The following is a 1100457-nucleotide window of genomic DNA, read 5'->3' on the forward strand; positions in this document are numbered from 1 at the left end:
ATATTTGGGGTTAACATTAACAGAAGAAGGTGCAGATCAAACAGGAGATGTGAAGAGAAAACAGGAGGTAAAGAGGGAAGGACGGAGGAGCAGAGGAAGAGTTGAAAGGAGAAAAGGAGGTCATGGAGGTGGACAAGACAAAAGAGAAGGTGAGGAGAAAATCAAATGAAAGGAGAGATTGTAGCTCGCTCAGATTCAGCAGGGAGGGGGGGAGACAGGGGGGAGGAGGCGCCCAGCCAGGCGCCCTCGGGGGTTATTGGGTCGTGGACAGCCAATCTCTCTCAGCTTAATCAACAGCAGCAGAGGTGATTGCAACACCGCAGGGGACTGCTGGGAAAAAAGATGGAGGGAAGGGGGAGGTGGAAGGGTGGAGGGAGCGGAGAGAGAACGAGATAGGAATGAATGGGAAGGAGCGGGGCGGAGGGGTGGAGGGAACTGGAAGATGAGGAGAAGATTGCAAAAGGAGGAAAAATGGGGGAGAGGGGGAGGTGGGAGGACAGCAGATTGGAAAAGATAAGAGGGAGAGAAAGGTGAGCAAGGGAGGGAGATAGAGAGAGAGGATAAAGGAAGGAGGAAATAGAGGGAAAAATGGTGAGAGAATTAAGGAGAAAGATAGGAGGGGAGACAAAAAGGAGTACCTTTTCATTTCCTTATGGCATGAATCTATGGAACCAATTTTACCATAGTCAAATTTTGAGACATGGGGTTACAATGTTACAGCTGATAGTTTCCATCCCAAAAGCTGTAAAAAACAAACAAACAAACAAACAAACAAACAAAAAAATGTCAGAATACATCAGAAACTGCCCAAAATATATAATCAATATGGAAGCCACCAGCAGGTTAGGACACCCCATCATCGAGTCAAGACACTGGTGGTGACGATGGAAGAAAAGTATAAGATGAAAAGTGAACCTCTGAGAAGCTTGATCCAGGCCCTGATGAGATGCTTGGAAGCAGCGATGAAAGGTTACAAGATGGCACAAAAAAGCTGGACCTGAATACCGTTGAGATGTGGTGGAGGTAGCTGGGGTGGAGGATGGTTACAGCAGTTGCACTGAAACAACAGACTGACTGTGAAGAGGAGAACAGATATTAAAATGACAGCAGCACAGACATGTTTCGGACTTTTTCAAAGGAAAATACACTGATTTTTGTCACAGCTCAACCCAAATTCGCTTGTACAGTGTGAGCTCTCAGGTTCTGCACAACCATTGGTCTTTGTAGTGTGAGCCCGTAAATCATACGCAGTGGTCGTGCAACGTAAGTGATTCAGTTGCACAAAGCTGACAATACATTGCACGACTGTCAGAGTCTGCTTGAAATCTCACAGTGTATGCCCAGCTTTAGTCCACAGGACACGGTGTCCATGGTTTCCAAAACAAATCTCAAATGTTGATTCATCTGACCACAGAACCGTTTTTCATCTTGCCTCAGTCCATTTTCAGAGCTTTGGCCCAGGGATTCCCCATAATTTTTGTTTAATGAAAACATCAGATAGCCTGAAAACATTGCAGTGTAAAACAAAGAAAACACACAAAGACATCAGTGTTTAGCAGTTGCACATTGTCAGTTTTTATTTGATTTTGAAGGAAGACTCTCTGAAATCACACTGTAAATGCTGTGACTATCAAATATTAAGTAATAAGTCAGGACAGTGGAGATGGATGGTTTGTGAGGCCTGGAACACATCAAAAACATAAATAAATAAACCCAAAAATAAACAGTAAAATTTGAGTATGCTCAGGCTGAAACAAAGCTTTAACATCTTGGTAATCTGTACAATACAAATTGTGTGCAGTTCAGAGCAAACTACACACCCACACAGCAGAATCTTACAAATAAAAACAGACAGACCGAGGATAACTGAAATAAATTAATGAACATGTTAATGAAGGGAAAACCCACCCATCACAGATATTAGCATGTCAACCTGCTGTGAGCTAAACATTTGGCCTTTTCTGCATAAAACCAGTGGAAAAGTAACACTGTGCTGGATGACGGTAGAATCAAGTATATTACACAGCGGAAGCAAAAAGAAGTACCGCTTTAAAAGAACTGTACAACTCATGTAAACACTTGAAAAATCAAATGCATTTAGAAGGACATGGCCAACTAGCTAGAGCTCACAAGTTGGCTGACTCGACTTAGTCCCTGAAAGAGGCGGGAAATGGGCCCACTGAAGACGTCATCTATCAATGCCAAGGCATGCATAGTGCACCAATTAGCATTCCTGACTAAAATGATCCTCCTGAGAAAAAGTTTGTTGGATGGCTAAACTCATTCTGATAATAATGGCCTTAAAGTCAGGTTCAATGGGTCCTACCACTCTGTTAACATTAAGAGAAAAATAGCTAATTCATACAAATTCAAGAAGAAATTGTTTAACATTTTAAACAAGCAACAACACGTGCACATGTGCTTGCTTTCTTGGGTTTTGCTTTTTAAGGAAAATTTGGGTATGTTTGTAGCTGGGTTGTATGAGGTACTTGGTAATAGCAGTACCACTAGCTTCCAATTCAGACGCAAATGGCTGTCCACATACACTGAGGCGAAAGAAGACGTAGCTGGTAGCTGAAGCTCGCATTGCAAAATACTGCCAAACGCAGAGGCTTTCTGGGTAAAACTGGAAATGCTTCATATATTTCCAATATAGCGTGCAATTCAGTCTCAGTTTTTGGCCCAAACATGCCTGAGAGTTCTCCATATAAAATCCAACTTCAAAAATACCAAACATCCCTTTAATAGGTAATGGTGAAATTAACATACCTGTATGTAAACCCCAAGTATCACCATGAGTAAAGTTCTGTCTGGGATTTTTCTGATTTTGGTGATTCAAATTGTATCAAAATAATGTGTAAGGAGATATAGGGTAAAATGCCTGGTGCTGCAGCTCAAGGTAGCGGTCAATGGCCACCATCCAGCTTGGTCACTGGTGCACATTCAGAACTTTTTTAATGCCTATCTGGAATTTTTCTGGGGGTGGCTTTTTGACAAACAGTATAATGTCTCAGTTTGTAACATCATCTGGAGGTCCACAAGGCTCACTTAACTTGACCCATGTCAGGATGTGTATCTGGATTAGCTTTGCTACTTATTCATGCTCCTTGAGGCTGAACAGAGCCATAATTACAATCTGATAGCTAGCTCAGCCTAGACTCTATTTCTCAGCTGTATGCCACAAACTAGGATCCTGATTTCCTTTACATACTGTAGTTATATTGCTGTAAGAATAAGCCTCTTATTTATGGTATTAAAGGATAATGACACCTCATTCACAGCCTCTTTCCTGGGTTAAATCACAGCAGGTGAGTGAAAATTCTGATCTTGGGTGGATTTTCCTGTCAGCATTTGGCTAAGCAACAAAAAAACATGAAGACAGAGAAAACAAAGTCCAGTTTTTCTAGTTAGCCAGTGTAAAAGGCACGTTATTGTGGCGAAACAGAAGAAGAGTAGAAGCGGAGCAGGATCAGGCGTCAGAGCTCAAGTTATTACCCATAAAAAGGGTAACGTTTTAATTCATATTTACACATCGTTAGGGAGTCTCATCCACATCTGTGACTTGAAGCATTTTTCCTGTAGTTGTAGCACCGGACTGTGAAACTAAATTGGCATCCTTTAACAATGTACTGACTTCTCAAAGAAACATGTTCACATTTTGTTACTGCAATGTGATCAGAGAGGTTTAGGTGTACAATTTTGATTATAACTGAGCAGTGTGACTTCTGTGTTAAGGGGGACTGTTCAAACATCATCTCACCTTTTTGCTGTTTAGAAAATACCTCACAAGTGGTTTCATTTTTACCATACAATGACACAATATCATATGAATTGAGTTTTATCATCAAAACAGACAATCCGCATGATATTATGTCTCAAATCACAGTAAAACAAGAGGCCAAGGCTAACAGCGTGTCCTAACAGCATGCAAGTGTCGGAGGATGCTTCACATCAGATGCTCTGTTTCAGCTCTGCGTCCATTAAATTTTTGATTATCTACACTGTAAATTTGATTTGTTTTCTTAGAAACAGTCTGACATTAACCTGACATGCCAGATGGATTTGTTTGCTTTCACTTTAAAAGCAGGGAAAGGGATTATTTTGCTGTGACTTGGTGCTCCTTTGGCAGTGGTGAGCCTCATAGCTTTGCCTCTATGCTAACGCAAGTCAGAGTACAATACTTTGATTTGGGATATTATTTATGCACTGTTTCAACTTTCTGAAACAAGATAACAATCTTGATTAGCGAAAAAAGTGAGAGAAAAATCAAGGAAACATTTCTGTAGGACTCTCCCAGCGCCTTTGAGTCTTCCATTTTCCTACCATACAAAGTGTTTCGGAAGGGCTGGAATTTAAAACAATTCTATGAAGGTGCTTGGACAAAGTGTTCTGTCTGTTGCATTCATTATGGGCCAATCAGAGTGACAGGACAAAATGAGGTAGACATAAGCAGCTCCAGTAAGTAATGTGAGCTCAGCAGGCAAGCGGTGTGGTAGTTTATGGACGATGGGAGTTTGTTGGTGGATAAAACTCAAGCTGGGCCGATAGATAGAAGTGCAAAGTTTGCCATTCTTTTCAGAAAAAAATATAGTCAAATTCTGATAAAACTTCTGCTACACTATCACTTTAGTGGGGCTGATAACTACACTGGCAGCAGCTATTACTGCCGCCTTCCAGTACAACAAAGCCCCATCTGTAGATATCGTCTCATTCTCCTCAAATGACGCTGATTGGTCAGGTCAGTTCTTAGCCCTTACACAATCGTCTCAGATGAGAGCCTTTCAGAAATGGATCTGCCTGATGACAGATGTGGAATCTGGCCAATCTATCGGCTTTGCAAGGTTTAATATTTTCTTTTATTCAAGGAAATGACCAAGAAAAAAATGAAAAAGAATCCTTGCTTGGCATTAGAAGCACTCCAGACCTGGAAACTGTTCTCTAAAAAGAGTCCGGCAGATCAGTTTCTTCTCTGCGACTGTTGTCAACAAAGCTGGAAGCAGAAGTCCTGCCCTTCTTGATTTCGATTAGTCAGTGGGAGAGAAGTGACGCTGCAAGCGCAGTCTAAAAGTCGCTTCCATTACACACTGTCAGGACACGCTGTTACAAACCCAAACATCCATTTTAAGATTGATACATGGCTGAGGAATCAGCAGGAAAAAAGCAAAATAAAAGGAGTATAAAAATAAACATATTAATGGCTTTCTATTGACATAATACCCGTCCTAGCTTGTAAACCATTCAACAGTACCCTTCCCCTCTTTGTTGAGTCCTAGCTGGACTACAAGCTGTAGCCTTTCTATTAAAGTCATGGACTTTCTATTCAATATTGACAGCACCAACAAAGAAAAGACGCATTTTAACCAAAATCTTTCTGTCAAGAATCAGAAAACGTAAATCTCCAAATTCCTTAAAGTTGCTGTACAGTTGTGTTTACACCCTCTCACGCTCACTGTGATCAAGCAGCAGCATTTTAAGGAGCACTAACCTCCTCCAATCACATTGCAGGGATTGCAGCAGGATGGGCGGAGTCACTGACTGATGGGCCAATGGCCTAAAATGGTGGGTGAGAAAATCAGAGGCTGGATACATTGCCAACCAGTCTGAGATCCTGTGTAATGTCGTCATCAACGCCATCATGGTTGTTCTAGTAGCACCAGCATGAGGTTAACGGGGTTTCAGAAAGGGTTTTGCAGGGGCTCAGTGAATGGAATGTAAGCAAGGGAGCCATATTCAGAAACAAAATAGTGCTAGCTTTGTTTTTTCTTTTAACTTTGATTTGATGTGGGCTGTTTATGCCGAGTGTTGGAGTTTGGACAAAGAATTTCTGCAAATCCATCGAATGTTGTTTTTTAATCAGAGATCCAAATCCCTTTATTTTTGGCTAATGCCTTGCACAGGTGAATACATCCATTAACTGTGTCTGGCTTAATTTTAATGCTATTTCCAGCTACTTAAGGCTGTTCATTACCAACAGCAGCTGAATCAGACTTCCGAGTCAATGTCCATTTATCAGCTGTGTAACACCTGATAATATATGTCTAGTATATCACAGTCTGAGTGTAGCAAGCAAGCTAAGGTGAGGCCAAATCTGGTTTACTACAGCACTTCATGCTCAAAATATCTTACAAACAAATGGATTGAAAATAACTGGAACTATAATAATAATGTAGATCTTAAACAAAAAAAAATCTGATTTTACAATTTCGATCAATATAACAATAAAAAACTTTTAAATGTTTCCTTGAATGGAGGTTGATGATTGTTTTTGGGCATTTTTTTAGCTTTCAAGTAATGGCACACAATGTTCCCTTTCCTTATGGTCCAACATGACCTAATAAACAGAGCATTTTAATTTTTGTTTGGTTTACAATTATAAATATGTAAGTGTAAAGTCACACACTCTTGCATTTTTCTTTTTACTTATGTAGATGATGTGATTAAACTGCCAAAGTCAGATAAAACAAACATCAAACGTATTTGCAGAAACTTTTGCCAAACTTGTGTTCATTGTGAACGACACTCGTTCTGGAGAGACTGTGTGAGCTTAAATGTGTTTGTTTGAGTCTTCTGTTCACTGAAGAAGGCCTTGAGTCTGCGTTTGTGTGTCTTTGTGTGTTTCTATGAGAGCATCTGGTTGGCAAAGAAGGCCTTGGTCTCTCCACAGGTGGGGTTGGTGCACAGCGGGCAGCGGAGGGTCAGCTGACGGGAGCACGGCTGGTTGGACTTCAAGTGGGATTGGACCAAGTCTGCAAGAGCCTAGATGGAAAAAACATAAATAAAATCAGTAATAAACACAGAGGAAACAGTTGTGAACATCTGCTTATGTTTCTGTCTGCTTCATTAACACTAAATTACTTATTTTAGTTGGAGGTGAAATTGTGAACATTTATATTTGTTAATATTACCTGGCATGCCAGATGGACTGCTTCATATATTTACTGCATGGATGTATTTCAAATTCATCTGGGAAAACTCCCATAGAAAGTGTTTGGGAAGGGAAGGACTTTTCTAAATAAGCATCAGTCACCAGCCAAATGCAGGTACTTTTGAAAATTACCCAGTGACCCAAAATATGCATCGCTCCTGGTGAACTACCTCTAGAAGACCAAGGTGAAGGTTGCTGACTGGCCTTCACAAAGCCCTGACTTGAATCCCATTGAAAATCTGTGATTTGATAGCAAATGGTGGGTTAAATTAATCATCCAAGATTATCATTTGATGGAGGATTTATCAGAAAATGAAGCATCTACAAGCAGCTCAGCAGTTAAAATTATGATGAATGATATTTTTTCCTCTTGGCTTGCAGACGGCAGCAGACTGATTCAGCTCAGTGAGAAACTAAAACTACACGGAGGAAACCATCCTTCAGTAACTACCAACTAATCATCCTCTGGATATTGATTTGTGCACACACACACACACACACACCCACACACACACACACACAGGCTCTCAGAGACCTGGCAAGGGGTCTCTGAGCGCGGTGGGTTTGACCAGCCAGCCAGCCGGGCGGTTCAGTTCTACTGTAGTCAGCTCTAAAGGTTCCCATTGATCTGCCCCCTTCCTTTAATAAACCCTGCACACACAGAGCTGTTACAGCTGGAGGAGAAGGCTGTTGTATGAAAGGTTGCAGGGTTGAGGATGAAGGGAAGGAGAGTGGTGGAATGGGAAAGGAAGGAGGGAAGTATGAAGGGACACAAGGGAGCAAAAAGGTGAGGAAACAAGAGAGAGTCCATTTTTCTGACCATGTCTAGGTTTGAGTTCACCACCAACTCTCTTCTACTACCAGACTTTTGAAGATACCCCTCCATCCTTATTTATTTCTACATTCTTTTAATTCTTTCATTCATTCATTTTCTGCAGATTTGATTTGGTCTCCTTAGCTATCCCATTCATCCTCTTTTTTATGATATAAGCCTCTTTGTGTTCCTTCTGAGTCATAAGTCTTTCCTTGTTGACAGAAACAGACATATGGACGATATGGTCTGTTTCCAATAGAATTTAATTTGACGACTGTTTAGATAAATCTTTCTGATGTAAGTAGACATGATTCAGTTTAGTCTGTGTGAAGTGTACCTTCATAAAAAGAGGATTCCCATTCAGTGACTCTGCTCTCCTCAGGTTCTCTGCACCACACTGAAGACAGAGAGGGAGAAAAACAGCAAAAAATCAAACATGTACATCCCTGAACCAAACATGTAAACCCACATGGTCAGACAGGCGTAAAATAACCCAGAGAGAGTTTTATGTTTACAAAAATGCTTTCATCAAACATTTGTTAAACAAAGTGAAGTATTCTGGTCAACGATGCAAAAGAGGTTTTGTTCATGTGAATATCAACTGAGGAGAAAAGAAGAAATAAAAGATTTCTTTCTTCTGAAATAACTTTACATAATAACAGCATGGCTTGAAGTTTTGAACTCATTCTGACTGTGGAAACACTGCAGTGAGCAGAAGTATGTTAACACCCTTAGTTAGTTGAGCTACAGTTACAGCTCAGTTTGGATATTTAACTGGACTATTGGCCTATGGGAGAATTGAGCTGGGGGTGACATGCCCACTTTTAGCTCCTTTATAGGACACTCATTTGTAACTTCCCCACCCTCAGCTCCCAAAAAAACTCTCTATCTTTCTGCTATTGGAAAAATTGAGATAGACCTTTTTAATGAAACCTTAAGGAATTAGTTTGGAAATACTGGGGAATTTGGTTGGATTTTTTTCAGGTACTTTTGTGTACATTTTGGGAAAATGTTTATATATATTGGAGAGGTTTTTTTGAAGATTTGGAGGAAATTTGCTTAGATTTTGGAAATTTAAAGAAGTTTGTGCAGTTGTTCAGAAACTTGGGGAATTTATTTTTTGGAGATTTGGTAAATTTATTTTGTGGAATTGTTTCGGAAATGTAAACAAATAAACTGAAATTTGAGCAGAAATTTAAGACATTTTATTGGAAATTCAGAAAATGTATTTATAAACTTTTTTTTTTTAACATTTTGTGGAATTTGTTCTCTGTCAATTTATTGGAATTCTGGGGAATGTATTTACAAAAATTGTGAAATAGCTAAAAAAAATTCAACGGGAATATAAGGATTTGGGAAATTTACTGGAATATATTTTTAGGATTTACTAGGACTTTTTTATTGGAAATTTTAGGCTTTATAATAAAGCTTTAATAAACCGTTTGGAGAATATTTGGAAAAATGTTGGGGTACTTTTAATTGAATACTGTAGAACTATTGTAATAATTTTCACAGAAATTCTAAGTAACTTCGTTGACACTTGAGGGAATGTGTTATGAAATTTTAAGGCATTTTTATTTTAAATTTGGAGCTTTTATTGTTCATATTTTGGGGATTTGAATAGAAATTTGAGGGGTGGGGATGTCCTTGGAGATTTTTAAACATTTTCATGGAAATGTTGCAGAATTTGTTTGGTTTTAGGGGAATTTTCATGGATATTTATCCATTCTCTATTGCATGGATAATTTTTTGGGAACTTTTTATTGGAATGTTCAGGCTTTATGCTTAAGTTCTAGCGAAACATTTGGGGAATACTTGAATAATTGTTTTGGTTACTCCTATGGTGTACTTAAAAAACAGGTAATTTCTTTGAACGAGGGAATTTGTGTGGATTTTGGAGAGCAAATTCCCAAGAAATTCAGATTTTTTTGGAGAAATTTTGTTTGTGTTTTTTTTTTTTTTTTTTTTTACAATCATTGCCAAGACTCTTTGGAAATGAAACCATATGAGATGAATTAAAATGTCTTCAAAAAGTAAAAAGGTGTTGGAAAGAAAGGCAATAATGAATCACACATAATTGGGGCAGTTAATGTTTTGTATCTGATTGTAAGCCTGAAAAAAAGGAAGGAAATAAACTTTTTGAATGGGGGAACGTTTAAAAACCCCCTGATATCCTCATATGTTATAAGATTTCATGTGTTAAAAAAAGGTTTAGGACTGAAACATTAACTATAATTGAGCCCTCACAATTATAGAAGTAGACATGTGTGTCTTTGTGGCACCAGTCACATTGATTGGTGGTCACCTCTCTGGTGCCTTCACTCAGACAGAGGACAAAAGGCTGCAAGTGACACATGCAACACACATTTACTAAGCTAAACTCAACATTTAATCACACATTAAACCAGTTTTTTAAATATCAAAACAAATTATATCAACCCTGTTGTGGAGGAACTTTGGTAATTAGAACATTAAAGCAAAGACAGAGAATAATCGTGGTCCATCACAAATAAGCAGCACAAAACATGAATAAGTAACAAACCAGCAGCTTCTAGCAGTTACCTTGTTTGGCAGTTTTTTACATAAAACTGATGGAAATATTTGAGGTAATGTGAGCTCTAAACGAAAAAAAAAAATTCACCATAGGAGTTAGTGATGCACAATATTGTTTTTTTTTCTATATCTAATATGGCAATATTTCCAAATGCAGTTTTAACTGATACTGATATTAATGAGGACATGTAAATAAAGTTCAGACCTAAAACTCTAGTCCTTAAAAACTGCTACATACCACCAATATTTACAGCAATGTAGACAAATCTTTACAGTAGAAATTTCAGTTGTAAATAATGGCAGAAATTTTCACTTCTCATTGATTATGTGCTTCAAAGTCCAGTTTTAGACTTTTTGATGTTCCCACAACATTTGAGAAAAATCATTTGCGCGAATTAATTACAAGCAAAGTCAATGTAAAGAAGCAAGTAGGCATGAATGCCATTAATGTGTGGCATGAAAGGCACGAACTGAGCGAGTAAATGCGCAGTAAAACATGCAGTTCGCTTCTTTCGCGAGAGTTGAAAAATCTGAACTGAAGCGAATCACTTGCAATGTGATGGCCAATCAGCATGGAGATCCCCTGATGACGTATTTCACATACATCATTGCAGGATCCTGGAGGACCAGCCTAGGGGAGAAGGAAGTTCATTCAATCGTAAAATGGAGGAGAAACCTGTGGTGTCTGTCTGTGGCTACCCTGAGCTATAAGACACATCACACCTGTTCCACCAGCACAGGAATAACAACGAGCTTTCTTAAACGAAGGAAGTGGGAAGGTCGTACTGTCTGGTACATTGTGAAAACTTTTGTCTATCCCTTTGTCACAGGTACACAACAACAATCCTCTCAATGTAGTCAAGCTAAGCCATGTTTGTTGACAACTGACTGAAATGCTAGTTGTGGGAGAAGGCAGCCCTTCCCCTCTCACGGCTTGAGGGTACCTGCATATATGGGATTTGATTTGCGAGTGGAGTGAGTTATTACAAATTTTAAAAAAGCGAGTGAACTCTCTTTATTCGCGCATTCAGATTTGCATGAACAGGCGATTTTTCGCATTTGGTGGGAACACATGGAAGGACTTTTCAAGGATCTGCAGAAACCCTGTTCAAGGTGGGTTTCCTACACTGTCCACTGTCTTGTCGTCTGTGATTAAAGGCAGAAAAAGAGATTTAAAAAATATCAACATAGAAGGAGATAAATAGATCAAACATCTAACTGGCAAACTTTAAAATGACCAATATAAACCTAAATTAGAGACCTCCATAGTCTTAAAGCCAAAGGCCCTTTGTACACAGAGACAGTCACATGAGACTTTGAACACTAACTAGAGCAGACAAATGTTAACAGAAGAGCACAGAGGCTTTTTCTCATCTTACCTCCTCCCCCAGCACCTGTCCATATTCGATGTCCAGCTCGTGTAAAGTCTCTATGTGGTCTGAGGTAAAGGCGATGGGCACCAGCAGGATGTTCTTCTTCCCTCGTTCACACAGACCTTTGATCACCTCGTCTGTCTGAGGGCCGAGCCACGGCATGGGGCCCACCTGAAGAACCAAAACACAACACAGGCAACCAGTCAGCAGTTTATTCTTCTGGTTGAACCCTTTAAAACTGGCCAAAGTCTGAAAAAAAGATGGAGGCCTGATCATAGATAGGATGTAAGATGATACATGTATAAAAGTAATAAAAAGGCAACACTTGTCTCGCTAAATCTTGTACAGAAGCCAAAGTTTGAGGCTTTTGGTTTTCATTCATTGTGTTTAGCCATTTCCCTGCAGCATCATTTTATGTGATTTTTGAATTCCCTAAACTGAGTTTCTGAGGGTTGATGTAGTACCAATATTACATAGACAAATGGCTCCACCTGGTGGAAACAACAACAACTACAGGTGGTTCCTCCTGACAAATGAGAAACTGTCCAATAAACTATTTAGAATGGTAGTTCACATATTAAACAAACTATAAAAAGGGTGGTTTCAATGTATAAAACAAATCCTGCAGAGGTCTGTGATACACAACACAGCTTTGTGAATATCTGATTTCAAACTAACATGAAGACTTGGCCACTACTGCATTGTGTGATGCGCTTTTTAAGGAAAATGTCATTCAGTAATGTTGATTCTTTTTATGGTTTGATGTTCATGAAAAAATGATCTACAGATTTCTACAAACACATATCAGTAAAGCAAAAAATATGTAAGGTAAAATAAGTGACAGCATAAATACTCACCCTGTTAAAAGTGACCTGAATCAACAGGGATCCAGCCAATTGATGTTAGTTGTCTCACAATGAGTGAAATAGGGATCACTTGGGTGCAGTGAATGAGTCTCAAGTAACTGTAGTAATGAGACACCTGTGACTGGAAGGTCCAGTCGCTGGTTAATCAGTGTTCCTGGCTACCATTACTCCATGAAGACAAAAGAACACTCCAAGCAACTCAGAGAAATGTTATTGAAAAGTATAAGTCAGGGGATGGATACAAAAAAATACAAGGTGCTGACCATCCCTCGGAGTTCAGTTAAATCCATCAAAAATAAATGACAGGAATATGACACGTGTAAATCTGCCTAGATCAGGACGTCCTCACAAACTGAGTGATCGTGCAAGAAGGATACTAGTGAGAGAGGCCACCAAGCCACCTATAACTACTAAGAGAAAGCCACTGTTGAAGAAACATCATATTGAGCCTCAACTAGTGTTCACCAAAAGGCATTTGTAAGACTCCATGGTCAAGTGAAAGAAAGTTCTTTGGTCTGATGAGACCAAAATATTGCTTTTTGGCCATCAGACAAGACGCCATGTTTAGTGGACAACATGACCACGAACACAGCATCCCCACTGAGAAGCACTATTGGCAGCATCATGCTATGGGGATGCTTCTCTGCAGACAGCCCTGGAAGGCTTGTAAAGGTAGAGGTAAAAATGAATGTGGCAAAATACAGGAAAATCCTGGAGGGAAATCTTATTCAGTCTGCAAGAGAACTACAGCTTGGGAGAATATCAATTTACCAGTCAGACAATGACCCAAAGCATACAGCACAAGCTACACAGAAATAGTTTAGAGACAACAAGGTGAATGTTCTGGAGTGACCCAGTCAAAGGCCAGACCTCAATCCGACAGAGAACTTGTTGCTGGACTTGAAAAGGGCTGTTCATGCCCTATCCCTGTGCAACCTGACAAAGAATAATGAAGTAAAACTGCAGTTATATGCAATCCTGATTGAGACCTAACCACACAGACTCGGTGCTTTGATTACAGCCAAAGGTGCATCTACTAAATACTAACTTGAAGGGGGTGAATATTTATGCAGTCACTTACGTTACTTTACATATTTTTATTCAACTGACATTAATTTATAGAAATCTGTTTTCACTTTGATATTGAAAAGGGTTTTTTGTTTTGTCAAAAAAGCCAAATTATATTCATTTATAAAATCAATAAAAGGGTAAAATATCCAGTCTGTCTAATGAAGCCATGAGTGCTGGGAACTTTTGTTTGTATGGCAATCCACCAGTTGCTTCATTTCTACTTTAAAAGGTTGATTATGCATCATTGTTGTGCTCAGAAAATGTTAAAGATGCTCTCAGGCAGCCAAAAACATCAATTTGCTTAAATTTCAGTCTGACATTTTATTGGTAAGGAATTCACACAATGGATTTACACTGTTTTCCCAGGATGCCCTATGATGTGTTATATAATCAACAACTGCATGAAAAATGCAGCTTTAACATGAATACAGCAGGAACATCCAGGACACAAGACATACTTTTGACACCCTTTCTTTCATTAAAAAAAAAAGATTACAACCGTAAGTGCAGCTGTCACCATCATCCAACTTGCACTTAACCTGATCATATGGAAAATTGAGAACCATCATCATAAAGGAAGTCAGTCCTTTATCCCTTTGGAGTGAACCACTAAAACAGACTGCATTTTATATACTAGTAAAACCTTTATTCTAGATTTTACAGTAGTTCTCAGATCAGCCACTAGATAGCATCACTGCTTTATTTACAGCACTGACATGACAGTTCAGCGTCTGTCCTTGGTGTGTTTGATGTTGAAGCGAATGTCAGTGACTGTGTGTGCACTCACCCTGGACTGCCACACCAGTCTGTAGGGATTACAGTGTCCGAGTCTCTCCATGACTCTCTGAACTGTTGCTCCAACCTCCTGAGGATACGGGTCTCCTCTGTTTACAACCTGCACACAACACAACACTGTCAGATCTACTGATAAACCCTAGAACAGCACATTTATCACTGTACTGTAAAAACACGAGAACAAACTCCAAACTGAAATATAAGTACTTGAGTCTACCCAGGTAGATTTTTTTGAATAACTAAAATCTGCAGGTCGAGACAAGTATGTATCATGATACTGGCTTGATTCGTCCTGTTTCCACTTGTTTTTTGATTTCCCATTAGAGATAATAGCTGGTACTTTTTGGTATAAACACTGGCAAGATTCCTTTGTGGGCCTCTGTTACCAACGTTTCTTTAAAAGAAATTTGTTCTCCTAATCCACTCACGCAGTTCTAGGAGATTCTGACAATCACCACAGTTTTCTTCTGTGATTTGTTAGAGAAGAACAAAATCTAAGAACACTAAAGAGTACTTTTCAACACATTTGATTGTGGATATAACAGTAAAATGATCAAATATGCACTTTCAGCTTAAAAACCCATTTAAATTGTGTTTAACTGCAAAGCTTTTGTTCCTCTTTGTAGATTAATCATGCTTTGATATGTTGCCTCTTCTCACTTTGGATTAAGTAGTTACACATAAGTACAACCCTCGTTAGCCAGCAAACCACTTTATTTCCATTTTCTACATAAAAAAAACTGTCATTCCGAACTGTTCCTACTACGCCCTAACTGCTAAGCTTCTCATATTTATGTCTAGCTGGGGGAAAGTGCTGTGGAAAAGCTCTGACAGGGAGGCAGTGGCTTCTAGTGGTGGGAGACTTCATTACAATTAAAAAGAGCATTGGACGTGGATTTCAAGCCTGTGTTTGACAAAAAAATTATAGGTAATTAGTTTAACTGGCTCATTAATCTTGCACCTGCTAATTTGATAGGCAAATTTCAGGGTTAACGACGCTCATCCCCTCTAGAGTGCTGTCTCAAGGAGCGTCATGAGTGGTATGACTTACACAGGAATCAAACCCCTCCCTTGGGGCATTTCATTAGTCTTTTTCCCATTTCTTGAAAATGTTTCTGAAACAAAACTTGTCTCTTTTCTGTGACAAAACAGCTGCAGACTTGAAACCAGGTACACTATCCACCCAATGACTTCTTTTGTTATGTTGGATGTCAGTTATATTTGAATAACCTCGTCTTCACTGAGGATGTTTCAAAATGTAGGTATAGTATGTGTGTATATAAAGGAAAACAAATGTCTGGTACCATCAATGTGTGGAGTCGACCCAGTGCCACATACAGAAATGCACCTCGATTATTATTATCACTGGTACTGAGAGTATCTTTTTAACTTTGTAATACTTACAGCCATGGGCAGCGAGTGTGCGGAAAACAAAATGACAACGTCGTCTCTCTTGTCTTCTGGAAACTTCAGCAGCTCATTACTGACGTGTTCTGCAAAACACTGCACATGCAGACACACAACATCTGTTTGGTTTCTCACATTATCTCATTTTAATGTAAATTTAACTTCCACAATTATCAGAGCAATCTACACAGAGGCACCATGCTGGGATCTAAAAATGCATCTTGGTTGCTATGTTAACCAGCCAGGGCCACAGATCTCATTAGTTGCCATGACAACGTCTTGCTTTCGTCAATTTATTTAAGGGCGTTTATAAGAGGAGGGAGAGCTTGGAGAGTGTTTATGTTTGGTTGTATGAGTGCGTATGTCTGACCTCAACCAGCAGAGGGTGTGTGGGCCATCGGTCGATGACACTCCAGTTCATTTTAGGCCTGTCGCCTCGGTTTCTGTAGTAACGGTAGATGGCGTTGAGGCTGCTCCCTGAGTGGAGACAACAATAGGACACAGTGGTACTTCAGATGATCTTTGTTGACCCACACACAGAGAAAAGGAGCTGCACCAATGATCGAGCCAAACAATCCAAGTTTTTAATGAAAAAGATGACACAAACAGCCCATCAGAGTTTCATACATTGACTCTGATGATGAAAACCTTTGCAAAGTGCATGACATTACACATTTTGTCTCGTTTCCAAATAATTATCAATACTGGAGTTGACAAAGCATCAGATTTTCCTGTTAAAAATGTAAACTAATAGCATACCACAGAATTCCTAGTCACAAATCTGCAGATTCACAATCTCTTTGCTTTATTTCTTCTTTAAACTCTATGAATAATGAAGTCTTTTTGCTTATTAACTAGCGGCAATCTGAGAACAGGCTGAAACTGGTGTCTGCATTTGGAGAGAGCATTAATCAGGAGGCAACAGACGAGTCAGCGATCTGGGTGTGGCGGCACCAACGGCCTCAACTAGATTTTTTACTTAGAAAATGTTAAATCACCCCTGAGCAGCTTTAGAGGAAAAAGAACTGCTGTAAAGGAGCTCTAACAGACAGATTTTACCTGTGGTGGAGCAGCTGTACTGAGGATACTGTGTGAAGGCCACCGCTCTCTCCACTCCATCTTTCTCCATCTCCTCGATTGCTTCCTCCGTCAGCGGGTGAACGTACCGGAAACCGATGTAGAACTTGTGAGGAGCTGCAGACACAAAAGAATCAAGTTTGCAGGTGTGGATATTAAGGCTGGATAATACATTAAGTCTTTAATATACATTTTCAGATAAGGTATAGGGACCACAAGATAATCTATTTAACATGTTAGTCTAAATATGGAATTATCATTGGATTTATTCTATCTGATTAGGGAGCATCTTATAATAAATAAGAACCAAATTTTGTTGCTAGCTGTTTGATATCAGTGCTACAGAATAAAGTTTGCCAAACACCAAAATAAATCAAATTTTGTTGAAAGGGACATGCACTCACAGGCTTTAGCTGCTCATCTGCTGAGATCACCATGAAAAGTACTCCCAATTTCTATAGCACATCTGTTTAGTTAAAAATATTAATTCAGTGTCGAAATTGGCACAATGTACATTAATTGGCTCACTTAACAAGCTGAATGACAGCTATATAGTCATATTATGATGTGTTCAATAAAAAAAAATACAGATGTGAGGATGAGAAATTTTTCTACTATCACATCAATACATTGATGGAAATGGATTGTCATTTTCTCTCCACCAACAATAGAAAAGAATCAACAGTACTATTGATAAGGACTCAGATCAATAATGAAAATATTACATTTACATCTGTTTTTTCTTCTGTAACTGTGGTACTTCTATGTCCTTTAAAGCATAAGAAAAGTTTTGATTACATGGTATCAAAATAGTATCAGAGTATTTGATAACCTTATTAACAAAGTGCCTTTGTTAATGAACATCTGATTTATATAAAATTTGATTTCGGAGGAAGTATCAGTGCAACTTGAACATTTTTAGCAAATAACAATACCATGATAATACTGATAATTGTGATATTGTAGGTCAGTAAAATAGTGACATGACATTTAGTATCATAACATATCTGTAAGAGAATAGAACATTTTTACAACCTCAATACATGTAAATGTTTCCTGGGTTTGTAAAATTTAAACGGTGTGCAGGAGCAGGTCTACAATTTTTGATAATTAAAAACAAAAAAAATGCCCAATATTTGGTATCAAGGATTTCTGTTTTTGTTATTTCTTTACAAAAACAGAAAGATATACTTCATAAGTTGCAAAGAAGAAATACTGAGATATGATTTTTGGTCCATATAGCCCAGCCCTGGTAGATATGATCAGTCTTCAAACAGCTGTTTGCTGTTTGTGCTGTTATCGGTGAGGTGTGTGCAGAGACACTCCTTCCCTGAGCCACTATCTGAACTTCACACACATTTCTCTGCCAACAAGGGAGCTGAGCAGCAGGAAACATCAACAGCATTTAGAAAGCAGTGTTAAGCAGCTCTGACAGCTCCTCGTTGGTCTTACCCGTCTCTGGACTCATTTCGTCCAGCAGCTTCACCATCCCCTCCCCCTGCATCGACGTCCAGTGTTTGATGGGAGAGCCTCCTCCGATCTTACTGTACTGCTCCTGGATCTTTGGAGTGCGGCGTTTGGCGATGAATGGGCCGAGCTTACTGCAGAGGAGAGGAAAAGATGATTGACTGCCATTAGAGCAGCGTAGATATTAAAACAGCAAACGACTGTGAACTAATGTCAACTAATGGGGTCAAATAATAATATGAACATTTAATTCAATTAAATCTGTACACTATGCTGTCTGTCACAGAGATGAATAAACTAAGAAACAGCATCCCACAAGACTTATCTGAACAACTTTTTCAGCACCAAACAAATATTGATGGAAGCCACATCTACTGGTAAAAACTCAAAAAACCCACCATACTAAGGAATGTTTGCATACCGCATGCATAAAGCAGCATAAATTTTACCCTTTACCTTTACAAGCCTTTCAGGGCCAGCTGCAGAGAAGCATCCCACCAGCAGGATGCTGTCACCACTGTGCTTCACAGTGGGGATTATGTGTTTGTGATGATGTCTAGTGTTTGGTGTCTCTCATCAGACCAAGGAACTTTTTTCCATATGACCATGGAGTCTCCCTAGTGCCATTTGGCAAACTCTAGTCCAGATTTAATGAGTTTTCTCATTGCCACTCTCCCACAAAGCTTTGACTGGGGAAGAACCTGGTCAACTGGTGTTCTATGCGGAGTCTCTCCCATCTCAGCTTGGAGTGTTCCTTTGTCTTCATGGTCTAATGGTAGCCAGGAATACTGATTAATCAGTGACTGGGCCTTCCAGGCACAGTGTTTTTACTCTACAATTACTTGATACACATTCACTGCACTCAGATGATGCCCATTTCCCTAACTGTGAGATAACTATGTAGTAATCTGTGCTCACTTTTGCATTGAAGCCCTTACTGTCAAGACTGCTCATCCTTAAAAACAACTTTGAGCTGCTGCTTTCAACCTCAGACTGAAATATTTCCTGTTACATCATGCCAAATATGAAAGCCTTAATCGAATCATAATCTCCCCATTCTTCAGTGCAGCTGAGGTCATGGTATTAGGTGAGGAAAGAAACCTGAAGGGTTATAGGATGAATGAATGTGTAAAAAACACAATCAAAAGCAACAGATGGCTTTTCCCTTTGGATTTTCCATTTCTGAGGCTTAAAAAATTAACCAAATATAAACCTAGCAGATAAAAAAAATGGTGGATTTAAATGGTTAGTTTGAGTCTAACCGCTCATAACTCAAAGCTATGCTCAAGCTTTAACCTTTCATGTACAGAGGAAAGCAAATATTTCTTCCTTTTAAGGCCTCATGAACAAAAAAAACAGTAAAAAGATGAGTGTTGTTGTGAAAGGGGGAACTGAAGACCTTTTTCTTCTCAGTAGCAACAAGAAAGCCTCTGTTGGTTCACTGTCAGCTATTATGAAACAAACTGAAGCAGCAGAGCACTGTGACCCAACAACTTAACCATGAATACAGCCGATAGCACTATTTAGAGGGGATTACCTGTGTGGCACATTTGCACAGGGTAAGTGAAATCCGTTATGTACTCGAATATACAGACATTTCTGAAGGCTGATTAGCCCTGGAATTTTTCCACCAAAACTTACAGATATGGGCGATTCGCATGGGATTGAAAACAAAGACTATTATAACAAATTACCAGAGGTCCCTAGGTAATACTAATCCCATGTGAATAAGGCTTATAATTGTAGAAGACAGTCCATCTGCTTTTGAAGAATACATATGCAGCAAGAACAAACCCAAACATGCCAACAAACTAAGTGGATGTACCACTTGTTTAATGAGCTGATGTCTGTTGAACATCCTGCCATGAAGCAGGTCAAGACTTGCATTTGTTGGTGACTCTGTTTGCTTGATCAGGGAGAAATATCTACAGTGTTGGACTTAGTTCTGGTTTTGATCTCTTTAAAAAGTTACTTTTATTCTATTTTCAATCTGTTCTACAGTTATGGTGGATTGGCATCTCCTGTGCGATATAATTCATGGGTGCTCTGCTTCCTGTGATCTGTACTCACACTGTGATTATGTTCCTTGTGACATATTCTCCTGATATGGGAACAGACAGCTTCAGCAACACTTTAACTTTAGAGGACAACTTTGTTACACTACGACCCATCTTCATCAGGTTCATCACGAAACACAAAGAAAACATGTTCTACTGATGTGGACAGATATATCTGCTGAAACAAGGTAAATATGGCTCACAGTTTTTAGACGATTCAAAGCCCTGACTTCTTTAAGGGATAGTACAGTATTTTTGAAGTTGGGCTGTATGAGGTAGCTAGCAGTAGAAGTGGCATTAGCCTCCAGTGATTTCAGAGAGCACTGTTCTTTTAAGAAGGACTTGCTGGTTGTAACAGCCAGGAAGCTAGGCTATTCAGCATAACAGATGGGTACAGTTTCTCCCTGGAATTTAGCGAGTTTTGGTAAAAATTAGTCGCATAACTATGTTGGCTCAACATAGGCACAAGTGAAAACTTTTGAGGTATTATATTTTTTACCCAGAAAACCTCTGTGTTTTTGTCACTATCTTGGAATGCAGGCTTGCATACTGGTTATGTGCTCTTGCATTGCAAAATAGACAAAAACACAGAGTCTTTCTGGGTATAAAATAAAACACATAACAGTTTTTTAATAGTGCATATATTTGAGCCAACGTTGTTTAGTGGCATTTTCACCAAAAACTCACTAAATCCCAGGGGAGAAACGGCTCCCATCTGTTAGCCTGAGTCCTTCTTAAAGGAGAAATGGTCACTGAAATCACTGGAGGCTAACATCACTTCTGCTGCTATGTACCTTAAACAACTCAACTTCAAAATACTGAAATATCCCTTTAACATGCATGCTGAAATGTAAATCAAGTTGTGGCGCAGCTAAGATGTGTCTAAGAAGACCTTATTTGGACGATCCTTTGAAATGGGACAGCCTCTGATGCTCCACTGTGATGTAACTGACCTTCAAATGCACGCTGCGTCTGCTGCAGCCCCTTAAATGGGTCATATCTAATGTGTATATGTGCGTGTGTGTCTATGTACGGTGCATACTTCTGTACTGGGAGCTTCATCAGGTCTGTGTCCATGAAAAGTCGCAGCAGGAAGTCGTGAACGTCTTCTAGTTTCTCTGGTCCTCCCATGTTCAACATCAAGATACCAGTTTTTGGTTTCCTGCACAGACAAATAGATTGATCAATATATAACAAAAAAAATTCACTGGACTACCTGTAAAACTATGCTCAGCTCACTGTTAGTTCTCTTTTTATAGGTATTCTCAGTTCAGATCAGGTTTCATATCTGCTGTTGTTAAAGATGCTTCCTGTCTGCCTCTCTACCTGCTGGTAGGACATTTAATGATTATTTCAGTTCGACTTTGGACCACAAAATGTTGTCCTATATGTTCTTGTTAAGCCTACAGTGGTTTTTCACTACATTCAGCTGTGCGCTGCAACCAGAACTTTTAATCACTGTATGATGACAGCTCTGTTTTCTTCTCCTTTATAACCAATCTGCTGTCTCATTCATAATGGCTGTTAGGCTGTCATTCTTGACAGAATGATAGGAACCACACACCTATGAGAACACAGCTAAGGGACATTTCAAGAGAAAGAAATCAACAGAGAGCAGAGGCTGCTGACAGACTGCTGGCAAAGATTCAGTTACACTTCTAATGAAACGCAAAGGGGGGGGGGGGGGGGGTTAAATCAGGATATCCGTCTGCTGAATCCTGCACCGTGAGAGCTCCACCCACTGTGCCAACTAAACATTTCAAAAACACATTGTATTAAGTATCTTTACTGTTGTAAGACATTTATTCCACAATAAACTCTATTATTCTATGATTATATCAATGATTTATTTCCTTGCCTATAGAACATCAGGGTTTTTAAAAATAAAAGGTCACCATTCCTATCCCCTAAAACCTGTAGTCGTTAACTCGCCTTTTAATTTTAAAAAGAAAACAGTCAAAACTTTTCAGTCCCAACTTAGCTAGAGGCAGCAAATCTTCACATGTGAGAAACTGGAAGAAAATACTGTGAGTGACTCAGTCACACTAATGGGATTATATATTTATATATAAATATATATTATATTTTGTTTCAAAAAATCCCCAAACTATCAATGACTCAACACGTATTAAATAAAAGGCTGCTAGTCTTCGGCTGAGAATTTATCATGTAGTTCTACTGTACAGGATTTAAACTGTTAGGATATATCTGCTTTGTCTTAGGTCTTTGACATGTTCAAATGATGTAACAGAAAACTTCATGTTTGAAAGAAATATCATGGAGACCCTTTAAAAAGTATACAAATTTCTTCCCATTACAGTTGCTGACTTCTTTTTTGAATTGAGGGCTCTGTTCAATAAAAACTGCACTCCATAAGGTATATTTACAAAACAGTAAGCCTCTATTTTCATTCCATAAATTAGTTTCATAAAACGTAAGGGAAACGCTGTTAAAAGTGGCCTTCTTGGGTAAATCTGCAGGCTACTTGTAAATCTTTAGTTCTCAACTAGTGGGTCAGGACCCAAAACACATTTTAGCAGGTTGTGGATGTGTGCCTGAGAAAAAATATGTGGCACAATGTATATGACGTGCTTTTATGTTGAAGGATGTTTCTCCATCTTTTTTTTACCTTACATCTTTTGTTCAATCTCAAGACCAAAATCCCCATTAAGGGAGCAGTGTGTAAAATTGGGGAATATCAGCAACATCTACACATGAGGATGAAATTATTGCCCCCCTTATGAAAATGTCAGTTTTCCTAAGTATTTCCCAAATGCTGTTAAACAGAGCACAGAATTTAAGGAGGTGGTGATGGGTGCTGATGCTAGACCGGTGAACCTGGAAGAGCACTTAAAACAGTGTTTCTCCCTCTAGAAGTGAATTTAGTTCATGAAACAAAAACAGTGGTTTTCTACCAAGAATAATCCTTATGATGGGAAGCTTTGGTGGAAAAGACTCCTCAAATTAATAAAACGTGAACAATGGAGCTTGGTGGAGAGGACCTGGGCGGAGCAGGGTGTCTCTTAAAGGAGCTTAAAAAATGTCAAGTGTAGCCACACTGTCAGGCTTTAGGGGTTGAATGAGCTGAATAAATCATGAATGAGATACAGCAGTAGCAGTTTACACTTCTGTGTAGCAGTCTTTGGCGTCACACTCATTCCACATTAACAATAAACATGTGTCTGTAACAGTGGCACTGTCATGTAACAGATAAATCCCATTACAATTATACAACTGAAGAATTTCTCTGGCTTTGAAAATGTAAACATAAGATGATTGTGAGATGATTTTACATATTGAACCTTTAAGTGCCAGAGAGAGTGAACAACAGCAGAGAAAGAAAAGAAGATCTGTCAGTCACAGATGTCGAATATTTGCCTTTCAGGACAGCCCTGCTGAGTAAGGGATGCAACAATAATCTTACAGAGTAGGTTTCTGTTTATCTACATCAGCATCACATAAATCCTCTTCTGTGTCAGTGCCTTCACCTGTTTTCTTGTGTGTCTGGAGTTTGGGCCAAGGCAGCAGCAGTGGAGCGTCTCCTCAAACTCAGACTGACGCTGCTCCTGGCAACTAAAAGTGAAAAATAAAACAGGTTACATATCTGTCACTGTTACATATTGTTATGAAATGACCACTGGTGGGCATGCCATTTGTTTTCTAACAAATACTGGTACACCGAATTCTCTGGTTATAAAATAAAAACATAAAAGTAAATATTAGAGTCTACTGTTATGGTTCGGTCAAGACCACTTTATCGAGAATCACACCTGATTTTCGGCTGTAAATATTTCTTTATCAGCTGTTATTAATTAGCGCTTATGCTGTTATTAATGTTTGGTGGTGTAGCTGTTCTTGGATCCCCCTGCCCTTCCACGAGCCTACATGGAAAACATTAAGCAGGAACAGCGCACATTCCTGCTCTTCCTATGCCAATAAGGAAAGCATAAGGCCGGGAAAGACGCAGCAAAAACCCAAAGAAGAGCAGACATTAATGACAACAGAATGACATTGAGGACTGTGGAAACTGAGGTTTGGGAAAGGCTGGCATGCTTGAATTTTGAAATTACATTTTTTTCTCTTTTTATCCTTTTTAGTTTGGTTTAGTGGGGCCGTAGATTACAGATGTCCAAGTGCATATGTGTTTATGGATGTCTGCAGCCAAGTGCCTCCCCATAATATATAGACTAAGACTACATTTTAAATTGCTGCTAAAATTAACACTGGATTGCTACACGCTTTATAAAATCAAATTTAGAGTTTTTTTGAGACCCAGTCATAATAAAGTAACTGTCATATTTACTTTGTGCAGTTTCACTGATTATTGTTTTTTTGTGTTTTTTCGATATATGCAGACTGTACAACATTTGAAAACCAATAAAGACAAAATGCTAAAAAAAACTCTCGAAACTTTTGCTCATCAACAGTACTGTCCAAAGTTTTTATCCAATGCCCACTCACTTTTTTGAGTATACTTTTCTGCTTTTTTGAAGGTTTTGGTGAAAAAAACGGACCCTGGACAAGATTTGTATTCCAATAAACGCAAACATTTTGTGGGCAATAAATCTGATTTTTTTTTTTTTTTACTATGGTAAGTAAATAGAATCTGTCTGGCTCTGCAATGACCTCCTCCATAAGGTCACACAGTTACCTTAAACACACTCCAATCATCAGCAACCGCTAGAATCATACATGAGGGTGTCAGATGGCAAAAACATTTCCCGGAAGCACAAGATACCTCCGAGAAGCTAATCTCTGCTGAACTATGTAAATGTATTCACATTAAATGTTTGTACATAGTTGGTACTATCAGTAGTACTTTCATAACCTTAGGTGCTGTACCACAAACGTCCACCAGGACGTCTTTCTCCTATTACACAAGTTGACAACATTGGAATTGTGTAACTCCAGACAATGTTTCATTCTTTCTAACTCCACAGGGACGCTGCCCATGAACGGATAACGTTACGTATTAAAACGAGCGAGCCTTTGGCTGTTACTATATGTAGCACAAGTCCCGTTTAAGTCTATTATGTAACATTAACATCAAACTGTAACGAACTGTAATGTTCCGCTGCGTCAAGACAACGGAAGTAACTGCTGACTAGCTAAGGAAACTCCGTCGTTTGTTTACAAAATAAGAGCACACCAAGGGTGTCGCTTGTCATAAATTCGGGGATTATGAGTTGGTAAAATTGAAAACGAGAACAATGCACTTATCACCGTAGTAATTCGATAGAGCTTAAATTAAGTTGCAGTTCTTAAGAGATCATTTAAATGCGTATAAATCGCTACATGCATTTTATTGTGAAAATCCGATGAGGACGCTAAACATCCATATTACAACCATCTTAACGGTCGTTTACGAAATGATACCAATGTCAGCATGTTGTTGAGTTTACTGTAACGTTAGAGTGCACCAAGCAAAACTTACAGTTTCTTAGTTCTTCCTTTAAATTTTAGCACACAAACAGAAAAGGGCTATTTAGTCCGACTATTTATTCCTATGCAAAATTGAGAGTTGAAACATTTCAGTGCAGAGCCTTGAGCAGGCTAACTTAGCTGCACATCCACACTCACATTGGATCAAGCGACCGGCGCTGCCAAGGACAGCCATCATGGTATTTTCCTGCTTTTACTGCCGATAAAAGTCTTTGTTCCTGCTGAAATTGAGGACGACCAGTTGGGCTCAAAGCAGCTGGATCCACGCGGCTTTCCCCCCGGTGAGTGACTCTCTCGCAAGTGAGATGTGACAGCCAGATTCCTTCAGCTACTGCCGGCTGGCCGCCAATATTCTGTCAAGTACACCAACCACAATTTATAATTTCCGGTCTGGGGTTTCAAAATAAAATACTCTATAGCCACTGTTAAATGACTTACAATATTTTATTAATGGGGGTAAGCCCACTATTTCTGGTTTTATGTTATTACTGCGCATTACTAGATATTCTGATTTTTGTTGCAGTTTAACATTTATTGTTCCATTTGCCGTTTTTTCTACATTTATATCAAGAAATAAAAATATCAAATAAAGTTAAATAAAGATGTAAGACTTAAATAGAGAAAAAAGAGAAAAGATGAAGAAAACCTAGGAAAAAGGAAAAAAGGTATAGAAACTGAGACTTATCCTAAATAAAATTCAAAGCCTTTTATACAAAAATCTTGAATCTTTAAAATTTCAATATATGGACACATACATTTTAAACAGAAAAGGTTAAGATTTCAAACATAAACACTAGAGTTTAAATTCTTTTGATGATTTTATATTCCTGGTTAAATGCAGCTCTAAACGTAAAAAAAAAAAATAATAAATTAAATACATGTTCAAACTTCATTCCCCTTTATGTTACTGCCCCATGTTAGAACAACATGTTCCAATAAAACTCGCAAATAAATCAAAATAAAATAAAGTATGAAAATTAAAAGACAAACAAATAAAAAGAATATAAAGATAAACAAAAATAAATGAATTAAAATTGAAGAAACATCACAATCTAAACCTACTCATAATCAGGCTATGATCTAAAATCTGCATTTTAAATTATTTAGAACAAATTTTAAAAAGTAAGGAGATTTTTTTTTTTTAACAAAGAGGGCTATGATTTAAAAAATAAGCAGTGTTCAATCTAATTTTATGTCTGTATCTGCAATCTTGACATTACTTCACTAAATTTGTGTCTATACCTTTATTTTTTTTTATACATACGTAAAATAACATAGTAGTGTAGGTTGTATTTGAAGAAAAATCTGTTTTTATTATTTCCTCACTTTTATTCTAAATCCGGTTTAGATCTTGCTTACAAAGACTAACTTGACATACAGCCCGTATGACGTCATATCTACGTTGTTGTTAATAATCCCGCCCCTACTCGTGCCGATCACGCTCACGTCACAGCTCCTCCCACTATGAGCGTCTGTTTGTTTCTGGACAGATAAAAAACTAGGAGAGAAATAAGAAACTAACATGATACTTTTATAATTTACATCCAGGTAATCGGAGCAACACAAAGTTAATTGTTTTAATGCCTGTCTTTGCTATTCTGGCCATGTGCTATTTAAATTATCTCCCCGGATCCAAAGGGAAATGGTCCTCTTGTATTTTTGCAGAAATTTTGATGCAGAATGGTCAGTCTGCAAATATCGCTCAAATAACAATAGATAATAAAATCAGCATCTGTTTGGACATGCAGGGGCCTTTCTTACAACATTTAAGCAGCAGCTTTTCTTCATCAGTCATTTGGTGTTTTCTGTTTTTAATCAATCTTAACAACTGGATGTGCAGACGGATTTTCTGCTGCTTTTATTCCTTTCCAGTTGAACCAGTTTTTCCACTACTAAGATGAGATGCATTGTTTCCTCCTTCCTTCAAGAAATGTAGTAAGAGTGAGCCAAAGAGGCACCAGGAAGTGAATTTAAATAAACATAGTCACAAAACACCAATGGTGGGAATCCCTTAAATAGAAAACAATGTCCATCAACAAAATGTCATAAAAATGCCAACTTTCATATCAAAATGTATTCATGCTGATGACATTTTGGGTTGATTTAAACCAAACTGAATTCTTCCATTCCTATCAGACATTAATATGGATTTTTTAAAGAATAATATCCAGTCCTAGTAAAGAGAGATCCTGTTACTTAATATTCAAGGAGATGGTGAGTTTGCTGCTCTTCATCACTTCAGACAGTTCACTTGGAGAGCCATCCCACAGTTATATAGCAGCTGCAGACAAACAAAAGTCCACACTTGACTGCTGTTTTGGTCCCATCTTGAAAAGTCAGCTTAAATTGATAATCTACAGTAAATCACAAGTTTAAAGCTAGCTGTGCAATCTTATTTTGTTTGTTATTCAAAATGCTAAAAAGACTGCCATTATATTTTATTTGGTATTTTTATACCCCATTTGTCCCTCAAATTATACTTGAAGTTTTTATGACAGCATATTACATTAACAATTGAGTTTATCTGTAGTGTCTTTTGATGTCATTATAATTAAATAAATCCTTAAAAATGAAATATCCCTTTTCTCATTTGCAAGAAATGCCATTTACTAACACTCACTTTTATTTATTATTTAAAAAAAAAAAACCTTTAGTTTTTATAAAATTGAATTAATATTCAAGGACTTTGATGGAAGCATCTTTTTTCTTTTTCTTTGCAATTCCGTACAAGAGTTAAATATATAGTGAGAAAAAAGCACGTTTTTCAAAGCACCAGTATTTAATGCATCAATGTTTGAGTATCAGAGCATCAATATAATAGTTAAGTTTAACTATTTAAGTATCAATGCAGCAAAGCAAGCAAACCAGTTTTTGGTAGTTTCCAGCCAACGTTCCATAAATGTTTTTTGATGCAGCCTCTAAAACAGCCTGCCTTTTCAGCAGTAACCTTCCGTGGCTTACCCTCTTCATGGAGGGAGTAAATTATTGTCTTTTGGACATTTGTCAAGTCAGCAGTCTTCCCCACGGTTGTGGTTGTGCAAACTGAACCACAATGAGAGAATGAAGGCTGAGCAAACCTGACATTTGGACGTTTCTACAATATACTAATAAATTGAGATAGTGGATTTTTTTATTTTTGTAAGCTGTAATCAAGATTAAGACAAAAAAAAAGGTCAGCAAAAAATGAATTTCATGATACTGTCATTTTTTAGATGCACCTGTATATTTATCAGATATTGTACATAATGTATGTTTTATCATTATAATTTTACAGTATGCTTTTTGCAATTTTGAGAAAGAATTTGAATTGTTTTCATCTTGCTAAATTCAAATGTCTCTTAAAAACTGTGCATTAGGTGTAGCACATAAGTAAATGAATACGGTAAGCCTTAAGAGGAAGTCAACAAAAACACAGAAAACATGAAAATTGAATAAAATCTAAAAACAGATGTTATGCTTTTACCATTTAAAGACAAAGGTACTGCGGTCTAAAATAACTCAAACAAGTACAAAACCCCCACTCAATCACAGACAAACCCTCATACAACTCTCCATTTGATTCAGATTTTATTTAAGTGCAGTTGTACTGACTGGAGGCGGACTTTTACATGAAGAGGCAGAGCACATAAACATGATAACTACAGCACCAAAGACTGGATGAATCATTCGATGGACAGTCAGCTCTCAAAGTTTGTTCTCCAGTGTCAGCTCTGTCTCTTTTGGGTAAGACGTCAAATGTTCCCAGATACACAGACAGAGCAAGAAAGCAGAGTGAAGGTCTCTGTGATTTGAAAGAAATGAAGGCTGTATTTAACTTAACTGAATCACTAATACAGTCAGAATGGCTGATATACAATAAAAAGAGAGTTTGTGTTTGTGTGTGGCAGCACTGCAGTTATGATCCTGATGTTCTTGACCTTTACTAGAGTTGGAGGTTTTTCCCATTAGACTTTTACACAGGAGCTGTAGGGCTTTGTTACAAAGATGAAAATTTGTATATACGTCACAAAATGTTGGTATGATTTCTAAAAAGTCACAGGACATTCATCCAAGAAGCAAGCCGTTGACTGAATTATCAAATAAGTTCTGCATGTTAAAGTTACAAGATCATTTTCTTTCAAAGCAAACAAATTGTAGAATTTATTATTCAAATTTTGAATTGCATTTATTTTGAAATGCAACTTGATTCTTTGACCTAATGTCAGTTTTCTGACAGTAGCAAGCAGTTAACACTGTGCAGCATTGCACGCTCACTGTTTACATTGCATTTGTTAAATATTCCTCACTATTCCCCAAAGTTTTTGTTTCCCTTTCCACAAACTACTAAGCTACTACTTTTATTTTGAAGACAGAGAGTGAAACTTTTATTGAGGAGCATTTGACAGTGGTGAGCGGGATCACCCTGCCTTCGTGTTCACCTAAGTTGGAGAATAACAACTGAAATACAAATATGGATTTTATTAATGCAACACTATCTCAATTTTGGAAAAAAAAACAAGCAGCATTTCTTGCAGCTTTCAAGTCCACATTTGCAAGATTTTTTTAATCAGACTTGTAGACATCGTGTACAATCACAGGAAGCTACTTATAACTGCTGTTTCTTACTAATAAAGTGATAAGCCAAGAGCACGAGCAGAGGCAGAAAATGATCCTATTTAGGCTTTAAAGTTACAGGATAAACAAGGAAGGAGCTGTGACATTTGCAGGCGAGTTTTCTGGCGTCTGACATGATGAAGTTGAGCGTAACGATCGGAACGCTTCAGAAAATAAAACACCTAAAGTCAGAACACAGATTTCTTTGATTTAATAATGCAGAGACATATTTTACAGCCCACAGAGTGCTGCCACATGCCAGGTCCAGATTTACTAAGAGTATGTGTATAAGAGGATGAGACAGTGTGTGTTATCATGTGTTTGTGTGTGTTCATGGCCGGCAGCGCTGGATGAATCGTGGGTACAGGCAGACGTCTCGGATGTGATGTCTGTTCAGCAGCCAGGTGAGGAAACGCTCCAAACCCAGACCATAACCGCCGTGAGGACATGTGCCGTATTTCCTCTGAAACACAAACAAACAAAGGAGCCTGTTAATACAAACATGACATTAAATTCAGCAGCAAGATGTTAGATGCTTATCTTTAGCAAACGAGGTTTGTTTTTATAAGTGGACTATGATGAGGATATATTTGGCCAACACTTAATATCTGAATTTTTCTGCCATTAATGTGTTTTTGAGTGTTAAGGGACAGTATTTGGAAGGGTTGGTGGATATGCACTGCTTGTCTGCATTTGCTGGCTGTTAGAAAGTATGCAGGTTATGTGTGCTTCAACACTGGTTTCCCTCTGGCTAAGCCCACTGCTTCTTACCAGTCAAATCAATAACATGAAACAAACACGCCATCAGTTTTCTGTTACCTGGTCAGTGTACCAGTAGTACGGGGTCGGGTCGATTCCCTCCCTCTTGTATCCTTCCAGCAGCTCTTCTGAATCCCAGATACGCATCGAGCCTCCGACAATCTCCCCAACGTTTGGCATCAACACATCGACCTGCAGCACAAACACATCAGAGGAGGTGTTAGGACTGCTCTTTATGCATGCTTTTTTTGATTCAAAAAGGAACTATAAAATTATTCGTAGGGCTGACAGCATTCATGCATTAGCTGCGGTAAAAAAAAAAAAACATAATTACTGCATTAATGTTCTTTAATCGCAAGACACTTTGGTTTAGCTACTGTATCTCAGCATCTCCCTCCAGTTGCAGTGATGCCAACCACTGCACTTTACTCAGTTCACTTTAAAAACTCACAATAAGCTCTGGATAAGTCAAAAGTCATCTGAAACGTTGCCTTTTTCTGTCCTCTCGTTTCCTTTTCAATCCATGGCAAGTTCCTTTTTCTGTGCTTACAGTCACCTCATGATTTTTGATCTATCTCAAGTTCCTTATTGTCTTTCAAAATAAAAGCAAATCTGTTTCAAACCAAAAGAATTTCTCTCACTCTTTAAGCTCTCCAACAGCTTTATGACTATACTTATACTTAACAGTATACCACCATTTTCTTAAATGTAGGGTTATGACCTAATGAAGGATATGCTCTTAAGACGTAATGCTCATTAGTGTTAGCAAACTGCTTTTAAACAACAGTAAAGAAGAGGAAGAAGCAGGCAAAACAAAGCACATGAAGAAGTCAGCTACAGATGCACTAGCAGGTGAGAGATGAGATCCACCAGTTTTTCCTCTTGCTAAACTTCTCCATGCTTTGTTTCTAAAACAGGATTAAAAGGACTTGAGCGATGCTAATATGTTTTAAAGGCCATGAATGGATATACAGAAGTAGAGAACAGGTGCTACAGGTATGCATTTAGGCACTCTGCTTTGACTCCATTACTACAGCCCATTCTGTGTTTACATGGGTCGTCCTGCGATCCTTCACTGATGAACATGAGTCATGATCTACCCTATTATATGCTGACTGCTTCACAGCACACTTCAGAAATCATAAATATGATCCCTTAAAAAGGCTTCAAAATATGTGCATTTTATTTTTATCATTACTTTTTATTAATCTTATCATTCTACGGAGAAATTAGACTATTCACGTCTTTGTTGCTTTTATTTAACCTGGAATTCGGGACTTTGTTTATATTTTACCAATAAATCAAACCATGACGAAGAAACCGAGGTACAAACCAAACTATGACCTCTGTGAACTGTTACACTCCTAATAAACAGGAGCCAATGTTCAGCAGTATCAAGGTTATGAGCACTTTATACTGGTTGCATCAGTATATACAACTACTTTTTGGGTAAAAAAGTAGGCATTAAAAATATGTCATACACCAGTTTTATGGCATACATTTAAAATTAACTGCACTGTATAAATGTGGATTTTGTCTGAGACTGAACACATTTAGACTTTTTATAATATACATGACTGACAAACCCAATCATTAGTTAATGGATATTTAAAACCCATGGCCCTTACATTAATTGAAAGAAATAAAGTGCTGCTGAATTATAATCTATGTTGCCCATGCATAGTTTGATGTATTTTTTTTCATTCCTTGGGATGTTATAAGCAGTTAATGTGTACCTTGATGCAGCATACACCCCAGTTTGTGTCTAAAGTTCACTTCGACTATGTTTACTAGGTTTCCTACCGACTCAGTGAGGCGTCTGTCGTCATCACAGCGCTGCATGTAGAACGATTTGATCTCAGCTGGGAAGCGACAGAGCAGGATGGTCTCGTTGATGGTGTCGGTCATCAGCCTCTCTGGAGCCTCAGGAATGTCCTGAGATTAAGACGGAAAACAAAACAGGAACGTTAATTACCAGCTCGCTTTTTAATGTCTGGGAAAAAAACAAATTTAAATGATGTAAACCCTGAAAACAAAAATCACAAGAAAAAAACAGGAGCAGTGGTGAATGCAGCAAATGTAGGATGACTCTTAGGATCTGAAAATGAGTATGACATGACTCTTTCTGCTTCAATGTTGACCACTTTTTCCCCTTTATTAGTTTCATGGGCATCCTTTAATGTCAGAAGTGCAGGACCTTAAGTTTTGCGAGTCAAGACAGTCTGTAGGATTGGATTTTTTTGGTCTGTAGCACAAATTTCTTTGTTGTATCTGGACAAACCATTTCAGATGTTGAAGTCAAACAGAGAAACCTGCAAGTTGAGAGACCAACCATCATAAAATTCCTGTGCACTGCAAGCCAAAATGACTGGTCTTGTCAATGGAATCTGATGAATTTGAAGAGTGAAGTAGCTGCTGAAACCACCCAGAAGAAAAGATGTGTAAAAAATGTTCTGTGTTGGGTTGTCACCTCTCCAAACTCATAGTAGGTCCCATCTTCTTTCTTGTAGTCATGCTCTTTAAGCCATTCTATAGCTTCAGTGTAGTTCATCCTCTTGAATGGCCTCTTGGGAGGTTTGAAGTTCTGGAGAAATATTAAAAAACAACTTATCAGGGCCGCTGAATAATATTTAAAATTAAATTAGACTTTTCAAACCCTTTTAAGACACAATTGAAGTAAAATTGAGATCATTTTTTTGCATAGCAATGATGTTCTTGGGTTTCATTTGAAACTCAATGTCTTTGATTCTTAATGTTTAAAGTTTAAATTTATTTTTGTATCACAGGCAAGTATTAATTTTTTTTGTCCCTGTGATGCATTCCTTGTATTTTCAATGCCAAACCATATTTAGTGAGCTTGTAGTTCCTGGGCTCCTCTTTCAACTACCATGCCATAAATGCTATGAATTCACATAAACTGTAAAATCCAAAAAAAAAGAGAGAACTTTTGTGAAAAAAATGAAGACCTTTTATGTCCATATATTTTACAGATCTAATTCAATCTTTTTCAGGATCTGCAGGAGGTTTATGGAAGAATAATTTCACATTCAACTGCTTAAGACAATCATCCATTGAAAGAAATCAAGTGTTTAAAGCAACAGAAAAGCTACAAAATGTTTTCAAAAGCAAACTGATTTAAGAACCAACTTATTATTAATGGGGGTACAATATTGGACACATAACACTTTTTTTCACTTTAATCTGTTATATTGACAAATTAAAAACGTACAGGGTTGATGTCATAGAGCAGCTGAGCAGCAGGGGATTTGAGGACTCGATCCACGACGTCACAAACCAGATCCTCCAGTCGATTCAGCAGATCCTCGAAAGAAATGAAGGGACACTCGGCCTCAATGTGAGTGTATCTGAACAGACAAAATATAATTACATAAATAAGAGAAACCAGAATCAAGAGCTATTACAATGGCAGGTTTGTAATACAGAATGATTAATCACTAGCTGCATACACTTAAACATTTACATATGTAGCTCAACGTGTGCGCAAAAAGACTAAGTTCATCTTTTAAAATCAGTGCATTAGTCGTACATCCAGGACCTTTATAAAGACAATAGCTTTGATATGCAAGACAGATGGATTGTTCAGATGTTAAATGTGCACCATAAGGTGAAGATGACCTCCTAAAAGACAAAAATCAAGGCTTCTCACTCAGAAAGATGTCTGCGGGTGCGGGACTGCTCAGCGCGGTACGACTGGGCGATGCAGAAAGTGTCACCCAGTGCCGGTATGCAGGTTTCCAGGTAGAGTTGAGAGGACTGTGTCAGGTACGCCTGCTCGCCAAAGTAGTTGAGGTTAAACAATGTAGAGCCGCCTTCCACCTGAGTCTGCACCAGGGTGGGGGGAGTGATCTACAAACAAAATAGCAACAGTTAATATTTATATATTACCTCAAAATGCCACAGAAGCTTTCTGTCTGAATGTTTTCTTATTTTCCTCTTTGTCATAAATACATAGCTTTGAGGTTATCTGACATTATAAAGTGATGACTTTGGTTGTTTCAGTCAGTGTGTTTCACCTCGTAGTATCCTCGGCTGAAGAAGTGGTCCCTGAAGCACTGTGTGACGGTGGATCGGACTCGGAGGATCTTGGACACGTTCTCTCCTCTGATCAGCATGTGTCGGTTGTTCAGCTGGACATCTACGTCAGACTCCTCGTTCAGTAGGTTGTCAGCGCCACCTGCAGGGGCTAAGCCAACCAGCTCCCAGAAGTCACAGTGAAGCTCGTGGCCACCTGGTGCCTGGAAGAGGAAGACAGGAAGTTGCTGGAGACCTATGATCATATTTTGAAACCACATCCATCCTTCAGTGCCACGGTTATCATCTTCGGTACAATGTTATAATTTCACATTATTTTGCTGTTGTAGAATTTATGGATATCCAGGAAACATGCCTGTCAAGGTACCAATTCAACATTCACAATTCAAGCATTGCCAACATTTCTTTGCCTATATAAATAAAACAAGAAAAAATATAAATGTAAATCAACTACAACTAAATCACCTTGTGCAACAAGAAACTGACACTATGGTGTACAGAGCAACTGGTATCTACGGGGACTTGTAGCCAACAGTATTTTTGCTCATGCAGGTGAAAGTCTCTATAAAAATTAAGCTGAATTATCTGTTCTCTTATCTCTTCAAACAAACTTAACTGGTGGTTAAAATAAGAACAAATACAATAAATAATTTAAAATGATCATAGTGCAGAAATTAATTTAGATTTAAACATTCAGATATCAGGAAATATGATCCGGTGTGCATGTTTTAAAAGTGCTATTATTGAGTTGTTAGATTTCCTGCGTAACTTGATTTATCAGAGTAGCCTGTTCCCTTGTGCACGTTAAAGTGCAGGAGTGTAATGTTGTGCAGCAGGTGTGTCTACCTGTTTCCCCTCAGGAACTGGAGTGACGGTGCCATACAGGGCGACGGTGCTCTCTGTGGACAACACCAAGCCGTTGTAGCACTGACACTAAAAACAGGAACAACAAAACAAGTCAGTGTTTGTATCAGAGATACAGTGAAGCTCTAGATTTACATCAGCACATTTGAGCTTTAAAATGACTTATAAATTTTGCTACCCCAAATCAGGATTTCCCTTCTCACAAGATCAGTTTGACCAAACACTTTTGTTTAGATAAGAAGATCCTTTACATTTCCAAACAAGTGTGAAGAGACTCAGACTAAAATTCGGTTTCTATTCACAACACAGAGTGAGAAACATCCTTTAATCAAATAAAATTGTATGTTTGACTTAATTTTTGTTTCCATATTAACTTCTGCCCAAACAAAATATATCTGTAGTCTGAAATAATGTCATCTCTTTACTTTAATCAGCTATTTGGCTGAAATTCTCTCTTTTTTTAACCTTCTGAGACCTATGCTGTTCTTTAACCATTGTGTCTCGCCTGGACTATTTGTCTTTAACAGCTTTGTAAAGCATCAACCCTGTGGTGCAAAGTCAAGCTTTAATATCCTTTTTCAGGACAACCTGGGCTGTAAAAATATGCATGCTGTAGTCATGTCACTTTAATTTTTAAGAAGTTATGGAATGATAAAGATACAAAAAGACAACGGAAATTAAAACTCAAAGGTTTTTATGTATTACACAGTAAACAATAACTGAGGTTTTTTGCATAAACATATTCTCCCATCTCTTCAAAAAATAAACACAAAATCATTCAGTGACAAATAGTCTTCAACGAATTCACATATTTACAAAAAAACCTTGTGCTTTTTGGAATTTGCTTCTTTTGAGTCAAACTCCCCAGGTTCTCCTCCAGTTTCAAAGTGTTAAAGCATGCACAGTTTTGGCAAAGCACGATGTGACAACATAGCAGCCTGCCCTTGGTTGTCACAGCCCGTCACAATAAATTGCAGGAAACATTATGGTAGCTTATACTAAAGCCAGCTACTGGAACAATCGAAAAATTGACTCAAAATATGGATTAAAAAAGTCATTCAATATGGGAGATACTGATGTGGGTTTAATCTTTAAATACAACATCTGTCTCAAAGTGTGAAACTTAATTTCATCTCATATTTAAAATAGCCTTTATTTTTTAGAAGTATGAAATTCAAACACTTCTATTTACTGCCCCAAACTTAACAAAATGACAACTCTGTCAGAAAGCATGACACAGAACATGTTGTTCATCACTAATGAAAATCAAAAATAAAGGTGCTGTGTACAAGTGACTAAAAAAGAGCTTAATAGTAGTATTTTACCAGTTTATCGGACAAGACACACTGAAGGAATCCTGTTCCATCTCTCAGTACAATGAACATCAAATTCTTCCCTGTAAGAGACAAAATAAGCATGAGTGAAAATCGGAGTCCACCTTTGATAAATCAAGTTGAATCTAGGATACATTCATGTTGTTGTTTTTTATGGGCTTCTATGTCTGCTAATAAAGATGATGATGATACATTTTTACCATATCTGTGTTTTTAGTATCATTGTCATATTTATATCATGCTGCTCACCTTGCCTCCTAAGACGATGGACCCATCCGAACACTTTGACTCTCTGACCTCTCTTCTCCTCCAGATGATGAATTTTAACCTGAGAAAACACATCAGAAAAGCGTATTTAGGATTTGTACTACTTGATACAAAAAAATCCTGTTCCTGCCAAATAAGACATTATAAAGTGATGCTGTGGGATATAAAACAGCTATGATTCTTATTATACAGCTGATAGTGTTAAATTCTTTAATATCAAATAATCATGGATACCAGTTTTAACACATAATGCCATTCTTTTTTTTCTAACACTGGCATTCAAAATCTGTCACTTCTGCCAAAATCAAAACTACTGACAGAGACAGTAATAATAGAATTCTAACAGACTTACAGCATCAGGCTCAGGTAGGCTGGTGTCTTTCTCAATGATGATCTTCTTGGCTTCTTCAAGGTTCTTCTCTCTCCTCTCGTTGTCCTCTGTCTGCACAACAAAACATGCATTAAACAGTTGCACCTGCTTCAGAGTTATGCTGGAATAAGACACTGTACGACTAAACACAGAAAAGACAAGAAGCATATTGAGTTTGATACTTATCAGTCATTGAGGTTGCAGAAATGTAACTTTTTGTTAGACTGGAGCACAAACACACCTCTTTCTTTTCTTTGGCATCGTTCTTTGACATCTCCCTGTTGAAGGCTTTTTTTGCATTCTTCATCTGTGTCTTAGAGATCACAGCCCAACGCTGAGGATGAAGAAGAGGAGAAAAACACAAACATGAAGAGACAGGGAGAGTGAAGAGATGATATGAAACAAAGCCATATAAAATCACTTTTTTCTTGGATATAGAGAGATTTTTAATTGCATGATAATGTTTTTAGGACCAATTATCAGCTGATTAGGTAGGATGCATCATTTTAACCATGGTATCGACTGTATCAAAATGTATCATGGCCTGATGATTTACTGCGGTCAAACATTACAGCATGATCATAGAGGAAAAATCTGCAAGTTATGAACTATTATAAACACACCGTGTGGTTCTAGTTGAAATTAAGGCTGCCAACTTCATGCTTGTTTATGTAACAGGAAGACCAACCTCTCCCTCCTTCTGTGATTCCACATAGATGGTTGGGAACGGCTCTTTCCCAGCAGACATCAGAGCCTGTGGTTCATTAAAAACAAAAATGAGACATTGACAGACATGTTGGTACAACTAGATCGACCAGCAGAAATTAAATAAACAATAATCACATGCATGGATATAAAAACAGAACAGATCAGAGGTTTGTATAAATAAATGGGTGTTTACCTTGAGAGGAGTTTTGAAGGGTTTCTGCTCCGTACCGTCTCCATCCTGGTCGCTGCCACATTTGTCCGACACATACACCTCACCTGAGGAAAAGAGGCATAATTGATATCAGCATTTCCTCTGAACTATGAGGATTTCTGATCTTTTTTGAATATCTACACCTAGGAATTTCCATCTAATTTTTGTTTCCAGGAGTGCTGGGGGCATCTAATTAAATTATCACATCTGCAAGAAGAACTGCTGAGCTGACAAAGACAGGGTAGATTATTCAGATAAGACTCTCAGCTTGGTCTGCCAGTGTTTTCTCTAACGTGTTTCTGTTGATTGACCAGATTTAGCAGGTTAAGGAAAAGCTCCACGATCTTCCCTTTTTCAGGAGAATAGAGCAGAACAATGTGTCTTTTCCACCATAAATCTAACATAGGATGTAGTAATAGCTGAGTAAACGTCTATATAAAGGGGAAGCTGGCTTGATGGGCCATCACTTTGTGTGTTTGAATATGGCCCACCCATGAGGTTTGTTGTTCTTTGCTCTAAGGACTCATGCTATAAAGCTGTTGGAACATCTGTAACAACTGAGCAACTTCACAGCATTATTGCAGGAACTTTTTACAAAAACAGCAAGTCACTGCACAGTCAGAATCACCATCATGAACCCTTGAGCCTAGGACTGGGCAATAGATCAAGTTTTAAAGATAAATTCACCTTTTTTTAAACAATATACAGGGTCAGACAATTTATAGCAATATCATTTATGCTGTGTTAAAACTAAGATGCATGATAATAGATTTTGCCAATATTTGATCAGTCAATAATACCAAGAATTTTAGCCTATTCCAATAAATACAGACAATGACCTTAACCAACCCAGCACTAAAGAAAGCACAGGATATATAATTTAGCCGAAAAGGTACTTCCTTATTTTGATGAAGTTCTGTTAAGCCCCATTGAAGCCAAAACAAGCAGCCTCCTGAAGAGATTAAGCCGCTTAACTTTTATTTTTCAGCATGATAGTGTTGTGTCTGTAACATCATGATGATATACTTATTACATGGGCATTCAATGTGGGTCAATCCTACGTTGACTTACATTCAGTAATATACAGTACACAGGATAACTTAAATATAACGAAGAACGAAAACGAAAGCAAATGTAACATGGTGCAACTGTCTGAAATACGTTACAGAGCTCGATCTACTGATCCATCTAATTTACGTCATGTGTATATACAGACATTAAAATGTCAAGCTCAGGTCGGATTCATACATTTGTCCGCCCCTTCGGTATTGCAGTATAAACTGACAGCTGTCATTGGTGAATTAAAGGTTAGCTTTATCTTAACTGAACCTGCCTAGTCCATGTTTACTTTAATCCATTCTGTTAATTGAATCCATAGTTTCACTGACTGTGAAACCGTACTCATTATAAATGAATGCAAAGCCCTACATAATCAGTCATAATAAGGCGTTAGCTTGCATGCTAACTGCTAGCATCACCTCAACTGATGCAATCTGCACCTCACACATGTCTACGGGAGCTAGCTCACCGGGCTAGCTGGCTCCGGCTAAGCCTATTTCTTCCTTACCAACTGAGACTTGTTCCACACCTTTCGCTATGTCCGTCGCCATGTCAGTCCAGATGCTGCGACAGTCCGCTCAGGAGGGGGAACTAAATATCCTCTATTCAAAAAATAGAAATTAAACCCCAGGAGTTACTGCTGGTGGCGTCTTTAGCCGAGGACATGCAGCTTTGCGTCAGCCAAGCCGCAGCTCGCCGTCATCGACACAGGAAGAAGATAGGGCGGGACGTCAAGCGCTGATTGGCTAGTATTATGACGTCACCAGCATTGCAACATATCCCATTCGTGGGCTTCCTTGTCAGTTAATCATTTGGATCAGAATGAAACGGTCTATGCAGAGCGTCTACGACTCAAATTCAATGTTACTGTTTTAATGAATGCACTCTCAGTTAATTTTAAATTAGAAATATAAACATATAATTGAACTTTTGATTTAAAAAAAATCTTGTTTATTTATCATTAATTAGTCATTTATTAATCATTTTTTTATGTTTCTGCAATATGTAAAAGCTCTTTAACCCAAATGATATTTTTAATGCTAAAATATAATCATTATTGTTATCCATGAATTTTCAAATTTACTGATTTACAAAAAAAATCCTGAAAAAATAGTTAAGCACATCATTATTTCTTGATTAATATGTCAAATTATAGTTATTTACTTGCATCCCTGAGCAGAAAAATTAGTTTTAGTGCTTGAACGTTATGCTTGATTAATTTCTGACTTCTCAGAGAAGCCCAGTAAGCCGGCTCAAATTTGGGTATAAAAAGGTGAATTAGTTTGAAATTCCTCATTCCTGTTCAAAATGGTAAAACATCGAGAGCTCACTGAAAATAGAGTCCGCTATACTGTACAGTACATTTTAGTATTTTTTTAGCACTGGTTTGGACTATAGGAAATAATTTGATTAAAATAATTTATTCAGTTTTGTAGTGGAAGACAAAACTATGGAAAAAACTGACCAGAATTCAAATTAAAAAAGCAGATTCCAAAACTTAATATGTTCACCATAAATCTTAAATCTTCAGAATATGGGCACATTATTTTACTCAAAAATAAACTTACTTTTCAATCATCCTTGCGGGTCATTTTCATCTGCAAATATGCAGACTATATGGCATAACTGTAGCTGTAACGACAGTGCTATAAACACTGACATCTACCACTACTCTTGATGTCGGTTCTCACAGAAACAGACGTGACGCACATGCCTTTGAAAAAGGATTGTGTTTTATTTACAGTGATTTTCATCAGAATTACAATACAAACAATTTTTATAGTCTGACTCTCCATAAATGAAGAATTCATTCAGATCTAGAGGAGGTCAGCGGTAGGCTGTGTGTGTTTATGTGTGTGTTTGTGTGTGTGAAAGCAGAGTGTGTGGCAGCTTTGGCAAAGGGAAAGTCCATGGATGTATCTACAGCCTCCTCTTCCTCTCATTCTGGCATTAGGTCTCTGGCTCAGTGACTTTCTCCTTTTCTTCCCACAACCTGCAGAGAAACATAATAAAAATATAAATATAGGTACAACAGTCTAACAAACAGCCTTATCATAATTAAACCATGGAGTGCCATGACTGGATCGTACCCTCTTGAAGTCATTCATGTTGGTGGCCTGTACAGGGGTGCCTATGAATGTCAGGTAGTTGATTTTTGTCGTCTCTTCATCTCCTTGGTTTGACTTGACAAACAACTGGTGAGGAAAAAGGAAAATCAGAAAGGAATTTCTACTGATTTCATGGAGATTCAAAACACTGTTCAACAGTTTAAAATAAAAATTGCCCCACAACTTGGACTCTGCCGGTGTTCGACTCTCGCTGTGCCAGTGTGTGAAGCTTTGCAAGCAAAATGTGAGAATGCCTGTACACTGCACGACAAATTATGCCTGATCACAATTAAAGTCAGCACCAGCCTTGTACTAGGCCATGAATCAAAATTTAGATTCCCTAATAGGTCCCACTGCAATTTCTGATTTACAAAAAGTGTAATACTTCTTTGATCTGAAATGTGTTTCAATTGAAACACATTAAATCATCATTAAACTGGTATGTTAAAATTACAGTTTAATACACTTTTTGAAACAGAGAACATGTCTGCATAATGCGAACATTCAAGTTACATTTATTTTCTAGAGTAATTTGCAGAAATCCTACTGTCCTTGTTGTTCAGCCTTAGTTTAATCTTTGAAATACTGTATTTATTATAATAAAGAATGATTTATTGCTCGTTTGTTGAGAACAACATCAGATGAGGAACTTAAGAAATAACTGCATTTAAAAAAATCACATTCACATTATTTTTATAACTTATAATTGTATTTCTGTCTGAAAATCACACAGTGCACTTCTGGCTCAGGGGCCTGTGTCTACAACCATCTTATCTGCACAAGCAGTGCGCATTCACAACACAAAGCCGATCTATCCAGCGTCCACCAAGTAGTGCATGGTCACATCTCCCTCTTTGGCCAATCAAAATTAAGAAGGGGCAGGACTTATGATGCCAGCTTTGATGACTTGTCTTTTTGAAGACCAAGTTTCCAGGTCCGCAACTGCTGCTACAGCCAGGAAGGGATTCTTCTCCTAGTATTAGGAGCATTTTCTTGTTTTCTTGATATTTTTTTGAATATAAGAAAATACTAAACGCATAAAGTTATGTAAAATGATACTACCTTTATACCTGTCAACATCATAGACTCAAAAAGACGAGGGGGAAAAATGTACACATAAAGACTGATTTTTTTTAACCTTTCTCTGATTGCCTCCATGTATTATACATGCCGTGCTTTTACGGTGATTAAACAAGTAGTTATCAACTGATGGTTGCGACCCAAAAGTGGGTCATAGAGCTGTTTTTAGAGGGTCACTAGTTTGTTCAAGGGTCAGAAAGGAGTTTAAATAGCTTTACATTTTTTTTTCTTGGAATCACCAAACATTTTTATTGTGAATTTACCCAAACTCATTGGGGATTTTCTTTTTGCTTTTTAAGTAGGAACAGGAGCCTTTCGGGACACTTCCATCAGTCTTCTCCAGTAATTTAAGGAAATTTTGGAGAGTTTTCACATAAGGCTTTATGGATTTTATCTCTGATTTATTCCCAGAAACTTTGAGGGCTCTTCTGTAACATTTTCCAGTTTTTTCAATAGTAAATGTTTTATTTTCTACAGCCTCCGTGTTTCATCACATTTCCATCTGGGGTCCAAAAAGAATGAAGTCAAAGGTTAATGTGCAATTTATTCAAATGCTTACTGAAATGATTTAGGAAAATGTCATCGAAAATGCCTTTTGCCCTGCACCACAAGTTATACATTTCAAGGCAAAAAGAGAAGGTCAGTGTGTTATTTGTCAATTATGGCAGAGTTTCAGCATTTTTAGGTAATCTGATCCTTACCGTAACACTCTGAACGTTCTGAAACTTGACGTAACGCAGAGGAATCAAACAGTCATCTTTGTAGTCTTCCTCTGAAAGCTCCAGACTTTGAGTGGCTTCACTCCGCTCAGCGTCGTCAAACCCCATCGACCGGGGGAGATTTATGAACACTTTCACCTCCTTTGGGGCTTGAGCTGATAAACAAAAACAAGGAAGCAGGGGTAGAAGTCAAAGGATGAGGAGGATGGATGATAAATAAGATGCTTATTATCAAAGCAATGATTTTCACTGAAAAATACCCAGAATAGTAATTAAGATAAATTATTTAATGAGGAGCTTTATGAAAAAACTCACCGAAGTCTGAGGACAGTAGCTTCATAGAAAAGAGCTTCACCGGCTGGTTGAAGGCGATAGTTATCAGCAACTAGACAATTTAGAGAATAATGTTAGAAAAAAATCTTTATGTGATTTGGGATGATTAACTTGTTATTAGGACAATTAGACATAAACGGTTTCTGTTGCAGACATATTTGTAGAGTTTTAGTCTTGGCTTTTCTTTCCTTTAATATGATTTGTACATATTCTGTGGCTATGAGAAAATAGCAATACGTGTTAATATTGATGAATTCTTCTTAAAGGTTTTGTTTATCGTATTCTAATCTTGATGCAGGTGGAGGACATGAGTGTGAACTTTCATACCTGTTCATCACAGTCGGACTCCAGGTAGGTGGAGTCTTTGATTAAGCAATTATCGAAGCCGCAGTCGTCGCTCTCGTTGAGGCACTCACAGCCGGCTTTGTTGACAAAAGGCATGAGATCCATCTGAGAGTAGACAAAACAAAATTAACTTCTGGGTCTTTTTTAAACACTTTATTACTCACATATGAACACCTCTTTTAGAAGCAACTACTTCTTCATATTTTCTATAGTCAACACAAATGTATTGAAAAGTAATTACTTCCTGCTTCACCATCTTTAAACAAACAATCCGTCATTAGATTAACTTCAACATTAACATATTTAGACCTGGGTTTAGGCAAAATTTTCAGGGGGCATAAGGCCCTGTCTGCTCACATGTTGTCAAAATTAGGTGTACATATATATTGTTTGATAAAGTGTATTAGGGCCAACCTAAAAGAACAAAGAATTAAGTATATCTATTAATTTTCGAGCAAGAAAAAAAGAGAACATTTGGGGAAAAAAAAGTTCAGAGTTAAAATAGTTGAAATTTATGTGGAAAACTTAAAATATCTGTTATAAAAGTCTTTGATTTTTGGCATTAAAATCTCTAAATTGTCAAGGTTTTCAAATCATAAGTTTACAACATTTTAGAGTAAAAAATGTACAGTAAAAGAATTCAAACTGAAAACAGTGGCTTGATTTTTTCCCTTTTTGATCTCAAAAATGGAAAGTTTTGGCACATGCACATTTAGGAATGTTAAAATGGAAAAAGGCAAATTTTTCTTAGAAATCAACGGCTTTTTAAACTTGAGAATTTTGAATTTCTATTGAAAATGAACAGATCTTCTATTTTAATACACTGTCATGATAATGGATAATTTATAAATAGATCTTTTTTCAAGAATAAGTATCAGTAGGCTTGTTGCTTTTGGATTTTGTCAATGAAAACAAATTAAATTGACATGGTCTTTTTCCAAGTAGATCCTGAGGGTACTTAGCTTGGACACATTAGGGCAGCCCTCGAGAAAAAGGTTAGGAAACACTGACTTAGAGAGAGAGAGTGTGTGTGTGTGCATATACTTTAATGTCTTACATATAAATGTACACTTGTGTCATGGTATACATATATGCTTCCTGATGTCTTGTCATTTTCTTGTACACACACACACACCCACATATATATATATATATATATACGAGCTTCTGTCATGTGTGGATATCTTTATTTATTTCATACAACTATTTAACGGAGAAAACAAACAAAAAGGAACATTATTACTCACATATCCCTTTGGAATGTCGGAGTCCTCGCTGTTTCCGGGGTCGTTCTCTGTGTGTTGTTTGATTTTCTCCTCGAGACCTGCAGCGTCTATCCCCTGATACTGATCCACCCGGACCCGGTTCCTGAAGAACAAGAACGTTGGTGTGGCTGAAATGCCGTTTGTCGCTGCCGTTGCCTGAAAAAAGGCAAAATGGTTTGGAGGGGAAAAAAAAACTACTTTAAACAATCAAAACCTTGACTTAAACTAATTTAAAACTGTGTTTGAGTCTGTTTCTTGTTTTTTTCCATTGATTTTTGTTCATAGTTTGGATAATCTTTCCAAGTAGAATGAGTTTTGAATTCTTTCTATCGCACAACCTGAATATCCATTAAAAAAATCATCGCATCAGATGCCAGATGATGGATGCTTTAACATTGCTCACTGCAGACTTTCTGACGTGTTGTGGGACTAATTGGACAAAACACCAGTGAACCCTAGAAATACGCTGGTGTCGGTCCGTGTGCTTACCCTTTCACTGGGTCACAAGTATCTTGTCTTTATCTAAAAAACTGCTGATATTGTCATTTTCTGTGAAAATTCCATTCAAGAACATACTTTTTACAGTTTTATTCCTGTAAAGTATAAACACTGTGAATGTAAAAAACACCAACAATGAATTTCCCCCTACAACAAGTGGTGTTTGTGTGTCTAATGCCTGATATCTCTGCCCACTGAGTATAAGAGAGTCATCTTTTCCAAACAAGCAATCATCAAAAAGCACCAGTGTTTTGTCAGGTGACATAGTCCTTTGTTACCACAGTTTGTCTGGTTTAGCATCATCTGTTATTACAAATGTGAGTCATATGCAACTGAATTCAGTCTAAAATAATCTACATGCTCCTCTTGTTTTAATGTGTTAGACACAACAGACACCTGCTTTTTGTTACTTTTGTCACTGTGCATTTTTGAAGGATTATAATTTGTATTTGTGAACTGTTAATTATGTTAAATCTTTTATTCCTTCTGTAGGAAGGCATACAGCAGACCATTTATGTGCTACATAAATTAACTTTGCCAAATGTTGCTGAACAACGAGGTCTTAGAGGATTAATATTAGGATGCACGACATTTGGTTTACAGGAAAATGTCTGACCTGAATTCAGCCCCTACCTGAAACTGCTAAAATAATTCTAAAATAACAAAAAGGCTGACAGTTCTCCTGTTTTTTTCTGATAAGACATCTATCATTGTTCTGCAACCCTCTCTCAGCTACATTGTTGCTCCGTTGAATAAAATCTTGTTGAAAGCACAGCAGATGAGACTCACCTGACAGACATGAACATCTACTTCAAGGAAGATGGCCTGTGGGTACTTGTTGCTCAACATGTTGAAAACTGGAGCTATTCTGACACAGGGTTGACACCTGGGGAGGCAGAGGAGGGTTTTATTGAACCGCAACAGTCTCTTCTACTGAAACATGTTGTCAGCTTCCCAACAACTGACTTAACATAGTAGAAACTGACTAAAATAACCTGACATTTAAAATTACTAATCAAGTAAGAGAAAGACTTTCGATAACTCAAGCTTTTAGATATAAGGATTTATGTTGTGAAAACTCTAATAGAATAGAAGAATACATGCTGTGCGAAGAGACCTGGTTGTAGTTTAAATGATACTTGAATTTCTTGATGACAGTGTCTTGATTTGGGAAATAAATGAATGCAGAGAGGGCTGCATGGTAGTCCAGCGGTTAGCACAGTCACCTCACAGTAAAAAGGCAACTAGTTCAAAGCACAATCGGACAGAGCTTTTCCGTGTATTCTTTGGGTACTCCAGCTTCTTCCTGCAGTGCTTATTAGGTTAAGTGGGGACTCTAAATTGTCCATTGGTATGAGCGTGACTGCTTGTTTGTCTTAACATGCAAGCTTTGTGATTGGCAGGTGACCAGTCCAGGTCACCTGCCAGTCCAGGTCCTGGATCTCACCAAATGACAGCTGAGATCAGCTCAAGCCCTTAAACATGAGCTACTACTCCCCCAGCTCTTTGTCACTTAATTTTAAAAAATGATAAAATAAATGACATATCATATAAAGGTGGTGATAAAGAATTTCATTGGTCAATAATGATATATAATATAATTGGTGGTAGATGCTGTTAACTTACACAATAACATGTAGGTTTATGTAAATAAGAAAGCTCGATCTTTATCAGTGAATGACTCATCAAGAAGTGGTAAGATAAAATAAGAGTATTCAATCATAATCTTTCTTAACTGTTAATGGACTCATCAAATCTAGAGTGATCATTTTTTGCACCATATTTTTCAGTGCGTGTAAATATATCCCCCTGTCATTCTACGTCTTTGTACAATTAGTTTCTTCATCATATTTTCAAGTCGGATCAAATCACAAACAGATAAAACTATACGAGGTGCAATCAGGTGAACATGACAGGCATTGGCGAAATGATGCTGGAAACTGTAACTTTTTTAAAGCTCTAAATGTAAAAGTAAGACAGCAGTTTTTAGGGCAACAATCAGAGAGTAAATCTGATTTCCACCTTTTACATAAACTGATCCCCACGTCTTTAAACCGTATGAAATCTCAGCATTTAATAACAGTAATAACTGCTATGTCATCCCAACAACACGGCTAGTAGGCTAACGACAGCTAGCATGCTAACCCTGCCCCGCTTGGAGCTATTCCTGTCAGATAACGTAGATATCCCGATATTGGCAAATTCTAAACAGCAGGCTTTGCACCAAATGTTTTACAATTATTTGCTATGGATATAAACTAAAGTGAAGCTCCGGCTAGCAGCACAGCCTCGGAGCCAGGTGGCCGAGCTTACCCAGCCATTGTGAACTTCACCACGGCGAGCTTGGAGCCGGCGGCCGCTAGCTCCGGCTGGAAATCCGGGTCACTCCCGATCACTTTAACGCCGACCATGGTCCAGTCTAGGGCTGCGGTGTGTGTTGGTTATCCGGCTGTTATCAAGGCAGATAAACAACTCAATATAATAAATAAAAAGTGTTATGTTTTTAGCTTTCTGTCAGAGTATTAGCACACTAGCTGTCCTGTTTTCGAGCCACACTGTTACAGTGAGGTGATTCTGGATGTTTCCTCCTGATTGGCTGATTCACAGATGGGTGGGGTCTTTTCTTCTTCTGTTGTGAGTTTTGCAGTTTAGGCACCCTTATGAGTTTTACCGCCCTCTAGTGGGTGAACCACAGTGCAACGCTCTATCCATTGTATATTTCCCACACATAAGCACAGTTGAGTGGCCAAAGACGTTTACTATAAACTCAGATCTTTATCTTCCAATAATCTATAAAAATGTAAACAAGCGACTCATCCGAACTAGTCTCTCAAATTTTCAAACACATGAGAGACTGGTTCTGATTAGTCTAGAAAAAGTTATGTTTACTCCACCATGGTGGAGTACAGGCACTATGGTACCAAGGCTGCATATAAGGGCAGATAAAGGGTGTCCAGCCAAATAGCTGGCCAATGGAGGTCAGCAAAATCATGGTCTACTGTAAAGTTAATCTGTGATCACCATATTTCTTTGTTTATTTTTAACCTGGATAATAACAATTTTTACCAAAGAAACAAAAATGTTATTTATTCATGCTGTAGTACAATATAGCCTTTTTCAAAATGTAAACCCCTTTTTTAAAAATGGACTTGCCTTTTTGATCACATTAACAGTGTGGATGGGCACACTGACCTAAACCTTTTGGAAAGTAATGTCAGATTTTATAGCTAAGCTGTGATGTGCAAAGACATCAGGATGCTACAGCAGGCCGGCCTAAAGAATTGGCTGGGCCACCAGTGAATGGGCCCTTCCCATTTGTAATTTATTGATGATGTCATTGCATGTGTGTTGGATCACTAGCATTAGTGCAAGCATCCTAGCGAACATTTACGCCATTTTGGAGTTTAAAGTGTGGTAAGCTATTATTGGGTTTTGATGTTCAAATTACTTATTCGTGGCACTTTTAAACCTCTTTTCAACCCTGTTTCTGCCCGTTTTCTCAAATTTGACCCATTTTGCCTCTTTTAACCAATTTTTGCCACTTGTTGCCCAGTTTTGTCACTTTTAACAAATTTTACAATGTTTAAACAACTGTTAGACACTTAAAGCAACAATTTGTTCCACTTTCACCATTTTCCACCCTTTTTAACCCTGTCTTAACCAATTTTTGCCACTCCGTGACTATTTTTCCACATTTTTTGCCACTATTAATCCTTTTCTGTCAATTTTTACCTTTTTGCCTCTTTTTGCAATCATTTAATTATTTCTACCTTAAAGTTACACCATATTGCCAAAAGTATTCACTCACCTATCCAAAGAATTGAAATTAGATGTTCCAATCACCTCCATGGCCACAGGTGTATAAAATCAAGCACCTAGGCATGCAGACTGTTTCTACAAACATTTGTGAAAGAATGGGTCACTCTCAGGAGCTCAGTGAATTTTGGTGTGGTAACATGATAGGATGCCACCTGTGCAACAAGCCCAGTCGTGAAATTTCCTCACTCCTAAATATTACACAGTCAACTGTCAGTGGTATTATAACAAAGTGGAAGCGATTGGGAACGACAGTAACCCAGCCACGAAGTGGTAGGCCATGTAAAATGACGGAGCGGGGTCAGCGGATGCTGAGGCGCATAGTGCGCAGAGGTTGCCAATTTTCTGCAGAGTCAATCGCTACAGACCTCCAAACTTCATGTGGCCTTCAGATTAGCTCAAGAACAGTGCGTAGAGAGTTTCATGGAATGGGTTTCCATGGCTGAGCAGCTGCATCCAAGCCAGACATCACCAAGTGCAATGCAAAGCCTCAGATGCAGAAGTGTAAAGCATGCCGCCACTGGACTCTAGAGTAGTGGAGACACGTTCTCTGGAGTGATGAATCACGCTTCTCCATCTGGCAATCTGATGGACGAGTCTGGGTTTGGCGGTTGCCAGGAGAACGGTACTTGTCTGACTGCATTGTGCCAAGTGTAAAGTTTGGTGAAGGGGGGATTATGGTGTGGGGTTGTTTTTCAGGAGCTGGGCTTGGCCCCTTAGTTCCAGTGAAAGGAACTCTGAATGCTTCAGCACTAAGAGATTTTGGACAATTCCATGCTCCCAACTGTGTGGGAACAGTTTGGGGATGGCCCCTTCCTGTTCCAACATGACTGTACACCAGTGCACAAAGCAAGGTCCACAAAGACATGGATGAGAGAGTTTGGTGTGAATGAACTTGACTGGCCTGCACAGAGTCCTGACCTCAACCCGACAGAACACCTTTGGGATGAATTAGAGCGGAGACTGAGAGCCAGGCCTTCTGGTCCAACATCAGTGTGTGACCTCAAAATCAGAGCATGATAAGTTGAACACAGTGAGATTAACACAGAAATGACCCACTTCCTGTCCAATAGCGAAGGATCAAAATTGCCAACATGGCCACTGTGGTGTCTCCTGCAGAGCACAAGCTGAAATCTCTATCATGTCTAATATCAGGAAATACCAGTCTGGAGTCCAGGAGATAATCCTTGGATGAGTTCATTCAAATGCGAGGACTTTAAATTGACCAAAAAACAGCCAAATTTGGACACTTTTCCTTTAAGATGTCTCTTTCTGTGCATTTTAGAGCATGGTCCCAAGAGGATTTTTTGTTCGTCTAGTCATGATACATATGTGTACCAAGTTTCATGCATGTCACTCAAACCTGTGGGCGGGGCTACTGAATACCAATGAAAACCAGGTTTTGGGGCCCCTGAGGGGTCACTTTTTGAGCAACATAAATGGAACCACCAGAATACAACATTTTTTTTTTTACCAGGATCTAACAAGCCACCAAATTTTGTGAGTTTTGGAGCATGTTAGGGCCCCCAAAAATGCAAAAGTTGTGACAGAAAAAAAATAGTTCCTACAGATACAATAGGGCTCTCGCACTGGTGCTCTGGCCCTAATAAGCATGTTGTGATGGTTTTATTAAATAGACGTTTCTCATCTTTCAAAATTCTTTTGTTCAGGTTATATGACTGGATCTCTCTAACCTCTTAGCTGCTGTAGATCAGTGTCAACAGCAGGATTTAACTCTTTCCTCCAACATAGCCTAAACTGAGGTACCGAGATCTTCATTTATCCTTAGATTTCTCAAAAGGGTCAGCAGCTGTAACATTTTAAGTCTGTTTTTTGATAAAGTCTCACTCACAATACAGGTAGATGATGGTTGAGAAAAGGACCTGTTGAGCTTCTAGGTGGTGCTGTTAGTCAAAGAATGGAGCTCCCTTCTTTGGACGTATTCATCTTGTTGGCAAGTATGAAAATCAACTGAAAGTGAAGGAAGGCTGCAACAGAAATAAGGAAAATAAAGATTAGATATAGATAGATAGATAGATAGATAGATAGATAGATAGATAGATAGATAGATAGATAGATAGATAGATAGATACCAGATAAAAAAGGGAACCTGTACACAAGAAGAAATAAAATGAACTACAGCATCAGTCCTGCAAAAAAGAAAAATTATTTTAGCTGTGTATAGCAGGCCAGTATACTGTTCAGTCAGCATACTCACAAAGCTAGATGAAATATGTGATCTGTAATTCAATTTGTATTGAATTGGTCATTTCACAGATAAATAGAAATACTTAAACAAGCTTTACATGGAGTATGTGCATGATAGTTGGTCATATATAAGAAAGCACATAAAGCTGGGCTGTTAGTTTTGGGTAAATTACATAATTTCCATCTTAAAGAGTCATAATTACAGCAGGGATAGGCTGCAAGCAGGGAAACCAGTGTAGAAAATGCTGTAGAAATTCATGTTTTCTTTCACTTTGAAGTTAAAAGTTGAATATCTAAATCACCCTTAAATCACAATCTAAAATATAGAAATACAGAAAATGACGCATAACTGCCAGTCTGAATAACAGCACTTTTCACATCATCCAAGTCTCTGTCTTCATGTCTTTGACTCAATGAAAATTAAATGAAATATTCTTAGACACTCAAAGACCATCACATTAAGTTGATTCTTTGTTGACTGCATTTTCAGCAGTGTGCTTCCCAGATTTATGCCTGAAGGAAGTGCAGCAACTTGGCAACATATAAAGTAGCCATTTCAAGGTCAGGTATTTTTCAAGGGTACTCAGGAGAGTTAACCTTACATGTTTATTTCTGATTGGTGGAGAGCAAAAGCACAGAGGGAGCATGCTTTACAGGGAGAGCAGCAACTATAACTCTTTATGGGACAAGAAAAGGAATATAAGAACATTTTACAATCTTATTATATCTTATGACTACATGAAACCCTTTATTTCCTAAAATGAAGCCTAAAATGAATTAGACAACAAAAATTAGACAACAAATAGGATCTTTTTGATTTGAAAAGAAATGAAATAATCGTTAAAGTCCTAGTCTTTTTTAAAACGTTATCGTTCAAACTTTAGATTACATTAAGTCAGGCTGCAAAATGTTGTAATATTAAGAAAAAATAAATTAATTACAGGCTATGTTGGGTAAAAATTATCAGTTTCTAGCCAACCTTTTTTTCTTGTCATTTCGTCTTTTTGTTCAGCATTTCTCTTTTCCCCTTGAATTGCATGTTTTTTCATTCTCGACCCAAATATCTTGCCATGAAGAAAACAAACTGCCTAAATTAATGGTCAAAAGCTGCCAACAATGTGGCCAAAATATTATAAAACTGGCTGACAGCATTAGCATAATACAGGCAGCCTCTCCTTGTAAACCCACCTGGTTTAATTAAGAATTCAATTACGTCCTTTACCTGTACGTCACATCACGAGAGCGGCTAGGCGTCCACTTCCAGCGCCTCGTCAGCCTCCCTGAATGCCACGCGTTGTTTTTAACTTCTTTTTTTTGTGCTTTCAAGCCCTAGACACGTCCGACCGGTCCGGCAGGTTTAAGCGGGCCACAGCAGGTAAGGCAGCGGGGGCAGGAAGGGCGGGGAGCCGCCGAGGAGTCGCAGACGAGCCGCAGAGTGGAGTAGGTAAAGCAGGAAGAGGAGGAAAACATGGAGCGGTGACAAAACGAGAAAACACCGAGCAAAGACAGGATTCACCTTTTTAAAATCACACTGCGAAGGAAAAAGAGTAAGTACACTTTAATATTTATATTTTAAATCAGGTGTTTGTTAGTTTTGATTCCATTTTGTGAGTTTTAGAAGTGTCAAAATAGTCAGGACACGGCAGGTAAACGTCTCACCTGGGCGGCTGCTGCTGCTCCCTCGTCTCTCTGTGATGAAACCTCAGAGTTTTGTGTTAGAAATACCTATTTTAGTTCGAGGCCTACTTTTTGTCGTTTTTCAGGTGTCCTTGTCCTGGCTCTCATTTAATCTTCTGACTTCGTGATCGAACTCCATTAACAGTGGTTTAAAACTCATACACACAATGCCCTTCACTGAGATCTTTATTCAAGCTAATATGAAAGAAGTCAAATGAACCAAAAAAAGTCCAGTTTGCCTTAAAAGAGGACTTAAGTCTTTTGAACTCATACTTTTAGTTTTTAAGTCTTTTTACTATCATTAGCTAGAGGGAGGCTATAGATAAGAAAAACAAAGCATTAAACAATAAATTAACTGTACTGATACCAAAGTGTGCCCCTAACATGTAGGGGTTCAGAGGAAAATTTAGCTGTTATTTAGCTGTTATTGTTTGTTAAATTAGGCTTTCAATATGACAGCTCGGGAGCTAATAGGTGCTGAAAAGCAAATTTTACTCTATATTTCACAGGCTTTTAGAGCTCAAGGGAATATTTTCTGTCAAATTGAACTCTTTGGGGCTAAAAGGGGCCACAAAGTTTTACATTTTCTCTTTCTATTTAGTGCTGAAAAGCAAGATTTACTGCTAGGGCTTACTGAATCTCAAAGGCAGATTTTCCCCTCGATTTGAAATCTTGGGCCAGTAGGAACTCAAAAGTAACAAATGTCTCCTCTTGGGCGCCACTTGAGGTGCTAATAAGAGCTTTAAAGCAAAGTTAGCCCCCTAGTTCAACAGCTAGGTGCTATTTTGGACTAAAAAGCAAATCTAGGTTCTGAGTTTGACAGCTCCGTATCTAACAGGAGCTAAAGAGCTAATACTAACTCAGGTTTCATATAGGCTTAAAGTAGCTCAAAGACAGGTTTTGGCTGCAGTTTGACACCTCAGGGGGCTTTAAGGCCCAAGGCACTGAAATGCAGAAATGTGCCCCTGATTACAGTGGCTGATTTGAGCTTAAATGTAAAGTTAGCCCTTAGTTCAAAAGCTTGGGGGTCTAATTGGGACCCTGAATTTGCAGTTGAGGTGCTAAGAAAGGCTCAAACACAAATTTAACCCACCAGATTTCCAATGTTAAAGGCCTAATTGGGGATTATAATCAAATTTAGGATCCAAGTGTGACAGCTCAGGATCTTATAGGTGCTAAATGCCAATATTGCCTCAGATTTAAGATAAGATATTCCTCTATTAGTCCCACAAGGGGAAATTTCATGTGCTAATAGTAGCTCAAAGGCAGATTTTGCCCTCAGTTTGGGCCTAAAACGCAATTTAGGCTGCAGTATGACAGCTCAGGGGGCTTATAGGCCCAAGGCGTTGAAATGCAAACATGGGCCCCTGATTTCAGTGGCTGATTCGAGCTCGAATGCAAAGTTAGCCTTCAATTTGAAAGCTTGGAGGCTAATTGGGACTCTAAAGTTATTGATGTCCCACCAAATTTGCCAGTTGAGGTGCTAAGAAAAGCTCAAAGGCAAATATTGCCCCCTAATTCAATGGCTAAGGGCCAAATTAGGGATAATAAGCAAATTTAGGTTCTCAAATTGATTATCCAGGGTCTAAAAGCCTGGCTAAAAAAGCAAAATTTAACCCAGCTTTCAGATGTGAATAGAAAGGCACATTTGCCCTCAATTTGAAATTTTGGAGGTGAATATGGACTGTCTGGTGTTTGTAAATTTTCCATTTTATGGTTTTCAAGTGTTAAAAATAATCAGTAGTCAGTACATGGCAGGTAAATATCTCACCTGGGTAACTGGCCAATAAAGGCTCAAAAGTAACTATTTTCCCACCTAATTTGCCAGATGAGCTGCTAAAAATAGCCATAAGGCACATTTAGACCTCTTATTTAACAGACAGGTGCAAATTTTGGCCAAAAATCACATTTAGAATCACACTTTTAATGATTGTGATCCAACAGGTGCTGAAACTAAATTTATTTTAAATTTCGGTAGTTAATGCAATCCCTAAGGTATATTTTGCCCTCAATTTGAAATCTTGGAGGCCAGTAGGGACTCAAAAGTAAAACATTTCTCCTATGATTTGCCATTTTAGGTACCAATAAGGACTGAAAAGCAAATTTAACCCCAGATTCAACAGCTAGGAGCTAACTTGGGATGTAAAGCAATTTAAAACTCCAAGTTTGATAATGTTCAAATGTGGCTCAAGCATCCATATTGTAGCTTCTCTTAAGTCCAACCTCTCATTAAATTTATTTGAGTAAAAATGCTTTGAAGTTATTAACTGGGCCTTTTCCATTTAAAACAGTTTCTCCACATAGTGTGATTTTTGTACAGCAGCAGGAATGAAAACTGATGTTCACTCTTTCTGATAAACTGACATTCCAACAAAAGTTTGTCCTGATGGTTTGAGCGCTCATCTAAAATCCAACAGTTTACAATCCTCCAGTTTTTAGTAGAAGGTGAACTGTAAGGATGCTTTGAGGAACAGTAAATCAACACCTAATGAGTCAATGTCATACCTTGGAGGTGATCAGATAATGTGCAAAACATCATAGTAACATTTAAACCAGAGTAACCAGTTAAAGCACTCGTGTCCCTCATTGTAGAGCAAATATAGATAATTTGACTGATTTTATTAGAAAAAACATCTTTAAACTGATTGAGAACAAATTAAACCCTGAAAAAGAAATGACCATACTTACAATAACCACTCCCATGTTTTTCACTCCTTACCAATTATAATTAACATGCATGACTGTGAAAAGAGTAATGAAGTATATATATATATATATATATATATATATATATATATATATATATATATATATATATATGCTGACAGACCTTTGAGTTTAACCTCCCTAACATTACCCAGTCTAGGGCTGAATCCTGTTGATATCTCTCTGGTATTTGGTTATGCTGGAATGCCCTCATGCAAATGGAATTAAGTCTCTGACCTTTACATAACAACATTAACATGCCCTATTAAAATGACCCTCCTTTAAATATTTAGGCAAATGTGTGAATAAGTGAAGCAGTGGATTGGTGTAGGAGTTGTTTGAATGAGAGTATTTTTCAGCAGTATGCTGTACAATCACTCTCAAATAACGTCACTCCCCTTTTGAAATATTTCACTGAATATTCAATGGACAAGATTTAGAAAGGCACACACCTCTATAGAAGGTCTCACAACTGACAATGCATATCAGAGCAAAAAGTAAGCCATGACGTCCATATGTCTGAAATTGAAGATATTTTGAACAACCAGGAGTCTTCCAAGAGCAGGCTGCCCGGCCAAACTGAGTGATCGAGGGAGAAGGGCTTTAGTAAAAGAGGTGGCCAAAAAGCCGATGGTCATTCTGAATGAGCTTCATAGATCCTGTATGGTGATGGAATAAAGTAGCAGAAGGACAACCATCACTCCACTGATCTGGGGTTTATGGCAGAGTGGCTAGATGGAAGCCTCTTCTCAGTGCAAAATGCGTCTCTTTTGTCTAGGCCTTTTAAATGTTTGTTTTAGGTCCAGAGACGAGCAGTTTTCAGAACGCTGAGACATCCGCAGCACGACAAGGGGCTTGTTACAACGTAATCTCTCACCCAGATGGTGCCCTAAGCCATGCTAACTCGCTCCATCCACCTCTTACTCCGCTGTATAGGTGTGGACATTGTTACTTTTTCAACAGATTATTTTCCCATGCTCCTGGTAATGCAAGGACAGCCATAGCATGGCCCGGGTTGTGTCAGTCCTCCTTCCCGCCCAATGGTCTCCCTCAGGTGGGGTTGCTTGCTAAAATTATGCCTGACAATACTGTACCTGCGTGGCCCACCCAACTATCAAGCATGTGTGGGAAACACTAATGAGAACTGAGCTGAAGCCCACATCTTTTTACTGTACTGGGTAAATTTTTCTAGAGCCATGGTAGCAAAGACATGGTCCATCCTAAATTCAAGCAGGGGTTACCTTTGGTTTCTAAACCTAAATACTCATTACTTGTAAAAGTACCAAAAAAATACAATTTCTTTATTGTTGCTCATTTCAGAATGCTACCCTCCTCTTGGAATGATACAAGCCTTTATTTTTTTGTAATACTACTTTAGCAGTCAGCTCCAAAGCTGGAGCCTGGCCTGTGTAATAATGGTCTAGAGGGCTAATGGGATGCTATTAAATGACATCTGGGGAAGGCCCTTTTCAGCCAGTCTTTCAGGTGCCCTTCTATTACTGTGGGCAGGACTGGTGCCAAGGAAGGAAGCGCTCACCCTAGTCAAACAAACTGGTCTTTGGTGGTCAAACATGCATGGGTAAAGTAAATCATAGCGTGAGTGCTCCCTAACAAAGTGTGAAGGAGTTCATCTGTAACTTTTGTTAATTCAAGATGAGAGGTTTTCCAGTTTATACATCTCTGCTTGAAAAATCATGGTACCATTTGTAGAACTTGTAGGTAGTTTGTTAAGCTGCCCTGCACACTGTGAGCTCTCTGATGTTGATTCTGAACACAGTTTCAGCACCTTGCACGCGTGTGTCCCAGCAGCTCTGGTGTTTTTCCACAAACACAAAATGAAGCTCTCATTCTGCAGACCAAGCAGCTTCCTTTGATTATGGAAATGTTTGTCTTCTTATGGAAATAGTTGACATTGAAATCCGCGTCTGAGGATTTGAATTGTGACTTAAGAGGCAAATGTATCGAGGGTGAAGCTGAGGTGAATGTGATGTTTGAAATGACAGGTTCTGGTACCAGATCTGTTTGGAGCAGAGGTTTCTGATTGTGTTTTGGTGAAGGATTATTTGTCTTTCCTTCTTTGTTTTGGCTGTAATTTCTTTAACTTAGATATTAATTTGTCCACATAGAGGTCTTGGCATTTAACAGTGAAGAGGAATGGATTGGTTTAAACCGACAAAGAGTATCATGTTGTTTGAGCTAGTAAGCCAATTACTAGAGCTGGCTGCTAAATGAATTTTGTCAAAATACTAAAATCTGTGCTTTGTTTTTTAAAATATCATGCCTTCCTTGGACACCTTTGTTTACACCTAGTGTGATAGAAGGTATCGAAGAGCAAGTTCGGCCCACAAATTGACAACGTGGGTGCAAATAGGGAGAGTAAAAGGAAATGTTCCCACTTTGTTTAACAGCTAGACGGATAATAGTGGCTCAAAGGAAAATTACAGCCTCCTGTTTCAACATCTTAAAGGCTTAAAGTGGTTCACAATAAAACTTTAACTGGAGCTATGGGTGACTTAAAAGGCCTTTAAAACACATTTAGGCCCCTAATTCAAAAGTTTGGGAGCTAATAGTGGCTCAAAAATAAATTTAGCAACTTTTTATTTGACAGCTTGATGTTTGAAGGGCGTCAAGGGGGAATTGATCCCCCTGATCTGACAGTGCAGGCTAACGGTGGCTTAAAAGTTAATCCCCCTATTTAGACAGTTAAGGGTCTAAATGACCTCAAATAAAAAGTAAAAAAATAATAACAATAAATTTAAAAAAAAGAATTTCCCCTTGTGGGACTAATAAAGGAATATCTTATCTTAAATGCAAAATTAACCCCCCTTATTGACAGTCCAGGCGAGATAATGTTTCCAAGGAGAATTAAGCCCCCTATATTAACAGCTCTGAGTTAATTTTGGCTTTAAAGCTTATTTAGGGTTCAGGTTTAATAGCTTCGGGGCCAACAGGTGCTTTTATGCAAATTATGTTCATAGTTTTGTGAGCTTGTAGGAGCTCAAAGGCACATTTGTCCCTCAGTGTGAAAGCTTAAAAATTGAGCACCCTGATTGGCTGGAAAGGAGTTAAAAGGTAAAATCAGAAATAAAAAGAAAAAAATGTATCCCGTAGTTTGACTTGTTGGCAGTTAATAAGAGCTTAATAGAATTTGTATCCTAAATTTGGCTGTTTGGAGGTAAATTGGAGCCAAAGAGCAAATTCTGGCTCAGACTCCCACAGGCCAGTTTGGGCTCACAAGCAAATTTAGCTTTGGTGGCTCTTAACCAATAAGGGCTCAACAGCAGGGGCAGAGACAGACATCATTAATATCCAGGGCTAAGGCCAGACAGAGGATGATCCAGGGGTGGGCACTTACCAGGAAATTGTTTGCTTTTCGGACAGTTTTATGCACTTTTAAACAAAAATGCCAACATATCAATGAATCATATAGGCAAAAATTATGCTGCTCAACCTAAAAAAAAATACTCCATTGCTATTATCATTTTTTTTCTTAATGTAAGTGCATGAAATGTCATTATCACTCAAAAATCACGCATCTTGATACAGCTGGTTGAAGTCTGATAATTTTCACTTCTGCCTCCTAAAAATGTCTGAAATTTATTTTTCAAGGAACATTGCAAAGTTAGGGTCGGAATTTGGTGAAAATGTTTACAGTTAAAACTGCATTTTCAAACAAAGAATATAAAAAGCAAAAATTGTGGTTACCACCAATTTCCACATACAGTGGCTGCACCGTGATCCACCAGCGAATTGTACTGCGGAGCAAATCGCTGGTGGATCACCAGTCCAGTGATCCAGTCTGGCACTGGTGCATACCTGAAGCACCACTTCAAAGCTGCACTTCATTGGGGATTCACTTGCTGGTCTATTTCAGCTCCCTTTGACCGCTGCCAAACCACGTCAATTCCCATAGATCAGAAAGCTCAAAACAGGAAGTCAAAAGCGCAGAATGTCCGGTACTTTCAAAATACAACACAATGCACGGACTCCCAATCGTAAATTATATCAACATTACGTCTCATCCTGCAGCCAGAGATGACTGATTTGGACTTTTTAAAGAGAAAATTTACGCTGCCTGTTCAACAAAAGGGGCCTAAATTGGTCCAATACCAAACTTAAGTCCCATATATTTACTGTGAAAAGTTTAAAATGGATCCAGGAATGAACTAGCCCCCGAATTTGTAGTTTCAGTGTGGTTGACAGGCAGGAAAATGGCAGATAAATGATGGAGTTACGGGGCACAGGTGGCAGAATGGATAAGGTGCGTGCCCCATGTACGCAGGCGGCCAAGGTTTGAATCCAGCCTGAGGCCCCTTTACCACATGTCTCTCCCCGCTCTCTTCCCTGTTTCTGACTCTATGCACTGTCCTCTCCTCTATCAAATAAAGGCACAAAATGCCCAAAAATAAACCTTTAAAAAAAAATGATGGAGTAACATGCAAAATAGTCCCCAGCTTACAGTGGGTACTGCCAGATTCTCTGATATATATCGTAATATATTTTACGATACATATTACAATTCTTAATACCTAACATTTCACATTTAAAGACAATAAAATGTGAGGAAACGCTTATAAAAATCTGAAAAAGTAACCAAGACCAAAGGGTTAAAGTTACTCTCATTTAGGTAAGGATCTTGATAAAATGAAGAATTTCCTTCATGATTATGGGCCTTTGTGTTGTTTGAGGTGAAGAAAAGGATTTTCTATTAATGGATTCTCAATCTTAAAAAGAAGGCAATTACATTGATCCATAGTAAAACAAACCAACAAAAAGCCCCAGGCATCTTTAACCAGCCACAAACATTCCCCGACAGAAACATTTTCCACCTAACACTTGCGCCCGCCGAGGTTTCACTCTAACATAAGCAAAATAGGATGTAAATATGATTTGAGTACACGTGGAGCGGAGAGTGAGAGCTTGTTTTTAGAGGAGGATGGCATGATTTCCCTCTGTAAATAAAGGTGGAGGCTTGTTGAGATTTTTGCTGAAATAAAATTCACATATAGTTTTGGTATAACATCAGAGACATTTCTAATAACTGAAAAGTAAATAAAGAACATCCAAAGAGACTGTGAATATCGGTGTTCATGCAGCGTGTGAGGATATGTTGTAGTCTCTGTGGAGCGTCTGTCTGTGTCTGGATTCATTGTCTGGACTCCTGCTGTGAGGAAAGCACTGAAGACTTCACTTATTAACCTTCATTAAACTCCACTTACAGCCAACACTCACACTCTCATCTCATTAAGACAACACATTAACTATGATAATTTCAATTTTGTGCATTTGGATACCAAGTGGTGATCCTTATATTTGTGAGGACACACCTCTTTGCCTTCTGATTATGGTTATTAGCACAGACTCGTTCATGTTGTTCACATTATCAAACTGCTTCACTATGTTTTCAGTTCCCCTGCATATTCCTATTTGCTTTCTTGTTGATGTGAGTGTGTCAAACTAAAGGAAGCTTAAAGTAGAGAAAGTTGTCACTATAGTGTTGTGTGGCGGACATCGTACACATTGTGGTCATGTCCTGCCTCCTGAGACCCCTATCTAATCTGACAAGGATGGTCAGTGCATGAACAACCAAGTCAGGAGGATTTAATGGGCAGCCGGCTTGGAATTTTCTAGAAATGTTCAGGGGTGTTCATAAGAAAACGACAACTGTGGGTGATAGTTGGTGTGCTGCTCTTCTTGCAGAAATATATAAAGTGGCAAAGAAGCAGAGAACAGGCAGCCATTGTTCCTCTAGTTTTCTCGCCTCTTGATTACAGACGGCGGCTCTGAGGGATTTCCCTCAGGTGCTGCAGAAACCCGACTCTGCATTAATCTGGCTGATAGCATCTCTTCTCAGTCGGCCAGGTCGCTCAGTAACTGACACCAATACATTCCCCTCAGCTGTGGCCCAGATCTCATTCACACCATGCATTCACCCCTAAAAATGAAGACAATTTTAATTACTTTCACTTTTTTTAGCTCTTGCTGACTGAACTAAACCAGGAATGCCAGGATATTTATGATTTTTATAAGGGAAGTTTAGATTTTTGGACCTTACTTTTGTCTTTTAGTAGAAGATCTCAAAAATAACCAGTCAGTTTTCAGTAAATGTTGTTGAAAAATCCCCCTAAAACACAGAGTAGTGGTTAGATGTAGCTTGTGAATGTTGAAGGCTCTTCTGTGGGACTTTTGTGGCTGAAACCATGGATGTTGGTTTAAAAAAAAAAAGAATGTGGCAGTTGACCGACTTCATGTTGATGCTGTTCATGCTCTGTGAAGTGTGCTGGAGACAGCGCTGAGTTTCTGTGCAGCTTTTGGATTCATTTCTCAGTAAGGTAGCTAGGGATGCACGATATTAGACTTTTTCCGATATCTGATATGCCGATATTTACAGATTCATTTCAGCCGATATCGATACCGATATTTAGATATGTTTTATATAACTAAAAATTCAGTTCTTTGAACACAATTTAAGGTTTGAGGATGGGAAAAAACACATTTTTTTTTCCTGAAAACACACATTAAAGTTTAAAGAATGAGGATGAATAAAGAAAAAGATCTCAGCTTACATAGGTCTGTTAGTCCAGCCTAAAACACCACTAATTTATATAAGGCCAGATTTTACAGTCAATGCATGCTGATATCCATGGCCATAATATCTGCAAAAATGTTGATAGTTGATATCTGCCACATTTAAATTTGCACATATGCTACAAGGACAAAGTATTTGGCCAAACCTGTTAATTATTGTTTTCAGGTGTTTCAATCAGACCAGACAGGTTTATAAAATCAAGCAACTAGCCATGCACTCTCTATTTGCAAACATTTGTGATGCAAAATGGGATGTTCTGAAGAGCTCAGTGACTTCAAGCGTGATACTGTGATGGATGCCACCTTATCCCTGCTGGATATTCCAGTCAGCTATAAGTGTAATTATTCAAAAGTGGAAGTGTTTAAGAACAACAGCAACTCACCTGCAAAGTTACAGAGTGTGGTCAATGACTGCTACGGCACATGGTGTGTAAAAGTAGCCAACATTCTCTTGATTCCATAGCTGAAGAGTTCCAAACTTCAACTGGTCAGCATAAAAACCATGTGGTCAGAGCAAGTCCAACGCCAAGCGTCAGACAGAGTGGAGTATGCTTGACTGAGCCCTGATCTCAACCTCATCGAGCACCTTTGAGATGAACTGGAACGGAGATTGCGAGCCAGGCCTTCTTGTCCAACATCCATGCCTGATATCAGAATGAATGGACACAAATTCCCATAATAAACACTCCAAAATTTTGTGGAAAATCTTCTAAGAAGAGTGGAGGCTGTTACAGCTGCAAAGTGGACCAACTCCATATTACAACACAATTTGTACATTTAACAGTCTGTGTTGGCGTAACGGTCAGGCAGCTGGATAATTTTGTTCATACAAAGATGCCTGTCCTCCTTTATCAGGACTTTACAGATGTTTTTTTTAAAGAAGACTAATCAGAAAATAGTATTACATTTCTCTACTTTTCATATAGAATTCAGAATATTAGTCCTGACAGAGAAAATCACAACCTGACAGTTATATAGGCAGTGTTTTTAGTGTTATGATCCCTGGTTTAGCAGCAGGATGTCTTTATGTTTAGTTTAATTTGTGTGAATCCTCTCCCATAGCAAGCATTGAACCTCCTCCCTCTCCAGTTTCACTGTCGTTGCTCAGGTATGCTCTCCTCTGTCCCACTACGTTAGCCCCTCCCCCCTCACGCTCTGCTCTTTTGTCGCCATAACAACACCCCAGGCCAGACACCAAAACTGGTTTTCTGAAGGAAGTGATCCACACAGCCCTGCTGCTGAAATCTGATTGGTTAATTTCTGTGAGCTTTACATATTGCTGAGTTTTCTCTCTGGGGGATAATGGATGAATTTGTCTTTTTTTATGAGCCATGGCTCCAAGTCTTTGGTAGTTTAGTGGACATTTATGCTCATACTAACGTTGTTCAAATGGTTTTCTTAACAGTATACTAAATGGGCTTTACTTCATAAACAGTTTTGTGCTTTAAATTTCATCTCAACGTTAATTTAGTGTTTTTCTGACCATTTCAAGCTGTTCTGTTGAACCTGGAAGAAATGATTTGTGAATTAAGTTGCTCTCTAAGTGTGAGGAGACATTTAGGTTGACTTTGTACGGATCCAAGCTTGATGATTGATCAGCAAACATTGGGATCTAAACGTCTGAGATTGTCCAGGATGGTGCTGTATCGGCTCTGAACCAGAGGGATCTGACTTATTGTGACCTGAATCACACACGAACACGACACATGATACGCCATTTACAGACTTCCAGATTGATTGCTTTTCTAGTTTCCCGTTATTTGTTCCTTTTCAGCCCAAGGCCCATTCATCTTATCGATCAAATTTGTTTGCTATGTGAAGGGTTTCTGCCAGTATTAGAGCATTTCTGTAAGTTTACAGTCAGGCATGCCAATAAAATTGACTGAGCTCCTGAAAAACCCCAGTGAATTTTAACTACTTTGCTCTACTGGTTCCTTCATGTTCCCTCTTATGCCACCTGTTCCTCCTTTGATATATTTTGTCACTCTTTAACCCATTTCACTACTTAATCTGGCAAATTTTTTTGTGATATTTGTTTCATTGATAACCAGTTTTTGATGCTTTTTGACAGTTTTTTCTAATTTAAACCTATTTTTTTTGCCACTTTACAACTCCTTTTCACCACTTTTCCTGCCATTGTTTTTGCCAATCCATTTAGGCCACATTTAATTTAGCCACTGTTTACCCATTTTGACCACTCTTTAACCTATTTTCTTATTTTATCAGCCCATTAATGCCACTTTTAACCCTTATTTACAGTTGGTTTCATCCATTTTGCCATCTTTTTTGCAATGTTGTAACCCGTTTTTGCCACTTTTATCCTTTGTGTCTCTTTTAACCAATTTCCTCTACAAGAGTGTTTGTCGTTCCTTGTAGATCTACTTTAGAGTAGGGATGTCTCTCCATGCTCATGTAGATATTTTGCTCTTTTAAACTCCATTTCACAATCAAGGAAACTTTTTATTTCATGTAGCATGTGCTCCTTTAGTGATAACAGGTTTCTAAAACAGTGTATGCCTGAATGCAGGCGTGACACAGCACTTGACCTTTGTTCAGGTTGTGTGTTCCTTTGGTGTGGTTGGTTGTTTGACCGGGCGGTGAGGGAGCGTTCATCTTCAGATCAGGGCGTCAGATGTTAAAGGGCTCTTTTTAGTCCAACTTTTTTCAAACTGATACGGAAACACATTACTGGAAATTTGATTCTAGACTCCTGACAGCTCGATCTTTAACAAGTCCCTCATCCTAGAAGGAAATAGATAGTTGTCATATTTTAAGTGTTTACCACAGTTTCTGTCATGTACCTTTGTTCAGTCTGAGCTACATACCATCCTGTCACCATGAGATCAAAATGACTACTAGGTACAAACAGTCTGCAATGCTCAAATAGATTGCCTAAGCTAATTACAAAGGGAGGATCATGATGTTTGCAATGCAATCTTCAGTACAGAGATGCCTAAGTAAGTCCTTTAACTATTTGTATTCTGTTACTGATGAGCTTAGATTGTTGTTAAAACATCTGCTTTTGTTACTGAAAGTATACAGAGAAACACCCTTTTGGTTTTTTTAGGGCAGAATCATATCAAACCAGTAACTTTTGTTATCATTATTGGCACCAGACTGCATGGACAAATGTATTGATTTTGCCTCACATGAATCCTTCCTTGTCTATGCAATAGCCAACTTAAACATTATAAATACACACTATACAAAAAAAAAAAAGTCCCAAAAGCCCCAAAAATAATCTTCCTAGCTTGCTTAAATAGTGACTCTGCAGCACTTTAATTTGACGTGTCCATGCAGTCTGAAATATATTTTGGGTGTGAGTTTCACAGGAAGGAGCTGGCTATTGAGATAACTCTGTTCCCTCAGGATCCCTGCATGGTTCTAGATTAGAGCCTCGAATAGACCAACAATTCCAGCCCAATCCTCCCCAGTCCTCAGCCCATCCCAACGCTGGTGTCAACCACTCATTTTTAATGATTTGCCTTGTATAATTAAGGTTTAAAAATGTTGAGTTGTTTTAATGACAGAAATCTGTTCAGATAAATCATAATGAGCAGAGCATGGAAGCATGTTTTACTGTAGTGGCCTATTTATTGTTTATGACTAGACTGGTCCTGAGCCTTTCACTACCACTACAACTAAAATCTTGGTGACGCCTTCATATTCCACTGTATCTTTAGATGCTCCCAATACTGGCACTTTACAGCCACTGTATGTTCTGAGCTTAATCCTGCACTGAGCAAGTGTGGGGGTTTTTGGCTATCATGGAAAAACTTGTAAAATGTCGTCCTTGACATCGTAGTGTATCCACAGCCTGTGTCTACTCCAAATTTTACATTTTTCCCTTGTATGTTTAGCTCTTGTCTGATTGGTTCTTCTCTTTTCATGTGTTCCTCTTGTCTACAGTTATGACAGTTTTAGTTGGCGAACCTGCAGTCTCTGGCACGGTTGTTTTCTCCACCACATCTGTAGCATTTTCTAATGTCCAGCTGGGGCTTTGGTCATATGTCATGTGTTCACTAACCCCACCGCACCTCCACAGCAAACTTTAGAGCTTTCAAGTCAGTCCGTCCTCTGACAGCAGCCTTAGCCGTATCCTTTCTTCTTTTATGCTGCTGATCAAACAATCTCTCAACATCATTGTCAGCAAATCGCCAAAGTTACAGTCCTGCACCAGCTTTCTCAGTTCTGCCACATAATCGCCCACACTTTGCATATTACTCTGGTTCCCTCTGTTGGCAATAATGTTCCGCAGTCCCTTCATAACACAGGGGAAGTTCGTTAATTATGCCATTTTAGGATTTTATTCAAAATCTGTACACATTTATGATTTTATACCCAATAAATCTTTTCAACAGCTTTTCTTCTCACTAGTTTTTAAAAGAATGCTTGATTCTAGAAACCTGACAAGTGGATCTAAACAGCACTTCTCACAATTTTGGCAGTGAACCTGCAACAAGATAGGTCCTTCTGAAGTTATTATAAGAAAAATGGACCTAAAAAAATTTGAAATCTAGGGTAAAATATATATTTGTTGCCCTGTCAGACAGGACGTCTTTGACTCCCCTCAAGCCTAACCCAGCCTTGGCCTGAGAGGAGGGGTTGGGATCCTGGCCTGGCCTGGTTCCAGGCCAGTCAGGTCGGTGTCAGACTACAAATCTGACCTCCATTTTTAATGATGGAGGAAGACACTGAAAGAGTGGGCACTATGGCTGAACAATATGGGAAAATAATCAAATTGTGATTTTTTTTTTTTAACCCAGTATTGCAATTGCGATTTGAAATGCGATTATTCCTCAAGTTCCTCATCTTATTTATTTTCCAGCAAACACAAGCAATAAATCATTCTACATTACAACCAACACAATATTAGACTAAACAAGGGCTGAACAATTTTGAAAATATACCTAATTGTGATGACTTTGACTTGTATTGCTTACTGGATATGAATTGTTGTATTGTTATTTTCATATTAGGAAAAAAGTATAAAAATTAAGAAAGTAGGATTGTTGCCAACTTTTCAAAAAAAAAGGCACTTGAGTGATTAAATAGTCATGTAATGCATGACATCTCAGCTGCAAAAAAATGTTTTAAACTGATAATTTGAAATTTCAGGTTAAATAAATACTGCACCTTCTGCGATCTGGAAAGATATGATGAGATGAGAGATATGATGGCAGAGGAGGTCAGTGAGATAGGAGACAGGGAGTGTGGTGGGGGTGGTGATTGAACACTTTGCAAGTAGGGCTAGTATTCTGAAGGAATTCTCAGCAGAGAAGCAAAGAATGGGTGGCGGCAGGCATTGTTTTGTACATGGAAGAGGGTGTCCTTGTAAGCTGACGTAGAAAAAGGAGAGGTTGTGATATGTGAGGGGTGAGTTCAGGTTAAGGATTGGCTTGTTCTATTTTTTTTTTTAACCTAATCTAACTCTTACAACAAAGAAACAAAGATACAGAGAAAGACACTGGTCTTTGCAGAAACACGCTCTTCAACGTTGAATTACAGTTATTCTAGGGACTAATAAAAGAGTGATGCACATGGCATCTCAGGTTCCAAACAATAATTATGCAAAAAGTTCTGTCCCTGCCTGGATCCTATATGTAATATTTAAGATAAAAAATATCTCAGCCTGATCGAGTCAAAAACAAGGACTTTTAGATGACATGCTCTGATTGAGCACATCTTCCCTTAGATTGCATTGCAGACATTTCAGCCTGTATTTAGACTGTCTAAAGCTACTGGATCGATTTCAAAATTCCTCTACCTACGAGTCACAAGACCAGGAGGATTAACAGTGCCAGTGCTTTCTTTCAAAGTACTAAACTTATCAAATTATCCGCTGAATGTTTTGCTGTCGTCTTATTTACTCACTACTCAAAGTTCCCTCCTCCACTCATTCTTAACCCTCCCCTTGCCTTTACATTCCCCCCTCTTCACTTAGATTCATGTTCAGACATGTGTGATCAGATAGCTCATTCAGTTTTCTTTGAAAACAACAGTTGAACAACTCAGTGTCCCCTGCTTTAGTCTAAGTGGATATTTTGCTCAAATTTTTCTTAAGCTCTTATTCTTGCACTTATTTAGATGAGACATGGCTGGTTTGTAGTGCATTGTCTTTGCCACCCATTGGGATTTTGACATTTTCAAAGTCTGGAGCCACCCACAACAAAACCACAAACCTATGGAGTCATCTTAAGGTGGAAAACATTCAGTCTCAACAGTGAATGCTCCCATTCCCCTGCAGTTGTCCCTGTTTGAACCTGCCCAGCACTTTCAGGTGTTTGTTCTTGGAAACAGGACTAATGAACCTTATCAGTAGTGGAAATGGACTCTTCTGCATCATTAAACTTTAAGAGATTGGAAGTACGTAGGTGCCAACCTAAACTTGGCTCCTGCTAATCAGGAAATGTCGGCAGATGTGGAAGGATTTCCAGTTAGACTGCAGGTTTATTGGATTTTATAAATGGAAAATTAGTTTAAACTGATCTCGTCACAATCTTTTTGTAAATATGTGAACAGGAAGTTGGCATAATATTAAGGCATGGAGATATGGCGTCAAATTTATATCACTGTTTTTTCCCCCTTTTTAGTAATAGTATGGTTTTGGGAAATTAAAAAAACCCATTTGAATGCGTATTCAGATATCGCTACTACCCCCTCCCTCCTCTGTGAAGCTGCTACTGAAACCTCCAGATGCCTTCATTCACAGTAGAAGAAATGAAGCAAAATGAAATCGACAGACTTTTATTGTGAGGAACTTGTTTGAAATATTGTGTTTGTTGTTGATTTAACTTCAGCAGATTTCCAGTGAGTGTACCGAGCAACCATGTTTACGGCTGCTTCTCCAACCTCATTAAACCATCTGAGACCGATGTGTACGACAAGAGGGGACAGGTTAAGAGCATACCATGCATCTTACCCACTTAGGTTTTTTTTTTCCCTCTTGCAGCCTGCTGTTGTGCCGTTGTAATGACGCTATCCATGTCTTTGCAGCCATTACAGTAGCTTTTTTAGTGAGCCTGGAACATGGTTGACTTTCCAGTGTATTTAAAGATTAAATTAGCATGCTATCCAATATATAGTCTCCCCACAATGCTTTTTACAGGTTGTGGCAACCAATGGGAGACTGTTCTGTCATCGTGTCATACAAAGAAAACAGAGAGCCTGTGATGTGGCCTGTGTCACTGTGGACACAAATAGAGCCAATACAAAAATAACGAAAAGACTGTTTTTGTAAATATGTGAATATTTTAAAGACTTTTTATCATAGAATGATTTTTTTTCACTCTTTGGTCCCCAAGAGATAGGAGAACATATTTGTGTAAAATTTTAGTCTTAGTCATTATTGTTTACTGTGTTGCTCATAAAATTCTTTAGTTTTAGTTTAATTTTTGTGTGTTTGTGCAGTCCCATAACTGTTTGAAAATTCATGTGACATTACTAAAGCACAGATGTTCTTAAAGCTGGTACTGTCCTGAAAAAAATGAATAATACTTGACTGTATGCCACAGGGATGATGTATTATAAGCTTTTTAAGATGATAAGTCCATGTGAGACAAAATGGTTAAAAAAATGCTTAGAGCTTGAAGGGTTAAGGTACTTGGAGAAAAAAGATTTAGGCTACCGTTAAGAAAATTGTTTAAGCCACTTATTTGATGATCTGTTGGTAGAAGAAGGATGTACAGAGGTCTGATAGTCTACGGTAGGTTTTATGGTTGCCAAGAACATGTCATTCATTTAAAGTGTAACTCATTTAATCATTTCCAACCCTTTGGCACTGTGATATGAAGTGAGACACCTTCATTCATAAAAAAGATCCTTTAAAAATAAGTTGTCAGTTCAGTAGTTCATCCTGCCTTTCTTGTCAGTCTAACCTTGAGTATTGCATTTTGGAAAATCTGATGAAACTTCATCTTATAGGTCAGTTTCCTGCATCAAGTAGTTAGTTATAGTCCTTTAGGCAAATGCAGGAAAGCCGATCAAGTGTCCACTTTGACAGGTGTGGTTTCAGGTTTTCTCTAAAAATAGATGACAATTAAACTAAATAAAGCCCCTGTAAAGCCACTGGTTGTACTGAATCCTGAGGAGAGGGTGTGTTCACATTCCTGCATACTCTTTCTTAACATGACACCTCAACACAAAGACTTGGTGCAGCGTCATCACACATACTTTGTGTCAGTCCTGGAGGTTTTGTCAGAAACCGGCCTGTCAAATCAGTCGGTAAACCCTGACTACAGCTCTATTTCTGACTATCTGTGGCCGTATAAAAAGAGCATTTTGTGACATAAATCTCCTTCTTAAAACACTCGAAATATTTCACCTTTAAGACAAACCTGGGTGTAAATAACCCATCATAGTATGCACATTGACTTTAATGATTAAAGGGCTACACATGAGCTTCCTTCATTCCTGACTTGTCTGCATCATTGCTCTGTCCCTCTTTACTGATGGTTCTAGCAGGATGTTCTGTATTTGTCAGTGCCAAACCAGTTCAACTTGCTGCCAGTTTGTTTACAGCTATTAACCCTCTGTATGTATCTTTCCATTGGCTTTTATCTTTACCTTTCTCTTCCTCCTGTGTGCAGCCCTGGCCTCACTTAGATTCTTTTGATTTTATAACCTGTGTGCTGCTGCCAATTCTCCAGACTGTCATTGCATTTATTTATCCTCCCCATTGGAGATTACTGTGCTATCCTGCTAACATGAAAACACTGGCAAGTATCTCAAATGAGACAGGCCATAATCAAAGGGTTGTGATTAAGTATGGACATATGAATTGCAATATGGCATTTTTAAATGTAATGAGATTCAATTAAACACGTTAATTTAAAAACTGTTGGTATTGTTTACACTGAAAGTAAAAAAACATTATCAAGAGATTTTACAGGGGTTTGACAGGAATGCCAATAGGAGAGGGCGCTGTGTTTTTTGTGTTTAGGTGGACCTTCTGCTGTGCATCGACTCACCTTGCTCTCGTGCACTTCTGCAGAGGTGTAAAACACAGTGAATTGGCACCAGTCTTATACTGTTACAGAATCAATCAATATAATATGAAAGTGTACTGAAGGTGGAGCTTTGTCATGATATTGTTCCTCTGAAAAGATCTCTAGATTTAATCAAAAAGTAGTTTTAAATTGTCAGTCATTAAGCCGGATTAATATATGAACTCTATCTATGCTACTAAAAATAAAATGCTCAATTGGTCATTGTCTGATTAAGAAGGTAATAAAACCTGTTAAATGTACTACTGACCTTAATCTCTCCTCTTTTTTTTTAAGATACTTGAGGCGCCAAGATGAGTCGGCGCCGCGCAGACTCCCAGGGGTCCCTGGGGCCTGACGATGAGGTCATGCCGTACAGTGACGATGAGACGGATGACGAATTGGATGCAAGCTCGGAGGAGGAACCGGAGCCCCCAGCAGGCCCACCAGGAGCGCCACATCCTCCAGTGGAGGCTAGACCCAGTGGTGAGTTACTCAAGACATACCGTACAACTTCTGAAGTTCTCTTACCTTAAGATTGAATGACATTTTATTTGAGATAACACACTTTAGTTAAAAATGTCCAAATCCAGATAAAAAGATCTATAGCTGTTAGATCTAGCTGTTAAAAACATCCAGCAAAGAGCGCATTACAGTGTTTTGCCTAGCTTAGCATAATGACTGGAAATAAATGGAAACAAACAGCTTTAATTTGAATTTGCAGCAAATTTTACAAAAATATTGCATGTGACCAGATAAACATTTTGCCTTCATGTTCAGTGTTTAAAATAGTGTTTCTTTTCCAGAGATGGGCTGGAAGGTAAAAGCCAACGACCGGCCGTACCACCACCTGCCGGAGTTTCAGAAAAAAGTCTTCCTGTGCTTCAAGAAGAGCAGATACTCTGTAAGTTCATCTGTTGGCCTAAAGCTGACATATAATGGTTGTGTGTAAAAGAAACTGTATCCTCCACTCCTCGTGATCCAGGAATAAACTAATCCTGAGTATAAGGCTTGGTAAAGCTGGCACACCCTGGACAAACAGCAGAAAAGTGTATGAGTTTGAAAGGATGTAGATCATTTGCTTTAGATGACCTTGTTTTCAAACCAAAATCATTGGATTCATTTATTTCAATCCAAGTCTGCAATTTACTTCTGTTAACATTTTTAACCATCAGTGTGAGAAGATTTAAAAACGTGATGTAGGTAGATAGTTGAAATGCAGTCAATATTTATTGCTTGAACAAGAACTCAAAGACCGGGCATGATAGGAGTGCTGCACATTCAGAAGTTAAACTGAAAAAATAAATAAATCATCAACCGTTGATGTCAGATTATTTTCTCAGCACTTAATTTGATATGTTATTTTCGTTCAAACATTGGAAGGAGGAGAAAAGATCATTACTTTTCCCTGATCTTCTGTAAGGTCATATTCATACTTTTACCAGTTATTTTTACTTTGACAGCCACATTTTAAATAATGTATTCAATGTGATGTAGATACAGGTTAAGATAAAGCTAAAGTACTAGTATGCAAATGAATATCAATACATTTGCTTTACTGCAAACTGTCATTGCTGCTATGTTGTGGCCATGTCTTTATTAAGTGTATGTACACTTTTTGACTTTTTTCAGCGTATTACCTTTTACCCTTAAAGAAGAAAAGGACAGCTTCTTGTATTTGTATCAAACGCTGAAAGGTTAGGTGCTTAGACTGGTCGTATGACTGTGAGCAGCTGGTGAACAGAGGAGTGTTTTTCTGTCGTCAGTCTTTGCGGAGGTTGAAACCTGATCAACCAGCTGAGCCGACCTTTATCTCACTAGACACATTATACACATCAGCCAGACTCCATGGGCCTAAAAACAAGGACATTTTAGGAACAACTTCAGTACAAAAGTCCTAGAACTATCAGGACTCTTGGAAAAAGTAGAAAGGTGACTGTCTTTACATGCTATTTGATTTTCCTACAGCTAGTTCAGTCTTTATCAGATTAGATGGTATCTCCAATGAAAGGTGGCTCTGTCTCATCACCAGCTTGCCCCAAAACTGGGCCAATGTCCGCGCGGTTAACCAAGGACATCAACTATTATATCTGAAAACCCTTGTTTTCACTGGTTCACTGCTTTAAAATTAATTTCAAAGATGTTTCACTATTCAGTGTTTTTCAACATCACAATGGTTCATACAGATATGGACAGAGATCAGAGGGTTAACCTCTCCTGAAACACAGCACCACTTCAGCAGAGACACCAGTGATAACAGACTGACCTGAATGATTCAGGGCAAACTGCCCCCTCTGAGGCTAGTGTATCTTGTTTTGTTTTGACAGCTCATCCTATTTTAATGAAAATGTCAGACAAACAATACGACACCAGGTGGCTGAAAAACTAACCCGAACATTTATTTCTCATCTACAGTAGAAATTAGAAAGTAATTAGGCTATGTGAAAAAACTGTAGACAAATACTATGGCCAATTTGTAGGTGCTGCCATTCTGCAGTGGGCACCTTAACTTTAGCAGCATCTCAGCTTCTGCTGCTGTCTGCTGACTGTGACAGCAGCAGATAGTTGGAATGAAAATCACAGATAGCTGCGGCTAAAGATAACTCAACCAGACAGTATTACTGTAGTTATATACATGTTAAACATTGTTTAGATTTGATTTAATCTGACTGAGAATAAAACCCTCAAAACCTTGTATACCATAATTGAGATGATAACCAAACTGAAAGGGTTGAAGGGCAGAATATGAAATGTCACACAAAGGGACATCACTGTGATATTTAATGCTAGAAATAATATTTTCTTAAGATTTTAGTCTAAATTGTTCCATCATTACAACTCAGCAATCATTATAATACTCTATAATTCTCTCACATTATTAAGCTGTTAGGTCTAGTAGTAATCCATTTGACCTCTATCCCATATTTTCATTGTGAAATGAAAAATAATTTCTCTAATGATTTTTCAATATAACAGCTTAAGGTAAAATACTTTTTGATATTATGCTATACTTTATGTTTCGCTCTACTCTTTAGGGAAATGCCATCAAGACGTACAAGTACAACGTCATCACCTTCCTCCCTCTGAATCTGTACGAGCAGTTAAAGAGAGCTGCCAACCTGTACTTCCTGGCGCTGTTAATCTTACAGGTACATCATCAAATTAATTTTCAGTGCATGGGTTTTTTTTGTACTTTGTATTAAAAAGTAACTGACATGGCTTTTTTGCATGATAGGTTATCCCAGACATTAGCACTCTGCCGTGGTACACCACTCTGATTCCTCTGGTCGTGGTGCTTGGAGTCACTGCCATCAAAGATCTGGTGGACGACCTGGTAAGAAAGACATGAACATGTTGCTTTATGCTGAGGTTTTACTGGTTTGTAAGCTCGTTCATTTATAGAACTCCTCTAAGTCATTAACATACCAGTCTGTTTTGTTTTTAATATTTGGGCAAATTCAGAAAGTGTGAGTTTTTTATGCACCACTGTAAAGCATTTTAGATACTGACAAAGAGAAGGAAAGGAAAACATTTATAGATACTTTGGCTACTTTCCAAAACATTGTCTTGTTTATGATTATGAATTAAATACTTTTTTCAGGCCCGGCACAGGATGGATAAAGAGATCAACAACAGGAAGTGTGAGGTCCTGCTGGATGGCAGGTTAGAAGAAATAATACATCTTTGAGAAATGCCAGTTAGTAACACTAAGATGTAGTAAATTCAACAGCAAAGCATTTTAAACACCTGGTGTACAGTCTGAGCCAGTGAGCAAATTTTATTTTCTTGTAAATTACTATAAATGGATAAAACACCAAAAATAAAACCTGTACCTTGTTTCTGCTTCAGGTTTCAAGAGTCAAAGTGGAGACACATTGAGGTCGGAGATGTGGTCCGCCTAAAGAAGAACGACTTTATCCCGGTATGATGATATATTATTCATAATACTTCAACATTTGCTTTGTTGATTGAACAGATGGCACATGTAGACAGTTTATCTTATAAATGTCAAATTTAATGTGTTGTGTCTAGTTACATGTCTTAATATAGCCTAGTGATTATTTGACTCGCTCCACTACATCAGAATTTAGTCTAAAATATTCTCACATACTACAACAACAATTGTATTTGATAATAAACCAAGAAAAAAGATTAGATTTTTTCAGGATGTTGTTTAAAAGTTTGCAGCAGTTTTTTTGTTGTAAAATGTCCACATCAGCAGCGCTTCTATTTTGAAATACCATGAAAAAAACAAAGAAACATGAAAATTTAAACTTTTCCTAACTTGATAAAGCCTTACTGAAGCATTTTTTATCTAGTGAATCAAAATATTGCTCACAAAGACACATAACTATGATACTAAATTTAATACATTTTTTGTTAGGGTGTAAGATTGAAGAATTGCTGATATCATTACAAATTTGGAGAATATTATGTGGAGAACTTTAGAGGACTGAGAATAAATCCCTGAGGTACACCATCCTTCAGATCCCCATATCGAATTATTATTATTATTATTATTACATGAAGTTAATTCCAAAAGGCACTATATGAAATAGCCACACAGACACATTGTTATGATATTTATTGTGATTTTTTTTGTTAGGATCAAAGATTAAAAAAATGCTGAAAATGTTACAAATTTTGAGCATATTGACTGAGAACTGAGAATAGACCCTGAGCTACTCCATAATTGAGATAAAAACCAAATGGAATTTTTTTTTTAAAAAAGGAAGTTAATTCCAAAAGGCTAAATATGAAATTGTCACACAAAGACACATTACTGTAATATTAAATGTTATAAATTAATTATTTTGTTAGTTTCTAAGTTGTAATAGCTGAGAATGTTACAAATTTTTAGCATATTAAATAGAGAACTTTAGAGGACCAAGCATAAAACCCTGTTTTTTATTTACTGTTTACCTGTTTAATGTCTCACAGACTGATTAGCAAAAATATCTGTTTATACCACTAGAATTATGGTGTAATTGTGATCCCCAGCTGATTTAAAACGTGTTCTTTCTGGATTCAGACATTGATTGATGGGTCTAAAATTTAAAGAGACATAAGGCAGGACAGAATCACAACCAATGTTCAGTCTGATGTTTCTGTCTAGTAGCACCTTTTTCTAAGAGATGTTTTTTTTTATATTTTAAGGCTGACATCCTGCTGTTATCCAGCTCAGAACCGAACAGTCTGTGTTACGTAGAAACAGCTGAGCTTGATGGGTAAGACCTTTTCACTTCATGTTACCACTCCAATACATTTTTAGTACCAAAATTCAGTATCATGTTCTACCTTAATGTCTATATGCATGTCTCTGTTGGCATTATGTAATGGACAGTATCTGGTAGAGGCTGATACAGGATTTGTGCTATTTGCTCTGATAAGTTTGTGTTTGTTCTTTGGTTTCTGCAAAGTTCAGTCAACATCTTTTTCATCAATCAGCAGCAAGTAAATGTATAAAGAGCTAAGCAGCCTCTGCAGAACTCAACCATGAGATCAGCGTGACTGTGTGATCTGGGATTAATGAGGAACACCTCAAAATCAAACAAACCACAGTGCATGTTTATCTCTAAACAGAAGCTGAAGTTGTATTTAAGGTTTTTTCACAGACGATGAAGTTATCCTGAAAACTGGCACATAAATCTTATTTTTAGGACTTTCTATACACAGTTCCTATCAGCTTGAATCAGTCAAACAGCAGTTTGGTTCCCTTTCAACTTTGTTTTCAGTCTTGTTTGTATGTTTTGTTTTTTTTTTACCCTGCAGAGAGACCAACCTAAAGTTTAAGATGGGGCTTCGGGTGACCGATGAGAGGCTGCAGCATGAGCGTCAGCTCGCTGATTTTGATGGTGAGACTGTTTCACAACAAGACAAGCTCAATTTCAGACGTATTTGTCACATTTATTAGGGTTGTCAGCATTACATTGTAATGCATTAATTGCGATAAATTAAAGTTCGTGATTAGTGCATTAAATTTTCAATCCCATTAATCTCATGCTTTATTGTCCTTTGCAGTGCACTTTGGTTAACCCACCACTACTTCTTATTGTCTCATTTCACTCTAAAAACCTCAGACAGCTCAGTGGACAAGTCAAAAGTCATCTGCAGCTTTTCATAACAAATATTCACCTTTTACTGTTCACTTATTTCCGGAACAAGTTCCTTTTTCTGTTTCTGTGTGAGTTCATGTGTTAATCTTCAATCTAGCCAAAGTTATTTATTTTCTTTCAAAATAAAGCAGGTCTGTATCCAAACAGGAATTCAATTAGCCTTAGTATAAGACAGTTAATAGATTATTACAAATCTCTGCAAAAGTTTGGAATTGTTTTTAATTTAGTCACCAAATTTCTTAAACAAAGGTACAGTAGTCCTCTACCATGAACACAGAAAAATATTAATGATTAAACCCTTCATAAACAACTCAAGAAAGCCTGAAGTGAAAGAAAATAGCTAATGAAAGAAACAAAAATATAAGCACACAACACCTAACAGAATGTCTACAAGTTAAATTTTGTGTCTGTGTGCAGTGAATAAATGTAACTCTTCTTTCCTCTGTTTTAGCGCTGATCGAGTGCGAGGAGCCCAACAATCGCCTGGATAAATTCACAGGGACAATGCTGTGGCAGAGAGAGCGTTACCCTCTGGACCTGGACAACATGCTGCTCCGAGGCTGCAAGATCAGAAATACAGAGTATTGTCATGGACTCGTCATCTTTGCAGGTCTGAACCCTCGAACATGAGATCCATGACAAAGCCCTATGCTGGGGAAAACGCTGTTTCAGAGCTGAGGGTGCATCCTAAAGATCTGGATAAAAAATGTCACTGTCCACCTTTAATACAGCGCTCACTGAGTTTATTTTGTTTTACTCTTTATATACGGTTGAATCAAATCACTTCTAAATCACTTATTTCTTTTATTTTTACATCTATTTTAAGCCTCTCTGCACTTTTGATAAATGTATACCAGAAAATGTCACTTACGGATAACAGAACAAAGATACATTCGTCACAAATGTTCTGCTTTTAGTTTCTGTTTGGGTAAATGTATAACAACATTCAGATTTTCATAAATTATTTACTTTAAAATAAGTATCTTTAGTATTTAAGATGTTGCAATGTCAGAAGAAAACATCAGAAGACCTAATTGAGATTTGTGACCTTTTCTGCTTAATTTAATTTTTAGAAATTTAAAAAACAATTGTAGAAAGCTCAACTAATAAGACTTTTTTTTAAGAAATATAAATTTTAATGTGACAACAAATTATATAATTGTTGTTGCTGTTACAGGAGCTGACACCAAAATCATGAGGAACGGTGGAAAGACGAGGTTCAAGAGGACAAAGATTGACGAGCTGATGAACTACATGGTTTACACGGTGAGTGATAAATGAAAGATTTAGTGTTATAAATATTGCTATGTATTTTTTCTTCACTCCTTCTGTATAACTAGGATCCTTTCCCCTCTCTTTAGATCTTCGTGCTGCTCATCTTGGTCGCTGCTGGCCTTGCCATCGGTCACACCTTCTGGTATGAAGAGATTGGCTCAAAGGCCTGGTATCTGTACGACGGGAAAAACCATGATGCCTCCTGGAGAGGTTTCCTAAGTTTCTGGGGATACATAATTGTCCTCAACACCATGGTGCCCATTTCACTCTACGTCAGGTCAGTGAAAACAAGCCCATGTGTAAGGGGCTTTATTTTAACGTTTTATATCTTGGTAGGATGGTCTTCTGTAAAAAGCAGAAATGTAGTCAAAGAGCTGTTTTACCTCCAGGAATAGTAAATTAATACTGTGTTTTTGTTGTTCAGCGTGGAAGTGATCCGTCTAGGCCAGAGCAAATTCATCAACTGGGACCTTCAGATGTATCATGCAGAGAAAGACACACCAGCTAAGGTACAGCAAGACTATTCATCTCAACTTTACTTTTTTTAACTTTCTTTTTACTAAAAAAAATCCATTGCACAAAGAGAAAGACACAAAGATGCTCTTATAACAAAGATTCAATCTTTGGACCTTGATGTGGTTAACTCGGAGGATCCCAACCTTTTTTCTTTAGAGCCCCTCACCCTTGTGTTTGAGAAAAGCTAAGGGTAATAAAGCAATCCTTTTGCATTGCATCTCAGAAATGTTTTAGAGTGGATTTAAAACCTTTTTTCAAACTAAAAACATCTGTGATGTGTACTTATGTTTGAAATATGGTGTGTAAAATTGACCAGGTCTGAACGAATCTTGAAATTGAAGTTTTGGAAAGAATGAAAATGTGTACGGAAATGTTAATAACACTTGAGACTATTTTAGTCATATATATAGCCGCCCATGTCTTCCAAACAATATGGAGCTGCAGTTTGTGGTTAGAACAAAAGGCTTCCTTACAGATGTTTTTCAGTGATTATCCTGCCTTTGAATCATTCTTCACCTGCTCATTAAATCTCTGGTTTCACCCCTGAAGGCTCGAACCACAACGCTTAATGAGCAGCTGGGTCAGATCGAGTACATCTTCTCTGATAAGACGGGAACGCTCACACAGAACATCATGCAGTTCAAGAAGTGCACCATTGCTGGACGCACCTATGGTAACTAAATGCTTTATTTCAAACATTCATCACAAATACACAGTTAACACCTTGAATGTTGAACTGTAAACGTTGGTCCTGCTTAAGACTTCCCCTCCTGAGTTTAGTGTAAAAATCAAGAAGTAAACCAAAGAAAAATAGCTGTGTTGAGATTGCCGCCTGCTGTCCATTGTTTGCAATGACAGCTGCTTTCAAGTGAAAATACTGAAAGTTCACTTGAATCTGCAGCATTCAAATGCATTAATATTCCACATATTTTTCATTTCCTGCCCAAACTTTAGTTGTTTTTTTTTCTTAACCAGTCATCAGATCAATTGCACGGTCTAGAACTGCCCTCTTTGTTAAAGTGTCTTGAGATAACTTAGGTTATAAATTGGTGCTTAACAAATAAAGACTGAGTGATTGATTGGATTTTCTTCATCAAGCATCTTTCAGAAAAATTTAATCATGGCCTGAAGTTCACAAGGGAGTGAAACAAATTTGAAAAATTAAAGGATTTACTTTCATTTATAATTATCATTCATTATCATTGACCTTTTTATTTATTTCTGTTCATATTTTATTTCAAATGGCATTGTTTCTATTTCCAGCATATTATTAGTCTTTTTATATTGTTTTTTTTAAATATACATTTATTGCAATGTATTTTTTAATCAAATACTTTCATTTTTTTGCTTCTCTTGCCTTTGGTAGCATAAAGTATTTTCAACATTTATTTTTCAGTTCTGTACAGATTTAACTTTTATTTTTACTGCCCTTAATTGACGGCATAGATTTAATCAGATATAAATTTAGGTTTATTATCAGGAGACAAAGTTGAGGTGCTACAATATGGCAACAAAATATAAATTCTGTTTCCAAATATATATATCTTTTAATTCATAATAAAATGTCTCCTCTTCTTGCGACTATTTATGGTTTTAGGTATGGTTGTTTGCAAAAGTCTGCATTTTTTAAACAAGATTTTTTCCCTTTTTTCCTGAAGGTGAACCAACCACTGCTGAGGGAGTGACTCTGGACAGAGGAAGGGTAAGACAAACTACGACTGACTGTAAGAGGTGGATGTAGCTTCTTGTTCTGTTTTTCTGCAATGATCAGCAGGGGGCAACTCCACTGACTTCAATAAGAAGTCTTACTGTATGAAAGGACCGGGAAATATGCCCACTTCTCTGATGCTTGATTCTCTCAGTAAATATTTTATTACAACATGCAACTAAGTGTCACTATCCATACAAACACTCATGTTCAGATATCCAAATACAGTTGCACCAGGTTTACAGCACCACAAATGCTATGCTACATCCATTCAACATATCATCCATGCTGAGCAGCGAAAGATGAGCTTTGACAGAAAACAAAGGAAGTTATTTGTTATTACTACTTTACTGTACAACAATTACTTAATATTTGTTCTGTAGTTTTTTTATTTGGTTTTCTATTTTTACCCTTAGCCGGTGGACTGGAGCTGGAACCGCTATGCTGACAAAAGGTTCCAGTTTGTGGATCACTCCCTGGTTTCCTGTGTTCGATCTAAGAAAGATAAAGATGCTTCAGAGTTCTTCAAGCTGCTTTCTCTGTGCCACACCGTCATGGTGGAGAACAAAGATGGTAAGCCTTTAAGTTTGGAAAAAGTAGAGAAATTCTGACTCCACCAAGGCTGGTTCTAATGATGAGGACAACTTAAAGCTGCAAGCAAGGATTTGATTTCAAAGTCTAATTTAAAAAAACTGTAAAAAAAAAAAGAAATGGGAATAATGATGCAATAGTGCAGTTTTTCGGATGGGATCTAATGAATTTGCTCATATCTGTCTCCCAGGTGAGCTGGTGTACCAGGCGGCGTCTCCTGATGAGGGCGCTCTGGTGACAGCAGCGAGGAACTTCGGCTACGTGTTTCTGTCTCGAACTCAGGATACAATCACCATCAAAGAGATGGACCAGGAGATGACCTACGAGATGTTGGCGCTGCTTGACTTCAACTCGGACCGCAAACGCATGTCCATCATCTGTACGAATACACACAGACACACACTTCTCTTCACACACTCTTAACTAGAGATTGTCTTTGAAAAGTTGATGAAACATTTTAGTTTTAGAAGGAAGAAGAATACCTAAGAGAGTTAGAGCTGTATTCATTCTAGTGGTTAGTTTTGGGTGTTTGTGTGATCTGTTGATTGTTTTTTTTTTCTGGCTGGTATGAATTAAGGCACCAGTTGGGAAAATTAGCTTAGAAGCTGAGGTGGGCATTGTTAATCCAAAATGTAACCACATCAACTGTTTATCAGTGAATGAAAAAGTAGACCTTAATTGCAATTAATCCATTAATTCTGTTCAGAAGTCACCAAAGTGAATAACATTAATATGAATTAAAACCTGAATCTAGTCGACCCCTGACTGTCAGTATGCTGCCTCCTCATTATCAAGATAGTTTATAAAACTGCTTTGTTAAAGTATCATGGCAGGCTTTGGTTTCTAAAGTCAGTCAGTATACTTTTGCCAAAGACTGAAACTAAGGTGATTTTGTCTCTTATTAGCAGTTATTAATTTGCACTTGTTTTAATTATTTATATTTGGTGGTGTGGCTGTTTTGGGTTCCCCTACATGGAAAGCATCAAGCAGCAAAAGCAGACATTCCTGAATTTCTTCTACCCACAAGGGATGCCTGAAGCAAGGAGAGAAGCTGCAAAAACCCAGAGCAGAGCAGGCATCAATCACTACTGCATGACACTGATTTAGTCAGAAGCAGAATAAAGGAGAAGCTGGGGTGGAGGAGGATTGCAAAAATCGGCTTTCAGAGGAAGAAGCCACAGTATAGCCAGGCTAGTGCAGTTTAAATATTGAAACATGAGTGCAATGAATCAGTATTGTGCTTACAGGAAACCAACTGATGAGGGCTTGCATGACATCAGCTGATCTCAATTATGTTGCAGTGCTTGACTCCTTGGCCCACCTAAACGAACACTATATGCTAGATTTTAAATTTTTATCCAACTAAAATGATTTTTACCTTTTAGTTTTAGTTATTTTGTGAGTTTAAGTTAACTAAATTACACAGTGTTAGAGCTTGCTTTGCTTGACTTTAAGCAGGACTGCAATACAAACTTAATTAACAGTAAGTAGTTGTGAACTTCAAGAGTTTGTACTTGAGTTATCGTCTCTAAGCTGATGAAAACCAATCCCATTCAAGGTTGTCTGTTTAGGTTGTTTAAGCATGGAGGGAAAGGTGTTTGGAATCAGCAGGAAACAATAAATGTTAAGAAACCTGGGGCTCAAAGTTTTTGACTTGTTCTTGACTAGGGATTTGAATTAAGAGATTTTGGCCAGAGCTCTGCCGTTGTCCAACCTGGGTTTTCTTTTTCAGTGAGGGCTCCTGATGGTCGTGTCCGTCTGTTCTGCAAAGGAGCCGACACCGTCATCTATGAGCGACTCTCCCCTGACTGCAGACACAAAGAAACTACACAGGCAGCTCTAGATGTGAGTTCATGAGGCCTGTTTAGTTATACAGAAATAGGAAATTGTCCTTATATTAAACATGCGATACCAGTAAAGATCAAACAATGTTGATACATGTGTCAACACACACAAAAACAACAGCAAAGATTATTAGCATCTGATGTTAAAGCATGTCATATAACAAGGTACTGAGGTGTTAACAACCCTACTGGAAACCAGTAGTTATATGTACAATACCTGCATGTTTTCCTCAGATTTTTCACTGACTGATCATGATCTGTGTTCTATGTTCCAGATCTTTGCCAACGAGACACTGAGGACGCTGTGCTTGTGCTACAGAGACATCAGCGCGGCAGAGTATGAAGATTGGTCGAGGAAACACAAAGACGCACAGGTCAGCTTGTCTAACCGAGAGGACGCACTCGACCGTGTGTACGAGCAGATTGAGAACAACCTGATGGTGAGCCCAACTGCAGAGCTGAGAAATACCCTTAAGTTCCCACTATACTGACATGTAATAGTATGAAATTATTAAACTGAAAAAAGTAGAATGCAAACAATTAAAAGGATATTGAAAGGAGATATTGCAGGAGGTCTTGCAGTCTTTGTGCTACATAGTTTGAAAAACAGAGTTGTAACCGATATGAATATGTATTTATTTAATTTTACATACTTATTTCTCTGTTGTAGTTTTTTTAACCTTTTTTTTGTATTTGTGAACTTTGGATGGGAGGGTTAAGAGAATAAAGGTTTTTGATAATAACTGAAAAACGGACTTAAATCACTAAATTACCCAAATTACCTCTACCCAGCTGATTGGAGCGACTGCCATTGAGGACAAACTGCAAGACGGGGTACCAGAGACCATTGCCAAACTGGCCAAAGCGGACATCAAGATCTGGGTCCTGACTGGAGATAAGAAAGGTAACAAGTCATACTGCACAGAGAAATGCACTGTTGGTCAAATTGTAATCATATAGTCGTAGACTGCGTATGAGGATGAAGACAAGCTGCCCTGGAGTGAAGCCAAAAGATCTCGAGCTCCCCCTGTTGACCGGCTGCAGGTCATAAATTCCATCCTTCTGTGTTAACAAACAGAACCCTAAAAAAATGAACCAGTCTCCCTTGAATAAAAATAGCTTGATTTGTCAAAGCTTACTGAAATGACCTTATTGATCATGGAGTTAAAGCTAGTAAACTTCCTCCTCCTGAAACTGATACATTCAGTAAACATTACTGGTCACCAGTCATATATGCGTGATGAGGTTTCTTTTAGCTATAGCATTGTTCTGCAGCTTTTCTCTCATGTAATGTGTTTTTAATGTGTTTTCTTTTCCAGAAACAGCAGAAAACATCGGGTTTTCTTGTTCCCTTTTGACAGACGACATGCAGATTCATTATGGAGAGGATGTCAAGTGAGTTGATCTTTAAATGTATTAAACAGTGACTGTGATTAAAAAGCCCCCCCCCCCCCCGACATTGTTTATCTCTGTTGTTTCTGTGTCTCCAGTGAGAAGCTGAGGATTCGTCAGGCCAACAGGAGAAACAACCCTCAAACTGTCCGTCGAGGGAAAAAGAGACCTTCTGAGCCGTTCTTCCCTATGCCCGGCAAAAATGCTCTCATTATCACCGGAGGATGGCTGGTGAGTTCTAGTCATAAAACAAACCCTAGAAAAAAACAATACAGGACAACACATTTATTAACTACAAGACAGAAAAACAGCTTTTTCCTTCAAGCTGTTGAGCACCTAAACATGACCTGATTAACCATTGACCTCATCTGCTTGCATGCAAATATAAATGCTCTTTATTTCTGCTCTTTGTCACCCATTACATTTGAGGTGTCACAGATCTTTTGTTATATAGCCTAGCTGCCTTAAACTCGTTTGCACATCCACTGAAATGTGTTTTTATTGATGTTTTTTTAAGTTTCTTACATTGTAAATTGCATGTAAGCCACTAAGTTATTAAGTCACATTGAATCTTAGACTTTAAAATCAGATTAAGGCCACTTTCATATATGGTCCTAAATCCAATATATATATGATCTTTCTGACTTTCACCACAGTGTGAAAAGCCAAACAAATAAATCAGATTTGAGCAACAGATCAGAATTAAGCATTAAGGCGTGTGTGTGCTACCTAGCCAATAGTTTCTATCAAGAAGTGATAAGAAATAAAGGCCTACAGCTATCTGGATTGTCAAAATCTCAAAGTTTTTCATATGTTTTATAAGCTGTTAAATATGTTTTAAAGAAATAAACCCAAGGTTTATGAAAATGCCCCTTGATGCCTTTTTTTCAGAATGAGATTCTGTATGAAAAGAAGAAGAAACGCCGTCGCCTACGTCTTCGTCGTCTTGGAAAGCGTCCACCACCCGCCACTCCTCAGGATGGACAGCCGATGGATGACTGGGAAAAGGAGATGAGACAGGTACGACTAAACTAAAGCCTTTTAAGACAAATGTGGCTTGTAATTGAATAAAAAAAGGTCATGATGGGTTGCATGTTAACAAATATGGTGAATTGTCTCTACAGATTGACTTTGTGGACATGGCCTGTGAGTGCGAGGCGGTCATCTGCTGTCGTGTTACACCCAAACAGAAGGCTAATGTGGTGAGCCTGGTAAAGAAGTACAAGAAGGCTGTGACGCTGTCCATCGGAGACGGAGCCAACGACGTCAACATGATCAAGAGTAAGAGCATGAAGGCACTCTGCTCATGTTATAGAACATTTTTTCTCATTATGTCCGAGTGAGTTTTAATTTCTCCTCCTTCTCCGTTCTTCCAGCTGCAGACATTGGTGTTGGGATCAGCGGTCAGGAGGGGATGCAGGCCGTTATGTCCAGTGACTATGCCTTCGCTCAGTTCCGTTACCTGCAGCGCCTCCTGCTGGTGCATGGACGCTGGTCCTATATCCGGATGTGCAAGTTTCTACGTTTTTTCTTCTTCAAGAACTTTGCCTTCACATTGGTCCACTTCTGGTACTCCTTTTTCAGCGGATACTCCTCACAGGTCAGCAGCACGACAGTGTTTCAACAACGATTCAGTCATACTGATGTTTCATTTAGATGTGATGCACGTGAAAGTAAATATAATTATATGAAGGAATAACCCATAGTTGACCCTGAGAAGTTGAAGAATCTGAATTGCCTAAATTGAAATCCACAGCCTATTTAATGAACCAACTTCTAAACTGTGTAATCATTTCCCTGTCTGCAGGTTGCCTATGAAGACTGGTTCATCACCCTCTACAATCTCTGTTACAGCAGTTTACCTGTTCTACTAGTCGGACTTCTAGATCAGGTAAGAATCAAGCTTAGTCTAGGTCAAACTATATAGGTTGGTGTAAAAAAAACTGTGTGTGTGTGGGGTGGGGGGTTTAAAAAAATTATACTTTAAAAGTTCTGGAATTGCTGTAGTAGATCGGTTAAGCCGTGAGATAGAGAGAAAGAGAGAGAGAGGCTGTTGTGAGGTATGGAAACAAGGATGGAAGTTAATGTATTAGGGCCAATGGACCAAATCAAAATGCACCAAGTAAGAATACTTGCTTTTTTGTCAAATGAATGTGTTATGTGTTTATCTGTTTCCACTTCTGTGTGTTTACTATTTACTGTAACTAAAATGGAATAACCTCTTATATAATGGTCTTATTGAGCATTAATTTAGAATAAAAAGTGTAAAGCTTGTATGAATGAGTTGAAATTAATTTGGCAAATATTGGTGGCATTTTATGCCATCATTCTTCAAAACTCTGAATTAATTCTTCTTCCTCCTGCTGTGCAGGATGTGAACGACAAACTGAGCCTGAAATTCCCAAAGCTCTACCTGCCCGGCCAGCAGGGGGCGTTGTTCAACTACAAGAACTTTTTCATCAGTTTGTTCCATGGCATCTTCGTCTCGCTCATCATCTTCTTCATCCCCTATGGAGCCTTCCTGCAGACCATGGGGCAGGACGGAGAAGCCCCCTCTGACTACCAGTCCTTCGCTGTCGTCACAGCCTCATCGCTCATTTTCACCGTCAACCTGCAGGTTAGTCACACATTAACTGCAACCAAAACTACAACAGCTGTAGATAAGGTTTAATATTTCTGCTTGATGCAGCCTTGGATCTAAAAAACAAACACTATCATAGCATAAGCTGACATTTCCAAGCTGTAAGATCCTCATGGATCAAACTTATATAAGAGTAAAACAATAATTGCATGTAATGATTTTATGGTTCTGTGAATAACCCGCCTATTTTTTATTTCAGATTTCTCTGGACACTTCCTACTGGACATTTGTGAACTGTTTTGCCGTTCTGGGCAGTATAGCGATCTACTTTGGCATCATGTTTGACATCCACAGTGCTGGGATCCACGTCATCTTCCCTGCATTTTTCACATTCACTGGTTAGTCATCACATTGGCTTGGCAGGCTTCAAGTCTCGTCTTTATATTACCAGAACAGTAAACTAAACTACAAACTAAAATATTCTACATCCTATGGATGCCAAGGGATTCTTACAGTAATAGAATTAACAAGACAAATCTCAAAAGCACTCTCTTAAAACAATTAAAATTCCTGTATTTTCATGAAATGGTCATTTTCAAACAAATTTGATCACAGTAATTTTGCAACAGTAGCTAGTGATCTTCATAGTTATAACTCTTGGTTAAATTTTACAGCATTTTAAAGGCTCCTTATGATGCCAGAAGGCACCCGTTGAAAAAAGCTGTTTTACACCATTGCTCCTCAGTCCTTCTCACTGCCTTCAAAGACTCTTATCCACGTCCTCCCTGGGGAGGAGGGGCCCATTCACACAGGGGCCCATGGAGGTCAGCAAAACATGGCCCAATGTAAAATCATGACAGCCGTACTTTATTTTCAACACAATTGTTCTCATCAAATTGACAAAAATACACACTGAATGGTTGCTTTGGTAAATGTAGTTTGTTTTCAAACATAAACACCTTTCTTCAAATAGTCTTTATTTGGTAATGAAAGGTGTTAATGGGCCTAATGAACTCAGCAAATTCATAGATAATTTGTCAACCTGTGCAAGTCAGAGTGCTGTAAAAGAAAGGAAAAGAAACTGAGACAACTTTCTAGGGAGCATATAAACCCCAGAATAACTTGTTAGTAACAGTGTTAATTTTGGCAGCTATTTCAGATTTAATCTTAAGGACTATTCACGTGGGATTAGAGTTACCTATGGACCTCTGATAAGTTGTGAATTACCTCCTGATTCCAGTGTTTAGCTCGTGCATTTGCACAGGCGAAGTCTATAATTATCCCTGAATTTACAGACATTTCTGAAGGAAAACATGACATTGCAGCTGCAGCATGACTTCACCAGCAAAAATCCACAGTGACTTTTTGTTGCTGAAGTTCATACAAGCAAGCTGTCCATGAGCAATAAATTAGTAAACAATCTCCTCTTACTTTTCCATTATACATCACGGATGGGAAGGTCACCTGTGGGAGAGGAAGAAAGTCAAGCATCCATCCTGTTGATGTTAATTTTGATGCTGTTGCTATTTCTCTGCACTGTTAATTTTGGATCATTATGCAACATAATAAGCAACACATTTTGAATAGTAAATTGTGTTATGCATGAAATGTATGGCTAAATGATACTGGTATAAGATAGGACACTTGTAAAGGGAAGTATAGGAGGAAAAGCAGAAGCTGTGTGTTTAAGAGAACAGTGTTGCACACGTACATTTGGACAGTAAATAAACAAGTTAAATGAAATAGTCATTTTCTTAACATAAGCTGGAATTAACTGAAATCAAAGCACTGTTGATAACCTAAATTAGTCAAAACCTTGTTGATAGTTTCCTACGCACCCTCAATAAATCTTTTTTTATATATATCAGAAAAAGCCACATGAACTTTTAAAAAAACACAATTACCATCCTAAATTACATAGATGCCGTTTTATACTGGATAAGTATTACCTGTGGACCTCTGTGTGAGTTTAATGGTTGGTAATTTACCCTTGAATTTTTACTCTGCAAATTACAGACATGGTTGAAACACAGACGTCCTGTGCTGTAATTACAAATCACCAGAGGTCCCTAGATAATACTAATCCCATGTGAATAGGGCTTTAGTCGGTACTTTGAGATGTCTTTTGGTTTTAGTAAGGTTTTAGGCATTTTTAAATTTTATCTTAATGTTTGTTTTAGTCTAAATTTGTTAACAAAAACAAAAAAAATGTAGTCCAGTTTCAGTTGTTAAAAAATCCTTACATTTTTGTTAAAACTTTTAGTCAAAAATTTGTTCTCTTTGCCTGAATCTGGTGGAAATCATACTTGACATGCATCCTGCAAAACCTGGTGTCCTTACTTTCTACAACTGATAGACATATCATGGATTTTCAGACGAAAAACAAAACTAGCTTTTAATCCCAATAAGTCTCCCTGAAAAAACTAACCTTACTTTTCATTGGAGCTTTTATTACCAAACAACTTTTTTAGCTAGTCTTAGTCTTGTCTTCCTCATGGAAAAAGGTAGTCAACTACATGTTGTAGTCATAGTTTTAGGTGGCAAATTAAGACTGATTATCACACTTTTAGCTCTAAAATGAGGAAAATGTTAGCTAGGAGGCTGTTACCAATGCTACTGATCCAACATGCAAGTTAATTTAAGCAAATATTCAAATGTACACAACTTTATCTACCTTGCTCTGACTCTCCCAATATTAATATTCTGTGTTCTGTAGGTGCGGCGTCAAACGCTCTACGTCAGCCCTACCTGTGGTTAACCATCATCCTGACTGTGGGAATCAGCCTGCTGCCCGTCATCTGCATTCAGTTCCTCCATAAAACCATCTGGCCCTCTGTAGGAGACAAGGTGAGACCTCAGAGAGGCAGGTGACCACCTAGAAGAAGACTGTTGGAGCAGAGAACAAACAGACTTGTGTTGTGGTTATAAGCAACAAAAGTCCAGGAGAACTCTGAAGAAAGCTTGAATTGAAAAAATAACTTAATCGTCCCCTTTACCCATGAGATAGATGACTCAGCAGTTAATACCTTGTGTCTTTTTCCCTTCATCCTCCAGGTTCAAAGAAACAGAAAGAGGTACGAGATGGAGATGGAAGAGGAGGAGAGGAAGAAAAAGCCGCCAGCCTTCGAGCGTGGCCGTCGTTCACGTCGCTCTGCCTACGCCTTCTCTCACTCCCGAGGCTATGCCGACCTCATTGCTTCAGGGCGGAGCATACGACGGCGCCCGCAGGCTCGTGGAGGACCACAGGACAGCATCAGAGAGGCCCCCCAGAGAGAGGCTGAGAACATCTAAAGGTGGCTGAGCGGGTGAGACAGAGCAACACACGGAGGTGTAAATATTCAGGAACGATGAAGGAACTTGTGGTTTCTCCTCGTCTTGGACAGCAAAGGGAGCACTGCTGAATGTGTTTTTGCTCCAGTCTGTGATCCCAACTCCTCCTTACACAGACTTGTGTAAATGAAAAAGCTCACCGAAGAGATTACCTCCGTTAGCGGGGTTAGAGGTCATGCAGTGAATGTGTGACTGACTATGTTGTTTAACTCAGGATCTTTTAAAATAAAAGCCTTACTTTTAGTCCCTGCCCAACACTTCTGCGTCTGGAATTGGAGCCGCAAGGTTTAAATTTTTTGACAGTTTTAGCCTTAAGTCTGCAGAGCACTTTAAGTGTTAAAAATATACCAGTTGATTTTTTCCGTTTCATACATTAACAGCTATTTGTTTAGTTCCCATCTCTTGAAATCCACACATATTCCTAAAGGTACAGTCAACTTAAGATGTACAAATTCTCTTTTAAACATTTTATTTTTCATGTTGCTGTACGAAGCTATGAAAGGTGGCTGGATGTGATGAAATGTCTTAATTTAAAAGTTGTGAATAGTCTTTTTTTTCCTCTGTCCTTACAGATGGGTGTTGTAGTCTCATACTTTAGACTACAAATTTGTGTCCCACTTCAGATCCTTAAACACCTCTTGAGAAGCTAGTTGCTAACAATAATTGTTCTATACCTCAGTTTCTTCATGTCCCTGAACTGATGTAAAGAAACATAAATGGGACAAAACTTTGTCTTCCTTCAGCTGTGATTTATTTTTGATAACAAATGCAAATTCTTCTCCTGGAAAAGAATCAACAAGGACAACTCAGTTTGTCCTTATTTAAGTGTCTTAGTTGGTTATTTTCCTCTTTCTTAATTGATACTTCTTAGAAGTTGACTCACATGTCTTTAATAGTTAATAAAACAATATCATTGAGATTTTCTGCATGCACATGTCAATGATAGTTTACAGCAAATCCAAAGATGTGTATTTTTCCAGTCCTATAATCAGAGAAAAGCCAAACCTGACTGTTACTCTATCCGTTGGATGCTAGTGTTACTGTATGCAGATGATGCCTTTTTATTTCTGAGTGAGTGGAGCCTGTTAATAGATTCAGTGACATATGGTTTCCTGTCTTATGATGGTGTTTTATCTTGTGATTGTTAATAAAAGCCAATGGCACATTTAGCAATCTGAAACAAGTGGTTATTTCATTCAGTTAAAAAAAATGTATCTATGAATGAATGCAGTCATTTTAGTGAAAATAAACACTGGGTATCTTAAGTATATTTTCTGGCAGTTCCATTTCCTGTTTTGAAACCAGCCTCAGAAATCTGTGGAAACTCTTGTTATTGACATTATTTTTAATATACTGTGTAGAGCAAATAGACCTAATATACTGTAAAACAGTGGATGGCCATTTATAGGCTTTAATTTTGAAACGCTCACCACCTCCACTGGGTCACATGATTTCCTTATTGTCCAATGTTTCACATACAAGAAAACCAAATTGAAACAGAATTGAAAATAACAAAAATTCGACCCATTTTTGTGACAAAATAAAAGCAGAAAACTGAGCCATTTTCTCATTTTTCATTTGTTTTCATTTGTGAGTTTAGAAAATGGGAAAGCTGCTCATTTTTGTCCATTTTCTGTCAAAAGCAGAGTAACAAGAGTTTCTCTACACACTGACCATATTAGAAGCCTTTTGAAATTAACCAATATTTTTTCCTACATTTGTTTTCATATCTAAGTGTTGGGCATTTTTTTTTAAGTGAAAAAGTATATTCTTTAAAATATACTCAATCAGAGGAGCATTAACCTTTTTCTAACTCTAAATCCAATTAGTGACTTGGTTTTAGACTTGTTTTAGATTCTAGCATTGTAGGCTAGTTATTACTGATCCTTGGACTTCCTTCTAGTTGCTCTTTTTGGGTGGTCTACTCTTCGGTCCTCTCCCAGAGGCCTGAGAGCCTGACGGTTCTGTGTAGTATCTTAGCTTTTCCTAGGAATGGCTCTTCTGGACAGCGATCTCAGATATTGTTCATGAATCTGCTGGAGCCACTCCCACAGTTTGTTTGTTAAAGCCCTGAGTGCCCCCAAGAACATCAACCAAGTCAAGTTGACCCCTTTTGAATAAGTTTTGGGCATGAGAAAGAAATCCACTTTATTAACTTCAGCAGTTAGTCTCTTCAGTCCAAAGACTCTTGCAGAATGTTTTTTGGAAGAAACATGCTCCTGTCCCAACTTCTTTGGAGTATGCTGCAGGCATCAAATGCACAATAGTAATGTATTTCCAATATAAAAATAAATATATTCCTTTGAAGAATTCTACTTCTTCCTGATTTCTTATTTTTTGCACTTTTGTTATGCTGGAAACACTTTTGGGGAAGCTTAATTCACTTTTTCACTAGACACACCCAGGCCTGATTACTGCCAGACCTGCTGAATTAAGAAATCCCTTAAACAGAACCTGACAAAATGAAGTTGACTAAAAGAGCTCAAAACGCAAGAATTCATGCAGTAATCTGAAGAAATTCAAGAACAGATGAGGAACAAAGTCATTGACATTTATCAGTCTGGCAATGGTTACAAAGCCATTTCTAAGGGTTTGGGACTCCAATGAATCACAATGAGAGCCATTATCCACAAATACAGAAAACTCTGAACAGTTTTTAACCTTCTCATGAGTGGTTGGCCAGCCAAAATTACTCCAGGAGTGCATCAATGATTTATCCATGAGGCCACAAAGGACCGATGACTGCCAGACTTTTTGGATCAAGAAATTCCTTAAATAATTTAGAATCTATCTGAGAAAGTGAAGAAGGCTAAAAGATTTTAAAAAATCATCATCATCATGCTGCCATCTAAAGAAATTCAAGAAAAGATGAATAACATGGTCAATGACATCCGTCAGTATGGAAATGGTTACAAAGCCATTTCTGAGGATTTGGGACCCCAGTGAGCATCATTATCCACAAATGGAGAAACTTTGAACAATGTTGTACCTTCACAGGAGTGGTCAGGTCACCAAAATTACTTCAAAAGCAAAAGACAAGGAGGTCAGAAAAGGACCTAGAACAACATCTAAAGACCCACAGGCCTCACTTGACTCAGTTAAGATCAGAGTTCATGATTCTACTATAAGAAAGAGACATCCATGTGAGAGTTCCAAGACAAAATTCCACTTCTGACCAGAAAGGACACATAGGCTCATCTTAAGTTGGACAACATCATCTTTATGATCCCCAAGACTTTTGGGAAAATATTTTGTGGAATGTCCGATCATCAGTTCATGACCTCAAGCAGCGATCCAAAACACACCAGGAAGTCCACCTCTGAGTGGCTTAAAAAACAAAAAAAAGATAAAGGTTTTGGAGTGGGCTAGTCAAAGTCCAGACTTGAATCTAATTCAGATGCTGTGGCACAACCTTAAGCAAGCCGTTCATGCCTCCGGTGTGGCTGAATGAAAACAATTCTGCAAAGAAGAGTGGGCCAAAATTCCTCCACAGTGATGTGAAAGATTGCTAGTTATCACAAACCCCAGTTATTAGGTTTAGGGGGCAAATTATCACATACGACCTTTTCCCTTAATACTGTGAATAGCAATTCAATAAACTTTTTTTATAAGTTGTCCATGCCCATAAAGACGACCTTAGTTCTGATGAGTCATTCTCAAGACATGAATCAAGGTCTTATCTGATAATCCGGCTTTTTATGCTCTTAAAGCTTTTCAGTCAGAGGTTCACTGTCTCTGAGAGGTGAAATGGCACAGCAGGGATTTCACATGGATTGGGAAAAATTCTGCTGTTTGATCTGTTTGGATCTGCTGAAGGATCCGGTGACTATTCCTTGTGGACACAACTACTGCATGAAGTGTGTGCAGAGACACTGGGATAAAGAGGATCAGAAGAGAGTTTACAGCTGCCCTCAGTGTCGAAAGGCGGTCACTCCGAGGCCTGTCCTGGCTTTTTTACTACATTTTACCATTTTTACCTACTTTTTATGCAACTTTTTCCCACCTTTCACTAGTTTTACCCCTCATTTTTTCACTTTTTTTTCTCTCTTAACCCATATCTTCTGCTTTATCCCTTTTTTAACCTCTTTTGACGTTTTTTGCCACTCTTTGACCGTAATTCACCACTTATTTCCACCATTTTTGTCACTTTAAATCAGATTTTGCTACAAAACACCCATTTTGCCACTTTAAACTACTTTCTTTTTACATCTATTTGTCGATTTCTTGCCACTGTAAGCCCATTTATGCAGATTTTTAACCACATTTCACAGTTTTACCACCCTTTTTTTTTTTACTGCTTTTCACGTTTTTTTCACGTCCATTTTCCCCACTTTGTGCCAATTTATGCCACTTTTGAACCCATTGGTGCCACTTTTTCCACTTAAACCCAATTTTTTTCTACTTTTTAACCGCTTTTCGCATATGTGTTTACACCAATTTTTGCTATTATTGGCCAATTTCTTGCCACTTTATACCTCTTAACCCATTTTGCCACGCTTCCCTCTTTATTTTTGACCACATTTCACTACTTTATCACCCACTTTTGGCCACATTTTTCCTATTGCTTTTCACTATTTTTTTTACCACCTGTTTATGCCATTTTTTCCTTTCTTAACCTAATTCTTTGACCACATTTCACCCATTATTCCTGCCAATTTTTGCCACTTAAGACCAATTTTTTGCCACTTTTTAACTGCTTTTCACATTTTTTTCACATCTATTTTCACACTTTAAGCCAATTTATGCTACTTTGAACCCATATTTGCCACTTTTCCTTTCTTTACTAATTTTGCAACTTACTCTTTTTCTTGCCTTTTTAAACCCATTTTTGCCACTCTTTAAGCGCATTTCACCACTTATTTCTGGAAATTATGCCACTTTTAACCCATTGTTTACTACTAATAACTGCTTTTCACTTTTTCATGCCCATCTTTGCCACTATTACCCAAATTCTTGTCAATTTATTTCCCTTTTAACCCTTTTTTGCCACTTTTTCATTTTTATTTTACAATAATGTAATTATGTTTCCCTCAAAGTAATTTTAATTTTTTCGACATTATTGTCTGATATCCTGCCATTTGTGCATGTCATGGCTTAGCTATGAAGTCTGACATATGTTTCCTAATGGTTTAGTTTAATGTGCCCATCCATGCTGTTAACAGTGCCAATAAAAATATAATTCTGTTTCAAGAAAATTTACATTTTGAAAATGCTATATTGTTCTACAGCATAAATATGTCTGCAGAGTGGTTATTATTCAGGTGAAAATAAAATATGGTGGTCACAGATGGGCACTAGCATAATAATTGATTACAATTTCAAATAAGAAAGAAGAATGCATAAAAATCAAACTTTTTGCTCATTATTAACATTATTCAAGGCTGTGATAATCCACTTCAAGGAAAAATATAAAAACAATTTCATGTTGTTTTTACATTAAAGCATCAGGGGATTTTTGCACTTAAACTGACACTGAAAAGGTTAAATTCCTAAAACAAATAATCAACATTTGATATTTATGATCAGGTCTGATCTTGATTGAAAAACTAATGCAAAAAATTGAATGGAAAAAAGGACAAGTACTTTTACTGCGTTTTCTGTATGGTGCCCATTGTTGGTCCTGAACACTCTGAGTGTAACGATGTCTTTTACCATCTGTGGGTTAATGGACAGTTTATACAAAAGTCTTTCAGTGTGTCAGGAGCTTGAGCGGTTTAACCATTAGCAGGCACCAGCAGGCCCAGTAACCGTGCGTTTCCCAGGAGTCAAAATATCACATTATTCAAGATTAATTTAAAGTAAATAAAAAAACAGAGAAATTTATTAATAAAAAACACATTAATATGACCTTTGACAGCAACATATTAATTTTTCCAGACTGATCCTGGACCCACTGATCATTTTTGATCCATTGATAACTGACTGTTAATTTATCACTTTTGCATCACAGTAAGAAATGATTCTTGTGATCATTTAAGCGTTGGGTCTGAAGGGTAAATGTATTTCAGGGAATCTTTTAAATAAATTAGTACTGTCTGCGGCCTCTGGGTGTCACTGTAGGACTGTTTGTGTCTTAGTTCTGCTCTGACTCCTCTCAGACTTGAGTGCAGCTGCTGGATGAATGCTTACTTTATAAAACAAATGCCTGAACACCTTTTTTTACTTTGATTTTCTCAGATATTCATACATTTTCAACTGTGTGTTCATTTAATTGTATATATATATTTATCCCTCAGCATTACATGTGCATTTACCTGTGAATTTAACCAACCTTTAAAAAGGTGTTACTTATAGATCTATATTTAAACCACCTTGGTTTGTTGTGCTGATTTATCTTAACACATATATATACATATAAAGCCTGAGTAGAATTTCTACTCTGAAAGTTTTCAACAAACTTTTCAACAGAGTACAATTTCAATACATTAATTCTTTTAAAAATCACAGCTTTAGTGTAAAAACACAGTATCTGCAACACTGCATCACTTGCATTTTATTAAAAAAAAAACCACTCATTCATCAAAAAATGCAGTTATCAGTATATATAATTTGATCACGTTGATAATTTGTAATCACGTTTTACATCACCAGAAAGTTCTGGTTCTCAGGATTCTGACCATGTTAACTATTCCAGGGTAAAACCACCACAGTAGCCACAATAACATTAGTCAGAATGCAAACAAACAAAAATAAAAGTGACACACCATTAGAAGCTCTTCTGTTCCCTCCTGATCCTAATAATCCATCACAAACAGTCCTGCTGCTTCAGAAAAAGTCTCCACAGTCTAAATACAAAGTTTAGTCAAAAACATATTTACATCTATAAAGATCGATGGACTGGTTTTGTATAATTTCAAACTGGCTGTTGTTGTTCTCAAAAGTCCACTGTATTTGCTATCATAATATCTTTTTTTCCAGGAAATTATTAGCAATGCTATATAATCTTTGCCAACCCTGGACTTCTTAGGAGTCTCCTGTCAGGCCTGCCCACAGAACTAGCTGGGAAACTAAAAAGAAAAAAACCTGTAAATGGGCCCCCCCCCAGTTGTAATTTATTTACAATGCCAATAGACGTGGATCAATAGCCTTGATGCTAGCATCCTGGCCAACAGTTACCTCATTTAGAGCTGAAAAACCTATCAAGATATTCGGTCTGATGATGAAATTGTTTAATCATGCCAAGTTTTAACAGCTTTTCACAACCTTTCTCACCCTTTTTCACCACTCATAATTCCTTTCCAACACTTTCTGCCAATTTTTTTCAATTTATGTCATTTTTTTGCTACTTTAAGCCCATTTTTACCATGTTGTTTGACACTTTTAACACCTTTCCATCACTTTTAACCTATTTTTCCCAATTGTTGTCACTTTTAACCCATTTTCACCACGTAGTTATACCACTTTTAACAACTTTCTGACACTTTCAATCCATTCACACAACTTTCTTTGCCACTGTTAGTCCATTCTAGCCAATTCAAACTCCATTTTTGCCTCCTTTGTGCCAATATTAGGTCATTTTCACCACCTTTCTTGCCACTTTTAACACCTTTTAAGAGGTATCAACATTCCCCTAAGAAACAAGACTCCACTTGATTGCCGTTACGTCATCACAAATTGCCAATAAACAGCTGCATCATCAGAGGTCACAAGAATTCACATAAGATGCCTTCTTCAAATGTGTTATGGTCAATATAGTTTATGAGAGAAGGGGGATACCAAATTTTTTGAATTTCAATAAAATACCAATACTTTTGAAGAAAGTAGTCTCAGTTCAGATAGTAGAGATAAATTAACCAACTACCATCATTAGTTTCAAGCAAGAATTTAAGAATACAAGTCATCAAAATTTTCATAGAAATACGTATATTTTCACGTTTCTACGATTTGGTCTTCGTACATTTTGTGGTGCTGACACGTGGCCTCATATGTCATGTTTTCTTACAATTTGAAAATTGACAGGGTTCATATGCGCCCAAGTGGAGCTACTACCTGTTACTCCTAAATGATTGGTCCCAAAAGTCACATGGTACGGCAGGATGTCCAGTTGGTCTCCAAAGTCCCATAACAGGGACAAGCAGTAAAGGCAACACAGTCTGGAGCAGAGAGAGGCAGGGAAGCACTCAGAGGAGACATGGTGGCAAGGCGTATTTTTAAGTACTCATTTGGTACTTTGTTAGAGATACCAAAAGAGTACTTTGTAAATATTGATATATCGATACTGTAGTATCGATACTCCCACCTCTAGTGTAGACCATCTCATTCATACTACAGATCTGTGTTGATCATCTCCATATATTTATACAGTTAATAGCCTTCATTTACACGTGAACATACGATAAAACCCCATCTTTAGTAGCAAAGGATTGAATACATAAGAAAACACAACAGTTTTATTTTATGTAATCATGTATAAATGGCAAAAATACTTACATTTATGTGCCTCCTTCATAGTCGATTGTGCCAGTTTGCAAGTGAAAGTGGTGCATAGATGCTATGTTGCCCTTTCACCTGATGAGAACATGTTAAACCAAGGGGTAGGGCTAAGATAAGGGCTAAGGGATAGAAATGGAATTGGCCCTTGGTCATGCTGACCTCCTACTACATGTCTTGTCAGATAAAGAAAGACAGGAGTCTTGTAGTTAACTAAGAGGCTAGCTGAGCTTAATGTTTACTGTGTCAAACTGTACTGAACCAAACTGTGCTGGAAACGGACCATACTCAAGTATTGCCTGACACTACTCCTTCATACTTTAGATGGAGGCTTTTAATCCATGTCTGCGGCCATTTTTCCCAAGCTTTTTAAACTTTATTTCCTTGAAAGTGTCAGCACTTTCAGTACTCAACATGACTTCATACTCTACACTTAGCAGACAATGAGCCATAGACACTAGAGGTCACACTGGTGCAAAATCTAGTAACATAACTGAACCTTGTAAGTCAATACTATTATTTGGCTTTTCACGTCTTTGTCATCTTCACCTTAACAAATACATGCTGTCTATAAGAGGAAGCTAGATTTCGTGGATTCATCATTTGTCATCCACAGTTGATCCTAGCAAACTTTTTGTCTGCTTTAAGAACATCTTAGCATCTAAATTTGCAGCGCAAAGGTGCAAAAACAGGGCTTTCTATGCTGAAGTAGGTTGTAAATGAATGACAGTGCACTTCTTTTGTAAACTGAACAACAAACAGGGATTAGGAGTGGTTGAACTAAAAAAAGAAGAGCATCATAAAAATTTCAGGTCTCAACGTAGGGTTCAAAAGATAAAAGTATATGGTGTTATAAACATTTCGCCTAATATTATAACATCCTAAAACCGTTGATGTTGAAATCCTGCCTGAATGACTCCATCAGGGTTTCCTAAAAGTTGAAACTGTATTCGATTCATCCCTACAACCAATAAAATTACTGCTGTAACACTGCTAACAGCATGTTAAATCACCTTTTTTTTTGGCCGCTATCTCTCAGTCTCTCTGTCAAATCTGCATCAGTTCCACATCGAAGGCCTGCGGGCGGACTCAGATAATGCTCTCCATATTTACAGAGGCAGGAGGATTGGGAGCTTTTTGACTAGATCCCATTTGTGTGAACCTATTAGTGCTGAGCGCTCTGAGCTCCCTCTGATACGCCTCTGAGATTAGGCAATGGTATTACTGTAAGAGGATCGACTCGCCTCGAGGTGAGGGCCGAATGTACGGAGAGAGAGAGGGAGAGAGGAACACACACAAAGACGAGAACATGCTCGCACAGATAGGACCACACACTCCTCAGAAAAAATCAAGTCCTGGCAACGAGAGCAGGAAGGAGAGAGGAAGGAACACATAGGCACTGGAAAATGAAAAACTGAATTAAAAAAAACCCTGCAGTGATATTGAGAGAGGAACCGGTGTGTGAGAACGGCAGAATAAAAGAAACTGAAGTTATCGTTGCACCTTGTCTGACATTTTTGTCTGATTTTTAATGTTTTCATACGCGTATAAAATCCCCCAAATTCCAGAAAATTCCTAAAATTTCAACGGTGATCTGTGGGGGAAACATTGATTTAATTTTATCCTCTCTTTACCTGGATTCTTACCCCTCCAGCCTCCCAGTTGAGTCTCTTAGTGAAGTCAATCGAGCTGATGTGTGCATGCAGCAGGAAATATTCTGTAAATTCCATGTTAGTGAGCAGTAGAGGATGATGACAATGACATTATGAACTTTTGTTTCATATTGTGCCCGAGCATGATTGCTCACCCTCCCCTCTCCCTAGCTGGTCTGCTTCCTGCCCAAGCATGGCAGTATGCAAGCAACTATCTTGCAAATCTGCTACAAAGAAGAAAAATCAACAATGGCAACCACCTACATTATCAACTGGGTGACATTTGTTTATGTTCTGAGCATTCTGGTTGCAAAACGTACAATAAAGCTCTTCATTCATGAAAACATTCTAACATAAGCAGCGTTACTTATGTAGCTCTGTTAGCTGCTTTAGCTATGTAGATACCACAGATACTTAAATAATGTAGCTGATGCCGCTAACAGAGCTAATGTAGCTAGAGCTACACTCAGCAGCTACCTAGGCTACAAATCTACATTTTCTGCATATCTACATTGCTAAAGCTCACATAACAGAAACTCATTTAGCTACTGTAGTTAAAGCTAAGCTTTCAAAAAAGCTACATGTTTCCTGAAGTTACTACTCTTTTTTTCTCTATTTACTTTTATTTTTCCCCTCTTTGTATTTTATTTGTCAGAAAGTGTATGAATATGGCTGGATGAAAGAAATGACGGATTAAACTTGATTACATATATGTTAGAGCCTGCAATAAAGTATAACAAAAAGCAGCTACATAAGCTATGTCGCTATGTTACCTGAGTAGTAAAGTTAGCTTTAGCTACATTTTCTAAAGCTCATATTGCAAAGCTAACTTAGCTATAGCTTATGTAGTTGATGTAGGTACATAGCTAACATAGCTAAAGCTACGCTCACAAAGCAGCTACATAAGATATGTATCTATGTTATCTGCATGGCTAAAGCTACTTTCACACTGCCTCTCTTTTCTGTGTCTGTTACGCCTTTGTTCCGCAACGTCATTCTGTATGAAAGCGACCGTTCTGCAATGGGGGGTCGATCTTGCCCCACCTCTGATCCAGATCCAGAGGTAGCATCAGAGCCGTAACAGAATTTTCCACAAGTGTGACAGGACGTCATGGCATTCCGCAATGGCGAGTGTGCGCTGCTGTCTCCATAAACGGGAGATTTAAAAACCAGCGCGGTTTAATCGAGTGGCATTTCATCGGAGAAAACAACAGGGGGATAAAACAAAGAATAATGTGGATTAACTGGAGAGACTGCAAGGTTAGAGAGCTGATCACACTCTGTACAGGAGAGGAGAGAGCAGACACATCTCTGCTCCCAGCAGCGTCTGAAAAGTTCCATGATGTGTTCAAGTGAGCTCGGTACTCTGAAGTTTCCAAACCTCCGACGTAAATACGTGCGCTGTGACTAGGGCTGGACAATGAATTGAATTTTGATCGTGATTTCAATTTTGGCTTCTCATGATCATAAAAACATTATAATCGAAGAAAAAGGATTAACATGTGCTTCAAAGAGTATTTTTGGGTTGTGTTTTTGGCTGTGTTATTGGTGTTTTTTGCATGTTGCAAATTTTGCAAGTTTTAAAGGAGTGCATGTAGATTGGATATTTATTTTTATTTATTGTTTTTTATTGCTATTATTTAATATATTGTTATTATTTTACTTGTTACTGATTTATTTTTGATTTTTCTTTTAAGTTGTGGTTTAATAAATACTCAAATTTTGAAATCAATGAATAATCATATTTATTAATCGTGATTTCAATATCAATCAAAATAACAGTGATTATTATTTTTGCCATAATCTTCCAGCCCTAGCTGTGACTCTGCTTAAAGTTGGACCTTCAACTCAGAAACATGGAGGAAAAAAAGTCCATTGGATCTTATCGATCAAAATGAATGTTCATGTTATTTTCCCTGTATTTCATTTAGAAAATACAAAGTTTTGAACCGAGAAATCCAGAGTTTCGAGTTTCATTGACAGCAGCAGCCTGGGCAGCGGCTGCCATCTGATTACAAGACGACAGGGTGTGTGTGTGTAAGCTCTGGCGTGCATGGCTCTGTTGCACCTTTGTGTGAATTGCTCATTGAGGAACAGAGACAGGCATTCCTTTTCGCTTTTATTGCGAAAACTCTGTAAAAACAGCTGAAGTTAACTTTAGTTACATTTGTTTAATCCTTATGTTGCAAAAGCTATCTAAGCTACAGATAACATAACTACTGAGCTAACATAGTTAAAGCTAAGTTCACAAAGCAGCTAATCTACATAGCTACGTTATCTACATAGCTACATTAGCTTAAGCTACGTTTGCTAAAGCTCACATTGCTCAAGCAGACTTAGCTACATTTGCTTATGTTTTCATGTAGACATAGTTGGTGTAGCTTTGCTAGCCTGAGCTAAAGCTAATGAGGCTAAAGCAGGCCACCATTGGTGTAACTATTATCAAAACAGGTCTATACATAATTTAATCCCGGATAAGACCCCTGATCCTTTTGTTTTATTTATTAAACATTTCTTCATCTCTTATGCTTTCGATGTGGTTATTTCATGAATGTGACTGCCAGACATTGTACCTGCAAATTAGGACATCCTTTCTGACATATACGGTGTACAATCTTTGAGACTGGCCATCAGAGACGTGCGGTCTACAGCCAGACCTCTCTCCAGTCAAGAGCCTCTTCCTACTTTCACATGGAGTGCAGCTAAAGAGAAATCAGTTCATGCTGTGGGAGGCCAGAAACCCATAGAATTACCTTTACAAAGCAAGTATTTGGAGGTTTAGTGAGGCCAACAGGAAGAGAGGACAACAGATTTAAAATATGGCAGCATCATGATGATGCCCAACAAGACTGTGACAGAATCTGAGTTTAGTTTGGTACTTAAAAGAGTAAATGCCTGTAATCAGCTGATCATCAGAGCGAGAAGAGAAAGGTAATGGAGGACATGAACGAATGATGAACTTGAATGAATTAAAACAAGACAGTAATCCTGCTTTACTTATGCCAAGCTAAACTCAGGCTATGTTCCATGTACATGTCCTGCAGAACATGCCTGAGTGAACATCAGTTTTGCCTAAGACCACCTCTTCAAGGACAGGCATGGTCTGATACACTTGGGGTCAAGTGTTCTTGGAACCAGGCCCAGGTCTTCACACAGCTGAACATTAGTGGACTTTCTCTTTAAGCTCTTTGAAGATGTTTGTCTCACTCTATTCTCACTAAACAGAATGAATCTGTGAATTTTGCCCTTCTTGAATTTTCAGTAAATGAATCTAGGTGTGAGTGGATCAGGAGAAACTGTGTTGACAGGGAGGAAGTCACCGCCCCCCCTCTTCTCCCTCAGCAGAGGGAGAGAGAGCACCGTGTCATAATTTATGCCTTAAAAAGCATGAATTTTTCAGCGCACAGTGGCAGGGATGGCACTTCATGTTTACGACAATCATTTCCTTAGTGAATGATTCATGTGGATGTGGCTCTTATGAATCTTTCAGGGAACAAACAGAAACAGTGATGCTCAGAGCTGCAGACTTCATCGCTGGCTGAAGCTTCGACAGCCAGACTGAGAGTCTGAGAGTGAGTGTGGGAATAATAGACCCACCTGACTCCTTCTTACTTTAAGATTGTTTTGAGACCAAACCCTCTAGGCTTAACTTGAACAAATTTCCACACAGCAGCGGTGTAGCTAAGTAAATGATCCGTATAAAAATAATTCTGCCTGTTATTCTCTGCTGTATTAATCCTGACACGCCTGTGTCTCCCCTGAAACTCATGTCACCATATTCCACTTCAACATAGTGCCACCAAGAGGCCTGGAGGACTTCTATTGAAGACTGGAGCTGCACTGGAAAGTTAAAAGGTTCATGTAAAATCCTATTGTTTTCCACCTCTAAAGTTAACTTTGCTTCATCCATGATGTGGTGTTACATCTGTAATCTAACTGATGGACTGATGATGCTGAGGTGTATAGGGATGAGATTTATGATCAGGAGTCCATGCTTTGTATTGTATTTTGGAGTTGAGTGGATGCTTTGCACCTGGGCTAAATGATAGATTGTTTTAAAGCCACAAAATGTGTGCAAGTGCAATAATCCCATTGCAAGGACATGTGATGTTTGTTACGTGACGAACACGTCAGGCTGCAGTTTCTATGTTGTTGGATGTACGGGACTAATTTGCATTTAATTTTGCCTAAAATCACCATCAGCAACTGAGCACTGTGCGGGCAGAGTCTCCTGCTGTCGTCACCTGTAGTGGCGTGACGCTCCGGGGGATGCTCAATCACACAAAGACCATGAAGGTACCAGATCTGTCCAGGCTGATGAATCTGCCCCATACATTGTTGACTACAGCAACTCCACATGGACAAACCACAATGCAGCCAAGTTGAATGATTGATAGATATTTTGACCATTCTGTTAACGATAGATAATTTTCTGTTTTATATTGAAAGTGACATAAACTTTTACAATTATTTTGTTTTACATTAAAACTGCTGATTTTTAACTTTTTTTCCAGAAAGACTCTTCTTTTCTTGGCAAGAATAAATGTTAATCATACAAAAGAAAGATATTTATGATAAAAAATATTTTTAGTTAATAAATGCAAAAGAATTACACATTTATGCACAAGATTAAAGGTTAAAATATTTCAATAAAAATCATGTTTCTCATACAGTCAACATCACCTCAAAATATAAGGAAGGTTCAAAGACGGTAATTCTAACATGAATACAAAGTTACAGTATGAATGACGTTATGTTGCTTACGTTAGCTTTCAAAGTTAGCTTCACAGAAAACTAACGGGTTCACTTCCTAAACTTCCAGTTAGTAATAACATGATCCGTCATCACAGCCAATCATACCAGATGGCGCTGGACACCTTTTTCAGCCCGGACACATCTAGTACCAACACTGATCCTAGGTGAGCGGAGACCGGCTAAAAGCAGCATCTTGTCCCAATGCTCATAAATGTACAGTCATTCATGCACAGTGGCGAGTTTATTTGTAAAGTTAATGCAAAACAAGTCGCTCTCTCTACCCGCATTCTCTCTTTTTTAAAATTTTCCTCCTCTGGGTATGTGCGTGTCAGAGGGTGGCACAGTGTGATAGCTGAAAAATGACTTGAGGACATAGGATATACAACAAAAAAATCTTGCTCGTTTCTTGAGCAAAGCAGAGAAGAACTGCGCCTCTGGGACGTGCCAAAGAGACAAGACAGCATTGTGAACTGTCCTTGTGCGAATATTCTCCCTATTCTCTGCAATGATGATTATTTTTGAAAGTTGGTGCCAGCACTGATGGTGGGATTTGTGTGTTTGGAGTGTTCTCTGAAGCAGCACTTACCTCTGTAGTCATTCAGTAGAGATGTAAAGGTATCATTAGTTTTGTTAACTGAAGCAATACGTCGTGGACATGTGACAGCTTTAAACAACAGGTCTTCAGGGCAAAAGTGCAGTTTTTTCAGTGGAGCAGAGAACTGCAGTGGTCATTGGCCCTTGTGTACCCATCAACGTTTGCACTCCACTCCCTTGCTTGATCAGCCAGCACGAAAAATGGTGGGTGTTACAAGTGGCAAAGGAGAACTAAGTGAGTTTTGTACTGTAGAGGCTCCGACCAAGGTTATTATAGTTTTGGATTTTTTATTAGTTTATATTTTTATTTAATTTTCACTTTCTGAGTTTTATTTCAGTTTAGTTTTTATTAGTTTTGACTGCTGGTTTGTTAGTTTAGTTTAGTTTAGATTTTATTTAGCAAAAAAGCTTCGTTTTAGTTTAGCTTTTATTTGTTTCAGTTTTAGTTTTTTATGGATAAATGTCGGGGCTAGGTGAGTGTCATACATTTTAAAAAACATATTAAAAAAGGCTACTCTTCACTTAATTTTTATTTACTTAATGATGATGTTTGAATACAACTCAAGACATAAAACTACCACTGTGTGAAATTATAACCAATCAGATCAGGCAATTTTACACTCCCCATTCTTGGGTGTAAGTGCCAGTCAGTATGGTTGTGTCAAAGACTAAAACTAACAATATTTTGTCTCCATTTTTATTTTATTTTAGTTAGTTTTGTGAGCGCACTGTACAGTTTTAGTTTTCTTTTTTTTTTGTAAAGCTTAGTTTTTATTTAGTTTCAGTTAACTAAAATGATTATTGAATTTTAGTTTTAGTTATTTAGTTAGTTTAAGTTAACTATAACAATCTTGGCTCTGACCGAAGCATTTTGGTTTTCCCAGTGTCAAGAAATGAGAAAGGAGAAAAGGTGAAGAACAGACAGAATCAATCTGCAGACGGCAGTGACATACTTGAGTGGGAATATGAGTGACATGAGGAGCCACCTTGCAAATCCATAGTTAGGTTAAAAATGATTTTGTTTCCTTCTCTTCTGAACAAAATCATCGTATCTGAGGTAAAGCTTTGCAGCGAGATGTTGACTGCAGCGCTCACGGCGCTCAGCCGACCGCTTTACGGGACTTCCGCTCGTTTTTCCCAGAGATTTCATTGATAAGCGTGTCAGTAAATGTGAAACTAGGTTATTATTAGTTAAAATAAAAATGTTGGACGGGCCGCTGTCACCCTGATACTCACTGTTGCTCCTGTGCTCAGTGGAAGCATGTCCTCCTTTAAAAATCACATTTATCTGTTGCCTGGAAGCTGCAGTCGCCTGGTGGAAATCTTTCATCTCGTCTGTGTAGTGCCCTTCAGAGGGCCCTGCCGGCTGTTTGGATTTTAGCCAAGGTTACTATAGAAACACACAGAGGGAGAAGTGCAGGGAGATGGGAAGGCTCGCTCATGCTAATGGAGAACACGCTAACTGATGCCCACCAAAAAAACATGCACATTCACAAACATTAAAAACAAATACACATAAACGGTTCTTTTAGTAGCATTTAAACTGTTTGCATCGCAAACAATGGCCGATGTATGCCTTCCAATGTAAAGGAGAACGTTTGTAACTTGCTTCTTCCTTTTTGGGGTTTTAGTTACTTGAAATAAGAGCGATCGAGTGACTCCATCCATTTACATGCTGACACCGTTGGGATGTTTGAGACCTCAGAGGAGCTTTATTCTCTTTGAGCTGAGTCTGATCGTCGTGGCAGACACCTGCACAGATCACAGCTGAAAAATTTAAATCCTGTTGACGGAGAGAGTATGGAAGCAAAGAACGTACCTACGAACAGATGAATTAATTAAAGTGCTGATCAAACGTATTAATTAAAATGTATGTCTGATTGAAGTCAACCACAGCGAGAGCACTCAGCGTGCATATTAAATATAAAAACCATTACCATGAATAAATGCATTTACAAGTTTGAGAGAGCCGGAGATGAACACGTGAGTGAGTCAGGCTGTTCCCTTTTAATGTTCTTCCTATTCTTATGCACTTTTGTAAAAAAAGAAAAAAACAAAAAACTTAATATTTACAAGCACATTTTAAGGTCATATGGACAGAGGTGACAGCAGGCCCATCCACAAAAGTTGAGCGAATGACTCTTTGCAAATAACATATAACTACATACATGTTGGATCAAAACTTATCAAGCTTTTTTGGGGTCAAATGTCATAAATGCTACACCAACAGGGACTCCAATGATGCCTTATTCAAATACATGTACTTTAATAAGGAGTTGGCCCACTTTTGCAGCTATAAAAGCCTCCACTCTTCTTGGGAGGCTATCCACAAGATTTTGGAGTGTTTCTAAGGGAATTTGTTCCCATTCACTCTGTAGAGCACCTATGAGGTCAGGCCCTGATGTTGGATGATAACATTGTCAAAATGTCATGGTCAGCATTAAGACCATTATCTCTCCAGCACCAAACTTCACAGCTGGCACAATGCAGTCAAGCAGGCGCCTTTCTCCCAGCATCCGCCAAATCCAGACCCACCCATCTGACTGCCACACGAAGTGGCTTGATTCGCCACTCCACAGAACATGTTTCCACTTCCAGAGCATTGGTGACATTTATGCACCATGTGCCTTTGCAGTCGTCGACCCCGCTCTGTGATCTTCTGAGGTCCTCAGCTTCTGTTGTTGCTGTTGTTCCTAAATGCTTCCACTGTTTAATAGTATCACTTTCAGTTGACTGTGGAATATCCAACAGGGACAAAATTTCATGAACCGTCTTACCCGCAATTTCCACATAGGATGACTGTGCCGCAGGTTTGGCACCGCAGCGCACAGCCCTGATCAGCAGGAAGAGATCATGGGAGAAATACAAGTTCACGCATGAATAGTATGTCAACCGTGGACTATTTTACCATTAGGACTCAATTTTCCATCCTTTCCGGTAAAAGCCCATGGTATTATTGCTTCTGCCATTGGGTGAGTACATTAGGAAGTTAAAAGGATAATGTTAGCTTAAAGGATCTGTGGTTTTATGTAAAATTTCAGGCTAAATATCCTAAAAAGTTAACTTTTCCTCATCAATGGCGCTGTTGTAGCTCTTGACTCACTGACCTCTCGGTGACCCTTTGCTCTCGCTGCAGGATGAGATGTAATGGTGATAAATTGATGAATTGCGACTGGGAGTCTGTGCATTGTGTTTTATTTTGAAAGTACCGGATATTCTATGCTTGTGACTTCCATGGTTGGTGCTTTCTGAAGGACAGTGAATTTACGAGGTTTGGCAGCGGCTGGCGCTGAAAATAGACCAGCAGCGTATCTGAAATAAAGCAAAATGGAGTGGTGCTCCTGGCACGCGCCGCTGCCGGTCTGGAGCGTTGACTGTGGAAATGCTCTGATAGACTAGAGAGGGAGTGATGTGCTCCGCAGTACGATTCGCCGGCGTTACGCTGCATGCACGCTGTATATGGAAATTGGAGGTTATTGCAAAGGCGGCATCCATCGCACTAAGCTCTTCAGAACAACCCATTTTGAATCACAAATGTTAAGCTTGGTGCATGATTTTACACACCTGTGGCTCACCTGTCTGAGCCTCCTTTTCTTGAATCCTGTTTTAGACTGGGTATATTGCAGCTTTATTTCATTTCAACGTGTACTGAAAGGACTTTCAGACTGCCTGCATGAGGGCATGGGTGTGTCATGATGTTTAAAGTGACGTTGCAGTTCCTGCGAAAGAGAAAGAGAGAGCACTGCCCTGGAAATCTAAACAATCATTGAAATGACTTGGATCGTTTGCAAAATGTTGATCCTGTTTCAAAAAACATGATGATGGACAACAGTTTACGAGTCAGTATGCAAAAACAGCACAACTGTTTGTGTTATTCCCAAGAAGAAATCATACATTATTTTAGGAGAATTTTATTTAAGAGTGTAACTTTTCAGTAGTTGTATAAAGGGGGTGAGTACTGTAAACACCAAGTATAGTATCTTCTGCTTATTTGTCCTTAAATGTTTTCCTCTGTGTTTAACCTAATTCTTCACCACATTTCAACTCCCATGGTGCATCTCATCCCCTGAGATTTCTCATTTGACTCCTCGTCTCTTCCTCTCCTTTTCTAACGCAGAACTAAGTTATAATAATTAAACATTTATAATATTTTGTCCCATTTAACTTGCCAAAGTCAGCTCTCATTTTTAGCATGTGTGGCCCCACAGGGAATCGAACTCTCGCCCGGTCTCCGTTAGTGCCTTGCTCTGCTGATTAGGAACAGCGGAGCTGCAAACTGCTCCACCCTGGGGACCAAAAAGCACAAAAACATAAATAAAAAGAAAAAAGGCTGTGGATTTGAGCCGATAAATCACAGTGACACAGGATCATTATGTAAATCCTGACCTCACAGGGCAGTTTCACTTAGTACTGATGTAACACTGTGAGTACGCACACTTCTGCGTCTCACAAATACTCTCACTCACACAGACGACATCTTACATTGTGCCAGCTGAGACCCAAACAATGAAAAAACAACAAATTATAAAACTCTCTCTCCTTCTCATCCCTTGAGGACACACTTCTTCTTTCCCTTTTTTCTTTTATTTTCTCTATTTTGCCCCTGTTTTGGTCCTTTTATTTTTATGCCTTTTTTGCAGAGACAGAACAGTGAACAGAGTCAGAAATCGGGAAAGATGTGCAAGAAAGGAGTCACAAGTTGGATCATAGTTGGCATTGGAAAAAAACATCTACAAGGGCAGAACCGACCTAGTTGTCCTCATGGATCATACACAAATGCCACCCAGTTGATGATGTGTGTTAGATGATAATTAATATGTACAAATGGAGGAGTATTTAAGTCTTCCAAAAGCTGAGTTATGCAGGGATATTTTTTTCCAAGGATATGGCTTTTGCAAAATATTTGCTTTACATCACATTTTTTTCTCAAACAGGAGTGTTTGTCTTTTTGCAAAGTGTAAGAAAAGCAGAATAATCTACATTTGACCACAGAACAGTTGTCCTCTAAATCTATCATTTTGACACTGTTCATGCGCAATGGTGCAGTGGTTAGCACTGTCACCTCACGGCAAGAAGGGTTCTGGGCTCTGGAGTTGGCAGGACTCTTCAAAAATTTCTCAGAAGGGGATTGGATGAACGTCCTGGAAAATGAGAGTGACAAGACAGAGTAAAGTCGTACGCATGCGCAGCTCAGTGGAGCATGATGTGGATAAAACTTGTGCTGAGGCCAATCAGGAGAAGAGTGAAAACACCCTCTTTTGGAGGAGCTTACAGTATGGTTCTTTGCTCTTGTTTTAATAAAGAAATGTGATTGAAGTCTGATTCAACTTTTCTACAGCTACATCCAAGCTAATCACAACGAGCTCACAGGACAACCCGCCATCTCCCATAATGATCGCAAACTCATGCCGAAGCAGCTTAGCAGAGGAGCGAAAACATCTTTTGCACCATGAAAAGATTTCAGTGCTGTTCTTTGCTTTTTTAGTATATAAAGAAATGTGATCCAGATCTGCTAAAACTGCTGCTATACTAAAACTACATCCAAGCTAACCGCTACACTGGGCAGAATCCATTGTTATTGGCTCATCATGCAACAAAACCCAGCCTGTAGCCACTGCCTAATGTTCTTTAATGACACTGATTGGTCTGAACCAAACCGAACATTGTTGATCGGAGCTTTCAAGATGGATTTGCCTGATGACAGACGATGGAGTCAGGCCAATCCATCAACTTTGCAAGGTTATAAATTGGTGACTCTAAATATCACATTTGAGTGAGTGCAGCTGGTTGTGTCAGCCCTGTTATTGGCCGAAGAACAGTCTAAAGGAAACCTGCCTCTGGCCCAATGACAGCTGAGATCAGCTTTAGCCTCCTGCCACCCTAAAAGATAAGGGGCATGGATACTGACTGGATGGATGGACTGTTGAGGCTTGAGAATGCTGCTCATTGGTGTTTGCTGATGCTAGGTCCTTTATTTTCAGTAGAGACCAACAGATTTGTTTTAAATTTGCTTTAATTTAAGAAGGAACTGAGTTGTGGCATAAGCTCTTACTCTGGAAACAGAACCCACAAAAGACGAGTCCGATGAGTTGCTCCTTCACAAAGTTTAGATTAGAAGCCCCTCCCAGCTCGATTTAATTGGTCGGTGAGGAAGAAGAGACACTGATGATCAATAAGGCAATCTAAAAGTTGAACTTTTTGTCTAAGAGCACTGTAAGCCCAGGTGATGCCTTGAGCATTTCTGTGCTAAAAATGCATAATTATATTTTTTAAGGGAAATAGTTGACTCTTCTGATTAAGAAAATGCATGATAACAATCACCCATACTCCTTATTTTTAGTAGCAGACAGCTGATCTTAGCAAACAATCTTGGCCAAATATGTTGTATAGTACCTAGTGGACACCAAGCATGGACATTTAGTGGCAAGCTGATGAGAAATTTACTAAAATAGTTAGGACCAAGCTAAGATTGTCAGTTTTGGATTTAAAATTCATAATAAGGACAAAAATAAGCCCCAAAAAGGCGAGACTGTTGCTCTTTGTATGTCTGATATGGATGTTTATTTTCTACATACCTTGAAATATCTCAAAATTCTGCAAAAGACAAATAATCCATCAGGTATTTTCCTGTGAACTGTTCATATTTTAGACTTTGACTTGTATCAGCTGAGGCTCATTTATTCTGCTGTACCAAAAAGCTTTTTTGTTTGATTTTCTGCATCATTTGATGGATTTAAGGGGTGACAGAAGAGACAGAGAGAGAGATGCGGGATATTGCTGTAAAACTAACCTAATAAAGAACAAATAATATGCCAAGATTTATGGTTCTCATCAATAATAATGCTTCTGTCAAAAACGTGAAGAAATTATGGACAGATTGAGCAAGCAGCATCTGTTTTGTCTGCATTCATCTTTTGTTTTCTTTCTTGTCTGCTTGAGTGCAAATCTTGATACATGCATCTTTTTTGGCTGTTTCTTATTGATGGTGCAAAATTAACCCATTGATTCAAAGAGACAACCAACGGATGGACTGACAGATACCGTTTAACTTGGCCTGTCAGTTGATAATAATTGTTTTAACATTTCATTTATGTTTTTTACTTTATATTAAGGAAATTTCTCTAAAGCTCCAAATGCTACCTGATTTATTGCTCAAACAATAATGGTGTGTTTATGCTCGGTGACAAAGCAGTATGTAGTGCAACTTCCAGAAAATGTTTAAGAGGAAAATTTTTTGTAGTTTCAAGTTTTGCACCCAGACTTTCTTCCTATGTCTACCACTAAAATTCCAGTAAAGTTTGGGTGCTTTGTGAAATGTAAATAAAAGCAAGAATGCAATGATTTGCAAATCTCGTAAGCCCATATTTCTTGCAATAGAACTTTAACAACATATCAAACATTGAAATTAAGATATTTTTCCATGTCATGGAAAGTATTAGCTCATTTTGAATTTGATGGCAGCAACACATATAAAAAATAGGGGTAGGGAAACAAAAGGCTGGAAAAGTAAGCGGTACCAATGAAAAAACAGCTTGGGGAGCATTTTGCAAATAATAAGGTTAAATGGCAACAGCTCAGTAAAATCACCGAGTATAAAAGGAGCATTTTAGAGAGGCAGAGTCCCTCAGAAGTAAATTTGGGCAGAGGTTCAACAATCTGTGAAAATCTGTGTGTAAAAATTCAGGTACAATGTCAGAAATATTGAAAGACTTTGAATATCCCACCATCTACAGTACATCATATCATCAAAATACTTAGAGAGTCTGGTGAAATTGCTCTGTGAAAGGGAAAATGCTGAATGTCAATTTTGGATGCTCATGATCTTTAGGCCTTCAGATGACACTGCATCCAAAATCAGGCAGGATTCTGTACTAGAAATCACTGCATGGGCTCAGAAACACTTCCAGAAATCATTGCCTGTCAACACAGTTGACTGTACCATCCAAAAATGCGTGCTTTGCATCATGCAAAGAAAAAGCCACATGTGAACATGATCCAGAGATGCTGCCATCCTCTCTGGGCCAAAGCTCCTAGGTAAAAATGGAAAACTGTTCTGTAGTCGGATGAAACAAGATGTGTTATTCTTTCAGAAACCATGGACACCGTGTCCTGCAGGCTAAGGAGGAGAGGGACCATCCAGCTTGTTATCAGCACAGTTCAAAAGCCTGAATCTCTTATTGTGTGGGGTTGCATTCGTGCCTATGGCTTGGGCAGCTTACAGATCTGGAGAGACGCTACCAATGCTGAAAGAGGTTTTAGATCAACGTATGAACCCATCCAGAAAGCTTTTCTTTCAGGGAAGGCCTTGCATAGCACATAAAAACAATGCTAAACCACATGCCACATCCATCACAACAGCATGGCTTCACAGTAGAAGAGCCTAGATGCTGAACAGGCCTGCAGAAAGCATTTGGTAAAGAAGATCCAGGACTTGAATAGTTTATCAGACAAAAATGGGACAACATTCCTCTCCCAAAACTCCAGCAACTGGTCTCCTCACTTCCCAGACAGACTGCTGTTAAAAGAAGAGGGGATGGTCTACAATGGTAAACATGGTCCTGTCCCTACTTTTTTGAGATGTGTTGCTGCTATCAAATTCAAATGAGCTAATATTTTTCAAGAAATGGTAAAATGGCTCAGTTTCTACATCTGATATGTTGTTTATGTTCTATTGTGAATTAAATGTGGGTTTATGAGATTTGGCAATCATGACTTCTGCTTTCATTCATATTTCATACAGCGCCCCAACTTTTTTGGAATTTTGGTTGTAGAATTAATAATTAGTTTACAAACAAGTCAGAGCTGCTGGCATGTTTGAAGGAAGAACAAACGTTAAAAAAGTAGTCCCAAATGGTAGGAATAGGAATTTCCTCTTAAGTGTCACACAGTGTCAGCAGATCAGAGGTTTGAATAGAAGCTCTTCTCTCAACCAAGATAAGAAACAAATAAATAAATATATCCTGTATCCCTACCGCATGGTTTCTCTGAGCACACTCATTGTTAATACTTCCTTCCCAAACACTCAGAGCTTTGTGTTTGTGTGACTGTGTAATCCACATCTCTCCCTCTCCCTCACACACACACACACACACACACACACTCTCATGATCAGTGAAGGATGCAGAAACATGAAGCTCCTCTCTTTCCCTCTTCGGCACGTCAGAAGCATTTTGCCGGGTGATTAATCGCCACGGCGAGCGTTCGAGCCCTGCGGTCGGCCCGGGGGCGTCGCCACGATCCCTGCACCTGCCACTGTGATCCACACTGACCCCCCCCTCACACACACACACTCTCATTCAGACACACAGAGAAGCAGATACATGTAAAAACGAACAGAACATCCTAACATTGTGCACGGAGGTTACATAATTCAAACTTATTTCACTATTAACTACAAATTAGCACAAGCACACTATTTTCTTAATAGCTGTCTTAAAACATTACTTCTTTTGTGATACAACAAGAAAAGGGGATAAAGTTTAGTAAAATTTGCTCAGATTCCAGTTAAATTTACAGATAAAAGAATTTTCTAACATTTTTTCCATCCTGGCTGAAAGGTTGGGTGTGGGGAAAATAGGCAACAGTTAGAAGGCCATTTTAAATACAACTAATGACATTTATTACTCTTAATTACAGCTATGGTATGGTATTTATTGTGGTACACAAAAACAAAAACAAAACAACAAATGAAAAGCAAAGTGATGACATAATTTAAACAATATGTGCAAAAAGTGCCGTAAGTTTGCTTTAGCTTTAAAAAATATACTTAAACTTATGTTTCAGCATTTTAACCAACCTTCTAAAACTTTCGCTGTCCACCAATGAAAATACCTGTAGGTCTTTGGCTATATTTCCACGATACACCTTATGATTTGTTGAGCCCTTGTGTTAATATGGGGAGGTGGGATTGTGAACACTTCCTTTCGAGTCTCTTGGCCCAGCTGGACTTTGCGTCTTTGCAAATCTCTTCTCATGGTGATGATTTGGATAGTGGCTCCTTGTGTTACTCAAATTCTCTATCAAGTGTGCCACCACCATCTGGTGGTTTCTCCGTTTCTCCTTTCTTGACATGGGGGGGCCAAAATGCTTCCACATGTCAGATTTAAAAGTTGTTGGAGCCTCCATAATCTCAAAAACTTCGCCACTTGGTTCCCTCTCGCCACTTGTAGCATCCATCATTTTTAGATCTGTTAGATCTAGCCAGCGAGTGGAGCGCAAAAGGATGGTATGTAAGGGCCGGTGGTGTTCTGCTGCACTAAAAACAGCACTCTTTGCCCCGAGGACCTTTCGTTTGAAATGATCACATGTCCATGATGATATTGAGACTTACTTTTAGTCTTCCTTTACATCTGTCAGTGGGTTTTCACAAATTTTAAACCAATCAAAAGTGTCAAAAAGATGCTGACTCTGACCATCCGGTTAAATAATTTAAAAAATACAGTATTTTTGCATTCCTTAAAAAGTGGTGATTTTGGTGATATTTGGTTCTAGCCTAACGTGATCCATCCATCCATCCATCCTACCATTAAGTTGTATTTTGGTTTGAGATAAAATAAGTACTACATAAAGTAGTGTGACCTTTGAATATAGAAGTATAAAACAGACTATGGTTTTTAGGCCTCGTCCATACAGAGACGAATTCAGGAGTATGTGCAAAAGTTTTTTGTCGTATCCGCGTTTCAGCCATGCAGAAACGACATTTTGGGTGAGCGAACTTTAAACAATACTTTTTGAAAACAGGTCCCAGAGTGCACAAATCCGTAAACGACTACCGTTTTGTCTCTGTGTGGAAAGCCAACTGCATCTTTCTTGACACAATTACATCACACATAGCGTAGCTCTCTTAAGATGCCTGCGCGGGTCTGACCAAAACTACAATGGCGGATTACAGGGTTGTTTTCGTGCTGCAGAAGCTACTGAGCTTGTTAAGGCTTTTACAGCAAAATCTGATGCTCCTTTACCACCACCGCAAAACGCATACACCAGATGTTCTTAAATACAACGCGGAGAACAACCAGAAGGGCAACTAGAAGAAAGTTTGCATCAGTTTTCTGTGATCTTCTTCTCTCTTTTGGCGCATTTCCGTACAGCACCATGTACAGGCTTGGCATATGCACTACAGTGTTTTCAGTTGGTTTCAGTGGTTCGAGGATATTTCCTGAAATGATTCTGTCTTTACGGAAAACTTTTTCAAAATGAAACGGCAATATAACGTTTTTGTCTCTGTATGGATGGGGCCTTAAACTGTATTTAACATGTCATGTCATTAATTGTAATGACTTGTAAATGACTTATGGTTGCTGACTGATGTCCAGTACTCCGTCAGAGCAATAGATGTTCTGACTGTTCCACTTTCCTTGCCTTTTTGCTGCCTTACAGCTCGTGATTCTTGTGACAATAGTTCTCCTCATAGGTCTTTTGCAGGATGGGCCACTTGAGGCGATCTGGATGACGTCTTGAAGCCCCCTGTCTTCAACAATGTTGATGGACTGCATTAGCTAGCTTAGTTGGTTGTTGTTGATTTATTTTTGTTATGGGGGGGGGGGGGGCTTTTAGTGCCTTTAATAATAGAGGAGGACAGTGGATCAGCAAGTGGGAGGAGAAGGCTGGATTCGAGACCGGGCCACCAGGTGGGCCAACACATGATTGTGTTGTGACAATGTATTATCAAGTGAAACATGTCTAATCTTATTTAATCTGTAATATAATGCTCATAAAAAATGTCAAAAGAAAAACCCGCTGACCATCTTCGTCCGTCTACACTGTTTACTTCCTGCTTTGAAGTGCATTTCTCCCTCATCATAAGAAATTTATGAGTGAATATGTTTTCTGTTTAGTAAATATGCCTTATGAGGTGCTGTTTTATTGAAAAGAGTCCTCAATTCACTTGAGAAGGAGGTTTCTTCAGGTCACTGAACTCCCAACCTACGCTCCATAAAAAGGTATAATTATAAAAATTCAGATTTTCTCTCTTTGAAAACTTCTAAAAACATTTGAGGTACTGTAAGACCTTAATCAAAAAAAGAACGTAGGAATGGTCACTTTTCAAAGTATTAGAGGTAAAAGTATTGTTATTTACAAAGGACTGAAAAGCAAAAAGAGAGTGAGAGGGTTTTTGTGGAAAGATGATTTTCTTTTAGTTTTCCAAGTCAAAAAGATGAGTCAAAGTGTAAGAGTTTGTGCAGCCTATGAAGCGGGATTAATCAGAACTGGGTGACTTTTTAAATCAGAGTTGGAATGATTTTTTCATTTCAAAAGTCTGACTTAGCTCTCAGCATTTTAAGTTACTCTTGAAATGCAAACTCATAATAAAATCATTTCTATCTTTTCTTACCTTAGATCATTTTTACACCTGGCACACAGAAAACTCCTCCTTGGTTTTATGAAGTTTGAGTTCCTGTTAAGAAAGAAAATCACTGATAAAACTTTTTTTTTGCATATGAACTCAGAAAAGTTTGTCAAAGGTTTGTTAAGAAATAAAAATCTGTCTGTGTTAAATATATGCAGGTTAGTGCTCCATATGTGAACGGTCAACAGTTCACTTCTACTGATATTAACGAAAACAAACAGACTAGACCACAGCTTCACCTCCACAAACATCCTGACACTCAACCTGTTGGCCGTGCCTGTGTGTGTGTGAGCTGTAGACATTAAAGGTCCCGCTGGGAACTTTGGATCCAGCTGCTGATTTCAGAACAAACGACATCTGCTGCCACACAGACACTCGTACCACCTCACCACCACCATGAGTCTATATAACACGGAGTCAACATGCTAACCGGTGGTGTGACACGCACACGTTGGAGTGTAACAGATGTAGTGTGGGCCTGAGACACATGCTCGCCCTCCTCCGACTCAGGTGGTGAGAGAGCGCTGAGAGTGTAGCAGAGAGAGAGAGAGAGAGGGGGAAGACCAAGGAAAGTGGCCAGAAGTTTTCCTTTTGGTGCATTCATGGCTGGATTTCTGAATTAATTACTGATTTAAAAAAAAAAAAACATGAAAAGACAGGAGGAAAATGGCTTGGATAGCTATAAAACTACACTTAAAGGAACAATCCATAGACTTTTCACTCTAAAATATCTGATAAATGTATTTTCAAACCCATGTTATCCACCTTATTCCTTGGGCCTCTGCTGTAGTTATGATTAGGGGAACTTTCATTAATATAACAGACAAAGAAAAAAAATGTTTCTCCAAAGATCCACCAACTGTGGTTCTTTTGAAAATAATAAATAATTAATTTACTAAGTATTACTTTGTTTAAAAAACCCAGAATAATCAGCTAAATGTTATAACTAGGGATGTAATTTAATTGCGTTAATCACAATTAATTAAGAGCTCAAGAGGAAGCTGGAGGCTGTAATGGTCACAAGCTCATCCAGGGCTCTGAAATATACAGTAAGAAGGATAATAAGTGATACGCTGGGAAGAAGCTATTCAGATTTAATATAGAAATGATAAGAGATTTTTTAAAACTGTTTTTTTCTATAGGCTCAGGGAAATTTCAGGCTTTCTTAAATCGTGTTTGAAGTCCCATAAACAGTCATAGAAAAGCAGTTTCTCCGATATACCACTGTCTGCTGCCCCCGTCCCCGCATAATTAGCCAACGTTATCAATAATACCTGGGATACCACAGCTACTCTGAAGGGGGAGAGGATGGCTGAGCCATGAATATCTAAGGGTGTGTCATTTAAAAGCAGATTGTTTTTCAATTCCGCATTTATCAACATTTGCTCATTCATACGCCATTATTGGCCAGATATACATGTTTCATAAACTTAATTCCTTTTACTTCTCTGACCTAGAAAGTGAAACCATAACAAGTGGACTAAGTTTCTGAGCCATATTACGTACCTCCTTGTCATAAACTCTAGGGGGGAGGCCGGCTGAACCATGAATATCTAGGTGTGTTATTTAAATTACAGTCTTTTCATAGCTACCATATTTATCTACACCTGCTCATTCATGAATCTTTAAGGGTGTGTCATTTCAATGCAGATTGTTTTTCAGTGCCACATTTATCAACATCTGCTTGCAGTGTTGTAGTTCTCGAGAATGGTCTTGGCCTTGAGACCTGTCTCAAGACCACATTTTGAATGTCTTGGTCTTGTCTCGAACTCTAGAGCATTTTTACTCTGTCTTGTCTCAGTCTGGCCAGACTCAGGATTTTCCATCAAGACCGGTCAAGACCTAACCTTGCAAAGCAGATGGATACGCCCGTTTCCTTGTTTTTCACTGGCGAATCCATCTTGCAAAGCTCCCATCTTAACCGTTTGGGCCCGGTTAGAGAGTGACAGGACCAATCAGCTACGAGGGGCAGCACTTTCAGGCGCAGCAGAGTCGTGACGTAAACAAGCAGCAGCAAGAGCTGGTGCAGTTGTGGAGGAAGAGATTAGCGTGGATGCTGCTAAAGTGCCAGTTTTATCAGAACTTGACAACATTTCTTTGTTAAAGGAAGAACAAAGAACAGCAGTGAGTTGTTTTCTTTTCAAAAACGACAAAAGTCGAGTACTTGCATGTCTATAGTTGCCATGTTTTGCGTTATTCCTCAGTAGCTGTGCACGTGCAGGTTGCTAGCGGCTACGTCACGTGTTTTGTTGCTCTGATTGGCAAAGCCTCTGCCTTTTCTCAAACGTTTCCTATTGAAGCTTTCACTGGCGTAGGTACCTGTTGTGTGCAGGTGTCAGATCTACTCTGGGTCTGACTTTATGCAATATGATTGGAGATATGTTGGTATGATGACTTGGCACACCGGCCCTTATTTATCAAACTGCCATGTCTTTGTCCAAGTTGGTAGTGAATCCATGCATGCCCACTGACTATCTTAATTTCTTCTGGTTGTTGTTAATGCTCTATGTTGTAACTTTAACACACTTTGAGTTGCTTCATGTCTGACTAGAGCTATATAAATAAACTTGCCTTGACTATTAATGACACGATCTGATCTGCTCTTTAGTAAAGAGAGAAAAAGTTTGGCTAAAGAACATGTTTCAATGTTAAAGCTGGTCTGATGGAGTCTCAGCTAAGCCTGACATAGTAGAGGCGAATCTTATGTATCTGAGATGTCCCTTACAGGCCACCATACTGAGGACTATTGGGAATAAAGTGGCAGTCCTTTCCAGATCCGTGGTAAAGCTCTAAAAATAGACAAGCTGTCTCTTTCTTCTCTTTCCGTTCACCAAACTCTCTTCCTCTTCCATTCATTTATTTTTAATTTTCTTTCACAGTGTGTCCGTTTCACAAACATTCACCTTTTCTAAAACGCCGGGGGAGTTCAGCCCTGAAGCCAGGCACCATATGGCCGTCTCATACAGGATCCACCCTCGTCCTGACAATTAGGACCACGGGCTAAAACCCTGCCGGATCTGGAGCACCGCCAGATGAGAGGAGGACGGAGAGAAAGTGAGAGAGACGGAGAAAGAGAGCAACATGAAGACACATGAGTGGAGAGATCCAAGTGACAGAGAAATGTGGCGAGACAAGATGGAGGGAGCAAAGTGGGTGTAATTAGAACAACAACAGTATTAATACTTATAATAATACTAATAAAAAGAGTCAAAGTATAAGAGGAAAAAGTGACTAAGTGGGCTAAACAATGTTTAGCCAATTAAGCGTTGCAGAGGAATCCATGTGCACAATGAGCCATCCATGACTGAACGCAGAGACAGAGGCAGAGCTGCTTAATTACAGCCCGGAGAGGAGTGAGTCTTCATCAGAGCGGAAACACAGCGAGGGAGAGAGCAAGGGGGGGAGAGATTTTAGACCGAGGAAGGAAATAAGGGGGCAAAGAAGCATGTAAAGAAATATTAGATACCTGATTTTACATCAGAAGAGAGTTTGGTGCAAAAAAAAAACAACCCACACGTGTCACCTTTTCAATCGATGTTTTCTCCGATGTACCTGTGAAAAAGAGAAAATGAATCACACAAACAGTCACATACTCTCGTGAATAAACAGAGAGAAAGAGAAAACAATGAATTGTATTTGTGACACAAAACAACCCTGGAGATTATAAAAACATCTCACCTCAGAACAAAAATAACAGACACGGAAAAGTTAAAAAAAAAAAAAAAACACGTGTTCAGGTATGATTCAACAGGATCTACAAGTGATCAAATTTAATAAATGAAAACAAGAAGTCAAAGTGCATTTGGAAGCTCTGAATAAAAAGAAATTCACTCTTCAGAGACGTAAAAATGGTGCATTACCACCAAACTGGTAACTACACCTCCACAGCTTGATGACTTTTGCTTCTGCTAATAAAGAATTGTTTTGGCGTGAAAGGGTCCGTCTGCCCTAAGTTCAGCCTCACAGGCTCATTTTAACATACCCCTCTAGATTTGCGTATGCAGTAGAGGTGTTTTCTGATCTGTTTTCACTCATTTATTAAATGTACAGTGTAAAATACCACCAGGTGGCCAAAAATAAAACAATTACAGAAGATAACATTAAGGGCAACCTCTGTGGTTGAAAGTGAAACCATTGAGAAAGTGCAAAAATTGGCATTCCTTGAGTGTCTACTCCAGTGGTAAGAAGTTTGTAGTTAGACTGTAGTACAAAGACTCCTGTGTCTGGGAAGTCAAAAAGTATTCCTGGCTACCATTACACCATGAAGACAAAAGAACACTCCAAGCTGCTCAGAGAAAAAAACAAAACAAAACAAAAAAGTTTCCAAGGCACCGAACATCCCCCAGAGATCAGATAAATCCATCATCAAGAAATAGACTGGATATGCCCATGATCAGGCCATCCTCACAAACTGATGGACTAGTGAGAGAGGCCACCAAGACACCTATGACTACTCTGAAGGAGTTACAAGCTTCAGCAGCTTAGATGGGAGAGATCCTGCATACAACAGTTGTTGCCCTTTAGGGGTGAATGGCAAGGAGAAAGCCACTGTTGAAGACAACTCAGATCAAATCTTCAGTAGAGATCTCCAAAAGGCATGTGGGAGACTCCAGGGTCAAGTGGAAGAAAGTTCTTTGGTCTGCTGAGACAAAAATGGTGCTTTTTGGCCATCAGACAAGGCGCTATGTTTTGAAAACACACCATCCCCACGGTAGTGGCAGTATCATGCTGTGGGAATGCTTCTTAGCAGCTGGCCCTGGAAAACTTGCACGGATAGAGGGTAAAATAAATGTAGCAAAATATAGGAGTTTTGCGAAGAAGAATGGAGTAAAATTTCAGTGTCCACATCTGCAAGCCTGATTGAGACCTGTCCACAGACTCGGTGCTGTGAGTGCAGCCAAAGGTGCATCTACTAAATACTGTCTTGAGGAGGGTGAAGATTTATGCAGTCATTTGTTAGAGACTACATGTTTTTATTTAATTGACATTGCTTTGCAGAAATTTGTTTTCACTTCGACATTAGGAATGAATGTGGGCACCTGCTCTACCAACAGAGCTGAACTGGTGGCCAACCAGAACAATTTTAATAATTCACTGACAGCACTAATTCAAATGTCATTCATTTTAATTTTTCCTTTAGTAGTTCATATTTTTATTTACAAAAATATTTTTTTTAAAGAGCAAAAAGAATATTGCTCCACCACCGTTAAGAAACAGCTAATGCAAACAGTCAACACACACCACAGCTGGAACAAGACTCTCAGGATAAGTAATGAATAAAATCTGTATAAATAGCATGTCTACAACCACTTAAAGGCAATTTGAGCCCAGTCTAATGTTAGACATTAAATGCAGTATGTGCATGCATGCTACTTAAAGCGGTAAAATGAACAATAATGCACATTTACTCTGATGGTATGTGCCTCTCTGTCCACCTGATGTATATCACTGATATCACAGTCCAGTGACGAGGATGAGGAGAAACTTCTTCATTTATCTTCTGCTGTGTTGACTGGCACACATGTTTAGCCCGGGGTGACGGCGAGCAGGAAATATTTCTAAAAACAGGGCAATTCTGGAAAAATCACTGGCAGTGAAAACTCCCCCCCTCCCCTCCTTCTCTCTCCCCCCTCGATGTCTTTGGCTGGGTCATTGCATAATTTAGTAATCAACTAAATTAAGGTATGGAGGGATGAACTTGCAGCTCGTGAGCATTTGTGTCAAGTTCATCGACTTTTGCAGGAAAACTGCATCCAGGCAGCAGCCGCCGCACTTTAATGAATCTCAAACTGCCTCCGATTTTCATCTGCAGCAGCGACGAGGGAGGGAATTAGCCGAGGCCCCTGCACACAGACTCACTCACACAGGAAACAGGCACCATTTGGTGTTTATGTAAATGTGCAAAAACAAAATGGCTGACTGCCAAATCCTGTCAGTAAACAAAGCGGGTTTGAGTGCCAGGCAGAGAGCTGTTAAGGTGGACTGTCAGGATGGAGTCTGAGCCGGAGGTGGCCCCGGCGAGACTGAAACACCTTAAAGGAGTGTGCCGGTGACCATGTAAAACAGCCATTAACTTGTGATCGGATGCGGGAGTGCTGGTCTGCATCTCTAAAACAGGAACATTGTTTCTGGGCCTCCTGTATTTGGGGGATGGTTGGTTGTCATGACAGCTGAGCAGCCAATAACCATTCAGAGCAGAACAGCTGATCTGACCTAAATCAACCAGGAGGATCTGACTGAAGGTTTGATTAAATCATGAATCCAAAGGCAGAAAAGTCACTGTAATCTGCACTGTGATCACTCTCCCATAATCCCCTGCTCCTAGGGCCAACCAGTCCTTACATGGACATCCTACATTCCCGACCGTAGCTCTATCATTCTTGTGCTAAAAACTTCCCTATATAGCTTTTTCACAGTTATGTGACCATGTCCGAAAGTCAGATAGGAAGCTTGAAGAGAAGAATGCTAACTGGGAAAAACTGGGAAACAATTCTAGATTCACTGGGTCGATCCTTAAATGAAAAACTTCTCTACTTCTCCAACTTTAGATCGAGGTTTTCAAACCATGTCTGCTATCATTTCAAGGTAAGCGTTTTAACCCTACAAGCCCTTAGCTACTTTTTTCATCTCACCAGGATGAAATGATTGATGACCTTGGCCTTTAAGAATATTTGAGCTGCATCATTTCACTTTTCAAAAAAGAAAAGTTGTGGACCTACAAAAGAAAAAAGAAAAAAAAACAAAACACAATTGAGACTCAAATATAATTTTATTTGTGTCACATAATAAATAATAAAGAATACAGCTTTATGTTTTTTTGTGAAAACTTGGGGTCAAAAAGTGAAAAAATAATCATTATCTGACCAAAACTTTTCAAAATATTGGCATATTTACAAAAAAGCTTTGCCTTTTTGTGTTGGCTGTATTTTCTGTCTGTAGTGACAAAAAAGGCCATATCAAAGACTCTCTGTATCTCCTTTTTGCCATTATGGGGAGAGAAAGACACTCAGTTCTCAATTATTTTTTAAAGTGCTTTCATGAGGGAATGTTTTGCTTCTTTCTCAAAGATAGCCTCCCATAAGTCCTTGCCTCCTCCTTCAGAAACCTCAGTTAGAGATTTCTCTTCTTTGACATGCATAGAGAAATGTTTCAAAACATTTCAAATATCGACATATATACTAAAAAGCCTTGCCATTTTGTGTTGGCTGTATTTGTGCCATTCCTCAAAACAGTTCCTGTCTGTAGTGACAAAGAAGGCCACATCATGGGCTCTCTGTCTCTCCCTTACCATTATTAGCAGTTTTTGCCTCTGTTTTTGTTGCTTACATGGGGGAATGTTTTACCTCTGTTTCAAAGAACAACGCCTGTGCCGTTATGCAGCCCTAGAGCTTTCTCTTCTTTGACTATTTCATAGACAGATGTTTCCTCCTTCAACACAAAGATCAGAGTTATGATGAAAGGGGATGTAGCTCAGAGGTAGAGCGCATGCTTTGCATGTATGAGGGCCTGGGTTCAATCCCCAGCATCTCCAAATATATTAGTAGAAGAATTCAGAAGCCACTTCATTGGTCAGGGAATAACATAACACTTCAATATATCTGTGTATGTTCTCATTCATTCATATCATGATTATCCAACTCTTTATTAGAAGGGCTACTGGACTTACTTGAGGTTCCTGAAGACTGCTGCTTTCAGAGAGTTGTCAAGCTGGAGATACCATCTTAGAACGGAGGCAGCAGAGTAGGACACTACTTACCCCCCTACATACAATGCAGCCTCAAATGCCTTTTGACCTCAATCTCATGGGGGAATGTTTCGCCTATGCCTTAAAGATAGACACTTGCTATTGGACAAGGGGATGTAGCTCAGTGGTAGAGCGCATGCTTTGCATGTATGAGGTCCTGGGTTCAATCCCCAGCATCTCCAAATAGACATCCTTTAAGTATCAAGAAACTGCCTCAGGGTTGTGATGACCCCAACCCAAGGGGTAGGAATGGGATTGGTCCTTTGATAGTCCCTGCCTACTTCTTCAGAAACCGCAATTAGAGCGTTCTCTTTTTTTGACTTCCACAGAGAGATGTCTCGTTATGTAAGACAAAGGTTACAGTATTAGGCAAATGGGGATGTAGCTCAGTGGTAGAGCGCATGCTTCGCATGTATGAGGGCCTGGGTTCAATCCCCAGCATCTCCAAATTATATATAACAAAGTTCTGATGAATATTTGAACAATACATGTTAGTAATGGGACGGACTTCTTTACCCTTCATTAATGTGGACGCTCAAACTCTAATAATCCAGATAATATTCAGGCTCAGACCATAGACCGTAATAAATACTGGGCTAACCCTGAGTGATTCAGCCTTATGGTTACTGAAGGGGCTTTTGAAGTTGACAGCCGCCATGTTGAAAACACTGTCACAAATTAACTTTGGATCAACCTATCAACAAGACAAAGAGATGGAGCTGAGGCAGGCCTAAAGCCTCCAGACAAAAAGCTAACTTTTGCTTGGTTGCAGTCACATCATGCAGGGCCCTAATCATGCACAACTGGTACCCTTCTCAAAGCCATAAACAGGTGAGTTAAAAAAAGAATAAGATAAAACATCCCATGAACAGCCAAGAAATAATTGAACTACTCTGACTATTCTTTTCTGAAGGCTGTAAACATTTTAATTTCTACTGTAGTCATGGACATTTTAACATAAGGTGGGTATGTGACTTCAGGTGCTTTGTCAGACATCCTTTAGTTCAGTGGTTCTGAACTGGTATAGTGTCCCACCACCACCTCCTTAATGACCATTCATGACCCAAATGCCTACATTTTTCAATCATAACCAAAAGTTTTAAGTGAAAAATGGGTCAGTTTGGACATGAGATGGAACCAAAGATGAGACAGACGAAAGCGATTGAGTCATAACCTTCAAAATAAAATTATTAAATTAAATCATATATTTTTTTTGCTACATTTGTTTTCAGGCACGTATATGCAACCCACTAAAAGATCTTTGTGACTCATTTTTTGGATCCTGGCTCACCAGTTGAGAATCAAGGCTCTGGTGGACCCTCAAGAACCTGCATTATTTTCATGTCAGCACTGGCTTCACTTTGCAACACCAGAGGCTGCTGCTCGGCTCAAACTTAAATTTGAAAGTTTAAGGGTAGATGTGTAACCCTAACCCTGAATAAGATCGTCCTCAAGGATTTTCTTATATTTTGCCACATTGATTTTACCCTCTACCTTTACGAGCCTTGCAGAGCCAGCTGCAGAGAAGCATCCCCATGGCATGATGCTGCCACCATCGTGCTTCACAGTGGGGGTGGTGTGTTTGTGGTGATGACCAGTGTTTGGTGTCTACCAAACACTGAGTCTTGTCTCATGGGCTAAAAGCACCATTCTGGTCTCATCAGACCAAATAACTTTAGCTTGTAACTCCTTCAGAGTAGTCTTAGGTATCTTGGTGGCCTCCCTCACTAGTCTCCATTCTGTGTGATCTCTCAGTTTGTGAGGATGGCCTGATCTAGGCAGATTTACTCATGTGCCATATTTCTTTCATTTCTTGATTGTAGGTTTAACTGGGGATGTTCAGTGCCTTGGATTTTTCAAATCCATCCCATCTTATACTTTTCAATAACTTTTTCTCTGAGTTGCTTGGAGTGTTATTTTGTCTTTAAGGCGTAATAGTAGCCAGGAATACTGGTTAACCAGTGACTGGACCTTCCAGCCACAGGTGTCTTTTACTGCAATAACTTGAGACACATTCACTGCCCTCAGGTGATCCCAATTTCACCAATTGTGAGATTACTAGCACCAATTGGCTGGTTCTCTGTTGAATAACTTCCTCTCCTTTCTCCTTTCCCGTTTTCTCTCAGTCTAGCCATCTTTGTATCACTTTTACTTTGTTTCTCTCTGACGTAGGACAGGAGGAAAGGCTGGATCCCTCCCTCGTCTCTGCCCCTGGCTCTCAGTTTGAGTAACCGCATAGCAGAACTGATAATAATTAGCAAACGGGGACTGGATTAATTTGGGCGAAGTGATGGCGGCAGTGGGAGCTCCGCCCCCTGCAGAGCAGCGCTGTTTGCTCAGCTCGCCGACGGACGAGAGGGAGAGAAAAATACACGGGCTAATTATTTCAGATAATGCAATTAAGATATGCATATTTAGCATAAACTCCACAATGGAAAGGTAGACGTCAGCAGATCCAGAGTGTTTCTGTTCATGTTGGGCTGTGCAGCAGTCTCTGGTGGCAGCTACGAACATTAATCTCAACCTGTTTTTGGGGCTCCAAGCCAAGCAGAGGTTAGAGTGCCTGGAATATGTGTGCGTGTTTGCTATAGCTAAAAATAAACACAACTAAAATCTTAAAAAAAAAAAACACTTGATTTATCTCTGTCATCCTCGGCTCTGCATACTCATTCATGAATATACACTCTCTCCATGCAGACCAGCTGCAGCAGTGTGTCCATCCACAGTGTGTATTTGTGTGCTCATAGTGTGAGTTTTTCTACCTGCTATACTAATGATCTGCACCTGTCAGCAACACAACCACTCAGTAACACACACATGAAAACACACATACACTCAGAGAACGTGGGGATAAGAAAGGGTGGAGGAAATGGTTGGACATTAAAAAAAAAAACAAGAAGATGAAGGAGGAGAAAAGAAATGGAAAAATAAGGAAGTTTTATTTGATTTGATTGGTATTAGGACTATCAATGTTGACTTTTATATCCAAATTAGATAAATTAGTTACTAAACAGTTAAGTTTTTGAGCTGAGATGAATCTTTAGCTGTATAGGGCAGTGGTTCCCAACCTTTTTTTAAACTTAGGGCCTCCCTACTGGTATCTAAGAGAAGCCAAGCCCCAACCCCCGCCCCCCCAAGGACCCATTTAGAAAAATTAAACATCAGTTTTGATTTAATCCTGACATAATCTCAACATAGGCCTAAATACACAAACTGTATTTTAATAAAGAAATGTGGCCTGGTTCTGATAAAACTGTCGTCTGTTATTTTCAGACACATTTCGAAAATAAGCAGCAGGGATGAGCCTGTGGCTCTGTCACTCCCCTTATATCACTCTGGACCCATCCAGAGATCTTCTCACAGCACCAGCATCACAGCTGTGCCAAGTTGGAGAGATAGAGAACAACTTTTATTTCAGTGTCTGTTACATGGCTGTGAGAACAAACTTCACCCTTTCGCTGTTATATTTCCATGGTCGATGTCGACACAATACACGGTCAAACTATGGTGTTCAAAGTGAGGTTTTAGTGCGAGAAAGGGAGAGACAGGAGGGGTCGGTGGGGCTAAGCAAGTGAGAAGGAAGTAGCAGACACTTGATAAACATCATAATCTAACTATGGTAGCGTTTACTAGTAGGTTTGTTGCAGAGCTGCACATGCATGCTACTACGTCACATGTTTTGTAGCTCTGATTGGCCCATGATGAATGTGACATACAGATATCTAGTCCAATTTCCTTCTGAGAAATTTTTTTGTTGACATTTCATTTTTGAGACTCGGAAACAGGGGAGAGATATGTGGTAAAGGGCCACAGGCCCGGGCCAGCCACATACATGGTGCATGCCTTAAACCACTCGACCATCTGTGCACCTTAGAGAACTTTATTTTATGTCCTGCTGTCCCAAAAGGCTTAGTCGCAAGCTTTCCATGATGAATTCGGAATATTCATCAAATAAATATATGGAACAGTCTGGCGTATCAGGTTATAAATGACTTGTACTGGTGTAAAAATTCGCATAAAATCGAACATGTTCCAAAAAAATTATGACGTACAAAAATTTTGGTGTCAGTGTACAAACATAATGACAACAACATTAGGTCATTGTTTATTTTTTAATGTGCAAAACTTTGCTCAAATAATGCTGGCCTTGCCCTTTTTTGGGAGAAAACACTCCATAAAAGTGAACTGCAGTCAATGGTGAAAGATCGGGTCATTAGAGATTTACCAGAGATTAGAGATAGACCAGTCCAACATTTACCTGATTTACTCCTCTCTAGTTTAATCCAAAAGACACAGAACTATTCTTTGTCACTCTTTCATAATTTGAGATGAAAAAAATATGTCTTGCATTATGTTGTTTTAATTGTTTAAGGAACAGAAAACAACAAAATGGCTTTTAATTTCCACTATTTTGGAACCTACCTCCACTCAATTTGAGGGTTTGATTTCCCCCAATTGGGGTAGTGGTCATGTTGGAAAGTGGGAAGTGACATTGAAATGCTTTTATCCATCAGCTCACAGTACAACTAAACTCAACCTGTAGCTACTAACTTGTTCTCCTCACATGACAGTAAGGGGTCTGACCGCCTTCGGTTTGGCACAAACATTGTGGATTGGTGCTTTTTGAAATGGATTTTCGTGAAGACGGACATGGAGTCTGGCCAATCCATTGGTTTTGAAAGGTTACCACAGTGAACCTTCACTGAATAATCATAATTTAACACATTAATTGGAACTGGATGAAATTAAAAATTACAAATAAAGGGGGAGAGATGGAAACATCGGAGACAGAGACAGGGGCAAAACAATACTTGGAAAAGAAAGGAGATCAAGAATATAAGATGAAATCAGACAACAGCACAATAAGAATGGCACAATTTTCAGGCCCTGACACCAGGGACTAATGATAGAGAGAATACGGACAATAAATAAAAAAAGGCCAAAGATAATTCAGAAAAGGAGGAAAAGAGAAGATGAAAGAAGGAGAGATGAGTGATGCGGAAGTGGCAGAGATGAAACAGGAGACACAAAGGAGAGGAGAGGAAAACGAGGGGAGAGGACTGTTGGCATCGGTCCAAATGACAGCATCCTCCTCTCCTACGTTCTGGTTTGAATACCGCTGCATGTCATTAGAGCCGTCAATCACCAGCTGCTGCCGCTCTGCTGCAGCGTGCAGCACCGCGCAGGCCGACAGCTGCAGCCGACACACGAACGCTGAACAAAAATACTGAACGCTGTGGCTTCAGGGTTGTAAACAGGCTTAAGACAACGAGACTTATCAGAAACAACAATTGTGCCACATATTTTTAATGAAAATAGACCGATAATGATTGACTGATAATCTATCGGGACTGAATTTTAAAGCTCTGGAGCTCTTTTAAGCCTGCATGTGGTTTTAAACACACTTTTGTGTAGCTACAGTAGCTGGTTTAAGCCGGGGTTTGACGGCAATAACTTTCCACCCAGACTTTAGTCTTTTCAACCGAAACCAAACAGATTTGGTGTGAATGTGATCTAAAACAGGGGCAAAATGTTCAAATGAAACCAAGATATATGCAGACCTGTTATTCTGTGTTTCAGAGCTGATGTTTATGGAATTTGACAGTTTAATCTATTTCACAACAGGGTTACATTAAGCTTTGGTTTTTCTTGAATATCATATTAAACAGTGTATAAACAGTTTATAAAACCAGGAGAAAACGTGGACTTCATTCAAGCACCTCAAAGAAACATAAGACCATGTTTTCTTGACTAGTTTGAGACTTTTATTCCTTCAGAAGGCACAAAGCAGCCTGTTAATCATCAGTATAAAGTGTTTGAGACAAATTATATGAATTCCAAAACACAGTCGATGTTTATTCAGAGAGGAAATTTTATATGATCTTACTTATTTTCTGTAAAATGAGCTCTCATTGGATTTGTCCCAGAGGAGCTGGCTGAAGGCTCCACAGAGTCCAAAAATAGTCACGGTGAAAGAAGAAAGTCCTGCTTGATGCCAAACCAGAGAGGTTATTATAAACAACAAAACCATTTTAAGAAGTAAGAACAAAGACGTAAGGATTTAATTTGGTTTCAAGGCATTAGAAAGTTATTAAAACATCAAATATATCTAGGTTAAAAAAAACCCTATCATTAAGTTTAGTATAACAATATAAACAGCAAGCACCTGCTTCAGTAAAGAGGACAGAATCATGAAAAGAAGAAGACAGAAACGTAACGTCATCCTGGTCAGATGTGAACTTGATACCCACATTCATCACAGCAAAAATTTCCAGACAGGAAACCCAAACATGAAAATACTGGAACAGGAAGAACGTCTGTCGTTGAGGCGACCGTGTAAATATTTAAGGATGTGGAGAGTTTGTTCAACCGGTGGACGGATGGCCAAAGGCTCTGTCTCACCCTCCTGACCTGTCTGCCTCTGTTCCTCTGTTCTGTAACAGCTTGATGTTCACTTCTGTCAGCTCTTTACAGTGACGACGACAGAGAAGGTAAAAGTTACAAAATCAAACTGGACTGTTAGCCAGTTGCATCTTTAGATATTTCAACAGAATTCATATTTTTTACTGATAGATGCTGCAGCTGGTCGGCCTCTTCTAGAGAGGGCGTATAGAAAAGCTAGAGTTGAAGGATATCTGTAGCTTTCATGTGACATGACCTACTTGTGGTACAAAACGGCTGCTACACACTACAGCCAGGGGCGTAGCTAGGAATTTTGGGCCCCTAGACAGAATATTACACAGTGCCCCCCTTGACCGGCTAACCAAGCAACAAATGTTGCACCATTTTTACAAATATCCATGCATCTTAATGTATTTTTAATCCATGATTTCTCTATTTATGAGCAGCCATTTTACTATGGTTAAATCAAATTTACTTAAATTTCGCAATGCTTTTTCATGACAGACATTTTTTTAAATGGATGCATGAACGAATGAGGAGAAAATCCCAGGTTGAGCCTGTTTTTTGCTTCTTATGTCCGTGTCGCTGTAACGTACTCCACTCAAATGTTACTCGGCAGTGCATGTTTTTTAACAGTTCTCAGCCCTGTCGCCACATTGGTAGCTCAATTGGTAGAACAGGTGCCCATATACAGAGGCTATAGTCCTCACTTTATTCCCCTACCTTGGCAGTGTAATTCACTGATGCGCTGACTGTGAGGCTGACATCAACGGCAGACTTGGACTCGCATGGGGCGATGGGTTCACTGAGCAAGACAGTGTGTTGTCCCAGTATCTGTGCATGTGGACAAAAGCCAGAGTCTTTTGGTTCTTGGTCCTCCTGAACTTACCATAGTCATTTGAGGCCTGGACATTGACTTATGGCCAGAGGCACCACCTGGACTCCTTTGTGACGACTTACCTTCTGTGTCTAAAACTGGTGTGCTCCAGAGAATGGGGATGGGAAGGGTCAGCTGCGTTTTGATGGGCACCTGGGGTTCTTCCCTAAGCCTGATCCAGACGCCTGGAGAACGGGGTTGATTGTCACACTTTTTGCTCTAGTGTGACATAGCCTACTCAACCAGGCTACACGCATTCACTATCACGTGACAACCAACCCCAAAGAGAACGTGACGACCAACCCCAACTCGAATTTCTTGCTAGCATTAAGGCTGACAACCGTCTAACAACTAGTTAACTAGCTAACAACAATACTAAAGCTTCCCCTTCACACTTTTTAAGGCTAACAATTGTTTTTTTATAAACCCAATGCGTAAAAGCCTTGAAGAAAAATATTGAAAAATACTGTTCTTCCCTACCTAAACATCCATAAAAACACATATAAATGTACTTGTACATTCAAATACATATGCAGACTTCAACACCCCCATAAATGCATCCCATAGGACCCTGGGCACAACCCTCCCGAAAAAAGTACCAAAAGGGCTTTAAAAAAGAATAGAAAATGATAATAAATAATTATAACAAAAAAAAAAGAAAAGACTAACAGAGTAACAAAAACAAAATTGTAAAAAAAAAAAAAAAGACAAACATTTTTTTTTATGATGGCTTGCTTCTCTGAAGAAAAAGTTCACTAACAGTTTGCGGTTTGCCAATAAAGTTATTATTCCAGTCATGGGACTGTCCCACATTTGAGGTCAGCAGCTTATTTTCCTTTACTTGAGCTGAATAAGACAGGGTAGAAATAAAGTTCAAAATTGGAAGAATTGTTTCATGGAAAGACGGAAGATGACCATCACTCTCTCTGTACACTGCAGCTGCTTCAAATCAGACTGTGTGTATAGGCGTGTGCATGTGTGAGTGTGGTATCAGATAGCGGAGCATATTTTCTCACCAGCTGACTGTATGGGAAATGGATTATCCTAAAACCTGCAGGTTTACATTTCATTACATTTCCGCCTTACAGCCAAAATTCACCATATATTACAATAACAGACACTCAGAGCTGAGGACCAATAGTCAGTCACGATGTGTAGCCAATGAGAGAAGAGAAAGAGGCAGCCATTAAAACTGGAAAGATCGGAGGATTTACAATATAGTGAATTTGCAAGGCTTACTGGAAGATCAATAAGGAAAAAGACAACTTTTTGGCATAAGATGTCTTTATTCATTCATTTATTTATTCTTGTGTTTTATTTGTTTGTTTGTTTGTATATGAACTTTAACCATTACTAGGGATTAGATGACTTTATGTACCCATTAAGGCTGCGAATAAATCTGGCCAAAAATCAAGCTGAAAACTGCCAGTTCTTTAGCCAGCCTAACTGGCTTGTTTTTAGCTGAAGGCTGGTGTTTGAACCAGTGCCGTAAAGCTGTTCTCACTTTTTGCAAGAGAACCAACGCCTGCTGCCAAAGTGTCATTGTGCTGTAAGTGGAGGGGAGCTGTGCTCACATAAGGTCAAAGCTATTTTCACTGTGGGAAGCTTTTGAACTATTCACACGGGACAAGTATCACCTAGGGACCTCCTGTAATTTGTAATAATCTATAATCCCATGCAAATCAACCATGTCTGTAATTTGCAAAGCAAAATTCCAGGGACACAGAGGTCTGCAGGTAAAACTAATCTTATGTGAATCGACATCTCTGTAATTTAGGGTGGTATTTATGTGTGTGTTTTTTAATTTATCTGCTCTTTTTGTCTGATCAAAAATAATAGAGGCTGCATAGGAGACTGTCAACAAAGCTTTGACACATATGGGCTATTATAGTGCTTTTCTTTCAGTTCATTTCATCCTATGTTGACTAATGACTTTATTTGCTTGATTTATTAACTTAAAGTGGATTTTCCAAGCACACACATGTTTGCACTGCTGCTCTCTTGCTACACACAGTGCTTCCGCTCTGCCCCCTACAGTTTCTCTTTACCTGTGTCTGGTCTTATATCAGTATCATTAGCTAGGTTTCCATTTCATTTTTTCGCAAAATTAAAAGCAATATTTCTTAAATTTCGACTACGTACAGTTGCACTTTGAATGTGTTTCCATTGAAGAGAGTTTTGAGGCATGAGCCTCGCAGTTCTCGTAAAATCTCATCTAGCAAGACTCCACTGCAAGAAAGCTGGATGTTCGAAACCTGTTGTGTGTTGGTACGATTATGATTACAGCTACAGTGATTGCCGTGATAATTCTGAACAAAAGACAAAGGCAACGGATGATAGTTCAGAGGCTAAGTCAGTATGTATGCCAAAAGCCACGTATAAGGGTGTTTGCACGATGCTAAGAAAAGTCTTGTCTCCTCTTCTGTCCACACGTACCGCGTCATGTTGTCTCAGAGTAAACTGGTAATTTGACACCGTGCGCTACGTCCTGTGACTTGTAAATGCGGAAAATTTTTCCATTCCACTTTTGTGATATATTTCTATATTGAAATGTCTGAAAAAAATCTCCTCATAAGAGCATTAAAATCTGATCTGCACGAGGAGGGTTGCTGTGAGTAATGATCTGAAATGAATAAAGTGCAGAATAACATCAACAGCAACTACAGAAAACTTTTAACAGTTGGCAAGAGCAGTTCATATTTAACAGGTTCTCTCATACATTAATAGATAGTCATTTATTGTCATTACATTCTAAAAACGCAAGGAAATTATGTCTGTAGCAGCAAACCCAGTCGTCCAAGCGGTGGTTAGAAATTCGCAGCCTCACATCATCCATCCTGCTGGTGAGGGAGCAGGCACGCAGGGCCACTCTTAGCCTAGCCTGCAGCCCAGCTTGTTTGCCCTGCTTTTGCCGTCTCTGCCTTCTCCCCACTGGCTGTAGGTGTTGTGCTGCTCCACGTCCTACTGTCAGTCTCTGAGCACCCCATTCTCTGGATAATGTCCATCAGGAAAGATGTAAACTCCGGGGGCACGCTGTCAGTTCTGGTGTGGGGCTTTGTTTTGCTGCTAGTGATGGAGCGCTGTGCTGCTGCCTTCATACGTGCTACCTCAGTAGGTAGCATTCAGTCGTCTCCTGCAATGTTCCGTTGCTGTTACTGGCAGTTGTTAGCTTTTAAGGTAGCCAGGAGTTGTAGTTGAGACTGAGGTCTTCTTTTCACCTTTTTCTGTGTTTTTCTTGATGGAAATTTCCCGTTCTTTCTCTCAAAGGTGTCCCGGACCCTCCATCTTCTTTGTTTTCACAGGTTTCAACATATGTTTTTAACTTAATTGTGAAAAACACTACAAGTCCAAGATATAAAACTGGGAATGGAATTAAAGTGAATTTAAGTTCTTGCCTTTTTTCCCCTTCCTCTTCCTCTGATCAGCTGCAGATATGCACAGGTTACAGACGTGACCTTGTTGCATACAGGGAGAGCCACTGTTTTATTGATCATGGACAACCTGAAACAGATCATAAATTTGTAAAAACATTTTGGCCAATGTTATCTTGGCTACAGGTCCACAGCCATGACTTTTTGGACCAATTTCAGACCTTTCTGCCCTGGTTGAGTTTTTGTGCAGATTTGGTGACAGGTCTGCAGTCAAGACTTTTTCAGTCAAATTTTAAGTTGTATCATCACAGTGTGTTTGAGATACTTTTTTTTTCAAAATGTCAAGTGCAAAATGCGTTTATGGAATTTAGAAATTAAAAATCCATTGTGTTTTCATAGCTGCTTTCATGCAGCATCTCCCTGTTTTCATTCAGAAATGTCAGTACATTTTGAGTAAATTACAGACTCGGATTATCCTGTAAGAATGCGCCACAGCAAACACTGATGTCAGGAGGTAATTTCATGAATATTCAGAGATCTACAAGTAATGATAATCCAATGGGAATAGTGCTAAAGATTGACTTTTAGACAACTGATTTAATGCGGAAAAATTACATATCATTGTGTCAAAGTTAAATTATTTCAGTACTTAGACTTTAAAAGTAATATTTCAACTTTTTCTACTCTTGCCATCCAGACAGAAGACAAAAAGTTAGATAAATGTTAAAATCATATTTTCTGTTTGAATCTCTTACCCCTCATGTCTTTCAAAGTTAAAGGTTAAAAAACATACAATAAGTGCGCTTTAAGGTGTTTATCATTCACTTTGCCAGAACTGTTGGAGAAAACACTGTTAGATAATTTGAATAAAAAGTGAAGTTTTGTGCATTCTGTCTGCTCTGTGGCGTGCATGTGGCGGTTTGTGGCATTAAACTCAGAATAAGGTCACATCCCGAGTGTTGTCGGCAATCTGCTGCTGTGCAAATCTAAAAGTCAAAGGTCACATCAGTCACAGCTTCGTTCGACAGCTCCACTTTGACTAATGAAATTAATTAGAATTAAATCTATAGAGTTAATATGAATCAAATGTAATGAAGGGAGGCCGTCTGGAATCATCTCAGTGTGAGGATTAAAGGCTCGCCTTGTTTTTATGCTGATTGTATCACTTCATTATGAATGACTGTGGGATTACTATTAGGACAGGAGTGTCATATCCCCAATAAGAATATGTCCCATGCTTTGAAAGATTTTAGAGCATGCTTAAAAAGTAACTTGCAATTCACCACTTTTTAAGATCTTTCATAACCACTGTTTCTCAGGTGTAAATACTCAGATTCATCACAAATGTTGCAGTCCATGATTTTAAACTCATCAGTTAATTACTCTTGAAATTTGTGAAAATGTTTTTAACCAAAAAGAAGCTCATTGTGTTTCCAATAATATGAGAATATTTCCTTATGTTGAAAAGGAGATCCTGAGGTTTCTAAAGACATCAGAATTTTAAGTCAAGTGTGGGTTTTCTATTCAGTCTTTTCAGTGGTCAGGCGTGTTCTTGTCACTTTTGAGACGGTCCCTGAAACTTCCTCCTCCTTTCTTTCTCTCTGATGGACTCATTATTGCGGTTGTTCTGCCACTCGCGCTGCTGGCTGCCAAATGGAATTAAAAACCAATTATTGATAAATGAAGAGTGGCTTTAGCTCTGTGTGTGTGAGTCTGGATCCGAGCCTGGACCAGAGTACTACATCTGTCATCCAAACGCCGTGACAGCCACTCATGTGTGGCGTTGCATCCTGTGCATTCAGCGCACACATCTGCGCGCCAGCGCCTTCGCTGCAGGAGTGTTTGTGTGTAATATCTCTTACTGTGCATCTGTGCCTTCATATGTGTGTATGAAGTCTATCAGTGACATGTTAGCATGTGCATATGAACATGTCTGCAGGTGTATGTGCAGATGTGAGTGAGAGCTGCTATCTTTGACTGCCTGTTTGTTGTCCCTCTGTGTTTGGGTGACAGATTGACGTGTGCACAGATGGTGGATGATGAACATATGAATTTCACTTCACACTTTACATGTTGACATGACAACAGTGTTAAAGCACGTGATAAAAATTTCAGTAAATAATCTAATCAAAACTGTATTGATCCACAAGGAGTGACTTGATCATAGCAGAGGAAAATGAACAGGGTTGATTTCATAACTGATCGGAATCCATAACTTTTGATTAGTCTGAGAGTTTGCTGAATCAACATAAAATGGGTCTTTCTACGTGACATGCATTTTTAAGGTTGCAAATGTCAAAAAGTATTTTTTTCCCTTACACTCTAACTCTAACTTATTCCACAATGTTACATAACTAATTGGCTTCATGAATTTCCAATAATGAAAGCTCAAAGTCAAGGAGCATTGGAGGACTAACACATAGCCTTCCTTGTCAGTGCCAGTGAAGTCTTGTAGATCTGGTTTATAGATTGCATAAAAAGTGATTCTGAACAAATGTCAGAAAAATGTACCTCACTGAAAAATTGTGAAGAAATTGAAAACCCTACTGTCTTCAGTACATAGTACCATCAAGAGATTCCGAGAATCTGGAGAAATGTCTGTGTGCAAGGGACAAGGTCAAAGGTTGATATTGGATGCTTGTGATCTTCGAGCCCTCAGGAGGCACTGCATTAAAAACAGTAATGATTCTGTACTGGAAATCACTGCATGGGCTCAGGAACACATCTAGAAGTTGACCGTGGAATCAACAAATGAAACTTTGTATCATGTCTTATATCATGTCTGTATCATGCAAAGAAGAAGCCACATTTGAACATGATCCAGAAACACCGCCGTCATCTTCTCTGTGTCAAAGCTCATCTAAAATCGACTAAGGCTAAATGGAAAACTGTCCTGTGGTCAGATTGATCGAAATGTGACATTCTTTTTGGAAACCATGGATGAGTGTCCTATGGACTAAAGAGGAGAGGGACCATCCACTTTGTTATCAGTGCACAGTTCAAAAGCCTGCTGCTCTGATGGTATGAGGCTACATTAGTTCCTATGGCGTGGGCAGCTTACACATCTGGAAAGGCACTATCAAGGCTGAAAGTATATAGAGGTTTTAGAGCAACATAAGCTCCCATCTAGACGTTTCTTTCAGGGAAGGCCTTGCAGAGCACATAAAGACAATGCTAAACCAGATGCCACATCCATCACAACAGCATGGCTTCACAGTAGAAGAGACTGGGTGCTGAACTGGCCAACCTACGGTCCGCACTAATAGAAAACAACTGCCATACCATACAACAAAAAATCCAGCAGAGGAGACTCAGGACGCTTGAGCAGCTAGAATCCTACATCAGACAAGAATGGGACAACATTCCTCTCCCAAAACACCAGCGACTGGTCTCCTCACTTTTGAGACATTTACAGACCGTTGTTAAAAGAAGGGGGGATGCTGCACAATAGTCCTGCCCCTACTTTTTTGAGATGTGTTGCAGCCATCAAATTTAAATCAGGTGATATTTTTCATGAAATAGTCAAAGTGTTTGAGTTTGACATCTGATATGTTATGTTCTATTGTGAATAAATTTTTGGTTTATGAGATTTGTAAACAATTGCATTGTTTTTTTGTTTTTTTACATTTTGACAGCGCTCTGATTTTTTTGGAATTGGGGATGTAATATTATAAGAATAGAAAACCATGGAAAGTGCTTTGTGGTTGATAAAGCTATTAAGAATGAATGCATCCTGTATGCCAGTTCGCTGCTGTAGTCAGACTATAGAAGTTTTTGTTTAATCATTACGAATGTGTAATTTTGCTGATTTTTAAAGTAATTTATATCATTGTGGTGTTTTGTTTTTCTCACCTCTCTGATTAAGGTCGAACACTTCATTCCAATGCTTTTTTAAACAAAATTTACATGAGAAGACAAACATTCTGCATGAATATTATCATGTTTTAAAAGAAATCTTTGAAATGAGACTGAAAATGACAAACTTTAATAAAATGATGAATGTTGATCATGAAAAACACACATTAATGTCTACATGCATCATTTAAAACACATACACACAGAGTAAATGACTATTAATCCCAGTAATAACAGCCTCCCCATGAATCCATCAGCTGATCTCTATCTGTAAGGACTGGGCTATTTTTAGCACTGCTGCAGGGATATTTCTCTGTGTGCAAATCTCCATACATATGTATTAATGTGTTAAAGTGGGGGTCGTGGGACTGGAGTTGTTTTCAAGTAAATAGTTTTGTAATTACATCTGCGAGGGGGGGAACTCGTTATCTGCGTTAGCGAGCGGCCGACGGCGAACGCTTTGAAATATGGCTCCTCTTCAGTGCGGCGACGCCAAAATACTGGTAATAACTGCTGATAAACAAGCCCAGTGTAATTGCATCTATTAGCATTTTTAAATAATGCTGCTGAAAAAATAAATGTGTTTACTGTAGACAGTGGCTGCTAGGTGTAAAAACACGAGGGGGAAACAGCTTTTTTTTTTTTTTTTTAACATTTCTGCCTGTTTTCATTTCAGATTATCGTTTCAGTGTTTTAATAAGCTGATACATTATCTCATTATTTTTAGGATTAATATTAATATTATTGCAGATAGGAACCAAGGGGACATGGTCGCCCTTCAGAAGTTTTAAATGCTTTTCAATGACAAAAAAACAATATTTACCATAATTCCTGCGGCTTTGCGGAGCCAGCATCTTTTGAAAGTTAATGGTCAGCCACTAGATACTCTTCAGACTTCATCAGAAATATTTTTTCCCCAATTTTTATGATAATTAACAACTGTTAACAACACACTCTTCTGAAACTCTTTCTATTGATTGTGTGATTCTATTCTTTATAGGAACCTCTTTATTTAGAGTCTGTGACCACATTCCTGAAAGTAATCCATCTGGGTACTTTTCCCAGACAATGCTGTATTTCTTTCTGGGTGAAAACATCATCATCAAAATGAATGGCAGTAAATGGAAAAGATGGGGGCTTTGGGGATTTAAAAGCTTAAAATACAAAAATTGAACTGTGACATGTTTTAGTTATCAGGAGCCCCCCTACAAATAGCCAGTGACTTTCTGATCAAAGATTGTAAATAGAACAGTATGTTAGGGCTGGAGTGGGAAGAAAATCTGGCCCTGGCATTTTCAGCAAACTATCACATATCTCAGAGGTAAGTGGCATAGACCTCATATCTTATGGTGTGATTGAACTCTGTTCTGATGATTACCTTGTGGTGAGAGGTGAGTATTGTAGATACATCATCCCTACTGAAGTACAAGTACATAAACAGTATGCACTTGATTGAAAAATAGTTGCCTTAGTATTTTTAAACTAGATTGGCCATCGAGGCGACAGACCCACGCCTAAGCAGCGCCACCGAGGAACTTACGCTCCCATTGGTTACCATGATGTTCAAAATGTTGAACTCCAAGAAAAAACGAACGGGTGCGCGAATCATCACCAGCTCTAATCGATTCTTCTCCGTCACCATCCCAATATTCCCTGAAAGTTTGGTGAAGATCCACCTTTCCGTTCTCGAGTTATCTTGTACACATACAAACAAAGATACGGAACCCTTTCCATAACTCCCTGCTGATGTCATCGGTGTGGATAATGAAAAGGGCCTCAATTTAAAATGAATGCTTGTCATACTTGAATTACTGATCAAGTAAAATCAATGTAACAGTTTGGATGAACACAAACTGGTGTTAAATACTTGAGGAAAGGGAACCCTGATTTAACTCACAATTATAGTGCCATAACCTTGCAAAGCAGATGATACGCCCGTTTCCTTGTTTCTCACTGGCGAATCCATTTTCAAAGCTCCCATCTGAACTGTTTAGGCCCGGTTAGAAAGTGACATGACCAATCAGCGACGAGGGGCAGTACTTTCAGGCGCAGCGGAGTCGTGATGTGAACAGGCAGCAGAAAGAGGCCGGTGCAATTGACGGAAGAGCTTAGTGTGGATGCTGCTAAAGCGCCAGTTTTATCAGGACTTGATGACATTTCTTTGTTAAAGGAAGGACAGAGAATAGTAGTGAGTTGTTTTCTTTACGAAAACGACAAAAGTCAAGTACTTACATGTCTTTAGTCACCATGTGTCGCGTTATTCCTTGGTAGCTGCACACGCGCAGCTCGATAGCAGTTACGTCATGTGTTTTGTTGCTCTTATTGGCCAATAGAGATGTGACTGACAGCATTTTCATCCAAGCACACTACGAGTTTTTTTCAAAGCCTCTGCCTTTACCCAAACATTTCCTATTGAAGCTTTCCCAGATGGATGTGTGAAACACATCCATCTGGCGTGTCAGGTTAATAATACTGTATATTTCTACTCCAGTACATCTCAGTAGTTAGTGCTATACTTTTCAATAACCAAAGTAGCTGTTTTTAAATTTAAAAACTCACACAAAATATATTAACAGTCATAAAGTTACCATGAGGACCACGCCACTGTCACAGAGTCACTTTGATAACCACTAAGCAGTCGTGGGTTGAGGGGGTGGGGGCTAGCTCCTCAGTGTGACTTAGGTGCATTACAGTAAACCAAAGTTGGGTGCTCTTGGAGTCATAGAGTTACTTTGAAGACCATTCAACAGTCATAGAGTTACTCTGATGACGCAAAAGTGACGGATTTGTTCTGATGACCACTCAAGAGTCGTAGTTACTTTGATGATTCAACTCTCACACAGTTGCTCTGATGTCTGTTTTCCTCATTCAGTCTTTTTTGTTCTTTATTCTCTGTTGGATTTACTTCTCTGTTTTTGTCTGTCTCTCTAATGTCACAAGTTTTTTTTTCCTTTCAGGCTTTGCATTTTAATTTTTTCTTCTTTTTTCTTTCACATTGTCCTCTTCTTTTCGATATGGCATTTTTTTTTTCAACTCTTTGTTTTTTAAGTCCTCTCTACACTTGTACATCAGGGGTGTTAGGGTTGGTTTAATTAATACCTCAGCATCTCCCTTCTCTGCTCCCCTCTCCGCCTGCAGACATTAATCACAGATATTTTCGGGGGAAGTGAGGCGGCGCAGGTGCAGATCGTCAGGGCAGAGAGAAAGAGTCAGATGATGTATGGAAATACACGGCAGACCTTGATCTGGCCGGCCAATCATCATCCATCACCCTCCGGTCACCGGGCGGAACAAGATATTCCCACCAATGGAAAAAAAGGAGAGAATGATTTTACATCAGCCTCATCTGGACAAACAATTGGACCATTTGTAGGTGAAAAAACTTGAGGTAAAAGTTCATTTAGGTCCATCTGGATTACAGAGGTGCATCTTCAGTCTATGACCAGAAAAAGTCTGGATGTTTACATGCATAGCAAAGTCCAGTTATAGGTTTAGACACCTGTTCAATTGCTTGTCAACACAAATAGTTAATCAGCCAATCATAAAGCAGCAACTCGGTGCATTCAGGCATGGCTAAGACAACTTCCTGAAGTTCAAACTGAGCATCAGAATGGGGAAGAAAGTGGATTTAAGTGACTTTAAATTTGGCATGGTTGTTGGTGCCAGACAGGCTGGTCTGAGTATTTCAGAAACTGCTGATCTATGGGGATTTTTATGCACAGCCATATCTAGAGTTACAGAGATACGGTCTATCTGTTGTGTCAGATTTTTAAAAAAAAGAAACAGTCAAAAAGTATCGTGAGGGTTTAAAAAAAAAAAAGTCTCGCCATCAAGCCTTTAAGCATAACTAAAGACAGTTACACAGTTGAATAAATGATTCGACTGAGCAGCTATTAGAGTCACAATAGATGAATTAAATAGTTGATGGAGTAAATTAATTGTCAATATTACTAATCAGCATTAAAGAGCAGATGATGATGGTCATGATTAGAGAAACAATGAAGGACAATCACAAGCAGCAGGCGTCAGATAACTGAGACTGTAATTACTACACCAATGAAGTCACTGTTATCTGATTAATTATGATAATGTTGTTAGACCAGGCGAGTATGCTCGCTCGCGCCTTTAAGCCTCTCTGTATTTCTCCCTCTATATAGGTGTGAAAACATGTGAATGCCACTGAATTCATGGATCTAAATGTTTAATATGAATTTGAGTTGTATTTTCAATTATCAAGGCATTTAAGACTTGTGTTCTCATACCATACATATATTCTCTCTCACATGCACACACTCTCTCTCTAATGTAAACATGCCGTCTTGTGTGTGAGGTCAGGCCTGATGAATGCAGATCAAATAGTTCCCGTTAATTGGGACCTGTAATTCAACATCAGGCTGACTTATCCCTACGCACTCTTAATGCTATTACTTGTCATTCAGAGTCTATTAAGTCATTAATGGAGCCTAATACCAGTCATGATTAACAGAAAAATCCCACCTCTTACAAATACACACATGCATTCTTGTAGTGCACATAACAGCCATTGGATCAGCTCTGACATCATCAAAATAGCATCAACACATGAATCCCTCTCCCTTCGATCGTTTAATCAAATCATTCCTCCGGTTCAAAGACCTGTATTTCAGGCAGCATTCATTAGGAAAACATCCATCCAAACCTACCTGGCCCTAAGAATGTCTGGGGCCACCTTAACCTAGTCGTGCCATCTTTGGCAGCAACAACTACAAGGATGCGTTTTTTGCATTGCAATAAGGCAATGAGTCTTTTACATCTGTGGAGGAATTTTGGCCCACTCTTCCTTGCAGAATTTTTTAAATTTCACCTACACTGAAGGGCTTTCCAGCATTGACGGCCCATGCCACAGCATCTCAATCAGACTAAGGTATGGTCTTTGGTTAAGGCACTTAGAGATGGACTTGCCAATGTGTTTCAGAATATTGCCCTTCTGTGTAACCCAAGTTCACTTGATCTTGAGGTCCTGAACTGATGGTCAGGCAGTAAGATTGACAGGCAGATTGACGCAGCATCAGCAGTTTTGCAGGTGCTATACCATACCGATGTGGTGAAGAGGGAGCTGAAGCAGAAATCTATGTCCCAACCCTCACCAATAGTCAGGAACTCTGGGTCATGACCAAAAGAGTAAGATTGCGGTTATAATGAGATTCCTCAGGAGCCTTAGAGACAGGGTGAGAAGTTTAAACATTCGGAGCAATCTTGAAGTGGAGCTGCTGCTCCTTCACATCAAAAGAAGCAGGTTGAGGTGGTTCAGGTATCTGATCCGAATGCCTACTGGTCACCTTCCTGTGGGGGTCTTCCAGGCACGTCCAACTGGGAGGAGACTCTGGGGCAAACCCAGAACTCGCAGGCCTGGGAGCACCTTGGATTCCCTCAAAAGGAACTGGAAAATGTTGCTGGGGAGAGGGATGTCTGGGTTTACTTCACCTGCTGCCACTGCGACCTGAGCTCGGATGAGTGGAAGAAGATGGAGATCGTATAAGTTCTGCTTTTCTCAGTAATTTCCAAAATTTTGTCTCTAAAACTCTGTATGCTTTCCTTCATTCAGGAAAACATCTCCAAGAAGACTTGAAAACAATAGGAACTTTATCCTAATAAAGATAATTTAGATTGGTTGACAAAGCTGGTGTCATAAGTCCTGCCCCTTCTTGATTTTCATTGGACAGAATAAAAGGAGAGACATTGACAAGTGTTGCACTCTTCCAAAAGGTTGGACTTGCATGTTGTGTTCAGGAAGTGCTGAAAATGCTTGACTACTTTGCGTTATCAACACAAAAACATAAATAACAACAAATAAAAATTAAGCTAAAATTAGAGTAGGTTTAATTTTCTATTTGATCAACACAACAAGGGAATTATTTTTTATCATCAAGACTCTACATATTTTAATTTTATGCTTGCAACCAGGATCATTGTTTAGTAAATAAACATATTTAACTTAAGTTCATTAATTTCAAGTTCCCGTAGGTTTATGCAGACACAATTGCTGGGTAGCGTTTGGATTTTGTGAGCTGCTGTGGTTAAACTGTGTGCACACACACTCATTATGAGCCTCAGTGTGTGTTTGTGTGTAACAGCGGAGCGGCTAAGCTAATGCTCTGTATTAATTGGGGGGAGGTTATCCTCCTAAGGTTGTTCTGACATGGCCACTAATCTCACTGCCGGCTCTCCTTTTAATTTAATTACAGTTTACTGTGTTAATATTTCATTAAAGTATTAGATAGAAGAACGTGTTTTCATCAGAGCCATGCTGCAGCAGAGGCGTACGTACAGTCGAGTGTCGCCCTCCGTCCCTCCCTCGCCATCATCCGCTGTCTGCTGGTGCATTTATTCTCCCGAGACTTTCTTATCCTTTCATCCCTGTCTCTGACAAAGCTGGCATGTTCACACACACACACACGTAGTAAGAGAAACACACACTTACGCAATGGCACACATGCTAATGTCGGCTAAATGTTCATGAAAAAAACATGTAAATGAGAAGTTTTCAGTGTAATACCCCTCCACATCATAAATACACACACACTGAGCTGGTTCTCTCCAAAGGCCAGGGCAGATGTCTCTTGTCATTCTGCACCAGCGTCAAACAACCAGCTTGTCATATTTTCATATTTAACTATTCATCTCATTCTAATTTATGGAGTTCAAAACCACACACACATTAACACACAAACGCTAGCCTGCTGTAAAGTGTCATCAATTATTTAACGTTAAGTACGGAAGATTTTTCACACAGGAAGTTGAAGTATTTGCATTTTATCATGACCTTAAGTGTAGCATCTATCACCTGCTGCACAGTGACTCTTCTTAAACTGAATGGTTGAATCCATTGTCAAAGATTACAGAACAACTTTATAAGTCAGCGCCATTCAACATTGTTTAGTATCTTTTTATGCTTTGGTTATTTTGTCATTGATTTTTATATTCAGTTTACAAACAGTCGATAGATGGCATTTTGTCCCAGCTTCATATTTCCATCGAATTCCTTTGAAAATATGACAACCCTGACTAAGCGCACAGTATGTAAATTCCAACACCAGCGAGCTCTCAATAAAAGCAATAACAAAAGATGACAGAGACACGCTGCTCAGATCTGCCCACCTCTACTAAACAGTAGGGATGCAACGATATCAAAATCTCACGGTACGATATTGTCACGGTATTAAGGCCACAGTATGGTATTATTGCGGTATTGTCAAAAAAAAAGATGACTTGGAAAAAATGTCATAGTGTGGAAAATTAAGTGCCAGGAATGTTCAGGATAAAACACGCTAACTGTAACTGAACACAAACAATGGTCTGGCAGTGTCTGCAAACAGTTTTTTTTGCATGTTCATCCTGTTTACTCCTCGATCGTTTTTGTTGACCGCACAACCAAAATGCGTCGATACTTCTGATTTAAACTTCGCAGAAGGTTCCACGAGTATAAATTTTTGGCTCTGCTCCCCTTCCATGCTTTCTGCCATGTCTTCCTGTACTGCACAGGGGATCATGGGAGATGTGGTTTGCTTCTCAGACCGGCCCACTCAGTAGCACTAGAAAAAACTACACAAGCGGGAGTACTCCAAGTTCTTCTTCTCCTTTTTATTTCCTGCAGTGTAGACGCTGCAAGGCGTATTACTGCCCTGCGAGTTCTTGTTTTATACCTTCACATGCCACGGTATTAATGCGAGAATTCTAAAACCGCGATATTTTCAATACTGTTACATCCCTACTAAACAGTGAACTTAAGTTTTGGTTTTATGGGTGGCTTTCACATAATGAGGGAGAAAAGCTGCTAAAAATGCCCTTTTTGGTTCATGCTGCAATCTTCTCACAAGGTTTTTGGGATTGCTCGCAACATGAACCAGGAAAGCCACAGATTTTCTACCCTACAGGTTGTTTGCGAACATGTGATCCTGGATCCTGTCCGTTTGGGGTCAGGAAGTGGGGAACAGCGATTTGGAATGAATGGAAATGGAGGAAAGTCAGCCCTGTAAAGCTCTAAATGGATATCTATGCTGCTATTTTAAAAAAAATCCAGATTCACTGAGTATTATTCCTTCACATTACAGAAAAAGGTTTTTTTTCCCACAGCATAATTGATTGACCTCGCGTGGAGGTGTTCAATATCATAATTTACTGAGTCCTGCAGACCTCCTTTCGTCTAGCCAGGTAAAGAGACAGGAGTCGTGCAGAATCTCGTACTGAGCTGAGAGGCTAGCTGAGCCCCTTAATATAAAAAATCCTTGTTTAATCACAAACATAATTGAAACGGTAATATGCTTTCAGCTGAGCAAACCGCTACGAATGCGCCTGCTCTACGAAATTGCTCTTCTATGTGAGCCACTGTAACTAGCACCCATTTGAGAGCCAGTTTTCTTTCCTCCATCGTTTGTCTTTGTGTTAATTCACATTTAAAAACTTTGAGGTAGAGAAGGGGTCTGTCTGCATCTCTGACAGCTGCTCTCACACTGTTCATCTGAAATGCTGTTTATCTGAGAAAGTAAGAGCCAAATTTGTGTGCACAACATATTTTTAGTTTATCGATGTTTCAATTTGTTCTTAAAAATTCAAATTCATTCATAAACAAAGTCTGACAGTTACATTCATGAAATTACAAAATTGCAAACATTATAAACTGAGCAACATTTCATTTAAATTATTTATAGACCCGTTTTAGAAGTAGTTACACAAATGGTTGCTCGCTTTAGCTTTGTTAACTTTAGCTAAAGCTAGCTATGTAATTAACATTACTACTTAAGCCAAGTTAAGTAGCCAAGTTAGCTTTAGCAATGTTAGCTTTAGCTAATGTAGCTAAAGCTAACATAGCTATTGTGTATTTGCATCGCTAACATAGCTGCTTTATGAGCTTGGCTTAAGCTAGTGTAGCTACATTAGCTATGTTGCTCTGTATAACATAGCTACATTAGCTTAAGCGACAAAAATTTTAACAGATGTACCAAATGGTAACTAAGCTACGTGGCTTACATAGCTTCTTTGTGAGCTTAGCTCTAGCTATATGAAGCACATTACCTGAGAAGCTTGCACAGTTAATGGACCTATGTAAGCTTTGCTTGCTGCATGGATTCATGAAGGACAAGCTTTTTTCCTGTAGGCAGACTTACTCAGCTTCATTAAAGGTTTTATAATCAGGTTTTGCAGGTCAGGTTTTTAACTTTTAGCTTTTGCCATTCTGTTACCTTAACCATTATCCTTACCCTACAAAAAGTTTAATCCGATTTTATGTCAAAGGTTAAGCATATTTCTAAGCTATACGGCATCTCAGATGAACTGTCTGCAGCCAGACTGTTTTACAAATGTGACCAAATGAAGAGCCGATTGTGAGCCAAACAACCAGCTCTTCTGAGCCGAGTCAAATACTTGCCAATCAGTTTAATAGGTTTTCTTCTTTATCCTCACCTCCTTCTTGTAAGATTGTGAGCCCTTCAATGCCACAGTGTCACTGTCACATTACATTTTTGGTACCTTAAATAGTTCGGCTAACAAAGACAAAATAAGTTCAGGCTAATGATAGAAATTCCTGGTGTTGTGTTCAATAACCATTAAAATGCAGGAATTCTGACTTTAAATTTTCTCTTAGTTCCCCTTCACCCTATGTTGATATCTACATAATTTAGTTTACACTTATCACTCTCACACACAGACACACATCTATATTAAAAGTGTGTGTCAGGAGTAATATTTGAAGCTTTGATACACAGATGGTGGTGCTGTCTACACCTGCCCTCCACTGGGACCGGAGTGTGTGTATAGGTGCGTGTTTGTGTTGTGTGTGAGCAGTCTTCAATACTTGAAAGAGACTTGTCAGCATTCCTCTCTGAACTACCTCTCTCCTCTATTAATCTCTCTTTCATTCTGTCTTCCTCACACTCTCCTCCTCTCACTTCCTTACATTTTTACTCACTCTTTCTAGGCCTCTCTCTCCTCAGCCTTGTTCTCTTTGGCTTTACATCCAGTAACTTATATCATCACTCTTGCCTCCATAATTAGTGTTGTGTCAAGGTTGAAGTGAGGAAATAAATACAGGTTTTTGATTGATCTCTGATTGATTATAGTATTTTAAAAATGTCACTATTTTGACTTTGAAAACCGTTTTGGTTTTATTTTGGACTTTTGTACTGTCTCACGCTAAGGGTACCTAACTTCCTGTTTTGCTGCAAACCTGCTTTTATTCTAAAAGAAAATAAGGCATTTGGGTAGATCAAAGATTACAACGTGTACTTAACCACAGAAAAAGGAACTTGTTATAGATTGAAAAGGAATTAAAGTACCTCTCACAATTAGTGAAATGGGGATCACCTGAGTGCAGTGAATGTGTCTTATTAGGTGTTGTAGTATAAAGACACGTGTCTGGAAGGTCCAGTCACCGGTTAATCAGTATTCCTGGCTACCATTGCACCTTGAAGACAAAAGAACACTTCAAGCAGCACTGAACATTACTAATGCAGATTTTGTATCGTATCTTGCATATTAAGCGGGGTACATGGTGGGTGCAGTGAAATTTGACTTTAGCATACACAACTGATAATTCCTTGCGCCTCTCTGATGATGATTATGTAATTTATCTATAAGATATGATCAGCATAAACATACTAGAAGTAAAAACAAAAGGAGAGAAGTAATTTTCACCTTTGTGAGGAAGTCTGAATGATTCCACAATAGACAATGGAAGCCCCACTGTGTCTGAGACTGTGTGGTTTTAACTGGGGTAACCATGCTGAGAGCTGCTGTATACATGCAATACCCTCACATTCACTTCTTCCTATGTGTTAAAACCTAATTTTTTTATACAACAAACACACATTGATGCGTACACAAACACTGTTATTGCCAAGAGGAAATCAATTGGTGTTAGGGTGTGGATTCCTTCATGTGACTGAAATATGTTTCCCTGGCCGTGAGAAACAAAGCTGAGAGATTCACATATGTTATACAAGAGGGAAATGTGTGGAGAGAGAAGGGGGGAGAAAAATATGTAGTTCAAGCAAATGTTCGTTGTACTAACTGAAGAAAAAGCAATGTACAAAAAGAGGAGAGGTAGGGAGAATGTTTCTGCAGTTTTAACTAATGCTATTGTTAGCAGAGATTTCTTCATTTTTGAAAAGAGTGTTTTCTTTTCTTCCCTTTGTAACCTAAAAAAATCAGCCCCAAAACAAGAAGCAACTTATAGGAAACCGAAGCATTCCCAGGCCAGGTGAGATACAGTATATAATCTCTCCAACAAGTTCTGGGTCTACCCCAGGGTCTCCTTCCAGTTGGACATGCCTGGAAACCTCAACAGGGAGGCGACCAGGAGGCATCCTAATCAGGAGCCCGAACCCCCTCAACTGACTCCTTTTGCCACAAAGGAGCAGCGGCTCTACTTCGACATCCTTCCAGATGTCCGAGCTCCTCAACCTATATCTAAGGCTGAGCCAAAACACCCTCCTAAGAATCTCATTTGGATCGCTTGAACCCCTGATCTTATTATTTTGGTCATTACCCAGAGTTCATGACCATAGTTGAGGGTTGGATGAAGATCAACCAGTAAATTGAGAGTTTCGCCTTCTGGCTGAACTCCCTCTTTACCACAACAGTGCGGTACAACGTCTGCCGCAGATACTGCACCAATCTGCCTGTCAATCTCGCCCTTCTACCCTCACTCGTAAACAAGACCCCCAAGTACCAAGAACTCCTTCACTTAGGGCAAAGACACTCTTCCCACCCGGAGGGAGCAACCCACTGTTTTCCGGCAGAGAACCATGGCCTTGGACTTAAAGGTGCTGACCCTCATCTTAACCGCTTTGCACTCAGCCACAAACTGTCCCAGTGCCTGCTGGAGGTCCCTGGCTGGAGAGGCTAACAGAGCCACATCATCTGCAAAAAGCAGAGATAGGATTCTGAGATCGCCCAGCCGAAAAACCCTCCTGTCCCTGGCTGCACCTTGAGATCCTAACAATGAAAAAACACAAACAGAATCTGAGACAAGGGGCCCTGTAGCCCATCATGCACTGGGAATGTGTCCGACTCTCTTTGGAAACTCACTAAAGACACAACATTTACCTACTATAAAATTTCAACTATAGGTTCTTTGCAGTTGATGCTACTCCAGATGAGGGGCAGGAAGTGATTTCTGCATAAAGGAGCTCTATCAAAACGTTAAAGTTTTGAGCTGTTTACGGCTGCGCCAAATGTTTAAATTGAGAGAAGAAAACCAGCCACCTTAGGACCCAGAATGTCATGACACTGTCAATAAAGTTTACATAGCACATGGAAAAGAAATAGCAATCAATTCTCATCTACCAAACCTGACAGTAATGATCAGTTCAATTGGGGCATCTCAACAAATATACTAATGAGTGTGAGATGATGCTACAAAGCCAGACACAACTGTCTTTTTCTTGTACATATCTAGGTGGACACATAGACGGAGTTTGTGTTAAATCGATGCAATAAGAACTGGTCTTGCTACTGCTCATGTCTTTCTATTTCTCATGGTGCAAAGTACGACTTCAGTTCTGTGCTGCTCGTCTTCATTTTTCCTAAATGAATGTAAAAAGACGTTGGTGTTGCAGTTGGAGGTAATTACAGACTGCTTACTGCTGCATCAGTCATTAACCTCTCAACTATTAGTCCTGTTTAAACACTCTGCCCAACGCTAATGCAGCTCACCCCGCTTAAAAGCATTCTGGGTAATTGGCTTTTTGGCACGAGAGTGGTCAGACAATTTCTGTGAGAGTGTGTCTGTTTGAGAGAGAGCCCAGGTAATTTATGTTTATGTTCGAATGATAGAGAAAATCCGGATCTGGGTGTGTGAGGAAAAACGTGTAGAGCTAAAGTGTGTTTTGTGAGGTTGTGTTTCAGAGAAAGAGAGAGTCTAACATCAGCTGGCTCACTCGCAGCAGCCAATTTTGGGGAAAAAAACACAGGAAATCAATATTTCTACACAGATGCCTTCCCTTATTTACATCACAAACCTGCACCCAGTTAGGAGTGGTAGAGCGTTTGTGTGTCTAGTACTTGTTAGGGGTGTAGAGGTGTGTATTCATATGAAAAAATGTTTTAATGGAGAAAGAGGGCAGTCATACATGGCAGCTCCCCTCCTAATCCAGGTAGCAGTAATGCATGGAAGTATTTGCAACCAAATATTAAACAGCAAATGAAGAAGAAGAAGCAGCAGATTAGTCATATCATCCCAGAATATATTGAAGCCCTTCATCCACTTTAGAAATACTGGAGTATTTCGTACACTTGGGGCCCATTTGCAGTTGTTTCAATGGTTTAATTTGGACATTAGTGACATCTCATTTCTACTCCTCTCACTCCTGTGTGGCTTTAGTTCTTGCATACAGCCCTATCTACCTTACATGGGCATAAAAGGGGCATTTCTTCATGCTAGTTAGGAAAAATGTGCACATGCTTTCAGCGTTCGAGGCCATGGCATTTGTCACTTTAAGAAAACAGGAGTTTTCAAGAACACACTATAAATCTGACGTGGCTTTCTCTTAAAGCGAGATCACATTGGACTAATTTAGCCAGATTTCAGCCTGCAAGTGTTATTGCAACCGGTTGTCAAACATTCATGAATGCTGAGAATGAAAATTGTATGACTACATTAAAAAAAGAACAAAGTATATTCAACCTGAATTCACATAAATTGCCACACAAAAATTTAGTTTGCCAAGTCCTTTTATAAACCTGCAGCTCAAAAAATTAAGAAAGGCTAACCCCTTATAAACACAACACACACAGAAATCAGTTGGCCTACACACTTAAATTTGCAACACAGAAAACATAGCAGGCCTATCCTGCTGTGGATAAGCAACATAAAAACTAAGTAGGCCTAACCCCTTATTAGTAAGCAACACAAGAACATAGCCTTAACCATGCTTAAGCAGCACAAAAAACTAACTAGGCCTATTCCCCTCTAAGTAAGGAACACATTCAAACTTAGGAGGCCTAACCCCTCATGACTAGGCAACACAAGAAAACACTGTAAGTAGGCCTAAACCTTATATTAAAGCAACACAAAAACTAAATTGGCCGAACTCCTTATAAATATGCAACACCAAAAAAATGAAGAAGGCCTGTTCTCTTATACATTAGCAACACAAAAAAGGAAGTATGCCTAACCTAATTGCTCCACTTTTGTTTAGAATAATTTTTCCATCTAAAGAATGCATTTAAATTAAATGGAAATACTTTCTGCGATTAAATTACTTTCAGTCAACATTCAGTCACATTTATAACTCAAGTTCTAGCTGAAGGATAGCCAGTCCACTGACCTCTTCCTGATACACAGGGACATATCACATATGGTTTCTTCTTTGTTGGATATAATGGTTGGGCTAGTATTACAAGACAATTCAGGACAAGTTATTTGTCGTATAATTTGACATTGTGGCATTGCAAAAAAACAAAGTTGTACAGTATGATCTGGCCATTTGAAACCTTCATGATAACAAATTTAAGAAAATCTAAAGGAGATATTGGTGAATAAGGCCTATTTTTGTTTATTATTCCACTTTTTTTATGGATCGTACCAAACTGTGACCCCAGAACCAAAGCATGGACCAAAACTGTGACCTCTGTTTTCACCAAGCGGCAACTTTTGGTCCTGAAAAATGAAGCCAATGTGGGAGTCCAAAAATTGTAATATGTCGAGTGTCCACTTTAGGCTGAATGCAGGAATACTGGAAGTCTCGAGCAAAACACATGTTAAGTTTTTTTTTTTTTTTTTTTTACATTAGAAATAAACCGTTTTACAGTCTGGTTCAAAAAAGCAAACATGTCTCATTAGCTAATGTCTTCATGTGCTCTCACTGTACAGGGGGTGAATTTTTTTTCAATCGTTTTGATTACATTCAGAAAAAACCTAAGTACTGATTGGCACACCTCATTTGATTGACATTTGATTGAGGTTGGCTTTAGTGCTAGCTTAGCTGACAGGAAGTCGAGCTCAGTTGGTTTGCTCTTGCCTGCCATTAGTTTGCGATTTCAGTATGGAGGCTGCCACGGATTGGCTTCAAAAGCTGTTTGAGTCCACCTGGTAATCAAACGGCTGACGTCACAGGCTTTGTCCAATTCTTTCTACTGTACAGCCTATGGTTTTTACAAACCTAAAGATTTTTCACTAACACTCTCTTGTAATCAATGATCAGTTTCCACATTGTCAGATATTAATAAATGAATATACACAAGTCATTGATGATAGTGTCTATTGTTACTTAAGTCAAGGTAAAGGCTGTATATGTAATGTTTAACTTGTTTGACATTTATGTTAGTAATGCTGGAAAAAGAGAATTAGGAAAAAAAAGGGGGTATTGCGGACACTGGTGCACTCAGAGAACCACTCCTGAATACTCAGCCTTACCTTACAAAATAACCAACCCATTTCTTGTCTTCTGGCTTTGCTATAGCAATAAATGTGCATTGATTTCACAGCATATTTATCACATTCTTCTCAGTCTCATACCTGTAAGTGCTGAAGCTTATTAGTGTTAATTGGCGTTGATCTATTAATAAATGTCTGAAGGTAGAAGGTGATAAAGAAAGCCGCTCCCTGAGGTTGACGAATAAGATGTTGACATTCTCTGCTATTACTGCTCAATAGTGCCAAGAAGCTCTTTCTTTGCCTGTTGTTTTCTTTTTTGATCCCTTTTGACATGCTGGACCTAACTTTTGCCTTCGTTAGTCAAATCCAGTTATTTTCAGTGAAATATTTCTAAGAGTATCCTTCATTATCAGCTTGTATGCTTCTTTATCTTATCTTGTTTTAGTGTCATTAAAGGGTGGAAGAGTCTGTGGTGCAGAATGTCAATGAAGTCCACATTTGTGTGTTTGTGGTTGTATGCATGTTCTAGTTTTTCATGTGAATGTAGTACGAGTGTGTGTGTGTGTGTTGTTCCCTGCGACGTACGTGTCTGTGTTTAATGTGTGACAGCAGGTCTGAGGCCGTAAAGCTCCAATAAAGCCGAACCTGAAATCATCAGGAGGGCGTCACGCTGGGACCGAGAGATGAGGAGAAACTAAAGCAGAGGAGTTTCAGTACAGAGAAATCAGCCCAGTTACACAGCTATACTGTCCTACAGTCTTAAAAAACCCAACATCTACAGTGTATTTCCACTAACAGTGGGCATGGGTTTGCAAAGACAGCAGTTGTGCATGGGTGTTGTTTTGTTCACATTTCTGCATATTTTCAGGAAACTTACAGATATGAACCAAACATTACAATACCACAGGAAATGATGGAAGTGTGGCCATTAGTTTAAGCAGGCGGAGAACAAGGAAAGCTTTAACGTTAGCTTGCCCAGGCATACAGACTGACAACTTCAACAGAACAGCTGGGCGGAGATTGGATGGGACTAGTCAGATGGGCAGCAGCACCCTCTATGTAGATTTTTTTCAAAATGCCCAACCCAACGAACAATGCATTCAGCAAGCATTCAGACCCCATACACTTTTTTCCGTTTTTTATGTTGCAGCCTGATGCTACAGTCGAAAAAAATAGTTTAATTTTCTTTAATCTACATTCAGTACCCCATGATGAAAAACAGAATTTAAGATTTTTTTTTTTTTTTGCAATTTTTTGAAAATTGAGAAACTGAAAAATCACATTGACAAATATTCATACCCTTTGCAACAACACTTGAAATTTGGCTCAGTAACCTTTTCTCTGAGTTTCTTGGAGTGTTCTTTTGTCTTCACAGTGTAATGGTAGCCAGGAATACTGATTAACCTATGACCATATCTTCCAGATACAGGTGTCTCTATTCTAGTGTCGTAGTACTCGAGACCGGTCTCAAGACCACATTTTGAATGTCTTGGTCTTGTCATGCTCTAGAGCATTTTTACTCGGTCTTTTCTCAGTCTCGGACTGGCTGACTTGGGATTTTCCATCAAGACCGGTCAAGACCAGCACTGATCTGCCATTCTTCGACTTCATTAATGTGATAATAAGGATCAGCACTAGCTAAAACAACAAATAGCTACACCTGCAAAAACTCTGACATCAGCCAATCTTATTTCTAGTCAGAAATACCTCTGAACACTAACTTTATGCCTCACTTACTGGACAAATATCTATAACATCTCATTTTCAGATATCTGAAATAATTCCTGACTTGTAAGACCCTTTTAAATTCAAACAAGGATTTATTTTTTTACAAGAAGTTAATTGAAAAAATTTGTTAAGACTTGAGATTTTTGCATGTTGTGCTTTGAAAGAGTTGCAGACAACATGTTTTTATCTGTCAAATTTATTCAAAAGAAAACTAAAATTATGAGATAATGCTCTTTAACTGTTGTCATTTTTTAAAATTGATTTTTATGGTCTTGGTCTTGTCTTTGTCTTGGCTTGTCTTGGTCTCGGTCTTGACTCGGTCTCGACCCCCAAAAGTCTTGGTCTGGGATAGTGTGGTCTTGAGTGCACACAAAGATGGTCTGAAAGCTCTGACTTGTTTACATGCATGTCAGAATAAACATCAAGTCATGACGTAGCCGTTATGCAGACACCTTGCACCCAGTCTGTGAAAATGGAAACAGACAGAAAGATAGAGTAATCTCACCTTGCTGTTAAAATACATATGGACTGTGTTACTAATCATGCTGTGGTGTTTAATGATTTGGGAGTTAGAACTAGCTTTAAGTATGTTAAACATGATCCAGTACTACATCTCAGCTGATTGTCACCTTTATGAAGACAGACAGAAATGAAGAAATCTGTGGTTGTGTGTTCATGTATATGTACACACTCACACAGTCACACCTGTTATATTGAAACCCTGGCAGATTTTCGTCAGGCCCCGTTCGTCTGCTTGCCAATTCGAAGCGTCCCTCGTCCGTCTCCACTAATAGACTTTGTTACCATGCCAGAGGTTCAGCACGTCTTAAATCACTCCACCGCTCCAAATCTGACAGTGTGTTCTGTGATGTTTAATTAGGAATAATAGTTTCTAATATTCCACCAATTAGAGCCTGTCTGACGTTCAGTCAGGGGAGTTGTATTAAGTGAAAACCAGGCAGGAAAAAAGGGAGAAAGCTAGAATTAAATGACTGAACAGGTAATGCCAGGTTGGTTCACCCCTGGGGTTTTTATATAAAAAACTGGCACCGCTGAAGGATTTCTGACTAATGATTCATTTAAGCGTTTCTCGAAGGAAATCACTAATTAAAACGAGGCTGAAAGTCCAAATGTTCAAACCTGCAAAATATGTTTAAAAGAGGAATTTAAAAAGGGGCTGCTGGTGGGTACCTGTGTGGCTGTGTATGTTTGCTTAAGGCAGTGATTTACAAAGGCAGCGTGGTGAACTACATTATGTTAAATCATCCTGCAGCCAGAGAACCTGCTGTGTGGTGGTGCCAAAGCTGAGCGAGTCTCTAATGTAACGTCTGCAAATCAAACATGGACGCTCTTCAGTCGGGTCAAACCGTAACTACAGAGGAGGATCAAGAAATGGATCATCCAAAGTGTCAAAAATCCTCAGACTCTCAGTGAACTGTACCACCATGGGCTCACTTTCTCACTTTTATATCCTGATTGAAATTAACTTCATTTAGAATTGGCTCTGTGCAGGTAACCATGGTGGGGATTTGGGGAATATCATCAAATTAGATGAAGACAATTTTTATTTTCTTTCAACATTTTTCATCAATGAAGACATTTAGAAATATACTTTTAATAGGTAGTGGTAAACAAGTAAGTACTGTGAACACAGGTAGACTTAGTCCCAATTCACCTTTTGCCATACCACTTAGCCTTATCCCTACTTTTGCACATTCATGTCTAGGAGTAGGAGGAGGTTTAGGGTGAAATGCCAGGGCCAATTCAAACTAAGATTTCCCAGAACAACACTCCAGACTCAGTGTTCTGGGAAATCTCCCAGAATGCCTTACAAATCATGGTTAAGATTGATGTACAAGCCTCAAAAGAGAGCAAATGCAAGTAGTTTCAAATGATTTAGTGTTTTTTTTCAATTATGGTCCTTTTTATTTTCAACAAGCTGTCTGGTAATGTCACCATGCCGTTGACAGCTAATGTATCAGGAACTCGAAGCAACGTCCCATTTGATAGGGGATGATTTTCTGTTGAGATGCACCAATCGAGAAAATTAGGATTAGGGTGATTCCACATCACAACCCAAAACAGCTGCTGTGCAGCTTTATTATAAAGGAGGGACTTTACCTGGTTGGAGATCAAAATTGTTATGTTGTATTGCACATTAAGAGAAGGTTATATTTCATTGTACAACTCCTCAGTAGTGACTCAGTACTTCTATTAAACTTTGAATGAATGACTTATTCTTTTACCTTAGTTGATTTATAGACCAGAATTTTTATTTGACTTAAGCCAGTCTAACTAAATTAAATGTAGTTATACTTGAGTACAACAGTCTTGTACTTTTACCAACTCTGTCCCTAATTAGTGAAAGATGCCTTAAAACAGCTCTGATTTAATAATAGGCTCACAAGAGAATGCCTCACCTCTTGCAAAACCCATGGCTTCATTCCACCTTTGTAAATCTGTAATTCTGAGCCCTAACTAAATTATAACAATACACCTGTACTTTAACTTCTTCTGAAGTGTTTCTATCACTGCATACATGTTGACGACTGATGATTGTGCACCTTCTGGCCTACTGGTCTGAGGCATACTGATGGTAGTCATAACAGCTGTTTACAGGACGTCTCATAACCAAAGCAAGCGACTCTTACAGAAATGTTTTTGTTAACATCTTACTGCCATACATGTTTCAGTTAGCGCAGCATATATTAAAGCCATTTATTAAAAAAAATGATAACAAGGCACTTTTTCGAAACAGCATTTTTTGATAAAAGCAGCAAAGCTCTTTCACAATAAAGCGCTCTGATTTCTGTGTTCCTTATTGGGTCACTGAAGGCTTTTGTCCCATAAATAGGACCAAGTACAACACAAAACACACACTGAAACACACATGTCCACTGCTGTCTGAAGCAGCAACAGAGGGAAAAAAACAAACAAGCAAACAAATAAAAGGAAGAATCACCCCAAATGGATTTATCAACCCACTGAGAGGATGTTGTGTTTTAGGATGTCCGCTCAGAAAAAGTAGGTCACCAGCACACAAACACCAACACAAGCACACTAAACAATATCTGACCTGGACCAAACGTTACATCAACACACACTTTAGTATGTGTATTTGCAAACAGGGCAGTTATCCACGTTTAGTCTGCCCTATTCTTTGAGTTATTTTGGCAAACTCAAGGCTTGAATTCCCTATCATACTGTGTATTTGTATGTTTAGCATTTTTGTGTTTTTGTTTATATCAATACATAAGTTGCATCTTGTGAGTGGGCGCCAAAGTGACAGTATTTTAGGACAACATTTGGAGAGTGACAACATTCCCTTCATGTAACAGCATCTCTTGAGAAGTGGAGACATTTATGGAAATGTGAATCAGATTTATCCATGAGTTCGGGTTGACATCCACTAGACTTCAGACATCCGTTTTACCTGATTCCTAGCTGTCTTTGTAAAATGAAGTACTGTTCATATTTTTAGAAATGTCTGCAAACAACCATAATATTGAAGGCTGTTTATATTTCTAATATTTGTATTGTATTTTGGAGGAACCATATGACAGTGTGTGAAATAGACACTATATGGACAGAAGTGTTCAGCCACTGATCATTACACCAACAGAGATTGTAATAGCATTATATTCTAATACATGCACTTTGTTGGACCTGTTTTGCAGCTGTGGGAATTTATGCCCATTCATCCTGTAGAGCATCTTTGAGATCAGGCACCAATGTTGGGCCAGAGGGCCTGGCTGGCAACTCCATTTAAGTTCATCTTAAAGGTGCTCAATGGGGTTAAGGTCAGGGCAAGTTCTTCCACACAGAACTCATCAAACCATGTCTTTATAGTCCTTGCGGTGTTAATTTTGACAGCTATTTTTATTTTTTGTTCCAATCTTAGTTTTTAGATTAAATGACTTTTAGTTTTAGTTTTAGTCACATTTTGGTCATTTCTACGCTTTATAGTTTTAGTCTAGTTTCAGTCGACAAAAACGCAACAAAATTTTAGTCTAGTTTTAGTCCATTAAAAGTCCTCACATTTAGTCCTAACTTTAAGTCCAAGCATTTATTCTCGTGCTTAAATCTGTCAAAACATGGTAGTGTGTTCTATGCACCCTACAAAACCTGGGGTTCCTGCTTTCTACAGCTGAGAGGTAGAAGAGCTACTGATGTAGTTTATTTTGACAAATTCACCCACAGTGGAGAAAGATCATGGATTGTCTAGTAGTCTAGATAAAAACTAAACCTACTTCAGTTTCAGTCATCAAAGATCTATTTCTGGATCGTCTTAAGGCGACCTTCTCTAATTTCAATGTCTCTGACAAAGTCGGAGTAAAATCATAGGAGTCTTGTTAAAGTCGCAGCTCCCTCCTGTTGTCTCAGTCTTCAGGTTTAAGGTAATCATAACACTAGAATTTAGCTGTTTTAAGGTGGTTTGTCTTCAGTCTTGGCGTTATGATAATATCAAACACGTTTGATATTGTCATAAGTCCTAAGGCCCGAACATACGCGAGTGTACTGTGAGCGGAGCGGACTCCGCGTGGAATGTCCGCAGCTATCAGAGCTTCCATAGTTGAGCGCACTGCTGTGTAGTGGTTTCCTGTGAAATTTCTGTGAAATCCTACATTTCCCACAGTCTTTGTGCGTTGTTTACATTTTTCTGTTTTCAAAATTAACACTGGTCCTTTCTTTGTGCACTGGGGCACAGTCATATTGGAATAAAAAGGTCCTTCCCCAAACTGTTGTCACAAAGTTGGAAGCATAGCATTGCTAACAATGTCTTGGTAAGCTGAGGCATTAAGGTTGTAAGAAGGCATAATTAGATGACAATCAGTTGCCATACCAACACATAGCTTATTCCGGTGCTGATAAGTCATGTTAATGAAATACTTCATTAACATGCTACAATCCTGGCACGCCAACTTCTTTACCTACCACTTCTTGACATTCAATATTTCAGCAGTATTTTCATCCCTTCTCCAAAACACACATTTCAAGCTGAATGGTGAAAGACAAAATATCTCATCTCCAATTACTGTGAATGAACAAGTTTTTATCGTTGAGTAAAGATCCATCTTTGTGTCTGACACTAGGAGACCCCATCCACACGATCATGGATGTACAGTCAGACATCAGTCAGATTCATACTATAAGTGGAAATGAGGGCTTACTGTGAACCAAGTAGATTCATGTCTGTCTGTTTTGTCTGATCTGAAAAATATCAGAAACAATAGGCCCTTTATAAAAACAAAAAAAAAATGAGAACAATCTGAATATGATGGGGAAAATCTCTGCCTAATAATAAAAACACACCCTAGGAAAACTGCATAGCGACAGAAATGAGCTGCTGTTTCTGCCGCTCGTTTGATTAATGTGTTTTTTTTCTTTACTAACGCCTAATAAAAGGTTCACAAACCATCTGTTTTTCTATCCCCCTGATGCCTTGCCCAAAGGTCCCCCCATCCTGAGACTGGCACCACGCCCAAACACATCCATCCATCCTTCCCTCTCTCTGCCATCTCCTGTGCTACCCACTTCCTCCCTTTTACTTCTCCCCTCCTCTCCCTCTCTCTCTGTATCCTTATCCCTCATTTCTCTCCTCTTTTTTCCTTCTATTTTCCTTTCTCAGCTTTTTCCTTTCTGTCTTATCTTTATTGCATGTCATGTCCTTTATTTTCTCTTATATTCATTGTTCCTCTTCCTCTACCACCTTCATAGTGTCTCTCATCCATCCAAATTCATTCTCCCCCTTTTCAGAAACGTCCTGAATATCTTTCCTATGTTGGTGTAGCATGTAGTTGCTTTCTCCCATCTTAATTTCCAATCATATGTATTTATCTTATTTCCTCCTACAGTGATGCATCTTTGGTGAATGCTAGAAGTATTACTCTTCTCTTTGGTGGAGCTGATTCTAACATGTATTAAGCAGAACAGAACAGATCAACCAAAACAGGAAGTCCAACATTAAAATGGACACTAATACATTTCAAAATAAAACACCAGATAAAAACAGCTGATTGGTTATTCCATCACTATTCTATGATGTGATTTCGTCAACGACTGTGATGGATGCCACCTTTGCAATCAGACGGTTTGTGATATTTCATCCCAGCTGGATATTTCAGTCAACTGCAAGTGATTTTATTAAAAAGTGGAAGCATTTAGGAACAACAGCAACTCAGCCATGAGGCGGAAGACCACATAAAAATCACAGAGATGGGTCAACGACTATAGCTAAGAGTTCTGAAGTATTGATAAGGCATCAATAATGAGTGTTTCACATTTATTTTAACTTTACTAATTGAATGATTAAATTATTTCAAAGAGACTAATAGATGTCTCATTGGCTCAAGCCAGACTATAATGATAAACTATAACTATAGTTGTCTACCAACTAAAATTAGACTACAACTATAAAGATTGAAAATAAAAATGTGACTAAAACTTAAAAAAGAACATTTTAATTTAAAGATGGAGGCTACATTCAAAATATCTACAGTGTTAAACCAACTCCAGAGGGAAATGAACAACATCAACCTAGGACATATGCTGTTACCATGCTGTGTCCATTATTTCACATGTACTTGTAACTGTCCTCGCAATTTTTTCGACAACAGACCCTTCAGAGTAAAACTGTGGGGAGGAATTGCAATCAAAACTCATTTGTTGTCATTGCAGGAGTTATTTTCCTTCCACTCCTCACCCATTCAGTGTGGCCCCACTAGACATTTCCAAGTTGGCGAGCAGTCACGAAGCATTCTGAGATCCCTTACAGCACTTACAGGATAGTAAACATGCCACTTTTAACCGCTTTTCCTCCTCAGCATGTGAAATTCCTCCATGAAACAAAAACAGCAGTATGTTTTTTTTAATACACCTTAAGGAGTGCAGTTTTTTATTAAAAAGATTCCCCATTGTAAGGAGCAGATGTAGGCAGAGCAGAACTGAGAGTCTGTACTTGATTTGGAAATATCTAGTGGGGCCACACCTGCAACGAGGTTGGTAGAGTCATGGTGACAGAGCATGGCAGAGAATAATCATGGTCAATCACAAGTCACAGCACAATAAATGAATGGGATACAGCAACACAAAAGCAGCCTTTCTTATGTTGCATTATTTAATATAGCACTGCTTGTTTTCATTGGAACAAAAAAATCTTGCGGCAAGTAACTTGAGCAGATATACTCAGACAAAATATATGTTTCAGTCAGGCCCACTTTGTAAAGAAACACTCGTGATTTGATCCTTTGAATTTGTCACTTTTTTTAGCAGTAATTATTTTTTTTTCTTATTGTTGTTATTTATATCTGGCGGTATGGCTGTTCTGGGCTCCCCCCTGTCCTTCCACAAACCTTTGTGGTTTCAAGCAGGAACAGCACACACTCCTGCTCTTCCTCCGCCTACAGGGAAAGCCTGAGGCAGGGAGAGGAGCAGTGATAAACCTAGAGCAGAGCAGGCATCAGTGATGCCAGGATGACATTGATTAAGTCAGATAAAGCAAAGAGGAGGAGCTGGGGTGGAGGAGGGTTGCAAAAAGCAGCTTGCTGAGGGAGCAGCAAAGCATAGCCAGGCTATAGCAGCTTAAATATGGCAGCGTGAGTGTGATCAGCCACTAGCGTGCTTGTGAGCAAATCAGCTGATGAAGACTTATGTGAGATCAGATGATCTCAATTTACTCCATGGCCTGCCGGAACTAACAATATATGCCTGCTATTTATATTAAATAGAGTTAGGCTTTTTTTTTAAATTATTATTTAGACATTTAGATGCAAGAATTGAACACAGTGCACCTGTTAAAATCCATATCAACCTGACATAACTAAATGCATATAAAGGCACTTTATCTTTTTTTTCTATAGCCTTCTTCCTTCATCTTTTCTCTCTCCTCCATCGCCCTTTCCAGCTCCCTGGATTTTTCCTCTCAATTTTCCTCCTTCCCTTTCCCTCCCTTACCTTCCCAGCATCACTTCCTCCTCCTCCCTCTCCCCCTTTTCCTTCCCATTTAAACCTCTCTCGCCCGTTATGCATATTCATAAACCTGCAAACATTCCCATCCAATCGTGTTTAATCCTTCCCTGTATTAGTGTGTCTGTGCGAGTGTGTGTATTCTCCCCTTAACCCTTTACACACACAGAAATACACACACACCTCCTCCTCCTCCCAAACATCTAGCAGCTGGCCGACAGATGGGGCCCGCAGCCAAAAAAGCAGCAGCGGCATCGCCACAAAAATAAAAATTTACAAGACGCCAGTGGAATTTATTTAAGGACAGGAGGAGGAGGAGGAGATGGGCTGCACCTCCTCTTTCTCCTCTTTTTCGCCTCACCTCTCTCCATTAACGCCTTTCTCCCTCATTGCCCAAAATGTGATAATGTTCATAACCCTCTATGCTCCGTTCTTCTGTTCTCAAGCCTTTTAGTTGATCTAGATGTAATAAACAGGAGGATTTCAGGCATGTGCAATCTTCTGTTGTTCCATTCTGGGTCATTTTAGTTTGCTGTGGTGATTGATGATCTCAAGGAGTATTTGGAAATACAAACTAAAGATAGGTGATCAAATATATGGCTGGACACAGCCGCGAATGAACCACCAACTCCTATCGACAACCACTGAACTTACATCCTACATGTAAAATCATTATTAATAATAAATGTTAAAGTGGGCACTGATGGCCAAATGGTAAGGTTGCACCCCATGTGTCGATGTAATAGTCCATGCAGACGGGTTCAAATCCAATTTGTAGCTCAGTTCCTCCATGTCATTGCTCACTCTCTCTCACAGGTTTCCTATGTTATTCACTATCCTATCAGAAAAAAAAGGAAAAATGATCAAAATTACATCTTTAAAATTGTAATAATAAATGTCAAACTTCTAAATATTACAAGAATTAATCAGAAATGAGTAAAAGAAGACTGGGAATTAATTTGAAGATGTGTAGACATATTTCTTAAACACCAATCAGCAGAGTAAAGAGTCATACAGAGGTAAAAAAAATGAGTGTCTAAACAGAAAAAGGACTAGTGGATTTATTTCAGCATGAATTCATTTTCATTATGGTGTGCTTGTTAATAAGTCAGAGAGCTGCACTCATATGCAGACATAAAAGACTAGAAAGCTTGCCTGTTTTTTTCTGCAGGCTGCATGCATCTCTCAGCCAAAGTAGATCTAAAAAATGAAAGATTAAGTGGCATTTGTATCTTGTTTTATCAGATAATGTGTGTCTACACTGGCAGAGTATGTCACAGGCATGATAAACATAGTACAGTTACACTGTGAGCTTTGATAAGAGTGGATACTTTTATTTTTAACCTGAGTAATATCCACTCTTATCAAAGTAAATGAAATGAATTGTATTCATTCATGCTGAATTACCTTTTATGATAATGTTAAATGTTAACAATGTGCTCAAATGTAAAGATGCTGGAAATAAAGCAAAAACAACTGAGACAACTTTAAGGGCGAAATGATTAAATAAAATTTGTAAAAACTAGCAAAATGGGTGTCAGTGGCAAATTAAATGGAAAGACAGTGACAAAAATGGGTTAAAAAGAAAACAAATAGGTGAAAAAGTACTAAAAATGGGTTTAAAAGCAAAAATAGGTTGTAAGTGGCTTAAATAAGTTAACAAAAAATTTGATTTAAGTGGCAAAAATGTGTGAAATGTGGCAAAAATTTGTTTAAAAACTAAGATGTGCAATTAGATTAAAGAGTTGCAAAAACAGACTGAAAAGAGTACAAATGGGATAAAGTAGCAGAAAAGAAAATTGATAAATTGGACAGAAAAATGATGAAATATTGACCTGAAGATGCAAAAAAGGGACAAAAGCAAAAGTGGCCAACAAAAGGCGAGAACTTACAAAAAGTGACAAAATGTGTAAAAAAGCAAAAGGAGGCAAAAAGTGACAAACATGGGTTGAAAGCAAGCGGCAACCTCTGGTCCTAAGAAAAAATGAAGCCAATGCAGAATTGCAAAAAAACTGCAATACAACAAGTGTCCACTTGAGGCTGGCTGCAAGAACACCAGAAGTCACGTACAAAACACTTCAAATAGCTGGTTTTTACACAAGAAATAAACTGATTTACAGCCTGGTTCAAAAAAACAAAACCTGTCTCAGTAGCTAATGTCTTCATGTCCTCTCACGGTACAGGGGTGAATTGTTTTGTTCTACAATCATTTCGCTTATATTTAGAAAAAACCTCAATGTGCACTGATTGTCGTGTCTCATTTGATTGACAGATAGTGGGCTTAGTGGGCGGTGCTCTTGCCTGCCGATAGATTGATCCAAAGTTCGGTTGAGACAGCGATTTCAATGTGGAGGCCGCCACGGATTGGCTTAAAAAGCTGTTTGAATCCGCCTATTGTAATCAAAAAGCTGATGTCACACAGGCTTTGTCCAATTCTTTCTTCAGACTGTGGTTAAAAATGTAAAAAATGAAGTTAAAAAATGAGTGGAAACAGTGGTGAAAATGATTTTAAAGTGGCACAAATTAATGCAAAATTTGCTAAAATGGTTTCAAAGTTGCAAAAATTAGTTATGAGTGGAAAAATTGGGCAGAAAAAAAATTGAACTGGGTAAAGGAAAGGGGTAAAAGAGTGGTAAAATAGATCAGAAGAGGAAAAACTCAGATGAAAATAGCAAAAATGGCGTGAAAAGCAAAAACTGGCAAAAACAAACATTGGTTAGAAGTGGCAGAAAATGGTTAAAAATGGCAAACACTGATCAAAGTGGAAAAGGTGCCAAAAAGGAGATAAAACAGTCATGAACAGGATTAAAGAGTGGATAAAAATGGCACAAAGAAATATTTTCAACATGAGAACCCATCAATAGTTTGACACACTTTTCAGAATGAGATAATGACAGCCCGGTTTCCAGCACCAATGCCACCGCTCCAACACACATACATTGATATAATCAATACTGGGGAGGGCCCAGGTTATTTAGGGGCCCAGCTAATTCTGTGGGCAGCCCTGGGTCCTTGTTAACCTGATGCACAACTCTGATATTTTTAAAAACATTGTTTTAAATCCATTAACCCTTTCCCTCTTTCCACTTTTGTATGAAAGCACATGTTGTAATTATAATCATTTTTGCTGCTTATATTTCTTCACTCATCATTGACTAAGCCCCTTTTCTCATTGTTCTTTTTTTGTTGTGTTGGTTTTGTAACTTAATTGTTTTCACATCAGATTTAATGAGCTGTTCTTTTTCGATCTTTTATTTCCAGACAGCAAATATCTCAAACTAATTCTTACAGTCTTTTCTCTAGTCCCTACTGTATTTTTTAAATATTGTGTTTATAAAGAATTTAACGGAAATTTTTTCAAGATATTTTTGGTGAAAATGTCCTTAATATGCCACAGTAATCACATTTTTTTAACTTCTGAGCTTTTTTCTTCATCATGACCTTATTTACAGAAATAATGTGTCTGTGCTGTTTGTGCATGCATCTATACGTATTTAATACCAGAACCAATGTAAAGTTTAGATTTTGTTTTACCCCATCTGAATATGCCATGTATTACACACTCTCAGATACATACTTATGCATGCATACACACATATTGATGGTAATGGAAGAGGAGGGGGAAAAGAGGGAGAAGTGGGAGAAAAAAACAAGTGAAAGGAGGAGTGAGATAATCATTTGAGTCTGCTGAGGCTGCAGGTGGATTTTCTTTGGCCAGATGACCCCTCCTCTCTCTCTCTCTCTCTCTTTCTGTGTTCTTCATTTTTCCTCTCAACCCTTGCCGAATATCCTATTCTTAAGAAAGGAAGGGGACAAAAAGGAAATGAAGAAGGAAAAAAGGAGAAAACAAAGGATAAAAGGTGTAAAGAAGAAGAAAAGGAAGGAAGAGGAAAAAGATAAAGGAAGGACGAGGAGAAAGAGAGAATCTTAGAAGGAGGAGGAGTGATTAAAAAAAAACAGGAGAGGAGACTAGAAGGAGACTCATCCCCAGGGGGCACTGTTTGTCCTTGTAGTGAGCTCAAATACACACACACACACACACACACACACACACACACATTCATGAAAGTAAACAAAAGAAGAAACTTAAGAGGAAAATAACTTTGCTCAGAAATGAACTGATTCACTTTCTCTCACTTCACTCTCACGCTGCTTATTTGTCACATGTTTTTAATAAATCTGGTTTAATTCTCATCTTTTAGACTTTTATAAGTGTTTTTATTCTTTTAGAAGGGCTCTTCATGTTGTGAGGTTGTAAAAAAATAAAACAGAATATATGCAGTGATTTAAATGTAAGGAACCCAACTAGATACAAGGGACTATACAGAAAGATGCTCAGGGACTTGTGCACTCCATGTGAGTCATATGATTGACTAGATTGAACATGTAAATATGAATTTCCTACAAACAGTAAAAAAGCTTGTGATTGGTTTTGGGATAATTAATGGGATGAGGTGTCAGTGTGGCCGGTTTAGTTTGTAATATTGCAGGACTTTTCCCCTCAGAAATAGTATCACTAATTTTACAGAAATTAAAAAAAAAAGACTAAGGCAGTTTCCTTTATGCCCAGGCAGCATGTGAACTAACTGGTTCTTTTATACAGTGCCTATTAAAATTATTCATCCCCTTGGATGTTTTACCCTGTTATTGATCTTGCAACCCAATTGTGGTCAATATCATTTGGCTTTTTTGACAAAAAAAAACAACAACAACAACAACAACAACAAAAAACAACTCTCTAACATCAAAGTGAAAACACTAAGTGAATAGAAATAATCAGGCTTGCACATATGGAAACTGCAACTTACCTCCATTCTTCTTTGCAAAACTGCTCAAGCTCTGTCAGGTTGCACAGGGATCAGACATGGGCAGACACTTTCAAGTCCAGCCATGAATTATTTATTGGATTTGACTCAGCTGCTCCAGAACATTCACCTTGTTGTCTTTTAAACATTTCTGTGTAGCTTCACTGGATGCTCCAAGTCATCGTCTTGCTGGAAAAGAAATCCTCCACCATTCTGTAGTTCTCTTGCACGCTGAAAAAGATTGTCCTCCAGGATGTTTCTGTGTTTTGCCACATTCATTTTACCCATCTACCTTTACAAGCCTTCCAGGGCAGATTGCCTATAAGCATCCCCACAGCATGATGCTGCCACCACCGTGCTTCACAGTGGGGATGGTGTCTCGTCTTGTCTGATGAACAAAAGCTACATTTTGATCTCATTCGACCAAACAACTTTCTACCACTTGACAATGGAGTCTCCAACATATCTTCTGGCAAACTCCAGTTAAGTTTTCTTTGACAGTGGCTTTCTCTTCCACTCTCTCATAAATCTTTGACCGGTGAAGAACCTGGGCGACAGTTTTAGGCAGAGCCTCTCCTGTCTCAGCTGCTGAAGCTTGTAACTCCTTCAGAGTAGTCGTAGGTGTCTTAGTGGCCTCACTCACGAGTCTCCTTCTAGAACAGTCACTCAGTTTGTGAAGACAGCTTTATTGGATGGATTTATTGATGATGGATTTAACTGAACTTCGAGGGATGTTCAGTGCCTTGGATTATTTTGAGTTATTCTTTTCCTCCCCCTTTTCTCTGAGTTGCTTGGAGTGTTCTTTTGTCGTCATGGTGTAATGGTAGCCAGGAATACCAATTATATAGTGACTGGACTGTCCAGACACAGGTGTCTTTATATGACAGTCACTTGAGATACATTCAGGTGATGCCCAATTCAATTGTGAGACTACTACTATGGGAAGGAGCCAGGTGAGTAAAGATTTTTTTCTGGTCCAGTAACAACGACCAGTGAAGGAGAGTGGAACTTGACAAATGGTCAACTGCGCACTTCTCTGACTGCAGTGAGATTGAAAAATAGAAATTTTCTGCCCCTGAATGATATGCTTGTGAAATTCAAAGTAGCCATAAAGACGGAGCATTTTTTCAGCTCCATCCTAATAAATCTCAAAGAACAACATAATCATCAGCATATTGTTTATCCAGTCCAACATTTGTTTACTGTGACTTTAAGCCCCTTGAGGACATGTGCAGCACTTTAGCATGTGAAGCAAAAGAATTTCACTCTTTTTTCAGTGGAAAATAAACACCGAAGCACAACTCCAGCCGTACGTTCTGTTACGAGCCCAGCGAGATCAGGTGTGTTTATTTTGTAGACCTTTTCATCCCTTCCCCCTGCTGCCCACCTGCGCTGCACCTGACGTCAACCCCACTGAGACACACACTCATGGTCACCATAACAGACACGCAACACACACTCTAACGGAGCAATAAAACACCCCAGAGCTGCACCGTTCATCACAGCCCCACCTTCATCATCTCTGCCTCCCATTTGAATTCTATTCAAAGCGTTCCTTCCTTCAAAGAGACATTCGTTTGTGGTGACTAGAAGCCTACTTGTGGCCCACACACTCACACACGCTAACATTTTTGTCCCCATCTGGTCACCATTCAGCACGATGCATGCTCCCTCTGTAGCTGTGAGCTGAAGCGAACACTCTCACAACCCCTCTCTTCTGAAAATGTTTGCTTTTTTGATCTTTGACCTTTAAGGACCTCTGTTGGTTGCCTCTGGGCACTGCCTCAATACTTAACAAATCTAACTTCCTGAAACCTGCCTCTGACCACAGATGTCTTTTAAAAAGTCTATTAGGGATGTAATAAATGTAACCACAGTGATGGTGTCAAAACCTCTGATTAATCAAGATGAAATAATGCATGTAAACAACTGTATGTAGATTATTGCCAAATCACAACCATTCACAGTAGCATACCAAAACACGGACCTTGTTTGTTGTTGATGATGCTCATTCAAAAGATCAGTACCAGCAGAGATTAATTAATAAGTGGACTGTCTGCCCTTGGTTCCTCCTCCTGTAATTCCTGAAAGAGGGATCTCTGATGGTCACTCTCACAGACCCTTCATCTTAAATCTTGGTTCCCAAGGGCGGGGGGGCTGTGTCTGCTCTGGGGCTTTATTCATAAACAAAGTGGGGCAGTTACATTCATGAAATAACCCCTTTGTAAACAATACTGACTAATGCTACGTAGCTAGCTACGTAATTAATACATAAGCCAAGATAGCTAACTTAGTTTAAGCAACATAAGCTTTAGCAAAAAAGCTAAAGCTAATGTAGCTTCGTAGATGTATTACATAGCTCACTTTAGTTGCTTTGTGACCTTAGCTTTAGCTAGGTTAGCTATGTTGGGTATGTAGCTTTGTTTTCCGAAGCAGTAGCTAAGTTAGCTTTAGCAATGTGAGCTTTAGCAAACATAGCCAAAGCTCATATAGATAATAAGATGTTTTTACATAGCTTATTTTATCTGCTGTGTGAGCTTAACTTTAGCTAGGTTAGCTACCATGCTATTTTGGCTGCATAGCTGCGCTATCTATAGCTAAGTTAGCTTTAGCAGTGTGAGCTTTAGCTAACAAGTGAGCTTAATTTAAGCATATGTGGTTATGTATGTACAGGGTAAACATAGCTTCTTTGTGATCTTATCTTAGCTAGGTTGGCTATGTTGTTCCATTATCTATTGCTTAGTTAGCTTTAGCAATGTAAGTTTAACCAAACATAGCTAATGCTAATGTAACTACATATATTTATGTACATAGCTCATTTTATCTGCTGTATGAGCTTAGCTTTAGCTAGGTTAACTACGTTGGTATGTTGGCTACATAGCTCCATTATCTGTAGATAAGTTAGCTTTAGCATTATCAGCTTTAACGTAGCTAAGTTAACTACAAAGATAACGTAGATACATAGCTTACATAGCTGCTTTGTGAGCTCAGCTCTATTAAGCGGCCTTATCTTGAATCATAAGTCAGACAATATCAACGGCAAGTAAAAATGATCAAAATGAATGCAAATAAGGCCCAAAGTTGAAACCAAATTTGCTTGACGGTAACCAGCCTTATTGGATTATTACAAGACCTTTAAATAAAAAAAAAAAATTGGTTCAGAACATTATAATTGGGGATTTTGAGCAAGATATTTAAATAATCTTCAGTCTATGATGATGTTTTTCCATTTGTAAAGATCTGTGCTCCCTGGTTTTCAGATTTCTTCTGCTTCTTAGAGGTTGTTGGAAGTTTTCTGTGCCACTGGTTTTGGTTTTGGAGGCCTCATGTGGAACAGTTCAATGTGGAAGAACATCTGGACGGCTGGATTAGCAGGAACAACACCCATCCTAAAAAGAAACCAAAGAAAGGAGGGGGGGCAAAAAAATATAGGAAACATGCACCAAAACACACAACTGTGGCAGGCAGAATGTGAAAACAATCAGAAGCATGCATGAAACTGATCTGAAACACACAAACCGCAGTGAAATACCCAGTAAAAACACACAGAGATGCACCAAAATGCCCTTTCTGCACTGGTAAACACACACTCAGTGCTGTCCACAGGTGGCTGCTTGGAAACAGAAAAAAAAGCTGCTTATTTTAGATCCTGTCAGCCCGGGCCCCTGGGCATTCTCACACTCACAGGCACACATATGTAGCTATGAATGAACTCCTGTCGAGGGGAAATGACTTGTGTATGATTTGCTGGTTCAGTTTAAAATATGAAATGCCATTTTTTGAGATCAAATCAAACACCAGGGTGTCTATTTTATTGGAATGACTGTTTCTTTCGCTTGCAATAATTAGTATTTAAAATACGTTTTCTTTCAGTGAAGTTGCATTAATAACAAACTTTTAGTCATTCTGATGAGATAGAACAGAACTCATTAAATGTAGCTAAGCACAGATTGATCAGTCTTTCCCGCTCCTTTAATTGTAAGGCTAGAGCTACAGTGAACTGCTGGGTCAGAGGCAGGGAATTACAAGACAGTCTGACCTCAGACCCTTCATCTCTGACGACCACTCTCACAGACCATCTGAGACAGCGCACATCCGAGAATAGAAAAACACACTAAAACTTTCAAAATAAAATTGGATTTAACTTCCATTTAAGTTTAAGGTTATGGTTAAGATACCAAAAGTTAAAAACCTGATTACAAAGCATTTAAGATGGAATAAATAGCCAGTTCCTGTTTGAGAGCTGTTTTCCTTGTGATTTTTGATTTAACCCCTCCGCCACAGGCACATCAAACACTTAGGACTTGTGCTTAATAGAATAGCATAAAAAGTTAATGCTAGGGGTGTCATACGGCCCAGCCAGTGAGCACATTTTATCCTGCTTGCAAGCCTCCTTGACGAGGAAAAGAATTGAGGTTATCGATGTAAAAAAGGGAACGATGACTTGCCTGTTAACTTATCAAAAACATTGGATAGATGACAGTCAGAACTGAGAAGCCAAGGCACTCTGATGTAATGAAAATCCTTTATTAAACAGGGATATCTACAAGTTTCGACTCCAGCAAGTCTCCATCAGGACATCCTGATGGATGGATGGACAAGCTTATATCTTTGCCCTCTTATCCTGAAGAACACCTGATCCTGGCTACAAAGTTTTGAATACTTTTGACCCCATGTAGTACTCACCCACAGTTTTACTGTGATCATCAATGATTTTAAAAAATGACCAAAGACAGCTCCCCCTGTCAATATTTGGTGAAAATGTTGCGAAATCTGACTGATTTATTGAATCCATAATGGCACCAAAAGTGGAGCCATATAGGAGCTGAAAGAGCCAGATCTTCATGCTGAAATGAAGGAATATAGCACATGTGTAAATCTGGATCAGGCCACTCTCAGAAACTGAGTGACTGTGCAAGTAGACTAGCGAGAGAGGCCACTAAGACACCTATGACTACTCTGAAGGAGTTACAAGCTTCAGCAGAGTGACAAAGAGAAAGTCACTGCTGAAGAAAACTCATATTAAATCCCAGTTAGAGTCACCAAAAGGTGAAAATGTAAGTGAAGTGGCCATCCCCACTGTGAAGCACTGTGGTGGCAGTATCATGCCGAGGGGATGCTTCTCAGCAGCCAGCCCTGGAAGGCTTGTAAAGGTAGAAGGGTAAAGTGAATGCGGCCAAACATCCTGGAGGACAATCTTATTCAGTCTGCTAGAGAACTAGGCTTTGGGGAAGATTTTTTTTCCCAGCAACACAATGACCCCAAGCATATAGTAAAAGCTATACAGAAATGGTACAAAGACATACCAATAATAAACTGTATGCACAATGTGTACAGTGTTGCTGTCTGATATAACTGGAGGGAAATGCCACTAATATCACCATGTACCTTATACAACCAAACTACAATACAACCAAAATATTCCTTTCAGCAAGATGGACACTTTTTATTGAAGTTTATATATCTAATGGACTGTAATTCAAAATAAAACAAACAAATAAATGAAAAATTAAATATTTCAATACCCTTCAACTTCAATTAAAAAAATACAAAGAAAATAAAGTTCTTGGGATCATTCAGTATCTTGTTTTTTCACAATGTGAGTTACTATAGAATCTCACACATTAAGGGTCAATATTTAAATTCTTATTTGCCTAAATCATGTTTTAAATATATTAATAAAACAAAAAAGTGACACATATTTTACATTCCCCATCCAATGGTCATAAAAGAAGCCATCAGGAATATTTTCTTAAAAGGGCACAATTGTTAACATTTATAAGATACAAAACGTATCATAATCACTTGGTTATCCAAATTTTTACAATTCAATCCATTTTCTTGCTCATGTTTTCAAACAGCTGATGCAATATTCATCTTTTTCACCCAGATTTAAACTTCAATTACTGTAAAAAAGTGTCGTATTGACTAAAACTGTGGCTGTGTGACTGTTTACAAAGTGCCTGGGTAAACCTCACCCTCTGTATCCTCTCCCTCACCCCGCTCTCTCCTCTCCCCCCCTGTGTTGACGTCAGTATCGGTGGTGAGGCAGACCACAGTGGCTGCCTGCAGAGCCCTTTGATCCCACTCTCCTCTCTAGTAGAGCTCTCATATGGACTTCACATCACTCACAGATAGTCTGTAATTTCTCTGTGGTTTAATAAAGCTCTGTGTGACAGACACAGTGAGGATCTGAGCCATCAAAAAATCTTTCATACATTATAGATAATCCCATTATAGTCTTACACTAATATGATCAGTGGTGGAGCAACCTGTTAATGCGTTACTGTACCTCCTCTACTCTTTGTAGTAACTAGTGTTGGTAGCACACACTAAATGTAACCCCTCTAGTTTCTTTTTATATTAACAATGTTATATCTACAGAAATTCAAAAGCACTTATTTCTTAGTAAAAAGGCCCACAACTACATGAGAATAAGGTAAACTATATGGCCAAATCTGTTAATTTTTGAGTTCAGGTGTTACAATCAAACATGCCACAGGTGTATAAAATCAAGCACCTAGCCCACAGTCAGCTGTAAGTGATATTCTAAGAAAGTGGAAGCATTTAGAAACAACAGCAACTCAGCTACAAAGTGGGAGACCATGTAAAATCACAGAGCCAAGACCTTTTGAATGATGCTATGCTTCCAACTTTGTGGCAGCAGTTTGAGGAAAACCCCTTTTCTCTTCCAACATGACTGCACAAAGCGAGGACAATAAAGACAAGAATTGATGAGCTCAGTGTGGAAGACCTCAACCCCATGGAGTACCTTTGGGAAGAACTGAAACAGAGATTGTGAGCCAGGCCTTGTCCAAAATCAGTGCCTGACCTCATAAATGCTGCACAGAGTAAGCAAGTAGTCCAGGTCATGAAGCAGCTAAACAGCCCCAGACCATCACACTGGCACAACCATGATTGACTGTTGGTATAATGTTCTTTTTATTAAAATGCTGTTAGTCTTACCCAGATGAGATGGGGCACCGCCTTCGAAATAGTTCAACTTTTGTCTCGTCAGTCCACAGAATATTTTTCCAGAAGTCTTGGGAGATTAAGATATATTTGGCAAATGTGAGATGAGCCTTTGCATCTTTTTGGTCGGCAGTGGTTTTGGCTTTGGAACTCCCCCATGGATGCCATTTTTGTCTAACCGTAACCCTAACCCTTGACTGAGTCAAGTGAGGCCTGAAGGTCTTCAGATGTTGCTCTGGGTTTTTATTTAACCTCCTGGATGAGTCGTTGATTCACTCTTGGGGTAGCTGTGGTAGGCCAGCCACTCTTGGGAAGGTTCACCCTTGTTCCAAGTTTTCTCCATTTGTGGATAATGGCTCTCACTGTGGTTCACTGGAGTCCCAAAATCTTCGAAATGGCTTTGTAACCATTTCCAGACTGATAGATGTAATTTATTTCTCATCTTTTCTCGATTTTTTTAGATGGCATGATTTGTTACTTTTTGAGGTCTTTAAACCTGTACTGTATCTATTAGTCCTGCTGATCAATTAGAGGCTTGACATTTGAGTAAAAAGTATTAAAATCCTGCATTTTGTGTTAGAAATATGCATAATGAACAGCTACTATAAACACTAAAACTTAGTGCTCCCCTCACTTACCACTGTTAAATACCTATGTAATAATACCTTCCATTTTCCAGTTTATCACAGCAGGCTCGCTCGTTTATGGCAGGAACATGGAGAACATTTCACAGCCAGAGCTTGTGGGATAAATATGTTTATTTGTGTAAAAAGTGTCACCTTCCTATTAGAGCTAATAAACAGTTTTCCACTCAGGTGAACACTGTGGACCATTATTCTCTGACAACTTCACAACAACACGATAAAGGAGGGGAAATAAAAAATTCCCTGGTAGAGATCAAATTATCGGCTCACATCGCAGCTTTTTATTCTGCTCAGTCCTCACTCTCTGAAGTTTCTCCTTTTCTCACCCTCCTCTCTCATCAGAGGTGAAAATTTACCCAAAGGGAGTCTCTCTTTCTTTGCCTCCTCTCTCCTCGTGTCTTCACACCTTCCTCATCAGTTCTGCCAAGTTTCCCCCAAAGGTGTGCCGCAGCTCGCTGACTCGCTGCAGGAGCTGATAGCGAGCTGGAGGAAATTTTATCGCCTCCTCAAACTGTTTATTTTCAGACGTAGAGGCTGAATGACTTTGTTTTAAGGAAATTATGACTCATAATGCATCAGCATTGAGTTATACATTGTATTTCCTATATCTCTGAGTCATTTTTTCAAAAGAGTAGAATCACTGGAATAAAAAGTTAAACATTCTAGTTATCTACTTTTACATTTTTGTTTGACTACCACTAAAATAATATTCAATCAAAACATTCTGGATGATTGTTCAGAACAGGGATGTGCCACAGATTTTACATTTTTAATGCTATTCTCACTGCCTTGGGGCCAAAATGTGATGTGTGATCAGTTAGTTTCAATTATAAATATCTTTAATTCAAAAAAGGATGGATAGATTGGTCCCATGGTTGTGTTATGGCATTGCAGTGTTGACTTTAATTCATTCATGGCAGATTGTGTCATGTTTCATTTTTGTTGACGTTATAATGAAATTTCCTATTAGCCACATCGGCAGAGGAAAAAGATCACATGCAGGCCTCAGGCTGTCCGTTTCCCACCTCTGGTTTAAAGTATGAATATATGAATCTCCTTTTAAGTGGGAAAAAAAGGTGAGACAGTGTCACTTTCACAGCCTTTGTCTTTGTTTGCTGCTCATCATCTCATGCTGCTCTTGTTACATTGTTCTATTTAATACAATTATTGTCTCAACAGGAATTTTTTCAGGGGTGCTTTCACACGTGGATCTGAACGAGAGGTTGATCTGATTTAAAGAGGCGCTCCCTCTAAGGCTTGATTCGTTTGGACAAGTGTGAACAAAACTTTCTCCCAGAAAAACACAGTCAAGCTAAGATCACTTGAAAGACATGGTCTTGGCCCTAAAGATGTAATGATATTAAAATTTCATATTATGATTATTATGACTTACAATATCAGGGTTATCAGTATTATCGCCATATTGTGCTGGGATTTAATAAAATTTAAAAAAACGTATCGTTATATCATTTCAAATCATTTTATCAAATTTGGTTTTAAAAACACTGTAAGTCAGCAGCACAGAACAAGGCCACACACTTTCAAGTCCCTGTAAAGTAAATTCAAAAATTTGTGTCTTGACACACTAGATACGTTTGAATAAGGTTGCTGTAGACATGTGAAATTGCAGAGATCATAACAGAGAGATTTGTGCCAGAAAACGGTAAATTTAATCCCCAACTTCTGTCTCTCTGCTCTGGCACAGAGCCAGGCTGCTGTACTCTGATCTGAACCTTTTTTATTTAATTCAAAAGAATCATATTTCTCATGAGTGGGTGTGGCTTCAGCTTCAGCAACTGACACGCCCACACCATACTAGAACAGAAGTTAAGCCTCACTTTTCATGATTTTATAGCTTGGATAATTTGGAGATGTCTTTCATACCTGAAATTTGGCCTGGTAGTTCAGAACACAGTGGCCCATCATACAACAAACCTTTTTAATCACTTTGCAGGGACTTAAAGTTTGTATAAACATTAACAGTAAACATGAAAACCTTATCAAATGTGCATTGATAAACACTCTTAATAAGGTTGTCAAAATTTGACACTTTTTTGATACCATGTGCTTTGAACAGCATATCATTCATTATTTTAAAGTTTGATGGGACAGAAAACTACCAAAGTAAGCAAAAACATATATTCAGTACATATACATATAATGTCAACATGGGGGTGCAACAAGCTTTATGCTATAAAGGGGGAGGCTGGGGTGGAGGAGGTTAAGCTTTGCCAGAAGCAGCGGCATGGTGCATCAGCATTAATGTCAGCAGGGATTAGTGAGAAGTACGTCATATTTATATGCACTGCTGTGTTGACAGAAAGAGCTGTGATTGGCTGTGGGAGCTTGGTGGCGATAATTGGGATCAGCTGGCTATCAGCTAATCACAGCTGAGTGTATGACGACTGTGTCCTGCATGAAATAAGACTGAACATCATTTGTATAGATTTTTTTCAAAGTTCAAAAGCTCATGATTCCATCTGTTGTGTGTGTGTTCTATACTGCAAAAAAAAAGCAAAAACATTTCTCGTCCTTCTCGTCCTTTGAACGCAACATATTATAAACATCCTTTCAGCTTGTTAAGCCAACTAATTAATGTCTATACAGATTCCAATGGGGATTCAGAAAAATGTTCAACTAATGGGAGCTTCTCCTAAGTTTGGAAGTGTGTTTCATTGCCTCATTTTTTAAATTTAATTTTATTTATTTTTTTTATCTTTTATTTTTTTTTTAGCAGAAAAGGAACAGGTAAAGCCAGTGAATAGATTAGGATGTTCCTATGTGTCTGTCAACCAACTAGTCTAAAGAAAAGAAAAAACTTAGAAAACAGTCAAATTCATCACAGGGTCACTGTGTTAGCTACGCTATGAAGAGTATATCAAGCTAACATTACACTAGCTAACATTAGCAGCTAGCTCCACCAGCTTTCATTACTCTTCAAAGATTAATATTGTGCTTTGAATCATTGGCCTCTTTTCACTTGAGTAGTTAAGCAGTTTTACATGAGTTCAGCCCTCAACTGCCTACATTCTACTTTGTTTCCATTTATTACTTAACAGCATTGCAGCTCAGCTTCTCATATTTACATCCAGTGAAATGCCGGGGGAAAGCTCAGACAGGAAGGCAGCAGCCATTAACTAAAGCTACAGCGGCCTCTAGTGGCAGATGGTTCATCACAGTTTAAAAGAGCATTATAGACTGGGATTTCAAGCCAGTGTTTATAAAAAATATATAGATAATTAGTCTAACTGAGGCGTAAATCGTGTGCCAGCCGATTTGGTAAACAAATCTAACCATTTAACCCCTAGAGTGGATACTGCTCCCACAGTCTGAGTTTGTTTTTTGTTTTGTTTTCCATCAAGCCTTCAGTCAAAGGTAGGCTGCTGCATTTAAACATAAAATTAAAGTTTCAGTTGGACAGAAGTGAGCACAGAGAGACTTAAGTAGAAATTTTGGGTATCTATACTTTACTGGAGTAATTATTTTTCAGCTGACTTTTTACTTCTACTCTTTATATTTTCACGCAATTATCTGTACTTTTTACTCCCTACATTTTAAAATTAGCCTTGTTACTCCTATTTCATTTCAGCTTGTTTTCATTCTGGCTTGACATCGTTCAAAAAAACACAAATTAAAAACCCCAAAAACTATCCAGATAAACTGCACCATCTGGATAGAGTGAATTTGATTGTGGTTGGATGAAAAGTATAAACATAATACCATTCTGACACCCTGTTGGTTTGTACGCGATCCGTCGCACCTGCACACGACACAAATCACGTCACACCCCAGCAAGGAAATGGCATACGTATGTAGCCTAGTATGAAGATGTCCGTGGCAGAGACTCAAGCGAAATGTCCCAACCAAGCACCAGCGAGGAGGTTGGTAGCCAGGAAGACCAATACTTATACGCAACTAGTCATCATATCTTCCGCTCCATGAAACACATGTTAATGTAATTTCCAGGCTGTTCACATTTGTCACAGCCATGGTAGCCATTGTGGCTTTTTATGTTCTTGACAAAAGACCTGGCTGGTGTGTCACAAATGACTGTGTCCAGTCTCAGCTTCAAATTCTTGCCTTCAAACTCAAAGCCTCTCTCAAGACATTTTAACTCAGCAACAAAATCTTCAAGAAAGTAATTTGCTGAGCAAGGTTTCTTTGAGCCACAGAACAAACTTATAACCACTGGCTCTTTCATGGGTACACTCAGGAGTAGACCAAGGATCGGCCAGAGTTGCAGGCTTGAGCTCTTGAATAGCGGAAGCCCATCTATGTTAATTTGCAACTTTGAAGTCAAATTGTCCGACAGACTGTGCATGTGATTGGACAGTGTTTTTCTAAGAGATGACAGTATACCAAAGTAGTGGTACTGCCCTCCCACCTTTTCCAGAACTGAGTATTTTGTTCTTGTCTAAATGTTCAGTAGTACACATATATATGGTTCTTCAATGTATTTGCATTGTACTAAAATGCGTTCATTTTCAATGGGCATAAATACGGCTGAAACAGAAGCATCACAAATTTTTTAACATTAACATTTTAATATAACATTATAGCCATTATGGCCTTTAGAAAAATGTTTTTTTGGGGAGGTGGGGTAGTGCACTATGGTAGAATAGAATTCAATGGAATGGAATGCTAGAATGGAATGGAAAGTATAATGGAATGGAATGGTAGAATGGAATGGAATGGTGGAATGGAATAGTAGAATTGAATGGAAATAATAATGGAATGGAATGGTATAATGGAATGGAAAGTATAATGGAATGGAATGGTGGAATGGAATGGTAGAATGGAATGGAAAGTATAATGGAATGGAATGTAATGGTAGAATGGAATGTAATGGTAGAATGGAATGGAAAGTATAATAGAATGGAAAGTATAATGGAATGGTAGAATGGAATGGAAAGTATAATGGAATGGAATGTAATGGTAGAATGGAATGTAATGGTAGAATGGAATGGAAAGTATAATAGAATGGAAAGTATAATGGAATGGTAGAATGGAATGGAAAGTATAATGGAATGGAATGTAATGGTAGAATGGAATGGAAAGTATAATAGAATGGAAAGTATAATGGAATGGAATGGTAGAATGGAATGGAATAGTAGAAGTGCAATGGAATGGAATGGAAAGTATAATGGAATGGAAAGTATAATGGAATGGAATGGTAGAATGGAATGGAATAGTAGAAGTGCAATGGAATGGAATGGAAAGTAGAATGGAATGGAATGGAATGGTAGAAGGGAATTGTAGAATGGAACTGGCCCCTGTGGCATGGCCTAAGCTTTTGTCCTTAATGGCATTTTTTCCCCCTTACATTACTTTTACTTTTATACTTTAAGTAGTTTTGAAACCAGTACACATTTCATACATTTATACATTTTATACTTTTACTTGAGTAAAAAGCTTGAGTTGATACTTTAACTTCTACATAAGTCTTTTCAAACCCTAGTATCTAGCCTATACTTCTACCTGAGTAATGAATGTGGATACATTTGACACCTCTGGTGATATTATATCATTAACATAAAATTCAAGAAAAATACAGTGATATGTTATTTAGGCTTAATTGCCTTGGCCTACCCACTGCCACTTCTTCTGATGTCAAATTACTAATAGAAATGTAAGACATAAATGCAAAAGTCTGTCCCAGGTTCTGATAAACACACCTTTAAAGATTGTTGCTCTGCCTGTATGACCAGTGATGTGTGTGAGTGTGTCTATGTACAGTATATCCTCAGGCTGAAGCAGGTTGAGGAAATCTGTATTCCATTAACTGGTTTAGCTCCAGACCCGGCCCTCCTCTCACCCTGTTTTTGGTGCACTGATGCTCACAACCTGCTGCAGCCACATCTGGCTGTTCAAAGGCCCCTGTGAGTGTGTGAGTGTGTGTGTATACGCACATGTGTGTTAAGGTATTTTCCCAGCAGCTGCCTGCAATCTCCACAGAGTGCTTTGGTGTCTCTCTCTCACACAAACTCGTACCAGCACACATCATTAAAACCATTAGTGCTGCGAAACACTGCTTTTCTTCTGCCTTGGAGCACTGTTGTATGCTTTTGTGTATTTTTGAGTGAAGTGTTTGTGTATTTGTGTTTTAAAGGAATGCATATGCTCACCTATAAAAGTAGAAGGTTAATTAGGAGCAGACATTTTGCTTGTTATGTTGCCACATGTTTTAAAGTGAAGTTTAAGAGTAACTTGTCTGTGTAGATATTCACTGCTTCTTAGTAGAAATGCCACTATTGATTGGGGACTGTTCATTATCAGCTGTCACTGTGTGGTAGTTTGAGTATATAACTGAACTGTCAGCTAGTGAGTATAAAACACATTAGCTCAGTGAATCAAACTGTGCTAGAATGCAGCTTGAAAACAGGTCGTCAACTCATCTGCTGCTGCTGTTGGTCAGTCATCCTCCACCCTAAGCAGCTGTGGTAAGATTGGTCCACAGTGAGAATAGAGGGAAACCAAAAGATTGCTTTATATTTCTTTTTTGATTTTTTTAGGGCCCGAGCACTGAGGGTGCGAGAGCCCTATTGTACCTGTTGGTGTTATTTTTTCGGCAATTTGCGGCCTGTTTTGGGGGCCTTACATGCCCCAGTGCTCACCAAACTTTCACAATATTAGCCATCTGGTGGTTGAATTTTGCAAGTACATCACACAGGGGCTCCACGGGGGCCCCAAAAGTGAGATAGTGGACTGTGTAAGACCTATAGCATGAAAATTGGTACACATATCTATCAGGTCTAGACTGAAAAAAAAAAGTCTCTTGGGCCATCCTCTAAAATGTACAGGAACCGCAGTAGGAACAATTTTTGGTCAAATTTTGGTGTTTTTGGGCATTCACATATTTCATATTTATAGAACTAGTCTGAGGGGATTCATCCAACTGACTTCAGAATGTTTTTCCCTCAAACTAGACAAGTTGGAGATCTCAACTTGTGTTATTTGTGAGTTTTCGCTATAATTCAAGGGCCCAAACCAGAGATCAAATTCCAAAAACATTTTCCTACTTTTTTGCTAGTTTTTTTAGACGAATGCCTCCATCTAACTTTTCAGCGCTTTCATCAATCAGCACCATACTTCACAGGAAAGATGACACATTCATCCCGATAACATGCATGCCTCTAACCTTGGCAGATAGATTTGCCTGTTTCCGTGTTTCTCACTGGCAATTCCATCTTGCAAAGCTCCCAACTGAACACAGTGGTCCCTGTACGAAAGCGACAGGACCATTCGAAGTAAGAGGCAGTACTTTCGGGCGTGGCGGAGTCACTTGTAAGCAAGCAGTGACAAGAGGCCAATGAAATTATGGCAGAAGAAATTAAAGTGCCAGTTTTATCAGAACTTGATGACATTTCTTTGTTAGAAGAAGAACAAAAAACAACAGTGAGTTGTTTTCTTTTCAAACAACAAAAGTCGTGTACTGACATGTCTACAGTCGCCATGATTTGCGTTATGCAGTTCTGTATAGAGTTTACTCCTCGGTAGCAGTACCTATGACATCCCGTGTTTTGTTGCTCTGATTGGCCCATAAAGATGTGACAGACAGAACATTCATCCAATCACCCTCTGAGTAATCTTTCAAAGGCTCTGCCCTTTCCTGAACACAGTCTGTGAGAGGTTTACCAGATGGATGTGTGAAAAATCTATCTTGCCTGTCAGGTTAGCATGCCTCTGAATCCTTTCTTTTTTTTCAAAGCGCCCCCTGGTGGCAGCAGGATTTTAATTCATACAGTGCTTAACAAATTTATTAGACCACCACCCAAAGTAAGGTTTATGCCACAGCTGCCCTAAATTAACAGCATTGGTAATAACCAAAATCATTTTTTATGTTTCTGCAATGGTTAATACACCAATATGTAGAAGCTCTTTAACCCAAATGATATTTTTAATACTACAATATCATTATTATTGTTATCCATGAATTTTCAAATTTACTGATTTACAAAAAAACTGAAAAAACAGTAAAGCACATTATTATTTCTTGATTAATATGTCAAATTATAGTTATTTACTTGCATTCCTGAACAGAAAAATGAGTTTTAGTGGTTGAATGTTATGCTTGATTAATTTATGACTTCTCAGAGAAGCCCAGTGAGCCGGCTCAAATTTGGGTATGAAAAGGTGAATTCAATTTGAAATTCCTCATTCCTGTTCAAAATGGTAAAACGTGGAGAGCTCACTGAAAATGAAAAAGCACTTCATGATGCTGGATGGTCTCTGAGACAAATATGACAGGTGGTCTAATAAATTTGTTAAGCGCTGTATATTTTTTGCCTAAAAAAATGTACAACATCAGCCCCTGCTCTGCTTCCAACCTAGACACTTGATTTTTGGCGTGCATATGCAACATGACCACAGCCACAAAAAATAAAAACTCTTCTTGGACCAATGCCAAAATTTTAACAGGACGTCCAGAAATGTATTTGCTAAATACTGTTATAACTATGGGTGAGATTATTTTATGGTCTTCAAAGTTTTATAGCAACACGACAGTATCACACTGAACAGGCCAACATGCACACTGCTCATCATAGTGCTCTCCACTGCCAGCAGGGAGTGACGCAAATGGGTCACCTCTGTATTCTTCATGTACAGATTTTTGACCTGAAGTCCACGGTATCTGTCCTAAAGTTGATATGTTTCGTAAAAGGATGACTATGGTATTCCACCTTAATAATAAACCTTTCTTAGTCCATGGTGACATAGTCAGTGATCCTCTGATTAAGTGATGATGACCTATATCTGACCTGCAACTGATCATTTTTATGCTTCTAAGCATTGTTGAGGGATTTCTTCTGTGTCTGTCCATTAAAAAAACATTCACAAAGGTATCAGACCTACTTTACTATCCACAGAATAAATTTTTGTTTTCAGATTTTTTTTAACAGAGAGGGAAACTTTTTGCTTTTTAATGACAGTTTTCAGCTGTGGCCTTCAGATAGTTTGCACCTGTTGAATGAACTTTCTCTGACTTTCTGCTGCAACAACACAGGCTTCAACAGTAACTGTGTTGCATAATAAATGACTGTTGTGTCTCTCTGTGTTTGAATATTTGCAATAGTGTCTCTGTCCGGTGCGATGTTGGGTTCAAGCTGTGAGACAGAACGTTCAAACAACGGGCTGACTGAGTCTGACTCCACAGGTGTCAGAGAGAAACAGAAAGTGTTTGTGTTGGTGTGATGGCGACACACTCAGATGAAGCAATAACAGAAATGTTGTGTGTTTCTGTCAGAAGGTCAGTGGTGTGTTTCTTTATCAGGAAAGATAATTGGTGAAGGTCGGTCTCACCTTGACCCACGAAAAAAGGACTCTCTCTCACTCTCTTGTTGTGAGGACCAATTAAAGCTTCACACTGAGAAACAAGGCCATGGTATTCTCTGTATAAAGTACTTTTTAAGGCTTAATGAAGGGTCAATTCACTCAATTTAAGAAGATAAATAATCGGACTGTTTCTGTCTCTAGGATCTCAGCCTTACAGATTTTAGTCCTTGTTGTTTCCCAACTTCCGCTCCCCCGCCCTGATTAAAGTCACCTGAATCTCATTACTCCCTGGTTATCTGTGTGTTTAAACCCTGTGTTCTTTACTCTGATGACCACCGAACAGTCAGAGTTACTCTAATGACTCGCATACAGCTGCAGAGACAGTAGTGGGACGTCGGCATACGAAGAGCAGTCAGGATCACTCTCGTAGTGTGGCCAGTTTATTGGCCAAGACAGGACAAGATTATTGTTACATAGTCTGACATGGTGCAGTTGTAAACAACCAAAAAAAATCACATAGTCTGAGCCGGCATTTATTCTAATGACCCCTCAACAGTCTACTCATTATTTGGTTCAGTTTAAGTAACAGCCCTAATTTCAAATATTAAATCATATTTTTATGCTATTCCTTGAGATATTTGGCTAACAGTGTGCCTAAATATCACTGTTGACCGGAAACTGCTCAGAAAATATAAAAACATAATACAAATTGCAAATTTAATGTAATGGGGGTTGTTTTTAGAGCTGTTAAAACATGCATCAGTGTTGTTTAAGAAGTTGCTGAGTGCATAACCTCTGAATTATTGTTTACAAAGACAGGTTAGAAAAAAAAAAATCTAACATAACCCTGTTTTATCGATTTTATTGAATGCCTAAGAGCAGCTCTGCAGGTCCACAGTTATTTCACAGAAGTAGACAGAGAGTAAACATTCATCAGGATCAAACTGAGCTGCGCTGATAATTCTGACAGTCTAAATGTAATTAATGAGAATTATTTCAGTGTGGGAGCTAATGGTCAGCAAAAAGGATCAACAGGAGATTAAACTGCAATCTGCTCGATGAGAACACACACATATTCTCACACACATATTCAGATTAGATTTTGGGAGATAAGCTTTCCAACAGTAAGTGACCTTTTGTTTAAATACCAACTCACAGAAGGTGCTCAGACTCACAGCTGCCAAAATCAGAGCGTCTCAATGAAGATGAGCGTTCAGTTCAAGAGAAACGTAGTGAAGTTACGGGTAAATATTCCCCTATAATGATCTAATGTTGGAAGGTGGTCATTCAGTTCAATCCATTATCTTACTGATGGATGGAACAACTCCACTACCAATATAAATAAAGTCATTGTTTTAAACACTTTAATTTTTACAAAATTCTAGTGTTTTTGCAACAAATCAAACCATTAAAATGACTATTTCTCACAGTAAGTTCATGTTTGGGTTTTTAAGATTTAGATTGACCTGACATGTACACCGCTTTCCACATTATTAAGCAAATGACGTTTTTCTCTTATTTTCCAAAATATTTATGCAAATGACAGTCAGAATATTTTCAAGTCATCAGTTGTTAAAGTATAATTCAAATGTTTTTGAATAAACTTCATGATGATAACCGCTATTTTTTTTAAGTAAAAACCTCAAAATGCACTGTTCCACATTATTAAGCAGGCCACAGGTTTCAAGCAATATGGGAAAGAAAAAGGATCTCTCTGCTGCCGACAAGTGTCAAATAGTGAAATGCCTTGGACAAGGAATGAAAACACTCGATATTTCACAAAAAATTAATCATGACCATCGTACTGTGAAGAAATTGTGGCTGATTCAGAGCACAGATGGGTTCGTGCAGATAAAGGCATAATGAGGAAGGTTTCTGACGGACAAATTCATCAGATTAAGAGAGCAGATGCTAAAATGCCATTACAAAGCAGCAAACAGGTATTTGAAGCTGCTGTTGTCTGGAGTCCCACCAACCTCAAGGTGTAGGATCCTCCAGAGGCTTGCAGTCATGTATAAACCTACTATTTAGCCGCCCTATTCAATGCTCACAAGCAGAAACAGTTGCAGTGGGCCCAGAAATACATGAAGACTCATTTTCAAACAGTCTTGTTGACTGATGAGTGCTGTGCAACCCTGGATGGTCCAGATGGAGGAGTAGTGGATGGTTGGTGGATGGCCACCATATCCCAATAAGGCTGTGACGTCAGCAAGGAGGTGGCGGATTCATGTTTTGGGTCGGATTCATGAGGAGAGCTGGTAGCCCCCTTTAGGGTCCCTGAAGGTTTGAAAATGACCTCGGCAAAGCATATAGAGTTTCTGACTGACCACTTTCTTCCATGGTACAAAAAGAAGAGCAGTGCCTTCTGTAAAAATTTTCAAAATGAAAAATTTTCTTCATGCATGACAATGCACCATCTCATGCTACAAAGAATAGCTCTGTGTCATTGGCTGCTATGGGCATAAAAGGAGAGAAACTCATGGTGTGGCCCCCATCCTCCCCTGACCTCAACCCTATTGAGAACCTTTGGAGCATCCTTAAGCTAAAGATCTATGAGGGTGGGAGGAAGTTCACATCCAAACAGCAGGTCTGGGAGGATATTCTGGCATCCTGCAAAGAAATTCAAGCAGAAACTCTCCAAAAACTCACAAATTCAATGGATGCAAGAATAGTGAAGGTGATATCAAAGAAGTGGTCTTTTTGTTAACATGTAACTTTGCCTGTTAAGATGTTTTTGATTTCAGTAAATATGACCTCCTAATGCTGCAAATTCAACAAATGATAATTTCGTGCCTAATATTGTGGAAAAGTGAATTTTGAGGTTTTTATTTATTTACTTTTTTTAAATAATGGTTGTCATTATGAAGTTTGTTCAAAACATTTGAATTATGCTCTAATGGCTGATGACTTGAAAATACTCTGACTGTCATTCGTATAAATGTTTTGGAAAATAAGAGAAAAATGTCATTTGCTTAATGATGTGGAAAGCGGTGTAGGTAAAGACACTTCAGCTCCTCCTGGTGGTGGAGATGCCTGTCAGATGAATGCTCTTTGTCTCTACTGGTGATTTGCGATCACATGGACATATTAACATGTAGAGCGTCCATTTTGGCTTTTAAATTGAGTCAGGAAGGTGAAGAGGAGGATTTATTGTTTTAAGTATCCAGTAAGATGTATGACAAACTCCTAAAACCCAACCTGACACGCCAGATCACACATCCGTCTGGAAAACCTCTCATACACAGCGTTTGGGAAAGGGCAGAGGCTTTCAAAAAATCCTCGGAGGGTGATTGGATGAATGTTCTGTCTGTCACATCTTTACGGGCCAATCAGAGCAACAAAACATGGGACGTTACCGCTACCAAGGAGTAAATCCACAGAGAACTGCATAACGCAAACCACAACATTTGTTGTTTTATAAAAGAAGACAACTCAATGCTGTTCTTCTTTTAATGAAGAAATGTCAAGTTCTGATAAAACTGGCGTTTTAGCAGCATCCATTCTAATGTCTTCCCGCCATATCCGCACTGACATCTTGTTGCTGCTTGCCTACGCCATGACTCTGCCGCGCCCGAAAGCACTGCCCCTCGTCACTGATTGGTCCTGTCACTTTCTAACCGGGTCCAAATGTTTCAGATGGAAGCTTTGCTAGATGGATTCGCACACCAAAGCAATTCAAAGTGCTTTACACAAGACATCAGAACATGGTGACAAAGGGGAAATAAAATAGGCTACACCAGTGAACAGGTTTGTCTTCAACCTCGGTTTAAAAGAGCTTAGACTGTCATCAGACTGATGTTTTCTGGGAATTTGTTCCAGATATACAGAGTATAGAAGCTGAACTCTGCTTCTCCATGTTTGGTTCTGACCACACATGGTTTAAAATTTTTGTAAATTTGTTTTGCATGCTTGTTAGGTTATTGGTAACTCTAAATTGCCCTTAAATAAAATGTATTATTATTATTATTATTATTAATATTGTAGTCGTGAGTGCCAGAGTGCTTGGTAGTTTGTCCCTATATGTCAGCCTTGTGATTGACTGCTTACCAGTCTGAGATGTACCATTGCTCTCAACCAGAGACACCTGGGATAGGCTTCAGCTCCCTGTCCCCTATTTGAATGAAAAATCAACCCAAAAGGACTCAAAATTTGACCAACAAGCATAAATGCAGACCTGACGCCACCTGTCAAAAGTGATGTAGAAAATGAATGGATGGAGATTGTTTTTCATCAAAATTCAGATACCTTTCAGCAGTTCAATTGCCAAAACTGTTTCTTGTAACTGTGTGAAATAAGTGTATGAAATTGTCTGACATCAACTGTAGATTCTTATATTTAATAAAGACGAAATCGTAGGGCAGATTTTTTTTTATCAGATCAACCAAATAATAGGTGTGAAAATTACCTCATTCTCATCCTTATGATTGGATGCCCTCATATTAAAAATCCCCTTTATATTTCTCACAATGATCATACATTTCTATTTTCTTCATTACTAATGGCATCACTTTCTCTCTGTTAATGACAGTTATGGTAATGATTAATTTTACTGTAAATTTTACTGATGATTTGAAGCAAAAAGTATATTTTGATATCCACTTTGCCTCTGCCAGCGGTTTTATCTGCTGAACTCTCAGAAAGAGACCAGTGAGAGTAAAAGTCTGAGCTAAAATCATCCTAAAATGATCTTTAATAAAAAATAACGTTTATTATTTTTGCCTTTTTTTGATTTATTAACCTCAAATGTAGGTTGCTGTGTTCGAGTCCAACTTCTGCTGACTGGACTCACAGAAGCCATGTGGGAGCACATTTGAATATAACTATTGTGCTTAAGTGCAATGTTGAGAGAAGTGTGTGTTCGTGTGTGCGTGTGTGGTGAGAGGCTTTAAAGGAAAGAAGAAGTGTCGAGTCAGCAGACAGAAAGGAGAGAGAGAGGAAAGTTAGGGGATATTCTGGGAGAGGGGAGAGAGCGAGGGAGAATGACCCAGAGAGAGAGAGAGAGAGAGAGGGCAGGAAAAGTAAAAATAGAGAAAGGAAGAGAGAGAGGAGTGGTGGAGAGAGATGGGGAGAGGCCGAAACTCAGGGATTTGTTGGTTTCCACCAAACCAGAATCAACATAAACACTCTTAAACAGATGAAGAGGAGCTGCTTCATTTTGCCACCACATGTAGCTCGGCTGCATGCGCTGAGGTCTGCGCTTTGTGGTGAGCATGTGTGTGTGTGGTGCTTGGATGCTGTATAAAAAGAACAGAACCACTTCAGTCAAACAGCTTAGGGTTGACTTCTTCAGTCGATGCTAGAAAAGTATCAGTAAACTCTAAACTCACGTACGCTGCACTCTGCTGAAATCTGGTAATAAACGACAATGTTTAGTGTAACTTTGAGTACATTCTGTTAAAAACACTGATCAGTGTACACACAAGCATACAAATGTAACACTTTCACACACTAGATTACAGTCATGGCACTGGAATAAAAACACAGTCTTTCTCTGGCTCTCTATATCTTGATGTCAGCAGGTTATATGAAAGCAATGAATCACAAAAACCAGTTTCAGTACTCGACAAACTCAAAACTAGGCAAAATACTACCTTAAAAAAATGACAGAGGCAACCAGCCACACCTACAGGGGCTATAGTCAATCAAAATCTCATCAGTACAGGTAATGAGGCAAAAATGAGGCAAAGACTATCTTTAGGCTCATTTGAGCTCTACGTTTGAAACGCATGATATGGATGAAAATTTCTGTCCATACTCTGTGTTCATTTCGTCCATTTTTCGTTCGTTCTCTCAAAGCTTACAGATACAGACCAAATGTAACACCACCACCACCAATCGTGGCGGAAGTGTTGAGCAATGTAGCCAACAGTTCAACCAACAGTAGCAAAACACAACGAAGAAGAATCGTTTCTGGTTTTCTCAGGAAATATTCCTGAATATTAAGCAAGCTGTTAGACAGTTATCAATGATGTTAGCTCACCTCGGCACAAAGACAACTACAAGAGCTTCTCCATCTGTCTATGGGACAGATGGAGATGCATCAAAGTAGCTCCATGAGAGACGGAGACCTCTAGTGCAGTGGTTCTTAACTCCCAAAAGTGGGTCGTGGATGTGTGCCTTATAAAAAAACTTAGTAAAGACACTTTATAAAACATGCATGTTTTGCCTTATTTCATTGTTTTGTTACACCTTCTGTACTGTCTTAGGCCCAGGCTCTACTATTTTTTATTAAATAGATCTGATTGACCAAAAAAATCCCCCAAATTTGGGTCACAATTCTCCTTTAGGAGTTGAAGGTGGGTCCCGTGACTCAACCAGTTGAGAACCACTGCTCTAGTGAATAAGTTTTTCATCACATTTGTAATGAACATGCATTTGTGGGATGAGCAGCAGAGCTGAGTATGTGGGTTGCGCCCATGAAAAATTTGCCAAATCTTCTCTGTCAATGCCAAACAGCTTATTCTGCTGCCAGTGCACACAGGCATTGTCCAACGTGCTTCCAGTCACCCCCATTATTTTCTATGTACAAACCCATACCGGTGGCGTCCAACTGGACATGCTTTGTTGGTATGCCATATGGCACGGCACGGAGGAGCTGTGTTTTGGGCTTAGGAATAGAATTCAAATAGCTGCCAGAACAAACACTACTTTGGAATCACTGCCCCAGTGGTTAGTCCAGCCTTGTTGTGGACTCGGTGGTTAGCCTAGAAAAGCTCTTGGATTGGTCAGATTCCATGTCTGTCATCAAGCGGATCCATCTTCCTTATATGCTTGTTCCTGGTCAGAGAATAAATGGACCAGCGGGTGTCATTTGTGGAGAAAGAGGCGGGTGCTATGGGTGTGGTTTAGTTAAAATGACTGCAAGTCTGTAAACAATGGCGGCTGGTGAAGAGATTTATTTGGATGCTGCAGTAGTGGCATTTTTAGCAGAACTGGACATTTCTCTGGTGGAAAAAGAGCAAAGAACAACTCTGAAATATTTTCTACGTGGACATTTTTTTTTGTCTTTAATCCGGCCCCACAGATAGTTAAGAATTATGTTTTGACCACTGCCTGTTTGGCCTGCACTGATTGGCCTGTAAGACAGGGTTTTTTTCTTTTTTTTAAACAGGTTTTGCCCTTCCCGAAACTGTCTATGAAGTCTATGCTCCAATAGACATGAAATAGCTTTTTTATTTCCTTTATATGTACACACTTTTAATGCACTCTGTTTCCTCCAAACAAGTGTTGACTTGTTTAAAGTCAGTCCGATCTATCCAGATGCTCATGTTTATATTTCCAGATGTCATAACTTTGGTGGTTTAATCTTAAAATGTTTGATATAATCAGAGGCACTCCAGGCCACACGCCTACTTATCAAATTTCAGAGCTTTTTTGGGTTATTTCAAATCTTTGTACAGCTTTCTAGTAAAGGAAGTTTAATGGACAAATCTAACGTGTACGTAAACACCAGTGTGTAGAAGTGGGCTTACTGAGCGAACAACTTTTACTTTGTAAACAGAAGGAAGTGGCCTGAACCTGACCCCAGCTGCCTCTCCTCAGCCCTCTCTCTCCTTTTTCCTCTTCAACCCAACAAGCCACACACACTCACTGGTACTGTACATACATACTGGAGACACCTGTGTAAACCATCTGCTTGGCACCCGCCTTCTTCTCCCAAAAAAAACAAAAAAAAAAAAAAAAACACCCAGACCATGGAAAACACACCACATCCACACACACTGAGGCTCACACCAGTGAAGGATTGTGCAGTGAGATTTGACACCTGCCGAGCGTCTCCCTCTGAAAGGAGCCTCAGTTCCTCTGCACGTCTTTAGCTGTTAATAATCGTCACTTTTACCTGAGTGAGCAGGTGAGACTCGCACACGTTCCTTCAAAAATATGGAAGTGTTTGAAGCTCATTAATAAAACTTCTGCTGGCCTAACTCCTACAAACCATTAGAGCAATATAAGGTTAGCCAATACTACAAAGGCAATTGACTTTTTAGGATCATAATGGCAGCATTTATAAAAGCAGAGGAAAAAACAGCATTTAAGATCATTAAATAGACCAACATTTCTTTTCATGAGGTGACCAATCTATGTAAGAACTAATAGGACATCAGTTTTACTCTAATTATAAGTCACCTCTGGTTGTTCTCTTGAGGTCTGGACTTTTTAATTGAACAGCAGAGAACACTCATAGAAATACAGTGCCTATAAAAAGTATTTACCCCCTAGGGTGTTTTTATTAATTTCATAAATCAATCATAGTCAATATAATTTGGCATTTTCTTTTACAAAAGAGAAAAAAGTGAGTCTGTGTCTCTGTAGTATGGCTCTATCAGGCTTGCACATCTGGACACTGCACTCCATTCTTTTTACCTTCTATTTTTATGCCTTCTAGGGCTGGCTGCCGAGAAGCATCCCCACAGCATGATGCTGCCACCACTGTGCTTCACAGTGGGGATTGTGTATTTGTGATGTGCAGTGTTTGGTGCTTGGTGTCCGCCAAACATCTTGTCTTATGGCCAAAAAGCACCATTTTGGTCTCATTAAACTAAAGAACATTCTTCAGGTATGAAAATCACTCACCTTTAGGCGAAATTCGCTGTTTTGAAACCAAAATAGGTGACCTACGTGAATCATGTAGATTTGATGAGATTTTTTTTTGGGGGGGGGGCATGTGCGTGTGCCTGAAGGGAGCCTTGAATTTGATAAAAACATTCACTCTACAAGTGCGAGAGCATGGAAATATTAGCGTGAAGGGCCTCGCATCACCAGTTGTTTCTCTGGGAAGGTAGGGGAATACTGCTACCTGATTGGTTTGTGTACAAGCAGTTCGCTCATGCAGACCAAAGCATTCGGAAGCTGAAAAGAAGACGCCTCACCAATTTGGAAAGTGAAATATAGCTAACGTTACTTGCCTGACTGAATTTGGTGAGTGATGGTTTCAATAATTTCAATATTTTCTGGTATATCTAAGTTACCCAGGAACTCTGTTGACATAGGCTTAACGTTAGCTACAGATAATATATCACTAGAAGAATTAAAGCTTGCTGAAAGAGGCGTCATGTCATTGATGCATAACGTTAGCTAACACAGCAGGAGAGATAACCAGGGCTTGACATTTACACCCGCCAACTAGCCAAATGCGGTCGGATTTCGGCCATGGTGGGTAGCAGCGTGACTCTAACTAGCCACGATGGTAGGTGGAATTTATCAATGTCACAACTAATGCTTCACTTTGACCGTGCTTGTCTGTTAGCCATTATGATGTAGGCTTGTTACAGAGAGGCCTTTGGCACATAAAGGCTCAAATTTCCCTCCAAAATAACTGGAAAGTGGCTGGTCTCTTCATCTATTTGTGCGTTTTTTCACAGCGCCAAGGGCTTTGATGCTGTATGGCACACACAAACGGGACACTTACACATATTTACTGACACACACGCAACGTGCTGGTAATGTACATTAAAGGTTTCTTTCTGTTTAGAGAAAATGTTTCATAATGTTGAGGATAAACTCAGACGTGAACTTTCTCCTTCTGCTTTAAAGTGCCTTTCTGTCCATGGAGGATCAGTGCGTCAGCGCCGTTTGTGTGCGTGCTCCAGCTGTGTGTCTCCGTTGCTCGTGCAAGCCAGGGCGGGCAGTGTGTCTGAATATTGTTCGATTAATACTCCATTTATATTCTTTCTTTGTTGAGGATGATCTAAACAATAAAACCTCCGCAAATGCATGCATGTGAGCTTCATGCACTAAATATATGTCATCTATTATTTAAACAGATATTTTGATTAATTTCAGACACACATATGAAGACATTTCCACCATACAGTTTAAAGAAGAATAGAGCAAAGGACAGGAGGTTTGACACTTAACATTCTCTGGTGGAGATTTGTCAGAGTGAAAATTAGAAATGTTCTTGTAATCTGCTGTAAAATTGTATCCATCCTCCGACTTGTTGCTTGAGTTGCTTGGAGTGTTCTTTTTTCTCTATGGTGTAATGGTAGCCAGGAATACTGATTGACCAGTGACTAGACCTTCCAGACTAGACACATTAACTGCACTCAGGTGATCCCCATTTCACTAATATTTAACTAATGTTGAGGCTACTAGTACCAATTGGCTGGACCTTTGTTGAACTAAGTCAGCCACTTTAAAGGGTGAATATTTATGCAATCACATATTTTACCTCACATATTTTTATTTAATTAACATAATTTTATACTTTAACATTAAAAAGTTTTTTCTGTGAAAAGAAAAAAATTACATTGCATGTTTTAACAGTAAGTGTGGGAAAAAGCAGTTTGGTATGTCAACTGTGAATTTGTACTCATTAGTTTCAATGTACATTTTCAATCTGCACTTAAAACAAACCTGGCTGAAAAATACAAATATTACAAAAACATCCCTTGTAGGATGCAGAAAAATTAGTTTTTTTTTTTTTTTTTTTTTTTTTTTGAAGTGGAAACTTATCAAGTGAATGGTGTCTGTATTAATACACCACAAAATGGTGAAAATTCTTAATTTCTCAAATAAAATCTTAAAATCCTTCCCTTTGTATATCTCTTAACTAGCTTCTTAAATATAGGCTATCAACCATAAGGCAATATGGTGCTGTTTCCTTTTTTTATTCTTGTCTTTTGCAGTTTGAAACTTCTGGATCAAAAAATGCAGTTTGAAAAGTTTTCCTCGGGTCTCTGTAACAGAGAAGGCCAGAGAAGCAAATGAGACAGAAAAGAACCTGGTAAGGCTGTTTTTCTGAGTCTTATCAAACTGTTTGTTTCTCTTGTGTCTCTGAAGAACAGGTGTAAGAAAAGTTTTTTCCAAACAGTTTTGGGTAAAAGTGATTTTAATTACAATATTTCTCCCTGAAAACTGTTTTTGTGGATCAGACAACATGGTTTGCTGGTATAATTTGTAGTTTCTTGTTTGTCTCTCTTTCTTTTGTCTGTAACGACTAAAGTTTTGAAATTTCTTGATCATCTTCAATGTTACTTCTGTTTACAGTTCAACAGGTTTTTGCTGGTAGAAAAATTGCCAGGACTTTTTTAGTGAACAGCAAATACTGGACCATATTTTTCAACAGTAATTGCCAATAAACTCCTTCAATCGAAATCATCTTCACTGGAATTTCAGCCAAGCTGATTATTAACCGATAAATAAGCCACTGAACCCAATCTGGCTTTTGTGTGTCATTGGGTATGTCTTTCTGTATCGGGTAGCTGACCCTTCCCACCCTCACTCTCCTGAGCCCATCCGCTTTAGACACAGTCTTGCAGAGGACACCAAAAAATATACAGAGGAGAAGTTGTCACAAAGGAGTCCAGGTCTCACAACCCATTGAAACCATGCGTAAGGCCAAGTCTGCATTTGATCCCAGCCTCTCAGTCAGCAGATCAATGGATTATGCTGGGGAAATGCTCTACGCTCTCACCATCCAGCATACAAGGTGCCCTTAAATGCCTGGATCATCGGTTTGGCCTACTTGTCTTTATTCTGCAAGTTAAGAGGCCCCCGCAAGAACATCCACAGTCTATACAAGGATTACAGCATCATCAGCAAAGTCCAGATCTGGACATCGCCAAATGACACTCCAAAGTCCGCTGCCCCTGTTACCCACCTCATTATGCAGTCCATACAGGTATGACGAGTTTAGGGACCAAGATGCACCCCTGCCTCACCCAAGACTCAACCGGGAAGAAGTCAGAAGTAGAGCCACTTCACAGAACTCTCTGTACCATAATATAGGGCAGACATCAGCTGGATCAGCAAATGTGGGATCCCAGCAGGCTGGTTCGCCATTAAGCACCAAGGTTCTGAGACTCCAGAACGGAGCCAAAACCAGAACTGTGTCTGTCTGAAAGCATTAAAAAAGTGCCAGGATGTGGTCTACCATAGGCCTCTTAGTGTAAAGCCTGACTGTTCAGGCCACTGGTGTTGGAGCAGCAGGTCACTGATCGTGTTCAGCAGTGTCAGTGTAAGAGTACCCAAGTATTCAGGTTACTAGTTGTCTTGGTTTTAATATTATAAAGAATTTTCTGAGCTGTCACTAGAGGATTTGAATAGAGATATTTGCTGCTGAAAAAGTGGGCAGTTACTGTTGAGCACTATGGCAGAAACTTTCATCTCTACTTAACAATAAGGAAAAGTTTTATGATAAAAAAGTGACAGCAACTTCTTCTTCTGGTGGATGGTGTGACTACAGCTGGACGAGGAGGAGGACGGAGGAATGTTCCTGAGTGATGATACGAGGGACAGATTACACACAAACGCAAAACAAACTTGAGCCAACACTCATCCACTCCTCTAGCTTTTCCTCCCTCTCTCTTTCTCTCCTAAAGCACTCACACTTTACACACTGGTATACTCACACACACACTCAGTGATCCGGGTGGAATCAAAGGGTATTAGCTGTGCGGTGTTCAGTTCCCCCGGTCCTTTCCCAGCATTCTCCACAGCTGTACGATTACACAGGTGTTTGGCAAAAACACACAGTTAGAGACCGCAGAGGGGCGGAGTGAGTCTGTGAGTGTGTGAAAGAAAAAATGAATATGTATGTGTGGTTGACTGCCTTTAATATGCGTCTGCTTGCACAGCTTCACTGCAGGAGTGTGTGTTTATTCCATTAATTCCTCCCAGTGACTCAGCCCGGCTATTTCCTTGACCACCACCACATCACATTTTTAATTCAGTTTTTCCCTCTCATCTGTCTCTCAGACTTCATTCATGTCTTCAGCTTTCTTAAAAACTAAATCAGTGCCCCAGGCTGAGCCTCCAAATGTGGCCCAGACGGGTAAAATGATCGTCTGGTAGTCACATTTCTTGTTAACTGATTTAATATTTCCCTAACATTAGTTAGTGGCTTCTGAAAAAAGTCACTAGAAACCAAAGAATAGATAAGAATTCCATTAGGATCCCCTTTAGAGTATAGAATTAAATTTTATGGTCTAAATGAAGGCCCAGTAGTTAATAGATTGAATGAAACTTTCACTTTTTCCCCTCAGTGCCGTCTGACTTGATATACTATGATTTGCTGAAAAAGTCCAACTCAGGACTTTCACACAGCCAATCATCCTTTGTCTTCTATGTTAAACAAACAGTTTTAACTAACCCCAAAATTACATATACTCCATCTTTGCAGGGATCTGCACCAGAAAAGCACTGGGAAGCAAATCACTCTGTTTTAATCTGTGCAGTTCCACAATGCCTTCAGACCGAGACTGGTTCTGGCTCCATTCTGAAGTCTCAAAACCTTGGTGCTTTCTGGCGAACAAGCCCGTGTTCCCACCAAAGTGGGAGGACGATACTCTGCGTTTCCTTCGTTTATGAATTGTTTGGTCTGGCATTCAGGTGAACCCAGCCTTCACCATCTCTTCCCAAAGTTTGGCATAAAACTTGCTCTTCTTTGTACTACTCTCCAGCTTCTGTCTATGCGCAGATGAAAACCAAACATTCTGTCTCTTCAACAGACCCCTTTTTCTCCACTTTCCTCTTGTCTTTACCACCTAGAATATGACACGCCCACTGATGATGTCACATTTGCAAGGAAGAACAAACTATTTTTTGGTTCCAGCTGAGAACCAACTTTTCAGGTTCTGAAACAATACACTTTTGGTTTGAGCGTGTTGACCGGTTCAAAATTAGGTTCAAGAAACGGAACTGGCATGAATCCCTGCCGGTCTGAATGTAAGCTCTTTTTTTGGCACCCACCAGAACCCTCCACAAAATGCAATTACCCCAAAATGAGGAAAACATGCAAATCATCCCATCAACTTTAAATAACACACGATGCATGGACTCCTGATAGTAAATCTCATCACTTTATCGATATAATGTCCAAGCCTGTGGCACCAACAGCAGGCCACTGGTCAGTCAATGGCTCATACAGCTACTTTTTAAGGTTTCAACAGTAGAAGGGAAACCAAAAAAGTGCTTGACAGATTTTTGTCCTCAATAATTCAGGTATTCCATTAGCAATTTCTCTTAAATCTTTGAGGAATTTTCATTGTAAACTTTTTTTTAGGAAACTTCAAGTAATTTCCCCAAAAAGGTTTAAGAATTTTCCCTCAACTTTTTCTGGGGATTTTACCAGAAACTTTTTAATATATTCTCTCCTCTTCTCTTCCAGTAAATCTTAAGAAAATGTTGGAATTTCTACAGTTATTATTAGTACTTTTTGCAGAACCTTTCAGCAGTTTTTTTCAGACCATCTTTTTTGGAAACATAAGGAATTTTTGGAAACCTTCCTGGAAACTTTTTGTGATTTTATCTACAAGATAACCTAAAAACTTTTTGGAATCTTCTATGATACTATTGGGAAAAGTTGGGGAATTTTCCTCAGTATCTTTGTTTTGACACATCCTGTACTGTCTGAGGTATAACAATTACATGTTTTACTTGTTAAGGAGATTGTGGTGGGTCCTGAGGCAGGACCAGCTAAGAAGTCATACAAAGTGAAACACTTCAAGACTTTTTTTTTAATGTTCATGATGATGGCTTACAGCTCACAAAAATTAAAAACCTGCTATTGCAAAATATTAAAATACCACAAAACATTCGTCCAAAAAATTATGCTCATTGATGCACTCAGTCCTTGGTAAAAGCTCTTTTTGCACAAGTTACTGGATCCATGTGACATTGCATGAAGCTAAACAGTCCGCGGTACTGCTGGGATGTTATGAAGCCCAGGTTGCTCTGAAAGCAGCCTTCAGCTCGTCTGTATTGTTGAGTCTGGTGTCTCTCATCTTCCTCTTGACATTTCCCCAGAGATTCTTGACAGGGTTTAGGTCAGACTAACTGTCTGGCCAATCAAACACAGTAATACCATGGTCAGCAAACCAGTTCCTGGTAGTTTTGGCTTTCCTTTGGGCAGGTGCCAAGTACAGCTGGAAAAGGAAATCAGTATCTTCACAGAGCCTCTCAGTAGATGGAAGCATGAAGGCAGTCTAAAATCTCTTGGTAGACAGCTTACAATGTTGACTCTTGACTTGATAAACCACAGTGGACCAACAGCCCAATAGCCTCTGAGAACAGCCTGCCCTTTCACCAGTGACCTCCTGTGGCTTACCCTCTTTGTGAGGGATGGCAGGGATTGGCTGCTGGACAGTAGTGAAGTCAGCAGTCTTCCCCATGAATGTGGATGTGTGTACTAAACCAGAGTGAGAAAATGAAAGTCAACCTAAAAATGTCATTTTAAACATGTCTTGGACAGTGGGACCTTTTTAAAAAAGATGCTGAAAGGTACCTTGAAACAAACACTAAACAGATGCTGCCCTTACCTTGCATAAGTCTATAAAGTCTTGTCTTAAGCACTGTTGACATGTTCCAAAAAGTTATACTTTGCTTGATAATCCGTGATAAGCTTTTAATGTGTGTTGTTTTATTCGCTGTCGGATACATCTATAGTTTGATTTTCTCTTGTTTTATGTTTACTTTTATTTCTTTGTGGGTTTACATTTCAGTAGTTCTATTTACTGAGTCACAACAGGAAGTATTTCCCTCCTGACCCCTCATTCCCATCTCATTATGTAATGACTTCCAGGCATCGAGGAGGATTTCTACAGCTCAGTTTGACCCAAATGTGACAGACGTTCTGCGCTCCATATCAGAGCATCACAGTGCGTGCCTGCTCCATTTCAAGGTTGAAACACTCAGACTAAACCAGAGGAAGATGTTTAAATGTTACATAACTCTGTCCGGCATTCTCATGTTTGTTATGGAGGAGATTTGAATTAAAGTTGACGATGCTACTTGGATTTTAAATGAACATATATGAATGACTGCAATTCACTTCTGTAAACTCATGGATGAATGATAGATTAAGACAGAAATCTGAAATTAACATTATCATTTAAGTGCTTTTTTTGGTTTTTGTAGTTATGATTAGGGACATTTGGCTCTGTGGAATCTGTCGTTTTTGAACTAGAAGGTCTGGAATCCGTTCCACATCACATGTCAAATGTTGATGTAAAACACTAAACCCCAGATGACATCTATTAAGAGTAATATGGGTGCAGTCCACCAAGGGATCGAAGAGCGGGGAGCAGTCATGCTTTGGCATGATATGGCATGATATTAGAAGTAGTTTAGGTTCACTCTTATATACAGTGTAAAAAAAGTATGCATCCCCTTAGATGCTTTACCATTTTATTGCCTTTATAAATCAGTCATGGTTGACACCTGTGTCTGGAAGGACCAGTTTCTGGTTGATCAGTATTCCTGGCTACCATTACACCATGAAGACAAAAGAACACTCCAAGCAACTCAGAGAAAAGTGTACTGAAGTATAAGTCAATGGATGGATACAAAAAATTCCAAGGCATTGAACATCCCTGAGTTCAATTAAATCCATCATCAAGAAATGGAAGGGATATGACATGTGTAAATCTGCCTAGATCAGGCCATCCTCACAAACTGAGTGACTGTGCAAGAAGGAGACTAGTGAGAGTCCACCTAGACACCTATGACTACTCTGAAGGAGCTTCAAGCTTCAGCAGCTGAGATGGGAAGGACTCTGCATACAATTTTTTTCTTCACCAATCAAAGCTTTATGAAAGAGTAGCAAAGAGAATCTAACTGTTGGGAGAATATTTAGATTAAATCTCAACTAGAGTTCACCAAATGCATGTGGGAGACTCCATGCTGAAGTAGGAGAAAGTTATTTGGTCTGATGAGACCAGAGTGGTGCTTTTAGCCCGTCAGACAAGACTCAATGTTTGGCAGACACCAAACACTACACATCACCACAAACAAACCATCCCCTCTGTGAAGCACGGTGGTTGCAGCATCATGCTGTGGGAATGCTTCTCAGCAGCCAGCCTTATAAGACTTCTAAAATGAATGCAGCAAAATATAGGAAAATCCTTGAGGTCAATCTTTTTTAGTCTGCAAGAGAACCATGGCTTTATTTCCCAGCAAGACGATGACCCGAAGCATACAGCATGCATTTTGAGGTGGTGGATTTTTTTCATTTTCAAGATGAAATGTCTTGAAATGTTACACTTTGTTTGAGATGAATCTAGAATATATGGTTATTTAACTCCCCAAAGTAAATTGCAGGAAAAAAAGAATTTTTACATATCTTCTAAGTTTTTGGCAAGCACTCATATTTTGACGGGCAATAGGACAAGGTGCTCCTGAAATAAGAGTGCACAGCCTTGGGATTAATCTTATGTATCTAAACATATGCCTGGAGAGTCATGTTAGTGTATCTGTGAGGCAACATCACCAACAAGGGCAAAGCTATGATTTATATTTGGTTTGTTCTTCAATTCATAATACATTTTCCCTGATGAATTTTCAAGTCGTTGGAGCCTGTAAACAAAAGATGTACACACAACTCTGTGAATTTAACAACTTAGTCCGTCTGTAGGTCTTCAGCTTTGTTGCATTAGTCTGTCTGCTTGGTTGGGAACCAGGGTTCATGTCTGTCTCCTGCCTGTCCATTGTATTTTGACCTGAAAAGTGGAAAAAATGAGTGCAAGTGTGCCCGCTGTCCTATCGACACCTTAGCATAGAAGCTGCTGAATAATAAACCCTGTGTCTTCACCATAACACAGACTAAAACACACTCAGACTCCTGTAAGAAGTGGATCTGTGCTCTCTGCTGCTCTCTCTATAAGCTGTTACATGGCTTTTACTTTGTCTGAGAGTGAAAGGCTGTGAAGAGGCAGCAGGCAGGAACACTTTACACAGCAACAAATAAGCCTTTATGTCATACCTGCACCTGTGTGTTTTTGCTGGCTCTTTCTCTGCCAGAGGAACCCGCACATGCAGGCTGTAATTTGCAGAAATAGGCCAGTCATTTTATACCAGCAGGCTGTGGGCTGCACACACACTCAAACACACAGAGAAAAAGTACTGTAAAGTATTTCCAGAGAGGCCTGCACGGTGCTGTGGTGGTTGGAGTGGTGACCCATAGGGGGGTTAGCATGCAGGTCAAGAGCTGGACTTGTTTAATGCAGTTTGAGATAAAGGAAGAAACAAAGACTGAATATAGACATGCAGGGATGTAGGAGATCGTTGTCTTGAAAATGTCATGTATAGAAAAATAAACGAAGTAGTCATTTATGCCTTATGTACGGGACATAGCTATAGCTATGTATGCTAGGTATCTATAGCTAATACCTTTGAAGCTATCCAGCTAAAAGCTATTAGATCCACAGCCTTCTTATTGAAAAACCATGGCCCAAATAATAAAAATATTGAACTGCTTATGTTGAGTTTTGAGATTTCGCTAGAAGGAGCTAAAAAATCGGTTGTGGTTGCCCCATTGTAGGAGTCTGCGATGGATGAGCCGAAAATGCCCGGCCGTAGAGGTCTGCAGCCCAGATTCTCTTGCAGTGTTCTGCATGTGAGACTGGGCTACAAAACAAGTGGTCTCATACCACCTGCAGGTTTTTGAAATATTGTGGCCTGATGCTACAATTGTTTAATTTTTTTTCTTCCCTCATTACTGCAGCCTTCCACTGATCTGGGCTTTCTGGCAGCATGGATACAGACAGAAGCCTTTCCTCCGTGCGAAACACAGAAAAGCCTGCTTGGAGTTTTCAAAAAACTCCACATGAAAGCCCAATTGGCTTTCAAGTTTTGCACTGAGGAGAGGCTTCTGTCTAGACACTCTGTCATAAAGCCCAGATCAGTGGAGGGCTGCATTAATGTCTGCCCTTCTGTAGCTTTGTCCCATCTCCTAACAGGATCTCTGGAGCTCAGTCAGAGGAACCATTAGGTTCTTGGTCACCTCTCTTAAGACTCTGATAATCATTGTCAGCTGTGAGGCCTTCTATTGATGAAGCCAGAGAAACATCGGAAGTTGACGAGCCGCCATTACTGTGGTGGAAAAAGCCTCTTAACTAGCATACGTTTGCATGAAAGCAGTCCGAAGAATCAGCATAAACCGAAGTATTTTTGTTCTATCAGTATAAAAAACAAAGTCAGGGTGATTTGGGAGAACATTTAGGCTGTCATAACAGCAGTGGAAAACTACAACTTTTGAAAAAAAGTGTTTTGAGCACAAGCCTTTACGTCAGGAGGAGTGTCCCTGTATGACACCTTATGGACTATACAGATTCCCGGACTGGCAGAGGAGAGAGTTATTACGTACGTAAGCAGCTCATGGCTAAGTGAATATTCATGAGATAAACACGAAGAAGGAGCTGGTTAGCATGCTAAAGGCTACCCAGGCTCACAGCAGTGAAGACATAACTTCAGTTGATGGAGGGATTAACAACAAAAGGACAGCACTAAACTATCAACAAGCAGAGGACAACACCTAACTATTACTGAACCAGAGGAGCCATTTTTCTTTCTAACGGTGAGGCAACTCAAAGCATGATGGCTGGATGTGAAAGTTTAAGGTGAACAGCTTAATTGATCAGCTTATGAGGACCAAAACTGTCAGTCGGTGAGCTACATAGTTCATTTAAATGCAGAGTTTTTGTTGGTGTTTTATGTGGAGGATATGTGGCTGTTAGCTGCTAATGCTAGCTAATAAGCTGTGGGCTACTGGGAGTTTACTGAAGCTACTGGTTGTTTAATGTGCGAAACGCAACAAAAAGCAAATAAGAAGCAGCTCGCCATACTTTATGATCTTTTCTATTCAACTTGCAAGCAAATAGATGGAATTATGTCTTTTATCAGTCATTTTTAAGTTCCGGTCATGTGTAATCTGTGGTAAAAGATGGGCTGTAATAACAGGATCGTCACCTCGGGCTAAGGTTGGGTTCGGTTTTTATTGTCTTGAACTCAGGTGGAATTTTGTACAGAAATATGTGGCTCCAGCCTTGCTCTTGTGAGACGTGATACTGGATCAGAGTTTGTTTTTTTTGTCTGTTTTGTTGCTGTTAATAATGGTTATGCCTGATAGTGGTATAGGAGTGAAATCTGGAGGTCGGTCAGTTACGAAAGTCTAGTGTGAACTCTGGACCTAATTTCACATTTTTACGTTATTTTTTAAATAGACATTAGACATCAGTAAAATCCTTAATCTGAGAAATATAATTGAAGTCATAGCCCTCTGATTACAGTACTCTTGTGGTTCTGTAAGGTTTTTATTACACACGTCTCTGCCGCTGTCACAGCTCGCAGATGGTAGCGGACACTGCAGTTCCACCGCAGTAATGGTGGCTGCTCAAGATGGCGGCGCCCACAAATCAGCCGTAGGATTGGTCTAAAGAGAGGGATGTGCCTTTCCAAATCATACCCAATCAGTTAAACTCACACAGGTGGATTCCAGTCAAGGTGCTGAAACATCTCAGTAACAATCAAGAGAAAAGGGAGGCACCTGAGTAACATTTAAAATGTTATTTAAAAGGGTTGAAAAGGGTCTGAATACCCCCCCCCCCCCTTTTTTTTTTACAACAGAATTACATTTCATCAGTTCAGTACGTACCTCGGTTTTGAAGTCATGCTTCGGTATGTTTTCGGTACGGTGATTGAAGCGGATAAATAAAATTCAATTTTAATTTTTAAATTAAATTGTATTGAAATAAATAGGCTGAATAAATCACATTTAAATTATAAATAATGCTGCGACCTCCCTCCAAAAGTTCTTCAATGATTAAAAATATTTATAAATAAATACATTTCTGAATAACTAGGTTATTTTCATTGATATATTGACACATTTATACCCATTCTTTAAACACTAAAATTTCACAGTTAACTTGAACGCATCATCACACAACCGCAAGTTAGCTTAAGTATGCAAGTTAGCGTCTTTTTTCCGATTTCTACTCCACTTGCTCCATCACTCTTCTTCGCTTGTTTTTGTGACTGCTCCTTCTTCTGTAATGACGGTTGCTGGCAGCTTTTAGGCTCATTGCTGCCACCTGGACTGAAGTGAGAACTCCACTGTTTTTTTAATACTACTCTGGTATTACTGCGTGCACTGAACCGTGACGGCCGTACCCTGACTCTACTGGACAAATACAAATACAGTTACACCCCTACTTGACACTGCTCAAAAATACACACATTTAGCTTGTGGCAGGTGCCTAGTCTCCACTCACTAGGAAGGCCATGGCCACCCCGGCCACCCATGCCATACACCCTTGTCCTGAGGACATGAGATTATAAAAGAACTAGTAATGTGACAGGTTGTCATGTTTTGCCTGTAAACTGAATGTGATATCAAGTAAATTTAAAAATGGCCTTAAGTGTTTTTCTTTTATTACAGTGTGTAATGTATAAGCTCCTCTTAAAAGTAGCCCACTAAATACCCACAGAGAGATAAGCAGGAAACCTTTACCTACTCTACTGGACACTGCTTCACTACGTTTTACCAAATTTGCAATGAATTCTGGGGAAGATCCGTAGGAAAATCAGCACATAGAGTGTGCCAGAGACCCCATGCACTTGGTTTCTTAATGGGACAGCACTAAACGCTCACGCGCTTACCATGAGCGCGAGTCAAAGTCCGTGATTGTGGAGTTTGGGATTCAGCCAAGCTTATCAAGTGTGGCTGAAAATCACAGAGAAACTACATTTGTCCAAGAATAGAGTTTCCCCCCACGTGTAGCTTCATACTGCTTAAAAAACTGTCCTTAAATGTTGAAAAAACGTCTGCTAAGATCACAATAAGTGGAAAAATATCATAATACTGACAAGTGAACTCATTATAAGTCTCCATGGTTATTCTTGCTGGATGCAAAAATCTAAAATAATGGCTTTAAATGTCCTGATGCTCACTATAAAGGACAAACACAGAACATAAGAGTGTTAATAGATATTTAATTGTTGTTGCCACTGATCTCAGATAACCTAAAATCATCAGATCGTATTTTATTCGGGTCCCAGGAGGAAATTATAAATAAAAAAAGTCAAAGATGTATAGACAAACTTTAAATGTATCCTGTTTTTGAAGCTGACTTGCACTTCCTTGAACTCCCGAGGGGCAAAAAAGCACCTTTTTCAACCCCTAATAGCCCAATTAACCCGCTCCAAATCAAAGCAGCCAATCACGGCACCAATCAGCCAATCAATCACGCAAACAAACCAATTTTTCTTAGCTTTTTATTTATTTTCTTCCCTATTTCCCGCTCTCTCCCGCAGCAGCAGCAGCGGCTCGGTGCTGTGCGCGGCGGTGTTAGACGAGAATGTAAGCTAGGTGGCCGCACGAACACATTTATCACACCGAGGCTGTGCCAGACGCACATGGGATCCTGCGTCCCTGCGTACCCGGGGATCTACAGCAGCTAGAGCCGCGCGGAGGGGCACCGTCAACCCAGCCAGGAGGACCGGACTCTTCCCGTGACACATTGACACAGAAACAAACCCCAAACACATCATCTGAGGCGATCTGCCGGAGAGGCTCGCAGCGTGTTATTTATTTATATCGCGAGAGGCTCGGCTCAGCCGCGGCGGACGAGCTGCGTCTTCACGCGGAGAGCTCGGACTTCTGTGGGGGGGAAACACAGGCGAAAACACTCCTGATCAAGTCTTTTATTTCCTCCGTGTGTGTTTTTTTTTGTCCTTCCTGCTGGAAGCGTGGACTGAGTTTCGAGGATGAGAGATTTGTGATCGAGGCTTTGAGCTTGTTTTACTGGATTTATTTCGCTGTGGAGGAAAAAGAGATCGGTGCGCAAAAACAGCCGAGGTCTTCCTCCTGTCCTCTCTCCTCTCCCTCCCTCTATCTCTCCATCTATCAATCTGTCCATCCTCTATCTTTCTATCTCTCCATTTGTTTCCATGTTTTTAGGTCCGTGCGATTTTGCTAAAATGCATCATCAACAGCGGATGGCAGCTTTGGGAACAGACAAGGAACTGAGTGACTTACTGGATTTCAGCGCGGTAAGCGCGTGCACCTCTTTATCTCATATTATAAATATAATACCATGACAGTAGAAGTCATAAAGAGCACTTAAAGGCGTTCTGGCTTCAGACAGCCACCAATGTTTACATTTTTAGTTGCACGGCACATAACCTGAACATTTCCACTCCAACTATTTGCACAAACTTGTGTGTTTTTATGTAGACTAACTTGCAGAAAAGTCTTGTTGGTTTTGTAATTTTCATTTTTGTTTTATGTGTGTGTGTGCAGAGAATTGTGATGCTGCATTAGTAATTTTGTTGTCTTATAGATGCGAAACAGCGATTTGAAAATGTTCCCAACATCCATGGTAGTATATCTCATTTTAAGTCCTTTTTTCATTCATGTCTAGCCTGACTTTTTTTTAAAATTTGCCCTTGTTAGGATTAATGCAATGTTTCTTTTTGTGTGTATGCACCGTGTTGTTCAGATGCAATAAAAAAGGGCTCGATGTTGATTCATGAACCTGCATGACAGACAGACAGTTAGACAGACAGACAGACAGACAGGCAGGCAGCCGATCACAGAGAAATGTGTCACACTTTCTCAGCGCAGATGAAATGTTCCTGCAGCAGCCTGTTAAATGCCCAAACTCATCACTCCCTTTAAAAGTAAGTGTTTAGAAAAAAAAAACACACAGAGGAGGAAGCAGTGTCCAAGCTCTCGGCCATGTTTGCTCTGTCTCTCTCCTCCTCTGGGAGCAACTTTAGTCTGAAGAGGAGGAGTGAAAAAAAGAGAAACACCCAGAAATGAAAAGAAACGGACTTAAATGAATGCTTTTGAAAGAGAGCCTGGGTTTAATGATGTAAGTGAAAAGCAGTGCTGCAGAAATCAGATGCAAACATTGAAAATATTACTACATCTTCCTGCAGTACTACTTCTAAGAACATGATTCCAACATGAGAACACACTGATGTAAGTGAATAGAGCTGCAGGACTGATGCCGAACACATGCAGACAGGAAAAATCACTACATTTTCTTCTTAAGCATGCTGTAATAATACACTATATTGATAAAATAGTAAAAATAGACCTCAGTGATGCCTACTACACCATGCTGCTGAATGGAACAGGGATGCTTTAGTTAGCTGCATTAGGTAATAAGGTAATTGAAGGAAATATTTAAGACTAAACGGATGTATGCTGCAGTAGGAATGATCTATTATTCCCCCCATAATCTCTCACTTTTAAAAGAAATGTCAATAAATTAACTTGATGATCAGGAAACACTGTCCAAGCTGTCAGCCATGTTTTCTCAGCGTCTCTCCCCCTCTGGGGACAACTTTGGTCCAAAGAGGAGGAGTGAAGAAAAGAGAAACACCCCAGAATAAAATGAAAGATGGACCTAGATTGATTAAAATGAGGAGAAGCAGCATGAACACTTTAATGTAAGAAATATCAATGCAGCAGAAATTGATTCTGTTTGAAAAATTGGAAAATGTGCCGAATTTTTGCAGCAAAGCTGCAATTTTATTATTGTTATTAACAGATAGCACAGCAAGGCCAGAGATAATGGTGGTGCTGCAGGAATGATGCACAATGAAATACAAAAACTGACAACAAAGAGTACATTGTGCTAAAGTAATGCACTTCTTTTAAGAATATTAATGCAACACTAAAATTAGACCACAGGGATGCCTGCAAGGTACTGAATGGCATGGGGATGATTTAGTAGTTGCATGAGGTAATAAGGCATTTGAAGGAAATATTAAAGTCTAAGCTGGTTGATGCTGCAGTAGATGAAAAAAGGGTCCATAATATCCCTCCAAAAATAGTATTACTTTTCAAAGAAATGTCAATAAATGAACTTGATGTGCAGGAAGCATTTTCCAAGCTGTCAGACATGTTTTCTCAGCGTCTCTCTCCCTCTGGGTGAAACTTCGGTCCAAAGAGGAGGAGTAAAAAAAAAAAAAAAAAAAAAAAGAGTAACACCACAAAATCAAAGAAAAGATGTACCTAGATTAGACACGTTGATGTAAGAAAAATCAATGCTGCAAAAAGTGATGGTCAATGATTGCAAAATTTAAAAGTATACAAAATATGGCAGCAAAGCTGCAATTTTATTATTGTTATTCACAAAATAGTACAGCAAGGCCAAAGAAAATTGTTGTGCTGCAGGAATGATGCTCAATGAAATGCAAAAACCGACAAAAAGAGAACCATTTGAAAAATAATGCAACTTTTTAAACAAAATGAATACAACATTAAATTTAGACCACAGGAATGCCTGCTGCTCAATAATACTAAATGGAATAGGGATGCTCTAGCAGTTGCATGATATTTTAAGGTAATTTAAGGAAATATTTAAGACTAAGCTGATTAATGATCTATAATAAACCCCCCCCCCCACCAAATTAACTTGACGTGCAGGAAACATCGTCCAAGCTCTCAGCCATGTTTTCTCAGCGTCTCTCTCCCTCTAGGGGAAACTTTGGTCCAAAGAGGAGGAGTAAAAAAAGAGAAACACACCAGAATGAATGAAAAAATGGACCTAGAAAGACCAAAATGAGGAGAAGCAACATGTGCACATTGATGTAAGAAATATGAATGCTGCAAAAAGTGATGCTTAATGATTGCAAAATTGGAAAATATACTGAATTTTTGCAGCAAACCTGCAATTCTTGTATTGTTATTGAGAAAATATCACAGAGAGGCCAGAGAAAATTGCAGTACTGTAGGAATGATGGTCAGTATACTGCAAAGACTGACAAAAAAAGAGTACATTGTGCTAAAAAAATTCACTTATTTTAAGAATATTAATGCAACACTAAGATTAAACGATAGGGATGCCTGCTAAGCATTTTGAGTGAATCAAATTGAAATACTTCAGGATAAATGAAGTACTAAAATAATCAAGAAGCTTTGATTTTTAAAGAATAAGACTAAGAGTGATTCATGAGATGCATAAATGGAGGATGATATCCCTCTAAATGTACCTGTAAACCACTGAAGAAATGTTTATGAGATAAATGAATACAGTCAGGTCTCAGCAGAGGCCTGCACACACTCCCACTGTTGATTTAAGTGCATTATAGAAAAATTCGTGATATTAAATATGTCAACGCTATTATTAGAGGACCATAATAATCCCCTATACAATATATATAAACACACCAATATCTGATTAGTAAGGCACTATAATAGCACTGCCAGGGCTAGATGTTATGCAAAAGATGCACAATAACATTACTATGATTTTATAAATGTTATTGTGATAAGACAGAATGTGTTGTCATGATTAAAGAGGCCTGCATGCATTATAATGCCAATTAAGAGATGTTGTAGGTGATAGGTTTGCAGGAGTTTAATTGATTTTCTCTTATTTAGTGCTACAGACACCTGAAGTCATTAATATAATGAAGATATGACAGATTTCAAAGCTATTATTAGAGCATTACAATAATCCCCTATACAGTACAGCAGTGACTGAAGAGGCCTTCATATATAATAATGTCAGTTCAAAGAAGTCATTGACACAGTTCAATAAAATCACTGCAAACCTAGTCTGTAGAGCTACATTTATCAAAACAAATATTTGAGATATTGACCATTTTAGATTCCACAGCTGATATCGTATCATCATAATAATCTCCTAATGCCATAACACAATACCTTAATAATGCCTGGATATTGCAGCACTGAGATGCCAGGCAAAAATACACAAAAAGAGCATTTTTATGTTGTACATATTATTGTGCTAATGATACGAAATGTGCTGCCATGAATAAAGAGGTCTGCATGTGTAGTAATGCCAATTTAGACATGTTAAAGGCGAAATCTCAGTAAAATCGATGCAAGTCATTAGAGAATGATGATATTACACATTTCAAAGCAGAACATCACAAAAACCCATGTAGTTATATTATTATATAGTATGTGTGAAGACACAATACCACAATAATCTCTTAGGATTTCTATTTAGATGACATGTGATACACAAGAAGGTCATCAATGTTATTATGTAGTAGAGGAATGCATGTATAAAAATGTCAATTCAGACATGTTATAGATGGCACAGGTCAATTTAATCATTGCAGTGCCTTTGTTTAATTGTACATATATCTTCTCTAGTCATTAAGACAATGAAGATTTTATAGCTTTTAAAGTAAAGCAACACAACAATTCTTTGTTTTATTATATAGTATGTATCATCATAATACCTTAATTATCTTTGATTACTGTAGCACTATCTTAGATTTCTATTGTGAGATGCAATGTGAAAAATGTAGAAGAAGATCACTGTTATGATATTGGTGTAATGGTGATTATAGAGCAGTATACTGCCATTGATGCTGAATGATATTAATGGAAAATTGTAATTTTCTTTCTGTAATATGTTTTGTGATTTGAATAAATACAGGAAGTTCTCCTAAATTGATGCAGAGAGGTCATATAGGCTTAAATAAATGTAATTATTTTGGCCTTTTTTTATACTAGGCCTAAACTATATGAGCAAAACTGTGATTTGGTACTGGTTATCAATGTTTTGGTAATAGTAAGTCATTGTATTGTACTTAAGCTAGCTAGTGATGTGTATGTAGACATGCTGAGTGAGAAAGCATTGCTTTTTCCTTAATATATATATATTTTTTTTGCAATTTCTTTGTGCAAAATGTAATATTGCTGTTTAGATACTACTGCTTTTTATTGTGCAGTCTCAGCTATAAATACAGAGCTTGACATTTACAAATAGTCAATTTATGATTATTATTAGTGACAAAAGTTCAATAAAATTACTCCAAACCTATTTCTTGCATCTTCTCACACCACTATAGCATCCTTAAAGCGAAGTTAGAGCTACATTTGTGTGCTAAAATCAAAATTAAATACCGAAGATATGGTTGAATCAACTTAAAACTTGAAAATTAAAGGATTTAGTAAGAACATTTTGAAAAAGAATCACAGTTCACAGTTTAAGAACTGTATTCAATCTTAAAGACGTCAAAAATATCAAACTGAGTCTGAACAAATCTGCATAAACTCCTTATTATTGCTCTTGAGTCACTAAAGGAAAATTATGATTTTTAAAAAATAGCAAAAATGAAATGATATAGAAATACATTATAGTGAACACAGACAACTGAGTGATTAACATACATCGGAGAAATATTTTCAACCCTTTCATACATTTTGGTTTTGAACAGGTTTCCAAAAATGTCAATCAGCGTGTCTTAAATAATCTTTCTTGAAAAAAACATTCAAACAAAGGAGAGCAGCAGCAGCTCGCGTGCGTCTCTTCTCATTATCAACGCAGGCCGCTCGCATTAATTTATGCGATCATCTGTCTTTGCACGCCCACAAGCTGACACCAGCAGCTCAAGAGGCTTCGACTGGGATATCGATAGACCTGCTAATAATCAGAATCAGATCTTTTATCATTCAAACAGTTGTTTACTTGTCACTGGATGCAGCCTTGAGAGAGATAAATCTGACTCGTACGCACCTAAAGGCCCCACAGGCCACGTTAGGCACAAAGAGAGAAATAATTCCCTCAATTTAGAGTTTTGTATTTCGGTCAAAAGAGGAAAAAAAAATCCTTAAATCCTTAAAAGCTTCTGAAAGTGTGACACTCCAGAGTGTGTTACGATCACTGAACTGTCACCATCAAACACAGCGGCGCAAACAGGCCTGATCTTTATCCAGAGAGGTTATCTATCGGGGTCAGATGTCTCACTTTGATAGCGTCTCTTTGTGAAGTAGCTCCTCCAGTTAGCGTTCAGTCTCTGTCATAATGTGGGCTTGATTTTCCTGTAGACATGTAGAGCAGATGGTCACTAGTTCTGCTGATTATGTCGTGTGTTAAAGTCAGATATGAAGTAGATATGAAGCGTTTTATTCCAAAATGAGCCGTGCAACATTTGGCCCAAACTTCCACTTTGTAAAGCTTTTTTAATAAAGGTGAGCAGGTGATTGAATTGATCCTGTTTAGTTACACGGATGCTGAATGGTGAATCTGATCTCCTTCTAACTGTTCTCACCGAGTTTTGGAAATTAAACTCTTCATATCTGTGTTCAGCTCTGAGCTGAGGGTCTGTGTGATCATTAAGGCTGGGTATCTAATACTAACATATTGATTATAGACTATCAGTCTGACTCTGTTATTTGACTGGGAACATTTGTGGCACCTTCAAAATGATTGTTCTGTAAATGTCATACAATTTGAGTGGTCAGATGAATGCAGTTAATGTATTTTGACAAGAACTTTCACTATGAAAATATATAAATTGCTATGAGTTATAATTAAGGCGCCAGTTGACTTATTAAAGAGTTGGTGGGAAAAGTCAAAGACTTGAACTTTGATTCGGACACGTTGGCTTTAGATTGATTTAATGTAATTGTCTACCTGTTTGGTTATATTTGTGCTGACTTGAGACTTCATCAGACTTACCTATTCTTGACTTGATCTGGACTTGATTTTGCAGACCTGACAGGTTCACTGACTTGGGCTTGACTTGACCAGACTTGACCTACAAAAGATTTACTCTAGACTTATTCTTGGCTGTTTGCAATGGACCAAGTGACCCTTTACTTACTTGAGATTATTCTATCAGGGAGACAGGGTTTTTAAACGACCTTTTCTATGGGACTAGCCTGCTTAGAACTCTCCTATTTTGGAATAAAATATTTGTGGGCCCTTTGCCTTTATTTTGATAAGACAGCTAAAGAGAGACAGTTAAAAAAAGGGAGGGAGAACAGGGGAAGACCTGCACCTGCACCAAGAGCTATATCAGCCCCGATCTTATATTGGATTTACTAGAAATTTGTTAACTAGGCATGAAGTCATCTGTGACAATCTTGGCGAGTACTGGTTAAAGACTTATTTACACAAGCCTAAATCACCTATGATTCTCACAAGTCTTCTCACCCAGGACCAACTAATTCCAGACATAGTCTTTACTTAGAAACTGAAGACTAAGCTGCCCATGGCGACTTACCTGGGCCTCACTTATTGTGGACTTACTTATTCAGAACTATGATTCACAGCATCAGGCCAGGTATGAGAGCATGTGCCAGTTCAGCACTTTGCCTTATCAACCTTGGTCCCTTACTCCTCTGGCCTCCCGATGGCCATCGTCCAGGCCCCAGCTAACCAGGTATCCTTCATCCTCCATGATGTACACAGTCGCCCCAAGTGTCTGGACCAGCCTGCCGAGTCCTGGGCACCCAATATGTGGTGAGCTGGATCAGGCCCTGGGTAGTGCGCCAGGTGCCCGTAGAAGCGCAGCTGCCATTTCTTTATCTGGCAGCTTACCCTTCCCATCCTTGCTCTCCTGAGCATGTCAGCATTAGACACATAGTCTTGCCAACAATACCCAAAAAAGTGCAGACAAAAAGTGGTCACAAGGGAGTCCAGTTGGCTCCTCTGGCCATCAGTCAACTTCCAGGACTAGAAGGACCAAGATCTGAAAGACTGACTTTGCTCAGATACCTGGGACACCACACTGTCTTGCTCAGGGAACCAATTGCCCTGTGCATGAGTCCAAGTCTGCAGTTGATCTCAGCCTCACAGTATGGTGTCACTGTACCCATCCAAACTTTGTAGTGATGGACTTTTGTGCTCCACTCACCTCTGTTGCATAACGGTAAACCACTATTATTGTTTCATGGATGAATTTCATACAATAAGGAGAAAAGCTGTTGAAAAGTAGCCCTGCATTCCAGCTTGGGGATGCTAGCTATTCAAAAGCATTCTTGGAACATTTGCAGCACAAAGCCAAATAGTTTGGGCACTTTCAAACAGATTTCTTTTCAGTGTGGGCACTTTATCTATGTAATTAAAACACTAGTTTCCTAAAAATGCATTGTGGAGTATAGACTCAGATCAACATCCCATTATTCTGGGACTTTCGTGGGACTTGGTTCCCACTGACCTACTCAGGACTTACTAACTAGGACCTAACTAACCTGGAACTTACTGCCTGAGAGATTTCCTTTGCACTCTCTCAGAGCTAAGCAACCTGAGACAGGGCCATGTAGCAATCTCCTTGGTTGAAAATTGAAGGCAATACTGGGGAATACTGCAGTTTCTTGAGTTTCTGTTTGAGGCTGACTGTGGATGCACCACAAGTCAAATCCACACCTCATGTTAAAATGTCTACTTTTACAGCAGAAGTAAACATGTTTACAGCCTGGTCCAAATTATGGTTTTGGTTGGAACAGTTCATGCCTTTACGGGCACAGACTGTATGGGGGTGCATGTTTCAAGACTTAAGATTTGGCTTCAAGAAGAATATGAGTAATGTATAACTAGGGGTGAGGCTAATGTGACTACCAGCATGGTGTGGCTGGTTGATGGGAGGTTAAAGACCCACTTTTGTTAGTTTTAGACAGTTTTCAATAAATCCACCACCTCAGATTTGCTTAAAAAGGCCGCTTCAGAAACCAAATGGGTTACGTCAGTCAGACTTAGTCCAATAATTTCTACAATCCCAGGACTTAACCAGGGACTCACTCAGGACATGTTACTCATGTTACAAAATTTAGACCTCATTGCTTTAGATTTATGTAAGATTCAATTGCTTGACACATACTTATGACTAATCTATTCTTGTCTTTCTTTCTCACTCATTTGAGCCTGTCTTTGTTTACTCTTAGCCCTTTATGGGGCAAGGAAGCATATGTGGTCACTTCTGTCGCCTTCCCCCAGCTCTCTATGATACAGGAGAACCAGAATGGTTTTTCTCAGAGATCAGTCAGCATCATGGAAAGTGTCACCACACTATCCAACCAATGAGCAATGGCCCAGAGCATCTCAAACATCCTGTTTCCTGTAGAACTTGAAAAATGCAGTTTCACATCTCATTTGGTCCCAAATGAATGACCCTAAAATCAGAATTAACCATGACAAGTTGATGAAACGTACACATTTTGAAGGTGAATAGTTGTGCTAAATATCTTGAAAGGTTTTTTTAGTAATTACTGAAATTTGAGTGTGAAAAATGGAGGAACCATATTTGGACATACACCTATTTAGGGGTGTAAAATGATGGCTAACAGGCAAGGAACCATATATGGTCACGTTGTTGACATTGTTTTTCACCGTGATAATGAAAACTACATATAAATGACAAAAGTGAGAACGTCTTGGGATGTTTATTGGTTAACTTAGATTTTCAATTATATGCAAGTATTCCAATGAGTTCCCTATAAAGAGGATACTAACCTCATTGAACTTACCTGTGATTTATGTACTTCCTGTTTATTCCCTGACATTTGACTTGACTCTGGACTACAGAGGTGTGACTTGGGACTTGTTAGTCATGACTTTAGATCCATTGCAAAACATTTCAAGACTCATTCTGGTTGTACAAGTATAACTAAAGTATCTGATTGGTGTATGTACAAGTCAAACCCAGCCTCAGTGATAACGGACCTTTATGTTTTCCATTTGCAAGAAGAGTTTCTTTCCAAAGCAAATTAAATACAACTATTAAAGCTGAAAAAATGCTCTAAAAAGATAAAAATAACTAACATTGAGTTGCTATCAAATTCAAGCCTGTTCCTTTAATGTGCTAAGAATCTGGCAGCAGCATTTTTCAGCTGAATTTGGGCCCAGCATTTTTGGAATGAAGCTTTTCATGCGTAGCTGCCGTGATGTTTCTGTAGAGATGTGTCTTGCTGTCTGCGGTGTCAGTGCTCTCCGAGGTAATGTGTGCTCTATTTGTCTTGTAGATGTTTTCCCCTCCTGTTAGCAGTGGAAAGAACGGGCCGACCTCCCTGGGGAGCGGACATTTCTCCGGCTCAAGTACGTCATCCGTCTCCCTTTTTTCCCCCCTCTCCTGCCTTCTTCTTCTTCTCCCGTCTTCTTACACCTGCTCGCTGCTGCTTCGCTTGCTGTTTAAATTCTCCAGTGTTGGTTTTCATGTTCTGTACGTGCAGATGCAGTTTCAGGGTTTTGCTCTGTGGATCACTTTGTGTTTTTAGGAGAATTTTTAAAAATGTACAGCTTGTAGCATTTTTGGACACTGGTTTGCCTGGATGTTGAGCTGTTGGTGTATTTTGCTCTAAAATTGAACTTCAAATGGTCATTACTCATCAGTTAAGTGCTGCACACTGAGTTTTTGCTTTGGTATGATACATCGGTCCATCCTTTAAAATCTCATTTGTCCTGAAAGAGCTGGCCACTTTACTTTTCAGAAGATGCTACTTAAACAAGAGTGCAATGTAAATATGTTTGAGTCTATTTTTAGTGGCGGATGAATACAAATTGAGTATTTTTCCCTGTAACACAAACACTAGTTTGTTGGATTTGATAGAACATTTCATCATAGTAAGTGTTAAATGAATATTGTGGTGCAAAATAGAGTCAATAGGTGCTGTTGTGATTTTTCATGCTTCTTTATTTTGGTGCAACAAGTTTGTTTTTCATCTGCTCTGGTTCATTCCTGAAGGAGACTTCCTGTTTTTCTGACTTGCTGCTCTCTTTCTTCCTGCCTCTTTGTGTGAGTGAGTGTATTGTGGAGATCAGCTCGCTGTTTTTTTCTACACGGTGCTGTTGTGAATGCACGCTTTGATTTGGGACAGGGGACTTTGACTTTTAAATGCAATAGATGTGTGTGTCTGATTGTAATGGTAAATGGTGCTGTGAGTGGTGCAGTTGTCAAATATTTAGCTATTTGTCACTTGAATCATTTGACCAATCAATGCTTTATTTACTCACACACATGCCCAATAACTCCAGTGAGGGAATTAGCCTGCAAAGGAGTCTGAATTAGGATGCAGATTGAAAATCTGCTCCTTAAAGAAGCTGTCATGCATTTTCCAAAGCATGAAAATCAATAAAATTTGAGCTTATTGATAGTCCTGCAAAGTATCACGGGTAATGTGACATTATATCTAAAGTCAAGTCATTAAAATCAAATCACCAGATCATAAAGGATTGTCTGAGTCTGTGAAGATGACTGAATTGCCCGCCAGTTAGCATAGAAATATGTACAACAAATTAACCACAATGCAAACCCTTTTGATATTACCTTATCTGCTACTCCTCCCATGGGTCAGTCATTCTTCTCCTTCAATCAAAGCAGTCATGATAAAGCAACCTGGCACACATAGTGGCTGCAAACTTATTGCAAACTCATACTGAGGCCGGTTGGGAATAGAGCAAAAACATCTTTTCTGCAGAGAAAAGCTTTCAGGGCTTTTTAATAAAGAGGTGTCCAGTTCTGATGGTATTGCTGCTGTAGCTACATCCAAATGACTCATTTAATTGGCAGCCAGGGCCATCCATAAGGGGGGGATAAAGGGAAGAGCTTTCTGGGGTCCTGCCAAACGAAGGGCCCATGAAGGTCAGAAAAATTGTAAAGTTAAGCTGTGATGACTATCTTTCATTCTTGTTTTCTTTTATTCTTTAAACTAAATAAAAATGGGTTAAAAGTGGCTTTAACAGGTGTAAAATGGCACAAATGGGTCATAAAAATGGGTGGAAACTCAGAAAAATGTCTTCATAATTTTAAAAACAGTATAAAACATGACTGGAAAAGGGGTGGAAAGGGGTTTCAAGTGGTAGTAGTTGTAGCTGTTAGCCTTACATGCTTGAAATACACTCCTCAGCCAATTTATTAGGTACACCTGTTCAATTGCTGGTTGCAGAAATGGCTAATTAGCCAGTCACATGGCAGCAACTCACTGCATTTAGGCATGTTGAGTAGTTAAGACGACTTGCTAAAGTCCAAGTTGAGGATCAGAATGTTGGAAAAAAAGTAGATTTAAGTGATTTTGAACGTGGCATGATTTTCTGTTCCTGACAGGCTGGTCTGTGTATTTCAGAAACTGCTGATCTGGGATTTTCATGCACAACCATCTCTAGGGTTTAAGGTCAGACACAGGAAAATTACCAGTGAGCGGCAGTTGTTAGGAAGAAATTGCCTTTTTGATGTCAGAGGAGAAGGGGCAGACCAGTTTGAGATGATAGAAAGGCAACAGTAACTCAATTAACCACTCGTTATAACCACAGTATGCAAAATTAACTTTTCAAAGCAGAGGGATACGCCCATTTCCTTGTTTATCACTGGTGAATCCATCTTGCAAAGGTCCCATCTGAACTGTTTGGGCCCCGGTTAGAAAGTGACAGGACCAATCAGTGACGAGGGGCAGTGCTTTCAGGCGCAGCAGAGTAGTGACGTAAACAAGCAGCAGCAAGAGCTGGTGCAGTTATGGAGGAAGAGATTAGCGTGGATGCTGCTAAAGCACCAGTTTTATCAGAACTTGAAAACGTTTCTTTCTTAAAAGAAGAACAAAGAACAGCAGTGAGTTGTTGTCTTTTCAAAAACGACAAAAGTCTAGTACTTACATGTCTATAGTTGCCATGTTTCGCGTTATTCCTCAGTAGCTGTGCACGCACAGCCTGATAGTGGCTATGCCACGTGTTTTGTTGCTCTGATTGGCCTGTAGAGATGTGCCTCTGCCTTTTCTCAAATGTTTCCTATTGAAGCTTTCCCAGAGGGATGTGTGAAACAAATCCATCTGGCATGTCAGGTTAATGCAAAATACCATCTCTGAACGAACAACACATTGAACCTTGAAGCAGATAGGCTACAGCAGCAGAAGACCACACTGGGTGCCACACTTGTCAGCTAAGAACTGAGGCTGCAATTTGCACAGGCTCACCAATATTGTACAATAGAAGAGTGGACAAACGCTGCCTGGTCTGATGAGTATCGATTTCATCTGCGACATTCAGATGGTAGGGTCAGAATTTGCCGTAAACAACATGAGAGCGTGAATCCATCTTGCCCTGTATCAACAGGTCAGGCTGGTGATGGTGGTATAATGGTGTGGGTATACTTTCTCGGCACACTTCGGCATCTTAGTATCAATCAAGCATTGTTTAAATGCCACAGCCTACCAGGTTATTGTTGCTGACCATGTCAATCCCTTTATGGCCACAGTGTACCCATCTTCTGATACTCCCAGCAGGATAATGCACCATGTCACAAACCTCAGATCATCTCAGACTGGTTTCTTGAACATGACAATGATTTCACTGTACTCCAGTGGCCTCCACAGTCACCAGATCTCATTTAAATAGAGCACCTTTAGGATGTGGTGGAACAGGAAGGATGTTTCCAACACCTTATTGAAACTATGCCTTGAAGACTAAAGGCAACTCTGAAGGCAAAAGGAGTCCAACCTGGTACTAGCAAGGTGTACCTAATAAAGTGGACGGTGAGGAGTGAGCTTTTGTTGTTAGCTTCCTTTATGTTATGCACAGGCTTTCAGTGACATAGTTGCTGGCTGTATGCACAGAATTGCACAAAGATGAGCTGTATACAGCAGCCTTAAGTGCCAGATCTATCGACTGGAAATGTTGGTATGATGCCTGACGTAACAGGGCACAGGTGGCCTCATGGTGTGAGCCTGGGTTCAAGTCCAGTCTGCAACCTCCCTGCATGCCTCTTTCCCACTCTCATCCCTGTTTTAACTCTATCCGCTCTATCCAATAGTGGCATTGGTATGATAAGGCAGTTGATTGCTAAGGAGTATTGATAAGGGTATCGACATCAGTAAAGGACAGTATTGACTCATCCATGTTGTCAATGAACTGATAAGTATGAGATCCATTCATTCATAGTTAAGTAATTCAGTGACTCTGTCTCCAAGTTAGTTGGCCCACACAGTCCTTCATTAATTCATTTATTCATCAATGGAAGCCAATGAGTGAGTCAGACTCTTATTGATTGATTGAGTCAGTCAGAATCTCCGGTCATGATCAGACTAGCAATTTGTTAGTGCCGCTGGGTTCATTAGACCTCATAAAACCTGCAGGGTGGTTCCCACTGAACCTCAGTTAACTCGTGCTTAACCCCAAAATAACACCATGGAGCAAAATGTGAATCAAACATGTTAGAGCTTTGATTTGTGGTGAATCATTGAGTATCTACTAATCATTCTGACAAGCACAAACCGTTTTGACTTTACAGATTTGTAAAACCTGTCACAAAGCTAAAAAAATAAGAGTTTGACTTCAAACTCGATCCGTTTGTGTCTCAATCTAGGCTTCCTTTTATTACTCTTCATAGTATGACAAATCAACACAGACAAAGCCCCTTGGGATGCTGCAACAAAGCGCTGTTTTTGGAGAGGGAGCTGGCTAGATGTCTGCTCTGCATTGATGCAGTGAGATCTCTTACTGAAGTTAGATATAGATTTCCACTTTAATGTTTTTATTGTATTTGGAAACAGTTTATGCAGCTTTTTGGTTGCTTACTGAGTGTTTTCATCAGTTAGGTTGTCAACGTTTTTGATGCTTTTTGATACCACAATACAGTGTCCTTTATTTAAATCATCAATAGAGTGGAACAGAGGGCAAACTTTGAAAAAAAATACAGATCTTAAGTTGGATTTGCTGACCAAAAGCTACTAAGAGCAAACTGTAGAGTGCACTGTCTGAAGTGAAAAACAAGTGTGCCATGCTTTGGTATGGGAATATTGCCCGTGTACCGTATTTGTGTAATTCAGACTGTGTGCAGGAGCATGCTGACGTGGAGGTGTTAGGCTTTAAGGTCGTCTGTTGGTCCACCCGGGCCGACCTTGTGAACATGAAGCTCAAACAAAGCTTTGACGGATTTTCAAAAGACTGCACAAATGTTCACTCTGCACAAAGACAAAATTACTCAATTTTGAAGGTCAAAAGGTCATTAGCTCTCGTCTTAATTCCTTGCTTTCCAGGCCACTCTTGTGAACCTGATATTGCCAGAAATCTTTGCGCAAATTTTGCACAAATATTCATCCTGACTTAGTGAATACATTTTAGCCCTCAAACATCAAAGCACTTAGCAATGAATTTAATCTGAACCCCATTCCATTCTAGCTCCTCACATTGTTACCTTTAAGGAAAATTATGATCTTACATTTAGTAGACCAGTGGTGAACCCGGGATGTTTAAAGAGCAGAGGTGAAAATAATTAAAAGGGCACCTGCTGTATATGGTGGGATATCAGTGCACACAAGTTGTACATTTGTAATGAAGTTAACTTGAAATTAACTTGAAACTGAGAAATTTATGGCACTTGTTTATCTTCTCCACTAGTTGGCATGGGACACAAAATTCAATGTGTCTTTTTTTCATTTAGAGGGCACCAAAGAGGGAATAACTTCAAATTTTGTCCATTTAGAGGGAATCAAAAAGGGGAATTTTTAAAATTTGATCCACTTAGAGGGCACCAAAGAGGAAAAACTGTCAATTTTAGTCAATTGAGAGGGAAACAAAGAAGCCAGACCTTCAAATGTATACACTAAGGCGGCACCAAAGAGGGAAAATCATGAAGTTTTGTTATTTTGGATGGCACCAAAGGGAATTTTTGTCAAATTTTTTCCATTTACAGGTCACCAAAGAGGGCAATTCTTCAAATTTGTCCACTAAAGGGGACCAAAGAAGGAAACTCATCTAAATTTGTCCTTTTAGAGGGTGTTAAAGAGGGCAATTTGTCAATTTTTAGTTTTAGAGGACACCAAGGAAAGCATTTTGTCTAATTTTTTTGTCCACCAAAGGACCTCCTCTTTGGCCTCCAAACAGCACTTTGGTTGTGTTTCATTTCAAACATTTCTTCATCAGGGCATTCACCCCCCTTGCCACCCCTCTGAGTCCACCAGTGTTGTAGATCGATCACTGGCAGTATTAAAACAGGGAACATGGACTGTCCTGTAACAATTTTAAACAAAGTTGTACGGTAAAATAAAGTGATAACAATCAAACATGGCTGCACTGGTCTCTATACACACCTGTGAATGTCTGACAATCAGTCCAGTCCAGGGTGTGCCCTGCCTTTTGCCCAATGACAGCTGGGACAGCCCCCTATGACCTTAAATGGGATAAGCTATGTAAAAAATAGATAGATGAAATGATAAAGCAACATAAAGCCTGAATGACTGATTGAAATATAATACATTTTGGGGAACTTTGCAACCAAAAGTGATGTATTTTGTACTTGAAATGAGGGTTATTATATTAATCTGATTATGGTTGGAATCACAGACATATTGATGTATAAATACACAGTTTTAATCATAAATAAGCTAATGATTTTATGATTTCTTTCTTCTGTCTTCCTTCTGCTGTCCCTGGACTTACAGTCTTATCTGTCGTCTGTGATCATATATCAGGTTGTAGACGGTGCCGCGTTTCCCTCATGTACTTTCCAAAGATTTTATTGTAATTGTACGAGAGTTGTATAAAACCCTCAGTCTGTACAAGATGAGCTCAGCCTTTGTTCTTCAGAACAGGAGGACACTTTCTTTTAAAAATCTTTCTGGAAGCCTTTCACAGAAACCTGCCGATCCATCTCTGTTTCTGCCGCTCGTCTTCTTTGCCTCTAAACGGCGCTCGGAAGCCATTTTGTTTGTTGGCTGGAAAACAGAGAAATGTCGAGACGTCTTCTTTGTTTACTGCTTCGTTGTGTGGTTGTTGTTGTTTGTGCTCTGTGGTTCGCTGGTGTTGTTTGCTCCCGTGCCGTGCATACAAATGGAAAAGGACGATGGATGTTAAGAGTTTGAGGGAAAAAAAAAAAAGGCGAGTTTCTGTCAAATTTGTAGCGGTTGTTGGGCCTGGGTTTGCTGCTTCGAAGTGAATCTTCATTTAGTTTCCTTTTGATTCAGGAACACACACTGGTGTCACACACATGCACTCAGCCCTAAACACTTTTCTAAACACCCACATGTACAGCACACACATCAGCTAACACACTGCGCTCACCCCTGCTGTGGCTTTCTGCAGGCCTCGGCATTTTGATGAGCCTGCCGCTGTTTGTGAATGCAGCTAATTAGAACTCTATAGACCTACACAACCACAAGAGCAGCCGTTTCCAAAGGCTGGGGCGAGGGCAGGAGAGGGGACACGCTGAAACTGAACCAGGCCCTGACTGGTTCAGGTGTCAAACTCAGGATTGGATGTTAGAAAAGTAAAAAAAAAAAAAAAAAAAAAAAAAAAAAGAGACATTCTGGAAATATTTACATGAACTTTTACTCTAGTAACGTATTTTATTTTTCATAAGTTCTGGCTAGGAATTCATTTTTACTGCTCCAGATTAATTATCATGTCACAGATTTTATAATAAAACAACAATTTCTAGCTGTCGCCATCTTTTGGCCAGATTAGTTTGTTCCCTTTACCCTCATTTATGCCATAAGTGCCACTAGAAAAAGCCCTTGGTAACTATAAACCAGTTTGGAAAGAAAATCTCTCACTGTTGTATTTTTATTTTATAGGACAGGATAGAGATAGAAACTGGGGATGTGATTTAGATGTCGAAGGGCATGGGACAGATACCCGGTTCACATATTTATGGCATGGGATGTATAGGTGCATCTCAAATAATCATAATATCATGGCATTTAATTCAAGAAGTGAAAGTAGAATATCATGACACATCAGTCCAAAAAAGGATTTATAAAACAGAAATGTTGACCTTCTGGAAAATGATGCTCATTAATGCACTCAGTAATTGGTCGGAGTGCCTTTTGCATAAATTACTGCATCTATGGGATGTGTCATGGAGGCGATCAGTCTGTGGCACTGCTGGGGGTGTCAAGATGTCCAGGTTGCTCTAGAAGCAGCCTTAAGCTTGTCTGTATTGTTGAATCTGGTGTTTCCCATCTTCCTCCAGAGATTCTCTAAGGCAGTGCTTCTCAACTGATGGGTCGGGACCCAAAAGTGGGTCGCGGAGCAGTTTTCAGTGGGTCATGACTAGGTGTGTGAAAAAAAATGGTGGCAAAAGTCTTAAAGTCCTTATTGGACATGCATTGAAACCTTTTATTTTACCCTGTTTTACTGTGAAATTGGGTAAATTTAAATATTAAAATTTTTTTGCAAACTTGGGTTGCGATCTGTTGTAAGACAGACTGGTGGGTCTTGAGGCTGGACCAGTTGAAAACCACTGCTCTACAGGGTTCAGGTCAGACCAGTTTGCTGGCCAATCAAGCACAGTAATACCATAGACAGTAAACCAGTTTCTGGTAGTATTGGCTTCTTTGTGGGCAGGCAACAAGTCCTGCTGGAAAAGGAAATCAGTATCTTCATAAGGCTTCTCAGCAAATGGAAGCATGAAGTGCTCTCAGATCTACTGGTAGATGGCTGACAGCATTGACTCTTAACTACATAAAGCACAGTGGACTAAGAACAGCAGATCACATGACACCCCAAACCATCACTGACTGTAGAGACTGAAAACATTGGACTTTAATCACCTTGGATTCTGGGCCTCCTGATCTTCCTCCACACTCTGGGACCTTGATTTCCAAATGAAATTCAAAATTTGAATCATTTGAAAACAGGACGTTGGACCGCTGAGCAACAGTCCAGATCTTTTCTCCTCAGCCCAGGTGAGAAGCTCATAACGTTGTCTGTAGTTCAGGATTGGCTTGACACTTAGAACACAACACTTGTCCATCTCCTGGACTCATCTTTGTGTGGTGGCTCTTGATCCACTGAGATTTGGCTTTAGTCCACTTCTTGTGAAGCTTTCCTAAGTTCTTGAGTCTGGTTTGTTTGACAGTCCTCTTAAGGCTGAGCTCATCCCTGGTACTGGTGCATATTTTCTTACCATACTTTCCCCTTTCAGTCAATTTTCCATAAATATTCTTTGATTCAGCCTCTGAGAACAACCTGCCCTTTTAGCAGTGACCTTTTCCATAATATTCCAATATTCTGAGAGAGTGGATATTTGTTATTTTCATTAGCTGTAGGCCGTAATCATCATGACTGAACAAAACAAAGTCTTAAAATGTTTCACTTTGCTTGAGATGAAGCTACAATATATGGAAATTTAACTTTCTGAAGTAAATCACCAGAAAAAAAACAACTTTTACATAATATTCTGTTTTTTTTTAGATGCACCTGTATTTCATATCCATATGAGTCAAACCCCATGTAGAAGGTGTTTTAGATGGGCAGAACCTTTACAAAAACATGGAGGGTGATTTGATGAACATTCTCTGCCATATTCATTATGGGCCATTCAGATCAATGAAACACATAACATAGCATGCAGCATCCCAGGGAGTAATACAGTAATGCAACCTCAACAGGTGGCTGTTACCTTTGTTCACTATCAGTGGAGTCAGTTGCTAAATGCCAAAGCTGGTCACAAGAAGAGCAAAAATATCTTTTCCACCAAGAAAAGCTTCTAGTGTGACTGATGAAAACATGTTGTACAGTTTGAATAAAATTGCCACTATAGCTACATCCACTAGGCATGGGTGCTGAAATGGTAATACTGTATAATCCTGGGATACTTAGAAATAGCCACTGTTTTAATTTAATTACCATTTAACTACCAATATGTTATAAAAGTGATGGCAAATCCCTGTCAATGATTTCCGGCTATTTGTTTAACAATGAGCGTTTAAAAAAACACACTTACACGTGTGTGTCATGGCATTGCACCATGGTTTTCTCCAAAATCAAACTGTTAAACTTGCACCACTGGCTGCAATTGGGACCATGGCAATGTGAGTTTACAAAAACCCTTTAATTCTGTTTCTGAGGGTGAATCAGTGATGAAGAATGATCTTAAGTTTAAGAAAACATATTTGCTGCAACAGCAACATTAGGCACAATGAAAACCTTAAAAAACCTTAGAAAAATTTGTATCTTATGTTGACCTGTGTTATATGATATGCCGATGAAGTTTTTGCATATTTTGGGAGCTAAAGTAGTCCGTAACTTTATAAGATTCCTACAAAGTGACATCTGAACAGAGCTCCCCATTGTTGTGCAACACAAAAATTGAATAATATTTACAACCTATCTCTACCTGTTAAGAATTATTGCTTCACATTACTATTTTTCATATTAGACAAACTTATACTTACTCTAAATCACTTCTAATGCCCCTTTGATGAATATTTTGTTAAAGGATTGAATGAAATGCCTTTGGAATTAAACACTGAGCTTGCTGTGTTTGGGCTACATGCTGACATGTAATTAGCTCGAACTGTTTGTTGTATAACAAGGTTTTAAAACACCTGGCGGGAAAATTTTGGGAAGGTTTGACCGCTCAGTCCTAGCATCCATACTAATGTCTTCACCAGCCACCAGTGTTTACAGACTTGCAATCATTTTCACAAAACCGCACTCATAGCTACCGCCTCTTTCTCCTAAAATGATGCTGATTGGTCCAGTCATTCTCTGACCAGAACCAAACGTTTCAGCTAGAAGCTTTGCAACATGGAGCCGTCTGATGACAAACATGGAATCTGGCCAGTCTGTTGGTCAGACTTCAACCTGGGCCTTCCACCTAGAGGAGTACGGCCTCTACATAGGGTGCAACCTAACCGCTGGATAACTGGCACCCATAGAGCACTGTAATAAAAAAACATCTAAATATTGATACTTGATATCAGTGATTTGACATATGTATTGCATGCGTCAAGACCACTATATATGGTCTATCCCATCCAAAAAAAAAACAGGGCTTTGGAAGACATCATCCACAACAAGCCAGAGTTGTCAAATGACACCTCTTGTCCGAAAGTAAGCCAGAGTTTGCTCAGCATCAGAGGCCCAAAGCTAAAAATGGGAAAGTTAAAATGTAAATCAGAGCAAAGGTAAACAACTTTAGCCATAAAGCATACATAACCTGAAAGAAAGAGTGCAGTTTGTCCCTGAATCCTCTATAAAATAGGTGGAGGTTGATGAACGGGGCTTAACAAGACTACATCAACAACAAATTTAGGGCATAAAGGAGACAACAGCCTGGATGAAAGAGAGACACAGAAGTGTAAAAATAACCCGTCAGTCTGACAGAGAGAGGCCCGGGATAAAAACAGGTTTAGGATTTGCTTCATCTGATGCTTTTGAGGATAAGAAATGACATTTTTCTCCAAACATGGAAATCATGTAAAGGTTGAATTTTGAAGTGACAACCTTCACACAATACTGTGAATACATTTCACTTTTGAAGCCCTCTCCTCGTTTCGATGTAATTCCTCATATTTTTGGCGATAAATTCACCTTCAGATACAAAAAAGCATCTAAACATAAACGCCGCACAATCCCCACGAGTCCCGGCTGACACGCTCAGCCCACGGTCATCACCAACCAGGAAGTGGATTAGGCGTTTTAATTATTGGGAGATTTTGCTGTTGTTGTTTATTTCGGGATCATCCCTGGAAAGATAATGCACACTTCAAACTCTGTGTGTGTTTCTAATCTCCTCCTGGATGAAGCCGTTCAGCACGCCGCTTCACTCTGCCTGTCAAAACGCTGCCACTCGTCTATTTCAGGTCTTGGCTGGTTTTGGTGTTTTTCCTCTTTTTTTAACGCTGTTATAACCTCTCAGATCCGCTGTTTGTCTCCCTGTCAATGGTGTTGGAAGGGGACTGAGTGAGTGTAAATCTGTTTAGGAGAGAATCAGTGTTCAGCATAGAAACGTCGGCCTGATTTGAAGAGATTTTGAACGTGTGTGAAGGTGAATGTGTGTTCCTGTGTTTGTGTGTATTTGAACGGGATGTTAGGACCAAAAAGGGGGATGGGAAGGCAGCGTTCGGGGGCGGGAGGGCAACCATCATCCCAGATGCCATGGAACATGAAGTTGGCAATGAGAGATGGAGGAAATGTTTCCTGAAGTGTCAGCAGACAGAAAAAGAGGATGAGAAAAGGAATAAAGGTAGGAGGGAAGGAAAGGTAAATGGAAAGAAGCAAAAGTAGGAAAAAAGACGAGGAAAAGGAGGAGGAAAGAATACATGGAGGATGTAAGGCGTGAAGACTAAGCAGGGTAGTAAGGAGAAAAAATATGACAAAAGACAGAAAGAGAAAGAAAGAAAATAGGAAATAACAGAGAAAGGAAAAAAAAAATTCCCAAATGGAAAGTAAAGGGGTAGTGACAATATTACATCTGATTAAACCCAAAATAAATGTGTGTTTAGTCCCTTGAATCTCAAGTGATTGTGAAGCCTTTATCAGTGGGTCATGGATGTGTGGCTGGAAATATGTGCTTTTATTTTAAAGGAAGTGTCTCTATTTATCTTTCCAATACTTTGTTTTACAGCTCAAGTCCAAATTGTCCCATTTCTTAAAGAAAAATTTGGTTATGATTGAAAAATGAACTAAATTTGGTCAGGATTTGCCATTTAGGACGGTGGGGTCTAGGCAATCTTAGGGGGGCCATGTTATGAGTAGAAACATAATGCATGAAAGTGTTTTAGGGCCATCCTAAAGACAAGAAATTAAGTGCAAAAGAGTGGATTTTGGGGATGGGGGGTAGGGTGAGATTATAAAGGCTATGTTTGCAAGAAAACAAAGGAGTGTCAAAAGTTATTCTAACACCAGTGAAACCACGACACCAAGTCTGTACAGGCAAAATAAAAGACAAAAGGTGACATGAAAGTTGAATATTCTCTATTTTTTTGCTATTACTGGGTTCAAAAATCTTTTTTAATATAAGGTAATTGACCTCTTGCAGCCCAGCAAAAGTGCCTTTGGGGCCTGCTGGGGTCCTGGCCCACACTTTAGGAAGCACTGTTGTACAGAATAACAGAAAAAGGTAAAGTGTAAAGGTTCTTAAAACACTTAAATTCAGACCCCCTGAGTTCTTAGTTCATTCAAATGGAATATTTATTATCACATGCCTGTTAACAAGTGCAAATATAATATAATATTTAGCTTTTAAACTCAAAGTATCCCTCTCTTTTGTCCCTCTTGCTGTTTTTCATACTTTTCATTTAATATTTAGGTTTCACTGTATTATAAACCCACTTGTCTTTATAAGGATAATGTTTTGCTTTACCTCAATATAAAATGGCAGAGCGGATTCTATTGAGAACTTGAGGAAAATTTTGACATGCCAGTGTCATTCAATGCTGGTTGGGATGACACATTTTAGCCTGGTGAGCCTAGCTGTTGTTTGTGTTGCTGGTGTTGCTGTAGTGTTTTACCTTGTTTGCTGCACAGCTTGCATTACCCATGTCCAGCTCCTGGCTTGCTGGTGTTTGAAGAAACACGAAATAATTAAGTATCTTTGCTTTTTACCTTCTGGCAGTCATTAAACTGCACCATGAGAGATGTGTATTTAGCAGCCATCGTTTCTGTAAAATCTGTCTTGATAAGGTTGTCAAAATTAGTCAAACTTTTTAAAACAACTGGTAAGGCAAGACCCAAAAGTGGGTTCTGGAGCTGTTTTCGGTTGTTCACAAAGTTGTAGCTTAAAGTCTGTGTATGGAAGACCAAGGCTAAAATGTGCACATTTGATTCGACTCTGTTTTCAATGACAATGAGTACATTACAGCTATTTGCTTGAGTATAAACATATAGTATAAACAATGTCAAATGTTAGTATGTTTTAATAGTGAACCAAAGACAGCATTACAGAGGCAGTTGGTGAGCTACCATAGCTAGCTATTGATCCTTTAATGCCTACTTTTCCTACTGACTACTGTTACTGTTAATGCTGTTACTGGTTTAGTTACATGTGGTTATACCTGATACAGCACATACACAACTTTATCCTCATTTTAATACATGAAAACAAAGCCAGACTGCACTGTTTCTACAAGATGCTATCATTGCTATCAGTTCACTGTTGTTTACATTGTTGTTAAAGAGCATGGCAGTCATTACCTGGACCTAAGGCGGCTAATAGTCAAAACAGAATGCTTTACAGTCCAGACAGAGCCTTTGACCAGGATTATAGGCATAAAATGATAAAAAGAAATCTAACAGAAGGGCTGTCAGTAATAATTGATTTATTTGGATGTGATTAATAAGCGCCTGATGAGAGCAGCTCATCAATTTTCAGACTTTTTTGTGATTTGTTTCAAAGGGAGCAACAAACTTAAACTCTTTTTCCCCGGTTTGGTTCTGACCTTTGGATCAGACAGTAGAAGAAGATGCTGAGTCTGAAGATTTTAAGTTCCTGTGCTTTTCTGTCTGATATAGGTCAGTTGGTATGGAGAAAATAGAGCTCAGGTAGCTGTATTTAAGTCTGTGTGTAGACATATCCAATAATTTGCATACAACAAATAGTGATGAGAGAGGGCTTTAGACTTGGATATGAATCTCAGATGTCCTTGATACACACCATCCAGAGTGTGGGGCTCAGACAGGGGACCCCCACTGTACTTCAGGTGTTTAAGGTGTACAATGTTGCACAAAGCATTGTGTGCATATTTATGTTGGTTGTGTTGCAGTGACTTGCAGCTGATTTACACTTGTTTGCATTGGTGTTGCAGCTACTTGGATTTCAGTCATAGCTGCATTCATGTTTTCTGTTAATGCAAAGCGTTTGAGAATGGTCTAGCTGCATTTCTACATTTCTGATGGCCACTTTCACAGGCCGTTCATCTGAGACACATTTAGGAAACGGAAATACACATAAAAAGATTCAAAATAAAACTGGATTAAACTTCTGTTTAGATTTAGGGTAAGGGATAAAGTAACAGTTTGGATACCAAAAGTTAAAAGTCAAAAACCTGACTTTAAAACCTGATTACAAGATGTTTAACAAAGCAGAGTGAACAGTCTGCTTACAGGAAAATAGCTTGTCCTCCCTGAAAAAATTTGAATGCAGCTAGCATAGCTTTTATCGTTACGTCATCTATGTAAGCTGTGTTGCTAACGCAGCTAAAGCTAACCTCGCAAAACAGCAATGTAAGCTACTTAGGTAGGTTCTTTATGCAGCTTTTAATGTTACCTTTAGCTATGTTTGCTAAAGCTCATGTTGCTAAAGCTAACTAAGCTACATTGACTTCTGGAATAATGTAAGTAGCTAGTGTAGCTATATTAAGTTTAGCTATAGCTAATGCAGCTAAAGCAAGCCAATGTTCATGTTTCTACTTCTAAAACAGGTCTATAGATAATTTAATCCCAGGTTAGGCCTCTGAAGGCCACGAAAAAGTTTCTTAGACTGTACTGCTTTAATGTAGCTAGTTCATGAATGTAACTGCTAGACTTTGTTTATGAATTTAAAAAGAATCTAAAACTTTGTAAATCACAGCACTTCTGTTCTGAACTTTACAGTCTTAGATGAACAGTTTGTGATAGTGGTCTGCTGCCAGACTGTCTTGAAGCATTTTGGATATGCATTGTTTATTTAGACCTCCTGGCCACCGTACAAGACCAGAGACCAGAGTAGCCTTAAAAGTGGGAGCAACCAGTCTCTTTTTAGATTCAATGCAAAAATGGGGAGCAAAAATGAACAAATGTTGGTAAAAGATAGAAGAAAGAAGGCAAAAAGGAAGAGGAAGAAGAAGTTGAATTGAAGGAAGGTAGCAGGAACTGAAAGCAAGGATGGAAAGATGAAAGAAAGGTAAGACTGGAAGGAAACAAGCAAGGACAAAATGGAAACAAAAACTGCAGGAAAGAGGTAAAGGCTAAAGAGAGAAAAGTTTTCTTGTGAGGAATACAACAGCTTGTCCACATGTCTAAAACGATAGGAATGATGAAGGTAGGAAGGAGAGAGGGAAAGGAAAAAATGTCATCAGACTAAAGCAAAAAGAAAAGGATAGGGAGCAGAAAAAAAGAAGTATGAAAGAGTGGAAAGTCTGTAAAGAACTTATAAAAGAGGAAACGATGCAAGAAGGGGCGTGTAAAGCTGACTTAAAAACAGCACAGTGGAGGACACAAGGATGAACAAAGAAAATATTAGAAAAAAGTGAACAAAGGTAAAATGATAGATGGATACAACTGGGGAAAGAAGAAAGGATGAGAAAACAGTGACTTTTTATTGTGAGGTAGTCAAAAGTTTGATGTCCTCAGATAAAAAAAGACGTATTTGAGAGTCGGGAAGGAAAGAGGAAAAGAGAAAAAAGCCAAAGGACAAAGGTGAAAGAAGTAAAGTTATGAAGGAAAAAGATGAGGAACAAAAAGTAGAGGATGCAAGCGTGAAAGGAGACAAATAAAAAGATGGAAAGATTTAAAGAAGGAAAAGATGAGAGGAAATGCAAAGTGGCAGTAGATAGTTAAAGTCCTCAGGTCCTAAAAGATGAGATGGATAAATGGACAAAAGGGAAAAAGTGATTAAGAAGAAAGAAGGCGGAAAAGAGAGGAAAGGGAAGAAGGAAGTGACAAAGGAGGGTAGGATGCATGGATGCAAAGTGGAACTTATGAGAAGTGGAGGACAACATGAAAAATGAATAAAGACAGAAGGAAAGAAGGAAAAGATATTAGGAAAGGGAACTTTTTACTTATAAGAAACTTCTTAATTTGATGTCCTTGTGTTCAGCAACATCATAAATAATCTTAGTTGGGACATTTCAGTCTCCTAAAAGTCTGCAGAGTCTCCAGTGGAAATGAAGTACGCTAGACCAAAGTTATGTAGACAACCCTTGTCAGAAAGATCAGATAAATGTTTGAAAGGATTTGTTGGCTATAGAATATAAGCAGATTGAAACATCGTCTCTCCTGCAGATGATCACTGAATCAATAAGCTCTGCCCTTTTCTTACATTATTTCTGTCTCTCTTTCCACTCCTTCCTCAGCCTCTCTGTCGTCTTGTCAAAGCCAAACAGAATCACACACATCCGCGCCGTCACCGCTGCCAGCGAGCTTCACGCATAAGCAGAGAAATTTGGGCAAGGATAGATAGAGCCCCGATGGCATGCCTGATTTTTGTTCCCCTAATTGGCATAGCTTATTAAGTCACAGTTCACAGCCGAGAGAAAAGGGGGCTGCTTTAATAATATCCCCTCTGCCGTTTGATTTGATGCACTTGTACCGAGACAGATAACGCGCTTCAACGCGGCGAGCGACGCCCCCACCGACACCCTCTTGTCTCTATCCAGTCAAATCTGCCTCTGTTACGCCTGTCACTCAAAAAGACGCCGGCTGATCGCTTTCAAAATAGAGACGGAGAGCAGGAGCCAGTAGCTTAATACCTCACCCTCCCACTTCTCTCTGCCTCTGAGGCGGTTAAATTGTCTCGTTTCCCGATGAGGAGGCGCACGACGACTCACAAAAACAGCCAGCCATGCTCTTAATTGTGGTGCGGATTAGGGATTAATAAGCGTTTTTAGCCATAATGGCAAATATTATTAGCCCCATTTGCTTTTCTAATGCTAATAATGACTCTGCTAATAATGGCAGTGATTTCAAGGTTAGCGTCTGTGAGAACTCGGAGTGGGTTTGTGTTTTTTTCTCAAAGCTCAGGAGATTGACGTGCCGCTTGCTTCGACGGGCCGGCTCGCTACCGAGTCGGAGCTCCATATGTTTTCCCCAAAGACGAACCAGAGACGTGCTGAGCTGCTAGGTTAAAGTCAGTTTTTATTTCCTGTTAAGTTTATTCTCTGAACTTAGCCTAATTGAGATGTCTATTTGAGCTTTTTTTTTTTTTTTTAACTACTTTTTGTTTTGTCTGTTCCTTCAAGAATCTGTTTTTGGTCTTGTGTGTCTATAAGATGGACAAACTCTGATGGCAGTATGGCACATCCATCGAAGGACTTTAGGTGCACAGCAAATCCTTCCCAGTGTCATTCTTTAGACAGCGGCTGATAGTTGATGTCAGTCTAAAAATACTTTGCAGGGGTGGTCTCACATTCTAGAAAATTTGACAATTCTTTCAAAAGGGCCTGATTCAGCTGCCAGTGTTACAGTTGAACATCTGTTTATGAAACAAGGATCATTCCCTTACATCTAAATGGGGGTTCTGAACAGCTAATTTAACATGGTTTGCCTCTTTTTCTACAAATAAACTATCATGGTCAATAGAATTTTGACAAGAAATTACAAAAAAACTCTTCAATGTCAAAGTGAAAACAGATTTCTACAAATTAATATCAATCAAATGAAAATATGTGGGATAAAGTAAGTGCTTGCTTAAATATCCACCCCCTCTACAGTGACTGACCTTATTCAACAGAGGTCAAGGCAATTGGTGTTAGTCACACAATTCATGAAATAGGGATCACCTGAGTGCAGTGAATGTGTCTCAAGTGATTCTAGTAGAAAGACACCTGTGTCTGGAAGGTTCAGTCACTGGTTGATCAGTATTCCTGGCTACAATTACGCCATGAAGACAAAAGAACACTCCAAGCCACTCAGAGAAAAGGTAACTGACCAACAGAGTGACTGTGCAAGAAAGAGGCAAGAGGGAGAGGCCACCAAGGCACCCATGACTACTCTGAAAGGGTTATGAGCTTCAGCAGCTGAGATGGGAGATACTCTGCATACAACAACTGTTGCCCAGGTTTCTAAAGTAAAAAAGCATAATGGGAGAGAGGCATGAGGAAAACTCATTACATCTCAACCAGAGGTCACCAGAAGGCACATGAGAAACTCCATAGTCAATTGGATAAAAGGTCTTTTGTCGAATGACCAAAATGGTGTTTTTGGCCATTAGACAAGATGCAATGTTTAGTGGACAACCTCACAACAAACACACCATCCCCACTGTGAAGCACAGTGGTGGCAGCATCATGCTGTGGGGATGCTTCTTGGCAGTCAGCCCTGGAAGGCTTGTAAAGGAAGATGGTAAAATGAATGCAGCAAAATCTAAGACAATCCTTGAGGACAATCTTCTTCAGTCTGCAAGAAAACTACGACTTAGGAAAAGATTTTTTTTTTTTTCAGCAAGACAATGACCCAAAGCATACAGCAAAAGCTACACTGAAATGATTTGAAGACAACAAGGTGAATGTTCTGGAGTGACCGAGTCAAAGCCCAGACCTCAGTCTAATAGAGAATTCATGGCTGGACTTGAAAAGGGCTGCTCACACCCCATCCTTGTGCATCCAGACAGAGCTTGAGCAGTTTTGCAACGAGGAATGATGTAAATGTTCAGCGTCCAGATGTACAAGCCTGATTGAGACCTATCCACACTGACCCAGTGCTGTGATTACAGCCAAAGATGCATCTACTAAATACTGGCTTGAAGGGTAAAATAAGGGTAACAAATCTTAGAGGGTGAATACATTTTACAGGCACTGTAGGTTCTTTTCAACATGAATATTGCTGACATCTCACTGCTTCTTTTTTCGCATGTATGCACCTTCTGTGTTTGCACACAGCCCCTGCAATCTCATAGGGAATAAAAGGGACATTTTTCTATGCTAATTAGCAAAAAACATGGACAAGCCTCCAGCTTGAGAACATGGCATTCACCAGAACACAGGAGAGGATGTTGTTGATTGAAAAAAGAGGATTTTTGTCTTCTTTTATCAGGTTACACTGCACCTGTAGGGGGTCCCAGTACACTACAAAGCTAAGCTGACTGATCAATCACTAAACTAGCTGATGTTTCAGAACACTAAAAATGATTGCATTGGTATCGGCAGCAAAGATAGTGAGTATACAGGCAGGTAGATGTAAGCAAATCAAAGCATTTCTTAGTTGTAGTCTTGTTGAGTTATCAGCCATATTCACAAGCCCTTTTATTTCCCTTCAGTTGGCTCGTTTTCTTCCAATCAGCTGTCTGATTACCTGCCCCTCCCCCCTGGTGAGCATAGTTTCAGTCCTGCATCCCCAGGATCTTTAGGTGGTTAACATCATGATAAAATGATAAACAGCTCCTCTTCTCGCCTCCCTGCAGTCAGCCTGTGACGTCGTTGGTTGTCGTGTGTTTTCGCCGCTCGTTCCCACACCTGTTCGCTCGTACCGGCGGCGGTGGAGGCACAATGGCAGTCACCGTGCCTAATTACCCGGTCCTTAAAAAATAAAGAGACAGCGAACGTCAACCAGCCTGCCTGGCAATTACAGCAACGCTCAACACCTCTCCGCAACAAACACCACTCCAATTAGAGGAAGCAACTTATTCTGGGAGGCGGCGGCATGTGTGTGTGTGTTTGAGTGTGTGTTTATGCTTGTAAATGTGTGTGACAGGCTTAATTGTTTGGGAGTTTAATGTCAGCTTCAGAACTTGTGTGTTGTGTGAAAGGTAAGATATGAATGTGTGTGTGTGAGTGGTTAAAGTGTGTTATGGAAAATTGAGGCTGTTAATTGAGAAGATGAACGTTTGGGAATCAAATGTGTTGGAGCAGCTGATTTCCTCAGCTTACTATCCTCTTTCTCCTACCTACTTTTCCCTTCCAGATTCCCTCACGTCCATCTCCTCTAATTTATTTTAGCCTGCCAACTTATCAGGTTTCCATTACTTCCCCTCTTTTCCCAACCACTTCCTACTGGTCTTCCTCTTAACTCTCCTTTTCTTTCTTCACCACCTCTTTTTTTCATTAAATATTTTGTCTTCTAGGCCCTGGGATCTTGCCTCTTCTGTGTGCACAATATCTCAAAAACTCTTTTAGTGATTGTCTTCAAACTTTGAACAAATATCTGCTCTTGCTCAAGGATTAACCTATCAGATTTTGGAGGTGATAGGTCAAAGTTCATCTGTGTCCATATCACCTTTTGGTGTTTTCTAGAAAGTCTGTTTTAAAAGTCGATGTTTAAACTTCAAGAAGAATTTAAGTAACATTGGTGTTTTGTCTTAATTGGTGACTGTGCAAATAGGTGCCTTTTAAGCATCATATCTGATGGGAACATGTTGGCTTTAGACTGAAAAACTTGTAAAAGAGACATTTGCAAGGACTTGATGGAAGTCTCTAGTTGACATGATGACAATTAAGATAAAAAAACTGGGGTGTTACATTAATAAAACAGAGGACAATGTTTTAGAAACTAAATGCAAACTGTGTTTGGACAGATAGTTATCAATCAGAGCTGATCGGACATTACTATTTACTATTAGTGTCAGAATTAACAATTACAGTAACTAGCATAGGCCCTTAAAGATAAATCCATGTACTGACTGTGTAAATTTGGTTGCATGAGTAGAGACCACTGGTAGCTTCAACATATTGACTTGTTCCAGAGTCAGTCGAGAGGCATCCATGTTTTACATTAGCCATTAGCTTTGCTATTGCTATGATATCTAGCCTCGAGCTTGCAGATTTTTTATGTTGTCTGAGTATTTCACACTAGCATGACATATCTTGACAATGGCAAGACTCTTGTCTAAGTCTGTACTGTCTTTAATGTTTTAAAAGTCAAAATAAGTCTACACACCTGCTCTGAATGCAGCAGAAGCCGGCATGACTGGTTGCAGCCTGCCACTCTGCTAGATAGGCACAAGTGAACAGCTCGCTAGTGCAGGACGGCTCACGTGATCTCGTGGTCTAAACAGAGAAGAAGAGTCAAATGGCTGAATGTCTGCTGCCAACTAGCAGTCGGGTACTGTCGGGCACTACCAGCACTGTAAATGATTAGTTAAAAAAATATTAATACATTTTAAAATGTCAATATTTCAGTGTATTGATATTTTCCAACACCTCTAAAAGTAACCTGTTTGAGTGTTTCCATGTTTGTAGTTTACATCCCACAAATCAGGTAGTTGTATATGGTCTCAGCTCTCTGGTGTTCCCCTCTAGTGGTGTCCTTAAGTACATGCTATGTCTGCAAGAATTTTATATCTACAGCCAAAAGATGTTTTGGAGATTTTCCTCAAACTTTGTACTAAAGTCTACTTTGGATTTTGGATATCAAACATCGAGGCCATCTTACTGTATAGGTTCTCATTTGTCCAAGTCATGGCTATCAAATCTTGGGCCAATGGGGTCAACTGAACTTGATTGAGGTTCTCCTAGATGTTTCACCTTCCCTCAGGGCAGAGGCTTTATTTCTAGTCCTGGCCCCGGTCACTTTTAGAAACAAAGAAGCCTTTTGGTAGAGAAGCAAAATGTTTTCAACGAATTCAATCAAGTCCGGTTGCCCCCTGGGCTAAGATTTGGACAGCCCAGCCTTTCTTTTTGACTCAAGACTGTACTTTCATTTCCCTTCAATTTTTGATGTTTTAGAGACTCATAACTGCCAGGCAGTGGCTCTAGTTTCCTTTGTTGCTGTCCAAATGTTTAAAGTAAAGGTTTGAGAGTGAGTCAGTGCAAAAATGTGTCATAATATGGTACTTATCCCAGCATGTAACCCACTGCACTCTCCCTCATTCCTTTTCTGAAATCCTCAATATGTTACACACATGTGGACATAAGGAATATAACTCAAAATATATTCATAATGGAGGTATATGTTGTAGTTTGTATTCTGCAAACACCATCTCTGATACCCACGTATTAGCTTTACATGCTTTACAGCTCAAAAAACACCTCATGTTTCTCACACTGGCGTCCTGAAAAACCCTTATTTTAACCTCCGTCTGAAACGCTTTCTTTTCGCTGCTGTCTCTTTAACCCCCCCACCCAACGGACCTGCTTCCAATCCTCCGATTGGCCGATTTTCTGGAGGCTGGCTGGCGGCAGGACTCAATGTTTTGTGCCCGCCCCCTCCAATGTGGCTCTGGTGTTATACTAGTACTTGTAAACTTTGAACGAACCGGTCCGACTGAGTAAAACATGGTGAATTTTGGTATACATCCATACATGTTAGACCCGGAGTCTGACCCTGATAGTTTGGAGAGAGAGGGGGAAGAAAACCAGCAGCAGCGAAGGATAGAGCAGGACGTATCTGTTTGGTAAGTGTTTAATTACTGTTACTAAATGGCTAAAAGGCATTGTGGGGGCAGTCTGTTCCGCTTTGCCGGCGGCATGGACGAACCACTAACCAGTCAGGAGATCCTATTTCGATGACCTCATCAGTTCGCTCCATTGAAATCTCGTCTCGGGTAACTGTTAACCTAACTTCTATCTTTAGGGTTTTGGTGCCTAAACCAAACTACTTTGGGGCTTTCCTTAGTTTGTGGTGCATTAAATTAAAATGTATTCCCCTCATTATTTTTTTTAATCTTTATTCATAAATTATAGACCTTAATTACTCATGATTAATGTGATTAAACTTGGCAGCCCTACTTTTTAGTGTTCCATGAGGTACAAATAGAGTGGGGTCTACATTTTTCACACAGAAAGAGGCGTTATCATATCTTATTCACTGCTTGCTGATTTGTTTCGCTCAAAACCATGCTTTTTACAAAATAACAAGACTATTAAGGTATTCTTAAGAAATCTATCATGCTACAGTTAGATGTTCATAGTTAAAGCATCCTATTTCCTCCTGTATTCTTCTTTAGTGGTCCCTCATCATGCTCAGATTTTTGGTTAAACCAATATGTTCCTTTTGTGCTGTTGATTTATTTAGTTCAAGGTGTTTATTGTACAAATGTGATGTGGATTGACTCGCCAGAGAGACACTGAACCTTCTCACTGCAGAGCTCGGTGGGTTAAACCATCTGTTTTCTGTTGCAGAGTGGGGGGGGGGGGTGGGGGGGGGCAGCGCGATGGTTCGTCCCAGCTTTTGTTTTATTCTCGGTCTTTGGCAGCACTGGCACCAGAGTGGCACTGCCAAGTCCCTGTGTGTGTATGTGTGAGTGGGGAGGAGATATATTTTCCAACCAACCCCCATTTTCCTCACGCATTCACGTACACAACCACGGAGGAGCTGACATACGTGCACACACTATCACACACAGACTGTAAATTGTCTGGAACACCCCTAGTGCCATCTGGTCCTGTGACGGGCCAGACAGAGTGTGTATTATGTGTGAGAGTGTGTTCATGAGAGGAAAAAAGTGTGCATGCATGGTTTGTGTTTGTGTGTGGTATTTGTGTGTTTCTGCTCATCCATGTAAGGTAAAAAAAAAAAAAAATGTAGTAGTACACACTCCAAAACACACACAACAATATCAGGGGTAAATTTATGCCGCCATCTCTGGCTGTGTTTGTGCTAATTTGGATCTCCTTCCCTGACGTTTAATTGGTGTTTTGGTCCAGCGTGAAACTAGTTCATTTTGCAAAGTGCCAGTGTGTTTCTCCTTGTTTCAGACATTTTTCTAATGGACTTCTGCAGGACAGGAGGGAGATTTTTTTATGTAAGGATGCTGAGCTCTGCTCAGATGCCCTTGGGCCAGACTGTTAGGTCAGAGATGTACTTGCTCTTTGACCTTGTGTTTTAGCTTTGTGAGTGTTAATTTAGATACACTTGCCTATAGAACATAAATGTTACTGAAGGAGACCTCTAGAGGACACAACAGAGAACTCAGGCTAGTGATGAATAATGCCATCAAATCAGCTGGGACTAATGATAAGTGGACTGAATGTATCTCCAGCTCTTTTTCCCCTGGATTTCATTTTCAGAGTATGAACACAAAGGTCACAGATTCTGATTTATTTTTAGTGTTAAGCTGTATAACATATAAAACCTTATCAAATTGTATCATATCACGTCCTATTGTATCATAGTATTTAGTTTCGTACTGTATCATACTGTATCGTTTTGTATCGTATCGTATTGTATCGTACTGTATCATATCCTATACTGTTCTATACTAATGTGTCATTTGTATCATATCGTATTTTATCTTGTGCTTTCCTAACTTGTTGTGTCCTATCCCATCAAGGCATCTGTTTGGTTTGGTTTTGTCGAATAGAATCGTATCGTACATTGTATTATATCATATCAAATCGTATTGTATCGTACTGTATCATGTCCTGTCCTGTCCTATCCTGTTGTGTCATTCATAATGTATCCTGTCATGTTGTACCATACGTAATCTATCGTATCGTATCATATCGCATTGTATTGTATGATATCAAACTGTATCGTATTTTATCATATCCTATACTGTTCTATACTAATGTGTCATTTGTATCATATCGTATTTTATCTTGTGCTGTCCTAACTTGTTCTGTTCTATCCCATCAAGGTATCTATTTGGTTTGGTTTTGTATCATATCATATCATATCATATCCTATCATATCATATCATATCATATCATATCATATGGTATTGTATCGTATCGTATCGTACTGTATTGTATAGTATTTTATCGTACCGTATCGTGTCCTATCGAGTCCTGACCTGTCCTATCCTGTTGAGTCATTCGTGATGTATCCTGTCATATTGTACCGTACCTAACATAACTTATCATGTCGGTGTGTATCTTATCGTATCCTATCGTATCCCATAGCATCACATTGTATCCTGTCCTGTCCTATCCTATATTGTAATTATTAAAGTATCATATATCTTGTCATGTCATGTCCTTCCCTGTCCTGCCCTGTCATTTGTTTGGTTTGGTTTGGTATTGTTTCATTTTTTGTTGTATCACATCTCTTGTATCACATTGTATCCTGTCCAGCCATTTGTATTATATATTGTATTGCATTGCAACACACCGCAATACATCGTATGGTAATCTGTGTCATACTTTTGCATACCATGTATGGTATCTGACATTATATTATATGGTATAATGTAATATCATGTTGTATTATGATACACCATGACAATATGATATGATATGTTGAAACCGAACAATAAAAGAAAAATGAAACGATGCAACACAGTGCAATGCAATACAATATGTTACAATACGCAGGATATGATACTATATGCTATGATATGATGAAATCAGCATAGGAAGGATTTAGTCCAAAGTTTTCTGCCGATTTACCCTAAACATAGGTTCATGCTAGAGGCAGCTCAAATATGATTGGTCAATATGTTTAGGACAATGAATATAAACCATCATGCTCATACACATCTTGTCCCTCACATACACTGCATTATTACTGTGACATCTGTTCTTACCATGTATGTAATGTATGCCATGCTCAGGGGAGCTGAACCTTACCTTAGGCAGTATGAGAACCTCGCTGTGAGGATGTGACCCTCTAACCTGAGCTTTGTCAGTTCCTTTATGGGATATGCCTTTAGGGATATGAATCACCAACTCAGGGGAACTGAGCTGCAAACTGTGAGCCGTTTATTGATGAAATCATGAAATTTTGGCAAACAGACACAGAGGGAGTGTAGCAATGAAGGAAAACTGATGAGAGGAAGACAGACAGGTCAGATCTTGACTGTGTGTGTGGAGTGTTTCTGATACACATGTGGGTTGACCTGAGGAGACCAGACCACTTCCTCCTCATTGGCTAAAGAACATCTGGCAGTCTGAGTGTGTTCAGTGTGTGTATATGAGTGAGTGGGTGTCTAAGATACCACATTGATCTCCCCTCTCACATTCCACAGTGTCAGGACTCTGAATAGCAAGAACTCCTCACTCCAAACATTTGTCGCACTCTCTCTCTCCTCCTTTCTCTTGCCCTCCATCACTTCACCTCTTTTCATTCTTTCTTTTTCCATTCTTTAATTCTGTCCTCATTCTCTATGAATGGCTCTTATCACTGACTCTCTCTTGCCTTCTTTAGCATCAGTTTTAACCTGATCATGCTTCTGCCACAGTTGTCCTTTAAAATGGATTGTTTGAAGCTAAAATCCTTCCACAAAGTTTTTATAAACTAGAAAAATCTAAATTAAACTGATTTGATTCTTGGCTGGAACTTTATTGGCGACTTGAGCTGCTTCTTTGCCACATACATTGAATAGGGATCATTTTACATATGCACATTTCTCCTGAATATTTCCTGGCATCCCATGGAGAGGGCTTCATGCATGAATGACTGAAAGTCTGTTCAATCAACCAATCTTCAAGCTGGACATGTGACTCAATATGTGAACACAACAGGTAACAACTAGAAAAAATCATGGCAAGTGAATGGACAGGTAGATTGGATTGTTCATGTTGAATAGTGTTTCTTTCTGCAAGTGGCTAGTTTTCCTATGCTTGCATCCACTCTGCCTTGCTGGTCATATGTTGGCAATAACCAGAGGTTTGGTGCAAGCAGAACAATTATTCAAAGCATTTTGAATAATCAGATGACTAGAAAAGAACTCTAAGTCCATGTACTTGAACTTAACTGAACATCTTGAGAAAAACGAACACTTTACTTGACAGCTGCTTAAACAAACTTGAAAGTCAACGGTGACTTCTTTGGAATAACTTTAGCTTGAAGTCTGGACTTGAACCTGTTTGACAAGCAGCTTTTCTCAAATGTGTTTTTGACAAGGCTGAGACTTGTATTAGACATCTCCAATGCTTTCCTATTTATTTTTGTAATTCCCTTCCGCTGTCAAACAAGTGGCATGGCTGAGTTGCATCAGTTCACTTGAGACTTGACTTTCAACTTTCAGACCAACTTAAAAACTTATTTGGAGTTGTCTTAAATGACCTCTGACCTAACATGACCTACCATTAAGGGCAACAGAATTTACTGGCTGACTTGGAATACCTCCACTCATGAACATCTTGAGGCATGTTGAACTGGACTTTGACTTCCCCTTATAAAACTTCCTTTGGATTCACCTTAAGTGTCCTTATACTTGAGCTGCATCTTGCTCTGAGAAAGACTAGGCAAGACAGCTACACGCTGACAAATTTTACATCCAATTTTGGGCCAGATTTGCACCTTCCCCCTCAACTGGGGCTCAGTGCATGCGATAATTGATTAAATGGCCAAAATATCAGCAAGTATGTGGTGTTGAGACATTTATTTTACTGCTCCTTGTCAAGTCTGAGTCTCCCTGATCTTAAATACATTTCATATTTTTGAGTTTAGATTTGGCAACCTCTGACTACTTGAAATGCCTGAGAGTGAGAGCAGTGAGTAGTATTTCCAACTGGACGTTGTGTAGCTACTCACAAACTTGACAAGCAACTGTCCATCCACAACTAAAGCCGGATCGGACAGTGGTTTACAACGCTGACTTATACTAATCAGTATCCAGTATGGGCTATAGGGGAAGGTCCTTATTGCCATTAACACCTGTCCCAGATGTAAGTCACTTTGGACAAAAGCGTCTTCTCAATGACATAGTTACATTGTATCATGGTCCCCTAAGCTGGTTGGAATACGCAAAAACAAGCCCAGCTTGTGGAGTTAAAGCAGGTCAGCCTACAGTGTTGGTCGTTTTTCATATTTGTTTTGCCCCTGAAGTCACGTTAGATCACGTGAGATTCTGTGAGATCTTGTTTATGAAGAATCTACAGTACTCTCTGACAAGGTGTCCACAGGGTCTTAAAAAGTATTTAAGGTTTATAAATCAATTTAGCCAAAATTAAGACTTTTGAAAAGTATTATAAAGTCTTAAATGCAAGACTATGAGGTCTTAAATACATTTGGTTTTTTATTGTATTGATCTAGAGAGGTTATAGACTAGTTTTTTCTACTTTAGTGTTTTATATTGGATTCAATCACACATGGGATTTGAGCAATTACCGTCGTCAAAGATTTAGGATTATAAATTATAGAAATTAATACCACTCAATTACAGTGCGCTGATCAGCTGTAACAGTGAAGTGATAATTGACACATTAATGCTTTAAAATCTTAATTGATAAGTATTAAAACTATCCTGAAATATGAAATTATTTCTCGTTTTTTTTTCTTAAAACCTAAATAATATATGCCTTTCTACTTTCCGGTTTAACTGCAGTGCAAAACTTGAAAATAAGAAACTTTTAGATTGTGTATGACTACTTTAAGACTGCTTTAGTTAAAAAAAAGAAAAAAAATCTGACCTGCGTTGCATCATTTTCTTTTCTTTGTTGGCACTTTTTTGTCTTACTGTCAGCACATATGAATAGTAACTGTGCTGTTACTGTAACAGGTTAGAAATTGAAGATGCAATAGTTTCAAAATAAATGGAGAGGGTCTTGAAAATATAAGTGTTTAAGTTTTCGATGTTTTTTATGAAACAACTTTCATAATTTATAGGACTGGAATTTGTCTTCAAAACACTTTGGACTTTGACTTTAAACTCACCTTATACTCTTGCTCTAACTTTCAAAAACAGAGATCGAATTTGATTTGCTTTAAAATGACTTCACCATTGGTTTACCTTTTGCTTTTCTTGGTTTGATAATTTGCTTTTGGAAATTTCTCAGATTACTCACAATTTGAAATGGACTTGCATGAAAGACTGTAATAATTTCCTTGGACTTGTCTTAAACCACTTTGAAGTTGTCCTGAACTAGTCTAAAATCAATCAACAACGAAGCTGAACTTGTTAAGATGTGTTAATCAATTGACAGTTTTCTGATTAACTCCAGACTAGTTTACTTGTCTCAGGTCTCCTGGGACTTGACTTGGATGAACCATAGAGGACTTGAAACCTGTTGGACTCACCTCTAAAGGATTTGTAACCAGCTCTGCTTGGACTTGGATTAATTATTTTCTTGTAAACAGGCTCCGCTCTGCTGAATTAGCCATGCATGCTGCACAATGAAAATTTAATTGAAAAAGTTGAGAGTTACTGTTTTGTATTTTGAGGCTGTTTGTCTTCTTTGACAGCTGGCTGTGTGCAATAACTTGAGGGTGAATCGTCCACTTCCACAGAGTGGTTTTAGCCTTTGGTTAAGAGGACGTTAAAGAGGACATTACTTCATTTTTAGTTTTTTGTTTTTTCTCCCCCAGTCTTCCCTCTTTCTCCCATTTTCCGGCCTGCTGCCTGTTGGATGGCCATCCTTCGACAGCTTGAAGCCATTTGAAGGACCAATTATCCAATAAATGCAGCTTTATGAAGTTGTTTCCCTGCTGCTGTGTTCTTGGAAGGCAGAGGTGTATATCAACAAGATTTACAACTGCAAGCTTTAAAAGAAATAACCACCAGTTGGGCGCATGTTGCACCTTGCTCTACTAAACAAAAAATGAACACACATGCATTGTTGGGCTTTATGATCTTGGTTTCTGTCCAAAACCAAACCACAGTGGTTGGTAATTGATCTAGAAGATGTTAGACATACACTCAATTGACAAATTCAGGCAAGTGATTACTCCCTTGTGTCATAGCTTAGCATGTCAGCCCAAAACCACAGGTGTTAATTTGAGGAGAAAGTGGCCTCCTCTATTGAAACAGAGGCCTATTTGCCATAATTTGGAGATTGGCTGCAGGGATTTCTTATTCAGCTACAATAGCAGTAGAGAGCTTGAAAGTTGATGTGGGATGATGAGGCACTGTCTAAAGTCTGTGTTTCATGCAAATATCATCAGACCACACAGGCCGGAAAGGTTTCTACTGATGTATATGCCATTTATGTAAAGGTACAAAATGAGGAATTGTGGCTCTAAATTGTCAAACATAAATCAAAATGACCAAACTATGTGCCATATTTTTAGTTGTGTACTGGGATTACCTCAAAGATTGCAAAAACTTGGTTTTCATTGTGTCATAGTCTGGTCCTGCAGGACTATGCAAAGCCAATGGTTTGGCCAGATTCCATGTCTATCATCACGTGGATCCATCTGCACAGCTTCAAGCTGGAATTCTTGTTCCAAATCAGGGAATGACTGGACCAGTCTGCATCATTTCAAAAGAAGTAGGCGGTAGCTACAGGTGTGGTTTAGTTGTACTGCAACCCTTTAAACAATGGCAGCAGGTGAAGAGATTAGCATGGATGTAGCTATAAAAGCAGTTGTACAGATCTGAACAAAACTTTGACCGTTCAAACGGTTCTTCCTCCGTCCTGTTTTAGCGGACATTTAAAATGCAGCGAGGCAATCATCATAGATTACATGAACGCCTAACAGTCCAACGCTATTGTTTTTATCCAGTCTCGTATCATAACAAAAACAAACTAAAGTTCTGCCAGAGTTTGTACAACAGCGAGCTATTTTTAGATCGCTAGCGTCTCATCTCTATCATGAGACATGGTTGATGATGAATATTTCTACTTATTTTTTCCGCTAATCATCAAAATATAATCAGAGAAGTGCTAAACAAAGGGAATGGAAAGTTTATCAGCCGTATGTGTGTGACATCAACAGTTTCGCGCCACGCCAAGGGACGCCATAATTGCGCGACACAATGAATTGATACACAAATTATTTGCCAACACTTTTAATTATCGATTTTTATCGATTCATTGTTGCAGCCCCAACATGGTCTATGCTATAAAGGAGGAGGCTGGGGTGGAGGAAGTTAAGCTTTGCCATTAGCAACGATGTGGAGCATTGATGCAGGCAGGGATTAGTGAGAAGTTTGTCATATTTGATTGTGTAAAGAGAAAGACTTGTGATTGGGTGTGGGAGCTGGGAGGCAAAAATTTGGATCACCTGGCCATCAGTTGATCATGGCCTTAGTGTATGACTTCTGTATCCTGTGACGACTAATGCTGAGCTTGATTCTGTGTTGAAAAATCATCTAAATATTGATTTTTTTTTTTTTAAAGTCCTTGTACTCTTTGAGTTAGCTGTTATTGTTTAACTAAGCTCATATCATCTCAAAATTGTGACTTTTTGATTTTATTTGTTGTAAGGCTTGGGCACCAGACAAAGATGTTTGGAGGCTTTCCATTTTCCAACGAAAATGGGCCTTTATCATCAGTGCAATTTAAAAAATGCTGTCCCTAATTAGTTTAAACTTTGTGCCATGTATTTTCTCTCATGCATTTTGGCCCATCAGGTCAGGCTTGTTAACTGAGCTCAGGTCAACTTCTATCAGTGTAGTGACTTTCAGATTATGATGACTTGGGACTGAAGGACAAGAAAAATGTGATGAATGAGGACTTTATGGTGAAGAAGATGCAACATTTTAGCTATTGGGAATTGTTACTGAGAGTCATGGCTCAGCAGAAAATCAGCAGAAAGATGTAGCAACTCTTTAACTAAAATGCACAGTTCAAAACTGCAATAATGATATGTGCAATAAACTTTAAACAGTGTTATCGCACAATGCAGATTTCTCTATATAGCAGTCCTATTTGTCATCACTCATTGCACATTGCATTGCTTTTCCTGCATTTTGTTGTGTTCAAATTATAACCCAATTTGACCAGCTGTTTTCATACAAAAACTTATCCTCTGAGCACAGCACTTTTTCAGAACAGAGCAGCGTCTTTGTATGAAACCACTTCATGTAGTACTTGGCTCTTGAAACACCTGATTAAACATACAGGGTGCATGTACGTATAAGGAGGTATTACATTTTCCCCTCTGGTTTGACTCTTTCAGACACAGAGCTGTGGGTGTGGTCTGAAGTTTTAAATTCTTCTGTCCAAAGTGAGGAAGCAGAACTAATTGCTTCAGTGGTTTTGTAAGAGAGTAGGCAACAAAGGGTCAAAGGTCTGACATTTTAACATGTGTGCTGGCTAATAAGTCCATGATTTCATTTTTGCCTACCTGAACAGAGAAGTTTAATTTAGACTGCCTTGCTACCATAAATGAATCATTTCTGTTACCTGTCTGGAAATATATATGATCTGTTTTTGAAGCAGGAATCTGGAACAAGCAGCAGTAAATCTTCAGCCATATTTTCAGGAAAGCAGGCGCTCCACTCCCTGTTTCCGCAATAAAATGTTTCCTACACTGAACCAGTGTTTAGGCTGTGAGAGCGGTGGAATCTTCACCTTTATGTGTAAAGGATGTAGCTTTACATTCAGACATAATTTCAAAATCACCCTCAGTGTGAACCTGGAAATAATGAACTGAGGGGAGGGGAGGCTGAGGTGTTGTCTCCGTCTGTAAAGACTTGGGTCGGAAACCTTAAGGTTGAATAAAGTCTGGTAATTGGTCAAGTCAATGGAGAAGTACTGGCTTAGTACCTGATTACTGCCAGGTTGCCCTTGAGCAAAAAACTAAACCCCATATGATTGATATGCCAACTGTGTGGATCCCTCGTTCTCTGAATGGAGTATTTGTCCATCCATCTATCCATGCAACTGTCTGTCCGTCTGTCCATCCATTCATCCATCCATCCGTCTACGCATGCATGCAATCATCCATCCATGCATCCATCTCCAAGCACTCACACATCCATCCATAATCCTTGCATCCATCCTTTCATCCATCCATTCCTCAGTTCCTTTATCCTTCCATCCATCCATTCATGCATCCATCCATCCGTCTTCCTTGCTTTCATCTATGCATCTTTTTATGCATGCATGCAACTGTCTGTCTGCTCATCCATCCAACCATCCATCCGTCTGTCCATTTGTCATCTATCCATCAATGTTGTTACAACAGCAAGAGTAAAAATAACATGAATGTGATAAAGAATGCCTATATACCTATTCTCACCACTCTCCACATCTATAATTTGTTTGGTTTGAATTCTTCCTTGTGTGACTGTAACACAAGATATGAGAATTTTTGCTAACGATACCTCTACTTCATTATATGAATGTAAACAATAGTATTTTAGGCAACAATAAGATCTACAATAACTTAATTGTGCAGCTGAAAATGCAGAAAACTCAAAGATGTTTTGGTTCTTGGCTTGACAATCTTGATCCCATTTAGCCCTTAAGCTCAGCTGTGGTTTAAATCTTTAGTACCTTTTAGAGACCTCCCAAAACAGACTGTATCTTATTTACTTATGTGAATTAATTTCAGTTTTTTTTTTTGGACAATTCTGTGCCTCAACAATGAGATCTAACTGTCCCTCTGAAGTATAGCAACACATGGAGTGACATATCCACAGACTTTTGGCCATGAAGCGCATTTAGGTTGACTGGAGCATCAAAGTTAAAGCAGACATTTCTCTCAGGTTGCTTTCCAGTGTTTAAATGTGTTGTAGCGTGTGAGCTGCATGTGCACAGACGGTCTCATTTGGCAGCATGTCTGTAAGAATGTAACCTGAGACCCACACGGGCGTTCCCACACTACCTCTCTCCCTCCCTCAGATGTAAGCCTTTTGTCTGCCCTCGACCTCTCTTTCCCCTCCTCCTCCTCCTCACTCGGTGCAGGTGTTCATCATGAGGCAATAAAACAAGTAGTGACTGTTCTCCATCCCGAACATGGCTCAGCTCGCGCCGCTGCAGACCCTCAACCCCCCCACAACCCCCGTAGACCTGCTGCACATTTACTCAGCTCTTTCTAATTTGTAGCTCTGCATGCTGGAAATGTGTGCAGTAGGGTTTGTGTGTCTATTGCGTAGATGAATCGACAGGCAGTAGCAGCCTTCCAGCATTAATCCTGTCTGCAGGAGTCGTCATTTTTGTTGTCAAACTTTCTGCTCTGGACTCTTTCTAGAAGTCACAAACTGAGCACTGATTCATGACTGTGTGTCATTTCTAGCCTCTCTTTTGCAAGGAATAAAAAAACAAAACATTAGGGACAGACTACATTTTTTATGAGCTTCACAGTTTTTTTTTTTTTTTTTTTTTTTTTTTTAGGATGACATATTTTTTAAAGTGTCTCGAGCCACGCAAGCAGCTCTGGGAGTCTATAACAGACAACAACAACATTATCATGCTGATGTTCAGCCTGTGCACTGTTTTACATGTTAAATCCTTTAATTTGATACATAAGCAAGCTAATATGTGCTAATTAGTGCCTTTACCTAAATCACAGATGTGGTTTAAATGCGCAGGTATCTGCTTATTAACCTAACTTGGATCATTTTAAAATCAATATGTCTGTGTTTATCATATGATGGAAGTCCATTCATTTTTTTGAATCTTACAAATCTGGAGAACAGAATGTGACGATCAGACATCATCATGATATCTTCATGTACTCAAATGGGTAGTAAAGCTGACAGCAGGATAGAATACTCCTGATGGATGGTGGATATTGGTTATGGAAGGATGTAGTACGAGATGGAGGAGGAGCTAGACCAGAATTAGAGAGACAGATTGGAGGTGGCTGGGGTGGAGGACGATCACAGTGAACAGATTTTAAAGTACAATAGCAGTAGGGTGATTTGTTAAGAGGAGTTGTGGCAAAATAGGATTGGTTTGGAACTGAATCATCTGATTGCCAGATCAGGAAGAAAGAGGAAATACATAAATAAGTGAATAGCTTTATGATGAGCAGGTTAACGTCCAGCCTCTGCCTCCTTTGCTGTGAGTCTCCCACCAACCGTCCTCTCCTATGAAGAAGGCATAGAAAGCCCAGAAATATAGAAATGTTTCTAATGGCCGCAAAGGCATGGATAGATTAATAGAATGGCACAAGAACTGGCTTCAAAAAGTAATAGGCTGTAATTTATGGCTCAAAAGTTTTAAAAGTGTCATTTCTTGTCATATACAACAATAGGGCCCTATGATTTCTGCATTAAAGGAATTGCAGAATTGGCCAATAGAAATGGAGTCTACTATTAAACACAGAGTATTGCAGAAATTAATTTAATTTGACCGAAATGCTGTTTTTGTTAAAAAGAGGAGTGTATGACCATGGGTTAGTAGCACCACCTGTGCCTTACTGTGGGAGTTCTGTCCACTGTAGGACACCGTAGAGGGAACTGAGATTCAGACGACTTTATTTATCCCAATGCGCAATTCAGTTTTTGCAGTCTACCCAGCACATACAAACACTGACAAACAGGAAATGTCAGAGACAACAATAAATAAATAATAAGTACATGTACCAACCCCCTCATATGGCTCCTTTAGTAATTTTATCAATTAAAAGGCCAACATAGAAGACATTTGATTTACCATATGGCCATCCAAGAGGGCACTTAGGTTGCAATTTTTTAAATGTAGGGCATTTGTGCCCCCCTTTGTGCCACCACTGCAAAGTGCTAATATCATAGGAGCAATATTATGTTGATACTAGAATAAAAGTTGAGTACATAAAAAGGCTAAGAAATGTGTCAACTGAATTCTAGGGCTGCATAATCATGGGAAAAATCTTCATCAAAATTATTTAGATTGTTAAGATTATTTGCCACTGATTTTACAACATCACTATCACATGTATTTATTGAACTTAAAGACACTTAATCTCTCTCATACATATTCAGATTCATCAGCTCACATTCACCAACATATCCTGGTAAAGTTGGTTGATATGAACTTAAAAGTTGCAGACACAGCACCTTAAAAACAGTGCAATATCTTTGAGTTGATTCTTTATGTGAGCTTCAGTTTTAGGCACATAAAAAACATACATGCACTGTATGTTATATCTACCTAGCCATCTATCACTACTGTCTGTAATTCCGGAGGAAACATATAAAAACGAAAGACAAAATGCTGCATTTGAATATTGCCTGGGATGTTGACTGCCATGGCAACAGGAGAAGCTTCAGCACATTCCTTCAAAGGTTACTCACAAAGTCACATGACTGAAACCAAAACAGCGTCCACATGTTGGACGGTGAGTTTATGAGCTCAGAAACCTTCATGAGGAGCAGAGATCTGTTTGGATTCAGTTTTGTCTTCACATGATTTCTGTTGTTGTCGTTTTGATTAGTGTAATAAACACACACAGTGTAATAAACACTCACATTGATATGTACACACGCAGTAACACACACGGACGTGCTTTAATGTGTTTAGACAGCGCAGCAGAGCTCTCCTTTGTGCGTGCTCAGACATGTATTATGTGGTTTTCAAAGGGGAAGCCTTCACTTTAGTGTGTGTGCGAGTGGGTGTGGGTGTTTTCTTGAGATCAATGAAGTTATAGAGAGCACACACACACTCCAACACACACTCCTCTGAGGCCTGTTTTTAGTCAAGTGTCACGCTCTGCCCTCCTGACATCTGGTCCCTCAAACCTCTGGAGCCCCCCCCCCCATCCCTCTCTATGGTGTGTGTTGAAGTCCATGTGCATGTCTGTTCTTGATTAACTAACCATTCCCCGTCTGTATGACAGGCTCTGCCAATACACTTGTACTTATTGTAAACTGACGTCCTCCCCCTCCTGAGCAGAGCGAGCACGACGTTCTGCTGCTAAACCTCCAGAAGAGCTGGGAGAGAACTTCACCACTGCAGCTTCACTGTCTCAATCAGGCATGTTTCCATAATTCAGGGCTCTTTAGAGCACTGGTTCTTAACTGGAGGGATGGGAACAAAAGTGGGCCACAGAGCACTGGTGGAGTCAGAGGATGGGCAGGGGAGGCAGATGCCCCTGTGGTGCCCTGATGTTTGAATAAAAAAATGCTGCGATAATGCATTTTAGGATGCTGTTATGGCTGGTAAATATAAAGTGCCCTCTAAGTTGACAAATTTGTCAAATTCTTTTGGCTTTAAGTGGACAAAATTTAACCGAGTGCCCTTTTTGGTGGCCTAAATGGATGGAATCTGTCTAGGAGCTTTCTCTGATTCCCTCTAATGGACAAATTTTGACAAAAGCCCTCTTCGGTGTTCTTTAAGGGGACAAACTCAACAAAGTGTCCTCTTTGGTGCCTTTAAAATGGACTAACTTGACACTGTGCCCTCTTTGGTGCTTTAAATGGAAAAAATTCACACATATCAAACATTTTGCAAGTACTGCTGCCAACTAGAATCACTGGGACATCTTGGACCTGTTTTATTATTTGCATTTTTACCTGGAATCATAGCGCACCATGCCATCCTCTGGATATTTCTGCACAGTTTTTCTCACTGAGGACACTTTTGAAAAGTGAAAAAACCAGCAGGCTGTTAAAGGATGAAAACCTCACACACATGTAAGCATGCTAAGTGTGAATAATTGGATTGCTGCTGTTTTCAGCGACACTTTATGAATGAAGATGAGGAGTTTCAGTTTGCAACATTACAAATTAACCTGGTGACAAACAAACTGGAGCAAATTAGCACTGAAAATGTTTACCTGATTCTTAACAAGCTGAAATCTCACTCTGCTCAGGCTGATCTGCTCTCTCTGCAGACACAAACACACTGCGTCATTCTCTGAATGGTAAAATGTTCGACATTTATCACCAGAACAAGCTCTCGTGGAATACCTCAAGGAAACCATTCTTTACAGAAAAACCTTGAGCTTTATATATAGGACAATGTTAGCAATGTTAACAAAGGTTAATGTTCACAGAGACACGGTATATCCTGATCTCAGGAAACAGACTGCTCCAGCAACATCTCTGATTGGTTGAACACAAGTTTCAGCTGTGGGCTGCTACTAGTGACGTCAACATCATAAAAAAGTGCTAAAGTTCTGACTGTTTCCTGGATGCCTTCTTAACTATTTACCTGGGAACATCAATGTATATTTAATTAATTAATTTATTTGAAAACATAAACTCTGATTATTCACAGATGGACCAGGATGTACATTTGAGTGTGTTAGCTTAATGCCAACATATAATAGAAAGCCAGTAACAGGGTAACAGATTTAGCATGATGTCCTGGTAATTACACATTTTACTTGATTATAGTGCCTGCAGATTTACTCTGATCTTTGCAAAACTGCTCCGGCTCTGTCAGGTTGAACTGGTATCGGTTGAGAAAAGCCCTTTTTAAGTCCAGCCACAAATTCTCTATCGGATTGAGGTCTGGGTTTTGACTCAGCCACTCCAGAACATTCACCTTGCTGTTTTAAAACATTAAAGACAATAGCTTTTGCTTTATGCTTCGGGTCATTGGCTTGCTGGAAAAAAAAAAATCTTCTCCCAAGCTGTAGTTGTCTTGAAGACTGAATAAGATTGCCCTTTAGGATCTCTCTGTATTTTTCCACATTTATTTTAGCCTCTACTTTTACTAGCCTTTCAGGGCATGATGTGGTGAGGAGCACCCCCACAGCATGATGCTGCCACCACTCTTTCAGAGAAGTCATAGGTGTCTTGGTGGCCTCTCTTACTGGCCTCCTTCTTGGATGCTCAATCAGTTTGTGAGGACAGCTTTTGTTCTTCTGTGTTCATGATGTAATGGTAGCCAGGAAAACTGATGACTGTGACAGGACCTTCCAGACAGGTGTCTTTATACTACAATCCCTTGAGACACATTCACTTCACTTAAGTGAATCCCATTTCACTAACTGGGAGTCTGCCTTTTTTCACTTTCATCTGACTTTGTTAAAACTATTTTTGTGGTTCTTCTCTGGCAGCTGTTTTCTATTTGTATTTCTCTCTAGATTTTCCAAGATCCACTTATAGAAAGTCATGCTGAAGTTGCCGCTGTTTAGTTTCAGTTTTGTGGTTGTTTTGAGAGATGAGGGGGTTTTTGGCACGTCCCAAGGGGTCCTATAGGGGATTCAGAAAAATAAAGAGGAACAATGTGATTGTGAGACAAAGTTGTCAAACTTTAACCACCCTATATCAGTCTCATGACCAGACATGTGATTGAATTTACCTGCTGCTTTGTAGTTTTTCTAGCTTCTTGCTGAAACCGTCTTCCCCTTTTTAATCTGCCTTAGGCTGAATACACGTACTTTTCAAATCTTAACCAATATTAAAAACACGGGAGACCACAGACATAAAGACAGATTTTTACAATGTCATTTAGTAAATGCTTTTATCCAAAGCCACATACATCTGACAGGTGTCCCAGGAGTTAAGGACCTTGCCCAAGGGCCCAAACTGGATACTGATCCTGCACTGACTCAGATTTAAACCATTGATCTCCCATGCCAAGGTCAGTGATGTATCCCACTGAGCTGTCCAGCTACTCCTCAGAACAATGAGATCTCACAGAAACTCACCTGCTCACTTGAGCAAATGTGACTTCAGATAAACTAATAAGGACATCTGGTTGTCCGCTCACTTTCATTGGCTTTTGGTTTTCCATCATAGGATGCTCGATCTGGATAATCAAACTTGGTTACCTTGGGAGGTTGCAAATTGGCTGCAAAAAGCCTCAAATCACCCTGATTGTCTACCAATCCTATGACTTTTTTTTTTTTTTTTTTTTTTTTTTAGAAAAAAGCAATAGCAGTCCTAAAACAGGAGGAAAGAAATTTTGTTGTTGAACACAAAGGAAGTGATAAGGGTAAGAGAGAGGTAGGACTGAGGGTAGTAGAGGGGAGGGAGAGGGGGTTTGAGGGAGGGATGATGGGAAAATAAAGAAGAGAGGAAGAGGTGTGAGATAGTGATTAAGGAAAAGAGATAGTCAGCTGTCACTTGGGTAAAAGAAGAGAAGACTGTCTCCCTCTCTGTGTCTCGCCATTAAATTTCACAAATTAAAGTGGTATTATCTTGAAATATTTAAAGGTTAGATGAATGTCGATAATGGATCTAGACAGCCATTAAGCTGTAATTGCTCTCTAATGTAGTTAGTGAAAGACACGGGATACAATTTTGCAGCAAACACAGAGGGGGGTGGAGAGAGAGAGGTTTTCTCTATTTATTGATTTTAGTCACAGCTTCTGATTGAAACCAGAGCTGCTGTTATGTGCATTAAGTCTTAATAAGGCAAAAAGAGAGAATGATTAACTATTCAGACAGAGACAGAGCGCTGGGAGACCCGGCCTGGTGTGTGCGTTTTGGGGGTTCTGCTGCCTAATCCTAATGAAAGCTGCAACAAGTTTCCTCCAACAGAACACATCCTTTTAAAGGTATGGAGGCTTGTCTGTGTGGAGTTTCCACATTCTCGCCATACGTGTGTAGATTGACCTCGAGTGCTTCTTCCACTTCCTCTTACGCATCAAAGTTATGATCAGAAGGCTCACTGATGGTGCTAAATTTCCTGTAGATTGCGTGTGAAAATACATATGTGAGTTCCATCATCTCATTTCCATAAGTCTATAAAGTCCCCAAAAATCTAAATATACTTAATATAATCTAAATATATAATCTAAATATTCTCTATCCTCCAAGCTCCTCCCACTTGCCTTGAATCCCACTTTTTCAGCAGATCTGGTTCTGAATATACAGTGCCTTTTCTGTGTAGCTTTTGCTGTATTTTTTGGACCACAGTCTTGCTGGAAGATAAATCTTGAAGAGCCTCTATAAATTTGGAGTTATCTAGCTATTAAGACCACTGGCACTGCTTCAGAAATCCTATAACAGTTTACGTTCACAATGTAGAAACAATACAACCTCTGAGATGTCCCTGCATACATCATATTTTGCATTCAGATTTAAGTGACTTGCGCACTTGCACAATTTATCTGCAGGAATTCATCAACAAATGCAGAGACTGAAAGAATGTCTGCAGTGCTCAGTATCTTTGAGTGTTTAAATCCTACTGCTGGTGTCTCACTCTGTGTGTGCGCCTGCTGCCTTGCACCCATGCAGACATGCTAACTCGTTAGCGGCTTCTCACTCCTCGTTTCCAGAAAAGGAGGTGCCATGCAGGTGGCAATCCCACGATGCACCTCTCCCCAGTCGGTGTTAACGGTCGCTGTTGGTAACCACCTCGTCGGGGGAGAAGGGAAAGAATCTGCTTTTTCCCAAAAGAGGGTTGTAACTGATTTGCAGGGTCACCGTTCAACAACCGTGATGAACCACTGACACAGTGTCCTGCAAACTTTCAAAATGTCACATACAGAGCATAAACTTCATATGAAACAAGAAAACAGAAGCAGCAGACAGAAAAAAAGATGTAATCAGACTAGAAACTGAGGAAAATTATTTCCATTCACTCTGTTGCTGTTGTTTCTCAATTTGAATTTGTGACTCAGCAGAGTCAGTGAAGCGACTTAACAGGAAATAAACAGGAAGTACAGACGTCAAACAGTCACAAGTTTTAGACTTTTAAGGGGAAATTTGCATTTTACCAGTAACTGTAGGTTCTTGGTAAATTGAACTGAATTCTGATGTGGCTTAAATCTGAAACCAAAAGTATTTGCTTGCTTTCTTTTTTTGTCCATTTATTTGTGAAAATATGTGATCAGAAGAGTTTGTAAATTTAAAGATTTGCCTGTATGTCTAACAAAAATCACAATGAAGAAACACCAGCTTGAAAAACAACTTTATGATAAAATTGAATACAAATGAGTATTGAAGATAATGTTATCTTATGATACGATGGCACAGGTTTTGTCATGTGCTGCAGGAGGAGAGGTTAGGAGAAGGGGAGGAGGATGAGCAGATTTCTCATCACGTCTCTGTTGACAGACTTCTAAATAATTACTGGAAGAGAGAAAGAGACAAACACATTAGTTTCAGTCTCACTTATAATCACTGACTGGCTATGTTTAAGTGTGTGTGCAGACTAAATTAGCAGTGTTAGTTCTTTGTTAACCACTTGTTTTTTTTTTTCTTTCCTCTTGATCTTTTTGTGTTGTCTAGTTTTGACCTGTGAGCACTGATAACAGTGTATCTACATTAGAACTGACCTACTGAGTGCATTTTGTAGCTGCAAGACATGATTGGCTTGTGGCATTAAAGGGTAGGTTAGCATGAGGTAGGATCGAAAAGGAACATATCTTCCAGTGTCGGTCCATTTGACAAACATCAGCCACTGGCCAGTGATGGCATGACCTGACGTGAGTTGCAGATGTTTCTCTGCTCATTTGCATCAAGTGAAAGCTGACATTTAGCGTACTTAACAGGTGACTTAGAGGTATATCAGTGAGCAGAGGATGCAACTGTTGGACAAACTCTGACCTGTTCTCATGAGAGAAAATGTTTGCATTGTGGAAGTGTTACACCAAAAGCATTGTAATCGACATTGACCGTGCTTTTTACAATCTTTTAAAGGCTCTAAATATAGTGTTGCAGAGGTTTGTGCAGAGTTGCTTGACATTTAATCATGTAAAACTTTAGGTTTTATAGAATGGTGTTAGCCTGCTAGCATGCTTCAGATTTAAAAAAGTTTTAAAGATACTGTGTGTAATATTTCACCTAGTAGCATTTAGTTGAACAAACTTGGTATGAATCAAACATCATATAAACTAAATTAGCTTTTAATCACCTGGATATATTGAGTGATCCTATTCTTATTAAAGTCTCTGTAAAGTGATAAAGAATATCTGTATTTTAGGTATGTTCTATAACAGGCCACTGTGTTAAAAACCACCAGGCCAAATTCAGTCATGAAAAAGATTTCTTAAGCTTCAAAATCATGAAAAATGAGGCAGTAAAATCTGCTTTAGGATGGTGTGGGTGTGTCATTTCAATGAGCTGAAGCCACGCCCCCACTCAAGGAGGTACAATTGGTCAGCTCTACTGGACCTGTCAGCTCTTTATCAGCCGCTAGAGAAACAATCACATTTATGTCATGACAGGCCAACAGGTTAGAGCTAAAAAGTCTCAGTTTCATTTTCTCTTCCTGTATTTAACTCTTCAGGTACTCCCTACATCTCATTTTCTGAGTTATGCTAAGCTAAGTTTCTCTCTCTCATGTCTTTGTTGGTAAGTTGCTGCTGAAAACACTCCATGTCCTGATGTTGCTCTTCAAAATAAAAGTCGGGAAGGAATAGAACATATCTATATTAGATGCTCTACTACAATTAATCATTGCAGCGCTAACAGACATGAGAGATTGAGCTGTTTCTGCTTGTAGAGAGACAGTCACAGTCTGCTTCTTTTAATCATCCAGGACTAAAGAAAAGTGAAATATGAATTAAAACACACCTTTAGCAGCGAAGATGTTTGTTCCTGCTGCATCTGGTTCAAGTAAAAAGTAGACAAGCACTGCAGCAATTAGCCTTCCTCCTGACCTGAGGGTGAACTCTGATCATATCAGCTGCATGCCTCTGTGCCAAAGCAGAGACAGAAGTTGTGGATTAAATTTGACTGTTTTCTGGCATAAATCTCTCTGTTATGATACTTTTAATGACCCGTAGGCTACAAGGGCTGATGAATTTGAGAAGCTTACCTCACAATGAACAAAAACACAGCATGTAGCTGGCTGTTAACTTTCAATGAAGGCATTGACATCAGCTTACAACAGACTGAACTGAGATGAACTGCTCTGTGATTTTACATTATAGCGTTTGGGGCATGGGGAATCCTCTTTTGGGATTGGTGAAGTTGTGGGTGGCTATATTTGCGCTGCTCAAATAAAACAAAACCAGGAAAGAGGTGAAAAACTTTCTAAAAGTTTAAATCACACAAAGATCTCAGTGCTTTCACATTTACAGCAGCCTTATCCCAACATATCCAGTGCGTTAAGACACAAATTTTGGATTTCACTTTACATGGACTTCAAAAATTGTGCTCTGTTTTGCATCACTGATTTTTGCTGATGATAATTCTCGGTAAGAAATGTCAAAAAAGCCCTGAAACCTGGTCTACTAGAGATATTATGAAGAGGTTTCCACCACTGGACTTATGGAGTGGAATCATTTCAAGCAGTGTCCATCATTGCCTAAGCAAAAGCTGGTTGTGAAGTATGCTGTGTGCTGCCTTGTCTGAAACCAGCCCTACAACATTTACCAGCATAAAAACTATCTATAGAAATAATCAATCTTGTTGCTGATGGTCTTATTTGTGTTGCATTTCCCAATAAGGAATAATCATGAATGTCAGTCCATTAAGGGAACAGTTCAGACATTGAACTCTTTGACCTTCTTGGGTTTATCTAGAGTTTTTCCCAAGACATTTTCTAATTCTAGCAGTGAAAGGCTGCCAGAATTCACATTTGCATCAACTCTCTAAACAGAGCTACAAAATCAACATTTTTATTAATCTGTACCGCGTATCTCCAGATAAATCTGATTTTATTTTAAAAAGTTATGAAAAAGAATTATCCCCAGTTTTTTTTTGACTTCCTGAAGCAAGACTGATTTATTTTTCATAATGTTGCTGATTTAATTTGTCATATATTAGCTTTTAGTAGCAGTGTCACCTCACATCTGTCTGAATCCCTGAGGTTAAGTGCTTACAGCAAGAAAACCTCAGAGCATCAGCCTAACATAACAGTGGTTGATATCTCACTGTCTACATGACTGAAGTAGGGTGAATGAGCGACTGTAAAGGTTATTTTTATGGGTTTTTTTTTAAAACATGAGTCCATGTGACTGTTTCTCAGTAACTGTTTGCCATGTCGGTTTCAGTGGTCATCTGTTTAAACTCAGTGATGGAATGTACCTGAGTGTGGCTCTCACTTCCCCATCGGGGCCGACAAACCGGCGGCTACATAGCTAAAAAACCGGGCCCTTCCTGTACAGGTGCATGTGGGGTGTATGTGTGCAGCTAATTTTAATCACATCCAAACCACAAAGTTTCATAAAACTCGAAAGTATAATGTCAGACTGTGGTTGCCACTTCACCAGAAACATGGTTTTTAGCACCTTTTTTACCAAGCTCCTTTTTTTCTGTTCTTGAATTTAAAAGAAAATCTCATATTTTTCATCTTCTCTGAGACCAGGAGATGGGACAGGAAAGTAAAAAGAACACTTAGCTAAAAGTTGTATCCCAAAAAGTGCCAAACACAAACACTTTTTGAGGGAAAAATAAACTCTTAGAAGTTATTTAAATCTAACATTATTTTTGGCCCATTTTGACCTAAAACTGGTTAAATTACATGAAGAGACTGCCCCCATCTTTCTTGAGTGTGCACCCATTCTCCTCAGAGGGGCAGCAGCACGCTGAAATCTCCTGAGGCTAATGTTGTGATGGGCGCTAAACTGGTAACAATACCAGTATCTGTAAAATTTCTGCTTTGGAATGGATTTTTGCAACACTGTCATTTGCGGTTTAATTGCATGTGTTTTGCTTTAGAGCATGAGGTAAAGCTGCGGCCACTGCTGGCATAGTAAAATGCTATTTTACAGGCAGCAGCTCAGACTGAGTCCATGCATTAGCATGTTTTGCTCTAGCATTACAAGTAGCCGGGTAACTAAAATGCATATAAAACAAGTGTTTTTACCTCTCCAAGTTTGACAGCTGTAATAACAGCAACATACAGCAAGTATGCTTCCTTTGCTATGTACATCTCTTCGGCCCATCAAAGGCTTCAATTAATGCTGTAAATAGTAACAAAATAGAGTTCCCTCATCATCGAGTATGGGATTTTTCAATGGGTTTTTGGATTATTGCTGAAAATAAGATCTGTGTCCAATAAAAGTTTATAAAACTTACATGTTTTGTTCATTAAGATAATCTTCATAAACTGATAATATAAGAATCGTATCTGGTTCGTTAATCTGACTGTCGAAAGTAAAAAGCTAATGTCATGCTATATTCAACTAAAACACGGTCGACTGAATTTACGTCATCACACACGGATACAACTGAACGGCTCAGTTGCCGCGCTTCGTATGATGACGTATGTAGTCCTTGTTAGCTATCTTTTAGCAACCGTGAAAAGATAAATAATTCTAAGGTGGGGCATGATTCAGATGTATTTTATGTCGTAGGATAAAACGTTAAACTCTCCTGAACTTGTGTTCACTACGGACCTTATTTCAGGCATTTAACCAAAAACAAATTCAAAATTCCCATAGACTTTCAGACGAGGGAACCGGACGTGCTAAAATGCTAACTTCTGCTTTTTAGGACTCATTCCTGCACCACTCTATTAACATCACAAAGAGTACAACTGCAAAAAAGAGGAAGTGTACAGATGTGCGGGTTTTTTTGCAATTAGGTTATAGTGCATTTTTTTCTAAATGTGCAGTTATGAACAGTAGAGATGTCTGCTTGTTCTTGGGTGAGAGTCTGTAGGGAGAGGGCCAGAGTGCTGTTCATGATGCTGACAGCACAGGGGAAGAAACTGTTTTTGTGGTGAGGGGTTTTGGTCCTGATGGACTTCAGCCTCCTGTGAGAAAAGTCCATGCCCAGGTAAGACAGGTTTGGCTGTAATTTGACCTGCGCGCCTCATGGAGATTTCATGGAGGGATGGTAGATTGCAGCCAGTCACTCTCTCTGCAGAGTGGATGGTATGCTGCTGCATGTTCCTGTCCTTCACCATGTCTACAGCATACCAGACGGTTATCGATGAAGTCAGGATGGACTCGATGATGGCGGTCAGCAGTGCAACATCATTTTCTTTGGCAGGTTGAATTTTTTCAGTTGCAGTAGGAAGTTCATCCCCTGTTGGGCTTTTTTTTTGATGAGGGAGTTGATGTTAAGCTCCTGCTCGAGATCCTGAGTGATGAGGGTCCCCAGGAAGCAGAAAGAGTCCACAGTGGAAACTGAGGGTAATTGGGGCATGGGTGGGGGCGGCTGCATCCTTCCTAAAGTCTACAACCACCTCCACTGTCTTCAGAGCATTAAGCTCCAGGTTTGTCTGACTGCACCAGCTCACCAGACGGTCCAACTCCCACAGTTAGCGGAGCATTGGTCTTTCTGACAAGCACTGACAGCTGGCACTGAGGGCAGTTTTGAGCTTTTGACACTCAGTGCAGAAAAGGCTTACTGAAAATGGGTACTGCCGGAACAAAATATAATTAATTACAGGACATAGACCCTAAGTATTCTTCTAAACCAAAAGTTTTATTTGAAAGTATGAGGTTATTTTTGAAGTAACAACTTTTGGACTATTAAATTACAGCTCAAAGCCTGAAGAAATGATGTAGGATCTCTGTCTTATTAACAGAGCCAGCACCTTTCTGAATTCCTCTCTGTTTGTTTCATAAAAGCAGTTGTCGCCTTCACAGCCGTCTGATTTCTCATTTCATGAAGTGAAGTGAGTGAACCTCGTTTTTTTCCCCTCCGAGGTATCAGCAGGAGGGGCGTGACTGGAGGACGAGAGCCGAGGAAGAGCTGATAGGAGTCGAACCCCTCTGGCTCGGCGCTCAGTCATGTTTACACTTGACGACAGGACGCCATGAAAGAGCGAGGAGAGGCGGAAGATAAAAGGGAAGAAGAAAGAAAGTAGGGGGAGGAGGAGCAGAGAGAGGAGGCTGTGAGGTGAGGGAGAGGAGAAGAAAAGAGAAGAGGAGGAATACAAAAAGGAAAGGTTGTTTTTAGTGTTGATAAGATCAGATAAAGGCCTCAGGTAAATGTAACCTGCTGCTTTTAGGAGCGTGTTAGCATTCATTATAAAGAACAGATACATGACAAGCACAGAGACACTCTTTACAAGTCACTTTTATAACATCAACACTGGATAAAAGGATACTTAGGGGAACTGTTCTCAAAACTGTTTTCTTTCTGGTGCTATGAGCTGCTTTTTGTTGTTGGATTGTAAGTTGACAAGAGGACAAGCTGACTGGAAGTCATGTGAGCAGGTCTACAAGTAAACATCATTCTTTCTTAGTTAATGCTCAAGTATCTATCATACCTACTGTACCTCTGTACAGTAGGAAATGACTATTTAGTTCCCAAGTGAAGATGAAGATTAACTCTTACACTTTACTGTGTTTTCTTCACCAGTGGTAATCGTCCTCTAGGGGGCAACTACCCACCCCCTTGAATTGACTAGTGCTTGAATAGATTATCAACTAGACCTACCCTGAGTTTTCACATACTATGCTTGTGCCACGAAGGAGCAATGCATGCTCCTTCACTCACTCGATCCGTTCCTGGAGTGCAGCAACCTGACACGCCAGATAGACCGTTTCATATGTCCACAGTGTTAAGATATTTCACTCATTAGGGAAATCTCCCATGCAGAGTGTTTGGGACCGACATTTACTTCAGACACTGTTGTAGTTTATGAATGGTGGAGCTAGTAGTTGGATAAAACTCATGCTGAAGCCAGGAGTGAAGGGGGTGTTCTGCAAAGAAAAGCTCTCAGTGTGGTTTCTTTGCACTTGTTTCACTGACGTTGTTGTGTATAGGACGAGAAGGGACAGAGGTTACAAAAAGTTAAACCACTTCTTCCCTCCTGGAAGCCCTCCGTTTTTGCCATTCTAATTATGCTATCCATGCCTCCGTAGTCCTTAAGAGACTTTTCAAGGGAGCCTGGACCTTGGGTGACTTTGAGGGGCATTTAAAGATTATTCCAATAAACCCAATATTAAACATCATTTTATCCATTTTTTAAGTCATTGTTTCACCACTAACGAGTCAGAGTTGCTCTGATGACCACTCAAAAGTCACAGAGTGCCAGAAAATAGAACTTTTATTTAACAAGCACTGCCCTGCTTAGTGTAAAATGTCCAGCTCCTAGCTAGGCAGCTAAAGTCATGTGCTAACCCTTTGTCAAAATGTCAATTTTTTTACAGTATCAATAAACAAGTTTTATAATTGTTTCTTTAAATCACAGGAACACATACAGAAGTAAAATGCACAGAAGAGAACCAGTTTCCCGTGTTATTCCCTCGTTAGATGGCAGTTTGTCACCTTAAATTTTCTGTTGTGTGCTGATTAAAAAACAAATAATGGAAGAAGTTTTAATTGGTGAACTTCTGTTGTGGATGTGAGTCCTTTTTTGCATCTCTTTGGGGGACAAATTGGGGAAGCTTTAAATTTCCCTTGAATACTGCAGCATTATGGGAATTCAAGTGATGTCCCATCAGGAGAGAGAGGATTTGGAATTTAAAAACATAACAAGTTTGACTTTGAGATGAGATAGTTAGCGACAACCTGCTTTTTGTGTCGATAAAAGGATTGATGGCAGGAGAAATTGGCCACTTTCGCCTTTGTTAATAGAAAAAAGATGATGGAAAAATAGGAAAAAAAAAGATGGAGCAGTGTTTTCTTGTTTTACCGGCTAATTAAAAGCAGATGTCAGGGTACAATTCTCCGAGCTTGTTTAACGCAGCACAACTGTTTCCTGATTTCCTCTCTCTGCACTTGTTGAGAGACCGCCGTGCTTCTCCTCATCCAGCCCACTGGACTTTCTCCAGTTTCTCAAATCTCCCTCCGTCTCTCCATCTCTCTCTCTCTCTCTCTCTGTATGATTAAGCTCACTCGTCCCTGTGCTTGTGTTAGCTCTAAGCTGGCAGGTGTGTATGAGATAGAGTTTTATAAAGCCAACAAACACAAAAACCTCCGCGGAGAGAAAGAAGCCTTAATTGAATTGTCAAACACAAATCTATCCAGAGACGCAGTTTGACTAAAACTCACCTGAATCACTGCCAGTCTGTGTGAGGATGGTCTCACTGCCTCATAGTCCTTATTTTTGTCTCTTTCTCTTTTTGTGCTTTCTTTAATGAGTCACTTTAGGGTGTTTCAGGGAAAACCAATGAGTTATAGGAAAGAACAAGTTTAAACTTTTTTGTTTGAGTGACTGCAAGCCTGTAAACAATGGTGACCAGGGAACATGGATGCTGCTATTGTAGCAGTTTGATCAGAGCTCGAAAACATTTCTTTATTAAAAGAACCACACTGACAGCTCTTTTTTTTACCAGCTCTGGTAAGAGTTTGATTTACCAATTGGCTCCAGTTAGATGAACAACTTTTGTTACAGTTTAGTCATAGGGGTGGCGAAAGCCTACTGTGTCATACGTTTTGCTGCTCTGATTGGCCCATAATGAGTCAGACAGACAAAACACTCATCCTGTCACCCTCCAACTGTTGTTTTTAAAGATTCTGCTGTTCTTAACCATCATCTATGGCAGTGTTTCCCAACCATTTTTCCCTGTTGCCCCCCCAACATGCACCTAAGACTCTCTCTCTGACTCTCTCCGTCAGGACCCAAGAGAGAAGAAAAATTGACACACTGCCGTCAAAAATCAACGTGGATTTGAATTATTTCACTGATAAAACCCTAAAAAAGGCCCATGCATGCTTTTCTTATAAAAATACATTTGTATAAACAACGTAATACTTACTTTATCATGGTTGTAATCAATATTTGCCAATTTTGGCAGCCTCAAAACATACAAAGCCTTGCACACCTCCTAAGATCTTTGCCTCTCTCTCTGAACAACAAAAGTCTCTAACCTGAGGTCCTGGATCCCAGGTTGGAGACCAGTGATCTATGAGGTGTTTTCTTTTTTGGAGACACAAAATGTTCATCCCACTGCTGTTTATTGTTCTTATTTTAATGAAGAAATGTCATCAAGTTCTGATAAAACTGGCGCTTTGGCAGCATCCGCGCTAATCTCTTACGCCATAATTGCACCGGCCTCTTGTTGCCGCTTGCTTACGTCACGACTCCGCTGCGGACTCCGACTCTCGATGCTGATTGGTCCTGCCACTTTCTAACCGGGCCCAAACTGTTGTGTTTTCAAGATGGATTCGCCCGTGAGAAACACGGAAACGGGCGTATCCATCTGCTTTGCAAGGTTAGCAACAGTGCAGTCATGCTAAAATCTGGCTGAATTTGAGTCGTCTGAGCCGGCCTTTAGTCTGACCTGACTGACTCTAATCATGTGGAAACGGTTGACCTTGAGAATTTTGCCTCAAAGCTCATAATTCATTTAGCTCTTTTTTTTTGTTTGTTTTGTTTTTTTAAGGAAAAACAGCAAAATACCTTCCAATATAGGAAACAAAGCCACTGAAGCTTTTTTTTCTGTGGAGGATCAGTCAATTATCTGTTTCAACATTTCATTTTATAAACCGCCAATTAAATTGTTTATTAATTATTTAAAAGGGGGCTCTTTTGGCTTGTTTTCAAACCCATTAGAATATCTGATTGGCTAGACATACCTGTGGCTCATTTTCACTTTGAATGCACATTGGTTTAAAATATTTGTCATTAGTCTCACAAGCTACTAATAGTCTGTATCAGAATCAGCCCTGAAGAATTAACATCAGTGGAGCCTTAATCTTTAAATTAGCTTTGATTATTTGGCATATCTGTTGTGTGAAAGATTTACCAAGCCTGATATGTCTTGATGTGTGTTGAACACCGTCATTTATTTTGAAAATGTATCATACTTCCTGGTCTGAGTTCTGTGCAGAATGTTAAGTATGACTGTATGTTGGTTTGTGGTGCAACTTTGCTTCATTTGCATTAGAATTTGAGGTAAGAGTTTTTAACATGATTAATGTAATTCTGACTTTAGCTACTTGGAGCATGAAAGGTTCCAGTCATGACTCCACAAATATGTCATTATTAAATCAGTTACTACTTCAGTGGGCTGTGTTTCCCTTTTTGAAATTCTGCTCATAACTGGTTTCCAGCCTGCCTTTGGCTCTGTTCCTTTATCTCAATTGTTCTCACTTACGCTTTATGAAAACTTTTGCTAACTCTGTCACTTTATAGCTTCCGACCAGTTTGCACACACATTTTTCTTTCTTTTCTTTTTTTTTTTTTTTTTAAACTTTCTTTTGTTCCTCTGGTTGTGATGGTGTGCAAAGATCTAAAGCCACAGTTGGCTCGGCTTCACATGGGCCTGTGTGGAGAGACGAGGGGGTTTGTCAAAGGAATCGCCTGCACCACAGAGATGGAAAAAAAATAAATAAAGAAAACAAAACAAAAAGGAACAGCCTTCTTATTATCAATAATAATCTCTCTTTTTGGAAAGGCCTCTGTAGGCTCTGAGGCTCGGCTGTCTTTAGAAAAAACACACATAACGTGGCTGATTCAAGAAAACCGTGTTTGAACTTGCTAATGTTTTTTTCCCCTCTTACGTTCTCTCTCTCTCTCTCTCTCTCTCTCTCTCTCTCTCTCCCTCTCTCTCTCTTACTCCGTCTAAACGAGCTATTCTCTCTCTTCATTTAGTGTGCCATTAGCTCTCCAAGCTGTTGTTTGTTTTCTTGCTTTAATGTCATTTTTCTGAACAAAACGGCAGAAAAAAACAAGCATAAAAAAAAGAAAGTGACTGATATATAAAGCATGTTTCAATATGAGTGTAGATGGAAATGACTGTACTGTGTGGTTGCATGGTTTCCAAATGTTGGTGCATGCATGTTCATATGGAAAATAGCATGCATGTGTATGCACATGTGAGGGCACTGGCACTAAACTTACTTGGGTCCAGATGTTCTAATTATAGAACTGCTCTGCTGCCTAATGACAGGAAACGCTGGCCTCAGTGTGTGCAGAAATAAGTTGCCTGAATGTGCGTGAGACAGAAACATGAATGAAATTCTTGTCATTAACCTCCTGAACCCTGATTTCCTTCTTAAATTCCCCATAAGTAGCTGTAGAGTTTGACAAAAAGCATACACACATTTCTAAGGTGATGGATTTGTTTTTGTGGATTTGTTTTGGAAAAGAAAGTGGATTATATGCACCGCTAACATCTGTGCTAATCCAGGGGAACTATGATGTATGCTTTATTTACAAGCAGCAGTTTTTCTTAAGGTTTCTTAAAGTCATATTTCAAGCAGTGAATTAATTTATATTTTACGCCAGGTTTACTCGACAACAATTTCAGTTGAAAATGTTTGTTAACCTCCAGTTGAGATTTATTGAGTTTTCTTCATCAGTGGCTTTCTCTTTGCCACTCGCCCATAAAGCTGTGACTGGTGAAGAACCTGGGCAACAGTTGTTGGTCTCACCCATTTCAGCTGCTGAGGCTTGTAACTCCTTCAGAGTAGTCTTAGTTGTCTCTCACTAGTCTCCTTCTTTCACAGTCACTCAGTTTGTGAGGGCGGCCTGATCTAGGCAGATTTGCACATGGGCCATATTCCTCCATTTCTTGAGGAGGAATTTATCTCAACTCTGAGAGATGTTCTGTGCCTTGTAACATTTTATTATCCATCCCCTAACTTTTCAATAACTTTGTCTCTTAATTGCTTGAAGTGTTCTTTTGTCTTTGTAGTGTAATGGTAGCCAGGAATACTGATTAACAAGTAACTACACCTTCCAGACACAGGTGTCTTTATACTGCAATCACTTGAGACACATTCACTGAACAGCAGTTTGGGCCCGGTTAGAAAGTGACAGGACCAATCAGCATCGAAGGGCAGTACTGTTGGGCATGGCTGAGTCGTGATGTACGCAAGTGGCAACAAGAGGCCGGTGCAACTGTGGCGGATTCTGCCAAAGTGCCAGTTATATCAAAACTTAAGTTAACCGTTTTCACATAATTAGAGTCAGTAAGGTCAGACTAAAGGCCGGCTCAGACTACAGAAATTTCACACAGATTTTTGGCATGACTGCACTGTTGCTAACCTTGCAAAGCAGATGGGTACGCCCGTTTCCGTGTTTCTCACTGGCGAATCCATCTTGCAAAGCTCCTGTCTGAGCAGTTTGGGCCTGGTTAGAAAGCAGCAAAAAGAGGCCAGTGCAAGTATGCTGTTTCCGTGTTTCTCACTTGAATTCATCTTGAAAACACAACAGTTTGGGCTCGGTTAGAAAGTGACAGGACCAGTCAGCATCGAAAGTCGGAGTCCGCGGCGGAGTTGTAAGCAAGCGGTAACAAGAGGCCGGTGCAATTATGGTGTAAGAGATTAGCGTGGATGCCACTAAAGCGCCAGTTTTATCAGAACTTGACGACATTTCTTCGTCAAAAGAAGAACAAAGAACAGCAGTGAGTTGTTTTCTTTTCAAAAATGACAAAAGTTGTGTACTGACATGTCTACAGTCGCCATGATTTGCAGCTTTATGTAGTTCTATATCGAGCTTACTCCTTCGGTAGGGGTGCAGATGCGTCACGTGTTTTGTTGCTCTGATTGGCCCGTAAGTTTTTTTTTTTTCCAAAGGCTCTGCCCTTTCCCAAACGCTATGAGTGGTTTCCGTGCCAGGCTACCAGCTGACTGGACCTCTGTTGAATTAGGCCAGTCTCTCTAAAGGGGAATGAATTTTTTCAGTCACTTATTTTACATCACATAATTTTGTGTAATTTACTTTCCTTGGTATAAGTGTGTTTTCCTTTTTCATACACATGTTTGGTGCTGCTTATTCCTGATGGACCATGGTTATTCTCTGACATCAGCTGTGAGTCCAGTTGCCAAAGTCCACTCTTGTAACTGCAGCTCCCTCTACCCTCATAAAAATTGTGGCCACACTAGACATTTCTAGCAATCTTGTAGTACACATCAGGCCTGCTGCTCAGCTCCACCCATTAATGCATCTTATCTCTTGTTTTGTATTAGGAATATCATAGAGGAATTTTACAGAAAGAGGAAGAAAAGTTGCTTAAAGTGGCCTCTTGACCAGGTCCCCCTTATGAAAGAGATCTTAATCTCAGTGGGTCTTCATCTGGTTAAAAAAGGTTAAATAGAAAATAAAGTTCTAAAAGCTTTGCACTTTGAGTAAAATAAAGCTTCTTAAATCTGTGTCTTGCCTTTAGCAGTATCAGTTGCTGAACTCATTGGTTGGGTTTGGTGGAATATCTAATCTTGCCAATTCATTAGTTGTGCATGATTTCATTAAATCCTTTATTAGGATACAGCAGGGCATGTTTAGTATACTTAAGGGAAACTGCAGGATTTCCACTAATGAAAAATAAAAGGGCTGAGAGTGTGAGGCTGATGTGTCGGAGGATAGAAGAACAAGGCAAGTGTAAATGTTGAACACTGAAAGAAAGTTAAAAATTTACAGCATTTTTACAGTAATATTTCATGTGTTTTTAAAGAGAGGATTTACAACAGAAAAATTGTTTCTCCTTATGTTGATTACAGAACCGTGCCTGAGGAGTGTCTAAAATCAGCAAATCAACATTCCTGATGAGTGCACTCTACAGTCCATTACAGATAGCATCTCTATAGCAAACCCAGCATCATGAAGTGCTTTAATGCGGACTCTTTCATTTTCAGTGAGCTCTCCACGTTCTACCATTTTGAACAGGAATGAGGAATTTCAAACTGAATTCACCCAAGTTTGAGCCAGCTCACTGGGCTTCTCTGAGAAGTCAGAAATTAATCAAGCGTAACATTCAACCACTAAAACTCATTTTTCTGTTTAGGAATGCAAGTAAATAACTATAATTTGACATATTAATCAAGAAATGTTATGTGCTTTACTATTTTTTTCAGTTTTTTTGTAAATCAGTAAATTAGAAAATTCATGGATAACAATAATAATTATATTTCAGCATTAAAAATATCATTTGGGTTAAAGAGCTTCTACATATTGGTGTATTACCAATCGCGGAAACATAAAAAATGATTTTGGTAATTACCAATGCTGTTAATTTAGGGCAGCTGTGGCATAAACCTTACTTTGGTTAAAGTTAGGGTGGTCTTATAAATTTGTTAAGCACAGTATATATATATATATATATATATATATATCTATATATCTATATATATATATATATCTATATATATATATATATATATATTCAGCTTTATTCATAAACAAAACTTGGCAGTTACATTCATTAAATAATCACTAACATAGCTATGCTAGCTACGTTAATAATGTCACAACCTAACCCAGCAAAGATTTTTTAGCTTTAGTAACATGAGCCAAAGCAAACATCACTAAAGCTAATGTAGCTAGATAACGTACTTAAATAAGTTACATAGCTAGTTTGTGAGCTTAGCTTTAGCTTTGTCAGCTATGTAGCTCCATTATGTATAGCTAAATGAGCTTTAGCAAACATAGATAATGTTAACTTAGCTATGCAGATAACATAGATACATAGCTTACAAAGCTGCTTTGTGAGCTTAGCTTTAGCTACGTTAGCTATGCAATTAACGTTACTACATTTGCCAATGAAGTGACATTAGTAGCATGAGCTTTAGCAACATAGCTAAAGCTGTCTTAGCGACACAGATAACATAGATACATAGCTACATAGCTGATTTGTGAGCTTAGCTGTAGCTAGGTTGTCTACATAGCTCAGTTAGCTCCTTAGCTTACACAGCTAACAGAGCAACATAAGCTACACTGGCTGCATTAGAATGTTTTCATGAAGGATGTGCCTACTCAGCTTTATAAAACGGTTAACCACGTTTTTATCTTTCGGTGTCCTAACTGTTAACCTGAACCCTAAAAAGAAGTTTAATACTTTTTTATTTCAACAGTTTGATCAAATGGGATCTCAGATGAATGGTTTGTGAGAGTGGCCTTCACAGATGAATGGTCTGCAGCCAGTCTATCTTGCACTATAGAAGGAATAGGGAGTGAGTGGTTGGACAGATCCTGTGTCAGAATGAACAACTGTGCAAAGTTTGAAGAAAATTCACCGATGTGTTCTTAGATATTGTGCTCCAAATTCTTGCCTGGAAAGAAAGGGATGGACGCAAGGCCTGATGACTTTGACCTTTGGCTTATGACCTCCAAAACTTAAACCTCTCACCCTTGGGCTGGGGTAAAAATTTGTACAACATTCTTGAGGCATCAGGCTTATAAGAAGACATCCTAGAGGGACAGATATACAGAAGGATGGACAACCAGAAAAGTGGAAACTTCCTGCCTCCAGTCTCATATATCACCATTGTGGAGACATAAAAATCATGTTTGCACCCTCCCTAAATTTAAACTTGTAAATGTTCTTCAAAACTTGATGATTTCTACCAAAAAGTATTAAATGTTGTAATTTTCTGGTCTCTAAACAGCTGCACTCCTTTTACAAACCCAGGAGATGATCAATAAAATGTTTTTTTTCTATCTGTTCTTTAATTAAATACATTATTTTCTCTGAGAGCCTCCATGATGGTCATTCCCAGACTGCATATCTTGTTACTATGGTAACAAGATGTCAATCGATGGTACATCTCCATCCTCATCTCCAACTGTCCTCTCCATCCGAGCTGTGTAACCACGGCGACGGGAGGGGGGGGGTTCAGATGAGGATCCATCTGCTGCTGTGCCTTGCTCAAAGGCTCCAAGGGCAGATTTAGAACAGGAGGAGGAAGGAGAAGTACAAGGAAGAATGAAGTGGGGGAATTAAGGGGATGAAGGCAAGAAAAACTGAAGAGCAGAAGGAAAAAGAGGAAGGTGGAGGAACTGATTGAAGAGATGAGAGAGGGATTATGGGATAAAAAGGCAGAGGGAGGAAAAGTGGAAAAAAGCTGGGATGGAGGATGGAATGCAACAGGAAAAAGTTAGGACAAGTGGAGGACATCATGGTTAGAGATGTAGAGAAGAGAAAATAAAGAGAGAAAAATGAGAGAAAGTTCAAGTGTAACAGCAAGAAAGGGAAACAAATATAGAACAAGGGAAGAGAGAATGAATGGAGGGAAGTAGGAAGGGTTTAAGACAAAAAAAGACTTGGAAATAAGTGGAAGGAAGGAACAGGAGGAGGAGGGAATAAAGGGGATTATAAGGAAATAAAGAAAGAGTAAAAATTAAGAGGAGTAAGAAGGACAGATGAAAAGAGAAGGAGAAGAAAAAAGAAAGGAGGAAGATTGGAAGAAATATTCAGAATTATAACAAGAGAGAAGGAGTAATAGAGAAAGAGAAGAGGAAGAAAGAAAAAGAGAGAAAGATGGTTAGATCAAGAATGGCAAGATGAAGAGAGAAGGTAAGAAAAAGGTCAAAGGGCGCTGGATTAGCTCAATAACATCCATTCAAGATACTCCTGGCGCTCCAACACACAGTTTGCAGGTCAAATCTTGATCCTTTTTTCTGTTTGGTGCATGCCTTCCCTCTCTGTCTTTCCCTATATTTCTTTTCTCACCTTGATCAGGATCACCCTTTGGCAGGGCCCCTGAAAAACCCAGAGAAAACCCCAGATTATATTTATTGCAGATATCGATAGATCAGTCGCATCAGTGCTAACAGTCACGTCATTTTAGATCTGAAAGTGAGTCAAGCTATTAGGTTCTATTGTTATTTATTTGAGGTGTTTTGTAAACCTTTATCACTTCCAGCGCAATAATGATGCTTCTTTTGATCACTTTCAGCCCATTTTTCCACTTATTTTTTTACTGCTTTTTGCCCTTTTATGCCACTTTTTGCCCATATTTGCAATTTTGGCCCACTTCTTCAACATCATTTGCAACTGCTTTTCCCTATTTTAGCCACTTGTTGCCTTCTTTTTCAGTTTTTGCCCCTTCCGCAATTTTTTTTATTTACTTATTTATTTTTTGCTGCTTTTTGCCTAGTTTTCCACCTTATGCCCATTTCTGCCTCTTTTATTCCCCATTTTTGCCACTTTGTCCAGTTTTTGCTGCTTTATACCAACTCTTGCTTTGTTTTTTTGGACATTATTTTTACTACTCCTTTTTGCCACAATACCCCACCTTTGCCAGTTTTCACTAATTTTTGTCACTTTGTGCCCATTTATGCAATTTTTTTTGCCACGTTTGACCAGTTTTTGCCAATCTTTGCCCATTCTTGCTATGTCTTTTGCAACCGCTTTTTTCTTTTCATCTTACACCTTTTTCGTCATTTTTCACCCAATCTAACCAATTAAGGCCAATTTTTGCCGCTTTTCACCCATTTTTGCATTGTTTTTGCCACTATATGCCCATTTTAGCACTGCTTAATGCCACCATACCCCATTTTGGCCACTTTTCCCCCATTTTAACCACTTTTTGCCCATTCTGCAACTTCCTTTTGCCACTTTTTGCCTATTTCTGCAACTTGTTTTTCCCCTTTAGGCCAAGTTTTGCTGCTTTTTAACCAATTTTGGGTTGTTTTTTGCCACTATTTTCCCAGTTTTATTACTGCTTATTGCCACTATATCCCATTTTGACCACTTTTCACCCACTCAAACCACTTTTTGCCCATTTCTGCAACTTTTAATCCACTTATGCCATTTTTTGCCACTTTACACCCATTTCTGCAACTTCCTTTTGCCAAGTTCCACCCTTTTTTGTCTTTTATTGCCACATTTTATCAATTTATGCAATTTCTTGTTTGTTTCGACCATTTTTAGCCTCTTTCTACCCATTTTTTGTCCCCTTTCACAGTTATTCTATTATTTTCCAAAAGATTAGTCTCATTTTCTTCTAATTTATTTTCTGGCATCCTGATGTTTTTGTACATTATGGTTCAGCTATGAAGTCAGACATTTTTTCCTTAATTATGTAGTTCAATCTGCCAATCCACATTGTTAACATTACCAATAAAAAGGTAATTCTGTTTTAAGAAAATGGCTTTACATTAAAAAAGGCTATATTTATACTTCAGCAATAATATTGGTTAGATAAGAGTGGCTGTTACTCAGGTTGAAAATAAATTATCATTATCACATCATAGACCATGATTTTGCTGACCTTCGTGGGACCCTCAGTTTGGCTGGGCCCCAGAAAGCTCTCCTGTTTATGCACCTTCATGGACGGCCTTGCCTTATTAAACCAGGTTGTAGAGATCTTCCATTGGCTAGATATGACTTGTTTTAATTTCTTGTCCTTGATTTTTTCTTCTTCTGTCTGATGGGGGTGCAACTGTTGGCCTCATATTAACCTCAAAGTCCCTTCAAAAACTCTGCAAAGCTTTGGTAACATTGTTTTTAAATCTCCCCCTCCCGTCATACTTCAGGCTGCTTTGGGAATCGCTGATCTATTTGATGACTTGAGAAACAGAGAAGGCACTGCAGAATAGATGCATACAGTATTTTGTAGTCTATCAATGGTAAATCGCAGTTGTCATATCTGTTTCATCTGTCTAGTGTTCAGCTGCATCCTCTTGTTCACACTTCTCCCTGACCCTGTGACTTTTTTTTATCCAGGTCAAAGAAAAGAGGATAGGAAAGGACTGAGGGAGTCTTTTTTTTTTTTTTTGACTTTTTTAATGGACCCTGGGAATCATGTGCAAAACAGGACATGGGAAACTTCCTGAAAATGATTATTACATCACTTCCTCTGCTTGCCTGGCCTCCCTCTCCCTCATACACACACAGTAACAGACACAAACTCAGCGGGATTGTGGGTGTTAGACAGTTTAAGCAGCTTTAAAAGAAGAGATACAGACACGTAATCTGACTCTTAATTCTTACTCTCATTTTAATGTGTTACTCCGGTTAATAACATGAATGTAGTTCAGTGAAAGTACAAGAAGTTCCTCTTTATGTTATATAAAATGATTCTTTCAGGCTTCGTTGTCCCTCTCTGTTACTCTAGCTTTGTCTGCAGTGTTATATTATTATTCATCTTTAAGGGATTAATGGATTTGCAACCTCCTCTTGTGTTGTTTTCAGCTTCTTTTACTTGTTTTGAATTCTCTCATCATCTTGTCCCTACTCATCTTCCTCTTCAAGTTCTCTGCTTGTTGTCTGGATGTCCTCTGCTGTGTTTTTACTCCGTTTTAGTCTTGTTTCCCTTCCAAACTCTGTATCTGCTTTTATTATTAGCTGCTCTTATTCTCTCTTTTTTGTGTCCTTTGTTTCTTTACTCTTCCTTGTTTTCCTTGTTCCTTGTTTTCTCTCCTGTCTCCACCCCTTGCGTCTTGTTTTTTTCCTTTATTTCCTCTATGCCTCTTGTTTCCTCTCTTTAATCCTTCTTCTTATCATGTCTCTTGCTCCTTCTTTCCTCTCTCCTTGCCACTTCTCACCTCTTTCATTCTCTGTTCTCCCCTTTTCACCAAGCTGGTTCCAGGGCTTGATCAGAACTAGTGCTTAGCCCAGCATCAGTTCTTTGGTTTATCATAGCCAAAGAACTAACTCTGGGCTTGAAGAACCAGTTCAGCCGTTGAACCCAACTCCATGCTGGTCCAGAGGAAAGAATCAGTGTTCCTCGGGGCTTGGAGATGGATTAGAATAAAAAAGAAGAGTGCAATTTTTAAAGGTGCAAGTTTAAGAGGAAACAACAAAATAACAGAAAAAATGGATGTAAAACCCAATTCCAAAAATGTTGGTACGCTATATGAAATGTAAATAAAAGAATGCAATGAACTGTAAATCTCGTAAACCCATATTTTATTCACAGTAGATTATAAACAACGTATCAGATGTTCTTACTGAGACATTTTACCATTTCATGGAAAGTATTTGTTCTGTTTGAATTTGATGGCAGTAAGACATTTCAAAAAAAATTAGGCACGGGGCAACAAAAGGCAGGAAAAGTAAGTGGCACTTAAAAAAACAACTGGAAGAGAATTTTTTAAAACAAATTAGGGTTAATTCGCAAAAGATCAGGCAACATGACGGTTATAAAAGGAGCATTTTAGAGATGCAGAGCCTCTCAGAGTGAAAGATGGGCAGAAACTGTCTCTAAAAGTTGTGAAAAATTTCATGCAAGGATCCAGGAATGCTGCCGTCTTCTCTGGGCCAAAGCTCCAAGGCAAAAAGGGAAAACTGTTCTGTGGCCAGGTTAATAACATTTGAAATTCTTCTTGAAAACCGTGGATGCCATGTCCTGTTGACTAAAGATGAGAGGGACCATCCAGCTAGTTATCAGCACACAGTTTAAAAGTCTACATTTCCAGTGGTATTGAGTTGAATTAGTGCATTGGCAAAGGCAGCTTACACATTTGGAAAGGCACTATCATTTCTGAAAAGTATATAGAGGTTTAAGAGCAAGGTATACTCCCATCTAGATGACATCTCTTTCAGAGAAGGCCTTGAATAGTTCAGCAACAATGCTAAAACCACATACCACATCCATCACAACAGCATGGCTTCACAGTAAAAGAGTCCAGGTGCTGGACTGTGCATCATCAAAGGAAAAATCCGGCAGAAAAGACCCAGGACGGTTGAACAGAATCCTACATCAGACAAGATCTAATATGTCTGTTTCAACGTCTGATATGTTGCTTATGATCTAATGTGAATAAGATATGAATTTATGAGATTGCATTGTTCATCTCCTTAATCCCTTCTTCTATTGCTGCTGGTTTCCTGTCTTTAAAGCTTCTCTCACTCCTTATTTCCTGTCCTTATTCCTTCTTTCATTTCGTTTCCTTTCTTTTATTTTGCTGCTGCTCGTTTCCTGTCTTTATTCCTTGTCTAACTGTGTGTGAGACTGTGTGTTTCTTGCTCACATTTTACACAGTCCTAACTTTTGTGGATTTAGTATGATATTTAATGATAAAACAGAGCAGCTTTAGAGTTAGTTTTTCCATCTACTGTACGCCGCACTAAAATTGTCAATCCCAGGATACAAAAACCACAAATTCCAAAAACGTTTTAACAAACAGGATACTGTTTGATTCCATTTGGAGGTATAACACAGTTAAAGTAAATTCCAATTAATGTTGTCTTCAAGGCTTTTAAAGCTCATTATGGCTGCAGTGGTGTCCATGGGAGATGTAGTGTCTGAAATGCTCCCAGCAGAGATGGTGTAACAGTGTTTGATTACACAGCATCGTTTGGCTGAAAGACTCCTCAGTGTCTCTTTAGAGAATATGAAGGTTACAAAACCACCACAGTCTCTTTTTCATCTCCGGTAATAACCAAATTCTCTCTTTTTTTGCTCACTCTGACAGACTTGTTCTCCTAAAATAAATGTTGTGTGTTATCCAGTCTTTTAGCTGGGCCGCATATGTTGAGTTCTGATCATTTCCTTCCAAAAAACATTTGTTCTGTCTTTACTTTTATAAGTTTTCAGTCAACATGATTTTGTTCAGTGGTTTTATTTGATTTGAAGAAATGAAAAAACAACCTAAAGAGATCTAATGTCAGTCTCTCTGATCACTGCACTGTCTGACGTTGGTGAGCTCTGTGGTGTTGTTGTTGTTGGGGGATGGTGCAGGCCTACAGTTAATTATAGAGTTTGGTTGGAGACCAGATGAGAACAGTGAAGCTACAGAGCTCACACAGGTGCACGCACACAGACACGCTTGATGTCCTCACAGCACGACCACTGTCCTCATTTCTGTCAATCAGAGACCACTTATTACCATCATCATCGTCTCTGAGTGTCAGTGTGTTACAACCTGCAGTCACCAGCATGCTTTCACCCATTTCATTGAAGAATGACAAATTTTTGTAGTTATAATTGACTTTAGACTGTTGTATTCTCAGCTATCAGACTACAGCCCTAATTCCAAAAAAGTTGTGGCGCTGCTTATAATATAAATTATAACAGTATGCAATGGTTGTCAAACCTCATAAACCCATATTTTATTCACAGTAGAACATACATGACCCGTCAGATGTTGAAACTGAGACATTTTACAATTTCATGAAAATCATTAGCTCATTTTAAATTTGATGCCAGCAACACATCTCAAGACGGAGCAACAAAAAGCTGGAAAAGTAAGTGTTACTAATGAAAAACAGCTGGAGGAGCAATTTTCAAGTAATAAGGTTAACTGGTATCAGGTCAGTACTGAGTATGAAAGGAGCATTTTAGAGAGGCAGAGTCTCGGGCAGATGTTCACCAATCTTTGAAATACTGTCTGAAAATCGTGGAACAATTTCAGAGGAATGTTCCTCAATACAAAATTGTGAAGACTTTGAATATCCCACCATCTACGGTACATTACATCATCAAAAGATGCAGAGAATTGGGAGAACTCTCTGTGTGCAAGGGACCATGCTGAAGGTCACCATAGACTGCTTGAGCTCTTTGGGCCCTCAGGTGGCTCTGCATTAAAACAGGCATGATTCTGTGCTGGAAATCACTGCACGGACTCAGGAACACTTCCAGAATTCATTGTCCGTCAACACAGTTGAACTTGCCATCCACGAATGTAAGTTAAAGATGTATCATGCAAAGCTGAAGCCAAATGTGAGCAGGATCCAGAAAGAACGCTGTCTTCTCTGGGACTGAGGCAAAACGGAAAACTGTTCTGTGGTCGATTGAATCAAGATTTGGTAATGGTCTTAGCAACCATGGAGGCTGTGTCCTGCAGACTAAAGAAGGTAGGGACCATCAGCTTGTAGTTTTAAAGCCTGGATCTCTGATGGTTTGGGGTTGCATTTGTGCCTATGACGTGGGCAGCTTACACATCTGGAAAGACACTACCAGTGCTGAAAAGTATAAAGAGGTTTTAGAGCAACCAGACAATTTCTCCTTCAAAGTAGGCCTTGCTCATTTCAGCAAGACAACCCTAAACCACATACCACATCCATCACAACAACATGGCAGCAGAGGTAGAAGAGTCCGGGTGCTTGTCTGGCCTACGACCTTTAACCAGTTGAAGATATTTGGAGCAACGAAAAATCTGTCAGAGAAGACCCAAGACTGTTGAGCAGCTACAATCCTTCATCAGAAAAGAATGGGACAACATTCCTCTCCTAAAACTCCAGCAACTGGTCTCCACACTTTCCATATGAGATGCTACACAAACACAAACATAAACATGGTCCTGTACCTACTTTTTTGAGATGTGTTGCTGCCATCAAATTCAGAATGAGCTAATACTTTAATAAGGGTAAAATGTCTCAGTTTCAACAGCTTATATCTTGCTTATGTTCTACTGTGAATAAAATATGGGTTCATTGCATTCTGTTTTTGAATGCCCCAACTTTTTTGGAAATGGGGCTGTAAATCCTGAGTTTATAGATGAAAGAAGTCATGATTTCTTTTACATTCCTTTTGATTGACTAATTGATTAATATCTCTATTTCAAACATGTAAAATGACAACATAAATACCCAAATTATTAAAACATTTCAACCATTATTTCATGAATAATGTTGCAGTTTGAGCCTCAGGGCTTCCAAGCATCCTAGACCACAATTTCTTTCCAGCCATACATTTGTGACCCTTTTTCAGATCGTGACCCTTTTTCAGATCTTGACCCACCAGTTGAGAACCACTGGTCTAAGCATAGCCAGCTCTACTCTCATCATTAATCATTTTCTTTTGCTCCATTCCCCCCAAAATCTCCTCTTTAGAAATGATGTGAGGAGCAGCTCAGTCGGGTACAGTCCTGTTTTTGTCCTCAGCGATTATACGCACACTCTTTAATGCACACGCACAGAGGCTATAACTGTATTAATAGGAGTCTGTTTTGTGTCAAGCAGGTCTTAATAGGATCAGTGTGAGAGACATGGAGCTGTCTGTCAGTCTAAGTTCATTAACTGATGATAGATGACCCGTAGTGTGAGTGGGAGGGAGAGAGAGAGAGAGAGAGAGAGAGAGAGAGAGGTATGAATGTGTGCTTTAAAGAGAGTATTTTCCCGTTTGTGTGTAAATTCTCCCCCTCTCTCTGCTGTAATTTATAGCCCTCAATCGGAGGCCTTATCAGGTGCAGGACACATGGATGCCTCCTTCTCACTCCTTCTCTCCTCCTCCAGGATGTCTTTCAACTCCCGCACACCAACCCTGGATTTTCCCTGCGACTCTTCCTCACCTCCCTCTCTTCCAATCTTCCTCTTCTCTTATTTTTCAATACTAGAGGATGCTTTCTTTAATTCCTCTTCTCCTCACCCTCTTCTTCTTCCATCCTCACCTCCACTTTTTCTTCTTCTGGATCAAACTTTTCTACTCTGAGTGAATTTTCCCACCACCACATCTCACAAGCAAGTTGCCGAACTTTCTCTGTAGTAGCTGGACGAAGCAGTCTAAAAACACAGGGTAACACTTTGATTTTCAGGCAGTCAAACCCTCTTTTCCTACAGTACTTTATTTGATGTTGATTATAAAGTCATTCATTACTTTAAAGTTATATTCTTCTTTTTACACCTGTTCCAGTCATATTTCACCATCATTCAAATTATGCAGTGTGTTTCCCCTAAATAAGACTGAACGTCAACATAAGCACAAAACATTTCTGTGTAGCTTTCTCTGTATGCTCGGGGTCACTGGGTCTTGCTGTTTCAGTCAGCTCCAGTTCAACATACTGAATGTTATTTCTGTAGATCTACCTCCTTAAAAATTGCATAAAGCTCATTAGCCCATTGCTCCATAGGAATACTTTGTTGTTGATTCTGTCCTCCAACTTTTACACATTGGAGCTCTCCAGGGATCATCAGTGTGTTAACAGAGACTACGGTCTGCGGTGTCGTTCACACACTTTATAAGATAGCAAGATAAGTTGCACTGCAGAATATGATCATTTGAAGCCTTTCTTCTCTTTCCACCTAGTGCATTGGCCTATTGCCAAGCCCCGCCCCCTCAGCTTACTTGGACAAAGTTAACTCTTTAAGCGCCAAAGTCACAAAATTGCGACAAGCAACATTGCTGAATTAAACAAGCTCTAGCTGCCAATATGGTGCCTAATGTTGTTACTACTTTACACCAGGAGATGGCGAACATGAGTAACTTCAATCCGAGCAGCATTTGTGGGTGTGTTTCTATTCAAAGTTTTGGAGTACATAGAGTTTGAAAGACGAACCCTCGGTCGAAGAGACGAGGAAGTGGTAGTAGTGGTTGCAGTCAGAGCGAGAAGAGAGAAAGAGAGCTAATTGTAGCGAGAATACTCACAATGCTGGGAGGTCTGTTTACTGTTGAGGTATATTCACCGAAGAGGAATATTCACCCTCGACGTTCAGTCGTCCGGTGAGACCGAAACTGATGGTGCGTCTGTGAGCAGCGATAGCGAGTCCGTGCGCCAAGACAGTCCACAAGCAGCACATACCGAAGCCGATGCTTTGCTGGTCAAAACAATGCGAATAGTGACGGAGGTAGTGGCAGACGTGGTAGAAGCTGGGGGAGAAAAGGCACAGCCAATGGCAGTGGAGGCAGCGGGGGTGTTCATGGTTGATGTCAGAATATGCAATTAGATTAGTGAATTTACTCCCATCACAAACTTTGGGTCATACTGAAGATTTTTCTCATTTACAGTATGCCTTTATCTCATACCACTTTCAAGCTACAGCCTTTGGAAATCTTGATATCAAAATTGAATATTTTCTTGAAAAAAATGTGGCACCTAAAGGGTTAATGTTAATGGTTTGTTAGACTTTGACTTCCTGCTAACACTACTGCTGACAATCATGTCTGATTTTAAATGAACAAAATTACTAAGATGAAAAGGTGACATGAAGGGATAGTGTCATGAAGCTGGAGTTGGCCATCATGCTAGCACCAAATAGCTCATTTTTGGTTGCAGTGTGTAGCAAAGTTTGCTGCAGGTTGATATTCTGAATGACATTTGTTCATATGAGGTTTATAGAACAGGGTAAAATGCTATTCGGTCTTAGTGTTGCCTTTAAGCCATGCCAATCATTTGACATTTTTCTCAGCTGTACTTGTATATATTTCCACAAAACTCTAACCCTTAATTCACATCAACTGAGCACGAACAGGAAGAACATTTCTAGTCAAAGTGAAGTTGTGCAGAAGGTCTACATGTTGCCATGCTGCTCTGCAACCCAGCTCCAGGCTATTAATGGTTGTGTTACATCTTAGTAACTGTTTGAATTGAATGGTGTTCAACTTTAGTTAAACTAATCATGTTATTGAATCAGAAAGATCAAAAGTCAAAGCTAAATTCAAAACATATCAAGAGTTTAAACCACCAAATCTTGACTATTTTTATGTAATCTTACATCTATTCTGTTCTAATCTGCTCTACAGACAGGTCACCTAAAGGTACTTTTGTTGAGGTGCTGACGTTTGGTTTGACTCCAAAGGGTTTTTGTAACAACCATTTTTTTTCTATTGTACTAACACATCCATATGCACACAGACTGATACTCAAACAGGGATAAGCTGACAGTCCAAATGACTCAACAATGAATGTAAGCTGCTCACTATACACATACTGACACAATAGAGAGCCTATTGAGGAGAGATTTGTGCTCTACAATGAACCAGACAACTGTGGGTTCATGTGCCGTTTGTCAGAGTGTGTTAGTGTGTTATGTTAGTGAGAGCAGCACATTTCAGTTGACCTGGGTGAACTGTTGGCCTACCTGTCACGTATAAAATTACCCCTCTGTCCATCACCACCCCCACTGTGTAATTTTTCAATGTCTGTTGACTTCTTGGCATCATTATTCTACAAGTCCTTATAAAAAACATGGTAGCTGTTGTCTGTGGGACACAGGAGGATGAATGTCGGAGTCACACTTTATGAGTTTGAATGTCTACAGGAAATTTTGACAAGTCTTGATTAATTAATCAAAGAAAAATCAATGCAGTTAAAGAAATATATGCAGTTTATTTGCACTCTTCTCACAATTGCTGCTTTGTAAATTTGATTAAGAAAAAGAAGACGTGCCAAAAATTGTCTTGCTCCAAATTTTTATGATTTTATCCAAGCCAGAGATGAACACTACCATAAATCATTCAACAAGTGGTCCATTTAACTACGGTCTCTCCTCCACCTGTACCTCTCTGCCTCTACTGAGATACACACTAGCACATCCACAAACACACTCACACATGGAGAAGTTGTCACACGTGTGAACAGCCCTTTGCAAGTCCAATCACAAATGTACCATTAAATCGAGGTAAGGGCTTCGAATTGGCCACTCCAGAACGTTCACCTTGTTGTGTTTAAATCATTTCTTTGTAGCTTTCGCTGTATGCTTCGGGTCATTGTCTTTTTGAAAAATAAATCTTCTCCCAAGCTGTAGTTCTTTAGACTGAATATCCTATATTTTGCCACGTTCATTTTACCCTCTATCTTTACAAGCCTTCCAGGGCCGACTGCTGAGAAGCATCCCCACAGCATAATGCTGCCGCCATCATGCTTCACAGTGGGGATGGTGGGTTTGTTTACAACTTAATGACCTGGTCCTTTGGATGCTATTAAGAGAAAGTTAGGTGACTTGGAGGGAAACACATTTATAATACCCGCTCTTTAACTTGTAAATTCTTGTCTTTCAATGTATTTTTGGGTTTGACATTGTATTTGGCTTCTTATGGTTTGTGAGTTTTTTCTTCTGGTTAAAAAATGTTTAATTAAGAAAAATAATCAGAAACATCTAAAAGAAATCAAGATTTTGTCATTTTGTGATGTAAAATAATGATGCCAAGGTATACAGCTACAGAACTTTCTCCACCTGCCATATAACCCATTACATTTACAATTCTCTTGAACAATCTTTAAGGAGGAAAAAATGATAATTAATGGAAACCTGGTGGCATTTAAGTGCGTTTCCCCAGGTTTATACTTCATTAAAACGGTTGTTTTGGTAAGGACTCTATCTCGACACAGCAATATTTCCCTGCAAAAGTGCTCAAAATCTGTCAAAATTACAATGACAGCGCCCTCCTCATGTCACCCTACAGATTTTGTTTAATTTTTTAGCAGCTTTCTGGTCTAGGCTCTAGCTGGGCCAGCCCAAAACTTTTATCCTCTTCTGGTGGGGCCATTCTTTTGTAGATTTAGAGGTATGCTTTGAGTGATTGTCATGCTGAGAGATGAAATTCATCTTCAGCTTTCTATCAGATATCTGAAGGTTTTGTGTCAACATTTACTGGTATTTGTTCCAGCTGAAAAAAAAAAAAAAAAAAAAAAACCCCGAAGGCTGGGATGTTTTTACTTACACCTGACACGTCTCAACATTTACATTGTTTAGCTGTTGCTGGTTTCACCACTGTTTAAACACCCCCCCCCCCAAGTGGAGACTGTCATGATTCCGTGACTGCTCATGTAGCACCATTATAAGGTCACCTGTGACCTCTCAGCCCACAGACTGACCTTTGACGGATAAAACATGAATCTAGTGTGATGACAGAGCGGATTAGTGCTCTGCAGGAGGCTTAAAGGACCATTACATTTCACAGAGACATAAAGACTCTACAATCATGATCAATAACGTTTAATGACAGTGATGCAGCTGTAGTTGTTTACATTAGTATTAATCAGTATGGAGTATTAGATGATTATGTGAGGAGATGGATCAGAGGACTTTAGATGTTCACTGCAGAAGCTCCTGGGTCATTTCTATGCATGCAGGATTTATTCAAAGGCAAAGGCATGGCAATATGTTGCTCTTATCTTTGTTTTCAGTTGACACCATACTACTCAATGTATGTTGTTTTTGCTAAGACTGCTCTGCATGAAGGGATGATTTTTCTCTCATTAATTCTTTGAACTGTATTTTTCATTGGATGATCATCTCCTGGTTCAACTTTACTAATCTGAACCCGTGTGTTGTGTTCTATGTCGTCTAATTCTCCGTCCCCCTCTCTCTTTCTCATTCAGATATGGAGGAGAGAACGAGTGCAGGGTCATGGGCAAGTGGAAGCCGTTCTTCCAAGGTAAATACAAACAACATCATTTCTACTGAAATGACTGAATGAGAAGCTTTGATATAGGCTGATGTAGGCATATTTAATTGCATATTAGATTTTATATTATTAACTTTTTGTATATTTTAACCAACACTGCATCTGCCCCAAATTGCAAGAGTACCTTGATGCAGACAAAATGGCCAACACACATCCAATCCATGCCAGCAGTCTCAACTGGAAGTCCGTACGTCTAAGGTTAGGCTTAGGCATTAAAACCCGAGTGTTTAGGTTCAGGGTAAGGCAGTGTGGAAGGTGATATATTTAAGATCCAGCACCAAGGGTTAGGCTTAGGCGCGAAAAAGACTGACAAACACTGGCAGCTGAGTCCAACACAAAGAAGAAACTTCCGCTTGGGACTGTCCGGCATGGATTGGATGTATAGCGACGCCTGTGTCGGCCAACTTGACTGCAGTTGGGTCCCTCTCCTAAATTGGGCCTAAAGTCTTTAAATGTACAGTGCTGTGGAAAGTTTTTCCCCCTCCCTGATTTCCTCTTCTATTGCATTTGTCACACCTAAGATTTTCTGAAAATGAAACTAATTTTAAAATGTTAAGATTACACAAATCTCAAAAAGCAGCACATCTAAAGACATTCAAGAACAGATGAGAAACTAAGTCATTGACATCAATCAGTCTTGAAAGGGTTACAAAGCCATTTCTAAGGCTTTAGGACTCCAGTGAACCACAGTAAGAGCCACTGTCCACAAATGGAGAAAACTTGCAACTGTGTCGAACCTTCCCAGTAATGGCCGGCCTACCAAAATTACTCCAAGAGTGCATCAACGACTCATCCAGGAGGTCTCAAAAGAACCCAGAACAAGATCTAAAGACCTGCAGGCCTCACTTGACTTAGTTAAGATCAGTCTTCATGATTCAGCATAAAAAAGAGATTGGCAAAAATGGCATCCATGGGAGAGTTCCAAAGCCAAAACCATTGCTAACCAAAAAGAGCACAAAGAGAAAATATTCTGTGGTCTGATGGGACAAAAGATGAGCTTTCTTGAAGGTGGTGCCCTGTTACATCTGGGGTAAAACTAACAGCATTTCTAACAGTCTAACAGTGGCGGTAGTGCAATAGTTTGGGGCTGCTTTGCTGCTTCAGGTCCTGGATGACTTGCTCTAACTGATGGAACCATGAATTCTGCTTTCTACCAGAAAACCTAGAAGGACAATGTGCGGCTATAAGAAGCAAGACAATGGTCAGAAATACACCAAACAAACAAATCCACCTATGGATGTGTTAAAAAAACGAAGGCTTTGGAGTGGCCTAGTCAAAGTCTGGATTGAGATGCTGTGCATGACCTTAAACAGGCTGTTAATGTTCAAAAACCCTCCAATGTGGGCTGAATTAAACAATTCTATAAAGAAAAGGGGGCCAAAATCCCTCCACAGCGACGTGAAAGACTTATTGCCAATTACTGCAAATGCTTGCTTGCAGTCGTTAGGTGGCACAACCAGTTATTAATGTTAGGGCGTAATTACTTTTTCACATAGGGCCAGGTAGGTTTGGATGTATTTTTTCCCTTAACAAATAAAATCATCATTTAGAAACTGCATTCAAATTTATCCAATGAGCTGAAACTTGTAAGTGTGACAAATATCCCTCCAAAACCTTTTTCACAGCACTGTAGTTAGTCCTTTTTCATATTTTGTGTATGATATAAGCAAACATAGTTGTTGATCCCAGTGTCTCTTTCTACAGAGTTATGCAGAAGGGTCTCAGTACATGGCGTCACATGACAGCCTCTCACCGCCCTACGCCAACTCCAGGCTTGCAGGTACACCACTGACTGCATGGTTGTGTGTGTTTGTGTGTTTTATTGCGATGCTTTTGTTTCTCTCCATCAACTTTGGATTGGCCGCTCTGCTGGGTTTGGATCTGACCGCGTGTGTGCAGAGAATTAGTGAAACACTGGCGTACACCGGAGGAGACAGGTCATCTGGCATGCAGTTTCTCTCTTTCTCTCTGCCTGCTGTGTGGAAAACGCTAGGCGGTGTGTGCTCATTTACCCATGATGCTCTCTGCCTCTGGCTCTCCGATGTGGCGCCAGTTGTGAGCAAATGGCCACTGACACAGATAATCTGCCCCTCTCTCTCTCTCTCTCTCGCTCTCTCTCTCTCAGTCACACAGACATATATAATCACTGACACACATGCAGATGTACTCACACACCCACACACACTCAGAGCTTAATTACCTTTGACTGGATGCATCAAATATGGAGGATGTCAGCTCTCAGCCATCTGAATCTACCTGCTCTTTTACCGCCTCTCTGTCTCTCCCTCTCTTGCTCTCTCTTTGTTGAGTTTAATTCTGCGTGCTCTTTCTCTGGCGAGGGCTTTTGACGAGATAGAGAGTTGGAAATCAGGGAGAGAGAGTAGGGGATGACGTGCAGGAAAGGAGCCACAGGCTGGATTTGGATGGATAACTGAAAGTTGTAGTCAAGTGTAGTGCTGCATAGGCAACAACAGTCTCTTCAACGTCTATGAAGCATGTATAAAGATGATTGTTGCTTGCCACTTAAAATGGTTAAAGTGCCTCTATTCAACCAAACACAGTATACTAATATTCATCATAACACATTTTGACTGATACCGAGGTTATCAAATCACAGTGAACAGAGAACATCCAACACTGAATACCCTGAATTATGGAGAATATTCATGCAAGTGCCTGCTAAAATTCAAGACCTCTCCCTGGTAAAAAATCTGACTTTTTAAGACTCTTTTCAGCCCTAAATTTCAAATATGCAGTTTAAGATTATTCATGACTTTTCAAAGATCTGCTGGAACCCTGTCAACACAAGTATAAACATTATAAAAATGTTTCTTCATTAAACCGTGAATACACCCTAGTGAAAAGAAACTCAGTAAAAGAAATGTAAAACTTGAGCTCGTTGGGCTCGTGCTGCTGTTGGGATGATCCATGGTGTGCTCCATGTGTTGTGACAGTGTTGTGATTATGGTATGGAGCTGCAGAGGCTCACAGGGACGAGCTGATGCACAGTCAGAAATGGAAATATTGCATTCTTCATCTGGCACACGGGAGCTGCAATTTACTTTGATAATGATAACACTAAGAGACAGAGACAGCCAGGGATATGGAATATACACAGACGATAACACATGCAGTTTCAACATCTCGACGCTGTGGTAGAAAACATCCTTTTCACTTTTATCTGTGACTTTTCTAATCTGGATAAATCAGATTGCTTCTGTGTTCCTCTGCCTTTTTTCATCTTTTTTGCATTTCATGGCTGGAAATATGTTATTTCAATGTCAATACTAAAAAAAGTCACAGAGCTTTCATCAATACCACTGATGGTTTATCAGTGCAAATGTTTGGAGTTTTTCTTTGCTTCATAAACACAAATACCAGTCACTGAAATGTTAGTTTCTGTCTCCAACTGGCTTAAATCCATTTCTTGAGGCAGATGACAAATTTGCAAAGTTTGAAGAAAATCTCATCACCTAATATTTCAGAGATATCCCCTCAACAAAAATGACAGCTGAGTCCAAAACCCTGGCTATTACTATTGTCAAACGCAGCTCATAAAGGGGGATAAAGGGGAGCTCTCTGGGGCCCAGCCAAATGTGTCAGTGAAATCATGGTGTATAATAAAATTAAACTGCGATAACCATATTTTATCTTCAACCTGAGTAATAACCCCTCTTATCAAAGTAGCAAAAATGATATTTTCTCAGTAAAATTTTAACCTTGCAAAGCAGATGGATTCGCCCATTTCTGTGTTTCTCACTGGCGAATCCATCTTGCAAAGCGCCCATATATACAGATAGGGCCCTGTAAGAAAGTGACAAGACCAATCAGGAATAAGAGGCAGTACTTCTGAGGGCGGTGGAGTCATGACATAAGAAAGCAGCGACAAGGTGCAATTATGGTGGAAGACATTAGCGTGGATGCTGCCAAAGTATCAGTTTTATCAGAACTTGATGACATTTCTTTGTTAAAAGAAGAACAGAGAACAGCACTGAGTTGTTGTCTCTCCAAAAATGACAAAAGTCGCCATGGTTCACGTTATGCAGTTCTTTATGGAGCTTACTCCTCAGCGCACACCTATGACCTCATGTGTTTTGTCGCTGTGATTGGTCCGTAAAGATGTGACAGAGTTTTTGAGTTTTCTTTCAAAGGTTCTGCCCTTTCCCAAACACAGTCTATTGGAGGTTTTCCAGATGGATGTGTGAAACAAGTCTATCTGGTGTGTCAGGTTAGTACAATATAGGATTGAAAAAAATGTTTACCCCTTTTGCAGATGGGCACACTAAACTAAATGATTAAGAAAATAATTGTCAGTCTTCACAACTAAGGTGTGATGTGCACAAACACCAGGATGCCAGAAAATAAAGAAAAAAAGAAACTGAGAAAATTTCAATGGAAAATAATTACAAAATTGAGAAAAGAGAACAAAAAATGGCAAAACAGCAAAAAATGTGATATAGTAGTGTAAAGAAGTTGCAAACTTGAACAAAAAGTGGCGGTGAAGTTGAAAAAAAAAGGTGAATAGCAGCAAAAAATGGTTGATGGTGGCAAAAATGGGCAAAAAGCAGCAGAAATTGGTTCAAAGTGAACAAAGCGTGTAAAAAGGGAGGGGAAATGACAAACATTGCTTAAAATTGGCACAAGTAGTTGTGAAGTGGCAGAAATGCTTGGAAAAATGACAAAAATGGGAAAAAAGTAGCAAAAAGACTTGGAAAATATTGGTAAAACATGGCAAAACAGTGCCATTTATGGTCTTAGAGTGGTCAAAAATAGGATAAAGTGCCAAAATCAGTTACAAAAATAGGTTAAAACTGGCAGTAAGGGTGATAAACAGCAAAACCGGGTAAAAGTAGGAAATGAATGGAAAATGGCAAAACATTGGTTGAAGTTGGCAGTATCAGTAGCCAGAGGGGTTGAAAATGGCAAAAATGCATGGAACATTTGCAAAGAAAGAAGTGGCAAAAAATGGTGAAAAGTGACAAAAAGATGGCAAAACAGTGGTGCTTATGTCCTTCGAGTGGTAAAAATGGGTCCAAAGTGGCGAGAAAAGGCGATAAACAGCAAAACTGGGTTAAAAGTGGAAAATAGGAAGGGGGGGGGGGGGGGAGTGGAAAAATTGATGAAAATTGTAAAAATGGCTCAAATTTGGCACATATGGTCATAAAGTGGAAAAAATGTATGGAAAAATTACAAAAATTGGAAAAAAGTGCCATAAAGAAGTGGCAAAATGTGGCAAGGAAGGGTTATAAATAGCAAAACTGGGTTAAAAGTGGAACAAAGGACAGAGGATGGTAAAAATTGGTGTAAAGTGGCAAAAATTGGATAACAGTGCAAAAAAAAAGGGCCAAAAAACAGGCTTATTGTGGCAAAATAAAGTGGCAAGGAAGGGTGTCAAACAGCAACAATGGGTTAAAAGTGGCAAATGAGAGTAAATGGGTGGAAATAAAAATAGCACAAATAAATAATTTCAACATCAAAACCCAATAATAGCTTTACACACTGTTCAACTTCAAAATGAGGGAACTGTTTGCCAGGATGTCAGCACCAATGCTACTGATCCAACACTAGGTCAATCAACCAATCAATCATTGTTCTTATAGCACTAATTCATAACCAAAGTTATTTCAAGACACTTTACAAGGACTGATATAATGAATAATCCCTTACTGGTTAGAGCCTATTCTCTAGGGTTTTTCAGCATTTCAGTCAGTTCTGTGGGCAGGCCTGTTGTGTCAAGGCATTATACTTTAGTTTCTGTCTCACCGATAAACTTAAGGGTGTACATGATGATTGTCTCAAGCCATTCAAATGATACTGAGGCAAATCTGTTGAGTCTGAATATGTCCAAAGGTATGACAATAAATGTGCCTGCCTTCCATCGTTACTAAGCCAGTATGATCCACTCATATTGTTCAAGACTCAAGATTCTCACCTGAAATGAACTCAAACAAAAAGAAGAAAGACTACAGAGTTTAATGAACCCAGCATGAGCATGTGTGTAAACGCAGCCTCTCTCTCTCTCTGTCTCACTTTCTCTCTCTCCCCCTCTCTAACCTTGTCTGTCTTTCTTAACCCCCCACCATCAGATTAGAGTGATGTTATGCTCTAGATAATCAGCGAAGGGATTAGTGTCATCTCAGCGACCCCACTAGATTAATCTGCCGACACACTCTCAGATGCACACAGGAACGCACACACAGGAAAACACGGCGATCCAACAATCAGAAGATGTGTCTTTGAATGCATTTACAGTTATATATAACATAACAGAGCCAGGGGATATGATGTAAATTTTTTATACAATATTTTTTTTACTCTTATTTTACAGTTTTACAAAATTAAAAAGGATCACACATTTAAATGCATGTTCTTGTGATATGACCCCTTCTCTCCTCTAGAACAAACCTGTGATGCAATAGTCAACACATCTGTGTGTGAAGTCACAAAAAAAGATGCTTTTTAAATATTTAGTGTGGTCAGTACTTAGTATGTTTTAGGTTTTGACCAAATTTGTGTGTTTTGAAGTTTGGTTTCTTCCCTGCTGAGTTGTGTTAAGCTCCTTCTGAAAACACTCATTTCCTGATATGACTCTTTCATAATGAAAGCATCTGAATAACATGACACCTAGGGACCTCTACTGTGAAGTGCTTATCAGCAATACTACATGTTTATTGTTGGATTTATTCCAGCTTGTGTGGAGCCACCATTATAGTGAATGTGCAGTTACAGTATTTACAGCTGCTTTTTTGACCATGATCAGAGTCACAGCTTATGTATTTGAATATAGGGCCTAAAGCAACTCAGTCATAAACCATGGTATATTGTTATAGAAGGCCTGTTGTCAAAGGCTATGTAATATTTATGGAAATTGCTGCAGCGTGGGGCTAAACTGGGGTTTGTGGGATTGCTTGGCTGCAGCTCATCTAAACTGTAAACACTGATACCCACTCTGACACATGGAGACTTTGGGTCAATATGAAGATAAAAAATCAATTTAATACAACATTAGATGGTGTTTTTTACTGTAGTATTTGTATGTGAGATATTAGAAAATATAAATTTGATTTAGTTGACTCATGGTTCATTGATTTAGTTGATCATTTTGGCTACAAGAATGATTTTTTATGATGTGATCAGCAGGGTCTGTTTGTTTTTTTATCACTGATTTCTCTGGTAATTTATTGATTGTAATACTTCACAGAAACACACTTATTACCAAGCCAAGCGAGTTGGTGTTAAAGAGAAAACATTCAGGCTGAAACCCTGTAAGCCACTCCAAGGCAGTGTTGCCAACTCCTTAGTAAGAAAAGTAGCTACTGGCTGCCCTAAAAGTTGCTAAATGACATCATCACCTAATTTGTGTAACTGGCTGTATGCATTTCACCGTAATTGACGCTGTAGGAGAGAGGAATAATGTCATGGGAGAGACAAAAAGTGAGTAAAAACACCCTAAATATGTTTGGAACTGCAAATGAACTTTCTTCTGTCGATTCTAGTTTTTATAATATCACAGTTCTAACCCTCCTCCTTTATCTGGGCGTGGGACTGGCAAAAACGACTCAAACTCTGGTGGTTACTTCAAATTTTATTTTTAGTTTTTAGTTTATTTATTATTCAACTTTTTATACGTTTAGTGTTCTTAAGTTTGGTTTAGTTTTAAACATTACGGTCCACTTAAAAGCCTACATCAATCCAATTTGAAAAAGAGTTGCTAGACAGTTCTAAAAACTCGCTAAACTTAGCGACAAAGTTCAGTTGCAACACTGCTCCATGGTCACATTATGTCAAAGGTGAGATCAACACAGTTTGAGCCACTTTGGTATTTAGGTGGAGAAACTCGCCTCGTTTGTACAGAATGCTTTTATTCCAAATTTCCCTGCTCAGAAGTCACTTGTAAGGTGAATTACTGAGGTGAGGACGAGCTGGAGCTGACAGCCGTAATTTCATACTGGTTAACCACCCACTTCTGTAACATACCAGTATGCAAGCAGTTTGGTTGATGCTTGTGTTTATTGCATTAAGTTTTTGTGTGTCTCACTATGCATGCTTGGATGTTTGTTCCTCTGCTACTTGTCTGTGAATTATAGAATACAGCATCTATGTGTGTCTTTGTGGGTTATAGTGGTTTGTGTTTCCTGTGAATTGGCGGGTTGGTGCATAATAGTGTGTTGTAAGCTTCTGTATGAATGAGGCTTTGTGTGGTTTACGAGTGTCTATGTGGTTTCAGTGTGCACCATTTGATATCTAAAACATTGTTGGATTCTTGCTGTCATGCATGTAGTTGTATTGATTAAAAGAGCATTTTATTGTTTACATATTTTTGACCTGTTGGTCTTTCTATGATGCATTTGATGTTGCTTTCATGTGCTCAATGTGAGTGTGAGCTCGTGTGAATGAGAGCATTCATCCTATATGATCGATTTTTTCACGTGTTTAGGTTTTTGTGTACGTTTGAGGCTTTGTGTCCCTCTAGCTTTCATGTGAGTATGCAGTGGTTATTTGGTGTGTGCGTACCTGTGTGAAGTGGTTTTGCAGAGCAGGTGCACCACCATGAACCCCTCCTTCCCTGTAACTGTCACCTACATAGTAAATGAGCGTCTCGCTGCTTTCAGCCTGTAAGCACATTCTGTTCTGTTATAAATAAACGATCTGATGAGGCTTCGGTCGGATTCTGATTCACAGCAGATACAATCTGTAGTTCAGTAGGAAAACACAGAAGTTGGCTCAATAAGACATGCTTAACAAAGACTTTTGGTTCACAGTTGAGGCTTTTTTGGATTAAGAAAGGAAAGGGCCAGTCTGATAGTGTTATTAAGCATTTTAAGATCAAATGGATGCTAAAGTTGATTTCTGTGCAACCAGGATGTGTTCATTGTAGCATTAAAGCTAAGGCAAACTGCTAATTTAGTTCCATTAAAGGTGAACTAAGACTTCATGTATGCCTCTTTGATGGACACATGTAGTCAAGCCTATCAGCAGGTTAACAAATCTGAGGTATTTGTGCTTTGACCTCATGCTCAGGTCAAAAATAAATAAATAATATAAATCTTTACATGCTGATTTTTTCAGGTAAATTTGCTAAATTTATGGTGTTACTTTACCAGACACATCAAATTTAAGTAAGAGTAAGGATGCCAGAAGTTAAAAGTCGAAAACCTGACCTGCAAAACCTGATTACAAAACCTTTAATAAAGCCAAGTATAGAGTCTGCTTCAGGAGAAAAGCTTGTCCTACATGATCAAAATTTGATTGCAGCAGGTGTATGTCATGTAGCTCCATTAGCTGCTTAAGCTATGTAGATAATGTAGTTACATAGCTAATGCGGCTACGTAGTGAAAGCTAAGCTCACCAAGCAGCTATATAAGCTACATAGGTCATCCTTTATGTTGCTATGTTAGCTTTAGCTTTGTTTGCTGAAGCCTACATTGCTAAAGCTAACTTTAAAGGTAGCTATATTGGCTTTTGTAGTAACGTTAATTACATAACTAGCATAGCTATGTTAGCTTTGGCCAAGACAGTCTGGCTGCAGACCGTTCATCTGAGATGCCGTCTATCTCAGAATGGAAATACACACTAAAACTTCAGTTTAGGGTTAGGGTAAGGGTTAAGGTAACAGTTAGATACCAAAAGATTTACGACAAAAACCTGACCTAAAGTTAGCAGTCTGCTTATGGGGAAAAAACTTGTCCTTTATGAAAACATCGTAAGCATAGCTCTTATAGCTCTGTAAGCTGTGTAAGCTATAGACAACATAGCTACATAGCTAATGTGGCTACATAGCTAAAATAGCTAAAGGCCACAAAGCAGCTATGTAAGCTACATAGACATTCTCAACATAGCTATGTAAGATTTAGCTTTGTTTGCTAAAGCTCATGTTGCTAAAGCTGACTTAGCTACATTGACTTATGTAGTAGCATTCATTACGTAGCTAGTGTATCTATGTTATCTTTACTTAAAGCTAATGAAGCTGAAACGAGCCGTCGTTTGTGTTCGTGTTCGTGTACTACTTCTGAAACAGGTTTGTACATAATTTTATCCAGGATTAGACGTCTGAATTGTATCTCTGTTTTCTTCATGAAAATTTGCTCAATCTGTAGTGTTTGCTATGTGGTTATTTCATTGAGCCAGCAAATTACAGCACTTCTGTTCTGAAATAAACAGCATCTCAGATAAATGCTCAGTGAGAGTGGCCGTCAGGGATGAACAGTCTGCAGCCAGACTGTCTTGAAATCTTCTGGGCCAAAGGGTAAGACTGGCTGACACTGTTTGATATGATGTGTAAATGTGGCATTAAATATACCACTCCTAAATGTGGTAACCCCGCTTTTAGGGGAAGGACTGTTGTGATGTTATGTGCACTTAATTTATGAAGAAGAATGACTGATCTGAAGCCCTGATGGACTCTGCTGTTCAAACCAGTGACAACGTTTTTTCCCTGCTTTTTTCATACCAATATACAACTTATGAGCAAATCAGGTTATGAGTTATCCCTAGAAAAGAAATAATGAAAATATGTGCCATCTTATCCTCTTTGCACAAAGACACAATGGTGATAAAAAGGGGACATTAAAAGCTATTCATGCAGAAATATCAGCCCTTCTATCCTACTACTCTAGTGTCCTGAAAAGTCTAGATGTTAAGGTCATTATTATTTGTGGACTAAACAGCGATCTGTTATTAAAGGCGTCACAAAGCTGAAGCATACAGTGTGAAGAGGTGTGTTAAACCTGATGATCTTGGCTCCCTCCTCCTCTTGTTGTTTTGGTTGAAATGTAGTGAGTCAGCCGTCTGTCTCACCTCTGTGTGACCTTATTAATGAGTGTTGAGCCACGAGGCCGGACCCCCTCTGAGGAGGTCACATCTGGACACTTTATATAGAAATACAGATCCGTCTCTCTTCTGCCCGTCTAACACTCCTCATTTCTCATGTTCTTACTCACCCTGTTTTCACTCCTTTTCTCTCCTGGTGTATCATATGGTTTCATCTCTCATCTTCTTAAATCTTTATTGTCCCTTTCTCATTCTACCTCTCTTGTCCTCTATCTCTTCTTTTTTCATCTTTTTACTTCTGTCTCTTCTCACCCCATCTCCCCTCAGTGGAGTCTGGCCCCTCTTGTCTTCCTCTCTTCCCCAGGAGCAGCTCACCTCAGCTGGGTGTGGTGCCAAGGTCGTCCCCCTGTCTCTCCCTGCTGGGTGCTGCTTTCTGTGCTCTGAATGTTTAAACATAACGAAGAGAGGAGATGTGAGGAGGAAGGCAAGACGGCATCACAAAAACATGGCCATATCTTTTCTTTCTGCTGTCTATTTCAACATATAGAGAAAGAAAAAGTCATTCCATATAATGCTGTGACTTCTTTTTGGCGTGATTATCGATATTAGCATTTGAATCTTTTAATAATAATTTTATTATTAGTTTTGTTTGTTTTTTTATCTTACAGCGTCCCCTAACAAGGCAATGTCAGTGACAAAGTCAGCTTGATTGTATTGATTCCCACTGTAGTGTCATGAAAGTTGCAAGTTATGCAGTGCAACATGATCCATTCTTTATCCATTGCTCTGTTCCTATTTTGCTCACATTGGACAAGGGACAATATTTTGACAGTTGTTAGTCTCACTCAGGCTTGCAAATCTGGACACTGAACGGCTCTTTTCAAGTCCAGCCACAAATGTTTCAGGTAATGTCTTGCTGGAAAATAAATCTTCTCCAAGCCTGATGTTCTCTTGCTGACTGAATAATATTGTCTTCCAGAATTTTCCTGTATTTTGCTGCTCATTTTACCCTCCTCCTTTACAAGATTTCTTGGGCTGCCAGCCGAGAAGCATCCCCACAGCATGATGCTGCCACAACCACCGTGCTTCACAGTGGGGACTCTTTTTTGTGATGTCTTATGGCCTAAAAGCACTATTTTGGTCTCATCGGAACATATAATTGTCTTCCACTTGACCATGGAGTCTCCCACATGACTTTTGGCAAACTCTAGCCCAGATTTAATGAGTTTTCTTCAGCAGTGGCTTTTTCTTTGCCACTCTCCCATAAAACTTTGGTGAAGAACTCAGGCAGCAGTTATTGTATGCAGAGTCTCTCCCATCTCAGCTGCTGAAGCTTGTACATCCTTCAGAGTAGTCATAGGCGCAATAGTGACCTCTCTCACTCGTCTCCTTCTTGCACTGTCACTCAGTTTGTGGGGTCGTCCTGATCCAGGCAGATTTACACATGTGCCATATTTCTTTCATTTCTTGACGATGGATTTAACAGAACTCCGGTGGATGTTCAGTGCCTTGTAAATGTTTTTGTATCCATCCTCACATTTAAATTTTCAGTAATCTTTTCCATGAGTTAATTGGAGTGTTCTTTTGTCTTCATGGTGTAATGGTAGCCAGGAAAGCTGAAAAGGAAGGAAGCCAAAAACACACACAACGTAAAAAGATGTGGACAGGAAAAAATCAAATCAATAAAGCAGGGACAGTTTAGTAGTAATGAAGATAAATATGAATGAAATGCATTTAAAAAGGTTGGATTCCTTCAGTGCTCCTCTTCCCTCTGTGATTTTTATTCCCATTGTCTCCTTTGATTATAACGAAGCAGCCGCTGTCTCATTCATTCTCTGAGTATCTTGAATGGATGTCATGCATTTATTAGCTCTGCATTGACTTCATTGCATTAACACGGACACACATTGTAAGCCACTGTGGAGTATTTAGTATATTATTGTTTTGAAGGGGCTGTGTATCACATGTAAATTGTCTGTGTAATTAGATCTGACATAGTAATAATGGGTCTCGTCAAGGCGAGAGGGCGGAGGGTGGAAATGTGAAAAACCAACTCTCTGAAAGCAGCAGCTCATCGGGGAACACTTCAGGGTTTCTCATCAGGGAGGGAAACATATCCTGGAGTATCTAGTTACAAACCTTTTTCAGTCTTTTAAAGAACTGATTATCACAGTTTGAGGAGGAAAATAATTGATAAAGTGAAACTGAGGAACAGATACACTAAAAGGCTTCATTTTTTACCCTCCATCATAGAGGGCACAAGAGAAGGACACTTTTAGACTTAGCAATGAAAATTTAAAAAAAGACTGAATGATCAACTCTTTGGATCAGTCCATCCGTAGCCACTACCTCTGCAATGTCAAGGGTTGAGCCATCAGGGTTTATGTACTCTCACATTCCACACAAACAAAGTTTTTGCCATTCGGCCTGGCTGTCATTGGCTGTCATTTGGTGGGGGGCGTGGCTTGGATGAGGCTGTAGGTGTGGATGATTGACCAACTAGGATATCTGACAAAAAAATGTTGTGGTGGTCCATTTAGCCATCCTGAAAAGTTTTATTTTATGGTATGAATCAAGACAAACCAGAAATAGAGAAAAAGAATTTCTAGGCACTCAGTACTGATTTAATTTCTTGTTTTAATGTTCAAAAACTACAGGGGAACTACTGTAGAATGCTGTTGTAGAATTTAGACAGTGTTCTGGTATTTTCCTGCATTTTTTGATGGATTCATTCCTCTCCAGTGCATCTTTCATATGAAATAGTGTTTTTTAATTGTCTCAGTACTCTATAATGCATCTGGTATGAAGATAAAGGAAATTATATTGTTTTAAACATTGGTTTCTTACCTGGGTCTAGGCCCCCCGTAGAGACGGTGCCAAAGATCTAAATGGAGGTCTCAAGGCTTCATTTGAGTGTAGGTTGTCAAAATTATATTTGTACATATGAAAATTAGCACTCAGCCCCAAACTGCCCTCAAGCAGGCATCGAGGCAGTTTGTGGCTGAGTGCGAAGCGGTTGAGGGGTCCCTCCAGGTGTGGAGGGTGTGTCTGGCCCAAGTGAAGGAGTTCAAGTATGTGGGGTTCTTGTTCACGAGTGAGGGTAGAACGGACTGCAAGGTCAACAGGCTAAACTTACAATTTAGCACTTGATCATCATTCACACCCTCACCTGTGGTCATGAACTCTGGGTAATGACTGAAAGAATGAGATCGCGGGGGTCCATGTAATTCCTCAGGAGGGCGTTTGGGCTCAGCCTTAGAGATAAAGAAAGGAGCTCGGATATCCGTAGGATCCAGTTGAGGTGGTTCGGGCATCTGATCAGGATGCCTCCTGGTCACTGCCATGTGGAGGTCTTCTGGGCGTTTCCAACTGGAAGGAGACCCCAGGGTAGATCCAGGATCCAGGATCCATGTAAGGATGGATAGACAGAAGCCTCTCCTTAGAGCAAAACACATGAATCAATCAATCAATCTATCTATCTATCTATCTATCTATCTATCGTATTTGTGTCTTTTTCTCCTCCATCTATCTGTCCATCTGTCTGTCTGCTCGTCTTCTGTCATCCATCCAGATGAGGCCTCTGGAGACAGAGCTCGGGTCATTCATGTTCCACTCTGTGTGTGTTTTCTATCCTTTGTGTGTATTTATTTGTGTATTTTCCTGAATCTCTGTGTTTGTGTGTTCTTTATCTTTCCCTCTGCTGCTATGTGTGTGTACAGCTCCTGTTTGTGAGTGTGTGTATGTGTGACAGACTGTGAAATGGTGCGTAGTAGCACCTGGGCCCTTCAGTGTTGATTGATCGGCTTGGTCATGTGGAAGAGTCCCATCTGGCCAGCCACGCTACAGTGTATGTGTGTGTTTGTGTGTGTGAGAGGTGAGAGAGGGAGATAGAGATGTGCAGCATCAAACAGTATGTTTATTGTGAGGGTGAGAGAGGGAGAGAGAGAGAGAGCTCTTCAGCTATAACTGTGGCTCCCAGAGGCCACAGATGAACTGTATTTTATCATCTGAGAGAGAGAGACAAGAGCTGCTTTCACAGTGCAGGCCTTAAAGGAACATTTCCCTGTTTTTAACAAGCCCGAGCCTTGTTTACATACTGTTGATAGTGGGTTGGTGAGAGCCGTTACAGCCCTTTAAAAACACACAGTATGTTTTTAGTGGTATCCAAAATGATCTCAAAACCATACTGGCTGCATCCCTCTTTGATTTTGCAGTGTAAGGCTAAAACTTCTGTCATTGCTTCATCTCATGATACATTTGTGTGTAGTGCTGGGTTATTGATACAGTTTTGATTTCTAATCTGATTTCAGACAATCATGAAAACAAAAAAATCCACTCCTAAACGACAGCTGTTTTTGAATCTTTTTGGATTACCATGTCCTTTTCATTTATTGCAAAATGTGATAAAAAAGATGGTGTTTTATCACAAATCTTCAGTATTCAAAAGATGTGATCTTTTCATGCCTTCACAGCACTGATGGACTAAAAGAGGGGGCAGGTCAGGAGGAGGGGTGATTGCCCTCCTCACACCATAGTTAAAATACCACTGCAAAAGTGTCCTCATGTATGGCAGATAAACACAGTGACTACCCTATTTGGTGCCCTCTTAATCAACAAAATTTGACAAATTTTCAGTAAGTGCGATCTGAATTGACAAATTTGACAAAGTGCCCTCTGAAGTGTCATCTGCATCGATATCTATGACAAAATCCCCACTTAAGTGCCCTTTACAGACAATTTTGAAAAATTGCCGTCTGAAGTGCCCTCACAGTGGACAAAATTTGGACCAAAAGTTCCCTCTTAAGTTTAATCTGAATTAACAAATTTGACAAAGTGCCCTCTGAAGTGTCATCTGCATCGATATCTATGACAAAATCCCCACTTAAGTGCCCTTTACAGACAATTTTGAAAAATTGCCGTCTGAAGTGCCCTCACAGTGGACAAAATTTGGACCAAAAGTTCCCTCTTAAGTTTAATCTGAATTAACAAATTTGACAAAGTGCCCCCCTACACACACTGTTGAATGATCATCAGAGTAACTGTGTGACTGTTGAGTGGTCATCGGGTAACTGTGATTGTTGAGTGGTCATCAGGGTAACTGTGATTGTTGAGTGGTCATCAGGGTAACTGCGTGACTGTTGTGTGGGCATCCGAGCGACTCTGTGAATGATGAGTTGTCATCATAGTAACTTTGTGACTGTTAAGTATAGGGATGCGCACGGTTTAATGGTTAAACTCGTTTATCAAATTAGCCGGCTTGGGATTTACAAGTCTGTAAAAACAAGATAGAAAAAAGACCAATGATAAATCTATTTCTCTAAATTACTTTAAAAAACAAATGTGTTATTGACAGAAATATTTCTGTTGAGTTTTTTGAATATGGATGCACTTAAATAGGATGAGACATAGTTTGATTTTACTGATACAGCTCTTTTTATTTCAGTCTATCGTAAATAGTCTTTAAATTACTTTCAAAATAATCTAAATGCTTTTATTAATATGTAAATGAGCGTTCAGCATAATGGGAAATAGATGCTTAGGAACATCCTTAGTTAGGTGGTCATCAGAGACTTTCTGTTTGACAACAGGAGTGTGAAATACGCAGATGGAAGTTAATTAGTTGATTTCTTTGTTTTCCAAACGTGTTACAACACAAATGAAAGGCATCCCAAATCCTAAAATAGACAGAGGTGGAATATTTGTGTTTTGAACTATCAGGGTTTAACCCTATAGATCCAAGTGTAGCGCCGGCGCTACGATTTGCATATTCATTTTTGATTGGCGCTAGATTTGAAACTGGATAGATAGAAGATAGATCAATCAATCTTTTCACATTTAAAATCTGGGGAGTTACACCAACATTTCACACATTCACCATGTTTCAGTGCGCTTAAAAATACACAATAAAGCGCACATAACGCACATAAAAAAAAAAACACCACGTGTTCCTCTGTTCTGAAGTTTCACCTCACTAAAAACGATTTTCTTTCATTTTCACATGTATTTTATGGATGACCATGTTTTTTTTTTTTACATAAAAAATGTTCATAAGTATGTGGCACACTTAGAAATTTGATTGCACTATTTTAAATAGTTTGTTCTTGCAAATTTTGCTCTGTTATTTATTCATTTTTTGTTTTTACAGGTTACAAAATTGACTATAACTCAAACAGCAAGTTATGTACAGACTCCAAATAAATTTCTTGTGGTTCCAAAGGATATTGTGCAACTTTTTTACATTTACAAATTTGAGGGATACAGCTATGCAATTTCTGTATTTTGAAATATATGTGAAAAAAACAGAAACGATTTTCAGTCTCTTTAGGTTTATTGCACTTTTAAGCAATTTATTGTAGTAGTTAAGACACAAGTTAATACTTATTATTAAAAATTATTATTAAAACTATTAAAACTTGGGATATAAGGGTATTAATACTCCCAAAAATGGCACTACAGTATGTAAAAATGTAAAAAAAGAACATGTCCTGTTGGACTTGCACAATGGTAGGTTTTAAAGGGTTAATGTCTTTGGGCTCTTAACTTTTAGTGCTGCAGAATGCAGTGTTATTTTAGACAATAGTGTGCCTGCACCTGTAGCAACATAAGGGGAAGACCTTTTCCTGAATCAACATGAAAAAACCCTCCACTAAAAAGTCAGATCTGCTTGCAGGGCATGCACACTCCTCACTCACAAGAGCTTGGTCTGATATAATGTGATTTCTATGAAATTTATTGTAATAAAATGTACAGTGGGAATGTTTTGGGAAGGTTTAACCATTTTAAAGATTTAATAACAGCCAATATTGGAAGAAGTTAAATTATTTTCCTGCAAATGTCAAAAGGACACAAATATGACTCCAACTGAATTAGAGTAAAAAAGTTCAGATGATGTATTCAGCCCCCTGGTGGTTGAAAATGCTCTCATGCAGCTTGTCATTGTCCCTGTACAGGAGGCAAACCTCCAAAGATTTTCACTTATAACCGTCCATCTTTCATTGGCAGTAAAACCATTATCATCACTTTTAGGCTTTAGACCTTTAGTCTCAGTTACAGTAATACCTCATGATTCAGATGAACTAGATAGAGACTGGGACCAAAATGTCCTAAATTGGGAAAACTTGTCTTTTTAAGGAGGCTCTCTGTTGAACACAAGGGGCAAACATGTCAGTTTGAGCATGAGAAAGAGAGAGAGACAGAGAGAGAGAGAGATTTTAAAGCACTCAGAGAAATAAAGAAAAGCAGATGCAGAGAGAAACTATGACAGAGATACAGGCAGAGAGGGAGACAGAAAGAGAGACAGTGTGTGTTTTCTGAAACGAAGCCAACTGATAATTAATGCCTCTGACATCATGGTGCTCTAATTAAGCCTGGCATTCATTAAGCCAAGTGAAGGGGGGGGGGGGGGGTCGTTTGCTAGTGGCTTTTTTGGAGGGGGGGAATTTGTTAAGTCTTCATTGTTACTCTTTTTAAACAATAGAGCAAGAGAAATGGATGAAACAAAACGAAGAGGTGAGGAGAGGCATAGATAGTTTTACAGGTGATGTAACTCAGCTTACGGCAGCCATATTTGAGGTTCACGGTTTGTTGTAAACTCAGAGTTTCTTCTACAACAAAGCTCTACTGTTATCCTTTTGGACCCAGCCAAACAGTGAAACTACCCCTGCTCAATTTATCTGTACACTGTTAGGACATTGCTGACCTAAACAGGCTGTTTTAAAGGTGATTGCTGAATTTTTTTTCAGTGTTTTTGTGTTGTTTTTGTGTTGCAGTAATGTAAAATAAAGTAGGGATGCACAATATTACAGTTTTGCTTATATCCAATATGCAATCCAACATTTCCAAACTTACTCTAGCAAGTACTGACACCTATATGTCCACAAGTGTTAATTGTAAAAAACACTAAATGTCCTCTGTACAAAAAGGAGCATAACTGAGAGAGGAGCAGGGAAGTAGACAGTCTTGTAGTTGTTTTACAGTAAGGTCTGCCATTGTTTCAAGTACAAAAATGACAAGGACTGTATGGCTGAGCTCGACAAAGAATGAGGAAAAATGGAGATGATAAGGGATCAGGAGTGTCTTACAGGAATATTTTCTTAATTTTCTTTTTATTTCTTTACCCTTAAATTCCACATACTCCACCCATAGAAGCAAAACTGCAGTACGCATCCATTGCCACAGACAGGGAGTATGGGAAATTTGAGGGTTACTCTCAGAGCTTGTGGTCTTATTTTACAAATTGGAGGTAGTTTTATCCATGGCTGTGATCCACACTTGTATCAACACAAAGGTAAAACCAGACATTTCACCACCATCAGATGCTTGTAAATTCGAAGTGGCACACTTCTCTTTCTTCTTTTGAATGAAAGTGTCTTGTTTTAACAAGGGCAAAATTGACAGTGCTGTGCAGGACTTTTAGCTGGGGAAAAAAAAATTTGGTCGTGCTGTGGGTGTTCTTGCATACCAGAAACATGGGAAAATAATCTGTCTACACAGTCTACACTTTTAGGGCAGAGTATAAGGTGGATGTGGCAAGTTAGCATGGACTAAAGCAGTGGTTCCCAACCTACATGCCATATGGCCCCCTCCTCATATCTAAGAAAAGCTAGGGCCACAAGGACCCACTTGGAAAAAATTAAATTAAAATTTTAATAGTTATCATTGATATAGTAGGCCTACAAACTTGTTTTTGACAAAAGAGCTATGTACAAACTCTCCGTTATTACAACAGCATATTAAAGCCACTCTTAAAATAAAAAAAAGGGAGCATCTTAATTTTTGAGAAAAATCTCAAAATCCTTCAGTTTAAAAAATGTTATATCCATGAGAATTTTTTTTCTACTTTAAAAGACATAAACTAAATTAACCAAAACGTAAAACTTTTCAGATTATTAAGTTGAAAATAGAAGAAAATCATACCAGGTAAGGCTTTGTACGTTTTTACTGTAAATATGCAACTTTTTTTTTAGCTCATATATTTCAAGTTTTTGTAAATGAGCAACATTTTAGACTCAGAATGTTTTTGTTTAATTTCTTAAATATATATATATATATATATATATATATAAAAAAGACTATAATCTTCAAAATTTTTGACTTATTTTCTCAAAAAACTAGTAGATATTCCTTATTTCTTTATTTCCCTGGGGGGCTGTGATGCTCCATCGTACATTATGTTTCTAATCGTGATTTTTTTTTTTAGATATGCACATCTATTTTTGACAACTAAAGAGCATACAGAGCCTCACTCTCCCTTTGACATCTTCCGCCCCCTCTAGCAGTACCTAGACCCCAGGTTTGGAACATCTGGCCTAGAGTACCATCAGGGTCGGTAGTGGGAGTGCCATGACCCCCTGATTGTGCCGTGGACATCCAAAACCGAAGCGGTCTGTGGGAATATTGCCAGGGCTGAAATGGCCCAGACAAAAGAGATGCTGTTGAGCTTGACCTTGGCTGCACATGTGTCACTCTGACACCAAGGTCAAGCTTGACTCTCCCTCCTCACATGACCTTATGGCTTAGAGAATTAACAGATGCAGAAATGCATGTATATTATTGTGTCTCTGATGCTTACATGCTGTTAGGACATGGTGTTAGGCTCTGCATAGACTCAGGTAGAAATCAGGCTTAAAAGAGAATAATCTGGGTGAGACATAATGAGAAGACAATACCGAAGCACAAGGGGCCATAGGTCAAGGGATGAAAAGAATTAACACTTTAGCAGCTAAAGAAGGGTGATTGCAAAGTATATATGAAAAAGAGCATTAGCTTTGGGAGTTAAAGTTGATGTAGAAGAATGAGACGTGCAAAGGAAGGATGAATAATGAACTAACCGTCCCAGACAAAAGTTAACTAGAAGAGAAGCTTTAGGAAGTTTTTGATGATCAATCTTTTACCCTTGAATTGGTTACTTGATACAGGCTTTAACAGCTAATTCACACTGTCAATTTTTGCCTGCATTAAAAGCAGGAAAATAACTATGAAAAAGAAAGTGTAGTGATACAGAAGGGTCCTTTCATTAAGAGAAAAGAGAGACATTAGAAAGTGAGAATAAAGGATGAAAAAAGTGGAGACAAGAGGATTATTTTGAGATGTAATGAAAGGAAGTGTAAAATGATCCCAGTGAGAAATGACAGACAGTGACAGAGTGTCAAAGAGAGAAAGTGAAGGAGGTGTTAAATTGAAAGTAAAGTTTGGGATCCCTATCCATTTTTTTGATCGGAGGATTTTCTGATAGCTAATTAGGCATGGAGGGCCAGCCATCGACAGCTGCATTCATCATCATAAAACGTAATAATTAATGACATTCCAACAAAGAAAAATATGCAAATGAGCTCCCCTCATTAGCATTTTCATATTCAGCTCCCATAATGCTTTTGCTGACAAGGTTGTAATTAATGAAAATTCATGTCTCTTAGCCGAGGTCTAGATTGGATCGCATTCATTCGCAATCCCCCAAACGAGAAGTGAAGAAAAAAAAACACCACGGGATCTCTGCCAAGTTTTTAGGGAGACGAGAGGGAGGGGGAGAGACGAGAAGAGTTAGAGAGAGAGAAGAGAGAGAGAGAGAGAGGAAAATGGAGATGGAGGCAGGCAGATGGCGAGAGATGAAAGGAAGACAGGCAGAGAGAGAGCGAGAGAGAGGGAGAGGGAGAGAGAGAGGGATAAATAGAAGAGTGGAGAAAGAGTAAGGGAGTTAAGCAGGAAGAAAAGGAGGCTAATAGTCATGCAGAAAGTTATAGATTTTGATAGAAAATGAATGAAGCTGAAAGAGAAAGTTAAAGTAAAAAGGATATAAAAAAGGAACAGAGATGGAAAATGGTTGAGAAAAACTTTGGGATGGGGAGGCTGATCCAGAAAGTTACATTAAATATGATTGATCAGTCTGGAAGTTAATTTTTATTGGAAAAATCATGGATCAAAATACGGAATAATGTGCATCCTTAGTTAAAAGAAAACAATGTGTGAACTTTTTCTGCCCCTGATTTGGTTCCCAGGATAACTGAGTTTATTCTAACCTATTAAGAGGTTGTAAAACTTTGGATTAGTCTTAGTCATTGGAGGCAATCAGGTATACAAACATGACAACAATGCCACAATGTGTAACTCTCAAACACACAAACATGTCTGTCAAACCAGTTAAGACCGACACGGTCTGTTTTAGAAGTCATTATATCTGTAAAAAACTTTACAGTAAGATCAGTGTATCAGTTCAATGAGTGACCATGTTATCTGCTGTCTTTTAGTGAAGTTCATCCATGTTTTTTTTTTTGTCTTTAACGTCAGTGTAGTAAGTGTATTTTGACATTATTATTAGAACTAAACAAATACTCACAAACAAGGACACAATGTTTTTGACTGCTGTTGTAACAACTAAATCCATGAACACACCCAGCTTAAAGTCAGCGGTTAACACAGTAACCATTTAAACCAAAACACCAAGGCTCTGGACATCCCTCAGGTTAAATAAAATGTCCAATCTTTCAATCAATCAATCAATCAATCAATCAATCAATCAATCAATCAATCAATCAATCTACCAACCTACGGTTCAATCAATAAATAAATCAATCCAACAATTAATCAATCAATCCATCCATCCAGTCATCCATCCATCCATCCATCCATCTCTCAGTCCATCCATCCATGCATCATCCAGCCATGCTTTTACTCCTGTGCATGGTTGAAAATGTTAGTGAAATAGGACGCAGACTTCTAGACTCACACAGGTCATGGGTCACCCGTGTTGATCTCTTCTTACTTTTCATTATTAGCACCAAATTGGCACAAAGCCTTGTTTGAAATGTGGGTGTATTTTCCCATTTGTGATGCTAAAGACATGAACCATTTTGCATGAATGTTGTTACAAACCTGAAACTCCAAAAAAGTTTGAGCTTCATGTTAGTTTCAGAAATGGACATGATAAACTTGCTCTGTAGTGCCCCTGTTTATACTAAGATGAAACACTACTTAAGGACAGATTTATCAAGATTTGTGAAATATGGATTACACGTGCGGCTTGTGAAGATCCATGAAAAACCCATTGAGGTTGTTTTTCTAATTCCAATGGGAAATCCACCATTCAATAATTATCTAAAAATGGTGCATTGTGAGCCTTTTCCAGGGGTCATGGACAAACTTGTTGATGTTTTATTCTAGTTTTGAGCCAAGATTTATCACCATCACAACTGCCATATTTGTAGTTTACATCCCACACATCAGGTAGTTGTGCACAGTCTGAGCTCCCTGGGGTGCCCTCTAGAGGTACACACCAGTAACACATGTTTCATACAGGCCAGTATATTTACAAGAATGCTTGTGGCACAGCTGGATGTGTACATGAACACATATGCAACCACAGGGAGAAAATAATAAGTGTATCTCCAGCCTTAGCAGAATATTGAAGTTACACCTAGTCTGAGGGCTTTTCTGTGAGTGTATTAGTGAGTTGTCAGGTGGTTCTGACAGATAGTCTCTGTGGTTTGGCTCCTGATCACAGTGATGTGATGTGATGTGTTGTTCATCACTCAGCAGCAGGTTGTAATCGTCTTCAACCTCTGTGATAAAACAAATCTCACCTCCATGATGTCAGCTCAATCTCACTGCTGCTGCCCTTAAAGTCCTGTGGGTTGGTGTTGTTTGTTTTGTTACATGCTACTATCAACTAGTGTCTATTGTAATGGGAGTTCCTTCACCAAAACACATTTGGTTATTATTTCCTTTACACTGTCCATTACTTTGACTACTTTCCTTTAAATAACTAAATATCCTCTTCAATCATCTTGTAAAATGGGCTGTAAGTTATATTACATAGGTATTAAAACACTGAGGGAAGAATAATAAGGTCTGAACTGTGGAGACCTTTAGCTCAGGAGATAAAAAAAGAGAGCCAGGATAGTGAACATTAATCCATAGGAAGAATAAAAGTCTCCAGATTAGATGCTGTGGCTCAGGATAGAGCAGGATAATCTCTGTAAAGTGCTGTTTGTGTGTCTGCTTCAACCTCCTGATACGGTGTGAGTAAAGTTCAGTCAAAAATACACTTTCAGTACCACTGATCTGCTCTGTATAACCCACTGTTCTTTTGTATTAGTGCTGATTATCATCTAATCTACTCACACTCGGGTTGGGAAAAGAAATCCGTTTTTTAGGTAAGTCCAAAAAGGCAAAAAAATATTTTGGCAAGCAAGATAATTTGGATATTTTGATAAGGTCTGATTTAAAGTGGTTTAAAATTTCATTTCTTATATTTTTTTAGTAGCATTTATACAAATTATAAAAATCTGTTGATACTGAAACTGTTTTGATACTACAGCAACTAAAACAAAGGTACTAGAGACCCAATATGGGGGAATTTATTCAGTCATCTTGTGAAGGAGTAATTGAATTAACAAAACAAACAAACAAAAAGGAACTCAAGTAAAAAAATAAAAGAAATGAAGAAACTGAAATGCAACTGTCCTCAAGAACATAATCTAAGGCCTGTGTAAGAATTTGTACATAACTCAGCTGCCTTGCAGTTTGGAGACTTTTTTGAGTATTTTTGGACTGAACCCCTTTCTTTGTAATGCAGTAACCTCTTCACATGATGAGCTAAACGATAGTTCTCTTGCACACTGAATAAGGCTGTACTCAAGGATTGTTCTACATTCATTTTACCCTCTACCTTTACAAGCCATCCAGGTCCGGCTGCCAAGATGCATCCCCACAGCATGATACTGCCAGTGCAGTGTTTAGTGTCCACCAAACATAGCATCTTTTCTGATTCCCAAAAAAGCTCAATTTTGGTCTCATCAGACCACAGAAATTTGCTCTGCTTCTCCATGGAGTTTAAGATTTAATCTGAGTTTTCTTCAACAGTGGCTTCTCAGCTGCTGAAGCTTCTGTTTCCTTCAGAGTAGTCATAGGTGTCTTGGTGGCCTCTCTCACTAATCTCCTTCTTGCATGCTCACCCAGTTTGTGAAGACAACCTGATCTGGGCAGATTTACTTACATATGTGCCATATCCCTTACATTTCTTGATGATGGATTTAACTGAACTCTCAGGGATGTTCAGTGCCTTGGAATTCTTTTGTGTCCATTCCCTGACTTATACTTTTCAATAACATTTTCTCTGAGTTGCTTGGAGTGTTCTTTTGTCATCATGGTGTAATAGTAGCCAGGAATACTGATCAATCAGTGACTAGACCTTCCATACATAAATGTCTTTGTGCCACAATTACTTGAGACACATTGACTGCTCTCAAGTGATTTTTGCAATTTTCCTATTGAACCTTTTATTTATTTATTTATTTTACCATTGAACATTTTTATGAATATTTCAGCATTTATTTAAGCCCTTTTTTGTGATATGTTAAGTTCAGAGGTTCTTATAATGTGCACTTAGGAAGTCCATGTACTTTTCATAAGCTTTCCTTAAAGCTGACTGATGCACAATAGAAAATAAATAACATAAACGGTTGATCTCTTCTGTTTTTAAGTGTAGGAAACGTTTCTTAACAATACTAGATGCTGTCTAATAATATTTTTGTATTGGTTCATTGGATTTTCTGTCCTGATGTAACTCGGTGTATCTGTGAAGTGTGTAAACAGTGCTGCAACTATAGATGACTTCCATCGCCTGTGGGATAAACAGTTTTTTTTAGACTCCTAGCATTTTGTTAAAGGATTGAATGAAAACGACTGCATGAATGATGCATGCACTCTGCTTGCTGTGCTTGTGGGTGCATGCCGGTGACAGCTTGGTCCACCTGCTTTTTATATTATGTGGCTTACAGTATTACTGGAGGTTCACAAATGAGAATATGGATACCCCCCCCCCACTCCAATATTATTATGAAGAAGCATGACCAGACTACTTTTGTGATGGTTGCAAACAGCTTTCCTTAAGTCAGGTATCACTTTTGTCAAGAGTCTGATTTTGGTTTCTGGACTCTCTGTACGAATAAGGGTGTCTTGTAAGCCTCTTTAAGCTGGGCATATTGTGAATGCATGACACAATGATCAAATTTAATCAATCACATTATGTTTATTTGTTATTTCTTTCTGCTATCGTAATTGCATGTTGTGACAATCACTTAAAACAACCCTGATTAATCTGAAAATATCACAACAGTAATGTCTTTAAAATGACTTTATTCCCTTAGAGACAGAGAAACTTCTCCTTCCTGTAGATTTTATTCTCAACAAACACACACACGTATAAAAGAGCGCATGTAAAATAAAGTGTTTTTGAGCTCATGAATGAAATGATTTGAACATAGTTTCTGATGCAAAGATGCAGCGTCGAACATGAAGCTGCACAAAGCAGGCGAGGAGTCGACTCTGCAACGATGCTGGAATACTGATATGCTCTGTGTGTGTCCGTGTGTGTGTGTCTCAGTGTTTAAAAGCGTGTGTGTGAGCGGGTGTATCCATGAGTGTGTGTGTGTGAAGTGTTGGCACGAGATAGCAGTTGCCCCCTGGGCTTTGCCAACGTGGCACTGCCCCCTCTGCAGCAGCATGGCACAGTCTCTGTCTTTGTTGTGGAACTGGCTCCATGTGTGAGTGTGTGTTACTGCGTGAGTGTGTGTTGCTGTGTGAGTGTGTACCCTGGAAAGAGAGGTATCCAAAAGGATCAACAGAGGGATATAAAAAAGTGAAAATGTTGAAACAAACCAGTCGTTTGTTCGGACGAACTCAACATTTGGATGCTGAAAAGTGAAAACACAACGCGTCCTGTTGTGTGACTGCGTGGTACTGGCTTTGCAGATTTTGGCAGCTTTGGGGGGAAGTTTTTATTTAGTGCATGCTCTGTCTGACACTTTGGGTCACTTCTTAGAGATATTGCATTTTTGATACCTTGAATACCAAAAATCACATTTTTGTAGAGGGTTTACATGTGGCATCATGGTCACTGCATTTCAGCAACTGAGTGGCAGAAAAAAACACTGATGAAAGGAATCAGAGGAAGAAGAGAAAACAGCTTTAAATCAAATTTAAAGTACTGTCTTGTAAGTAATTATGATGTTTCGACTATAAAATGACTATAAGCAGTATTCATCCCCTTAGATTTTTTACCCTTTTATAGTATTTTATAAATCAATCATGGTTGCTGTAAGTTGGCTTTTTTGACAAAAAAAAAATAATAATAATACAAAAAGCATCTTTGATATGAAAGTGAAAACAGATTTCTACAAAATAATGTCAATTAAACAAAAATCTGTTAGGTAAAGTAAGGGATTGTAGTATAAAGACACTTGTGTCCAGGAGGTCCATTTGCTGGGTTAATCAGTGTTCATGGCAACCATTACGCCATGAAAGCAAAAGAAAAGGTTTTGTAAAATATAGGTCAATATCCTCACAGAGTTCACTTAATCCATCATCCAAAAATCAGGACTTCCTCACAAACTGAGTGAGCGTGCAAGAGGGAGACTAGTGAGAGAGGACACCAAGGCACCTATAACTACTCTGAAGGAGTTACAAGCTTCAGCAGCTGAGATGGGAGAGACTCTGCATACAACAACTATTTCCTGGGTTCCTCACCAGCCAAAGCTCTATAGGAGAGTCGCATCTCTCGACTAGAGTTTGCCAAAAGGCATGTGTGACTCCATGGTCAAGCGGGGTAAAGGGCTTTGGTCTGATGACAACAAAAAGGTGCTTTTTGGCCAACAGACAGGACGCTATGTTGGGTGGGCACCAAACAATGCACATCACCACTGTCACGCCATCACCACTGTGAATCATGGTAGTGGCAGCATCATGCTGTGGGGATGCTTCTTACTAGCCAGCCCTGGAAGGCTTGTAAAGGTAGAGGGTTAAATGAATGCAATTCCAAATCATTTTTACCGTGATTTATTTATAAGATCAATTAAAGGGTATGGCTTCCAAGGGGGTTAATACTTTTGTATTTTTGAATACAGTATGTACCTTCTTTATTACTTTTTTACCTCCTATACATGCTAAATATTTTCCTTTCATGTTTCTTCCTCTTCTCCTCTTCTTATTTGTCCTTAGACCACTCTGCTGCTTTCCAGTTTTCTTTAATTCCTTTTTTGCATTTATCTGGTATTTTTATTTCTCTTTTGTAATGACTTTCCTCCCCTTTCCATAGATTCCTCCTTAACTTTGCCAATCTTACCCTCTACCCATTTTTCACTTTGTTATAACATCATTCACCTCAGATTCCCTTTAGTCCCTCCCTTTTTCTTTTTTCAGCCATTCTTCCCTTAACTTTCTTTCTAAATTCTATTTGTGAAGGCATTTTGCCCTTCCTTTCACACTGACTGTTGAGTTAAGTTTTCAGCTTTATAACTGATGTTTGTTTTAATCTTGCTGAGATTTTTCTTCAGAACAACTGAATGACTGCTTCAACACGTAGTGAAATATTATAATAAACCATAAGCTCATATAAAGTAGAGGGAATGAAAGAATAACCTTTGGTATAGTGTGCTTTGATTTGTAATTGGCTGACATGTTTGTTTTTGATTGCCGTGAAACATCTGTAAATGACTTAAAGTTGATGTTAAATCTGAATTAATTTTATACTTTAACTGTACTGGTGTACTTTTTACACACAGGTTATTTAGTGTGTGTTACGTTCTTCATTATCTGTATTACTGTATGAGTTTGTGTGGAGGTGCCCTCTTTGTGGTTTCGTCTAAACGGAACATGTCTGTTTTGTCTGAACAGATGTTTCCTGTGGCAGGCTTTTAGGTAACAGCCTCGCCAACTGTGAGTGTGTGTGTCTAGGTATGTGTGTTTGCAGAGAAGAGCCAGTTTTAGAAAAAAAAAATGTAAATTTTATTAAATATATATTTATATTACATTTTTCAAAGTTTGATTTTCTGCAGATTTTTTTTTTTTCTGTTTAGATTTTTTGTCAGTTTTTTTGTTCAAGCAGCTGTTCTGTCTTCATCCTGCTCTGTGATTGGCTGAAATGTTATTGCATTGACTCTACTTTAGTCCAACTAAACCATAGATCTTTTCTCCCATGCTGTGATATTTTATTTCCACTGTGCTGTGACTAAGTTATTCCTGAACTAACTAAGTCTTAACCAAACTTTGAGCCTCAACAACACTGGCCACAGATATGTTTCCTTTTAGACCTTAAAACTGAATGTTTGTCAAGGAAAAGATCATGGTGTAGTTTTCAATATTAGTTTTAACTTTACTTTTGGGTCATGACAAAACACTAAAATTACTGTCCTGGTTAAAAGTTTATTATTTTACAGAGGGACAGAGCCAGAGGAGTTAACAATTCAAGGCCTAGGGCTTAGCCCATCTTAGGGGAACTGTCCTTTAACTATTATGCTTATCAGGCAGTTACATGCACCATTTTAAAGCAATTTTTAGTGATTACAGTTGGGTAGGGTTAGATAAGGTTGATGCAGGAGAAGAAAGCAGGGACAGAGAGCAAGATGAGTAAATGAAGGAGAAGAAAGCAGGGACAGAGAGCAAGATGAGGATGATGAAGGGAACGAACGCAGGGACAGAGAGCAAGATGAGGATGATGGAGGAGAAGAAGGCAGGGACAGAGAAAAGATGAGGAACTTGAGGTGAAGAAAGCAGGGACAGAGAGCAAGATGAGGATGATGGAGGAGAGGAAGCAGGGACAGAGAGCAGGATGAGGATGATGGTGGAAATGGGCAGTGCAGGTGGTAAAATGACAAAAATTGGTTTAAAGTGCCAGAAATGGGCATAAAAATGTGTTGAAAATGGAATTGAAAGATAGCAAAATTAGGTTAATAATGGCAAAAGTGGGGGAAGAGAATGGCACAATAGGTGGGGAAAAGGTGATGAAAAGGCTTAAAAAAAAAGGTTAAAAGCAGCACAAATTTGGGAAAATTGCACAAAGTCGATGTATACTAGCAAACAATGGTGGCAAAAGGGGGCGCAAAAAGTGGTTTTAAGGGATTAAAAAGTGGGCACACATAAATATTTTCAACATCAGAACCTAACTGTAGTTTGTCACACTTTCAAGCCCCAAAATGATGCAACTGCACTCAGACGCTAGCACCAATGCTACTGATCCAACACAAATGCATTGATGCAATCACTAAATCTCCGGTGGGCAGAGCCCATTCACTGGGTTTGATTACTCTGTGGCAGTCACAGTCGGTCAGTGGGTCACAAAAGCAATCCACGCCTCGGCAAAGAAAAGATAACTTTCGTGGGGGGAAACACAGGAATTAATTTGAGTCCACATAGCCTTTGTCAAAAACATAATCCTTTAAAATATGTAATGTGCACACCCATGGTAGGTGCAAAAACAAAACAGAATGATATTGACTTGAACAGCAGATTAACCTCAGAAAGGCAAAGTAGATTGTTGTTTACATGCTACTTTCATGTTAGACATGGTTGTGATCTTGCAATTCGCATGTGTGCCACAGGAACAGATAGTAAACTCATTTTTAACATAATTTTAACTCATGAAGGTTTAATAAAATACAGTTCACCTAAGTTTAAGTATATTTTTATTTAACAGTTGTTAATTACACTTAACATGTCAGCAGCTTAAGTAAAGGGCTGCTGACAAGTAAGCCAGCAGCAAAGTTGTTTTTCTTTTTGAACACAAATAGGTTTTCTGGATAATTTCTTAGCTGTATAATCTAAATAGATTCCCTTATAATGCAAATTCAATTAAATAAAGGGAGGGGGGATAAAATATTGAAGGAATTCATGCACACTTGTTAATCTTAAAGTCTGTCCATCCACTTTTCTCCTGCATATGACTTAAAAAAAAACACATGGATAAATGCAGCTGATAAAAAACACAGTTATTGTAATGTCCTCACCCTCCCTCTTTTCTTTCCTTCATCTCTCCCTCGTTCACTCTGGCTCAGCCTCTCTCTGGTTTGCTCTCTCTCTCTCCCTCTCTCTCTCTCTGTACCATATGGTGTACCATGGTACATTTAGCTTGTCAGTGATAATGGATGGCCATGGAAGCCCAGTTTTGCTTTAAGCGCTAGCTTGCTGCTCGCTGTCTCAGTGTGTGTGTGTGATGATGGCTGCTGATGCTCTCGGCTGTGGGATGAGGGATCATGAAGCAAAATCAGCCCTAACATGCACCCAACACATTCTTTTCTCTCTCACACATGTATCCACACACACACACACACACACAAACACAGCGTTCATCGTGGGTGGTGCTGCGTCCACTTCCGGGCAGTTTCATTCCTGCAGTCTGATTGGACGATTACGGAGGCTGATCATGAATTTTCTCAACAGTGTATTTTATACAGACTGATTTCTGTCTCTAGCAGCAGATCATGTATCCCCTCTTCTGCTTTGCAGACTCTGGAATTCTTTTTTATGTCATTCTTTCAGGATGTAGTTTAGGTGAGAAACAAATAAATTGCATGCTCCAAATATCTTGCAAAACTCTTAAGAATCAAAGAAATTTACTGACAAGACAACTTCAAGGTTTTGCAAAATTGCATCAGAATTTTGCTGCTTTAAACAATGTAGGTTTCAAAAACCAAAAAAGGAGGTGAAAACAGACAAAATAGGAATAATTAAACTATTAAGGCTCAAAATTGCTATGTACAGTAAGCATTTTGTTTAAGTTGCTTTATAAATGCCTTATATCTCGATATTTGCTTATAAGCTAGTGATCACATCTTAGGCTGGCTACAAACAAGACCGGTGATTTTCTGAGTGGGTGCCATGAGCCCTGAGGTCGAGAGGGCAGATGTTATGACAGTAGAATTCTTCTTTGGCTCCATGTGTTTAAAGATACATATGATCTTGTTTGGGTGAACTGGGATGTAACTCTCAGTGGTTAGAATCATAAAATCAGAGAGCCTGTGTCCCTCCATCTGTCCCTGAGCTGGGCCTTGATCATCTTCAGTTCAGAGAATGACTGCTGAAGCAGTTGTCATTGGCAAGGTGGTGTATAGGATTTTGAGGAGCTTGATCAGTGTGAAAAGGGGCACTTTGTCATGTTTTCTTCAGCAGAGAGGTACCTTTTAGGTTGCTTTACCACATTTTGCCTCCTAGAAAGAATGCTCTATCATGGCTTGCACACTAAAAGGGCAACCTAAAGGGCACTTTTCCATGGTGTGTCCACTGAAAAGGCAGGCTAAAGGGCACTTTATCATGGTTCGACACTGGAAGGGGAGCCTGAAGTGCACTATTTTCATGGTTCAACACTGGAAGACCAACCTAAAGGGCACTTTATCATGGTTTGAAACTGGAAGGGCAACCTGAAGGGCACTTTATCATGGTTTTCACACTGCTGCCTTAAAAGGGAGCTTGATCATGTTTTGTCCACTAGTAGGCCACTTTAAAGGGCACTTTATGTGTCCACTGAAAGGCCACTTTAAATGATACTTTATGATGTTTCATCCACTAAAAGACTACTTTAAAGGGAACTTTACCATGTTCTGTTCACTGAAAGGCCACTCTAAAGATTACTTTGTTTTTATCCACTAAAAGACTACTTTAAGGGGAACTTTACCATGTTGTGTCCACTGAAAGGCCACTCTAAAGGGCACTTTATTATGTTTCTTCCACTAAAAGACTATTTTAAAGGAAACTTTACAATGTTCTGTCCACTGAAAGCCACTCTAAAGGGCACTTTGTCATGGTTTGAACACTGGAAGGGCAACCTCAAGGGCACTTTATTAGTGTTTTCCCACTGCTTCCTTAAAAGGGAGCTTGATCATGTTTTGTCCACTAGTAGGCCACTTTAAAGGGCACTTTATGTGTCCACTGAAAGGCCACTCTAAAGATTACTTTGTTTTTATCCACTAAAAGACTACTTTAAAGGGAACTTTACCATGTTCTGTCCACTGAAAGGCCACTCTAAAGGGCACTTTATTATGTTTCTTCCACTAAAAGACTATTTTAAAGGGAACTTTACTATGTTCTGTCCACTGAAAGGCCACTCTAAAGGGCACTTTGTCATGGTTTGAACACTGAAAGGGCAACCTCAAGGGCACTTCATTATGGTTTTCCCACTGCTGCCTTAAAAAGGAACTTGATCATGTTTTGTCCACTAGTAGGCCACGTTAAAGGGCACTTTATCATGTTTCATACACTAAAAGACTACTTTAAAGGGAACTTTATTTTGTTCTGTCCACCCGAAAGGCCACTCTAAAGGGCACTTTATTATGTTTTATCCACTAAAAGACTACTCTAAAGGGAACTTTACCATGTTGTGTCCACAGAAAGGCCACTCTAAAGGGTACTTTATCATGTTTCATCCACTAAAAGGCTACTTTAAAGGGCACTTCATCAAGTTTTGTGTATGCCAACTAGAAGGCCCCCCAAAAGGGCACTTTATTCTGTCCACTGGAAGGATACCCTAAAAAGTACATTATCATAGATAGATAGGACACCTTTTAGGGGCTTTATTACACTTGCCCACCATAAGAGCATCCTAAAAGGTACTGATAGGTTAATTTACCATGTTTTGTCTACCCTGAGAGCGCTCTAGAAGGCACTTCATCATGTTTCATCTATCATAGAGACATCCCAAAGGGCAATTTTGCATTATTTTTTTAACATAAGGGAACCATAGGAATGATGGCCTCATTTAATTAAACAAAGACAAGAAAATATGACATTTCATATCTTGGAAACAATCAGCAGAAAAACTTTGGGAACCAGTGAATTCATTGGTTTAAGGCCTGATTTTGGGTCTTGCGCATGCCAGAATGTTATTTATAGTAACTGATTAAGTTCAAGTGTTTTTTTCATATCAGATGGATTATCTGAGAGTAAAACATGAAAAAAGAAGAGGAAACACTAGCAGAGAGTCACGTTGTGCTCTGCAGGAATTAAAGCTCTTTGTCACATTAACACACAATCACTGTCTCTTGTTCGGTGTATTTGTTCACTCACTCCTCTTCACAAAGGGACGCAGGAAGGATGAAGACGAGTGAGGCATCCTCTTCCTGTATTCGGCTCTTGTCTGCGCCGAACTCGTCTTTGCTCCTCGTTTTGTTTCTGATAATGACTCTGACGAGGATGAAGATGATGCCAGGAATATCTGAGGGGGTTGTTATTGAATGAAGAGGGACAAAAATAAATCTGTCCAAGCCTGTTTTTCTACCCCATGTTCAGAGAAGGATCAGATCTGATCACTGATTGGCTGGCATGGGGGGGAGGTTTTTCTAACCTATGGCATAATGACCTGATCATCAGACTTTGAGATCCCTTAATGATCACACATTACCGCGGGCCATAACAGATGGAAGGATCAATAACAAATGGCAGGTGGTGTGAAATGATCAACGGGTTAAAAATACTCAATGAAAACATTAAATTAAACTGAACTGCATTACCCTTCTCTATACATGGTAACATTTAAAGATTTGCAGTCTATAAAATTGCAGATAGACTGTCAAACTTTTGTAAAAGAACCCACATTTTTATGACTCTGGGGCCAGAGACTTATGTTTCATACTGTTTGTCCATACAGGCCATCCTTGTGAGCTATCTCAATAACTCATTGAGGGATTGTCTTTAAACTTTGATAGATTGTCTGCTTTGGCTCAAGGATGAACTGGTGAGATTGTTGAGGTCAAAGTTTAAGATCTTTGGGCTCATGTTCATTCTTCACGCCCTTATTGCATTTGAACATTTTAAAAGTTATTTTTGCAGATTTGAAGGGAAATGTGTGGACTAATCGTGGACCTTAATTATTCAAAAAATGCTATTGATATTGACAGCCCTAGATCTCTAGGGCCCTAGAGCCCTAGGAATTTCATATCTCCATTTTTCATGATTTGTATTTTTTTTCATAAATGAGTATGACTTGTCACCCTTTTTACATCTGTCAGTGGGGTTTCACAGATTTTAAAGCAATAAAAAAGTGTCTAAAAGATGCCGACCATGACCATTCAGTGTGAAATTAACTTAAAAATACAGCCTTTTTTCTTTCCCTGAAAAGTGGGGATTTTGAAGATACGAGGCTTTACCCTGACGTAAGTGAAATATTAAATACAAATATTTTATTTAAGTATCCTTTAATTGATAAATGTCACATGGTTGGAAGCTCATGTACATTTTTCCTAATGGCAGAGAAACACACCCCCTTCTATGATCATACGAGGGCATTAGACTACAAGGCAACAAGCGGCAAAAATGTTGGCTGGAAACAGTGATGAAAAGCGGTTAAAAAGTGGCACAAATAAGTAATTTGAACATCCAAACCAAATAATAGCTTGGCACACTTTTCAACTCCAAAATAATGTGCTAAATGTTACCCAGGATGCTAGCCTCAATGCTACTCATCCTGCACACGTTGATATCATCAATAAATCACAAAATGGGAGGACCCGTTCTCTCGGTTGTTCAGTGGCCCAGCTGATTCTTTGGGCCCGCCTGGTTATGATCAAATGACTACCTGCAAGTTGTGTAGGAAGACTGTGTAGGATTTGTGTGTGTCCATTATTTTGCCATCGTGGTGCACAGGAAAGTTGCAGTAATTGGTTTAAATAACAACAACAGTGCATAAAACTGATACCACACTAGAGCATTAAAGTCAAACACTCTTAATTGTTGTCATGACATTTGCTGGTATAACAATAGTGGCTGTGCAGAAGAGATGACTGGGATTGTCTCCTTTCCTTTTTCCTCTCCCCCTGTGTTTCCTTCTTTCCTATCCTCTGTCCCTGCAGCTGTGTTCTCCTTTTTCTCTCCAGCTGTTGCCAACCAATCACCTGCTCTCCCTGCAACACACACACACACTCAAACACACGTTATAATTATAGGAGACGGGCGCTGGCTGGGCATCCATTTAAACACACCGATAAAAAGGAGAGGCTGGAACATGGAAACAGAAGATGTGATCGATCAGAAGTAACTGCGTGATTGATCTTTTTTTTCCTGTATTTTGAAAATTTAAGACTATAACTTGATCTGTTAAAGTCTGATTGAGATGCAAAGGATGTTTTATGATGTTTTCTCCAAATTAGTAGAATATGTTTATGCACCACTTCAGGACAGTTTGCTCAAAATCCAATTGATAGAAAAATGAATAGTAACACTTTTTAAAGGCTGTTTCAAAAAAGAACATGAAAGAAAATATACAACCAATGAAAGTTACACATTAACACTGGCTGATGAGGTTAAGACGAACAGATTTTTATGCTGGAATTTCTATTTAAAAAACACTGGTCAAAAATACACTCACAAGTATCTCGCAAGTCGTGTCAAATGAGAGTCTGACCGCCGAGTTGATCAAGCACCAAAATCCATAAAATAAAGACCAAACTTAAGCAATCATGGAGTGCAGAGAGCAGGGAACCCAAGAGGAGAAATAAACTAAATAAGAGCAGCCGGGCAGCCAGAGTGTCCCCCCAAAGTTTCCCTGCGTATCACTGCCTTAACGTCCCGACCGTTGGTTTGTTTCCATGGCAGCAGACGAGGGTAAAGTGGTAGCTTTTCCCTTTTTTTCCCACGCTTCCAGGGCAGTGCCATGTGAAAGCAGCGGGCAGAGGCTCTGCTGGCACACACTGAATGAGAGCGAAGCTGACAAAGAGCTAAAAAAAAACACGCTGTTAGTGTTAAGCCGCCACCAATCTGTCAGGCTGACAGGTTCAAATCTCTCTCTGACTCAAAACACGGAGCAAGGCAGTGACAACACTGCAAGTGTCAATTATTTTGTGCTATAGTATTTGAGATAGTTTTCTAGTTTTGAATATATTATTTAGATCTTTGGCTTGGCTTTGGCTTTTTTAAAAGAAGAAATAAAGATAAAAATACCTCTTTAATGTCAAAGTGAAAACAAATTTCTACAAAGTAATGTCAATAACATGAAAATATGTAATTTAAAATAATCGTCTGCATATTCACCCCCTTCAAGTCAGTGTGTAGTGGAAGCACCTTTGGCTGCAATCACAGCACTGAGTCTCAATCAGGCTTGCACATTTCAATTTTACTCCATTCATCTTTGCAAAACTGCTCAAGCTCTGTCAGGTTGAACAGGGATCAGGCATGAACAGCCCTTTTCAAATCAAACAAATCCCACTGGATTAAACTCAGGGTCTTCTGTCTATTCCAGAATATTCACCTTGTTGTCTTTAAACTATTTCGCTGTATGCTTCGGGTCATTGCCTTACTGGAGAATAAATCTTTCTTAAAAGCCGTAGTTGAATTCTCCTCTGGGATTTTCATATATTTGCCGCATTCTTTTTACACTCGGCCTTTAGGAGCCTTCCAGGGCTGCCTGCCAAGAAACATCCCCACAGCATGATGCTGCCACCACCATGCTTCACAGTGGGGATGGTGTGTTTTTGATGTGCAGTGTTTGGTGTCAATAATGTTAAATGTCATAATCATAGTAATAATGGTAGTTGAAGTAGTTTATTTTTGATTTCACAACATCTATATCATTTATGTTTATTGAACTTAAACACATTTACATTATAAGTACACAGAATCAAATCCAGAAAAAGGTGAGAAATAAATACTATGACAAAGCTAGACAAAACAAGTGCAACAAAGCATTAATCACTTAGGTTAGATTATTCTGCTGTCATGATCATGGGAACCCAAATTTGTTGGAAATTAAGTATGCACCAGTATTAACTTTGAACTTGTTTGTAATAGGAAACAGATGACAGCCATCTTTGAGTACCTTCCTCGTCACTGTGATGGCTCGTCCCCCCCCCCCTTCGTCTCCATCCTTCCTCCCTCCGTCCATGTATTTCCAGCCTCCCCTCCTCTCCTTCTCTGGCGTGATGTCAGGTGGGGTCTGCCCTGCTGTGATGAAGCCGCTCTGATCACCAGCTCCTGAACAGCGTGTGGGTGCAGATATGTCATTATTCTGCAGCCAGGTGGTCGCGCTGAAATCACACGGAGCACATCAGCGATGTGACGCAGCTCCCAGATCTACAGCCGTAGCCCTCATATTACAGCCGTCCAGGTGTTCAAACGCTGTCACATTTGTCTAAATACAGGTATTAAGCTGGGAGGACGGGCGGAGGAAGATAGGTCTGTCACTGATGGCAGGAGAGGGAATATGTGGAGGAGAGTTAGGAGGAAATGCTGCATTTCTTCTCCTCCTTCTTTGGCTTTTTACTGAACAGAACCACAAAATCATTGTCACATAAATACAACCCCTATTCTAAAAAAGCTGGGTTGCTGTGTAAAATGTAAATAAAGCCAGAATGCAATGATTTGCAAATCTCAAACATATATTTCATTCACAAAAGAACATAAACAACTCATCAAATGTTGAAACTGAGACATTTGACCATTTCATGAAAAATATTTGCTCATTGTGAATTTAATGGCAGCAAAATTTCTCAAAAAAGTAAGGACAGGGCTGTGTATATCATTGTGTAGCATCCCCTCTGTTTTTAATAGTCTGTTAACTTCTGGGAAGTGAGAAGACCAGTTGCTGGAGTTTTGGGAGAGGAATGTTGTCCCATTCTTGTCTGATGTATGATTGCTCAACAGTCCTGGGTCTTCTTTGCTGGCTTTTTCATTTCATGATGCCCAAAATGTTTTCTATTGTACTGCAGGCAGGCTAGTTCAGCGCCTGGTCTCTCCTATTATGAAGCCATGCTGTTGTGATGGATGTGGTGTTGCACTGTTGGGCTGGAATATGCAAGGCCTTCCCTGAAGGAGACGTCTGAATGTTGCTCTTATAAACCTTTATATACTTTTCAGCATTGAGATCAGAGATGCAGGCTGATAAAAAGCTGGATGGTCCCTCTTCCTTTAGTCCGCAGGACACAGTGTCCATGGTTTCCAAAAAGAAATTCAAATTTTGATTAATCTGACCACAGTTTTCCATTTTGCCTCAGTCCATTTTACATGAGCTTTGATACAGATTTAATTTGCATTTGTGGATATGACGGATGTTTTCTGGAAGTGTTCCTGAGCCAGTGCAGTGATTTCCAGAAAAGAATCGTGCCGGTTTTAAATGCATGCCACATAAAGGCCCAAAGAGGGGATTATCCAATATTGACCTTTGGCTTTGTCCCTTTTCTAGACATTTCTCCAGCTTCTCTGAATCTTTTGATGATATTATGTACCGTAGATGGTGGAATATCCAAAGTGTTCCTCAAATATTGAATGCAGTTTAATGGATTTATTGGTCAAGTAGCAGTTTGTTTCCATTGATTTGCCTGCAGTCAGCTAGTTAACTAGAAGCTTGTTTCTTAATAAATCCCTGGTTACTTAGCACTTAAAATCTTTGTTTTTCCCTGTTTAACAAGCAGGAAGTTATCCATTCCTTCTCTGGTAACTAAGCTGATTTAAATCTTATGTGGGTCGACAGGAAAAAAAATGGGCCCAACACAAAAGATAATTCAAATACATAAAAATAAAATAAAATCAGATGAAACCCATGAAAGAAAAAACAAAAAAAATCAATCAATTTATTAAACAGAATTAAATCAATTACTTAAGAGTAAATTTGTCAAAGAAGAAAACAGGACAAAAAAACAAAGGAAGGGAAGAGAAAAAAGAAAGAAATGATGAGAGAGAGACGGCCATGACGGTGACAGGAGAAATCAGTGTGTGATGCTGAACCACAGGATCCTTTGACTTCTGACCCCTCCAGTCTGACAGCACTGACCCGTCATCCATCTCTCCGGGGTCACTTCTCCTCCTCCTCTTCCTACAAAGAGACAGAAAGGTTGTACCAGACAAGAAAACACCTACACTTCCTACTTTGTACCATCAAACTTGTTTTAGATTTTTTACAATGTAAAATAAATAACTCCCCGTCATACATGAATTCTGTTAAGTTAAAAATTGTTTGAGGGGTCACACATCAGTTGTTTCCTCTTTTAGTCACTGGAGTTAGTTGGCTTAAGTTGCTCTGTCTGCCTCTCCTTTTGCCTCCGGTAAAACTTCTGTCCTTGGAGAACACTTTTATTTTTAAATTTCTGTGCAGCTTTCGCTGCATGCTTCGGGTCGTTGTCTTGCAGGAAAATAAATCTTCTCCTAAGCCACACTTCTCTTGCAGAATGAATAACATTGTTCTCTGGGATTATTCTATATTGTGCTTCATTTATTTTACCCTCTACCTTTACAAGCCTTCCAGGGCCGGCTGAAGAGAAGCATCTCCACAGCATGATGCTGCCACCCCGTGCTTCACAGTGGGGATGATGTGTGTGTGGTGTTGTGTCTGCCAAACATAGTGTCTTGTCTGATGGCCAAAAAGCCCCATTTTGGTTTCTACAGACCAAAGAACTTTCTTCCACTTGACCATGGAGTCTCCCACGTGTATTTTGGTGAGCTCTAGTTGGATTTAAGGAGTTTTCTCCCACAGTGGCTTTCTCTTTGTCACGCTCCTATTAAGCTTTGACCTGTGAAGAAAACTGTCAACAGTTGTATGCGGAGTCTCTCCTATCTCTGCTGCTGAAGCTTGTAACTCCTTCAGAGTAGTGATAGGTGTCAAGGTGGCCTCTCTCACTAGTCTCCCTCTTGCATCACCCAGTTTGTCAGGATGGTCTGATGGATTTATCTGAACTCAGCTGGGATGTTCAGGGCTTTGGAATTTTTTTGTATCCATGCCCTTACTTAAACTTTTCAATAACTTCTCTCTGAGTTGCTGGGAGTGTTCTTTTGTCTTCATGGTGCAATAGTAGCCAGGAATACTGATTAACAAGTGACTGGACCTTCCAGACACAGGTGTCTTTGTACTAAAATCACCTATGCACTCAGGTGATACTCATTTCACCAATTATGAGACTACTAGCACCAGTTGGCTGGACCACTGTTGAATTAGGTCAGTCACTTTATTGGGGATGAAAATTAATGCAGTCACTGATTTTACATTAAATATTTTGATTTAATTGACATTGGTGTGTATAAATCTTGACTTTTTTTTCAAAGATTTTTGGTCAAAAAAGCCAAATTATAGTAACCAAGGGAGTGAATCCTTTTTATAGGCACTGTAAATGTCCATTGTCAACCGTCTTTTCTAAAACAGTGTGGATTTCTGTCGAGTCCTGCCTTAATAACTGTTTTATCCCTTTGTCTAACCATCTCTTTTTGTCCTCTCCATAAACTTGTTTACCCATAGGTGCAAGCTCCTTTTATTTTTCCTCATCTGGTGAGGCTTTTCATGGAATGTATCCTGCAAAAATGCATTCCTCAAAGCTTTACATTACACTCTTTATGCTGTATAAGTCCATAACCAGGAGTTGCTCCTATGCAACTGCCTGACTTGTCAAGTTTTATCATTAAAATAACAGTAATTGGCATCGCAAGCTTCTTCTCTAAACTAAAGGAAACAAGTAAGAAAAGAGTTCCCTGTTATTATAAAGGTCAGATGATGCACATATCTCTCATAAAACCATAAAAATAAGCCGTGTTGGTGTGAAACATTCACTTTGCTGCTTGGCCTGTTCCTGTGTGCCACATGAAAACCTGTGAGTCTGAGCGTTGCGTCTTTATTTAGTCAGACAGTGTCAGTGAACAGTGTGCAGCTCTCACACTGCTCATTGTGCTGCACTTTAATACTTCCATATTGTGCTGCTAATTCAGAATTTCACACCTTTTCTCTCGTTGCTACCTCTCTCTTTGTCTCCCGCGTCGTTCGCCTTGCGTCTCAACCCCGAAGACAAGAGGAAACGTGTTAAATCCACCTCTAAGAACCTTTTTAATTCAACATTAGCAGTCGTCATCTGTCTGCCGAACAATACCCAAACACAATTTACAGCTACGACTGGAGCATCCCGCCTTTGTTTACTCTGCTGCTAAATATTGTTCCATCAATAATGGACTCCAAACACAGCTTTTAGTTTGAGGTAATCCTGAATGTTTACAGCTGATTTTTTCTGCTGTGTTTTATTGTCTCGGGAGCATAATTTGAGTATGCCGGTTCCTTCATTTGTTTTAGGTTTTAGTAGGAACATGGGCTCAGTGCCTCATGGATGTAACTCCAGATGCTATTGTGTCCCAGGTTTTTGTGGAAGTGTTGCCCAAAATCCTCAAGACAAAGGCAGCAGATACGGAGGGAAAAATAAACCCTGGAAGAAACAAATCCCAGCAAATTCTCATTCGGCGACACTTATGAAAGGAGCACGGGGGGTTAAACTGCACGAGACAAGGTGATGTCCAAAAAAGAGAAGAAAAAACACGTGAGCGCCGCAGCCCAACTGAACCTCCCGCAGTGATTCAGGTGCCATGTTTTCTCCCCCCCCCCCTCCCCTCCCATCAGATCACAGAGAAATAAAAACAGATTGATAAATTCACGAATGGGTGCGAATGTTGCCAAATCGAGTCAGACCCCGACCAAAGTAAACGTCGTGCCACGGAGCGAGAAAAGAGAAGGAGAAAAAAGAAGGAGGGATGGAGGGGGAGAGAAGATTTGGGGCTCTAATGCCAGCCTTATGCGTCTTTTAGTCGTTTCCGCCGTCGGGGCTTGGCACTGGCACGCCGTTGTCAGCCAGCCAACAAAAATCTGCAGTGCCTGCCGCATTTCAGCAGCCCTGTTTTGTCTGAGACCAACACACACTCCAACAAAAAACACACTCGCGCTGCACACACACTGATCTGAAAATCGGCAACATTTTTTTTTAAAACCGAAGCGTCGGGAAGGAGAACGTGGAAATAAAATTCTTAGACAATAAATTGTAATTTTTTCTTTAAAGGCTTTCTGAACAAGATTTTTTTTCCTCTAATTTTATAGTGCATAAAACACCGTAAAAATGCTACAATGAAAAAAAAAACTGAAATGTTGAAATGATGCGCTCCTATTCAAGCCCTGCTGCTTGGAGTGGTTTGGTTGTGTCACCCTGTTTGTCGCCTCGTTGTTGTTTGTGTTGTTTGTCCATTGATTTCAGGGTGGAGGATGGGTGAAGGAGGGTGTGCATGATGGGGTTGGATGGTGATAATGGAGGCTGTTTGGCAACGAGGGAGGGGGGCACTGCTCTTTGGGTCTCACTCACATGAGCAGTGAAAAGTGTCATGGCTGCTGCTGCACTCGAATCCATCTGCTTCGCAACTGCACCAATGTCTCGTCTTCAATAAGTCATTGAATTTAATGCCACAACAATGTCATACATTCGAAGATATTTCACTTATAACCTCTTTTAGGAGCTAAGTGCAAGACTGCAAAAAGTATTAACATATTTGTCACACAGATCATCAAACAAATTTTAATGTTAGACAAAGATAACCTGAGTAAACACAAAATTTAGTTTTTAAATGATGATTTAATTCATCAAGGAAGAAGGCCATCCAAACTCCCTGGTCCTATGTGGAAATGTCATTGACATCTATCAGTCTGGATAGGGTTACAAAGCCATTTCTAAGACTTTAGGAGTCCAGCCAACCACTTAAGAGCCATTACCCACAAATGGGGAAAACTTGGAACAGTGATAAACCCTTCTAGGATTGGCAGGCCTACCCAAATAATAATAATAATGATACATTTTACTTATAAAACCCTTTAAAAACTCAAAGACAGTGTACAAAAGTTTAAAGACATTACATACCAAAGAAATCAGAAGGCCCTATAACAGCTAAACAGACAACAAGCAATCAAACAAGAAGAGATAATCAAGCAGCAAAAGACAACAGAATCAAACATTAAAAGCCAGATTAAAAATTACTCCAAGAGTGCGTTGACGGCTCATCCAGGAGGTCAATAAAGAATCCAGAACATCTGGAGTGAAACTAGCACAGCAGGGCACAAATGGCCTGGTGGTTTAATGTGCGCCACATGTATGCGTGTGGCCTAGGTTCGAATCTGGCCTTTGCCCCTATCCTGCATGTCTCTCCCCCACTCTCTCATCCTTGTTTCCGATTCTATCCACTTTCCTCCTCTCATTTTATTCCTTACTTTTGTTACTTCTGTTATATATGCCTAATTTCATGCTGAAAAATGCTCCATTGTGGCTGAATTAGAACAATTCTGAGAAGAAGTGAAAGACTCACTAACGCTTGATGCAGTTTTCGCCACCCAGGGTATTGAAACCAGTTGTTAGGTTAAGGCGGCAATGACCTTTTCAGACAGGGCCAGGTAGGTTTAGATGGCTTTTTTGTGGTTAAATTAATGTCAAATTCTTCAACCTAAAGTTCTTCACATGAACAGTGGTCAAACTTTATCACGTGGACAGCTGTGGATGAATAAAGTCATTTTGGAGCCACACTTCTCTACTTACATGCTGTATTCTCAATATATTACACACAAAATCGACTCATATCTCTAGCATCATTGTTATCTCTGTATTTTTGGCATATGTGCAATAGCATTAGCACCATTAGCTTTGGACTTTAGGAGTGAAAGTTTGTTGGTCAAAACAAACTTCAAACATGTTTTGTTCATCTGATTATTATTAAATTTTCTAGAACTGTTTCAGGTTTGTAGTTCCCCTCAGACAGGATTAGTTTAAAGTATTTTTGGGGAGAGGAGTCTGTTTTTAGTAACAGATGTTGTTTTTGGATTCAGGGAGAAGAGACAAACTATTTGTTGTCTTCTAAGCCTGTGTGGGCTTGTTTATTCTGAATATTGTACATAAAAATCAACAACAACTGTTCTCTATATTTATATCTTTACTATATTTAACTGTAGTCCACAATAATACAGTTGGTCTTGTTGGTTACCAGGAGAAATCTGTTTTTAAAGACTTTCTTTTTAATTCTTTGACTTTAAAGTCATCGACACTTGCAGAAGGAGACTAAAAAACGGGTTTTCTTTTCATTCTTAACTACACAAGTAAGTCAAATATTTTCATTAATCTGTTACCAAAACTACCAGAAAGATTCAGCATCTTTTTTTAGTTATACTCTAATTTTTGTTGGAGTCCATTTTCTGTTTCAGAATTTTATTTGACCAGCATGAAAAGCCACCCCCCTGAATACAAGTTATAAATACAGTACATAAAGGAAATAAGGTAATGGGAAAGGTGTAGCTTAACACTTAAACTTATTATATCTATCTTTTATGCATAGCTTTTACTTTAAGATAACCCTTTAACAATGAGTTTTAAGTTACACCATTATAAGCCATGGTGTTACTTTGTAGGGACACCTGTTCAATTAACAATCAGCCAATCACATGGCAGCAGCTCATTGCAGTCAGGCATGTGGACATGGTCAAGACAACTTGCTGAAGTTCAAACAGAGCTTCAGAATGGGGAAGAAAGGAGATTTAAGTGACTTTGAAGATGGCATGGTTGATTCCAGATGTGCTGGTCTGAGTATTTCAGAAACTGATGATCTACTGGGATGTTAACGCACAACAATCTTTAGGGTTTACAGAGAATGGCCTGGAAAAGGAAGACTATCCAGTGGTGGCAGTTGTGTGGAAAATAATGCCTTGATGATGTCAGAGGTCAGAGGGGAATGGGCAGACTGGTTTGAGATTATAGAAAGGCAACAGTAACTCAAATAACCACTCGTTACAACCATAGTATGCAGAACACCATCTCTGAATACACAACACATTGAACCTTGAAGCAGATGGGCTAAAGCAGTGGAAGACCCTAGTGGGCGCCACTCCTGTCAGCGAAGAACAGGAAACCGAGGCTACAATTCGCTCAGGCTCACCAAAATCGGACAATTGAAGAGTGGAAAAACCTTGCCTTGTCTGATGAGTCTCGATTTCAGCTGTCACGTTCAGATGGTAGGGTCAGGATCGGCGTAGATGACATAAAAGCATTGGTCCAACCTGCCCTTAACTGGTGGTGGTGGTGTAATGGTGTGGGGAATATTTTCTTGGCACACTTTCAGCCCCTTAGTACCAATTGAGCATCGTTTAAAAGCCACAGCCTACCTGAGTATTGTGTCTGACCATGTCCATCCCTTTATGACCACAGTGTACCCATCTTCTGATGGCAGGATAGTGCATCATGTCACAAAGCTCAAATCATCTCAAACTGGTTTCTTGAACATGACAGTGAGATCACTGTAATCCAATGGCCTCCACAATCACAGATCTCAATCCAAAAAAGCACTTTTGAGATGTGGCTGAACAAGAGATTTGCATTATAGATGCGGAGCAACTGTTTGATGCCATCATGTCAATATGGACCAAATCGATGAGAAATGCTTCCAACAGTTTGTTGAAACTATGCCACGAAGAATTAAGGCAGTTCTGAAGACAAAAGGGGGGCCAACCTGGTACTAGCAAGGTATACCTAATAAAGTGGCAAGCGACTGTATATGCCTTTGAAATTTAGAGCATTGATGAGCCTCATCAGTGTTTGAATTGAAGTGGTGACTGTTGGGTCAGGCTTGGACTATTGTCAGTGGACGGTGATGGACAAAAATGCAAGCAGCTGATTTTTTTTGTCTGTTAGATCATGATCATGAAAACAATAGTGATTATTATGTTGGCCAAAATCAAGAAAGAAGAAAAATGATCCAGATGCTGTCTCTGTATAGTCAAATAACTACAGGTAGACTACTGCCACTATTTGGTTTATTATGTTGTGTTTTAACTCCAAACAAATTGGGTGTATTTTTATTTATTTTGAAACAGTTGTATGTGTCTGAATAAAATCAGTGAGTGACAGCTGCCAACGTAAGAAGTAAAAACTAAAGAATCAGAGATTTTCGTCCACTGATGGGTCTGATGTGCTCCGATATGGCTGAAGGTAGAAGCCGACAGATGTGAGCTGGATGCCGCGTCTCTCGAGTCGCTCTCGACGCTCGTATACGTTCATCTGTTGTTTGATGTATTCGCTGGCACCGGTGCCAAGAAATCAATGCCTGCTGGGACTGAAGGACGGCTCCGTGTGAGTGTAGGGGGGCTTGTCTGTGAGATGATGGTTACTCATCGACCATCGTCTGTTAAATTAATGTTGATCCCCCAAAAATGTTACGCTTTACACAGGAAGACAACGCCATGAATAAATATATAGATGATTCCAGATTCAGCGCTGGCGGGATTGTCTGATTGTGTGTGTGTGTGCGGTGTGTACCTTTCAGACTTTTTAGAAACTTCTGGATCGGTGCCCGGCGGTGTCATGGAAACGCTTGAATCGCTCAGAATGATTCATGTCTGCACAGTCCAAACCCCCCCCCCCCCCCAACAGGAAGAGGGAGTTTAACCCTTCTCCTATCCATCTTTCTCCCCTCCTCCCCTCCATTCACTCTTCCCTTTCTTTTCTCTCGTCATCTCGCCATCCTCGGCAAATCGCACTATTAGTCACATAGTTTATTAAAATGGACTCATTATATGGATGTCAGAGGAGATCACGTCTTCTGAGTGTTTCCTTTCTCACACAGAAACACTCAACATGACGCTCTGAAAGAGAGAGAGAGTCGGCATGTCAACATCGACTCAGAGAACAGCTCCATCGTGGCTCTTCTTCTTTTTCTCAATGGGAACAACTGACAGATGTCAAATGTGATCTTCAAGAGGAAGGCTTTGGCATCGATGCTTATGGCGATTGCATCTTCTTCCTTCATTTGTTAATGAGTCTGAAGGTAAAAATAAAAGATTGCTAAATAAAAAGCACTGTGAGAGGGAGCTGATGTAGTCGTGCATAGATCGAGAAAGGCCGACCGATTGTTTGAAGGTGTAGTTTCATTGCACTTCAAATTTTGGCAGGAATTCTGCAGAAAAGTCAGTGCTCGAAATGATGCAAATGATGTACATTTTTTATATCTTTAAAGAAATGGTCTTCTCTTTTGCAAAACATAATGAAAGAGTTAAAAAAAGAATAAATTAGCACATAAACTCTTTATTAAAACCGCTAACATGATGAGATTTAAAGCAAATTTGCAATCTAAACTTTAACTTTAACAGGATGAATAATTCTTGGTTTAAAATATAGACAATAACTCTGGCCCACTCCATGCCTTTATGTGCAGTAAAAGAAGCAGAATAATGTTTTCATGTCCAAGCTGCAAGAAAATAATGTTACATTGTGTCTTTTTCACAGTCATTTTTTATTTAATGTGTTTAAAATAAGCCACATGAAATGTTCCTGCTGCAAAGTTAGAAAGTATTTTTCCTGATTTGATGAATATGGAAACTTAAATTTTTGCTTCAAAAGGAACTTTTTTCATCAGCACATTTATACTGGAAAAAAAAGCTAAGATGATGTTAAAGACTGAGCTGTAAAAGAAAATGCAACATCATAAATGACTTGAAATGTTGGACCACTGCAGCCATGTTTCTGCTGTCTTGTAAAATGGTGAGGATTTGGTACTTTGTGTGCATGACACATCAACAAAATACAATCACTGAGTCAAAGAATCATTCAATATTTATTCTTAATATGTACTTCTTCATTGTTCAGTCTATTTTTTTCTATAGTTCTTTTTCTTTTTTTTCATCTTCTTTGTATCAGGGATTGGACGCAATTTCGAACATTTTAACATTTGATTTTTATTTTCCTTTTTTTAATGATTGACTGTTCTAAGACATTTTTAAATTACTAGTTTTCCTTTTTTTTTTTGCTATTTTGTCTTCATTCTACTGGCAGGGCTGCCCACCAGGTTGGCTGGGCCCCTGAAAACCCCAGAGAAAGGGCCCACCCAGTTCTGATTTACTGACAGCATAAATGCCATTTTTTCCTCCATCTTTTAACCACTTTTTTCATTTTTGCTGTTTGTTGCCCCTTTTCTTGCCTCTTTCTATCCATTCTTGCCACTTTTCACCCATTTTCCCACTTCTTTTTGGCTTTCCATGCCATTTCTGTTTTCCATCCATTTCTTTTTATGGTTTAGCCCATTTTTGCCCACCTATTGCCTATTTTGGCAACTTCTTTCAGCACTTAAATTCTATTTTTGCAGTTTTGCCACTATTTTGCTGCTTTTAACCAATTTTTGCCTGTTTTTTCACATTTCTGCCACTTATTTTTGGCATTTCTTTTCCATCCGTAGTCGCAGCTTCTTTTGTCACTTGTAGCCAATTTTTGCCATTTTTCACAAATTTTTGTCCATTGTCCCTCTATTTTGCCCCTTTTGCTCCTATTTGCAACTGTTTTGGCACTTACATTCCATTTTTACAATATTTTGCCCATTTTTGCCACTTTTGCTGTGTTTTGGCCTCTTTTCCCCAGTTTTCCCCTTTTTGCAACAATTTGTCCATTTTTTCCTTGTTTTCCTTAATTTTAACTTATTTTTGTCACTTTAATCCCATTTCCCTCCATTTCTCATACATTTTTTGCCAATTTTTTTCCACGATGTGATGCTCTTTGCCCATTTTTGCCTTTTTTTGGTCATTTTTCAACCATTTTGGCCACTTTTAACCTTTTTTGCCCATGTTTACCACTTTTTTCTTTACCATGACACTTCCTTTAACCACTTTTAAACTATTTTTACACTTTTTTCACAATTGTGTAATTGTTTTCTGTTTAAGTGTTTAAAGTTTTTCTCTGCTTTTTTGCATCCTGACATTTGTGTTTTTTGTAAATTATGGCTTTGCTGTTTGTAATTTTTCTTTTGCACTACTCTTTTAGCAATGTTAGAAATGTCATTTCACTTAGTTTTATGCAGCTAAATAACAAGAAAGTCTTACCTTGGTACATAAAGTCATTAGTGTTTGTATTTTTCTTCTCATTGAGTTAAACTGAAAAACACAAACATGCTACATACTTGAAATAACATCCTCGCTTCTTCCTTGCATCCTCATTTTCCTTTCTTCTTTTTTCTACTACCTAACACTTTTTTCTGTTTATTTCTGTTTCCCCTTTCTCATTTGCTTTCCATGTTTTCTTCTTTTGCCTGGCAGAAAATGTTGTGAACACCTGTGGACCTCTCTACAGCCATTATCATGCCCGTCTCTTCTGAGCTGCTGTGTTTCGAGGATTTAAATGAGAAAATGTTGACACATGTTAAAACATAGTGCTGCAGCATGATGTCCACACTGAGGCTCTGGGCCATGATGTAGGCGTGGTTCTGGACCAGGACAGCATCAGTACCAAATTTCCCCTCTGGGAGCTGATTCTTTTACTTTCCCCATGAACTAGTTTCAGATCAGGCTTTGTCGTTAAATCGGCCTAAAACTGGCTCGGTGCGCAAAGTTTATTAATAATTTCTTGGCCGTGACACTCACAAATTCAGATAATTAACCAACTCGAACCTTATCCAAAATGGAACCAGCGATCCAAGCCTATCTCTACATGTGCCATCAAGATTTTAAAAATATATGCACAAAAGAAAACCAGCACTGGAGAAAAAAAGAGACCAAAAATCCTCTCATTGCAAGAGTTAAGAAAAAAAAATACAACAGTAACACTCGAGGTCTGAGAGCCGTTTTGGGCTTGGAGGAGGCAGACATGACCAGAATACAAAGTGATGTTGGTTTGTGGGCTTCTGCTGTGTAGGCGAGTCCAACAAAATCAGCTATTTATACTCACACAAACACAGAAAGTGTGTCTCTAGTTTTAGATCATGAGTTAGGAGTGTTTGTTCTCCATGGTTTGAGTTGTGTTGTGTTTTGTTCTGGGACACAGTTGACGTCAGTGAACGTGCTGCCTTAAGACAACAGAGAAAAGGTCAGCTATAACAGCGACCTTTAAAAACTGCTGCTGTGACGTCTCGCAAAGAGAAGAGAGCTGCTTTTATGAAGACTTTGGATGTTGATTTGACAGAAAATCTTCACGTTTCTGGGACTGGCCTTCATCCAAATATAGAAATAGAAGTTTGTGAAGCATTTTGCCAAATCTGGATGTGTTTTTGTGTCAGTTCTTTATCTGTTTGACAACAATCATGTGCCAAAATAGAAGTAAATGCAGAAAACTTAGTTGAACTTTGACATTACATGGCATCGTCTGATGTACACATTTTTGGTGGGAATTCTTGACCATGTAAAGTGTCTCCAAAGTTATACCCATATATCAGCTTAAAAAAATTCCATGTTAAATATGGACAGTTAAGAAATTTGAGCTACTTTCCAAACATGGAGAACCCTTTGCTATTATGTGCAGAAATTATGTATTCTCTCTTGCACTGTAGGATGAATCTGCCAGATTCTGCACAAGAACGCCATTTATTCTGATAGTAACAGAAATGTATAAGGCTACACCTCAGAGATCAACAGTGATGCTACAATTTTAGAAAGCTAAGCATATTATGGTGAGTCTTAATTAATCAAAAACAAGTCAGTATTGTCAACTGAATCTAATTGATTTTGGTGATTCTCACAAACATATCACAGGTAAATATTACTTTTACTCAATCTTGAACACTTTGGCAATCCTCATCTATTACTGTGTGATGAATTTTGTGAACCTCCAGGAAAGCAGGTGTTCTTTACTTCTTGTGAAACCTGTGTTAGAGTTAAACGACTTCCAGGCAAGACTTCCTTTTCCATGTGGCATTTATGTTTAAAATGTGAAGGCTGTCATACCTCTAGAGTAGCGTCATTAATCTGAGGACTCTTGGTTCCACATTTGTCTATACATACAGTAAGTTACCGCAACTTTACTCACGCTCACTGCAGCTGTGTAACCCAAAAAAGAAAAAGACCTAAATGTGATTTTCTCTTAGCTATCTGAAACCGACAATGTTATGTACAACAAGAAAAGACCCAGGTTATGAAAAGTAAAATAACCTTTGAACCATGGCTTTTTCCTTTTTTCCCTCTTGGAGCAAGCCGTTGTGCTGTTCTAATGACGCTATCAATGACCCTGGACCCTGAAACCTGGTCAACTTTCCAGGGTCTTAAAGACTTATTCCACACTAGTTAATGTGATCTTGAAGGCCATCCATTTTTAATCCATTTTTGATCGTTTATGCTGCAAACAGCTAACGCTAAATGCCGTTTCGTGTCCCCCACAATGCTTTGTGATGGGCTTTGACAACTAACTGCTGGCTGTTCCGCTGTCACCGCCATGCTTTGTCAAACTCTATACTTGGGCAGTTCCTTGTGGAGATGGCCTGAATAGTGCTTAATGGAGAGAAAGAGAGAAAGAGAGCCTGTGATGTGGCCCTCTGCCACTGCACACAGGACCTGCTTTGAATAATGGCACAAATAGATCCAGTACAAAAAAAGTGCAAGGACATTTTTTTTGTAAGTATGTGAATATTCTGAAGACAAAGCACCCTCTGCTTAAGAGAAGAAAAAGCCTTTATATGTCATGTTTTCTTGAATGTTTCAGGTATTGAGAGAATCTCACTGCTGATTGGTTATACACAGTACTAATTAGATTTGTGACTTAAGTGTTAGTGTTTGATCTGTGAAGCATTTTTAGCCAAACTTTTATGCAGATCTTGGAGACACCACATGATAAGAATACCAATGATGGATGCCAGTTTGTTCCAACTGTTAATTCTTGTCAGCACTGTGTGAAGTACCCTCAAATGCTGTTGATATGTGATTGGTCAGAATGCAGCTCCTATAAAAAGCCTTCACCTATTCTTCAAAGCTGTAGTTCTTTTGCAGACTAGATAAGATAGCCCTTCAGGATTTTACCAAATTTTCCATGTTTATTTTACCCTCTACCTTTACAAGCCTTCCAGGGCCTGCTGCCAAGAAGCATCCCCACAGCATGATGTTGCCACCACCGTGCTTTACAGTGGGGATGGTGTGTTTGTGGTGATGTGCAGTGTTTGGTGTCCGCCAAACACAAAAACTTCTCTGATGCATAGAGCAGACTGGCCACTAGACATGGGCTGGACTGCTCAAATCTGCAGGGACTCCATCAGAGGGCGCTTATGTTACACAAAGCACCAGTTGCAGTGAAAACTCTTAATCACATCATGAGCAGTATTTACACAATAAATGGAGTAAAATAAAGGTAAATAATGGCAAATTGAACCATTAACAGTAGGACAGTTAAGGTATTATTTTCCATTTGGTTGTATGCTTAAATTTTTAAACTCACTACAGAAGTGGTAACCTGTACTTTGTAAAAAAACATCTTATTTTTAATAAAAGATAAACTTGATGAAGAAAGTTAATATTTGTTTTGAAACTTGAGTTTTGGGATCATTTAAATTTAAATTAAAATTTTCACCTGTTTAAATGCTGTAAATATTGGGTGCATGTGGCCTAGTGGTTGAGTCAGACCTGACTCTGTCCAGTGTCCTATTTCTGCAACTGTGACTTTAAATGTGATTTAATTGAATGTCTTGCTGAACATGAAGGTGCCAAGTAGTTTCATGTTTCCTTGACTATGAAATTGTTAGTTCAAATCAGTCTTGATGATCAGATTAGATTATTAAACTACCATGATTTGTTATTGTGTGAATGAGGTTAAGTTCCACCACTACCTCCTTTAAGTAATGATGTGATGAAAGCTCAAAGTCGAACAGAACATGGTACTTCCTGTTAGCTGTCAGTCTGTAATGGAGCTTATTTGTGTTTCCTCGCTCCCTCTGCTCGGTGGATTAGCAGGGATTTGGTCCTCCTGGCTCACCGACTTCTCTATGGGCTTTGTAGAGCGGAGTGGGCTGACCTCCCCTCCTCCACCTTTTGTACCTCTGCAGCCAGCACACTCTAACGAGCGCCGCATCGTCCGGGGGTCCTCCTCGCAGCCAATCAGCCGGTTTATGTTTGTCAGCCAGGAAAAATGTCACTGCGGGGATCCTCCGAGTAATCCATTGGTTGGCAGCGGTAGAGATGAGTTTAGAAATCCGTCTTTGAGTGGGTTTATTTTAGGATTGAGAAAGTTCACTGTTTGTTGATGGGTTATTTTGCTTTTTTAAGTCCTGGTGTTACGACCTATACTTGAGATAAAGGAAAAAGTTCATACATGAGAAGCCTGGACAATAAACAACAATGACCTTGTGATATATTTTAGCCTGTAATGTAGGATTAAGCCATTTAATTTAAATGAAAACTGAATAACAACAAATGCCATTAACTTTTGATTCACCAGCAGTCCAAATTCCCAACATCTCATCTAATTATATTTCTTGAAACAAAATACTGGAAACCCTTATATTTGAGAAGCTGCAATGAGCAAATGTTGGTATTTGCTCTTGGAAAAATAACTTCAGGTGTAAGTAAATGTTCAACATTTCATATCCCAATGTGGCACTTATATCCAAGCTGTTAGCATTGCATGTCACTTAGAGAAATTCACATTTTTGGATCTCTTTAATTAATTTTAGTGCTATTAGCTGATGTAAGCTTTCATTTGACACGAAATTGGTACATTCCAACCATGCAACCTTTTAAAGAAACCTGAAGACTTCAGGTTCATTTGTTTGTGTGGGGTTCATAAAAGCTACACCAATGTATGCAATTATTCCCTTTGTAATTTTATTTCTATCTTATGAGATTTTGCATCTATCTTCAGGTGTTTTCATTTTGCAAAGCTTCAAGCTAATATGCTTGTTTCTGGTTGGAGATTGAATGGACCAGTCAATGTCATGTGGGGGGAAAGTGGCAGATCAAACCTGAAAACATCCCACCCCAGGTTGGCGTAGGCAAGTTAAAGGCTTGTTTCATTTTTTGGGTATTTTTTATTTCTGTCGACAATTTCAAAGTCCAGTGGACCAGAGGGTGAGCTTAAATGATCAGGTCTACATGCATTTGACGACTTGGAGAAGGCTTACAGATTATGTGGGGGGGGGGGGGGTACTGTGGGACTATGGGGTTCTGGGGCCACTGCAGTGAGCCATCAGGTCCCTGTAAAATCAAATTTGAGTTGTGTCCGCATTTTCAGAACAAAGTCATGTCTCAATATGACATGTTTTTGGTGTATGCTGGCCTCAGCCAGGGCTGCCCCTTGTCGCCGATCCTGTTTGTGATATTTACGGACAGGATCTCATGACGCAGTCTGGGGGAGAAGAGTTTCCGGTTCAGGGACTTCAGAATTTCATGTCTGCTGTTTGCAGATGATGTGATTCTGTTGGCTTTCTCTGCTTGGGACCACCAGCTGGGGTAGGAGTTCTGGATAAGGTGAGGAGTTCTTTCACGTCGAAAGGAGCCAGGATGCCTCCTGGTCGCCTCCCTTTGGTGACTAATGCAGGGTTTTAGAAATACTGATGTACAAAAACTGAGCTTGTTAGGGATAATTGGAGGCATTCTTTGATTTTATTGATCTAATTAGGTTCATTTTTAGACACTTGGAGAGCAGAAATTGGACAATAACAGCTCGGTGACCAGATCAGTGGGTTATAGCACTAATGTTGATGTTGACGAGTGAATGCCATTCGTATTAAAGAACCTTTGGCCAAGAATCTGTGATGAATATTGTGTAACCCTGTCTGGAAATTAAGTTTGCATTAAACAAAGGAACCGTAAAGATTCATGGTTTATGTTTTGAAAAGATTGGTAGTGGCGGTGATTGTAACAATGTTTTGTTTCTGCTTTCTATCTCAATATAATAATATATGCACTCGGTGTATAGTTACTATCGCCATAGTTAGTTTTTGTTTCTATCAAACTTATTACCTCAGCCAAGGAGGTTATGTGATCGGGTGGGTTTTTTCGTTTGTTCGTTTGTTAGCAACATAACTCAAGAAGTCATGGACGGATTTTCATGACATTTTCAGGAAATGTCAGAAATGGCATAAGGAAGAACTGATTAGATTTTGGGGCTGATCCGGATCACCGTCTGGATCCAGGGATTTTTTAAAGGATTCTGTACACCAGGAAATGGTGGACATAAGTAACTTATTCCAAATTTTGGAATTTTTTAGAGTTTGAAAGACGCATTCCTGGTCGAGGAGACGAGTCGGAGCGTAACAGAGAGAAAGACAGAGAATTGTAGCGAGAATACTTACAATGCTGGGAGGAACAGAGGAATATTCACCCACTGCCATGACTTTCAGTTGTGCAGTGAGACCATGGGTGCTTCCCGCGTCCACATGTAGCGAAGCCAACGCTTTGCCTCACCGTGTCTCCACCCCACCAGGGAGGGAGTAATTGGCGAATTAGATTTTGGGAGTGATCCAGATCACCGTCTGGATTCAGGAATGTTTTTAAAGGATTCTTCACTATTAGGAGATAGGGCTGATGGCGAAGGTCTGCGCTCTCTGAGTGCTTTTCTAGTTTGACTGTGTGTTGCTGCTGCTTTTTAGTATTCCTCACTTTCATTAATGGTCGTGTTACATAATCTCTGTCCCTGTACAACACTTTAATATGATAATTTAAAAGAAGAAGGAGATAGTGTGGCTGCCAGTGATAGAAAGTAGAGTTTCTGTTTGATTTGTCTCAAGGTTGTCTGAAGCAGGAACATCATATGAGAAAACCTTGGAACAGCATTGATGTGTTTTTTTCAGTTGGGTTGCCTTAATACACAATATTGTAGTGAAACATATTTGACAACTTTTTCTGTGAACTTTGCCCTAAACTGAGGTTTTTCAATGTCAGAGTGAAATTAATGTACTGGGAAACGGAAACTCAGGTGTTAACTCACAAATATGAAGGGTCGTAAATAAAAATCACAAAGATCTTCAAAGAAAAGTTGATAGTCCAAACAAAAATGCATCTAATGATCATTCAGATCAATCTTGAGTTCAAATACTTATTTGAATCATAAACTATCCTCCTTTAAGACTAGGCTCCATTATTATGATACCAGAAAAAAGACTTCTGCAGCTTTTTTAAGTTTGTTTTCCAGTTTTTGGCAAGGAAATTACACATCTATATTGGTTTAGTGTGTGCTTAAGAGCTTGTGTGTGTCCGTTTAGTGGTCTTGTATCTGACCCTTCCCATCCTTGACTTTTGTTTTCTTATTAAACTCCAGTTTTTGCTTGTCTGCGCGATACAAAAACTGACACGAAGTGTAAATTTTTTGCTGAAATGTTAAACTTATATTTTGTGTTTATACATTTACTCGCTTAAAAGTAACATTCACTAGCGCATAATGTTTGTGTTCACCTGCTGTTCTGAGAAAGAGGAGCGGACCTTTTAAGAAGTACTGATTATTATCATGTTTTATCCTGGGATGCACGATAATTATCAGTACTGATAAATTATTGGCCGATATTGCAGATATTTTATAGAATATAAATATTAACTGATAAAGTCTACAGATCATAAAGACGTTTGTTTATTCCCTTATGAGACTACACAGTAGTTGGCGTCATGGTACTTTGCCTGTCATTTAGCCCTGGAGAAGAAGCCTCTGCTGCGCAAAGACCAGTTTACTAGTCTTTACTAGGCTTTACTTGAGTAGAGTAGGACTTTCTCAGTGTTTTAGAAGAGGAAAACATGACTGTTTTTGTAAAACATGCTCCACAACAAACCCAAAGGTAGGAAAAACTCCTAGCCACTAGCATTAGCTGCTAGCATTAGCCTTTGGCTAATGCTGGGCCAAGTTCAGATTTATCAGGCATTTAACTAAACTTAGGCCTTTAAGCCTCATTTGTAGACTCTTTGCCATCTTGTGATCCATAGCACATGACATTTATCAGCCTCCACTCATGATGGCCACCATTCTAACCACATTTCTCGTCAGCTAGTCCCAACACAAAACTGGTCAAGGAACAAAAGCTCTTTAAGTTTTATGATTGAATCTTGTTTATTTATACTTGGTTATGTTTGCAGTTTGATATGGCAGCAAATTTGATAAGTTTTTATCAACAACAACGAGCTACAACACTGGTAAACAGGAAGTAATCGTATGAGGACACTGAGACTTTTTACCAGTGGAAAAATAAGGACTGTTCAAAATTATGTTCGTGTAGACAAAAAGGGCATTGAGGCGATATGATGCACTACTTACTATTTATTTTGTGGCAAAACCATCTTTTGGTATTTCAGTAAAGTTGAATGTGGGCCATTCTTTCAAAATGGTGCAATTTGTGGTCCAAACACACAAGAAAAGGTGTAATTTTTTCAGTCATCCATATTTAGCAATATTTTGCTATTTTCTCATGAAAGAAAAAAAAACGGAAATTTTAAGCTACATTTATAATCAGGAATCATTCATAGGGAACTTTGAATTTTGTGGTGGGTGTTCAGAAATTAAAAGTCTAAAATTGAGTCTCATGAGAATAATACTGTCACAATTTTTTGCAATTTTTCTGTTGCATTGATCAAAAAAAAAAACACTTATAGGATATATTACAAAAAAACATTAGGAAAAAACCCATATTAATTTACTTCATATGTTTTTTTTTTTTTTAATTGTAGCACTGCTGTCATCACTAAATGAGTTCTGCCACTAACATAAAATGGCCTTATTTATCAAAAATAAAAACCTAACCATTCATAGTGATGTTTTGATGTTTTAGAATCAAATGTGGACTCTAACAAATAAAGCATTACTTTTGAAACCACTTCAAATAAATGTATGCCTTTTAAAACAAAATCTTATTCTGAGAAAATGTTTAATAAAATGTGGGTTTAACTGAACACTTTTTTTCCATTAATATATTCTGTATGTGGACTTTAACACATTCTAGAGAGCTTTTCAAGCTCAATTATTTTCTAATAAAACTTTTATTTCAGTAGTGACGCAATTGGAAGTCAGAATTAGAAAATAAAAATACAAAGGAAGAAGTAATTAGGAAAAATTGTACGGATGTGAACCCTGAGAGTTTGCCAATATGAAGAGATAAATATTGGAGAATATATATATATGTATTTTTTTTATTTCAGGATACTCCAACTCTGTTTTTGCACCAGTTTGATAGAATTGCCCATTTTGTATTGCACGATGGTGTCTTTACTGTGTTATATGGCAAAATAGACCCACGGTCCTCATATGAGGACATTATTTTTTTTTGACAACTACTTGTTAATGAGATCCAATGTTTAGTTATTATACTTCTCAGGCTTTTCTAATCCCAAATAAACATTAGATATAAAGATGAATAACAATTGAAAGCTAGGGTCTCAGGGGGTTAAGGTTTGATGAAGGTTAAGTTTAGGCACACTTTAGTCACTTTTAACCTTTATAGTTTTAGTCTAGATTTAGTTAGAAAATCTCAATAACTTTTGACCTTTTTGTCTTTATTTATAGTCAGAAGGTGTGTTCTCTTTGAACTCATTTAATCAGCCATATTGTAAAATAAATATGACTTATTTTAATGCATAATCTGTAGTTTTATTTATCTAAAATACACTGTAATGCAAAGTGGAGAAATATCATGTTTTTTTGAACGTCATTTGATGATTTCTTATCACCAAAAATCTATTGTTATCCAGTTTAACATTTAAATCTAAATTTGAATTTGCTGCAAAATTAACACTTCTTTGTTATAAAAGCTGATTTTTGTTTCTGATGGAAAGAATGTCAGATCATTTGCAGGTTTTGTTTTTATGCAGAGCTGCATGCATTGTTAAATCTAAAGGCGTATTTATACGTGTTTGTGTGCAGTCTTGAATTAATTCCCTAAAATGCAGCAGTGTCTCTGTGTGGTTATATTTCGGTACCGTGCAAAAGTACATTTGCATGTGTGTGAGTCTTTTTGTGTGTGTATACAGGGCTATATATATGCCATGTATACGTATTGTAAACAGAAAACCTCTCTGCATGTGTGTTGCAGTGCATGTGTGGGAGTCTTTGTGAGTTTGCCAAACTGGTCCAGCTGGCATCAGTCGCCGTCGAGGCCGCTGTATCGGTCACACACCACACACACACATGGTCGACCACATTCCCATTCTGTACGCCTGTAATTATCAACCTCTTCTGCATCGACTACCATGTTGGCGTGTATTCAGCACTGGTCTATACACGCCTGATTCAAACCCTTCACCACGTACACGCTTCATTTTCCTCCACACACGCTCGCTATAAAACCCTTCCATTTCATCTGGTACGGCTGCACCCACCGCAGAATGTAATTACACACTAACCGCGGTTTGATATTTAGACTGGCTGAAGATTTAAGGTTTTATCCGAAAAGGAGGTCTGCGTGGAAAAAAAATAGGCTCGAAGTGGTCCCGCAGCTCGTAGCAGCCTGTTCAGAAGCTGGAGAGGAAATTAGCTTTGTTGTCTTCAACGCTGCGGCGGTCGGTGCATTTTCCGAATTCATCAGACACCTTTTTCACAGCCAGACGCTCCGGGTTTGTGTATTAAAACGCAATGGGTTACCTGCCAAAGAGGCTTCACCTTCCTGTCGTGTACTGATCAATCCTTGGCCCACGTTTCAAGAGCTGTGATGTCTGATTTCAATCAAACACATGTTTAAACATGTTTGACCAAAGATGTTCTATAAAGACAGCCGGGTAGGTGAGGATGGCTGCGCTGTGTTTTCTCACATTCATGAAATGAGTGTCAGGAGGAGGTTAGGCTGAAGACACCTGCACATTATAATGGAGAGGAAAAAAAAAAGGACAATCTGATACCAAAACAGAGTTTACAAATTTAAAATCAAAGCAGAAATGGAAGGAAGAGGAAATGCTGTCATTAGAGGACGGAAGCGTGTCCAGAATTTCGTCAAATTATACCAGAGAGCAGGGATTCAAAAACTTTTTCTTGCCGGGCCCCCACTTTGTAAATGTTTCTTTTTATGACTCCAAATGTAAAGCAGTCAATGATTTTAGATGTAGCTCATGTAAAAAATAGGAAGTATTCAGGAAACTAATAAAAGTGTATAAAGGGTCTGATTTGGATGTAATAATAAAGACATAAATATACAGTGGGATCTATGAGGATAACTCCAAATCTGTAAAAACTGTTAAAATCCTTTACATTATTCCCAAAGTCTAATGCTAGTGATGTCAGCTAACATGACATCCCAATACAGACTGTAATTTGGAAAAAACAGAACAAAAGATGTGTTACGTGGTCTGATCTGCTTAACTAGACCAGCATTAAGCTGTTAGTTGTGGTAATGACAGTTACTTAATGTTGCAGCAACATCAAGGACGTCGATCGTCGATGGGTTAAATGTTGAATCATCAGAGTTGAATCAAAACATTTTTCATGTTTCAGGCCCGTGTGCACCGCTGGTGCTTTTATTGGTGCTGGCAGCACTCTCAGCTAGGGTTTGGTATCATTTGGGTTTTTCCGATACGATGCTTAATCAATACTTTAACATCAGTGTCGGTGCCTGAATGGATACTTTTAAAAAATAACTACAGACTTCAAGCTGAGCTTTGTCTCAGAAGCTCAACACCGGGATTGCTAGGAGTCAAAGTGTAGCTAAGAATTGTCATTTGCCTTAACCTCCTAAGACCCTACATGTTCATATGAGGACATCATATTTTGGCTTTTCTGAAACAAGTAATTATTATTATTATTATTTCTGCAATTAGAATTTTTAACATAATTGTCCAGACTGTCCATTAAAGATAAAGTAATTTGCTTGAAATGTTGGGAGAATGTGCTTTGAAATTTTCATGAACTTTCATGGATAATAGGAAGAATTTGCTTGTGAAGTGTTTTCATGACATTTTTTGGGAAAGTTTAGTGAGAGTTTCATTGAAAGTGAAGGGGAAATATGCTTTGAAATTCTACGGTATTTTCATGGGAATTTGTGTTGATGTTTGTAGAAAATTGTCTGGAAATTTTTTAGGTATTGTCATATAAATTTGTGAACTGTATTGTTAATTTTTGGGAATGTGAACGGAAATTCTACAGTATTTTCATTAAAACGTCATTGTCAATTTTGGGTGGGGTGACCTTTGAAATCTGTTGGGGGAATGTCTTTCATGGGATTTTGTGTTTGTGAGATTTCAGAATTTTCAGAAATGTAATAAGAAATTTCTGTGGGAATTTGCTTTAAAATTTTGGAGAATTTGCTTGAAAATGTACAGGAATTTACATGGAAGTTTCAGGAAAATATCTGGGAACGTTTGGGTTTTATGATGAAGTTCTTTTGAAACATTTGGGGAATATTTGTGGGGAAAAGGGAAACTTTTTGTTGGATACTTTGTAAATACTTTAAGAATTTTCATATAAATTTGATGTAGTTTCTTTGAAATTTAGAGGATTTTTTGAAAGGAAATTTCAGAACTTTTAGTGAAAATGTTTTTCATGCATGCAGATGATTCCCCCATCCCTCTCTTAGTGGCTGACACCATCTCTGACTGACCAAAGACCTCCAACAACTGAGCAACTGGTCGACACTCAGCCAAAACATCTCCTCTAAAACTGATCCAGTGCTGTATTATAGGAATAGCACTGATTTATAAACAAAAATCAAAATGATAACAAATGGAGATTAGGTTTGGTATTCTTTGTGAATGGTTAGTGTGATCCATGGAGGGCATTTTTCACACACACACAGGATGAAAATACACCTCATGTGGATATCTCTTGCAGACACCTGAAGCACACTGACGCGACCAGCTAATGTCACAATTTCATAACAATGCACTTGGCACTGGCCCAGGTGAAAGTTTGTCGAACAGAACGAACCCCCCCACCTATGAGAAGGGGCTCTTTGATTGGTGGCTAAGTGGGGCAATTAGAGCCAGCAAATGGTCAGCTATCTAACATTAACCACCCTTTATTAGCTGCGGCTTCTTTTTTGAATAGTTCAGATTCTTCAAGTGACACACTATTAAAGTGAAATATGACATTCCAGCAATGCACCAGCAGTGTTTGTAGTATTGTTCTTTCTATCTCTCTTCTGATGGGTAGAAAATTGAAGTTAGTTTGTGAAATCTAGGTGGATCTTGTGCAGTGTTTCTAATGAGTCTCCATGGACCAACAATGGTCCAATGGGAGAACGGCACAGAGCAGAACAATCCCGTAAAGGGAAAACCTGCAGCAAACCAGTGTAGTACTGACAACGAGGAGGCTTTTGTTGTGTACTTGGTCTTCTACATTTTATCCAGAACCAGTCATTATTCAGGTCAATTTCGACTAAAGCAGTAGGATGCTCTTTCTTCATTTTAACAAGCTGGAAGGGTGAAATTCAGTGGTGATCTGAGACGGATTACATTTTGCTCATAAATTCCACCTTGGAGCCGTACACCCTGTTCTGTATTAAGTCTGTACATGCAAAGACACTAAATCTACATCTGAAAGAAGGCGGAGACTCAAAGTGTCTGCTTTGAATCGTGTAGCATAGAGATCCTCTCTCCTCCTCTCTCTCAGTATATGATCTATACGTCGCAGGCCGAGCAGATGTCTGTTTTGTTGTTGTGCTGTGAGATCAGCGAGTACTAAACACACAGAACATGCACACGCTGAAGCCTGTGATATGGAGGGCTGGCTTTTGCTGGTTTCTACTGAAAATCTTTGGCTGTTTTTACTGAACAAAGTGTGACTGAGTGATCTTTTAAATCAAGGGAAGATTGAAATATAGTTGTCTGTCCTTTTGAGGTTTACATGACCATCAGTGTAAATACAAATACTTTTCAGCAACTCATCAGAAGTGCAGTGTTCATCCTGATGAATCAAGACTAAATATAAACAATCAAATCATTTATTAAAACAAGTTGCTAGACCATAAATTTTCTTATACAACTGGATGTTATAATTTGGATTGTTAGTTAAAGATTAGTTGAAAGAGAATAAACATTTTGACTACAAGTACAGACTTAAATGTAAGGACTTTCCTCAAACATGTGTCCCTCATCAGGGGTGGAAAGTAACTGAAATCAGTGCTTTTACTACAACTAAAATAAGTTCTAACCAGTTTTAGCTGTACTTTTACTTGAGTACAGTTCTCTTGTACTTTTTCCACCTTTGTTGACAAAGCAGAACAAAGAGAGAGAATGATTCCACGTCACATCCCAAAACAGCTGTTGAACTTTCCTAAAAAAGGGAATCTTTGATAGCTCAGAGTAAAACAGTTCAGAGTTGATTTAAAAAAATAATCCTGCCCAGAATCTTTGTAGTCTTTCCTTTTTGTTGCATTTTAAAATTCAAATATATATTTTCATTCGGTTTTTTTTTGTATTCGATTAAGGGGGACTGACTCCCTGTTTGGATACAGGCTTGCTTTTATTTTGAAGGAAAATAAAGAACTTGGGATTGATCAATGATTGTAGCATGAACATAACCATGTAAAAAAGAGCATGTTATGGATTTAAATGGGAAAAGGGAACAGTACAAACTGAAATGTACTGATTTTCGCTATGGTTGTTTTATTCAGGAAGTTGTCATATAAACTTCTCAAAATCTCACTGCATGGATGACAAACACCCTAAAACAGTAAAGCATCTGCACAGCCCACCTTGAGCATGATGTCACAGGAACATAGCTTCTTGTCAAAATGGTTAAATGAGCAATACATAGTAGTAGTAGTAGTAGTAATACATAGAAGGTAATCATCAGTTTTTCCTTATCCAGATGATCATTTTGTTAACTGCTCTGTCTTGTCTTTTCTTTCTCCCTCCTCCAGGAAAAACAGAGAGGAATTCGTACTCATACGGCAGAGAGTCCAACCCACACTGTCACCAGGTCAGTCCAACTCCACTCTTCTTCTGTCTCAAACACAGAGTGGGTGTATCGCTGAGCTTTAGGGATTTTGTGTCAAAGAAGGGCGCATGTTCGACTTTCTCCACAGTCAGTGGCTGAAGTCTTTTATTCACTTGATGGATTTAAATGCCTGTCTGCTTGTCATTTTTGTTTGCCTTGAATATTTTGAGTGAGAGCAGCTATTTGCCATTGAGGAATGTTTTCTATGTGTATTTCAGGCATGTGAAAGGACACAGCTGTACATTTAATAGAAGTTTGACGGTTAGCACGCTGAAAAGAAAACTAAAGCTAGGCCTCAATACACCATTCATACACATTTCATTAATTCAGATTAAGAGTCATCTTTGTATTGTTTGCTGATATCATTATTATTACCCGTTGAACAAGGACGTGGTCTCAGTTACATCTCTCTTTGGTTTCTGAAGAGGTATTATGAGGACCAATGATGGTGGTCACTTTGACTTCTGCTAACATATGGCTCATCATGTCACAAAATAAGGCCTGAAGAATACCTTAGTTGCTTAAATGAGCCAGTCTCATTTAACATAACACCTGCTATTGTTGGAGGAAGTGTCGGCTGCAGCAGTTCTGGTGTGGGAAGTGTAGTTTGTTTGACTTGCGTTGCAGTGTTAGCTCACTCACAGAAAACTACAAGCAAAATGGCTGCCATGTGTGGTCAATACACGGTGCTTATGTCCATTTTCTGCTTAAAAAAACCCCAATAAACAATAAAAACTTAATGTGAATATTTATACATAAAATTGGTCTATTGTCATCTTAGTTCTTACTCCCACCTACTTTTTTCCACTATCCAGTCCCCATCAAGTGATTGAATAGTGGAATGAATAGTTGGAATCCTGCAGGAATCCTGTATCCCTGGGAACCGCCCAAAAAATGTCAGCCTCTACCCCAGACCATCTAACTGCCACCACCATGTTTGACTGTTGGTATGAGGTCTTTTTTATGAAATGCTGTGTTTGAGTAACGCCTGATGTAATTGTACAAACAGTACAAGTATCTTCCTCCAAATTCCCCCAAAGAGATCATCAAGATCTTTTTTGTCAAATGTGACACAAGCCTTTGTGATCTTTTTGATCAGCAGTGGTTTTGGGCTTGGAACCTTCTCATGGTTGCCATTTTAACCCTAACCCTAACCCTAACACTTAACTGAGTCCAGTGAGGCCTGCAGGTCCTTAGATGTTCTGGGTTCTTTTCTGACCTCCTGGATGAGTCGTCAGCGTGCTGTTAGTGTAGTTTTTGGTAGGCCGGCCACTCCTGGGAAGGCTAACCACTGTTTCAAATTTTCTCCATTTGTGGATAATGGCTCTCACCATAGTTCACTAGAGTCCTAGAGCCTTTCCAGACCGATAGATGTCAGTGACATTGTTCCTCATCTGTTCTTGAATTTTTTTAATGGTGATATGGTTTGTTGCTTTTTGAGATTTTTTAGCCTAATTGTTCAATTTAAAGGATTTCTTTATTCAACAGGTCTGGCAGTAATCAAAAGTAGAAGTTAAAGAAATCCCAATATAAATCAAACCGGAAAAACCCAGAATTTGTTTGTCTAGTCCAGTGGTTTTAGAAATTTTTGCCCAAGGCACACCTAAAGTTAAGCCAAGGCACACCATATTCATATGGATGCAAAATAGACACTTTCAATAATGACAGTCAAGGCTGCTCATAAGGGTGGATAATGGTGAAACTGTGATTACCAATATATTTAACCCAAATAATAAACATTCTAATCAAAGCAACAAAAATGAGTTTTATTTATTTAACCTTTGGTAAGATATAGCCTTCTTAAAAATGTTATCCCATTAAAACAGAATTACCTTTATATTGGTAATGTTAACAATGTTGATTGAAACACTGAATTAAATAGTTAGGAAAGTAATGTCGGCATCATAGCGAGGTCATAATGAGCAGAAACATCAGGATGTCTGAAAATAAAGTGGAATACTGAGACAACTTTAGTTGAGAAGAAGTGAATAATTGTGAAAAGAGATAACAATTATGTTGATGAAGAAAATTGGGCAAAAAGTGGCCAAACGTGGGGAAAAAGAGCAAAAATGGGTTGAAAAAGATTTTTTTTTTTTTTTTTAAATTTGGCAAATTTTTGGAAAGAAATGCACAGAAAATAGCAGAAGTAGGCATAAATTGGCAAAAAAGTGGTTAAAAAATAGGTAAAAGTGGAAAAAAGGGGTTAAAAGTTATGAAAATTGGGAAAAAAATGACAAAACAATAACAAAAGTCGGTGAAAAGGTTTTAAAAAAAGGCAAAAAAAAAAATGGGTTAAAAGTGGAAAAAAGGGATCAAAATGATGATTAAAAAAAACTGGTAAAACAGTGGCCAAACAATACAAAAAGTGGTGGCAAGGTGGCAAAAAATGCATAAAAGTGGCAAAAAGGAGTTAGAAGTGATGTTAAAAATTATCAAAAAACTGAAAAAACAATATCAGTGAGCAAAAATGTTTTAAAAGGTGGTTAAATGAGTCTAAAATGGCAAAAACATGTTGAAAGTGTCAAGAAGGGTGCAAAAATAGGTTATGAGTGGCAAAAAGTAAAAATTCTCAAGGCACACCTAGACTTCCCTCAAGGCATACTAGTGTGCCTTGCCACACCATTTGAGAACCACTGGTCTTGTCCATTATGTCCAGCCACCACCCCAGGCAGACTTTCACTCTTTTCAATTTGTAATTCCTTCAGGAATGACACTACAGTGGCATCTATGACCAAATGCTTTAACAGGACACTTGTCAGGAGTTAGAATGAACTCAAAGTTTACTTAACGAAGCGTAAAGAGAATCAGTTTATATATGTAAATCATTCAAACTACTTCGAACAACAACAGCTGCTAGCATTTATATTTTTCCAGAGACATACCTCAACTTCACCACATATCCTCAACTTCACAAAACAAAGAATTTAAACTTTTCATTGTTTTATAAAGTTATTTTTACATGCAGTGATGGCACCAGGTGTTCAGATTTTTTGAACTAGCACTGCCCATATCTCTTGCCATGCATCTATGAAAAGATGATAATTAAGCAAATATACAGATGTTACTGTTTGATTCAGCTGCTGGAATATTAAACAGAGAAGCTTGATGTACACCGTTTAGGTGTATGATCCCCAGCAGGTATTTGAAATGAAAATGTCTGATCAATACGTTCCATTCATGTACAGGCTGTTGGACACAAGTCTGATATTATGGATTTATTTTCTTTTTAATCTTGAGCGTCTATTAATTAAAGCTTATCAAAGAACTATATTTTCTGCTTATGCAAATCAGAGCTGTGTAAAAAGATGTTAGGGATTATGATGAATACATGAAGACTGTAATATTTCATACAGCAGGGAAAGATGTTAAGGTTCAATACCAGGGGAATAAGAACATGCAAAGTAAATCCAGATACAGTTTATGTACAGTAAAAATGCAGCAGAACTCTTTAAGCATGCGCATACTTTAGTCATGCATTTTTAAATCCAGCCTACATCTATTAACTCAAAATGCACGTTTTTATCACCTGAAAACCACAGAAAAACAGAAAGGCAAGTTTTAACAGGTCACGTTGAAGCCCCATACGGAACTTGGAACTATTTCAGTCACTGAAAACAGAAAAGTTGCAGCCAAACTTTCACTTCAGTGATGTTTACATGCTGATTTATCTACAGTAGAGGAGAATCTGTCTTATACACCTCTGCCACCATAAAGTATGGACAGTTATATGTATTTATGATGTGTTTGGGTCAATAGGCCCTCATTAGCTAAGTCATGTTACTCGATTGTATTATCAGGATCACTAGCAGCTGTCAGTGATTTCAGATTACTCAAATAACATATGTCTGAGATGCTTTCATCCAAATTGGCTGAATGGAAGCACATTAACCTGACATGCCAGTTAGACTGTTTAATATGCATTGCATGGGATATGTCTCACACCCATCTGGGCACCTGACCGTTGAAATTGTTTGGGAAGGACAACCTTTGTAAAAATCTCAGAGGTTGATTGGATGCTTTTACCTAACTCTTAACTATTTGAACAAGCTGCATTATTTTATGAAGTATAATATTAAAATTGAACCGTATTGTATTCAAGTTAAAGGCTATTCGATAAGGAGTTGTTGCACAGATATTCTGAACTGTCGCTCCTTTTTAACCGTGTTTTTTGACCATTTTGTCCTGTACTCGATAATGCAAACACTTGCTGTGCTTCCTACAGGGGCATTTTCCTGCGTTATAAGTTTTTGACTCACAAGAAATTAATATTTTTGGGGCTTTTGCTGCAGCCTCAAGCCAAAATTAAGGCTTGAACTTTTTCGGACTTGCAGCAAGCAAGTTATTGTTTCATACACACGTTTAGCAGGTATACTAGTTGTAGTGGAGAACTACTCTCATGTGATACTGAGTCAGATCATCCCAGCTTTCACATACTGTCAGCAGGAACAAGATGAAAAAGCGGGTTGATTCATGCTGTTTCACCTGACAGTGCTCAAAAATACCTGCATCTGGCTGGTGGCAGGTGCTAGTACCACAACTCGCCACAGTAGCCCCTATGGTAACTACTAATGCTGGAGGTCAGATGGTGAAACAAACTCATGCCGAAGTCGGTCAGGAGAAGAGTAAAAACCATATTTGTATGAAGAAGTGCTCTTCTTTGAATAAAGAAAGTTGTCCAGTTCTGATAAACAGCTGCTATGCTATACTATAGCTACCTCCAACAGCTTCCTTTGTTTACCAGCTTGTAGTACTACTAAACCCCACCCACAGCTACCGCCTCATTCTCCCCAAGTGATGCTGATTCATCCAATCTGTTCTCAAGCCAGATATAGTTGTTTCAGACTGAAGCTTTGCAAGATGGATCCACCTGAAGAAATACGAAACCTGGTCAATCAGTTAGCTTTGCAAGGTTAGCGATGCATAGCTGCATGTACTTAAGGCTACCCTGTGAACTGATGAATTTCAGTATTCTGCTATTAATCAAGAGCTTTACTCATGTCTATCCAGCCTTGCTCAGACTGATGGGAGTTATGGCTCTTGTTGGAGATCCAGATTACTGCTAGCCTCTTAGCATCATCACTAGCAGCTTTATCCACACAGCATATAGAGTAGGGCTGGGAAATTAATCGCAAATTAGATTAAAGCGCAATATGGCCTGCTGCAATTTTCCAATCAGAGAAGTTGCAATATTTCTTTACCTTGAAATGTGTCAAAATATCAGTTTAATAAATCCATTTTTTGCAGCAGCAGAGTTTTTATGCACATTATGCAAACATTCAAGTGTCAATTTTTTAATAATGGTTTACAAAAATGCTCTTTTTTGTATTTTATGTATGTTTTTTTCTTAATCAAAATGAGTGACATAAAAATGATAATGCCCTTACACAAAGCAAATGACATCACATTTGCAATAGGAGCAAAAATAGTTAGCTCATTCTATCTAAAACTGACGAAGCCTAGCGTTACTTCACGGAAATCCTACCCCAGCTGCGATCAGCTGGTAGCCAGACTCACCTCCCCCACCCCAGCCGCCTCCTTTATAGCTTAAAGCTTGTTGCACCCCCATATTCAGATTCATGCTACTATGGATGGTCTTATTTATGGAATTATTTATTGCTTGAATTTGTTGAAAAATACATAAGATCAACCCAAGAATAATCGCGTATTAAATCGCAATATTTTGGAAAAAAATCACACTTAGATTATTTCTGCGAATTGTTCAGCCCTAATATAGGGCCAGTAGGAGAGCAACAGTGCATGTGTGCAAACAGCCATAGAGTCTTTATTTCTTGTGTTATGTGTATAAAATGGTTGAGAAGAGAACATGAGGTCCATGTCTGTATCTAAAAACTGACATTAAAATATAAAATACCTTAAAATCTTGACATAATTACATTTTTGATTCCACGTTTAAACACCATGCTTTGTGTTTGGATATGAACACCAGTGAGGAGGGACACAGAGGTTCTGTCTAATAACAGCAGAAGAGGCTGCCAACAGGGCCGATCAAACCAAACAAAATGATTGACGGTGGGCCAAATCTCGTTGCCCGGGGCAACTGGGCAACCGTTACTGTCGAGCGTTGTGAATGAAGAGAGGACATAAAGTAGTTTGAAGGAAACTGAAGAGAAGCAAAGAATCCCAGTGTGGCATTCGAAGGACTCGTAGTAGTTTTTCAGACTGTGGGGAGAAAAGACCTTCTCGTCTTTTGGGTCTTTTGGGTTTTTTGATCTTTTTCTTTCTGCAGCGAGGACACGATTTGGCCCTGACAGCCCTCCTCAACAAAGACGCGCACAAAGAGGGAACATGCCGGTCATATCTGCCTCATGCCAAGTGTGTCAGTTCTTCTGGATTGTTTTTCATATAGACGCCTTTCTACTGCTGAGGAGAAAGTAGCTGCAGCTTCACTTTAAATTTTTAAACATCAATAAGCTGACTTTTATGCCAATTTGTTGATGAATTTTAGTGTGTTTTTATTCTTTTATATATCTTTCTGTCAATGTGATTAGACAGACTCATTGTTTTCTCAAGGACATATTTATTGATGCTTTAACTCTTATACAACCATTAATTCATTCAAATACCCTTTGGTTTTATATTTATTGTATTTTAGTGTAATTAACCAACAATCTCCTACTGATCCTACATAAATCCGCTTGTACTTTCAGTAGAGAAGGCTTTGAATTATTTATCCATGCAGTTTTCTGTTTTAAGCAATCACAAAAAAGAGGAGGGTTATATGAGTCCACTCCAAATACCATTTGACAGCTTAATTCTGAATTTTAATTGCCATTTGTTGCCTTCAGCCATTTGTTGTTCTGGTTTCTTGCCTAAATAATGCATCCATAATCGATTAAGGCAAAAGTCCATGTAATAGATTTTACCATGTGAACATTAGCCATTAATGGCATTCAAAAATTGAGCATATAGCATTGGCCACAAAGTCAAGCTCAGCTGATCTCACGCGAGTCCTCATCAACTGGCCAGCCCGTTTGTTCTAAGCATGCTGTTGTCTTATTGCACTCATGCTGCTGTATTTAAACAGCTGTAGCCTGGCTATGCTTTGCTGCTCCCTCTGCAAGCTGCTTTTTGCAACCCTCCTCCACCCCAGCTCCTCCTCTGTGCCATATCTGACTAAATCAGTGCCATTCTGTTTTCACTGGTGTCTGCTGTGTTCAGGGTTTATTGCTGCTTCTCTCTCTGCCTCAGGCTTTCCTTGTAGGCACAGGAAGAGCAGGAATATGTGCTGCTCCTGGTTGATGCTTTCCACATAGGCTTGTGAAAAGGCATGGGGATCCCAGAACAGCTATACTGCCAAATATAAATAACAGCAATAGGAGCAAATTAATAACTGCAAGTAAAGAATAAAGATTAGAACTGCAATCTTTTCTCCATCCATAGTTTGTCCATGTATATGTGTTCCTGTAAAGCGTCCTTGGGTTTCTTGAAAGGCGCTATATAAATTCAAGATATTATTATTATTATTATTATTATTATTATTATTATTATTATCCACACATCCATACATATATCATCCATCCATCCATCCATCCTCTATAAACCATCCATCCATCATGTACTATATCATGTCCATCCATCCACCCACCCATCCATCCCTCCCTCCCTCCATCCACCCACCCGTCCGTCCGTCCATCCATCCATCCATACATCCATCCTCTATACACCATCCATCCGTCCATGCATCCATCCATCTATGCATCTATCCATCTATGCATCTATCCATCTATGCATCCATCCATCTATGCATCCATGCATCCATCATCCACCCATCCATCCACCCATCCATCCACCCATCCATCCATCCATCCATCCATCCATCCATCCATCCATCCATCCCTCCCTCCCCCTCTCCACCCACGCGTCCGTCCATCCATTCATCCACCCATTCACCCATCCATCCACCCATCCATCCATCCATCCATCCTCTATACACCATCCATCCATCATCCATCCATCCACCCATCCCTCCCTCCCTCTCTCCACCCACCCGTCTGTCCATCCATCCATCCATCCATCCATCCATCCATCCATCCATCCATCCATCCAGCTTGCTGATCTTTCCTGTATAACCAGCACTCACATCCAGCTGTGGCCTTTGTACGGTGCCACAGAAAACCATAGAGGACGAAAATATGAAATAAATCAAACATTACTGCCTCACTGGCCATTTTCCTACTGGGCTGCTGTCAAATTATCCTGTTACACAGTCTGAATGGCTCCTGATGGAAATTGTTTGGAAATGGCAGATAAATTTACATGCTGGGCTGAAGTCCAAACTCCTCTGGCTTCATCCTCGGCTGTTAGTAAAAAGAGGAAAAAAATACTTAAAGAGGAGGATGAGCTCACACGTACACTAACAACAGGAAGATTTCCACCGACCCCAGTTTTTTTTCCAAAAGTCTATATCAAAACCAAATTATTTTGTATCCGTGGAGTTTTGTGCTAATTTAGTTTTGGCTTCCAAAATTTTGGTTCCAGTTTTTGTTTTTAATTTTAAAATAGCCACATCATAATGTTGTGATTTTGCTCAACCACGACTATAAATCTGTAGATTTCCTCGAGCTGGTTTCCAAAATGTTTCCCGGATAATCAGACTGATCTGTCATTTCATTTTCACTTCATTATTCACTCTGACATGGTGTTTATTTTATCCAATATCTGTTTGGAAGTTGGAGGACAGTTTTCCTCTTACCAGTCAACTATGACGAATCATCAAATGACAAATACTCTAAATGGAAACAGAAGCTGCAGCAGTGATTGCTGACGGAAGTTAAAGGTTAAGTGGAGGGGTTTTAAACATGGATATGAAGGTTCTTTTATGCAACCCTTTGGGGCAACTGCACTTAATCAAAGTGTGTTCAGAGATCCAGTCAGAGAGCCTTGCTTAAGGTTTAACATTTGGGTTGTGCAGACTGTCATGCAAAGATCATCGATTGTAAAAAGGAATGGATTGTCCAAACATGTCTACTGTGTTTTGGGTGTTTTCACTGATCAGAACAGTCTACCTCAAGTGTGTTTTTTACACCACAGAGCCTTTGTATCTCAGTGGTAGCTCAGATTAGTATATGGTATGAACTGCCTGCTTGTATCCAGTGTAAACTGTGAAGCTGACTGCTGATTCTCTCCTGGCTGTAAATGGGTGTTGGGGGCTGGGAAACGTGGCCTCCTGCCAAGGTACAACCCAACCCCCCCCAACAGCTAACTGTGCACCCCAAAAGGCATCCAAAAACACCCTCTGAAAACCAGCATCTGCTCCATGAAGGTAGCATGAATACACTCAAACACCAGGGAGGGGAAAGACAACAACTCTGTCCTTATATTTGTCTTATAGATTGAATTTATAACTACATTCAAAAGCAGAATTTCAGAATGAGAGTGTATGTATTCTTTGTAAGAAAGATGCCACTGTCTGACGGTGCATACAGAAATCAAAGTAACATATGGAGGAAAGAAAACATAAAAAATCAAATTTTAAACCAACAGAATATTAACAAGAGTGCTTAATAATGACCATAAATTGTAATGGTTACCAATATTAAGAAGAAAGAATATTTAAAGGTACAATATGTATATATTTTTTCACTTAACTGTCTTAACTAATTACAAAAAACAAACCTATGTTAAATAAATGCATTAAGTTGAGGATCTACATTGCCTGCAATATTTCCAACAGTTTTCAAAGCCAGAGAAATTTGTGTTTTTATTGCTGTGAAGGGACATGTCTAGTCATGGCACATTAAATGATAAACTCAAATAAAAATTCCATTATCCACACCCTTATCCCGCTCAGGGTTGAGCTAGAGCCAACTCCAACTGCCATTAAGACAAGAGGCAAGGTACAACCTGGACTGGTCAGCAGTCCATCCCAGCGCTGACATAGAGGTTGTTTGCAATCTTGTGATACCAGTTGTCCACTGGGGGGTCAGGAAGTGAGGAACAGCTATTAGGAAAGAATGAAGTCTCTAAATGGATCTCTGCGCTGCAATTATCATCAGAAAATGTCTACGTAAATTGAGAATGATCCCTAAAATTAAAAAAATAGAAAATTTTTTCCACAATTTAACTGTTTTATCTGGCGTACAGGCAGTCAGTAGTATTAAGTACTCAGTCCTGCAGGCCTCCTTCCATCTAGCATAATCTAGCCACACTGCCAAAAGTAAAGAAAATTAGTAGAACTAAACTAAAGCAAAATTTTAAGTTTGGCAATTAAACTTAACATTTTAAATTTTGCTCTTGAGTTGACTTTTAATTCTGTTTATTTCTTCTATCCAACTTAGTCATTAAAGTCACACTCATGTTAGGTATACCATCGTGGTTGCTCTCAACACATGGGACTTTTCTGAGTCATTAACTTCACTCATGGTGCAAAAATGGCTAATGCCAAAAGGCATTCTGGGAAAACTGCAGATTGAGCAAACACCCAGGGAACCTTGGTGTGCTTTACCTGGGCACATAGTTCTAGGTGATGGAACAACTTGCAATTTCATGTTAAAATAGCCCAAAAAAGTACAGTACAGCCACTAAAACACAAAACTGGATTAGATACATGCAAAATGATACATTCCTTTAATGAAAACTCAAATACACTTTTTATTGTGTAGGTCGCTGACTCCATTAACTTGTGACATGGCTTATCTGAATAAAATTCCATTATAACTTTCACTTTGTAAAAATAATAAATAGGTCCAAACTTACTCGTATGGGTTTAAACTCTGGGTTTTCTTTCCTACATTTCACAACAAAGAAACACAAATTAACAGAACTGATGCTCTATATATTTAATTGTAAGTGCAAGATAAAGGTCTTAATAAATCAGTCTTGTGAAGCAAACAGGTGGCTTGGGTTGCTGGGCTAATTTACATTATTATCTTTAATGTCAATAACTTCAAATCATAATTACTGGAAATGCTGTTTAAGGCCAAAAAATGTAAGTTGGCTTTTTACAGTGCAGATGAAGGGAGACAAGACGTGACGTCATCTGCAACGAACCTATAGAGACAAGCAACCATACACACTCACATTTATGGGCAATTTAGAGTCAGTAATAAACTTAACAAGCATGTCCTTGGATTTTGGGAAAAAAGCCAATTTAACCAGAGAGAACCCACTCATGCACGGGGACAACATGCAAACTCCACACAGAAAGACCCTGTCCACCAGAGATTCAAACCAGGAACCTTCTTGCTGTGAGGTTACAGTGCTAACTCCTGTGCTGCTGAGCAGCCCTAAGACTCAATATGATTATTTGTTTAGTTTTTCTTTATTGCTCTATTGGTATAAATATATCAAAGTTATTTTGTTTGAGGGCAGGTTTTAAGGATATTTTGGCCATATTTGCTCGACATTAAATTTCATTCACTACAGCGGAGGGTTCAGTGATATCACCCTAAGATTTATTTAGCTGCAGGTCTGGATTTTTGTAACATAAAACATCATTTTTGTCAGCAAATAGCTGTCATGATTCCCCCCTTTTTCTCTCTGTTCCCTCATTAAGATTTGCGTTAGTCAGAGGATGTTCTGCAGTGACTGACACCACACCGACTTTCCCATTTTAATTGACCTGACAGTTACTTTAAAGCTCAGTTATCACATGTCAGGAGCATTTTTACACCTGTCAGCAGATACACGAGTTGACTCATTTGCAAGAGTGAGACTGTTTTCATCAGAATGAAAACAGCTGGTATTCAGAGATTGATGAAACATCTAAAATAAACTCTTTTTAGGTTTCACTGACAAGGAAACATTGGGGTTGTGTGAATAATAGCTGCTGCTTCTCAGAACAAAGTCTTGACCTGGATCTATTTATTTTTAACTTGTATTTTATATAGACAGGCATGAAGAAATTAAACCTTTGGCAAAACAGCAATTACACCCTGATTTCTTTTTGTAACCTGTCAAGTCGCCCCCCTGTTGGTCATTGTGTAACATCCCCTCTTCTTTTAACTACAGCCTGGATACGTCTGAGAAGTGAGGAGACCAGTTGCTGGAGTTCTGGGAGAGGAATGTTGTTCCATGCTTGTCTTATGTAGAAATCTAGCTGCTTAACAGTCCTGGGGCTTCTTTGCTGATTTTTTGTTATGTGATGGTCCAAATGTTTTCTGTTGGTGAAAGATCTGGATTACAAGCCAGTTCATCACCTGGACTCTTCTACTGTGAAGCCATGCTGACTACAGTATGTGGTTTAGCATTGTTATGCTGAAATATGCAAGGCCTTACCTTTAAAATACATCTGGATGGGACCATATGTTGCTCTAAAATATACTTTTCAGCATTGATAATGCCTTTCCGGTTGTGTAAGATGCCCACACCATAGGCACTAAAGTAACCCCATGCCATCAGAGATGCAGGCTTTTGAACTGTGTGACGATAACAAGCTGGATGGTCCCTCTCCTCTTTCGTCTGCAGGACACGGGTTTCCGAAAGAATTACAAATTTTGATTCATGTGACCACAGAACAGTTCTCCATTTTGCCTCAGTCAATTTAAAATTAGATTTAGCCCAGAGAAGATGGCTGCGTTTCTGGATCCTGATCACAAATAGCTTCTTCTTCTCATGACACAGCTTTAACTTGCATTTGTGGATGGCAAGGCCAACTGTGTTGACAGACGAAGATTTCTGGAAGTGTTCCTAAGTCCATGCAGTGATTTCCAGTGCAGAAACGTGCTAGTTTTTGATGCATTGCTGCCAGAGGGCCCAAAGACCACAAGCATCCAATGCTGACCTTTGGCCTTGACCCTTGTGTGCAGAGATTTCTCCAGTTTTCTGTATATTTTGATCTAATTACGTACTATAGAAAGTGGAATTTCTTTCTTTAGAAACACTTTACAAGCCTTTTGTTGCTTGTCCCTAATTTTTTGAGTTATGCTGCTGCAGTCAAATTCACAAAAAATATTTCATTTTAATCAAATGGTAAAATGTCTCCATTACAACACCTGATATTTTTTTATTTTTATTTTTTTTATTTTTTTTACTTTTTTGGAATTTGGGTTGAATATTATCAAACTTATTTAAAAAAGATACAGGTATTTTACAATCACGGTCATCGACACCACATTTCCGACAATCCAAGAGAGTCACAGCAATGTTTCTGATTGGTGGAATTTGGGCTGTGGGCTGCTACTAGTGAAGTGAACACAGTGGTAAAAGTGGGCCGTTACTGTTGAGCTCTGTGGGGATGACAGATGGTGCCAGATAGAAATTTTCCAGAACAGTTCAGTTGCAGTAGACTTTTTCACTCTGTAAAGGGCAGTCACTATGCACGGTTTGAATACAGAATGTAGAATTTACATACTTTGTGCTCAAATGTCAAGATTTGGACCCTTACTGATTAATAATACTAATAAATCCACATGTATTTAAGCTTTCATGTGGAAAACATGGTATAAGGGTTTAGTTACTCTTTACAAGCCTTTGTTTGCTGGTGTCTCTTGGAGACAAGAGGTCAAGTCTGATTTTCTTTCTATAGTGTTATAGATAGTGAGGTGTAATCAGTCAAAAGATTTCTTTGAACACCAGCAGTTAAGAACTCAATTTGTTTTTGTAGTGGGGCAAAGCAGGATATTAACTCTGGACGATTAGTCACTTAATCCAATTTGTAATGCACTGATCAGATTCCTGCTCCCTGGAGGATGAACCCTGGAGACCTTAATGACTCCATGACCTCCCCTTTAGCGCCATCCAGGGGGCAAACAAGCTGTCTTTGCTCTAATCATCAGTATGTTGTTTGCTTTAACACTCACTTTATGGGAATTTGTTTGGCTGCGCTGCTGCTGAGAGCATCACCTGAACTCTCATAACCGCGGCACAAACAGCCTCATAGGTAGAATAATATACACTACACACATACACACGGTGCTGCTTCTATAGCTGCTATCTAAAGCCATCTAAAGGGACATTCTGTCTACATAAGCAGAAAAACCCACATCATCTGGATGAAGGGATGGGAGAGGATGATCTCCCCCTATCTCTCCCCCTCTCTCGCTCTATCACATTACCACTCTCTTTTAATGTCTCCCGCCCCCTTTCCCGCTCTTTATATCGCCTTATCTTGCTTTTTTTATATCATTTTTTCCCTGCCTCATCTCTCAATTTTTCAGTCCTCCCTCACTCCGCTGTACGTTCACGCTAAAGCCACAGTGTCGGCTCTACAAACACACACACTTTCACACACAAACACACACTCTGAGCCACACCAAAGCATGCCTGTCATCCAGTTATCGCCTCACAGATCAGTAGGTTGGTCGTGGGCCGGCAGCTACAGCTGAGGCAGCAGCAGAGTGTGGATGTATGTGAGCTTCTGGTGGAATGCTACATGAAAAAAAAAGTCTTTAACCCTTCGCACATGCTCACACTGTCACACAGTTTCACACATCAGTCAGTAAAAAATGCTGAAGGCTTCGTTTTGAAGCTGTGTGAGGTTTCTGGGGAGCTTAGAAGCTGCATTTACCTATGAAAGAAGGCACAGACACATGTAAACATTCACTTAATTTAAAGTGCATGTATTTGGGCTGGGCTTTATGGACCAAAACTTTCATATCTACATTTTTTATTTGAATGGTGATACACAATATTTATCTCATCTGTTAAGACATAGCAAATGTTTTTTCTCAGTACCAGAATGAGAAACTTTTTGATTCTTGTGAAAATAAAAATAAACTCATACCTTTTTGATTCCAAAGCAATAAAACAGAAGCCCATGATGCCCAACTTTTTTCTTTTTTCGGTATAGAAAAATTGCTGACAAACTATTTTTCACACTGGCTCAATTGGACACAAAAAAAAAAAAAAAAAGGTAATTTTTCTGCATACCGAGGCTGTCCAAATCTTCTTCTTTTAAAAATTTATATTAGGACTTTTTGCTTTTGTGAGAGTAAATGTAGAAACAGGGATGAGCGTTTTGGAATTATTTTGGGTAAAAGAGCCACAGGCCGGGCTATAACCTGGGTCATCCCGTGGGATAAAAACCAAACCACTAAGCCAGCTGCACACTGAGGCTGTCCAAATTTTCGATACTTGTTAAGACTGTGTGTTTCAAAATGATTAAATCTCTATTATTTTAATGATCAATGTTATCAAAAAGTACAGAAATTTTGATGATCCTTAGTCACATTTTAACTGAAAGAGAGAAAGTTCTGCCTAAATTATATTTACTCTCAGAATTAAAAAAGGATAACAGGGATAAATCTGCCTTTTTGTTTCCTTTTAAATTCTGTAATTTTTCTTGTAAAATACTTTTTGTTTTATTTGCAAGCTTTGTAGTGTCTTAAATGATAGTTGAATTGAAATAAACATGTTTTTATTTTAAAAGAAAGTAGGGAATTATGTTGTTTAGAGATTATAACATGAACTTAACCATTGAAAAGGAACATTTTATGGGAAAAATAAGGAAATAAGTAAAGAGAAAATTGGGAAATGTAGGTGCAACGCTCCCTACATGCAGACCACGCATAGCGCGTAGGGACTTGTCATATGTGGGGGGCCTTGCTTGAAGCATATATTTTTCTCTCCCTCTGCGGTGTTTGTATGATAAATATGATACATAAAGCGTTTGCTAAACATGAACTTTATATTAGTAAATCAACCCTCAGGATATCTACTGTTGGAGATCGTTGCCGTGTGTATGAGGAAAGGAGGGAGGTGAATGGGTGTGTGAGGGAGGTGGGTGAGTGGAAGCAAGTTGAGCTGATTGAGGCTAGTTTTATTTTGAAGAAAGACACCAATAAAGCAGATAGCTAATAAATTGTGATTAATGCTATAATGAAAATAGTGAACCCACAACTACGAACTGTTTTAATAAAAGAAATAGATGGAAAGTAGAAATATTACCTATTATTGCAACAAGGAATATGATCATTGAAAGCAATATAAGGTCGTTTGATTTGATTTCAGAAGGTGCAGATTATTTTGATTTGTCCACTTAGCTGTGTGTGAGGTTTTTTTTTAAAGTGAAATGATACATTCAGGAGAACATCATTGTGGCTATAGGGAGATGCTGACATGGCTAAACCAAAGTGGTTTGATAGGAACCATTAAGCATGCAATTAATTGCGATAAAAATGCAGCGTGCTTTGAGAAATTGGATTTTTCTCAGGTGTTCTTGACCATTTTAGACCAGCTTTTCTATTGAGCATTAGTAATCTTGTAAAGCTAGTGGATTGGCCAGATTCATGCCTGTCATCAGGTGGATCAGTCTTGAAAAGTTTCAGTTGGATACATGTCCCAGCATCATTTGTGGGGAAAGGTTTTGCTGCAGGCCTGTCAACAATGGTGGCCTGTGAATATATTAGTATGGATGCAGCCATATTGGACAACATTTATTTATCAAACGAAGAGAAAAAGATCCACACTGAAAACATTTCTTGTTGGAAAAGATGTTTTTGTAGAGGGTTCATCCAGTATTTTTTTTAATCATTTTTATACACTCACTAATCAGCCACTGATGGTGTTGACCTATAGGATAGATGAGACTATAAGATTTAAAGAGCAGAATATTTTTGCCATTTGTTTTCATGCTATTTTGACATAACTACTGTTTATCTGGAGACTGCACCACACATAAACACATCAATGCATGTAGTTCAACACTATAAAATGCAAATATGTGACTTTTTGTTGAGTCTTGTTCTTCCTGAGTAAAGTGTTCATAATGATGCTCTTTAAATGGAAACACTGAGCTGTTTGGAGTCTCTCACCTGCTGAAACAGTAGCAGGTGTCTCATCCTCAGCTCCTTGTTCACTCCTCAATAATCTGAGCTTTAAACACTGTGAGAGCTCTCCAAACACACTGGCTGCTGACCTGCAAACCTCTCTGCAGAAAGAATGAGTCCTCCGGTTATTACTAAACACATATCAGCCTGGAAGAGTGTTAACTTCAGACCCGATCGTACTTTAAATAGCTAACGAACTTGTGCTCTAGGGGTGTGGTTGTCTTAAAGTCTAGCGTGTCAGGTGCAACATTGGGGATGCAGAAAATGCCTACACTCTAGGTCACCTGAAACCTGATAATGGTGCATTTCTAAAATCTAAACAATGAGGGGTTGACAAAAAAAGGACCGGCAAAAATTGTCACTCCAAGTGTCTGAAAACATAGGCCCATTTTTAGATATCTGTTTGTTGCAGAGTTGCTGTGTAGAGAGTGTTATTGCACTTAGACCAGAGCAATTCAATAAGAAATTCAACTGGTCCAAATTTCAAAATCAAGAAATGTAGCCGGGCCAGATGTGTTGGGCACCCAGTAAGCAGCTGGTAATGTAAAATTTACAACAAATACACATCAATTTGATAAAAAAATATGCACTTTATTTATTCATAGTCTCCCTTTTAAATTAGGAAAAAACACATCAAAAAGTACATAAAACACAGCAATAGAGCTGTATTTGAACATAACCTGAGGTTGTAGAAATGTTTTTTTCACTTGAATTAAAATAAATTAATAGAATTAAAAAACAAAATGAAATTCTGTAAATAATAATTTTGGTCACATCTTAACCAGGCATATCTTAAACTGACATGTTTTATACTCAGCATTTTGGGGCTACTTCTGTCAGCATCGCTAGCCACGCTTCAAAGCAATGCAGTGCATTGCAGGGCTGTTGCCAGTGTTGCATTTATGGTCTGAAATACTGTGGGAATTTATGAAAACTTGCGAAACAGGTTCCCCTCTGCATCTCTGGCATAACCACATGCTGGGCCGCAATAGACCATCCAGCCTGAAGCAAAAAAAAAAAAAAAAAAAGGTTGGGGTTCACGCTGGAAAAAAGCGTATCCATTTCACCAGAGCTACCAGACATTTCACATTGCCAGTCACATTGATGGTCTACAACTGCCTTATTCACTTGCTTTGTTTGAGTTTACATCAATGTAAAGAAGTTACTTCAGTGTTCAACATAGTAGATTTTTTTCCTGATGAATGGAGTCTGGCCACTTTGACTAGACTGATGTAAAGGCGGTTTCTGATTCCAACTAAAGTCATATAACTCTATCAATAAGTCTTATCTCTGCAGGGCTCCTCTATGTGTCTCTTCTCATCCCCGTAGCTTTGCTCTCCTTCTGTTTTGTCTCCGTCTTCTCATAATGACTGTTTCTACAGATCAGTGGAATGTGTCAGTTTGAAGGCCAGGCATTACTGTTTGTGTGAACAACAATCTTCATCCCCCCGTGTAGGCCGACAGTTCCTATGCGTGGGCTTAACACTGGAATCCGGTTTCCAAGGATGCATGTGTGTTTGTGTGGATGTGTGTGTGTCCATCATCACTTCATTGTGTCTTTCCTCTGAGCCCGTCCCTATTGGCTGTTAACTGGCCAATTACAAAGCCACAGGAAGTACAAGCCCCCAACAGCTGCCCTGAAAGTCCAAATAGAAGATCAACGGTGGGTTAAAGACTGGGAAGTATCAATAAAGCTGCCTTGGACCACAGTTTGTCAGTCATATTTTATAATAAATATTAAATGTGACCGTCATAAGTGTGATTGAAAGTCATTTTTAATACAAATAATAGAGATGCCGAAGTACTATCTTAAATAAGTGGATGAGTGATGCTTGTCTTCTCATAAGAATTTCTACTCTCCTCCTAATTCCATCCATACTTTACATCTTTATGTGTGATGAGATGTTCCTCTCACAGCTGCTCTCCAGCTCTTAACACCAACGTACTCACACAGAGAACCGAACAACCACGGACGCTCACTGATCCAGCTGCCAGAGCTCTCAGGAGACTCTCAGCTGTCATTTACTCTCATTACTGTTCTCAAAGATTGAAACTTTATTTCGTTTTTCCTATCGATCACAAACACACCGCTGGGTTCGTGTTTCTCAGTGTGCTGAAGCATCATGTATGACAGCTGACAGTGTGAATGTGAGAGTGTGGGATTCATTATGCTTGAATATGCTGAGTGTCAGGACCACCCTGCATCACGGTGATGCAATGAAGATTCTGGCTTCCTGAAGTTACATCTGGAGAGAAAAATCGAATGGTTTCAATCTCACTGTTTTAGCTTTTGAGCAGATGACATCATTTTCTGTGAATGCTTCTGTGAAAAAACTGTCATTGTGTATTTATTTGAAAGAACCTGGACAAGGGAGAGACTCACAGCACAATCTCCTCCTGCTTTTAGCTTTAAAATTTTCTACACAATGGTCTGTTTGCTTTTTTTGTTCCTATAGAGACATTGTTGTCAGTCTGTTTCACAATTTTTACTGGATCTGTGGTTGCAGACATCTAAAAATAAATCTTCTCCCATGCCATAGTTGTCTTGCAGCCTGAATAAGATCGCCCTCCATGATTTTGCGATATTTATTTTAACCTCTACCTTTACAAACCTTCCGGGGCTGTCTGCAGAGAAGCATCCCCACAGCATGATGCTGCCACCACCATGCTTTACAGTAGGGATGTTGTGTTTGTGGTTATGTGGAGTGTAACAGAGCATTTTTTAATATATTTCTCTTATATTTCTTATTGTCTTTTTTTATCTTATAATTGTCTTTCTTCTACCTTTTAACGTATACTTTGCACTTTAATTTTGCACGAGATCAGAGAGTTGCTACCTAAATTTCGTGGTACTCGTGCAATGACGATAAAGATTGATTGATTGATTGATTGTCTGATGGCCTAAAAGCATCCTTTTGGAACTTTATTCAACTTGACCATGGGGTCTCCCATATGCCTTTTGGTGAACTCTAGTCGAGTTTTCTTCAACAGCGGCATTCTCTTTACCACTCTCCCACAAGGCTTTGACTGGTAAAGAACCTGGGCAACTGTTGTTGTATGCAGAGTCTCTCCTATCTCAGCTGCTGAAGCTTGTAACTCCTTCAGAGTAGTCATAGGTGTCTTGGAGGCATCTCTCCTTCTTGTACGGTCACCCAGTTTGTTAGGACAGCCTGATAGACAGATTTACACATGGGCCATGTTTCTTCTATTTCTTGATGATGGATTTACTGGGGGATGTTCAGTGCTCTGGACTTTTTTTTGGATCCATCCCCTGAACTATACTTTTCTATAACCTTTTCTCTGAGGTGCTTGGAGTGTTCTTTTGTCTTCATGGTGAAATGGTAGCCAGGAATACTGATTAACCAGTGACAGGACCTTCCAGACACAGGTGTCTTTATACTACAACTGCTTAAGATCCAATCACTGCACTCAGGTGATCCCCATTTCAGAAACTGCGTGACTATTAGCACCAGTTGTTTGTCCTCTTTTGAATTAAGTCAGTGTATCTGAGATTCATTCTGTTCACTAAACGGTCAGTTTTTGTGTCAAGAATTATTTCAGTATAAGTCAAACACTAAAAAAATGCCAAGCAATGTTATGTTTTCTTCAGGATTGCCACACAGAGATTTATGCCAGTTTTTGAAGGCAGGACTCACTCGTAAAAGTGTATTTTGATTTCAGAGTCTCATAATTTTAAAACCAAGCTGCTGGAGAAAACCCTGTCTGCTTTTATATTCAGTTTTATTCTGCTGGAGTTGGATCGATGCAGCAGACGACTCAGTGTTTGCTTAACAAGTTCTCATCAGGCATCATGGAGGCAGGGCAGGGAGCTCCTCTGTATCTCTGTCAGTGAAGTTAACCCTCTCCCCTCTGATGAATCGAACATCAAACAGTCTGCTGCCACACACACACACACACACACACACACAACTGAAGTCCAACAGCTGGTAACAGACACAGAACAGAGCTGAGCTGTCACGCCTACACTGCAGAGCTGACACACGTAGAAATACACACACGCATGCACACAAAAATGTAGAAAACTTTAATACACACTCTGATGCATCTGTTTTTTCTCACATTCTCACACACATGCACACATGTAGACATAAAACCAGCCCGGATCCACGAGATGTAGCAAAGCGAGTTGATACTTTTCATGTGGGCTTCCTTCATCAGTTCTGCAGGATTTCTCTTGAATTCTTATCTGTGAGGGATGATGCAACAACTTCCTGCATCCCAAAGGCCTTGAACCTCCCTGTAGTAAGAAGAAATGCAACTAAAGCTTTAGACATGTATGATAATCAACCTTAAAGCAAGAAGAAAGGATGTTGTTATTCAAGCAAAGCACACAAAAATACATAAGTCATATTTCTTATTCTTTATTCATATATAAAAATCATTGTGTATATGTTTATTTAGCTGCAGAAGTTAATTGTAGTTGTCGTTTTTCATGCACAAGCTAAAGCCTAGAGTCTTCTTCATCAAAGCTAAGCCATAGCCCATGCCATAGCCTTGAACCCTATTCAGAGGCCTACCCATATACATAGCTGACGTTCACCTCCTCAGAAATAGAACTTTGGATCAAAACAACCCAGACTGAGTGTCATGTGACTGATCAGCTTGGTAGCCGCGAGGTGGATGCAGGTCTCTGTAATGTCTTGGCCTATTGTGTCTAATTGTGACAAAGCACATGAATTGCCAGCCTCCATGTCTGTCATCAGGCAAATACTTCTTGCAAAGCTCCAATCTACAATGTTTGCACTGAACTGAAGACAGTTCTGACCAGTGTGACAGACAGAATGCTCATCCAATCACTTTATGAGAGTATTTTGATGATAATAATTGTGTGTTGCATTGGTGTAAACATCCTGGCTAACAGTTACCTCATTTTATTTTAGCTCATTTTTGCTGCCTGTTCACCTTTTTGCCACTTTTTGCCCATTTTTGCCACTTTTTCTCATTTTGGCACTTTACTCCATTTGTTGCTGTTTTTCTTCCATTTTTGGCATGATTTTGAAATTTTTGCTATTTCTTTTTGGCACTTCTATGTCATTTCTGCTGTTTTTCAACAATTTCTAAGACTATTTGTCCCATTTCTCATTTTGCCACTTCCTTTACACACTTCTATCTCATTTTTGCTGTTTTCAACCATTTATAAGACTGTCCCATTTCCCATTTTGCCACTTCTTTTCAGCACTTCTATCTCATTATTGTTTGTTTTTTTTTGCTTTTTTTCTGTTTAAGTTGATAAAGTTTTCTCTGTGTTTTGTGGTAGCATCCCTAACGTTTGTGTACATTTTTGCTTAGTTATTAAGTCTTGCATTACACTCCTAACTGTTAAGATCAGTTTGCCATTGTTGCTTTAGTAAAAGTGTTTATTATTTAGGTTGAAAATAAAATCGGTTTATCACAGATTAACTTTACAATGGACCATGATGATTTTGCTGACTTCCATGTTCCGCCATTTTGGCTGGGCCCTAGAAAGTTCTCCCTTTTTGCCCCTTGGGTTGTCCGGTAAGAGATGTATGGCGGCAGATGGCAATATATCTAGTCAAATCTGCTTGCTGGCATCTGAAATGATCAGATGTACATATTCAGTTGTTTTTACTTTCCATCTCTTCTCATGTCTCCTCTCTTACTTTCTTTGCAATAACTGCAGTATAATCAACCAGCTTTATTTTACATTAGAAAGTCCATCTCTAACATTTGCCATGGCTCCCTGTACTCAAATAAGTAGGAAATGGGAGAGTGGGGCATAAAAATCGTACTCCTGAGTGGTGTTTTGTTGGACACACCAATGCACAAGTATGTAGAGTTCACAACAGCCGCGGTGTAGACTTGAAACAGAAACAAGGCCTAAGGGGAAAGCTGAAAAAAGTGTCAAAGCTGCAGTTCTTCAAATGGCCACTTGAGGCTGGCTCCAAAACTGAGTCAGCTGCCATTAGGCTCTATGTTATTCTGCCTAACATGAAAGCAGAATTAACAAGTTCACAAGCAAACATCATGAAAACTGAGGCTTTTGAAAAATTGTTGTCTTTGGCTCGAGCCACTGTTAAAGTTTTAACTACGCCATGGTTTTACTACTTAAAGAAGTTAAAAAGAATAGAGATACAAAACAATTGGACTTGTTTAATTTAGAAAACCTTACAAATTCTCCTTGCTTTTAAATAAATTCTTACCAAAGGTAACTTGACAATGGCTGATTTTTAGAGCTATTTTCCCCAAAACATCTGCAGCCTTAACGACACAAAGAGAGCAGTGAAGGAGAGTGAAGCTGTGGGCCGGACAGATGTGTTTAGGAGTGAAACACTGCTCAGAAATAAGGATGTCCATTGTATGCGTTGTGTTTCCATACTCCTGCGAGTGTTTGTTCCTGGTTTAATGACTACAACACAGCTACAAAGTGAAGGCAGCTGGGACTGAGGCATGATGGGAGTGATCAGTTCAAGATGGCACCGCAGGGAAGCCTACTTTTCAGCTCTCTTTTCATCTCCACATATAAATCTGTCTCTCCATCGATCACTCACTTACTTCCTGTCTCCACCCTCTTACCTTCTTTTAGTCTTATTTAGCCTTCCCTCCATCCATAATGGCTTCCTCTTTGTTCTATCCAACATCTTGACTTTGACATCACACCCTCTATCCTTTCTTTATTCCTTTACTGTTAAACATATCCTCTCCTCTTAAACACTTTGCACCGTCCTTCCCTTTTAAGTCACAGCTTCCTCTATCTACCATTTCCAAGTTTCTCCTTTTACTCCAGCTTCTGCCTCCCTCCAGCTTGTTTTAGATATATTTTGGGTGTTTTTATGCCTTATTTGGAGACAGACAGGGATGAGAGAGTGCAGTGACAGCCAAATTTAGAAGAGTTGTAGAACACAAAAAATGGGGGGACAAATTAACCCCTTCAAACACAATCTGGCTGATCACTATTAATATCAGCTCATTTACAAGCTACACATCACCAATCACACTGAAAAAAAAGATAGTATTTCAGTATTAAGTAGCACCCAGCAGACTCTACTGGGCCTAAAAGAGAATGTCAACTCAGACAAAGTAAGAAATAATTTTAATAAACACTGCCGTCTTGAACTTTTACAGGACGTTGCTGCTTACCTTGATCATGATACTATTACAGTAAATGAAAGCCTGCTTGGAGTTTGCCAAAAACTCATGGCCTCAGGCCTTCATGTGCCTAGTCATGCATCTAGTCACTCTGCCATAAAGCCCAGATCAGTGGAAGGTTTCAGAGATGGTTGTCCTTCTGCAACTATGTCCCATCTCCATACAGGATCTCTGGAGCTCAGTCAGAGTGACCCTTGGGTTCTTGGTCACCTCTCAAACTAAGGCCCTTCTACCCTGATTGCTCAGTTTGGCCCGGTGACCAGCTCTTGGAGGAGTCCAACTTCTTGTGCTCAACTTCTTCCACTTGAGGCCCCTGTGCTCTTGGGAACTTCTGGTGATGCACATTTTTCTGTAGCCTTCCCCAGATCCGTGCCTGTCAACAATCCTGTCTCTGAGCTCTGCAGGCAGTTCCTTTGACTTCATGGCTTAGTTTTTGCTTGGATATGCATTGTCAGCTGTTAGGCCTTCTATAGAGAGGTGTGTGCCTTTCAGATGGACTCCAATCAAGGTGTAGAAACATCTCAGCAAAGAGAAAGACAAATGGAAAGCACCTGAGCTTAAGTTCAAGTGCTGTTGCAAAGGGTCTGAATACTGCTGCCAATGTGATATCTCTTTTTTTTTTTATTTGATTTTTCCCATAAATTTGAAAAATGCTCAGGTCATGACCTGGGTGGTTGCCATTGTTGTTTCTTCTTTCTCCTTCTTGGCAGTTTTGGAAGCCAACTATAACCATTCCAACACCTGCTGTGTCAGACTGAGTACGTATGTAAACAGTTTGAAACCAGCATTAATTTCATCGACTAAAACTATAACTAAAAATGTTCGTCGCCATCCTTTTTTTCCACGACAAAAACTAGACTAAGACTAATAAAAATAGATCTGTGATGACTAAAACTGACAAAAGTTTTCATCAAGATGACTAAAGCTAGCCTAAAATCTAATGTTGTTTTCAAAATCCATGATATTTCTCCACTTTGGGTAAATTTGTCAAAACACACCTATTCTGCCTCTCAGCTGTAAAAAGCAGGGACCCCAGGTCTGGCCGAATACATAGAACAAACTACTATGACTTGGCACTAGATTTAGGCAAGAAAATAAAAGCTTGGACTAAAAGCAAAGACTAAAATGTGTGGACTTTTAATGGACTAAAACTTGACTAAAACTATAAAGGGTAGAAATGACTAAAATAGGACTAAAACTAAAATGCATTTTATTTAAAGACTAAAACTAAGACTAAAATTAAAAATAGCTGCCAAAATTAACACTGTTTGAAACAATCATGCCTAATGTGAAAGCACCGAGTGTCCCTGAGAACAACAATCTTGATACTGTTGTTTAAGTAGCACTTAGCTGTTCATTGATGATGAAGAATCCCTGTAGTGGTGTAAGAGGAAGGATTTCTCACTGAATATACAAATATAAACATCAGCAAGTTTTAATTCTGGTAGAGATGTTCCTGTTTTTTTGCCTCTTAGCCGGCAATCTGAGACCTGAGGCATCATGTTTTCATCTGTATGTACAGGTTGTGAATTTGATATCTCAAGAAGACACCTATGAATTTTCTTCAAACATTGCACAGCTGTTTATACTAACTCAGAGAGGAACTGATTAGATTTTGGTGGTCAAGGTCAATGGGCCTCGTTTTTTTTTTTTTTTTTTTACCTTGCTTTCCAGGCCATTCTTGTGCACCCAATAGTTTTAGAACAGTTCGATGGATTTTCACCAAACTATGCAAAAATGTCAGCTATGACTCAAGCAGGTACTGCTTAGAATTTGCATGTCAAAAATCACAGTTAAAAATGCTGAAAGAGATTTCCCTCAATCTTTGCAAAAAATGTCTAATCTGACTCAAGAATGAACTAACTAGATTTTGGATCTCAAAGGAGTAGATCATTTGGAGTGATGGTTAATCCATTCTTAGAGCAAAATCACACTACCACAAAAATTGGAAGACTTTAATTGTGGTAGTTGTAGCTACTGATTGAAATAATGGCTTTCATTAAATAGTGTCCCAGGTGTTCCATTGTATGTCTAAAAAACCCTCTGTCTTAGCCCTGCTCAGAATGAGCTTTTCTGTGTCTGGGGCTTTAAATGCTAATGAGCTGTCTGACTCTGCCCCTGACTCCACCCCTCTCAGGAAATGGATGTGGCTCTCCTGAGAGGAGGAGCTTTCTTTATTTTAAAATTTGGCCCAGTTGAAAATGTAATTGAATAGCCCTGCAAAGAAAAGTCCATGCGTTTTTTTTTTTTTGCAGTTAGATTCATTTGTGCCACTCCTCAAAGCAGTAGAGACGCAACTGGTCGACTGCAACTCCCACAATGCGCTGCGGTAAAAAACATGGCAACGCGCCGAGCAAAAAGCCAAAGCAAGTGATCGAAAATGAATTAAAAGTGGATAAAAAGACGCATATTATCGGATCTAAAAATGCGGATTCAATTTATGAAGACCCCAAAAAGTCTGCCAAATTCCGGGCTCGCTAGAACGGGGTCGTTTAGGGCTGCAGAGACATTAGCAAACGAGGATAGCAAACGAACAACAAGAAAGTCAGCTTTCAGAGGAAAAAAAGAGCATCTGTGACTTAAGGTTCAAAGGTTATCATTTTTATAAATTTGTCAATTCTTGTTATTTATGACAACACTGCCAAGTTTAGGGCTCACTAGAAAATGTTCTGTAAGGGCTACCAATGCATAGAGAACATAATCAGAAAGGCACAATGGAGAGCTTTCAGATAAAAAACAATGAAGTGTCTACGACCTACAGTTCAGATGTTACCAAGTGATTTATAAAGGGATGTGCCAGCGACACAGATCTATGCCACGTGAGCTCTAAGGGTTATGAGAGGGAGAATGAATGCAGATTTCCAAACGGAGGAATTTTGTTCATGACAGATTATCCGGGCCAGCTGGTTTCCTTGTGTCTAAAAGTCTGAGGGCCTTGTGCACCTCAGCAACAGTGAATGATCTAAATCTTAAAAGCTAGGGAACAGCTAAAACTTTCTTGTATGCCCTAGTATTCCCCTCCTTACATCCCTTTGAGCTTGTTTCACCTGTCTAGCTTTCTCTCTCTTTTTTCTAATTTCACTCAGGAACACTCCCGCCATGCATTTTACCATTTTATTGCTAAATGGATATACAGTTGTACATGGTGGAGAAGGCTTTGCTATAAATGTGCTCCCCAGATAAGTCAAAGAGCATGCTTTTACTTTCCAGGGAGCGCATGGCTAAAAACCCCTTATAGAAACAATACAATACAATACAGTAAATCAGTTCAAAAGCAATTACTCCATAGTAGCATGAATCTGAAGATGAGGGTGCAGCAAGCTTTATGCTATAAACGTGGAGGCTGGGGTGGAGAAGGTTAAGCTTTGCAAGCGTCAGCAGCATGGTGCATCAACATTAATGCAAGCAGCGACTAGTGAGAAGTACGTCATACTTAAATACACCACTGTGTTGAGAGAACGAGCTGTGATTGGCTGTAGGAGCTGGGAGGTGATAATTTGCATCAGCTGGCTGTCAGCTGATCCAGCTGGGCCTATGACTACCATGTCCTGCATGAAATAAAGCTGAGCTTCATTAGCTAGGTTGAGAAATCTTTCCTCCTTTCTTCATTTGTTTACCTTTCTATCCTTGTCATCTTTTATTCTTTTGATTCTTCTTCTTTTCTCCACAAACTTCCCTATATTTCTCTTTTACCTTTGTCACCACCCCTCCTTGTTTCCTTACTCGTATCCTGTACTTCCCTCCTTTTCTCCACATTAACTTGTTTTTTCCTCACTTTTATGCTCTTGAAGGTCTACCTCCATCTTTCCCACCTTTCTATACTCCCCCTTCATCCCCTGACTCCCTCCCCCATTCTCCCCTCTTCACTTCTTAATTGCGAGCAGGAAGCTGCCAGATATTGTGAGGTGTAATGTGCTGTCTGATTCCTCTCTTAGTGTTCTTAAATGATCGCTATTTATTTGTCAAGCCAAGCGTTGAACGCTAATTAAGGAGAAATGCTTTGAACTGCTTCTAGTGTGTGTTTTTGTGTGGGTGTGAGTGCATTTGATTGGTGTGTTTGTGTGAGTGTGAGGAGCAGTTAGAAGATGGAGGAAGTTGTCGTTGGCGAGTCGATCCCTCGCTGCTTTGAGTGCTTCTGCAGATTTATGTTTGTATGCTTGTGTTTGCTGGGATCTGTCTCCAGGGTTTTTATGTACTGACATCACTTTAAAAACATGCATGCACACAGGGCAGCTGCTGTTTTAAGAGGGCACAATGTGCACATGTGATTGCTCTTTCTCTTAGTTTGTGTTTTCAAGTTGGGTCTGCAGCTCGGTTGGCTGTTTGCACCCTGAACTTTCATCTTGAGAATAACTGACATTCATAAATGTATGTCTTTATGACTGTGAGTGATGCATTGAGTCAGTGTGCTGAAAACAATACTTGTGTTGTTTCCATGAATCAGGAAGTTGGCTATCCATTTCTGACGTCCATCTAACTTTATGCTTTGAGTTTGCTATCATTTCCATGGCTGTGTTTGTTGTGCTTCCTCCTTTGGTCCAGTCAGGTTGCTTCCTGATTGGCTGTTGTTCCAATATTGTACATGATTAATATTGATAATCTTAAGTTGTAGCAACTCAAACTGTCTTGCTAGCAGAGAGTTACTCTTAACACACCACAGGAAAATCAGGCAAGATAAGCTTTATAACAATCAGATAATCACGCCGTCCGACTTTGGTCCTAAGAAGGTCTTGGTCAATATCGAGCCTTTTGGCAATCTTAAACTTTGATTTGGTTTTGTGGTCAAACAAGAGAAACTACTGTCATTGTTGGGGTCTTACACTAAAAGGCGTAACCAACAAAAATATTGGCATCAGTATCACCCAAAGGCTAAATTTTTCTTTTACACATCAGTATCCTCATCAGCCCTGATTTTTATAGTCAGTGCATCTCCAATCATATTTATGTTTTTAAAATTGTCTGATAATGATCGGGTTACGACCAATCATTTCTAGGCATTTCTAGTACTGATAAATCCATAGGAAATGAATGATGAATGTGTAGACTTTCAGGAATATCAAAAAAGTAACAATAGTTTCTGTTGTGGTGATTCCAAAGACAGCATATGTAAACTACCCCCCTCTAAAATCCACGATTTTCTCTGCTTTTGGATTGACCAACCTGTGATGGTCCTTTTTTTTCTGAATTTCTTCCATTGTTGGAGTCGTTAAAGGCCGTTGAGCATAAACTGAAATGTTGAATGGATCCCTGCTTCTGTGTTGCGGTATGTGGTTTTTCTATTCTGGCTCTGTGAGTCCAGTTTTATCCTCTGTCTCTGCTGCTTTTACGGTTTCTGGTAGCAGCCGCAGGGCCTCACTCCCTCAGGAGTCTCTGTGTGTCTGTGTGAGTGTGTCAGCTGGAGCGAAGCTGGCGTACAGGTGCGCCGCTGCCTCGCCAGCACTTCCTGGTAATTAATGACTTCTTCCTGCCTCTCTCTCTTTCTCTCTCTCTCTCTCTCTCTTTCTCTCTCTATCACTTGCACGCGTTTGGGATGGTGGAAATTGATGACATCTGAGTATTTGCGTTTTCAGTCACATGAGGACAGGAGGTTGAGTAGGAGAGGAAGAAATTGAGAAGAGGAAACAAGGAGGGTGGGGTCTGTCAGAGAAGACAGAAACCATGTAGAGTTTAAAAATGCCCCTTTCTTTGTGTTTCAACACAAATCCTAAAGAGAAATCGTTCAACAATTAAGGCTGTTCTCATTAAGCTGTCATGTATGTATTTATTTATCAAAAGTTAAACACTATAATCTATGTCATTTCATAACTATAACATATATAACCCATGTAATCATAAGCCATTTAAAGGTCTTACTTCAGACATATTATGACAGAACTGTAGCTTACAGATATATGAATCATACAGGACTTTTCTCCATATTTGAGTCCAATGGTAAACAGGCAGCCAGCATAAAGTAATTATCTGAACCCATTGTACGGCCGCCCATGAGGGGGACTTTCAGGGGCCCAGCCAAATCGGGAATAAGTGAAAAGTTGAAAAATTGGTTAAACATGGGTTGAAAGTGGGTGTTATGGATGGAAAAAGCAGTGAAAAGGGTTAAAAGGAGCAAAAAATTGGTTATAAAGTGGTTGAAGTTGATTAAAATAGGCAAGAATTACTGACAAGTGGCAAACTGGTTGAATGTAAATTGAAACTGGCAAAAATGGATGGAAATAGTGGAGAAATGAATTAAAAAAGTAGCAAATATGGATGTAGATAGTGAGGAAAAGAGGTTTAAAAAGGTAAAAATGGACAGACATAGTGCTGAAAATGGGTTAAAAAGTTTAAAGATTGGGTTAACAGTGGCAAAAGTGGGTTAAAAATGGCAAAAAATGGGTTCAAAGAGGCAGGAATGATTGAAATGTGGCAAAATTGGTTAAATATGGGTTGAAAGTGGCTAAAATGGATGGAAATAGTGTTGAAAAGGGGTTAAAATTGGCAAGAATGGGTAACAGGTGGCAAAAATGGATTAAAAACTTGAAAAATTTGGTTAACAGTGGCAAAAATGGGTTAAAAGTGGCAGTTTTGTGAAAATTTCAACATTATATGTGTAGTAGTGTTCAGCAGTAAATTAATTTGCTGTCGAGTACATCTGTCATGTGTTATGTTAAGTCAATCTGTGTTAATAAAGTCAACAAAAAATAGTCACTGCCTCCTGATAATCCTACATAACACTACAAAAAGGCCACAAACATTTCCTTCACCATGCTGTGTCAAGCTTTTATATCTCAGCTATTGGGGTTACATGTTGCTGTTGATGAAAGGTTTTGGCATCATGCAGTTATTTTGTACTCGGCTCCAGGGGTCTTTAGCTTCTAGCTTTGTGTTAGTAGGCTCCCTTTGCAGTTCTTTTGTAAAGATTTGATGCGGTGACGGCAGTTGAGCGTTGTTTTAGGCTAAGGCACAGTTTACACTTCACCTTCATACTCGTTTCCTTTTTTGCAACAAATTCAAAGCAGAGTTCATATCTCCATGCATCTAAAGATTTCCTTATTTGAATCATTGCACTGATTCCCTCCATGGACTTGAACTCATTTCTTTATTGAAAGGAACCCTGCATGATCAGACAGGTTCATCTTGTTGGATGGATATTTTTATCTCTCATATATTGAACTAAAGTTGAAGGATTTACAGTAACGGCAGTAACGAGATTACTGTTTTACAGTCATTAAGGTGAAATTTTAAAGGCACCCTGCCTAGATAGAGAACAGGTCTTGGTTCACTAACTGTGTAAAATAAATATGACAATATCTTTACTGACAACAGTGTTGAGATTTTAGGCAAAGATGTTTGACATGTCTTTCAAAGTATAAGAATTGAAACTATCCTAACCTCCTAAATGACCCAAAACATGATGTATTTTTAATATTGAATCATGTAAAATGATTTGCAATTACTTTATTCGTTTCAGTTAGCTGTCATAGTCTGTTCTCCGTGCTCTTCGGTGTTCTCATTTCTGATTCATTTTCTGTCCTATTTACTTTTTTCCCTTTTTTTCTCTTTTGTTGGCCTCTTAATCTCTTTCTCCTTCTCTTCTTTTTAGAATGTAAGTTCTCTCTCCATCTCCTGTTCTGCCTTTTTACCACCCTCTCTCTTTTTTTGTCTCTCTCTCCCTCTCTCTCTCTGGTAATCTATCTTAGTTAATATCGTCTCTGTGAGCAGCTGGGTACCAAAGCTCAGTCAGCGCTGTGAGAAACAGACCTCTGCCTGTGGTGTGAGAGAGAGAGAGAGAGATGAAGACACACAGATGCATACACACACACACACACACACAGATAGATGCAGAGAGAAACAACATAATGAAAAAAGTAAAACAGGAGCAAAAGATGGAGAGGGGAGGAATGAGCCAGATGATTATTAGCATTAGACTGAGATTATGGGCAGCATTTATGAAGGTAGGATTTACAGATACCTCTGTGGATAACTACAGCAGCAGGGAGTTGTGGGTAATAGGTGGCAGAGGAGCTGACACACCTGCATGCATTGTAACCTGATTGGTGGACAGGTTTGTTAGGCTGTGGCTGAAACCGCATACATACATGTACCAATATTTATATTCAGATATATTCAAAATTATATTGCATAACAAGCTAAGTATGTGGTGCATCCCCTCTTAAGAGAAAGTCATCTCTGCAACTTTGAAATTTTATTAACTTACCTCAAGTAAAATTTATGATTCAGAACAAACTTAAATTTAAACACACCTTATATTTTCTTTAATCACAAGCCAAAATGTCACTTCATGTAGTTTAATATACGATACATTTTTTGCTTTTTTACAACTTAAATTTTGACCACAAGTAAAAGCTAAATTTGCTATAAAAAATAATTTTCACTTAAGCTAAAACCAAAAACATTTTTACAGTAAATGTTTAGTTAACCAGGAAACTTGTATTCAAAAGACCTTGTTTATTGTGCTGTCTTAAAATATACGCACCACCTTCATGTTTTCAGAGGAAAGAAAACATAACATAAAATGAATTTTGCAGCAGGTAAAGCAGCTATGAATGTGTTTTACACATCAACAGTTGAGGAAAAAATAACAAAATATGAGTGTAAACTCAAATGAATTATGGTCTTTTTAATATGTATTTTCTTTAAAACCTGATGCAACCTTTTTGTAAAATTTACCACATAAATCTTAACTTGTAAACCTCTGTTATCCTTTTTGTACAGTCAGAACTTTTGTACAACTTGTCATGAAACTCATTTAAAACTTGATAAATGTACTTTAATAGCTAATACTTGTAAAAGCAGAGCTTCTAACCATTTTAAAATGCAGCTATCATATAAAATAAACAGAATGTATGAATGTCACTGACATTTTGAACCATTACAAATGTGACATCAAGAGACCATAAAGCTAAACCAAGAAAATATACAGTTCAATTGCTGGGTGTGCAATCCATGAACAAAGTTCATGAGTCAGATAAAGAAACATGTCAGCATTCTCCTGGTCATTGCAAATGTAACAATGTTCACATTTTCAGTGCTGTGCCACAGGATTTTTACCACAGAAAATTTGAGTACAACCTATAAAAACAGAACAAAAACATGCTGTATCCAAATGTCTCTTTCACTATCCAATATTAGAGCTTGACTCTCAGACTGCACACGCTGTTTCATTTTCTTTGGTTCTGTCTCCATAAATATTTTCTGCAGTGCATCAGAAGTTTGTTTTAACTCATTTGGATAGCTCAACTTTAGAGCATAGATGAGGCCAAATAGCATGGCGCATCCATGTGCAAGTGATGGCAACTCACTGAGGGCTTTCACACCTTCGATAATGATCCCAGTGTCACGTGGTGGCTGGAGAGGATCCTTCTCCTCCCTGATGACAAACACTGCTATAGTACACCTCACAAGCTCTTCTTCTGCTTTATCTATCTGGCCAACCTGATCAAAGACAAGACATTCATTAGAAAGTTATTCAGATGAAAGCAGTGTATGAGTTACCAATATATACAAATATCTACACAGACATTTCTCCCAATTAAATATAAAAACTTAATCTGGGGCTCCAATAATATGAAAATGTAATAACATGTAAAGTCCGGCTGATGGTTAACAGTGGCTTCTTAAAATATTATTGTCATAGCAAACAGTTGGCGGCCACAAGAAAAGCACTGGTACAAGTATTCCAAAAAACTATGAATAGTACAATACAGTAGTATACAGTGTCTTTCGACTTTCGACTGTCAAGGTCATCCCAATAACTGATGATGGCAGCCAAGAAATTACCGAGGCACCGTCCACCAATCGTGTGGTGAGCTGGAGGGTAGGGATCTGTCAGTTCATGTGCCCCAACAAGCTTTAGTTTTCTAGTAGTAGATATGACCAAGTCATAAGCTCAATCATGTTCCAGGTACCAGGCATCCATTTTTTTGACGATGAAAACTAGTGTCTCTTGTAGCACAATCTTATGAACTATTTCACAAAACTCTGGAAGTCCAGCCAGTGACCCATCGGCTACCTCCATTCCAGTCCTGTCGTTGAAGCCGTTGTAGGAGGTCCACAGTGTCCATATGTTGGTGTTTCAGTTTCACTGCCGGTGCAAAATCCTCATTCACAACATCAAGGGGAAGTGCAGAAATGTCAGTAACCTCCAAAGATGGCTTAGAAAAGCCACACATGTGCAAATTAAATGCAGTCTGAAATTGGTGCCTTTGAGCTAATGAATACAGTACATTTTTGTAACAGTTTGTATGACGGATTACTCTTTTGAAGAAGCTGTGTTTTGCTTCAAACGTCATAGTGCTACAAGGGGACCAAACTGGTGAATCAACTGTGGATAATGCTCCAAGTAATGATGCTTTGGCCTAATACTTTTATGGGGAAAATTTCTTGGAATAATGCCCGGTGTTCAGATATCTTGAAGTCAAGGTAAGAAATAGAGTCCTCAGTGTGAAAAGGTGAAACAAGTTCTACAGTGTCCTTTAAATCACAGATGACTTGCCGCACTGGTTCATTTGGGGGAACTCTGGTGCTGATCAAGAGAGGAAGAAATCTCAACAACCTCCAATTCTCATGTGCATTCCCTCCAATTGTTCTCTTTATAGTATAGGTGAGGGGGACAAGATGGGGACTGTTTGTCTTATCAGTCCACTTAAATGGAAATGCTGTGATTACCTCATTCAAATCAGCTAATGTAAAATATTTTTCAGGAATTAACACCTTAAGACAAAGAGCAATCTCAACAGGGATGATTCCTTCAAAGAGATCATGAGGAAAACTCAGGAAAACTCTCTGTCACACTGAAATATGACAGATTTTCTGACAGCATACACTTTATTCACACCAAAATGACTATACAATGAATTTTCTTCAATAGCTTTAAGATGAGAAGTATGAGTATCCACCATTCTTACATGAAATGCTCCAGACTTGACTACTTTTGTTTGAATGTCTACATTGTCAGCTGTACAAAATCTGCAAACATATTGACCTGAAAAATTTACACAAAAACCTGCAATACTGTGAGCCCCGAGGTTGTCTGCTACTACACAATGAACAAAGCCCTTCACAGTTTTCCCCAACTTGGCAATAAACAGTCCTTGTTGTTGTAATGTAATAAGACCATCTACTAAGGGCTATAATACAGTGTCAAAACCATAGACTTATATATTTATAGATATTACACAGCAATGAGTGACAGTTAGCAGGTAAGTTCCGCAATGCCCAATATACTCCACAGACATGTTTCTTTCTAGAAGTGCCGACGGGGATTACAGATTTCAAAATCATCTACATACAGAATAAGTGAAATAGCACACTCCTTTGACAACTGCAAATTCTCTTTGTAATATATACCATCATAAAATGAGTTATACCGAATTTTATCAGATTTAATTTGATGGGGAGATTTCAAATTGATTGCTTTATCCAAAAATGTTTGACAACTTAATTTCTGCTATAAAGATTGTAGTATAAATGTACTGAAAGGATTTTCTGTTCCAGGAGTCAAGCACAAATTCTATAGGTTCTACTTTTTAAAATGTTTTTGTAGTATGTTTTTCACTTTAAGGCAGTGGAAAGTGGCCCACGACCACCAAAAGGAGCTGTAACTGGATTGGATTTACAAAGAGCAGTAGTGAGGTCCTGCACAAAAGTTTCATCTATTTGAAGTGGCCATTCTGTAAGTGCTGAGCTATGATCTGATGGACAAGAGGGACAGAAGCAGTGCTTATCAAATAGTGAAAGTCTAGCAAAAGTTCATTAACAGCCACACTAGAAACGAGATAAATATGTTCTAGCTTCAGTAAGAGAGAGGCAACTTTTAGCTCAACGCTATGTGGCAAGTCATTTAAATCTTGAACATCAGAACTAGAATCACCCAAGTCCTCTGCACCTAAATCATCTGAGGGCTCAGCAACAGTCTGGATACTGCCAGAATAATGACTTTCAACAGAAAGACCTGAGCTTGACCCCTGTCTCCCAAGTATTTCATGCTTTAAGTCTTTTACGGAACAATCACTATGGTTTCTGCTTCTCTGAGTTCGAAATGAACCATAAATATTTGTACTGTATGGACACCCCTGAAACACACAAACAACTGTCACACTGTTTTTCAGGTGCTGTGCTATATGTTAAAAATAGTCCTTTAAATTTGAACGCTCAGTTTGAAAATAAATTAAATTGAGAAATTTCCTGCAGATGCTGCTGGATGGAATATAAAATATCTTACAAATACCTTCAATCACTGACTGTTTAGTTCAGCTGCTGCTTCACTTTGTTTATCTGACCTCCTCTCTCCTTCTCTGCCTCCCTATACAGGGATTCTGGGTGCAACGAGTTTTGATCATGTTTTAAGTCAACTAATTATAAATATGGAACTATATCCCTCATAAGTGATACGTCTGATTGACTCTCAGTCTTTGTAATCCCAAGCACAAGCAGAAGTTTCATCATATAAGAAAAGGATATTACAGAATACGCCAACCCTACAGTATTAAATGAGGGGAGAAATGCAAAAAAAAAAGACTTGTGTTTATCATTAAACCTTAAATTCTGCTCTGATTTCTGTGCATCTTACGCTCACACGCACTCTGTGTGTGTGTGACTTTAGCTTACGCACACACCGCGGAGAGTTCATCTGCACTGTGTTCCTCAGATACATCTGCTGCAGATATTTTCTTCCTCTTTGGCAGTTTAGGCAGCGATTCAAGGTGTACTGCTGAAGATACAGCGCTGCCACATTGGTGTAATACTACAATTTCTGTTTAAAAGACATCCTCTTAGTTCAGTGCTTGTCGCAGAATACGTTTTCATGATGTCAGAGCTGGAGTCGGTACATTTTTTTGTCCAACCTATCACTAACCATAAATATGAATAAAGCTTAAAACACACCTTGCTTTTCAAGCAGCAAAATTCCAAATTCTTACCTTGTTTAAAAGAGTTTTGTTGAAGTCCAGGCGGTCGTCACGTACAAAGATGGCCAACAGAAATACCTCAGCAGCCTGAGCAGGTGAAGGTAACGGACCAATAAGGAGTGCCCAGGTGTGACGACATGTGGTCACTTGATATGAAAACCCTTGGTTTGAAGTAGAATTACCATTTAAGTTTAAGTATTTCTTTTAATTTATTCCAGGGGAGTGTGATTTGCTTTTAGTCAAACTGAAAACAACAAGTTTATACTAGAAACCACGAGTTTTGTTTAGACCAGTATAAAAATGTACGTAATATGACACAGTCGTTTCACTTTTTTTCAGTGTAAACAGTTTTAAGCCCAGCTTTAGGCCAGATTTGCCTCTGCTGATCAACATGGGGCATGTCCCAAATCAAGGGTTCATCACAAACTATTTTTTGTTCAAATATTCCTGAATTGTGTGTTGTCCACGCAGTGACTTTACTGCTCCCTCCCTACCGCATTGCAGACTCCCAGGATATCCACAGTCCTAGGTCAGACTGCCTGAGATGCCCTCAAAAGCCAATAAGAAAAAGCAGACCAAACAGCATGACCAGGGTGTTTACACTGAATTTCCACATACTCCACCTGCGCTGCCATCTGGCGCATTTCATTTTTGCCTTGACTGACGGCACGCCACCTCATCCACTATATCTAAACCTGAGTAGTGGTGCTTCTGGCACAAGTTAGAGCATGTGCAGTGTAACTGCAAAGATTGACGAGACGGTGCGGTGTGCTTCGCTGTGGGCTTTTCATGTGGATCGCAGTGCAGATGAAGTTTCTTTACGGCTAACGAACATAAACACAACTATACCTCCTCCTCCAACGACATCCTTATTCTGTACTTGTTTTAGGATTTTTGTTTCAACTTCAACACATCGGGACACTGAGAATTCTGATCGTCCCTTATGTTTTGAAGCAAATTTCTGTGAGATCACTTGTATGGGGAATCTTCACTTTGTCAAGTCACCATGTGTGTGCATTCAGGGGATTATAAGTCATTTTTAAACTGTCCCTAGGTCTGTGGTCCCCAACATTTTAATGGTAGGTTAATATTTGAAAACTACTGTGTGTGGCTACTATAAGAAATCAAATTGTAATGATATTTCTGACAGTACAGACTTAGATAATTTAAACATGCAAACTTTATAAAACTAATACTCATTATTTGGGATGCACATTCAGCCCTCAGGTCTAACATTTAATCTTAAGTCACAAAATTGTATCAGATCATTTGCATGGAAGTGAAATCGTCAATGTTTACAGTGAGGCAGACAGGTAAAGAGAGACAGGCAGAGAGAGGGAAAGACAGGGACTTTGTCTCTCCTCCAGCCTGTCTTGTTGCCACGGTGACCAGCCTGGCCTGTCCTGGCTCGATGCTGGAGTCCGAGAAGAAAAAACAAAGAAAAGAACAGAAAAGAAGAAAAAGCGCCACAATCAATGAGACCCTTTTTGTTTTAGTGGGAACCCCCTTTTACCCCCGACGACACGGACAGATCGACAGGACGGCTGAATCGGTGTGTGATTGTGTGAGCATGTCTTTGTGTCTGACTCCCTCTCCCTCCACATGTGTGTGAGTGACTTTATTTAAGACAAGGGCCCTTTTGTTTTAAGGCCCAGAATGGCTCTGAGACCGAGGCTGGCCCTGTAATTGGCCTACTTAGGGCCTGTTTAGCATGAGAAAAGCCCGCCTTGGCCCGGCAGCGCCAAGCTAACTCTTGTTTTCAGGCCACAGAGAGGACGGACGCGCTGATCAGAATTCAGATTAGCCCCGAACCCCCACCCCCCCAACACACTCCTCCATCCTCTGCTTTAAACACACAGCACACTAATTACTTAACGAGAAAGCTGGGAAAAAAAAAAACAGAGTAGTGGTAGAGTCTACTTAAAAAAAAAAGAAGAGTTGGGGGGTGATGGCAGGTTCTTTTTCACCTCTTCTCTGCTCTCTAACTTTTTAAAAGAAATGACCCTCTCCTCCATCTCTCCCTCTCTCTCCCCTTTATTCACGACTTCTCCTCTCGGCCCAGACGCCACTTGTTGCTGCCGAATCATTGAACTTAATTAGCGGGACAATGTGTGAGCGGTTTGCTAAGTTTGAGCCGTAAACAGAGTCACAGTTAGAGGAAGGAGAGGGGAAAAGCTGCAGAGAGGAGAAGTTAGAGAAGGATGTGGAGCAGGGCGATGATGGAGTCAACGCTGAGCAGCATGAGGTCGACGTCAGGGAGGTAAATACCATCACAGACACGGCTTCATTTAGCCATATCAGATAGATTTGGGGTGTCTGAGACAGGCTTCACCCCCAATCTAATCTATTGATTAGCTTCTCTTTTTGAGCTGGAGTTGTACTGTTATTTTGCTTTTCACTGGGAAAAAGAAACGAAATTCTGAAATTAAAAATCAGCAAAGAGCCTTTTTTAAATGTGTTTTTCTTATCTATCTTATCTATTTGTATATTACTCTATTAATCAATCTTCCTCTATATTTCACACCTTATTCCATACATTAAAGCAGCAGTACTGTCATTTAAACCATGTACAAATATATAGTTAATTTCTGTCCACATTTTGGCAACATGTTTTAACGTGTTCCCTAAATCTTAGGGTTAGAGTTCAGTTTAGGCGTTAGGGGTATGGTTAAAAAGAAATCCACTGGGAAAATTTCTTATTTTCCCATTTTGTTCTAGCATACATCAAGCTCACTAAGAAAACTTACTGACTTAAATGTATCGTATCAGTTTTAACAGATACCTGGGATGATCACATGGACATACATTTTGTTAATGCATCACTATGGCACATTAATCTAAAACACAAGTTAGCCATTGACATCATTACTATATTGTTTTATCACTAAAACATTGCAGTGTTGCAAATTAGTTTCTTATAACAGTATTTCCGGTGAGGTCAGATTTGATAAATAAAATCTGGTTTTATTATGTTAAATGTAGTATTTTCTGTCTGTTTCTGGCTGTCTTTGTTTTTTTTACCTTCCTCTATGATTACAAATCAAACTCAACATGATTTTTACAGGGTGTTTGCAGATGTAGCATGAACTGGACACTACGCTTTATAGGATATTTTCTGTATTTTTGCTTCTTTTTGCACTTATATCAGCCTTTTTCAACCTGTACACACATTTGAATATCCTCAACGTAGTAGTTATACTCAATATTTAACCCTCTGGTAACTGTACGGATGTTTTTGTCCAAGGATATCTTTTTTTTTTTGCTGTTTTTTTTTATTTTGCTGCAAAAGGCAGGATTTTTGTTGTTTACATAATACCCTTTATCCTTTTAAGTTACTTTTAAATTAATAATTTTCAGTACTGAGTAGAAAAAACGAATATTTAAACTGTTTTTGTGTATACCTTTCAAGTGCCACTATGATGACAGGATGTGAGAGCTGTTTCTTATGACATTTAAAGGTTAAAATCCTTTAATAAAAAAAGTTAAATTCAGTTAATTTCTGTTTCTGTTGCATTTTAAAGTGCAACTTTTTTGCATCTAAAACTTTTTATTTTGAATTGTTGTTTTTTCTCTAACTGACTTTAACTTTACGCTAACCTGCTTTTATTTTGAAAAATAAAATGGAGCTCTAAGTAGACTGTGACATGACCTTGGCCATGGAAAAAGGAGCTTGTTATTGATTGAAAAGGAAATAAATGAATAATCAAAACATTGATTTTTCATAACACAAGGTGAAATGAGATATTAGTTTACATCACTGTGGTTTCGGATGGATAGACTGATATATTATTAATTCTGAGGGAAATTCAGGGTATCCAGTACACAATTTTCTTCACAGAAGTGAAAACCTAAAAAAATTAAAATTCTAATTAAATCAAAAATTATACTATAACCAAAAGTTAGATATAAATTTAGAAACAGAAAAATTAAAAGCCTTTGTATGTTAACTTAAATTAGCCTCTATACATTTTACAGCAAAAATACGTTTCACTGTGAACAACGACAAAAAGCTGTCCCAAAAGTAACAGTCATGTGTTTTAAAGAGAACAGAAGTAAATAGATTAACAAATACATTTCAAAAATAATTTTAAAAGAAACAAAATACATTTCTAGAGAGATGCTGCATATAATTATGATTAAAACAATAGAAATAACAACAATAACAATAATAATAATAATTACAATGATAACGGCAAATGATGCATTTATTTTCAAAGGCAGTTTAAATATTTGGTAGTCTGCACAGACTTACTCGCATCATATTTCTTGTGTGTTTTCTGTTTATTCTTTGTATTAATTTACGTATTTACTTAACCCTTTTTTAACCAGATGAAGACCCATTGAGATGGTATCACTTTGCATATGTAAAGATTTTTTGAAATTTATTTTGGCATATTTTCTGTCTTTCTTTGTTGCCGCTTTCTTTTCAGCTTGTTTTACCTGCATTGTCTTGTTCTGGTTTTTACCACTGCCTGTCATTGGTTGTAAATGATGCTCGATTTGTAAGTCGTGTTTGAAGACTCTCACCTGGATTGTCTTTCTCTGAGTAACTTGACTGCCAGCCGTTGGCTAAAGTTGTAGTTTATACGTTCTGGGCACACCATAAATGTTTAACCTACATGATCAAAGTGTGTTTTTTTATGATTCTACTGTTATGTGACACACTTTTTAAGTATTTCCCATCTTTTTTTTTGTTTTTTTTAAGTTTTTGTGTTTTGAGTGCGAGGTTTCACCCACCTTTGTTTTATATTTCTTCTTCTTAGACCACAGTGAGCAGCTGGTCATCCCCTTTTGTCTTTACAGTTGACATCAACATGTGCCTGAATCCAAAAAGATCTCTTCTTTTAAACACGTTTATAGGCATGGGGTTTTAAAGTTGCAGTTCGGCCAGTATTGTCTTTGTCTTTTTTGTCTACATGAACGATTTTTCTGCATAAAACCAAGGCTTTCTCCAACATGACTGGTCGAAACCACTAGGACTACAAACTCAAGTCAGAGTCGCTCCCAACAAAATACATGATTGTAACTTTATTTGACATACTACAATTAAGCACAAAAACAGCGATTCAAACTAGTGCTAGTACACGACTACTATTACTGAAACTGTCACATCAGATCGGTCTCTCGTTGTCCTCAACGTTGCAGACACGTTCAGGATTATTACGTCAACGTCTTTTTACTCCTAAAATGACTTAAGGTTTTCAAGCTTTCTTTTGAAATGTTCTTCCTTCTGTGCCAATCATTCAGCATTCTTACTGTCTACATGTTTATCTAGTGTCCCAAGTCCTTCAAAGTGTTTCAAATTCCCCGTCCACAATTTTTGATAAAGATCTTTATTCAACATTTGAACACTCTCAAAAAACTTCATGTTTTTTAATCAAGTTTAAATTTAAGACTGTTTTCCCTTTTTGAGTTGTTTTTTTATTCTTTTCACCGTTCAGCTTTTAAAAGAAACTAACAAGTCTTTTCCAAGGGTGTAACAGTGAACTATTTGACTGATCTCTTCTTTTATGAAGAGGAAATAAATGTATGGATCACTGCGTTCGCTCTTGTTTTGGGTTCATATATGGGAGTTTCTTGAGTTTTAGCAGTCTTGACACTGTAGAAACCTGAATCCGTTTTTTGGTTATTGTCTTCACTGATGGCGGATGGCGTGTCTGCCTGGCCCTCGCTTAAAATCACATGATTAACAGTCTCTCTCTCTCTCTCTCTCTCTTTCTTTCTCTCTGGTTTTGTCTCTGTGTCTCTCGACCAGTCCATACTGGGAGGTGAGTTGGGAATGGGGAGTCCCGGCGCGGCGTCTCCCACCAAACCAGCAGGTCAGTACTACCAGCACTACGGCTCCAACCCGAGGAGGAGAGCGCTGCCTATGGACAACATGGGTGAGACGCCGCCAACACTTACACACAAACACACTATGGCAATCGCACACAGCCGTTAAATTAATTCTTCTCTGACCAGTTGTCCAACAACGAGTGTCTGGCTTTCTCAACATTTTATAATCTTGGATTTTTAGGTGAGAGTTTGAATTTTCACAAACATAAAATGAGAGAGTAAGAGACAAAAAAGACTTCAATAAGAACACGGAAGCTGCAGCTGTCCTTTAAAGAAGCAACCCAAGCCATGCTGTAGGGTTAGTGTAGATTTAAAAACATTCTCATTTCACATGGTTTAATAGCTTTCACTTTGTGGCCTACTCAGGTCTTCATCAGGGATGTGCACAAAGTTCCCACCCGTATGTGACATTACAATGACCCAGCAGCTTTCTACTCTTTTGTCTTCATAAAATAATAAAAAAAATCACATTAGATTTTCAAGAAATTGCCATTTAAAAATAAAACAATTTCAAATTCTGAAGGCAAACAACTGAAACTACTGCTGCCTGATTTAACAATAAATCCTTTCTCAATAAAAGTGGTGCCAGAAGTGTTAAAGATCCAGGCTTAGCCCACAGTTAGGAAGGTCCAGAGGCATACTGCAGTGGATGTTTTTTTACCTATCAGGCCGTTATATGCAAGCAAGTACAAAATTAAAATTCCAACAGATATAGACACCAGAAATAGACTCAGTTCTACATAAAAAAAACATCCTTCAGAGCCAAGGTTTCCAAATGCACTGAGGCACACTGGTATGCCTTGAGGTAAGCCAAGGTGTATCATGGGAGTTTGTGCAGCCATACATTCTTACTAGAACTGTATAACAACTGAAGATACCCCTGATAAATGTGTTAAAATGGCTTTTCTATATGGATATGAATATGGTGTTCTGGCTTGTTGCCTTGGTCAAAAATATTTCACAAACTAGTGCTTTAGGGCCAATGTCTTTTTTTCTCTATTCTCAAAGTGTCTCCATCATTCTCAAATCAAATAATACGTTAAAGTTCAAACAGTTATCTACTACCGACGTAGGATGAAGCTGTTGTATTTTCATTTTTTGAAGTTACATTACAGGTAGGGTCCTGCACTGTTTCATTCATTCATGTGTTTATTTGATTAGGACGGCACTTACTGTCAACATAGCTGCAATACACGCCAATGTAAACACGCCAGAATTAGTACAATCACTAAATTTCAGCTAAATTCAATTCATCTTACTTCTTTGTAATTCGAATAATGTAAGAAAACTCACTGTGGTAAAATGTCACCCCTTTAGATCGCTGGTGTCAGGCCAAAACCTTGCATCTCCATTTGTATTATTTTAATTTTTTTCAATAAATCAGTGCTTTCAGTCACACTTTACATTCCCAGTAGGTTTGGACAAATTTTAAAGCAATAAAAAGTGTCCAAAAGATGCTGACTATGAATAGTCAGTGTTAAATTAATTATAAAATATAGTTTTTGTAATTCCCTGAAAAATGGTGACTCGGGTGATATGCATGTCTGCATTAATTAATGTAAACTATCTTAAATTATGTTACCCACTTGTGTAGATCTGCCAACACCCTTGCAGGTTTTGTATCTCTGATCATGTCAAGTCAGCATTCTTTCACCTGTTTGCACATTTTGCAACCATGCTGTCAATGCACACAGACGTATATGTACAAAAAAGATAACAAGAGCTTTTAACATATTTAGATTTTAATTTTTATGCTTTTTCCAATTTTTGCATTTAATGTTTAAATGCACATGCATACTTGTCTCATAAAACTGATTATGATTTTTTTTTTTTTTTGATAACATAGAAAGCAAAATGTGTGGTTTCAGGTAGAAACTTGCTGGCGTTGGACCAAAACCTCATTCATGAATGTAATCATTTTTTCACAAACCAGTGCTATTGGTTACCCTGTATATCTGTCAGTGGGTTTTAACCAGTCTTAAAGCGATATAAAGTATCAAACAGATGCTGACTATATCCATTCAGGGTTAGCTTTATTGAAAAAGGACAGTATTATTTTTCTTTCCCTGAAAAGTGGAGATTTTGGAGATACAAGGTTTTTGCCCAATTCCAATGTTATACATTGATTTGAAGTAATGTTAAAAGTTTTTATAGTGTTTTTTTTAAGTCTACCCAGACCACACATATATTCACAAACAGAAATAATGACAATAATGATAAATAAACAGTACGTAGACCAAGGTGGCACCTTGACCCCCTCATCTCTAAACCTCCCCTTGCTCCACCTGTGGGCCAAGGTGGACAGGTGCTGAGCGGAAAGAAAGAACAGCGTGAACAGGAATATGTCTCGTTTACTGCAGGGCTCCTAAAGTCTAAATTATTTATTGCACCAAAGTAGTGAAACATTTTATATGGAAATCTGTTTTTATTAATGGGGTTTTGATCGACACTGATCATGTGTTCTAGACCTTCATTGAGGTTCATAGATTGTTATAATTTCACATCTCAACAATGATGCTAACAATTATGTACAGTTTCTTCAACATTTGAAATTGTATATATATCACATATGGTCACTGGGTACTGGATGTGATATATATGATGACTTATGGGTCAAATCACGCCACTGTTCATGTGATTTCCTTAAGCTGTATATAAGAGGCGCTATGTAAGTGTCACTTCAATCTGATGAAGGGCAGCTGTGCCCGAAACGTCACTACTTTGGTGCAATCAATAATTTGGACTATCCTAGCCCTGCAGTCTGCAAGAGGTTCTGTTAATGAATTCAAACCCGGGACACCTGTACAAGGATAATGGCCTCTGTATATGGGTTGTGCTCAGCTCGATGCAGTTTAGAATGAGGATTTGCTTTTAATAAAGGTATGAATAGCGGTAGACTTGATTTACACCACTCCTGGAAACAACAGCTGTTCAACTTTCTGGAATTTTTTTTGCTTAATTTATTTCCTGAATACATTTTTAAAGCAAAAATACTCTGTTTCCAAATCAAAATTTTCCTTTTTCCTTATTTGCGTTTTGATTTGCTTATTCCTTTTTTTCTAAAATCCCTTTTGCTATTCAGTCAAACATTATAAAACACAATACAGGCTGTAGAGAAATTTTAGTTCTGGATGTGATCTATACCACACACAGTGTGACAGTAACCAGAATCTGCATTCAAAGTCAGGAGAAATGTTTGAAAAATGGCTAAAACTACAGCATTGTATTTGCTTTAAAAGAGAAATTATCTCTTTCTGTGTGTGTATTTTAAAGGGACAATGCACAAAAAAGTAGTTGCAACAAAAGCTAATTTTAACATTTAACTTCTGCAGAAATCAGGTAAAAGAACTCATTTCTTGTTGGAACAATCATAATAATATTGATATTTAAATTCCTTTATTCAAAGCGTAACTTTAATCTTGCTGACCTTGGTGAAGCATTTTAACCTGACTTGAACTTGAATCACAGCGGCTGCGTGCTCTCGGGAGCACAGTTGTTATTATGTGTAGAGAAGGCCGAGCTTTGTGCGAGTGTGACTGTCCTGTTTTTAACGGGGCTTTAAGAAAATAAAAATATAGACAAGCCTTTTAAAGTGAAGCACAAAGGTGGCCGCGCTGTAGCCTTGGTAGCGTTAGCCTTGAGAGGACACATCCACACACAGACACGGACAAACACTCACCAACAAATAGACACACGCACCAACGAGACGACTCTGGGCCAATTTCCAAAAAATGGCTCTTTCATTTTTCCATCAAAGTCTCACCTTCCCGGCTGATAAAGCGCTCCCTCGCTCTCCTTGAGAGAAACCCTGAAAAATAATATAAACGTGTCAAAAGCTGCCCTCCTTCTTTTTATCAAACAGAAAGAGGAAAAAAAAATCAGCCCGGCTCTTTTTGTGTACTGTCTTTTTTATTTTCTGCATCTTTTTGTGTGCCGCTTGTTTGCACTGAAAGCTTCCTTTGTGAGCGAATCGACGGCGGTGGGAAAAGTGGCCTCGCGGGCTGATCGATTAAATTCAAACAAATCAAACCAGCGACTCTTTATAAGAGAAATAAAAGCCTCTTGGCCTGTTAAACCCTCATGTATTGTTTTGTTTCTTTTTTTTCTCTCTTTCAGACGTTCACACAAAAAAAGTGCGGAAGGTCCCTCCCGGCTTGCCGTCCTCAGTAAGTGATAACATTCCCTTTTTTTTTTTTATTACAGAGGTATTATTGCCACTTCAAGTGTGTGTCGCAGGAGCATAAAAAAAGAGAGCTGCTGATGCTCCGGCATGTTTGGAATCGCCGAGCTGGTTTGAAGTCGTAAAAAGCTGCACACACAGCCAGGTTTGCTGCAGTTTGTTGATGTGGAGATGTGGCCGGGCCGGACACAAACAGCTGCTGGCTTTTTGTCGTCAGTTTGTGCTTTTTGGGGAATCAAGTGGAGGAATTTCATGCCAGAATAATTAAACCGACATTTAAATGGACAACTATTGCTCTTAATTTGTGGAAATGTGGAATTTTGTGTCATTTAAAATAATTGAAAGAACACAACGACAGATCTGCCCACAGACAGATGTCATATAGCTTGTTTGAAATGGTCCATGCTTATTGATTCAGGGAATATTGTCTGCTGTATTGTGACTGAACGTGCTCAGTGGTTGTCCAGTCAGAGGTCATCTTTTTTAAGCCAAATGGACAGACAAACATACTGGCAGAAATGAAGTTGCACATGCTGTAGGATTTTGTGAAGGTGACGACTTTGTTGCAGACTGGCTGGATAAAGACGCCTGTCGGCCTTTCTTTTTGTTGTGCTTGTTTAGAGATCAACTGGAGGAATCTGACATCAGAATAAAAAAAGTTGTTGTTCTAAATGTGTGGAAATACCAAAGAATAAATGCCATTTTCCTTTTTACCATTGTACAGATTGATACTTTAATTAATCTATAAGCAGTGTAGTTTTTAACTGGTTGTATTTGTGTCTGACAATGCTCTCCGATCGACTGGTTCGAGGTTGTTTCTTAAGGCCAGCTCCGAAGGACATAAGTCCTGAAAGAAATGAAGTTGCAGGAGAAGAGGAAAGTCGCACATGCTGCCAGCTTTTTTGAATTTGGACGAGCTAAAGGTGAAGCTGCTGTTAAAGATGAGTCGCACACACACAGGCTTTTCTTTTAGTTGTGGCATCCTTACTTAAGGAATCAGCTAAAAGGAAATACACAGTGGTGCTAAAAAGGAAAGGTGCTCTTCTCGAGATCAAATGAGTTATTGTGAGTGGACACTTGTCCTCATATTGAGTGTTTCTTTGTAGGGATGAAATGCTCTAAACGACTTTAAGAGAGTTGTAAGTCAGCTGGACTTTTTCTTGTGTTTTTTAAATGAAAATGTTCAGAATATAGGTTCCTTCTTTCGCTGATGTCATAAAATCTTATTTTACATTGATATATTTCATAATTTCTTTTGTCATTAGATTGCACTTTTAGGTGTACAAAGAAGCCCTCATATCTGCTTATCGCTATGGATTTAAAGCTTTTTATTTCATTAAGAGATGCACAGCATCATCTGCATAATATCTGCATTGGCAGTTGATTTGTATTGGCACAGACTTTTCTTCCTGATATTTGCAGCTAATAAATCAGCCCCACATATCTGCATAATGTCCAAATGTGCCTCAGTGCTTCACCTGTTTAGGTGAAACCTTAAATTTTGGAGCGTTGAGCAGCAAATGTACCTGGTTAGATTTGATTTATTTTTCAGCCTTATTCCATAAACTTTAACCTTCTGAGAACTGAGCTTCTGTGTGGAATGCATTTTTAGTTTTTCCCACCTATAATGGATCAGAAGAACCTGATTACTTTAAAGACTCGACTTGAATGATCAAAACCCAAATTATTTACAAATACATTCCAAAATAAATATTTAAAAGTTCATATCACATTTCCTTAATACCAATACATTTCCCAAATTTCCATGAAAATACCTAAAAATTCGAAGCAAATTTCCCACAAATCTTCTAAAACTATGAATATGTAAATGAAAATATATACCCAAAATTTCAATGAAATCCCTTAAAATTTGTCCAAGCAAATTACCCCAAACATCCAAACAAATTCAGTAAAATTTTCAAGAAAATTCCTGAAAATTTCAAAGGACACGCCCCCAACCCCCTCAAGAAAGCAAATTCCCCCCAAAATCTTAAATTCTTCGTATGGAAATATATATCCCCAAATTGTCAATGAAATTCTCAAAATTTTGAAAAGACACCCCCCATTTGCTAATCAAATTCCCCAAAATTTGTAAATAAATTCCTTAAATACATCAAAAATGAGAGCAAATTTCCCCTCCAAACTTGAACAAAATCTCAGAAATAACTGAAACATTTCCCAGATGTCTTTGAAAATACCTGAAAAATTCCAAATTCCCCTAAAAACCAAATAAATTCCTTAAAATTTAATGAAATTAAATGGGAATTTTACCAACATTTCAAGCAAATTACTTGAACTTTAATGTACATTCTGGATCTCAACAATTCTAAGAGCAGAAATTATTACTATTTTGTTAGAAAGCCAAAATGCAATGTCCGCATATGTACATGCTTGACGCCGGAGGTAAAAGAGGGTTGAAGTTTCACGCCTGAACTACATCTTGTTTAAAAGTTTTTTGCATGTTAGAAAAATGTGTTGGTTTTTTTTTTTTTTTGTGTCACTTCAATTCTTTCTCTGGTATTTGTAAAGAAACATTTCTGCACAAGATTTGCAGGTTATTTGTGTAGAATCTATTTTATTTTGAAAGTATAAGTGCCGTAAAACAAGAGTGAGTCACTTATTGTGTGGCAGCAGGTTGTTACAGTATTGTTTGAAGCTCTAGACAGGGCACATAGAGCTTAAACTTGTTTTTTATGTGTATATGTTATAATGTATATGTTCTTTAAAAAAAGTAGCTTTGTTCCTCATTACTGAGTGCTGATATTTTGAAGAGAATTCCTCTTTCATTAATCGCTCTTATTTCAAGGGGACTAAGGCTAAATGACGGGGTGTACGTGTAGGGGTCTTGGCCAAAATTAGTCTGAAAATATTGTCACGTTGGCAACAGTCTATATCATGAATGAATGAATGTTTTATTTTTGGAACATAAATCTCAACAAATCAAACATCAAACAAGACTGATTTACATCAGATTTGTTGATCAGGAACTAAAAAGGCTGAAGCTATGGCTTATTTTGCCTTTCTTGAATACAAAAGTATCGCCTAGATAATCAAATATACATAAGAAAATGACTATGAGACTGTACATTATAATCCACTGTCATACCTTTACTTTGCAAGCTTTGATAATTTTACATTTAAAGCGTTTTGAACAGAGTTGCATAATTTTCATTCTTCATAAAGTCCCTTTCGTAGCTGGCAAAATTATAAATTTAACTTTTGTTCTTGTGCATCCTGATTCAAGATCATTGAAGATTGATAATTTTCAGTATCTGTTTTTTTTTTATCACACCACACTTTCAAGTGAACACAGGTGTGGTTATATCTGGCTGTAATGACATTATGGGTTATTTTAAACTTTGGTTTAGTTATAACAATCACAATCTAACCATGACAAATCCAGGAAATGCAATAGGAGGCACTGAGTTTGATTAAAACTTTTTATCTGGCCCACAAGGGGAGCATAATCTATCTCAGCCAAAGTCTATTCATTTATGATTATATATTGTTTTCATCCATTAAACTGCTTGGACTTTTGGGTCATTTGAAATTTTCCAATGAAATCGGTTCACTTAATCACAAATAGTTGAAATCACTTACAATAAAACTCCAGACATTTGCTTTTGGCTGTGCAGATGTTTTTGGTTTTTTTTTTTTGGTTGTTTTTCTCCATTTTATTCCAGAGTCAGATAATATTTTCGTGATGTTGACTTAATGATTAATTAATATAATCACTGGTTCCCACAACGAGAGCTTTTAGCTAGAGCTGAGCTTAAAGGATGTTGTTGCCTCAGTAAAAACTCCAGTAAATCTTAAAAAAAATCTTTAAAATTTACAATGATGTAAGTCTTTGTATTAAGTAGTGTATTTTTTTGTTGTGTATTGTCATGTTTATTCACATTACAATACAGAATTTGGATTTTTATAAAAAGGCATGAAACAGAATATGACGTTTTGTCTCATTGGGGATCCAAAATCATGAGAAAATGAGAAGCTGACTGTTCTTTAAAATGGATATTCTAGCAGTAAAACACGCTGGGATGTCCTTGAAATGATTCTTATTTTTTAAAAAAATGATTGAATAAGAAGCTCTTGAACTCATCAGATTTATTTCAGATTTAGACTTTAACATTTGGAGGGGTTTTTTCCGTGTCTGACCTCATTAATCGGCTGTTAACGACGGCTGAATGTTCGCCGTGTCAGACGCCTCTTTGGCTCGGCGGGAGTCCGCCTTTCTGTGGCCTCGGCCCGCTTTGTCCCCCGCTTCCTCCTCTCCTTCCTCCTCCTCTCTGTGTCTGAATCAGCCCAGGGAGGGAGGGGGGGGGGGAGGCAAGGGGGTAAGAGAGGAAGGAGGAAAAAGGGAAATAAGGAGAGGAAACTAGGGAAGAAAAAAGATTTGTTTTTGTCATGTTGGTGTTTTTATCTTTTGTGTGAGAAGTGGAAGAATGAGACATATTCTAAGAGGAGCTGTTTAATTATGGTTTTAACATTTTAACATGTACTATTTCACACATTTGTTTGTCTGTGTCTCACAGCTGTAGTAAGACCCAGTATATACTTCAATTAATACAAAGCTATGCTTTTATTCACACGCCTCTTTGAAGTGACCCTGTCGCTATTTGGGACAAGCTTCAATACAAGACGTCTGTGGACTTGATTTCAAACAAAACTCAATCACAGCAATTATGGGAAAGGTTTTTAAATTGTAAATGTACACCAGGGCATATATTCAACTGGGAACAAAGTGAAGCTATAAAAAAAAAAAAAAATCCTCGTTTGATTGTGCTCATAGGGTTGTCATGATACCAGATCAACTTCATTAAATATTATGATACCAAATATAGAGGTTCAAGACACCCAAAATCAAATTATTTTTTGTTTTTATTTGTCAAACTTTTCAGGCAATCTCCTGCACATTTCCATAAATTTAAAACATAGTCACTACCTTCAAACACAACTAACAGAAACATTTTCTAGTGAAAGATCACATGCATTATTATCTTTTTAAACAAAATAAGCAAAATGAGAAGGATGCCCATTTGCGGGTGCTGTCATCTTGCTGTGGCAGTCATGACTGTAGCATTTACTGCTGCCTGCTGACTGTGACAGCAGCAGAGATAGCTGGAACAAAATGGTTGCACCACATCCTGACAGCACAGAGAGCATTAGCAACAGAATCACTTCGTTTATGTTGCTTCCTTTTGTAGTATCCTGCTAGCATGCAAGTGATGCAACGCAATACAGCGCAACAAAGCGTGATGGAGCGCAAAGTTTTTTCCTGTCGCCCTGTTTCTATTTCTCTGTGTTGCTTGTGTTGAGATGGGCAAGGAACAAGGAAAGAGGGAGATGACAAAGCTTCAGGAGTGTTGGATAGGATTAATTCTTTTATTTTCTTTCACTTTAATCACTCAACAGAACTTGACATCTACATTTGAAATGTTGTGCTCTGACTTGTGTCAACATGGAGGGAAATTATTCAGCACAATGCTGCCAAAGGCTTGTCAGTAAAAAAAAATACAACGCTTCCATTTGTTAAAATTTTAAGAAGTGGATATACATTTTTGAGAAGACTCAGGTTAAAACATGTATTTGCATTGTAATCCCTGATGAGTTTAAAGAACTCAAAATAGCAGCAACTGATTACATGAAAATTTAAATAACTGAAAAAACAGGATTCGTTTTGTAGCAGGTACTTTGCCATTTTCAAGCAAAATCAATTAAAATTTTATCCGTACATTTATGTTAGGTTTGCTTAACTTTTTAAGTTCAACTACACAGTGTAAACTTTCCTGCACTTTAAATTTAAAATCAAACTCAAAAAAAATGTTTGAGTATTTTTGTAATGCTTCATGTTCCTCACCCACTGCATTCTTCCCTTATCCTTATCAAATACTTTAATTTTGAACATTTATGCCAACCAAGGTAGGCAATCTTGAATGACTAAAAGTGACAACAACTGAACCAGAAAGTGCACTTTCATCATGTTCAGTAAACAGTACCATCCATCGTATGTTGTTAGTGGTCCCTACAGGCAGCAGTCCTCCAACTAAGTGAGCAGCTTCACACATGGTGCAAAAGTGTCTATTGCCCAAAGGCATTCTGGAAAAACTGTTCAGATTATCTAAAAGATGCATTCGGCTGACTCAGGAAAATAGAGTTGAAATAGACATTTACAATTTTAAGTTAATGTACTCATTTTTTAACAACCTTGAACTGTTCAGTCTTACGGTGAAAGACTGCATTTGTTCTAGAAAGTGCACTTCCACAGGGTTCAGTACATTGTCATTGTCATAATGGATGTGTTGCTAACAGATGGCACTTCTCTAACTGAGTGAGCAACTTCACTCATGGTGCAACAGTATCTAATGCCAAAATGGATTCTGCAAAACTCTTTAGATATTAAGAGATGATTTTCAAATAATTTGAGTAGAATGACAAAAAGAAAATTAGAGTGACGGAGTACTGCTCACTAAAAAGTAAAAATGTGTTCTATCATCTCAGAAAAACAGAGTTGAAATAGATGATCAAGATTTTTAAGTTAACACACCTCAATTGCTCTACGACCTTCCATTTTTTTTGTCTTACAGTGTACATTTAATATTTAATAATATTCTTTACTTACATATTTATTTTTTTACATTCTTTTCTGCTACAGTCAAAAGTTTGTCACAGTTGTTAAAGCAGCTGAGAAGTGTTCAGGTTCTTTCTGATTTTCAGCCATTTTAGTTGGTTGTGCATATGTGAGTGGCCAAAAAATGTTGCATCAAATGTTTTTAAGACCCTTAAAGACATTTATTTAAAGACAAACCCGCTTCGTTCGCTTTGTTTTGCTATGTTTTGTACCATTTAAGGTCCAAACTGAATGACTCTGATTGGTTGAAAAATAATTTAAATTTGGGCCTTGATGTCTCATTAAGACATTCATGGTGGGTCCTAAGGATAGATTAATTCAGACCACAGCTTTTCTTTTTGTCGGCTTTCATTCAAATGTGCAAATGTAAGAGTGAGATGCCACTACAGGAGTGGCACTTATCAACCTCTGGTTGAAATCCTGTTGGTGAAACTTAACTGTTTTGTCTTTTGTCCATTGAACGTTCGAAAGGGACACAGTACATTTAAATGAAAGCGAAGCTTTCTGGAGAGTAGGTTTCATGGTCATCTCTCGTGATGTGATGAAAGTATAACTATTAAACTGTACTTAGAATCAGTGTGTGAATCAACGTTTCACAAGTTCATATGTCAGTTAATTGTATGCTACACAGTCTCTGCATTCTTAACTGAGGTGTGTTGTGCAGGATTGTTTGGGTTAGTCTCATATTTACAGTCCTGTGATCCAAGTTTTGGCCTCTATTCCTTTGCACTTTCATGTCTCAGCCTCTGTGTATCCTCCTCTGTGATGTGAGTAATCCCGCTTTTTTTCCTCCCGCTCACATCAAGAGGAAGAGGAGCGACGAGACGACCCCGCTGCCTGTGAGAGGAGAGCTGCTTCGACTCAGATGCAGTTGTGGCACAGGCTTTATTTTAACTGGAGAGCTGAAATTGCTGTAAATATGTCACTTTCATCATTTAGATGCCTTTAAAGAGCTATGGCCAATCCTCTTTAAAGTCATTACTCCATTTGAGCATCATGACTTGATTTGGGACTGTTAAATTGAATAAAATACCTGAGTTCGCTGATATAGATTGTCCTCATAGTTCATTTTAAATCTTTAAACTCTGCATAAAACAAAAGCAATATATATTTTGCAACAAACTTCAAGGAATAAAGCATAAAGACAGAACAGCATTTTACTGTGTTTTTACTATATCTAATACATGTTTGAAAGCTTGGACAGGAGAGCAGCTGATGGATTAGAAGTTATAATAGTGAGTACAGTGCATGGCATAATTCCAACATTTTATTTTGGTGCAAATTGTGGGCTCATAACTAAAGAAAAAAACATATGAGACTTATAGTGAGAGCCTGGTTGTAAGGACTGAAACAGTTGCTTGTTTCAGACTCATGAACATCTTTCTTTAAGTTTTCTGTTTGATTTTTAAGCCTCAGCATTCTGCTGTCTGGTCAGAGTTTCCTGCTTGTCTCTGAAATGTTTTTTCTTTTTTTTTTCTTCTCGATGGTCCGGCCTCCAAACCGGCTGCCAACAGCACTGACGATGTGGCTGTTTTCACTCGAGCTCTCAGCAGCCGACGAGGCAGTTTGTCTGTCCGTGGTTATCTTTTATTCAGCTCTTTGATGCAGATATTTGAATTCTTTTATCGCCTGATGCAAGCTTTTGTCTGTTGTTTATTATCATTATTTATTGAGCTTCAGGCCTCATATATTGACCTATATTTGGGATTTTTTTTTCTCTAGTATTTATATGATCTGCTTGGGATATTCTAACACAGTAAAGATCCTTTATCGCTCATTTAACGGACTGTTTTTGCAAGTTAAAATTCAGAACCACTGAGTTTTTAGATCCAATGTTTAATTTAAATGAATTTTCTATTTTATTTATCTTTAAAACAATATATGTAACATTTTAATATGTGTCACTTTACATATTATTCATCTGTGTCCCAGAGATGTACTTAGGCTCAATAGATATTGCTTTTTATAGCTTTTTTACACGTTGTTTGAAATGACCCCACCTTTATTTGTTGATAGGCTTTGATAAAAGATATCCCATTAGGTCACACCACCACAGCCCAAACCAACCCTTCATGACTGCATATTGGAAGACATTAAAGGTACAGTGTGTAATATTTAGCCTTGTACATTGAGTGGAACAAACTTCATAAAATTGATTAGATTATGCTTTTGTTAGATGATGCTGATGTTCCCAATTTTACATACTGCACCTTTAAGAATTTAAACATTCTTTTTCTGTTTTCGCTGCTGTGGTATCAAACAGGTTAAAGGATGGTTTGATGTCTACTAGAATTGTAGCAAAGCAAAGTTTATAACTTTGGTATTGGGACATCCATTTGTTATTTCTTTACGGAAAAATATAAAACCATGTATCATGTTTACTAAGATGTAATTTTTGCTCAGTATTGCTCAGTCAACCTTTAAAGCACAGCCAAAAATGGGGAAGACTTTGAATGGATAATATGTCCCCTTTAATAGCAAGAACAAGGCTAATGCATTGTTATTGTACCAATCATAAACTAAAAAATAAATCGTTAATATTCAGTATGAACAACAATGGTCTAAGTCCTAAACCCTGCAGCACCCCACATGTAACTTTCCAAAGGTTTAAATTTCTCTTGTTAATGTGTACAAATTGATACCTGTCCTCCTAGTAGCAGGTTAGCCCATCATGAGCCAGTCCTCAGATAGCATACCTCTGTAACTGATAAAATTAGTGTATGGTCAGTGGTGTCAAATGCTTTTTGTAAAACAAGAAGTATCCCAAAACTATATTGGTTTCTCTCTGTAGGATTTGTAATTTGTTCAGTGAAATCTATCAGTGCTATTTGTTTTGCTAAAAAAAAACATTAAATTAAAACAGAGGGAAAATATACAGTGACTTTGTTCCAAGTGATATCAATAAAACAGAGCTATATAGAGACAAACCACCAAGCACACTCACAATCACACCTATTTATATGTATTTCGCTTCAATTTTGAAAAACAGCTAGCCGAATGACTAATAGTGTTAAACCTGGTCATTATTAAGGCAATTTTAGACTTTGTACAATACAGAAAATATAAAACATGAGCTCAAAGCTCTCTATTGTAAGAAGTGTTTATTTTCACATCCATATCAATGTTTCTATCACATTGATTCTCACTTCACTCTCCTTCATTTGTCACCCTCTTACTAGAAGACCTGATAATTTAAAAAATCATAATCATGATCACTGATATATACTGAGATCACCATTACTACTACTACAAGAAAAGACTTCAAAGTTAGCAATAGCTACACACACTGTTTACAGTACATCAGCTATCTGCATCATTCCTGTTCAATAAAAATTTGAATTCAACATAAATTGACCTCAAATTGATTTTACACCTTCTACACCACATGCATTTACTGAATTTGCTTAAGCACACTGAATGCCTTGAAAACAAATAATTATGGGAGATAAATGAGTGATAAACATACCGATATCTTGAAATAATTTCACATTTTATTTATAAATTAAAAAACAAAACAGGTGCAAACAGACACAAGGCACTGTAATAGTTTAATCTTGATCATCTTGTTTTCATGACCATGGGAAGCCAAAATTGTAAATTTAAGTCAATAAATCACCCAGCACTACTTTAAATGAAAACACAGCTGCAGTGTTGTTGACTTGCATAAAAGAAGAAGAAACAGAAGTTCAAAACATAACTTATCCAGCCTACTGCAAAACAGATTTAAAATTTAGTTATGCCTTATTTTTTTCTTGTATTTGTGTCAGAACTATCAATACAGCTCAAAAGCAGCTTGAGTTGCATTTAGCTGTTAGAGATTAAAAAAAAAACTCATGTAGGTTTCAGTAGAGATTTAAAAAACTCCTGTAGGTTTCAGAGGTCACAGGGCATTTTTGAGCTCATAAAATTCTAAACAAACCGAACGTTGCTTCTGCAGGACTATCTCTGATTTAGGATGTTTATTCTAAAGCCAAACAAATGAGCTACAAAGAAAGATGCCGATTTTTAAGAGGAATAATTACAGATATGTTTTCTGCTGTGAAATGCTGCATGAATTATAGATGATCTAACATTACTGCAGAGATTTTATACCCACTGTTACTGCAGACATGATATAACACACTCGCTGTCTGCCCAGCCTGCACCTGCTCGTCCGAGTACAAACACAGCTTCAGAGAGGAATGTCTGTAATGTAAGAGCGTGTGTGTGTGTGTTCAGTCTGTGTGTGTGTGTTAGGGGTTCTATTGCAACACAACGGGGCCAAAATCCCTTATGGATGAACAGCATGCATACTCACACATGTTAATATATTTCAACATTCGAGGACCCCCAAATGTAAACTGAAGACTTAAGGCCTATACTGTCTTCATGCAAGGCTCACATGCAAACAGCCAGTTAATGATGATGGCGGCCATGGAGGGATACTCTTTACTGTAAACTAAATCTATAAGTGTCAAAAGCAGAGGTGAGGCGTGAATGAGGCTTCAGCTATCAAAATTAGCAGATACTGAATTTCTCTTTGCAACCTTATGGTGCTCCAAGTGATGCTGTTATAGATTTGCAGGGACCGAACACCAAAAATAGACTTTAATTTGAGCTGCAGCACAGAACTAGACACTTTGTCAGACTAAATGTGACATTACAATTGTCACACTCATATACTTTAATGATTTCAAGAGTATCATAAAGAATGCAGTAAAGGAAGAATGTCACTGTTTTTCTTGAGAGGCCACTTTCTCTAAATACCTGTTACTTTGTTTTATTGTTTAAATGTTTTTACTGTTTTTTACTGTTTTATTGATCATTTATGTATCATGTATCTATCTGTTTTATATCACTTTTGACTTTGTATGGCTGCTACCTTGGCCAGGTCTCTCTTGTAAAAGAGATTTCTAATCTCAGTGGGACTTCCTGGTTAAAAAGGTTAAATAATAATAATAAAAAAACTAGTCAAAACTTTAAATACTTGAATATTTTCTAATACCACATGCTTTTTACACATAAAATCGCTGTTGTTTGTATGATCAAAAGCAGTGAAAATGACCAAAAGCTTTACAAAAATGACTTCTTTGTCTTTAGGTATTTAGATTTGAACATCATCAGCGAAACAGTGGAAGGAGACATTATATTTTTTATAATGAACTCCAGAGGCAACATATTTGACAGAAATAGGATAGGGCCCAATGCTGAGCCTTGTGGGACCCCACTTGATAGCTTTGTTAGCTTTGACAACACGTAAGAGGGCAAGCATTCCCAGCTCTGTATTTTTAATCTAAGACACTATTAGAATAGCTTTGCAAAACACACAAACATGCCCTTGTTGTGTCATGTTGGACCTCTTTTTAACCATACACAGTTCTGTTTTTGTAGCTCTTGTGTCTTCAGTGTTCCCTTTAAAATCCTGAACTTCTATTTCTTGGGTTTCTTTTGCACATACGTAGGTTAACCTCTTTATTTAAAACTTTTAGCATGGCAGCATGGTAGCCATTAGGGAACACAAGATGGTAATGTAATCTTACTGGACAGGAATAATAATGAATATGACTATATTCCAAATTTCCACCTGTAGCTCTGTCGTTGCACTTTCTTTTTTTAGGTTGGCTTTAAGGAAAAAGAAGAGTAAAACAAACACATTTTTTCATGTTAATTCAACCCTTTCACCAACCCTTTAATCTAGTGATTGCCTTTAAACTGACCTTTATGGTTTTTATAGAAATGGTAGTAAAACTCTATCTATCAGTCAATCTCAAACCCCTTTATGGATGCAAGTAGTAGACAGAATGACCTCAGGGTCGAAGTTATCAGATATCACTTTAACCAATCTTTAACAAGGGATGACCAATGCCAGACCTCATTAAACACTAATGTAAATTGCATTTGACGTACTTGTTTGGTATAGAAGACCAGGGGTTCAAACCACGGTCAGGGCAAGATCATTATCCAGTGAGGGCCCTTAGGCAAAGGTCCTTAATGACATGAACCTCTGCCCATCTCCACATACAGTTAACATGAGCAGCACTAGCAATGCTGGTCTTTTTGAAGGTTAACATCTATATGATTGTGCTGAATGTAAAACCCATGAGATAAATTTGAAACAGCCCAAATAATCTCAATTTGATCAGTTTTCTGCAAGATGCTACCAATGCTATTCATTCCCTGTAGATAAGATCCAGATTATACACCGCTTTATTAAGCAAGTGACATTTTTCTGTTATTCTCCTAAATATTAATGCAAATGACAGACAGAATATTTTTCAAGTCATCAGCCGTTAGAGCATAATTCAGATGTTTTTGAACAAACTTCATAATGAAAAAAATTATAAAAAATAAAAAATAAAAACCTCAAAATGCACTGTTCCACATTATTATGCAAAATAGAGTTTTAAAAGATTTGATAGGTTGTAATGAACTGAAAATGGTCATTTGTTGAATTTGCAGCATTAGGAGGTCATATTCACTGAAATCAAAAGCTATTTCAATCAAAAACATCTTAACAGAACAAGTTACATGTTAACATAGGAGCCCTTCTTTGATATCACCTTCACTATTCTTGCATCCATTGAACTTGTGAGTTTTTGGAGAGTTTCTGCTTGAATTTCTTTGCAGGATGTCAGAATATCCTCCCAGAGCTGCTGTTTTGATGTGAACTGCCTCCCACCCTCATAGATCTGTAGCTTGAGGATGCTCCAAAGGTTCTCAATAGGGTTGAGGTCAGGGGAGGACGGGGGCCACACCATCTCCTTTTACGCCCATAGCAGCCAATGACACAGAGGGATTCTTTGCAGCATGAGATGGTGCATTGTCATGCATGAAGATAATTTTGCTACAGAAGGCACTGCTCTTCTTTTTGTACCATGGAAGAAAGTGGTGAGTCAGAAACTCTATGCCGAAGTCATTTCACACCTTCAGGGACCCTACAGGGGCCTACCAGCTCTCTCCTCATTAATCCAGCCCAAAACATGACTCCGCCCCCTCCTTGCTAACGTCACAGCCTTACTGGGACATGGTGGCCATCCACCAACCATCCACTACTCCTCCATCTGGACCATCCAGGGTTGCACAGCACTCATCAGTAAACAAGACTGTTTGAAAATGAGTCTTCATGTGTTTCTCAGCCCACTGCAACAGTTTCTGCTTGTGAGCATTGGTTAGGGGTGACTGAATAGTAGGTTTATGCAGGACTGCAAGCCTCTGGAGGATCCTATACCTTGAGGTCCGTAGGACTCCAGAGGCACCAGCAGCTTTAAATACCTGTTTGCTGCTTTGTAATGGCATTTTAGCATCTGCTCTCTTAATCCGATGTATTTGTCCGTCAGAAACCTTTCTCATTATGCCTTTATCTGCACAAATCTGTCTATGCTCTGAATGACAGGAGCAATGGACTGGAGCTAAAATGGCCATAGCTAAGTTACAGATTAGACCATATTTGACCAGGACTCCAGGCCTGAATCGTTACAAAAATGATAAGAAGTTGAACTAACTAGTAGTCGTAGTAGTATATTTGGCGCCAACTTGATGTGTGCAGCCAACAGTGTTGGGTCTCTGATTCATTGACACTTTATTGGTGTTAAAATTGCACTATCCATTTGCATCTACTACGACCAATCAGAATCTGTATTAAACTAAACATAGGGGGATTTAAATTAAAATATACAATGAATACTGTATGTCGTCAGGGTCGACCAATTATTGGTCTGGCTGATTACTGAGGCCAGTATTTGGCATTTAGCTTATTATCACTACCAGCATTTTATTTTACCAATAATGTATAAAGTTAATCAAAAAGTGTGCTACTTTGACTCCACCGCAAGGTGCATGTTCCCCTTTGGCATTATTTTCACTCTCTACAGTCAGACCAAATGTCCTGGATCCAACACAGTCTGATTGGCTGGGTGTCACACAAGTACCAGCCAATCAGTACTCCCACAGCTTACCTTTCAGTTACTAATCTGATACACCCAATTGTGTCACATATACATGGCATGGGTTATATTTCACATTCATCTGGGCAACACCCCATAGAAGTAGTAGAAACGCTGAAACTTACACACACATTATAGTCTGGTCAGATGAACAAAACATATGCAATTGATAGAACCAGTGCAATGTCACTTCCTGCTCTCCAGCGTAACCGTGCCCCCATTTAGTTGAAAGCAAGCTATGTGGCAGTAGATTGGGTTACAGCAGTAGCAAAGCTTTTAAATGCTTTTGTGTTGCGTTTTGAGCATCAAATAATCAATCAGCCATAACAAACTGCCACTGCAACTGTATCCTTGCCAATCTCTTTGCCAGCCATGGCTGTTTACAGGTTTGCAGTTGCTTCAACGAAACTGTACCTGTAGCTACCTCCTGGTTGTCCTCAAATGATGCTGATTGGTCTGGTCATTCTCTGACCAGGGGCAACCTTTTAGCTTGAGGCTTTGCACGATGGATCTGCCAGATGACAGACGTGGAATTTGGACAATCCATTAGCTCTGCAAGGCTGTTAAGTTAGTGCCAGCAATTCAGTATGATCACATTTAACCTATTCATGATGCATTCATCTGATGAAACAGGAAACATGGCTCTACCAATAATTAAAATGCAAACACGCTCTCAAACCATCAAAATAGCATTTTTAATATAAGAATATAGTAGAAAAATATAAAGTTTATACACATTTTTGGTGCTGTGAGCATCACTTGAGTTGAGGCTCTATGACTTTGTAGTGATTTTTGTATGGCACACCTCATCTAGTGGCATGGATAGCAAAACCAGAAGTAAGATAAAGTTCTAAGTAAGAGTTTTTGTGGCTTGAAGTTACATGACCCCATCATTTTGATAAGAAATGAAGCCACTATTTTTCTTGAAAATTTCAACACAGTCTGGCTGAACATTTGAATGTTCATTTCAGAGGAACACTTTCATCCAAGACGGTGAATATCTAAATACAGAAATACAAACTAAAACTTTCAAAATATACTAAACTTCTGTTTAGGGTAAGCGTCAGGGTTGTGGTAACAGTTAGAATACCAAGTTAAAAATCTGACTTACAGGAAAAGTCTGCTTACAGGAAAAGAGCTTGTCCTCTTAAAAAATATTCAAAGGCAGCAGACATAGCTTATATAGCTCCGTTAGCTGCATAAGCTATGTAGATAACAGAGATACGTAGCTAAAGCTAAGCTCACATAGCAGCTATATTAGCTACGTATCTATGTTGCTTACTTAGCTTTAGCTATGTTAGCTAAAGTTCACATTGCTAAAGCTAACTTGATAATGGATAATGTCACTAAGTAGCTAATGTTGCTAAAGCTAAGCTCACACAGCAGCTATGTAAGCTACGTATCTATGTCACTTATTTAGCTTAAGCTATCGTATCTAAAGCTCATATTGTTAATGCTAACTTAGTTATGGATAACAGATTTAAGTAGCTAATGTGGTTAGAGCTAACATCACAAAGCAGCTGTGTAGGCTAGGTAGCTACATAATCTAAGTAGTTACGTTAACTTTAGCTATGTTTGCTGAAGCTCACGTTGATAAAGCTAACTTAGCTACACTGGCTTATGTAGAAATGTTAATTACATAGCTAGCACAGCTATGTTAGCTTTAGCTCAAGCTAACGATACCAAAGTTAGCCTCCATTCATGTAAATTCTTCTCAAACGAGACTTTACATCATTAATTCTGAATTTTAAAAATATGTATATATATATAACACTGCACATAGATTGTTCTAGCAAATTATGGCACTTTCTTTCTGAGATATACAGTGTTTCAGATGAACAGTCTGCAGCCCAACCCTTTGGAAAATTAAGAAATTTAAAGTATTGTCTGTTTTCTTACACACAGAACTGCTTTTCATTCTCTTCTTTCTACTTTTTTTTTATGTCTTAATCACATTATTGTTTAAGAAGAGACACTTTGTTGTTTTCCCGTTGCTTTAACACGTCTTTAGATGAATTCAGAAAGAGTTTAAATGTCTTTCTGGTGCGTTTAAATGTGTTTTCCTCGTCGCTGTGTTGTTGCCCCCCCATATGCTCCAGTTTGTGAACACACTTTATTTAAGGCAAAAAGTCTTGTCTGTTTTCTTTCATCTCTGTTTCACATCCACTGCAGGCGATGGCTCTTTTTCCTTTAATTAATTCATTTCTCCCCCCTCCTTACCCTCCTTCCTCCTCCTCGTCTTCTTTGTCGTCTCCCCGCGCTGCAAGTTTTGTTATTGTTGTTTGTCAAATTTAGTTTGCTGAGTTGATGATTTACTTTGAGAAACAATTAAACGTCACTTGAGAGGAGAGCGTGGGATGTCTTTGTAATCAAAAGGAAATTAGGCATCAGTTGCTAACATTAGCAGGTTGCAGAGTGCCGTCTCGCTGCTGTTTTTCTTTGTTGGTGTTCGGAGTAAAACGTCTTTTTTTTCCTTTAGATATCATTGTTTTAGTTAATTTGTTGTTGGGGCTGATAAAGTCTCCCGCTCGTCCTCAGAGCTTTGCTAATGCTGACTGAATATCAACAAAACACTCACACGTCGATACTGCAGATCAACATTATCCTCAAAAATGGCTGTAATGGAACCACAAAATGAAGCCATTAAAGGGAAGTAAAATGATACATGTTTCAGCATCTGTGGACTTAATGCTCATACTTTTTTTGGTTGCATTTTCCCCTTTTTTGCCTCTCTCTCTCTCTCTCTCTCTCTCTCTCTCTTTCTCTCCACTCACACACAGACTTGCGCATACACACTCAGTCCTATGAAGACACTCAGTCTAGCCATTAAGCTAGTTCTGATTGATTTTACCCTCTGATTAGCATGTTAAAATGGTTATAAATAAAGCAAATATGGAAGAAATTTGACCTAATTTGTTCATATTTGCAACTCCAAAAAGTGGAACTTTCTAATTGAAATTTTCTATAACTAATAATTCTAATTTGGGTGAAAAGCAGATGTTTTTTGAAGACTTACAGACATTTGAATGTTTTTGTAGATGTTATTTTGAGTTCAAGAATTTTGATTTTGTTCTCTATAAGACACACCAAAGGTGGAACTTAAAATAGAGCTGCAATCGCTACTCAATTTATTTTCATTTTTATTGATAAACTATAAAGTTAGAATTATTTACCTGTTATATTAATGTCAAGTTTTACGCTCAATGGTTTAACAATTTAAAAACTGCTTACTCTAAGCATGTTCCAACTACTTTTTCATGTTTTTGTTTTTTTTGTTTTTTTTTTTGTCAGTTGTGATATCAGTAGTAAAAATTTTGATTTGAAATGTTGGTTGGATGAAAGACAGATTTGAAGACATCATTTTGAGCATATGTCAAGAAATTGCAAAAATTTCAACATTTAGGGACTTCTTAATACAATGGACTGAAATTCAATAAAACAAATACATGCAAAAGTCAACTTATTTATTTTTGAATTTCAACCTTATTTTCATTCAAAAACATAAGAATACATACTCATTGACTTTACAAAATAAGCCTGATATGTACATTTTGTTCAATTGTAACAATAATATGTTATACAAAATTTTAAAACTTTTTGTTACCCCAAGTTCAAACTTTACCATTCACATTCAAGCCTTTATTTTGAAATTCAAATGAGCAAAACAGAGTTCATCTCTTTTATTTATCATCATGCATTCTTATCTTAACAATAAACTCAGTCATTCAGTAAGCAAAAATGCTAATCATTAGCATGTTTCAACTTCTCAAATCTACTTATTTTGTCATTTTCTTTGTCATTTGTTATATTGATGGAATGAAATGTTGAATTGAAATGATGACTGGATTAAAGACACAATTTTAAGATGTTACTTTGGGTGCTGTTATGTCTTCTTATCTTAGAAAATACTGTGCAACAACGACAAAAACATCAAATTATCCTAGGGGCTTAGTAAGGTTTGAAGACTGCTGTTCAACAAAATCAAATGCATGCAGCGATGTATTTAAAATACAAGCTTTAACCTAATTTTCATTGAAAACAGAATAACATGTACACAGAATTTTTAAAATCAACAATAAAATTTCTGTTTTTTATCTGTAACTTCAACTGCAAGCTTTTTCATTTACTACAAGTCTTTATTTTGCAAATTTGTGCCAAGGGAAGCTCTTCTCATTAAAATGTTAATATTAATATATTATCATTCAACAAGCAAAATCATTAGCTTGTGGATACTTCTTAAATCTGCTTATTTTACTTTTTTTTTTTGCCATTAGTTATGTTAATAGTAAATATTTTGATTTGAAATGTTAGTTGGATAAAAGAGAGAATTTGAAAATGGCCTTTGGGCAGTAGTTCTTAAGTGGTTCTGCCTTAAAACTCACCACAGTCTCTTTAATGACATTTATAACTCAGATTTCCAAAAATCTTGTCTGTATTTTAAGATAAATTTATCAGTTTGGATCTAAAATGGAACATGATATATGACCGATAAAGGCGGTACAAAACAAACACATTTCACACCCCATTGTTATAAAAAAATAATTGATCAACCTTTATTTAACCAGGAAAAACCTCTTTGAGATTAAAAATATCTTTTTCAAGAGTTTCTTGGCCAAGACAGCAGCAGCAAACAGAGTTTCAGTCATACACAGCAAATGTAATACAAGATATGTAGTCTAAATGCGTCAAGAGACACACAATAACAATTTAAGCAGCAAATATTTACCACAATTGTGAATTATCCAAAGCATCTGCAGCCAGATGTGTCTGCCTCCTGGTCTTTCAACTTCCTCTTAAAGTGTCCAATGAGATCATTGCGTTGAGTTTCAACTCCTTAGCGAATCATTCCAGGTAAAGGGAGCAAAAAATATAAATGCCTTTTCCCAGTCCAGTTCTGACCTCTGGAACAGAAAGCAATAATAAGTCCCCATGATAACATACATTTTTTGCCAGTTTTCCAGAGATGTTGATTTACCTTCGTACGGCTTTTATCCTAAGGAAAGAAAATCAGGGGTTGAAATACTGGGAAAAAATAAATTTACTTATAAACTGATAAAACATTCAAAAAATACTGTATATAGGCATGAACTTCACGACCCAGTGAAAACAGCTCTGTGACCCACTTTTGGGTCCCGACCCACCAGCTGAGAACCACTGCCTTAGGGCTCTGTTGTGACTTCTACACTTAAAATATGTTAAGCGATATCATTTATGGACTTCCTGACACAACGTTTAACACTAGGTAGACTTGATCATCAATTCAAGGCTGGTGAAATGCATGCAGCAATATACTTATTCAGTTTTCACCTTAATCCTAATTTTCATTCAACAACAAAAAAATAAACACACATTCTGATGTAAACACATTTTAATCAATATCACACATTTTTAAGTGTTCTTATTTATTTGTAACTTTAAGGTCAAAGTTGAATATATACTAAAAAGCCTTTATTTTGAAATTGTGACGTGCATAAGATGCTCTTTTCTTTTAAATCCTATCATCATTAATTCTTATTATATGAAATAAGGCCTGTACATAGAAAAAAATTCAACAAGGAAAAGTGCTTATCATTTGCTTCTTACAGCCTCTTGAATCCCCTTTTGTGTTATCTTACATTTATGATACTGAGTATTTAATGATGACGGAATGTCTGAAAATGAGGCTGTTTGAAGATGTCACTTTTTTTGCACAATTTTAAGTTCTTTTTTTTTACATTTATGATAACGCCTTTATTTGAAAATGTTATGTGCCATAAGAACCTCTTCTCTTTTTAATGTTCCTATTATATTTATTGTCATTCCCAAAGGAAACAGACAAAAATCCTAATCATGAGCTTGCAAAAATGTCTTAAATTACCATGTTTGTGTCAGTATGTGACGTATGTATGTGATTTTAATGGCGAGTCTTTTTGTAATGTTTTTAGCAATTACAAAAGTGTTCAACATTTTATGAACCAAACAATAAAGATTGGCAACTGTAATTTAACAAAAATAAATAAATGCAGCTGTGAACTTGGGTAGTTTTGACTTTTAACTTAATTTTATTTGAAACCAAAGGAATCAATACAGATTTAATCTTTTTAATCAACTTAGATATTCTTAATCAAGTTTTTCATTCAGTTACAACCAATAATATGTATTCCAAAACTTTAAAAAGGGACTCTTGTTTATTTGTACCTTCAATTTCAAACTTGAACATGTAAGATAAAGCCTTTACTTTGAAAATTTAGTTGGTCAAAAGTAGTGTTCTCTGTTGACTTTTATTGTCAGTGTTTATCTCATTCAAACTAATGTAATAGAGGATAGGACATTTATTTAAAAAAAACAATTTTTGAACAGAACCTGTTATGTGAAAATTTGCTGTTCATCAGAGATAATATAAGACATATAATGTCCAAATTAAAAAATGCCTAGAATATCAACTCTTCATTTAGCCTTTGAAATATGTAAAGAAAAGAAAAGTGTAGAATTTAGTGAGAGAAGTGTCCATGTTTGTTTTTAAAAAATCCATTTTTTGTTATGTTTAGAACTGAAATAATTCAGGGTATATATTTAGGGTAGAATGTGATTTTTAAAATCACTTTAAAAACACAAGAATCAGGAGAAATAATTCAACATTCCCTCTTATTATTATCCTTCCAACTTGAAGTCATATCCTTGTAGCTGTAAACTTTTTATCATCACTCAAACACAGACAAAGCATTGTGACAGAGTATCTTAACTAATCATTGAACCATATTTTATTTACCTGAAGATCACCATTAGGTATTTTAATTCTAAGAGGATCCAGAGTGTGAAAAGTCCCATTCTCCCTTTGAAAACAAACCTTCATCTCCTTTGATATCAGTCATTAAAAGAAGGAATCCTGGGATGTCACTATTTTAATCTCTCAATCTAAGAAAAAAAAATCACAGACCACATGAAGGAAGAATCTTTTCAAAACCATGAAACGATTAAATCCTCTCTGCGGTCTGACCGGGGCGATCTGCTCTCTCGTCTCTGGCTATTTCCTGCCCCCTCTCTCTCTCTCTCTCTCTCGCTCTCTCTCTCTCACTCCTGCTCTCCAGCTCAGATGTGGTTTTGTTTAAAGTCGACAGCGTTAATTAAATTAAGCCAGGTCTTGCAGAAGGCACAGTAGGAGAGCCGGCGGTCCCCGGTGGGGCCGCGGGTGGAGGGAGGAAGGACGGGGGGTGAGAGAGAGAGAGGGTGAGTGGTGTGATGGGGGAAGCAGTTTGGTGAGCCATACTGCCCCCTTCAGGCGGCCCCAGGTACCACAGAGAGGATCCAGAGACCCCAGGAGTCACTTTTACTGTCCAGCGCTGTTATCTGTTGACATACTTTTGAGCACTTTCCAAAAACCAGAATAATGTTCCTTTATTGACCATGATTTTAAATGCAGTATTGCACAATATGAAGTACATAATTCCTACAGTAATGTACAAATACTAAAATACATTGAAATTCAGAGCCTGTATACATAGAAATTACTAGAATTTTCACAGCAATGCATTGAATTTATTGTCCGTACTATTAACTCTAAAAAACATTTTTTCTGCTTTTTCTGTTATTTTATATTTTCCCTTTTATCTTAAGGAATTGTTCTTTGGATTGAACAAGAGATCTTTGACTAATTTGTATGATCTTTGCACATTTATACCAGAATTTCATTCAGAGACTTTTCAATAATACACCAAAATAATGGTACCATGTAAGGCATGGTGGTTTTGTATTTCTTATTGACTAAAAACACAATATATTCAAACACAACCATGCAGGAAGTGTCCTGTTTATATGTAGTTTGAAAACCTACAAAGCCTTGGTATTGATGCCAACATTTGAAATTAAATACTAAAAAGAAAATATATGAAATATTGCTTGAACAAAATAGAAATTGCAATTAAAAAATCATTCAAGTTAAGATCTAAAGCATGTGATCCTGTTGAGTATTTTTTTTAAAAAAAGGATAAAATGAAATGAATAGGCATCATGTCCACTGTGTCAGTTTTGTCTCACTGTCAAACTGCCTGCAGGTTTGATGTAACAACAAATCTGAAAAACATAAAAACACACGTCGACCTCACCTCCTCCCGTGTGAAGTGTTGCTGAAAATGAAGTGTGTGTTTGCGTGTGTTAGCATGCTGCTCAAATTAGCCGTGTTGTACCGGGCCTTGGCAGAGGATGAGATGAGAACGAGGCTACAGGGAGGGAGGGAGGGCCGAGAGAGAGAGAGAGGAAGAGAGCGAGAGAGACAGGGAGAATTCACAGACAGAAAATGTCCATGGCTTGTTTTGGTCTTTAATGTGTTTATTAAAAAGGTATTGAATCAATCATGAGCAGTAAAATATATCTATTCTGGCCTTATTTTTTGACACTGCTTGAAAGATAATACCTTAGTATTTTTGATTTTTCTCCTGACGGCAGTCTTTTTTTTGTCTGAATTGTCCTCTGAGCCCTACAAACCTCAGGCCACCATGGTGACAAGGCTTCATGCTACAGGTGTCAAGTCAAACTAGCATTCTGGGTTACCATGTTAAATCGAGTGTGAACACATGAAGTGGGGATTTAAGTTTCATTTTTTTGTGCTCATAGACAGCAATAATGCCCTTGAAGATATTCTTAAATTAAAATGTAAATATTGCACTCCTTGATGGTCTGATTAAACAATAATGCACTTGAAGGTGACAATAACTCATTCTGAGGTGTTCTGATATATTTCATAATACACTCTACAGTGTTTTGTGAAAAAAACAATATTGCATTCCAATAATATGTTTGTTATGATACAAAACAATAATCTATGATCATCCATGTTTTATGATCTATGATAATAAAGCACTCAACGGCAATATGGCACTCTAACATTCTGATATAAAACCATAGATCACTCTAAGGTGTTCTGATATATGACAGTAATGCACTCTACAGGGTTCCTGAAATAAAAACCATGTATGCTAATAATTCAATTTAAGGTGTTCTGGTACAAAACCACTATAAACTCCAAGGTGTTCTAATATATGATAATAATGCACGCTATGGTGTTCTGAATTGTGCCACAAAACAATAACAACTAAAGCACAGGTGTCAAATACAAGGTCCGGGGGCCGAATCTGGCCCATGGAACGATTATATCCGGCCCGCGAGATCATATCGTATTTGTATTATTACTGGCCCACCAGTATGAGGTCTGCAGATTTCCTCCAGTATAAAAATGTAAACTTCAACTTGATTATTTAAAATATCCTTGTTAAGCTATAAATATCTGAACAACTAAAGTGAAAGAAAAGTGTGATAAAAAGTCAAGAATGTGGGGGGAAAAAATTTTATTTGAGTTTTATTTCATATTTTCAATTTTGCATATCAAGATCATGATTCCAACTTCATTTTGACTTTTCATATCATGCTTTGACCTTTTCAACTCAGAATTTGGACTTAATAAGTCACACTTTTATCTTTTAGATTCCCTATTTTTAATTTTAATTCATATTTTGACCTTTTCAACTCCTTAATTTGGCTTTTAATCCCATATGTTGACACATTATTTCATTTTTTTCTCATATTTTGATATTTTGAATTCATAATTTTTACTTTCTATATCATATTGACCCTTTACACTCCTGATTTTGAATTTAAATCATATTTTTACCTTTTTAAGTCATCATTTTGTATTCTAGCTCATATTTTGACATTTTTGACTCCTAGTTTTGGCTTTTTCATCCCATATTTTGAACTATAAGACTCGCAGTTTAAAATTTTAAGACATAATTGACTTTTAAACCCATGATTTCAAATTTGATTTCATATTTTGAGCTTTCAAATTTATGATTTCAACTTTCTCCTTGTAAATTTGCTCTTAAAAAACATTATTTTTCTATTTTTAATATTGTGTTCTGATCTTTTGAACTAACAAATTAGAATTTTAATCTCAGATTATAGCCTTTAAACGTATCATTTTTGCTTTTTTTGAGTTTCCAAATGATTTATCATCAGTGCTGTTTTTTTTTTTTTTTTCATATTTTATCAGTGGTGAAAATGAAGTTGACGGTTTAAGGTTGTGTTGACCCTGTTCGGCCCTCAGGTTAGACCTACATCCAGAATCTGGCCCCTGCTGTGGTTGAGTTTGACACCCCTGGACTAAAGTGTTGTGAAGTTATAATGCATTCAGCTGCTCTGCTATGACACAGTAATGAACTTACATGTTCTAACATCAAACAGAACTGCACTCCAAGGGTTTCTAATATGAAATGATAATGCACTTGTAGGTGCTGATATTGAGAAATAATGCCCTGAAGACAGTGCTGATCATTAAACTCTTCTACATGTATATTACTGTTCTAAGTGCACTCTAAGATGATCTGATGTGTTTTATAAGAAACAATAGCACACTGTGAGGTGTTCTGATACAGCTCCATAGGTGATGCACAAAGGAAAATTAGAGACTGAGGTTGAGAATGAGAATGTTTTTCCTGCTGCAGCTTCAGTGTTGATCCTAAAGAAACTCAGAGCTTTATCCAGGGATGACCTCATGGTTTAAGTGTGCAGCACACATGCACATTCACACAGATACAGACAGCTGTGTGCTCAGTTATGTTGAATATGTGCTTCCATGACTCACTCCACTTGAAAATGCTGCAGATATTCCTTAAATTATGTGCCACTCTGCCCGCTTATTAGCCAGTGCAGGCTGATTTTGCCAGTAATGCACTTATGGTGTTTGTGTTAATGTTTATTTTAAAAAAAAAACGGTGGTTAGAGTGTCGATGTGGATGTGAATGTGTGTTTTCTGTTCATGAATGTGTGTAAGCTATTTGCTTGGCTCTCAGCCCCGAAATGTCCCACGCTGGTGCACTAGGCCGCCATTTTGTGTCAGATGGGAAACTGACTAATTGAATTACAAGGTATCCGTTTATGTGCATGAGTGTGTACATTAACGTCCATGTTGTTTGGGCCTCTTTTATTTCCAGACTGAGCTTTTGTTTGACACAGAGCTGAACTTTTCACACAAAATATGGAGCACACATTAGGCATTCGAAAATAGAGCTTATATTTCAACAGGGGAATAAGTCGTCACAGCCCAGGTTACATTAGAATGTGTTATTTGCTACCAAGGATACACAGTTGAAAACAGTTTATTCCAAAAGTACCTATTGTTTTTTTTCAATGTAAGCATACCTCATCTGTAAATTTAAAATGTACAGTATTGACTCACCAGTTCCATTTACACCCTCCACGGATCAACTTCATTCTGTTAACCACAATATTAGCATCCATTATTGTAGTGGTGAAAGTTGAGCGTTGTCAAGCGCTGTCATAATTGGGATCAGCTGATCTCATGCAAGCCCTCATCAGCTGGCAGTCAGCTTTTTTGCCTTATTTAAACTGCTCTATGCTCTGTTCCTTTCTCTGCAAACTACTATTGCAACCTGCCTCCACCCCAGCTCCTCCTTTATTTTGCTTCTGACTTAATGCTTTCCACGCAGGCTCATGGAAGGGCAGGGATCCCAGAACAGCCACACCGCCACATATAAAAACAGAAATAAGTGCAAATTAATAAGTGCTAATAAAGAAAAATTTATAGATGCATGGGATGATTATTTGCTTGCTAGCTGGGCTACATGATGTTTAGCTATGGCCTGCTATTAGCCTAACTTTCTCTAGTGTTGGTGTCATGATTCTGCTAATGCTATGCTAGCTTTATGGGTGGATTCTTTACAAATGCTAAGCTAGCTTTCATGCCCTGTCAACTAACTCTGGATTGTGTACTTTGATTGAACCTGCATGATTCTGTACTTGTTTTTTTTGCAGTAGCATAACTGCTAATGTTTGTCTATTCTTTTTGTGCCAAAAATGTCGAGCTAGTGTAGCAGTCCTGCCCTCTCTTGCATGGTGTTAGGAAACGGGCTTAACCTTTCACCTTTGGTACCAGCACATTGTATATTCTGATAACGAGAGAAGGATTTTAGATCTGTCACAACCAGACTCCTAGAAAATGCTAAAAGATGGGGTCAAATTATCTACGTCAGTTAACAAGCTACAATACAGCGACAATAGTGAAGCTAAAGCTCAGCACACACTAAAAGATTTTTTAAACTTCACCGATTTAGAAAATGTGAGCGACCCCACACCTGGTGACAGATAATGACAGATTTATCAGTTTTGTTTTTATAGTGTGTGATGTGAAATGAGATGACCAACACAGCACACCACAAACTAACAGATTCGTCCACCAACAACCAGAGACTCCACTCTCAAAACTCAAAATCTCACGCCATCAAACATGACTCAAGAGGAAACAACCTACATGTGGTTGTTAGTGACCTTCTACATCCATTGTGGTAGCTTGTTAATTGGAATGTGTTAGTTCTTACAGGACACGTTGTATCAACACTTGTGTTTTTCGCCACAGATCAGGAGGTTGGTCTTCCATTTCTAATGTTCATCCAACTTACTGCTTCACATTCACTATGTTCACCATGGCTGTGTTTGTTGTGCTTCCTCCTTCAGTCAGCTTGTCTCTTGATTGGCTGCTGTTCCATTTCAAGTAACAATCCTGCTCACGCCTGCTTGGCTTTCCTCAGTGTTTTCGCCGCGCAACAGGATTTCTGATTCTAAATATTAAACATGTTTAATATTTTCAATCTGAAGTTAAAGTTGGAGGGAAAACTCGATGTTAAAACGTCACACAGCACAGGAAAATGTGTCAAGTAAATCCCTCTGATAATTAGACCTTGGCTGACATGGGTTGGAAGGGGGCAATCAGGTTGAAAATCGGCCTGATTATCCTATAGCAATGTGGCTCACTGATATGCTTTATTGCTTGTATTTTAGTCATGCAACTAATATTAAACATAGGGGTGTAAATCTCTCCTCCTCAAGACAATTTGATTCAAATCTTGATTCACAGACTAGGATTCAATCCACTGATGATTCATTAAAATACAGAACGATTCGGTCTGATCTGATTCGATTCAGTCCAATTCAGTCCGGTACAGTCTGATTATTGAATCAAAATATCTTTTTGCTTTAACAAAAATTTGCAACAAAAGGGGAGAACAAATTAATTTCATAATAATCTAAGTTTGTTTGATCTTATTTATTAAACAGACGTCCTGTGCTAACATTCTGAAATTATGTTTAAGAAAGTTTTCATCACACCTAGGTGCCCAGGTGTCTTACTTTGACAATAAATTGGGAGATAAATATGAAAATGAGTTTTTACAGTCTGGTACATGTTCGTCCTTCTGTACTTGTAACTCCATAGCATTATTAATTCCATTATCAGTACAAACTAAATATCAAGTTTTCCCAAGATGCACAAATTAAAATGAATTTAAAGTCACAAGGAGATTTGGGTAGACAGAGCTCTGTGTGTCTGCTAGTACAGGAGAACAAGGGGTTAAAATAATATTGAAAACAGTCAAATTAAAACAGCTTTCTATACATTTTTTCCTTTCATAATTCATCTTAATGTGAGTATTCAGTCTACACATCACAAAAACATCGTTGTTTCCTTTCTCTGTGTATCTGACCGTTCTTGAATGTTTTTATTCTTGAATTAATTCACTGGAGAACAGCTGATCTCCAGCACAGTGAAGTCCTCTCTGTTTGATATCATATCAGCGGGCTCAGATGTGTTGATTATGTCACCAAATCAATCACTCCCAACAACACGTTACAGTTGTAAACCCCGTGAAGAGAGGGGCTGTTGTTACGGTGATAACTGAAGACTTCTCCAAGTTTTACTTTAGCTCCGCCGCTCAACAGGTGAAATTTATGAGCTGCCGTAGTTAATCCCTTTTCGCCAAAGCATACAGAAGGGCAGACATTTTGAAAGTTATCCTTCCTTCATATAAAGTCCACATGACTTTTTCCTGAGGTGCAGAACTTTAACTGATACCTAGTGTTATGACCTTTTTTGTGATCTAGGGGTAACCAAAAGGAGTAACATAATAAGTTTATAAAACCAAACAAGAGTAACTAACAAAAAACTCCCGACTAGGAACAAAAGTTTCAATTATTTATTTACAAGGACAATAAGTAATAACAAAATTAACCCTTAATTGACCTAGAGGTGAACAAAGGAAAAAACCTTCTAACAAAGAGTTGACTAATGAAAAACGAAAATGGAAGTATTGACTTCGGGGAACTCAAAGGCCAAAATAACAAACAAAAACCCCAAATCTAACTACAAAAGAACCAACCTAGACTATCTGTAACAAAATTAAAATACAATTCTAAACTACCTAACTGACCACAAAACAGGAGAAAACCAAAACCCAACAAAAATGGCAGAGATTCCCCTACCCTTCCTCTGTCTTTAACTAAAATTGTTTGGTTTAGTCAGTGGCAAACAGGAGCAAGCTTACAACCTTTAGGTCAACACACATCATGGCCCAGGAGTGGAGGGAGAGAGACTGAAGCTCTATCTAAGGTGTCTTTTGTAAGCTCTCAGATGAGCCAGATCAGTCTCAGCTGCTGCAGACTCCTGAGGTGCGGCAGAATGGGGCGGGGGAGGTGTGGCAGACCTGCAACACAATCAGGGTGAGAGAGGGTCCACTTTGCCTTATCAGAGGCCGTAACACCTAGCGAGCACCTACAGTGAACGGAACTCTCGTTCAAAGGTTAAAGGTCACCGCGGGTCGTGCGAGATTACAGACGCTGAGCCAGTGCATGGCAGAACAGGCTATGAAAAGCATTTAACCGAGTCTCAATTAACCGATCTATAACGTTAAAACCGGTCCAAAGACCAGTTTGTGCCACATTTTTACCGATCCAGGGCTCCGCGGACCGATGCACTCGGACCTTGTCAAGATCGGTTAACCGATCCATATTGGATTATCTTTACACCACTAATTAAACACATCTGTAAAAGTTTCATCCTTTTCTGGATTGATGTCACGTTGACTCCCTATGGCTGATAGATCATCAAATAGCATCAGAAACATACAAAACCCAGATTCCAAGCATATTGCTTGAGCCGTACTTTTGTAACCCAGAGCTTTGTGCCTTTTTAGCTAAAGGAGCAGATTATTTGCTCTGCAAGTGTGTAATAATGTTGCTCAATGTTGATTTCAATATTGTCTAATATTGTTCAACTTTTTTCTTTGTTGTATTTCTAACATTTTAGATTACAATGTTACTCTAGATCTCAAATCTGATGGACCTTACCACTTCCTGTGTGCTGTCAGAGCTCAGGGGCCAAAAAGTTGACTAACCTTGACTTATTATGAACTAGCGTTAACGGTTCTCAGGCTCTATTGCCAGGTTATTAAGTTAGTTGTTCTGCTTCCATCAGTGCTTCAGCATTCAAAGATTTTTTTCTTGTTAATGAAATGACCTCAGAGTGAAGATGTTAGCCGCCCTTCTGTCCTTGTCCTCTCTCTCTCTCCCCCTCTGTCTCTCTCTCTCTCTCTCCTTCACATGGGAACACTCACACTGACAAACACATACACATGAATGCCTGCTGCAGATGTGAATGTTCCCTTGTGCATTCCTGAGCCCAAATATTTGGCTGCAGAAACAGGCAGCAGAGAGCAGCGCTCTGATTTGCTCGGAGGCTATGATGAATATCACGTTATCACTCACACATTCTGACACACATCACACACATATACGCTCACAAATCAGCCTGTATTTGTAGTGATAAAATTCTCTTAAGTTGTTGATAATGTGTTAAATTTGACTTTGAATGCACCAAAATTTGATTCAATCCTGCTTCTGTCCCTTTTTCCTTCTTTAGTATCCCTTCAAGGGTCGAAATACTTTTTTTTAATTTCAGCATTTTGTCATTACAATAAGCTTTAAATGTTCATAAAACAGCTCATAATAAATGAATGCAACATCAAGTAGAGTTTGGAGAGTGCTGCCTGCTGACAGCTAATTGCTGTTGGATTCCAACTTGACAAGCTGTCAAAACTGTTTTCTCATGGAAAATTAATTTGCGATTTAAAAAAAGTACATGTGAGATATTTATCAGTAAATATTTCAGTGAAGGAGTTTTTAAGCTTTTAACAGTGTGAAAGTCTGCCAAAGGTTAAGACGGTCTTTGATACTGTGGCTGGTTTCCCTCAGTCCACAGGCCCTGTTAGGGTGTCAGGGTTGGGGTTAAAGCCTGATATATACCTCTGTGTCAATGCTACACCATAGGCCATGCCAAATGTCCATGTAGCCATGAATGCTATGCAGAGGTGTGCTCACATAGCAGATGTGCACCTGCTACGCAATGCAGCTACACATCGAAACAGCACGGATTGCAGGCATTGTGATGGGTCCTCATGGTGACCACCAATCACAAAGCCAATCTCTACAGACATACTGGTTGTACTCTAGAGGGAGATGCATGACTGCAACTTGTCAAATCTACTTGCTGACATCCAAAATGCCCTCCTCATACCGCACTCATTCACAAGTTTAACTTCTGCATTCATATGAGTGTTATCAAACACTTGATGAAAATGCTCATCAACCCTAACCTTGCAAAGAAAACGGATTGGCCAGATTCCCTGTCTGTCGTCAGCTAGACCCAGTTTGCAAATCTTCAAACTGATACCTTTTTACTTGGTGAATAAATGGCAGATCAAGGCATGGTTTTAGTTTAACTGCACCAACTGGCTCCACTGATGGTGAACCAGGGTAGCGACTGTCAAGCTCACATTATAGTTACTCCCCGGAGCTTTGATGCCCACTACATCATGTTTTCTTTTTATCTGAATGTGACAAAAGTTGCACCAAATCAAACGACTCATTTTGATTGGTTAGTAAACTAGCTGACAAGAGCCTTTGTGAAATGAGCGCATGGCGAGGTTTAAACCTATGCAGTGGGAAAGGCAGGCTGTGACGCAATGATTGTTTTTTAAGGCTGAAAAAACAAATATTTAATTTTCCTTTACTTCTCTAACATGAACACTGAAACCATAATAAAGGGAGCAGGTATTTTGCCGTATTATGTTCCATGACATAAACTCTGAGAGTGAGGCCAAGAGTGAGGCTGAACTGTGAATGTTATTTCATGATGATTATTTTCTGCTGCTGTATTTATCAACACCCACTCAGTTGTATGCTGTTATTGGTCAGATCCACAAGTTTAATAAATCACACGTGGACCTTGCCATAAGATGATTTTTACTCCCAAATCAGAGCTAGTTTCTATGCAAGTCTGAGAAATGAGGGCCCATGAGAGCAAAAACAAAGATAAAAATCTACAAGGAAATTGGGGTAGAGAGTGCAAAAAGAAAGAGAGTGAACAAAAGACTCAATAATAACCGATCTGGGTTTTTAAAAAATTAAAAAGAGAGATGAAAAGAGCAAAAGAAAGGCTATAAGTTCAATAAAACAACAGGTTGTTTCTTCTAATGAGAGCAGTGCCTTCAACAAAGCCTGTGTCTGAGTGATCTGAATATCAGCCTCGTAACACACACACACATGAAACACACACACCCTGTTGTGTCGCTGTAATGCATGCTGCTGCTGCTGCGGATTAGCTTCATCTTTAATCATTGTTTTCATTCTGAGCACGCTCTGTGTAAAGTATACCTGAACACAAAGCGCTGAGCGGGCCTTTCTCTCAGCGGCAGGTTGAACCGAGCGCTAAGTGAGACGCTCAGCAGGACGACAGCAGGACTCAAACCGAGGCTGGTCCGAGGAACTGAGCTCAAGTTTTTTCAACTGAAGTTATTGTTGGTTAATTCTTATCTCAGAAACACCTTTGGCTGTTGGTGGCACTGGAGTTATTGAAGCTTTAAACCAAGCCACAAGTTTACTGCCATGTTAGCACCAGCTGAAATAAAATAAGCCTGAATGTCTGAATGTCAGTGTCAGTTTTGGCTGTTATTTGAGAATGTTGGCCTTTATGTTAGTCTTAAGATGAAAATACTGCATAGCCGTAGTCACATTTTAGTCTTTTTACCATTTATAGTTTGGTCTAGTTTCATAGAACTCAAAGATGTTAGCCTCATTTTAGTCAATAATAATTCACTGTATTTCACTGATTACTCTCAGTCTCAGTCTCATAAAGGCCTTTAGCCAGTCTAGTGGAAGTGAGGATTATTTTTCTCAAAAAGCTGACCTTTTTGCAGTTCTTCTCTTCCTTTTTTTAAAGTGATTTAAAGCTTTATGTGAGCTGCAGCTGCACTTTACTTAGTGCTATCCTGGCACACCAGATATAGCCTACTATTTGTATCCATTTACCATAGTATGGGATACATTTTACATCCATCTATGCAGTTGTTCATACAGAGTGTCCAAGAACGGCAGAACCTTTCAAACGAATCTTTGAGGGTGATTGGACGAACAGTTTGTCTGTCAAATTCTTTGCAGGCCAATCAGAGTTACAAGAAATAGTGACCAGCCAGCTGCTGAGAAGCATCCCCTCAGCTTGATGCTGCCACCACTGTTCTTCACTGTCGGGATGGTGTGTTTGTGATGATGGGCAGTGTTTGGTGTCGGCTAAACATAGTGTCACAGCGACCAAAGAGCTTTCTTCCACTAGACCACGGAGTCTCCCACATTCCTTTTGGTGAAGCCAGTTAGTGAATAAATGACGACCAAACCTAGTCAGGTGAAAAATAAAAACATCTTTGCTGCCAAAAAAGAGTTTCGCAAGGTCAACAACTTTGTGATTGATTTGAACATAAGCTACTGCTAGCTAACTTTATGTAGAATTTATATCAGAGATAAAAATGGCAATTACTCTTGGTTACTCTTAACTTTACGAGCTTTTTCCTGAAACTCAGAAACATCTTTAAGGTGGTATTCCTGAATTTTTCAACATTCAACAGGTTACCCTCTTCCTTTATTTTGAAAAACACAGGAAGCTGTAGACGGTTTTTCAGGTTAAAACCCGTTGTAGCGCTTCCCTCCAATTTGTTGAATTTCTCAAAATGTTCCGTTTGTACGCCTGAAAGGAAAATCACAGAAAAATCACCATAAGGGCTGCTTTGCATTTTTAATTAAGAAACTAACATATGAATATATTTGCATATTATTGAGTTGCAGATTAAATCATGCATACATAATTAGCGTGCAGCAGCGCTCGTTCGTTCCTCTCTCTCTCTCTGCGCTGTGCTTACTGTTTTTTCGGCAAGCTGTGGTTCTGATGGATGCCAGGCTCACACACATCAACACAGTCACATCAGACACACTCACACACCCTCTCCAAGCACTTTGGGTTCCCTGTGTGTGTGTCAGTTTGTTTTTGGGAGGAAAATTAGCTTCTGATTTTCTCCGTCAGAATTGAGGCCACGTCAGGTTTTTACCCTGATTACAGCGGAGAGAGAGACTGAAGAACTCTCTCTCTCTCTTTACTCTCACTTTCATTTATTCAGTCTGTCAGCAATATTGTTTCTTTATTTATTTATTCATCTTTGATTACTCTCTATATGTTTTTGCCAGGCTGCTGTTTTTACTAGAGAATTTAGAAGAAAGTGAGAGACATGAACTCAGTGTTCAGGAAGTTTCTTAAAATTACTGTTGGAAGTTCTTGTTTTGGTTTGTCGAACAGTACATGTCAGTTCTGTCCCAAATCATTATGTTTTTAATTATTCCATGCAATTTATCACACAGTTATCCACTTATTGTTTAATATTTTCAAACAGAAATGTCTCTTTTTAGTTTGCTCTGGAGCTTTTTGAGGGGCATGAATCAAAGTAGCACCCTAAGTACCTCATTTACATTCCCAGTACTCAGCTGATAAAGTAATTTTTAATGCATACCTCACATTTGATGCACACCTTTAGGCCTCTTGGTGCACCAGGCCCCAGGCAATTCCCTTCATTTGCCTGATGGTAGAACCACCCATGTGAGCACTATCCCTTTAGCCTATCCCGATAAATGATGGTGGACAACAAGGCAACTTCTGATGCAGTTCAGTTAAGAAACTATGGAGCGTGCGCAGAACGCTTGCCTCTGGGATTTGCCGGTGGATTGTATTGCGGAGTGGATCGCTTCCTCTGTAGTCAAATAGAGCAGTTCCACTGCCCACACTGGTCCAGCTCAGGCGTGTCCCTGAAGCTTGCCCCTCCATTCCCCTTCACTGGCAATACGCCTCTGGTCTTTTTCCCCACACGCCAAAACCGTGCCAACCGACATAGAGCAGATCGATCCAAACAGCTGGAAAAACAGGAAAAGTACTCAACCAACTTTAAAAGACAACACAACCCATGGACTTCTGATCATAAATCATCTCTATATAAACATTACATCTTACTCACTGACAAGGAAAAGTTCATTTTTGAGATAACAAGCCACAGAGCTTTTCATGAAATCAAATTCCTTGTAGTAATCATTAACCTTGTAACTTCATGATGTGCTCACCCATGGTGGAAGCAATAAAATCATGGAATCATGTCAAAATGAAAGGCAAATCTCCCCAAAAATGCAAAATAATCAAGACTATATTGATCTCAAACTGTGTTATCAATGTGTTCTTGTCCAACTCTAGTCCAAATTTAACTTTGTGGAGTTTCACTCAGACTATAGTGTTTACAGGTATTTTAAAGCCCAGACACTTATTCAACTTTTTACTAACTCAATGTAAACATACTTACTGGTGAACAACAAGGAAATTACTCTTATTGTAAGTAAAATAATTTAATACATGAAGGCCAGATGAGCAAGGGAAATGTTCAGTGTTTTCCCTATTGTCATGAATATATTTGGAAATGTTGCCATCAGGGTTCCCATCCTGTTGTCAGTTAGCCAGATGTGGACAACACCTGAGCCCTGTTTATTTATTCCTGTGAATAAGCACCAATCAGAAGTCATCCTACATCAGCAACAGTTTGTATTCCTACTGTTAAAGAGGAGACTACCTTGTTGATTAATGAGACAAAACTGAATTTATAAGAAACATAGTTTCTTAACAGCTGTATTACTATAATAGTATGAAACATTTATGAAGTTAGGACACCCTTTAAGTGTCTGAAGAGCCAGGGAGTAATATTGTGTGTCAAGTTAACTAAATTTGGTGCATTTTTAACATCACAAAAGATTTGAAGTATATAAAATGGACAAAAACAACTGTTTCTTTTACTAATTTGAAGTGTATGCCCCCATTTTGGATGATTTTTTTTTTTTAAGCCAGTTGTGACAAGGGGTCGATGTCATTTTTTGAGAGAGCTCTGGCTCTGGCCCCTCTTGCAGCCCCTTACTTTGAGGCAGCACTTCTATCAGAACAGATACACTCTAAAACTTTCAAAAATAAATTGGATTGCATTTTCGGTCAGGCAAGGGTTAAGGTAAGGGTTAGGATACCAAAAATTAAATGTTAAAAACCTGACTTACAAACCTGATTACAAATGTTAAATAAAGCTGAGTAAACAGTCTGCTTACAGAAAAAAGCTTGATGAAAACACTGTAATGTAGCAATGTCGCTTATGTAGCTCCGCTAGCATGTAAGCTACATAGATAATAGAGCTACGTAGCTAACAGAAAAGGTTCTTTTGTCTGTTTGCTTAAGCTCATGTTGCTAAAGCTAACTTAGCAAATACGTAGCTTGTGTAGCTTTCGCTAACAAAGCAAAAGCAAACCACTGTTTACATACCTACTTTTAAAACCTTTTTATCAGTTTTATTAATGAATGTTGGGTAGTCTGTAATGTTTACAGTGTGGTTATTTCATGACTGTAACTGTCAGACTTTTTCTGGGACTAAAGTTGAATTAAAAGAAAGAAAAGGAAACTGGAAATACATTGTACCAGCAAATTAAAGTACAATAAAATAAAAGTTAAAAACCTGACCTTATTATTAAAGTTTAATAAAACTAAGTCAACAGTTGGCTCACAGGAAAAAAGCTTGTCCTTTATGAAAAACATTCAAACAACTTGGCAAACATAGCTTATGTAGCTCTGGAAAATGGATCTATATGTCTAACATAGCTGAAGCTCACAAAGCTACAAAGGTAACACTAGCTTCACTAGCTACACAAGCTACATAGCTAGGTCATGTAAAGAGCTTACATAGCTTTATTAGCCGTAGCTACATTTGCTGAAGCAACCTAAGCTACATTGGCATGTGTAGAAATGTTAACTACTAGCTAGCATTGCTATGTTAGCTTTAGCTACAACTAACATAGCTAAAAATAAAATCAATTCATGTTTCTACTTCTAAAACTAGTCTCTAACGTCTGGATTAGACTCTAACTTTTTCTGCGTTTCTTAATGAAGTGTTGCTTGGTCTGTGATTGCAGTGTGGTTATTTCATGTTTGTAACTACCAGACATTTTTCTGAATAAAGTTGAATTTGAAAGTAAAAACTGGAAATACCTTGTACCAGCAAACTACGGTACTTCTGTTCTGACAGAGATGAAGTCTCACAGCAGCCTAGAGGTTTGTGAGAGGGGTCGTCTGAGATCTATGTCTGCAGCCAGACTGTCTTGCATTTTTCAGAGAACATAAATTACTTAGTGGATGCTTAAAAACCAAACAGTGTCATGACTGACGGCTGTGTTGACTAATGAGGCTCCTGCAACACCGTGTACCTGACAATCAGAGAATAGGAAGACGGGTTAGAGGGGACATGATGAGTACAGGAGTCACTGAACTTCGCGTAACCATGAATGTCTGCACCAAACAGGCACAAGAACCTGTTCTGCTGTGGATCATACCCACCTGAAAGGTTTGAGTTTTATTGGTAAGTTCAATGTTCGTTTTTGTGCTCCACCAGCCAATCTGTACTTCTTCTTCTTTGCTAACTTTATTATTTCTAAATTCAGACCTGCAGCATGAAAAGACCCAAATCAAAGGCTCACAATAGGAGGAGACTGTATGAAGAGAACAAAGTGCTGTCATGCTGAGTGAGTGTGTGTTGGGGGGGGGGGTAGGCCTTTAGGCCAGCCATATCCATGTGTAAGAAAGAGAAAAATAAAGGGAACTATTACAAACATAGATGAAAAAAATAAAAAGGAATGAAAAACAGAGAATAGAAGGGAAAAGATTTGAAAAATGTAAAATAAAAAACTGAAAGAAAGCAGCAAAGACTGGACAGACAGTAAGCCACAAATGGAAAGAAAAGGAATTAAAGAAAGGAGGAGAGACACTGAGATGGACTGAGAAGCAGGAAGAGAGAGAGAGATTGACAACTGGGCGTTGTAATGTGAAGGAAAATCCTGTCAGCGTGAAATCAGGATGAAATGTGAGATTATAATTCAACCAGGGATTAACTGGAGAGGAGGAGAGAGGGAGGAGGAGGAGGAGAGAACAAGAGGAGGAAGAATGAGGGGAAGAGGAAGAGGGGGAAAGCTTGCTTAAAGCATGGGATTTAAAGGAAGAAGATGAAGGAGTCTGAAGGGGGGGGATGTGTGAAGAGGGGAAAGGAAGACAGAGGGAGGAATGAAGAGGAGAGATGAAGTCAGGGGAGGAAGAACAGGAGGGTAAAGTTAGGGAGATGGAGAGAAGGGTGGCTGATGAAAAAGGGAAATAATAGGAGAACGAGAGATGAAGAAGAACAAGCAGGAAATAAAGGAGCTCTTTAAGAGGAGCATAACATAGACCTCTTAGAGGAACTTCAAGGCTCAGGGTGGGAAGAAGGAGGCCCGAAAGGAGAGTGGGAGAGAGATCAAGGATGAAAAAGATGACAAATGATCAAATATGACCTTAGGTTGCTTCTTGAATGTAAAGACGGCATTTTGAAGCTTCTTTCCGTCTTTATTTTCTATTCTCATGTGTTGCCATCTTCACCTGCTCCTGCCTTTATAGGCCATCTCTTCAGGCCCTTTCAGACATGCACCGTGCTGTAATTTCACCCTTAAAATCCACATACTCCACCTGCATTGTGTTCAAGATGCGCAGCACTTTGTACTGACCAATGGCGCACACCATCCAGCTGAAGCTGAAGACCAATCAGATGTGGATGGGATGGTAATGTCGTCAAGGAGGCTCAGGTGCTGATCTGAGGGAGTCAGGTAAACATGGAGGCCTAATAATGATGACAACACGATGATTATGTTAAATAAAAATGCAGCTAGAACTTTAGGCTACTGTGTTGGATCTAGTCAGTTGACTTTAGTAAGTGATCAGAAGGATTGATTTCATTAATGAGAGCTAGAAAAAGAAGAATGAAGCAAAAAGGATTTTGTATTACTTTGCTCGGGTTTTCTTGAAACTTGAACCATCCTTAGACTATCTGTTGAAACAGAAATATCAGAGTGACATACAATTTCATTGAGAAATAATACCCCTCATGCTGCACCTTGACTCTCCAGACCTTCTGTTTCTCTGTTTATATCTGACTTCAAACAAGTTTAAGTACTTTTCCTAAAGCTACGTGCTCTTCATCCACTGCAATTTTCCCTTATTTCTATCACATACTTTAATCTTGAACATTAATACCACTCAAGTTAGACCAAGTGACTACAGGTGACAAGTGAAAGGTGCGCACTGAACCAGGAAGTCCTCTTCCATCATTTTCAATACATTATATATTAGAGTTGCTTCCCACAGGTGGGACTTTACTAACTGAATTGATGACTTCACTCATGGTGCAAAAGTGTCTAATGACCCAAGGCATTCTGGGAAAACTGCAGATGAAGGAATGATTGTCAAACAATTTGAGTACAATGACAAAACATACTTAAAATGACAAAGTAATGTTAAATGAAGACTTAAAGATGAGTTCAATCAACTCTTAAAAATAGAGCTGAAGTAGCTATTTTGGGTTTTTGAGTTAACACAACTTAGTCTTTAACTACCTTCATCTGTTCGGTCTTACAGTTTGAGGACATTACAAAGTCAAAAGATGTAATTTTGCTACAAAGGATGTGTGGTTTCATGTAAAATTCTTTGGTTTTCCACTTTAAAATTAAACCTTTATTATGTCACCACAGTTGCTCTGTGACTCTCTGGCTGACAGGTGACCTGATGCTTGTGCCACATGTTATGTTGATTTTAAGGGTTATGCCCAAAGAGGTGTCCAAACTGTCAGGGATTAATGGATGATGTGGAAGCCTGAACTGATATTTGCAGTGGAGATTTTCCTTATAAGTGGGCTGAGGCCTTGACTAATAACTGGAATAGTCATTCCAGTATCATAACATTCTTTGGGAATTTAAACGTTCTGTACTCCAGTAAATAGGACGGGCCATAGATACGAAATCACAATGGAACAAAAAACAAGTCCGCTCATTGCACTTTCTGAATTTATTAATAAAAAAGGCGTGAAGACAAGGGAGACAGAAAGTTGTCTGTGATCAGACTACAAACCTGTAAGTTAGGATGGACAGTCATCTGATAGAAAACTTCATTTTAGCAGACCAGCTCTGTTTGAATAATAGAATAATACCTCCTTCTGCACTACGAGGTCACAGAGGTGAACCGGAGCTGTCCACGCCCTGCAGGTGCTGATTCTCTGTTAGAAGTGAGTTTTGTTGCGACACTCTCCTCTCAGTGTTAAGGTGAGCCTGGAAATAAGTGGTATGTCCGTATGTTCTTATTTTTTCCTCATTTATTCACCAAATGAAATAATGAAATCGCTCGTCATTTTCTAACAACGTTGCTTAAAAATATTTTTGCTATTTTGAGTCGTCAAAGAACTTCATTTTCACTACTTAGAAAATATGACTGCCTCAGGTTGCTATGGTTACTCCTCTCATCTAACAGCTGCTGTGCATTAATTTTAAACAGTGTAAACATATTTTGACCAGAACTACTTGAGAAGTCCCATTGGAGTCCATATAGAGCCAACCAGAATCAAGTATTCACAAAGACTGTGGTATAGAGAGTGATGACTTACTCTCAGGAGTTCAGGCATTGTGTTGTATTTTGAAACTGACCAGATGCGTTGCCAGTTTTTTCTCCTAAGTGGATCAGTATGCTCTACCTGGATTGACGTGTTTTGGCAGAAGCCAGCACTGAAAATAGACCTGGTGGAAATCAGAAGTTAGGCATGACCAACAGACCTAAGCCAGCTGAAGTCTTTCTCTTTGCTCACTTTCATTCCTTAAATTACAAGTGTGATCTTAAGACTGCTTTTTAGTTCATTCTTAGTATTTTAAGGACTTAAGTTTTACATCTGACATACATATTGATATATTGGCATTGATTTTGGGATTGGTCAAATGAATCTGTAAATTTCGGTATATCGGATATCTGCAAAAATCCGATATCCCTAATATCTGCTCAAGGAAGCAAAGGTGTGAGTTCACCTACAAGGAGCTGGGTGTAGATAGTTTATATGTTGGACCTATTCCAGCTCATGCAACACCTTAAACGTTAAATCACTGACTCTGTTGTAAATTAGAATTTAAATTCAATCTAGGCTACTCACTCATGGCCTTTTTTAAGCCATCTTTTGCAGTATTTTTTGGGATGCATGTGTGAAAACAGCTTTCTCCTCCACTTCCCCACCCTCTACACTCACCTTTTCTCCTCTCCTTTTCTTCCCCACCTCCCTCGGTTGTCCCCCCATCTTTTATCCTAACTTAATTCCCACTCCACTCCCCACTCATCTCTCCTGATCAACACTATACCTCCTCCACCTGTTCATTTCTCTAACTCCCTGCCTTTGCCACTTACCTATTCTTCTCTCCTGCCTCCTTTACACTCCTCTCTTCTAGTACTTTCTATCCTCCACTTGTCTTTTCCTCACTCCTCCTTTTCTCTTTCTCCTTCTCATCTTTTCCCTCTTCACCTTTATCCTTCCTTCCTCTCCTCTCTCCTACTGCCCTCCTTTGAGCGCTCTCTCTCTCTCTCTCTTTCTTCCTCTCCTCCTCCTTTCTTCTTCTCTCCATTCTTCATCGTCTCCTCCGCAGGTTTGTCGACCAAGCAAGCGTCAGACAAAATTAAAAATGCTGTCTCTGCTTCTTTTCCTCAACCGGGTCACTCTTTTTGGGCTCTGTATTTTTTTCCCCCTGCTCTCCTCCTCTCTCCTCCCTCTCTCTCTCCTCATCCCTCCATCTCTCCCTCTATTTCACCGTGCAGTCTGGTAGGGTACAATGCTGGGAGCCAGCCAGCGCTGCAGACAGATGGTCCACTTATTAGATGTGCATCAGCCCTCCCTCCCCTTCCTGCAGCTCGCTTTTTAATCAAATTAAAGCCGAAAGAAGAGGAGAGAGAGAGAGAGAGAGGGATAGACAGAGAGAGGGAGGTTTGGGAGGTCTGCTCGCTTGTTTTGGAGTCTATTATTTGTTTGAATAGGATGAATGATGACGATGTTAATATGAAATTTGGAAGACTGAACTCTCTGTTGGTGTCTGCCTGGATCCCTCTCTTGCTCTCTCTCGCTGTTTTTCCCTTTCGCCCTCTCTCTCTATTTCTGTCAGTGTGATTTTATAGTTTTTAAAGGACTACTACACCAATTTTAAACATTACAATCAGCAGTCTAGACGGTTTGTTCTGCTTTGCTTGTAAAAATAGATGTAACAGTTGGCCTGGACATAAATGTAACTATGCAATACAAACATAGACTGTATAAAAAGAGAGGATAGTTTTTATAAAGTCACCGCTGGTTGTTGTGACTGCTGTTTAAAGATGCCAGTTTAGCATTTAAGCATCCACATCTCTGCTGGAGCAAGAAGAGACAGTAAAAGGGGGAAAGGAGTGCACTGGAGAGGGCAAAGTAATTCCAATTAAGGTGACTGTATAAATATTCACCCCCTTTAAAGAGACTGACCTAAGTCAACAGGAGTCTGGCCTTTTGGTGCTTGTAGTCTCACAATTAGTGAAATGGGGATCACCTGAGTGCAGTGAATGTGTCTCAAGTGGTTGAAGCATAAAGACCCCTGTATCTGAAAGGTACAGTCTCTGGTTAATCAGTATCCCTGGTTACTAGTACACCCTGAAGACAAAAGAACACTCCAAGCAACTTAGAGAAAAGGTAACTAATAAGTATAAGTCAGGGATGGATACAAAAAATAGAGACTAGTGAGAGAAGCTGCCAAGAAACCTGTAACTTCTAGTTACAAGCCCCAGCGGAAAGTGTGAAGTTCACTAAAAGGCATGTGGGAGACTCCATGGTCAAGTTGGAGGAAGTTCTTTGGTCTGATGAGAACAAAATCGAGCATTTTGGCCACCAAACACTGCACATTTATTTTATTTATTTATTTATTTATTTCGGACAACAAACAATAAAAAAGGTAAAGCCATGATAAAACAGTTCATAGTCCATCATCACCACAAACACAGTATCCCAACTGTGAAGCACGGTGGTGGCAGCATCATGCTGTGGGGATGCTTCTCAGCAGTTGGCCCTGGAAGGCTCGTAAAGGTAGAGGGTAAAATGAATGCAGCAAAATACAGTTATATATTTATAAAGACAATGGCCTAAAGCACACTGTGAAAGCGAATGGCTGGACTTGAAAAGAGCTGTTCACACCCCGTCCTTGTGCAACCTGACAGAGCTTGAGCAGTTTTTCCAAAAGTATAGAGTCAAATTGCAGTGTCCAGATATGCACGTTGACATTACTTTGTAGAAATCCGTTTTCACTTTAACGTTAAGATATTTTTTTGTGAAAAAAGCCAAATTATTTCAGCCATGATTGATTTATAAAATCAATAAAAGGAGAATTCTTTTCATAGGCACTGTGAGAACTTCTTTTCTATACTCTCCTGTATCATTAGCCAAAATAGAAACAAATTCTTTCTTTGGATGAAGATGGATGTTTAGGATGAGCAGCTTGGGTAATAAATAAACTGTTAATGTTATATATCAGGCTGGAGGTAGATTATAAACAAACCCTTGGAGAATTATCCTTTTTAAATCTCCATAATTCTTTAGTTATGGACAGATCCAAAATTGTTAAAGCTTAATGAAACAAACGGGCTTTAAAGAAGTGGAGATATCTCCCTCTTTCTCTGCAGACCTGCCTGTATTTGTGATAAATGTTGGGAACAGTCAGTATTTCTGGGTCTGTACACAAACCTGCATGTCAATCAGACTTACAATGGAGGCTCTGTGGTATTAAAAAGTTTACCTTTAATTTTCCAGGCACCATCTGAGCGGGAACTTTATTATTTTGGAGATAAACAGTTGAACAGCTCCTCACACAAAACCATTGTTTTAAGACTATTATATTTAGAGGAAAGGACACATTAAACAAACTGCCAGTTGTCTGTGAGTTAAATGATGCCAAAATAAAAGGAAAAATTGAATGTTCCTTCAGATCATTAAAATGGAGGTAGTGATGGCGCCTCCTGTTGGCCGACATGAGCATGAATAGTGCTTCCTCATGGGTCAGGGTTAGGATGAATCAAGCATGGTGCAAGTTTTACTCTGAAAAACTGCAAACACCGAAACAAAGTTAACAAGGAAACAGTAAATGAGGAAGCATGGTGATCAGAGGAAATGAGAGGGGAGGGAAAAGAGGAGCTACAAGTACACAGGATGCCAAAACAAGGGGGTGCAAACCAGCACATGAAGAAATAAAGGAAACAAGACAGGAGGACAAGAAAAAATGGAGGGGAAAACCAGAGGAAGAAGTTGATGGGATACAAAAACAAGGGAGAGCAAAGGAGTGTACATAAGGAGGAGAGTAAATAGGAAAACAAGAGGCGAGGACACAGGGGAGGGGAGAAAACTAATTATGAGGAAGGAGGAGATGGGACGAAACAAGAGAGGAGAAGGGAATAGGACACAAGGGTGGAAGGTTATGAAAAGTAAGTGAGGTAATGAGAAAGAGGAGGAGGACGGAGACAAAAGGGAGGAAAAGAAGATGAGGAGGAAAGATGAAAAGATCAAACAAGGAAGGAAGTTAGGAAATAAGGGCTGAAGAAGTAGGGAGAGGGCAGGACCAAAGAGCTGATATGGTAGGAAACATGTGAAAATAGGAGGTTTAAAAGTGAGGAGAAAAAGGAAAAAAGATAGGAAGGATGAGACAAGGGTGGAGTGGAAGGGAAGAGGAAACAGAAAAGGAAAGTAGGATACAAGAAAGGAAGAAAGAGAGATAGGAGATATGAGGTGACAACAGGGAAAGAAAGAAGGAAGCAGGTGGGGTAACACAGGGAGAAAGGAGGAAAGAAAACACAGGAGAGGAAAAGGACACTGGAAGCATGTATAGGTATGGTGGCCCTGAAGGTCAACTGCAAAAACATTTCATATATTAAATATCTGATTTCTTTTCTTTTTAAGAAATGCAAAAAAAAAAAAAAAAAAAATCATGAATTTGTGAAACATAAATGCATCTACTGAAACAAACAAACAACATAATTAGAAAAACCTAAAACATTTTCTGAAGCGCTTTAAAAATTGTGGAAGGCCAAAATATTTCATGAAAAGTATAAACACTAATAAAATGCAAAAACAAAAAACAAAAAAAATGAATGAAAACAATTCAGAAAACATAATATAATAAAATAAGGAAGGTAATATTTTAAAAAGGAAGTACTTAGTTGCTTCTCTTTAGGAACAGCAGAAATACTTTGGGGGCAAAAACATGAAATAGAACAGCATTAAATTCAAGAAAAAGAATGAATGACCAAAAAACCTTCATGAAATGACAAAATATTTCACAAAATGCAAAAACAAAATTTAAAAAAATCGGAAAATACTCCTTTTTCTATTTTTTCACATTTCAGAAAACATTTTTGCAGTTGGCCAAAACTGACCATAAGGGCCAGAAACTTTTTCGCATTTCATTAAATATTTTTCTGTTTCCTAAAACGTTTTTGATATTCCATTATTTTTTTTCTTTTCTTTTCCTTTTTTTCTTTTTTCTTTCTTTTTTTTTTTTTGCAGTTGACCACCAGGGCCACCATACATTTAATCAGGCTGCATTTCAGAAAACATTTTTGCATTTGATTTCATGTTTATTATGTTACTTAAAATGCTTTTATTTTTCATGAAATGTTTTTGCAATTGAAAGTCAAGGCCACCGTACATCAAACCACCCTGAGGATTAAAGTAATCATTTTACAAAATATTTGCGTTCACTTTTATTTTCTGTTACATAAAATGTTTTTTCATTCCATTAAATGTATTTTCCATTTACCATCAAGGCCACCGTACATTAAACCACTCTGATAAAAACATGAAATAAAATATTTTGCAAGTTGCTGTATGTTTTTTCTTTTTGACACATGAAGTGTTTTTGTATTCCATGGAGTGTTTTGCAGTTGCCCTCTAGGGCCACTGTATAGTACAAGGGCACAGAAAAACATTTCAGAAATCATTTATTATTTAGATACACTATTTTTTTTTCAATAAAATGTTTTTGCAGTTGACCATCAGGGCCACCATACATTTAATCAGGCTGCAGGCAAAGGAAAACATTTATTTATTTATTCCATTATTTCTTTTGCAAATCACCTCCAGGGCCACTGTTCATTCACCAAGAATTAGGGCACAAAAATACATTACAGAAATTAATAATTTAGATACACAGATGTTTACATATTCCATTAAATATTTTTGCAGTCGGCTTTCAGGGCCACCGTACATTCAACAGCCTAAGGACAGGAGAAAACAAGAAAGGGGGGACTGCAAAGAAGTGAGGAAGATGTGAGGAAAACCAAGGGATGGTGGCGAAGAAGGGATAGGAAAGAGGAAACAAGAAAGTATAGGGAAAGGGAAGGGAAGAAAGAGAGGAAAAACAAGGGGTGATTATGGAGAAGGAAGGATGAGAGGAGGAGAAACAAAGGAGGAGAGAGTGATGAAAGAAGCGGTGGAAAAAGTGAATATTCGGCTCAGTTCAAAGGCAGCATCGCGCGGGGGGGGGGGGGGGGATGACTTCCAGATTTACTGTGGAAAGTTGAAAGAGTGTCGGCAGCCACGCGCGTGTGTTCGCGAGCGCCCGTGCGTGTGTTTAAGTGCCCTCGTGCTACGTCTATGTCGCGCTTTCCGTACATTTTCCGTGCGCGCGGTTGACGAGTGTGTGAGAGCGAGAGAGAGAGAGAGAGAAGGGGAGGGGCGCCTCTCTCTCTCCCTCTCTCTCTCTCTCTCTGCCTACTTTGCATATTCGGCGTGCCTCGGCTCGGCCATATGGGAAAATGCAACTGAAGGAATTGTCGGCGGGGAAAAAAACGCGCAGGCAGGAACACGCGAGCGGAGCGGCGAGAGTTTGAGATCATAACAAATCCCGAGAAAAAGTTCAAACCGGAGAGGAAAGAAGAAGAAAAGGAGAAGGGGCGGGGGGAGTGAAATAAACCCTAAACTGAGAGAGACAAGGAGAGACGTGGAGAGGAAAAAGGGAGAAATAAGAGTTTTTCTTCTTTCTGCGGAGGAGCGGAACGATGTATTGTGCGTACACCATCCCCGGGATGACAGGCAGCTCGCTCATGTACTACTACAACGGCAAAGCGGTAAGACGCACACAACACGCACTCCTCCATCCATGGAGTCTTTTTCTCCTTGCCCCCGAGAGGGTTTGGGAGTCAGACAGAGAGAGAGAGCGAGAGAGGGAATGGTGGAGAGAAAGAGGAGAGAGAGAGGAGGTGTGAAGGTGAAGAGTGTCGCTTCTTTACGCACCAACTTTCGCGGCGCGTCGGTTCGCCGCCGCGCGTCAAAGTGCGAACGGACTGTGAGCTCTTTCTCTTCTGTCCGTCTGTCGGGGGGTTATTTTAGGAAAAAACAGCAGTGCTGTTGTTTATCGGGGGAAATTAGAGTGTGTGAGCATGTGTGTGTGTATCTGCTGTTTAGGTGCGCGCGCGCGCGCGTGTGTTTGTGGAGCGGGGAAAGTGACAGAAGCTGCGTTAGAGCGTGGAGAGGAAGTGGAGACTCTTCTGATGCCTTATCAATGTGTGGCAAAGTGTGTGCGCGAGCACGAGAGTGTATGTGCGCATCTTGGCAATTATGAAAATATCTATCAATATAAATCGTGTATGAATGAAACATTTTTAGATTTGATCCCCAGAATTTTACGCGTGAGATTCCTCCAGCTCAAAATAATCCGCTCTTTGCTTTATTTCTTTTGTATTTCCACGTCATTTATTTTTAATTTTTTTAAATGGACGTAAAGTCAGCAAAATAAGAGCTTTAATATTTTTATTGAATTATATTATAGGGTATTGTATCTCTCCTTTTGGACCGGAGTGACGCACGTGATTTTTGGATATTTGCGCATCATTTAGGAGCTTCTTATATTTTTAATCTCTCCCCATAGTGGCTAAAATTGTTGAATTATCTGCCTCAAAATTTTTTCTTAAATTGTATTTGTTAATTTCCTGTTACTGCATTTTTTTTTAATGGCAAAGATTTTAATATTTTTGCATGCTTTAAAATACTGTCTCAATTTAAAGCAATGGCATTCAATTTTTCTGGAGGATCAGGCACAAAAATTATCTAAGAAGGGACCAAGACTTTAATCTTTACTCTTCTTCTCTGTTTTCTGTCATGATTTTGTTTCTTTATTTTGTATTTGAGTCTGTAATCAAACAGAAAAGTATTCCAATATTTCTGTGAGAAGTTTGAGTATCCATCAGTGGCACTCTTGTCCATTAGCTCACTTAAATTGCATGAATCTTCCCTTTTTTTTCTGACCAAACTGTAATTCAATCAAAATAATGTTAATAAAAATAAAGGGGACATACCATTTACCCTCTTATCTAATGTCTGTTTATACAGATGGATGAAATAGCCAAAGTGTTTTTATTCATGAAAAAGATTTTATCCAAAAAGACAAATCCATCAGACAAAGTCATCCAGTCCTTATGAAGCTGTCCTGCTGTGAACCTGTCTGTCCGTCTGTCTGTCTCCCAGTCACCCCCACCTGTAAAACACCACAACACGGTGCAGAGATTTATGGAAAGGGGGCGTGGGGTTGATGGAGAAGTAAAGTGACGGCCAAAAAACAGACACAGAGTGTAAAAAAAAAAAAAAAAAAAAAAAGCAAAGGTGAATGAATTTCACAGGTTTTCTCTCGTAGACGCAGGAATGTGAGCGAGCTGCAGGTGTAAATGAAGACGGAAGGCTGGGATTTCCTACACATCCAGCTGTCAGTGAAGTGTCTGTCCGCGGTCTGTCTGCCTTTGTCTCACCCTTTGACTCTACATGGGGTTAAGAGAAAATAAAGGGGGCTGAAGAGGAGATGACAGGAGAAAAAGGGGAAAGAATTAGCCATCAGATACTCTTTCTTTTCTAGCAATAAAGGGAAAATACAATTCTGTCATTTAAAAGCATGGTCAAATTAAAAGAACAAGCAGATTTTTGAGCATCTTGGCTAAATCATGTTACTATTCACATGAAAAGGAAGCAGAATATATCGGATTTGAACGTCTTTTGCAGGGTGCATTTTTCTTATTTTTGAAAATTTCAACCCTTTATTTATTGCAACTTCATCCAATATTTGAGGCTAAATTTGTATTTTTTAACAAGTTATTCATCTTGTCAATTTTTGTTGACAAATCAGTCAAAATTCTGGCATCTTCCCAACGTTATTGGATGTGTTTGTGACCTGTGTGACCGTAAACAGAGCTACTGTTGTTTAAACGCTCTCACACAAACGGTCGTCCTCTATTTCCCGGCCTCCATCCGGCCGGCGAGCCCGACACTCGACCATCAGCCCCGGAGCCTTGTACCGTACAGTCCCCGCTCTACTTCCAGGCCCTTCTTTTGTATCTCTGCAGCTTCTCTAGGAGCCGGAGTTCTTTTAGCCGGGCGATGCCACGGGGCTTGACGTGGCACCGCTTTGTTTGGCTGGCTGGCTGGCTGCTGGATGGCACATTGTGCCGACGGTCTTGATTTGGTGCCAAGCTCCTTTCCATCTTCACCGTACCCCCCTGCCCTGCTCGGTGTGCCTGTGTCACAGCTTGTTTACAGCCGCCATCCGCTGGCAGAGAGAGAAAACACACAAAAAAGGGAAAAATAAAGTAATTCTCTTGCCTGCTTGTGGCCTGTTTTAGTTTCTGTTTGTGTGGCTAGTTTTTTGGGTGTTGATGTGATTCTTCAAAAAGCAGATTGAATGTGGTTGGTGTTTTATGTAGGCAGAGATGGAGCGAGTGGAAACTGGGGCACAGTAGCTGGGTTTGAGAGAAGAGGCTCGGGCAGCTCTGCTGCAGCTAGCAGCGGCCCGGCGAGACCGACACAGAGGCTGAATTGGGGCTTTAGTTTTGGGAGTGAGTGGGGGGAGGGTGTAGGATAGGAGGAGGAGGGGGTGAGGGCCGAGGCCTGAGCTTCGGTTAGCGGCTGTCGGCTCGCTAACTTAAGCTCCAGCAGCTTAATGAGGCAGCAGAGAGCTGGGCTAAAACAAAAGGCCTCATTTAAAGCCGGCCCGGCCAGCCGGCTATTGTTATGCTAACACAGCGTTTGAATATTCAGTAAGTTTTAATTAGGAGAGTCCTGAAGCTGCCTGCCAAAATCCTGCAGACCCTCTCAGTGTGCAGCTTCAGGAAACACACACTTTAAACACTTTTAACTGACGAGGCTGTCGGGATGCAATTTATTTAGCGCTCGCTGCTTTTTCTGAGACAAACAACAATCTCAGATTTTAATTGATTTTTTTTAAATCACAGTTTTTGGATAATTTACTCCCATTATAGTTGGATTCAAAATAATGTTTCTCATTAAAAAGAATGTAAAATGAAAATATTTGGGTTTATCTAAATGTGTTCTACAATTTTTTGCGTGTAAATACATTTATAATTCCTTTAAAATCAGTATTTTCTTTTCATTTTCTTATTTAATCCACGGAGGCGCTACAGTCGATGCTAATGGAGAGAGGGTCAAAAGGTCAAGGCCAAAATGCTATGTGTTTTAAAGAATATCGATATAATTTTAAGAGTTAAAGTGCTATTTAATTTCTTACATTTTTAAAAATTAAAGTCCTGTGTTTGATTAATTTAGACCATGGATGGGCAACTTTGGTTACAAACAGGGTCACAAATTCTCACTATCTGAGGGCCACACTGTTATAAACTATCAATTCAACAATTATTACTGCTTATGATTTAAAGAGCATAACTAAGATGTTGATTTTATTTGCATTTGATTGAACAAAATGTACATTTTTGAACCTAAATGCCACAGAAATGCTCAATTTAATGAGCTAAACACAGAATTAAAGCTTTTTTAAGCTCCAATGAATGGATTATTTATTGGCTGTCAAAGGATGTACTATTTACTTGTATTTCATTATGTAATGTATTTAGCAACTCTTCATTTAAGAGTCTTAGAGGAACAATAACAGCCACTAACTTCTTGCAAGGAATAACAAGATTATTAAAAAAATAATTCTATTCCAGCCTCTTATTTGTACCTTGTGTACAGCAGCTGGCATGTTTTCCTCTTGTTTAATTTGTTGATATTTCAAATTGACTCCCAGCTGCAAAAGGGGAGTGGCATGTGGCCCCTGGGTTGCCATTTGCCCACCTCTGATTCAGACCCAAGAATGAAGAGGTTAGACTGATTAACCTCCTACGCTATTTTTACTGTCTCTGGACATCAAATAGGGATTTAAAAGGAACCAGACATTAAGGGTGTTATGTAATGTCTTTAAATGAATCTGCCTGGAAACGTTTTCTAATGGTAAAGATATTAAAATGAGTCAAACTACAGAGAGAAGCTTCTCACGCCTGCAGCAGCAAATATGCAGATGAAGGTGTTGTTTCATAGAGAGAGAGCTCATGTGTTTAATTTTTGCCTTCCTGTACATGCATGCATTGAGCGCGAGTGTTTTTCTTCCACATGTTAATGCACACGTTGTTCTGTGGGACATGACGAGGAAACTCAAGGCGAAGGCCGGCCCTACTGTTAGTGTGTGTGGACATCCTGTGTGCTCAGTAGGCTGGAATTAGAGCACAGCATGTTATGCAATTATAACTTTATAAATAGACGCATTGTGTGTGGTGTGTGCGTGTGCGTGCAGGCCTCAATCTTCCATCTGCTTGGGTTTTTCTGTTCGAACAACTTGATAAAATCTGATTTGATTTCATGTTTGTGTTTGAAGGTTGTAGGGCAGCACAATTATGGCTGAAATGGTGAGCAGGATTATTTAGACCAGTATCAAAAACAAGCTGAATATTCAATCATTTTTGGGACAACATTTTGAATCGCTTTCACATTTAGATTTACACAGCAACGCTGGAGGAGGAAAAGGGAAGGGTAGACATGTTTTTCTATGGGCAGAACACAAATTTAATTTGTGATATTGCTGCAGATCATTTTAATTAAATAGCAGGATGGCACACATTATATTTTATTCACACATCTTAAATTATAGTATTAATGATATTTGTTATAATATAAATTTTCAATTAATTGCATTTTATAGCTGTTAAAGTCACTTTACATCAGATAGGATCAGAAAACTGATACTCAGGACATTTTGGTTTCTTCTTTTAAAATGGCACAGGTCACCTTTTCAGCTGTTGCATGATGTTTTTGTTGACTTTGATTCCTTAGTATGAAAGGCAAAGCCTTTTATCAGTGTGAAAAACAAAATTGGCTCCCTTCCTTTATTTTTCACCAAGTAAATTGGTCTTTTCTGCTGCTTTTGTTCTCATATTTTCTCTCTTACAAGGAAAAAAACATCATAATTTTGTTAAATGCTTGAGTAGGAGAGTGATTGGTAAAATATATATATACTTTAATATTAATCTTATATTCTATTGTTTGTGTAAATTTATATTTTTGATTTTCTTTATTTTCATTTGGTGCTTGTTTTTCACTCTTTGAGTGTTAACAGTGTAATTGCATGTGGTGCCAGTATTTTGTGTTTGATAATAGAATCACATTATCAGTCAAAATCATTGTGATTATGATTTTAACTGTAATCTATTAGGCCTAATATTCCATTTTTATGTTGTTCAAATTATGCTAAAAACACACATCTCTTATTTGATTTGTATTCGTGTGATTTTGTTTGTTACACCGTGTTTCAGATATGACGTTGAACCCTTTTCTTGATACAGCGGCTTAAATCAAATGGGGTGTTATAATGTGTTAGTAAAATAGGACTTAAATATATAAGATCAGTGTATGTATCATCCTAAATTGCGGTCTTTAACCGCCCTGAACACTGTCTCAGAATAAAACGATGAACACACTCATGCTCTATACAGTGTCCATGTTTCTGAGTGTTTCAGTATAAAGTGCTGCCCTCTCAGCGAGGTCACTCAGCATCCCTCTGCCGACTTTAAAGTCTGCTCTTTGTGTGTGTATTTGTGTGTTTTTGTGTGTTGTGTGATGTCCGGCCGGTCAAAGCCCGACACACTGTTCAGGCTTAGACTTAATCCTTCTGCATCAGATTATCTGACACTGATGCCGCTGATACGCACACTGATACACAAAGAACGGCCGATAAACACACCGACGTAGTGCAATATGTTTTCTTTACTGGTGATTTATTCAGTGATGTGTTTACTGACCACCTCCAGTTCTGAGAATTCATCTCACAAAGGCGTGTGATGCTTTTAACATATCTCAGATCATGTAGTCTTTCATTTTCTCATCTCTGAATGATTTTTTTCAGATATTTATATAGCAGAAATCTTCAGTCTTTCCTATTTCTAATTGTATTTTGCATTAACTTTAATTAAAGAACACATTTTGAAATTAAAACTTGTTATTTAAAGCATTTTTATGAAGAGGGGGTAGCTCAGAGTGCTTAAAGAAACTGCAGATTTCAACTGAAGTAAGGTTTAAAAAAATGCAAAATTTCACAAAACAATCAAGACTAAGCAATTAAAAAACAAAGCAGCCACCTAGGAGCAGATCTAAATGCTAAAAGTTAAATATTAATATGTTAAATCTGTGAGTCATATCTGAGAAGTTTGGTAATTATTGAAATAAAAGCTTCAGATATATATTGACTTATTTTTTTTTTTTTTTTGGCATATTGCCAAACATCTCATCAATCTTTGACACCCCATCATGTCCCAATTACTTGACTAAACTTCACACTTTTTATAAATTTTAACCTACAACTTGTCTTAAACAAACTGAAAATGTCTGAGGTCAAACAGATGAAGAACCTTGAACAAGTTCTGTCAAATGTGGAACCTGCAAATTGGCACAAATCTGACAAAAAATCTGACAGTCAATTGCATTTGGCTGACTTCCATTACATTTTTCACCATAATGATAATAGACTTTTTTGTAGGTTAAGACATGATACATAAGCCTGCAAATTTTCATACATGACAGAGATACCCAGTTGATGAGCTGTATTTCAGGGGGTGCTCTGGAGCCATTTTGTGTTATGAGACGTAAATTCAACCACTTTTGGATCTTGAAAAATTTTGTTGAGTTCCAGGACAAATTCGCACCCCTAAATAAGCAATACTTTTTTGCGGAATAATAACATCTTGCAACCCAGTAAGGTCACTGCACTCTTAGTGCTTGGGCCCTTAAAATGTGGGTGAATACAATAATAGAAGATCCAAAAAGACTGGGATTGGACACTTGGAAGGATATTTTTAACTTCCAATTGTTTAAGTCAAATTACTGTTTATGTTTTTGAAAATTTGTGCCACTGTCATCAGAATATTCAGAGAATTGATGAAATACCATAAAACATTAGTTAGTTTGCATTTTTTTTACTCAGTTTGAACTTAAACTGACTTTATTTTGGACTTGGATACCAGGCCAGTAGAAAGGACTGGGTTCTATATTGAGATGGGCTTTTGTTTAATGCTCTCAGGTAATAAAGTATTTTTAAGATCTTAAGACAGTATTATCCAGTTTCTGAAGTAAAGTTGTGACATTTTTTTGTCCAAAGTGTTCTTTTAATCTGAAATTTGTTGCATCTTGTATGTTTTTGTGATTGTTGAGTGTAATGTTTGGTGCTCATTCTTTCAACATCTCCCACAGAGCGATTAGATCTCTCTCGTTCCTGTTATTTCTCCGCTCTTCATTACTAATGTAGGGGAAAGGCTAATTAGCAGGTCATTAGTGATGTCATAGTTGTCTCATGTTTGAAATATAAATGTCAGGCTGATGATGTGTTGGTGATAATGAGACGTTTTCTTGTTTAATCTTGCATAAAGGTGGAAGATCACTTTTATTCATACGTACGTGCTCTGCATATTAATGCATTTTCTTTGCGTGGTTCAGGTTCATTTCCTGTAGGTTTCTGTGGGTTATCAAGCTCAAGTGTTAAAATGAGCTTTACCTTTAACTTCTCATCTGTGTGTTTCATGTGAGCGTGTGGTTGTAGTTCTGGGGTAAATGAAGCGTGCTGTAAACGGTCATCAGAGGTTGAAAAATAGGAATCATTTTGCATCTTTGGCTTTTTCTAGTGGTTTTAATGGGATCGTTAGTTTAATTCCAAAATAACAAACATACTATATATTGCCTTATTTTATTTTCAATTTGAGCTTTACTGTACTCTGAATTCCAGATGTATTTTCATACTTAGCGTACCTGCATTCATGAAGAGGCTTTTGAGCTTTTGTGCAAGTGGCTTACATGTCAACTGAAAACAAACACTGGGGATACTTTAAGGATTACAAAAGCTTTATCAAAATATCTTCTACTTATGCTGTTAATAATTGCATACTCCTTTATGTCACTCTTTACTAGGGAAGGAAAATTATCTTCGGAGTCACTGGCAGTCATTCAAAACAAAGCTGAATTTCTAACTTGCAGTTCCCACAGGGTCTGTATCGGCAGTGTTATGGCCATGCCAAAGTTTTGCTTTAAACAACAGAGCATAGCCTGGCCTACTGGGTCCATTTGACCCCAGACTAGCTAGATCACATGTGAGAATAAACAGAACATGCAAGCAATTGTAAGTCTGTACCTGGTGTTTTATTTTGAAATTAACCATATGCTTGGTGCGTTCCCGTGCTGGACTTCCTGTTTGGGCTGATCTGCTCTGTTTAGACTGATTTACGCTGATAGTAGCTCTATCTAAACTGAGTGCACATCCTGAGCAGAGCAGTGGGGAGTGGTACTTCTGGCACACTTCAGAAACAGACTGGGCGCATGCTCTGAAAATACCAATACTGACTTGAAAGAGTGTGATTGTTTCTTAAGTGCATGGTGCAAATGGACTATGTGGAAACTGTGGATAACAGATTTAACAGGACCTACATCTGCTTTTGTTACTTGATGCTAACACATATTGCATCAGGCTGACTGATTTAGCATTGCTTTGTGCTAAATTTAGCTTAACCCACTGTATGACAAGAAGTGGCATATTTTTTAAAAACTTTAATAACTTGAACCATAAATCATATCCTCTTTCTTTTTCCTCGTGAAGCCAGTAGCCATTATGCTGTTCCAATGATGCTATCCAAACTGGGGCTTGGGTGACTTTTCAGGGTTTTTGAAGATTAAATCTACACAAATAAATCCAATATTGAACATCTTTTATCAATTTTTTATACCAGTTTCAATATTTTTTCACCTTAACCACTAAGGCTAACCACCATGTTGTTTTCCTAGAATGCTCTGTAAGAGCTGATTAAACAATGGGAGGCTGTTTGTTGTCCTTTCATGCTGTGTCAAACTGCACATGCCTTTTTGCTTAGATCATGCAGGAGATTGCCTGTGAGGGCCGGTGGCATGGTCCTGTATGTCTCTGCAGCAAGGAATGGCTCAAAAACAGCCAATGCAAAAAGTGCAAGGACTTTTTTTTGTAAATATGGGAATATTTTAAAGACTTTTTGTCATTTGCATCTAATCTTGTTATATAGTTAAACATCTAAAACTCAAAACATGAGAAACACAAAGATGGAGTATTGGATAAATGTAATGATGCATACACACATTCCACTGACCGAAACATACACATCAGCAAAGTTAGATCCTTAAAAAGGGCGAACTGTTACAGTAAGAAGTGTCTTTGTAAGTCTGGTTTAACTTTCAAAAAGGCCACCAAGACACCTGACTACTCTAAAGGAGTTAAAAAAGAAAATTTACAATTTAATACAATAAAAACCAAGACTAAGCAATTAGAAACAGAGCAGACACCAAGGAGCAGAACTTAAGCTAAAATTTTAATATAAATATGTTAAATCTGTGAGTCTTATCTGAGAAGTTTGGTGATAATTGAAATGAGGGCTTCAGATAATGACAACCAAATACTTAGACTTAAACACAAGATTTTTATAAATCTTAATCTGCAACTTGTCTAAAATAAGCTGTAAAATTCTGGTTTTCATCAAGATGAATTATCTTGGACAAGTTTGGTAAAATGTGGAACCTGTAAATTGGCACATATGGCTACAACTGTACAGGAAGTCAGCTATCTGAAAGTGGCAAAATATAGGTTGGGTTAAAAATGTTCATACGTAGTTTATGTATACAGAAGAACAAAAAAGGGTTGTAATGAGATGAGAATCACAAGATGGCAATTTTTTTTGGTTTTAGTACTTTTCTTTGGTCTGTTTTTTATCAACACCAGACTGTATTTGGCCATTAATTTAACTGTCGCATTTCTGTTTATATTTACAGCTCTGATAAAGCTGTCCAAAACTGTATGATTTATATTTGGCAACAGAAACTTTTTCTGTTGAACCGTGTCAGACTTCAGTAGACAACATGAGTCTGAATACAGCTGATATTTGTCAAAAACAGACAAGAATGAGCATATGATCTGCTGCATTTCATTGCTAATGTGCAGGTTGTGCAACAATCTCAGTTTTCCTCTCTCTGTCTTTATACACCCTTGACTTTAATGTGCGAGGTCGCAGCTGCCAAAGTGATGTGCATGCATATCAACACCCACACATAGTCAAACAGTGAGTCATCTGTGTGCGTGTGCATGCCCCATAAGGGAAGGTGGACTGTAGCGGAGCAGAAAGGGTCGGCATTCTTTGGATAGCAGGGAATTTCCACCCTGACCTGTCAGTGTGCAGCGAGGCTCCGAGCCTCTGATTCACAGGTTTGATTCCCAGTGTCTGACTGAGCCTGTGCCAGGCCCATCAAACCTCTGAACATGAAGGTCAGCTGGCAGACGACGACAGGCAGCAGCAGCAGTAGATGATGCTTCATGAAGTTGGTTGGCTGAACCTCACAGACGATCATCATGGAAAAAGCCTTTGAGCTGCACATGCCGTAACAGGCCTCATGGTGGTCGTCTCTTCAGGCTTTGTGTTGGTGGTTTGCTGTTTTGGATTACCAGCTTTATTGTATGAATTTCTAATTAGAAACTTGTCATTTGAGCATTTATCTAAGTTTGTGATTGGTGTTTGGCTTTGGCAAGATGCAAATTGATTTGCTATTACAGGAGGTAGCATAAAGTTATGAAAAGGTTGTGGTTTATAGACTATTGCTGCACAAAAGTAGCTACAGATAATGCAAGCATCAATCAAGCATCATTTGCATTAGAATAAGTTGCTTTGCTTATTGTTGCAGAGTTCTGATCTCTGATGCCATTGGGCAAGAGATAGGGTATACCCTGGACTGGTTGCCAGTCAAACACAAGGCTAACAGATAGACACAAACAAGCAGTCACACTCACAATCACACCTGTGGGCAATTTAGCATTGCCAGTCAGCCTAACATGCATGTGTTGGAATTTGGAAGGAAGCTGAAGTAACCAGGGAAAGCATGTCAGACATCACACAGAAAGGCCCTGTCCAGCAGGGTTCAAGCCTTTTTCTTGCAAGAAGCATTGTCAACCATCAAACTGCCATGCAGCCCCTGCAGCATCTCATGCTACCTTTGATACCAAGATGTCGTTGCAGCTGGGAGAATAGTTTTTACCCTATATCCACATAGTGCACTGGGTCTTGCGTTGTAACTTTAGAAGCCAGACATGGTTTACACCATGCCCATCAGTTTACACACAGGCCCTAAGCTCAGAAGAAGCCAGTTAGTCTGTAAAATCATGTCAGAAACAGACAAGAATGAGTTTATAACACCTAACATGGCTTTAAAATTAGCAACTTGATTACAGTGGACATTTTACCCTTTCATTGATTTTATAAATCAATCATGGTCCATATAATTGGCCTTTTCTGGCAAAAAAAGTCTTTAATATCAATTTCAATTTTAACTGATTTCTACAAAGAAATGTCAGTTAGGCAAAAAACACACAAATATTCAACCCCTTTAAAGTGACTGACCTAATTCAACAGAGGCCCAGCCAATTGGTCCAAGTAGTCTCAATTAGTGAAATGATGATCACCTGAGTGCAGTGAATGTGTTTCAAGTGAGAGTAGCATAAAGACACCTGTGTGTGGAAGGTCCAGTCACTGGTTAATCAGTATCCTTGGCTACCATTACACCGCCAAGACAAAATAACACTTAAGTAATTCAGAGAAAAGGTTATTGAAAAGTGTAAGTCAGGGGATGGATACAAGAAACATTCCAAGGCACTGGGCATCCCCTGGAGTTCAGTTAAAACACGTCTAAATCTGCCTAGATCAGGCCGTCCTCACACACTGAGTGACCGTGCAAGAAGGAGACTAGTGAGAGAGGCCACCAAGACACTGTTGAAGAAAACTCATTAAACCTCGACGAGCCAAAAGGCATGTAGGAGACTCCATGGTCAAGTGGAAGAAAGTTCTTTGGTCTGATGAAACCAAATTGAGCTTTCTGGCTATTAGACAAGGCGCTATGTTTGGCTGACACCATCCCCACTGTGAAGCATGGTGGTGGCAGCATCATGCTGTGGGGATGCTTCTCGGCAGCATATACAGTATATACTAGAAAAATCACATCAAATAATTTGATTGATGCTATAATTGTTGTTTGATGCTATCCTGTAGAATAATATAGATTATCATGATCGGTCACATGACTGTTTAACACACCTGTGTAGGTTCATCTGATTACAATGGGCTTTATCTCAGGAAGCTACAGACTGAATGCATGAGTAATTTTCTTTTTGCAGCATATTATTCTAAGCTGTCTGTTTCTGCAACCAGCCAGCATCTGAGTACATAGGTGGGCCATATACAGGGAGTCCTGTTTATTTTTAAAGCCTTTCTAGGTTTTCTTGAAAGAATACTACTGGAATGAAACCTATAAAAGGAGCTTTATATCTGTTGACATCAGAGACTGCCATTATGGGTGCTGCTTTTGCTCAGTTTGGCTCTACTGTAAACAATTTTGGCTGTGATCGTGTTAGAAAAAAGTGATTTATACAGCACAAATCTGGACTTTTTTTTTGGGAAGTTATGCTGTTGTTGCACAGGATTTATTCAGTGTTTTGGTTCGAGTTTTACTCACTCGGCTTCAATTTCATAAAGCATAACAAATCACCAGCTGGGGTTTTATGTTGTGTACTGCTGTAAAACACTGTCTGTATGACATTATAACTCACACTCTTTATTCTCTCTGTGTGATTGTCTACCTTATGGTGTCTGCGTTCATTGCTTAGAGTCAGACCTTCTTTCCTTTACCGTTAGCTCGGGATTTTCAATGGTCGACTTGCTTTTTCCGCGTGTGTTTCTGTGTGAGTGCAAAAGCCTATTCTCATATGTTCTAAGCACAAGCTTCACAGCGAAAGGCAAGCTTAAGTAAGTTAACATTTTTGGCATGAGAATAAAGAAAGGCTGTGTGTTTTGTGTGCATGTGTGTGCAGAAGGAACCACTCTAAAGCGGGGCGGACACACTTGCTCACACATGCACGCAGAAAACCTCCCGTCTTCATTATCAAAGTGGAAAATGGGGCTGTTGTCATTTTGTTAGGCGTCTGTGTGTGTTTGTGTGCGAGTGTGAGCGGGTGTTTGTGTTTTAGTGGGTCAGTCATGCTGTGTGAGCTGTTAGGGAGGCTGCATGCACTCGCTGATAAACACTGGACAGCTGTCACACTTTAAACAACAAGACAACAAAACTGTACAACACAATGCAGCTCAGTGCAGCTGAATGGCAGTTAGCAGTGTGTGTTAGCTAACACACTTTCTGTTGGCGTTTTGGCTCAGGCAGCAGTGATAGTTTATGTGAGGATCATACAATTTAGTGTTCAGTCAGAAAATGGACAAGTGTTTTAAGTATTTAATTCTAGTGGCTCTCATTCTGTGCCTTTTTGGGTGGTTGATTTTTAAAATTACCCACTTTTAAGGGTCATTTTGGTTATTTTTTGTTGCCATTCCCCAATTTTTACTAATACTGGGGTATAATGATTGATTTATGCAAAAAAAAATAGGGAATTGATCAAGCAGATTACTGTCCCTAAAAGCTGTGGAATGGGCTTAAATGATTGTAGCATTTTCAGTGAACGTATTACATCTATTAACTTCAGAGTACTTCTATACCCCTCTGACAGGCTATGTGCTTTTGAGGGACCATTTGGTTTGTTTTGTCTTTCATGCAACACGTATATCTTAAAAACCCAAACCCTAAAAAACCAAGAAGTGTAGCACAAAGCTGTATTTGTGAGCTCATAGGACCATGACGAGTAAGGAGAGCAACATGCAAATGATGTGTTACTTTGTCTTTCTGAGGGTGATTTGTGGCTAGGACTTCATCACCTCCCTTCATTTGACAAGATAGTTGGGGTCAGAATAGAGCAGGAAATTGGGGAGAGATTGTTGGAAATGACAAGGAGCCACAAGTTGGAACTGAACCCAAGCCGTCTGCTTGGAGGACCATAGCATTTGTACGAGGGTCACAACCCAACCAGTAGGCCAAATGGGAGGGGTCTGGCTGGTACATCTCTGACAGCCACTCGCACAGACCGATAATCTGAGATGTTGTGTCATTCAGACTGAAAGGACACGTTAAAAGTTTAGAAACTAGAAAAGCACTCGGAGAGCGCAGACCTCTGCCATTAGCCCTATCTCCCAATAGTACAGAATCCTTTAAAAAATTCCTGAAACCAGACGGTGATCCAGATCACTCCCAAAATCGAATCAGTTCTTCCTTATGCTATTTCTGACATTTCCTAAAAATATCATCAAAATCCGTCCATAACTTTTTGAGTTATGTTGCGATCACATAACCTCCTTGGCGGAGGTAATAAAATCAGGTTAAACTTCCGTTAACCCCGAATTTCCATATACAGAGTGCGCGCCGCGCACCGAAGCATCACAGGTTTGGTCCGATCAAAGGCAAGCGACCTTGCCCACTGGAAGTGAGACTAGAGTGCTGCGCTGTGACGCGCAAGATGATCAGCAGGAAGAGATCACGGAAGAACTGCGAGTTCACGCAGGAATAGCATGTCAACAGCGCACTATTTTACCTTTAGGGGTTAATTTATCATCCTTTCCAGTGTAAGTCCATGATACTATTGCTTCCTCCATTGAGTGAGTACATTAGGAAGTTAAAAGGTTAATGTTTGCTTAAAGGGTCTGTGGTTTTATTGAAAAATTCTTTGGCTAAATATCCCCAAGGTTAACTTTTCTTCGTCAATGGCGCGATTGTATCTCTGTGACCCACTGACCTCTCTGTGACCCTTTGCTCTCGCTGCAGGATGAGACATAATGTTGATAAAGTGATGAGTTACGATTGGGAGTCCGTGCATTGTGTTTTATTTTGAAAGAACCGGATGTTCTACGCTTGTGACTTTTATTATACCAGCAAATTACTGCACTGAAATAGATAGAGTCCTGGACCCCAGGTTTGAAACTACTGCTTTGGAAGTATGTCTGAGACAAAATAAGAGTGAAAAGCTGATAAAAGTGCAACGCTTATGCTTTGCTTTTGGTTAATTCATCCCCATTCATTCTTATCACTAGTGGCTTCACTGCAAACAGCATGTAAAGACACCAGGGCGTGATTTATGAATGAAACAAAGAGCGTCATGTTTATTATTTATTCAAGGTTTATTTGTTAGGGACATATACGGTATACATAGACAACTGAGAACAGGCATCCCATGCAAGTATCATAGTGTTTGTAGCGAATGCTAATTTTCAACACAAAGGGCTTTTGTGAGAATAAAAAGCTAAAACATATTATATTTTCATGTTAAAGTGGGGTAGTACAGTAGCCGTTTGAGGAGTGTATTTATCAAGCTTTTGTGCACATGCAGAAACACACAGGCTCTAACACACATGCTGGGGTATTGTAATGGTCGCCATGCTGAGAGGTCTGCTGGTTTGATGCCCATTTTGTACTGTGCTGGCACTGCCAGGCTGCACCCAAATAGGTCACTGGCACACATACACATTATAACAGAAAAAATCTATTTATCAATGTATTGATCTATCTATCTGAAACAAGAGGTCATGCATGCTAGATCAGACATCTGGCAGACATGTTGCTGTCTGCTTTCACTCTCCATCAGTTTAGATTTGTCCTACACTGCTGTTAGTACTCAAATGCACCTCCAGCCAACACACATCCATCAATACCAAGAATGAGTGATACTGTCCAGATCCGTACGATGCTGTTTTGAAAAATACCTGCTTGTAGAACAAAAAAAGGAAGAAGCCGAGCCAAAGAAAGGAAAGAAAGAGGAAGAATGAGTCAAAAACAACAAAGAGAAAAGCAGGGCGACATAAAGAAAGAACAAACAGAGCGTAGTTGTGCAGCTCCGCAGTGCTGAAGTAATCAGCTCTTTGATCTGACTCCTTTATTATTTCAGTGTGTGCCAAATAATGCAGTCCTGATTGTGTTCCTGGCATCCAGCAAGCTTCCATATGTTGGCTATTAGAGGCTCTTACCGGCTGAGTCTCCACGCTGCGGCTCAAAGCTGCTTCTTCTTCTTCTGTGGTGGTTTTTCAGGGGTCACTGGTTCAGGTTCAGACAGAAGAATTATTGGATTTATGGTTAATTTATTAGAGCACTGACAGAATTTCTGCTCTGACGAGTGGCTCGTTGGTGAGGGAAATCAGAGAAAATATTGATTTTAAATGTTGTCAACAGAACGGAGGAAGCCACTTCTTTCAATTGCTTCCTTTTTATGTGTTTGTCTTCCCAGTGAAGTCTTCATGCTGAAACATGGAATGAGTTTTGAGGTTTTTTGTAACTGGTTGTACCCCAATCCAGAGATCATTTTGGGGGGCCAAGAGAGTACTCCATCCTACATTTTTATTAATTTCTACAATGGTGAATTGATGATTATCAGTATTTCCTATGGTAGCCCCTGACAGAACAATGATTTCAACCTTGTTTCCTCTAAGGAGACTAATCTGCTGCTTTTCATAAGGCTTTATGTAATGAGTAACAGAAGTATGCTAATTCAGTCAGAGATGTTTCTTAAATCAGGTGTCTGATTTTGACCACACCAAAAAGCTGCCATTGATTTGTTTTTCAGTTGGGCGATAAAAGCAGTATTGTCTTTTAATGTCTGCCAAATTGTCGAAGATATTCTAGTTGCAGCTCCATTGACATGAGGATTGGTTGTTGTTGTTTTTTGTCATTAATGATGGATACAACTTTTCTTTGGATTGTAGACTGGACAGAAAGAGAAAAGTTAAGAAGTCAGTTTGGGCTCTGAGAGATTGTAAAGTACATATTTCATAGAGAGGTGCACTGATTGTGAAAACTGTTCACCCTTATAAAAATAAGACTCTTCTCTGAATCAGTAGTGAGGTGTGCCAAATATCACCATTTTACTGAGCAGACACAACTGATAAATACCAGCTACTAAATGGGATTAATAACTGTTATCATTGGACAGTCCTGCTGTTTTATAAACTAGTCTAAAGATAAGAGACCATCCAGAAAATGGTTATAATTGAGAAGAATATATCCCAAATTGTCAGGGAGTCAGCACTGTAATTTGGTTTGCCAAATGTGGCTAACATGCAGCGCCAGCTTTTGGTTCTTCTTGCAGAGGCATGCCCATGATAAACATGGTTGCATTGCTCCTGTTCAGTCAGGCACAGCCCTCACTGGTGGGCTCTGGTGTCACCCCCCTTGGTGCCCTAATGTTTGAGTGACCTCTGGAGGGCCCTCTAATAGACACAGTAAGACAAACGCCTCTGAAATGCCCTCTAAATAGACAACATTTGACAAGGTGCCCCCTGAAGAGCCCTCTATGTGGAGAAAACTTGACAAAGTGCCCTCCTGAGGGCCCTGTACATAGACAAAATTATAAGAAGTACCCTGTTAAGTGCCCTATCAGAGGACAAAAGATTACAAATTACATCTGAAATGCCCTTTTGGTAGATACAATTTGATAAAGTGTACTCTTCAGTGTCTTTTGTGTAGAGAAAATTTGACTAAGTGCCCTATAAAGTTCCCTATAAATAGACAAAAGAAGACATATGAGTCTGAAGGGCCCTCTAAATAGACCAAATTTGACAAAGTGCCCTCCTACGGGCCCTAGAAATAGACCAAATAAGATGTATGCCTCTGAATGGGCCCTCTAAATAGACTACATTTGACAAATGCACTCCTAAGGGCCCTGTAAATAGACAAAATTAGACATATGCCTCTGAAGGGCCCTCTAAATAGACACATTACAAATTACTTCTGAAGTGCCCTTTAAACAGATACAGTTTGACAAAGTGCCCTCTTAAGTGCCATTTATGTGGAGAAAATTTGACATAGTGCCCTATAAAGTTCCCCATAAATAGACAAAATTACACCAAGTGCCCCTCTCAGGGCCCTATAAATACAAAATAAGACATGTGCCTCTGAAGGGCCCTTTAAATAGAAAATTTTGACAAAGTGCACTCCTAAATGCTTTCTCTGTAAACAATTTATGACAGAGTATCTTTAGGTTGCCTTTTAAATGGACAATAATTGATAAAGTGCCCTCCAGGGTTGTCTTCTGGTGGGCAGGGTCTCCTCAGTGGATGAGACTGAACGAGTAAGAGCACAGATCCTTTTTACACAGGTCATTTTCACTGACATCCTCCCTTGTCTATCTGTGTTAAATCAATGGTTAAATGGTGCGTAATTCCTCATCTGTTTCTACAGAAGTGTTGTAGGTATAATCATTTTAAAAGAAGTAGGTGCATTTTTTTATCATATTGCCCCTACCGCTCAAACATCCTGAATCCGCCACTCATTCTGCTTAAGAACTAATGATCTAACCATGCTGCTCATCTGAGGACAATCCTTTTGATTATAGACTTGTATGACTTCTCATATAGCACCGTCAACCCGAAACTTTTTTGGCGTTTCTTCTGGTTTCCCGGAGACTGTCTGAGTCCTTGGTGTGTTATTTATTCTGTCCAGCACTTCATTTTTGTAGCTGTAATGTTTTACTCATTCATTATTGGAGCCACAGACAGACAGAGAGACGGATAAAACGATGACTGTAGAGGTTTCTCAGGCCCAGAGGAGACAGGACCGGAGCGCGGTGAGTCAGTCCACACAGGAGGCGGTTACTCTAATCTTTATTAACGTTTTTATGGATCACCAGGCTGAACAGGATCAGAATCAGATGTTCAAAGAAACGTTTGAACCGGTTAAGGTGGGCCTGATTTAAGCTGTCGGGCTCTTGGAACAACCTCTGAAGCTCCAGCCATCTCTGGAGGAATAAAAGCATCGAGCACCCCGCATCCTCTGGCTTCTATTTACTGGTTTAATGTTGGTCGGTTTTATTCCCAAAAATGTTTAGTGCATCGGCTTGAATTTTATTCTCTGAGCGTTTGAATTAGGATCAAACAGAAGAGCAGTGTTTGAATAAAGCTTTGCAGAAAGATGCACAAATTTAGATCTGATGATCTACAGACATCGGACTGCCTCTTATGGGACACTGAGGTCTCTTTTTGCATGATTCTGTTGGATGGAATCCTGCTGTTTTTATCTTTTAAGCTACTTTTATTTTACCCTTCATTTTAAATTCTCCAGCTTAAGTGTAGCAGTTTTCATTTTTCCACTTCCCATCATTTGCACTTATTTGAAGCTTTGATTGTGTAAACACAGCCTATAACATTTTCTTATGTATTTCCACTGATACTGCTACTTTGTGAGCCATGAGCGCCCTCTGCTGGGGCCCCTGCCTACGTGAGTGGCTAGGAGAGTAAACTGTTGCCAGTCTGCATTCTGCTGTCCCTGTGGCAGGCTGTATGCCTGTTTTTCTTTGTAACGGTGCTAAAAAGCCAGCTGAGAGATTTGTAAAAGTCTCTGAAATCAATGTCAGACATTTCTGTGAAGACACTGACTTTTTTTTTTTTCCATATTTGGTGTTTGCCACATTTTTATGCTTTGCTAGTTGAAATTAACTTTTGATCCCCATGGTGTAGCCTGTCAGCTGAATTATTTCGTTAAATGATTTTGCTTTCTTTTTAGATTTTTTATAACAAGGTTGGCCACAAGACACCTAAAATGCTTTGGTTGTTATCAGAATAAATGTCTGGTTTGCCAGAGAACATAAAAAAAACAACAGCTACACAGGCTTCAAAATCAAATTCTATCTTGCTGTTATTCTTAGTTATTGTTCATTTTGTTATAATTGGTGAAAATTATATGTTATTAATTTGCCCCCTAAGAGATTGAAGTCATGCCAAAAAATATGTAATTATAATTTTAAAATTTCAATTTAAACTTTATGCCATAATTATGACTCTGGTTCTCATGATTTAAAGTTTTCTTGTCAAAGTAATCACAGTAAATAGTAATTTTTTATTTCATTTTTCTGACCTTTTATGACTATGGCTTTGTCTATCATAATTGTGACCTTTAATCTCATAAGTATGACCTCTGTTCTCATAATTATGACTTTTTCAACCAGTATAGCTTTTCTGTTATAATCATGACCTTTTCTCTCATACCTCTGACTTTCTAGCTCATAATTAGGAGCCTTTTATCCTGAATTTCTGACTACTATGACCTTCATGTCATAGTTATGACCCTCTATCTTATAATTGTGTTTTTTTTTATCTGAAATTGTGCTTTTAATCTCATAATTATTCTGTCTGTTTTCATAATTTACACTTTGTTTCTTATAGGTGCGGCTTTTTGTAAGGACCTTTTAAAAAACCTATGACTTTCTCTCTCACAATTGTAATGTTTTATCATATTATTAAGTCCCTTTTATCTCACAATCGATACACATTTTTTCAGCACTGTAAGCTTTTCCTGACTAAAAAGATGTTTTAACTCTTCCCCCAGCCTGCTTTTGGCATGAGTTTGTAAAAGTTACAGGTGGGGTTTAGTTGAACTGGTTAATGATGGCTGCCACCAGGTTAGCCATAAGCTTGGATGTAGCTGCAGTCTAGTACAAGTGTCATCAGGAATGTGCCATATTTCTTTATTAAAACAAAACAAAAGAGCCACACTGAAAGCTTTTCTGGGCAGAGATGCACTTATCCAGCCACAAGCTCCACTTTTCATAAACTACGGCAGTGCCTGTCTGTCGAGCTCAGGTTACTAATGGAGCTTTGTCTTCCCTATTGCTTTGTATCATCACTCTAATTGGTCCAATCACCTTCAGTATTTTTTTTGAAAAGTCCCACCCTTCCCAAAGTCTTATATGGTAGATTTTCCCCATGGATGAAATTTTCCCTATGCAGTAAAATTACAACATTTGTCATAATTATGACCTTTTATCCTACAATTCTGACTTTTATTTCATAATACTGACTTTTTATCTCGTTCTTATGACTTACTTTCTTGTGCTTTACACTTCTGGCTTTTTATACATACAGTATTTGTAATGATTTATCATATATATTAGGGATGCATTATATTATCAGCATGACATCAGTATTGGCACGTCGTGGCTTAAAAGTGAAAATGAACATTTCTGCCAATATTTACAACCGATATTTTGGCTATTAATATCTACCTTAATCCGCTATAAATATTGGCCATACATACAAATAACTTACAGACCTACATCATCTCAGGCTTTTTCTTAATTCATCATCACTCCTAACAATTTAAAGTGTGCTATAAGAACAGAAATGTGTTCAGCAAAAATTCAATATTATGCATCCCTATTTTTACATAGAAATAGATCAGGGTTGACTTAAAAAACTGTTTTGGCAGTCAAACTTACATATGGACCAATCATGAATACAGCATAAAGATGTTCTATTTTAAGTGAGCTCTTATCTGACTTTATTGTATCTTAAATCAGATCTTACAGCTGTACTCTGCCGCTCTGCTTCGTCTGCACGGTCAAATCAAGCAGAAGTATCTTTAAATTCATTCTCTGGTACGTGCACTTGGTACTTAGTTATGGAGAGGGTCTAAAGAGATGGAGCACAGCAGTCAGATGATCTAATGGCTGCACTCTCTCTCTCTCCCTCATCATGAAGAGGGTCAGGGGTTAAAATCCCTGTGAGCCAAAACGACCAAGATGAAGGATTAAGTGTGTTAATGTATGTTGGAGTGTTTAGTGCTTTAGTGCTGTCTGTCTCTGTCTCTATTTTCTGCTGTCACTTTTAATCAGAAAACAACAGGGAAGCAGGATTGTTTTAGAGAATTTAGAGCATAATCTTAATCTGATCTGGGATTGTTTTGACTTTAAGTTTAAAATCCCCCTGAACCTTTAATTTGCTGGTTGTTGTTTCAAACAGCCCAAGACCCCATTTAAAACAGAGATTGAGTATTCAGAGAAACTGGTCGTTTAAGTCACAGCACATTACCATAGGAACATATCTAAGGGGTTAGTTAAGACAAAAAAGCTACAAAAATCCTTTTTTTCTACCAATTTCCAAAGCTAATGTTGTTGCTTTCAAGACCTGAAGAAACTACTTCCTGTTCCATGGCGTACAAAAATATCACCACGGCTGCAGTATCAGAGGTAGAGTTCTGGCTTTCATAGCTCAGCATGGTGAAGATCTTAGGGTCCAATTTAAAAAAACAGGACAGGACTGTAGGTAATTATACAAAGCAGCAACTTCCTGTGTGAAGGTGGAAATGTCAATTTTAGGACTTCTTAGGAGGTTTAGCACTTGCTGCCTCCAGCTACTTGAAAGGTAAATTGTGTTTAAATAACTTGATTGTTTGAATTTCGTAACAGTGAAAAACAGAGATGTGACTTTCACATTTGCAGTGGCACAGTGCCCTTCGTGTGTGAAATGTAAATTTTGCAGAATGTTTTCAAGCAATACTGGCTGTGTCGTCAATGGCTGTATGGCAGGACCTGTCTGTCGAGCTCAGGTTACTAATGGAGCTTTGTCTTCCCTACTGCTTTGTATCGTCACTCTGATTGGCCCCTAATGAATGGGAAAGCCCATTTGTACAATCACCTTCAGATACTTTTGAAAGTCCCGCCCTTCCCAGAGGCTTGTATTGGAGATTTCCCTGATTTGCAGTGTACAGCAAACAACACAGCAGACTTTAACATCATGACTTTTTGAACAAATGTGCAAAATTTATTTGTAAAATCATGTTACTCTTTATGTTAATATGTTGGCATTAGACAACCAAATTTCACACAATATTGTGCCATTTATTCATGTCTCCACTGGTGTGCAGAAGCCCTTACCATTTATAAATATTTTGAAAAACAATTGACATGCCTTTTCACTCTATTTAACATAAAAATTTCTTCATTAAATAGTAATGCATTGTCAGGAAAAAAAAAGTTCTATTTTTTTCTGAGTACCAGCTTTTGTAATATAAGAAGAGAAACTTTAGTATCTTTTAGGAACTATTTTTCCCCCTTTACTCTCTGAACCTCCATCAGCAGGTGATCAGGGTTTCTGGTTGACTTCCACTTCCTGCGGCAGCCATCTTACACTGTTTTGTTTGTTTTTGGGAGTTGGCGCGTGCGGGCTGGATGCTGCGGTTGCCAGGTTACGTTGCCGTGGCAAAGGAGACCTGGGCACCCTGTCGCCAGCTTGCATCACCGTGGCAACGGGATAACTGTGACCCAGCAGCACCCCGCCGGCAGCCGTGCTCTCTGCTCCCCACTCTTCGTCTGCACACTCTTCAATAATTAACACGCCACGGCAGCCATCTTAGTTTTTTTGGCTCAGTTTTAAGGTGCCTGCCGGCGTGTTGCCTCGGCAACGGGGTCCATGTAACCCGGCGCTCTGGGTGACGTTTGTCGTGTTGTGACACTCCAACTTTGTGAGTTGGATCTGAGTCGAATGGCAGCCATCTTAGAGGAGGTGAGGGAGACGGTGAAGATGAAGGATGAGGAGTAGAGTCTTATATCTTTTTTATAGCATCTGTTTGTATTTTAAATCAGATCAGCAGCCCTGACATCCATGTGGCTCTAAGGTTGTGCACATGTGTTCATCTCCTGACCTTTATGACAGTTTGGCTTTAATTTATTTACAGCCAGGTTATTTATTTATGAGCCAACAGAACAGCAGAGCAAAAAACTGCATGACAATTCCAAACAGGGTCATTTAAAATACCTCAGTTCCTCATGGGTAAATTAAATCTCTGCCTCTATAAATGCAGGAGCCATCATTTTAAATCAACAGACACTGAAAAAACAACTCACTCGATGAGTGACTTTTACTAACCCACAGAGAAAATCAAAAATAAAACCATGACCGTTCTTCAAACTTGGTAAAACTGCTGTAAAATGTGTTATTTTGTGTGGCTCCACACTCCAACACACAGTTGCTCCCTCCTACACTCTTGTTCTCACCCTGACAGCTTGGCTGCCGCAGAGAGCAGAGGTCTCATTGGCCGCGTGCCCCGCAACGGGCGTTTTGATTGGCTGTCGGGCCGGCTGCCATCATGCCAGCTGAGTGAACACATTTATGTGTGTGTGCGCCTAACTGGTGTGTATGTCGTAATGGCAGAAAACAGCCAATCAAAACACTCGCCTGTCTCTGTGATTTGGGTTTCGTCCCTTATTCTTTCTATGTCCTTCTATTAACTCTTCTTGTTCTGGGATGAAGGTCTTCAAAATCAAGCTTGTTATTGTTCAAGAACATCAGTGGCTTCTAAAGGGGAGTTATGGAGCTCTATGGAGGCATCCAATAAAACCAGTGGGAATGTAAAATGATAAAAGAAAAAGGAAACCTTTCCAGTTTTATTTGCTTTTCTTTTAATTCTGCTTTTTCAGTATGAATTTGACGTAACTTTAGACAACTGAGTGCCCTCTGCTTGACAACATTTCATAGAGTGCACTCTTTATCACCCTCTAAGTGGACAAAACTTCACAAATAGCTCTTACATTGCCCTCTGATTAGACAAAAAATTCTTGTAAAGACTCTTTAATGCCCTCTAATTGTCTTAATTTTACAAAGTACCCCTATAGTGCCCTCTAATTGGTGATTTCACAGTAGGTAAAAAAAAAATCACAAAATTCTCTTTTTAGTGAAATTTGGTGGATAGAATTTCAGTATATGCCCTCTTTAGTGTCCTCTTAAGAGGACAAAAATTCACAAAAATCTTTTTCTAGTGCTCTCTAAGTGGACAAATTTTCACACTGTACCTAAATTAGTCCCCTCAAATTGGAGGAAGTTTCACAGTATGCCATCTGAGGGGTCAAATTTGACAAAATGCCCTCTTTAGTGGACATAAATGAGCAAAAAAAAACCCTCTGAAATGTCGTCTAAGTGGAAAAAATATCACCTAATATTATAACTAGTGCAATTTAAGTGGATAAAATTAGACAAAGTAGCGTATAAGTGCTCTCTTTAGTGGTCTCTAAATGGACACAATTTCACAAAATAAGCCACTGAGTGCTATCTAATTGAACAAAATTACCCAAAAGCTCTTTATAGTACCCTCTAAGTGGACAACATTCACAAAGTTCCCTAGTGCCCTTTAAAGGGCACATATTATGCTAAATACACAGGGCCGCCCCTGGCCAAAGTGAGGCCCTAAGCAGACTCTGATATGAGGCCCCCAAACACCTGAAGTTTGCTGCTGAAGTTTTGGGAGAGGAATGTTGTCCCATTCTTGTCTGATGTAGGATTCACACTGCTCACAGTCCTGGGTCGTCTTTGCTGATACTTCATTTTATGATGCACAGGCCAGTTTAACCGTCAGACTCTTCTACTGAGATGCCATGTTGTTGAGATGACTGTAATATGTGTTTTAGCATTATCTTGCTGAGATATGCAAGGCCTTCCCTGAAAGAGACACTGTTTGGATGGGAACATATGTTGCTCTAAAATCTCTTAATACTTTTCAGCATTGATAGTGCCTTTCCAGATGTGCAAGCTGCCCATGCCATAGGCACTAATGTGACCATATAGCATTAGAGATGCAGGCTTTGAAAACAAGATGGATGATCCCTCTCCTCTTTAGTCCGCAGGACACGGCAGTCTTGTTTTTCAAAGAGAATTTCAAATTTTGATTCATCTCACCACAGAACAGTTTTCCATTTTGCCACAGTTCACTTTAAATGAGCTTTGGCCAAGAGAAGACAGCGGTGTTTCTGGGTTGTGTTAACATATGGCTTCTTTTTGATTGATACAGCTATAACTTGCATTTGTGGATGACACACTGAACTCTGTTAATGGACAACAGTATATAATTGTACTTGTCTATAATACAGTGCATTTTACAAAGTGTCCTTACTTTTTTGGATTGAGGTTATATTTATTAAAGATCTATTTTATCCTGAACACTGATTAGTCCATTACATCACGGTGCCACTCACTGACGTTTTGTGCGTGTGGGTTTTTATATGTGATGAAAAGTCTTATGTATAAAGTCTCACAGAAATGTTCTCTGCATGTGTGTCTCTGAAACTTTGAGATTGTTGTTAATTACTTCATCAATTGATTAATTATAAAAGCTCTTAATGAGCTGTCAGACAGCCAACTGGCTCAACACCAACTCTTTACCTCTGCAGGCTGTTTTTGTTGTTGTCTCTCTTCCTGTTGTCTCCTGCAACAAAGAACACCTCTCTCCTTCATTACCTCTCCTAACTTTATTTTTCCTTTCTTTTTCTTCAGAAAGTCATCATGTATGAATACACTGATAAAGCAGCAGGCTTTAGGAACAAGTTTGACCATTAACCATTGATCTACCTCACCAAGGTGCTCTTAAATAAGACACTGCATACTTACAAGCTGTTTGGGAACCTTCTGAGTGCCACAAAAGTCAACTGATTCTTTAAATGCATACTCGTACACTGTTTCCTTTGGTTTCATAGGCTAAGCAGATGATTGAAACATTATGGGGTGTTAAATCGTCTTAGTGGGGATTCAGGCTTGTCTCTGTGTGTGTATCCATGCATGTTCTGATGTTGGTCAGGTGATTATCACCTTTTTCTTTCACATCTTTGATGTCTGAAAATGCAAGCGGAAAAAAAATCCTTCAAGGAAACCAGCACTCAAACTGGAGCTAGCTACCATAGTTAACATTTAAGAGCTGTTTCATAGAACAGGCTCATTCATGGACAGCATGTCATTTTGTTTGTGACAAAATGAGGATTTTTTTTTTATAGGTTAAAGGGGCTCAGCTAGCCTCTTAGCTCCATACAAGATTCCTTAAGGCAATTGTTCCCCTTTCACCTCAATAGACAACAGTAGAAAGTCTGCAGGACAGTAATTTGCTATATTGATCTCCTCTACGGCAGGTAAATTAGTTAAACTGTGGTAAAAATCACTTTTTTGATGTATCTAGATGGTAATGACAGTGTATTGTGTGAAGGCTGCTGCTGCTAGCAAAGCTTAACCTCCTCCACCCCAGCCTCCTCCTTTATAGCATAAAGCTTATTGCACCCTCATATTCAGATTCGTGCTACTTCGGATTTATTGCTTTTGAACTAATGTTATTGCATTCAATTTGCATTGTCATAAACGTATCCAGCCATATAGGGGGTTTCTAGCCATGCACTTCCTGGAAAATCAAAGCATGCTGCTCGACTAACCCAGGGAGCATCTTGAGAGACACCATCTCAGCCAAGTAAAACTGTATGTCCATTTTGCAATAAAATAGTTAAGTGTATGACGAGTGTTTCTTACTAAAGTGATATTTATGATAGCTAGGGTAAACCTTAGATATTTTTCACTTACTTTTTCAGTTCTTTCTTGGAGCCCATCCACAATAATCCTCATTCTGAAACTTTTTCATTGGATTTTTATAGCGTGTCCGTCTGGGAGAAATGTCCGTGGGACTACTTCTGTTGTGAAGCTAATTGTGTTTTCTGTTGACGCAAAGCATTTTGAATATGCATTAGCATGAGACTTCCAGGGCACCGTATCGAGCAGTTCTCGTAGTATGAATAATGCTGCAATTTTTGGTCCAAACTTGTGCACAATTACATGAGTTAGATACAAAGTAATCTATTGTTTTTAAGAGTAAAAAATAGAAAATGTTTTGCAGCCCAGAGTCAGTCTCTATTCAGTAAGAGCTCCTTTTAAGACAGAGCAGGCCCTCAGAAGAATAGTAAAACTGAAGCTGTCTTCTTTTTCTATCTCTGTTTGTTCAGAACCAGGCCTCCATGTGTGTGTATTTTTATTTCCATGTATTTTCTGCGACTTCTCATTCTGCCTGTCAGGACTCTGCTCCGATCGAGGCGTTCCTCCCGCTAACGATCGCTGGCAGTCGGCAGCATGTGGCAGTAATTAAATCAAGGAGAAATCGGTAAGACAGAGAGAGAGAGAGAGAGAGAGAGAGGGAGAGAGAGAGGAGGGAAAAAAATTCTGTGTGGTGAGAGTGCCAACAAAAAAAAAAGTCCTGGTGGTTGAAAGGAAAATGGGAGGCTAATAAAATGAGTGTGGAAGAGACTCGTAAAGAGCCGTCACCTGTGGAGAAATGTTTTTGTTCTCTGGCTTGAAAACACACACACAAACACACCAGCAGATATTTCACACAGCTACGTATACACACACGTGATGGTTCACACGTGTGCCACTCGCAAACCGCCTCGTTATTCACTCACACAGATGGGGAAGGCATGCAACCTCTCTCACACACACACCCCTATAGGTAAAGGACTTTGCATTGACATTAACACACATTTGCACACAATATGGCAGAATCATCTATCATTATTATTGTTGTTATTTTTATTATCATTTGCTTTCCCTTGAAACTGGAAATATCAAATATGTGCTATTTGTCTGAAAGACTTTAAATGAATAAGACATGCTCTTTTGATCCCTTTGATTTATTTTACTGCACAGAATAACACACAGAATACAATACAGGCCGTGTATTATAATTTGGAAGTAAATAGCAATAAAGAAATGTGGAGAAGAAACCAAAGTAGCCCATGTGGCCTTGTTGTGTGGCCTGTATATGGGAAATAAATATAGCACTGAGACAAACAATTGGAATTGTACAAACTAAATGAGGTGATAGATGAGTACTGTTGGCTATTCTGGTATTTATATAAGGGATTGTCAATATCTGATTACAGATTTTACACATTTTAGTTTATAACAGTATCAATACCAATATCCAGATATATGTTTAGACCTAGCACTTCAGTCTTTTGAAATATATTTTAATGTACAGGGATGAAGAAAGAAAACCTTAAGGACCAGAACCAGACTTTGACGTTGAAATACTGAGAATGAACAAAGAAAAAGACTTCAACTGGCGTAGGTCTGTTGGTCTAGCCTAAAACTTTACAAACTTAATAGTACAAAGAGTCAAAATTTACAGTTGATTTATGGTAATATTTACAGCCATAATATGTGTTTTAATTTTTGGCAGAAATTTTGTTATCTGCTGATACCAATAATTGGCTTTTTTTCAAGTTATTTATCTGACCATATTAACCCATATCTTTGCCTAGGGCCCTCAAAGTTACTCGAACTTTCTGTGCATCTAGTGCGCTCAGAAATTATGAAGTGATGATTGGCAAAAATGGGTTAAAAGTGGCAAAAATTGGCAGAAAATGTGGTAAGAAGTGGTTACAGAGTAGCAAAAATTGAATAAGGAAGACATACAGGGTTCAAAATGGGCAAAAAGATTGTGAAAAGTGGTTTAAAAAGTGGCAACAATGGATCAAACGGTGTCAATAAAGGGGCAAGAGGGACAGAAATTAGGGTCAAGTGGCAACAATGGGTTACAGAGGCAAAAGGAACAAAAAGTGGTAAAATAGTGGCAAAAACATGAGACTAAAGTTGTGAAAAGTGTTTAAAAGTAGTTGAAATAGGTTTAAAGTGGTAATAGTGGCTAAAAGTTGCAAAAACTGGATAAAAGTGGCAACAATTGATTAAGAAGGCTAAAAAGGTTCAGAAAGATTGTGAAAAGCAGTGAAAAAGGTTTCAAAAAAGGGCAAAAGGTGGTAAAAAGTGGCGATAATGTAATGTAGTTGTAAAAAGGGGTCAAAATGAGTGAAAATTTGTTAAAAGTGGCCTGAGTTTGGCCATATTAGCAAAAATTGGTGGAGGTTGGGTGGAGAGGGACCGAAAATACTACAAATAAGTGCTTTGAACCTCAGAACCAAATAGAGCCACACTTTCAGCTCTAAAATAAGGACATTAGCACTAATGCTACAGATTCTGATAACTAATAATAAATCACAACTACAGGGCCCATTCATGGCCTAGCCAAGTCTGTGGACAGGCCTGCATGTAAGACACAATATCCACCTAAAGTTCTGCATTTTTCCTTGAAAAATTAGCCAATCAATAATCAAATTTAAGGTTAAAAATTCTCTATTGATTAATATATCAAACACTGAAGCTCTAGTGGTAGATTTGGAGTTAAAAAAGTTAATGTCGTGTACAGGTAGAAAGGTAGGCACTGTTGCTGTTTTTACTGGTTGCAGAAATTAGGTGGATTTATTTCTCCTCCTCCAGCACTGGAGAACTGGTCCCTCATCCTTTCTTAAATTGGATTTCATTGAGGCTAAGATCCTTTTTAGAAACATACTAAAGCTGAAGAGTTTTCTTACAAGAATCGTTTTAATTTTTGAAGATAAACAGGAAAAGTAATTTAAGAAACGATCGTTGTTTGATGAGAGCCTCGGACCATCAGGCTGAGGGCATCTTAATGAGCTGCAGAAACTAAAAAGTCTAAATGAGTTTGGATTATTTGGTTCCAATTTTTTGCTATTTGGTGTAAACTAACGGTGTGTTTGGATACGTCTCATTTCAGAGTTGTGTAAACTTCATTATAAAAATGCTGCAGTATAATTTAATCAAGCCTTTGAAAAAGCCAGCAGATGCCACCTTAGGGGAAAAAAACGTAAGACAACATTTAATGTTGAAAGTTTAAGCAAACCATTACACTGTGACTAGAAAATGGTTTAAATGGTCATGAAAACACACCAGTGTGTATGTGCACCATGCATGTTTGAGTAGTTCAGGAGCCCTCAGTACTCTGAGAGCTACTCTGAGATTTGTTATTTCCTTCCTCTGATGGATATTTATCTTCATACACACACAAACACAAATATATCCACACACAGTAAGTCCCAGACCTCTGGCTATTTCCTGTGTCATGGGGGACATTATAAAGCCACATTATGTTCACTGTGAGCCTCCATATTCCCCCGTCACTGAAATCATCCTGTGTGTGCGTCTGTGATGAGCCGAGCCGACTCAATATCCCGGGAAAAGAGATGTGAAGGCAATGACATTATAAATACATGGACACTCAGTGGATTAGTTTGGTGTGTATCTGAGATCATCCATCTGAAATAAACCATGCAGAAACAAACTGAATGTGCAGATTAGTGTTTAACTGATGATTTTTCAGGGCTGATATCAACAAATCATTAGCAGTTCATGACACTGTTAATCAATATTCTAATGCATTATTCATTTAAAGGAAAAATGAAACATTAGTAAGTGAGTCAATGAATTCAGAGTTTGATTTAGTAAATATAGTAGGATGGAAATAACCTTGCAGAGCAGATGGATAGGCCAGTTTCCATGTCCGCCATCAGGCAAATCAGTCTTGCAAAGCTCCAATCTGAAATGATTGTGTCAGATCTGAGATCAGACCAAACCAATCAGTGTTATTTGAGGAGAATGAGGCTGTAGCTACAGGTGGGGTTTAGTTGGACCGAAGGCCGATAACAATAGCTACTGGCTATTAACAGTGAAATGGCCTGAATAGTTCAAAACAGAGAAAAAGAGAGACAGAGAGCCTATGATGTGGCCCTCTGTGTCACTGCAGACAGAAACTGGCTCAAAGTCAGCCAATTCAAAGAAGGACGAGGACCTGCTCTGTAAATATGTGAGTATTTTGAAGACTTAAAAAAATTTTGCTCATTCAGGAACACTTGTCATACATGTAAACATTTCATTTCAAAATGGATTTGCAGTTTTACTTGTTGGAGAAGGTTCTGCACAAAAGACTCTCCATGGGTTAGTCAAGTAAAATGCTTTGACTTTACAGGGAGTGAATGGCTAGAAACCTCCATATGGTTGGATACATTTATGGCAATGCATATTAAATACAATAAAATTAGTTCAACAGTAATAAATCCATAGTTGAATGAATATAAATATGAGGGTGCAACAAGTTTTATGCCATAAAGGAGGAGGCTGGGGTGGAGGAGGTTAAGCTTTGCTAGCAGCAGCATAGTGCATCAACATTAATGCAAGCAGGGATTAGTGAGAAGTACTTCATATATAAATACACCGTGTTGAGCGAAAGAGCTGTGATTGGCTGTGGGAGCTGGGGGATATTTATTAGGATCAGCTGGCTGTCAGCTGATCATGTCTGGGCGTATGTTTACTGCATGAATTAATGCTAGGCTTCTTTTGTGACAGACTGATAAGAGTCTCTGGCCATTGAAACACCTAGTTTATTTTAACTTTTTAGACATATCTTGGACTTTTATACCTTTATTTAGACTGGTCAGTGGCTAGAGTCTAAAACTTTGGCGAGACAGTGAGGAATTACAAGTAGGAAAGGAGCCACTCACCATGTTTGTGTTCCTGTCATACCAGCTAAACAGTCAAAAGAAATATCCTAGAAAGATGGGAAAGGAGGAAAATGATCTCTAGAAAAGAGTGTGAACCGTCTACACATCAGACTCAGTGTGACTGCAGGGAGGCTTAGAGGAGATGCCAGAATAAAGAAATATGTTGCATTGCATCCCTAGACGTTATATTTTCTCTCCTTACATGCTGGTTAATTGAATTAGAAGTCTACACACACACACAGATGCTCTCACATACTTTAAAGTTGGCGTAGCTACACACTCCAAAATCAAGATGGACACACACTCACAGGCTGAGAGTTAATTCAGTGTAATTAGTGGTCAATTAAAGCGCTGTGACTTCACTGGCTGTCTGACTCTTTGATGTTGTGGCTCCTGGCGAGACCAGACGCCATCTTGAATTCATTAACAGGCCGCAGTGTAAACAAAGCGCACCACTCTGCTTCTTCTCCTCTTTTTTCTGCTGCTTTTCTTTACTTTATTTTTACCCCTCTGTTTGTTTTTCTTTCATATGCAATTTCATTTCTCTTTCTGCTGAGCTCACACAGCCTCGAGAGTGCCTTGGTTTATGTTTTTTCCTCTTGCAATTATGATTTAAATTGTTTTCGTCCCATTTGCTGTGTTTTTTCCTGTTTAATAGTTACATTCCTCCTGTTTTTTATTTAATTTTTTTAATATATATATTTTTTTTACCAAAACCCTAGTAATGCTCAGCAATTAACATCATGAAATCTCCAGCCAACATTTTCATGGAATGCAATTATCAAAACTGTAGGAAATCAGTGAGAATAAATTTAATTAGATATTCCGCAGATCTTTATTCATATTTTGTAACTTTTAATTTAATTTTCTCTTAATTTTTTCCTCTTTCCACTGCCCCCCCCCCCCCCCGTTTTTGATAAATTGCCCTCATTTGTACTTAGTAGACTAAATTTGTTGCTCTTGATTCACACATCGAACTTTTTGAGCCCGTTAATGACAAATCTTGGGATTGGGATCTGCAGGACCTGTACCGATCCAGTCTGAAACCAGTGTGATGATGAGACTGGGAATCATTTATGTGTAAGGATGAATCAGGTCTTTCTAACTTTATAAAACAATAAATGCATATCTGAAATTGTTATCACTGTTTTGCACCACTTAAATCATCATTACTCGCCCTCTGCTGTCACAGTGAACCCTTGTTTTGCTGTTCTTTATGTGCAAAGCAGTGTAAACTTTGTCATCTGTGGCTTTTTTCTTGTACTTAGCATTGTCTCCTAAAATATTCTGTATTTTAGAAAATGAAAAAAGCTGGTCTTTGAGGGTTCTTGATTGTGAATCACTGTTGCGTGATCTGTGGTACTTTTTAGCCTGTAGCATTCTACTGTACTTTAACATCAGAGGTCTAGGTAACTTCATACTTTTTCATTCATTAAAATCGGATGATAAAGTTCTTAAAATACTGGGGCTTTTCTATTATATTGAGTCTGACTTGAGATGGCAGCCCGGTACGGCAGGGAATTTGAGCTGCCCATTTGAGGGCGTGTCTAGAGCTGATGATGTGGGGTTTGAGTCAGCAATAGCTGTGCTTCAGTAAGCATTGTTTGGTTCCAGAGTTAGCCATAGTTTCTACTTCAAACTTTCTTTTCCTCTTTTGGTAATCCAGCAGGTATTTCAAAGTTTGGTGCCGAGGTTGCTACTTAAAAAAGTCTGCTAGGCTACCTGAATGATGAGGAACTGCTATCATGCTACAGCGGTGTGCTCGGGGGGCGGGGCAGCCGCGCTCCAAAGCAGGACCATTCTGGGCACAGCTCAGCGTAGCCCTGTGTGGCCAAACTGGTGATGGGAAAGTAATCAGTACAGCTTGGTTTGGATTGGTAAGGACAGAAGTCAGAGCGGAAAAGCCCCATTAGGATTCCTCACAGGGCCTGAAGGTCAAGCTCAACGGCATCCCCTTTGTCCAGGCCTTTTCACCCCTCATAATACGACCATTGACTGCTGGCAGTTTTCGGGCCCTTTGGACATCCACAGCACAGCCAGGAGCTCATGGAAACCCTACTACCCGCCAGTAAGGCCATGTTTACTTGCTACATCCGCCCCTTGCTCTACTCTAAACGTTTGGACTTTATGTTTTCAACAGACTATTTTCCCATGCCCCTGGTAAAATGCAAGGGCATCCAGAGCATGACCTGGGTTTGTCAATCCTCTTCCCACCAAATGGTGCCCTTAGGTGGGCTTAATCAACTTATACGTCTTACTTCAGCCTCAATTTTTGGCCCATATCGAACTTAAAAAAAAAAAAAAAAAAAAAACTTAGCAAAGTGCTGTACCCACCCAAAAATTTCCAAGTTCCAATGGACTGTCACATCTAAAAATGTCAAAGGAAACCAGAAAATGCAAAATGATTTTAAGAACATAAATTAAAAAGTTTCTGAAGTTAACTGGAATTCATCATTTGATAGGAACTCTATGGATTTGATTGTTAGAGTTTAAAAAGAGGGCACTGGGGTGGATTGTTTAAAACCCAAATTGAAGTGAATTCCAAAATTTTGGAGCCCTTACAGTAAGTGGTCCGCTAATTTAGCTATATAGATTTTCAAATCTTATCTTCATCAGCAAGTAACTAGCTTTATCTTCGTCTTTATCATCTTCCTCATCTCCAGGCCTTGTCCCTCCGTGTCCTGTAGGGTTTAGGTAGACCACCTTTACAGTTCATTTACCTGATGGCAAACTGTCCCAGGTTCCAAGAGCTCTGTCGCTTTAAAACATCAATGAAACTTGACCCTATTGCAATTGGCAGGATGGGACCAGATATCTTCCTAATATCTCTTTGTGTTTGTAGCTGTGTACTGGTTTATGCACTCCTGTACTCTTCTTTTTGTATAAAAGAAAAATCCCTTGCATTTCTTTTCATTGTTATTGAATATCATCTATCTTAATCATTTGCTGATAGGACATTTTCCAACATGGACTCAATGATAAATTATGCTCTTTCTTTCTGTGTTTTGTGATTCAGACCTGCTCAAATGAGTCACTGTGGTTTTAAAGCTTGAATCAAACCATCCTGCTGTTCCCTGCTGTTCTTAAAGATGTTTACTGAGTTTAAAGCTTACACAGCATTTTGACTCAGTGAGGGTCAGAGACTGGGGTCGGGTATAAACGGATGTCTGAAATCAAAGACTTAAACACCAGAGCAGACATGTTACAGCAGTGAAGTGTTTGTGACCATGAGGGGCCGCTAACTGGGTTAGAGCTGACTGAGAAAAGCAGTAAATAATAGATAAACAGTCTGCTGCTGCAGGAGAAGAGGAAGGGGGAAGAGAGGAGGACAGGGGTGAGGAAATAAGGAAAGAAGAAAAGATAGAGGGACATGAAGAGGAAATGAGATAAGGAAACATGGATGGGGAAGGGACAAGTGGGAAGGAATGGGGCTGAAGGAGGGAGAGAAAAGGATATAGCAGGACATGAGGGGATGAGAGTGGAAAGTGGAAAAGAGAAGATAAAAAATAGGAGAGAAAAAGAGAGGACAGCTTAAGAAAGGGTTAACGAGAAGAAGAGACAACATAGAAGATAATGGAAAAAGAAGAGGAAGATGATAGGAAAAGAAAAGGAATAATAAATTATTGAAAAGGATATGGACAAGAGGTCTATAATGAAAGAAAGTCAACATCTTTTGCGGAAAGGAAAGGAAAGGAAATGAAAGAAAGGGAAAGAGAAGGAAAGATAAAGGAAAGAAAGGCACGAGACGGAAAGCAAAGGAAAGGAAAATAATGGATAGGAGGGAAGGAAAGGGAAGGAAAGGAAAGAATTGGCAGGCAATAGACGAAAAGTGAAGGACAGAAAAGGAAAGGAAAGGAAAATAGGGTTTGGGAAGGCACGAGAAGTAAAGGAAAGGAAAGAAAAGGAAAGGAATAACAAATTATTGAAAAGTATATAGAAAAAAGGTTTATTATGAAAGAAAGTCAGCATCTTTTGAGGAGAACAAGGCCGTGTCTTTGTGTGGGGTTAAGTTGCAAGCAGTTGTAGCAGTGTTAGCAGCCGTTGCAGCAGTTAGCTCATGTGTAGCTTTCACAGCAGTTTTATCAAATCTGGTTGGGATTTCTTTAAAAAAAACGAGCAGAGAACCACACTGAAATCTTCATTTGATGGAAAGATGTGTTTCTTTTCTCCTGACTTTGGCATAAGTTTGATCTACCAACTAGCTCCACCATTCACTTCTGAGCTCTGGTAACCTACGATAGCTGTGCATTGTCCCTTTGATTGATATGTGAAGTATGGAAAAGTTTCCAATCTCTGAGAAGTTTTGTCTTGGAGGTTTCCCAGATGAATATAAAATGTACACTATCTCATGCAGTGGAACAGTCAGTGTGGTCTGTCAGGTGAGAGTAAATGAGGAAACAGGAAAACTGTACAAGGAGAAGATCCAACAGAAAAAAATGTGTGTGTCAAAGTCAGAAATGTCTGTTTTCCTCTTTGAATCCCTCTACACACTCTCTAAACGATTTCCTCTTTCTCCTGTTCCCGCTCACACACTCTGCCTTCTCCATACACACACCGAAACACACACTTTCTAGCGCTCAAAAATTCACAGACACTCACATTAGCTCATGTGTCACACACCCCTCTCTCTCTTTTCGTCCAGCCCCCCGGTGTTCTCTGTCTGAGTAACTCGACCCCCCCTCAGTCACAGGTGCACCATGCTACAACCCCCCCCCCTTCCACGCTGAGTCCACTTGTCTTCACATAGGGGGCTCTAATCAATCCACAGGAAGCCCAGCTCCACAGGGAGTGTGTGCTCATGTGTGTATTTCCTGCATGTTTGTGTATGCGTGTCTTTAGTGAGTTGAAGAATGTGTTTCAGTCCATGAAGCTCGCTGTGAGTGTGTGAAGGCTCGGCATGTTTTCAATTACACACCAAGATTTCTACAGATGTGTGTTTCTCTCCTCAGTCAGACCTTTCTGGTCTGTGTGTTTTTATTCCTTTTTAGTGTCTAGTCACAGACTTTATCTCTAATGGTGATTTATTTTAGTTATTAAATCGTTCGCACAGTTTCTTTGTTTTATTCGTTGTTTTATGTATCATCAGGAGAATTTCCTTTGGCCCATCAGGTATTTTATTTTATATCAGTAATTCCCGCTGTCCAGCTTCTGCTGTTTCTCTCATTTTTTTAAACTCCTGTCCCATTGAACTTTGAGTTTTACCTCCCCACTTCTCTCCTCTTATTCTTAAGCCTGCGTGGCTTGCACATGGAGTTTTTTGCAAACTTCAAGTGGGCTTTCATGTCCCATTGCCATTTAAAATCTGGGGTGAAGTTTTCCCATTATGCCCTTGGGCAAGTGTTTAGATGTGTTTTAGATGTTGCCTGTTGTACAGTGATCATTGCTGGTATTCCTCTGCTCTTGTTTCTGGTGTATTATTGTTGTTTTTGATGTTCTGCACCATGAGCGAAGTTATCCACTGAGCTACTCACTTCAAGTCAGTGGCAAGGGTTGAGCTACAGGAGAAGGTGGTGAGCTGATTCTCATGAACTCTGCATTTGTCTTCTTGCTTCAGCCTTACCAGACAACACCTGACTTTGGCATTGGTGTCCAATAAAAAATGGCTATTTTGATTAATTATGAAAAGTGCATTAAAATGTGTCAGCGATTAAAATGGAAAAACCTTCAAACTTATGCCTGATGTAAAAGGAATTTACTCATTAGACTTACTAACTCAGTAACTTACTGAGTTATTCAATATTTGTGATTATTATAGGCGTCTTGTTGCAATTAAACGATACAACTGGTGGTACCAACATACTTGTTCATTATTCTGAAGCCAATTATGTCCTGCCTCTAGAACAGGCCAAAGTCTAAATGCAACTTTACTATGTCCTGTGAACGAATGTTTTAGATAACTTTTTAACATGCAAGTAAATATTGATTGGACTATGTATGGGTTTATTTACTATTATTAACTTCTTAATATGCATTCACTTTATGGATTTTATTTATTTACCATAAAGGGGCAAAGAACCATATATAATCACTTTCTTGACTTTAATTTTTCCCACAGTAATGAAAAAATATGTGCTAGTGACAAAAGTTAAAATAAAAGTTCAGTATGTCTAGTATTCAAGGGCTTAAATTTTGAATTTCCAAATATTTCAACAAGTGCATTAGAAAGGGTTAATTAATAGTTAAAATGATCCACTGAATGAGTCAGTTTTAACAAAGTAACACTCGTGTCACAAATAGTCTCCAAAAAGCATTTATATACTATGTACCAGTGATCATCAACTGGGGGCCTGAGGGCCACATCAGGCCCCCCACATCTCTCCATCCAGCCCCCCGAAGAGTGTTTAATTCAGAAATATGCAGAGGAAAAAAATGGGTTGATGCATATAAGGCATCTTTTGAAAAATACCCACAGCTATTAAAAAAAGCCAAACAGTTGAGATTGAAAAATTGTCCAGGTTGGTTAAATGTTTGATCCATTTTATAGAAATCCACCTGTCACCCATTGTTAGCAAATATGATGCATTATAAACACATATTTTGAGGTCGTTCTTGATTAAAACAATGGTTTTGACCTCAAGTGTTTTCCTGCCTGAGAACAAAAAACGAAGACCTTTTTCTCGCACATGTTTTTCTCCAATCAGGGTGCACAATATTAGCACTGAACTCAGTAATGGAGGACACAACAGCCCCAATACGTTCAGCTAAAATAACTCAATCCCCCGTGTGGCTGGCCACGGTAAAGGGGCTGATCTTACTTTTAGAGGCTTAAAATGGCATACATTTGAAATAAAATTAAATATCTTAAAATATGTTAATTAGACCAAAATGTCTCTTAATTTAAGTTTATCTGAAAGTCCGGCCCCCAAAGCATCCATCAAGGAAAAACCTGGCCCTTGTACAATTGTTGTTGACCCCTGCTTTATACTAAAGTGCACTATAATAACTGACACTGTTAATTTAAGACCACAGATTATGCTGTGTACAAATAAGTTTGTGGACTTTTAGTAAGGACCCAGCCAGTCTTTTTCTTTTTTTATATAATACTTTAAACCATTGACATTTTAGGCCTGAACCACATGTATGTGTCATATCACCTACAAGGAACTTGAAAATCACCACAATTCCAAAATCATGCATCCTTAGAAGCAAGTCATTACTACAGTGAGTAGTATCCAGCTCCTGCCCCACTACACTAGCTTAACTATGACAAATAACAAAGTGGCACATAGCTTATGCAATTTGAGCTTTTCATTGGGTTAATTTCTAGCCTCAATTAATGCCAACAGTCCATGCATATCTATCACATTGTATGTCACCTTTATCCATTGTAACATTTTCTAACTTTGCTTTCCATGCCTTTCTTTCTCTCTCTCTCTGCTTCATCGTATGGAGTCAATTAAGCAGCCATGCACAAAACTCTGCATGTGTCTGTGAGTGTGTGTGTACATCTGTTTCACATTAGTGCAATTGCAGGTTGGTAGAATAAAGGGCTCGGCTCGGCTTGGAGGTGGTGGGTGGGATTTCCTTCCGCTTTCTCACACACACATACACACAGTTTTTTTCCCCTCCATGTGTTTTGAATCAGGGACGTAATTAACCTTCAGAGGATTGTGAGGCCGCGGCTCAGATCTCCGCTATAAAAATACATCTAAAAAACAGAAACCCCCCCCAAAAATATGTTTGATCCGTCTGCAGCACGTTTGATTCGCGTTCCCACATCTGCCTCCAGACTAGCTGGGAGCGCGGCGGCGTGAGCGCTAAATGGAGATGAAACGGGCGCGTCTACAGGTGGGAAAGGGAGGGGAGAAGTTAGATGGAGTAGATGGGCGTGGATTTAGACTAAAAAAAGCAGCGTGTAATCCTTTTTCAGAAGCTGAAACTTTAAATTGATAAATGACTTCAGTGACTCAGTCATTCTTTAAATAGTTGAAGTTGTGCACTTTTCTGTTTTGTCCTTGTTTTTTTTTTCATGCTGCAGCGTTAACAGTTTGTGTGAAGGTGAATAAAGACGAGATGAAAGTGAAGGCAGCCTGTTGGAAATGAGAGAGGAGAGGACAGAGAGGAGGAGGAGGAGGAGGAGGAGGAGGAGGGAGCGAAACAAAGAGAGGAAAAATTGGACAGGCACAGGTGCAGCCGACTCTGTGTGTCTGTGGAGAGGTTTCGTGACTGCTCCTTTGAGTGTTCACATTCCAGCACATCTGCTTTGGATGAAGCGCGCTAAACTGAGAGAGAGAGAGAGAGAGAGAGAGAGAGAGTCAGAGAAAGAGAGAGAGTCAGAGAAAGAGAGAAGAAAAAAACCAGACCAGAACATTTTTAAGGCTTAAACCAAGAAGCAAAACGCTGATTTGTTTCCTCTTCTGTTTCCACCTGACTGTAAAAGTTTTCATTGATTAATTTTAATGACGCTGAAAGAGTGTATCTGAGGAAGAATTTTCTTTTTCCTTCCTTTTTACAAATTAGTTTGCTCCCAGGTTGTCACTCTGATTCCTTCTGTGTGTATTTAATTTCATTGATTCCTTTGCTTTTGAGTAACCATGCCAGGTTGATTTCTTCAGCCCTCTCAGTTTTCTTAACAGTGAAAAAGACAGCATGTTGAGAGCCAGTGTGTTTAAAATATGTGAAAGGTTGTTGGTTAAAAAATCCTGGCTGCTTTTGCTTATGCATATCAATCAGTCAATCTTTATTTGTTGATTGCAAATTCATAACCCCAGTCATCTCACATTACTTGTTGGAGCTGCACATGCTTACTACCTCATTTTGTCTTGTCACTGATTAACCCCAAATGGATGTGACAGACAAATAATTGTCTAATCATCCTCTGAGTATCTTTTAAAAATCGGAATCAGTGTATTGGCCAAGCATGTAATAAAAAGCAGGAATATTGTGCTTGTTAAATAAAAGTTCTATTTTCTGGCACTCTTTGACTGCTGAGTGGTCATCACAGTAACTCTGTGACTGTTGAATGTTATCAGTAACTGTGTGACTGTTGAATGTCATCAGAGTGACAGTGTGACTGTTGAATGTCATCAGAGTTACTCTGTGACTGTTGAATGTTATCAGTAACTGTGTGACTGTTGAATGTCATCAGAGTAACTCTGTGACTGTTGAATGTCATCAGTAACTGTGTGACAGTTGAATGTCATCAGAGTAATTCTGTGACTGTTGAATGTCATCAGAGTAACTCTGTGACTGTTGAATGTCATCAGTAACTGTGTGACTGTTGAATGTCATCAGTAACTGTGTGACTGTTGAATGTCATCAGTAACTCTGTGACTGTTGAATGTCATCAATAACTGTGTGACTGTTGAATGTCATCAGTAACTGTGTGACTGTTGAATGTCATTAATAACTGTGTGACTGTTGAATGTCATCAGAGTGACTGTGACTGTTGAATGTCATCAGTAACTGTGTGACTGTTGAATGTCATCAGTAACTGTGTGACTGTTGAATGTCATCAGTAACTGTGTGACTGTTGAATGTCATCAGTAACTGTGTGACTGTTGAATGTCATCAGTAACTCTGTGACTGTTGAATGTCATCAATAACTGTGTGACTGTTGAATGTCATCAATAACTGTGTGACTGTTGAATGTCATCAGAGTGACTATGACTGTTGAATGTCATCAGTAACTGTGTGACTGTTGAATGTCATCAGTAACTGTGTGACTGTTGAATGTCATCAGTTACTGTGACTGTTGAATGTCATCAGTAATTGTGTGACTGTTGAATGTCATCAGTAACTCTGTGACTGTTGAATGTCATCAGTAACTGTGTGACTGTTGAATGTCATCAGTAACTGTGTGACTGTTGAATGTCATCAGTAACTGTGTGACTGTTGAATGTCATCAGAGTGACTATGACTGTTGAATGTCATCAGTAACTGTGTTACTGTTGAATGTCATCAGTAACTGTGTGACTGTTGAATGTCATCAGAGTAACTCTGTGACTGTTGAATGTCATCAGGGTAACTGTGTGACTGTTGAATGTCATCAGTAACTGTGTAACTGTTGAATGTCACCAGAGTAACTCTGTGACTGTTGAATGTCACCAGAGTAACTCTGTGACTGTTGAATGTCATCCATAACTGTGTGACTGTTGAATGTCATCAGAGTAACTCTGTGACTGTTGAATGTCATCAGAGTAACTCTGTGACTGTTGAATGTCATCAGTAACTATGTGACTGTTGGATGGTCTCCAGAGTGACAACCTGGGGGAGGAAACTGTTTCTGTACATCTTCTTTGTTAGGATTTTACAGCAGAATTCCATTATATTGCCCTTCACATTGATCTTTGGAGTGTTGTTAGATTCATTTCTTAAGGGAATAGTTGAAGAAAAATCCCAGAATCCCACTTTCTGTTTTCCAAGGAAGCCTAACAAATAGCTGCTGTTAAAGTTAAAGAAACTTTTGTGTCTATGTTGAAGTTTTGAGACAGTTCGGAATATCTTCAATTAATGTACATGCAAAGGTTAGCATTGTATACTGTTACTGCTTTGGAAAATAAACTTTTCAAACATTTATACAACCTCATGTAAAAATGAATTTTGAGTGACAGTACACCCCTTTCGATTTCACTCCATCTCAGTTGATTGCACTGCAAAACTTAACTATGCAACTTTTCTCGGCAGAAACATCTCAATTTTATTCCCCATTGCCTTCAATTATGTCTTTCTCATTACATTAACATCCCACTGAGTTGAGTTGTTCAGTCTGTGCAAGTTTTGAAGAAATTTTTCAACATTAAAAACACCTTTGTTTACAGTCATGAATGCTAGCTGGAGCAGTTTCAGCCCTTTTCTTATTTCTAGTGTCAAACGCTGTGAGTTCAGTAAGGTCAAAAGTTCTAAGGACAAACATAGAGCTGGAGGAGATTTCTCCTACTCCTCCTCCTCTTTTTTTCATTCTTTCTCCGGAGCTGAAGGAGACGCAGGGAGGTTGAACAGATGCTCCCCACATTTGGAGACAATAAGGAAGAGATGAAGCATCAAACAAGAAACAAAGACAAAAAGCCTCCATTTTTTTTTCCTTTCTTTTTTCCTCTCCATTTTCTCTCTTTTGTTTCCGTTTACTGTCTTTTCATCCATGTCCAACTTTCAGCGTTTCACCTTGTTCCATTTATTATTTTTCCACTGAACAGAACCCTTCAGGGCTAGGCAGCTTTTCCATCTCTGGTAGTTATAACTGAAATGCTGAAGAAAATATGACGTTTCTTTTCTTTTTATACAGTTACATTCACTTTTCTGAATAATCCCTTCATGTTCGTTTTTGCATTTTTCTTTTTGGCTTCGAATTCACTTACTCTTGATGCAGTTCATTGTTGTTTTTGTGTTAACACCTCATGTTAGGGTCGATAACATGGACGGTTGGTTGCCCCTGACATACTTTAAGCTTTGTTAGCTCAATGAAGACTCAGTTTTTTTTTTGTGTGGACTATTTATTTTGTCATTGTGTTACTGTTTACTGGTTGGTGTTGCACAAAGTATGTGGTACTTCATGATCTTGGTGCTTCTCTAACTTTGTCGAACATTGTGACAGCAGTTTTGTCATTCAGCTGCTTCCACTTGATTCTACCGTGGTTTCTTCAGTAATGCAGATGGTTCTGTTTTTATTAAAATTGTTTGTTGTTGAACTGAAAAAAAAAAAAAAAAAATTTAACTGGTTTGTCATTGGAATAAGAATAAGACTCTTCTCCAGGATTTTCCTTTATTTTGCCACATTCCTTTTAACCTTTATCTTTATAAGCCTTCCGGGGCTGCCTGCTGAGAAGCATCCCCACAGCATGATGCTGCCACCACCTTGCTTTACAGTGGGGATGGTGTGTTTGTGGTGATGTGCAGTGTTTGGTATCAGCCAAACACAGCATCTTGTCTGATGGCCAAAAAGCACCATTTTGGTCTCATCAGACCAAAGAATGTTTTTCCGCTTGACCATGGAGTCTCTCACATGCCTTTTTGTGAACTCATGGTGTTATAGTAGCCAGGAATATTGATCAACCTGTGACACAGGTGTCTTTATACTGCAATTACCTGAGGCACATTCACTTCTTGATCCCTATTTTACTAACTGTTATATTGGCCTCTGCCTGGGGCCTCCAAATAACCAAAGCCGCCCCTGTCTATTTTTAGAAGTGAATATTATTTTATTTAACCAAAAAAAAAAGGTGGAAAAAAATCTATGACTGATGATAATAAAAGATTTGTTGGTTTCTGCTTCAATTCCTGTTGTTTTGTGGTTTGTGGTTTTCCAGTTGTCAGTGAAAGGAAAACAGTGTTGAGGTTTTCTCTGATTGGCTCAAGGTCAGCTTGCTAACTGTGGGAATATCAATACTACTGAGTGTGTGCGTGATGGCGTGTGCGTTACAGGAAGTGAGCTTGTTATTGTGTCTCTCTACATTCCTCAGACTTGAACACGCGCTGCACCTGTTCCTGTCTGTCTCTAACACACACCCGCTCTTACATAAACACGCACAAGCGGCCACATACACACCAACGGCAGCCTTTCGTCACTAGTCTTAACAACGCAGTCAATGGGAAAATATGGCTGTCACGGCATGAGGCATAAATCTTCATAATTTCAACAAGGACAACACAAGCATGCATGCATCGGTGTGTTTTTGTGTATGTGTTGTCGTGAAGGCTTTGGGTCAATAAATGTGGTTTTATCATCAGCTCCTAAAGCTGGTTCTCAGAGGGGAAGAGGAGGAGGAGGAAGTTTAGGGGATTGTAGTTAGCCTTAATGACATTTACAGACTCTGTGTTCACTCTGTGTGTTTGTGCATGTGTGAGAAAGCGCAGCTAGTGGAGGATTCAGATGCATCTTGAACTCCTGCAAGGTGCATTGTGGGAAGGAACAAACCTTTCCCCACTAATTAGCTTCTCTTAGCACCTTACATCTGTTCATTTCAGTTTGTATGTCTACATTGTTTGTGTGTGCTGTGTGTGTGTGTGTTGATGTGTGGGCGGCTTGTTTCCTTATCTCAGTCTCCGTTCCCACAGTTCCCAGAGTTCCCTGCTCCTCGGAAGTCTTGATTGTTGAAGCGTTTCCCGCTTTCTGTCCACTTTGAGTTGTTTCAGAAAATAAGCACAATCAATGCAAGGCTATTCTCTGGAACATAACTTCATTTTAGAGTTAGCCAGTTTCTGGTGGTTTTGGTTTCCCTGTGAGCAGGTGCCAAGTCTCGATGGAAAAGAAAATCACCATCTCCATAAAGTTTGTCAGTAGACAGGAGTATGAAGTGCTCTTGAAGAATATCAAGACTCTGGACTTGATTTGGACCAACACCAGCACATGGCATTGCGCTCCATTTCATTAATAACTCTAAAACAAAAGCACTGGACTTTAAGAAGCTCAGACTCAGATTCTGTGAAATGCAAAATTTACCAACAATGTTAAAAGAGTGCTTTGGGTCAGGGTCCTTTCAAGCTTGAGGTTGTCATTATTATCTCAGTACAGGCCAATTTCTTTTTCAGTCAGCAGTAAAACAAACATCCATCAGGCCTCATTCATGAGCTGAAGCCTGCTATCAAAGCAACTTGGGCTTTGTACCACCTCAGCAGTGCCACAGGCTGATTGCCTCCATGCCACACCACATTTATGACTTTAATCCTAATCCTTGAGTGCATAAATGTACATTGGAAAAGATTTACATATCTGCATATGTTTTTATCTAATTGGTCTTATGTAATATCCTCCTGAGATGTGACTACATTGTTACATTTTGGCTTTCCTACAACATAGTAATACATTCTGCTATTATAGTTTTAATGATGATTGTCCAGAATTTCCTTGAAAATTGAGAAATTTGCTTGGAATATCTTGTAAATTTTTTAGAGTTTTCTTGTAAATTTTGGGGATTATGTTTTAATATTTTGAACAGCTTTATTTGGGTACTTTCTTGGGAATTTGAGGAATTAATTTTTAAATTCTGGGGAATTTGGTGGAAATTTTCATGGGGCATTTCCTTTCCACACCTTTTCTTAATTTTTATGAAGTTTTAACAGAATTTGTTTGGATTTTGAAGGGAATATAATTGTAGGTTTTCCGTAATTTCCAAGGATTTTTTTTTTTTATTTGATATGAATTTGGGGGAATTTTTTTAGGAATTTTTTTAGGAATTTTCATTAAATTTTGGGTGAAAAAATGTATGTACATCTTAAGAATTTTTCAGAATAGCTTTCTGAAACATTTCAGGAGTAGCTGAGGACATTTTAGGATATTTTTAGAGGTTTTTGAATTGTCACATAACTTTTTGTTAATATCTTATTTCTTTAAAGAAATTTTACCGGGATCTCCAGGATTTTTAGAGGAAATTTACTTATACCTGGCCTTCACAACTTGTGGTACATCATCAGAAAAAGAGCTAAAAGGTCAAAATTCACTAAAAATGTATAAAAGTGTTAAAAATCTATCATTTCCATGTGCTGTAAAGTAAGATAAGCCAGTTGTCCAAATATGCAGCCATCATTTTTAGTGACAACTACTTCCTCTTCAAAGACAAGATTAAGGTTTTATACAAATAAATGAGAGAAACCAATAAAAGCTCAGGTCTCAGGAGGATATTCGTACATAGCAACAATTTCATGGTGATTATTGCACGGACACAAGATCTCAGAGAAACCTGCATGGTCAAACAGGACTTTGGCAAAAACAATCAGAACAAAATGAATGTCTTCAGCTGGCGGCGGGCCTTATTATGACACAGTAGGTCTTGCATGAGAAGCTGCTTACCTCAGAAGTCAGAATTAAGAATGGCATCACAGCTAAGTTGACCATGTTGCAGTTACACAGATTAGCATTAGTGTTGTTGTCATAAATCTACAAGACGGTCCTCTATTTTTACTCTTCAGCTTGGCTCAGTTGTGTTTAACTTCACTGCCATGTTTGTGAGCTGTAAAAGAACACAACACACTGTTGGTGATGATTCCCAGTCTGCTTGCTCTTATCGGCTGCTGTAGTTTTTTTGTTGAAGGCAGTCAAAAAGGCAGGGTGAAAATTTGGCCTAAAACATTGCCTGGAGTGTAGCTAGAGACAGGGAGTCAGCATGGTAAGGTATGAGGTTGATGATCTTGAATAACAGGTGAAATTTAAATGGCTCTTTCAGGTGACATATCCTTACTTTTTAAAATAAAACTTTCAGCAGCTTTTTTGTATTTTCTCCTTGAGTATTGGCTGCAAAAAGGCAAAACTATATTGTTTTTTGTTTTCAAGCTGCTGCAGTGTTTAAGATTCTGTCATAGATTCTCTTTGATATCGTGGATATTGTGTCCTGAAGAGATCAACCTTTAAAAATGCAGCACATACATTCAGAGGGAATCAGTGCCAGTGTCTCCCTGAAGAAGCTCTCAGCCAATGAGACGGCCCTTAGCATCAGAAGGTTTGTGTTCGACTGAAATGGTTTGAGGCTGTTTTTCTGTTTTTAATAATTTCTCTGAAGGAGTGTGGGAAGTGAGATGATGTTTTTTATAATGCCCCCAAGTGTTTCTTTTTTCATCTTTTTTCCTTTTGTTCCTTCTGTCTGTGTTTTATCATCACATTTTGTTTTACCACATCTGGGCTCCGTGTGTATGCAAATACTCTCAAAGTTAACAAAGCGGCGCATGTCTCTCTCTCTTTCTGAGGGGATGGAGGTAGATTAGGTATAGCCGCGGAGCCGCTTCTTCATTTTTGATGTGAGTCAGTGGGAGACAGGGGGAGAGAGGAGCGCTCTGAACAGCTGTTACAGGGTTTGCGTCATGCAGTGCGAGCTAGCGTCATGGCTGAGTGTTCGCACGCTATGCACACGCTCACACACAAGCAGAGGCATGCTGCGGGGACCCCCAGTTGAAGGCATGACCAAACACAGGCATTGTGTTCTAGTGCAGCCGCTGTGCTGCTGAGGAGCGTCACCTGCTAGCAGGGATGACGGGCTGCTCTCATGTTTTAATGCAGCAGAAACGATGCACCGCTGCTGAGGGGGGGACGCTAAGACAATCACAGCTTTGTTGATGCTGTTGTTGATTTTTGTGTCATGAAACTAGTCAGAGTGAGCCAGCAGGATATGTGTTTTCACTGTTTTTGGAAGGAGCTGTGTGATTACTCATCAGGAGTCTTTGCAGGGTTCATGATTTTTAAAGTACAAGTTGATGAGTAAATAAAGAAGTAAAAACATTTCAGAAGTTTGAATTCCACTGTTTATTTTCCTCGCAAACATTTCCAACCTTTTGTTCTTTTTAAAAGTTGAAGAAAAGTTGAATCTTCTTTGCAATCACATAATTTTCAGCCTTTAAAGTGCGTTCTGTAAATGCACGGTTTATACATTTGCAAGTTTGCACATCCCTACTTCCTGTTGTAGCAGTCTTGACCTAACATCCTGGGTTTCATGTTATGATAAACATGTTGCGATGTGTCAAGGAGGTCAGGAGCCATGACAAAAAAAGTACTGTTACAGCTTTCTCCATCTCAGGAATTTCTTTGTCTTTGATAACAGGGATATTTGAGGTAATATTGATACTCAACTTAAAAAAACATACAATATTTTTGTTATTTATTTATTAATTTAGACCAAGAGTCTAAAAAGTCCAAAAAGTGCTATAAAATCTCCATTTAAATGCCTTAAATTGACAAGACAGTCTGGTTTCAGACTGTTCATCTGAGACACTGTATATCTCAGAACAGAAATAAACGCTAGAACTTTCAAAATAAAATCAGAATAAACTTTCGTTTAGGGGTCAGGTTACTCAAAGGACACCAAATGATACCAAAAGTAAAATTCAGTGAGCTATGTAACCTGATTATAAAACGTCTAATAGAGCTGAGTAAACAGTCTGTCTCCTTTAAACATTTGAATGCAGCTGACATAGCTTACTAGCTCCGTTAGTTGTGCAAACGATTTATATATGAGAGCTACATCGCTAACATGGTAAAATTTAAACTTACAAAGGAGCTATGTAAACTACCTATCTACATAGCTAAATTTGCTTTAGCTGTTTGCTAAAGCTCACATTGCTAAAGCTCACTAAGCTAATATGTGTAGCTAATGTAGCTAAAGCTAAGCTCACAAAGCAGCAATGTTAACTACATATCTATGTAGCTAAGTCAGCTTTAGCTATGTTTGCTAAAGCTTATGTGCTAAAGCTAAATTAGCTAAAGATAACTGAGCTGCATAGCTAATGTAGCTAAGGCTAAGCTAGCAAAGCAGCTTAAGCTTTAGCTTTGTTTGTTAAAGCTCAAGTTGAGAAAGCTAACTTAGCTGCATTGGTCTATTAAGTAGCATTAATTATGTAGCTCGCATAGCTATGTTATCCTCAGCTAAAGCTAACAAAGCTAAAGCATGCTACTGTTTGTGAAGCTACTTCTAAAACAAATCTATACATAATTTCATCCCTGATTAGACCCCTGACCTTTTTCTTTATTTTATTTATGAAATATGGTACTGTTGTGATTTCATGGATGTTACTGCCAGACTAAATTTATAAATAAAGTTGATGTTTAAAAAAAATCTAAAATTGGAAAAATGATGTACAGGCACTTCCTTTCTGAGATATACAGTGTCTTGGATGAACGGTCTGTGAGAGCGACCATCAGAGATGTATGGTCGGCAGCGCTTCTTCTTAAAATTGAGCATCTTTATAAAAAAAATGCACTATAAACTTATTTTAAATTGTGTCTTTTTTGAGTGTGCAAAATACGTTAAAGAGACAATCTGTAGAATTTTTGCAACAAAATATTTATGTATTTCTTCAATTTTTCAAAGACAGAGAAATTGACGACTCTGTTCAATAAAAATGGCACCTCATAAGGCAATTCACTGCCCTATCTGAATAAAAGCATAAAAAGCCAAAAAAATCATCTTAAAGTAAGAAAGTCTCAGCAAGCTGAAAAAATAACAGCATAAACAAAAAGGAACTCATTTGAAGATACTTTTTAGCACAGTAAATGTGAGAGGAAATGATGTCTGTCTGGAGCAGCTTCCTGCTGAGACTCAGAGGAAAACAACAGAATAGACTTTATTTTTATTCCTGTGTTTTTGCCTCATGTGACTTTGACTGAGATCAAGTCGTGTTTTTGTGAGTGCAGATTCCTGAATGACGTTTCTGTGTCTGTGTTTGTGTTGCAGGTGTACGCTCCGTCTGCCAGTACAGCCGACTACAACAGGGATTCACCGGGCTACCCCTCCTCCAAACCTCCCAGCTCTGGCTTCCCGAGCTCCTTCTTCATGCCAGGTACACACAAACTCCTACACACACTAGAAACCTAACTGTGGATCACAGACTTAACACAGCTTGGTTCTTTGGCAGAAATATGTTCAAATCACATTCCTTAAAAGTTTGGATTGTAAATTGTCATTTTAACAGCGTTAACACATGCTTTTGCTTGCCTGCAATATAAAATGAACACATTTTTAAGTTTGTGTGCATCAAAAATCATGCTTTTTCATGCTGTTTTTGCAAATAAGAATTCTTAGTCTCTTCTTTTCCTCAATCTCTGTGTATTTTGTGTGAAAATCTACTTCCAGAACACATGTATAGATACAAAAATGCTGTAAACAAGAAAAGAACTGATAGAAATTTAACAATACATTATTATGCACTAAGATACAATACAATACCATATGGTATCTATATGGCAGCACAATATAGTGTGGTGTAGAAGTGCAATGTGATACAATGTGATACAATACAATGTGATGATTATTATAACAATTACAGCAATATGATTTCAATATGATCAGATCAATACAATACTATACAATGTGATTCAATTTGATAAGGTTAGATGTGATCAGAGAGGATACTTTCATTAAGACCCAAAGGTGGGTCGTGGAGCAGTTTTCAGTGGGTCTTGATTGTGTGTCTGGAAAAAATGGTGGCAAAAGTCTATGAAGAACATGCATCCATGCCTTTTCTGTTACTATGCTTTCTTGTGATAATGGGTACATTTAAATGTTTTTTAAGATTTATTCTGGGCATTTTTGTGCCTTTATTTGATAGAGGAGGTGGATAGAGTTGGAAACAGGGATGAGAGCAGGGGAGAGACATGCAGTGAAGGGCCTCAGGCCGGATTCGAACCCAGGCCGTCCGCGTACATGGGGCGCACCTTAACCACTCGGCCACCTGCGCCCCCATTTAAATGTTTTATCAATATCGAAACTCATTTATCTCATTTCATTGCGATAAAAAAGCTACTTTTACAATGTTAATGAAGTAATTTCTCAAAATTTCTGGAAAATTGGCTAAAATTTACATGATCTATCATGGGGAAAGGAGGTGTAAAACATGTCATTTATTTTTTCCTGTCATAAATTCTGTTCCATCCAAGATCTTCATTGCAACATTTTTATTTACTAAACGTGCACTGTCAGAAATTTTTGGAAATCTGGGGCATGATTTGTCATCAACAATACTGGTGGGTCCTAAGGCTGGTCTGGCTCATAACCACTGCACTACAATACTATAATATATGGTACGATACCATATGCCATATGGTTTATTCCTGTTTAGTATGATACAATACAGCAGGATAAGATAAATTAGCTATGATTAGTTACCAAACAGGATGATATGATGTGATATGATAAAATATGATGATACACTGTCGAATCATACAAATGAATATAAATCAATACATTGCGTTCCTTAAGTCAATTCCAAATGGCCGTGCTGTCTCGGGAAAAATGTTGTAAAATAAAATGTATACATTCTTGTTCTTTTGCAATGATATTTCTTTAGTCCCTTCATTCATTTTCTATTTATGGTCCAAACTGTAACATTTTTCATTAAATACACTGAAGTGTTTGAACATTTTGAAGAATTTGGGTTGCAATTTCACTTAAGGAGGTGGAGGTGGGTCCTCATGCACAGCCAGTTGAGAACCCCTGCGATAAAGCCTGATACAATGCAGTGGGATCTGAGTCAGTACGTTACAACACCATACCAGACAATACAAAATAAAACAGTATTATAGAATGTGATGCAATGCAAGTCAACACCATTAGATATGATACGAAATGATATGAAACGGTACAAGACAATAAAAAACAATTCAGAATGATACGATGGGATGCAAGGCAGAGTGATATGATACAATACAAAACAATACAGATACGATGTGAGTCGATACGATAAGAGTCGATATGATCTGATACAATACAGCAAAATATGATGCCATACAATATGGAATTAAATAATAATAAAAAGTGATACATTGTGAGTCAATGGGAATTGATGCGAGTCAGTACGATCTGATACAAAATTAAACAGTATGATACAATGCGATGTAATGCAATAGAATGCAATACAGTATACCACACAATAATAAGATAGCTTAGATAAGGAAAGCTGGCTCGGATATGGCATCATTTGTGCAGTACCATACCATGCCATATATTGCAATACAGCATAATCCAATATAATTTAACAAGGTAAGAAATCCTAGTTATGGCAAGAGTTGATACTGCACAATACAAATCAATCAGTCAATCTTTGTCTGTAAAGTGCTGATTCATAACCAAACTGAATGTGATAGGATGATGCGATACAATGCGATATGATGTGGTACATGTAATGTAATGCAATGCGATCTTTTTGCCCTTAAAGTCTGCCTCTGGCTCAGTGGCATTCATTTAGCTGATATATTAGCATCAATAAATATCATTTAAAAAACTGAAAATAAGAGAAGCATTTACCAATAAAAACCATGAACAATGCAAAATATGTTTTTGGCACTACCACCTTTGCACAGGATTTGTGTAAAAAAATAAGAGCTGCATGACTCTGTTGCACAACCAACAGCCTTAAGAAACATTTGAGATTTGAGCATAGTTTGAGTTTTTTTTAATAGTTCCCAATGCATTTGGGGAATTCAAACTCAGAAAGGATCATGTACTGCTTTGTTGGATGACATGAGAACAAATACAACTCAGAATGTTCATAATGCATGGACAATCAGCAGCATCTCTCATGTACCTGTCCCTCTCTGTGTCTTTCTCCATCAGATGGTCACCACAGCGGCGATCCCTGGAGCAGCAGTAGTAGCAGTATGAGCCAGCAGGGTTACCATGGCAGCATGCTGGGGGGCGGGAACTCGGCCCATGGACCCTCACAGAGTTCGTCCTACTGCGGGATCCACCCTCACGACAGATTGGTGAGGGTGAACACTGAGCATGAATTCAGTTGTCAAATCATATGATCCTAGTGCATCATAAAGGCAACTTTTTTTAAAATATTTTATAGATAAATTTGGTCTTTTGAGGGTTTATATTGTAGTGTTATTTTTCACACTGCTAATGTCTCATTTTGCTTTGCCCATTTCTCTGCAGAGTTACCCGTCACATTCATCTGCAGACATCAGCTCCAGCCTTCCTCCTATGTCCAGCTTCCACAGAGGAGGAGGGAGTGGCAGCGGGGGTAATCACTATAGCACCGCCTCTTGCACAGCCCCCACCAATGGCACAGACAGCATTATGGGTAAGTCACTTGTGTACACTTTAATTAAATAATACGGGATGTTATACATTGGGTAAAGACATAAACGTACAGCTCTTAAGGAATTCTGGAAAGCAACATGTCCAGTTTTTGTACCTCTTAAGCTCAAAGCCAAATGCTAATAACAAATGACCACCACCCTAATGCTGGCCACATACTACGTGATTTTAAGCCTGACTGCAGGCCAGATTTGCCCACTTCGACCATTGTGGGGGCACGTCCGGAGTCAAGATTTGTCTCAGACAGTTATTTGCTCAAATAATCTTTAAATATATCATGTCAAATGTAAATATCAAACATGCTTGATACCATTCCTGCTATTTTACCATTCTGACATTAGCATTTGGCTTAGTACTGCCTCACTGCAGTGCTGTAGAAGTTTTGTTTTCATCTGTTAATGATAGATGATCACTCATACGAGCCAGTGTTTATGCTGAGATATTTTTAAATGGTGTTGTGCTTTAGACCAAGTTTTGAATGAAGACATTTTCCTTTGCCAGAGCTGTAGACTTCAGACTTGAAGACTTTTGACTCCACTCCACTTGGACTTGACTTTGAGACTTAACCTACATGACTCCTTTTTAAGACCAGCCATGACATTTAGTTTAAACTCAAGACATCTTTAAGACTACTCTTTACCTGTTAAAAAACAAGCACCTCAGAGACATTCAGCTTATAAGACCTCAATGACCGACACAAGACCTTTGTTTAAGACCTAAACAAGCTCTGCTGGTTGTTACTCTTACCCTAAACCATCTGCAGCAACTTTTACACATTGTTTATGAGCTTGCATGATTATTTCAGAGTCGAAGTAATTGATGTTTTCATTCCTGCATGATGTCTTGGGTAAATTTGCTGTGTTTGTGTTCTGACTTGATGGCCTACATAGAGTTATTACTTAAAAACAACCATCACTGGTTATTTCTGGTCAGAAAACCAACCATTAGTTTGACCACACTTTAATGAACCACTGCTAAACCAGCTCTCAGATTAGACTGGGGTAATTTAAACCACTAAAAACTTTGTTTCACTGTTAGAGGAGAAGGCCGACAGTGGAATATAACGGCTTGACCTTGACATCTCTGACATGCACAGCATGCCATGAGGACCCCTTGCTTTGAGTCTCGTAGAACAAATAGGATGGCAATAAGAAACAGACTGAAGGTTTGTTTTCATGGGAAGACATCTCCAACATTCCTCAAGATATCACACACGAATACACACAAGCTGGACCATATGAGCGTAAACACACGATGAACCCTTAATAAAAAACATGACTCTGTTGTTTAAATACAAACATGTGATACACATTCTTGCACACAGCCATTAAAATGATAGTCCAGTATTTCTGAAGAAGGGTTCTATGTTGGCTACTTGTCTGCAGGAGGCGTATTAGCCACATGAGATGACAGTCAGTGCAGCCCCGTTTAAGAGAGTGCGGTCTGAGTGCCACACTAATCATTGTTATATCATAACCGTCCATGGCAGACTTATCATAAACCACATGAGTGTAAAACAATGATACATGGTCTTGTAGAAAGCACAAATTCATAAGACATCAGCCTTGCTTTTAAGATAACATGGTTTATTTGCAACCTTTAGTAAAAGAACGAATCTACCCACAATCCTAGAGTGTCAAAACAATGTCTCTGATTGGTGGAGCCAGCTATCACGGCCCCCAGGGATCTCCAAAACTATCTCTGATAGCCAGATCATTAATCTGAGACACTGTCTGTTTAAGAATGGTGCTGTAGTTTTCCATAATTTGCCTGTAAATTTTTTTTTCCAGTTTTAGATTAAAAAAAAAAGCAACTTTATTCATACACTAAGTCTGGCTGTTACATTTATGAAATAACCACATTGCAAACATAAGAGAGCAACAGTTCATAAATAACACAGAAAAAAAAAGATCAGTGGTCTAATATGGGATTATGTTATGTATAGACCCATTTTCAAAAAGAGTTACATACTGGGTAGCTGGCTTAAGCTACAGTAGATTTAGCTCAAGCTAACATAGCTACACTGCGTAATTAGCATTACTACATAAGTAAATGTTGCTAAGTTAGCATCAGCACTGTGAGCTTTAGCAAACATAGCTAAAGCTAATGTGGCTACTTAGAGAATGTAGCTTATGCTGCTTTGTGAGCTTAGCTTTAGTTTTATCAGGCAAGTTTGCGATGTAGCTCTGTTAGCTCTATTGGCTAATCGGTGTCATGCTGCTTTATTTGAACTGCACTTGCCTGGCTATGCTCTGCTGCTCTCTCTGCAAGCTGCTCTCCTCCACCCCAGCTCTTCCTAATTCTGCTACAGACTTAACCTACGCCATCCTGCTGTCATTGATGCCTGCTCTGCTCTGGGGTTTTTACTGCTTCTCTCCCTGCCTTATGCTATCCTTATCAGTATAGGAAGAGCACGGACATTGCTGTTTCTGCTTGATGCTTTCCTTGGAAGCATGTGGAAGTGCAGGGGGATCCAAGAGCAGCCACATCGCCAAATGTCAATAACGGAAATATATGCTGATTAATAACTGCTAATAAAGAAATATGTATAGCCACAAATTATGTGTTTCTTGATAAAGTGGCCCTGACTAAAGTGCACATTTGCCATGAGGGAAGGTCATAACAATAGTGTTAATGAAAGAGCCGTTTCATTCTGAAACCACACTAGATTTCTACATATTGATGCTATATGACAACTTGTGGTGTTTAACCCTACATGAATGATAATAACTCTTTACACTCTAAATAAGAATAAAAAACATCAATCTGAGAGTTTAAGAATCAAAATCTCTTATTAGTGTTTTATGCATTTTAACTTTGTTTACTCTGTTACTAGGGGTGGGAGAAAAAAATCGATACAGCATAGTATCACAATATTTTGTCTGGTGATATATCGTATCGTTTTGTCCACCAAGTATTGATTTTTTTCAAAGTTAATTGCTAATATGAACTCAAGTCTTTGATAACGGAAAAATAAAATCAATTGTTTGGACAATTGTTTGTCCAGTGAGGTCGGCAGAGGTGACGGTCATAGAGCAGGAAAAAAGTTAGTACAACAAACCTGGCAGCACCAGAGGAAGGACATTATGAATGTAAGCAGGGCATGAATGAGATGGACATGACACATTAGGTTTGCAAGAAGTGCTACATGAAAATAAAATACTGCATTAATAAGACAAAAATAAGGGCAAGACTAATGCTAAATCAGCTAAACAGTTGAAAAATGGTATAAATCGCAATATATTGCAATACTCACTCGCAATACTCACTGTGTTGCAAAGTGTTAAAAATCACAGCAATATTGAATCGTGACTCAGGTATCGCAATAATATCATATCATGGGGCCGCTAGTGATTCCCACCCCTATCTAATACCAAAACAACAAACTGGCACAGTCAGCCTCTAATAACATGCAGCTTTGTGGCAATAAAACCAGCACTTATCCCAGATATCAAGCTTATGGTGTTTGGAAAGTCTTTATGAAAGAATAATCAACCATTAATAGAAAACTCAAAAATGCATCAGTCGTGCATAAAAGGAAGTAGCTGTTATGAAAATGGCTATTAGATTAAAACATAAAATGGTATTAGTAAACATCAAAAAGGTTTTCATCATCCTGCAGTGCAGCTATAAGCTCTCATTTATGAAAAAGATTTTCTCCTGCACATGTTCTAAATTATGCATCAAGTCAGGATACAACTCTGTGAGTCTGTGCGAGTCTGTATGTAATCCCTTGGATGGTTTACTAGGCCAGTGGTATGGCGTGAGTGAGACATGAGGCTTTAACCCCAAAACATATGCTGCTTCCTGTCTCTTTTCTTTCTCCCTCTCTCTCTCTCTCTCTGTCTCTCTCTTTAACACCTTAAAGAAGTCCGGTCTTGCCAGTTTCTGTAATGGATTCATTTACCATGAAAGGATGTTGTGTTTTTTTTTTCTCTGTGTGTTTGTGTGTGGCGAGTCTGTGTCTAACTTGTGTGTGCGAGCGTAAACTTTCCATCTGGGAGCCTCTATCAGGAGAGATGAGCTGTGAGCATGTCAGAGTTTGAGCATAAATGTGTGTGTGGGCGCTCATCTGGTCCTGTGAGGTCACTTCCTTCCTCTCTGGCCTCTGTCCCCTTCAAGTGTGTGAAACAGATTTAGATGTATTCAGAGAGTCTTAATTACCTCAGAGTTTTATAGAAATAAGTGCAATTATCTAATCATTTCTCTATTATAAGGTGGTAATTCTAATAATATGTTAATTAGTCTTAAAAAATCAAGTAATTCATTGTAATATTGTGGCACTTCTGTGGTAATTATGCAATATTTTACCCTAAGCCTAACCCGCTAATCCTAACCTTCATAATATTATGGTAATTTTCTGTTAAGTAGGTGATGTTGCACCCTAAGCCTAACCCTCTAACCCTAACCCAAACCCTTATGATACTGTGGCAGTTATCTTGTAGTTGGGTGGTAATTTAACTCTAACCCTAAACTTCTAACCCCACCATTATGATATTGTGGCAATTCTATGGTAATTAGGTGGTATTTTACCCTAACCCTAACCCTATAAACCCTAACCCTTACCCTTATAATACTTTGGCAGTTATCTTGTAGTTGGGTGGTATTTTGCCCTAACCCTAACCCTCATAATATTGTGGCAATTCTAAGGGAATTAAGTGGTATTTTACCCGACCTCTGACCTTCATAATATTGTAGCAGTTCTCTGGTTATTAGGCAGTATTTTAGCCTTACCCTAACTCTCATATCATTGTGACAATTCTCTAGTAATGAGGTTGTATGTTACCCTGAGTCTAACCCTCACAAAAATGTTGCAGTTCTCTGGTAATAAGGTGGAGTTTTTTAAAGTGTACATGAAAACAGCAGTGACACATTGATGAAGAAAACACCAAAAAAATAGCTTAAATAAGCAGATTAATCTCAAGGAGAGATCTATGCAGTGTAAATTCTTACAATGGAGAAACATAATTCAGATTTTAGACAGTAAAGTTTGCCAAATTCAAACAGCAAACATATCTGTCCTCATAGTGACGGGTTTGGTTTTCTAAATTTGAGGTTTCTTAATCCATATAGCTAAAAACTTGCTGCAAACCTTCCTGTAATCTCAGTGCTTTATGACAGTAGCTCGGGTTCAGTCCTGCCATCCCTTTTCATATTTTTTATGTTAACATTTTACAAACTTGACTTGGTATTTACTTTTGTTAAAAAGAACTTGTTGGAAAAATAAAAGATTAGAATGTGTAAAAATTAAAAAAGAAATAGGATAATTTTCTATATGAATTGCTTTATAATTCCTAGGTAATTTCTTTATTTCAGACCACTAAATTAAAGTGAGCCCTTTTTGAATAGTTTAAGTCATTTTTTGAGGGTCAGGGGATTAGGGTTAAAGTACTGAAAAATGAATCCTCTTCATTTTTGTATCTTTTGGAGTGGTTCTAGTACTAGTAATCCATCGTACATTGTCACTAATCAGGAATTAAAGAGAATATATGCACATCTAATTTTGACAACATCAGAGCGTACATCCCCCTTGCAATCTTTGGCTCCTCCCTTTGGGGGTGCCTGAACCCCAGGTTGTGAAGCACAGCTTGAGACCATTCATGCCTAATAACCTTAGATATCATAAAACATGCTTTAAAAATGAAATATAGTCAAATGTAGCTCCTTGTGTTAAGTACAACTTCAAGTAAGTTAAAGATTTTAAGCATTTTAGAGTAGAGCTGAACAATTTGGGAAAATAATCTAAGTGTGACTTTTTTTCCCCAATATTGGGATTTCATATGCAGTTTTGTCTTTAGTTCCTCATCTTATATATTTTCCAGCAAACACAAGCAATAAGTCATTCTATCCTACATAGATATTCAATTAATCAAGGGCTGAACAATTTTGAAAAAATACTGAATTGGGATGATTTTAACTTGTATTGCAAATTGCATATTGGTATTGTATTAAAGGGAATGATCATTTTTAAGGTCATACTCATATTTTATAAGAAAAACATACAAAAAGGAACACAGTATAACTTTTCATAGATTATTCAAAAAATATGGTACTTGAATGATTGACTGATATGTAATGTATGATATCTCTGCTGCAAAAAAGTGTTTTAAACTGCTATTTTGACACACATTTCATGTTAAAGAAGTATTACTCATTCTGCAATTTGAAAATTGCAGCAGGCCATATTGTAATTGAATCTAATTTGCTATTAATTGCCCAGCCCTATTTTAGACCAACACCTCACAATACATTGTGACCGTTTTAGGTCATTGCAGGGAACAATTGCAGTGGTATTGCAGCTCGAGGTGGGAGGACTGACAGTCTTGCAGTGTGCCTAACTGCTAATAGTGAGTTTTACAGTGCTGCAAGCTGAAAAATGTGAAATGGGACATGGAAATCTTGCTTGAAAGGCTGTAAACACCAACTAATATTCTTGGACTTTCTTCCTGTATTTAGAGAGGACAGGACAATGGGTAGAGTAGGAAATCAGAGAGAGAAAGTATAAAATGAAGTCTCCTTCAATTGCAGTTTCTCATGGCAATTTGGTCTTAATTGAGCTTTATACAGAGTCATGTTTGCATTCTTCTTGGGTTTAACAAAATAATTATTAAAAGTTTACATACCAAAAAGTGTGACTAGGATGGGCCTGGAGGCACCAATTTTTGCTTTGGCATGTCCACGATCACAAACAGCTGACTGCTTTTTCCGTCTTTCTTCACAACCTTTTGAACAGCCACAGTGCAATAAAAAATGTCTCTAATATGGCTTATGACAGAAGTCAATAATACAAGTACCTTTCCAACTGTACTTTGCAACAGTCAACTTCTTAAAAATTTATGTCAGGAGCTTCTTATTGTTATTTGTTTCCTGCATTTTAAGAAAATGTAAGAAAAAATTGAAATCAAGCTATCCAAAACTACCTCCCGGTGTTTTTATGTGAGGACAAAGAAGACAGATCCATTGGTAAAAGTAATTGGATCTTTGTAATGTTTGTATAATGATGTGTTGCCAGTTTGAGAATGGAACGGATGGACCGAGGGTGAAGGAAAAGACAGACCAATTAAAATATTTAGTCAACAACATCCTTATTTACAAAAATCCGTCCATCTTTTTCCATGTTTGTGCGTGTTTGTGTGTTTGTATGTGTGTGTCACAGCAAACAGAGCACAGAGCGCGGCAGCCAGCAGCTCTCAGACAGGAGACGCCTTAGGAAAAGCACTCGCATCCGTAAGTACAGCGCACACAAACAAACGCATACAGATGTGAGAGACCTGTTCAAAATTTTTAAATGCCTCATGATTTCAGAATTAATTTGGCCTCAATCATCTTTCCTCTGTTTGGTTTTTTTAGATTTCTGAGTGCCTCTTTGACTTCATACTTGTGTTTTTGTTTTTTTGTTTTTTTTCTTTTTTCAGATCTACTCTCCAGACCACACAAACAACAGCTTCTCGTCCAATCCCTCCACCCCTGTCGGCTCGCCTCCCTCCCTCACAGGTAACACCAAACACTTCCCATCCAACCACAGCAAACACTCAGCAAACGCAGATGGAAAAAGCAGAGCGGACTTGGACTTGTTTGAACTTGTTCCAAAGAAATTTAGACTTGACTTGACCAAAGATGACTTTTTACTTCCCTTGACCTCGTCTCTAGGGACTTGAGACTCCATTTTTGAGTGACCTGAGACATGACATGAGCTTTCTCCAGATGACAATTTAAACTTGTTTCCAGGCTGAAAATTCCAGAATGACTTTAGACATTATTTCATCTCCTTTTTTGGAAAACCTTAAGATGTGACTTTGACTTTCCTCGTAAGAAAAAAGACCTGAACTTGTTTCATTAGACAAAAGACTTGACTTAAGCTTCTCACTAATTACCTGAGACATAAGTTGTACTTGTTTCGAAAGACTTTGTGTTGTTTTTAGGATTTAAATTGAGGTTGCCTGTCCTGTGCATACGAAGAAAGCCTGAGACAATGAGAGAAGCAGTAAAAACCCCAGAGCAGAGTGGGCATCAATAACAACAGAAGGACACTGATCAAGTCAGAAGCAGAGTAAAGGAGGAGCTGGGGTGGAGGCGGGTTACAATAAGAGCCTTGCAGAGGGAGCGGCAAAGCGCAGCCAGGCAAGAGCAGTTTAAATATTGCAGCATGAGTTAAAATTAGCCAATAGCATGGTCAGAACCAATCAGCTGGCGGTCAGCTTATGAGGACTTGCGCAGCTAGTAAGCTGGTCTCATTTATATGGCAAGGCTATACACTTGATTTTTTTATTTTATATTTTTTGGGCTTTTAATACCTTGACAGAGGAAGAAAGTGGAATCAGAAATTGGGGATGAGAGACATGCAGATGTGATGCCGCAGGCCAGACTCAAACCCGAGGCGCCCACATACGTGGGGTGTGACTTAAACCACTAGGCCATCTGCACCCCTAACACTTGATTTTTTTCCTAAAAAGAAATAAGACCTTGTGCTTGTTTCTAAGACCTGAAACAAAACTTAACTTGGACTTGCTTTACATGACATGGGCCAAGGCTAAGACTCTGCCAGGAAACATTAGTCAAGGACACAAGAAAAAAATCTGGACTTTATTCCACAGGACTTTTGGACTAATTTTAAACTGCTTTTAATTTACTTTTGTGACTTGGCACTCGCGTTGCACGATCTTTAGACATCACATAATCAGGTTTTTGAAGGATTAAGACTTCAATTCTTTTAAACTGACAAAAGAATCAACTTCAACCTGTTTAGATCAACTTGATATTTGATACTGATACTTGATATTATAGACTCATGGTAAATAAAGGACTGGATATTAGCTTGTTTTTCAACTGACTTGATATGATTGGAATTTATTTTGTACTGGTTTTCAATAGCTTGACACTTGTGACCTTTGTTAGATTGACTGAAGACTTGGACTGAGCTGTTTTCAAATATGCAGGGAGAATACTTGTTTTAAACTATGCAAATCATGATTAGGGCTTGCTTCTTGTTATGTTAGACTCAACTTGAGATGATTTTAAGTCAGTCAAGACTTGATTTGGACTTACCTCACATCGCCATACTTGAGTAGAACTGGTTTTAAATAAATGGTACCATTCTTTGACTTGTTTTAGATGATGTTAGGCTTGGAATGTACTTGTTTTGACTGATCAGAGACAATATTTGCATTTTCCAATAGATGTAAGACTTTAATTGGTTATTTTTTTAAATCATTACTGACCAGGATGGAATTGTTTTTAAGGAAACATGGCTTGAACTGGTTTTAAGTGGCATGAATGTTTATTTAAACTGGTGAAACTGACAATCGGAGACAGTTAAAATAACTTGGGATAAAAGATTGACAATTTTGAAAAGCAAGTATTTAATTTAAAATGTATTCAGAAAGTTGAACTTAACTTGACTAGTTTGAAAAATCTTAAGACACATTTTAATCAGGATTTAACTTTTGACTTGACTTAAACTGGTTTCAAATACTTACCAGTGATTGTATAACTTTAGATAAGACATGCACTTAATTTAATTTTTCAGAAGTTATTTTTCTTTAATTGCTTCTAGTTACTTGAGACATGACATGTCAATGTTTCAGATGTCCTGAGATTTAGATTTGAATTGTTTTATCGCACCACGACTGATTTGAATTATATAAAACCATTTCTGGACATGTTTCAAAGGACTTAAGACTTAGTTTGAATTTGTTTTAAATGACATGGGACATGACTTAATCTTTTTTAAAAGGACATAGGACACATGAGACAGGCTGCAAAACCATTTAAAGAAGTTAAAAGTTTACCTGAACTGTTTTTAGCTTTAGTAAATAATCCTTAAAGTTGGGTACAAGTGACTAAGGAATCAGACTTGTTAAAGAAGACTAGAGATTTCTATTTTTGCAGCCCAGTGAGAAATGGAAATCAAACAAAAAACTTCATTTTTATACTTTTATTGATCAATTTAAGGAACTTTTGCATTTAAAACACAATAATAAGACATAATATAAAACAATAAGAAAACATAATAGCTGGGTCTTCCCTCTACCCCCCTTCATCCTCCCATTATTTCCTCCAATTACTCCTCCTCCAGGCTAACATTGTAAACTCTCCCTGCTCCTTAAAGTGAAAAATGACTTTTCCTAATAATAGTTGTGTCGAATTTGTCTCTAATTGTCGCCGCTACACACACCGTTTGATATTTCTGTGCCGCGCCTTGTGACTGATAGCTTTAATTACGAGCACCACTTCGACAAATCGCTCACAAACCTACCGGCTTTGCAAACACGAGGCCCCCACTCCCCCTCTTTCTTCTCCTCCTCCTCGTCATTATGGCTGCCTGGGATATTGCCTGCTAAACCATAATTGGTGTTTATCATTGTGTCAGAGTTACTCCACTTTTTACAAATTAGAAATGAAGCCTATTAGAGAAAACTACATGCAAATTGATATCCAAGGCTAATTCTGCAAGGGTGTTTTACAGTGTTGGACTTGGAATAATTTACCGTGCCGTTTAATACATATATTTGTATTTGCACATGAATGTACCCAGGTGATTATTCATTAATTAGCATATGGAAATGAGCATGTAATATGAATAAAGGAGAGGGGAGAGAAAAAAGACTCAGAGACAAAATGGGTAGACAATGAGAAAGAGAAACACGAGCTAATGAGATGAAATACAAGTTAAAAGGAAGAGATCAGGGGTGAGGGCAGAGAGGAGGTGAGAGGAGAACAGAGGAGAACAAGAATGTGAAAATTACCTGCGTTCGATCAAAGCCTCCCAGCGGGAGTTGGGCACCAGTGATAAAACAAACTATCACAAAATGCAGTGGTTATGTTTTTTTAAACAAACATACTTAATTATGTTCTCTTCATGGGTCATAGTGATTGGGAAACACTATTCTTTCAGACATTGGTGCATAACAGTTGTTTATGCACTGCAGACAGTCACTACATAAAAACTCCGGCAGGTCTTTCATGTATTCGTGTTCCCTGAAAACTGACTGGACCAGTGGTTCTCAACTAGTCCAGCCAAGGCCCCTCTTCCACTTCGTTAATGAGGAATTGCATGGGTTAGGGTTAGGTTCTAACCCTGACAGGTTTCAACCAATAGGGATTAAATCTTGCGGGTTGTTTCACGTTGGGGGCCTGGTCTCGGAACTGAGGACACTTTAGTAAGAGTCTGATCATTGTAAACGCACCATACGTGGGCACGGTTCCTGAAGACGTAGTCTGGGCATGGTAAATGTAACCTGGCCTGCCAGATAGACTTTTCACATATCCATGACATCGGATATGTTTGGCATCCATCGGGGCAACAGCCCATAGACATTTGAGCAGACATAGCCCTTAAAAATAGAAACTGAGAGGTTAATGGGACTAGCATTCTGTCCGTAACAATCATTGCAGGCCAATCAGATTGACAAAACATATGACATACAACATAACTAGGGTTGAGTTTTTTCCAGTACTGGTGCCAAATTGATACTCTTGAAATGGTGCCAGTGACTCAAGGGTGTACGAACCGATACTTTCAAGGGGAAAAAAGTAAAAAGTTGGCTAGTGTATTAAAGCTGTCTCAGTAATGGTGCAGTAATTGATAGAGATAAATATCTGGAAAAAAAAAAACATTCCAATAGAACATGGGGTAAGAAAGTGTGGCAGGGGGTTGGGTCGGGGTGGCAGGGTACCAAAATGAGGCATCGAAATCTGTGTTATAATTTGGTTTAGGTACCGAATGTGTTGGTATCAGCACCATGTTGGTATTGGATTTTGATACTCATTCCTATACATGTTGCAAGCTTAGCAGGCAGCTGTTATTGTTGTTCACCATCAGTGGAGCCAGTGGGCCACTATAGCTGTAGCTATAGTGGCCACGTGCTACCCCCTTACTGTCTTTAAATACTGCTGATTGGTCTGGTCAATCTTTGACTGGGAACAAGCATTTCAGCTTGAAGCTGTGCAAGATGGCCCTGCCTGGTGACAGACGTGGAATCTGGACAATCCATCGGTTCTTCAAGGTTATAGTTCATGGGGTCTCGGGCACAGATGTGGACAACTTGGTGCCCGAGTACAGGGTACTTTATATCAAACAGAGTTGTAAAGGTAATTCTAAGCATCTTCTGTCTCTCAAAAAAATGTTTCTCCATCATTTCGGGAAAGTATCTCCAGCCTGTTACATAACATGTACGGGATATGATCCCCCAGCTTGGCAGGGTCAGTGGATACAACTTTAAGACACAACGGCCTGAAGGTCACATAGCAGAGCTTATCTGTAAGGTACCTATGCTGGGGTGCTAGCATTGCTAGTTTGAACAGAATATGATCCAGTCTGCATTGAGGATGATTTTGATATCAACTTAAGCCAAAAAGAAACAGTCCATGAGCCTGTCTCACCTCTGTTGTCTTAATGCTGTTTAAACCCCTCTACATGCTGATCCGTTACCAATCAGAGCCTCATATAAATAGTAATATTCATGCTCCTTCCCCCCAAGCCCCTGTCCCTCCTCTCTCTACCAGCTAATGAGACCTGTCGATTCAGATCCGACTCTTCAGAGCAGCGACAGAACACAAAAGCAGAGAAGAACAGAGAAACAAAGCGTGTTTATTCTGCAGAGGGCCCATGCTAATCAACCACTTGTACCTTTTCAAAAACAAAAGCCTGACATTAGCATTTCTGCTATGAGATATGAGTTGGTTTGTTTTTTGGTCTTTTCTTCCTCGCCTTGGTGTGAATATTGTCTGAGCACCACAAGTGGATAGGAGGGAGTGTGGATGGAGACAAGTGGATAGAGACTCCTTGTGTGTAGCACTGCTTTGTCTGCTGTTTGGCACTGTACATCAAGTGGTTTCTTTCTCAACATATAAAGGGGGAAGAGGGTTTAGATCTAATCTCTGCACAGGCGTCCATCTATTCTCTGCTCACACATATCCAATGTAGGGTCGCAGGTGCTTTGAGATTTCACTATCATGCATTGAAAAGGCTAATTACTGAAAGTTGTACTGATTAAGGGGTATCAGTCTTAACTCTCCTCTTATCTTCCAGTTCTCTGATTGCTGTTTAAGATCACTTTTCCTCTCTCTTGCATTATTTTGTATGTATTTTCCTTCCTTATGAAGTTTTCTTGTCTCGTCTCTCATAGCTGCAAGTTCAGCTGTCTGGTCGAGGAACGGTGGACAGGGAGCGTCATCGCCGAACTATGAGGCTCCACTACACTCTCTGGTATGCACACAGATACAAACAACCACATTGTCACCACATGTAGCACATATATCAACTTTAAGGGTCACATTTTTCCAAACTTAACTTTTATACAAACTAAATTATAGTGCTCATGTCACTGGGTTCCTTTGTTCTGCAGCAAAGTCGTATCGAAGACCGACTGGAGCGTTTGGACGATGCCATCCACGTACTGCGGAGTCATGCAGTAGGACCGTCGACGGGTATGAGCAGCGGGCACGGAGACATGCACAGCCTTATAGGGGCGGCACACACGCACAATGGAGCTATGGGCGCTCTGAGCGGCGGTTACGGGACGGGCCTGCTGTCGGCTAACAGACACTCCCTCATGGTAAGACCTGAAAGCATGTCTTATACAAAAGTTTTGATGCCATGGTTGATGAGCAGTGGGCCTTGAGGCTCGGGAGCTTTTTGATTAAAACCTTGTACTATATTAAGATAATGGAGCATAAAACATCTGAGACATGGAAGAAGATCTCCACTTGGCCTTTAAGAAGGAAAAAGTGCATTATAGGCATTGCGGTGCTGGATAGCTTGTTTTTCCTCATAGAGAGCAGCTTCCTAATGGCGCAAATGTAGTTATGTAGACATTGAAATGTCTTTAGAAATTTGGAATGGAAACAATATACGGAAAGACACCTGGACCTTTGCAGCTAACATTGTCACTTTCATTCCAGTAATAGAGAATGCATCACCAAGAACAGGTACGAGGCGCTGCTGGTAGTGTGAAAACACTCTCTAGGGATTGTCCCCCATGTGATTCAGCATCTGCCTAGAGCATGAAGTCAGTCCCTTGTAGCCTACTAAACAACTCTACATGCAGAACCTGCTCAATGCTCACTTTTCCATCTACTGAAAGTGATTTTAGACAAACTTCTTATTTAGATTTACAAAAGAAATGAGAACACATGGAACTTTTATTTTCGTCCAACAACATAGACTGGCAGACTGATGGACTTCAGTTCACAAGACTAAGTCTTGCATCCTGCAATGGGACTATTGTAAATGCACACATGGACATTTTAGTTTTAAAGCAATATGTGGATGCTTCTCTGAAACAGGCACCTTTTGTTTGCAAAATTTAACTCAAGTGATTGAGTTTTTAAAATTTTTTATGCTTATATTGATAATAGAGGACAGTGGTCAGATTTAGAAACTTATAAGAAAGTGGGGGGAGGAATGCTGGAAAGATTGGTTGGTTTGTTGCTTTGTTTGTTGGTTGGATGATTGGTTCATTGGTAGGTTCATTGGTTCTCTGGTTGGTTGTTTGGTTGGTGGGTTGGTTTGTTGGTTGGTTCATTGGTCTGTTTGTTGATTGTTTGGTTTGTTGGTTGGTCTGTTGGTTCATCGGTTGGTTGATTCACTGGGTGGTTCGCCTGTTCAGCGGGTAGTTTGTTGGTTCATTGAGTGGTTCGTTGGTTGTTTGGTTTGTTGGTTACCTGATTGGTTCATTGGTTGGTTTGTTGGTTGGTCTTTTTGTTAATTGGTTGTTTTTTTGGGTTGGCTGGGCCATTGGGTGGTTTGTTGGTTTGTTCATTTGTTCTTGGGTTGGTTGGTTGGTTGTGTGGTTTGTTGGTTAGTCTGTTGGTTCATTGGTTGGTTGGTTGGCTCACTGGGTGGTTCGTCTGTTCATTGGGTGGTTTATTGGTTCAAAATAAGAAAAAGGGATAAGAAAGTGTGAGAGAAATGTCTTTTTGCTGGTTGTTTGGTTCATTGGTTGGTTCACTGGTTCACTGGGTAGTTGGTTGGTTGGTTCATTCATATGTTGGTTAGTTGGTTTGTTGGATGGATGGATTGATGGATGTTCATCCACTTACACAAAAAACGTACCATGGCTCATAATAGTAGGAAAAATGCACATGCAATTTTATAAAGTATCACTTAAAGAAGATGAGTTGTGCTGATCTTGACACCTAAAATCCCATCCTGTGTACTGTACTCATCAGGAGGAATTTCCTTACAGCCTGTCATACAAAAGGTATTGCTTCCAAAAAGAGCTATAGAGGAAATCAATTTAAAATATAAGGTTATTTTTGTGTGAATTTGATTTGATTTACAGCATAAATGTGGAAAATGGAACACACCACAAACATATAAAAATATTCAGTTGCACAACACAAAAATATGTAGAAAACTGAACAGTTAGGCAGCACTGAGGAAGGCAAAGTACTGAGGTGTGTTCAGTGTGGTCTGTATACAGCCACTGCTCAGAATTAAAGACCCTATGAGGGCATTTTTGTGTTCTGACTGTTCAGGTTTCAAGCGTATATGAATCACCTCTTCAAAGTACTGCTTGTTTCATCTATGCATGGTTTTAATGTTTTAAAGGAATCACAAACATAAAAGAATCAGGTTCTTTTCATAGATAGAGGTTAAATCAAATAACATTGTAAAAAAGAGAAAGTAAGGAGGGATGAAAGAAGTGAGAGATGCTTAGATCTGAGTGAAAAGACAGGGGCAGGAATTGAGAATATAAAATAAGTAAGCAGTAATGTTTTCCATCTTTAAGTTTGTCTTTTTTGTAGACTTGAATCAATAAACATAAAGAACCAAACAGCTGTGTGACATGAGGAGAGGTAGGAGGGCGAGAGAGAAAGAGAGAGAGAGAGCATTATAAAACACAGCCAGTATAAACACATTCAGATGCCTGGACATGTTCATTCAGACCCACACTGTTTATTTGTGCATATTCACATGTGGACATGCACACAGTCACCAGATGTTCATGCTAACTAGCACGCTCTGCACACTGTCACTACCTCTTCAACACCTCTCTCTCTGCTCAAAGGCTTGGCCTCGGTCTTGCTGATGTCATCTGTCAGGCTCCTGAAGTCACATTTGAAATTTTTCTGCTCTGGCTTCAGCGAACCCTGCAGCCTCCAGGGGGCGCTGCAGCAGCTTTTTCTGCTCCCGCTACAGTAGTTCAGAAGCTTTGTCTGTCTGTCTCTGCTCTTTGTTAAAGTATTTACTTTGAAGTGTTGTTTTCTAAATGGAGAACACCTGTGCTAGACGGGAGTGTGTGTCTGTGTGGTGTGTGAGCGCTGGCCGGCTCCCACAGAGATTATCTTCTTCTCACGCATATCTGCCCAGCTGTCTCTCTCTCTCTCCCCCCTCGCTCTTTCTCTTTTCCTCTCCACACACACACACACATAACCCTCCCAGCTTTGTCTGTCTCACTCCTTCCTGGTATGTTTCGTTGTGTTTCCTGCTCTCTTCATCTGAAGGATTTGCACATGCAATAACAAAAATGAGTGAAACTTTAAAAAAACACTCTTATTTGAGTCCATTCATTAAAAAGTTCAGGGCCTGATTCACTAACAATTCGGCGGGTAGTAATTAGCATTGTGCTTGATTTGCTCCTCCTGTCTGCTCAAGGCCTAACACTTCATATCGACTTCTGTCTGTGATTGGTGTCCATAACTCTGGAAAACTGCGGGTGATGCCTCCCCGTATCCACCACAAACAAGTGCAATTTTTTGCAAAGAACTATCTACATATCCAGATAGCCTAACCCCCATTTCAGACTGGCTGTGTGTCGACTGCATGCAGCTGTGTCCACTCTGGCACGCACTGTCACAGTTTTCATAGCAGGCATGCATGCTGCATATTTGCTGCATTTCCCTGCTGTTACAGCCCTGTCTTTCACCATCACCTTTAACTCTGTAAGTCTTTCTACAATTGACGTGATTCATCTTATAGCCAAACTAATCTGGTAAAAAAAAAAAAAAAAAATAAAAACAGACTAAAAGCATTCTTTAGAAACGAAGGTAGTTAGTTTAAGGAAATTCTCAACCGGACTTTCACTTTGAAGATCAGAAACGTATGTTTGTCACAGCCGAGATGCAGGTCTCATGTGCCCAGTCTGAAATAGGCTTAACTTAAGGCCTGCATTTGCACTGGTGGCTCAATAGGGGCTTAATTCGACCAATATGTCATGTGGCTGACCTCTTCTGTAACATTGTTCACTGCAGAGGAGAGAAGGAGTACTGCGTTTGACTTTAGGCTACTATAAATGTTAATCGCAATGAACTGTCTTGCTTTGGTGAACAAGGTCAGACAATGAATACGTCTTAATGGACGAAAAAAGCAACCACACATGGGAGTATTTATGCTAATGCTTCCATTTTGATGTTTGGAACTGTTTCGCCAACAACTATTAACCAACTAACGAAGAACAGGAAGGCTCATGCACAACAAAACACATGACAAAAAGGTTAGATTCAGTAGCAAGAGCAGCAGAGCCACAAGAACTCAAAATTCTCTTAATGCAATGTTTTGGCAGCTATTTTGGATATAGTCTGGGTCTTCATCTTTAGATCAAAACAACCACTAGGTTTAGCCATGTTTTAGTCATTTTTCATAATTTTAGTTTTAGTCCAGTTTTAGTCACCAAAAAGTAATATCACCAAAAAATCACCTTTACTTTCTGTCAAGGCATTTTTTTTCTTTGAACTAATTCAATCAGCCAGACTGTAAGAGTAATATAACACTCATTATTGAAAATATACTAATGGAAATACTGTCATATTCACAGTGGAGAAAGATCATGGATTTTTATTATCCAACAGTCAAACACTAACATTCTGTTCCATTGTAGTCTCCTTGATGAAAAGTTAACTTACTTTTGGTCAGATGTACATTAAGCTAGTCTTAGTCTAGTCTTCATTATTGAAAAAGGGTAGCTGATGAACATTTATAGTCATAGTTTTAGTCTAACACTGGATGTGAAGGCAGAAGGGGTCAAAGACATTAGAGATGCCAACAGATTTGAGGGCTATGCACAGATATGTAGAAGTAGGGAACAGAGGTCACAATGGAGTATTTTAGTGCTCTGCTCAGGCTTTCTTACAACAACCATCCTGTTTTTACACTAGCTAGTCTGAGGCATGATTCTACACAAGTATAGAAACGTTCAACTAAATACAAATGTCAGACTCTTTCAAATAAGTTGAGTCACGAGGCATTTGCAAGTATTTTCTCCTTTGCAAGATACTGTCCAGTTGAACATCATTGGTAAAGGTCAGGTCTTAAACTGTAACACCAGTGTTTTAGCATTAGTGTTAGCCCGTTCAGGGCTTCTGTCACAAATGAGATGTTGCCTTGGAAAATTCCAGCTCTTTAAGCTTTCTGTTTACGAAATGTGAAATATGAGAATTTAACTGGTATCAAGTATGAGCAGTGACTGACATGCACCATGCAAAATATAACCTCACTTTAAAAGTACCTACATATCCCCTTTAAAGCTTTAAAACTTAATCAGAATGTTACTTTGCCATGAAATATGACAAAAGTTTTATATAACTACATTAACAAAATAACAAAATTTGTATTACTGTTTTTAAATTAATACATTTTTGAAGTGAGAAAAAATCTTGAAGTTGTAAGGAAATGTGTTACAGAAATTGAATGTTTTCAGCCAAGCCTTGAAAAAGTGGAGAGAACAGTATTTGGCTTCATGAATTAATTTTAACTTTGTGGTAAAGAAAAAGCTTCAAATTTAAGGGAAAAACTTGCAAACTACTTTCACAGTAGTGTTTGGATGTACTTTCAAACACTTCTCTGCTCCCCAGACTCATTTTGGCGTTTAACTTTATTAAGTGACACGTGGTTTAAGGCCAGGAAAACACTGGAAGTTAACTTCTCTTCAGGGGTGATATCGTTACAAACCATTTTTCTGTTTGATCTCAGAGCTTTCTCAAATGCATCCCTCAGTTTTTACATGCAACCAGTGGAAAAATAAACTCTGGTGAAGAGGATATGTGATGAAAACACTGTTTACTTATGGATTCTTTGAAAAACACACACATACAGAAGCTCATAAATCGCTTCTTGTGTTGTCATTATAGAAATCCTGTGAGTGTTTATTCAGGCTCTGGATTATTAGCTGATAGAAAAACAGACTCATTAGGACTGAAAACACAGCAGCTCTGTAGCAGCATTTTCATCTGGGCCTGGGCCGGTCTGCTGGCTGTGCCAAGCCAAACCTTAATAGCATGCACTTACACTAAAACCTCACAGCAGGGGCTAAAGTGTGTTTGCACTGTCAGACTTCAGCTTCATTAAACTTCTTCCTTCTTTTGGCTTGGAAATGTTTTATATATACAAAAGTTACCTTAGCTTTCTTTAAAATCACAGCAGTTCTGTGAAAAAGCCCCTTTTCTGATTTCTTATTATTTTGCATGTTTGTCACGCTTAAATTTTTCTGATCATCACTCAAATTTTAATATAAAAAGAGAAAGATAACCTGAGTAAATACAAAATTGTTTTTGAATGATGATTTCATTTATTAAGGGGAAAATGTCATCCAAACCTGCCTGGTCCTAAATGAAAAAGTAATTGCTCCCTAAACCTATACACAGTCGTCCCCCTGTTGGCGGCAACAACTGTAAGCAAATGTTTGCGATAACTGGTGATGAGTCTTTCTTATCACTGTGGAGAAATTTTGGGACACTCCTGTTTAAAAAATAATTTTAATTCTGCCACATTGGAGGGTTTTCAAGCATAAACAGCCTATATAAGGTGATTCCACAAAGTCTCAATTGGATTTAAGTCCAAACTTTGACAAGGCCACTCCAACACCTTCATTTTGTTTTCTTTTTCAGAGTGGGACTTGCTTGTGTGTTTTGGATCATCGTGCTGCTGCATAACCCATGTCTGCTTGAGCTAGAGGTCAGGAACTGATGACTGAATTTATTGGTAGAGAGAGCAGAATTCCTGGTTGCATTGATTACGGAAAGAGGTCCAGGCCCTCCGGGTCTTATTGTGAACAGAGTCAACATAAAATGAAAAATGGCCAAAAATTAACTAAAACTAGAAAAAAAATTGATAAAGACGCAAAAATGGGTTAAGAAATGCCAAAAAGGGTCAAAATGGGTGGTAAAACAGCGAAAAGCGGCTAAAAAGTAGCAAAAGTAGGTTTAAGTGTTAACAAAGGTTGCCAAGTGGCAAAAAATGGATAAAGAGGCAAAAAAAGGGTCAAATGTGAAAAAATGTGGAAAAAATGGACAGTGATGTGATCATTAGGGGTTAAAAAGTGTCACAAATTTGCAATGAAATCATCAGAACCCAAAAATAGCTTGACATGCGTTTCAGCTCCAAAATGAGGTAACTGTTAGCCAGGATGCATGCTAGCTCCAGTGCTAGTGATCCAACCCACATGCACTGATAAATCACAGCTGGAGAGGCCTTTCAGGGGCCCAGCCAAGTCTGCGGGCAGGCCGGATGAACACTGACCTTACTGGAGTCAAGCGAGGCCTGCAGGATTTTAGATGTTGTTCTTGATGCTTTTGTGCCCTCCTGGATGAGTCGTCGATGTGCTCTTGGAGGGATTTTGGTAGGCCAGTCACTCATGGGAATGTTCACCACTGGTCCAAGTTTTCTCCATTTGTGGATAATGGCTCTCACTTTGGTTAGCTGAGAAATCCTTACTTTTTATAGCTGTTGCAGGATGGTATCAGAGTTTCCATGACAGGCTCATCATATTTATCATTCCTGTGTAGTGTTAATTTTGTCAGCTGTTTTAATTTTATTCTTATTCTGTAGATTAAAATGTTAGTTTTTGTCACATTTTTATTCATTTTTAACCTTTATAATTTTAGCCCATAAAAGTCCCTTACATTGTAGTTTTTACTTTTAATCAAGATATTTTTGAACTCTTTTAATCAGCCAAATTGTGAGATTAAGATAAATGTTAAACACTTGAACAATGCACTGTCAACACTTAAACTGATTTAAGATACACTGATGACAATCCTGACATACTTTATGTACACAGTAGTGAAATATCACGGATTTGATAGACTGATAAACTTACTGTTTGCCAGAATTTTTATCACCAAAGATTAGCTGGTCTTGTCTTCCTCACAAAAAAGGTAGCCAATGAACATTTTTAGTCATAGTTTTAGTCAATGAAATGAACACTAAAAGTATTCAAGCTCTTAAAACAGGATGGATTTGATTCGATTTTTTTCCATCATGGAGCAGCCATACTTTTTAGTACATATTTGGTAATCTCAGATTTTCTGCCTTGCTTGTTTTCATCCTTCAGACTTGATTCATTCCTCCTCTTCCTCTACCCCTCTCTTTCTCTGTCTTTCCTCTTTTACACATTAATACATGCACGTACACACACATTAGACACAGCTGTATGTAGTTTGGCTGTGTTAGGCTGAGACGCCTTTAGGCTGAGGTCATAACTCTGGGAAAACAGGTGGTAGACCGATGCAGAAGAGAAAGAGGGAAACAGACTTATGCAAAGACAACTTAGACACTCAAATACTGAAATGAATCAAGTGGAAAAACACACATTTACATCTTTCTTTCTTTCTGCTTAATTATTTGTGGGTCATTTTATGTTTGCAGCGTCAAACCACAACCTCCGTCTGCCTCTTAGTCATTATTTTAATGCATCTGGGCTCGGTTCAGTTTTAGGTTGTCTCTAAGTGAGGGGAAAGGTTAAGAGACAAGTCTCTCTTTCCATTAAGCAGAGCTACAGTAAGTGAAATGGATCATAATCTGCATCACTCTGCTGAAAAACACACTAATTCCTGATAATACTCTGGATCTCTTCTCTTTTCTCAGTCGCTAAATGTACTCCCACACGATGATGGAAATGTACTGTCACCCCCTACCTCTGCCATGAAAACACAATAAATAAAACAGATATCAACGTGGTCATGAAGAGCGCCTGGCAGAGAGAATAAAATCAATACGGCTGTCTCAGGAGCTAAAGTTGCCCATACCTGTTATAGAGGTAAAGACTGGCAGGAAAGAAGGTTATAAAATGCAAGAAAGGCCAATGAGACCTCCGCTGGCTCACTCATGGCTCCATAAGGCAATGTGGTGTTCTTCTGGTCATGTAATACTGACTGTAAACAGATGGGAAACAAACTGACCTGTCGTTCTGGGTCTCTGAAATTTATTTTCTTTATTTGTTAAACACCACACAGAGTGGTAGGTTAAGCCATTATCTGCATGTATTTTTTAGAATAAAACTAGGACCTCAATTTGACCTTTTAGTGGTGATAATTGTAAACAACAACAAATATCAAAATCAGTGCTTAAAGAAAACATTTCCTACTGTTTTTTTATCGTTCCAACTCTTCAGACATCATTTACATTTATTTGATATATGTGGAGTGCTTTTTTTTCAAAACAACATATTCTGTATGTTTCTGGCAGAATACATTATAGCATTTCCTATTAACATGCAGCCCTGCAGTATGGTAATGCTTTTTATGTGTCTTTATGGTTCAGAAGCTGTATAATATGATTATTTATGAGGGAAACAATGGTTATTATCTGTCCAAGAATACAATAATGAAATTTTTTTGATTATTAAAAAAAAAAACTGTATTTTCAGTCACTGCTTGAACAACAAAAAATGATTTTTTTGTTTTAAAAATAAATTGGGCCTGCCAGTGTTAATGCTGTAATCACAGTTAATTAAGATCTATAATTAGTGCATTAATTGTGTTTAATCAGGACAGATCACACACATTAAACCCGTGCAGCATCTCTCTGCAGGTATGTAAACTCAGTCCACCACTGCTCCTGAATGTCTCATTTCACTTAAAAAAGACTCAGTCAAAAGTCATCTGCATCCTGTGTTATCAAATATTTACCTCTTTACTGTTCCTCTATCTCCTTCTCAATCCATGACAAGTTCCTTCCCAATTTTGACCTTCCCATGATCAAAGAAACACAATTGCTGTCAAGAGCTCTCTGCCTGCATTAAACTCAATTTGTTCATCTTTTGAAAATATACATACAGGCCACTTTATTAGGTACACCTGTTCAACTGCTTGTTAACACAAATAAATAATCAGCCAGTCACACGGCAGCAACTCAATGTATTTTGGGATGTAGACCTGGTTAAGGCGACTTGCTGAAGTTAAAACCGGGTATCAGAATGGGGAAGAAAGGGGATTTAAGTGATTTTAACGTGGCATGGTTGTTTTCAGACGGGCTGGTGTGAGTATTTCAGAAACTGCTGATCTACTGGGATTTTCACTCACAACCATCTCTAGGGTTTACAGATAATGGTCCAGAAAATGGAAAATACCCAGTGAGCATCAGTCGTGTGGGCAAAAAAATGCCTTGTTGATGTCAGAGGTCAGAGGAGAATGGGCAGACTGGTTTCTGATGATAGAAAGGCAACAGTAACTTAAATAACCACTCAATACAACCAAGTAACATTTTGATCCATGTGACTACCTGTCATTGGTTGTAGTTCATATAGAGGTCCACAAATGTTTGTTAGCCCTGATGAAGAGTGACTCGATCAAAACATGTTTGCTTTTTTTTAATGATCTGACCATTATAATAAAGGCTTTTTAAGTTTTTCCTTCCTCTTTTTTTCACAGTTTTCATGTTTGGAGTGCCTGGTTTCTTCTTTGTTATTGTGCATTATTTCCCCCTAAGTCACACTAAGTAGCTTGCCCTCTTATTGTTCTCTCCTCCCGGTGCATATTTGAAGACAAAACTATTAACAAGATGTACCTTAATGTAAGATTTTAAACAATTACTGATTTTAAATCTTAATACTTAAATTTGAAAAGAAGATAAATAACCCTGATGCTTTTTTTATATTCCCATATCTGGTCTCCTCTTTCTTCCCTACATTTTTTTTCTTTGTAAAAAAAAAAAAAAAAAAAACTCGAGTTAAGCTTATAAGAACAGTCTGTCATCCTTCACTCTGTTCTTACATGAAAAAAAAAACATCACGCCACTGGAAAATATTGCACTAATTTTCCTCCTGTAGAAGTCCAACGTGGACACAGGGCCCAGTGTGTGTATTTTTCGGTGAGTGTGTGTATGTTGACATTATAGCAGGTGCTTTCTGTCAAGGGTTCAGTTTGTACAGAGGAGAAACTGTGCAGCTTTAGGAATGTTCCACCATGTGTGTGTTAATGTTAGATTAATACAGGCCCAATCCAATGTGTCGAAAATATAGAAATCTGATCTATAGAGTATAAATACCATTCAGGTTTAATATGAAGAATCTACCCACTGAATGTCTAAATTAACTAAAAATTACTATACTCATAGCCACGGCCACCCATAAGAGGGGCTAAAAGGGAGAGCTTTCTGGGTCCCAGCCAAATGGGGGGCCCATGGACATCAGCAAAATTATGATTCATTGTAAAGTTAAGATGTGATAACCATATTTCATATTTAACCTGAATAATAACCACTTTTATCTAAGCAAAAAAAAGTGAACATTATTCATTTCTTTATGCTGTAGTATAATTAGGCATTTTCAAAATGTAAAACCCTTTTTCTTTAAACAGATTTACCTTTTTATTTGTAATGGTAACAATGTGGATGGGCACATCAACTACATTGTCTTCCTTCATGTCCTACTCCTCTGCAGAGATGCATTTTTTGACTGAGACGGTAATCAGAAAGGACAAAGAGAAATTGCTAAGATTCATCTAATACCAGCTGAAATATTACAAATTATGGAGTTAGTGGAGTTTCTTCTTCTCTCAGATGTGCTACTGCAGCAGTTGAGACAGACTTGTCTTTGCTGTTTATAACTACATGACAGATCGGTGCGTGTGCAAATATAAATGCTGATTGTGTGTGTGAATGTGTGTCATCTCTTGACCCAGAATCTACCATCTTTCTCTTCTTCTTCCTGTGTAATCAGTCGCTCTCTAACACACATTATAAATGAAGACACTTCCCACTGATCAACAGCATTGCAGATGACAGCTACTCAGCATCTCCTCCTCTTGTTTGCTCTCTCACTGCCTCCTTTATTTTCAATCTGCTCTGCTGAAATAAGATCTAGATCTTGAAAGCAAATCAAAGTTTAATTTCTTGGTTTTTGTTATTTACCTTTTTATTTTGGTGAAATAACGTGAAAAAAATGCAAACTAGTGACACTGGTTCCCTGACACTCCAGATAGACTGTTTCATATTTCCATTGCATGAGATAGTTCACATTTATCTGGGAAAGCTCTCATACAAGTGACTTTTCGAAATAGTCTCATAAAGTGATTGGATGAATGTATATCACATTCATTATGGGGCCAATCAGAGCAACAAGACAAAATGATGGGTAGCAGTCTTAATAACTCAACAACAAGGAAATTGCACCCAACTAGTTTTTGATAAAGTCCAAGATCAACCACAATCCCAGAAGACTCAGATATTTTCCCCACACAGTAGAAAAAAATCTGTTCTGCTCAAGCTGATGGATCGTCCAGACCCCATGTCTGTCATCAGGCAGATCCATCTTGCAAAGCTCCTGTCTGAAACGATTGTGCCCAGTCTGAAAAATTTGACCTGTCAGAAACATTTGTGGAGAATGAGGGTGTGGTTTAGTTCTACAGCAAGCCAGTAAACAATGGCTGTCACTGGTGTGCCAGTAGGCTTTGTGAAGCTATGGCGGCTGGACAGCATTTCTTTAAGCTTTCATGATGGAAAAGATGTTTTTGCTCTTCTCTCGACCTGAGATTTATTCACCAACTGGCTTTGCTGTTACTAAACAACACTGCCTGCTTGTCAAACTCATGTCGTACACAGTAGAACCTGCACTTGTTGTGGCTTCAACTGGCCCATGATGAATGTGACAGATAGAACGTCATCCTTTGAGGAAGATTTTGACATTCCTTGGCACCAAATCGGATACGCTTCCTCAGCAGGGGGCCTTCAGCAGGCACTGGGACTGTTTGCAGCTGAGTGCGAAGCGGTTGGTATGAGAATAAGCACCTCCAAATCTGAGGCCATGGTTCTCTGCTGGAAAATGGTGGATTGCTCCCTCTGGGTTGGGAGTGAGTCTTCGCCCCAAGTGAAGGAGTTCAAGTAGTCTTGAGTGAGGGTTGAAAGAATCGTGAGATTGACAGGCAGATTGGTGCAACATCAGCAGTTTTACAGCTTTCAATTTACCATTCGATCTATGTTCCAACCTCACCTATGACCATGAATTCTGGGTAATGACCAAAAGATTGAGAAAGTGGGTTCAAGCAGTCGAAATGAGATTCCTCAAGAAGGTGTCTTGGCTCAGCCTTACAGATAGGGTGAGGAGCTGGGACATCCAGAGGGATCTTGTAGTAGAGTCACTGCCCCTTCGCATCAAAAGGAGTCAGTTGAGGTGATTCAAGTATCTGATCAGAATGTCTCCGGGTCACCTCCATGTGGAGGTCTTCCAGGCATGTCCAACTTGGAGAACTCCCCGGGGAGACCCAGAACTTGCTGGAGGGATTATATATCCCATCTGGTCTGGGAACACCTCAGAATCCTCAAATTGCCCGTAGAAGTGAGTGTTAGCGTGAGTGTTCTTCTGGTTTGTCTGTATATGTCCTGTGATTGGCTGTTGAATGGTCCAGGGTGTACACAACCTCTTGTCTAATGACAGCTGGGATCAGCTCCAGCCCTCCAGGACCGATAAAGTGATAAACAGTACAGAAAACATAATATTACTTACCAAGCTTCAGGTAGCTGTGAAACCCTCCTGGTTCATTCAGAAGATTTATACAGTAGAGATGTTCCTATTGGTTGCGATGAAGTCTTCATTAGCTGCAGCTTTGGCACATTTTTCACAAAGAGGTATGAATTTTTTATTTGGGAATCAGCTGTCTTTCCCAAAGACTCTCTTTTATGTTTTTTGAAAGCAAGACTATTTAGGTATCCTTTGGTTGCTGTGGCATGAAAATGTGAGTAGTAACACACATAAACACTTCTTGCTGGTGCATTCAAGGACACTCTGACATCTGGTTGTTGATAGTAGAGAAAGATTCTTCATAAAGACCATGTGGCGTCACATTTATTACCTGGGCTTCAATTTTCAGATGCAACATCAAATGAAAGTTAGGCTTTCCAGATGTCAGAAATCAAGTCACAGATGTACTTAAATGCAACGCTGACAAAAATTAGACAAACACAGAAAAATGGAAACACTTTGACAAGATCCTCTAAACTCAGGGTCTACTTTTTGGCTTCTTTCCGCAGCTTTCAGTCACAGTTGGACTGACAAAATCAAAACAATTCACTCATACTTCCTTATTGTTATTGGCTGTGCAGTTACAGTTATACAATCAGATGTCTTTAACCTGAGGATGCTTGGTAAGTGGGCGTGGCTGCTCTTAGAGCAGAACCAGCAGCAGCAGATCAGTTTATTTGTAATTTATTTATATTTTTCTCCCCCCGTCTGTCTCCTCATTGAACTAAATTAAGCAAGAGAGAAGGAAGGCTCGTTAAAATATAAAAGGCCTCCATTAAAAATGTACAACACCCTCTCTGTCTCCCTCTCCGCTGCCATTTTACATTTGGGAATCCAGGCGGTGATGAAAGGCAGGGAACGGAAAGAAAAGAGAGACAGAAAGAAAGACGGGAGGAAAATAATAAATAAGGGAGCAGTCAGACGTATGGACGGATACGAGCACAACGCTCAGTTTGACTCGCATACAAAGGAGCGCACATATACACTCACAGTCACAGAGAGAAGCCGGTCGACATTTTGTGATATTTGCACGCAGTGAGAGGGGAGTTTGGCATGTGGTGGGCAAGACCTCTGTGTCAGCCAGCTGGATTAACAGACAGACACTGGGATTGGGTTTTCAAAACAACTTTATTTACACTATGGTTGGCAGACAAGACAGAAAAAAGTCAAAGCAGGCAATCCCTGTTATGTATTATTATGATGATTTAAAATGTTATGTTTACATCCAGACAGTGAATTATATCAGTGGTGTTTGATATACATCTCATTTTCATTTAAATTCTATTACAACACAGTCTCCAGCATGCTGTTTTTCTTTTATGTCTCCTTATCAAACAACAAGCTTGTCCCATTTTCTGTTTTAAATTTGGATTTTATGTTATACTTAACTATCAATATAATCTGGTGTTATATATGTTTTTAGGGGTATAATGTTTGCTTGCATCAGATGCAAGAAGTCCTAGGTTCAGATCCTGGAATAGCCTCCATTTTTATATTACAACTGGCTTGAATGCCAAACATTAATAATAGACACACGTTAATTAAGTTCAAGTATTTCAAGTGAAAGTCTTTTACTTTATTAGAGAATCACAGATGATGCACTGCTGCTACAGTGAATTAAATCTAATTTTAACTTGGTTTAAAAGTCAACTTAGTCTCCAGCCTGCTGTTTTTCTTTTATTCTTTCCTTCTTATTCAAACCACAAGATTTTATAAGTTTTCCTTCTTAATCAGGACTTTATTTTTTTCTTCACTAGTATTATTCTGGTGTTAAATGGCTGTATTTGTTGCTTCCTTTGCAAGAGATCCCGGGTTCAGATTCCAGATGAGCCCCCATTTTTATGTTACAACTGGCAATGATGCTGAGCATAATAATGAGCAAAACACAGGTGACTTAAATTAAACTATTCCAAGTTACAAGTTTTTTTTTCTTTACTTCGAAGTAACTGAAAAACTGAAAACACAGATAATGTTCTGCTGATGTTTGATATAAACTCATTTCAGTCAGCTGTTTTTCTTTTATTCATTCCCACCCATTCAAACCACAAGCTTTTGCCAGTTTTTCTTTTAATTAGGGTTTTGTTTTTTACTTTACTAGTGTTATAGTCTGATGTTTTATGTTTTGAGGGTACAATTCTTGTTTCAGGTGCAAGATGTCACAGGTTCAGATCCCAGATGAACCCACATTATTATGTTACAGATGGCTCTGATGCTGAGCGTAATAATAGACACAAGTGAATTAAGTTGAGGTATTCCAAGTAACAGTTTTTTAATATATTGGAGAATTAAAACGGAAAGTAACTCAAAATCCAAAAACAAACAGATGAAGCACTGCTACTAGAGTGAATTATATCAGTGATATTCAACTCATTTTAATTTGATTATAAAGGTGAGCACTGTCTCCAGCCAGAAAGTTTTCTTTATTTTTCCTTCCCATTCAAACCACAAGTTTTGCCAGTTTTTTCCCACTAAGTTAGGACTTGTTATATGTTTTTAGGGGGTATAATTGTCACTTCACCTGCCAGAGGTCCTGGATTCAGATCCCGGACGAGCCCCCATTTTTATGTTACAGCTTTCTCATATGTCAAACATAATAATGGACACAGCACAAAAGAGTTAAGTTATAGTGTTTTACTTTATCATTAAATTTAAAAGGAAGTATTCAAATTTGAAAACACACAGGTGAACGTGAGCTACTCCTGCCTAAATAGACTCTGGGTAACTGACCACAGGTGCGAACAACTTGGTAAAATTAGCAGAAGCACCAAAATGAAACTGGAAGCAGCACTAATGTAAACATATGCAAACACAAATAGAAATACACCGTTAGATTGCAACAGTTTTTGGTTGTTTGCTTTCATTTTCATGATGACATTTTCTATACCAGCCAAACTTGTTGCTTTTTGTTTCAATTTAAGGCTCTTTTATATAATTTGTTACTAACTCTGAAGGTACATATGAATATCTCATGAAAAAATTAGTCCTCAGATATTAAAGCAGAGAAAACTTTGGACCTTGTACTAGCATTTTATGTGCAGATGAGCTCATTGGCCTCTGTTTATGCAGCATCGTCAGCCTAGTGGTCATGTCCCAGCACATCATGTACAAAGGTTGTTGTCCTTGAAGTGTGTTGCCAGGGTTCTAATCCAGCCTATAGCTCCTTTCCTCGATGTCACTCTCCCCCTCCCCAGTTTCCAATGCTTTTCTATGTTCTACTGGGTCAGCCAGGGTTGGAGCTGATCCCAGCTGTCACTGGGCAGGAGGTGGTGTACACCCTGAACTGGTTAACCAGTCAATCACAGGGCCTCATAGTCTCATGTGCTTTTTGCTCATAATAGTCTAAATTTTTTTTCTTTGCAAACTATTCTGCCTTGGCCATGAGTCTTTTAAAGGTTATTTCCCAGCGAGGTCACTGGTCATCATTCACTTGTATCCTCGTAAGATTTTTCTTAAATTTGTTGATAAGAAAGTTTCTAGGAGAAACCTTCATGGAATACATGACACTTTCTCACACTATGCAAATGTTCTCTCCTGTGTTCTGGAAGTACAGTACATGCACATTTCTCTGACTTAGCACAAGAAATGTCCCTTTTATTCCAATAAAACGACATGAGATTGCAGGGCAGTGTGCAAACACAGAAGGCACATACGAGTGAGAGGAAAAGAAGCAAGATATCAGTAATGTCCAAATGAAAATAAACCGTTAAAACAATCACAAAAAAGTGGTTGTAGTGCTGCTCTAAATTAGAGAGGCATCTGGCTGTAGACCTATATGTTGGGGTGTTGTGGACTCATCTGTTGCAGACCTGTACAATGGGGCGACCTATTAACCTTTGTTGGGGTTTTCCTCAGTTTGTGTTTATTCCCCTCCCCCTTACCCTTATCCTAACCTTTAGGGTTCAGGTGCCTAACCCTAACCCTCACTGGGTTTTTCTTTGTTGGTGGGGTGCTAAATTTATTTATTCCCCTCAGTAAATGTTCAATTTTTGTTCATAAGATTCTTCAATGGGGAAAATATTGCCACTTACCAAAACCTCTGACAGCAGAAAATAAATGTCATTCAGTGCTTGATTCTGGTTCCAACTGGGGTGTACATCACTTCCTACCCAACAGTTCAGGTCGTCTGGTCTTTGTAGAGGTCCAAATAAGACCAAAAACAAAGATTCAGTAATATTTTAGTGCTAGTAGTGGATATAAAATGAATGCTACAGACATATAAATTGGATGAAATCCTTGGTTCAGACATATTCATCATGAAATAATAAGAAAATGATGCATTTCAGATGAATAAAAAAAAATACCATTAAATTCAGTGTGTTAACATCTGCTGATGCACACATGCCTATAAATGGATCTAGGCTATTATTGTTGAAAATATGCATCTACCATTAAAACACTTTTTTTTCCATAGATACTATATATACAATTTTTAAGATAAATAAATAAATAAATAAAAATACAAAAAGTGTTGCATTGATAAAAATGTACTGTATTGGAATCAAAATTTTATATTAATGTGTCTTTTTTTAAAATATAGCACATTTACTTGTGCTGATGAGTGCAAAATTGAACGTGCTCTGGTGTGCTATTAGATTTTTTTTATTTATTTATTTATTATTTTTTGCTCAAATCAGTAATAAGAAAACTTTGGTAAATGTCAGAATCTTATTAAAAAAACCACAAGAGTGGTATTAGGAACAATTTTTTTCTAAATAATGGTTGGCAAATGAGGCAAATTCTTGGTTGAATTTAAAGAAAAGTGCTAGTATGACAAAATGACCTCTTCCTTCAAAAACACATATACGATGAGCGTTATTTTGATAAAAAGCAGATTTAAACATATGTATTTAGACCCACTACACAGCCATTTTGCTATTGTCCCTGATTTTCTCTTCATATTTATATCCCAACTTCCTGTTTACAGTATTCAGATCTAACTATCCATCAGGATTCAAATCGAGCCGCTGTCCTGCTGACACGTTCAAAGTGAAAAGATAGGGGAAAAAGAGGATGAGAGAGAGAGAGAACCACAGGATGCCATGGGAAAGCTGGCATCGCACATACGCACACATAAAGAGAGCCCATCTCGTGCCAAAACAGTGAGTCCCTGCTGGAAGCTGCTCGGAGCTCTGGGAATTAGAAATCCCACAATTAAACATATGGGCATTAAGATAATTGTCAGTTGTTATGCTGTTGTGTGTGGGTGTGGTTGTGTGTTAGGGTGTGTGAGTGTGTGTGGCAGACAGATGGAAAGGATTCAACCAAGCACACATACACAAAAACATGCACCCTTACAGGATTTCACTGAAAACAAACCTTTGAAAAAGAAGGAGAAATGGAGAGTTTGAGAAACTGTAAATATACATGTCAGACATGCAGACGTGAACCTGGACAGAGATGCACACTCGCAGAGGCAGACGCGCACCTGCACCTGCAACGTGTGGAAGCACCTGAGTTTTACTGCAAAAATGGAGGAAAACATCAGGCGGGACAGTGTGTGTTAGTGAGTGTGTGTTTTAATGTGTGTGAGACACAGATAGAGATCTTCAACATCTTAAAAAGGCAGATGATGCCCTCAGCAGGCCGCTCACAGTACTGCAACATCTGGAAGCAACAGACTGAGAACACAGGGCCTCATTCACAAACTGTTCTTAGGAAGAAATTAAACCCTCTCACGGTGTTTAGGAAGATTCTGACATTCAGCAAAGATTTCTAATCTGTAATGTGAACAAACAAAATCAAAGAACACTCCAGAGCATTCTTACCAACATATGAATTCTGATATGAAAGGATAAAAGGTTTCATTTCTCACTCAAATGTGCTAGATTTAAAAATAACATTAAAATTGACTATTTAATTCTATTTTACTTACTTAATATGATCAAATATTCAGTTAAACATGCAGTTTTTGATCTTAGCTGCATAATGTTAAATTCTAAATATAAAGTAAGCTAGGTTGTAGTTTTAACATTAGAAACTTACTTAGAACACTAAAAACATATTGTCACACAAGGATGTGTGTGCATCAGCAGGTATAAATGTGTTCAAATGATGTTCCATCATCGTAAAGCATCAGCTTCCTGAATAAATGTGTGCTTTAACGAAACTGTTCTCGCTTAACTATTTTTAACTCACCTGCTATGCATCTTTTTTCTATTAAGGCATGATCCACGTCATTTATTTTTCCAAGATTATTTCTTAGGTTTCTTTGCATTTATTTAGACAGGGTAAATGAAGAGAGATAAGAAATATGGGGAGACAGAGTGGGGGGAGACATGCTCTAAACATGCATGCTGAAATATTGTTTACCTTAAAAAAAACAAAAAAACCAAACATGTCATTTGATGTAATTGTGTATTTTTTTAACAAATATTTTCTACTAAATATTATATGCATTTCTTATCAGATATATAAATCTGTCTACATTTTGAGCAGTTTTGGTTGGTAAAACATGACCAAAAAAAAAACATTTAAAATGGAATAAAGATTTTTTTGTTTAATTGTTAATACCTTGTCCAATCAACATGATGAATCATTCCCTTAAAATCCTCTTGTATACAATCTGATCAATGCAAAAAATGTCTACCAGTGGATTATCAATTGTTAGAAATGCCTAATGGATCAAAATGTGATACAAAAAATACAAATTTTCCCCAATTCTTTTTTTGGGATTTCATTAGAAGGTAAATACATATCTCAGTTCAAAAAATTGACAATTTTCTGGGAGGGCCTGTGTTTGCCCAGGGCACCAAAATTGTTAAATCTTCCTCTGCCCTTACATGGGCAATAAAAGGAGCCTATGGATGCACTTCGACTGACAAGCCGTTTGTTTTTAACTCTGGTTTTCTATTATGTGTTTAATCATTTATGTATTTCTTTAATTGTATTTTATCTTTTTACGTTGTGTGTTATCTATGTGATGATGGACCTGATTAAAAAAACTCATTCTTTTATGTTTTTAACTTGTTGAATGACCCTAAAGTGAATCTCAGATCTTGAATTTTGATCAGGCAAACCAAGGTTTGCTACCGTAGCATTGCAAATAAAAGATTTGTGGGCTGGAGTTTAATTTTTCATGGACTCATTGCTCTCCTATGCACCTGTCTTAAGAGAAAGATGTGTGGAACATTTTTCCATCAACAGTTGAAAAAGAAAAATTAAAAATAGCAAGAAAACAACTTAAAGTTAAACATCCAATATAGAACTGTCAAATATTTGTTTTTTTAAAAGTCTTGTGGCACATGGACTTCACCTACTTATTTTTCAGTCTCCAAAGCACATACCCCCTCTAAGTATCCTCTCCTAGGAGTTTGAAGGCAACAAAAAGCAATTTAGTGTTTCTTTGTAATGCATTACTACTAGAAGAGTTATATTTAACTCAAAATGAATAATCATGTTTCAAATCAGGCCCATTTTTAGGTCATCTAAATATGAAGGTTGGTCACACATGTCTGTGTTTACAACAAAGAGTCGTTTTCCTTTCCCATATCTTAGTAGTTATAGATTTAATGATTTTTGTATACTAACTTAGTCTTTTCATATTTTTTGCTTGACTATTTATGTGGAAATTGATCATGCAACCACAAGCAGGAAAAGCAATATACAGCATATAATGTATGGTTGGATTTTCATACTGATAATTCTTTTTAATTTTTATTTGTAAAAACTGAAACAAGCCTGTCAGTAAATTCAGACCACGATAATTTCAAAACTTCTCCTGTTGTGTCCATTTCGACCCCATGATTAAAATCTCTTTCCACTGTCTGTTTTTTTCCAGGTCGGCTCTCACAGAGAAGACGGCAGTGGTGTTGGCGGTCTACGTGGCGGACACTCAATGGGCGGTCAGGTGTCGGTGCCTCAGCTTCCTGTTCAGTCGGCCACCTCACCGGACCTCAACCAGTCTGACCCGTACAGAGGTGAGACCGCACCGCTCTAACTGCATTGATTAACTGGTTGATTGATTGGAGCATTGATTGCATTAATGGAAGAGATGCTCGGCATTTCCAGCATTAGAACCACATCTGCAGATATAAGTCAAAGAAGTTAATTATTGCATTTTGCTGGCATCAGGCCAAAACATTCTATCTCCAAAAGCAGCACTTTTCAGAGAATGAAAAAAAAATGCTATATTTTTAAAATAATTAAATATTGGTCATAGTCAGCATCTTTTACACACACTTCTTTAAAATTGGCTAAAACCCACCAGCAGATGTAAAGGGTAACCAATGGCACTAATTTATGAAGAAAATTACAATCATGAAAAATGGAGATCCGAGGTTTTTGGCCTTACACCGGCAATTTGCGTACAGCTGATTTGGACATCCAAACACCAAACAATGGACCTACCTCAGCTGAGACTTCTTCTTTCTTTTTCTCATTCCTTGAATTTTAAAGCCTCAACTAAAGACTAGAGTTTTAGTTCTAATCCAGGGGCCAAGCCAGAAGTGTTCGATACCTGGAGGCTTAGCCCAAACTTATTGGGTCCAGGGGAAGTTTTTGCTCATCCTTTACAGCCAACATCATTTATTTTAAATGATTTGTTTCCCAAAGTGTGCCAATCATTCTAAAACCAAAATACATTTAATTGACAGTAAAAATATATATTAAGAAACTATCTGTTATTACTACAGTCTGTTAGGGACACTCCAGGAAAAAGAAAAATAAGACAGAGGAGTTGTTTAATTACAAGAAAAAAAAACTTTTAAACTAATTGTCAGGTTTAAAAGGTGTTAATTTATGAGGAAAAAAGTAGAAATGTTTTACCTTAAAAGTCGTAAACATGAAGGTGAACCAAAACTTCGAATTTTTGAGATTTTAAAGTCAAAATGTTGAAAATCCAACCATTGTTGGAAAAACTAGATTCATCAAAATTTAAACTTTCTAAACCAGCAATTTTTAAAGTTTTTGTTGCAATTTTGACAATGTCAGAGCAGACAGGCCTGGACCCCAGGTTGGGAGCTACTGGTCTACACTACATTCTTGTAAAGAATGAGAGTTTCTGTATTATTTCAAGCACTTTCTCAGGAAACCAGCCAGAAAAAACTGCAGTTTAGTACAGAGAAGTAATGTCATTTTAAATGTATTCACCTTTTAAAAAGTATCGCGTATTATTATGCGTATTTTGGAGCTCTCAGCATATACCGAGCTGTTTGTAGCTCTTAAAAAGGCAGATGATGCCTGTTTCTACTGTTGACGTTTTACTAAATGATGTAAATGTAACCAACAGACATTTTTGGTTCTCATTGCTGATTGTCTATATTTGAAAAGTAATTTATTTATCATTCATGACAGAATATATTTGTTCACCTTGTTTTTTGCCTGTTTCTAAATATAGACAAACTGTCACAATAAGAGTTAGAGCTTTTTCTTGTGCAGGAGAGACTTGATGTTCATTATAATGAAAAGTATGACTGTTTAAGTGTTTCAGCTAAAATGTGTTTGGACATATTGGCAAATTGGATATCGGCAAAAATACAGTACTGTGCATCCTTAATTGATGCATTGCATCTATTAGAAAGCAAGCAAGAAAGGATGTGTGCTCATGTTCATGTGATTTTTATTCAGAAAACAAACAGAAAATATCTCAACATCTGTTGTTTTTGTTCATGCATGTGAGTGTTTCTATAGAGACACAGACATCCCAGCATGCACCTTTGCAAGCACACACGAACATACCAAGATAACCTTTAGAAAAACACAGTTAGTATAAATGCATAAGTAACAAACAAGTTGAACAGAAGATGAAACGGTAAGACATTACATTTTAGAAAGCTGGATCAAGATCAAGAGAGAAGTCTTAAATGAAAAAAACAAAGAAAGCAAAGAAGTATATATTTTTTTAAGAGAATAAAAAGTAGAAAAATTAAAGGGGCATCCTGTTGTGATGAAAAACATGAAACAGAAGGATAATATTAAAATTACAACAAAAGAAAAACATATGAAAATCAATAAAAAGAAAATTATGAAAAGAAAGAGCAAGAAATCAAAGATGACAGACAACTGTAGCCAGTTAAAGAAATTAGAAAGATAAAGAGGAGGAGAAGAGGGATGAAAAAGATCTAATGCAAAAAAAGGGAAGATTTAGGAATGGGAATAATGAAGAGCATGAGGAAAAAAGACATGGACAAGAAGGACACAGATCAAAGATGTCGGCGAAAATCAAGAGGAGGAGGAAAAAAACAAAGAAGAATAAATGAAACATAGAGAAAAGAAGAGAAACAAAAGAGTTTAAAAGAGAGTAAATATGTATATTAAATAAAGGTGAAGTTAAGGAAAAAGACACATGGAGTCCCATCTCATCTGGTGAGCATCGACGTCAACGCCCAAGTGGTAAAATAAACACAGTGTGTGTGTGTGTGTGTTGTGATATGAATATGGAGGAGGAGGAAAAGTGTATATGAGCGCGCTGTGCAGCAAATTAGCCCTGAGCTCGTTTTTAAAGGCTGAAAATGAGTCTGCTGGCAGCAAAGTTCAGCCGCCGACAGCCAGAGCCAAGTGTGTAATGAGGTGAGAGAGCAGGAGAAATGAGGGTGGGTAGAGGCTGTAAATAAAGTGAATTAAATGTTTTTGGCAGCAGAAACTTCAGTAGCAGAGCTGTGGTTTCTCTCTCCATTTCAGAATAATTATCAACTGTAAATATACATTAAGTTTATTATTTTAGTATTTAAAATGTATATATGGTAACAAGTTTAATCTTAGTAAAGCAGGTTGGGGGGTTTTAAATTTTTTATTTCATGACATAAACTCATTGATAAATGGAAGTAAAACTGGCTTCTTTTAAAGGACTGATCCAGGGGTTAAAAACATCTTGTCATCAGCAGAAAAGCTCAGGAATCACTGGTAGAGACAAATCCAATGGCTGGTTCATGGACACAGACTTTTTGCTGCAGTAGCACCTCAGTGTCTGCTGTTGCCTGCTGACTGTGACAGCAGTGGAGATAGTTGGATTAAAAATTTTAGATAGTTGCAGATAAAATTACCTCCATAAGATTGTCTTGAATTCAATGAGATATACATATTAGACATTGCTTTAACAATCAATCAATTAAGAGCTAGATAGGTGGTGCTCCTAATGAATTAACAGCTATATTTAATTTTGAGGGACTTGTAGGGTTGGCAAATGCAGTACTGTGCAAAACTTTTAGGCATGTTGGGGCTAAAAATTGAGGCTGAAGTAAGACAACAATATAAACTAAGCTGGCTTTAGGGCACTATTGCACTATTAGGGTGGAGTAAGAGATGGATGTGGTGAGCAAGCACAGCCTAGGGTACCGTCCAGGTGGGTAGCAAGGTTGCCACAAGTTTAAGGTACAGTGCTGTTGATGTCCCAAGGGCCCAAAAACCATCTCAACAGGGGTGAAAAAGCCAAGACAAAAGAGATGCCGTCCTGCTTGATGAGGTGAGAGACATCTGGCTGCAGACCTGTATAGTGAGGCAGCCTCGGGGCAGGACTGTGGGATGGGAAGTGACGTATTGAACCTTGTTGGGTTTTTTCTTCAGTTTGTGGTGTGTTAAATTTGATAAATTTGATAAATCGCCTGGCCATGTCTGTCAAAATGTCATCATCAAGAAAGGCCGTAATAATAGTGTTACTCTTGATTTACTTCTAAAGAATATCTCAGTCGTCTGTGTGTTGAGTGGATCTATGCTGTGTCCACTGTCCTGCAGAAAGACTCTTCATGAAGTGAATGCATGTCTACTTTTGTTTCAAGATTCAGAGCAGCTGGGAACTCCTCAGGTTCTTCCTGATGTCCTTTACATTGTGGTTAAAACATTTTTACAAAGAAAGTCATGTCTAAAGAAGGAAAAATGGTCACTTCTTTTTTGAGCCTTCTTTTAAACACATGTGAGACACCTCTGCAGTTAGAGGTGGTTTTAGGAATTTAAGGCCCCTGGGCAAAAAACAAAATAAGGCTCCTCCCTAGCAATCAAAGCAAGTGAACCAAATATTTAGAAAATACTTCATCAGTTCATAGAAGAGTATCATGACTCAAATTCACCAGATCACAATATTTTAAATGACAGTCTAGATGGTACTTGTTGAAATAGAAGTAAATGCTCACTGTTGATTCAATATCTATAATTTTGCAAAAAGCCCTGAATTTTAACTGTTAGATGCCAATTTAACACACTTCAACCTATTGTTTCAATATGTCTACATGGAAACATCTAGATATGTAGGGATTTGGAGGCTTTTTGAGGGATTTGGTCTTTGCTGTTGGGGTCTTGGGGTCTCCTTTTATTGTGTTGTGGGCCAATCACCACAGATACGCACCAGCACATAGAGACCCTGGGCCATTATGCAGTTATTTAGAGAAAAACACCTCTTTTCATACAAATTGGCCTTATTGCGTTAAGCATCTAATGATGAGGATGGTAACAGCATGTTGTAAATAGAGTCAAGTTTACCCTACAGTCTGTGAGAGCTGATGGAAGTGGGCTGCAGTTTTTATTACGCCCAAACTTTCCAGAGATCAGGAACCAGTTCTGCCTCAGTATCACGTGAAAAGAATTATGATAAATGATATGTAAATAAGTTTGGTGAATATGACTTTGACATTGCTATTACTAAGCCATAACCAGGAGTTAAATCAGTCTGAGCAGATGGGATAGGACACACCTGTTAAAGGTTTGGGCTGTATAGGTCAGCAATGGAGCGGGAGTGGGTTTAAGAAAAGTCCTGCACAGGGCTCTAGTTCTCCAAGAATTGGAGCCTTGAACTCTGGTTTCTTTCAAATAACTAAAATTCCCAGCACTACTTAAAAATAAAGAAAATATCTGATTATTGAGTCACAACATGAAGAAAATCATTCACAGAGACAAGATTGATAATGAGTAGAGTTACATAAATGATTGCTTATTGAAAATAAGTGGTGACTGTCACAATTACAGCCATAATGACAGCAACAACAGTAATATTTGCAATATAACTGATAATATTATTAAGGATATTTTGGTGGGGGCGCTTTTTATAATCTGGCATGCAAGGGAACTATAATATATAAAAGTGGTGCATATGTTGAGCAAACCTTTGGCAGAACATTGCATATGTAGCGTTGCACCGCTTGCAGAAATAAGGTGATACAAAGTTTGTTCTCAGTATTCAGTTATAAGAAGCTCCTCCATTTCCTCACATTGCTTTATGTGTTTTTTTACACATGCAACATGTGCAAAAATGTCTTTGGGTTTATTCAATTTTGTCACTTACTCAAAGTTAACACACTTCAGAAACTCTGCTAGGAGTTAGTGTGAAGTCTGGCACAGGGACACAGACAGAGACAGAAAGCCAGGAAGGAACACAGAGGAGGTTTGATTTCTAAAAGAAGGAGAAAAGCAGACTTTATTTGGATATAAAAATGACTTTTATGAAAAATAAAACAGATAGGGTCTGAAAGTGTGGATAGAGAGCAGTAATGATTAAAATACACCCTTGCTTCCTTGAATAGGCATCACTTTGTCTTCCTTTTTACATTTTAATAAAACTGTGTTGTCTTCTGTGTCCGTTTTTGTCCGTCCATGTCCATTCAGAGGCACAAAGTGACTTTTCACGGTTTAAGGCCTTTTTCTAAATGTGCACAACCACACAGTGATCGTACAGAGAGACGCACACAAACCAAACACAGGCCGTCACTCAAAGCTGCACACAAAATGCCTCCAGTCAGGCAGACGGAGATTCAAAATGGCCGACAGTTGGTGGTGTGTGTGTATGTGTGTGTGTGTGGGAACAGAGCGCAGCGTTTTGTGTTGACTGAGAAGTTGGCAGCGTCCCAGTGACGGATCCATACAGACGTCAAATAAAGACTGCACTGTTCAGATGAGGAGAGAGGCAGACAGAGAGAGAGCAGAGGCCTTAATGTCTGCATCACTACCGCACAGCCGCCATCTTGGAGGTCGACTGTGTTTATACAGCACAGATGATGCATTTACGTTACCTTTGCAGAATAGGACGAACCGAAAAATCGTTATATTTTCTTCAATTGCAGCAGATGCACAAACAGTTCCACAGACATGCTTGATCAGAAATAGCTATCATTTGATTGTTTTTGGGATACATCAAGACTTGACTTTTAGAGCTTTGTGGCTAACAAGTTGTCAAATTATTCTTTCAAAATTAAGTGTGGTTAAGAAAAAGGAACAACGAAACATGACACAGTTCTTCAATTGTCAACCAGAGGCTGGCTGCAAAAGCTCAGGGAGCTCATTAACATTAAAATGCCAAGTTTTACCACAAAAATAAACTTGTTGACAGCGTGGTTAGTATAACTTTTTCATGCACACTTTGATTTTTTTCTGCAATTCAAGCATGAGGAGCTAACTGACCAATGGGGTGCAGCCTTTATGCAGGTACATCAGAAAGTACTCAGACCCCCTTCACATTTTTGCAGCCTGACCTACAGTTGAAAAATGTCATTTTTTCTCATTAATCTACACTCAGTACCCCATCATGACAAAGTGAAAACACGATTTTAATTTTTTTTTTTTTTTTAAGATATTAGAAATAAAAATCTGAAATATCACATTGACTTAGGTATTCATGCACATGCAAAAACACCTGAAATTCAGCCCAGGTGCCTCCCTGTTCTTTCAATCTTGCTGGAATGTTTCTATGTCTTAATTGGAGTCCACCTGTGGTAAATTCAACTGATTGGGCCTGATTTGGAAAGGCACATCCCTCCTGATAGAAAGCCTCCCAGCTGACAATGCATATCAGAGCAAAAACCAAGACATGAGGTCAAAGGAACTTCCTGCAGAGGTCAGAGACAGGAAATCTGCAAGGCACAGATAGCGAAAGCTACAAAATTTCTGCTGCACTGAAGGTTCCCAAGAGCACAGTGGCCTCCATAGTTCTCAAATGGGAGATGTTTGGCACAACCAGGACTCTTCCAAGAGCTGGTCACCTGGCCAAACTGTGCAATCAGGGGGGAAGGGCCTTAGTAAGAGAGGTGACCATGAACCTGATGGTCCCTTTGCCTTAGCTCCAGAGCTCTCCACTGATCTGTAGGCTTCATGGCAGAGTGGCTAGACGGATGCATTTTAGTGCAAAACACAAGCCCACTTGGCTTTTATTTGGAGGTTTTTTGCAAACTGAATAGGGCTTTCATGTGTAGCTCAAACTGCTGGTGAAAGCTGCTATGTAGAGCGACCATCAGTATTAATTAATCCCATTCATGCACATTCATGTGCAATGGATGCAGCAGTGGGAGCAATTTGCAGCTGAGTGTTAATGTTGTGTGACTGCAGAAGCTGGGATCAAACTGTCAACCTTCCAGTTGCTTGGCCAATGCTTGGATGGCAATATGCAGTCTTTTTCTTCAGAATACTCTCACTACAAACATCAACTAACCATAATCCATACTGTCTTTACATACTTACTTACTTATCATACTTTCTATTCTAACTTATCCTCTCCATCATTCTCCTGCAGCTCTGTCTGGAGGCCTCCAGGGTCAGAGCACCTCCTCAGTCAGCTCTGAGATCAAGTCTGAAGACGAGGGTGATGAGAACCTCCTGCAGGAATCCAAACCTCTGGACCCCAAAAAGGAGGACCCGGACAGCAAGGACCTGAAGTCTATTGAGAGGTCAAGATCTAGGTAACACCGCCTACCTCTCAGACGCTCGCTTCCATCAAAACCCTCGACTGGTCTGGTACAAGCCTTTTCCCAAAACACAACATGCTCTGAAGCCTTTCTTATTCAAAGTGACAGGATTATTAATCGTCTCAAAAAGAGATACTATCAAGATAGAAGTAGGTTTAATCTGCAGCCTTCTTGTTTTCACTCTACTGGAAGAAATAAGACATTATCATCAATTTATTTTAGAGAAGGAAATGAAAAGGTTCTGCATAAATATTGAGAGATTTTCTTGAAAAACTCCCATCAAACATAAGATGTAATAGCATTGTTGCTACAACTTCATAAAAATTGCAAAATACTTCTTTAAAAGTCAGAAAGTTGAGATTGATTTTAAGAGATGAGTTTTTGGAGAGAGAGAGAGAAAGGACTCAAAGCTGTGCGTGTTTTGGGAACCAGCCTCTGGATTTTGATGAAGTGAACAAGTGTGATGAGAAGCAGCTAAACGCATCAGATAAAACAGAGACTCTTTGTTCATAAAAAGGCCCATGTTCACCAGTGAGCTCTCTTCTTGTTGAGACAAAGAGAGGTTCCTTGTGGATGTGTAGCTCCTGATTAATTCCATCAGTCTCTCCATGGTCTTGAGCCTGGTTTTAACTGTTTCTCACACAACAGAGTAGAGCCAACTGTCAATATTCTCAAAGAAGTGCAGACTCAGATCCAGGGACGGGGAATCAACAGAAACATATACTTGATTTTGGGTGGAAAAGTCAGCTCATCTTTAATGATGGCTACTAAAAACCCACACACACATAGAGATTAGGCCATCCAAGTAAGCTTGAATTGGAAGATGAAGTGTTTGTTTTGGTCACTGTGTTGGTTTCCCATCCTGGATTCAGTCGAGTAGCCTTCAAGCCTCCAAAGAGATTTTTTTTAACTGGAGGAAAAGACAAAATCAGAAACATTTGGATCCCAAACCCAGAGATTATTCATGATAAGGCGGTCATGATTATAATAAAAACGATGATGTTGATGCTGAAGATAAAACACATGATATAACCCATGTTTTGTGTCAGTTTTTTAAGTATATTATGTGATTTTTCATGAATATTTGGACTTCAGTGTGCTTTTTTATCTATTTTATTTCATGTGATATGGGTACTTTGCCATGTTTATATTCTATCTTGAAATCTACTGCTGTATTTTCTAACATAAATCCAAATTTTGCGTTTTTTAAAGTGACAAAAGATACAAACAGGTGCAGACTAACAATAGCAGGTTGCCTCAGCCTTCAGCAGTAAAACAGGCCATTATGGCTGCAGTTGCAACATCTACAGCAAGTGTTTGTCTACTTGAAGGGTTTATTTTTGCCATTGACTGTCTGAAGTGACAAGGGTTAACACTGGATCACTGGTAAGGCTGGTAATATATCATTTATTATTATTATTATTATTATTATTATTAAAAAATAATCATTCCCTTCAATGCAACATATATCAAATTTACAATATCAGTCAAAATAATCACAATTAGATTTTTTTTTTCAGAATGGTTCAGAATGCTTTAATCTATCTACAACCCCAATTCAAAAAAAGTTGGGGCGCTGTGTAAAATGTGAATAAAAACAGAATGCAACGATTGTCAGATCTCATAAACCCAAATAATATCCACAATAGAACATAAACAATAAATCATTAAGTTGAAACTGAGACATTTTACCATTTCATGACCAAATTTTAAGGTCATTTTGAATCTGATGGCAGCACATCCGAATAAAAAAGTAGGGACAGGTCCACGCCTACCATTGTGTAGCATTCTCTCTCCTTTGTTGGGCAGAGAAATGTTGTCCCATTCTTTTCTAATGTAGAATTCTAGCTGCTCAACTGCCCTGGGGCTTCTTCTTTATTTTATGATGCTCCAGATGTTTTCTATTGGTGAAAGGTGTAGTCCAGATCAGCACCTGGACGCTTATACTGTGAAGCCATGCTGTTGAGATTGTTGCTGTATGTTGTTTAGCATTGTCTTCCTGAAATATGCAAGGCCTTCCATGAAAGATACATTACCTGGATGTGAGCATATGTTCCCTTGAAACCTCTATATACTTTTCAGCATTGATAGTGCCTTTCCAGATGTGTAAGCTGCCCACACCATTGGCACTAAAGCAACCCCACATGGTCAGAGATTCAGGCTTTTGAACTGTGTGCTGATAACAAGCTGGATTGTCCCTCTCCTCTTTAGTCTGCAGGACACAGCATCCATGGTTTCCAAAGAGAATTTTAAATTATGATTCATCTGACCACAGAACAGTTTTTCATTTTGCATGAATCCTTTTTAAATGAGCTTCGGTCCAGAGAAGACAGCAGCATTTCTGGATCATTTTCACATATGGGTTCTTCTTTGCATGACACAACTTTAACTTGCATTTGTGGACAGCAGAGCAAACTTTGGTGACTGAAAAGGAAATTTGGAAGTGATCCAGAGCCCATGCAGTGATTTCCAGTACAGAATCATCTGTACCCTCTCCCTGAGGGCCCAAAAATCACAAGCATCCTATACTGACCTTTGGGCTTTTCCTTTCCACACAGACATTTCTCCAGATCCTTCTGAAATTGTTCCACAATTTTTAGATGCAGTATTTTTGCAGATTCCCAAGTCTCTACTGATCTTTATTTCTGAGAGACTCTGTGCTGCTGTCATCAAATTCAAAACAAGCTTAATATTTTTTCTGAAGTGGTAAAATGACTAAGTTTCAACATGCAATATATCATTTATGCTATATTGTGAATAAAATACTGGTTTTGAGACAAGCAAATCATTGCATTCTATCGCTATTTAAATTTACACAGTGTCCTAACTTTTTTGGAATGTGGTTTTGAATATGGGGGAATTTCAGCACATTATTGTGTCTGTTCTTGAGTCCTGTTTCTTGGTTTTTCTGGGAAGAAAAGAGATCAAGAAGATTTATTTCCACATCACTCAACCCCTGCTTTCTTATTCCTCTTCCTCTTCCTGGTCCCCATCCTTGGTTACTGTAGCAACAACGATGATGAGGACCTGTCTCCAGAGCAGAAGATGGAGAGAGAGAGGGAACGGAGGATGGCTAACAATGCACGAGAGCGTCTGCGTGTGCGGGACATCAATGAGGCATTTAAAGAGCTTGGCAGGATGGTCCAGATGCACCTGAAGAGTGACAAACCTCAGACCAAGTTACTGATCCTGCACCAGGCCGTCGCAGTCATCCTCAGTCTGGAGCAACAAGTCAGAGGTCAGAGCTTCATATGAGACTCTCTACCTTTGATAGTAAACTTCATAGAATATAGATACTTGCAACTTATACAAAAATTGAACACTAACCGATTCACTACAATACAATGTTCAGGTCACATACAGGTAGATAAAGGCATAAATTAGGGTTCAAGAAGTGTCATAAGAAAACCTGTCCAGTTCTTGTAGTGTGCCAGGAGCTCCAGGAGAGGGCAGCAGTGACACCTGTTGATTGTCTTTATATAGGCTGGAGTTTTTGACTTTTTGGTTTCAGTCTGACTGCTCATATACAGATCTAGGTAGAAAGACTGCACTGAAAATGAAAGGAGGCACAACACAAATAATGCTGTCTACTATTCCCTCTATCCAGAGAGAAACCTGAACCCCAAGGCGGCCTGTCTGAAGCGTCGTGAGGAGGAGAAGGTCACCGTGTCATCGGAAGGGGCTCCCCTCTCATTGGCTGCTCACCACGCTGCCGCTGCTGCCATGGGCGACGGGTCGAACCCTATGGGACAAATGTAAAACGCAGCACCATCTCCTCCCCCCCTGAATGGTCAGAAGATTTCACTTATACACTAATCTGCTGTTGTACCTTTGAATCTAACTAAAAAGACCATTAAGAATCAATAGACTGATATCAAATTTAAATGAAACAGCTAACAACGTATTTTTAGTGCTTTATTCTCTGGCTTACAGTAACTAAATTGGAAAAATTATCAATCCTTTCTGAGATCCAAAATTTCTATCAAAAAGTGGACAAACTATCTTTTGTTCACTGGTTGTCTACTGTCATTAATGTTGCGTCTGTGTACTTTTAACCATGTGAGTCCTAACAAGCTGATAAGATAATTTAAATATCCAGTTTACTGTATATTAGAAAACTTACTGCAGATTTGCATTGGACATCAACGTAAGCACGCTGTTTGTGCATTACTATTGAGAAGCTTTGACTATTACATTAATGTCCGTGGCTATGTTGTTGCTTTGTGGACATGAAGTTGAGTCGACCATATTTGGACAAGGGGATAGAAACCTGTTACTATATCTCTATGTAAGGACAAAAGTATTTGGCTGCCCGATCATTGCACCAAAAGAGACTGTAATGACATTGTATTCAAATACATGTACTTTGATATGGAGTTGGCCCCCCTTTCACAGCTACAACAGCCTCCACTCTTCTTGGTAGACTTTCCACAAGACTTTGGAGTGTTTCTGTGGAAATTTGTGTCCATTCATTCTGTAGAGAATTTATGAGGTTGGACGAGAAGGCCTGGCTTGCAATCTCGATTCCAGTTCATCCCAAACTTGCTCAATGGGGTTGAGGTCAGGGCTCTGTGCGAGCCAGTCAAGTTCTTCTACACAAAGCTCATCTAACCATAGACCTTTCTTTGTGCACTGGGGCACAGTCATGTTGGAATAGAAAAGGGCCCTCCCCAAATTGTTGCCACAAAGCTGGAAGCATATAACCTTGCAAAGCAGATGGATACGCCCATTTCTGGGTTTCTCACTGGCGAATCCATCTTGCAAAGCTCCCGTCTGAACCGTTTGGGCCCGGTTAGAAATTGACAGGACCAATCAGTGTCGAGTGGCAGTGCTTTTGGGCGTGGCAGAGACGTGCAAGCAACAAGCAAGCTGCAACAAGAGTGTCGATATGGTGGAAGACATTAGTGTGGATGCTGCTAAGTTTTATCAGAGCTTGACGATATTTCCTCATTAAAAGAAGAACAAAGAACAGCATTGATTTGTTTTCTTTTCAAAAACAAAAAAAGTCGTGTACTGACATGTCTACAGTTGCCACGGTTCGCGTTATGCAGTTCTCTGGAGTTTACTCATCGGCAGCGGCTATGTCATGTGTTTTGTTGCTCTGATTGGCCCGTAAAGATGTGACAGACAGAACGTTCATCCAATCACCTTCCGAGTTTTTTTCCAAAGCCTCTGCCCTTTCCTAAATGCTGTGTATGAGAGGTTTACCAGATGGATGTGTGAAACAAATCCATCTGGCATGTCAGGTTAGGAGGCACAGCATTGTCCTAAATGTCCTGGTATGCTTAAGCATTAAGATTGCTGTTCAGTGGAGATAAGGGGTCTAGCCCAAACCATTGAAAACAGCCCAATAACATTATCCCTCTGCCACCAAACAACAATGCAGTCAGGCAGGTTAGGTCCCCCCGGCATCTACCAAACCATACTCGCCCATCTGACTGCCAAACAGAGAAGTCTAAGTCATCAAACCCATTCCATGAAGCTCCAGCCGCACAGTTTTTGTGCTTACATTAATGCCAGTGGAAGTTCAGAACTCTTCAGCTATGGAATGGTGACTTTTACGCACCATGCGCCTTAGCAGTCATTGACCCTGCTGATTTAAAATGGTCTTCTGCTTCATGGCTGAGTTGCTGTCACTTTCTAATAACATCACTTAAAATTGACTGTGGAATATCCAGCAGGGATGACATTTCAAAAGTGGCATCCTATCACAGTACCACGCCTGGTTGTATACACCTAGGGCAACAGGTCTGATTGAAACACTGGGATTCAGTAATAAACAGATGTGGCCAAATACTTTTGTCCATATAGGGTATGTTCATTCTTTTTTGGCTTTATTATATTCAGCTATTAGAAAGAAAAAGTTTAAGTCCCTTTGCATTTCTTAGACCCTGTTCACATTATGCATTAATATCTGTGAAGTTGAACCACGCATAAAAAAATATGACTTCAGTGGTGGCGTGCAGTTGTGAATGAGCCAGTTTTCTGACTGAAAATGGCACCAAATGAAGAGCAATTTTGGAGCCTTGAGATCTGCTCTTTATACGGAGCAGAGACAAATGATCTGGATCTCTAAAGGCTGGACTGACGTATATGCTTTTTCTTCAACAAAAAAGCTATTTGGCAACAAATCTTCTTTAATAACTATTAAGGTGCATCCATGTCTAGCATTACAAATAACCACATGGTTGCCAAATGCGTTGCACAATTATCCCTGCAAGGTTTCTCAGTTTGACTCAGTTTGAAGTTATTGTTGGTCCCCTCTGAGCAAGACTCCCCACAGTATCGGTTAAACTTTTTAGAGGGAACAAAAAACATATTTTGTCATTTTTTTGTCAAAGTTATGCTAAATTTCTGAGTTGGAAAAATGCAGGTACTAAATGGTTAAAATGTACACAGACAACATGTTGACCAAAACTCATTTTGAATAAAAATACTGTTTGAATGAATTTCTTTAAAGGAGTTCCTCAGTCCTTGGACAGTGTCATCCTCTCAGTGCTGATAAAACATCAGCTGGGTAAAACAGAGGCCAGAACTTTTTGAGTTTGTTTCTGGTCTGGGTACATTTTAACAACAGATTGGCAGTAAGTGTGATTTTAATGTGTGATTGTGTGTTTGTCATTGCTTTTGATATCTGTTTTTGAATTCCTTCTTCTTTCATTGCCTGACACATCACTCTGTCTTTCATAGTCACATTTGTTTTGCACTTCAGCGTTTCTTTAGCTGATTTTCTGATGTTCTGTAGTCTTGAACTACCAGAGGTCACCTTTGATAAGGTGTCAGACCTTGGTTTGAGTGACAGTTTATCTGTAAAATCACCACAGCCATAAGAATAGTTAGTAAAGAGAAAAACACACAAAAGTGCCATAGGTTTAGCCACTGCTGACAGGAATGATCTCTTGTAAAGAAAATAAATAAATAAATAAAAAAGATATAGGCATGAAAATTATGCTCAACAGCATATGCATCCATATCAACAAATATGTCTTTAGATGTGTGCCAATATGAATAATACTTCCAAAACATATTGCAGAAAACAGTGCTTGGAAAGATTACAAAAAGCCAAATCCCTATTTGTAGAACATTTAGCATCCAGCCTGACCAGACAAACATCCAAACTATAACTGATTTATGTATTTTTACACAAGTTTATATTTTACTTCAATTAGATTGCTGTAAGTTATTGAGAAAACTCTGAAATCTAAGTACCACTGCATAGTTACACTGGTGCAAAATTAGTGCAATATTGACCTGACAGATTAGGCCAGCCTATTGGTGATAAAATACATTTCCCCTCAATCATTTGTATTGGTAGCAGCCTCCAAAAACATGTCTTGCATTGAATCAATAAATCTTTATTTGTATAGGGTCAATCCATAACCAGTGTTACCTCAAGACGCTTTACAAAGAGGGCAGGTCTGGACAGCTCTCTTTTTAATACTATTTATAAAGACCCAACATTAATCTACTACGTATGAGCTCAACACTAAGCAACATATAGCAAAGTGACTGTAGGAAGGACAAACTTTCCTTTACTGGGCAGAAACTTCAAGCAGAACCAGACTCACATCCCATAAGGACACAGAGAAGAGGGAGATGTCAAAAGACAAAAAGGGGAGATGTATAAAGAAAGAAGGGGGAGAAGCAGAAAGAGAGGAGGTGATTAGAGAGAAAGGGGAGAAGCAGAAAAGTGAAAAGGGAGAAGAATAGAAAAGAAGACATCCAAAGTAAAAGAAACCCACAAAAAAGGAATATGCAAAAAGTGACAAAAGGGAGCTGCAGAGAGAGACAGAAAAAAAGAGGTGAAGAAATGGAAAGAGGGAGATACAGAAAGAGAAGAGGGCGATGGCGAAAAAGTGAAGAAAGAGATCAATAAAGAAAGAAGGAGATGGTACAGAAAGGAAGAGAAAAATGCTTTAAAAAAGAGTGAAGATGCAGAAAGAGAAAGAAAGAAAATGCAGACAGAGAGAAGGTTGATGCATAAATAGTGAAGAGGGAGATGCAGCAACAGAAAAGAGAGCATAAGGACACTCAGAAGAGGGAGATGCAGACATACAACAAGTGGAGATGTCAAAAGAAAAAAATGGAGATGCAGAAATAGAAAAGAAGACAGAGGAAAAGAGAAAAGGGTGGTGCATATATAGTAAAAGGAAGATGTAAGAAAGAAAGAAGAGGGAGATGCAGGGAATGCAAAAAATTGATATGTCAAAAGAAGGAAGAGGGATATGTAGAAAGAGAGAAGGAGGGTAATAAAGAGAGAAAAGGTAGATGCAGAAATAGACATAGACGTAGGAAGACAGAAGAGAAAGATGCAAAAATAGTAGCGGTTGATGCAGAAACAAGAGAGAAAAATGCAAAAAGAAAGAAGAGGAAGATGCAAAAAAAGAGGAGAGAGAGATTCAGAAAGTGAGTCAACAAGCAGAGTGGCAGCAATGAATAAGTTAAATGTATTGCTGTCCTGATCACAATCCATCCTAGACTTACAAGAAACAAAATCTAGCTCCAAGTTTGGTGTCCTATCTTGGATATGAATGCTAATGGGTTGATGAGCCTTTTTTTGGTATTACCATGAGGCTAAGTTCTCCCTCGTGCGAAAAAAATGTTCACATTAGATTCAAACTCTATAGCCAAGGGTTTTACTGAGCATGTGCCTGTTTCCCAGAATATGACCATGCCTGTCTCTGGCGCTCCATGAGCTTTTCCTCATGGAAGAACATCACGACAAATCCCATTTTCTTTCCTGTCTTTGTCTGCAGTGTTGTGTGTGTATTTCCCTTTCTTTATTGCTCTCCCTCTCTGTCTCTTTAGGTCCAAGGTGCCAGAGTTCATCAAGATGATGAGTGATCACTTCCTCTGACGGCGCTCCCAATGACTTCCTGGCAATTGATCAAACATCTTGTTGCTTCGGCCTGACAAATCGGATTCTCTGGAATTTCAGCCTGACCAATCAGATCAGCCTCTCTCGCCTTTCCTCTGTCGCCTTCGATCCTCCCCTTCACCTCCGTCTCCCTCTTCTGTCGAGTACACAAACTGCAGTCACATTAGTCGCTTTGGTCACTTTGTATTTCCAGCTGAAGTGAACTGGATGCTTCTTTGTGGAGATGATAAAACAGCCGATGAATACAGCTACTACAAAGTGGCAGTCTGTGGGAGTTTTTGGACAAAATGGACAATAGTCTTTGGAATCACATCATTCGAGAAATTCTTCGTCTTGAACTACTTGTTTTATCAGCATTCCCTGTTTTAAGGAACAAAAGGGTTCTATATATAGTATATATATATGAGAAAGGAAAAAAATGACAAAAACTTGTTGAAAAAGTGCAACTGGACACAAGCAGTAAGGAGGGTACGGGTTTGGGAGAGCTGTTCAGAATGGAACAAAACATATCACAAAGTGTTTAAAGAGATTTTTTGTCTAAAAAAAACAACATTGAGCAGCTGATGTTGAATCCAGCTTCAGTGCGTCTCTGACTGAATGGCAATCTAACGCCACACTGTGGATGAAGCTGTGCCTGATCTCCTTTTGGATGCAACCAGTCAGATAGATACACATGGAAGTAAAGACAACTGAAAATATGAAGAAAACTTGAAAATTCCAGGAAGTATCACACAACCCCCACTCACACGCCCCCTTGCGAGCCCCATTTAAAAGTACAGTTCTAGTAGAATTTTAGGGGCTGTTGCAGCCCTAGGATCCTGATGAGGCAAGTGAGCTGGACGATCATGGTCCTAGAAAGAAGCAAAACTTAACAATTAAAATGGGGCAACATGTTTGTCCGCTTCAAATGCATTCCCTTGTAAACACTGCAAAAATGTAGTTTACATCACCAATGTTAAAACCCATATTGATCATGTTTCTTTAGCTCAGAAGCGTTTGAGGTTCAACACAAATACAAAATCTTGGACTGTCATAACTAAATCACCCATGTGTATCTACTGAGAGGGAGAGAAAACCTGGAGAATCAATCATTGAATCAGTAAATCAATCAAACAGTGAGCGACTCCAACGGGACTGGGGTGTTAGAGGAATTACCAACAGAAAGAATCATGCTACAATAGAAAGTGTTCCTCTAAATGCATTAGAAAGGAAAGGCTTTTCCTGGCACCATCAATAGAGGTTGTTGCTTTGGTGTGAATCAGTCTTTAGACAAATATTCATCAGTATGGGTAGAGCTGGCTGAGCCTGAAATGCTGAAATCCATGGATTACTGGACAGATGGTTGGGAGGATGGACAGATGATAGAAATGATAGATGGATGGATTGCTGGATAAGAGGGAGGAGGGTTTGACTGAGCACTGAGGTGAATTCTGTTCTGCAATTGGAGCCTTTTCTAAATCATGATTGCCTGACTTGATCGGGTGCTACTGAAAACCTGAACCGAGAGAGTACAAAAGACTGAACATGCCAACATTCAGTGGGTAGAGTTAGAAGCATGGAGACAAAACAGAGATCCAGAGGTCTAACAGTAAGAAAGTTGCAAGGGAACAATCATTGGGTTGTGCGGGGGTATTATTTTCCGTTAGGGGCCAAAAATCACTAGTCCAAGCATTCCTATAATTAGTTCATTGCTTTCCCTAATTCCTGGATTAGGTCCATTATAACCCTAAACCTTGAACCTGACTTAACTTCCTCCTCGTGCCAACCATGTGGGATTATCTGATTGAAAATGTTGGGTTGTCCTTTGCTGGGACCATTAGCTGCTTCAAATTTCCATTGATTGCATTGGTTTGCGTGATGATGTTGCAGTGATTCAAGGCTTAGGTTTGAGCACTCTCTATTGTTGTTCAAGTCGGAAACAGTACTATCCATAATCAAAAGAAACAGCAGTATTTAAGAGTTGGGGAACTATATGTATTAGATTGCCACAGTATTGGGTCAAGGCTTTCAGCTGAGAGAATGTGCCTGAGGACCAAATTTGAGCAGTGTTTTGCTCATAAATTGCACACTAACTGCCAGTTTAGACAAGGTTTTAGGATTTGGCTAATTTGGTCTTGGGGTCCGCTGAGGTTAGCAGCAATCAGATTCTTTGGGTCACAACAAAGCCACAACAAAACAAAGTTGTCTGGCAACTAGATAGGCCAGATATAGGGCCCAGATAGTTTGATTATCATGGGGCGTTTTCACACCTAACCTGTTTGGTTTGATTAAAGCAAACCCAAGGCTGTTTATCAAGTTGGTGCGATCAGTTTGCACTAGTGCAAACGCTGTCCATAGAACCCTGGTGTGCACCTAACATCTGCACTAAGACCATTTGAGAAAGTTGGCATCTTTGCACTCGTTTGTAGTCAGAACATGGACTGATCTCTATCCTACCCAACTGCATTTTTCTAAGGATTTAACCAGCTACTGTAACCAGTCAAACATGCATTAAAAACTGCAGGCATTCCTGACAGATCTTCAGAAACGGATTCATTGGATGAGCTGGTCACGGTTCAGGAGGATAACATGGTCCATCTCCTTGAAGTCTTCGGGGATTCCAGTACAGCATACCTTTTTTGAGCTATTTGCACTTAATTTTCAAACTGTATCACCCACCTACAATAATAAATTCTGACAGTATAAAAAACAATGGCCAGAGCTTACATCAATTCATGTAGTTGTGTGAATCAGCTAGAATATTTCATACAAGAAATCACATACATAAATTTATCCATGATTTGGACCAGATCAAACAAACTGTAGGTGTGAAAATGCACTTTGTTTCCCTACTTAGTAATCTGGTGGGAGTTTTTGGAGAAATGTCAGGGTTTAGAACAAGGTTTGACGAGTTTACAGGGCAATTAAAGAACCAAGACAAAAACAGCCAAACTCTGTAGCATTGCTATGCATTGAGGTTGGGTCTCCTGCGACAGATGATGGTCACTGGAATCGCTGCAAGACTGTCCGTTGTTTTTCTGCTGTCATCTTTGAACCTTGTCCCAGTTTAAACCCTCCAATAGCCAGACCAGCGTTTGATCCCCAGTCCTAGTGCTGTCTTCTCTGTTAGCCCTAGCCTTATGAGCCCTAAACCAGAGCCCTAGCCCCTCTCCCCAGCCTCTTGCCCCCCCCAAGTGGTCCCACAGATGCAATTTGAACATTCACAATTCTACCAATGTGCCTTTTTAGAGTTCATATCATTCGAGTTGCCAGAGGAGGACATTTACCTGGTCTTTTAATAGGATGCAAGCTTAGGGAAACCTGTTCTTATTCGTTAGGTTCTATGCAGTCAGGTTTTTTACCAGACCTGGGAATTTAAAAAAAGCTAAAAAGGAAAAAAAAGTATTTTTTGGATAAAAAAAAAACTAAACTGTATTTAATGTACTGTACGCTTATATGTAAGTAGACTGCGTGTTCTGGCTTTGAGCCAGCGAGACAGACGCTTGATTTAGCAAGACAAGTCCCCGTCCCAGTCCTTTTCCGTCCCCTCGAGTCCTCCATAATCCCCATCCCTTCCTGTTCCAAGCCCCAGCCCTGTTTCCATGGTGAACAACGCGTCTCTTCTTGTATTATAGCTTATCAGCTTTTTATCAATATTTGACCGGCTTGTCCGTAAGCCAATGTAGTCTTCAGTACAAAGTGTGTGGTCGTATGTTGTAAAACAGATTTTCTTTCTCTCTCTCTCTCTCTCTTTTATAAGAAGAATCTTTTCTCTGATTACTTTTTCTTTGTCTGTTCTGGTTTACATGTCTATTATAGAAAATGTAAAAAACAAAACAAAAACAAAAAGAAGAAAAGAACACAATTCACCATCTGACAGCATTGCTTTCTGTCGGTGGTCATTTTGACGCGGTTAAACTCTTACCCAATCAACAGGAAGGCACGGAAACTGGAAAAGAATCTATTTGAATAAATCAATCTATATATAAATGTACAAAAAAATATATACGATATATAAGGAGGGTGCCATTCTCTGTTATTTTTTCATTTCTGTTACAAAGGAGTGTTTTCTTGGCGAGGAATTATTTTCTCAAAGACTGAACTGGCAGAAGCTGGCGAGGCCCCTCAGTGTTAAAAGTTTTCAACTGACTTTGTTGTGTTCTTTGTTGTTGCCATGAAAACACCCTCAGACTAGTACGGCACCCTGCGCAGGACAAAATGGGACCGAAGTTCCATCAGCTCCTTTCACTGCTATCTATCGAAGGCAACAACTCACAGACGTTTGTAAATTGTATGCAACAAAATGGCAAACTTTACCATTATTTTAAAATTGTGTATGTAAAAGTTATATTTTTACATGTAGACTGTTGTTATTTTGTGTTTTAGAAATATGTTGTATTGGTTTTTTTGTTAAAAGATGAAAAAGTAAAAATTCAGTGTGTGTTGAAAAAATGTGTCACATTGAAAATGTAGTGAGGTCAAAAGTTTGGATCATTTTCTTTTTTTTCCAACATTACGTTTATTATCCGTGGGGAACATTTTTAAAGGTTTGTGGGAGGAATCAGAAATCATAAATGATATATGATATTTGTCTAATTCTCCATGCCTCATGACATTACCATTTTTAATTGTATTTTTTGCAGAGAAATGTGTAAATAGTCCTAAAACATTTTCTGTGGGGTTTCCGTGGGGTGAGGACTTGCCAGTGAGAGGTGATGATGATGAACTTGTTTTGATTTTTTGTGGAGTTATATTTGTCCGCTTACAGTAGCCAGGTGCCAACTTTTAGTTTTGGTCAGTGGTGCTCAGTGCTGTATGTGGTTTTAGTTGCAGACCATCTAAAGTGTTAGTCAAATTATTGCCTTCTCTTGCACCAAGAATCACTCGTGTCAGAGTCGGCCAGAGCCATTACTTTACCACCGTGATCATTTTCTTTTTTTTATTTCTTTATTGCCAAAAATTACTTAGATATGATCCTGCACAATGTATTTTAAGATTTGATATTTGCCGTTTTGAAAAAAATGAGTATATGATGTTTTTAGAGGAATATTATCATGGTAAACCCCCTTGAAGACTGTACTGGATTGCAAGAAGGCATGGAAATGGTTCGATGTATTTGTCAAACTACAGGAAGTATTGGATGTTAGGCTGGCTACACACTAGATGATTTTCAAATTTTTATCAACTAGAAAAATAGAGGAGTTCTCAGACATTTGGACAGTTTCAACTGATCTTAACATTAAAATCTTCTAACCACACACACTAGTCGATTCCATTTGCTGTACAGATTTTATAGTGGCAATTCCACAGTAATGAGATCTCACAGAAACTTGCGATCAAATGTGACTGCAGAAAAAACCCCAGTGTGGAGGAGGGTAGACTTCATTAGCTAGCTCACCATTGGCTATAGGTTGCAGATGACATTAAATCACAGCTAAGGTCTGTAGATGGTGGGCAGGAAGTGATTTCAGCATAGAGAAGTGCTATAGAAAAGCCAATGTTTTGTGCTGTTTATAACTTGGCCCACCTTTTAAATTGAGGGGAATCATTTGAGCTATTTTTGAATCCAGAAGCTGAGACAAAGGCAAAAAGTAGTCCTCTGTTGAAAGCCTGGATGAACAGTGCCAGTCATTGATCTCATATGGTCCACCACATTTTCCACCATGTGGTTTGGTTTGCTTCAGTACAGTTTTGCGTGGCAAACCCTGATCTTGCTTGTGTTTCTACAGCGTCCAGCCTTGCTTGTTGCAATGTACAATCTGTCTCGTTTAAGATATCTTGATTATGTGGCCTAGCTTGGATAGTAGATAGTTGAGGGGTTAAATCAGATATAAAATCATCCAATGTGTAGCCAACTTTACTGAGGTACCCTAATCAAATTAGTGTCTGGCTCCCCCGGATGGCTCTGACTCCTGTGTGTTTTGTCAAGATGGGCTGTAAATGTTTATAAAATGAAAGACCTTCAGCACCTAATTCAAAAATAATTATGAACTTTTTTAGTAAAAGATTGGAGCGTTGCTAATGTAAAAGGTCAAGTCGTCAGCATACAATCTTATCAGCTATTCCCCAAAAAGATTTCAGATAATGTGCAAGGCAGTTTCAGTCATTTGTTTTAGTGTTTACCATTAAAATTGAGCTTTTCATCAAAAGAAAAAGCTGCTTTTAATCGGACCTAGGTTAAACACTAGCATTGAACCTGTCAGTGTAAGTGCTAAATGTATTTTTTAAGTAATGTTATTTTTTCGATGCTTTATTTCATATTTTTTCTTTGTTGTATAACCAAGTCATCTCCCAATACAGTATCTTCATTTTTTATGTTACCCCTGATGTTTCTATTAGCCAAAATGTTAACTTTTTCTTTTCCCTCCTTGTTGTACATACACACCTCATTTCTCTTTTTTCAGTGACTGTGCCATGAGCTTTGTAATCTGTTACTCTGTACCAGTTTTACTGCAATAATGAGTTGAATTCAAATGGCCATGCTTGTTCTTTTTTTGTTTTTTACCATCCAGAAACAGAAAACGATTCTCCTCTTTTATCATGATCAAAACTGCTTTCGCTGTTAATTTGGTCAGGTAAAGTTGGCATAAAAGCACTAACCATAAGTATTAGTCTAAAAACTGAAACTTGGTACATTTATATGACACCCACATGTATTATTCCCACCTTAAAATGTTTGAAAGGATTCTAAAATTATCTTTAATATGCTGAAATGACTCTTCTTTTGCAAAAAAAAGCACTTTGATTAAGAAATTTGAGCCCGTTTTGGTGTTTAATCTGCTATAGAAAATGAACCATCCAGATGCACTTCCGAAGAAAAATTGAGTTGAAAACTCTGGCGACTACTTTAAATCTCCTCTTGATGTGTATTCTACGGAAGCCCTAAGCAGACATTTGTCAGTAGCCTACATTTAATTTGACTCCCTTTTCAGTGGAATGTCAATTTAGGTTCTCTTCTCGAGCTCTTGACAGGTTTTTCTTGGGATAACAGCCCTGGTTTTTCTTCAATTTCTTAGTTTCTGAAGATTATAAGAACTCAACTAGGATGTTATCATTATTGTAGGAAATAGTAGTCAAATAATATGAACAGACGCATGTCCATGTCTGACTTCCTTGCAGGCCTCTTGTCTGCTCTGATGTGGTCAAAAATTAAATATGCATACAGGTTTTTTTCAATCCTTTCTATTGGGCAAAAAATGTAAAGATTTTACATAGATGTTTGGGGATAAGAACAGTGTGTAATCCTATTCTGTTGGGCTTTTATCAATTACAACAATAAAAATTTTTTGTGCGTGGGTTCTGGGGGAGGGCTTGGCTTTTTTTAGATCCAGGTATGGGGGTATAAGGGAAAAAATGGGAAACACTGCCCTAAAAGAAATAAAATAATAAATGAATATTTTTTAAACTCTTTTTAATGCCACTATCGTTTGAGGTCTGTAACTTTGTTTTAAGAAGAATATGCTTGATTTCAGTAATTTTAAATTATCACATTGTTAAGTAAATCAATTAAATTGACATTTATTACTTTAATAACTATTGCATATTTTTATTGCATACCTTTTCAAGTTAGATTATATATACACTACAGGCCAAAAGTTTGGAAGCAAGGTCAAGACAAGCCAACTTCAAGTTTCTGATCCTAATGCCTTTCTTAAAAAACAGCATGAATTCTTTGGATTTTGGGATGTTTTTACGGCATGATCAGACTTTGCTTTCATTGTTGTGCGCCATTTTCCCCAATGTAGCTTTAGGTATACCTAGATGGTACCGGGCCATTGCTGAATAAATGTTAATAAAAGAAAAGAAGGGCTTAGTTTGGGGGTTGACAAGATTAGAAAAAGTCACAACTTGAGTGCAAAAGTAAAAAAACAAATCACAGTTGGCATTATTCACTTTAGCTCTTTGTCTTTTGAGAGTTGGCATTCAAAAATCCCAATAAATCTCAACTATGTGCATACATCTGAAATGGATAGAAAGAAACCGCTGAGTAAAGAAATAAGAGTACAGATTTGTACATTGAGGACAAAAGGAAAAACTGAAAGATAAACTGCAAAACACCCAACGGTGTCCAACTTTTGCAATATATTTCTATATGGAAAGGTCTGGAAAAACCTCCTCATGAAAGCATAAAAACTTTTTAGAGATATTTGAAAGTTTTTTTTTTTTTAATTCAGGTGTTTCCAATACCAGTTCTTTATTGCGCTATTTAGATTTTGCGCATTTCTAAGGGTAATGGAAACGCCGTTTCTGACAACTGTGAAAAGACATTTGAGAAAGGCTGGTCCAAAGGGTTGTGTATCCGCAAAAAAAAAAAAAAAAAAAAAAAAACACTGCTTCATCCAAAGAACAAGAAAAAGAGATATGAGTGAGCAAAAGCACAAAAAATTGCACCTATGATGACTGGAAAAAGTTATGTGGACCAGCGAAAGCAAGTTTGAACTATTTATTCCAAATGGCAGAGTCTATGTCTGTACACAAACTGGTGAACGTCCTAAAGCACCATGGGTAACACCCACAATAAAGCATGGAGGTATAGCGCCATGGTATGGGGGTGTTTTGCAGGTGATAGGTACTTGCTTGTATCATGAAGAAGGAACAGTACCACTCCATCTTCCAGCATCATGCAGTTCCATCTGTGGGTGGAAAGTTTGTTTTGCAGCAAGATAATGACCCTAAGCATTCTTCCGAGCTCTGTCAGGGTTACCTAGACAGAAAAGAAGAGTAAGGTGTTCTTCCAAAGAAGGTCTGGCCCCCTCAGTCTCCAGACCTTTCTACAATTGAGCTTGTGTGGGATGAATTAGACAAAAGCGTCTGCTTAATGACATTATGGGTCCCATGAATCAGCAGTCTCTCACTGATGAAATTAAGAAAGCTTGGGATGCAATTCCTGGCACGTGCCTTAAAAAAACGTGTGGAACGAATGCCTCGTAAATGCCATGTTGTTGTTAAAGCCAGAGGTTACTTTGGAGAAAGCAAAGTCTAAGCAAGAATGATAATCATTAGTGGTGGGCGTATCAATCCTAAAGTATCGATATTTACAAAGTACTGATTTGGTATTGAGTACTTTTTGAAAGTATCGATATTAAATGAGTACTTTCAAAAAAACATCTAACCATGCACCCCATCTGTTTGTTTGCAGTCACCCTCGTCTGTCTGTTGTGCCAACAGTCCGCTGCTGCACTGTTTTCGTGTCACGTGACTTCGGCGACCAATCAGATAGAGCAAACGCACACATACACACTCAAGGCATCAGCACGCACACATTTATTCAGTCCTCATGTCTGTATCAAACTGGAGAGAACGGCACAAAAAACTGCTGCGGCTTTCTGGAATAACTTTCCACAAAAATGCAAAGGTGAGTCAGTGTTTCCAGTGTCAGCTTTCATCTCAAAGTTATAAAAAACTGATGCATGAAGAGGATGTTAGAGTAATGTCTAATCTGCACCACTCACTTACCGCCTAAAGACATTGATGGTGTTTTTCTTTGAGCCAAAGCCATGGCTAGTGCAGCTAGTCATAAAAACCAGGAAGGAAACAAGTTCTGTAGCTGACTCTGATGCATGTGCGATTCATTTTAATTCACTTTGAGAGTGTACTTCTAAATCTGTTCCTCTTTATTGCTGTTTACTAGTTTTTCTCCTATAATTTGACTGCCTTTTCCAAAAGGTTAAAAGTATTTTGCAGCATTTTCTCAAACCATACATTGAATAGTCCACAGGTTAATTAACTGAAACTGTCTAACCATTAGGTACAGTGGGGAAACAAAAAAGAAAATAAGTCCCATATTACAAAAAAATATATGTTAAAATCCTACTTTGAAATATGTTTTACCCCAAATACTTAGTTGATAGTTAAAGATAACTCGGAAAAGAATTAGTTCTGTTTATTAAGACTGATAAATAAATGATAGATAATGTTCGAGATTTTATTGGCCTTGTTCATATCAATTTAATAATTATGTATACTGCTGCTTTTATAAGTAAAGAGTATCGGTATCCATGGTACTAGTCCTGTATTTACTTGGTATCGGATCGATATTAAATTTTGCAGTATCGCCCACCACTAATAATCATAGTAAAAATGTATTCCGATGAGTGAATCATTAGGTAATATTTATGTTCATTTTGTTGCTAAGTATAGAATGATCTTTTTTTGGACAAATTTGATCTTGTTTCCAAACTTTTGACCTGTAGTGTTTATTGAGCCATATTACAAAAATCAAAAACTCATTTTAACATTTTTAGAGCATTAATTAGGGCTCAGATTTTTACCCAAACTTGCCATTAAAACCTGCCTTTGTGCTCAAAACTGGCTCCTTCTGCTTAGCTTTTTTCTGTTTTTACTTGTGTCTGCTTGCTCTCAAATCTTTACCAATTGTAAGTCTTTCTCTGCAGGCATACAAATCTCTGCTCGCACTCCAATTGTTCTCCATACTTGTACATTTTCTCTGCTTGCCCCCCGATCTTTCTATGTGCATTTACGAAACTCTCTGCTCGCACGCAAAACTTTCATTGCATGCGTACGAATCATTCTGTAGTATTCCTTGTACAATTTTCTGTAAGTTTCTGAATTTTTCTCTTCACATGTACAAAACTTTCTCTTCTCGTACTTTTTTCTTTTTCTGCAAGCACTCAAAACTTTCTATGCATAACATATTTTTGCTATTAGGCTTTTTGATGAACCATTCAGACAGAAATATGATTGACTGATAATGTTTGCTCTGCCTGTTGTCTTGGTAAGCACACAGAGAAAGTTGTGTACGTGTACGTAGAGAATAAACCTGCAAAAACAAGCAGAAACAACCTGAATGAGAGGAGAATGGTTTGAGTTTAAGTGCAGGAAAACTGAGCAGACAACAAAAGATTTGAGACCAAGCAGAGATTTTAAGCACATAGAAAATCTAAACACAAGGAGGCAGTGAAAAGCACGAAGACATGAAAGAGAGAAGAAAAAGCTGAGCCCAAAATCATGGTCTTAAAACGTAAAAATGTGCCCTTGAATTTGAATGGTGCTTATCCTTTCTGTGTCCAGTTGGGCTCCATTTACTTGCTTATAACCAACTAATTGTGTTTTAGCTACAATCATTTATCACATAACCTTTCATGGACCATATATGTTTCTGAGAACAGCTGAAGAAGGCACTGTTGTTCCTTGTGTTTATCCTGAAGACATCATTTCTCTCCACCCAGGGTGGTACACTCCCAGTCCTTAAGGCCAAATCCAGGAAACAAAAGTCTCTCTTTTACAGTTAATTCCATAGATTACTCAAAACACTGCAACGTGACTCAGAGCATGCAGCCTTACTCTGCAACATGGACAGTAAAGCATTATCCGTACTATTTGTAGCTGCCTAGAGGCAGAAAACAAGCGATCTCTATGTAAAAACAGTAGTACTGAATGGACATACAAGATTAAACTTCTCAATGCCGTTTTCAAAAATCTCTTTTTCAAAGCTTTTTTGGGGGGCTTTGACTATATGGGTGCCTGCTCTACCAACTGAACTAAACCAGCACCACTGATGCCAATATAGTTTAAAGGTCGCATGTTGATTCATGGTAGTTGGTCAGCCTGCCTTCAATTGTATGTTAACTGCTTAAGCATCACAAAATCACACCCTGTATTTACATTAACCAATTGGCGATGCATTGTGGCTTACATGAGTGATGATTTAGGAGTGATGGTGCCCACACCTGCTGTTCTTTAACAACTACATAACTGCACACTTCATAAATCATGAATATGGTACATTTTTCCAGGATTTTTTTTTTTTATCTCTTAAGTTTTTTTCATTGTATTGATTTAATGATTTAAAATTAGGAGATGTTAACAATCTGGAATGAAGCAATTGTGACTGTCACCACTGTTAGTTCATTACAATGAATGGGAGAAACTTAATACGCATCTGGAGTTCTTTTCACCTTTTCCCATTGAACTAAACCTGCACCAAACCGTAACCCAAGGAATTAAGGTAAGATATGAAGCATGAACTCAAGTGAAATGACTTTTGGCTTAATACACTATATGTTTGCCCTCTTTTGCAGTTATAAGAGCCTCCACTCTTCTTCAAAGGCTTTCTGTGGGAATTTGTGCCCATTCATTCTGTAGAGCATTTATGAGGTCAGGCTCTGATGTTAGGCCAGAAGGCCTGACCTCATAAATGAGTTAGGGTATTTAAAATCAGGCTAGAATCAGTTGTCTTGTTCTGCTGAAGCATTAAGATTGGCCTAGCCCAAATCCTGAAAAACAGCCCCACACCATTATCCCTCCTCCACCAAACTTTGCGGTTGGCACAATGCAGTCAGGCAGGTAACATTCTCCCAGAATCCACCAAACTGGGATTTGTCAATCTGACTGCTACAGTAGCGTGATTCGTCACTCCACAGAACACATTTCCACTGCTCCACAACCCAGTGTCGGTGGGCTTAACACGTCCCCATCTGACGTTTGGCATTGGACTCGGGGCTTGCAAGCAGCTGCTCAGTCTTGGAAACTCATTCTATGAAGCTCTCACTGCACAGTTTTTGTGCTATTAATGCCGGTGGAAGTTCAGAACTCTTCAGCCATGGAATCAGCACAGCATTGGCAACTTTTACGCACAATGCACCTCAGCAGTTGTTGACACCACTCTGGTCTTTGCTTCGTGGCTTGGTTGCTGTTGTTCCTAAATGCTTCCACTCTCTGATAATATCGCTTACAGTTAACTGTGGAATATCCAACAGGGATGAAATTTGATGAACTGTCTTATTGCAAAGGTGGCATTCATCACAGTTTGTATCACAGTTGGAGAGTACATGATCCTTTTCGATCAAAACACCAGAATCCAGTGATCAACAAGTGTAGCCAAATACTTTTGTTCATATTGTGTAGACCACAGGTTGTGGCACTACTCCTGCAAACCCACCGCTGCACATTTGGCAGCCTTTCTTAAAGTTGGAAATTGTCTATTTGCTTAACAAAACTGTACAGTCAGCTTATTTATGAGCTTTAGAGTTGCTTCTGGGCAGGCTGTTTCCACTTGCTTTCAGCTTTATTGTTTTGCAAACCTAAATCTTGTGCATATAAGATAATTGTTTGCAAACACAAAATGACAAAGTTTCAGACCTTTAAGGCTCAATAATGTATGCTCTCTAAATGTAATAAGTCTGTGGTAGTTATGGATAATAAGGAATTCTTCTATGCATCTAAAGTGTTAAATTTAAAGTAAAAATTAGAAATGACCTCTTGGTGTAGAAAAGTGTTCTAACCTTGGGCTAGTCCCTGTATGCATGCATGGATTATTACTTTGTGGCTGATAAACATTTCAGAAACTTCCCAATTGCACCTTTGGTTGACACTTTAACATCTCTAATTTGTTACTAGAATTGTTTGTGAAATTTACTAGCTGTTGTGCAAGTCTTTGCTCTCCTTCGATTTGTGAATGAACATGCCAAAAACAGTTTCATTGTCTGTGGATTTGACAGTGTCTGTTAAAGTCCTTATCTGACACCTCTACTGTTTCCAGGTACACTGCTTGTTGCTACAGGTCTGCACAGGTTACACATCACGTCACAGCTTTATATGGACTGGTTCCTCAGCTAAAGAGATTGCCTGATGAACTGATGAAGCCTCTCCATAAACTGTGGGATCAAATCAGGATGACTCCTTGTTTTGATTCATGGAGGTGTTTTTATGCGTCTCTGGCTGCAGGCTGCAGGGAGTGACGTCAGTCTCAGAGTTTTCTCATCATACATTTTTATGAGCTGAGTTAGCAGTCAAATCTAGCTGAGAACATTCTGTACATACTTTTTTAATGACTGCATTTACTTTGATACTAAAGAGAAAGTAGGTTAGGTATTTACAGCCGAATAAAGATTTTATTCTTAGCCTACTTGCATAGGATCAGGTCAGCATAGATACCACTATGTAAATTTGCATTCTTTCTAGTGATAAACTGGTTTTATGCCATGGTTCCTAAAGAGTTTTAATTCTGTGTTTTAAGAATATTCTTTCAACAACAGGAAACATGTTTCATTCTGCAGCTTCTGAGTTTGTGAAGTTTAGTTCAGAGTTATTCTTCATTATCTCCTAAAGTAATTCATGTTTGGTCATAGTTAACTGTAGATCCTCTAATCTATACTTAAGTGCCCCAGGATTCTGATCTTGGTTCTTATTTTTCCCCACTTGCAAGCTTCCTTGGGGTCAAATCTTTCAAGAGCAGCATGTCAGTTTTCCCTCTATGCTGATGACAGCAAGGTTTATTTCTCCTTTAAATAATCAACTGTAAAGGGACTGGAACTTTACTCGTAGACTTTATTGGCAAAAGTAACAGCATAATAAACTTGCAAAGCAGATGATACGCCTGTGTCCGTGTTTCTCACTGGTGAATCCATCTTGCAAAGCTCCCGTCTGAACCGTTTGGGCCCAGTTAGAAAGGGACAGGACCAATCAGCGACAACTGGCAGTATTTTCAGGCACGGCGGAGTCGTGACGTAAGCAAGCAGCAACAAGAGGCCGGTACAATAATTGCGGAAGACATTAACGTGGATGCTGCTGAAGCATCAGTTTTATCAGAACTTGACGACATTTCTTCATTAAAAGAAGAACAAAGAACAGCTTCGAGTTGTTTTCTTTTCAAAAACGACAAAAGTCATGTACTGACATGTCTACAGTCGCCATGGTTCATGTTATGCACTTCTATATGGAGTTTACTACTTCAGTAGTAGCAGGAGGACTCATATTTGTATGTACAACCAAAATTCCAAAAAAAATGGGACATTGTGTAAAATTTAAATTAACATAAAGCAATGACTTTCAAATCACATATTTTATTCACTATAGAACATAAACAACATATCATAGGTTGAAACCGAGACATTTAACCATTTCATGAAAAATATTAGCTCTTTTTGAATTCGATGGCAGCACTGACAATCCACATGTAAATATAAAACTTGAAACAATACTTAGGTTATAGTTTTCCCAAATCCTTTTCCATACCCTTTGTGTGGCACAACAGCAGCGTTACTATTTTATGTTAAAAACTTGAGATTAAATCTCTGACAAGGAAATATTTCTCTTAAATAAACGTATTCTTTACTCTGACCTGGATTTAGTGGGTTGTCAGTCTTTCTCGTTCAGGACATAAATTGTAGGTTAACTGTAAGACTATCATGAGGTGCTTGACTCTGTTCATCTGTTTTTCCAGAGGAAAAAAGACCCCAATAAATCAGTGAAGGGTGGAGACCTGACCCCAACTGCCCTCATAAACACTGAACAAAGCTGTGCTTCCTTTCACAGATTTGTTCTCTGCACTGTTTGAAAATTTGTAAACTTCTAGTTTAATTAAAGTCTTTCAAATCTTTCTCTTTGGCTTCAGATATTCCAGGGTTGTCAGGGATGTATTGGCAGTCTATATTTAGACCATTACTGCTTTTATTAGTGGTGGTATGAGTAAAGAAAACCAGACAACAAAACATTACAACTATAAACTGTAAAACAGGGCATATATCTGCTGTTTCTTTGACCTTTACTAGAACAACAGTACCTCTGCTGTGGTAAAGAGTTTCTATTGAGCTCACTCTTAGACCTAAAATAAATCATCCATCTGACTCTGCCAGTTTTGTCATCACCCTCTCCTCTTATTTGTTTTTGGTAGTATTTTTGTCTTTGTGCATTGCTGAATGGAGGATTTTGAAACATTCATGTTAATCTTGATGTTAGTTTCAGGATCATGCTTCTTTGTCGTTCATCATTCCTGAAAAATCTGTTTTCATCCGAGCCACCTGGTTAAATAAAGACTGGAGACGGTAAATCTCTCCACATGGGGGTCAGTTTCAGCTCCAGTGTTTTTATCCAGACTGTTAAAAGAACCATTGAAAATTTACAGGACACAGTCTGTTATTCTTTCATTCATGTATTAAACACTTGTGTAATTTTCCAGTAATCAATGAGGGCATGCGTTCACTTTTTATGATGTCAGCTATAAATATAAAATAATGGAGAAAATGAACATGAAAATAAAAGCTTTGCTTGTTCATTTTTATTTAGATGCATATGTTTTCATATCTTTAAAATCAACAAAAATATTTTTTATACTACTTTTTATACAAGACCACAAATTTCTAGTTTGAATGGATGTCCACAGGTAATTGTCTTTGAATTCATGGTAACACTGCTAATAGGAGGCTTTAATAGCTGATTTGCCATAGTTGTAATGGCACCTTTTCATTTAAAACTGAAAGGATTAAATTAAAAGAGATTGCCGGGCCTACCTGTAGAAGATTAAAACATACGTCATGTGCTCAAACTCTTTTTCTATTGACTAATGGGCTCCAACTGTAATGATTCACGCTAAAGCTTATACTGAGTTTTTAAAAAAAAACTACTGTAAAAGGCACAATGGAGAGACATCAATCCAGTCTGGGACATTATGTCCTTTTTAATTTTTTTTTGTCAAAAATTTAACACAAGAGGAACCCAAACCAAGGAGTCCATCACCCCAAATGTCTTATGTAAGCTGTGGCAGCAGCGTGAGTTGTCAGTGTGTGAGTAAAGGTTGTGTCACCCATACACACCCATCTGCAGCTTGTTTCTTTGAACTGCAGTCACACCCTGAACGATGCGAAGGTGACACAACATAACACAACATGTGCAGCTCTGCTGGGTGATTCATGACTTGTGTGGGACGATGAAATGTACTCTAACATTCAGCTTTCCCTTTTATACCAGCTTCTGTGGCTTTGATACTGGAAAAAAAACATCGTTTTCCACACTGATTGAGTGATTTTCTTGTCCTGAATTTCTACAATTCTAAATCTTGTTTATCATTTCAAACATTATTCCTATTCAGGCTGGAAGTGTAGGGTAAAAGTTAAGGGTTGGGTTTAAGATATTTTTTACAGAGCATGAGATGGAAGAAAATATTTTTCACCACCAATTTCTAAGAGTGCTGTTTTATGACAATATGTGATTTTGAAATGTGACTTTTCCACCCCTTAATACACTCTTCATTGTAGTATTGGCTGTCAAATCATTGTTTTATTTAAGAAACGCTCCTGAATGAGCCAAAATTCTAAAAGAGTTTACATGGCAGCCTTGATAAAAGACAGTAGAAAGTCTCTGAATCTCTATGGAAGTCATAATGCTTCCTTTCTTATCCCACTTATCATAAGAAACACAGGGCTGTCCTTAAAAGAAGGAAAGGAGTTTACAGTGATCCTCTAAACCTTGCACCACCAACTTAAACATCTGCAGGCAACTCATATCATCATTAATACTATTATCTGTAAGATCTGTTTGATTACAAATCAGTGCGCTTCATGCAGAACAAGGGTGAACTCTGCAATCTGCGAATAATCCAAAATTAAACCTATAAAACTTCATCAGTACAAGTAAACATTTCACTTTAACATCATTATATTTGTTTCCGCTCCCTTTGCAGTTTTACTAAACACTCTGTCTTCCAGTCCAGTTGAGTGCCATACAGGATCGGATGACACAAATAAGACCAAGATCCTTTTCACTGTTCACATCCTGCATGGTTACTTTGAAGTTATGGTCATATTTATCCAGCCAGAGTTGAATCCCTTCAACCTTGGTGTCCTATTTTATCAGATTCTGTTCTTCAGCAATCATCGTATAAAAACCATTTTATCTTTGCAGGTGCCATCCTTCAGTAATTAAAGTCAATGACCCTTAAAGTCTTCCCCCAGTCAACAAGTACTGCTTTACTAAGATCTGCTGTTTCAGAGCCTACCCTTAAGATATAAACTAGGCCATTAAAGATAAGGGACTTGTGGATTTTCCTGGCTTACATCCCCCAAATGTTGGATTTGGATGGATCCTTGGATGTTCTTCCCTTTTACTGATTTTATACATAAATTATGGTCAGTATAATCTGGCTTTTTAACAAAGAAATTACTAAAAGAAAAAACTCTTTAATGTCAAAGTAAAAACAGATTTCTGAAAAGTAATGTCAATTAAACAAAAATATGTGAAGTAATATAAGTGACTGTTCAAACACTGTCAGATTTCACAGCACAAATTCTCTATTGGATTGAGGTCTAAGTTTTAACTCGGCCACTCCAGAACATTCACCTTATTGTCTTTAAACCGTTTCTGTGTAGCTTTCGCTGTATACTTCAAGACATTGTCTTACTGGAAAACAATTCTTCTCCTAAGCTGTTGTCCTCTTGCAGACTAAATGAAATTGTCCTCCAGGATTTTCCTATATTTTGCCACATTCATTTTACCCTCTATCTTTACAAGCCTTTCAGGGCCTGGCTGCTGAGAAGCATCCTCACAGCATGATGCTGCCACCACTGTGCTTCAGTGGGGATGGTGTGTTTTGTGGAGATGTGTAGTGTTTGGTGTCTTGTTTGATGGCCTGAAAGCACCATTTTGGTCTCATCAGACCAAAGAAGTTTCTTCCACTGGACCATGGAGTCTCCCACATGCCTTTTGGCATACTCAGGTTGAAATTTGTATGAGTTCTCTTCAACAGTGACTTTCTTTTTGTCTCTCTTGTCAGGTATCATTGGCCTCTCTCACTAGTCTCCTTCTTGCACGGTGACTCAGTTTGTGAGGACAACCTGATCTAGGTAGATTTACACATGTGGCATATTCCTTCCATTTCATAAAAATGTTTGTCAAAAAGCTAAATTATTTTTGGCATTGATTGATTTATACAAACAATTAAAGAGTGAAACATCCAAGGTGGTGTATATCTTTTATAGACACTGTATATCATAAATCTTGTTTCTTTACTTTTACTCCAGACTTTGGTACTTTTATAGAAATTCAGTTTTACTTATTTAGATCTGTAAAGATTTGTATTCAAGTTGTATAAAAGCACAGTATCTAAATCTAATGTCCATGTGGCTCTCTATCAAAACAATAAAAGATATGTTGATCAGCTCATCCCAACGCTGCCGTTTACTTCTTGTCTTGAATTGAGGCCTCTATATATTCAAAATAGCATCCACACAGTGTATTGACCAAAGAGTAAATCTCTGTTTTGATTTCATGGATGAATTTCTCATAATGAGGGAGACAAGCTCTTACTAGTACCATTCCTGGTTTGCTGCAGGCAAAGCCTTTTAGGATAGCTTGCAGTGTTAACCAGGAAGGTCTCTTTTAACAGCTTTTCTCCTTCATTGTATGAAATGTATCCGTGAAACCAAAATGTTGGTTTCTTTTTGTGGAGTGCTGTTTTTGATGAACAGAGTCCTCAATTGAAAAAATTGAGCTGCGCATACGCTCAAGCAAGAAGACTGTAATAATCACTCATTCATGTGTCTCCTTTTTCCACGTTCTTTTTTCCTGCTCTGGTAATCCGCTGATATTGTTGCTATTCACTTAATTCTGAGCCAGTCCAGCTCTGCTGTGACCATCCTGCTGCTGTCATTTTTGAAATCTGTTTTCCTCTCATCTACAGTCAGTTGTTTCGGTGCAACTGCGTCAACCCTCCTCCACCCCAGCCACCTCTGTTACATTTCGTCAGTGTCCAGGTTCAACTCCTACATGACATCCTGCATTCCTTTATTGCCACCTCCAAGCCATCTCATCAGTGTCTGGGTCAAGCTTCTCAGACGTCCACATCTCAGAAAAATCGTGAAACTCATTTTAAGTACAAGGTGGTCAGCTGTAGGCCCGCTTGGCCTGGAAATGCCTGAAGTAGCCACATCATTACAGGGGGAAGCATTGGTGATTGAACTGGCAATTGATAGCAGAGACAATCAGATAATAATAATGACCTTTCCAATCACTGAGTTTCGCAAAATAACAACCATACTACTTCTGTGTTAGTGACCTCTTATCAAAGTCACAATATGGCATTTGCACTGATACATGATAAAGTCTAATGTGGTGACCTTTTATCAGCCAAGATCAAGACAAAGACTTCATTAAAAAATTCTTAAGTGAGTCAGACCTGTCAGCTACCTCTGTTCTAACAAGAACAGAGGAACCTTTTATATTTAGATATATGCATTTAAATCTGTCCATAAAGTGTTTTTACAGAGCAGCAAAAGGACAGGATATCAGTCAGTGATATTAGAGGTCATGTATGTGTTTGTGTGTGGGTCCATAGTATAACCAGCCTGTTGGGTGTGTTTTCAGCTCCAGCACAGAGGAATGTGAGGTGTGGTTGTCAGTGTTACCCAACACAAAGCAGTTCAGCATGCAGTCAGACACCTATAGCAACCAGCAGCTGTTTACAACAGTCGGCCTTCTTACAGGAGACTCCAGACCTCAACAATAAGCTGTCTATGAGCAGGTTTGCCACTGTAACAGTGTGTGTAGTCAGTCTGCTGGAAAACATTAAGTCTGATGTCTTAGAAAGGCTTTCCCCACCGTGACTACGTTTGTTCAGCTCCCTTTCTACAGAGTAAATAACAGCCAGTGTAATGGTTTAAAAGTATGATCGTTTTTCTAAAGTTGCTAAAATCTTCTGCACCCTAACTCTGTTCAGATTAGCATTGTAGCGTGACTCAAGATGGTGTTGTATTTGTCCTGTACCTGTACATTTTGTTGTGTAGTTACTCACTGTATTTTAAACAGTGCGACCTGTAGCATTAATGTGTAAATGTCTGAAATCAACGCAGTTGATTTGATTTTTTCTACTGCTCACTGTAGCTTCTTCCTGCTCTCACAATGATGTTGAATGAGTACACCATTGCGCCTCTGAATGACAGTTTTCCACTCTTGAAAAAGCACTTGGAAGCTCTAAGTCATTGTTTCAGTGATTGACTGAGAAAAAAAAATCATTTTACTTTAATAAATTTATCATTTAATCATCACCAATGTCAAACACAAGTCTCTGCATGCTGCTTACCATCCAACATCCTCATATATTTTACCTAGCCTAGATTATCATATTGTTCTAGCATCCCTGTTATTATGCCTACACGAGTGTTTAATCTTACGCAGAGATTTAATCTGTTTCCTGAGCATTTGGTCATTTAAACATTGTAGTTAATGTTTATTTAACCTCAAGGTGTTGTGATTGCTTTGACCTTCATGTAAACTGTGTCCAGGTGAGCGGACACATGAGTGTAATGTTTAAGGGAGCTCATAGCACTCAGCCACCCCTCTTGCTGCACCAAACATAATGAAACACTATCTGTAGCTTGAATGAATATTGCTTTTTTATGATGAAGTTACCACAAATTCTCATCTAAGTTTCTCGTTTAGATCTTCGGCAGGTAAGTTGCACTACATCAATGATTCCCTCCAAGGCTCTTTATTTCTAATGCAGTACTTAATTTAGGGACAAAAAATGTAAATATCCAAGGTATATAAAGGTAGGCCTATATTTAATCAGTTTCTGAGCTGTGATGGAAACAAATGACCTTTCTTTGGCATCTTATCAAAGGCTTTTTAATAAGTATGACTGCAAAGAGTTTCCAACATTGCACAGAGTGTTTTAAATGCATGAAAGACACACCTAGCTGAGCCACCCAGTGCTGGTAGACATATTTCAGACCACAAAAATGAAGACTGTTTAATGACAAAGCAAACATTAGAAGGCAGAGGACACATCTTTTTTTGGTTATAAACAGTACTCGTTTACATAATTCCATTTTTACCCTCAAAACCCACTGGATCACCAATGATCCCAAGCGGAAGCGCATACATGTGACGGATCTCTGTAGAGTAAATTGTGATTGAAGCATACTTTTTTGCTGATCTACAGACTGCTCCTGGTGTTACTATCCCTTCCAAAGTATTTTTAATTGAGGCACACAATGTGACATTTATTCAGAGCTTTAATACTGTAATGCAAATCCACTTGCTAAGTCCATGATCATGTGACTATTTATTACTTTTTTTGCCATTAAAAAAGTGCAAGGAATATACCACAACTTCCTGTTAGCCTATAGGCAAATCACGATACTCCAATGTTTTCTTCTATTTTTTTTTTCTTTCTTGGCTATAGTAACTAATCAGGGCCTGCCAAAGATCAACAAGAGACAAGATAGCTATCTGCAAGTTTGGAAAGGTAAGAAGATATAGTCCTTTATGGCCCTAATAATCAAAATAGGACATGTGCCCTCTTAAAATGGGATTCATGCACTGGAAAACCACAAGTCTCACATTTAGTGAAATGGGAATAACCTGAGTGCAGTGAATGTGTCTCAAGTGATTGTAGCATGAAGTCTCCTGTGTCTGGAAGGTCCAGTCACTTCTTAATCAGTATTCCTTGCTACCATTACACCATGAAGGCAAAAGAACACTCCAAGCAACTCAGAGAAAAGGTGAAGGAAAAGTAGAGTCAGAGGGTGGATACAAAATATTCCAAGGCACTGAACACCCCCCAGAGTTTAGCTGAATCCATCATCATGACATGGAAGGAATATGACATGTAAATCTACCTAGATGAGGCTGTCCTCAAAAACTGAGAGGTCGTGCAAGAGAGGACTAGAGAGAGGCCACCAAGACACCTGTGACTACTTTGAAGGAGATACAAGCTTCAGCAGTTGAGATGGGAGAGACTTTGCATACGACAACTGTCGCCCATGAAAGCCACTGATGGAGAAAACTCATTAAATCTCAACTAGAATCCGCCAAAAGGCATATGGTAGACTCCATGGCCAAGTGGAAGAAAGTTCTTTGGTCTGATGAGACCAAAATGGTGCTTCAAACAAGACCCCAAATATTGCACATCACCACAAACAGACCATCTCCACTGTGAAGCACGGTGGCAGCATTATGCTGTGGGGATGCTTCTTAGATGCATATTATTACATATTCTTATTTAACTGACATTTCTTTGTAGAAATCTGTTTTAATTTTGACACTAAAGATTTTGTTTTCATTTTATTTTGGTCTAAAAAGCCAAACTGTATTTACCATGATTGCTTCATAGAACCAATAAAAGGGTTAAACATCCAAGAGGGGGACTCATTTTCACAAGCACTGTATATGACACTAGCCATCCTTTTGAAAAAACATAAACCTTTGAACCTCAATACTCATCCATGGAGGTGCAAAAAAATCACAAATTGATGCTGAGGTGAGCGGCTGAGAGAGGTAAAGTAATCTGTTGTTTACATAGTATTCTCATACTGGACTCATTGTGTAATTTTGCAACTCCCGCATGCACTCATAGTTCTCCAATGACCTTGTTATCTGTCACCTCCAGATACTCAGGGCTCTGCTCTGCTGCACTTTGCTCCAGCGGGCTAAGATTGTGTGCCAAGAGAGGAGTCTGGATGAAGACCTCCTCTCTCAGACCTCCTCCACTGTCAGGCCAGTGACATTATGTCTTTTTTTTGTGATTTGAAACATGACTTTAAATAAAACTATAGTACTTCTTAATGCTTATTTTCTAAAGGTGCAAGTCTGTCTTGTTGAGTTTATCATTGTTTTTTTGTACAAAAGTAAATGAAAAAAATGTCACTGTTGCTTTGTCTCTGTTTTCCTTGTGGATTTGGTCACCAGTCAATATCTCACACTATCCCTTCATGAAGTCACGTTTTATTTTTCTCTTGTGCAAATAAAAAGAGAAAGAAATTAAAAATACCATCAAAAAAGATAACACAACCTTCTCTGCTCCAATTATTCAATAAAGAGCATCAGTGAAATCACAAAGGCAGAACAAGAAAACCAAAACGCCAGAGGGAGGAATGAACATTCCTCAGATAGTTACAATAGTTGCATTTTGGTGAGACTGGTACACTACATCTCCAAAAATGGTGACGAGAGAGCGACAGGGAGAGGGAGAGAGGGGAAAAGTGCACATGCCACTCTCTGTCCTTTCTGCCCTCCTGTCAATCAACTTCAACAGGCGGAGTAAGCGAACAGGTAAAGGGACAACTATTTTTTTGCGTGCGTCAGCGTGCGTCCTCCCAGTGCGCGTCTATTACGCACGGTTCTAGCGTGCTGCAGGTGTTGCTCTAGACACACCCACAAGGCAAACTTTTGTCAGACAAACTTCAGGCTGTCAGTCTGCAACGGAGCACCGCGGAGGGAACATTCACAGGTAAGAAGCTGATGATTCACCTTGTTTAGAATTTAACCAGACTGCTGCGTCGATTTCAGGGCACTGACTCCTGGGAAATCCCGGAGGTAGGATATATGTCTTTCTGCGTGTCGTCAATTTTGAAAGCAACCTTCCTGGAACTTGAATGAGCTGTTAATGGTAAAAAAAAGAAAACAAACACAGCAGTTTATGGGACATCGACAGGGTAAAAAGTAAAATAAATGAAAATACCTCAGATAAAGGTTAAGTTCACGAGGACAGATTCTCAACAACAATTACTGCATATCTTGAGACATTAAGATGGAGATACGAACATACTGAAAGGGATATAGAGTATCAGACAGCCAGTACCACCTTTCAAACATAGCCTACTGGAACAAAATCATCTTGGATTATTAAGATAAATAAGTTTTATGAGTGCAAAATTTGACTTTAGATGAAAAAAAAAAAGATTTAAACTCATTTTGTTTGCAAAAGTTAGAAGGCACACATGCTTAAACTTCTCATGGAGACATTATACAAAGCCAGAGCTAATAATGATAATAATGATAATAGTTATGAACAAAGTGATGAATGTTGTCGCCACCTATAATCAAGCAAAAACAAAACACAATTTTGTGTTGGATATTATTTGCATAATTTCTGGAGCTGTTAAAGATGTGTCCAGGTTTGGATATTTAACACCACTCTCTATGAGCATCTTGGATCAGGATCTGACTCATAATCATGAGTCCTTTGGCTGGCAGCACTCTAGATGATTTTGGGCCCAGTTTGCCCATTTCCTTGGGGGGTGGGCAATTCAGTGTTTGCCACAACTGAATTTTGGATACCATCCTCTGAGAAAGTAACTTTATCAAGAGGAATAATGAGAGAGAGCTCACTGGACTAGTTTTTAAAGTTTGCTAGGGGTGTGATTTTTTCTGTATCTCACAATTTGATTCTGATTCAGAGTCTATTTTTGGTTGTATTAGCTGATTAGAATAACGTAGATACACAGGAGAAAAAAAACATGAATGAAATTTATGAGCTCGGATAACTAGATATTCATAAGAAGCTTTACAGTGAAGGAATCCCATGGTTATAAATCTAAATCTTTCACTGTTGATGGCACTGTGGGAGTAAATCAGGACTGTGAAAAGAAACCAAGAATGGATGCTGATATTCTGTATTCCTTTCAGAATTGACTGGTGAATCCTTGAAGTGGTAGTCAGCAGTGGTTGGCTTTTGTTTGCTGATGTATGTTGTGAGCTCACACTTGTTCCTGAACTACCTCACTTTTATTTGGCAGACTTTGCCTGTTGACTTTGGCCCGCCACACATTACAGGATTTTAAGCCCGATTATAGGCAAGATTTGACGCCCCGATGATTGCGGGGGCGTAAACCGACTGGAGCCTCGTCCCAAATGATTATTTGTCTGAGTCGTCTGCATGTGTGTGGTGTCAACATGATTAATTTACTGCTCCAAATCACGTCATAGCCTCCCAGACCCTGAATTGTAAATATCAAACATGTTTGATATTTACGATTCTAGGTCGTAGTGCCGCTGACGAAGTACCCACAACAACCAATGAGAGCGAGCACACCATGTAGTGTCACCAGACGGATCATACGCACTTTCACTGCTTACAACCATAAACACAACTGTACCTTAATTCCAGCCAGGATTTCATCCTGAATCTTGCCCTTGTTTTATGATTTTTGCTGCACCTGTAACTCATGCCAGGACAGCCTGTTGTGGAGAGACAGCAAGACGGCATCGACAGACATCCATGATTTTTTTTTTTTCTGAAGTCATGTGATCACGCGAGGTCATAGGCAGGTCGGCAGATGTGTGGTCTCCGGTGATCTGACAATCTGGTCGAGTCGTCTAGTGTGTGCGTTCAGAGGATTAAAGATGAAAATCCTTTGGAAACTGTCCTGAAGTCTGTGGTCTCCCACAGTTTTAAAATCATTTCAGATTAAAAAATCATCTGGTCTGATGCCAGCCTAAGCTGGATCTTTCTTCCTTTTACCTGGAAGAACGTGGAATCCAGTGTGTCCAAACACTTTTCACTTGCGAAAAAGACTGGCTGAGTGTACATCAGTATGTCAGACACAGCCATGTAAACATTACCATTGCTGATGAGGAAAGTTGGAAAGTTGGAGACAGTGCACCAAGGAAAATACCTGCAGGTTTGTGATGCTAAAACTGACCTCAGTTGAAAATGGAATTGAATGAAGTAAACTACCATAAAAATTGTATTTGTGATATCTTAAGTCATAGAAATTATTTTCAGCTCTAACATGAATCAAACTTTTCTAACTGATCTAAAAATTTGTAGTCAGGGCAGCCAGTGCACCACAAACTAAAAAATCCAAAATAATGCAATGATTTTTGGCATAACATGTTAAAAGTGACAAAAAGTTATCATTGGCTGGACACACAATCTTCTAGTACAGAGGTTCCCAAACTTTTCAGGCCATTACCCCCAAATAACAGTGTCAGAGACTGGGGACCCCCAGTCTTTACTTCTGTAAACCATTTTAAATTTCTCTTTGTTTTTTGAAAGCATCCCATGACCCTTCTTCAGTGACTTGTGCCCCCCTGGAGGGCCCAGCACCCAACTTTGGAAACCACTGATCTAGTGATCCACTCTATACTTTTTTTTTTTTTTGTCTCCCGCTTGTTTTGAATCATTTTAAAAATTGCCTACTGTGTAGCAAGGGGGGATTTGAATGCTATGAACATGCAGTATTTTTAAATAGAGTGTTTTTCCCACTTCTCCCCATGAGCTTCATGGAAGCTGTTTCCTATTTGCACCTGTGCACAAAGCCAGGTCTGCAAAGACACGGTTTTCCCAACCCATGTGGAAGAATTTGACTGGCCTGACCTTAACCCTGACCAACACTTCTGAGGAGACCTGGAATATCTCACAGAGAGCTCTCTTAAAGGAGTGGAGGCTGTTATCTATGTCGAAATGACATGTTTTACTATCAGTTATGATGGGAATGTTAGGAAAATGAGAACAGGAACATCATGGTCATATAGGAGGAATATACCAAACTATAAAAACAGAATAACTTGTCATAAAAAGTTTAAAAATAAGTTTTTATTTCATCCATTTGTGCCACAGTTCTTTTTTTTTTCTTTTTCTTTTTTTTTTTTTTTTTGGTAAAGTTGATTCCAGGATTACTTAAGATTGAAACTAAAAACAAAATCAAATATGGGTATAGGTTATTAGACAGACCCTCATTAGTCCATGTGATGAAATCTGTTGTTGTGCTGGACCAGAGTTCCTCAGTCAAAGGGCGAGTCTCTGTACTCTGCACTGTGCTTCGATAAGAGACCTGCAGAAAGGAGATGTTATCTTTATTTCAGCAGGGTGGAGGCTGGTAATGTCTCCTACACCGGCTCCATGTGGAGCCACAGTGTCACTGCTTTGTTAATAAATAACACAAATAGGAAGAACAACACTAGGAGAGCACATGTTTAAATGGACCAGAGCTTTAACCATGGAAACGAGGCAGCCTCCACGTGCTGGGAGAAACAGGAAGTTTGGCTTGTGTTTAGTTAAGGTTTCCCAGTCCTAAGGCAGGTTTTTAGTCTAAAAGCATAATGTGTTAGTTCTTAAACATACACAACTTTTTCCTTTTGTTTGTATATTATTCAGAATGTATTTGAATTAAAATCAATGTAAAATCTTTGCCTAAAACTGGCATGATTTAAACTGTTGTGTTGCTTGGCTTTCGTTTGTCATCTTGGGCAACAGTTAGTTACACAGCTGGAGCTGCAGATTTACCTTTTCAGGTATATAATGTCCCCTTACTCTATAGGATACCTTAAGTTTTCTTGGATAATTCTTTAATTGTGGATTGTTTAGTGCACACTGTGAAAAATAGGGCCGATACCATGAATGATATTTAAGACAACAGTTTAGCTAATGCCAATACTGATACCAGTGGTTTTTGTTATTTCTCCTCTTGGTGTAAGTCTTCCAATGTGCCAACATTTTTGAGAGGCATCTGGCTGGAGACCTCTATGGTGGGGCGTTTTGGGCTCATCTGATGGTGGTGGGAACGGGCGGGAAGCAACATACTAACCCTTGTTGGGGTTTTCCTAAATTTTTGGTGTGTTACTTTTAATTTCATCCCCCTCCCCCTTGGGCTAGATGTTTGTCAGCAGGGTAAATATTGGCCGATATGGATAATTAACCAAAGCATCCTTAATCAGGGGACCAAAGGTTATCTGCACATACTAGTATACACGATTCACATGTGCCAGGTCACTCCCAATTTTCTTGATGTTACAAGCAAAAAACTCCGAATTTTGTAGCATCTTGCAGACTTGTTTTACTCCCAAAAGACTGTTCAATATTTCAGTGCAACTTGTAGAAAAGTTGGCTAGTTTGATGACTCACTCCAGAAGAATGTTGAAGCGTTACTATTCCTAACTTAGCCTCTGTTTAGGCTTTACTTCTGCTCTAAATCAGTGTTACCATCCCTCAAACCAAGACAAAGCAAGGCTCCTGTTGTTTGTTAGTAGGGAAGCTACCATCACTCCATTTGCCTGCCTCAAATGTTGTATTTGAAAACAGTTAAGAGCACTAGTCAACAGACTTTTGCACTTGTCAGGTGTTCTGTTTGTAAAACAGTTTTGTGATGCTGTTGTCTCAATGACTGCTAAGCTAACAGAGGAGTCAGTCATGCATGTTTAAGTGTTTTTAGGCCCAGGAATGTTAAAAACTCTGGCTTAAAGTTACCTGTTAGCATCCGTCTCTTTGCCTTTGGCTCTTTTCCTTATCTTTGCTTCACCTTTTGTGCTCTGTCTTTATCTTCCTTGTTCTTCCCAATTTCTCTTTGCTGATCATGTTGATTGATTTTCACTTTCCCTTTTCTCCCTTATCTATGTCTTGCCATCTGTTTTCTCCTATATCTCTCCTTTCATTATTTTCTTGTGCTTGTTTTGATAGTGCTGCTTCTTTTAAACCATCACCATCTTTTTATTTCCTCATTCCCGCTGTCTTCTTTCACTTCCCCTCTCGTCGCTCTCACCTGCTCCCTCTCTCTCTGTCTTTTGGTCCTTTCAGTATTTACTCTTGTCACTTTTTCAAACCAGATTACCTTCACACGGCTCCCCAGTGTGTCTCCCACTGATGTTTTTAACTCCCCGTCTCTCTCTTTAATGTGTTTTAATGGGCGGACATTCTTTCCCTTGACTCCGACCCAGTTAACCAACCAGCCCAACCAGAAAACACAAAGTGTTCTGTCTCACCGTTTAGCTCAGCACACACCCATCCACCCTGTCTTTGTCAATCATTAAGATAAGTACTTTTATTAAATCAGGACTTTTGGATACCATCCCTGCAGTCAACAGTCAATCATAAGAAAACAACATACTGTAGATATACATGGCCTATAAAAGGTATTCACCTACTTGGATGTTTTATCTTTTTATTGATTTTATAAATCAATCACAGTCAGTATAGTTTGGCATTTTTGACTAAATAAATATGAAAAATACAGTTTAATGTCAAAATGAAAACAGATTTCTACAAAGAATTGTAAATGAAAAGAAATATGTCATTTCAACTAAGTTTTTTTATTATTATTATACTATCAAGTGTGTGGAATGTCCAATCACTGGTTAATCAGTATTCATGGCTTCCATTACACCATGAAGGCAAAAGGACATTCCAAGCAACTCAGAGAAAAGGTGAAGGCAATGTATGAGTCAGAGGATGGATACAAGCAGAAAGAGAAGATAATGATAAAACTGTGGACTCTGACGCCATGATACTACCCACTGGATTGTTGACCACAACTTATGACTCCAGTGTTGTTTTCCAACTTTGTCTTTGACTCTACAAGCAAATTACAGTGTCCAGATGTGCAAACGTGACTGAGACCTATCTACACAGACTCTTCCAGAGGTGCATCTACTTAAAAATGACTTGAAGAGGGTGAATATTTATACAAGCACTTTTTTTTTTTTTTGGGTCCAAAAAGCCAAATAATATTGACCGTGATTGATTTATATAATCAATACAAAGGTGAAACATCCAAGGAGGTGAAAACTTTTTACAGGCACTGCATCTTCGATTTAGTGTCTGTTTTACTGGAGCTGAAGTTTCAAGGACGAGTACCCACTTTACAGCTCGCTGTCTCTTCCCAAATATTTCATCACAGCCGGGTATGTCTCTCACTGATGATGAGACTATCAAAAATTGGGCTGGGTCAAGGCTGCGTCAGCCAGGGTCTTAAAGGATTAGTATAAATCTGTTTGTTTTTCTATGTGTGTGGGTGCGACAGAGATTTTAATAAGCAATAAAAAATGATTGATGAAGTCATCGTTCCAAGAAAACTTGCGTTCCTTCCAGCAGACAGTACCTGTCTCTGTGTCTACTCCCATTGATCGAAACCTCCACTACCTTAGCTTTAAGCTATGTCATAAAATCAGACTGATGATATCACATTTGGCTTGACAAAGACAAATACACCTGATGTCGAAACTATCGGAGAGGTTGTGACTTGTCTCATCACCTTTACAGTAAAGTGATTTAACGGGAGGTGCAAAAAAACCACAACCTATAGTTTTGTCTCATCATATACGAGTAGCTATAAAAATATCAAAAGTATAAGCAGGATTAATATCAGATTTGGCAAGGGGGAAATCTGAGCGCATCTGTGTTTTATTTTGGCGGCACAACTTTAATGCCTGGGACTTTAGCTCAAACTGTAAAGCAGAGTAACCAGGAGCCAACATTGGGCTTTTGTTTAAGGCTAAACAACAAAGCCAATCAGATGTTTTTCTCAGACATACTACTGCCATAAACACATGGCAAAGTTGGGAAAGTCTCCTAAACTGAAAAGAAACAGAATTAGGGGAATAGCGCAATCATTCTCTGACCAAAAAGGTTCCCTTAAAGATACAGTTTGTAGAATTTTTGCACTGAAATGTCAATATTGATTGAAAAAGTGACCATCCCTGTGTTATGTTTTGAAATGAAGGTCCTCCAGTATCTGAAATATTTCCTAAAGTTTTTCAAAGGCAGAAATTATTCATTTCTAATACTGTAAAAGAACATGTATTCATATGGAGGCTGCCATAGGCTGCTATTTCATTCACCCAAAGTTACCTCCCTGACATGGTAACAACCCACACTCAGCATTTCCAGCAAGTACAAACCAACACTACCCAACTCCACCCAACTCTGCTGTTTACTTCTTGTTTTGTATTGAGGACACTGCTTTAGTAGACAGAAAACTAATGTTTTGTGTTCATTCATAAACTTCTCAAGTGTGCTTGAGTGTTCACACTGGAAGTGACACCAGGACGAATGTGAATCCTTGGACCTCAGAGCAAGGCCGCCCATAAGGGGATAAAGGAGAGAGCTCTCTGGGGCCCAGCAAAATAGGAGACCAAAATCATGGTCCATCTATGATAACCACATTTTATTATTTCATTTTTAACCTGAAGAATAACCACTCTTATCAAAGAAACAAAAAATATTTTATTCATTCATGCTGCAGTAAAAAATAGCTTTTTTCAAAATGTAAACCCTTTTCTAAAAACAGACTTACCTTTTTTTTGGTAACGTTAACAATGCAGATGGACACATTGACTAGACCATTTGGAAAGTAATGTCGGACTTCATAGCTGAGCTGTGATTTGCATGAACATTAGGATGCTAACGAAGACTTTAAGGTAAAAAGTAATTACACAATTGCAAAAAGAGGCAAAAAAGGTGAAAATTGGCCCCAAAAAAGTGGCAAACAAAAATTGTGGGAAAGAGTGGGGAAGAATGGTTGCATAGTCAAGAAAAATGGGTTCAAAGAGGCAAAAATGGGTGGCAAAATTGGTTAAGAAGGGCAGAGAACAGTGAAGAATGGCTGGAAATTCTGAAAAATAGCAAAAATACATAAAAGTGGCAAAAATGGCAACAAGACAAAGAGGCAAAAATGTGGAAACATATGGGGGAAATGAGGTAAACAGTGATGAAAAGGGGTCAAAATTGGCATGAATAAGTAATTGGAACATCAGATCCCAATAATAGCTTGACACACTTTTTAGATCCAAAATGAGACAAAGTTAGCCAGGATGCTATCACCAATGCTACTGATCCAGCACACATTGATATCCTTAATAAATCACAAATGCAGATGGCCCATTTCTTGGGTTGATCAGGGGCACAGCCAATTATTGTGTACCAAGAACCGGCTGTACCAGACTATCATACTCCAGTAAAAGTAGGTTACAGTTACCTTGGTTAAAAGTTGCTTAAGTAGTAGTGAAAGTGCAGGTCTATAAATCTACCCAAATAAAAGTAAAAAGTAAGATGTTCAAAGTTTACTGATCTTTCCTTAATGGGAAATAACAACAAAAGAATTTGTATCTCTAACCAGGTTGGTTATTATAAGGTGTTTTTGTTGCTTTTTAAAATGTACTTAAGGACAATACTTCCCATAAAATATACTTAAGTAAAAGCAGTGATTTTAAAATCCACAACAGGCTACTTATACTTACTCAAAGATATTTATTATTTTGTTGTTGTTTTATTGTTACCCCTCCAGTTCAGAGTAACCATTGCTGTTGTTCATTCAAGATTTAGAGGATGTGATACGCTGAACTTTTGCTTGAGAAATTTTCCTCCAACCAGACTTAGAAGAATTATAAATGTTGACCCACGGCCTAGTTAGGGTTGTCAATGTAAGTGATTATCCCAACGAAGAAGCTGATTTTTCTTCAAAGGACTAAAGTTGTGCACGGGTCAACAAATTTGAGAATGACAAGTGTGTATTATCATGCTGAAGTGTACTTTTCTTTTTTTGTGATGAGTTTTTGTTCGGGGTGTTGTCACTCTGTCAGCCGTCTGAATGTTTGAAAAGTATGTCTGTGTTTGTCTTCAAATGCTCTGCTCCATTCCTTTTATCTTTGTAGAAGTGATCACACACATCTGAGCGTGACAAACACATATGTGAATGTTAAAAACCATCAGATGTGTTGGTTGCTCTTATTCCAAAAGACTTTCGATCTTTGACCGATTTTTAATTTTAGCTAAAACACAAACAAGCTCCATGTTGTAATAAGAGCCATCCTTTATCGACAATGACTATGTAAAGCCGTGTTTTTTACATTACATCTTTAATAGTGTAGCAGATTGCAAATTCAAAGTTGTAGTCAACAAGTGAAAAGTAAAAAAGGTTCCCTGAAAGATTTAAATGTGCAAACATAAATTTAAAAGGCAAAGACAGAGTCAAAGAATTTTCCGTATGAGCTCGACTATGAAAACCTATGAAAATGAGTTATTATGTAGCTTCTGGTGCCCTGTCCCAAAGATTTACAGAACAAGACCTCTATTGTGAGCCACATTCATTTCTATTATAATGTAAATGTCAAAATGTCTGGTATGAGGAACACCCCGAGGTGGCATCCAGTACCCATCAATCATTAACCCAATGGAATCCATTTTTCAGAAAAAGCTCCCATAAACGCCTTAAAAGGTCCCTGTGTGACTCAGGAGTGACTTTAGTATTGTGTAACAACTCTGGATCTTACTTTATTCTGTACAGGGATGAATCTTATAGTCATGATTATTCTAGTGGGCCTGTATATCAACTGGTAAGTCACCATAAAAGTGGGTCTCAAAGATAGTCCTTGTTGTTCTCCATTTCTGTTTCATCACATGGTTTGTGCCTTCTAAGGTTCAAACTTCACTATTTTTCTGATAAATCTGAGAGGTTGAAAATAATTAAGAAATTGGGTCCTGATTTTTGAAGTCATAGCGGTTGGGAACCACTGATCCAAAGCATCATTGTATTATTTATTCTGCCAATAAATCATCAAACTGACTCACTCAAAGTCAGACTAGTTAATGAAGTTAAAGAAAGAGAAGATAATGATAAAACTGTGGACTCTGACGCCATGATACTACCCACTGGATTGTTGACCACAACTTATGACTCCAGTGTTGTTTTCCAACTTTGTCTTGTTTTTTTGGTGACATTATTGACTTCATTTAGACAAGAAGGGAGATCTCAAGAGGGGCGAATGGGGTTGGAAAATACAGATGAACCTTGGCAGCTTGGTTAGCAAGGTTCACCCAAATTCATTGTTGCAAAGGAATAAACTACAACAGGATACCAGAGCCATGCTTCAGAATTACAGTACAGTACATGCCTTCATAATGAACCACTGACTCATCATAAATATGTTCTAGTGTTACCAACTACAGAAGACATTTTTTAAATTACTGAGATGACAAATTGTCAGTAGCACATCCTAAAGCACACCCAGCCACTTTGTCAAGTTTTTTACAAAATGAGTTATGGGCTCTACTGAAGAAGGCTTGAAACTTTTGGTTAAGTCTATACAGAGTTTTTTCACAGTGCTGCTCCACCAATCAGGAAGTTGAATTTATCATAGACCTCTACTGTAAAAATCTAATAAATAGTAAGAAAATAGAAAGACTGTATGTTCAGAACACTACCCATCTGTAGCACGTTAACCCCTGTAGCTTCCTCGCTGGTGCTCCCAGCATGCTCTACTTAAAAGGGTAACACTAACTGAAACTGGAATATGGAGCTGGCCCTCCTTTTGCAGCTATAACAGCTTCAACTCTTCTTGGAAAGCTTTCCACAAGATTTTGGAGGGTTTTCTATGGGAATTTTTTGACATCAGGCACTGATGTTGGACAAGAAGTCCTGGCTTGCGATCTCCGTTCCAGTTCTTCCCAAAGGTGCTCGATGGGGTTGAGGCTGTGAGCAGGCCAGTCAAGTTCTTCCACACCAAACTCATCAAACCATGTCTTTATAGCCCTTACTTTTTGCACTTGGGCACAGTCATGTTGGACTCAAAAAGGGCCTTATCCAAACAGTTGCCACAGAGTTGGAGGCATAGCATCGTCCAAAATGTCCTGGTATGCTGAAGTATTAAGATTGGCCTTCACTGGAGATAAGGGGCCCTTCCCAAACCCTGAAAAATAGCCCACTTATTTTTCAGCAAAGTGATGGTGACCTTCACACACCATGCACCTTACTACTCTGGGATTTTACACGGTCTTCCACTTTGTAGCTAAATTGCGGTTGTTCCTAAATGTTTCCACTTTCTATTAATATCACTCACAGTTGACTGTGAATTATCCAGCAGGGATAAAATTTCATAAACTTGGTTCTATCACAGTACCATGCTTGCAGTGCTGAGCTCTTCAGAACAACCAATTTTCTATCACAAATGTTCTCAAATGGAGACTGCATGGCATGCATGTTGTTTATTTTGTTTCAGAACTGCTGAGTGGATTGCTGCTCAGTAATGTTAACATACATTTGTTTTTACGTCAGCATGAACTCCTCTATCACTCATCATAGCAGACTTTAGTGTTTCTCTTTGATCTACTGTAACTCATCAAAGGGTTGCACAGTTCATAATATCTTTAACATGAAGGTTTTATTATCAAGGGTATAAAACTCTACGACACATACGATTCTGACTGAGTAAGCCTTAATGTCGCAGACTGCAACTCAGCAGTGACTCATGGGAAAGTCTGAATGTGAATGTAAACAGTGGATATGTCTGGAATGAGGGTGTGAGCTTTGGAGGTAAGCTAACACTCAAACGTAATTCAATCGGTTGGAATAGTAACGTTGCATACTTCTGACTGTTTCTATTCTTGTGTGTGTGTGTTAATGACTTTGTCGTGTTGTGCCCTTATCAGCGTGCTGTGAGCAATTCATATATCAGCTTTCAGTAGTAGCAGAGAGGGAGGATGTTAATGTGTCATTATCTCATCTGATTAACAGTCCAGCAGAAACTCACTCTTACTACTTTCAATGCTCTTAAATGTTCTCAAAACATTTTTGTCCATATCATCCGGTGGAGGTCTTCCAGGCACATCCAACTGGGAGGAGACCCCGGGGTTGACACAGACCTCACTGCTTTAGGCTGTAGTATAAAGCCGTCTTAAAAATGTAAACCCATTTTCTTGAAACTGAATTAAAATGGGATAAAGGGGCAAAAATGGGCAAAATAAGTGGAAAATATAAATCTTATGTAAATGTAGCAGAAATGAGTTAAAAATGGCAAAAGTGGCAAAAGTGGCTGGACAGGCAAAAAAGTGTTGAAAAGTGGCAAAAATGGCTTTAATGCTGCAAAAATCAGCAGAAAAATAGTAAAAAGGGATTAGAAGAGGTTCTCGAAGTAGCAATGAGCCGTAACAATGAAAATGGGTGTAAAAATGGTGAAAAAGGGGTTAATAGTGGTAAAAGTAAGTCAACAGAGGCAATGAGGCAGAAATTTGGAAAAACTGGTTAAAAGTGGAAAAATGGATGGATAGAAGTGCAGGGAAATGGGATAAAAAAGTGAAAAAAAAGGTTTAAAGTGGCTTGAATGGTCCGAAAAAGTTATAAAAGGGTTTAAAATATGGCATAAATAGGCAAAAGGTGTCAAAAATGAGCAGAAAAAGGGGTGAAATTGAATTTCAAAAGTTGTAAAAATTGATAAAAAGTGGCAGAAAATGGGTTAACAGTGGCAAAAATTGGTTTCAAGTAGCAAAATTGGTTAAAAGTGGTAAAAATGGTCAGAAAAGTCTTGAAAAATTGTTGAAATTGGGCAAAAAATTGTATGAAGTTGCTGATAAAGTTGTTAAAAAGTGATAAATAGTAGCTAGAAAGTAGTTAAAATGGCAAAAATGGATGCAGGCTTTCACCAATGCTTCTGACGAGAAGACTTGCACAATTGTTTCTGATTGGAGCAAGGTGGATCAGCCAGATGACAGACATGAAATTTGGACAATCCCAAGTTAGAGTGATGATATTATGCACAGGAATTTTAAACTGCACAGATTGAGGGCTGGCAGTGTCATCATTACTAATGATAGCTACATTCTTTACACCAATTTTGCACAGTTACAGTGTGAGGTTTGTTTACAGAATGTATTTTCTCTTACACTAGTCAACTAAATGCAGTTGTAATTTATGTTTAAACTGATGTGAAATTATTCCCTCAGGAACATCACAAATTTAAGACCAATTACCATCAATTTTATCACCTTTCCAAGTTGTTGAATGCCAACTACATCGGTTATTGCAGAGCTCTTCTGCAGAGCCATTTTAAGCACACTTTAACAGATTCTGTGGAATGAGTAGGCTGGATTACCAAACAACCTTTAATTTGCTGTCTACAGACACACAAACACCGGTGCCAAAAAACCCAGCTTACAAAGAGCAGATAAACCCAACCCAGTAGATCAGATTGATATGAGATATTGTGGCAGGTGGCATCAAAAGCAGACTTGATAAAAACAGAGAGATGTCTTTGAGATCAACCAACATCAGAGGTCTATTTGAGGTCGAGATTAAACAAACTCATGAAACAGTAAATTAGTTTCTGTGGTTGTTTTTACAGACAGGTTTAAGGCTGGATAATTGCTCTAATTTACCTAAAGAAGATTTTTTAGGTACTGCAGTCCCATAAAGGTAAATAAAAGAGGAGACTCAGAAAGAGCTGTAGTTGATGTACAATACGTCCCCCTTTAAATCAGAAGCAGAAGCATGTCTATATGAAATAACTCCTGGAATGCATTGATCTTTACAGATTTATGTTGATATATGTAACACCAACAGATGATCTGAATTGAAGCAGTTACCTAAATATCTATGATTCACCCTCTAACTTTAAAGAAACAAAACCACTGTAGAAGAAGAGAGAATCTTTATCTTGTTTGTTCAAAAACTAGAAATTCCTTTCTCTCTGTTTATTATCATTTTTACATAATCCTCAGACTGATAAAAGTTTGTTTAAGTAAGCCGTGCTGCAGAGGAAGGGTTCTTGTACAACTGAACATTATAAACAGACATTATGGGCGGGTAATCTGGCATACAGGGCATTTTTTCTGTGGGCTGACACACTTATGAGCCAGTTTCTTTTTTTATTTTATTTTTTTTTAATTAATTTTTAATGTATTTCCACCATGCTCCCCTGTGATATAAAGAAAGTCAGTGAAATAGTAAAGCTTGTCGCAATTACTTGATCCTGAAAGCTCTGTGGGGGTCAGGAAGCTGGGGACAGCCTGTGGGAATGAATGGAAACAGAGGAAAGTTAGTACTTTACAGCTCTAAATGGACTTCTGTGCTGCAATAATCATCAGAAAATTTCTACGTACACTGACTACAAGCCTTACATTTTACAAAAGTGTTTTTTTTTCCACAGTTTAACCAATTTACCTTGCATGGAGGCGATCACTATCATGATATACTTATTCCCCTAGACCAACCTAGAGGCTAGAGGAGCCCCTTTTAAGTATTAAAAAAATCCTAATTTTGTATCAAACAGGCTTTTAATTAAAAAAGTGACATACTAACTGAATTAACCTTGTGGGGTGAGTGGCTGAGTAATGAGCCTGTTCTATGAAACGGACCTTTAATCTTGACCATGGTCGCTAATTCCCCTTTGAGTGCCAGTTTCCTTTCCTCTGTCCTTTTTTGTTATGTAATCCACATTTAAAAAGACAAACATTTTAAAAATGAATAGTTGTCAGGGAGCCAAACAACCAGCTCTACTGAGCTGAGCCTAATGACATGGATATCTTAAAAGAGACGGATTTCCTGTCAAGCTGAGGAAGACTGGACTGACATCAGCTGAGGAAATATGAGCAAGATCAGAGTTTAATCTGGACCAAACCAGACCTGGAAACAGACCACACATGAGCATGGTTGGATGGAGGATTTTTTAAAATTCCTGCCTGCTGCTATTTCTCTGTGAGAAACATTAATTTTTACCTGAATATTTCACTACTTTCAGGACACAAAAGTAGCTAAGACTAAGAATGTTTTTATTTTTGCACTTATAATGCTTGCTGTAGTCATAAACAGCTCAAAAAATGTCTTTCTATGGGGCTACTTCTCATCTTTGTGGTAGTACGAGGAAATGAGTTGGTAAATGAAATGAGGAAACAGTGTAGTATTGTCATGGAAGGTTTCTTCCCAGTCCAGCCCTGCTTCCTGTTCTCAAAGTGATGGAAAATAAGGATGCTACGTTTTTTCTTAACTCTTTATAAATTAAAAAATATCTCACAGACAGCTCATCGTACATTGTCTTCGAGTCTAAAAAGTGCTTTCAAAATAAAATATATTATAAAAAAGCCTTTACAGGATTACTAGACAGAGACAGCAGCCAAAAATGTACGCTGACAAGCCTAAATGCTGTCATGTTATTCAAGGATAGTATGATGTTGATCAGTCTAAGTCGTGGTTTCAGACCACAGTGGTGTAGCAGTGCAGTACTCATCTGACTAATAAATCTAAAAGTCAACATCATAAAACAAATGTCTTAGACATCACTTGATTCATGAATAAATACACTGGAAAGTATTGCTTCAGACTGTCAGAATGGGCTTAAAAATTTGTTGGAATGCAAAATATTTAATCTAAAAAATGCAAGCAATTCAGTGAATAAACATTATGAGAAAGTGATGGTCTGAAAGCCTTAAGATTACTAACATGGTGTAATATAATTCACATTTTTCCACTGTTTATCCTGTAGAGAGACAAATTCTACCTAACGTCAAAGTTCATTGTGCTTTCGTTCATTTCATTGCCCTTTCTGTGCAGATTGCAGCACAAATTATCAGACACTGCTCTTGATAAATGTAACTTTGTCTCTGTGTATCTGAACCAAGATAAGTGATAGGATTATGCATGGCTTTCCCCTGATATATGATTTATTGTTGGCTATAAGACTTCCCATTCAGGGAAGTGTATCTGCAGTTAAATGTAGACATCATAGGGTAATTAAACCCAGTCGTGTTTGTTTATTTTGTCCTATTTTGACTCCACTTTTTTTTCTCGCTTTACAGAACTTGGATTTAATTTCCCCAAACTCTTTCACTTATCTTGACTGACAAGAAGCAGACTTAAAATCTTGCAGAACTCATCAGAAAGCGTCTGAGATGTTTATGTTTAATGTGCTTTACTTGTTTGCCCTCCATCCCATTTTATCAGCATCTCCAGCGCTTACATTCTCCAATTTAACATAATGTTCAGGCCTATTGGTTTAGATTTTAGGGTCATGAGTGTGTTTTCAGGCCCATTTTCTACATCTTGTAATTTCTCCTGCTAATGGACGCCTGAGAGTCCTAATTATTCATCTCAGTCATTTAAAAACTGCCATCAAGCTTTTTCCTGAAATGCATCTTGGTGCATTTTTGCATTTTATAGCTCCTTGTTTTTTTCATCCAAGTTTTAATGAGTGTTGTTTTGCATTATGCAGTACCTCCAGGCTTCAATTTGGCATCTGGGAGAATTGGCTGGACTCCAACACTGTGGTCACCCCGTGCTTATTACTCATTAAGCCTCGTCGGAGGGCCGAGTGGGTGCAGGCGTGGTGGGTGCTGGGTGGGAGCTGCAGTGCTAGGAGAGTGGATGTTGTTGTTGTTTTTGTTTTTGTCAATGTTCTAGTTATGGGAGTAAAGAAAGAGGCAAGAAAGTGGAAGAGTTTAAAAGTCCTCAGCATGTGCAGATCTTTCTACTTCACTTCCTGTCTGTCTGAATGGATGTTTCTGCCTCCTGTTGTTGTAGTTCTGGTAATTGGCAGTTCTATCTCAATTTAGCTGCTCAGTGGGTACTTTTGATGTGAAAGATTTCCATATTTACAACGTGTAGTGGTGCTTAGACTGGAACAAAAAAATCCAGTCCAATCCTACCTGAACCAGTGCAAATTTTCTTTAAGCCTGCCTGATTCAACCCAGCCTCATCTGGCTGTCCATTAAATGTATTTATAGGCCCAAGCCTTATGAAATTTAAAATGTGATTACATCTATCTTTTTTAAGTTTTCACATGGAAACTTCAGCCCATATGTGATACCACACTCTTGCTCTCTCCCTAGTTTTCTATTATATCCACTGCCTTGTCTCTCAAATAAAGGCATTAGAGACCCATGCCCCCATGAAATAAGAATCATGAAAAAACTCAAATATATAGGGTAAAATCTATTTATGCTGTTTGGTGTGGCAGAATGACTGGACTGAGGGCCTGAATCAGGACAACCGTGACCTTTGTGAACCTGAATGCCCCTACAAAAGACATAAAAACCCCATGACTGTCAAAAAAAAAAAAAAAAATCGAATCAATCATTAGTCATGCCACTTCATTAAATTCCAATGTAATGATACTTCTGCATAATTGGCGCACAGAGACATTTCTTAATCGTAGTCACAGTAAGTATCCCGCCAAGCAAACATAGAAATATAGAAAATTTTAGTCCTTTGAACAAACTTTTGATGAGCTCTCTTTCTTAATAAATAAAGTCTACTTTCATGCCTTCAAACTCGTTGTCATAACCACAGCACTCTCCCATTTGTAACTGAATACTTGCCTGTCTGCTTGAATCTCATTATCTGCATGTTTTGTTGTCTTCATGTCGACCTGCTCTGTTTGGGCGAGTCTTTGGGAGGAGCTCTTTTTAAGTAAGCCCTTCCCTGCACAGCTGTTTGTGTTTTTGGATGTATAGCTTGGTGGAATAGAGAGCAATGATGTGCCAAACCTAAAATAACCTGTGGTATTACCTGTGAAAACATGCCATTAATCAGTCTAGTGTGCACACTGTAGGAGGTTCAGGTAGCGAGTGCTGCTTCCAGAACTATTTGTAAGTACCAAAGTACTTGAAGACCACATTTTAGCACAGTTTACCATCTACATTTGGAGAATCCTGCTATTTAATCCTAAGAAATCAACTCGCTGTAACTTGGTCTAAGATCTATCTGTAATTGATCTGACTTTTCTGTCTCTTGCCGTTTCACTTTCCTTATGTTAAAACAAAGCAGATAGTTTAAAAAGTCATGCAGAGTAATGCAGAGAATGTCCAGTGTTTCTAGGCAAGCAAAGAAACTCATGAACTGGTTATTAAGTTGAGTTTCATCCTGTTAATGATAGTGCAGAGGGGGAGAGAGATGAGATCGTAAACTTGTGTAATTGTTCAGTCTTAGTTGTGTGATTCAGAGGAACGGGTTCAGCTCCGCTTCAATTAACAGAGGAGGAGTGAATAGCATGCTGAGAGCAAACAGCAGAGAGGTGATACGCTGCTTATTCACCACATGAAGTAAGGACAAACTGGTTCTACTGTTGGCGTGTTTTTATAGGGACATGGAGCTGCATGCCACTGTACAGCACACAACACAATCCAGATGAGATTAAGCCCAGTCAGGGACTGAAGGTACATGGGTGTACTTTCGGTCAAGGCAGATATTCATGGTTTGCCAGTTGGCAGATATCTGCTCTGTTGGCAAACATCAGCCACTGGTAAATAACAGCATGAAAAATTATCAGTAGCTAATATTTATCTACTGTGCCATATCAATTTAATCTGGACATCTGGTTCACTTAATTGCTGAATCATATAAGAGATAGAGATCTGTTTCAGGGTCGAATGTGAGAAAATTTGGTATAGTTCAGACTGGGCACCTGAGACCCACGTCTTGACTGGGACACGGCTTTATTATCATTTCTGTTTTACATGTCATCATGTCAGGGATTTCTGCCAGCCTTAGAAAAAAATTAGGAAAACAAAAAAAAAGAACAATATTTAGCATGTTGTAGCAGATATTTATGTCCACATTGGTACGATATGTTTGCATTGGGTTTCATTGTGTTTTAAATGTACAATTTGATGAAGTTTTTCTCTAAATTACAGCTATTAGTGAAGTTTTCTGTTTTCACATTGGTAAAACATGTCATAAAGAAGATAAACACAGTACAAGTACTACTTCTGGTTTGTGCTTTTCAAAGTAAAAGCCTGGTTTAGCACTTCCCTAGAGAAATGCACCTTGTTTGTACAGAGTGCTTCCAGCAAAAAAAATGTCCCAGCTCAGTTCGGCTATTCTAACCTGCCACGTCAGGTAGAATGTGTTGTATATATACAGTATATTGCACAGGATATATTTCATATGCATACAGGAACTTTCAAAACAAAGCTGTTGGAAAGGGCAGGACTTTTCAAAAAATTCTTGGGCCTTAATAAGATGAATGTTTTGTCATATTCATTAATCAGAGTGACAAGACAAAATGAGGTAGTAAGCATATGCAGTTCCAATAGTAACCTGAGCTCGACAGTCAGACTCTCTGAAGTGGCTCTGTGCTCTTGTTTTGATAAAGAAATGTGGTCCAGTTCTGGTAAAACTGCTGCTATGTTACAGCTACATCAAAGCTAACCGCTACACCAGCCGCAGCCATTGCATACCAGCTTACAGTACAACTAAAACCTGCCTGTAACTCGCGCAAACTCATGCAGAAACAGGTCAGGAGAAGAGTAAAAACATCTTTTCCATCATGAAAAGTTCTCAGTGTTTGCTTTGCTATTGTTTTAATAAATAAATGTTCTCCAGTTGTGAAAAAACTGTTGCTATATAGAGCTACATCCAAATTAAATTCAACACCAGTGGCAGCCATTGCTATTGGCTGGACAATCCACAGCTATTCATCTTATTCTCAATCAATCTCTTTATGAGTTAGAAGTTATTAGACGTGACTTTGTGCAAACATGTATTTGACAGTAAGTCATTTGAATCAAGTTTTCTATTATTTTTCATTCATAATTTCAATTATTACATGTTCTGTGAGAGAATGTCACAATTACTGAAGAACAAGATGCTAAAGCGGAAGTGGAAAGACAATTGCATGGGGTAAAGCGGGCTTGGCTACATGCAGTTGATAGTCTTTGCATGGTGTTTTATTTGAAATTGACCAAATGCTGTTGCATCTCTTTTTTTAAGCTGTATTCATACTTTAAGAAAGTCTTTGAGAACTTCCTGGAGTCATCATGGGTGAACAAAAAAAAAAAAATTACAGTTTCCTTATGAGGTAATGAAAACGTAGCCAATTATAAGCAGAAAAAAGAGCAAAAATGTGACAGACTCACCTCATGATATGTACCAGAACATCAGTTGTTCTCTTGCAACATTTTTGTTGGCATAATATTGTTGTTACTAGAATTATAGTTATTTTACTTTATATGATACCTCACTGTAAAATATCTAACCCACATATGCAGTATAAAAAGGCTATGAGTTACCATTGGGATCTTTCTCCTGACCTTAGAGCTCACAGAGACAGAGTTAGAGTTGTTACCATGCTGAGGAAACATTGTTGGTCAGTAAATGAGCCTGCAGGGCGTCTCCTGCTGTTCACTCCCTGTTTAAAGCCGCTGCTGGTTCAAAGTGCACCAATACACAAGGTGGCATACCACAGCTGTGAGTCATCAGCAAAGCATGCTGGGTAGGAAAGTCCTCTGCAGTAACAAACCACACACAGATTTGTTTGCTGAGTAATGACAGGTGTTGATATGGTGCTTCTGCAGCTCAACAGACTTCTAATCTTTTATCAGTATTACAGTCACACATATTTATGACTTAAAGGCTGCAATTAAGTCTTTAGGATGGCTCTAAAACAAAATCTGGACCTCAGAAGGCTTTGGATTTCATTTATGTCATTATTAATCAGGAATAATACACAGGTTTTTGCAGTTTGTTTCTCTGGAACATACTTTTTGTGATGGTTACTAATGTAGACAGATGATTATACTGAAAAGGAACATGAATTTTCATAAAATGCATATTTTAAAAGGCTTATAATAAGATAATTATGACTGCTCTTTAGCAGGTAACATTGACTGAAATTTGGCATTTATGGAGGAAACTGAAGAAGAGGAGGAACTTTGAGAAATGCAAAGGAACAATCAAGTTGTGTAGAGTAAAAATGGCAATGAATTATATGATATTGTACAATATTGTAAAAATATAGGCACAGGACGTAATGCCACGGGGCTCACAACACTCATTTGAAAACAGTTCCATGTTTGCAATAATGCATACTTGTTAATGCTTGTTCATCTTGTCCACCATCGACCTATCAAAGTCGAGTAAGGGCCGGACTTCCTGCCATTTGTAGCAACATTTTCACAGTCCACACACATCAAGATCTCACAGAAAGCCACATGATCAAATGCTACTTTAGAATAAAGACAGTAGGAAGAAAATCAATGTGGTCAGCTGGCTGTTGGCCCTGTCTTGGCCATGCATGTGTTGCCAAAACCAGTACAGAACCTGGCTTTCTTTTATCAGTAGGTCACTTGGCTCAGGGCACAGAAGTGTTTGTTTACTGCCATGTTAGTGAGCTGTAAAAGTGTGCAACATCTGTGTGGTAATGACACTCGGTCTTGCTGTCATTGGCGTTTTTCTGGAGGCAGCCTGACCTAGAAATTTCCAACATTTTTGATATTTATAATTCTAGATAGGAGCAGTGAAATAGTCATATTGACACCTCAGCATTTTCATAGTTAGTTGCAGGAATAACAAGATTAACAAAACCCACGGCACCACACTGTTTGAGTGCATACCTCTGAATTATCAATCGTTCTTTATTTGTTAAGCACCACTTCATGACCAGTTATCTCAAGACACTTAACAAAAAGGGCAGGTTTTATGTACTTTATCCTGGTACAGACTACCCAGGATGAGGACAGCAACCAGTAGCTTATGAGCCTGATAATTCAGTAGGGACTTTGCACTTTACTAAACGCATATAATCTGGATAGGACTGTCAGCATTAATCACATTAATTACAACTGAACAAAGTCCATGATTGGTGCAGTATTTCTTGTAGTTGTGATTAATGGCATGCTTTCATTATTAATCTGATGTAGCAGTCACTACCAAAGGATGTGGACGTTTTGCAAGACACCTTGTGCAACCCAGCAATAGCAGGCACTGTTGAGGCAGGCCCAGAAAAGGAGCTCTGGGTGTCCCCAGTACAAAAAAGTCATGGACACAGGCCCTTCAACTTTAGTGTGTGGCTGTAGTGTCATCACAAAAGTTCAACACTTCATAAATCCAGTTGAAAAATGTTTCACAGCTTCAAACTTGACCCCATATTGTCATGCACTGAAAGATAGATTTCCTTGTTAGTAGCTACATGAATGTTGAATGTTTCTCTTTAGTGGCATCCAAACCCAGTGCCCCCCTGTGTCTGCAAAAAGAGGAGGAAGTAACTCAAAAAGGTCTCATTTTACATACAACCCACAGTCTTGTAGTTCCAGGTGAACAGTTAAACAATCATAAAGTGCACACACAGAAATGTCGAAGATGATTCATAACTTCCTGCGGGTGGAGAAGCTACCTCACCTGACTGCATAATATTATTTGTTCAAACAGGGAGAGTCTGCAGTGTCTCATGGGAAAAGAATGGGACGCTCCTCTGAGCTGCAGCCAGAGCCTTTCATAGGGGATGAAAATCTTTCTTATCTTTATAATTCAACTTTAATGAAGTACTTTGTCTGATAAGATAATAGAGGAGTCCCCTGCAAAGCTCATCCTTCTTTAGGCTGATTTTAAAGGGAGATCTGCGGTCAGATACATTATAGGTTTCTCTTTCTAAACAGTCTTTCACAGCAGATTCGTAGGCGGTAATCATCCTGAATTTTCTAAAGTCATGTCTCCACATGGGTTCATTTCCTGTCATAATGTGGATCTAACTATAACTTCCTCACACCTTCTCCACCCTCCTTATACCTGCCTGCTTATCAAGGTGTGTCTGAATTGGCGGCCTGCCACAGTCATCAGGCCCTACCCAGACACACCCTGGGGTGGGAATTTGATTTGGGTGGGGGGTTGGGATAACCCTGTGATCTAACATAACCTAATAGTTTATTTTCTCCTTGGCTTTGAGCTGACTTAACTGCTCTCTGTTTACATTGAGTTTTCCACTGAAGTGCTAGAGCAGTACTTTAAAAGCCTTTATCTTGTTTAAACAAATAATGTAAAAGAATATTTAGGTTATGTAATAGTCATGGACTTGTACGCTACCATTAGTACTCTAACTTGTAAAGTGTCACTAAAACCTACAATTTTGCTTAAGGTTCTTTATGTGTTGACTTTAAATGCATGTTTGAGTTCCCACTAGATTCTCCAAAGATATACTTGTCAGGTTAATGGGTGACTCTAAATTTCCCCAAACCCATTTTTGACACTTTTTGACTGCTTTTTACCTTTCTCTGCCCATTTTTGCCTTTGTTTTAGAATTATTTAATTATTTTTCCTGTAATGTTGTTTCAGCTCTTACATAATTCTCTGGTACCCTAAGATTTTTGCACATTAATGCCACTTTTTAAGCGCTTTTCACCATTTTCTGACCATTTTTGCCTTTTGTAACCCACTTTGCCAATTTTATTTCATAATTATTTTCCCCATAATGTTGTTTCAGCTGTTTCCTACTTTTCTTCAATGGTATCCTGATGTTTGTGCGCATCATGGCTTAGCTATGAAATCTGACATTCTTATTTTTTTTTTACCAATTTTTCCCATTTTTAACCACTTCCAGCATTTTTTTTTTTTTTTTTGCAATTATTTGATTAATTTTCCCTTAATGTGGCTCAAATTTCTTCTACTTTATCCTCTGGTATCCTGACGTTTGTGCACATCATGGCTTAGCTTTGAATTCTGACATTACTTTTAATGTTTTTTTTGATTTCCTGGCAAGATGGGCCTGGTGGAGGCCTTAACAATTGCCATCAGGAGGCTAGAGTGGTACAGGACCAGGGGCCAAGGTTTGGCAAAGTGCCAAACTGGCATATGCTCCCATACCTGACCTGACTTGACTGTTGATGAAAGCTAACAACATAATCGTCACCTGCAAGAATGAGCAATCTTGTGCTTATCACTTGAAACAAGCATATTATTAGGACAAGGTTAATGATATTTCATAGAGGAAAAACGAAGCTGTGACTTAAGACATGTTTTTTTTGTTCTATTCAAAAAAAATCTTTTACAAACTTTTAAAGAAAACTTTAACAGCTTTAACAGAGAAGTTGGGATGCATGAATGATTGTTAGTTTTGGGAACCATGGTTGTTTATTCAGTTAAATCCTCTTTTATGGATCAAGTTCAGTGGAACTGTTTTCGCCATAATGACGCCGTGTAGTCTTTTTCTTTCTCTTTCATTCTTACATGCCTCAACATTCACACTACCTCACACAGAATTAAAGGGCTGAGTAAACTGATCAATCAAAGCGAGAAGCTCAACAAACTCTGGGCGGATATTAACTAACACCCCCAACACCCCCACCCCCACCCCCACCCCCCTCTCTCATTTTGCTCAGTCCTGAGGTTGTAGTTAGGGTCATCTCCATGTACACAATCACAGCCCACCCACCAACATGCACACAGAAACCCACACAAACCCCCCGTGGTCTGAGCTCGATCAGGAAATGAGTTTTCAGTCTTATCTCCCATCATGAACACTTCTCTCTCTCCAGATCCTGCAGTGAGTATTTGAGAAACTTTTTACTGTTTGGAAGTGTTTAACTGTGACATAATGTTTATCTTTTTAAAGTCTTTGTGCGCAATCAGCTCGGTGGTTTTAAAGCATCTCAACAGTTAGCCGAAAGATTGTCTTTAAGGGAAGTCTTTACAGTGAATCTGTCTGGTCATTTTTGTCTTTAAGGTTAAAAAAACATTTTTCATGAAGGCTTATTCGATGCTTCGGAATAACTGAGGATGATACCTTGACTTTTTCAAAGTTGTTTTTGATTCTTCCAAAGGTTTTGAGTGAATGCACACATGCATTTTTATGCATTTGTTGACATTTGAACATGTTTTAGAAGAGATTTTCAGGCTATAGTACTTGGGATTATTTGCATATCTACATGTCTTCTTTGTGAAATGTCATGCCTTAATGGAAACAGAGTTGTTGTCCATGCAGCATAGGTTGCTAAAAATGATTGTTTGACAGTTTTATATCAGAATAGCTATTTTTTTGTTGTTTGAAAGCATAAATTCTGGGAAAGTACGTAGAAATGAATCTTGTTTTCCTTGGTGTTACCTATTAGACAACACCAGTTGCCAATGCAAGGAGGCTGGAATCTGGAGCATCACATGTACACACGTACTATTTAAAGACCCATGTATGGGAGTACTCTTGATGCTGCAGGTGTAAAACAAGCTGCTTGTAACATGTAACCCTTGGAACTCGCTGGACTAGGAGGAAATCCAAGCACAGCAAACCCAGGCTGCGCACTCGACTGTTTGGCTCAACCCAAGTTTAATCAGATTTAAACACCTTTTCTGCCCATTTTTGCCACTTTTTAACCAGACTGCACCAACTATTCTGCCAATTTGCCACTTGTAGACCATTTTATGACTTTTTAAACCACCACTTTTAACCGATTTTTTCCTCTTTCCACCTATTTTTTGCCTCTGCTTTTTATGCCCATTCTTGCCTATTTAACTGCATTTCACTATTTTAATGTCCATTTTTACCACTGTAAATTCATTTTTGCCACTTGTTACCCCATTTTCATTACATCACCTGCCTGATTTTTGCAATGTTATGTCTTTTTTTTGCCTCTGTTAACCCATTTTTTACCAGTTCAAACACATTGCTGCCACTTTCAACCCATTCTGGCGACTTTTTAACCAGATGCTACCACCTTTTTTGCCCTCTTTTTTGTGTCACTTGTAAGTCATGTTGCAACTTTTGAAAACCTTTACCAATTTTTCATCCTGTTTTTGCAAACGCTAACCAATTTTTGCCACTTTTGCCTCTGTCAACCGTTTTTGCCATTATAAACCCCTTGTCACCTCCTTTTTATGCCCATGTTTGCCAATTTTAACTGCATTTCACTATTTTTAATGTCCATTTTTGCTGCTTTGAAACTATTTTTGTCACTTTTTAATCAGATTTCACCAACTCTTCTGCCAAATTTTGCCACTTGAAAGCCATTTTGCCACTTTTGAAAGGTTTTCTACCAATTTTTCCATCCCATTTTTGCCACTTATAACCGATATTGCCATTTTCCATCTATTTTTTGCCTCTGTCAACCAGATGTTGCCACTATTAACCCCTTGTCACCCCTTTTAATACCCATTTTTGCCCATTTCAACTTAATTTTACCATTTTTAATGTCCATTTTTGCTGCTTTGAAACTATTTTTGCCACTTCTTGCCCCTTCTTATCACTTTTTCTGCCTGATTTTTGCCACTTCCTACCTATTTTTGCCTCTTTTAACCATTTTTTACTACTTTAAACACATTTTTATCATTTTTGAGACATTTTAAGCAAAGGGGATTACATTTTGAAGGCTATAAACTACGACAAAAAAAAAAAAAAAAATTTTATTTGTTGCATTTTTCAGGTAGAAAGTATACAGGCTATGGTTGACACAGCTCAACTTTATAATGGACTATGACTTTGCTGACCTCCATGGACCCCTCATTGGGCCTCAGAAAGCTTTGCCCTTTTTCCCCTCCTTCGGGCACCTTAAGCATGGCAACATAAATAACTGACACCATGTACGTTATTACACTGAGAATACTGAGATGTAAAAAATGTAAAATAAAAAAAATAAACATTGTAATACATTGGTTTCGTATTGATATTAAGCACTGTAAGCACAAAAATGGCATCTATGGACCCAGGCCCTGAGTCATTTTTAAAGTAATTATGTGCCTTTATATCTGTTGAGGCATAAAGCTAAAAGTCACACTGGTATTTTTAACTGTGCGTCCTTTAAATTAAGTTACATACTTTTAATTTGTTTAACAATTAAGTTAAGTGGAAGAATGTATTTAGGGAAACAAACAGGCTGTATATAGACATAATTCCCTCCTGTGATTACCTCCCAACTTTGTCTCCTGTAGCATCCCACATTTGCACTATTTTACTTTATAATGAGATGTTTTACAAAGATTAGACTTTGTTAGGTCTGCTTGATGTCACATGCCACTTAAATAATGTACACTGAGACTGTTTTTGTCTCATTTCCCTCATCTTCTAAGAAGTAGAAACTTCTCAGTGCTCCCTCAGGCTCCTGTCAGTGCGTGTAATCCTCCTCAGAGGGATTATAACACAATGGACTTGTTTTGATTGCTTTAATCAGACAACAGAGACTCTGTGTGTCATGAACACCCAGCCCACTCATGCTGTGTCTGCTTTCACTCATACGGCAACGACGCAAATTTATTGCCTGCTGTCCATCTGTAGTTTTAATATATGTATGGAGATTGATTTTTTCCTTTAAGATAAAAACATATAGGAGCCAGTCAGGGTTAGCTCCTGCAACACAATGGCTCTCTGTGGAGGGTTTGAAACGATGGTGGGTGGGAGTCTGTATAAATGCAGATCCTACTTAGTAAGCAGACTTTTACATAGGCTACACCTTCAATTTATAATCCTCATCTTCAAGGCATTATTGAACTGTTTTGATGTCACACTTTGGTATTTTATGTCTGAAAGCAACTTAAACATGTTCAACTTTTTCTTGAACAAGAAGGAAATTTTAATAGTTCCTTGATTTTTACTGAAACTTTTCAGGCCTGTCTTTGGAGTAACAGACTTTCTGTTTTTACCACTCTACCTGCTAATCATTCTGTTTCAAATTTAAGCAAGTACTTCCTTAAAACGAGGTAATTCATCACAGTAAATAGCAGCAGATAATGTTTTTAGCATGACCTTCCATTACCTGTCACTCACCTGGCACTCTGACAGATACAAATGGAAGTCTCTTCAGGACACAATCCTTTAGGCAGAGTGCTCTGCTTGTTAGTCAAGACTGAAGTTGATTTCAGGTTAGATGTAACCTTAAAGGTTGAATATTTGTCTGTTGATATATTCACTTTTCCCAGAGTACTAAAAATCTACAACTATGGTCTTTTAAGGTGCAAAATGTCAATGTTTTGCACTGAAATGCCTACTTAATTCAGAAATTAGGAAACCTTGTCATGGTTATATATCATGAAAGACACAAAATTTGTATTATTGCCTTGAAAACACTGGCTGTTGCATCAATGACTGATGTTACTGGAAGCTGCGGCTCTGTTGCTGTACTTCATGCATGTTTTCTGCAGCTTACTTACAAAACACCATGATTTTTCTCTGCCATTGAATGCATGTTTTGTCAACCAACCTCCCCCTGTTGACTATGAGGTTGTTCTCATCAGGTGGTGGAGTAGCCAAGAATCACTCCCATGATGCCTTACTACCCATGACATAATCGTTTGCTGTTAATTTAATTGATAGTGCCCTAGTGGCAGAATTTATATGGAGTTTGTTTAATTATGTCATATTATTTTATTTAGTGCATTGCTGCTGAGCTGTTTGTCAATTTGTTGTATTGACAGTAAAGTTTTGTATCTTCACTTTTAGCCTAATTTAACCAGGAAATACTTCATTAAGATTTAGAATCTCATTTAGAGTGTCCTGGAAATCTGCAAGTTTATTCATGGTCTGCTTATGCTTTCAGATTTTTTAACCATTCTGAAGATGGGGTAGTCTTTGTCCTATCAGGCTTATTTGGATTTGTTTTGCATTGAGTCTTTATCTGAAATTGAAGGTGGTGAATTTACCAGATCAGACAGGCAGAAAAAAGAAAAGCAGTAATATTCATTTACATTATGGGAAATTTAGGACTCAGAGCATCTGTGGCCTGCACCATCATTAGGATGAAGATAAAGAAAGCTGTTCTGCTACTCTATGTATATAGATCTACTAGAGCCCTGCACAAGCTTTCTTTATCCCACTCCTAGGATTTCTGATCATTACCGCCCACTCCTGCTGCCCATGCCATCCTCTCCTGCCCGCACTCGCAACAGGTGTGTCAAACCACGCGCACATCCCACTCAGAATATCTGAATATTCAAAATAAGAGACGGTGCATTTAATTAAAGGCAATATTGATATGTTCACTTGAGTACCAGCCTGAGCAAGTTTCCTCCCTGAATAAAAGAAACCCTAAGAAAACAACCACATCCTTGGCATTGTCACAGCAATGCCAAAGTAATATATAACAAGCTTTTTACACATTATTTATTTTAAAGTCATACGGAGCTGGAATTGTTCTCTGATCTCTGGAAAGTTTGTGCGTCATGAAGACTGCAGAGTACTTCCATGAGCTCTCGCAGACGATAGGCTGATCTTTTCTCTCTATGCTGTGTTGTTACAGTCCGTATCATTAGATGCTTAATGCAGTAAGGCCATTTTGCATGGAAAGGGGTGTATTTTCTACATATAGCTGCATAATGGCTCAGCATCTCTGCACACCTGTGTGTATGTGCAGTGATAGGCCAACAAAACAAAAAGGGGAATACTAAAGCTGTGCCTTTTGAGTTAATTACAAAGATTTAGTGCACACACGTTTTTGTGGAGCTTTAACTAAGCCTCACATGGCTCACCTGCCGTGTGATGCAAGCAGGTGTGTCATCTCATCCAAATACATTTCCTTGTGGGCGTGATTCAACAAAGTCTAGTTATTTTCCAGATCTGTAACTTACTCTTGCAAGCTCATAGCAAATGAAAGGCATTCAACTCAATGTGATGTCTTTCCCATTTCCAATTTCTGAGATAAATGGAACACAGCAGATGTCCTTGGATGATGTCATTGAAAATCTGTACTTACTTATGTTTCTTTTTTCATGCTACCAGTTTCAAACCAGTACACCCAAGAAGCCTTTTGAGAGGTATCAAGGACAGTTGTCACAATGGTGTGGAGTGCAAATTGACACAGGCACACACACAGACATGCCAGCTATTTAAATAATATTGTTTTTCTCATTCAGGGTCTTGGTGCTGGAGTCAGTCTCAGTTTTCATTTGGCAAAAGATGGGGCACACTAAAGAGTGGCCTCTAGTCAACCACAGTGCTGACATGAAGAGACAGACAAACAATCACATCTTTGCAAAATTTGATTTCACCAATGACTAACAAGCATGTCTGTTGGAGGAGGCTGGAGTACCCAGGGAGAACCTGCATGAAGAGAACAATCATACTCTGCACTTTAAATCAGGAACCTTCCTGATGTGAGGTGACAGTGTAAACCACTTCACCACCATGTAGCTCCATAATTAGTAAACAACCTATGTAAGCCATGTTGAACCAGTACACAGCATAATTAGACAGTGACTGCTGCAGGCTTTCAGCAGTAAGGTAATGTAGTAGACAGACTGATAAAGTCTGCTTTGGGCTGAATGTAGTACTTCAATATGTCAGCTTGACCTTAGGTGTGACCTTTTGGATTCTGGCTGAAGTAATCTGTTGTTGTTTACTTCAAAACTGAGGCTATTAGTGACCAAAAAGGGTTAGGATTAGGCAACAAAGTATTTCAGGTTAAGTTGCAAAGAAAGATAAAACTGTCAAAAACTGTCGTTTCTTTCTTGAAAGTGGTAGATCTTAGATATTTATGAACTACCAGATTGCATGTCTTTGTTCCAAGTTGTTATTTATTAAAACAAAATGAGAGCATAAAATTGTTGGTCATTCATAATGTGGTTGTAGTTTGATGAGGTCCTGAATGAAATAAATATATTGTTGAGTAAATATTTTTCTGTAAGCAGTTGTATATGCCTTAAAAGTGTATAGTGAGTCTGTTGAGAGAAAAATATATTTTTTTGGTTGTAGAGTTTCAAACATCTAGCCCAGTCAGCATTCTGTGTCTGTCCGACTGATTGAAGCACACATGACCTTCAGTCGGCTCGTATGTTTCATATCTGAGATGTGAAACAGTTGTTCGTGGTATTTAGGGCATCCTCATAATTCAGTTGGGAGGCAGGATTCACCACATTTCAGCCTTTCCCTCCTACTTTTCCTGTTTCTCTCCATTCCTCCACTATGAAAATGTTTCTTAAAGTGTCATAGAGGAATGTTTTGACGGTTGGGTGTTGTCTTTATTCTGGTTGACAATGGCATCTAGAAACTCAGGTAAAAATATTTTGTATAATATCCTTAAGATAAAAGACGTTCTGGTTCAAGGCCGGCCTCTGTATGTTCTTTGAAATATGTTCTAAATATTTAAAGGGTTTATTTGCTGCCAGCGTTGGTTGTTCAAGTTGACAGTGTACTTCCTGTTTAATTCTATGAAATTAAGGTGAATAAAGTAGTTAAAGTCTCTCTATTTCTTTTTTTAAAGTCTCAAGAGATCCAGAGACACAGAGAAGACTTTCCTGCTGGTCTGAATAAACTACGTCAGCTGATAAAAGACAAAGTTCACATCCTACAATCCCCTATCACTGAGGAGCAACAGGTAAATGACAGAAAAACATAATGTAATGTCTTTATTTTGAATTGTGGATTTAATTATGTACGCCTATCTCTACATTCTAAAGCAAGCTAAAAGCCCTGAGAGTGAGGAAATTGAAAGAAAACTAACAAAATATTCATGTCTGACTTACCTGGTGCCTTATCTCCTTATTTTCCTTGTTCCTCACCCAGTTTAGGTCAAAAACCTCCCTGCAATTACAAAACGTGAGTTACAGCCGAGTAAACAGTGTGCTTACAGGAAAAAGCTTCTCCTCTTTGAAAACATTCCAAGCCAGCCAGCTTAGCTTACCTAGCTCTGTTAGCAGCGTAAGCCACATAGATAAGGTAGTTACTTAGCCAAAAGAGCTACATAACCAAGGGAGCTACTTAACTAATGTAGCTAAAGCTAAGCTTATGAAGCGGCTACATAACCTGTGTATCTACATTATCTGGAAAGCTACATTAGCTATAGCTATGTTTGCGAAAGCTCGCATTGTTATGGCTATAGATAAAGACGCTACAAAGCTAACATAGCTTGTGTAGCTACAGCTAAGCTCACAAAGCAGCTATGTAGGCTTGCATTGCAATCACTGGCATTTTTAAGCTGTCTTTCAGTTGTTGTTTTATGTCAGTAGGTCAATTAAAACAGGAAATATGATGAGAAAACTAGTGTGAGATACGTCTAAAAGTCCCCAGAACAACTGCACCTCAAGCATCCCACTGAAAATGTCTGGAGTGAAATCAAGACCCATGTCCATGCCAGTCGACCATCAAATCTGGAGGAGCTTGAGAGATTGGCTGAAGAAAAATGGCCATTTTTCACATAATGATAATTGCTGAACATGCAGATTTGCTTGTTGCATCCTAAATTTTTGAAAGAAAATCACATTTCACTCACTGGTCTATAAAGCAAGAGGTCAAACTGACAGTGCCTTTCTACAGAATCTTCTCCTGGATCACATGCAAACTCCAAATAGTCTGGTGTGTAACATGACTGCAAACTTTGAATTCTGCCAGATCAGTACTGATCGATCAGATAAGGGATACTTTTTTCAACATGTTGCAATAAAAAGCTGCAGCCCTATAACAAATACCTGCAGAGAATTAATTTAAATATAAAGAATTAGAAAGGCATTACAAAGACTTATTTGAGTGCAAAGAAATGCAGCTGGCCAAAGGCTCAATCTGCATGCTTTTGAGCAACCAAGGAATTGCATAGAGTTGCATATACACATGACTATGTCACAGATTTGCACATTTCAAGTTAAGAAAATGAACCAGAAAATAAAGATGTACATGTTCATATTAAATCGTGAAATAATTTATATCTTGAAGGTAAGTGTAGTCATTGGAACATAATTTAAAGAAACACTTTACTTGAAGTGATTCTAATTAAATTCAAAGTGGACAGAATAAATATAATAGCCGCCTTAATTCCACTGAAACATGATGCCTGCAGTAAAAACATTTATCGGATCACTACGAGTGTATCAGAGGCATCAAATGTCATTAAGTCTTTGCTGACGTTGAAACTCTGTAAAGTGTTTTTGAAATGAATCTTTGCTAGAGGGTGTAGGGCTAATTGTTCAACACCACTTTAACTGCATTCCTCCTAACAGTCTATATAGGGATTTATTTTTTTGGCACTCTCTTTGTGTTTTTTTTTCACTCTATTAATCTGTGGGAATAAGTGTCCCTCTTTGTTTTCCTGTCTCTCTGTTCTTTTTGCCAGAGTTAATGCTCAGAAAAGCAGCTCAATCCAGTGTGTCCCCTCACTTAATATAATAATGTGAGTTTTAAGAAGTCAGCGGAACCAAAAAGTGAGCAAACTATATAGATTATGAAAATCTGTCATAAACTTCCTGATGTACAGCGGCCATATGGGAAATTCAAAAGACATAAAGTTTTTACTACTTTCAAGAAGAGCCACTGTTGATTATTCTTTCTATTCAAGATCTCCACATTTGTATGTAAGCCTTGTATGTTTCAGGAATGGCTAAGTTTTAGCTACAGTTATCATTCTATTAGTCTATTAATAGGACTATGGACTATTCCACCTTACAAACACCAAGGGGAAACAGACCTTTTGACTGAAGTTTATGTAAATCTGTTGTATATTGATGAATGTATTTGCAACTGTGGAAACATGAACAGCTTTACATATAAGATTACATATAAGCTCCATTTTTTTTTTAACTTTGTTTTTTTTTTTCTCTGAGACCCGTTCATGTTGTGTGTTGGCTGACCCTCAACTCAGATTCTGTTTGTGATTTTCAAAGATAGGATCTCGAGGGGCACTCTGGGTGAGGAGGGTTTTTGGTATAGGCACCTCAGGATTTCATCTCTGCTTTTCAAAAGTTATTGTGATTCTTTTGGCTTCATCTGCCAGGAACTTCCAGCTGGCATTACAGCTGTTTGTGGCTGACTGCGAAGTGGTCAAGATATGGGCAAGTACCTCCAAGTCTGAGGCCGAGGTTCTCTGCCAGAAACGGTAGATTGCTCCCTCCTGGTGGAAAATGAGTCGTCTAAAATAAAGGACTAATTTATCCTTAACGACTAATATGTTGGTTGCTGCATGGGTGTCATTTCAGTCAATCAAGTTTTGCTTTGGTTGACTAAAGGCCTTGTTCTTTTAAAATATGACTTAAATTCTGGGCCCTTTACAGTAAAGGGGGGTTCTTTTGAACCCTCCAGTTTTGCCTGATGAGATGTTTGCAAATTGCCGCTTAGACTCTCAGATTCTCCTTTGGTTAGCGGGTTTGTATCTTTAGAGAGCCTCTCTGTCTGACTGCATGTGTCGATTGTCAATATTATTCACAAAATCAAGGTTTATAGGATCCACAAACATGTGATGCTTTGCGGTTTTTAAGTTTTAATGTCGACGAAAGATCATATTTTATAAAATATGACTGAGATTTGGCAGCTGTGTGAGCATGGGGACAGTTTGTTTCTCAGACTGAGTCACACAGACTCGGGGAGAAAGGCAGAAACAGACATGGAGCGATCATCATGTGCCTGAGTGACTCAGTTTGCCTGTTTTCTCTCAGCCCACAGACGCTCACTGACGGACTCCGTCAACTTGACGAGTTCAGACCCACAGGCTGATTTAACGCCACCTTCTCCAACTTTATCTTTACTCATCGCATTCCCGCGTCCATCTGTCTGTCTGTTGGATCTACCTGTCTGTCTGATCAGTTTATGTACCCCACTTTGTCGTCTCTCAGCTGGTGATTCATCACGCTCCACTGCTTTACTCAACATGTTGCTATGTCTGACAAACTCAGACAGCGGAGGACTGATATCTGAAGTTTCATCTATTTATGTTAATAACAAATGCTCTATAGACTCAATATTTTATGATTTATGGGGCAATTATCTATTCTGTCTTTTCCTTATCAGTTGAGGGTTTTTTTCTCTGAGATAATGAAAGCTAAGCATCTAAGCACCCACAAAAGAAGAACTTGTTATTTGGCTGTGTTGATCCATGATGATATTAGTCTATCAGTCTTCTTAACTAAAAAGCTGTCTAAAAAGCGGTAAGGGTGCCATACAAGGACAAATTTCTTGATGGTGTACCAAAATGACTTGCAAGCAACTCTGTACAGCAGATCTTTTGGTCTGGTGTCAACATTAGTTGTTCTGTTTGGCCCCTGCGATGTCCGCTGATAGATATCCTTACATTTCTCTCAGGCTTTGGTGCGTGAGGAGAGCACAGGGACAGAGGGCCTGTGGAGGTTTGCTGTTCTGAGTGAAGACCTCACCTTTCACCTGCAGCAGCTGCAGAGACAGACAGAGCAGGAGCTCAGCAACATCTGCACACAGTGAGTTAACAGCATGTGATGTATCAGTACAAGGCAGATGTGAAAGTATGTGTGAAAGGCCACCAATAAGTCTTTATTCCAGTGCATTAATCTGCCTTTGAATTTCAGTGCATGCAGAGGGTAAAACCATCAGTTGTAATTTTCTGAAAACTGACGACACTTTCTTTTAGTATTGGCCTTTATATTCCTAAATCTGCAAACTACATATAACATATGTTCAGAAAATTGATTTCTTTTTTCTTTCATATGCATGATTCCAATAAGAAATGTGATTCCATATTGGGTAGATTCAGGGCAATTTAAAGAAAGAAGCTGAAAGAAGAGAGATATGCCTGCACACTTACTCTATGCCACAAAAAAATTACTTTATGTAGATTTTTTGTTCTTACATGTTATATTCATCTTAAATTTGCTGCTCATATGTTTTTATGATTTTAGCTGAGTTCTTGCATTACCTGTTGATATCTCCAACAGCCTCCAAAGCCTGTAAAATTCTTTATATCGATGACCTGACATGACTTGTTGCAATACATTGTTATGTTAAAAACTGCTTCATACTGCAGTGGAGGCTGCCGTTCTGTTGCTGTACCTCATTCATGTTTTGTGCTGCCTACTTGTGATGCATTATTCTCTGCCATCAGTTGCGTATTTATCACCCATGTCCACCCCCCCCACCCCCCCACCCCCCCCCCCCCCCCGTAACTCAGGAAGCTCTCTGTATCGATGCTTTTCCGGGTTGACTGAAGACCAGATGGGCTGCTCAGCACTCCACAGCCTTCTTCTTGTTGTTGGTTCTTGTAGGATTCTGTTTATGAAAAATAGCCCTCTATATAGCGTATTTATACACAATAAACTGCCTTTTTGGTTTCATGGATGAATTTCTCATAATGAGGGAGAAAAGCTGTTAATAATGGCCTTCTTTGCTTACGCCGCAAGCTTTCCAGGAATACTTTGAGAACAGACTCAGTCATTATAAGACATTTATCAGTGAAACCAAAACATTGGTTAACTTTTAAGTAAATGCACCCAGGTCTGTGCCATTTTTGTTGAATATGCAATTCAAAGCTAGACTGAAGCGATTTTCCTTGCAGAAAATGTGGAAAAGTGAAAAGTGGAAAAACTGATTTAAATAGCTGAAAAAGAAAAAATAAGCATGAGAAAGCAGAGGTAGCAGAAGAAGAATACCCAAAAATAGTGGTTGCTATTACTATACTTAACAAGAAGTAAACAGCTCAGTCTAATAGGGCTGTGTAACCATGGTTTAACTTGTCATCTTTTGTTACTGTTTTAATTGAAAGCCTCACTGAGGCAGAATTAACATACTTTGTGTTTAGATAGCAGCATTTTGACAAGAAGTCCCCTTTAGGAGATAGTCTCTGAACAATAGGGATCACAATCATGGCTGTAGAACTTGGACGCCAATAGACTGACAGGCAGGAGTTTTATCCACCAACAAGCACCAGCGTTCATAAACTACAGCATCTGTCTGTCAAGCTCAGGTTACCACTGGAGCTGTGCATACCTACAACCTCCTTTTGTCTTGCTGCTCTGATTGGCCCATACTGAACATGCCAGACAGAATGTTGGTTTAGTGACCTGCTGAGATTTTCTTTGAAAAGTCCTGCCGTTCCCAAACACTTCGTATGGGAGATTTCCTATAAACAGTCTATCTGGCGTGTCAGGTAAATTTAAATAAGTGTGCAGTTTGTGAATTCGTAAGTAAGGACAACCAGCAAAAACACTGAAGCTTCTACTAAAGCATAGTAATACACTAAACATCTTCCAAACAGCATTAATACCCTACCAACACAAGTAAAGAAAAAATAAAAACAGAAGGTACTCTCTATCACCTGAAGAAGAACTTAGGTCATAATAATAATAAACATATGGATTTTATGTTGTAGGAGTAATGGCTTATTACCCTGAAAACACTGATTCTGGCTGCAGGAAATACAGTAACTGGACTGCAATACACATAGAAATGGACATCAAGTAAACATCATGGTCTAAAGTCATAGAAAATATGTTGTTGGTACTGAACCCTGTGCTCTATACCTCTAAAACATAAGCTTAAACCTGTATTTCTTTTTCTGTACCTGGACCGTCATTGTAGAAATCAGGGCCGTGTAAGTGTGTGCTGTCTGGACATGTGAGTGGGAGGAAGCTCTGTGTCGGTTTGTTGGGGTTTTGTCACAGAGCTGAACCACAAATGTGGGAGTTTCACTGTATCTCATAACAGCAGCTGGTTCTGCTCCGCTGGAGAACACAACAGGATCCTGCCTGCCTGTCTGTGTGAGAGTGTGGGTCACATTGTGTATGTGTCTGAGAGACAGAGCAATGGGAAAGATGAAACGAAAGTGAGTGGATCTAAGGCATTAGTTGTCTAATGTGTTTGTGCATGTGTGAGTAGATCATAATATCAGTAACTGCTTGTTATACTGAACGTTTTTATGTGAATGGTCAGAGTTTGTGCAGGTCCAGGCAGGATTAGACTCAGGTGGGAGCAGGAGTGGGTGACAAGCACAGCAGGAGCGAGCAATAATGGTCAGCAAGAGTGGGCAGGACTGAGCGGCAGCAGGATTAGGAAAACTTTCCCCAGCAGGGCTCTAATGAGATGTCACATACTTCAGACTGGAGCTGAGATTGGGCTCAAAAACTCTACCAGAGCCCATGCACAATCTATTCAAGCCCAGCCTGGATGACTCAGTCAGCACAGCTCTTCACTCACTTCATTGGTAAACTGGCTTTTTTTGATCATTATTGATGATCAATATGAATAGCTTTTGCTTCTTTCTTTTTCCTCCACCTGGGTGTAATTGCACACTGAGCTACCTCTTCCTCTCTTATTAACCAGAGGAGTATTTTACAGGGAGCTCTCAGAGTGTAGCATCCACTTTTTAACAACTTTTCTCCCTCATTATATTGAAATCAAAAATTAAAAGACAACAGTGATTTAATGTTTGGTAAATAACCACTTGGAGTGAAGTTTTTAACACTTCTTTCTCCAGGAAACATGACCAGCAGACTCTCGCAGCACGTCTTACACTTTGTGAAGTGGTTCTGCATCGAGGGAAGCTGTTGTCTTAAGTTATTCTAAGAAAAACAGACAAAAAATTTAAAAACTTAAAAATCTAAGTTCAAATGTATCATAGTTGTTCTCCTGTGCCTGAGGACTTCTTTGACCCGCCCTAATCCTGATATTTATGAAGGGTAATTCAGCAAATTTTGTCCATTTAGAGGGTACCAAAAAGGCAAATAGGCTAATTTCAGCTATTGAGGGGATAAATTTTCAAATGTTGCCCACTAAGAGTACACCAAAGAGGGTAAATTGTCAGATTATATGCCATCAGAGGGCACCAAAGAAGGAAAATGGTCAAGTTCTGTCCATTTATAGACCAAATTGTCCATTTTTGTCCACAAAGAGGGCATCAAAGAGGGTAAATGGTCAAATTTGGTCTATTTAGAGGGCAAATTGTCAAATTGTGTCCTGTTAGAGACCAAAGTGTCCCTTTTCATACATTAAGAGAGCACCAAAGAAGGAAAATCATTATATTTCGTTCATTTAGAGGACATCAAAGATGGCAATTTGTTTATTTATGCATTTAAAGGGGCACTTTTGTTGCATTTTTTTTAATTACTTCATCAGGAGGCGCGATTGCCCCCTTACGCCTTTTGAGTCCATCAGTGGTCTCAGGCTTACCCAGAGAATCTAACTTCTGCTGTAGATGCAGGAGGAATTCAGTAAAGACTAGAGCCATTGCAGCCTGTTTTTAGGGCTGTTAGCTGAGTTGATGGCTGTTTTTCATATCTTTATTCTTTTGATTTTGTTCCCTAGATATTTAAAGATGACCATGTTTAAAAACACTACAATCCTCCTTTCATGTGGCCTGTTTATAAAATCAGAACTGGCACAGATGACAATTCAGGGGATCAATGGAAGCAAATAGAAACTCTGGGATTAAAAAGAAACACTTCAAAACTAGACATCACAGATGCTCCCATTTTTTCCTGAAGTGTAATTCTGCTGTGGACATCAGGCTGGCTGGTGAAACACTAAAAGTTGGACTCAGTTTGAAGTCCTAAAAACTTGAAGAGAAAGTGTGAGAAAGTGAAAGTTTCCTAGTGAATTTTCAGTTTCCGTTACCACTTGTGCTGCGCTGACAGTAAACGTTCAGATGGTGGTAGGTGGCTGCTGCCTCACCCCGCTCGCTCGCCCGCTCGTACTCTCTGTACCGCCGCCATGACGAGCCGTTTGGCAGAGCAACACTTCAACTGCTCTCACTTCTGTCAGACAAGACAAGCTAAAACACATCTCAGGATTCAAGGTGTGCCAGCAGACACACGCACACACCCTCCCACATTATTCTGATCAGATTCCAGGAAATCTCCTAATTTCTCTGTAACTTTGGTTCTCATCCTCAAGACTGATCGGCTCCTGTCACAACTCAGATCAAAAGCTTAATGGGAGGAGATGAATTGAGCGGTAATGAAACCTTTTACACATCTCCATCATGTTGCCCTGCCCACTTCTCAGATCCACTTGGCTTACTGGAACAAGACGTCACCCTCTTTCCCTTTAACTGGGGTTTTCCTTGGCTTTAAAGGAAGGCTTATGTAGTCATGTCAGCAACTACACAGGGCTGGGTTTTATGCAAGAAAGAAGATAGAGCCATGACTGTACAAAAATGGAGATAAGAGTTTTTCTGCTCTAGCTGTATGAATTGATAAGCTTTCACACAAAAAACATACAGAAAAGTCCTTTAAAACTCAGCGTTAGCTCAGTGCTCTTAAAGCTTCTCTGAAAGTTAGTACCTTTCTTCTGCAAGTTTATAAGATGTAAGTACATAATTCAACCAAGCAGTAACCGTCACAGCACTGGTGTGAAGCTAAGCTGTCCTAGTGTCTTTTATAGCAAACTTTTTGAACGCCAAGAGCTTCATGTAAAGTGTTTACATCCTACACAGCATTTCACTCACAGACTACAGAATTAATGCAGCTGAACAGCCACTATAGTAATTTTCTTGTTTTATATCCTTCATTTAGAGTTTCAAGTTGCCATACACTGGCGTTTTGTCACACACTTATTCTCACAAAGAGTGACAGGGATTTTAGCTTTGACATGGAAACAGCAGCTTTAACAGCAGGGATTTAAACTTAGAATTAAAAAAATGGATGTTCAAAACTGCTGCTCATCATACATTTGGTGAGTCAAGTTATTTAAGGGTAAATCCATTAGAGTATCTATGACTGTTGAGTGGCCATCAAAGTGACTCTGTGAATGTTGATAGGCCATCAAAGTGACTCTGTGACTGTTGAGTGGCCATCAGAGTGACTCTGTGAATGCTGAGTGGCCATCAGAGTGGCTCTGTAACTGTTGATAAGCCATCAGAGTGACTCTGTGACTGTTGAGTGGCCATTAGAGTGTCTCTGTGAAAGTTGATAAGCCATTAGAGTGACTCTGTGACTGTTGAGTGGCCATCAGAATGACTCTGTGACTGTTGAGTGGCCATCAGAGTGTCTCTGTGACTGTTGAGTGGCCATCAGAGTGTCTCTGTGAAAGTTGATAAGCCATTAGAGTGACTCTGTGACTGTTGAGTGGCCATCAGAATGACTCTGTGACTGTTGAGTGGCCATCAGAGTGTCTCTGTGAAAGTTGATAAGCCATTAGAGTGACTCTGTGACTGTTGAGTGGCCATCAGAGTGACTCTGTGAATGTTGAGGGGCCATCAGAGTGACTCTGTAACTGTTGAGTGGCCATCAGAATGACTCTGTGACTGTTGATAGGCCAACAGAGTGACTCTGTGAATGTTGAGTGGCCATAGGAGTGACTCTGTGAATGTTGAGGGGCCATCAGAGTGACTCTGTGACTGTTGAGTGGCCATCAGAATGACTCTGTGACTGTAGATAGGCCAACAGAGTGACTCTGTGAATGTTGAGGGGCCATCAGAGTGACTCTGTGACTGTTGAGTGGCCATCAGAATGACTCTGTGACTCTTGATAGGCCAACAGAGTGACTCTGTGAATGTTGAGGGGCCATCAGAGTGACTCTGTGACTGTTGATAGGCCATCAGAGTGACTCTGTGAATGTTGATAGGCCATCAGAGTGACTCTTTTGAGTTTTGAGCTGTCCACATTTAGTTGTATTGTAAGAAGAGTTTGCAGTAAGACTTAACAGCTTAAAGAGTTTGAAGTTTTAATTTACTGCTGGTTCAGGGGGCACAAACAAGGAATGAACTGCTAGTCAACTAAAAGTTAACATATAGATTGTAACCATTACTGACAGATGGTTACTAAATGGTTTATTTTATAAATAACAGCTGTTAGAAAAGGTACTCTCAATAATAACAGTTGGGGTATTCTTACTCAGCTACTCCCTAACTCCTCTGTGCAAAATGTGATTCTCATCGCATAGCTTTTTATGGCGAATAAATGTCCCCTGGATTAATCAGGGTAACAAAACTATTTCTGAATAGATATGTCTGTCCTCTGTCAAGTTTAAAAAAGCACCCCCAAACAAATCCTGACCTGCTTCTTTTAAATATATATATACCATGGTATCTTTAATGTCTGCCTATTATGATCAGGGAACTATAAGAAACAAACTGCAAGTTCAGACCAGATAAACTCAGTAGCAAGTATTGAAGGGGAAGATAAAGTTTAATTGTGATGGATTATTCTGATTACTTTCAGTGCTGTTTTCCCATAGATAGACTCAAACAGTCTTCAACTCAGTTACGCAAGGAGATTTCTGTTTCTGCCAAGACTAACAGGCAGGCTGGCAGCTCTTTGGAAAACTCCCATCTGAACTCTGTTAACCTTCTCCTCTTCTTCACCTTCCTCCTCCTCTTCTCTGGAAACTAGTCTGTTCCTAATAACTTCAAAAATCATTTGCTATTGACCATGAAAACTGATATGATGCTTCATTCATTCCTCCTATAATCTCAGGACTGTTTTAAGACAGAACAAAAGCTTGACCTCTTTCAAAAGCAGTAAAATAACAAATCAGAAACATCAGTATAAAGGGGAACTATCATTTTTAATCAGTCAACAAAAAAATGAAAAGATTGTCTTTATTTTGAAAAACCTTCTGCAGAAAACAGCTGGAAACTATCAGTGACCACCGGCAGCAAAAAAAAGCTGAATTTAGATAAGATCGTTCTCTCTCTCTCTTTCTTGCTCACTCAGTCACTGTGGAAAAAAATCTCAAAGATAAAGGTGTACAAAATGCACTAGAATGTTTCTTGAACCTACTATAAACTTGAATCCTGGTGGTACCACTGTGTAGCCCATAGTCTATCAATGATGCATTGTGGGAAACTTCCCAATCCTTAAATTTGTGTCAACGTTTCTCACGCCTTGAGCCTGATCGATGTTTCGACTAAATGAACATCTTGGGTGGTTTCCAGCAGATCTCGAGACTTTGAAGCTTCACGTAAATTACCTGTTTTGTCAGCTGTCAATCAAAACTGATCTTAACCAATCAAACAGCTTCATTAAAACGCCAGTATGTGATGAACAGCGAGAAACATCATCCATCAGTGTGAAGAGACGGTAATTACCAATGAATATCTGTGTGAGTGTGTCGACAATTTTAAAATCTCACACACTGTGCCAGCTGTCGGTGTGTTCTGATTAGGAGCGTACGTAAAGAAAAGCGTGAATAGGCCGCCATAATTGCTCGAATGTATGTGACAAACACATTTCAGTCCATAATTGCAGGTGAAAAATGTGTGGGTGTTATTTTTTTTTACATTAATGTATCTCAGTGCTCACAGCCCATCACATATGTTGCTTCCTGAGTGTGGAGGTTACACAGGATGTACACGCTGAGGCGTATTTGTAGAGAGAAAAGAATCTATTTTGTAGAATTAAACAGACTCCACAGTGTTTCTATCATGGACAGAGGTGATTCTGCGGATCTGTATGTAAATGAGCGCCAGTATTAATGTCTCTATCTACTCGATACTGGTTTTGTAAATATTTTTACATATTATGTGTGCATTGGGTGAAGAAAGGGGGGAGGGGAATGCAATAATTAAGCAGAAATGTTTTGACAGGATGGAGGGGGTGGTGGATAAGGATGAAGACATGTTTTGTCAAGTTTTGCTCGATTATGCAATTAAGGGAGAGAGGAAAAGAAAGTAAAATATAATCAATTAGAAGTTAAATGCACAAGAGAGAGAAAAAAACTGGAAAGAAATGACCAGTAAGAGAAATACAGTGCCTACAAAAACTATTAACCCTTTTGTTGATTTTATAAATCAATCATGATCAATGTCATTTTTTTTTTTTTTTTACATTTTTGACAAAAAAAAAAAAAAAAACGCTATCAAATTGAGAGCCACTTAAACAAACATATGTAATGTAAAATAGTTGGCTACCATTACACAATGAAGGCAAAAGAACACTCCAAGCAACTCAGAAAAGGTTATTGAAAAGTGGTCAGGGGATGGATGCAAAAAAAAATCTATGGCACTGAGCATCCCAGGAGTTTAGTCAAATTCATCATGAAGAAGTGGAAGGAATATGGCACATGTGTAAATCTGCCTACATCAGGCTGTCCTCACTAAGTGAGGTCAGCTGCTAAGATGGGAGAGACTCTGCATACAACAACTATTGCAAAGGTTCTTTACAAGTCAAATATGCCAAAGAGAAAGTCACTGTTGGAGAAAACTCATCTAATCTCAACTAGAGTTTGCAAAAAGTCATGTGGGAGACTCCGAGGTCAAGTGGAAGAAAGTTCCTTAGTCTAATGAGACCAAAATGGTGCTTTTGGCCATCAGACAAAATGCTATGTTTGGCAGACACCAAACACTTTATATCACCACAAAAGCATTATCCCCACTGTGAAGCACTGTGGTGGCAGCATCATGCTGTGGGGATGCTTCAAAGCAGCCGGCCCTGGAAGGTTTGTGAAGTTAGAGGATAAAAGGAATTTGTCAAAATATGGAAAAATTCTGCAGGAAGATCTTATTCAGTCTGTAATAGAACTACGGCTTAGGAGAAGATTTGTTTTCCAGCAAGACAATGACCTGAAGCATACAACGATAGCTACACAGAAAGAGACGAGGGCACTCTCTCATAACTTGTGTCTCCACTGCAGATTTGGGGATTCTGAAATCAATAAACAGTGATTCTCAGATATGTTGCATAATGGGGGAAAAGTATTCATGGAAAGTGCACAAAATCAAACTCTGATATTTTTTTTAGAAATTTCCCAGTAATGTTGTTCAGATCTTCTTCTTTTTATTAAAACTTTTTTTATAACTCAAACTCTAACTCTGCTAAAGGCGACTGGACATCAGATTTTCATTTTGAACATCAGTGAAAGATCCAAAGCATTTTAACTCAAGGCTGACATCAAATGTTTTCATATTTATGAGAGAACATTTTGTTTTGTCCAATCCTAACTACTTGATCTGTCAGATTTTGTTTTGTCCTGTTGTAGATGTGTGATTACTGATGTGAACAGGGAATCTGCAGCCAAACAACAGCAGCATGGTTTGTTCGCTGAAATGGACTTTGACTGTAAAACATGAATGTAAAAACCAATGGTCTTCAGAATATCTGGAACTGTGTGTTGAAGTATTGCGATGCAACAGTGAAAAAAAATAGTTGATTTCAGTTGGTCAAGTATGAAATTAACTCTGCATTATTGTTGCATTTCATTGTTATTTATATTTGCCTGACTCCCGCAAAAATAAGTGTATATATCATGTAACTGGAATTATGAGACTCCACCCTCAACCAGTTAGTGGTGGACAGAGCTGCTATACCTGAGAAAATTCTGCATTGGGTGAAACGTCATTGACACCCTCAGAAAGTCTGCCTGAGACTGTGAATATTAGAATCACTGTTGTTAAAAGACTATAATCATTACTAATACGTGTTGCTTCTTCTTTATGAATCTAAAGCACATATCATCATTGTCTTTAGGCTTGTCTTCATATTTATGCTTCTTCATAAAACCACAATCACAATGGAGACAGCAGCCCTCCTCGAAAACCTCATTAATGTAGTGTTAATATATTTCCCAGAAGGCCTTTGTGTATTTGTGTGGTTCGGACTTATTTGTCTTCCTCTACATGTCGATGTCTCTCCTTCAGTTCCTTCATCAAAGGCTTCCTCAGATGAGCCTCCTCTTCTTCACTCTCACAAACAAAACACTTCTCTGCCTCTCATCGCCTGCTTTTTACAGGCACTGTTACAGAGAGTTAGCACCCCCTAGTGGTCACAGGGTCGAACACATCTACAAATCCCTGATATACTTTCTCTTTAGTGCATTTTCAGTTTTTTATTTTAGTGCTATTTTTTCTTTAGTGCTACTATTTCTTCCACTCAACTGGGCTTTAGAAATTTTGGATTAGCAGCAAAACAGCACTGAACGACAAATGCAAGAACATCAGTATGACTGAAGATCAAACCATTCCACAACAACGGCAGTCACAGATCTAATAGAACAAATATCCACAGCAGTCGACAAGAAAGAATACACATTAGGTATTTTCATAGAATTAAAGAAAAGATTTGACACAACTGACAACACTATGTAACTGCCCAAACGCGAGAGATACGGAAGAAATAATGAAAAAAAAAAATACAGGCATCAATATGTACAGATCAACAAATGTGAAATGTTACATGTCACAGCTGGTGTCCCACAAGGGTTAATGCTGGGTCCTGGATTGTTCATATAGTACATTAACCCATCAAAGCTTGAACACACAAATTATAGCCAGAAAATTCAAATTTTTTGGAACTAAAATGTTTATTTCACTTTCTTCTGAAATCCAAGAAATCCAAATTTCCATAAAATTTAAGATATTTTTTTGTATCTCATTACATTAGGTGTTTTTGGTAACTGTTAACCCACTTGAGAGAATTTTTATCATTTATCAGATTGTATTCAGAAGTTTCTTGTTTTTTTTTTTTTAGTAATTTATGATCATATTGATTAGATAGAGGTATCATAAAAGTATTTTAACAGGATTTAAGGGGTTAATGGTATTTGTGATATGTCAAAATTATGTAATTTGATTTTGCTTTTATTTCTCCAGTAAAAACATCAAACAGCTTCTTGATACTGTGGTAAAGGAATTGGATGCTTTAAGACAATGGTTCAGTATCAACAAATTGTCTTTAAATGTTAATAAAACTAATTTTATGATATTTGGGAACAAAGGGCCATGGTTTAAAATTAGTTTAATTATCTAAAAGATTTAAGTGTAACAAATGTGCCAGAAAAGAGGGGGGTAAATACTTCTTCATGGTGCTGTATGCTTGGTTGACCCTTGCTGTGTTTACAGAGGAAGCTTGAACCGTGTATCTGCAAACATCCATGTTTGTTAAAGGAACAGTTTCAGTTTTATACATTCTGGTTGGTTAGTCAGGAATGCCATTAAAGTGGTCTGCTTTTATGGATCAGGAAATCCTGTGACCGTGACTAACCTTCATTTTTATCTTTGTCCAGCTACTTTAAAAAGAGTCAACACATAAATCAGAGCTCATTCAGTCATTTAAAGAGCGCAGTAAAGATGTTATTCTGTGTCTGTCGTTGGTGTTTTCTCAGTAAATCTCTGAGCTTGGTGAAGACAATCAGAGCAGAAAGGTCCGACTTGTTCTGTCCTGTTCTTTTCACTTCATTCAGGTGCAGCTCAGCACGTCTGTCGGGACGTTAGGGCTTCTACTGTACACATAAAAACACACAAAAAGTTTCTATATCTCAAGCAATGCGCTCGTTGGCCTTGAAATATACTGCTGTTAAACAAGCCTGTAAAAGAAAAACAGAATACATGAGCATATATTAATTATCAGCAATTTTTGCAGAGTTTTAGATGCAATTTATAAACTAAATGCTTCTCTATTTCTGTGTTTTTAGACTCTTGCAGATTAACGGTCGTCAGCGGCTGCTTTCCTCTGAGCTTTTAAATCTTCAGGAGAAGAAGAAAGAGGCCGAAGAGGAGCTGAGGAAAAACTGCAGCTTGCATACATCCACTGTGAGTCTGCTCAGCAGGAAAGTGAGAGCATACACAGCAGGGGAAAAAACAAGTGAACATTTCTTTGTCAGATGTAAGAAAAATAAGTAGGAATGACTGCAAACATTAAAGAGATACTCTGAAATAACTTTATCAATGTGCCTAATATTTACTCAAACTGCAGCGTATTGGATGTGATACCTCCATTGTTAAATGTTACAGGAGAGCAATGAAAAGGCAGAATTAAATTAGCCTGTTAGTTAAAAAAGCGACATTAGTCCCTTTGCTCAGAGAGGGAAATTTTCTTACTTTGACATTGTTTCTAAAATTATAAAATGCTGTTTAGTGGCACCCCATGCATGACCATTAAAATTAAAATCACAATCAAAGATTACAAAAGGTTTCAAGCATCTTAAATTGGGTTCGGTCCTATTTTGTGTTGTTTGGGGGTCAATTTCTCTCGCTGATTATTTAAACCAATAATTAAAACTTCTGTTTTGTCCTGGTTGAGCTGCAAAAACTTCTGTGACATCCAGGTTTTTAGATCTAAAAGACAATTAAAAAGTGAATCTATGTGTCTTCACAATTTCAACAATCTGCCTCTTTTACCCTTCACAGTTTCATCTGTGTGCTTGTCGGGAGCTTCAGGTCTCCATCACTGAGCGTTTGCTTCAGTCAGAGAGGTTGGTGTTCCAGGAGGAGGCACTGAGCGCGCTCCATAACCTGCTGACACAAGACTTGTTGAGGTACCAGGAAGAGACGCAGAGACTGAGCAGTTTCACACAGAAAATACTCAAACACTACCACAGGTAAATGTTTGATCAGGATGTGTATTCATTTAAAATGTAACTTACGTTGTTCTGTGGTTTAATTAGTTACGATGACACTTCTTGCAAAGAAGTGCAGAAAAAAAAGATTGTGATTAGCCTTGAATTTATCTTGAATTTCATCCTGATTCATGATTTCAAGGTGTTGCTAATTGAAACCATTTTTTACTTTGTCCATCAGATCGGACAGAAAGGAGCGGTTCCCGAGCAGAGAGATTGAGCGCAGCATGCAGGGAAAGAGTGAGACAGAGCAGCAGAATAACATGGTACAGTAACTTTAACATCTTACACTTATCTAATGTCTTAACTTATTTCATTCTGGTTCTTGGTGCTCTTATGCTTTAAAAACTAACACCAAACCTAACCACACCTCTCACTCCACAGACTTTCAGCTCTTTTAAATGCATGGAGATGTTTACAACTGTTCTTTCTGTCACACTCAATGCACTGCAGATAGGATATTTATTAATGTGTTAATTTAAGCTTTACTTAAGTGATGAAAATCTTCAAGGCTTCCTTCTTTTACAGTGACATGAAGATACAAATATGCACAGTTAAAACAACACAATACTAAAAATACATAAAATAGGTGATATACTTAGATGTTACAGGTTATGTGTATGATGTTGAAGGTTGTCTTTTATGGCTGTAGCCTCGTTAAAGAGCTTTCATTGTTCATGGTCATCTTTCCTCATGATGGTAGTTTGCTGTGAAGAATAAGTTTTCCTCTAGTTTCTTTTCAAAAATGGACCTCATTCCCTACAATGGCCTTTCCCGTGCCTACAAGGAAAGCCTGAGGCAGGGAGAGAATCTGCAAAAAACCCAGAGCAGGCATCAGTGGCAACAGAATGACACTGATTAAGTCAGAAACAGAATAAAGGAGGAGCTGGGGTGGAGGAGGGTTGCAAACAGCAGCTTGCAGAGGAAGCAGCAGAGCATAGCTGGGCTAGAGCAGGCAGCATGAGTGCGATTAGCCAATAGCATGCTTGTAGGGGATCAGCTTGTCATCAGCGGACAAGGTCTCATGTTAGATCAGCTGATCTAAATTAGATGGCAGTGCTTGACTCTGTGGTCTGCCTGAATTAATGCTATACGCTCAACTATGTTGTTCTTTAGTCCCCAAACAATAAAGTGAAATTAGATCTGACAATTACACAAGTAAACAAATAATATTGTTGTGGATCTTAACAGATCTAAAATGACTGAAATCAATAAATATAGTACAAAAAGACTTAGATTGAGTTGACTTAGATTTATTGGATAAGAAATTCTGATATCAAATTTTACCAGGACAGCAAGTGTCACACCCACGTCTCTCTTCAAGCTTTGTAGCCAACCTTGTTATATCATTAACACATTTTTAGTTCTCATTTTTGTCTCTTTTTTCCAGTACACATCAATTACATAAAAGCTTGCCTTGTTTTAGTCTTCTATTTAGCAGGAATTGTGAATAATTTTGGTTATAGTTTTCATAACACCCAAGACAGGAACTGCTATTCATTTTTATAAAACTTGCATATTTTATTGTAAATATTGACTATGAAGGGTATTTGTAATGGGTATTTGCATCAATGTTATATTTTAGGCAATTCAATTACAAGAAAAGGAATATTTTAAATTGAAAAAATGTTTTAAAACCTAAGAAATTCTGATGAAACCAGATCTCAGCAGTCGAGGAAACTTCTCAGCGTTGTTTAGCTGGAGTATATCAGTGTCACTATTTCTGTTATCTACGTGTTTGTGTTAGACAGAGAGTTGATGCTCCTGTATGTTTGTGCGTATACGTTTGTGCATGTGAAACTCACCGGTGTGTGCGCGTGTCTGGCATGGATCCAGCTGTTGTCAGTCTTTCTCAGACAGTCGGAGAGGAGACGGAGGAAACATCTGCCCGCTCATCTGGCTCTGTCTGTCACAAACACAGGCTCAGGCACACATACACACTTTAAGCATCTTTCCCTTTAAAAAAAGAAAACAAAATAGGAAGAAAAAGTCCCATAATAAGCTGACACAGTTGTGACAGGAGACGATGAGGGAGGAAACCTGGTTTGGAGTCTTATTATAAGAGGAAAGCTGTCAAAGTGTCAGCACAGTTTAACTCATGAAGCTTAAACACAAGCAGCAGACAGACAGGACGACTGCCAGCACGCTGCACACAAATTCAGCATGAATCACACACTTTACAGCTCACACTCAGCCTCATTCAGAAAAAAGTGGACGTTTCAGAAACAATTCAAAGTAAAGCTGCACTTTTATCATATGATGGGCTTTGACAACAAATAGATTGAACAGATTTGAATTTATCAAATATTTATCAAACATATATTTATATACATATATATTGCAGCACAAGAACTGTAGACACACAGCTACACACAATCTGGAGAAAATAACCAACTTCTAGGGTTTTGAATATTTTAAATCATTGCAAAAACTTTTGTTTTTTTAAGGAAAAGAAGCTGAAAACCAGCATTTAAAGAAACTGAAACAACAATTAGAAAGCAAGAGAAGACTACAAATGATGAAAAAGACAGCAGGGAATATGGTTTAAAAAGCAGTTTGACTAACATAACAACAAATATAAGAACCCAAACACAAAGGAACTTTCCATTAACCAAAAAACAAACAAACATAAATGACCCCAACACAGTAAGAACCCTAGCAACACAAGGACCATGCTGCACGAATAACAACAAAAACTAAAAGAATTACTCAGTAATGTTTAATTTTACCAGCCACTCTTTTTTTATCAGATTATTTTGGCTAATCTGTCAGAAATGAGCCAGGATTTGTTTAATCATACACAGTTTGATAAGATTAAATTTAATAAATTTAGATTAAATTTATTAAAGAGGTTATTTAGAGTAGATGATCCATGTTCCATGCTCTTTGTCCTCTCATGTTTTCTCTCATATATATAATATCATCAACACAAATATACCACTATGCATTTTTAAAAACTAAATCATCTTTAAAGTTGTGCCTGTGATTTAAATAATCCTCTTTTTTAATTTAGTGTCAAAAAGAAAGTCTTATTACTTCCAAATTTTCTGCAATGGGTTACCGTACATAATGTATCATTATGTTATGCGCCGATATCTACAATATGATACGATATGACTCAAGATATCATGCAATACAATATAATAGCTGTTATACCATATGGCAGGCTTATTCAATTAGCGGCTTGAGGGGCACAGGCCCAGAACCAATCCCCAAGTGGCCCAGCCTGTGGTCATGCCAGAGATGCAGAGGGCAACCTGTTTCACAAGTTTTCATAAATTCCCACAGCATTTCAGACCATGAATGCAACACTCGGCGTAGCCTAGCAACAGTCTACCTACAATGCACTGTGTTGTTTTGAAGCATGGCTAGCGATGCTGACAGAAATAGCCCCGAGATGCCGAGTATAAAACACGTCTTTTTCAACTGTAGCTACAACTGTGACACTTTAGTTTTAATGCACGTACATACCACGTACGTTACGTGGTATGTTATGATACGACACAGAACAGTATTTTACCATACAATACAATCTGGGATTATACAGTACAATATAATGCACTAGTTGGGTTACAGTGTGATTTGATATTCTGCAATACCATACACTGTGGTATGATCTGATACGATTCAATGCTATGAAATGCAATATGATACTATATAAAACAATACAATACACTATTTAACAATACAATAAAATTCAGGATTTAAGACACAATACAGTGCAGGATTATATCATATGGAAGGGTACAACAATATTAAATTTGATGCAATACCATACACTGCTGTAGCATACGATACAATATGATATGATACGATAAGATGCTAACTTTGAGCTGCTTCCAAGATGGAATAAATGAATTTTAATAAATCAACAAAATAACAATCCACATGTTAGCATAAAAATCAACAAAATTCAGCATTTTGCACATTCTTAATTACACTAAAATTACACAAATTCCACATAAATCCCAACATAACCAGTGGGGAAAACACCATTATGCAATTGCACAGGTCTGGAAGATTTTAAAAACTTTGTTTGAATTTTTTTTTTTTTTTTTTCACTAAAGTAGTTATTATCCATTTGCAGTTTTCTAAAGCATCAGGCATCTACAAATCATATAGGTAAAAATAGTAGTATTTGTTTTTGAACAAAATTTTTAATTTGTTTTCTTAATTAATTGCTTTTTATGCTATTTAACACTATTTGACAAAGTACTGGTTTTAAGTTTTAGCTGTTTGCTTTTCCTCTGTTTTAAATCCATAGTAAGCTGATTTTAATTTTCGCATTTTATCATATCCCCATCTTCCTTTCTGTAGGCTTATTTAGTTAAAACATACCCAGGTATCAAACACATAAGCTCATTTATTTATTCCCACATCAAATAGAGCCATCCAGGATTAATTTGACCAGATTTCATCATGATTTGTAACAAATATTCCCTCTTAAATGATAATAGTGTGCTAAGCACAGTGTGAAAACATGCAGGCCTGAAGGCGAGGATGGAGCGCCTGTCGGTTGATTAATCTCTGTTATTTACAGTCACAGTGAGCGGAGGGGAGGGCAACATCAACAACAACACAGCAACATATTGCCAAGCAGATTGCCTCGGGCCAAACGTAGCTCGACGTTTTGCTCTGTGTGAAAGACGAATGTGTCCGACACGAGGCTGCTGTGCCTAATTAGTTATTTATTTTATTTTTTATTGTGCAGTTGTTTGCCCTCCTTCCTGTGTTGACAGTTTGATTCGATGTAACGATTAGGTGCATCTGCTGCTTCACACCCATGTCACTGAAAACTTCAAGAAGGTTTAATATGTTAAGGTGATGCTTTAATAACTTCCAGCATGTCATCAGAAGTTTTTTAAGAGAAGAAGGTGAAGAAAAGTTAAATTAAAAGTGAGAAAAGTAGCAAGTTTGAAGATGTGCTTGTGAGAAATACAGAGCTAAAGTATAACATATACAAAAGAACAAGTGGAGCCAAAAGGAAAGGTGATTAATCCTACAGATGTTAGAAAACTCATATTTTAATGCTGAAATGAAACAGAAGTGTTTCTTTGTCTTCATCCACCAAGCTTGTAACAAACAGCAATAATAAATCAGTGTTTGAAATCTTTTGGTTAAGAATAGATGTGGCATTAGATAATGTGTATTGTCTCAAATTGAAAGAAGTTTTAGTATTCTCTGTTGTTTGCTGTGCAGATGAAGAGCTGACTGAGTGTGATCTCTGAGTAAACCAGTCTGTCAATCAAAGAAATCTGTGTAAACCTTCTCAAACATTTACAACACCTCCGTCACCAAATTAAATTTTATGTTTAAAGAGGAGATAAAGTGAAGACAATATAAAGCTTTCTGATATTACATATCAAGATTAATTGACAAGTCAACAGGAGTACTAATGAATATTTTAATGTGGACTTTAGCATCCCAGTTAGGAGCCTTATCTTGGTGTCTATCATATTCAAGATATGATGATTTCATGTACTCAAAGAAACCTGATTATTCTGGGGCATCCCATCTTCCAACTACTTCACTTTGGCAGGTGATAACAGGAAAACTTTCATAAAATCTAGCACCGAAAACAGCTTTTCCCCCAAGTACCTGAACATGGTCTGACCCCCCTCCCCTAACATGGTCTCATTTTCACTTTTGTATAAGACCCTTAATTGTTGGCAGAGTACTGCTGCTGACTAATGCACAGGTGAACATTTTTTTATCTTTACATATTTTAAAGCTAACATATTTTGCTTTTTTGCAACATCCATTACATTTGGGTACATTTAATTTGAATAGTTACAGATTATACTGCGGTCTAGTGATTGCTTGTACAACCACAGCTATTTGTGGTGTTTTGAACAGTTGTTTGGGCTTTTAAGCCTTGACAGTTATAGTTAAAGTAGGGAGTACCACATAATGTTGTTGCATGCTTGTATTGCACTTATTGGGATAAAAGTTTATATCACTGGTTTATAACATTGGAAATAAAGTCTTGTATCCTGCTGTATTGTACTGAATGGTACTAAAGTTTGTATCGTATGACATCATATCTTAATGTTTCCTATTGTATCTTATCAAAATGCAGTAGATTGCACATTCAGTATATCACATTGCATCACATTTTATCACATTGCATTGTATCTCATTGCATCATATTGGATCTCATTGCATCACTTTGCATCAAATTGCATCGCATTACATTGTGTCACATCACATTGCATTATATCGCGTTGTGTCATGTTGTATTGCACTGCATGGCATTACATCACGCTGCATTAAATCACATTGCACCACATCAAATTGCAAAGTGTTGTACTGCATTACATCCCATCGTTTTGCATCACATTGCATTGCATCGCATCAAATAGCATTGCATTTCATCACGTGTCATGTGTTGCATGGAGTCGCATTGTGTTGCATCATTTTGCATCACTTTCGAATCTCATTAGATCAAACCTTACTTCATACAGTATCGTATAGTATCACAATGCATCTTATTGCATCGTTTTTATCACAGTGTATCATATCTATCTATCTATCTATCTATCTATCTATCTATCTATCTATCTATCTATACTATTGTATCACATTGTATCCTATTGTATTGCATCATACAAAATCATATCATACCAGATTGGATGTTATTGTACTGCGTTGCATTGCTTTGTATGGTACCATATCGCATTGTATTGTGCTTTATTGTGCAGTACTGTATTTTATCGTATCGTATCATAACCCAAAACACTCTTCATATCATGCAGTAGTATCCTGGTTTCTTATTACTTCATCTTACTTGCACAGGCACCTGTCATTTTTATTTTTTACAGCACATATTTAACCAATTTGAAATTCGAGATAAATTAGACCTTTCTGGAATAATGTAAGTTTACCTATTATAAATTCCAAGATCATGTTGCAGATATTGTTTATCCACCTCATTTTCAGCAACTAGAGAAGAAAGAGACAGCATTTATCCAGCATGTCCTCACCTCTGACTGATGTCAACCTGTCACCGCCATCATGTACAAGGCAGTGGTTTAAAATTTCCAGCAGTGACTGCTGGGAAACTTCTATTCATTATCAATACTGCAGATGGCTGGTGCCAGTTCCAGTTGTCACTGGGCGAGATGCAGGGTGCATGGACCAAACTGGTTATCTGTCAATCACAGGGCTGATATCAAATAAAAATTCTCAATATGCAACTTTTCTTATTGCCAGGCCAAATTAGTTACCCTTCATAGCTAACAAACAATTATTTATGTAAGAACAGTGCATGTACTTAAATCTTGTCCTTGAGCGGGGAAGAGGAATTGTTTCTCTTGCCAGATCGGCTGCCTTTTTTTTTTCCCTGAAACAACAAACTATAAGCCCCTAGAGAGTCTGGGGAAATGTTTGCAGATCAGAAGGTCACTCTCTCTTCTGAACTTGTGCTCTTCTGTACAGAAACATCAGTGGGGCATTCAACGTATTTCCCACGATGCATATATCTGGGTCAGATGATGTACACCATATGTCTGCACTATAGTAAGGCCATGGAGAGTGGAAGGCCAATGTATGTGTCTCTAGGACATTTGGGAATATGGATCTGCATGATTTTACTGAATGCAGCTCTTTATGTCCATGTGATTGTTCTGTCTTGTTAAATATGTGTTCCTCTATCTCCAAATTAAAGCAGAACTGTCCTTTTACATCAAAGTTGATTTCAAGAATATGTGAATTGAAATAATCAAAATATATTAAGAAGGAAATATTTTTCTGAAAGTTTCCTACTTTGGGAAGATGTGAAAACTCCTGACTTTAGAAAACATCTATGATGAAGTGACCCTTGTGAGATTTCAACCTGAATATTAGGAAACACATTAGAATAAAGGAAATGCTGTTTCCATGAAAGAGTCCCCACTGAGCGCGCTCAGCTCACAGGGCAAAAATAATAACATTAAAAAATCATCAGAGTTAATCCCACCCCAGCCTGTAAACATTTTTAATACCGAGGTGATTAGCAGTGATCCTAAACCCCAGACACCCACCCTCCCTCTCCGCCCTCCCAGACCAGGGCTCCACTCCCATCCCAGCCCTGGATCACCATCCTCAGGGGAGGCGGCCAGGCGAGTCCCTGGATTAAGGCCACTCGGTACTTTGGACCCTAGAGCCCTGAAAGTTAAAACCCTGGATGCTGGCCACTTCATTTCTCTGAGTGGCATCGGCCTCTTCGTTATGATTGTTAATTAAAGTTGGATTTAATCAAGTGGCTTGTTGGCAAAAATATTAACAATGCAGCCTTTTTTTTATAAAGTGAGTGGATTTTTTTAAATTATGAAGCCTCCCAGTCTATTTCCCTGTTAATATACTGTGTACATGTATGTTTTTCTTTCTCATATTTCATTGTGAGAAAGTGAAATGTGCTGTGGGGGGAGGGTGCAGGTTTTCAGATGAGTGAGCAGATGTTGCACTTCCTCAAGAGGGATTTATGTCAGATAGGAACACACTCACAAACATGGTATGTTATTATGTATGCATTTCATCAGTGAGCAACATCTTGCCACTGTAAAGACAATGGACCGAGACAGAGAAACATGCTGTTTTAGTGAGCTGCTAATAATGAATTAAGTTTAAATAAAGGGATGGAATAATGTATTTTTATTTAGCTATTTCTAAAATACCTTATCTGTAGGTCTGAAGGCACAATATTCAACAACAACTGCTTGGTCTGATATGGCTTATGCATTCTATCATCCTGCACATGTCCATTTATGCACACAGTGCTTTAGAGCGCTGTTTCCCAAACTCTTTTTTGTTACTGATGACCAACTTTTTACAAGGTACAAGCCATCTAGACCCAACAGCTCAGTTTTTTGTACATTATTGCTTATCAAGTCTGCCTTCTGTGCCGTCCTCAGCTGGTTGGTTGAGATGATTTTTTTACAGTGAGCTTTGGCCCAGAGTAAACTATGGTGTTTCTGGATCTCGTTTACATGTTCTTCTTCTACAGTTTTAACTTGCATTAGTGGATGGCACAGTGAACTGTGTTGACAGACAATGATTTCAGGATGTGTCCCTGAGCTTGTGCAGTCATTCCCAGTACAGAATCATGATCTGTTTTAATGCAGTGCTGCCTGAGGACCTGAAGTTCCTCAGCAATCCTATGTTGAGGAACTTTTTTCTGAAATTGTTCCACAATTTTTCAACGCTTTTTTTCGCAGATAAACCATCCTCACTTCTGAGAGACTCTGCCTCTCTAGAATGCTCCCTTTATACCCAGTCATGTTACTGACCTGTTTACAGTGAACCTAGTTAGTTGCCAAATGTTCCTTCAGCTGTTTTTCATTAGCACTATCTACTTTCCAGCCTGTTTTTGCCCTGTCCAAATTTTTTTTTTTTTTTTTTTGGGCTGTGTTGCTGCCATTGGATTGAAAATGAGCCAGTGTTTTTGAACAAACTGGTAAAATGTATCAGTTTCGACATCTGATATGTTGTTTATGTTCCATTGTGAATAAAATAAGTTCAAACCACCCCTACCTTTTTTGGATTGGGGGTGTATTTGCATTGAAAAAAGCAAGTGATGAATCTAAATTGCATGCATTTTTCTACTGTCTTTCATTCACTCACCTCTAACTTGACACTTCTGCTGTTCAGACTGGGTTAACTGTGTTTTGGGATCTGTTATTGTGTTCACCTCTTTCAGCAAGAGTCCGAGTCGTCTTCCCCCCCATCACCTCCATCGCCTCTGAGTCTCAGTCAGTCCAACACAAGTGACGAGACGGAGCACGTCAGGAAGGCCAGTCAGAAACCGTCTGCCGTTCTGTCTCGCAGCACAAACCTGCGCCGAGCCGGCAGCATTAAAGACCTGATTAATAAATTCTCCATTCCTGGGTCTCCACAGAGCCCCACTGTCGGATCCCCAAAGTCTGCTTTTTTCGCGGAGGTTCTTGGCTCTCCAAAGTCAAAGCCGAGTCCGACCAACAGTGGACAAGACAAGAGTCCACTCCCCAGCATCTCTGTGACCCCTCCGACCACGCAAATCACTCAGAACCGGGCTGAATCGGTGCAAAATGGCACAAAGTCAAGTCAGATAACTGCAGGAATTGATTGTCCAGTTGGAAGCAGCACTGAGAAGACAGAGTCAGAAGTGAAGAGTACAAAAGCACAAACCACAGAATCTGGTAGAGAGTCAGTGGCTGACTCCGGTATGGGATCGGTAAGCAAATCCGGACCGAGTGTTCTGAAGGAAAAGCTCTGCGTCGCTCTGCTAAGCATGAAGACATGGCCACAGCATGGCACCGCAGGTGTTTCTGATGCATCTCTGTGCATGATTAAAGTGCTGGATAACGACTCGAAAGCATGAGACAAGATTTTACTGCACATGCTCACTAATCATACTAATCTAAATAACCTCAAACTCACATTTTTTCTCTGATTTTCTGTGAATGAGCTTCTCTTGTTGCAAAATTAATACCTGATCTAATTCAATAACACCAACCTTCTCATTAAGATTGTGCTGATCTTAACTGCATGGCAGTGATTAATACAGAGTGTATTCTTATGTGTCATTTGTTTTTTTTAATCCTTTCTTTCCTCCATTCCTCTCTTCCAGGAGTCTGAATTCGATACAAACAAGCAGCCAGAGAGCCCGTCAGAGGAGGAAGAGCCCACCACTCCGAAGGCCACGTCTACCAGCCAGAACCCGAAATATCAGCTGTTCCTCAACAACGAGTACAAGGCCAACGGGGTGAGCGGCAGGGATGCAGATGGTCCAGGAGGAGGCGGGCTGGTGGGGGAGAACGGCTCCAGGCTGTCCCGGTGGGAGTCAACCCGGCTGGGGACGAACCATTTTCGAGGGTCCCTGGAGTCCCTGGCCTCACGAGACTGGGACACTACATCTGAGAGGGTGGGTGAGGTCGACCGGGGACTCTGACTGTGTGTGAATCAGATCAGGAAGATTAGAGATGGCTTTATGATAATAACATGATGTTTAACTGTCAGATAGCTGTCAGTCCTGAAACAAAGAAGTAGTTGTTAAACAGTGCCATCTGCTGGATAAAGAGCATCTTTCTTATCATCCATGCATGCAATGGTATCAGTATTAATTTCAAATATTTCCACAATCAGACATACATTCTGGACTCCATTTTAATTTAACATGAAGAAAGATCTTTAAAAAGATTTGCAAATTGAACAGATTGGCATGAATACACAAAACTGACAGATTAGTTTTTCAAGACTCAGTTACTGTCCAAGTCAGCTAATAAATTAACATATTTTTTAATATCAATTACTTTTTTTTATGTATTCATTATTTATTTAGTTTGGTCTTTTGACAGCAGGACCTACTACAGCGATAGTTGATACTAAGGTTATAATAGTTTAGGATTTTTCATTTACTTTAATTTTTATTTAGTTTTTACTTTTTCCTTTAATTTTGAGTTTAGTTTTAATTTATTTTTACAGCTTTTTTGTTACTCTCATTTTTTAAATTTTATTAGTTAAGTTTTTATTAGTTTTACTGTTAAGAATTTAAGGTTAAGAGCTTTTCAGAATAAAATCAAAATTTGTTAGATTATAAAGTTTTATATTTATAAGAAACTTAACTCAGAATTTTTGAAAAAAAATCTGATTCTGAAAAGTTGTATATACTGTAATCATGAACTCATGTCAAGTCATCATTTTTACTACACTGTAAAGTCAAAATGTATGCGAGACTGGACTGAAAACAGTGATTGCTGGAACTTTCTTATTTCTTATTAACAAAGGAAGCAAATGTATTATTTTTATTTTATTTTAGCAGCTAGTAACTAAACCACTGATTCTGCCAATAACATGTACACCTTAATGTCATTGTGCTGTTTGTTTTTGTGCAACATGAATTTAAAATTACATTTTCTTCTTCCAGTTTTTGAACAGTGACTTCTCCTGGAAAAAGCACAGATTAAAGGTTTCTTATATGTCGGCACAAACCAACAAAACAATCAACCCAGAGGTTCTCAACTTACTTCATAAATGAAAATATAAATATACTATTAACACTTCAAATCCTCACATATTTGTCCCATTGAAGTATGATTGAGAAATTGTTTTAAATGAAAATATAAAAAGTCAATAAATTCCAGGCACTGTAGAAACATGGTGTATAAAAATCAACCACCATGTTTTTAATTAAATAAAATAATCAGTGATGGACTGGGATGAAATTTGAACGGACCAGCCCTGTTTTTCAAAGCCAACACATCAATATATAGATTTGAATTTTTTTTCTTTTTGAAATATTTTTGGGGGCTTTTCTACCTTTTTGATAGAGATAGGACAGTAAACAGTCATGAATGAGGATGAGAGAGTGGGAAGAAGCCTCAGGTCAGACTTGAACGGGACTCTACGAACAGTTTGGCCACCTGTACCCAACAGATTAGAAATTTCTAATTTACTTTGTATTCCTAGAGCAGCAAACTAGTTAAATGTTTACCCTGGAGTCTTTTTCAAAGTATTTTTTCTCTTTTATGACTGAAAATTAATTTAGTAAAAATAAGTTGCTGTTAAATGAAAAAAGTTCAAGCCTCTTTGCCCTTTACTGTGTGGAATCTATGACAGGGCTTTACTTTGAAAAGTAGCCAAACAAAATCTGGTCTTATGACATTAAAAAATGGCCCTCATTTGTCTCTGTTTTTTATTTTTATTCTTTTTTTTTTGGACAAATAAAAATTCCTTTGTCTAGTTTTAACAATAAAATATGAAAATCACTATATATTTCAATTTCGATTATTGAATTTTTAAACTAGAAACAAGGATAACTGTTCATCTTTCTTTTTTTTTAACCTGTTTTAGAAAGGAGTCAAAACATTTCAAATGGAAAAAAACTGGTCTTGGCAAATTAATCCAGATACCCAGCCCATCACTATATAATAGTAAAAGAAGTGTCGATCTTAAAAGAAAAAGGACTCACTCAATGATTATCAACCACATTAAATCATCTGTAATTCTCTCAATAAAGTCAGCACTTGTTTCAATACCACATACCCCGTAATGTTGGTATTTGTGTCCATAAGCAACAATTTTACTTCATGTTAACATTATATTCTCTCTACTGACTGTTTTATTGAATTTATTTTGAGTAATAAATTAATTTTATCCAATCATGCAAATACAAGTCAATCTGCATTCTGTATTAAATCAATGTTCTGACTTTTTTTTTTTTCTCTTTTTTTTTTTTAGGTGACCCTTTTTGACAACACTCCCAGGGTATTCAACAGTCCATACTCCACCTCAATGGATTACAACCCTTCAAACCGCATGTCTGAGTTCAAGGTTTTAATATTTCTGTCACTACTTTATTAAAAACTAAATCTTTAAATGCCTCCTCTACTCTGTTTGCTTTAATACCCCTTTGTTTCAGTGTAAGAAATAATCATAATGTCACATAAACTTTACTTGAATGTCTATAAAATTTGTAATTTAACCAAACTGAATACTCATTTTTATACCCAAGATTAAGCCAAGATATACTGGTGATTAACCTCATGTTTGCCTCTTTTTTCAGCCTGGATTGTCTCCAGCCACCTCAGAGTTAAACCTTTACAGCTACAACAGTCGCAGCACCAGCCCAGTGGGCCTTCCCACGCCCACCCTTGCCTCCCCGCGCCCCCGATACTCCGCCTATGACTCTCTGATAAAGAGGAGGACTGAGCTGAACAACCCTGTATGTGTTCCACCCACAAATACCAACTAATGCAGAACAAACACACTTCTTAATCACACTTCACTTTACTTTGGATTAGAGCTTAAAAGTTGAAATGGTGCAGCTGGCAGCTGAGAAACAAACTGCTCAGGCTAGTTATGTTAATACTCATGTGTTTTATTTCAATCATAGCAGCCACAAGTGATGACAACCCACTACAGCTTGCGCTCTGCCACTCTGGGATCCCCTAATAGAAAAGACTACATAGAGGAGCTGACCAAGCAGATGGATGCCTGTCAGAAGGTAGGATTCATCTCCTCCATTTATAAGATCCAAACTCATGCAGTTTTTCTATAAGTAGTCCTACAATATAAGGCATAAGATTTTCAGTCCATGTAATCATTGGTTTCTTGTGTTTTCTCCAGCGTAACCAGTTCCTGGAGGCAGAGAGCATAGAGATGGATAAAGAGAGGAACCAGATCAGGTGAGCCTTTCTCTCTTTCTCATCTTTTTCTTCTCCCTTTCATGTCTCATGTCATTTCTGTGGGTCTCCTTTCTGTTCTAAGCTAACATGAGCCGTCTAATGGATTTCTCCTTTTAAAGGTTAGAGATGCGAAACCTGCTGGTGACCAACGAGGATCTACTGAGGACCAACACTCAGCTGAACAATGAGATGAAGAGGCTGAGAGAGCAGATGATCGAGATTGACAGGGAGAAACAATCCATTGCTGAGAGATTCAGAGCGATGGAGGTAAGAGTGGATGAATGGAAGTTTTATGGATTTATAAATTCATGGAGGAAGTCATGGAGATATTTATTGATGAAATGGATGAATTCATGAATTAGTGGATGACATTATTATGGATGGATTAATATATGACTTATGAGGTGAATTCATGGATAAATTCATGAATTTTGGATGAATTTATGGATTTTAAATTGCCAGATTCATGGATGGATTCGTTAATCAATCTGTAGATGAATTAATGGATGAATTATAGGAGATGTGGGTGAATTTATGAAGGGAGTAATAAATCGATTAAAGAATGGTTTCATTAGTCAATTCATAAATACATTTATGGCAAAAAATTCCTGAATGAATTAATCGATGAATTAATCGATGATTTCTTTGATTTTTGCATGAATTTATGGATTTTACATGTTCATATCTTGGATGGGATTATAAATGAATTGGTGGATGAATTTATGGATGAATTAATGGATGGATTTATGGATAAATGCATGCATGAGTTCATTGATGAATTCCCAGATTGATGGATGAATTATGGATGAATTCATAGATGGATTTACCAGTGATTGATGGACGGTTTTATGGATTGTGTTTGTTCATAAATGAATTGATGGATGGATTTGTGAATGATTTTTTCGTGGATTCATTGATGAATTTAGGGATGAATGAACAGATTGACAGATTTAAGGATTGATTCATAAATCAATAGATTCATTGATACTGTAGTTATCAGTGTATATAACATGACTGAATGTTTCTTTCTTCTATGCAGATTGAGGTGAAGGAGGCCCGGGAGGTGATGGTGGAGGCCAACAATCAGGAGTACGCCTTCAATTTCCTTCAGCAGTCGCTACAGAACAGACTCAAGGATGCTGAGGTACACACTGATTTGCACTTCACCATCAAGTTAAAAAAGGATAGTGAGACAGAGAAACAGACATGATGGTTGCCATTTTGGGATAATGTATTGCTTTTTTCAAGTCTTACCTTATATCACTAAACCAAGCTTTGTTGTTTCATGTTTGAATCATGGCATGAGATCCTCTATATTTCTAATGGGCACTTTTATTAACAGTCAGCTGCATAATGTCAAACTGTACATGGAAAAAATGATGTAACATTAACCACTTGTTCATGCAAAAATGTCCCTTTATGAAATGAAATAGAATGAAATTAGTCAAGACATTTCAAATAGATTATCTCTTGTTTGATTGGAAATATGTAAAAAAAAAAATCTGTATATTTCTCAATCTTGAACTCTTGTTTATTATATTATGTTGTGTTCAGGAAAGCCTGGACAAAGAAATGCAGCACACCCAGAGTCTTTCTGAGAAGTTGTGGCAAGCAGAGAGGCAGCTGGAGGAGCTGGAAGTCGAACATGGCACCAAAAGCAAGAAGACATCCGAACTCAACAGCACCATCCTCAGACTGGAGACAGAGGTACACAGACGGATGTCTGATTTGACCTTAACATGCCTCTGAAAGAGTAATGCAATTTGCTAAGGTCTATAGTACTACAGAATAAGGTCTATAGGGTATAAAATACTTAACGTATAGATGCAAAACACATCCATACTGGGGCAAATAATGCTTCATATGTATAATTGACAAAGAATTATCCGAGTTACATCTGGTTTCCATAGCCCTCCTTTTGTATAAGTAGAATAAACATTTTTACTGGCAGAGAGACAGACTGTAACATTCGAGATTATCTGCAAATCATGATATAAAACAGTGGAACCTGTTAATGTTGTTGAGAGATGAAATAAGGTCCAAGGATAGAGCCTTGAGGAACACCAGAGGACTCTAGCGTCCTTCAAGTGGGGTCATGTTTACCATGTTCACAAGAAAAGGTCAAATGAATGTCCTCTTATGCACTGGCAGACTTGGGATGTTTTAGGGGTAGGGATGAAAATGAGAAATGGGCACCTGATTCATTCGGTGGGGCACCAGCGCAACAACAATGTGTCAGATATTTAACATGAAATAGTTACAAAACCTGTAACTATTTAATTCAAAGGGCACTCAAGAGAGCACTTTGTCATATGTTTTTCATTTAGAGCGCACTTAAGAGGGGGCACTGTCCAATTTTGTCCACCCACAGGGGGCTCAAAGCACTCTTTTTAAATTTAGTCTTTTAAGAGGTCTCCAGAGAGGGCGTATTGTCATTTTTGTTTGACAGGACAAAACATAAGGTAGTGTGCTAGCTCCTACATAAAAACAGACCCATTGACTCAAGTAATTCTGAAAAATGCTTGCTGTATAATCAACACATAAGTAAATTATTGTGTTTTCAACATTAGAAATGCTATCAGCTTTATAAATAAGGTCAAAATGTCAAATGATGTTTTCCTGTAACCAATGATTTATTTGTATGCATGTTTACAGCTGGCTGAAGCCCTGCAGATATCGACCCAGGCTTCACAGGAGCTCAACCTGCAGCAGAAGCTGCGCGATGACAGTCAGCTGAGGGTGGATGAGCTGGAGGAGACTCTGCTGGAGAAGGAGCAGGAGCTGCAGAAACTGCAGAGTCTTGTCAACAGACTGCAGGGAGAGGTAGGACCACCAAAGTCCCATTACATGCCTGACTTAGATTTTTGCATCTTTTTTATCGCTTTAATGTTGTTTATAGAAAGGAAAAGCAGAGAGTACTTTTGATCAGTGCATTGTTTTTAAGGAGTTTTGCATGTGTTTGTGTGTGTGTGCAGGTGTCTGGTAAACTAATTGATAAGGAGCGGACGCTGGAGGAGGAGATCCAGCTGAGAGAGAGGATCCAGCTGCAGTGCAAGCAGGCAGAGAGGACTGTAGACGACCTCCAAATGGAGCTGCATACCACCAACCAGGCCAAAGAGGACCTGGCCAAGCAGCTCAAACAGGCCCAGGTACAGCATTGGAAATCTTTATATGTAGTTCCAAATATTTAAATAAGGTAAACAATTAAAAAAAAAAAATGGGTATAGATGTTAAAATATTCCTTTTATGGGGCGCAGGGGGCAGAATGGATAAGGCGTGCGCCCCATGTACGCAGGCGGCCGGCCTGAGGCCCTTCACCACATGTCTCTCCCCGCTCTCTTCCCTGTTTCCGACTCTATCTTCTGTCCTCTCCTCTATCAAATAAAGGCACAAAATGCCCAAAAATAAACCTTTAAAAAAAATTCCTTATATAAAAATAATGATAATATAATTGCTATTTTAGTCAGTATCCACACTGTGAAAAAAATACATGACCCCATGATTCAAACAGAGATGTCCACTTGAATTTATCAGTCATGCAAACCATCAGAATTTGGGGTTAATGAAGCATTAATTATGCAAATCCTGTTTAGCACTCAGGACGCTAATTCCATAATCCCAAATAGTCATCATGTGGCTATTTCTGCAGATCGTTAATATGTCCCATTTCTGAATAAGCTGAGCGTTCTGTCATCACGTTAGTGGCCTCAGATCACCAGCTGTGAGATAATATGGTTTTGTTTTCTAGATGGTTCTTTATTCTGTTTTTACTTTGTCCTATTCCAGGAGAAAATGATCGACCTGGAGACGGATCTGGAGGAGCTGCATGACAGCGAGCAGCGTTGGGCCACCAAGCACAAGAGAGCCATCGAACAGGTGAGCACAGTGGAGTCAAGTATGAACCACTGACAGATGACTCAAAATCTATCACATAGATTAGTTTATATATTAATTATTTTGATACATTAATGTGTTTTTTGTCAGACTGAGCAGCTGCAGTTGAAGCTGATTCAGGAGAAAGATCTGAACGACCTGCTGGAAACCGACAAGGCCTCCATGGAGAGACAGGTACTGTGTTTTTAAGTTCTTCATAATTCATCTCAATGCCTCTTTGATATAAATTCAAGAAACATATGCATTATTTTAAATGCTTTTAGTGAGTCATCTACCCTTTTTTTTTATAAAGGCTGAGGATTAGGTAAGCAGCAGTTATACTTAAAGAAGAACCCAGCAAGAAATTTGAGGTTGATACTGACACTTGTGAAGGCAAATAAGAGCCACATTAACTATTTTTTAAAAAATGATCCATTGATTTTCAAGAGAATTTGTAAAAAATATTTTTAAGGTTATCAAGTTGTAAACCAAACTTTGAATTTTGAGGTTAAAAGTTGTAAATTTATAAAGACTTTACAAACTTGAAAATACAAAGTTTATACAGCACAGAACATGTTCTTGCTATTCCTGTGTTGATAAGGAAAGCATAGTATAGGGAGAGAAGCAACAAATAACCTAAAGCAGGGCAGGCATCAATGACAACAAAATGGCATTAATTCAGTCAGAAGCAGAATGAAGGAGGAGCTGGGGTGGAGGAGGGTTGCAAGAGCAGCTTGCAGAGAAAGCGGCAGAGCATAGCCAGGCAGGAGCAGTTTAAATAAGGCAGCATGAGTCATTAGCCACTAGTGTGCTTTGAGCAAATCAGCTGACTGTCAGCTCCGTGGTTAATGCTCTACGCTTGATTATTGGTTCATATAAACGTACAGTTTTTTAGACTTTAAAGTTTTGAGTTTTCCCCTAAATCTATGGCTGTTAAACTCTAGAATTTTGAGGGCTTTTTGGAATACATTTACACTATAATCATTTTAAAAACTCCTAAATTAAATTAAAGACTGCCTTTAATTTATCACATAAAATCTAATAAATGCCAAAGATTTTCTCAAAGGATTCTCTTTATTTTTAAAAATTTCCTTGAGTGGGCCTTTTACACTGAGAGAGGCACTAATTTCAAGAAGGAAAATCTGTATACTGATTTCAAACATGTTTTGGTGATCTAATTTTTCTGTGTTCTGAGGTTTGAATAGTGGGTTGTGTGACATTTTTCCCACATATGACATTGCAAAATTACTCAAAAGCCTGGTGCCTCAAATAAGCAAAGTTTAAACAATATTTGGCTTTATTTTGCAATATCATCATCACTTTGATTGTGGAGAACTTTCTCATCAGCTGTGCTCTCTATTTGACAAGGTGGTCTTGAATATTTAGATAAGCTACTGTAGATTGTGTAGGTTCATATTAGTTTTAGTTGATAAAGCATGAGCTCGGCCACAAAAAAAGCAAATTAGAAAATGCTTTTATTTGTATTTTTTTTTATTATTTTAAGATATCATATTGGACACAAAACTCTAAATTGATAAATTTTTAGCATTTAGCAAAAATCAAAGAAAAATGATTAGAAATGAGCAAGCTTGATATAAGACAATATCTGTAATACAAAATCTCTTTGTGTGTAGCTGCGTGAGCTGCGTCTGGAGGTGGAGGACCTCCAGAGCTCCAGAGTTCCGGAGGATGTCATCTCACGGGCCGAGAGCCGGGTCAAAGAGCTGGAGAACTCTCTGAGGACAGAGGAGAGGTCAGTCACATTGCTGCTTTTGAAACAAACCTGTCTTAACTCTAGATTTGATTCTCTGTTCTTTTTTAGACTTGTTGCTCTAATCATGAAATCAGGACTAGGAAGAGACATATTAGGAAAAAGTACATCCAAACATCCACCCTTTATTGACACCAGTTATCCAAGCTGTCATTGGTCAAGAGGCAGGGTCCACCCTAGACTGGTCACCAGTCAATCACAGGGCTGACATACGGAGAGAAACAAACATGCACTCTTGTAATCACACCTAAGGCTAATTTAGAGACCAATTACCCTGAGCATGTCTTTGTCGGTGGGAGAAAGCCAGAATTCCTGGAGGAATGAAATACAAAAAATGTGACCATAACCTTTAACCAAATCAGAAAATGAGTTGAAACATGCAGAAACACAGCTTTGCCTTTGCTTGATCCAGCTGTGGAGTCATGTTTTTGTGTTGTTGTTACAGGAACAAATCTGTTTTAGCAAACACGGTCAGCAAACTGGAGAGAAGAATCAACGAGCTCAGTGACCAGATGGAGGAGGAACACAGGATATCAAATGAGCAGAAAGAACTGGTAATACACACTTTCACCACATGATGGCAGTATGACAGAAAATATTCTAATGTTTAATTTATGCCTTTAGTAGAAACTGTCTTTAATGTGTGGCAGAGAGATAGAGAAAGTGAAGCTTTATGTCTGAAGGGCGTGCTTGAATTCTTGTAGTTGTAGACATTTCAGGTTTTTAATATCCTTGAAAATCAATTTCTTTTTACATTTCTTACATAATTATGTTTTTAATGACAGTAGGACTCCTTTTAATATTTTGTTCTCCACAGCAAAATCATAGCTGCAAAGTGTTTTCTTTAAAATTATTTTTGAGAACATGAAATGTTTTGGCCACTTTTTGGATGTTCAAATGTGTTGTTTTCTGTCATTCTCTTTTTGACACTTTTCCTTTGAGCATTTTGAGTGTGGTCTTGTTTAAATGTGTCAACTTGATTGATATTTGTGTTGACACATGGTTTGCAGGCACATATAGAGAGACAGATATAGAGAAGTTTGGTTATATTGGACTACAACATAAAATGCCAGCAGCATGACGTGTATTTGTGTCAAAAACTGACCTCAGCTTTATGTTTGCTGCTCCAGATGGCTCAAAGGATCCGCTCTCTGAAGCGTCAGCTGAATGAAGCTGAAGAGGAGGCCAGCAGGAAGGAGGCGCAGTACCGCCACACCCAGAGGGAGCTGGCCGAGGAGAGGGAGACCAGCGGGCGTCTGCAGAGGCAGCTGCTTGACCAGCATCTTCAGTCAAAGTATGTGATTTAATATGCACTTAGGCTCCATGCAGGTATTAAAGCACCAAATCTTGTTTAAATACCCAGATACCTACTAAAGCTTTATAAGAGCAAGGGAGGTTAACTAAAAAGATTGGAATCATCTTGCTTTTTGAGTTCTGAGTTGTTCAAAAAAGGGGTCAATTCCTCACTCAAATTCAAAAATGGTTGGTTTTTTTTGCTCAAATTTGGCAACAGGTCCACAGTCATGACTTCTTGGTCAAATTTTGAATCACTTAAAAATGGTTGGGTTTTTTTGGCTCAAATTTGCTGACTGGTCCGCATTTGTGACTTTTTGTTAAAATTTTTATTTGTTTCAAGAATGGTGTTTTTTTCTTTTTCACTCAAATCTGGAAACAGGTCTGTGATCATGACTTATGAGTCATTTAAACAAAATGTATATTTTTTTGCTCAGATTTTGCAGCTGGTCTGCCATTATGACTTCTAGATACAATTTTTAGTCTTTACAAAAATGATTGTTTTTTTTTTCACTCAGATTTGGCAACAGATGCGTGGTCATAATTTTTTGGTCAAATTTAGTCTTATTTCCCTCAAATTTGGTAACTTGTCTGCATTTGTGACTGGTCAAATTTTGAATCATTTAAAAAATGGTGGATTTTTTGCTCAAATCTGGCAACAGATTCGTGGTCATGACTGCTAGAACAATTTTCAGGCAATTCAAATATTGTTTTTTTTTGTTTTTTTGTTTTTTTGTTTTTTGGCTCAAATTTGACAACAAGTCTGTGGTCAAAACTTCTTGGTCAAATTTTGAATCATTTAAAAAATTGTTTTTTTTCGCTCAAATTTGGCAACTGGTCTGCATTTGTGAATGTTTGGTCAATTTTTGAATCATTTCACAACTTGTGGAATATTTGGTCAAATCTGGTGACAGATCTGCGGTCATGCCTTTTTAATCATTCAAAAATTGTCCTTTTATTTTTTAATCAAATTTGTCGAAGGGTTTGTGGTATTGACTTCTTTGTCAAATTTTGGGTTGTTTTTAGCCTATGTTGCTTTTTGCTAAAGTTTGGTAACAGGTCTGAAGTCATGACTTTTATAAATCTTATTTAAGACGCAAAATGTCCTTGGGAAGGGGTCTAAATAACTTTTTTGTTAACTTTCATTTTTTCCCCTTTCTCATGTATTTTTAAGTTGTATCAGAGAAAATAAGCCAGTGTATCTGATGTCCTAAAGTCACCAGTTAACATAGTCAGTTAACTTTTTAAAATAGTTTTTGTATCTCAAAGGAAATACTCCTGGTTACATAAAGGTTAACCAAGAAAACACATAAATAATCTTTTTATGATCATAAGAAACTAAACTGAAAACTTGATTAGTCAGCCTTCTCTGTTTCATGATATATAAATTAAATCCCATGCGTGTCTCTTCTGTCATAGGCGTAAGGACACTCTGACCATCCGTCAGACTCTGGACAATCTGAGGTTGGACCTGAGCGTGGACGACGAAGACGAGGATAAGCCAGCAGAGGAAGAAACATCAGGCAAAGTCACCAATGTTTAAATAAACCCGCTTCATCTCATGTACCAACTTTACCTGGATGAGTTTACAAGGGGGATTAATTTTTTAATACTACCAACAATAATAGAAAGGAGGAACCAAAAAAGTCCAGCAAACTTCATAAACAGTCAAATTCAAAGGACTCTTTACAAGAAAACGATATTCTTTTCTGCAAAAATACTTCACAGGACCAAATCCAAAAAAACATCTTTTACTAGGGATCTTTTTAGTTTTTTGTCAAAATGAGCTGAAATATAAGCCTTCTTGCAGAAAAAAATGGGATATTGTCTTGTTTTGTTTTACATAGAAGTGAATGGGATCCTTGTCAGTTTGTTTACCTATAAATAATAGTATAAAGGAGCTTGTTGCAGTAAGGTGTAGAGGGAAAACTTGCTTTAGACAAAAAAACATTAAAGATTTGATAAAGGTGCCTTAAGAGTGATTAAAGTATCTAGAATAGAAAGCTGATTACAGAGTTGCATCCCCACATAGGCATTATTGCTTTTAAGTTTGATCAAAAACTTTGGTATTTGCAACAGGGGTCATGCTTTAATCTTTGTTTTGGGGCATTTTTTAGCAAAGTCAGAGTCAGTGGTTTGTTTTTAAAACGTCATTGATTGAGCTTGGTTTGTTTAAAGGAAGCTGTATAACAACCTACAATCATTCCACTTTTGAACATAAGACAGGGTTAACAGCATGGTGTAACTGTGGTGATCACACACAGAAACAATGAGGAGATTATTTATATTGAACATTTTACGTGTTGTTTTTATTTCTGATATTTTTAATTTTTTGTATTTGAGATACTTGCGGGGCAAAAATATACTAAAAATATTGGTATAATTTTAGAGTGTAGATTAAGGTATTTTAAAGGGTTAGCTGCTGTATTAATTTAACTCACTGTGCTTTCCATGTTCAGTATCTGTTCATGAGAGAAGTCTTAAAGGAGAAGATTGTGTTTGGACAGCAAAGAGAATGCAACTAATTACTTTGCACTCATGTGTATCCTATGCAGAAAAATTTGTCTCCAGCATAAAGCATAAAGCTGTAAAGGAGGAGGCTGGGGTGGAGGGGGTAAAGCCTTGCCAGCAGCAGCAGCAGGGTGCATCTGTGTAAATGCAAGCAGGGATTAGTGAGAAGTACTTCAGATTTAAATACACCACCGTGTTGAGAGAAAGAACTGTGATTGGCTGTACAGCCAATCATAGTGGGAGCTGGGAGGTGATAATTGGGATCAGGCGGCCATCAGCTGATCACAGCTGAGCATATGACTGTCCTGCATGAGCTAACAGCAATCTTTTAATATGCTTAGAGGTTTTCTTAGTTATTGTTCTGTTTCTCTAGTGATTTGACAATAAAGAACACAGTCAAAAGAAACCAATGCTAGGCTGATAAATTCAAACCTATTATTTTTCAATTAATTCATATGAAATTTAGCCCTCAAACCTTACCAGTACTCTAAGTTGAAGGAAATGTCTTCTTGTATTTTTAAATTGAAGCTAAATTAAACCCAGCTCTGTTTTGCATTCTTTAAAGATGTTTGTCCTAAACACATAAAGCTGATATTCATATTAAGACTTGTTTTTTCATGTTTACATTGGTTGATGTATTTTACTTTTTGGAAACAGGAGGATAAATCACAATTTTATGTCTATAGAAGAGTTTTGATAATTCATCTGTTGGGGAGTAGACTTAGTTTCCCTGGTGTTAGCGTGTTTGTTTCATAAACAAAAGAGGTGACAGTGTCTACACTATGTAAAAAGAAATAGAAACACTGACTTATTTTTGTAACTACACTTTTCATTCTCCTGGCTCTGCTGTTCTCGGGTATTTATTTGTTGTTGTTCACATTCTCTGTTTTGGTGAGAAGTTTCTGAAAAATGGAAATAAAGTCTTCTCAAGTGTCAATTATGGATTTTTTGTGTGAGTTTGTTGATTCCTTTGTTTATGGCTCATTTTAGATTTTCTTAGTTAAATTTACCTGAAAGAATACACATGGAAAAGAAACTCTTACAAGACAATACAAGCTATTGATAGCACCTATTACAAGGAGAGTATAAGGACAGAGGTATTCAGTCACCTGACCATTACATCAACAGGGCCTGTAATGACACTGTATTTAAATACACGTATTCCGGTATGATGTTATAAAGCGAAGAAAGCCACGGTAGCCTTGTAGGTAATTTAGCTACATAGCTAAATCTAAAGAAGCAACATTAGCTATGTAAGCTATATAGGTAATGTAGCTTAATCTAAGGCAAACAAACCCTTACCCTAAACCAGTTTAAATAAAATGTCATTGTGTATTGGTCAGACAGCCAAATACTTTAGTCAATATATTGTATTTATTATAGTGTACATTTCCTGCTATGTTGTTTATTAAATCAATCTTTTAAGCTAAATTACATGGTGCCTTATTTGCAGCCAGTCTCACAGTAGCCTGCATCTTCCATGGCTTATGTGTATACTTTCTATTGACAAGTACCTCACATAACCCTGCTTCAGAAATACCATACTGAGACTAATGGTACATTTTTCTGTGATGAAATCACAAATCTGTCATGCTCCAATTCTATCAAGAGCAAAGTAGACATCTTTGAACAAAAACGAAGATACACAGGATAAAACAAACACAAATTTATTTGCAGCTCGGACATTAGAAACACATCGCAGGTCATTTCATTCTCATTGTGTCAAACATGCTGACGGTGCAACAAACACACACAGGCATCAATACACAAGGTGAAATCAGAAGAAAAACGTGTACAAACTGCAGGCATCAGAGAGAACTTCACACAGAGGATTTCCAAAAATAAAAGCTCTTAGAGGTACTTGGATTGAGTCGTTATTTTGTTAAATATCTGGCACAAAAACAACATCTTGAATTCTGGTCTCTTTTGTCTCTGCTTTGAATTCTATGATCAATAATGCATTAAAATATCCAGTAGCTCACAAACTTCACAGAAGATCAGACAGAAGAGTTAAGAACAGGCACGACATGACTCCTCCAATCGTGTAAACTTTCAGAGTGAATTCAAACATGGCCGAAAATCGTTCAAGAACGGTGAAAGAGATACTTCAAGGAAAACAAGAGGAAATGGATATAATGGCAGTAAATGTGAGTAAAAAATGTACACAGAATAATAAGCAGAAAGGAAACAGTTTTATTTTTAAATAAAAAATGAGCAAATAGGACTGGCAATGTTATAGGAAAGGTCCAGAAAAAGATGATGTATGGTTCAGGAGATTGTCATAATTACAGACACTGGGTACGCTTATTGAGAATAAAGAACACTGTAATGTATTCTGTGAGTCTTAATTTCCTTGTTCTTAAAAGCATCCTTAAAATTAGACATTAAAAATTTAGGAATACTTTGCTCTCTATATAAGGTTTAATTAATCTGCTTAGGATTTCCGACAAAAATCTGGATTTGTTTTGTTTGTGTGTGTTTTATCCTACAGATGCCCAGTTACCAGTCTCCAAATACCAGTTAACCTTCATGGCCCACCTTTTGTGTGTCTCAGATGTATAATGTTACAACGAAGTCAACCTTAAGGCTCATCAGTGCTCTACACCTGAAATGCATACAGATGGCACCTTCTGCCTGTACTCTGCATCTGTTTTGTCCATATTTCTGCACATAAGCTTATGGATATGAACCAAACCAGTGGCGGACTCAAGATGTTTGAGTACTCAAATGGGAACCTGCTGTCTGTAGTGGTGCACCTGCATATTTTTATGGTGGAAAAGAAATATATCCTGCTTAAAACTTTATATTTATTATATCTGTTTAATAAAAATGAGCAAGGGCACCACAGAGGGCATGTTGTCATGTTTTATGTACTATCAGGGAAACCAAAAGGGAACTTTTGCTGCCGTTTTGCAAACAACAGGGCACCAGGAGAGGATACTGAAAATCCAGGGGGCAGTATTGAGTAGTGTGTCTAACAATTCCAAGAAAATCTGGTTGTCCCCTTGCAGACCAAAACAGTGTGACGCTGCCTCTGTCAGAGTGGAAATACACACTAGAAAATTCAAAATAAAATCAGATTAAACTCCTCGTTAAGGTTAGGGGAAGCATGGAGGTAAGGGTTAGGACATAAGAGGTTAGAAGTCAAAAACCTGACCTGCAACAAAACATTTAATTAAGTCCAGTAAACAATCTGCTTACAGGAAAAAAGCTTGTCCTCCAAAATGAAAACATTCTAACACAGCTTACATGCCAAAGGTTAAAGCTAATGAAGCTACATAGATAACATAGCTACATACCTTAAGCTTAAGCTAATGATAATGTAAGCTACATAGCTAAATCTAAGGCTACGAAAGCTACAGAGATAATGTAGCTACCTAGCCTATGCAGCTAAATCTAAAGCAAATGAAGCTACATTAGCTGAGTTAGATTGTGCTATGTTTACTAAAGCTAGACCCAGTTTAGAAGTAGTAACGCAAACAGTGGTGCACTTTAGCTATGGTAGCTTTAGCTAAAGCTGTTGTAGCTACATTTTCATACGTCTCGTGTAGTAACATTAACTAAATAGCTACAGAGCTATGTTTGCCCTAGCTTTATGAATAAATAATTACTTTATTCTTTATGAATAATGTTAAATAAAAACAAAATCTAAAACGTAGCAGCAAATTACATCCCTTCCATTCTTACAGATGTGGCGTCTCACAGTAGTGGTGTGCAAGAGCTGGCCTCTGAGATCTGTAGTCTGCAGCCAGACCTCTCTCAATAATTCATGCCAGACAAGCAAAACAAAACAAACGTGAATGTTTGGCTTTTTTAACTTTAAGGAGAAAAGGTTGTGCGAGTTGGTTGAGAACCACTTTAATAAATGCATAATGTCACCGTGTCCGGGCACAGGGATGGACAACTACAGCAGAACAGCTAGGTGGAGATCCGTTGGGAACACAGGGTCTGTTTGAAAAGACCAAAAGTTACTTCCGATGTCTGGCCACACACAAAACTATTTTTAGACCAATTTAGGGCCAGATTTAGGCCTGACTCTGGGCTAACAGTAGTTTGTCTAAATAATCCACAGGTGTGAACTCCACATTTCTTTTACTGCTTTCTACCCCATCAGAGCTTTCTTAATCTCTTCTACAGGAGATAATAAAGAAGGCAGTGATACTCCTCTCCTTAATTTTTAGAGAATTCAGACAGCCCTTTTCATGGCTGGCAATTAAATTTGTCATTTCACTCAGTCTGGAACCTATCTTACCTAAAAGAACTATTCAAATGGACTCTAAGTATCACTAGGAGGGCAGCAAAGGAGCAATGGGGGTTCATGGTGGACTGGGTCCTCCAGTGGATGCATTTTTTAACATCCAACCCAACTAAAATGGCGCATAAGGGTGCATGGATAGTGGTGTTTACATTTTTTAAAACATACGGATCTGTTTTTAAAAGGCGCATAAATGAGCCTTAAAGATAATTTCACAACTCTGTGGAGTATTTTAGCCTCCTTTAGCACTTTTTTTTTGGGGTTTTACAGCACAGTCAGTTTGTAGTTCAGTTTTGCCAAACATCTGCCAAAGTAGCATTAATGATGACAGCTTTAGAAATAGTAAAAGACATAGTTAGCGACTAGCCTGGCTCTAGTGGGAAAGAAATGTTACCTGTATTGAAACTGTCAACATTTATAGGGTTATGCCAAAGCTTATCAGCTTGTGCTATTGCCCCAAAGTCATCAAGAATTTCTCTTTACTGCAGCTTCTGCAAACTTTAGGGTTACAGGAAAGATATGGCATTCATGAAATAGCACTTGCTTTAATGTTAAAAAAACTTGTTTCATGAAAGAAAACAAAATAATAATAAAAGACAAATAAAAGAAAATCTGTTAAGAAGACTTTTCTTAGCTGATATTCAAGTGTTTAGAAATATGTTAAAATTATTTAATAACATTACATTTACAAGAAAAAAGTGGTAAGCAGGTGATATACTGAATTTCCAGGAAACATAATCCAGTTTAATGCTTCTAAGATACTGGCAGAGAGTGTTACAATGCGAGCCATCTCCTTGTTTCAGTATAATCAGCAAATTAACAGCAGTGGGTGTTTAATATGGCACTGAGATAAGGTGTTGGCAGGGGACTCTGCTTGGCCACTAAACAAAAAGAAGAGAAAAAAAAACCAAAATAAAACACATTCTTACTGTGGGAGCAATTTTTCTCTGAGTGAAGAGCAGAATGAGGGTTGCGTTTTTTCAAAACAAACACTAGTTTGTGTTTTCACCTTTCTGTTTGGCACAGATCAAATATAGGTGACACAAAAGCTCTATGACACTTTAATAAAGTTATTCTTTATTTTGGATAAACACAGGGAGCAAAATACTCAACCAAAAGGGGCCATGTAAGCAAATAATGAACGATAGAGATGCAGGAAGTGTTGGGTAAACTTACAAAAAGGTGATTAATCCCCTTAGAGTCAGTGAGAAAAAAAATATGTTTTCTCTTATGTCTGCTGCACCAAGTTGGCTCAAGGATGTTTAATGGAGTAAGGCAGATCAAGGACAAACAAAAGAGATCTTCTTGGATTCCAATCTGGTTGATTTGAACATTTTTGGTCTGAAAGCATGTCCTATCAGCATGCCATTGTCAGATATTACTTTTTTCCACACTGCATCCATTAATTATTTAATTCCCCTTGTGAAAACCTCCATATCAGGCTCTTAAATTTTGAATGAAAACAAAAAAAAAAAGCACGTGGTGCTTTGTATTGACAAGCCTTTGGTGGCTGTGAGCCACATAATTTTGACTTAGTGTCGACACAAGTCTGAGCTTAACATTTCAAACAGGAATTTGAATAAAATTAATGCTCAAGAATCCCTACTTTGTAAAACAAGCTCATTTGAGTAAGGAAAGAGACAGAAATTCATGAAAATCTTCCTGTCAAACTCTCCTGGTTCCTTGTCATCCCCTTCAGTCTTAGCTCATGTCTATCTCAATGTGAGCAACAGAAAAACTAAACTAAAAATGTTACGTGTTTTCCAAAGCAAAATTTAAAAAAATTAAGCATGGAGCAAATTAAGCAGACAAAAACTATTCCACAGATATCTCATAGGTTCAATTTAAACAATGTATTGTGTGTTATGGTAGCGCTCTAAGGGTGGGTAAAACTACATTTTTACATGTAAAATGTTAACCCATCGTTGCCATTTTTTTATATATTTAACCAATTTTTGTAACATTTTAAATGCTTTTCACCAATTTCTGCCCATTTTGACCATTTTTTTAAAATTCTTGACCAATTTCTGTGGCTTTTATCCCATTTTAGCTTCTTGAATCCATTTATGCCTGTCTGTTATCACTTTTCACTACTTTTTACCACTAATTTCTTTCATTTTAACTCATTTTGGCAATTGTCACATTTTTTGCCTCTTTTTGCAATTATTTTTCCCTTAAATATATTTCAGTTGCTTTTAGTTTATTCTCTGGCATCCTGATGTTTGCGAACATCATGGCTAAGCTATGAAGTCTGACATTATTTGTATCAGTATGCCTATCCACAAAAATGTATTTCTGTTTTAAGTAGTGGGTTTAAATGTTGAAAGAGGTTATATACAGCATAAATAAATTCATTTTATTAAATTTTTTACAAGAGTGATTTTTATTTGGGTTTATTATGAAATATGGTTAACACAAATTAACTTCACAATGACTCTTGATTTTTCCTCACCTCCATGACCCCCCCCCCCCATTTGGCAGAAAGCAGTAATGACAGTGATTTGGTCCACTTGTGGCTAGATGTAAGATATTGCCTCAAGTTCTAAACCAAAAAGTCCAGCTCAAATGACGTGAAAAACTTGTACATTTTTTGGAGTTTTATTCATAACAGACATTTTTAATACAAGGATAAACCTGTTTTCTGGGGTTACCGTGACTACTGTGTTTTAAATCATTGAACAATTAAATTAAAAATGTAATTAAAGAAACCATGAACGTAAAAAGAAGAAAGGAAAGTGTGAGACATAAATGATGCAAATAAAATATTACAAAACAAATAGTAGTGCATGTAATACATTTCTTTTAATATAAATAAATGGTCATTTTATATTCAACGTTGTTGGTCATATGGGGCCTCAAAGCGACATTTCACTGTCTGATTATCTGTTACGGAGAGATGAGACTTCATCAATCGGCTACAGTCAGCTGCCCTGAAAAACTGTCGCCTCCCAGTGGGTATATCTGACAATTTTTCCATTCCAAGAAAATTTATATGCATAATAACTATGCCGATTCAATATTATCGCTCTCTACACTCATAAATACACCTTATTCTTCAAATGCATTTATGGTGAATCACAGTGGGCCTTCATACTAAGTAAAAGAAGCACAGGCTCTCATAGACTGGATCACAAATCTTCCATTTTCTGCAAATTCTATCAGTGTGCAGAGACTGAGTCTCAAGGGCAGCCAATTCATGAGCTGATTTATTTCAAATCCCCAAATAGATAAATATCCATTCAACCACAGTGTAAAACCACTTTCAATGCCAAGGCAGTAGGTGTGGAACAACACGTTTTATCCTGGTCTAGGACTTGTTATTAATGGTAAAGAGCATAGGCTATTTTACTCCAGTCCACTTCTGCCATGCTGTACCCATATTTGTCTCATGATATGAATGGTAACTGTCTCCCAATTAGAATTTGGTCCTCCTTCAATGATGGGGTCGAGTAGAGAGTTAGCGTTACAAATTTTAGACAGGGACACTAAATATCACGCCATCATTGCACAAAATATGAATGTGTCAAGGCATAATGACAGTGAAGCTACTTTAGAGCACTGTGGTGAAAATGCACTTTGAAACACCATAATATTCTCTGTTTTTCTGCAGTTGTCATGGGATATAAACATGCAGTTTTGAAGCATTCAAAAAAAAATCCATGCTGCAGCTCCACATAGTGGTCAATTGTAAATACCGCTGTCCTAAGCTTTTTTTACACTTCATACCTCCATGCCAGACACGACTGAAAGCTACAACTTTGCTGCAGTTGATGTTAAGTTTGACGTGCTAACAGAAAAGGAGACAAGCTTACTTACTTCTACAGAATATCATCAAAGAAAGAAAACCAAGAGAGCAGCAAAGAGCAGATTAATGCTGTTAGACACTCCACTATCCCTGCAGACATTAGACGACACTTCTAATCCTCCCACCAAATACCGTGTTGACTTTAGAAAAATGTTGCTGCCTTTTAACTAGCATTACTGCCCAAGAACATGGACAGAAAGTGCCTGTTGAAAGGGATACTTATACTAACTTGATGTTACATTACCTGGCAGATGTTATCTTTTTAGCATTTGCCTGTACCTTCATGACAAATTCCATTTAATTTGCTACCCAACTGACATGATTGTTGACCTAGATGTATCAAAGATTAAAAACTGTCAGTACTTCTGTAGATGGCTAAGATTACTTTTTTTTTGTGATTGTTTTTTGCAGTAGTCACAGGATATAAAAATGTGATAATTCAAAGGGATGAAATTAAAATTTCCATGCTGCAGCTCTACATAGTGATCAACTGTAAAAACCACTGTTTTAAGCTCTTTGCCCTTTATACCTCCACCCCAGATGTGACTGAAAGCTATGCCTTTTCAAACAAACATTTGCAGCATCCTCTCTGCAATGCCGGAGGGAAAGATCCTCCACTAGGTGTAAGTATCATTAAAGTGAAGCTCTGGGCAAGACTGCTAATTTTAGCAACTTTGCTTGGTCCTGTAAGGGTCAAAAGTACCCCAAACTTGCAGCTAAGATTTCATTCTCTGTTTTTTTTGCAGGTGTCACCACTGCATATAAACGTGCTATTTTGAAGGGATGGAAATTAAAATGTCCTTGCTGCAGCTCAACACAGTCAAAAAATCAAAAAATCAAAATTGGTCAATTGTAAACACCACACCACCATAACTCTTTTTGCCCTTCATACCTCCACGCCAGATGTGACTGAAAACTATGACTTAACTGCAGCTGTCACCACTGCCAGTGCTAACATCTCCAGTTGTTTTTGTTTATTCAAAACATTATTTTGAAAAAACAAGGTTTATATCAAGAAAGAGGGTGGTAGTTATAGTATCATAGTAAAAGACTTTTTTAACCATTTTCCTTTTGTGACATTGTGTATTGTTGCTAATAAAGCACAAATGAGGCTTAATATTTATCTTTATAACAAGTTTTCAAGTGAGCCTATAAAAAAATAAATGATTAAATATCAGTCTAATATCCAATGCTAACTGTTCAGAAACACAATAAACACTACAAAAAGACCTCCAATGTTGCACTTGTTGAGTTACGACCCATCAGCCACCTGAAACTTTGTATGACAAAATGGGTACAGCATGGGAAAGAAAGTGAAACTGGAAGAAAAAAAACTTTGGTCACATACTTTCTCAGCCTGGTCCAGAAGGAAATGTCTCAAGAGAAAGATATGACTTCAGTCTCAATAAAAACAACCTGCTGTTGAACTCTTAACGGCCCAGATTAGCCTGTCATCCATTGACAGCCTAAACAGGCAGCAAAATCCTTTCATGTATTACAATTTCATTCACATAGCAGGCTTTGGAGAGTTGAAATGAAAGTTTAAACACCTATATAAGCCTGTTTAAATTACTTAAGATCACTCAAAACACTTCCGAGAAGAGAGACAGGAGCTAAATCCCCATGCTGCATGTTTTAACGAGGCACATTATGTGTCTGACAGTGATGAAATGTTCACCCCTTCTGTTTTAATTTCATCCTTAAGAGCTTAAAGGCAGACAGGCTGATGCTGCATCACCACTAGAGGGGGATAGGATTGTTTCACTGCCAGGACGACGGACAGTTTGGAGGAAAAAAAGGACAAAAAGAAGGGGAAAGATTAGTTACAGAGAGAAGACTGTGAACGATGTGGAGTAAAAAAGAAATCAACAGAAGGAGGGAATGTGGCGAGTCAAAAGGACAGACAACAGAGGAGGGATGACTGGTTGTTTTCCTGAATCACCTCTTCATCTAGCATGCACATTTCTTCTCACTGGACTGCGAATCGGTGAGCTTTGTGGTCCCGTTCCCGTTGGCTGAGTCTGCTGGTGGTTTGTCGACGCACTGCTCCATCCTCTTCATGACCAGGTCCAACAGCGTTATCACCGACTTATCCACCTCTGCGCCCGTCGCCGCACTCGTCTCAAAATACGGGATCCTGTGAGCAGAAAGAACATACTTGGTGAAAGGCCAACACTGTAAAATATTTAATGGTTTTTGTATTCATACTGGATTAAGGAGGCAAACTTTGCAAACAAAAATGTTGCATTAAACATAAAGGACAGCTGATGTAGAAACTGCTAATATGCATATTAGATTGTTACTGCAATACTGAATGATAAAAATCACATGGCCCATAGTTTTAATGTTATGCAGATCTAATATTCATGGAAGTAAAGCTCGGTTGAATTGTTGTCACTCCTAAATAAAAGATCAGGAGGAATATAACAACATTAAATGCTGAAAATGGGCTTAAGATGTATAAATTGACTGATCGCTTGTACAACTTTTGTTCTTGGTTTCCCAGAGTTTAAGGTGGAGTCGTCTATTTGCTGGAACAAAAAATTGTTGTTAGGTAACAACAAGTAGAGCCCTGTCCAGCCAGCTTTGCTGGACATGAAGACACCAGGAAATGTACATTTTTTTTCACCCTGTTTAAAGGAAGTTATGTGCTTAGAAAAGATGGACAAAGCCAGTGTTGCACTAACAAGATCACCTGTATTGCATCACAAAAAGAAAACAAAAAAACAATGATGATAAACTAGGGTTGTCGAACTAAGACTTTACAAATCAACAGAAATGTCCAGTTGCAGTTATCAGTAAGCAATTATAGCAGTTAAAGTTTTTCATATGAAACAAACATACCCATATTTATCAGCCAGCTCCTTGGCCTGTTTTTCCTGAACCTCCCGCTGATCAGCCAGGTCTGCTTTATTTCCTACCAATACGATGTCTGGATTCTCACAGTAGGCATTGGCCTGTAGCTGACCTGGAAATCAATCATAAATAATGTACAAAGTTATCAGGAAAACTGTCTTTGAACAGCCGAGTGTGTAAGAGAAATGCTTGAAGGAAGAAGAAGAAAAATTATATTATCTCCCCAAAATTCAACATATAAGTAGGTTCTTTGCAGATGAAGTCATATCACAGCCATAAAACACCAGATAGGGGACAGAGGATAGCATAGAGAAGCACTGTCCAAATGCCAAAGTGCTGCACGTTGAATGACTGTGCTAACTGTTTAAACTGCAAATAAAAAATATTGAGCTCCTTTTGAGTCCCAACATATTGACATATTCAGGTTAAAGGAAAAGCAGCAGCAGGCTCTCAGATTAAAAGACCCAGACTAAAGCCTGGACAAGCAAGATTCATGTATGGTCTGTTTCTATAAAGTGGTTCGGCTTGGTTTAGAAGCCTAAGGTTTGTCACGATAAACCCTGGTCTTACTTGTGTTTACATAGCTCTAAGCCTCACTCATTATGAAGAGATATCCATCTCTTTTTAGAGATCCAGATCATCTGGCTCAGCTCAGTAATAAGAGAAAGTCTTTTGATTCCAAAACTGCGCTTCATTTGTTAACAGTTTGGCTTTTTTTAAATGTAGATTAAATTCCAACAAAAATGTAGGAAAAAAACACTGGCACTCAAACGGGAGCCGTTTTGAGCAGGCTCATTTGTAGACTGCACTTGTACTCTCTTAACCCTCAAGGTTTATTTGGTTAATAGTATATCAGAGTTTCCATTAACAGCATGTTTATGGCAAAACCAAAGTGACAAACTGTTAAAAGAGCTGAAGCAATGCTCTTAGCTCAGTACAAGACTTGTGTCTCCCTTATTCAGCTAAACGACACCAGAAGCTATAGGGTCTGCAGGAGTCATTTGTGATATTGATCACCTCCATGCCAGGTAAATCAGTTAAACAATAATCTTAGTGAGGTGTAGGGCTCATACTCAAGGTATCTAGAAGTTTTCTGATCACTATAGCACACAGGTCAGGCTTTGTTAGCATAGCATACTACTAATTCATAACGGAAGTGATCTCAGGCACTTTCCACAAAGGGCAGGTCTAGGTCATTCTATGAGGCGTTTATCATTATTATTGTTATAATAATATCAAATATCTAATTCTTAATTATACCCTATAATATTAGGTCCATTTAGAGCTGTAAAGAACTAACTTTCCTCCATTCACATTCATTCCTGATGGCTGTCTCCAACTTTCTGCACCCCATCTGGCATTCAGGCGTAATCAGGATCACGACTGCAAACAATCCATTCCATCTGCAGATGTTCTGTATACTCTAGAGCAAAATGTTGCCCCTCTAGTTAATCTTTCTACGGCAAGTACTGCTTATCACCATATCATATCATATCATATCATGAATGTTCTCTCGGAATCAAGAATTAACTGATTACATTTTGAAACTTATAGGTCAGAGGTCAAGGTAATGGGGCTCCTGCACATCCCGCGGTTGTGATCAGAAATTTTCAGAAACACAAAAAAGGATTTTCTTCAAACTTTGCAAAAATGTCCACTTAGACTCAAGGATGACCTCATTAGATTTTGGAGGTCAGAGGTCAAAGATAAATGTTAAAATTGGCCAGCCCTCATGATCAGCCCTAGCCTATGAAACTCATACTACAGCACAACTCCCAGACAATCCACTGTACTTTCACTGACCAGCAATCACAAACTTTGTAAGGCACATAAACTTTTAAAGTTTTTTTTTTCTCTTTTTTTTTTTTTGAGACTTATTTTAGGCTTTTGGTGTCTTTATTGATAGAGGAGGACAGTGGATTTAGTTACAGTTTTAAATAGAATTACTGCAATCTTTGAATTATGTACAAAACAAAGCTGTGTAAAGGTAGAAAACAGTTATCACTTTGCTGGCAACAATGTTTCGTTCTCATTTTGTTCTTAACCCAATGCTCTACCAATGCTTATTTTGGCATATCATACTAGGTTCAACTATGGAAAAGACTTTAGTGCTACTTTAAGATTAGTAAAGAGAGAGTATAGTTGTTTTGACAGTAAAATTTCAGAAAGGTACGCTTGATAATGTAGCAGTAACAACATACTCATCCAGTTTCTGACGTTGAGAAAGCTCTGCTGGCTGGTGAGATCGAACATCAGCAGGAACCCCATGGCGTCCCTGAAGAATGCCGTTGTCAAGCTGCGGAACCTGGAACACAAAGAAAACAAAAAAAATGTCTAATACAGGACAAAATGAGCAGATAAATGAGCTTCTGGAAATAAATGCTTTCAATTAAAGTCTCAGTGTAAAGAATTCAAGTTACCACATCACACAAGCTACATTGGGACTACAACCTGCTTCCTAACTAGAGATGCTGTTTAATCTAACTTGGTGCAACATTAGCAGGAATTCTGGTTAATGAAGGGACTTTTCTTTATCATATCAACATGTTTGATAAGACAGACAAGCTTCCTGCCAGCTGATATAGCAAAGTCATCTCTCCAGGAAATAATGTCAGCTGATTCATCTGAGCTTCTGATGTGTTCGTTTGGTAAATTTGCAAGCTTTGCTTCTGTAGTTTGCTTTACATGTGCATCTTTTATTTTATATAATGTTCTTGTTTGTGTAAGCAATGTCATAACATTACTTCACCAATCAAAAGAAATCTTCCTTTAACAAAATGTTATTGTGTGCTTTGTTGTGATTGGTTGAACCCTTCTATGACAGTCAGGTTACAAAGAAAGACTGCTGTCAAAATGTCCCTATCCCTGTTTGATTTTTAGCTTCCTTGACCTGCACAGCTCCTGGGTGTGACATGCACAGAGAAATATCTATGTTAACACTAGCTGGCTTTATGAGCAAACATGTAAGTGTAAGCAGATTTAGGAGGCGTTTCTGCAGCAAACAGTCTGACTGACTAATCACACAGGTGGAATATTGACTCTGATTATGAGGATAAGTTTATGAAAATAAGAATTTGTTCTGTTACGCTGTGCTGAAGTTTGAATTATGTAAAAAACATTGAGTCATCCTGCACTGAGTCATCAGACCTTTAGAAAACTGATTCAACAGATCAAGGCCAGTTCATATTGAAGACCACACACGCCAACACGCTTATACATGATTGATAGATGCCATATTGTCAAGGAGACACATGGAAAAACACCCACACCTGATCACATAACCTGATCTGATGTGTGCTCTTACTGCATATCCTTTAGACAACACATCCCAAATGAACCTCGAAAATTGAAATCCAGCATGTGAAGATGTGGTACACTATTACCTTGAAAAGATGTACATTTCAAAATCAAGATGGAAAGTGGTGCAATATGCCAGTCAACTAAGCAACCAATCAATAGACTTCGAATATTTGTCTTTCCATAAAGTACAAGCCGTGTCTGTTGAAGAAATAACACTAATATTGTATATCAGAAGGGACATAGTGGTTTTCTCATTATGCCAACCTAGCAACTCAGAACTTTTTTGCATTTTCAGCATGGAGAAAAGAGTCCCATTGTGATGATGAGCCTACCTCTCCTGTCCAGCTGTGTCCCATAGCTGAAGGTGAACTTTGAAGGTTTTCCCCGTGGTTGTCCCATTGGGATTGGTCTGTGTGTACACCTGAGGAGAGACAAACAACGTCACATTTTATCATTACATGTGAACAAAACCAATATTGGCAATACAAAACAAAGTCCTGTGCAACCAATACTTTGTTATATCCACATGAAATTATTGGCAAATTTGGACAAAATGCCTAAATTGCACAAATATTAACTTCTTTTACTTGCAAGAAAACTTTGGTTCAACGTATGACTGAAGACCTTCAGTTTTTAAAGCTTTGGCACCGATACTATGGATCATTAAAAAAAAAACAGGCTTATAGACTCAAACACACCCACCGAAACCCATCAAAAATCATCAAAATATACAGTAAATATTAAGGGTTAAATCCGATTGTAAGAATACCAAAATAAAAATGGTCAAAAACCTGACCTGAAAAACCTGATTACAAAACATTTAGTAAAGCAAACAGTCTGCTTACAGGGAAAAAAGCCTATTTGTCTATGATAACTTTCTGAAGCAAATATTGCTTATGTAGCTCCGTTAGCTGCGTGTGCAACATAGCTTGTTTAGATAAGTAGCTAAAGCTAAGCTAAAAAGAAGCCATGTAAGCTATGTATCTACGTTACCTGCGTAGCTAAGTTCATTTTAGCATTACTTTGCTTTAGCCAACATAGCTAATGTAGCTAAAGGTAATGTTACAAAGCCGCTACGAAAGCTATGTAGGTATGTTATCTATGTAGCTACATTAAATTTAACTACATTTTTGAAGCTCATGTTTCTATAGCTAACTTAGCTGCATTTGCTTATGTAGTAACATTGATTTTGTAGCTAGTGTAGCTGTGTTATCTTTAGCTATATCTAAAAATGCTAAAGAAGTCACTGTTCGTATAACTACTTCTAAAACAGGTCTACACAGAATTTAAAACCAGATTAGACCTATGTCTTTTTTTCTGTTTTATTCATGAAATGTTTTTTAGTGTGTAATGTTTGCAACGTGGTTATTTCATGAATTTTACTGCCAGACTTTGTTTTTAAATAAAGCTGCAAATGACAGCACTTCCTTTCTGAGATCTACAGTCTCTCAGATGAACGGTCTCTAAGAGTGAGCATCAGAAATTTCGGTCTGGAGACAGAACAATCTCAAAAATAAGGGGATCCAGACTAGGGAGGCTTTCTTGGGTGCTTTAACAGAATGCCCAAGGGACTTGTGCCAATTTATGCCGGGAACTTGAGGTCAGAGATAGCCCATCTTTTATCAGTCTCTCCTGGTTATTCCCAGAACACTTTTATCTCTAGAGCAGTTGTTGACTCTAATGAGCAGACAAAACAACAAGTACCAAGAATCTGTTTCACAGCTGATGAAATAACCCTGTGCTGGTTGGAGGCAGCCTTAACTGATAAAATAACTTATACTGTAGCATATATAATATGTTATCAATGCACTGATTGGCTCTTGAAACACAATGCATGCCTTATGTAGGAAAACCATTTGTTTGTGACATTACAAACTGATTATCAGCAGGCCTGATCTGAGCTGCAGCGGTTAGGTTCACAGAAATGTTCTCACTGAGATGCAAATCTTTGGTCTGAACTGGGTTTTAGACATTTTCCTGTACAAAAATCAACACAATTAAAGGGGACATATTATGCAATAATCACTTGTTCAGGCTTTTCTAACAGAAATATGTCCCCCTGGCCTGTCCACAATCCCCTCAAGTACCAGAAAAGTCCATTACCTTCCGCCCTCTCTTTCTCCACCTTTCAGAAAATGTGTCCTGAAACAAGCCATTCTCAGATTTAATCCCTAGTGTTCTCACATGGGGAGTAAGCACTCGCCCCCAGGTTTGGTTGGCCCGCCCCCCACTTGGAAGAAAGTTCTGTCCTTCTCTACTGATCTTCCTCTCAGCTGCCAGCTGAGGTGCTGGACAGCTCAGTGGGTTACCCTGGTGACTGTGGTCTGGGAGGTTGATGGTTTGAATCTCAGTAAGGTCCTAAACTTTGGATAAAAGTGCCTGTAACATCAGGAGAGCCACATCCATTTCCTGAGAGGGGTGTGGTCAGGGGAAGAGTCAGACAGCTAATCACCATTTAAAGCCACAGACACAGAAACGGCTCGTTCTGAGAAGGGCTGAAATAGAAGGGGTTTTAGACATGCAAAAATCCTATACTTAAGTGTTTTTTCAGCAACAAACTTCACAGGCATCTTTTGGGGACCTCTGAGACCAATATAAACTTGTCTTAAAGGGGTAAAATATGTCCCCTTTAAAGTGAACCACTCACTGCAATCTCTATAGTTACATTTAAGTTAGATCAACCCCCCTATTTGATTTAAAAACAATGGACAAATTCAACCAAAGTCACAAGTAACTATGGTTGGATGAAAGGGCAGATTTCTGTTGCTACACTTCTTTTCCCGCTGGCTGGAGTGACTTGTGTTTTTAATAATATCTTTATTTTATAGCACCAGCGGTTTAACAACAGCGGTTTACAAAGTGTTTTGACATAATAGCAAAGGCAACAACATAACAACATGGCTGGATGCTGCAAGGCATATGAAGGAAGCAAGATAACCAAGGGAAAGGGGTAAAAGCAAAAACAAAGTAAAAGTAAAAATACACAGAAGTAGAAGATCCAGTACCATTATGTTGTAATAGCCCTGCAGGTCAGACTGACAGACTTAGCAGTGGTCTGGACAGTGATCCTGATTCCCGACTGAACGCTTATATGATGCAGCAGGTTGTGTTTGTGACTCTGCAGGAAGCTTCGGCATCATTCACACCTCCGATTCTCCCACATGAGATCCATCATTCTCTCTGGCATCCTTAAAAGGGAAATTTCCACCCACCAGCTCTGTCATCTGACATCGCTAATGGCCCTGAGGAACTACACACCATTTCAGCTCAGATTTATATTCTCTACTTTTTATTTGATTACAAACCATGTATGAAACTACTCTTCAGAGAGCTGCATTTTCACCAGAGAATAATTTCAGAGGATTTAAGAAACAAGGATACAAGTACAGTGTGTTCGTTAGGTTTGCAACAATATGCAACATTTAAACTTAGATTAAATTCTAGTAAAATCAGTTAAATGCAGGAAAACCCATGCACACCGATAAAATTGAGATGGCAATGTTTTCATGTTAACACATTTCCAACACATTTCAGCACGTAAGACCATGTTTTCTATATTTTACTCATTGCAGCTTTGGGATAAATATGACAGAAGATCCAAAATGTCTTTAAATCTTTGGCTCATTTCAATATAACCAGCTGGTTCAACTATATTGGCAGGACAAAAAATATTATGTGTCCTTTGGTAATCAGGAATCATAGCATATAAAAACTACATGTGGCGTTCCCCAAGGATCAGTTCTCAGTCCAATTCTTTTTAATATCTACACTTGCCCAGATTCTGAAATAATGTTCCATGTTTTCCCTTGCCTACAGAGTTGGCGTACAACTCTTCACTCACTGGCCATTTTATTAGGTACACCTGTTCTATTGCTTGTTCGCACAAATAGTTAATCAGCCAATTACATGGCAGGAACTCAATGCATTTAGTAGGACTGGGCAATTAATAGAAAAATAGATTAAATCGCAATTAGCCTGCCACAATTTTCAAATTGCAGAAGATGCAATATTTCTTTAACCGGAAATTTTAGTCAAAATACGGGTTTAAAACTTGTTTTTGCAGCAGAGATGTCATGCATTACATATCATGCAATCATTCAAGACCCATTTTTTAGAATAGTTTACAAAAAATCCTACTTTCTTCATTTTTTTCACATTTTTCTGATTAAAACTGAGGATGACATAAAAATGACCATTCCCTTAAATACAATGAATCATATCCATTTGTCAAAATCATCCCTATTAGATATATTTTTTAAAGCTGTTCAGGCCTTGTTTAATCTAATATTATGTTGGTGATAATATAGAATGATTTATTGCTTGTGTTTGTTGAAAAATACATAAGATAAGGAACTTAAGGAATAATCGCATATCAAATCACAATATTGGGGAAAAAAAAATCGGAATTAGATTATTTTCCTAAATCGTTCAGCCCTAGCATTTAGGCATGTAGATGTGGTCAAGATGGCTTGCTGAAGTTAACACTGAGCATCAGATTGGGGAAGAAAGGGGATTTAAGTGACTTTGAACGCAGCATGGCTGTTGGTGCCAAACAGGCTGGTCTGAGTATTTCAGAATCTGCTGAGCAACTGGGATTTTCATGCACCACCATTTTCTAGGGTTAACAGAGAATGGTCCAAAAACAGGAAAACATCCAGTGAGAGGCAGTTGTGCAAACTGGTTTCTTGAACATGACGGTGAGTTCCCTGTACTCCAATAGCCTCCATACTCAACAGATCTCAATAAGTACCTTTGGGACATGGGAATTGGCATCGTGGATGTGCAGCTGACAACTCTGCAGCAACTGTGGGATACTCTCAAGTCAATATGGACCAAAATCTCTGAGGAATGTTTCCAACACCTTGTTGAAAAGATGCAACAAAGAATTAAGGCAGTTCTGAAGGCAAACGGGGGTCCAAGCTGGTACTAGCAAGGTGTGCCTAATAAAGTGACCAGTGAGTGTATATCTCAGTGTCATCACATGACTACAGCCCCTTACACAAACTGAGTAGATACAGGAAAGGAATCAATGAGTAGATGTGCTAAAATTTCTTACATCTTACAACTTTTAATATTTAACACTCCTGGTGTCTGTGGACTACTTGGTTTTATCCTGAGCTGAGCATTTGAATCAATGATGATCACCTCGGGCTCAAAAATAAAGTTGGTAGCCTGGAAAGCGACACTCAAAACTTTAAAAACAGTAATCCACAAACCAATGACAACCTCCACTTTTTAAATATAATTACTGTGACATAAACTGTCCAATGATCTACTTAGGTGGGAGTAATGTGACTTATGTCTGCTTGTCATGAGTCAAATGAGAGACAAACATTTAGCACTTAGATTCAGGTTTCATTAAAAACACAAGAAGAGCTGCTGACAACAGTAAACAACAGCTGAGATCACGGGTGTCACTGTGTGTTATTCACAACACACACATACACAAGCAGCGAGGTACAAAAATCAATCCTATGAGTCATCGGCTGCGGTGGGACTGAAGCAGAATCATCAGTATTTCCGAAATAAAATGGCTGAAAAGTTTCAAGGTGCTCAAGGAGCAGACCAAGCCTCGCCCACTCCCCGATGAAGATAACCTTATCTGACCATCCTGGAGTCCTTATGAGATCCAAGCAACAACTTAATGTTTCACAGATGTTTCATCGAAGTGTTTTTACTGCAAAATGATCACTGAAGGATGACACTACAGGGTTGACAGATGGCTACTTTTTCAGTGGTATCTAAATATTACTAAAAACACCAAAACCTCTTTAAGAAGGCATTTAGCATTGCTCATTGCCTAGAGGGAGATTTTAAAAAAAAACTTCTACTTAGTAGGGATGGGTATTCGAGTACTTGAGTATTTGAGTACTTGATTAGTCGATGTGGCTGTTATCATTCAAGTAATGTTTTTACTTGCATGTTTTGCATGCAGAAACTCGCAAGGGACCAGTAAGAATGGGTTAGCGCTTACTGTTTGTGATGATAAACTGGAGAAGTATCCTATCTCACCACATAGTTGGTTTGCTCTGCTCTGAATCTCAGACCAATTTGTTAGATTATTGCAGGATTTCCTAAATTTGATCTGTGTTCACACAGGGACCGATGTACTCAATGTGGCAAAAGTAAAATAACGTGATCAAAAAATGAAGGGAAATAGAGTAGTAGAGGTAGAGGAGAATTTCTGCTTGGGTGATAATTGGTAAAATCCTGTTCATATTGATTGGAAAAATGGAAAAAAGGATAGCTTTCTTTCTTCAAAAGAAACTAAAACTTTTATGACATTTTTGCTTTTATAATGAAGCTTTTTCACCAATGTTTTATCCCGGGTTATCGTGGGGTTTGACCCACGTCTGACCTCCATGTAGGAGTTAAAAACACTGTGACTCATCTGAGCCGCCGCAGTGGGAGAAAAGGAGCCGAGGAATAGACCTCACCGACCTTACGGTTCTTATTTGATAAGAGGGTGCTGGTCAAAAGACTCAGTAACTATGGCAACAAAGTCTGTGCATAAAATATGCCTTTGATAGTCAGATGATCAAAACAACCTGACTTCTCATTGAGATGAAGCTGAAAATTAACAATCTGCTCCTCCATATTTATGGGGACTTATGTGACGTGACTCACCACTCTCTTTTCCCTGAAGTCGATGCCGACTGTGGTGATGAATTTGGGGTTGAACTTGTTGTCTGTGTATCGGTACAGGAAGGTGGTCTTCCCCACACCAGAGTCCCCCAGGGCAAGGAGTTTTATAAGGTAGTCATAATCCCCATCAGTCATAGTGATGACCGCAATAAACCTGGAACAAACACAGAGAGAGGTTTGTTAATAGACATACAGGCATGGAAGAATGCATAAATCAAGTTTGGATCCACAACCGAGGGTGGGAATAAAATCCCGTTCAAGTCACAAAAAGGAAAAAAGATACAACTCTCACTTTAGTGCTGACAAACAGAAAATGGACTCAGTGAAAGAAGAGTGAAAGTGGATGTGTTTTTCACTATTCACTGCTGAGTGATGGGGGGGTGGTCAGAGGGTCGTCCTGACCAGAGCATGACTTTCTGGGAAAATTGTAACTTTATGGGTGGGTGGGGGAGTTCAGTGTGGGTGGAAAACAGGGTCTGCATTTATATATCTAAGTATGACCTAGTGCTGTACCATTTGGAAATGTCCAGTTTTAATTATACTGGTCAAGTATTACTTAACACAAAAATAAAAGCAGTCTTTTATGTGATTATGAAATTGCACAGCATGCCATTATGATTGCAATTATATTAATTGTGCAGCACTTGCATGAGAGCAAAAGAAAATCTAAGATCCACAAGAAGATACACAAGAGAAAAAAAAATCCTATTTCCAATGTATCAGACTCTAACCTTGCAAACCCAACTGACTGGCCAAAGTCCATGTCTTACATCTGGTGAACAATGTTGCAGTTTTAAGTTGAAATGTTTGCTCCCACTCAGAGAATGAACAGACCAGTCTGTGTTACCAGAGGAGGAAGAGATGGTAGCTACAGGTGTGGTTTAGATGTACTGTAAGACTGTAAACAATGATGGCAGGTAAAGAGGTTAACATGGATGTAGCTATAGCAGTAGTTTAATCAGAACTGGACAACATTTCATTTCTAAAAGAGGAGCTAAGAAGCACACTGAATGCTTTTCTGGGTGTAAAATATGTTTTTTAATTTTCTCCCACCCAACTTTGGTAAGAGTTTGATTTACCAACCTGCTCCACTGACAGTGAACAGTTTATACCTGTCGAGCTCACATCATATGGTTAATGGTTAATTCCCAGGGTGGTGCACTTGCACCAAATCAAATATTTTATTGCTCTGAACAACTCATAATGAACATGAAAAACAGAAATCTCATAAAATCACACAATTTCCCCTCTGGAAAGATTCTGTCCTTACTAAATGCCATCTATGGGGAGTTGCACAGATGGTGAAATACATTTCATGCCATTGATATTTGAAATGTCATGTTACTTGGATAAATTTAATAACATCAAAACTGGCAGAAAAGAGCTAAATCAAAGCAAATTCACTTCTTACATTTATTCCTAATTTTATTTGAAAAAATGTAAATCCCTGATTCAGGTTTAACAAGAAAAAACACATTGAAATCAAACATCTCTTTTACAGGAGTGTCCAAGAAAGACAGCAGTAACACAGATTCAGACAATAAGCAGCCATAAAAACAAGCATAAAAGCATATAAAACAAGAAATAAATAAAAAGGAAAAATATCTGTCAAAATTAGGCCACATTCATAAAACCCCCGTTGATCTTGGTCTTCCTACAAGTTATCCATCTTCTTAAAATTATCAATGTAGACTTAGTCATGAAGTTTCAGGTCTTTTTGTAATTTTATGCAGCAAATTTAAAGGCTTCTCCCAAGTTCAGTTCTGACCCTTGGGATAGAGAGTAAGAAAACATCCTGAGAAACAAAGATGGTAGGTTCCAGAGCTCCTCTGATTGATGTGGATCAGAAAACAAGTGGGAAGAAGACCAAGAATAGCCTTGTAGATAAAAATACGCCAGTGTTTTAGTCTACTTGAAGACAGAGAAGATCATCCAACATGTTCAAACAACAGTAATGGGAGAGAGCTTTCAAGTTAGTGATGAACCTTAAAGCTCCATGATAGAGTGTCCAGATCATGTAGACTCTGAGACAAGGCATGACAAGATTAGGGATGTTTATGAAAATCTGGTACCAACATCGTAGTTGTACCAATCTACTCTACTGTTCCAAGTGAAATCACAGATTTTGATGCTTCATTTTGGTACCCTGCCACCTTGGAGTGATCCCCTGGCCACTCCACGTAAAAACCACAAAAAACGTTTTGTGTAATTTTGTGCAATGTTTTAATTTGAGCAGATGAATAATTTTGTTTGGGTTTTCCTACCAATGGCACAGCTTACTGACTTTTATTCACCGACCTAATTTTAAAACTCCTATTTTCTCTTGAGAGCAGATTTCATGCATCATTTAGGCAGCGACACTTCTTGAAAAGCATAATTCTAACATCGTTATAGGAAAAAAAACATACCCCAACTCATCTCCAGATGCCAACCAAAGTCCCTACAGACTAAGCTAAAGTTTCCCACAACCAGGTAAAAAGTTAAGACATTTTTTATGCTCCTTTATACTTTAAGAGACTAGTTCAAAAGGGAAATGTAAATATAACTATGCAATGTCTGCTGTCTGTTTTCAGATAATATATCAAGACTTAAAAAAAAAAGTCCCACCAGACTCAGATCTGAACACTTGTAGTACCTTTTTTGAGGAAAAATGCAAATTACATATAAAGTCTAGCTTTGGGACATGACTGTTGAGCAACCTCTGGTTAGACTTTCAGGACAAAGATAAAGGTGAGCGCAGTTTTTGAAGAAATACAACAGAAAATTTTATAGGGAAGTCAGCACATCAGCAGTTTGTCAGAGGCAGAGATGATAAACTGGAGCATTAGATCATCTTCAGACAAAGTGCATCATCAAAAGCATCCACTCATTTTTGGTAACCTGATTCCTGCTGAGTTCTGGTTAGCGCAGATCTAAAGAGCAAAGGAATGCAGCTGTAATGAGTGTTCATGTCTCTAGAGAGTTTTAGTCTGAGGCCTGTTTGGCCGGCAGCTATGTGCGGTATATTTAGAGCGAGGATCATAAGACTCTAATTGACTCAGCTGAGAGGAAGCACATTGTCTAACAGTGAGCTTTATTAGAGGGAGGACAGTGATTAACCAGCAGCTCTGATCTCCTCACAATAACCTCCCTGTACGTCGACTGTACGCTCAAAATCTGAGGGAGGTTGTTCACCAAACAGACTCTAGATGAGATAAATCTAGTGTGTATTTAACCTACTGTATGTTTAACCAGATGTCAGCACTTTCTAGAACAGAAAGACAACTGACGATTGACTAATTTACAAATAATGTGGGTTCATTATTCATTACTGATATTTTGCCAATAACCACACCAACCACCACCTCGTTGCCTGCTCCTGTATTTGCTGGAAGTTGAATGAAGTCATCAAATCTGACATGACGCCTGCTATCTTTGGGCTTCATAATACCAATTACTCAGGGTTAAATTCTGACAGCATCTTTCCAATTTTTCCTACAGTGTGTGATGTACATGTCCTGGCAAAGGTGTGTCCTGGGTTGGCAACATCTCCTCCTGAAATCGGACTGGCGAAATCAGTTGCTACAACAGAATTTTTTAACTGGGATTGGCTAATTACCAAGTAAACCATGGAACTCATTTGCAAACTAATAAAGGAGCTGCACGGTGGAACAGTGGTTGGCACTGTTGCCATGAAGCACAAAGGTTCTTGGTTCTAATCCCCATCGGACAGGCCGTCCTGTCTGCAGTTTGCATGTTCTCCCTGAGCATGCATGGGTTCTCTCCAGGTACTGCAGCTTCCTCCCACAGAACAAAGACATGGTCATTATGCTAACTGGTGACTCTAAATTGCCGATTCATCGCTTTCAGTCATGTGACCAATGCAAAAACCTGGAGGGCATTAAAAAAAAGCTCATTACAGTGGCAGCTACCACTGCACTATTGAACACTGCGTGGAGCTGCAGTGCTAGTAATTCTATTTTCCTTTCTTCAAAACAATACATGGCCAAATCAACTGGCAACTGCAGAATATTTATTACATATTAATTTAAACTGCAAGTTTTTTCACTTTGGATACTTATATAGCACAGGGACACAGTTTAAATCAGTGCTGCATAATTTGGTACAACATGTGATTGTGCAAACTACGATTGTGATTACAATATAATACATAAATGGTATCAAGCATCTACTTGCTTGGTTGTCAAGGAAATTCCTTTAACTATGATAATAATAGTTTTGAAGTGTGCTTTTTTTTATAAAATACAAACATTAAGTAGCATAAAAATACAAAACTTTACGTTTTTACTCTCTCTAATCATCTAATTGCTCAAAGAGTTTTTTACACTTACACATTTACACCCATTCTCTCCAAATTCATACACTTTTGATGACGGCTACTATGTAGAGGCCATTACTACTGTATTAATCCCATTCATACCCATCCATACACATTGACATGCCACTGATGCAGCAGAGGGGTTAGTTGGGGTTAAGAGACTTGCTGGAGGACATGTCCCCAAGTGACTGTAGCAGCAAGAGACGAAACCATTCCAGTTTAGAGACGACTGGCTCTACCTACAGCCACCATTGTTCTGGCTGCACTTACAGTCATAACAGTGTGTGTCCTGAAATTTTATACTGGCATGTAAGATGCTCCAGTTCTGATCATCCCTTTTAAAATATTCACCACAAGCTCCTGCTAAAGAGTCACGTCATCTCCTAGCAACAACTTCTGAGCAGTGTGGTCACAAAAACAGCTGATGTTACATATCAATATCTAGAATCAGTGCAACAATGCAGAGACCACCAATTACTAGATTCCCAGCTTTACAGTCAACCATCTTCTCTGTCCCCACTGAGGAAGAAGCAGAAATAGTTAAGAGTTTGATCGGTCAGTCAGGCATGATTCCCTGAAGGTAATACCTTTAACAGCAGCTCAGTCAGCTGACAGCAGTGAAGAGCATGACTACAGTCACAATGATAACCAACTACAACCCTAAATAAGAGAGTACAGAGCAGTAAGTTATGGTTTGATGGCCTGGATTTCCTTAGACTGAAACTAACCCAAAATGATTCACAGCTCAATATAAAACGAGGGTTGTCACAATACCTGAATTTAAGCTTTAATACCACACTAATAGAAATCAAGCAATAGTGACAGTTGTCTGATTTCATGGCAACAAAGAAAACATTTCTTGTTTTCCCCACAACTGTTCACCGGGGCAGTGAGAAACAGAGAGATGTACAGGTAGGAAACACAGCAGCATAATTAAATAGGCACTTATTAAACTGACTTGTTGAATAATTCATAAATCCTTCAGTATTTAAAGAATCCAGCTGAATAAACAAAGTGGTAAACTTATGTTTCTCTTCTTTAAATTATTGATGAATTACACTGAATATCTAGGGTTAAAGAGAATGATGATGGTGCCTGTTTGGACCTTGGGATATCACTACAACCCTAAAAAAAATAGTTGGATTAAAATACACAAGAGCACAGGAAATCAAGAAACGAAATAAAAATCAAACAATAATATAGCAGTTTGGTTGTCATGCTCACATGTCCACTTTAAAGACTGCCCTGTCAACTGACATGATCTGTGGTTCTCCACCAGTAAGCTTAAAAATGTTAATCTTACTTTTGTCTATCCTTGATGGTCACTCATTGTCTTTAACTCAGTTTTAATATCATCTAACCAGAACCCCACGGGGTTCATTTAAAAAGTAGTAAATCACCATGTCCTGTGTAAGGATGAGGGAGAAAAAGGTGACACAAGCTTCCTAAGGCCAGTTGCCCCAGACTGTGCTGATGCATGTTTGTCCCCTCTTCTCAGTCCCCCCTCTACTCACATTACTCCAAGGCAAACCAGGTCTGAACATGCAAAGAGCAAAGAGTTTGCACAATAGAGAATAACACAGACAACATGGCAGTAGTTTTACTCACTTTGTTGTTTATTTTGACCTTTAGGCCATAAACAGCTATGTAACATTCCACTGTTGTTCAACATGATTGTTAAGACAAACATTCAATAGATTAAATGCCACATGCATCCATGCTTCTGCACATACATGAGCCATCATACAGTGCAAAAGCCCACCTCTTCTTTCTACGGCAGGGCCAGAAAAGAAGATGGATTGCCTAGTGTGAGTACACCCTGAGGTTGTGGCTAATTGGCCCCCAGTCAATTGTACTCTGATTGAACTGCACATAGCATGCAATGATACTGAGCTATGAAACTAAAAGGCATGGAGTGACATTTTAACAGCTTTTCTCCCTCATTTTGTCATCTAAAGCTGTGGTTCCTAACCTTTATCTTTACCAATGTGTATCTAAGACAGGAAGAAATCCCAGAAAGACTCACCTTAAAAAAAAGGGATACATTGCGGTGAAAAATCTATTTCAGTTATTTCCCTAATAAAATTTTAAGAAATTGTGTTACAAATTATTTCATACCAAAACAATAATGATTGACTTTCAGTCATGATACCAGCCAAATTTAATTTCAACAAACTCAGAACCAGAAAGGTCTAGCTTTGGTTCTTTGCAGAACGGCTGATCATTAAACTACAAGTCAATAATTTCAAAATACATGGTTTCTGAAAGCATTAAAGCATTCACAACTTGGACAACCTTATTCATGATAACACTGTTTCATTAGCTTGTAGTACTGTATTCTCAGAGACAAATGAAAGGTTTTCACCCTAATAAGACAAATATCTCCTGCCCCAATAAGCGCTTAAAATGTTGCATTCAGGGTTGAAGAGCAAACATTTTCCCTGGCGTCTGCTAAACCCTCTATCTCAACAACAAGCCAGAACAAAGCAATAAAACACACAGGGACATTAAAAATGTATGAGCTATCAGTAACAACAGAAGAGAGGAGGAACAAAAACAAACAGAAAGAGGATGAAAGTGGAGATGGAGTTAACCGAGCCGCACTCAGTAAAAAAGGGAAGAAACAGGTTTGTTTAAGGACATCATCGGTTTCACTATCAGAATGTCAATCAGGAAGACGTGTTTAGTTATTCATTCACTCATCATTCACTTCAGCAAGATAAAACAGATGTCACTTCTGTCAGTCTGCTGCTTCATAAATGAATAGTTACAGTTTCAGTCTAAGGCTGGAGGTATTTTGGTTGTGAATGTGTCATAGAAAGCACATCCAGAGACAAGACACTACACATCATCATTACTGCAAACTCATGATCTATTGCAAAGACAAGACTGTTTTCAAAGCTTGAGTAAATGAACAGTACAGGACTTTGAGTTGCAATCCATCAATTCATTTTGTGGTATTGTAACTTTAAAAACAAGGATTATCCATTTTATTTCACACCAAAGAATCGAAACTTAACCATTACATCTGAGTCATCAGCTATTAAACAACATGTTCCTCCTTATCTCTACTTTTATCATGTCATTGACTGAAAACATGTTGAAATACAGTCTTCCTGTTCCAGGAAAAGCTAGTGCACTCCCTTGTAAGTGTAGCAGTCTGATAAATGTGACATGAGAAGAGAATGAGTGGGTTTCTCTATTGAAAGCACATTAAATTCAACCATCTGTTGCTATGCTAGCAGATGGAGGGTAAACTTTGTAAAGCTCGGCCATGATGCTTACAGTTGCTGTTACCTATGTTGGAAGAAGTCTGCCACAACCAGGACTCTTCCAAGAGCTGGTCGCCCAACCAAATTGAGTAACTGGGGGAGAAAGGACTTGTAAGAGGGGTGACCAAGAACCTGATGGTCACTCTGAGTGAGCTCAGAGATCCTGTGTGGAGATGGGACAAAGTCCCACAAGGACAACCATCACTGCAGCTCTCCATTGAACTGGGCTTTATGGCAGGGTGGCTAGATGGAAGTTTCTCCTCAGCGCAGAACACAAGAAAGCCCGCACAGAGTTTGAGAAAAAAAAAAAAAACAACAACAACAACAAAACACCTCAAGGATTCTCAGACTGTGAGAAACAAGATTCTCTGGTCGGATGAGATCAAAATTGAACTGTTTGGCCTCAGTTCTAAACGTTATATCTGGAGGACACCCCGCATCACTTATCAGCTACCTGCATGGTGGTGGCAGCATCATGCTGTGGGGGTGGGAGACTGGTAAGGGCTGAATGGAGCAAAGTTAAGAGGTACCCTCAGCTAAAACCTGTTCCACAGCGCTAAGGACCTCAGACTGGGACAAAGATTCACCTTCCAACATGACAATGATCTAAGACAGCACAGGAGTGGCTTAGGGACAACTCTGTGACTGTCCTAGAGTAGAAAACCTGAGTTGAACCCTATCTAACATCTCTGGAGAGATCTGAAAATGGTGGTCCATTGGTGACGATTTTGTAAAGAATGGCAGAAAATTCCCCAAGGTGTGCAAAATCTGTTATGTCATATTCAAAACGATTAGAAGCTGCAAATGGTGCTAAAGGTGCTTCAACTAAGTACTGAGAAAAGGGTCTGAGTACTTATGTCAATGATATTTCAGTTTTTTATTATATGTTAATTTACAAAAAAAATCTAAAAATCTGTTGTCACTTGTAATGATGGGTACAGAGTGTAGATTAATGAGACAAGAATCACTATAAACGATAGTAGCATCAGTCTATAACATACTGGGGACTGAACTTTCTAAATGACTTGTAAGGCTAAAAAGGAAGGTGCTTGAATGAAATTTATCTGGGTGTATCTTGCCAGTCTTGGAACATCCCTCCATCACAGCACTTAACAACAAAATTGATGCACAACTAGACCTGCAAATGTACAACACCTTCATCTTGTGTTTAACAGTCATGAGGTTAAATTCAACATTGAACTTCTGTATAAATCAACAACTAATCTCGAGGAATCGACGGCTCAATGGTGGAACATAAATCTACCTGACAGAGTTTAACTTCCACCACTCTGTGCTCTTGTAGCTTTAAATGCACAGATTTATAACACAGTGAGCATCTACTCTGAAACATGGAGAGGGGGAGAAAGTGTGAATTCATGTGGAGTGTTAGCAGCAAAGATGCACATATGGATGCATCATGAGATGATATTTCACACATATGGTGACGTAAGAAGTGCAGCTTTCCTGCAGAGCTGTTAAATAAAGTCAAAGCTCGACTTGACTTGAACATCCTTCCTAACAAAGGATCCTGAGCCACCTTAGATCCTTATGCATAATGCAAATTAATCCTTGATTAATAAATCATTCATGTTAGTTTGATTAAATTATCAAAAAAAAGAGCAAGATTTCCAAACTACACGTTCTCCAAAGACAAAAAGTTGAGTTGGCAAAAACATTTCTTGTCAGTTTTATAGCTGCAAAACAACGTGAGCTGTTTAACTCCTCAGTGTAACAAAAAAAAAAAACACCCTTAAATCTACATTACATGGTTTCAACACAATCTATAAAATGTTATTCAATGTAAAAATTCAAGTTTTAACGGAGAAAGATCCAGAGAAAGCTGTGTATGGTTGTTTTTGAAGATTTCTCTGGTACATCTGAAAACAGCGGGGTGATGCTGCTTGGCCTTTGCTTTGTTAATTATTGATTAACACCAAGAGAATTAATCTCTCTTCTCCCTGAAAATACTCACTGCTGCTTTAAGAAGCCCTCTGAAGAGAAGTGCGTTCATCAATTGAAACACAAACAAGATCCCAGATATAAAAGGTTCTGCGGCGACTGAAACATTCAAAAAACAAGTAATGAAAGAAATATCAGATTGTAACTGAATTGGAAGTCAGTGGGTTCATTCCAGATGCAGATATCTGTGGTGCATCTTTTTAAAGCTTGGAATTAAGTTTATTTCACTTACAACAGGTTTAAGATTTCTGCAAGGTGTTTTAAAAGGTTTAGTTTCAATCAAAAAATCATGGTACAAGGTAGAAGCCAAATGAAAAACACACAAGCAAATCTGACCAATCTCATGAGCCATTTATGCTAATGATAAAAACATTAATAACGGTCCAAGTATACCTTGATGTCACAATGCTTTGCATGTTATGATATAAGAATTGAAAACATTTTTTTAAGCGTCAGAATATGTGGAGTGGCTCACTCTGCTCCACACTTAAATTTAAGTGAGAGCTGTATTGGTGGGAGCAAAGCACATGGTCTACTGCAGAGGGGATGCTTAATTTACTGAACAAAATAAAACCAGCAAAGTTAATCAAATTATGCCTGAAAATGGTGAAAAAAGGACTTAATATCTGCTCTAGGATGGTGTGGGTGTGTCGGTCGAATGTACTCACTCATGAGAAATATGATCCTGTCAAATTTTTAAAAATGCTCCAACCTGAATGAAAGACTCATCGCTCTGCTTTGCTGCTGTTACAACTCTCTATTTCAAGCTGCCAAAGAACAATCCCATTCATGTCATGACATGCTGACAGAGCAGAAAAGTTTCAGTTTCCTTTTCTCATCTTGTACTTAAAACTCAAGGAGTTCTTAATATCTAATTTCCTCAGTTATGTGAACTTATCTTTCTCCCGTTTCGTCTTTGTTTTTAAGTTGCTGCTGAAAACACTCCCTTTCCTAAAGTTGCTCTTCAAAATAAAAGCCCTCAATGATGATTGGCATTGGAGACTTTCATTGAGACAGACTTGACAGGAATAGAACTTGTCTATTATCAGACATTTTACAAAACTTTATCACTGTGACGCTAACAGATAGGAGGGATTGAACTATTGCTGCTTTGAATGAACAAAGCCAGTCTGCTTCTTTTAATCATCAGGGCTAAAGAAGTGAAATATGGATAAAAACTCAGCAGGTAAGATGTTTGTTCCTGCTTTATCTAGTTCAGGTGAAAAATAGACAAGCACTCCAGCAATTAGCCTGCCCCCTGACCTTACTGTGAACTATAGCTAGAGCACAGCTGCTTGGCTCTGTGTCCGAGCAGAGAGGCAGAATTTAGGGAATAAATTTATTGTTTTCTGGTACAAATCTCTGTCTCTATTTATCCTTTCGCTGTTCCCTTATTTCATTTTTTAACCATAACAAGTTATTTTTCTGTGGTTAATTCCATGTTATAATCTTCAAAGTTCCTTATTGTCTTTCAAAATAAAAGCAGGTCTGTATCCAAATAGGAACACAATTACCCTAAGTTAAAAACGGTACAAAAATTCAAAATGAATCAAAAACAGTTTTACATGCAAATGCATGGTCCATCCATCCATCCTGGTCAATCACAAGGCTGACATGTAGAGACCACTAGCTAGCCATGCTCACACCTACAGACAATCTACAGTCACCAATCAGCCTAATGAGCAGGCCATCAGGCATGAGGGAGGGAGCGAAAGTGCTCAGCATGCAGGCATGCAAAATAGTGAAATTTCAAAATCAGGGAAAAAAGGAGATTTAAAGCAGAATTCTTAGATTAATTGTAATCTGACATCTTTAATTGATTGAATTATTATTAACTTGTTAAGAGAAATATATTAATAACTGAAATAAATGCTTAGTAAACTTGTTTGGTAAAAATATATATAAAAATAAAAAAAATAAATAAAAAAAATTAGTAAAATATTTTTAAATCATGTGTATTTCTCACATATTATTTGAACTGCTTTTTAAAACTTCTGGTATATAATATGTTTGATGTTAAATGTCAGATATTCATCAGGGATGATAATATGATAATATGATAATAAGATGATAATATTTGACCGCTGTGGCCTCTGAATCATCTTAAATAGATCAGACGTCTGATTTGTTTTCCATCTGTTCTGCAGACTCTCAGCCTTAATTTCCTTTAAGTGATCTATTCTCCAGAGGCAACGATCAATAACTGCTAACATGGGTGCAGATTGACCCTTGATGATCCAATTTGTCCAGACGTCCTCCAGGGTTAGCGGCTCAGATCGTCTGAAACCTTTCAGCATTTCACATCCACTTAACAAAACAGAGAGGCACATCTGAGCCGGCACCGCTAAAGGATCAATGAGGTGAAGCTAAACAGGCCAGCTGTGGACCACCTCTCTCCACAAAAACTACAATTACCAACATTACTCATGGCTATTGTTAGAGCTATTTGAATGAGCTTTCCTCTGCAGGTGCAGATGGATACATTTTGTCTGCAGGTCCCATCGTTTAGACGGGTTTTATAGGAGACCACAGAGTCTGGGCATACGCATGAGTCCTGATAGATGACACTAACAGGTGTATCTGAGAGTGGATTTATCCCTCTGTGAGAGCCAGCGTGGCTTCCTCTATTCCTCCTTAATCCCACAGCAGGAGAGGGGAAACATCTGTACAAAGAGTGCACACAGCTGGACTAAAAGGTCAACATGGAAGTGGGGAATACTGGGAGGCAGAGGAGGACCACTGTGCAAAGACAGGGCCACTTTTGTTACCAAGAAGGCCACATTCATTTTATCCTCACTGCTAGAGGGACAAGTTATTGCAAATTAGAAGATACTTTCACTTCATCAGAATCAAATCATCAAAATGTATCAAACATTTAAACTTAAATGCAAATAGTGATGCTCAATATAATGGGCTGAAAACAGAAATTGAGTCATTTAAACTTATTTTTGATGCAATAAACAGAATATTTTCTGGTTGTGGAAGCATCTACATTTCTATTTTTTAAATATTTAGTAATGCGATGTTATTTATGTTGCCAGTAACACAAAGTATTTTTACAAAGAGCATTAACTAGCAATCAATGATTATTACAGAAATTAAAGATGCAGAAAAAAAACTCGATGTACATCAGAATTGTTAATTCAAATTTTTAAGGTTGTGATGTTTATTCGTCTGACCACAGAACAGTTTCCACCTTGCCTCAGTCTAATTTAAATGAGCTTGCCAAAGGAAAAAAAAAAAAGTGTTTCTGGACTGGGTACACATATGGCTTCCTCTTTGAATGATACGGCTTTAATTGTGCCTTTCCAGATGTGTAAGCTGCCCCTGCATGGTTTCAAGAAAGAATTTCAAATTTTGATTCAACTGACCACAGAACAGTTTTCCGTTTTGCCTCAGTCCATTTCTAATGAGCTTTGTCTCAGAGAATAAGGCTGTGTTTCTGGATCTTGTTCACATATCACTTTTTCTTTATTATACAGCTTTAACTTGCATTTGTAGATTGCACGATGTACTGTGTTACTGTGATAATGATTTCTGGAAGTGTTCCTGAGCCCATTCAGTGATTTCCAGTACAGGATTATGCCTGTTTTTAATATTCTTAACTCTTCTGAGACCTTCTCTAAAATGCTCATTTAATACTTTAATACTCAAATTACTGATTTGTTTCCAATTAATCCAATTATTTAGAAGGTGCTCATCCAGCTGTTTTTCATTAGTACCATCTACTTTTCCAGCTTTTTGTTGCCCTTTCCCTACTTTTTTGGAGACATTTTGCTGCCATCATATTCAACATGAGCAAATATTTTTTCATTAAATGGCAAAATGTCTCAGTTTCAACATCTGGTATGTTGTTTATGTTCTATTGTGGAAAAAAACATGGATTTATGAGGTTTGCAAAGCATTATATTCTGTTTGTATTTACATTTTTACATAGTGCCCCAACTTTTTGGAAGTGGAGTTCTACATGTAAAGTATACTGGTAGTAGTAGGTGTATACTGGCAAGTGAACTAAGCTTTTAGAGTAATGGTTAGATTATAACACTCAAAGACGTTACAAGACCATCGGAGGAAGGCTGAGGCAGACTTCACAACAAGCACTGTAACCTTAGAGCTCAACTAACATATTATAGCTTGTAGAGGTGCACACTCTTCATGGCAAAAACAGAGGGTTTTAACAAAGCAACACAGCAGAAGAATGCAATAGAAATCATCATGCAGGAAGACCATCCAAACCCCAAGAACAGACTGTGGTTCATGTATAAGTGCAACCTTTAGTCCAGGTTTTACAGTTTTTTGGGTTGTAGGCCACATATTAGTACAATTCTCCTTATCTTACTGATTAGGTGTTAATGCCTGGATGTTTTTTTACAGCAACTATCAGTGTTTCTTTTTGTTCTTTGCCAATAAAAAGCTGAAAAATAAAAACACAACGGTCTTTTTATAATGCACACCACTATTTGGATTCGATGGTATTTTTAAATGTCTTTATAAAGCTCTGATACAGCACTTAAACTCAGCATCTATAACATTCAAAGGCAGTAAAACTGCACTGTCTTGTCTTACTTTTTCTACACTTCTACACATGCAGATTGCTGACTGAACAGATGGTGTTTACACTAATGCTGTTAAAGTCTGTGACATTACAGTCTTCACCAATATGTTCTGCTGATTTCAGTGTGTGGTTGTTTTATCACAGCAAAGATCCAGCTCACAGCATTTCCTCCTCAAGGAGGTATTTGCATTTCCTTGCTGCTTTACTTTTTTGCTCTTGCACAAAAACTCATGCATATTAGGGCTTGTAAAACTCCAGCTGTTGGCTGAGGGGTCAAAGCAAAGCACACAAGTCCTACCTTAGCAAGGTTGTCCTTTAAAACACTGGTGATCTATAAATATGACGTTGCTGCTATGACTATTCCAAGTGTAGATTTAATTCTGTTAAATCAAGCCACATGAAACCTGATCAAATACAATGAAAAGTGAACACTGTTAATGTGGAATTCAATTTAAATGTGTTACAACACATGGAGCATTCTGCTTAAATCCACAAGTCTCATGACTTTAATAGTCTTGATTATTTTAGTTTAACTTTATTACATTTAACAGCTGAGAAAGAAACAAACCTCTGCACAACACCACAGTCTGTTGTTCAACTAGGGCTGTAATCCTCAGTCTTTGGATTGCAATGTGATTAAGGCCTGAAATGAATGCATCATTATTATTTAAACTGCATGTTTTATTGTCCCATCAAGCACACTTTGGCTAAGTTGTTACCACATCTCTCTTCAGGTACAGTGATGTTAAATACGTCCGCCATCGTCCCTTAATGTCTCATTTCAGTACTAAAACTCAGACAGCTCACTGGACAAGTCAAAATTATCCGCATCTAGTGAACAAGCAGAGCATTTTTAACAGCTTTTCTCCCTCATTATGTGAAATTCAACAATGAAACCATAACATTGGTTTACTGTTTAGTAAATACGCCTTAAAGTTATCTGAATATCATCGATATCATGATTATTATTATGATTACTTCCTTCTAAATCACTCTTTTATGTAACATCCAGTGTTTTCATGGCAACAATACACAAGTCGTGTGTCACAGCAACTCCATCATGAAAACTGCCAAGACAAGACATGTCCTGTTGCAATTATGAAACAATTCTACTTATTCTACCTTAAATGTAAATATAAAAGCACACCAGGCCTTCTGTTATAAGCTGAGTTACACAAAACCAATCTTTATTAACAGTATTAGTTACCCTACAGTGTGATGGGTTAAAATCAATAATCTATTCTGCTTTTTCTCTTTACAAAGCTTGTTTCTAACCTCCCAATCTACTACCCATTTTCCTCTGTAATCTACTCTTTTGTTCTTTACTTTGAATTCACTCTGATTTATTTGTTATTGAACTGGAGGTCATGTGATCGGTCAGCTGGTTGAATTTGTGGTCCTGCTTTCAGCCTCAGGACAGTAAAACACGATGCATGATCAGCTGGAGGATCACCCTACTCCCCCACCACTAAAGGAAAATGCAATTTATCTAAGTTTTTCTAATCAGAGGGACATTTTATGTTCTGGAGGTTACGCCAGTTTATCCTTTAAGCCTGTTTTTAAGTACCAGTCATTGAAGTTTCAAACAAAACAGACAAAAAAAAAATCAGATAATAAAATTTTATTTCTAAGGGTGTATGACAAACGTAAGTGTTCAGTGTTGTAAAATCTAATTTTCACCACAATGTGGTTTGCTGCCTCTCAATCTAATAAAACTCTCCTTGTTTGAACTTTACTTGATGCATTTTAAAGTTTTGAGTTTTCATGCAAGCCTTGGATTATGCTATTTCAGGTGTCTGTAAAAGTATTTTCTCCCTTGGATGTTTTACCCTTTTATTGATTTTAAAAATCAATCATCGTCATTTTTTTACAAAAGAAAATAAAAAACCCTCTTTAATGTCAAAGTAAAAACAGATTTCTACAAAGTACTGTCAAACAAATAAAATATGCACTGTAAAGTATGCAACTGCATAAATATTCACCCCCTTCAAAGTGACTGACTAATTTAACAAAGGTCCAGATGACTGATGCAAGTAGCCTCACAATTAGTGAAATGGGGATCACCTAAGTGCTGTGATTGGTAAAAAGACAACTGTGTCTGGAAGGTCCAATCACTGCTTAATCAGTATTCCTGGCAACCATTAGACCATGAAGACAAAAGAACACTCCAAGAAACTCAGAGAAAAGGTTATGAAAAGCAAAAGTCAGGGGATGGATAAAAAAAATCCAAGGCACTGAACATCCCCAAGAGTTCAGTTAAATTCATCATCAAGAACTGGAAGACAAATATGGCACTTGCCATATACAAATCTGCCTACATCAGCCCATCCTCACAAACTGAGTGACCGTGAAAGAAGGAGACTAGTGAGAGAAGCCACGAAGACACCTATGACTACTCTGAAGGAGTTACAAACTTCAGCAGCAGAGATGAGAGAGACTGCATACAACAGCTATTGCCCGAATTCTTCACCAGTCAGAGCTTTATGGGAGAGTGGCAAAGAGAAACCCACTGTTGGAGAAAACTCATTAAATCTTGACTAGGGTTCGCCAAAAGGCATGTGGGAGACTCCATGGTCAAGTGGAACAAAGTTATTTTATCTGATGAGACCAAAATGGTGCCTTCTGGCCATCAGACAAGACACTATGTTTGGTGTACACCAAACATTGCACATAACCACAAACACACCATCCCTACTGTGAAACACGGCAGTGGCAGCATCATGCTGTGGGGATGCTTCTATTTATGCATACACTTATTTTACATTACATTTTTTCATTTGATTGACATTTCTTTGAAGAAATCTGTTTTCAATTGGATATTAAGAAGTAAAATTATATTGACCATATTTGTAAAATCAGTGAAAGGTTTAAACATCCAAGGGGGAGAATATTTTTTATAGGCCCTGAATTTAAAGAACAGGTGTCATGGTTTAACCAGTCCTGAACTAACTGGTGACACTCCACTAAACATTCTACTATGTTGCATTAGATTGCAGAGTGGCGATTCTGGGACATACCAGAGCTGGAATGGAGAACGGGAGGTGAATTTGCTCCAACTGACTAAAGGAGTGAATTTCTACCCAGCGTGTTTCGCCAGCAGATTGCAGCTGAGCAGTTGTATGTGGAAATTGTAGGCAAGTTGGAAAAAAAATGTGTTGTTTCCTGACATTAAACCTACACTCGTCTCCTCAGTTTGTCATGAACTAAATATTCAGAACTAAAATTTGCATTCCACAATCTTTCTTCCCAATTAAAATGAGCATTATTACAGCTATAATTCATTTAAAGACAATCTTAAACTGCTCATGGAACAGCGGTGATGGTTTGTGTCCAGCTCTGTGGCTTCATCTTACTCTACTTTTACTACCCACAGGATGTGGTAGAAACAGAAAACCCACCACAACATGGGAGGAACATAAACCTGTCAGTAAAATAGAACCAGAAATGACAAGTGCTGAACATGCCAAAAGATTTATGTTTTGTTTTAAGAGGAAAAAGATGCAGACCAAATATGTCTGTGCACTTTTTCACAGTAACGTGTAAAAAAGATTAATTAAGTTGTTTTATGTAGGTCATTTTACAGCCTCTGTGCTTAGATGATAAATATGCATGGCTTTATTCAGCCTTTACATCAAATCAACATCAAGATTATGCTTTTTTTTCTCTTAAGCGCCTCCAAGTTTGCCTGAGAGGTCAAAAACACCAACATGATTTAGTATTCTGTTACCACAGGCTGTTCCACATACAATAAGAAGAAAATATGTTTTTCCAAAACATGACTCCAGTATTTTCCCACTCTGTATACTGTACATGCAAGAGTCAAATATTTACTTTGGAGTCTGCTCTGTTATCAGTGAGAAAAGAGGAAATGTCAAATCAGCACAGATATTGCAAAGACATGATGTTAATGCAACAAAGTCCTGATGATAAATGGTCAGATCTACTTCATCTTTTCCTATTTCAAGTTGCAGCCTGCAGTCGAAAAACAAAATTCTCAATAATCTACACTCAGTATCCCATCATGACAAACTGAATTTTAGAAATTTTTGCAAATTTATTAAAAACAAAAACATAAGTATCACATTGATGTAAGTATTTAGACACTTTGCAAAATCACTTGAAATGTAGCCCCGGTTCCTCCCATTCCTCTTGATCATCACAGAAATGTTTACACACCTTTATTGGAATCCACTGGTGGTAAATTTAATTGAGTGGGCATAATTTGGGAGGGCACACACCTCTCATAGAAGGCCTCACAGCTGACAATGCAGAGCTCAGAAACAGGATTGTTCTAAACCACATATCTGGAAAAGGCCACAAAAAGAGGATCTGTTGCAGAGAAGGTTCCCAAGAGCACAGTGGTCTCCATAATTCTCAAATGGAAGAAGTTTGGCAAGACTAGGACTCCTCAAAGAGGCTGGTCACCCAGCCGAACTGAGCCATTAGGTGAGAAGGGCCTTGTAAGAGAGGTAACCAAGAACCCGATGGTCACTCTGACTGAGGCCCAGAGATCCTGTGTGGAGATGGGACAAAGTTCCAGAAGGACAATCATCACTGCAGCCCTCCCCAATCCCCCGATCTGGGCTTTATGGCAGAGTGGCTCGGAGAAGCATCTCCTCAGCTTGAAACACATAAAAACATAAAAACTTGACCAACGAGTGTCTTTTGAGTAGAACAAGGCAGTAGCTACAGGCGGAGTTTAGTCGTGCAAGAAGCTAGTGGCAATGGCTGCCACCAGTTTAGCAATTAGCACAGACTTAGCCTTAGTTTTATGAGAACTGGACATTTCTTGATGAAAAGAAGAAAGCTTTTCATGGTAGAAAAAGTGTTTCCTCTCTTCTCCTGACCTGCTTCGGCATGAGTTTGCAATACTTATAGGTGTGGTTAGTAGTACTCTTAACAAGTAGCTTATATATAATGGCTGCCGCTGTTGTAGCGATTAGCTCAGATGTAGCCATAACAGCAGTTTTATCATAACTGGGCCACATTTCTTTATCAAAATAAGAGCAAAAAATCCCACTGAAAGCTTCTTTTTGCAGAGAGGCTGTCTTTGCACTACTACTGATTGGCCTCTGAATGAGTTTTATCCACCAACAAGCTCCACCGTTCATAGACAACAGCATCTTACTGTCGAGCTCGGGTTACTACTGGAGCTGTGCATGCTTATTTCATCGTGTTGCTCTGATTGGTCCATCATGAATTTAACAAAATGTTTATCCAATCACCTTCCAAGATTTTTTTGCAAGTTTGTATCAGGTTAGGAGGCTTCAAACCAACATCTGCTCCACTCTGTTTACCTAGTTTATCTAAAGTTAGTGGGATATGGCATTTTCAATGTAGCAACTGCCAATGATGGGCTTCAAACACAGCTTTATATGGATATAATCTTGATTAATTAATGCCAAAAAGTCTAGAATATATTTGTCTGAATGAGCCTGGTATCGTGCTGTAAAGCATTACATGATAATCTGGTGAAAAACAGTTACGTGTGAGCAAACTCACGCTAGGAAAACTAGCGCTCATCAGTGACAAAAAGTCTCTGAGCTCTGCAGTTTGCTGACAGTCACATAACAGAGTCACAAGTTCACTTACTAACAGACATCACAGTAAGCTGTCACAGAGTTTTCTGTGGCAACCACTGGCTTCTTATCAATAACTCTGTAACTGAAAGGAGTTTTAATTGGTGGCATAACCGGGCCTTAGGGACCTGACATAAAGAAGGAATTAAAATCCTGTTTTTACTTTCAAAGTGCCCTTAAAGTCTCACAGAAGAGCAAATTAGTCTCTGGTGATGTTTTTACCACTTCCCCCTCTTATTCCTCCCTTGCTTTTACTGAAAAGATAATACTTAAAGCTTTTCAAGGTGGTCCACTCTGAAATCAACTTAAGCTTTTTTCTGCATACAAGTGCTTTTTCTGCAAGATGAATAAAGTTATAAAAAAGGCATTTTTAATGTTTTAAAACCCTTTTTATCTTTATCAGTTCTTTTAGTAGCATGTATATCTTTCTGATAAACTTGCTTAAAATCCAAAGTAATGCTTTGCAGAGTGGCCCCCCCCCCCCCAAAAAAAAGACCAGTGTAAATCAAATTGTGCCATATTTTCTGATCAAAACCCCTAGTTAACTTTGTAATCTCTAATGAGACTAGATCTAGTTGAGTAAAAAAACTATCCCTTAGCCTCCTTCCTCTCTCCAGAACTTCTCCACTATCATGAGACCGAGCTTGAGAGTAAATTTATGACCTGCCAACATCGCCAGACCCTCAGAGCCCAGATAACAAGCAGCCTAGATGATGCAGCTGAACGCAAAAACACAGCAACAGTAATCTGTTCACAGATGTGAGCACATTCTGCAGAAACAGTTGCATCAAACAAGGCCTTAAAATCTGCCCTCATAAAACTTCCTATGATGTGTTTTTGTCTTTTTATCTGCACACAAAGGCTTTCTGCCTGCAGCCTGTCACATGCCTATGAAAGTCAGCAAACAGCTTCTGAAATTAACTTAGTCAAACAAACATCCTGCTGAGCATCTTACCTCTCAGTGGCTCCTCAGCTGATTCTACACTGTGAGATCCTCAGGGAGATACTGTCCGTTCAGAGCAGCTGACCAGCAGCCCTGCATCTACACCCACCGTCGTACAGATAGACTGAAGGAGTGACTGTGAGGGAGGCTGGATGACTGGGTGACTGAATCTCATTGAGCTGGAGGCAGCAGAGCACAGAGTCACGCCCCTCACCAACCAGCTGACTCTGCCTGGCTGGAGGGAAGGACTGACGACCAGTTTGACAACTGCCTTCTAGACTGGTTTAGTGGTTAACAATCCTGACCGGATAACTGAATTACAAACTGAAAAATCACTTACTGATGTATTTAAAGAGTTAAAAAATCATAAGACCACATTTTTAGATGCAGCAAAAGTTGGTTAGGGTCAGACTGGGACATATGAGCACAAAGTATTTGTAAACTACATTTTATGTTAGACATATACGTGTTGACTGCCCTCTACAGGTTGAAAGCCTGCTACTACAACTGAATTTTTCCATTTGTTGATCTGCAGTGATGCATGTGGTGCCAGCCTTTCTCACCACAGAGCTCAGCAGTTACTGCCATGGGTTTTTAATCACCTTTGACTTCAGTAAAATGTCACACTTTAAAGAGTCTATATTGGTCCACAGTACATTTAGTTAAACTACACTTTTGAAAGTGTTAAATATTCCAATAATATGACAGTCACTCTGCAATAACTCTTGTAAATCTTCTTTGTTCTTATTCACTCAGAATACACCCTATGCATCCTTAAGGAACACCTAAAGTCACAGACTGGAACTCTAATTCAGTGGATAACTTCACTCATGGTGCAAATGTGTCTCACATCAAAAATGACAATCCACAAGCAATATGACCAAAAGAACCCCAGCAGCAATCACTGCACAACAGGCATTACTGACCAGTGATCTGTTGCCTGTACCACAGGATGAGACGTTGATATAGTGATGATTTATGATCAGAAGCAGAGTGGAGTTTCTGGGATGCGTCGGAAACAGACCAGAGTGCACACAGTAAAATTGCAAGGACTGACTAGAAAGGGAGTGATTTCTTAGAATTTGTTAGAATAGTTAGAATTCTGCAATTGTTCTCAAAGTGTCATCATCATTCTGAAACCATAATGTTAGGTGAAAATCAGTCATTTTCAATTTTGCCTTGTAAAAAATGCCAGAAACATGTTGTTTTTTAGGTTGTTACTTAGGGATAAGCTATGTCACTGGCATTGGACCAAAACCTCACATCTCCTATATCACCACTTTTTAAGAATTGAAAAAAAAAAAAAAAATTCTATTAATTCAACACCGAATGGTCATATTCAGCATCTGTTTAACACTTTTCAGTGCTTTAAAATGTGTTGAAACCCACTGACAGATGTAAAAGGTGACCAATAAGACTGATTTATGAAAAAATAAAATCATTAAAATGGAGATACAAGGTTTTGGCCCAACACCGAAAATTACACAGATAATACTTAGTACTATGTTTAAGTTTTTTGTCTGCTTTTTTTTTACATTCAAATGAGAGTATAACATCTTCAAAGTAAAAAAGTTTTTTTTCATTTTGTAAGTTTTACTAGAAAAAAATACTTCTGTGATCAGCAGGGTCCATTTGTTTATCTCCTTTTATTTGCATAAGCCTAAGTTGTAACATATTCTAACAGAGCCACAGCACTCTAAACACCAAAAACAGACTTATAACTCAAATAACTTACCTGACTCACAGCTACTTTTGTTGATTAGTTATAATTTCATAATCATTATTTCTATCTTCAAGCATTAATTGTAACCCACTGAAGACTTAAAGGCTGGTTAACTGACTCTGTGCTTTTTTCCTCTTTTCTCTCCCATGTTCTTTCTCTTTTTGTCTCACTGTGTTAGAAGAGGGTGGAGCTGAGCTACTGTAGACACACACACTCCCTTATCAGTTAGTAAATGCAGAGCAGGTCAGCCTCAGGTCATACTGTTTGTGTGTATGTGTGCGGTAGTGGTAAAACAGGAAGTAAAAACAGGAAAAATACAATGGAGGGAAAGTATGTCAATTATGTATTGTGTAAAGCAGAATAGCAAAACAAGACTCCACAATATTCATGCAGTTAAACTGACAGTTAAACTATGTAGTTCAGTATGTTGATTTCAAATTAATTTGACCTTTTAAGTCTCATTCTAGCTGGATAGGTTATCCATCTATGGCTACAGTAAATAATTTAAATATTTCATATTATGTTTGGTATCACTCACAAATAAGTCTTAGAAATTTAATGAAATATTTACTTATTTGAATATAAATTTCCTATGCATGTGTCCAGAGCTGCTTTAGACTATTCCAGGTTAACATAAGACATCAAAACTTCATCTGTAAATTTATTGAAGGGACATACCAGCGGGCTTCTCTCTTTAAAACAGTCCCTGAATCTTCTTTCCATGAGGAAGACATGACTGAAACTAGGACTAAGTTAATATTTAGTAATAAAAACTCTATGAAAAGTAAGTTTAATTTTTGTCAAGGAGACAGAGGGCCTGTGATTACAACTGGCACTTGTAGGTCAGTAAGTCAATGTGGTCCAGCTTCCTCAGTGGAAAAGAAACCCTCAGTGTCAGAAGATAAAAACACTCTCAGTTGAAAACATTTCATCCTGTGGAACAATGCTGTACTCATCAATGTAATTTCTTCTTCCCTGGTCAATCAAAATCATGACGTAGTGGGACATCTGGTAATGGCAGAAGAAAACCAAATGGAAATAGACTTTGAGGTAAAAAAAAACATCCAGTTCTATGGCTGATGCTAATGCCAGGGCAGGATTTGTTTACTTTGTTTTTGGTTATATTTCCTTGAATTACAGAAACTTGAAGGACATAGAGCTAATGTAAAAATAAGTTATGGATTCTACTTTGAAAAGCAGGTTTCAACTTTTGTACTCTAGCAACAATGAATGCTTAGGAGAAGCACTTAGAAAATTACATTTTGAGTGCTGCCGCACTCTAAACACTGGCTGCGGACAAAAAAATTAGACCTGGACTGGTCTACTTTCAAAACCCAAGATAATTCCCCTCTGTACCACACCCGGGTTAAACTGCATTCTCATCTCATTTGAACTGTGCCAGAGTCCACTTGAACTGCATCCAAGACCACCTCCACAAGTGGGCAAGGGCCTGGTATCTGAGCACAAACTTCCAGAGATTCTAAAGCTTTCTACATCCATAAGCTCATTCTATACAGGCCTTAAAACACTTTATGTGTATTGCCGCATTCCCATTAGTTCTTTTACACAACTCCTTTAACCCATTAGCATTTCTTTTTTTAAATTACCTACTACTTCATTCTACTTCGCAAGTGATGGGTTGTTTTATTCTTGTCCTAATTTTGCTGAATGTCATTTTCTTGATTTCTTTTTACCTTATAGTTCATAATACTCCATTTTAAAATCTTTCTGCTGTCGTTTGCTGCTTTTATGTTATAAATGTTATTTTTTTGACTCTGTAAAGCCCAAAAAGTGGAAGAAATTGTATTGACAGGATTTGAAATTAGTCACCTAGGAACATCCCATTGCATAGTCACTTGAAACAATAAATCTGACTTAAAAATTCAAACTCATAATGAAAACAAGACCAGAAGCCTGTTTCATGTGTTTGATTCCTTTTTATCTGATGGATCAGAGCACACGTGCTGGTACACATACAGTATGCTGCCATGGTAACAAAATTATCATCCGTGAATGCAGAAGATTGCTCCCTTGACAGCTCCTAATGGTAAACAGATGGAGCATGTACATTTGTATTGTAGTACAGCCTCTGAAATTAGCTTATTTGTCTAAATATCTCAGACACATCATTTATTGTGAGTTCAGGTCTTTGCTCTCTATAAACACTGCTACATGGAAAGAAGGCCTGCATGTCCTGAGACCAGTATGAGACAACTAATGAGTCTTCTTAAGTGTGAATAAATACCTTAGTTTGATATTTAGTTAATGCATCTTTCAGACTCTTGGATCATGTGAGAGAAATAATGTTATGTGCGACCACAGAGAGCATCGGTTTTGCTTAAATAAATAAAGAGATATCATCTCTTGGCCTCTCTCTGCTGGTTTGGAGTCTGCATGTGTCCATTTGGTGAAGCATCATGCGGCTCGCGTCGGTGACCTTTAGGTGACGTTAAAGGCCACCTAACCACAACAGTGACAGTTTCCATGACAAAATAAGATCCATCACAAGCTCTGCAAAAAATACTGACAGCAGGAGTCAACATTCAATCAGAGGGACGTCTTATCACTGTTTTTTTAATTCATTCATTAAGTGACATTGGCATTGCATGGAAGATTAATCTTTTTCTGAGCACTTTTGCAGGGGAAAAAGCTCTAAAAAGCACAACTTCAACGAAAAAATGGTCTGTTTATTATTGCAAGTTGCACTGCATAAAAGCAGGACAGAGTAGGACTACAGAAGCCTAAGTTGCACTAAAACAATTCTTTTCTAAAATGAAGCACAAAAATTGGATATAATGTGTCAGATTATGGTCATTTATAGGATTTTAGATCCTTCGCCAAATTTGACACACCTCTTGCATTATGGCAGAGAACTACAATAAGATATTACGCATTAAAATGCATATTCAACTACCACTATGCCCCTTTCACTAAAACAAGCTCGCCAAGTTCTCCTCATATTAGACAGTTCCATATGAACCACTAAACAGTCAAAGAGTCACTCTGATGGCCACTCAAGAGAAACAGAGTTATTCTAATGACCACTCAACATGTCCTTCAGTGTTTAGTAACTAGTTTGTTGCAATGAAATATGTGGTTTTAAGTTTTGTTTTTCCTCTGCTGAGTTGTGATAAGCAGCTACTTACAGCACATTCCTTACATGACCCTTTTATAACAAAAGTCTTCATACAGCAAAACAGCAAGGGACTTCTATAAAGTGGAAGCTATCAGAAATTATATGTTTATCAATGAATTAACTGAGCTTTAACAGAGCTAGTTGACAATGTTGTTGCCAGTTTTCCAGCCACTTCTTAATCTCATAATTACTAATAGTCTAAGTCTAGATTTCCATTTAAAAAAGAACTGCGCTGCACACTGTTTCAGACGATATAAAAAGGGTTTGTCCCAACAGCTCTGATTCTTCCCCTTATTTGGGTTTAAGCATGGTCTTTATTTGAAGTTTCTGAGTAGTCTAAAAAGAGTTTCTAAGAGTATTTAAGCGTTTTAAGACTGGAGCAGAGCTAATGATGAACAGTGGTAATTGATGTGGCAACAAGTACAAGAATGTAGAGCCCCCTCGTATGAGATTTTGACCAGCTACTCATCTAATCAATCATGAATAGGGGTGTAACAGTTTTTGTATTTGTCCTGAACCGTCACTTTTCGGGGGTCACGTTCACATGACGAATATGTCAGAACTATTAAAATAAGAATAAGTGATACAAGCTCTGGATGAGAAAGCAGAGAGGGTCAAAGTTATTACCTCTTTTTTGTCTCATGTTTAATACCTCACAGGCTGTACCAACTATCACTGATCATTCTTAATAACACAAAACGGAAAAGTATTGATCAATTGATTCAAATTTGTATTTCAAACATCTGAATAAAGTATTAGCTGCACTAAGTAAAAGAAATAATAATAATAGTAATAAGTGAGGGAAATCTTGAATTGTAAATCTGGGAATTTTTCTTTTTAATCAATGAACCCAACCTGTACCGAACAGTGATCCCAAAACCACGTTACGAACCAAACCATGACCTCTGTGAACCGTGACACCCCTTATCATGAATCTTTTGGTTTTATTATTTCAGGGAGTACTTTTTTATTCCCATTTAACTGTACAAGTTTGAATCAGTTTGGATGGCATAGCTGGAATGGAAATTTTAAAACATGTCAATTTATGTGGTTACTTTCAAAATGTTACCAGAATGACGTTCATATTCAAAATCCTACAATAGAAGAGAACACAATTCATTAGCTCACTTAAAATACAATTATAGTTTTATAAAGCTGTGCAGCTGGTGGGCTGCAGCATGCGGTCTCTATCGACCAGCATACTTTACTGTCCCCATGGGAGAACTAAACGTGGACTTCGTCTCCCTCTGTCAGACCATTGAAGACCTACTGCACAACACCTGAGGCCAAAAACTCATTACGCTTTATGTTAGGTACCCTGACTGTAATGGAAATAAATGAAAGCTTACAGTGATTCAGCTTCCATAGAGGAACACTTCATCTTCTACCAGGAAGAGAAATCTGGAAATCAGAGTCATGTGGTCTGGTATTTTAGAGCCTGTTTGTGGAAACCTGGGGGAAAAAAACGTGATAAGGGTAAAATTATGGAACAAAACAGGTTTAAGGGATTATGTTTCAGTTAATTCTTCACCTTTTTCTAAGAGCTCTTGGGTCTGGAATTGCAAATCCTAACTAAAAATCATCCAGAGTGTGTTTTCAAAGGATTATAATATTAAAAACTGTTTGAAGCTGTCCTTTGGTCTGCGGTCTACTATGTTTTTAAATCAGAAAAGATCTAACAGGTAGACTATCCTTAGACTGATATAAAGCCAAAATAGGCCGAAATGACCAGCCTTTATAGATAGATATCAACAGCTGAAATAGGTTGATATTTTCAGCCAATATTGGTCAATATTTACAGCTGATTTACTAACTTCCAATGTCCACATACAGCGACAGCGCTGCGATCTGCCGGCGGATCATCGTACTGTGGAGCAGATTGCTCCCTCTCTAGTCTATCAGAGCAATTCCACAGCCGGCATACACTGCAGGTCTATTTTCATCGCAGGGCCACTACCAAACAGTGTCAATTCCCATCTATCAGAAAGCACCAAAAAGGAAGTCACAAGCGTAGAATATCCGGTTCTTTCAAATTACAACACAATGCACAGACTCCCAGTCGCAAATCATCACTATATCAACATTACGTCTCAATCTGCAGCGAAAGCAAAGGGTCAGCAAGAGGTCAGTGGGTCACAGAGCTACAATGGCACCATTGACAAGGAAAAGTTAACTTTTGAGGACATTTAGCCAAAGACTTTTACATAAAACCACAGATCCTTTAAGCAAACATTAACCTCCTAATGTACACACCCAATGGCAGAAGCAATAATATCATTGACTTATACTGGAAAGGATGCTAAATTAACCCCATAAGGTGAAATAGTCCGCTGTTGACATATTATTCCTGCGTGAACTTGCAGTTGACATAAGCCAACTGGCTTATGTCAGCTAAAATATATTGGCCAATACAGGCCAATATGTACAGTCCACATAGGCCGAGATCAATAGCCCAAGTTGTTCAATATCAACAACCAATATGGGCTGATTTAAACAGCTATTACAACCTTAGAATAACAGCTGATATAGGCCAATATTTACAGCTAGTATAGATTGTTATTTCCAGCTGATATCGGCCAATATTTACAGCTGATATTGGCCAATATTTACAGCTAATATAGATTGGTATTTCCAGCTGATATCGGCCAATATTTACAGCTAATATAGATTGGTATTTCCTGTTGATATCGGCCAATATTTACAGCTGATATAGACCAATATTTACAGCTAATATAGACTGGTATTTACAGCTGATATCGCCAATATTTACAGCTGATATTGGCCAATATTTACAGCTATTATAGATTGGTATTTCCAGCTGATATCGGCCAATATTTACAGCTAATATAGACTGGTATTTCCAGCTGATATCGGCCAATATTTACAGCTAATATTGGCCAATATTTACAGCTAATATAGATTGGTATTTCCAGCTGATATCGGCCAATATTTACAGCTAATATAGATTGGTATTTCCAGCTGATATCGGCCAATATTTACAGCTAATATAGATTGGTATTTCCTGTTGATATCTGCCAATATTTACAGCTGATATAGACCAATATTTACAGCTAATATAGATTGGTATTTCCAGCTGATATCGGCCAATATTTACAGCTGATATTGGCCAATATTTACAGCCAATACATGCTGATATTTACAGTCCATATAGGCCAAGATTAACAGCCCATATAGGTTGATATAGGCTGATGTTTACTGCCAGTATAGGCTGATATGTATAAATGATATAGGCTGGTATTAACAGCTGATAAAGGCCAATATTTACTGCTGATATAAGCTGATATTTACAGTCAATACAGCCTGATATTTACAGTCCATATAGGCCATTATTCACAGCCAATATAGGCCAAGTCTAACAGCCGATATGAGCTGAGGTTAACAGCCAACATAGGCTAATCCTTAAAGCTGATATAGGCAGATATCTACAGCTGACATACGCTGACATTTAAAGATGTTGTAGGGTGATATTTCCAGACGATATTCTGGTTGTACATATTTGTTGTAAATTTCGGTGTTTTGATTTCACCTTAATGGGGTTGTGGTCACTCAGGAGATTAAGTGACATTTGACTGCCCCTATAAATGATCAAAAATACTACAGAGAAAATGAATGGGGTTTTTACTACCAGAACCACACTGATGTGCTACAAGGTATGTGTTATCTTGTGGATACCATTTTATCTTCTTATTTTTATTAAAATCTACTCAAAAAATTGGGGACATCAAACACACATTCACAAATAGCAACACTCCATAACTCAGTCTGTGACTGGATGAATACTGATTGGGCCTACATGATGAAAAACAGCATGACAATGACATGTTATAGAATGGATAGTTCACCCTCTTACTCTGCTGCACATGATTTGTTTAAAAGGGAAATGCAATGAGAGAAAAAAGTCTACTGGAGCAAACAATGGATTAATCGGAACAACAGAGAATCTACATGGACAACACCACTGAGTTGTAATCTTCCTCATTTTTACTGTATTCCTCTGAGACATTACACATGCATGTGTTGGGTGTTTTTCCTCCCCCGTTTCAGTATCCACTGTGGCACCAAACTGTGCCCACGACAGCAGCAGAGATCCTCAGGAACATTTACAATCCCTCCACCCACATTAGCAGAATGTGGAAAGGGCAGCGGGGTCCAAACCAATCTGCGATGACTTCGAGACGGGGCACAGCAATTCCCCCGATTCCCAGTGAACCAGAAGGAAGCCCTTAAAATTAATTGTGTTAATATATTGGACGGGTCTCAGTGGAACAAAACAAAGATGCATAACTGTCATAGAGATAGATACAAGCTCACAGTGAGCTCTAATGCTCATAACAGAGGTACACAAACAGCTAGCATCACTTTATCAGGGTCCACTGGTCATACAAGCGTTATTGCTGTTATAAATTCTGACAACAGAATGTCAATGAATGGGAATGCTGGCTGTCTTTCTGTATGTGTGTGTGTATGTGTGTAACTATGTTTCATAGCTGCCGATAATAAAATCCTAACAGCCTGACATAGCATGGACACAAATCTCTGGTGTCCACTTTAAACACTGTAACCTGCAGTAAAGATGTTTCCTCTGTCAGTTATCTGTAGCTATTGCACAACATTGTTGAATACTGGACTCTGATTGGTCAATTTCTGCTATGATTTCTGTTCAGACCTTTGTAAGGATGAAGCTCTGGAGAACCATATCTATGATATTAATCCACATAAGAAGTCTTATATATTTTATGTTAAATGGAACAGAGGGAATAGAGAAGAGCAATAATAGAAATCTGTTGATAATGTGACCATTTTGGACATGTATAATTTTTGGGTGGATCAGCCAGGTATAGGTTGTCACATGATTTGTCGGCCATGGAACTGATCGATATCAGAAATGACTTAGTGATGCAGATTGCCAACTACAGGTAAGACACAAATTTTAGATTTCATTTTACAGGTACTTTAAGCAAATAAACCCATGTCGTTCATAAACAAGCAGATTTTACAAAACCGCTCTTTCATGTGAACCACAAAAGTTGGCTAACATTTGAGAGCCAGTTTCATGTTTTCCATTTTTGCGGTTATTTAATACACATTCAAAAAGCCAAACTGGAATCAAATGAAGAGCCATTTCGGAGCCAAACCACAGCTCTTATTACTGAGCTCGGCCAAATTATCCAGCTCTCTAACAGAGAAGGATTTCCCATTTCAACAGGCAAGGCAGGATAGGCATCAGCTGCCAAACCATGAAAAACTGTTCTTATCTAAACGGGACCACCAGGTGGAAACAGACCACAGCACTGTCTACGACTGCTTGTGATGCTATTAATCCATGTCTGCTGCCATTTCTATGTAATCTTTTCAAAAATTTCTGCCTGAAAAATAATAGTTATGAACAGCATAGTGTAAATCCTTGGAATTTTGATAGCACTCCTCTATGCAGAAATCATTTTCTACCCCCCATCTGGAGTTCCTTACTGTGACATGAAGTCATCTGAAAACAACCTATATGTACAACCACCCAAGTAGATTAGCAAACATTTTTTCTTGTTTTGTCTTTTTAAAAAAACATCCACAAGAGCAAGAAAGACTACACCTACACCTACACCTGCTGGCACATCCCTCAAGTAAATGCATGATTGAGGGGCAACATCTCGTTGAAACTGAAGCTTCTGCTGCTGTGTTGATAGTTTCCTGTAGCTGCCTGCTGCCAATGCCATCTTGACCTTAAGTATAGGATGATTGTTACAATAGACTAAAAGCCTCAACAAATGCAGATTGTTTTTTGTGATAGCTGAATGCTGAGTGAAAAATTTCAAAATACAACTTAACTTTAGACATCTTGATCAAAAATGAAGCTTTACAAATGACCAAATGTGGGGGGATTAGTATAAGCTAAAAACGACCTTTATCACCACCTTTACCACCCAGATACAGCATCATGCATTCGTCTAAACATGCATTTCCACCAGGCAGACTGGTTCAGAATGGTGGGCAGTAATTTGCCTTTTTACAGTTAACCGATCCATACCTTCCTAAGGTTTTGGCAGTCTTCCTTTGGTGTACCAAGGACACCTACCCGGCCCTAAAGAATTAAGGTAGACTCACAGCAGTCTAACTTCCATATGATAGCAGTTATGATGATGTGTTTTATTCTGAGTTCAACAGCTTTTCTTCTTCCCATAATCATAAAATAAATATAAAGGAAACATTGATGTACTATCTCGAATAATGATTGGGAGGTACTGGTTAGACTCAGCAAAGTGTTGATCACTCCCTTGATGTGGAAAACAGGAGTCCACTACTGTTTAAGAGCCAGTTTCCTTTTTTACTTTTTAATGTATTAAAGACATAAAAAGCCAAAATGGTACCATTTAGAGAGCCATTTTGGACCTGTAACATTTGCTCTTATTACTGAGATGAACCAAAAGATCTCTGCAAAAAAGCGCTGACTTACAATCACTGCGAGCAGACCAAGGCTGTGAGAATGAAAGCATGATCAGGGTTTACTGAGACAAAAACAAACTGCAGTTTTTGCACTTCAATTTTGGCTTCACTTTCTAACAATGGAGGTTACAACTTGGTTATAATGTAGTGTTTCCCCTTAGAATCCTACAGGAAACTGTTGCTGATCTCTCACTTGAAATCTACCTCACACTTAACAGACCTCTTGTAAAACCAAGCACCCGGATTCTCTTTGTGATTTGATTTCTCTTGCTTACTAAGTAATGAAATCTAAAGTAGTGAAAATGCAGCTATTAAAGCATAGTTGGGATCTTTCCAAAGATGTTTTTGTGAAAAGGGCTGCAGCTTGAATCTTGTGTGTGGGCTTTGCTTTTTACAAACGATGACTAAGACATGATTCAGCTTAAAGCCCATTCATTTCTGTTAAAAGTGTCTAATGTTCACTTCAACTCTAGGGGAGGTTTAATACTCCTTCATTTGAGTCCTCCACTGTGTTTGTGACTTTGTTGGCACTAAGTGTGCTGAGAAATAATGTAAAGTTCAAATCTATGCTCTGGGAAGATCTTAATAAACTGCCAAAATTTCAAGCTGTCTTCTCTATTCAGCCAGAACCTTCTTCTATCAAGTTTCAGCTAAGCAGAAGGTGAAAAACAATTGGTCAGTCATGCACTTTTTATTACAGGCCTGTAAAAAACACTGGAGGAATGTTTTCTCCCATTTTAAACTGTTTACCCAGGGAGAGACACTCAGCAGAACACGACAACCGAGTCTTTCTCCCTTTAAGAGGAAAAAACATGACAGCCTGTAAGTGAAAGGTCACCAGTTCAAATCCCTGCAGGAAGACAAAGCTGCTCATGACAAACACAAGGACGCCTATTAGTTTTCCATCAATAGAGCTTGGAAAATGTACAGTCTAAAAAGTACCAGACAAATCTTGATCCTGAGTGTTTCACAGTGGTTATACTTTAGAGAAGTCAGAAAGATGCCAAAATTTCAGCACTGGCATGAAGGAAGATTCAGCATTTTGTTTGACTGATGCTGAAGACATGCCTCTTTCTTTTAGCTGCATGCCTCCGATCCTCCATCACAGCCTCTATGCTGTTATTTCACCAGTCAGTAAATATGTTTAAGTCTCTTTAGCGTCTCTTAGAGAAGCCCCTGGCTTAACTTTGTGACTGTTGAGTTGTCATCAGAGCAACTCTGATTGTTGAGTGGTAATCAAAGTCACTCTATGACTGTTTAGTAGACTTTAGATTGACACTATCCACATATGGTTCAGACTACTTCGCATTGTGGTAACTGTACAGACATGCTGATACACAGAAAGGTCTAATGTTGTAGCCATCCAAACTCTACAATAGCTTTTATATTAATTACAGTTAGATTTAATAAAAAAGAGGATTATAAGCACCCAATGTAGGTTGCTACATACAGACTGTTTCCCTTTAAACAGACAATATTGCTTTTGAATATATTCCCCCTGGGCACGAGTGAATTCAAGAATGGAAAAGGACAAACGGATTTTAAATAGCTTGGATTTTCAACTCTGAATGGCACATCCTGCATGACATCATCATGATGGGTCTGAACAAATGACTCTTACAAACTGAACAGATATTATTAAGACAAATTGAGTGAGTGCTCACACGGTTGTTTCCTGACAGAACAATGGAGACAGTTGTATGTGGACAGCTGATCATCGTGCAATAATGTCATGCTCTTCACAGGGATGTCCATAGGTAAGCAGATACTGCAGCTGCTGATGTCATGACCACATCCTGTTTTAGATTAACACCACAACTTCAGCTACAGCAACATTATTAATCATTTATTGATTTAAGCTTCTGGGAGGATGTCAGCAACAGATGGTGCATTCAAAGGACTCAGATTCTTGGCTCTGCTCCTGTGGTATTTGTTAATGAAAGTGTCCTTCCTGTGTTGCTGTAGGGATTAACCAATAAGGAGCACCATAGGGCTGATAACAATACTGATACCGATTATCAGTTTATATTTAGAGCCAAAATGCATTTACTATGACAAACAACACATACATCATGTGACTTAATTTAGCAGCAGGAAAACAGGAAGTGATGCCATTTGTCAGTGGCACCAAGGCTTTGGTGCTGATTGGCTGACGTCTAGCTAGCAATAGTGTTGTGGGTGGGACATTACCTTGGACACATTATGGCCCTTTTTTTTAACCTTTACAGATTTTGTTGAAATGTAGCCAGGGAACTCAAATACATTTTAGTCCAGTTAAAGCATTCTCATATTTCAGTCTTCACTTATCTCAGATACAGGAGGAACAATGTGGATTTCGTTCCTGGTCGTTAGACAGTGGCATACCCTTGCTAGGCTTTCTGAGGGAGTATGGGAGTTTGCTTATCCTGTCTACATGTGTTTTGTGGACCTCAAGAAGGCTTATGATCGTGTCCCACAGGGGGTAATTTGGGGGGCACTGCAGGGATATATGGTTCCTTAACTGCTGCAGTAAGCCATCTGGTCCCTGTATAACCAAAGTGAGAGTTGTATCTGCATAACAGGCAGTGTTGTAGTCAAGTCACCAAACCTCGAGTCCGAGTCAGGTCCCTAGTGTTCAAGTCCGAGTCGAGACTGAGTCACCAAAGAAAAATTCGAGTCGAGTCCAAGTCGAGTCCCCTTTACCTGAGTCTGAGTCCAAGTTGAGTCCCCATTACCTGTGTTCGAGTCCTAGCCGAGTCCCCAGTACCTAAAACCTAGACCCAAATTAAATTCAATTATCAATTATTTTTAAGCCATTCCAGCTTTTCAGGTGGGCTTTATTGATGTGATTTTAAAGGATTAGAGAAGCTGTTTACAGCAGTTGTGCAAGAACAAAACCAAACATCTACAACCCAGAGGTGCAGTAGACTTGGGAGACACGGTTAATTTTGAATTTTAAATGTCCAACAGTCCACTGACATTTTAGACTTGTTTTAGTGTCCTTGAGGAAAAATAAACATAATTTTTGTCTAAGCTTCTATCGTCAAGGATTTGTTTTCAGCTAGTCTTAGCCCTGTCTTCCTTGAGGAAAAAAGAAAGTTGAATACTTAGTCATAGTTATAGTTGATAAATTAACTTCAATATGTGCGCCCAAGCCAGAAACCATGACCAGGAAGTAACATTAAATGCCCTCAACTTTTTTTTAATTTATTTTATATTTACTATATCACATTTACATACTAAATTACACAGTTTATTTTAGAAGATTTCTAAAAAAAAATTTTTTTTCGGATCTGTCTCTTTCTGGAGTGATGGGGGTGTGATGCCCTAGTGCCCCCTATTGATCAGCCACCATTGATTTAAAATATAATGAGAAGCATCATGTTTCTGGACAATAGATAAATATATTGCAACATGTTTAAAAGGTTGATTAAATGATGAGTGTTTGATCCAAACATCTAGAGCGCCACCCTATGTAAACTCTAACAGTAAACATTCACAAGGTCGCTAGGAACCTTTTCAGTTATACTTTAGACATTTTCTCTCACTATCAAGGCCGTACTCATTCCTGGAGACTGTCTCCAAATTTATTAACATCAACTGAATGACAGATCAGTCCAACAACATGTAGCCTCTAACTAAGGAAGAAGGAAACAACAGAAGGAAATCAAGTAGAATAGACAGAGGATAAAGACAGGAAGAACAGGCTGATGACAACGCTTGAGTTTAAAAATGCATGAGTCTCCAGCCTCCAGCAGACTGCCTGTTTATGTGAGTGAGAGAGGAGCGGCGTGGTGTGAGCTTTAAACAGCCAGGATGGAGATGAGATAAAGAAGACCGGTTTCATGAGTCGTCTCACATCATGTGCTCGTGTCACTCACACCCTGCTGATATTTTTGAAAGCGAGGAAGAGATGCCTGTTTGACTGATAAGAGGGATTCACGTCAGCTGAGGCTCAGGGAGAACGAGTCACAAGTCTCTGAATGAGGAGGAGGAGATAACAGCAGGAACTCGGGGAGAAGGAGGGAAACGAGACAGAAGTAAAAGAGAGCAGATGATGTAGCAGGAGAGAAAGGTGTTATGATGAGGTGAAGAGCAGGAGAATAAAGACAATAATAGAAGTAAAACATGGAAGCAAAATAAAAACAACAATAACACAAGATAAGGGTAAAAAATATATATCTCAGCTGTGTTAATGTTCTTGAACTTATAGCCTTTTATCTATTAGACTATTCCCACTGTTAAGCCTATTGAATGGGCTTCATACTTTTCAGTCTGTTAATCATAGCTTTAATTAATTCCCTTAAATGAACACATGAAGTGAATAGATAATCAGATTGTGTAATTCAGTTGTCCTTGGTGTAGGATCCTTGTTTTACTGTTCCTTAGAAGGTTTTTGTTCTGCTCTGTTGAACAAGTTAAGTAAGAGGATGTTGTTGATTGAATAAGATTGGCATTTGTGCTTCTTTTATTAGGTTACACTGCCCCCTGCAGGAAGTTCCAGTACAGTATAAAGCTAAGTAGACTGTGCAACCCTTAAAGTAGTTCCTGCAAAAGAAAACATGATGAGACTGGTATCAGTATACTTTCTCTACCAATCTCAATTTCAGACATTTTTCAGGTATATCGGATGCACTATGCTGTTACAGACAAAAAGCTGCTTGGACCTGTATCATAAACCAAACCCAAGTCAACCAGTCTAATTACAAGTTAAGATCAGTGTATTTTTAGCCATTTTAACTTAACAAAATCCTTCTAGGGTATTTATCTGATCTACATCAAACTTGGTCAACATACAGAAAAACTAGCCTTATGTACCTGAGATGGTCCCCTTTACATTTATCCAAAATAAGTCCCTCTCATCTTGGATGATGGGATTCTGTGTTAAATACAGTCCCACTTCATCTGAAAATTGACCTTATTAGTCTTTAAAGTCCACTGCAACTTTCTGCTAGGTTGAAACCCATTCTCCTGTATGACTACTGCTGCTGGTTCAGTGTTTATGCAGACCAGACACGCAGAGGGGGAACTTTATTGAATACACCGCCCCGTCAGACGTAAGAAAAACAAAACCAAACAAAAAAGATGTCTTGTTGGAGATAATTAGCATTTTAATGGTGGTTTTATTAACAAACTTCTGAGTAAGTGTGCTTTTAGACTAAATAAAGTCAAGAGTTGCTGGTTTTGTTTGTTGGACCCTTCACTACATCTGATACCAAGATTACCAAGATTTATTCTGATTTTCGGACTACTTTTTGATGGAGAGGGCAGGCAGCACACTCTCTGAGTTTGATTTTTGCCTGTTTTAAAAGAGCTAGACCTTGTCCGCATGGAGATGAAAACAATTTATTTCCATTTCGTTTTCAATGGTTTTCCATAAATACTGGCTCATTTCAGGAAATGTACGCTTAAGCATGGAACCACTGAAAACGCTCTAGTATGTATGCCAAGCCTGTAAGCAGCGCTATAACGCTGCCATGGAAATGCACCAAAAGAGAGAAGAAGATTACAGAGCATGCATATAAAACACGAACACACCCCTGTAATCCGCCATTGTTGTTTTGGCTTGGCCTGCACATGCGGTTTAAGTGGGCTATGCTACATATGACGTAATCGTTTCAAGAAAGATGCAGTTGGCTGTCCACATGGAGATGAAACGGGAGGTACAGTAGCGTTTACCGCTTCCCAAAACGTCATTTCTGTGTGGATGTAATGCCGATACGACAAAAAGTTTTGCGTATATTCCTGAATTCCTCTCTGTGTGGACGGGGCTCTAGTTTCTGTTTATCTGTGAGCCTTTACTGCTGGACTTTGTAAGAGTCTTGCGATTCTCTTCTGTTTAACGATCTATAATCTGAGAAAGTTTACTCAATAGTTGCCTGTAATGTGCTTGTAATAAGTTTGTTGACCACTTAAATTCCAAAGGGCCAGAATACAGGCAATGCATGAGAAAGTGTTTAATAATTATGTGTTCACAGGGCTCCTAGTAGTCCTGGGCCCCAGGCTATTCCTGCCTAATAGTAAAGCCCACCCCTGTCTGAGAGCAAAGGCCGTCTCTTCTTCTGCATTTGGCGGAGTGCGTGTATTATACAGGGGAAGTGGCATATTGGGGGACGGGGGGACTGAAACAAAAGGTGCAACATTTTTGTATTTTTATTGAAAATCTTTACATATCCATGATTCTCTTATAACCCCAGTTTGGAACCAGTACACCCAAGAAGTCTTCTGAGCAGTATAAAGGACAATTGGAGCAATGATGTAGTGTGCAAATTGACACAGACAGACAGACAGATAGACAGACACACCGCCTATTATCGTAATAAGACCTGGGCCAGTTCTACATTTTAAAAAAGCAATATTGACAATTGCTGATTGTGATACCACTGCATTTATTTTTTTCTTCATTACTTATTGTGGTGTAATGCTCCCACTATGCTAGCATTTTCCCCCATGTCAGTGAAATCAAATCAGAGTTTGACCAACAGATGACTCCTTCGGCCCGATATAAATCTCTTATTCAATTCAGTAGTTTGGTTTACCAGGCATCGCCATTAAATTCTTTCTCAAGATTTGGGCTTTTATGCCGTTATTAAGATGGACTAACTTGAAACTGGAGAGGCAGGATTTGTACCTGGGCCACCCACTTCCTTCCCCCCAATGGACAATTGAGCATCATCAAAATTATGTGAATAACCTATTGTTGATTGCCCTAGTTTTACAGTTTTCTGATTAATTAAAACTACCAGTAGAGTAAAGACCAACCTCAGCTCTATCTCTGTCTATTTCTATCATATCAAAGCTAGTCTGGCACAGTATTTTCAATATGGATGCTACCACAGATTAAACCAAAGGGCCTGTCAAATGACTGGCATCACACGGCTTTGTCAAGTATTTTCTGTGGTCTATGGCAGAAATGCCCAAGATGGTTTTTCAAATACCCTGTCTAAAGAGAACATAATTTATTTTCTGGAACTGTGAGCAGGGTCCTCATCGTGTCAGTGAGCATGCATGAAAATATCTCATTGCTCAAAGTAAGACTGCTCTTCAGCCGAGCTGAATTACAAATGAATTTAAATCACAGTCTTCCATGATCTGAAGAATAATAAATAGTAACTAAAGCTCAGCTATATCGATGAGATCCATAATGACCCCCCATAGATTCAGATCTAAACGACCACTGCCATAAATAATAAATCCTTCTTCAAACGCTTCAGTGTAGCTCATTGACTTTAATGAGTGATTGATGTTCACATGCTCACTAACATTGTAAGACATTGATATTTCTGCTGTTAATAATGCAAAAGAGCAAAAGGAGAGGAAAGGATTGATCCAATGAGGCTAGCGTGTTAAAAAGCCATTCAGACACCGCAGAGATATCAATGTTTAAACTGAGGGAAAGCATTGCTGCTAACAACAATATTTATCCAACATGAGAAAAAAACATGTCAGGGAACATGTAAACCTTAAAAGGATCTCCTAAAGGTGTCACATTTAAGAGACATAATAATATATGAGTGGATCCCACAGATGTGTTCCATAAATACAAATATACTCTGATGGTAGCTCTGACAACAAGTCCTCTAAAACTGGTTCTACTGGCATTTCATCCTAAATTTTACATATGATTAGTAAATAAATGAGCCATTTCCTTCTTAGAAATGCTTTCATTGTTCAGCCAAATGAAAGAAAACACTGTCACAGAGGAAGAGTATAATAAAGTTAAAATTGCATTCTCAATTCTTAAAACACAAACTCAAGTTCTTCATATTTGTCCAACCAGAAAAAAAATCAACATTTGTAAATTTTCCTAAAAAGCACATCCCTATGTCAACATAAAAGAGCAGATAATGGATGTCATTCTCAGTTTCCCCAAACTCATTCAACAAACTCTGTATGTTTTAGTTTACCAAGGCCTCCCATAAGGAGGGATAAGGGGGAGATCTCTCTGGGGCCCAAACTGGGGGCCAATGGAGGTCAGCAAAATCATGATCCACAGTAAAGTTGAGCTGTAATAACCATATCTTATTTTTAACCTGAATTTAAATCACTCTTATCAAAGCAACAAAAACATTAATTGTGTTCATTTCTGCTGAAGTACAATATAGCTTTTTGTCAAAATGTAAACCCATTTTCTTAAATCAGAATTACCCTTTTTGGTGTTGTTAACAATGTGAATGGGCACTTAGAAATACAGGATAAGAAAAGTAACGTTAGACTTTATGGCAAAGCCATGATGTGAACAAACATCAGAATACCAGAAAATTAAGTTGAAGAACCTGAGGCAGCTTCAATGGAAAATAATTTTTAAAAATGTGTAAAGAGGCGAAAAATAGGTGAAAAGTGGCAAAAAATGAGCAGAAATGGGATAAAAGAGGGGAAGAAGGTGCAACGATGGGTTAAAAGTGGCAAAATTTGGCAAAAGGTGGCAAAAATGAGCAGAAATGGGATAAAAGAGGGGAAAGAGGTGCAAAGATGGGTTAAAAATTGGCAAAATTTGGCAAAAAGTGGCAAAAATGAGTTAAAAGTGGCATTAGATGGCAAAAGAGATTTTTAAGTGGAAAAAATGGGCAAAAGCTGCAAAATTGGTTACGAGTGGCAAAAAGAAATGGCAAAAATAGGCAAAAAGCAGCAACAATTGGTTAAAAAGGTCAAACTTCATACATGAGAATGCCACAAAATAAAGTAAAAAACCCTGCGGCAACTCTAAGAGAATATAATCAAATAATTGTGAAAGGAGGAGCAAAATAGGGGCAAGGTGGTAAAATGGGCATTAAGTAGTAAAAAGAGTGGCTAAACAGTGGCAAAACTAGATAAAAGGGAACTAAAATTTTTTGGAGGGGGGGCAGAAGAAGAGGCAAAACTGGCATGAAGTGGCAAAAAAAGGTTTGAAAGTGGCAACAATTTGCAAAAACGAGTGAAACCTTTAGAAATGGGTTTAAAGAGGCAAAACTGGGTGAAAGCTGTAAAAATAGGTTACAAGTAGCAAAAAAGTATTCAAAATTGGATTAAAAAACTGGCAAAAATGTGCAAAAATCCGTTCAAAGTGGGAAAACTAGGTGGCAAACATGGGAAAAAATGGGTTTAAAGAGGCAAATATGGGCAAAAGGGACAAAATGAGTTAGAAGTAGCAAAAACAAGTGACATAAATGGGTTAAAAGTGGCAATAATGGCCAAAAAATGGCATAAATGAGCAAAACTTTCCAGAGGGTCAACATTTCTGTATTATTAATCCTTTTTATTAGACTGATGTTTTGTGACATTCTCATATTTTGAGACAGGTGATTTTTGTGAACTGTGAAACACTCAGATCACTTTTTTTAAAGTCTTGAAAAATTTTACTTTGTATGAGATGAATGTACATTATTTTTTAGATGCACCTGTTGTTGTGCTACAGCCACCCTCTGGCAGTGATACCACATTGCAACCAGTCACTGGTAAAATCTAGCCTTGATACGGTGTGATGTACTATCTGGTGAAATGTGTAGTCAACGGTCAGAAAGACAAAACTGTTTTAATTGGTGCTGAAAACTTTGATTCTTTAGTTGAATAAAGTTTTATGCCCAATCTTGGCGCAGCTTTTGTCAAAACTATGACTGCGGTCTGAAATGCCAGAATGTGATTGCTGCTGCCAGTCCAAAAACACGCCCTCATTAGCAGCAATTAAAACCATTAATCACAGTGTAAGACTGAAGAAGATCAAATTAGGAACCCACACCTCTCCTCCATCCTCTGAGAGAGCGCAGTAGGAGGGATGGCAGCAGCAGATGTAGCATCGTGACCAGTAACTCTTTGCACTTGGAAAAACAACTCGGCACCTCTCCTCCTCCTCCTCCTCTACCTCCTCCTCGTTTTCTCTCCCTTCTTCACCTTCTCGCTCCCTTCTCTCCTTCTGCCTCCGTCACCAGGCAACTAGCCTTTCCTCCCTCTCTCTGCTGCTTTTTTTCTTCCTCTCGTCTTTGTCACTCCCTCTTTCTCTCCAACATTAAACCTCACCCTGTCTCCGGCTGTGCATTAGATGTACACTCACAAACAGGTTTTCTCTTTCACTACATTCGATCTCCACAGAAACACGTCTCAGCCAAAGCTTATTGTCTTCCAACCATCAGCTCACTCACACACTCTCAAGTGTTTACAGCTTGTGGTGACGAATAAATCTTTGTAGAAACACCGTGTGCAAGGATGACAGCTCTGGCTTCACTTATCCGTCTTAGAAATATAGTCTTAGAACTCTTGTCTGTAAAGATTCTTACAATTATGAAGACTTATTGTAATAACATTTAGGGTTTGAAGTGGTCCAATCCCATGTAAATTAATGATCATGGGCAAGACCACTCCTGGGGGGGGGGGGCTTTTCAGGGCCCAGCTAAAAGGAGATGAGCATAAACACAGTCGAAGTTGGCTAATAATGTAAGACTTCATAGCCATGCCATGGCCAGCACAAAAGAACAAAGTGAAACTAATTTCTAGAAACTTTTGAACCCAAAAATTACTTAAGCTCCAAAAGATGGTGAATGCTACCCTGAAGACAAACAACAATGCTACTGATCCAAGGCATGGATTTATACAAATAAATTACATCTTTGGACAGCTGTTCAGCGGACTGTTCAGGGGCCCAGCCATTTCTTAGGTCAGCCTTGATCAAAGGGGTGTAGCATGAAGCAAACTCCAGATACTCAGGCTTACTTACCAAGAAGCTAAAAGGGAGCATTTAGCACTTCATCAGACATTTATTCTGCAGGAGGGGAACGATCACCAGCTGTCTGATTCAATTAGAATAAAATGATGATGAATACATAAATGGTGTTGCAGTAAAAAAAGAAACATAACGCTAGTGCAGCACTAAAGGAGATAGAGACTGTAAAACTCAATGTTTAAATCTGTACTTTAACCAACTACCCTTAGTTTTGTGGGGAGGTAATCAAAGACTGCAGAGCTAATGACTGATTTGAACTGAACAAAGAAAACTAAAGAATGGACTGAGGGTAAAGTGGAGTGAGATTGACAAACAAATTGGTGCAGAGTATGCAATGTTGCAGGCGTTGTACAGTACCAACATTGGGAAGAGGGAGTTGATCTAAAAGGCAAACTACATTCTAGGGCTGCAACAAATGATTATTTTTTATGCCGACTAATCTGGCGATTATTTTTACGATTGGTCGACTAATCGTGGCTATTTGGCATACTGTTTTGGATCCCCGTTTTATACCTTGAAAACTTAATGGTTTGGCACATTGACATGACATGTCAAGTTGCTACATCGTCAAGGTTTGTTTTTCCTCTAATATAAAAGTAACTAAATGCAAAAGATCTAAAAGATATTGATGCAACTTGCAAACTTGCCCACTCGCGGTATTTGAAGACGCGGCAGCTACAGTGTGTTTACGTTTTCAGATGTTCGTGCCTTGCCATAGTGCTGCCATGGTACCATGGAGAGTTTGACTTGACACAGTTTGCAGTTGACTTGTTTCACCAATTTGTTTTCTGTAAAATGTTCCCAAACTTTAGAAGCTCTGGGTCGGCTTTTTGGTGCTTTCACCATGCTTTCCGCCATGCTTAACTTCTTCTTCTCAGTTTCTGTGAATAATGTAAACAGTGGGAGCGATACTGCCCCCACCACTTCCTGTAGTGAACTGCAAGTACAGATGAGTCCTTACCGGCCGGCACTAGATTTTACCAATATAAAAAACAATAATACGACGCGTCGACACTTGAATTCCCACGTCGACAAATTTTTATAGTCGACACAAACGATTATGTCGACGAATCGTTGCAGCCCTACTACATTCTGTTCCTCACCTATGGTTATAAGATTTAGGTAATTGCAAAAATGACATTGCAACCTACAAAATACTGTGTATCGTTGGTCTTCTAGTACATGCCCAACTGGGAGGGGACCCCCAGAGTAGACCTGGAACTTGCTTGAGAGATTGTCTATCCAATCTGGCCTGGGAACAGCTCTGAATCCTCCAGGAAGAGCTAGAAAGCATCGCTGGGGAGAGGGACACTGGGTCAACTCAGCCTGCTTCCACTGCAACCTGGCTCCAGAAAAGTGGAGGAAAATAAATGGAGAGATGTTCTTTGTGAAGTGTTTATCACTGTATATAAAATGCTGACAAGGGAAAAACAAAATTACCTGAATGTTTCCATTCTAGTATCAGAAACAGTCTCATAGAGCTTAAGTGGAAGATATCTGTTGGTTTGGTCACAGCTAATGGAGATCTAAATAATGAGAAATGAGTGTCATAAAACACACTCAATCACTGCTGGACCCACAATCCCCAGTGAGTAATGTCTTTGAATACAGTACATCGACTTCTGCTGCTTACATTTATTATTAATTGGCTGCAATCAGTTTCTAATTTGTGCCTTAGGCTGGCTACAAGCTCAATCATTTTAAGCCTGGTCTGGTTTGCCTAAGTTTGCTCAGTTTGAGCCCTGTCCAAATAATCACCAAATATTCTGTGTCATAATGATAATTTTACTATTCTCAATGTATGACATTTACAATTCCAGATCAGACTGCCTTTGACAGAAAACCCACAACAGCCAATGAGAGCGAGCAGGCTGAGTAGCGTCACTGCTGTCAGAGTTTGGCAAAAACAGATATTAAACAAAAAAGGTTACAAATCAGAAATCGAGAAGACATTATTACTGCCTGTGACAGACAAACCTGTGGGATACTTCAAGCTCCTATTGTGTAGAAAAATGTCAACATTTCTCCCAGCAAGAAAGAAAGAAAATCACGCTTGCAGTCCGTGATTCTGCCTGCAGGTAATCCCCTCTGTGTCAAAGCCTGTTTGATTCAGAGTAGTCACTTTCTGTCAAAGACGACAAAAGAAACCAAGAGAAGGGGCTGTTATCATTTCATCTTGGGAGGAGTAAAGCCTCATGTGAAAGATGGAGGTTTACAGAGAGAAATGACAGAAAGCTGAGTCCTATAAAAGAAGACTGAGCCAATAATGGAGAGATAAGATGGAAAAGTACAGACTGTTTAATTCCACAATTCTTGTTGGCTGAAACATTTGCATCTCATTGCTTTTCTGGTCAGTTTGTAAGAAAAATATGTCAGCTCTTTGATGTCCAAGTGGATCAGATGCTTCGCACTATTCTAGTAAGAATTCAATAACTTTAGTTAGAAAGATAATTAGTTTTTGCTGCTCATTTCTATGCTTTTGTACATCAGTGTAAGATGAGAAACTCTGCTAAAGCCTGGATGTCTTATCTTTTTGTCAACACTGTAACTAGATCAGACTGAAGCAATCTATTGCACCCCAGTAAATTAAGTGAATATAGAGTTTAACCCTATATCAAAGTGTGCTGGAGACTTCTGAATAATGAGTGTTTGCATTGCAAAGAGTTAAATGAGTCTTTGAATCCTTGTGTCTTACCTGTCTTTACATTGAAAATGGAGCTGCTGTGATGCAAGACCAATTCCAGATCATTTGAGCAGATTAAAAAGCTATAAAGGTAATCACATTTTTGTTGCTGCAGAGTTACAGCTGATGGGCAATTAGAATGATGGAGTCAACACATTCAAAGGTAGAAGTACATGTCGTCTGAGTAAATCACCAACTTTTAATGCACTGCAAAATGCTGTGAACGTGTTATTTTTCTTAGTATGTAACTCAGTAACATGAAGGGTTATTTTACAATAAAGATATGCTTACAGATAATTATAGTCAATCATTACTTATATAGCGGCAATTCATGACCAATCTTATCTCAATACACTGTACAATATAGGCATTTACTCTTTAAGCACTAAAACAATCAGATCTGCAGCATTCATTTTACCCTCTACCTTTACAAGCCTTCCAGGCCCAGCCGCCGAGATGCATCCCCATAGAATGATGCTGCAACCACCATGCTCCACAGTGGGGATGGTGGGTTTGCAGTGATGGGCAGTGTTTGGTGTCTTGTCTGATGGCCAAAAAGCACCATTTTGGTCTCATCAGACCAAAGAATTTTCTTCCACTTGACCACGGAGTCTCCCACATGCTTTAGGCAAACTCTAGTCCAGATCTAATGCGTTTTCTTCAACAGTGGCTTTCTCCTTGCCACTCTCACATAAAGTTTTGACTGGGGAAGAACCCAAGCAACAGTTGTTGTATGCAGAGTCTCTCCCTTCTGAGCTGCTGAAGCTTCTAACTCCTTTGTAAAGTCATACAGTAGGTACTACGGAGGATGTTAAGTCCCTTGGAGTTTTTTGTATCCATCCCCTGACTTTGACTTTTTAATAACCTTTCCCAGAGGTGCTCAGAGTGTTCTTTTGTCTTCATGGTGTAACGGTAGCCAGGAATACTGAAAAACCATCAACTATTTAATACAGTAATACCAGTTAGGATAAGTTAATTGGCTTAATCATGAGAAATTAACCAAAAAGGTCCCAATAGGGAGGTACATAGTATACTGACATAAACAATCCATAATTTTCATCTTGATGTTTGGAGACACATAATAAAAGATGCAGAGATATCCTCCATCTTTCTAAGAGATTCTTCAGAGAGCAGAGAAGCTCTTCTGTTTATAAATCAACACTGGCCTGCATCATTAAAATGGCCCGACACTGTGAGGAGTTCCCATCATGAGAAGAAGTAATCCTGGTATTTATGAGTGAGGATAAAAGTGCCCAGTGAGAGGAGAGGATGTACTGCCGAGCTGATTTACTGGCCAGAAGAACAGTATTCATTATTGATCAAAGAGTCATACACACATTTCTGTTCTCACCCAGTAAATCTGCCTGTTTCTCTTTCTCTGTGTGCAGCAGGAGACTTATAGGAATGTTTTTTTGATAAGCTTAAACTCAGAAACTGAAACATGGTACTCAAATTTTCTTTATATTTATGATCACTCAAGTCATTCAGTCCAAACAGCAAAACAGCTCATTCATCATCATCATAAGGAGCCAAATGTTCTCTCGCATCTACCAGAGGGATAATATTGTTTGTGAGTGTCATCAAAAAGCTCAGGATTACAAAAGTATCAGCCATCTTTTAAGCTAAGAACAAAATGAGTTTGGGTAAGATCATACTGAAACCAAAAATAAAGCAATGGAAAGCATTCAATGGAATTTAAAGGCTTTTGAGTTTTAATTTCCTCATTTAAACACTGGAGTCCAACTACGACAGTGCCTCTGTTCATGCAGTCTCAGAAGTCACTGGCTGTCATCTGAGGACAAAGGGTCCAATTCACCAATATCCTCTCAAGTTTTTCTAAACATTCTTCCTCTTAATGATTCAAAGATAAACATATGTCAGATTCATGACATGCTGTATTGTTAAACTTCTTTTGTTCTCTCTTGTGTTCTTAAGATGATGAAAGCCAAACCTCCATAAACTGGAAGTTTGTGCACATTTGTCCTGATTAGCAAGGACATGTGATTGCAGGGCTGTCTGCAAACACAGTCCTTCGTGATTCATTGCCACATTCATTTTACCCACTACCTTTACAAGCCTTCCAGGGTCAGCTGCCAAAGAGCACCCCCACAGCATGATGCTGCATCTTCCATGCTTCACAGTGGGGATGGTGTGTTTGTGATGATGGGCAGTGTTTGATGTCTGCAAAACATAGCGTCTTGTCTGATGGCCAAAAAAAAAAAAAAAACATTTTGGTCTCATCAGATTAAAGGACTTTCTTCCACTTGAGCATGGAGTCTCCAAAATGCCTTCTGGCAAACTCTAAATGAAGATTTAATATGAGTTTTCTTCAACAGTGGCTTTCTCTTTGCCCCTCTGAACAAAGAAAAAGACTGAAGCTGATGTAGATCTGTTGGTCCAGTCTGAAAATTTCACAAATGTATTTGCACACACGGCCCATATTAACAGCTTATGTAACAGTGATATTTTACTTTTTAAGCTGAAATCTGCCAGCACCGATATCATGCCAATGTTACTGTGTATCTCTATTGATAACAATTGTTTCCATTTTATTCTCATAAGCATTTGTTTTTTTTTACAGCTGAATTTCATGTTTAAACATACTTACTTGTCTTCAATGTCAGTATTCTCAGCCTTTATCATCCCTTTGCTTTGAAACCCTTTCTCTCTTTTGCTCATGTTTATCTGACTGTAAGTTATACAGGCTGACGGGCTGGACTGAAGAAGACAGTGGAGATGAAATCGTTAACCTGAATGTGTCACACTGTCTCCACCCTTACACAACAAGAGAACAACTGCAAATACGGCAAAGCATGTCAAAATAATGGCATGTAAGCCCTTGTTCTGAAGCTTTTATCCATAGAGTTCAAGCCCAATAAGACAATACAACTAAATAGTGCACAAGTCAGCATTTATACTGGTCATCTTGGTATAAAGGATAAATCCAGATCTCTAAATAAAAAACGGTATTAAAAGACATTATTACACACTACACTTTAGAGTAGATGCTGTGGATGTCCCAAGGGCCTGGAAACTGTTGGCTGCCTCTGTGTGTAGCACTAGGGGTGAAAATGCCCTGACAATAGAAATGCTGTCGAGCTTGAACTTGAGTGGCACACATATGTCGACATGTGAAAAGCCTGCCCCTCCGACCCCGGGTTGTGGCGCGTCGGGCCTAAAAACATACACACAGGACTGCTCATCTCTGGCCTAACAGGTTCAGTTACGTAAGGTTAGTTATGTTCGCCATGGTGGCTGATGAGGTTGTTAAAAGACATATGCTTGGTAATTTTAGGGTAAAGGCAGCATCAGCTGTTGGAGCCAATGGGGGAATCTTTCATAGACCAGGCATCTCATTTCAGATTGATCAAAGCGTCTACACAGGATAGGAAGGATGCGTCCCCCGAATTAGGACACAGTTCTAGTGCCTTAAAAACACAGTATAATGCCATGTCTAGGATTGAAATTATCGGCATTAAGAGATAACTATCATCTGCTACACCTCCAACATTAAAAAGAGGGAGATTTTCCATCATGAAATGTTACAGCACTAAAACTCAATTTTGCCGACAGCCAATCACGAAAGCAAACACGACACACTGCAGTCAAGGCTGCACTATGAGTCGGTGATCTTATCTATGCATTAATCATCTTAGGAAGGTTGAGTCCTGCTGGCTGTGGTCAATACTCTGCAGGTGGGTTTGAAGAGGAGGAGGAGGAGGTGACAGAGACTCAGAAAGACAGGGAGCAAGAGGAAAAGGGCACCCTGGTTAGGGAGCGCCGTCCTGAAGTTAAAGGTCACAGAGAATCATCACAGACAAACACCTCCTCTGTCTTCTCACACGCTGCACTTCTTTCTGGATAAACCTCAAAAGTACAATTGGTTGTTCAAACATCACCATGGAAACTGCTCGTACACCCCAGGAGAGTAAATGACAATGGCATGAAATGTGTACACGCCTGAACATGGACAAACTGTTTGACTGCAATTCCTTATTAATGTGATCTCTGAGGGAGACCGGAGCAAACAGATTGTTTTTTTTACAAATCCTGATATTTCAGCCTCTGTAGTTACTGAGAGAGCAGCAGCATCTACACAGCAGCGCTGCCGTCCAACACTTCTTCATGTTCAAAGATCAATAAAACATCACTCACAAACTAAAGGAAGCCAGCACCATCACCACATCAGAAGCTTCAAAACACCATCAAGTCCAGTAGCAAGTCAGGAGCTTGGCTAGCAGCACCAGCTAGCTGATCAAGAATCACAAAATGAAAACCGCTGCAGAAGCAACATCATGCAAGTTTAACAAGAAAGACTACAACGATCTAAAATGATCAAAGAGCACCAACTATCTCAGAAAATAGATGCTGTTCTAGAGCACTAAAAGGTGGGCTTTATTTCACATGTGAGTAGCTGTGCTTGCTGTGTGTGTATGTGATAATTAGCATATACATTTTCTCTGGAGTTAAAAGGTTCCTGTTTAGCTACATCTACTGTACCTGTCCTTACCCTGCTGTGCAATAGTTTACATCAGGCTTTTAGAGTGATTCTTTATACAATTTATTTAAAATTTTCCTACATATTATGTATACATAGCAAAAGTTGCTATGTAGCCAGCGTAGCTAAAGCTAAGCTCACAAGCAGCTACATAAGCTATGTATCAACTTTCTCTTCAGATAAGTAAGCTTTAACTACATGTTCCAGACCTCACATTGCTAAAGCTAACAGCTACAGATAAAGGAGCTATGTAGCTAAGAAGCTTAATAGCAAACGTAGCTAATGCTAAGCTCACAAAGCTACTATGTAAGCTATGTAGATACATTATCTACATAGTAACAAGATTTAGCTACATTTTCTTAAGCTCATGCTGCTGACGCTAATTTAGCAAAATATATTTATATGTAGCTATGTATCTTTATAGCCAACAGATCTATGTAGCTTACATAGCTGTTTTGTGAGCTTAGCTTTAGCTACACAGCTAATACAGCTAAAGAGCACATGTAGCTCACATAACTAACAACAAACATAGCTAAAGCTAAGCTCACAAAACAGCTATGTCAGATAGTGTAGCTATGCTAGCTTTAGCTAAGCTGAATGTGCTAAAGCTATTTTAGCAATATATATTTGAGCTATGGTGCTAATGTAGCTATGTGTCTTTATAGTCAACAGATCTATGTAGTTTACATAGCTGCTTTGTGAGCTTAACTTTAGCTACATAGCTAATATAGTTAAAAAGCACATGTAGCTCCCAAAGCTAAGCAAACATAGCTGAAGCTAAGCTCACAAAACAGCTATGTCAGCTAGTGTAGCTATGCTAGATTTAGCTAAAGCTAGTGAAGCTAAAGTGAACCACTGTAAGTGTACCTGCCCCTAAAACAGGTCTATGCATAATTTATTTCCGGATTAGACCGCTGACCTTTTTCTCTGTTTTTGTTTGTTTGTTTTTTTAATGGTATTACTTAGTCTTCAATGATTTTAATGTGGTTATTTCCTAAATGTAACTGCCAGACTTTGTTGATGAATAAAGTTTTTTTTTTAATGTAAAACTGGAAATATATTTTGCCAGCAAATTACGGCACTTTCGTTCTGAGATTTACGGCATCTCTATCTCTGATGAACAGTCTGTTAAAGGGCCGTTAAATATTTAAGTCCACAGCCAGACCCAGGCCTTATGTGGCTCTTGGGCCACCAGTTGATGATCTGCCATATCAGGTCATTTATAGATCCAAAACACTGTAGTATGAGTGGTGTCTGATACAGGCTCTGCTGCTAAACGGAGAGGGCAATGTTCACTGTCGAATGCCTCCTTGGACGCATACCATAATCTGACATCTCAGGTTTCATTCAAAAAATAAAAATAAAGGCTGCCCAAACATAAAGGAATCTTAGCTGGAAGGCAACTTATCCCCCCCCCCCCAATTATGAGGCCTGTGCAATCAAAAAACTGAAAACTGATTGTTGCCACATCTGTTTTCACAAAGAATAAAAAAAAAATTCATACCATATCACCCTTTTAGACATCCATTTATCCTAATTTTGTAACAAGATCATTTTAATGCTGAGCCCTGTCTCCTGATAAATAGGACAGGGCATGAATGCAGTGTCAGGCATAGCCACTTTATTACATTATGGTCCAAAAAGTAGGAAAAAAGCAGAAAAACACTTGTCAGTGCCTTGCATTAGCTTTGTCTTTGTTGATTAATTCATTTTTCTATAAATGTGTGACAAATGAAAAGCAACAGAGTAAATTGATGCCTTTGGTGTATAATAACACCAGCAGAGATAGCAACGCCATGAGCCAAATGTAATCAGTAGTTTCAATTATGAGTCCATCAGCGAGGTTTCAGCTTGGATTGATGCTGACGACGTGAAACAATAAAGCTGCCAGCAGCCCGGGGGACCAGGAGAGCTTTATCAGACCAGTAACGTCTGCTTCATTAATCACCTCTGCTGCTTCATCTTTGTTTACAAACTGATTCATCAGTCAACACATACTGTACCACGAGCCTGCCTGTGGGACGGAGGGAGATGCTCATTACTGTAAGAGAGACAGACCAGCTGAAAATACTATCACTCATTCAGGAAAACACAAGAACAAGAATGTTTTTTACAGCTCTGCTAGAAGATACTTTGTGCCAAATGTTCTTGTGTGAATATTGGTGAAATTTTACAAACTTAATACAGGAATTTCCATTATCCTGACCGAAGCATTTTTCAGAAAGTAGCCATAAGCAAACAGCCGTATGTTTAGAGAGGTCACTATTTACTTGAGCTAGCAAGAAATACTAGTTGAAAAATATAGCAAAACCCACTCTGAGGGGGTCTAGCAGAAGCTACAGTCCTCTGAGCCGGCAGCCTAGGTTCATTCTTCACCCCACTTTCCACCATCTACTATCATAACTATATAAAGGCACAAAAAAAGCTTTTACAAGAGGTTTAATTGGGGTACAATGTCTACAAACTGGGCTAGCAAACCTCCTGAGGTTCAGGGTTGTCGGTACCTTTTCCCAGCTGGAAGGCAGCAGGGAGTTTATGGTAATTTTGAGTTACCTGGTTTGTTGCTCATGCATAAAAGATGGTCATTTTCACAATGAATAATCACTTCTCAACCTGAATGAAAAAAACATGAATAGGACAGAATTTTGCATGAATCACCATTTCCAAACACTAATCAGGTAGCTAATAAATTGGATCTTTAAGGTGCTCCTTGCCCCTCTAAAATCACAATACCCCAAACATAGTCCACCATATATGTAGCTTGTCATTTTGAAGACCTGTCCAGATGTTAAAGTGTACCTAAACCCCAAGACCACTACTTCTTAGCTGAAAACTATGTATATAATGTAGGTATTAATTGCAAATCCATTTGGGCCCAAATCTTGACATCTGAGTGCGAAGAGTTTTATGTGGTGCCAGCTTTTATCACCACTAATCAGCAACCTCTGTGGTTAATTAGGGGCATGGCTGATAGAAGCCTGTATTACGGTGTTTGTCGGAAGGCTTAAGACCCACCTCTGCTCTTCCTCTTTGTCTTGTCTGAGTTAGTTTCAAACAGTGTTTTCCACACGGCAGCTACCACAGATTGAATTCTAAGGCCCCCTACAATAACCTAATGACTGACATCACTCAGGCTTTGTATGCAGTTTATGGTCACCACCTCACTAAACAAAAGACTGCTCCTTTTTCTCACAACTGTTAACTTCAGTGGTAGCAGCCAATAGCTGAAATTTGCAGGTAAAAGCAGTCTCCTCCAATCACAGAAGTCATTTAGACACTCAGTTGTTTGGGCAATACAGTTCTTCTACCTGAGGTCATGAGTAAACCATGTTTTTACTGCAAATGAGGTTGATAGCATACAAACTTTGCCAGGACAATATACTATCGTTTCTCATTTAAATCCCCTGTAGTGAAAAAACAACCAGTTAAGTTTGCAGGTAGCTGTCTCCACCAACTGGAGATATTGACGTGACACTCAGTGACTGTGAATACTGTGAATACTGTAGTTCAATGGTTCTCCACTTGTCTAGGCTCAGCACCCACCACAGAGCAAATAAAACATAAAATCAAAAAGCACCTTGGACATGTGAAACTAGTCACGTAACAGGAAGCACATCATGCCCGCAAATTCTCCATCTCCATGACTGATCTTCATTAAAGTCTGTCTGATATCAGCAACAGTAGTGAGAGAACCGAGCACTGTGCGTGTAGTCCAGCTGTCTCCTGCATTTACGTTCTGACTACAGGTGATGCGCCTGCCGTCACAGAAACACCCACATGATGCTCCAGGCAGATGCTCAAATGAGTACACTCTAGCCAACAGCAGCAACTGATCCTGCTGCTCCGTAATGTACATGACAGCTCTTAGCAACAGCTGCAGTGTGTGAGAATCACAACAGCTGGACAACACGTGAGCTTTAACCATAAGTTTGTTTTAAATAAAGTTTATGAAGAGGTAAGTTGCTCTGTCCACCTGTTTCCTCTCCTCTTTTCCTCTTCTAACTATGTATGTGTGCTGAAGTCGCTGTCAGAGGGCTGCAGAGTGTGTAATATTTGAAATCAGAACTTTTCTTCAAGACCCAAATAAGAAAAAAAATGCTGATTTAAAATGTAATTAAGGTACATTAGAGGCACTTCAATCATCTGTTTGTTTGTTAAATTGCAATATATAATGCTGAAGGACAGAATAGTGCAATATCAGTGTTTTTCCAATATTGTTCAGTCCTATTCACAACCCACTGAAAATGGCTCTGCAGCCCAATTTTGGGTCCCAACCCACCAGTTTGGAACCACTAGTGTAGTTTGTTAATATCAAAGAAACTTTTGTCTTCTACAGGCCAGGGTCATATGTCATCTTTTCACTCTTCGGTTGTTTCTGATAAGTCCACCTTGGATGTTTATATTATGGCTGATAATGGAAACTGCAAAAAGGCACAAATTATATATGTAGGGCCTTATGGAGACAATATGAAGGAGTATGTAGCCGCTTTATCCAAGCCTTATTCATGACAATGGAACAATGCAACTTACAATGATGGTCCATCGTCTAACTCTATATACAATCAAGTTTGCACTGACAAAATCTAAGAAATTTGCAACTTCCTATTAGCTCTGCACAATTAATCTAATTACAATCACAGTGTTAGGCTGTGCAGTTACGTAACATCACATTCTGAGTTAAGAAATAATGCACTTCAAAACTATCCTTGATAACCAAGCAAAAAGACTCATTATACTGTTTATGTTTTATAAATCACAGTATTGTCCAGTGTAATCGCAATTGCATATCATTCCCAAATTGTGCAGCACTAGTTGGTATTAAACATGAAAAAGACAAACAGCAGAAGCTTTCTGGTTTCCTTCAACTACCAACAGTCATGGTGGGGCAACTGGGGAGAACTTAAGGCAAAATACATTGGCATAATCTAGGCAAGCTGATATCCATTTAGGTATTTAAAATATTTCTAGCCCTATAAATTAACAGCCTAGACCACAGTTATTAGTACCTATGGTACCCATGGAACCCTTTTGTCATCATTAGAAGTGTAAAAAAATCTGTTCACGTAGCTTCATAACATGAATTCTTAAAAAACCCAGTTTACCCTATGATCAATGAAACATTTTTAGTGTGAAACGCTGTTTTCACTATCTAATCAGCCAGCTAATGAATTAGTCTTGCAAAATTAAATGCGTACTCTTTGCCCCTCTTCAGTTCTTTCCTCTGAACCATGTGTGGTTATTTCTGTCTTCACAACACACAAAAAGTGGCCTTCATGCAAAATTGAAGCTTCAAAACAAGACTCTACAAGCCAAAGGGTTCATCCAAAAGCTTGAGTATAAAGCATCAGTGCAAACCAATCAAGTTTGTACACACCAAGCTGAAAAAATGTTTTTCTTTATGGTTGACAATGTGCTGGAAGGCACTGTCATGATGAAACAGGAAAGAAAATAGCACTAACTGTTGCAACAAGCCTCCATTATCTTAACTAACCCATGTTTGCAGCAGGAAAATACCTCCAGCTGAGCATAGATGCCATATAAAGAAGCTGCACACCTTAAGAAACCTCTTGGTTTTCTGCTTCATTCACACCAACCAGGTGAATTATGATGTCACGACCACACACGTGCACGCACACCCACACATCCTCCTACTTACACGCTGTAAGCCAGCTCCTATCAACTCCACTCACACCATACAGCAGTCATTTGGCTGAAGAGCACAGAGGAGCAGCATTTTGCATGTGCAGCGGCTGATAAAGCTCTGTGTGGCTTTGGAGGCTGCAGACACTTTGCTCCTCAGCTCTGCACCGGGCTATGACTCATACTCCCTTCTAGTGATGCTGGAAAAACACAAAAACACGGAAAGGCACCGAAAAAAAAGCAACCACCTGCAGGAGGCACGAGCACAACCTGGAAATGTTCAGGAAAATCCCCTTTCTTTTCACTTTGCGCCTTACCTTTCTTTGACGTGAAAGAACAAACTCAAATCTTCCTCTCTGGTGTCTGCTGTTGCTGCTGCCTGGCCAGTTCGTCTCCTCCTCCTCCTCCGAGACGTCGCATCTCTCCCCCCTGTCCTGATGGAGGAGGGAATCCGCGCAGAGATCACCAAACCCGGCTGGAGCTCTTCTCGGTGGTCCGGTTAAGTGTTCGGTGAGGGTGTTTCAAGCTGAGGGGCTCGGCTGTGCCTCTGAGAGTCCAACCAGTCTGATGGATGTCGCTCGGCTTCCTCGAGGGGTGGAGGTTTGACGCTCATGACGCATTCAGGGACTTCTCACAAACTCGGATTTTCAAGGGTTAGGTTAACAGGCGCTTTCCTGTGGACTGACCTAAGTCAAATTTGCAACTAAATGTTTGTGTCATGAAAACACAGAGTATTTATCATCAAGCTGATATGAACGACACTTGGGGCATTTTTGGGTTGGAAACCACATGGGAGTAGGCTACCAGAGGCATATGTGCAAGACATTTCTCTTAGGTGAGGCTGGCTGCAGACTTGAACTCTCAGACACCCCTTCTAGCAGACTTTACTGTGAGACATCACCTGTCAAAACAGAAATACACCTTAAAATGTTCAGGATAAAATCTGATTAATCATTTGGTAAGGTTAGGGTAAGGGTTAAGGTAAGGATACCAAAAGTTAAAAATTAAAAAACAGATCTGCAAAGAAACTAAAAAAAATAATCACACTGCTTACTGAACAAGCATGTCCTTAATGAAAACATTCTAACATAGCAAATGTAGCCTAAGTAGCTCTGTCAGCTGTGAATGCGATGTAGCTGGAGCCACGTAGCTCCAGCTACATTGCTTACACAGCTACATGTAGCTAACATAGCTAAAGCTGATGCCTCATTTCCACATATGTATGCGATTGATGTCTGCATATTCATAAATACAGCGCCATGCCTCCTAGCGTTCAATGCAAAGGACCACACTTTCTTATGGATAGATTAAAAGCTGATAAACTACCTGTTGCCACTGGGGCAAGGATAATAACGGCGTGGTTTTTGCCATCGAGCAGCATGGAATCTGTTTGCTAGAATAACTGAGGGAAAAGAATAACTGAATAAGTTGGCCAACCAGAAAAGCTGCATTTAATGTAAGGCCATATGACCAGCCAAACTAGCTAGCTAAGCGTACTTGTTTAGCGATTCAAATGTTAGTTTATATGATAAATTTGCTGTTTTTTAAATATAGCAATCCCTTCAAACTCCTGACTTAAATCTATGAAAATACCAAAATGATTATACAGCACTTCATACCAATAAATCATGATGTTTTTCATATCAAATTGCTTTATATGACTGCAGTTCATATAAAGCTGATAAATATGACTCATCATAGCTTGTTATCTATTTAGCAGTATGGTCAGCCAGCACACTGCCTACAGTCTCTACAAAATCTGCCAAAAAGTTAAATTTTTTCAGCGTACTTGCGGCACATTCGGGACAAAAATATTATGGCAGAGAGGAGGTTCACAGGCACGTCAGAGATCAAGGAGATTCCTTAAAGGGATCAATGAATTTCCTGTTAGCTTACCTCCATAACCATATGCCTTAAACGAGGCGTGTTATGTGCGCAACATATGTAGTTACGTGAGCTTTAGTTACACTTGCTAAAGCTCATGTTGCTAAAGCTAATTTAGCTAAAATGGCTTACAACGTAATGTTAACTACATAGCTAGCAAAGCCATGTTGGTTTGAGCTAAAGCTAACGAAGCTAAAGCAAACCACCATTAGCATATCTAGGCTATTTCTAATTTCTACACATTGCCTAATTTAATCCCTGGTAAAAGCTCTGACCTTTTTCATTGTTTTATTTATGAACTGCTGCTCAATCTGTAAAGTTTGCAAAGTAGTTATTTCATGAATAAAGTCGTTTTTTTTTTTTTAATTCCAAATCTGGATATTTTTTCCCACAAATTACATCTCTTCCATTCTGGCAGAAACAGAAACTCACACTAAGGGACTGTGTAAGGGGATGTTCTGGGAGCTACAGTCTGCAACTGTCCCCATTTAATTTAAAGGAATTATAGCAAGTAAACAAAATATTTTAAAGCATATTTTTCAACAGTAACAATACCAGAGAATTATTTAATTTCATTTCATAACACAGTGATCCAGTCATTGTTTCAGTATGTCTGTAGGGACATTTATTGAAGCACATACACTGCATTTTTAACCATAAATTGAACCAGTTTAAGTACATTGCACTATTCACAACAAAACTTTAAAAATTAATTAGCCCTATGTGGCTATATTATTGTTACATTTACCATTAAGGGTTATGGGAAGATTCACTCAAGAGAGATCATGTTTATAAAAAAAACTTAAATGTTGATTAATTTTGCTTTTAAATAAGTACTTTGTTGAAATGAGGTGGAAGCCTATTCGAACTGAAAATTCCTGCAGCACATGAAGGCAGCTTGAGGCGTGCATGGTTTCCCTTTTATCCAGTTTGACAGAACGTGAGAACACTGGGTCCTAACACCTCCAGTTTTCTCTCTCATTCACTCAGGACTAAATGTTCAACAGGTGTGAGCACAAACAATTCACAAACCAATATTAATAAGCAAAAAATCCTCAAAATGGGGGAAAATAATGATTTTCTGACTCAAAGCACTGAGATAATAGCAGTAAAACAAATCAAGCACTGTGAATTTAACTGTAATATGTGCTTCTATGTGTTGTATGGAGCTAGTAAAAATATAAGAGGTCTGTGCTAAACATCTTTTGCAGGAGTGTTACCTTGTTTTTTCAAGAATATGATGTCAAAACTGAAAGATATGTACAAGAAAAAAAAATACACAGCAATTTTCACCTAAAAATGCATAAATAGGTTGAAGTGGGGGAAAAATTAAACAACTTTTGATCCCCAAAGACTCCTTCACATTAAAACATTACCAGATTTGGACTTTTTTTCTGTTAGCTGTCAAACCACTTCCCTCCTTGGCTCCAGCTACTCTCCTCCTTCATTTAATGTTTTCTGGCTACATCCTGGTCATCATGGACACTGTCTGCCTCTGAAAGCACAAGAGGCAGCCAATAAAATGCTCCATCAGTTCCTGTAGATGTCCACACTCGTGTTGATAACAGTGATTATAACTGACATGTAGTCTATATATGAAGCCTGTATTGCACATGTGTGTTTCCTTGCAGTCTTGGGCTATGTTTTCATGTCTCTGTATACTGTATGTATGTTTTAAGTAGGCTATGCTTCAGCGAATTCACATTTGATCATGCATGTGCTGATGTAAAGCTTGGTTGCCATGGAGACCTGCGGGTGGATTGAGTGTGTCATGGTTCTCTGGTCCAATTATTCTGGAGACATAGGAACTGTCACATCATGTTAAAGCTTCTGTGAGGACTTTTTAGATGGTTATAAAACAGACTGGCATTAATATTAATGCCCCTATATGACCTACAAAAGCAAGCCAGCATCAAGAGTGGTAAAATGTAGTTCTTTGAATGCTTGTAACCACTGCTGCAGGGCTGTTGTGAGCTGTAACATGGTGTAGATGCAGCCTTTGTTGACCTTTTTCACAGCAGGAAATAGCTACAAGGAAGTTTACATTAAAGGAAGCTGGGGAATTTTCATCTGCAAAGAAGATGCTTCACTTTGTCCATTGGGACTTCCAGAATGGACACAAATCAGATGCACTAGTGGGTAGTGTTCCATGTACATGAGCTGCATGAGTTCCAGTCTGGCCACCCACGTATCACTTTAAGAGTGGCTCCTTTCCTGAATGCCACCCCATCTCTTTTCCCTGTTTCTTACTCTGTCTACTGTCCTCATCAATAAATGGATGAATAAACATACCTTTGACAAAACAATGCAGTTCAAAAATGCTAATTTATGAAAAACAAAACTGAATTATCACATTGACCTAAGTACTCAGACCCTTTACTCAGTACTTAGGTGAAGCAACTTTGGCAGCAATTACAGTCTTGAGTCTTTTTGAATATAATGTAACACAACCTTTGCAAATCTTAAGGGATTTCTGCATTCGGCAAATCCTCTCAAGCTCAGTCAGGTTGGATGGGGACTGTCAATGGACAGACGTTTTCAGTTCCCTCCAGAGATTTTCACTAGGGTTCAAGTCAGGGCCCTGGCTGGGCCACTCTTCACAGAGTTGTCCCTAAGCCACTCCTGTGATGTCTTGGCTGTAGGTAATTGCCATGTTGGATGGTGAACCTTCGGCCCAGTCGGAGGTCCTGAGCGCTGTGGAACAGGCTTTCTTTGAGAATGTCTATGCTCTTTGCTCCATTCAGCTTTCCCTCAATCCAGACCAGTCACCATGCAGCTGAAAAGCACCCCCACAGCATGATGCTGCCACCACCATGCTTCACTGTTGGGATGGTATTTGGCAGGGGATAAGCAGTGCTTGGTTTCCTCCAGATATAATCCTTAGAATTGAGGCCAAACAGTTCAATCTTGGTCTCATCAGACCAGAGAAACTTGTTTCTAACAGTCTGAGAGTCCTTTGGGTGTTTATTTTGCAAACTCCGAGTGGGCTTTCACTGAGGAGAGGCTTCTGTTTCAACACTCTGCAATAACCCTAGATCAGTGGAAGGCTGCAGTGATGGTTGTCCTTCTGGAACATTGTCCCATCTCCACACATAATCTCTGGAGCTCAGTCAGAGTGATCCCCGGGTTCTTGGTCACGTCTCTTACTAAAGCTCTTCACCCCCTGGTTGCCCAGCTTAGCCAGGTGACCAGCGCTTGGAAGATTTCTGGTTATGCCAAACATCTTCCACTCAGTATGGATCACATCCACTGACTGCATACCAAAATGTAAAGCAATTTCTTCTTTAATCTGAATTGAAGCCAGAACAGACTCTGTTTCTATGGTTGCCATGTTCCTGTGGCATCATGCCCAAGATGAAAAGCTCAAATATAATCATGTTGAGTAGTTATACTCTATGTTGTTTATCAAATAAATATTACGATGTTACTTTATCCCGTTCTGATTAAAAAGCGACTTAAAGGAAGTAGATAATGAAAAATCCATTAAAGATCAGACCACATTTCGTATTAAAAACATGTTTGTTGTTGTTAGCTACCATAAGATCACTGCTAAAATTTGCATTCAACCACTTCCTTGTAAAGATTTACAAACATCTGTTCATCATGGACACCTTGGAAAAGTTGGGTATTATAAAAATGCCATTGTTAAGGCTGGTTTTGCTCAATTAATAGAGCACCTATAGTACTCGACATACTGGTCGGTGGCTTAAGTCCAGGTCCTGTTTAGTGCATGTCTTCTCCCACTTATTTACCCAAAATTTCCTATCCCTCTCCAGTTTTCCTTTTCAAAAAGACCCCAAAATAACTTTAAAAAAATATGTATCAGTGTTAATGTTCAGCATATTTTTAAGCATCAACATGCTCAGTGGGGGCTGCATGGCGGCACAGGGGTTAGCGCTGTTGCCTCTCAGAAAGAAGGTCCTTAGTTTGCATCCCGGTCAGGGCCTTTCTGTATATGGTTTGGTTGTTGTTTCCTGTTTTCAGGCTGGTACCTCATTAATTATTCATCTTGATTAATCATTTTACTCATATTAATAGTCATAATATTGGACCCATAAACACAGTAAAATAAATAGTTGGAGGCAGAGTTTAATCTTCAGACCAAAGTAAGAACACAAGCAATTATCCCATTTAGAACCTCCAAAAACCCAAAGGACTTCCTGAAAAAATGCACAGAATTTTATTGTTTACTTTGGTAATTTCTCAGCCTTCCTAGCAGACCAAGACCTGATGACATAAACATGTCTGAATGCTTAAACCCTTGCCTTTAGCGGTAAATTATTACCTTAAAATTTATTACCATTATTTAAATCATCAACAAATCAAATCAATATATTTTAGTAAATCAACATGATTTTAGTGAATCATGTTGTGTGTCTTAGAAACAGAGATTGTTCAAAATGCACAGATGTTACCTACAGTTTTAAAAGTATACACATGCAAATGTTGCACCCAGTCTAAATGATTTAAATCCAAAACCATTAAACTTCTAGTAAACTCACGAGGCAAGAAGTCTGGACCGAGGCAACCAGCAAGAGAACACAACTGCCAGCATGGGGTAGGAAAACACTGAGTATAAATACACGGACAATGAGAGGAAACAAGATATGATTAAGGCCATTATGGAGGGTTGAGTCACAAGTTGGAAAGCAAGGGGAGCGACATGTGGAGAACAGTGACAGGAGTTTTGAAATTAAAACAGGAAGTCACAATAAAAGACTGAGAGGAAAATAAAATCACTGCAGGTAACTTGAGCAATCATGTCACTAAGCACTGATGGACCCAGGAGGCAAATGGACCTTCTAGATTCTCTTATGGTAGATAAACATGATGAGACTTCTATGGTGCTGTCTAAGTGGAGAAAACTGGACAAAATGGCGCTTACATCCAAAGTGCCTTTTTGACAGAATTGACAAGATGACATTTTTGCCATGCTGAATGAGGATAAAATAAAATATGACTAAGTAATTGATTCCCAAACTGGGGTCCAAGTACCCCTGTGGGAGGGCACTAAATATCTCAGGAGGGGCACGGGGCTCTGTCTGCTCAGACATCATCAAAATTTGATGTGCATTTATTCTTTTAAAACCACGATTAGACATAATGTATGGCAGGGCCACCCAAAAGATTTAAAAATAAAGAGGATCCAAAATTTTTGAGATTATAAAGTCAGATATTTACAAGAAACCAAACTGAGTATTTCAGAGTTTAAAAAGCAGAAATATATGAGAAAAAAGCTTGTAATTTTCAAGTTTAAATAGCCATAGACACTGACCTTAACAAAAAAAAAATCAAGATTTTTTAATTTACAATATTACCAAGATGTAAATTTACATGAAAAGAAACTAAACACAGCAGTTGGATAGCACCAGTTTACAAAAATGTCTCTAATATACCTAGAGGATAACAATAATTCTTAACCTTACAAAGCAGATGGATCCTCCCGTTTCTGTTTCTGGCAAATCCATCTTGCAAGCTCCCATCTGAACCATTTGGGCCCAGTTAGAAAGTGACAGGACCAATCAGCGACAAGGGGCAGTACTTTCGGGCATGGCGGAGTCGTGATGTATGCAAACAGCGAGAAGAAGGGGCCGTGCCATTATGGCAGAAGAAATTAGAATGGATGCTGCTAAATTGCCAGTTTTATCAGAACTTGACGACATTTCTTCGTTAAAAGAAGAACAAAGAACAGCAATGAATTTCTTTCTTTTCAAAAATATCAAAAGTCTAGTACTGACATGTCTACAGTCGCTATGGTTTGTGTTATGCTTCTATCTATGGAGTTTATTCATCTGTAGCGGCGCATTTTGGTTTGAGGCCTAGACGTCACGTGTTTTGTTGCTCTGATTGGCCCGTAAAGATGTGACAGAACGTTCATCCAATTACCCTTCAAGTTCTTTTCCAAAGGCTCTGCCTTTTCCCAAATGCTGTGTATGAAAGGTTTATCAGATGGATGTGTTAAACAAATCAATCTGGCGTGTCAGGTTAGACAATTCTGGCCTGATATCACAATTATTTCCTTATTGATCAGTCCTAATAAGAAGCATTGTTTGATTAGGCTCTCAACTGCAGTACTAGGCAAGGAAAATGGATTCATGGTAAAAATTTGCATGCAGTCAGCTTTTTTGACATTATAAGTTCTAAAATTCCAAGTTGTGGTTCACGTGAATATACAACTTTAAGGGTAAAAGTCTTGCAAATTTAAGGCCGTTTAAACTTGAAAATGATGGATCCTATCCATATCATTTTATATTTTAAAGTGGCGCAAATAATGAATAGTTTATACATCAATCACTTGGCAAGAGCCTGATGTGTAAGTACACCCGTTGTGTTGGGATTTTCTGGAAGATGTAAATCAAAATTTTTGTTTGATGTTTCCAAGAGGTCCTGGGGGGCTTAGCTTTTCTTAGATTTGAGTGGGGGGAGGTAAAACTGTTGAGAACCACAGATAAAACTGTACAACATGCCCCCTTACAATACATTTTAAGTTGACTAAATTTGACAAAGTGCCCTCTAATGGGACATTATTCGACAAAGTGCCTTCTCCGGTGTCCTCTAAGTGGTGTAACCTGGACAAAATGCATAATGCCTTTTAAGCAGACAAACTTTGACAACATGTCTTTGTTGGCACCTGTTGAAGGACAAGTTTCGATGAAATGCGCAAGTGAACCAAAATTTGGCAAAGTCCCTCCTTCGAGGCCCCCTAAATGGACAAAATTGGACAAAGTGCTCCCTTTTGCACATGTCCACTCTAGTAGGAAAACTCGGTAAAGTCCAATAAATTCCTCATTATTGAGTTAGTTCTTACTAACATACTACCTTAAGTATCTGTATGAAATAACATAGCTCAATAGTTAATGTTTTCTCATCTGTTTTTACACAGTTTAGTAAGTTTATTCACATAATGAAAACATTTTATCTTTACCAGAGTTCCTTGTTATTCCACTATATATGTATTTTTAATTTTGAGCAATGGTGCCCTACTGTATACAGCAGGTTCCCTTTTTATTATTTTCACCCCTGTCCCTCAAACATCCTGAGTCTGCTACTGTCAATTGTCAACTGTAAATTTCAATATCTGTAGCATCAGTCTGCTACGGAATTGAAAATAGTGAAGGGGGTCTGAATACTTTCTGAACGTAATGTAGACAATTTTCAGTATCGCATGTCAAATTAGTCCTACAGCTTCTTAAAAAGTGAAAGTAATTACCTGAATATATGGAAGGTGTTTTGGATATTGTATAAAGCAGCCTTGCTGTACTATATGTCAGAAGTGCTGCTGCTGTGTTGTGTATTTGTTCTGTACAAACTTCCTTATTTTCCTTTAACCTGCTGATCAAAAGGGCAGTCTGAGTGCACTTTAGCTATTGTAAGTGATTTTATATGACAAAATATCATACATATCAGCTTTAAAATCCAGTCATAGTTGGTCATGTCCGCTTAAATTAGAAGGAAAGGTTTATTATGTTAATATTTTGCCCCACACTGCTCCCTTTATCTTGTAAACAGGCGATAAGCACATGCTGACTGGCTGCAGCCACTCCTCTTCCTTGAATGAATCAGAGCTTTGTAACTCCTCCCTCCTCTTCCTGCTTTCCAACAGCAGGCCCCATTCATGCCGTCTGTATATTTCTTACTTCCCGCCTCTTTCGCAGATCTAACAGAATACAGATGGGTGCCACAGGCTGTAAAAGTGAAGCCTCATTCACTGCAGATCAGCAAGAAAATGTGATGAAAGGGACCCAAGCTTTGGTTTGGATCGCTTCTCAGTTTGTTATCTGAAATGAGTAAGTGAAACTATTTCATTCTGAGCATCTGCTTTCGTGGGGGAAATGGCGCAGCAGCAAAAAGTCATGGATCAGAAAAAACTTTGCTGTTCGATCTGTTTGGATCTGCTGAAGGATCCGGTGACTATTCCCTGTGGGCACAGCTACTGTATGAAGTGTGTTAACAGCCACTGGGATGAAGAGGAAGAGAAGAAAGTTTACAGCTGTCCTCAGTGTCGAAAGACAGTGTCTCCGAGGCCTGTCCTGGTGAAAAACACCATGTTAGCAGATCTAGTGGAGGAGCTGAAGAAGACCGAACTTCAAGGTATTTCAAGTGAGCACTGCTATGCTGAAGCTGATGATGTGGCTTGTGATTTCTGCACTGGGAGAAAGATTAAAGCTGTGAAGTCGTGTCTGCAGTGTCTGGTCTCTTACTGTGAGCAGCACCTCCAGCCTCACTACGAATCCCCGGCCTTCAGTAAACACAAGCTGGTCGACCCTTCAAAGGAGCTTCAGGAGAACATCTGTCCTCGTCACGGTGAGATAAAGAAAATTTTCTGCCGGAGTGATCATCAGTGCATCTGTATTCACTGCTCCATAGCTGAACATAAAGACCATAACACTGTCTTAGCCTTGACAGAGCGGATGGAGAGGCAGCTGGAGCTGGGGACAAACCGTCAAATGATCCAGCAGAGAATCAAAGGTAGAGAGAAGGAAGTAAAGGTGCTTCAAGAGAGATTAGAGGCGATCAATCGCTCTGCGGACAAAGCAGTGAAGTACAGCGACAAGATCTTCAACCAGTTGTCACGTCTGATAAAGAATAAAAGCTCTGATGTGAAGCAGCAGATCAGATCCCAGCAGAAAACTGAAGTAAGTCTGGCTAAAGAGCTGAAGAAGCTTCGATCACGGAGATCACCACACCCAGTTTCTACAAAATTACCCCTCACTGTCATGTCTTAATAAGTCTTCAGACTCATCCAGCATCAGCATCAGGCCTCTGGGGTTCTTTGAAGATGCAATGACGGCTATATCAGAGGTCAGAGATAAAATACAGGGCGCTCTGAGTGCTGCGTGGACCAAGATAACACAAGCAGTGCGACCAAGGGAAGTTTTACAAGAACCAAAAACCAGAGCCGAGTTCTTGAAGTACTCATGCGAAACCACCCTGGATCCAAAAACAGCAAACGCACGGCTGGTACTGTCTGAAGGAAGCAGAAAAGCCACAGTAAGCAGTGAGGCCCAGACTTATTCCAGTCATCCAGCCAGGTTTGTGGACATGTTTCAGGTCCTGAGCAGAGAGAGTCTGAGCAGCCGTCACTACTGGGAGGTGGAGAGAGGCACATCTGAGGTGTCAGTCGCAGTCACGTATCAGGATGTCAGCAGAACAGGATATGAAAGCGGATTTGGAAATGATGACAAGTCCTGGGCTTTGGAGTGTTTCAACAACAGTTATCAGTTCAGACACAACAGCAGCAGCACTCTCATCTCTGGCCCTCAGTCCTCCAGAATAGGAGTGTACCTGGACCACGGCGCTGGCGTTCTCTGCTTCTACGTCTCTGAAAACATGACTCTCCTCCACAGGGTCCAGACCACGTTCACTCGGCCGCTCCATCAGGGACTTGGTGTTTTTGCTACTGACAGTCGAGTTTCTGCTGCTGAGTTCTGCAAGCTGGAGTAGATTAAAAGGTCCACTGTCATGCCTTTTTAGTCAAATTTTGAGTAGTTTCATAAATGGTCATTTCTTTGCTCAAACTTGGCGGCAGGTCTGTGGTCATGTCTTTTTAGTCAAATTTGAGTAGTTTCAAAATTGTTCCATTTTCTCTTAAATTCTACAACAGGTCCATGGTCATGACATTTTGGTCATATTTTGAGTCGTTTACAAAATGTTTGATTTTTTGTTCGAATTTGACAACAGGTCGGCAGTCATGCCTTTTTGGTTGACTTTTGAGTAGTTTAAAAAATGGTTGATTTTTATACTCAAATATGGCAACAAGTTTGCAATCATGCCTTTTTGGTTGATTTTGGGCTGTTTTTTATTATTATTATTATTATTCTTGGGGGGATTGTGAACAGGCCAGGGGCCAGGCCGGTTGCATAAATCAGACAAAATAAATGATGAAAAGATGACGTGTTAAAATTTCTAGCTATGTTTTGTTAATTCTGAGATATATATTATTCATAAGATTGTAATCCACAACTTGTCTGTTCTAGCTCTGCAATATTTTCTGATGAGTGTGATTAATCCATTTATTCTTTTATCATTTTTTTATTGCACTTATCACTCAAGTATAAATACAGGTACTTATGTCAAAAAGGCTGGTAAAGTCAGAGGTACTGATGCAACCAGTTTATTCAGGTTAAAGTGAATAAGTACAGGAATTAGAAGTAAAGACAGATAAAACCAAAGAAAAGAGCACAGTTGTTGTCTTTTGCACCAAAAGATTCTCTTTTTTAGCTTCAGGCACGATTATATATCTGACACAGGTTACTGCAGAGAAGCCTTAGAGCCTTTATACAGTAATTTATATTGACCTATACATTTCTGTTTACTGTCTGTGATTATATTGTATTGAATCTGTCATATGATACTTGCTATGTTACTTTATTTCATATAAATACTTGCACCTTTCAGATCAATGAATATGTTCTTAATGTATTTTAATAGTATGTAGTGATCGTAGTGCTGTTTTCTTAAATATAATTTTTGCAAATAAATGTTATAATGATAAAACCTTTTCCCTTGACCATATCTTTGTTGGTGTGAACAAGGCATTGATGTGTTACAAACAGTTTCAAGTTTACCTCTCAGTTTATTCAAGTTAAGTGATTAATCGCTGAATTTATGAAGTAAATACCAATTAATCTCCAGACTTTGATATTCTTTCATATAGACTTTTTGTATCATCTTAAACTAAGGGCAAATTAATTTTTTGTTTGGATACAGAGCTACCTTTATTTTAGAAAGAAAAAAAAACTTTTACCGGTATGTCATGAAACTGAGATTTGATGAGATCAAAACTGAACTTTCTGGCCTAAATTCAAGGCACCATGTGTGGGGGGAAAACAAACACTGCACCTCACCCTGAACACACTATCCTCCCCGTGAAACATGGGGGTGGCAGCATCATGCTGTAGGGATGCTTTTCTTCAGTCGGGGCAGGGAAGCTCGTCAGAGTTAATTGCAAGATGGATGGAGCCAAAGGCCAATCTTGGAAGAAAACTGGTTAGAATCGGCGAAAGACTTGAGACTGGGGCGGACGTTCATGTTCCAGCAGGACAACGACCCTAAACATACAGCCAGAGTGACAATGGCATGGTTTAGATTGAAGCATGTTCATGTGTTAGAATGGCCAAGTCAAAATTATGAGTTAAAAAATTCAAGATTATGAGGCAAAACGTCAAAACTGTGATACACAAAGTTAAAATCATGAGCTAAAAGGTCAAAATTAAAAGATTGTCATGTGTGACATTAAATTCTAAATTATGAGAATAAAGGTCGGAGTTATGAGATAAGTCTAAATTTTGGTGAGTAATTATTATGAAAAAGAGAATTTTAACTAAAAACTAGCTAGACAGCTATCTATTTATATCTATTTGAGTTTATATCTCATAATTTCTTTCACTTCGTAATTATGGCTCACTCACATGATAAAAATTAATTTTTTTTAAACTCACAATTATGACATTTATCTCAAAATTTCGACTTGAAATCTTAACATTTATCTTATAATTATCTAATTGTCTTTTTTTATTCTTTTAAGTGGTGGAAATTGGTTCACGTATATTCAAATCAAATTAAATGTTTTTAAAATCTATCTTTTTAAGCGTCTTTCCCATGCTGGAACCTTGCTGTTGGCAGTAATGCAACTTCATGGATGCCAGCTGCCGTTAAACACCACAGAAGAAGAAGTGGAACCTTGCTGCGATGAAAAACCGGGCTAAGAAACACGGAATGTTTTAGTGAAGCACCTAAAACGCGGAAGTAAAGCGCCGCTGTTGTGTTTATGTTTTCGTTCTACCACTTTTCGAGTAATAGACTAAACTAGAAGAGTATGGCGGTGAGCGCGGTTCACCTGGAGTCAGACGCCTTCCTGGTGTGCATGAATCACGCCCTGAGCACAGAGAAAGAGGAGGTAATGGGTCTGTGTATTGGAGAGGTGGAGGTAACCCGCATCGTCCACATCCACTCAGTCATCATCCTCCGCCGCTCGGACAAGAGGAAGGACCGGGTGGAGATCTCTCCGGAGCAGCTGTCTGCGGCTTCGACAGAAGCGGAGAGGCTGGCAGACATCACCGGCAGACCGATGCGGGTGGTGGGCTGGTACCACTCCCACCCACACATCACCGTTTGGCCCTCACATGTTGACGTGAGGACCCAGGCCATGTACCAGATGCTCGACCAGTGCTTCGTGGGCCTTATCTTTTCCTGCTTCATCGAGGATAAAAACACCAAAACAGGCCGGGTCCTATACACCTGTTTCCAGTCCGCGCAGGCGCAGAAAGGCTCCGAGTACGAGCGAGTGGAGATCCCAATTCACGTCGTACCTCGTGAAGCCATAGGTAAATAAATGTAATCTTAGATACAACTTGAAACTTTGATATGATAAAAGTAAAAGTCTGATTGTCGTTATACTCCAGCAATTAAGCTACAGGTCTTTCACATTTACAACTAGGGCAGGCAGATTCACATATGACGTCATAATTGCTCAAAAACTTGAATAAAAAGTGCTTTTTAAGGTTAGGTACTTTTTGATCATGAAACACAAAGATTGTATTGTTTGAAAGTGGTTGGTTTTTATAAACTATCAAAACATCAAATTCCCTGACAATCTTGCAGGTAAAGTGTGCCTGGAGTCCGCTGTTGAGCTTCCTCGGATCCTGTGCCAGGAGGAGCAGGACACCTACCGTAAAATCCACAGCCTGGCACACCTGGACCCTGTGACAAAGATCCACAACGGCTCGGTGTTCACTAAGAACCTGTGCAGCCAGATGTCTGCAGTGAGTGGTCCGCTGCTGCAGTGGCTCGAGGACCGACTTGAGCAGAACAAGCAGAGCATCGTAGAGCTGCAGCGGGAGAAGGAGAGGCTGCTGCAGGAGCTGGCTGCTCTGTGAGCCCGAGGACACAGACTATTGACAGACTGCTGAAAAAGACCACCTGTTTTGAAATGACAACTCTTAGAACTGTTCAAAGCCTGATGTATCAGTGTTTGATACAGTATATTATACATTATAATCTCTGTTCTTGTTGAAGCTATTCCAGAAATCACAGCTGAATGTAATATAAGTGCACAAAGTTTTATACAGCATTGTGTGAAAAGATGAGCATTACTCCTGCAATAAATCTGCCAAACTTTGTTATTGAATCATTTCATCAAGATGTTGATTAATCCACTCTTCATAACAGTTTTGAGCAGCTACATTCAATTTTATCTTTTGTTGTTTTAATTAAAATAAGTTCCTATATTGTGCTCTTAAGTATCAAAAACCATCAAATCAGTCACATTACTGTGTTTACTGTACTACAGTGCCTGTAAGTATTCACCTCCTTGTATGCGCTACCCTTTTATTGATTTTATAAATCAGTCAGGATCAATATAATTTGGCTTTTCGACAAAAAAGAACAACTCTGATTTAAAATTGCTAACAGATTTCTACAAATAAATATACATAAAAATAAAATGTGATGTAAAATAAGTGATTGCATAAACATTAACCATCTTCAAGTCAGTTTTCAGTAGATGCACCTTTGGCTGCAATCACAGGACTGAGGCTGTTTAGATAGGTCCCAATCAGGCTTGCACATCTGGACACTGCAATTTTACTATAATCTTCTTTGCAAAACTGCTCAAGCTCTGTCAGGTTGCATAGGTAGCAAGCATGAACAACCCTTTTCAAGTCCAGCCACAAGTTCTCTATCAGATTGAGGTTTGACTCAGCCACTTCAGAAAATTCACCTTGCTGTCTTTAAACCACAGAGTCTCCCACATGACTTTTGGTAAACTCTTGTCAAGTTTGATGAGTTTTCTCTAACTGTGGCTTTCTCTTTGCCACTCTCCCATAAAGTTTTGACTGGTGAATCACCTTTGCAGTATTTGTTTTGTTTTATTTTTAAGATGTAGCCTACATTTTAGACCCAACAGTTTGACTTTAAAGGGAAATAAGGCTGACTGAAAAATAAAGATTTTAAACAAGTTTCTAAGTCTTTTTAGCCATTATCATTCTTTCAATGAGGCTAAGTTTTTAAGAGTCAAATTAATTGAATATACAAAAAAATTAAGATAACACTGGGTCATTTTTGTTGTTTCAAATGGGAAAAAGCCAATTAGCCAGGGATTTTGTATAATGTAACAGTAACTAAGGTCGACGTGGCTTGAAAAGGATCAATACTATCTTTTTCTCTTTTTTCCCTCGTGCGGCTCTGTCAAACCTCAGTTTCATTCAACCTCTCTGTCATAATTCTGTTTCACCAGCAGGTGTCCTCATCTCTTTTTAAGAGATACTGTGTCAAGGCTCACCTCTGTTTGCATTTGTTTCATTTTTTTAATAGAGAGGCAACAAATATAGGAGTGCAAGGTTCTCAAGTTGGGCAATTTCTTCATGTAAGCTGTCAAAAATTCTTTCATGTTGATGAAATTGCACACAAAAATATTGTTGGTCAAAGAATATAGGTTCTTGTGCAAGGTATATAATTTTGGGTAGAACTCTAGTTCTCATCCATCAAGGCCATGGTTATCCAACTCTTTGTTAAGGGGACAACTGGAATTGACTGAGGTTCTTGAAGATGTTGTGCCTCTCCTCCAAAAGGCTTCTTCAGTTCTACAGTAACTGGGGCCAGATCCAGAAAATATAACATCTGTTAATTATTCATATGCTGATGATCTGGGTGATCATCTGAGTGTCATCAGCAGAGTTGTCGACCACCTGAGGGCATGCCCTTCTGGGCCTCTTCAGGTTTACCAGGGCCACATGATGTCAGGTCTTGTGATCCAGAGTAAAAGTGTTGTTTGGTTTGCTGTTGAAAGGAATTCAAGGCTGCATTATACATAAGGAATAAGAAATGCCTAGTCTGCCTTCTTTGTTCAAGGATGGATTATCCAGAATGACATAGATGGCTTCTTTGATGACTCTCTCTTCTCTGGCCAATATCTGAACGCTGTTATCCTCAAAGGACTGTCCTGTCTCTTTTAGATGTAAATGAGCCGAGTCCTGACCAGATGAGTTGGCTCTCCTGTGTTGGGCGATGCATTTTTGTAAGGGTTGTTTTTTCCCTGGTATAAGAGTCTTTGCATTCCTCTGTGCATTTCATGGCATATACCTCATTAGTTTGGATACTGGTCAGAGAAGATTGCAGGTTTAAGAGAAGTGTCAAGGAAGCCATTTATGTGGGTAGTTTATTGATTCTGGTTATCAAGATGTCAAGTAGACTCCTGCACACTTTTTGAAAACACAAAAATTGATATGTTGGAACCTGTTTGATACCTAAGCAACAAAAATAAGAGTTCAAGGTACCCAGTAGTGGGAAGTTCCTTGTTTTTTACTCGTCAAAACTGCTGCACACTGTCTAAACTGCACAAAAGATAAGCAACATTATAAACAGTGGTTTTGGTACCAAAAAGCATGCAACGTATTTCTGCAATCGAGACATTTTGCTAAAATTTGCCCGAATTTCTTGGTTATTAAACACAAGAAATAAGACATTGGGTACATCTAAATTCAATTTCTGATGCCATGGTGACATAAACCGAATTTTTACTTGAATCTTATGAAAGTTCAAATCTGGTGTCACAACAATCCCAATAATTTACAAGAAAAGATCCAAATACCAGTAACTACAGTCGTCCTCCAAGTAACGGTTGCATGTTTCCTTAAAGGATCTCTTTTCTAAATCAGTGACAGGAAGGGCTTAAAAAAAAAAGTTTTTATCGCAAAGCCAAGCAGATAGCTTTAATTAATGAGAAACAAATAACTGTTTCTACTCTTCTCTTACTAATATGCCATTACATGAAAATAATGAAAATAATTAATTAAATGAAGTACTTTTTACTGTTAAAAATAACTTTCAAGAAAATGCTATGACCGAGAAGACCTCTCTGTATTTTCTCTGACCTCTGTCAATTGTTAATCAGCTCCTGTCATGGTGCAGTCTGTGGGGGTGTAGACGGGATCAAGAGCATGTGGTGAGACTTGGCCAGGGGCCACGACGTAGCCTCCTTGACGGGACAGGAGGAAAATGTCTTTCCTTAAGGCCTCAGCCTGCTGGGATTGTTTTTTCACGTGTTCCCGGAGCCGCTGGATGTCCTCGTGAATCACACGTCTCCTGTAGTCCTGGAACTGTCTGCCCTGGATTCACAAAAATAAAAGCAACCTGAAAAATGCTTTATTAACACCTGTGTTATGACAGGACAGAGAAAGCAGAAGTCAACATTGGTATGGCAAAATGCCTTCCTATTTTAAAACAGTGGGTCCAGTGTTTAAGAACATAAAATAAACTGAATTAAGAAGTATTTTACCATTTTCTTCTGCCTGCCGTTGAGTTTTTTCTCCAGTTCTCTTTTCTGGTTGAGGAGGCTTGTTATGCTGCGGAGACAGTCTGTGTTGTGCTTGGTCTCCTTCATCAGAGCCTCACGTGCCTCATCCACTTTCCTCTAAATGTCACACACACAAAAATATCACTTGACTTTTCTTATTACCCTGTTTTTGAAGAAAAAACAATTTAGAGATACAGACACCATATTCATGTTTAAGCGCATTCAGACACAAACACAGACTCAGCTTACGTCCCACTCTTTGATTTCTTTAGCATATGCAATTTCCTTCTGGAGTTTCTCTTGCTTGAGCTCCTCCACCGTCCTGCTCCCTAACAGCGTCTGCATCACCTCCAGATCCACCAGCCCCCCGTACTTCATCATCATCAGCTGGTTACACTCCTCCTCCAGCACTACAAACACATAAGCATACAGGATTTTTAATTTTTCATGTTCAGTTTGTACCCAAGGCATAACAAGAGTTTTATATTAAGCTTTAAAGGAACTTCTTCCAAACCCTGAATCATGGTGTTCATGCGTTTACGGTCATGGAGGAGCCTGACATGTTGCTGCCGAGCAGCATCATACAGATTCTTCTGCTGGTCTTTCTCCACCTGTAGCTGCTCGATTCGCTCCTGCAGTCGATTCAGCTCCGTACGGTTCAGAACCAGCGCTGGGCTCAGGTCAGATGGCACTGAGCCATTAGTGAGAAACTCAATCTAGTGCAAGAATGAAAATGCTGAAGAAACATGGTTACTTCTGGCTCCTAATAACATATGCCAATTGCTAAAATGTCAAACTTGAGGCTTCAAAATAGCAAATAATGACAGATTTGACAGTTCCTTTCTTGGCTGTACCTGGCTCAGTCTGAGCGGAATCACTATATCCAGTTCGTTCATCTTCTGCTGTTTTTCCCTGTAAGCTAACTCCAAGTCTTCCTCTGCTGCCTTACGACCGCTCTTTACAGATTTCTCCTGCAGAGCCAAGCATGAGAAGAACACAATGGTAAACACCAACAGACACAAGACAATAGAGATGAGATAGAAAGATAATCAGCTATGACCTTTTTCACCAGGGTCTCACACTGCCTACGCAGAAATTCGGTGCTCTTCTTCTCCTCCACCATGAGCTCCTCGAGGTCCAGCCGACGCTCCCGCAGCTGCAGCGTGTTCTCAAACAATTCTTGCTCACAACCTGCAAGACACATACACCGTTTTACACAAAAAGGTAAAGAGCATTGAACTTAAGGCACTATAAGTAAAGAAAAAAGCATAGAAAAAGTCGCCTTATGAAAAATAAAAAAAAAAGGTGATGTCTGGCTCCAAAATATGGAAGCCAATTTCTGCCACTTTAGAAAAATTGAAAAAATAAAGTTAGATACAAACTTTTAAAAAGCTTAAGTCAAAATAGTGAAATAAAAAGTCAAAATCAAGAGACAGTTAAAACTCTGATATAAAAGTCATACTTCTGAGAAAAAAAGTCATAATTACAAAATAAAGTCAAAATTATGGGATTAAAAAGTCATGATACTGAGATGCATTTGTTAGTCTATAAAAAAGACTATAAAATAGAAATCCATTATATTATGGGATAAGAGGTCGAGAATATGATTTAAAAAAATGCATCAATATGAAATAAAAAGTCAGAATTATGAGATATAAGGTTCAACTTCTAAGATAATAGGTCAGAATAATGAATAAAATGTCAAACTTCTTAAGAGAAAGTCACAATTATGAGATAAAAACTCAAGGTCTGTATTTCAAAAAGATCAAAATAACAAGGAATAAATCATTAATATGAAAAAAAAGATATGAAAGGTCAAAATAATGAGACAAGGAGTCATAATTATGAGATAGTAAGTCAAAATTAGTTAATAAAGTCATATTTATGAGATGAAAAGTCATAATTATGAAATACTTAATTATAATTGTGAAATAAAATGTCAGAATAATGAGAAAGTAAGCCATGACTATGATGTCAAATTTTTTTATTTCATTACCCCCTGTCTTTCAATGTTTTAAGATGCCAAAATTTTGACTTTATATCTCATAATGATGTCTTCTCATCTCATAATTCAAACTTATGGTTTAACTGTATTGTTTGATAATTACGCTTCTTTCATATTTTTTCTTATTTTAAGCATTGGAAATGGGCTTCCATACTAAAAACCCCAGAAGATGACTGCTAAAATTCAAAATGGCAGTGCATTAATTATTGGTTGACTGATAAAGAGATATTTATACCATTAATGTGAGCATGGCCTTGTTGATGTGTAGACCCCATCTCAACAGTAGTGCTGGTTAAAAGTTCCTAGCGAAAAAGATTAAAACCTTTCCCACCAGAATACCAACCTGGAGGGCAAACACTTGTGTCTAAACCTCCTTCCTCCTCTGAGCTTTCATCATAATCTTCATCTGAGTCTTCATCTGATTCTTCATCTGAGTCTTCATCACTACCCTCTTCTTCTTCTGCAAACAGTTAAATCAAGGAGGAAAAATGAATAAACATTATATAGTTCTTTAGAAATGAACATGGTAAGGATCTCTTTCCCCCTGTCACCTTCATCTCCAGTTGGCTCTTTCTTTTTCACACGTTTGATCTTTTCCTTCAAGACTTTGGTCAGAAATTCTTCAAACTTGTGCTCTAGACCTAACAAGGCCTGGAAGGCAGCAAACAGGGCCTTTTCTCTCTCCTGCAGCCTGGTGATGTCGGCCCTCTTCTGTTCAAGCTGCTCATTGAACTCCTCCAGCTTAGACTGTTTGGAAGAGATTCAAGTATATGAAGGTGAATTTTCAGCCCAGTCAGGGGTCCTGAGCTCTGTGGATCAGATTTTCATTGAGGATATCTCTGTACTTCTCTCAACTCTACTTTTCCTCAGTGTTGACTAGTCTCCCAGTCCCTGCTGCTGAGAAACACCCCCACAGCATGATGCTACCACCACCATGCTTCACTGCTGGGATGGTATTGGGCAAGTGATGAGCAGCGCCTGGTTTCCTCCCGACATAATGTTTAGAACTGAGGCCAAACGGTTCAATCTTGGTCTCATCGGACCAGAAAATCTAGTTTCTCACTGTCTGAAAGTCCTTCAGGTGCTTTTTTTGCAAGCTCTATGTGGGCTTTCATGTGTGTTACACTGAGAGAGAGACTTACACCTAGCCATTCTGTCAAAAAGCCCAGATCAGTGGACGGCTGCAGTGATGGTTGTCCTGCTGGAACTATGTCCCATCTTCACACAGGATCTCTAGAAGTCAGCCAGAGTGACCATGTGGTTTCTTGGTCACCTCTCTCAATAAGGCCCTTCTACCCTGCTCAGTTTGACCGGGTGACCAGCTCATGGAAGAGCCCTAGTTGTGTCAAACTTCTTTCATCTGAAAATAATAGAGGCCACTGTGCAGCAGTAACATTTTTGTAGCCTTTGCAACAATCCTCTCTGAGCTATGCAGGCAAGTAAATGGTAGATCATGTCCAATTGGTTTAATTTACCACAGATGGACTCCAATCAAGACGTAGACACATCTCAGCAACAATAGAGAGAAATGGGAGGAACCTTTTTGCTTTGTGTTTTTGCAAAGGGTCTGAATACTTATGTCAGTGTAATATTTCAGTGTTTTTAAATACATTTGCAAAAATGTTCCGAATTATGTTGTCTCTTTGTCATCATATGGTTATAAGAGAGAAGGAGAGAAAAAAATGAATTTAAAAGATTTTAGTATCAGGTAGCAACATGTTTGTTGTAAATAATCAAACACATTAATTTTTAATAGAAGAAAAAATATTTTCATGAGTTCTTTGATAATAAATAAGTTAGCGATTAGTTTTGATAAATATCAAAATTACAGTAATGTACTGATATATCTTAAAGTTTATATATGAGAATTATATATGAATCTTGTTATAATATAAACATTGTAATTTGTATATTACAAAAAGTCTCAGAAAGTCAGTTATTGTTCAGTGTTATAGATACAGTTTAATTAATTTCTGCTTCTTTACATTTTCAATTTGCACATTAAGACCAAAATATTAAATTTCTGTTAGTTAACACGTCACTTATTAAACCAACACAGTGGAAGCATTATATCTGTGCATGGACAAAAATGTTGTTTTATGTCTGTCTATGACTGTATGAATATTTAGCTTTTCTACATGCTTGAAAAAGATATTTCAATTTAACTCAACTTAGCAATCAGTTTAATTACAACAACAGTTTGTAAAAAAAAAGAGTGATAATTTACAGCAAGCAGAAACTAACTGTGTAATAACAGTGACATGTCAGATTTATAAAAAGGTTGCCTAAAGAGTAAAAAAAGGCTACACTACAGTAATTAACACTATGAAAGATCCTCAAGGAGGAAAACCACAATTACACTTGGCAGCTGTGAAACAATGAATAAACTCTCTCCTACCGTGATGTTTTCCTCCTCTTTAATGTGTGCGTTGAGTTTTTCCTGCAGGCTGTCCTCCCTATTCTCAAACTCTTGGATGAGCAGCAGCTCCTGGTACAGCGTTAGCTGACGGAGGTCGGCCATCTTCAGCTGCCAGTCCAGATGCAGCTTCTGGTGACGCAGAAGCTTCAGCTCCGCATCAAAGTGACACACCGAAGCCTCCATCTGATGGTTATAAAAGTACAGGCACAATGCATTGTCAGTCTAAGATATTTAGATATCCCTTAAAAAAGGGATTGGTAATATAGCCCAAAAATCATATCACAATATTTTCAGCTGAATTGCAATTCATAATATACATCTCAGTATTTTGTCTGTAAAGAAATAGCAAAAACAAAGTCAGTTCTAAGTCAATTTCACATGAGAAGAATTCCAAAAGTCTCAGGCACTTTTAATGACAGCCAGCTGCACAATATCAACATTTATAAGGAAAATTACAACAAATGAACTTCACATTTGTGAAAAAATTTCCCACGTGACCATGAGCCTGCTATGTCTTCTTACTGTAAACAATCTTTTTATTAGGCATCACATTACAAATCTATTTTTTTCTTTTCAAATCAACTTCTACGTTAACTATATCAATACAAGCCATACTAGTTATTCTTTATCTCATTTTAAAATATATTGATATTTCAAAACTTGACATAGTGCCCAGCCCTGCTACAGATATTTGCTTATGATAAAAAGTTTGATGGAAATTAATCTGAGTAAAGCCATCACATAAGTAAACAAAAGCAGACCTCCTCCAGCAGAGAGTCCTGCTCGTACAGACGTCTGATCTCCTCCTCTCTCTGCAGCTCCTCCTCCAGCTCACTCAGCTCTGCTCCTTCCTCTCCTGCTGTCCGCTCTTCTTCTCTGGAAACTGATGTAGCTGACAGGCTCAGAGTTTCTTCCTCCCTTGTCTTTTTCTTCTCCTCCTCTTTCTCCAGCTGATCCAATACATTAGTATCTCCATCCTGCACCATGGTCTGCAACCTGTTGGAAATTTCACACAGTCCATTTTTTTTCTTAACTTTAATCAATGGTATTCAGAAACCTGTGGTTTAATCTGAATCGGTAACAGATAAGGGCAGAGATTTTGGTATGGAAGGTGTTCTGGTATACATTAGTTGTTCTGACCCTAACTGACATTTCATGATTACTTTTTTTGTTGGGTTGTTAATAAAGTATTAGACATGCATTTTCATTCAATATATTAAAAGAGGCGACAAGTTTGATGTACAACATGTAAAATGTAATATTCAATATTATTATCCACTCTATTTCCTGACCGCATAGTCTGTTTGGATGTTAAATAATAGTTAAGAAGGCATGATTCTATTTCTTATTTAAAATGTAGCGGTAGTACAGATAAATGTGTAAAATGAGAGCAAAACTAGACTTCACAACATATTTTTGGCATCAGGAAGATAATATATAATATAGGGATTGTTAATTTCTTGACTGTGATACAGGCCATTTGCACCCACTTTTGCCACAGTTGCATGACACCAGGATGTGCTCTGTTGTATTTATACCTCCACACTAGCAATAGTGGAGATCAGAGGCAGTGTCCTTTTAGGTTGTCTGTTTATACTGTACAACTGGCCAGGCACAATATCTCAAGAATGATTTGAGGGGTTTTCTTCAAACTTTGCCTTTTTGTCCACTCTGACTCAAGGATGAACTGATTGGATTTTGGAGGTCAGAGTCAACGTTACTGAGTCTCATGTTCATCCCTTGCTTAGAAGATTTATATGAATCTCATTAACACATAAACCACCTTAGCCTTATCTTGTTGCCTTACCACAGGGAACAATAAAGTGTGTCATGTCTTGTTGTACCGGATCGTATTGCATTGTACCGTACCATACTGTACCGTATTGTATCACGTCATACCTCATCATACTGTAATATCCTGTGCTGTATGTCACGTATCATAATGTATCATATTGTATCATCACATCGCTTTGCATCAAATCACCACTCCTATTGTATCGTACTGTATCATATCTAAATACTGGTAGTGCTGTGCTCATGATGATCAGTGCTGGTCTTTATAAAATAGGGTATAATCTTTACTGTAATGTTAATGATTAACGCTTGTCTATTTTAATAGACAACAACAGAGAGTACGGTCTTGCCCTCCTCTCTTTGTGAAGTGTCTTGATATAACTTCAGCTATAAACTGGCGCTATACAAACAAAGATTGGTCGATCATATTGTATCCTATTCTTTTGAATCGTATCTCATCTTATCTTTTCCTTATCCTATTGTATTGTATTGCTGTGCATCACATCATCTTGCATCATGTCATGTTGTATTGTATCAGATCATGTCTTTTCATATTGTATCATATCGTATTGTGTTATAGCATATCATATCGTATCTTATTGATACTTAAACCTCAGTCTTTTACCTCTGATCCCTCAGAACTTTGTATCGCTCCAGCATGTCCTGGCTGTACTGCAGCCTCTTCTCTGGGGTTTCCTCTGGTAGGATGGAGGGGAGTGTGGGTGGAGAGCGGTGGAGATGGACTGGCAGATGCTGCTGGATTTTGATTAACTGCTCCATCTTAGCACGCAGCTGAGACAACAGAAGCACCTTTGAGTCCCTAAGAGCCACGATCCGTCTGTTCATCTCAGTCTGCTTCTGACGGACCTGTAGGGATGGAAGGATAGAACAGTTGATAGAGTCAGAAACTAGAGAGAGAGGGGCAATGACATGCTGGAGAGGAGCCACAGGCTGCATTTGTACCCAGGCTGCTGATTTCAAGGACAACTGCCCCTGCACATGGGGCCCACAGACATAAGGACTAGGCTATCAGCACCCCATCATGCTTTGTGTTACTTACTCGTGATGGAACTTAAATACATTTACACACTGTGTACTTAACTAACAACTACATTTTATGTGTGTATTGTATCAACCTAGTCATTGTTGATTGGAAAAAAAAAAAGGTGAACCCCAAAGCAGCCAAATCAATGTACTCATTTTTTTCTAATCAACTGTCTGAAAGTAAAACTAGTATTCAATCAAATTTGACAGAGGTCAAACACAACTCTTCAATGATGAGAGATAAATATGTAATGTGTGTGCAATGGTGTTTACGTTGTCTTCCAGGCTCATCAGCTCAGCTCGTTTTCCCTCAGTGTTCACCCTTAGGTGTTTGGGCACCGTGAAGTCTTTATCTGATTTCAGCTTTAAATCTCCAATAGTTTCTTTGGCTTCCTTGATGGCCTGAACATCCTTTGGATCCTCACAGTTCTCGTCTGGTTTCTCTGCAAATCTTAGATAAAATACCACAGTTTTTCTTTAGCACTGCACAGTTACAGCAGAGGCATATGCAACCTCTCATCATTGTACTAGGTTGCTGCATCTTTTAAATACATCTATTATATTATATTTAAGAAAGAAAGCAGTGTCTTTCTTAGTTGTTGCTACCACAACACTCACAGTTCAGCCCATTCCTTTTTCCTCTTCTCTATCCTGGCTCTAGCCTGTTCAGCTTTCTCTGCAGCCTTTCGGAGCCTCTCTATCTGCCGGTCTCCCAGCTTAATGCCGGCTGGACGAGTCACTGGGGGGCGCAGCATCTCCTCCTCTGATGCACATAAAAAGATGCATACCAGCCTTGTCTCATGCAGACAAAAAATGCAAACAAAAAACTAACTACCTTCAAATATGCAGCCATTCTTTGCAGGTTCAGCCCTGGATTTTCTGCGTCCCTGTACAGCAGCTTTGTCTTCATCAGGCTGGCTTGCACTTCTCTGATTCTGGGTTGAAGTTTTGGTGGGAGCTGACAAATGGTAGGTGGTGACTCTGTGCTCACTGCAGATGGCGACCACAGTTACCATGTTGGACTCAAGAGAGTTCCTGAACCTGATAGAAAAAATGCAAGAAGTATTAAGCCCAGACATCTGTTTGGGTAGAAAATGTAATGCATGGACTGTATCAGAAAAAGGTCAAGCCTCTCAGTTTATTAAGTTGACCAATGTGTAACAGTTAACTTTAACTGCAATCTTTCCAAAGTCATGTTTGGAGAAACTCAACTGGTTACCAAAAGGAGTGCAATTCTATGGACTTCTAGCAGTGAGGATAAAATTTGTGTGGCCCTCTCAGTAACCAAAGTTGCCCACACCAGAGTTACACTGCTACTCACAACTCCAAAGTTGACTGGTTTTCAACATTTCACGCATTATAATTTTAACCCCAAACCCAGAGTATCTAGCGCTGATTTTAGTAAGGCATCATCTTTCTTTACAATGAACAGATGGGTGTATTTCTGTGTATTCTGTACCAGTCCTGTAGTTTACTGAGTGCGATGCTGCAGCGCTCCTCCTCCCAGCTCATCTGCTTTCTGACTTCCCACACCCACTGAGCCTTCACCCACTCTGCCTGCTCAGCGAAGCACCGGTCAAGCTGTAAATCCTAAACAGAACAAAACACATAAGAACACAGTTCAGGAAACATCATTGAGAAACTTTTACTTCCTGAAAAATTAATCATATGTTTATGATTGTACGCACAATTCTTAAAGTTAACAAGAAGGCAGGTCTGTATCCTGACATTTAGGATCTGTGTTTGTGTCTGTACCTCAGATTTGAGTCGAACATGCTCTGGTAGACTCTGGTTGTTGTTCAGCAGCTGTTTAAATTTCTTCTGGAGCTCAACAAGCTTTTTCCTCTTTGCTGCAGTCTTCAACTCTGCCTCCCGACGCAGGCGGTCCTTCTCAAGCTTCTGTTTTGCTGTCTCTAGGCTGAAGGAGGAGAGGTGTGATTAAACTTCTAATTAAAAATACAATTATTTCTGCCCAAAATGACACAAAAGAAAAGAAAAATAACATAAGAGGGGTGACAGCAAAGAAGGCCAGTTTCTACCGCACACTGTGTAGATTATTCACACTGACCTGTATGCTGCTGGGTCCTCAATGTCCTGAGCTAATGCCTCATTTTCAAGACCACTCTGTTGAAATCAGGCAAAAACAAGATGATATTTATGATATTAGAAGTTTAAAGTTACTCAGAATCTGTTTGCGAAAACAAATTTCCCTACAAAAATCAGTGTTATGCAGGTACCAGTTTATGTCAGAGGGAGAGCAAGTACCTGTATGCAGAGACTACAGCCCTTGATGCACTGGGTGCAGGTTTGAATTCTGGCCCTGCTGCTGTTTGGTTCATGTATTTCCCCACTTTCTCCCCCTATAATTCATTTCTATCTTCAGCTTTTCTTTACAATCAAGCCAAAGAGCCCAAAAACAATCTTTGCACTTAGTTTTCATCAGGATAACAAATTATACAACAATACAATAGCAGATGTAGTTTCTAGTCATATTTTTTTGTTTCTTATTAACACTATCTTTTCAAGGTGTAATATTTACGCCCCTGAGACATTTCATCTCACTATACCTTGCAGAAAAGCACTATGAAAAGGGCACTTATAAAGCAATTAGAGACCACATTAACAAACAATATGTGCAAATGAATGATGGATGGCTGAATGAACAGATCAAATTTAACGAAGTCAACCTTATGGTGTCAAAGTCCAGGAATGACCACTACAGAAATATAAACCATAGCTGCCCAAACCAACAGTGAAACACTGGCTGGTTGTTAAGTTGTTAAGCAGAGCTTGAAAAAACTTTTTCTCTAAAATATATCATCAAAAAGAAAGAACTAAATGTTGGACTGACCCTTGGAGAAGGAACCTTGGCTCTTTTCCTCTGCAGGCTTTTCTGGAGCTCTTCTGGAGGAATCAGAGTGAAGGAGAAGATGTTTCCATCATCTCCCGCTGTGAGCACAAAATGGTCATCATAGCTACAGCAGATGTGCCACAGGTGTCCGAACTGGTTGTCGTGGACGCTGAGAGTCCAGTAGGCCTGCACTGAGGTGAGGTTGTGGTCGCCTGGCTGCAGAGGGTAAATCCTGATGAAGCCTGAGTGCATGCCACAGACCAGCAGCTGCCTGTTGGAGCTATAAAACAACACACCAAAAGAAAATGTGTATAAAGTAAAGTCTTGTGGTTATACAATTGAAGGATGTTTATACCCTTAAAAAGCTATGAAGCATAACTGTAAAATTTTCTTTTGGATTATACGCACCTGAAGGTAATTGCACAAATAGGGTCTTCATCTGCATTTTGAATGGGTAGAAAGTCAAAGGGTTCATCCTGCTGCTGGTCTGGATCCTGGTCCTGGTTCTCAGAGAACTTACAGTGATACAAGAAACCTGCATCAAAGCCTCCCTGTAGGACAGAGGAAAAAGACAAATTGACCTATTCTTAAAAAAAAAAAATTAATAAATAAAAAATATCACTACTTGTAATGGGCTGGCAGTCGCATTGACAGAAAATACTGGGCCTCTCATAGACACAGTCTAAGGGCCCTCCTTGGATTGGATTTAATAATCTCAATGCATTAGTGATGCACAATATCAATTAAATTAATTAATTTGTTCAGCCTTAAACTTTAAATTGTGTGTTTTAAGGTCAAAGATTTAGGTCTGAAAGCATTGATATATCAGTATGAAATCATAATGGAAATTCTCCTGGCTTGATTTTGCCACAAAGGCCAGGCTCAGGTCAGTTAAGAGGCTGATTGAAAAACATGCTGGGGCACAGGTGGCCAAGTGGTTTAAGGTGCACCCCGTCTATTGTTGACATGGGTTCGAATCCGGCCTGTGGTACTTTCCCGCATGTCTCTCCCCAGCTCCCTCATCCCTGTTTCCAATTCTGTCCACTGTCCTACTCTATCAATAAAGGCATATAAAGCCCATAAGAAGAAAGAAAAACATTTGCTAACAGGTCATTATCGGGGTCAAATGCACATCTTAATCTTGTCCTTTATTATCCAAGATCCCAACTTCTATTCAGGTTTTGGCGTGGCAGTACATAGTCTGTTTAAAGAAGGGGGGCTTCATTTAGAAACATTATACTTTTAAAGGGATAAAGAAAAAAATGCATTTTGTTGCTAAAATAAGTACTTTCAAGTATTTTTGTTAAAGCATTGTCGATATTATTTAGGATGGACCAGTTTTTAGGCCAGCCTTCATGGGCCCCCTAATGTGGCTGACCTCTTCTCCCCCCTTATGGGCAGCCCTTACCAGTGGGGGGTTCTGACCACTGATGTGCTGCTACTGGTGTGTGCTAGGGGCAGCACTTGGGGCACATATGACACAATGTCAGTTTGTTTTAGGCTTTATAGTGGATTGCAGACATCTATGATGTGGATACGTTCCCCAGATGGACTATCTAGACCAAAATTATTGGTGTTAAAGATGGAAACTGTTTTCATATTTGAGGTGTACTCAAATAGGATGAGTTTGGTCAAATAATTTCTAAATAAAAAAAAATTATATATCAAATTTAACATTCCAATACCTTTAGAAGTGAGGAACTTTGTTTTTTTTTTTACTCAGTTTTTCATTTCAGACTGTGTGATTAAATGTGAGTGGTCGTGTGTTTGTACCATGGAGAGCCAGAACTGCCCTGGAAGAGAGTAAAAGCCACAGTAGAGAGGACTTGGAGGGTCAGGGATGAAGATCTGAGGCAACTCTTCCTTTTCTTCTTCCTCCTCTTCATCTTCCAGCTCTAAGGCAGGCTCCTTATATTCTTTCAGCCTCTTTTCTCTCTCTTTCCTCTTCTTTTCCTTTGCTTCTTGGCGTCTTGCAATTTCCTGCTCTCGCTGAACACACAAATTAAAGCACAAACAATGTGAAATCCAAAACAGGTTTGTCACCTGCACTAAAATCCCATGTTGTAATTATCCTTTCGAATAAAGTTTAACATAGTAGGAAATGCAAAAAAAAGCAAAGAAACAGCAATAAAAAGACAAACTGTACTTAAACCCTGCACAGACTTTGATATGTGATTTGATGCTCCTGAACTTGAAAACTTTTCTGGGCAATTCAGGCAGTTGAAAGGTTTTGGTCGGCTTCTGAGCCTCTGGATCAGGACTCTGCACTTCCACAACATGACCGCTCTGACACATGATGAGCAGCCTGTTTTCACTCTGTGCATAAAACAGTAAAAGGTTGAATTATTACTATCTCATCACAGAAATACAATAGCTAATGTGAGTTTTAGAAACCACACTGACATGTGAACGAGGTGACCACTCCAGCGCTTGCACTGGCCCGGGAACATGGATGAAGCCAATGGGGTTATATTTCTCCCCAGCAGTGAAGAAGAACACAGTGCAGTCTGAGCTCTGAGCAGAAAGGTTAAATGAAGAATAAAAAAAGCAAAAATTAGTTTGTTATATTCATGCTCATTAAGAAAAACCTAAATTAGTCAGGCTCAAAATTTACCCCAGTGGCTAAAATCTCTCCATTTCGCTCATATGCTACAGCAGTCACAGTTGCATTATGGGGTTTGAAGGCTTGTTTTAAGCGCAGCTTGGCATCTCCTACAGGACTGCGCCCACTGGCCAGGTGAAGCCTCTGAGGATTAAAGAGCTCCAGTAACCGCACCACCCCATCTTCAAATCCTGTCACTAGTAGACCTCCACTCTGGTTCACCTGAAAACAAACACCAGAGGTTATTTTTATTTCCGTATATAATTTTTTATGTGGTAAGTGATAAACATACCAAAGTTGGAGCCCAGCGGAGAGCAGTTCCACCCTGATTGAAGCGACTGGTGGTTAGTTCTCTCTTTGCCAAGAAGTCAAAAACTTTAATAGAGCCTGGAGAGCAGGTACAGACATAGAAAGCCTCTTTTATTTTGTGTGTGAGTGTTTGCACTTTGTGTATAAGTGTGTGTGTGTATGTGTGTGCCACTCACGGTCCAAAGCAGTTGTGGCCATCAGGTGAGATTTCCTCGACACGTCCAGGCCTTTAATTGGCCCGGCGTGGAAGGAGAACAGGCACTCTGGATCTGGAGTCTACAAAAAACACATCAGCTGTTATTCAATTTGTTTAATACAATATGAGATTATAAAATAAGATTTGACATTCATGTTTCTGTTGTCTTGGTTATATTCAACTCCAATTCCCAAAAGATGGGAAGTTGTGTAAAATGTTGATAAAAACAGAAATCAACAATTTGCAAATCTCAAAACCCCCATATTTTATTCACAATAGAACATAAACATTTATTCTTTAACTAAAAATATTAGCTCATTTTGAATTCAATGACAGCAACACACCTCAAAAAAAGTAGGGACGGGCAAACGCAAAGCTGGAAAAGTAAGTGGCACTAATGAAAAACAGCTGGAAGAGCATGTTGCAACTAATTAAGATAATTGGCAACAGGTCAGTAACATGACTGGATGTAAAAGGAGCATTTTAGAGAAGTAGAGTCTCTCTAAAATAAAAGGTTCTCTAAAAGAAGTAAAGATGGGCAGACATTCAGCAATCTGCTAAAAAAAAAAAAAAAACTGTGGAACATTTCCGAAAAATCCTTCTCAGAGTAAAACTGAAAAGACTTTTAACATCCCACCATCTAGAGAGCATGATATCATCAAAAGATTCAGAGAATCAGGAGAAATCTTTGTGTGCAAGGGACGAGGCTAAAGATCAGCATTGGATACTTGTGATCTTCAAGCCCTCAGGTCAAGGTTATTATAGTTTTGGATTATTTGTCAGATTTTATTCATATTTTGTTTCTGCTTTTTGTTTAAAACTGCTGTTTCGTTTCCTTTAGTATTTCCTGTTTTAGTGTTAGAGTTTTTTTCAGCAATAAGGAATACTTGTTAGGGGGTAAGACTCAATTTGGTCAGAGAAAAGTAAACATTTTACAAATCTAAAAAAAACTCATTTAATCGGCTACTCTTACTTTTCATTTTCTTGATTCAAGTCTGATATTTGAATACAGCCCAAGACCAATAATCCACCATAATGGGAAGTTGTCTTTAATCAAATCAGACCATTTCATCCCCCCAAGGATGGGGTGTTGATGTAAGTCCATTTACTGCTGCCAAAGACTAATCCTGTTTTGCATCATCACTGCACTGCATCAAAAACAGCATCATCACTGCACTGCATCAAAAACAGACATGAATGTGGACTGGAAATCATTGCATGGGTCAGGAACACTTCCAGACTGTCTGCCATGCTATCCACAAAGCCAAGTTAAAGCTGTATCATGTAAAGAACACCAAAGATCTGACCGTGATCCAGGAATGCTGCTATCCTCTTTGGGCTTAAGCCCATTTAAAACGGACTGAGGTAGATGGAAAAACTGTTCTGTGTTCAAATTAATCAACATTCAAAATTCTTTTTGAGATCCACAACTGCTGTGTCTTTTGGACTAAAGAGGTTGAAGGGAGACCTTAAATATTTCAGCCAGACAATACTAAACCTCAAATTCAAAATGAGCTAATATTTTTAATGAAATGGAAAATGTCGTATGACATGTTTTTTTATGCTGTATTATAAATAAAAAAAATATGGGTTTATGGGATTTGATAACCATTGTATTCTGTCTTTTACCAAAATGTCTTTGGAATTGGGTTTTTTCTTTTACATCAGCATCAATCACTTGAAACAGATCATTTCTTAACAGAATCCCTGTTAAGGTACCGTTAGAGTAAGGGTGTGGATAAGGATTAGGGTTATGAAGGTTTTATAATTGCATCAATATAGTATTTATAGTTGTGTTTATTAATGACAGGAATTAATTATTAATGCTTTTCAGTTGATAACTTAAGCTTTACTAACACTTGTTCTTTAACTAATGTATCAATAAAGAATGCAAATCTTTACTAGAGTGCAACCTACATGAAGAGACAATTAATCCAAGAAACCAGTGTAGGAAACTCACAGTGTAGGTGAATGAAAGATCCAGTTTCCAGATGGCTCCACTGGAATCCTGCAAAAACCACCAAAGACATCAGAGTAATGTGTGAACGGGTTTTCATAACTTTTTATTACTTTGATCCTCTGCTTTTCTTACCTGAGCAAACCAGACGAAAGAGTCAGGCGTTGAGCTCTTCACCACAGAAGAGAGGGAAACGTTGTGTCCTACCACCATCTCATTCATGGGCTCCATCTCAAATTTACTGCTGTGGCCATTACTGCTGGCACTGTTGATAACTTCAAAGTCCCAGCCCTGCAGGATGAAGACAGCAGGGGGTTACAAAGTTATAGTCAACACCAAAAAAACCCAAACACACAAAAACAATGAAAAAGACATAATGAATAATGCTTGATTGGACTGCAAGGGAGTTGGTCATTCCAAAACCTGAACAAAATGAACTTATTAACAGAATTTCTTTATAATGTACCTCATTGCAGTTCCCATTAAATAGACTACTAACAAAACATATCAAACTGAAAATCATATATATTATGTGCATAAGTTTTTGCCATGAGGGCCGCTAAGGATTCATCTTTGTGCCTGATGTGACTCAACCTGCGGCTGGGTTGGGCTCAAGCCTGACACATGTTGAAACACATGTGTCCCTTGGTAGCCATATTAGAGGGTTTTCCAGCATGAATTGCCCATTTAAGATCACACCACAGCATCTAAGCTGGATTTAAGTCTGGACTTTGACTGGGCCACCCCAAAACCTTCATTTTGTGTTTCTTGAGCCATTCAGAGGTGGACTTGTTGGAAGTTTTTTGGGTCCTTGTCCTGCTGCATAACCCAAGAGCGCGTGAGCTTGAGGGCACAAACTGATGGCCGGACATTTGTCTTCAGGATTTTCTGGTAGATAGCAGAATTTAATGTTCCATCAATCACAGCAAGTGGTCCAGGTCCTGAAGCAGCAAAGCAGCCCCAGAGCATCACACTGCCTCCACCATGTTTGACTGTTGGCCCGATGTTCTTTTTATCAAACGCTGTGTTATTTTTAACGCTAGATGTAACGGGCTGCACACCTTTCAAAAAGTTCAACATTTGTCTTGTCAGTCCACAGAATACTTCTCCAGAAGTCTTGGGGATCATCAAGATGATTTTTGGCAAATGTGAGACGAACCTTTGTGTTCGTTTTTGTTGGCAGTGGTTTTTGGCCTTGGAACTCTCCCATGGGTGCCATTTTTCCCTGTATCTTTCTTATGGTTGAGTCATGAACTCTGACCTTAACTGAGGCCAGTGAAGCCTGCAGTTTTTCGGATGTCGTTCTAGGTTCTCTTGTGACCTCCTGGATGAGTCGTTGTTGCACTCTTGGAGTTATTTTGGTTGGCCAACCACTCCTGGGAAGGCTCACCACTGTTCCCAGTTTCCTCCATTTGTGGATAATGGCTCTGACTGTGGTTTGTTGGAGTCCCAAAGCCTTGGAAATGGCTTTGTAACCTTTATAGACTGATAGATTTTAATCACTTTGTTTTTAATTTTTTCATGAATTTCTTTGGATCATGGTATGATGCATTTCTTTTTGAGACCTTGTAGCCTACTTCACTTTGTCTGACAGCTTCTATTTAAGTGATTTCTTGATTCAACCAACTGGTGGTAATCAGGCCTGGTTTTGGCCAGTGAAACTGAACTCAGCTTTTCAAGAACTGTTGTTAATCACAGTTGACTCATAATTAAACAGGGGGGGCGTTTACTTTTTCACATAGGGCCAGATAGGTTTCAAGTTTTTTCCCCCCTTGAAAAATGCAATAATCATTCAGAGACTGCATTTTGTATCTACTTGGGTTGTCTTTGTGAAATATAAAAATTGGTTTGATGATCTGAAACATTTAAGTGTGATAAATGTGCAAAAACTCATGAGTCAGAAAGGGGGCAAATACTTTTTCACGGCACTGTATTTCTTACTCCAGCCTCAATTTTCAGCCTAAACATGCCTAAAAGCTATTGTGTATATTTTTTCCAAATTTTGAATCACCTTGGTAAACAAACTTTATTCGTCTTGTGTATTTTTGGTTCTGTTTACTTCCTTTTCGTTTTTTAGTTTTGTACCTGTCAGTAATAATGTATTTGTTGATATATTTGTATATCATACCCTGACCACTCCATCAGAGCCAATTGTCATGAGCTGTCCATCCTCCAGAGCAAACGGCTGGACCTTTCCTGCATGGCAGCTGCGCCCCTCCTTACGACAAATCTCCACCTTGATGGCGTTCCCCTCCCAAAGCAGTAAGTTGCCCCAGACTGAGCCTGATACCACCTGAGAGAAGGAGATGTCAGAAAAAAAAAATTATTTCTGAAATGAAGTGTTTGACCATGCACATCATTTTATATATAAAAATGCCAGTTTTGGATTGTATGACATGTTAAAATTTTCACAATAATAAAAATTTCAACATCTATATTGCAAAGACAACTGGAAAATACTTTTTAAAAATTCCAAAACAGTCTTTTTATGAGCCGCTTGATGTAACTGTTTGGCCAAAAATATGGGAAATAAAAAGAAAAATTCTTGTGTGTTCATTAACTTTTTCCAGATCTCAATGTCTTTCATGACTTTGGTCTATGATTATGTAGATTAGACTTGAGGCTGACTGCAGAAGCACTAACACATCCCATACCTAAACCACTAAGCCCTCTGCGCGCCCCTTCTGAGAGTTTTTTAAATGAAATACTTGCTATACAGAATTGGTAAGTCTCTAGGTAGATCTATCAAATCATCAGTGAAACTAACCTGATGTATGAGATGTAAATTAAACTTTAAGACAAAGGTTTGATAATGATGCAGTCTTTCAGCTGTTTTAAGTGGCCATGCCGTGATTTAAAAGTCTTTTTGATTGTTTAAAAAGACAGGGCTATGAAGGCTCATGGGATTCCAGAAAAATAATGGGTCAATATATTTTGCAGTCTAATCAGCTCATGTACAACCCAACATGTGTCAGAAAGATGATGTTCACACCTTTCCATCAGGCAGTTCCACGTAACCATCAATATCTGTCTCTGCTGTTTCTCCAAAATATCCCATCTGTCCATGCAATGTAAGATGGGTGAATGCGCCGGCCAGTTTCCAGAACCTGATTGAGAAAATTAGTAAAAATTTTAAATAAGCAATATTTCTTATTTGCTGAGACAGGGTTACAGGGTTTAAAGGGATTCAGTTTGTGGTTTACTTGATGTGATCAGATCCTGAAGATGTGAGCAGTTCTGGGTTGTATGGAGAGAAGCTGATTCTGTAAACCTCCCGAGAAATGTCTGTAAAGATTGTCACCTTCTCCTTTTTCCAGTCCCACAGTGTCAACATGTAATCTGGTTCACTGCCAACACTGACCAACAGGCTCCCGTCTCGGTTAAAATCCACAAAGCTGTATGCTTGCGCTGTTCCACCTATAAACATAAAGGCAAAAAATAATCAGAGACAAAATAGCAACACCAAACCTGTAGAAGGGTGCATCTTGTTCTTGTTTACCTTTGAGGATACGGTACGGTTGTAATGAGGGATATTCATAGATTATAATGTCAGGTAGATTTCCCTTCTCTGCTACTGCGAAGTACTCTTTGCTGGGGTGTGCCTTAACAAAGACATCACATACACATAGAAGAAAATGAAGGCAATATCAAGTATTATGGGTGTGTTTTCTCCATATCCTAAATGCCTTCATGCTATGATTTAAAAAATGTATAACACACAACACGAACTTGATGGTAGCAACACATCTCAAAAATGTAGTGAGGAGACCAGCTACTGGAGTTTTGGGAGAGGAATGTTGTCCCATTCTTGTCTGATAAAGGATTCTACCTGCTCAATGGCGTCTTCTTTGCCAGGTTTTTCGTTTTATGATAGGCAGACTGTTTTCTATTGGTGAAAGGTCTGGCCTGCAGGCAGGTCAGTTCAGCAACCTGGACTCTTTTACTGTGACACCATGCTGTTGTGATGGCTGTGGTATGTGGTTTATCATAGTCTTGCCTTGATATGTAAGGCCTACCCTGAAAGAGATGTTTGCTGGATGGGAGCATACATTGCCCTAAAGCCTCTACATACTTTCAAGCACTGAAAGTGCCTTTCCAGATGTGCAAGCTGCCCATACCATGGGCACTAATGCAACCCCATACCATCAGAGATGTAGGCTTTTGAACTGTGTGCTGAAAACAAGCTGGATGGTCCCTCTCCTCTTTAGTCCACAGGACATAGTGCCCATGGTTTCCAAAGAGAATTTCTGATTTTGATTCATCTGACCACAGAACAGTTTTCCATTTTGCCTCAGTCAATTTTAAATGACCTTTGCCCAGGGACAGCGGTGTTTCTGGATTTTGTTCACACGTAGCATTTTATTTGCATGATACAACTTTAACAGAGAGCTATGAGCTGCTGCATCCTTATGCACTGCAATGTTTCTCATGTGATGACATCACAGTCATTGGTATAATTAGCGGAGGAGGTCAAACAGCTGGCAGGATGGTGTACAAAACACAACTTACTGCTCAACAGCAATAAAACAAAAGAGATGGTGATAGACTTCAGCAAGCACAGGGGGGAACCAGCTCCTCTTTACATCAATGAAGACTGTGTGCAGCGGTCTTCTTTTAAGTTCCTGGGGACACATATAGCTGAGGACCTCGCCTGGACTGCCAACACAACCACAGTAGTTATAAAGGCCAAACAAAGACTCCACTTCTTAAGGGTGCTGAGAAGGAACCATATGGAGGAGAGGCTGCTAGTGGCCTTCTACCGCAGTGTCATTGAGAGCGTCCTCACCTATAGCATCACGGCCTGGTATGACAACTGTTCAGAGGCAGACATAATAAAACCTGCAGAGGGTCATAAAAACTGCCCAGAAGATCACCGGCTGTCCCTTACCCTCCCTGGACGACATTGCCAGCAAGCAAGTCTGAGGAGAGTGAGGCAGATTGCTGCTGACCCCACACACCCAGCACACCACCTGTTTAACCTCCTGCCCTCAGGTAGGAGGTACAGGTGTCTCAAAAGCAGGACAAACCATCTAAAAAACAGCTTCTTTCCCTGGGCTATAAGATCCCTGAATGCATCCTAAATTGTGTTGACTGTATACCATATTGCCATTTATCCTTGCTTGATTTTTTTAAAATTGATCCTTTAATTCCCTTGACTATTTATTGCACTTATTATTTATTTACTTGCTGCTGCACTGGCCGGAGAGGTACTGCAATTTTGTTGTATACCTGATGTGCAATGACAATAAAGATTTCTTATCTTATGTTATCTTAATTTGCACCTGTGGGTGGTATGACACTGTGTTGACAGGCAATGATTTACGGAAGTGTTCCGGTCCTATTAATAGTCTTTTCAATTGGTGAACCTCTGCCCATCTTTACTTCTTAGAAACTCTGTCTCTCTAAAAAGTACTCCTTTTACACCCATTCATGTTACTGACCTGTGGCCAGCTAACCTAATTAGTTGTAAAATTCTTCTTTTGTTGCCCCGTCCCTGCTATTTTGAGATGTGTTGCTGTCTTCAATTGAAAATAAGTTAATGTTGTTCATGAAATAGTAAAACATCCCAGTTTCAACATCTAATATGTTGTTTATGTTTGACTGTGAATAAAATATGGGGTTATGAGATTTGCAAATCATAGCCTTGTTTTTATTTACATTTTAAACAGCATCACTTTTTTAAAATCAGGGTTGAAATTCAAGGTGTACTTTTTACTGTGCATGGATGCAAGGAAAGGACAATGTCCACAGTGGTGCTTTCAATGGTAGTTTGCAGGAGACTTACAAATGCATCATGTTTAGTGTGCATAGACATTTGATTCCAGAGACTCATTTTAAAGGGGGAAAAATGAGATTTGGATGCAGAGGAACAGAATTCTAATCTTGATGAAAAATATACCATCAAAAGTGCAGTGATAGTGCCAAAGATGGATTTCTTATCAGTGCAAAAGTTCATATCAGCCACACACAGGCTGGAGCTTCACAGTAACTTATACTTTATCATCGAACTTACTGCGATAGAGCCGAATCCTCCTCCGCTGCAGGAGCGGAGATATCTCTGCTCCTTGGTGGAAATATCCAGCAAGATGAGCAGATTTCCTGCTATAAACATCAGAGTTCTGTCATCCAGTAGCTGCAGGTTTCCTCTGCGGCCACTGTCATAACCAAAGGAGTGACTACAAGCAGCATGAGTTAATGATCAACTGAGATGAATTGAAGTTATTGACAATTTTTAAAATATTATTTTACTCTGTTTCAAGAGGTCAGTTTACACAATACTTTTCTAATGACATTTATGTAACATAGCAATAGATGCATATCTAAAAAATAGGGGTTTACTTACTTATATCACTTTGGGAACATTATATTACCTCACTGCAGAGGCTACACTAAAATTCAATATATAAAGTTTTAAACACATGAGGACAAATAATCTGCCTCACACTGAAAATTACTTTGCTGTGATATTACAAACTAACGTGTTATATTACAAACTAACGTGTTTCATCTGAAGAGACTACAGGCAAAACATGTTGTTAGCTCATAATAAAGTGATTTTTCTCCTTTGTTAACTTTGCTCCTGCAACCAACAAGCACCCAAGAACCTAGGCTGTGCACTGGGATCCCTGTTTAACTTTTTAAATACATGTTAACCTAAAAAATAGGGCATGATATCTTGAATGAGAATAAGATAAGTTCAGAACAAAAAAACATCTTCATACATTTACTCAAGTATTTAGCTTTAACAGGTATTCTAAGAAAATGTGAGAATAATAGTGGTGTACAATCATTTTTACAATCAATTTTAAGGATACGAGAGGTGCAGGAGGTTCTCTGGGATGTCAGAATCCGGTGTGATGAATGGTCTGGAGTGAAGGTCTTCATACTTGTAGTTCACATCTGGAGAAAACTCCTGTTCTGATTCTTCCTTAACCTCCAGCTTTATGGTGGAGTTCTCAGTCTCGTATCCTGTTAGAGTAAGCAATGTTTCATAGCAATCAAATCTTATAATATATTACCATGTGCAATTATTATCAACACTGATCTTACACCTCCTACGAGGGTGCAACAAGCTTTATGCTATAAAGGAGGAGGCTGGGGTGGAGGAGGTTAAGCTTCGCAGGCAACAGCAGAATCTCATTTCTGAGATTATGACAATGTGAACACAAAAATTTCAGGATTTTTAAGACACAAATTTACGACATTTTAATGTAAAAAAAATCTATGAGACCGGGGGTGCAGATGTCCTAGTGGTCTAAGGTGCAACCCATGTACGCAGGCGGCCCGGGTTTGAATCCAGCCTGTGGCCCTTTACCGCTCTCCCTACTCTCTCTGACTCTATCTACTGTCCTCCTCTATGGAATAAAGGAACAAAATGCCCAAAAATAAACCTTTAAAAAAGGCGTATTATGTTTGGATTTTGTCAAATGAAATAATTAAAATTGATGTTTAATTTTTCCAAGTGGGTCCTGAGGATCTTAACCATAGTTTTTCTTGGATATGATTAGTAGGGGCCCAAGGAAAAAAACAAGACAGGAGCCACTGATCTAACCCCTGCTAACGAACAACTTATTTAGGCATACTTGTCTTTCAATATGTGTTTCTAACAATCTTTATAAACCTGAATAAATATAGCCTAATGTAAACTGTTATTTCATCTTGAATGTTAAAAATATTCAGTTTCACTGTTTTTTACATATTAAAGTGACAACCTACCTTCTTTCTGTGTGATCTCTGCCTCTTCACCAACTGAAGCTATCATTTCCTCAGACATTTTCGCTGTTAAATTATCGGCAGCTCTGTCTTTTTATCTGAAACATGAGAACTCGACATTCAATGCAACTTTCTAGCTAACGTTAAACTAAAATGACGTTCAGTTCAATGTGGTAAATGTTGTAACAGTGAAAAATATAAAAGGTTATTGGCCTATTCAGCAATTATTTCGCACCAAGCCTCGAATTTAAAGTTACTTTGTCTTATGTTTAGTACCTGTAACCTTCTTATTAAACAGACTCTTCATAAGTCCGTTTGAGTTTGGAGAGGTTGCCAGGCAACAATGAAAGGCAAACCGCTGCAAAGCACTCTGGTTATTGAAGTTTTTGTCTATTTTCTTTCATTGACGGCGTATTTGCTTCGTTTTTAAATAAAGTGGAGTTAAACTTTAGATGAATAATTTAAAAATTTTACATTTCATCGAAAGGCTTTAAAAAGACTGTAGAAATTAAAACATAACAGAATTGTTACAAAAAACGGCTCTTATGACAAACATGGCCCCTCTAAATTCGCTGTTTTATCTGTAACGAAGCAAATAATGTTCTTAGTAAAATTGGGATTCTCATTATTTTTAGAGAATTAACCATTTTCTCGATTAACTGCATGTCTAATGCACTGCCAGAGTTGTTCTGGCTAGTTCTTAGTAGAACTGAACTGTCGTAAAGTAACATATTTTGCGGCAGCGAGCGTTCAGTTTCATTGGAGGTATTGTGCCGTAAACTGTTATGTTCAAAGAACACATGGGACTGAGCAGTGGCAGCGTGTGAGTACATCTCAAATGTGAGTAACAGAATAAATGTTGTAAACCCTGTAGTTGTTCTCGTTGGCAGTACAGATAAAAGACAAATGCGCTTAGCTCTACCAATAATATAAAAATGTCTGTTGACAGGGGTTGTTTATAGAATTAGCTAACTTCGCTAGCACTGGGCAAAACATTCAAAACAACCAGCCTCAGTTATTAGACGATAACCGACAAACCTAATAAATCTTAATGAATAAATGGTGCTGTTCCAGCATAAATATCAGGTATAGTTTACATCTTAGGAGTGAATTTTACTTGGGTGTTGCATACAGTAGTGGTTAACCTAGTTTTCTTTCTTTCTTTGCTATCCAACTTCCACGTACTATATTTGACTCCCTTAGAGGAATAAAATAACTGTTCCTCCTAATTCAAAAATCTTTGAGACAACAGTTGAAATTTGAAATGTATTTGGAGTAAATAAAAAGAGAAAATTATAGCCATAGAGATATAATAATATTACACGACACAGACAACAAAGTGAAATAATTGTGTCAAAAGCAATAATTTTGTTTACATATCCAAAAAGGAGTGGGAGGGAGTACACACAATCATTTTCATCCCCTCTCCATAATTCATTTCATGTTAATTATCCAGCTTCCTCATAGTCTAGATGGTAGGTAACAGAACATTTGTCTGTCACATATATGATTTTGTGTTACTGCATTCATACTTTTTTAACTCTTATCAGTAATATAACGTTTTAATATAAAGTTTTTGTTTTTCCAGTGAGGGAGATGCCACCACACTATCACACTGCTGCCACCAAAATATTTTACTCTATCTGTGCCGATATCAGCATAGCTTTCTCTGCAATGTCTCCACACTTTGACCTTACGATCCAACTTCTTTAGGCAGAATCTGGACTCTTCACTGAACATAACCGGTGCCAAAATAGGCATCTGATTGTCAGCACCTGAGGGTGCTGCTAAAACAAGAGTCAAAAACAACTGCCGATATCATGTCGACATTATCGTGCATCCTTACCAAAATAAAAGTTCATGACTGATTTTTGTAGTCTTAACATGTATTTCTATATATACGTTTGTTATTATTATTATTATTATTATTATTATTATTATTATTACTGTTGACACATACCTATACAAATTGAAGTTCAATATATAGATAGTAAATATGTGACAATATTATGTGGTCATGACAATGTATAACATGACATGTTTTCCTTTTTTTGTGTGTGTTTGATGCATTTTAGAATGGAGGCCAAATCCAAAAAGCCCTTCTCTCCCAAAGGTGGGAAAAAGTTCACACAGAAAGGAAAGGGTAAGTTCCAGCTTACATTATCATGGTTGATACATCATCAGTTTTGGTTTTGTCACTGTGATTTAAAATGATTCCCCTTTCCAGATTCAATAGGGACCAAACTTGGTGGAAAACCAGGCAGTAAGCCAGGTGGTAAAAAGCCCTTCAAACCGTACAACAACACAGAGCGTAAGAACAGACCAGGGAAGGATGGTGATGGAGGCAAGAAACAACAAAAGTTTGCTTTCTCCAAAGGTGGGAAAGGACCACAGAAGAGGAAAATGCCACATTTTAAAGCGAAACACAAGGAAGAAGGTGATGGTAAGTAAACAGTTTGCTTTTTGTTCTGTAGAACTTTTTGAACAAATCCAACAAATGAAAAGAGCCCTAATGTGAGTGTATGTACCACCAGGTCCTGTGGCCAAAAAGATGAGGAAAGGGGAGTTTAATCCAAAAACAAAGGAGCTGACTAAAGAGGAGCTGAAGAAGAACAGGCAGCAGAGGAAGAAGGACTTGAAAACAAGCAGACAGCAGGCAGAGAGGAAAGACATGTTTGAGATCATCTGTAAAGCAAAGAAAATGTGGGGAGATCTCAGGAGGTACGCACTCACAGGGATCTGGAATTTCAGCAACATATGCTTAAGATCTGCTTGACATTCTGTATCAAACCAATCAGCATTTAGATTCCCTGACTGCCTAAAAAGCATCAGAGATATTCTAACTAATCTTCATTCAACAAATAACCATTAAAAGTTGTTTTCTACTGCTTAAAGCATGACTTTTTCCTTTTTTTCAAGCATGCATTGTGATATTCTCTTGGCAGATTTTGGCAAATTTCCCTCAGTGGCGAATGAATCACTAAAATTTGTGTAGTTTTAAGGTTATACTGCAGAAGTCGGCACTGCTGCTTTACTTACTTTCCACTGTTATTTAGAAACTCAGAAGGTGCATGCCGCTTCTTCTAGATAGTATGGACAAAGAAACGAGAGCATTTACAGTGTGAACATGAAAGCCACGTGGAAAAGGAAGCTTTACCTGATTTTTTTTTTAAAGCGTCATCAGAATAACAATATGCCTCTTTCCAGAGACCTACAGTGACTGTCAGAATACGACAGACAATGCTTGCTGAAGGCTTCCGAGATTAAAGAAGAATTTATTGTAGCTTTTCAGAGTTTGACTGCATGACAAATAAAGTCTATAATTTGGATTATTCAAAGAAATTCTGATGTGTGGAGGACATTCAAGAAGCTAATCAATCAAATCTGTTTTATAAATATGTTAGTATAAGAATCTACAGTTTCCTGCTTTGACTAACATGATGGTGATGTTTGCACTTCACAGGAAGAATTGTGAAAAAGAATTGAAGGAGAAACTGATGAAGGAGCTTCACAACCTGCTCCGTGGAAAGATTAAACAGGTGAGTCTCCCTCTCTGGTTTTCTCTGTTTACTGGAAGGTTTTTTTGGTTTTGAGACATTTGATCAGCTGCAGCACCTTCCCCCTCTTTACAAATGTGTTTATTTAAAAAAAAGCATATGCATTTTTATTGTTAAATGCCAGCACATGTCCTGTCAGTCAAACTAAGTGGGGGAGTTATTTTGAAGGTTTTCTAATGAAGCAGTTTCTGGAGACTAGTAAATGTTTTAACTTTACTACAGCACATGTTGCAATTCAAAGAGGTTTATTGTATTGTTTAGTAGTTTATCTTTCAAGATGATTCCAGCTCACTGCAGGTTTGTTTTTGTCTATCAGTAATTAAAACATTTAACTCTCCAATATTGATATCTGAGGTTTGGGAATATAAAAAATCAGTAAAGGTAGTTGAGAAGTCGGGCAGGATCAGTCCCACGTTGTTGTAGTTATACATGTTGTATCTTGATTGTCTTGGTTGTTTATATTTCTGCCTCCAGATGGCGTTTGCTCACGACTCTGTGCGAGTGCTGCAGTGTTTCATTCAGTTCGGCAGCCATGAACAGAGACAGGAAGTGTTTGAGGAGATTAAAGGTGCACACATCTGTTCATAAAAATCTGTTAGTGTATCTGTGATTCATGTGTACCACCTTTTTGCATGTTAGCTAGCTAAAGACAACTGTTCTGTGTTTCCAGATGTGGGGAATGAACAATTTCAAATTACAGGCACAGCGGTTACATGCACTTTTAACTTCAGATAAAGTTTAGGAATTCAAGCTGTGGCTTTTATTCTGATAGACTTGGGCTCATAGTGATGCAACTAATAAACAAGAATTAACTGTCTCTGTTTTGTTTTCACCCACAGAGGACACCATCACTCTGTGTAAGTCACAGTATGGCAGACACATTGTGAAAAAGCTGCTGATGTACGGGTGAGTAGACTCGAAGCTTATACCTTTTTTTCTCCTGCTCTCTTTTAGCAGATGTTTATGCAAATATGCAAATCACACACCCTTCTATTTGATGTAGTTGCCTAGCTGTGATAATTATAGCTAATATAAATGCATGTGAATTCAAGTGCTCAGTATTATAACCATAAAACAGGAAATTTTAGAGGTGATTTGGTATGTTTAAAGAGATTTCATTGTAAAAAATATAATTAGAAACTTGAAAATGTTACATTTTTGTTGTGTGGAGAAGTATTTGATGGCATTTTTTAAATTATTTTTCCAGATATGTTGCTTGTTTAAAGTCCATTTATCATTAATTATTCAGTGGAAAGCTTGATTTTTTTATTAACTTAGTGTGCATTTCTGTACCGTAATCTTTTATTATTATTTAGACTTAATTCTATATACAAATTATATATTGACAAATAATATTAATCACCTAGTTAAAAAAATACCAGGAGAGTTACATAATGCATTTGTATGTTCTCAAAAAGTTCTACACTTTCTTTTTTTTTTTTTAAGATTTATTTTTGGGCTTTTCATGCCTTTTTTCGATAGAGGAGGACAGTGGGTAGAGCTGGAAACGGGAGAGTGAGTGGGGAGAGTCATGCGGTAAAGGACCACAGGCTGGATTCGAACCCAGGCCGCCTGCGCACAGGGGTAGCACCTTAGACTGCTAGTCCAAAGGTGCTCCCCAAAGTTCTACACTTTCTAGATCAAGAATTTAACTTCCTAGAATCTAAATCAAAAAACATAATGCCTGTGTCTCTTGACAATATTATCAGCTGAGAGGGTGACAAAAACAAGTCCAAGATTTAGTCTTTACATCCTTACAAAGTCTGTTCTTTGAAAACATTTGAGATATCACAGTGAGTCTGTGAGAAAAAACCACAAACCTGAGGGTAAAGCTGTCTAAATATAGCACAATTAATGTTTTCTCTCAGGATTTTTATTTTCTTGTTTCTACAATTTTGTCTAGCTGATATTTAATTTTTTGTGACTAAGTTGTGCGTTTGTGCTTCCTTTGCAGTAACAAGGAGGTTGTTGCCGCTGTGATGCAAACTTTCAAAGGTCATGTGCGTCCAATGCTTCGGCATGCTGCCGCCTCGTCTATTATTGAGTACGCCTACAACGACAAAGCTGTGCTCGCACAGAGACTCATGCTCACTGAGGAGCTGTACGGGAACACCTTCACTGTGTGCAAGGTACGCATGAACACATGCCTCCTTACCACTGCACTGGAAGTGTTTTAAAAGACCTTCAACCAATCATTTCTCTGTCTGTGTTCAGTCGACTGTGTGTAATACCATCGAGAAGGTCGCTCAGGAGAACCCGGACAAACTAAACAACATCATCGATGAGATGAAGCAGATCCTCACACCCATGGCTCAGAAGTAAGAAAACAGTATCTTTTACTTAAAATTCATTCATCTTTGTGGGGAAAGACCTGCCTGTTAAGACATATTGACATTATTGGGTCAACATCAGAGACTTTTGTGTGTTTGATGTACAGAGAGGTGCTAGATTTCTACATGTTGAGAAAATCTTTAAAATAAATTCATGCTGTAAATAAATGTTGTTGTTTTTGTCCCCTTTAAAGAAACAGCACTTGGGTTAAAATTTGAAAAGCTTTAAGGTTGACATTCTTTTGGAAGAAGAACCATGCAGCCTGTTGACATCTCTTAAATAAAAAATGAAATGTGAAATTAAATATGTCTGTTTTGTTGTGTTTTAGAGAACAGGTCATCAAACACTCTCTGGTCCACAAAGTCTTCTTGGATTTCTTCCTGCTCTCTCCCGAAAAACAAAGAACGGTGAGCTTCTCGTAATTTTGTATTTCTTCTCACATTATTTAATAAATAAATAAAATTTAATTCATTTAATAGCAGCAACGTCTTAGCATGTGTATTATGTGAAATCAAACAAATACAGCAAGAGCAAAATACATGCAAATAAAAAAGTAAAAGTTGTCCTGTCTCATCTGATTTGTTTTGCTCTGAACAGGAGATGATCGAGTCCATCAGAGAATCAGTCGTCTACATGGCTCACACGCACGACGGAGCACGAGTGGCAATGCACTGTCTGTGGCACGGGACGTCCAAGGTCTGAACTCGCACATTCACACATACATTTCTTCAGCCGTCTTTCTTTAAAGATAGTCCACCAGTGCCTACATCGGTATTTCAGCTCGCTGTGATGGTATTTCTTACATATTTGCTATGGCTTCATTTTCCTAGCTTTTAAAGCTTTGATATGTTGGCTAGTGAAGCACCATTTCATACATCTAAAAAAAAAAAAAAAAAAATTTAACACTTCTTGAATCAGATCTTACAATAAATAAATAATGATTAAAAGTAATAGATCATAATTTAATTAACAGTAATAAAATAAAATAAATATTACATTATAAAAAAAGTAAATTTGTAAATGAAAAATAAAATAATAATAATAATAAATAAATGAAATAATAAAATTAATAATAAATAATGATAATATGTAACTAGAAAAGCACTCAGAGAGCGCAGACCTCCACCATTAGCCCTATCTCCCAATAGTGATAAATCCTTTAAAAATTTCCTGGATCCAGACGGTGATACCAGTTCTTCCTTATGCCATTTCTGACATTTCCTGAAAATTTAATCAAAATCTGTCCATAGCCCTCTGAGTTATGTTGCTAACAAACTAACAAACTAACTAACAAACCCTGCTGATCACATAACCTCCTTGGCGGAGGTAATAATGTAATTGTAATGTATAATGTAATGTTATTATATATGATATATACATATAATAATGTAAATAGTGTAAATAATAATATATTTTTTTAAGTTTTGTCTCAATTAGAATGAATTTAGATTAAATATGATGATTTAGCCATTATTCTTTCAGTCTTTAAAACCTGGCGCTGACACTAACAAACACATATTACACAAGGCAGGTGAATTGTTTTGCCATTGTGTTCACATATTAGTAGCTTTATTTAAAAACAGCAATAGAATTTGAGTTGAAAAATACATTTATAATACGGTGTCTTTGTTTCTTTGTTATAAGGAAAATTTTGATTTTTCTTGTTTCAGGACAGAAAAGTTGTCATCAAAACCATGAAGACGTACATGGTGAAGTTTGCCACGGTGAGGTCTCATTGCTGCTCTGTTCAATTAATGCTTTTTTTGTGTTTGTTTTAAACATGCTGGTAATACTTTTTTAAAGGTCATTGGATGGAAAAAAAAAAGCCCTATTACTCTACATTTAACATTGTCTAGTAGTTTATCAATGGAAAAAGTCTTTTATAGCTCCTTTTATCAAAGTTTGGGCTGTTGTTTTATTTGTCCTCAGGGGGAGTTCGGTCACCTGGTTCTTTTAGCCATATTTGATTGTGTGGATGACACAAAGCTGGTCAAGCAGGCCGTGCTCTCAGTAAGTTTTATGTTACGTGGTTTGAAGATACCTCACAAAGTAAAAGTCCTGATTACTGAACTATTGACTGCAGTTTTCTTGAAAGTGAAATGAAAATAACTTGCATAGCTGTCAGGTCACAATACGAATTTGAAGATTTCCGAAAATCAGAGTCTATAAATGTGGTTTCCTGTGTTTCCTGCCTGTTTAGGAGATCTTGGCATCTCTGGATGAGGTCATCAGTAACAAATATGGTAAGAAGGTTTTGTCGTACCTGCTGAGCCCCAGAGATCCAGCTCACCTGCTGCCAGAGATCATCAAGGTGCTGGAGCAAGGAGACGGGAACGAACACAGGTAATAAATGTCTTATTTAAGCCCCACTTATTATCTTTTTAAACTTTACAAAGATGTTGAACTGCAGCTGAAGAAACTCCAGACTAACTACTCCTAAATTGCACAGGTCTAATTTCAAACTGGAAGTGATGCATGATGATTTTTCTAGGAGGTTGTTTCTGCCTACCTGTTGTGTTAGCCTTAAGTCTAAAAACTTGTCCCTTGTGCGAAAAAGACACAAACACGGGACTGGTTCTGTCAAGTTTTGTGTATCTGCACATGTATTGCCGAAGAAGAAAACACAAGCAGCACCAAGCCATGGTTTTACGTGCGGCGTCTGTCCATCACACTTCATCTGCTTTAATTCACTCATTAGCTGCATGCAAGGAAGAGGTGTAAGGTTGGACATTCACTTTAAAACCTTCCCATGCATATGTTTTATTTTCTTCCCTTAGTAAAAAAGACACGGCGATCAGGAGAAAGGAGCTGCTGGAAGCCGTCTCCCCCACTCTGTTAGAGCATCTCTGTAACAACGCCTCCTCCATGGTGATGGACAAGGCGACCAGCGTCACTGTAAGTGACATCCTATCGTCAGCCTGCGGAGATCTGCAGCCCGCCATGACAGCTGTGGCTCAGCTGGCCAATCAGGAGTTAGTGCCAGGAGGGATCAAAGGACAGGTAGAATGTTTTTCTGTGTTTTTTGTGAAGTTTAGGGAAAGAAATTCATGGGCACAAACATATGTACAGTTTTCAATTAAGCAAAGGAAAATAAAACTATAGCCTACTTCTTGGCATTAATCCTGCTTTTCTATAAAATACATCCAGAGGTTAAAGAGTCATACTTCTCCAGATATCATTTAGTTTAGTTTGAATAATGAACTTTGACCTTTGGACGATGTTAAATAAATCGTTTCACTCTGGGTGTTTGTGACCAAAAATGGCAGCATACATGAATAACAATAAAACAATATACATTCATTTTAGTCCTACTTCTTTTGCTGATTGATGATTTTTTTTATCAAGATCAGACCTGATCATACAAATCAGATATGAATTACATTTAAGGAATTTAACCCTTTAACTGCCAGTTCAAGAGCAAATTCTGTTTGTAATGTACAAGACACTAATAAGGGAATATTTTTCATATATACATACAAATTGGATTTACTTGAGGGAGATTATCACAGCCTTGTTAATTGATTTTTTTAAAAAAAAGATTTTATCACACTCAGAGAGTAAGTAACCAAAATGGATGCCATATAGAATAGTAATAAAAAAATATATAAAAAATCCTCTTTTTTGCAGAAATTTTTAATCAAGTCAGGTCAGGCCTGATTGATCCTTAGGAATTTAACACTTAAAATTCCCATTGAATTGTAGGAATGCCCCAATTTTTGTAATGTAAAAATATAAAAATGTTTTTTTTTTAATAACTTTAATACAAATTGGATTTTCTTGAAGGTGAACACAGCCTTGAAAATGTAAATAATGAGCCACCACTTTTATTGTTATACAATATTATTTTTAATTATGAAATATTAATAAATCATTATAATACTGCCCCTGTAGAAAACCTGGAAAAAACATGTTACTTCTCCATAAACCAAATATGGGGAAATGGCTGAAATTTGGGGTCTAATAGGAAAATTTGAAGCATTAATTCCAGAATGAAAGTGTAATATAAAAACAATGTGTTTTTTTGCTGCATTAGCTGGAGGATCAAAATTTGGGTTCTAATTGGTTTCAATGGGGCATTTTTGATCACAAACACTTTGAGCGTATACGTTAAGTGTACAAACCTTTTCACAGAGCTATTTATTTTATATATTTGGAACCCTTACTGGTTCGTTTATTAAAATTTCAAAATTACCTTCCTAAAGGTATGTTGTTAGTATTAACACAACCAAAATAATCAAAAAAAGAAAACAAAAAAATGTCCAAAAAGCCACAAAATGGCCCTCTAAGGGTCAAACAGATGTCACATGACAAAAACATGTTAAAATAATCACTCAGTAGAAATTAGGGTTCCACAGGTTATTTTTTTCTAAGTGTGAGTCTCAATTTTTTTACTTTAAACAACCAGAGCTTGTAGTTCAGTGTTAACCAAGCAGCCCCAGAATCAGTTTTAAGACATCCCAGCTGCTGGCTGTGGCAATCTGCTGGAGCATTTCTGAATCATTAGTACTTGTTATTCATTTAAATACCTAAAAAAATACAGAAAAGCTACCAGAGAGAAATGGATGTAATTAAATTGAGATGAATTCTCTTCTGAAGTGGTTTGTCTGTTCATCCTCCTAAAACATTTATGTTTTTCTTGACCCTTATTCTTTTGTTTTGTTGTATTTTTTTAGTATTTGATGTCCTTATATTACTACTATACTCGCCCTTTGTTAGTGTGGTGTCCCATCAAAATAAAACTACCTAAATCTTGAGTTTACTTTCAACTATTTGTGTTTGTGCTGCAGCTCCACATGGCTGAACATCCTGCAGGACATCTGGTGCTGAAGTGGCTTATAGAGCAGGACATGACGCTGGCAGAGGCTGGAAAAGAAGGTAAAAAACTACAAACACAGCTACAGGGCGTCTAATCAGTAGGCTCTTAACTGCAGACCATGCAAATGCCAGTACAGAACTATAGTAAATCTCCTTGTTTCACTCTAGAGTTTTTATGTTCAAGGCCACGCTTCAAAAATTCCCTTGAATGGTAGCTTTCTAAATGAGCCCATCAGTTTATAGTTAATTTGAGTTTGTCAGACTAGTATGAAATGCAACTACAAGAGATTAATATTATATTAAAATTAATTTTTTGCACTAAAATGCTTTCATACAGTAGTTGTCATTCTGCTTTTAAATCTTGATTTTTGATGATCTGACGATTAAAACGCAACAATTTGCTAGCTTGCCAGTCTCACACTGTTGAGGACTCAGTGTAAAAACAGCCACAAGAGGGCAGGAACTGTACTTAAAACTGGTTGAATAACATTTTTTCCTGGCAAATAGCAGTGAAACTAGTCCAGAGAAAACCAAAACTTAACATTTGATGTCCGGGATGACAGCACTGTGGTCTCTTTAGGCTAAATAAAAGTCAACATTTTTAAAAACAAAAGTCGTTTCTCGTATTGAAACTCTGTTTCTCTTCCCTTCTCTATGTTGATCTCTGCATCTCTCTCTTTCTCTTAGAGCGGTTTGGACGAATTCTGGTGGACACAGTGGGAACAGACAAGCTGAAGACCTGGATCAAGGTCAACAGAGGAGCCATGGTGCTCTGCTGGTTAGTGAACATACGTACTTCATACAGTGTAGAAGAGAACTTTAGATACCTTCTTGTTTTTAAAGTGAAGCCTGTGGGTCTCAAAGCTGCATTCTTATGAATGAGCAGCAGATGGCAGTGCCACTGGTTATAAAAATAGCCTGAGTGTATTTAAGATTTCCAAAAGAGCATTCTTCTATTTTTATTTATTTCTTTAGGAAACATTTTCCCAATGGCTTTATGGAAACAGTAGTTTCAAGTCTTCTTTAACCCCAACACTCCTCCAACCTCATTTTGTCTTGGCGCTCTTATTGGCCCGTTACAAATATGACAGAGAAAAGTTCTCCAGTTACCTTCTGAGAATTTTTTTTTGCAAAGTCTCATAAAAGATGATCAACATTTTACAATCTGAAGACTGTGAGAGATATAGCATGTAGTCACAAGCTAAGTCAGCCTTTTAAAACCTTTGTGTTTTTCTTCCTCAGCCTCCTGAACAGCTGTGACAAGACCGTGTCTGCAGAGGTGAAGGAAGCGCTGCAGTCCCTCAAATCAGAGCTCAGCAGCTTCAGCAACAACAAAGGAGCTGAGATCTTACTGGAGAATCTAAACAAGTAGAGACTTTTATTTAAGACAAACTGTTTACATCACTTCCTGTGGTGCTGCTGTCATTGGACTCCTGCAGATCTGCAAGCTGCATCTAGAGGATACAACCTGAAACCCTGCGAGACATTTCTGTGCCTGGTGGATGTGTGGACATGTTGAATTATTTCTGTTTGGAGGAAAAATGAAGCTTCCTGAAAACTGATTGAAATGCAGAGACGTCCCTTTTGTGTGAAGGGATTCATATACACACAGCCTGAACAGTGCAGGTTATGCTGTCCTTGAAATAATGTTGAAGTAATCTGAGTGCAACAACTGAGAAGCACAGTTTCCCTGAGTTTCCTAATGAGTAGAAATTATTTCTTATCACTTCTATGTAGTCTGTGTCTGGTTTGCAACTTATAATTTGAAAAAACTTGTCACACATTGAAAGCTTACATGTTAAAATGAGGAAAATGTATAGTTCAGGGAATCTTATATTGGTACTTGGAGCAGACGAATGATGAATATGACATGATTTCTTTAGTGTTGGTGCAAACAGCAGTTGTAAATCGATTTTTAAAAAAACAAAAAATTAGTTTAAATGAGCAGATTGTTATCAAGGAGAGATCTATGCAGTTTAAATTCTTACAATAGAGAAACATAATTCAGATTTTATGCAGTAAAGTTATCTAAATTCAAACAGCAAACATATCCGTCCTCATAGTGACAGGTTTGGTTTTCTAAATTTAAGGTTTTGAGATGTTTCTTCATCCATACAGCTAAAATCTTGCTGCAAACCTTTCTGTAATCTCAGTGCTTTATGACAGCAACTCAGGTTCAATCCTGCCATCCCTTTTTTTCAGATTTTTATGTTAACATTTTACAAACTTGACTTGGTATTCTGTTTAAAAGAATGTGATGGAAAAATAAAAGATTATAATACGTTATTCTTGTGGGGTTTTTTTAACAGAAGGCAAACATGCAGTGTCAGCTTTCCAAACTAAAATAGGGTAATTTTCTGAGAGCCCAAATCTGCAACTATTAAAATACAATCCTGTGCAAAAATGCAGTTTTTTAGCCTGAAAATCTATTTCTGCCAAAGTATAGAGAAAAAAAATTAGCTAAATCTTAGAGATGACAATGTATATTGATAATAAACTGATAATTGAATTATTTTCTTGTTTTAAGTAATTTCCAGTCAACAAAATTAAAGAACATACTATACTGATGATAGAGTGCTTTCATTAGCAGACTTTGACTTAACATTTTTTTCTGGTTCCCGAGCTTCACAGAATGTCACTGGTCCATTTTTAACTTCTTTAGTCCACAAAGTCTCTGTTGTCCTGAAAGTTCCTTCTGTAGATTAATCTTTTTTCTCCTCTCTTCAGGTGAGACGTCCTCGGCTGAACGGCGTCCTCGCAACACTCAGCCAGCTTCTTGGCCGCCCTCCTGGCAAAGTGCACCTTCCCCCGAGCTTTAGTGACAGCGGTGTACTCGTGGGACTTGAGCTTGGCGTAGTAGTCAGAGAACTTGTTGTAGAGGATGGAGATGGGCATCCCGTTCAGGATGACGCCAAAGGAGATGCAGCCAAAGGCGAAGATTCGGCCAAGGTTGGTCTCTGGAAACATGTCACCATAGCCCACGGTTGAAATACTCACCTGGGGGTAGGAGGAAAAGAAGCATTAGCCAGCCTTTTAGTTTTTCTCAACCAAAAGTACCTCATTTATTAGAACAAGATTTCCGTAATAACAAATAATTTATATTGACAAAGCTGAAACCTCTCCAGCGATAGCCATTATTAAACTGAATATTCGGTGCTATTTGGTAGCTTTATTTTTTGTGACAGACTACAAGCTTCTGTTTTTTTTCTTTATAAATAACACTAGCTGAAATGCTGCTTATATAATCTACGCATTTGTGAACTCACAGCAGCCCACCACCATGAGTGCGGGATGGAAGTGAAGTTCGTGTTGTAAACATCATGCTCCACAGTGTACACCATAGCTGAGAACATGAAGATTCCCATACCGATGAAGAGCAGCAAACAACCCACCTGCAAATACACGAGAAAATACATTTAATAATTTTATCAACTCTTTACATATAGCCTCATTTTGGACACTTTCAATAGTAGCTGCATACCGTGTACTGAAGTTACACATTACTCTTCTTTTTCATTTTTTTCTGTCTGAATTCGTTTTAAGTGTCTGCCATGTGGGAAGCAAACAATGTGTTAATGCTGTTTTTAAATGACACCAAGAGTCTGATAGACTTCAACGCAACATGTCTTTAAGTGCATGCAAAAACCGCTGGTGTGTCACCTTTTAAATGATGTCACAGTGCTCAGGTAGATGGTGGCTACAACCAAGCAGCAACCTCCGGTCCTGAAAAATAAAGCCAATGCGGAAGTGCAAAAAATTTGCAATACCGCAAGTGTCCACTTGAGGCTGGCTGCAGGAACACTGGAAGTCCCGTCTGGACACCTGTTAAACAGCTGGTTTTTACACTAGAAATAAACTGGTCTAAAAAAAGCAAAAAAAAAAAACAAACATGCCTCATTAGCTAATGTCTTCATGTGCTCCCACTGTAAGGGGGTTGAATTTTTTTGTACCGCAATGGTTTAGATTATATTTAGGATGAACGTCATGGCGCACTGCATCTCATTTAATTGACACATAGCTTGACAGGCAGAGGCTATGTTTCTGTCAACTAGAATGCTAGCTAGCTAGCTCACAAAAAGTTGGGCTTAGTGGGTGGGACATTAGGTTGATCCAAAATTCAGTTGAGACCACGATTTCAATATGGAAGCTGCCATGGATTGCTGCCACGGATTGTCCAGAGCTGTTTGATTCCGCCTGTTGTAAGCGGACGGCTGACGTCACACAGGGTTTGTCCAGTTCTTTCTACAGTCTATGGCTACAACAGAACAAGAGCATTCTGACTTACATAAGTTACCAGACTCGACAGCCGACCTACACCTGCAAGCTTGAATGGAACTAGTTATTTTTCTGTTGAAAACAAAACAAACTAAATCTGAACTCCAGTGAAGCCTGGGCTTGCCTAAACACCTTCCTGACCGAGAAAATAAAATTGGATAAAACTTCAGATTAGGGTTAAGGTAACCGCAATGATACCAAAAGTTAAAAGTTAAAAACCTGACTTCCAAAACCTGATTACAAAACTTTAATAAAGCCGAGTAAACAGTCTGCTTACAGGGGAAAAGTTTTTCCTCCAATAAAACATTCTAATGAAGCAAGTGTAGTTTAGGTAGCTTGATTATAGCAAAAGCTACAAACTGTAGATAACTTAGCAAAACCAAAGATCACAAAGCAGCTACAATGCTTCGTTTCTGCATTATCTGCATTGCTAAGTTAGTTTTAGCTACATGTACTGTACTAAAGCTTGTGTTGCCAAAGCTAACTTAGCTATAGGTAACGGGCCTACGTAGCTACAGCTAGGCTCACAAACCAGCTTTGTAAGCTACTTAGGTACTTTATCCACAAGCTACATTAGTATTAGATATGTATGCTAAAGCTAACATTGCTAAGGCTAAAATTGCTAAAGCTAAGATAGCTACATTGCCTTATATAGTAAGGTTAATTATGCAGCTAGCGTAGCTATGTTAGCGTTGACTGAAGCTAACGAAGCTAAAACAATCCACTTTTCCTGTAACTTCTTAAATGGGTCTTTATCTAATTTAATGCCAGACTAGATCTCTGATCTTTTTCTCTGTTTTTTCTGTTTTTTTTTTTTTACTCAGTCCGTCATGTTTGTAATGTGGTTATTTCATGAACATAACTGCCAAACTTTATGAATGAAGTTGTTTTTTTGTTTTTTATTTTTAATCTAAAACTGGAAACACATTTTACTGGCAAATTACGGCCCAAACGGTCTTATATTCTCTCACAACCTGGGTGACTGGAATACCGAATGACTGTTTTGAAGTAGTAGTTTGTTCTGTTAAGTTCATAATTGTAAAGCTGTCTGTTAAGTCATTTATGCCAAGGTTTAAACTTGAAACTCAGGTTTTCAGTTTACCTGTGGTGGTCAAATTTACGCCCTGACTCAGATTAACTCACCCCCTTACATTCACAACTGCACTCAAGAGAATAAAGCAAAACTACAAAACAAACACAGTCCTGCATACTTCTACACATTAAACACTTACTAAACCACCCCTCTAATGGAACTCATAGAACATTTTTGGACCCACTTATCTAAGGTTTGAAAATTCAAGCTCAGTTCCTGTAATTGGCATTATTGGCCCACACTGTAGAACAGATTCGTACCTGCTGGTAGCACTGTCTTAGTGTGAAGCCAAACGCTCTGAGTCCTGTCGAATGACGCGCCAACTTCAAGATCCGGAAGATTCTCATCAGACGCATGATCCTCAAGACCTGACCCAGCTGAAGGTGAGAGGAAACACAGATAAAGAAACAATAAATGTGCCATAAATCAAATTTTTTTGTAATTTTATATTCCCTCTTACCTTTCCTACCCGTCCCACCGTCTCAATGTCCCCTGCGTGTCGGTGAATGTCCTCGTCTTCAAAGTATTCCAGGATCATCTGCAGGTAGTGTGGCAGGATGGCGATGAGGTCCACTGTGTTCAGCATGCTGCGTCCAAAACACCTGATGTCTGGAGTTGAGACCAGGCGCAGCACGTACTCCAGGGTGAAGAAGGCGATGCAGAAAGTCTCCATGTGCTCGCCGTAGAATCTGCCACTGGGCTGTCCTGATGCCGTCTGAAGAAAATCAGTTTTATACTGGTGACTTAAAATGATTTTGAACCATATGATCATTGCTTCAGCACAGTTTGGTATAGTAAACACTGAATTTGGTTGATTTCCATTGCAAATGTTCACCGGGGGATGAAGGCTAACAGTCTATATATCTCTACCCATTAGGGACAGATAGGCACATTTGATACCCCTACAGAAGGGTCCTAAAATGTAGGACAGTCTAGATCAGGGAGAAATGCAAATCATTAAATTCTATTTCAAAACAAACTGGACCACTTGGTGGAAAATGCACCAAAAACTGAGTAGCTGTTTCTACATCTTATCTTTATTGTTCAGAGAAACTCAGATGATTTTGGTTCAAATGCTCAAACATGAAAAAATGACCTACTTTTGTATCCATGCAGATTATAACAAGGATTTAGAACAAGACAGGACTGTAGAGCTTCTCTTGGGTTTTATTATTTATAAATGCTAAATAATAGTTCCCTAAAGTGGCTGTGGTACAGCGCAGACTTATGTTAGTCTGACAAGAACAGACAATGATCCCAGGAGTAAAAAAGGACTGGACTGAACAGTGTAAAACATAAAGAAAAAAATAATTTTGGATCCTTTGTACGGAAGCCTAAAGTGGACATGCACCAATACAGTATATTTATTGTGATAACATTTTTCCCTGTGGCTTTTTTTACATACATATCTCATCAATAAAGTTTCAGAAGCATCAAAAACTTCATCACAGAGAGCAGTGTATTGTTTTAATTCCAAAAAAGTTGGGGCGCTGTGTAAAATGTAAACAAAACCAGAATCTCATGAACCCATATTTTATTCACAATAGAACATAAACAACATATCAGATGTTGAAACTGAGACATTTACCATTTCATGAAAAATATTATCTTATTTAGAATTTGATGACAGTACAACTCAAAAAAGTAGGGACAGGGCCATGTTTACCACCATGTAGCATCCTCTCTTCTTTTAACAACAGTCTGTAAACATCTGGAAGTGAGGAGACCAGTTAATGGAGATTTGGGAGAGGAGTGTTGTACCATACTTGTCTGATGTTGGATTCTAGCTGCTCAACAGTGCTGGGTGTTCTTTGCTTGATTTTTCATTTTATGATGCTCCAAATGTTTTCTATGGGTGAAAGGTCTGGACTACAGGCAGGACTGTTCAGCATTTGGACTCTTCTATTGTGAAGCCATGCTGTTGTGATGCATGTGTGGTATGCATTGTGTGTTGAAATATGCAAGATAGTGCCTTTCCAGATGTGTAAGCTGCTCACCATAGGCACTTATGTAACCCAATACCACCAGAGATGCAGGTTTTTGAACTATGCACTGATAATAATCTGGATGGCCCTTCTCAGCTTTAGTACACAAGACATAGCATCAGTGGTTTCCAGGAAGAATGTCAAATTTTGATTCATCTGACCACAGAACGGTTTTCCATTTTTAGCCAAAACTGATAAGCCCTTTCCCCTCTTCTCTCTCTCTCTTTCTCTTAAACACACAAAATGAAAAGGGAAACCCACCTTGTACTGCATCTCATCCACAGTGTTGAGCGTCATGGCCACAAGTGAGATGAGCACAAACATCGAGGAGGCGACGCCCATCAGTTTGGCGGTTATTGAAGAGAACGGCTTCTCCATCAGGTTCCAGATTTTCCTTCTGGTTGACCCAAAGGCCATGTCGTGAAACAACGCCTCATTCTCCTCCATCTCCACCTGCAGGACACAGATTTATAACCGAGGTAAGAGACCGAAAGAGTAAAAACCATTTTTGACTGCAGTAGATAAACTCATAAGAAGACTGGGCAAATACAGAACATTTTTCAAAACAAAGCCTGCTGCAAAAACATAAAAATGCTACCACATTTCTTTTTAACCAAGGGCAGAATGTCAAGCTTTAAACTCAAACAAAAAAGGGATGATGGAATAAAATACTCAACAAAAGACAATGAAAAAAAGAGTGCAGATGAAACTGCTTCAGAGTTAGACCTCTGCGATAGGAACATCTGTCTAAATCTGAGCCAAGAAAGAGCTTGTATCTCCTTTCTCCATCTGTTAAGATGCTGCAGATGTGATTTATAATGTAGGTCAGACGGACAGAAAGAGCCAGCAGATTACAGACAAATGTCACAGTTAATAAAAATAGTAGCTGCCGAACCAATGACGACAGTGATGTCTTTTTAAACATATGGTGTTGGGACGGGACAGAGAGAGAAATAGTGTTTAAAAGTTCAAAAACATTAGGACTCATGTAGCTTAACTTAGCTAATGAGATTATTTGTTCTTCTTCCCCCTTGTCCAATAATACTGTCATATCTTTGCACACTGGGACAAGAGCAGAACTAGCAGCTCTGTTTTATCTGCTCAATAATGTAGCACGGTTACTAGCAAGGTATCATCTTCAGTCTCGGTAGCCGGTAACAGAATAATGACTCACTTTGAAAACAGAGTTAAGAGTCTGCAGCAACACTAGCAGCTCTGTGAGACTGTGCTTGAGTATAAGGGGGATTGCTTTCTCACAAATTCCATGATTACAAGCTAATTAGTTTGGAAAATATAAATCTGCAAAAAATGTACAAGTATTGATAAGAGAAATCAATCCAGGTTCTTTGTTTTAATGATGCCAGCTCTGCCTCTTTCTGGTTGAAAGTGCTCTATCAAAATGAATGGAGGTAAATAGGAAAGACAAGGTCTTTAAGGGTTCAAAAGCTTAAAATATGAAAAACCATGCAGTTTAACAGTTATTAGGAGCACATAAGTGGCCAGGGAGGGACTTTATAGGTGTATATAAGTGTCTGTTCAGACTGTCTCTGTCAAACTGGACAAATGGCCCTGACATGCCAGATTACTATTTCATATATGCGTGGCTTACTTAGGCCCATAACCCCCTATTGGGGTATAGGCTGTTGATGGGAGTCCTCCAGCGTGTTCCATCCTGAGCCTGAGCCTCTAGTCTGAAGAAGAGCACACTGGCTCAAAATCTCACTTGCTTGTTAATAAACACCTGATATGGGAGCTCATTGGTGTGCGGACCTTTTCTCTTTGCGTACTACAATCGTTTTGGATCCAGCACCCTATCTACTGACGTGCGTGTTCCACCTTTAATTTTCCTCCATCCTGAGCCTGAACTTTTAGTTGGTTCCAGGTGAAGCCCATCCTTTCAGTGTCAGCCTGGAAGCCTCGTCCCCAAGTGTTTTGGCTGGCCTCGCTTTCTTTTCCATAGTGGATTCCAAGAAATTCTACCAGCAGTTGGTGGGTCATCTTCCAGGGATCGATGTTGCTGATCTTGTCTGGCCAGTGAATTTGGAGGATTCTTCTCAGGTAGCTGTTAATGAATGTCTGACTCTTGTTCATGGTGGTCTTTGTCATCCTCTGAGTCTCCGAACCCTACAGCAGAATGGACTTTATGTTTGAATTAAAAAGCCAGATCATTGTGCTGTGAGATCTCTCTGGAGCTCTAGATGATTTTGAGCTGAATAAATGCTGCCCTGGCATTACAAATTCTTGCTTTGACATCTGCATCTGTTCCACCCTGTTTGTGTATCTATTGCATGGGATATACAGTATTACACATCCATATGGGAAACCTACTTCCGATACTGTTGACTGTCCTCCTCTATCTAATAAAGGCACAAAAATGCCCAAAAATAAAATCTTAAAAAAAAAAAAAATTATTTGAAGCGCAAAAAGGCAATGCAGAAGTGTTTAGGCGCATTGCTACTGCTGTTTTCTAATCTATTACCATTCTGTCAGATGGCTTGTTTGCGGCCAAATGGGAGTATGGTTGTTCCAGAGAGCAGGAAGTGACATTAGACGGCTCTTAATAATTTGAGATGACCTTAATAATGGGCAATAATGGTAATTACTCCTTTAAATTGGCAAGAAACAAATTTTCGTTTTTAGGGGATTGGTAGGTAAAACAACAGTTACTCACACTAGGGGGTCTGTAGTATGCTCCTGCAGGGTATGGTTGCTAATAAACAAGTAAAAGCATGAATACACAACATGGACATGACATGATGAGTTTCTGGTGAAGCCTGTTATTTCTCCATGATTAGTTATCAGACCACTGGAAGTTGAAGTTGCTGATGTAGATATGCAAAAAGTAAATCAGCGATTAAGAACCAGCTTCTTAGTTTTGGGGAAGTGCTTATCTTGTTGCATATGCACCCAGCCATCCTACCTCTTTAATCAACTGTCTCTGTATCTTCAATTGCTCGTTCAGCTCGTCCTGCCTCTCCTCGAAGGAGATCCGACAGCAGCGCTGACTGTTTTTGATCCTCACGCCCCAGTAGCTGATCTCCTCTAGGAAGTTTCGAGGACACATCTCATCTTTGATGCACAGCACTCCAGTTCTGATGGAATGACAATTAACAATCAATTCATTCCTTTTTAAAACCTTTAATTTCTTCTATGACTGAAAGATGAACACTTTTTTTGAACCTGTAGAAGTTGAAGATGTAGTGGAAGATTTTAGGATCCCTGTCAAAGAAGAACTCTTTGCTCTGGACGATGTAGTCATCACACAGGTCCAGCTTCCTGCTGTGGTCTGTGTATGTGGCCAACCTTCCGATCCTTGTCTTTGGATACCTGGCAGCTAACCTGTAGGGCAGGTGGTACACCTGCAGAGAGGGAAGCAAGAGGACAGTACATCAGAACACTTCATAAAACATGTTTAGATATTATCATTACAGTGCCTATAAAAAGTGTTCACCCCTCATGGGTGTTTTACCCTTTTATTGCTTTTGTAAATCAATCATGGTCAACATAATTTTGCTTTTTTGCAACTTTGGCTGTAATCACAGCACTGAGTCTGTGTGGATAGGTGTCAATCAGGCTTGCTCATCTGGACACTGCAATTTTACTCCATTCTTCTTCACAAAACTGCTCAAGCTCTGTCAGGTTACAGAGGGATTAGGCATGAACCGCCTTTTTCAAGTCCAGCCAAAAATTCTCTTTTGAATTGAGGTCTGGGTTTTGATTTGGCCACTTCAGAACATTTACCTTGTTGTCTTTAAACCATTTCTGTTTATCTTTCACTTTATGCTCCGGGTCATTGTCTTGCTGGAAAGTAAATCTTCTTATAACTCCATTAGAGTAGTCATAGGTGTCTTGGTAGCCTCTCTCATTAGTCTCCTTCTTGCACGGTCACCCAGTTTGTGAGGATGGCCTGATCTAGGCAGATTTACACATGTGCCATCTACCTTCCATGTCTTGATGATGGATTTTACTGAACTCCAGGGGATGTTCAGTGCCTTAGATTTTTTTTGTATCCACCATCTGACCCATACTTTTCCTTCACCTTGTCTCTGAGTTGCTTGGGGTGTTCTTTTGTCTTCATGGTGTAATGGTAGCCAGGAATACTGATTAACCAGTGACTAGACCTTCAAAGTTTTTTTGTATTTTTTTTCAGTCAAAACAGTCAAATTATATTGACCATGATTAATTTAAAAAATTAATACAAGGGTGAAACATCCAAACTAAAACGTACTCTGGGTTTTTATCACAGAAGATTTATTTTAAGCCAATCTTTGTCTTGTCAAATTTATAGTCATATTTTAGTCAACAAAATTAATACGGGCTGATAACCCTAATGAACTAAGGGAGCAGGGCTTAGAAAAAGGTCTATTGTACAAAATAAAGAAAAAACTGCAAATTTTAACATTTCAGGACTGGAACATGCTGACTGGTGTTTCAGCTTCATTCATTTACCGGTGAGTGATTGAAGTCATAAACCAGGAAAAAAAACGCCCACTCTTAAAGAGAAATGTGTGTCTTCTGTGCAGTATAATTGCCATTTTTGTTACTTTTTTATGGCAGCCTTGAACCAAGCAATTCTTGAGCCATTTCTTTTCCCAAAAGAGCATCTTAGCTTCGAATAAAGGCCTCTCTGTGAGGATCCTTCTTTAATATCAGACATTTGGACTGGCAGTGTCAAACTGTCAGTTCCCCTTTAGTGGACGTGACTTGAACATTTGTACATGGAGATTACAGCCCATTTTGCAGCTGCAGTCTGAAGCAATCCCATGGGAAATTCCAAAACTATTTGTACATTTATCTCTTACATATGAATATGGTCCAGGTTTTAGAAAATCAAAAATGATCTTAATTACCGTTCCTCCAACATTGATGTTGAGATTGAAGTTTTTGTTTGGAGAGAGCAGCAGGTGAGACTGAGACACCAGACATCGGTCATCGTCCTCTTCTTCTTCGTACTCAGTGTAAAGATCATAGATGTCCCTGCTGAGGTCCTGCATGAAACAAAATCATCCATAATTTAATCAGCAATGAAATTCTGGAACAGAAATGACACCATATAGCCTCCAAGAATTAGACAAGGCTGAGCAAAACCACAAAAAAAACTCAAGTCAAGAAAACTTACCCTTGCATTAAAATGTAATAAAGTGAAGTAAAGAAATAATAAGCAGTGTCTGACCTGCATGGAGCTCCATGGCTTCACAAAAGTGTTGCTCAGGTCCACGTAGTCATGTGGTTCTTTGACAGCTTGTGCCCGGCTGCCGGGGAACAGACTCCTGCTCCGAGCTCTGAGATGATCCAACATGGTCACCCACTGTTTTTACCTAAAAGCACTCAACCTACATGGAAAGACATCCTAAAAACACCCTGATGGCTTTAACACCGTCTACTGCTTAAACACACACAGCTGACATCTCTTCCAAAATCTTGATCACAGACACACAAGACAGCAACACAAACAGGTAATCATGCATGCAGGAATAAAGGGAATGTTACTGGAATTAAAAAGAAATCAGGTCAAACATACACATAGAGTAATGAGGTAGGAAGTGGCTCTCATCGTCTGCTGCGGCTGACTGAGATGATCTGGGTGCTTAAAGTTTTAAATACTATCATCCTCTTTTATCCATCTCTTGATCTCTTTCTCTCCTCCCACTTACAACAGATCATAACTTCGCAGATCTGTCTGTGAGGGGCTGGATGGGGCAGATAATGTTGGATTAATACATCTAAATTTTTATAATAATTTTATTTTCTAATGCCCTGTTGCAGAGAAGTGAGGAAAAATATAAGGAGACTACAGCTGTTCTAGTGACTGCAAGCAGAGTATTGCTTGAATTGCATGCTTGTTCATACCATAATCAGCATCAGGGTGGAAGGAGCTAAAGTCAGGGAATCTCTGTTGTCTATTTAGAGAGCATTCACGTCTGCAGGTCTACGAACCTTAGCAGTCGTTGACCTCGCTCTGTGATTTTATGTGGTCTTCCGCTTCATGGCTGAGTTGCTGTTGTTCCTAAACACTTCCACTTTCAAGTACTATATATCACTTATTTCATGAACTGTCTTATTGCAAAGTACCACGCTTGTAGTCACCAAGCTCTTCAGAACGACACATTTTGTATCACAAATGTTTGCAGATGGAGACTGCATGGCTAGGTGCTTGATTTTATACAGTTGTTGCAATTTTGTATTTCTTGTGACAAAATATCTTAGTAGATAAAAGTTGAGGTTAAACGGCTTAATACTGAGAGAAAAGTAAAACGAAGTTCTGTGTCTGACAACTTTGTAACTTTACTGTATCAAAGAAGTAATGCATCACCTCAACCAATTCTGTTAAGTTATTGAATGTGTTTTATGTGCCATAAAAACTATCCTTTAGTATGTGCTGTTTTGGATTTATGGAGAAAGGAGAGTTTGTTTATCTGGTTAAATTTAGTGTCAATGTCAAACAATGTTGAGCAGATGTGCAGTGTTTTGTTGCTTCTGATTACTCTTAAATGAAGATTACTCACTGCCCCATCCTCTCTTTACATTTAGGTGGAGATTAATCCTTGCTGCAGTTGAACAGGGATAATGAGCAGATGGAGCTGAAAACTTGCCAAATAAAATGGTTTAAGTACTTCTAATGCACAGCCTCAAAACATTCTTGGTCCCTTTGCTGACGTCAGCATGCAGAGTTTAGACTTGTGTTATCAAGGAGGAGGTTCAATTGCGTCAAATCTGATAGCAGAGGTCATTCATTCTACCTGTTGCTTTTTGAAAGAGCCAGTAGCCAACATAATCTATATTATGGACTGTTAGACTGTCTCATATCTCACTGTCCATATATCAGGATGAAATTCATGTGATATATTGTATGTATTTTTATGATATGTATATCCCACTGGTTTTCAAATGTTGTACTTGAAGCAAATCCAAGTGTGCCATGGAAATTTGTACAATCTCTGTTAATAATACAGCTGAAGATACTGAAATGTGTCAAATAGGCTGTTTTGCATTTAGTAATATTATATATATATATATATAGAGATATATATATATATATATATATATATATATATATATATATATATATATATATATATATATATATATATATATATATAGATATCTTTGGGCTTAAAGGGAGTAATTTGCTCTGCATTGCACTTCACGTGCCCATTGTTGCACAGATGGAGGGTGTGGAAATTGAGGGTAAGCTAAAGTGTAAGTTTGACAAGCAGCCTTATTTGTTAAAGGACCTACACACTCCTCCATTTTTTCTGTTTGTTTGCACATTTAATACAGTGAGTAAACACAAGCATGCATTATAAAGAAGACAGGATGCCATGTTTTCAACAATGTTGTGGATTAGATTTAATTCAAGTGATTTGCAAATCAGTTTCTTCACAGATACAGACCTCTTTAAGTTCCCCTCACTGTACACGGCTAGAAAAGTTCACAGCAACAGCACATAAACATACAAAATAGTTTTACCAAATTCAGCTGTAGTGATTTTTCTCATTTTTTTGTGTTTTTTCTTTGTTGTTAAATTACATCTGAACTCTAACCCTGGTATGATGCCCAACCATAGCAAAAAATTGATTTCAAGTCAAATGTATACAATCTTATTTACAGGAGAAACATTTGATCAAAGTGCATTGAAGAGAGTCCTGATCGAACGTTGTGATGGATTCATATGTACAATGTTTACAAATGCTGTAACCATGGTGATCCTTACATAGCTTCTAATAATAACAATGATAATAATAATCATAATAATAACACTGATTGGAAAAACAGCTTGTAAGAATGCACCGCAGGAGGTACCTTTTGAGAGAAATCGTAAATAAAAATGGACAAATGAAAGAAAACTTACATCTTACTTTACCGCCAGAAACAAACATACATAAATATTCACACATCTGAGCCTGCTGCAATAAAGTAAGCAAAAAATACAGTTTGGACCAAGTTTCCCCATCCATCTTCTTTCTGAATAAGGTCAAACAGGAGTCTCTCAGAGTCCTTTACGCAAATGCTGACAGCGCAAATCCACTTTGAAATCCCATCAAGCACAGTTGATCCATTTCTAGAGAGAATGACTGAGTCCTCTTATCAGGTTTCCAGTCCAGAGTCCCATAAAAGTGCAGACATTCTCGCAGTTTCCTCATCTGTTGAATAAAATGCTTCTACTCCTTTAGGGGATGGGGCAAAGATGATGGTAAGCATAGCCGAGGCCCAAAAACAAAAAAGAAACCAAAGCATAAAGAAAAAAAAAAGCCCTCAAAACTTTGGACAGAAGAGTTATGATTCACTGTAGTATTCACATAATAAATAACATTTCATTGGGTCATCCTCTCCACAGATGATGACATAATGCACTTCAGAAGGCATGTGGTCGTACTGTAAGGGCTGCTGCTGCTGTGGCTGCTGTTACGGACAACCGGCGGCATTGGAACGAGGCGGCACCATGCATCTCTTCAGGGCACCATAAAAAAGCAGACGATCATGATATATCGTCATCTGTGCTCACTATAGAAATCTGGAGATAGAGAGGGATGGGGAGGAGACAGAGGAAGGATCGGCTTAATAAAAGGCAAGCAAGATAAAACAGCCTAGCCTGTTGTTTCTGAGAAGGAATTTATGGCTCAAATAATAAAATTATGACAATGTAATCCACAAATATTGGCCTTTAAGACATGAATTAACTGATATGTTAGAAAAGCTAATGCACTTTATATTTCTGATTCAGATTTTTTTTATTGCCATTAGTGACTTTTTTTTCCCCAAGAACATTAAACTGCTCACCTGAAGTCACAACACTTCATTTAACAGTAAGGTCAGGCTTCCTAAATCTTCTTAAAATCAAATTTAAGACTTATTAAGACCTGAACTGAAAAAAGATACCTGCTATTTTTTCCACAGGAAAAATGCAGAATTTTCTGATTTAATGTTCAAATGTTACTCTGAAGACCACTCAGCAGTCACAGTCACTCTGAAGACCTAATTAGTCTCTAATACGTGTGGGGACATTTCTCGCTGTACGCTGGAGCTTTTAGAAAATGTGCTGAGATACTTATTTTTCAATGTGAGATTGTCATTTCCTTAAAATGAGACAGCCATGGTGCTAAATAATTATTAAACATGAAGGCATAATGCTCTACAGTGTGAACGAGACATGATAGAGCTTCTCAATACTTGCTGTACAGGTGCCACAATGCTGCTTCTTTTTTTGTGTTTTCTGGGGAAGCCTTTGATAACGATAAGTCCTCTCTGTGTGGTAATTTTTTTGTCTTAAATTACTTTACTGATATCAAACACTAAAAGCACCTCATTGAGTACTTGTATCACACTTGCTGAAAATGAAGATAGGATTAAGATATCTTAGTTAACTTACCATCTAAAATTTAAAACCTTTACAAGTAAAAAAATCATTCTATTAGACTCTTCATGGCCTTTTTAGTGATCTGCAAGAACACTGGAATTAAATGTCAAGTTTACATCTTTGACAAACAACTTTATCTGCAGCTATTTCACTAAAAAATTTTTATTGTCGTTTTACCCCTGCAATGACTGATTATCTTATTTGTTTACAGAAATTAATTTCAAAAAAGTTTGCTCCCTGCAGGTATTTTTCTACTTTTCTTTCCTGAGCGATGGGACAGATGTTTGTGCTGCAGCTGTGAGGGTGATGTCAGAGGTTTGAATCCATCTTGTGACTCTGGCCGGGCTTAGGTTAATCTGTTTAATCTGTGTACAGAGAGATGTGCTCTGTGGACAGCCAACAATGCTCTAAGGATTACAGAAGGCCACAGGGTCAGGGTGAGAGTGGAGGTCATGCACTCTCTTTTCTATACTTTACAATGACATTATTTTAACTGCACAGCTGATCACAAATTCTGCAGCAGAACAATATTTCTTTGTTCACCTAAAGAAGAACCCTGGGCCAGACGTTTCAGACATCTGTGGCACTGAGCCAAGTGTGACAGCATCTCTCTTTTTGTTGCTGCCATCTTTCAATAGCTCAGTACCTTCCCTGTGATGTAACCACCTTTATGTTTTTTACCATCCCAGAGAGATTGTCATTATTTAAGAGAAGCAATCATTCAAGGAGTTTTATTTTGTGGATTACTACAAAAGCATTTGCCAACATTTTGTGCAGCTGTTTACTCACAGCTGGGTATGTGTGCCCCACGTTGGCGCCGTGTCGGGTGATGTCTATGTTAAGGTCTTCTTCTGTGGTCTTCAAGTAGACTGGGTTGTCAAAGTTCATGCTCTTCTGGTTCTTCAGCTGCCAGTTCCTCCACATCAGGTAACCGCCTGCTGCAGCCATTGCTAACAGCACTGAGCAGGACAAATGGATAATTCAGGACAAGGAACGACTAATAAGGCAATAACTTAAGTTTCCACTTTGCATTTACACAAATGCTTTGTACCCTCCTTTAGTTATACTTGTAAAAGCTTGTTACACGGCTGGACTGTTATGGTGAGAAGGAGAAACGACTGCAGCCAAAAAGTCAAATCGTTACTGTTCAGCCTGCAGGTTACTGATTTATCCTATTTCTTTAGATGCACTTTTACATCTTAAAAACCTGTGGAATAATTCCTTCGGACTAGGAGTTCAACAGATCTAAAAAAAACAAAGAAACATGGAGTTCTTCTTTGAGTGACAGTTTATCGATAGGAGATTTAAACTCTGATATGGTGTTGTGGTGCAGAGATTGTTTAAACATGACTTGTATTATTTAAAGCTAGTGCATCGAATGAGACCAGAAATAGTTGAATCTAAGTCTTTATTAAGGCCATGGGGTTTTTCAGCCATAATTTATATACCCCCAAAAGCTTTCAAAACTTTCTTTTTGTGTCACATTTCTCCCCAACAATATTCTGGAAGAAACTGCCAAATTCCAAAGGCTCTTCATGTGGATGGTAAAAATTGTTGTGAAAATCCAGTCTGGCCTTAGTTTGGTTCTGCTAGCCTTCCCTAAAGCATTACATTCTTCTTATATTTTCTTCTGTGGTATTCAATTAACAGCCTACAGATGAATTAGAATTATTTTGTTTAAGGTGCAAGTAAGTTTTTCTACTCACAGACAGGCAGTATGGCCCAGGCAGCAGCCGATCCTTTAGCTGTTGAGTCCACCTGGATCGATGTGCTCACATTGGCCTCTGGAAGACAAAACAAGAAACCCCATTTTTAAACTAAACATACTGAGAAATAGCACATCATAGAAATGAAATTAGAGATTTGTTAAAGGCTGTTCTGTGACCACAGCTGCCGTTTTTTTGCACTGGCAGTCAAAGACATTGTATTTTCTTTATATTGATATAGAAATTAAAGCGCAAACATCTTATGAAGTCAAAACAAAAACTTCTTTTTCATTAGGAGGATTTGGTACTAAAATTGTCTATAATTGTCAAGCTATAAGAATATCAGGTCACAATTTAAAACCAGTAAAGACTGCATCCATTTGAACGGCTGACATGATGCCAAGACTGTGGGTTTGACAGTTTGTTCAGAGTGCTAGGCAAAGAACTTGCCCCCCTGGACCGCCATAATCCAGCCTCACAGTGTTAAAGCAGCGGGACAAAATGTTCTGTCTGTCTGGCAAAGAGTGAGTGACATGACTGGCAACCAGCACGGCTGAAAGCGGCGCCAGAGACCTTGGGACAAAGAGAAAAATAACTATGTTAATTCTTGCTCTTTCTGCCAGTCAGGCTCCTCACTGCCAAATGACTTCGTCATCAACATACCTCAGAAATCACCAGACTCAGAGCTGACAAGGATGCATGTTTAAGAACTGGAAACAGCTTCTAATTTCACACAGTGGTCACTCGTGGTACTGCACCCATGGTACTGCCAGACTCTTAAATGAGCACCAACATAGAGAGGCGTTTCTAAAACTGCTTTATGACACGTTGAACTGCTTAAGGTCAAATATGGCTGAATATTTAATGGCATTTTTATCTCCATTCAAGACATAGGCCAGCAGAAGTAATTAAAATCAGATTTAAACAACAATCCACTTGTTTATATTATACACACATAGAAAACTCGACAGTAACTTCTCTCAGTTTGTGGCTTATTCTGAGCCACTTTGGTCAGATACAGCTCTCCAACACTCTGCCATTGTTTAAAATGATTGAAAAAGATGGACATATCCATTTTACATCATGTGCATATGGCCGACAGTGCATGCATGTCCAATCATACCATGCTGAAGCACATCAGTGCTAAGACCATGGAAGTGTACCATTCCTGAGCACTGCTACAAAGCTCACAAAAGCTGGACCTTGAGGGTCAAGCAAGCTGGGGCACAATATGGATTGATGAGTGCAGTGGTTCCACAAAAACTCATGACTCAAATTTCTTAAATTTTCAATAACAAAGTGTTTTAATGAGAAATAGGACAGGCTGGACTTAAAATGGAGCAAAAACGTGACCGAACACTGAGATGAGACTTATCCTTCAAAATAAAATCATGTCAAACTTTTTGGTATAGAATTTCTAAGGAACACATCCGTCACCCACTGAAAATGGCTATGCAACCCACTTTTAGGTCTCGCCCCACCAGTTGAAAACCTAGAGCCTAGTGTGCGCAGCAAAATTGCACATGTTAAATTAACAATGGGAGTGATACATCTAACCCTAGAAAAGTGATGATGTCAATGATAAACTTCTTTCAAGGTCTTCACATTGAAGTCTGTATTTATTTTTTTCCAAATGCTTTCATTTTTAACACCCACATTATGAAATGTGCACAAGTCACTGGCAGCTTGACACAGCATACCATCACTGGTTTGTTTTAGGTAGAGATGGGGGTTGTAAATGCATTACATCTTTTAAATTTTGACATAATACCTTGCCGCAAAAGGTAAGAAAAATACCATGGTATGATGTTTAGGCCATAGTGCTCAGGCTTATGCCAAGATAATAGTGATGGCCAAGGTTGGAAAAAAGGGCCAATATTGGGCTGTAATAATGATGATAAACATATAGATACTAAGAGTGTGATCTGTCAGTCCACAGTGAGACGTTCATAGTGACAGCAAAATGCTGAAGGGAGTACAAATCACAACTTTCAAAGGAACTGTGGATTGGACTCCAGATTTCTTAACTTTGTCAGTGAGACTCAGTTTTCAGGCCCACTTATAACTCAAACTCAGAGATGTGTAGTTTCATTCTTTAAAAGACCTTATTCCCTTAAACAGCTGGGCAGTGTTTCAGAAAACATAACTCAAGAGAAATGTGCCTTACAGACCAGAGAAACAAAGTGTATCAGGCTTTCACAGCAAAAAATATGTTCATTACTTGAATCTTTTATCAAAGGCTTTGGTGTCGCATGGGATTAGAGTTTTATAGTGAGAAAGTTTAAGCACATTTCAATACATTTCATTGCTAAACTGCAATAATTAGGGCCAGTATATCGAGTTTCTATGGAAAAAGAAAAAAGAATATATTGTGCAGTGTATAGGCAAGACTTTAAACTCCATGTGTGCCAGCATAATTTCTTTGCTTATTCCTAATAAGATAAATTAATATTGTTAGAAAGCAATGTCAACAACAATAAGCAAAACAGAAATGTTAATGTCTGCTTCTCTCCTCAAACAACTATTTCCCACAAGTTTTCCAAAGGATTTGAGAAACAATCTAGAAATATCAAACTTTGATTCCACTGAAACCATGGGAGATTCATTGACTGAGTTTAGGTAACTGTGATTGCACTACCTTGTTTAGTCACTGGGTGATGCTCCTGGACAAAGATTGCAGAATAACATCTGCTACAACAGGAGAAGGTGAAATTATTCACCTTATTTTAATCATCAGATAGATTTACATACATTAAAGAAGTAGAGCAGGTTGATTATTTAAATTCAAGCTCTCATGCAAACAGTGAGGGGATATGAGTGGGAAGTTTTTTTTACTAAAATGAAGTCTAGAAACTAAATCAATTCAAAGTAACTGAATGAAAATCATGAGACTAACAGCAGTAACAGGAAACGACCTGAAACTAATCAGGAAAAAAACCCTCTATGATCCTGTTGTTACTTGCTAGGTTCACATTCTGCCAGTTTTAACCTCACTGTACTTGTTCATGACTTGTGTATCTGAAATGTGGGTTAAGCTGAAAAAAATGCAAATCCACTCACAGTTCAAGCCTAACCTGAAGTCAAATCTGAGTCCAAGTACAGAATCACAACAACTAAGGAAACTTACTCCCGTTAACAAATATAGAAGAATTGCAAAGCAGTTCCACTCAAGTTGCACAACAGGTTTGTAAAGCAGAGAGGAACAAAATCTATTTTTTAGCAGACAAATTCCCAGAGCTGCATGCTGATTACACCCTCAAGCATGTGTTATTTTTATATGTGAATATATTAAGCATGAATTTGATTACATCCATTACCTCAGAATATAGAGAAGGGAAAACAAAATTATGCAGAACACAAATATAACCTGGTTAAAATACTCGAAGTCCCATTAGCAAAAAAACAAAACAAAACAAAAAAACAGTACTTTAGGTTTGTTGTATGACAGAAGGCTGTGGTTTTGACCTCCAGGCAAAATTTCAGTCATTAAAAACACCTTCAAGTACAAAAAATAAAGTTTAAAAATAAAAAAATAAGGCAATGATATCTACTCTACTCTAATGTTTCATTTTTTAAGTGTAAGTGTGATGTGAGCTTCCGTTTCTCTGCGGTCTTTGTATGAGCAGTCTGAGTTGCTATGTTGTTGAATATTCTCAAGTTCCTGATATTGCTCCTTCAAATAAAAAGTCTTTATTAACAGAATAAACAGGGACTTTTTTGTGATGAATTTGTCAGAAGTAGAACAGGTCTATCATTGACTACTCTAGCCAGCAATGCGAGCAGAGAGCAGGGACTAATGGTTTCTGCTTTCGGAGAGAGAGAGACACAACCATAGCCAGGCTTTGTCTGCTCCCCAGTAGTTAAAATTAGGTAAGGTACATACATGTTAACTAAAATCATGATAAAACACTCCTCAAATAGGTTACAAAAGGTTTCAACCCATAAGCAGCTTTTCCATCCTAAATTGTTCCAAAAACCCAGCCTGATGTTTATCAAATAAACCACTTAATTATTTTATTATGGTTCCTGACTTTAGTGAAAATATAAGCAGGGTTACAGTGCACACAGCAGAAGAAAGACTAGATTGAATTAGCCCATGTAGGCTTCAGGCTAACTGACCACCAGTTACAAATCAAGCATAAACAGATTTAAATCACTTACTGCAGAAGCCTGGAGCATCTTAATTTGCAACATAACTGAGCAACAAACACTAAAGCACAGAGACAAGAAAAGCCAATTCACAGATCAAGCTGAATGGAGAGGAACAAAACAGCCAACTTGGGATATTAAATCTCAAAAAAGCAGTTTCAAGAGGTACAGGAGGCGCTTTTATATTTCAATTCATCAGCAAAATCACAAATAAAATGCAAATGCAGCCAAAGACATGAAAGAATAATGTTTAAGTTAAGCAAAGAAAATATAGATACTGCCCCTGAGTCCCAGCAAATAATGAGAAAAGGCATATTTATATCATTATAACAAAGCCTGACATGCTTAAAGCAAGCCTGCATCTCAGCGCAGGAAGAAGAGCAGGCGACAGCTGGTGGTTTTACCTTTGGGTGGCTGGATTATAGCTTTCCCAGCATCCTTTGAGGGACCTTTGGTAGAAGAGTCTGTTACAAAAAGAGCCAAGAGTCATGCTTTTGTTTACAAAACTTAAAAAATCCTCACATCAGGCTGCCCTATTTTTAAACTGTGCTCATACAAGTAGGCCTGTGAAAATAGATCAGATCTCAGGAGATGAAACTAGTAAATAAATGCTCGATAGATGAAAGCGAGAATCCAGTTTTCTTCATCAGAAAGCCATCACAAAGATGAGATACAACACAAAACTGGGCTGACACCAGCTACACTGTACAGACACAGCAGTGTTACATCTCTACAGTAAGACAAATTCTTATGGTCTGTCTGCTTTGATACAAATGTTAACAGTCAAACAAGACTCACCCACAAGCTGGTAAGGAAAAGAGGCACTCAGATGCTTTTTTAACTCATTGAAGACACTGTAAAGTTTACAGTAAAGCTCATTAATCAGGAGGTCTCTATCAGCTGCTGTACAACCAGTACAGACCGAGCAGCAACAATAAACTCCTCACAGGCTGATCAATAAGCCTCGGTAAGCAGAAGCAGCAGAGTGTTGCAGTGTTTACTGTAAAATCACCGCTCAGAAAGGTCTGCTGTGTAGGAGTAGAATAATAATGCATATCATCTATGCTGACAAACAAAGCAGAGCACAGTCGTACTGAAGTGCTCTCAAAAGAATTCACCTACACAGACTGTACCTGAGATTCTTTACAGATCAAATGATTGCTCTAGAATAAGACAAGTTTATTTATCATTAGTACTGCCATGATACCTGGAGCACTACAAGGACTTAGCATTTCACAGCTAAAATTACAATGATCAAAACTGTTGGGGCAAGCAAAGATAATTTTACTCCAACTCAGTCATTATCAAAAATTGCCTGATTTTGAGGTTTAAACAAAGCCTCTGGATTGAAAATGAAATTACATTTGGATGTTCAGTTCACGAATTTGATTTTTCCTTTCATTTTGACCATCTAGGACCTCACTAAATGTTTGCATCAGACTTCTTCAGCCTCATATTTGACTCTTAAGGCTCATTTATGCTCTATGTTCAAAATGTAAACAGATAAGGAGGCAGATTTTGGTCTATAGCACTGATCATCAACTGGAGGCCCGGGGTCTACATCAGGTCCCCCACAGCTTCCCATCCGGCCCCCAGAAAATTATTATATCAAGAAAATGTGAGGAAAATATGCTATGGTATTTACTAGGGATGCACAGAAATGAAATTTCTTGGGCGAAATGGAAAACCGAAAATGAGAAAACCAAGGCCAAAAAATGAAAACCAAAACACCAAAAGAAATTATTATGCCAATTATTAGTACCATTGCATTCATGGCTATGACTGTGTACTAACCTCACTAAAATCAATTGTAATTGCATAAATTAATATTAATACTTCAAAGAATAAATCACTGACATTCCAACAATACACAATATAAAATAAAATAAAATACAAAATAAAATGTGTAACTTGACCCCACTCATGTATACATTAAATCAGTGATTCTCCACCTTTTTTCAGTCGTGTACCCCCTTTGAAGTATTTTTTCAGCCAAGTATCCCCTAAACAGCTCAAAGCTTTTTGGCCAAAAAGGAAGACATTAAAGAGTGCTGTGATAGCTGTCTGATTTATCAAACTTTTTACCTGATAAACACTTTGAAATTACAAATATTAGATTTTATTTTTTCAAACATTTTAAATGTTAAAAATGCACAACTAAATTCATGGCAGATCTTCTCATCACTAAAAGTGAGAATTCAAATTAATGTATTGAAAACAGTGACGGGAAAGGCTTTAAACCCAGAAGTGTGCAAAACGCTGATCGGCTGCAGCGGTCTCTCTGGAACAATTTGGAAATAAAAACATAGAACTAGAGAGAACTAAAAACCTGTAAATAATTAACTAATTATAAAAAAAGACAGCTTCGTGCCCCTTTTTGAGATCACAATAAAAATCTCTTCTTAAACTAAAATCAGGAACTTAGTTATAGATCAGCATTTATTCACAACAAATAAATCATGAACCTTTTTATGAATGGGGGGATTGTGAATTCAGTGACTGACAGGCATGTTCCAGTGTGTGTCAAACCATCCTGCCATGGGGGAGACTCAGGGGGTTTTAGGGTCATTAAATTTCAGAGCCTACAAAATATTAACTCCGGTTTATAAACTTAAGGTCCTTACACTCTATACGCAATTTTTTTCGTGCAAATTATTCACACAAAATGTTTACATTTCAAACCTGTAGCGAATCAATGCAAGCTGCCAAACCAGCAACATCATTTCGCCGCGCAACATTGCTGCTGATATTTAAGTTTCACTCTGACAAGCACACGTAGTGGTGGTGCCGATTTTTAAGGCAGACAGAGGAACAAAAACGTCCTCCTATCCAACACCACCTGATATTTGTCCTCTTCTCATATCTGTCTGTATCCATGCTTGTGTTTTTGCCTCTTTTTTAGCCTGGTAGAGAGGGAGACAGGCAGCAGGATGTCCGACATGTCTATGTGAACCTAAGTGCGCTACTCACACAGCTGTTTCTAAACTAATGGGACTTTAGTGAAATATTTACCAACAAGTCTCCTCTGACCTCAGACATACGACTTACAAATGCTCCAGATCGACCAGCTAAATTACTCCTCTGACCAGTCTGGAACACAAACAAGTGAGCCAGTCTGTGTGCTGTGGAGAGAGTTAACTCCCCTCACCGCGAGCCTCAGCTGCACCCTACTCTTATTGATAACATTTGACACAGAATGAATGAAAAGTCAGTCCCTCCTCTCACAAACTTGGCTGGCACAGTGAATGAAACAGTGAAACAAAACGGCACTGACCTCCTGGCTGTGCGTAAAAGTGCCGCGCTACGCACGGAGTGAAGGACAGAGAGGGAGAAACCTTTTATCTTCCGCTCCAATAAATATCACTGTTTATCAGAGGACACACCGCAGATGTTCGCAGCACGAATGTGATTTTAGAATGTACGTAACACACTCGCAAAATCGCGTTGCTCCTGTTGTGCAAAAAAAGGCGCTATTTCTCATGCCCCTATTTGAGAACCACTGATCCAAGCGTGTGCTGGCCGTGGCTTTTGCTTGCGTCATCACAACATCGTGTTTCAGCCTTGTTGTTTCAGTAATAAAAGTCTTTCTGCCGAAAACTGAAAATGCACTTTTGGGCCATTTTCAGCGGCTGAATTTTCGGTACATCCCTAGTATTTATCGTGTTTTTCATTTTCAAAAAGATTAAAACAATTTCTCTGGATTTGCTTGATGCTTGAACAGTTTCACAAAAATCCCCATCAGCCATTATTAGTAAATAAGATACATGATAAAAGCACACTCGTTAATCCATCCTTGATTAGATTGGGTTACAGTATCAACCTACCAATTTCCCTACCTGGAGATCGAAAACAGAAGACTTGTTTACTGTATGTGTTTTTCACTAATCAGGATTAGACATATTTAACTCAAACTCAGTGATGAACAACATGACAGCCCTAGAATGATGTGGCTAAAATATCTCAATCGCCCCCTTGTGACTGGCAGCAGTATAGGTGATAGGGACTGAATTTACTACAATGGCTAGAATTAAGGTACATTTCAAAGGAAATCAAAACATCTTTGTAGATCTTATTTGCTTAATTAACAGCCTGGCTCCCACAATGCCTGAAAAGAAAAAAATCTGGCCCTTGTGCAAACATAGTTGGTGATCCCTGGTCTGTAGTTTCATCCGTGTTTCTGCATGTTCTCTCAAAGCTTTCAGATATGAGCAATTGTTGCAATACCCCCAAAATTGTGGGGGCAGTGTTTAGTGATGTAGCCAAGAATTTGAGCCAGAGCAGCAGAACACAAGGAAGAATTGTTTTTAAAGGGTAAAACATAATATCCATTTTTTGAGGAATTATTGCCAAACAATGTTTAAGTTTTTAGCAAGTACAAACATATGTATGATATTAGACCATCTGCCAAGGGTGGAAAGTAATTACCTCTACTCAAATTACTTTAAGTAGTTTTTTGTGTACTTGCCCTTTTGAGTACATTTTGAATGTCTACATCCAAGTTAGTTTTAACCAGAGTAACCATATTCTTATTTGACTGCAGCACACCTGTATTCTTTCCATGTCTGTTGACCAAACAGGAGCAATGTAAAACTCTCAGGGTGAAGGTCTGGAGTTGATTTTACTTCCCACGGTGTAATTTTAAATCCATTCTGAGTGAAATGTTCTTCACTATCTGAGTTATTTGACAGCGTCGATCCACCAGTGTTTGAGAGACACATTTGCACCATGAGTGAAGTTATCCATAAAATTAGAGTTCCTGCCTGTGACTTTAGGTGATCCTAAAGGAAACTTTGGTGTAAAACGTATAGATGTGATTTTATCTGAACAGCTTGGCTGGAGCTCTATTCTATTGTGTTTCTTGCCAATAAGGAAGGAGTTTATTTTATTGTACAACCCCACAGTAGCTCATTAGCACTGGAAAAGAGTTACTCTAGTTAAAATTTACTTGTTTATATTATTTTTTTGTGTTTGTTCTGTGGCATTTTTAAGTTATTTAATTTAACATAACTCATAAAAAGAGTTGTTTTAGTTTTAAGAATATAGACATTTAAACTAACATTTTTGACAGCTTTGGAATAACCATGTTCAATTTTTGATTAAGGGATCTTCCCTCATCCTCATGAGCCCAAATTTTGTCTCATCTTAACCGCAATCTTGAGTAGTACCATACTTAAGCTTTTACTATAACACTTGACCTTCTAAAAACTAGGTGTGGTATCAAAGGGAAAAGATGTATGAATTTGGTGAATGGTTCTAAACTTGAAGAAGGATTTTCTCCTGTGGATTTAATGTTATTAGATAAAACAGCCCGTGTAAAATAAGCAGCGGACCAACTCACCAACCTGGAAGTCCAACCAAAGATCACAGGGAGATGCCATTACATTTTTCTTTAAAAAAAATGATCATTTTTAGCATTTTCATGCCTCTGTTAAAGGGTAAAGCAGTGGATAGAGTCAGACACAAGGGAGAAGGAGTGGGGTAAAAAATGCAGGGTTAAATTCAAACCCAGGGCCACCGCTTTGAGAGCCTTTGAACATGGGACATGCAATTTTAACCACTGAGCTAATGCCAGCCTTTGGTCCTCCTGAGCACAGTCAGACCATGAGAAAACCTCCACTATTTTGGTCTGAGATCATCCAGCCTGAAGGAAAACACTCCCCAGTCACCTCTAAAGGCTGTTATGAGTCCCACATTGAGTTCAACCTTGAAGTTAGAGCACTGTTTATTATTTTCTCTCTCTAACAAGATTATAGCCAGTCTAAGCTGAAAGCACACAATGCTCTACAGTTCCTATTTGTTACGGCTGCCATGGCTTTTAAAAAGGATAAACATTTCAGCTGGAGGTTTTTAGTGAAGAGCAACGCAGTCTTGGCTGCAGCCCAACAAGGAGGGCAATGGAGGTTCATTCAGAGAGTGACAGGCATCCCTCTATGGCCCCTCCCAGGCTATTCTCACTTTAGAATAGTACCGCAAACACAGACGGGTGTGTAAACACAACTGTAGAGCACACAAAAGCTGGAGAACTCACAGAAGCACCCACACATGTTCAGAGAGATGCTCTGAAACTGCACGCATGCATTCATGTACATGCTGGAGGAATAGACACACTAACGAGCTGTCTAAAACCACACAGAGAAGAAAAGTACCACACACCGTCTGGGCGGTGTATTCAGTCATCACTGCAGCGGTAAAGAGCCTTGAGGCAGCAACAGATTCCCAAACAGCCCAGGAGAGGTGAGTAAGGCTACAGGGACGCTCGCTACATGAAGGCCGTTACATTTCTGTTGACAGTATGGGCTGTAAAACCAGCAGCAGAGCTCGCAGGTTTTCACTGGAGCAGAGTTCATCTCATTGTAGCGTGGGATCCTCTGGTATTATTGGTTTTTATTGTCACGTCTATGAAATTTCCAGGAAGAGCTTTCCTCTCCAGCTTTCCTTTCATACATCTTTCATGACCATAGTGTTAGTTTTAGCATGCAGAATTGAGCCCATACAATTCAAGGAAAAACCTCAAATCTTAGCATGACTACATCTAATTTCTAGCCGAATATGTCTCAGTACACTTATTATATGCCATTTTCATCTGACAAGTCCAGACCAAACATCTTATTTCAGACAAAAGTAAAATAAAACATGCTTTTACATGGGGACCTCTGACAATTTATAATGATCGCAGAGGATGTCTGGGTTTTTCACCCCCAAAATAGACTATATTTGTAATTTAAGTTCTTGTTTCAGGGCAAATAACCAGATGTCAGCACACACAGATCCACAAGGAATACTAATCTTGTGCTAATCAGGATTTTACTGTTGAAACAAAAGAACAAGAGTCATTAAGTTCTAACACTTAAAGGCTACTTATTGGCTTTTATTTCAGTCCCTCCCACACTAATTGACAGACTGGCCTCCATCTTAATCACAAAAACACCCCAGCAATTGTTTGTCATACCTTTCGGGCCACATTCAGTTCATTCAACTAAAATCATTCAGATCCCACCCTTTTCTAGTCTCCACTGGAGTTCCCCAGGGTTCTGTCATGGGCCCCCTTCTCTTCATCATCATTTACTTCCCCTTGGCTATATCTTCTGTAAATTCATCAACTTTCACTTCTACGCAGATGACACCCAGCTCTACCTATCCACAAACCCTAATGCCTCCCTCTCTGAATGTTTACAGGAAACCAAATCCTGGTTTTCACACACTGGATCATTCCACAGTTCTCACTCCCCTTTATTTTAAAAGGAACCCTGCATGATCAGACAAGTTCATCTTGTTGGACAGATATTTGTATCTCTAGTACGTACAGTCATGGACGAAAGTATTGGCACCCCTGGAATTTTTCAAGCAATTACACCATTTCTCCCAGAAATTGTTGCAATTACAAATGTTTTTGGTATACACATGTTTATTTCCTTTATGTGCATTGGAACAATAAAAAAAACTGAAGAAAAAAGACAAAATTGGCATAATTTTACACAAAACAAAAAATGGGCTGGACAAAATTATTGGCACCCTTTTAAAACTGTGGGTAAATTGGTTTATTTCAAGCATGTGATGCTCATTTAAACTCACCTGTGGCAGTAACAGGTGCTGTCAATCTACAAATCACACCTGAAGCCAGTCAGAATGTCTAAAAGTTGACTCAGCCTTTGTGTTGTGTGTCTGTGTGTGTCACACCAAGCATTGAGAAGAGAAAGAAGAGCCCAGAATCATCTGAGGACTTAAGAAGCAAAATTTAGGAAAAATATGAACAATCTCAATGTTTCAAGACCATCTCCAGAGATCTTAAAATCCCTTTATCCACTGTGTGTAATATAATCAAGAAGTTTATAACCCATGGAACTGTGGCTAATCTCCCTGGACGTGGACAGAAGAGAAAAACTGACAAAAGAATGCAACGCAGGATAGTTGGAATGGTGGATAAACATCCTCAGTCAACTTTCACACAAATTCAGGCTGTCCTGCAGACTCAGGGTGCAAAAGTGTCAGCTCGGACCATACGTGGTGATCTGAATGAGATGAAGCGCTATGGCAGCAGACCGAGGAGAACCCCACTGCTGACAAAGAGACATCAAAAAGCCAGACTGGAGTTTACAAAAATGTACCTGAGTAAGCCTCAATCCTTCTGGGAGAACATTTTGAGGACAGATGAGACTAAGGTAGAGCTTTTTGGAAAAGCAAGTCATTCTACTGTTTACAGAAAACAGAATGAAGCCTACAAAGAAAATAATCCAGTACCTACAGTCAAACATGGTGGTCCGGATCTAAATCCCATTGAACACCTTTGAGAAATATCAAAATTGCTGTGGTAAGAAGGCACCCTTCAAATCTAAGAGACCTGGATTAGTTTGCAAAAGGAGAGAGGTCCAAAATTTCAGTTGAGTGGTGTAAGAAGCTTATTGATGTTTATAGGAAGCCATTGGTTTCAGTTAGTTTTTCCCAAGGGTGTGCAACCAAACATTAAGTTGAAGGTGCCAATAATTTTGTCCGGACCATTTTTTGAGTTTTGTGTACAATTACAATACTTTCATCCATGACTGTATATTGAACTAAAAAACTCACTAGATATCTGCATTTTGAGTAATTTGAGTCTATAAAATCACCAGGAGGCCGCCATGTTTTCGTCCGTACTGGCGCTGTGACGTCACAGTTCCGTAACACTCCTCATCGTTTCTATGCAGTAACCTCTGTTTCAGACTGGCAGCCAGTGTCAGGGCTGCATCTCAGAAACGCAGTACGTCTCATGCACAGAGATTTTTAAATTTGAGGTCTCTTCTATTCTCTACCATCTAGACAGGAAAATGATAAATACAGAGACATATTTACCTTGTCGTAGCAAATATTTGCGTCCATCAGGAGAATATGTTTGAAATCTGTTTCTTGATGAATCACATGAAGGCCACGAGCTAAAATGTGTCTGTTTAATAAAGGGGTTCCCCAAACTTCAACTCTTTATGAAGCTTTCTGTTTACAAACAGGTCAGGTCAAAATAAACACAGAACGAAAGCACTTCTGGACTGCGCTTTTCAAAGTAAAAGTCCACTTTAGCATTTCTCTGGAGAAACTCCCTTTGTATGTACATTGCTTCCACTATACACTGAATCCAGTCACTTATAAGGAGGTTTACTGAGGTAAAACTAAGGAGGAATGGCAGAGCTTTGACAACAGGGAGACAAAACCAAGCCTAACCCTACCCTAACCCTGAAAGCTGTGATGGCAGCAACAGCTGCAAGCAGAAAAAACGTCTGAAAAACGGTTACTGCATAGGAATGGCAAGGAGCGCTCATAGGTGACCGCTGCGGCACTGTGACATCACACTACCAGCATGGACGAAAACATGACGCCATCTCAGTGAGTTTATGAGCTCAAATTTACTCAAAATGCAGATATCTAGGATACTTGGTGAGTTCCATATACATTTGAGAGATACAAATATCTATCCAACAAGATGAACTTGTCTGATCATGCAGGGTTCCCTTTAAGATTCTGGGCGCTGTCCTCAACAGCAAAACCTTTCATTCTAACCACACATCAATGATGTTCACCTTTCTTCATCCTTCACTCCCAATTCTGACGCTATTTAGTTCACTCTATAGTCACTTCCTGTATTATTTACTATAATTCCTTAACATTCTTAGATTAGTCCAGAGTTCTGCTGCCTGTATCATCTCCAGAACCCTAAAGTATTCAAGCACTGTTATGTCTAACCTCAATCTGGATAACATTACTGGACATATGCAATGATAACACTCAAGCCCTGAAGCCAACATTACCTAACGCACTACCACCAACAGATATCAAAACTGATAGCTGCAGCCAAACTGATAAAATCTCACCTCATTTTTTCACTGCAGAATCCAGTTTGCCAAATCCCCCCAGTCTCTCATCCAGACTCATCACGCATCATGCTTTGTTTTTTCCCCTTATTGCAGAGAATCCCTACAGCGAGTTGTTGCAACACGTCAGTGTTGTTTACATCTGTGACCACATAAGATCATGTGTAGAAGAGCATGCTCCCTCTGGCAAACATTATTATCAGAAAAGTATCCTGTAGTGTAGCATGTTGTTAAAATCTTAAGGCTGTGTGCAGTGTATACTCCAAATTTGGAAAAATCAGAAAGGGGACTGAATATTTTTACTTGTTTTGATTAGGCCTGTTAATATTAACATATTAATGCTTGTGATTAATCCGGAAAGCTTGACGTGTTAAAAAACATAATAACACAATTTAATCATATTAGGGATGCATGACTTTAACTGAAGTATATCGGCATTGGCCGAGAATAGCAAGTCTCCTGTGGATAGCTCTCTGGCTGTGCACAAAGGTGCTCTGTCTCAAGCATTGGAGATGTGGGTGGTTGGTTGCTTAGTTTGTGCTGTTTAAAGCAGATCAGGAGAACTACTTTAGTTGAAGTTTTATTTCTTTTGTCCATCTTGACTATCAAAAATATAAAAAAGCAACTAAAGTGGAGCAGCTTGCTGGAGCTACCATTTATTACACTGACGAGAGACCACTGGACATCAGTCAGCAACTTCAGCTACCTCGGGGTAACAGCACACCTGATTATTCTCTTTACAGCAGAAGTTATTTTGTACCTGATGTGTTTGTCTGCTGGGCTCGTTTGCAGTTTATAAATATTATTGCTAGGTGAATTAAGATACTTTGATTTACAAACCACAGAAAAGTTAAAAAACTCTACTTTGTTGAATATTTCTTCAACATCATACTTGTACTAATTTATCTCAAACAAAAATGCAAGTAAATGGTAGTATTTTAAATATTAATTTATAGATAATTAATAATAATAATAATAATAATAATAATAATAATAATAATAATAATATTTTGTACTTTTTCATTAAAAGCACTTTCAAAGTGCTGTACATCAAGTTAAAATAATGAAAATAAACACTTGATAATAAGAATGTTAAAAAATCTAAAAATGACTAAAACTAAAGAAATGCTGTGATTAATCATGATTAATCATACCAAAGGGATGTGATTAACTTAATAATTTTTTTAAACTCAATTAACAGCACTAGTATTGATACTTTATGATACTCCACAAGGATCAGGATCTTTACGAGTACTGCTTTTAATATTTTTCTACCATTAAAGAAAAGTTGTTTAACTGGACATAGATATACAAGTTAGAACCATTTAAAAAGAGCATCATCTATCTTATACTGGTAGAAAAAAATGCCCAAGAAAAAATGTCCCTAGTTTTTGTTGTCCATCAGTTTTTATAAAGTCTGTTGTTAATATTTAGGCAAATTCCAATACATTTTTGAAAGAGGCATCCCCAAAGAACAGAGAAAAAATCCCACCGATAAACCCTGAATGGATGTACATAGTAGCCATAAATGGAGTAGTGCTGAAATAAAAACATCACAAAAGATGGTACCCTGCAAAAACTGTCAGGAAACTGTGGGAACAGCCTCCCTGCTCTTGTTCGGAAATAAAGGAGAGTAGAGGAAAAATATCTTACAGAATACTGTGCAGGCTAACGAGGCAGACTTTCATTCAGGAGGACGGTGGTGCAGAGAGTTGTCAGGGAGATGTTCCAGTACTTTGTGTACACCAATGTCTCGGACTACAGTTTGAGACCAATTAGGAGAGTATGTGAACTGAATTCAGCTGTCAGGTTTCTGTGCGATGCTGCTGCAGCATGAAAAGGCTAATTTATGGGAGTGTAGAGAGGAGCTGGGCGGCTCGAGACAAAAACAACTGGAGCAGAGTGGATCACAGAAAGGGGAGACTTTAGTTTCACACAAACTTTCTCAAAGCTAAAAGGGAGACTGGGGAAGGAAATGATGCAGTTTATTTTCTATAAAGTATTCATTTCTTCATATTTTTTTATTTCTGAACTTCTTTTGACCCGGGCATATACAGTATGCTGTATCCTTTTAAAAAAAACCTGCATTGCCACCTCCTGTGCACTCCGTCCTGTTTGTAAGCATTTTTTTTTTACATCTTCACAAGATGGCAAAAGGACCGTACAGACCTGGGAATCTGACCTGAATCTGATGTACCGTCTCCTACGCTTGGAGAAGCTTTGCAAATTGACTGTATATACCTGCAGCTTTTTTGCTTTGCTCTGTGATACTACTGATGCATGTATACAGATAGAGAGATACATTTTTAAGTCAAACGGCCTGCAGCATAATTGCAAAAGTGCAGCGTGAAGACAGATGGACTTTTAATTAAATGGCTGTAATCTCTTTATACAGGCAGGTGCAACAAAACTGCAATCTCACACACTACATCCCATTAAAATTTTGTTAAACAGGTGGACAATTAGGGAAGCATCACTTACAAACAGAACACTGAAAGTTTACGTAACTAAGTGATTAGACGTACAAACCCAAACTACCAAAGAAGTTGCAGAGCACAAAGACAAAATATTCAATTCTCAAACTGATCAACCTCATGGTTTCTTATTTTTTGGAAATGTACACATACTCTGAATCTAATGCCTGAAACTTGTCCAAAAAAGTTCAGACAGGAGAAAGTTTACCACTGTGTCTCATCAACTTTTCTTCTAACAACACTTTGAATACTTCAACAATTAGTGTCTTCAGCACCTAGCAGCTTACAAAGTACATACATTTTCAACAGGAGACATCGGCTGCCTGTTGCCCTCTTTTACTGTGAAGCCATGCTGCCGTACCTCATGCAGAATGTGTCGTTGTGGGAGTACAGATGGCCCTGCGGCCCTTTACCACACGTCTCTCCCCACTCTATCCCTTTTCCAACTCTATCCACTGTCATCCTATCACAAATAAAGGCTTGAAAAAGCCCAAAAATAAGACTTAAAAAAATGTGTCTTTGTATTCTCTCGCTGAAATGAGCAGGGATGTCCACGAGAAAGACGTCATCTGGATGGAAGCATGTTACCCCAAAACCTGTATGTAGCTACCTCTCAGTGATGATCATGAGGCTTTCACAGATGTGCAAGTTACCCCTGTCATGGGCACTAATACACCCCCACATATGCTGGCTTTTGAACTTTCACAATCTGTATGGTTGTTTTCTTCTTTCAATCTAAATTTAAAACCATTATTTCCAAAAACTATCTGAAATGTGGACTCGTAGAGCATGCTGCTTTCATCAAATTCAAAATGTGAGTATGTTACCAAAAAAAATTACAAATTGGATCAGTTTCACCATCCAATATCTTACATTTGTGCTGTATTTAATTGAATGTAAAAAAATTGGGAATCATTGTGTCCTGTTTTTAACCACATTTTACACAATGCCTCAATTGTTTTTGGAACTGGGGTTTGTACGTTACACAACACCACTTTAATTTAACCATTTGGAAAGTCTGCATTTATTTTAACTTTCAACTCAAAGAAAAACAGGCCTCCAGCTTTGTGGAAAAATTTTAGTTGGACTTCCCTGTTTCAGCAGGACACAACACCTGATCTTCAAACCACATCGACAAATTTAATTTGTAAGAACTTGAGTGACCTGTGCAGAACGCTTGACTTCAGCCTACGTCCATCATGTCTGGAATCAACAGGAATGCAACTATGAGCGAGGGCAAAGCAGGCAGGAGAGCAAATCCCCACAGCCTGGCTTCAAACTCTATGAAAGACGTCCAAAAGGAGAGCAGGGAATTCCCAAAAGTTTGGAGTTCTCTAGCATTCAACAGCTGTCATGGCACTGCCACAGTCAGATCAAACTGAAGACAGCTCAGACCTGGACTGAACCAAACCATCATATATGAGCAGCGCTGAACAAAGTTCAGCCCCGGGGCCCACACAGTTCAGCTGTCAAGACGAGACAACAAAGGCACTTTCAAACAGAAGAGAGAGTTGACGGCTGCAGCTGAGATGTGAAGGAGGACGGTGATGATACATGCCAAAGAGACGGTGAAAAACTGGATCACAACGCCAACTGAGTCAGCTACTGTTCAGCTGTCAGAGCACTAACGGAAACAGACAGCTGGGTTTGTGTTTGGCACCGATACAGATGGGAGAGAAACTCACTGGGAGAACACAATCACAGCAGAAAAACTTGGTGTAGTTGCTGAGAAGAAGGAGAAGCAAAAGGGAAGAAGGAACAAAACTTGAATCAAAGCCAGCTGAAGCAAAGAGTTCGACTGAATTAATTCTGTTCCTCACAATTGATTCAGTGTTTTGCAGGATTCAGAGTGAAAGCATTGCTCCCTGTAGCCTTTTCTTTGTAATCAATTCTTCGAGAAGATGCAGCAGATTCGCCACAAGCAGCAAGGCAAAGAGAGAATAAAGCAGAGAGCACAGCTTTGCCTTTGCATGTACAATTGAAATGCACATAAGCAGAAGCTAAACCTTCATTTTGAACGTTTAACCCAGCACTTTTAGCTTTCACCCTCAGAGCCACACAATTACCAACGTTTTCCCATGATGCAATCCACACCAGCCTGAGGGAACCAAGAGGCAAATTTAAATCTTCCTACTGGGTTAGTAGTACAGATTTCCCCCATGATTTCAATGAGTTTCTATTTATAAACACTTTTAATATTTCCAGTTTCACTTTCATAAACTCACAAATTAGAATACTCTGTGGATTATTAATAATCAGCTAAAAATAGAAAATCGAGAAGAGGGAGAAAATCATGTATTAACATCTCTAAATGAAAACAATATTCAGGTGGTTCTCTCTCAGTCTAATTTAAAAACCTGTGTCCACTGGAAGTGCTTTTTGCATAGGCAGGGTCCATTTTTAAAAAAAATTAAAAACCCGAAGTATTTCTGCATTTTTAGCAATCTTTGTCCTGAGTGTAAAAACAACCTTAGTATCAGCTACTTTTTGTCATTGCTGGAAAAAGTTAAACAATTGGAAAAGCCCCACTCTCCTCTATGACACTCGCTCACAACCAACCAAAACAAAGAAGACAGGGACTTATGTTACCGGCTTTGTCAACAAAAATGACAGAAAAGAAGTTGATATATCAGCTTTTCATTGTATAGCACCAATTCACAACCAAAGTTCACAGACACAAAAAACACAAAGTCACCATGGCCCTTACACATACAAATCGTGAGTTATAACATCTTTTACTAGTGAGCCGCACAGTGCCGAGCTCAAAGTAAGCCAGCCCCAACGGTGTGCCACCCAGTTCGCAGGGTGCAATTTGCCAGGGGATTTACTACTCCTGTTACTGATACCCCCCTCCGTGATAATTTTTCACCCCACGGGAGATACGTTTTATCCCTGCCTCTGGTCCAGCTGTCTATACCTCTGTTACAGTGGTGATCCAGCAAAGTGAATGCTAACAGTGACAGTGACTGTTAGCATTCACTGTATGACTTAAACATTTATGACACAAGACCAAACCTCCAGATTTTTTTTATTACTACGGCATCCTTTCGGCGACTTCTCGCACTGATGAGTGAAATCAGGAAGAATCAGACGCAGATCCAGAATTACAACTTTTTCTGCACCTACTAATAACAAAAGTTTGACCCTTTCCTCTTCTAACAGACAAATACATTCTAGACTTCTTAAAAGAATAAAACACTAGAGATGTTCGAAAAATTTAGTCCACGACAGTCAGTCTTTAATTTATTAACTGGCGCTAGTAAAGCATGCCATTCTCACCGCCCAATCAAAAAAATGATTGTGTTCATTTTCTGCTCTCTAGAGACCCACAAATCAATCGTCAGTAAAATTTTCTCCTTCTGATGATGAGTGTGAATTATTATTTGTTTATTGATTGAAGAAAGAGGGAGAGAGAGGCAGGGAGGGAGTGAGAGAGAATGTGAAAAGAGCAGCGTGCAGCGCTGTCAGTCTACAGTTTGATTTTTGCTCCAAAACGATGTAAAGTCAACCAGATCAGACAGTGTAGAGAGATCAAGGAGGGCTCAAACTGCCACATCATCAGCTCTAAGCGTGCGCTGAAACGGGTAACTCAGCTGTGGTAGAAAAGCATATCTCGTGAAGCGCTGGGCTGCCTTGCCGAGTCAAACCAAGTAGAGCCGAGCCGGGCCATGTAATGGAAAAACCCCAACTGCTGCTCTGGGGCTTTAACACACACCGCGTGCTGCATTACCTTGAACCCAGACAGGCCAATGGAGACACTTTGCAAAAGAGTACACTCACTACATCGCTGCTATGTTACGGACAGCAAACTTGGAATGAACAGACCATGTTTTACCTGTTAGCTGTGCTTAATTACAATGGCAAAAGTGGGTGAAGATCAGTTAGTTAACCAGCTGCTCATAATGCTTGAGCAAGTTACAGCAGCAAGGAAAACCTTTCTTTCACAAGTACAAACAGACTTGTGCTAAAAAGCTACCCACTATAGCTGTGTTGGGGTTGTAATTCAAAAGAGGAGAGGGAGGTGCAGAGGGAAAGAAGTGGGAGATACAGGAAATAAATGGAAGGAGGTGCAGAAAGAGAGAAAACAAACAGAAATAACAACAATCTGACTTGACAATTAAAGGGAGCAATCTTTAAGTCCAGAACCAATGCTGATGTCAGACCACAATTCCTTTATATTTCTTCTATCCTTCCTTCAATGAAGAAAAACATCAAGCAAACAGACACTTTTGATGTCCTATGCCCTCATAAAAACAGTTTTTTGGAGGTCCTGCCTGAACTCACCAGAAATTTTGCAAAGGAATAACATTTTTTTAACATATTTCCTTTCTCTCTATGGGGTTTATAATGCTCATGCCTTAATAACAAGAATGGCTCCGTTTAAAAATTACTAATAACCACATACTATAAACTTCAAATGCAACCTTGAATCAAGAAAATGCCATTTGATTTGGCCGCTGTGGTGTGGTGACTCACCAGGTCTGCAGCGTAAACCATCAGCAGCCAGCTCCTGTCCCTCTGGACACACGCAGGTGTATTTGGGAGAGTGTTTGTTGATTTGTGGGGCAGGTAGACACATGTAGCTACAGCCTCCGTTTTCACCCTTCTCTGCACACCAGTTAGTACCTGCACACAAGAATCAATAGCTCTGAATGTACTGACAAACATACACATGGACATTAAATACACTTTGAAGCCAAATTAAGCAAGACTTGTAATACACAGATGTTAAATATTAAGGAATCAGTCAAAACCATGCCATATTTTTTTTTGGTAGAGCTGTTTTGCTAAATGAAACACTTCTGACATTTCATGGACTAAACTTTTTAAATATTATTAGCAGATTAACTAAATTTAATTAGAAATTTCAACCCTTCATATGCAGCTTAAAAACGAAGACTTTACCTTGATCACGCCTTAATACAGTTACTTCTGATTTTGTTTTCAGTTGTTTCAATCCTAGCAGGTTCTTACCTGACAGCTGGATCAGCTCATGGTACACAATGATGTCCTGGGGGTCGTTCAGGTTGCTTGCAAGCGTCACAATGTCCGAACCAGTGAATTTGTTTGCCCCGTAGATGGCTTCATTCTCCGCGTCTGTCCAGAAGACTCGGTCCTAGAAAGAAGACAGAGAACTACTGCTTATTTTCTGCCACTGGACCAAAACTCAACTACTTTCAAAAATCAACAAGGCAATAGTTTTTACAACTCCAACTGCAAAATTTGGACACTTAACAGAGTATTTCATAATACTTAAAGAAAAAGTCATTAAAAAAAGACACAAATACATTCAGTTTAAGTTTTATTGTCTATCTTTGGTTCAATCAACCAGTTAATTTGACTTTAAAAAGATGATTTCTCTTCTACCAGGCAAAATCTTACTACTATAATTTTCAGCACGTCTGTCTGTCTGTGTCAATTTGCACACCAAACCATTGCTCCAATTGTCTTTGATACCTTTCTGAAGACTTCTTGGGTGTACTGGTTCAAAACTGGTGCCATAAATAAATCAGAAGTATGTACAGATATTCTATAAAATCCCAAAATGTTGTGCTGAGTCATTATTCAGGGAATTCTTCTGGGGATGAAATCACACCTATCTTTGGAGGGGCTGGAGTGTAAGACTGCCATAATTCATCCCCTTTAAAAAACAAAAAATCAACAGCAGCCGCCAGCTCAGAGATTTGGTATACCCTTGGACTTGATCCAAACTAAAAATAATGCAATTTTCCTGCAACACTACAACCACTTACTCTTTATAAAGTCAATTCACTGTTTTAACAGCATGTTCTATGCAAAGCTTTTTATCTTTCAGTAGAAAAAGTGGTTTCTACATTCATTTCTTCCAAGAGCTTGAACCTTTGGCAAAAATGTCAACAAAACTGGCCTTTTATTAAGATCTTGTGATTGCTTGAGCCATTTTCATATAATGATTCCCTCAAAGCAAAAAGGGACATGTCCCTCATTTCAAGCCTGTGTCCTTTCAATGAAAATATTTTCACAAACGTACCCACAAATTTGCATAAATACTAAAAGAAATGGCAGGACCCCCTCCCTCCTAAGTGATTTAAACCAGGTTTTCCCCTTGCAGTAAATGAAAAGAATAAAATATCTTGTTCCTCTGAAATTGCAGCAATCATATCACTTTTACGTGGTAGTCATTAGAGCACTGCAATAAGGGAATTTTTCTTATTTGTGTTCAAAATTCCCCATCTATGTTTGCTGTATGTTCTCCTGGTTGACAAGTTAGTCTAATGTAAACGATTTATAGGTCCTTTATAAACTATAACACAACAGCTTCTCTCCTGCCTTTCCCGTCTCTGTCAGGCAAAGCATAAGTGCCAGAAAATAGATTCAATATTCTGAATTAACATCACAAATTGAACCATCTGTGTGATGAGACCATCTGCGTGGTGTTTCTGCACTGAATGCTGCGAGGACCACCTGTCAATCAAAACGCATCTTTTGGTCTGCTCAGCTTCTCACTGCTAAAGCTATAATGTTAATTCTGTTTTCATCTATTTTTCTCCAAAAATTCAAACTTCCTGTGCTTCAGGATGCTTCCCAAGAAGGCGCAAGAGATGAGATCACTTAACGCCTCCTGGACCGGTTATATAAGCTGTTAGCTCACTTCAAGGAGCAAGAAAAAGGACAACCAAAAACATTAACTGTTTCTTTAACCCAAACTAAAGATCAGCTTTTTAATAAAATCCCTGATTCTTAAAATAATGCACTGCCAGGCGTTCAGACATGAGCTGTAGTGTAAGCGTCTGAATTTGAATAAATGTGTCATCTGTCTGAGTGGGAGCGAGGTAGCAGTTGTGTGAGTGGGTGTGGGTGAGGGAGAGACACAGATGAGCAGCCAAATGTCCAATCGTCTCTGACTCAGAAAGATAATATGTGAAAGACAAAATACTGATTTTACAGAGAGTAAAGGTTTAAACATTGGATATCAGAACGAATACTTATTAGGAAGGAATACGACCTGCTTCACAGAACAGAGGTCATGTGCTGTATGCTGAATGTGCTAGTTGTGAACAGACTACTAATTCCAACTTTGTGTTGCGGTTATTTTCTTAGTATCCATTATGATCTAATCCAAGTTAGACTCCCAACCAATGTCATTTTCTCCCATTTTTACCATGAAAAACAGATCTGAGTTTGTTCAACAGGTCCCATTTTCTGCCCAATGAAAAATCTTTTGTCTAAATATGCAGTCAGGTGTGTTACATGTCAGCATTAAATCATTAAGACAAAGCAAATAAACATCTGCTACTGACCTCTTTCCTTCCACATTATTTGCTGACGTTTGTCACAAGGGATAGTTTTGGCTGGCACCTGTTAAACTGATGTATCTGTAAATCCTTAATTTTTAAGATCAAATGTCTGTACTTTTAATCATCTTGAAATATTTGGACTGAACTTCTATTAGTTTAGGATATATTATCGGTTAAATTTTTGAAAAACTTCTAAACTTGGGTATAAATTGGGCAGGCTTTTTTCAAACATTTATAACAAAATATCTTTTTTACCTATCATAAAACAAACATGCCGATAAAGTGCAACAAAAGTACCCTGCTTGCCGAGTCCACCCCTCTGATTTTAGTTTGACTTTATTCTGCAAGCTAACAATGTACTGCCATGCTTTCCATCTGTTCATATCTTTATCTAATCTCTCTCTCCCTCTGCTCTGTGCCCCACATGCTTGTGTGTGGCTGCACTCGGGACATCCACCTCTCTTTTTAAACCGCAGTGGATTTCAAATAACAGTGGACTGCGCTCCCACATATACTGTATTCAATCCCCTAAAAACCATTTTAATCTGAAGATTTCAGTGGATATTTCCAGCCAATAAATAAACCATACATATCAGTATGTATGTTATACACTCACTGGCCACTTTATTAGGTACATTTTGCTAGTACCAGGTTGCCCCCCCCCCCCCCTTTTGCCTTCAGAACTGCCTTAATTCTTTGTGGCATAGTTTCAACAAGGTGTTGGTAACATTCCTCTGAGATTTTGGTCCAAATTGACATGAAAGCATCACACAGTTGCTGCAGATTTGACAGCTGCACATCTATGATGCGAATCTCCCATTCCACCACATCTCAAAGGTGCTCTTTTAAATTGAGATCTGGCGACTGTGGAGGTCACTGGAGTACAGTGAAGTCATTGTCATGTTCAAGAAACCAGTATGAGATGGTCTGAGCTTTGTGACATGGTGCATTATCCCGCTGGGAGTAGCCATCAGAAGAACACTGTGGTCATAAAGGGATGGACATGGTCAGCAACAATACTCAGGTAGGCTGTGGCATGCTCTATTGGTACTAATGGGCTCAAAGTGTGCCAAGAAAATATCCCCCACACCATTACTCCACCACCACTAGCCTGAACTGTTGACACAAGCCAGGATGGATCTGTGCTTTCATGTTGTTTATGCCAAAGCCTGACCCTACCATCTCAATGTCACAACTGAAATTGAGACTCATCAGACTATTGTCCAATTTTGGTGAGTCTGTACAAATTGTAGCCTCAGTTTCCTGTTTTAAGCTGACAGGAGTAGCATCTTGTGTGGTCTTCTGCTGCTGTAGCCTATCTGCATCAAGGTTCAATGTGTTGTGCATTCAGAGATGGTATTCTGCTCAGTTGTAACGAGTGGTTATTTCAGTTACTGTTGCCTTTCTATCATCTCAAACCAGTCTGCTTATTCTCCTCTGATATCAGCAAAATGCATTTAAATGCTAATATATCAGCAGTTTCTGAAATACTCAGACCAGCCCGTCTGGCACCAACAACCATGCCACGCTCAAAGTCACTTACTAAATCCTCATTCTTCTCTATTCTGATGCTCGGTTTGAACTTCAGCAAGTCATTTTGACCACATCTACATGCCTAAATGTGTTGAACTGCTGCCATGTGATGGGCTGAAAATATAAAGAGACCATAGGGAGGATAGAGGGAGGATGTCAACGGACAAAATGTTTCAAGTCGATTTAAATGATACTAGTCACACATTTGAATTATTATGGTAATGATGCAACTCAGAGTACCATGAACATCTATCCATCAAACTGTGAGCTGGCACACCCACACAGTCCTTAGAAAAGGTCTAAAGCACCAAAATAATCTGTTTCTCAACATCATTATCATTGTTTTGGATGTTTAACTTCACTAACATTTTTGGTATTTAATTTTGATATCACACTTGAATTGTTCATATTTCAAGCTGTTCCCAGACACTTTAATAAAGTATCTGATTCATCAACTAATTAAAAAAAATACTGATTTTTCGATTATTCAAATAAGACATTTGATATCACCTTAACAGTGGTTTTGTTCAAAACGATGACAAGCGTAAATATAAGACCTGCAATACCTCAAAAACAGTAAGAGCGAAGGGATGGGCCAGATAATCCGAGGACTGGAGGACTTTCTTTCTGTTGTCACCATTCAGGTCAACGCTACAGAGCATGTGCAGTTTGGAGTCAACCCAGTACAACCGGCCTTTGATCAGATCTGTGAGGAAGATGTGAAGAAACAGGAGAAGAAAGGGTTAGTATAAGAAAAAAAACAGAGTTATAGTGGAAATAAACAGAAGGATGGATAATAAACAGAGAGAGAGAGTGGAGACATGGCAGAGAAAAACGAAAGGGAGAAAATAGAAGCACACAAGATGAGAAGAGGATGATAAAAGAGGAGAATAAAAGTGGGTTGACGGAGGAAATGAGAAGAAAGAACAGACGGGGAAAGAATAAAGACAAATAGAACAGAGGGAAGATAAAGCGTGGCGGGCAGAGATATGACGAGAGGAAAGGGAGAAAGAAAAATAAAATCAATACAACATTTCATTAACAAGGATGAATCAATGGCTCTTCACAGTGTGGAGGGTGAAAGCAAAGCAAGAGGAGAAAAGGCATTGTATGGTGTGGTCAGGAGTTTGATAATATTGATTCAAATCACAATAGTGTGGGTGGATATCGACTGAGGTTTTAATATACTGCAAAAGTGGAAGAATTCTTAAGGAGGGAAAATGAACATGCATTAACAGACATGCTGCATAAAAACATCCAAAAACTATAAAGTTTAAAGTGTTAAACCTTGGGGCTGCACCATTTTTGTATATGCGTATGTGAAATAGTTAAATCGCAGTTACATAACTTGCAAAACATCATGATGTTTTGTGTCAGAAGCCTGACATTTCTGTTTAAAATATCTTTTTTTTTGTTGACCTTATGTAATATTCTAATTTTCTGAGACACTGAATTTTGAGTTTTCATTATCTGTGAGCCATAATCATCAACATTTCAAGAAATAAAGGCTTGAAATATTTCACTCTATGTGTAATGTGTCTATATAATTCATAGGTTTCACTCTCTGAAATGAGTGACAAAAAATGTTGAACTTTTTCATGATTTTCTAATTTTTTGAGATGTACCTGTATATGGTCTGTGAACAGCACAAGTGAAAGAGGTAAGATTCTCTGCCCAAGGCCAGCCTAATTTGGCCTGCTTTCACAGCTCGAGAGGAGTCTAAAGGAGCATTAAGGCCTGTTCACACTGGAGGCCTTAATGCTCAATTCTAAACTTTTCTTGGATCTGATTTTTTTGTTTGCCTGTTCACACTGCAGTCAAATTCCAAATGATCAGATATGTATCCACATACAAAAGTGGCCTGAATCTGATTAGAAATGGTCAAATTCAATGTGACTTGCGCTGTTCACACTGTCAAAAAAAAAAAAATCAGACACGAGTCACATGTGAGCAAAATAATCAGATTCATGTCACCATTAACTGCAGTGTGAACATAGCCAAAGATGTCCTGTCAGACATACCAGCAGTTTTTATGAGTTTTTGAGTTTTTATCTGTTTTTCTTGCAATAACTTCAAAACAACTTCCTCCCTTCCCCTTCAGCATGACCAGGGGGCAACTGTTCATGATAATAAGTCTTAACAGCCACATTTCAAGAAGTTTATTTACTGATTATTCTATTGTTAATTTGGATATAGCCATATCTACAATGCTGATAATCAAGAATCAAATTGGGTATCAATATTAATAAAATAAATGTTCAACTTTCCTATCTGTAAATCAAAATCTGTGACATGATTTGAACCATGCTCCCCTACTCTGACTACTTTTAACAAAATCTTACCTCTTACAAGTGTAAAACATTTCGATTTGTGGTGCAGGGAAGCACCCAGTCCTTAAAATCTAATTAACAACAGATCCAGTTTCTCAGTTGCTACGTTTCAGGATACCTTTCATGTTAGATGTACTCCCTGGTTTGATGCCAGTGTTTAATTCATATAACAAAGCAATGTATTTACCATTTAATCAGTGCAGACATTTCCAGACACATGAATGTTGAACATCTCTCCCTCAGGCACTTGGCAAGTTTAGGAATTGCAAAGCACTGCTGAGTGCCTCTTCTTACGGGACCTGCTTCCAAAATATGCTTCAGTGATTACCTCCATTTGTCTGATCCTTTCTGACCACCCACAGAGAACTAAACACAGTTAATGGAGCCAGCTCATTTACAGAGACTAAAGTGAGCCTTGCCACATTTATATTCTGGTTATTTTTTTAAAGAGTGGGCGCTGAAATCCATGTATGATTTTATGTAATAACAGTAATGTCCTCTTCAGAAGAAGGGGATTTAGAGGAAGGACAACAAAACCTTGTACTGTGTGTTGTTGGCTGAAATGTCTGTTTACTCTTAAGCCTGGCCCACATAACAGAATTTTAAAATCTCAACAGATGTTGTGAGAGACCCCACACATGATGACAAGGGTAGACCAGTCTTTTGTGTGTGCAGAACAACTGTACATACACACAGAGGCTGGCTACACACCGAAAAATTGAAAATGTGAACAGATTTTTTTTTTTTTGCATGTGAAAGCTCCCAGACATGACGACATCTAATGAAAGATTCAACCATTTTGTTCTCACAGTGTGTGTTCTGTAATGAGATGACCAACACAGCATACCACACACTAACAGATACATTCACCAACAACCACAGGCTACACTCTCAAAACTACAAAGCTACGTGCTGCATCAATTGTGGTAGCATTTTCAGTCAAGCTCCTCTTCTTTTAAGTTGGATTCTAGTTTGTTTTACAGGGCATGCTGGATAAACACTTGTTCTGTTGCCCTAAATCAACAAGCTGCTCCTCCATTTCTGATGTCCATCTAAATTTATGCTTTACTATCTTTGCCATGGCTGTATTCGTTGTGCTTCCTCCCTCGATCCCTTGAAAATGTGGGCGATCACTAACCTGATGCGCCACATATATTTCACATTTATCTGGTAAACCTTCCACACAACGCATTTGGGGTCAGGTCTTTGCAAAAATTGCTTGGAAAGTGACTGGACTAAGGTTCTTCCTGTCACTTTGATTACAAGCCAATCAGAACTACAAGAAAAAAATTTAAGTTGGCCTGTGTAGCTTCGGTAGTAATTTTTGCTCCACAGGCTGTCTCTGTTGTAGTTCACAAACTGTGTAGCCTGTTGGTGGTTAAAAGTAATGGAGGTCGGCTGGGACAAGAGTGACAAACAGAAAAAAAACAAAAAAAACAAAAAAAAAAACGTTTTTCCGCTATGAAAATCCTTCATTGTGGTTCTTTGCTCTTGTTTCAATTAAAAATTGTTGCCCAGTTCTAATTAAACTGCCGCTGTCCCTACATCTGAACTAATGACTCCAGCAGCAGCCATTACAGTAAAATTAAACCCCACCCTTTACTATCCAGACTCAAGCCAAAACAGGTTGGGAGAAGAGCAAAAAACATATTTTGCACCATGAAGAGCATTGGTTCTTTGCTCTTCTTTAAATAAATAAATTACACTTGGCCCAGTTCTGATAAAACTGTCGCTATACTATGGCTCAGCGTTTCTTAAATGTGGGAATTTGTACAACCATGTGTGATTTCTCTAACTAAAGATCATTTAACAGCTGACAGCTCTCTCTCTCCTCATTTTCTCGTGTGTACCTTTTTGCAGTTTCATGTGTAATGTTGGTGATACGAACAGTAGTCTTGTTGGGGTTGTAAGTTATGCTAAGGTAGGTAGAAGGGGGAGGTAGAGCATCAGCCTAGTCCGACGGGGGTGAGTGTTAGCCCAGGCAGGGCACCTCACTCTAGTTCTGCCTTACAACACCAGCAGCCTTCGCTACCGGCGTCCAGTACAACTTCCATCTGTTTGATGACAGACCTGGAATTGAGCCAATCCATCAACTGTGCAAGGTTAGGGGATCACAGACAGAACAGTGCAGTCCTAGTGCACACATTTGGATGAGTTAGTTTGGTGAGAGTTTGATTTGCTCTTTCTGGTTATAAATTCAAGCCACTTTTCTTACTTCCCCATTTCCCCCATGTTACAATGTTACAATGTCATTTAGCAGACGCTTTTCTCCAAAGCGACGTACATTTGAGAGCAAGAACAACACAAGCAATGATCTAGACAAGAAGAAACAACATCAGTAAGTGCCATCAAGTGCTTCAGGTCCAATTGGACGCAAGTGCTGCCATGTAGAGTTTAAAGCAGAGTACCTAAAATATACGTTGTTTGTGGAGGGTTTTTTTTTTTGGTTTTTTTTTTTTGTTATTAGACAGCAACAATGAATCAAGGAAAATGTGGGATCACTAATCGCCATTCATTAGACTTCACAACAACTATTTACCAAGTACCAAGTGCTGGATCATTCCCAAAGAGCAAAGCCCCATGCATGTCCATATTGCTGGGTTTTGTTATTTTGGTTTGGTCTGTAGTCTGATGGCAGCCAGTTATTAAAGTTCTTGTTTTTCCTTAGTTTATTTTGTATTAGGAGAGGATGAGGGGATCCTATGGCCCAATGCTGGGTTGGCTTTCCCAAGCTTCCCACCATTTGTTCAGTTTGGCTGGCCCTTTTGTTCTTTGAGTTTGAATTAACACTTTCTTCAATGAAGTTTGGATTTTACGTTTCAACCTAAAACACTGTGTGGTCTCCTTTATTTGTTTCTGGTCTCTTTTTGTTTGTGCTTCGGTTGTTTGGTTTAAGAGGCCATAACAATAATCCTTCAAATGCCCAGACCACGAGACCAAACACCTGATCTTTGTACCAGCAATTACACCGTGGCAATTGTAGTACATCTTGTATGAGACATTATCAAGGGAGTCATGTTGTTGCCATCCTTGTACAAGCTGGTCTTCTTTTTTTAGTATTTCATTTGGCTTGAGACTAACATGTTGAATATTTACAATTTGGGGCTCTGTATCATCAAGAGCTGTAAAATAATTGTACTGACACCACACACTTGAGGATTATTTGGACAAATAATGAGCGGCAACGTTGTAACTGATTATTCAGTTGGTGCTTGCTGTACTTCCTTCTCCTTTCAGGTAGCTTCCCAGCGAGCTTTAGTTTGTCCCGTGTGACAATTCACAAGTTGCAAGTATTAAACATATTTGCAATTTTAATCAGTTTGGCTACAATGTTCTTACAAGCAGATAAAATCACTCTTAACATTCCTCAAACAACAGGAAAATCTGGCAAGATACACCCTCAAGAAATCAGTACTTTCCTTAGTTTTATCAGAAAGGAGGACTTTGGCAAAAAATGACCTAATTATCTTACACTTTTCGACTTACTTTACATTTAAAGGTTAAAATTATACCAAAGAACAAATACAGAAAAGCAGAGGAGGACTGGAGCAGATTTCAGCAATAAAGTGAAACAAGCAGTGATCATGGGGCTATACAGACAACAAGCAATAAGTTCTTCAATTATGTGTTTGTGTGTTTTCTTACCCAGGGTGATCCCATTTGGCCACTGGATGTCTGAAGCCACCAGAACCTGCCTGTTCACTCCGTTCATACCAGATTTCTCAATCTTTGCTGGCTCGCCCCAGTCAGACCAGTAAAGAAACCTGCAAGAGCATAAAACAGATTACTTAATGTTTGCTGAGAGGTGAAGATGCTTTTGACTGGGATGAAGCCGTGTCTTTCCACCTACCCAGACAGTGGATCCACAGCGATGGAAGCTGGTTCTTTGAGGTCTCTGTTGAACAGGACTTTCTGCTTGGTTCCATTGAAGTTGGCGACAGAAATGGTTTTGGTACCCAGATCAGACCAGTACAAGCTCTTATAGATCCAGTCTACAGCAACTCCCACAGGTGTCTGGACATTATCGATCACTTTGTTGTGTGTGCTGACATCCCCTCGCTTATCCAACACGGTGCTGCCAGGAAACACAGGATGAAGAAAATCTAACCACAGAAACCACGGTTTCACTATCAAATATTCTTCCAAGAATACTCAAAGTCAAACATCAGTTCACTGAATGTTCACATTTGTTAAAACAATGGAGGGAAAAATATGGACAAAAATCATGTCTCAAAACATCTAAAAGTCCGGCATTGATTGGGTTTTAGGGCCTGTGTCCACAGCTGCCACATTTTTGCACTGGCTGCTACTTCCCAAAGTTTAATGACTCTGCTCTTTACTACTATCCTCTTCAAATACAGGTTTATGACCTAATGAGGGAAAAAGATGTTAAAAAGTGACGCTAATGACAGAGGATGTCTCTTCATTTCAGACTAATAATTGGTTGCACTCGTCCAGGATGCAGCCCAATTTTAGATAAAAATAGGTAGCTCATCTTATAAAGTAGATTTTGCAGTATGTGTGGCTGCTTGGTGCAGGAAGCTCACCTGTAAATGGCCTTCTGACCCAGGTCAGCCCAGAAGATCATCTGCTGGTCAAAGTCCGCATCTAGAGCGACAGTGTTCCTCTGCTGCTCCACGATCTGAGTGTACTCCTTCCTCTCCAGGCCCAGACGACGGATGTCACGGCGGTTAGTGAAGATCAGGCAGGGCTCCTTACCTAGAAACAGAACAAACAAGTTCTGGTCTCAGCTGTACAAGATGTTTTTCGGTCCATGTGTTTCACACATACCCAGAATACAGGGCCGATATGTCTGTAATCAGAATTTTCTATTCTTTAATATCGGCTACTTTGGGCATTTTGACACATTTTGTCCAAAGGTAGGATTCATATTTTATGTAGGCATTCAAAAGGGCCCTTTCACAGTGTTTTTTCTTTCAACATTGGGGTGCTGGTGTTTTTTTTTTTTTTTTTTTTTTTTTTTTTTTGGGGGTCCACAGATGCAGTATAAAAAGCACTGTGATGTTCTTTGTTAACAAGCAACACAATGCAAGTCTTTTACAGCAGAAAAGTGCACACAGCATGTGACCACTAGACAACAGGATGACATCTGCATCTAACAATTACAACTCAAAATCATCCCCTCTGAATCTTTGTTACTATTTATGTCTACAAGTTTAAAAAACAAGCCTAACAGTTCGATAACAGTTTTGTTTTAGCAATAAATTTGCTTCTTTTTTCAAGATTAATTTGTCTTTTTATGCTTTTACTATAGGGAAGTTCAGTTAATAAAGTTGGAAACAGGGATGAGAAGGAGATATGGGGATGACATGCAAAAAGGAGTCAGATTAAATGGTAGACAACCTCATTGCTATGCCTTGTGCACCCCATAAATGTGCATCCTTTCAATGGATCATGTGACAAATGCCTGGTCCTATTCAGTTTTATCAAGCCATATTTAGTTGTAATTGCTGCCCCAGTCCACTGTAGTAAAATGTATAGTTACAGTTAATGCACATAATAATAATAATAATAATTTGTAATAATAATAGTAGTAATACCCTGTATTAAAAGTTTTGCCAGAAACTACTAAAAGCCTGTGTTTCCTCCTGACTGTTATTTTTTACAATGCTTGGAGTGTCTGATTTCTCCCTGTGTACCGTTCAGCCAGAAATTGTACCGTAAAGTTCCTTTCAGATTCTTTCACCATACCTCAACTTCTGTGATATTCAACCTTCCCCTGAACAACTTGAGGCTATACATCTTATGTCTTCACCTTCACAGCTGTTTTCCCTGAGCTGATTCTTGTTGGCATTGCTTCTAAAATCAGCCACATCTCCATCATGTCACCGTCAGGTTAATTATTCCTGTAATGTGTGTCATGCCAGTGTTTCTCAAACTCAGTTGGGTTTCAGATTCAAAGGCAAGATTTTTCCACCACATCAAAATGTAATTTCCCTTTGTCATAACTTCAAGCTAGTTTTGCTAGTGTAGCTTAGAAAAATCATGACTTTAATTCACCAAATTTCTGACCATGGCTGTAATAATTATCTAACTTTGAAGCTTCTTCCTGCAGAACATTGCAATGCAGCAAATTAATGCTTTAAAAAACCCTATCCTGAGGCTGCTCATGGTCTCAAGGACATTTTTGTTAATTTGGCCATTTTTCAAAGCAGCACTGCAAATTAAGTTGCCAGTTCAGTAACTTCACCCTTCTGAAAGTACAGCAACTTCATCAGCAGCTAAAATGAAGGTCAAACACTCAGGTCTGTTGGAAACTGTTGCATCGTCTATCTGCTTTGAAACTGGAGGACAAAATATCAAAGACCTTCTTGTTTTGACAAAATAGCCTTTGATGAACATAAAGCTTAATCTCTACCATTTAACAGCTAGAGTCACACCAGTCTTTAGTTGTTGAAGCCAACACATCACTCTGTAACAGAGTTCATTTGTTTTGTTTATAGCTATAGTGTACAACAAACTGCAATGTTAATGGCAGTGAGAGTATGACTGATGCTACATATTGCCATGATGCAGCAAATAAACAGAGGGTGAGATAAAACAGAGAAAATTTGAGAAAAACAGCAAATAAAAAGCTGTTTCTGCATGAACTGGATGATGAAAACATAACAGATCAGCTGTGCTCCTTTTCTAGTCAGTGTATTTTAAACCCAGCAGAGTATTATTTTGAAATGAGAAATTCAAAATTAAGATATAAGCTGTTTCTCCAAGTACCAATTTAGAAAACAGGAAAGAAAACAAGTTAGTGGCCCTTTCAGGCAGTTTGATATTATATTGAGAATCAGAAGAGAAAATGAGAAATGAAAAACAACTTGCTTTTCATTGTCTTTATTGTTTTAGACTATTTGAAGGGTTTTTGCCTTTATTCAAACAGAACAAATAAGGGAAATATTTTCTGAAGAGAGACAGGAAATATGGGTAGAGAGCAGGGGAAGACATTCACTAACGGCATCAAGGCTGAGATTAAATCTCATGACCAGCAGATAAAGGGCTCTGGACTCCATTTATGTGCGCCTGTTCAACCAAATGAGCTTAACCATTGCCTCACTCTCATTTTATTGTAATGTTCAAATAAGAAAAGGAACTAAAAAAAATCAGATCGCTGTTTTATTTTCAAGACCATTTTTGATTCTCAATATATCCAACAATGTGAAAGGAACTTTTTTCCCTGTGTTTTGCATTCCTGTTTGTTAAATGCTAACTGGTAAATAGTTTCTTTCTCAATTTTTGATTTCTTATCTCAAAACAAAGATCCACTGACCAGAAAATACACTGAACTTTTCTCCACTAGCTTGATGTATGAATGTGGATTGACACATTTTGGCAGCGGCATCCATTGAAAACCAACTCTGCATTTGGGCAGAGTAGAGTGGAGTTCAACCTCTGGCATGCACCTGGGACAGACCACTGACTGTGCTGTGAACTGCAAAGGTTGACTAGACATGGGCTGATTTACTCCAGAGTTCTTCAGGAGCAGATTCACAGAAGGTCCATGTGGAATTTGAAGGTAAGGTTGTGAGCTGCAGTTGTATTACAGGCAGGTGCTTACTTACCAACAGCCTTGCAGACTCCGGTGGTCGGATCCATCTGGTAGCCATTGTGGCACTCACATTTGTATCCTCCCTTTAGGTTGATGCAGATCTGACTGCAGATGCCGGGGTTTAGGCACTCGTTGATGTCTGCAGAAAAAACAAAAAAAGGGGAAAAGCATGAGAAAGACAACACAGCTGGTAAGTGACATGTTTGATTCATCAACTTTCTGAATGATTCAATTTATGCAATCACACATTTGTACAAGGTTTTTTTTCCCCACATTTTGCAAACACTCCATGAGGCTTGTTGCACAAGATTGTACACTAATGGGTGTTTCTGAAATTTCTGCTGGTATTTTGCCAAAACACTCTACAGCAACAAGCGGCTCTCGTCAGAATTCAGAACAAGTAAATAAACATTTTCAGGAGTTTAGTGTGCATTTTACTCTTGGGAGCAGATTACTTGCCTCTGTACAACCGCTGGGGTTCATTCCAGATGGGATTACACATTTCTCAGCATACACAGCAGTGTTTGAGGCCAAGATTGGCTCAATAACAAAACTGTGTCAGATCAGCCAATCACATTACACAGCGATCCCCTCAGAGGCCAACAGTGCACAATAAGAACATGTTCCACTCATAAGGGAATTAAACCCAGCTACAACAGCGGCCTACAGTACGTCTGACCCAGCCGGCTTGATTACAGATTTCTAAGAAACTAAAATAGCAACACATCTTGAGTCTCTTAGTCTCCTCTGTGTTGATGTTTTCTGCGCTCAAAGAGAAAAATAACCCGACAGGGACTCTGTTATAATTAAATTTGTACTTTTTGAAGCCAACACTTTTGTCTGATCTACTTTTCAAACAGCTCAGGTTTATTACTGCCAAGAAACAAAAGCATGTTGGTGAACGACATCTAAACTTAACTAGAATACAAGAAATTTTGGATATAGCTGCTCTTTCCCACTGTTCTTTGATTGATGGAGCATCATGTAGCTGCCAGGGGTCTCTTTTTAGTCAGCATTGACAGTATTTTTAGATCTGTCAACTTATTTGTTTAGAAAGAAATGTTCTTGCGTCTTTTTTTGATCAGGTCTATAAAAATGAAGTCCTGATTCATTAGTCAGGTCAATGAAAGGGCAACTCAAGAATCTCAAGAACTGCTTCCTTAAAGCTTATGTATGGAGTTTTAAACTTTCAGTGAAAGTGACAGGAATTAGTACTAATGTCTCCTATTGGCCTAAAAATTAAAAAAGGAATAAAAATAAAATATTACATTCAGTTGTTTTCAGTTACAAAAAACTGCTGCCAAAATAATTATGTTTTTGTCCCTCAAAGTATTCATACAAGGTATGGTGTGAAATTGATGTTTTTAAATTCCTATTTTGTAAAATGAATTCTTACACAATAGAGGGTTTGTTCTGACAACACTGTAAGCGTGACATGACTGAGCAGCTGGGCTGCTAAACACAACTGTCTGCTCAATGAGGAGTGGGTGAAAACATGAGAAAAACAGACTCATTTCCACTTAAACTGGGGATATTTAGACTCAACAGAGATCCATACTGTTTTCTGGACTGGGGACATTTATATGTGGGTTTCCTGACATTTATGTGGACCTGATTTAAATTACATGAAGTACAGCCTGAAGGTACATGAGCCTGGTTCATCAATGATTGATTTGAAATAAGTTAATGTCAGTTTTTGGTAAATATGAAGCTTAAGATCAGTTGTTTTCTCTGTATTGTAGTGATTCATTTTCTTCATTTTACTTGAGGTAATCTGAGAAACGATCGCCCTGTGGTTGTTACATCTGTTAGCAAAACTTTCAAGTGTGTTTTAAAACTAGATCAATCTATTTCAGCTGTCTAATGCTGGCCTTACACCTAATAACTTTTCAAATGACTTCAAAGTCACAGACAAAAATTCAAAGTCAGAGCAAAATCATGAGAGTCTTGCTAAAGTTGCAGCACGCTCCGGTGATCTCAGTCATTAGGTGTGAGGTGGTCATAAATATTTTCAAGGTAAAAGCCTGATCAGTTTGTTTCTGTTGTGAGACAACTCGTATTTTCATGAGTAATTCTATTCTGACTGTGTCTGGGATAGTTCTTCCATTGTTGCATTAACTTGCAAAGTTGTTTGCATTTTTTTCTCAAAAGGAATCTTATTCTAGTTGTGTAGTTCGTGACCCCCAGTCTTTGCAAAATCTTAGTCTATGATTAAAACGTTGTGACTTTTAAAAGTTTTAGCAAAGTCCCCGGGTGTAAAGCCAGCCTTACTTGATTGTAACTCAACTGTTATATTATGTCCTATGAGTATTTATGAGTATATATGGTTTCAGTATGTATTAGGCAGTACACCAGTTTATAGTTTTGGACACTACTTTGAAGCATGCAGCCAAAATACACTGCTTTGTTAAATAAGAGTTTTCACAGCCAAGGTTTGATGAAGATACGTCTGGTTCTAACAGACAAATGTCTATTATCTTGAGACATGTGTCCAAACTTGGGTGTCATTTTATCTTCAATGTATCATTGATAATAAATACTGTCAAAAGATTAGACACAAAGACTAACATGAGCCCCTCCCCCTTTAGCTAAAAGCGGTAATAGTGAGATAAAAAATTGAAAGCATCTCTTTTAAGTCAACAGAACCAAAGATCTACAGTAAATGTCAATATTTGAAATTTGAATACCCACATAGCCAATCATAATTCATTAGCTCTTTAAAAGCATCTTATAGCTCAAACATTCTCATATTTAAACAAGTCTTTAGGCCAGGTGAACTAGCATAAATAAAATAAAATAAGCTTTTCAGTGACAAAGCTGTTCTTCTGACACTATACAGACATTTTTATGCAGGCTATTTCATTCCATTTAACCACACAGTAATACACCAAGTCATCTACCTGATCTACCTTATATCGCCAGTTTTGGATTGTCACTCTTACATAAGTATTTCTAAGACAAGTTGGCTCTTGGGTAAAATCCATGTGGGTACCACTGAGCTAGAGGGTTAACATGCATTGCATTCATGCCAAAGTAAAGTGCACAGTATGCATGAAATGTGCAGAGCTGTGAGTTTGTCCATGTCTTCACCATTCAAAGTACAACCAGTTGGCTGATGCTAACTTGTTAATGGTCGATTGCATGAAGGTCCATAGTAATAACAAGCTGAAAGGGAACTACTGACACCTACCATAGCAAAGGCGGTCAATAACCCAGTTCTTCTGCTATGCATGTACACTGGAACAAGGACAGCAGTCCAGTTAAGCAGCTTAATTAGGCTACATTTGTAGCTTGACTTCACTATGTAAAAACACACTTTTTAATGGTGCAAAATATTCTTCATCAGAAAACCCCTTTATATAGTAAAGGAACAGAACAATATCAGCAAAGAGAGAAGTGGTACTACTTTGTCTACAGAGGTTGCAAAACTAGAAAAAGAGCAAAAGGACCTCACAGAAGCTTCAAAACAGAAGTGCTAGCCTGAAAAGTGATACAGTGCTTTGACAAACTTCAAGATTTCAGATGCCTATTTTCTATCAACTATGACTCTAATATTAGAGTAAATAAGGTAACCCACCACCGCAGGTCTTGTGGTCGATGAGCTGGAGTCCAGGTGTGCAGTCACACTCAAAGCCGATCACCATGTCTTTGCAAATGTGAGAGCAGCCGCCGTTGTTCAGTAGACACTCGTTTAGATCTGAAAGACGAGAAGGAAACTGACAGTTATACAAGCAAGAGAAACGAATGGTACATGCATTTTAATCATATTGCACTCAATCTGTTCAAAGCTATAACATTTTCTAAGATCTGAGATCTTTGGCTTCATCTACGCATCAGAAGTCGAGACAGAGAGCAGCAAAAGAGAGATGATATAAGATCACAGTAGGGGTTGGAGCAGAGGCTCCTGAGGATGTCGTACTTACAGATCAACACGAATACTTCACACTGAAATTAGGCTTTCCATTTTGGTGAGCATGATTTAATCTTTAAGTTAAACTGCTATGGTCTGACTGAGAGGCGTAAGACATTCATGATATGTTTTTAAGCTACAGGGCTTTGTCATGTTCACTTCACCTTGTTACTGGAATTACTAGCAAGTGTGAAATTTGATATACACAGAGAGCACGACTAACAAGTTGTCTCCATTCATCAGTAAATTCAAGCTGATTTAAAGTCTTAATTTCTGCCTGTCACTTAGAATGGGACCAAAGACTCTCACAGGACTCTTATTTTGACGATTTGAACTTCTTAACCCATTTATTCAGTAATTACAAAAAGCTATCACCATAGATCAGGTTTGTGATGTTTGTTACAGCCACACATCCCTATATTTCCTCAGATAAATTTACCCAGGCCTTAAGGCATGTATACAAAACTTGAAAAGGGCAGTTTAAATCTTCACTCTGACAGAAGATACTACAGCTCAGGCAGAAATTAGGACTCCATGCATTAAATATGACGAGTTATAAAATCTTTCAGTTGCACCGGCTATTCGTCAGTTCTTTCCTCAGATAGGGTGAAAATTTTAACTCTAGAGGCTGTTTAACTACTAAGTTAGTTTCCAATCCTGAGTAAATATAAAAAATTCGGGTTAAAAACATCATTACTACTTCAAACAGGGGTTCCACATCTGTAATATCTGCTTCTGTGTGAAACTCATTAAGATCCCATTGAACAGTTTTCTGTCATTAAAACGACTCCAAATTAAAGTTTTAACTTTAACAGTCAACCTTATAAAATATATTTGGTTTAAAATCATACTACCCTTATCTTCTGTATTCATTTTGACTGAAATCCCCTGCCAGTATAAATTAAATATTGTGCATTTAAATAAAATATTGTTGTCTCAAAATTGCATGTGTAGCAGAATATTTACATTTGGCAGATTTACGCCAACCCTAGAAGCATGTGGTTCAATTGCTTCAATAGCTTTATTTTTTGTCATTTCTGCAGTTACTTCAAATTAGATCATATGTAAATGAAGAAGAATATGAAGCTTAAAACTTCATATTCTTATAAAAAAGGAAAGAAAGTCAACAATGCAGTCACTGAACCAATAAATGAAACAGGATTACCAAGCTTGCCCTTTGTGAAAAGTTTAATCATGAAAAATAACATAATATTGACGTGATTTCAGCATTCTTTGATCCATTTAAATGACTGTATAAACACAACATGCCAATATTTTCTCTGTGTGAAGTAGCACAGCTCAGACCTGCACGTTTAGTATTCTGCTTGAGGAAAGAATCATCACTCCTGGTTGGGTTCTTTGATCCATGAAAGAGAATTATTTAGATGCACTTTTCGTTCTCACACGCTGTACTGAATTCAAGCTGCATGGCACGGTATTTATACTACAAATACACGTATTATCAGCGTAAATCAATGTGCATGGAGACAAAGGTCACTCATGGACTTTCACAGAAATTTGTTTCCCTGACTTCTACAAAGTGACCTGGCCTGTGAAATCCAAATGCTGGAGCATCTTTCCTGCATTCAGGACAGAAGAGCGATCCTGGGAATTGAAGCTTTCTGGTTCAGTCTTTGATTCTGGTTCAGACTTTTTCATGATACTGACATTTAGAGCTGAAAGCAGAGCAAGTGCCCCAAGACTGTTACACAAGTGACATTTGCAGAAAGATACTTTTTTCCCATTTACAAGATCCTTCATATTTACACTGATTCAAGTACAAATATGCAAATGTACCACACTCAAACATGCTGATTTATCCTTGTGTGTTTTGATACTAGTGGAAAGGCTGCTGCAATACTTCAGTCATCTTCAGCATCATTTATTTGTCTTGAACAAATCCATGCTTTCCTGTAACTGCAGACAGTTATTGCCTCATTTCTGTGGACTTTACTTAAACAGCCATATTTCTTACCATGATAAAAAGAAATCCATTAACCGATATGTGAAAAGCACTGGCACTGAACCTGGCCATCTTATTGTGACTTCAAGACTCCAGGAAGCTGCTAAGAGTCTTGCTTTTGCCAAAAAAAATAGTTATGTTTACTGGGCAAATGGGAAGTGTACAGCAATAATCAGAGATTATAAGGTACACAGTTTGTTTTTTTCACTAAAAATATAATCATTGATTTCAAATTAAAACAAGCAGACCTCTGGGGCTGAAAGATGAAGCTAATATGAATGTTTCAAAACCCACAGTTCAATAAATGTTAACCTGAGGCTTGAAGCAAGTGAGTTATTCTCAAAATTTGGTCTCCAGAGGTCTCCTCCACAGATGGGTATTTTATATGAATCACAAGCTGTGTAGTCGATGCCTTTTTGCAGAGTTGATCATGCAAATAATTGTCAGAAGTTTATTTATAGCACCCTCCAAGAACAGATTTGACAAAGTGTCATAAAAGCAGTAAAACAAATAGAGAATCCAAGAAGACTGCACCAACTTTTGGAGGAAAAAAAGCATGTTATTTATGTGAGAGCACTAAAAACTAAAAACTTACTTTAACGCCAGGTAAAAAGTGACACCTGGTAATCAAATAAAACACATAAATAAAAGTTAGGGTTAAGTTAAAAGTTTCATGCTGCATTTTCATTCTGCACCCTCCTAACCAAGCATTTAAAGATCATTCTGAAAAATGATTACATTTAAACAATCTCTCTTGTAGCCCATCTGCAGTACGCCAGGAGCCAACCGTGTGTGGCAAGCCCACACTTTGGGAAGCACTGGACAAAAATATTTATTTAAGATGTACACTCACTGCATTCCTTGATGGGTTCGTCGCTCCAGTCCGGACAGTCTCGGGCTTTGTTGCAAACTTTACTCATCTCGATACACTCCCCACTGCGACACTTGAATTTCTCTGGACCGTTACACTGGGTCACTATGGAAAAATACAAAGGCTGGTTAATATTTTTACACTCCACGTTCTTTAGACTAAGCCTACAATACCATCCTTACAAAGAACCCAGTTATTGCCAAGCTTTCACAATGTTTTGTGAGCCTAAACCAGGGATGTCCAACTCAAGGCCCGGGGGCCAAATCCGGCTGGTGGTTCCCGGCCAGCCAGATCATATCATATTTTTATCATAACTGGCTCACTGGTATGAGGTGTGCGGATTTCCTCTCATATAGAAATGTAACCTTAACCTTGATGAATTAAATTATACTTGTTAAGTTAAAAAAATGTAAAAAAAAAAGTAAAGAGTAAAATAATTAGATAAAATTTTAAGAATGTGGCAAAAAATGTTCATATGTGTTTTCATTTCATATTATCAATTTTGCATTTCACAATTAAGAAGTAAACTTATGATTTTGACTTTTTATTTCAAAATGCATCTGGTTTGTCCAATGTAATTGTGATGTCCACATCAAATAATAAATAAAAAAATAATAATAATTTTGACCTTTAGGATCAACATCCTTAAATTTAAAGTCATTTTTTTTACCTTTTTTCAAACTTATTTTGAATTTTATCTTGCTTTGACTTTTAATCCTATTTTTTAACCTTTTAGACTCAAATTTTAAAATTTTAACTCATTGTGAATTTTATCTAATATTTTGACCTTTAATACATAAGATTTTAATTTCTAATTCATATATTTGCCTTTAGAAAAGGCTTCTTGCCTTTGAACTTTGTGTTTTGACCTTATGAAGTAATAGGTTTGACTTTTCGTCTCAGATTCTGAGCCTTTAAACTTGACTTTTTGACTTTTTTTTTTAAATATCAAAATCAATTATCTTTAGTGCTAAAATTTTTTTCCCCCATGATTTATCACTGCTGAAAATGAGATCGACAGTTTATGGTTCAATGTTGACCCTGTTAGGCTCTTAGGTTAGACCTATATTTAGAATCTCAGCCCTGGCCTAAACTGATAGCCTTTAAGATTTCTCTGCTTTTATAGACTTTTAAAGTGGCAGCTGTGAAAGGAGAAAGATTCTCCTCTACTGTAAAAAATACCAGTATATAAATCACTGAGGCTAAGCTCTGGCTCAGACATTTCTGGTTTCAGGGATTTAAATAGCCTTGCAGGTGCTATTTAAGGGTCCAGCGGGACAAAAGACTCAACAATGTTTGAGGAGATGGAAAATAAATGCTTGGTGCCGAAGCGCCATGTAGTGTTTAATTGTAGCCAAGTTTCTTTTACCCTCCAGGCCTTTTCACGGTCATCTGACTAAATGCTACAAATGTTGGTGAGCCTGTGTGAACTGAAGCCTCAGCTTTAATGTTAATAGCTGACAGGAGTGACACCTGGTGTGGTCTCTAGCTGCTGTAGCCTATCTGCTTCAAGGTTCAACATGTTGTGAGTTAAGAGATACTTTTCTGCATACCTTGGTTTTAATGAGTCGTTATTGAGTTATTGTTACCTTTCCGTCATCTCAAACCAGTCTAGTCATTCTCCTTTGACCTCTGCCATCAACAAGGCCAAACCTCTGTCAACCCTGGAGATGGCTGTGCAGGGAAATCTGTCTACATGCCTAAATGTATTGGTCTCTTCCATGTGATTTGCTGGATAGATTTTTGTATTAAAACACAGCTTAACAGGTGTACCTAATTAAGTGATCAGTGAGTGTTTATCTTCTGTGTCAGCTCATAAATCTATAACAAAGCACTAAAGCAGCCTTAAGTAGTCCATTGAAGAAGTAAATTCATTATGAAACAGCAGTCTAAACACATTAAGCCCAGTTTTGTTTTTTTCCTTTTTAAAAACATCTAAATCCACTGCTTAAACAGAAACAGAACAGCTCAAACATAATCACACAACAAAAGCAGATGCTTCTTGAACTAATAATGCCCTCAAGCGACTCAAAATAAACATTTGTAAAGCTCCAATGCACACACAGAGATCACATACTGTTTTTGCAGCTGACTTCGTCTGATCCGTCGCTGCAGTCTCTGAGGCCGTTACACTGTCTGCTACCCAGGATGCAGCTTCCATCATCACATTTGAACTGATCCGGTCCACAGGTACGAACCGCTGCAAAAGTGACGCACAATGAAAAATATACAGCTTAATCAAACATGTAGGAGAAGATTACATTTATCACCAACAGATGGGTATAAAAGATTATCATGGAACAAGAACAATCAATTAATCAAATTGTAATTCATCAATTCATCAATTCTGATCTTATAAAAGTTGACTGCAGTGTGAACAGGCAAAAAAAAAGAAAAATCAGATCTGAGAAAAGATTAGAATTGAGCATTAAGGCCTGCAGAGGGAACACAGCCTAATTGTTTAATTTTCTAGTAAGTTGAATGCATTTGTTCATGTCTGAAGAACTGTGCAGCCCTAGTCTGAAAAAAAAAACACCTTCAAATGAAGACATTGTGGAGACACTGAGAGCTGCAACCTCATTACTGCTTGAACTGACTCAGAGATAACTGGACAGGTGGATAAGTGAAGATTTTTCATCAAGTAATTAACACCAAATGGAATTAGAGTGAGCCATGTGACGATCGCTGCTCAAGCTTGTGAGTTTTTTTTAACAAAAATATCAACAGCTGCTTCTCTTCAGATGAAGGTTTTAAATGAATGCAGACTTTTGATTTTAAAAAATCAGAATGTATTAATACAAATATGCATTTCTATTTAAAAAAATCTTATTCAAAACGACTATTTGGGAATCAAATGAAGTCTACCAGGTGCTTTTTTATGATCCTGACTTTAAGATTTATCGTTTAATGAGTGCTGCTCTGCTACATGAACGTGGTCTGAAACCATGACTTAGAGCTAGGAGACAGCTTTGAAGTGCTTATTCTGTCAGATACACTGTTTAACACTGATATAGATGGAGAAATGTGCAGGAGTGCATGTACAAAATGACTCACTGACATCCATTGATTCCCGGTAAATATGACAGCTTTTACCCTTTTCAGGAGTTCATGTTTAGTCACTTTCTGTGTGTGAGTAACCCAGTCAAGTTTTACGATAAAGACAATAGACTTTTTATCTGTTAAATGTTAACTGTTAAGTTATGCTTAAACTTTGTAATTTTTTACCACCTTAGGTAAAGTACCCCCTAGCCTTCTATTGGGATAAAAACTTGAATTTATTTTTCCTGAGAAAATCAGGAACTTCTGGTAGATCAAATTCAGGGCATTAGCTTAATCACATGGGAAAAAAATATAATTTTGTGGGGGGTAATCATGTTTTTATTTGAAAAGGTGGTTTCATAAAATAAACAGTACCCTGAAATTTTTCACAATAGTACCTTTTTTAGTTTTTGTGAATCTATGCACAAGAGCTTATAGTTTTAAGCTACTGGGCTTATGTGGATCCACTCACTACCAGTACAGTCAGTCCATTTATACTTCCAAGACTACCCATTCCTCGGACAGTCAGCTTATATTTATATACACACTAGTGACCTGAATCTGATGTTTAGTAGATCTGTCAAAAATATGTTTGACTAAGCTACATTGCAGTGCATGCTTCCTTTTCTGCTGTTAAAATATTAAATCTTTCAACTATTTACACAAGAATTACAGGAGTTTGGAACAATGATATTATTCGATGGGGGAGAGTGAGTAGAGTAATCTGGTGGAGTTGTAAAATCTGCCTGGTGTGAGAATTTCAATCCACATATTTCGAATTTGATAGATCCTTGTTTCTGCATCGGAAAAAAATAATTTGCTGTGGAAAGATAAACATTTGAAGGAAATAGTGCAAAAGTGAATGTTTGATAATGACAAGAGGTTGTTGTTCTTGACTCTTCCAGTGGAGTAAGTGGAGCAGTGGTGTCCTTATTTTACATCACTGTGAAAGCAGGAAGGTGCTACAGTGAGCAGCATCCAGCTGCTTCCCTGCTATGGTAGCTTAAATGCTGCACACTTAAATACATCATAATCAATTATCCCATTTAGATCAGGTGCAACATGCATGTATATGCCTTTAAGACTGAATGAGACATTGGCAAGCTTCTACCCTTCAGACCCGATGCAAAGTGGGTACTAAAATACCAGCTTGAAGGAGGATGGGATGAGAAATACTTTTGATTCATTCTCTTAGAGCAAAAAATGTGGATAACAAGGGTTTTAAGTTGAGCGGTGACAAATGGCTCACAACTTCAGTGAGTGTCATGACATAGAAGCCAACAACAGCAGTATTTTACAACTCAAATTAGTTGAAAACCACAAAATTTCTGCAGTGGCCGGGGTTATGATGTGTTTGTGGACCTGCTAGCCTAGGCTAAGAGGATGAGGGACATGCTTGAAGAGGAGGATGCAAAGGATTTGGATTTAATGATGGTTCAATTTTATAAAAAATTCATAAACTTGAAGGCAAAGGGAGTTTATTAGAGTTAAAGTTAAGGGTTTAAGCATTTAATTGTTTGTTTTTTATGTCCATCTTCAACTGAGACGAAGAAATAAGAGATTTTAGTAAGAAAATGTGCCATTTTTCAGAAATCCCTTAGGTGTTAGGTAATTCTCAAACAATATCTGGGAGGATGTTTTAGTGCTGCAGTATTTTATCCACAATGATAAACACAATACTGGCCAATACAGAGGTCACAATTATAAGTAATGATTTACTAAGTTAAGGGACATTTCTTATAATACTTTCACATTAAAAAGAACATATACTCTAAAATGCAAGCTGAGAATGTGTTTTTTTGGGTAAGTATTACTGTTGATCATGTTTTTTTCAATAGTTGGCAGGCCAAAAAAATAATGGTTAATTTATTATTAACTCTGCAATTAACTCTGCAGCTCAGTTAGAAATGAATCAAAGTAAAATGTGCTTGGTTCAGGCCAATTTAAACATTTTCTGAAAAGGCCCATGGTGTATTCTTAAATCAAACTGATATTAGTCATAAACCTATCCATCACTGACTCACTCCTCTTGAGTTTGTTGAGTGTTAGCCTGAACTGAAGGTGATAAGACTCATCATCAAGAATAAAAATCCTGGTATAACAGCTCGTGTTTACGTACGACAGTTAGCTTCATCGCTGCCATCCTTGCAGTCAGGGTCACCATCACACCTCCATTTCTTGTGAATGCACTCTCCCGAGCGACACTGCATCTCACTGGACGAACACTTGGCCGGGGGCGTCGGGTGACGGCCGCAGCGGGACGGTGACTCATCCGACTGATCCTGGAGGAGACAGAGATCAGATGTTTCAGAGACAGAGGAGGAAAAATCTGATCAAGCCTAGCCTGAAAAACCACAATTAGGATTTAACTCTCCTAGATTTATTGAGTCTGATGGAGGAACAGATGCTATTTGTAATTTAATAGATTGTACGATCATAAAAACAAGATAAGTCACGATGCAACAAACACTCAGTGGCAGTTTTTACATTTGTAGTTAAGCAGCTTTCATCAACACTTTCTCTCTTGTAGCCTGAAACTCAACTTTACTAGACTTTTAAAGACAGGGCAACAGATGGCATTAGTTAGTAGATACTGATAAACTTAATAAAATCTGAGAGTTTGAAAGAAAAAACCCAATCAAGGACTAAGGATGGGTTTGATATTATCCAGTAGGACTTTTTAAATTAATGGTACACTTTTATAGATCCATTGAGACCGCCTCATAAGGAAGCTTTAGTGAGCAGTGATCAAGATAACAATTTCTAGCCAAGGCTTGCTTTTATGTGTGTTGTTTACAGCCCAGCTTCTTAGTTATTAACAGAGACACTCAGACATCATTAATCATGTTTAAATAATATTTCAATCAACAGTCTGTCATCTCAACATGTAATCTACATGTGTGGAGGATCATTGGTGTTCAATATTCTCACAGTACGAACCCTAACAGGTTAAAAACACATTTAAACTTACCTGTTTTACATGATGCGCAAGTTAATTGGTAGTTGATGATTATTTGGGGTGCTAAAGTAGTTTGATTTTTTATAACCTTGCAGAGTGACCATGCAATTGGTCAGAGAAAAATATTTACAGCTGATTTTTAACCATTTAAAAGTACAACTAACATTATATCACACTCCTAGATCCTGTCTGATAAGAGTTTTGATTATTATTTCTAAAATTACCTCTGAACTAGGGAGGAAAAGAGAGGGCATATATGCCAGTACTTACAGAGGGGAAATATCCCAAAAATGTGACAGAGTTTAAAACTATTAAAGGACTTTATAAAGCATCAGACACTTGTAGGGGCTTCCTGGTTTTGCACATATATCATCCACCGCAGGAAAGAGCTAATTGACAGAATTGTAAAACTGACATTCCAGCCTGCCCACTCGTTTTGACTGACAGCTGATGAGGGGGACGCTGAGGGGAGAAATGACAGGGCAGAGAGCTTTTAGGACTCCGATACGGCAAATGATTACCTCTTTAATTAGAATTTAGACCAGACACTGACAGAATGGGATCAGGAGGAGCAACGGAAGAGTTTCTCACACTTTCATCATCTCACAAAGTGCCTGACTCATGTGGGAGCAGATTAATGGGGTGTGAGAAAGAGTGAGCACCATTCAAACTGACGCAGGCACGGCTGGGTGTGAGAGAGCGAATAACAATGGCCTTCCAACTGAACACAGCAATTTAAATATTAGTGGGTGTGAGCGTTTGCATCGATGTTCCTCCGAGGCCGTCACAGTGATAACCACACAGCTTATTAACAGGTAGGCAGAAAAACGCACACTCAGTGGAACTTGTTCTGCCATGTGTGAAAAATGTGCCAGGAGTGTCAAAGACGGTGTGTTAGTGTGTGAGCGTGCATGTGTGTGGTGAAGGTGGGTCAATAGCGATAACCTGTCTGTGTCTATGCATGAGTGGTTGATTCATAACAGCAAGTTCATTAACGTGAACTGAAATCTACATGGAAGTGAAGATTGAGTGAGAAGGTGCCCTGCCTGTATAAGTATCCTCAAAATAGTCTGAAAATCCTGACCAGAAATGATCTTTGCTCTCATTTAAATTTGATAGATTATGTCATAAGATTTATGACATAAATAAGAGCTCAAACTTCATGTTTTGTGCCACATGGCCTTCTCACTAACCTAAACGGCACAGACTCTTTCATATACCCACTGAATGGATATATTTGACAGTCATCTGGAAAACCTCCCATACAAAACATCTGGGAAGGGCAGGACTTTCCAGAAAGGTACTCCAAAGGTAGTAGGATGAAAGGTTGGTCCGTCACATATGGGCCAATTAAAGCAACAAGACGTACAGCAGTTTATGAACAGTGGAGTTAGTTGGTGGCTAAAACTCATGCCAATGCCAGTCAGGAGGAGTGCAAAAACATCCTCTCTTTTGGTTGCCTTGTTCTAATACAGAAGTGAGGTCCAGTTCAGATAAACTTCTACTATACTACAGCAACATCCAAGCTTATTGCCATACATGGGCTGGGTTATCCAATAAGCATTATGGGCATGGACTCAGCAAGACGCTGAGAGAAAAAAAGTTTAAATGGACCGTACGTTGGGACAGAGCCCTGCATGGGACTGCTAATACACTACCTGCCCATTCCCCCTCAATTCCTGACCGTAAAAGCCTGCTCCTGCAGTGCGTGTCATCCTCTCCTACCTGCCTCGTAACATGTGATCCAATCCCTCCCGAATTCTGTCCATAAACATAAAGCACAGACTGACAGACGAAGTGTTCTATTAAAGATATTATTACATGTTGCGTTCACTTAAGCACTGCACTCGACAAATTCCTTTTCTCTGTCTCTTCTCATCAAAGTTTTCTCACCGAATGAAACAGCCCAGAGTAATCTGGCTGACAATAACAGCCAGGCTAGGTTGGCTCACATCTGCTTTATCTACATATGACGGGTTGGGTTTCATTGGTGTGGAGCCATGTTTCCAACTGAGTGACCCTGTCCTCCAAAGTTACAAATAAACTAAATGTATTACAAGTACCATTGGTAAAGGAGGACAAGGTAAAACTAAACATTTGGCATCCTGGCCCAGAGATAGCAGAAGAAGCAGAAAGAGAAGCCATATTTGTTGTGTTTCCCTCTCTCTTACCTGGCAGTCAACATCGTCGTCACACACCCAGCTGGCTGGGATACATGATGAGTTCCCACACTGGAACTCACTGGGACTGCAGGAAGACGGAGCACAGTCCACCTCATCTGAGCCGTCGCCACAGTCGTCCTCACCATTACACACAAAGTTTTTGGAGATGCAGCGACCGCTTGCACATGTGAACTCATTGGGAGCGCAGGTCACGTTACCTGGAGGTGGTTAGGAAGAAGGAGAAAATATGAGTGCTGTGAAAGGGTAAACAGCTCAGCCACTACAGGCACAAGGTCAAACAGGCCATTTCATAACACCATTTATCATCTTATAAATGGCTTTCTCATCTGGAAACTGATCCTGTCATTATATCTTTTCACATTTACAATAAAAGCCTTTAACTGCTGCTGCTGCTCACTGGCAGGATTGTAAATCATGTAACCTATGTGTTTGTGCATGCATGTGCATCATTCTGCAAATGATAAGCATCCTCAGACTACAGAATATTCACCCTGTAACCTACAAGAGGTCAAAGGCAGCACAGAGATGGATTTCTGTTGTCCTGAACTCTTCTGTGAATAAAACCTTATCATACCAAGTGTTCTGTTGTTTCTGTACATATTCAGACCATGTCTGGATATACAATGGCTGCTGGAGGCTCATTTAACAGCTACATGGGGTTTAAGGTCAGTGCCTTAAAATGTGCGTCACACAGCAGCGCAATAAAACATCCTGCAACACAGAGGTCAAGGACAACCTGAGCACAGCTTTAAAGTGAGCTAACAAGAGGGTTATTAATACATATCTCCTGCTTGTAAACAAAACATTTCCAAGATTAACAGTTAGCATCTTGACGCAGGGAAATCACTACAAACAAGTGTGACCTGCTACATTATCAGTCAAATCTGCAATATAAGTGTGCACATTCAATTTTTTACCTTATTTGCCATTGGTTAATCCCTAATAGAAGCATTGTCATAACTTCTATTTGGCTGAATTGTTTCTTTTTACTTTATCTTCCATTTTTAACCACTTTTACTTAGATTGGCAGATTTCCCTGTTCATTTAAAATGTTTAAAGCATGTCCAGCTAAAAAAACACCTCAGATTGCTCAATCAGAAACTGAAAACCAACGCCAGGTTGAGAAAATGTGTCAAAGGATGGAAAAAAGAAAACATCTGAAAAATCATCCAGTCAACTTCAAACTGCAGTTTTTTTCTGGTAGAATCACCAATGGTGTTTACCAAATGATGTTAAGGTGTCTCTTCTTGAATTTGCAATCTAAGACTGTTTAAGACTTTTCAAGGATCCGCAGGAACCCTCTTTATCCAGAGCATATCCTCCTCTTAAATCCAGATTGATAAATGCCGATGTGTGTGGAAATGACCAGACAGCTAGTTTTCTGCTGTATGCACGTTTGATACATGAGGGACAGTGTCAGTTACACAATATGGTATTCTGTACTTTCACTTGAGGAAATGCTTTTCAGCCAGAACTTGCAGAATTAAAATATATAACCTCTACCTTAAGGCTAAGGTTGGGCTCTCTAGAGGCTTTAGTCCTTCAGGCAGGATCAAGTTCAAGCCTGACCATGGCTACTTCTCTGCATTTCACTCCTTAGTCTCTGTTCCAAATTTCCTATGCTATCCACTGTCCTATCCAAAGGTATAAAGCCCAAAATTACCAACACCAGAATCAACATGACAAAATAAATCAGAGTTAAACATATGCCATCTGGTCGGCCATATGTTTGAGGACTCTCTTTGAATGTATGCTGCTTGCACAAAAAACACATCATCTTAGAAATTACAGCTCAAAGTTTTCTGCATCTATATCAGAATGATGAAAACACCTTCTGATCCACATTGTGCCCATGTCCTTGTTGCATTCACACCAGTTTTCTATTTTTTGTTTGAGGTTGACTCTGCACAGGATGAATCAGACAAAAGGATGAGCAGCTGCAAAGACAATCACTGAGTCTGCAGTGATTCACTGACATTCATCCAGTAAATGAATAAGGAACCATCTAAAGGAAGGGGAAGCCTTCCCAAAATGCAACCAACAAACCTGGCCTTGTTTTGCAGGAATTATAGCACTTCTGCAGCCATCAGGATCCAATAATCCATTGTGCTAATTGGTAGGTCGGTTTAATGGAGCATTCAATCGTTCCTCGTCAGCTGAAGGTCAGAAATTATCTTGTGACCACATCACAGGTCTTCATGGTCATTAGTCTTTAAGTGGCCATCAATCACATTCAAACAAATGCCATTACATTAACTAAAGAAAAGGCATGAAAAGAGCCTGAGGCTTCCTCTTCACTTATTGATCTTGACAAAAAGACATGTTTATCACAGGCATTTCAAAAACACCAGAGCTTATGTGGTTATGCAATTCTGCTGTAAAAAACAATCATTATCTTTCATTACCACTTTGACTACTGACAGCAACTGCTAGTTAAAGAATAAGTCTTTACTCATTATCCATCTACATCCTAATGGAAAAATCAACAAATCTGTTACAATTTCATTAAATTTACAACTGTCAAGTTGATCTGTTGGAGCAGCTTTTAAATGACCACAAAAACAGCTACAAAAAGACAGATACTAATTATAGTAAAAAGCAAAAACATAAAAATACCACAGATAGTAATAACTTTTTATCATGTTTTAGCAAAGAAAAACTAAGAAGTGTTGCCATCGGTCCTCCGTTTTTACACTGTAACTAAATGATGAAAAAATCCAGTCAGCCTGTCAACCAATCGCAATGCTCATAATTCTTATTCTCTTGTTTTCTTAGTCCAACTAATCACAAGAGGATGTCTGCACTCATCCAATGGATGCACACACATTTTAAAAACTAGAAAACAAAATGCATTGAAGATTTTAAATTTTTTTGATGGCAATAGCTGATGGTGATTGTTTCTGTTGTGTGTTCGTAGCATGCTGTATTTTTCCTCCTGATATATGAGGCCTGAAGGACCCTAATACAGATGTGAAAAGTCTTGGTCTTTGTTGAACTGAATGGGATTTGTATAGAGTTCTTTGAGAGTCAATTTCTGACATCCTTGCAGCACACATATTTTGATAGTCCAGGTTGTCCTAAAGAATAGATGACTTTAACTTGATTATGCTTGAAAGTGTAGAAATTCAACGTGCACCAAAGATGTTACAAGAGTTAAGTATGCATGTCCACCTACCACAGTTAACTTCATCCTCCTCGTTGTCACAGTCTTTCTCTCCGTCACATTTCCAGAAGATGGGGATACACTGAGTGGAGCCGGCTCCGCAGCTGAACTCATTCACACGACACGTCCTTGTGTCTGCAAACAGATTACCATCCTGTTAAAAATGTATCGTCTCATTCGTGTCTCATTTTTACCAGATCAGATGTATACTCTAAGGGCAGGACAAGACATGGTTAAAAAGTTGGACATAAAATCATTAAATCAATGCTTAGATAAATGGGCAGCAGGTGTAACACCATTAAAACTTGAGCAATGTGTGTTTTTCATGGGTGTTGTGAGGAGTCATATTTCAGGTTTCTGCACATTTTGGAGTCTTTGTATTGATTTCTAATTTGTATAGAAGTAATAAAAGTCCAACCAGGAGAAAATAAAGCCATGAATGATAGTTTGCACATCATTAAAACTCTGCATCGATCATATCCCATCACATTTCCTCAGGTGGTTGAGGCTTATAAAACCATCCAGAGCCTGATTAATTGCGCGATTTGAAACCTCAGCTGGCTGTCTGAATAGTGAAGAAGGTGACACTGATAATGTGGATTTCCAGCTGACAGCAGCGGTGTGAAAATTTGTAAACAAAACAGACGATATAAAGAAGCTGAGGCTGTTACTTTAGTGTTAATAAATGGCCTTGATATTCATGTTTGTCTTTTTCTTAGTGACTCAGAAAACATAAAGTGCTTCTCACTTCCCTAATGTGACACTGACGCAAGAAAGCACATGTAATCACAACACAAAATGTCAGCAGACGCACACAAACGCACACGTTTTAGATTCCATTCAGCACTGCCAAGTCATGTGTAACAGCTGGTCAAACAGAGTAGTGATATAACCGCTATAGCGGCTCCATTGACCTGCACGTACACCACAACAGCTATGACTGGAACTTAACACTACCTCTTAAAAACAAGCACGTACTCGCACACAAACACAGACTACACACTGTTCAAGACCTTCAGCTGACCGACACAGTCCTCAGAGTGAAAACAAGCTCACACTGTGTCGCATTTAATCTATACAAGAACGGCATCAAAGAGGGATGGATCAAATGCAGCAGGGTTTTGTTATTAATGCTCTTGGTAAGGAACTACTATGTACAGTATCAGTAACGTGGATTTAAACGTAAGGAGAATAGACTAGAAAAAAGGGTGGGAGTGAATCCACAAACAAAACCAGTATCCAGCTCAGCATTTGTCAGTTGAATCAGATTTGCTCATAACATATATAGCTCTTTTTTGTTTTCAGGGAAGTTTGGACTATTCACGAGTCTCATTTTGCCCCAGAAAGACATTTATTAGTGTTTACTTTAACCTCTGACTACTGGCCAACATAAATTATTTCTAATAGGCAACTTAAAAGTGTTGAAATAGGCGACAGAAGCAGCAGCACGAGCCCAGGGCAGCATTACCAGAAGTGCCTAAGGTGACCAGATGTCCCGCTTTGTGTGGGATAGCATAGTTTCATTACTTTTCACACGTCCCGCAAATTGAGATGGTGTCCCGCATTGTGATTGACAAGCTCCAGTTTTTAAGTGCGCATTTTGAAATTTGGCATTCATCAAACTGCTGTGGAGAAAGCGGCAAGGGCTGCCTGTTGTCAGGGGGCAGGTTGGGCCGTGTGATCCCGTCAATCAAACTGGGACGTGGCAGGTTAAGGGCGCGCCCACCACCAGCAACAATCAGCAGAAAGAAACAGGAAAGCAAGGGAGAAAAATACAATTTACAACAAAGAAAAGGAAATGCAGTAATAATAAGGACTAGGAAACTATTCATCCAAGGGTGAGACCAGTGCAAGACAGTCCAGAATGTTTTATTGTGAAGTTTGTCTTAAGGCCGGCTCAGACTACACAATTTTTTTGGTCGTTCACGACAGCACCCATCAGACTATACAACAAAAATCTTGTCCCATCTTGGCTGACAGCCTGGCCACACTACAAGAGTGATCCTGACCACTTGCCATATGCTGATGTCACCACTGTCTCTTCAACTGAGTGTGAGTTCACAGGTTGTTGGGGGGGGTCAAAGAGTGTCTGTCGCTCTGCAACAGAAGCGCTCTTTGTGACTGTAGTGGTCATTTGCTCATATAAAAGGAAAATAAGAAACAATTATGGAAGTGATTATGGATAGTAAGTATGGATGTATCAAGAGAAGGACAATATTGACTGGCTCTCTTTCAGATAGGACTTAAGGTATGCATGTGATAATGTAAATAAAATGTACACATTAGTTTTAGGGAATAAAAGGGGATAAAAAGTGGTAAATCTCGTAAATGATGATGCAAAGATAAGGAGCAAATGTTCTGCTGTTGTTAGACTCACTTGATAGCAGAATTGTTTAGATTTACTTTGTTGATGTCAGGTCAGGGTGTCAAACTAGACAACGATGTATGAAAAATTCTGACATGCTCGTCTTGGTAAATCATGGTCTTTGGCATCTTGGACATGTCATTAGTTATGTCACAGTACAAGACCATTTGTAGTTCCCGACACTCTAAATCAGGCCAGAGTTTTGACAATGAGCTGCAACACTGACCTGGTGAGTTACAAACCGAGTGCGTTCAGTGGGAGATACACTGAAATGGGAGCAATGTGCTCCAAAGTTTGCTTCGTATGTGGATCGCTGCATGGACAGAGTATGTGGAAATTAAGGGTTATGTCGTCCCTTGGTTTGGCAGTAATTATATTTTAAATGATGGCTTAAACTAAGTTTCCATTACCCTAGAAACAGAAATGAGGTGGAGCTGAGGTACGTCTTAACCTTCCTGACAACGAGCTGCAACTAACAAGCCTGCCAGTCAACTCAGCCTGGCCTGTAATTTGAGAAAAAATAGCCTACTTATTAAAAATAAGACACTTTTAAGGATTTTTGATGAATCTGGTGACATTCAATCCAAAGGCTTCTGTTATGATGCACTTTTAAACATGTTATGTTCTATGTTCAATCATATGTGTTCTATCTAAGGTCCAAACTAAAACACTGTCCATGAAAAAAATTGATTTGTTGAACATTTTCAGAAATTTAGGTTGCAGTTGGATGGACCAGTTGAGAGCCACTGCTCTACAACATCTGTATTTCCTACCCTACCTTTAAAGCTCATACATCAGTCTTGCCTTGCCAACATTTAATGTCTTAAGTTCTTGGGAAAACCACACAGCTACTGACTCTGAATGACTTTGGTGCTTTGACAACTCAAAAGTTCTGGCTGTATTCCATCCATATCTAGTGTCATATCCAAGAGTGTGGTACAGGAGGGATTTCTCCTGACTAAGAAGCACTGCGGTTTTCTCTTATGCCACTGGTAAAAGTATTTACTTATTTAGGCTACTTTTAGGTTTGTCTGCTCAACCTGGAGGATTTTATTAACACTCAGAGCTACAAACCTTCCATGTACTAGTATGTATGGCTGAGGCCCAGCAAGTATTCCTAACTAAACACTGAGACGAGGCCAGCAAAGTCCTTAAGGTTTGGATCTAGAGATGGTAATAGTTTTGTGTTTGTAATTCTTCCTTACCCCTTTTCTCTAAAATGGTGCTAAATTTCACTCAATGAAACACCACATGGGGACTAAAAAGGGTTTCAGTAAAACAGCTACTGAGAGTTTGTCCTCATTTCTACTGCTAAGATATGAAAAAAGCTGCTGAATGTCTCCTCTACCTCTAAGCAAAGCTTTCTTCTTCTCTCCACTGAGGATACTAGTTTCATCCTGGTATTCAGTCATCAGGTTCGGTATTTACTTTCAGTACCTTGAAATGGATTAAAGAGACGTTTTCTTTCTTACTCGAGTTTAAATATAAAGAAAGCTTCTTTACGCATTCAGGAAGCTTTCAGGGAGCACAGCGAAGATCAAACCAACAAGTGTGTGATGAAGCGCTTCATCTTTCCTCTGATGTTTATCTTTTCACCTGCGGAGATGCCACAGTCCATTTGTCTTTACAACGACACGGCAAAGGCAGCACCGAGCAGAGACTCAATAAAAAGGAGTATAAACACTTTCCATCATCCCTTATCTACAACGAGCACATCGGCATAACCTCACATCACAGTTAGAGCATTTAAAGCCCTGCAGCTCCCCTTAGTTCCACTTAAACAACTTATTTATTTGACAGGACTGCTCGCAGGGGACTCCCCCTCACTGCTTTTAAGTGCCTCGCTGAATTTCTGCAACAGTGAGATACCTTTGGACGCAGCAGGAACTCTTGACTCTGCACTCTCATGGCCAAAAATGTTCTTTGTAAAAATTTGAGGTTGCCAAACGAGCCAAAAGAGTAATCATTACGAGGTCTAAAATCTGTTTTTGGACTCAAGAAAGCAGCTTAAACAACACTTTTATTCTCAAAACAGCTTGTTCCCTACTCTAACTTTAGGAACTGGCAGACAAATACAGAGCTTTGACTCAGTGTTCCTGTCTCTAATAACATAGCAAACTCCTAAAGCAACCTGCATAACGCAGCTTTTACCTGTTTAGGGCACATCTGTCACAGTATTTTATAAATGCCAGCTGAGGGAGTGGTTTTCAATCGTGTCACTGTTTACTTTCTACCCATTTCAAGAGTTTTTGCACCATTTCTTTTCTAAAATAATTCAAATATATCAGAGGGAGAAATAAGCTAGGTCTGTTGAAGGTGGAAAACTTGCATGGTTATTCCAGCCACTGAGGGCAATTTTTGGTTTAGTTGACTTATAAAGTATGGAATAATCAGGGTGAGACGTCTGCTCATTGAGTGCTTATACTCTTCAATAGGACACAAGTAATCTCAATTTAGAGGTTCTACATAAAAATGTGGCATCTGTACACAAGGGTGATAATATTCAGTCGTGCTTTGGTTTCTGTAATGGGTTAGTTTGAGTGTTTTTAGGTCACTTTTTATTTGTCACTTTAGCCTGAAACTGCACTGCACACTGCAGTCAGAGAGACTGAGGTAATTAAAGCTGCTCATACAGTCAGTCTCCAGAGGCTCATGTGTACAGGCCCTAGTTTCATACAGTCATTTCTTTACAGTGTCTTGTTAATCAACCACAATGCTTTCTACAAACCTCTGAAAAGAAAACTCTTTGTTGCTGATAATTTATGAATAACAGAGGGTGTAACTGACCTCTGTGCAGCTAAGATCTCAGGTGGCAAAAAGGCAGGAATAATAACCAATCATGCAGTTTGAAACAGCACAGAGTGAACACTAAAGACGGGCTCTGGGGTTAACAGAGCCTGCAGCTCTTATTATGCAAATAATGCTGATTGGTCCGGTCATTCTCTGACCAGTAACAAGTGTATCAGCTTGAAGCTTTGCAGGATGGATCTTCCTGATGAGAGACATGGAATCTGACTAGTCCATTAGCTTTGCAAGGTTAGTTCATGTCTTTATGGGCATGAGTTGAACTTGCCCATTTTGGTTATAAGACTGGTAACAGTTATGCATAATTTGGGGTATGGATGATATGACTGCAGGTCAGCATGGTGTAGCTGTTCGTCAGGAGGCTATAGGCCTGTCTCAGCTCTGTGCCAATGGGCTGACCAAGAGTTGGAAATTTCAACATAGTGACTGCCACAGATTGGCTTCAAAAGCTCCCTTCAGTCACCAAATGGCTGATGTCACTCAGGCTTGGTCGAATACTTTTTATAGTCCATCTTTACAATACATACTTAAGATGTTGTCCATTTCCACATGGGAAAGGTCTATTTTCTGTTCATTTGTGAAGCGTAATCATCCATATCAAGTTATCAGTGAATCTTCCCCTTCTTCAATGTGGAAAAGTTTTAAATTCACTTTCCAGTCAGGCTGTATTCCAATTTCAAGTTGTAATAGAGTAAAATAACAAAATTTAAAAATGTGGATATGTCAGAGATTTGAGTTTCCTCCAGCTAGTAAAAAGTTTCTGATCACATCATTTTCAGTTGAATACCTTAATTTTAGCAAAAATCTGAGAAAAGTACAAAGTTTCAGGACAATCAAAAGATCCCCTGTCTTGAAATCTAACCTTGATATAATAAAAAAATCTCTAAAGCAAGTTTCATGGCTGTGTGGATACAAATGATTAGTCAGACTTCCTAAAAGGTACAAATCAATGTAAGCCTCCTGGGAGGGTGAGGTGAGGGTGGGTATTTTTTAATGATTGGATTGAAACTGTAACGTCAATATACTTCATAAAACTATAGAAATGAAATATAACTTGAGTCTGTAGTGGTGAAGAAGTTTCTCTCATCAAGAAATATTTTATCATGGATCTGTGTAGAGTTCATCTGAGGACACTCACGGCAGATTTCTAGACTCTCGTCGGATCCGTCCTCACAGTCCGGCTCCCCGTCGCAGTGCCATCGCTTCGGGACACATTGGCCGTTCCGACACACAAAGTCCAGCTCAGCACAAGTCTTTTTCACTGGAGCGGGAGAGAAAGACAGATGAACTCATTATACAGAGAAGATAAGAGGAGGGAAAGGCTCCATGTTCTTAATCAAACATCTCACATTAGAAATAGAAACGCATGAATAATAAGTAGGGAAGACGACTGCTACACTAGAATACCAAAGGAAAAGGAATTACAGCTGAAAACTAAACTCCTCCTTTTTACCTACCGTTGTCTATCAGACAAAAAGGTCACAAGTTTAACATCTGTCTTTTCAAGCAAAACTTCCCATTTTCACAAACTTCACACCAACTGTCCTTCAAAAAAATCCTCTACATATTTCACTAATTATTTGTCCAAAGACGAGATGATGCATCTAAAATAAATGGTGAATTAAAGTTAGAACAATGTACAAAACCCAAAGCTGCCTTGATCATTGATCATTGGGCTTAGGATTTTCGGTTTTCTTTAAACCTAAGAAAAAAAAATCATCATATGAGAATAAATATTGTTGGTTTGTTAAACATTTCTCACTTCTACTGAGAGATCCACCAAATACAAATACTGGAATATCAAAATGCAACAAAAAAGGAGCAAACTTGTGATCAACTATAGAAATTCTAATGTCAGTCATGATTGAGAAATTCAATCATTACACAACCCTGATGAAAACCTCATCAAATGTGCATCAATTGCTTTTGTTGAACAAAGAGTCATAATTTTATACTCTTCTCCCTTACACAATCCCAATTCCAAAAAAGTTTGGGCACTGTGGAAAATGTGAACACAACATAATGTAGTGGTTTTCAAATACCATAAACCCATATTAAATTCACAATAGAACATAAACATGTCAGATGTTCAAATTTAGCCTTTTTATCATTTTACAAAAAAATTAGTTCATTTTCAATTTAATTTAGGAGCAGCACAACAAAAAGTAGGGGCAGAGCCATGTTTACTATTGCAACATCCGCTCCTCCTTATACAACAGTCTGTAAACATCTAGGAACTGAGGAGACCAGTTGCTGGAGTTCTGGGAGAGGAATGTTGTCCCATTCGTGTCTGATCTAGGAGTCTAGCTGCTTAACAGTCCTGCCTCCATTTTAACATCCCTTTGTACAAGTTTATCACAACAACAACAACAACACAATCTGTCTTTAATACAGCATTTCCTTAATCCAGAAAGAGTTATAATAGGGAACTCTACTTTAGAAAAGCAGCAGCATAAAGAGAAAAGAGACTTATCACTCAAAAGTTGTTTAATTTAACTTGTAAAATATACAGCTGAGCTGCAAAATTAAAGTTCCTCTACTAAACATTTTATCTCCTACCGATTCAGACAGAGTTAATTATGTAAGCTCCAATAAGAATTTGGCTTGTGCAATTATACTTCCATCCAAGATTTAATGTAAAACTATTATTCATCCGGGCCTATCTCCATGTTATGTTCGCCTTGTGCTTATCAAAGGAAGAAAGGAAAGACAGCAAAGATTAAACTCCGCTCCAGTGAATAAAGAGACCAGAAGGTGTTCAGGACAGTCTTAAAGGAGAAGAGAAATAGAGAGGATCTCTAAAGTATCTATAACACAAAACAAACCCCTGAACTGTCCATGTTCATCCTCACTAGAGTGTCTCCTTCAGGCCTTTCCTCCGTCGCTCTGACCAGAATACAAATACATACCCCAGAAACATCCAGCCCCAATTTAAGCCATGACAGCAGTGCAGTCACAGCGGGCCTCATTATAAAACCTCCTCTCCTTTATTAATTCATTTTAAATTCAGAGTTTTTACAGGCCTGTGTGTTTCTGTTTTTGGGTTCGGGTTTAAATGTTTGAGGAGCTCTGATCTTCGAGTGGCTGAGTAACAGCTGGACACTCACATCCAGCTAAATGTCAGCAGCAGTCAGAAACAGTGAAGAAGAGAAACAAATTATTAGAGGAGAAGGCCACAATCTGTTTTGAATGGCAAGTGAGAAGCACTCAACATCCTCCATGTTAACCTTCAGTACTGGATAAATAAAGAACATTTCCACAGAATAATTCTGACTGTACAACAAAAGGGCCATACTCAAACTTCGTTCTTCTGATTAGGGATGCACACGACTGGCTGACTATATGGTTGAAGGTCAGATCCCAACAAAATTATGTGCTGGTTAATCTACTTCCTCATATTTTCTATCAGTTCAGACTAGGGGTGTGACAGGACACTTATCTCACGAGACGAGACGAGATTTTACACTTTTTGTTAATTTTGGAAAAAAATTCATGGGTGGGTAATATGTCCTTTATACAACTGAAAGTCATAATTGCAAAGCATTCAGGTCTATTCAAAAATGTTAAAATAAATACTCTTGTACTGAATAGGCTATCAATGCTTCCAAACAGTTTGTCTTGTCTAACTCTGACTCAAACTTTACACTTTGATGCTCTTTAAATCAAATCTCTCATTTTAACTGTCTACAAAATCTTTAATTTACTACACTATGCACTCATCGCTACAATTACAATTATATTATATTATATTTAATATAATATTTAATCATATATAATTAAAGCATTCAGATTATTTTGCAAGTAATTTAAACACTGTTTACAACAGACTGAAATATAAAGAGTTGCATCAGTAAAATCAAACCATTTCTCATTATTTAAGGACATCCATATTTCAAACACTCAAAAGAAATCTTTCTGTCAATAACACATTTGCTGTAATTTAGAGAAATAGATTATTTTAACCTGACAAACTTGCTGTGTCAATTATTTCAAGTTTTCCTCTTGTTATTCTCTCTCTACAAATGTACCATCCCCTTAAAAACAAACTATTGGCTGTGTAGTCACATGATAGGTAGCCTGGTGTCGAAAGGCATGTAGCCTGCTGTAAACCTAAGCGAAGAAGAAGTACTAGTCATGCGGTCATTCCCCTCCAGTTCACTAAAACTCAAACATGGAGCTGACTGTGCAATGTGAGCAGCCAAGTTATTTTCTACCTTTTTTACAACAGTATAAAGCTAATTTATTTTGTTAGCAAGAAATACAAGTTATTTTCTACTCTTCTTGGAAAATATGACTCTTTACAAAAAAGATTTTCATTTCAGCTGATGTATGTTTTGATTTAACTTGTTTTAATTTTGAATAATTGTTCATTAATCATTATTGAGGTAAAAAGTTCAATTAATTATGATTTTGAATTTTGTCATAATCGTCCAGCCCTACCAAACAGTAAGTACAGCCAATGTTAGCCATTTTCTTTAAACCAGCTTTGCATCATTATCTAGGAGGCTGGTTTACACAAGGTTTTCTTGGCTTTAGTTGGAGAACTCAGTTATGATTTGTACTTATTCAGATGTGAAGTTATTCACTTGGAATCATCACTAGTTCTAAGTAAGATATAAGTGGCTAAAGTATGCCAAGGTCTATCAGGAGCATGCAAAAACATCTTCTCTGAGAAGCTTTAAGTATGGCTTGTTGCTCTTGTTTTAATAAAAGGATATGGTATGGGGTTCGGCTCGGACTGTAACGCGGGCTGTAACTGTGGGGGAGATATGGCACATTATATTTTATAGTTTGTTTGCAGATTATGTCACATCACAGCAGTGAGCTCCAGATGGGGGGCAGGGAGTGATTTCTGCATAGAGAAGTGCCATTAAAGTTTTGTTCAGTTTCTAACTGTACCAACCGTTCAAACTGTGGATCAGTGGCTGCAGACATGTATAGAACTAGGGGAGGGAAAAAAATCGATACAGTATAGTATCGCAATATATCGTATTGTATTGTATCTTCCACCAAGTAGCGATTTTTTTCAAATTGATTCCTAGTATGAACTGAAGTCTATAATACTGGATAAACTTGATAAATTGTATCAATTGCTTCTCTGTCCACTTGATGATGCTGTTGCACCCTATGGCCATTGAGATCAACAGAGGAGACGGCCATACAGCAGGAGAAAGTTAGTACAACCAATATGGCAGCACCAGGGAAAGGACATTAGGAATGCAAGCAGGGCACGAACAACATGGATATGACACACGAGGTTTGCAAGGAGTGCCGCATGAAAATAAAATACTGCAGTAATACAATAACAATGAAGGCAAGGCTAATGCTAAATCAGCTAAATAGTTGAAAAAAATGGCATAGATGGCAATATATGGTACTGCAATAATCTGTATTGCAAAATGTTTAGAATAACATCGTATCGTGGGGCCACTAGTGATTCCAAACCCCTAATTAAATCAGTCTGTCTAAAGCCTGGATGACCTAATGTATGGTCCATTTCCACCAAGCGGTCTGGCACAGTTACTTTTGACTCCTAACTGCAGCCATCAGGGTAAAGGTTGTTCATAATTGATACCCTTCACTATTTATTTACTTCTGGAAAAATCTCATATTTTATCTCGCCAGGGTCTTCTGACTATCAGGAGTTTTTTCCTCTCTACATCTGCCTTCTGGGAAATCCTCCTCTCTTATTTTTCTTCCTTTCCTGCATTTCCCTTCTTCCTTTGCCTCCATTACTTCCTTCACTGGTTTCTCCCTCCCTCCTTGTAGGTCTCATATGACCCAGATAAATGAGGGACAAAAGAAAGTGGAGAAAGACCTGAAACGTATCGGACACACATACACATGCACACCTCTTTCATATCCATATTTAGCTCTGCTCTATCTGCTACCTTCTCATCACCAGGTCACCATGTCCCAGAGGATGCTGGGAAGGCCATGCTAAATGATGGGATCTGAATGCCATGTGACATCTGTTTAAATGTGAAATGGTGAGAGAGAGCTCCATCTGTGCCGTCTGCGACTGTTCTATGCTTCATTGCATCTGAGAACAGACTGAAAAACCCAAATCTTAAGTGTATTTCATCTCATGTACTTAGTATTAACCAAATATCCAAGGCCAGTCCAGATAACTTATTTTAAGACAACAAATGAAAGGAAACATGTGGGTGAGAAATAGACCAGTGTAAGAGGCCTGATTGGGAAACAAATCACATACATGCTTTGTTAAGAGTAAAATCTAATCTAGCACTCTTTGTGGTGACCTTTAAACACAAGCATCAGTCTCTGAGGTCCTACTTCATTTACATCCTCTTCCCTCCAGCTGGAAAACGTTCTCTAATATAAAAAATGGCATGTAATTTATTTCCCTTCATTCCATCAAATGCCATTTAACAGTCTGACACAAAACATCTCAGACCCAGATACACACAGGAGCAAGACCAAGAAATCATGAATCAATTTAAGATGCTGAAGAGGAATGTCTGTGATATTAAATAATTCTATACTTCAATAGAATAATTATTTTTGGTATCTGAAATACATAAGAAACTAGAAAAGCACTCAGAGAGCGCAGATCTCTGCCATTAGCCCTATCTCCCAATAGCACAGAATCCTTCAAAAAATTCCTGAAACCAGACAGTGATCCGAATCAATCCCAAAATCTAATCAGTTCTTCCTTATGCTATTTCTGACATTTCCTGAAAATTTCACCAAAATCCGTCCACAACTTTTTGAGTTATGTTGCTAACAAACAAACTAACAAACCCTCCCGATCACAACCTCCTTGGCGGAGGTAAAAAGTATTTGTGATAGCCATTGGTCTTAAAATGGCACAAACTCAGCTTGCAGCTCCAAAAAGACAATTAAAAAGCACCCAAGGGACCCTGATTTTTTTTACAACTGATTTTGAAAGAAAGAAGACACTTAAAAACAGTGGAGAAATATAATATGTTTTGACTGTCCAGACGTTTAACATTTTAGTCTTGTGTAATCTGCTGATGAAACTAAACTTACTGTCAGAGTTTTATTACCCAAGATCTATTCTTAGCTGATGTTAACCAAGTCTTGCTCATGAAAAAAATGTTGAGCATCATTAGTCATGGTTTTAGTAAATGAAATTAACACAGATATGGACCGGATATTTTTTCCTTTGGTTCTGATGAAGCCTAACCTGGCACACTAGACTGTTTAGTAAACCCATTGCATGGATATATGGGACCAAAGCTGGTAAAAACTCCTGCAAGTTGTCCGAGGTCATTTATGAGTTTTTCACACATTATTAAAGTGTAGATTCCAAGCTTTCAAATGGTGTATCATACACCTTAATCTGAGCATATTTTACAAAGATATGCTCATTTGAATGTTAACTTCTAGGTTCTGTTTGTTCTGAGGACACCAGGGTCAAACTTTCAGGACTTTCATACCTTCAGGCAGGCCAGGTAATGGGCGTGAACAACAGGGCCACATTTACAAAAAGTCCACCCAAATCAAGCTTCTGAATCGGACTGGTGACGCTCATCAAAATATTCCCATAGGAAATCCGCCTTCATCAAACTTTCACTGTCAAGTAATCCTGAAGTTGTCCCAAGTCTGTTGACAATTCTTGCCGCTTCTTCATCGTCTCTTCTACTTTTCTTTGCTGCAGGGTGCATCTCGAGGCTTGTTGATAAAGGTGATAACTAGAAGCAGCAGTATTTATGTGCCGGGGTAGGGGTGGCGTTTGAGCCATGCAGTGTTTGTTGTTGTCCATCTCAATGGGCGAAACTGGGAACAACGGCAGACTGAGTGGCCAATTATCACCCAGCAGTTTCGCTTTTCCCTCCCCTCAAACTCCACGCAGATACTCCGAAAACAGGGTCTTTTAACACAAAATATTAACGCTTTTAAATATCAAATTTGTGTTACTTTTTTCATCAGATGAGTAGTTTAAACGTCGGACTCGCATAAAATGAGAATAAACAAAAAACTATCATTTTGAAGAAAACAACTTTGTATCCATTTTTCTCAACCACAGGAATGCCGACTTGCAGGAACGTTATCTGACTTCGGTCACATGTCACATTCATCTGGGATACCTCCCATACATAGCATTTGGAAAGGACAGAACGAAAAATCCTTTGGTGATGGGAATCCGAATCCTAACCTGAAAACTTCGTATCATAGTTCAACAAGGCTATCTTCTGTGTCTGGAGGGCAAAAATATGGACAAACAATGATCCAACAGTTAAGGGTGTAAGTGAACCCCCAGCTCAGAGCATACCTCGCCCGCTTCAAGATTTAAAAAAATGCACAGAAAGTGAGCAGTTTGGTACTGAGAGGAGGGAGGGGAAAAGGACTTTTTTTTTTTTTTTTTTTTTTTTAAAGGACGGGATGAAGCGGAAGTGACAGTGACTCTCCGCACCAGAAAGTAACACAGAGTCTCGCAGCATTGCTGCCTCAGAGCAATCTTTTGAGATGGAGGATTTTTCCCCTCCAGAGTCCCCTGAAGCAGGCTGTAGTGTGGTGGTGGCCCGTGGTGGTTCTGATCACTACCTGTTGGGTCTGTGCAGGCAGTGCAGGTGCAGGCAGGAGAGGATGGGAGTGGTCTCTGAATGGTACAGTCATTTAGGGGCGGTAACATTCTACCAATGGCAGGTTTCTACGCACATAAGCACCGCCTTCTCAGAAAAGATTTTTCAAAGCAGATGTCCGTTTGAGCTAATTAAAAGTTGTAAAATGCAGATTTTTTAATCAGTTTGGTGCAAATATCAGAAATAACACCAGTATTGATGTGTTTTATTTTAATTCAGTTGGATACCTCAGTGTTCAGCTGAAAAAAAAATGTTAAAGTGTTCACTACTTCTTTAATCTGACAATGATTTATTTAGTGTGTTTATCTGTTTTAACAACCAAATCTGTCTGATTCCAGAGCGTAGGAGACCTCTGTGGATCATTCAGCTCTTGCTAAAGCCTCATAAATGAACACTGAAGGGTCATTTTGAGACTCTATAAAGTGCACAGTGTGCCATGCTACTGCCCCTGTATTGCTCTCTTAACGATAATGAAAGCTGAAAAACAAATATATTTCATGAGTGGATTATCTGCATAAGTGACTGGGGGTCTTCTTGAGTGATTTATACATACGACTTAAACAAGACTGACCTAATTTAGTTCTGGGGAAGGTCAGATTAAGAAATAGTAATGTCTGTGGGGGTTGCTTGGACTATTTATTTGGAAAATAAGTCTTTACAATCCTTCACTTTTAAGGACAAACTTGGAGGTGTACTTTTTTAACCAAACAGAGGTAAAAAATGCGTTGAATGTGAACTTGCTTCACAGCAAATACAATCCCCCGAGTAGCAGGATATTTTATGAGGAATTAAAAATTAACTACAGTGTTTGGATTCATGAAAGGGAGGAAAATGTCACCCAGTGCATTAGTGTCGCACTGATGCATTTTAAACAACAGTGGACATTAAAGCTTACTAAAGTCACAGAGGAATTACATTTAAAAAGCTCTGGACGCGTATAAAATACTGAGAAGATGTTTTTACTAATGGTTGACCATCTGAATTTCGGAGCAACTGAATTAAAGAGGAAAGGTAAAAATACTAACATCATGAGGACCAATGAAATGCTTTTCACTAACAGAGGGGAAATGAACCACTTAAAATGAACTTTCAAGTGTTGCCAGGATGTCATGCTCACAAGAAATACTGGCCTAAAAAAAGAGAATATTTTTCGGAAATCAAAATGTCAGTGAAGCCGACTTTACGGAGCTGAAGTCAAGTAGCAATTTTTAGAAGAGTTCTTCACTTCATCTCTATTTAATGATACAATATCACATAATTATTCAGAAGGATACAATAGAAGATCAGTGCTGTAAGTGAGAAAGGCAGGTTATGAGATTAAAGTGACCTTTGAAGATTAAAATCTGATCATTTAATCCTCTGACTATGTTGGCGTTTGTGCGAATGTGAGGAAAATCCCTCCAGGAATCCCAAAGATATCGCTGTCATGAAAATTAAACTGATGGACAGAAAACCAGAGAATATAATGAATCACGTCACAGCTTTCATTGATTTAATGGCATTTCCATGCATACTTAAATTTAGACTTCGAGCCTAATCCTTGAAAAGATATGTGTGTAAGTGAAGTGAAATGTGACCCTCTAAAGAGGAATAACTTTACAGTGTCCTTACTGCTACACAGTAGAAACCGTCTTTACTTTGGACTACAATAACCAGGTTTAAAGTAGATACATTTGGAAAAACAGGTTTTGTTTGAATCTTGATGATCAAGGCATAAAGCTCTCAAAAATCAGAAATTCACTATCTTAAAATATTATTCTTGATAAATCCAAATTGCAAAGGTTTGTTGAGTCTTCACTCACTTACTCTGGTTCCATTCACAAAACCATAATCATAGGGACAACTGCTGACTCGACAAATGTCCAGAGGACAATCACTGACACCCTCCAAAAGGAGGTTAAGCCACAGACGGTCACTGATGAAAAGGCAGGCTGTTCTCAGAGGCCGTATCAAAGCATGTTCCAGGAAAGTCCCACAGACTGATTGGCCACGTCACACATGCTTAATAATTAACTTCAAACAAAAAAGTCTTGAAATATTTCCTTTTGTAATGATGAATCTAGAACATATGGAAGTTTCACTTCTTGAATTAAATCCCAGGAAAAAAACTATTTTTTTCCTAACATAATTTTTTGGAGCTGCACCTGTATACCTCTGGTTATTCAGTTGCAGATATAAACAGTAAGAGACAGTGGAGGATAAGGTAAGTTAAGAAGGGCTAAGGTGCTTGTGAAATTAATGTTCTTGTGACACTCTTGAATGTGGCATGGTCATCACAGTGACAGCCTGAGGGTAGAAACTGTTTCTGTGTCGAGCAGCATCCTTCCTATTTCCTGACCCCAGAGGTGCAAAACACATCAGTGTCTTTTTATGGGATGCCAAAGGATTTGTAGTTGTTCAAAGCTTTGGTACTCATTGATACTATCAATCATTTAGAAACGTGCAACTGTATCTTAAAAAACAAACATCCATCATTCAAAAGTATCAAACCGTTGAAATTCTGACAACCTATGAGTGTAATATTCTGACTTATGTAAGCAGTCCTTGTCTTTCTTTCTTCTTTTCTTTAGTGCAGCTAATAGAGCTTCTGTTACATAAGAAATGCAGCTTGTTTTGACAATTTTGAACTGTTTGTATAGTTCTGTCAGAATTTTTTCACACTGGAATCAAACCTTTGTGAGCTGGCTATGATGTGTCAGTGATTTCAGAGCTCTAACCGTGACTGTTACTCTTCTTACCACAGGAGCTCTCGTCGCTGCCGTCAGTGCAGTCCTCATCGCCGTCACACTGCCAGACTGACGGGATGCAGCGACCATTTCCACACTGGAACTGGTTAGCCTCACATTCTGTCTTTGTACCTGCAGATACAGAAAAAGCACATGCAGAGAGGGGGTAATGAGTGAATAAACCAACAATAAATGTTGTCATAATTATCATTTTCTATTTGTTTTAATGAAGCTCTCTTTTGGTTTAGTCCCTGCCAGGCTCCCACAGAGCTGTGATTTCACAACAAATTGTTTCAAACAAATATCTGGCACTTAGAGCAGATCTCTGGAGATGCGCCAGCTCTACATGATAAATTTTTACAGTGAGCTGTTTTTTTCTCACAGTCTTGCAAACTTTTTTTCAAATATTCATAACAGATCATTTCGCTCACAGGCACATATGAAAATTGCTGTGAAAAATCATCCACACCTCCTCATATGAAAGAATAATCGAAATAAAACTTTTAAAGATTAAAAAAACTCCCAATCATGACTCAGAGCACTTACAGGCATGTGTTTGTTCAAATGAAACTTATTTATGACTCATTTGAGCAAGTGAATAGGAAGAGAGCTATCTAATTTTTTAAGTAAACCAACATTATATTAAAACTGGTCCCGTCATAAGACAAAAGTCAAACTCACTGAAATATTCAGCATGGTAAATAATCTGAATTTGGGTCAGGAGGTGGGGAAAAAAGCTCCCAATCACACTGAATCAAACCTGTACATCCATTATTCAATGGAAAGCATTTTTATCTTCAACACTCTAAATAAAGCTAAATATATTTTCAAGTTTATTTCAAAGCTAAATGATGCAAACATGCATAAAATTTCTTGATTCTCACAATACACAGTTTAACATACTAAAGATGCAGACATCATTAACTCATTGACAATGTAATGCAAGCAATATCCAATTCTCCTTTGTAGAGGAAGTTTGCTAAGGTAGCAGCCAGATTACAGTTTACTGCAGAATAATCTCACAGTCCCAAGAAAAAACTAGCAGACTCATCTCTGTTAAGACCATTTCTTTGTTTTCTTTTAGTGGTGTAATATCTCGTCAGAAGTCTTTAGAGCTGAATAATGAACTAAAACCACTGTGTATCAGAGATTTGTTGTTCAGTCCTTAGGGCAGACTATTCTTTTCATTTATTTCAGCGTGTAAAAAATACTCTACTGATAAAGAGCATATCCATTTGCAAAGGCTTACAAAGGAATCTTTGAGACAGCTCTGTTCTCCGTTATATCATGTCCAAATTTTCCTACAGGGCTTAAATCTATACTGCACCAACACCTACTTTCTGTACAGTTTGGTTCCCCTTACAAGACAGCAGATCCCCTAAACCTTCTAAAACAAGGCAGAAGAGAAATTTGCACATGCAATTTAGGCTTCATTCTACCTCTACATCTGCCTAGGGTTGTGGTGAATGACTTTGGATTAATACACATTATATAGACAAAAGTATTTGGCCACACATGTTTATTGCTGGCATGATGGACATGAGTTCAGTATGCCATCACAGGCTTTTTTAGGGGATAAGGAGAGGTGTAACACCTGAAAATTAAATTAAATGTGTTATCTCTTAATTTTGTAACACAATTCTTGCAAAGGGGGAAAAACTGACATAATTTTTAGGCCATAATGTGGAGCTGTGGTGAACATAAACCATTGCTAACAAGCAAGCATTGAAATATTTGGTAGTTTAGCCTTGTATAACATAAAGAACCCTCCAGTTGGTTAAATCCAGACAATAGCATACTAACATGCTCATCAAGACCAACTATGTTGGTTGTTAATAACAGATGAAGTCTGTCTGGAGGAGAACCAGACATATCTACCTCAGTAAATCATACATGGGCCCACAGAGTTGTCTGGCTTTGAGGCTGATAAAAAATGTAAGAAACCTCAGGAAAGGTTGCAGGCGAGTGATCCCTTTCCCAAGAATGCAGAAAATTTTGCGTAGGTGAAAATAAAAAAATGATAAAAAATTACAGTAAGAGAATCAGGAGGAACAAAATAACATTGTGAATTTTATGGATCTTTGAGAGCTTGAAGTACGCAAATGTCTACCCATGAAAAATCACAAACATATACTGTACAAAAAGTGAATAAATCACAAGATATGAAAATTTACATGTTATATAAAAAGGGAAGAACCTGTCCTGAGTTTTATTCCTATCCATTTATAAATTAATTTAAAGAGCAGAAAAGTTTTGGCAGTGCTGTGTGTAATCTGTCACAGTGGCGGTGGGGGAATCTCCAGTCTTAAAATAACAGTCTGACCTTGACGCTCCCGTCAGCCTGGCCTGTGTGTTGGTCCAGGTGGGTAAATGGGGCACACTGGGATAGAAGGCCAGAATAGCTCAGGCTCAGCCTTGAACTTGTTTCATTAAAAGGTCACCGGTATAATTTTTTTCAATTTTCAGGGCAAATTAATCATTAAAAAAAGGGGAAAAAAATGGATGTCAAAAGGATTACTGGTTTCTACTCCAAGGTTTTAGTCTTAACAGGATAGAAAGGCTGTATTTTTAAAGTGCAACTCCATAATGAAGGAACTATTTAAAGTAGGTCAGCAGCAGCTCCTTAAAGAAACCAAACGTCCCCCGCTGATTTGATTAAACCTGAAAAGCTTCAGGCCTGTGACTGAAGCAGTAGCACACAACTGAAACATGCATGAATGAAAGCGAGCCTGTCTGGGTTATATAATATACATTTGTGCATACCGTATATGAGTTTGTGGGCATTTTGTCAGCAACATAACCAGCTAAAATCTGATCTGAAGGTAAATTACCTCCCACCCTACTCATTTTTTGCACCGTATGTGATACTCTTTGACTATTTTTGCTTCCTGTAACTCATTTTTTTTGTCACTTTTCACCCATTTTTGCCACTTTCTGCCCTTTTTTGCCACCTTTTCTCCCAATTCTTCCCGCTTTGTACCCAGTTTTTGCCATTTTTTGCCTACTTTGCACATTTTTCTTTATGGAGCATTTGATTAAATCCACACCAGTAAATCTAACATTGAACATATCAAATAAATGTCCGCTTTAACATGGGGAATTGCCTTGGCTTTTGTAGCCAGCCATTGTGAGGACAATGCGGGAACTGCAGCTTTTTTGCACTTCTGCACTGGCTTCATTTTTTAGCACCGGAGGATGGGGTTTTATCTAAAAGTATAATCTTGATCAGTTTTTGTTGGAGTGGGAACCAAAGAACCACACCCAATAAATATATGTTATTATAAAAATTCTCCTTCACAAAAAAGGATGCCCTGACATGGTTAAAACGTTATTTCTGATGTCAGGCTTGTAGGGAGGTTTTTCTTCTGAAAGAAGGGGGAATTACACAACAATAAAATAGAAAAAAAGAAATGTTTTAAACCACCTGATATGGTCCATAACAGGAAGTTTCTATATTAAAGTGTTTTCTTTTTTAACCATGTGTGACTCATATCCAAAAAACACAGGAGGAGGTAAATACAGAGGCAGCCGTGCCAACAGCCTGCAGACTTCCATTCAACCACGACTACACCAGCTGTACTCACTCCACAGTAATGCTACAGAATGGAGAGCAGGCTGACCTTTCATCCACATTACCATTTCAATCACCACAATCAAAGAATAATGGATCGCATTGTATCAGCCTGCATTTTAATCAGAACAAGTGCAGCACATCAACATATCGGAAAAATATACACAGACCTATAGACAGAGAAATTCTGCTTTAAGTATACTTTATGACCATCAGTAAGTGGACAATCAACCGTTACACCTATATGGAGGCAAAGGCAGGCTTTTAGTCTTCTTGGGAGGCTTTCCAAAAGTGTGACGTGGGAGATTGTTCCCACTCTGCCAAAGGAGCTTTTGTGGGGTCTGCAACAGACATTGGATTAGAAGAACCAGCTGGAAACTTGATTTCCAACACCCTAAAGGTGTTCAGAGGAGCTAAAGGTGAGGGTTCAATAAGGGCAAATCAATTGCCTCCATACAAAAGTCAACTAGGGCTGGGTGATTAATTAACCTAAATTTTGATTTTAGCGTCCCACGTTTAATGAAAACAAGATAATTGGGATCTAACGATTACTGGACAGAGTTGTGCTTGTGTTGTCATGTGTGGTAGGTAGTGGTGTGCAGTAAACTGGTATCAGTGCCATCACCTGTATAATTCTGGCCAAAAAATGTATTTTGGCAACACCATCTTCCTTGGTTTAAACACAGTAAATGTAGAGTTGTAGTGCACACAGAAAGGTATAACTGATGCAGTGAGGTACCTTTCCTCTGCAAGTATAAGGTGTATTATTACAGCAACATACAGCAAATGTGCTTGCTTTGCAGAATGTCTCCGTCTTCCTGTCTGAGGCTTTGACACAAGCAGTGAGCTGCAATGGATCAACTCAGTTTGTCTTGAGACCAGCCCTGCAACTATTCCCATGATTACAGCTTAAACAACTGTTTAAAGTAGCGTTTTAACTCATGATACACTTTTTTTAAGTCCATGATGTTGCAAAAAAGCAGCCTGTAGCATTTAACAAGGTTGGAGGTGCAGCTGTAAACACAGTTGCTCCATACACTCTCGAGCATCTCTGCTAAAGCCAAGTTAAATCAATGATAAACAGCATTTTAGAGAAGTTCATCGCAATTGGTCTCCATTTATATTAACTGACTGCTTTATTGTGAAGGCCCAAATCCAGGAAATGTGGTGTTGACAGCAGTATGACACACTTCAGCAGGAGAGAAATGAAACTTAATTCTACAGGTACAACTACAACAAAGTGAACAGACTTACAAAATAGTTTCTCTGTGATCTCTGCGGTCTGTTTCAGCTTGAAGATATTTAACTGGGTCAGCATAAAAAAAGTATTAGCAACGTGTTTGACAGACTCTACAGCTGACTACAGCAGTGGTGAAAAGGTTCAATCAATTAGTTGTCTAAATGCATATTCCGAGTTGGAAGCATTATCCTCACACTGGAAAAAACAAGACATGTTCATCAGACAGCCGGGTAGAAAACCATGATGCAACACCAACAACCTCTCTGCAGAGCCCAGTAGCAGCCTGTTACATCACTCCAGGGGACATTTGACATTGTGCATGCTAATGGTGAGCTTGCGTGCAGCTGCTCATCCATGGTAAAGCTTTTCATGATGATGCCCATGTACACTTCATATGATGATTTTACTTCCAGAGGCATTTTGGAATACGCTAGTCAGTGATTCAACAGATGCAAGAGCAATTTACACGCTACATGGTCCAAAGGCTGGGTCCAGTTTTTAAGATTCACTGTTTGGTTTCTATCAGTCTAAAGTTTCACAAAAGTATGAGTTAAATCATGAAAAAAATCTTACAGTCAAATTGCTATTTTCTGCCTCTCTCACTTGTCAGATCAATTCTAAATGATCAGTTACCAAAGTCAGTTTTCCTGCATCTGACACAGCAGCCAGACATAGTTAAAATGTCATCATGTTTTCATTAGGTCTTCACCTGATCAGAAGCTTCACCTGCCTGATAACATCACTGTCATATCCTCATTTGGCTGATATTCCTAAGGCTTTATCCAATGTTTTCTACAGTCTGTGGATATGTTCAGAGCTGTTCCTAAATTTTTTTCATATTACTGTCAAACAAACATCTTGTACCAATGAAATTGAGCTTTCAAAGCCTTTGATTGAGTTCACCTCATTTACCCAGTGTTAGTGCAAGCTGAGCACTGGCCAGTACCTTAAGACTGTACAGTAAACAAGAATCCCCACTATCAATGGATTCATTTCAATATCAGTCATGAATTGTAAATTGAGACATCAAAGTTTGCTGTGTGCTAGAAACTCTTGGAAAGAGCTCAATCATGTGTAGTATTCAGCTGATTTTTTTTCTAGCCATAGACCAGAACACAAAAAAAAAACTGCTGGTGCTATCTGATGCAAACAGAAATTGTTGAGTGAAGAGGAAGCTCCAGAAACACTCTGTAAACACACTCCCACAGTGAATGAAGGAAAGTAAACAGAGTCGAGCAGCAGCCTCTGTTCATTGATGAGACAAAGTGACATGAAGATATCTGACTGCAACTCTGCAAGAAGGCGCTGGCCTACTTACACTGTCAAGATTTACTTATGATGCAATCAAAATGTGACATTGCTCACTACACATAAAAACTCACACTAGCGCTGTCAATAACAGATGTGGTTGGAAATGTACGTTGGAGGCCATAAATATACCTGGGAAGCCTACCTAAGTATTGTCTATGTATGGGAAACACTTGGGTGTGATGAGAGTCTGTACCACAAGATCTAGCACAATTAAAACGTCTTGTTGAGGGGAAAACTGTTTTGCAGTATCAGTACATAAATGTAGAGCAGCATTCGTTGTGACAGTCTGATATTGAACTGGAAATTACTGTGTCAGCTAGTGGAGAATCAAATCTAATCACAGCTTCTCTGGCTAGTAGTGTAATTATTTTTGGGTAAAGAACATCACTACCCATATTCCTAGAGTCACTTAGCACCGAAAACCTTTGTGGCCCTTCCTCTTAATACTACTTCCTGTTTCGAATTGAGGACGCAATCAATAAAAATGGCTCCTCATAAGGTATATTTACCAGAGAGAAATCCAACGTTTTGTTTTCACACATAAGTTTCTCAAAATAAGGGGATCTGAAAAGTGCACTTCCACATTCATGCTGGAGGCAGCCCAGGATGTGTTGCTTCCAGCTACAGATTCTTCAATTCGAAACAGGAATTAAACAGCAAAGATGGGCAGGGCTGGGCAGCACTGTCCTATGTCTTATTGTGTCATTATTTTGCTTCAGAGCCTCCTGGTGGGGAAATTTCACATATTGTCTGTTTAAGATTTTAAAAAGTCTTGTTGTGAGTGCCAGACTTTAGACAGCAGGATTACACTGAAAAGTAGTGATAGGTGGTAATACAGGATCAGTACCTTCACCAGTAAAATTTCTGCTACAGAATGGATTTCTGAAACACTGTCATTACCAGTTTCAATGTGTGCATTGTTAACGTAGTGCACACACTGGGTATATTTGAAGCTAGTGTGAGCATGTTTTGCTTCGGCAGCCAAAAGCAGCTTGACACATTTTATTTTATTTTTTTTACTAAATCATTTTTCTGTGATGGACATAAGTTTAGTAAGACATCACATGTTTATTTTAGGAGGAAAAGGTGTATGTAGCACCTAAATATGCATTTACGCTGAATCCGTGACATCTTTTAAATCACTTCTCAAAACTCATTTTCATGGACTTGCTTTTATGTGATGTCATCTTCAGTATTTTATTGTGTACTTACTCTCCAGTTTTCTCTCTTTAACCTTTTACTTCTCCTTCAGCTTTGACCTTAAAGCCTCTATGTCTGCAATTCTCTGCCTTGTATTTTATGCTTGGTTTGATTCTTATTGCAATATATCCACTTCTCCTATTTGATTTTCTCCCTCTGCTTTTACTGAGTCCACCTCTTTTTACAGCTATATCAGTTTTACCTGATTATTATTATCATTATTATGATTATGATCATTAATAGCATTTACTGTCTTGTGTTTTAATTTCTGTATTATAACTTACTAATCTCTACATATTTTATTTGGATCTATTCAATTCGTACTGTTTACATTTCTATTCCTTTCAGTCTCTTCCCAATATTTTAAATACTCTTACATTTCTGGTCCTTTTTATGTAGTTGGTCCCTGTGTTGCCTGGATTGGTCTAGGTTATTCTGGGTTTTTATTCTCGGCCTTTACTTTTGTTCTGGAACCTTACATACCTGGGTTTTTATGATGTCTTTCTTACTTGACTTGTTTTTGGTGTATATAAAGTTCTGCTGGGTTTTTAGGATGTTGGAGTTACATTGTTGGCTGGGTTTTTCATGGGTTCTCTGTGGGGTTTAGTCTTTCTTGTTGTGTTTTGTTGTTTGTGTTACAATGCTTTGTCTAAATTGTGATTCTTCCGGTTGTCAAAGTACTTTGTAAACCTCTGTTTTTAAAAGTACTATACAAATAAAGTTTATTATTATAATTGTATTATTATGCAAATACGTTTTCCATCTTAATGTTGTAATAGCAAAATATATTACCGTTATAGTAAAGGGCAAGAAAAATACCATTATATGATATTTAGGCCATATCGCCCTGGTCTAGTGGACAGTGGTGAAAGATGAAACATGACAAGGCAAGAAACTGACTCAAAAATACAGTCAATAATACCTTATCCTTTATCGGGGCAAGACAGCGTGGTCCTGGAAGCAACCTTTCCATCAAATTTCTCTGTTCTGAGTTTATTTATCAGCCATAACATCATAACCATCCTACATAGCTTTACCACAAGCTACCCTATTGTGAAACCATGGTATATGCTCCAGCACAAGACTAATTTGTATATCAATCTTGTTTCGAGGAAAATGTGGTTTATTCACACAGCAAAGTCTCTGATTGATTGAGCCATCTGTCATCACAGTCATGTCTGACACCTCTTCAGCTTTCAGATGTTAATGAAGACTATATACGCTACATTAAAAACACCAAACAAACAAATCACAATAACATTTTTCATGATATAAACTATACAACATACATATGTGTAGAAAGAAGCCCCTTGTACATTTCAAGGCCTCTACCCTTATCATTTTGTTCTCCCATCTTCTTGTTGGTGCTTGATATAAGTTTTATAGTCACAAGTATTTGGGTAGCTTGTTGGCTGGATTCCAGGATTACAAAGGATTTTCTGAAATGTCAATGGAAGATTTGAAAGGGGAAATTTACAACTGCCATAAAGTGGGCATCACTGTTGAGCTCCATTATGGAGGATCACAATATGTTTGCTCAATGACATATCTATTACTGCAGAATGGTATCATTGTATTGTGATTGTATGATTTGATATGACAAGCGGTGCCTGGCCCACTTTAAGTTGACTTGCAGTCCCTTCCTCTATACAGAAAATTACACCAGTGAAAAGGCTACTCATGTGTCACCTTTACTGAAGAGGATCTTTGGTATGGTGTTGGATGTATAGGGTTGCAGGAATATGTCCAAAGAAAAAAGGAAAAGTCTGTATGATAACAGTAGTTTTGCACACACAACTCAGTCAGAGAGACCAAGGCCATGAGCAGAGCTTTCATAGCAGACCATCCCCCATTATTAATCCAGCTCTAGCAAAGCTGTATATTCCAGTGCATGACCGATAAGTCATTTGGTCACACTAACAAACCGGTCTCTAGGCTACTTGACACAAATCTTTAAGGTCAAGTTTATTTTAAGTTCTTTATTCCTTCAAAAGCTACTCCAAATGCCCACAAGTGTCAAAAAGCTTAAAATAGAGATTTGAGACAAAGCCCTCCATACAAATAATTCAATTAAGTTTGAAAACATGAATCAAAATTGAATTATTTGTATAATGTGAAATGTTTCAAAGCCTAGACTGAGGCGGTTCAAGTTCTTTAGTTGGCGATGACTCAATAGAAAAAAAAAAAACAGCCTTGGGGGGGGAATGAAGCTGCTGCCTTTCAAAAGTCAAAAAAGCCTGCCACACCAGAAACCTGCATTTTAGAGAAAAAAAAGCTTAAGAAAAACTGAAAGTCACACCAGGACCACCAGTACAAGGCCCTGACTAAGGTTATGATGGAAGGACATGATTGAATTTTTTGACTGAAAAACTGAATGGAGCAGGGCTCTTCTCAGGGATGAACACTGAGTGCTGAAGAGAAAGCACAAACAGTACATTTCTATTAACTTAGAATGGAGCGGTGTCTTAAAACAACACAATTTACACACTATTAAAACACCCGTCTAGCTACAATCCCAGAGACACAATCTCATTAAAATCTCCAGGTACAGCAGCATCAACCTTAGCTGAGCTAAAGAAGATGGACAATTTATAGCAGAGTACTTTTACTGGACCGCATTTCATTACATTAAATGGAGTAGTTATGAGAGGTATATGCATATTAAATAAAAACCTTTTATATTTGCCTGGATAAAAGGTCCTGAATTGCTTTATGTTGATGCCAGGTATGCTGAACCATTCTGCTTGATAACAGCAGAAAAGCATGCAAAGCTTCATCATCATTCAGTTACCAACTATAGCTTCCATCTCCCAGAGTAAACAACCTCAGCTTGGTTTGTACATGATAGCAAGTTCTAATAGACTGACTTCTGCTTAACAATACTAGGGATGGGCAATGCCTTTTTTAAATAGAAGATTTCATGCAACTTATCTCATGTTATATATTTTCCAATTATTTAACAGGACATGGTCGTACTGCTGCACTACTGCCAGGAAGCGGTTGTTGCATATCTTAAAGCTGTCTGTTTGACACAAAAGAACAATAAAACATTAGGGTGCACTAATACTGGGAGATTCAAACAATGCCTTGGCAAACTTGACCTCCAAAGTCAAGTTTGTTTGACTAGTGTGAGCGTTTCTTAACATGCCCAAGCAGCACAGTATATAGAACATAGACATGGCTCACCTTTAGTGTAAGGATGATGTCTGCCCTGTCACTAACACACTAATGTAGCTTGTATTAAATCATGACCTTTCATAGGTGATGACCGACAAAAATTAAATCTAATGCAAAAACAGCCACAAAACAGCCACCAAGTTTCTCTTCCTTTAAACTGCACACCCCAGTTGTGCTACAACCTCTGGACGAAAAGCTAGAGTAGCACAGTAGTCGTCATCATGAGCAATCATAAGGGGGAAACTGCAAGCCTCGACTCATCATAAGAGTCTGACCTACTGCTCACTGCTGACGCACATTTGCTGCTGACAGAGTCAGGCCAAGAGGGAGAGGTCAGGAAATCATAAATATACAGAACCCCAAGAGATTTCTTGGTCCTCAATCTTTCTGAAAAGAACATGAAGGTTAAGAATTAACCTGCAGCAGTTTTTCAAACAAAAAATTCAGGAAGTTTCATTTTTGAGCCCCAAAAAACATCAATACTGGTCATATCTGGTTTCAATATTCAACTAAAGTATCCAGGTGCTCTCAGGCTGAGTAACTAGTGCACGACAGTATAAAATCAAAACCATCCATAAGTCTCTAACTGTTCTTCATGCATCAAGCACTTCTAAATTTACTGTTTTGAGGGTGAATAAAACCATTCTGCCGTGGAGACAGGTGACCTAAAATATGTACCTGCAGAAGCCAACATTTACCCTGCATTTGGCAGGGAGCAGGTGCTAATTCTGTTCCTTCATCTGCATTTTAGCACATTTCCAAATGGCGTATTTTTAAAGAGAAAGGGCCTAAAGAAAAATAGCTTCTCTGAAGGGAATTACAGAAGAGCTGAATGAATGTGCTGGTACATGACAAAAATGGCTATTTTCACTCTGAATTATCTTAAGAAGAGTAGCATAGCAGGTCCAGTGTAGTGTCATTTTGGCTTGAATGTAACTGTTGCTGATTGTTCTTGATTAGGTGCACAAGGATTTGAAGTCTGTGACTAATATGTTGATTATTTTTGGCAGTGTAGAAGAACTTAACACCTCTTTCACTCTGTTTACAGTTATCAGAAACTAACAGCTACCACATTAATGCTTGTAGTCACCAATCCGATGTCCTATAGTCAATACTCAGTTGTCTCTGGCTGTGGAAAGCACTGTGTCTGCAGTGTAGTGTAATAATATAGGGTTGAATAGCCAGCTCAGGCAAATCAGGACTGTTAATAATACTAAATAATACTAAATAATAATACTAATCCCCCAAACTTTGATGCGAGTCCACTTGGTTGAAAATGATCAATAGCTAGTCAACCAAAGGAGGTGAAATAGCATTAATATGGGATGTGTTAAGGTCCAGTTGGTAAATGACTGTTGAGAAGAGAAATCCATACATTTCCCAAAGTATGCCAGAGCTGCCTCTTTCTGACCAATAAACACTGAATCAAAACGAATGGAGAGATATGGAGATGAGATTCTGCAACCAGTGGCAATCCCACATCTCCAAAGTCTGGGACCAAGCTATCCTCCAAGATGAGAACGCCCGCTCCCACCGAGCGGGGTTTATCAGAGACTACCTCCAGAATTTGGGGGAGGAGAGGATGGCATAGCCTGCCAGCAGTTCTGACCTCAACCCCACTGAACACTTGAGGAATGGCCTGGCTGGTGACCAGCATGAGGAGGAGCTTCCAGGCTGGTGTGGCTGTGTATGGTTCCTCCACATGCTACTGAGGCTGTTTGTTAAAATAATGCATTGTTCAACTGCCAAAATGTCTTGGTTCTTCAGACTTCGATCATCCAATCCACCAAACATCAAACAAGAATCAATGGCAGAATAAGCTGATTGACATTGGCAGAGAAGATTTGGCAAATGTTTCATGGGTGCAACCCACATACTCCACTCTACTGCTTGTCCCAAAAATTAATGCTCCTTACAAATGCGTCACCATTTAAAGGGGAAATAAAGAGGCTTTCTTACAGTAAGATTTAATGCCAAGAAGCATTGCTGCAACAAAGAAATAATCTACCAAACACAAATTTACGTACTTTTTGTGCCGAGTTTAGAAAATGAAGGATGCATTGGATGAATCGTCATGCATCGTCATATTAAATTAAAACGTCATAAATATTGTCCTTGTAATCATATGAAGAACAAAAGACAACAGTTTTGCACTGCACCGCCACTGCTGTTTCTGATCTACTGCCCTTCAGTCTAAAGACTTATTTTACCCAAATGTGGGTGTGGTCACTCAAGAGAGCAGGAAGTGATAATGGACTGGAATAATCAATTAAGTGAAGGTATTAAAAGAAAAAAAAAACAACTTTGAAATTTGGGTTTTAGTGATAACCTTAAATAGGGCCCTATGATTACTGCGTTAAAGGAATCGCAGAATTGGCCACTAAAAACAGAAATTACAATTTAACCAAGAAATTGCGGAAATTAAATAAATTTGACTGAAAATGCTGTGTTTTTTAGAAAGAGGAACATATATCTGAGGAATATGTTCCAGGGAATCACTAAAGTGTGGCACAACTTGTGCCTCACTTCAGAAACACTCACCCCGCCCCCTCCTAACAATAACAGCATGTCAAAGCAGCTGCACAATACACCGGCAAACATCATGTAGCTCAACATGGGGCACTACAGTGCAACATAATGCTGCACCTTCAAGAAAACTCATCTGTGCTTGAAGTAATTTTACCTCACCACACCAGAGAGTCACGGAGCGAGAGAGGTGTGTCTGTGCGCGAGGCACACAGCTATAGTCACAACTTGAGGACCTGCTCACCTCTTGAGGGCTTCAAACTCGATTTGGACAGACTTGAGATTTTAGGAAGTCCTGTTGCCTAAATTATATTACATTCCAGTAACACTTAGCTTAATAATTCCTCCCGTAGATACTGTAGTTCCCTTTGGTTGCTTAACAAGCCAATATGTGTCTGCATTTATGCAGCAGTCTGATATGAGACAGATGGACAGACAGCAACGTATGGAGGGAGATAGGAGAGGACCGTTACAGTCAGGAGTAAAACACAATGCAACATCAAACTGCATGCACTGTTACAGACTGTGAGAGTAAAGAAAATTTAGGTAGCAGGTTTACTTTTAACCATTCAACTTTAATGTGACCTTCTTATTAACTTACTATCACTCTGTGTTTGAGAGAACAGAAAGCTTTCTCAATTTACATTATAAACATCAATTAGGACCCAGTGTGATTATACACGTGAATGTGTCTTAAAATGTTGGAAATATCTGGCTGTTACACTGGTAATAATTGTTTTATATCAGGGTTATCAAAACTGTGGCTCCTGGGCCAACTGTGGCCCCTTTTCTGATAAATTTAAGGTTATTCCTATTTAATTAGTAAAAATTTTATTAATTTACATAAACAAGACACTCTTTTTATGGTAGAATTTGTGGAAATGTTAAATAATGGAATTCCAAAAAACTAAACCCGATTTCATAGGGCCCTACTTAATACAGTTGTTTAGAGATGTTCTTCCCTCGCTGGTATAAAACAACTTAATTATGCTCTTTAGTTACTGTTCTGAGACTCATTGCCTTTTCTTTATTACACTTTTTTACTGTTTAGCCCACTGGTCTTTTTTTTATCCAGGACACACCATATTCATATCCATGCAAAATGGCCCCTAACACATGTATTAAAGTATCTCTAGTTCTTGTATCACTGTCTTGTCTCAAGACACACCATTTAGGGACAGCTTCCTCAGTCTATTAGACCCCATAAATGAACACAAGTAATGAAAGAGTCATGACACTGTGTACTCTGCTTGTCCTTGCTATGGGACACTGATTTTATTGCTCCTTGGGAGGTTTTTGTTCTGCTCTGTTGAAAAAAGTCTGTAAATGCATGATATTGACTGAACAAGGATGACTTTTGTCCTCCTTTTTTCAGGTTAGCTGCCACCTGTAGGAAGTCTCAGTGCACTACAAAGCTAAATAGACACACCAGTAGGTAAACCAGTTGCTACATCAAAACACAAAACAGGACTGGTATTGGTATTCATGTCTGTTAGCCTCACTCATAGATAATTGGTATCAGCAGCAAAAAGCATGATCATAGTATCGTGAAAAAAAGACATCTTAAATTCTGATAACATCACGGTTTAATAATAGATTGTTTTCAAAGTAAAAAAAAGCAGTGCCAACAGAACAAACCACCTAAGTTGCAGTTACTGACACTTTCCCCTGTTTTGCTTTAAGTGTGCGTTCTCTCCAGTGTCTCTCTCTAAAGACATCCATCGACTTGCTGTCTGGAAAAGTGCACACCCTGCACTTTGATCCAATCAGCACTATACCAAACTTCAATAGGAACCTGAAGTGTACAAACCTGTACCGGAGTTTCCTCCTTCTCCCTGCAGTGTCAGAATTTTTAGCTGACATTTAAAGACTCAACTCTCAGAGCTGTTCTCTGCTGCCACAAAATCAAGACTGAGCCTTCATCAGTCTGACTTGTCAAGGGAATTTAAAGAGCAACTTTTCTACCCTTTAAAAGGATTCCCTTTGATGTATTGTTGACACAGTTTTGCATACACAAGAAGATGACAACTTAGGCATACAGAAGTAGGGATTCTTGAGAGCTAGATGTCCAAAAGTCCAGCACTAACAGCACTGCAGTAATGGGCCGTTTGGTTACTTACATTATGTTTCTGATTGAGTTACGTGTAGCCAACGGCTGATAGATGTGGGTCAATGATGACGCGGTGAGCTGAACAGAGAAAAGTTACAGCAGCATTTGCATGAAAGGAGCAATGTAACAAACATCACCACTTTACCAGCAGCTTCTGTGAGAGAATCAGCATGCATATATGCCTGAGTTAAACACCCTAAACCTCCCACTGTGACTTCACCTTGCACAGGTGTTCAGCAGCAGTTTATCTCACTTGGTGACTGGGCCTCATGTGCGGTCTTAAAATGGCATGCACACATGAGTGATTCGAACAGGTGATGGAGGATCAGCTGTGCTTCATTTCTTAATTAGCTGCCACACAAATGATTTGAGGATGTCAGGAACAATTGCACGGATAGTGTCCAGTTCAGCTACAGATCTGCCTCAACATATTCTGTTATCCTCATGGGACAATTTTTATCTTCACATTTTAGTCTTGTGTGATCTTGTCACACCCCTAATCAACTCTGATATTAAATGTAGTTGAGATGTAAAACTTCACTCCGTCAAGCACGCTTTAAAGCTTAAGGATAAACAAAGAAACCAAAACAATATTTTTACTTTTACAGACCTAAATTCCACAAACATATTTGTATATATAGCTGATTCTGAAAGCCGATTTATCGGTATTGGAGAAAATGTTTCTATCCGCAGATACAATAATTTACATTTTAAGCTCATATCTGCCTATACCAATATTATGTCAATATCATGCATCCTAATATACAGTATTTAATACATTCAAAGAAATTTACACTGATGCATCATCAAATTATTCAGTCTCGGGGAAGGGCAGAGTGGAAAAGAAAACATTATCATGACTTCCTAGAGGTCTAAATAAACTTTGAAATAACCCTAGCATTCAATTTTCAACAGAAGAATTTACTTGGAACCTCATATTAAAAACGGAAATAAAAATCTGCTCACAGATGGACAGCTTGTGCCTGCCTGTATTAATACAGTATCCATGATCACAACACATTTATCTCAAAATAACTTGTAGTAACTTAAATAATAAGTTTTAATTGGATTTTCAGCTCTTCTGATGTTAAATCAAACACAAATTCTATCCTGACTAGGGATGGGAACAATTAATCGATCAATTAATTGGTCGTGAAGAATTTGGTCGATCACTGGGAATTTAGTCGATCTGATGTTGGCATTTAATAAAGAGACTAAACACGTCTTATTCTGCACTGCACAACAATATCTACCGTCATGACAGTGTGAGTGGGTTTTAACAAAAAGCAATGAGACATCTTACCCATCAGGGGGGCAATTTAACTTAAGGAGAGAGAAAGAGGGCAAACAGAAGAAGTACTCGCGCAGCGCAATGTATTATCTCACTTTGCCCGAAATGCAAAATGAAGATAGCAAAGCGAAGTGTGGTGTGGGACTATTTCAGTTTAGAGAATCATTGAGAAACACACTGATTAGTTACCAGTTTTTGTTATATAGGGAAATGTTATACATATAACTGAGTTTCCGTTAGCTGGCAATGGCCGTCTTTGGCCGGTAAAAAGGGTGGAAGTCCGGCAGATAAAAATATAACTGGTCAAAATGTCCGGCAGAAAACATGCAAATGACCAGATAAGTAAATACTGAATACTTGCATATTATATTTTGTGTAACCTAGAAGATATGTTGTGAGAATGCATAAATATAAACTAAAAGTAGACTAATCTTACTACACCTGCTGTCCTGTGGTGCTGGGGTTGTTTATCTCCTCAGACGTTAAGCACATGGCTAATTATGTATGCACGATGACGTCATAGCAAGTCTGACTCTCTGAGCATGCTCAGTAGTGCTGGAGACTATGCAGGGAAAGTTTGACCAGAACTTTCTCGTAAAGCAGAATTTTAATCTAAGTGAGGTTTTCCTGGTTAACCAAAGGCTAAATAACATCAGCAGTATGGAGGGATTTTGAGTATGTCATCGCTGCAAGTAATGAAGAGGCTGAAACAAAGGAAACTGTACAGCTGAGCGTCGTAAACACCAATGCAGCAGCAGAGAGAGAGAGAGAGAGGCCTACGCCAGCAGAGTTGTAGTGGACTTCGATAAATCTACCTATGACCAATCCTCAGATGAAGTTGGATTGTAGTCAACACAGAATCACATCGTGCAGAAAAGCACGGACTGCTTGGAGCTGATAGCAAAGCCTCTGTCTCCCTTCCCTGTAGCTGGTTGTTAATGCTCGGGATATCCTGGCTAATTAGCAGAAGTAGTCTTGGATAAGCCATCAGTGAGAGGAGGACTGGACCAGACTATCTGCTGTGAAGCTTTTGTCTTTACAGGACCAGTCCAAATAAACCAGGATGGTTGGATTTACAGCTTTAGTAGAGGTTAGAGTTATATCGTGATGAGGACTGATATTAGCAACTGACGGTAAGACTCATTTTTCATTTGAAATGTAGATTTCTAACACGGTGTCCAGTTAACAGAGCACTGGGGTTATGTTTGAATGCTTTGTTGTTTGTTGTTCGGTGGAGGATGGTATTTGGCTGTTGTAAGCTGCAACGTTAGCCTATTAGCACATGGCAGCCAATGTGCTAACAGGCTAACAGTGCTAATGTGAATCTAACTGTTGTTGTTTATGAGTTTAATGTGGGTGTATATTATGTAACTGAATGCATGTGTAAGGAAAAGCACGCAGCTTTCATTTTGATACTTTAAACCACTTACACAAAGAAAAATAAGAGAAAGACTTTGTGCAGTCGTATCTAGGGTCTAATCATGTGTACATGTCTACAAGTCTGGAATAACAGGGTGATAATTACTCGGGTTTACTGTTGCCTTAGTTTCTACTGTCTTGGTTTTGGGTCAGGTCTGGAAATAAAAATGTGTCCTCAGTCCTGTTTAGCGCAGACTTGTATGTATCAATGTATCACAGAATATCAGATTTATGCGTTTTGCTGCTGTTAATGCAGCAAAATAATATTAAAGCAAATGTCCGGTAGTTGTTCTAAATGGATGCTTGAGTTGGCAGGTTCTTCCAAACGCCCATCCCTAATCCTGACACCAAGCATTGTAGTTTTGTTAACCAAAGTGAATTGAAAATAAGTCTGCAGGTTGGGACGTAAAGAAACACTTTTAGGGACCAGGAGATATCACTGTTTCTCTCCTCTGCTCTGCTCTCTTCAGACACTAACGTGCATTTTAATGAGATGATAAAGGGACTTAATAAAATGTAGCTGCTGACAGGTGAATAAAACAGGCAGCAGGGATAGTGGTTTTGACGGAGGGAAGAGCAGTGCACTTGCAGCGGACCTCAAATACAAAAATCCTGCATCTTTGTGCCATCAACCAACTAACTGACTGAAAGTTGACATGATACTGTAAACATCCTGAAATTTTCACATGCTGAAAACAAACTGTGGATGTTACCTGGACTTTTTAATTTCTAAAGAAGCCAGGTTGAGTGAATGTGAGAATACAGCAGGAAATATTCAGGAAAATTTCTGATTGAGAGGGAAGGGGTGAAGATGTCTATGGCCTGGTGCAAGTGGGTGACCGGTGCAATCGCTGTGCACATAACTTAAGTGCTTTATTATTCCCTTTCTTTCTGAGTTAATACGTTGAACTACATATAGCACTGATGTGGAGTTAAAAACTGTAAAAATCAGACTGTGGTGCTTTGTTTGCCTCTGTTTCTACATCATCCTGCCTCCCATCTGACATGTCCATGTGCACATGAAGGATGATTTTAAGGGCAGCCAATCCTAAAAACATGCAGAAACGTCCAGAGAAGAACATGTTTAAAAAGCTTCACTAAGATAGACTTTCAGGACAGTGAGGCACTCTTTGGCAGGCCTGAGTCAGTACTCCTTGCCGACGTTGTGCAGCTTATTTTCTTGCCCCAGGTACATAAAATATTTACATGACTTTGGCATAATTTAATTAATGCAGTTACTGATCAAATCAGCACTAGTTTTCCATGCAGCCTGAATTATAGAAGAGCTCAGTGAGGCTCACTGAGCTGTGTTTGGCTGCTTGTGTCTTGCACAGATTTCAGTCTCTTCAGTGCATACCTACTGTGGAAAATGGCCTTTGGGGGAAACATTGGATCAAAACTAGTGCTTGTAATGTGCACACACTCCCCGTAGCAAACACCCACTACTATCATCGACACCTCCTTTTCATTTTCGGCTCCAAAGCGAAGCCAAGCACACATTTACGCTCACACAGATTGAGATTGTGTGAGCCTATTTGAACGAGACGTCACGCAAATTAGATAGCAGCAAGAGCACAGGCAGCAGCGACGCTGGCCTGATTAAAATGGATGTATTTTTCCTCCACGGTTACTGTGATACCAGCTAGACCCAGATCCTCTGCTATAAGAGGAGGGGGGGCCATGTGGGGGTGCGCTTGTTTCTTGAAGTGGGCGGGGTGGTGGACAGAGGGAGGAGGAGGAGAACACTGCAACCATTTCTGTTACTGGGGAAAATTACATTACCATGACCTCCAGTGTGACAGCATTTATATAGCCCACAATGATTTACTATTTTGGGAGGTAGACGGCCCACGGCAGCTCCACGCCTGTTGAATCTATGAGCAGTACCAGCAGATGAATAGTGATCATGTGGAATAATCTGTAATTTCAAGCTCAGGATGATAGTAGTGTTTAGATAATTGGCCTTTTTAAAAAGTAATGGTTGTATACCAGGGCCACTGAGAGGAAAAAACATCATATCTAAGGTTTAAAAGACCATTTAAAAAGATTTTCAGTAACGTTAGAGCTTCTAGATGTTATAATAGAAAGATTAAAGAAACAGCATAGAAGTTAATGTCACTGAAACATTGCTACTTTTTTCTCACTGTTATGTGTTTTGTGGAAAAACACATACTCTGGTCCAGTGGTTCTCCCCTGAGGGCTTTCGTATATCATTGACCCATTATTGGTTTTGGTTGTTTTCTTAAAACCTCAACTCATTTATATTGGGATAACGATGCTGCTATCCAAGGTCCAAACCACGGCATTTTTCATTGCATGATTGCTGTTGGTGCAAAAATACAGGAAATGTGAGTCCCCATTAAGAAGGTTGGGGTGCATCCTATTGCTGCCCTAGACAACAGATATGTAGTCAAAAATGACACAGGACATCCTCTCCAGCTAAAGAGCAATCAAACTCAGAGTTAAGCTAGGGTGAATATACTGTCAATATTGCAAAAAAAACATTGGAAGGACCAGAAGGGGGCAGGTCTACCACACCCACTCACTCCTTTGTGCTGTCTCCATCAGCCACAAACTCATTCAGTCTTCACTGCTTTTGTGGTTTATTAGCCATAATGTCATAACCACTCAAGACAGACTCACTGCAACCTACACTACCCACAATCCTAGAGTGTCACAGCAACATCTAATTGGTGGAGACATTGAATTTTGACTACCAGCCTCTACTAGTAAAGTAAAAAGTAAAGTAAAAAGTGGAAAAGTGAGCGGTAAGTGTTGAATTTTATGTGATGAAAACTGACACCTAGGGCTGGGTATCACCACTGATTGCCTGAATTGATTCGATTCCAACTCACAATCCTGTCATAGTCCTGACATTTCATGTAGGGATGTTTTGGTTAGAAAACCCTGTTTTGCTTCTACATAAAAAAAAATCCACAGAGAACAAAAGTTTAAAAAGAATGTTCCAACCAGGTACATTATTAAAAATATCAAGGTTTGCATCTAAAAGTTACCCCAAACTAGTAGTATTTATATTTTTACATCCATGTGGCACATTTTACATGTGCACATCCAGGTTGTACTGATAACATGCACCAGATATCCAAAATAAAGAATTTAAATAGTTTGTACTCAAATGTCCAGATTTGGACCCTAACTGGCGAGGTCAGCAGTCTGAAGTGAGCAAATATTGATGATTATTAAGCCTTCTGGTGTCTCATAAGGATGCAAAGGTTACTTTTACATCTCTTAACAGTGCAGAAGAGGCAGCACTGTCTCATAAATACATTGTTAACCTCTCAGTGCCAAACCAGTAAAATTGTACAGTTTTAGTACAATGAAGCCAGGGTCAGAGTACGTTTTATTCAGAAATACAGCCCAATCTGACAGTCATAGTGTTTGACATCTGTGCTAAAAATCAGCTAAATTAATTAAAGTTAAATAATTACATGGACTAACTATGATATTTGATATACTTACAGATTAATCTTTCTGATACGTGGTCCCACAGACCTGGTTTCAAGTTAGGACCTTGTTAACAATTGTGTGTGTGCATGTGTATAGTAACCTTGCAAAGCAGATGGATACGCCCGTTTCCTTTTTTTTCACTAGTGAATCCATCTTGCAAAGCTCCCATCTGAACCGTTTGGGCCCGGTTAGAAAGTGACAGGACCAATCAGCAACGAGGAGCAGTACTTTCAGGCGCAGCAGAGTCGTGACGTAAACAAGCAGCAGCAAGAGCTGGCGAAGTAATGGTGGAAGAGATTAGCGGGGACGCTGCTAAAGCGCCAGTTTTATCAGAATTTAATGACATTTCTTCATTAAAAGAAGAACAAAGAACAGCAGTGAGTTGTTTTCTTTTTAAAAACGACAAAAGTCGAATGTCTATAGTCGCCATGTTTTGCATTACTCCTCAGTAGCTGTGCACGCACAGCTTGATAGCGGCTATGTCACGTGTTTTGCTGCACTGATTGGCCCGTAGAGATGTGACAGACAGAACGTTCACCCAATCACACTCCGAGTTTTTATCAAAGCCTCTCCCTTTCCTCAAACATTTGCTATTGGAGCTATCCCAGATGGATGTGTGAAACACATCCATCTGGTGTGTCAGGTTATGTGTATAGTAGATCTAAAGGAAATACCATGTCTTTTATAAACATGGACTAATGTAGCCTGTTTCTAAGATTATTGTTTCCATTTCTTATTTGGTGAATAGTTATATCGTTTATATGGAAAAAGGGTTTATATAGACAAAGATAGACTGTGTACTTAGTAATGATTTATGATGCAACAAAATATACTATATATAATATAAATATATACTCTATACTTTTGTGGCTTTGCCAGAGTGCGATGGAGCAGGGCACAGTGCAGGCTCAGGAGCTCCCCTGCAAGCTCTGCTGATGCCATTCTTGCCTGTGACTACCCCCAAGGCCAGCACGGAGAGGGGATCACTTTGCCTCCCGTTAGGCCTCCATGATATTCATAATGAGGGTGAAACATTAGAAGAGCACAAATATGACAGCTAGAAACTATGAACCTGCAATAACATCTTCTCCTTACACTGTTTGTGTAACAGAGATCTCAAACATCCTGCTGACTTTTAATAATGAATTATATGACTCACTATGAACCTGTTTTATATTTAAATTGTGACTGGTCACAGTTCTGCTCCAGGTATGTGAAATTTCCCACTGACACTGCTCCAGTGGAAGAGAGGACAATAATTTAGATATAAATACAGACATAGTGACTGATGTGTATTCCTCTGATGCTCTTGTTTGTTTTTCAAAGTCTCATATAGACGGCATTAATTTCAGTGTGTTTCTTACACAGATTAAACTTTTAGACATTGAGTTTTACTGTAAATAACTCCCCCTCCCCCTGAAACTAGAAACTTCACTTTTGAAGGATACTATTAAAGAAATAAAAGCAAAAGTCGTTCAGAATTGATTCCTTTTCACGCGTGGCTCTTGTTTTAAGCAAAAAAGAAAACTAATTTTGATAAGAAGTAACTATTTCTTCTAAGCCCATCCCTTCATTTAATGATGATATCTACAGTTGAGATGCACTGACAGCAATGTATAAAGAACAATTTAGCCTATTGCAAATACCAGTGTGATTTTTCCATTACTTCCATTAATACTTTTTTGGTTTAAGAATCCAATAATGCTAACTTCCCCCCATGTTTGATGATTAAAACAAATCAGAGCTCATTCAAGTGATGACATCTTCCACCAGTAAAAGGCACCTTCCTATTTTAGGAGATAGTATAATAAAAACAAGCCTTATTATGATAAAACACAACATAATAATGACATTGGTTTACGCCACATTATTTGCAGGTGGCAGATGTCTGCAAACAAAGTAGATATTGGCTACACTAATGCATCCTGGAACTAAAGCTGCATTAGGATAGGATAATATAGAAATTCGGGCTGAGAGACTTGAAAAAAAAATTGAATAACAATTACTTTGACTTAAACTCTGACTTTGATATGACTTTTGGTGTTAAAGAGAGCAATTTTTACATTGCAATACCTGTTTTAAGATGATTAAAGAAAGAGTGCAAAATAATTGATAAGTGATTTTTTTTTTTGCAATTTCTGTGCAAATTAAGATATTTATTCTTACATGTGTGTCTGAAATGTGCTCTGGAACACATCTACTGTATAAAATAAATTAAAATGATACTTGAAATGGATCTTAGACACATATTTATCCTTAAGGAGATATAATACCTCCTGTGATATGAAAATTGCAGAAGGCTATATTGTGATTGTTGTGACCCTGACTCATGTGATACATTAATAGCTGGTGCTAGATATTGATGTTTTTTGAAAATACACCTTAAAGTTCCCTAATATGAAAGTCTGGCATTATACTGATCATGGTATATGTACGGTGATAGCCCTGTTAGCGTTACGTGAGCTCTATGGTACCCTGAGTTGCCCTGCAGTTACCAGCCAAATACCACCAGTTGGAAATAATAACTTAACCTTAGCCACTGTGCTCATAATTAGCCACTCATTTAAATCACCTGCTGTCGTTTAATTGGTCGTGGTCAGCCCTCTCCCTCCGTGTCTTCTCTGTTATCAGTTTTCATAGTGTACCCATGCACTATACGGCCGTTTCTTCCTCTCTGCTAGCCCCTTCTCTCTCTCTCTCTCGCTCTCTCTCTCTGTGGGCTCCCACTTGAGGAGAAAAATAAATAAATAACCAAACTGCTGGGGGTGGTGATGGCTGAGGAGAATCCCACAGTGGGAAGTGAATGAAAAACCAGGACACGCACGCACAGACGCCAACGCTGTGCAAGTATCAGAGGGTTTATCTGTGAGGGGCTGCGTGTTTTCGGGTCTGAATTAATTGACCGCAGGGCTAATTGGCCATGAATGAGCAGCGACAAGCAGTTTCTGTATGGCAAACTAAACGGGCCTCTCCATCCCCCCCTTTTACCCTTTCAGTTTTAGTTATTGATCCAAAACACCCCGTCTTAATCAATTATTAGTTTAAAACCTCAAAACGCTCCTTTAAAAGGGATTTAAAGCATACACAAAGCAGAGAAAGCCTCGTTCTCGCCCTACAAGACGTTATTAAAGCTCTGGGGAGCCACACGGTTGATTAGCCCAAGGTGTAGCCAACCCAGCACGGTCATTTCTTCAAGGAGCAGACAAGGCAGGTGTACAGCTGCGCAATGCTAGCTAACCGAGAGCGTGTTTCCCTACAACACTCACATAAATACACAAAATTAGACAACTAGACACAGAAAGAGCTGAAGACTCACCGTGGACTTTCATGCAGTGCTGGAGACATAATAGCAGCGGCAGCAGAAGGATCCCCGGTGTGGACGTGACCATTTCTCGCTGTGTAGAGGAAGAACTGTGACCGGAGAATGAAACCGACGCGCAGAAACCACGCGCCTTATGATCTCGCTCTACAACCACGCGACGTTTGGGCCGTTCGGGCTCCCGTTCTCTCCTCTCGAGCTGAAATCCATTTCTTAAATATGACGGTTAACGAGCGGCCTCGGTTTGTGACCGGTTGGTTTGTTAGTGGTGCTTCACAGAGCCCGTCACAGCTGAGGAGGATTTTTTTTCCTCCTTCAGTACGTCTTTGGCACAGAGTTAACCCTTTACTGTCCGCAGGAAATAATGAAATAATAAAGTAGGGGAGACCGGGGGCTACCTTCTCACATTTTCCCTCTTAATATCCTAAGTCCCTGCATGCACAAACGAGGGCATTACATTTAGGCTTTCCTTCAACATTGTGATAGTTTCTGCTATTAGAATTTCAAGATAATTGTCCAAAATGTCCACCAAAGTTAAAGTAATATGCTTTGGAATGCTGGGAGACTTTTCCATACAATTTTCAGGATTTGTCATTGAACTTTAGGTATGTTTGCATATTTTGGAGTGTTTCACTTAACGTTTCAGAGGAATTTTGCTCAGAACCTGGGCATCTGTAATGCATCTGTAATTTTGGGGAGTTTGACTTGAATTTTTTGAATTTTCTTTATTATTTTTGGTATGAGAAATTATTTGAAAATTGTTGGGATTTTGACTGAGAATTTAGGGGGGATGTCCTTTAAAATATCTAAAAATATTCATGGAAATCTCAGGGAATTTGGCTAGTTGTTTGGGGGAATTTTCTACCATTTTCATGAAAATTTTGGGAGTGTATTTGTAAATTCAATGGAATTTACTAAAAAATATATATATTAGGGGGACTCCGCTTTGAAATTTGAGGGGAAATTGCTTGAATTTTACAGGAATTAACTTGGAATTTTTGGGGGGTAAATTTTTGTTGTAATGTTTAGGCTTAATGGTAATCTTTCACCAAAACATTTGGAGAATGTTTGAATAAATTTTGGGGTACTTTAATGAAATACAGTAAAAAATATTTTCAAGAATTTCCCGACAAATTTGGGGAAATTTCTTTGAATTTTCAGGGAGTTTGTGTAAATTGTGGAAATGAAAATTTCCAAGATATTCAGAACTTGTAGTGGAAAGTTTGTTTGTTCTTAGTCTTGGCAAGTCGTCTGGTCCATCACCAAAATAACAACAAAAATATCCCCACCATACCTCTCTTAATGACTGATACTATTTTTTACTGACCCCCAACAACGGACCAACCGGCTGACACAAAGCCAAAATATCTGCCCTAAAACAAATCCAGTGTGGTATTCTCTGTAGAAACAGGACCTTCAGGAGATTTTTGGACATAATTTTTGGCTATGTTTTTTTTCTGTCAGTGAAAAGTCTATGCTGCAGGCAGGCCAGTTCAGCACCGGGACTTGTGGCGCCATGTGGTTGTAATGGATGTGGTTGGGTTTAGCATTGTCGTGGTGAAATATGCAAGGAGTTGAAGAGATGTTGTCAGAATGGGACCATATTGCTGCCTTCAGGAAACTTCAGGGAATGAAAAAAATGCAGTATTTTTCCATCACTTTTAACACTGAATGGTGATGGAATTTTTAGACACTTTTTATTAATTTGTTAAACCTTCTGAAAAATGTAGTGGCTGACCAATAGCACTGATTAATGAAAAAAAAATCAAAATCATGAAAAATGGAGAGATGAGTTCTTGGCCCTACACCAGTGATATGTTGCTCTTGAACCTTTTTATACTTCTCAGCTTTAATAGTGCCCCTTCAGATTTGTAAGCTGCCTATGCCGTAGGGTCTAATGCGACTCCATACCATCAGAGACGCAGGCTTTGAACTGTATCCTGATAACAAACTGAATGGTTTGGTCCCTGTCCTCTTTAGTCCACAGGTCAGGGCTTCCAAGGCTTCAAAAAAAAATTTACATTTTGAATCATCTGACCACAGAACAGTTTTCCATTTGGCCCAAGTCCATTCTAAATGAGCTATGACCCAGAGAAGATGCTGGATTTCTGAATCCTGTTCACAACTGCAGCTTGGGATCTGCTGCTGCCATCAAATTCAAAATGAGCTAATATTTTTCTCAAATGGAAAAAAAGTTTCAGTTTCAATGTACTTACCTGTAACTTAATTTGTAACAAGTGCAAGACTGCATAACTGAATGGGAAAGCTAAAAAAAAAATGCAGATGCTTTCACTGCAGGAAAGTTCTATATAGATAAAATGCATGGTTATATTGTTCAGTATGAGGCACAGAGGCCAGCCAGCAGCAACATCCACACAAAAACAACATCTAGCCTCATATATTCAATGTCAGTGATAAAGCAGGTGTGTCTTTGAATATGTTTTCATCTAATACCCTTAAATAGTCACAAGAATGAGTCACAATTGCCTTGAGCTCATTGTTGAACCAGTAAAAATCACTGAGGATCAAATGTGTCATCATTGTGCAACCGAGGACTCTAAAGGAGCACTGCATGTTCAGCTTTGGTTCAGGAGTTGATTTTGTGTGACACATGACTCACATTTTGGAGAATGAAAACCAGATCAGGAACCAAACCCAGCAAACTCATTCCCCCCTCCTCTGACTGTCTGATATTATTTCTCCCCATTTTGATCACAGGGTTTTGGATTTTTGCAATCGGCTGTGTGCTGCCAGGTTTCAGAGGCTCTCCGAGTTCTTATCAGGGGATTGAACCTCATCCTCAGTGATGGCTGATGGCTGCTGATACACCCCAAGGCTCATTCTGTCCCAGATTTTTACATTCTGTGAGAAAAAAATACACACAAACCACTGTACTATTCTGTAAGAGATGTGGGTTTTTTTCTGTTTTTACTGTCTGTCTCTTTCTGCAAACTTACACAGAGACAGTAATTGGGGAAACCAAAAGAGGTAACCGTTTATGAATTACAGCTGTAGAATTCCTATTTCCACTCTGGCAAAGGATCTGAATTTAGAAGACTCTGAAAACCAAAATTTAGCAACCACGACTCTTGTTGTTGTTATGAAACAGGTTTAAGCATGGTTTACTTTTTGATAACTAACTGACCTAATTCAACAGAGGTCCAGTCAACTGGCACTAGCAGTCTCACAATTAGTCAAATGGGGATCACCTGAGTGCAGTGAATGTGTGTCAAATCATTGTAGTATAAAGACACCTGTATTTGGAAGGTCCAGTCACTGGTTGATCAGTATTCATGGCCACCATTACACCATGAAGACCAAAGAACACTCAAAGCAACTCAGAATAAAGATCATTGAAAAGTATGAGTCAGGGGATCGAAACAAAAAAAATCCAAGGCACTGAGCATCCCCCAGAGTTCAGTTGTGTAAAAATGCCTAGATCAGGCCGTCCTCACAAACTGGGAGACCATACAAGAAGGAGACTAATGGGAGAGGTCACTAAGAGACCTATGACTACACTGAAGGAGTTACAAGCTTCAGCAGCTGAGATGGTAGAGACTCTGCATCACCTGTTGCCTGGGTTCTTCATTAGTCAAAGCTTTATGGGAGTGTGGCAAAGAGAAAGCCACTGAGAAAACTCATTAAATCTCAACAAAATGCATGTGGGAGACTTCATGGTCAAGTAGAAGAAAGTTCTTTGGTCTGATGAGACCAAAATGGTGCTTTTTGGCCATCAGACAAGGTGCTATGTTTCACCAAAACTGTACATCACCATCCCCACTGTGAAGCATGGTGATGGCAGCATCATGCTGTGGGGATGCTTCTCGGCAGCTGGCCCTGGAAGGCCTATAAAGGTAGAGGGGGGACTATTTATGCAGTCACTTCTTTTACCTTTTATATTTTTATTTAATCAACATTTATAAAATCAATAAAAAACTAAAACATCAAAGGGGGTGAATACTTTTATAGGGACTGTAGTTTCATATTTGGTGGGACATAAACCAGCCTCCAGCTGTTCTGTTACACAAATGAAATCACTTTGATAAACAGAATTGAGAGGAAATGCATGCCACTGTCACCATGCGTCTTTGGTGTTTGTTGGTTGCTCTTGAACACTCTGTGTGCTGTCTAATGCCTCTAATCAAACATGGTAGATGGATGTCACCCCCAACCATCAATAAATCAAGGTGAACAGCCACAGCACCCGATGGCTCCATTTAAACGACCCTCCCCCACTTTAATGAAACCTGTATATGTTGTGACAGTTCTTCACAACGTCAGCGACATAAGGGAGCAGAAGAAAATGGCTGTTAATGTAAAAGAGTCCAGCCTCTTCTAGAAATCTGATAGCATAGAAAAGACCACAGCGACCATATATCAATATACCACATGATAGGCAACTATAATAATACCTAGGCATACTAACTTACTCAGAGAAAGTATACCTGTCTCCTAACTGTAATTTCAATTTGAAGTTTCGTACTGTGTTAAACTACGGGTCCTGTGTGTAAACGGACCGGCTTTAATTTTGAAAGAAAATAAGGAGCCTTATAAAAATCAAAGATTATAACATGAACTTAACTATATGAAAATGAACTAGAGAAAAAGGATTGAGAAGGAAATAAGAGAACATTTAAAAGGTAAATATTTATACAGTATGACTTTTGACTTGTCCACTGAGCTATCTGTAAGGTTTTTAAGAGAAATGAGACATTAAGGAGCAGGAGGAGATCCTGAACTTCCTGAGACCTGAGCTGTGAAACCCGATCATAAAGCAGAAACATTTCAAGAAAAAAATCCCCCCAAATTCCATGAAATTCCTAAAAATTTCAAGCAAATTCCCCCTTTTGTCAGCCAAAATCCCCCCACAAAATCAACACAGCCCCAAAAACTACATGAAAATGATTGATAGCTCACCCAAACATCCAAACAAATTCCTGGAAAATCTTGTGAAATTCTTGAAAATTTCAAATGACATCACCGCCCCCCAATAATCCTAAATTTTCATGACATATCTTAAAATCTCAAAGAAACTTTTCTTAAGCGTTCCAATCAAATGTCCTGAAATGTCACACACACACACACACACACACACACACACACCCACACACACAAATCCCAGTGATATTCCCAAACATTAACAAATAAGTTTCCCAAATTTCCATGAAAATACCTGAAATTTTTGAAGCAAATTCTCCCAAATATCAAAATTTCTGCATTCCTATGAAAATGCTTCTAAATTTCAAAGTAAATTTTCCCAAATCTTTCAATAAAAGTCTCAAAAACATAAAGACTTATACCTTGATTGATGGCTCTTCATCATTTGAAGTTTGGGAAAAATTAGCTTTGAATTTCCTTTTTTTTTTTTTTTTTTTTTTTTGACATTTTTGCTGAAATTCTACAAATTTGTTCTGGTGTTTGGGGGAATTCGACTGGAAATTTTAAGACATTTTCATGGAAATTTGACAACTATATTTGTAACTTTGGGGACTTGATTTGATTACTGGGGGGATCCACTCAAATTTTTTTAAGGTATTTTCATGGAAATTTGCAAAATGTATTGTAAAGTTTGGCAAATTTTCAAGAATTTTCATGGAAATTTCGGGAAAATGTTTCCATGTTTTTGGATGGAATTTTCCATCATTTTCATTCTATTTTAGTAAATGTGTTTGTACATTTTTGGTAATTTGATTAAAAACATTTGAAGGAATTTGCTTTGAAATTTTTTGGGAATTTGCTTGAACATTTTTAGGAATTTACATGAAACTTTTTGGGATTTTTTTCTTGGAATGTTGGGGCTTCATGATAAAGTTTTACTGACATATTGGGAATATTCAAATAAATTTTAGGGTACTTTTCATGGGATAATTTAACGTTTTTTTTTTTTTTTTTCAAAATAATTTTCACAGAAGCTTTCATTGAAATTTTGGGTAACGTGTGTGGATTTTAGAAAGGAACATTTCAAAGGAACTCTGAACTTTTACTGGGATTTTTGACTATGTTTGGCCTTAACAAGTTCTTGTGATCCATCATCAACATACCAAGAAAACTGACTCCGCATACCACTCTTAATGACTGGTACCTTTTCTCGCTGACAGCTTACACGGCCAAAATTATATTTAGTGCTGTGATTTCTATAGAAGCATGACCCTCAGGGCCTCTTCAAAGACAAGGCTGAGGTTTCAAACTGATCAGGAGTGACTTTTACCAAATAATCGGTAGAAACTAAAACAAAATCTCAGGTCTCAGGGGGTTAAAACCAGAGCTAAGAGGTGTTTCACTTTGATTTTCATCTAATCATGACAGATTTGCCTCTGTGAATTCAGACCCATCGTGGCAGCAACATTTATAAGACAGAGGATCACAGACAGCCTACAGACACCAACACTTCCTCAGCTTTATCCTCATCTCAGCAGGAAGCTGCAGGGACTCACCAGTGGCTGATCTTTAATCATGCTCAGATCTGGGCCACGGTTTTGAAGATGCTTGTAGCCAAAGGCAGAGCTTCTTTATCTGTCTGTGATGGAGAACTGCTTGTCCACTCTCTTTATGATCTTTAATTTCTCCTCTAAGCCCTCAGAGAATGGAAAAGAGGCTTTGCTGTGATTAAATACCACATAATCTTGCCCAAAAGGAGCTATAATCCAGTGAAAAATGCCTATATTATTTGTGCAACATCACTGAAATCTTTATAAGTTATATAATTCACTTTAATTATTGAGAAAGCAACTGCAAACCTTAAGGCGTCTTCCTTGTGAGATGACTAAGCTGTATGGCTGTTTCTCCTCGTTCTAACTTCAGTAGTGAACTTTAAAGTCACCTGAAACAGACATGCTGCTAATAAAACACCAAAGGCAGTGAAATATATTTCTAAAAAGCACTGAAGAAGTGTCTTAAAACTGAGATCATTAAACTACTAAAGAGCCATATGGAACTCCTTGATGGTTGTTTGGCACTGCAGACAGCAACAGTCAAAGCTGCTTATTGATCAATTTATTCCTAAAAATCTTTGAATTGACATTTATAGAATTGGCTGTTGATATGAAATGATGTTCAGTGATGGTACTGATGCGGCATCTTCAGCCTAATTAACTGCACTCAACAATTAATTGGTCGTTAGGAACTAACTTGCTGAATGGATGCACTTAACTTGCCCAAAATCCAGCTCTGATGACTTAAATAAGGATAAACAGTGAGAATGGTGCTTTCTTTTCTTCATAATACAATATTTAAATTGCAGTATAACCAGCCTGCTCTTAAATATACCATTATAGATTCACAGACACAGCTGGATCCATGATATTGACAAATTAACACTAATTTCAATGATTTTAATAGATCAGGTGGTGAATTATACCACACTGTACCACTAGATGGCACCATTGCTCCATTTCACACAATATGATACTGCTACAAAGACTAAACATATATAACATAAAATGTGCAATAAAAATAGAGGAAATATGGAGGAAAGGGACACTGAAGATACTGGTGGTTCAGTCGGTCTGTTAGAGGAACATTTAGGTCAGAATCTAGTGGTAGAAAAACTGGAATATGATCAGAGCAAAGCAATAAATAAAGGCATTATTAATGAAATCATATGTTAGTTATAGCTTCCTGAGACCCTGCATGTACACACGAGGACATTACATTTTTTATTTAAAACATAGTAATAACATCTGCTTATGGATTTCTTTAGGCAATAGTCCAAACTGTCCACCAAAGTTTCAGTAGTTTGCTTGAAATTTATGAAGTGGTCATGACATAGTCATGGGAATGTTAGGGATTTGTTTGGATAACTCGAGGGACTTGTTTGGAAATTTTGAGTATTTCCATTTAAATTTTGGATATTTGTTTGTGTTTTTTGAAAAGTTTCAATGGGAAATTACTTTGAAACTTTTTGGCGTTGTCATGGAAATTTACAGTGATTTGTTTGGATGTTTGGGGGAATTTTAAAATGTTCAGGCATTTACAAGGAAATTCAGAAAAAATTATTTGTAATTTGGTGAATTTAATTTGTATTTTTTGGTGGAATTTGCAGTGAAATTTGTAGGTATTTCATTGAAATTTGGGATGAAAAATCCATGCAAATTTCCCCAAATCTGAAACAAATTTGCCTTATTTCTTCAAAATCAAAATCCCCAAAAATATATAAATACATTCCCTAAAATTACATAATCAATTAATAGACATTTATCCTGAACATCCAAACTAATTCTCTGGAATTTCCTCTTTTTAAAAAGATTGATTTGGGCTTTTTGTGCCTTTGTTGATAGAAGAGGACAGTAGATAGAGTTGGAAACAGGGATGAAAGAGTTGGCGAGAGACATATGGGAAAGAGCCATAAGGCCAGATAGGAACCTGGGCTGCCCGCATACATGGGGCGCACTTTAACCACTAGGCCATCTGCACCCAATACCCTGGACTCTCCAGGATATGTTTGAAATTTTTCAAAGGACCCATTCAAAAATTCCCACCAAATTCCAAAACATTAATAAAAAAAAAAAAAAAAAACTCAAAATTTCAATCAAAACAAACACTCCAGTCAAATTTCCACAAGATCCATGAAAAAACTTAAAATATACCTGGTAAATGCAAATTCCCAAGCATAAACAAAAAAAAAAACAAAAACAAAATCCAAAATTTCCATTAAATTACTGAAAGTTTCAAGGCAAAATTCCTCAAATATTCAGACAAATTTTCTTAGAATTTCCATGGTGTTTTTTTAAATTATAATGATACCCCCCTAAAATTCCCTATACATTTTTTTTTCTTAAATTCTTAAATTCCCATCAAAATATCAATACCATGAAAAACAACTTCTCCAATTTAACCCAAGCATCTAAAAATATTTTTTTTCCATATTCCCATGAAAATAACTAAAATAGCAAATTTTCCCTAAGAGCTTCCAGTGAAAATCACTGGAATTACACACAAATTTCCCCAAAATTCCTTGACAACACCTGAAAATCCCAGCAAATTTCCCCCAAAATCCAAACCAATTCTCTAAAAATTTCAGTAAATTCTTGAAAATTCTCCCAACATTCAAGCAAATTACTTAAACTTCAACAGACATTTTGGACAACTATCCACATTTTCCAGTCATTTTGGGTCTCACCCCTGAGAAGTATCCAATATTACCGGAAAAAAAAAGTAGCACTAAAACTAATAAACACTAAAACTAAGCACTGCTCGTGCATTAAAAAGTGCACAAACTCTAACAAACCTGCAATAATAACTAATTAAAACATAAACCATAGTTGAAAACAAGAGGTGAAGACATAATAAAAATTAAAACTTAAGAAAAATCCCAAACTGTTGTAACTACCAGATGGTAGTTCTACTTTTGGCGTGACACTGCTCAGGAATCTGCAACCTCAAAGTTTAGAAAAGACAAAAGGAGTCAGAATACATTATTTCTATATCCTTTACATTTATTCATATAAAACATATGTACATTTTTACATGCATGTTTTTACAGTACATACAACATTTACATATAAATATGGAGTTATTTACAGCATTGAAAACAGAAATTAGCACAGACTTTGTTTACAGGATGTCAAATACTTTGCCATTTAATACAAAGAAATGTGTCATATGTTGCATAAATAAGTCAGGTTTGTGGAGGCTAGTGAGATTTTTAAACTTCATTTTTTAAAGGAAAAGGCCACTTTGAGCTTCTGCTTAATAATACAGGTCTAATAGAGCATCCATCCACTGCTCTGTTAAGATCATGAGAGGCTGTGCTTAACCAGTTTGGGCTTCTGCCTCTTGACATGAAAGACTTGAGTTTTTTCCCCTTAATGAGTCGTTGAATACAGTACATGAGGCGTAGCTGCAGTCCTGTCATGTCATGTCTCTAAAACTTGTGGTCGTACTTCTGCTTGGATTTGCTCTTTTTGTTTTATTTGACCTGGAAGTAGTCACATTTCTATCTCCTTTTTAAAGTATTTGGTTTGTTTGACTTCCTTTACTTTTATTGTAGGGACAGGACAGCAGATAGAGTCAGAAATGTGTTAAAGAGAGTGGGAAATGATATGGAGGAAAGGAGTCAAAGGCCTGAATCAAACCAGGGCTGAGGACAGTAGCCTTTGCATATAAGGTACTGGCATAAACACTAGGCTACAGGTTCCCTTGATTTGACCAAAACCAATTCAGTGCTATATTTTCTGCAGAAACAGGACCTGCAGGAGATTTGTGGACACCTCTTTTTGGTAAAAAGTACTTCCTGTTCAAAGACAAGCCTGAGCTTTTACATCGATCAGGTTCTACTAATCTCAAATAAGTGGAGGAAATTTAACATTCATTCTAAACAAAAACTCAGGTCTCAGGAGGATAAACAATAGATGACTAGTATTATTCTGCTACAGTTATAGGCTATGTTTTTTGCAGTTTAAAGATGCTAATTACATCTCTAGCTTACCTAACTGTCAATTGTGACTCTACATTTTGTTTTCCACGTTTGCTTGTTTGAACACATTTTTTAGTTTGGATTAAATTGTTCGCTAAAAAAACATGAATGTATGCAGATAAAGGCAAATCTCAGGCCTGTAAAGAAAGTTTGTTGGATTTTGAGAAGATTGTCTTTTCTTATAAATTAACCAGTTCTTTAATAGTTGGTGTATATGTACAGAAAGTCTAATTTCTAGTCAACAAATGAGGATTAGGATGGCTCACTGTGTTCAGAGAAGTTCTAGTTTGTTTAAATAAAGTTGAAGAATTTCCATTAATCGTTGATTTCATATGTGAAGTTGCCAGTCATAAATGTAGCATATTCTTGTTTGCTGTTGGGTTTCATGGTGAAATCTGATGCAGAAAGGTGTCAGGTTGTTTTCTTCTTCATTCAATAAAGAGTGTACTATTGGAGGATGCTGCAGAGACTGATTTGAACTCTCTGTTCTTCTTTACTTCTAGTTGTATTTGCATGAGTTCACTGTGTTGATCAGGAGCTCTGCATCCCTGTGTAGGGCTTCTGCAGGCAGAGCGAGCCGTGGTGAGGAAGAGGATGGCTGTAGTAGTGTTCGATCAGAGCTGACAGATTGGGGAAGGTCACTTCACTGTCCACGAATATAAGTCCCCCCTAACATAAGAAAAAAACAGAAGAGAGTTTAGTGTCTTTTTCAAGCCTCATTTCTCCACTTTGATAATAATACAGTGATAATGAGAGACAGAAAAAGCTTCTTACTTCTTCAAAAAGACGATAATTTCTGGCTTTGGCTATACCGGAATCCCACACCACCAGCACCTGGACAACACAAGACAATGATATCAGATATAAAGATACAAAAACAGATAAAGAAATCAATGCATAGGGGAAAACATTAACTCTCAATCTATTTGGATCTTTTAAAGAGAGTAAATTCACATCTGAAACTAAAACTACCGGCTTGTAGTAAAATGCCTCTGTCATTTTCCAATTGCCCCAAGTAAAGGAGTTTAGGTATCTCTGGGTCATGAGTGAGGGGAGAGTAGACTGTAAGTTTAACAGGCAGACTGATGCTGCATCAGACTGTAATGGACCTTAATGAGGAAGAGGAAAGTGAGCAGGTGCCCTAATATTTGAAAAAGATTCAAAGATCCACTTTTCACAAACATGATGATGAGCCCTCTAGGATGCCCACTAAATGGACAAATTTTAACAAGTGCCCTCAAAGTGGACAAAAATCTCTTTGGTGCATTGTGAATGAAATTATGATCAATCAGGCTTTGATTTCTCACCTTTGATGTTTTTGTTCCTGAGTTTCGGATGCAGTACAGACCGTCCTGTGGAGGAGTCGGGCCATCTTTGAATAACCTGCAAGTTAGAAAAGAGAGACACATTAGCATGGTTGAGATCAGTGTTGTATTTCTGATCACTTATCAACTGCTGAGAATTTCTGCAGCACAGAAGGGCAAGAGTCTATTCAGCAGTTGTTTATTTCTCTGTGGTTTAATAGAAGATTGAAACTAGTGTTCATGCAACACATGGCAACTGTAATTGCATTTTGACACACTAGAGAGCAGCACAGCTTAAAGGAATACTGTAGTTACAGTGGTAAAATTGAAGTGTCATACTTTTCTGCAAAGCTGGTTTCAGTCGTGTCGATGAACACCGAGTCCGGCAGCTGCACCTGCAGAGAGAAACACACGTTTAAACACAGTCTATGACACCTTTAGTTCACTGGCACAAACAGGGAACATTCAGGATGTCAGAGAGAGAAAGGGAATGCCAATTTATAAAGATCAGTTTAGAAAATTCCTGTTTGTAAGACTTGAAGTGAAACTTCAGAGTTAAACGAGATAATCATGCTGATTATGGGTCAGATTTCTCCCTTCTGATCACAGTCAGCAAAAGCTGGATTAGTTCTCAAGACTATCTAGATACATTTCCTCTAGTGTGAGGTGTGTTAAAAGTAATTTTCCCTCCCTGATCTTATCAGAAGATGATCGAGGCTACCCTAAATTAAATCAGAAACCTCTAGTGCTGAAAACTTAAACTGATGTGTAAATGTAAAAAAGTACAGTTTCTCAAGTGTCCACTAGAGGCCAAATTAAAAGAAATATGCCCATCCCATGTTAAAATATCTTTTTTTTTTACAGCAGAAATTAAACATGTTTATAGCCTTAATCAAAAAAATGTTTTTTGGAATTGTTCATTTTTTTATGGGAACACACTGTATATTGGGTAAATTATCTATAACTTGTCAAATTTGGTTTTTAAAGGATATAAACTATGAATAGTTAGGGATGTGGATGATATGACTCAGAGCCAACATAATGTAACTGTTTATGAGAGAAAGGCTTTAGGGTAGCTCTTTTTCTAAGATCCATTCTCTTAGAAATGGCTTCCAATCTAATCAAATCCAAAGATTAAGACAAATCAAATAAATAGAGGATTAAAAAAAAGGATTTTTAACTATTATTTTGACTGTATTAATGCTAACAAAATATATTTTGGGGGTACATTTTATTCAAATACAATTTAGACATTTTAAAATCAGAACCCATTTTCCAATGAAAGGAAACTGCATCTTTTTTTCCTAGTTTCAAGGCATGCAAAACCTTCTCAAGATCATTAACGATAAAAAAGTATTAAATATTAGATAAAAGCAGAAGATGGAATTTATTGTCTGTCCATGTTAAATATTTTGCTATCATACTCCCCAGATTTTTTGCAGGGGGTTTAAGAAAGGGTCAATGAAAATGCTAAAGGTCTCTTTGTGAAGGTTAATATCACAACATCAGCCTCTCTTACATTCACATAGTCTTCTTCAGAGTCGTCTCCTTTGCTGCTTTTAGACGAGTCCCGTTTCTTCCTGCTCTCTGTGGACGTTTCCTCTCCCAGTGATCGGAAACTCTGCCCATCTGGAGACGCTCTTCTGGAGGAAAAATAGCCTCAGTGAGCTTTTAAAAGGACACTTTTGTATCAAATTTATCTGTGATGAATGTTGTGTTTGAGTAAAACTTACTGAATGGGTGTTCCTGGTGGCTTGGACTTCACTGCAGGCACGGGCGGTTTGAATGGTGGTGGAGAGGGTTTGGGTAGTGCCGGCTTATTGAGAAGTCCAGGTTTAAGATGGGGAGACCGTTGAGGATTACTGGAGGATGTCAAAGACTCTGACACCACCGGTTTGAGGGTGGGAATTGTGGGTTTTGCTACATGCAGAGGCTGTATGCTCTGCTTGTTGCGGTTTATGCTTGACATCCCTTGATGGTTATTGTTTTGTGATTGGCTCGCTCCAGTAAAATGGGAGCTATGGGCGGGACCATTTTCAACCACTGATGGAGGCCCCCAGTCTTTCTTGTCAGTCCCGGGCCCCCCCATTTGGACGATCTTGCTTTGAAGAGTTTTCTTTGTGTTTAAAGGAGGAAGTGGTGGCGAGGGAGAAGTAGGTTTCTGAAGGTGGGGGGCAAAGGGCAGAGGGGGAGGTGGGCCTTTGTTGAGGTCCTTCAGGACGGGAGTAGGTGGGAGAGAGGGGGGAGGCTTTTTGGGGAACGGGATGGTTGGGATTGTGTGTAGCGGTGGGATTGGAGGAGGCTCTCTTTTGTGGAAAAGTGGACTGGAGTCTTGACGGAGGTTGGAGGAGGGCACTGGAGGTGGAGGGTAGGAGGGGGGAGGTCCTGGGAGTCGACCTGAAGACATATTGATAATACTAGATTAGCTATGCTAACATTGACATAAATAATTGAAATAAAAGCAAGAAAGTGGAACTTTTGTAGTTCCCCCTCATTTAAAAAAAACTTGTTCTTAATGCACAGGAGTTGAATTGGTGTATTTGCCAAACAGTAAACCAACGTCTTGGTTTTACAGACAAACTTTACGAAGAAACGAAGAAAAGCGGTTAAAAGTTGATTCCCTAGATTATGTTGCAAGCGACCTTTTCTCCCACCAAACACAAACAAGTGGCCATGCTGTCTGTATGTTGGTAAAGTTACCTGTAGATGTTGGTGAACAACTGCCGTCGGGTTTTAAATAATCCTCTTCATCATCATCCTCATCCTCTTCAACATAATCTACAGATAGAAACAGACACCACAGTTAACATGAATGAAGTTTTAGTGATATGTGTTAATGCTTCTGATTAAGGTTTCTCACCATGATCTGTGTTGTCTACAGGATGTTTGATAACCATTGGCCTCTCGATTGTGCCATAAAAACTGTCAGCATCTGAATCTGAGTCACTAAAGCAACAAAGAAAACTTTGTTTTAATGCAAAGTTCTCAGGAAAACAGTGAAACATTAAAAAGCTTAGCCATTTTTAAACAGTCAGATAGAACATAAACAACATCAGAAATGTCGAAACTGAGACATTTTACCATTTCATCAAAAATATTTTTTAAAAATCATTAGCATCCAATATCGACCTTTTGCTTATCCCTTTCATACAGAGATTTCTGCAGATTCTCTTAATGATTAATTAAATTATGTATTGAAGATGGTGGGATATTCAAAGTTTTTATGAAGAAAGATTTTTCCACAATTTTAGCTGCATTTTTTGCTTATTGCTTAACCATTTCCCATATCATGGTGGGAAATTCATATTACTGACACGTTGCTAGTTAACCTAATTAGTTGCAAAATGCTCCTACGAGCTACAGCTGTTTTTTGATTAGTATCACTTATCTTCCATCCTTTTGCTCACCCATCCCTACTTTTTTTAGATGTGTTGCTGCCATCAAATGCACAAATAGCTAATATTTTTCATGAAATGGTGAAATGTCTTGGTTTTAACATTTGATTCGCTGTTTTTGTGCTATTAAGAATAAAATATGAGATACTGCAAATCAATGCATTCTGTTGTTTTATAAATTTTACTCAACAACGCAACTTTTTAGGACTTAGGTTGTAACTGAGATCAAATTTATCTCCCTCTTTTGGTTATTTCTGCACAGTAGCTACATTTTAAATGCAATTTGTCATTCAAGCAAACACAATAATATCCAGATAAAACTCAAGATTTCAGGTTGTTGGTCTGGTTGGACATGTTTTTAGTGCACAGACAGGACCTGAATAAATTATCGTGCAAACAATTTAATCATTAAGGGACATCGATTCCAGAGGAACACATAAAATTGCAATTTGATTATACAGCGTAATAAAACAAGGCCGTCAGCTCTCCACAGCAGCTGTTACTGCTACGTGCAGTGATGGATTACAGTGGTCATGGACCCCTGGGCAATTCTACTTGTGGGGCAAACCTCAAATGTGATGTTCCAACAAGAAAAAGCAACTTTGTGCACTGAAATCATGCTAGGTGCATAACTTGGCAGCTTACACTAGGAGCTGCTTTTAATTTAAATGGCAGTGCTGCATGGAAAAAGCCATTTAAATAGCTTTTACAGAATGGTAAAAGCTTTCAGACATTTTGCAACTTTGTAAGAGCTGATGTTGTTTGATAATAAAACTAACTTTATAAAAATGGTGATGGGATACAAGCTGCTAATTTGGTAGGGTAAAGATTGCCCATTGTATCTAACCAGTTGGTTGCTTCTTATGGACTAATATATGTCAGCAGGTTGTTTACAGTCCTGGTGACTTGCAAATGTCAGATGTGGGTCAGAAAGTGAGGAACAGCAATTAGGAATGGATGGGAACAGAATAAAGGACACAAAGTTGGTACATTAAAGCTGTAGGTGGACCTGTACGCTGGAATCACCATCAGAAAATTTCAACATACATTGACTATGTTCCCAACAATTAACAAAAAGCGACTTTTCCCACAGGTTGTGATTGATAAAACAACTGACTTAGTCTCACAGACCTCCTGTTAGCCAGATAAAGGGAGCACTGAGCTAAGAGGCTAGTTGTACCCCTTTAAGAACTAATCCCAGTCATTTTGTCATTAACATGTTTTAAATAATAACTGGGATTTATTAAACAGTTCTAAACCTTGTAGGGTAAACAATCAAGTAATGATGTGCTATTCACGAATGAGCCTGTTCTACGAAAATTCTCTTTACTGTGAACCACAGTAGCTAACTCCCATTTCAGTGCCAATTTTCCCTCAATTTTTTATTTAATCCACAATGTAAAGCCAAACTGGTACCAGGTGAAAGCTGTTTAGGAGCCAAATGACCAGCTGTTGCTACTGAGCTGAGCCAAATGAATCAAAACTATCAGCTGAAGAAACACCTGGCAATATCAGGGTTTAATGTGAAAAACTGTGACTAGCTGAACTGAACTAAACTGGCTCGCTTAGTATAAATGGACCATATATGAGTGTTGTCTGACATTGCTCAGGCTTTTAATCCATGCCTGCTGCCATTTCTCTGTGAGCTTTTTTAACCATTTTTTTGCTTGAATGTCGCACAACTTACTGGGACTCAAAAGCAGCGCAATATTGTTTCCTCCCCTCATTCTGAACAGTTGGCAGAGTCATGAAATGGCACAAAAAGTTGGCATTTTGTGTTTCTGTATGCAGAAATCACTTCCTGCCCCCCATCTGGAAGTGAAATCGTCTGCAAACATCATTTTCCCCCTCTGTGGTACCTTTGAAGTATTAATTCTCTGGCCTTTTCACACATAGGGCCCTTAGGCTGTAGCCTTGGCTAGTGTGTGCATTAAACCACCCCAGGCTAAGAGATAGTTTGTCTGCAAGCTAGCTAAACAAGCTGAACTTGATCTTTATGATTTTACAACCAGTTAATCAATTAAAATTAAAATCAGGAACTCTGTTTTATTTATATTCCCCCAATTTTTATCATCATACTATCTACAGCAGTCCAGTTTGCCTTAAAGATAACATTTAGTCCAATCCTGAGAGGTCTGAACCTCTTTAGCCTGTGGGGCTAAAAATGAAATCATCTGTCTTTCGTTAGGTAAAAGTTTGCAGTCTATTTCCTAAATCACAGCAGCTCCTTTGTTACTGATAGGCTGTTACTACAAAATGTAAAATAGTGGTTCTCATAGCCTTCAAAAAGCAAGTCAGTGAGAGGTAATTTTCTTAATCAAAACTTCAATATTGCATGCAAGAATAGGGCTTTAGAAACATGGCTTTAGTTATTGCTTAAGCAAACAAATCTTTAAAAACAGGCTTCCTGATTAATGAAGTCCCTATAATGAAAAGCAGTTAAATGAGCTGCTGATGTCCCCTCCCTTAATGACAGAACGTGATCAGAATAAAACCTCACTATCTACTAGCTCTCTGATCAAAAGCAAGAGGCCGTTTTGATTGCCTACATAAATTATAAATCAGTCTGCAGAATGAGTTTCTGGTGGTGAGAAAACTTTTAAGTGGAGAAAAGTTGCACCAGACTGTCACAACCTGAAATAATGAGTTTGAAAAGTTTTCGATCAAACTTTTAAGGTGACCGAGGTCACAGTGAAGAAAGAGACCCATTATTACAGCGCAGTAGATAAAACAATGAAGTTTTGGCCTATTTTATGATGAAATCTTTTAATTTTGTTCCATAATAAATCATTTTGTATATTTCAGCTTCTAATAATTTACCTTTGTCTAATTATTTTCACAAATTCTAATAAACACAGGAAAATGAGGTTGTGTTTTGCTGCTGTTACCTTGAAAAGTGACACTCTTTTCTGTCGTTATAATAATCTATTTCCCTCCGAAGATATCGCATCCATTTCTGTAAAAGCAATAAAAAAAAGTTAATTATTCTTGTAATAAAAACATTACTGGAATACTTTATGTCCATCAGGTCCTTATGAAAGGGTCTAACGACCATAAAAGGTATTGTGGTGAAGCTGGTCAGAGGTTATATGGTTATGATGATTCTTAATGTCAAACTGAACTTTGTGAGTGATTAAAACCATATACATGTTTAAATGCACAAACGTCTGTGAGCATGTTTGTATAACACGTGTGGTTGTTCTTCTCACCCTCCTCTCGTCTTCACTGGCTGCAGAGAAAAACCACGTCCTGTGTTTCTTACTGAAGTGGACGATCTTAAAAGGAAACACGTTGCTGGACGTCGTCTCCTCAGCTGCTCTCATCACTCTGTGGGGTATGAGAAGCGTTGCATTTAGAAATGTTTCAACCATGAGGTGAAATATGTAAATTTTTGCAGCTGTGGGAGGTGTATAGAGCTGCTGTCACCCTGCAAATTCTAACATGTACAGTAGTTAAATATAATTTGTGGGAAAGTAGGTTAATGAGAGACAAACTTCTATATGCCTAGGATAAAAGTGAAATAAAAAGCAGCACTTTTGAGTGAGTTGCATGAATTTATTTCATGAAACTATGGGACCATAAAATCAATAAAATATAATGTTATGAGTGCTCTTGAGCAATAGTAGAGAGTTGAGTTGCTTCACTGACCTGTTGTAGCCATTGAGAGAGAATGCCCCCTGTGGTGCAGGAGAGGTACTACTTTTAAAGTAGTAGACACAGCCTTTGTGGATGATGGTGTACCTCAGTGGCCCTGCAAACATGCCAGAGACATTTAATCATTAACAATGACACCAAACATGGACATACCACGAAAAGCTGAGTCAGACTACTTAAAAATAGCAAAATATTAGTGCGATTGAGTGGTCCTAATTGATTTTTAAATGTCAGGCCCAAATATGACAATCAAAACTAGAAACACTTGCACTCTGACATAATAAACAATTCTTCCAAGACGACCAATGTCCATGATTCAACAAGAACGGCAAGTCTGAATTTTTCTTGCATCTTCCATCTAGTTTGACACCCTAATCTGACATCGACAACCTGCCCTCTTTAAGATTGTTTCCATTGAGTGGCCCAGTTCAATTTTTGCACAGCACAACACCTGTTTATTTTTTCTTCAATTTTCAAAAGCGTAGTGCCTTGAATTGCCCCCTTGGGTTACAATGTTACCACCAACTGAGGGTTTAACTCACACATAACTCTGGTTATGAATAGCTGCTAAAAAAATAAGAATTATGTTATTGATTAACAAGTGATAAGAGTTGTCCATAATCACTTCCTGCTCCATGGAGGGACCTTGCCACTGTCTGGATGAAAACAAGCCCTGAGACAGAATGATGACAAATAAGAAAGCAGCAGTAGCAACATGATTAATTGCTATTGTGTTGCATTTATTTACTTCAAACATTTCAAAAAGTCATAATTTATGACATGCTTTTATCCTCAAAAGCAAAGGAGTGTAAAAGAAAAGTTTTTAGGCTCTGGACTGAATCTAGAGAAGTGTAAAGTGAGCAGATGTTGGACTGGTTTTGTGTAGATGCTAAGATCCAATTCACATCTAGTACAAAATGTCAGTTTATAGCATCTCTGGTCAGAAGATGGTGTTTTTTGAGTCTTAACAGACCCTCATAGACATCTTCAACTTCATTTTTCATTGTTACGACACCAATCCTTGATGTGAAAGTCCTAAAGTCCTGAAGACAGTTTTGTTCTTTAGTCTGACATTGTGCCACTGCAAATGCCAAGAAATAGTGTAATCTGACTCAACCATTGGTGGATGATCTTGAAAATTACTGAGAATATTGATTCTTAACCTGATGAAAATTTAAAGGTTACTAAATCATTGAAGATATCATGAAGTTTATGATATATTGGTATGTATTGCCCATTAAATTGAGTTTTTCTGTTAGAAACTCACATTTCATGAGGCTGAACTGGCTGCCTCCTTTCTTGTGGAGATATCCTGCGTTTGAAACTCCTCCTGGCATGGTCAGGAGGTTCTGAGCCCCGATGGCTCGCATCGGCACTGGCCAGCACATCTCTGGAGACGACATGGTTCTGTTTGACAGAAAGAGAGAATTGTTTACAGATTTGCATAACAACACATTAACCAGTTAATTCCTTCTGTAGAAAATGTCCAGAGTCCTGTTAAAAAAAAAAAAGTTTGCCTCCAGAGGGGATATAAACCAGGCTCTTCAACCAACATGAGCTGTCACACGAAGAATTTTCAGTTGATGCCAGATGCTCAGCCCTCTAAGTATATGTATATTCAGGGAAAAGCCATCGTAGGATACTACCTTCATTTCAATAATGAGAGAAGTTCATAGAAATGTTACAAGCTTGAAAGTACGCAGAGTCATGTTTTTATAAAAAATCACATTTGGATCTAGTAGGTCAACTCAAATTTTACAGTTTAAGTCTATGTTCTCATTTCTTCTCATAATGTGACTACTGCCACATGCTTAAGCTTCTACAATCATGCATATACACATTAATCATCCTATAAGACAAACCAATTATCACAAAGATAAATCAAATGTCATTATTTATGGAGAAAGTTAGTCTTCACCCAAGAACCAGTAAGAAAATGTAAGAAATCATCTGGTTTGACCAGTGACCTGAAATTGAACAAAGTTGCTATGACAGGAGGAGTCCCTCAGGGCTTGAGTCCTGGGCCACTATCAATAATCTTGTACTTTTTCCCCTTGAAATCATGTCAAAATATAGCAGACAGCAACAATACGCAGATGAGACTCTGATATACTATGCATTTTCATACAGGGACTTTGGACCCATGGGATCACTCCATGAATCCATCCATCTAATTTCTATACTGTTTATCATAGGGTAATGGGAGGCTGGAGTAGATCCGTACCCTGGATTGGTCACCAGTTATCACAATCCCCATTCATTTTAATGTACAACAGTTGGACATACCATCCCGGTGTTGAAATTTGATATGTGACCATGTCAAATGGTGACTTTCAGCAGAAAGGTTTGTAGGTACAGCAGCTGTAATAATACCCTTAGGTTTCATTACGTTTTCAAAATATACTAATGCGATTGTATTTAGTTAATAAACAAACACTGATGCAGCCAAGGATGCACTCACGCACTTGAGTTTTAGATTTCAGACTAGCATCCCCATCAAAGTAAAGCTCTTTGCAAAAAAGGTTTTCTGTTCAGCTCCTTGAATTAGAAGCGAAGTCAGGTAAAGCTACTAAAGTGCAGAGAGGTAAATCAAATGAAAATTATTTTTGAACTTTTTGCCTCAGAGTTTGAGAGAGGACTATTGTTTTTGTACATGTTGCACCAAACAAACCAGGTGAAATAAATCTGATGATAAAAATGACTTGAAACTTATGCCACTTTCATATCCAAGTTAGTTCCCTTTTTCTTGTTATTTCTGATACTACGCTTCTTTGTTCATGTAAATGAAGATCATTCATTATTTATCAGCTTTTATTATTTACCATGAGGGTTAGCTATATTGTGCTCAAATAAATAAAAAATGAAGCTCCTATGTGTTTGCTCTTTAGTAAGTCAATGGTTCATGTGCTGCCTACCTCCTGTTGAGTTTCTTGTTGATGCTCTGAAAAACTGCATTCTCCCTCAGCAGGCTAACTGTGGAGGCTAACACTGTGGATGCTAACACTGGCAGTAGATCCATTACAGAAGAGTCGAATCGACAGCTGACCGGATTCAGATTGGCTCTCTTCTGTCCTCCCTTGCTGGCTTTGCTGTCTCGTCTCATCAGATCAGAAGAGAGAGGGATTTGTCTGCTGGGTTTTCAGCCTCTGCTTTGAATACCCTCTCTGATGCCCTCTCTTTTTTCATCTCTCTCTCTCTCTCTCTGGCTGCTCTTTGTTGATTTCTATCTCTCTTGCCCTCCCTCCCAAATAAACACCCAAATGAAGATAGTGGACTTCCACACACATACATTCGTTTCAGACGGGAAACATGTAATATCCTGACTCCTTCTGCTGGACTTCATGTCACTGATATTTGTGAGTTAGAGTGAGAAGAAGTCAAACTAAACATGCCAGTAAAGTGCTTCATCATCTGATGTGTTTATGTGTAACTTCCAGTCTATCAGCAGCATCTACTGACCTCGGAGGGAGAAAAAGGGAGGGTTTGTGTGTAGTTTTGTGTTTGTGTCTGTGAATGCGAGTGCACGATTAGTCCAGGAATGAAGAACTCCATATTTTCCAGGGCCTCTTACGAAAATCCGCTCCCTTTCTCTGAGATAACAACCTGCTAGGATGGCTGTTTGACTACTCACTTTACTAAAATAAATCAGCCTTCTCCATACCTTATTAGAGTGTAAAGTGACCGTGAGAAGAAGTAGCTGCCATGGTTGTTCTGGGATATATCTGTAGGACGTGGCACGCTGTTGATTCCATACATCAGGGTCAGTCTACTTCAAGCCAACTGTTGCTAGAAGTCTCACAATTAGTGAAATGGGGATCACCTGAGTGCAGTGAATGTGTCTCAAGTGATTGTAGTATGAAATTATTTGTGTCTGGAAGGTCCAGTAACTGGTTCATCAGTATTTCTGGCTACCATTACACCATGAAGACAAAAGAACACTCCAAAAAACTCAGGCAAAAGATTATTGGAAATAAAAAGTCTGGGGATAGATACAAAAAACTCCAAGGCACTGAACATCCCCTGGAGTTTGGTTACATTCATCAAGAGATGGAAGGAATATGGCACATGTGTAGCCTAGATTATAGCCTAGAAATCAGCCTAGATTAGGCTGTCCTCACAAACTGAGTGATCGTACAAGAGAGAGGCCACCAAGACACCTATGACTACTTGGAAGGAGTTACAAGTTTTAAAAGCTGAGATGGGAGAGACTCGGCATACAACTGTTGCCTGGGTTCTTCACCACTCAAAGCTTTATGGGAGGTTGGAAAAGAGAAAACCACTGTTGAAGTAAACTCAACTCGGTTCGCCAAAAGGCACGTTGGAGACTCCATGGTCAAGTAGAAGATAGTCCTTGGTCTGATGAAACCAAAATGGTGCTTTCTGACCATCAGACTAGACGCCATGTTTGGCAGGAACCAAACACTGCGCATCACCACAAACACACCATCCCCCATGTGAAGTACTGTGGTGGCAGCATCATGCTGTGGGGATGCTTCTCGGTAGCCGGCCCTGGAAGGCTTGTAAAGGTATAGGGGAAAATGAATGCTACAAAACGTTGGATAATCCTGGAGGCTGTGACTGCAGCCAAAAGTGTATCTACTAAATACTGACTTGAAGGGGGTGAATATTTATGCAGTCACTTACTTCATATTGCATATTTTTATTTAATTGACATTTATCTGTAGAAATCAGTTTTCACTTTGACATTAAAATGTTTTTTTTTTCTAAATAATTTTTTTTTTCAAAAAAGGCAAATTAATTTGACCATGATTGATTTATAAAATCAATAAAAGGGTAAAACATCCTAAGGGCTGAATACTTTTTATAGGCACTGTACGAGTGTTTCACAGGCTTTTACTATGTTTGGATCATCTATGTTGGTTGGTATGAGTTATTTCGCTTGAAGCTACAAAATGTACTATTTTGGAAATGAAATGTCGATTTTGTCAAAAATGACTACTCCTATGTGATATATATTTTTAGTTTAGGTCTTACTTTACCTCAAATAATTACTTTCAACAGCTTTCAAAAACAGTGAAACCATTAACTTTTTTAAATTGTAATGGGACTGTCATGCTAAGACACTGATCTTAAATCCTGCACAAAAAAAACCCTTCCATACCGAGTTAGACCCTGCTGGCAGTAAGTGTTATGATGTGTCAGACTACAAGAATTAGTTAAAAAAAAATATATATATGGTCCCGGAAGTAAAGTAAGGGAGGAAAAGTGGAGGCAAAAAGTCTGCATGAAAAGCAATAAATCAGCAGGGTGGAGGAGAGATTTCTTCTGAACTCTGAGTGCCCTGTTGTGTTTGTGTATCAGCCTTCAAGAGAGCATGTAGAGGCTATCATGTGGTTTGTTCTTCTGTGATCGTCCAGAGTGTTTACTGATAACTAGAGACCAAAGGCCGTAGCACACGCACCGACAGAGTGATAAAATGCTATGAATTTTCCCGTTAACTAAACCTGATCCAGGTCTAAGTGAAGTCAAAGTTCAGCAGCTGCTTATCAAGGATGGAAGGATTTCCTGAAGTTGTCATTCACAGCAGAACTGAAACAACACGATGGCTCTCCAACTGTGAACTCAGCATGTTTTACACAAAAACACCTACAAACCAAAAGTTAGCATTAGTCCTTTATCCACTGGAGGAGCAAAGGACAAATAAACCCTTCAATTTTTTTGTCAGGACATTTATATGCACAGCTAAGCCAAGCTACTGTAATATATTAATGAGGATACACTGATTTATAGCCTTTGTCCCAGTATAAACACACAGCAGGAGAATCCACTTATGGGCTGATGTATAAACCAAATGTCAGCTGATCACTTCTGAATCTATATGCTAACAAATAAGCAAGCAGTTAACAAGCTCTTTGCTAAGTAGTGACAACATGGACAAACTCTACAGCTCTGTACCTTTTGGTACACACTGGTGCAAATGTGTTACACATTGTCCCTCTAGCTTATTGGGTCCCATCCTGGGCTCCAGGACAGCTGTACAGGTGCAAGGCTTTATCCCCCCCAAAGCAGTCAAAATTAGATATGTACATATTAACTATAATCTAAAGGACTTAATAAATAGTATATACAAAAGATTATGCCAGGAAAAACAGGTATAGGATTTTTTCTTTAGGTTTTATCAATGATAAAAATAAAATCAATGTTTATTTTGACAGCAATGTGTTCTTTTATTGGTGTGGAATTCAGCTTTCTTAGGTACAAGCAAAAATGTTGGGATCCCCTGCTTTACCTTTGGTTAAATCCAAAGGCAAATGATTACATGACTTCTTCTGCTTTTAGTGACTTTTGGGAAAAAAGACAAAAAATTGTAAGAAAAGATAGTGATGATAAAACTAAAACATTGTTTGGAAAGCACCAGAAAAAAGTCAAAATGTTTTATTTTGAAACCACGACTACAAAGTGAAATTAAAAGACTTACTTCCTACAATGTTTAATCCTTAATTCCACTATTTTGACTTCTATTACTTAATTACTTAGTTTACTTAAGCTGAACAAGTTGCAACATTCTCAACACAAAACCGCTTTCTGTCCAGAACAAACAACCAAAAAAGCTCAATTGACAATGTAAGATGAGGTCACTTCCTTTACTCAGAAATAGATGAATAAACAAAAAATCAGAAACTCAGTTTTTCAGCAGATTACACAATTTGGGAAAATGTAAAGTTCTTAGGGCTGTTTTTTATTTATATTTGACACTGATTTAATTCTGTATCTTATAAGCATCATTTTGTGAAAAGCAAAAGAAAGATACAGCATTAAGAAAGCAATCTTTACTTGTCTCTTAAGCTTTGTTTTATTTATGTTAAACTTAAAATAAATAAGTATTTAGCTAAAGAAATTAGTTTAATGTATATTTAGACAGCTTTTATATCCTTTATTAGGACCTTAAATGAAGTACAAAGTGGCCTTGTAATTATTTTTAGTCCTCCATCCTGAATTATTTTGTCATTTCTGGTACAGGCATTCATCAGAGAACTGCAGCTGTTTGTCAGGAAGGGAAGCACAGGAGCCGCTCACATACCAGACTCATTCAAACACGTTTCCTCTCTGGGGACACAAATGTAAAACAATGTGCGTGTTAAAAAGCTTTCCAGTGAAAACAATTTGGAAGCAACCACATGAAAAACTGCCCCATTTAACAAAACATATAAATCTACAAGTAAGGATGGCAGCCTGTCATTGGAGACTAACACTCAAAATGAAGCTCCTTAAATTAAAGTAAGACGTCACATGACTTTAGTGAAGATAAACCGTCAGTTCATCTCCAACAGATCAGAAGACGAGCTACTTCAAACCAGAACAAAGTGACCACAGAAAGACTGACCACATTTTAACACTAAAACTGAAACTGAAACCAGAGACAGCCAGACGTGGAAACTCCCCGATGATTCAAATCACAGGATAAAATTCCTCTTACATGTTTTCATGATAACATGAATGTGGTGGCAAAATACACAAACATTTTTTAATTACAAAACACAGCAGTGAAGAAATTTGAGTCTATTTGTTTCTAAAGGTTCGATTCCCATTCTGGGGGTCATGATTTGATTTAGAATTGATTTTTGATTCACAACACATTCCCTGAAGAGGTGATAATTTCAACATCTACTCCGGGCTGTTTTGCATTAAGGTGCTGTTAATTATTTGACATTAAAAAGCTTGATAAAATATGCTCAAAATAATGCGTTTTAGAATATTTGTACTGTTACAGCTAAATACAGCAATAGCAAAGAAAATAGTAATTTGAGCTTAAAGTGCAAATATTTCAAAATGAATAAAATGTGTGGGCTCAAGCAGGAAGCACATTTATCAGACACTTATCAGCAAAAAAAACACTATCATAAATTTTAAGCCTTCACTGTAGGAAAGCAGGTGTTTTGTTTAAACAAGTGTTAACTAGTGACTTTTCAGCTTAAAGTGGCACAGTAGCTCTTTTTACTTGACCTCTTGTAATTGCAATAAATGCCTGATCCGGATCATATAAACACTCCATTCGAAATAAAATCCTCTGATTCAGCTTATTTGGAAAGGAATTTCATTCTGATCGAGAGGGGTGGTTTATGCCGATATTTGTTGATCAGATAATATAAGGCACAGGCATGAGCGAGTAGAACAATCCAATATTTGACAAGAGGAGGAGCTGGAAAAAAAATCCCTGAGTGACGGTGGTTTATTTACAACAAAGGCAAAGAATTTCTTCTTTTACGGCACATTTTTGGTCGATTTGACTGTTGGGACAATGCTGCACTTGTCAGAGCTGTTTTATTCAAAATTAAATGTATGATGCATGAGCCTGCACATCTGAATCTGATCGCATCTTTTAGCATACATGTGAACAGAGAAGTTCAAATCCCTGACCAGAGTAAATTCAATCAGATTGTGAAAAAAAATCATGTGACTGCAGATGGCGGCTGTTGTAGTTACAACAATGCTTATACACTGAACATTTATGTTATGTCAAAGATATGCGTAGAAGATAGGGATTTACAAAAAATACAAAGTGGCTCTCTAAGTTTTCAATGTCTGTTATTAACCTATACGCATTTGTATAGTCACCAGTTAACACGGTCACTTGTTTAAATGTAACATCAGTCATTGACCTGAAACCAGACAATAGATCCTGTTATTTTTGTTGTCAGTACCAGATAGCAGTTCTTCTGCAGTTCAATTCTTTGAACCGTTCCATAAGTAGGCTACATTACTTTAGTTTAGATTGTAGACTCCACAGTGAGTCTTAAAACGTTCCTTTTGGAAAACTGTATGGGCTGAATAACCCAGGACTCCATATACAGTGCGCAGTACGTAAGTGTGTAAGACACACCACTGTAAACACTACAAACACTAAGAGCTAGTGCTGCTAATGCTAACTACACTTTAACAACAAAACTTGTGGTGGCGAGTATGTGGTTTAAAAAAAACATTCAGGATGTAGTAGAGTAAAAAAATATTGATTCTTGGAAACCTTTAATCGATTCAGAATTGTAGACATTAAAATATATATGATTCTGACATGACTCCAATTTACTGGCACCTCTACTGCAGTGTTTACATGTTATAAAGTGTGTTGAGTTTAAATACATTTCAAGTTCATGTTCTTTTTGTGTGTGTGTGCTGTACTAACTGCTTTTAATTTACTATTTGTGATGGTTAGGGTGTTTGGAGTAGTGCTGCTCAATCAGTCAAAAAAAGAGGATGCTTGTTGAGGATGCACTGCTAGGCGGAAACTGTCAACAGGCATGCAAGAGGAATTTCAAAAGTAAAGCATAGCTTAAAGGTGACAGTGTGGCTCGATGTTTTAACTTTCTATCGATCTGATTAGACAAATAATCAACAAATTGACATATCAATATACATCAATGGATCGTTACAGCCTCCGTAGTAGAACGAGACAGTTCAAACCTTATTCTCCACTTACATAAACATACTGCTCTGAGAGAAAACAGCCAGCATTAGCATATGACTCTATGGAGAAATCTGTCCACGAATTTGTAGTAACAGTCACTTTAAAGAGACACTGTAAATTAGCACTCAGTTCTGCTGCCTTTTCTCACTACATCTGTTTCACTTTCACCCAGGATGGCAGCCTTTTCTCATCTTTAACAAATGGCAACAAGTCACTGAAGCCTTCTCCTTCTGAAAAACATGCTATGAGCATATTTCTCCGGTAATTAGCTTTACTATGAGCCAGCCCTGGACTCCAAGTTGTAAGCAACACATTTTTGGCTTGCTCAAGCAAAAACAGAACTACACATCCACCATAAGCTGGACCTTCCTAATAATTTACCATGATCTACAGTGCTGGTTTGTTGAGTGCTTTTGCTCCAATGAACCCTTTTCATGTTGTCTGTGTAACTATGAATGAGCTAAAAAATTCAGTTTACATACACACATGCCCCATCTGCAGTGGTATGGCACAGATTTAAACAGCTGCCAAGAAGAGGTTGCGCTGGACTTTTTTGTTGTCCGTCATTTTGATGGAAAAGGTCGTAAAAATTCCGTCATACCATTTTTACAATCCGTCATTAGAATTTTCCCTTTTAATAACTGTAATATAATATAATTCAATATGACTTTATTAGTGTTTAATTAATGAAGTACACTTTCCCAACTTATATTTAAAGAACAATCTTTGAGGTTAAGCATTTTTGATGGCAGTGAGAAAAATGACATTAATGGCACAGCAACGCAGCGTTTACTCATCGTCATTTTTACTCAGTGATGGTGGAGCACAATCCCTGTCTTCAAGCAAGCAACTATGAATTGATTTTGATATTTAAGATATCACGTACAGTTTTAAGAGTATTTTTAATGTCAAGATGTTGTAGTTTGACAACCGTAGCTGATAACAAGTTGTTAAAAGGCTGCACTGTGGAGCCGTGTGCATTTTTTTCTGCTCCACAGGAGTCGTTATTTCAAAAAAAATGTCACACACTCAGATCTTTCACACTGAATCAGGTGTGTTTGTATTTGCCTGACTGCGAAAATTCGTAGAATGTGGAAAATTGTTTTGTACTGTGAGCCTGTGTCTCTGTCACTTCTTGAAAATCCCACTGGATCCATCCATCCTGACAGAGAGCTTCAAACAGCACAGCTCATGCGTCACAGTGCTGAGACAAGATGGAGGACAACTTTTTAATTCAGTCTCTGATATGACCTGTGAGTAGGCTTCAAACACATGCCTTTATCTGCTATATTTACACGGTTGATATACACACAATACACGGGCAAACTACAGTGTTTAAAGTGGGGTTTCGGTGCGAGAGAATGAGAGAGGGGAGGGTCAGGCTGGGGTGAGCAAGCTCGGTGGAAGCAGCGGGAACTGTTTTGAATCATCAATCACCCATTTAAATAACTTGGACTGATACGAATTACGCATGTGATTAGAACAACATGAAACGGACTCATTGTGCAAAGGCCTTAACACTGCATGCCGACCTGTATCCCTCTCTGATGTAATGAGACCCCTGCAGCAGTCTCTCAATGTGCTGTCAGCATGGAGACCGACGTGCTTTCACTAATCTACGGTGTTGAAGGTCAGTGAGAGAGCTCACTGGCTACAAGATTTTTTAATGGATTAAATAACCTCCTTTATAGTCCATGTGCGCAAAATGGAAAAGGTCTATGTGTGAATCTGTCTGTGTGTGTGTGCGCTGAAATGCAGGGTCATCCTCATCATTCCAGTCTGTCAAAATTCTCCGTCATCCTTTAAAAAAATCCATCAATGACAGAGAATATTTGGTTAACGTGACCTCTGCTGCCAGGTGTTTTCTCAAAAAACTTCTGTGGCTAACCAAAGCTCAAAGTCAGCAGTGAAAAAAGTTTCATCGTAGGCTCAGACATGTTCATAAAGCCCCCTCAGATGTAAAGGTCAGACCACATTAGCAGGTGCAGCTAAAACAGAGAAATGTCCGTTCTGCTCAGGAAACAAACGCCATCACACAGAGTCAAGTTTTTACCTACAGCTTGCTTCCTGTTCCCCTCAATGACGGCCGACCACAGACGTTCTTCCACCGCTGCAGCACCACTTAAACATGTAGGTGTTAAGACATGAATAGAAACTGATGGTAGGAGGGTCTACAGGACCATGTGGACTTCAGTCTGTAACTTTTCTTTCCTGGTCAGATGAATGATTAACCAGGAGAAACTTGTGAGCACAATGACAACATGAAAAAAAGTCTTTATCATAAGTGGGTCAGGACCAGCTCTAGAAAAGCACAAGTATCTTTTTCTCTTATTGCTGTTCACCTGATATTAACTTGATGTTGTAGGTGAATAAGTGGTATCTGATTTTTAAAGCTATTTTATGGTCTTTTGCATCAATTAAGAGGAAAGGTAAAGATAGACAGAGAATGTGTTAAGGAGAGAGAGGGGGGTGATATGCAGATCATGGTCATGGGTTAGTCAGGCCAGCAAACGGTGCACTGAGGACTTTGCCTTCACGAGGCAGATACTCTGCTGACTGGGCTAACCCAGCACCCAAGATTTCCTTTTTCATTCTGTCTCATTGCTCTTATGTGACTGCTAAGAAGTCTCCACAGTAACTCCATGACTGTTGAGTGGTCATCATTATAACTTTGTGATTGTTGAGTGATCATTGGAGTTACTGTGCAACTGTCATCAGAGTGACCCTGTGAATGTTGAGTAGCACTAACATTTGTGTTTTTCAACCCGACTGCAAACAGAAATTGTAGATTTAATGAAAAAAACACAGAATTTAATCCATTTCAAGCTGCCTTTCAATGCAGTGAACATGATGGCTACTTGCTATTTCAATATATTTTACTTTATATTTTTAACACGTGCATTTAGTCATATAAAAAGTTTGCAGACACAATTACAGCAAATGATATCTTCTTATTTCTGTCAGTGAACTAAACATACGTATACCAATTATCTAAGAGAGAAAGGTGTCCATTTCCATTTCTCTTCTATTTGATAATTCATTGGTAATAGAAATTTACTTCAGGACCATATTGAGAGAGGTGGAAGGCTGCATGTGGTCCACAGGTCATCAGTTGCCCAACCCTGTTGTAGGCCTATTCTGTAAAGATCAAAATTTCATGAAAATTTGACATAATCTGAAGTTTGAGATGCTATGTGGTCTGACTTTTCATTATTTACAGGATAATTTTGAACTGCTTTGTACGCTTCCTTGATCACCATCACAGCCTGTCACAGCCAATTTGACCAAGAAAAAGGAATATGGTCAACAGCAGATTAAGAGTTGAATAAAGTCGATACAGAATGAGGAGGGAGGATATCTTGTTGTTAATGATAATTCATGTGTTTATGGGACACTAAATCTGTCCCTTATATAACAATCTTTATTTCCTTGTCATTCTTATTTTATGATAACTACTGTTGCCTTAGGTGACTTTGTGTTGATAATGCTGGTTCTTAATAAAAATTATCAAGTTGAGAGACAAGACAAGAGACATTAAATTAGGTAAGAATTACAACCTGTATTCCCCTAGTTTTTTTAACTCACTGTTGAAATCTAAAGGCATGTGGTTTATAAATGCACTGCTGCTGAAGTCTGACCACATTAGCTGACCTCAGGTAAAAAAAAAAAAAGGACAGTCAGTAGAGTGCGAGGTGGGCGAAAGTTTGTTGAATTCTCTGGTTCCTTCTCCCCAAACAAAGAAAGAACAGAAACAGAAACTTCCTGCTGACTTTACACAAACACACCTGCAGCTGTGGGGTCAGAGAAAGATGAAATAGTAACACTAGATCCTCTTTCTCTACACATGGCTTATCCTACGCCATCATCACTTCCTGCGTCCAAATATGGCATCGCCACTTCACAGGAACTGCAGAGCTGTCACAGTTCAGAGGACTGCAATGAGGATTCCTCCTAGACTAATAAACATGCACACAATAACTTAAGAGGGATTAAATATTTAGATTAAAAAGCTGGTTGATAGCTGAGTTTCCATTTCAGAAGTTTAGCTCATAAAGAAGCAATAAGACACATTTATAGCAGGAGAAGAAGAATCAGAGAGATTTGAGAAGGCAGGAAGAAAGAGAACGCAGAGATTTTGTGATTTGCCAACCCCAACCTCCCCCTGATGAGGGGAAAGAAGCACATTTCCTGCAAGAGTGTTTTTCTCTTTTCTCTGCCTCTGACACAAAGCTTACTGAGAAATTACAGTGGCAACAGCTGATGTGACCTGAGCAGCACCACTTAGTCCAAGTTTTTGTATTTCACAAAGACAACACAAGTAAATACAAAATGCAGTGTCTGAATGATTATTACATTTTTTTTAGGGGGCAGGGATCCAAACCTATCTGGCCCTGTTGGTATGATGTTCTTTTTATCAAATGCTGTGCTATTTTTACTCCAGATGTAATGGGCCACACACCTTCCAAAAAGTTCCACTTTCGTCTCATCAGTCCACAGAATATTTCTCCAAAAGTCTTGGGGATCATCAAGATGATTTTGGTGCAAATGTGTTCTTTTTTGTCAGCAGTGGTTTTGGCCCTGGAACTCTCCCATGATGGGTTCTTTTATGACCTCCTGGATGAGTCGTTGTTGCCCTCTTGGAGTTATTTTGGTTGGCAGACCACTCCTGGGAAGGTTCACCACTCTTCCCAGTTTTTTTCCATTTGTGGATAATGGCTCTGACTATGGTTTGCTGGAGTCCCAAAGCCTTGGAAATAGCTTTATAACCGTTTCCAGACTAAAAGATTCACTAAAAGATCACTTAGTCTCTCATTTGTTCTTGAATTTCTTTGGATCGTGGCATGATGCGTTTCTTTTTGAAATCTTGTAGCCTACTTCAGTTTGTCTGACAGCTTCTGTGATTTCTTGATTCAACAAATCTGGCGGTAATCAGGCCTGGGTGTGGCCAGTGGCCAATCAGAAAAGAAAAAAATACTTTTTCATGGCACTGTATATTTCACAAATTTTCCAAATTTGAGAACTTTAATTCAAATAAAAATACTCTGATTAAAATGACTAAAAAAGCAAACATTTATTGATTACTCACATTTTAGCCCAAAGGCAGAAAATTAACAGCAAAATACTTTGTTTATCTATGCAGAAATTATTTTGCAAAGCATTTAATATCCACATTCCTAATCCCATTGCATAACATTTTCTCTCTGTGTTGACACAGCACAAAGAAATCTATTATAACATGCACTTGTGACATTACACCAAGGAGGGTGAAAACTTGTGCAATGTACTTCAACCCTCATATTCCACATACTCTGTCTTTGTGGCAATGTGCATGCAAAGTGCACTCTGGTGCAAATCGCTCCCTTTCTAGTCAACCTTTGCAATTCCACAGCATGTTCTGGTCCGTCTCCAGGGGGTACCAGAAGCTCCACCCTGCTGTGCTCCAAATAAGCACAGGTCTATTTTCAGCATCAATCCACATAGAGCTACGGTGGCTGGGAAGTGCAATACAAATTCCAAAATCTGAAACATCTTCACAAAACTTCTTAATTTTATTAATCTTAATTTTTTTCAGGAAAACCTCAATGAGGTTTAAAATCTATTCTTAAGAATTTCCTGGCCAAGAGTGAACATCCACAGAAAATATAGAAGGAGATACAAAATTAACACTATGAGAGACACAAAGAAAAACATTTAAACAGCTTTTTTTTTTTTTTTTGCCAGAATTGCTCACAGTTTTACATTAACCATGTGTCTACCTCCAATTCAATGTACATCCTCTTAAAAGTGACCACCTAGACCAGGTCTGTAAGTTTCAGGTTCCTTTGCACTTTTGATAGCAGCAAATTTAAAAGCATTTTCCCCAGTTCAGTCTAACCTTTGGCACAGACAGTTAGATTAAAGGCTTTTATTTTCTGTACTATTTTAAATGACAAGTGAGAAGGTACTAAGGAAGCAGACCTAAATTAACCTGGCAGATAAGACTTTTGCTACCAGAGCATGAAGCTTAGAGATGTGACATGCATGTACAAAACATCTCCATCGTCCACCACAAATAGAAAAGAAAGGCAGATTGATTCTGACTGATTCTGAAATAAAACTCAGAACATAAGGAAATAACTGCAGCATATCTAAACAAACCCATCTTTCTGTGACTGTCTCTCATAGATTTGGTCTTGACGTGGTCCTCACATGTTACAGGGTAAAATCAAATGCTGGGTGGTCTCACAGACGTTAGCTCAAAGTGTCTCTTTCCTGTGGTGGGTAAACCTTCCGACAGTGTGAAGTTCCCGTTATAGCAGACACATCTTTTGTCATGGTTACCCTGCTACAGTGGTGCAAAGAAAAAAAAAAAAAAGATAAACCCTACCTAAGTGCTAAACATATCTGAGTCTGAGAAAATTTAACTCCTTGTTTATCTTGCTTCTCAATAAATATAATCCTCATTTCTTATCTTAAAGCACTCACATTAATGTAAAAACTAAAGAGTTAAAAAGCTACCCATCTACTTTTTTAATGCAATGAATTAAAGAAAACATTTATTTTTACCTATGTCACATGTCTAAAGTTGTAATCTTTCTCCCACCAGAGTCACAGATTGTTCTTTTTCAACACTGTTCAGGTTTGATTGTCTAAAATGTGAGGAAAAAAGGTCTGACTAATTCATACAAATAAAATTAGCACAACTTTTGCTGATCCCACAAATTTATGCAGTGACGTATAGGGTCATTTCATACAATTAAAACTAAAATAAAAATACGAGTTTTAGATACCAAAGCTACAAACATAAAAGGACTAGGCAGACTGTATTAGCCATGATGTGCACAAACATCAGGATACCAGAGGAAAAAGTAGAAGGAATTGAAATAACTTCAAGGAGAAAATAATGAAATAAAGACAAAAAAATGGCAAACATGGGTTAAAAAGTGGCAAAAATGGGTATATCGTGGCAAAATTTGACTCAGTGTGTGAAAAAATGGTCTTTAAATGGCAGAAATTGTAAAAAGCTGTTAAAAAGTGGCAAAAAGGGGTTTAAAGTGGCGGATATTGGTGGAATAAAGTGGGAAAAGTTGTTAAAGAGTGGCAAAAATGGTTTAAAGTAGAAAGAGGGGGGAAAGGTATAAGCACCAAATACAGGTTACAAAAGGGAAAATCATAGGTCAAAAAATGGGTGGTAACAAAGGTGGTAAGTGCATAATAAAAGGAAAATAATTGGCTGAAAGTGGCAAAATGAGCTAAAAATGGAAAATAGGGGCAGTAAAATATGTGAAAAGTGGTTAAAAAGTAGCAAACACTGGTTAAAAGTGGCAAAAAGAGGTAAAATTTGCAGCTCAAGTATAGAACAAGGTTAAAAGTAGCAAAACTTGGCTACAGATGGCAAGTATGGGTTTGAAATAGAAACAAATGTGGCAGAATGAAGTGAGAAAACTGGATTAAAGGTGGCATGAATAAATAATTTGAACATCATCCTTCTTTGAATGGATTTTGGTTGAAAAACGATGGAATTGGGTTGTGATTCAACCCAAAGGAGTAGACAGTGGATCCTGTGTCTCCAGTTGAGTTTCCAACCTTTCAATTCTTGAGCCCCATTTCCACCTCCCCCAAATTACAATCTAGGACCCTGAATTTGACCATTTTTAACTGTTCAAATATAGTTAAAGGGGTACTGTGTCTCAACATCACAAAACTTATCAGCATAAAAGTCAACCAAACGGCAGAAAGTAAAAAGAGAAATGTCAAATGAATTCAGTCAGCAGCTGAAATAAACCAGCATTGTGTAATGTCAAGGATTCTACTGCAGGGTTCGTTGAGTTTAAAGCATACAACTGTTAAGAGATTACTCAGTCAATGGTTACAGCTATGTATAGAAAAAATATTCAATCAATAGCACTTATTTCCCTGGCACACACCTGTGTCCAAGCTAAAATGGCCCCACAACTCGTTTTTGGGTCCCGACCAACCAGTGGAGAAACACTGCTTTAAAAACATATAAATGTAGACTACAACACACAGAAAATTTGCCCATTCCCACCAGGAACATTCAAAATCAGGACGTGATCTCCTGCACAACCTTGTTGTACTGTACTTAGTCAAGTTCTTACATAATTATCAACCTCATGACACCTGATCTTAAAGGTTTTTTAACTTCCTCGTTGTGTGTTTATGGTGAAATAGATAATACAAAAACTGTTTTCTTCATCCAAATTAAAAATCAAACTATTTCCTCTACTCTCTAAATGAATGATGTCCAACTTGAAGAAAGATCCAACTGCATAAAGTTTGCTCTTCTCATAATGCTCAACCATCTAACCATGCAAACATACAGTGAGTGAAGAAAGTACACTTTAGACATGCTGCAGTTATTTCCTCAAGCGTTTTGACACTTGAAATGGACGTTGCTCACTTTTATTTCAGACACAGTTTCATGTCCGGTAAGAGCTGTAAAAAAGGCAACTGTTTCAGGGTGTCATGAGAAAGTGTGCACTGTTGATTTCCTTACAAGACGTAAGGTGAATGACCTGAAAAATAGATATCTTTACTTGAGTATGTAAATTAAGAAAAAAAACCTCAACTAACCCACAGAAGCCAGAAAGAGACATCCATACAGTTTATCTTGCAATTTTAATCTCATCTCTAGTTGTTTTCTTCAGACCTTGATTTAATCTTGGGATAACAACACTAGTTTTCAAAGTGATAATATCTTCAATATCTTGGTAAAAGAGGGTCAAATAAAATGCATGGATGTGCATCCTCCTTGACATTCAGAACTTACTAAGAAAGACTGCATTTCATTTTTTCAAAGATGCAGGTTTAAGCAACACTGAGGCGAAATTCAGTTTGGGGAGCTTTGGTGCCCACTGAGTGAAATTGCATACAAAACACACATACTGCTGCAATCTAAACCTCATAGACATTGTGCATTTGTTGACTGCCAAGGGGTGATGAACCTGGCAAAGCTATCTGAGAAACCAAAGGATCTTGTTGACTTACAAGGTATAGTTATATTACGGGATTCTGTGCCATTTTTTGCAATTTTGCAAGTGAAGCCTGTTGTTTTCAGCCTGTTTGCATGTGAAGTAAATGCACATTATTCACCCTTTCAACCAGCAACAAAACCAGCCCAACATCAGACTTCTTACATCTGTCTTGCGAAGCTCTTGCTAACACGTGAAAGCCTGTCCAATATCTACTCCTCTTGCTCAGTAACTCTCTTCTTGTTCAGTCTTTTCTCTTCCTAGCTTTATCCATCACCATACACGGTAGTCTTTAAGTCTCTGCTGTTTTATGGGACAATACAAGACAGGTTAACTGGCTTCTTTTTAGCTGAAGATGTGTGTGTGCACTAGTGCTGTGAAGTTATTTGGACTTCTTGCAGCAATGAAAGCACATGACTGGGGAGCTTTGTGGAATTGGATGGATGCCATTCTTCATCACACTAACTTTGTTTGAACAACAAATGATTTAAATTCAAATTCAGAAATTCAGGTGTCTTTAAGTGGATAGAATTTGTGCTGTGTTTGACTTTCAGAATCAGTTCTACAAATCAAACCAAGACTGTCAAAGACAAACTCATAACTGTCAAAGACAGAGTTTCCTTAGGAGGAGGCTTCCCTCCCAAGTTGCTTTGTCAAAAACTTTAGACATGGCTCCAATTTTGCCTCCCAGCAAAACATCATGGTGTAAAATGGTTCAGAGGACAGTATCTGTAATGTTTTATGAGCATAAGTAGTCAGGTTTAATATCTGCACCTATACCCAACACTAGTATTCCTACTAAAAAGTGGACGTTTCCTGAAAATATGGACTCCAAACCTTCGTTTCTCAAACTCTACAGTGGCTTCAACTCTTTGCTTGACAAGCTATGGACACTTACATTGGGAATTCTGAGGTTGTTTGGTGTTCACACCTTTATATCTATTATTAAGATCCATGATGGTTGTGCAAACCGATGCTGAGCTGAACTGTTAATAAAACTGAACGAGAAACAATATGCCTAGGAGGAAAAATGCCATAGGAAACCCTTCAGTTACTCACAAAATCAACACCAAATGCCAGATTTCTGGAACCAGAAGGCAAACACAACAATAAACCATCAACCCATCATACAAGATTAGCCATCAGAGTATTAAACAGCTCTAAAATGTGCTTTAAAGGACATAATGGAGTCAACTTATCCTCCAAAATATAAAATTTAGCCAAAAAAATTCTCAACACCAGAGATGGAAAAGACAACTCAAGCAGCAAAAACTGTGTTAGGTTCATGAAACATAAGAAAGAGTATAACCTTACATGGCATCCCTCTGTTCCCGAATACACATCCTGACACTCGGCTTGGAGCTCCGTGCAAACGATTTCTTCCTCATGGATTGAGCGGACATGTCAGCGGACACGACAGTGACAGCTCAGAGCAAAATACCACCATACTTTTTTAACTGTGTAGAGCGATGGAGGACGGATGCACGGTTCAATGGATCCAGGAAAAAGTCGATAGAGGCACAGATTGAAAATTTAAGGTGTGTCAGATTTAGAAGAACAGAGCGATGACACAAAAAAGTTAAAGAAATGTTGGAGGAACAGAGAGATTAAAAGAGAGAAATTAAAGAATTAGATAGAAGAGAAGACTGAACAATCGGTCTTGTTAGTTAGGAAGTCTGTTGGTTGTCTGAAGCCCTGATACTCTCACACTTGCTTCCTGAAGGGGCCTCCTCCCCCAGCCCTGACTTCTCATTGGTCAACCGGCAGCAGCGTGTTCCTTCCTGCTTCCTTAGAGCTAATACCTGATTGGCTGACATACTAAACCCACACTACTCACACATTCGGACATACAGGGCCTAAGAGGGAAGCAAGGGGACTTTCCAACTGTAAGAGAGGAACAACAGAGCGGTCAAACTCTCACATGTAACACTCAGTGCTTTGAATACAAACTGAAACAAAGATGTTCATGTGTGAGGCTGCAGGTAAATTTTATATAACTGCTACCTGTTTTTAAATCAATCAGTGTCAGCATCTATTTTTTACTATTCAAAAATCACTATTTTCAAACACACTGTATTTCTTGACAAAGAAACATTTGAACATGTGTATGACTGCCTTACAAAGGTTGAAACTGCCAACTGCTCTGTGATGCCATCTGTCATCACCATTTGCTTCAAGTGATTGCAGTATAAAGAAACCTGTGTCTGGAAGGTCAAGTCACTGCTTAATTAGTGTTCCTGGCAACCATTATACCATGAAGACAAAAGAACACTCCAAGCAACTCAGAGAAAAGCTTATTGAAAATAATCAGTCAGGGATGGACAAAAAAATTCCAAGGCACAAGACATCCCCCAGAGTTCGATTAAATCCCTCATCAAGAAATGAAAGGAATATAGCACATCTGCCCAAATCAGGTCGTCCTCACAAACTTAGTAACCATGCAAGAAGGATGCGGTTAAAGTTAAATTAAAAATTCTACAGCAGACAGTTTGAGCTCAAAAAAACTGCTGCTGGTATTTTCTCTGTGCATCTTCACCATCGTCTCTGGTACAAAAATGCAGCAGAAGGTGTGAGGCTGGTTAGCCCAGCTGTTGGCATGATCATCTTGGTTTCCCTAAAGAAAAGTGTTAAGCTGCACTGTGGATTCTACGATCCCTGGGAAAGAGGAAGCATGAACTGACATGCATGCTATGTGTGCTAACCAAAAGTAACGTAGCCTTCTCCAGGAATGAGTCAAAAGCTTAAGTTACCATCATACACCACCTGGAGTTAAAATAAGCAGAACAGCAGCAAAAACTGCCGACCAGTGTAGTCACTAAAAATAACAGGATCTATCGTCTGTTTCTCGTCAGTGACCAGTGTTATGGTTAAATGACAGACCATGTGAACTGATGACTTAATGTGTCTGTTGCCAAAACTAATAATAGACATTGAAAACTTAGAGCCACATTGAATTGATACCTGCTCAGTAGATTTCAGACAAAACATAATTTTTTTTGCATTTTTACATATGATGTACCTGTGATAAAGTCACCAGGTAACTGGTAATTTTTTTAAACTGCAACACCTGTTCTCTTACAGCAGTGGTTCCTCAACTTTATTACTTGGAGCCCCCCTCCTTAATTCTAACATAAGCTAAGCCCCCAGTGACATACATGGAAGAAAAATTGGTAAGTTTTTGTCAAAAATATGAAAATAAATATGTCTGCACATGCTATTTCTTATCAGAAGATCTTTGGTGCCCCCTCCCTAGTGGGTCCCAGGTCCCAGTTTGGGAACTTATGTCCTACAGCACTGTCAACAGTGCAGGCTTTAGATCTGTGATAATTTTTACTGAGTTTCTGATAAATACTGTTCTTACTTAAGCCCACAAAATGTATTTAGATTAAATTATGTTGCAATTAAGCACAAGTAAATGTTATCTATGTTTTAGGGTTTTTTCTGTGCATTTCTATGATTGTAATTGGCTGAAAAACTACAAAAATATATTTCTTTAAATATTATCTTGAACATACTGTATGTCATCAAGCTTTAATGTCAGATAACAATCTACAGCTTCTTTGTGCACAGCAGACTGGAGCAGAGGCTTCATAGAAAACAGGAAATGTGTTGTGAAATGGGAATCAGTTTCATTAAAAAACTGATTTCTAATCGCATCATGACATACCGATAGATTCACATCCCCACTATCATACTTCCTAAAAGTACCAGGTATTTCATTAATGGCTCTTTGTGACACATCACATAAACACAATTCATCAGACGCCCATGCTGCACTTATTTCAGTCATATTGATTCACTCATCCTGATGAGACAAGGATGATTCAGAAATGACTGCCATAGCATCCAAACTAGATGTTACGTTTCGGTCTTTAGAAATAAATATTTACTCATTTCATCAGCTTTCAAAAAGTCAGCAATTACAGCAGCTACAATCTAGGTAAATGTAATAATGAGGTTTTGATTTTCAAAACTGGTTTAGAACAGACTAATTTGACTGCACATGTGGATGCCCACTATTTTTTTCCTCTGTACTACTGGATTTTTCTTTTATTTCATAGACTGTAGAAATTGGACATAGTCTAAAAAAATTATCGAAAGGAAAAACTTAAGCCAACAATTTTAACACACCAACTCTCACTTCTCATTAGAGAACAGATAGAAGAATTAATAAGAGGTATTGTAACAGCTTGTCCTAAGCTCAAATGATACGAGCAGGTGTCATTGACAAAATAAGCTTGATAACATTGATTGCTGCTGAAGCATCTTAAGGGCAATGCAATGCATGGCAACGCGTTGCAGCCGAATGCACCATTCTTATTTTCCTCTTTGCTGCTTGCATTAGCATGCTGAAGGCACAAGAAAAGACAAAGACAACAAGGTACCATGATCGTTGGACAGGCACAATTTTGGACTTTCTTCCTTCACAAAGCTTGCTAGCTTGTCACAATAACATACATACAGTGTTCATAAAAAATATTCACCCCCTTGGATGTTTTATTGATTTTTCAAATCAACAGTGGTCATAAAAGATCCTCTTTCTTCCTCCTATATCCTATATTTTGCTGCATTTACCCATTTTACCCTTTATCTTCACAAGCCTTCCAGGGCTGGCTGCTGCTGCGGCTGATGCTGCCATCACAATTCTTCACAGTGGGGATGGTGTTTTTTGTTCTGATGTGCAGTGTTTGGAGTCCGTCAAACATAGTGTCTTGTCTGATGGCAAAAAAAAGAGCACCATTCTGGTCTCATCAGACCAAAGAAATTTCTTCCACTTGACCATGGAGTCTCCCACATGCCTTTTGGTGAACTCTGTTTTTGTATCCATCCCCTGACTTATACTTTTAGTAAGCTTTTCTCTGAGTTGCTTGGAGTGTTCTTCTGTCTTTGTGGTGTAATGGCAGCCAGGAATACTGATTAACCAGTGACTGGACCTTCCAGACACAGGTGTTGTTATACTACAATCACTTGAGACTCATTCACTGCACTCAGGTGATCACCATTTCACTAATTGTGAGACTTCTAGCACCAATTGGCACCAACTGTCAATCATATTAACCATGATTGATTTATTAAATCGAGAAAAGGGTAAAACATTCAAGGAGGTGAATTCTTCTAATTGGCACTTTAAGTGTTTGAAATGTTAAGCTGTGAATGTGTAAAAAAACAGAAAAGTCTCTTTGGCTCAACAAAGCTCATTTCTCCACATTCAAATGAAGGTGCTATAGATGTCTTTTCTATCATAAAAGAGTTTCTTTTTTGCTTTTATTCAGACAGGATAGCTGAAGAGAGACAGGAAACTGGGAAGAGAGTGGAGCGTGGAAGACATGCACCAAACAGCGCTGAGAATGGGAATCGATTCTGCGACCAGTGCATTGAGGACTGCAGTCTCTGTGGGTGGGTAACCGCTCTACTCACTGAGCCAAACTGGCACCCTTTGGTGTCACATTTTCACTAGAGCAAATTCACAGGACAGAGAATTAAATATTTAATGGATGCAGTGTAGAAAGCAAGTGTCAATTGCAATGCCTGACACTTGCATGTTATTGGGACACAGTGTAAGACACTGGTATTTAATCTGTGCATTTCTAACATATAAAATGAAAAACTTAACAGATATAGAAATGTTCTTTTGACTTTTAGCTTTACTCAAACACTGCACTTAAGCCTCGTAAAACTAAATTCATACAACAAAATACTGTATTTATCCCGTATAATTTATGCCACTGCAGATAAGGCATTAAGTCAAAAGAGTTGTGCATCAGTGGTGTAGCACTGTTACCCTATCATGCTATCACCAGGTCACTGAATCTAACATGCTCATAACTTTTATTGCAGTTATCTAACAAACAACACAGCAGCATACAGTTTTTATTTTGGTCATGAGATCTCAAACCACAGTCCACAACAGCTAAAAGTGAGCTAAAGCAGGAAGACTTAAGATAGACTTTAAAACTAATGAAAGATACATTTATTCCACTGCTGCATTCATTCATCGTGAAAAATTTACAATAGGTATGGCAAGATTTAAATCTAAAATCTTATTGTTTTTTTCAGGTTGTATGTAGGGCTAAGTATAGAAAATTCTCAAAAGGCACCACAGCTGTGTGAATGTTTTGCTAAAAGTAGAAAACGTAGCTGAGACGAGCAAGATTTTCAGTGTAAGTGAGCACACAGACCCTGATGTAAACCAGTTCTTTCCCCTGGACCTGTGTTGGGTATTTAGGGTGCAAATACAAGATGTTTACTGTTTCTTAATGGGCCATGTAAGTTGACCTACATGGGCTTTCTCCCACATAGTGTAAGTCCTCTCACTGCCAAAAAGGTACGCAGGTTAAAGTAAATGTGGCACCTTCATAGCTTAAAGACATTTACCCTGTGTATACATAAGAACTACCAGCAAAATTAAGGTATCAAAAGTAAGTATTTTGGGGGCCCAAAACCTATTCTTTCATATCTGTGCCCTAAATATTTTGATGCATGAATTCCTCAAGTTGGATGTGAAAATAAAATTTATCTCAATGGTAAAAAGTAATTTTAACATCAACTTTACGTATTATATTAAAAAAGCTTTAACACCAAAATTGATAGTCTTAGGGCTCAGCTTTCCACACCTTCTATGATCCTGAATGTACATTTGACTGTTTTATGCTGAAACTGTCTATTCTGGCCTTGGGCAGTTTCGAAAAATAAAGAATTGGTGCAGAGCTCACAAACACACCATCCCCACTGTGAAGCGTGGTGGTGGCAGCATCATGTTGTCGGGATGCTTCTCAACAGCTGGACCTAGAAAGCTTATAAGAATTATTAGAAATAAGGCAAATGTAGCTTAGACTTTAGTTTTGCATAGTAAAAATCAGACTGTCTTAATAAGGCGACTCACAGTGATGATTCTGGTTTTTTTAGTTGAAAATCATATCTAAAAGCTACAGTTATGTATCGAAACACCAGGGGTTTTTATTTTAACCACTAATATTAACACAGTTTCAGTGTGCTTGCAAATTAACAGGAAGTTTATTTGTGTAAGCTGTTGGCAGTTCGAAAGATGAATGCCACAAACATAAAAGAAGAGATAAGCTAAAGAAGTGACTACAGGTATACTATGGTTTACAATTAAGAGAGAATATTTTTCAGGTTATCTCAAATGCAAAAAGGATTCACTAATTGAACTAATGAGGATTTAGCACATCTGTGGTGTTACTGTAACACACAGCAGACAGACAATAGTCATGTGGTTTGGCATATTCATATTCATATTAGTGCGGACTGCTGTTTCCTGTTGCACTGAATCACAGACTGAAAATATCAAACTGCTGCTCACACTGTCATTAAACCAGTGACTAATACTTCATCACTACTATTTTGCAATTTAGCCAAAAGTGACCCAGTTTCAGTTGAAAGTAAAGGTAATGCTGTTGCAAAGGAAATAAACAAACAAAAAACTGCTTTTGCTCTTCTTTGTGTCTAAAATTTTAGCCACATTCAGTCAAATGTATCTTTATTTTAAAAGAGTTTGCCGTAAGGCATGTGAGAGACTCCATGGTCAAGTGGAAGAAAGTTCTTTAGTCTGATGAGACCAAAGTAGTGCTTTTTTGACCCTCAGACAAGACACTATGTTTGCCAACACCAAACACTGAACATCAGAACACTAACACACCATCCCCACTGTGTGAAGCACGGTGATGGCAGAATCATGCTGTGGGGATGCTTCTCTGCAGCCGGCCCTGGAAGGCTTGTCAAAGTAGAGGATAAAATGGATGCGGCAAAATGTTGGAAAACCTCGAGGGCAATCTTATTCAGTCTGCAAGAGAACTATGGCTTGGAAAGTTTTGTTTTCCAGCAGGACAATGACCTGAAGCAACCAGCGAAAGCTACACAGAAATGACAACAAGGCAACAAGGGGAATGTTCTGGAGTGGCTGAGCCTAAAATGTGAAAAGTATGACATAGAACAATCAAAGCCTCACCTGGTCTTATCACGCGTGTTCAAAATGAATGTTTGCCGATAGGTGAGGGTTGCAATGTATCACACTTCCCTCACATTCCAAAGTCTATCAGACAATTGTCACAAGATTTAAATAACATAAAACAGAAAAAAGTGAGTAATTATTCATTTGTAGAGCCAAAGGAAACACTGACTGTACATGTTGACTTAAAGGTCTGAAGTCCAATTAAAGTCCAAAACTGACTTTTTTAAACCATGTAAAACTCTGTCTCTTGTCCCCATGCTGTGTCCCCATGACCATTGCTGTGCACTCCCCATTCACAATACATTGGTAAGGTCTGAGTTTTCAAAGTTACGCCTGTTCCATCCTAGGTGTAAAAGTTAAACCCAAGAGTAACTCAAACAGAGCTTAAGTCCAGCTGGTGCACAGGGCAGAACTTTAAGTTGGTCGAAGCGTCTTGATCAAAGTCAGACGTTTTGTGGTGCCCAGGCATACGACTGGCTAGTGCACTCAGCTAACCACCAGATGGCTAACAGCAACAGGTGCAGCAGTAGCTAGCCCAAGCGAATAGTACCAGCTAGGTCAGACACTGTGGCTAGGGATGTTTTGATACTAATTTTTCCTTCCCAATACAATACCGGTACTAAGGTGTTGGGTATTAGCCGATACCGAGTACTGATCCGATACCAGCATGAACTTTCTGGGCTGACTCTGAAGATTAGCTAATTATTTTAGACCTATATTTGACTCAGAACATGGCTCAACAAATAGAATCATAATGTACAGCATCGTGACCCTGAAGATTATTGAGTTTTACTCCTAAATATTAAAATAATACAGGGGGCTGCATCACAGTCTCTCTCTCTCTCTCTCTCTCTCTCATGCTCTACTCAAGCACCATCACATGATCACAGAACAGCCTTCAACTGGCTGACAGACGCAAACAAATATGGCGGTTAGCATTCAAGTTAGCATTCGAGTCAGTGGTGATAAAAGATAATTTGATTAAAGTTGATAGAAAGACGTTCAATATTGGGTTTACTGGTGTGGATTTAATCATTAAAGTCTCCAAAAGTCATACAAGTTCCAGGCTCGCTGAAAACGCTGCTGCAAGGGATTCAAAGGCATCAATAGCGTCAATGGGACTAGACAACAGCTAGCCTCAGGAGGAAGAACAAATAAGAGGTAGTGGTGTATGGTTCAAAAGTTGTTTAACTTTTGATAAACTGTGTTACTTTTGTTGTGTATGACAGCACCAGTCTGGAAGGCTTTTTAACGATCACATTCAGAGAAAAACTGTCATGCAGCCACTAATCTTTTCTGCTGCCATGTGTCCTCTGGTTCTTCTATGCTGCTCTAAAAGTGGTAGCCCGTGCATGACATGCTTTCTGGCAGCGAAGAAGAACGATTTCCAGTTTATAGCGCTAATATTTGGCATGGCTAAACGAAGCAAAATATAAAGCTAAACCAAACGGAATCAGATCAGTTTATAAACTTGTGTACTCGATGATACCAATACCTGCATTTTAAGCAGTATCGGAAATACAGTTGAAACCAGAAGTTTACATACACTATATAAAAAGGCACATGAACTTTTTTTTCTCACCGTCTAACATTAAATCAGATTAAACTTTTCCTGTTTTTGGTCAATTAGGATTACCAAAATTATTTCTATTTGCTAAATGCCAGAATAATGAGAAAAGGTTTTTTTTAGACAACTTTTTTTACTTTCTTCAAAGTCAGAAGTTTACATACACTAAGATCACTATGCCTTTAAACAATTTGGGAAAGCCCAGATGATGATGTCATGTCTTTGGAAGCCTCTGATAGGTTTATTGACAACATTTGAGTTAATTAGAGGCACACCTGTGGATGTATTTTAAGGCACACCTGAAACACACTGCTTCTTTGTGTAACATCATGGGAAAATCAAAAGAAATCAGCCAAGATATCAAGAAGAGAATTGTGAACTTGCACAAGTCTGGTTCATCCTTGGGTGCAATTTCCAGAAGCCTGAAGGAGCCACGTTCATCTGTTCAAACAATTATACGCAAGTATGAACACCATGGGAATGTCCAGCCATCATAGCGCTCAGGAAGGAGACGGGTTCTGTGTCCCAGAGATGAACGTACTTTGGTCCGAAAAGTGCATCTCAACCCAAGAACAAAAGCAAAAGACCTTGTAAAGATGCTGGCTGAAGCTGGTAAGAGTGTGTCATTATCAACAGTCAAACGAGTCCTGTACCGACATGGGCTGAAAGGCCACTCTCCCAGGAAGAAGCCATTACTCCAAAAGAAACATAAAAAAGCCAGATTACAGTTTGCAAATGCACACAGGGACAAAGACCTTAATTTTTGGAGACATGTTCTGTGGTCTGACAAAACTAAAATTGAACTTTTTGGCCATAATGACCATCGTTACATTTGGAGAAAAAAGGGGGAAGCTTGCAAGCCTGAGAACACCATCCCAACTGTGAAACATGGGGGTGGCAGCATCATGTTGTGGGGTTGTTTTGCTGCAGGAGGGACTGGTGCACTTCACAAAGTAGATGGCATCATGAGGAAAGAACATTATGTGGAAATACTGAAGCAACATCTCAAGACATCAGCCAGGAAGTTAAAGCTTGGGCACAAATGGGTTTTCCAAATGGACAATGACCCTAAGCATACTGCCAAACTGGTTACAAAGTGGCTTAAGGATAACAAAGTCAGTGTTTTGGAGTGGCCATCACAAAGCCCTGATCTCAATCCCATTTATTTATGGGCAGAGCTGAAAAGGCATGTGTGAGCAAGGCGGCCTACAAACTTGGCTCAGTTACACCAGTTCTGCCAGGAGGAATGGGTCAAAATTCCTGCAAACTATTGTGAGAAGCTTGTGGAAGCATATCCAAAACGTTTGACCCAAGTCATATAGTTTAAAGGCAATGCTACCAAATACTAATGAAATGTATGTAAACTTCTGACTCTCAAGAAAATACTAAAAAATTGTCTAAAAAATGATCTCTCTCATTATTCTGGCATTTAACAAATAGAAATAATTTTGGTAATCCTAATTGACCAAAAACAGGAAAAGTTTAATCTGATTTAATGTTAGATGGTGAGAAAAAAAAGTTTATGTGCCTTTTTATATAGTGTATGTAAACTTCTGGTTTCAACTGTATTTCTGATACTAGTATCGGATTTAGAACAACCCTAACTGTGGTGGTTTCTTTAATGCATTCTGGTCCTTCTGATTTTGGAAAAGCATTAGAAAATGTTTGGTAATGCCATTACCATTTTCTTAAATGTTTCCAGCGACTACTGATGTTGTGTCAGGAACAAACTCCAGTTTAAAGGGAAGATTTCAGCCCTACCTCTTTTAAGTCTGTTTTAAGCAACAGAGCTCTCGAAAATGAGGGGTGGGGTAGAAGTCATGTCATTTCATTTCAAAGCCATGGCATGGCTTGAACTCATTAGAGGTGTTTTACTGTGTTTCACAACTTAATCAACAGCACATTTTAATAAGTTAGCACGTTAAACCTAAGCATACCTTAAATCTTAAAACTAAACAGTCACACAGATAAAAAGGCCAATGAGACATACAACATTTGGCATCCATTAATAAAAGAGACAACAGCATCAGAGTATCTAACCAGGTTCAGACAGATAGACCAGAGTTGTTATCCTTTCTGCCATAAACAACTCAATAAAAATCCATCAAAGTGTACAGAAAAGCTACTGTAGCCCTCCAACAGTGCTACCCTGACTTTATAAGTTAACTCAAAGAGAGGTCAAAGAAAGCCGTAAGCTGACACAGCCACTGTGTGGTAGCTGACATAAGTCATCCCTCTCTTAAGTTTAGATTAATTCTAGCTTCTGTTGTTCTCTGTATTCAGCATCCGTGATGAACCTCAACATATTCAAGAGCTTGTCCTTACGATCATCCCTGAAATAGAAGTATGTACTGTAGGACCACTTCGTCTTTTGCCAACCCTGTAAAACTGCAGAGATAAAATCACAATAGTGCAATAAACAGGTTTAGTAAATGGACAGAATCCCCCTTTTGTGTCAGTGACAACCCATTACAAAGAAATACCGCTGGATGAGGGATTTATTCTTTTTCAGCAACAAGAGCCCCTTTTTTGTGCCATTCAGCACAGTATGGCTTTGGATGTTATGCAAGATACTTGACCAGATTCAGTCCCAATGTTCAACTGGGAGCTCAGACACGAAGGTTTGGTCCTTAGATCACATTTTGAAGTGCAAGAAATGAGGATGAAAAAAATGAGGTAGGTGCCCTGGTTCTGCTTTGAACAGCCCAAGTTATTCACAATGACAATACGCAATATGTATAGCTTACATATTGGTAAAAACATCAGCAGAATTTTAAATATCTTGCAGTACCGATAACTAACTCTTTCAGCTATCTTGTGCTGTGCCCACAATATCATATCTCCTTAAAATCTACCTAGAAGTACAAAAAGTTATCTTCTCTAACCTTTCCTAGTTTCAGTGTGTATGTTAACGAATCCAAGTTCCATCACAAGTAATCACTCTTAAAGAATTTAGGTTTCCTTCAATTTGTTTCAAAATGTCTCCATAAATTTGCTTGTGTTTTACCTCTTGATCAGGAGTCAGATGTTTGGGATAACACACTTTTGTGATGTTCAAATTTTCATACAAAATTTGCTGAACTGTGTCTTTATCTATGGAGACCATTTCTGTCATTCTTAGACTGAGTTGTCGACCATTTTGAACAATTTGTTCAATTTTTTTGAATTGTTTCAGAAGTTTTTGATGTGCATGGGCGCCCAGAAGGTTCATCGTCTTGGACATCCTCTCTGCCTTCACTAAATCTTTTGTGCCATTCAAACATGTGCATTTCAGTCAGTAGCTAGCAGCGAACCAAAGATGTCATTTACTGGAAACTAGCAGTTGTGCGTGAATACCCTACCTTTATGATATAGCACTCAGTGTGACTGTGAACCACCTGGTTTTATCCTCATAAGCACAGTACCATTATCAAATAGCTATACCTTATAGAGAGCCATATTTACCTCTGTGTTCTGCAGATATGTACATCCACATCAGCAGAACATGTTTACAATTTGTGTTTTGACGACCCGATAAAGGCTGCGAGACAAAGTGTGTTGTACTAACAAAGCTGTTCTCTGAACAGCATTTGTTTCTGGAGCTTTCTGTTTCCATATCAGTGGACTGGGTCACAGTATGATTACTCTTGTGGTTTGTGCTTTTAAAGGTAAATACTTAGCAAAGCACCTCTGTGGAAAAAGGCTTTAACCACATGCTTTTATTCTGAAATTTCCCTATTTCATTTAGGCTATACAAAGTTATGTCTGACATTAGTGTTAGGCCTTAGAAGAGAAGCAAGATGGCCACAAAAGAGCAGCATTAAACATGATGAACAATGCAGGTCTAGGGATATAAAGGATCATTTGCGTTCATTTTCTGTATCTAAAATTAAGGACTGGATGAATAGCTTGATGGCCTACAGCTATGACACAAACACGGTTGAAAAAAGAGTGAACCGCTCACAACTAAAAGCAGAATTGTTTATTATAATCACAAAAATACAGACAAAATCAGATTTTCACTTTCTGGAAGTGCTAAGCTAGTTATTGCAACCCGAACTCTGTTTAAAGGAAACCTTTTTGTTGTGCTGCATTTCTCTTTATGAACTCCCTGCCAGCAGAAGAATGAAATGAAATCAACTATAGCAGCACGCAAAGCAGAACTAGACAGAATAACATGCAAATCTGCAGAGAGCTGCAGACCGGTCCTCTCCTCTTTAACAAACCCAGCAGTGAAGCATCGGCCCCTTAAAACAGAAAACAAAAACTCTTGTTAAAAGTTGGACTCACCCATGGAGTGCTGTGTCAGTCGTGTAGCTCCTCTGTCCGTGTCTGTGTCATCAGTGGTTTGAGTCCTGCAGCTCTGCTTCAGCTCACTTCACTTCCTGGCGTTCAGAGCTACTGTATGAAGTGTCATGACACCCTCCCTTCAACCACACGAGAAGCTGGCTGCAGCAGCCACACAAACACACACAGGCAGACCTATAAAGAGAATTTAAACGTCACACATTGTTCTACTTTACTTAACCAATTAACTGCTTTTACAGTCTTAGAATTTAAGAATTTCTTGCTGATAAAGAAACATTTCTGCATGTATGATGGTGAAGTTTAACTGGTTTTATGAATGCAGACATGACTAACTTCTCCTTCACAGTATAGAACCACTCCTTTAACATCTGGTCAGCAATTATGTCATAAAAACACCCACACAACAGCTAACCAAAGGAATGCTAAATAACTAAACCAACCCTGAGTTTGGTGAAGAAACTTTCACTTGAACACTTCATGGACAAAGTTTATACATCCAATCTCACATGTTCTTGAAAGCATTGAGCATACTGTTGTAAATCCTTTCAAAGCAGGGTTAAAAATATGCAATTTTCTCTGGGTGGCATATCTGGGTACATTATAGGGTCATGGAGTTCATTCCTGTGAACGGGATAGGAAGCTCAAATACTCTTATCATGCTGTATTGTCATATTTCAGACAATACAATATGTACGCCAAAAATTGTGATACATCTGACCACAGAACAGTTTTCCATTTTGCCTCAGTCCATTTTACATGAGCTTTGGCCCAGAGAAAATGGTGACATTTCTGGATGGCATTCGCATATGGCTTCTTCTTTGCATCATACAGCTTAAACTTGCATTTGTGGATGGCACAGTGAACTCTGCTCTGACCTTGTCCCTTTCTCACAGTTTTTTTTTTTTTTCCAGATTCTTCTCACTTTTGATAATATTATGTAGATCAGTGGTTCTCAACTGGTCAAGCCTCAGGACCCATCACCGCCTCCTGAATGAACAATCCTGACCAAAATTCCTGAAAATTTTCAACAACTTAAATTCATTCTAAAATGATTTTTATTGAAATTTGTACCATATATGGGAATAAAAATGACTGAAAGCAACAAGACAAGTGTGTCATTATAGAAACCCCAACTGGCATACATATACAGTGCTTAACAAATTTATTAGACCACCTGTCATATTTGTCTCAGAGACCATCCAGCATCATGAAGTGCTTTAATGCGGACTCTTTCATTTTCAGTCAGCACTCCACGTTTTTACCATTTTGAACAGGAAAGAGGAATTATAAACTGAATTCACCTTTTTATACCAAAATTTGAGCAAGCTCACTGGGCTTCTCTGAGAAGTCAAAAATTAATCAAGCTTAACATTCAACCACTAAAACTAATTTTTCTGTTCAGGAATGCAATAAATAACTATAATTTGACATATTAATCAAGAAATAACAATGTGCTTTACTATTTTTTCAGTTTTTTTGTAAATCAGTAAATTTGAAAATTCATGGATAAGAATAATAATTATATTTTAGCATTAAAAATATCATTTGGGTTAAAGAGCTCCTACATATTGGTGTATTCACCATTGCAGAAACATAAAAAATGATTTTGGTTATGCCAATGCTGTTAATTCAGGGCAGCTGTGGCATAAACCTTACTTTGGGTGGTGGTCTAATAAATTTGTTAAGCATTGTATATATTGGATTTCATTCTGTTCCCCATGATAACGTATACATTTTGGTGGTTATCGTGATATTTTGAGAAATTAATCAAAATCACCTGTCCCCACCCACTGTCCATGCAATGATATTCAACGTTTTCACAATTCTACATTGAGGAACATTTTTCTTTAATTTTAAGACAGTTTTCCACAGATGACTGAACCTCTGCCTATCTTTACCTCTGTGAGACTCTGCCTATCTAAAACGCTCATTTTATACCCAGTCATGTTACGGAAGTGTTGTAAATTAACCAAATTAATTCCATAATGTTCCTCCAGCTGTTTTTTGTTATAATCACTTACTTTTTCAGCATTTTGTTGCCCTGTCCCTATTTTTTTGTGTTGCTGCCATCAAATTCAAATAAGATATTTTTCATAAAACTGTAAAATGTCTCAGTTTCAACATCTGATGTGTTGTTTTAGTTCTATTGTGGATAAACATGAGCTTATGAGACTTGTGTTTAATGGCATGGTAAACAAACCTGCCCTTTGTGAATGGACTTGAGGTTGTATGCTTTCCCAGTCATCAAAAACCTGGCGTGCACTGCTAGATTAATGTGCTAATTTTTGCCTGATTCCCCCCTTCTAACCAAACTCAACAAAGGCATGATCATTCTCTGCCATTAGCTTTACATTCTACAATTTAAGCTTCCTAAGTTCATTGTTTTTATGGTCCACTTGGAGCTCGTTTACACCAAAGGATGGTTCCCTTAATGTCATCTTTTGTTATTGTTTTGACTGAGAGCCCCCCGCAGTGGATTTTACTTACAGCGAATTTAAGGCAACATATTTCTTCTCTTATTCTGAAATTAAATACTTCCTCTAAACAACTGTGTCAACCATTACTCTACATTCAGACTCACTTTTAGTCATTACCTCAGTCCCAGTATAACTGGGAGAAGTGCTGCTTGTCTCCCTCAGTTCAAAGGCAGTAATCACACTTTCTCTGTGTCTGTATAGGAGTCTCTGTGAATAATCTTCTCTACCGCAGCTCGTCTGCCTCGTCCGGCCTTTGTGCTGGTTTGGGGAACGTGGAACACTTTGCCACAAGATAAACAATCCCTGTGTAAAACCACGGTGTAACACGCTTAATCCTGGTGCTGAGATTGAAACGAAAACATCCTTGTTTGAATAAGTGTACCAGCATGCTTTAGAGTCAGAGCAAACTTTGAATATTGACTCAAACCTGTATTTAGTGCTGAAGCACCAACATGTGTAAACTGCCTGGCCTAACTGCTAGGAATCTAAAATTAGAGATATAAATACCTTTTCTTGGATGATGCAGACTTGCTGGGTTTAAACTGAATTGTTTCACAGAGAGAAAACCAAAGACACGCCCATAGAGCACAGTCACCACAGCTGCTCAGAAATGCTTCAGCAATTTATAAAAGGCAAAAATGGAAATCTCACAATTTTGCTTTAAGTGAGAACACAATTAAATAAGCACAGCAGACATTTCTTTACAATGCAGCCTGTGCCACGTTTAATTTAGCATAAAAATACAGCCTCCATCTACACAACAAAAGCAGCCGGTTCAACTTGAGCACACACACCACATGCAGCTCCAACCAGTCATTACATTTCCCTCAGTGCTGCAGTAATATCTGAATGAGTCTGCAGCCTCAAAGTTAGAGCTGCAACCCACAAGACCTCAGCCTTTTCTTATTTCATCTGCTCTAAGTACAGAGTTCCCAGTGCTGTATCACTGAACCTCGATCAGAGAACAAAAAAACTGCAGTCTTTTACCTTTTTCTGCCCTCACTCTGAATTTCCACAAAAGCAGACAACACCTACTTTCACTGGAATACAAACTCATTTTAGGCTATACTTGCTCACTGCAATGCTTCAGTTTTAAACTAGTAAATAATGAATTATGTTGTTTGGATGTTAGCATTCTGTTAATTCAAGTTTTTCCATTAAGCAGGGCTCTTTCTATGTGCTCTTTATCATGTTTAAAAAGAGGAATTTTGAGTGCTGCAGGGAGGGTGTGATAAATGTTGGGTCTTTGTCAATAAGATAACAAAGAATGCAGTCTAGACCTGCCCTCTTTGCAAAGTGTCTTAAGATAACATTGATTAGGAAGTGGTGCAATACAAATAAAGACTAATAGAGTGAAACTGGGTTGCCTTGTGTGTGAAATGTGCAATATAAATAAAGCTTGACTTGGCTGGACCTTATTTAAAGTGCATTCAGAAAGTATTCAGACCCCTTCACATTTTCTAATTTTGTTTTGTTGCAGCCTGATGCTACAGTTGGATTTACCACGGTCGGACTTCTATCAAAGTGTAGAAACATCTCAGCAACGATCAAGAGAAATGGAGACGGAGGCATGAACAGCCCTTTTCAAGTCCAGTCACAAATTCTCTTTTGGATTGAGATCTGGGCTTTTCTCTGCGACTCCTGAACATTTGCATTATTGTCTTTAAACCAGTAGTTCTTACTGGTCTAGCCTCAGGACCCACCAATATCTTTGACGATCCAAATTTACACATTTGATAAATAAAAATGTTGCTTTAAAGATCTTGGATGGAACAGAATTTATGACAGGAACAAGACACAGGTTAAAACTGACATGGTAACGTGTAAATTTTAGCCAATTTTCCAGAGATCTTGAGAAATGACTTCATTAACATGGTAAAGCAGCTCTTTTACTACAAGAAAAGGAGATCAATGAGTTGAAATATTGATAGAATATTGAATTTAGCCATTATCACAATAAAACAGAGTAAAATAAAAGGTATGGTTGCATATTCTTCGCATACTTTTGCCATCATTTTCTTTTTCCAGACACACATTGGCAACCCACTGAAAACTGCTCTGTGACCCAATTTTGGGTCCTGACCCACCAGTTGAGAACCACTGCTTTAAACCATTTCTGTGTAGCTTTTGCTGTATGCTTCGGGTCATTGTCTTACTGGGGAAAATCTTCTCCCAAGTAGTATTTCTCTTGCAGACTGATTAAGAATGTCCTCCAGGACTTTTCTATATTTTGCTGATTTTCTTTTACCATCTACCTTTATGAGCCTTGCAGAGCCAGCTGGCAGGAAGCATCCCCACAGTATGATGCTGCCACCACCGTGCTTCACAGTGGGGGATGGTGTGTTTGAGGTGATGTGCAGTGTCTGATTTCTGCCAAACATAGCATGTTGCCTGCTGACCAAAAAAGCACCATTTTGCTCTCATCAGACTGCAACGTCATTCCACTTGACCATGACGTGCTTGTAACAGATCCCATATTCCTGCCATTTCTTGATGATGGATTTAGCACAACTCTCAGGGATGTTTATGCCTTGAAATATTTTTGTATCCATCCCCTGACTTATACTTTTCAATAACCTTTTCTCTGAGTTGCTTGGAGTGTTCTTTGTCTTCATGGTGTAATGGTAGCCATTAATACTGATTAACCAGTGACTGGAGCTCCCAGACACAGGTGTCGTTATATTATAATCACTTGACATTGACAATGCGTTATAGAAATCTGTTTGCACTTTGACATTAAAGAGTTTTTTTTGTAAATGTTTTTGTCATAAAAGCCGAATCATACTGACCATGATTGATTTATAAAATTGACAAAAGGGTAAAACATCCTAGAGAGGACTATGGGAACAGAACTGAATCTTGTGACTGCGTCAGAGTGAAGACCCAGCACTTTTCACATGAATTAAGTTCCACAAGTATGATGTAATTGACAGTAAGCTTTCAATGCTGCGGGATGTCTGACGCTTGCATGCTGTTATAGCAGAGTCTAATGGTTGACGTGTCTGGGGTTTCCATAATCCCCATAAACTTCACATCAACCTTACAAATCCCAGTTGTACAGCCTCTATTCTATCACACGTGAGCAAATAATCATCACACAAACCCTGAAGTTACTCTCGTTATGGGAGTCATAAAGGAACAGAGGCTCAGTTAGAGGTATACATACAGTACATACTAAGAGCAATGCTCCAAATGACTTTAAGGCTAAATGAAGCACACTGACATATTGTGTTCACAACACAGTATGTCCTAAAGGTACTTAACACAATTTTAACAGTCTCTGAGATCTTTCCTTCTGTGATATATGGCAAATTCACACTTAAACAGTGTGAATGCTAATTGATCTTTGTTTATCCTCTGTTAAGTAAGTGCCATTTTTTGCCTCTGCTGTTGTGAAACTCACATTCAAACTGATGACATGTTGGTTTTTGTGTGTGTCACTGTGCATGTGGCATGAAACTTGTGGCTCATGGGTGTGACTCACAGACTGGGTGCATGGCAGCTGTGTAAAGGTTGCGTCATGGCTTGATAATTTTTCAGTGTACATGCTAAACAGTCAGGGCTTTCAGACTTCCTGCATAAGCGCATTGTGTCATGCACCTAGCATCTAGATCGGTGGTTCTCAGCTGGTCTCGCCTCAGGACCCACTAGCTTCTTCATTGAAAAATCCCCCCCAAACCAAATAAATAACTGCAAAAAACACATAAAACATGTTTTAACCCCATTTCCCTATGAATATATGTAGTTTTATATTTCAAAAAAAATTGTGAAATAACCTCATTATCATGGGAGAAGCAATGTTGTTTTTGCAAGAAAAGGAGACAAATTAGTTGAACTACTGAGAAAACATTTACATTTACCTATTTCTATGCTGAACCACAGTAAAATGACATAAAGGGATGCACATCCACTAAGGACTGCAGTACTTCTCAGACCTTTAGCCGCCATTTTTCCCCCAGACACTGGCCGCAGTCCACTGGAAACAGCTTCGCAACCCACTTTTGGGTCCCGACCCACCAGTTAAGAACCAATGATCCTGAGAATAGAGGGCTCAACTGTTTAGGCCAAATGCTTCTCTCTGCCAAAAATACTGGGATATGATAAAAAAAACAGAGCCATAGTTACCTTGTTTAACCATATTTTTATGTCCACATGGATAGATTTAGTCACAGACACTGTATATTTGCACTTCTGATTTGTGCTTTTAAAAGTAAAAGACTGGTTTTAGTTTTATGTGAAGAAAATCATCTCATTTGTACAGAATGCTTTAACTCTGAAATATTCCTGACTCAGCAATCTGGTGAAGCTCACCTGTAGAGAGATTTGTGCCAACTCAGTCTGAATTAGCAAGAAATTGGATTAGAAATTGGAACACAAGCTGATCATTTGAGAGGAACGGCTTATCAGCAGTCTGAAAACAGGCATCTTATGATGCCTGATCATACACAAATCAGGCACAAAGCTAGTGAATGTGTCACCTTTGTTGTTTTAGATGCAGCTCCAACTTTCAGGCTCTTCTTACTCACTGGCTTAGTTTCATACCAAGACTGCTTGGCATGGGAATAAGGTCAGCGTCTACCACCTACTTCCTGTTTTGGGACTTTTGGGGGCACTACTGCAACTCTAAAGATGGTTTCTTTGGTTTACACAGACAACATGCAAATATGATTCTGCTTGAAAGGAATTTCTTCTTAAATGTGTGGGAGTTACAATACAATGACTTATTTGCATGTTGCTGCTTTTTCTTCTGTCAAAGCGACATGGGGAGAGATTGGGGGAGAAAGTTGAAAGGAGGTGTAGGTGTATGTGCTAAATGTGGAGGCTATGTGGGAGGTAGATGCACTGCAGGTAGGTTTGTCTTTGTTTAACAAATGATAGGAAGAGTGTCATTTCAAAGACTGTATGTTTATATTGAGACACCTCCTACTCTAAGCAGTTACACCATTTATGTAATCTATTTATTCTAATGCGAAGGGATGTGAACCAGTCAACCTGATAAAAAAAAAAAAAAAAAAACAGGCTGAATGATTGAACTGATTTTAAAGATCTGGCACAAACTTTGTACACTGAACATCAATAAAATGAACTAAGCACACCTGAGATAATATATAGCATATGGTACAATCAAGCAAAGTTAACTTATTTCTCCAATATTACATGGAAAAATTGAGTGACCTACTTAGGAGTGATGCCCAGATAACATCTGAGTGAAGGAAATGCTGGATTTTAATTACCTTAGTCATATCTCTCATTTTGACATCAGCCTGATGAGTGGAAGAAAGACAGTGACGCTATTGTTTCTGAAGATCTGTCAAATCAGCCGCTTTTTTTGACACATACTCATCTGGCTACAGTAGCTGGTTTATTCATAAAAGTGCAGTGCTTAATGCAGTTGGGGTTCATGAATGTTGCGTCATGTTCTTGCAACAATAGAAACCACAACAGACTCTGAATGAAAGTGGACCAAGACCCATCTTTTCAATCAGTCTTGGTGCATTTGTTTGGTCTGAATCACAGCAGCATAAACAAACGGCACCAACTTGTCTAACAGACTTTATTCATTTCAAGCAAACCAAATAGACTGGGTGTGAAAGCACATACAATTCCTCCTTTAACAAAACATCCTTGAATTCTCTAATTTGGTGCTTCCCACAGTGTTGGCCTGGCGAGGAGTACTGCTGGTGGGCTGTGAGAGTTCATTTGCATAAAAAAACCCCATAAACATAACTTTAGAGCCCAAGCACCAACTACGGAGTGAGGACCTTATTTAAACCACAGGAATTCTTCTTTTTGTTTTTATTCCTACAAATGCATTGCTAATTCGGGGGCCTTAATATGCCCCAAACTCACAGATAATACAATCCTGGTTAAATGTATGTACCCTAATGGGTAAAGGTAAAGCGTTGGCCTTTTTGGGGGATAGATTTCATCTGATTGACTTCAGATTGTTTTTTCAGACCATTCAACCTAGTCTATTGGTCTGCATATGTGTCATTACTAGACCAGCAAAAACAAGCCTCTTACCAAAGAGGGTCATCGTTTAAATGGTGTTAAATTAACTGCTTCTCTGGTAAATATTCTATTAGGATGTCAGCATCCCTATGATAAGAAATTATCAGTGCCTTCCGGGTCATTAGCACAACCAGGAAAGTGTTTGGAAAGTCACAAAGTACATTCAGAGAGATGGATATTGGAAAATGAAAGCAAGGGTACACATGACCTGAGAATTAAGTCAAGTGCCATATACATGAGCCAAAAAGGTAATTATAGATGCCTTTGCAGATGCCTGATCAAAACAGAATGATTAGCAGAGGCTTGTTAATTGTACTTTTTGACTTAGCGAATGCTTTCCAAGCAACGCTAATGTTCCTGAAATCTTTGCATTTACACCAAATAATCTGTTTATGACTTAGAAGTAAGAAGGTAAATGCTTTAAGGCTCATGTTATGGTTGTATGAGGGTTTTGATTGGCCGACTTACTGAGGATGGGGAAAGGCTGCTCTAATGTAATTTTATTTTATCTCATAGTTCTGAGGTTAAACATGGAGATCCACAGGGATCTGAACTTAGACCATGTTTGTTCTCATTTTTTACATGCTTCTAAGTAGTTTTTCTAACAAGGAATCCTTTTTAAAATGTCAACAGCTGGTCAAATGTTCTTTAGTTCATATGCAAAAACTGTCTATATGTATAGAGTTAGCTTGTTATGAAATGGCCATGGTTAACAGATGCTACTATTCATGTCAGTAACAGCACAGGCAGGAATTTAGAAACAGTTTTTGATCGTGCCAACATCCTTATCATTCATTCTATAACTTGCATAAGTGATTGTATTCATGTAATTGGATCTGATTTTGAACAAAGCCACAAAGGTCCTTATCATGTCTAAAATGTAGAATTTGCAGGTTTTCAAATACCTGATCACTTACCAGAACTGCTGTACATATTTAATCTTATCACTAGATAATGGCTTTTTTTTTCAAGCAACCCAAAATACTGCAAGAGTAGAAACCCTCCTTGCAGGGCTCTGGCTGATATTTTTTTTCTTTTGTCCCGATGAAGACAATACAGACAGTCTGTAAATGAAAAGTTAAGTCTATTTTGGTGGGCACTTCTGATTGACCACCAACATTAACTGTCAATGTTGGTGTGTTGGAAAAAATGATAGTCACCACTGTGAAAACAGTTTCACACGGCTGTAAGTACTGACGTCTGAGTTGGTTTCACATGTGGTATTCAAATTTTTACTAACTTTAGTGCTGAATAAGTGGTCTATGGGCCATTTCTGTGGGTGGGGGGAGAGAGGCAGGTATGTGCGGGATTGTGTGGTTGTTTCCGTGTAAACATCAAGACAGAAAGGCATCAAAATAATCATTGAACTTTTAACTTCCTGTGTTAGTAGAACTGATGCAAAAACCAGAAGCCACTGAAGCCTTCATCAGTGTTTCTGTTTATTGCTTCCATAAATTTTCTGCTCCTTAGAAGAGCACATACAATTATGCATGCAACCAACAGGAGTAGTAACAGTAGAGAAATACATTGATAACTAGAAAAGCACTCGGAGAGCGCAGACCTCCACCATTAGACCTATATCCCAACAGTAAAGAATCCTTTAAAAAATTCCTGGATCCAGACGGTGATCCGGATCACTCCCAAAATCTAATCAGTTCTTCCTTATGCCATTTCTGACATTTCCTAAAATTTCATCAAAATCCGTCCATAACTTTTTGAGTTATGTTGCTAACAAACAAACTAACTAACTAACCAACAAACCCTGCCGATCACATAACCTCCTTGGCGGAGGTAACAAGTTGACAGCTTCTCATACGACAAGGGACAGAGATGAAAAGTAGAGCTAAAGAGTTCAGGAAAACCCCACCGGTTGCCTTTTCAACACAATTTTCTGTAACCCCTTGACTTTCATCAGCATTTTGACACTTTGGCAGAGGTGCCATTAATGGGAAAATAAGTGTCTGTGGCTTGCAAGATCGTTGACTGGTACGGGAAATAGATGAAGCCATGACGTCTGGTAGGCCAGTACCTTAAAGTTTACTTTTTCTTTTGCTAGGAGCATCTCCACTTGCTGCAGATAAAATAAAAGTCTAGTCGTTTCTCCGTGAAATGAGAAATACACACTTTTCACTCAATTTTGGCATATCTGAACATTTTCCTTGTCAATTACAGTCAAGGTGAGAAAAACCTCAACGTTTTTGAAACATATTTGAACTGCTTTGTTTGGTTGTGACTCTTGTATCTTACAGTATGACAATGATGTTTCACTTTAATTGGCTAACAGGCTATCATGGCAGCATTTTAAAAGCAAAGTCCAAATGTCAACATCAGCTTCTGTAAATAAATAAAGCAAAGAAAACAGAAAAAAAGGCAAAATATCCCAATAACCCAGTGGCACAGTTGACTTTCAGACTATGTCACAATGGAAAAAGTCAAACCAATTCGAAGATATTTTTCAACACATGGCCCCCTTCCTCCATTTTCTCAATTCAGTGGACCAACAACTACAACTATTCCTAACTGTGCAATTTACCTCCACATAACCACCAGACTGCTTACCACTAATTTTGCCAACAAAGCCAAAAGCCCCACCCACACAAACTTATAATATGAGATAAAATAAAAAAAAAAAAAAAAGAAAAAAGAAGTTATAAAAGAGACAACACTAAATACACTATATGGACAAAAGTATTTGGCCACAGCAGTAAAATATTAAATATATGTGTTTCAATCAGTCCTGTTGCCACAGGTGTATAAAATCAAGCACCTATCCATGCAGTCTTCATTTGCAAACATTTGTGATACAAAATGGGTCATTCTGAAGAGCTCAGTGACTTCAAATGTGGTACTGTGATGATCCAAATTTGTGAAATTTCATCCCTGCTGGAGAACTATTAAAGTGGCTTAGTTACACCAAAACAAAGTGCATTCATGTAACAAAAAAGTGGAAATGCCCTTTAAAAAAATTCTTGTACTGTCTGTGCAGCTTCATAGGCCAGAATTAGCAATAAACCTCACAGTTAACCTCCATTAGCCTGACACATTAAGTGGCAAAGCACATAGCTCAACACAAACACTGAAAGCCACACTTGAACAACATCTTCTAACTTAGTTCGATTTTTATAACAAAAGTTTAAACTACAAATGTTACAGTGCATTATCTTGCAGTAGAATTGTGTTCTGTTGAGTGACAAATCTTCTCTGTTTGGCAGTCAGATGGGCAAGTCTGGGTTTGGTGGAGCCAGAAGAATGTTACCTGCCTGACTGGATTGTTCCAACAATGAAGTTTAATGGAGGAATGGTATGGGGCTGTTTTTCAGGGTTTGGGCTAGGACCTTTATTTCTAGAGTAGGGCAATCTTAATGCTTCAGAGGAACAAGATATTTTGGCTATGTTTTCAACTTTTTGGCAACAGTTTGGGGAAGGCCCTGTACTATTCAACATGACTGTGCCCCAGTGCACAAAGCAAGGACTATAAAGACATGGTTTGATGAGTTTGGTGTGGAAGAAGTCAACTGACCTGCACAGAGCCCTGACCTCAACCCCATCAAGCACCTTTGGGATGAACTGGAATGGAGACTGCAAGCCAGACCTTCTTGTCTAACATCAGTGCCTGACCTCATAAATGCTCTACAGAATGAATGGGTGCAAATTCCCACAGAAAAAGCCTTCCAAGAAGAGTGCAAATGGGGGGCTAACTCTATATTAAAGCACATGTATTTAAATACAATGTCTCTGTCGGTGTAATGGTTAGGTGGCTGAATACTTTTGTCTAAATGTTGATGGGTTTTAAAAGAAAAAATAAGAATAGCAAAGTGCAAACAGGTTTTTGCAATTCAAGTGTTCTGGAAATGCCAGCAATATTACAGTCTGAATGAGTTTGCATACAGGATTTTTGCAGCAGCATGTATTAATAACTCATAAATAACAGAGTAAATAATTATATATTTTTTAGCTATTCATTGTGCTTACAGGATCCATACTGACTGTACTGAGCAAACAGAATTGCAGTTGGAAACTTGATAAATTTTCTCATGCATATTTTGCAACAATGCCACTCTTGGCATTTGCCTTGTTTGCAATGGTTGTCCATGGGTTTGAGTTCTCTAAAAGAGGGTTTAATATTTAGGTTTATATCAAGTTTACACTGACAGTATTTTATATTTGACCTCTGATACTGCATTTCGAAAAAGTTAAGGGATTCTAAAGAACTCAAAAATAAATTTGCATATGGCACGTCATGGCTTTTACACCCTGTGTAAGTTTGTGTGTTTTAAAGGGGATGTTGCTGTTTCCCCGTAGTGACAGCAACAAGCGGCCATCCCACGTGTCACATCACCGCTCCTCCTCCCACGCTTCTTGCAGAGAGGAACACACAAGAGCTATTATTGTCCCTGGCAGGAAACATGCTGAACCACAGCAGCGATGTGAGCCGACTCTCACTCACAGTCTTTGTCTTTCGGCCTCTGACTCATCTCTTCCTCCCTGTTGTTCGGCCGGTGCTCCTTTGGTTTAGCTCTCGCTTTCTTTCTGTCTCAGTAACTCTCTTTTTCCAGATTATCATAACTCTTCCTTGTCTTGGTACTGTTTTTGATGCAGTCTTGTACCTTCAATTGCATGACATTTAAGAATCAGTTCATATGAATTGTCTTGTTTTTCATTCTCGCCATTCTTATTTCTGTATTGAGTCATGCATTAAGTTTTGTTTTTGGTTTGAGAATGCTGCCTCTGAAAATTCTGCTTCCACATGAATACAATGGAAGTGAGTGAATCTATGGTTTAAAAGAAACATTTCATAATCTAGGATGTGTTTTCCCAGTAAAACCATCATTAAGTTCTGGTTGGCATTTCCTATATAACAGCCAATGATTAACTGAGCTGTAACTGTTTCCATTGTTGACGGCTTAGCTGCAATATTAAATCCCTTCTGGAGGGACAAAAAATGCATAATTTGTCAAGTTTTTAGAGGGCTTAAAATCAAAACTGTCTGTGTATTTTTGGGTGACAAGGCAATAAACTGTTCCTTTTTTATGTTTTTAACATGTACAGTAACTTCTTCTGTTGTGTTATGATACTTCGCTCCCTGCTCTTATAAAAATCCTGCTTTTATCCTGAAAGGAAATAATGAACTTTTGGTTCCTCAAAACATTAACATAACAGCAGAGTTTGTAAATTGTGAAGATATATATATATATATACACACCGTTTTCCACATTATTATGCAAAAGACATTTTTCTCTAATTTTCCTAAAAATTAATGCAAATGACAGTCAGAATATTTTCAAGTCATCAGCTGTTAAAGCATAATTTAAATGTTTTTGAAAAAACCTCCTAAATGATAACCATTATTGTTTTAAAAATAAAAACCTCAAAATGCACTGTTCCACATTATTAAGCACAACAGAGTTTTAAAAGATTTTATAGGTCGTAAAGAACTGAAAATTGGCATTTTTTGAAGAAATTGGTCAGTCAGAAATTCTATATACTTTGCCTCGGTCATTTTCACACCTTCAGGGACCCTAAGGGGCCTACCAGCTGTCTCCTCATGAATCTGGTCAAAACATGAATCCACCACATCCTTACTGATGTCACACCCTTATTGAGACATGGTGGCCATCCACCAACCATCCACTGCTCCTCCATCTGGACCATCCAGGGTTGCACAGCACTCATCAGTCAACAAGACTGTTTGAAAATGAGTCTTCATGTATTTCTGGGCCCACTGCAACTGTTTCTGCTTGTGAGCATTGGATAGGGCGGCCGTTAATAGTAGATTAATGCATGACAGCAAGCCTCTGAAGGATCCTAAACCTTGAGGTTGGAGGGAATCCAGAGGCACCAGCGGCTTCAAATACCTGTTTGCTGCTTTGTAATGGTATTTTAACAACTGCTCTCTTTATCCGATGAAATTGTCTGCCAAAAACCTTCCTCATTATGCCTTTATCTGCACAAACCCATCTGTGCTCTGAATCAGCCACAGATTTCTTCACAGTACGATGATCACGATGAATTTTTCGTGAAATATCTAATGTTTTCATTCCTTGTCCAAAAACTGTGGGCAAAGTTTCCCAATCATGCCCTTGGGCAGAGTGTTTGAATGTGTTTGGTTGTTGCTTGTTGTACAGTGATCACTGCTGGGATTATATGATCATGTTTCTGGTGGATTATTGTTGTTGTTGGTGTTAAGACATTTTTGGACCATGAGTGAAGTTACCCACTGAGTTCGTAAGTTCCAATCTGTAGACATGGAGAGGCTAAAACTACAGTGATGTACTGCTCTTTGCCAAAAGCATTTCCTGGCTTTGTCATCTACTAAATCTATGCCAATAGACCATCATATCACAGCTGTTCATTAGGCCTGTGCTAAAAAATAAAAGCAAAAATATGGCAGTAATTTGTCACAAGCTTGTTTGCCAATACATGTATCAATACAGATATTACAGAATTAATATGATCTAAAATGCTATGGTGTATGTTCATAAATACACATCCTCCATGGTGCAGTTAACAAAAAAGCTAGCAGATGTCAGCTTAACTGTTTGGTGCAGTGCATGCCTCCCACCAAAGCAAGTTAGAGGCAGTACTTACATTGGTAACATGGATCAAAGTGTCTATCTACTGCCAGTACCACTAAAAGCAAAGATACTGAATTATATTTGGTTTCTTCAAGCACCAGAAAGTCAAGAGTTGGATATGAATCAAACAAGGCAAAACACAGCAGCAACACCAATCTTCATCAACACACAATAACAGGTTAATTAGCAGTAAGCAATAACAGCTGGTCTAGTCTGTGTCGTCTCAAACAGCACTTAATGACACTGCAAAGTCAAAATTTTCCTCAACTTCTAACCAGGGTCATAAGATTATAAGCATCACCTAATGCTTTATTTGTGAAGACTTAAGCTGAACAGCAATGGTGATCATGAAGGATACGGCTATTCCATGTTTAAAGATTTTAATTTGACTGTATTTGCATTTACTAATAGCTTGTCAATTTTGAATAGACTACTGTATTTCAGCTTCTTCGAGGATCTAAACTGAAGTGTTTTAAAGTCTAGGTTCCTTAAAACTATATCTTTTCTGTTATCAAGAACAGCAGCTGTGGTGAATTCTGTGGAAGACATGTTTTTAGATGTTAATGCCCCAAATCAACGTTTATCGGGATATGTATCATATCTTGGCGTCTGTAGTGTGATACATATCATATCATTAACACATGAAGTTAAAGTAAATATCATATTGTTGTGTTAAAAGTAAACTTTAATGTGTACTGTAGTATGATAAAATTGAGTGTTAAAAATTAACACTACTGTACACTTAAAATATTCCTTCTTTTGGACATGTAAAAGAATGATTTAACTCAGGGTAAGTGTTAAGTTGAACACCATGGGAGTTATATTAACACTGATGATTTTGCAGTGCAGGAGCTCTCAATCAAAACACTAACAAATTATGACAAGAAGAGACATGCTATTCAGCTTCGTCCATCTCTGCTGTATTATTATCAAGTTTTAGTTGTTTGATTGCTACTTAAATTGATTAAAGTTTTTAAAGGCAAGAAGAAAGCTACAGAGGCATTCTCAGGCACTCTCATTGCAGGTAAGGATAAATGTTTCAATCAAACCAGGTCATCAAAAAAAGTAAATATCCACAATCATGAAAAAACTCAACCACTTTCGACCACAGTCTCTTTACCAGGGTGTGGAGGTGTCAGTGCATTATTTTTAAAACCTTTATTAGCTTTCATTTCCTCCTGCCACACTCCTTCATTTTCACAAGATTGCACAATGTTTTTCTTCAAGGGTTTCCCCATTGCTCTCGCTTTAGGGCTGACAAAAATGTAGTGAAAAAAGTTCCATATTTTGATAACGTCCCTTCTAAAACTCCACAGTGTGATAGAATCCATGTATTTTGAGTCAGACAAGTTCAAACAAGTGTTCACTAGCACAGTAACAAGTTTTGGTCTTTGTATTAGTCCTACTCACCCTGAAAAACAACATCAGTGCTACCTACATAGACCTGATGACTGTGAGTGTGGAAGCTCTGTTTGAAGAAGAGGATGCTGCCCTCTGGTGTCCAAACAGAACGATGACAAAACAATGAGGGCTTTACATCCAATAGGGAAAAAACAGCCCCTCTTAGTGGTGAACAAGAAGTACTCCACCAAGTCTGTGAATCAACAACCCTTGACAGTAGGGGAGACTGGGGGCAATTGTAACACTAGGCAATTGTAACACACTCAATTCCTCCAATTAGAAATAAGCTAGAGTGATGAAACTAAGTCTGCACATGCTTAGAAGGATTCTCTGTCTGCCTGCTGAAAAAGAGCAGGAATACTTCAACAACACAGAAGGTGTCCAAAAAAAACCTGATTTTGAGGTATGAAGGTAATGTGCTTTTTTTGACAAAAAGATTACAAAAAACAGCATAAATATTCACCCCCTTCAAATCAGGACTTTGTAGATGCACCTTTGGCTGCAATCACAGTATCGAGTCTGTCTGGATAGGTCTCAGTAAGGCTTGCACATCTGGACACTGCAGTGTTACTCCACTCTTCTTTGCAAACTGCTCAAGCTCTGTCAGGTTGCATGGGGATCTATAGGATTGAGGTTTGAGCTTTGACTCAGTCACTCCAGAACACCCACCTTGTCTGTAAACAATTTCTTTCATTTTCACTGTACTGTTGAGTCAATATCTTGCCAGAAAATAAACCGTATCCTAAGCCGTAGTTCTCTTGCAAGGCTGGCTGCGGAGAAGCATCCCCACAGCCTGATGCTGCCAATTTCTTTTAAATTTGTAAAAAATGTGCATTACATCGTTTGGATGTTAGCATTCTGTTAGTCATGTTTTTTTCCACTAAGCAGAGCTCCTTCTATCTTGTCTTTATCATGTTTAAAAAAGAGGAATTTTGAGTGCTGCAGGGAGAGTGTGATAAATGTTGGGTCTTTGTCAATAAGATAACAAAGAGTACAGTCTAGACCTTCCCTCTTTGCTAAGTGTCTTGAGATAACATTGATTATGAATTGGCACAATACAAATAAAGACTAATAGACTGAAACTGGGTTGCCTTGTGTGTGAAATGTGCTATATAAATAAGTTTTGACTTGGCTGGACCTTATTTAAAGTGCATTTAGAAAGTGTTCAGATCCCCTTCACTTTTTCCAGTTTTGTTTTGTTGCAGCCTGATGCTACAGTTGGATTTACCACAGTCGGATTTCTATCAAAGAGTAGAAACATCTCAGCAACAATCAAGAGAAATGGAGACAAAGGCGTGAACAGCCCTTTTCAAGTCCAGTCACAAATTCTCTATTGGATTGAGATCAGGGCTTTTCTCTGCAACTCCAGAACGTTCACCTTGTTGTCTTTAAACCATTTCTGTGTAGCTTTTGTTGTATGCTTCTGGTCATTGTCTTACTGGAGAATATCATTTCCTAAGTAGTAGTTTTCTTGCAGACTGATTAAGATTGTCCTCCAGAACTTTCCTCTATTTTGCTGCATTTCTTTTAACCTCTACCTTTATGAGCCTTGCAGGGCCAGCTGGTAGGAAGCATCCCCACAGCATGATGCTGCCACCACTGTGCTTCACAGTGAGTACGCCGTTTTTCCGGTGATGTACAGTGTTTGGCGTACGCCAAACATAGCGTCTTGTCTGATGGCCAAAAAACAACATTTTGGTCTCATCAGACCAGAAAACATTCTTCCACTTGACCATGGAGTCTCCCACATGCATTTTGGCAAACTCTAGTTGAGATTAAATCTGAGTTTTCTTCAACAGTGGCACAGTCTTTGCCAATCTCCCATAAAGCTTTGACTGGTGAAGAACCCGGGCAACAGTTGTACGCAGATTCCCTCCCATCTTAGCTACTGAAGCTTGTAACTCCTTCAGAGTAGTCATAGGTGTCTTGGTGGCCTCTCTCACTAGTCTCCTTCTTGCATTGTCACTCAGTTTGTAAGGACGGCCTGATCCAGGTAGATTTACACATGTGCCATATTCCTTCCATTTCTTTATGATGGATTTGACTGAATTCCAAGGATGCTCAGTGTCATGGAATTTTTTGACATCCATCCCCCTGACTTATACTTTTCAATAACCTTTTCTCTGAGTTGCTCGGAGTGTTCCTTTTTCTTCATGATGTAATGGTCATCATGAATACTGATTAACTAGTGACTGGGCCTTCCAGACAAGTGTCTTTACACTACAGTCACTTCAACACTTTAGCCTCTGTAGCATTATCTTGGCCGTGACTGTCAGTCCACCAACCCTCAGTTAAACACCTAAAATATGTTCAATGAGTTTTATTCATCTCTACTTTTTATGTCTGCTCCCATCACCCGCATTGTTTTTTTCATACTGGAAGATCTTCTCAGGCTCCTTTAACCACAGTTTTACAAGCTTTGCTAAAACTTGTCAGGAAATGGAACAGAAGTCAGCTTGGGAGCCATCAGCGATTAAAATAGTGGCAGTGGAGCCAGTATAGCATCAAATAAAAAGGAAAACCTAATAAAAAGTACTAAGAAAAGACAGTGTTTCCTCTAATGAAACTTTTACACGTCGAGTTTGTTCTGTAAACACCATTAAAGCCTGACCAAACAATCTGTCGAGTTCAGCACTAAGATCCCTTTAAAAGGCTTTCACTCAACAACGCATGAGGCAGAAATAAATTACATAATTGTGAACTGACAGATGGGAATGAATATGATGAGGAAGAGTGAAAAATAAGGATGGTTGAATGAGTTATTTAAGACCTTTTCTTCCCAAGTCTTCAGCTTCAAAAACACAACTTAAACTCCACCTGTATGACATTAAATGTAAAGCCACGATGCCACACATACTCTCGTTGTAGCAGGCAGATGCACGCGGCACCCACCCAAACCCTCCTCTAATGGCTCACAGGCCCAGACCTCCTATTAAGGAGGGTATATTTAGGGGCCTGGCTCTCTCATGTAAGCCCTGCAGGCTGCATTAAAGGACCTCTGCATGAGAGTAAAGTCTCACACTGGGCCTTGACCTTCCTTAATGAGTTATCAGTGCATACATACGGTGATAAATTCAGCACGTACTACAACGATACTACAGATTCATTATGTACCATAAACAAACAGTAGCACAACAATGACTCCTAACATCTCAAAACATACTAAAAAGACATTCATACGCGAGAACTTTGGTTGAATTAAGCTTCATGCAGGACATGTAGGTCATATGCACTGCTGCAGCTAGCAGCACCCTGATTTTAATTAGTCTCCCAGCTCTCATAGTCAATCACAGCTCATTCCCCCAACGAGGTGGTCCATTTCAATATGATGCTGCTGGCACAGTTCCCCTCCACCACCCCAGCTGTCGCCTTTCCATCTTAAAGCTTCTGTTGCACCTTCAAATTCACTTTGATGCTACTAATGAGCAAATTGCTAGTGAATTAAGTTGCATTGTATTGGACATGCATCGTCATAAATTGAAATCCATCCGAAAACAAACAGCACATTACAATGTCAATAGATCAGTGTAAACTCGCTCCATAATAGAAGTGTGACTGTACTGTTTTTATCTTCCCTGTTACAAATTCTACTGATGTGCACGTACAAATCTGCTAAAACAACGTAAAAACTCCCCTTCATTCATCATTCTCCTATCTATTTTGGCCAAGAGCAAGCCTTCTTTTCTCTAGATTCCTGACATGTGAGATGCAGCTCTCACAGAGAGGCAGTCTGAAATTCCTAACCTTGTTAACATGCAAGACAAGATTCTAAAAAAGTCATTACGCTGCACCCAATCTGAAACAGGCCTGCATAGCACAATTTGTCTTCTGCTGCCACACGAATTTAGAGAAGGTGTCCAGGTGGTTTATTAGTGTCTGATGTGAATTGACTGCAGGCTACCATGGACTAGCTTTATGCCACCAGCTGGATTCTGCCAAGAAAATGAATCATCACTGAGTAAAAAGACCCATCAAGGGCTGCAAGCAGCACTGAATGCATCTCAGAAGGACTTGTTACCAGAAGAACCCCTCCTTTGGTTACAGAATGGCTAATCTGTAACATTTTTGTAACCAAAAGAAGATAATATGTGGACTTCCTGTTGAGTTTACAACATTAGTCCATGAGGAATTTTGTAGGTTGTAGCATGATTAATCTTTTGGATTTCACAACAGTTATGCAAAATTTTGTAGAGGGTCGATCATTTCTACAGTCTCAAAATTTTTACCAATATTCATGCCTGTGCAATTGCTTTCAGCAGTTCAGAAACCCACTTCCTGCTTCATGGCATATAATGGTTGCCATTGCAATAGCTTTAGTAGCAGATCTTATGAACTTCACATGATCACATAGAAATGATAAGAAACCAGTTTTGAGAAAGGTTTGAGCAGCCTAGAAGAAAATGTCACTGTTTCTGTTCCATTAGAATCTGATTGCTGTCCATGGTGAGACTTCAAACTCTGAGAAGCTGCCATAGCCACATCCTTTGAGTTATGAAAAAGTTTTGATCAACTTTCGACTAATGATATCTCTTCTTACTGTCACCAAAGTAAAGGTTGTTTGGATGAACACCCTAGGAGTTTTCTCAGTTGTAAAGCCTAAAATACTTAGCCAAAGAAATCAAAATGGCAGACTTCCTGTTGATTTGGCGATACACGTCCAAGGGGCTTTTTCATAGGTCCTGACATGATACATATTCACACCAATTTTCAAAATCCCAGGTTAAACCTGGTACAGGGGTAAGATCTTTTTTACATTGTAGAGGGTGCAACTGAGTCCATAAGCTACACCTACCTACAAAATCAACATCAATCATCTCCTTTTCCAACTGGGACTTTCATCTGCTAATCTGCATATTACATTGCCAAATTTGCAGATAAGTAACTACTTCATGTTGATAATAATGTCTTTCAGAGATGACATAAATCGAGGCATTACTTAAGTTTAAGAAGGATTAACTGAACATTTACCTTTGATTTTAAGATAATATGTGGATAACATGAGGGTTGATCATGTTTCTATTTTTTTGTCAGTTCTTTTGTGTGTTACACAACTGTGAAACAAGTCAGGAGCCATGAGAAAAGGCAACAAAAATCTAACCAAACATGATTTCCTCTAGTTCTGTCAACACCTTTGCCCGGTCAATGACTTCCAATGCTTTAAATAGATTTTATGAGAAGCTGGTTTAGGCAATAGACTGTGGTGCATTTAGTCACATTAGGAAGACATTAAAATAATATAATTACCTATGATGCCATAAAAATAACAAGTAAAAACATTAGGTGACATCTTTAACTAAATATTATTGTGCTGTAGAGTATTTCAGAGAGGAAACTCTTCCCCCGAGTCTGGCCAGAGTGTGCTGACGACACCAAAGATCTGAGCCACCCACTCGTGTAAACTAAGGTGAAAACACAGAGATCATTCCAGTTCAAGGAACGTATATGTCATAATGTGTGCAGGCTGAAACATGGAAGATGTGGTTAGAATAGACAGGCACTGTCTGTTTTTCCACTCATGGTTTCTTTTCTTCCTTTCTTCACCTTTATTTGTCTATCACACTTTTCACCTCACTCATGCTGGTGATTTTAGTTTCAAACCAGAGGGGAACGTTGGTTTTAGTTGTTTGTATTTGGTTCTCTTGTTTTTACTCATGAACAGTTTGGTAAACAGACTAGCTGCCAGGTTTATGAAAGAAGTTTGAAGAAAATAATGTACTTTTAAGAGCAGTGCTATGCAGTGCTAAGTGTATACTTTCTTATGTTGTTCATAACAACAAGAGGTATATGTTATATAATATGTGTAATGTGTTCCAGATTCATGAAGGGCTGTGTGAAGTGTGGAGGGGCATAACAATGAAGGCTGACAGCTTATAGGTATTTCACCTTTGTTACACCAGCAACTTCAGCAGATACTTGTAATGTGGTTAGGTGGTTTGACAATGAGTTTAAACACCTAAGAAGTCAGACTAAACAAAACAATGCAGTTAACTCAGCTGCAAAGAAGAGAGAAACTTCCTGAGATGGTTTGTAACTAGAAGTGTGACAAGATTTTGCCAGATCAACACGTCATGAGAATTCTTGTTCATCGTTCATCATAACGGTGTCAAATGATTAAATGCGTTTTTCCCAAAATTAAAACAAAGTGTAAAATTGTGTATCGTGGGCTATTTGTAACACTTCTGTAAGCTTGAGACAGTTTGCCATCACATCATTTTTTTCTGAGAGTGCTTAACCTGGCCTTCAAGGATGATTCAAGGCATTTCCTTTGTTACCAGATGGTACAATAAATGTAAAATAGATGTAGATGCTTTTAAATCTGCTGAAGTTTCTGACATTTTGAGCGACAATAGCAACAAAGCCACAACCACACGGGAGCCACACCTTTGCACATGTGTGTTTACAGTGTCTGCATACAGTTTAGCTCACTGTAAAAGAGCTTCTTTGGGCATCAGATTGAATCAGAGCTTCTTCAAAAAGCCAAAGTAATTTGGGTATTAATTATTCTTTATATCAGTGCGCGTTCTGGTTAAAGGATGACTAACTAATGCATTAAAAATAGCAGCAGTGTTGAAAACGTTGAATGGTTTAATGTTCAAATCAAGTTTTAATGCCTCTGTTCCCACAAAAGCCAGAGCTGGAAGCATCAAGTTTTCTGGTTGTCCATCCGTCTGTCTGTCTGCTTTCAGATCCAGAGGCTTTACTGAAACAGCGGAGAGATAAGGAGAAGGAGAAGATGTTGCTGATCCTGTGCTCTTGCTGCGGGAAGGAAATTTTCTTCATGTGTTTTGTTGTGCTGGCTTCTTTCTTCTTTGTTGGTTGTAATAGCAGTTAGCAAACTCAAGCATAGTAAATATTTTCATATTTGCTTGCTTGTTTTTTTAAAAATGGTTTGGATGCATTTGTTGTGTGACGTGCACCAAACCGTCATGGTTTGGAACAAATACAAATATAGTTACACACCTATCAGCAATTGTATACCTGTGCAGTACAGTGTCAATGTTTGAATTGCACTCATCGTTTGAATTACTGAGGTTATATAATTCAAATAAGTTCACAAAGTCCAAAGAAGCATAATTTATTTCTGTGTATTCTTATTGACCAGCAGGTAGAGTTTTTACCTACTTTGACATGTTTTGACAGCTGACTTTCTACAGTGACACAGCTATGACATGCCATATCAGTTGATCTAATGCAGGTTTTGTCTTGATTGGCACGACCACCATGTCCTCTGCTGTCTGGCAGCCTCTTGAGGACAGCATCCCAGGTGTGGGGCAACATTTAAGACCTCTTGTCTCACTTCATAGCCCTATGGGCCCAGGTTCCAAGTCTCAATAGTTTCCCTGATCCATTGGTGAGACTTGTTGCTCTTGTTGTTCCCAGTCCATGATATGGTTTTCCCTTTGGCAATGGTCTGATAAGGCTGATAAGAGATATCACAGCACTATCACGTGACTTCTGAGGAAGGAAAAAGTCAGCAGTCGAAAAAATTCAAAGTAACTAAAAACTCTACCTGTTGGTCAATAAGAATAAAAATAAATAAATCAAAAAGGGTTAACCAATAAGTAATACATATAAAAGCAGTGTAAATCAAATCCAACTGAAATGTGGCACTTTCCACTTTCAGCATGTCCTCTAATTGAATTCAGGAGTCAAAATCCTTATGATACACTTAATATTTGTTTTTACTCTGTCAATGGTCATATGAATTAATTTCCATGGATGAACATGTAATGAATTGTGTAATTTAATTGTTCTTAGTACAGGATACTTGTTGCACTGTACCTTGGGGAGATTTTGTCCTGTATTAGTATCTCTATCAGCTGATCAGCAATGTGTATTAGCTGCAAAAACCCCAGACCAGGGCATCCCTAAACTGGAACTAAACTCATCCTCTTCCCCAAATGCCTCATTCATTGTTCCTCCTTTCAGTAATTTCAGGATAGCATATTTATATCATTTAAATCCATACAACACCCTCAACCTGAGTGTCCACAGACTCACAGAAAGAGGTTATTGTAGGTCAGCGGCTCCAGTGAACCACAGCGCCGGGCTCAAGGCCACACATCCAGAGGAGTGTCCATGTAAGGTGACTTCCTCACCCGGCGACGGGCCTCTCAGCTGGGAGTGCCAGCCTCCTCAGCCTGGTAGTCTGTAATTACTGAAGACTGGTCGAGTGAGTCTGAGGGCCACGTTACTCTAAGCGTGGATGTAGAGGAACTTCCTCCAAACATGTTTCAAATTAGAGCTGGGACACGTGTGCAAACATGTAATCACATCTTCACACATGCACAGAAAGATGGTTTTTAAACAAAATATATGCTTGAAGTTAACCGTGCCCATGTAGACTTAGTTTACACAGACATGGGCATAGAACAGTCTGCATATGAAAGCAGTGACATGGTTTAACAAAGTTGGACATGCAAACAAATTTGGTTCAAAAGGGACTGTTTACATATTTCTAACATTATCTCATAGCTATCCCAGTTAGGAACATAGTTTGGACAAAACAGCTGAAATTACAAGGATGTTCTTGGTTTCTTTTGGGTACAGCTCCAGGCAGCAGCAGAATATGTTGTTCTGCCAGCACTGGTGCCATCATTTGACGTAGTTTGTGGCCTAAAAGAACTGAAGGCTGCCTAAACATGGATTTAAGTCCCCACCCATACTTGTATAGTAAACTAGCTACAAAACACTACTACAAACAGAGGAAATGTCCCTTTTTTGTGGAACTGGTAAGCAGATCACTATGGAGACACAAAAACTGAACAAATACAGCATTTGTTACACTACATCATCACAGTAATTACACAAAATCATGTCTGCAGTCTAGATCTCTATACTGGAGAACAAGCATGATCCTTATTGTGTTAAAAATGCTGATTTTGATGTTTTTTTAAAGTAGTAAATTGGTATAAATCTGCTGATTTGTCATAAAAGACACAGTTCAGCTCTATCATGGTGGTCAGTGGTAAATGACGAAGCATGTAGGTGTAGTGTTACTGTTTTTCCGATCATTCTGATGCATTTACGGCACGTCTAAGACTCCCAAACCATGGGACAGTACAGAGACCAGTCAGGGCCGAATGGGGTCATAGCTGAGTCAGTCTGACCTGTAACGGTGGGTCTAAAGACATTTTCCAGAACAGATGGAGCTACAGTAGACACCTCTGAGGTCATGACTGGAAATCTTTTATTTGGTCTGAACAATGCAAGGAAAAAACAGTGAAAGATGCAATCTAGTTGATAAATAACAGAAGTTTACATCTATAGCCCTTTTACAGTACCAGTTCAAAGCAGGATTTTCTGCTTTCATGCCAGCAAAAGCAAAGACTGAAGGCATTAAATATCAGGTTGTCCATCTATCCAGGTCATTCTTATGAACCTGATACCTCAAGAACACTCTGAGGGATCTTGGGTAATGACACCAAGATTTGATTAGATTTTGAGGGCCAAATATCATGGCTATGGGGTCTAATGTTTAACCTTTTCCTGTGAATCCAACGTCTCAAGACGTTCCTCAAACTCTGCAAAAATGTAAACTCTGAATCAGAGATAAACAGAATATCTTTTGGAGGAATAAGGTCCAGTTTTCAGAGCCCATAGCCCCTGAATACAACGTCTGAGAAGAATTTGCACTTCAAACACTGCACACTACTACAAACACATCATCTCCACTGTGAATCACAGTGGTGGCAGCATCATGCTGTGGGGATGACTCTCAGCAGCCAGCCCTGGAAGGCTTGCAAAGGTAGAGGGTAAAATGAATGTGGCAAAATAGAGGAAAATCCTGGAGGACAATCCCATTTAGTCTGCAAGAGAACTATGGCTTGGGAGAAGATTTATTTTCCAGCTAGACAATGACCTGAAGCATACAGCAAAAGCTACACAGAAATGGTTTAAAGACAAAAAAGTGAATGTTTTTAGTGGCCGAGTCAAAGTGCAGAGATACTTACATATTTCTAAAAAGTCAAATTATATTAACCATGATTGATATATAAAATCAACATAAGGGCAAAACATACAACCAGTGTTAATTTTCGCAGCTATTTTTTAATTTTAGTCTTAGTTTTACTCTTTAAATGAAAGGCATTTTAGTTTTAGTCACATTTTAGTCATTTCTATCCTTTTTAGCTTTAGTCTAGTTTTAGCTGACGAAAAGTCAAACCATTTTAGTCTAGTTTTATTCTAGAAAAGTACTTAGATTTTAGTCTTTACTTTCAGTCCAAGCATTTATTTTCTTGCCTAAATCTGGTACCAAATCATGTCAGTGTGTGCTACGCACTCTGCCAAACCTGGGGTCCCTGCTCTCTACAGCTGAGAAATATTAAGGATTTTGAATGTCCAACGTAAACTACATTTTAGCCTAGTTCTAGTCATCTTGACGAAAACTAAAGTTAGTTTTTGTCAGTTTTAGTCATCACAGATCTATTTTAGTTAGTCTTATTCTAGTTTTTGTCATGGAAAAAAAGGCTGTTTTTATTATCATCATTTTTAGTCAAAGTTTTAGTCGACTAAATTAACACCGCATACAACAGAATGAATACTTTTTACAAACACTGTATGTAAAAATATTCTATGAACCATGCAGAGAGGGAATGATTAAACGCATCCAACAAATCCCTCAGAGGAGCAGGATTAAATCAACCATTCTTGATCTTCTTTTAAAGAACATCTCAGTCCTCTGTGTAGTCAATGATTGTGTTACCACTCTTACAGGGGGAACTCTTTGTGAAGTCGAAGCTTGTGCACAGTGCACTTTCCACTATTTTCTAAAGTTACAGTTTGTCGGGACTGTTGGAGGAGCTGAGAACACCACATGCTGTTCCTTATACCACTGAAAATATTTAGAAAGCCATAATAAAAGATGAAAATCAGCTTCAGTTTTTGGTAACTGAAACCAAAATTTGCCCAGTATCGGATGCTTAAGATTTCCACTTTTGTTTAAATGGTGTTGAAACAGGTTAGCAATACTGTATAATTTTAACAGTATCATATTTGAGTTCAAACCCTGGTATTGTGAAAACCCTACCAGTAAACTATGCATGAGATGACTTAGGGAATCCCCTTATGGCAATAAAAGATACGCAAATTAACCTTCCTATATCTTTTTTTTCTTTGATTGCAACAACTCTGAATTAGTTCATTTGCAAAGCAAAAGTTACTTTTATCTAACAAAGAAATATCTGATATAAAAATAAATTTATGAATTTCTCTGAAAGGAACAGCTTGTCTGATTCCTTGTCTTTCCTGTGGTTAGTCTCTGTGTGTTTTGGTCAGCCGTACATAGTTTCACCACCCTGAAAGCTTTCTGGCTCCCCCGGATGTTTGCTGGACCTGTCTCCTAAGAGGCTTAAAACATAAGGTTTACGTTAGGTCACTTTCAGGTCCAGAGGCCACGGCTCCTTTACTTCCTGCATTATTTTTAGATGATGCATACACATGTAAGTGTACGGAAGCTCTCAGTGGTCACATCACGAATACTTGAGGTCACATTGAGCTACACTGGGTGTTTGATAGGCTTCTTCTTATGCATGAAATGCCGTGATTATGGCTTCTGAGCCTCCTCTGCCTTTCAGTGGACTGTGGAAAATGTCTACTTTCATCCTAACCATACCATGGGATGGAAACATATTTCTATGACTATACTGAGAATTTGATTTGTGGTTCAGACTAAAGGAAAGCTCTCATGTCTGTATGGATTCTGAGAGAAATTTAAGTTATATAACAGTCAATGTGATGACACAATGTGAATATTATAACTACAGTGAAATAAAAGTTGTGTTGACTGATTTAGCTACTATCAAATCTGGAATATAAAATGCACTAGCATTTGGGATGTACTCTGTTTTGAGGATCTCTGTGTAATGTTGATACATGTTGATACGTTATGATTTACTATCAGGAGTCTGTGCATTGTGTTGTATTTTGAAGCTGACTGGATGTTTTGCACGTTTTGCACTGCTTGGATTGATTGGCTCTGCGTGGATTGGAGTGGTATGTAAGCTGCTGAAAACAGACATGGCCCATACCTCCAGCAGATGCTTCTGAGACACGACGGAGATGCACCGGAGTATGTGGAAATTGGAGGTGAGTCAGCCTGATCTGGAACTGTAAATATTAAACATGTTTAATATTTATGTTTTGAGATTTCCACTTGATCAGGAATATTAAATTAACAGTTTGACACCATATACTTGAGGAAAATTTGGACAAATTGTGATAACGCTCTAATCAGGCCATGACTTAAATCATCTGGACGTAGTCAGTGTAACAGTATACCACATTCTTCATTAAATACAGAATTATGACCTAATGAGGAAGAACACATGTTAAAGAGTTGCGCCGCCAGTCTGGTCTTCATCCTTATTTATTATACAAACCAAAATCTACAAAAATAATATATTTGCAAGTGCTTTCCCAGCATTTGAGTGTGACATTCTCTTCTTGAGTGCATATCTCTGCATCCACGAGATCACTCATAACATACACTCATAAGAGAGGCAGATTCAGGGACATAAATGTATCTGCCCACTGACCCACAAATACCTCTCACTTGATTCACACATAAGAGGAGTTTTTACCTGAGCAAGCTGGAAGTACAACTAAGAGCGAGTACAATAAAATAACCACATACCAGGTTTTAACCTCCTGGGCTGCAGAGATGCATGATCTAGCAGAATGCATGCTGGGAATGGGTTTGGATGGATTTTTCTTTTAATCCAAACTATTGAAACAAAAAGAATAAAAAAAATTAGGGTGTAATAAAAAAGCAAATGTAATTTTAAATACTCATAGACAAAACAGTGATAGGATTCCATTCTTCATCCTTCAGCCTGATCATAAAAAATGATTTAAGTGACAAAATATAGAACAAAACCTCATAAAATTTTAGTAATGCAGACTTTCTTGCTTGTGGCAAAGAATAAATAGACAAGTGACCGCATACACAAGAAGACAAATATGAATCCAGAACAAACATACATTACCTGCACACTCTCACACACAACACGGAAGAAACGTTTCATAGTCGACTAAAATAAACCTGACATTTACAGCTTTCTGAATTTTGTTGGGCACAGACTCATGAAAGAGGATGAGTCTACTGTCATGTGTTGCTGACCACACAGCTGAGAAAACACATGCGCCTCTTACTGTCTTCCTGTTTTATCCCCACAGTGAACTCCACAAGAGTCTGACGGTGTTGATTTGTTAAAATACAGCCAAGAAGATGCACAAGCATAAGGCTGGCAAGCTAAAGAGTAAAGAGATGGCTTTAAACTCCGCACTTGACTATGTTTATTACACAGAGTAGTTTGTGAAAACAAGTGAAGATCCTGGAGTCCATAAATACCAACACTGTCAAATTTGGTAAAAAGAAAGAAAGAACAAGACTTGTGAATATTTCTAGTTGATCCAGTGGGACATGATGGTTGACCACGGCCTAATAAGCTGCTCCTAACCAGTCAGATGAATTTCTGGCATGTTTGATATTTTGGATATTATTGGGCAGGTCTGGCACAATCATTTCAGATTGGAGCTTTGCAAGATGGATTGCCTGATGACAGACATGGAGTCTGGCCATCCAAGAAAGTTGGACAGCAGAACGTACATTTCAAAGGCCACACTCACAGACCATTCATTCCAGAAATAAACGCTTAAACTTTTGAAATGAATTGGATTAAACTTCTGTTTAGGGTAGGTGTGAGGGTTAAGATAACAGATAAGACATCAAAAGTTACCATGTTAAAAAATCTGACCTGCAAAACCTGATAACAAAATGTTGAATAAAGCTAAGAAAACAGTCTGCTTACAGGAAAAAAGCTTGTCCTCCATGAACACACAGAAGGTGTAGCTATAATCTAGCTATGCTGCTAACGTAGCTAAAGCTACACTCACAAAGCAGCTACGTAAGCTACACATCTATGTAGTCTACAGAGCTACGTTAGCTTTAACTGTGTTTGCTAAAGCTCAAGTTACTAATGCTAACTAAGCTACATTGGCTTATATAATTACATTAATTTCAAAGCTAGCGTAGCTCTGTTAGCTTTAGGTAAAGCTGACAAAGCTCAAAAAAGTCACCGTTCGTGAAGCTACTTCTAGAATAGATCTATACATAATTTGATCCCAGATTAGACCTCTGATCTTTTTCTCTGTTTTAATTATGAAATGTTGCCAAGTCTGTAATGTGGAAAAACTGAGTCACAAAACAATCTAAAAGTGGAAATACATTGCAACAGCAAATTATTGCACCTTCTTTTTAAATGAAATATATGGGGTCTCAGATGAACAGCCAGTGAGAGTGGCCATCAGAGATGAACAATCTGACCCCTCGCAATCCATCTGCTTTCCAAGGCCATGACATTATTGAAACAAGAATTTGCCTGATTCTATCCCAATAACAACTGGCAGAAGCCACCATTTTTAATTGAAAGATGCGGTAAAATACAGAATATAAACTGCAGTCAGTTTTTTAAATCTCTCTTTGGAGAAAAAGGATTAAACTGCCTAGCATGATGATTTCCATCTTGCCAAGCAAAGACTGTAATGTGCAGTTTCTGTGCAGCTGTGTTGCTCTTTAAAGTACGGAGTAGTTCGCCGTAAAGAGTCTGTGCATCTAATAGCTAGAACATTGTAGCTGAGCTCTCAGTCTGCAGTGATGAGACAGACTCACAGCCCATGAGCCACTCCAGCCTCATCACCTGCTGTCTTTACAGGGGAGCGTTCTCAGTCAAACCGGCGCTCCAAATAGTGTATTTACTTAACAGTTTACTTGCAAATTTGTTTGACAAGTATCTTTAAATGCATGATTATTATCTAATAAGGGGAAAAGTGGTTAAAAAGTGGCACCAGCCCTGAGTTCTTAGCAAAATAGGCATAAAAACCGTGGCTTTTACGGTACTTTCTTTCCAAATGGGCAGGATTGGACCAAGGGTGAACAAGCCATTATAACCATTGGTGGTCCAATGTAATAAAGCAAATGAAAGATGAGAGATAAAAAGATGTTAAAGCTTTCGAGTGAAAATCTTGCAGCTAGAGTGTCAGTACAATATGTTGGTACAATTTGCAAATTAACACTTTTTTTAAATCACAAATTTAACAAGCCTCTCAACATTTGACCAGGAATTCACATCTTTGCACTCAGTTAGACCAAAAGCGTTATACCAGGTTGTGTTTCAATGGCTAAGAATAAGCTGACAGAGTTGTCTACCCTGACCTTATAAGAACACCTTATAAAAGGCGTGACTACACGTGTCAGGCAGTTTAACAGCACATACAGTGAATGAAGATGCAGCTGACAAACTGGGTTATAGCGAGTTTAGTAGCTTGTAAAGACAGAAATAGAGTCACTGGCTCAGCTCAGAGTTTAAGGAGTCGTGTCTGGGCGTTATTATTAGATATAGCATTACGCATCAATGTCATCCTCAACACCGTCATATCTGTGGAAAAAACATATCACAGTGGCAGCAATGGAGAACCCCAAAACTTTTCAATTACAAGATTCATGCTCCTCATGGACAAAAAACTGTTTTTGCATTTAGTTGTATTTGGTGAAAAGGGCTTTAGCGTTGTTTGTGAAAAGCAGCATTTCTCATAAAGCATTTTTCAGAATGAGTGTTTTTCCCTCCTCTTCAAAACAAATGACTCTATAATGATGAAAGCAGGCCCGGCTCGTTTTTTCCTTCTCTTCTTCTAGGAACTGAGTGAAAGATGTAAACACCGTCGCTCAGCCCACTCACTTTGGTTTGTGAGGCCTGGCTCAGCGTTGCTGTTGTGCTTTGTTCTAACCTCTCCACCTATCTGTCTGCGTTCTGCAGAGGCCACATGTTAACGGCTTTAACAGGTTTAACAACGGCCTTCATTTAAGGGGAAATGGCTGCTTCAGAGTGTAGGAGTCATTCAGGTCAACGCCAAACTGTGACCCCCAGGGACACCTGAGTGGAGCTCTGAGCTACTAAACCTTTTTAGAAACAATAAAACACATCAGTAGGAACGTTATCAAAATTCATCTGAGTTCATTAAAACATGCAGTTTTATTGAACCTGCATAGCAGAAAGAGAGCAGAGAATTATCTTCAATGCATTTGAATGTTTAGAAGAGCCATCTATTGCTATTACTAATCTGAAACCTAGGTTGTTATTTGTAGACATGGACATGATGGAAACTTGGTCCTAATTCAAGGTGTTTCAGGCTGCTGTTTTATTCCATATGCTGAATTTTATACATGGTGATGCCACTTTTCAAACGTGTTTCTCCTTTATGAGCTCATAATTTCACATTAAAAAAACTAACAAGATAAGGAGTAAATAAACCTTGTTAAGTGCTGGTTTGATTGAAAAGACACTTTGAGACAGAAAGTGACTTCTAAATAGTCATGGGCACCTCATAGCTCTTGATATTTCAAGGGTTCAGCTGCTCTGGTAGCTCACAGGATTTCAAACTCCACATAGTAAAAAGACTGTATTAAAAGAGGTGCTCAAAAGCTGCATGAATGATGTGGCCTTTGTTAAGTGTGATGGAATCATCACACAGGAAGCCAGCGCTAGGACCTGTGTCTTCATCCACTGTTCTTTATACTGGTAGTGCTCTTTTTTTAAATAAATAAATGTTGGGATTTTTTTGCCTTTCTGCCTGTTAGTGTCACTTCCCCCTCATTGACCAACCAAAATTAAGAAAGGTGGGACTTATGACAGCTTTAACAAGAAAAGTAGCAAGGGAGGCTCATCTTTTCTGGGGCACAACTTCCTGGTGTGCAGCTGCTGCTAATGCAAACACTAAAGCAGGAGGTGGGGCTACAATGTGGACCAGTGGTTAGTGCTGTGGCCTCAAAGCAGGAGGGTTTCTGGTCCTCCTCCTTTTGGACAGGGCATTCCTCAAGATCATACGTTCACCTCAACACAGACAGGTGTAAATACGAGGGCAGGGACAGTTCTAACGTTTATAATGGACTGATCTATTTTCGCATGTTTGTAGAGCATTAATGAGTCTTTCATGTGATTGCGTGTTTGTCAGCGCATGTCAGCCCTGATGCCCTGAAACTGAGATTGTGGGTGCAAAAATCACTCTCTATGGACACAGCACCTAAACAGCTTTTTCCCAACTGAGACCCCCAAGACAGGTTGTTTTTTGTACTAGCACAACCTTTATCATGGATGTTAGGTGAATTGGGCCTTAACTGAAATTTCTATTGACGACAGGACCATTTTGTCATAAATACCTATATAGAAATTGCCTTTCATTTTTGCTATCAGCGTCCCTGTTCATGCAAAACAGACTCAAGAGGAATACCTGGATTGTCATATTGTGAAGCGTAAATTAGTGAGAAAGTTTTTAAGAATATTAAATTAAAGAAATGAAACTTTGTTTTAAATAATAATACAGATTTGTCCTATGCTAGATGTTTGGTCATTTGAAGAGTTATGATACAGAACTATGATACAACATAGAGATGTTTGAATCGGTGCACCCATATCAGATTTTACTCTTTGGAAATTCAGCAGTTGCAAATGTGGGAATAGATTAATAGTTAATAACAATCACCTGCAATCTTTGCACATCGCCAGAACATCATTTTGCAATCCACTTGTCCCAATTTTCTTTAGCCTAAAAATGAGCCAAAGAGACTGAATACTTACAGCTTTACTTTAAAGCTAAAGACATCATCCAAGTCAAACACATTTAAAGTAAGTTGTTGACCATAAATTCACAAAGTGTACTCAAGAAGCAGCTGACCCCTGAGTGAGACCGTAGTGATTTTTGGACTCTGATCTCACTATCACATTGTATCAGCTGGGATGCTTTTGCCATTATAATGCTCAGAATCACACTTGCCATTTTATAAATCCACATTTACTGCCTCATAGTGGTTAGCTTTACAGCTGAATTTACATATAAACCATGTTTATTAGATATTAATGAATAATTGGGGTCAGAGGCTGGAAGGAAATCTCTTGTAAATATTAAAGTGTGTTTTGGGGAGGGTACTCTGGGATGGAAAGCAAAGATGGTTGAGAAGCAAATGTTTATGGAGAGTGAGGGCATGAGGCAAGGGTCTATACATAGTTAGGAAAGCACATTGGCTTTGGAAATCCGTGTTTTCTCTTTGGGGTATGGTCAGGTCATTAATGGCTGTGTCCATTAAGTTCATTACATTTTCCTTGGTGGAAAAATGACTGAAGCGTTGCTGTATTCCTTTTGGAAAAAATATAAAATAAACTCACTGTACAGCAGTGTCTGCCTCGGCGAAACCTCTATTCATTCATCCATCACTGACTCTTTCCTCTGTGGAGGGTCTTGAAAGGAGGGACGTCCCTTTTTGGACAAGTTAGAAGACAGGCGCTGCACACCTGGACAGGTAATATGATTTATCTGTAGACAAAAATACCAGTTAATTAAGAAAAGATTTAAAAACAAGTATTTCAGAGACATTTCAGCCTAAGTGCAATATCTTAACATTTTTCTAAACTACACACCAGAAAATAGCTTGTCATTTAAGTTTCAATTAAGGCCATCAAGGCAAGCTTGAACAATAGGTAGGTTGTAGCAGGATTACATCAATGGAAATCCTGAAAAACAATCAGATTTTTGAGTGTGTGTTTTATTGCTGAAAGGCAGCATATTAGAAAAACAGACAAGGCTCCAGCATGGATTCTTGTGGAACCCCGCAACAAACTTTGGCATACATGGTGGACCGAATGCTATCATGAAAAAACAGAAAAACCTTTTGAGTCTACACAAAAAATGTCTTAAGGCCAAATTTCCTCTCAGTCTAACTCTGGGAATTTCCATATGAAAGTTTAGTACGAGATAAAATAGGGTTTACTGCAAGTGCAAAGCCAAACAGACTTCACACAGCCAACAGACAACTTATTACACTTCTATAATCTTTCTACCCAATTTCCCATAACACCCCAAACTGGTAAAAACCAAAGAAGGGATTTTCCAGCAGGAGCTACCACAGTTTGTATTGTAAGTTGGGAGGATAAAGGCTAGAAACCTGTGGCTATCGCAGCGTTTACCACAATGATTCTGTATCACACACTACTGTGTGGCTGAATAGACATGAGGCTGCATTGTTGTTATAAGGGGCTACAGTATAGTTAACTGTCCAAAACAAACTGCAGATTCAAAAAACCCCAAATTTAAAGGTTAGGGATCCAGGTCACTAAGATACACGTTCAACAGGTTTAGCAGAAGATATACTTTTCCTAAGCTGTGTGTAACTGTAGCATTTCAGAGCAGAAAGTTGGGCCTGTTATGAAGCAGATACAGACACTTAAACATCACTCACTCAGCATCATCACCCTCACCCTGCTGACACCTGAGTTATTGGTCAGTAATATTATAACGTAAACAAACACTCAAATGGACTGTAGCATTTGTATGAGCAGACAGAACTTTGAGTTTGAAATGCGCCGCTGTGTCAGAACAAATTAGCATATCATCCAGAGCAAAACGTACCTACAATCCATGCAGGCATGTGGATGTTGACCTGGAAGGAGCACCAAAGGCTGGAATAGCTAGCACTGCTAACATTAGCCATACTAGTCAAACAACTTTGTTAATTTTGAATTCAGTGTACCAAATTTTTTACTGTTTTCTAAATGTTTTCTTACATTTTAAATGGTCAGTTAGTCTGAAATTAAATTTCTGTTTAACCCTAACCCCATTATTGTAATAAAGGTTTAATTTAGGATAGCTGTAATAATTTCGTTTTTTTTAGTGATAGGAATTTGGACTTTTAGTTGTTGTTCTGTCATTTATAATTGACACACTGTTGATCCTCTGAAGCTGTTTAAAAGCCTCTGGCTCCTCGGTTTGAAACGTAAAAAAATAAATAAATAAAGTCTGCCATCAAAATTGAATTGGTCATTAAGCATCCACAAAAACCTGTGATAAAATAAACATTCATGGAATGGATGTGTATGTGCTGAGATGAAGCAAAGAGAGGAGGGAGAGGGACAGAGATCAGATAAGGTGCAACTGGATGGATGGCATGGCAGCCTGCACTTGGCTTCCTGGGGGAGATGCAAATACATCTTACAAAGCACTCGTCTGCAATGTTTCTGGCGAACCAGGCCAGACTAATCAGCACCATGTAAGGAGAACAGGAAGGAAGCTATGGGCGGGGTTTACTTGCATTCTGAGCCGACAGCAACTTATGTGTTACTCACGGTTAGCTCAGTGGAGTATAGCAGCAGTCAAGGTCATAATAGTTTGGGATTGTTCATTAGTTTTTTTATTGTTTCGTTTTCACTTCCTGTGTTCAATTTCAGTTTAGTTTTAGTTTTTACTGCTGGTTTGTTAGTACAGTTTAGTTTCTATTTTGCAATAATGCTTTATTTTAGTTTAGTTTTTTATTAGTTTTAGTGTCAGTTTTAGGTTTTTTGAACACCATACATTTTTAAAAACATATTCAAACAGGCTACTCCTCATTTATCATTTTATTTATTGAAAGATGATGCTTTAATACAACCCCAGACATAAAACTACCATCGTGCAAAGTCTTAACCAATCAATTCAGGCCATTTTACACTCCCCAGACTTGGGTGTAGGTGCCAGTCAGTACGGTTGTGTCAAAGGCTAAAACTAAGGATATTTTGTCTCTATTTTTATTTTATTTTAGTTAATTTTGTAAGCACACTATAGAATTTTAGTTAGTTTTTGTTTTTTTGGTAATGCTTAGTTTTAATTTAGTTTTAGTTAACTAAAATGATTTTGGAATTTTAGTTTTAGTTATTTAGTTAGTTTTAGTCAACTATAATAACCTTGGTGGCAGTTTTATTACAACTGGACCACATTTCTTTATACAATGAAAAGTGAGAAACAGCATTGAAAGCTAGTCATAGCAGAAAAGATGTTTCCGCCCTTCTGCTGACCTGCTCTAGCATAAGTTTGCAATAGTTACAGGGGGAAGCAGGCAGGGAGCTGGTTAGCTCAGCTGTAGCATTGGTATAGTGGCAGTGTAATCAGAACTGGACCACATTTCTTTATTAAACCAAGAGCAAAACTTGGAGGGAGAGACTCAGCAAGCAGAGTTGTTGGGACTTATGTGCATTTTTATGATTGGTTGGTAATTAGTTTTTGTCATTTAAAAAGAACCCACCCAAAAACTACTAAAAGCTTAATGTCTCTTTTAATTGTGCAAGATAGTTCATAGTATGGGCATTTTTTTTTTTAAGATTTATTTTTGGGCCTTTTCGTGCCTTTATTAGCGAGAGGACAGTGGATAGAGTCGGAAACAGGGAAGAGAGCATGGAGAGACATGCAGGAAATAGTGCCACGGGCCGGATTTGAACCCTGGTCACCTGCGTACATGGTGCACGCCATAGCCTCTCAACTACTGGCGTGCCCCATAGTATAGGCATTTTATTAGAAATAATACCACTAGAAAGTTTTTTGTGGATTTAAGTTACCAGAAACTTTGTAGACCAAAAATGATGACTAAAATGTGTTCAGTAGTACATAAAAATAGGGTTTATTTTCGTATCTCCTTCCAAACATTTATACTTTCTCCAAATGTGGATTCTCACTTTGCTGGGTTATTGAAAAGTTCCAGGCATAAGTAGTTTCCACATTGACTTCCCCTTGGAAACAGTGATGTTTGTCAATTATACAAAGTGTTCTATCAGACATGGCTAAACTTAGGAAGGCCACAGCAAAACCTGAAGTCTAAAGACATTCACGTACCAAATAAACTTCTGTTAAAAAAACACAATCAAACCAAAAGAATGATCAATTCCAATTGAAAAATTCATAGATGAATACCCAGCAAGTCAATAATGCAACCTGCAGAATGTTCTGGTCAGCAAGGAGGCTGCCCCCTCCTCACTTTGGGAAATCACTTGCATGTATATTACTCATATTTTTACCCTGCAAATCATCAATTAGGGATGGGTTAATTATGCTGCAGTATTTCCAAAATATGACTAAAACAGGTTTGTACTTGTTTGGTTAGGTAAACTACTTCAGGCTGTAATTTTTGAGGGTTTTAAGTTGATGAAAATGGCATTGCACTCATTTTGCAAAGACATAACTGAAAGCATTTTTTCCTTGTCTGATCTTTCCAAAGAATTTCAACCATCAACACACAAAATAAAAAATTTGTATCTGCAGCCTACTTAGATTTTTCTCTGCTCTGATGTGTTCTTCTTCCCATGTCGTCTCTCCAGTGAGTAACCGTCTGGTCCAATTGGAGAGTCTACCCACAACATGACCACAGCCGTCCATCTTCACAGACAAAAATACCCCATAGAGCCCTTGTGCAGCCACACCCTCACACAAACATAGTTCAGACTACACAGGCAGCTGTGGGGAACAAGACTGGAGTACATGGAAGCAGATCTTCTGAGAAATGGCAGCTCAAAACAGACATCTTGATCTGGCATCTCCCTGATCTGAAAATGAAGATGTCTGACTGAGTACTGTCCTAGAAGAGGACAGAACACAACACTGAGGGAGCACAGTTACATAAGCAAAACCAAACAGGGCTCAGGAACGCCAACAAAAGATTTAGAAGACTATTTTTTTATTGATACCACAGCTTTGATTCCCATTTTTGGTGAAAGGAACAATGTATGAGCTGAATTTTATGACTAGTTTAACCGTTGTTCTTGTTAAATATTATTGGTGAGCAGAATATCCCAAAACACAAACCAAAACCATCAGGCAGCAGCCAATTTGACCAGAAAACACAGGCCAAGCATGTCCAGATGTATGAACAGAATATCAAGACGTTTTCCTCGAGACAACAAGTCAATGTGCTTTTTGGCTTAGTGCTGCCAACCACAGCAGTCTTTACTGAACAGTAAGAATCCATGTTGCCCAAACCAAAGTTTTCCACCCAAAAGCCCACACAATCCACACACCCACACTATAACAAACACATACCACCCCAATGTTACTTAGTCCTGGAACATCTGCATTCAAACAATAAGGGTGGCTGTTAACACCGCAACAAGAATAAAAAGTTTGGAAATAATCGACATGCAGAGCTAAAAAAGTTTGAAAGCCCTTCCTTTATGTGCTTTAAGGAGACTTCCGAGTGAAGGATATTTTTGGAAAAGTCTTTCTGGCAACAAAGTCTCCACATCTGCAACATTTCTTCTGGCAGTCTGGAGGTAGATATCCTATGTTATGAAGAAAAGGGGTGTGTGCAACAATATATGATGATGGATTCAGACAAGACAACTCACATTTTATCGACAAAAAAAAAAAGCAGTGTTTAAAAAAATGTTGTATTGATTCTGAAAGACCTCATTAACAGATGCTTTGAGCTAAACACTTGAAACCAGAATGCTAAAACTCATTAAAGACAAATGTGCTAATACTTAGCATTTGTGTTTGACATGTGTCAGTGTTAACGTTTAAAAAATGAACTCCGAACACAAAGCTCTGGGGTCTTCTGTATAAAACAGTGCATAGGATTCATGGTAAAACTGCATGTGCACTAAAAACCCAAAATTGGCACGCACCGAAAATAATTTAGACTAGACTGATTCCTGAGCCTTTCACTATACAGCTAAAATCTCTGTAATGCCTTCATGTTCCACTGTAACTTTAGCTGCTCCTAATATTGGCACTTTATGGCCACCATATGTTCTGAGCTTAATCCTGCACTGAGCAAGCGTGGGTTTTTGGCTATCACGGAATAACTTGTAAAATGCCCTCCTTGACATTATAGTGTGTCCACAGCCTGTGTCTACTTCAGATGTTACATCTTCCCATTAACTTTTAGCTCTTTTCTGATTGGTTCTTCTCCAAGGAATGACTTTCTCCTCATGCAGACTGTACATTGTCATGTCACCCTCTTTGGGCCATTGCACACTAAGTCTGTTTTCTTTTTTCGTCCAAATTTTTTGCAAGTTAAAGACCTGCAGTCTTTGGCCTGGTGTTTTTTTCCACCTCATCTGCAGCATTTTCTGATGTCTGGCTGGAGCTTTGGTTGTGTGTTGCTGAACTTGTTCACCAACGCTGCTGCTCTGTTCCATTTACCAGGTTCTCTTGGATCACGTAAGTACACAGTGACTCTGTTTGCCGCCTCCATTGCATATGTAAACCTTTGTACTTTTTCAAAAGTCAGTCTGTCCTCCTGCAGCAGCTTCAGCTATATCCTGTCTTCATTTATGCCACAGATCAAACGATCTCAACATCATTGTCAACGAATCATCAAAGTTACAGTCCTGCGCCAGCTTTCTCAGTCCTGCCACCAACACCCACACTGCATATTGCTCTAGTGCCCTCTGTTGGCACTAAGATGCAAAAACATTCTACAGAACCAGTACACCCAAAAGGCCTTCTGAGAGGCAGCAAGGACACCAGGAGCAACGGTGTGGCATGCAAATCAACACAAACAAACAGAAACACAGACACACTGCTAATTATAGTAGTATGATGTATTAAAAATGGGGCTCATGCAAATCTTCGCGAAATTTTCTCTTTATAGAGTCTGATCCTGCAGGGAATTTTCCTGTAGTTTTCCTGTCAGTCAGTGAAGGCCTGGGATGGGAACAAGCACAGAAATTTCAGGGTAAAGTAGGGGTGAAAAACTCTGCTGTTTGTGTTCACAAAGGCTGCTCCACCAGCTAGAGCTACTGTCCTAAACCCCTAACCAGTTCCCTAGTGACCTAGAAAAACAAAAACCCATGATAAAGCTGGTGTGGGTAAAGCAGTCATTAAAAGTGTCCACGTGCCAAGATTGGGCCGATCAAAGTAACTGCCCACCCAGCAGCCTGGGATCAATTTCACATGATTGGAGGTCCATCAGACCACATCAGATCATCTATGCAGAGGTTTGTAAATATGAGGTTCTCTCCCTTATTCTGGCTCTGTCTCCATTTCAGACTCCTTAATTACTCCCAGTGTGACTTGGTGACTTGCTGACTCACTGTTGACGACATGGGATTGGACCAACACTGCCTTGACATTACAGTGAAGCTTGTAATGAACTTATCCCTAATTATTCTTCCCAAAGCACTCACCACACCTAAATCATTGGCTAATCAGGACTTGGAAAGACTTCACAGCTTTTGGCTTTGGCAGCTGACAGTGTGCACAACATTTGTTCAAGGCCTGCTACCATATTCAATAACTTAATCTTTATGTCAGAGATGGAGACAACTGACAATTCTTTAAACAAAGTTTGACTAAATACCCCCCTAACTTTCTTTCTTCAAAAGCACAAAACATAGATCCTCTTTCAGACCATGATGCTGCACTCAGAGAAGGAGAAATGCACTCATGCTCATTTTACAGAAGTCATGAGTTTAGAATGAGGGAATGAAAAAAATACAAACAAAATGGCGTTCATAATAAACACCGTTCAGCTCCCTATGGGTGACTTTATTTTACAGAAGGCAATGCAAACGATCTTCCTCAGGTAGCTAGAAAGTCTGCAGACCATTTTCCTTGTTGTCAGCAGTTGAAGATTTTATTGTCCTGCACCTGCATGTATTTTGTGCATACAGGTACTATACTGACGTGTAGCTTTCACTGTATGCTTCAGCTCATTGTCTTGCTGGAAAATAAATCTTCTCGCAAGCTGTAGTTGTACAGATTGAATAAGACTGTCCTACAGGATTTTCCTATATTTTGCCACATTCATTTTAACCCTCTACCTTTACAAGCCTCCCAGGGCTGGCTGCTGGGAAGCATCCCCAGAGCATGATGCTGCCACCACAGTGCTTCACAATGAGGATGGTGTGTTTGTGGTGATGTGCAGTGTTTGGTGTCTGCCAAACATAGCATCTTTGGCCTCATCAGACCAAAGGATTTTCCCCCACTTGACCAAGAAGTTTCTCAAATGCCTTTTGGTGAACTCTATTCAAAATTTAATGCGTTTTATTCAACAATAACTCTCTCTTTGCTGCTCTCCCATAAAGCTTTGACCTGTGAGGAACCTGGGCAACAGTTGTTTTATACAGAGTCTCTGCTCCTTCAGAATAGTCACGTGTATTTAGGGGGCTCTCTCACTAGTCTCTTTCTTGCACGGTCACTCAGTTTGTGAAGACGGCCTGATCTAGGCAGATTTACACATGTGCTGTATTCCTTCCATTTCTTGATGATGGATTTAACTGAACTCAAGGGAGGGATGAGAGGCCCTCTATGAAAATGTGCAGATAGAGTGGCAGTGTTAAGGCATTGGCTAATGAAGCTGTTTCAGAAAGGCCTTAGCGCCACATCCACATTCTCTCTACGCCTCTGTGTAGCATACAGCAATAAGCATACCTTAATTATTTTCGAGTTAGGTAAACACTGACCCAGCTTGAACAATGCAAAAATATTGTACGGCAATATACAGCCAAAGAGAATTCACAAGATAAATTGTGCACACAAATGCAGACCCTCATAACAATTTAACTGAGACACAAAAACAAAGTCTAAAGTGATATCACTACTCTGATCCTCAAGTGTAATCTGGTTAAATGGGTTTATTTTGACGTAAATTCTGACTTAATAGCCGTCTATGGTCATGATTTGCTGCTGGGTCTTGTCCCAGTTTGATTTCATCCTCTAAGCCTGCAGCAAATTAAACCACAAACTGTCAAATAGCAAAAATGACTTAAATGTCTTAAAAAAGAATAATGGCTGTGGTGCTTATTAGTAAGTGATGATAAAACTCTATAAATGACCAATATGCATTAAGAATAATGGCCATGCTGTTTGCTAATGAGTGACCTAAGTCTATAAGCCAGCAGCCGGAGAAACCACACGATTGTCCTGATCCCTGCTAATGACTGAGACTTAATTTAATAAGAACTGGGAGTACAAAAATAAGTGTTTGATACAAATGCTACAGAATAGAGGATATATACTATGAAAAGGCAGGTGTATTTTACAAACTAATGTAAATGTATTTGTCCCTTTTCTACATGAGATTCACTGTAAGGTGTTTTTAAGAATGAGGATAAACTTTATAGTCCCCTGAGGGAAATTTGTCATAGACAAAAGTGCAGCCAGCTCACAGTCAATACATTGATCAAAAAAACCCCCAAAGAGATAATACACAGAAACAGACAACGGTTCACAGTGTCACAAGATAAAGAAGAGAGTCACAGGTAAAAGTTTATATTTACTATTAAGCACTAACAAAACAGTTTCTCTACATAGCCTACAAAGAACACCACAGTTAGAGGACAGGCTATTTTAACATACAGTAGCTATCTTTAATGGAGGCTACATAACGGTGAGGTGGACACTTTTGCCTCAGGCAGGCAGCAGGCAGGTTCCTGGTTGAAGTCCCTGGTTGGACAGTAGTTCTGTCGTGTCCTAAAGCTAGTGAACTAATGGCACAGTAATGAAATGAAACAAGGATAAAACAATAATTTAATCTGGATAGCTATGACAGCTGTACACTGAGCTCTTCCTAGACTCATCCTGCACTGATTTTAAGCATGTATGAGGGTTTAAGAGCAGAAGTTTGCAGATATATCCTGTTTGGTAAATCAAAAATCATCAAAAATATTTAATCATGAGTTCAACTAAAAAATTACCGGCATATGCACATTGCTTGTAGAGATAAGGTCTGAGAATAGTGAAAAATTATCAATACTCAGAAAAGTTCAGATGACTGAATAAAGTACTTTTTTTTATTCTAATAACAGTGTTTTGGAGATTTTTAAGATTGTCAGCCTAATAATGACAGGGCTTTGAATATTAAATAACTATTATGAACTTTTGCTTTATTACATCCATGCAATGATCACAGCATAGCAAACATAGTAGTGTTGCGTAATGCCCACATCTATGGAGACAGAAAGTTGAGAATAATCCAAACCAAGCTCCTCCCTAACTACAGTACAACCAAAATAGGATGAATTATATTTTCATGCTGTTAAATAAACAAAAGACATCATATCTTGTCTGAGCTGCAGGCCAAACCAAACAAAGCTCTGAGCTGGGCTGATGGTGACAAAGTCTTAATGTGACAGACATCAAATGGAGCTTTATGTGCTGGCAGACATTACTCTTTTTACTACCGTGCCTTTCAGACCCCCACCCTTTAACACACTTACACACAGTTAGACACCCACACTTTCTCTGTAGGCATAATTAGAAAAGGAATGTCTGAGGAAGGTTATAAGGGAGCCACCCCGAGCTCACGCAGACAGGAAGCTCGACATATATTTCAGACCTGTAATTGTGACACTGCTCTGCTCTGCTGCATCTCTGTACATTAAACTGAAGCAGATCCTACTGTGAAAACACATAAAATATATAACTCCAGTCTAGGCCTTCTGCTCTGATGTCTGCTTTTAAATTTAAAAAAAATGGATTTAAGGACGCATTTAATTTCACATCATTAATAGGTCACATGGACAGAGACTTCCTAAGATAAACATCTTTCCAAACAATATAAAATGACCTGAAACAGATCAAATCTCTTGAGTTGTTTCACTTCCTTCATTTCCTCCTAGAAACAGTCTAGATACAGTCTGCAGGCCACTATGATCAAATGCCATATCTGTCAGAAAAGAAATACACACTAAAATTGTCAAAATAAAACTGGATTAAGGGGTAGGGTGAAACCCATGGCAAGGGTTAAGACAGCAAAGTTAAAGCCTAAAACCTGACCTGCAATAGCTCATTACAAAATGTTTGATAAAGCTGAGTAAACAGCTTGCTTACAGGAAAAGAGCTTGTAGCACTCCAATGAAGCTAAAGCCGGGTGTAGACTGTGCAAACTTGATCCAATCCCGACACAAATTTTGACTTGCATGATTCACTTGTGATTAATTCAGACATTCAGTTTCGATTGTATACCGTTATGTTGTGTGTTGTACAGGGAGACACGACGGCCGATCACAACCCAACTACAGCACGACCAGCTGGTGGGATAGATTTCAGACATGTTTGAAATTTTGGTTGTACAATCCAGATACTCCCATGGTGAGAGCAGAGCCACAAGCAGAATCCTCAACTTTGGGGACATCTTAAGTCATAATTACAACCTGTGGACCTCGAACTGACACGATGCTGATCCTGTTTGAGTGTGTGATAGAGGAAGAGAGCGCAAAAGAGAGAGAGAGAATATGAGCAGCTAATGAAGCTAGGGTAGATTGTATGTAGCCAATGTAGCTAAATCTAAAGCTAATAAAGCTAGGTATGCAACGTAGGTAACTTTTCTCCATAACTAAAGTAGCTAAAGCTAAAAAAAAGCTACATTAGCTATATTAGATTATGCTATGTTTGCTGAAGCTAGACCTATTTTAGAAGTAATTATGTGAACATTTGCTCACATAGTAACATAAACTATGTGGCTTGGGAAGCTATGTTAGCAAACGAAGCTAGCTAAAGCCTTCAACAGACCTAGGCTCCTTGCATGCAAGCTCCAGGTTGTAAAAACATTGATATTACCTACCCTAGAACATAGCTCATGATTACGACTACAAAAAGACTATTTCTGGTGCCACATCTGCACATGACAAAGAACCGAAAATAAAGCACACCAAAGATTTTTAATAGAGAGAAATCTAAAGCAACAATTTAGCAAGAGAACACAGGAAGCAGAGACAGATACATGGTGATGCTGAGCAGGATGGCAAGGCCATGTAAGGCAGGACTACAAACACCACATGTTGAAAACAGATGGTACTAAAGTAGCTACACAGCAGCAGAAACTGCATGTTGTGAGCCTGGTTTACACCAACAAAATCAGCACAAGAAAGCTTTAAACTGTTTTTTTTCCCTCTGGGACACCACCCAGACTGTGACTTCCGGTACTTTTCAACCAAAAGTACCAAGAACTTATAGTCCCAAGAACTTCTCCTCACGGAATAGCATATTTCCTGTGGCCCACTGCTGTCTGCATTTCTACCAGGGCCATTGACTTAGTTACCAACCAGAAATGTTTAGCCCTACCTCCAAATATATTCTGGGCTTTTGGAAAGCACTACTAATTTTTCAAGGGGTAGAGGAACACAAAGTTCCTTAAAAGGTGGAAAAAGTGGAGAAGCAACATTTTATACCTGTGTGACTTAGGGCCTGTGCCCACAGATGCTGTCTTTTTGCGCTGACAGTACCCATTTTCCAAACAAAATCAGTGTATTCCAGCATTTTCAGCACTCAGGGTCTTGAATGCAAAAACACCCTTTGTATTTTTTTTTCTACACAAAATGAAGAATAGGCAAATCTTATGACACTAGCTTTGAAAAACTGATCTGGCTTGTCTTTCTGAAGGGAGAGTTTTCATATTACTGCTGCTTACACCATGATAGGATATTTAAATAGTTTTCATGCTTTCTTTGTAATATGTTCTTGAATACAGGAAAATATTGAGCACATATCTATAAAAACTATATTACAGATACTAAAGAGAAAAACAGAAATCAACTGCTGGTGTGAAGCGCACTTAAACTGAGGTTGTGTGCACTGCCAGTGCTAAATCTGCAGCTTTGGACTTTAATGTTTGAGATTCTAATGCACTTTTAATTTATTTTTTCCCCCCACTCTGTTTTATGTTTGACTTTAGCCAACCTTCTCAACTACTGTTTGTGGAATTTCCTCTTTAAAAACTTCAGACATTTTTCTTGTACAGCTCTTACCCAGCACTGGTTGTAACAGGAAGAACTCTCTCTTGGTGGAGTATCATCTCTTCATGCAGCCTGCACACAGCTGTACTCTTCTTGGGATTGGCAGGAAACTCAGTGGCCTGCTTTCAGTGCCAGACTCCTGCAGAAATAAGAGCATCTGTAATTAGTAACAGACAACCTGCTGTAATTTCAGAGTCAATCTAAAATAAGGGGAAAACTGCAGTGTGGAACAGCAGAGATTGAGGTGATTATACAGTATGTAGTACAGTAGCTGAAAATGAAACTATTTTAATCAACTGCAGCATAAACAAAAACTGAGAATAAGCCTCAGATTGGCATCATTACAGTAACCCTAAAAAATGAGGCTGAAATCCTGCTAGCAGCATCTTTGGCTGTGTTTGATCTGTTGTAGTCAGAACTTTAAATGTGGCTTGGCTTCTTTAGGTGAGAAATTATGACATTTGGATTATGACAGCTCCAAACACAGCTCTTAGAAGGCAAAAAAAAATTGCAGGTTGGAGAAAACTGAAGCTGTTTCACAGCCAATAAAGGGAAAGCCAGACTGAAGTCAATATTAAACTGTCTTTTCTTCAAATGCAACATGATCAATCAAACACACTTTGTCAACAGCTGGGCTCAAACTTCTCTGGGCTCTTTATTTACGTGAAAAACAGGAACAAGCAAAAGGAGACACAGCAGGATGCTATGTCAGCATAACATGTCCAGGAAAAGCTTTGTTTGTGCACCCTGTGACCTGTGTTTAGAGGCTCTGGCTTGGTTGCTGATTGGTACCATGAGTCTAAACACACTAAATATGACAATGAGGTAAAGACGGCTAGGTTCAAACCAAAGAAAATAAACGCAAGTCCCAAAATCTATTGCAGAATTGGGAGTGGTTATGTGCTAGTTTGTTAAAGGATGCACCAACATCCCACAGTTTGTCAGCAATGATGAAGGCTTATTGTCATTATGGGAAACATGAAGAGTTTATAATGGTGTTTTAGTCAGAGAAATTGTAGGGAAACATGTGGGTGGACAGCAATGACAGAAAAAAAGGTATGTCCCAGAGAACAAAGGTACAAGTTAAAGTAACTGGGGCAACAGTAGTCTAGTGATTAAGGACACACCCCATAAATAGGCTCTTGTCCTTAAGACAGGAAGCCCGGGGTCAAATCCAGCCAAAGACTGCTGTCCACACTTTGACTCTCCCCAGTTTGCAACTCAATCTACTATCCTGTCTCTCTAATAAATGCATAAAAAAATAAAACTAGGCTAAAATCAAGCTATAAAAGGAAAAAACAGCTAGTAGATAGAGATAATGCAAACAGACAGAAACATGGGTTGTGGTCTGGATCTCAACGCGAACTCTTCATAGATGTGTGTTCATGCCAAAGACCTTTTAACTGAAAACACCAGTATAAATAACCAGGCTGTATCGTGTTTTGATAGGTGAATACTGTTGGGCTATTAATGCAGAGAATTTGGGGATACATTTCTGTTGTCCTAAGACGGTTTCCTCATGATGGACTAGCATCTTGTGAATTATAGCTGCATTTAAAAGCACATTTCCCTTAATTTCTCTCTATATTGGACAATGATTCTAAAATTATGTTATTCTGCACTGAAAAAAGACTTGGGTTCAGTAAATGAGATCAAAAATGTAAACTTAGGCTCATTTTGCCGTCGAGTTTGACCTTGGCTACCAAGTGACATGTAAGCCACTGGCTTAGCAAGGTCACAGGTCCACTGTTTATCAGCAATATATCTATTAGCCTATAATTTCTTGAGTTGTGTGTAATTTTCCTGTAAAGAAAAAAAATGTTATTCTGCATCTTATTATCTAACTTATATGGCCACATGTTTTTCTGAAGCTTTGATTAGAAATACATAGATTGCTTTTTTGATCTTCACTTTTCTAGAGTCTAACCCAATAACCAAGGTGAGGGGTTAAAAAGGCACGTGTAAAATCTGTTATTATGGCTTGCCTGAAAAGGTCATAAAAAGGTCTCTAAACTGAGACTGTCCATTTCAACAATCATCTCACAGCATGTTAAAAAGTGCACAGTTTATATTGCACCCATTGCAATTTCCTTTACTGTTGTCTAAGGACTTCATGACCCTAACCCTAACATGTGTCTGCATAACTTGTATTATGTGATCCTTAAAACATGTTTGCACAACTAAATATGCACACAGCAAACATATACACACACTCACAAACTTACTCAATACATGCCATGCTATTCCATGGAAACATGCTGCTGGTTCCAGGAAGTGAGACACTGCTGCCAAACCAGATACAGGAAGTGAACTGCAAAACAGTCATGGTGGAAACTGGGGGTGGAAGCTAAGAATACAGCAGACCTGTGAATGTGTAATTTGTGAACCTGTGGTTTGAAGAGAATCACAACAGGATGTGAAAAATATTTTAACATTAAGTTTAATTTTTCTGTTTCTTTTTAAACATGTTTTACTTGAAGATGTTGGTAACAGTTCTGATGGGTTGTTTAATATTTCATTTGGAACATAGGAAGTCAGGAACAAAAAAAATGCCAGACTGTGTCTTGGCTTGGCAGGTTTGGTTCTATCCTGTACGCTTTGGGAAAACTTGTTTTTTTAAGAGTTTTCCACCAGATCATCTGCCTTTTTTAGAGCTTTGTGTTGCAGCAGCAGAGGTCCAGTTGGTTCTTGAACGTGATGGGCAGGCAATCCTAACAACTTAAAGCCACAAAAGAACCTATTACATAATTTATTTAATTCTTACCTGAAAAATGTGACTCACGAGGACTGTTGGTTAGAATCCTGAGGTGAAGATCCTGACTTCACCATCATTTTAGCTCATTCAATCAAACATAAATGGGATTAGAACATCTGGCAGAGCTTCAATTGACTCACAAAGAGCATTGCTTATATAAGAGTACTGGTCAAACTGGTTTCATGTTATGTGTTTGTTTGATATCAGGAAAACTGATGACTCAAAGCAAAATGCAGAAAACCCTGTGTACAAAGGATGGGTGGTAATACAGTAACATGGTATCTTGGGGTATTTTATAGCCCCAGTATCCCTTTAATTACTGTAATGATACAAATCTGCAGTGTGATTTGCACATGTTCATAATAAATGCCTCTAGAGTGTGTCTGTTTCCAGATGCAGCACTACTGCCTATGTTTAAATATGCTATAAAAGCAATTTCTCTCCTGCTAAGTTCTGTTAAGCTGCAACAGGAAACAACATATTTCCTCATATGAGTTTCATGATAAATGCATTAAAACAACATAACTATTGGGGATTTTTATTTTGAAGAACTCATGGGAAATTATGTGTTTATCACTGAATTAACTGAGCTATTGTGGAGTTACAATGAACAGCAAGTCTACCGAATTCCAGTGTTTACAGCTCTTTAACCACGATCAGAGCCACAGCCCACATCTTTAAATCATTCTGGGCTAAAACAAGTGAGTCATAAGTTAAACCTTCATAAGCATTTGCTGTAATGGAGATGTAAATTGCCGCTGCACTGGGCTGAAGATTAAACAAGATGATCTACTCAAGCACACAGCATTGTTACAGCCCTACAAAGAGACACTCTGCAAAGCAGGCACAGTCACATAATGTTGCTATTTGCAGACTTCAAACTCAGAGAGAGAAAAACACAGATTTACCTGATTGCTATGCCACTTTTCACTTTCACTATAAACACTGACACATGCCCTACTTTCAAATATCCCTCCAGTGCCTGCACTCCCCCAGGACCCTGAGCTCTGCAGGAAAGATTCAAGCTAACGCCTCCTACTTTCACCCCAGACAAAATGCTCCTTAAGACATTCCAGTGTTTCAGGAAGCTGTGGTCCTCCAGGAAAGAAAGAACTTGATGTGACTCATATGCCTCCCATGGAGACTTCATGTTATATTAATGTCAAGACAATTGTGTGACATCAAGTCACACCTTTTCAAACAGGGATTCCTAAATATACACATTTCTTTATAATACAAGAGTATTCAGAATATTGTGCACAACTGTGCTGCTCTTTCATTGTCCAAACTGACATTTTTACATTTGAATTAAGTTATTGTAATATTTTGCTGTAAATATATCTATTATATTTAATTTTTAAAACTCAAGCAGTACTTTCCAGCTATTTCCATCATTTTTTTCAGTGATTAAATGCACAAAAATTTTTTGATGGAATTTACCTTGCAAAATAGGTAATACCCAGCAACACAATTAGCTTTTTTTCTTGTCTTTCTAGGAATTTCTTCATACATCTTCAAAAATACACAACACACTTAGATCACATGCACACATACAAAGTCTGGGAAAGTCCTTATCATTATGGGTTTAACACTCATTTATTTCTCGTTCCAGCCAGTCTGCCAGCCAGCGCTCAAACCACTTTTACAACTCAGAGAGTGTGTTTGTTTCTGTGCATGCCTGCATGCGTTGTATGTTAATGCGTGTTTAAGTGAGTTTAAGTGAGTGCGCGTGTGTTTATAAAATCCAACAGCTGTTGTTCCGTCTCCACCAGCCCACATCTGATCCATCCCAGCATCCATTAACAGTCGTGTATAATTTTTATGATAACAGAACTTGATGGGCTAATGTCTTATTAAAGATTAATGCAGCAATTTGTTTGAACACACAAATATCCTGAGGTTACCATTAAAATGTCATTTTCCATCCTGTTACAACCACAAAGATTGAAACTTCTCAGATGCATTAAACAAGAAGCTTCCAGTAGAAAAAGACAGATGCTTCCCAGACACTTACTGAAACTGGGACTTTTAGTACTACTAAGTTAAATATACATATGAAACCATTTTTATAAGTAACTTTCACACTTCTCTCATCCATTTGTTGCATGCATCTGGAAGCTCTTTCTCATGAAAGTAGTATAGATTAAAAGTTATGAATCCTCTTGTGCGAACACTTACAAAATCTTACAGCCGTGCCAGACTGGGTGCATGGCGGCAACGTGACAGGTTGCGTCACGGCAAGATTTTCATTTCAGCATGCACATTAAAGTCCCTGTAGTGTGATAAAAACACTTGTATTTTAGGTTTGTCGTATGACAGGGCACAGTGTTATAAATCACCAGGCAAAATTTCAGTCTTGAAAACATCGCTAGGTTTATATAACTAAGCTTCAAAATTATGAAAAATGAGGCTCTTGGCTGGTGTGGATGTGTCAGTTGAGTGAGCCTAAGCCACACCCACTTATGAGGAAAATGCTACAACCTGAAACAATCACATCTATGTCATGACAGACAAGACAGTTAAGAGATATAAAGTCTAAGTTTCATTTTATCATTCTGTAAATCTTTAGCTATTCCTAATATCTCTTTTTCTGAGTTATGTAAAGCTGAGTTTTCATGAGACATCTTTATTGTAAAGTTGCTATTGAAAACACTCCATCTGTAAGATGAAAAATTGATTAAAAGCATCCTTGCGTCTGGGGTCTCCCATGTTTTTTAAATTATTTACAATTTGAAAACTTCCTAGTCTGTGCCCAGCCTAGAAAGGCACTCCTGAAACGTGAAAATGCTGTCACACGAAGCAGGGGTCTTTGAATATCTGAGTCATTTTGTACATGCACTCCTGCAAAGTAAGCAGGGATGTCCCAATCCCGATCACATGTATCGGATCAGGGCCGATACTAAGCATTTTTAATAGATTGGCGATTGGCAATCTTATCCGATCAGCCCAGCATCATTTATGTCAGTTGCCGTAAACGGAGCACAATCTACGACAGGCCGTAAAGGCGCCAGTAACAACGAAACAGCGGTAGCTGTAGCTCTATATTATTAATGTGTTAAAAATATCAGTAGTGTGGAAATAATTCAAACTTGAGAGCAAAAACAGTCTAACGACCACTTACAGCATCTGTAACACGACTGTTTCACGAGGTGGTAGCAGAAGAGTTTAATCCTACAAATTTGATCTGTCATCTTCGATCAAAACATGCAGCGGAATACGGAGACTTTATAAGAGCAACAGGCAGCTTCACCGAAGCAACAACCTCGGCAAAAAAGACAACAGGAAAGGTGGTCAAATTCATCACGTTGGAAAACCAGCCCGTCTCCCTGGTGGAGAAATTGGACCCATGCTATGCCCTGCCGTCTCCACGTTACATTACTGACACTGCTTTACCAGAGCTTTACAACAAAGTACGTGATAGCATACTAGAGAAAGGCAACGTCACTGCTGTTAGCTTCACTACAGACATTTGGCGCTCAGATGTTTGCATGTCACTGCTGAGTCTCTGAGAAATAAAAGTGAGGGGGGAAGAGTGATGTAGCAGCTCTAGTCGCACTTTAGAAATTGCACTGAAATAACAAGAGTGCCTTGTATTTGATATTTGGGTTTTATTCCAGTGTTAATGTTTTGGTTTACATCTCAGATTAAGCTGCTACATTTTAATAAGGATTATTGTTTTGAATCTGTATGATTCATATGTTTTTGATCCTATTCAAGTTAAACTGTTTACACCACTTTAATGTGGAGTTGGGATGTTTTTCATTATTTATAATTTAAAAATTTGCTTCGAAAGAAACTTTGTTGCAAAAAATTAGACCATATGCACTAACACAGCCAAAATGGTGAGCAGAGAAAGAAGAATAATTTGCCCGAATGGACAAAAATGTCCCTAGTGATGCCTGAGGGTTAACCGCATCCCTACTGCATGGATCTCATTAATTAGTTTGTTTACTGATAAAGCCAGCTACCTACAGTTGCATAAAGAAACCTGGACAATCCATGAATATGGCATGGTTTAAGCATGTTTAATATGTTTGAGAGGAAGACATTCAACCCACACACAAGCTAAAAACACTTTTTACAACCGTCCACTCAATCTGTTTTGAATCCCACTTGAGTCCACAGTTTTACTGAACTGTGAAATTACATTTTGTCTTTTTCCAAATAAAGATGTTCGTACCACTTAGATTTGTTTTTTTCTAAATGTTGGAAACTGTTGGAGGCCTGACAGAAGTCTCAGACCAGGCCATCCTCAACTCATCACATGTGATGTTCTGACACATTTTTAACAAGCAGCCTGTCTGTTTTAATGACAGTTTCTTCTTCTTTAGGCAGTTTTATTTCCCTAATGCCTTCTGTCACACTGAACTTCATGGAGAATTGCATGTTGTTAATAAAGCTTGTATTCAAAAAGTCAGCAGAGGACAGGTACTATGAGTTCAACTGAACTTTTGTCTAACAGATCTGAAAACCTCTAGTAGAATGAGGAAACAGCTCAATGAAATCAGGAGAACCAATGCGTACTCATTCTTCAAAAACAAAATCAAGATGTATCATTCTTACTTATCAGACAGCAACAGGCTTTCAGGGTCACATGAGACTGAGCAGAATACCTCGCTGGGGTATACACCTCAGATTGTCGGCAGCAGATGAAAGCTTTGATTTTGTCTGCTGTAATTGTACGTTTCAGACTCAGAGGCCTTAAACCTCATCAAGCTGTCAGAGTTCAACGTGTCTGCATGATCAGAGTGATGACAAAGTATGTATCTGTAAACACACTGACACTGTGTATGAGTAAACCAACCAACAGTTGTCGACAGATATACAGTGTGCTGTGTTCTCTCTATGCATAAATGTATCTAAATGCTCTAACCTCTGCATATATTCTTCAAATTGTCTTCATTTGGGTTTACACTTGATTACTGATTAAAGTTCAAATGGTGCCAAAGTGGGATGTACTTTGACTCTAGTCTCGTCTTATATCCTGTGGGACCATGTCACCTTGACTCTGTAGTGAAATAAATATACTCTACAGCTTCTACCTTTAGGTCAATTGTATTTAGCTAGATTTTGTCCTGATACCTTTGCATAGCCAATCATCAACAGATGACAGAAACACTGGGAACAACAAATGCCCTTGTTGTGTGACATTATCAATAATTTGTCCCAAATGACCCACAACCACCAACCAAATAAACAACATTCTTATTGCACTTTCCATCTAGTTTGACACCCTGACCTGCCATCAAAGACAGGTATCTTGATACTGACCAATAGAAAAGCATTTGACGCCTGTCTTGGTATCTTTATTTACCAGTGTGATATAAATCAATTCTCTACACACTAGCTAGCAAACTGGGCTATTTTTCTTGACGTTATAACGTCTTTACTTTTTTTGCCACATTTGTTTAACCCTGTACCTCTAAAAGCCTCCCAGGGCTGGCTGCCAAGAAGCATCCCCACAGCATGATGCTTCCACCCCTGCGCTTCACAGTGGGGCTGGCGTGTTTGTGTTGATGTGCAGCGTTTGGTGTCCACCAAACAAAGTATCTTGTATGGTAGCCAAACAGCTCAATTTTGGTCTAACCAGACCATGATCATGGAGTCTTCCATGTGCCTTTTGGCGGACTTTAGTCTAGATTTAATATGAGCTTTCTTCAAGAGTGGCTTTCTCTTTGCCACTATCCCATCAAGCTTTGACTGGTGAAGAACCGGTGCAACAGTTGTATGTAAAGTCTCTCCTAGTTCAGCTGTAAACTTGCTCACAGTCACAAAGACTGATCACAGCATATGGATTGGTCAGGATCACAGTTGTAGTGCCAGTCTGTGAGGCAAGAGGGACAAGGTTTTTGTTGCATAGTCTCTCATGGTACCATACCATTGCAAAACACAAGATGATAAATAAATATCAGGTAACATGCAAAGTGCAACAATTACTCGTCTATCAGTCTGACAAAATTCACTTACTAATTGGAAAATGGGACTAATGTGCTGGGATGTTATGCTAAGAAATGCAGAGGGGTCTCAACGGGTTTCATCCAGACAGATGAGCATTCCCAGAATTCTTGTGTAATTTACATTACTAAACCTGCAGCACTGCTGACTACAGAATCATTAAACTTGATTGAGTCATAAATTGTCTAAGCTGTCTGTGAGTAAGTGTCTGACACACTGGCACACTGTCATGGTATGTATAGACTGTAGACACTCACACATCGTTCTTTATGTCCAGGTGCATGTACAAACATACCTACATAATTCAGTTTTATGATCTACAGACAGACAGGCAGACACAACATAAACATAAAACATAAGCTACATAAACATGAAGTAATGGCTGGATTTGCCAGACATCTCCAAAAACATCAGGTTTGTCTATAGCCTCTACAAGTTATTCAATGTGTCTATATATTTACAGATAACCAAATTTGGGTATCTTGAGTTCCAAAATTCACAATAAACAAGACCTCCTGTTACCTTTAAAGACTGCTGAAAACTTAAGTGCCACATAGGCCTTATGGACATTGATTTGTATCAAATGGCATGAACAGAGGATAGTGATCAATGTGAGATAAGAATGATCTATAAATTGAAATTTGTGATCAAGGCTGTACATCATCATTAGGGCTGTTTGTGCAGTAAGCCTGATTTATTCTTCTGTGTCAAAGCTATGCCATAGCCAGTCTCACTTCTATGTCACTGACCAATCACAATCAAGAAGGTCCAAGCCTTGTCAATAGCAATGGCAAAGGAAAAACTGATATGACACATCTTTTCAAGGGTGAAACTTCCAGGTCTAGAGGTGTTACTAATGCCAGGACAAGATTCCTTCACATTATTTTCCAGGTAAACTTCTTTATATAAAGAACGATTTCAAGTTCACTGAGCTATTTGAAAAAGACCTTACCAATACTATAAAATGGTCAACTTTTGTACCTTAGTGAAAATAAACTCTGGTAAGAAACACTCTGAAATTGAGGTTGTGGGTTCTGCCAGCACAACAAAATGGCAGCTATGGAAAGAGCCCTAAAGCCAAGTTTGGACCAAAAATCTGCAAGGAAACAAGTTAAAACTTGCAAGTACTTGCAACATGCTGCTCTGCAGCATTCAGTTTAATTTAGTTTCAGTTCAAGATGCTTTATTGGCATAAATGGCAACAACCAAAAGTGCAAAAGCAAAATTAATCAAAACAGTTAGCAAGAATATTTTTTGAAATGTTTGGACACATATTAAAAACATAGTACTTACATATACAACCATACAAATGCACAATACTGTCCAGAACTTTGAGGCATGTTTGGGCCAAAAAATGAGGCTGAGGAAAGGCGTGTAACGGCAAGTAAGCCCACTTGAGGGCACCAAGGGCAGGAAAGAGGATTAACACAACCCTGGTGGTGCTCTGGGTGTCCCTGCATATTACTAGTGACATGAGAAAATAATCTGTTGAAAAAAATAAGTGTCCATGCCTTTAGAGCACAGTAAGGGTTAGATGTGGCAAGTAAGATCTCCAAGGAGAGGGAGCAAGGCTCTGCCTGCAGTGAGGTTTTCTAATTTAGATTTGCGCCTATTCAAGCTCCTCCAAAGTCTGAGGTCATGGTCCTCTGCTGGAAAACAGAGGTCCCAATTGAAGGAGTTCAAGTACCTTGGGGTCTTGTTCACAAGTGAGGGTTGAATGGACCATGAGATTGACAGGTGGATTGGTGCAGCATTAGCAGTTTTGCAGGTGCTGCACTGCACCAGTTTGGCAGAGAGGGAATTGAGCTGGAAGACAAAGCTATCGGTTTACTGATCAACCTATGTTCCAACCCTCAACTGTGGTCATGAACTCTGGGTAAAGGCCGGAAGAATGAGACCGTGGGTTCAATTGGTCAAAATGAGATTCCTCAGGAGGGTGTCTGGGCTCAGCCTTAGAGACAGAGTGAGGATCTCGGACATCTGGATGGATCTCGAAGTAGAGCCGCTGCTCGTTCATATAGAAATAAGCCAGTTGAGGTTGTTTGGGTGTGTGATCAGAACACCTCCTTGTTGCTTTCCTTTGGTCTTCCAGGCACGTTGGGCTGGGAGGAGACCCAGAACTTGCTGGAGGGATTATATACGCAATCTAGCCTGGGAGCCTCTCGGAACCCCTGAGGAGGAACTGGATGGTCATCTGGGTTGACGTACTTTGCCTGCTGCCACCACGATGCCAACCCAGATAAGCGGAAGAAGATGAATGGATGGACCTATTCTTTAAAATCATGACTAGACACATAATGAATATTTCATGTATAGATCTTTGGTAAATAGTCTGTATGCCTTTTCTCTTGGAATTTTATCTATGGAAACAGTTAAAAGTGATGCTCAAATTTTTATTTGGGTTCTGGATGGGTTAACTTTTCTTAGAAAGAGTAGAGGGGCCCAAAGGAAAAAAGTGGGGAACCACCGGCCAAGGGTATTGCCCAGGCAGGTAGAAGGGTTGTCAAGAGCCCCTGGTCATGCTGTGGATATTCCAAGAGCCCGAAAGCACTTGGGGTCTCTGGGTGTATATCCAGGGTTGAAATAACCGTGACAAAAGATACTCAATCAAGCTTGACATTCTCCAGCCCTGGGTTATGGCACACTGGGCCCCTGTGATAAATCATTAGCACCTTTAATGCAAACTACAAACATAGCACCAACTTTGACTACATACTCACATGCTGAGTACAGTATCTGTTTTGTCTATGACTACAAGTACTTAGGCCTGGTATTGGCACCAATACCCAATACTAGTATCCCCATCTGTGCACCCCTAAATTATACAACTAGAAGACTCAAAGAATTCAGAGCTACATAATTGAATCTTCTTCAGTAGAAATATTTAGAAAAATAAATGGTTAATCATTTACTAAACATTTCCCCTTGCTTAGCCTTTGTGAATGCATACATTTAGATAGTCACAAACAGACACAAAAAAGCATTTCACAATTAGTAACTGAAAAACTTGGAAACCCGTCATAGACTGGTTAATAGAAACACAAAAAAATACTCCCTCTCCACTTTGTTAGACAGTTGTAGACAAATCAGTCTGGCTTTACAGACAAATTCTCAATTATCCCCACAGACCTCAGTCAGATGAGTTTCTTCTGTCTGCAAGGAAGCTGATTCACTGTCATACCACCCGCCGCTATACGCTGATGTTTTTTCCCAGAGCCTGTCACTGCATGTCCTTAAATTAACTTCTACAAGTGTCTGTGAGTGTGCGTTTGTAAAGTGAGATGGGTAAAAAAGAACACTCACATGCTTCTGTCTGGGCTGTAAACGTCTGTGAGCTTTTATCCATGTATTTGTCTTTGCATTGTGTGTATGTGTGCGTGTTTGCCCCCACACCACCACAGCACCAACCACAGGAAGAGTGGGAGAGAGAGGAGAGGTGGACCACGGAGCGGTTAACCTCATGACATCACAGGCTCCCTGCTGATTGGCTGCTGCTTGAGGCTTTAGGGTTTATAAGGCGACCAGGAGGTTCAGCTTCAGGCAGCAGCATCACTGAGCTGAGAACAAGATCCAGGAAAACCAAGGAGATACACTAAAGAACGAGAACATCTGCCTGTTTTTGCTCCACAGTCTGCTGAAATCCTGAAACTTCCTTCAACTGCAAACAAGGTCAGAATTGATAATTGTATTATATTTATTCTTTCTGGTGGTCTTTTTTCAAAACTGGATGTTTGGGGAGTAGAAATGTGTCCTTTATAGCAAAATTCAGCCTTAAATAATTCCAGATTTAATTATTTTAAAGGTTTCTGTAGTTCTACATGGCCAATTTGTTCATATCCACAGAAATCTCATACTTTGGGGTCAGCATTAGTGTTAAAACTTACAAATATACTGTATTTATATCAATATTGTTTTTTGATGTGTGTCAAATTTGATTTTGTTTGGTCTACAGAAAATATAGTTGAGTTAGTTTTCCCTACTACAGGAAGACCAGCTCTGTCATCCCAAGACAAGCAAAAAATGAGTTAAAATCTTAAGAAAACACAGGAAATATCCTCATTATCAAAGAAAGAGTGAATATACAAATTTATATCCTCTATTATATTAGCTATTATTCATTATAGACTTTCCACAATTTTTTCCTAGGCACACAGTTTCAACCCACTTAGAACAGCTCTGCAGCCCTCTTTTGGGTACCGACCCACCAGTTGATTACCACTGTAGCCTCAGGCACCTTAAAAATTCAATGTGTAAACATACGTATATAAATTTAAGCAGTGACCATTCCTATTTTACATTTCATTAATTGAGGTCTTACAGTTTCTTAGTTATAATGGGACATGTCCCATCATGATCAGCAAACTCACCTCCATAACATGGAAACACCCCACACTTAGCATTTCCAGCAAGTTGAGACCAGCACTGCTCAGCGCCACCTCTGCACCTCTGACATTTTGTTTTCATTCATAAATTTATCATAATGAGGGAGAAACGCGCTTCCACATTCACACTGGAAGCAAGCACATGCTTACTCAAGGACCTCTTCCAGCGTGAACATGGAAGTGTACTTTTAAGTGAATTTCTCCCTCATAATGAGACATTTATGAATGAAAACAAAATTCATTTTCTATTTTGTAAACATGCCTTATCAGCTTGCTGCTTCTATTGAATTGTCCTCGGTTCAGCTTCAGACAAGCAGGGCTGGTCTTTACTCATTCTATTGTGTGACTGTTTTGATCGAGAGCCCCCCTGGTGGTGAGACTTTGCATATCGAGTGTTTAATGAAAACTGTGACGCAAATTTGACATTGTCAATCAAAACATATGACAGTGAGAAAAAAACAGACAAATCAAATATGTTAAAAAGTTCCTCTTAGACTATTAAAGTTGTTTTTGTTAGATAGTCAGAGAAAATGGCTCAGCAATCTGATTTTGGGTCCCAACCCACCAGCTCAGGACCACTGCCACTGACTGTAAAAAGCCTGAGTGACATTCACTGTTTGGCTTCTGAAGACAATCCATGGTGGCCGCCATGTTAAAAACACTGACTCTTACTAGCTTTAACCTAGTAACAGATGACTAATCGGAGCTGTGGTGGGCCAAACACTTACACCATGCCTGCTTGCAGTTATATCAGCCACGTCCTTAATAATGCATAACTCATATTCTTCAAACCAACAATGGATTATAACAACCAAAATCATTTGTTAAGCCAGGCTGTAAACATGCTCATTCTTACTGTAAAGATCGCGTTTTAACACAGTATGTGTATGTGACTTCTGGTGCTTCTGCAGACAGCCTCAAATAGACACTTGAGGAACTGTAGTTCTTAAACTTCCACATTTGTTTCATTTTTAACACCTCAGGATGAGGCTTGGTTTTTCCCCCTCTTAAAATGGTATCACAGTCATTCTGAAAAATCCCATCCCATTTGTGATCCATGTTGTAAACAGGGAATTCCCACTTTGGAAGCAACTAGACTGTCACAACACCCTAGCTTTGCTCCTGTCAAGCAACTTTGACAAAAGCTGGAACAACAAATATGAGCCATCAAAGACAAGTGTTGTCTTTTGGCTGAAAAGGAAAAATTTCTGCAACCAGGTTCCAACATTTAGATTTATTTTGATGGTTTTGGTGAGCAACATACTGGTTAGTTTGGTTTGGTGCCTACATACTTCAGTAAAATATCTAGAAGTTTTAATGCAGTAAAAATCCCCTTGATATTAATGTTTCAAAGAACAAATTTCTCCAACTTTTCTTTCACCACTGTTATCTTAAAACTGTACTCTAGCTTGGTGTATTTCTTATTTCTTAAACTTGTACACAGTATCAAACGCTGGAAAGCAGTGTGCAGAAAACTTGTGCATCACACCCACTGGAGGGTTTGGTTATACACCATGAAAGCTCTGCAGTTTATTGTCGTTAATTATGAGTTCCTTTTTGAGACTTTATGGCAGTGGAAGTGGGCCTGAGAGTCGGAGGTGAAGGGGGAAGCTGTGTTTGATTGGCTGATTAGTACGGCAGTCACAACAGAGGAAGCTGTAGGCTGCAGGAAACTAACTTGATAATATGACACATTACCAGGACCAGCCCAGACTAACCACACTTTAGTAAACAGAGTGACAACATACAGAGACTGATTAACTACCAGATCAGTCCACAGTGTCTTTAACCAAACAGCTGAGTGGGGCTTTACGAGGCACTAAGTGTAGGAGTTTGGTCTCTAAATAAAGTCTAGAGTCCTGAAGGCTTGTAAAATAAGTCCTAAATCCAAACTGACATGTAATTTTGCCATTGCAGTCTGAATTCCCTTTGCACAAAGGGTCAACCAAGATTGCAAACTATGTCAAACTGAACCCCAGATTTAGCCATTAAATCCCCTCACTCTGCAGGAGCTGGCATGGTTGTGCAAATCCTGATGAATATGTTGCCATATCCAAAAACAGTGACATCTGGAGTTAAACATTCTTGTTAAAGAAATTTTCATGTCTTTAGAGAAGCTATAAAATTATATAAAAGTTCTGAGATAAAAAGCTGAGACAATGGTGTTTCAATCAACCTGAAAAAGAAACTTGGGAATTTGCAGTTTACTCATTTAAACAGCACCTTGGTCACATCAGTGGGTGCATTTTAACAAGTTAGCAGATGAGGAAATTTATACAATATATGTAATGATTGTCAAAAACATCGTCTCAATTTATTTTATGTCTATATATTTCATGAGGATAAAGAGACAACATGTCTACAGAAGCTAAAAAGGTTATATTGTATTCAGTTTTACTTTAGACAGAGGCTGCTAGTTGTTTTACATTGTTGCTTGTCTTTAAAGGCTGTGTAATCCTTCAATACTACATGTTTTACAATGAAATAGTATTTAAACTCACAACCAACCTTGATTTGAATTGATGACAGTTACATAAAAACAGCACAGTGTATTTAGTTAATGAAAATGGCACAATAAGGCAGAAAAGCTGTAAAAGTATCCTCCCTAGTTTGCACTATGAGCTTGCCAAGCATTCTAAAAGTGTTTGCAGCCTGGACCAGGAAGTGCACTTTTAACAGCTTTTCCACCTCTTCAAATATTAGGTAAAATTTACGCATTCAAACTGAGTGCAAATTTCGACCTCAATCTCACTGAGTAGATTTTACAGCTATGGTGTCTGGAGTGTCGTTTTCAGTGAGCAGAGTCTTCAGTTCAAAACCAGAAGTAAGCTACAGAGTTTTAGTGGGCCTAGTCTTTCCTCGTTTTGGAAATGTCTTGCACATAATGTTATGGTGTGGATGGGTTCTTCCATGTTGAGGACATGAGCTTGGGTGACTGAACTTGCAACCAATGCAAGAAAATTTTCAAGGTTGTACAAGTAAGCAGCACAAAACATGAATGAGTTCCAGCAACAGAAAGATAGCTTCCAGTAGCAGTTCACACTGCATTATCTAGTAGACTTTCACGCAACAGCCAATGAGTCCATGGCCATGATAAATAAGTTGTATCTATCAGTGGCTCCAAGGAGTCGTGCACAGTTACAACAATAAAAAATGGCTTTGAAAACTGCTGGAAATATTTAAGGTAATGCAGCAACTCATCTAAATATATGTTTATTTAATAAAGGCATTTTAGTTAATGATCAATACAATCAAAGTACCCAAACTTAACAAAAACTTAAGGTCTTCAGTCAGATTTTCAACGATGTGCAGCTGCAAAACAAAAAGAGAGAGCAGTGTCTAAATTGCTCCAATGTGTTGACAAGCTTGCAAAACTAAAATGATGGCAACCTCTTTTGCAATTTAGGTGGTATCAAACCAGTATTGATGTTTGAATCTACTAGAACTGCATCAAAGTTTATAAACCTGGGGCGCGCAGATGGTCAAGTGGTTTTAGGTGCGCACCATGTACCCGGACGGCCCGCGTTCGAATCCGGCAAGTGGCCCTTTACTGCATGTCTCTCCCCACTCTCTTCCCTGTTTCTGAGTCTATCCAGTCCTCCTCTGTCTAAAAAGGCACGAAAGGCCCCAAAAATAAATCTTTAAAAAGTTTATAAATCTGGTATCATAAAACCCTCTGCTTTGCTTTCTTAGGCTAAGCTAACCTGCTAGCTGTAGCTGTATATTAATTTTCATTAAATCTAGGGAAGAATGCTTAAATATGCTTTTCCTACAATTACAAACAGGAACTTCCAAGCTAGATGTCATAACCTATCCTCAACCTTCAAACCAACATTTAACCTTCAAACTACCTTTAAAAAAGCAAAAACCAGACTACTAAATCTTACTCATGAGGTCTTGAACTTCTCAAAAAACACAGAAGAACCCAGACAATGATTTTGTTTCTGTGACTGTACTTTTAGACCCTCACCCAACCCCCAAAACCTAGAATTATCCCAAAGTGAATTTAAAAAAAATTATGACCTTCAAACAGCCCTTAAATATTTTCAGACACATGTCCCCTCAAGGTCTACAGTCCATTGTAGTCCTCTCAGAAACAGAATTACAGAAATATACTCACAAAAACAGCCATATGGGCGTCTGTCATGATTCTGCTGCGCTGTGGCTTTCCAGTTATAACCCGGTGAATTACACAGTATAGGACGAGTCCATCATTAAAGATGGAAGCAGACACTCAGACGGCTCCTCCCATCGCATACATGGAAAGCTGAGTTTGTTACTGTATGGTACAGATGGGGAAAAGAGAAAAGATGGTGCTTACAGTAGTCACACCACAAGAAAGGCTAAAATGTACCAAGAAATTACAAAGAGAGGTGATAAGTACTCCTACATGGTCTTCTGTAAAAGCTGCATCATCAACATACCACATATAAAACCAAAACCAACATTACTACTGACAAATGTTCAGACCCCTTTGCTCTGCACTGTACTGCAAGCTGTTGACTATCACCAGCAATACTATTGGCCCAATACTATAAATGATATAAAAAATGTGATTACTGTCTTGTGAAAGTTCTTTATTTAAATTTCACTATTTCAAGGACTGTGCTTTAAAGTTGAAGCATTATATTGACCAAAAGTAATTACAATTACTACAAACTACATGGTGTTTCACACTCTTTAGTGCCCTAAATGTTGCACCTACAGCACCAGTAGTCATTTTAATTAACTATTAATGCTTTTTAATTAAAGAAGCAGTAAAAGGTCTGCACACCAGAATGTAACAGGAACTTCCTGATGTGCAGACTTCTATTTTGACTTCTGTATGACACTTCAGTTTTTGGATCCAGCACCCAAAAATAAGTGGCTCCTTATCTTTTCCTGCCAGGCTTACCTTTGGCACAATATTTTCAACACATATACATGTGATACACACAGAAAAAGCTGTCACTTGTGAGGAGGATGTGGCAAAAGGAAGGAGTTTAGCTCTCTATTTAAAACCTACTTTTGCACAGGTGAAGCCCTCTCATATTTTTTTGTGTGTTTTAGTAGTAATAACATCTGGTGTAGATTCATTGTTGGCTTTACAATTAGCTGGAAGAACTCTCATAAAATTTGCCATGCTCTGGTAGCTGTGCGAAAAGGCATTCATTGCTTTTACCTAGCCTTCCTGAGCCCCCTTGTTATCACTCTGGGTACTCTTTCAGGCCAAGCCTTCCACTTTTGGAGTCACTACAAAAAGGGATGTGCCTGTCTTATTTTGATTTTGATTAATTCGGGCCCACAAGCAGCTGCCTGCCACTAGTAGCCACTTTAGACCTGCTTAAAAGCTACAGCCATAATGATCTAACAAGGTATACAAGCACAGTGAGCGGACTGCATGCTTTAATCAAGAAAATTAGTCTGTGCAAATTCAGGAGTTCCCACTTGATCAATGAGTAGCTATATTAGCACAGGCATGTGGATGTTAACCTGGATAGACAATCAAAGGCCAGTAGGTAACTGCTAACTTTAGCCACATTCTGCACATCTATTTCACATTATCACAGATCCTACATTTAGTAAATGATGCTAAATTCTGACTGCTTTCTGAGTGTATTCTTTCTGTTAGACTAGTTAATACACACAGTTTAAATATCCATTTAATTTGATTTTTGGCAACTGATGTTGCAAATAGTCCCCAACAACTGCACAACTTCCTCTGTTTTTTGGTAGCATTTATTACCAAACTACATCCCTAAAATGTTTCCAGAAATTACAGCCATACATGGAAAGACCAGTTCACACTAGTTTCCTGCCAATTTCAAGATAAATGCATGTCTGAGAAGCCTTTAAAATTTCTCCAAAGATCTTTGTAGAAAGAATAATGGGAGTTGAATAGACTCAGAAAACTTCAACCAGTGCTGGTTTTGCCTCTTAAATCTTCTCCGCCAAAGACCAAGAGACTGATTTCCTCTTTTTCTAAAACATACCTGTTATTTTCTCACATCTTTTTGCCTTAATCAGCCAGATACATCCTGTTTTAAGGTTAAACCAACCACAAACCCAAACGATGTGATTTCTAGTCTGATGACAGACAAAATGTTTTACTGTATCGAAGCAGGACTTTCAGGGACACAAAACCTCTCATTTTGCTCTGTAATTAAGGTCTTAATGACTTCCTGTGACATATGACCGTGCAGCCTCCATTTTTAGGAAGGAATCTGGGCGAGGGGGATTTACTGACAAGGATTGCAGCTCATTTTTCAGTTTGACATGTCATTGTGTTTCCTGTCAAGGTTACAGCCTCTCAACAAGTGTTTTAGTGGTGTTCGCTATCTGCATATCATAATTATGTTGTGTTGTTTTATTGTGTTGTATGATGATGTTTTACTGAGTGACTTTAACCTTTGTATTTCTGGTTTTCTTCCATTTTAGACACCAAACTGTGACACAATGAAAGTGGCTGTTATTTTCGTTCTGCTCTTTGCCACAGTTCTCTGCCGGCCGGTGAGCTGCATCTCAATTCAAAACGTCTACATACATTATGTTGAACTGTGACAGTAGCTTTGTTTCTAAATGAAATGTCTTCAATGAATTTTATAGTACCTTTAGATTTACTTAACATCAATTTCATGATTATCTGCATTTACCTTGTAGGCGAGAAAAGTTTCTGTCAGCAGTTCAGAGAGCTCAGAAGAAGTGGTGAGTATCTGTGCAGATAAAGACAGAGATATAGAGAGTTAAAAACATCCATACTCACTGATGTCTTGTCCACAGGTAAGACGACCACCAGCTCAGTCCATGAGGAAACAGGCACTTGTGGTTCCACAGGCACGTAAAGCACCTGTACAGGTAAAGGGCAGGAAGTGGAACTCAGAATAGACTTCTGTAAAGGTAAACAGTCATATAGAAGTATAACAAGGCTGTGTATCTTTCAGGTAATGCAGAAAATTGTAGCAGCAGCTGCCGCCAGCTCAGACGAGAGCACAGACAGTTCAGATGAAGACCAGGTGAGACATATTTCAATAAAATCAATCTTGACTTTTTTTTTAACCTACTTTTGTCTTTTGTAGAGATACTACAGTTCTAGTGAGGTTTATAATTTTAGATTTAAATGATTTTGCTGCAGGTGGCAGCAGTAGAGGCTCCAGTATTGGTCAAGTCTGACAGCTCAGCCACAGCTTCCACAGACACAGTCTCTGTCAACAGTGAGGACAGCGACGATGATGATGATGAGGATGAAACTGAAGAAAGTGTGAGTAAAAATACACTTTGGAGGGAAACCCAACTAAATAATCTGAACTTTCTGAGTCACAAGCTCACCTCTCAACTCTATGTCTCCAGGAAACCGAAGAAGAGGAGGATGAAGATGATGAGTCTAGCGACAGCTCAGAGTCTGGCGAGTCCTCCACCGCTGTCCCCTCCACCCTCACACCTGTGATCATCACAGAGGAGCCTGTACCTGAAACCACAGAGGCACCAATCGTGCCCACGGTCGTCACAGATGGGGAGGCCCGTGGCGACAGCTTGGGAGGATACCCCAGTGACTACAAGACCATCATCTACGTGGAGGACAAATCTTACCACAAGGTTCCTGCTCCCTACAAGTCCTATGAGTTTGTCAACACGGGGAAGAAGATGGCATACGACATGACAGACGGCAACGAGGTGGAGAAGTCTCTGCAGGTGTACAAGGTAGAAGATGCCTCCGACAAGTGTTTGTACAGCCAAAGGCAAATCTGTTTTGGCATTAGAGTGCAGATTAGACACTTACCAACAGTAGAAAAAAAAAACCCTCAAATTAAAAACCAAAAGGTAAAATGAAAACAAACAGACAAAAAAAACCTTATGTCCATTTCCTTTGGAAGTGCTGTTTTTATACCTTGTAACCTACAAATACATCAAACTAATTCTCATGTCTCTACTGTGCCTTTCCTTCAGGCCATCCATGTCCACTCTGATATCCTGGAGGAGGACACAAGCACCCCTGAGGTAGAGAGCCAGGGCCTGGATGCTTCTTCTGGCACCTCTCAGGACCAGGATATCACTGTCCGCCAGGCCTCTGTCCCAGAGGAGGCCAGTGCTAGCGCCAGCGATGCTACCACCAGTGAGAGCGAGAGCTCCAGCTCCAGCACCCCAGAGGAAGAAGAAGAAGAGGAGAGTGCCAGCACCGCCAGCGACAGCACAAGCACCAGCGAGGAGTCAGAGGATGAGGAGAGCCAGAGCAGCGAGGAGGCCACGGCCACTCCTGGAGCCGCTGACAGCGACTCGGACGAGAGTGAGAGCAGTGAGAGTGACTCTGATGAGGAGGGGGCGGGACCTGACATCACCACTGATGTGCCAGTGGTTATCACTGCCAAATAAGCCCAACAATTTCAGGAAGTGAGGGGGATGGTGGTGTCCGGTAGATTCACATACAGAGCACATGCTGCATCCAGATGCAAAAAAAAACGACAACAACAAAAAAAACCCTTCCAAAGCCATATTCCTCTGCAGGGCCAAACAGGGACAGTGGAGGGTTGAGTCTTTTAATACGAGTATGATCAGAACAAATTTCTGTGAATATTAAGATGAGTTTTTTGGAAACAGAGTTATTGTTCACCTTTGTTATATTTAAATAAATGTATTCTTTCTGCAATTTGTGGTTTTGTTGCCCTGGTATAGGTCCATTTTTTGACCCCACAGGGAAATATGGAGTAACAGACAACTGCTACCTACAACAGGAGGATGACTGACATCACTACCTTAGCCTACTCCCCCTCATAATCTGTTACTGCAATGTAGAAGGTCAAAACTGGAAAACAATGGTCAAATAAAGGCAAGTCCTGAAATCTACACTAGCACAACACTGCCATTAATCATTAACTCATAACTGCGACATGCAAACATATATAAAGCAAAAGAAAATATTTATAATCATTCCATGCATACTAAAATTCAACTTGATATCAAGCCACACATTTGCAGCATATGTGGCTTAGCTTTGTTGCTCATTGGTATCAAATCTGCTAGTGAGGAAGAGGATAAAAGAGTGAGAAATACGGTACAGGGTTCATTCAGATTTAGATGCAGTACATGCACACCACAGTTCTGTTCATTTGCACAGTTTGTACCTACACTACATGTTGTTTGTCCCATGTTGTTTACTGTAATGTATCATATTGTACCATTTATAAAATATTAATAAAGTTCTTTTTCATAAAAAGAGATGCTGGTTGTTACATTTGTCTTTTTTGTAAGAAAAGAAAGAACGATGGTATAAAAAGCTGAGAAGATAGATGAAGAATTGAGCCTGGTAGCATTAAAAGGTTATCTGTTATCGACAAATTTAACACTTTCATTTTTTTTTAATGTGTGGTGTGCAACAAGATTACCAACATATCACACCACGCAAGACATAAACACAAGTGCAACCGCCACAAATTAACAAGTCTGTTCTCCACTTCTGACATCTCATCTAAACTTCCACGTTTACCTATCACTGCTATGGCTGTGTTTGTTGTGCTTCCTCCTTCAGTCAGCTTGCCTCCTAATGGGCTATTTCTTTGTTCCATACAACAGTCCTGCTTATGCCTGCTCAGCTGTCTTCTGTGTTCTCCCCACACATCAGAATTTCTGATTAGAGGTATCAAACATGTTAAAATTTACAATCTTAAGTTTCAGCAGCTCCAATTGTCTTCTGAGCAGTTCGGAGAGAGAAAGATGGCTCTCAACACACCACACAATGCAGAGAAATCTGGCAAGATAATGCCAGGAACCATTAGAGAATTGGGTCTTCGCTGACTTTGGTCAAATGGAGAATAACCCTGTATCAGCACAATTCTCTTGTAGTGTGTACCCCACTTTAACTGAAAAAGTAAAGCATTTAAGAGTCATGATAAACTAATGATTAGGACTGTATCACTGACCTTGCAATTTGGCCAAAATGAATGGAAAGCATCTTACAGACAAAAGATCAGAGAGAAACAGAAACAAGAGAAACGTGCCACAGCTTATGATGCTTGCCTATGACTTTTTGGCTGACAGCCACAGCTGACCATGAGAGAAATTAAAGCTTTCTGAGGCCCAGCCACATGGGGAGGCCATGAAGGTTGGAAAAAACAATAGTTTCTCCTAAACTGAGGCAATGAAGAAACTAATCATATTTTTCACAAAAACACCCAAAATCACTTATTAGAGCAACTTAAACACATTCTATTTTTTCCTTTTTTTTGCAATATTCATGTCATAGGCTGGCCCGTAAGACATAACTAGACTCAATTAAAACTGGTTAATTTGTTTTGGGCTCTGTATATCCATGCAGGGACCAGAACAGAAGTTGGGACACAAAAGTAAGTAGGGAGGGGGAAAGGAGGTATATATATATATATACAATGCTTAACAAATTTATTAGACCACCCTAACCCTAACCAAAGTAAGGTTTATGCCACAGCTGCCCTAAATTAACAGCAATGGTAAAATCCAAACCAACCAAAATCATTTTTTATGTTTCTGCAATGGTTAATACTATCACAGGAGGCAGGCAGGCAAAGTCCAAAAACAAAAGGAGAAGGACCCAAAATGCAGATAAACTAGAAAATGATTGAATAAAACAAAGGAACTTACTGAAAACTAAAACACTGGAATCAAAGTCTATGAAACAAAACAAAACCCACAGGAGCACGAGGAAAGCATGAGGAGTAACACAGGGAATGACATCTAATGAACTGACACAGACACAGGGAGACACAGAGACTAAATGCACAGAGAGTGATTAACAACGGAGGGCAGGTGTGGACAATCAGACACAGGTGGAACTGGTGAGGGTAATCAACGAGGAGGGAAACTGAAGCAGGAAGCAAAACTAGAATCACACACAAGGGAAGGCAACTACAAAATAAAACAGGAAACATAACACAAGAAGCACACAAGACTCAAAACTGGACACAAGAAGCTAAACTACAGAAACACTGAAAACACAGGAGGATACAAAGAACCAAGGAGGGAAACTCAAACGCAGGCAGTAAAACTTGAAGAACAAAACAAGAAGCACAGGGAAACTTAACATGAAACACGGAACTGACTAAACATAAAACACAAGGAGTAAAAACCTAATACAATAAAACACTAGAAACAAGGAATACAACAATAAAACACAAGAAATCAGAACAAGGGTCATGACAAATACATCAATATGTAGAAGCTCTTCAACCGAAATATTTTTAATGCTAAAATAAAATCATTATTTTTATCCATGAATTTTCAAATTTACTGATTTACGAAAAAACTGAAAAAATAGTAAAGTACATTATTATTTCTTGATTAATATGTCAAATTATATTTATTTACTTGCATTCCTGAACAGAAAAATTAGTTTTAGGGGTTGAATGTTATGCTTGATTAATTTCTGACTTCTCAGTGAAGCCCAGTGAGCCGGCTCAAATTTGGGTGAATTCAGTTTGAAATTCCTCATTCCTGTTCAAAATGGTAAAACATGGAGAAAAAGCACTTCATGATGCTGGATGGTCTTTGAGACAAATATGACAGGTGGTCTAATAAATTTGTTAAGCACTGTATAAATCACTCCAACAATTTGCTTTATAAACTTGGCCTTGGAGGCAAATGTTCGCCAGGACACTTATCAGAGGAGGGCCTTTAAACTGGATTTATCTTGGGCCCTGAAACTTCTGTGGACAGGTCTGCTGACAGCCATCCCTCTAACCTCTTAACTTTTTAAAAACTCAAGCAGCAAAACAGTATTGATTTCAGACGTTAAACAGGCAACGAGGAGTAAGACAGAAATTTAGAGTAAAGCATTGGTTCAGGCAGGCCATGGAGTCAAGCGCTGCCATAATTGAGATCAGCTGATCTCACGCAGGCCCTCATCAGCTGATGGCTGGCTGATTTTGTTATTGCTCTCATGCTGTTTCATTTAAACTGCTCTTGCTCCCTCTGCAAGCTGCTGTCGCACTCCCCCCCCCCCCAGCTCCTCCTTCATTCTGCTTCTGACTTAATCAGTGTCATTCTGTTGCCGGTGATGCCTGCTCTGCTCTGGGTTTTTTGCTGCTTCTCTCCCTCTTCCTTCCTTATCTGCCTAGAGAACAGGAACATGTGCTGTTCTCAATTAATGCTTACCACGTAGGCTCATGGCAGGGCAGGGGATCCCAGAACAGCCATACCGCCAAACATAAGTAACAGCACACAAAGTGGTCTTGACTGAAATATATACATTTCATATCCCAAAAAATTGTTACCTAATAAAAATAAAAGACTTTTGTCTTCACTACATAAACCTACTTGAAATAAAACAATCCCAGTCAAACCTCTACTTCAGACTACTGTTAACTTTACAGTGTAATGAAGGCTATCTTCCAGCTGCAAAATGTTTGTGTGATTACATAAGTAAGACAAGGAATAATGTGAATGATACTGAGACAGAGCAACTGTGTCACAACCTCTTTATCTGTCAACTTAAATCCCCAGATGAAAACAATGCATACCACAAAATATAACCAAGAGCTGGTAACAAACAAAAGACAGTCACTGGTGGGATAGTGCCAGACAAGGCCACAATAATCACTACATGCTATATTTAGAGCATAATTGTTATTCTGACAATAAAGAATTTTTAAGAGACAATGGATGTTTAGATCTAAACCCCATATTGACCCAAGCATCCCCTATGCATGTGACTATACCCTAAATATTTAAAGGAAAGGTTTGGCTGTAAATCTGCAAACATCTTCCTGTGAGTGTACTCTACAAAAATCTAACAAAACAGCCCCTGGTCTTTGTCTAGACTCCATCTCATCATCTGACAGTGTCCTCCAAACTGCCAAATACTGTTTAGAGATGTAAAGACAGGGAATTCTGACTGGTTACAACTTTTAAATTATCCCTGCCCCCAAACTACTGCAGTGAAGCCCCTCAGGTGAAAGGACGAGACAGGCTGAAATATGTTTCAATATGTGTAAAGTCGTGTTTATGTTTTTTGCATTTCTGAATGCCAAAATGATGCCCAGACGCAGACAGAAAGATCTAAAACACATTTACAGAGAAAGGATAATAGGAGTGTCCCCATTTTGCATTTTATTTTAAATGGCATATGTTTGTCTCTGTGTTAGACATGTTTGATTAAAATTTATATAGTAAGTTTGACTTAAATAGGTTTTAATCCCAGCATGTCACAATCTTTCATAGTAAAAATCCCTTTCTCTTCTGTCTCTTCAACATTCCAGAAATAGGAGTGATTCATACTTAGTTGTGTGCAGACAGGCCTCAACATGGTTTGATTTATCATCTCTCACAATGAAAATTAAGACCAACCAATGACAGTATGACTTAAGGGTACAAAAGCAGACACCATTAATTTGCCAACAAAAAAAGTTGTAAAGCAATGCAGATTAAGATAGTTTAATGTGAAATCAGTATACACTCATCAGCCACTTTATTAGGTACACCTTGCATGTACCAGGTTGGACCCACTTTGGCTTCAAAACTGCCTTAAATCTGTGTTGCATAATTTCAGCAAGGTGTTAGAAACATTCCTCAGATATTGGGCGCATATTGACATGATAGCATCACACAGTTGCCTGCAGATTTGTCACCTGCGTATCCACAATGCCAATCTCCTCATCCCAAAGGTGCTCTATAGGATTGAGATCTGGTGACTGTGGAGGCCACTGGAGTACAATGAACTCACTGCCATGTTCAAGAAACCAGTTTGAGATGATTTGAGCTTTGTGACATGGTGCATTATCCTGCTGAGAGTAGCCATCAGAAGATGGGTACACCGTGGTCATAAAGGCATGGACATGTAATGGACACATCAGCGACAATATTTAGGTAGGCGGTGGTGTTTAAATGATGCACTAAGAGGCCCAAAGTGTGCCAAGAAAATATCCCCCACACCATTACAACACCACCAGCAGCTTAAACCGTTGATACAGGACAAGGTGGATTGATGTTTTGATGTTGTTTGCGCCAATTCTGACCCCTACCATCTCAATGTTGCAGCTGATCATCCCCTCTAAACCAGATGGTTGTGAGAGGAAATCCCAGTAGATCAGCAGTTTCTAAAACACTCAGACCAGCACATCCAGCAACAACAACCATGTCATATTCAAAATCACTTAAATCTCCTTTTACTTTGAACTTCAGCAAGTCATCTTGACCATGTCTACATGCCTAAATGCATTTCCAATAAGCAGGTGTATCTAATTAAGTGGCCGTTGAGAGCATGTTAATCACAGGGAGAAAAGGCAATCCCAAGCACTGTCAATGCCAGCTAGCCACCACTAGCCCAAGGCACAAGATATTTTCCTTCCTAACCATGTTCACTTACTTTACTAGCTTGTTCAGACGGGACTCTTCATCCTCCTAATCTTCATCATTATCCTCCAACCAAGGTAGCACAGGAAACCTCACTGTTGGCAGCCAGCAAATCCTCACCACAAACACATCCTGTTCACTTCTGAGCTAAAAGCAAAGTTAGAGGATACATTACTCAATGTTGGCTAATTTCCTTAGTAGCTTTAAAAAATTCAACCTAAAAATTTATCATATTTTACAAAATCCATCCCACATTTATAGTTTAGCTCAAAAACTGTTAAGAAAATGTTAAAATTGTCCACACATACCACCACTGGGAATTAACCATTTCCAATAGGGCTCCCCTCATTTACCTTATGAGAAATATAGATTTAAGTGTTTTGTTTTCTCAGTGAAATACGAGTTAGTGTGATATCTTTCATGTATGTGTTAACATTTGATGCCTTAATAACATCTTATACAAACTCACCTCAGAGATGGGGTCTTTTCCTTTTACCAGCTGGGTAATATCCTCGGTCTCACCTGCCCTTACTGCGTCATAAAATTATTACCAATTATAAGTCAAACAGTTGCACTCATTCAATTATAGTTGTCCTGACTTTATATGAGAAGTTGCAAACGTTCAAATGTTTGTCTGAAGAAACAAGAAAAAATAGAAATTGTGATATTCTTTATTGAATCCTTACTGCTATAACTGAAGAGACTAGCTAGCTTGTTTTACAGTGTAGCTAGCGATATTAGCAGGTTAGCTCCCCGGTTGGCTAACTGTAATGTGAGAGAAGACATGCTAACAACTCAACAATAGTACAAACAATAGTCACCCAAAACATACTTTAACCAGGATACGGAGCCCTTCCCCCCTATGGGGAAAGAAGAATGAGCTCTATCATCAAGTAAGTGAGTAGTATTTATGTGGTTAAACTGGTTTCTCTCTTGTGTATGGTCATTTTTAAGAGGTTTTTAGGATATGCTATGTTTTAGCAACGAACCAGTGCGAAAGAAGCATGAAAAACAGGGGTAAGAACTCAAGAAAAAGTGTCAATAAATTCGGAAATATTCAACATATAGAGGGGAAAATTTACAATTGAGATTACATAGAATATTTCAAGTTTTGAAGTTTAAGTTTTTCACCTAAAAATTACACGTTTTATACAGAGTTCAAATATATGTGATTATAGAAGTTGAATTATTTTTAGTTTTTGTTTTAACACTGTTCATACATCTCTCCTAACTTAAAATGAACAGATTTGTTAGTTGAAAATAGGGATTTTATTATTGATATAGGCAATATTCTTTTTAAGACACACAAACATGGCAAGAAATGATATAAGAATGAGAGAAAAAAGAGAAAATTGCACAATTAAAGGAGGGATATTCATTTTTTGATGATCTGGGATGCCAGTATACAAATTTATACAAGCCAATAACAATATTGATATTAATATTTGATATCATAGGACTCGTACATAATGTGGGAGGTATTTCTACACCTTGATTGGAGTCCACCTGTTGTATTTAAAACTGACTGGACATGATTCGGAAAGGCACGGCATACAATGCATATCAGAGCAAATCTAAGCCATGAGGTCGAAGGGACTGCCTGCAGAGCTCAGAGATGAGATTGTTGCAAGGCACAGATCTGGCTAAGGCTACAAAAAATGTTGTGCTGCGCTGAAGTTGGCAGTTCCTTTGACATCATGACTCGGGCTTTGCTCTGATATCAATTTACCACAGGTGGACTCCAATCAAGGAGTAGAAACCTGAGCTAAATTTCAAGTGTTGTTGCAAAGGACCTGAATAGTCATGTCGATGATATTTTTTTTTTAATTTTTCATAGATTTGCAGACATTTTTAAAATTCTGTTTTGACTTTGTCATGTTGGAGTACTTTGTATAGATTACTGAGGGGGAAAAATTGTGACTGTAGAATCAAGCTCTTTATAACAACACTGAAAAAGTAAGGGGGTCTGATTACTTTCTGAATGCATTGTAGGTCTGCTGGTCCACCCCAAAACTCCACAAAGGTTTTTTCGTACAGTTCATATCTAAAGCTGATATAGGTCGATATTTACAGCTGATATATTGATTGTAAGAAATGTTCTTATTTGTTGAACTCTTTAAGCTTATATCTGCTGATTTTGATATCATGGAAATAATATTCTACACCCAGAAATAAAGGTGAGAATTAAACACCTAAAGTTGTATAAAAAACAGTCTCTTAAAAACTACTGTTTGTTCTGATCTTATTTTTATGACAACAAACATTGATGACAGAGGCACTAGCCCTCTTAAGACACAATATATGACAACTATTGATAAAATTATGCAAAAAGTGGTAAAATTAAGCAATAAAAGTGAGGGTCAAATACCTAAATTGTGCAAAGGTCTCTTGATAAAACTGTGGTTTAGACTTTTAAACAACACTCTCTCAAAGGGTTTTAGTTGGTGACAGATACCCAAATCCAGCAAAGTTTGGCTCTGAATCATGCCTTAGGGCTTTACCAGCATAGGGAATGTGCCTGAAGCTTTACTTAAACTCAGATTGCTTCAGTCATAATGATATAAAACCTTAATTGTGTTTACAGTATTTATCCATGAGCAATTGTGGGAGCTGTGTAATCCCGCAGCAGGATATGAGGCATGAAAACCCATAAATCCTGTCTTTAAAAACCCTTTTTGAAGTTCAAACCATCAAGATTAGTCAAAGAAAAACAAGGTTGACGACATAAATGTGCCTACCACAGTTTGCTTTTTTGTATTATCCTCAGTGGGTGGAGAGTTTGTAAGTAAACCCTTAAAACTATTCCGTTGAAATTAGGGCTGGGCAATAAATTGAAAATTAGATTAAATCGCAGTATGGCCTGCAGCACTGTTCAAATTGTGGAAGGTGCAATATATCTTTGACCTGAAATTTGTGTCAAAATAGCAGTTTTGTTTATTTATTTTTTTGCAGAAGAGATTATATGCATGACATATCATGCATTCATTGAAGTGCCATATTTTTTTTAGAATAGTCTGTAAAAAATCTTACCTTAAATTTTGTGTGTTTTTTTTAATTAACAACTATATCCAATTTGCAGTATGAGTCCAAATCATCAGAATTAGATATTTTAAAAGATTTTTTTCAGCCCTTGTTTAGGAATGAAGGAGAGTTAAGGAATAATCACATATCAAATTGCAATCACAATATTGGATTAAAAAATTGCAATCAGATTATTTTTCAAAATCATTCAGCCCTAGTCGAAATGATCTGTGTCTTCAAATGTGTCATATCTCATGTATTTTGCATCATGCAGAAGTGTTATAAATTATGATCTAGCAGTTATGGTTTTATCCCGGATCAGTTAGGATGGAATTATTCAAACAGGCATCTCCTATTGAAGCTTATAGGATGTCTGTTGTTCAATGCTAGAGTCTTTTTGGTAACTTAAAGTCATCTGGTGTTGCTGACTAAAACCACTGCAGTGCTGCTATTCCCTGGGTAAAGAATATAATGTACATTTGAGAAGGGAATAAATTATCCCAAGTTTCAACTTTTTTGTCAGATTGAATAAATCAAATTCATCTAGTGTGCATGAGTATGCATGCTGTGTTTTTCAGGCCTGTTTTGCATGCCACATAAGTGTATGATGACATCTTTGCCTCCATATGTGATTTTGGAACATGTCATTTTAAAACCATTGACAGTCATCTGCTGCAATAACAGACTACATATTCTGGTTTCCGGCTTTCCACCAGATGTTGGGACCTGGCTGCTGGGCTGTGCTCTCACTCAGAAGCAAGAGTGAAAGTAACGACTTACTGGCAGTGACAAGGCATCCTCACTGCTGAGTTACTCTTCCTCCCAAATGTATTAGATTGATTAAGGTAAGGATTTTATACAACTGAGTAATTGTAACTGGTGTTGTGCACCAGGTCCAAAGTTTATTTGACTATGTGAAAATTTACCAGGTCTAAACATGGACTAGAATATCCAAGTCCAAATTCATATATAATGGATTGCTGTATGTGACTTTCACCACTAGATGGGGCTGAGTTTTTGCAGTGATTTTTTACCAAAGCCTGTGGTACATTTGGTTGGTTTTGAAACACAAAAATATGTTTTTATTTGAAGACTGAGTTATGGTAAATTAATTGAAAGAGTTGTATTTTAAGTAGTACATAACTTTTAGGACTAAAAGGTACTAGGATTTTATCATAAAAAGCTAACACACTTGGGAAAAAGTATTTGTGAACCGTGTCTGAGCTACATATGTTTAAATGTACTTGAGATGTTTAATTGTGCAGGACAGGCTGCCTCTTGCCTGTCTTGGTCACCTGCTATATAAAGTACTGAAGCTGAAATTCCAAACCTTGCTGAAATAAATAAGTAATGAGGAACTTAACGTTCATGTTAGTGCTGGGCAATAAATCAAGTTTGATTTTAAACTATGATTTTAGCTTTTGGTGATCATGAAAACAAGATCAAATGATTAATGTGCTGCATACTAACAGAAAAAGCAGCTGATGGCTAAAAAAAAACAAACAAAAGGGTCTCAGTTACATGGAGCCCCTTTGGTTTTGAGGTGTCAGACCTGAAGCAATGCAAAATATTTTGCAGATGTTGTCTGATGGTTGTGTCTACCCCGCAAGGTGCCAAAAGATTCATTTAATAATTTGAAATTCATGCAGAGATGCAGATATGTTACAATCACTAAATATATGTGTTTAATGATCTTGATCTCAGTATCAGTCCAGACAGTCATAACTAGAGTTTGCGCCCTTAATGAACTGCTCTATTTTGCATCATCATGTATGTCTACCCCATTCAACAGAAAACAAGCACCTAGTCTCATGATGATCTATTTTTTCTTGTAGTGCATGTGTCACAGAGTGAAAGATAGACCCAGGATTTTATTTCTGCAGGCCACAGACAAACTATAATCTTTTACTTTCTGAGTACTGTGTCTACACAAGATTAACAACTGTAGTATGATGACAAAAAAGTGAATACATTTTGTTTTGACACTGTTCACACATCTCACTTAACCTCAAAAAAGCAAATTTGTATATCAAACATGATAATTTTGTGATTGGCTAAATTATATTTTTAAATAGTGATGCTGAGATGACTTTCTTTCATTCTCTTCTTTCTGTGCTATATAAAATAAAAATGAATGAGGACTTTGATACAGCAACTCTCAGTCGGCTAAAAAAAAAAACGGAAATCTACATTTGAATGATAGGACTTATAGGTCTGACATAATGTGAAAACAATGGACCCAAAAGCAAAGCTCAGAGGCAGCATCCAAAAAAGGCAGAACATTTAATCAGTCCAAGAGCGTTGATAAATGAAAACGGACTGCAAAAAAAATCCAAAAGACATCTTGCAGAAGGCAGAGTCGAAAAATAGTTAAAAGGCATACATGAGGAATCAGATCAAAAATAATGCTGAGAACTAGGAACATGAAGAATGGCGCACTAGGGATACACAATCAGGGGATAACACAACACAGGTAAGGGTAATCAGAGCAGGTTAATATGTGAGACAGGGAAAAGATCAGAAAAGGCATCCATCCATCCATTATCTACACCTCTTGTCCCGTTTTGACAGGCATCTGGCTGCAGACCTTGAGCAGACCTCTTTGGTGGGGCGCTCAGCAGCAGACCTCTACACTGGGGCGATGACAGTTGCTGCTCTCAAACATGACGGACGAACGAGAGGAGCACAGGAACACATATAAAAACTTTTTTAAAGCCTTTTTTGTTTGTTGGTTTTAACCAACCTATTTAATCTGTAAGACAATGTTAAGGATTCAAAACAGAGTAAGTTTTTTCCCCTATAAGGATTGCAAGACATGATACCATCATCTTTATGCAAAAATAAGTGATAATTTACCATTTATCATTTTACCAGTAAAGAGACACAAAAAAATATCAATTAGTATTTTTATTTTTTTGTGAAAATATGTTGCATTCAGTTTCAGTTTTCAGTGAATTTCTACTGTTAATTTCAATCCTCAGCCGTTGTCATGGAAATCTACGAGCCGTTTTTTTAAACTTAACTGCAGTTATTGAAAAATACAAAATCTCAATGAGAAAATACAGACACTGGAAATAATTCAACTGGATAACAAAAAATAGACAAGGCAACAAAAATAACTAGGGGGATTTGAATAAATATCAAATCTAGCCGTTTATAATGAACGTTTTAATTGCGATGACATCATTTCCTGCAGCTAGAGTAGCATCCGAAATCATTTTTGTGTTTTGCAGTTTAGTCCACTATATAGTCCACTATATGCTGCTCACTATATAGTGGATAGGGAGTAGGGAATGAGTGTGTGGTTTTGGACAATGCCATGGCTATTTTACACAACAGCACAGTTTTATGAACAAAAAAGACTGAAATACTACCAAGTCTTGCAATTTCAGCTCAGGTAATATACGTCATTGCCCTAGTGTAGAGGTCTGCTCGAAGTCTGCAGCCAGATCCTCTTGCCCCTTTTGGGGTCATGGACTGTATGCAGGTCAGTTTCAGGGCTGACATACAGAGACACTCACACCTACGGTCAATTTAGAGTCACCAATTAACCTAACAAGCATGTCTGGAACCTCTTGCTGTGTGTCAACAGCTCTAACCCCTGCACCGCTGTGCTGCCCTCTGAAAAGACACAGTGTACAAAACTATACAAAACAAAACACGAAGTAAGAAAATATCCAAGTATCCAAACAATAAATAAACTATCTATCAAAGTTTCAAAGATTGCAGTATAAGTCAAAAAATGTGATGAGTAATATTATTTTTCAGTATTGTGATAATGGTATGAAGTGCTTGTAATTAAACAACAATAAGAATCTGTAATAGCTTTAACTGGATCTATATGCAATATGTTTCTCACAAATCCAAAATGAATCAAATACCTTAACCTGTAAATTTGGAAGCATTGCCGAGGGTAGCTGAAATTCATCTGACTGCATGAAAGTAGCGTGAGTATAAAAAATGTACACACGCTGAGTGAGGGAGCAGTGCTTATTTACATGAAAATTTGGCATTTTCACTGAAATAATTTCAGACTTTTGCTATGTGTTATAACGAAAGCTCATACTATGATGATGAAATTACTTGTCATGCAGCCTTCACTGATGACGTCAAAGCACATTTCCCAGGAAGGTCTTACAATCAGCCAAAGGCAAGACAGAGCTGTTTGCAATATCCACGCTGATATTACGGCATAACCTGGTTGTTTTACAGTAAATTCTACTGTCATCAACATGCTCTGAATATTGCCATGTCTCACAATGTTTTTCATTAATAAAATGTGCTTACATGGTACCGTCTTACATGAAATATGTAATCAGGCTATTTTAGGCCACTGCCACTGTAATGAATTTGGGAAAAAGCTTCTACTCTCTGTGTTGTAAATGCTCTGTTAAAATGATGGCAGGTGAGATGATAGGTGAGATGCGTGTAATATACTTTATTTTTTGTAGAAGAAAGAACAGTGGTGAAATTGTCACATTTAGACAGACTTTAAATCCAGAAATAAAGCAATCACTTGTTTAAAAAGAAACAAACCATAACCATTAAAATATTTCCTTCAGCCCCTTAACCATATTTAATTTTGGAAAAGAAGAATTCACAGCCCATAATTAAGGCAACCCACTGGTGATAACTGGGGTGTTGTTACTCAGCATGTGCTGACAAAAGACAAGAGCTAACAGGAAAAACAGGACACACCCTTTAAAGTGTGTGCTCACACTGCTGTGGGGTAAAATTTCAGTGCATAATTCATAAACTTCAGGGACACTGTTCTGCTATCTACTTTACAATAAGAAGCTTAAACTGTAGGGGATCCTTCATAAAATGTTTAAAAAGTAAAGAAGAATACTTCAAAAGGCCTATCTATGTAAATACTGGATTTGGCACATTCCACAAAGATATCTTGTGTTCTTTCCTGATCAGTTCATACTAAATAAACATAAGAAAGTACTCAGTGGTTTGGTCTTCAAACAGATGGCTGAGACTCCTCATATGATCATCAAGGGAAAAAAAAAACAATCACATTATTTCTGATAATACATTTGAATGGGCATTTAAAATCCATTTGTACAAGCATGTTTAATGCCTTTCTTTTAATCTGAAAATTTGGCTGCAGCTTGTATACCTGGTGTAGCCATTGTAGACTCATCATCAGAACGTTTTAAAAAGCCTTTTTTTTCTCCCTTCTAGCAAGACACATTTTGGATCTTTGTACATAAGTCTTCAATTTTTGCAGAAATACTTGCAAAAAAAATTGGATGAAACTAGAATTTAAAAACCAGTTTTTGTATTTTTAAAATTGAGTGCCTAGTGATTGTCATCTTAAGTCACAGAGCTTCAGCACATCTTTTGGTTACATTTTTTTGGATGGATATTCTAATTGATCTTTACATTCTTTGGCTTCAATCACTATCAGTAGTTATGATAGTTTTAATGATTTACTCCCTAAAATCATGATGCCCGTTGTATTTAACTCTTGCTATTGAACCCAGACAGGTATATCATCAAATAAGAGTGTGAATAGTTGTAATCTCTCAACAGGAATCAGTTGTCTCCTCTGTTGTCTGTGATAGGAGCTGCAGTTGGTGGCGCCTGTGTACTATTTTGGGTTGCACTGCTAGGTGTTGTTGCCAGGGTTGACACTGTTGTCTGTTTTGTGGTTGCTGTTGTTGTGGACACGGTGGTCGGGCCTCTTGTAGTCGTGGTGGTGGTGGTGGTGGTCGTGACTGAATTTTCCTCAGATGAATCTTCATCAGATTCACTTGATTCCGGTGACTGATCTGAAGAGCCCTCTTGGCTGGATGAGTCCCGACACAACCACCTCAAAACCTTTTCCTTCATCTCTTCCAGTCTGCGATCCCTGATACGCTTGTCCCTCCAGGAATCTTTGCCCTTTTGATGCTGTGGAGAGAATACATCAATTGAAAAGCTATTAGGCTCTGAAATATAATTTAGCTCTAATTTTCCAATGCAGTATTATCTGAAATTAATCTTATATTAGACATTCCTGCATCACAAATAATTGACCAGACAAATTTTTCTCACTGCACAAAAAAAAAAAAACAACAACAAAAAAATAAACAAAACAAAAAAAAAAACACCATATTTGTTTTGGGAATGGATTTCGTTTTTATTTGCCAAAACTTTATTATTTCCCCTCATTATCTGAAATTCAGCTATAAAGTTAAAGTAAAGATTTACTGTTCAATCAAAATGCTGTATGGCAGTGTTTCTCAACTGGTGGGTTGCAAAACTGTTTTCAGTGGGTTGCAATGTTTGCCTCAAATAATGGTGGCAAAAATCTATCAAGTACTGAAAGCCTTCGTGGATTTACATTCATACAGTGGGTTTTTACTGTAGCAATGGGTAAAAATCAACATTTTTTCTCAGTATTTCAACTAATTTTTCTAATTTTCACAGGATGACAAAGCTGCTTTTCCCATGGTAGCAAAAAACCCTCAAAATCTCTGGAAAATTGCAAAAAATTGCCATTTTATCAAAGGCAAATGGAGACAAATTTGTTTTTGTCCCTTCACTTGGGTCATTTAAATGCTTTGTTCCATGTAATATCCAAACTGGAACATATTTATTTTCCATTCTAGAGACCTTAGTGGAGCTACACCAGTTGAGAACCCCTGCTCTCATTGATGGAGTCTTTAATTCAAAACTAGAAATAAGCAATGGAGCTGAGCTTCGGTGTCTTTTGTTATTGTTTTGGTTGAGAATTCCCTGGTGGCAGAATTTTTATACTGTGTGTGGACTTTTGAAATTTAAGGTCATAAAAAGTCTTATAAAGTGTTAATTTTTACAAGTGAGGGTCTTACATTTTACACACACATCTTAGACAGAGCTTTGGCAAAGATGTGTCTTAATCTTGTCTTCATTTTGTGCCCAAACTAAAAGGCTATGATTTTAATTGTTGTTTTGCTTGTTCCCTTGACAGTTCATGGCATACTCAACATTGTTGCAAGGACCTATCTGTCTGTGTCATCCCCGCCCCTCAGTGTGAGGAGAGTGGAGAAGTGCGAGTGCTCAGAGAGTTCAAAAATAATTTTAGACTACAAAAATATTTGCATGCAACCATGCACTCCTTCATATCTGTGCCTCTTTCCCTGTCTCTGATATCATAATACTAAATCCATTTTTAGCATTGTGGCTGGTTATGATGTAAAATATAAGTCTCACATTAACAAATAAGCCAAATAGAGTGACAAAAACAAAACTTCTGAAACACAAAACAACAAAATAATCACTAACTGAGGCAAGGTGATGAGTGAGACAGAATATGTACAGTGTGTTACTGTCTGTTTCCTTGGGTTTTAAGGTGTATAAATTCATTGAAATAAAGCTTTTGTTAGAGGCAACAAAAACAAATTATCCCCTTATTTTAGTGAGATCTTTAAACTTTATGTAAGGTTTGCTCTATTTATTCATGCATTAGTTTATTTTTTTGATTTGGGGGTTAAAGCAATACAAAACTGTCATGCGATCTGTATTTTTCATGAAACTACTCCATTTAAAAATGCCCATGTAAAAAATGCACAAACATGCACGTTACCGTTAATGTGAACCTTATGAAGGAGGTGGCATCCTTTCTTAAATGATAAACTACTTCTCTGTGGTTTTTATTGTGCATAGCTGAATTTCCATAAAAAGTGTTGCATAAGTATTTACCAAAATGCTGAAAAAAATATATACGTTGGAGGCTGAAAATGTCCAGGGTGAAGATCCTTAAACCCCCCCCTCATTACTAGGGATGCATGATATTATCTTCAGGGTATTGGTATCGGCAGATATTACCTGACAAAGTGAAATATCTGTGTCAGCAGGTATGAAAATTTCTGCTGATATTTACAACACATATTTTGGCTCTAAAAATCAGCGTATATTAGCTGTAAATATTGGCTGTACAAACAAATCAGTTGGTGGAGTTTTAAGCTGGAACAACAGAACTTTATCAGCTACTTAAAATCCGAAAATTTTGCCCCGGTGCCTTGTACTGAGAAGTCTCCAATACTTCTCATTTTTTAAATAGTTTTCCATGTAAAAATAATACTTCATTTTTCACAGTTAAGGTCTTGTCAAACAGGAGACTTTTGTTTATCAGAATTTTGTTTTATTATCAGGGAATTTGGATGCAAACACTTGGCTTTCAGAGACAATATTTTTTATCAGGAAGTGCTTCACAGAGTACACAGTACAGTGTACATTGAAATGAGCCACCGAGTACAATAAATGAGTCACTGCCATTAATAGTGTTTTGATCAAGCATCTGCAAAGTCAATGACATTTTTTCTTCCAATATTTATCTCGATAAACAGACTTTGATGTGCAGCAAACTCTTCCCAAGCATCGTCAGTGTCTCTGAAGACACTGATTAATTCTAAAAAATGGGAAATGAGTGGCATATTGAAAGGATTAATGGTGTCACCAGTTGATCCAACACCAGTTAAACCATGACACTGATGGAATACATCAGACAAAATCAATGATAAAAAGGTGACGTGAGTTTTAACTTCTGGCTGTGTTTTATTTTAGAGGTTTTAAATAAAAATGCGTAATCAAGTATTTTATTATCTTTTTTACATTTCTATGACTATCAGTTATTGTAAATGACCTCCTCTGGCCCACAGTACCTGTTCACAGGTTGGGACTGGGGTAAATGTTAAAAATTAACTTGGTTTCTTTTGGATTAAATAAACTCTGAGACAATGATTTTGCAATTTTAGAGTCTTGAATAAAAGTACTTCAGATATTAAGGTGGCGCTAGAGTAACATTCTTAAAATGTCTGAAATAATAAAGGAAAAGATATTAACAGTTAAAAACCGTATGAAATCTGTACTCTGCTAGGGACAAATTTAAACTTGGGCATCAAAATTGAAAAAAGCAGCTCTGTTCAACTGAAAACAAAACAGCTGTTTAATAAAATGAAAGGCTGTAGCTTAAGCTTTGAGAATGGTGGCAACAAAACACTACATGAGGAAAGTGAAGCTCAGTCACTGAGAGAAAGAGAGAAGAGTGATAAGTGAAGAGCTTTGCAGTTAGCTTACCGGCCAAGCAGAGGCTGTTGTAAGACAGACGATGACGAGGATGACTACAAGGAGCTTCATCTCTGATTGGTTCCTGTCTGCAAAGGAGGGAAACCACAAACAAAAACACAGTCATTTATGCTCAGCTAACAAGACGCTGTCACAGGTTAAATGTGAGAATAGTATTTAACTATCCAACAACATTCATTTATATGAAATACAGTATTTATAATTCATAGCAAGAAATAATAATATAATTGAAAAGTTGTTCAAAATCACACAAGAAAAATATAATTCAAATTAAGAAATAAAAATAAATTGAGAACTCACCAGGTATCTGTAGCGGTGGACCTCTTCTTTGTGACGTCTCTTAAATGTTGTGTAGCTGGTTTCACTCTCTGTTTCAGTGCAGAAAGATGTGTGATATCCATGCAGGACTGGCTGCTCCTAATATATGCTGCTCGGACAGAGAAGGTGGGCTGGGCAGGGCCATGCCAGGGGAGAGGATTGGGCAAGACTAGGATGCCTGGGGCTGGAGTGTAAGGGATGGGCAGGAGAGGAAGTTTACCACACAGTCATGTATGACCCAGATGTTATATCAGCTGTTTGTTTTGTGTTGTGGGTTATGCAGTGGTTGGCAAAAGAACATATATTTTATTTATCAGTAACACACTTGTCACTTTTATGTTTTTTTCTGAAATGGGGCTACTACTATGGGTTCATGACATGAACAGAATCATGTAACTGCATAAAGAGCTACACACGAAAATTTGAGGAGGAAGAAATGTGCTGATTAAAGCTACTGTGAGGAAGTTTAATTCTGGGCACCTGTTGGCAAAGCAGTGTCTTTAACATTTAGGGTTACCACAATACTCTAATACAACACTAATAAAAATAAAATGATATTGATGCGTATTTCAAAACCGTGGTGACACAAAAAAGATGGGGGTCCAAATTTTTGTTAATTTATTGTTCTTATTTATGAAAACATTCTGGCAACTTCTGGCTGAAATATGACTAGAGAGCGGTTTTGTAAAGCTTGGGAATTTTTAAATACAAAAATATCAAAATTTTTTAAAATTTTTGGTATACACTCTGGGGTTTTTGCAGTTTTCTATCAAATACCACCTGACACTGACAGTATTTGCGATGACATGAATGAAAATAATGGACAGCATTGATAACTGCTTCTGCACTTTTCGGCTTGCCATGCACTAAATGCATTTCAAATCTTACAAAAATCTTAAAAACACAGTAGACCAAAGACTTTAGGGCACTTTTAAAAGATTTTTCATTCTATAATCCTCTGGGCGCACACACTAGAAGACTAAGCTAGATGATCACACCACTAGAGACCACACACCTACCAACCTCACCAATGACCTCTCAGTGAAGATTCCCAACATAGAGGATTTCACAGAACCTTTCATGATCTAACGTGGCTTTAGAGTAAGAATCAACATGGATGACTAGCGATATTGTCTTGCCGTCCCTTTACCACAGGCTGTCCTGGCATGCTTTACAGCAGCAGTAAAAATCATAAAACAAAGAAATGAATCAGGAATTCTGGCTGGAATGAAGTAAATCCGTGTTAATGTTTGTGAGTGTTGATAGTATGAAACATTTGGCTGGTGGAGCTACTCAAGCTGCTTGCTGTCATTGTGTTTCATATTTGCGATTCAAGGTCTGGGAGGCTATGACGCAGTTTGAAGCAGTAAAACACTTGTGTTGACACCACACACTTTGGGATTAGTCAGAAAAATTATTTGATGAGCCTCCACTCAGGGGCGACAAATCTGGCCTAGAATCAGGCCTTAAGTTGTGTGATGTGTGGCCAGCCTCAAGCGCATTTCTCTCTCATTTTGAGAAATCTATAAATAAAAACAAAACGTTGGTTTTCTGTTCAGTAAATACTAGGGATGTTCCCAGGCATCTATTTCCCCATTCAGCTAAAGGCTAATTTAAATTGTGTTTAACAGACTGGTCCTCAGAGGAGGAAATATGTAGAAAACAGTCAGATTCCTCACAGGGTGATTGTGTCAGCAGGTACGATGTGAGCCTGATGTACTCTGTACAGCATGGCTAACATGAGCAGCTAGCTCCACCAGCCTTTGTTCCTCTTTACAGATTAATATCATGCTTTGATATGTGGCCGCTTTTCACTTTGAGTAGTTACACATGAGTTCAACCCTCAACAGCCTACATTCCACTTTATTTACATTTACACATTTACCACTTAAAAACTGTCATACCTGCTAAGGTTCTCATATTAATGTCTGTTGTAGTGCTGGGGGAAAGCTCAGACAGGAAGGCAGTGGCCATTAACTGAAGTTACAGTGGCCTCTAGTGACGGGAGGTTCAATACTAGGGAAGGGACCGATCCAATCCGATCCAATATCGGTATCGGGTCCGATATGGATGGAATTAATAGATCAGATATCTGACTGACGGTGCCGATCACTACACTTTGCGGTAGACCATGAACGCACCGCAGTCAAACACGAGACAGTCTGTGTGTAACTGAGCTAGTATTAGTTGGGGATGTTCTTAGTGGTATAATTACCTAGTAGATTAAACATAAATCTATATTTAGAATAGTCAAAACTAGTCTAAAGATGAGAGAACACAAAGAGTGGGTAAAGAGTGGGTGTGACGTTAGCCTGATAACTGCTAGCGCCTTCGTTCCTCTTTGCAGATTAATATCGTGCTTTGATATTTGGCTTCTTTTCACTTCGGGTGAGTAGTCATACATGAGCTTAACCCTCGACAGCCCACATACCACTTTATTTCCATTTACTACTTTGGAAAACTGTCATACCGCGGTCTTCCTACTGTATGTTTACAGGTTAGCTCTTAGCTGTTCGCCACTGCTGTCCTTCTCGTTTATGTCCGCTGAAGGATCAGAGAGGAAGGCTGCAGCCATTAACTGAAGCTACAGCGGTCTCTAGTGGCGGGAGGTTCATTAAAGACAGTATAGACAGGGATTTGTAACTTTTACTCAGTTGTTGTTTTTTGAATAATGCTGATATTTATTTTTTAGTAGTAGTTCAAATAAATTTGTTTGTAATACATTTGAATTCAATTCATTACCCATGTTGATGAAATCGGCAGGGGGTTATGTAAAGGGTTCTGTATCTTTGTTTGTTTGTATGTGTACAAGATAACTTGAGAACGGAAAGTCGGATCTTCACTAAACTTTCAGGGAATGTTGGGATGGTGACAGGGAAGAATCGATTAGATTTTGGTGATGACCCGTGCACCCTTTCGGTTTTTCTCAGACTTCAAATTTTGAACACCATAGTAATTGATGGTAGCGTGAGTTCCTCGGTGGCGCTGCTTAGGCGTGGATCTGCCGCCTTAGACGGCCATCCTAGTTTTTGTATTTCTTTTGCTTTTGAAAAAGAGGAGCTGGGTGGTTTACTACAGCCTCATGTAACTTCACACATTATACAAACAACAATAATAATTGTAAAAAAATATATATATATATATATATAAAGATATATATATAAACATATATATATATATACATATATATATATATATATATACCTCGGAATCAGTATCGGTATCGGCACATATTTACCAGAATCGGATCGAAACTGAAAAAAAGTGGATCGGTGCATCCCTATTCAATACGGTTTAAAAGATCATCGTCGGCCATAAATTTTATAAAAAGATAGGTAATTAGTTTAAACAATTCATAAATCTAGCCCCAGCTAAATTGATAAACAAATTTAACCATGCGCATCCTTAGTAAATTCGCCTTATGAAGTGATTTTATTGAATGGAGGTCTTACTTGAAACAAAAAGTAAACAGCAGAGATGGGTGAAGCTATATTATCTGCATATGGGCCTGTGCATTTTGCTTGGTGGATCCAACTTAGCATCAAGGAAGCTTGCAAAAAAGATCTGAGCAGTTTGGATGCATTTCTTACTTGATTTGCCATCAACTTCTATGTCTTCAAGCTGTTTGATACAGGGTTAATGTTTCGCTCGGTGGTCATTTGATAACAATTTTAAACAAACAAAACAAAACAAAGCAAATAATCTTGGTGGTTGCAATGTTAAGTACGGGGAAATTCAGTTGTCCAAAGTAAGGATCATGAATATCATGTTTTTGAGAACTCAAGCTTCTTTGGTTTTCCTTTTGGTTGCACAGTTTGAGTTCAGAAGGTACACTGTGTTAAAGTGGTTGGACAGATACTGATTAAGATAGGTCTAGTTATAAAAAATGAGTTTAATTTTAACCACATTTGTTCCATGAAATACCTCTAGGCTAAATATTACTCATTGCACCTTTAAGTACTAAAAGTTTTTTTCTTAATTTTGTATAGAAATAGAATAAATGATATAAAGCAAGATAAGGCCCAGCTGCTAATAATATCAGTTAATGATGTCTTGATATCCTTAAAGTTGACTTTTTTGTGAAGAGATATGTAAGCACTATCACAGAGAAGAAACCAGCGCTTTAAAAGCCATTTATTTTGAAACATTTCTTACTCGCTCCAGTCCATTCAGTGTTACAGTTGTTTTTTATTCTTATCAGTAAATGATGGGGTTAAATCATTGTCAGGGTTTAAATCTAAAGAAACTTTGCTGCTGCACTAGTTTCAGTTTATTCTGTACATACAGTGTTTCTTAACTGGGGTATTTTTCCAGTGTGGCAACTTTTCACCCAGCAGCATGAGTTATACGTCTGGATTTACATACTAATAATGTTCAGTGACTGTGCAGGAAGTGGTAAGGCTTATGGTTTTTTTGCCAGACATATTGAGCAGGAGATGTCCTATTTAAGATTTTCACTCGATCAAATGCCATGTGTAGATATTGAAGGAAATTAATGACAAAACTTAGGGATTTACAGTATGTTGCCAGAGAAAGCTCTCTGTCTGATCTTAAACACGGTGGGCACTTGTGGATGATTCTACAGAAAGCTGAGCTGAAATGTGACATAATGCTGACTGAGAAATGTTTTGTAGAAACGGAAGTCTGAATGAGGTGATGGAGAAACAACCCCTATACAGACTCCTGAGTGTTGAGAAGTCAGAGGAATGTAACAGTGTAGCCAGAGTTAAATAGCACATTGATCAGACCAGTGTGAGACGACAGTGTGTTACCTCATCACTCTGAAAGTTTCCTCTTCGCTGAGCCTCTCTTTTATGTGTGAAAATCCCTCAATCAGCTCAGCATGAGTCATCAGAAAGTTTTATATACATTTTAAAGACAAAGATTAACAAGCCAGACAATTCTGAGAGGGCTTGAGCTTACTAAACAATACTTGAGAATCTGACTGAGGAACAATGGCAGCCTTTGTTGGTGTTAACAAACCTCCTTTTCTTATTTCAGTTTGTGAAATGCACTGACATCATAAATATCTAAAGGGATGTTGAAAATATCCTTTGGATTAGGGTTGGAGATCAAAATCTTGGTCTGTTTGGACCTGGTTCTTAACTTCCAGTAAGCTAAAAATCAGTCATGTTAGCTTATTGACACTGCTAACAAGACTCACGACTGTGATGTAACATCATATTATGATATGACTTGTATAAAAACATACATACAGTTCTTACAAGGTGAATAAAAGCTCAAAAACATCATTAGAGGAAACCATAAACTCAGTACCTTAAACTTCCTCCTTAAGGAATAAAAAGACTTGCTGTGCTGTGAGTAGCATGCACTCAGCTGCCACCGGACAGTTTTTTTCATTTGCTCAGTTCAGCATTGAAAAGAACCACAGGGTGCTCCTTGTCATAACAATAAAACGGTATTGCCAGGACGGACCAGCTCTGCCCATCTCTGCAGTTTACTTTTTGTTTTGAATTTAGGGCTCTATTTTATAAAAACGGCACATCATAGGTGTACTGACGTTTTGTTTTCATTCATAAATTTCTTATAATGACAGAGAAATGTAACGTTGCAAAGCAGATGGATTTGCCCTTTTCCAAGTTTCTTACTGGCAAATCCATCTTGCAAAGCTCCCTGTTTGGGCCCGGTTAGAAAGTGACAGGACCAATCACCATCGAGGGGCAGTACTTTTGGGCGCAGCGGAGTCGTGACGTAAGCAAGCAGCAACAAGAGGCCGGTGCAGTTATGGCGGAGGACATTAGCATGAATGTTGCTAAAGTTTAAGTTTTATCAGAACTTGACAACATTTCTTCGTTAAAAGAAGAACAAAGAACGGCACTGAGTTGCTTTCATTTAAAAAAACGGTAGGGGCACAGGCGCAGCTCGGTAGCGGCTATGTCCGTGTTTTGTTGCTCTGATTGGCCAGTAAAGATGACAGAACATTTATCCAATCACCCTTCAAGTTATTTTTCAAAGCCTCTGCCCTTTCCCAATGCTGTCTATGCAAGGTTTTCCAGATGAATGTGTGAAACAAATCCATCTGGTGTGCCAGGTTTGGAGAAATGCACTTCAAAAGGCATTTCTGCATTTGCGCTGGAAGCAGTTTCAGGATGCACATATGCGTTGGAGGCAACGCTGGGACCACTTCCTGCCCACATGGATAGCATGGATCATAGGAAACATGTGGCACCTCATTAAAGGAAAAATCTGGCAAATGAAGACTCAGGACTGCTGAGTAGCTTGAAACCTACATCAGACAAGGGTGGGACAACATTCCTCCCCAAAACTCCATCAGCTGGTCTCCTCACCTCTCAGACATTTAAAGACTATTTTGGATTTGGGGTTTTATGGGATCAGATCATTTACAGCGTGTCAGATCTGTTCACAGAGTCAACTAATATTGGCCTGGTTTCAAACCAATTAAAACTTTTAACATGATGGGAAGAGGTAAAGACACAGAAAAGCACAGATTAAAGCTGTTATATTTTTAATTTGTTGAGATTATTCAATTCAAACTACTGTTTTGTGACATTGATTAAAAAGACACATAGTGCTTCAAATCTCACAGCAAACTGCTCCAAAATTGCATTTTGGTGTCTCTTCTTGTTGAATTATTCAATTTTTCAAACATTTAAAATAACTACAGTAAGTTTACCCATACAAACACCATGAGAAAGTTTTAAAAAGTGTGAAAGCAAAAGCATAGTACAGGCCGATACACTGGGATCTGTGACCATGGTTGCTACAGGTCAGTTTGCCATGTTTGTAAATCATACTTGCTTAATAACATAAACCCATCATTACCACTTAACACGCACATTGTCTTAAACAGCCTGATGCATGAAGCCACTTCCTACAGTAAACACACCCTCCATCACATACCACATGTCTTACAAATCCAGTTTCTACCACAGAAGTTACACTTAAGCCAGAGCCGTTCAGGTGAAAATCTCTGCTCTGGTCAGCTATTACTGTCATCAAAACAGTCCTTTCAGTGCTGTTTTGTCAGGCACTGCTCATTTAGGCTTGTTCATTAACTGGTCAGTTTGGGCTAATAAGTAATCTTATAGATATGCCAAAATGTGAAGTCATTAACAAAAGAAGCAATTCTTTGCCTGTTAGAAGCCTGTTTGGGACCTGAACCATGGATACCAGAGTAGATGATGAAGGAAAGGAATCTTTATGAGCGTGCCAGTCCATCCTCTGGTCGTGGTTTTGCATGAAATAGTAGTGCATGGTTTGTAAACTCCGTAAATATCAAAACAAGGCTGTATCCTTATTCAACAATGAAGAAGCTGTGTCTAAGTTAATGGTTTGTTTGTCTTTGGTTAAGGCACCATCATCTTTGTCCATGCTCAGATGTCTTGGTGAGTTTTACATACCAAAAACAATAAAAGAAGAAAATTCTTCCATATTAATTATTTTATGTATTGTTGCACACTTTAAATGCATCATTTCAAAATCTCAATAAGGGATTTTAGTTCAACAATATGTCAGCAAAAACCTTAAAGTTAAGGTTTTAAATTTAAGTAAGTAAATAAATAAGTCAATTTCTTGTCTCTTGTGACTCTGAGCCAAATAAATCAATTTCTCAAATCCACAAAGGGCAAAGTGAAAATGTAGGCTTAGTAATTAAAACATTATGATTAATAAAAAGACACATTCAGTTGTTTATATAGAAATAGTGTGGAGCTAAGATTAGCATTTTCCAAAGGGAAATCTGCATTTAAGCACAATTCTACCTGAAAATAACATAAATATAGCTGAGTTAGTTACATTTGTTTATTTTTTTTCTCCTCATGATCTGCGCCGTGCAGAAAGGTGGATGGTTTGTTTGGTTGCTCTGAAACTCCTTTCTGCCTGCTGTTTGTCATTCACAGCCTCTGCTTGCTTCTGTACTCAGTGGTCAGAAAAAGCCAACTTTTTTTGGAAGTTTGTTTTAGAATGTAACTAACTTTAGCAGTGCTAGCTAGGGATGGAGATCGAAGGACCCAGTTCTGTGGTTTTGAAATACCCAAAAATCAATAATGTTTTAGCTTATCAATACTGCTATTGAGTGTCAGGCTCTGTGACGTAATGTTGTTTTAAGGTATAACTGGTGTAAAAAAAACGTCAGTTCTTGCAAGGGGAACACAATAGCACATCAGTAGTGTGCATCACATTAAACCAGAATGCAGTACCTTCGACTGACGGCTTGAAGAAAAAGGACTCCGCCTGCGAGTCTCGTGCACTTGAATCCACCTGAGCTGGGAGTAAGAGGCACTTATCACTCTTCAGCTGCTTCAGGACAGATTTCATCCTCAGCTGCTCAGATAAATGCTGAAAAGTGCTCCAAAACTTTGTAACAAGTCCTGTTTGTTCAAAATATCGATCCAATTTAGAAGTCCATGGTGGAATCAGCAAAATTGAAGTTAATTGGTAAACTTAACAAGATGAAAGACAGAAAATATGACGTGTTCAGGTAACATCAGTAAATCAGATGACTGTATTCTTTATGTTATGTGTTCACATGTCACATAGGAATGGGAAAAATTAGTGTTAGGCGAGAAACTTCAATAAATACAGTTGTGAATATGAAGAGTGTGTTTGTATGTGAGGGATATAAAATAGATGTGACAGACTGAATCATAGCTTTATTAACTCAATCACTTCTCAGCTAAGACCACTCGTAGCAAAAATATTTGTCTTCTTTTTGTTTTTCCACCAAACTATAGAAAAGTATTGATAGTGGTATCGATAAGGACTCGGATCAAAAAGGAGTATCGATAAGGGTATCATTATCAATAAAAATTAATGATCTCCATCTATTGTGGTAGCACTACTGGCATTCAGTTCTTTTTGAAGTTTAACCTCCACACTATTGGAGTGTGGCCCTCCATGCTTTGGTTAAATGTGAATATCCTGACACAGCTAACGCACAACTTTATTCCCATTTTCTAGATCTAACTATTCTAAAGCCGCTGTTCTTATGAGGTGCTATTGGGTTATAGTGCATTATGGTTGCATGCCAGTAGAATTACATTTAGATCAAGCGTTTGACCAGGATTGTAGACCTGAAATGGTTAAAATATTATGAATGAGACTCTCTGACTAGAGAGAGCTCTGTGGTTGACAACCAAGGGACCCGGCATTTTAGTCCTTTAGTCAGCTAACTGTGCAAATATCTCGATACAAGACATTAAGAAAGGCTCCTCCTGGTGTTGGACATGTCCACAGTAAAGTTAAAAACCAAACCTCGTTTTAGGTCGTTCCCAAAAAACAAAGAAGCACAAGAGAAGAAACAGTCTAAGATTAAAAAGGTGTAGGTCTGAGGTGGTCTTCTGAGCACGCTGTCAGAGAACAGGAAAATGTGAAAACTATCTCAGAAAATTTCTTTTCAAACCAGTTAAATGACTGTATTTCCTCACATGTTCATTTAAAACAAACTTTTATGTGTGGGACCTCCTAAAGTAAGCTTGAAGTTGGAAATTATATTTGTGTCTGAACATGCCATAAAAGTAAAGACATTTTAATTGTTTGAAAAGAGAATGCCATGGAGGTTTTCTTGCTTTGTGTAACAAAACTGTTGTCATTTTATGGAAAATTAGTATATTAGAATTTACATTAAGACAAAGATTTTGTGAGCAGTTTTTTAAAATAAATTTTCCTATGGTCTCTCCAAAAAAGCTCAATGAGCGCCAAATGCTTACATGAGGCACACATTCCCATTTCATTATTGTTTAAAAAGTTAAAAATGTACCCTGTTGTGAGGTTTAAGAACCATTTCACAAAAGAGATCACAGCACATCCTGTTATAACAACAGCACAAAGTGTTCTTTTCTATCTTTGTTATTACAGCTAAAGTTTAACCTTGGGATGGCTTAATGCTTTTTGTCAATTGTCAAAGTGATGCTGAGTATGTGTTTGTCTTATATTTGTTTTTATGAAAATCTAATGCCGTTGCATAAGTTGTGTTAAATTGGCTGATCAGAATGACTGTAATGGAGTTCTGTAATATCAGAGTCACAGTGGAGACTTTGCTGGTTAGCTAAGCTGTTACTCAAGATTACGTTTAACCTGGATAGAAAAGATATTAGTCACAGGAAAGTTTAGATTGTGCAATTTGATGATTATGCAAGTATAATCATCTTTAAAAAAAAAAAAAAAAATCACATGAACTGAAAAAAGTTTGTGTACTTGCAGCTACAAATCAGCTTCAGGCCGGTAAATTAAAGATACGCTTGTTTTTATTTGTTTGTTTTTGAGGAATTTAGATCACATTACTCTTGTAAGAATGTGCATTGTCATTTGCCTTGAATTACTGTCACTTTCAAAGGTGTCCCCATTGGAACCGTCTCCAAAACAAACAAAAAAAAAAAACAGTCTGTCTCATCAGGTTACTTCAGGTTGAAAAGAATATTTCATGCAAGGCTTTAACCTCCTGTACATGAGGAGTCAAGGTCCCAAACGTCAAATATGGAAACGCACAAGGATGCATAAACTTCTGCTGTAAACTACTGTACTGTTGCTGTATCTCTCTTGTGTTTTGTGCTGTTTACTTGTGATAGATCACTATTATTCTCTGTCACTGAAGTGCCTCCTGCAATGTTGTGGCTCTAATGGATGTTTGTAAGTTAGGATGTAGAGTTGTGCTGCACAGCTCCTGCAATAGTAGGAGCTTTTGGTTTAAAATAACATTTTGGTCGATCCCATGCTTTCTCAGGAGCTGATGTTACTTGTTTGATTTTTGTGATTGTCTTTTTTTCTAGTCCAGGAACCAAAATGAATTGTTATTGTTGAACATTAATATCATTACAGCCTTTTTTATCTCAGAGGAGACAGTTGTGGCTAACAGTTCAATCTAGAGTAGCAAACACAACAAAGAAGGAACAAGTGAATAAAAAGTGAGTTATAGAAATACCAACATACTAATGATTTTAGCTTACCTGGGCACAAAGACTTAGAGCTACATGAGCACAACTGAGTGGAAAACGGGTTGTTGTTTCTACATAATAGACGCACAGACTTATTGCCCAGCCCTATGTTATGTTTTAAATGCACTACGTCTGTCTTTTTTGCATGTTAGACACCTGTCATCAGTGTGTCGCATTTTTTGCCAATTGGCTGATGAGGATTCACAGGGCCACCATCGACCGATGCTGATTTTGCACTGATGCATTGGTGCATCACTTGCATAAAATATTACTATCCTTTGTTCCTGCATCACCAGGCACCACTTTTTACTATCTGATATATGAGAAGTGGTAGTAGTGATGCGTCACAGGACAATCCTATATCGTAAAGAAACAGAATGTATCTACCATCGGCTGAAGCACAGACATCAGAGAATCACATTTTAGTTGGGCATATCTACGTTCACTAACTCCTCCCATTCTGCTTTGGCAGAGCAAGGATTCATGGCTGAAAATGAGAATGAAACTTCAAATGTAGTCCTGCTACATCCTGCTTATCTGAATGAAACAGCCTTTATCATTATTTGTAGGAGTATTAATGAGAATAAAGCCAAGAAGAGTAAAGACGTTCTCTGTTTCTATTATTTGATTTTAAAAGAGTTTCATTAAGCAACTATCAATAAAGAGAGTGTTTAAAGTCACTGTTTAAATATTTTTATGTGAATTTAATGCACATATTTACTATTTGTGCTGTTTAAGCATATAATTTAAAGCAGTCTTTGTTTAACTGTGGAAATATAAAACATTACTACCATACATTTTGGAAATTAAACCAAGAACCAGACAAAATTGATGGCAGGAGGTCGGGCGTAGAAAAAATAATTCAACCAGTCAAACTGGAGTTAGTGCATCTCTATTTGAAGCTTGTGTGTCTTGAATTGGTAGTGCCCATGGGTGGAGGGTGAAAGGATCCAGAATTCCTTGTCCTTGTTTATGAGGTTAGCTGTGGATTGGAAGATGCTGTTCTTGTGGACTGAGGTTCCAGATTGCAAAGGTGGAATCTTAATTTGTAAGGATTGAAACGTCTAGTAAATACCAAATATTAATCTTTTTTTTAATCAAAGGAAACAGTCAATTTTAAAATAATATTTAGGTGTTGTAGTACACACAAACCTGATGAATAATTCTCATTATGCACACATGCATATTCCTGTTCCTCCACTGCTCTGTTAGACCTCATATGTGACAAACCCTGATGGTTAGTGACATCTGCTGGTGAGAAAATGTACGTGCAGCTCAATGTCACACCTCATATAAGGACTTTTATGGTGTCAATTATAGTGTACAATTTCAAGCTTAAAAATTGTGAGATTCAATGTTGAAACAGTCAATACAAAGTAAGAAACATGAAGTCAAGTGGAAACTGTTTAATAATGGAGAGTTGAACTCAGATATATGGTCACAAATCACTTGTTACACAATAGACGGCCGCATTGCCCACCTTTGAGTAGTCATCATGATGACGACACAACAGTCACATTCAATAACTAATAAGATAACCACTGTTTTTTTTTCAATTGTTGATTTTAAAGACATTTCAGTCAACTATACAAGAAATCAATCAAAAAATGTCCAATCAGTCTCTATTAATAATGAGTACTGCTTGAAAAAGGTAGAGTGCATTCCTCAAAAGAAAATTAAGGACCTAAAAGTCTAATCAGTCTGCAGATAAAACACACCAATAATAAATGGAGACGTTTGGGGGACAGCCTGTTATTTTTACTGCTCAGAACTGAAAGAGAGTTTCTGTTTTTCTGTTTTCTTAAAAAAAAAAAAAAAAGAAATGCACTGACATAATGCTTAATAAAGGGAGGTAAAATATTTGAGGCACCTCCTTAATACAAAGTACTGTTGTTGCCTGCAGTGTTGATTTCGTTGACTAAAACTCTGTTTGTTGACAGCCTTTCTATTCTTGGCTGGACTGGACTAGCCAAAAATAGATCTTTGATGACTAAAACTGACAAAAGTAAGTTTTATTTTTGTCGAGATAAGTCTGCATAAGTGTGTGTCATGCAAGTTTCCTTTAAAAATTAATGTGAGCATATCAAACCAAACCATAAATGTTCCAGATTATTAGCAAAATTCCCCTAAAGGCACGGAAGGATCCAAACTTGGCTCAACATGGCTAGACTATATTAGTGATGAAATAGAAACCAAAATTCATTCTGATCATTTTACTAATCTATAAAGTCTTTTTGAATGTTTACTCATTTGCAGGTGTGAGGCACAGTTAAATTCATCAAATAAGTCATCACTTCTGAGTAAAAGAAACAAGGAGCAGTAAAGCTGCGGAGGGGCTGAAAGTGAAACCTTCAGCATCTTTCTGTGTAAATGAAACTATATTCCAACGGTTTCCATTCTGAGTGGTCTGTTTGTGGGCATATGTGGGTGTTTGGTAGATTTGAAGCTTTTAGACCAGAGTGATTGAGGTTTATTCCTTGTTTGAAACTCTGCCTGCAAGGTACAGAATCAAAGTTTCATCTTCTAATGCTTCTCATCATTCTATACTTCTTAAATTCCTCCATTAGCTTTACTACCTCAAAGAACAAGAGTAAAAATTGTGTTTAGATTATAGTTTTGAACTAGGTGTTTGTGTCAGTGGTTTTCTTTCTTTTTGAAACAGGCTGTTGTTTTTTCATATCAAGAAAATGTGATTATGAAGCCTGTAACTTTTAAATTACTCACTTGCAGGTATCTTTTTTAACACAAATACTTAACCTTGTTTGATAATGACTGTTGAATAGGTAAATTCCTAACTTGCATTTCATAACTAAAGGGGTCCTTAAGATGAAGAAAAATGGGGCTAGCTTGTGCACTTCATTGTGGTCAGTGGGGATGAAGTTACATGACTTTTTTTGCATTTGTCAGACAGCTCCTGTAAAATGCCAACCACAGTGTTTTTAGAGCTGTGTTGATTGAATTTGCTTAACCTACCAGCCAAGAAGCCCTTACTCCACTCAGAAACCAGCTGTGACTGTGATTGGGTCAAAGAAGTCACTCTAAATACTGAAACTCCCTCCAGTGTTGTTGATAATCACTATAGCCACTAGTTAGAGCTCTGCTACATTTTGGTGTCTTACTTGATGAGCACTTTTACCAGATTTACCTCTGACAAGTTCTCCACAGTTCAAGTGCTTTATTATCATTCTCTGAAAGGCTTTTCTTACCCTGTCTGTTTTCTTTCACTTATTCTGACAGTTAAAGTTAGCAGCATCACTCTCTCCAACAATGTTCTCCAGCTCCTCCTGAAGGATTCTGAAGCATTCCTAAACCAGAATAAATATTCTTTAGGATATACACTGCGTTCCACATTATTATGCAAATGATATTTTTCTCAGATTTTCCTAAATATTAATGCAAATGACAGTCAGAATATTTTTCAAGTCATCAGCCATTAGAGCATAATTCAAATGTTTCTGAACAAACTTCATAATGACAAAAAATATTTTTTTAAAAATAAAAACCTCAAAATGCACTGTTCCACGTTATTAAGCACAACAGCTTTGTAAAACATTTTATAGCTTGTAAGGAACTGAAAATGGTCATTTGTAGAAATTGCAGTATCATGGGGTCATATTTACTGAAATCAAAGCTATTTCAATCAAAAACATCTTAACAGGACAAGTTCCATGTTAACATAGGAGCCCTTCTTTGATATCACCTTCACTATTCTTGCATCCATTGAACTTGTGAGTTCTTGGAGAGTTTCTGCTAGAATTTTTTTTGCAGGATGTCAGAATATCCTCCCAGAACTGCTGTTTTGATGTGAACTGCCTCCCACCCTCATAGATCTTTAGCTTGAGGATGCTCCAAAGGTTCTCAGTAGGGTTGAGGTCAGGGGAGGATGGGGGCCACACCATGAGTTTCTCTCCTTTTATGCCCATAGCAGCCAATGACACAGAGGGATTCTTTGCAGCATGAGATGGAGCATTGTCATGCTTGAAGAAAATTTTGCTACAGAAGGCATGATTCTCTTTTTGTACCATGGAAGAAAGTGGTCAGTCAGAAACTCTATATACTTTGCCGAGGTCATTTTCACACCTTCAGGGACCCTAAAGGGGCCTACCAGCTCTCTCCTCATGATTCCGGCCCAAACATGACTCTGCCCCCACCTTGTTGACGTCCCGGCCTCATTGGGACATGGTGGCCATCCACCAACCATCCACTACTCCTCCATCTGGACCATCCAGGGTTGCACGGCACTCATCAGTCAACTAGACTGTTTGAAAATGAGTCTTCATGTATTTCTGGGCCCACTGCAACCATTTCTGCTTGTGAGCACTGGAGGATCTGGAGGATCCTACACCTTGAGGTTGGTGGGACTCCAGAGGCACCAGCAGCTTCAAATACTTGTTTGCTGCTTTGTAATGGCATTTTAGCATCTGCTCTCTTAATCTGATGTATTTGTCCGTCAGAAACCTTCCTCATTATGTCTTTATCTGCACAAAACCCGTCTGTGCTCTGAATCAGCCACAAATTTCTTCACAGTACGATGATCATGCTTAATTTTTCCTGAAATATCAAATGTTTTCATTCCTTGTCCAAGGCATTACACTACTTGACACTTTTCAGCAGCAGAGAGATCCTTTTTCTTTCCCATATTGCTGAAACCTGTGGCCTGCTTAATAATGTAGAACATGTGGAAAAGTGCATTTTGAGGTTTTTATTTTTAATAAAATAATAGTTATCATTATGAAGTTTGTTCAAAAACATTTGAATTATACTCTAACTGTTGATGACTTGAAAAATATTCTGACTGTCATTTGCATTGATATTTAGAAAATCAGAGAAAAACATCGTTTGCATAATAATGTGGAACGCGATGTACTGTATAATCCCACCAGTGAATTCTGGGTCTGCAACTAAAAGAACCACTAAACAGTCTGTCTTTGTGACAAAGCCTACAGAGCTGTAAAGTATGAGCTGTAAGTGCATTTTTATAGTCATAGAAGTGTTACACACATCCAAGCTGCTCAGCCTTTGTGTTGATCCGCCTCACGGATGGGTCCCATGGATCTGCATGTTGTCACTGATGCCCAGTCTAGGTTTGAGTCTTGATTGTGCCAATACCTGGTTCCATATCTCCAGTTGTGAATTTTGTGACTGTATTTTGTGTTCTGTCTTTCCACCTCTAAATCTGAGACATCACATGTGGTGAATGTCTGCAGCACTCAGACCACAGGCTGTAACTGTGTTAATACTGCACCCTAGACTGCAGGTTGTGGTTTCACACTGTTAGGAGCGCTTGAAAGTGAAGAACGAAAGAGGAAATAGCATCTTCCTTCTTCTCAAAGTCAGACACCATCTTTATACTGTAGTCATTAAACACAAACTGTATAAAACATGCACACAGTCTCAGTGAAGTCACGCATTGTTGCTGAAGAAGTTTCATGAGCCCACTGGTGGTGATCGCCATTTGGAAAATGCTATCTTCATTTTTGATCAATTTAGTAACAGGTAGGGATGGTGGATAAGAAAATCAAATCAGGATTTTTTTTATGGCTGGATCACAATCTGAAACTCATCACAATTCTTTCTTTCTCTATCATTTTTAAGTTAATTCACAAATATTGTAAACATAATTTTCTTTTTCTTTTTTTCTTTTTTTTTTACAAGCCATCCCCTGTTCAGTTTTTATTCGCGACTATATGAGCTATTGACTGCTAGAGTGTTTGAAGCTGTAAACATTTTGTATTTCTGCTGTCAACATGTTCCTTTTCGGATTGAAGCTGCTCATGGGGGATCCTATTTTGCAGCCTGCTTTCCGTGGACATTTTTCCACTTCATTTTTATACACTGAAGGTTTCTGCATGCCACTGAGTTAATGGAAGAAAAATCAACTGAGCATTAAGGGCACTGTGTAACATTTACTTTCAACATTGCCAGTTTGAGCTCAGACTTCTCCCTTTTTTTCTGCTACTTCTCCCTCTAACTGCTCACAGTTTCATGTCTGACATGTAAGACAAACAGAGGGGAAATTGCGGTACATGAATTGACTCTTCATAACATTAGAAATAGGCTAACTGAAACATTGCTGCTCTGTGGACCTGGACAGAAAATAAGGAATATCAGAATCAGAATAAGCTTTATTGGAACAAGGAAGCTTTTGAGATGGTATAGTTGCAAGATGGGCAAAGGGTGCAAGGATGCTGACTAGACATGATCAGAGAATAAAACATGCAAGAATGCTGGCAGATTTACATGAGGTAGGTAAAATAAGATAGTTGATTGGTGGGATGTGCATGTGATTTAAGGCATTTTACCACAGTGAGCTCTCTGACAGCATTTTAAATTGCATACTTTATTTAATTGCAGCATTTAAGATTTAATTAGTAATTAGTATGGTAAGTAGATTAATTAGTGCAAATATGTATAAGAAGTGAGGCATTCATCTGCAGTGCATATGTGGTGAGTCTTTTACCACAGTGAGCTTTCTTTCAGTATCTTAGATCTAGTAAAAATTAAGCTAATGTTAATGACAGTTTGTTGGATTCTTTTCTGAGCTGCACATCCTTGATGTCAAGCTGTTTGTAGTTTTTGAAAAAGTAGTCCCGCTCTTCTGTCAGTGTAATTATCAAGATACACACATATACATAACATGCACACACATGTGAAAACACATGCGAGTATTTAGAGCCTGATAATAACAGAGCAGCACAAGAATCTGGTCCCTCTGTCATTACTGCTGCTGCCCAGTGCTGATTACGCATGGAGTTGTGATGCACCAGTCCAGTGCTCATCAGCAGCACAAGAATGCAATATTAAAGGATCATGATCATTTTGGTTTCTAATACACTTCTACTTTACCAAGCTGCACCTCAGAGTAAAGTCCAACATATGTATTTTCATCTGTTGCACCTGGATAATGGACAAATATCACAGCTTTCTTTGAATAGTTTAATTTGTAATCAGTTAAATGCATCAGAAATGCACCACATTTCGAGACCAAAGGCTACTATTATCATGCAACAAAATCCACACGGTTGATTTTAACACAAGTCCCACCTCAGACAAGGCACATAGCCAAGACAAATCTAAATTAGCCATGATCATTCCTGGAACTAGGCCAGAAACTAAACATTAAAATAAGAATGGAGAAAACAGTTAAAAATGGTAAGGAAAAAAGGAACATTATTTTGTCTGTCTGTACACAGTTGAAGTCAAACAGTCAATGATTATTCAGCTAGAGAATGGATTACATTTCAGTTCCTCGTGATATTTTAACTTATTCACAAACCTGGAGCTGACACAATTAGATTCTCTGTGGAGTTGAAGAGGGAGGTTATAAGAGGTCAGAAAAATAACACAAGTAGGTTGATGTAGGGTTAAGCAGGGAAAGAAAAGAAGAGCGTGGGCAGGAGGAGGGTTTCAGTGAGAAGGGTTTAGAAAGGAAGAATGGTTGCGGGTACGATGGGAGGGCAGCGATGACAGCATAGTTATTACAGCTTCACTGATAAATACCCTGCAGCCCATTGAGGAGCAGAGACAAAGAGTGTCCTCGACATTAGTGTCATGCTGTACGCTCATGTTTGTACTTTACAGATGTTTTTGTAAAGCTGCTGTATTTTGCATTAACCTTGCAAGCCTAATATCAATCAGACTGATGCCATTGCTTTATTCCATTATTCATTTTTATTGCTCCAACATTTCAGTACAAATCATATCACAAAATAATATCTAGCCAGAAGCATCAAAACTGTCACAATACTCTTTTCCAAAAACAATATATCAAATACTGAAGGAGTGAACATTCCAAATGTGTTTATTGCAGCAAAACCACACTTCAATATCAAAAACATTGCACTAATAACATTCAGTAGAAAAAGTGAAGCAATCAGATATTAAATGGTTGAACAATTTCCAGCATTACTCACATCTTATTAAAAATTTATTCTTGAAGTGACATTTTATGATGATGAAATTGATGTAAAGGATGTGCTGTATTTGTTCATTCACAGGAGGGGAGTCTGCTGTGCTCAAGGACCCATTAGAAAACACCTACTCCAAATAAAAATAATGTAACCCCAGGCATTCTTCACAAGTGAGGCTACATCCTGGTTTGTCGTTACTATTTAAGCTAAAAATTAGCAACATTTGGATGTGTTGCTAAAAATGTCTCCACTTGCCTGACACAGTGCTCTGCAGTCATGTGATAGCAAGCCCTTGCGATAATCTAAATTGTCCTTTTCACCACCAACACCATTAAGCCTCTCAGTTTTGTTTCATTGCTCTGCCTTGAAGCGCTTTTCTTAATCTTAATCTATTTAAGTTACAACTGTCTAACTTTTCCCTCCCTTCATACACACAATAAATACTAAGTGGCATTTAAGTTCTGATGTCTGAGCTCAAAACTGAGCGTATACTAATTCTAAGAACACAGCAATATCACAGTTTACATAAATACAAATATCCAGGAAACTGGGGCTCTAAGAGGAAAACATAACATTTTATGTCATCATGTACATCGAATGTACATTATTTATGCAGCATTAATTTTACCTAAGAAATTGAAGCTGTCAAATCTTCCAAAGTTTTGGATTCAAACATTTACATTGATTTGAAATTGTTGATAATCCTATCAAAAGGGGGGGGGGGGGGTGTTAAATTAAACAAAATAAAAAAATAAAAAAGTGAAATATACATATGCTGGATGGAAAAGTATGACTTAATTCCAAAAAAAATTATTGTTTTATTCATGGTGTTTATCGTCATAAATTCAGACTGCACTGCCATAATAACGAAACTTTTTTTTTTTTGTGCAGCCCAACAACCAGAGCTGTTTAAAGTATTCCTGAGTATTTTTTCAACTCCTGTCATGTTAACCACACCTAACTAAAAAGATCAATAGCAAAGAGAGATGGACTTGTCACATTTGTTTTGCATTTTGCAATTCAGTGCAACCTAGCTATCAGGCAGCATGTCACAGCTGTTTTTACACATTCACAAACACACATTATCAACATGCTGCAATCACATTAGGTCTACAGACTCACAAGATTAGGGTTAAAGATCAGCTTTAAGGGTCATACATGGGGTTACTGAAGTGTCCTATTCCAGTGTGGGTGTTGTCAAGTAGAGGTCCGTAGGATCTTCGCCTGTACAGAAATATAAAAGGAGAATAAAAGTCAAGTTTAAAATATCTAATAAAAAAACATGACTGGGAATCCATACATAAGACAAGCTTTTATGTTTGCCAGGTAATACACCTTTTACATTACATATAATGAAAAAAAAAAAAACATTTTGACCCTGGTCAAAATAAAAGAAATATCGTCATTAGAGAGAAGATGCCAACAGACATCCAGCCCTTATCATGGCAACTTTTCATTTTAGCTAAAGATGCAAAATAGTTCAACATAAAATTGTTAATAACATTTTTTAGGATTTATATGTTTGATTGAAAGGCATTCAAGACAGCAGTATAGCAGTTGCATGGAGTTATCTAATGGTAAGATGAGTGTTGGTTCGCGACTCACCTGATCTTGTTGTAGTAGAGGCCAGCCATCACAATAAGGACAAGTGCAATGAAGAAACAAATAATGACTGCAACACTCCCTGAACAGAGAGAGATAAAGAGAGAAGGAGAAAGAAGATATTCAGTATACCAAAAACAAATTTGCCTTGAAAAATGTATGAACCATGCAGGGTTTTCCCTGCACAGAAAACCTTTTTGATTTCTTCCAAATCAAGCCAGGTTTAGGAGTCTTAACAGTGGAACATTAAAATGGTTAATTAGATCTTCTCTGAATGTGCTTTCTCTAATTTATCTGACATTACAAAAGAACAACATGACCCAAAATTAGAATGGCAAATATCAACCAAAATCCTGATAAAACACTTACACCTTGGCAGAAGTTTGTTACCTATGGGTCTGTGCAGGTCTCAGCCTTTCTTTGACTCGATGGAGTACAATCAGGGAACCACTTGTGCATTCAGTCACTTCATTTCAATTCAGGATTAAGTTTGATGATTATTATGGGTCAGTCATAAAAAAAAACCTGGGAGCTTCATATTTCCTTTACACAAGACATGAGAGTTGTTTTGTCTTAACTGTATTTATGATGATCATGCTGACTGTATAAAGATAGGCCCCAACTCATATTGTGATTCTGAGTTGTTGACTGCTGTATTGTCTTATAAACTGATAGATTGATCAACAACCAGATCAGCTCTGCAAATTAAACTTTTTTTTTTATTCTGTCAAACTTTCACACAATTACATTTATTTATGATAACACTGACTCCATGCTTATCAATAAAAAATAAAAGGAATTGCCAGAAACATGACAAAAGGTTACATGATATCAAAAAGTTGAACATGCCTCATGGTGACCCATTGGTCTATGGCCTCAGCTGATGATACCGCTCTATGCCACAGAGTTTAATCTCCTCCTGGTAAATCTCCAACACTGTCAGACTGGGCTTTGTTGACTCTTTGTCAAGATAAGATAATTCCTTTTTTCCTGAGACCAAACTGACCTTTGAGCTCAATAATTAATTAGTAATCTGCTTGTGAGAAACTGGACCAAACACCAATAATGGTTAAACCACTTCTGGATATATTATTGCAGGGAGTCCTAGTATAAATATTCACAAATAATGTAAGACATCAGCACAAGGGTAGATCAGTTAAACCTTTAAACCTTTTTATGGCCCATTTTCCATCAGCAAACAAAAAGCAGCTCTGAGAAATCCCAACAAAGTTCTGTAGCTAGTAGTAGGACATCTTCTTAAAGTCATTCAAATGCTCAATAGAGCCCTCTCAGATTTTCTTCCTTTCATGAATTCGAGTCAAATTTCAGTCCTCAAGTAGTTACATGGTCATGCTTCTGGGTCTGACAGTTCTTGATGCCCAGGAAACCTTAATGTTAAAACCCTTATCATTAAAATTGTAAGTCCTTGACGCTGTTTAAATGTGATGGAATTTACCTCATCGAGTTTTAATTTCAACTAGGATTTTGGCTAACCTTGCAAAGCCGATGGACTGGCTTGACTCCATGTCTGTCATCAGGCAAATCCATCTTAAAAAGCTCCACAACATTTGTGCCTAACACAGTTGGACCATTTTAGGATAGCGAGGCAGTGGACACAGGTGAAGTGTAGTTGTACTGTGAGCCAATAGCAATGGCTTCCACTTAGTGTAGCTGTTGGCTTAGATGTAGCATTGGTATAGCAGCAGTTTTATCAGAACTGGACCACATTTCCTGAAATAAAATAAAGCGCAAAGAACAGCATTTAAAGCTTTTCATGATGAAAAAGATGTTTTTGCTCTTCTGCCGAGGTGCTTTGGCATGAGTTTGTGATTGTTTCAGGGGGAAGTGGTGCTTTTACTGTAAGCCGGTAGCAATTAGCTTGGTTGTAGCTGTAGAAAAGTGGCAGTTTAATCAGACTTGACCACATTTCTTTATCAAAACAAGAGCAAAGAGCCACTGTAAGCTACTCGTGGTGGAGAACACGTTTTCGTTCTTCTCCTGATTGGCCTCGCAAACGTTTTTGCCACATCATACTTTACTGTTGATAGATACAGCAGCGTTTGCTTGTCCAGCCTCTTGAAGCTGAGCTTGAGTACAGCCTCATATTGTGTCATTGCTCTGATGGGCCCGTAATAAAGTGACAGACAGAATATTCGTCCAGTCAACTACCGAGAATATTTTGAAGGGTCCTGCCCTTCCCAGATACTCCCTGTGGGAGCTTTCCTAGATGAATGTAAAAAACAACCATGCAATGGAGATATGATACAGCCTATTTGGTGTGTTTAGTTAGATTTTGGCTTCCTACAATCATGACAGAACAATATTTCTGATCAAGCAAATACTGACACATGTCCTGTTGCACACATTTTGCCCAGGATTTGTCATGCCAAATTTTTTTCTGTTTAATTTGGCCATAAAGTACATTACTACCTCAAAAACACACGTTGAATTATTTTTTATTGATTTTTTATTGTTTATATTTCATCTCTTATTCATCCTGTTTATGGCTTGTTTTTTCAAAGGCTTAGAACATTGAAGTGTAAGGATAGTTTGAGTTCAGAAGTTGCATGTATACATCTGGTAAATGAACGTGGATATCGATATCAATAAAAAATAATCTTAACTATGATTTTTGTTGTGATCAAGAAGCCCTAGTTGTGTTTTTCTGGTTCTACTTTAAGTTGAACTACAAATAAAATGTAATGAGTCAGTTTAAAGGTTTTTTTTTAATAGAAAAACTTGAGAGCAAATGAAGTATAAATATTTTTGTATATATAGAGAACACAGGGAAGGACATGCATCCAACAGCCCAAGTATTGGGATTTGGTCCTGCGACCAAGACTTTCGCCTCTGTATTTGAGGGTTTTGCTCTACAGACTGAGCTAAGCTGTGCCCCATGCGTCAGTGTAAAATATATACTTCGTCTGAGAGCAGTTCACAGCCCCAGCGGTGTCATAAAAGTTCTGAGTCATGGGTTTTATGAGCTCAAATAATTGTAAAGTAGAGACAAAGTTCAAAACAAGAACAGATGAAAACTGGAGCTATTTTGGCTTGTATGCATTAAGATGTTGAATAAAAACTAATAATACAGTAAGAAGTAGCAGTAGAAATAGTTTGAAAATTAAGGGTTACTTTGTGTGTCCTGGTAGGGGACGGGACGTGAATGAAACCTTTAACTCTTAAGATACAGACAAAAAACAAACTTAAAACCTGTCTGGAATTATCAGCTGTTTCTAATTCTCAGAGATTCCAACCTCAAGAATTAGCTGAGACAAGGCTGCCATAATGACTTTAAGTATTTTGTTTCAGCTCTGTATGCAATTTCTAACTACCACAATGATTGAAGATGGTTGGTCTGTATATCATGAAAATCAGGTCAGTGGGTCTCATTTTTAATGATAAAATGAGCTGGAAAAAGCTGGCAGACAGCTGCAGCCATTCAAACCACTTCTCTTTAGTTTCCCTCTTCCAGCCTGTAAACAATAAACTGCAAAGTAAACAAGGAAGTGTGAGAGGAAACTGTTCATATATTAACTACAGAGTAGTAAACGCTTAAGAAGGTCAGAGCAACAGATAGTATGATAAAAGGACTCTACATGTGCACATTTGACAACCTTTATTTATGGAGGTGTGATTATTTCTGATTGTTTGGGTTCTTCAAGGTTGTTTAAGGGAGTTTATATTTTACTGTTGAAAACCCCTCATATTTGTTATTTAAACATGAGAGTAATGTGAGAAACAAATGGTTTGATCAAAGATTACTAAGAAACTGTAAATAAGTCACTGGCAAACAAGAGGAGAGACCTAAAGTTGCACCAACAGAAACATTGTCCAGACAGATACTGTCCCTGTTAAACTCAGCCTTGTCAATCATTTCAGTGAGAGGTGTATAATCAGTGTTTGAGCTTGAAACTGATTTTCTGGCCTGAATAAAAAAAGGTCATTGGTTTCAGATGTACTGCAATGCAGAACAAATCCTACTAAAGATATGTGTCAAGGCACTGTGTCAGTAATTTAAACATTTTCAATATTAGAAAAAATATTTTTGTCCTACCTGAGCTTAGACCTTCAGGCTTGTGCTCATCCTGTTCCAGCGTGGTGGTATGGATGGTCTTCGTAGTGCTGATCTTTGGAGTGGTGGGGGATGGCCTGTTTGTTTGCGTAGAACTGGAGGTCATGATGGGATGGCTCGTGCTTGTAGACTGGATATTCCTAGAGGTGGTTGGATTGTTTGTTTGTGGGATAGTTGGGGCATTGCTGGTAGCGGCGATGCTGGTAGCGGCGTTGCTGGTAGCGGCGATGCTGGTAGCGGCGATGCTGGCAGCGGCGTTGCTGGTAGCGGCGATGCTGGTAGCGGCGTTGCTGGTAGTGGTACTGCCAGCAGCATTGGTCGTGACTGTGAGGCTGGTGGTTTGTGTAATGTCGGGGGTTGTATTTGGGGATTCATTTGTATGAGTGGAGCCATCGGTCTGCGCTGTAGTGGCTGGTTGACTGGTGATGCTGGCGGTAGAGCCCTGGGTCTGTGTTGGGATCGATGGAGTTGAAGTGCCCTCTGTTTCTGAGGTGGTTCCTTCACTTAACACGGTTGCTTGGATAGAAATTGTGTCGTTAAACAGAGTTGAATTGGGGTTATTTATACCAGATGTTTTGGTTTCATGTAATGGTGTCTCAGTTTGGGGCTTTGTGTTTAAGCTGACTGGTCCAGAGCTCAGCACTGTTGGACAGCACAACAGCAGACCTGCAATTCACAACAAAAGAAATAAATGTTTATGCCACATAATCTGTCTGATGGCTGATGTCTGTAACCAGTGATGAGGATGGCCATTACCAATGTTAAACCAATGCAGTTGTGGATACCTGAGTTTCAGTGCTGTGGAAACACTCCGCCAGTCTGTTGGCTGCTAACATACATGTTGATGTTCTTTTCTCCTACATCATTTGAATATTTAACACTAAACTGACTAAAAATAGCTAGCTAGCAAGCTAACCATCTATTTCTGAACTATAACAGAATGGTTGTGTGGAAGTAAACCAGCCAAGCCAAGAGACATTTTTGTTGAAAGAATGAAAAAAGCAATGCCTACAAAACAACTGCATTTTTGTTGTAACGATTTTACTAAGTGGCTGCTGCAGTACTGGTTACCTTCTTCCTTCAAAGCTGTTCAAACCATGGTAGTGGTGCATATGACTGTGCAAGAGGCATAGTGTGACAGTACTCAGTAATCTTATTTGTACCACTAAAGGAACACAGAGGAACACAAACATGCTTTGAGCTGCACTGACAACAACTAATGTGCAGGGAGGCCCAAACACTGATTTGATATTGCCTCAAACTTGCCAGTGAATTACTAAAGTAGCAGGTGCGTTAAAGTCTGTTGGTGGAAATAGTCCCTACACAAATGCAGTTTCTGTTACAAAGTTAAGTTTCATCACCAGTGTTTTATTAAACAGGAAATCACTTCACCATGACACACTTAGGGATTTCCCTTCTCCTCAGTCCCCTGCCTCCGTGCACTATTTGCGTTTGCATAAAACTTGATATTAACAGACCTTCACTTTTGCTCTCTGTTGTCTCTAAAGCATATGACATATTTAATGTATTTCTCAAGCTTTGCCCCTCTGTGTTTCCCCCCAAGATCAGGCACTGAGGAGAGACAGACTCTTACCACAACACACAGTCTCACTCAAACAGAAAGGTTTAAGTTTTGAAAGCTGTTTTGAACACAACATTTTATTGTAGTATCTGTTGTGGTGCCTGTGGTCCTGGCATTGTTTTACTTCTCCTCAGATCAAAACCAGATTTTAGAGTAGCCCAATTCAGTATCTGAGAAGCCCAAAGAAATGTGGGTTAAAGTCAGCATCCTTGCTTTTCTGCACCAATTTATTAGCCACTTAAAATGGGTTATTTCTATGTTTTTTTTTTGTACGTTCAGGCCAAAGGCCTGGTCTCAGCTGTTAAAAAGCTGCCCATCACTTGTAGTCACTGTCACTCTAGTTAATGGACATAGCTGTGCTGCCATGATGTTCTACTAGGATATAAACAACAGTAAACTGATAGCATGGACAGCATCTCATTGGCATTAGTGATGTTCCTACTCAAATAATTTATATGGCTGTCAAAAGATTACAATTTTCAGTCATGATTTATTGCAAAATTTCTGTAGTTACTTGCAGTTTATTGCACCTTTTTTTTAATCTAATTTTGACACAGCCTCTAGACAACTTTATTCCCATTTTTCTGGATCAAGTTAGTATTAAATTGTGCTGTGCCTACAAGGTATTAACAACCACAGATGGCACCATGATGTTACTGTTACACGTTACTCCCAGCACTGGTGCTGATACAGTTTCACTGTAGGACTGAGTTCAAGTCTAATTCCTCCTAGTAGATGTCAGCTTCTCTGTAAAATGTGATCGCTTTTAAAGGTGGAATAAGAGATGATTTTACCATCTGTTTGCAGATTATTCTCTGTGATAGAATACTACCTTCAGGAATGTATGACTTTGTTTTCACTCCTGCTTCAGTTTTCCATAAGCAGAAGTAATTTCAGTCATGCAACACAACATACCATTTACATGTTGCTGGTATTGACTTCAACATCCCTTTTATTGCCTTTACAGTAGATGTGAATTATGTCTGTAGGCTTTCTTTATCACTTAAACCTAATATTTCAGACATTGTATTTTCTTATTTTGTACATTTTCTAGCTGTTTGAAGATTAACTGAAGTCAACAGAGATTACATTAAGCCCTTAGCCTCTTAGGAGATATTAGACATGAGAGGCATGAAGTGAAAATGGGACATCTGTAATCATATTTTGGTTAGCTTGGACATTAGAAGAGTAAAGGAGAACCTTCTTGGTAACCAAATAATGACCTCACCAAAGTTGAACTGGTTTCATTTTTGGGTTTTGTGTGAACTTTACACCGTTACTTAAGATAAAACTGGTGCAACAGGCCACAGGAGTTTAACGTCATCACTCATGTGAATGAGCTGGCCTGTGATGGTAACTTTTTGACACTATCATTTTTTGAAAGATCTTTAAAGATGTGGATATTAAATGTGTGAAATTTGTCTCAAAACAGACACTTTTAGGGGTTAACTGTAAATTATGCCAACTAAAGAACAACTTAAATAACATCTATTTTTTATTGCTGATGACACATCAGTTAGGAAACAGGTTATATGTTTAATTTTCTGTACATCTCCTTTATGCTCAATGGCTGAAGTTTCCCCTTCAATGATTTACGTTTATTATTAGCATCAAGAAGCACCATCAGCATTTTCTTCATTAACTCAACTACACTTTCTTCAGACATTTGGATTGTAGCAAAGATTGTTGGACTCCAAATCAGATATTAAGCAGTGAGTTTACTTACATGTTATCAGAGTTTGTAGGCTGACCCTCATCATTGTATCCCTGTTACTGTAAATCTAATCAAATACGTGAGTTCATGCAGCTCTGTGCTCCGTACTCCCTGAGGACAGCTGTAGTGTGTGTGGCTGCAGCTGCCTGTAGGTGACTGATTATAAGAGCCGGGGGCGAGGCTACGTGATGACTTCACATTCAGAACCTTGCAGAGCTGATTGCATGAGGCTTTGTGATGAAAGAAGGAAGTAACATTGTAGGTGGCACACTCTAATACAGTTGTAGGTTAATTCTACTGTAGTGGCCAGTTGTATTAAGTACCAAAGGGCTTGTTTTTAAATATGGTGTGGTCTACATTAATGTCAAGATAATATAATAACAAATAGTGAATACAAGGTTTCTTAATATGGTCACCTCATTTATTATCCCCCCATCAGTGTAATACAATCCCTATTCCAGAAAAGCTGGGACACTGTGTAAAATGTAAATAAAAACAGAATGCAATGATAAGCAAATCTCACAAACCCACATTTCACTCACAATGGAGCATAAACACATACCAAATGTTGAAACTGAGACATTTTACTATTTCATGAAAAATACTAGCTCATTTCAAATGTGATGGCAGCAACACAACTCATTAAGGTAGGGTCAGGCTAACAAAAGGCTGGAAAGTAAGTGACAAAAATGAAACAACAGCTGGAGGAGCAATTACAACTAATCAGGTTAATTGGCAACAGGTCAGTAAAATGACCGCTGTCTTCTCTGGGCCAAAGCTCATGTAAAACAGACTGAGGCAAAATGGAAAACTGTTCTGTAGTCAGATAAATCAATATTTGAAACTCTTTTTGGAAACCACAGACACAGTGTCCTGCAGGCTAAAGAGGAGAGGGACCATCCAGCTCGTTATCAGCACAAAGCTTAAAGTCTGCATCACTGATGGTATGGGGTTGCATTAGTGCCTATGGTGTAGGTAGCTTACACATCTAGAAAGGCACTATCACTGCTGAAAAGTGTGTAGAGGTTTTAGAGCAGCATAATGCTCCCATCCAGACATCATCTCTTTCATGGAAGGCCTTGCAGTAAGACAATGCTAAACCACATACTGCATAATCATCCATTACAACAGCATGACTTCGCAGTAAAGGGGTCTGCATGCTTAACTGGTCTGTAAGCTGTCCAGACCTTTTACCAATAAAAAGAAAATGGGCAAAGAAGACCCAGGACTGTTGAGCAGCTAGAATCACACATCAAACAAGAATGGGACAACATTCCTCTCCCAAAACTCCAGCAACTGGTCTCCTCACTTCCAAGACATTTACAGTTAAAAGAAGAGGGGATTCTGCACAATGATAAACGTGGCCCTGTCCCTACTTTTTTTTTGAGATGTGTTGCAGCCATCAAATTCAAAATGAGCTAATATTTTTAATGAAATAGTCTTTGTTTCAGCATCTTATACATGTTTTATTATATTTGTAAATCACTGCATTCTGGTTTTATTTAAAGTCATGTTTTTGTTCTAATACATTTATTTCAGTGTTTACTTTGTTCCTTAGCAGTGAACAGATCTTTTGTTTGTTTTGTTACATTTTTTTTTCTTTTTTACAAGAGATTAATATTTTAAGTCTGTTTTATAGCTGTGAAAGTGTAATTGATAAAATGTTCCAGCAGAGAGCAGCACAGGCTTTCTAAATGTGATTTTAACTTTGCAACCAGCAGACAGGTTGTAACATCTCTATAACTATAAGAACAGAATATATATAGGCATACATCTTAATTTATGAGACATAAACATAAATAAAGAAAAAATAGGTGTGAAATTAGACATGAAAGATGTGAAGCATTTTTGCTTACCTGGTGTGCTTGAAGAGCTGATGTTGTTGCTGCCACTAGCTGTGGGTGTGATGTTGGTAGCTTCATTCTGGGTCACAGATGCTGTGTCAGGACCTGAAGTAGAGTCATGGACCCTAGTAGACTGGGATACAAAAGGGGGAGTACTTGAGAAGATGTTTAATGGTGGTGAGGTTGACTGTGCAGTTGTACTGGTTTGTGTAGCTGTCATTTGATCAGGAGATGAAGTAGAAGATGGAAAAAAGGCATCAGCATTCCTGGTGGTCTGGGCTGACTTTGAAGCGGTCACATCAACATATATCAGGTTAGGTTGGGTAGATGGAGGCTGGACAGTTGTGGTCTGTGCTGCTGCTGAAGATTCCTCCAATGTGTTCTTAGCCTTAGCTTCTAGAGGAGGAATAGTTGTGGGTAAGAGAGGTGTTTGTATCTCAGCTGAGTCCGGGGAAGGTGACGATGAAGAGGATAGTGGGATGCTTGGAGCAGCAGTCTGTCCTGTTGGAGCACAGGAGAAAAGAATCAATGCAGTGAAAGGTTATACATCATTATTTCTACCAAAACATTACAGGAGGTAACTGTGATGATGTTATGGTGTTTTGTGTCACAGATGTTGGTTCAGGACCTGAGGTAGATTCGTGGGCTGTGGTAGATTGGAATAAGAATGGAGGATTGGTAGAGAAGATGTCTGATGGTGGTGAAGTGGGATTAGGGACAGCACTGGTTTGTCTGGCTGTCACTGGTTCAGAGGATTGCGTAGAGGCTAGTGAATCCACATCAGGATTCCTGGTGGTCTGGACAGAATCTGTGGCAGTCACATCAACATATATGTGGGCAGGTTGAGTAGATGGAGGCTGGAAAGTTGTGGTCAGTGCTGCTGCTGAAGAGTTCTCTAACTCATCTTCAAACGGAGTAACAGTTGCAGGAGGAAGAGATGTTTGTGTCTCAGTTGGGTCAGGTGAAGTTGTTGATGATAATGAGCGTTGGATGGTTGGAGTTGAAGTCTGTTCTGTTTGAAAAGACAAGAACAGCCTCAATTATGTCCTGCCAAATAAGTAACAAGAATTCTTCGCTAAAATATCACTGATCTAACAGTAACTTAAAGGTGAGCAGGCTTATGCTTTATACCAACCATTGTTCAATGAAGAATTTGTTGCTTGAGAAGTAAACAATAGCTGTGCACTTGAAAGTGTTGATGGTGCTGATGTTGAAGATGAAGGATCAGCAGCCTCTCCTACGTGGGCAGAGCAGAAAATCAGCCCTGCAAATGGAAGAAATGGTTGTTTACAATTTAGATAATGCAGCACATTAATTTTGACAAGCTAAATATAATAAAGTAAACAAATATGACTGTCAAATGTGATTTATTATTCTAATAGCTTTTCAGTTAAGGCCCAGGTTTTTTATGTAATTCTCCCAGACCTGCCAACCTACATGCATTTTGCATACCAGGTACGCAGTTTGACACTTAAAGATGCTGGTATGACTCGCCTCTCTAAACTACGCAAAAAGCTGCGGACGTGTGAGTTCTGAGGGAAATGTGCATGTGCCGTACTCATGTCTGACAGCACGATGCAGCAGCGTGGTGAAGCAGTTGAAACCGATTATGCAGAGTAGTGGAGAATAATGAGTCTGCTGAACCTGGAGTGTTATATCCCCGCCCCCCTCCTTCCTGCCTCCTGCCCTCTGACTCCCTCCCCGTGCGGTGACAAGGTTAGAGAGGTGCGTGCATGCCAGGCACGCAGTTTTACCTGTTGCCACAAAAACTTCACTCCACTTTGATTTAAGATTTGAAATTCATGCCCAATCCTTTAATTTGTATTTCCTCTCATCGTATTGAGGCAGGTAGGCTGGACGATGTTAAAAACGAGTATCTGCTAGCTTGCTTCTCTGTTCTCCTCGTCCTCTCTAAATACCCACGGATAGTCACGGTGTGTTGGCTGTCAGTGAGAGGACAGAGCGTCCAGTCTGCGCAAACTTCTGATTAAAGATTAATGTATAAAACGATGCATTTTCTGGTCACTAATATTGTAGCTGCTGCTGTTTGGTTAACAAGCTAATATGCTTCTGAATGTAGCATACAGGTCCGTTATGAGACGGATAGACAGACAGCAGTGTCTGACGGAGAGATGAGGGAGAATGACAGGAGCTTGGAGGAGCAGATCAGTACAGCCCCACAATGCATCAACTTTGTGTGTATTGTTAGGGTAAAGACACGATTTGGTGACAGATTTTTTGTTTTATTTACAATTTAACTCCAATAGTACTGCTGTTATCATTACACTGTTAGAGAGAAAAGAGGTGATTTATTCATTTACATTAGTTCTATAAACATCAGACGACTACAATATGGACCAAACTTTAACAGTGTTTAATGAATTTCTAATAATCTTACAAATATTTTCCTATTACTCTGAGTATCAGTAAATATATAAGGGATGTCCAAACTGTGGTCCTTGGTCCTTTTGAATTGGCCTGCAAGAAATCCATTAAAAAGGGCCACATAAGAACATAAAACTTGTACTTTATTCTATTTCTTAGTTTGACTAGGATTAACAATATTGAGGTTTATACACTGTGGTGATATTTACAAATTAAATTTAGCTGATATTAATACCAATATAAAAATGCATAGACCTACACTTCAGTCCTTGAAACACAGTTCAAAGATGAACAAAGAAACATACTTCAGTCTCTAGAACACATTTTAAAGTGTAGGTAAATAGGATGAACACAGAAAAAGACTAAAGTAAAAAAAATTATTGATACAAGAATTACAGCAGCAAATAAAAGCATGAATGGAGCTCATTTGCTCCTCTGTCTGATCTATCTCAAGGTCTGATTTCCAAATCATAATGTTCTTATCGTCTTCAAGCACCAACACTTCTATGAAGTAAGTCAGCTTCTTGCAGGTTGCTCTTGTTTTGTGTCTGGATGTGGAGATGAACCAATAGCATCTCTCTTCTCTGCTGCACCCCAAAATTCTTAACAATGATTGGCTGTTAGCTTTGTCAAACATTAATGTAGGGCTATAATTTAGGCTGTTTTGGTTTTGTTTTGAAGTACTTTCACTTACTGAGCATATATTTTGGTTACATGTTGGTTTTAGAGATGTAACATTAGATATATTGTGCTACAGGTTTTGAATTTAAAAGTCTCTCATGGACAGGTGTTGAAAATTAGCACTTTGCTATAAACACTTACAGCAGTGCATCTGGGACCTGTGACAGCATCTGGGACAGCATCAGTGTTACTGTGTGACCATGTCAAATAAATGCTTAACATACAAAAATAATTTTTTGTTCTGTGCTACAAGATTGTCAACCTCTGTAGCACCAGTGTGATGTATATGTATGTGTATATATACTACACACACACACTCAAGTTCGTGAACCAATCCAGACAGTGAATTGGGAATTACTGTGTGCAAAGCAAAGGAGTTGCAAAAACCTGCGAAAAAGCCGAACGACACAAGTGGTACTCAAAATATTTTACCAAGGTTTGCAGGTCTGTTCTCCATATTTCTGCACAGTTTGCTCTATAAGACATTACAAGTGAACAGTTCTTATTGAATGAATCCCTTGTTTTTGAGGAATAACTACTGATTTAGGTCATAATGAGTGTGTATTCTATAGTTTGAAAAAATCCAGAAAAAGTGAAGACAAAGAAGGCAAATATTGTCTTCTTAACTAAACTAATGTTATAATTGTTGTGCTAGTAATTGAACTTTTTCATCTGGCGCAAAAGAGTTGGCTCCAGAATTGACTTTGGACATAGTGGGAGACAGACATTCACTATTTCAAATGGCCTTTGGAATCAGCCTAATCTTGTTTGTTTTCTTCATGTGATTTGTTCAATATTAATATTGAAAACACAGCATAATGGCTTGGATATTAAATTCTTCTCTGATCAGTCAAGAGAGAAATTAGTCCTGAGAACGCATGAATAAAAATGAACTCAACGTGATATCAAAATTAAGCTAAATTGTAAATGAATATATTTCATATTTAATGTAAGATGTGTTTTAAAGGATTTCAAGAAATATTACAACTGCTTGTCATGTCAAAACGGACAAGATGCATGAGGAGAACTTAGGTGGAGTCCATTTTTGATCACGAGCCAGAACGTTACCATATGTCAGTGGTGTCGGAGCAGAAATAAACTGAGAGGAGGGAGAAGAGTGTGTGTCGCTCTGTTTTTTAAGATGTAGATGGGAGAGTGTGACAGTAGTGTAGGGTGGGATTAACCGTGTGGCTACTGCAGCTAAAGAAAACATTGAACCATTGAATAAAAAATCTACACCCAAATGGGCATGTGTAACATAGTTTTATTTCATTTAAATGTCAAGATGTTCAGTTATATTATTTAAGATACTGTCAAACATACCAAACTTTGCATCAATATATATTTTATTTTGAAATTTATAGTTGAAACATTTCTTTATTGATGGCCATATTTATCAAAAAGTCATGGTAACAGCAAAAAAAAAAAAAAAAAAAAAAAAAAAAGATTTTTGTTCAGTAGTTGTTTACTTACATCATTATTCATACTAACTGTAATGACTGGATGAGCAACCAGAAGTAGGTTTTGTTTTAAGGAATGTTTTATTAAAACAATTTTTTAAAAGTGATGGAACCTCCACTTTTGTGCATTTTTAAGTGCAAGATAAAATCCATCATATCAAAGCCAGTTTGAATGCATTTTGGCACTAATAAATGATTTGTTAGGCTTTACCAAGTTACATATTATTTAACAAATTCAGTGAAAATCTTGTGTCTGCTTCCGTAAACATTCTTAAAAATATGTACATTTTTTTTCCACAACTTTATTGGTTTTAATATTTTCCATCAACTACCAAATATTTAAACTCGGATACTTACGATAAGGCATTAATCATGATCAATTAGGATCCATAATAACTGCATCAATTATTTTAACTGTAATTGATTGCATGCTTTATTGTCCCCTTTAGCACACCTTTGTTATCCCAAAAATGTGATAAAAAGTTAAAAAAATGACTAATTTGGACAAAAATTTCCTTAAAGGTACAAGAGGGTTAAGTTACAGAGCTAAATTCCCTGGTGACTATCTCCAGCCCTGCTTAGGAACTATTTTGATCTTTTGGTTACTCTGTAGGTTGGGAAACTGGCCGTCTTGGGACCACATGTGGCCCTCCTTCACACGAATTTTGGCCCATCAGTCAATTTTAAACATCAACAAATTTCAAACAGGAAAGATAAAGTTGAAATCTGCCATGAAACGTAAAAGATTTCACTATAACATTTGTCATTACGTAATACATTTCTAAAAGAAAATAAAGAAAGAAAAAAAAAAGAAATGTTATGAAAGTATTGCTTATTGCATTCAGATGTAGCTCAAATTGGCTAAAATTCTGTGTTTAGCTTTTTAGATAAAGCATTTGAATTTAAACACAGAAGAGTTTGCACAGTGAATCCAGATGAAGCTTTAAAGTTTTTCTTTTGTTAAACTGTGACTGTAAATGCTCAATATGTGTAAAAATGTGGCCTTTGGCAGTTCAGGTAAGATCAGCGTGGCCCTCCTTGTAATCAAAGTTGCCCATCCCTCCTGTGGATGGTTTCTATTTCTCAAGAAATGTCTCTTTATCAGGGACACCACCAACTCTTACGAAAGCAAAACTTTCAATTTACTGCCTGTTATTTGGTTGTTGAAGACTCACTGACACAAAGCACTGTCTGAAGTCTCATCAAGTTAAAATTCATCAGTGAGAGTTTTCCTTTCTTATGTATTTAAATGATCACATTGATAGTAAAAGAATGATTTTTATATACTTAATAAAAAGAATTAAAAACCTACAATTAGCAATTTATCAAAGATGAAATATTGAAGAAAATAATCACTTGTTTTCCAGATGTTTTCTGCATAAGTGGTTTTGCTGTTATTCAAAGGCAGGTATTTGTCTGAGGCGTTGTGCTCTATGGGGCCTCTAAATATGGCCGTAACAGGTGTGCATCAAATACCAGGCACATGTTTAAAGTTACTCTCAATAAGTATGATTTTGATTTCTTATGGGGATGCAGGATATTGGATTTTAGCACATATCTGACATGCCAATTATACCAAAATCATTTTAGCTGATGCAGATGTATGCAAACATTTACAATAGAAAAGAACACAAAGTGTCTTCTGTGCAAGGAGAGGAGTGTGGAGGTAGACAGTTTTGTAGTTGTTTTACATTTGGGACATCCTTAAAAATGTTGAGGGCTCTCAGTGGGCCTCTTTGGGTGCGTGACATCCTAGGAAGCCATTTATACCTGATGGTGTAGTTGTACATCCTGCCGATATTTAAGGTCAATATATGATTTATACTGCTAGTATGTGCGGCCGATATATCAGCTGTAAATATCGGCAGAAATTTTCACATTTGCCTAAATTGATGTCATGCTGATGATACTATGCATCCCTGACTTCTAATAAGAAGCAAAGAGAGAATAAAAAGAGCACCATACTAGACCCCTTGCCCCAACAGCAAAGTGCAAGTTTCTCAAAATGTTTTCATATCAAGCAAATTATTGTTTATTGGTATAGGTTGATCCCTTCAGAGAAACTGAAACAGTGAATAGGTGGTTTACTATGTGGTTAATTAGCACGCGATAAAAAATGTTTTATTTGTAGCAGCGGGATAGATCTTGCACCACATGTGAGTATATCGTAGGCAATTACTGATAAAGATGTTTATGATGATGCTGACCACAACGGGATCAGAATATGACCGTTTAGCTGGCTAATCATGTGCATCTCTACTTTACTTAAACCATCCCTGGTTTTGTGGATAACTTATCCTGTCTTGTAGAGCATTGGTTGCCTCGTGCAGAAGCTGTTGTCCTAAAGGACAGGTGGCCCAAGTTTGAGTCTGACCTCTGGTTCCGTTTCATGTGCTCCCTGTTCTCCAAGTTTATAACTCTACTGTCCTATTTGATTAAGGCTTAAAAGCTTAAAAATAAATCTCGATAGAAAATTTTAAATTGTCTCGTAACATTGATCTGCTTCATTGCTAACTTTTAATTAATCAGATTTGTGTCTCAAAGTATTAAAGCTTATCTTTATGTTTATATCTTTGTATTCTTGGACTTACTCAAACTTCATGAACAAAAATAAAAACTTTTGTAATTTGTTTTACAGCCATAATATAGTACAGTGTCGTGAATCTGAGATATTTCTTAAGTTAAATCTTGAAGAATCTTCTTCATTTGGCACCAGGGTACATATGAAAGGTTATAGTCTGATAAGCGTGCAGCCCAAGTCCAAGTCCAAGCTGCAGCTGCTTTCCAGCATGTACCCTCTGCCAACAAAAAGCCAGAAAAAGATACAACTTTCTAACAACTTAAGCAGCACACAAAGATGCGTTTTCATATACAGGTACATATCAGAGTTGACTTACATGTGAGCAGCATGTTCATGCTGACCCCCATCATTTTCTGTTTCCTCAGTTACTGCGAATAGAGTGCTGCGCTCTCTGCTTCCTGTGAATAGTAGTAGTGTGTGTGTGTGGCTGATTGTGGATGTAGGTGTCTGATTATAAGAATGGGGGTGAGGCCAAATGATGGAGGCCTGTTTCACTGCCACTGGACCAATGACGTCTTCTTTCTTGCCATAAGAAGACCTTAAGTTTAAGTCAAACTGAAAGTGTAGGAACATATTGATAAAATGCTGATAAAAGTGAAGGGCATCACGATAAATTAAAAGTTCTTTCAACAGGCCATCACCAAGTTGTTAAATCTGAGTGCATCCTAAAAGTTGTCTTCTAGCTGGTTTCTGTATCTCTAATCTAAAATGCTTTTAATCTCTTAGTAGCCTCCTTTAAATAAGTTTTGAGAGGAAACTTTCTTTTTTTTACTGCAATGATATGTTCTTTAACCTGAATACTAATCCAGCATAGCACATCCATTCTGCTGTCTTAAAGTCTATTTAATTTTGAATGAGTGGCAGGGTACACAGTACAAAATAATACTGCAGGATTTTCTGATTCTCTTCTTCTGTCCAAAGTCTTCAAAGGTCTGATTATTTGATGTTCTAAAGATTATATTTATAAATCAGTGTTACGATCCATTTTACCCTCACTAATCTGCTTTGACTTGAAACCACAGAATTAATCGTGATCAGTTGTTGTGATCAAAAATCCTGTTGTGTGGGGGGAACACTAAGGACAGCCTAGCAGGCTCTTGGTGGATTGTTGCATTGAATAGAACAATAGCCAATCAGGGAACAAGCTGACTGAAGGAGGAAGCACAACAAACACAGCAGTGATAGTGGATGTGAAGCATGAAATTAAATGTATGTCAGAAATGGAGAGCCAATGTCTTGATTTGTGGCAACAACACAAATACAAGGTCTAAAGAGCAGGGGTGGACCTGTATCAGCCTGGCTAATTATTGATGCAGATATTTGGCATTTAGCAGATTATTGGCATCAGCATTTTATTTAATGATAATCTTCTAAAAACAAAGTAATTTAAAGGTGCATTACTTTGGCTTCTCTCACTACAGTCTCAGCTGATGTCCTGCCCACAACACTGCCTGACTGGCTTAATATCACAGCTACCAGCCAATCAACACTGAGGCCTGGGTGTCACCAACACAGGGAGTGCACAGTTCTACTTCCTGTGTTTCTGCTGCTACAGTGTTGCTCTGAGATGGATGTGTTGGTACCGGTATCATGTTGGTACCAGATTTCAAAACTCATCCCTAGTGGTGCAGACGTTAAAGTCAGACAAACAGTGGTGTAGTTCTTTTTATAGCCCAACATTACCTTGTACTTCTGCCAGTTGGATTCACAGTTGAATCCACCCCACCAGCTTTATGAAAATATTGCAATTTTCTGTTTTTAAAGCTTTTGTTCCTTTCACTTCTGTTAATCAATAAAATAACAGTGATTTGATCCTTTTAAAACATTTAGTACTGAAAAATATCAAATGACTGAACATTTTGACAACCTTAATGTTATATTCTAGAAATGTAAGGTCACAACTCAGACCATCTGCCCCTTGTGGGCTTCATAAAGTTGTTTGTTAAGTTAATTTGAGTGTTAGATCTGTTGCTCCCTTAATGGTTGTCATGTATTAACGAGGACATAAGATCTATTAGCACAGTTTAGATTAGGGCTAGAGAGATATAGTAGCAAAGTTCAGTTTATAAGCTCTTGTGTTTGTTTGTGTTGCAGTATTTAGAGTAGGCCGTAGGTGATTGACAGGAGTTTACAGGAAAAAGGAAAGGTAAAAAGTGAGGACCATGATCTGTACTTTGCAGAGACATTATTGAAGTACATTGTAAAGTTTTATTAGGATAAGACCAGTTTGGATATACACAAGGTGTTTGAAGATATTTGCAACACCATGAATTTTGATACAATTTTTGCAAAAAAGGCATAATTTCTCAGCTTTTCAGTATCACAGAAACATAAATTAAAGTCCTAGTGATTCAAAATGTGGTCATTTCTTGTTTTTTCAAATTGCATAAATAATTTTAATAACATTGCCAAAGTGCAGTGCGTTCTTCACTTTTTCTCCCAATCTAAAATCAATACTTGGAAAATGTAACAATAGCATGACTCCTTAGATGTTACTTGATGCTACAATATTTTTTTTTACCTGCAAGGATATCCTAGAATAGAAGGATTTTGTGGATGTTCCAGTGGAACTTGGCATACCTGTCTGGCCATAGGGCACTTTGGTTTCAAGGGGAAATAAATGCACATACAATGGTCTGCCAGTAGGAGTCAGTGTAGGATGATGCACTACAGTCAACTGTAGTGGCTGATGTGCAAATATGCCTTTGAACTCCATGCATATGCAAGAGACAGGCTTTTGAATAGCTGCCCACTGTAGTACTAACTTTTTTGAAAATTTAAACCACATGTCCCTCTAAACTTTGTTGTGAGTCCTGTAAGTTGAAAATAGAAATCTGTGTTGAAATCTATCCAGCAGGATAAAAGGTAGTTAGTTAACTAAATGTGGTGAAATATCTATAATTTATGTTGTGTTTAAGGTCCAGTCGGTAAAATGACTATCATGCAAAGGTATGGTCTTTATGAGAGGTTCAAATGTTAGCTCAAAAACAGAAAATCTGGGTTTGGTGGGAAACTTCAATAAATACAGTTGCTTGGAGCTGAAATTTGTTTTCTTAAAATAGAAGATAACGGTATTGATTGCAGAGTTAATATTTTAAAATGTATTTCATTATGTTTTTTAGATTATTTTCACTGTTTCATGTGTAGATTACGCTTCATACTTTTCATTGTAATTTTGCTGTCCCTTCTGTAAAATACTAGTTGCATTGCTCATTTGGAGGTTTTTTAGTGCTCCATAGGAACACAGGAAGTAGATGTTTGTTTTTGTCTAAATAAAGATGACTTTTATGTTCTTTTATCAGGTTACGCTGCCACCTGTAGGAGGTCTAGTGCACTACAAAGCTAAGTGCACTGACCAACTACTATAACAAAGCACTAAATCACAAATGCATGGTATTTGATTTTTGCTGATATCAAATATGCTAATCAATACTGATTTATAACTTTGGCTCAGACCGAAACTTCAGCCCCTAATATGCACTTCAAAAATTTGGATGAACAAAGTAAAGACTTCAGCTGAAACAGGTGTGTAAGTCCTACCTAAAACTTTTTTGTACATATCGCTGATACAACTGATATATCCATTGTAAAAATCGGCAGGAAATGTCATATATGCCAATACTGATAACTGTCTTTTTAAGCTAATATCTGCCATCACCCAAGTCATGCATCCCTGCTAAGAATCACCGGTATTGTAACCAGCCAAAGTCACTCATAGATGATTGATATTGGCAGAAAAAGAAAAAAAAAACTAATTAGAGCATCCCAAGTTATTTATGTTTAAATATATAACTGTTTCAGGTTGAAATGCCCCCCCAAAAAACTTTTTCCCATTTGATAATTTGAGATTTACAACTGTCAAAAATAAAACTTTCAATCATATCACATGCACAGCGGTGTTGAGATATTTTATCTGTCGGTTCAGTGTTTTTTCTCTAATAAACGCCAGCAGTATGAGGTTTACATACACCTCAGAGGGGGATGAGAATAATGGACACCTCATGCAGTGACCTGGCTGTGACGATCCCCCTCTCCTCCCGACTGATTCCCTAATTAATCGCCTGGCTGCTGATAGCCCTGAATTAGTTTGCAAAACAAATGAGGATGGCTGCCGTGCCACTGAAACCTCTGAAGGGAGAGACAGGCAAGGACAGGCTGGCATGAATGAAAAACACTTTTTTCCACTGGTTGAGAAATCATTTCATATCTATTAGTATTTAACAGAGATAATCTGAGATGATACAGGTAGATAATGAAGACGTTGTTGCATCAAGTTAAAAGAAGAAAATGCAGTTAGTTTTCTCTTATCTGCAGTTTGACACAGGTGGATGTTTAAACAGTGCCCACACAGTCATTACGACCTTTTGAAGAACTTTTTCCTTTGTGCTGCACGGGAGGCGCGCTGCTGCTGCTGCAAAATTCAAATAGGGTAAAACATTAAAGGGGTTTTTCAGGAACCACTTCATCAATAGAATAATGGGGGTAATTATCCCTCGAGTGGAGAAAGGTCTGCAATTTAAACAGACTGCTTAATTGAGGCTGGAGTTTAGCCACCATTAGATGAGGGCCACAATACAGGTCTCCATCTGTCGCTGTGTGTTTGTGCCAGACAAAGCTCATGAAGTGGACAGTACTCTTCTTTTGTTGGTCAAGTTTATATAACTTCTACTGATTACCTAACATTATAGGCCTGAAGTGAGAGTTTTCTTCCTATACCGACAAAGCTGACATCACAATTACTACAGTTCAGCTCAGCAGGACCCCTGAGTTTATTAACTGGCTTTCATAAGTTGTAGGAGAGTTGAGTCATGGGTTTCTGCATATCACCCTGGACAGGATTTTCCCTCATCCCCATAATATGATAACAAACATGCCCTACTCAGAATACTAAATTAGCTTTTCTTTATTGTAGATCAGGGATGGGTAATGGGAAACCTTGGGGCCACATGCAGCCCCCCTCCTCACTTAAGGCGGCCCTCAAGTCTATTTAAATGAATTTAAACATAAGGAATAGGATTGGGCGATATCTGTTTTTTTTAATAAGGCCATACCATACCCAAATTTTACCAAGGTATATGGTAAGAGCGCCAAATGTGTAGAAAAAATAACACATTATACAAGCACTTATTGGCATGCACAGCAAACACACCTCAGCAGGCGCTTCATGTAATCCTTTATCAAAATACCTTGACTCTAAAAGAAACCCCCAACATTATGATTAGCCTGACATCATTAATAGGAGTTCTCTCATTACTTTTAAAGCATCTTCACACACCGTCAGTGGTGCTGCTGGTGGAAATGGACACATATTCTAGAGGAATTTATTATAGATATTCACTTATCACACAGCACTGTCTTAATGGTGGTATTTAAAGCAATACCGTGGCTATTTGTTAATACACCGGGATACAGTATTACCTTATTACAGGAAAACCTGACAAAAAATCTGCCAAGAAATGGTGTGTGTTCATTTCTCTGAAAGAAATTAGAAATATAACTTGTTTTGTAAAAGTATTTCTAATGCAAAAGGGGGAAAAATTACAGTAAACTAAAATGGTAAACTTTCTGCATATCATATAAGAATTTATCCTTACAAAGCAGATGGATTAGCCAGATTCCATGTCAGCCTTAAGGCAAATCAATCTTGCAAAGCTCCAATAAGAAACAATTGTGCCAGATCTGAAAATGGACCTGACCTGCTGTCAAGGTTATTCAAGCACTTTCTGTCAGGATTTAGAGCCCTTTACCGGGATGTTCAGACAGCAGACTTATGTATTTGTTTTATCAGATCCTAGTGCTGCATCATATCCTGTTACAGAGACTGAGCAATTTTCAGAATTACAGGAACCCCTTAAGTTGGTTGATTCATCTTGTTGATTCATATCTGTCGGATAGATCTCAGCGTGTACATGGTAATGATAAGTCTTCTGTGCTCTCCAAAGTTAGCCATGGTGTTCCAGGCTCAGTGCTTAGACCATTTCTTTTCACATTGTCTATGCTTCCTTTAATTAACATTATGTGGAACCATTCCAAAGAATTCCATTGCTATGCAGATGATACACAACTATTTGTATCCATGAAGTCTGTAGACAGAAATCAACTAGATGTATACCTTAAGGCATTTAGGACCTGGATGACCAGAAATTTTCTTCTACTCAACTCTAGACTATGGTTAATGTGCCTGGCCCCAAATGCCTCAGGGAGGACTTTTCTAATATCATTGCATCAGCCTGGCACCCAGTTCGTTTTTATCAGTCCTTCAACATGAAACAAATATTGAGCACACTTTCACCTTCAACAGGCTTAAAGAGTCTAGCTGTTGTAGCTAAGTTCTAATTTAAACTGATGCCATGGGAAGAGATGTCCAACTCCCAGCTCTCTGGTGTTGAAAGAAACCTGATATAATGCAGTTTGCTTTCAGTATTGTTGGCATTGGATGGACTTTCTCATCCCTATTACTCTTAGTTTGTTTTGATCTGAAGCATGCGCTCCATCCTGCAATTTAGTATCTGCTGCCATCTGTACCTTAGAGGATGCACTTTTAAAAACTGCTGTCACAGCATTTTCAGCCATATCAATTCTTTATCATCTGTGATGGTAGAAGTATTGTCATCCCAATATTTGTTTTATTCTCTTTAATTATGTTTGCCTTAGTCAAAGTAGAGCCACAGAAATACTTGTGATGATATCAGACAGAGAGTCAAGAATTTGAAATAAATGATCATGCTTTAGGTTAAAACAAGTGCAATCCAGACTAAATTTTCAAAATATTTAAACATTAATTAACACACAGTACATTCCTTTAGTACTGTTGTCCTGGCTTGCTTCCCACTAAGTGATTTGTCACATCATGCATCTGTTTCTGGATGCAGCAGCAGTCCCAGCTCTTAAAAATGACCCGGCTGTATTGTTTTGCTTTACAGTGTAAAGACAAGTCAGCTCATCTTCTTATTCTTGCCGTTCCAGTTTTGGCAATCGCTTGAACTTAATGAGCCAGCGACCTTTCACAGCATCGTTCTGCACAGAGAGTCTACTGCTAAGTCATAATCCACACAGCCTTTCCAGATTGTATGATTTGCATTTATATTGACGGGAGGAATGTGATGATTGATGCAGCTGTGGTTGCAGCAGCTGCAGCCTGGACTGAGTCAGATAAAATGACAAATTGGATCACCCTGGTGCCTTTTGGTCTCCAAAGCTAAGCTGAAACCAGAGAATATATTTTTTTCTTGTTTCATACATCGTTCTGATGAAGTCCCAGAGGTCTCAAGGGAAGATTGGGGTCGGTGACGTGGACCGATCAATAGCTGCTGGGAGATGATAGCAATTTGAAGAGTGCAAGGACATTACTGGACAATTTGTCTCTTTCAAACATTGACAATCAAAAGAGGTTTTTAATGACTTAGAACTTATCTGAATACACAAACTGTACATTTAAAAACCATGTTGAATTTCCTGTAATATAAATATATAGCAATCAACAAAATGACAACTCAAGGTCATCAGATCACAGAAAGCAAGGGGAATTTGCCATTCGGGCGTTTTATGCTTTAGCTGATTTTAATCATTTCAATCATAGTCGATACTATTTGGCTTTTCAACACACAAAAAAAATTACACAAAGAATACAAAAAACCTCTTTAATGTCAAAGTCAAAATAAATTTCTACAAAGTAATATCAAATAAAATTATGAAATGTAAAATAAGTGATAAATATTCACTGCATTCTTCTTTGCAAAACTGCTAAAGCTGTCAGCTTGAATGGGGATGGGGCATGAATTGGGCTTTGAACTCCAGAACATTCACCTTGTTGTCTTTAAACCATTTCTGTGTAGCGTTCGCTGTATGCTTCAGGTCGTCTTGCTGAAAAAATAAAGCTTCTCCAAAGCCGTAGCTCTCCTGCAGACTGGATAAGATTGTCCCGAAGGGTTTTCCTATATTTTGTCTTGTTTGTTTTATCTTCTACTTTCAAGACTTCCATGGCTGGCTGCTGAGAAGCATCCCCACAGCATGATGCTGCCACCACTGTGCTACATAGAGCTTCACAATTTGTGGTGTCAGTAAATCATTGTGTCTTCTCTGATGGACAGGAAGCACCATTTTGGTCTCATCAGACCACTTACATGATCAGAAGAACTTGAATCAAGTCCAGTTCTAACCATGACCTGGATGAATGACAACCTGCAGAGACACTGAATAATGAAAATTAACTATTGTGAGTCTGTGTTGTATTTTGAAGTTGACAGGATGTTTTTCCTGCTGTTTGGATCGATCTGCTTTACATGGATTGATGTGGCAGGCTGCAGTTAAACGACAAAAATAAACCTGCTGCATATCTCGAGCAGAGCAGAGTGGTGTGTCTGGAACATGAGACTGACCAGAGCGTGTTTGCAATATTGACTAGAAATGGAGTGATTTGCTCTGCAGTGTTTGCGAGTGGATCCCTGTGCAGAATGAGTATGTAGGATTTGGAGTTTACCCTCAAAAAGATGAAACACATCAGGTTATCATCTACCATTATCATAAATCCCACCCCTTTTTGATCGTGATTGGCCAGTGAAAGGGGAGTGACATTGATAAGTGGAGCACTTTTCTGAAAGTGAACTACTGTGGCAGAAACAGCTGATACCTTTGTTGTTTTTCCATTCAGGACATTGCACACTGAAAACACTGAACAACATCAGCTTTGTATTGAAAATGAGAATCATCATCTGTAGACACGGGCCTTTATTTAAAAAATGACTTGTTAGAATAACTTCAATCAGCCAGTCAGTCTTTATTTGTATATTGCCAATTAAAAAAAACATGTCTCAAGGCAAATATCAAATCTGGACCACACTCTTTTATATTTTTTTAAGCAACATTTAGTAGAGTAATGGTCTTTTCACACTGTTTCGTCCAAATCACTTTCTTTTAAAAAGAAAAATGATCTCATGTTGTGCTAACTAGACCAGCAGCTGCAGGTTCTATCTCTCTCTCCCTCACACTGAAACCTCACTTTAAACACAGTAGTTCACCCATATGTTGATTTCAGCCATTTAGCATCATCGCCAATGGCCTGAAAGCCACAGACTCATCTTCACCTTTTTTTGCTCTATGAGACAATTTTGCATTGTTTTGCAATTGGTAGAAAAATAAAGGCTCTGGCTTTAAGTGCAAGGGTTGAGAGTGTGACATTTTTTTTGTCTTACTATGGATCCAAAAACACATTCAGAATTGTTGGATTCTGTGTAAAGACCTTAAAAGTGGCAAGAACAAGCCACCTTTAACAGGCAGATACCTCAAGTAGAAACAGATCCACCTGCTGATATCAGTATTCTGTAAACATTAAAAACTTTCAGCCTGTTAGAGCACAGGCAGAGTTAAAGTTTTAATTTTCATTTAATTCAAAACATTTACATTTTAAATGCTTCCCTGGTGACATTTAACATTAGTTAAAGCAGTATTTTAGTATGCTGCATGTTCACTGAGGTGACCTCCATTATGCTAATGACTACTGTATTTTACCAGTAGCTATAAAATTACATACGGCTGTAATTACTCTTATCAGAGATGTCTGGTATTTAATAAGTCCCATATTGTAATTACATTCTGACCTAATAACCTTTAGATACTTAGTTTTAATTGGCTACTGCAGATTTTCTCCCCAGGACTTTAACACAGTATAAACAAATCATGAACTCCAGCTGTTTCACACACATGCACACAGACTGACTCACTCTCAAAATCAGAGATGGAGGGCTCACTGGTACTTTTTACTCTTATAATTATTCACACAGTTCTCAAGCAGCTCCTAATGACTTTTAGTTTGTTGAAGGACTTCCAGGAAGTTTTGTCCTTTGCCTTATTGAGTTTAATTCACAATAAGTGTTAGGATTTGTCTGAAGACATTTAGAGAAGGTGTAACTTGATTACCTGTGTAGTTTCTTCTGCACTAGAACTACCTTAATTTGTTCATTTGGCACCATTAGTGATGTTACTTTCATAGTGAAACCTGCTGTTCAGACGAGCAGATGGTAGCAGTGGTTGCTACAGTCCGTGTCCCCCTGCAGACATATCCTGAAGGTACCCATGAGCTGAGGCAGTTTGATATCATGAAGAAGTGAATCAAGTATGTCAGAGCAGGTGATTTCTGTTATGTAACTGTGTTTGACTTGACAAAAAAGAGCAGGAAAATGTCAAAGACTTTCTTATCCAGTCTTTTTTAGGAGGACAAAGAGGATTCTGCCTCACTTCAGTCTTTTGTTTACTTTACTGCATGATAAGAAAAAAACACAAGGAGGCAAAAACAGTAGTACAAATAGTCTTAGATGTAATATCTATACTTCTATAAGAACCTGACTTTATTATTATTATTTTTTTATTTCCAAGGTCATAGGTATTATCCTTTTTTAGTCAAAAAATACAAACACTTAGTAATTCTTTGATGGAGTTTCTTCAATTTTGCACAAATGTTCACTCTGACTCATTGATGAAATAATTACATTTTGTAGGTCAAAGATAAAGGTCACTTGATCTCATGTTCATCCCTTGCTTGTGAATGCAACACTTAAAGGCTTTGAGGGATTTTTCCTAAACTTTTCTCAAATGCCAACCTCAACTTTGGCTTCAAGCTCAGGATCAAAAATCACCTCTTAAAGCGATAAAAAATATTTTAGGTTTATTGTATGACAGGCCACTGTGTTATGAACTACCAGGCCACAAACGAGAAGGAATCTGTTCTCTCTGTAAGTTTAATGTGCTGTGGTTAGTTGGACGTGTGGGGTCAGCTGACTACAGTTTGAACATCCAACCTTTAAGGTTATCTTGGCTCCAAAGTCACCAGTGCATCATGCTGGCTCCTGCCATAGGAGTATTCTGGCTTCACTTCAGTGCAAGGAGCCTGAGAAGCGATTTTCTTTGCAGCATACAAAACCCAACAATGGACAATCTTTCTAGCTTCACTTTGCATCTACTTCCTGTTTTCCATGGCACTAGATTGAATTTCTGTCTGGATGGTGTTGTGTTTACATTTCTCAACACAGGAGGTTCTGGAGGTACATAAGCACTCACATCCTCTATTTCTCTTCACTCTTATGAACACGCATGAATAGGAAGCAGCAGAGCTCCTCAGACAGCACATTACATTCATTACAGTGCATCTTGTAAGTATTCCAACTCAATCAGAGGTGACACAAAAGGCCTTATCAGAGCTGACGAGCCGCACTCTCGAGTCCCCTTCTTCCTTCTTGTGCTGATTGCAGCTATCAGTGGCTGCATGTGTGGGCGAGATGCTGCCTGATAACTGTCCTCCCTCAAATGAGCCCGTCCTCAGCATTCATGCCTGAGAGGTGATGTCCGTTGTAGATGTCACAGAACAATGCCGAGTGATACACAGACATGCTGGCTGATTGCTAAATGCTGTGTGCTTAATGGTCGATTGAAACATGTATGAAAATAATAACATTTTAGCCATTTGTGTTCATTTTAATCCTATATCATACTTTGGTTATTTATACCTAAGGTTTTAGTATTTGGTGGATAAAAGTGATAAGCTGATACAACCCCATTTTCTAAAAAATTGGGACATGATGTTAGATGTTAATAAAAATAGACCCCCACAAAATTATTAGGAAAAAATAGCCCTGAGAACATATCAAAAGATGAAAGAAAGAAATGTTTTTGTTTATATTCCCATCTTCAATGTAGTACATTTTCAAAAAATTTAGGACAATGGCAACAAAAGACAGGGAAAGTTGCAAATGCATGTACCTAGAGAAATAACCTGATTAATCTGTCTACGTTAGTAAAGCTGACTGGCAACAGGTTGCTAGTTTCATCAGGTGTAAAACAAGCATTTCAGAGACACTTAGTCTTCTGAAATACAGACGAGACAGGGCTGGCCACTCTGTAAAATACTGCTACTGAGAAGAGTGCAGCTATTCAGGAAAGATGACCACATCAACATCAGAAATATATCTTAAATGTCACCATCAGTAACGATGCACCAATCCAACTTTTTGAGCCCCAAATCCAATCTGTTGTTTGACTACTCAAAGTGCCTTTACACTGAATGTCACACTTGCCCATGCACTGCACATTTGCACACTGATGCTGAAGGTTACTATAGAGATTGGCCGTCAGGACTAGCTAATCCATGCATCCATGCACATTTACACACCACTGATGCAGCTGCAGGAGCAAATTAGGGTAATGTGTGGGGATCAAACCAACAACCCTCTGGCTGCAGGTCGATCAAGTACTGAGCCACATTTACTCAGAGTAAGGATGGGATTAGTATCCAATATCAGGAACAGGTTAGCACATCCCTAATCAGCATCATGCCGTCCGTGCTAGAGTTTTTTTTTCAACAGCAATGCACTGTACAGTTCTTATAAATGTGCTTATTTAAATGAAATAGCGTACATACATCACATATTAATGTACATCAAAACTAAAACACGCTGTTTGCCTTTTTTTTTTTAATGCGTGTTTTTCTCTCGATGAAAAGGCTTAGCTCGTGTCTTAGAAAAAGCTAAAAAAAGCCCTGAAGTGAACAAACCCTGAGTAGACAACAGAACTGTCAATGTAGTCGCTAAATTGAGCAAGCATTCTTAGAGATGTTTAGATTTTTATTTTGAATAAATGTTTAGTGCCCAATTCACACTGGATTCGTATTAGCTATGGACCTCTGATAATTTGCAATAATCATGCAGGACATCTGTGATTTTAATCCCATGCAAATCCAACACATCTGTAGTTTGTGAAGTAAAATTCCAGGGTAAATTGTCGACCATATTTCAGCACACACAGAGGTCCACAGGTAATGCTGATCCTACGCGAATTAGTATCTCTGAAATTAAGGGTGGTAATTAGGTTTTGGGTTTTTTTTTTGTTTGTTTTTTTCTTACGGCCTGTGCAGCGTTTTCTGCTCCATTTTTTTATTAAGAAAAATAATAGAGAGAAGGACATCATCAGCAAGGTTTTGACACAGAAAGCTATCATTGGAGCTTATCTTTGCACCTCTGCTCTCTGAATACATGACGCAGCACTTCATTTCTGCCTCTTAATGCATCTATTATAGAACTGGGCAATTCACAAGTTATAAGAAGTCCCCAGGTAAAACTTGTCCCATGTTGAAATCCAGTGTCTGTAGGGAAAACAGTGTGTACTTTGTGTTTATGCACACCTATTGTACTTACATCTTGCATCTGTTGTTTTCCATGTAATTTCAAAATGCACATACACAATAACTGAACATGTGTTTCACTGTATACATTTCTGTCTATTCAGATTGAAATATGATGAAGTGGAGGAGGCTTTCATCAGTAATGACAGATAATTATCAGCCAGTGTCTTGTTGCTATAGTGTTTATAACAAAGCAGTGTGAGTTTAAACATGGAGGGTAATGAGAATTATCACCATCATGTAGAGCAGACAGCAGATTAGACAGCCTGTTTACAGACCAGTCATTCTTCTGTATTTGATGTGAACGGCTGGACAAACACTGGAAAATTAACAATGTGCCATTGTTTGACATTTGAGTTAGTTTACTTTTGTTGAAGTTATTCACACATATTTCCCTTTAGGGTTAACAGGGGTTTTTTTATCTGCTTTGGTTTTGAACCCCCAAGTTTTGCCAACAAGTTGGGAAGACAGATTGCTTCTGACATTTTTGTTTGCTCTGTATTTTTCACACTAATATTCTCTCTTGCTGCTACAAAGGCTTCTTTTATTTCTCTAAATGAAGTAAGGAGGAAAAAGAAAACTTTTCAAAATAGATAGTAGGAGTGTAGTGGTTATAGAGCTCAACAGTGCGGTTCTTGAAGTGAAAACCATGTTAATTTTTTCCACAGCGGATTTGATTATCAGCCATATTATCCAGAATATCCAAGTCAGATTTATCATGAGCTTTCTGAGTGTAAACGATGGTATATGCTCCTGTACAAGGGATATTAAAACATAGCCTTTTCGCCGTCTCCTCCAAAAATCTTACAGTACCCACAGGGTTAGGGTTAGGGTTATGATAAAGTTTAGGGTTGACAAAAGGTACGGCTATCTTCTTAAAGCTTGAAAAACTGACCTGAATCAGTTGCAATGGATTATGGGACATGTAGTTCCTTCAGCTTTGTAGAGAAACATGTACAGCCATGTACTGTTGCTTTTTTCTCTATTTTTGAAAGCTGAATTAGATATTTTATACTCATAGCTATACAGGTAGCTGGTTAGCTTGGTGCGTACAGTCAAAGCATTGTAAAAAGGAATTTACGACATGTCTATGGGAGATTTGAATGGCAAATTTTGCTTCTGGAGCCAGAACCCCGGAAAAAAGTTGGTGGACACTATTGAGCTCTATAGGTTCTTTGCAGATGATGCCATGCAGCAGTGGAGCACTCCCCATGGGGGCAGTGGAGATTTCTACATAGTGAAAGGCCATATTTTAATTTCTTAATTCCTACGCTATAATGCCAACACCATGTATCGTTCATCTCCATTGTTAGGGGTCACAGTTTTCCACATACTCTACATATTGTAGCTATAATTTTTGGACTCATTATTTCAGTTGAAATGACCACCCTGAAAAAAAAAAAAACAATACCTTCTCGTCAGTGGAACCTCTGCGATGCCCACTTTAGGTTTGGCCTACAAAAGCAGGACATCCCTGCAGCCAGCACTCTGCTACATCACATTGTTAAAGTTCACTTTATCTGGTGATCATGTTTAGCTGTCAGGATGATAAATGGACCCCCACATAACTTTGTAAAAATCCTCCTTCAGATTAATTTCATTTGTAAAGGAGAAATTGTCCCCCACACTGGCTGTCAGAGTGCCTTAAACTTCAGTGTTGGTGCTGTGAAAGCCTTCATTAGTCTTTGCTCAGTTAATGAGATGTCAGACGCTTCTTTAGCTCTGTGGTAATTGATCCTGCTCTCCTCTCTGTCTCTAATTGACCAGATTAATCTCACTGTGACTTAAGATCAATGACAATAGATTTTACTATTCTGGTTGCCAGCCATGATCACTGTTGATAAGTTTCCACTTATTGATGGATTGTCTCAACTTATTGATAAAGAACATCTGGAGTGATTTATTATCACTATGTCTGTCTATACCAACAGTTTTTTATTCAGTGTATCCACATTAAACTGAATAATTCAAATCATCATAAAAGTACACATTTTTTGTGTAAACACTGCTTCTTATAACGTGTGTATAGCTGAGGTAAAGTTAAGATGAAATATAATCAATCCTAATGCTGCTGGTTTTCTGTTTTATCAGCACTGAGACAGAGCATAATTAAGTTTTACCCCACAGTGAAGGGAAAAAATAAATCTCACTTCATTGACTTTGAACTGCATGATAGTAGCTCTGCATCACGTCTGTCTCCTGACAAACTTCTGAACGATGCTAGGTAACTTCTGTGTGCTGGGCTGCACCAATAATAATAAAGCAAAGCACCCATGAATACGGTTTTCTAACCTTACAAGAAGAAAAACTGTTAAGGACATAGAAGTGGAAACTGGTTACTGATTGAAGACAACAGCAAACACAAAGCAAAGTGAAAACTTGAGAGAGTTTGTTCACAGAAGTGAAGCATGAAAGATGTAGTTTAAGTTTTTGCTTCTTTGTTTTAGTGATTATCTTACCCTCTGAAATAACCCTGCAGAGCTGATGTATTGACAGATTCCATGTCCATCATCAGGCAGATCCATCTTCAAAAGCTCCAGTCTGAAACAACTGTATCTGGTCTGGGAATGGATGGTCCAATCAGCATCATTTGAGGAAATTGAGGTGGTCACTGCAGGAGGGGTTTAGTTTTACTTAGATCCGCTTAACAATAACGGCCTATAGGGATAAACTCAGCTGCAGTTATTACCAGAATAGTCTTTTTATATTGCTTTTATTTTTTTCTCATGGATATTTCCTTGAATAAAGGGAAATATTAAGTGCAAATAACTATTTTAAGAAGACCTTATGCTACAGAGAGAAGCTGAAGTCAACTTTTTTAAACTAGCAAAGATAACCTGACACCACAGATAGACAGTTTCATCTATCCATTGCATAAAAAAACGTGTATTTCACATTCATCTGGGAAACCTCCATACAAAGCATTCGGGAAGGGCAGGGCTTTTCAAAAAGTTATTGAGAGGTGACTGGACAAATGTCACATTCATGACAGACCAATCAGAGTGACAAGACAAAATGAGGTAGTAGACATGCAGGGGAGGTGTGGCAAACCTGAAACGCAATCGGGGTGAGAGAAGGCCCAAACAAAAACCCAGGATTCACCTTAAAAAAACTCTCTGCCTTACAGAGGCTGTAACAGGTGCATAACTTTAAGCTGATCTTTTCAACACTTAAATAAACCAGTGAGTTATACAAGTTGTCATGCATGAACTTGTCTTTAACTTTAGATCAATTAAAACTAAAACTGTGGAGGAAAATTAAGTTTTTACTTGATTATTTTCAGATGTAAGATATTTACTCTAGCCTGTTGAACTCTGTATTCTACAAATGTCAGTCCTTCTGTTCATATTAGGGCATGTTATTAGTTTAAAATGTGGTTCCTTTTAATAGCTGGAATGGTAGACAATCAGGCCAAGTCACTGGTCAAAAATATCGCTAAAAATGTTTATAAAATCTTTTAGAACAAGCTGAGTTAAAAGCTCTTCAAGAGTCTAAGCTGACCTTTAAAAAGTTAAATTAGCCCCCCTCGGTTGATGAGTTAAATATGACTAATCTGTAACTAAAGATAAGACTTGAAGAATTAGTTTTGGAGCCACTGCCTGTTTGTGGTTGAAAACTGAAAAGATCCTCAACAGGGTCAAAATGGGCAACACTTCTGAGGCTCATTAGCTGGCTTTCATTCACTTTAAGATGGGCTCTGTTACAGTTGAATCTTTTACTGGTGTCCAGTCCAGGCTGTACCCCACTAGTTGTTAGACGATGTAGTTGGAGCTTGCCTGGGGACTTATTTGTCTGATAAACTCCTTCTGAATTCAGTCCAACATGTCAGCCCTTCCCTCTTAACTTTAATCATTGTCTGATGTGAGACAATGGCGAGAGAGCCACTGCAGACTCCTTCAGTCTATTAACACCATGTCTGAAGTCTTTGCCTGTAGCTCTTAAAATCCTTATGAGGAGTCACAACAAGCTATCAAGCTCAACACAGTCATGGGCCACTAACAACGTTTGGTGCTATATTTTTATCAGGAGTTTAACAGTAGAGCCAGAATAGCATCATTTTTGTTGCATGTGTGACCAGGAGACTTTGATCCAACAGCTTGGGCTGTACAGTGCTAGGGAAAAGTATTTGCCTCTGTCCTGATCTCTTTTATTGCGTAGAGTTTCAGAATATCAAACCAATTTTAATATTGGACAAAGATAACCAAAGTAAATACAAAATTCTAGTTTCAAATGCTGATAACATTTACTAGGGGGGAAAAAGGACATCCAAAATGGTTGTTATATTTTCTGGCAATTCCTTTTCCTGTTTGAAACCAGCCTCAGAAATACAAAGAAACTCTACATTTTTGACAAAAAATGGACAAAAACAGAAAGCAGAGCTGTTTTCTGTTTTTCGTTTCAGTCAAAGATGGAAAAACAGAAAAACAAATGGCGAACCAATGGGTCCGATAATGGTTATTTTTATTCCGTTGTTTTGTTTTCTTGTTTTAATTAAATACTTGCGGAAGATGAAATCATGTGACCCAATGGGAAAGGTGAACATTTCAAAATCAGATTTCTTTGACCAAAGACAGAGCGAGTTTGAGAAATCTCATACATGATGAATCCATTACAATGAAGGTTACAGCTGCTGATGGCTTTTGGATTCAGTAGAGAACAAAGATAACAAGGGTCAGCAGTATTGAAAACCTTTGATAAATCTGAAAAGCGTTGTTCTTTAGAGTCATGACATTTATGATATTATTTATGATCTTTGTAGCTGCAGTGACTGTACTTTGTACTTTTTGACTCGTTTAAAATGCCATTTTGTAACAAAAATCCGTTTAACTAGTTAAAAATCAGCCCTTCCAGCACTTTTGCCAAACTAAGAATTTAAAAACTGGTCTATAATTATTTGGGCTAGAGGGATCACCAGCTTTCAAACTGGAGTGACAAAAGCAGCTTTCTAAATCTCTGCCATTACACCATTTTCCAATGTCAGTTTAAAAATACATGTCAAAGGCTCAGCCACTATTTCAGCTGCAAGTTTTAAAAAGTATTGGTCTAGGCCATCGAAAAGATCTATTTGACTTAAACAATATATTAAAAATAATGTCAAAGGTAAAAGTACTGGTGATTTAATGAACCATATTAATATTAGGTGTTAAATAGATCAAGATGAATTAATAATCCTGGACTGTTTGAGATATTTAACCATGTATGAGTCAAATAGGCCTATTATTATACATATTTTCTCCTTTCCCAATGGGTTAAGGATTTCCTTTTCCTTAAGTATTTGATTAAAACAAGAAAACAAAATAATGGAATTAAAAAACTAAAATTGGACCAATTTTTTGACACCTGTTTGCCTATTTTTTTACCTTTACAAAACAAAACAAAAAACAAACAAAAAACCCAGCAAAATGGCAGTTTTTTTTATTTTTCCTTTCTCTGTCAAAAATGAAAAAATAGATAAATAAATAAATAAAGAACAGAACAAGAGGAGTTTCTGAGGCTGGTTTAAAACAGAAAATACACCTGGCCCTATGTGAAAAAGTAACTGCCCCCCCCCCCATTTGACACAATTTGACTAGTGGTGGGGCATTACAGGTTTACCACCCACCACTGATAGAAATAAAAATGGCAGCACGTTTATAAAAGCTGAAAACACATTATTCCCTTCCTCATGACGTACGGTACATGCCCCAGAGCGGCTGAATTGGTAAGTCCATTTACCTCAGATGACATGAAAGTAAAATATCAACTTTATTTCTGAAACAGGGTCATGGCTCCACGAGTCTACTTGTCAACTAAAAAAGAAGTCAGATTAATTTAGTCCAACTTTCTATGTGATGACGTTGTCTCCATCCAGACAGCCTTTTCAAATCTTCAGAATGTGCTCTTTGTACTGTGAGGAGTGGGCATGTAAATGCTCTGACTAAGGCATATGTCATATGCTTTTAGTCGCCATGGTTACACCGAACCAAGGGACTCAACAGCAGAAAGATGTGGGAAAAAAAGGCATTCAGTGAAATTCAGGTCATGTGGTAAGTTGATAATGGTCAGGATGGAACATGGCTGACAAACATGGGCCAAGTGGGAAAATGTAGGACGGTACATGTTAAATGCATCCGTTTAAGATCATTTAGCCACCAGAGGCCGGAGAAGATGGCCTCAACAACACTTCAGCATGTATGACAAAAAAGGAAATATATCGAACATGTTTCCTCTGAGGAAGATGAGGAGAGAACTGAAGATGATACTTAAGACAGATATAACAGCATTTTCCAAACAAATTTAGTAATAGGGCAAACACACGTAGAAGTAAAACAGATGTAAAGCAAAAGCATAAAAGCTGCTGTGTAAAAATTAACTAATCCTTAAGCGTGGACCACTTGCTGGTGTGGAATAGTGCATCAAAAGTAGAGGTTAGAATAAATAGTGTATGAAATGTACCATGAATAATAAATAGATATAGCCACATGAATATTAAATATACACAGTTATATTAAATAATGTACAGGAATATGTACAGTACATACAACACGTGTTGGGAGTCACACTGCAAACAGTCAGCCTAATAATTTGATAAGACACAGGAAGTTAATCTGTTTTATTTTGAAGCAGGCAAACTAAGAAGTCAAGTCGAGTTAGAAAACTAAGTCTTATTGCTACTGCGTCATTATCTTTAAATGATGCTTTTTGGTCCATTCATACTTAGATCAGGCACAGGTTTGAAGTGAAAAAATGAGATGTTATTTTCTTGCCATATCACCTAGCCCACCGTAACTCGAATCCTTCTTAAAACCAAAACAGATGAGTATAAAAAAGCAAAATACTCCCAAACATTCAGGTTTAATCTTTGCTTTGTCAACCCCTAAAGTATGATGAAAGCAGTCCTTGTACAATCACAGCAGCAACTGTTGCTGCCACTATAAGCCTCTTCTCTTTCCCATTTGTGAAAGGCTAAAGCTTCCATTTTTTTCATTTTGTTAAATCGATGGCCATAGGAGAAGAGAAGGCACAAATCAAATTTTACACCTACAATATACGCAAGGAATTTGATCCAATTTGCCTCAAAATAATCACACTGCTTTTGGATTATTTCTTCCTGTGTCCTAAAGATACCCTCAATAAAACAACAGCTATCATGATTCCTGCGAGATGTTTCTAAAAGGATTATACAGGATATGTTACTGTATCATTGCATGTTGTGCAGTGATATGTTTATTCTATAAAGCAGGTGGTGGTATTGTAAGTGAGATTAAAATGTGTTTCTATCACATGTATACCCATAGATGAGTGTGGGGCTGGTTTGATTGCTAAAATACCTCTGAGTCACTCATACAAAAAGTCTGTGACAAATCCAGAGGATCTGTTTTGAATGATCCTTTAAGCTTTACAGCATGTGGTCTGCTGGAAACAGAGGAAAACTATCCATGTAGCGAGTGATCAAAGCTGCTTCTTACATGGTTGTTGTCTATAAGGTTTAAAATTTATTGTCTTTCCTCAGCTTTTGCATTTTGCCGACCCTTAGTGAACATGTGCAGGAAAACTTTGTTGAAGTAAAAAGAAAATCTAAATACCCTTAAGGTTTATATCAAAATACACTGAATTGATGTGGCACAGCCTGCAAATAATCATGTCTTCTGAAACGTGACAACTTCTCTGGTTTCTTTTCCCACCCCAGGAGCTGGTCACTGATACTTCAAGCTCCTTGAGGTTGGCCAACGCTGAGTCTGATGACTGTTAGCGAGATCAGGCTTGATCTGTCTGTTGGACATCAACCACAGGACTTCCACTTTCTTGATCTATCCATCTGTCTCTAGGTAAACTGCTGCTTTTATCAAGTAGTGTAAACCCTTAGTGAATAGCTTTTGTTTTATAAAAGTTCAAGCAAAGCCTCACATCAGTGAGAAGGGGAATTTGAATAGTGAATATCCTGATACAGTTGTAATACATGAAGATACATACTTTCAATCCCAATACACCTCTTACCCTTACCCCTTATGCCTCTACATTTGGCACATTTACAGCAAGGTGCTTCCTTATGTTGTTGGAATGGAAGTGCTATGGCAGCATGGACCTTCAAAGAGAGATTTTCCAGAGGCACACTCCAAACTAGGGCTGAAACAATTCCTTGAGTCATTTCAGTAATTCGATTACAAAAATGAGGTGTCCATAAATGCTCATGCTCTAAATACAGCGTGTGAGTCGCATGGCGTACTATGTTTTCAACAGACGGTTATTTGTTTGGCCTGATGCATTCGCTTTCACTGCTGCTATGAGATAACGTGCAGAAAAGATGACGCAAGGTTTAAAATCATGAATGAAGACAGAGAAGAGTATGCAGTGGCGTTGAAAGGTAACATCCTGCATATTTTCCACACACACTGTCAGTGCCAGATCTTTCTGACTCTACATTTATACACTACAATGCTTGTTTTTTTAATTGCAGGTGAAATTGTCCATTTTAACATAATTTCATTGTCATTAGTGTCAAGGCTGTCCCAACATAATGGTTTCTATTGTACACCTGGTACAAAGCATGTTGATGTGCAGCACAGGTGTCTCTCCTAATTTACCTGACACTGTGGTCATTTTTTACTCTCAGCACTCACATTGTTTAGATCACAAATGAGCTTGAACCCAGGCACATGACACCCTTAGACCCTCACAAGTTAACCTGTAATCTGTTGGTGTTGTCCCTGTCAAATGTTTTTTTGTCACAGGCAAACAGAGGATATTTTTGGGATCTTTACAATAACTCTGAAGATTAGTAGATTGCTGCATTGTGAGCATCATTCCCCCCTCAGGATTTGTCTAAGTACCTCTGTGACCAAAAACTTTTCCATGCCTTTTCTGTGCAACAGATACAATCACAGTTAATCACTTTTTTCTATTGAGTTAAGTCACTCTACACCTGTGTTTAAGAGCTCTGATTTTTAGATGAAAATGACTTTCAAATGATGGAATAAATCAAGAATAAAATATGTGGAGCACACAAAGGAGCTGTCAGATACTCATCCACCCACCTGACTCAAAGTGCACTTAAGCTGCTGTCACCACAGTAGTTCTCAATTTTCTGCCTAATGAGAGTCAAAAAGACAAAAAGAGATTTGATTTTTAAGTTGCTTCAATCTGCATGAACATGTCTGACTGAAAATGAGAGCTGGTTAATTGTTTTCCTAGAATGACTGCAAGTAGACAATCTACACGGACTGGCTACATATGCACATTTCATAAGCAAAAGGGGATTATCAGACAAAATTATGGTACTTGAACTCGTATCCAAAATCTAAATCACTTTTATAACATAATGCAGGTTTAAACAGTGACTTTTGATGGATGAGTAACCCTCCAGAGCGCTGATATAAATCTGTGTAGTTTGTTGGCTGCTGGTTGGAGGAATCTGGCTGCTCGTTTCTTCTCTGGCAGTCATCTGCTCCACTCAAACAGTTAAGAAATTAACAAAGAAATTCTGCAGCCAAATTTCTGTATAACATGACATTAAGTTTTCAACTTGGGAAGTTTTGGACAAAAATCCTTTGACTTGGCATAAACTGAAGATAGTGAAAGTGAAATAGAAGAAGAATTGTTATGCAAGTGTATGATGAGTTGGAGTGTGAGATTGACAGGCGGATTGATGCAGCATCAGCTGTGTTAAAGGCGTAATTCTGGACCGCTGTGGTGAAGAGGGAACTGAGCTAGAAAACAAAACTTTCTTTGTACAAATCAACCTATGTTTGGATAAAAGAATGAGATGATGATTACAATTAGTTGAAAGGAGATTCCTCAGGAGGGTGGCTGGACTCAGCCTTAAGCCCAAAGGTTCCAAAGTTTAAGAACGTTGCTGGTGATGAACTCAGCTGTCTGGACCAAGCCATCTGATAACCATGCCTGCAATTTAGTTCAGCAAGATGCAGACAGCTAGTTGCAGGACATTGCAGTTTCAGAAAACGCATGAGAAATTAAATGTCGTAGAGGCTAAATTTGTCAGTGGGAGATTTATTATTCTAAGCACATACACTATATTGCCAAAAGTATTCGCTCCCCTGCCTTGACTTGCATATGAACTTAAGTGACATCCCATTCTTAATCTGTAGGGTTTAATATGATGTCGGTCCACCCTTTGCAGCTGTAACAGCTTCAGCTCTTCTGGGAAGGCTTTCCACAAGGTTTAGGAGTGTGTTTATGGGAATTTTTGACCATTCTTGCAGAAGCGCATTTGTGAGGTCACACACTGATGTTGGACGAGAGGGCCTGGTTCTCAGTCTCCGCTCTAATTGACCTATGGCTAAGTCCCGCCCTCAAACGTGATGAGCAGTGCGATCACAGTGCGTATACCACTCCAATACACTCAGACATCCGCTGACTGGACATCCTTTGAAATGAATGGGAGAAAGTCAGTTTTCGTCCGGTGTTATGCTTTTTTTTGAGATTTTAAGTTTAAAAATGGTCAAACGGTGTTCATGGGGTACATGCGACTCCAACACAAGGTATCCTGAGAGTCTGGCTGAATGATTCAGTGTAAATATTGTAGCACCAAACTAACGGAGAGACACTCTTGGTAAAGATGGTAAAAGGTCGTTATATTTTTGTCATATTATGAGCCAAAAACCTTAACTTCAGTGGAACTTTGATGCTGATCCTCTATCTTGTGGTCTGAGATTGTGATGGCAACGAGATGTGGTTCATCACGTTTGCACTGGGACCTGTAAATTTTGGCTTTTAACTTTTCATCAACCTTCTCGACAATAAAATGATTAATATATCCCTCCAATGCGTAGTTTAGACCCTTTTGGTGACTTCTAGATGATATGTGATCTTTCTGTCTCCAAACATCATCAATGGCCTCCTGTGAAATGTCTCCTACTGTGACAACTGCAAAAGCGTCTGTCAGTGAATGTTCATTGTTTGTCCGAGTGAGTGGGGGGGGCGTGGCTTAGCCATAGGTCAATTCATCCCAAAGGTGTTCTAAAGGGTTGAGGTCAGGACTCTGTGCAGGCCAGTCAGGTTCATCCACACCAAACTCTCTCATCCATGTCTTTATGGACCTTGCTTTATGCACTGGTGCACAGTCATGTTGGAACAGGAAGGGGCCATCCCCAAACTGTTCCCACAAAGTTGGGAGCATGGAATTGTCCAAAATCTCTTGGTATGCTGAAGCATTTAGAGTTCCTTTCACTGGAACTAAGGGGCCAAGCCCAGCTCCTGAAAAACAACCCCACACCACAGTTGAGTGTAGAATATTTAGGAGCAAGGAAATTTCACGACATGACAGGTGGCATCCTGTCACAGTACCATGCTGGAATTCACTGAGGTCCTGAGAGCGACCCATTCTTTCACAAATGTTTGTAGAAACAGTCTGCATGCCTAGGTGCTTGATTTTATACACCTGTGGCCATGGAAGTGATGAATGGATCATGAATGGATGGATGCGTAGGTGGATGATACATGGATGGATGGATGGATCGATGATACATGAATGGATGGATGCATAGGTGGATGATGCATGGATGGATGGATGCGTAAGTGGATGATGCATGAATGGATGGATGCATAGGTGGATGATGCAAGAATGGACAGCAAACTTTCTATCTAAAATTGAATTGTAGTGTTGTCAACACATACTACCTGTTAATTTTTCACCAAATGAATCTGAGACAGCTGTAGAAGTGACTTTTAAAGTTCATAAATACTGATGTGGTTATCTTGAAAACAAGTTCTGAAATGTTAAACTGTGTTGTATATTCCTACATTAAGGGCTCTCGCAGATAGTTGATTTTTAACCTTTTTTAAGAAATGAAAAGAGTCTCTGATAAGTAAAATGAAAATTTTAAATTTACAAACCGAATTTGCTGAAATGTAAGATATTAAAAACTTGGATAAACTTGAAAGTAGAACTTTAGTTCAAACTGAGCATGACCATTTACCCTTGCCTCTGAAAACCCACAAAATGTCATTCTTGAATTGTTTTACACAGCTGGAGTTGACTGTTGTGCCATAATACTACTGTTAAGCTCAAAGATTAATTTTAAGGATGATTATTGTGCAGCGAGCAGTCACAAGTCCCTACTTAACTTTGTAAAAAGACACCTTCACGACTCTAAAAAAAAGACAATCTGACCCCCCTCCCTACATTAATATGGAAATCAGACCAGAAATTATGAAGTGAATTGAACCATCACTTGATGAGTGTGAAGCATTTATTAAGCATTTGCTTTGAGACTAATGAAACCCTTTTGACCCAAATCTATCTCTGAATCCAGGACAAACCAAGTGTGACACCATCGCCCACTTTGAATCATGACTGGTGAAAACAGATCCTAAAATACACACTGTGATCTCAGAGGTCTGAAATATCCAATAAACTGCAGAAATGAATGATCTTGTAGAGTCACAGTGTCAGTTTGCAAAACAGGACTCATCAACACAAAAGCACCACAGAGAACAACGTAGAACCTCTGCTGAGCTTTTATTTCAACAGGTTTTTGTTGTCATCCCAGCTGTAGTAAAAACAGCTACCTGGCCTCAATGTGTCAGCTTTGTAACGTGAATCCTCTGCAGACTTGGGCCTGTGGGAATATTCATAGTCTGCTGAAAACATCCAAACTCGACTGACCACCCAACCCCAAGGTTTCCTGTGGATTTGAGAAATTGATGACATATTAATATAAGAATGAGTAATAATTTTCCAATGTTTTCAAAGCATTATTTGTTACAAGAACCAAGTAATAATATGGTGAGATTTAACTATAAGCCCTGCCTGGGTTTTCTATCTCACCTGTACTTTCCTGTATTTTTTTTCTCTTACCACGTGAAAGACAGACCAAAGTCTTTAAAAGAAGAATTAATATCATACGTGCAAACACAAAAACAAACAAACAAAAATAATTATAATAATAGTAACTGTTGACTTATTCAGTGCACTCATCCTCCAGTTGCAGGATGCTGGGCCGGACTGCCATGGTCAGCTGAAATTAGTTTCCTCCAGACAGGGCCTGGGCTCAGGCTTAGAGATGTGGTGGAGTTCAGACATCCTAGGGGAGCGACGACTAGAGCCACTGCTCTTTTACATCCAAAGGAGCCAGGTCAGGCATCTGGTCAGAATGACTCAAGGGCACCAGCATTTGGAAGTCTTCCAGGCAAGTCCAACTGGGAAGAAACCACAGGGTAGACCTCATTGGAGATTTTATATATATGCCACTTGATTTGGGAATGCCGAAAATGTAACTGGGGAGAGAAAAGTCTGGGTCAACCTGCTTTGATTTGTATAATTCTCTAGTTAACTTCAAAATATCATAAATTCCAGTAAATGCATGCATCTCAGTATATGCCTCTGTCTCTCTACATGCAAGACATTCACACCAACACACCATCCACACAGACGGTTTCTCACAGTGTGCAGAATGTAAAAGAGCCCTACCCTCAATGAAAGCGACTTTCCACTGAAATTAACATTTTTTTCTTATAGTTTTGACTACCTCCTTGTCATGACTTACCGTGGCATTCTTATGTTTCACCATCTGAGTCCCATGCAATTTTATTACATTCATGTTTCTCCTGGGCTTTTTGTCTTAAAAAAGCTTGTAAAACATCAACCCTGTGGTGCAAAGTCAGGTTCTAAACATCCTTTTTGTCAGGACTGCCCGGGCTTTAACAATATGTTATAGGACTATAAAGACAAAAGAAAAAACTGAATAGAAATTAAAACTCAATTATTTGTATTCATTACACACAGTAAACATTAATGACTAAGGTTTTTTCCACACACTTGTTCTCCCATCTCTTAGGGACTGAAAAGTGAGAGAATAATCATTCTCTGACTAAAGTCTTTAAAATATTCACATTTTAACAAAAAAAGATCCTTGTGCTTTTTGGAATTAGCTTCTTTGAGAAATTTGTTCAGAGTTTAATGCATGTGTGCAAACACCATGGGTCAAAAGCCTTCAGAAGAAAGTTTTTTGCTAAGACCAAACGCTGTTATAAACTACTGCAGTCTGGTTTCTCAGAGATGTGTTTTTGTGGCCTGCTTGTGTTCACATTCATTTAGAGTCAAAGTGTTTGGAAGGTCAAGCTCTTCAGTCTTCTCTCTCTGACAGAGACTCATTTAATGGCAGAACCAATTCCGGCCTGATGATTGCCATCAAGAGTCCTGAACAGCTCACATTTTGTCCTCTGCGGCTATCAAGACTCCATTCATTCTCAACCTTGTTGATGATACTGTGTGGAGGAGGGAGGAGAGTCACTGCTAAGTGATCAAAGATGGACTCATCACTCTGCTGATTTCAGATAATAAACAATTATCTAAAAGGTACAGTGACGCATATTTCAGAGAGGGATGTGATCTGTTCAACCTATATTTGATCCGTGTTGACTTACATTTTATGCCCTCATTATTTGTCTCAACCTCCAACAGACCTGTATTCAAAGTTGTGGCATTACTTTTGGGAAAATATGGAAGTTTTGTGCAAATAATCTGTTTAGGTCTATTTAGAGCGTGCTACCATTTCCTTTAAATGCAGGATTATGACCTAATGAGGGTCAAAGCAACGTTTAAAAGTAACCACCAGCCTAGTGCTTTCAAGCACCTGATTAGGGGAACATGAATGTAGAATAGCTCACTAGCTTTACCATGCAGAGAAAGCAGAATGTTTTCCTAATGTGCTATATTTTATTTACAGTTTGTCAAATTGCATCAATCACACTTAGTCTATGGTCTTACACCTCCACCCATGGCAACCCTGAGCCCCCCTTACATAGCCAAACTTGATTTAACCTTTGTGGAAATGAAACTGACAGAACAACGGCTGATCTGTGGTTTAGCCAAAATGTAAGGAGCAGCTCGGGGATTGAGATATTCAGCCATGCAGGCAGATGAAGGTTCAGCTCGGCTGCAGAGCGGTGCCATCCTGACAGCTGGTGAGCATAGGACATCGGCTGACTGAGAATCAATCTGGACAGCTGAGCGACTGCGGGGCAGCCCCGTCCGAGGGTCATCATCTGATGACCTTGTGCCGTCTGCAGATGAAATCTGATCTGACAGTGAGAAGCCTGAGGCCAACACACACATGTGGAAGCTCAGATAACCATCAGACTGACTGACAGAGTGGGTGGGTAGGACTGGGAGGCGTCAGGCCGTTCAATGAAACACTTTGCACATCAAGTAAACAATTAATGCTTGCTTTTTTCCCCTGTGGATAGAGCTGACTAAGTTAAGGGACTGGCACCCAATGCGAGTCAGTGGATCAGTCCCTGCAGCCAGTCCTTGTCAAGATATCTATGAGTGAGATATTCAGCTCTTGAGGTGTTACTTCTGACCACGTCTGCTAATCAACTCCTGATCAGTGGAGAGGTGAGAAGAAACAAGTCTAACATCTGACAAGAATGAAACCTGACCCCAAATTTGTATTTTTTTTCCAACTGCATTTGATTTTTTTATTCTCTTTCTTATAACAAATGACATTTTTGGAACCTGCACATTTGGCTGAGTTAACCAAGCTGCAGGGTTGCAGCTACTGTTGATGACACAGAGGTCATATTGTCAGTACAATTTATGGCTATCTGGGTGCCTGAGTAGTTTACCTGGAAGAGCATATTGCGAAAGTTTTTTTTTCTCTCTATGATATTTATAGCAGAGAAAAAAGCCAGAGAAAAGAAGTGCCTTTTATGAACTTGCCGGTTCCTTAAATGTCAATAGCAATTTCTAACAACATTCAAAGGTAAATTTGACCAACATGATCAGGCCCATGAGTGCAACAAATTGTTAAATGAATGACTACAGGGTCGATCTGTTGTGACTTTCAAGCTGAAGCGCTCACATTGAAGCTCTAAAATGAATCCCCACTTCCATGCCATAAACCGTCCATTTATTAGCAAGCACCGGGATTAGGTTGCATTTATAGTGGGAGTCAACTCACCTAGGATTGAACTTAGCCTTGACGCAGAGAGTAGACTCACAGACTCCCCCGCACAGAGCTCCTGGATTCCAAGGTGTTCCTAGACCAGATGGTGTTGTAGCCAGAAATACTACATTAAAAGACGAGTCAGGAGTCAGAATGAGTTGAATGCAGCCTTAACGTTACATTTATTTCAAGCAGGACAATGGTACACGAGTGAGACCCCAAATCTCTCTAACCATGTGCTTTTATACCTCTCAGTCCATGTGTGCACGTGGTAGCCTATGTGTCTACATGCAACTAACTAAACACTTCTGAATGTTCACCACACACACACACATTTCCTGGTAACTAACTACCAAAACATTTCTCGGAATCTAACAAAACACTTCCAAGTTTTATCTCTCCCACCATATCACATTAATCATTGACTGGTCCAGTAAACATCTGTCGTACCAGAAATGTTTCAGAACCTTTCCCAGAACAGGAGGCAAAGGCTGTGTGAGGACAGCCAACCATTATACAAGTGTAATAGTGTTATATACTTATGTGCAAAACATAATATACCCACAATGGTAGACCAGATGGTGTTTATAATGTCTCTAGGAAGTTCTAGGTCTGCCATCAGGTCCACTCCCAGTTGGATGTGCCAGGAAAACCTCCACAGTGCCATTGATGTTAAAACATCATCAGCATACAGTGATATTTTGTGTTTTCTCTGACCTTCATCTTTTATACCTTTAATATTTTTATTTTGTCACTTTATTACTGCTAGGGGATCAATATTTATTGCAAATAGCAAAGAAACTAAAGCAGTCTCCTTGTCTGTCTTCACCGTCGAGCCCAGCCACCCCAAAGGGCAAACTTATTGTATCCACAGTCTCATTCTGTCAGTCTCTACCAAAAGCTCACGACTAGGGTGGGACTAGGAAAAAAGATCAACAGGTAAATTGAAAGCTTCTAGGTGTAATGAGCATGCTCCAAAGCTCCCATGCTGGTTTTGACCTGAGAGAGGAATAACTAGAAAAGCTTAAACAACTACTGGCAAGGAAGCAGGACAAAAAGGCCATCATAGTAAGTGCAAGACGGTGTTTTGACACATGGAAGATGTTGTGACATCCACTCACGGAAGTCCCACTGAGGTCCTCCTTGTGCTCTGTATGGAGTTTTAGTGACCCTTGTTTCCAGTGAACATGGGATTTTCTTCATCCTGCTCTAGTAAATATTAACTCTGAGTGACCCTTAAGTCTGTGGGGCTTACCTTAAGATACCCACCTCTTAACTTAGATGACGTTCTCTTCTGAAACCTCAGTTTGAAGTAGATTAAGACCATTTCTCTGTGTTAATGTCCCACCAGGATTTGAGCCAGGAAACTTCTTTCAACAGCCCAAGCCACTGCATCATTGTGCAGCGTGAATAAATAAATCCTACTTTTTTGTTTCTCTTTCAAATATTTTTGGATGCTCACAAACTTTCTTACCTTGTCTAACTGTCGCTTCATGGCAGTAAAGGTGTGTGAAGTGAAGTAACATTTTGTTAGTTTATTTGGTGATGTAGGGTTGGAGCAGGCCAGAGATAAACACCTAGAGCTTTATCAATGAAAACAAGGATAAATTCTGGAAACCAGACACATCATCTTATCTCCTGTGGGATTACAGGAGCAGACAAACAGTGCTGAACTACTGAGATAAACTCAGAGCTGATGCCGTCTGCTATCCTCTAACCTGCAGCTCTACTAATAAGTGGATACCATTGTACAATTTACATTGGCGAGTGGGTTCATGTAAGGTGGGATGAGATGAGTGGAAAAGTGATGATGGGGTAAAGGGGGTTGAATAGGGTAATGAAGTTCCAGATGCTTTTAGGAACTGCCGGGGCACATTTCAATCATAAGCTAGAGAAAACAGAAGAGCAAGGATAGGGCATTATCATTAAGATTTACATCAAGTTTGATGTGTGAATACTATACAATGATGAATCCAAGGCTACGACGTACCCCGATATGCAAGAAATAAACGTCATCAGTGTAGACCCCATCAGTGTGCATCATCTATCTATGCCAGCAGTGCTGTGGTAAACAATGACACCAAGCAACAACAAAGCTGATTTAATTGTCGCATTCATATGCTTTGGAAACATCAGAGATCAAGATTTTCCTTGCCATTCTAATGCTAACTAGTTTGTTTGCTAGCACTAATGTTGCATTTATCATTGTGTTATTTTTTTCTACATTCCTATTGGTTGGTTAGTTGATGAAGGTTGTAGCAAAAGTCACACTGTGAGATGGTCATCCTAAATTTCTAACACTGTCAGAATTTTATCCCAGGCTACCTTTGGTTGCAAGACCATGACACGGCCGTCTGTCACCTTTCTAACAGAGCAATGTAGGACTACTGTTTTAGAGCTGCAACCAAAGATAACACCACAATTGGTCACCTTTTGTCTGGGACAGCCCAGAATTGCAGTGTATACCAGGCTTAACCCAGTGACCCAATAAGGGGGAGGATCGCGCTGCACCGCGGTTTGAAACAACTAGGCCTGATGCGAAAGCACCCTAAAAAACTTGAATGACATTTCTCTAGAGAGTATTTCCTGTTAGGCATTCGGTGAAAATTCACAACAACTTTAACAGAGGTGAAGGAGGCAGAGAAGGAGATGGAGATTGCAAACAGTTAAAAATATAGTAAATTTAATAATAGATTTAGAAAAAAATAATTTAAGAACTCAAAACATTAATATTTAACATAGGAGTACTACATTTTTTTCTACTAAGACAGTTCAGTGCAAAAACAAATCTAAATACTGCAGCTTTAGCAAGCAAATGTTTGACATCTTTGAAAGTATTATTGTTGGATCTTTAATGAGGCCACATCTAGAACTTAATGTCATGTATGAGGGAGCCATGGCTATACAGAGACCTAAAACATTCAGAGTAAGTTAAAGGCAAACAGTTCATTATGTGATTCTTATATGCACACATGCTGCACTTTATTCTTGTTCCGTCTTTAACCCCACACTCTGCATCACACTCGAGCACTCATAAATGTGCTGCTAGTGAGCGAGATGTGATGGACAGTCCCGTGGGTTAACAGTGGATGGCCAGTCAAAGAGCACTTGACAGCTCCCTGCTAGTCTTTAGTCATACACACAGAAAAAAAAACCAAAACGGTCCAATCAGTGAAGTCCTTCAGCCCGTCAGAGCGTCCACTGCTCACTCTGATGGAAACGGCCACATTAGCTCTTCACATTAAGAGCTCATGAATACATTTACATCTGTTTGGATTATTAACTGGAGGATTCTCTCTGCTGATTTTCACTCCATACTGTCTTCATTATACTGCTGCTGCTTTCAGTGCCATCATCTGAATCACACTATGATCATCTTTCATATTTTCATCTTCATCACAACTTTTTCTTCCAATACAATCCCACTTTCTTCATCAACCTCTTCTATCCATCCATCTATTCTTGCTTATCCCGTTAGGGGTCGTGGGGTCATCAAACTCTTATCATGTTAATATTTAAACTGAATGTAATTTTATATATATGAACATATTTAGTGAAGCACCAATGTATCATCGCCCACCAATGGTGGCCTTGTGAAAACTCATCGGCCCATCTGCAAAAAATGTGGCAATTGCCAATAACAGTTGCAATGTTTGTCAAATGTGGAAAATGGACAAATCTGAACTGTGCTTTTTCAAGAGTCAAAGCTAAAATATGACAAAAGCAATGAGAGCGGTCTGACAATTTTTGCTGCGTTCTGCACACCTTAAACACTCACCCCTTGCCTAGTTGCAGGTTCAGTGAGTAATGAAGCTAAAAAGAATACAGCAGCAGATCTCATCCCAGTGGAATGATTGACTGCATTTAACATTTTGCAAAGCCTCAGAACAAAAACATACTCTTGCAAAAAATATGATCTCCCTGCACATAAACTGCATAGCACTGCAGAGAACATAGAGGCTGTTAGCAAAAGATTCAAACAAACAGAGATCTCTACCTGACTAGATCCCTAGTACAAGGACAGATATTTTGATGAGAACGTTAAAGCACACAAGTGCAGCTTTACGCACAACTGATTGGCTTGCATGCCACTGGAGACTGGTTCAGCCACCAGGGCTGCTTCACATCCTGGATGAGAAGAAAAACAGACAACTGTAACATGGGGAGAGGCTAATCTTTGTAGAGAGAGACATGCGTCCAACCACAAGTGGACTGAAGTCTCATTTATGCTCTACACACGCATGAAAATAGGTCTGTGCGTTTTGAACTTTACAACTGTCATTGCCCTCATATTGAAGCGTGTCAATTGTGTTGGAGTGGACATTGAAAAACAAGTCTTTATTCGTTTATATTTCCTCAGAAAACTATTAAGTTCTTTCAAATTTTCCTTCTTCGCTGTGTTTGCTACTCCGGGATTGGACTGTTCGCAGCTTTGCTCAACGAGGCCCCACGATTGGCAGCCTTAGTGCAACTTTTAGTCAATATCTGTAAGCTTTGAGAGAATGGACGAAAAACAGACAAAATGAACACAGATTTAAGACAGAAAGTTCTGTGTGTAACTGCATGCATTTCAAAGGTAGAGTATAAATGAGCCCTTTGATGTAGGGCTAGGTGTTCTACAAGCATTTTGCAACAAATAAGACTGGGAGGTAGGGCTGGGCAATACGTCTTTTTTAATGAAAAAAACAATTACATGTATATAAAGTGATTTTTTAGTCACTATTTGTAAACAAAATATAGGATGTGAACTAAGTTCAAATAAAAAGTCATATTGTGGATCACTATGGTTGAATTTGTCCCCCCTAAACTAACAATGAATTATACGCTTGTTCAGCAATTAAAAAAAAAGTCCCTAACCTAGATAAGGAGGTTAACAATCACAAAAATCAAACAACTAACTTAATTTAAAAATTGATAATAGTACCAGGCTACATAAAAACATATACATCTAACCTACATTATCACTGGTAATCTTTAAAGCCAAGATAAAAATATTGCTAGAATTTAGATTTTTCCTGGCATTGAACTTCAGTTGGATCCATTAAGTATCTGATCAAAATTTCATTAAATAAGACAACTAATTGCTTCGGTAGTTCGCGACTGGTGGACCTTTCAAATGTCCTTTAGATTCTCTGCCATTGTCTGCATCTTCATCATCAATACCCAATTTCATCATCATCATCATGTGAGTCATCATCATCATCATCGTCATCTCTCTCAACAGTATTCAGGAATGGATTTTACTCCAGGAGCACCAGTACACTTCTAAGTTGTGTGATGATCATGGCCTGCCATTAGCAGTGAAAAGCAAGAATGAGTAAATAGACCTGTCTGAATGCAAGCATCATCGTATGCAAGTGCGACGTTTGGGGTTTGTCTACAAAAACTGACGTCATAGCATTCCCTGTGATGCACATAGCAACCTCTGCTTTCAGAGTGACTGACAATGTTATCGCCAAGTGAAAAGACTGTCCCAAGAAAAGAAAGGTGAAGCAAAGATCAGGAGATTAAGAGAAAGGCCCACAGAATAGATTAGATGAAAGCCTGCTTACATTTCTATGTTTATTAAGTAGGGCTTATCCTGTACCTTTAAAGCTCTGCAAGAACCCAGATTTTGTCTCATTTATCCAACAGAGCATAAAACAGCATCTTAAGACACTGCAATGCAGACATTTGTTTCCGATATGGTGGTTTAAAGAAAGAGTGCAGCTCCTGAGTCCTTTTTCCAGCAGCTTGTCTGGGGCCGATCACTCCCCTCCAGAACTACAATTGTGCGTCTGATAACAGATCTTTTAATATTACTCTCCTCTTCAATATCAGAGGATTGTGAGAGTGCCAGGCAGGGATATTGAGCGTAGTGCTAAGAGTTCCTCTCTCTGGCCCGGCATCAAAACTTATTAGACAGATAAATGAGAGCTGGTCTTGCGTCGGAGCCCGGCCTCTTTCTCTGCTTGTGTGTCATTTATTCGTTGGCTGAATACCGGCTCAATCAGATAGCAGCCAGGCTTTCACTGCAGCCATCATCTCTCTGCATCTGTTGACCCATGCCAGCACCGCCAGGACTAATGTGGTTGCTTTGGTGGTGAAAACGCAGTTTCTCTTTCACTTTGAAACAGCGGTTTGCTCATTTTTTCTCGGATAAAGCCTGGATTTAAAGGTCAGACTGGGTAGATGCAGTCCTGATTCTCTATTTGGTGTTTTGTTCCTTTATTTATCAAAGTAGAAAAACCTTGTCAGTCCTTTTAACCTGATTGAGCTTCAAGGGATTTTAGTTTTTCAAGTGACACTTCTTTCCCAATATGACGAATAAAGTCAGGCTGTGGAGAGAAGAATTTAAGAAGCTGGTTTTCAAAATACTTCATTTTTTCCATGAATCCATTAAAGTGAATAAATATGTCCTTTTATTTCTTTAAATTCCTGCAATCACAAAAAAACTCTGCCATAGTTTTTTTACTGTCTGGCAAGAGGGCTGGCCCTTTCCCCAACCAAGAGAGTGAGCAGCGAATGTGATAAAGCCCCTGTAAAGGGATAAAAAAAAAATCTGCATTATCAGTTTGTTGTATGTCAGGCAACTATTTTGTGAACCATCAGGCCAAATTTCAGTCATGAAAATCATCTCTAAGTTTATAAAATTAAGCTTCAAAATCATTCAAAATGAGGCAGTAAAATCTGCTCTAAGATAGTGTGGGTGTGTTGGTTATATGTGCCAAAGCCACACCCACTCACGAGAAACACAATCCTCTCAAATTTAAAAAATGCCACAGCCTGCATGGAGGAATCATCTGTCTGCTATGCTGCTGTAATACAACTCTCTTTTTTTAGGCCACAAGAGAAGCAATCACATTTATGTCATGCCAGGCAGACAGTTTAGAGCTTAAAAAGGCTCTGTCTCATTTTCTCATCCTGTATTTGAATTTCTAATATCTCATTTTCTGAGTCATGTAAAGTTATGTCCTTCTGCGGTTTATGGGACTGTTTTGTTTCTACTGAAAACACTAAATTTCCTGATATTTCCCTTCAAATCAAAGTCTTCAATGATGATTAGTATTGTAGGATTTATTGTGACAGACTTAGCATAGGCCATGTCTATCATCGGCTGCCTAACTAAACTTAGCATTGCTACACGAACAGACAGGAGGGATTGAACTGTTGCTGCTTTGAGAGAGACAAAGCCACAGACTGCTTCTTTTAATCTTCCATAACAAAAGACAATTGAAATATGGATTAAAACACACATTAAGCAGGCAAGATGTTTGTTCCTGCTTTATCTGGTTCAAGTGAAAAATACACAAGCACTCCAGCAATTATCCTTCCCCCTGATTTTATGGTAAACTATGGCCAGAGCACAGCTGCCAGGCTCTGTGCCATCGTGTTACAATTCTTTATATTAGGCTATTGCTGTTGCAGTTACATTCTGATATTTGCTTTATACTAGAATATGAACAATTGTTCTTCTCAGTGAGAATAAAAAGTCCTCTCCTTATAAAGGCTTTGCACCTTATTCAATTTGTAAATATCTTTAATTTGGGATTTATGGATTTACCACTGGCCAGTAATATGTTGTTTGCGCCTCTCTTAGTGTTTTGTCCTCTGATT

At 38.6% G+C, this 1100457-nt stretch overlaps 16 protein-coding genes, 2 long non-coding RNA genes, 3 other non-coding genes and 1 pseudogene across 41 annotated transcripts; 11 read left to right on the top strand and 11 right to left on the bottom strand.

The window, feature by feature from the left end:
• Nucleotides 1-1561: 1561 nt before the first annotated feature.
• fech (ferrochelatase) lies at nucleotides 1562-26163 on the bottom strand. Its single transcript, XM_041810762.1, has 11 exons — nucleotides 25986-26163; nucleotides 23894-23978; nucleotides 21448-21567; nucleotides 18334-18482; nucleotides 16864-16998; nucleotides 16175-16281; nucleotides 15802-15900; nucleotides 14390-14497; nucleotides 11672-11836; nucleotides 8077-8136; nucleotides 1562-6756 (listed from the first exon to the last, which is right to left on the bottom strand). The coding sequence occupies exons 1-11, from the start codon at nucleotides 26023-26025 to the stop codon at nucleotides 6619-6621; spliced, it is 1206 nt and encodes a 401-aa protein (XP_041666696.1). The 5' UTR covers nucleotides 26026-26163; the 3' UTR covers nucleotides 1562-6618.
• Nucleotides 26164-29397: 3234 nt separating this feature from the next.
• On the bottom strand, nucleotides 29398-40760 carry nars1 (asparaginyl-tRNA synthetase 1). Of its 3 annotated transcripts, none has more exons than XM_041811633.1 (15): nucleotides 40595-40760; nucleotides 38989-39071; nucleotides 38776-38841; nucleotides 38329-38421; nucleotides 38070-38159; nucleotides 37700-37778; nucleotides 37442-37512; nucleotides 36099-36185; nucleotides 35234-35455; nucleotides 34867-35066; nucleotides 34429-34564; nucleotides 33670-33783; nucleotides 33003-33134; nucleotides 31260-31391; nucleotides 29398-30903 (listed from the first exon to the last, which is right to left on the bottom strand). In XM_041811633.1, exons 1-15 carry the CDS (start codon nucleotides 40614-40616, stop codon nucleotides 30772-30774), a joined length of 1659 nt encoding a protein of 552 aa, XP_041667567.1. In that variant the 5' UTR covers nucleotides 40617-40760; the 3' UTR covers nucleotides 29398-30771. The 3 variants fall into 3 exon arrangements, with proteins under 3 accessions (XP_041667567.1, XP_041667566.1, XP_041667568.1); XM_041811632.1 differs by having other exon boundaries at nucleotides 40574-40760; XM_041811634.1 differs by lacking the exons at nucleotides 38989-39071; nucleotides 40595-40760 and having other exon boundaries at nucleotides 38711-38824.
• A 1020-nt stretch (nucleotides 40761-41780) lies between these two features.
• txnl1 (thioredoxin-like 1) lies at nucleotides 41781-49009 on the bottom strand. The gene is made up of 8 exons (XM_041810235.1): nucleotides 48727-49009; nucleotides 47203-47299; nucleotides 45898-46071; nucleotides 44633-44755; nucleotides 44288-44357; nucleotides 43955-44127; nucleotides 42156-42260; nucleotides 41781-42058 (listed from the first exon to the last, which is right to left on the bottom strand). The coding sequence occupies exons 1-8, from the start codon at nucleotides 48822-48824 to the stop codon at nucleotides 42029-42031; spliced, it is 870 nt and encodes a 289-aa protein (XP_041666169.1). The 5' UTR covers nucleotides 48825-49009; the 3' UTR covers nucleotides 41781-42028.
• Nucleotides 49010-52087: 3078 nt separating this feature from the next.
• LOC121525639 lies at nucleotides 52088-54193 on the bottom strand. The gene is made up of 3 exons (XR_005993237.1): nucleotides 54097-54193; nucleotides 53660-53968; nucleotides 52088-52217 (listed from the first exon to the last, which is right to left on the bottom strand). It is a non-coding gene; the product is annotated as an uncharacterized LOC121525639 (long non-coding RNA).
• atp8b1 (ATPase phospholipid transporting 8B1) lies at nucleotides 53847-92901 on the top strand. Its single transcript, XM_041811725.1, has 30 exons — nucleotides 53847-53984; nucleotides 72690-72878; nucleotides 73199-73296; nucleotides 75428-75541; nucleotides 75628-75726; nucleotides 75994-76055; nucleotides 76242-76314; nucleotides 77550-77620; nucleotides 78165-78247; nucleotides 78960-79118; nucleotides 79686-79774; nucleotides 79870-80060; nucleotides 80208-80292; nucleotides 80849-80972; nucleotides 81958-82001; nucleotides 82424-82580; nucleotides 82789-82977; nucleotides 84331-84443; nucleotides 84718-84882; nucleotides 85235-85346; nucleotides 85762-85837; nucleotides 85933-86065; nucleotides 86726-86854; nucleotides 86959-87115; nucleotides 87211-87434; nucleotides 87642-87725; nucleotides 88206-88451; nucleotides 88675-88813; nucleotides 91132-91262; nucleotides 91470-92901. Exons 2-30 carry the CDS (start codon nucleotides 72707-72709, stop codon nucleotides 91704-91706), a joined length of 3756 nt encoding a protein of 1251 aa, XP_041667659.1. The 5' UTR covers nucleotides 53847-53984; nucleotides 72690-72706; the 3' UTR covers nucleotides 91707-92901.
• Nucleotides 92902-126984: 34083 nt separating this feature from the next.
• trnaa-ugc lies at nucleotides 126985-127056 on the top strand. The gene has a single exon. It is a non-coding gene; the product is annotated as a tRNA-Ala (tRNA).
• A 323-nt stretch (nucleotides 127057-127379) lies between these two features.
• On the top strand, nucleotides 127380-127451 carry trnaa-ugc. The gene has a single exon. It is a non-coding gene; the product is annotated as a tRNA-Ala (tRNA).
• Nucleotides 127452-127644: 193 nt separating this feature from the next.
• On the top strand, nucleotides 127645-127716 carry trnaa-cgc. The gene has a single exon. It is a non-coding gene; the product is annotated as a tRNA-Ala (tRNA).
• An 82958-nt stretch (nucleotides 127717-210674) lies between these two features.
• Nucleotides 210675-559748, top strand: LOC121524730 (transcription factor 4-like). 4 transcript variants are annotated; one of them, XM_041810214.1, is made up of 21 exons: nucleotides 210675-211070; nucleotides 211192-211283; nucleotides 211574-211612; nucleotides 220975-221047; nucleotides 291115-291170; nucleotides 292905-292980; nucleotides 354975-355033; nucleotides 397570-397696; nucleotides 401766-401815; nucleotides 498777-498882; nucleotides 501654-501802; nucleotides 501978-502125; nucleotides 509299-509369; nucleotides 509558-509636; nucleotides 515270-515349; nucleotides 515489-515698; nucleotides 536595-536733; nucleotides 544242-544395; nucleotides 547422-547651; nucleotides 548021-548168; nucleotides 553222-559748. In XM_041810214.1, the coding sequence occupies exons 2-21, from the start codon at nucleotides 211212-211214 to the stop codon at nucleotides 553268-553270; spliced, it is 2115 nt and encodes a 704-aa protein (XP_041666148.1). In that variant the 5' UTR covers nucleotides 210675-211070; nucleotides 211192-211211; the 3' UTR covers nucleotides 553271-559748. The 4 variants fall into 4 exon arrangements, with proteins under 4 accessions (XP_041666148.1, XP_041666150.1, XP_041666147.1 ...); XM_041810216.1 differs by having other exon boundaries at nucleotides 210675-211283; nucleotides 548021-548203; XM_041810213.1 differs by having other exon boundaries at nucleotides 210675-211283.
• Nucleotides 559749-576228: 16480 nt separating this feature from the next.
• LOC121525252 lies at nucleotides 576229-649406 on the top strand. Its single transcript, XM_041811137.1, has 26 exons — nucleotides 576229-576234; nucleotides 576393-576499; nucleotides 577139-577232; nucleotides 608148-608261; nucleotides 611948-612078; nucleotides 623957-624074; nucleotides 624672-624862; nucleotides 625062-625146; nucleotides 634557-635069; nucleotides 635466-635759; nucleotides 636762-636848; nucleotides 638075-638167; nucleotides 638400-638558; nucleotides 638730-638840; nucleotides 638963-639021; nucleotides 639141-639288; nucleotides 640061-640165; nucleotides 640576-640728; nucleotides 641677-641844; nucleotides 641997-642170; nucleotides 642808-642897; nucleotides 643006-643089; nucleotides 644529-644647; nucleotides 645111-645219; nucleotides 645796-645959; nucleotides 647378-649406. Exons 1-26 carry the CDS (start codon nucleotides 576229-576231, stop codon nucleotides 647499-647501), a joined length of 3600 nt encoding a protein of 1199 aa, XP_041667071.1. The 3' UTR covers nucleotides 647502-649406.
• A 714-nt stretch (nucleotides 649407-650120) lies between these two features.
• rab27b (RAB27B, member RAS oncogene family) lies at nucleotides 650121-725328 on the bottom strand. 4 transcript variants are annotated; one of them, XM_041810826.1, is made up of 7 exons: nucleotides 725085-725328; nucleotides 669313-669484; nucleotides 663018-663106; nucleotides 661587-661690; nucleotides 659374-659497; nucleotides 658472-658666; nucleotides 650121-658293 (listed from the first exon to the last, which is right to left on the bottom strand). In XM_041810826.1, the coding sequence occupies exons 2-6, from the start codon at nucleotides 669463-669465 to the stop codon at nucleotides 658480-658482; spliced, it is 657 nt and encodes a 218-aa protein (XP_041666760.1). In that variant the 5' UTR covers nucleotides 669466-669484; nucleotides 725085-725328; the 3' UTR covers nucleotides 650121-658293; nucleotides 658472-658479. The 4 variants fall into 4 exon arrangements, with proteins under 4 accessions (XP_041666760.1, XP_041666757.1, XP_041666759.1 ...); XM_041810823.1 differs by having other exon boundaries at nucleotides 650121-658666; XM_041810825.1 differs by lacking the exon at nucleotides 725085-725328 and adding an exon at nucleotides 691692-691811 and having other exon boundaries at nucleotides 650121-658666.
• An 8993-nt stretch (nucleotides 725329-734321) lies between these two features.
• Nucleotides 734322-737070, top strand: LOC121524801 (annotated as a pseudogene).
• A 1299-nt stretch (nucleotides 737071-738369) lies between these two features.
• brcc3 (BRCA1/BRCA2-containing complex, subunit 3) lies at nucleotides 738370-739962 on the top strand. Its single transcript, XM_041811242.1, has 2 exons — nucleotides 738370-738977; nucleotides 739255-739962. Exons 1-2 carry the CDS (start codon nucleotides 738470-738472, stop codon nucleotides 739527-739529), a joined length of 783 nt encoding a protein of 260 aa, XP_041667176.1. The 5' UTR covers nucleotides 738370-738469; the 3' UTR covers nucleotides 739530-739962.
• A 2301-nt stretch (nucleotides 739963-742263) lies between these two features.
• Nucleotides 742264-765924, bottom strand: LOC121525549 (cilia- and flagella-associated protein 44). Its single transcript, XM_041811593.1, has 34 exons — nucleotides 765839-765924; nucleotides 764938-765091; nucleotides 764136-764298; nucleotides 761622-761724; nucleotides 761326-761539; nucleotides 761115-761229; nucleotides 760251-760415; nucleotides 758258-758413; nucleotides 758126-758173; nucleotides 756146-756245; nucleotides 755953-756047; nucleotides 755673-755882; nucleotides 755462-755572; nucleotides 755222-755374; nucleotides 754832-755047; nucleotides 753467-753609; nucleotides 753059-753338; nucleotides 752276-752331; nucleotides 751963-752125; nucleotides 751667-751797; nucleotides 751043-751248; nucleotides 750826-750970; nucleotides 750481-750658; nucleotides 749789-750030; nucleotides 748131-748365; nucleotides 747349-747552; nucleotides 745502-745697; nucleotides 745294-745410; nucleotides 744006-744136; nucleotides 743800-743916; nucleotides 743460-743661; nucleotides 743195-743355; nucleotides 742928-743062; nucleotides 742264-742757 (listed from the first exon to the last, which is right to left on the bottom strand). The coding sequence occupies exons 1-34, from the start codon at nucleotides 765894-765896 to the stop codon at nucleotides 742536-742538; spliced, it is 5325 nt and encodes a 1774-aa protein (XP_041667527.1). The 5' UTR covers nucleotides 765897-765924; the 3' UTR covers nucleotides 742264-742535.
• A 690-nt stretch (nucleotides 765925-766614) lies between these two features.
• pum3 (pumilio RNA-binding family member 3) lies at nucleotides 766615-778824 on the top strand. 2 transcript variants are annotated; one of them, XM_041810085.1, is made up of 18 exons: nucleotides 766615-766675; nucleotides 767911-767978; nucleotides 768063-768278; nucleotides 768370-768556; nucleotides 769299-769374; nucleotides 769867-769960; nucleotides 770232-770298; nucleotides 771347-771521; nucleotides 771607-771710; nucleotides 772052-772130; nucleotides 772321-772419; nucleotides 773394-773447; nucleotides 773653-773733; nucleotides 773924-774066; nucleotides 774501-774723; nucleotides 776511-776598; nucleotides 777226-777316; nucleotides 777781-778824. In XM_041810085.1, exons 2-18 carry the CDS (start codon nucleotides 767912-767914, stop codon nucleotides 777908-777910), a joined length of 1974 nt encoding a protein of 657 aa, XP_041666019.1. In that variant the 5' UTR covers nucleotides 766615-766675; nucleotide 767911; the 3' UTR covers nucleotides 777911-778824. The 2 variants fall into 2 exon arrangements, with proteins under 2 accessions (XP_041666019.1, XP_041666017.1); XM_041810083.1 differs by having other exon boundaries at nucleotides 766617-766658.
• Nucleotides 778825-779196: 372 nt separating this feature from the next.
• On the bottom strand, nucleotides 779197-789190 carry kcnv2a (potassium channel, subfamily V, member 2a). The gene is made up of 9 exons (XM_041811138.1): nucleotides 789065-789190; nucleotides 788742-788879; nucleotides 787072-787250; nucleotides 786812-786983; nucleotides 784153-784344; nucleotides 782367-782621; nucleotides 782167-782283; nucleotides 779805-779930; nucleotides 779197-779535 (listed from the first exon to the last, which is right to left on the bottom strand). Exons 1-9 carry the CDS (start codon nucleotides 789188-789190, stop codon nucleotides 779197-779199), a joined length of 1644 nt encoding a protein of 547 aa, XP_041667072.1.
• A 2026-nt stretch (nucleotides 789191-791216) lies between these two features.
• vldlr (very low density lipoprotein receptor) lies at nucleotides 791217-889575 on the bottom strand. Of its 2 annotated transcripts, XM_041810892.1 has the most exons (20): nucleotides 889299-889575; nucleotides 864682-864801; nucleotides 854512-854634; nucleotides 848216-848338; nucleotides 845029-845237; nucleotides 842018-842180; nucleotides 838937-839059; nucleotides 836842-836964; nucleotides 833693-833812; nucleotides 830129-830254; nucleotides 827102-827273; nucleotides 826405-826629; nucleotides 826200-826318; nucleotides 820791-820930; nucleotides 816389-816530; nucleotides 815891-816040; nucleotides 799509-799568; nucleotides 794956-795033; nucleotides 794039-794208; nucleotides 791217-792406 (listed from the first exon to the last, which is right to left on the bottom strand). In XM_041810892.1, the coding sequence occupies exons 1-20, from the start codon at nucleotides 889369-889371 to the stop codon at nucleotides 792371-792373; spliced, it is 2595 nt and encodes an 864-aa protein (XP_041666826.1). In that variant the 5' UTR covers nucleotides 889372-889575; the 3' UTR covers nucleotides 791217-792370. The 2 variants fall into 2 exon arrangements, with proteins under 2 accessions (XP_041666826.1, XP_041666827.1); XM_041810893.1 differs by lacking the exon at nucleotides 799509-799568 and having other exon boundaries at nucleotides 889299-889574.
• Nucleotides 889576-898734: 9159 nt separating this feature from the next.
• On the bottom strand, nucleotides 898735-1007810 carry sh3bp2 (SH3-domain binding protein 2). Of its 11 annotated transcripts, none has more exons than XM_041810845.1 (18): nucleotides 1007677-1007810; nucleotides 1007114-1007197; nucleotides 987292-987418; nucleotides 974971-975118; nucleotides 969387-969476; nucleotides 940270-940461; nucleotides 909336-909475; nucleotides 908063-908165; nucleotides 907624-907741; nucleotides 907303-907370; nucleotides 903880-903965; nucleotides 903720-903797; nucleotides 902753-903416; nucleotides 902539-902662; nucleotides 901359-901414; nucleotides 901023-901098; nucleotides 900490-900549; nucleotides 898735-900384 (listed from the first exon to the last, which is right to left on the bottom strand). In XM_041810845.1, exons 7-18 carry the CDS (start codon nucleotides 909469-909471, stop codon nucleotides 900247-900249), a joined length of 1707 nt encoding a protein of 568 aa, XP_041666779.1. In that variant the 5' UTR covers nucleotides 909472-909475; nucleotides 940270-940461; nucleotides 969387-969476; nucleotides 974971-975118; nucleotides 987292-987418; nucleotides 1007114-1007197; nucleotides 1007677-1007810; the 3' UTR covers nucleotides 898735-900246. The 11 variants fall into 11 exon arrangements, with proteins under 11 accessions (XP_041666779.1, XP_041666777.1, XP_041666780.1 ...); XM_041810843.1 differs by lacking the exon at nucleotides 969387-969476 and adding an exon at nucleotides 1004492-1004650; XM_041810846.1 differs by lacking the exons at nucleotides 969387-969476; nucleotides 1007114-1007197 and adding exons at nucleotides 1004492-1004650; nucleotides 1007004-1007063 and having other exon boundaries at nucleotides 1007677-1007797.
• spp1 (secreted phosphoprotein 1) lies at nucleotides 1003877-1008848 on the top strand. Its single transcript, XM_041811139.1, has 7 exons — nucleotides 1003877-1003906; nucleotides 1006789-1006860; nucleotides 1007131-1007205; nucleotides 1007301-1007363; nucleotides 1007483-1007608; nucleotides 1007698-1008048; nucleotides 1008295-1008848. Exons 1-7 carry the CDS (start codon nucleotides 1003877-1003879, stop codon nucleotides 1008715-1008717), a joined length of 1140 nt encoding a protein of 379 aa, XP_041667073.1. The 3' UTR covers nucleotides 1008718-1008848.
• A 6397-nt stretch (nucleotides 1008849-1015245) lies between these two features.
• On the top strand, nucleotides 1015246-1025000 carry LOC121525079. The gene is made up of 3 exons (XR_005993190.1): nucleotides 1015246-1015556; nucleotides 1018401-1018529; nucleotides 1024628-1025000. It is a non-coding gene; the product is annotated as an uncharacterized LOC121525079 (long non-coding RNA).
• Nucleotides 1022108-1027164, bottom strand: LOC121525078 (integumentary mucin C.1-like). The gene is made up of 3 exons (XM_041810852.1): nucleotides 1027045-1027164; nucleotides 1026736-1026812; nucleotides 1022108-1023585 (listed from the first exon to the last, which is right to left on the bottom strand). The coding sequence occupies exons 2-3, from the start codon at nucleotides 1026793-1026795 to the stop codon at nucleotides 1023229-1023231; spliced, it is 417 nt and encodes a 138-aa protein (XP_041666786.1). The 5' UTR covers nucleotides 1026796-1026812; nucleotides 1027045-1027164; the 3' UTR covers nucleotides 1022108-1023228.
• An 18498-nt stretch (nucleotides 1027165-1045662) lies between these two features.
• Nucleotides 1045663-1054982, bottom strand: parm1 (prostate androgen-regulated mucin-like protein 1). Its single transcript, XM_041810851.1, has 4 exons — nucleotides 1054868-1054982; nucleotides 1051542-1052225; nucleotides 1047491-1047569; nucleotides 1045663-1047109 (listed from the first exon to the last, which is right to left on the bottom strand). The coding sequence occupies exons 1-4, from the start codon at nucleotides 1054899-1054901 to the stop codon at nucleotides 1047031-1047033; spliced, it is 876 nt and encodes a 291-aa protein (XP_041666785.1). The 5' UTR covers nucleotides 1054902-1054982; the 3' UTR covers nucleotides 1045663-1047030.
• Nucleotides 1054983-1100457: the final 45475 nt, after the last annotated feature.

The sequence above is a fragment of the Cheilinus undulatus genome, linkage group 17 (genome assembly GCF_018320785.1).
Source record: "Cheilinus undulatus linkage group 17, ASM1832078v1, whole genome shotgun sequence".
Lineage (NCBI taxonomy): Eukaryota > Metazoa > Chordata > Actinopteri > Labriformes > Labridae > Cheilinus > Cheilinus undulatus.

Coding starts and splice junctions, on each gene's coding strand:
- txnl1 (XM_041810235.1), bottom strand. CDS start 48,824: ATGGTCGGCGTTAAAGTGATCGGGAGTGACCCGGATTTCCAGCCGGAG. Junction 44,756..45,897: donor CCGACATTCCAAAGGGATAT/GTGAGTAATAAT, acceptor GTCTACTCTCAG/ATGGATCTCATGCCTTTTGT. Junction 42,059..42,155: donor ACATGAATGACTTCAAGAGG/GTACGATCCAGT, acceptor GTTTCTCTGCAG/GTTGTGGGAAGAAAAGGAGA.
- LOC121525252 (XM_041811137.1), top strand. Junction 644,648..645,110: donor TCTCTGAGGACAGAGGAGAG/GTCAGTCACATT, acceptor TTGTTGTTACAG/GAACAAATCTGTTTTAGCAA. Junction 645,960..647,377: donor GACCAGCATCTTCAGTCAAA/GTATGTGATTTA, acceptor CTTCTGTCATAG/GCGTAAGGACACTCTGACCA.
- nars1 (XM_041811632.1), bottom strand. CDS start 40,616: ATGGCGACGGACATAGCGAAAGGTGTGGAACAAGTCTCAGTTG. Junction 37,513..37,699: donor CCATCGTCTTAGGAGGCAAG/GTGAGCAGCATG, acceptor TGTCTCTTACAG/GGAAGAATTTGATGTTCATT. Junction 31,392..33,002: donor ACAGACGCCTCACTGAGTCG/GTAGGAAACCTA, acceptor TTTGTGCTGCAG/GTCGATGTGTTGATGCCAAA.
- LOC121525078 (XM_041810852.1), bottom strand. CDS start 1,026,795: ATGAAGCTCCTTGTAGTCATCCTCGTCATCGTCTGTCTTACAACAGCC. Junction 1,023,586..1,026,735: donor CAACAGCCTCTGCTTGGCCG/GTAAGCTAACTG, acceptor TTCTCTCCACAG/CATCAAAAGGGCAAAGATTC.
- LOC121525549 (XM_041811593.1), bottom strand. CDS start 765,896: ATGTCTGAGGAAATGATAGCTTCAGTTGGTGAAGAGGCAGAGATCACA. Junction 761,725..764,135: donor GAGGATTCGGCTCTATCGCA/GTAAGTTCGATG, acceptor GTCTTTGTTAAG/GCACACCCCAGCAAAGAGTA. Junction 755,048..755,221: donor GCATCAAATCACATATCAAA/GTCTGTGCAGGG, acceptor TTGTGTGTTCAG/CGAGAGCAGGAAATTGCAAG.
- brcc3 (XM_041811242.1), top strand. CDS start 738,470: ATGGCGGTGAGCGCGGTTCACCTGGAGTCAGACGCCTTCCTGGTGTGC. Junction 738,978..739,254: donor CGTACCTCGTGAAGCCATAG/GTAAATAAATGT, acceptor ACAATCTTGCAG/GTAAAGTGTGCCTGGAGTCC.
- sh3bp2 (XM_041810839.1), bottom strand. CDS start 911,171: ATGAGACGAGACAGCAAAGCCAGCAAGGGAGGACAGAAGAGAGCCAAT. Junction 903,798..903,879: donor TGTAGACAACACAGATCATG/GTGAGAAACCTT, acceptor TTCTATCTGTAG/ATTATGTTGAAGAGGATGAG. Junction 901,415..902,538: donor CTGAAGAAGACTATGTGAAT/GTAAGAGAGGCT, acceptor TTCTCTCTGCAG/GTGCAGCTGCCGGACTCGGT.
- LOC121524730 (XM_041810213.1), top strand. CDS start 211,182: ATGTTTTTAGGTCCGTGCGATTTTGCTAAAATGCATCATCAACAGCGG. Junction 291,171..292,904: donor GTGGAAGCCGTTCTTCCAAG/GTAAATACAAAC, acceptor CTCTTTCTACAG/AGTTATGCAGAAGGGTCTCA. Junction 498,883..501,653: donor GAGCTCCTTCTTCATGCCAG/GTACACACAAAC, acceptor TTTCTCCATCAG/ATGGTCACCACAGCGGCGAT.
- vldlr (XM_041810892.1), bottom strand. CDS start 889,371: ATGGTCACGTCCACACCGGGGATCCTTCTGCTGCCGCTGCTATTATGT. Junction 827,274..830,128: donor CGGAGTCTGCAAGGCTGTTG/GTAAGTAAGCAC, acceptor TTCTGTTTCTAG/GTAAGGAGCCCTGCCTGATC. Junction 794,209..794,955: donor CTGGGCCATACTGCCTGTCT/GTGAGTAGAAAA, acceptor TGTCCTGCTCAG/TGCTGTTAGCAATGGCTGCA.
- parm1 (XM_041810851.1), bottom strand. CDS start 1,054,901: ATGATGAGGGTCAGCCTACAAACTCTGATAACAT. Junction 1,052,226..1,054,867: donor CCTACAAACTCTGATAACAT/GTAAGTAAACTC, acceptor TGTGAATTGCAG/GTCTGCTGTTGTGCTGTCCA. Junction 1,047,570..1,051,541: donor GCCTGAAGGTCTAAGCTCAG/GTAGGACAAAAA, acceptor CTCTCTGTTCAG/GGAGTGTTGCAGTCATTATT.
- rab27b (XM_041810826.1), bottom strand. CDS start 669,465: ATGACTGATGGGGATTATGACTACCTTATAAAACTCCTTGCCCTGGGG. Junction 663,107..669,312: donor ACTTCAGGGAAAAGAGAGTG/GTGAGTCACGTC, acceptor GTCTCTCCTCAG/GTGTACACACAGACCAATCC. Junction 659,498..661,586: donor CAACGTCAGAAACTGGATGA/GTATGTTGTTAC, acceptor ATTGATTTCCAG/GTCAGCTACAGGCCAATGCC.
- fech (XM_041810762.1), bottom strand. CDS start 26,025: ATGATGGCTGTCCTTGGCAGCGCCGGTCGCTTGATCCAAT. Junction 16,282..16,863: donor GTACAGCTGCTCCACCACAG/GTAAAATCTGTC, acceptor GTCTCCACTCAG/GGAGCAGCCTCAACGCCATC. Junction 8,137..11,671: donor GACAGGTGCTGGGGGAGGAG/GTAAGATGAGAA, acceptor CTCTGTCTTCAG/TGTGGTGCAGAGAACCTGAG.
- kcnv2a (XM_041811138.1), bottom strand. CDS start 789,190: ATGTTGGATCATCTCAGAGCTCGGAGCAGGAGTCTGTTCCCCGGCAGC. Junction 784,345..786,811: donor AGAGACAGTTGATTAAAGAG/GTAGGATGGCTG, acceptor TGTGTCCTGCAG/GTGGAGATGGAGGAGAATGA. Junction 779,931..782,166: donor TAAGACAGTGCTACCAGCAG/GTACGAATCTGT, acceptor GTGTATTTGCAG/GTGGGTTGTTTGCTGCTCTT.
- atp8b1 (XM_041811725.1), top strand. CDS start 72,707: ATGAGTCGGCGCCGCGCAGACTCCCAGGGGTCCCTGGGGCCTGACGAT. Junction 79,119..79,685: donor TGGACTCGTCATCTTTGCAG/GTCTGAACCCTC, acceptor TTGCTGTTACAG/GAGCTGACACCAAAATCATG. Junction 84,883..85,234: donor AGATTGAGAACAACCTGATG/GTGAGCCCAACT, acceptor ACCTCTACCCAG/CTGATTGGAGCGACTGCCAT.
- spp1 (XM_041811139.1), top strand. CDS start 1,003,877: ATGTACCCGGACGGCCCGCGTTCGAATCCG. Junction 1,007,206..1,007,300: donor CACGTAAAGCACCTGTACAG/GTAAAGGGCAGG, acceptor CAGGTAATGCAG/AAAATTGTAGCAGCAGCTGC. Junction 1,007,364..1,007,482: donor ACAGTTCAGATGAAGACCAG/GTGAGACATATT, acceptor ATTTTGCTGCAG/GTGGCAGCAGTAGAGGCTCC.
- pum3 (XM_041810083.1), top strand. CDS start 766,621: ATGTTCAAAGAACACATGGGACTGAGCAGTGGCAGCGT. Junction 774,724..776,510: donor CAGGAGGGATCAAAGGACAG/GTAGAATGTTTT, acceptor TTTGTGCTGCAG/CTCCACATGGCTGAACATCC. Junction 776,599..777,225: donor GGCAGAGGCTGGAAAAGAAG/GTAAAAAACTAC, acceptor TCTTTCTCTTAG/AGCGGTTTGGACGAATTCTG.